The sequence below is a fragment of the Falco peregrinus genome, chromosome 8 (assembly GCF_023634155.1).
Source record: "Falco peregrinus isolate bFalPer1 chromosome 8, bFalPer1.pri, whole genome shotgun sequence".
NCBI classification, from domain to species: domain Eukaryota; kingdom Metazoa; phylum Chordata; class Aves; order Falconiformes; family Falconidae; genus Falco; species Falco peregrinus.
The window spans coordinates 31,926,552-33,079,984 of record NC_073728.1 but is presented as its reverse complement, the minus strand read 5'-3'; the positions used below and the strand labels follow the sequence as shown (position 1 = coordinate 33,079,984).

At 42.5% G+C, this 1,153,433-nt stretch overlaps 11 protein-coding genes across 32 annotated transcripts; 8 read left to right on the top strand and 3 right to left on the bottom strand.

Annotated features, from left to right (window-relative positions):
- Positions 1–2,287: 2,287 nt before the first annotated feature.
- Positions 2,288–8,874, bottom strand: LOC106112250 (translation initiation factor IF-2-like). The gene is made up of 4 exons (XM_055812122.1): positions 8,850–8,874; positions 7,286–7,762; positions 6,859–6,944; positions 2,288–2,776 (listed from the first exon to the last, which is right to left on the bottom strand). Exons 1-4 carry the CDS (start codon positions 8,872–8,874, stop codon positions 2,738–2,740), a joined length of 627 nt encoding a protein of 208 aa, XP_055668097.1. The 3' UTR covers positions 2,288–2,737.
- On the top strand, positions 7,579–44,270 carry ZNF148 (zinc finger protein 148). 2 transcript variants are annotated; one of them, XM_055811368.1, is made up of 7 exons: positions 7,580–7,735; positions 28,322–28,667; positions 29,881–30,006; positions 33,055–33,178; positions 33,833–33,916; positions 39,797–39,915; positions 40,233–44,270. In XM_055811368.1, exons 2-7 carry the CDS (start codon positions 28,338–28,340, stop codon positions 41,823–41,825), a joined length of 2,376 nt encoding a protein of 791 aa, XP_055667343.1. In that variant the 5' UTR covers positions 7,580–7,735; positions 28,322–28,337; the 3' UTR covers positions 41,826–44,270. The 2 variants fall into 2 exon arrangements, with proteins under 2 accessions (XP_055667344.1, XP_055667343.1); XM_055811369.1 differs by lacking the exon at positions 29,881–30,006 and having other exon boundaries at positions 7,579–7,735.
- Positions 44,271–55,509: 11,239 nt separating this feature from the next.
- On the top strand, positions 55,510–110,455 carry SLC12A8 (solute carrier family 12 member 8). Of its 3 annotated transcripts, none has more exons than XM_055812852.1 (14): positions 55,510–55,605; positions 59,930–60,150; positions 60,948–61,094; positions 63,964–64,155; positions 67,673–67,904; positions 84,930–85,043; positions 92,414–92,501; positions 93,989–94,076; positions 97,195–97,341; positions 100,196–100,871; positions 101,750–101,847; positions 104,083–104,200; positions 106,411–106,471; positions 109,045–110,455. In XM_055812852.1, the coding sequence occupies exons 2-14, from the start codon at positions 60,082–60,084 to the stop codon at positions 109,208–109,210; spliced, it is 2,196 nt and encodes a 731-aa protein (XP_055668827.1). In that variant the 5' UTR covers positions 55,510–55,605; positions 59,930–60,081; the 3' UTR covers positions 109,211–110,455. The 3 variants fall into 3 exon arrangements, with proteins under 3 accessions (XP_055668827.1, XP_055668828.1, XP_055668826.1); XM_055812851.1 differs by lacking the exon at positions 55,510–55,605 and adding an exon at positions 56,296–56,796; XM_055812853.1 differs by lacking the exons at positions 55,510–55,605; positions 84,930–85,043 and adding an exon at positions 56,295–56,796.
- An 8,619-nt stretch (positions 110,456–119,074) lies between these two features.
- On the top strand, positions 119,075–175,211 carry HEG1 (heart development protein with EGF like domains 1). Of its 4 annotated transcripts, none has more exons than XM_055812190.1 (23): positions 119,075–119,511; positions 138,652–138,927; positions 139,960–140,190; positions 140,567–140,860; positions 141,523–141,720; positions 142,219–142,527; positions 142,936–143,250; positions 144,324–144,653; positions 145,561–145,869; positions 146,530–146,856; positions 147,539–147,838; positions 148,375–148,716; positions 149,722–151,086; positions 153,318–153,437; positions 155,081–155,175; positions 156,484–156,542; positions 156,968–157,128; positions 158,872–159,006; positions 164,483–164,525; positions 164,637–164,674; positions 165,218–165,305; positions 166,752–166,926; positions 168,621–175,211. In XM_055812190.1, the coding sequence occupies exons 1-23, from the start codon at positions 119,334–119,336 to the stop codon at positions 168,768–168,770; spliced, it is 5,838 nt and encodes a 1,945-aa protein (XP_055668165.1). In that variant the 5' UTR covers positions 119,075–119,333; the 3' UTR covers positions 168,771–175,211. The 4 variants fall into 4 exon arrangements, with proteins under 4 accessions (XP_055668165.1, XP_055668164.1, XP_055668166.1 ...); XM_055812189.1 differs by having other exon boundaries at positions 146,527–146,856; XM_055812192.1 differs by lacking the exon at positions 119,075–119,511 and adding an exon at positions 128,901–129,291 and having other exon boundaries at positions 146,527–146,856.
- A 4,297-nt stretch (positions 175,212–179,508) lies between these two features.
- On the top strand, positions 179,509–205,623 carry MUC13 (mucin 13, cell surface associated). The gene is made up of 19 exons (XM_055812435.1): positions 179,509–179,767; positions 183,003–183,056; positions 183,841–183,894; positions 184,944–184,997; positions 185,782–185,835; positions 186,885–186,938; positions 187,723–187,776; positions 190,767–190,820; positions 192,214–192,252; positions 192,921–193,040; positions 194,003–194,109; positions 195,685–195,743; positions 197,138–197,283; positions 198,590–198,715; positions 199,364–199,478; positions 200,609–200,646; positions 202,739–202,826; positions 203,836–204,049; positions 204,871–205,623. Exons 1-19 carry the CDS (start codon positions 179,710–179,712, stop codon positions 204,919–204,921), a joined length of 1,539 nt encoding a protein of 512 aa, XP_055668410.1. The 5' UTR covers positions 179,509–179,709; the 3' UTR covers positions 204,922–205,623.
- A 10,949-nt stretch (positions 205,624–216,572) lies between these two features.
- Positions 216,573–280,810, top strand: ITGB5 (integrin subunit beta 5). Its single transcript, XM_055812680.1, has 15 exons — positions 216,573–216,808; positions 220,931–221,016; positions 229,948–230,152; positions 235,075–235,324; positions 239,399–239,567; positions 245,609–245,770; positions 247,257–247,352; positions 248,393–248,482; positions 252,110–252,244; positions 255,283–255,712; positions 273,697–273,919; positions 274,621–274,724; positions 278,217–278,333; positions 279,499–279,665; positions 280,222–280,810. Exons 1-15 carry the CDS (start codon positions 216,703–216,705, stop codon positions 280,315–280,317), a joined length of 2,436 nt encoding a protein of 811 aa, XP_055668655.1. The 5' UTR covers positions 216,573–216,702; the 3' UTR covers positions 280,318–280,810.
- Positions 280,811–301,556: 20,746 nt separating this feature from the next.
- On the bottom strand, positions 301,557–307,441 carry UMPS (uridine monophosphate synthetase). Its single transcript, XM_055811377.1, has 6 exons — positions 307,270–307,441; positions 306,838–306,991; positions 304,563–305,231; positions 303,694–303,869; positions 303,071–303,185; positions 301,557–302,269 (listed from the first exon to the last, which is right to left on the bottom strand). Exons 1-6 carry the CDS (start codon positions 307,411–307,413, stop codon positions 302,088–302,090), a joined length of 1,440 nt encoding a protein of 479 aa, XP_055667352.1. The 5' UTR covers positions 307,414–307,441; the 3' UTR covers positions 301,557–302,087.
- Positions 307,442–307,695: 254 nt separating this feature from the next.
- On the bottom strand, positions 307,696–836,119 carry KALRN (kalirin RhoGEF kinase). 9 transcript variants are annotated; one of them, XM_055811375.1, is made up of 60 exons: positions 835,729–836,119; positions 668,586–668,660; positions 656,238–656,352; positions 628,677–628,869; positions 623,902–624,414; positions 600,575–600,697; positions 591,752–591,943; positions 584,985–585,116; positions 578,673–578,903; positions 553,476–553,598; positions 528,074–528,265; positions 513,625–513,794; positions 507,525–507,699; positions 495,730–495,925; positions 489,799–489,965; positions 483,549–483,668; positions 480,595–480,813; positions 477,083–477,232; positions 476,032–476,146; positions 473,266–473,381; positions 472,570–472,692; positions 469,841–470,023; positions 468,641–468,759; positions 467,378–467,444; positions 466,356–466,465; positions 463,953–464,022; positions 462,150–462,239; positions 457,141–457,233; positions 455,732–455,843; positions 453,799–453,989; positions 453,280–453,381; positions 452,436–452,578; positions 450,677–450,779; positions 410,441–410,470; positions 408,679–408,925; positions 369,346–369,629; positions 368,384–368,488; positions 362,475–362,605; positions 358,781–358,847; positions 357,369–357,472; positions 354,854–354,923; positions 354,196–354,282; positions 353,321–353,413; positions 352,195–352,245; positions 351,778–351,855; positions 350,682–350,867; positions 346,989–347,160; positions 342,393–342,520; positions 341,259–341,506; positions 337,841–337,964; positions 336,421–336,480; positions 325,681–325,708; positions 325,043–325,214; positions 322,771–322,892; positions 321,135–321,266; positions 319,221–319,385; positions 318,244–318,322; positions 316,861–317,061; positions 315,804–315,942; positions 307,696–313,542 (listed from the first exon to the last, which is right to left on the bottom strand). In XM_055811375.1, the coding sequence occupies exons 1-60, from the start codon at positions 835,799–835,801 to the stop codon at positions 312,997–312,999; spliced, it is 8,745 nt and encodes a 2,914-aa protein (XP_055667350.1). In that variant the 5' UTR covers positions 835,802–836,119; the 3' UTR covers positions 307,696–312,996. The 9 variants fall into 9 exon arrangements, 7 of the variants coding, with proteins under 7 accessions (XP_055667350.1, XP_055667346.1, XP_055667345.1 ...); XM_055811371.1 differs by having other exon boundaries at positions 342,393–342,631; positions 368,384–368,485; positions 835,729–836,117; XM_055811370.1 differs by having other exon boundaries at positions 342,393–342,631; positions 835,729–836,115.
- A 37,912-nt stretch (positions 836,120–874,031) lies between these two features.
- On the top strand, positions 874,032–884,758 carry CCDC14 (coiled-coil domain containing 14). 5 transcript variants are annotated; one of them, XM_055811441.1, is made up of 13 exons: positions 874,032–874,227; positions 874,895–874,950; positions 875,831–875,906; positions 876,555–876,627; positions 876,721–876,861; positions 877,895–878,134; positions 878,224–878,318; positions 879,332–879,677; positions 880,392–880,533; positions 881,130–881,209; positions 881,648–881,866; positions 881,948–882,080; positions 883,439–884,758. In XM_055811441.1, the coding sequence occupies exons 1-13, from the start codon at positions 874,195–874,197 to the stop codon at positions 884,421–884,423; spliced, it is 2,619 nt and encodes an 872-aa protein (XP_055667416.1). In that variant the 5' UTR covers positions 874,032–874,194; the 3' UTR covers positions 884,424–884,758. The 5 variants fall into 5 exon arrangements, with proteins under 5 accessions (XP_055667416.1, XP_055667415.1, XP_055667414.1 ...); XM_055811440.1 differs by having other exon boundaries at positions 879,332–879,776; XM_055811439.1 differs by having other exon boundaries at positions 879,332–879,899; positions 881,651–881,866.
- A 26,751-nt stretch (positions 884,759–911,509) lies between these two features.
- MYLK (myosin light chain kinase) lies at positions 911,510–1,127,921 on the top strand. 2 transcript variants are annotated; one of them, XM_013304740.3, is made up of 32 exons: positions 911,510–911,687; positions 972,901–973,058; positions 1,001,093–1,001,300; positions 1,003,115–1,003,163; positions 1,006,141–1,006,306; positions 1,008,801–1,008,966; positions 1,011,743–1,011,779; positions 1,013,367–1,013,941; positions 1,016,861–1,017,064; positions 1,018,177–1,018,311; positions 1,023,780–1,023,932; positions 1,042,790–1,042,927; positions 1,043,607–1,043,804; positions 1,045,009–1,045,255; positions 1,052,897–1,052,977; positions 1,053,338–1,054,227; positions 1,064,450–1,064,566; positions 1,067,594–1,067,680; positions 1,079,092–1,079,142; positions 1,080,997–1,081,124; positions 1,083,620–1,083,773; positions 1,096,312–1,096,614; positions 1,100,228–1,100,263; positions 1,100,362–1,100,455; positions 1,101,471–1,101,674; positions 1,106,703–1,106,920; positions 1,112,337–1,112,460; positions 1,120,333–1,120,485; positions 1,121,483–1,121,606; positions 1,122,824–1,122,953; positions 1,123,811–1,123,930; positions 1,125,772–1,127,921. In XM_013304740.3, the coding sequence occupies exons 1-32, from the start codon at positions 911,525–911,527 to the stop codon at positions 1,126,017–1,126,019; spliced, it is 5,859 nt and encodes a 1,952-aa protein (XP_013160194.2). In that variant the 5' UTR covers positions 911,510–911,524; the 3' UTR covers positions 1,126,020–1,127,921. The 2 variants fall into 2 exon arrangements, with proteins under 2 accessions (XP_013160194.2, XP_027652255.1); XM_027796454.2 differs by lacking the exons at positions 911,510–911,687; positions 972,901–973,058; positions 1,001,093–1,001,300; ... (6 more) ...; positions 1,018,177–1,018,311; positions 1,023,780–1,023,932 and adding an exon at positions 1,029,976–1,030,076.
- A 2,558-nt stretch (positions 1,127,922–1,130,479) lies between these two features.
- HACD2 (3-hydroxyacyl-CoA dehydratase 2) lies at positions 1,130,480–1,152,320 on the top strand. 3 transcript variants are annotated; one of them, XM_055811811.1, is made up of 7 exons: positions 1,130,480–1,130,677; positions 1,136,249–1,136,366; positions 1,136,723–1,136,741; positions 1,141,156–1,141,244; positions 1,147,247–1,147,368; positions 1,148,044–1,148,222; positions 1,148,644–1,148,942. In XM_055811811.1, the coding sequence occupies exons 1-7, from the start codon at positions 1,130,547–1,130,549 to the stop codon at positions 1,148,742–1,148,744; spliced, it is 759 nt and encodes a 252-aa protein (XP_055667786.1). In that variant the 5' UTR covers positions 1,130,480–1,130,546; the 3' UTR covers positions 1,148,745–1,148,942. The 3 variants fall into 3 exon arrangements, with proteins under 3 accessions (XP_055667786.1, XP_055667788.1, XP_055667787.1); XM_055811813.1 differs by lacking the exon at positions 1,148,644–1,148,942 and adding an exon at positions 1,150,423–1,150,561 and having other exon boundaries at positions 1,130,483–1,130,677; XM_055811812.1 differs by lacking the exon at positions 1,148,644–1,148,942 and adding an exon at positions 1,150,510–1,152,320 and having other exon boundaries at positions 1,130,486–1,130,677.
- The last annotated feature ends 1,113 nt before the right edge of the window (positions 1,152,321–1,153,433 follow it).

Sequence of the window (1,153,433 nt, the reverse complement as noted above, 5' to 3'; positions counted from 1 at the left end):
GCATATCAGTTCATGTCCAGCTTGTGAACAACCCTACTGCCCTACTAAACCATCTTTTGAAATACTGCTGTCCCGTAGCTTGGCCATAGATGTGGTGCAGGTCCTTTCCTCTGTCCTTGCTGCGCTGAGCACCATGTTCTCCAGCTTACTCCTAGATTATCAAGAGGAGGCTAAACCCGAACCTGGACCCCAGCAGTTCTTGCAGCCATCTCCAGCTTGATGCGACCTGAAAACTTCGCAGCCTTCATCCTCTGCTTGAACCGCTGAATAGTCTTTTACAAGTCCTGGGCAATTCCATTCAATGCATTCTTGTATTTTGAAAGAAAAATCAATCATAACTACTTTCAAGAAGGGTTTACTAATTAGATTGTATCAGCCATAGAGACATTTCATCTAGTCCACTTCTCGTTTTATACAGCTGAAGCTGTATGTTAGCCATGGTGGGTTTTTGTTGGGGATTTTTTTTTTTTTGAAGGTATCTCAGCAGTTTGCCTTTTCTCCTAAATCCGTAACTTCACGTAGATACAACGAACTTCCCAGGCCATTACGTTGCCTATTCATCTAGCTTTTTTGAAGGTCTCTGCAGTTTCCCTTATTCCCCTCTGGGACCTGGTTAATTTAATTAATTCATAGCTATGTTTTCTATTTATATCTATCATATCTCCTAGTTTAGCATTCATCTTTTCCCAGTCTGTGCTGTAACAAACAGCATGAGAGGGATTTAGGTTGGAAGGCAGAGGCCTTCACTATTACCCTGATGCCCCGATGAAAAGTGACCACCTAACCCTCCTCTCTGCTTTCTCCGTCCTGGACAAATTCTGACATAGTAAATTGTTACTTATATTTTGCAGGACAAAGTAAACAAAGTTTTTCGTTATTCCTTACCTTACTGATACAATCAATAATTCTAAGAGATCAGTGAGATCTGACTTTCCTTTACAAAACCTCACTTGCCATAATATGGTCTTTCAAATGTTTTAAAAGACCATTCTGACCAATTTGCAGGTAAAGATGTGTGGCTGCAGCTTCACTGGCAGCCCAGTTGTTTCAGCTCCTGACAGTCATGGATGCGCTCAGTGTGATTTGGAGAACTGTTAATAGTCTGTCTTGTTCCAACATTTCCTTGTTATTCTGAAAGAATTTTTGAGAGTACTACCAGAGGAGACCAGTAAAGGCAGGGCAACTCTATGGTGTTTTTTATTATGAGACTGCAAAACCCTAACCCCTTCTTTTTTCTTTTCTTTTTTTCTGTGTTGAGCAATTAACTTATGGGGTTCCAATTTCAGGCTCTCAAGGCTTTTTTACTTCTTCACTTCAAGAATCTCTTTCCATTTGGTCTTCAAGGTCCATTTGAGTCTTTCTCATTTTCCCTTTCTTCACTGCCAACTGAAATTTGAGATTTTCCTCTTTGCTAGCTTTCATACATTCAAGCTTTCTGTACTCTGCCTGCTTTCCTATTGGCTCAAATAATGTATGGAAATGTACCGTTTAGCATCATGGCTTGATCCTTGTTGCCCTGGGAATGTACAACCTCTTGGGCTTTGTTGTTTTAAGCAGGATCCATGTCATCTCCAAAAGACTATTTTTTTAATTATTTTTTATTACTATTTTTAGTTTTCTTGTTTTAACTCTGAACTTTTGGTTAATAAGTATTGATCTCCCATCATTATCACTACATCACAGTCTGGTATGCTATCTGCTCTTCCAGTTTTGAGTCTTGCTTTTAGTCAGGTAAATGTTAGACTCGTGAAGAGGTGTGAATCTGAGTTTAAAGTACAATAGCTGCTTTGTATGAACTCTCAGTGAGTGTCAGGTGGTGTGATGCAGCCTAAATCACTTTAATGTAAACTAAGAGTGCTGACACAAAGTAGATATTGAAGTAGCTGGTTACTCTGCACTGAGTAACCTCCCCATATGGACAAGCCTTTACCTAATTGTTCAGCTAATGCTATCTTTCTGATTAGATCCACTGTAATACTTCAAACAAAAGAACTCAGCTGCAGTGGGACGCCTGGGAAAGATCAAGATGAATAAAGGTATGACATTAAATTGCATTAGTTAAAGCCCACCAAATCCCTGTGTGGATGCTTTCTTTTTTACAGATAAAATATCCCTAGCTTCCTTTATATTTTATTCTAAAAAGCTTAATACTAACATGTTCATGCTGGGGTTTAAGGCCCTCTTACTTTCCCATCTGTAGTTAATTCAACTTAAATGTCTTAGGTAGACATCCAATCTAAGTTAAGAGTAGATGGCTTTCTGCTCTGCTTATAACTTGTGTTTTAAGGCAAAGAAATTGGTTCTCTAAATTCTGTCTCATTGTTTGATTTGACAATTTGTTAGGCAAAGTACGACATTATCATCATTTTTGTTGCTTTTTCTGCCTATTAGATGTCTCAGCATGAGACATTAAACATCCTCTTTTCTTTTTATCTGGAGATTTATAATGCTGACTTTACAGGAATGCCATGTGGGACCAAGTCAAACATATTACAGGTATCTCAGTGTCTTGTGTCTATGCAAAACCATCTTGACTGACACTGACTTGCTATCTTTCCTTTTTTCAGACAGGTATGTATCTCATCAAATCATTACTTTTGATTTTCTCTGGGATTTTTATGATGTCTTCAGCTCAAGTTTTAAGGCATTTCAAGCTGCTGTATTATTGTAAAATAAATGAATGAGTCGAATCAGGTGTGTCTGTGGCATTAGAAACTAATCTGTTATGAAGACTTTTTCAGGGCTCAGGTGGAACAGTGTTCTTCTTTGAACAGCTCTGGGAACAGAAAAGATTTCAGGAATTAAGGAAAAGAGCCAGGTGACTTGCATGCACCCTCTCCTTCTGACCAGTATTTTCCATAATTAATTACTTTTGTTTACAAGCATCAGATGCACAGGTATTTTGAGGCATACCATATCATCACAGGACAAGCATACTGTACAACTGTGTGACTGATGGCATTATGATTGATTCTGGATCTTCTAGCAATATAGAGCAACACAAACTCAGTTGAGTCAGGTTTATGTGGGATCATGAATTGAAAGCCTGCTATAAAAAAATAATTAAAACACAAATTTGATCAGGGATGCTGAAGTGAAGAGGAGCAATTTACAGACAATGTGAGTGGATGCTCAGACAATGGACTCATTTAATTTTCTGCATTGAATGTTTGTGTTAGTTAAAGCCCTGGTGAAATATTTGAATTGAAAAAATGGGTGGAAGGAGATTTTCTGTATTACAATAGCAATCATTCCCTGATTGCACCCACTGTTGAAATGTCAGGCATTCATCTAGGCATTCCTGAAGCATCATTCATTGTATCAGTGGCACATATTAGTATTATCCAGGGCTACAGTGACCTTAGTAGATGAAGGAAGGAGGGGAGGGGAAGAGAGAAATTGAAGAAGGCATTTAGTTTTCTGATTGAGTACCTGATAGCTCCATTTAATTCAATGGGATCGTTGCATTTGTGAAGTTAGACGTGCTTGGCTCTGTTGCTGAACAGGGAATGAGACATAAATCTGCAATGAGAACCAAGCTGTGTTTATCTCCACTTCTGTGGCGACAAGCCATTTACAATAAACCAGTTTATATTCTCCATCCTGGGTTTAGTCCTAATGATGATTACTGCTCCTTTATGCAGTTATGATTTGGTACTTGTTTTTGTCAAAGGGTTTCCAGGCAAAATTGCAGGTCATGCCCAGTGTGTAGACTGGTGAGACACAGACACTAAAGCTTAAACTAACTTTCATATTAAAAGAATAACTCAAGCGGGTGGGGGAGAACACATCTGTTATCTCTGAAAGTCAAGTTACTCTCATCCTCTACCAAAGTTATTAATATTAATTGCTTGATGATTCCATAAGCACAGAAAAGGCTGGTTTAACATTTTTTGGGGAAGATGAACTGTGTATTTCCACATCCTAACACCCCATGCTTTCTTTTAGGTTTACCTTGGTTTTGAACTTTGTTTGTAAACAACTTTTTTGAAAAAGATTTTTCAGGCAGCATTCTCCATATATAAACCACGGACATAAACTCTTCACTGATAATCTTAAGTCTGTTTCTTTTGAGACTTAGCATGGTTATAAAATACTCAGTAAAAAAACTGATTGTTGACATGCAGATTGCTTTCCACATTTCCTTTGGCCTGATCCTGTAACTACGTACAGACACACATAGTTCAGCAGTTGGTTTTGGGTTTTTTTGTTTGTTTGTTTTACAGGAGAAAAGTCAATCTTGTGTGTTTCAAGGAACCAGACTATGAACTGGTAGTTGCAACATCTGCACAGGGAATGGGAGAAGATGGACACATTGTATACTTGTTTTACATGAGGAAGGACAGAAAAGCAGCAAGGAAACTTCACCTGGGGCAGAGTCAGTAGGACAGGCCACATCACTAAACTTTGTACACCACTCCAAAAGGCACAGATAAAAGGTTGTGTGGGTATGTGGAATTGGGGAGGGAAAAAGCTACAGCTGTTGTTTTACCTGTCTGTGGGCTAAATGATAGAGCAGTATTTTCAAACAACAAAAAAAATACTTCTTGAAAAACTGGAAGGGATTTAAAAAGAGTTATAAGCATAAAGCAAGACCTGAAAAAGACAGTTAAAAATTCTGATACATGGTCCTTAAACCCAATGGCTAAAACTAATGATTAGAAGCTCAGGCTAGTTTAATTCAAACAAATATGAAGGCATAACATTAAGAATTAAGCTAAGTGCCCATCTTTAAAACCTACATAACCGGTGGACTTCCCTCTCAAATTCCCAGACTGGATCTTCCTGGATCAACTCCAGCTTCACTAGAAGTTACTGGTTTGATGCATAGATTTCTGAATTAAATCCTTCAGTTTGTCAGGCAGGAGGTCAAATGAGATGGTTCTGCTTGTTCTACACAGTTATTTCGGAAGCCACTTCCTGTTTGAGACCTTTTAAAACACACATATACTCTCCAATGATTCCCAAAAGCCACTCTTTTTAATATCTAGCCTGCTTGTGCTTCCTCTTTTTCTTGGTTTCTAGATTTATACAGAAAAGGGAAGAGAAAAAAAGGGGGCAGCGAGGAGGAGGGAATGCCTTTCATTTTCCATTATTTATCCCTCCTAAAAAAAAAACCCTGAAACGTACTGTGTTCCACACTGCACACAAAATGCCTTTTAGAGGGTTTCTCATGGGTGGGCAACTTCTGGAATTCAGAAGGGAGAGGGAAGACTACATTAAAGACTATTATTTTTTTCCCTAGGGGAAAAACAGAATTTGTCTGCTATTTACAGAGCAGCATAAAAAAAACAAACGGTCCTTTAGGCTTCTCAAGCTACTGGCTTTACATATTTATTTTCTATTTTGTTATGTCCAAATACTAATGTTAATAAACAACACAATATTAAATGTGTGTCAAACCACTAAAATAAACAACATCAGTGCCACAACTGTGTGAATTGTAAGGAGCTACCATAATTTGAAAATACAGGTGGCAGTGAAGCAAAGGTGCAAGGTCTGACTTGTCCCTTCACTACCCCTGCCTTGGTGGGGGAGACTTCCAGATGAACAAAGCACTGGAAGTTTCTCACTGAACTTGACAATTTGTAGGTGCTCAGTTCCTCTTAAAACAACAACAGAAAACTCCACCCTAACCCAAACTGATGTTTGAAAATTGGAGCTTGTCTTGATTAAGGTCATAGAAGAATCGCAGCACAGTAATGAACAGAAGCCAAATATGCTGAGTCTTACTTCTTTGCATTAAATGCAAGACTGTGTTTCTTCTTCATGTTACACTGTTAATTGCCAAACAAATTTTTTGAAAAGCAGGTTCCAATTGATGTGTCCTTGGAGAAAGACTTGTGCTCACCCTGCAGAAAGCTTTAAATCCTCAGTGTATTTTAAATTAAGGTTTTAGTGGCTGAGCTTCCTGACTCAGACTTAATGAAATTCGAAAATTTTTTTTTTCTGACAGGTAAAAATGAATAGAGTCACCAAATTAATTGTCTTTGAAGAAGGAAAAAAAAATCAAAGCTGCATAAATGTACAACTTCCCTCAATTTCTAAAACTCTGTTTTTGGAAATTAAAAAGTTTCCCATTTTATTCAGCAAGCAGCTAAATGACACTTCTTGTCTTTATATAAAATTGTAGGTGACTGCATGAAATGTTACCATGTTTTATTAACTCCTTCCGCCGTTCATACAGATTGAGTACTCGACACAATTATTTTGAAATATATGGATTGCATGAAGTCAGGGCAGACGTTCAGACTGGGTCCTAATGTCACTAATATTTTCTGCTTAATGCAATTTATTACGCTGTAACTGGATGGCACAATCCATGACCTGCATAAGGATGCAGAACTTCATTAAGGCATCTCGTTAAAGGAACTAGAAACCCTACATGAAGCTGACTCACCAGGCAGATGCATCTTACTTCTAACAGGACCAGAATGAAGGGCCTAAGCGTTGTCACAGAGACAGGGTGATCCTGTAGGACAACCTGGGAATAACTAAGCTTGCAGCAAAAAGCTTGGGGCTGCTGCTGACGGAATGACTCACAAAGCTAAGCCCGATGAAACTGGTGAATTTTACCCAACAGAGCTTATGCTGATTTTGGCTTCAATCTAGCAGAGTGCTTAAGCACATTCTTAATTATAAGCAAGTGGCATAAAGCAATTAAGTTAAAGTGTTTAAGTGTGTTGCTGGGCTAAAAACATTATTTAGAGAAATGTGGAGAAGTTGGTAACCCCTAAAAGAGATGAAGTGGAGAAATGCAAGAGCAAGACACAGCCGAAGTTGTAAAGGCGCAGATGGTTTGGGTGGAGAGAGGTTCCAAGGAAGGTTTAAGCCGGTTTGGCTCTCCAAAGCACTTACTGCGTTGGGGTCACGGAGAACACCATGGTCATGGAGATTATGGCGCAGAAAACTCATCTCGGGGCTTCCTGAGGGATTTGGAGGCCCTGGAGGTCCCGCAGCCACCACCTGGGTAAGCACCGGGGGCCTGGGGCCTCCCGCGGCCTCCGGCCCCGCCCGCGCCCCCCGCAGGCCCTGGCCTCACCCGGGAGAAGCGGGGTGCGTCAGGAGACGGAGCCCGGCTCAGCGGGGGCCCTGGGGGTCCTCCAGCCCCCTCCCGGCCCCCGACCGCGGCCCCCGCTCATCCCAGAGCTCCTACTGCAAACGAAGCCACCGGGGCGGGGGCACCGCCAGCCTCGTCCCCTCGCCCGAGGCCTGCACAACCCGGGCGGCCGGAGGGCCTTTCCCGCCCTCCCGCACCTCAGGGCCGGCGCGGGGCAGCGCTCACCCGGGCCCGCCCGGCGGGGCTTCCCACGGCCGCGTCGGCCTCCTGAGCCGGGCATCACCCGGGCCGCCGGCGGGAGACGTGGCGCGGCCCGGCCCCGCTCGCCCCTCTCTTCCCCGCTTCGCCGCGCCGCCGGCCCGCCGCGCCCGGGCGCCCGCCGGTCCTCCGGGCGTGTTTCCCATGCTGCACCGCGGCGCGGCGGCGCTCTGGCCGGGCTGTCGCTGTCACCGCCAGGAGGAGGCTGAGGGTAGGCGCCGCTCGCCCCGCCAGAGCAGGAAGGAGCCGCCGCCGCCGCCGCCAACTTCCCCTCGGCCTCCCCTCCCCCGCCGCCGCCGCTTCCCCTCCCCCGCGCCCCGCCGCCGCCCCGCCATGCCCGGGGCCGCGGCACGGGCACGCTGAGCCGCCGCGCCCCGGCCCGGCCTGGCCCGCCTTCTCTTCGTAGCTCTGCGGCCGGTAAGTACCGGCGGGCGGGAGCGGGAACTGGCCGGGTCCGGCCCGGCCCGCCCGCCCGCCGCAGCGGCGGCGGGAGGTGCGCGGCGGGAGGGAGGGAGGAGGAGAGGGAAGGCAAGGCAGGGGGAGGGGGGGGGCAGCGGCTCGGCGCGGCGGGGCCCGGCCTGGCGCGGCGCGTCCCGCCCGCATGGGCCGCGCTTGGCCCCGCCGGCGGAGAGGCCGGCGAGCGGGGGATGAGGCGAGAGGTGGCGGGGCCCTCCTCCCGCGCTGCTCGCCGCGGGGGGGCCGCCGGGAGCTCTCTGCCGCTCTCCCGGCCGGCGGCGGGGCTTCCCCGGCGGGGCCGGCGGGCCGGCAGCCCGGGGTCGCGGCAGGGCCAAGCAGGCCTTGGCGGGGCGGCGGGGATGGGGCCGCGCTGCCCGCGGGCCGGCTGACGGACGGACAGACAAAGGGCCGGGGGAGCGGCGGGCGGACGGGCCGGCACTGTGTGCCGCCGGCCCTGGCCCCCCGGGCGGCCGTATCCTCCCGCTGCCCGCGCTCCATTGTTCTGGTGTAAGATAGCTGAAGCGTGCCGACTTGTGAAAATTTATTTCGTTGAATTTTATTCTTCGAACAACCTCCTCCGAGTCTCCTCTCAGCTGCTCGGAGGAAGCTTTTGCACGGGAGCTCTCTGCAGCGTCGGGAGCTGCTAACAAGTGCCAGGCTGGAAGTGCTTGGGAGGGCAGGGGGGACCAGTAGGAGTTGAGGAGAAATTAGTTGAGGTTTAAACACTTTCACTCTTCATCGTCTTTCCTCTCCCAGTTCCTGCCAAACCTCAGCTGGGATGAGTGCAGCAATGTCTGTACTAAGCCGGCTCATGAAAAGGGAACACACTTGTGTTACAAACGTAAATCATCTCTCCGATCACTTGGTTTTTGTAAACTGTTCAGAGCAGCTGCGAGGGCTTTTGCACAACGATAAAAACAAGTAGATATGTGGAATCGAGTGATCACAGCTTTAGTCTTGCTTTGAAAGTCTACTTAGAGCATCACCCCTCTCTCTCTCTCTCTCTCTCTCTCTCTCTCTGTGTGTACACGTGACATTGTGGTCCAGGAAGTTTTAGATGGGAGAGGTGTCTTACTTCTGATGAGCAGCATCTTTGCCATTGGTACAAGACCGATGACAGAGGGCTATGGTTTTTCTGTTGAGTAGGATCTCAGTTGCTTTGTTTATTTGCTTTACTTATATACAGGTTTCAATAATACTTTACAAGCTTGCTAAAGATATGTACCCGGGCTTGTCATGCTTGAACATTTTGGAGTGCCAGTATCAGATTTCCTCCCTGTAAGTGGTACAGCTTTAACAGTTGTTCTCCCAGAGTTTGGTGAAGCATGCTTTGTGAAGGAAAGATGTGGAAAAATGCATGAACCACTGTCAGTTTTAGCAGGTATCTTAGGCTGTACTCAAAATCAGACTAGATAAACCAATGGTAGGATCTAGACTTAAAATCTATCCTGCTATGTAAAAAGTTTGCATACCTTTGGGCAGTGTTAGTTTTTCAGTGTTCCAGTGTTTGGGATTCGTGCATGTGTCCAGTGACAGCTGTCATCTGCAGAAGCTTTGGCTGTGCTGGGAAGCTCTAGAGCTCATGAGGCCAGCTTTCCTGTGGATCTCATGGGATCTGCAGTCTCCTGGTACAGGGGTACAGACAGATCCACAGAAGAGGCAAGAAAACCCTGCTTTTGTTGCAGTAATTAAGGAAAACTCAACAAAATTAATTTTTCAGTTGCACAATCTCCTGAAAACTGTTGTCATGGCCTTCCTTGATGAATACTCAGATGCATGTATGTGTATTCAGTTTCCAAAAGTATTTTCTTTGTAGTTGGTTCTGAATGTCTGTATGCCCCTCTTCTCCAAATATACATGTGGTTAGTCACTGAGCTCATATAACTGAATAAAGCTAAAAAAGATGAGGGTGACCTCTTGCATTTACGCTGTCATGTGCACATGTACTTTTTCGGTCTTCACTCCTCAGGCTGAGGCCTGGGAGAACAGATGTATATGTAATCTCTGTTTCTGTTATTGTCCTTCTTGTCCATACGTGTTTAATTTTTATTGTAATGCAAGCATTCTATTTATGGAAAATCCATACTATATAATCGATTATGAAATCATATCACAAGTAGGTAAGTAGCTACTTGAAGAATCACAGTGATTAAAAAAATCAGAAGAAAAATTACTCAGAATCTGACAAGTTACATTGCAGGCTAAATTGTTCACCTGAAGGAACACATACTTCTGTAATATTATTATGTACTTCTCAAAGACGGTTTTCCCTCTCAGGTCAATGTATACAATTTTATTTGTACGGGGGTTTAAAGCTCTGTGGAGTGTACATGTGTTAATTGTAAAACCATTGAGGTTGGAAGTTCTTCTAGCTAAGAACTTCGTATACTGTTAATGTTAGAGTTGAACTACGAGAATACTAAGAATGTATTACTCTAGTGAAATACGGTGATGATGCATCTAAGTTTAGCTCACTTACAGATGAGTTCTTTGCATCACAGGTTCAATAATGTAAATTTGTAAATAGTGAAGTTCAGCATTGTTAGTGCATGTTCAGGTTGTTAGTATATGGATTTAGGTAAAACAATTTAAAATGTACTAATGGGGAAGAAGGGTTGGTTGTATTCTAATATTTTGGGGAAAAGCAGAGTGGGATTGTCTTCTGTATCTGCTGCTAGAGATCTATGATGTTTTTAGTGATTAGGATCTTTGTAGAGGCTTCCTCTGGTGAGGACTGCTATGTGCTGTTGTCCCATTGTAAATATTACAAATGGAGGCCTAGATGGAGGAGCCTGACAAGGTGGGCCTTAATCTGTTAAAACCACTTTGTGTTGAGAATGATTTGGGATTGTTTGATTTCATTTTGGCTCTAATATAAAATACATTTTTCAGTGTGAAGTAAAAAAGTTAAATAAGAAATAACAATGTTGGTATAATGTCTTTGATAAATAAACACACTGCTGTTACCCTAAACATGAAACTGAAGTGTCCAACTTTCTTGTCCAAACTTAACAATGTCTTGTATATTAAGTGAATGGGACAAGGAATGAAAAGTAAATGCCATTGGAAATATTTTTTACTTTGAAAACTCCTAAATGGATCTAACAGAGAAATAAATACGTTTCATTTAAAATAATTACTTCTTGTGCCTTTGACTGGCATGTTAATGATAGCTGCCTTTCAAACCAGCATCGATTATGATGAAATAAATTCAAGCCTTCAGCTTGCAATGTGATCTGCATACCTGAGTGTTTAAAGACAAATGAAGTTACACAGAGTCTCCATGGATGTAAGCAGACATGGGTGTCTGCTTCTATCAGGTTGCAGGGCTTATGTGAAGGATCACTACTGTGATTAACTTGCACTTTAATTTGTTTGTGTCCTTGACAGAAATACTTTTGGGAAAATAGTGTTTCTTGGAGTACTGAGATTCATCAAATACATTTTTTCTTTTATTTTTTCGCTTCCATGTGGTGGAATCTATGCAGAACTAGTACTGAGTTTATACATTTAACGTACTGTTTTTTAAACAGCTGAGACATAGCTATTGACAGGCCATGTCAGCAGAACACAGCCATTGGCTATAATACATAGCTATATGCCAAACACAAACCTCTATCTAACAAAAGAAAATCCATTCAGGTTTTTGTGAGATTTATTTTCATTTGCACAAATGCTGTTAGTTACTTTACTTCAGTACTTTCCAGTGAAATTAAAAATGCAACTCCATCTGTTTAGCTCATTAGTACTCTGTATACCTATGAAATACACATTTTTTCATCATCTACATAGAACATAATATTTTATACGTCAGCAGTAATGCTGTAAACTACACAAGTGACATAAGTTTAACCTATTTAACTTACAAATCATTGTACAAATTAAAATACAATAACATATGTGAGCATTCCAATATTATATGTGATTAAATGGTCTTCCCCTGACTCCATATAGAGCTATTTTTCATACATCGTTCAGCATATTGGATAAAATATCTGGAAAAATCCATAATACATTCTCACAGAACTTGATTGTAAGCGTGTCCTAAGGGGAAAGTCGGTGACTTTTAGAAAGACTGTGGAAAGCACAACATGCAGAAAGGTTAGAATCTCCTGATAAGTTCTTCCATACTGTCAGAATTTTATTTTGGGTGATATTATAGAGACTTAATACTGCTTTTGCTCAGAAATAATTTTTAGTGTACTTTTATGATATTATCAGTGTGTTAATGTATTCAGGGCTATGATATCAAGAGGTATCAGTGCAAATCCTATAATGTAGTTAATGTATTACTAATTTGTATTAGTTCATGATTTCATTGCACTTTGGAAAACAGCAAGACATACATAGCTCATTAATGGGGTATGTATATTGGCCTGATCCTGCAATTGATATACTCTGCTGGCATATTAGTATTACAGTATCTGCATCATGTCACAGTTGTGCAGAAAACCTTAAGACGGTACTGTCTAATTCTTCTCTTACGACTAGGATGACATTTTTATAGGCACAGAATTAAACAGTCTGATGATAGAACGAAATCTGTGTGGGAAGAAGTTCCAGCCTGCAAACAGCAGTAGGGTATAATTTATGAACAGCTTATCAAATATAAACTGTCAAGATCTCTTGCACTGGGAAAAAAAAGCCACCAAAACCCAAACCAAAAATCAAGGTGCTTGTACAATGTCTGTAAAACAAAGTAATTTCTTGATATAACATTTGATATTACTAATGTGTAAAGCTGCTGTGATACCTGTGTGAGCTCAGATACGAGGCTGGTAAGCCTTCTGCGCTAAAGGTGTTTCAAATGGCAGCTACATCTGTAAGGTAAAAAGATGCTCATTCATAAAAATTTTGTCAGGTATTTAAACATTTTTGTAATAATTTCCCATAATGTCTCTATTAGCTTTTAATACACAGGTACCCCAGGATGGATATAAAAGACATAACTAGAAAGGTTTACAATGTCAGTAACATCATGACCAGGTCATGTTACCTTAGTGCAAGAGGTGAAGTGGGAAATCTTGCTGCTGGGCAGATTTAACATATAGTCGGATGTTCGCTAGCAGTGTTTTAAAAGAGAGGAAACAGTCCTTTTTTATACTCTCTGAATTTTAACCACTATGTGATTGCCCTTAAAATTTGTATGATTTCTTTTTTTCTGTTGTTGGGATTAGATTTGAAACAAGAAAATAGTGATATGCTGTTAAAAAGTATGCGTGCGTATGTATGTATATGTAGAACACTTGTAGCATGTATTAATGATGATGTCTGGCCTAAATCTCCAGTCATCAACTATGAGAAATGTTCAGCGTAAAGTGACGTTTATTTTGCCAGACAATAAGCAGCATATTATATGAGTTAGCTGCCTGGGATGTAGCTGTGATCTGTAGTTTACTGGGAAGGGGCAAAGCAAGTATGCAACTTATAAATTCACTGGCTTTCTGCAGACTTCCTTTGGTAGTGAAAACTATTTAGTCTTGCTTTCAACAATGCATCTGTAGTATTGCATTGCAAACATTCTTCAGTTTTGTAAAGGGAGGGAAGAGCGAGAAAAATGAGAATTAAAGCCAAGAAATGAGTACATTTCACAGGATCCATGGATGATTTTTTAGTCTGTAAGCATTGTAACAGTCAGTATTTCCAGGTGTAGTGGATGATTTCAGAGTTTCTCAAATAAAAGTACTCTGAAGTAAATTACCATCTCTGTTGCTGATCTCCTGAAGTACGATTCTCCTTTGTATCTGACCACATACACAGTGGTTCCTAACATAGGTCGCTCTTATATGTGAGTCTCTGTCAGACGAAATATATGTGAGATGGATGACAATTGTCAGGCTTTTAAGTTGGGTCATTTGTAGTACTAAGCATTTCTAGATCCGACAGTAACTGTATAATTATATTTAAGAAATCATCTCCTTTGTGTTCTTGAAGTTTATTTTAACACAGTTCTTCATGAAACATTAGTAAACTCAATTAATTCTCTTTTTGCCAATCTTATGTTTCTTACCTTGAATTTTTTTTTTTTTTTTGTCATGACCAGAGTAGGTCAACTGCAGAGGGAGGTGGTCAGTTCTCAGGGTACCAAGATGTGATACAATTATTTTAGACCACAGTCACTTGCAGATTTTCTAGACGTGTCCATGGAATATCGGTTTTCAGCTTATGATTTAGCCTTATAACCATTTTCTGGGGGTAAAATCTAGTGTGAAGGTGCCCTGCATGAATATTGCTTTAACAATATCAAACAAAAATGAATCATTCATATGGGAGAAAGACTGCTGTCATCCCTCAAGGAGGAAAGCTTTATTAGACTGCTGTTCTGAGGAGCTTCCTCTGTCACTGATGAACCTGATGGTTATGTTCTGTGATAAATTTTTGTCTGAGTCAGCAAAAAGATGTGAAAGTTATGTGATTGTGTTCTAGGGATTGGGAAAGCTTGTATTGTTAGGGAGTGTAAGGAAGTAAGGGAAAGCTACTTGGCTTTAATGTTGCTTTTTTCTGGTAGAGGTGATGAGGTTTGCTTCTTAAATGACTTGTAGAAAAGAATTTTTATGTATTTAAAATGTATTTTTTTAATCACCAGTTATACGTGACATGAAATTAGCGATTGGGAGGGGGGATAAAACAGTTTATAGAAAAGAAGCATGCAGAGGATGATCATCCAGTTGTCATAGTATATTGCTTGCATATGTAGAATAGATGGCAGTTTGTAGACAAAACCAGTGGGCTTGTTGTCTTCATCTGTCAGTTAAAAGTAGATCATGCAAACCAGGTGTATTCAGGCTTTTCTGGTGCGTGCTATGAACCTATACTCAGTGTTACATACCTTGTATTGGATCAAATATGTCAGCTTTAAGTGTGTTTGCTGTCACTTTTCAAGGAACAGCAATGTAAAAGGACAGACTGAAAGAAAAGAATCTCTCAATTCTTTGCATGACCTTGCAATTTACTGTCTAGTAAGTCTTTGTGTTGTCCATGACTGACATTCCTTAGAGGTCACAGGACAGGCGTGGGGCTTTCCACAGTTGTGCTGATGGTGAGAGTATGGCTGCGTATCCAGAAAGCAATTACATGTTGCATGCCTGAAATTTGCTGTAACATTGGGCAACTCTTCCTTTCCCATCTTTGGTTGGATGCGCGTTCAGCAAAGCAGTCTCAGCTCTCGTGCTTGCATTTTGAGTGCCTGAAATTGTTGCCCCGTTACCTGTGGGACACATGCATTGAGGGAACCTGGGTGAATGCAGCATCATCAGTGGGTTGAGGTCTTGAGGACTTGAGACTCTTAATGTGGTTGGGTGAGAAAACAGTATCTGGAAAGCATAAACACAGGACATGCCGGGTTTTTGTTTTACTGAATCCTATAAGAATTGGTTTCCTGCTTGTTTAGTAATACAGGCCGTATTGAATGTATTTTACTAAGACTTGGCTTCATCATGAAGTTATTTGACTGTGGGTTGTCAGAAATTTAAGACCTGTTTGAGATGGTAGCTCTTAATTGTTGACCTGTGACTTAATGGCATCAAGAACCTTCAAGATTTTTTTTTCCTAATGATTATAGGAGTTGTTATAAAGGTGAATCATATCTTTTGATCAATCTGAATTTCTGTTTTAGTGTATTCTAGCACTTAATTACTGAAAATCAGCTGCAGGGTACCAGAGTCATTAAGGTAGAATCCAATTTCCACAATCTTTTTATTCATGAGGGCACAATCCTGAGAAGTCTGAGTTTTATTTTTTGGATTATTTTCTGTGTTAGTTAATGGGCCAGGATATCTGTGTTGTTATTGCTCTTATGAAATGGCTTCTAGACATCTCATGTTTTGGCTTGTCTTGATCTGAAAATTGGCTTAAGTGCTTTAAAATTGTTTGAGAAATGTAAAACTGTAATGAAGAGTGATCACCTTGGGGTATGTGGTAGAAGTCAGCGGGATTCCTTGCTCATACCGTTCTTGGAGTATCAAGGTGAAGAGTCATCTGGGAATTCTTGTTGGGTTTGTGGATAGTCTTTTGAAAAGGATATGCTGCAGAAGCACAATGCATGTAGTAGTTACTTGATTTGACTTTTCCTTCAGTGAGGATCAGCCAGATTAAAAGAGGCTGACTTACAATTCTGGAATTTTATGTAAGTGGGTTAGGAATAGTTCTCAGTTGATTTAATCTGACCACAAATGTTGGTTATCAGTAGGGCGGTGGTGGATTTGTTGCAACAACATGGAAAAAAAATCCTAACTGTACAGAAGTGTACTCTTCAAAAACTTTTTTTGTTGTCTTAGCATGGTCTGTGTAACATGCTTCTGTTCCAAGAGGGAGTTTTGAGAAGGTGACCTAGTTGCTCACTTCCATGAATTTAGAGTTTATTTCTACTCCTTCCCCCTCTGGCTGATTTCACACTGTCTTTAAATACTAACATGTGTCTGTTTATGTGCTGACTCTTCTGCTTATTTTTGATGAAGATGCTTGACTACTTTGAAGAACAGTGGTATGTTTTTTTGTTGTGGTTTTTTGTTGTTTGTTTGTTTTGTTCACTGTTGGTCAGTGGGCTCCCTAACTGGAGCATCACGAGATCCTCTGCTCCTTGTTTTTCATCATGCATTAAAGGAGACAAAGGGCTACCACCAGAACATACTGTCCAAGATGCTGCTTCTAACGATACCTAAATCATTGTCACTTCACTGTTCTTACATTCTTATACAGCTGCCATCACTGAAGGGTCCAAACACCTTATGGAAATGTGTGGTGCTTTAGGATTAATAACTGTCACCTGTGATTATTTTCTTTCCTGAGGCGATTATTATATGGGCTTATTTTTAACATGAGCTGTTATGTGTGTGTTCTATTGTGTTGTGTTCATGTTAGCAAAAGTGAAGTAGATATTTATGTGTTTGAAGCAGTTTATTTTCTGTTTCATGTTTAGTTTCCCATTTTTTAATTACTAGGCATATTAGTCTTGTGGAATAGATCTCTGAAAGGCCTTCATATTTTTTTGAGGTAGGGCAGACCTATGGCATTTGAGGAGTGAAGTAGTCAACAGAGCTCAACCAAGTCTTTGAGCTTTAGGAAGGGCTCTTTCAGATCTTCTGGCCTAGACCACTCACTGGTGGCTTAGAAAGATGGCCACTAAAGGTAACACCGTGGTGTTTGAAAAACAATATAAAAAGCATAGGATTTGCTTGGTCTGTCTGCAGTGAATCTTTTACTAAAGAGGTATTCATTCTATCATGTTTCAGACTAATTGGATTTTTTGAGGTTACTGTTCAATGTGTAGTTAAAGGGTGTGTTTGAAACACAGCTGAAAAGATATACATACCCACTAAAAATGAAGTTATGCTGCGGTATGACACTGACTCCTCAGCAGGTTTAAATGAGAACATGTTCCTTGACAGTATCACCATGTGAAAAGTTAGTCTACAGAGAGCCAAGGATATTTTGCAGAAGATGTTTCTGGATCTTACACAGAAGGTAATCTTACCCTGAATAAGCTTACCATAACGAAGTTAGGAAAAAATGTGTACTTGGTGCATGGCGATGTCTTAAAACTGAAATTGCAAGTTAGGAGAATGGTTCCTGTTTTATAAATGCTTACATTGCCCTCACAACCTGAGAGCCCGTGTTGAAATAATGCTTTCAAGTACTGAAGTAAGATCTAGAAATACTGTCTGTGCTCTGTGATCTGTTTTGTATCATTATTCATGTCCTTCTCACCTATGGTTTAGATTAGTGTTGGTATTTTCCTAAAAGTTTTTCTTATGCTGTCATGTATGTAAATGAGGGATGTCTTCCAGAATCTCAGAGGCTGCTTTTGCTGCTAACTTAAAGGTTTTTTGATCAAAACCTTCTTGATTATACTTTTGTTAGCTTATTGTCCAATGTTAACTTAGTCTACGTGGATATATTAAGTAATTGGCTTGAATTTTTCTGTCATTACTATTTATCTTTAATGTGTGTAGATTGTCTTTTAGAAAACAATGAGGCTGAAGTAAAGATATTACAGGCAAGAAAGGCATGCTTTTGAAAGAACTGTTTTAGGTATAAGTCAAGCATGCAAACATTAAATTTGTAGCAATGAGCTTTACCTATGTCACCTTAATTTTACCATCCTCACTATATTACTAATATATTGTACTTTAATATTATATTATAGTCTTTTGTGATACATGAATACAGTATTTCCCCCACGGAAGCCCCTACCTTTTTGAGTGTACAGGATAAATGCTGCTCATTGAATAAGCATCTGCTCTGTAATTTGCTTTCTTCTTGTTGCATAACCTGTATTCTCTTATTGTGCTCATCTTAATCCTGCTCTGAAGGCAGAATGAATATATTTAATTCTGAAATTTCTGTAATGGTTATCACTAGGCTTGTGAGGCCCTCATAGATAGTTCCTACTGCTCTCTTCACGCCTAAATCCTAGGTGGGTCATTGCCCCTGTTTTGGAGACAAAGAAGTGGAAATATGGGGAATGTTTTGCTAAGGTAACAGATTTGCCCAACAGCAGCGGCAGAGCTGAGAAAAGAAGCAAAATCTCTTACAGTTCTGTTACAACATCATGGGGGTAACCAGAGTTTCTCTCTTCAGTCTTACTGTCATGCTTACCTTTTCTTGGTCACAGTCCTGCATCTGTCTGCCTCTGTTCCTCTAGTGATTCTCCATCAAAGTGGCTACTCAGCTGGAAACTTACTGGCTGGTTGTGCTTTTGCATCAGTGATTAGGTGCCAGGAGAGGCCATACTCCTCTCTCCCACCTTCTCACAGTAGTTACCTAAGTAACTGATGTGGGCATACCTTTCCGTTTTACTTTTGCTGCTGCCTCCCTGGAAAGGAGCACAGCTCCTCCTTGGGAGCTGTGTGTGCTGGTGACAGGAACAAGAGAACTGGAAAGTGATTAGTTCACCCTTGTGACCTATATTTAACATTGCTTATTATTACAAGTATGTCACTATGCCTCAGGGAAAGGAAATGGTTGTTTCTTATTTTATGGCTGGAGAACTGATGCCTGGGAATAAGATGAAAATTTCTGTTTGGTGTGCATGCCTGTTGAGCTCTTCAGGAGCTTTTTTTTCTTTTTCTTTTTTAAAATATACAGCATTGCATTCATATTTGTATTTTCAAAGTATTGCTGTCATTGATTTAATTGCAGCCTTGAATACTCAGCATTTAGGGTAAATCTGACCCAAATGTGTCAGGTTAAGCACCCAGAAGATGAGGAAAGTATAATTATATTATTTATTATAATATAATTAAATGCATTAAATAAAAATCAATAAAATCAATAATATAATTACTGATCAACTGTTCTTAAAAAAAGTTTGGTAGAAATGGCTTATGTAGACTTGGGTAAGATCTCTGGCAGGACCAAAGATAGGATCCTATTTTGCAAGATGGCATTCAACTTTTTAAATGGTTGTGACTTTATTTTCCTGTTTGCTGTGTCTCATTTACATGTTTCAGCCCTTGCAATAAATAGAACAAGGGTATTACAAACCATCTTACTAGTTTCACTTTGTTCTATGGAGCATTCCATCCAGTGTGCTGAAGGAAACGATGCTTTATAGAAAAAGATACGCATATACATACACACACACACAGAGACATGTATGATCTTTTTATTAAAATGAAATAAAATCACAGTGCCAATAGGCTAGAGAGGCAAATTATGATGCACAAAGGTACTTTACTTGTGGTAGTCCCTGAAACTTCTGTATGTTTGTGTGTAACTCCTTGTATTCTTCCAGGGGTTTTAGTGTGTATGTATAATGTAAGGATTTTTAAAAAGCGATCTGGAAAGAAACACCAGAAATTCTGTTTTATATATACATATATATATATATACACACTCACACACCCCTTTGCCATTTGGGCCCGTAGGGTAACTGATAGAAACATCAGGTTGTCATCTTCTGTAAAGCAACGCTAGCATAGTGCTAGTGATTAGAAGAGATGCTTCACAGATACTTTCAGATAATAGAGGAGTGGTAAGACCCGAGGAATTTAAAGGCATGTAAAAAAAAAAAATCACAGTTTTTAAAAAAGCAACATGTTTTTCTTTTCCTTGTATTTTCAAGGTGAAATTATATGAGATGGGCTGAGACAGTTAGGCAGTGAATGCTGAACAGGGAAGGGCCCACTCCTGCGCCCTGTTTTGAGCTGCCTCTGACACACTGTCTTCCTGGTAAAAATCCAGACATAGAATTAAACTGGCAGAAAATTAGTAACTAGGGAAAAACTCCCAATTTTACCAGGCTGGTGGAGTGTATAAACCAGTATGTCTTGACATGAGCCATCAGAGTAGGCACAAAAGATAGGGTAGACTCTCACATTTAGGGGAGGGAGCAGGATTGCCCCTTTCAATGACAGTTAGCTGTTAGATTGGCTCAGCTTTGTCTGCTGACTGTTATCAAAATCAAATGAAAGAACATTTGATAACGTTATCTGAAATATTTTTACAAAGATTCAGTTTGAGGCATATATGTGATATATGAAGTTTCAAAAAATAATTTAACCAGTTGGACTGAAGTTGTAAACTTCTAGAAGTACTTAGAAGATGCTGGGTAGCCTTATTTATGTGTAGTGCTTTCTTTCCTGCATATAAATTTCACTGGATGTCTCCAGAGTGAGCAATTTTGAGTGCCTGAGTGTTATATGTAAGCGCAGAAATTGTGTATTGTTCTTTTTTGAGATTATAGTGGTAGAAATTCCTATATAAATTCTCAAAATTAACTATTTTCTAGTAATTTATAAATTAGTGCCATAAAATCAACGGGGTTTTTTTCCAGATAAAAAGTAACATTGCCTGTGATTTTTGGAGTATTTAAAGTATGCTCGCTACACTTGTGGCATCCCTGTGGATTTTGACATGTAACTGTGGCTTTGTTAATAGAGTACTGAAAGCTTTCTGATATACATATTTGATACTAGATTATGGTTATGCTAGTGATGATCTAATACTGATTTTTAGCATAAGCAAGGTGGCAAAAATTTTCACGCACATATAATTTTATGCATAACTAGATTTTCTGTGAGTAATCCTGTTGATTCTAATAGGACTATTCACAGCTCAGTATGAGTGTAAATCTTTGTGGGATCAGGCCCTATGCTGGTGTGCGTTCAGCAACATGGAACATTTAGAAATAACTGTGTAACAAGTCTTAAGAGTGTTTGTATCATATGTTACATTTTAGAATGTGCTGGTTTTATGACCTGTGAACTTTTTCATAATGATTGAGGTTTGATTTCTTTTTGCAAGTCAACACATTTTAATTCATTCTTACAAACACTTGTGTGTTAATTTCAAAATCCTTCTTTTAGCTCTGTCTTATTTTTCTGAGTAGGGAGAAGAGATAATTTAATTTAATTTTCTTTATTTAGAACCAGTAAGTAAGGTATTTTTCACTTTTCGGGCTTCTGCAGTTTCTTAAAAATTGAACTTTTGATACAGTGAAAGCTAGCTGTGTTTCCTTTTATATTGGACTATATCTATATTTTAATAGTGCAAATAAATATATTTTCTGACGTGAAAATACTCAACATGTTTCATGGTCTGATAGGGTTTTTAAGTGGTCATTATGAACCTGTCAAGTTCTATTTTTTCTGTCTTTTGGAGAGGATTGCATTGACTGCAGTTTTATTCATGGTAGTGCTTAAGTAGTAGTTTTAAATATGATTTAAAGTCATGTTGCTGTCTTTTTCTTTATTAGCATTAAGAATTGCAGAATTATTTGTGACTTTTATACTCCCTTTTAGGAAGAAAGTATTTGAGACTGTCGATCCTAAGTTTTTCCCTTGATCTAAATTTGGCATAGTTGTTAGGTATGTCTGTGTGGCAACTGTAACTTGTTTGTTTGTGTGCACACACTGTATTTGTGGAGCAGTTTCACTATATGCTTTAACCTAATCGAACCTGATCTGAATTTAATAAAGGATTTATTTTAACCTTCACTTTCTGAAAGAAGAATGTGAACCTATCTTGGCATGGTAGCTATCAGTTGTAGTTGATTTTATAGAGACTTGTCTACTTAGAAAGGTTCTACTAGTTGTGCCAGTAAAACTACTCTGATTATATAGTGATTGGCTTTTTTAAATTTAGAATAAACCTTTCCAAAGTGAATTACATTAAACAGGGAAGGGAGAAAAATCAATTCTGTGCTAGAATAAGAATGTTTGCTTAGGGAGTTTTGTAGATTTATATACACTGTATTCATTTAAGGTTACAGTTTAGCACAAATCATTGTAGTATGACCATAGAGATGAGTCCTAAGAAGAAAGATATGCTTAGGGATTTCCATAGATTGCCTTTTTAAAAGTTTATTGTATGTACATTTTGCACTAGTAGCCTTGATACAGTTTGCACTTTGTTATTTGCACTCTGCATGCACTTGTTCTTCCAGCGGCTGCTGTGGAAGCAAGGATGTGGTAGGGATGTGTGCAGGTACATATCCTATAGCTTTGGGTTCATTAGGAAGTTTGCCTTGTCTTACCTCAAATGAAAACACACTTCCCAAAATGTGGAACTAAAATAATGTCGCTGGGCTACTTGTAGCATAAGGTTACCCTGAAACCATTTAATACCTTGAACTGAGCTCAGTCTCAGCTTTTGTGATGCGAGTCTTACAGGTAGATGTTTTCATCAGAACAGTATCAAGTTGCCAAAGGCACGTTAGAATTGCCGTTGTGCATCCTTGTTGTTGAATCTTAGACAATACGGTCAAAGGGAGTTTATGGCTCTATATGGAAGTAGTATTTCTATCTCAAGTCTTTTGTTACAATCCTTCAGAAGGAACTCAGGTTTAAGCCAGAAAAATGACATTTTAACGAACTTCCTTTTCCCATTTCCTTCAACCTTCTTTAATTCTATTTTCCCTTGGAAAACCAGGAAGAAGTTAGTGTAGGAAAGAAGTAGAGTGGATATGGATATAGAAAGTAGCAAATCCTGCTTTTTAATGGTTAAAAAAAGTAGAAATCTTAAAACAACAAGATATCATTTTGCGTGGTATAATTTACAAATAGGAAGAGTGCATCTTTAAAAAACAGCAAAACCGCTTAATTCTGTTCTACCAATGAATATTAAAATTCAGGTGATTTTCATATTTTCTCTATCTGTTATTAATCCTTAAGCATATTTTCTTTTTTCATGTCTTTAAAACTTTTAAATCCTAACTACAGAAACTCAACCAAGTACTGCACTTACTGATTTCATTTTTAAGGTGAACCCAATTAGTATCTCTGGTTACTTGATCATTAAATAATGCTTTACTACTTGCTTAAGAAAAGAAGGGAGAAGGCAGAAAAACCTTTACCCCTACCATCAGTTGAAATGGAGAAAAAGAGCTGGACCATGTGTTGTGCTCTGGTGGCTAACAAGTTCCGCCATTTCACTTCAGGGTCTCTCTTCAGTTTTACTTCATAGCAGCCACCATCCCAGCAAACTCCTAAAAATATATTAATGTTTTCTTTTGATTGTATTTTAATTTTTTATTCTGAATTGGAAAAGCTGTTATGCTTTCCATTTAGTTTGTTTCTGTTTAAATGGCTATTTCTTGAATTAGGAATATTGTCTTAGCTCTCCAACTTTTTGCACAAGTAATCTTTGGAAAAACTGATGTCAGGGTTACTGAAATGAATAGTTCTGAAGTACTGCCGTAGGGTTTGGTGTAGCAGCAGTTTTTGAAATGAAACAACATGGTTCACTGGCTGTGGATGTTCTGCAGGCAGCTGTGGAGCACTGTGTGAAAAGAGAAGGTGCTGGGACGATCCTGTGAGACCTTTTCTGTGCAGTCCCTCTCTTTCCCCCTCTCCTCCCCCCAAAAGTGTGTGTACCCAGGATGTTCTGCCTGTAGATGTCTTTTGTGAAATCTTGGTAGGAGAACCTCTACCAAGCAAAATGAATACTTTAAAGGTTTTGTTGACAGCTCTTTTTATGTCAGTTTATAGAGAAACTGTATATTCAAAGAAAAATCGTATGGTTATTTGGTGAAGCTTGATAGAAGTTCTGAAATTCCATGGAAAACATCTCTGCAATGAGGATAACAATGTCTTATGCCAAGAAACATGCTTGTGTATATTAATATGTGGTTTTTATTATTATAGCTTCCCCCTCAAGACAATCTCAAAATAAGTCGATCTTTATTTCACAGATGCATCTTGCACTTAAAATATTTTTTTAATCTTTGCAGGCTTGGTAAAGTGAGCTTGTTTGAATGCTTTTAACTTACATTTTCTTTATCACACTGTCACTCTTCCAAGAACGCTTCTCCTTGTCTTCAAATTATAGGATTCCTTTTATGTGAGCCAAAAGGTGTCAGTTGACAAATTACATGTGTTTTACTGAATTGATTGCAATTGGGATACTTCTTGTTTGGATTAATAGTTTGTTTTTGTTTGTGGTTCTTCATCTTAAAATAGTACCTGTGTGTCATATAACTTACATTGTGTTTCATCACTTAGAATATGCAGCCTAATACTGTGAGTTTTCATTATTTTTCTCTAAAAGCTAGATGTTTGAAAGCCTGATTTAACAAGCAGTATATTCACTGTACCAGCTTCTGATATGACTCAAGATCATGACTGGAAAACACCCTAAGTGCTTTTGTTTGCATGACTGCTAAGCCTGCTAGTTAGGGTAAGAAAGAAAAAGTTTCCATATCTCTGACATCTGAGAGAGCTAACAAGACCAATAAATAACCAGTACAGTGCTAGCCTGTCTTCTGGGCCCGTGCTGTTACCTTGCCAGCTCTCCCAAGATTCTGTATGTCACAAGTCTTCCTGCCTCTGTTGGTGGGAGCAGCAGGCTCTTCTGCACTGTTAAGCACTCAGTCCCTCTCTCTGCATTTGCCTGCCTACCTTCTTGCTATGAGATAGCTTTAAATACAGGATTTCCACAATTCATACCTAATTTCAGAATGATATGGTAGTATCTTCCATGTGGAACAACCTTCTGTGCTGTTTTCATCAGTGGCTTGAGCAGACAGATTAGGGCCACCGTGTTCTCACACTTGATACTGTCTGTTCTCCCTTGAATGTGTTTCAGCATCTTGAGATCTTGTATTCTAGTACCTGTCCACATCATTTCTCTAAAGAATCTGCAATAAGCTTATGCTGTCATATTTCTGTAGTGAGAAACAAAAGCATAGTGAATGACAATGTGTGAGATGTACCCTGAGTATGGATTAACTTGGGATAAAGGTTGAAATTAACATATCTGCTTGTTTTCCTTGGAGTCTGTCTTTCAAGCTACATATTTAAAATGCCCCGCCAACCTAAGAAACCAGTCTTAATCTTAGATCTTTTGCGCCATCTCTTATCACATAATGGCACCATGTGAGACAGATTCTTAAGAACTTCAGTTCCTTCTCACATTTCTTACTTGGCACAGGATATTCCACTTAGATAAGATGATAAATTCATCCTCATTTTCTTCTTTTAGGACGTTGTTGCAAGATCTCTCTGGGGGATCTGCATTGATGGAAAAAATAACAACCTTAGCACTGTGCCAGGTTGTTTGTTTGTTTGTTTGTGTTATTGCTGAGAAACTATCAGTATGGTTTCCCAGTTACCTCCAAAAAATACTTCATAGATTATATAATGTCTGCAGGTGGCTGTGTGGCGTACTGGACGTGCGTTTTCTCTTCAAGGCATGGAATCTCATTTTTTTTTATTATAAAATGGATTAACTTGGGAATAAACTTGTCACCTAGCACTACCTGAGCTTACTCAAGGCATTAAGGAATTGTTGTTCATATTTGAAGACAGATGCTGTGAAAATTAGGAGTAAGATTTAAACCTTTATGTTAGAATTGCAGAAGAATGAGAAAGGGCAAACTGCAAGCATAGATGTTCTGAACAGTAATTTTTCCTGTGTTCTGCTCCTGTCACAGGCTTTTTTGGTCCCTAGAATGGGCTTCTTACGTAGGAAGGAAGAATATTAAAAATTTTGATGACGTTGTCATATATAAGCAGATTTAGCTTGGTGACTGTCCTCCTGACTTCCAGCAGAGGAAGGCTTACTAAAAAAAAAATACCTAATTGACTGAAAAGCTTCTTTCTTTGGCATGCCTCTTAAATATTTGAAACTCAGAAGTCAGACCATCCTGTCAGCCTTTATAAGATGTATTCAGAAATTTAGAACCTCTCATGATAGAGAATAGGGACGAATATTCTTTCACTCCCGAGTTGCTAAAATGAGGTGTTAATGGGCTTTTTTTTTTTTTTTTTTATTTGTTGAGGTGTGTGGTGGGTTGGTTTGTTTCTTTGTTTGTTTTTAAGAAATTGAGTGAATTTTACTTCCAGAAGGTTAATGAATAGTAGTATTTGAAACAAAGTATAATGTAGGAGGTCTTTTTCAGCTGCTTCTGCTAGTGGCTTGCATTCTGACCAAGTAGTCTAGGTTATCACCTGAAGAAAGACTGCTGTTTATTTTGTAAACTCAGTGTAGTTTGCTGTAAACAAATCTTCACAAATGTTTAAGGTACACTGAGAATTTTCAGCTTTTCCTGGTGGAGAAAATCATTTGGAAAGTGAGCAAATGGATCAAACGGAAAACTGAAATGTAAGCATTTCATGTATATTTCTTTGATCCAGTCTTCTTGCGTGTTGACAGACTGTTGAACTGGCAGGGGGTTGTAGTGCTGCAGTTCTGCAGGGTGATGGCCCTGCCAATTCTAGGCAGAGAGACTTGATTTCTTTGGTTAGGAGTTGTCATTGAGAGCTGCAGGGAAAGCAGCATAGCCTCTGACTTAAAACTTGAGTGGAGATGGATCCTTTCACCATGCTGCATTCGTAGGGGGACGGAATTTGAAGCTGGTGACTAGCAAAATACCAACATCCCATCTATATCATAATTCTGATGCATCAAAATCAAAGATGCTGATGTTATCGTAATGCCCCCCAAGATACCTTTGTTGTGCTTTGACTAAGCCTGCAGTGTATTGTCTGACTGCTGCTGCTCCCACCCCTGTGTCTGCTGTAGCCTTTGTATAGCCTTTGCCCTCCAGCTGCAGGAAGGAAGGGGTTGAAGGAAGGATGTCGCTGTGTGTCTGAAGGAGTAGACCAGAGCACTGTGGAATGGGTAGGAGGTATGCGCTGGGGGAATAGGGTGAAGGAGGCTGACTGCTGTGACTGGATGACACCAAGGGGAAGAGTTGTCTTAGGGCTGTCTTGCATGTATAGTAATAAGTAGAGTAAGATACTGCCACTTCCAGCTTCACAAAAGCCTGCTACCCTATGTTAAAAACCAATAATGTTATGACACTTTTTGAAATATTATTTTATATCTGTCTGTGTACCATCAGTCATGAATAGCAATACCATTACATTGACTTGAATTCATATTTCCTGATTAATGCTCTGGCTTAGTGGATGTGAAAGTGAATATGTTTTTACAACCAGATTTGACCACTCTATAGCCTTTATTTGGCATATACCTTTAGCCAGAAAGTTGCATTTTCGTAGAATCATAGAATAGATTGGGCTAGCAAGGACCTTTAAGGGCCATCTAGTCCACCCCCCCCTGCAATGAGCAGGGACACCTTCAACTGCATCAGGTTGCTCAGAGCCCCATCCAACCTGACCTTGAATGTTCCCAGGGATGGGGCATCTACCACCTCTCTGAGCAACCCATGCCAGTGTTTCACCACCCTCACTGTAAAACATTTCTTCCTTACAACTAGTTTGAATCTACCCTCTTCTAGTTTAAAGCCATTACCACTTGTCTTTTTACAGCAGGCCCTACTGAAAAGTTTGTCCCCATCTTTTTTATAAGCTCCCTTTAAGTATTGAAAGGCCACAATAAGGTCTCCCTGGAGCCTTCTCTTCTCCAGACTGATCAATCCCAACTGTCTCAGCCTTTCCTGACAGTGGAGGTGTTCCATCCTTCTGACAATTTTTGTAGCCCCCCTCTGCACCTGCTCCAACAGATCCGTGTCTTTCCTGTGCGGAGGACTCTGGAGATGGGCATGGTGCTCCAGCTGGGGTCTCACCAGAATGGAGTAGAGGGGCAAAATCGCCCCCCTTAGCCTGCTGGCCATGCATCTTTTGATGCAGCTCAGTTTTCTCTCACTTGTGGATATTAAGATGTTCCAGCAGCTACAGTATGCCTTGGGGTAGCAGCAGTGAAAGGGCACTTAAAGGACAAGGAATTATGAGGAACAGGACCAATATGAAAGAGGCGTTTGTAAAAGATGGTCAAAATGGAAAAAAGGAACAGAGTGCAAAGGGCGCACAGAAAAAAAACCAACCACATTTTCGAAGGAATGAGAAGGAGGAATTAGCTATCATTTAATGACAAGAATTTTGCCAGTGATCAGAAGGCACTTGGATTTGAAACTTTTTCTTTGAAAGTGTTCAATTGTGTACACATGCATGTAAATGAAAGGATAATCTTTTCATGTTGAAGCAAGATATCCAACGTTTTGCTTTTATTTGGATATCAGTTTTAGGTGTGTATGTGTGTATGTTGACCTACTGATTGAATTCTTATAAAATGTTTTTAAGTAAAAAAATTTTAAGCAAGAGCACCAATTGTAGATGTTTACTATTAAAACTTTTTTTGTAGGTTATTGCACTTAAGAATGAACATTGAAGACAAGCTGGGAGGATTATTTCTTAAATGTGGTGGCATAGACCAAATGCAGTCATCCAGGGCTATGGTAGGGTTGGGTGCAGTATCTGACCAGTCTGGAGTATCGGGAGAACGGCAAGAGGCGGTGCTTCAAGATCGGACTATGGCGCACCAAGAAATTCTTGCAACAGATGAAGTGTTACAGGAAAGTGAACTTCGACAGCAAGAGATGATTTCACATGATGAACTTATGGTCCATGAGGAGACGGTAAAAAATGATGATGACATGGATACGCAAGATAGACTTCCTCAAGGGCTGCCGTATGCTGTTAATGTCCCTGTAAGCAATTTCTTTGTGAAATATTGGAGAAATTAGTAGGAAGCTTGATCTGGTAGTCTAATCCTACTCTGGCAAGAATATATTAATTGCTTGTTTGGATTTTGATTATCAAAATATTTATGAATGGATGCTATTTATGAAAATGTCATTTGCCTCTGGCTGTGGATAGATTTTGCCAATTAAGTATAGTCTTTAAGTATCTGTTTTATAAATATTTTATAAGTAGGCTGTTACCATAGAATTAATGTGTTAAAATGTGCTCATTTAAATATATTTAATGTTCAAGGGTAACTACAAAGCAGAATAAATAGTGTTATGAAAAGGTGCATACTGTTTATGCTGTTCGTAGTACTGTTTAGTTTCTTTTGCTACAAGAAGCATCTTGTACATTTTCAAAGTATGTGGACGCTTAGCAATTGCATTCACACTGCAGGTTGGACTGTGACACTTCATACATGACCATAAATATGCCCCTCCTCGATATCTAATAGAAGTTGTACCTCAGCTTTCCCAGAGAGAATATAGATGACTTCCTTTTGAAAACAGAGAGTATGTCTGTAATGCAGCACATCATCACTGTTACCCTTCAAACATAAAGGATAATTACCAGGACTTAATAAGTAGATAGCCTTATACACGAAGAATAGTCTTCAGAAAGGTAGCACTGTTAAAACACTACTCTTGCTAGCTGTAGATCAGGTGGTTCAGGTGACAGAAAAAATTTGATAGCATCATGCTTTTTATTAAAGTTTACATTAGATCAAGATTTTTTTTTCCAAAAACTTCATTAGTACTGTTCTTTTTTTCTTAAAAAATACTTCTGTCTTAAATATATAATAAACTATTCCGTTAAATCTTGCATTGACAACAATATGGACTAAAGTAAAATAGGTATGAACAACTGAATGTTTTTACAGATGGAAGTGATTTTAATATAAGAACTGATCTCAAAATCACCACAGGTCAGGAGGAAAAAAGACCTTGGGAGATGAATGAAAGGATACATCAAAATGTCACTGTAGAAATTAACTATGCCCTTTCTATTTGAGATACTTATTATTCCTTTCACTTAAATTTCTGAAAGAATGAAGCCACAAGATAATTCCCTTAGAAAAAGGTTTTCTGTTTCAGCAGTTTGTCATCTTCTAAAATTGAAAAATTGCTTTTCTGTAGTGAGAACCTTACCTGAAACTGGCACTTGGTATCTTAACAGATCAGTGTAAAGCAAGAAATTACCTTTACTGATGCATCTGAACAACAGAAACGAGACAAAAAACAAATACGAGAGCCAGTAGATTTGCAGAAAAAGAAGAAAAGAAAACAGCGTTCACCAGCAAAAGTAAGACATTGATTTGGCAAAACCAAGATTAAAAGAACCTGAAGATTTGGTTGACTATGACTAATTTCATTAGCATTTGAAGTAGTTAGGCTGGAAATTGTTTGTTTGCTCAGTAAAGATGCAGTTCTGAAGTTCACCAGAGACCCAAAACAAAACCTGATATAACAGTGTTTTTCTTTGAACTCTTTTTAGCAACATGAACCCTTGATATATTTTAACATCTGTCTTTCCAGGCAGTTCTCTCTCCAAATATTTTTTTTTAAATTATGAGTCAGTAGCTTTGTAGACAATTTATAAATCATTACTCTGTATCTATCTAATAATAGCTGTGCTTTTCTGTGAGCCTGATAATTTCGTATGCTTCATGCATAGTAGTGAAAAGTTTTTAAAAAGAAATCTAAAATGGTAGTTTTGAAAATTCTAAAAAGTTTACTAATATATATAAAATAATTTACTGGTAGGGAATATTCCTGTGATCACAATCATCTTCATATATGTATTTCTTTATATCAAAAGATTCTTACCATAGCTGCTGGTTTGTTACTTCAAAATTTGTTTTGTAGATCCATTCATGAAGAGTATGTATCCCTGTATGTCTGAAAACAATTTTCTTCTATTGAGACACACTTCAGATAAAACCAGAATCATTTCACCTCATGAGGCAGCAGTGTTATATCTTCTAGTAATTCCCCAAATCAGTATTAATCTTCAGACTTAAAATAGAACATATACAGGCTGCTCTGATAGGCAAAAATCAGTTACATATTATCCCATAGCAGCATTAAAATAAACTTACTCTGAAATCAACCCCCAGCCTATGGGTTGATTTAATTGAAGGAAAAACTCACCCTAACACCAAGAAAAACTCCAAAACCTCCTTTTTGTTGGCCTGGGAGAGGGAGCCCTCTGTCCTCCTCAAAGCACTGCCAAATTAGTTTGCACTTGTATTCTTGGAAAGTTGAGAAATTGTTTCAGATTGGGTGTGGAAGCAAGTTCCAAATCCTATGCATCAAGATACTTCTCCCTTTGATAGAAAAAGGAGGTCTAGGTTGAGTACATCCACAGATCACTTCCATGGAAACATGGCAAGGTAGGAGAGGCGTGTGTCCCTCTTCCTACAGACATGTACTTGCATGCTTCCTTTTTATCTCCCAGTCTGTCAGTGTTAGTCTTTTGAGATGACAAAAGATGGACAAAAGATAGGAGAATCATTAAACAGGTTGTTTTTCAGTCTCTCTTCCCTTTTTTTCCAACTTGTCAGAGTAAAAAGGCAGAAAGAAGCTGAAGGACTGATGTAGGTGAGAGTCTACTGCAGTTTAAGTTAGTATTCCCAGAGTAATGGGGTTGATTTTCCATCCAAACAGCAGCTGGGACTTTTACAAATGGAAGTCAATTAACATCCTGAAACGTTTTGAATTATATTTTATATTAATATAGTCATCTTATAAATAAAAAGTCATTAGCTTTTATGAATCCTGTCTGCTTTTCCCTCTTCCATGCACACAGACACATTTGCACACGTGTACACACATGCATGCACACACATGCACACACGCACAAGCTTTTTTGTTGCTTTTATTAGGCAAACTGCACTGACAAAGTTAACTTTCTTCATTTAAGAGATAGTATAATGAATGGATGCAGTAGAAAAGCTCAGGTTTAGGATAACCATGAAATTAAGCGTATTTTCTGCACAGTTATCTTAAAATTTCAATACAATATATGGAAAGCATTTCATAACATGTATTTAAATTTATTTTAAATAACCAGTCAGTGTTTCATTAGCTGTATGTTGTTACAGAACAGAGTTTTTATAGTTGTCTCTATCTGTGACTTACTGGAGCTGTAACATACCAATCTTACAAACGTATGAATGTGCTTGTCCTTCAGAGTGAATGCACAAGAATTTGTTAGAGACTTTCACTCTTGCTGAGTTTTGATGCAGTAGACTTAAAAATTGTTTAAGTAGATCCTACAGTATTTGCTATTATTGCAGAGATACTATTTCAGTTATTGACTCTCTCTTTCTCATCACTGTCATTATCATAAAACCTAAAACATCATAGCTAATCAAACTGCAGATGTGTTTCCCCAGCAGACTTTTTTTTTTGGTTAATAACAAGGGGCTAAATGTTTTATTTAAGGTTACTTAAGCTCTTCTTTATAGTTCTGTTTCCAGTTAATTAAGAGTTTAGGAAATGTAATTTGTTTACTGGTTTTCTTATTCTTTTGCCAGAGGTAGTACAGAGTTTGGGGTTTGTTTTTTTTTTTCTTTTTTTAGAGAAAACATGTTACGAGCTTTATTGAGTAAGTTAGATATGGTGCAATTTTTTTTCATTTAAGTTTTTTCAACTTTATATGAAAATAGCAGTCTTGTTTGACAGCAAAGCAAGTATGGCAAGTTGAATTTGTGAAGGTGATGCTCTAATATGTGTATTGAGTGAGCAATACATTATTGAGTAAAAATCCTGAAAGGGGAGAATAATAATAGTATTTGCTTGGTTGTTTGGCTTTGGGGTTTTGGTTTTAAAGTACAATTTTGCCTCTGAGACAATTGTTACTGTGTAGATGTAGAGAATTTGTATGACTATCCTGGATAAGTTTTAATGCCTTTTAGCAAACATTTACAATTGTGATTTGAAAAAAGATTATAACTTTTCATTTTTGCTTTAAAATATGATTATCCATGGTTCAGTGCCCAGAGGTGGTTTGATTACTTTGCATCCTCTCCAACAGACAGACAAAGTAAACAGTAGCGTGTAAAGTGACTCAGCTGTGAATAGGGGAGCTCTGAGCTGGTTTTCCATGAGCTGCTTTTGTCTTTGTCCTGTTGAAATATCTCTTAATACACAAGGAGACAAAAGTTGGATTGGTCTGCAGTTGGAAATGTATACTAAGAGCCTAACACATAGCTTTGTAGAAATTAGCATTGTTTTACCTGAAATATTTAAATTTTCTGCATCAAAAAAATTAATGTTTTTTTTTTTGTAGTTAATAAGACATCTTTAGAGGGTAGTGTGAGAACAAATCTTACTCTTTTTAAAATAGATCCTTACAATAAATGAGGATGGATCACTTGGTCTGAAAACCCACAAATCTCATGTTTGTGAGCATTGCAATGCTGCCTTTAGAACCAACTACCATTTACAGAGGCATGTCTTCATTCATACAGGTACTGCTTGACTTCAAATTTGTCTTTTCTACTGTGTAAAGAGTTGTTTACTTATGTTAAAAATGTTTTCAGCTCTATGCGAATTTCAGTTTTAAGAGTGTAGCTAACTTGGCATCTAAGCTTAGAGATTCCATGCACCAAAGTGTCAAAAGAATACCAAAAAGAAATAATCAACATATGTTTAATAAACTGAAGACCTGTTTACAAGGTTTCTTTTCTTTCTTTATCAGAAAGTAATGGGTTGACTTGTAGCCTAAGTGCCAAAATTGACCCCTTTGTAAAACGTGCTCCGGCTGCTCATTTGCCTGATGAGGTATCTCTCTGGTTCGGAGAAGTGATAAAGGTACTTACCATTATAATAGCTTGCCAGTATCCTGAATGCAGTCTTATGCCAGCATCATGATTGATCTTGTTCATGAGGAAATTACAGCCATTTCAGATCACTCTTTGTGCTAGACTTAATGTGACTCTTAGGATCATGGAAAGAATTTTGCAGTTCATATACTTAGTAAGGCTAATGTTTTTTGGTATTAGAGTTTTTGGAATTCGCTCAGATGCTGTTTTTTTGATAGACATTTTAATATTCCTCAAAAGTAGTTATCAGAAACAAGTGTGTAGTTATTAACTTATGGATGTGGAATTATATTGTTCAAGGTGAAAAACCATTTCAGTGCAGTCAGTGCGACATGCGTTTCATACAGAAGTACCTGCTACAGAGGCATGAGAAGATTCATACTGGTGAGTATAGTGCCTTGAGTATCTTTACTGGCGTGCTTAAAAACTGTTTCCCCACTCAGGCAAGATTTCTGGTAATAAGTATGCAGCCTAAAACCCTGTTGTAGTTTGTTTTGACTTAATAGATGTTATAAAACTTTAAAAAATAAATTAGTTTTGTGCTTTCAACTTGCTCCACTTTTCTTCAGCTGCAAAGTGAGTGTAAACTCTAGTAAGCAAATCTGAAAGTAGTATGCTATAAGTAACCCCAGAGTAGCAAATCCTGAACTTTGTGCTTTCGTAAAAGTCAAGGTTTATTGAACAGTTCTATCTTTTGTTGTATGAAGTTAATTCAGACAACGGGGACTTCCAGATTACACTTCAGTAGATTTATGTATCTATTTATTTATTTTGGAATTTGATGGAAAAGTGCCAGGACTAAAATGGCCAAAATGCCTAACCCCAAAGGAATTAGTATCAGCATCAGCTTCACTTTCACTTTTTTTTTTTTAAAAGGTTTAATTCAGTACTGTTCTAAAAATAAGAGCCTCAGTTTAAAAATATGCAATATAGGTCAAATAAGGCCCAAAGTTTTAAGCCAAAGGGAGTTAAAATTTATACATGTTTATTTTTTTAATCTTCTTGCACCGCACAAAACCACATTCTTTAACAGGTTTGGCTTCATTGGGTTTTTGGCATTTTGGTGCATGGCCTTTCAGTCCCTCTTTAAATATTTTGTAATATGGTCCCTTTGGACTAGATGCCAATTTCTCAGCCTCCTTTTCAGAAAAGCAGAGCTGGTGAATGTGCACAGTGTTTCTTGGCTGTAGCTTTTAAATGGATATGAAAGCTACTAACACGCAGTGCAGTGTGTGCATGTGTAAGAGTTGAGAGGGAGAAAAAACTGCAAAATGAATTTTCAGAGCAGTGTACAGGGAGTTACATGCACAAGTGCCCTGTTGTTTATGGGATTTTTGTATCCTAGGTTGCCGTGAGTCCAGACTAAGTAGGTTTCCTTCAGCCAGTCAGCCACAGAAGAGTTCTCCATTCTTCTGTCCAGTGCCTTTGTTCTGCTCCTAGTCTTTCCTCTGGCTCTGAATTGATGAGCCATGCTGCCTCCACTTTGCGTAGATACTATTCTTGAAAAGAATGCTCATTCATTCTCTTCCATCTGTCTGTCCCCCCACCAAAGATAAAAATTTAAGTGCAGTCTTCACATTTTTCAGATTATTATTTTTTTTTTAAATGAGGATTATTCCCTGTACATGGCTTTGAAAATCAGAATCTGGGCAATATAGTTAATTAACACTTAATTGAAAATATTTTATAAATAGATTTTATTATCCTTTTAAATTCAACTTCTAGCTCTAGTGAGAGTTCATTGTAAGCTTTGGAGGGGGGCTGCAGGGTTTTTTTGTCAGCTCTTACATATACTGTTTGTTTAGCAGAGAAAAAGTTGCCATGTAACAAAATTAACCGTATTTTTATCTGACTTTTTTAGATAACTATGTTCTCCTCCTTTCCTCAGCATCCTGAGGTATAGCTTTATTGTTTTTCAGAAAATTGAAGATGGTGCTTGTGTTGTTGAATTATGGGTATTTTCCTAGGTGACAACTAGTAGATGGTTAGGTGAAAACATGGAAGAACCAGCTTCCAGGAGTGGAAAAAGCTTTTTTGAAGTCCTGTTTAGTTAGCAAGTGATTGACTGGTGCTTAATTTTTGGCTTTGCCCAGCTATAGTGTAGCTAATTCTACATACTTGTCTGTGCTTTCACTTCTATATGACAATATTCACCCCTGGGCCTTAGCTGTTTGTGTAGCATTACTCTGTTGTTCAGGACTGCATAACTGAACCCATGGAGAAAAGCTGAAATTTCAGCTTGATTCTCTCACCAGAAGATGAGCACTGAGTCTGTGTTTCACTTTAATGGAAGTAGAGGAGAGCTCTTTGTATTATTCATACTCTTCTAAGAAATATTCCTTATAAATTCAACACTATATTTTTTTCTTTTTATTTTGCGTTTTTATTTCTCTGAATAACCACTTTTAGCACCAGCTTTTGTACAGTGTTGAAAACACTGATGAAGAACAGGATGTTTCTTCCTCTTTTAAAGATGTTTATCAAATTTTCCAGTTTAAGTCAATTGAAGACAGTGGTAACACTTAGAAGCCCTATTTTATGCCTGTTAGAAGCCTTGAATTTACAGATGCTCCAGCTAGTTCCAGCGTGATTTGAATTCAGTACTCTGAACCACTCCTTCAAATGAAATGTTATGAGGGAGTTAGGAAGCAATCAATGAACAGCCTTATTCTGTGTAAATAATTAAATAGTTGCATCTAAAAGCAGACATTGCATTAATGCAAAATTCACTTACTAGAAATAATTGTACTTAGAGGAGGGCAGCAGTGCTAGAACCCTGCTGCTAAACTTCTCACTAATGACAGAAAATCGCCATTTCAGTTTAAGAGAGGGAAGAGTAATTCGTACACAATATTTTCATCTTTCGAGTTTGAGACTCATGAAGATTTTTTTTTATTCAAATATGTCTGCTTTCTTTTTGCTTAGAGTTGTTTCTATACAGCTTACCTGCTCATGCATTCATGTGTCATGTGTCCTAATTCAGTAACCCACCCTACTTTCCATTTTAAACACAAAAAATGAGATTACATTTGAAAAAAAATAAAGCAACATTGGGGCTAACAATTTAAGCACCTTCTTATTCAGACACGCTGTTTTTTTATTGCCTTCTTTGATATTTTATAATTTGTATTTTGTCTGTTTAGATCCTAAAATGCCTGGAGGTTTATAGTTGTTACAGCCTTCATACACACAGTATTTGTACTACACTTTATAAATAGTTCTGTTGCTCAGTTTTAATAAATTTCCAACATAGAAACAAAACACAGGCTGTTTTCTTTTAAAATACAATGCAATAATTATATGCATTATTTGACTTTGGCTTTTTTTTTACCTACATCTGATTCTTTCCCACTCAACAACACATTTCAGAAAAGTATGTCCTGGATTCTCCCTACCTTAGCAAAAGGTTGCTATTAATTATCTCCTCCATTTGCAATAAATCCTGTTTGAAAAGTACAACAAAATTGCAAAAGGCATGTGAAGTTCCAGGCTTCTCGGAAGTTATTATTATTGGAAGTATATCTTCATAGTGATTTTTAATCTTTTTCTAACATTACCTTCCTTATGAAGCCTAAAGCAAAAATTAAGTGTGGTATCAGTTTCACAAAGTGTTTCTTAAGCTTACTTCCAGAGTGTTTTGGAATACTGCTGAAAAATATTATTTTTCTGTGTTGTACTGAGTAATTCGATGGCAATGTCCCCAGACTTTGTTTCCTGTTGAGGCATGGCCAGCATTGCCTTTGTATATACTCTCAAAGTCTCCAAAATAGCCACTGGTGGTAATACTCTACAGTGAAAAACCTCAGAACATGTTTGGCCCTATTTAAGCCTTGAAGTGGGAATTAGGTAGCTGGGAGAGTTTTCTGCCAGCAAATAGGCAGCTTGAGTAGACAAACATTAAGGAGCTCTGTGACCATTCTTTTATAGAAATAGAATATAGAAATATAGAAATAAGGCTGAAGGTAAGTGTATTAGAGAAGTGTTTTGCGTTTCCTGGGATAGCGGGGTAGCTCCTTAGAGGGCTTTTCAAAGCTAGGACAACACTGAGCTGTCTTGCTTCTGTGACTTCTGCAAGGCTCAGGATAGTTTTTGTCCAAAACAGCTGCCTCTTTCTCTAAGACAAAAATCTAAGATAGTGTGAAAGCAAACTTCCAGACAATGTAAGGAGAGTTGTTCGAAGGGGCAGTTTAAAAGAAACACGAAATAGAATAGTGGAGCAAAGGAAAATAGTAAGTAGCAAGGATTAAGGAATGGAAGAGTGCCCGTGTATTAAACAAGAACAATGGAACCTAAATGTCTTGACTCATCTTCCTTAAAAGTGAAGACAGGGATTGAAATTTGATTCAGAAGGTCTCAACAGGCTTGGTGCGAGTAAAACACCGTAGTAGTAAGGGTACCTAACGAATAAAGGTAACATGAAGAATGAAAATGGAGTTTGAAAGTTAGGAAATAGGCCAGAGAGGAGGATTTGCTTATACACAGTACTGGAGAGGATTATATGATAGGTGTTATAATTTATTAAAAAAGAAACATTTTATGGTGGTTATTAATAAGCAAGAAATGGTAAAAGTTAGTCTCTGGCTAAATGTGAAAGAAGAGTTAGGTTGCTGAGGTTGTGAGCCTGTAGAAAAAGAACTGATGGAAGCCGAGAGCTATTAGGAGAGGAGATAATTTGATTTAGGAGAGAATAAATTGGAAAAATTTCATCCAAGAAAGGGATTGGCTGAGAAGCTATATGGAGAGGTAAGAATTAATAATTGGCAATAGGGCGTAGGCTTACAAAGACAGAGATTTAGAAGTTGCTTGGAATTAGGAAAGTTGAAACTCGTGAGTATTAATGATCTGACTAGGAGCAAATGTGTGACTGATATAGATATTTCTCATTCTAGTTTGTATAAGTACTGGCATCTTATTTTAAGGTACTGTATTTCCATTTGCAGAAGGATGTGGTTAAGTATCTGTTCTAAATGGAAAATAAAATGTATTAACATTTCAATAATTAATTATTAGTAATAATTTAATAAAATCAGTTACTGAAACAATTTTTAAGACTAAAACTACCTCAGAAAAATAGAAACAGTCTGCGTATTTCTGAAAACAAAAGAGAGGTTTATATCCACAGAATCAGTGCGGTATAGTATAGTATCCAGAACAAAGAGGATGTTGACAGATGCTGCCAAGACAATCCCTGATCTCTATGTCAGTTCAAAAGATTTCACAGTAAATATTAAGAGGAAAGATTACTGTTGTTCAGGGTGAGTTCTATTAAATAACAGTGAACTTCTGTAAAAGGAAAACTAACTTTCAGTGCACTTGGGATTGTTAGGTTTTGTCAGAGAAACCTAGGAAATAAAAATATCAGAGGGAAAATGCAAGGCAAAAGTTAAAAGCAATAGAAATAGAGTTAGTTTGTGTTCTGAAAGGATCATTGCAGGGCTTCTTTGTGAGGAAAAATAAGGGGAGAAGTGAAGATGAACTCAGGGCAATGAATGTTGTCTGAGCAAATATTTTATGAAAGTAAAAAAAAAACCCAAAAAACCCAAAAAGCAAAAAAACCCAAAACAAAACCCCAAAAATGAACCAAACAAAACAACCAAACAGAAAAACCTGTAAGTATGCAAATGCCTGTTCAGCTACAGAGGTTTCTTGTTTTCAGCTTAATTTTTAAAATAAAATATTGTTAAATTAATTAATTTATAAATAAATAAATTTGAGTTCTAACCAAAATAGTACGATTTTTTTCAAACAGTTATTTCAATTGTACATCCGGATAAGGAAAAAATCTGGAAAATACAGAACACTTTGCAAAAATGTTAAATTAAAAGCTTGGAAATGCTTAATTCTCATCTAGAAGGGATGAGTTTGAGTTAATGAGCTGGTCAGAGAACTGAGGTATTTTTATATAATCGTCTGCCCTAAAAAAATACTGTGTAGCAGCAGTTTGGGGAGGATATCTTTGCAGTTCTTCATTTGTTAGGTTTAAGACAGATATCTGCATCTACATTAGAAAAAGGGAGTAAGAATTTAGTTTTAAAGTTTGGGTTTTTTTTAGTGTAAAAGCTTAAAATCATTTTGAGGCATCAGCTACCAACTACTGGGAAAATGACGAAGTGTGAGCAAGCCCTGTGTTGTTTTTCAATAGCAACAGACAAAGTCCTCTTCTTTATTACTTCTAATAAAGAATGTAGTATTTGACCTGGTGATTGTATGGTAGAATATAGATTTATTTTTTTAGATTAACATTGTTGTGTGCTTTTTTATCAGGTGAAAAGCCATTTCGTTGTGATGAATGTGGTATGAGGTTTATTCAGAAGTATCACATGGAAAGGCACAAAAGAACTCACAGTGGAGAGAAGCCTTACCAGTGCGAATATTGTTTGCAGGTGAGATGACTTAGAGAAATCTTTTTGCAGTTGAAAGACAGAACACCGGTCAATTCTTTAGTACAGATGGGACTTTCTCCAGGTGTTGTAGTCATGTGCATACAAATAAATGTGTAACAACTGTTTTTTTCTGTTAAGGTGGGCGGTCTTGATGCACAGGTGGAGCAGAGTCACAACTGTCTGTGCTTGATTTTATTGATTATATACTGTTGTTTCACACTTCATTAGAAATCGGTAAAGTGGACGAATTGTCAGGTAAATTTGTAAGAATATATTTATTTTTCAACAATAATAATAGTGAAAAAAATCTTTTGCAGTTTTTCTCCAGGACTGATCGTGTGCTGAAACATAAACGTATGTGCCATGAGAACCGTGACAAGAAACCGAACAGAGGTGCCACCAAAGTTGGCTTTTTGCCATCAGAGGAAGATTCTGGTTTCCCTACACCTATGAAAGACAGCTCCTTGCCAAAGAAGAAAAGGCAGAAAACGGAGAAAACAAAATCTGGGGATAAGGAAAGTACAGATAAATTGGAACAGAAGAAGGACAAAAATGACTATTTGCCTTTGTACTCTTCTAGTACTAAAGTAAAAGATGAATATATGGTAGCGGAATATGCTGTTGAGATGCCACATTCTTCGGTCAGTGGAACGCACTTAGAAGCAGCAAATTCTGGAGAAATACACCCACCTAAGCTCGTTCTCAAAAAAGTTAACAGCAAGAGGAGTCTGAAACAGCCACTTGAGCCAAGTCAAACCATTTCACCTTTATCTACATATGAAGACAACAAAGTTTCAAAGTATGCCTTTGATCTTGTGGATAAGCAAAGTTTACTGGACTCTGAAGGTAATGCTGACATTGATCAAGTTGACACATTACAGGAAGGGCCCAGTAAACCTGTACACAGCAGCACTAATTATGATGATGCAATGCAGTTTTTAAAGAAAAAGAGGTATCTACAAGCAGCTAGTAATAATAGTAGAGAATATGCCTTGAATGTAAGTACCATAGCATCTCAGCCTTCAGTAACACAGGCAGCTGTGGCCAGCGTCATTGATGAAACTGCTACAGCCTCAATATTAGACACACAGGCACTGAATGTTGAAATTAAAGGTAACCATGACAAAAATGTCATTCCAGATGAGGTACTGCAAACTCTGTTAGATCATTATTCACACAAGGCTAATGGACAACATGAGATATCTTTCAGTGTGGCTGACACTGAGGTGACCTCTAGCATATCAATCAATTCTTCTGAAGTATCTGAGGTCACTCAATCTGAGACAGTTGGAACAAGCTCTCAAGCTTCCTCATCAGATAAAGCTAGTATGTTACAAGAATATTCAAAGTTTTTACAACAAGCTTTGGACAGAACTAGCCAAAATGATGCCTATTTGAACAACCCGAGCCTTAATTTTGTGACTGATAACCAGACTCTTACAACCCAGCCAGCATTTCCTTCCATGGAGAAGGTCTACACGTCTATACCAGTCAATAGCTTTCGATCGGGAATGAACTCTCCATTAAGAACAACTCCAGACAAGTCTCATTTTGGACTAATGGTTGGTGATTCGCAGCACCCTTTTCCCTTTTCAGGTGATGAGGCAAATCATTCTTCTTCCTCCTCTACACAGGACTTCTTGGATCAAGTAACTTCTCAGAAGAAAGCAGAGGCACAGCCTGTTCACCAAGCATATCAAATTAGCTCCTTTGAGCAACCCTTTAGAGCTCAGTACCATGGGGCAAGAGCTGGAATATCATCTCAGTTTAGCACTGCCAATGGACAGGTGAACCTTCGGGGACCAGGGACAAGTGCTGATTTCCCAGAATTTCCCTTGGTGAATGTAAATGATAGCAGAGCTGGGATGACTTCTTCACCAGATGCCACAACAGGCCAGACTTTTGGCTAAGAAATCTTTGTAAATAATACTGGCACTTTAGAACACATTTGTCAAAAGAGGGTTGCTCTGTGTAAGATGGAGTTCTGTACAGCTTTTAAGAGTGCTATGTTAAAACAAAAGTAAGCTGATATTAGCAAGACCAATAACTGCTTCTTTTTTTCCTTTTTTTTCCTTTTTTTTTCTGGTTAGTCACCAGTCATTGAACTGCCTGATGTTGGTGCCCCTATCAAAGGCAGTTTATTATTCACTTGTTTGAATCCAGAAAATATTTTACCTTCTATGAAATTGAAAATAAACAAAATCCCCAGGTAAAACTTCCCCCCATGATTGTTTCCTTACTGGTTTCCGTTATGCTTTGGAAGGGCAGTTTATTGTCTGATACTATTCATATTGTCATTTCTAAGCTTGTCAGGATAGTCATTGCTCTTCAGCAGGGAATCGACATGTATCACAGAATAACACACAGAATAGCAAGTTTCCAAGTCAAGCAAATATGGCTTTAAAAGATGGCATTTTCTAGGAAAATAATCCTTCTTCCATTTCTCTCAAAAATAATTTTAGACCATTTGCCCTTTATTTCTGCTTTGCATTACCTTGGGTTGTGTTTGGAGGAAAAATGAATGCTGATAGACTAACTCTACTATTTAAAAGTCTAATTAATTTAAAATACTTTAAACACTTTTTAAAGCAAAATGCCTAACTGCTAAAGCCTTTACTTCATTCCTGAAGTAATGTGTATTTCTTTGTACAGCTGAATCTAGATGTAACTTTTTAATGACTTTTTCATACGCAGATAGCAAGATTTTGAAGTTTTAGTTTAAAGTACTCTGTAGATGACATTCCCAATTGCATAATGCTTACACAAACTCTGTATTCCAAGATTTAAATACATACTCATAATGGTTAACACAGAGCACTTAGTCAACTTGATAGTTTTTGATTTTGCAAAAATAAAAACATTTTTAGGTTTGATATGGTTGCATCATTTTCATCTCATACAGCTCCAATAATTATTTTCAATATACTCGAGATTGGGTATTCTTAGCTTCTGTAAAAACTGTTTTAATTCTCTGTCTTGAATTTTGACAATTCTGATCATTAAATTTATTGAAGTATCCCTGAAAGCTGAAGAAGTGGGCATTCAAATTCCCTATCTTTTTAGCGTTTACTTAGTGAAAGTCATTACAATTTTACCAACCAAAACAGCTGAATAATGCTAGCGAGCAGGATTTCTTTTTCCAGCATAGGAGAGTGATCAGTTTTCGTTGCATTTCACAGTATGAATAAACTACAAAGTTTATCCCTGTACCATGAATATGTTTTTTTGAATAGTACTTTGTCTTCAAGTATACAGTATGGTACGATAAGTAGTTCTTTGTGCATTTTTAAGGTGGTAAGATTTGAGTAGCATAACTATTGTGTAGTTTAAGTTAACAAGTTACAGATTTTTGAACTGTATGTTCATTCTATTGCACCTTCCCTAAAGGGACACTGTCTGGTAGTTTAAGGCAGTTTAAGCCTAATGTAGGCTGATTAACCAGGGAAAAACACACACACACACACACACATATATATATAGGTATGTATGTATATGGTGGTGTTGGGGTTTTTTTAATAGGATTGCATACATCCTTTTACAGGACTATTGCTAGCTGGTATCTCAGATGAAGCCATCAGCTAGGAGAAAAGACTCTGTCTCAAGGGGCTAAGATATATCCTGTCTTTTAAGAAAAGACTTGAGCAGGGCTTACAACGGTTCCCACCTGTTCCCAAAGCAGTTGTGATACTTTTCTTAATTTTCTTTACTAGGAAGCTGATCCCACTCTGTCCCTTTTCCCTTACGTAGCGCTATTACAGCACTAACTTCACTTGGTACAGCTGAGGGAGAAAGTGTATTTGTTATCCATAGCTTGCTTCTTATATTAACAAGAAATACAGTTTACATAAACTTCTTACTTAATACCTTTGTATAAGAAAACAGGTTCTGTTTTGATTCATTGACCCTGTGTATAATATAGGAAGGCGTTTCAGTGTGCTATGACTTACTGGTAATTTTGTCTGAATTATTTGGCCCCAAGTTAAGAAGAATGAGCATCAAGGGAAGATTCCTTATGGATTAGTAATGATACATGTAAAGAGATTTGTTTGAAAGAATATTTTTAAATTGATTCATGTCTCTCTGTTTTTCTTCCTTCCATTCTGTGTTGCACAGACGTAATACATATGATCCCCTATATCCCAGGAAGCCACCCCTTGTAACGCATGTTTCATTTGCAGTGTTTCATTTCCATGACATCCTAGCTTGTGCTGCCTGAATAATGCTGTGTTGGCATCTTTGTTCTAATGTCCTGTTGTTGCAAGTAGATTGGCCTTTAATAGTACTATTTGTTCAATACAACAAGCAGCAAAAGCCAAAAAAGAAAAAAAAAGGAAAAAAAAAAAAAAGAGAAAGAATCTAGCTTATTACTGCACTTCTCTGGCCCCATGGGGAGGTAAAAGGAATAAACCTCCTTCTCCCTAAGGAGATTGACTCAGCTTTATTTTAACAAGTTACTGTCTTGATTCTCTGCTGTGAGAAAGTGATTGAGGAGTAGAAGGGAGTAGCTCTTGCCCTATGCCATCTTCACACATAGGAAATGCTGCTTGGGTGCTCGAGGGAGCAAGCTATTGTACAGAGTAAAGGAACTTGCTCTTCCCTGGAGCAAAGTGGGAGTCACCTGAGGAACTTAGTCCTTGTGTCACCACTCATTCCCTAGCCTGCTGCTGAGCCATTACAGCTATACTCTGTGCCTTAGGACAGGTTGTGGAGTCCCCGTCTAGCCCACAGGGACTATCTCATAGGGTTCTTCCACATGTGCAGTTAAAGTGGTGGCGTGAGTAGTTGATCTGCTGATGCTCGAAGCTTTCTGTACTGGAGGACTTAACCAAATATACTGCTATGATTTCCTGAGTACATGCCCTTTTGTTCTGGAATAAGCGTGTATGTAGTTCTGGGAGGTTTAACTATGTAAAAATCTCTTGCTTGTTTAATAATTACATTATTTAATAGTATTTTCCACTGCTCATGTTTTGCTGCTTTTATCTGCTACAGATGCACGCTGTTCATTGTGATCTGGTCAGTGTTCATTTTTGTTAGTTTTCCGCGTATGACTGGAAAAAAGCGACTTTGGTTTTCTGTTCTGTTCTTATACTGATACTGTTCAGTTGGTTAGCGTAAGGCTGGGGTGAGCATTTATATTCCACAGAGCTAACGACAGACGTTCTTACTGAAAGGTCATGCAAGCACTGTGTGTGTGTCTGTGTGTGTGTCTGTGTGTGTGTCTGTGTGTGTGTAAGGTGGAATTTTTTGGGGATATCTCCTAGTGATAGAGCAATGATGATTTTAAAGAAGAGGAAATTGATGACATTTATTACCAAACTATATATATATGCAATACATGTGTATATATATATATATACGCACATATTAAAAGGCCATATTTTGGCCCTAAATTACTTGACAGTGTCCCTTTTAGCATGAATCCTTTGATATGTTTTACATGAATATAACAGACAATGAAGGAATCAGCTTGTAATGGTATACTAATAGGCATTTACATTTTCTTCATTTGATTTGAGAATGAATTAATCATGAATTACAAGGTTTGCGGAGAAGGATTAACCATGTGTATTACTGTATGTTGGTTTACAAATAACAACATAAACAATTTAAATTGGATGATAAAAGAACTATGTTTATGATCTTGTGTCTCCTAGTGTTGTCTTTAGGAAAATTGTGTTTCAAGAAGAACATAGGACAAGAAAAGTATTCATGTGAAATAACACTTGTATTATTTTTATATTGTACTTGTCAATTTTTTGGATGACGGGAGCTTTTCATTGTTAATTGAGAAGTACAGTAAAATCTTGCTAATTCGCTGACCGCTAATCAGAGCATCCGATAGGTTTATACATCCCTGATGGTCTCTTTCCCACCTCTCTGCAATGGTCTAAAAAGTACTGTAGCGAGGTCTCGTTTTAGTAATACTGTACTACTTCACCCAAGTATACTACAGAATCTATTTTAGTATACTGGGAGGTAGAAGAAGTATTGAAAACTAAATTACAGTTGTCAAAATAAATGAACAAAGTACATTTTGTGACGTGACATCCTTGCTTTTATTGCCTGCTTCTTCACTATTTTCAAAATTGTCATTTATAAAGGGTTTCTAAGGCATTGCTGCGAATTATTGGGGTTCTACTGTAACTTTTGGAGTTTATTCTAAAGTATTCATGTTCTCCTATGAAAACTTTCCACCTGGACAGATACATTATATTCCATGCTTGTTCAGAATATTTTTATAGTATTTGTATCATATGTAGTAACTATTTGAGATGAACCAGAATATTTGGATGAATCCACTCTGAATTTTGCAGCATTGGATTACTTTCTGTATGTATATTTGCTAACTAAATTTTCTTGGCTTTGAGAGCTTTGGTTTTTATTCTTCTTTGTTTGCTTGTTTTAATACCATTACAAATCACAAGGAAAATCCTAACACTCCTGGGAATCTTTGGAAATTTTAACAGGCAGAAATATGCTTATGCAGTTGGTATCAGTACACATGGAACTTTCAAATTACATGGTTGGTACTGAAGCAAACGAGTAATGTTACAGTTTCCTAGTGTTCGATGTTTTACTAAGATGAAGCCTTGTAACTTTGAAAGTTCATTCAACTTACGGTAATGCATGTTTATGTTAGGCATGTAATGCATTTAGCTAAAGCTCATTTTGCAAAGGACAAATACTAGAAAGTATTACTGCTAATGAAAATACGTGTCTTTAAGTTAAAATTTGAAGTTTTGTTCAATTTTAATTTGCTTTGTGTCAGGGAAATAAATTATAGTCGCTTTTGCTCTACTTGGCATCTAAAACCTTATGTTTCCTTTTTAAAATTACATCTTTTGGTAGGAAACACAAACTGAGGCAAGCAAACATTTCTAAGAGTTGTTTCTTGCTTTCCTTAATCCAATGGATGGAAAGGTAATATTGTGTAAACAACATTATTTTATTTTTTTATGCAATATCATGCTGTAAATATGATTTATCAAATAAGGATGTACCTATGATTGAATCTTTGATTCTGCACAGCTAGAGTTTATATATAAATATAAATGTGTCTTGACAATCAAGGACTTATGTCAGTCTTCCTTTATGACGTTTCTTATTGTTATGCATTCCATTTGTTTGACTTGAGTATTTGTATTGTCTGTAAAGTATGTAATGTTTTTATAGCTTGTTTAAAAACAAACAAAAAAGCCTGTAAATACATACGAAATGATCACAGTACGGCTCTGTTAGAAGGCGTATGATGATGTACTGTTTGTAAGCAATAATACATGACAGCGCTAACTTCACAAGTAGCATAAGGATAAGTTCCAAAAATAACTTTGGGAGTTAATAGCCTTGTTTGAGTTAATTAATATTCTTAATCATTTTTTTATAAATAAATTCAAATGTCCTCCTGCTGGAGTATATAACATTGTTTACACAGCACAATTTCAGTCACAGAGGGGACAGTCTTTAGATCTATGGCTTCATCTGTACACACTTTAAGAAATGAATGGCTTGGCTGCACTTCTGCGAGATGAGGAAGACTGCAAAAGTTGAATAGCTGTGTCTCTAAACTGCTTCTGTGCTGATTCCTGACAATTCCTCTACTTAATTTTGGAGTCTTTAAGTCCTGATATTGAACTGATGAGATTTGGGCCTCCAGTAGAAAGGAATAGTTCTCTTCTTATGTCATATGCAGATAAACAGTGAACTTACAAGTCACCTCTTCATTTGAGTTGCATACTTTTCAAATAATGAGCTATGAGATGATGAGTTTATTCTGATAAACTAAACGTCAAACTTATAGTTTGAATTGAATAGGTATTAGACTGTACAGAGCAGCATAACTATTTGAACAGTCACCACTGCTTTAGAACCCCCCACCCCTGATTTCTAAATGTATATGACCTACATTTTATAGAAAAAAAAAGTTTTTAAATGCTAGTCATTTATATAATATGTGCTTTGAAGGATTTGCTAGTCCACTTCTGTCACTTTTAGTACACTGGTATCTTTTATATGTAATGTATGCTTTTTATTATTATTATTATTATATTATTATTATTATTATTATTGTAGTAAAGCATTTCAGTAGGAGGAATTTTGCAACAGTATGAGGGGCTGAAATTTTCATTGTCAGAAATGAATTATACTGGACTTTGTCTGTGTAGTCTTGTCTTTCTTTTAATGCTGTCTGGAAGGGAACTTGGTATTCAATAAAGCAAGTGACCTTTTATTGTGAAGGCATACTATGTAGTGCTGAATTGGATCTGGAAATATGATGAATTTGAAGACAGAGGAACTAGAACGAATTCTGGTGTACAGAAGAAGTTGTGTTATGAAAAACCTGATGATATATAGTGCAACACTGTTACAGTGCGTTTCTGATATAGTGTTATTTTCCTGAAGTCCATATGCCTTCTTTGTATTTCAATTAGTAAAAAAAAAAAAAAAAAAAAAAAAAAAAAAATCCATATAGGTAAATTTAAGATAATAAGCTTATTTCAATTATTATACAATATTTCTTTATTCTACAACATCTATTCCGTCCCTTTATTATCAGACAAAAGACCATAACCTCAATTCTATCAGTAAAAGTATGTATATAGGTGAGAGATGGTTTTGTAGGAGTCTGCAAAGTATAAATTTGTGTATTCCTTATGTTTCTGACAGAAATGAGAACACAAGTCTTTATTCCTGTGAAATGAGGAATTTCCTGATTGCGAGTGAGCAAGAGTGTGTGTGTGTGTGTATGTAAGTATATGAAACATGTTTGAGTGTCATGGCAAAAATGATGCAAGTATAAAAGGATTTAATGTAGTTCAACACATGACTTACATTTAGTGTGTAAAAGAAACATTTAAATTTCATAATTCAAAAAAGTCAAGAATAGTTTTGCAGGAAACAAAACTATTTGGATAGCAGGCTTGACCAAATGAACTTTTTGGTTAAACTTGATATATTTTAAATGATTCTATTTCTGCCTTTATTTCTGCCCTAAAAGCAACTTAAAATATTTTGGGAGTTACCCTTCCTGTTCATTGACTGTGAGTGTAATTTATGTCATGGTTTACAAAATGCGGCATGAAGGATTGGATTGTTTTATCTGTATAATACAATGAAAGATTGCACTTTTTTTTTTTTTTAACATAATCATGGTGAATGGTATTGTATTTTTAGGATTGATTTATTCATTAAGTGACAATGAGTTTCATCACTTTTGACATTGTTTTCTTACGGTTAACTTAGTCTTCTTGGGTTTATAATGCCCTTCTATGTATTGTGATACTAAGGGAAGTTATGTTTTTGCTTTATTTTTAATTAAACTAATAGTCTGATAATTTATATTTGCAAATGATGCATTTTAAATGTGGTCACTTGCTGTTTGAAAAATAAAAATATAGAATACTGTTTTATGAATAGACTTAGCAGTATTTTTCATGTTAGATAAGTTGAAACAGAATCTGCTTTCTTGGTGAGACAGATGAAGGCAGGTAAAGATACATGTCGTGCAAGAACTGAAGTGGATACTTTCAACAATTAAATGAAATATTTAAATATTTGATTTGAGACATACAAAATTCATCTGGGTTTTCTTCCCCTTTGGATCTCCTTGCATCCTTTGATTACAGAAAACAAAAGTACCTGACCTTAATTTTAATCCTGGTTGTTTTAGAAGATTGCACTGGAATCACTGTAGTAGAAACACCTAGTATTAGACCAGCTTTCCTTTTGTGATTTTTATTTGCACTAAAGGGAATTTATTCAGTGCCAGCAACTCTTCATGTAAATGAGAGTTCGGACTTTGTTTTAATCGCAGTTATAAGAAAGGTGAACTTGATGACTAAAGTTTTCAAGTCTATTAGGTGACAATATGGCATGTGTGCACTACCTCATTTTGTAGCGTATGCAGTAGTATACAGAGTATTTGTTACATAGATTTTTCTACTATTGAAGCAAGTATTTAAAAAATGTTGAAGATTGTAGCATTTATGCACTTACAAAACCACAAATGTGCCCTATAGCATTAATTACTGATAATTTCATTTTCTTGCCTTTATTTATTCACGTGTTAAAGGCACTGTTTTCCCTGAATCTTCTGGTCGGGTCCCTTCTGATGAAGACTTAATTTTTGTGAAACCCACGGCTCTGCTGATTTTACTTTGTATAAGAATTTGTGCGAGAAAATGTTCAAAGTTGCACGATGCTTTTTAAAGAGAAGAAAACCTAGTGACGTTCTGTGTTAAGGCTGGCACCACGATCAGAGGAGCAGTGCGGGAAGAGCTGTGTGAGCCTGGGCTGTCAGCGGCATCCCGCTGTGGGTACAGCCCTGGTCCTGGAGCCCTGGGCACGCTCCCCCAGCCACCTCTGGGAAGCGGCGGCCGCAGGAGGGGAGCTTGCTGTCTGCCTTTAGCCTAGACCCCTTCTGAGGGTGTTTAACCCTGCTGAATGAATTTGCATGGTAGCCGAGGAAGGGCACTCCAGGCGTGTTCTGGTCTCTCATCTCACCCCGGGCCAGCAGCCCTAGCAGGGATGGCCAGGCATGGCAGTAAAGGATTAAATCAGCGCAGATGTCCTGAGGTTGGCCTTAGGAAGGGTGCCCTGACTCGGTCCCCCTCAGCCCTGTGAGGCCATAGGCATTACTGTCTCATCGTGCCTTAACGTACTGCTGAAGTATAGCGTGAATAAAACAACGTGACTTGATATGACTTTGTTTCAGTATTACTCCAGTCTGCATGTTTTGGTATTTTTTTTTAAATGGCCTATCAAGAACGTAACGTGGTATGTTAACATCCAGCCAGTATAGTAACTTTAACAGTTTAATGTTTAATAGTTTAAATTGTGGATGCTCTCTGCAATATGCCTGAGTAAGTAGTGTCTGTGTACTCGGCCATCCTGCTTCTCTTTAGCTTTATGTTCATTAGTTATACTGATTTTTATTTAATTATGCAGTGGAAATAAGAAGTCAAAACTGATAGTTTCTGCTTTATTGACTTTCATGATCAAAATTGTCAAATAGCAAAGTGATACTGAAAAGAAGACATTTTAATGTTAAAAAGAATTGCCAGAACCTACGTTTTGTGTCGAGTGAGAAAAGTAGTCCATTAAATGAGCATTCTTTTTTTGCTAGGAGAAGGAAACAGTTTTCTGTTGAAATTATTGGTTATTTGTTTATTTAGAGGGCTGAAAAATAAAAATCTCAAATTAATAATGTTCTTGCACTGCACAAGAGAAACTATATTGTAGCTGCAGGACAGGCAGCAGTTTATGAAAGGAGACAGATTTGGAGGTTGGTTTAGGGAGGTAGTCTGGAAGAGTGTCCAATTTGTTGGTTGTTTTCTGTGTTGCTTGTGCCGAATCAACAGAAGACAGTTTACTATAGACTGTTATTTGCTTTTTTGTCTGCTTGAGTTGTCAAGATACAGAGTTTAAAGAGAGCCTTCCACTGGAGCAGGGGGTCAAAGCAGAGCCCATGTGTGCTGTCCTTTCAGAAGCCGGCAGCCCTGCCCTGGTTGCTCAGGTAAGTTGCCTCCTCGGCAGCATCCTTCCCCTTTCACATCAGGGCTGCTCGTCAGGTGCCTGACATCCCTGCTGCAGCGTCTGCTCTAGCTTTTGAATCTCAAAGGCAGTTGAATGCATACATGTACAAGTGGCTGGCAGAAATGAAATACGGTGATTTGGTGAGGGGGGTGTGTGTTCGTTCTCCGCAGTCTAGCCAGCTACATCGCTTTCGCCAGAGTCGGCAGCCGTGCACGTCATGCAAAAAGCATGGGATCCAGTTCCTCCTTCCATTATTTGTACTTAGTTCTGGATGTTTGCTGGGTGTACAAGTAACTACTGTTTTTTCCACGTGGGAGTCCACTGGGGCAGCTCTACCCATCTTACACAGGAGAGCCGAGGAATGGTCCTACGTGATGGTTGTTCGCTGCTGCCTGCTGGTAACAAAGCCACTTGGCTTTTGTCTGGCTAGCGGTTGCACCTTGCCAGCTTCTCAGCCAGAAATGTGGGTGCCTAGTCCCAAACCAAGCGTTGTGCTGATGTTTTCTGACACAGGTCAGTGCATTGGCAGTACCTTGATGCAGCTGCCTTTGTTCAGAGGAGGTGATGCCTTCTCAGCTGCGCAGCCTGAGGGGTAAGCTGGCCCAGCTATGGAAGTGCAAGCTGTGCCACTGAACACGTTCATTTTAGCTGTTATTTGCATACAATCTTTCTTTATTTTCCTCATGATCAGATGTGATCATTAGTGCCATTTCAGAGAGGCAGAAATAACAGAGCTTTCGTAACTGCTGTCAGATCAAAAACATTAGCCTGGCCTAAGTGAAACCCAGAGGGTTCTACTATTTTATCAGTGTAATTTATTAAAAAAAAAGTTTCTGTCTTGTGATATGAATAATGACTGTTCAAAATGTGTAATTTTTATACTCTAAAAGCTCTTCAGGAGCAGCAGTTCCTTAATTGGTCTGTCTGAGTCACGAAGGTTGATAAAGCAGCGACTACGAGTGCTGGGAGTATGCTCAGGGTAATTGCAAGGTAATCTCGACCATGCAGAAATGTGTAAGAACAAAGCAGAGGATGTCATCAGAAGCTCAAAGGATGACTGACTGTTTTCTCTCAATTCCTGTGTTTTCTTCCATTTTTCTTGCCAGTTCCTGAAATGATCTTTGTTATATGGCTAATTATAGACAGATCAGAGCAACCTAAGAAAGTTACAGCTTAGAAGGACGGATAAGCAAGTGCAAGGATGCCAGTGTGCCGGTGTGATCTTTTCCTCCAAAACAGGACTTGGGAGGATTTTTCTTAAGATGGCATTTATTAGCTTAAAAGAAAGTATCAAATCAAAGTAAACAGGATGATCAGTCCCCCAGTCAAACACGTAGCTACAGTGGTGGATGTTAGAGCTACTTGGAAATGAGTTGTAAGGACAGCATGAGTCCCCACATCGGGCATGGAAATGGGCTTTGGCAGTGCTGGCTCTCTCAGAGTCGTTCCTGTTCCCTGGAAGTCCGTTTTAGGGAACTGAAGCAAGAATGTTGCTTGTGGTGGTGCTCAAGTACTGTACCGGTAACTGCTGTTATGCACTGAACAAAATCGGGTAAAGATGCATTTTAAAAGCAAAGTATTTTGCAGTTTACAACTGAGTGAACTCAAATAGAAAGAGGCTGGCACTTCGTTTGATATAGGAACAGAGTCCTGACGTGGAACAGCCTGTTTTACTGTCTATCTGGGCTTTGTCTGTAGGTCATTAAGTGATGCGATTAGCTAAATTGTGTAGTTTATTCACAGTCCATGCTCTGTGTGTACATGGAAATGGGCTTGTGTGTTGCTGCATTAGGAGAGATGGAAATGTCTGGCAACTGAAGAAGATGGTGATGAGGTATGTGATAATTAACACCCATTCTGCTAAGAATCCGTCTTTCCCACATTTCACTGGATGGCTCAGACCTATGGGTTTTCCAAAGTTGTATCTCTTGCTGACTGACCTCTGCGGTGCTACTTTCCTTGTTCCTGGAAGCCATGTTTATGCCTTTGTCACCTCTGGATTTCTCCTTTACCTCTTCTATCCCACACAAACTTTTGTCACCTCCTTCACTTAAATCCATCTCTAGACTCCATCCCCAGGAGCAGTTTCCACTGAGTGATGTGGTGCAGGCTATCAGAAATCTTAAATCGCATTTCAGGATGTCCAGTGCCTGGGTCTGCCAGGCTTTGGATGGTCCATTTGACAGTCCCGAGGACCTACCTGACTTGAGGGAAAGGATTCCTGCTGGTCTGTGGAACTCGCGGCATTTGTTTCTAGCCCTGAAAGCACCCAAGAATTGGACTTTGATAAAACAATTTTAACTTTTAGTTGCATTTTCTCCCCCTTTTTTTTTCCCCAGTAGAGCCAAGGTACTTGGCAGAAGGAGAGAGATTTTTTAATTAGGACTTCTAAAAACCTTTCTCAAATGGTTTGCAGTGGTTTTCCTCGAAGGTGGTGTAAGCCTTGGAGCGGTGTGGAGGAAGGCTTGTATGGACACGCTGGTGGCTGAGTCAGCAGTGAGTCACGCAGCCATCCCAAGTGTGCACTGGGGAAATTTGTACCATTCCACATTTGTTACGAGTAATCTAAGTGCCGCTTCTCTTGCATTTGGGTTACATCTTTATTTTCAATATTCTTTAAAGAGAGCAAACTGCTTTGCACGTGACTGGCACTTGGTGATTGCCCTTGGAGGAGTGGCAGTGTATGTCGGTCTGTGGTTCTGTGGGGTGTGGCAAGGACGGAAAAGCAGTGTGCTCCCGAGAAACACAGGCAGCCCCGCTGAAGGAGTGCTGCTGGCTGGATTCTCTTGCCGAGAGGGAAAATGTTAAAAATTGCTGTGACTTAAATAGGAGCAGATGGAGACCAACACTGGGCAGTCCTGAAAGTGTGTTTTAACAGCGGTGCTTGGTGATTTTACTGTGTTGGTGTGCCCCTTGAAAATACTTTTTGGTGGATTTCTGCGGTCATTACTTCCAGTGGGAAGGCAGGATCACTTAAAGGAGTGTTTGGTGGCAAAGGGGTAGTGGTGGCAACCACCCCAGGGAACTTGCTGAGCTCTTGCTCAGCCTGCAGAGGTGTCAGTAGGGGCCAGCAGGCCAGGCTCTGGGGCTGCGGGCAGGCCAAGCTCCGGGCTGCAAGCAGGCCAGGCTCCGGGGCTCCAAGCAGGCCAAGCTCCGGGGCTGCAAGCAGGCCAGGCTCAAGGGCTGCAAGCAGGCCAAGCTCCGGGGCTGCAAGCAGGCCAGGCTCCGGGGCTGCAAGCAGGCCAGGCTCCGGGGCTGCAAGCAGGCCAGGCTCCGGGGCTGCAAGCAGGCCAGGCTCCAGGCTCCAAGCAGGCCAGGCTCCGGGGCTCTGGGCTCAGGCCTTGGCAGCGGGTGACCTTGCACCGGTTCTGCAGCAAAGTCATAGATACTTGTTCCAGATTTTACGCTGGCCCTGAAGGCGAGAGAATCTGGCTGAACCTGTTCCCTGGGAGTTGTAATGAGCGTAAAGAGCAGGGAGCCAGAGGACAGCTTCTGAAAGATTCTGGGAATGGGATATGTTTGGGAGATACCTGCTGATCTCCCCAGGCTTCATCCCCTATCTGTCTGCTTGGAGTTTTTGCCTTCCCCTCCTGCCACTCTCCCAAGTGCGGTGTTTGTCCGAGAGTAAAGGCTTGCGTACCCTTGGCCTCTGCAGGACACTGGAACATGGCGTGGGCTCGCTCGGGCACGGGTGCCCTGTGCGGATGCTTGTAGCACACTAGGGTGGCCCGGAGGCATGTTGGCTGCCTCGGTGCTGGGGCCGATGGAGGCCGCGCCTGTTGGGGCTCCGCGGGCGGCCGCCCGGCTCTGGATTTGGCCCCGTTTACACCGGGACTGCCCACGGCCCGTGCCCGGCGCCCTGCCGGCGCAGCGTGGCGGTGCTGGCGGACCGGGCAGGTTCTGGTACACGGGCGCGCCGTGCTGTGCCACCGACCCCCTGCCGGGCTGCGGGTCGGCGGACCCCGCCGCCCCCCGCCCCTGTGCCCCGCACACCCCAGCTGCCCGCACCCTTGCCCCGGGGGGGCTGCGGGCGGGGGTGGCAGCGCCGCCCGGGCACACGTGGCAGCCGCCCGGGCCGGCCCAGCACGGGAGGCGGCGCCGCGGGCGGGGGGGGCGGCGGCCGGCGGGGAACCGGGGGGGCCCGGGCGGCGCCAGGTGAGTGCGGCGGGGGCGGCGGGGGTGCCCGCGCCCCCCACGACGGGGGGGGGTGCCGAGCCTGGGCGGCGGGGGCGGCCCCGCGCTTTGATTTTGCTTTGCTTTGCCCGCTGCTCCCTCCGGCTGGGGCGTTGCTGCAGCTCACTCGGGGGTGGGGGGTGGGGGGGGTCGAAAACGGGGAAAAGAAAGGCTAAAAAATATTAGGGGGGTGGCGGGAGCGAAAAAAGAAACAAACAAAAAGGCAACAGGAAAAAAGGTAAATACAAAGGCAAAAAGAAAAGTAAAAAAGAAAAAAAAACCCACCCAAGGCAATGCAAAGAAAGGAAAGCAAAAAAAAAAAAAAAAGCAGAAGACAAAAGAAAAGAAAAAAAAGAAATGAAAAAAACGGAAGTAAAAAGATCAGAACAAAGTAAGTCAGTATAAAAGCAAAAAGGCAAAAAGGGAAAAGCAAAAATAAAGCAACCCCCCCAAAAAAAAGGAAAAGAGAAAAAAAAAAAGGAAAGCAAAAAAGAAAAGAAAAGCAAAAGACAATGGAAAGGCAAAAAGGCAAAGAAAGAAAAGGGAATCAGAAAAAAAAAAGGAAAAAGAAAAAAAGCAGAAAAAAGGAGAAAAAAAGGCAAAAAAAAAATGTCGCAAAAGAAAAGGCAAAAAAAAAGGGGGGGGGGGGGGGGCGGGGAGAAAGGCAAAAGGCAGGGCGAGCCTTGGCGGCAGCGCTTTGCGGGAGGTCGGCGTAGCGCGGCCGGGTGGGCACCGAGGCTGCCCGAGCGCGCCGGGAAGTCACAGCCGGGGGGAGCCCGGGCCTGTCACGCCCGGCTCGGGAGTTACGTTGCGGAGACCCGTAAAACCAGAACGGGTCGTGTGTTTGTGCTGGCTCTGGCAGTAAAAGAATAACCCGGAATAACCAGGCGCTCTGATGCGTGGCATTACCTTCGTTGCACTGGTGGCTGCTTGATTTCCCTTTTAATTCCTGCCTTCCTCGGAGTCCCCTAAATTAGCTGTTTTTAAGAACTTGACCTAGAGAGGCGTTGAGGGGATTTATTAAAACTGAAGTGCTGTTGGCTGCTTGGTCCCTTGAGGGAGGGAGGCTTGGAAGTGCCTCCTCTGGCAGGGATGAGGCTTCGGAGGTCGCGGGACCACACGCAGTTGGGCTTGGGAAGGCGTTAACCTTCCCTCTTTAAACCCAGCCAGCTGGTGAGTAGCTCAGAGCAGCAACGCTTAGCTCAGAAATGGCTTTAATGTGACAATTAATAAAACATTATTGCTTTCAAAGGATGCGGAAGGCACGGAAATTTCATCTGTGGGAATCTGGTTTTGCAATTAAATCTAGAAGTGTCGCAGCAGAAGGAGACGAGCCTTTGTAATGTTTCTTTGAGGAGGTTTGCTAGTGCTCTTCTGCTCTCTCAAGCCCTAAATGGTATCGAAAGATTAAAGCAACTATTCTTCTTCGATTTATAGACTGGTTAGTGTCTTTGGCAGAAACTTTAGGAAAAGTAGTATCAATTAACTTTCGAGTTAGAGCCTCGCTTATATTAGAGGAAAATGGTGCCTGTTTGGGTTTTTTTTTGGCAGACTGGTGTATATAGCAGAAAAGCTTCTGCTGAGTTGGTGACCCAGGTAGATGATGCCGCCTGAAAACATCTCTGTGCTGTGCAGCGGTTCAGAAACTGTGCTGCACTGGTGGCGTGCTGCATGGGGCAACAGGAAGGCTCCTGGCCACAGAATTTGCCACTTTTCAGACCCTGAATTGCAAAAATAACACGTACATCGTGTGGATTGGGCTGTGGCGGTGCATGCGGCGGCTGCCCTGGCATGTTTGTTCAGCTCTCGATGCTGAGCTTTATACCCCCTCCTGTGTTTGCTTCGGTTGCCTCGTAGGGCCGAATGGATCCGCCGTTGAGGAGGGATGTAAACAATTGCAGAATTCAGTTATAAGATACTGGGCGGCTGGAAATGCCACAGAGGAGCAATAGCGGAGAGGCAATTTCCTGCAATGGAGGAGAAAGCTCTTACACCGAGGCGAGCGGGAGTGGGGCTGGGTGGAAAGGACATGGGAGCATAGGGCGGGAGAAGGGGTTTTAATGCTGAGAAGAAAAAAAAAGAAAGAGGAAGAAATTGTGAGGTGAGGGGTTTTAAATGTCCGGGAGGGTAATGTTTCCTGCAAGGTGAGCTCCAGGTCTGAAATCCGTGTGCAGAGCCCTTCTTTCTGGATTCTGCAAGTTTCGATTGATAATATGGGTTCATCGAACCTTCCCGTGGTTCCACACCAGGCACGCTGAACCAGCAGCTTCAGGTGCTCCAAAGCTGCTGCAAGGGGTCAGGACCATCTTGTCCTGGGGCTGCCTTGGTGGAGCGGGTGAGGAAAGCGGGGGGCTGCAGGGAGGCAGCCTCCCTGTTCTTCCTACATCCAGCTGAAGCGGCTGTGAAAGGCAGGAGTTCACTGAGTGAAATCTCTGGCAAGGAAATATTGTATTGGGGAATCTTAGGAGAATATGGCTATTCAATTATAATCTTGTTTCACGTCGTGTATTTTCTTCCTTTTTTATTACTATGGCTATTTGCATAAAAACATGAGCTTTGCTTCTTTAGTGTTCATCTGCTCCTGCTGCTTTTGCCCGGCTTGAAGCCCCAATCTCCCTGTAACAGCAGCCATTTGTGACATTGTGAAGGGTTATTTGCTTCAAAAAAAGGGGAGGGAGAAGTGGGGAATCAATGAACTCTTATGGCTCTGGTGCTGCTTAACCAGCCACACGGACAGGGCGAAGAACCCCCCCCTGTGCTGGGCATTGTACCGCAGCTACAGGAGACCTGCTGCAGCTGAAACACTGTGCTGGAACAGCGGCAGCATCAGTTATTTATTACTGGGTATTTAAAAGGAGAATAATAAAGGCAGGATGGTGAAAGTGCTGAGTGACCAGCTCTTTCTGCGTCAGGTTCAGCTCTCGACGCAGAAATCCTGAGTGACCCAAAGTAGTTTCTGTATGCTTTCATCCCTGTGTGGTAGGAAAAGCACATTTCTGTTGGTTGTCTTGTCTCTGTGGCTTGCAAGCATGAGGAGTCAGAGATTCCTACACCGCCTGTGATAAATTTGGTTCCTGGTCTCAGGTAAGGTGTCCAACCATTGGTACAAGCCTTGTGTGATCACAGTTGGTTCTTGTGAGCATGTGAGCTCGAATGGCCAGGAACTGTCAGCCCTGGGAGAGCCAACGGTCCAGGCAAACCGCCCTCTCCACATCCGTGGAGCATGTCTTGCTCCCCTCTGGCTACAGCCCTCTGTCTTACCCAGGCATGGTATAGCTGTGCTGAGGAACGGCCAGAAAGGCTCTGTTGGCGGTTGGTGTGGGAGACTCAGGGTAAATGGCTGATGGCCATCACAAGACCATTTGGGGGAAGTTAAGACTTGGAGCCAGCTGGAAGGAGGTGTATAAAAGCAGCCCTCCACAATTAGAGGAGAACTTTGTATAAAAACTCCCCCAATAAGTAAAGGAACCAGCTATTTTGAGACAGGGAAATGCTTGTGCTAGCTTTCCCCTTCTGTGAAGTTGTGCTAAGTTATCCCTGAAATAAAGCCTGATGCTGCTTTCCTGGTACACACATGGTGTTGAATTAAGCCTGACCCACTGCCAGAGTCTGCCTGTGGCAGGGACAAGCCCCAAGTCGGGGTGCTGCAGACAAGGTGACTGTACCCCCAGGGGTGGGTATGACCATGAAGAAGGTCCTGGGCATCGGTGCAGGGGATGTGGCTGAGAGCATCGGGAATGCAGACTGTGGGTCTGTGGTGTGGACACATTCAGCTGCTCCAGTTCCACCTCTGTGCCATACTGGGAGAGGGGCAGAGTGGGGTAATGAGGTCGCTTGTCAGGGGAGAGTTTACACTGGCAGGACTCTAGTCTGCAAAAGGTACAGCTGAAGGGGATGTAATCAAGGCTGTGGAGTGGTTTGTGGTGCTGGGAAGTAAATAGTTCATGTGCCCTATGTCACCGGAGCATGGGGGCATGCAAAGTGACATTACCAGGCACTGGATTTAGGACCAATGGAAGGCAATACATTTCTCAGACAGCACGCCGGGGAGCTAGTGCTGCAGGGTACTAAGGATGCCAGGGGTGTGGAGGGGTTCAGAAAAGGCCACCAAGGGCTGATGATAGAGCCTGTGCATGGGCAGGCCCTGGGAGGGTGCTGGGGGAGCGCTGTGCTCTGCTTGCTGTGCTGTCACTCCATGGTTCTGCATCTGCTACGAGCCACTACCGGCTCGGTCTGGGCGATAGCCTTGTGCTTCTGCAGGCTAAGAAAGCAACAGTTGTGTCTTCTGTCTTTTCTGCTTTCACAGTAAAGTGCAGTAAAACCATGAATCTTACGCAGCGGAGGATCCAGCACTGCAGGAATGTGACCAAGAAGAACAGCTGACGTGCTCCGCTCGGCCTCGCCTGCTGTAGTGTTAAGCTGTGCATTGGGCAGGCGGAGGCAACGCGAAGGGGTGTGATGTCCAGCATGAACAGTGCCAGAAATGATGGCTACGTCCAAGAGCTATTCCATGAGGAAGCACAGCAGGTTTGTCGGAGAGCCATTTCCTTTCAAAGCCCAAGTTTCCATCTCTGAGGTCTCTGCACCTCCTCCTGGTCTCTCTGTGGCAGTTAAACAGGGCTGAGGGGACAAAACTGCCCTCCTTTTTGCTACCTAAACCTGAGGTGTATTATTTAGAAAGGAAGAGAGGGAACTTGGTTTCCAGAGGGTGGGAGGGAGCAATAGAAGGGAGTTGCAATAGATAACTGCACTTGCCCTGAAGTTTCAGGTCTCCATTCCAGCAGCTCTGAAATTCACTGGTGCCCCGAGTAACAGGGTCCCATGTCTCCTCTAGAAAGGTAGTGTCCTGATCAGAGATCACTGTGTGTGATGGGAAGACCATCTTAACCTCCTCTGTCAGTCCCAGTTGGCCTGGCCTGGTTTTTCATCTCATCTAAGAGACTTCTCCAGTGCATTGTGAACCCTGTATGTCTTGGTGGGGTGCTTGGCAGGGACAGAAGGAGAAGCACAACGTATAGCTGCAAGCTCCATAAAGGACCCCTTGAATTGTGTTTTTGCTTCATGGAACATCATCAGCAGGGGGAATTCACTGTTGCTGCTTATCCTACAAGAATACCAATGGGGTATTACAGGGAACCCTCTCTTCCAGGGCCCAGGGATCCCAGCAGCTCTTCTGCCCCTTCATTTTAGAGACAACTTGCAACAAGATGGTGTCTTAGCAGCTGCTGGTGGCCATCCCACTGCTGGTGGCTGGCTGTTGCACCACTTCTGCAGCCTGCCTATAAAACATGAGAGGTAAAACGGAAAGCTTTGCTTTTCTCTAGGTATCTCAAACACAGACCAAGCCCTGGTGGAAGATCCAGCTGTTTGTGTGGGAGCCGGTGCTTTTTGGAACATGGGATGGCGTCTTCACCTCCTGCATGATCAACATTTTTGGAGTGGTTCTTTTCCTGAGGACAGGATGGCTCGTGGTGAGTGTGTGCTGACTTGGTTGAATGTCTAAACAGGCATTTTCCTCTTTACCTTGTATCTCTATCACCACCCAAGTGTTTTGGATTCTGTGCTGTTCATTGTAGGCATTGCTTCTGTCCTCTGGTATTTTGCAGCATTTCAAAAAGTTCCACTAAAACATAAGGCTGAAGTGGTCTTTTTAAGTCGATTCCTATTTCAGTTTTAGAAAAGAAAAAGAAGACGACAACAACCAACCTTGCCAATGAACAGGGACACCCTTGTGTTGTATCATTGAGACAAAATAACCACTTTTCAGGTGAAGCGTATTGCTGTAGTTACAGCTACTTTGCCATCTTCCCAACACCACAGAAACAGGTCTCCTCCAAACATGTCGGTGTTGGGGTCTCTGATGCCTTGCATGGAGAATCCTCAGTCAGGTGAAATTGTCATTGCTGTCAGAGGGACTTCCACTTGTGGATCCAGAATAGTATCTCACTGAGGGTCAGAGCCTGGAAGAGCGCCTCTGCTCCCCTCCTGATGCAGAACATTGTATTGTCCCTTGAAAATTTCCCCTTAGAAGAAGGAAAGCTCCCCCAGGGCTGGGTGGGATCTGAGCTTCAGGCAGAGTTCGTGTCACAGGCACGATGGACACCTTCCAAAAGGAGCAGGAAGACGCTTGCGCTTTGCATTGAAAACTGCTTTGCTGGAGGCTTTGAGGGGAGCTGCAGTTGTCATGGTGGAGAAGTCATGATGATTTTCCTGGCTCCCTTTGCCTACTGATCTTGTTTCCTCCACGTCTCCTTTGAAAGCAAGTGACTGCTGGAGCAAAGGCAAATATCAATAAAGCCAGTAAATAAAAGAAAAACTGAAACAGCTGGAAGCTAGCATAAAAGGGAAGGGTGGAGAAGTCGGGGTTGGCAGGGAGCTCTCCTGGCAGAGGACAGTCAGATGTCGAGCCATTTGCAGAGTCAGGCTTTTGCTATAAATTTCCAGAGCCAGGGCTGGTAAAGCTTTGCAGTTCCAGGGGACCCTAATCTTGCCGAAATGTTCAACAACTATTGTAATGCTTTGCTAACCCCTTCCAGCACGCATGCATAAATAAGCATCAGTGTTTAATGGGGGCTTTTTCTTCTCACTTTCTCTGCTTGCTATTGTTGCTGTGGGTCCAGCCTTCCTCCTTGGTCTTCGTGTTAACCCTTTCTTCTGTGGGAACCATTGAACTGCCCATTAGCTAGCTGCTGCTGTAGCCTGGTGCCACCAGCAGATTCTGGAAAAGCCCAGGGCTACGTGTGTGTTTTCGTATGTGTGCTCTTTTTTCTTTTCTTTTTTTTAACTGAAGCGTGTCAGATTTATTAACCCTTTTAACCTGAGGGTAAGCTGTTGAAGAAAAAGCACAATTGTCCTTTGAAAAAGGAGTATCAGGTTGTGGTGGGCTGTGGTGCTGACCCAGCCAGCGCTGTTTTTATAGCAAACCTTGGCTCTGTTCCCCACGGACCAGATAACACCCCTGTCAAAGGCAGCAGGATGCTGAACCAAAATAGGATTTTATGATAATAGCAACATCCTGGATATGTTTCTGTTTTTTCATAAAAAAGAGAAAAGAAAAAAAATATGATCTGGGACTTCAACCAACCCCAGAGCTGAGAAGCAGCCTTTTAGTGCTGGTGATAAACAAACCCTGTCAAGGCTAGCATGACCTCAGAAATGAGCATGGCTGGAGCGAGGTTGGGAAGGAGGGATGTGGACATGGCCTGTAATATGAGTCAAGGCAGGGGAAGGGAAGCCAGACGTTAACGAAGCGCTGGGCGCTGGGGATTTCTGATCCTACAGTTGGAATCGCTGAGTGCCAGGCTGAGCAATTTGTCAGCAGGGGAAGGTGGGCTGGAGCACGAGGGGAAACTTTTGTCCCTGGAAAATAAATTACAGCCATGCGTGAGAGGGCTGGAAGGTCCCTAGCTCAGAAGAGGTGCTTAAATGCTTTTGGAGGTACCAACACCTTCTCTTTCTGAAAATCAGACCTCAATGGCAAACTGAACCCCCAGACCCAGGGATTATGCTGGCCCTTAAAGCTGCCAGCAGGGACCTGCAGCTGCGTTTGTTCAGAGGCTTTTGCTCATCACCCCAGAGTGAGAGGGTGGTGGGTGCAGCAGCTCCTCCCAGGGCCCTCCCTTCACTCCAAGCAGGAAGGGGTTTTGTTTTTTTCAGGGTTGCTGAATCCTCTGCACAAAACTCCCCAAGTACAGGCAGAGCAAAAGGCACCTGCCGCTCGGCGTTACCTCTGCAGATAAGGGCCAGTGGGTGCTGGTTTATGAGTGATATTTATCTTACACCCTGTGCTGCCTTTGAGTTTTTGTTCTTTGGTATTTCGTTGTTTGGGAGGATCAGTGCTTTTAAAGGTAAATGTTCTGAAAAATTAAAATGCGAGATCGGTGCTGTTAAGAAATCAACTGTTGTAGATCCCAGAGGTTCAGTTTTGAAATTACTTTTTGTTATGAAAGTGTTGGGGTTTTTTTAAGCATGTAATTCTAAAACATGCAAATAGGCGGCGATCCCTGGCCTGTGGCAGCTGAATCATTGTTTGACGTTGTTCTTTTTGAACTAGAGAGCGAAGTCAGTGATTCATGCAGAAGCCCGGTGACGGAGCTCAACCTGCTCATGCAAAGGTCTGTCCAGCCCCAGGACAAGGTAGGGGTGCTAATAGGAACTGTAAATTTGGCAGTCAGTTACATTAATTAGATAAGTAGGGGTAGGTGTGTGTTTTTCTTTTAATCTGTAGCGACTCCAGATTTATAGATCATTAGTGACTAGAAGCGCATAGGTCCTTTTTCTGTCTCAACAGAATTGGTGTGAGCTGATCTTTTTTATTTTTATTTTTTTTTTTCATTCCAGGGAAACACTGGCATTGTAATGGGCATGTTTCTGGTATCCTTTGTCATCCTGGTTGCCCTGGTGACAGTCTTGTCTGGAATTGGAGTGTGTGAGAAGTGCAGCATTGGAAGTGGAGGAGTCTACTCCATGATTTCTACTGTCCTTGGAGGTCAAGTAGGGGGGACCATTGGCCTCCTTTATATTTTTGGCCAGGTAATTAAAAAAAAAAAGTTATTGAAAGAAAACTTAAAAACTTTACAATGCAGGAAATAATCCTGTGCTTTCCTGCTGCAGGAAGTAAATTTGAGTAATGCTCCACTATGCTGGACACTGGGAGCATTCAGCCCTGCTCTGCTCCCCGAGAGCAAGCCCATGCGTGGCGATACGCCGCCCAGCACGGGTCAGGGCGGTGGAGGACCTGGATGTCTGAACAAGTGAACCATGCAGGACATGCCCTCCCATCCCAAATTACCCACATTGCCAGGACATGCCCTTGCTGGCGAGAGACTGCAATTAAACCGAAGCGGGAGAGGCCAGGGTGGCCACCTAAAGCATGGCGAGCAGCTGTGGGGCGGCAGGTTGGCCTTGGCATGCTCCCCGTGCCCTTAGGGACCGGGCAAGCCTTGGCCGCTTCTCTGCGGGAGCCAGGAGAAGGGGAGCTGGTGTGGGAGGAGAGCTGGGCAGCGTAAGGGCCGCAGCTGATTGACTTGCTGAGATCCACAGTTCTGGGTTTTCTGAAAGGCCCCAAGGACCTGTCATGGTGGTAGAGTGCCGATGTACACAAGCAGTAAACATAAAGAATGGAAAGTAATCTCTTAAACCTGCAGTAACTTAACCCCCTCCCCCCATAAAGATGTTATGAACAGTAAAAATGTGGTGAGCAGAGAAACATTTTTATTGAGGTTTGTTTTTAACTGACTGGCTTACAGCAATCTTTGAAAACCCTTAACAACCCCCAAACCAAAAATAATCCCCTCTTCTTCTTTCACTCCAGATTAAAAGCAAGTGCCCATAAAATACAAACTGAACACAGTTACAAGCCAAGATATGGAAATGGGCCACACATGAGAATCCTTCCTGTCATATTTTCCACTCTTGCTCTCCGAGCGGACCCCGTCTGGGAAAGCAATCAGGTTGCAGCCTGTCCTGAGGGTTGTAAAAGCCAGGCTGCGGCAGCCCCGGCCCCTGCCCAGGCATCCCGTGCGCACGGGGGGCCGCGGGGTGGGAGCTGGCAGCTCACTTAGGAATGCTTTGCCTGCTCCCAAAAGCCAATGCCTTTCCCTTCTCTTTGGCTCTGCTTTTTGCCCAACGTGCTTTGCACCAGCTGCAGGCGGCTCCTCCACTCCGAGGCGCTGACAGAGCACTGTAACCTCCATTGCGAGGTGAGTCCGGCCAGAAATGGGGTTATTCCCCGTTTCCTGGTCCGACTGGGGCAAGTGGGGAATGACTGGCCTCGTGCTGCTGGTGCCCTGGGAGGTGAGAGGTGGCTCAGTGCCCTGGGGCTGCTGCAGAGATGGGCTCCTGCTGCATCAGCCAAGGTGAGATGAGACCCAGCTGGGCTTTGCTGTCCTCCTGGGATGCTCCAGAGAAGGGACTTAATCAGATTACCCTAAATGATGCAGCATGCTTCTACTAGGTCCTCCAGGGACCAATGTGTGTTTGGTCACCGCAGCTCTAATCATGAAGCTGGGGTTTGCTGCTTTTCTCTGCAGTCTCCTTTCCTGGAGTAGTTTGCAGTCAGACCTGTCTGTGCAAGAAGAGGTTTTCCAGGGTCCAGCCCTAAAATCCCCAAAGCAAAGATCGTGGCAGCGCTTGTCTGGGTGTTGAAAATCAATTATGGTCTTTGCCCAGTCCCTCGTAAGGGACTGGTTTCTGCAAATTTCAGCCTAGAACTCAGTTCTGATTTCAAGACAGCTGGCTCATGAGAAACCAGCCCCCATCACCATGCCACTGGGGCCCTGGCTGTGGCTGTGCCTGGGGCAGCGGGGTGTTGGGGGCACCCAGCTCCTCCATCCTGCTGGTGATGCTCATGGCTCATCAGAGGCATGGCTTCCAGGAAGCTTGCTTAGCTCTGCTCCCTTCAGAGTGTCCTTGAACATTGCCATCCTTGGTGTGAAAGGAAAGAAAACTGACTTAGTTAAGAAAATGTAATTGCTTCAAAAACTGACGTTGGTCAAGTACAGGGGGTTGGGGTTAGGTGATACTGCTTTCTGTCCACAGAGCTTTTCCTCATGTGAAAGGCAAGAACTGCGCCTGGTTTTGATGTGTTTATTAGCATTAGATTCTGTTTGAGGTTTTTTTGGGTTCAAATCTCAAGTGCCATTTTTGTGGGTGCCCCAAGCAGAGCTGTGCAGGCACGGGGTATTGTGCTTTACTAGCTCAGGAGGGACCTGTTTTCCAGAGAGAGCACCCATGTAGGATGTGTGTTTTCCACTCAGTGTTGCTGTAGGCCATGCTAAACACAAGTAAATAAGAATATCTCCACTTATTTGGGGCTACCTTAAAGAGTCTGATGCTTCTCTGGTGAAGGCATTCACAGTGGGGCTACCAGCCAGGAGAAAGAGAGACTGTCAGGGTGTAGTTCACCCCATCCGTGCTAGGTGTCTGCCTGCGATGGAAGTGAATCCTGCTGTAGGATCTCCAATTTGTAGGTGTAAGGATCTGAACAGGTGACTCCCATGCACCTGGCTCGCCAAAACCTGTGCACAAACCCGCCGCTCCTGGGTATGGGTCAGGTCGTCCTGGACACCCTCAGTGGAGCGGTGCTGGTGTGGTCTGAGGGAGATCTGCAGCGGAGCAGGGCTCTGCTCTGGCGCTTGCTGGCTTGGGTGATTTTTCTCCTTTCCAGTCATGTGGGAGCTGTGCTGCATGTCCCTTGCCTGTGGATGGGGACAGTGAGATCGCAGGACCCCGGGGTCACAGCACCCATGCTGGCGTGAAGCCGAGTGCCCCAGCCTGGCTCGCCAGGGATGCTGTGCCCTGGAAAGGGTTGTTGCTGATGTGTCAGCTAGCGGGAACCTCTGGAGGGAAACATCCTGGTATTTCGGATTGCTGCCCCGCAGTGGGGTTTGAAGCCTGAACCTGTGCTGCAGATGTCCCATCCTGCAGGCTCTCCACCACCCAGGGCAGAGTGCCTCCTGCCCCGCAGCCAGACAAACCAGCGGCATTCCCGGGAGCTCAGGGAGGATGGCTTGCACAATACGCTCTCCTCAAAAGTGCAGGCTTCGTTCCAGCAATGAGATGGGGAGCCAGTGAAACATCAGGCTTTACATCCAAACTAAACAGAGTTAAAAATAACCCCTGGGAGGCAATGAAGGGGGAAGCAAACTGCCATTCCCCAGACAGGTGTTGAACTGAGACCCTTTCCTTCAGAGAAACAGAAGAAGGGGAGCCACTTAAGGTTGACTCATCTTACACTTAAGGTTTTCTCCCTCGAGAAGCCGGTGTGGTTTCTCCTGAAGCATTAATGGGGGTAGATTTTAAAGCCCACGGGAAGTTGCTGGGCTGCTGGCCCTAGACCCAGCCTTCTCTGTCCGGGCAGTAGGTGTGCTGCCCTGGCGGTGTGCTGTCTTACAGCAGTAAGGTTCAATCCCTGTAGACCAGAGTAACACTAAAGATTGTATTGTGACAGCAAATGTCTGTCTGAACAGGGACCCCCCGGCCAGCCCAGCATGGGGGCTGTGGATGGGGATCTCTTGTTCTCCCATACTCACAGAGCTCTGTCCTTCAGTGTGTTGCAGGTGCCATGTACATCACTGGCTTTGCGGAATCCATCGCAGATGTCCTGAGCCTCAGCAACATCTGGGCAGTGCGCGGCATCTCCCTGGCTGTCCTGCTGGGCCTGCTGGGGATCAACCTGGCCGGGGTGAAGTGGATCATCAGGTTCCAGCTCCTGCTGCTCTTCCTGCTGGCTGTCTCGACGCTGGACTTTGTCATTGGGTCCTTTACACACCTTGATCCAGGTAGAACTGGGGGTTCATTACATGGGGTAATTACATCACCTGACGGAGGTGTTAATCCCTTGGGGTTTTCTCCTTGGGTGTCTTTGTGACGTTACGCATCTAGGCAGAGGTACAGTTCAGCGCTGCCAGACATGTCCCCTGTCCTTTGGTATGATCTTTTAGAGGTGACCTGTTATTTTGCAGGGAGTATTTCCAGAGTACGACTGGAGATGTCTTAGTAATTCAGGTGTTTGACTCAGCTCCCACGTGTGCACTTGTTATACTTATATTGTGCTTGGAGGTTTTCTAACAACAGAGAGTTCACAATCGCTCTTTGCAGCCTTCTGCTGTCTAACTCCAGGTTAGGCATGGTGCCCACAAAACCAGAGGATTATGACTTTGCTTAGGATTATGACTTAGGAGCTTCTCTCCCCAGAGACCCCTGAGGTCACGTAGACCCCGGCTGTGGCGCCCGGCTGCACACTGCTGGATTTGCTGCCCAGGGCCACACTGGGGAGCCAAGGAGGGACTGCGTGGGCTGGGGCAGGTGCCTGCTGGGGTTTCAAAGAGGAGTGTGTTCAGGTTTCCCCCGTTAACCTTCTCCAGCCTGAGTTCAGCCTGCAGCGGCAGCTCCAGCTTGGGCAAGGCAGAGATCCAGGGCTCCCACCTGCAGTCCTGCTGGCACCCTGCGCCCCCTTCCCCTCCCTCCATCCTCATCCCCGAGGGGTGTTTTCAAGGAAACATCTCAGGACGTGGGGAGTTGGCGGTGGAAGGTGTAAGGGGACCGTGAGTGCCACAGCGGCCGCTCCAGTAATAAACGAAGTGTAATTAGCTGAGTAAACAGAAGGTGTCACCTTTTTCTTGGCTTCCTCTGTGTCCAGCAGCATCTTAGGGGGTTGCAAGCCACCTGCTAAAGTCAATTTAAAGGAAAGATTTTCGGGTTTTATTCACAGCTGGGATTCAGCTGCCTGCCAGGCGGCAGGAGGTGAGTCACAGAGGTGCTCGCAGTGCCCATGGCACAGCTGTCTCTTCGTGCTGCTGGGTCACTTCGTGCTGCTGGTACGGCGTGCAAGGACAGCGGGCTGGGAACAGAAGCTGCTGCACCAGCAGCTGCTGCCCTCTCAGAGACAGCCTTGTGGAAAGGTGTTTGCGTTTTATATTTAGCATGTAAGAAATGCCCCAAATGAAAGGTGGTAAAAGTCTTGGCAGACACGTGCAAATGAGAATGGAGTGAGGACGGCTGTGCGTGTTTCACAGAGAAAGCAACTGACCTGCCTCAGAACAGCTCTGTTTCACAGGAGGTTGTTTTCTAAAGGAAACAGGAGGGGGTTGCATTTCAGTTGTGTTCAGAGGGGACCTTTAATGTAGACCTGGAGACCTTTCTAATAGTAGAGAGAAAAGGAATACTTGGGGTGAGAACTGATGGTAGGAAAACGAACATGGGACCAGGAGGAGGGAATTAAAGGAATACAAACGTCAGCAGGAAACGTGCCCAAGTTGAGGTCAACGTAGCTGTCTTTGATTTCCTCCACTGCTGAGCACTATGTCATTTTCTTCTGACAGAAAATAGGGAAAGGAAGAGAAACGAGGAGGTTGAGCATTGCATATGCTGCAGTTTAGCAGTGGCTGGCTAAAGAGAAGGGGGTTTCCAGTGTGGGGAAGAACACTGGGCTGATGGTGGCCAGATCCAAGCCCCAGATGCCAGTTCTCCCAAGCAGCACTGCCCATATGTTTGGACCTGTGGCCATAAGGCTGGCTGGGGAGAGCTGGGGAGGTTTTTGCTTGTACAGACCGCTTCCGTGTGAGAGAACTGTTTTGAGCCAGGCTGCACGGTTGGTTCCTCTCAAGTCCTGCATTTCCCTGGAAGGCCTCTGAGTGGTGTGTCAGCACCAACGGTGAGCGCTGGGCTTCAAGAAGCCTCCTCACTTTGCCTTGCACGCTTTCTGCACGGCATGGACGGATGCTTGCCTCTTGGGTGCGATTGCACCCGTCAGCAAAGCATCCCTCCTGCAGGGAGGCTGTGGGTGGGACGTGCAGGTGTCAGCGAAGCTCCATCCCCAAGAGCTGGCTGATGGCAATGGTGGGGTGCAGTGCGTCTTGAGCCCAGCACCTGGGGAAGCATTTGAGACCCCTTTGGGGTGAGCAGTCAACTGATCAGCTTTCCGCAGCTGTCATGTACGTGCAGTTGTTTTGGGTTTGGTTCTTCGGCTGCAGTGGTGACTGAGATGCAAAGGGCAGTGTGCAGGGAGAGGTAATTTTTGAGGATGGACCCGTGCGCTGGAAAGATTTCAGCTGACATCTTGTCTGGGTTGTTTCTGTGTTTTAGGACAGGTTTATAGGGTTTCAATTCATGGCCTCAGGTCTCGGTCTCCGAACCTGTACAATGGGCTTTGTGCAGCCATCCTGCCTTTCCTGCTCCCACCATGGCAGCCTTTTCCCTCACTTAACATTTCCAAGTGCTGCGCACATACCAAAGGACTGTGCATCTGCCAAGCAGCAGTTATTTGGATTTAAATAATCTCCAGGAATTCTTGTCCATCTTGAAGGTCTTAAACGGCTGCCTTTGTGTGGTTGCGCTGGGTGGAGTCCCCTGCTCTTCTGCCCGTTCCCTCAGCTCACACCCAGGCACACACCAAATCGGATATTGTCCAAGCACTCACTCCCTTCCTGTGGTTTGCCTTTATTTTTAGTCTAAGGACGGAGCGTGTTTACACAAAAGGGGGCTTCTCAGCAGGGCTTCCCGCTGCTTTTTCTCCTCTTTTTTTGTTATCCCCTCTTTATTGCCGTGGCTCGCTCCCACTGTGAGAGCCGGCCGGGCTTCTGCAGCCCCGAGCACCCAGGGGAGCTGGGTGGCTGCAGCAGGCAGGGGCTGCTCAGGGTCGCTTGTCCAGATGCTGCGGACCCCGCTGAGGCTGCAGGCAGCCCTGCCTGCTCCCGGCCAGGCTGCGGAGCCCTCTGCCAGGCCTCCAGGGCTTTTGCTCCTTTCCCCAGGCTGCCTGCAGCATGGGGTGGGACTGTCTGATTTTTTGGAGTTAATCCTAAATCCTCCCCTTGGCTCCGGCCAGCACTTCCCCTGGGGACAGGTCACAGTCCTGGGCTGGGATGTTGGCCAGGGGTGGGTGGCGAGGAGGGGGGCATCCCTGGGCTCTGCTGGCTGAAAACCAGCCTCGTTGAGCTGCCTCTGGCCACTCACCTTTAAAATTCGGACAGACCTCCAGAACCAGAGACCCCTGCACTCCATCCTTGGGATGGAAAACTTCTGTATTCTCTTTCCTCCCTAGGCACAGCTTACAGTTTTTACCAAACCTGACACAGGTGAATTGAAATCAGGCAGCACTGAACTTCCTGACCCATAACCAAGACCCAGCACTGGCCACAAAGCTGCATAGTAGCAATGCAGGGTTTTCTTGGCTCACATACATTTGCCTTTTAATTCTGGAGGTCCATACCTCAAAATCAGCCTGAGTAAAGGGGGAGGATGCTCCTCAGAACAGTATGTGAAACGTTTTGGCCTCTTCACGTCCTGAACATTAGAGTCACGGAAAAAGAAGATAAGCTCACTGTTAATGCCCACTCTTTTGTTTTCCTAGCATATCTCTGCTAATTTTTGTGTAGGGTGACTCCCAAATACTCCCTTTCAATTAGGCGCCTGCTTTCCTGTTTTGGCAGCAGCTCTCAGGTGCCCCGTTATAGCAGAGCGGCTGCGGGAGCGCAAGGGGGGTGGTTGCTGGGGGAGGGCTGGCGTTAGTTTGGTTGTGCTTTGTTGGGGAGATGAAAGGAATCACAACACTAAATGCCCTGGGGGAGAGGGGAGAATAAATTATTTTGTTAGGAATTCAGTAATTGGGTCCCCTTGGGCTGGGACCCTCCTCATCCTGTAGCAGATGGTACCACGTGGCTGGGGGAAGCTTGGAGCCCGGCTGCATGGGGCTGAGCCCCATCTCCTCCCGGCTGGGGAACCCAGGCAGCTGGTTTCTTAGGGATGCAGAGAGATGTGAAGGGCGCATTGCTGTCAGGGTGCTTGTTTGGGGTTAATTTCCACGCAAACCGTGGCCTTTGTGTCACCTGCTTCAGTTTTAGCTTTGCAAAGTTGTGCACACAGATAACTCATTTATCATCCTCACTTTTTCCTCCGAGGGTGAGTCCTTTGGAGGATTCATCCCTCTCGGGTGTTCTGCAGCCAAGCCCGGGAGCTGATGCTCTCCTGTGGGTACCACTGGTGAGGAGCTGTGGGAGATGAGCTTCGCCTGGGGCTGCTCCAGCAGACAGGGAACCTACAATTGTTAAAGTGATTTATGTATATAAACACACTGGTGTTGTAAAGATCCCTCAAACGGTGCCTCGGGGGCTTTGGTGTGTAGAATTAATTAAATATATTCCCACATGTTTAATATGAAACTGATCAAAGCGTCCTAATCAGGGGCTTTTGCTTGGCTCTCTGTCGTTTTATTTTATTTTTGGGCACAAGGGTTGTGCCCCAATTTCATAAGAGAGGGTGCAGGAAGGATGTGTGTGTCAGAAGATGATCTGCAGCTAATCCCAGAGGCTTTATCCAGGCTGATTGCTGACTTCCTGGCCTGAGACACATCTGGAAACTGGCATCAAATTCCAAGGAGAAATCACTGAGTGAGCGGCAGTAGAAAAAAAAATCCCACTTTGCTACTGAACAAGGTAGACACCGGGGTGAATAAAAGCAGGAGACTGCTAATACGCTCTTTATTTATTAAAAAACACAGGATTGCTTTCCCCAGGTTTTTCCAATTATAGTGCATTGAATGGCCCTGACATCACTCTTGAGCCAGGGCCAGCCTATTCAACAGTCTGGCAAAGACATTTATTAACTGGTTACCTGCCAATTGTCTGGGCTAGGAGCTGCGGGACAGATGTGTTTTGAAAAGTGATAACATTGTTAGGGCCCTTATTTAGATAGTGAGAGGAAAGCTACACCACTCCATCCAGGCTCTCTGAAGTAGGTATTTAAAGCAATTAAAAATAAATAAATTAGGTTGAGATGTAACTTTGCTATGCAGTTCCGCTTGGCTGCCCTGTTGGTAGGTAGGTTTTCACAGTGTTTCCTTGCTGGAGGACACCCGGTAGTAGGACTTTGTTGAGGAGCGGTGGTCTTGCCTGCCGGTGGGTGCTCAGGGTGTCAGTTGTCAGCACAGCTGCTGCTCGCTGGGGGCTGGACTTGGCATCCCTGTTCTCCCACTCTGTGGTTCCACTGAACCCACTGCCCTGAGGCATCTCTCAGGAGGTGGGTAAGGAGGAGGGGAGGAGGGCCCAGGGCCTGCGGGTCCCTGCCCTGCTGCACCCACCGGGCTGTGCTGGCGATGCCGTGTGCATCTAACCTGCTCTTAAAAATTTCCAGCAACGGATCCTCCGCTGCATCCTTGTGGACCCTGCTCTAGTCACAGCTATCTCGGGCTAACCCCCCTTCCTGCAACCAAACCCCACCCCTCTGGGTCTCTCAAGGGCTTGGGGACCAGCTGATGTCCTTCCTTTCTGCATTAAGCCACCTTGCGTGGAAGACCCCTTGTGCTCCTCTTCAGTCTTCTCCAGGCTGCCCCATCTGAGTGGCCGTATGGGATGGGAGCGAGCTGCCCTCTGCCACGTGCTGCCGAGGAGGAGGAGGGTCCTGGCCCCCTCTGACACCCTACAATGTGCCACTGCATGGTGCCATCAGGGCCGGGCTGGCCCGGGTCCATCCCTGGAGCAGGAGAGGGTTTGCTGAGGTCGTTACAGGTTTAAACATGCCTAATAGATAACACTGCTCCTGATTTATACAGATTTTGTGCACAGTTGGTTTAACCTTTAATTTCTTTGCTGTTGCCCTGTGAGGCAATGCTAAGCTCATCTTCCTAGAGCTTGTAAATGAATCCTGAAATACCTTGGCTGGCTTTGTCCCCTGCTAGATGCTGCCTTCACCTTGGCTTTCCCTACCTCTTCTCCTCCATGAAACCTCAGGTGCGGGCTCTCTGTTCAACTTGTTTAATGCTGGAGACCTGATAAAATGAACTGGCTCGAGGAAGTTATATATCATCCCATAATCTCTCCATCTATCCCTGTTGCTGTGTTTAAATGGGACAGCTTTATTTAATAGCATTGATTTTTTTTTCTATTTTTGGTGCCGCTACATAATTGTTTTCAAATGATAGAGATATTTTACCTCCTCTTTTTTCATTCCCCCAGTGTTTAATTCCAGTCACAGTTCAGCTGTGCCCTGAATCAGCTTTCCTTATTTAGGGATTCAATTTATGAAGATAATTTCTAGATACTAGATTCTTCCTCCAGCCGCTTCACTTGTAGTTTGCATTCCTCTCTTAGGCTGAAAGGAAAACTTTGCCTGGGACATGGGTCCTTATCTACTGCTCATCATCATCTCTGCTGCCTTGTGTTAACAATTTTTGGCCTTTTTTGGTAGTAAGAAAGAGATTTTAGCCTAGTTGTACCTTCACTGGCCTGGATGATGGCCGGTGGTTCTTGCTGGTTTTCTTTTCTACTCAAATGGGAAATGTATTAATTGAAAAATGTGATTTTGGTGGGGAAAATGTATTCTCTGGTATAAACTGAATTCAATTAATAGCTTCAAACAAACAACAAAAAAATCCTTTAAGGTGCCAACATCCTGCTCAACCTTTCCAAACCCAAACACTGTTTGGTTTCCAGCCTGAAACTAGACTTGAAGCTGTAGCTATAGCTGTGTGTGTTGTATAGAGGATAGTTAAAACCTCCTAAAAATAAAATAAGCCTGTTGTTTTGGACACAGATTCAAACCAGCAACAAATGGAACAGGTTTCTTTTGAGACATTGTTGTCATCTGGATAAGATACCCGTAAGTTGGGAGTATGGGATGCTCTAGTCGTGAGTATGGCAGAAGACTCCGTAGACCATGGCAGGGTGCGGTGCATTATGTTACGTTTTGGTTAGCTGCCTTCTTTTGAAAGATGGGGAGTTGGTCAACATGGATTGGGCTTGGTCCCAAGCGATGCATGGAGTAGCTCTGAGTTAGAAAGGAGGTCACTCCAATGAGTTCAAAGGATGTGTGTCATCGCTGCTGCCGCTCGTTTTCCTCCAATTGTTGTGCCTTGACTCAGCTGAAGTTCTGATTTCTCAAGGCTGGGGTTTTTCGTGGGAGAAGTTCTGCAGAGCCTCCCACAACCAGGGACTCTGGGCATGACTTCCAAGAAATACCACTCTGTAATTAATAATAATAATAATCCCATTGATGCAAACTATTTTCCTAGAAAAAGGATGAAGCAAGGGACTTTTTACTTCTCCTCTTTGTAATGAATAAAACTGTTTCCACTGGCTGGTTTGAATACCGCTGAACAAGCCAGGTAGCGGATACCACATCAAAAAATAAAATAGTGATGGAAGGATTTTATATATTACAGCAGGTCTGTAGCTTAGCGTTAAATAATATAAAACATAAGAGGGCTTTATGAATTTGAAATACTCATGTTAAAATCTATTCCTTTTTTCTCCTAACCAAAATTTCAGATTTTCCACCTGCAGAAAATATTCATTTTTTGGCTTTTTTTCAAAAAATAATTAAAACCTACCAACCTGCAGAGACAGAATAAGTGCCAAGCAGCTCTACTAGCTACTTCCACAGGCACATTCCTAAGGTTTGCTTTATTTAAGCAGTGCCGAGATGCTGGGCTTTCGTGGTGAGGAGCTGCCCATGGGGACACTTTTGGGCTCTGTGTGCATTCTCGTGTACCCCAGTGGTTTTCTACCTCTCCATCCTCCCGAGAAGGTCAGGTGGAGGTAAAGCAGGTGCATGGGGACTTGGGGGAGAAATTAGCATTTCCTCCCACCCAACTCAATCCCATAGGAGATTGATGTGGCTGGGGAGAGCTCAGGGGAAGCACAGGCTGCTTCACGGTCTAAGAGAGGTGACAGTGTCCCCCAAATGAAAATTGCCCCATTGGCTAAATATAAATAAATAAATCTGTCAGAGACAGATTGAAGCATTCCCTTTGTTTATTCTGCCTTTTATGCTGTTTTTAGCTGTTGGCCAGCACCCATTATTGCAGGTCTGCTGGGGAGGGGAGGATGCTTGTGACCTGGTGGCTCTCGTGGCTGGGATGCTCCATGAGATCGGGGATGGAGTGGGAGTGTATTTACTGGGAGGGTGTTTAGCAAAGGGGGAAATGTGAATACTTGGGTTTATCATGTATGCAAAGGACTGAGCAGGTTTTTTGCAGGTTTCTTCAAACAGATTAACACCCCCCACCCCCCACCCCCCCCCCCACCCCCCCCCCGGTGCTCGTGCTCTAGGCTTTCTTGCTCGCTGGAGGGTTTTCAGTGCCCAAATCCCTTGCTCCTCCATGCCTCCTGCAACATGGCAGACCATTGCACCGGCTGGTGTTAAACCTCTCTGAGAGCACCCTGTGGCAGGGCAGTCTGCAGAGTGTGCTGCTGAAGCTTGAGGAGAGGTTGCCTGCTGTGTCCGGAGACTTCAGAGAAGAGCAAGATGGGAAAACAGGCAGTGAGTGCTTCCCCTTGACGGCGCTGTCAGTCTCCATGCTTGCTAGTTTGTCTGCTCAACTGAGAAATATGTATACCTGGGGGTGATTCATCATCCCGCAGCAAGGCTGGTAGCAGCCGTCGGGATGATGCCCTTCTCCATGCTGGTGCTCGCAGGGTGCTCTAAACACCCTGTTTTCACCCCCACTGGCAGTGGCTGGGATGGACAGGTGTGGTGGAGGGTGGGTTTCGGGAGGGGGTTAGTGGTGGGATCCCTTGGAGCCCATGGCGGCAGGAAGCTGTATTGTGTGTTGATTTTAAACAGGAGGTTTGGGAGATCAGCTCTGGAGCAGAAAACAGGGGCTCGGGAGGAACAAACATTCACTGCTTCAGAAGGGTGGTGATTTCCTTTTGGGTAAACACGTCATTAATCTCAGGGAGCACATTCTTTTCCATCAAAAGATAAGGGATTCGGGTTGCCTTTCTCAGGGCTTGGTCTTTTTAGATTGTTTTAACCGTGGCTTTTGCTCCTTTAATTACAGACTTTACATAATCTGTAATTTTGGATTTGCCAGGCTTATTATGGGTGCAGAGAAAGTCTTGGGCAAGGGAACTCCTTTCCTTCTTTCTTCTAAATTGCTCTGATCTTTCTCTCTCCCCTCCCCTCTTGTGATTTTTTTTTTTTTTTTTTTTTTGCTAAAACCTGTCTGTCTTTTTGCTGCTCGCAGCTCTGATGAATTTGAAATGTAAGGCTGCTGTTTGTCCTAATTTATGAAACCATCTCCCTAGCGCTAATGATAAAGTAGGAGCTTATTTGTTCACCACGAGTGGAAAAATAGCAATGGGCTCCTCTCCCCACCCTGGGCTGCCTCTTGCTGCTCAGCTTTGGTTTGGCATTTTGGAGGATGCCACTTGCTGTGACCAGCAAGGTGTGGGAAGATGCCAGCTACAGCACCCAGCACTTAATTTTCAGCTGACACCGTCCTGACATGTGGGGAGACAGCCATGGCAGGGGGGCTGCTTTTACTCCTGCTTCTGTGGCTTGGGGTCTGTGACTGCCCTGAGCTCTTTTGATAGTAAATGTGTTCAGCTAGGATTTAGGAATGAAATTACAGAGGGAATTTAGTCCCTTCCCATTCTTGACTCCCCTTCTTCCCAGTACTTTGTGCTCAGGGCTGCCAGCAGCAGCATGGCTTGGGGTGGAGTGGAGCGCCCTGGCAGCTTGAGCAGATGCTCTGCAGTCTTTTTGCACTGATCTGTCAGTGTGGCCACATGCCTTTGTGTTAATTGCATAATAGCTATGTTTTTATCACTGCATACTCATTGACCTGCATGTATTCAGCACAGAAATTCCTCTCTATTTTTTCCCTTGCCTAGTTTAAGACTCCCAAAACAGAAATGCTGAGGCTGTGGGAGCTGTCAGCAGACAGGCTGTGCCTGTGGAAACTAAGATGAACCCAAGGAATGATGTCATTTGTGACATGCAGAGGGTGAATCTACAGGGCTAAGTATCAGAAGACTTGTGTTTGCTTTTCTCCATCTGGGCTGGTCTGCGTGTGCCCTGTCTCCAGCACAGAGCAGTGGTGCTGCCCACAAGTCCAGCACGGAGCAGGCGTGCTCCTGGCTCATAGGAAATGTGCACTGATCCATGCTGGCTCACGTGGCACATGCGCTAGGGCTGCAGAGAAGGGCAACCTGGGTTGGGCAGATGTAGTCCCCTGGGTAGATGAGTCCAGCAGTACAAGAGACAGGGACATCAGTTTCTTCAGTCTATCCCATCCTCCTCCAGCTCTGCTCCCGTGTAGCTCTTCTCTATTCCCTCTGTTTCTTCCCAGTCTTCCAGCCAAAACTTGCATACCCAAAGGTGAAGCAGGAGATGTCCTGGAAAATGTTAGAACATTTTTGCCTGTATAAGTTCAGCAAAGGTCATGTTTATTCTCTGTACCTACCAGTGCAGCTCTGCCTCTTAACGCACGTTGCTTTGACGTCTCTTAGAGCGCTGGAACCTTCTGGTGAAAATCTGTTCATGCATCTCACAGCCCGAGTGTCAGCCCACAGCAAGCTGAGCAGTGGACTGGTAGCATGGAAAAACCACCATACTGTCCTCTGACCACCTGTGCTGCTTCCCTCTCACTGTTTTCCTTCCCAACCCTTCCATATTTTTCTCTTACATCTCTGCCTCCACCTGCCCTGTACCAGGCTGGCAGCAGTAGACCAACACCCAGGAGTAGCAGTGGTAGCGTTGGACTTCCCTGGGGAAAAAATACTGGGAGGACCTCGGGACCTGGAGCTGGGTAGTTGCAAAGGCATGGCTGCAGGAGCAGCCCAGCCTTGGGAGAGCATCGAAAATGTGTGGCTGATGTGGTGTTAAACAGGCTCAAACACAGGGAGCCAAGCACGTGCACGGAGGGATGCGGAGGCATGGGGCTTGCGATTGCACCACTTTGATTTTTTTAATTCTGTTGGGAAAGGTGATTCAATGTTATTGGTGATCCCAGTGCCCTCTTCATGCCTCTCTGATGGTGCCAGTTCACCGGAGAGGTGCACCGTTTTCAGTGTCCTTCGCTGGGTGTGCTGCGTGGCATTGGTGAGCTGTGGTTGAGGTCAGCGGGACCCACGTCATTCCCTGGCGTGTGAGTACCTGCTTCGCCGGGAAAGCCCAGAGTGTGACTGCCTCAAGTTAAGTTTCAGTGTTTGCATGGGGCGGGGGGGCGGAACACAAAGATAAAAAGACCGTGGTGTTTGGATGACGTTCATGGCTTCACATCCATCTCTTCACATCTGCAGTTTTTATGTGGATGGTTAATCCTGTGTGTCTGCAACTGCACACTGAGATGCTGAAAAACCTATTGCTGGTGGTGGTTTGGCATCAGAATGTTGCTTCATTAAAGCCAGACATGCCTGACTTTCCCTTGGCAAGTGTGATAGGCTATGGGTGGTGAGTTTGGTGACCACCAGACCACCCGTGGATGAACTTCTTCTGTAAGCGAGGGAAGGATTAGTATTGCAGGGGCTTTTGGAGGAAGAATTTCACTCCCTCCTTGCTGTAGAGCACTTTGACCTTTGTAGAAATTAATTTGGTTTAGGCCACCCAACAGCTATCTGATAGACCACAGTTTCTGAGAGTTACCAACCTGACAGGGCTTGACTTGCCCACTCTGGGGAGTTAACAGTTCAGAAGTCCTGGGCTTGTACCTTGCCCTTGTCTAAGAATTTGGAGGAGCAAAATGCAAGCATGTGGCTGGTGAGGAGTGAAACTTTTTCTTGCTGCAGAGGTGTGTGTTCAGTTGAGGATGGCAGCTGTGGGACCAGGCTGTAAGGACCATTCCTGTTTTGTCCACGCTGTTGCCTGGGTATCTCCAGTACCTGCACCAGGAGCTTGCTCCAGGTGGGCACTTGGACTGGTGTCCAAGGGGAATGACTAGATTCCAGAGCTTATGCCAGAAGGGTTTAGAGATGGAAGAAGGAACGGGAAAGAGAGAGAGATGAGATAATTATGCCAAGGATATATAATTACTCTTTGGCTCTCCGTGTCTTACGTCACACAGGATCCTGAAAACGCTGGGGTCAGACCTGGGAAATGTGCTGCAAGACAAACACTTCCAGCTGTTCCTCTGAAAGCAAATCTCAGCAAGTACCTTCCAGGCAGGAACGCGTGGGCTTACTTATTTAGGAAAAGAAAAAAAAAATCTCACCATTTCAAGCCTTCAGCATTCACCTTCATAATTAAAATTTCTAATCACAAGCAGAGGGCAATAAGTGACAGCCTTCTGGGAGCCATTTCTTAAGGTGGTTTTCCATTTTTGCATTATTTAACCCCCACCTCGGTGCCAGGGTTTACTTAACCTTAAGCTTGTGAACAGGCTTATTGAATTTGGCCAAGGCTTGACTAATCTGTAATGAGCTCCAGGTTGCCTGGAACTTGGCAGCGCTGTCGTCCTCTGTGCCATTGCATAATGGCCTGACCCCGTGTAGCCACGGCTTCGCCTTGTGCCCCTTCTCCAACCTCCCCGAGTCCCACTCCGAAACCCTGGGCTTCATGGAGGGGCCGCCCAGCTAAGGGGTATCCCAAAGGGGTGTCAAAAAGCGCTTTCATCCTCTTCCACAGCGTGAGAGGTAGGAGAAAGTGCAATAAAAGTTCAAACATGGAAACCAGCCAGGGTGGAGGGGGGGATGCAGTGGTGGCAACCAGGCAAAGGCTGGTACCTCCTCCCAAGCATCCGTGGTAGACAGGAGGACATGGGAACACTGACCATCTTTCTCCATCTCCTTCTCCACCTGCATCAGGCTGATTTGCAGCCTCCTCTGGTTCCCTTGCACTCGTGAATGGAGAGTGCTCATCCTAGAAGCCCTTCCATTTGAAACTTGCTAGGTGGTTTTTATTGTTTGTTACATCATTTTAATATGGACAACTGGAAGAACTTGGTTTGTCAAAGATCACAGGAATAATACAGGTGTTGCTCTAAGCCAGTTTTTTCCCTGTTGTTTATTTACTTCAGCTCAACCACTTGAGAAACCCATTATTTGCCTGCTCCTTATTGAGTATCTAATGATGAAAATAAATTGTTACTGCTCTTCATTGTGCATTTCCCATAAGGCTGACATGGTACAGAGAAGGAACCGGATTCTTTTCCTTCTAGCATGACATGACACTGGGAAGATTGTTTATAGCACTTCAACTCCAGCCCTCTGCAAGCCATCTGAGAGCAGGATCATTAAAGGCAGGATTTAGAGGCTGTGGGGTTGCATAAATTAATTGAGAGCAAAGTTTGTCAGGCAAACATTTTATAACGAATGAAGAGGGAGGAATCTGGCTTGGATCTCATGTACCCAGCAATAAGCTGGAGGAAAAGATTCTCTTACAAAAAAAAATAAAAAATAAAATGATGTTGCCTTGTTTGGAGATCAGAGAGCCAAATATAGACCCTATCGTGTTTCCTTCCCTCCTCCTTCCGAAGCCCATCCTTTTGAAGTGCACTTTCAATGGGATGTGGTTAATTGACTTTGTGAACAACCGACCCAGTGCTCTGTTGGTTTAACCAATTGGTCTCACTTGCTGATTCCTGTTTTGTTTTGGATGATTTTCAGCCCAATTGCCCCATCAGCTACAATTAGTCCCATTAATATGACAGCTGAAAGGTCACAGATGACTCGCTCCGGTCACAGGCATGAGGGCAGCCAGGAGATGCTCACAGCATGTTCTCAGCAATGCGGTCGCGTGCTGATGGCTGGCTTAAATTGATGATGATTGCAAGTCCTGGTGTAAAACTGATCAAAAGGGATGTGAGATTTGCTTCATGGTGTGTGTGTGTGTGTGTGTGTGATTGACTGAGAAATGAAGTTGCAATAACAAGTAACATTTGGATGAACTTTAATTAGACAAGAACGCTCTGCATAGATGAGAAAGGTTCTGTACGAAGGGGAAATGTTTAATGGCTGGGCTTCCTCTTGCCCACCAGTGCCGCCAGGAAAGGAAGCAGAAGTGGGATAGAGTTGTAGGCGCATCCTGTGGCTCTTTCAACAAGTCCACAGCTGTCATTTTCTGTGGTTCCAGTGACATCTGCCATGGTTTCGGGCTTGGTCTCTTCCATCTAGGATTCACTCTTAGGGGAATAAAGTAGGAAAGGGACCAGCAGATGAATGGATGGAGCACAAGGGATTGTTTGGCTTCTTAAGCTTAATAGGGGTCAGATGCACACAGGTGCAGGTCAGACATGGCACTCATAGGTCTCACAGTCTCTCTTTGGCTATGGTATGGCCAAAACAGTATCACAAATTATGTAGTCTGGTTTACTTGGCCTTTTGCATGAGAAAGGAGACATAAGGCACCCAAAATGCTTGGATCAGCCCGTCATTGAATTACACAGCCCCAAACCCAGTTAGAAGACAGTGGCTGGAGACGGTTCATTTACAAAGCAGGGTGCTGTGGTGAGGTTCTGCAAGGGTCTGGGTTTAGTTTGGTGGTGTTTGATATTTTCTTTAACTGCTTGGATGATTGAGAAGACAATATATAGATTCAATTTGCAGACACCCCCCAGCTGGGAAGGGCTCTCAGCAGCCTGGCTGAGAGGGTCAGACTTCCAGGTGAGCTCGCACAAGCTGGAGTAGTGGTGTGAAAAGGGCGATTTGTGGTTTGATGAAGACAAACAGAAAGTTTTACAGCCTGGCAGAAACACATCGACTGAGCCATTGCAGGATGGGGACTGTTTCCAGTAGGTGAAAGAATGGGGTATTTAAAAATGCAGATAGTTTATGGATCAGGCAAGAAATAGCATCATGAACTTCAAACAGGGTGATTTTGGTTAGACAGTAGGGGAAACCTGAATGATAAAGACAGGGAAATATGAGAGTAAAACATCAAGAGAGGCTAGAGTCCCCTTCTCAGGAGAATTTTGAGAACTGGTGAGACAAACTTTTTTTCAAGAGTGACATAGGGGTATTTGATGCTGATGCTGCTGTCAAGCACAGGTTGCAGGTCTGCAGATCTCCTTGGGATGAGATTAATATTTTGCTCACTCCTTTTGTTTTACTAATTAAACAGTAACATCTCTATGAGGAGCACATAATTTGTGAAAAAAAACAGCCCTTGGCCAGGGACCAAAATTTTCCTCCAGCTGTTTGGTGGGAGCTTTGCAGCCAGCCCGTGTGGTGTGCTGTCACGGGCATGAATTCCAGTTGAAGGAGCTCAGGTCTGCTCTTGCGGGAATGTACAGCCTACACAACCCCCCCACTTTATTTCTCCAGAAGCTGCACTTTCTGCAGACATCTGTGAGATGCAGAGGTCAGTGTGTTGTGCTGAGCTTATTCCCTTTAAATCTTGTCTGGGACTTCTTCCTAGTGAAGATAGCTATCGCTTTTAAAAAGCCTAGCCGCAGGAGACCTCTTCTATCAGCGTGTTTCCATCCATGTTTGGGCAACACAATGAATGCAGATGTAGTAGGAAACTTTTGATTATCTATGGGATTCTTCTGTGGCAACTTCAAAGCTTTGTGGTTAGTTATATTCTGAGACTTTAAATGGATATGTCTGGTGTTTAGAGCTCTGATTTAATTTTCCGATTTAATCTACTGTCCAAACATCATTAATGTTGTCTCTGAGGCATGGGACAGCTTTGATGGAGTCTTTTTTAAATTTCTGGCCATCACCCTGTTGCAGCCATTAACAACATCCTGCCTGCTAATAAGATAATTCAAGTTGTTGTGGGCACATGTCTTGTGGAAAGAGACTGTAGTGGCAGGAGAAAAAAAGGATCTGACTTCGCTCACCTCCCACCCCCCAGCTGGCACAAGCATTTGTACTCCTGACAGGGAGGAGAAGTTTCCACAGGTTTAAGGTACTCCACCAAAGAGCAGCGTTGCCTGTTGAAAACAAGATTGTTAATGTCATAGACATATCATGAATTCCTTAACCTGCCTTCATCGGTTACCTTCTCTTCCTATAAGCATCTAAAACCTTTCCTAATTAATGCCCTGCCAGCACATCAGCTGATGGGCTCAGCTATTGCTAACGAATCCATGCTTGTGGAAGAATTTGACCTGTCCTTCCAGTGTGAAGAAAGGGAGCAGGAGCCTCCATTACATGCCCAGTAAACCAGTTGCATGACGTTGATATCCTACCCATTGCTTTCCCCTCTCTTCCGTCTTCTGTAAAACTTTTGGTTTGGAAAGTAAAACTTGTGCGTGTATGACCTTGGAAAGACTGGGCAGAAGTCACTGTGGGGAGCAGGGCACAGCTCGAGGTCTCGGCATTTGCTCCTTGTTGCGCTGTGATAAACATCTACAGAAGATCTGGGAGGCGGGCGGCTGGCCAGGATCACAGCCCCATGTTTTGCCCTGGTCTGGGGATGATCGTGCAGCAACAGGAGAGCAGCGGCATCAGAGGGTGAGCGCACAACACGACAGTGGGTGGTTGTAGAACACCTAATTCCTTCTCCGCTGAGAAACCCATCTCATGGAGGAGAGCCCACCCTGCAACTGGCTTTAGTGGCTCCGGGCTCATTGGCAACCGGCGTATAAGGAGGATACGTTGGCAGCAGCTTCACAGCATGGGCACATCTCAGGTCTTGTCTGTGCAGACGCTTGACTGGCAGAAACACAGAATACGGTGCGAGGGCTTGCTCAGGGATGCACCTTTCTTATGGCAGCATATTTTTGCTCTATTTGGATAAGGATTCAAGTGACATGGATAAATAAGTATAAATATAGGCTGATGGCTGCAGGCAGTTTTCCTCCGTGGGCAAGTTTTACGGGAAGGTGTCCTGCTTGCTCACAGGCAGGACTCGGTACGACGTGTTCTGGCTTGGCAAGAGCTACCCAGCCTGGTGGTGCCTCTCAACGTGGTGGCCTGCACTGCTGCACCTTTCCCGGGCATGTGCACCCTCGTAGCAGCACTGCCCTCTTGTCAGCCTTCTCCCCCACCAAATAAATTGGCGTTCATCCTTCCCAAGTATCCCTGGAAACAGCCACTGCTGTTGCATGCGCTTAGAGGACGGGTGGCCGCCAAGAGCAGGCGGGAGGGTCTCCTGCAGTCCCTGTGGTTTCTGAGGTTCTCCTCTCACCCTCCGTGTCTTTGCAGAGCATGGCTTTGTCGGCTACTCTGAAGAGCTTATGTTCAACAACACGCTGCCGAACTACAGCCAGGGGGAGTCCTTCTTCACTGTTTTTGGAGTGTTTTTCCCAGCTGCCACAGGTACCGTTAAGTTTTTTCCTCCCTCTTTCCCTCCCGACCCACAGCCACATCCTGGAGATGAGCAGAAGCCGGTGGGGTTCCTCTGGGCTGCTACGTGGGGCGAGCGGGACCATACTTGGCTGCAGCAGATTCAGGCGGCCTATTCAAAATGTTCAAGCGTTCCTCCAGCGTTGCAAACTTTGCGCATTCTTGTCCTGCTCACTTGAACATGCTCTTCTGTCTCTCTGTGGTCAGAAAATGCTGGTCAAGTCTATGGGCTGACGTGGTGGTGTAAATACTTCCCTGCCAAGGATGAGGCTCAGGCACTGTTCTCGGCCAGTGCTGTCAGGCCACGAGGTGTCAAGCCTTTTTAAAAGGGCTGATCATGATTTATCTTATTAGCTAAGCCTTATGGCTTGGTTGCACTGGCAGGGTGGGAAGAAGACAAGGAGGGCTTTCCCTCCATCCTTACCACGGGCAGGTGGCTGAGCTGAGCTGATGCCATCGCTCTTGATGCTGACCCACTGCGCTCTGTATAGTCTCACAGATACATCTTGGCATGTCAGCAGAGCTCACTTTTATGAGCTTAATTGGATGCTTTCACGTTATGTATTCCCTTTAATTACCAGGAAGATCCATGTCACCTTCCTAAAGCTGGCAATCTCCAGTGGGAAAGAAATAGCGATCAACTGGAGTTACAATACCTTCTGTTGATGCTGGGGTTTTTAAGCTATAAAAAGTACTGATTATAAGCAGTTTCCATAGCGATGAATCCTTGGATTACAGAATGAATTTTCATAGGATTAACTCTAAGTAACTCACTGGAAGTTGTTCTCAGATTTGCTGCGGTACCAGCAGACAAACTGAAGGGTTTTGTGAAACAGATGGGACTGGAGGAACGGTCTGGTAGCAGAGGGTGTCACTTTGTCGGGAGCACCTAGTGCAGGCCTTCAAATTTACCCTTGAAATCCTCTCTCCCAGCTTATCAGGCTGGCTATTGCCTCCGTGCAGACTTCCTCTTGGAAAACTCACCTGCCTGAACTATCGGTACCATGGAGAAGTTGGCTTCTGCTCTCTTTTTTTGTCATTTCTGTCTGGCCCAAGCACGTCCGCCAGCCAAAGAAGGAGACCTTCCTCGTGAGCCCTGCCTCTGATGCAGGAAAGCATTTATTTCGAGCTCCCTGCTTATAGAAGAAGGAATAGTTATGACACAGCTGTGCAGAAACGTACCGTGATTAGCCACATTAAATGGTTCTTCATCACTGCTAATGCTTGGCTGCTAGGAAGAATGCCAAAGCTAATAGATATAATATATTTAAAGCCCTGACAGCCTGTTGCTTTGTTAGTTAGCAGCAGTAATACCAGTAGTAATGTTAAATATTCTCTGAAAATACAGTTTGGGCTGATGTATAATTACTTTGGTTGCTGCACAGCTTTTTCATGTGTTCTTTTTAATTGCGTGGTTATTTACAGGATTTAAATTATTCCTTTGGAGTAGCAGTGCCAGTGGTACCATATAGCATCATGATTGCTCCTGTTATTGCTGTTTGTACCACTGTGGAGTTCAGGAGCCTCATAAAGCATAGGGTTGTGTTTGTTGCTCTCCGTGGAAGAACTTGTGATCTGATTAAGAAATTTTTCGGATGGGAGTCAAGGCTTCTCTGCTGCAGATGACAAATGGGGAGCCCAGAGAAACTTCAGAAGTGGGAGTAAAGCTCACATCTCCTCAGGCTGGAGCAATGAATGGGAGCTGGTTCCACCCACCCCACCTGCCACCTGCTGGCTTAGCCTGCCTCCTCCCCGATGATGGGGTGTGATGTTCAGGCTGCAGAGGCGACCCCGGGTTTCTTGGGGTCCCGCATGCTGGAGCAGAGCTGCTTCCCACCACATTGTGGGGGCTGCCTGGATACAGCCCGAGCCTGCCAGCAGGACAGGCAGTCTGTGAGATTGGAGATGACATTTCAGGGATGGGTTTGGCCATGACATTAGTAGCGGGCTGGAGAGATGCGATAGGGTTGCCAGCACCCCTGATGCAGGGCAGGTAGCGTGATGCAGATTGTGGGTGAGTGCCAGTGTCAGCACCTCCACGTGAGGAGGAGTAACAGGGACATGTGAACATCACTCCCAGGTTGTCACCTCCTGCTCCTGCCCAGCACCGTCCCCAGGTGGTACCCGCCTCTGCTGGAAGCCCCGCAGTGACCCGGCCAAAGTGCTGGAGGCAAAATCCTTTGTGTTAAGATGTAACAGAAATTTGGGGACAGTTTCAGCGAAACAGTATGTTGTTTAGTTTTGAGGGGTTATTTCAAAGCAGTCTGAAACATTTCTTTGACCCAAAGCAGTGTTCTGTTTATCTTTAATTATTAAATGTTGTGTTTACTCTTTTTTAATTTTTAGCATATGGTAGTTTACAATCTAAGATGCTGTTTTGATAAAGTTTTCTAAAGAAATGTTTAGGAAATTGTGAAACGATGTTTGGGTCTTTCTGAGATGAAATATTCTTCTTTGAAGTGAAACTATTTTGATCTCTTCAGGATAAGCTCTTTCCCTCTGAAATGGTTATCTGAACTGGTTTAAGTTTGGTCTCTGGGATGTACTGGAAAGTGGTTTTAAGTTACCCATTTCCATCAGAAATGGCAGTGAAAAGGAAACTTCAGAAATACAGGCTAGTAGCTGTAAAAGCAAAGACCCTTGCTGGGATGGAACGGGCAGGAGGAGCAGCCGGGTGTCAGCTTCAGGTGGAGGTGATGGGGGGTTCATCCCAGCCTTCCGTAGACTGGTAATGACATGTTGCCTCCTACAAGCACCCTCTTTGGATCGTTTTGCTCCAGGATGGGTTGTTTTCTCTGTTTCTCTGTATTTTATTTGTAGGACTCCAGCAACAAGAGTGAAGTTATCCTGGTTTTACGGTTGAGCAGTGGTAAGCAGAGGCTGGTCCATTTTATTTCCTGGGTAATAGCTGCTTAAACCATTTCAGCTGGATGTGCAGTGCAGTTGGCTTTATTCCTGCAAGTTTGTCATTTAATGATAGAGGAATATCTGGATGATCTAAAATATACATCTAGAGCTGGCCTAAATGGGAGTGCATGGGCTTGGAAGACTCAGATTTGCTGGCTTCAATCAAAAAGACTAACATACTCACTATGGAAGATGTGAACGTACCCCTAGAGAAACTCTGTGCAAACGTTTTTCTGTGTGTTTACAAATACTGTCTTAATGCACGTGTTTTGCTGCTGTGCTGTGATATATAAACACTCGCCTATCCATCTAGCCAGGGCTTTGCACAGGGAAGGAGTCTTGGGAGCTGCCTGCCCACACTCAGCTCCTAGCAGCAACCACACAACCATCAATGCATGTTTTTAAATGAAGTTAAACGTTGTATCTGTTGTGCAGAGAATGTTTTTCTTTTTCTACTAAATCCCCGAGGTTTTCTGTCTAATGAAAGAAGTGTGTTGTCATGTGATACAAGAAAGTAAGACGGCATTTCAAGTGGCGTTAGTGGAAAATATCATCGCACTGAAACCAGTTCTGAAATAAACCGTATTTGGCACTTGCAAAATGACAGCACGTAGATTTAGAAGTTTTGGTCTAAGTTATCAGATGATGTAAACTGGCACAACTCCATTGGAGTCTATGGAGAGGTGCCAGCTTACATCAGTGGAGAATTTGGCCCTTTTAAAAAATTAGCTACAATTCTTATCTAAGATTTTCCATTCTTCATCTCTTGAGTGAAGAAAAAAACCCATTTTATATTTTACAGTGAATTCACTGGAAAATGCAATGGGTGTTTGCAAGCAGTCATATCTGCAGCTACAAGGCATAGCTGGTGGAGTTAGAAGCCTGAGCTGGTGGAACTGATGGTTGTGTCTAATGTACAGTGTAGGTGGTCCCCTCATGCACGTATCCACTGCCTGGATGATGCCCAGGACCAGATTATGCTGGGAATAGCAGCAATGTACAGACTGTCTCAGCCATAATTTCCTGGCTGAGTTGACCATGTTTTCATGCTTCCTTGTCCAGAAGCTTTGTCATTATCTGCTGCTCTCTGAGATAATAGCCAGTGTGGAAAATCCAGCCTGCTATCTCATTGAAACAGAGAGGCGGATAATTTTCTCCGTGGACAATCTGCAGATACGATTGCTTGAGTTCAGAAGGGACTGGCCGTTTCCCTAGGGACAGGTCTCTATCTGGAGAAAGGAATGTCTCGACTTCTCTACGTTGTTGAATTTTATAATGCAAGTGTAGAGATTTTCTTCTGTTGAGTAGCTAAAGTCTCTGGAAAGGCTATTTATGGCTACTAGCAAGTCAGACCAGCTCTCTGGCAGGGGGCAACCAAGGCTTATGGATGGTGGGGATTGTTTAGTTTTCTTCTGAAAATTAATCAGGTTGTTCTTTCATTGAAAAGCGGGGTGCTTAGACTGCTGCTCACAAAAGACCTTCTCAGCAGTGCTTTTTGGCAGCTGTCATCCTGTGTGGAAAATTACTTTTTGGATGGTGGTGGGGAGGTGGCTTTGGCATTGTCCATACTTCTGTACTACTAGATTGTCAGTACTTCTGTGCTAGCCAGGTCAGAGGCATCGTTGTGGCATGGAGGAGGAGGCGTTGGCCTGAGTGACTGAGAATATCTGTGTTGGTTCCCTCTGTGGTGCCCTTGGCCTTTGGCAGTGGAAGCCATGAGATTCTGGTGACCTCCTAGGGGTCCTGGCAGAAGGTAGTGGTGTGCACTGGCCTTGGTCTGACCCCTAGCTGCTGCCGGGCAAGAGGTCAGTCATCCATCTCAAGGTCCTGTTTATGTGGGCTCTGACAGGTCATCTGGCTGCTCCTGAGTACGCCTGGGTCCGTGGGAGGGAGGCAGTGAGGTGGCCTGGGCCCTGAAGTCATCGCTGTGCTGATGACTCGCGTGTCTTCGACTTTTTTCATATTCAGTCCAAAAACCGACGTTTTGGTGTTTCCCCAGTGCTTTGCTGAGGCAGGAGTTTGGATGAGGAAGAGGTGAGTCAAGCTCAAGCTTTAGTTTTAGCTTTAGATTTAAAGGTGGTGCCAGATGTTTGGGAAGTTTGGCCAAGAGGCACATGAGATTAACAGCTGTCCTTCTGACAATAGTTTGCTCCCTTTGGAAGAAAAATTCAGAGTATTCTCAGCTTTCTGCTTTGCCCCTGAATTGCAAAGTAGCATATCACTGAAGAGTGCTTCACAGAGACTTCATTTAGTATGATGTCTGTGACCATTTCCATGGACTTCTGCCTTTTCTAACTTTTCTCAGCTCCAGATAAGCCTGTTGTGTAGCTGTTTAAAAGGAGCAGTGCTTGAACAGTGCTTGGAAGCTTTATCTGGGGAAAAGCGCACCCGTTGACGGGCTTTTAGCAGTGCTGTTCAGAAGTATGTCCACAGAATAGTCTTCCAGGAGAAAATTAAGAACTCATTTTGATTTGTAATGTTTTCGGTATGGTGTCAAGGATTCAAATCTGGTCTGAATCTGGAAGACAGCTCTTCCAGGAGCTGAGGAATGCCAGGAGCCCGTGGGGACCAGGCAGCACTGTCGGGTCTCTGGCTCCGTGATGTAGAAGGAGGACAGGAAAAGATGGCTGCTGAGTGGAATGATCAAGGGGGGAAAATAAGATCATCGAGGAAAAAAATATTAATAATAAATAAATAACCCCCTGGATGCTTAGCTGATGTGCTTGGCAACATGTGAGCGCCTCGTGCTCATTAACAGGCTATCCGCATGGCAGCACAGTGAGGAGGGAAGTGTTAAGATGCCCACTGAGCAGATGGGGAGATGGAGCTATGAAGATGCACAGTAAAGCCTGGGACAGAGCAGGGGGATGAGCCCCTGTTCCTTGATCAGCAACCCAACTGTTTTTCCCTGTTGGCAGTCCATCGGTGGCTATGCAAGGTCTGTAGGGAAGGCATCCATCTGGCTGAGCTGGCTTTGTCCCCTTTACTCTGGGGCTTGTCCCACAGCTCCTGTCTGTCCTTTGACTTGGGAGAAAACCCTCCCAAACAGTAATCAGTGCTTGAGCTTTAAGATGCAATGAGTTATTGCTGATTTAGAGCTGTAGACACTCAGATTTGCGGCCTCAGAAGCTGCCTTAGTCATTCTTGTACCCTCTGAAAATGAGGAATGACTGCTGGATTTGGCAGCTGAGTGGCAGACCGATGCACGGCCGGTCCCCTGCTGCCGGGGCTGGCAGATGTTGTGAGTGCCGCGGTATTGGCATCCTCCTTCTCATTGTTCTGTGGTGATCTCACCCTGGCTCCCAGGGACCATCCCAGGAGCACTGCTGGCCCACACGTCCTTATGAAGATGTTAGTCTGACATCTGAGGGGTGGGACAGTGATGGGCAGCAGTTAGTATCTTAACGAGGCTCTTCTGTCTTGCCTTCAAATTGTCCAAATTCTCATCAGGATTCTAAATCACAGAATTTTTTTAAAAAATTTTATTTATTTATAGCAGGTATCTGAAGCCTTCTAGGGCAAGTTTTGGGATAATGTGACAAGAGAAGTTGTGATTTTTTGCCAAGTCTGGTATGACTCCTCCTTCAGCTATGGGCAAAGCCTTTTAATCAGTTTTTACCTTGGGTTCCTAGCCTCTGTGTGGAGCCTCTAATCCTTTGCTCCATCCTGTTTCCCTTGCTTGCATCTCTAGATGGTAATTTTTTAAGCTAAGGAGTGTCCCTGATTGTATGATACCCTGTACTCTGGCCTAAAATAACAGTTCAATACTTTATTCTTAGTCTTACTATGTGTTTTCTACGTGACTTTGGGACAATCACTTGCCCTCTCACCGCTTCTGTTTTCCTATCTGCAAAGTAGAGATAATGCCTCCTGCCAAAGCAGATCCCTTGGCTGGAAGGTGCCACCTACGTGCTGAGCGCTGTTATTCCCTCTGCTAAATGTGCATGTGATTGTCATCAAACACGGGCAGGCCAGGCGGTTTTGTAACAGTGGTTGTCCCCCATGAATGCAGGGACCTGTAATGGATCTGGTCTGGGGGGGGTAGTACCACCTGCTGAATGCGCTGCTGTGATGAACGGTGGCGTTTTTCTTCTCAACAATCGGACAGCACTGTCTTCTGTGAGGTTTGCATTAAGATAAGATGGGTTTTGTTCAGATTTCTGCTTCCTCCCCTCCCCAGCATTGTTCAGACTGGACAAAGGGTGCTTTGTAGACGTGTTAGTAGTGGCTTGCTTTTATTAAAGGCCTGAGCAGTTTCTTACCAAGCAATCGATGTGAGCCAGTATGTGTGTGTGGCAGTGCATTGAAGTGATATAGTTACTGTTCCGAAACAATCAATTAACTGATTGATTAGATTATATTACGTATTGTAATGTGTATTATATATGCTGTAACTTAGACTGACTCTAAATTGCATTTATGTCTACAAAATACAGGTGTGATGGCTGGCTTCAATATGAGTGGAGATCTCCAGAAACCTGCTACCAACATCCCCCTGGGGTCTCTGGCCGCTGTTGGCACCTCGTAAGTCATAGACTGGGGAAGATTTACTCTTTGGAGTCTGCCCTGGGTGTGACCAATCCATTCCATATTCCCATCAACCTTTTATTACTCAGCCATCTGGAAAATGAAAGTCTGGCTTTTGTTCAAATTATCATCCATTACCACCACCTACTCTGGGTGGGTTAGAAAAGAGGTTCATTAATGTGGATGTGATCAGTCCTTCCTTCGCCGGGTGGGATGTGTGCTGGTGCTGGGGCGGCTGTGCTGCTGCAGCCTGGCTGTCCCAGAGCAGGACGCAAATCTCTCGAAGGCTTGGGGTGTATGGTTTTGTCACTTATTGCTGTTGATCTCAAAGTGCTTTCTTCTTCTATGTAAATAGAAAAAAATACAAAAAACCTCCATAATTTTTATGATTGGGAAAATGGGGCCAAGACATATGAGATTACCTACCTGCCTGCAAGACCAGGGGAACACAGGAGCCCTGCATCCCCAAGTAGTCCTCTCCCCTGGGAAACGCTGCTTTCCAGTAGTAAAATACTGTTACATATTTTAAAAAACCCCAACACCTCAGTAGGTTTTTCTGCCTGCTTTTGTTGCCACCTAAATTGTTTTTGAAATGATTACTTTTAATTGAGTACCAAGATTCAGACAGAAAGGAAGGATCTTCACAATTTAGAAGGACTCCTGCTGAATTTGGTGCTTGTTTTAAGTGAGGGGATCCCACAGGACACAGAAGTACCACAGATGGGTGGACTGTGGTCATTCACATCTCTGCTGTCTGGGCTTTGCAGACAGACTAGCTTATGCTTCCACCTGAGTGCTGGAAAGGCCAGAGACAGCAGAGGAGGATCATGACTGAGGTTGTGGAACAAGCTGGCTGTGGTGTTTCTTGTTGCTGCCAGGTGAGAGTACCTGTGTGCCTGCAGAGTCATAGAATCGTAGAATAGATTGGGCTAGCAAGGACCTTTAAGGGCCATCTAGTCCAACCCCCCTGCAATGAGCAGGGACACCTTCAACTGCATCAGGTTGCTCAGAGCCCCATCCAACCTGACCTTGATTGCTCCCAGGGATGGGACATCTACTATCACTTTGGTCAGCCTGTGCCAGTGTTTCTCCACCCTCACTGTAGAACATTTCTTCCTTATATCTAGGCTGAAATCTACCCTCTTTTAGTCAAAACCCTTTACCTCTTGTCCTATTGCTGCAGGCCCTACTAAAAAGCTTGTCCCCAGGACTGGGCTGTTCCCCCCATGCACACATCAAGAGTGCAGGTAGCTTCCCCACAGGGGTGCTGTGCCATCGGCTGTCCCTGGCACCTTGGAGTGGGGAACGAAGTGGACTGCTGTTAAATTTAGCCCTGAGGCTAAATCATGCAGGAACAGCCCCTGCAGAGTGATTGAAGAGCCGACTTGTGGGTACTTGACCGTCTCCTGGCTTTGCTAACAGGCAGAATCCTCAATGGTCTTGTCTTGCTGGAAAAAAAATATGTTTATTTTTATTGTTTGCAGGTGGTTTCTGTATATGGTCTTTGTTTTTTTGCTGGGAGCCATTTGTACCCGTCAGTCGCTCCGCTATGACTTCATGATAGCAGAGAAGGTAATTTGTTCAAATAGTTCAGCGTTGTTTTATATAATGGTGCTTTCGGGTTGCCATCTGCCTTACTGAATGCTTGAATTTTTCCGAAAGCCTAAGGAATTTGGGTACACATCCCTCATTGAAATTCAGGGGGATTTCCCAGTGCACAATTGATTTGAATAGCCTTGCATTCACCAGCATGTCCAGTAATGCTGAATCTTGGCATAATCACCTGGCAATAGCTTTAAGAGCTGAAATATGCTAATGTGGTCTAATGATAAATGCTGTATTTTATTCAATGTATTCTTTCTTCTTGCTGAAAGCTTATACCAAATTGAAATCTCTAAAGAACCCCAGTGCTTATCTTTACTAAGTCAAGCGAAGCTTACATTTCCATATCTAGCAGGCTGTAATTGCAGGGCGAGCAATAGGATTATTAAACTCAAGACATTCCACATGGGTGTATATACACGAGGGAGGTTTGTAGTGTTACAGGCAATGAACCTTATCACTGCAGGCCTTTGAAGAGAGAGTAAAAGATTCTGGTGTGCCATTGTCTTACTTTAAATGGGATGTGTAAGGGCAAATTTTTTATTATTTAGCATTATCCAAAATCATGGGTTCACCATATTTGACACTACTTCTTGTGATGAATTTAAAATTGAGATGTTTGTCATTTATTTGATTTGTAACATGGTTTTAATCTAAAATATAAGTTTGAAACTCTGGCTTTGTTTCTTTCTAAGTAATTGTAGCTCTAGACTTCCTTCAGCCCCCAAAATAAACCAGTTATTGGTGGGGCTTCCTGCTAAGGTAAAAAAATCATCTCTGTTTCAGGGGGGAAAAGAATGAGCCTGCCTTCTTTAAGGCAGTGTCTCTGTGTGTCAGTGAGTTAGTGGGCAAAAAGTACAGTAACTAAAAGGATCAGCTTGAAATGAATCAGCTGAAGAAAAAGAGATCATTAAAGCTGTGTTTTAACTTCAAAACCCTTGGGGTGAGGAAACGAAAAATCTTCCAGTGAAGACTGTAAGGATATTTAATGATGTTAAATTTAAAAAAACAAATAGACAAATAAAACCCCCCAAAAAAGGAAATTCAGTTTTCTTTTCCCTAGTATGGAACAAAACAATTTTTGTGGAGTCCCAATGTTCATGTTGCTGCTTTGAGTTATTACGAGCTGCTTTAGCTTTTAATGACTTTGGAGAGGGAGGGGGGGGAGAGATCATTACACACCCAAACTCTCCCTTCTGTCACTCACAGGTGAGTGAGTGCTTGGGTGCTTCTCTCACTTACAATACTTGTTTGGCTTTGTAAACATAAAAATGAGATTCAGTAATTTCAGTTCTAATGAGCTCGAAGTGCCAATTTCTTATAAAGTATTCACACTCTTCATGCTCAAAACCCCCAGCAAACCCTTTCATCAGCCTCTGTAAAAAGGACTCTTCCCCTCTAACCCTGATCTGAATGTCAAGTAGTGCATTTAAATGAAGCATTTTTGGCAGCTAAAATAATATATGATGTCTGGCACAACTGTTTGTTGCTTCCAAGTATTTCTCAGAGCAGGGCAGGGTTAGAGGAGGGGGAAGATTTGCCATCGAGCGTCTGTCTGTTGGTTTAATGGAAGCTGGTATCTGCTCATCTTTGCCTCAAGTTTCTTTTGTCCCACAAGATAAAATTCACAAAGCCAAGTGGATTTTCATGGGGAGAAGAAAAGTTGTGGTGGGAAGTTTGTACAGTTCTGGACGATGACATTAATTTTACATGCCTTCCCCAAACAGCAAGCGTTTTATGGCTTGTTACCCAGTCTCCTTTTTGCTGCGTGCAGATTTCATAGATGAGGAAAAGGCATATGTAGCTTGAATCATCCTTAGCCATGTGTGTTTTTGTAGTTCCTTCTAATAAAGCATGTGCCACCTAGCTTCACTAGGGGCAGAAGCTGGGAGGACCCATGTTCATTTAGACCTTATTTTCCATGAGAGGAGGGGTGGGATGCAGGGACCCGCATTCAGTGACATCTGCCACCAGCGTCTGTCTGCACCGCCGGCAGCTCGCTTCAGTGGAACACGGGCAGGATGGATCTGGACCAAAACCAGGGGGTTTCTCCCCACCTGGCCTTTGTGTTGATGTTGCCCACCGTGCCTTGCCTTCCCCTGTACCTGGCTGCTGGCTGTCAGACCTGTGTGGTCCCACAGGACTTGGGGACAGCTCAGGTGCCCCATGACCTTAGTCTTCTTGGCTGTGTCTGACGTCGTTACACCACGGTACCAGGAGCAGTCCCGTTTCAAGGCTTTCTTGCACAGTGTCCATGTTGTGGGATATGGTGTATTTGGGTGGGATTTTTTAGATAAGCTGCCTGTGCTTGCAGCTTTTGACAGCGGGGACCTGCGCAGGGAGACCCCAGTGCTCGCTTCTGTGGGATAGACCGTGAGCTGCCCTCCTGTCCCTCCACGCCTGCGGGAGATGCTCCCCGTGCGAAAGGGTGCTCACTGGAAACCAGTAATAAACCCAGCCTTGCTAGCAGTATGGCTTTAAGGATTTTTTTTGAAGTTTCATGTTGGCCAAAGGAAATTCTTTTCTCATTGAAGACAGGAAAATAAGGTCATTCTATTATATCCTTCGGAGCATATTTTTTGAGATGCCATTTGTTTAAGTGGCAATTTCAATTTGGTTTTACTGTGGGTTTTCTTTCAGGATTGGTTTTCCCCTCTGGGACACAGGGATTTGTCTTCCTGTTTTGGATGATTGGAAGCCTGGGCAGCTTTTCCTGTATGATGTGCTCTGTATATAAGTGATCCCTCCTGAAATAAACTCACTTCCAGTCACTTAAGGGGAATCTAATAGCTGCTGCTTTGCTGCAATTGCTCTAAGTGACAAAGAATTTCTTGGATATGAGCTTGTCAAATGGCTCTGTTGGTACAGGATGTTCAGTATTAAATTACTTTAATGGGATAATTTTCCTGTATTAATTGCTTGCACTTTATGCCACAGAGCAGTTAAATTGTGCTTTCCCAGGGCTCGCTCTGTTCATTTAGCAATGTTACAAAATATATGTGATCTCTTAAAATACATGTATTTAATACTGCTCAGGCATCTTTAAAGAACAATATAACCAACTTTGCATTCTCTCTGCTTCCTCCAGGTATCCTTGGTGGGTTTCTTGTTTTTGCTAGGGCTGTACATCTCATCCCTGGCCTCCTGCATGGGAGGGCTATATGGAGCACCCAGGATCCTACAGTGCATCGCCCAGGAGAATGTGATCCCCATGCTCGCCTTTCTTGGACGTGGGGTTAGTCATGCTTTCTCTGACACTGCTGTCAAACCTTCACCTGAAGGAAAACTGGTGATTTAAGAAGCCAGGATTTCTATGTGTCTGTAGGGTAAGATGAGAAGTGTATGAAATGCAGGGAGGGGAAGACTTGGGGTCGGATACCCTATGCACAGTCAGAAAAGCTGGGAAATGGGTGGTTTTATGAAAAAACCAAGAGTCCAGCTGCCTGTGGTCCTTCCCCTGCCTGTCCCCTGTACTGCACCGCCTCTGCCCTGAGCCCTTCTGTGGGGCTCAGCACCACGCAGGAGCAGCCCTGCTTCACCCCGGCATCCCACTCACCCACCCCTTCACCCTGACCTGGGACTGTCTGTCCTGCCCCTGTGCACAGACAGTCCTTCCTGGGATGCTGTTGGTCTCTTCCCTCCCTTGGACCTGGTTCTTTGAGATGTTCTCTGTAAAAGAGCCACTTTATAACTTTGCCTGGGGTTTTTTTTTTTTGGGGGGGTGGTGTTTTTTTTTTTGCAAACGCCTTACCTACGCTGGTGCCTTTTTTTTTTTCCTTCTTCTTTGCTGTATGTTTTCTTTAATCTGCTCCTATCCTCTTTGGTAACCTCATAGCTGAGTACACGACTAGTCGTGGTGCTGTGGGTTCGGTCTGTGTGCACTGGAGAAGAGTACACTTCTCTGTAAGATAAGGTGCCTTCTGGACACTATAAAATAAAAACAAAGATTTGAAAGGTTAAGTTAGTGGGCTGCTAATCTTTAGATATACTTTGAAACAAGTATTGCTTTGAGTATGACAAGGGCCTTTGTCCTTGTCCTCACAAATAATCCTTATTCACATGAGTTGTTCTACTGAGATCAAAGTACCAGTCACTAAGGACTTCGTAGTCTTGAGCTATATGTTCAGAGCAAACTATTTGTAATGGGTTTCTCTTCTTGTAAATAGAGAGAAAATAATTCCGTCACTGTCAGTAGCCTACAGTACCTAACTGTATCAGGTGGCTGGAAAAACCTTACAACGTTTTGCTTCTTCAGAGCAGCTTGTAAATACAGAAAAATATTTTACAATATTGGTATTTATGAACGTTTTAAAATATTTAAACATTTTATAAGTATGATAATTTTCTATCCTTTATTTTATGTTTCTCAAAGTAAAAGTCAAGTCATATTAATAGCAATAATAATAATAAAAAGTAATAAATATAGGGGAAACAGGAACAATAACGACAGCAAAAACTTCCAGCTCCTGAAAGGAGTTGTCAGGTGATCCTAGGACAAGCTGTTCTCCCCTTGGCAACACTTGTGAAATTCTCAGTGATTTAACAAAGTTGACTGTAAAGCTGATCCCCTCACCTCTCTGAGAATTTTCTGTCTTTGTGTCAGATTTTCTGTTCTGAACTCTGTCTGGGCAGAGTGCCATGATGGGAAGGGCTCAAAAAGAGGTGAGATGTCAAAGGCAGATCACTTTTCTTCCTTCCTTCTCTCTGCCACCTTTGAAAATTGTCTAGATTTGGTTTATGGGGAGTTAATAGATTTAGTTTGCCTTTACCAATCTGTTCCACATCAGTTCTTTTCTGTGGCTGAGGGAAGTGTTGTAGTCACTGTAACCCCAGCTGATGGGAAGAACATGAGTGTTTTCTGTAGAGCTAAACACAAGCCAGAGGATCCTGGGATTGTCCCATCTGTTCCCTGTCTCCGTACATCTTTCTGATACTGAAGATGCTTTCTGAGACCCGTGTTCCTTTGTCTCCGAGACGTATTTCTGTTTCATTATGAAAAGCTGTAAATTCCAGAACTGGTCCCCTTTTCTATTAATAAATAAGAGCAAAGGTAATAGAAATAGTTTCCATTTGAGCTGTGTGTTTATTAAAGCAGCACGTGCAGTAAGTGAAAACCTAAGATATTTTGTAAGGTATCTTATAAGATATTTTCCAGTGAGGTCTTTAGCAGCCTGCACAGGCTCCTTGGATACCGATACAGGAAGACAGTGCCTGCTCCAAGGAAGGGCACCTTAGCCTGGGATTAAAGTTCATGAGCTGATGGCTCAAATCTTTCCATCCCCAGTGCCTTTTGCTTTGTCTCTCTTTTCCTCCTCCTTTCCCTGCCTTCACCCCACCCCAAAGGAGAAGAGCAGGCAGTGTTTCTCCTGGCTGCCTGCCTTCCCGACACACGCCAGGCATCGCTGGGGGCTGACTCCCACCCTCCAGCATCCTGGGCTGCCTAACCTCTGCTGCTTTCCTCCTGCCGCTGGCCAGGTACGGCCTGGGTGGGTGAAAAGAGGGAAAGCCCAAGTGCAGAGGCTCAGCAGACCATGGATTTAGCTCAGCTTTGTGTCAGGGCAGGGCCAGAATCTGCTGATGTGAAGGTGGCACTGCTCCATGCAGGCAGACCTTCCTTGACTGTGTCTGGCAGTTGAAGCCTTTCCAATGACAGCATGTGGGAGCCTTTTGGGTAGGCAGCAATGCGGAGTCCTGTAGAGAAATTAGAGATGAACAGTTACCTCTAATTAACACGTTTTATTGCCAGACTTCCCATAAGCCCTGCAAATCTCTCTGAAGGTTTATTGCTGCTTTAATGGCATTGTTTTACTGTGGAGGTATGGAGTGAGAGTGGATGAATTTTCCAAAGGCAAAGCTTGAGTAAGGCTTGGAGGTGAGGTGGGAGCTCAGCAGCTTTTGGCTTCCAGCCTGTTCTTGAATTTATTAAGCTGGTGAGCTTCTGCTTGCACATGCATGCACGTATTTCATGACTAAGGGGGTACTGCAGACTGCCAAGGTCACCACCCATGGTGGCTGAGCAAGTGGGGAATCCTCATGGTAAGGCTCGTGATTATCGATTTAAATGTGAGATTGTTTTGTTTATGAACTAGAAAGGACCTAATAAGACTTCAGTGGCTGCGATTTGCTTAACAAGTCTCATCACCATGGCTTTCGTCTTCATTGGGCAAGTGAATGTTCTTGCTCCCATTGTCACCATCAACTTCATGCTGACATATATTGCTGTAGACTATTCCTATTTCTCAGTCTCCTTGAGCTACAAAGTTCAGCAGAAACCTGACAACACCCAGATGGGAAATGCTAGACCTGCTCACGTTTCCCAGCCTTTAATTTTCAACAAGCCTTCCAGCCATGCAGCAGATGGAGTAATTCAAAGCAGATCAAATGGTACCTTGCTGGAATTCAGAAAAGACATGGACCAGCTTTTTAAACCATTTCGTAGTGAGCCAGGTACTTGCAAAAAAGGAGGAGCTGAGAATTTAACTCAAAAGCTCAAACAAAAGAAGGCAAAGAAGCCGGCCAAGCAGACGTTACACGACAGCTTTCTCCTGGATCTCCATCATGATGCTCCCCTGGCTCAGTATGGCTGGGATGAGACCGTGGAGCCCCGCAAGGAGAGCTGGCAGGACCTGGCTGAGGAGGGCTGTCAGCATGATGCCAATCCATGCTCATCACTCTCTGCAGATGCCCAGTGGTCCCCCAGGCTGCTGGAGCAGGGGGAGCAGCTCTGTAGTGAGGTGCCAGCGCTCCCTGGCCAGAAGGGAGAAGGTAAGGGCTGTGGGAGATGGACAGCTCCATGCTTATGGGGGAATGATTTATAACCTTGGTCCTTCTGGTGCTTTCCTGAAGGCAAGTGTGAAACTAGCTTTATACAGGGCTGTCATTCAGTGATTCATAGCAATAATATCATTTATTCCAGGTGAGGGTAGAGTTCATTCCAATGCATCAGAGGAGAAGTTCCAATGCAATTTCCTATGGAAGATTAATCACAGGAAAGCAGGCAGGACTATATTTAGTGTAGGGTTGTTTACTATATACTCATTATTCTACACATGCACACTCAATGCTCTACCTTAAAAAGGTTTTGAGTGTATCTTGGGGTTTCCTTCATCCTGGCGTGGGGTAGGTGGGATGGAGTCGTGCAAGTCTAAAACTCAGGCTATCAAAATGCAGCGGTCCTCACACCGCAGATGGAGTCTGTAATTCGACAGCTGCAGCTAAGAGTCTGTATTTGTTTTGTTGGTGATGTGAGTATTTGATACTGTGTCTTTGCTTGGAGTTTGTCATCTCAGTGCTGTAGTGTTTTATCACGAATTAGACAATTAAGCTTCATAAACCCCTCCAAAGGAGAAAAATATTATTTCTTTTTTCACAAATAGGGAAACTGAGGCAGAGACAGGCAGATGTGGCTTTCCAATGGACTCAGTACCAAAGCTGGCAGCTTTGGTTTATTCCTTGCACTTTTCTGTTTTCATTTTAGAGGTTTTGGTCTAACTCTGCCGTACCCAGCTGTCAACTAGAATTTCTTATTTGGTTTTCTGGAATCTGGTAATGTAAAGTAGGAGAAAAAACCCCACACTATAGCTCCTTTCTGATGTCTCTTCTTTTATTTGTATTTCTTTTTTTTTTTTTTTTTTTTCCTGTAGAATCATCTATAAAACAACAAAATCCAAAGCTGGGAATTCAGCAAACACCAGAATCCTTCTACTCCAAATTCTGCAATCACTGGGTTTCCTTTGCTGGTGTAAGTAATTTTATTTTGAGCACTGGTTTGTGATTGTAGAAAGCAGAAGGAAATTCATCACTTACTGCAGTGTAAATACACTCTAGTGCTTTAAAACAGCTTTTGATTCTATTATTCCAGGTCACCTGAGTTAAGTATTCAAGGTAACATGCATCCAGCAATTCAAATTCAAAGAAAGCCAGATGGCATATTAATTAAAACAACAGCAGAACACACCCCACCCCCCAAAAAAACGTAACAAACCAAGAAAAACCCAAGAAAAAAAACCAAACCAAAAAGATACAAATTCAAAATCTGTCATCTTAGGACTTTAGAGTTGCATGGCTGGGTGGGAAAGAAATCAGGGTCCCTCTTTTCACCCTGTGCTAGCTGGCTTTTTCTTGCCATGGGATGGAGTGAGGCATCAGCTTCAAAGCTGTGGTGTTTTTATTTATGAGCCAGTTTCTGCAAGCTCGGGGTGGGGTTTCATTAAGGCTGACCTCCTGATACCAGCAGCCCAGCTGCGAAATTCCATCTTTTGAGGGAGGGAAGTGGAGCATTCTTCCAGCATGTTACTTTAAAAAATAAATAACTTTTAAATAGCTTCTATCTCAAGCCGCTGAGGAGTTTAAGACATTTAAATTCTTTTTGGAAAGATGGATTATTGGGCAGATGACAAGGAAAGGGTCACATATGCATAGTGAATGAACCATATGGCTGCGCTGCATGGATAGGCATCTCATAGCTGTGTGTAAAATGTAACAAACCCACCCAAACAACACAGGGAACCCTTTTAGTGTAATCCTCAGATGGAGTTCGACACCTACTTTTCAAAGTCACTGCTGTGGCTGCCAGCAGCCAGCTCCTGGCAAGGGGTCGCAGCACCAGCGGTGGGGTGGTGTGGAGGCTTCTGCAGGAGGCTGCGTGATGAAGCTGTCTCTGGGCTCGGTAACTAATGTGGTTCCCAAGCACTTGTCATCACGGAGCAGTCAGTTCTCTCTGCCTTCGCAGGGGAATTTGCTTATGGAGATGACTGATGTGTTCATTAAAGCAGATTTGGTTTCCTGTCAATAACCAGACTTGGGAGGAGGTTGCAGCAGAGCTGAAAAGGGATCAACGATTCAAAATAAAATCACTGGCTCCTCTCCCCTCTGACCTCTCTCTTTGAGCTTCACTGTTTATGTCAGCCTGGACTCATTTAGCTCGCTTTTTACATGCTGTTCCTAACCTCAGCTATGAAGATGCTACCCCTGCCCCTGTTTGTATGTGCTTTGGGCCAAATCTGCCTCCTGAGCTGGTGAGCCTCTGGATACTCCTCTTGGAACAGCTCAAGCAGAGAACCATGCTGCCTCTAGGACTCGGTGTAGCTCACTTTCACTGCTACCTCACTGCTGCTGAAGATGACACCATAAACCTGTGCTGTCCCTCCTTTTAACAGTGAGGTCAAATGAGGCTCCCTGTAACAGGAACCTCATTACCAAGAAACCTCAGCCATGCCATACCCAAATCTTTTCAGATAACACTGGGTGGAAATGCTTTGCGTGTGGCCAAAAGCCACGCGCCGTGGAGGTTTTGCAGGCAGGAGAGGATGTGGTTCCCCAGGGGTCCTGCTGCACCACCAGCCTCAGCCACCAGTGCCCCAGAGCATCCATCCACCTGCGTGGTTGCAGTTGGCATCGTTCCTCCTATGGGCAGGACCTGGGCTGTGCAGCCGGTCTTGTGCAAGGAGGGCCTCTGTGGTGTCCCTATCCCGGGACATCACTAGGAGGGAGACACCTACAAGGAAACACTCATTCAGGATAATTCTGAGCAGCTGCTTCCTGGGTCCTGACAGTGCATGTCTCTTACACAGCAAGTCTTCTCTCCCAAGAAGACCCTGAGAAAGACAGAGGTGTGGAGATGCCATCAAAGCACTGGTTTTGCATGCATTTAAAATGAAGATGCAGTATTTCTGGCAACAGCAACAAAAAAGAGCATTTACTACTGCTTTCATAACAACTTGAAGGCCCCAGCACTGCCTCAGTTTTAGAGAATTTCCATCAGAGCTGCAGGCTCCTCTTGCCAGGCTGAGGAACAAGCTGCTGACCCGGCGTCAGGCTGTGGCGGAAGGTCAGCAGCCCCCCATGGGCACTGCGCTGCCAGCTCTGCCATGGGGGCAGTGGAGCCCCTGGGCTTTGCAGAGAAAGGACTGGCAAATTGTTATCATTGTATTATCTACGGACTCTGGGGTAACCTCAAATCACGTCTTTTCGACAGGCCATCGTGTCCCTCATTGTAATGTTTGTCATTCAGTGGATCTACACCCTCGTCAGCCTGGGTGCAGCGGTTATTCTGTATTTCTACATTGGCCAAGTGAGCCCCGGACTCCCCCTTGGTGAGTTGTTTTTTTATTATTATTATTAAACCTGCTTAAAAATTCATTAAGCTTTAATTTAACTTAATTAGGAGTTGAAACTCTTGTGTTTAATATGCAGGTGACACTGTGAATGATGAGGTTTTGTTTCACTGCCAGTTTTAATACATTTTCTCTCCGACTGTTTAATTTTTTATTGGATCCTAACTGTAACTAGCATTGGTTTGATAGTTTGATTGTTGTGCTTATTGCTTTCTTATGTTGCACTTTAAATGGCAAATCCAGATACTAGTACTAGAACTTAACAGGGATGGCAGATTGTAAATGTATCACAGCAATGAGAAAAATCTGCCGTAAATACGTTTTAATAAATTTAATCGATCTAAACCCACCTGAGAAAACTTCAAGGAAAATGGGGATTATGATGAGTATCTCATTAAATCTCAGCATTCATAACTGCAGAACAAGAGAACCTTTTGATTCCAGAACTAACCAGGCTGAATATGTTGGGAATGTAATCTGGGAAAATACTTCAAGGCAGAGGGCATTGGAAAGGTCTGTGCATGTGATCGGCTTAAACAAATTCAAAATTGAACAGTGAAGCACATTCAGAAAGTGGCTTGTGAGAGCCTACAGCTCCTTGGCACGGGCATGGGAGGGGTTTGCGTTGGTCTGTGTCTCCGAAGGGGGAGAGTGATGCACACACAGTGTGCACGTACATGTACTTAAGCATACATACGTATGTAGGTGCATACATACATATGTAGGTGTGTGCATGCATAAATAACTGCACACGTGGATGTGCTGTTTTTTGTCCAAGATGAGAAAAGTCAAAAGAGCCTGAGTTCATACATCTTTTAGGCAATGCAGAAATAGCTACCCAGGTTTATTTTGATGAAAGATTATTAGACACTAGGTTAAGCAGGCTCTAGATTTCAGAAACCCAGACAATGAGAAACCAAAAACTAGTTGTCATTCAGTAACTATCGAAACATAGCTCAGCAATTCTCCTTCTACTCTGAAGTGACTTTTGTATGTATCTGTATGGGATAGTAGAAAAGAGCTGTGCTGGTAGGTAGTACTTGCTAATTTGTATCTCTTGAAATACATCTTTTAACAATGTTTTTCATGCCCCCCAGATATTAAACAGAACACAGTTAATGTTTTCAGGCTTTGGAGTTTTCTTTGCCTTTGTATATTCACTATGTTATAGCCCTGTTTTCTGCTTTTGAAATATTTACCAAAAATGACCTTAACAAGAATTTCTCAGTCAGTGTGTAAAGGATTTTGGAAGGTGATCTGAGAAAAAGCAGCATGATTAGACATTTTTTTCTTGGTTTCTTTTGCACATGCTTTCCCATGCATACAGTAAAACAATGCATGGCAAAGAAAAAGAAATGAGCTCTCAAAGTTCAGTCTGATTTTTATTTGGCTGTGAGTGAATGTTATTTTGTGATCACAAGGCATCCAATGATCTGTGAGTTTGTTCTCCAAAGGACTGGACGACCCTCCTGTCATTGGGAGACACTGGCTCGAGAGATGCTCGGGGTTAAGGACTAGATGAAGACCTTGGGGGCAGAAGCACTCTGAGATTTTGACAACTACGCCCTTCTCTCTCTTGCTCCCCAGCAGCCTAAGCCAAATCCACCAAGCACTGCTGGGTCTCAGTTCTCCTCCCTGTCCCTCACCACAAAGTTCCCCTGCTGCTATTGCTGCCAGTTCTGGCACTTCCCTGCCCCTGCAGTGAGCCAATGCATGACTCTACAGAGAAATCAGGAGGAAAAAGTGTTGGTGTAATAAGCTAAGCCAGCCACAGGGTCAGACAAGAGGGAATGAATAGTGAGACCACAGCCACCCCGGCGGAGGTCAGCTGAATGGCTCCTCCTGTCTCCCCATCCCTGCAGTGGGAATGATCTTTGCGGTCCAGGGAGGAAAAGGTACCCCAGTGGGTGCCTGGGCTTTGCTCACAGCTTTATTGAGGTTTAACAAGCTGTTGGTCTGGGAAGGGATAGCTGTTCTCCATGGGGAATTTGGGTTCATTTCTTGACAATTGTTTAAAAGCCACAGCGTGTGGGAAAGCTGCAGGAGTGTTCTCGCCATCACGAAATCTTTGGGTACTAAAGGCTAATAACAAGCAAGCTGGTTCAAGATTTTATGCAAAAAATTCAATGGTGTAATGCTATTATAAGATAATTAGCAGCATACTGACTTCTCGTGCCTTTTCTCTGCAGGAGCAGCAGCAAATTTCAGTTTCTTTGGCTGGATTAAGTCGCTTTTGATCACCTTGTGCAGGTTGGTACCAGTCACTTGGCAAGTGACCAAGGCGGTGCTTGTTGCTCCTGTGGCCCACTAACGTGCACAGAGATGGGTGGAAGAGTTGGCTTGCTCACTACCTTAAGCAGTCTGTCTGGCCCTGCTTGCGTGCTCAAAGTTATTCTTACTTAATGGTAAAAATAACTGTTTGCTCCCTTTAGCCTGGCATATGGCAGGCCATGCAAGTGGGGTGGCAGGAGCCTCCTCTGCCTGGTGCACGGACACGGCAACTGATACCCATATCTTGGTGCCTGAAGCTTTATCTTACCCCAAAGGTCTGTGCCCGGCCTCTGTGGCTGAGGTTGAACTGGAAAATCTGGTAGGAAATAAGAAATGGGAGACTCCGTTTCTTCCACCCACCATCCACTGAAAGGTATAGCTATGGGGCAAATACAGTAAAACAGGTCTTCAGCGAAGGAACAGTTCAGTATTGAGTTTGCATGGGACTACAGTAGCGTTTTCTCGGGGTTTTCCTTCCCAGGAGACCTTAAAGGTTTTGTTTGATTGCTTATTAATTAGTTTTGTTAATCTGTTTTAATCCTATTAATTATTAATTCCATCATGTTTGGGTTTCCCATAGCAGGTTGTGACCATCTGTGCCATGCAATAGGATTTGAGGTTCTCAATCTGTTGGGTTGCTTTTTTGTTGTGACAGGTGAACACTCTAGTAAGGACTGCACAACACGAGCTGCCGAGCGTTATAGCTTCAACTTTGGTGACTCCTTTAACAGAAATGAAAGTCCAGGCATTTAAGCATGTTGGCACGTGCCCATGCCTGTCTTGCCAGCTCCTGCCCCTGCCTACAGTCCCTCTAACATGGCCACATGCCTTTGGTAGCAAAGGTGGTTTGGGAGAAAAGCTGGGGGTGACAGGACCTCTCAGGTCCCCATTGCAGGTCTGTGGTGTAGCCGAGAGCAGATGAGTCGGTTCTCCCACATCACATCCATCCCTCTCTACCAGACCAGTCGATGTCTCTGAATATGGGACTGGGTCCTTGAGGACCCGCCTGCCCTGCACACCTCTTGCTGTGAGTAGCTTTGTTCACACAGCTACTGCTGCCTCTCATGGCAGTGGTACAAAGCTGCACACTTGCCGAAGCGTTAGGGACGAGAGCCCAGGTTAGGCAGACTACCCAAAAGAGGAGTGGGGGGTGTGGAGGGTGTGCGCTTGGTTTTCTGGATATGTCGTTTGGAATAAGGGGTTTTCCCCTGCCCCTTTTCACAACATCTGCTGGACTGGGACATGAGCCCATGACAAGGGTGAGCAGGTGAGGATGGGAAAGGGCACGTGGGGCCATGCTGCAGTGCTGCCAGAATTACTCATGGCGCTGAGTCAGACCCCACTGCTTCGTATCCCAGGCACTTGCCTGGCTGGTTCCACCTCAGTGTTGGGGCGGGTTTGTGGCAGGTCATTTTATTGTGGCACAGCTATGATGATAGAGCAGGATTTTCCTTATGGATGTCCCTCGGTGCATCTCAGCCCTGTCTCCTGCCTGTTTTCAGAGGTTCCCCATGGGAATCTGGTGGAGATGTGAGGCTTCATGAAGAGTTACCAGGTGTGAAAAGGAGAAACTATCCCTCCCGGAGAAGCAGCCCCACTTCTCATGGGTAGAGGCGCTGTCGTTGCCGGGGCATTTTATCCTGTGGGTTCCCAGACCAGCACAGTCCTTGGTGCTTCCACCATTGCCATTGATGAGCAAGGACCCTGCCAGGGAGGGCTGAGTGGGGAACTGGCAAGTGCCCAAGGCAGAAACTGATCCTATTTCTCTCTCCTAAACAGTGCAATCTCTGGGTCAGCCAGCCGGCTGGATTGCCGGCTAATGCCAGGGCTCCTGCTCATGCTGGCACAAAGATGATTTTGGCTCTGCTTGGGGATTTTGTGGGTCATTTTGAAGCCCACCTTTGCTATGTTGTGAGAAATTACCCTGAAGTCATTTACAGGTTTTTCCTAAGCTCTGATTTCTTGAAATGCAGGCAAGATATTTTAGTGAATTGTAGTTAGAGAAAAAATCCCATTAGATTGCAAGAGAGTTGGAGGTAGCCAAGGATCCTTGACACCTCTCAGGCTCTTAGGTGTTCGGTGAGGTCTGAGTCGGTGCTACAAGCTCTTACAGTTTTGATTTGCAGATGCGCAATAAGGTTTTCTTAAAATCAGCCTCTGGGGTAAAGAGATTGCAGGAAAATCTCCTCTTCCATTTAAAAGAATTACAAAAATAATTGTACACTAAAGCTTAGGAAACTATAAGAAGGGTACTTTGCACCAGAAATGGTTCACGCTCCATCTGGAAAGTGTTTGCCATAGTCAATGTCCAAAGACGAGACTTATTTGTTGAGAAAATGTATATTTTCCAGTGTGTGCTGGGGGAAGGGAGTGTATTTTTTGTGTGTCTTCTAAGAAAAATATTTTCAGATCTGCTGTACACCTCCCAAGGGTGTTGAGAAGGGTTTAGCCTCTTCCTGAAGCGCCCAGGCTTCTTTGCACAGCCGAGAGCACAGCTGCTAATGGATGGCAAACAAGGGGTGATGCAGGCGCCTCTGCTTCTCTGTTTGCAGGAGAAGGCCATCTCCCCGAGAGCAGATCGTGGTGACACCGTCCTTTGCAACAGTTGGCATGGAGACCACGCAGCTCACCCAGGAGAACACAGACTTCGCCTCGAGGGACCGCTATCACCAGTCCTCACTTATCAGCAGAGAGGAGTTTGGGAATCAATTCCAGTAAAGGACACACAAAAAAAAAATCAAGCTGTCACTTCAGAAAGCATTTAGAAATGCTAATGGCTGCCACTGTGCCTGGTGAAATAACTTGAATATATATGGAAAGGATGTGAATCGTTATTTAAATATTCCAGGCTTGTTTGTTTATGCAAATGACAATGTTGCTGGGTTTCATATCTTACCCAAAGGGGGAAAAACTGCAAATGAAAGGGCCAGTTCAGGGAAGCCACGAGGGTTACTGAGGACAGTATAATCCTTTTAAAGAATTCAATTATAAGCGCTGTTGAGCTCTAAAGACCATCACCGCTATAAAAGCTTACAACACCCCATTTCAGATGTCTTCTAGGTGACTAGGGATGCTTTGTGCCTGGGAGTGGTGACCTCGGCAGCAAGAGGCAGCGCCCTGCTCCCGGCTGTGCCACGGATGGGTGCGACCTTCCAGGTCAATTCATTTCTCCTCTCGGCATGAATTTGCCTGCTTGTAATACAGTAATTTTCTACCTCAGGATTTCAATTATCAAGGTCTTAGAAAGTACTTTAAGGCATTAGACAATAGGCCAGAATTCAGTGGCAAGTGTGAGAAGATGATGAAATATATTCACAACTAGAATCGCACATTTTGGTGCAGTAATGCTGTGTAATGACCTCTACTATAAAACTGTGAAATGATGCCTTAGAAACTGTTCCTAGTGATTTCCCACATCCTTTCTGATGTGACACCTGCAACCTGATGGCATAGCTGGATCCAAATAGAGCATTTGGGACAGATCTGAAGGGACAGATGATTCAGAAATGCCTTAACAAAGTACATTTGACCTCACCTTTGCTCGTTTTGCTTAAAGCCCATCCCATAGTGAGCACCCACGAGGAGCCATTTCTCCCACTGCCATGATCTGAGACGTGAGAGGTTCAGCTGGGGACGCTGCAGGATTTCCTGCGCAGCCCTTAGGCTTGGTGGCAGTGGCAGTGGCTGTGGGGTGAGGTCTTACATGGACACCCCCATCACCATTGGTTCTGCTCCCCCAGGGAAACCCCCTGCGCGGAGTGCTGTCCTGCCTGCAGGCAGCAGTCGTGGCAGAGACCCGCAGAGGTGCGAGGGAGGGCTCTGGGACGAGGCAAGCCCCAGCACCACAGATCACTGCTGATGCTACAAAGAGGGGGAAATCACCGCCTTCCCCTTCCTTTCATCTCGGATTGTTTCAGCCTTTAGATTATTTCTCCTTCTGTGCAATAAAAGCTTGAGACACCAGGAACTCCTCTCCATGCTCTTTGTGGGCACACTCGATGCCTTTGAGCACCGTTCTGCTTGCCAGCACTTGGTGCCCTGGCGTTACCAGCCATGGGGGGACCCTCTCTGTCCCACTCTGTCCCACCTTGTGGTCTGGCCAGCTGCAGCTTTAGGTCTTCCAGTTTTCTTACAGGGGGAAGCAAAGGAGGTTTTCTGCTGAGATATGAAGAAGAGAGCAATCCTGGCACACTGCAGAAAGCATATTCATTTTTCAAAGTCGCAGGTCTTTTATTAAGTATTTCCAACCTTAATTATCTCAACAGAGGCAAGAGGGAAGTTACGCTTGTGTGGCCAGCTCTGAGCCACCTCAAGTTGGTTGTTCTGTGTTGGAAACAGTTCTGCCAGCGTTGCCTCCTGCCGTTGCCTTTTGTCTTTGGTTTCCGAAGAGTCTGGATCTGTTGTGGGGATGTGGCTCCATGCTGGAGCTTCCCCTGGGTTCCCTGGGACCAGTGGCTCCAGAGAGCCCTTCCTGTGCTTGTAGCATCCTTGCCCTTGGCAGCTAGTGCTGTTACGCAAACTTCAAACACTCCTCAGTGCTGATCCACCACTGGCAGGCTGCATGGTGCTGTGTTATTCCCTGTTACAGTTTAATATGCAACCATAATGCCATTACTGTAAAATCTTGTATTTCATAAAGTCCTGTTGCATCAAAATATTGTGGGGTGACTTCTCTCCCAAGACAGGGATTGCCCAGCCCTGTGTTTCTCTGTAGCTTGAACAAAAGAAAACCTCAGAGCATGGCATGAAGTGATTAATGGGGAGAAATTCCTGTGTTATCTTCTTCGTTAGCTCCTAAACAATTTAGTTCCCTTCTTAAAATAAGGCAGCAATCAGGAGATCCAGAGAGGGAGGATGGGGAAGGTCCCTTGGCTGTGTACCTCGCTGGGGAGCTGTGCTGGCAGAAGCCAGATGCCTTGGTGGGGGGTAGTGTTTGCCTCTCCAATGCCACGGTCCCTGCTCAGCCCCAAAACTGGGGGGGGTGATGGGCCAGAAATACAAGCAGCTTCTCCCTTGGTCTAGCCGCATTGGGAAGGTGCCCAACAGCTTTGCTTTCAGCTGACTGAGTCTGCAGCAGCTGTCCCCTTCCCTTGCCGCCACCATCCTGCCCCGTTAGCTCCAGCAGCCCTTTGCATTCAAATGTCCTCTGCAACAGTTTTGGAGTTTGGTTGTGTTTGTCTTCTGACAAAGCCTCCACTGCCTGCTGGGGGAAGGCACTGGGCTGTGCAGGGGCCCAGTGAGGGGATATCTGGAGGGCTCGGGTGCAGGGATGGGTCGTGCCCTGGTATTTCTGGAAAATGGTGGCAGGAGGGCTGGCACTGGTGCTGGATGGCAATAGCTGCTATCAGGACCTGGCGGCAGAGGAGATGCTCTAACAGAGCACATCGTTCCAGGGGTTTCTGTTCTTTGGCCTCCACGTGCTGCTGCTGGAGAATCTCTGCCACCTCCTCCACTGGTACTACCACCACAGCAGGAACCAGCTCCCTCCACTGCCCGGTAAGTACGGGTGCCTGGTGCTTTCCCTCCCTTGTATCTGCAAGGGAGGAATGCATCGCATAGGGCCAGTTTCCTTGCTGCCATTACAGGTTATGAGTAGAACAACTTCGCTGTTTAATGCTTGAAAAGGGACGTGCTGATCACTTCTGGAGCATCGGCTCTGGCATAGTTGATTAGCTCTGGCGTAAGAGTGGAGGGAAGCCTGGTTTTAGCACCAGTGACCCCACAGGCTGGGTCAGGTTGGAGACTCAGAGAGGTCAGGCCATGTGCAGGGCTTTGCACACTGAGGAAGCTTTTCCAGCAAAAAAAGATCAATCGCACTGCCCAAAATTGGGGTGTTGTGTCAAAAAATGTCTGTAGCTTCTGTAGCACTCTAAAAAAATAATGGGTGAAATGAGGGGTAGGAATTTATCAGCTTCACATTTAGTGGTTGAAGGGAAGAGATGTAGGTGGGGATTGCGGCTGTGAGCAGGAACATGCTGCTTTCACCCCTCTGGGAGCCAGGCTCTGACTCCAGATGCTGAGGCTTTTGTGAAGCTTCAGGTTCCCTGAAGGTGGGTTTGGGACTCAGCTCTGAGCATCACATGTCCCATATACATTGCAGCTTTATTAACATCGTTATGAAAAGGCTCTTTAATCTTCTAAGCCATGTAGGCTTTGTTATTATCTATAATTATTTCCCTTTAATTTGGAAATTTTGGGGTTTTTTATTATTATGTAAGAAACGAAAATATTTTGCAAGGCATCAGGGTGTGAAGACATTTGTTTTTTGAGAGAGATGTGGCTGTAACAGCTCGGGTTTGTTCCTTTAGAAGACTCAAACTGTAAATCAGTAGCTTTAGTTTTGTCGTCTCCCTTTGCAGAGCATACAAGGACAGAAGGCAGTGGAGGATAAATATTTTATTACTTGCCTTGCAGTATTGCCTGGAAGCTCATGCTGTGTTTGTGATCCCACAGCACTAAACAGGTCCAGAAATCAGAATCTTCTGCCTCAAAAAACTTGCGGCACAAATAATCAAGACTAAGAATTGGCAGGAATAACGTGAAGTGTTATTGTGATACTGGCATAAGGAGACAGCTCCTCAGTTGGTGTAAATTCTCAGCATCCCCCTGGATCTGCCTGTGTCCCCCATTAGGAGTATGCACAGGGAGAACCAAGCTCCTTAAATCCAGAACTTAGCTCAAACCTGGCCTTTTCTTCTCCCGTCTTGGCTTTCTCTCGATCAGCTTTGAGTTTCCTTGGATGGTCTTTGTTGTGTACAGTGGCCAAAATAATCACCCACCTGCCAGGGTAACTTATTCACAGCAGATAGTTGAGACCACAGTGCTGAGGTAGCAAAGAACAATGACAAAAGATGAAGTGATGCTTCTGCGCGTGGCCAAATTTAGGTGTGGGGGGCTCTCTGTGCCCCTTGAGCTGGTATGCTCTTGCCCCTGCACCTCCGGGTCAGACAGGCAGAATTTCTTGAACAACATCATACTTAGACCTGCAAGACTGGAAGGCTTTTGCTGAATCACAGGAACCAGCCTGGGATTAACATTTAGGTTAGTGCGAAACCAAGGTTATTTGAATTATTGTCCAAGCCTGGTGAATTTTAGAAAAGGCAATTACTGGGATAAAAGAGAGAAAAGTTTGTAGACAACCTATAAATTGGGTAACTCCATATAAAAGAGGTATGTGTGTAATGGACTTGCTTATATTCCGCAGCAGCGTGTTGCCGAGACGCAGGTTTGGCATAGCATCTGCCATTAAACCTGAGACGAGGTGAGACCTCAGCAGTAACAGCCTTAAAAGCTATGGATCAGGGGCTCCAGCAGCAAACTGCTGGCTAGAAATAAATAGCTTTAAAGCCCATATGGCACAAGAGAGGCTCCTTCCCTTTCCGCCTTCTGCTCCTCACAGCTTTTTTTTCACATGACGTTCATGCACCGACCCCCTATACCTGGGATTTGCCCACCTCGTGCAAGAGCGAATGGAAGCGTGGGCACACTCCCAGGAACGCAGCAGTCAAGGAGTGCACCTGTAACTTTATCGGATTCAAATGTTGCTTATAAACTTTGGCAGAGGCTTCTTTCTGGATTATAAGGGTGCTGCTGTGCAGTGTTTTGCTCAGCTCTGAAAGGGTTGGGTTTTTCTTGAGTTTTTTTCTTGAAAAGGGTCTTAAAGGAAATAAATCAGGAATTTAGAATTGTTTCTTCCCAGCTATATTTAAATGGCTGATTTTTTTTTCCCCTCCCAGAAAATATGGGGTTTATTTCCAGTGACAGGATCCAAAATGCAACATCATTGTAATTTGTTGTGCGTTTTTGTGTGAAGGATGAGAAGAGATCACAAGACCTGTATCCATCCTGACTTTCAATTTTCAAGTATCTGGAACAAGCTGCTTCCAATGGAGGTACAAGGCAAGCAGTTCTTGTAAAAATTAATCAATAAACTACCACCCCCAAAATGTCAAGAAAAATGGTCCGGTACTAAGTGCCTTTTGGATGATTGGGTTCCGTTAATGGATGGCTTACAGCATCAAGAGGAGAAGAGGAAGGTAATTCATTACGGTTAGGAACTATCTGTCCACTTTGGAAACTCACGACTTTTAATAACAAATTCCGAAGCAGAAAATATTCACTTTGTACCTTAATTCATCATCAGCTTAAAACTTGTCTGAGGTTTATGAGCCTGATCCAAGATTTGGACAGATCTGGGCTGAGTTTCAAGGGAGCTGCAGGAGTTTCATGACATTGGCTGGGGCTGCAAAAGGCTCCTATAGAACCGGAGAGAAGGGACTGGTCCATGTAATCCTAACGAAGTGCTGCAGAGATGCTTCTTCTGTAGAGGCTCCTGTGGTTTGTGGTGATTTCAGTCCAAAGCAATGCAGAACCAGGCAAATTTGGTCATTGTCTCTAGCCCCTCAATCTGGAGAGTGGAAATCAAGGTGAAATAAAAACATGCTATGTTTTTCTTCCCCCAAAATGAGGTGATGGGTGGGATTCAATTAATCAGCATATGATATCAATCATGTTTTATATAGTTGTGTTAGAGGCTTCCTGGGTTGATGAGCTTTCTGTTTGTTTGTTTTTAACTCCTTTGTGTGTTGAATGTGCTGATTGCTTTCAGATGGAAGCATTAAATGCATTTTATACATAATCTGGGGAGACGTTTGAGGTCACAGCCTCTTTCAGGAGGATGCTGTGGCATTATTTTACATCAGGGTTTGCCTGGCCCATCTGACTCCTTAGGCACACTTTCATGCATTTAAATCTCCTATTAGTTTTGTGCTCTCAAAGAGGGAGGGGAGTAGCCCTCAGCCCAGAGCTGCCCTATAACCATTATTAGCAGGATGTGGCAGCAGAGCGTGCAGTCGTGCCACAGGGGTAAACAGCTCCAGGACCATGCAAGGAAAAGTCAGTCACCAGTGGCTTTCACTAAGTGCTCATGCTCCACGCAGCCACCTTCATCCTGCTGCAGCGCATCCTCCTCCCACCACTGATGCTTCTTCCCAGCCTCCCAGGACGGCATCTAATGCAGCACGTGGGTGACAGGGGTGGTATCCCCACCACACTACCCTCTGCAGCTCCCATGGATAAAAAATTATCCACCTTTAAAAATCCAACCCAAACCAAAAACGTGAGATTTTTTTCCCATGTTTTCAGGTGTCTGTTGGAGCTGGAGCTCAAAAGCACCAACTGTAAATTGACTCCTTTGCTGCAGGGATATTCCTTATGAAGTGGTGAAGGTGGGAGTAAAATAAGATGGCAGGAAAACACAGTAGCTTTAAATTTACAGCCACTAAACCTTGGCAAATTAGGCACCTGGGAGGGGAAGGGATTGCATTTGGGAAGTCCCAAACTGCCTGAATATCAATGTTTCCTTTCCAGTTGCTTGTGAATGATGTGCTGCTCATGACTGGAGCCATGACGAGGAGAGGAGAGGGATAATTTTCTGATGGTAAGTACTGGTTTGAACACACGGGTTCACATTGTGGGGCTTTTGCTGGGGCTGGTGAAGGCAGCAGCCTCACTGCTGCCATGTGCGTCGGAGGCTGCAACGGGCAACCCCTGGCCCTGCCAGTGTGTTTCTCCACCTATATTAAGCTCTGCCAGGACGCAGCCAGTTCAGGGGCAGCCCAGGGCCCTTTGCCTGGCTTTTCCTGCTGCTGGCCATGTGTACCGGCGTGTGGTCCTCGTGGTCACCCCTGTCACGGTCATGAGTGCCTTGTTGGGTTCAGAAATGCAGTGTTGTGGCAGCTCAGGCAGGTTTAATGGCAATTTGGGTAAGGGTGTTATCTGCCCTCCCCTGCCCTGAGGGGGCTTCTCTGGGTCTTTACTGCTTTTATAGCCCGTGGTGTGGCATGGTGGGTTGTGCTATGGATGCGCCATAGGGGCACAGGGAGCCGGAGCCATGCGATAGGGACGCCGGTTGTTCTTTCAGCAATGTTTGTTTTGCATTTGCCTGCTCTGCTACTGTTCTTGATGTGCCTCTTGAGTAAAACAGTAGAAAAAAATTTATGGAGACTTTCTTGGAAAAGCATTCGATACTGTGCTTCCTGCTGGTTGGATTTACAGCTTGGGAGGATGTAGGAGGAGCAGGGAGCTGCTACCTGGCTTATACATGGGGGAAGTCTTTTGGGAAAGGTGAGGGGAGAGGGATGAGATCTCTAGGCTCAGTGTTAGGGCCCTCAGGCTTGAGAGTGAGTGGACAGGAGAGCGTCTATTTCTTGTCAGCACTGGGTTTGGCTTTAATTTACCCTGCACAGCCCTGATGGTGTATTGCTGACTTTGGAGGGGTTTCTTTGCCCCTCCTGCTTCACCTCTGTTGCACAGTTAAAGGAGGTAGGAAAGCATCAGATGTGCTGGTTGGCAAATCCAGGAACTAACAAAACTTTCTGAAGAATCATAATTATTACTGATATTAATTATTATCTTAGGAAACGATAATGTGGAGTCCTGCATTTCATGTGTAAAGATATTCCCAAGTTATTTGAGCTGCGGCTCTACATTCCCTGTGCCATCTCCCAAAGTATCAGAAAATTTCACAGCTCTTCACCTGAGCTTTAACTCAATCCCACGATGGCACATTACTCAGCTGTGTATTGGTCTCTCCATCTTATTGATGAGGAAACTTTTTTTTTACACAGTTTCATAAAGAATTAAGTACATTGATATAGACTGAAGGAGTCTGTAGCTGTCCTGTATGGATCATGGACCTTGGTGGTAATTGTCTGTGGCTTCTGGGTCACTCAGGTCACCCCATTTACCAAGACTGGGATGCTTGCTTGTATAAGTAAAGTGTCATTGTGATTTGTTTGTGCTTCGTGTCCCAGACTGACACTAGCTTGACTTGTTCCTTGAGTTTAAGCAAATTCAAAGCAGGAAGATGGCAAAAATTGTAGGGAGTAGAATAGGGAATGGACTGATAGAGAGGTGGCTCAAAGGGCTGCCTTTTCCAGGGTTTTAATCTGTGGTTGTGCAAGCATCAGTGTGAAGATTTCCAAGTATGCGTCACTGCAAAGGGGTGTGGGAAGGTGCAGAAAGCACCTGCATGTCGAGAGGAAAGCAGAGGAGCGGGGGAGACCAAGTCCTGTGTCTGGGTAGAGCCAAGGTCATTAACATGCTGGTGTGGGCTCCTCAGTGACACCTTTTGGGTGGAAAGAGGCTTTCAGGAGAGTTCGTGCTTATCAGCCATCGACTTCTGCTTTTGATGGAGAGAGACACAGGGAGTGGGGGGACTGTGGACCAGATCTGGGCTTTGTCCGAGCCTGCAGCGATCTGGCTGTGGTGTATTGTCACTTGTGCCCCAGCTGTGAAAGGTCGGGTTCTGCCTGGCCTGTAGAAATTAAGCCTGATTCTGAACTAGCTCCAGGGAAAAGCAAAGGGCCCAGGAGTGACTCCGAGGGGAGAGGCTGCCCAGGATGGGTGCACGTTCCCTGGGGAGGGAGAGCTCGGCAGGGATGCTAAACCCGGAGCATTTGGATGCCAGCAGCCCTGGCAAAGCCTGACCTGCTGCTCCATAGCGTGCTCTCTTGCAGAACTAGGAGCATGAAATTATGAAAGGGAATTTCAGAACAATGAAGGGAAATCCTTTGCCTCCCGTACAGCCCAGCCTGGGAAATTCACCACCACAAGAAGCAGCAGCCTCAAAATGCTGCTGCTGGCATTTAAAAGAGAGCAGGTTAGCTTTATAACCAGTAAAAGATTTGAAGTGATTTAACCAGGGCTTGATTTCGAAGGGCATTACATTTGGGGCTATCTAATGCTCACCATGCTTATCTGGAAAGAAACTTTTCCATCCTGCAGAGTGCGGCACAGCCGCTTCAGAAGCTGTATTGGTGGCATCCAGAGAGGTGGTACTGGACTCGATTGCTGGCTGCCTTTGTTTCCCCGCAGCTCAAAAACGAGCATGGGAGTGTCACAGGGCGGTCACGGGGCCGTGTGGCCCGTAGCCCTGTGCGGGAGCCGGGCGGTGTGCGGGATGCCCTGACTGCAGCCCCCTTGTTCTGGCCCGCTCCCCCAGACCGCCATCGCACGGGGCCTGCAGAACGGGGCAGGCAGGCAGGGCAGCGCAGGCAGGCAGGGCACGGCAGGCAGGCAGGGCAGCCCTGGAGAGCAAAGCACCTTCGTGGGGCGATGCGCGGTGGGAGGGCTCACTGCCGGGAGCGGGGGGTCCCTGCCGGAGCGCGGATCGGGGGGTCCCTGCCGGAGCGGGGCCGCCGCTGCGCGGGGCGCGGGACTTGCGCGCTGCTGGCACCGGGAGGCGGCGGCGCTAAGGCGGCGGCAGCGGGGCGCCCCTCGGCGGCTGCGGCTCGGGGTGGCGGGCGAGGGGGTTTCCCGCTCGCCCGGCGCGGCTGGGAGATGCATCAGGAGGAATAAAGTAAAAGTAAGAATAACGTTTAAATTATTGTTGTTATTGCCAGTGGTGCCGCGCACGGCCGGGTGAGGGAGCGGGCGGCCCGAGGGCTGCGCGGGGCGGGCGGGGGGGCCGTGCCGAGCCGGGGGGGCCGTGCCGGGCCGTGCCGAGCCGAGCCGTGCCGGGCCGCGGCCGGGTGATGTCAGGCTCGAGGAGGAGCCTCCGCCGCCTGCCCTTTTACTTTCGGGCGCCGGCACTTGGCCGCAGGCTGCTGCCGCCGCTGGCCGGGCCCCCCCTCGCCCCCTCCGCTATGGGCACTCCGCACTTCTAAGGCCGGGGCGGCCGCCCTCTGCGCCGCCCCGGCGCGGGGGGGGACTGTGAATTAATTAAAAATCGCTATTTACGTGGTTATTCATTGCCCCGCTTCGGGCATGTGAACAACCACCTCCCCCCCCCCTCCCCCCCCCCCCCCTCCCCGCTTCCCCTCCTTCCACCCCCAGCGCCATGCCGGCAGCCTGCATCCTGCTGCTGCTGCTGGGGCTGGGGCTGGTCCCGGCGGCCGGGTCGCTGCCCCTCGCTTCCCCGCGGCGTCTTCCTCCCCCTCCTCCTCCTCCTCCTCCGTCCCGAAGCCGCCTCGGCCGCCCTTGCTCGCCTCCCGCCGCGGGACACGCCGGCAGCCCGGGTGAGTGCCCTGCTCCGCCGCGGGGACGGGGACGGGGACGGGGCTTGGTGGCGGTGGGACCCGCGCACTGCCCGCCGCACCGCGACAGAGGGCTGCTGAGCATCCCCCCAGCACCGCAGCTGCGGAGTGCAACCCCCCCCAGCACCTTCCCTCTCCGCTTTGACCCGTGCCCAGCCCTGGTGGTGCAGGCAAGCGCTTCGCTGGGCGAAGGATGGGGATGGGAATCGTGGGTGGGAAACCGTAAACACGCTGTAGCTGCGTGGGCTGGCTCGAAGGTGAGTGGAGGAAACTTCACAGAGGAACTTGGAGAAGGCGCTGGTGGGTACTAGGGGCACGGCCAGCCTGCATCCACCCACCAAAATGCTTTCCAGGTGGGAAATCGGTGGCTCCCATAGGTGGTCTTCAGGGTCTGAGTTGCCTGCTGCTGTCTCTGGACATGCCCTCATCTCGCCTTAGGTGCTGACCCACATCCAGGTGGGGGGACAGGTGCCATCAGCTCTCTATAAATAACCTCTCTCTCTCTGTTGCCTACAGACTGTCAGATTAGTCATGTATAAAGTCACATTTTTTCTTGCATGCCGCATCCACAGTATCGTTACCAGGAGCGATGACTACTTTGGTGCTTTACAAATGATGCTGAACTTGGTTTCACCACAGGAGAAACCATATTTTTCCCAGAACAAGCAGGGCTCATTTTCACTGGCACCCAGTAAACTGGTTCATTTACTCACTGAAGAAGACACATAGCTCTAAGTATGACTAATTCTAGAAAGTGCTAGGTGTCTGCAGGTGGTATAAGGAAATCCAATTTGTCAAATAAGTTCTGTGTATGTTTTAAGTAGGTTTTAGGATTGATCACCTGCCTGAGCTGGATTGTAAAATTTCAACTTTTAATTTCTCATATAGACGGAATCTCATACTTTGGTACTTGGGGTTAAGTTATTTTCATGGAGTTATACATTTTCAGGAAATGTGACAATACTACATTTATAGCATTTTAGTTTTCTTCACAAACCCAAGGTGTGCCTTTGCAAGATGTATCCACACTAGACCAAAGGTACAGTTGGGGATATCAACTGGAATGTACTCTGCAGAGGATTAGAAAGCTCCTAACTAACACTGTTTGCATGAGAGCAGCCTGGTGACTAGGATACTGAACTGAAATGTAGGAGATTTGGGTCTGTTCCCAGTTCAGCCACTTCTTTGTGGTGCTCCAAGTGTCCGTTTGCCCTCCAAACTGGGAGAGAATAGTGCTGCCTTACCTGCTGTCAGCTGTCTGAAGATAAAATCTGCAACTTGCCAGCAAAGTGCTCGCCTATTATTTGACGAGAGCTGTGCAAATTTCTTGGTGGACAGAAAAAACTATTTCATTTCATCTCAGCTTTCGATCTGGCATCTTTTTCTGTGACCTTGATGACTCCTGAGAGTCAGTAGAGGAATGCATTTCCTTTGTTAAGAGTCTGAAAAGCTCGAACTATCCGTCCACATGCTGGAAAAGCCATTTGTCTGGCTACCAGTGTCTGGCCGCCTGGGCTTTGCTCCATGCAGCCCATGCTCAGCAGCTACAGGTGCTCGTGAATTATGTCAGCCCCATCCAGAAGGAATGGGGGATGCATCGTGAAGGAGTGATAAATAGCGTGGCAGTAGCTCGCTCCCTAGCAAACAGCATCATGAATTACGCTGGGTCCTGACAGCCGCGATTCACTCGCTGTTAGCTACAGCTCTATGCTTGTCAGTCAAGGGAATTGTTTGGCATTTCGGGCGTGGGCTGATGGGATCTCCTGAATCACTCTCAGGTTGAGCTGTAGACGCTTGAGAAATCCCTGTTTGTCTTGGTACTGCCTCTGCCCCTCTGAGATGTTTTTCGCCTTTGAAAACACTTGCTTGAAGCGGGGGGTGGGGTGTATCTTGTGAACCCATCACTCTGTCGCTATGTGGAAATGAAGATTACATCTCCACTTGAAGCGAGTCTGAGGTTAGGCAGCAAAAGCCCTTTCTCAGGCAGGGTTTAGCAAGCAGATGGTGAGGCAGTGGGTGTAGAAATGGGGCTTTTGAGCCTCTCACAAAGCGTGGGGCGAGGCGGGAGCTGGGCTGCCCCACAGAGCCTCACTGCCTTCCCTGGCCTGCCTGCGCCTTGGACCACATCTGCCGCCCCTCCCTGCCAAACCCACCACGGGCTTGTCTGATGAAGAAATGAGGACAGATGGCCTTTGTGTGTTGTTTAAAATACAGGCTGAACGGGGGGAGAGGAACACAGGGGGAAAAAAAAATAGGCAAAGTAGGAAGCAAGAAAGTTGGTGACAGTAAAGTTCGAGCGTCTTGAAACCCCTCCGTGAAATTTCTTCTGGCTGCTGTTTCATGTGGGCGCCCAGTGAGTTGGAGGCACTGTCTGCCACCAGCCTGGGTCGGGCAGGGGTTTGGCTACAAGCTCTGTCCTCCCACAGGTCTCAGTTTCCCAACTGTAAAATGGGAATAATTCCAGTAACACCACGAGGACAGTGGGGGTGGCACCAAGCCCCCAACAAGGTCACTGCAGCCGGGGTGTCCCCCTGTTTCTGCAGCATCCCTTTTCCCTTTACTTCTGACCTGCACCAGTGCCCTGCCAGGCTGCCCAGCACAGCACGGGGCTGCCAGCAATGGGCTGGCCCTGAGAAGTTCTGCTTTTCTGCCATCTGCGCTTGTCCTTGTGTCCTTTCTCTCTCTCTCCCATACCAAGTGATGCCTACGTTTGTAGCTTCGACGGTGGGAGCCCTGGAAATAGTTGTGAAATCACCTGAGAAGGAATCAGCTTAGCTTGCAGCAGAGATTTAGGCTGGCTGGCTAGGAGAAACTTTGCAACCCTCTTAGAGGGGCAGAACAGCTTGCATTTATTTATGTTATTTTTTTTACTTTCTATCTTTGAAACTTTCTGTGTGAGGAAGAAGCAGATTTAGGAGCATGGGAAGAAGATGGTGAGGATGCTTCTTTGCACAAAAGTACGGTGCTGCCTGCAAACCTGCTTCAAATTTCACCGTATGTATTTTGTGGCTCCTGGGTGATGGAAACCTGGCTCTCTGTGCAGTCACACCATTACTGAGAGGTGTAAGATGCTGCTGTTTAGCTTTGATATGATTTCAGGTGACCAGGGTGGTGCAGGAAGGATGCTTCCTCCCCCTGCAGCACAAGGACAAGGAAGGATCATCTCCTGCACCTCTGCGTTGCTATCAAAAGACCTGCAGGCTGCAGGGTTTTCCTGTCTCGGGCATCTTCACTGTTCCTCCCTGTGAGCTGTAAGTGGATTTGGTCAGTGCGCTCTAGACATGAAGTCCCTGGAGCTGTATAGATTTAGCTCTGCTCCTTTGGAGTACATTATTAAGCAAATAAGTAAAGAGAAGGGGCAAAAACGCATTTCAGAAAAGGAGGGAGATAAGGGATCAGCTTTCCTGCCCATTCCCCATCCCAGACCCCTGAAGGTAACAAGAGTCATGCACTGACCGGCTGGGTTTGTATCAGCTTGTAAAAGCGCTTTGTGTGATATTTAAGTGATAAATGAATGCGGTCGGAGGGGTAATTGTGTAACCGGACTGGCAGGGAGCACATAGTGATGCGTATTGATTTACACCACCGTACGCAGTGAACGCGAGCGCCAAGCTGTGACGAGGGCACAGCGGTAAGGGGATAGCTGCCATAGCTAAAGCCCCTTGTTGGGCTCTCTGTAAAGTTTAATTTCCCAGTCGCAAACTGCCAGAGCCAGCCCGCACCTGTTCAGCAGCAGCACGCTCTGCTCCAGCAGCCCTCACCACTTCAGAGGGATAATTTGATTTGCTTTATTTTTCTCCCGTGGCTAGAAGGACAAGGGAGATGTGTGGTTGCTGCCGTGTCTGTGGGGGCTGATGCCAGCCTTGCTGGTGCAGGGGTGTCTTCCTCAGGGAATATTATTTTCAGTATCAAAAATTGCAGATAATGATGAGTTTAGAGGAGTGTGGGGTTTCTGGGACAACTCGCTTCCTTCACCTGCTCTTATAGAGCCCAGTTTTTGAGCTAGCAGTCAGAATGCCTCCTTGACTGAGCTCCCAAGCTGTTTCTGTGTGCTGCCTCCACCCTCCCCATCCCATTCATTTACAAGGGGCATTTCACAGCCACCGAATGCCGTGCGGAGGCTGGTGGCTCCATCCCCACCACATCTCTTGGAGGTGGCAGAGGATTATGGTCATTTAGCAGAGGAGATGTGGTACCGGGCTAGAAAGGTGGTTGGTCTTGGGGTGGTTGTAGTGCAGAACTCGAACGGATGCTGCCATGGCTGGGACTGTGCCTGTGCATCCAAAACAGAAAGCTGCTGCTTCAAACCTGCCGCGTTTCAGGCAGTCCCGCAAACGGCATTCCGGGAGTTTTCTGGGCAGTAGGAGCAGGGGATTGCTGTCCTGCTAGCTGCCAAACTGGGCACTGAGCTGTCCCTCGGGTGAAAGTGGAGACCACAGCCTGGCCGACTGTAGGTGCACGCTGTGTGGGTGATGCCAGTGGCCAGCCCTGGCTCGGGGGATGTGCATGGCTGCCACGGGCGCTGCGTCTGCGGTAAGTGCAGCGAGCGGGACTGAGGCCTCGGTAGCGTTGCTCTGGTTGTGATGGTTTTAATGAAGCATTTATCCAAGCTAATAAAAAAGACCCCAGAATAAGGAACTATTGCAATTAAAAAGTTAATCAAGCCAATAAAATGAGTCAGCATAGCAATGGTGTTTCAGTGCTGCGGTCTAGAGACTATGGCACCACCAAAGTCTGCAGCTCTTCTGGAGTCGCTGCTGGAAGGACCCTTGGCTGGCGCTATGGGTTTCCCATCGGTGGTAGCTACATACCGTTTCCAAACTAAGGATAGGTGGTAGGGCTCAGTTGTGGCTGAGCCTGCTGCCTTTTTGCACCAAAGAATGCTGTCTTTCTGCCTGTGTCTGTGCTGCTGCAGGGAGGCAGGAGGGGGGCACGGCACGCTGCACCCCATGCGGCTGCCCCTGCCGCATGTGGGATGCTCAGGGCAGAGCTGCAACTGCCTAAATACCCTGAGGAAATGATCTGGAGCCACTGTAAACCCTCTGTGTCCTGGCTTTGCACCCCCCATAGTTTCAAGAGTTTCTCGGGTGTGGGGGGTGAGGAGGGTCTGGGTGGGTGAGCGTCTGTGCAGGCGAGTGGCACTGCTCACGCTTGGGCTGATCCACTGGGACATGCACGGAGCTCCTCTGGAAAGAGGCATGGGCGGATCCTGGCACCTGTCGTGGTGTCTTTCTGCTGTTGCAATGGTGCAAAGAAGCTTTCAGGGCAGTTTGACCAGCCAGAGGGTCAGAAGGTGCTCCAAGCGAATTAAAGGTTGGTTGTTCATACTATCCTTTGATAATGTCCGATACAAAATCCACAGTCTGCAGCTCATGAGCAAGCTCATCACGAGGCCTTAATACCCCAACCACAGGCCCTGTTATTTACATTTGATTGAAGATGTAGGTCATATGATATGTGTTTTCTTTTTCCTGATTAGCTGAGCATAAAAGGCTCAAAGAATCCAATTTTCAGTGGTAGTAGACCTGATTACAAATTCAAATTTTTATTTCTCTGAGCAGTTTTTTGACATTTGCATTGTAATTCTATGTTTCCATAAATATTAGAGGTTCTTTTGCTGGGATATTCATCCAGAGCAGATGCAAGAGGGCTACAAGCACAGGCTTGGTGAAAGAATGAAGTCTGTGGGTGCCTATGAAGTGGAAATGGTTTTGTTCCATCTGAACTCCGTTCCCTCTCACCCTTTTCTGCATACATACAGCTGATGCATGTGTACCCATCACCATATATTTTTTAATGCCCAGGTGTTATACCATGACCTCGTGCTGCTTCAGCAAGGGGCATGGTTCATTTGTGGCTCTTTGATTATGCAGAGTTCGCATTCATCCTTTCAGGCTGAAATCATTCGCATCCAAGGACAAGGAGAGAACTTTCCCACCCAAAAGGGAAATGATGTTGCATTACTGAGCGACCAGCCCAAGTAATAATATAATCTTAGAAAAATGCAGTTCCCTCGAGTAAAGGAAGCTCTGTAAACTTCGGCTCCTCCAAGCTGTTAGCATAGCTATTGCCTGTGCTAGAGTAACGTTGCTGTCAGACCCAGTCTACTGAAGTGCTCAGGAGAGAACAGGGGGAAAAGGGAATAAGAACCAGTTCCTGCTTAAAATGAGGATGTCTCGCAGGATCTGAATACTGTGGGGTTTATAATACAGATTTCAGAATCTTGGGTCACATCCCTTCTTTGCTGTTAATTTGTGGTTTATCTCAGCTGGGTGCTGGTCACCCCTGGTCCTGAAAAGCTCGGAGAAGGGGCAGGCAGAGCCAGGGTGAGCAAAGGGATCAACTGGAGGAAGGTAGAACGACGTGAGGTTTCCAGTCACTGGGGTGCTGGGGTCAAAAGTCTGGTTGTATAACACCAGGGGAGAAAGAGGCTCATTTTTAGAGCTGTCAGTGTTTGGGCAAACCAATGCAAGGGCGATACATGTGATGAAGTCACTCTGTGAGCAGTACCTGTAGTTTGCTTCCCACAGCATGGGTAGTTTATGTGTGCTGTGGTTTATTTTGAGCTCTGTGGGTGCTGAGTGCATATGGGTCCCACGGTCAGGGCATGGACCAAACCACAGGGACCCTCCTTGGTCTGGGTGCAGCAGCTTCCTAAGTCGGACACTCACTGGAGTCTTCTTTAGCAAAGTGCTGGTCTTTGTAAAACCTGTAGGAACCTGCTGTCTTGGAGGTGTCTGCCATCCAGGCTAATTTGTTTCGATGTAGGAGGAGGACAGAGGAAGCTGTCTCAGGAGCTTCATCTCTTCAGAAACCAGTATAAAATGCATGAGATATAAAAATATAATTGAAGATGTGCCTGAAATGGAAAACCCGACCTATTTCCTATAAGCAGGTGCTTATAGGAAATATGCTACAAGCTGTCACTGCTCCGGTGCTGCTGCCCCAGTCCCTCCCATGGCTTTGGATGAAGGTGTTTCCCGTTGCCTGTCCTCTGCGCAGGAAGGGCTGTCGAGGAGAGTTATATCTGCTTCTGCATCTGCTGTGCCCTTGCCTCAGAGTAATTTGATAAATAGTTTTGCAGTCGTTTACTTAAGCATCTCCTGAGCTGCAGTCAGCATCTCGGCTGTGGGCGAGAGAGTGCTGCTGCCAGAAGTCAGGATCTGTGTTGAGAGCCTCCTAAGGTTTGGCTGTCTTTCCTTAAAACCCCAACTCCTGGAGTTGTTGTTACAGGAGAATCACTTAGAGGGGGAGAAAAAGAGCTTCTGGCTGTTGAGGTGGTAGATAAAAAGCCCTTGAAAGCGTGAGCTGCAAATCCAGGAGACACACAAGAAGTCCAGGTTGGCTGCATTTAAGAATACCGCTAGCTCAAAGCTGATCTCCAGAGGCTTTTGAGTCCAGACGCAGGGGCCGTTTCAGACAGTCCTGCTTGGCAAGGCTCTGCCTGTGAGTCTGTCTGCAGAAGTGCAACCATCTTAACAGTCTTGCTTTGCTAGGAAAAGAGGGGGTGCGCAAAGAAGTGCAGGGCAATGCAGCAGGAAGACTGGGTGCAAACCCAGTTGTTTTCTGTCCCGCTATCCGAATGCCTTGTGCAAGCGCCTTGACCTTGGCAGATCGACTCTCCGCTGGGAGATGCAAGCTTCATCTGCCTTTTCATTCTTTGCAAGGATGTGAAGCTGGAAGGACTTTCAAAACTGCTTTTGCAGCATCCTGGCTGAGGTCTGGCCAGTTTAAGCTGTTTGAGGGTGACTGTGTCACTCGCAACACAACAAAATGCTGCAGGTCCTTCCCTTTGCCTGTCTGCGTGAGCACCCCATCTTGGGCTCCCCAGTCGGTGCTTGCAAAGGGTCCTCTGGAAACGCCGTGACCTTTACAGTTCTTTCGCCAAGGCAAACACGGAGATGTCTGAGGGACCTTTTGCACAGTGGTTAGATGGCAGCAAAGATCTTGCAGCTGAAGGCTGGGAGAAAATACCCTTTTCTTTTTAACCCTGAGCTAATTTAGCTCTGAGATGAAATCAGCTGGAAAAGGAGTGAGGAGGAATTTTCAGTGGTCCGATAGAAAGGCATAAAGACTGTGCCTGAAGGGTTGACTTGGCAGGGTTAACCGTTGTCCCAGGGGTGCAGCTCAGGCTGCCTCTCCCAGAGGACGTCGTGTTGCACACACATTCAGGGCGTTTTTCTCAGCATTTTTCAGCCTGCTGTGATGGCAGAGGTTTTAAAGGCCATCACAGGAATTGGTCTGACCTCTCGCCTCTTGCCAGATGGACATCACTGTCATTTCTGCTACCAGAACCCACCCTCAGATTCCCTCAGGGATCTCCAGACCATGGAAGAAACCCCGTGCAGGAGTTTTGGACTGATGGGCAGGCTTCTTGGGGTTACCAGTAGCAAAGGCGCGCCCTTTTTTCCTTGAAGAGCATGCTAAAAGGCATTTCTGCATCTGGAGTGACAAGAGGAATTTGGATCTACAGAGCACAATTATCCACGTCACTGCTTGTTAGGACACAGGCGTTAACACCCTTCCTTTTGTGGAAAAATCTCTTGAGCCCTGAGGACCGGCGTGAAACATCATGCTCTGTTGAACTTCGCTGAAGCGGGGATGAATCACACCAAACTAAGTTTTGGCTTCAATGTATTATTGGAAAGATACCTTCTGTGGTAGCCTAGCTGGAGGGTACTGCTGCCCACCCAGGGTGGCAGGATCTGTTTCAGGGGGAGGACAGCACTCTTTGCAGTATGTGTAAGTTGGAGGGGTGGAGGTTGGAGCGGGGATATTTGAGGGGTTTTTCATTTGGTTTTGGTTTTGAGTGCTCTATAAAAGCACAAGGCAGGCCTGAAAGGGATCTCAAGACATCTCGCCAGGGATGTCAAGGCTTCTTCCCTTGCAGGATCACCAGCAGATGTTTATCTAATACGTTTTAAAAAATTTACTCCAGAGAAGGGTTTCACAGCATCTCTGAATAGCTCTCCCGCTACATCCGTGCTGTTATAGGTAAGAGAACACTTTCTTATCGAGGAAACTGTAGCAGCTGGTAGTTAAACCTTCTGCAAAGAAAGGTATCCCATACAAGTGGTGGCCAGGTGTGACCCTGCGTAACTTGTAAGATCACGAACTGACAAGTTAAGGTGATTTAGCAATCTGGGGAGGTAACACAAAAGGTAACCCTTTGTATTGAAATGATTTCTATCCCTTTGGTAGGAATGAATTTCCAGGGATGGAAACATCAGCAAACCAACTGCGCATGATTTGCTTTCCTTGTCAATTGGAATCAAGGACCCTGATTGTGGAGCATAATACTGCTTTTGTAATTCAGCCTTTATCTTTGTGCCGGAGCTGGGCATAATTCTATCTGTGTCTGGAGGGACAAGGAGAAGGGTTTCAGTAGCTGGTGCTCACAAAAGCATCTTTAGAAAGCTCCTTACTCCTGGTACAAGCTTGGAAGAGCTTAAAGGAAAATACCCCTGAGTAGCTTTAGGCATTTGAACAGTCATCATTGTTTGATTCAGATTCAGTTACAGGACTAACATCTAAATGTTAATTCTTTTTAGGACATTATGAGCAAATACAGAATGGGGCTGCAGTTTTAGACTGGCAGCCAACCCTGCAGATAAAAGCACTTTGAAAGGATGCTTTTTAGGAGGGAAACTTGATCAGAGAGTGCAGAATAATCATGAAGATGGTCTTTTCTGAGGGGCATGCAGCAAATATGATGCATGAAGAAAGCCAAATGAGGACTGGGAGGCTTCTGACCTGGGAAATGTGAGTATCGGCAATTTCATGGCCTCTGAGAACAGTCTGTACCCTGCAGACAGAGATCCTTGTAATCCTGCCCTGCAAATTGGTGGTGCCCCTGGATCATACGGTGCTGGGTAAGCAACATCACGTGCTGGGTTAAGACCAAAGTTGATGGTCACTTCATGGCAAGAACGTGCCAAGGCAGTTTGTGTGAGGTGGCTCTGTGCTGGGTAATATGGGTCAGTGTGTGGGCAGATGGGGTCTGGGCACAGATTTCTGGCCTCTTGATCCTCTGCGCTGCCTTGCTTGGCACACTGTGCTGGTGCGCATCAAGGGAGGCTGTGACCTGACACTGACTGTGTCTTCAGTGACAGCTCGGAGGGTGACAGCCTAGTCCTGCCCTTCTGCATCGCCCACTTCCACTGCTGGCTGCAGGGCTTGGCCGCAGGCTGCCTGCTGCAGAGCAGGGACCCACACACAGCTGAAAAGGCGTCGCCTTGTTCTCAGCCTCCCTGAAACGTGCAGAAAGGCACTGGAAATGGTAAATCCCCTCCCTCGTGGTTCTCAGAAAGGAAACATGTGACTGCAGAGGCTGTGGGAGTGTGGCATGGGGCAGCAGGAGGGATGCCAGCTCCAGCCGCCCCAGGGCAGGCTGTTCCTCCACGGTGGCAGTGGTGACGGGGTGGCGGGTGCCAATGGTGAAGGACCTGGCTTGTGCCCTGGAAGAAGGAGGCTGGGCGCCATCCTGAGCGCGGCCACCGCTGCTTCCGGTGGCAGATCGGTGCGGTGTCATCTAGGAAATGCGATTTAGATCATCATCCTTTCGCAGCAGATGGGGGAAGGGAGGTGGGGGCCCTTATCTCTTCTGGGGATTTCTCTTTAAGCTGCTTTAGTTTTTGCCTGTTTGCATTTTTCTCTGTGCTCTCTCAAGGCTCACTGTCCTTTGCTGGAAGAGTAGGAGCCATGAGAGCATCCATGGTTCCCACTGGCATGGCACTGTGCCCTGCATCCCACCTTCAGCTGGGAGGCAAGAGCAGGTTGTAAGGCTTGGGCTGCCGTTAGTTTTCCCCTGGGGTGAGGTTGGATTTTTCTAGTCTACATGGAGGGTAGAATCCAGCGAGCCTTGTATCTGTGTGTCACCAAACTGCATCCACCCCTTGGTGGCCTTGTGATCCTCCTGCATCCAAGAGGGCCCTTCATCCTTCTCATCCTCCCCACGTCCTTGAGAAGTTGCTCAGTTCCCAGGTTGGTCATCATTCCTGGTGTGGCCATCAGCCAGCAAAGCTCTTTGGCACGTGCTTAGTGTTAAGCACGGAGAGTAGTTCCCTAGGGAGCTCTTCTTAAGTGCATTGCTGGAGTGAGGCTCTGGTCAAGGCACCTGGACCAAAGCCCACCCTGCGGCAATGGGCAGCATCGCTTGGCCCCCAGGGACACGTGGCAGCCCTGGCTGCTCCTGGCATAGCCTCTCAGCATGGCAGCACCCCTTTTCCTACTCCCTACTCTGTCTTCCTGGTATTTATTATCCTCTCCTGGCTGTGGGAAGCAGGTCCTGGGCTCAGAACACTTTGGAGCAGGGACCTGTCATTTTGTTCCCAGAGTCCGACATGAAAATACTGCCTTGTTTTCTCCTGGGTCTGCAAAGGGCCAAAGTCCTCCACTCCTGGGGCAGCCGGCTCCTGCTGCACATATGCTTCACACTGCCAGGCATCACTTTTTGATGTGTGTTGAGGTTTTGTGGAGAAAAATCTGTGCTTCAGCCCATAGTTCTCACAGTTTTAAGCACAACCCTGAATAATCACTAATACCAGTATTTTGGGGTATTTTTCCCTGCAAGATCCATTTAAGTCAAGTACAAGTCACTGAACTTACACAGGGAGTAAATAAGCTACATGGAATGACATTGGTTATACATGAGGTCAGACAGAATGAGCTAATGCTCCATTCTGGCCTTGACATTAAACTTTTCAGAAAGCAAAATTTCATCCTGCAGCTTCTAAGCTGCCAGCACCTTTCCTTGCAGAGGAGCCTGAGCCCCAGGGCTGCACAGCACTCTGCACCTTGTGAGGCTGCTCACCCCCCGACTGCCAAAGTGTAGCCCTGCTTGGAGGCAGTTTTCTTACATTACCAGTTTTAAGTGAACACGGGCAGCTGCTGGGGGCATGTGATGGGATGAGAAAGTCATATGATGGATTGTGATGCCCTGGTTAACATGAAAAGGGTAATTAATATCTCTCTAACAGCAGTGGGCTAGCTTCCCTGGAAATACTGCCCCATGTGAGATTTTTACCAGTTGCCTACCTTGCAGTCAGATTCTGTGTTTCTGGAATTATTTGTGTGAGAGCTCTGGAGAAAGGTTCACACTAGAAATTAAGTCGCGTGCTTACGAAAGCCAGCAGCATCATCGTTCTGCTCTCTCCGACCCTGGTTCTTTCCACTTAACCAGCACTGTACTCACTGCCACGGCTTTTTTCCTTCCCCCCCGCTCCTTTCTTTTTTGCAGCCAGGATGTTTTTTCTTGCCTTTTTATTGTTCCAGTGACCTAGCAACTCCACTTTGGTGGAGCCCTGCCAGGAGACTTCCTCCCCAAGCCGTCTGACAGTCTCCAGCAGCACTGCCTTCGCATGGGAGCAGAAGTTAAAATGACACCGGGCTGGCTCGCTGCATGGCTTTTTCTCTGGCTGCCAGTGCAGGTGAGGGTACTGCTGCCTTCCCATTGAGCAAAACTTCCAGATGACTTTAAAAACCCTGGAAGGAGGAAGGAAAAGTGCTGCATGGCTGATATTTTCTGTAACAATTCTGCAGAACGTTAGAGAAAAGCCTGCAGGGTTTTTGAAGTGCATGCGGTGGCGCTGGGATTTAGTGTTCAGGATCCATGGTGCAGGCAGGGTGCTTGGAGACATTTCAGCATCACAGAGCAGCAGGAGAGGGGGAAGAGAGTGCTTAGAGAGCTGTGCCGTTCAGGAGGTTTCTTTTGGCTTATTTTTATTAATGTGTACTGAAAACGGTGAGAAAGAAATCCCTTTGGTAAGTGCACCCGGGCCCCATCAGCTGGTGCTGGGGCAGAGCTGCCTCCGCACCCCCTGGGGCTGCAGGGGCTTTTCCCACATTAACACCTGGGACACTTCTGAGGTAGAACACAAACGAGCCAGCATGCAGGCAAATACGGCTGATTCAGGCTTTCTGCTCAGGGAAGGCAGCAGGGACGTGGGTCTTGGTGGGACCCTGTGGGAGCTCTCCGTGGCCGCAGCCTTGGTCCCCTCTTCGCTGGATGGCTGGATGACTGGGTTGGGATTTTACTGGAGCCTTGGCATGGTTATGGGGCTTTTTTAGGCGTATGGGTAGTCATGAGACAGCTTATCCCTGTTGGAAGTGGACTTGCATTTGAACGTGTTTTCCGAAGACTTGACAATAAAACAGGACTTTTTTTCAATTGAGTTGCCAAAAGCTATTTAAAAACAAAAGCTCATGAAAAGAGGATTAAGGTGCTGCTCTGAGCCCTGGGCTGGTGGTTTTCAGGGAGTGTGGGTCTGTGTAGTGCCAGGGATCTGTGGACTGAACCCAAACTGTCCAAGAAAGATGAGTAAGAAGCTCAGGGCTTCGTAGGCTTGAGCTGGTGATCTGGGGGCCTGCACCTCCTCGCGGAAATGTTAGGACACCAAAAGTAAGAGGCTGGAAACCACTGGATAAGCAGGACAATATCCTGTCCCTGCACAGGGTTTTATCCCTGGTTGCAGGCAAGCTGTATGCATGCATCCCACACTTTTGGAAAGGACCACAGGTTTTTGTGTGGTCTTTATTTTGGAGTACCTGTTTCTCTGCTTTAGAGTACTGCTCTTAAGAGCAATAATTGGATCCTTTTTTTTTGCTTATTGCATCTCTGAGCATCAGGCTCTGGGATCATGAAAAAAATGGTAGGAACCAAAAATGACCTTTAGCATCCTCTGCAGTTTTACAGGTCCCAGAGGGGAGGTGGTGTGGAAGTGTAGCATGGTTTTGTCTCATAAAGCGCAGTGCCAGCAAAGTGCCATGGCCTGGCATAGGAGGGGCTGAGAGCGATGCTGATGTCCCCAGCCCTGTGGGCACACATTACCCATAGCAGCCAGGAAGGTGTTAACCACCTGGACCCTGGCACTCTGAGCTTGCAGGGTCTGCTGCTGGCATTAAGCCCCCATCACCTTTCTCGAGCTGACTTATTAAAGCTCTAGTCACTGTTGGTGGCTGCATAAATCCTTTGTATGATGTTTAAAATGATTTAAAGTCCTGTGAGTTGCTGTCCTGTTCTACCTGGCAGCTGGTGGGGAGAGGACGAGGAGCACGAGGACCAAAGCAAGGCGCTACCAGGGGATGTGTCTATAGGGTACCCCAGCCAAACCAAGCCCTGCAGTAGGGTCGGAAGTGCTAGCAGGGCTCCCGCACCGCTTCTTTTCCCCATCCACCCTCTCTCGCCACCTTTCTTCATCCAGCCTGAATAATTCCTTTTATTAATATTGAAAGAATTAGCAGAAAAGGGTTGACTGCATGTGGTTAAAAACCTCTCACATTCTTCCAGTGCTTAGTGCACACGAGGGACCTTCCCTGAGCAATATTATCAGCGTGTTTACGCTCAACTGACCCGTCTCAAGTATGAATATTTTTTTTCTAAGCTCCATTTCAGCCCCCCCGTTCCCCCCTCCCTCCTCAAACGGCTTCTTTCAGGGCAAGAACAAGGAAGGAAATTGAAAATCCCAGAGAGCCCTGGACGGTCCAGATTTAGGGCTGTAGCTTTTGTTCACACAAACTCACTTGGCTCCTAACTGGCCTCCACCCATGATCCCGACATCCGCAGCAGCCGTTCAAAACACAGCACAGACCCGGCCTCGACCCCGGTGGGGAGCGGCAGCCACCCGTGCCACCCGTTGCGGGGCCGGCAGCCCCGGCTTTGCTCCCTGCCTCTTCTCCCTTGCTGTCTGCCTTTCTTTCTAAGCTTTTCCTACAGCCGGCATGGAGTTTTCTAAGTTGAGATGAGGTGGTTTTTTTTTTCCCTCCGTGAGCCTCGGATGATGTTAAGATTATGCAATGTTAACAGATGTGGACTTTATAATTATAGCTCTCTGTCCTCGGGAGGGGCCTGCTTTAGCTTTCCACGAGCTCTGCTCACCACGGGATGCTCCCACGGTGGCCGTAGCCCTGGCAAAACAGCCACTGCATGGGCGGCCGTACCAGGAACGGTCCCCTGGGAATCGCTAACCTCCTGAGGAGTTGCTGCTCTGGGGTGAAGGGCTGCTCTGGGCAGCCAGGCAACTGCTCTTGGCTTTTTTTGTGTGCAGACACACATTACATTTGTGTTCCTTGGTCAAGTGAGTCTTTTTGTGGCCTTTGAGGAGATAAATCCCTTCTGCAGGAAAGCAGCGGGGCTGGTATAGCTTGTGGTGTGCCCTGATTGGTTGTGATGCTCCTGCCAAATGCTGTCTGCGGGGATCCTGCTCCCCTGGCGTTAGCAGGATACATCCTTGCTCACTACCTGCCCTAAAATGTCTGTGAGCGATCACAGCCACTTGCAGCATTGTGCTTTTTGGTGTTGTGCTGTCCCATGGTTGAGCCTTGAGCATTGCCATGACATTGCCCCAGCAGCAGGCACCTCCTGGACAGGGAAGTGCCTGTGCTGCACCTTGGGATGGAGACAGAAAATCACTGGTCCACAAGGGATTTTTCAGGAGTCTGACAAGGTAGACATCCAGCTGCGCTGCCAGGGGCAAACCCAAAGCCTTGAGAAATTGGCTGGAACTTGATCTGTTTGTCCTGGCTGCATTATAACTCAGCTCCCAGCAAGCCACGGACTTGTTATGCTTGTGAAGAAAAAGTAACTCCGAGCCTCGACCTGTCTGGTGAGCATCACTGCTAGTTTTAACTGGGAAGGAAAACACCAGTCTGGCGGGTGGCAGGAGGGTTTTGCGCTGGAAGTCAAATATTTCTCGACAGCTGTGGTCGTGTGGAGTTAAACCGTGGAAAGCAGCTGGCAGCTTAGGACGTGACAAAATTGTTAGTGACAAATCAGTACCTGAGCTAAAGGGCTGCTCTGCTTTAAGCCTTTAATGCATCAGGGGAGGCCAGATGGTTTTTTTGGAAGAAGTTTTCATCTGCTCTGTTCACTCCAGCAGAGGAGGGTCATCTTTGAAGGCTAATTTCTGCAGGGATGTCAAAGAGGAGATTACAGTGATCTGGCACTTCTGGAAGGCTTGATGGCTGTGTGATGAGCTGAGATTTCTTGTCTGTTTTGTTGAAGAGACTGATTTTTTTGAGTTTCCTTACTGCATGCTGTGGGTTGAATTTTCCAGCACAGCTCATGCTCTGCACCCACCAAATGGCAGAGCTGAGCCCATGCTGGCGTGTAGTTTTCCTTCCTGCAGCAGGACCTGGCATACCTTGCAGGGCAGAGATAAAAATGCCTGATGATTCTAAAAAGCCTGTGTAAATAGTACCTTCTTATTCAGCCCGTCTACTCCCTGACTGTGCTCAAAGCCAGGTTTGCTAGTGCCCATGGTAAGGGGAAGGGTTTTGCTTCGGTTTATTCCCAGCAGCTCTGCAGAGCCAAAAGAGGATAGAGAGAACTCCGAGGTGGATTTGCAGGGCAAACAATGACCAGACAAGCAACCAGCAGCATTTTACTTTCAAACCAGTTGCATTCTATCAAGGGCTGTAGCTGAAGGTACTGCTTGCTGGCATTTCCAGGGTTATTTTTAAGAAGTGGCAATTAAATGCCTGCTGCAGTGCCCCATGATGTGTTTTAGCATGCCTGGCCAGAGCCCTTGTTAACAAATGACTTGGCAACCTGAGAAAGCAAATTTCCCTCTGTCTATACTCGTCCCCTAAGGGTTTCTTTAAGCATCTGCTGCTTTGCCTTTTTTCTGTGCAGAAAAGCTGGCTGCTGAGGCACAGTAAGCACGGGTTGGTTGCACAGCTGAAAGCTTTTAGTGAGAGGGGAATGGGGAGAAATCTCCAACACACCCAAATCTTTCAGCATCAGGGCTGCTATAAATGGGCTTGTGGGCTACAATTACAGGCTGGGTATTGGCTTGCCAAGTGTCCCCTGCGACTTTGCATCCCCTTGTCCACATGGCGACAACAAACAGCTTGTTAGATGGGACAGGAGTGGCTCACAGCAGGCCTCCGGATGGCAGCGGCTGCCTGCTGTGCTCGGCATGGTGGGCATCACAGCTGCCAGTAAAGGCATCTGAGGGGTCCTGCTCCACTGCAGCTCTTGTCTCCTTGGGCCTTGTGGTGCTCAGACTCCCAGGATGAAATGTGGACTGTCTTACCTACATATCTCTTTTTTTCTCGGTGAGTTCCCACCGAAACTATTGCAGATGGATAGAAGAGACCACTCCCCAAATTGCCACTTTTGGTGTGGCAGGTATGGCCACCCCAAAGGAGACAGGCAAGGTGAGGAGGGGTAGGTGCCCGTGGGTGTTTTGCCGAGGCTAGGCTTTCTTACAGAAAGTGCTTGGAGGGGAAGGACAGACACGCAAGGCTTAACCCTCAACATCAGACCTTTTGGACAGAGATTGAGTGATGCCTTCAGCTGCTGCTGGTGTATCATCTGCGGCCCCGTTTGAGATGCCATATGTGTAACAGGCAGGACATGTTCCATAGCCTGATGGATCTCTGAGCTGCAAAGTGGGGGGAGTTCCCCTCCCAAAAATATGTGACTTTGCTCACTTTCTTTCCAATTTCCCTCGCCAGCCTCCCATTTTGCCCGCTCAGACAGTGGAGTGTGCGCTGGGCTATTCTAGCCCAGAGATTGTGTTTTGGTTACAAGGAAGATAGGCAAAGCGGGGGTCTTGCTAATTCAGGTGACACAACCATTATTTGAACTTGCTTTGACTTGTTGTGGGCTCTGACGAGCATCCGAGGCTGCAGTGCTGGCCAGGCCTCAGAGCTGGAACGTACATGGCAGGGACGGATGCTTCTGATTGTCATGTGATCGATGTGCAGGGAAGTCCTGGTGCAGCCCTGGCTGGCACTGGGGGCTGGAGCCCCAATTCCTCTAGCAAATCTCACTGGAACTGCTCATGGCAGCTGCCACTAGATGCTCTGCTCCAGGCGGCATCAGACTGGATGGCAGACCCAAGGCTGAAGCTACAGCTGCCGCACCGGGTCCTGCTGCTGCTGGTGGTGGTCTGTGTTAATGATTGAGCTGAGAAGTTGGCTACTTCAGTCCTTGCTTAGGGCCCAGTTTGGGAACATGTTGATATTCGAGAGATGCACACGGCCATCTGTGCGCTTTTGGAGATCCTGTAAAGCATGTAATGCCTATTGATGTCCCTGGGAGAAGTAATTTTTTGGTCCATGAGATACAGCAGATGGTAGAAATGCAGAAGAAACTTGTGCAAAGAAGGGATGTGATCACTGCTGTGACACATCGGCACAGTGGGGAGTAAGTGGAGGGAGGGGAAGAGCTAGTTAAGCTAAAGGGTAATGCTGACTTGGGAATGAATATTTATTCTATAAATGCATTTATTCATTTTCTAATGAAATGAGAAAATTATTCTGGATGATAGGAGAGGTGGGAGTTTGGAGCAAGCCTTCCAGCAGGAGCAAGAGAACAGACTCAAGCACTTCAGGATGGAGCAGGGGCTCCGGCCATGTTCGCTTACAGAAAATGGACCTGATGATGCACAAACTTCATCTTGTTTCTTATGTTCTGGTAGACATTGATGTCGGATACACCAAAACGTCCATCACCTTGGGGTGCTTCAGCACCTGGAGGGCCAGTGTAATCCACACCATACATTGATGTCTTCTTCCCGGTGCCTCGTGGTGGCTGGACGGCTTATGCCAGCCCTCCTGTTTGCCTGGTGGTTCTTGGCCAACTTCGTGCTAGCTCTCTGGAGGCGATGGGATTCAAGGTCAGGCATCCAGCCAGCACGGCCTGAGCAGAGAGAGGGGGAGAGCTGTGAGTCCCTCGCGCCATCACTATGGCCTCGGGTTGGGGCACATGGGCTGTGCTGGGCGCCAGCTGGCCATCAGCTCTGCAGACCTACACTGTCCTCCCGTGGACTCCACTCTGCATGTGTCTCCATTGCTTACTTGTTTAAGACTCTTTTTGCTCCTGTAAAGATTTTTTTTTCTCCTAACACACACACACACACACAAACCAATCCGAAAAACCACGGGGGTGCTGAATTGAATTAACCTTGTGCACAAAGGTGGGTTTTGGCATTTGGCCTTGCAGACCAATCTGATTTTCACTGGTGTGAATCCAAAAATAAATTTCATGTCTGTGTTTTGATTATGCAAAATTTTCTCTAGTGTAAATGAGATCAGAGCTTGGCCTCGGTGTCCAAGCTGAGCCTGCATGTCCAGCGCTGATGGGATTTTAGTTTTTTTTCTTGTTTTTCCTTTCAGTCATTGAAAGCAGCCATCAGGCGAGAAGTTCAGACACAGAGATGAGGACTTCTGGTGCTCTTGTGGACAGCATGGAGCTGGTAACAATGCTGGCTGGGAGCAGGGAGCGGGCATTGCTGCCTACAAGACACAGTGTGGTGCCGGCAGCAAGCAAGGTTGTGGGACACATTGGTCCCCCCTCCAGTGATGGGGATGTCACCCCACCAGGAGCAGGACCACCAGAGAGCCCATCTGCTGGGACAGACACCCACCTGCCTGCCCGCAGCCATCCTCCTGGTGAGTTTTATGGATGTGAGAGCCCCTGTTTGCCCCACCCAGACCATGGACCCAGAATAGCTGGTGCGTTAAGAAGTATTCCTGCCCTACTGACTAGAAATTCAGATTTTGGGAAGAAATCAAATCACAGGAAAGCTGGGGTTTTTTGTGGGTTTTTTTTCCAATGCTACAATGAAAATGCTTCTTGGGAGCTGCCATTGTCATTTTTCACCACTCAGCAGCACCCCAGAGAGTCCTGCCCATCCATGGAGCTTTAGGTTGTGCACAGAGCGGAGACCCCTGGGCATCCCCACACATCCTCCCAGGAGGAGCTGAACCCCATTGTGAACCCAACCTAGATTATAACTACCCGAGCTAAAAATACCTGACTAACTGCATTGTGATTCATAGCTGAGGTTCTCGCGTGGAAATCATGCAGGTGAACACTTACCTTTGGGGTCGTTCATAAGCTTTACCACATTTGGTGGGACTGTGTTCCTGAGTAAACCCATGTACTTTTTTAAGCATGCACTAAAGTAAAACCTGTTTCCCACAGCAGCAGGACAAGGCTGTGCTGATTGCCCTGTCCCCACTTCAGTTTTTTTCTTAATAGTCCCAGATGAAATAAGTGTCTTGCTGAGTTAGGAGCATAGAGGTTTTCTTTGATTTTTTTAATTCCTCAGGTTTTTTCCTGCTTAGGGACTAGAGTATGGAGCTAGCATGCCCAAGCTGCCAGCTGCTGGCTGTCCTGGCATAAGCTCCTTACTGCCTTCTACGTTTACTTTTTTTTAAAAAAATCTGGATTTCTTTTGCCACACACAAATGACGACAAATTTTGAAATACACATTTTTTTTTTGTGACAGAAACCCTCTGTTCCCAGCAGTCTCTCATGTGCTCTGTGTTAAGAAGAGGAAACCCGGGGGATGCAGTTGTGACCCTACCTATTGTGCATGGTCGGGCTGGGTACCACAGCGGGTGATGCTGCTGCAACCCCAGCTGAGAAAAATTAACTTGTCCAGCGGGAACATGACTCTCTCTGCATTGCTTTCCAGCTGCTGGAAGCCAACACCATGCTGCGGGCAGCCAGGAGAGAGGCAAGAGGGCTCTGGCTTCCCCCAGCACCCCTGCAGCTGCCAAGGGGACGCTGCTGGTTTTGGCAGCTGTCACCACTGATTCGCCTGAGAGGACACTGGGCAGGCGCCCCGGGGCCTGGGAGGTGACGGGGTTTGACAACTCAATGAGGACAGTGCTGCTGCCTTCATCCACGGAGACCCATCACCCAGGTGAGCCATCCCAGTTCAGCCTGGGAACAAGGTGGATGCTGTTCCCTGGGGACATTAGGCATTGGTTAAGCCAGGCTCTCCTGCACTGCCAGAGCTTTGTGTGCTGGGTCCAGCCCTCCATCCCCACCGTGTGCTCAGGGCAGTTTTCTGGCTTGCTTCATGCGTAAGGGTGGAGAGAAGGATCCGTAAGGCTTCTCCTGGCCTTGAAAATTATCAGTGAATCGGTGCAGCTCCCGAACGCAAAGTTGCTGTAGACAGAGTACAGGCCAGGGGACTGTGGGCTGTGGGGGCAGATGGAGAGTGTCAGCGGAGGATGTTGGGTGGGCAGCTCAGCCTGTCTCTGACCTCTCATTTGCTTTCCCCCATTGCCTTGCAGGCACTGGTGGCCCCTCTCGACCAGTGAGCGGCTGGGTGGGCACAGAGCTGCCTGGCAGCCCTCCCACAGGCACTGCAGCCACTTCACCCAGCCCGTTGGGGAGCGGCGGGGGGACTCTGCAGCCCCTCCCCAGCACCCATCTCCCTGGCTCTCCAGAACAGCCCCAGGCCTCCCCCCAGGCTTCCAGTACCCAGCCTGGTGCAAACCACATCATGCTACACCCCAGGGATGTCACGGGGGACTACACAAGCCCTTCGCTCACAGCATCACCTGCCATGGACAGCACTTTTGGAGGTGAGCTTTGCTGGCCTATGGTTTTGTTTTTAGCTTTAAAAAGCCTTTATGTAGTTATTTCTTTCTTGAAACAGAGAAGATGATGTGTTTTGCACATGCTTTTTCTCTGTTTGTTACTATCTGGATGGTTAGCTGAAATTCCCTGCTGAAAACATGAAAAAGCAATGAGAAAAATAATTTGGTCTAAAAAGCCCCAACATTTTCCATGTGAAAAGAAAAAAAAGGTCTTTGGGCCTCATCGCTGTGTTTTCTGCAGGGTGGGCAACTGCAGCTGCAGAATATCTCACCTGGTTCAGTGCCAGCTGCAGAACAAAGGCGGGGTCCCAGCCCCACCTGAGCTGTGCCCCCCCCGACTGGTGCTGCGGTGGGGTGTTGGGTTGGTAACCCACGCTCATGGCCACGTGGGGTGGGTTTGCTCTTGGCTAGACAGGGTGAGATGTCTGTGCCTCAATGACCTGTACAGGACAACAAACCCAGGATCCCTGGGCTCCATGGCTTCCCCTCATTTGCTTTTCAAGCAGCCAGTTTCTGGTGTTCTCAGAAATGGAGACTTTGCCCCACTGCACATGAACTTATGGAAACCTCCATGTTGCCGGGTTCTTATCCTGGGAGCCAACGCATCTCCAGGGTTCTCATGTTGACACATCCCTTCTCTGTCACAGCTGCTGGGCACAGCGTTAGGGCTGCAGAAGACCCAAGGTCTGGTGTCAGAAGGACAGCACCAGGCTCTGCAGCTCAGCCCCTGGCCTTGAAGCCCTCCTCGGTGGCCCCAGCATGGGGACGTTTCCCCAGGCCCTCCATGGAGCACCAGCTTGCCCCTTCTCACCCAGCTTTGGAAAGCACTGCCGCGGGGGAGCTCGGTTAGTCTATGATTTGTTGGTTTACCCTATTTTGTGCTTCTTTAAGCATTTTTCCCCATGTCCTGTTAAGCCCTGGGATGTGTAGCAAGCTGGAGGCTCATACAGGAACATGGCCGTGGGCAGGTTTCCCCCTTTTGCTGTTTGATGCATGGTCAAGCTACAAAAAATACTAAGAGAGCCTGGGCTGATTTCCACGAGCCTTAGAGCAAAGGTGGGATGTAAAGGCAAGTCCCTGCAGTCCTCGTCCCGTGGGATTTCGTGCTGGCCGAGCCACCTTGGCTCTCACAGAGCTGTGCTGCCCTGGCATTGAGCCCTGAGTTTTGTGCTAGGTCTTCCTGTGGTGAGGGGATTCATACCTTTCCAAAAGAGCACTTTGTCCAGATTGAAAACTTCCTATGCTTAATGTCCATATGTGCGCTGTAAGCATCTGGGAAGAAAATGGATCCATCTGTTTATAATTTCATATGTATAAATCCAGATTTTTTTATTGTGCCGTAGCCATTGGAAGCAGCTATGAGCCATCCAACATCTCAGCCACAGAGGGAAGAGTTTCGGATTTCCCTGCCGCCAGCACCTCTGTTTCCACAACAGCCACCAAGGATGGAGGGAGGACGTTAAGGTCTCTGCCAGCCGGCACCAAGCTGGCTGATGGAGCAGAGATTGCCACCTCTGGTACTGAAATCATGGACTCTTCAAACCAGACCTGGTCCCCTGGGATGTCTTTGGGTGCCCAAGGTGGTGGTGGCAGAGGTACCACAGACCTACTGCTCACGGACTCGCCGTCTGCTTCAGAAAGTGCTTCCATGAGTGAGTTTTGATAGCTAGCTGTATAACTCAGATCATTATTTAAAGACTCTTTATAAACAAAATACATCCTTTTTATTTTAAAGAAAGGAGGAATAATATTGTATTTGGCACATTCTGTACGTTTAAAAACATTTCACAGAAATGAAAGTATGGATAAATATTATTCTTGTTGGAAGAGGAGGATAGATTTTCCTTGAACTTTCAGTTGAATTTTGCAAGCAGTAACTTCAGGAGTTCCTATATGGAGACCTTTTTTTTCCCCTGTCTTAATGATTTCCTAGTATTAAATATTTCCGTATTGAATATTCACACACACGTTGACTACATCTACTGATAGAGGGATGAAACATACCCGACTGTTTTCATTTATGTGTATGCAGTTTTACATTTCTTTTCTCCTTTCTCTAGCCTCTAGCAGCAATTATGAACCCAAGAACATCCCAGCTGCAGAGGAGGCGACCCTGCGTTTGGACACCCAGGATGCTGACATGCCCAGTGTGCCAGCAGGGGCACCGGGGTCCCACACAAGTGGCCACACAGCCAGTGTGGCAAGCGACTTTGTCACCAGCACCAAACCCACCAGCTCTTTGGGGAGGACCTTCTCCTCCTTGGGGGCCAGGACACACCATCCTAACAGCTCACGGGAAGACACCGATCTCCTGTCGCCTCCCGGGGAGCCTTTGCTCACAAGCTCCCTCTCTGCCTCTGAAAGTACTTCCAGAGGTAAACCTGTTAGTCTGAAAGTTGGCTGCTTCAGGGCTGGGTGAGATTTTGCATCCCCGTGCTGTTTTTCTTCAGATATGGCCACCAGTCACTATTGGATACATGGATATTTTTATTACTGGCTGCATCAGGCTGGCAGCGGGGCTGGTGGGAAGGGTGGGACTGGATCGCAGTTTTGGGTGAAAAAGCGCAAAACATCGATGTCCTCGCTGCTAATGAAACTCCCATGCTGGGAAAAGCAGCCACTGGTTAGAAATATGTGCATGTACTTTTTCCCTGCCAGAGACACTTTTGCTGGGGATTTGCAGCTGTCGCCTGGCGCAGCATCTGCCATGCAGGCTGGTCTGTAAGAGAGGCAGCATTTTGGGGGTCCCCACAGCCACGACAGTGCTGACTTGCCCTGTGCCCTTGAAGTGGTCTCCAGTGAGCTCTGCCCCCCATGCACCATTAATTCACAGTTAAGCCCATTGCTTTGCAAGTGGTAGTGCAGCTCCTGCTCCTGGTGAGCTAGTGGAATATCGGCATCGCCGGGGTGCGGCCTGGGGGAGCCCTGGGGCAGCATGCCTGCTAGACTTGGGGTAAAGCTGGCTGGGGTGAGCACCAGGCTGGGGCATTTCTGAGCATCATACGGGTGAGGCTGTGTCCAGCCCTGTGTGGCTGGTGCTGGGTGAGGGGCTCAGCCCCATGGCCGTGCCATCAGCCTGGTGCTGAGGTGGCAGCTGGAGTCTCTGGCTTGCCACTAGAAAACCTAACCCAGGCCTGTTTTAGCTCATCCTCCAGATTTGGCTTGAAGTTACAGGTGTACACTCCTGATTTCAGCTTGAAAGAGCTGAAATGAGTAAGTCAGGTTTTGTGCATGGCCTGCAGTTAAAAACCATGGGTTTAAGTTGAGATTTCATGGCCTTTTGTAAGCCACATGTGCTTGAACATAAGGGATTCACCTCTTTGCAGAGCTTGAGAACTTGGTCTATTCAGTTTCTTAATGAACAGTATAAAAATGTACATTACACAAACAATCCCTCAAATGTATAGCTTTACATGTATAATTCCAACCTGATTTTCTTGTGTCTTAGGTGTCAGAAGCAGCCACCAAGCAGTTAACAGCTCAGCAACAGAGAAGAACCCCCTTGCTTCCTCTCCCACCAGCGTCTTCATCTCAGCCACGGCCACTGGCAGCGGGAGGCCCCCGAGGTCGGCCACAGGCAGCAGCTGGTGGGCAGCAGAAGTCTCTACATCCAGTACTGGCACGTACAGGACCCTGGGCACCATCCAGCCCTCATCCGTGTCTTCTGTGAGAGACACCTACGAAGTTCGTGGGCCCAGAGAAATCACGGATTTCACTGAGAGGGTGGCAGACTCATCGCTAACGCACTCTCACTCCCCTTCGGAAGGTCCTTCCCCAGGTGAGCTCAAGTTAGAAGTGAAATACCCCTTTCCCTGTAAGCAAACAGAGGACTGTTACTGTATCTTGCACTTGCCTGACTTTTCTGTTATGCAGAATGTATTGTTTGAAAGGATGTAGCGTGATTTAGTCTCTGAAATATTTCAGTTCTTGCTTGACCAAAAAATGTGGTTTGGGTTTTTTACAGAAAGGGCACATGTGTGGGAAGTTTCATTAAGCCAAGAAAAATAATTAACTTCCAAATCACGATTCTGTTTTTACTATCTCCAGTTGTTATCTCTATTTTATAGGCAAGAGTACTAAGCAAACAAGGGTTAGATCATGTCCCTACAGCCCCAGGGACTGGACTTCAGTTCCTGCCCTCTGTCCTAACACCTTGGACCATGCTGCTTCCCCGAAATTGAACGAATTGAACAAATTTAAGGCAACTTGGAATGTGATCTCTGAGGTCTTTTATGCCACGGTTTGGTCCCAGACCCTGCTGCGGTGCTGAAGTGGTGCGATCCCCCTGATCCTCTTTCTTCAAACTTTTTCTCTAAGGCCTTCATGCCACCCAGTGTAGTGCCTTGTCTGAACTGATTTCCAGGCTTTTCTGGGTTGTTACAGCAGTTGTTTGTTCTAGCAGCGTGGCGTGCACTCGGGCACATAATGGTGAAATCAAGTGCACAACATTATAAGTTCAACAGTTTTTTTATATTAGCACTTTTCTCAGCATCAAACCATGTTTTTTAGAAGACAGATTTCAATAGGAAGGATTCATGTCTTTGAAAATTTCCTATTTTCTCTGGATTGACATCTTTTCTCTATTTTCTACTTGCTGCCTCTGGGGGTTACTGGAAGAAAGCTCATTTGTTTATTTATAATTTCACATGTGTAAAAATGTAAATTGTTTCTTTATCACGTCTTAGCTACTGGAAGCAGCCATGTGTCACTCAGCATCCTGTCAACAGAGAGAAGAACTTATTTCCCTACCAACAGCGCCTCCGTTTCCACAGCAGCCACCAAGGGTGGAGGGAGGACGTTAAGATCTCTGTCAGCCAGCACCAGGCTGGCCCAAACAACAGAGATTTCCACCGCTGGTACAGAAACCATCAGCTCTCCAGACCATACCTCATCCTCTTTGGGTGCCCAGGGTGGTGCTGGCAGAGGTGCCACCGTGTCATCCACGGACCTTTTGCTCACAAGCTCACCAACTGCTTCAGAAAGTACTTCCCCAGGTGAGCTCTGACTGTCCTGTGGGGCTTCTTCCTGTAGATCTCAAACATCTGCTCTGTATGGAGGAGTGAGGGCATGCTAGAAGGTGTTAGAGAATGGCATTGGGCATTATGGAGGGAAATTTCAACTTCCAGAGAAAAATGCATTAGCGGTTATTTGCATCTAGTTACAAGAAAAACTCAGCCTTACCGCAAGAGCAGTCCTGTGGCCAAGCAGGAGGCCACACCAGTCATTCCTGACTACCACCCAGGGGTGCAAACGCTATATTTACTGGTGCCATAGAAGCCTGCTGTGCTATGTTTTGAGTGTCGGGGTGTCAGGTGCCGCTGTAACCGTGCCTCGCTCACTGCTGGTGCTGTGGTGGCAGTGTGGGCACGTGGGCCCCGCAGCTGGACCGCGGTGCTGGAAACTGTGGCAGGGCAGCAAACCCAGCAGTGCCCCCATGACTTGTTCTAGTGCCTTCTTCAGGGTGTCCTCCTGTGAGCAGCAGAGTCATGCACCAGCAAGGGTTGTGTCTTCACAGTTACCATTTTCTCTGGGTTTAGATCTTCCGTCATGTCACATCTGTGCCATCAGCCTAAGGGTGGTGGTGGAAGAGAGCATGCCCACCTCTTTCTAGCTTAGGGTGTATAACTCCATTTTGCTTTGCCCTTTCTCAGCAGAAGGGGCCTCAGCAACAGGAGGACGCCTGCCCGATGCTCCTCTCACCAGTACACCCAGATCAGTGATAACCACCAGTGGTGGGGAGAGGAGCACAGCACCCATGTCAGACACTCGTGCTGCATCCAGCATGGCAGGGAGCTCTGCTCCCGCTCCACCCCACACCAGCTCCATGGACGTGGTCCTTCTGCCATCCTCATCAGCAGCAGAGCCTGGGAGGCAGAGCAATGCTTCACAGAGCAGTGCTGGACCTGGTGAGCTTCCAACAAAGCCGCTGCCTGCATTTTCTCCCAGAATTTCAGTGCCTTCACCTTCACCAAGTGCTTCAGGTGTGTCTTGTGGTTTTCCAGTTTGTGTGGAGGACATCCCATCCCCTCACCCCCGGTCCGAGCTCCCACTCTCCCTTTCCTAGTTTTAAACTAGATGTGCCTTTTTAGTAAGCCAGATGTATGGCGAAGGGCATCTGAGCACTGTGTGGCTGGTGAGGTACTTGCCTCACAGCACTTGGGGCAGCGCTTCCCATGTTGGGAGCTAGATGGCCAGGCAGCTCTTCTGGCTGCCGTGGAGCCTTGACCTCAGCCTTCAAGCTGGGGGAGCCTAGCATGAGATGTGGCAGGGGATCAACAGACTTTTTGCGTTTCATTATCTCCCAGTTATTGTGCTTCAGCCTCAGCTCTGCTGCCAGGGTCACACCAGAGCTGGTTTGAAACCCACTGGTCCACCCAAGGGAATTTTCTGCAGGACGTTCAAGGGCAGGACCTACCTCCCTGCCACTGTTCTCCTTCAGAAATGCCATGCTCCCCAGTCTGTTTTATTTTTCTGATGTTAAAGTACAGATTGCCTGGGAACACCACTTAGCAAATAAGTGATGCTGGTCACCAAGTGCCACCTCCACTGTGGAGATAGAAATACTCAGATTTTAGTCCCTATACAGGCCTCAGAGGTATTATTAATATACAAAATAAGTATTTTTTGTATATATCTATGTATATCTCTGCTTTGCAATTCCAGAGAGAGGAAGAAGAGTTTCTGGTGTTCCTACTGAGACCGTGTATGTCTCGACCACACTCTCCAGCCACAAGAAGGAGACATCTCAGGCTGTAGCTAGCGGTGGCACGTGGGGCACAACGGCAGAAAGCCCCATGTCTCACCCAGACACAGCAGAGGAGTCCCACACCGGCCCCCTCCTGTCCTCCACGGCATGGCCTGGAGTGGGACATGTCTCGTCTGGCCGAGCAGGGTACCCAGAGCCCAAGGTCACCATTTCATCCAGGGTCTCTACCTACTTCTTAGCCACCAGCGAACCTTCCAGTGAGTTTTTCTGAACTCTGTGATGGCATTTGAATTTGAAAAAACCCCACTGCCTCTCCCTTCCCCTCTTCCGTGGGGCTGCTATGACTGCCAACACGTGTCAGAGCTGTTGTGGGTGTTGTGGGGAGAATTTGTAAGTGGTGGTGATTCTGCTCCTTGGAGTTGTGTAACTACAGCTGTTGATGCTTAACAAAAACTCTCAGGAATGCGATGTGTAGCTTCTTGCTGTAGGACACATATACTACCTGCCTGTGTTGGGGCAATAATTATAAATAACATAAATATGCCATTATGACTCTAATGGTACTGATTGTCCTTCTGTATTTGGACAGTCCTGTTTCTTTGGAGTAGGCTTTGTGTGTTAAATCCATATTTAAGGTGATAGATATATGAGATCTACTTAATCTGTATTTAATCCGTGTTTATCTGCACAATGTTATTGATATGCATATGCAAACAGAACTATTGTAGGGCTCACAAGTGCTCTCTGCTCTGAGATGATAAAATCAGATGCCTGCTTTTCAATCCCATTCCAGCCGTGGGCAGCAGCCACCACTCCCTAAGCAGCTTGAGTGCCAAGGAAAGTGTGTCCAGCCCCGTCACTGGTCCTGCATACGGTACATCCACATCTGCCGGTGGTGTGGAGAGGATGCTGCACTCGGTGTCGGACGATGCGCTGGCTGGTGCCATGGAGCACTCCACTTCCTACGCTGAAACTGCCAGCTCTCCTGGGTCAGCTCAGCTGGTGGCCGTGGAGCAGAGTGGGACAGCAAATGCCTCTGCCAGCAGTGTGGGCTTCACGGGCTTTGCGACAGAGACGCTCTTCACACATTCTTCCAAGATACCCACTGACTCTTCTTTCCAGAACGATCTCACAGGTAAGCTCATGTCTGCCAGTGTACGCTGCGGGGCGCGGGGAAGTTCACTTTGTCCTGCGTATAATTACCTGTGTTGCGTACATAGTTCTCCTTCATTAGTACATGCAATGCCACCTGCAGGTTCACTCAGGAGAATGTTTTCATCAAAGAACTCAAAGCCAAACCCCACTTAGCTGGAAAATCGTTCCAGAAGGGAACCCATGAACCCAAACAGGGATGCTCTCCTGTTTTGATGGCCACATTATTTTTTTGCATCCCAACTGGTTTCTTTTGGGTTATGCTTTCACGAGTGTTTCACGATGACCTAAGTCAATTGTAGAATTAACATTTTCAATACCCTGGTTTTTACTTTTAAAGGTTACTGAACTTAGCTGTACATCTGAAATTTGTATTATAATATGTAAGATTTGCTGCACCTTTTATGCTGAATGATCTGAATTTTTGGCAGACTGATGTGCTAGTTGTTTAGGATTTCCTGACTGCAAAGTTTTCAATCATGAGTTCATGATAAACTGCAAATTAACATAATGTAATAATTTCATCCTGCAGAGGCATGAAGTTCGCTGTGTCTAAAAACAAATTGACTGAATAAGTCGGATGTTCTTTAGTTGGGAACGGAGTATAAGAGGGAGGGGATATAAGTTTTCTAAATTATGAGTGATAAAAAGAACAGATGGGTTTTCCTGCTTAGCTTGCCACAAAATATCATGGAATGGTAGGTGTTCAATCACGTTAGAAAAGCAATACTGGAAGAACAGTATTTTAGAAACCTACATGTTTCATGGGAGCCTTGTGTCTATCCGAGTTTACCAATTTAGAATCTAGTAAGGAGTGCAGAAGACTCCTAATTGGATACCATGCTTGGATGGTGCTCCAAATTTTGAGAAGAGCACAGGCCAATTCACAGACAGAGTGTTTCATGTATTTAGCAAGTGATTTTAATACGACATCTAAATACTTTCATATTACTTTGTCTTTCTAATACATTTTGTCCTTTTACTCCAGGCTTTTCAAGTAGCCATCAGCCAGTCAGTAGTGTCGATGCTGAGAAAAGGACCTCGGTTTCTCATACGGATGGCACGTACATTTCAACCACATATACCAGAGGAGGAGAAAGGACCCTCCTATCTATCTCGAATAGCAGCACCTCTGCTGAGTCCTCAGAAAGTTCCACCTTTTTTACTGAAATTTCCAATCCTTCTGATTCATCAAAATCTTCTGTGGCACAGGGCAGGAGGGGCAATGTATCCAGTGATGGCAGTTTCATGGAACCATCTACAGAGCCATTGCTGGTACACTCTTCCAAACTGTTGACTTCTGCTTCTGCAGGCAGCGTACAAAACACAACTCTCTTCAACACTGACTCTGAGTTGCTGACCACTAGCCCTTCATCTCTGTCTTCATCGGCACTTCCAGCCTCTTCCTCACTCTCGTTGCTGCATCACTTGCCGTCATCAACACCACCACCAACTGATCTGTTTACATCATCAGAACCATCTGAGCCGTTCTCGCCCTCTGTGTTGGCATCTTCACCCCCTCTGCAGGCTTTGTCATCCTCCTTGCCCACTTCCTCATCGCTTTCCCCATCTTATTCATTAGCATCTTTATTGCCCCTGTTTTCATCACCAACATCCATCTCGCAGTCCAATGATAGTGATCAAGCAAGCACCTCTGTAGCTACAGCTGTGGTCAGGCAGGTGCCCTCCACAGCTGCCGTGGCTGGGAGCTCGCCCAGAGGGACCAACAAACACAATGTCATGCGTCAGCCCCAAAATAGCACCACCTTCACCTCCTCTGGCTCTTCTTTCCCTACGGTGCCCATGGAACAGCTTGGTGGACGCATTGTATCCATGTCCACTCCTGCGACTGTAAAGGAGACTGCCTCTCTGGGAGCCACTACTGCCCAGGGGGGCAGCTTCGGGAAAGCAACGCCACTGCTCACCATGGCCAGCGATGCCTCACGGTCTGGACCAACGGAGGCACCCCTTAGTTCCTCACCAAGTGCAACAAACCACAGCATCATTGTCCCTGCAGTGGCACAGACCACGGTGAAACCTCCTGTGCTGACAACGGCGGCCAGTCACCAGCCAACCTCAGGTGATGCTAGCACTGTGAAAGACCACAGTGCTCAAACACCCACTGCCACGAAGCACATGTATACCACTGGTGAAAGCACAGAAGCTGTGGATCCCACCACTGCAAGGCCTCATAAAGTCACTGAGGAAAACACCCCTGTTACGAGTTCTTCTGAAGCCCCTGCAACCAGCAAGACCACTGTGACCACTGTAACTACTTTGGCTGCTACCAAACCAACCACCATTCCTCCATCAAGCAGCACGACTGGGCTGAGGATGTCATCTCCAGCAACAGGTAACATGTCTAATGGCACTCATCAGTCGTGGGGCCAGGGATGAGGGGGGCAGGAGTGCCTGGCTCCCCCTTCTAGGGTCTTTAAAGGGTTATGTATGTATGTATGTATGTATGTATGACAGGTCTGTTGTCAGCAGGGTTTGAGGATAAGAGCTCGGTCTCCATGTTGATATTTTTAAGAGTTTAACAACCAAGCTGAACTTCTGGAAGAGGGTGAACGTTTTGGTGAGCGTTTCTGATCGAAACTTTAAGCTGAAATTTGAGATTTTTAAGAAAATAAAGCTGCCCTTCTAGGTAAATGTAGGATGCATTTTGTGCTTGTTGATCGATTGACAATATCAACTGATATTGATCGATATCTATCTTATTCATGAGGAAAGAAGGTTGGCCAGCACTTGATGTTTCTGTCGGAACACCTTCTGTTATTACAACCTATGGTCATTTTCTCCCCACTAAATAATCTCCTACTCAAGGGCCTGTTGCTTCTCCTGGTAGGCTATGTATCATAGTCCCGATGAGTGTGTTGTTACAATCATTTACTACCACTGCCAGGCTCCTTATCTTCTCAAGTAAATGTATTGACTGAAGTTTTATATTAATGGGAATTGACTGTGTGTTTAAAGTTCAGGAGCCTGGCCCTTCTGCCACTGTGGGATATTGTGAGTGCTAATTGCATTAATGTCAGTGAAATACTGGCAACAGTATATATTACATCCAATAATTAAATATTTAAAGTTTATTTCTCAGGCTAATTTGCTTTAATTCTAGCTATGGCTTCTTGCAAAAAAAAAAAAATATCACTGTAGGGTAATGCATTTCTTTAATAGAAAAAATAAGGTAACATATCCTTTATTCACACTTTTGCCAAGTTACTCTTTCCTTTAAATACTGAGGTTTGCCATTTACCAGAATGCAAAAGATCCTTCTGCTGCCTTGGACATGGTGCTTTGTACGTAGGTGCTCACTGCCATGAGAGAAGAAGCTGCCCTGGGTCCCCCCCACTGTACAAAACTCAAACTGAAGGACAGCAAAGTGAAAGCCAATGTCTTAAAATATGCCCACTCATTTCTGGCTGCTTGGATCAGAGACATGAAATCTTCTCACTGATGCTGAGGCAGCTGTGCCAAGCTGGTGGAGACATGGAGATTGCATCAAATGGTGTGTCCCAATGTGGAGCTCGGCTCGGGACTGTCTGGTCTGCGCCGTCAGAAATGCACACGTGGGTTTGGCTCGGGCACTTTGTGCTTTGCCTGCAAAGCCCATCCTTCCTGCCTCTGCTGCAGTGCTTCGCTGCAGCCACAGAATAGGGACGGGTGGTGTGTGAGCTGCCTTGCTGGCCTTGTGGTGCCTTGTCGACAACAAGTCCACAGTCCTGCCTACAGTCTGCCCTTGCACACACATGTGACATGTGCTTGTGCTTGTGAATCATAAACACAGCAAGAGAAGCATTTTTGAGCAGGACATGGTTGTTTTTTTTTTTTCAAAGGGATGTATTGGCTATCTTCTCCAGAATTTGTAGTTTGAGTTGGCTAATCTATGAAGTATTCGAGCCTACAGTCATTAATTCCCAGATACCCTGTATTTCACAGTGGGTGTCTGCTCCACAAGCCCTTGCTCACCCAGAGGGAAGGGCATTATGAGCGGTGGCACAGACAGATATTGCTGCTGTGGCTGTCCCCAACCTAGCACTGAGAAAGCTGCAGCTCTGGTAAAGGAGGTGACAGCAGCCAGGGCTGTCTCCACCATTACTGGGTAACCTACAGACTGCACCAGTGTTCAAGCATTAGCTTTGGATCATGGAAACAATGTTTGGGTGAAAAGGACAGGACTTTGGTGAAGTAGCTTGTGCTCCCGTGTCTAGCTCTGGCTGTCAACGTCCCTTCTTCGGTCTCTCCATCCATAACTGTAGGGTTGTTTGTCTGTGAAAAGCACCCTGAGATCTGCAGAGAAGCAGTGCTGTAGACAAGCTGAGTGTTCATATTAACATGGATCAACACTGGATCCCAAGGGCTTTTGAATGAATATTCAAGAGAATGTGATTTCTATTTATTCTTTTGGCTCTGACAGAATAATTAAGAACAGGATAAACAGTAAGTGCAAATAATGCAATGAAACATCTGATAATGCTCAGCAGGTCACAGAAGAGAGGCCAAGCTGACCTTTTTTAGCCCAACAATTGATGATTTTTATGATTCTTTAACTATAGTCTCATTTTTTTTCTGCTTTTGTAGATGTTGATAAATGTCTTTCCAACCCTTGTCCTGCACTGGCCACCTGCAACAACACCCGTGGCTCCTATATCTGTCAGTGTCCTCTTGGATATGAGCTGGAAAAAGGAAAGTGCAATTTAGGTAAGAAAATGAAAGTGCAATTTAGGTAAGAAAACAAAAGTGAAAAACCAGGGGAGAAAAAGATGGAAATAATTATCTGTAATCTTCTAAAATAAATTAACCTCTGCTCAGACTAGTTCAGGGGCTTAATGTTCCTCCCAACCACCACTTCTAATGAGAGCCTTTTGCTGTTTATACCAGTGCAGGGTCTAACGCCTGTCGTGTTGGGCTGCCCTGGGGAGCAGGCTCATAGCTGCGGGTTTCTTAAAAACATAGCAACAGAGCGGTGGGGCCAGGCTGGTTAGTGAAGGACAGATGTGCCTCTTCTGTTCCTGATGTGTCTTACAGCCCCCCAAAAGCAGTTCATTGTAGCTCCCAGCCCTGCAAACCTGGGCGACAGCGCTTGGCTTGGGATGTGAGTGAGGCCATTGTGTAGCCTGGCTTCGGAGGGATCAGCCATGTGCAGAAAATTAAGCAGCCGTGAAAGCCTTTGTGAGATCAAGGTCTTGTTTCGTACCTTCTAGCATTTTTCATGTGGCACAGTTATTAGTTGGATCTCAGGTTCTGAACCCCTCCTTTCTGTGAGAGGATTCTCAATCTCAAGGATTTACAATGTCCCATTGTAAAGGGAAATTTGTTTTGCTTGAGTTCCTTCTGACCCTTAATCAGCAAGGATTACAGGCATGGAAATTTTGCTAAGGAAACATGGGTGAGGTGTCTCTGAAGGGTGTTTTGAAACATTTCTTTGAATTGGAATGTGTCAGCTTCTAACTTAGAGTTGTTTTGATTATGCCTTGAACCGGGATACGGGCAGACTATGTAAATACTGTGAAGGTAATTCTCATCTTATTCTTACCCAGAGTTGTTACATTAGATCTCTCCAATGTAAAATTTGTGGTGAAGATAGGCTCTGTGGATGGGAAAAAATGGGAAAGAATTGGAGGCTTTGTAATGTCATCTGCAACCATATTTATTTTGCTGGTGGAACATAAAACTGGAGACCTGAGTTCTCATTTCCACAAGTATCTCATGACACTTAATACAAGATTTAGGGTTATTATCTCTCTGAGTCTGGATAACTCAGATTATTGCATTCTGCTGCCGTGAATCTAATATAAATCTAAGCATGGAAAAATGCATCTTTTGGATCTCTTTTCAGATGTCGTTGCTCATTCTGTCCAACAATTTGAAAAAATGAAAATGTCCTTTCTGCAGTGCTTTATTTTGACTTGCTGATTTGCTTTCCTTCCATTGCAGGGAGGGGTGAGAGATTGGATGCATTGACCCCAAAATATTATAAATAGCTTTGGTACCTGAAACTGTCTTGTTACTAAATCTACCCCTCTCTCTGTGTGTTCAGGGGTCCTTTTAAAGTAGCCTGTGTTTCTATGTGAAATGTGTGAATGCTGTGGTGAAATGCTGGCTGTTCAGCAGCATTGAGCTCTGGAATTTGACTGGGGCTGTGGGAACATCACAGCAGCTTTTTGGAAAAATCCCAAGTCTGGGACTTTGCTTTACTGGGGCAGTGACTCTCAGACATGAGTTTTCTGTCCTCTGCGTGAAGGGGTTTTCCAGGCAGTCTCTCATGTAAGGCAGATGAAACCACAGCTACACACGGCACAGACACGTGTGTTCTGACTAAGTTGTCTTATTCTCCTTTTCAGTAAGAATATTTATTGGCCAGGTCCCTCTGAAGCTTAATATTACCCATGGGAAGTACACAGAGCTCCCCCACATCGAGGGCGAAATCTTGGCGATGGTGAGTGTCATTGCTGGGGCTTTGGCGACGCTGATGGGACGGGTCCCCTTTGCTCCTCCTGCAGTTGTCATGGGAAGCCATGAGACTGTAGCAATGAGACTGTAGCATGGATTTAGCTGTCCATCAAATCACCCTGGTCTGGTATAAGTAGGATTGGTGAGATGTATGCTTTTAAATCTCATCACACTTCTCTTCCCTGTCCCGCCCAGGCTGTCAAGACTGCAGTGGAGAGATTTGGCTCCTGTGGGGCTTAAGACAGCATATCTGCCCAGAAAACTGTGAAGCCCTTTTCATTGTGTGGCTGGGTTCACGCTTCTGTAGCCTCCATCCTCTCCTAGTGTCTCCTGGCTGCATTGCCTTTTCCAGACCTTGAAGGGGCACTAGTGCTCCTCCAAGGTCAAGCATTAAAACAGTAACCCTGGGCTTTATCCTTCACCAGTAAATCTCACAGGTGCTGGGACGGGTTGAACTGCGGCTAGTGCCACCTTGCTCTTAGTCAAACCCCATGGGATGAAGCACAGCAGCAGCACCCACCCAAACATACCTTCCTCTTAGTGGTGGAGTTTCCCAGCCATGCTGCCACAAACAAGTGGCCCTCGATCAGCTGAAAGCAAGTGCTGCGTGAGCTGGTGGCTTCCCCAGATGCTGTGCCATCACCTGCTCCAAAAAGACCCCTGGGATGGGGATGTACATCTCTGTGCATTTTTTAGCCAGATCATTGCATGTGTGAGTCCACCCTGTTAGCAGGTCCTGGGCTGGCTGCAGTTCAGCCCAGCTCTTTTTGGGGTAGGTGATTTGGAGATGTCGCCAAAGGATGGGGGAGTTCGAGTGAGTCACCTTGATGCTGCCTGCATGGTTTGTGCTGGGGAGTGAACACAAACAACTGCCTGGATCCAGCGGGAGGGAGGCTCTTTGGAAGATGTGCAGTCTCTGAGGGTGCCGCTTTGAGCACAGCCTCACACGGGGCTCTCTCCCTGCTGGCTCCTGGCTCACCCTCAGCCTTTGTGGTTGTTGCACAGTGGGGCCCCAGGCAGATGCTCATGTCACAATGGCCAGATCTTCATTCCTGTCCAAGACTGCACGGTGCTGATTTTAGCCGTCCCTTGCTGACAGCAGGACGGCGCATCTTCCTTATCGAACAGATGAACTGCTGGACACTCAGAGCCCCCTCGGCCTCAGCAGACAGCTCTGGCAAATGAAGGGGATGGTGTCAGTGACCCAGAAGGGCCATCCTGTGCTACATCCTGCTGGGCTGCCTCCCTCCGTCATCCTCTGGGGCTCTAACAGCTGCTCTCTCCTTCCTTGCAGCTCAATGCATCGCTGTCGGGCTTGCCGGGGTACCACCACTCCACAGTTAAGGTGACCAGGTAAGGCTAAGGCTACCACGGGAAAGTGAGAAACTTGAGCGTTCGGGATATTCAACGTGAGATCCACTTTCTCCATTCTGAGTCAGTGCTGGGCTTCATGCAATCCAGCCTGGTGGTGGCACAGAGCATGGGGAATGCCAGACCATCTTGTCTGGCTCTCCCAGCATCCTCCTCCTGGCCTGAGTGCCTTGGGGATAGGCTTGTGAGCTGCCCAGGAAGGATTTATGGCTGGTTTCAAAGTGAGATACCAGCATCCTTCCAGCCCCAAATTTCCCTCTCTTTGTGCAAGTTTGTCCTGTTTTTAAGGTCTGTTACAACGCACGGCTGTTTCGCTTGTGTTAATGAGAGTCCTATGTATAAAGTGCTAACGATGACATCAGACTGACCTGTGGTACTCAGGGCTGTTTTGTTTTGTTTTCTGTTAGGGAGACAAATTTTGTGCATGTTTCAGTGCAATCCACGTTCTCTTTAGCGTCCAACGTGACATTCTATGATGTTGTCAGCAGTGTGAAAAGCTACATTCGAGCTTGCAAATCCCCCACTGAAGCCTGCCAGTTCATCTCCAGCCTGAAACCACTCCACAGAGGTAAATAGTGTCTGGAGGGACTGGGCCAGGAGGGGAAAGGGATGTTTTATTTGGCTGCTTTTATAACAGGGAGAAAGATTTTGATGTTCGGAAAAACCCTTCTGAATCTTTTTTATCCTATTTAAATGGGATTCATCTTAGGAGCCCTGCAGTACAAAAGGGATGCAGACATTGAACCTTATCTTTTCCACATGTGTGAGAGATCTGCCTCTCTGAAAACATCACACAGCACAGGATTAGAGACATTGTAGGGCAGCCTTTCATCTCTGGGAAGCGACACCGGGCCCTGGCCAGATCAAAAAACCTTAAGTCTTAATTCTACACATGTGGCCGGGAGCCGGGGAATCGGCGTGAAAGCCAAGAGTCACCCCCCCCCGTACAGTTGATCAGAGCTACTGGAGGCTTCTGCGGGGAGCCCCGTGCTCCTGCCTGCCCAATTTCAGTGTTGCAGGGTGTAAAAACAGTTCACAATCGAGAGCTTTCGATTTCTGTACCCAGTCCTCTACCAGCCAAAGGGGAACATGGGTGCAGCGCAGAGACACTTGTGGAAACACGAGTGTTGTGCAGGACCTTCTCCAGGTGGACCCCATCGGTGGTGGTGGCCCTGTGCCCTGCACCTCCCAGTCCTTGTTTCCAAGGGAACAGTAGAGATTTAGCCATGAGAGGTACCAGCAGGATACTGGGAGTAAGCACCCCTGAAAGATGGGCTCCTGCAAGGAACCTTCTGCATGTGGAGCTCTGTGACTTTGGCATGTGAGGCTTCAAGGTTTGGCTTTGAGAATGAAGGGCAGCAGCGCTTAGCCTGAATGTAGTGGGAACCCCATTGGATCATTTTAGCAAAGTAAACATGAAGATGAGAATTTTATACGTGTTTTTATTTTAACATGCCGTATTTTAAAGCCACACTCCACCATGGATTGAATTTATCTGTTTTGGTAGACCAGCTTAGATTATATCTAGCTGTTACCTCTGACACGATGCTTCTGGTGACGTCTGCTTCTCACTTGCAATAAGCAGTATAAGAAACAAATTATGTTCTTGTGTAATTATGTAAAAGACGTCAGATAAAAAAAGAAAAAAAGATGAATCCAGCAGGGGGAGGTTTATAAAAGGTGAGTGCCAGATAAGTGACAGATTTTCCATAAAATCCTATTCCTCATAAATATTTTTTCATTTGTTCATTCCATTTAGTCTGACCTCCCAGTAAAAAATGTAAATTCAGTGACACAATTTCCATCATTTATCCACGGTTTTGCTGTATGCTCGTTGCACAAATCTCACTTTCTAAAATAAAACACTGCTTCGAAGTAAGGTAAATGAAAGGACAAATTATTTCTTTGAAAAATGAAAAAATCCAGTGCTTAATATTGAAATGGAAAATAAAATTGTTTTGGGCAGAGCAAAATATTTTGCTTGATATAAACTTAAAAATTGGTTTGTTGAACTGTCTTGGGGATGAATATTTTTCAGCTTGGCCAAACCAAATTTTTCTTTTTAATTTCCTGCCTCTGAGCTGAAACATTTATTTGCCCCCCTGTTTGCCTGTACAAATGGCAGTAGATAGGCAAGAAATGGTGACATAGTGTAACATTGACTGTCTCCTAATGGAAAAAATATTATTAAAAAAAAAAGGGGGGGGACTAAAGCAGCCCATGAGCTGAACGTGATGCCTGGGGAAAGCAAATGAGCATAAGGCTGGGTTCAGAGAGAATCACGCTGATGTTGGCCGCCTCTTCCCTACAGTTGGCAGCTTGTGCAAGCAGAAAGACCCTGAGTGCGACAAGGAAACTTCTGAATGCACCGACTTTGATGGAGTCGCACTCTGCCAGTGCAAAAGTGGGTACTTCAAATACAACAAGATGGACCACTCCTGCAGAGGTATTACTCTTTATGCAGGGTATTTTGCCTGAATTTTGCTTCAACTTTTTTTTTCCAGTGGAAATGAGTGTGTGTGTGTGCGCGCGTATCACTGTGCGTGCAAGAAGCACCATATTATGAATAAATATTAGCAGCTCAAGTTTCTTTTATTTAGTTAGGGGACTTTTCAGCAGACACTGAAGATACAGTCTCTCCCTAGGAAAAATATTATCTCTTTCTGGAGCACGCTGTGAGTCACAGTGATTGAGAAGAGGGAGAAAGGGGCCTGACAGCTTTGGGCTCCAGTTCAGTGGCACAGAGCAGAGATGACGTGTGTCTTTGCCTGTTTTGATTTTGTCTGAACTCTCAGCGAACTTAGGAGAAGTGCTTTAAACTCACAAGCTTATACTAATATATCATCAATATTTTAAAAATAAGTATCTGAAAATTATTATGAATTTATTCTTCTTCTGTGTTCCTAATAAATTTTAAGCTTAATGGTTATATTATTTTTTAGCTACTCCTCGGATCATGAAATCTGTTTTTACTGCATTTTAAACAAGGTCTTTGTCTGCTTGCCAGTGGTCAAAATGACTTCTGTAGGATCAGGGTGTCCATCCCCTAGTTCCAGCAGCTGTTGTAGGGCTTCCGAAGAAATGTGGTTTTCAGATGACATATCAATAAGAATTGCAGTAGTGGTTATATATTGCTTCTGGCAGTGTCTGCTGGGTTGCAGTTGAAATAGGAGGACATGCTTTCTTCATTCCAAATCTGATCAGAGAGTGAGAAAAATGTGCCTGGAAATAACTCATGTGCTGCAGGCTCTGGGATGGACATCTTAGAAATGGGCATCTCTAGGTTCCAGGTCATGGTCCTGCCTCTGGGATGGTCCTTCCTCTCCTCTGCTCTGTGGCTGCAGGCAAAACCTTTCTTCTCCTATGTGTTTTCCTTCCCTGCCCTCATCTTGTATGTTGGGACAAGGATTTCTGTTAGGAAATACTGACTATCCACACTGACCCTTGAGAGACAGAGAAGGGCTTATTGTAGAGAGTGGGGAGCTGAGCTGAAACCTGAGAGGCTTTTGCCCAGTTCTTGCTCCGTCATCAACTCTGGGGACCCAGCACAAGTTACTCTGTTTTTCTTGTTCATGTCTCTTGCCAAACAGTGTTGTGATGATAAATAGCTGAAAGGCTGTGGGGCGCTCAGATGTGATGGGTGCAGAGGGCTAAGAGATCTAACATCTTGTACATGTGGTTACTTGCTACTTACAGGTCTTGTTTGCTATGCAAAATATAAAAAACCCTATCTGCACAGGGTAAGGGCTCAGTTCCACCTTCAGCTTGCTGCTGCCAGTAGAAACATCTTACTGACCAGCCTCAGAGTGTCTGAGGGACACGTTTGATGCGGGATTTAGGCGGCAGTGCAGTGGCATGAGGGTAGCACCAACAGCATGGTGCCACGTACCATGGCAAGGTAACAGATTTTCAGCATCACTTTGTACCCATCTGGGTAAGCCAGGTGGTTGGGATTTTTAAAGGCTTTTTCAAAAGCCAGGCTATGGCCCTCATTTGATATTTAGGGCTATTTTCTGATAAATATAGCACACAATATGCCAGCCTCTTTGAAAATCTCTGCCCTCTTAGTGACTAAACAGGAATCAAGGTCTCCTGAGCATCCGACCCTCATTGTGGGTTGTGAAAATGTGGTGTGGTAACTCCAATTATAGTATTTGCAAAGAGGGAAATGGCTATTGTGCTGCCCTGTCCGGTCTACCCCGTGGGAAGGCGGGTGCGGCTGGGAGAGCGGCTGGGAGAGCCACTGGGGCACGAGGCATTGGCCACCCTGACCCCAGGGATTGTTCCGTCCTGCCTGGCAGTGTCTGTCCCCTGGAGCATGCTCAAAAAAGCATCCGCTGCACAAAGGGAGGTTGGGGTCTCTGAGCCACAGGAGTTTTGACATGTTCGCCACGGTACCTCTCAGTGTGCAGTTAGGTTGTCTCTGGGTCGTTGCTGGTTTTCAACCTTCCTGGTATCTTCAGGGAAACGGTGGCAAAGCCAATGTGCCAGCTTTTCAAGGGCATGCTATTTCTGGAGCAAAGCAAGGAGCAGCAAAGCAGGTTTCTAAAGAGACCCTTGAGTCTGTTTTGGAAAGGCAAAGAAATCCCAAGTAGAAAAGCACAACTTGATAGCTTTGCTTGGCCCCTGACACTTAAGCCTTTCCTCTGTTCCCTGCTCACGTTTGAAAGCTTGCTGAGTGAGTGTGACAGCACAAGCTCTCCTGGGAGCATGTTCAAAGGAGCAGGAAAGATGCCAGAGGAGAAAGCAAAGTGGCAGGAAAAGGCAGGGTGAGGAGAGGAAAAAAGATGAGCATTGCGTGTTTAAGACAGAGAGATGCATGTTCAGGATCTTGTTTTTCCTCTGTGTTGCCCCATAGCCTCCTGGCCCGAGAGCTTTGTGCCAGTGGGGTCCCAGGGCTGCCCCTGCCCCAGGCACAGCTCCACGCAGGGTGTACGTGTCTACACACGTTACTGGGCTGGGGCTGAGGGGTGAGATTAGGCTGGGCTCCAGCATCTGCCTGCAGGCTCCCCCAGGCCTTCCCAATGTGCAGGCGGCAGGCTGGGGCTGGGGTACATGGGGCTGGGGTACATGGGGCTGCTGTGCTCAGCAGAGAAGGCATCTGCAGTGAGCTGTCAAGTTGATGCCTCCTCCCCTTCACTGCAGATTTTGTTATTGCTTCATCTTGTGGTTTGCTTTGGTAGAACATTTGTTCCATGTTTTCAGTTTGCGTTTGTTAGTGACTGACAGGAGCAACTCATCCAGCCTCATTTTGCTCATGCCTCAGCGTTATGAATGAGCCAGGCAAAGGTCCTTTGGGGTTTACTACCTTGCCCTGACTTGACTGAGGCTTTTAACTTTTGTTCAGCTTCCTCTGATCTCCTCCTTGACTTCAAAGAAACCATCTTAAAGAGAGAAAAATAAATCCAATGCAAAAAGCATCATGATGAGATGCAGCAGAGGGGGAGTTGTAAAGAGCCTGACCCTCCCCATCCCCAGCTCTGGGGGAATAAATAGAGTTAAAGAGGTAGTGGGGGAGTAGTGGGGCTCTATAGGGCAGAGGAAGTGGTGCAAGACCAGCTGTTGTGGACATCAGCTCCCACATCATCGTTGGTGCCCATTGCCATGGCCAGCCTGTGCCTAGAGCTGCAATATTCATGATGTGAGTGCAATCACTCCTCTGCATCCCCACACGCCGTGGGGAAAATGGCATGCTGAGCAACATGGGATGCTTAGTAAATGGTATATAGGAAAACAGTATTTCCATATGACCACATGCAAGGCGAGGCATCCAAGAGCAGAGTGCCAGGCACACTGTGGGTTGCATCTCCTGGAAAGCAGAGACTTGGACAGAGCTGTGAAGGGGGTCTGGCCAGTAAAAAGAGGTCCCCAGCTCTGGCTTGTAAGGCTAATACAGTTCCTGGGTGCATTTAGGGGTCACGGGCAGGCAGAAGAGGGAAAGTTTTGTTATCCCTGGCCTTGCAGCATCTATTTCTGGGAACCAGAAATCAAAAGGGTCAAAGAGAACCTGTGAGCGTTCAGAGAAAAGCTGCAATAACCAGGAAGACTCAAAGATCTCAGTGCACATTATTAAAGGCAAAGGAGTGATTTGGTGGTGAAAAGGAGAAATGTAATCATATAACCTTTTCCAATCTAGCAAGTAAACATCCAAAGGCTGGAATCTGACACTGGAATAATTCAGACCAGAAAGAAGGTGAATGTTTTTAATGGCTGGGGAAATTAACTTTATGAGCATCTGACCCAGGGTTGTGGTTGATTGTCCGTCACTGAAAATATTAAAATCAAACTTGGATGGTTCTCTAAAATGTAGCTCCAGTTCAATTATTTGATTTGAAACTGGAATTAAATTTAGGGAAGTTCTGTGACCTATATTATGAGGAGGAGGTCATACCACATTGCTCTCTGCTGGCATCAGTATCTCTTGTTATTGGTGCTGGAAGAGCCGCAAGATACTAGTGCTCTCTCTCGGTTTGCTGTGATATTGCCAGCCCACCCTAACAGACAACGTTACACGTTTGTCCTTTTCTTACTTTCTCCCCTCCTGTGCTGAGTGTTTCTGAAAATACAGTTACTGGCTGTGCCAGAGGGGAAGAGGCATCTGGTGTACTGGGAGCAGCGGAGGAGGAGGTGAGGGTTTTGCTCTGATTTAGCTGGGACCTCTGCTGAAACGCTCTTTTCTCCCTGCAGAACACCTTGTGCCTGCTGGGGTTAGAGAGCGCCCAAACTTTTGGCTGCAGGTTATCCCTACAGTTAGAGTGCAAGGCAGAGGGAAGAGGGCTTGAGAGCTGCTGCCACACCAGTTTTAAGCATATAGTGTTTAAGGGGAAAAAAGATCCATGAGCATTTTTGTTTCCACGTAACAGTCTGGTTTTATTCCCCGTGGAGTGTGCTGCAGGGGTTTCTCAGACTCCGGTGCAATGTCTTGCAGACCCCCAAGGGCTGCTGCACTGCTGCACGTGCTCGTCCTGGTTGTCCCCCTGCCCAAAGTGACTCCGTCTATGTCACTGCTGCTCCATTCTTTGAGCGACCACCTTCGCTGTCTCTGCAAAAGGCAGCAGATCTACCTGAGCTCTGGTGGGATTATTGCTGAGAAAAGCAGTGATCTCATCAGTAGTTTGAAGCTTATAATTTTATGTCCAATGTGTCATCACCTTTGCTGTTCATCAGAAGGGTATTGTAATATTCTCAGATAAATCAGGTGATGAGATAAGCACAGAAATTATTTTATTTTGAAGCAATGGTTTCAGTTTTTCACCAATATTTTGTACATAGCAGTTTTCTGGGTTTTTTAGACCTAGTAAATTTAATTTCTATTCTGTAGTAAAATATATTTCAAAATTTGATTTAGCTCTGAATTTGAAAGACAGGAAAAAAGGATGACACGAGACAAAACATAATATAGCACTTTGGGTTACCCCAACTGTGTTTGCATAATACTTTGTTGCAATACTTACATTTAACAGTAATTAATAATGTGCATCAATGATAAAGTAGCACTGTTCAAATGAGATTTCAAACCAAAAACTGGAGGCACTTGCAGTTCTTTTTACACTGCTGCTTTGTGGGAAGCGGTACAAGTGTGCAGCGGGTTTCCATTTGGACAAGAAGAGGTTCTACTGGGAATTACTTGACCAGCTGCCCACCCTGTGCTAGGCTGCAGGCTGGCTTTGCTGGGAAGTCCTGAAATGGTCCCATCAAAGCCAGCGGGAGGTGAATTTCAGTGCACGGTGTTTCACTTAAACCGGAGGAGATATTGCATCACACTAAAATGCACCGTGTTCCTGCTGTGCCAGCAGTGAAGACCAGCTTGTTGGTCCCCAAGGTTGTTTGGGGTGAGGCTGTGGTGGGAAGCGGTGATGGGAAATGCTGCTGCCCCTGCACCACTATGCGGTGCTCATGGCCCTTCTCTCCTCTGTTTTCAGCCTGTGAAGACGGATATAAACTGGAAAATGAGACCTGTGTGAGGTATGGTGACTGTTCTGCCCTCCTCCTACCCCACCATTCTTCTTATTGTTGCTTTGGTGTCCTGTTGGCACAACTAAGCCGCTGAAACTCCCTGTTGTTTTCTGTTACCAGCTGCCCATTTGGCTTAGGTGGATTCAACTGTGGAAACCGTAAGTACTGAATTTTGGGGTTTTTTTTAATTTCCACAGTGTCAGAAATGAGAGATTTGAAACAAGTAATTGCAAATGACTAAGTCTAAAATGCAGTAGGTACATGCTACTCTTGTCAGTGTTTTTTGTTTCTTCATTTTCTGTTGAAAATTATTTTGTTGAACTTCTTTGACAAAGTTGACTTAACGTTATTTCCTAAGGAAAGGAGATCTCCTTTCTCTGGATGCCCTGTCATGATAGCACATATAGTGGGAATTCTTGAAGCAAGATACTCAGAGGTGAATCCATGTAATACCATTTGAATTATTCTGGTCTATCAGTGAAGTGAATCTGTCTCCTGGGGGAACAATAGCTTGTTCTTCCTTCAGCAAGAGATCCCCAACTCATCCATTTCACTCGAAAATTTAAGGCAAATTGCTTACAGAGGGAGGGAAGATGGGAAATAAGCAGTTGATCCCTTTGCATGAGGACTGTGGAGGTGTTTACATTAATATTTACAACTACATTGCTGTTTCTAAGTGAGTCTGTCTTTCCCATCTGTAGCATATCAGCTCATCACTGTGGTGATCGCGGCTGCAGGAGGGGGACTTCTGCTCATCATGGGCATAGCACTGATCGTCACCTGCTGCCGGTAGGTACCACCGCCAGCCCTGGCTTATCAGTGGCATCCTCTCAGCGGGTTACACCACACTTAGTGCTCCACACGTGAACCCTGAAGGACCAAAACATAGGTGAAAACATAGGATCGCTAAGCAAATGGATTAATCAGAGATACTGAAGTGTTAGATTGTGCTTTCATTTGGGGTATTCCCCGCCACACACACACACACACACACACACACACACACACCCCCGCCGGTAACCAGGCTAAAAAATCAAACTGGGCATCTTTAAAGATGTGCCTGGCAATCATGTCCTCTAAGGATGGAGAGTCAAAGGAGTCCTTCCCACTTAGAGCTGTAAAGCAGCCAGGGAACAGTCTCCAAAAATGCAAGCTAAGTAGAAAGGAGAAGCTTAGGCAACAGGAGGGGTTACTGGCCATTGCTCCAGTGGGGTTTGAGTGTATTTAAGGCTATTTTTATTTCCTTTTACTGACAAGTCCTGCATGTGCTCTCATTTTGTGTCTCTCCCTCTCAGATGCACACATGCATGTACACACATAGTTCCTGTACCAGCCGGTAGCTTCAGACTAGAGGCAAGATTTTCTTGCTGAGGAAGATCTGCTTCGTGATTCATATATCATGAAAAGGGTTGCCTTGCAGTAACACTCTCTCCCCCCATTCCAGCCGCCAGATCTAGGATTTCAAAGCTCTCTGATTAAAGTCAGCAGCTGGATTTATCAGTGACATAGACGTGGTGGTGGTTTGGTTGGCACAGTGGTGTGCGCTTATTCCCTTGTGTTTTGAGCCAGGGAAGCCCCAGCAAGCCCCAGCCAGGAGGTGTGATGGCCAGGTCACTCCCGGGCCCCAGGGTGCTGGTTGTGTGACTTCCTGGAGGGTACTCAGCTTTGAACTGGAAGTGTCGCCAAAGCCCACTCATACAACATTGTAGTCATGTAGGGCATTTGGTGCCATTCAGACTGGCCTCTTGCAGGTCTTCCTTCTTAGGAATTCACATACTGCCTGGAAGTGCTATAGTTAAGCACTTGGAGACTTGAATAGCATGGGGGCTCCCATACAGGGTTTTTTCTTCCTAAATTTCCATGACTTTTGCATTGACTTAGGTGAACACACACAGTTTTGAGACAACAGGCATATACTGGAACAGGAGAGGTTCAAACTGAATGTAGGGAAAAACTCACCAAGAAGATAGTAAGGCAGTGGAACAGGTTGCTTAGAGATGTTATGCCATCTCCATCCTAAATCCCACCAGATAATGCCCTGGCTAGTGTGATCTGACCTCATACCTGATTTTGACTCCGAGCAAAAGATCGGACTGTAGCCCCTCTGCGGTGATCTTTGTTCCCAGTCAAGGTTCAAAACATGAAGTAAATCTCTTGAGATCATGACAGAAGTGAATACAAGATAACAGGGTCAGTTGCCTGTTTTCACTCTCCTTCATTTTTTTTTATAAACAGGAAGAATAAAAATGACATAAGTAAACTCATTTTCAAGAGTGGGGATTTCCAGATGTCACCATATGCTGAATATCCAAAGAACCCCCGCACACAGGAGTGGGGCAGAGAGACCATAGAGATGCAGGAGAATGGAAGCACCAAGAACCTGTTGCAGATGACGGATGTGTATTATTCGGTATTTATCTATAGTTTAACTATTAACTCTTCGTGCCTGATACAGGAAAGACATATTCCTTTAGTTTTGGAAGTACAGATCCCTTTCTTGCAAAATAAAAGAGCAAAGCTAATGACTTCTATAGACAGCAAAGCACTGGGAATCCTATGGACTCTAGCTATTACACATAGTGAATACCACAAAGAGATGTCATTAGGAAGATTGCTAGGGAAATATCTAGAAATGTTTTGGTATACGCCCGAAAATACCATTCCTAGAGTAGAGAAGAACAGTTAAAGGTTTTGGACAAACTGCTAGGGATCCCTGTGGGTAGTTTTCTCTTGTCACCCTCACTGATGATGTTGGGAGTTTGAGACCTCTGCATAGGGGACTTCACCCCAAGATGGGAAAATGCTGCTCACTGAGGTGAGGTCACTGAGGTGAGGTAGAAAAGGGGTCATTCTTTTCTTAAAGAGGTCACTCTTTTCTTCCAGTCCTCCCCTCTGCAGGGTGCAGGTCCCTTCTTGCAGCAAGAAGGGTGCATAAGGAGCATTCTTTCAGCTCTGAGGGAACAAGTGACAGGGAAGAAGTGGTGGAGGAGTAATAGGTTGTGCAGAGTACAGAAAGACACAAGCAGAAGATCTGCTATCATGGTTGGTACCATGTGCTAATGTCTGTATCCAGAGCTGTGATGCTGGTGCATCACCTGTCACTAATCTACAGCAGCATACTGGAAGTCCTTGAGATGTTAGGGGGTTACTCATGGAAGTGAAGGTTGCAGGATTTCACCCAAACCACACACCTTCTGGGCTCATGCTTTCCAGAGTAAAGAACAGTGAGCAATGGTTTTTTTTTTCTGGCTTGTATTTTAAGTTTTTCAGTAAGAAAGTTTACTGCATTGCACAGCATGAAGGGAAATAATCCTCCTTCCTGATAATAATCAATCCCCCAGTATGAATGAGAGATTTGGAAATGTAAATGCATTTCCTAAACATTTTTTAAGACTTTTATTATGCTGGCAACTAGAAAGGGGAGCTTTTTAGTGAGCAGTGGGTAATAAGGGCTTTGCATGGATCTGTTCTGTAACAGATCAAAGCAGGTGGCTTGGTGTTATTTACTGGGTGAAAGGACTGTACAGTCTTGGTCTTAGACACCAAAGTTCCTCAACCAAGTGTCCCCAGGAGTTTTACTTAAGTAAGAAAAGGGAAGAGAAAGGAAGGTTGGATCACTTTGTATTTGACATATAATTCAAGTGTCTGTGTTGGCAGGGCAGGTACCTGTGGTTAATGGGGAGAGAGGTGCTCCCAGGTAATACCCAAAGCAGGAGACTAACTTTAATTTTCTAGAAACATTTTCTTTAAGGATGGCTCTGGGAAAATATCCTTTTCATGAGAGTTGTTTCAATACCTGAACTCATCAGCACAATTCTCTTGGATTAAAAATTAACTGTGCACTTAGACTGCACTTGATGAAGCTAGGTAAACTTTAAGTCTGCTAATTGGCAAGATGTCGAAACTAGATTGCATCAGAATAATCCCTTCATGCAATGCATAACTCCCACGGTAAAAATCGTTCTAGGTTATAGAAATCATTAGTGATCACATAGTTCCTTCTAGCTACTGAAATAACTGCTGGGAAAGGTGGTAAGGCGGTGCCTGAAGGAGGATATGACTGTGAGAATAAGACCCTTTTTATTTACTTTTTTGCTAATACAGCCAACTGGACTGAGAAATCCTGAACTGGAAAGAAATGGACTTTATCCTCCCTACACTGGTTTGCCTGGATCTCGACATTCATGCATCTACCCTGGACAATACAATCCATCCTTCATTAGTGACGAAACCAGAAGAAGAGACTATTTCTAGCAGTGAGGACAGGGAGTGGAAGATTGACACAGCTTTATGGCCCTTGATCCCCAGGTACAATCTGTCTCCTGGGCAGTTCAGCCTACATCAATCTTACTCTTCCCGTTCAACAGGAAGGACTTTGAACTTCATGTTGAGCATTGCTGCCCTGACGGATGGCTATACTTGCTGAGCAGCAGAGAGAAGGAAGAGGAGGAGGGAGAGGCTCAAGGTGCACATCACTAAAAGACCCAGATGGAAGTTAACACATGTACTCCAGTTTTGTTCTGTGCTGCTTCTTCACTCTTTACGCTACATGGCAAGCATGGATCAGTACAGGCAGACGAACTGTGCCCAGCACTCTGCATTGAATACCACTAGGGAGTGTTTTGTTTACAGATCTTCTTCACTGTAGACCGTGCTTGTCTTTTTAGCCAACCTTCATGCAAAGATTTGCTGTGCAACTGCTTCTGGTAGGACAAGTTTGTGCACTCCCTTCTATATTGCTGCATTGCTTTCCATTTTATACATGACAGAAAAGCTGGCTTATCCTCTGGCCCTTACCTTCTTACTGGTCGAGGTTCTCCAGATGACTGGATCCTTGCTGAAGCCTGGTGCCTGGCCATGTTGGCTGAATTCATGGGTTGATCATCTCCAAAAAGTTAGTCATACCACTGCAATTTTACCTGAAAGAAAACTCAATTGATCCTGTGTGCCGCTTTGGAAACTTCCTATATGTAGGGAAGAGTCCAAGTATGTTGTTTTGTCAACCAGCGTTGTCCAGAAGTGATGTTACTACGCATCATCATAGTGCTTCCATATAGGATCTTATGGGGCTCTGTTTCCCTGCAGGGATTTAAGTGTAGAAACAGCAATATAATGCTAAATAATTGCTCACAGGGAAGAAAAAGATGAGCTGGGAATTCAGCATGCTCCTTATGAGGAATTTGGGAAGGAGCAATAATTCTATAGCCCTGGCTGGGAAGTGGAATCTGAATTCTGGGCATTGCAGGTGGGACATAGTTTTCAAGCCTCCACAGCCCACCTTGACTTCTGTAGGAGCTGTAGAGGCTTTCAGTACATTGGAAAATAAGGCTCGCTGCAGTCAATTGCATGTAAAGGAGAGAAAACCATGATGCTTTCAATCCTAGTGGAGCAAAGATCACTTATGTCGGAGTGTTTTGCTTTCTCCCATCCAAGTTTTGAGTGGTTCAGACCAGACAGGCTTCCACGTACTAATCATCTTGGCAAAAGCTGAAAAACATAAGTTATTACATTTCTTACCAAAGATCAGATTGAAAGCTCATGGACTGTATTCTGAGCTGGGTGTTGCAAGAGATCTTATTAATGAAGTATATTTACTGCTTATCTTTTCTGGGTATTACCCTGAGGCATCCAAACCCTGTCCAAATACAGATCCTTCCCCTGAATGTGACTGTGCTTTTAATTCAAGGTGGCTGCTTGTAGGAGGGTAACAAATAGCACAATTCCTTAGCCATTAACCCACCATCTCTGTAGTGTGTACATAAGCTAGTTTCTCTGAAGGGCACATACCCTCTGATATTCCCTTCTCCTGGCCATGCTTGAAAAGACACAGTGCCTACAACTAAGTTCATAAGGTAGCTCATCCCACTGAAGCACTAAGGGCCACAGGATGCATCTCCCGAAGTGCCTAACCCCAAGTAAGAGCAGCAGTTCAGATGTGATATGTTGTGCGGTTGCTCACGGGAGGCAACCCTGGGGTTGACGAGGAGCCCTCCATCAGTGAGCAGGTACTTGTGTCCTACAGATGATGTGAGTTCCCAGATCCTTTCCCAGCACTTTGAAGGCTGTTGTGTTCCCTGTCAAAAGTGTGCAACAGCTACCCAGAGGAAGGGGAGCTAGCAGCAGGCAGTCTTTAGCTATGTGGGATAAGAGGTTTCTGGTCCCTGCTCACATTCACGTCTATTTTCTCAAAACTGCAAGGCAGGAAAGGCACCACAAATGTGCTTGAGAAGATATAGTTTGATGCAGCAGCCATAGCACAAAAACACAGTGTCTTTTTATGCCTCACCCCTTATCTACTATGTAGAAGCAGCAGTGTAGGCTTGCAAAAACCCAGATCTTTATGGATCCCTGGGGCAGTATCCCTTGCTCTTATGTTGCCTTATGGTGACGTTGCATGCAGCTTCATGCTGTCTGATCCATAATCAACCTCGCAGGTGGTAGTATGTGGCTTGTCTCAGCTGTAGGGAGGAAATGACTGGATGCTCATGGGAAGTACAGCTGCCTAAAGGAGTTATATTTAAGGAAAACTGTAGCTACAGTATCCAAAATAGTGTAACAGGTAAAGCACAAGAATTAGGATTCCTGCCACATGGATCGGTGTTTCCAGTCCATGAACGATATTCTTCTCCCTTTCATTAGCACCTGGTATCTTAATTGCACAAGATTTGTTGGATTATGGTTACTAAGGGCTTGACTCTGCTATGCGGTGGGATCCATCAAAGAGGACATTGGCAGGTTGTTTCTGTGTGGGTGAGTTGCCTCTGATTTTGAGAGTGCCCAGGACAGAAAGGACTGCCTTTTTCCCATGGTATGGAGGAGGGTTTTGTCTGTGTTAGAAAAGAAATGGAGAAGATGCGAATGATGCTGAATCTAAATCCAAAGTATGTAGATGAGCACTGGGCTCTGTCCCTTTTTACTAAAGTGGCTTAGCAAGAAGGAGGAGAGTCCCAGCAATGATGGTAGGATTTAACCACATGGCAGCATTTTGTCAGGTAAGGAAGACTTCAGGCACATGCTTACAGGCAAATATGTTTAATTGCTTGGTTAGTTGAAAGACTGGGCAATTTACCTGTGTGTGCCAAGTACAAAGGACAAAGTAGGAAATATCAGCTCACAATTGCAGATCAATCCTTCTATATAAAGAATAACATGGACTATATGAACAAAACTCCTGGTCTGTATCTCACAGCAAATAGCAAATTGCAAGTGATTTGAGTGGAAATGAGATAGGACTATTCCTAACTGAGATCACACAAAAGTTTGCAAGTAATTAATTTTCATGTCTTAATGATTTTCAGCTGCTTCTTAATGTTGTATCTGAAGTGAAAGGGTCTCAGTAAACCCAGCAGGATTTTCTGAGTGAGGACTGCAAAACTTGGCCTTTCCCAAAAGAGAGCACTTTAATGCACAGAAATTTTCTCTCTGCCAAAAAAGGTAAACATTTGGAAATTTCTTATGAGAATTCATTCATTGCAGCCTGATCTTCTTGTTAGCCTTGGTAGGAAGGGAGTCGCAGAGCCAATGCATAGTCCACAGAGGGAGGAAAGGGGTCTCTCCCGACCAGCAGCACCTTCTCTGGGTGTCCTAGGAGGCCCTGCCCAGCCGGCAGGAGAGGATTCAGGCAGGAGTTGGCACCGGGGTGAGTGCAGGTACTTTGCCACACAGTGATACCAGGAAATCTTTGCGGAACCAGCAGATGCTGCCTGGGGTGATTCAGCACCCAGTTCTCCCCCAGCACAGCCGCTCCCCATGCTGCGTTGCTTCCGCCTTCACCCAAGCCCCACTGTCTCCCAGCTCCACTACGGCAAAAGAGGTGGGTGCAGTGCAGTGTGTCTTGCCAGAACTTACGATACTTACATTAATGCTTATGTCCCAGCAGCAGTGGGCTTGCCCAGCCACAGCAGGGATGTGACCTGTTTCTGTGCAACTTGCCTGTTAAAGCTGCTACCAGGATCCTCTGTCTGCCAAAAATGAAGCACCTTCTGGCAGTGGAGTGGAGCTTGTTCCTCCTGACTGATGTGAGAAGTCTCCACGTGCCCTCAAGCCCACTTTCAAATGCGGATGCCTCTTATTTCTTAGACTATTTAGATTACTTTTAGCTCCCCCAAATTGCAGATTTTGAGCACACTGGATGTTTTTGCCAAGGGGAATTGCTGTCCCCTGTCCAAGGGGTTAAGATAGAAGTGGCGTGTTTCTTGTAAGGAGGATGCAAGTGGTTCAGCCAGGTGTGGGGAAAGGAAGAAAAACTGTATCAACACTGCACAGAAATCTGCTGTGGCTGTGGTGGAAAGCTAGAGGAGCAGTCAGCAAGGACCTATGGGCAGTGATGTGGGGTATTTCTGATTAACTTTGGAAAAAATGCTAATTCTGTTGCTTGATAGTAAAAGATGTAGGAGGTGTGCGTTTGCTGCTATGATGCTCTGCTAGTTGTCCTGACAGAAGCCACTCACCCGCAGAAGTACCTCTGGCAGTCAGCCTAGGAGAGGCAATCCCAGTGAACAGAGCAGCAAAATGCAGATTCGAGGGATTATTCAAACTCGTGCGCACAGCCTTCCTGTGTCCCTGCCACGCACCGCTGCTCTCCATGGCCAGCCCTCCCAGCTGCGCTGGAAAAATAAGGGGCCTTTTGCATAATGTTGAAACCTCACAGCACTGAATTGGGCTATATGGGGGAAAAACAGGACAGGGGCATTTCAATGCCCTTTGCCCTCCATATTTAAAGCATTCGGTAACGTGGCAGCAGTGAATCTCATTGCTGTTGTGGCATTTCCCCTATGTCCCGCTATCAGTCACTGAGTCACCTGCTGTGGCCAGCCTTCTAAAAGCTATTTGCCTCCACACTGAGCGGTAGTAAAAGGCTTTGAAAAATAGCAATAAATTGCAGTTAGAGAGAGGTGTTTGTCATTGTGGAATTGCTTGTGCCAATACTTATTGTTGTTGCCAGGACCTGAGTGAGCAGCAGAGTGGGCTTGGGAATTGCTGCAGACACCAAGTGCTTCCCCAGGACTTGTCTCTAATGCTGGTCAATGGCCATACCCATTCCAAATCCAGCTGGACTTCTCGTTCCCTCATAGTGACGTTTAAACCTTAGTTTTCTTCCTTAAATTAACAAGAACAGATGCATTTTACTTAAATGCTCTTCCTATGCTGACTAATGTTTTTTCCTCTTCACACACAAAGGACCTAATCCAGCATCAACTATAGTAACTCTCCTATGGACTTTAATCAAGTGGGGTTTTTAGGCCTGAATAATTCCACCACCAGGGTCACCTGTGTGTCATATGTACATTCCCGTGGCTCTGTGTTCTGCCTATTTCTGTGATACTGTTGCTGCCTTTCCATGTTGTATTTATTTTTTTAAAGTATGCTTATTCTGTAGCGGGACCTGTATTATGTGAGGTTGAACAAAACAGGTTCAAGATCTGAAACACCTTCCCGAGAAGAAAATAAATGTGAATTTTGTGGTGGTGTTTTACTGATCAGCCAACCTGTTTCCTATCATGTCAGATCTTTTAGGGGCTTAGAGGTGCTTGCTGCAGTCACAGATAAGAACTACTCTGCAGTTCACTCTTACTTGTCCCTTCAGAAACGAGGCGAGATCTCCCAGTTTCAAAAGGGGTATGCACTGTGTAAGATTCCAGGAGCTTTACAATGTGTACTTAACTCTTTGTTCCCTTGAACTGCTGAAATTGAAAAGCAGGACAGAAATCCATTAGGGGTAAGAAATAATAATAAAAAAAAAAAAAAAAGAAAAAAAAAGAAAGGAATATACTTGCTTGTTTTGCAGAAGTAAATGTCTAAGGTGAGTATGGCTTCTATACTGTAAGGGCATATGTGGGATGGCACCTATTCTGTGTCTGGTTTGTGTTGCATGTGCATAATATCCTCGTTGAGGGAAAACCTAGAGAGGGTGCCTGATGTTCCTCAAAAGTAGGATGTAAATGCTAAGTCTCCTGGCCTTTATTCTGGTAAAATGCTAGAAGAGGTGGGAGTCTTGCTTGGGTTAATGACTGCAGCAGGTAGCCCCCAGATCTGCAAAATCCTATATGGAAAAGTCCTGTGGAATACAGTAAAAACTGATCGCTTCTTTTGAACATAAATTTTACCTGACATAAAAGGTCTCCAATAAAATCTGCTAGGATGGATTTACTTAAACAAACAAACAACATAAAAACCACCCCAACAGAATAAATACCTAAAAGTTTCCTTTTTTAAAGGAAATTCTGTTAAACTCGGTCATTTGTTTTAAGCCCTGTTAAATTCTACAGGACTTTCTCCTAACAGAAGGTCAAATTGGGTGTGTAGAATCATAATGGTTTATTTGAGCAGCTTTCAGAATTGCGGTAGTAAAGCTTACCTTTTGTGAGCTCTGTTTCAAAAGGTAAATTTTCAGCATTTGTTTGTGCTTCTTTTATAAACCTGAATGTAAACCTCCTTTATGTCCTTGACATTGCCCTGTTTCCTTCCCTGTATCTGTGAATGTTTGCTTCCATGTTGCTGGGTTTCTAAGGACATTTTCCAAACCAGTATTATTTAAAGTTGTATCATATTTTCAGCCTCCACTAATTATACAGTACTGTAGTAGCAAAATGTAATTTTAAAGGGTTGGATTATTTTTATACCTGCATCCAATATTATTAAATCTGGCGTTCTAGTCAGTATTATAAAAGGATACAATAAAACTAAATATCGTGATGTCTCAGCTTTTTTATTGTCTTAGCTTTCCCTGTAAAGAGATACATACACAACTTTTAGAAGGTTTTTACTATAATTAGAAATCTAATCTAGGAAATAAGAAATTGAATATTTTGTTCTTCTGGTTGTGCTTATTGATTGAATAACTAAAATGAAAATCACAGTGGAAATGGGTAAGTTCTGTTGTGCTAAATGAAGCTCTGCTCAGCTGAAATACAAGTTGTGTTCTGATATGTTTATTTCAGTAGCGTTACGCAACTCAGTTTAATTTTAATTTTTTTCCAATTTAATTTTTCATCCTGCTGAAATTGCAAGGGGATTGGTGAATTTACATGTTTTCATGTGTGAGTGCATGTTGAAGGGAAAGAAAACCTCAGGAGAGGTTGGTGCAGCAGGGCTGTTTGCAAGGTCAAGAGGCTGGACCTGACCACAGCCAGATCAGTCCTACCTCAGTAAGTGCCACTGGGAACTGTGAGGAATATACAGCTGAGGGTCTCTCAGCGGAAGAAGGAGGGTACCTTGAATCCAGATGAACACAACATCCAGCCCAGGCTGCTGGGCAGAGGCATGATTTGGAAGAGCTTCTGGAGTAATGGCAGGTATGTTCAGCTGGGACAATCTTTTCATATATTGCTCCAGAGGAGTACAACACTCAACTGCGATAGCAATCGGGTGAGACTAAGGTGGGATTCATCTGCTTTACCAAAAGTTAGGTGGCCAGTTTGAACGCACCATTTGGCTCCTCTGGTAGCCATGAAAAGAGACGAGCACCTGCAGAGGGTAGCTCACCCCATGGTAAGATATCCCTCACCCTTCACAGTAGTGTCACAGGACCCCACACTAGGCAGCTGCCCTAGGTGAAGGGAGTGCCACTCGCAGAGGAATGGTGAGTCTAGAACATGCTGCTTGCTACATCCTGAAACTTTATACTACTTTCTACTGTGATATAGTACAGATTTGTGTTATATGCCTGCTCCTTGTCTGGTAAGACTCTGGTGGGAAAAAAGAGGAGACAGTAACCTGATAAAATCCTGAGACCCTGTTCATTTGCAAGAGGACCGTTAATAGTGTCTCAGTTTTGTTATTAATACTATTGCAGGTGTTTCTGTTTTCTGTCTGACATTGGTATCTTTTAAGGAAATTGGCAGTGCAAAAGGACTGGTGACAACATTGCCATGACACCAGGTAAAAGACCTTTGGAGTTATGGACAAACATGTGTAAGAGTCCTGCCAACTTCAGATTTGCATACCAGTGTCTCTGAGACCATCGAGTGTGGGCCCTCAACCAGCTTGGGAACCACCTGAAAAGAAGTCAAACTGCTTCCCCTGATTGCGGGTGAATCTGTAGGTATAGCACTTTGGTTTAGACTTTCGGGAGGTTTTTTTGAACTTTTAGAGAATTACAACATATTTTCCACTTGTGTATGTAATATACAGTGGATGAACCACATTTACATGAGATAGCAAATGTGTAGGAATCTAGTAAGGAGTAGGACTGAAAAAATACACAGGGAGAAAATATCCAGCAGACACATGTGAAAAGCTGTAAAAGGCACTTGCTCCTGCTTTAATGTATGTCTTCTGGCAGCATGATTGCCTCTTGATTACACACAACTTACAGTTAAATAACGAGGCTGCACAGGACTATGCACCCTCTAATAGGTAAGCAAGGTCTTTCACCTTTGGTACTTCTTTTTCCTGCCATAAATAAAGATGAAGACAAGAGGAAACTATTATGTGTGTTGCTAAGTATAGTACAGTTTTTATTCCGTAAACAATCATTTGTCAGTGTTCTCGATTGCCATACCTGAGCCTTGACACACAACAGTTTGGTTTTACAGCTTAAACTGTACGCTTTAAACAAGTGTTTAATAACTTCATTAATAATTGCATTAGAGCTGCTGACGTTTCAATGACATAATTTTTCCTGTTTTGGTATTGCTTTATGTCTGTTCTCCTAAACCATCAAATCTCAATTACTAATTCCTCCACAAACTGACAAGCAATGGGGCACATACAGCCTGTCACCCTCCTTCTTCCCGAGGAGAGTCTGTGGTGACCACTGGTGTGTCGCAAAAGGGACAGGGTGGGGCAAGCAGAGTCAAAAAGATCTGGTATGTGGAAGTGTAGGTCTGATCAGTGCATTATTTCCTGGAGAGGCTCGTGTCTTTTGCATTGCAAATAATTCACGCCTTCCAAACTGTGATCATGGTAAACAAGAACATCCAGGTAAGAACGGAAGTGAACTCTAATTATATAGGTAATACACCAGCTTCTGATGTGTATTCTCCATAGAAAAGAGTTTTAATGTGCAGGACTACACACTCAGCCAGTAGATACCAGTGTAGCCCACAAAGCTGTACCATTTACACCTGCTGAAGACCTGACCCTCGGTTTCAATAGTACCCTGGGAAGTTCTCCTGGTCCTACACACTCGCTTCAGAGCCAACAGGGAGATTTTAAGACCTGCATTAGTCTAGTTGTACCTAGAGGGAGCATTGGAATATCGGGACATATTGAGATGGCTGAAGAGTCTAGATATGGGAGATGGACATGGCCGGAGGACCAGTGGCATACAGCTCTGCCAGATACCCTCCACAGCCAGGTTTGTCCTCCTCGGCACATGGATTTCCAGCTGCAGCGTGTGTGGTGGCTCCTGGGTGGCTGGTGGCCGGGGCCGCTGGGTCTCCCCGGCAGCTCACAGCGCAGTCTGCTCACGACTGACGGGCTTCATTCCAACGAGGATTCGGGTTTAGTTTTCAGGAGCCTCCTGCCCTCTGTAAGGGAAGGCTGGGAGGGTGGTGGTGGCCTGGGGTGGAGGCTGGACACTGCCGAGGCAGGGGGGCACAGCGCCCTGGTAGCAAACCCTTCCTTTTTCTGTCGGCTCCTGGCAGAAGGGAGTCTGAAGGAGGGGCCTGGAGGAACCGAATCGGCCAGGATGGGCAACTGGCGGGGGAGTAAGCAGCAGCAGGGGCAGGAGCTGGGTCCTGGGTGGCCTGAGAGGGCGGCTGGAGTGAGGGGATGCTGTGGGGACCCTGAGCATGCCCCAGGCTGCCTGACCCTGGCCTCCCTCGCAGGCCATCCCTGCTCCATGGCTGGGGGTGGTGGGGTGGACCCTGGCCGCTCCTGGTCCCCCAGTGCCCTCAGCCCCACAGCTCCCTGACACCCAGTGTTGTTGGCACTGGAGTCTGCCAGAAGAGACCAGCTCCACAGCCATGAGAGGTGCCTTTGCAGGAGACACCAATGGGTTGCTCATCCTTCTAGTCCATGTCTGATAATGACAAGATAATCTGTGTTCGTTTCACAGAAAGTCTTTACTGGCAGTTGTGGCAGGATCCAGGGTCACTCAGACCTTTGAAGGGAAAGAAACGATACCTTGGCCTGAAAAGGAGGAACTGGAAATGACCATGGACCACCTGGTTTCTAACAGTCTAAAGGAGTGCATTTTGCTGAAGCACAACGCAGAACAGACACACTATTCAGCTAGAGAACTCAGGCAGGTGAGGTAGCTAAAAATAAGAGGGTTGGGAAAACCAGATTTTGCCTGCAGAGATCTTTTTTTCCTATCTTGGTCTCCACTAGCAGTTTTCTGAGGCTTCCTGCAATGCAGTAAGTCTCTACCTTCCACCTATATTCCCTGTGCAACAGCTGTGTCACCTGCTCTGTGGTCTTTTGGGCTATTTCTCATTTCTAGATCTGCTGTGGGCTTCCTGCTTCAGCCTGATCATCCCTGCTTCCCAGCATCTCCCTGGCACAAATAGGCTTCCTCTCAGGAAAGGAGGGCTGCCGCCCAAACACCCGCGGGCTGCCCTGCCTGCTCCCCCTTCTCTTGCCACACCACCTTAGTGAGCCCATAACACACGTAAGATGGCAGCAAACAAACCAGCCGTAATCACTGTCGGAAGGGACAAGGTCAATCCTGTTTCTCTGATGTTAAGGATGCAGATGTTTGTTGCTTTTTAACTCTGTTGAGCAGTAAGAAGTGCTTTGGCATAATATTTCGCTTATAAGGAAAGAACAATTGGAATCTGAGGCACAGAGCTTGTCTGTACTGTAATTTATTGCAAGGGAAGCTAGCATGTGGATCCCAGGTACTCTGCTCCAAGTGCACACTTAACATGCCTCGCGATGGGACAGCTTCTTCCACTTTAAGAACAGATTATACAGTAACCTCCATTTAATTTGCACTGAAGGTGTTAGTGTGGAGAGCTGGCAGGGGATAGCTGATATGCTTTCACTTCCCACATCAGTTTATTTAGCAGTAACTTCCTTGTGTCAACAGCTCTCAAGCATTTATGGCTTAAAGATCCAGTAATCTCCTCCCAGCCTGAGGAGGAAGAAATACCTAGCTTGCATTTATCATTTGCCATTTGCCACCATGACGTCAGCTCGGGGCTGAACTCTACCTGTGGCTGGAACCTTAAATGAGCTGACACCAGAAGACAAAAGCACTTTCTCTGAGGTTTAGCAGCAAGTAGCAGCAGCCACAGAGGCGGCAATGAGACGCTGTGTATTCCTCGCTGTGTTGCTCAGCCTGGTGTTGAGCCTTTTGAAAGGTAAGAAACACTATCTTCTGTTTTGGGATTTATCAGGGTAGCTATTCTGTGGCAGTGAATGGATTGCTTAGTACTTTCAGCAGCTGCTGAGGCTGGAGGTCAGTGGTGGTACACAATTCAGCACGTCTAGATTTTGATTAATTAACAACGAAAAATGTCCCTGCGAGCCAACAGTTTTTCTTGTTCACGGAACAATGCAAAATCACTGGTGCTTGTGATTAACCTAATTTAGCCTATTCCAAGAGCAGTTTTCCGGACCTGCACACTACACCCAGGTAATTCAAGCTCTGTTACAGTCATAACAAAAGGTGCGACAGTTTCACCCCAGCACCCAAGGAAAGGAGTGCTGCTGCGGGCCTGCCGGCCAGAGGCTCCTTACACAGTCCGTCTGGGAAGGAGCACCACCTGAGCTGGCTTGTGGAGTTCCCTCATGTTGAAAATAATTAATGGGAACTTTCCCACCAGCTTGGGTGGCAGAGGGCTGCGCCGTGGTCTATTCAAACAGCAAGGGCAGGTGTCGGTCCTTAAGCTGCTTACTGCTGCTTCTGGCATCATGACAAACTTCGTAGTAGTGGGCCAGAGCCTCTGCTCAGATGTGCCCCTCCCTGGTACGAGGGAGCAAAGGTGTTAGCAGAAGTAGAGTTAAGGCAACTGTACGAAGAGTTTTGTGGTGACATGAAGCTGTGAGAGGACAGGAACTCCTGGCTAATACAGAGATAAAGTTACAGATATATGAGCCAAATTAAGACCTTCACTGATGCTGTTAAGCTTGCAACTGGTAACAGATGGTTGTGGGTCTCTTGACTACTTTGAGTGAACATATGTATTTCCAGCAATGTCTACAACATGCAACAGACCATTTTTTAGCTATAAATTATAAGTATAGATATCTTCAAGTTTGTTAGTTGTTTGGTATCAGCAAGATGTGGGTAATCTTGACTTGAGAGCTACCAAAAGCAATGTGAGGCTTTCACTTACTGAAGCAGGCTTTGCATCAGGATGGACCTGCCCAGAAACCTTTTTCATTCTAAGCAAATGTAAAAGCTTTGCAGGATGTGTCTGTTTGAATAGTACTGTCAAAGGCCCTGCCCTGCCCAGCAGCCAGATGTCTGTTATTCCATAACGTTGGTTGTAACATCCATTTCTTTATCTTGGTAGTGAATGTCTAAATCTATTAACACATCCTGTTCCCTTACACATAAGGCAGGGTCTAGGCAAGGAGAGCCATAAAATAGCCACCTTTGCTCAGGTTACCCTTGACGAGCGCGTCAGCAAGGTTCAATTGCAGCTCATGTGCTCTGCTGTCACCACGAACGTGATGCTCCCTGAGTCCAAAGGGTACACCTGGACATCTGTTAGCCAGAGCCTCTACAAGGCTAACAGCTGTTGTACACCAGAGATGAACTCTGTAAGGGATTACTGCCCCAACATCCAGTTTGAGAAGGCAGCCTAAACAATGCTCCAAAACCATGGCCTGTGGCCAGTATAGATTCATATTATCATTGTTATAGGAAGAATTTAGATTTCTTTACATTGACTGTGGAACAAATACTGCTGCCTATAGGACTCAATGACCAGTGGAGGCAGAAGACTTCGCAGAGAACTGGTACAATTGGTCAGGTTTCCCCTTCACGTAGAGGAGACTAACGGATTCCTTCAGGCGCTGTCTTTTTGATGTGCCTTTTCTACATCAGCTTTATTGATCAGAATAAAAAAGTTTATAGAATTTGCCTCACTTTGGATTTTCGAAGTCCTACAAAGCTCTTGAAAAGCAGGGTCTATTTTTCAAATGCCTGTTGAGATTTGCAATATTTTTTTAATATGACAGCTATGAGTGTGTTAGTGCCAAGAATTTTAGCCACAAATACATTAGTCTTCCAGCTGCCTGCTGTTAATTACTTAGATTAAATTATGATTGCAATGACATTAATTCAGAGTAAATATGTTTATTCCTAACTCATATATTAACTAATTTAGATTAAATTTAGATCTTATGATCCAAACTGGCCATTTGTCAGTATCGCACACTTATCAACAATGTTGTTTTATTATTTGTTCTCCTTGCTTCTAGGCAAAAAAATCCCAAAATGTTCCCTATATGGAGAGTTAAGAATGACACAATTTAAATATAAAATAAACATCCTAAACCTAAACAGATTAAATACTTTAGAGGAGTAAACACAGTAAAGGTAATGCTAAAACCAAAATGTCAGGAAAATTTTCTTCAGCTCTTGTCTCATATCAGCCTGGTTTCTCTTTACTCAGAAAGAATTATAACAAGGAAGGAAAAGAATGGCAAAAAATAATCTAAACTGTCATAACCACATGGCAGCATTGTCCTGGATATGTCTTGATACCACTGATGCTAATTTAGCAGGATATGCATTCTTTGAGTAAAATTGCAATGCTTTCAATGTCCGGATGTATTTGTTACAGCATAGGAGAAGGTGTTAGCAAAGGCAATCGTTCCTCCATTGCTGCTATGGAGGAGTCCGCACAGGGGTTTAAATGATGCTTTTCCTGAGAACATCTTCCATAGCTGCAAAGTATCAATATATCTCTACCTTGCAGCAAAAGTATTTTTTGTGGGTTTAGCTGAGGTCTAGAACAAATCTGAAGAGTCACTGTGAACATGTTAACTGTGGAGTGCAATGTCATATAACATCAAATTAAAATCAGTGCAGCTACTGCAGATGCATGATGGTAAACACACTGTTTGTTTAAGGGATGAGAAAAGCAAATTGACATAGCAAGAGAAGGCAGCAACAGTGGCACTAGGTTGGACAAGAGTTCTGCTACCTCTCAACCTGCAACATGTTCGCTAGCAAAAGGAATGCCCCTTACCCTATTCAGGCAGCGAGGAATGGCAGTGTCCTGCTGCCTTGGGAAGGCACAGGGAGCTTTCCTGCAAGGAGAAACGTGTGTTGGCAGCTTGGTGTGCCAAAATCACCTGGAGGAGAAAGGCAAGAAGGGTACAAAATTGCTGTTGGGGGGAAGGAGCCAAACGTTTTGGAGTGGGAAAAGCACTACAAGAAAAAACATGACACCAATAAGGCATGGGGCCAGTGACAGCCCAGGGGCAGGGCAAGGCTGCCCAGGGCTTGGGCTGCTCAGCCCCACACAGGTCCCCCACTTACCTGCTCAGGGGTTGTCCTGCACACACAGAGTGCCACGAGACTTTTCCTCCACACATGGCTAAGCAGCGTTACCATCTCTCCTCTTTTCCGTTCCCCAGGAAACAGCACCGAAGCAAGTTCTACCCTGCCTGGAACAACCCCAGCAACTACAGGTAAGGAGCAAAAAGCCGCAGGCCATCCCCTTCTGGGGACAGGCTGGAGTAACTCAGTCTCGGGGAGCTCTGCAGCCCCCCCAGGCAGAGATGTGATTCCCTGCGAGGGTTTCCCCGGGTTCCTCTCCTAGTTGAAGTTGCAGAGCTCCAGATCTACATCTCCTCTGCTGCCTTCCTTCTCTGGCCATCCTGGTCTTTGCGGCAAGGGGAAAGTATTGGTGATGATTTGGGCCTCTCCGTTCCCTGCTGCTGGGTGCCTTTGTCTCACTGAAGAGGCCGCAGCACACACATGTGTTCCACACGTGCTGCCATGCAGGCACAATCAGCTGCTGCTTCATGGTTTTCCCAAAACAGTGCTGCCAAGCAGGCCACTATGAGTAACACGTTCACAGGCTGATGGGTGACCTCAGCCTGCTCTGGCAGAAGGTCCTGCCCATGAGCTGCTGCTTTGGGCGGGCTGAGGGAGCTCTCCTGCAAGGACACAGGCGTGTGCTGGTGGCTGGGTTGGCCTCAGGACAGGCTTGAGGACATGCCTGTGTGTGGCATGTCCTCAAGCCCTGGGATGTGGGGAGCAGGGGCCGTGGACACATCAGACTGCACAGGTGTCACGGCCAGGGACAGCCCAGGGGCAGGGCAAGGCTGCCCAGGGCTTGGGCTGCTCAGCCCCACACAGGTCCCCCACTTACCTGCTCAGGGGTTGTCCTGCACACACAGAGTGCCACGAGACTTTTCCTCCACACATGGCTAAGCAGCGTTACCATCTCTCCTCTTTTCCGTTCCCCAGGAAACAGCACCGAAGCAAGTTCTACCCTGCCTGGAACAACCCCAGCAACTACAGGTAAGGAGCAAAAAGCCGCAGGCCATCCCCTTCTGGGGACAGGCTGGAGTAACTCAGTCTCAGGGAGCTCTGCAGCCCCCCCAGGCAGAGATGTGATTCCCTGCGAGGGTTTCCCCGGGTTCCTCTCCCAGGGGAGGCAAAGGTGCCCACATGCAGGCTGTGAATCCTCTTCACTCTTCCCTCTTTCCCTGCTGGCCTTTGCTGCAAGGGAAAAGTGTTGGGGAAGATTTGAAGAGGTTGCTCTGTTCCTGCTTGCTGCCTTTGCTTCTGCACCAGTGCCAGGTGCAAGAGGATCCCTGCAGAGCGGGTGCCCAGGGCAAGTCAGGGATGGCACCCTGCTGGCAGTTGTTCCTGTGGCTTGATGGAGCACAGGCAGAGAAGAGAGGGAGATGCTTCACATAGCGGCATGGGGCAGTAGTCAGTGCCCATGGCCGTGGAGCCCAGAGAATCCCTGCTGGGAGTCCTCCATATCTGGCCAAGTTGCCTGTCCCAGCGTGGTGCTGGGTAGCGTCATCCAGGTGGATCAAAGCTCCTGCTGGGGTCACCTGAGGAGGGGAAGCCTGCTCACCTGCTCAGTCCTCCTCCATGGTGGCCTTGGGCAGGCGCATCCTTCTTGCCAGCACCCCGCTTTCCTATCACGCTGGCTGTACGCAGTCTGCTGGCATCCCTTGACCTGTGCTGGTAGCTGGTCCCAGCCATGTGGCACTGCCTTGGGCGGGCTGAGGGAGCTCTCCTGCAAGGACACAGGCGTGTGCTGGGGGCTGAGTTGGCCGTGGTCAGCTGGGGCCAATACACTGCCTGTGTGTGGCGTGTCCTCAAGCCCTGGGATGTGGGGAGCAGGGGCCGTGGACACATCAGACTGCACAGGTGTCACGGCCAGGGACAGCCCAGGGGCAGGGCAAGGCTGCCCAGGGCTTGGGCTGCTCAGCCCCACACAGGTCCCCCACTTACCTGCTCAGGGGTTGTCCTGCACACACAGAGTGCCACGAGACTTTTCCTCCACACATGGCTAAGCAGCGTTACCATCTCTCCTCTTTTCCGTTCCCCAGGAAACAGCACCAAAGCAAGTTCTACCCTGCCTGGAACAACCCCAGCAACTACAGGTAAGGAGCAAAAAGCCGCAGGCCATCCCCTTCTGGGGACAGGCTGGAGTAACTCAGTCTCGGGGAGCTCTGCAGCCCCCCCAGGCAGAGATGTGATTCCCTGCGAGGGTTTCCCCGGGTTCCTCTCCTAGTTGAAGTTGCAGAGCTCCAGATCTACATCTCCTCTGCTGCCTTCCTTCTCTGGCCATCCTGGTCTTTGCGGCAAGGGGAAAGTATTGGTGATGATTTGGGCCTCTCCGTTCCCTGCTGCTGGGTGCCTTTGTCTCACTGAAGAGGCCGCAGCACACACATGTGTTCCACACGTGCTGCCATGCAGGCACAATCAGCTGCTGCTTCATGGTTTTCCCAAAACAGTGCTGCCAAGCAGGCCACTATGAGTAACACGTTCACAGGCTGATGGGTGACCTCAGCCTGCTCTGGCAGAAGGTCCTGCCCATGAGCTGCTGCTTTGGGCGGGCTGAGGGAGCTCTCCTGCAAGGACACAGGCGTGTGCTGGTGGCTGGGTTGGCCTCAGGACAGGCTTGAGGACATGCCTGTGTGTGGCATGTCCTCAAGCCCTGGGATGTGGGGAGCAGGGGCCGTGGACACATCAGACTGCACAGGTGTCACGGCCAGGGACAGCCCAGGGGCAGGGCAAGGCTGCCCAGGGCTTGGGCTGCTCAGCCCCACACAGGTCCCCCACTTACCTGCTCAGGGGTTTTCCTGCACACACAGAGTGCCACGAGACTTTTCCTCCACACATGGCTAAGCAGCGTTACCATCTCTCCTCTTTTCCGTTCCCCAGGAAACAGCACCGAAGCAAGTTCTACCCTGCCTGGAACAACCCCAGCAACTACAGGTAAGGAGCAAAAAGCCGCAGGCCATCCCCTTCTGGGGACAGGCTGGAGTAACTCAGTCTCAGGGAGCTCTGCAGCCCCCCCAGGCAGAGATGTGATTCCCTGCGAGGGTTTCCCCGGGTTCCTCTCCCAGGGGAGGCAAAGGTGCCCACATGCAGGCTGTGAATCCTCTTCACTCTTCCCTCTTTCCCTGCTGGCCTTTGCTGCAAGGGAAAAGTGTTGGGGAAGATTTGAAGAGGTTGCTCTGTTCCTGCTTGCTGCCTTTGCTTCTGCACCAGTGCCAGGTGCAAGAGGATCCCTGCAGAGCGGGTGCCCAGGGCAAGTCAGGGATGGCACCCTGCTGGCAGTTGTTCCTGTGGCTTGATGGAGCACAGGCAGAGAAGAGAGGGAGATGCTTCACATAGCGGCATGGGGCAGTAGTCAGTGCCCATGGCCGTGGAGCCCAGAGAATCCCTGCTGGGAGTCCTCCATATCTGGCCAAGTTGCCTGTCCCAGCGTGGTGCTGGGTAGCGTCATCCAGGTGGATCAAAGCTCCTGCTGGGGTCACCTGAGGAGGGGAAGCCTGCTCACCTGCTCAGTCCTCCTCCATGGTGGCCTTGGGCAGGCGCATCCTTCTTGCCAGCACCCCGCTTTCCTATCACGCTGGCTGTACGCAGTCTGCTGGCATCCCTTGACCTGTGCTGGTAGCTGGTCCCAGCCATGTGGCACTGCCTTGGGCGGGCTGAGGGAGCTCTCCTGCAAGGACACAGGCGTGTGCTGGGGGCTGAGTTGGCCGTGGTCAGCTGGGGCCAATACACTGCCTGTGTGTGGCGTGTCCTCAAGCCCTGGGATGTGGGGAGCAGGGGCCGTGGACACATCAGACTGCACAGGTGTCACGGCCAGGGACAGCCCAGGGGCAGGGCAAGGCTGCCCAGGGCTTGGGCTGCTCAGCCCCACACAGGTCCCCCACTTACCTGCTCAGGGGTTGTCCTGCACACACAGAGTGCCACGAGACTTTTCCTCCACACATGGCTAAGCAGCGTTACCATCTCTCCTCTTTTCCGTTCCCCAGGAAACAGCACCAAAGCAAGTTCTACCCTGCCTGGAACAACCCCAGCAACTACAGGTAAGGAGCAAAAAGCCGCAGGCCATCCCCTTCTGGGGACAGGCTGGAGTAACTCAGTCTCGGGGAGCTCTGCAGCCCCCCCAGGCAGAGATGTGATTCCCTGCGAGGGTTTCCCCGGGTTCCTCTCCTAGTTGAAGTTGCAGAGCTCCAGATCTACATCTCCTCTGCTGCCTTCCTTCTCTGGCCATCCTGGTCTTTGCGGCAAGGGGAAAGTATTGGTGATGATTTGGGCCTCTCCGTTCCCTGCTGCTGGGTGCCTTTGTCTCACTGAAGAGGCCGCAGCACACACATGTGTTCCACACGTGCTGCCATGCAGGCACAATCAGCTGCTGCTTCATGGTTTTCCCAAAACAGTGCTGCCAAGCAGGCCACTATGAGTAACACGTTCACAGGCTGATGGGTGACCTCAGCCTGCTCTGGCAGAAGGTCCTGCCCATGAGCTGCTGCTTTGGGCGGGCTGAGGGAGCTCTCCTGCAAGGACACAGGCGTGTGCTGGTGGCTGGGTTGGCCTCAGGACAGGCTTGAGGACATGCCTGTGTGTGGCATGTCCTCAAGCCCTGGGATGTGGGGAGCAGGGGCCGTGGACACATCAGACTGCACAGGTGTCACGGCCAGGGACAGCCCAGGGGCAGGGCAAGGCTGCCCAGGGCTTGGGCTGCTCAGCCCCACACAGGTCCCCCACTTACCTGCTCAGGGGTTTTCCTGCACACACAGAGTGCCACGAGACTTTTCCTCCACACATGGCTAAGCAGCGTTACCATCTCTCCTCTTTTCCGTTCCCCAGGAAACAGCACCGAAGCAAGTTCTACCCTGCCTGGAACAACCCCAGCAACTACAGGTAAGGAGCAAAAAGCCGCAGGCCATCCCCTTCTGGGGACAGGCTGGAGTAACTCAGTCTCAGGGAGCTCTGCAGCCCCCCCAGGCAGAGATGTGATTCCCTGCGAGGGTTTCCCCGGGTTCCTCTCCCAGGGGAGGCAAAGGTGCCCACATGCAGGCTGTGAATCCTCTTCACTCTTCCCTCTTTCCCTGCTGGCCTTTGCTGCAAGGGAAAAGTGTTGGGGAAGATTTGAAGAGGTTGCTCTGTTCCTGCTTGCTGCCTTTGCTTCTGCACCAGTGCCAGGTGCAAGAGGATCCCTGCAGAGCGGGTGCCCAGGGCAAGTCAGGGATGGCACCCTGCTGGCAGTTGTTCCTGTGGCTTGATGGAGCACAGGCAGAGAAGAGAGGGAGATGCTTCACATAGCGGCATGGGGCAGTAGTCAGTGCCCATGGCCGTGGAGCCCAGAGAATCCCTGCTGGGAGTCCTCCATATCTGGCCAAGTTGCCTGTCCCAGCGTGGTGCTGGGTAGCGTCATCCAGGTGGATCAAAGCTCCTGCTGGGGTCACCTGAGGAGGGGAAGCCTGCTCACCTGCTCAGTCCTCCTCCATGGTGGCCTTGGGCAGGCGCATCCTTCTTGCCAGCACCTCGCTTTCCTATCACGCTGGCTGTACGCAGTCTGCTGGCATCCCTTGACCTGTGCTGGTAGCTGGTCCCAGCCATGTGGCACTGCCTTGGGCGGGCTGAGGGAGCTCTCCTGCAAGGACACAGGCGTGTGCTGGGGGCTGAGTTGGCCGTGGTCAGCTGGGGCCAATACACTGCCTGTGTGTGGCGTGTCCTCAAGCCCTGGGATGTGGGGAGCAGGGGCCGTGGACACATCAGACTGCACAGGTGTCACGGCCAGGGACAGCCCAGGGGCAGGGCAAGGCTGCCCAGGGCTTGGGCTGCTCAGCCCCACACAGGTCCCCCACTTACCTGCTCAGGGGTTGTCCTGCACACACAGAGTGCCACGAGACTTTTCCTCCACACATGGCTAAGCAGCGTTACCATCTCTCCTCTTTTCCGTTCCCCAGGAAACAGCACCGAAGCAAGTTCTACCCTGCCTGGAACAACCCCAGCAACTACAGGTAAGGAGCAAAAAGCCGCAGGCCATCCCCTTCTGGGGACAGGCTGGAGTAACTCAGTCTCGGGGAGCTCTGCAGCCCCCCCAGGCAGAGATGTGATTCCCTGCGAGGGTTTCCCCGGGTTCCTCTCCCAGGGGAGGCAAAGGTGCCCACATGCAGGCTGTGAATCCTCTTCACTCTTCCCTCTTTCCCTGCTGGCCTTTGCTGCAAGGGAAAAGTGTTGGGGAAGATTTGAAGAGGTTGCTCTGTTCCTGCTTGCTGCCTTTGCTTCTGCACCAGTGCCAGGTGCAAGAGGATCCCTGCAGAGCGGGTGCCCAGGGCAAGTCAGGGATGGCACCCTGCTGGCAGTTGTTCCTGTGGCTTGATGGAGCACAGGCAGAGAAGAGAGGGAGATGCTTCACATAGCGGCATGGGGCAGTAGTCAGTGCCCATGGCCGTGGAGCCCAGAGAATCCCTGCTGGGAGTCCTCCATATCTGGCCAAGTTGCCTGTCCCAGCGTGGTGCTGGGTAGCGTCATCCAGGTGGATCAAAGCTCCTGCTGGGGTCACCTGAGGAGGGGAAGCCTGCTCACCTGCTCAGTCCTCCTCCATGGTGGCCTTGGGCAGGCGCATCCTTCTTGCCAGCACCCCGCTTTCCTATCACGCTGGCTGTACGCAGTCTGCTGGCATCCCTTGACCTGTGCTGGTAGCTGGTCCCAGCCATGTGGCACTGCCTTGGGCGGGCTGAGGGAGCTCTCCTGCAAGGACACAGGCGTGTGCTGGGGGCTGAGTTGGCCGTGGTCAGCTGGGGCCAATACACTGCCTGTGTGTGGCGTGTCCTCAAGCCCTGGGATGTGGGGAGCAGGGGCCGTGGACACATCAGACTGCACAGGTGTCACGGCCAGGGACAGCCCAGGGGCAGGGCAAGGCTGCCCAGGGCTTGGGCTGCTCAGCCCCACACAGGTCCCCCACTTACCTGCTCAGGGGTTGTCCTGCACACACAGAGTGCCACGAGACTTTTCCTCCACACATGGCTAAGCAGCGTTACCATCTCTCCTCTTTTCCGTTCCCCAGGAAACAGCACCGAAGCAAGTTCTACCCTGCCTGGAACAACCCCAGCAACTACAGGTAAGGAGCAAAAAGCCGCAGGCCATCCCCTTCTGGGGACAGGCTGGAGTAACTCAGTCTCGGGGAGCTCTGCAGCCCCCCCAGGCAGAGATGTGATTCCCTGCGAGGGTTTCCCCGGGTTCCTCTCCTAGTTGAAGTTGCGGAGCTCCAGATCTACATCTCCTCTGCTGCCTTCCTTCTCTGGCCATCCTGGTCTTTGCGGCAAGGGGAAAGTATTGGTGATGATTTGGGCCTCTCCGTTCCCTGCTGCTGGGTGCCTTTGTCTCACTGAAGAGGCCGCAGCACACACATGTGTTCCACACGTGCTGCCATGCAGGCACAATCAGCTGCTGCTTCATGGTTTTCCCAAAACAGTGCTGCCAAGCAGGCCACTATGAGTAACACGTTCACAGGCTGATGGGTGACCTCAGCCTGCTCTGGCAGAAGGTCCTGCCCATGAGCTGCTGCTTTGGGCGGGCTGAGGGAGCTCTCCTGCAAGGACACAGGCGTGTGCTGGTGGCTGGGTTGGCCTCAGGACAGGCTTGAGGACATGCCTGTGTGTGGCATGTCCTCAAGCCCTGGGATGTGGGGAGCAGGGGCCGTGGACACATCAGACTGCACAGGTGTCACGGCCAGGGACAGCCCAGGGGCAGGGCAAGGCTGCCCAGGGCTTGGGCTGCTCAGCCCCACACAGGTCCCCCACTTACCTGCTCAGGGGTTGTCCTGCACACACAGAGTGCCACGAGACTTTTCCTCCACACATGGCTAAGCAGCGTTACCATCTCTCCTCTTTTCCGTTCCCCAGGAAACAGCACCGAAGCAAGTTCTACCCTGCCTGGAACAACCCCAGCAACTACAGGTAAGGAGCAAAAAGCCGCAGGTCATCCCTTTCTGGGGACAGGCTGGAGTAACTCAGTCTCAGGGAGAAAGATGCATCACATAATGGCATGAGGCTGAGTGCCCAGGGCAGTGGCTGGGTCCCAGGGTGCGGTGTATCCCAGGAATCGTCCCTGCTCATATAAGCCCCATCCCAGCTGGAAGTTCCAGGGGACATAAAAAGCCCCTGGTCTGTGCCCATGCCTGCTCTCCCCTTTTTCCTGCTGGCCTTTGCTGCAAGGGGAGATTGTTGGGCTTGATTTCACAAGCTTTGTTGCTATCTTGTTGGGGGTCTTTTCCTGCGTAAAAGAATTTGTGTTCAGTAGGAACTCTGGAAACACAGGGAAACACAGTGTCTAGAGATGAGTCTCCTAGACAATGGAACTTCCTGGTGTATTTTCCTTCTCACTTCTGGGGGGTATGATGACAGTTACTGTATTTTTCCCTTTTGCACAGAAAATCTCTGCCTCATCTATGCGAACACACATATAGATTTAAGTGAAAGAAAGCTTGCAGGGTGAAAAGAAGTGTTTGGTGACCTGTAAGAGAACTGTAATTACCACCTGATTTATAATATATATTGAAATATAACCGTTAATTACTTATAAACTGATACATTATGTATAAATATGAAATATATACTCTAAAATCCTTACAGAATATATAATTACTTAAAGAAAATATGACTGTGACCATTTTAGGCAAATAGCATACCCTATAAAAAATTGCATTTAAAATACATTAGAGATTATTCTAATGTGCTAGTGCTCTCTATATTTCTTTCTTCTGGTTTATTTGCTTTCACATCTTTGAAAAAAAAATTTCTCTTTCTTTTTGCTGTAGATAAGTCTAGGTTAGCTTCTTACAGGATGATTTTCAAGGAAGGATTAGCTGGAAGTTTTCTTGTAGTGCTACTACTCTTCCCAGTGTTAAAACACGTTGGAGTTGCAAAAGGTCCTGGGCTGGCTCAGTACAGAGGCATAAGCCACAGGATTCTCTGGATACACTGAGGATGATGCGGGGGTGGAAACAAGAACCTTGCCCTGGTTTTGGGGGTAGCAATGACTAACTTGCCATTAGGGGAGAGGGAGAGATGTGCGGAGCCTGCAGAGCTTTCAGACAGAGAAAATTTGCAGAGAGAAGGCAAATCAAGTGGAAAGACAGGTTGCCAGAGAAGAGATATTACAGGCAGGTAAGCAGGGTAAATCACACTGAGCAACAGGTTGCAGGAAATAAGGGCAAGGCACTGGCTAAAGTACAGGGCAAGGCAGAAGCAGATTTGGGAAAAGTTTTGAGGCATCATATCATGCTGCCTTCAACGGCCTTAGTGTAACCAAGGCACTAACACGGCTGACAAGTTATTTTCCCTTTTCCAGCAGTGGACACAGCATCATCTTCAACAACAGCTCCAGAAGGTAAGTAGAAGGCAGCAGTCAGCACAAACCTGTGAAGTTTTACTGCTGTAGAGTTATGGTATAGTGGTCAGTTAATATCATTAGCCATCTTATGGTGACAGCTGCAAGCCCTGCAACAAATTCCTTAGCAGCATATTCTAATATCTATTGAGGTATGTATACTACGATGATTAACTTGGGAGCCTTCATTTTATTAATGGATCTGCAGTAAAGGACCCTACTATGACACTGTATTACAATAAGGCAAGTACATACCAGCACAGTATTGAAGACACACAGGCTGTGGTAGTCTGCCTTTTTCTAACTTCATCACTGAATTTGGCAACCCTTGATATACTTCTTGTGTTTGTTTTGGTTTTAGTTGTATTAAGAAGAGTTAAATTGTGGATGCTCAGTATGACAGACAATGAATTTTACCCTTACTCTATGTCCTCACCATGATATCCTGCTGGATTGTGTAGAGAGAAGAGCTATTACATAGACACTAAGCAAGCAAGACATAGCCATGTGTTCTTTAATTGCATCTATACTCTATCAAACATACCTGTTAGTTTTCCTTAGCAAAAGTGTATATATAAACTATTTAACATATCAACTACTTTATATATGAACTGGCTATTGCAATTTCATAGAAATCCTGATGTCAATATTTTTCATCTTTGTATCAGAGGACTTCTGCAGCGGAGACCCTTGTGGAAAAGCATTAGCTAAATGTATTGCTTTAAATAGCAGTTTTATCTGCCAGTGCCAATATGGATTCTACTACAGCAACAAGGATTGTCACAGAGGTGAGTCGCAGAAGGACAGTCTATATTTTTAGTTACTTCAAAGATAGCTGCCTAGGTAAATTTATTTTCCCATATCCCTTGTTCTCATGTTATAACTGAAAACATAATCAGTCTGGGAAAGTGACTGCTGAACAGTGCTTTGCTTTGGAGACAGCCACTGCTACAATGACCTAGATTGTTATCTCACAAAACAGTAACAGCCAAAGAAGTTAATGTGCTAGGAAAAGAAGGTGGAGTTCTCTGTCAGGGCTGCTGGGGATTAAAATGAGTGAAAAGCAGGAGAAAAATGCAAGTATAAACCTGAATCAATATTAATGGTCAGGATTTAAAAGAGACCCAAACCTGTGAAGACCTCTGAACACCTGTTTTGATGTTCTCTGTGGCTAAACACTCCACAGTCCTGTTGAAATGCATTTCTGAGATGCTGCTGGAGGCCAAGCATGTGAGCAAACAGGGCATCTCAAAGTGCCAGCAAGCAGGATTCTCAAATTTACTTGTGACCCTGAAGAAGCAGGTAGACACTGAATTGCTTTCTCAGATATGGTGAACCACATTAGCTGCTTAGTGGCTGCAAAGTTGCAGTCCTTTATGTATTTTCTCACTAAATGCTGTAACAGCTCAGTTGGAGTCTTTTGTTAGCTTCAGACCATGCTCCATGCTTACAGTTTCACACTATACAGTTTCATAGTCTGGCCAGTTTGGTTGAGCCCAGGATTCTGCTTGCTTTCCAGGTAGCCAGAGTACGTCCCTCATTGTAGCTGAATTGATTGAGTAAACATTTGTCCCATACTGATTTGTCCAGTATATGGGGGAAAAAAAAATAAAAAGCAGATTGATTTCTGCATTGTATTTCCCCATCTCTGAAGTCTGAAGAACTGTAATGTGAAACACAACTTACTTGAATGGTTTCTAATTAATTAATATTCTTTATTAATCAAATAATTCGAATTTCATCATTCCAGGGAAAATATTCCCAGGAGTCATTACACTGAAAAGACTTTACAGTAGTAGTCTTCAAATTGTAAATTCCGCGCAGTATGAGGAGGTGTACGAAAATATAACAGTATTGGTGAGTGATGATGGTATTTTTCCCCCCTGTATGTTTAATGCTATCCTGAATGTCATGCAGACAGTGGGCATAGACGCTGCCTTTAATGTGGAGCCTAGAATAATTTCACTTGAGAAATTTACTTCTTTCAAAGAATGCTTCACACTAGTATAGACCTATTCATAGAAGACTTAAATTTTTACCTCAGATGATACATGCATGGCTCTTACTGAAGTGAAGCGATGTACCTGAAGTATGTAACATCCGCATTTTTTGTGCCACTTCTGTTCTGGGAAGCACCATGCTGTCTCCAGAAGCCATAGGGTTGAGCAAAGTTTTCCAACCCATTTAGTTTCTGATCTCTGCTGTTTGCTGAGGGTTCAGTAATACTGAGTAAAAATGAGCATATTTTTTTTTAAAGAAAGTTAGCATTTCCACACAGCACAAAGTTTTCAGAATGGTTGTCCAGCTGTGTCTAAATACCTAAATAATAAGTCTCTTCCATAAGCACACCAGTATTAATATTTAAATACTATTAGTGAAATGGATATTACACATTTCGAGCATTCTATGATTGTAGATAAAATCTGGTAATGGATTTCCTGGAGAAATAAGATGAACAGTTTAATTTATACTGCCGTGTTGAAACAAGTGGATTTGCTTATGTTGCTTTCTGGAAGTAAGGGAGAAGATGTATGCAACTCTACCAGACAGCTGATAAAAAATATTCAAATATTAATCAGAATTCATCAAAAATGGTTATCAATTTTTTTATGTTATTTTATTGCTTCCTATGAATGTTTTATCAGAAAGTAATCAAAAATTGTCCCTCCACAATGTTTAAAAATATTTTCCTCAATTCTTCTGTTCAACATTTTTTCATGACATGGCTTCAAATATGTATGATATGTAGCACTAGAATAGATATGTAATAGTACGCAAAAATGAAAATAGCATAGAAAATTATTTTCATTTCATTACAAAGAAGAGTAGTTTATCTTTCATCTCAGTTGCCTTAGACTTCTTAATCCTTTTCTTACGGTGCCTCCTGCTTGTGTGGCAGTTGGAGGTGGCTGCCTCCACTGGCTGTTCCCTTGTGACAGTGACTTTTTCAGTGACCCCATCCAACCCCCAGTGCTTTCATCAGTGCTGTACTTCTCCCTGCAAGACCGACCCCTGACAATCCAACTTCACTGTACCTTAGAGACACATGCCATCTATAAGGATGCCTATTTCTCCCTCTTCTCTCTACTTGGATGTAGGTTGGTACTGTGGAGACACCTTTCTAAGCAATGAGTCTGCAAGGTAGTACCTGTAGCTATCCAGCCAGTCAACCCTAATGAACTGCCTGACACTCATGCAACTCGTGTCTCTCCATTCCTCCAGTGCCCTCTCATACTCCTTTTTCTACAGCACCACCCCACTGCTCCTCTTCTGCAATGCCTTACGCAATGGATGTGACAGATCTGCTTGCTTTATTTGTGCCTATAGTAGCAATTTCTGAATTAAAACTTTCTAGCTGAGGACTTAGTGGTTCACGTGATTTTAGTCTATGTTTCTGCTTGCCTTTAACTCCAATTAATTTATCTTTTATAGTTTCAGAATGCCTTCCAGGGTTTAACAGGCTTTGTACAGACTGTCATCGTGGAAATTCAGTAAGTTTGCCAGTTTGGTTTTTGCACAGTACATGCTTCCCACACACCCTATTTTAATCTGTTTCCCATGGAGTACTCCGTTCAGGAAAGGATATGGGATGAGTTCAATATTCCTTCTGTTTAAGGAGGACATTCTTTTCATATTTTTGAAGTTTCTGGGATGCTGTCCCCATTTTTACCCCATGGATTTCCAATATGTCTGTGAAGTGGGCTGGCTGAGACAGCTCCACAGTGGATGTCCCACTTCTAGCACCTTGTAGGGTATAGCACTATATATGTGCTATAACTAGCAGTCCCTGTGATATCTGACTTGTCTCTGAAATTGTAACAGTTACCTGAGGTTCCTATGAACAGGTCCAATTTGGAGTCCCAGTCCAATTGAAGAAACACCCTCGTTACAGAAGGTCACTGCATTTTGCTATGCATTTGCTGCTCTCTCCTGATGGCAGGCTGAGCAGAGATGTTATTGAATGGGCTGTGGTGACTGCAGCTGTGGGCATAGGTCCTTTGCTGATCTACGCAGACACTGTAAGATGTCCCTCTCTTTCCATTCCCATCTGTTACAGATTACTGTCCCCAGAGCTCTGCTAGCTTCTCTATGAGCGCTCCCTAACCCACATCAAGCAAAACCTGGAACGCTAGTGCACACAGCAGTGTAAACCCTTTCAGCAAACCCCATGGATTAAGCAGTTAAGCAGACTGTTGTGAGTTGTTAGGGCAGTAACTTCCAGCAGAGTGGTTGTGACAAATACAGGGGGCACAGTAACATCTTAAGGCATTACAGCAACCTACCACTTACAGGTATTTGTGTGTGCATCCCAGCAGCACGAAGTTCAGCTGAAGAACAGGGCAGTCGGTGCTGTTCTCCACCTCACCCCAGGGATGTTGCTGTCCTGCTGATCCCAACCCAGCTAGCATGCAGTTAGCATAGAAAGCTCTACACTGCAAACAGACCCTTCTGAATTCATTGCAGTCATACCTTGAATTAGCCTCACCACACTTCAGAATGGGTTCTCCGTGTCATGACTGGATGACACCACAGGCTTATGAGAGCATGTAAAAGTTAGGGTTTAACAGATGATGCCTTCCACGCTGCAGCCAGCTTGAGGTTAGCCCAGTACAAAAAGATACCAGTTGCAAGCTAACATCACACAAAGGAGTGATGTTGTTAGCATTAAACTCAACAGGATCTACTGGAAAGATGGTCATTAATGTATTCCTAAGCAAGACTTGAACTTCTTTTCAGGTGTCTTAGCAACTACCTACATTATGAGATGAAAGAAGCTAGGGGAGAGAGGGAGGTCTGGCAGAAATCTTCTCTTGTCTTTGCCCCTAGCTTGCTATCCAGATGGATTATATGAGACTTTAAAAGGATGCTATCTGTACTGTTTCAGACCTCTACAAGAAATGAGAGCTGCTGTTTCAGTACGTGTAACAGTGATAAACCTGTTTACGGAGAACTCAACTGTAAACAATGACACAGTTACTTCTGCAATAAATACTGCAACAGAAAAATTGACCTATGTCTCTCATTACACAGGTATGTAATTCCTTACTGTGGGTGTAAATAAACTGTAGAAGCAGAGGTTCCTATCTTCAAAGCTGGTTAGAACATTTCTGTGTGCCGCAAAGCCCATCAGAGCATAAGACTTGTTGATTTTTAGGAGCTGAGTGTTCAATCTTAGGTAATTTTGAAGACAACCATTCACTGCTGGGCTTTTTTGTCTTATTAAGGCTTTCTGCTTCCTGTGTAAAGAAGAGAAGGAAAATACTTATTCCCAAGTAAGCAATGGCATGTTGATTTTAACTTGCTGAGTATTAAGTGGCTGGAAAAATCCAGACAAAATATATGGAGACATAAATTGTGCTTGTGAGAGGAAGCCAGAATTTTACTGGCAAAATAGGATGAAATTCTCTTTAGACTTCAGCTTCCATAATTAACCATGGCAATTGAAATGAGGGCCCACTGATTAGCTACTGACCTAAGTGATTCATTGGTCTAAACCAGTAAGGTCTTGTGTTACTGAAAGTGTAATACTTGGAAAATGATTTTCTAAATGGAATACAGATTTTTTTCTCCCTCCCTTTTTTTTAATAATATGCTCCTATTTTGAAATCAGATTTTACAAAAGGTATAACTAGTAATTAAAGGAGTCCATTTCATGGCTTATAGCCTATGTTTGGTCCCTGAAGGTGACTGTATCCACCTCAACTATGACATTCCCTGTGTGTTGGTCCTAAACGTGAGGGGAAATAAGAAAAACCTGAGAGCTCACAAAGCACCAGTGCAACCACATCACTTCACTGCATGCCACCCACTGAGGTGTGCAAACCATTCCCACCACTGGGACACAGATCTAAACATGCTGGGCAAGCAGCATACTAATATTGCTCATGAAACGAGCTGCATACCCATAAATATTTATATCTATATAGAACTGTGTGGGATCTGGGCCTCACAGTTCAGCTGTAGAAAAAACTGAGGGAATAGTGCTGGGTTTTTTTTTATATATAAAGAGAGTCAGAATGTAAGTGTTCAGAATATGAACTCTTGGGTAGAATTTCCCTCTTTGTGGACTGGGAAGCAGGAGGGAGGCAGTTGCAGGAGGCTGAGAAACCAAAGGTCAGACGATGTGATGGGAACAAGACCTTAACTCATAAAGAGCAAGGGAAAAGAAAGGGCTGGTCAAATGCCTGCAGTATTGATGTCCCCCAAAAAGGACTTACAAGTGTTTTTTTCAGGATTGCTAAATAATTGGTTTATGATTTACTGAGCAATTGCACTGCTTTCTATGAAACAATATTATTAGTACTCAGTTTGCTTCCTGACTGTTTCTTTTTTAAAGCTACAACCTATTGTGCTGTTTTTCTCTGTGATGATCAAACCACAGACTGCGAAGAAGGTCAGTTTCCAAAATGCACATGCAAAAGTAGTTTCTCAAAGACAGAATGGGATGAGCGTTCTTGTTCAGGTAAGAACCTTGCCACTTTATCCCTGAAAAGCTAACCCGGCTATTCCCTGTCTCAGTCTCTTTTTGAAAAGGGTGTTCTGCAAATGTACTGACTCTAAAAATCAGGGAATGTGTGTCTTATTAAGGAAGCCATAGAAACACATTCTTATGTTTAACTTTAAACACATCCATTATTCTATTCCAGTAGAATAAATTACTAAAGCCTGAGAAAATTACCACTGAAACCAGCGAGTCGACAACTCTTTAAATGCATTGTTAAATTCTTGCTAAGAATTGAATCCTACACTCGCAGCCTTCTCTGTTAGGACATATTTTGGGAGCAAACTCTACATGCTGCCTGGAGGCAGCTACAGGGACACCGGCAGAACTGGAAGTCTCATGGTGCACTACAACGATCTGTTAAAGCTCTGTCCCTTGTTGGTGGTTCTAGGATTGGATTACCTGTGTCCTTTTGTATTTCAGTTTCTGTTCTATATATGTATAGCCCTAAAAAAGCCATTCTGGTGCTTTGAAGCACTACAAAGTTGTGTGTGTTTACAGTGCAACAAACAAAAAAGGAAGGGGGTGGGGTGGTGGAGGATTTTCTCCAATGTAGATTTGAGGGCTATTTGCAATTCACTCTGTATTTTTTTCCCTTTGAAAATACAGATTGCAGTAAAGACTGTTCTGCAGAAGAAAACGAGTACTGTGTAAGAGAAGAAAATGGTGTTCCAACATGCAAATGCAAGCCTGATTTTGAAAAGAAGGATCAAAAATGTGTACCGTGAGTACTCAGCTCTTTCTTGAGTTCCTGTGTTCTAGGCAGAGATAGGGATGAAGAACATCTAACACGAGGTCACCCTCAATCTAGACAAACAGGCTGCAGCAATGTGAACCAGAGAGGTGCCTAAGCTGGTTAGCAGGTGGACAAATTCCCCTGGTGTCACCAGTTACGGCATTTTAACTGCTTGGCATTAGCTGTTGGTGTGCACTCATAATATCTCAGAGGAAAGTCAAGGAGATCCAAGGTCATCTGTGTGGCTCACAGATGTGAAAAGGATAAACTACTTCATGCTTATTTTGTGGGTTCCCCACATGAATGTAAACTATTTCTTCAGAGTAATTGAGCCATAGGCACTGGTATGATGAAGTGTTTAGTAAGCAATGCACATTACAGCAAGTATTCCCTCAAACCTCTGGGATGTTTCCACTGATATCAGTTTCCAGATAACTTTCAGACCTATGTTATTTCATCTTGGTTTTCTCTGTGGGTATTTCTGTCAGTTCAGGATAACAGAGCAGTGTTATTTGCTGGTGAAGTTGAGCAATTGGCTGGTGTTGCTTTGCTCCCACGGATAAGTAGAGGGACCTTACTCCCCATATCAATTAATTCAGCTCTTTTTGTAATTATTGCTGCTACATGCTCAACACTTCTTACCATAAAGTCAATATATTTTAAATATAAGAAACTAGTATGAGAGGAAGATAAAGATCTGCCAGTCCTTACATTGAGACTTTTGATAAAGATGGTGGGTAGCAGTACCAAGTGGCTCAGCGGTATAGGGCTTAGTTCTTTGGAGAAATTAGGTGCTTTTAACATTTTTCAGGCTAAGAACCTGAAACTCTGAGTGCCCAGCTCACCAATGAGTCTGAAAAATCTCAGATTGTTTTACTCTACTAATGAAACTAAAGAATTCAATATTAAGATAGCATTACAGAGGAAACCTGTAACTAACACACCCTGTGAAGAAATTGCTGATAAAAGGTGGAAATATACTGTTGTTTTGAATCATAGCATCATAGAATGGTTTGGGTTGGAAGGGACCTTAAAGATCATCTGCTTCATGACATTATGTTTCTTTTCTTTCCTTTTTTTTTTTTTTTTTTTTTTTTTTTTCCTTTTCTCTCATGTAGTTGTCCTATAGGCTACTCTGGGGAGAACTGCAAAGACAGTAAGTACAAGATTTTCTGATTTTCAATTATAGCATGAAAAAATACCCAGTAATGTTTAATCTGCCTGCAATAATGAAAATAACAGTAGTAGCCTTTAGTGGTGCCACCGTCCTGTATTGATAGCAGGAAAATGTTAAAAAAAAAATGAGTGAAATTCCACTGTTGTGGAAAATCCTTCTTGAAACTTGTGTTCAGACAGACAGTAGCATTTCCTCTAATGACCTCTGCATTAAGCGAAGTAGTTTTTAGTCAAACACAGAAAAGCATTTAGCCCTCATCTAAAGACATGCACTGCTGAACTCAGCACCACTAATGGATTAGTTTCTCCTGCAATTAATCACTCTCCCTATTAAAACAACAGTGGTTACTCTCATTTGAAATGTTTCTGCTTTAATGTCCAACCACTGGGTTTCGTTTGTGATTTACCTTGCAAGCACTGCATACTATCTAGTACTCTACACCGGTGAAGAGATGATGGCCCCGACTGTGTATTCCCCTAACAGTAATCATGCGGACAAGCTAACCAGATGGGCCTTCCAAACTGTTTTCCCTCTCCCGAGTTAATTTTGCAGCTGTTCACTGCACCTTCACCGGTTTCCACCACCACACAGATTAGGAGAGGATATTAGTCATGTCTTCTAATGTTTGCATGTGCCTAAACTCAGAACATCTAATACAGTGAAAGGCATGTTGGAAAACAAACAGCTATGGTTCTTCACTTCTCACAACTCCTTTGGCTTTATTCAAGGAAAAGGTATATTCTCATGTGGCCGTTCGGAGTCTCACACTGCTGCATTCTTAAACACACATTTAACATACCTGTATCTGCAGTTATGAGATCTTCAAGGGTTTTCTTCTGGTTTTGCCTAAAAGTTTTGGAGACTGGCTAGTGGTAGTTGTTGTGCAGCACAGTGAATGTGCCCAGGTGTAAATGTTTGGCAGGAAGGATGTTTTTCATCATATGGAACATGTTTTTTGAGAGAAAGTTTTGGGGATTTTAAGGCCTTTTTCATAAAGCAAAAGAAAACGCTAAATTGGCACAAAATCAACACATTGTGAATTTAAACACAAATTTGGGACTTGCTAATAATAAACTCCATTAATAGCCTCATCTTCTCCATGTGGCACTTGGGGGGTACTGATGTAAAAAGTCTGCTGAACAATAATCAAGGATCTTTTACACATGTTTGGCATAATGTTCTTTCAAGAAATCATATGCCCTGTTGTCCGTCGTATGTCCCTATGATTCAATGTGCTGGATGGTTCTTCTGGTAACAGCACAGTTGGTGGTTTTGTGTTGTGTATCTCCAGTACAGGCATTGAGTCTATTAAATGGCAAACTCACAAATCCAGACTGGGATCTTCAAGTAGGTACCACCAGTAAGGCTGGGTAGCTCAAGAGACTGTCTTACTCTGCACACCCTTGTCTTGAAATTATGCCCTGTAGGATACAATTTATTTATTTTCTTTTTTTTTTTTTCTTACCGTGGCTACACAGAGCTAAGACTATGTTTAAGCAATTCCATTCACAGTTGAAGGAAGATATACAGACTCCATATCTTCCTCCCTTAGTCACACTTGTTCTCCAGCAAGATCAGTGAAAACTAATTTTCCTTGCCAAATATTTATTCATGTATGGGATATTTAGGCAGTGTTCATAATGCCACATAATAGACACCTGAAATCAGTGTGCCTTATGTGCTTAGGGCAGGGAAGAGCCTATTTAACACCTAACTACACATTTTAGCAGCAATACTGTTTCAAACAACTCCTACACCCTCCAGTTGTTCCTGTCTTTCAGCTATAACTATGTGTGAAGCCACACAGTGGATGGGATTAGACACCTGAGCTGGGATCAAAATAGCCATCCAGAAGAGACAGTCTTAAATGCCCATCAATTCCCTAATGCACATTTTTCTGTGTCCGCAGACAGTTGTACTGAGACAGCACCAGGAGACTGGGAAATGAATAATAATATTTTTCTTTCTTTCTGTCTTCATAAGAGGACAGGGACAGGACTTGGTTTTCAATATTTACCATGAGTTTTCAATTAATGCTACTTGTTTGGTTTTGTTTTGTTTTTTTCCCCAGATAGTGAACTCATCCTTATAATAGTGGGTACAGTGTTTGGAGCCGTTATCCTATGTTTAGTGATAGCGATCTCTGTTGTTTCAGTAAGGTAAGAGTATTTCTTACAATTGAATAGAAGCTGCATCACTGCATGTTTGTAGGGAACTAAACAGAAATTTAGGGAGGGGCAGAGCTGTGAATGTGGTTGCATGCCTAGTTGGGCAGACAAGTTAATTTAAGTCATGTAGCCATTGGAATATGGTTTTGCCGGTGTGCTCTTCCCAGAAGTATTTATTTTCTTGTTCTGAATTCAACTATGAAAGCTTCAGCCAAGTCTTCAAAACATACACCTGACCCATTAATCCTAATCCTGCTCTAGCCAGTACTGATATGGCATCTGGATGAGACTGAAGAAGGATGCTGATATCAGAAGACTCTGTGGCCCAAATTCAGACCTGGCATGCCTCTTTCGGCTCGATACAGGTGGCATTTCCAGGCAAGAGTCTCTTTAAGTTTGCTGTTCCCTGTGTACTGGCAAAATCCCAATTGCAGTTACACCTCCTCGCTTCTTTCCACACGATAAGTGTAGAAGCACTCAAGTAGCTTCTCCGCCTTTGCTCTCAGTGCTGTCCAGGTAAAGATGCCTACAAGACCACCCATAGCAGGCATAGCCTGGCAACAGGTGCACCAGCTGGTGCTGAGTGTGTGTGATGGATGGACTTGTGATCACAGACAGTTCAAACGCATCATTTGGGTGTCCAGCTTTGGCTGCAGGCACAAGGGCAACTTTTCTTCATTTCTGCCTCTGAATAGATGGTTGGAGCTATTGGTGGTTAAGGAAACTCCTTCACTCTAGGAACTAGTTGGAAGAGGCCAAAGTCCCTTTCCACCTCTCCTAGCAACTTAGCCCCACCTGTGATAAGACATGTCAAACTTTGTACTCTATCATTGATAACGAGGGTTTTGCAGTAAGTATGCTAGAAAAATCTGTTCATGTTTCAGAACAGGACCGAGCATTCAAAATAAGGTGGGAGTGGACAACTCAGTAAGTTGGACTTAGTAAGACACACTAAAAGGTCTTTTAAAACCTCCTTTTGTTTTTTTCATTTCCTCTGAAGAGCCAGACACAAAAAAGATCCAGAGAAGAAAAGCCTGATAAAGTCAGGATATTCAAAAAAAAATACCTTTGATGCTGATGATAGACAGACCACGATGTTCCCCAGAGTCCAGACAACTTCTGGCCATGCAAACCCAGGGTACCAGCCAAACAACCCCTATGAGATGCGTTCTGCAAATAGAAGACGTTTTCCAGAGAGGGATTATGATGATTTGGTAAGTTTCACACAGGCCTACAGGAATTATGTTCCTGAACTGTAGCATTGTGGGCTACAGATGCTGTTGGAATCTAAACTCCACTGTGTCCATTCTCCCTTGATCTAGAAGGCCAAAGTGATATAAAGGCACCCAAACAACAGCAGCTGCAGCTGAAAAAAATTCCCCTAACACAGAGATCAGCATTTATCTTATGAAGACCTTTCTAAAGCCCCAGTAGTCATCCTCCAGTCACAGGAGGGATATGTGAGAAGCAAGGGTCAAAGCAACAGTTTGGCTGCCCAGCACTCTTCTGTGTCATAAGACATTTGTCTGCATCAAGCAAACACATCCCTCAGCACAGGTGCATGCAAGCGCCACAGGCTGTTGCAGCCTGTGCTTTGTGCCAGCTGTAGTGCTGCATCGGTGCTTTCAGTTGCAGCCTCATGCAAGATTCAGTCAGCTTAAGCTGGCACAGCTGCCCAGAGGGATGGTGTCCTCCCACCTGCTCTGCCACTGCCTAGCTCACAGAAACCAGATGTTTAGGGAAAAAAAAACCCCAACAACCAGCTTCTAAAAAGCTGCCACTTAGGAGAAGAAGAACATCTGTTTAGGTAGCTGGTTGATCAGATGCATGTGGATTTTGGCATATCTAACGTCCCAAAGATGCCCAGTTTTCACTGGTGAAAATCTGCCTGTTGGGTTTTCCCTGAGGGCTGGTGTGTCAGACAGAGAGGGCTGTCGTGTGCAGTGTGCTCCATGCTGAACTAGTCTGAGAAAGGAGCTTTCACACCCAGAGCTACTCTTTATTTCTTTTCTTTTCTTGTCCAAATTCTCTATAGTACGAAGTATCACGGGAGCCTGAGGGCTTTAGGATGCAGAGCAGATACTGAGTGACCAGAGCGGTAGAAGGATGGATGACAACTGCGACAATGGGTCAGACCGAAGAGTTTCACAGCCTCTCACCAATGCAGTTACTTCAGCAGAAGAGACAACAAAGTCCATAACCCCAGACACTGTGAAGATTTTCTGAAGGAAGACCCTTGCTTGAAAGAAAACTTGGACAACTCTAAAATAAGGGAAAAATGAAACAGAGGGTAGGGAGACGAAGAGGACTTTTAAAAGAACCAGTGGACTCCAATACACATTAGACTCTTTTCAGGAGGGTCAGTACTTTGACAAGAAAGTGAGTGTAGACATGGTACCAGGATCTTAACCCTGTTGTTTTTTAACTCTTCTGGAAGATAGTCCAGGCAATATGTGCTGCTGAAAAATGTGACCACCCAGAGCTTTGCCTGTATTTGTGTTCACTCTGTTTCAGCTGCAGGCAGCCTGCGTGGCTTTGGGCAGGGCAAAACTGTGTTTCATAAGAACCTAACCTGGTTTTCTTTACTATATCAGATAGTCTTTTTCCCTCCTCAACCCCTCAGTATTTCCTATCTAAAAGCATTCTGTTCAGATCTCTGCTGACATGCGTTGTGTGAGACAATGGTACTTGCCTGACCTTTTACACAGCCTTCCTTCCCAATACAATGACAAGAAACAGTATCGTCAAACAAACACTACTGTTCTCCATCTCGCACACTACATTGATTTTACATAAGTTTAGATTGAATGATCTTAGGGTTGTGGGTTTTCTTTATTTCTAATAGACACTTAATAAACCTGTCTGTAAAAGAATTCACATTTTACCATACTTTACTAAGTGTGCATTATCTATTGACTAGCAATAACATTTCCTTATATATATATAATATATATTCACAAATATGTACATATATTTATAGGTTAAGTTCTTTTAAAGCATTGTTTAATTCCATGTTATATTTTGTGGTTTGGTTTTTATATATCCAGATTAACTTTTCCCATTAAACATTATTGTTTCTCAGTACCAAGTCTTTCTTACGTTGCTGCACAGTGGTATAATTGGGGTTTTTTTTACAATTCCAGAGACTATTTTATATTAAAACTTGTACAGAGTTTAAAGGCAAGTGCACACAGACTGGTTGCATCAGCACCCAGCGTTCACTCAGAGGTTCCAATCAAAAGTATCATTAAATCATAATGAAGCTAAAATGTTTATTGTTGTAAGGCTGACAACAATTTTCTGTGATTGTTTTTGGTGGGAACTGTGTAGTTAGTGCAGCTGGCTCTCCTTTGAAAACGTGGGACAAGCTGCTTTCTGTGATGGCAGCTTTGTGCATATGGGTCTGTTAATGTCACACAGCTGAAAACCAAGTGTCAATGGTAAGTTTAGGAGTCAGTGGTAGAGAACACCATATGTGGCTGTAGAGGTTACAAGGATGTGCATGCAGATGGGTTGTTCCAGTGCTTTCAGTGATCAAAACTAGCTCCTGCTCACCAGTTATGGTCCAAAACTAGCAATTAAATGGTTCTGATCTTTCTCAGGTGGCTTCTCTAGCAAAAGAAGACAGACCTTGCTTTCTCTGAACTGCCTGGAATAAGCAGTAGTTCAGAAAAAGCCTGGTGAGAAAAGGTGCAATTTTCTCTCTGTTGTTTTCCTGGGGTTTCGCTGTTTCTTTCTTCTAGTTGTCTCCTGTCCCCTCTGCTGCATTCACTGGCTGCAGAGCATCTGCTGTTAGCAGGTGTCTGTAGGAGGCCAGGCCTCCACTCTTTGTGAGCATCTCAACGTGCGCAAGATGACTTCTACTCCATGTGAGCAGGATTTAGCTATTCAGGACACTTATTCAAAGAACGGTGGAGATTTGGTCCTATTTTCTTGACTTTTCCTCTGAGAGTACTCACCTGTGAGGAGCCAAGCAAGGCATGGTGGCTACCCTTAGCCCCAGAGATGGACAGGCCCTATCCTTCCTCCAGCTAGAAAATCCCTACAAGGGGGACCAGCTCCCTTTCCCAACAGTTTCACTGATGTGTGCCCCCCCATGCCTGCTGCCCCCTCCTTTTTTACTTTGAGCCCTGTGGATCCCCACCATTTCCTGGGCAAAGGAGATGCCTCCCTGCTTCTATTCCCTCTGCTAAATCCTTTCCTTTTCCCCTTTTTCCTGATTTTTTTAGCAGCAGGAAGAGGTTCTGCTGCCAGCAGAACACTCTGGGGAGTCTGCAGTGGGGTGAGACACTGAAAAGTGTGTGGGATACATGCAGAACAAATGGCAAGAAGTCATGATGCTCAGACTTTTACTTTGTTCAGCTGGCTGCTTTTGCTCGGATACCCCCTCCCGCCCTTCTTTCTACGGCAGACTGAAAATTAGGGTTATGTGAAATCCAATAAAAAGATTTCTCTGCATCAGGAGCAATAGCCCATGCATCATGGTCTTTCACTGAAGTAAATTGCCTGGTTCCATCAGCTTAGTGGAGACGATCCTTAAAACACATGTAAGAGTAGCCTGCTACAGAGGCACATGAAACGGCTTTTAAGTGTTATCTCTTCTTCTTTTGCAAAGCAATAGGGGTTGGAAATGCAGGTGAAAGCTCAATGATAAACAGAACTTTAATGCAGTAAAACTTTATTGAATGTGATATCTAGTCATTTGTTGTCATTGAGAATAAAAGCAGCAAAAATAGTCAGGTGTCTGCGTCATTTCACTGCAGAGGAATTTTCATTGCTCTAGTTCAAAGCTAATTTCTGCAGCTGCAACCAGTTCTCATTTAGCCTGTGCTGGGGAGGGGCTATCAGATACTACTGTAAGCCTACTACTATTTAGCATTTCAAAGGCTGCTACAGCTATTTTATCTGGACTGAAATTCTCTACCGAAAGGGCAAACTCTCAGATGTTTCACTTCTGTTTGGCTATTAGCAACCCGTGATTCTGTTGGGAAATGTGATCATGGAAAACAGCTCTTTGTGGTGTTTTATGACTGCTGCTGCTTGGCTCATGCTTTGTTTCAGCTGCCCATCCTTCAAAATCCAACTGGGCATGGGAGAGGGAGCTGAGTGAGACCTTTACCCGTCAGTGTGAGAGTGGACATGACTGCAGCAGGGTGAGAGGCTTCAGGGAGCTGCCACCACTTGTTTCGCATCCTGGGAACTGACTCATTCATCTGCCACCCCTGTGAGCAGAGGACTGTCATTTGGCAACTGCAAGGTCATTAATACTATTTTTTCCCAGTTTTTCACCCTGTACCCTTTGTATTTTTTTTTTCATAGCCTAATGATGCTGCCTGTTTCAAAGCCTTATGTCTGATATTTGCAGATAGAGCAGCTTTGCTTATTAAAGGTTCCCACGAGGATTAAATTGACTTCTCCCTGGTTTTGGGGTGTGAGCTGAAGATACTGATTTTTGCAGCAACTAGTCAAAAAAACCCCAAACCTAACCCTAGAACCCAAAGTGGTCTAAGAACAGGGAAACCCATAAAACATGTCAGGTCACAGCTAAACAGGAAATAAACAGGTCTAAAAATAAGAATCTGTAAATTGCCTTGCAAAGGATGCTCTAACTGCTGATAAAAAGCTCTTTAAATATATCAAAGCCACAAAGACAGCTAGGAAATTGGTGTGAATGCTGATGACAAGGATTTAAAAGGGGCAGATGGGGAAGATGAAGATGTGGTAGAGAAGTTCAGTGATTTCTTTATGGTTGTTTTTACAGCTGAAGCTGTTGGGGAGCTTCCCACATCTGTCACACTCTGCAGTGGGTCAGCTGAAGGAGCCAGAGCAATCAGAAGTAAAAAAGTAACATGGAGTAAAGAGGTAGTAGGAGTAAAGTAAGTGACATAGCTAGGTAACAGGAGGTATAAGGTTGAATAGATAAAGTGGTTGTTAATACGGGACCAGGATCAAGTGATGCTGATCCAGGGGATCCAAAGGAGTGGCACAGCCCAGTGGTACTGGGGGCTGCAGTACCCAGCTGTGTTCCCAGGCACAGTCATCCACCACACCCCTTAGGCTCACTGGGACACACTAAGCCATCACTGATGGGTGTCCAAAGCCATTGACTTAGGGTGACAGCCAAACACCCACCAGAATTTGGGGGTATGCAAAGCTAAAGGAGGTCAGTGTAAAGCAGGGAGAAAAAAATAAAAATACAGGCACAAGTGTTGAACTTGCTGCCATAGAGAGCTGCGGACGCTGTATCTGCAAGTTCAAAAAAAGGTTAGGCAAATGCGAGGGTGCAAATGCATAAAAGAGATGTACCCTCTAAAAACAGGATAAGAAAGTGGGGGTGCTAAAGAAAGGGGCTGCAAAACGAGCCAGGCCCCCAAGGTAGCCTCTCCTGTTGCAGCCCCTGGAGCAAAGCCTGGGGCTGGATGTACAGCCTGGGCCAGCGGGACATTTCTCATCTTCTGAACTCATTGACCTGCTTTATTCAAGGCAGCATGGGCTGGAAAGGTGATACCTGGGGTGTGTGTACATAGCATGTCTTGCATACTCTAATTATGCCCAGGCTGTTCATAAACTGTGGAGAGGCAGAGTAAGGTGCTGTACACTGGCCTCTTCACTGTTTATGTAAAAACAGGCTCATAAAAGAAACGAGGAAAAATTATTGCAAGCAGATAACTAAAAAAAATGCAAAATGCTTCCTGCTTTCTATCTTGAAAGGTGCTGCCTTTCACACACAAGCTCCAAGGAGCAATCTCTTGAGAGCAAAGTCTGTCCCTCTCCAGGAAAAGCAAACTAAGACCAACAGCTCCCACCCTCCCTCTTCTGGTGGCAGTAAAACAGCTTGCAAAGGAGCTGTGCCCCACCTGTCCCCAGTCCCCAGGCGGTGTCTTCCATGGCACCCACCAAGGTGGGCAACATCAAGGGGAGAGGAGAGAAAATACCTGTCCAGCTGCTGGCCCAAACATGGCAGAGATTTCCCCAGGGGAGCTGGGAGACTTGCAGGGCCAGACAAGGTGGAAAAGGGAAAACAGTACACTGAGAGGAATAGGAAGTTTTGCCCGGGGCTCCAGAGAGGGTTGCTAGAGGGACCAGCATTGTTTTTGGTGGACATCTATGGCAACCGAGCATTTTCTTCCTTTTCATTGCCTGTTCTGAAAGTAATACCTTTGGTAACATCCTGACAGACCTTTGTCCCAGCTGGTTTCCTAGTTCTGTCATTGCTTTGTCAGTCAGCTTTCTAAAATGACATTAACACCTTCCCAGAGCAATGTCCATCATGTCTCAGTGGGGCGGGGAGGGCAAGGAAAGGTCTCAGCCCTCCCGAGATGGCTCACCAAGACCCTCACAAGTGTCACTGCTGCCTGCCCCATGCCCACTGACATGAGCCTGGTTAAACATTAGGGAATCTCTGCCTCTCCTTTAGTCACAGATAGCTGGGTGTAGCTGGGGAAGAAACTCTGCCACATAAATGAGACTTTGGAAAAAAAAGGCTTTCTCTGAATTCTTTTATCCATAGAAATCCTTTTATGGGATAAATCAGTCAAAAATTTGAAAAAAAACGTTTCCTATCTGGGACAGTCAATAAATTCAAGACATTATTATAGTGCTAAGGTACCTAATGCCCTCTCAAGTAGAGGAATGTTTAAACTGGTGGAAATCAGGGGTCAAGTCCAGGCAGGTATTTCTGTGCCTGACTTGTACCGACATTAATGGGAATAAGGGTCCTCGGTGGACCTGGGCTTATATATCATTCCTATAAATGAAACAGGGCTTGTGTTGCACTATGTGTAACAGTATGTCATTATTCTTTTCAAAACAAGGTCTTTCCTTGTAGACTTTTCATAATTTCTCAACTGTTTTGTCCTTCCAAGGCTGGTGTGAACAGATTCTGCAGCAAGCTCATGCTGGGCAGAAACCGTTTGCCAGAAAAATAAGCAAAAAATGGAGTCCAGTGATCTATTTCAGATAGTGATTAAATATCCAAGTGTCAACTGAGATTTGAAAAAGCTGCATGGGCATTGGGAGGCCCAAACCACACAGATCCAGGGTGTATTTCTGGAAAGCTGTTTGTACCTCCAGAGCACTCTGCTTGCCCAGGCACTTGGGACCTGGGATTTTACTCTATTCAGTGGGAATTTTGCCAGAAGTTTGAGTGGAGCTAAGCCTAGCTGGCTTTATCCGCTGGCATATTAAATCATATTTAATGATCCTTTCCCCCACATGCATGCATACAGAGGGAATCTCTTTGGGCTTTTCATTTACAAGAAACCTTTTGCTAGATGCACCCAGTAAATACCCTTGGCTTTTGTGGCTCTCCTGGACTACTAATCAAAATGGGTTCAGTTTATTTGAGGCAAGATGTGCAGAAAGAAAGGATATTTCTTAATCCACCATGCAAGGCGGTGGGGTCGGACCGTCAGGCTGTCAAACCCTCTCCCTGCTCCCTCCTCCCTCCTCTGCGACTTGGCAGGGTCCCGGGCCACAAGGTGGAGCTGGCTCTTCACAGTTGCAGGAAAAGCCACGCGAGCAGCAAAATCTTGTAATGAGCACATTTTAATTGGGGCTAACCATTAACATAGACCACAGGCAGGTTTCCAGTGAGCTCCTAATTTTTAACCCTTTCCTGTGCCACAGCCTTGGGCATCCCCATACCTGCCCCTCTGACTGCATGCTTCTTAATTCTGGGGATCAGGGTGTATTTTTCAGGGTGGCTCGTGGTTGGAGACATCCATCACCCCTTTCAGTTCAGCATGTCAGTGAGCCCCTCCTGAAAATAGTTGCTCAGGCAGCCAGGTGCCCCCAGCCTGCTCTGAGAGCTGCAGGGACACCAAAATTTACCAGGTTTGGTGTGGCTCCATCATCACTGTTTGAAGGACTTGAGTTTATGTACCTTAGAGGCATGAGGAAAATCTCCCCTGTGTACCTCCCTACTCTCCAGCCCAGTAGCTCCAGGCATGGACTTACTTAGAGATTTATTCTGAATCTTGCCTTTTTTTTTCATGTAGGAGAGGGCCCGAACTTGGCAAGGCAAATTTAGGTGCCGTTCTCTGTTTCGCAGCAGTGTTGCAATGCTGCTTCTCAGCAGGTCAGTAGCAGTAGCATTGCTTTAGAGTAGCTGAGAACAGAGATTCATGATCAGATGGTGAAAACATATTTTTATAGCCGGCAGCAGCAACATGAACTGCATCTGTAGCTGGGAGGATAGCACGTAATGTGTAAGAAAGGATGAAATTCATGATTGTCATTTTTTGGCATGCAATAGTTGACTATTGCTAACAAGGATTTTGTGTGAATTGGAATTCTTTTGTAGCTTCCACAGAAAAAGCAGGAGGCAAACTTTTTCCATGGCTGTGAAAACCCTGGGAGCCAGATCTGTGGGCTGGTTTGGGGGGGAGGCAGTGTGGGGACGGCAAAGCTGCACAGCGTATGCCTCTGCACTCCCACTTCCCACCTCAGCGCAGCCAGGACAGCCCAGCAAACAGCATGATGAGGAACTGTAAAGGAGGAGAAAGTGTTTTCCTAATACAAGAACAGTTTGTGACGTGGTAGAGGTCCCCAAGTTTCAAATAAGTTTGCCTTTTATTTCATATCCCTGATCCTATGCCCCAACTTGTCCCTAGCTCCCCAAAACTCCTTTTCATTAAAACCATAAATCAGTCCAGCTTGATCATCATCTAGGTTCCAGTTTTGCCCATCTTTTGTTGTATGGAGAGCTGTTTGGACTGAAGGACTGAGGGACATTCAGGACTTGCTGTGTGCCAGCAGTGCCCGAGGCCAGGCTGCATCTGAATTCCTCTTCCAGCCATCACTGGCTTCACTGTGACTTCTGGAAATGGGTAATCTTGGCTGTCTTAGCTGGTCTTTCTGGCACACTAGAGAGCTGTGCCTGAGATCCCATGGCTTCTGAACTTACTGCAGATATGGTAATTGTATGAGTTTTATTCAATAATGAGGTTATAATGAGTTATATCCAGTCAGAAGATGTCTCTTCCAGCTGGAGCTGCTAGTAAGTAGCAACCCTAAACTTATGTCACAGTCTAGAAATGGGAGAAAGTTGGAGATGTCTCAGGATTTTACTGCAGGATCAAGGCAATATTTTGTGGAAGGTTATGGCAGAGGTGGAGTGTCACCCTGAATCAGGCTGCAGCCGTGGGCTGGGGCCCTGGCACTGGCATTTTGCTCAGTCTGGTGCAGAAAGAGGAGTTGTTGAAAATCTAGCACCTCTTCAGTGCCATGGCAGACATCTAAAAGTGACTCAGATGCTTTTATCCACTCTTCCTGCCACAAGGAAGATAATGATGATGAAAACCTACCTTTAAAACACCCTAAGTATCCCTGATAAAGCATTTTGTTTGTTTTGACTGATAATAAAAAAGTCAAATAACTAGCTTACAATTTCATCACTTGCAAATGCGTGCCTAGGTCAGATTACACTGAGTTTATGTCCTGCTTTGACCATAGCTTTAAAATGCAAGTGATAAGAAAGCAAGCACAAAGATCAGGTCTTCCCAACCCGGGTTTTTCCTCTTTCTGTTCCAGCAGAACTGTGCAATGATATTCAAAACCCAAGCTCAAGGGCTTCTGCGGCACCTAAACATTTGAGGGAACCAGAGGGATCTCAGTCCCATGGGCAAGGTGATCCTCAGCAACGGCATTTTGAGGACAGGAGAGATGATGGTCAAGGCAGAAAAGACACAGCAGTGATAGCTGTTCCTGGAGATCAGCAGTGCCTTTGTTGCAGGTCAACCTTTCACAGTCACCAGGAGATAGAGCCCTTCCTTGAGTTCCCATCCCAAAACTGTGGTGCTGCTTTAAACTCATCTTCTACTGGTTTGTATGATCTCTTTGTCCTTAATAATCTCATTAACACATGGGCACAAAAAGCATTTTTTCCCAGTCCTTTATTCAGCACAAAGGAATCTCAGGAGGAAGATGAAAGGCTTATTTGGTTTCATATATGGAGGAAATCTTTTCAGGCATCTACTCTAACTCCGTCCTCCCGGACTCCAGAAAAGCAGACAGCACACAGCAGTCCAACACCATCATCACCAGCAAACAGGAAGGATTTATACAAACACCCTCTCTGGGGACCTCATTTCAGGCCATACATTACCTTTCCTGATGCTTCACTCCTTGCTCCATGGACCTGCCCACCCCATGGTGGGTGCATTCTCCACGTTCAACTACCACAAAGTCCCCCTATTGAGGTTACAGCTGCTGGCTTGGTCATTAGTGCAATTACATCCTCTTTTGCTGCTGGGGGGGGGGAAAGAGTGCAGTGCTGGCTTTGGAGAAGGGTATTAATGCTGTTTGCATTGGGGAAGTTGCAGCACTTCCTCCCCTGCAGCTCTGTGGGGGGTCTTTCCCTGTAGAGCCCTGGGTCCACAGCACGGTCTGTTGGTCAGTGGTGGTCTACTGGGACAAGGTATATAGCCTTGAATCTGCAGGACCTTCACAGGGGCTTGGCTTGAAAGGTACGATGTTAAGAGTACATGACTGATAGCAGATGTTGAGCACTGACAACAGCCAATGGCTCAACAAATGTGTAGCAACAGCTCCTGACCTTCTTCCTTCTCTCAGGGGTTTCTCATGGGGGCTGTGGGGCAAAGTCAGCCTGGACATGGTGGGCACCAGGTGCTTGTGGTGATGCTGCAGGCGCCTACAGAAAGCAAGGGCAAGCACTTGACCTCGGCTGAGCCTGGCTAAATATAACCGGTGACTGGTGAGCTCCTACGCCTCGCCTGGCTCTAGTCCCACCACAGTTTATTCCTTCTGAATGTTTCCTGCCTCTTCCACAGATCCTCTCCTTTGCTTTTTGAGATGCCACAGCTGAGTCTCACAAAGTGGTTTTCTTACCTCCAAGTAGTTTCTTCCTCCCATGACCCTGCTTTTCCTTTCTCCCTCTTGCTCATTCACCACTTGCCCCTGTGCATCTGCTCCTTCCCTCAGCACTCCTTGGGTGGCATGGCAGGACACAGGGACAAGGGATAAAGGTCATGTGGTTGTGTCTTGGGGTACTTGGGCATGACCAGAAGATCTAAGAAAGAGTCCCTTTAGGGACTTCCCTTCTAAGAATCTTCTAGGTCTACACGAGGCTCCTCTAGGCATTAAGGCTCATATCAGGTACCTTATCTCATGCAAACGCAGGATCTGCATGTAATTTTCTTTCTTTTCACAGAAATATGAAAAATATGCCACAGAGGAGCAACCCACTTTGAAGTCCCCACATGCTACAAACTTGCATTTCCAGGTCAGTCACAACACAACAGTATTAATTTTATTATTAATAAATGGTGATTGCATGCACCTGATCACGCTTTTGGGATAGGAGGGAGAGCTGCTGATGCCCCTTTTCCCCCACACAGCCGACAGCTGGAGGGCAGCTTGCAGGTCACGGCCTGGCCCATGTACCACACTCCTACCACAGCAGTGGTTTTGGTGAGGCATTTGGTCGAATTTTTGCACTGGTTGCAAGCGTGTGTGGTTGTGATGCTCCTGCAGCCACAGTAGGAGTGACCCTGATTTAGCAGCATCAGGATAGTTAAAATGTTACAACTTTTGTAGGCGGGTGTTTCCTAAGACAACAAATAGTCGCTTTAAACCCAAACCTTGTATCTCCCCGGGATACCTACAGGCTGAAGAAATGAGCGAGGTTTATGAAAGCAGTGTTGGAAATTGGGAAATTTTGGCAGATGACATTGCAGTTAATTTCTTTCTGAGAACAACAGTGTAACATATGGGATTGAGGGCATGTGTTCTAAGCAAAATCTGATGGTGAGATATAGTAGACCTTATGCTAAAGCAGCATGAGGATTTGCAGGCCAGGGGTAGTTGATTGTTACTAAAAATTGCCTTTAAAATCAGTGATCAGCTCTACAGTTGATTTATGATTTCTTTTAAAAACAGAAAGCTCCCCAGCAACCCAAACACGGCCATAAACCCACCATTTCCTTTAGATCTGAAGTGCTGATGTCCAGTCGCATCAGGGACAGGCAGTGGGTGTGTGGGCAGTGCCAAAAAGCCAGCGGGCAGGGCACTGCCACCCCAATGCCCTTGCTCGGAGAGCCCTTGAACAGATGGGCACAGTTTGTTTGTGCAGAGAAAATCCCTGAAGCAGGAAAATGCCACGTAAGAGCGGCCAGTGACCTGTGGGGAAATGAGTGTGAGCCCTGCTGTGAGCCAGGAGGGAAGGGCGCGCGTTGTCCATGTGTCTGCGGGCACACGGGCATGTGTGTCTGCGTGTGCGTGGGTTTGCATGTGCTTGGGTCTGACTGTGCACCGCTGCCTGTCGGTGCACAGCCGGGTGTGCCCGTGTACGTGCATCTGTGTGTCTGTGAAAGGTGCGCACATGCATGTGCACACATGCATGCGTCTGTGTGCAGGTCTGTGCATGCAGGTGCGCGTATGCGGGTGGGTGTATGCGAGTGCATGTATGAAGTGTGCATGCATGCACACGTGTGGCGTGGGCATGGACACGCGGGCGTGCATGTACGCCTGTGTGCGAGTGTGCACGAGTGCGAGCGGGTGTGCAGATGCAGCCTGTGCCCATGTGTGCCCGCGTCCCCGTGCACACGCGCCCACACGCGTGCGTGGGCCAGGCCGTGCCCGCCGGTGCCCGCTCCGCGCCCGCGGGGGGCCGGGGTTACGCCTCCCTGCGCGGCGGGGCGGGGAGGCGGCCGCGCACCCCGGAGCGGGGCACACACGCGGCCGCACCGGCAGCACCCGTCCCGTCCCGTCCCGTCCCGCCGCCCCCGGGGCAGCTCCGCGGCACCGCCCCCGCCTCCTCCTCCGCCGCCGCCGCCGCGGCCGCACAAAAGGCGGCGGGGAGGGCCCGGCCGGGAAGGGCTGCCCGGCCGCCCCGGCCGCCCGCATCATGCCCCGCCGAGGGGGGCTGTCGGCCCCCGCCGCCGCCCGCCGGCCCCCCCCGGTTCTCCTCCTCCGCCTCCTCCTCCTGGCCGCCCCGCTGCAGCCCGGCAGAGGTAAGGGCCGCTCCGCTCCCCGCCGCCCCGGGCCCTGCGAACGCCGCCCCGGAAGGCGGGCTGTCCCCCCGACCCGCGGCGCTGCGCCTTCGCTGCCATGGCCGGTTCCCCCCCGCTCTGCGCCCCGCTCCCGGCCGCCTCGGCCCCGCTCCCATCTCCCCCCGCCGCCCGCCGCGCCGGGCTGCCTGTGCGCCCCCCGCCGCCCCCTGCCCCGGCGGCCCGGGCTCCCTGCGCTTCCCGCTCCCGCCCCGCGCCGTCCCCGAGCCGTGCCGGGGGTCCCAGCCCGCGTCCCCCCGGCCGCGGGTGTGGGGGACGGCCGCCCTCCGGCAGCGCTGCGGGCACGGACCGCATCCCCGGGCTTTGCGGTGCGGGGCGTTACACCTTCGCCGTAAAAAGCATGGAACAGCTATCTATACACCTCTCTCTATATATACTGTAATGGAGCCAGCTATAACCGCTTCTGTTCAGGGAAAAGCACTTCCCGGGGAGGTTTGTCTGAGCAATGTGTATTAATTGATTATTAATGTGTATTAATTGATTGCGGTGCAGCAGTGTAAAAGCCCCAGGCGTTCGCCCTGCCAGAGACCGATCCCACCTTGCCCCGTTCCCCCGCGCCCACCTTGCCCCGTTCCCCCCCCCATTCGTGCTGCGCCCCGCGAGCAGCCCGTGTCCCCAGTGGGGATGCTCTCACAGCTGCTGGGCACACTCGTTGCAGTTTTGTGACTCTGCTCCAGTACTACTGGAAATGGGGTTTCTCTCCTCTCTGAGCACTTGGGGAAACTTTTTTATCCGAAGGGAGCACACCAAGTGCCCAAGTCCCCTGTTATGGTACTTAGTGCTTCATGTTTTAATGTGTTTTCTAACAAGAGGCTCATCAGAGTGCTGCGGCACGTGACTGCAAAATCTCAGAAGAGGTTTGTTTAGCTTTTTTATTTATGTATTTTGTGGATCTGGTCCTTAGAATTGGTGATTCAGTAGTGCAGCAGGCCATGACCAGGGTGAGGCTGTTGGAATGCTTGTTGCAAGCATAAATAAAATGACCTTTTTTCACACTTAGCTGTATAAAATACATCACTTCTTTTTTGGATTGTAGTTGGTTGTTGGCTTTTTTTTTTCTTCCCCCCAAGCAGGCCAGTACATTCATCTCAGTCTGAGGAGCTGCCCAAACTAGGATTTCTTGCAGAACTGGTTTGGAATAAGGTCTGATTGCCTAGAGCATCTTTATGAGTAATTTTGTTGAGTAACTTTCATGAGAGTTTCCTATCTTGCTCTACATCAGTCTGATGTTATAAAATCTGAGCTGTCTAGTGGGATGCACGGTCTTCCTCTGCTTTTTGGGGCTCTCCTGTGGCTCAGTCCAAGGGAAGGATGCCATTTGGAGATGCTTTTTGTGCTGCTGGATGCTGCTCTGCAAAATGAAACATGGTGCAGGGCTTAGGACTCAGTGGCAAGTGTGAAGGACCAGATGTGTGGTGTGGAGCCCTGTGGTCTGAGGTGGTGGATTATTTTCCTCCGGAGTAATCCCCACTAGATCCTGGATGGAATTTTCCCCATTATAAGAAGTTTAGTTGATGTTCAGGAGTGGTTTCATTAAATGAAAGGAGCAGACCGAGTTTCTTCCGTTTTCACTGGGTGACTTGCCTCAGCATCTGGAAGGATCTGGACTAGCATGAGCATCTTCAGGTCCTTCCTTTGCCCAATTCAGGAAAGACTGTGCTGAATCAGGCACAGCAAAGACTTGCATCTGGAAAATCCTGTGTGTTTTTACTCCAACTCAAAAAGCTTGGGTTTCAGTTCAAAATCAGAGGGCTCACAAAGCTCTGTTTTCACAACAATGCTGGAAACGGTTTGGTGTTGCTCCGAAGTGGAAAGAAAAGCATACTTGGAAACTCCAAAAGCTGCCACCAGTGGGAATGACACCCTGTGGCCAGGCCTCAGCAGTGTGGGCTGCTTTGGGCATGGCACCTGATGGAAGGAGGAGACCTTGGTTTTCCTTCAGATATTACCGTTAGTAAGTAGACTCTCAAAAATCCAGCAGTCAGGAAAGGAGGTAAATATTATCCTGTTTCAATATGGATGGGCAAGTAAAGCTGTGGGACAGCCAGGGCTGGGTAGCCAAGCTATGAATGCAAGTGTCTGCTTTATAAAGCCCATTATTTTTGCTGTGTTACCTTGCGCACCACTGCCAGAGCAACAGCTCTTGAGGAGAGGCTTTGGGCTGTGTTGTAGGGTTTGGAAATGCAAGTGTTAATCTCTGTGCAAATTATAACTCAGTGGAACAAGTTACGTTTTACTTTATGTTATCTATTTATGTTTTGAGCTTTTGCAATATTTAGGAGCTGGAATGTTACTTCTGGATGTGAACAAGGAATGAAATGCCTGGGTATGTGGTAACAGCCAGGAAAAAACCCAAAAAAAACCGAACACCAAACCCCAAAGAGGGCTCTTGTTCGGTATGAATGAGCCCAAGGAGCCTGTCTGAATGAGAGCCATAGAGAAAGTCCAGGGCTTCGTGCTCCCGGGTTAGAGTTAACCACCTTGTGGGCAGCAGAGGCCCTTCAGTGCAGGGCTCTGATACAGTCATGCCTCGGTAGTGACTGAGAACTACTGACAGGACCTACCACCCCCTTTTTGCTTTTAGCCTAGGGCACGCTAAGTTTTCCTCCAGCTGTCCAGCTTTATTCACTGCTTCCTGTGCTCGCATCCCGACCCTATACGGAAGTGACCCAGGAGCCAGCGCTTTTCATTTCTTTGTGCAATATTCACATGGGATACAGCAAAAATCCCATTTCCAAAGCTCTTAGGGCAGAAAGTTCTTAGGACCAGAGAAAACTCAGTGTGGCTCTTCAGCAGCCACTGGCAAGTCTGTGCTATCTGCTGACTATAGCCAGCAGCAGTGTGGTGCAATGATATCTGCAGATGCAACTGGCTGAAAATAGAGGCCTGACAATGCTTTTATTGATATTTGGGTTGGAAAAAATAGCAGATTCTGAGTCCGAGCCTGAGGCGTTTCGTTTGGAGTGTGCAGCCTCTGTGCTGAATCCTCGGCTGAAGATTTGTTTAATTAGTTATTGACAATAGAAGTTAATAGCCACAGCCGGGGGAGCTGGGGCACTGGTGGTATCCAAGGGCACGATCATAGCCACAGGCATGCTTAAACAAGCTGCTGCATTCAAAGCCGATACCATTGATGTTAGCTTCGGTTTAGCTCGTGTGGTTCTGCTTTATTTTTAAAGCCCAAAGCCCAAACTGTGGAATTTGCAAGCGAAACTTGCTCGGCACCCCTTGTGCTGCTGGACACCAGCAGTCCAGGAGCAAAGAGCATCGCTGCTGCCCTGGCTGCTGCTGCCTTGGTGGCCACAGAGCCCTTGCCGATGTCGCGGACAGGGAGAGCCCTCGGCTGCAGCGTGGTGCCTTCCACCCCGGCCAGCCCTGGACATGCCCCAGTGCAAACATGCTGCCTGGCTTAACCTGGATATCCTGTGGAAATGACTCTTGTAATAAAATAAAAGTAATTTACTCTAACAGGAGTCCACTATGGAGATCACTTGTGTGGAAGGGGGAGATGAGTATCTTCCAAGGCTGCTTTAAGATGAAAATTTTGGGCAGGGCCCTCCCCCCTCCGCCCCCTATTCAGCTGGAAAAATTGAGATGATGTGCCTAGTCTGACTGTAAAAGTCAACATCTTGAGGGGGGGTGGTGTGTTGGTGGTGTTGGGCAACCACCTCCGTATTTCAGGCTGGTCAAACAGCTATTGCCTTCTGTCCTTAGTGATGGAATTATTTCATTAGGAAGACAAACAGCTGAACTCTGATTAACCAGAAACCATTGAAAAAGAAGAAAGAAAAATCACCAGAGTTATATTTTAGAAGTTCTCAGCTCCCCAACACAAGTTTCTGTCCCTTTAATTTTTCTTGGGGGAAGAAAAGAAAACAAGCTCTCCTTACAGGTGAAGAGAGATTTATGCCTTCTCCTGCCTTTTAAGCTCCTGGGAGATTTTTTGCTCTTGTTTGAACTTACTCTTTACACTAAACATACTGTGTCTCAGAAACCCCCTGAGAAACTGTTTTGGAGTGCTGTAACCATTCAGCCCACCCTGCTCTCTGTTGTTCTCTCTTGAAGGTCTCAATCTGTGCACCAGTGGAAGCGCCACGTCCTGCGAAGAGTGTCTCCTCATCCATCCCAAGTGTGCCTGGTGCTCCAAGGAGGTAGGTGGGCTGACCGCGTTTGCCTTGCATGCTTTGTGTAACGCAGGAAGGGAGCTGATGCCCCACATCAACTGTTCCTGACACCGTCCTGTGCCAGAAAGGGTGGGTGAGGGCAGTGGGTGCTCCATGCTGAGCTTATTTTAGGTGTATGCAACTCCTCAGCTCTTTGACACTGTAGGAAATAAGTCTCTGACCCTGCTGGCCCCTGCACATCCTCAACAGAGCACCACTGTTCCTTTGGTTCCTCTGTCCCTTCAATTACCTTCTTGTTTTTGGTGGGTGCTTGGTCCCTGCATGGGCTCTGTGTTGCAGGGAGCCTTGCTTTGAATGCCCTCTCCCTAAAAAGCCCCAGAGCCCCCGCTGGTGTCCTGCTACATGTCCCTTGTTGTGTGGCCTGGCATGGCACAGGCGCTTTGTCTGTAACAAAGTTTAATTCTCCTTTCTGAATCCATTGTGTCATTTTGAGGGGCAACCCATGCTTCTGGCATCTGAGCCATGCCATGGCAATAAGTTACGCAGCTTAACTGTGTGCTTCGAAATGCAAATGCATCCTTATGTTGGTGCTGAAGATGCTCACCCGTAATGTGATTGAGCCTCTTTAGTTTGTGAGAAATTGAAAATATCTGTCTCTCTATCCAAGTATCCATCTTATCACATACACTTACAATTTCTAGAGAACAAGATGTGTAAAAGACCTTATAATGTCTAATAGACAGATAGCTGTTGTCTGCGTAGTGCCTGCATCTGTCTCAAGTGCTTAAGAGGGAAATAGGGATGCTTACAGATGCAGGGAAAGACCCTGCCTACTTGCAGACACAGCTGCTGTGCCAGGAACCAGTGTTGGGCTGTGAGAAACCCCAGAGCAGTGGATGATCTTGAACATTTCAATGGACGTGCCCAGGAGTGATGCTCTCCGATTCCCTGCTAACCATTTTTCCTCTAGGGTGGCTGTCCCAGTCCTGTTTCGGGGGAGGCAAGCTGTGGAGTTGAGCACACACTTCTAGCTACAGGCAGTGATTCTGAGCTGAGGATGCAGGTGCTACCCACGTGCCTCTCTGCTGCTCCTGTCCCTCCTCCTGCCAGCCCTGCCTGGCCGGCCGCAGCCCCTCAGGGCAGAGATGGGCATGGAGATGGACATGGGGCAAGGGGGGCTCCCAAGCCCCTCAGTTTGGCTGGGTCTCAGGACATACCCCAGCCTCTGGCTTTCCAGGTCTGTTTTACTGGATTTTCACTTGTAAGCACAGCTGCAGCTCTCCAAAGAAAACCTCCTAACGCTACTAACACCATGCTACCTGACAGCGTAATAGCTTTCATGGTTGTTTTTTTTCCAGCAAGGCAAATGGTGTGCAGAAGGGAAAGAGTAAAGCAATAGATCCCACTTCTGAGACATCTTGTAAACAGCTGTAAGAGCTCCTCTTCCAGCCAGCTAATGTGGTGGTGAGACTGGATCCAGCAATGCTAACTATTAAGCTATGGGTACCCAATAGCTTGATTTTTTTTTGTTTGTCTTTTTTAATTCTTGGCATAAAAACCAGCTTTTTGCAAAATGCTGCTAGTGGAAACATTTATCTGGTGGTCACTGTGACCACTAATTGTATGGCAGCCCATGGGACTGGCAGCCTGACTCTTTATCTTGCAAACAGGAGAGTTACAAAAAAAAAATAAAAATAATTCCTAAATGGAATGGGGGGGACAAGAAGGAAGATGGGTGTTTACAAGGAAGTGCTGGAATACTTCCTGACCTTTAGCCTGCAGCAGCTATTTAAAGATACATTTCAAGGTGTTTTGTGCCAAGAGCTGCGTGTTTAAAAGTGGCTGTCCCCATTACATGCTGCATGCTAGAACTTAATAAGTTCTTATTCTAATTCTGGTGGTGTTTGGTGGTGTTTTTTTTTCTAGAATTTACTGTTTGAAACTCTAATTATCCCTTTTTAACTGAGATCATCAGGTGAGGTAATGGGACTATGAAAAATATTGAGAGGTTTTTGACTTTTTAAAGTTTTAAAGTTATATGATAAACTCTCAATATCTACTTTCTTTGCATAGTCATTTTACCACCTTATTTCCCTTCCCTCTGCTGCAGCCTCGTCAGGTGCACTTACTAAATGGCTTTTAGTCTGTTTTCCTTAGCTATTTCCATTAGCTGTCATTCATTGTCTGTGTTACATGGGAGTGTATATGCCAGTCAAATTCTGTAGCTCTGCTTCTGTTTAAGTAGTAAGGTATCTGGGCTGTTTAAGAAAGAAGTATCTGGGCTAAGATACTGGAGTGTTTTCCACAGATGCTGGTTACGTTGTGGTAGAAACACAAATCAGCTTAATAGCATGTATTTTCTGCTCCCTTTGCATTTACTTTACAGGTTTGGGAGCAAATTGGGCCAGCTGATGCCATCTTTGTAGGCAACAATTAATAAGTTTGTTAGGAAGTGTATATATAGTAGAAGTCTAGAAGCATACATATTATGTGTGTATGTTATATATACAGGAAATGTAGATAGGCCTATAATATATATAGTATATATACACTATATATATTTTTTATTTTGTCTTCCGGTGTACATATACCTTCTCATACATAATATTCCTCCCTTTGGGGAATAACATCTCTTGACAGTGCCATCATACCTGTTTGTTCTTTGTCCCCCTGGGTGCCCAGCGGTGCTGATGCTGTGAGGGACCCTTCGGCTGTGGGAGAGGAGCAGTTTGGGCAGGAAAGCCATGCCGTTTCCCAGAGATGGTCACATGTGACCTCCTGCAGTTTTGCATCCTCCTCCATCACCCTTTGCACTCCCAGATCCAGGCTGCATGTGACTGTATAGGAGCAGAAAGTCTCGAGCGCTCAGGGACTGCAGCTAGGGGTTAGGAGTATGTGAAAGCAATTCTGTGGATACAAGGAGCCCCGTCCCAACAGTTTTCCGAGTGGGATAAGTTTCCTTGTATTTATGTTGCCTTGAATTGTGAGGGTAAGAGCATGTGTATAGATAGATGCTTACAGCTGAGTAGTCAAGAAACTACAAATTCAAGACTACCACCTCCTGCCTGTTAGTACAGGGTGCATCACATCCCCTTGGCTTGAATTGGCCTCTGTTCTCTTCCGCTTCTGTTCTGTATCTTTTCTCCCATCCGAGATGGTGATGATGGATGAGCTGGTGACAGCAGCTTCTGGTATGTGGCAGCCCCAGAGCCCCTGGGAGCTGCTGAGCTAACCACAAGTCTTTGGGCTGTTGGAAATTTGGAAGCGTTTGTTGGCTGGTGGAAGAATACCTGGAAAGGCAGGACTTAAATGAGGTGATCTGTTTAAATGGCACTTAAAAGAGGAGGTATGTGATGGGTGGCCTTAACTGCCACCTGAGCTCACCTTGAAATGGGGCTGTCTGGGGGAAATACGTGACTCTTGGGTGATGGAGACTGCTGCAGCCTTTCCATCCGTGCTGAATCTGAGGAGATTCTGCTGCTCCAGAAGAAGCTGGACATGACTAGAAATTGCTGACACGCTGCTGGTGGAAGACTGGCTGGCAACTGCATGCTGGCCTATGGGGTTGCTGTGATCGCTGCGGCAGCCTGGTTTTCATGGGAGGGAGTGGAGAATGCTTGCTTGTGTCTTTTTTTGCAATGGCATCAGGTTGCTGGGGCTCAGCGGGGCTCGCCAGGCTTGCTGGGGGGAGCGGGGAGCTCTGGAAGTGGCATCAGCGCTGTCCTCTGAGCTGCCAGGTGGGGTGTGATAGACACGTGGGGCTGGTGTTCATTGTGAGCCTACCTGGGGTGACTGCAATGGGGATGCTCTCCGCAAGGCGGTTTGGGAGCACTGTCATCTCACAGACAGAGCTTGTGACCCAGTGTGCAAAGAGCCAACACTGCACAGAGCCGAGACAGCATTTATGGCTCGTCTGTCGTAAAACATTTTATACATTTATACTTTGAACAGTTATATTACTATAGATTATTATGCTTTGCATATAAACATTTATACTTTGAACAATTGTTCACAACTAGGTTTAGTCACACTTAATTCTCATGGGTTCTTACGGGCCATGTAAAGGGGCAGTATTCTTTCTTTTCATTGGGCATATTCTCTGGGGAGGGGGCTTTCTTTGTTGGAGGGTGGATCTTGTAGTATGCTAACTGGGATAGTTCCCACACAGTTCCAGTAATTTTCTCTTTGGTTTCATTAACCATTTAGCTCTCCTTGAGCTTATCTTGTTACTTCTTAGCTTGACACATTTATGGTGTCTATTCCTTCTCCCAAGGCCACGTCTTGTTAACTATTTGCAAGGATGAACTACATCCTCTGTTCTTCAAATTCTTTCTTGTTTTCAATGATAGATATTTACATATTTTGTCCAAATTTCAACTGACTGACCTATTAACCACGTACATGCGTAAGTTTGATCTAATACTGAGTCGGTCGACTACAGTACCAGTATGGAGGGAAAAATTATGTCATCTCATTGCTGTTGTCTTCTGTTTGCTGCTTTGGGGAGCAACCTACCGATGTGCAGGGGCCTCTCTTATTTTTTAGGTGTGTGCATACTGTGTGTTCGTCCATGCATTACCTATGCCGGTGCATTTGTGTGTGTACATGCAAAGTAGACAGGCATGTAAGTTACATTAATTAAACTGAAATTTCTGTTTTTGATTAATTGGATGGAAATTTCCTGGATGGCACCCTCTGTTTCCCAGCAGGTTGCTTGTACCCCCCATCCTTTCACATCTCAGGAATGTGTGTCTAGAGAATGAGAAAGAAAATCAAGGATGTTCCTAGAGGGAACATGTCAGTTTTTTTAAAGTGGAGAAAGCAGGCATGTTTCAGACTGAATTAATGCAGAGCTGGACTGATTAAAGCAAAAAATGGTAGGGACATGTCTAGTTGGGAGTTAGATATAGTCAGTTAGGTACAGTCAGTGCTATTCTCCATTTTTATAGCATGAACCAAGCAATTTGTCTTAAAACTGTCAAACTGATGAGCATGTAATTGTCACAGTGTTGTCTCCATTCACTCTGTCTGCTTGTGTGCATTTGCTTTTGTGAGCTTGTTAGTTAGAGGCCAGACTGCAAAGTGCCCACTGGGCTGCGAGCAGCCAGTGCTGCTAACAAGGACTAGGTGGGATCTTCCCGAACCGATGCCTCTCTGGGGCACTAAGCAATGTTTGGGGTGGTTCCTGCTTGCTGTGGGGTACCTGCTGCATTTCTTGCTGAAACAGGTGTGCAGGCAGATGGGTGGCTGTTGGAAGAAGGGTTTGCCGGAGTCAAGAAGACGCTTAATATGAGTTATGCATCTTGCTCCACTTTATTAGTTTCTAACACTACTTATATAGAACCGGTACACATGCATATTTGTAAAGCAGAAATATAATTGGTTAGTAGTCTCTAAACGCGCGCGGTTCTTACACCCCTAATTATCGTGACTAAAATAAGCATTCTATCCATGTAGCTAATTGTGTTGCTGTGCTTCAGCCTTGTAGTTTGTTACTCCCTATTTTCCCATACCGGTCCCTATCTTTCTTGGCCCTACACCTGCTTTCCCAGCAGCTGTATCCTGTTACAGCCACGGCCTGTTGGCACAACATAATTACTCGGTCTCAGGATTCAAGAATAGCTCAAGGCTACCTTTCTTGTTAACTTCAGCACAGCAACTTCAGTACAATTCTGATTACAGGCCTATTCTAATACCAGGCCTGGATTGTGCAGATCTTCAGAGATTCTAAGGCCATGCTTCTGCAGCCATTCTTCTACAGGTGGCAGGTATCTGGGGGCATCAAGTTGCTTAACTAGTTGTGAGATGTCCACTGCTTAGGGGGCATTGGGGTTTGAACCGGTGTGCCACGTCTGAGCTGGTGTGGGTCTGCCTTTCAACATGGTTGCTCGTTAATTGTTTGGACCTGTGCAATACCCTTTACTCCTCAAATCTGCTCATCCTTTTTTCCTTTCATTTAACATCTGGGAGTCTAGTTTTTTTCTGTCACAGAAAACTTTGTGCTTGAGTTGGATGGTACCTGATAGCCATGGTTTTAGCTTTGGGGTTTGACCTATGGGTGCATATGAGGGTGTTTGTTCGCAGGGTGCTGCGGAGATTGCTGGGGCTTTCCTGAGGCTGTTGTCACTCCCCTGCTCGGTGACACCCTGCCTGCGTTAGAAACCCAAGCAGAAATAAGGGTCAGTCCTGCATCCCTGGGTGCTGAGCTGCGTTCCCCTCCCCTGGGGCGTTTGCAGCCCTGAAGGGGGGTATTTTCTTTCACCCCGGGTAATGTGGCATTTCACCAAACAAGAAAAGGCCTGGATTTGACCAGAGCTCCAGCTCAGCAATTGCTGCCCTGTAGCAAGCCCTCAGGGCCCATTTTAAAAAAGTTTAAGATAAAATAGCTGGGTTAGGCTCAGGGGACCTGGGAACTGTGCAAAGTGCAGAGGTGCTGCTGACCTTAGACCTCTGTGCAGCTCCTGTCAGAAGGAGTTGTGTAGGGGCTTTCCCTCCAGTCTCCTGGGCATCCTTTGGAGAACTTTTGTCACGGAGGCTGCAGAAAAACACATTGCAGCAGTAACCGTTTCTCGCCACCATGCAAACGGACAGGCTTGTGCATGCATGGGCACCCTGCCCCAGAGTAGCTTTGGCAGGTCCCACAGGGATGAGCTCTTTGCCCCATGTGCCGGCACTGTCTTGGCTTCAGCGTGCGGATGCTGCTGTTGTATTCATCCTGTGCTGGGATGACGAACGTTGGTATAAACAGTACCATACCCAGAGCTGTCTCTTGTGGTGTTAGGAGCTCGACTACTAAATAATAGCAGCTGGGGCAGGAAGCCACCACCCTCCTCTCCCTGAGCTGCGTGCCCCTTCTGGCTCTTGTTCTGCTACCCCAGTCCCAGCCAGAAAATTAAGCCCGAATTCAAAGCCCTTTGACGGCAAGTCTTTCTGTTCACATAAAGAGGCTTTGGAGCAGACCCTGGAAACGCCTGATAAAGGCTAAATTGCATGAGCATCCCTAAATATCATCCTGTTTGGATGCTTCTCTCCAGTGTTAATTCCGGGGGAATAACTTAGAGGTTCCTGGCTGTACTCCTGGTGCTGCTTGTGTTGGTTTTTGCACAAGAGTGTCCTTTCTAACAGGTGGCAGCAGAAATGAGCTGGCAGAGGTGCTCACCTGGAGCTGTGGTCCAGGTACCGAGCAGGCAGGACATCATTTCCTTGCAGGTGCTCTGCTGTTGGGTGGACCAGCCCAGGAGAGTGCCTGGACCCCTCTGGCTTTTCACTGACTTCAGGTCAAATCACATTTGAGAGAAACTTTTCTCCAAGGCTGCACTAAATGTGCTGCTGTGAAAGGCTGGGCGTTGTTTTTGGTTTTGTGAGGGATTCTGATTTTTATTGTGTCATGCTGGAGATGATTTAAATAGTCCCAGTCCTCCTTTCTGGAAGTTGATCTGTTTACATGATGTGTTCCAAGAAATTTGTGTTCATATCCATCCAACGTGCCGTCTCCTTGGCTGGACCCCGCTGCTGAATGCTGGAATGCAAATCTTGCATTTTTCAAATAGCGTTGGGACCCCATAGTGAGAAAATGCAGCAAACAGCCTCTGTCTGTGTCCCTGGACCCTGAGGCTATCCTTGGGGGACCCCAGAGCACCCCATGGGGTGCAAAAGTGAGATCTGTCAGACGACTTCTCCTTCCTTGATGTCTCTCCATCCTCTGCCATGCTGGAGCTTCAGCAAAAAGTGAGATTTATTCAGCCCTGCACTGGGTTTTGGCTGCACAGCTGAAGGAGGGGCTAGCAGAGCTATGAGCATCTTCTCTTCATTTTCATGTAATTTTAGTCCATCAACCCTGGAGCAGAAGGCGGTTGTCTCTATTGTTATAATGCAGAAATAAGTAGGAATTGACTGTTGAAAAACCACTAAGTTTTGGGCATGTGACTTGCTCCCTTTGGCACTTTTGGGGAGGAAAAAAAAAAAGAAAAAAAAGGCATTCTGACAAATGGGCTTTTTGCAAAAGGCTGCATTGTGCGCATTCCTGAGCGCTGCCCCGCACAAGGCTGCATTGTGCACCACGCGTGGGGCTCACATCCAGGGCTGGAGCTCTTGGGACGGGTGCTGGGAGACTCCCTGCTGTGGCAGCCCATCCTCTGGGACTGAGCCACTGCCTGCACCTTGCTACCTGCAGCGGGCATGGGCTGCCTTTTGTCCACCTCCCATGAAGGCTCTGCCACCTCCCTTACTCTCCCGCAAAGCTGCCCAGGACAGCCTGCCCAAGTCAAACTGCTCCGGCTGTGCCCCTCCTCAGGGACTGCTTGCTGTCACTTGTTCCCCCATGTGATGGCGTCACGCCGATGCCTGCAGTGCAGAGGTGTGAGGGAGAGGGGACAGACAGTGCTGGTGTGGGGATGTGTGGTGTCTCACACAGGGAAGAAGGTGCAGGTCCTTGGAGCCACCCAGCCTCAGTCTCTGGCTTCACATCTTGACTGGCTCTTTGGCTTGGTGGGTTTGTCCTGCTTCCCTTGGTACCACCTCCTTCTCCTCTCTTCTGTCTTTTGCAAAGCTCCTTTAAGGTGATACACATGCAAAAGATAACAGCTTCTCACTTTTTCCCCTTGAAGAGGTGGCAGTTGGCTGTCCAGGCAGCAACCCAAATATTTTGCCTTGCTTTCATGTTGCCCAGATCAGGGCTGGGAGTAGCTGCTGCTGTGACTGGGGTGAAAACCAGAAAGTGCAGTGATCTGTGAGCAAATTCAGGTTTCAAATCCTTGCAGAATTTCTTTTTTGGTCGATCCCTTTGAAAGGCTCAAGGTTCAGCGCAGGCTACTTTTGAGTACGGCCACCAGAAATTACACCAGCTTCTCCTTATCATCTCCTATTTGCTACAGACACCAGCATGTCAAAACAAAGCCCCTGCTGTGGGACTGACGTTTCTCCTTCCCCTTCCCTTTTGTCCATTCCTCACCCCCTCAGGAGTTCGGCAGCACGAAGTCCATCACGTCACGGTGCGACTTCCTGCAGAACCTGGTTGCAAACGGTTGTGCGGGAGCCATCGAAAACCCCAGCAGCAGCATCAGTGTGGTGAAGAATGTCCCTCTGAGCAGCAAGGGCTCCGGCCAGACCCACCTGGACGTCACGCAGATCACACCTCAGAAGGTTGCCTTGAATCTTCGTCCTGGTGAGCCCCCGATGGCTGTGAGCTTTATGCTGGGGTATGCATGGGGATGAGAAAGGGTGGCCGGGATGTCCCAAGAGCGTGTTGTAGCTTGTGACCTTGTAGCCCACTAAAGCAGGGGGCTTCTGGCCCCTTTCACAGCCTGTGAACTTTGGTGGTGCATCACGAACAGGTTTGGCACTGAGGTTTATGTCCTCTGTGAGAGGACACTGTTGTGCAAAGTCAATCAAAGTGCACCTGCAACTGTTACCAATACTAGCCTTAACCCTTGCATGCATTTAGAAGGAACCTGCTCAGCTTAAAAATGTAATCACTGGATGGAAGGAGTTAAAACAGCTTCAGATCCTTCACCAAGCTGACAGTGCTTGACTCTAAACTGAGACAGCTCCTTCTATAAATTGGAAACAAAAGCACATATCTGTTTTCTGTCGGTATGCAAAAGAGCCATGGGATCAAGGCAGAAGATGGAGATTTGAACTTGTGACTCAAGCCTTGGACTGTAGCCAGATCCCTGTTTCATTCCCCTGAGCCATCACTTTTCTTCAATCTGTTCCTTTTAATTAAAAATTAGAAGGGAATGGCTAGACTGAGCCATGTGAGCATGCTTGTTATCAAAAGTTTTTGCATGGTGGGGGGAGGCTTTAATGTGGGTTCAGAATTCTTGCAAAAAATTGGCAGCTGATATTTCTGAAGGGGGGAAAAAAAGCTCTTTATTGCAAAGTTAAGAAGCAAATATAAAAGCTCAATTCATTATAAGCAATTGGTGTGGGTTTCTAAGGCTTACAGTTTTGTGACAGCTCTCAAGAGCATACAGAAAAATGAAATACAATGTTTTGCCCAAGAAAAACAGGAGTTTGAGCTGGTGGTCACACTACCAGTGCTCTCCCAGAGCCTCCCCATTGCTGCAGGACTTTTTGGTTTAATTCTGCAAGATGGATAGTTGTCATGTCTCTTAATTAACTCTTCCTCAGCAGTATGACTGCTGTCATCAGTCAGACCCTCAAATGTAAAGAAATTTTGCTTCAAAGCCTTAAAAGTAGATAGCTGAGGGCAGTCACTACTGGATGCGTGGCTAGATGAGGGGCTTCTGCAACTGCATGTGGCTGATGAAACAGGTTTGTTCCTGTAAAAAAAAGGAGTTGTTGTTACTCCTGTTTCTTGAGGCAATTCCTGGCAGAAAGGGCTGGTTCAGCCTCCACGCCTCGCCTCCTGCACAACCTCCTTCATGCACAGTGCCCAGTGCTCAGCAAATTCCTCTTTCCCGATCCCTGGCAGTTTTTCCCAGCCAGAGACGTGCCCACTGCTCCAGTCTGCGGCACGGTGTGGGGCACATCTACCTTCAACTTCCCAGAGGCCGTGCTCTCAGATGCTTTGGGCTGCACGGGGCTGGTGTACTGTTCCTGCCAACCCTCACAGGGGACCACGCTCGTGGCCACCTTCAGTTCTGCTTGGACAGCAGAGAAGCCCTCCAGGTGTGGGCTGAGCTGCAGGAATCGCCCTGAGGCCCCCCGCAGTGATTCCCACACTGAGTGTGGGGGTCCCCTCCCTGTGCTCCCCTTGTAGAGCATCAGAGTCATTGCAGGAGGGGGGACATACCTAGATGTTTGTAGTAGTATCTCCCATTTTTGCTCTTTTTTGGTGACGGGCAGCCCTCTGTCTTAGGGCTGATGGCTTCTTAAACCCTCGTACCACCATCCCCAGTTTAAATTACCCATTAATCCTTAAGTTTGAGAATGGGTTTCACCCTGTGAACCCAAGACAAAAAGGAGACAATGTTGATTTAATTTTGGGCATGAAGGGTGTACAATTTCAAAGATGAATTCACGCAGCAGTCTGTGGCAATGGCGTTCTTTTATTCTTAGACCGCTAAGCAGAAGCAGAAGGGAGGGAATTGTCAATTGTTTGCCGTTCCCACCCAGGCAGTTTGATCTAATCGTCCTGTGGCAGAAGTCACATCCACAAATCTCTATGCCCACAGCTAATTTCCAAAGGCCTTAAATTCATGTCTTTACAGGGTAGCTTTCAGATTGAGCATTTAGTTTTTATAATATTATTTTTTAATCTTGGGTCCAGCTATAAAGCAGTGTGTCCTGGTTAAATGAAAAATATGAGTAGTGTAAAAGGAATGAAGAAAATGAATAGATGCAAGATGTGTTGCCCATCAAGCCATAAGCCTCACCAAGCAGCAAAAAGAGCTTTTCTTGGATAAGTGTGATTGTCGAGTTCATGTTCTTAAATTGGCCAAAAGAAGTTTTTACAGTTTCTGCACTGCCTCTGTGTGACAGTATCCAAGAAATATTTCTGAATTCAGTTCTGAGTTTAAAACTTTTCAGTAAAAGCCCTGAGGAGGGGATGGTGGTGACAGTACCATCACTGGGTAGGAGTGGGCTGGATTATCCACTAGAAGTGTGACAGTAATACTGTGCACAGAGAATAATGAACCTTTTTGCACCTAAATCTACGTACATAGCAAATTCTTTTCTGAGATAATCTATCTGTGCAGTTAGGAATGAAAGAACAACCAGACCCAGGATCCTGTTATTTTTGGTGCTTCCCAGGGACTAATAAATTTGTAGCTATTCAAAGAAGGTTTGATCATAGCATCCCAAATACCCTTCTGGGCATAGGATTTCCCATCTTAAGACCTGCTCAAGAAGAACAGTGTTTTGGGAATGGAAATGTTGGGAAATGCAGAAGGACGCATCCTCTTTTTCTGAAAGGGTTCGGCATTCCAGTAAGAAAAATATGTAGGAATGAAAAGAATAGGCATGGGAATGAATTTTCCAGGAGTTAAACACATTCTTGCAGCGCTGACTTAGTCAGGCTTGCCCTCACGGTTTGTTACCCTGCAGGCAGCGCTAACAGGTTTCGCACTGTGTGAATGATGTTCCCCCACCAAACGTGTGCTAGGTACGGTGCCAGGGCCCCTGGTTTGGTTGGGCCGCCTCTGTAGCTTTGCTTACTGTAGAGCCAGTGCTGCATTCCATCCTGCTGCACCCCGCGTCTCAGCGCCATGCCAGGAAAGCCCTGCTGCTGCTGGGAAAGAAAGCCAGGGAGGATAAGGAGGGACATTTATGACAAGTTTCCTCTTCCAACAGCTGATACCTGGGCAATACCTACATCTGCGTGCTTGCGCGTGGTGCCTCGCAGCTCTGCCTTTGCCAGGAGGGGTTGTAGCAGACTGCAGCAGGGCACAATTGCCTGCAAGAAAAGGGGCCCCGGCTTGGAAGCGACCCTCATGCAGGGAAATCATTAAAAAGAGGGAAGGTCTTGGTTTAGGAGCTGTAGCTGACTCCTCTGGTACCCCAGCATTGAGCTGGCTGAGGTGCAGAGAGAACTGGTGGAGCAAAGGGCAGACCCAGGTCTAAACCCTTGACAGTTTTGTTTGCAAAAGAGGCAGGCTCTGACTTTTCTGTGCATCCCCCTGGGTGCTGGGACCCCAGCTCCTTCACTGAGCTGCTGGGCTGAAGCAGCTGCTGCAGAGGGCTGGGAGGGGGTGTCGGTGGCAAAGCCCCGCCGTGCTGTGTCTTGCCAGCACGGCAGTTCTGGGATGCTGCTGCGTGTTGTTGAGCTGGAAGTAAGTGGGAGCAGCTGTGCTGCTGCGCACAATGAGGAGAACAATAAAAGGGCTAGGGGAATGTTTTCACAATACTAAAAAAATGTGCGTTTCATTTCTGGGGAGGAAGAGGGGAAGCCACCAGTGTTCTGCAGAACTTGCCAATGCCCAAAGTTCAGTCTCGGCCCTGGAGAGCTGGGAGGGGTGGGCAGGAGGGGAAGCTTGGTCTTGAGAGTAGGCAAGTCCCTGGGTCTGAGACCCCACTGAGCTGGAAGAGGGGCTGAAGTGGCAGCTGGGGACATGGGATCTCCAAACCAGCCTGGGGCCTGAGAGTGCTGGAGTCTGGGTCTCCGTTTAAACCCTTCTCTCAGCAAAGCATAACATGAACATTTGCCACCTCCTCCCTGGCTCCACTGAGGTCCATCTGGTATGGAGCTGTGTTTGCTTTGAAGTGGCTTCACCTTTTTCAAGGTGGGGGCAGTGCCAGTGGTGGCCTCTCCTCCCAGCATTCCTGCTGGGGGGCATCTCGGTGAAAGCGGTTTGGCAAGGGGCAAGGTCAGGGGAAAAGCTGCTTCTTCACGTCTGCACTGCCTGTGTTTCAGCCCTGTCAGCTCCTTCCCTTGTGTTCATCGCTTCAGGAAGCTTCATCTCTGTCTCACTGCTTCCCCGGGTGACCCTAACAACCTTCTTTTTCCAATTCACCTTCCTTTTGCCCTGCTTTCTTCAGAATCATGGTGGCACAGCTCTTTTTTTGGGGAGAGGTCCTTTTCAAATGTATTTCTTCTGTGTCTGCTTGAACTTGACTTCCCTGAACAGCTTCGAGGATATCTTGCATTCATCTCATGCTGACTATCTTCTCCTGACACTCTTCCTTCTCTTACTCCACCTCCTTCTCTTTTTTGTGCAGGACTTCTTGGACTGCATTGTTTGGAGGACATACCCAAGCAAGTATGTACAGGGTCCCTCTTTCAGTAGTCCATGAAACATCCATTTGAGGTTCACTGCTTGCTTTTCTTTACAGTTTTCTAGGAAAACACCCCTGGACTGTACACAGTCGAGGGCAGCAGCATTTTTTGTGTGTTTCCCTTTAGATGTTCTGTCAGCTGAGATGGAAAGACTCTTTCCCATATTTCCAAAGTAAAATAGAGCCATGGTGTGTCTTTTTCTTGCCAGCCAGTCCACCACGTAGCTTAAGAGGACCCAAAGTCGTTACCTGCTTTCCTGTTAGTCTCCTAAGCTTATTCCTTTCACCCTGTTCTTTTGCAAGTGACCTGTCTGCTCTGCAAGAGGAAGAAAAAATCATGTGGTCTGGATGTTATGTGTGCTAGGAGTTTCCTTTTCACCGCTGTCAACTCTTGTGTGTGTGCAGGTGACCAGACCTCCTTCCGAGTTCAGGTTCGGCAAGTGGAGGACTATCCCGTGGACCTCTACTACCTGATGGATCTCTCCCTGTCCATGAACGACGACCTAGATAATATTCGCAATCTGGGGACAAAGCTGGCTGAAGAGATGCGAAAGCTCACTAGCAATTTCCGTCTGGGGTTTGGCTCTTTCGTGGACAAAAACATTTCTCCTTTCTCCTACACGGCACCAAGATACCAAAACAATCCCTGCATTGGGTAAGTGGTAGGTGTGCCCTGAAGGGACAAGCCCTGGGTTTGCTCAGAGCTTTGGATGCAGTCTTCTCTTCCCAATCTTGCTTTAATTAATGAACCTCACGTAAGCCTCGGCTTTTGGGAATGCTGATTAGCTGTGGCTATCACTGTGATGCTCCAGAGTGATTAAAAATAGGACAACTTCCAATTTTGCAGTGTCTATTGGGAGATCTCTGCATCTAGATATGGGAAACTGTTGTATCGGGAGGCTGAAGCTATTTTGAAGTACCTGAAGAGGATGCAGGCAGAGCAGGCTTTTATACTGGCTTTAAAAAAAAGCCAGAGCCAGAAATTCCTGATTTCTGATCCTAGCTGAGTCATAGTTTGTCCTTGAGTAAATCAATCAAGCTCTTTGTCTCCATGTTATAGATGGGGTGACCAAGGCAATGTAAGTCCTTCCCAACAGAAGTGTTTGGGCAAAGTGAGATTTGTGGCAAACTGGCAGCTGCAAAATGCGCAGACGATGTGGTTTGCTTGGTGCTGATATCGGAGTCTTTTTGTTTGCCTTTTAACCACCGGAGCCGGGATCAATTCCATGCAATTAGGGATTATGCCAGAGTGAAACTGGGTGTAGTGGAGGGTGTCTAGGCTCAGATGGGTTTGAATGTTGGCATGAAAAGATGGATACAGCAACAGTGGGAGAACAGGAGAATGTCATTGATGACACTTTCCTTGATGGTCCCCATCTTCACCTCATCCATCGTTGGGGTGCTTTCTAGTCACGTAAGGGCAGTAAGGTTCGCACTTTTGAGCCGTTCGTGGATACTTACATTGTAAGAGCACTGCACGAGTGGATGCCAAACTCTGTGAGCTTTTTCCATATGGGACAGATAAAGAGACCTTACATCAACTCTGAGTTTGTAGGCCAGCTTTTGGCATTGACCAAGCATTTGGCATCTCATTGCCCATTGACCAGACAAAATTATCTGTATTCTCCTTTCACCAGTTCTGTCCAGAGAGGAAAGTCAAATGGTTTTTAACACTGAAAACTCACATTTTGGCCATAAAGCATAGCCAAAAGGGACTATGCTGACTGGGCCAGGGAGGTGGCTTTGCCACCATAGCACCGTATACCACACTCTTTATAGCTCTTTTCCCCAGAAATCTGGCATGGCTTCAGATGGATGCTCTCAGTGACGTCTGTTACCCTCAGCCCTCCATCACTAACACCATGTTGCTTGGGGGCAGGGGACAGGGTTTTGCTCCAGCTGGGGAAGTCTCAGAAACTTTGTTTGGCCGGTGTGTGATCTAATTGAAGTGATGTGGCTTTTGGGCTTTTGCTGAGTGAAATATGCAGGAGGGGAGGGGTGGAAGAGGAGGAGAGGATGGAGCTGGACAGCTCTGCAGCAAGGCATGCCTGAAACTGCCAGTGCCCTTTCTTAAAGGGCATCCAGAGCTGTCACCTCAGCTTTTCCCACTGTGATCAGGCTATCTGCATGTTCTTTTGGGTTTACTCAGGTGATTGCTTTTCTGTTTATGGGTTGCATTAAGTAAGCCTGGTCTTGGGAAACCATTTAGGAAGGATAGCCCAAGGCAATTCATCTGCCGGGTGCTCCTTTCTAGTTGCCATCTGTCTCCTCCTCATCCAGACCAGGGGTGCTGGCTCCCAGTTGTTCTCTGGTGGCATCGCCTTCCCCTGCCCTCTCTGTGAGCGGGCTGTCGCTGCTGCCAAGTGGCTTGCTGATGTGGTAGTGAGGTGGGTTGTCAGGTGTGGTTTTGTTTGCAGCTATTTCTGGTGACAAAGCAGACTCTGTCCAGTGGCCTGCTCCCATTTACGAGAAGCTGCAAGTAAACATGAGCTGCAAGTGGGTGTGTTTTGCCCCCAGTCCAGGCTCCCTCTTTCCTTTCCTCCTCCTCTTCATAGTGATGGCTATTCTGCAGGTCTGGGTGGGGTGCAGCCCTGTTTTCATGTGGGATCTGGGTGGGATCCCTTGTGCCTCCTCCATCTCACTCCAGCTTGCTGCTTGCCCCTGCTCCTGGCTGGGACTTCCTGGCGAGCCAGGGCTTGGTGTCATTCAAGAGAGATAATATGAAGGGAACAAATCCTAAATTTAAAAAGATAAAGAAGGCAGAGGGTTTGACTGAACATCTATCTGTGATACCACTTGTGGAAGTTACAGCCTGAGATAGCCCACCTGTGCTGCTGTGTGCCCTTGTGTCACGTACCTGCTGTCTGTCCTGCTGCCGCCTACAGATTCTGCCAGCAAACCTGGAGAGTAAAACAAACAAAAAAGGGTTAAATCATACATCTGCATGGGAGGTGAGACCCTGTAGTGTGTCAGTGTTTTCTTTCTGCATCGGGGCTCTGGCAAACCGAGCACCCAGATGTATCCTGTGGGTTAAGCGCGGAGGTTTCAGACATCACAAATCCTTGCCTTGGCCCTAGGTGTGGGTGGGATGCAAGTCTGAACGTGGGGCTGATGGCAAGGGATGGCTCTAACTGCCAGCGGGGCTAGGGGTGTGTTTGGCTGTGCGGGTGGAAATCCCTGCAGTGGGGTCTCTTGTGAGGGATTTGAGTTCCCAGCGGTGGTAAATCTTAAATACTCCTTTGTGTAAAAAGCCTCTTATAACTTACCCATAGTAGGTCATGTGTCAGCAGAGGCCTTTAATTGTTCTCCGGGCTTTATCTTTGAAGATAAGAGTGAATTAGTGCCAGGCCAACTCCTTTTTAAGCACATTTTCTTCTTAACCCTTCTCATCCCTCTCCCCTGCACACACTTGCCGATTTCCCACACCACAGGAGCTGCTCTGCTGAGCTTTCCTGGCCACGTGTTGAGCACCAAAGCTGCCTCCTGATAGCTGGGTACAAAGAAAGAAGTTTTCCTAGTAGCCTGCCGAGGCATTTCTCTGCCTTAGGGTGCCCCTGCTACCTTTCTGCTCCAGCAATGCTCTGGAAAGCAGAGATGGTGTTTGCTCACCCACTTGCAGGGAGAGTGGGAGGATGCATGAGCTGGTGTTAGTTATTAACGCATCGCGTTGGGCAGTTGCCAGGTGCCTGATCATGTGCAGTGGGTGCAGGGTGGCCCATACTGCCAAGAAACCTGGATGACAGAGTGAAAATGGATACTGAAAAATAGGGGAAAAGTAGCTCTTGGCAGTGATGCTTCTGTGTGGTACCTGTTGACACCAGCCTGCTGGGTCTGCAGGTGTGGGACATGGCTCACACCACCCTCCCGGGCTGCTGGGGAGGGATGCTCTGGCAAAACGCACCCTTTGCATCGCGGTGGGTCGCATCCTGCACTGTGGATTCCCAGTGTGAAAACAGCTTTACAGGTGCTGAAAATGCAAAGCTGCATAGCCCAGGGCAGGCTGGTGCTTGGTGTGTCTGCTCAAACTTCACGTGGAGAGATGTTCAGTCCTGGTGAGATCTCTGGAAACTTCAGCTGCTCAAAACCCATGCGGGTGGAGAGCAAAAAAATAAAAAAGGGGCCTCAACTTTAGTTTTGTAGATAAATAGCCAGAAATTGAAGTGTTCAAAACATGGAGGTGGTGAAGGGTCTGGAGCAAAAGTCTTATGAGGAGCAGCTGAGGGAACTGGGGTTGTTTAGCTTGGAGAGGAGGCGACACCGGGGGGATCTTACTGCTCTCTACAGTACCTGAAAGGGGGTTGTAAGCAGGTGGGGGTAGGTCTCTTCTCCAAGATAACAAGCAATAGAACAAGAGGAAACGGCCTCAAGTTGCACCAGGAGAGGTTTAGATTGGAGATTAGGAAAAATTTCTTCACTGAAAGGGTGGTTAAGCACTAGGACAGGCTGCCCAGGGAGGTGGTGGAGTCACCGGCCCCAGAGGTGTTTAAAAAACACGTAGATGCGGTGCTTAGGAACATGGTTTAGTGATGGACTTGGCAGCCCTGGGTTAACAGCTGGACTTGATGATCTTAAAAGTCTTTTCCAACCTAAATGATTCTGCGATTCTATGAAGTATGTCATCACTCTGAACAGAAGTTTGGAGATCAATCTGGTAGAGCTAGGAGCTTCTGCAGCTCTTGGCTGCTGGCATGGTTCCTCCCAGCTGACCACCCCTCTGTTCCTCCTGCAGTTACAAGCTGTTCCCCAGCTGTGTCCCATCCTTTGGCTTCCGCCACCTCTTGTCCCTAACGGATAAAGTCGACCGTTTCAATGAAGAAGTTCAGAAACAGAAGGTTTCCCGCAACCGAGATGCTCCAGAGGGTGGTTTCGATGCGATTTTGCAGGCTGCTGTGTGCAAGGTGAGTCACTCTGATTTCTGGGCTTTTAAAGCAAAGCAAAAGAGGAGGAGGTTTCTTCTGCTCCGTTCTTGGACGAGGATAAAGCTTCAGTATGCCATTTCTTGGAAGCAACTACTCATTTTTTTTCTTGCAGAAACCATGAAAAATGCCTTGAAATGTAGGGGCTATTGTTCTCATGTGCTTTTGTATATGATCAGGCAAAGAAAAAATGGTTAAAGGGGTAAAAACTGAGGTTTTGCAAATGTAGGGCTGAGCTTTCATCACGCAGACTTGTAGGTGCCGATCCCTGAGCACTCGGGACAAAATCCATTAAGGTTCATGTACACCTGTGTGCAGCAGGTTGATGTGTTTCTTAAGTGTGTGTCAAATGCATCTTGCAGCAGTTGACACATGCTGGGGGTTGGAGCTGGTTCCTGTTACTTGTACCTGCCCCCTCTGTGTGTGGGGCTGGATGATACTGCCTCATTGCGCTGATAGCCTGCTCTCCCTCTTTGTCAGCAAAACTGGAGCTGTTAGCAGTAATTAAAGACAGAGTTCATTAGCTTGGTGCCATGTTAGCCACATACTTAATGGTTTTGGAGATATTTGCTTGGAGATTTTTCTGGAACAAGTAGGTGGGTTGCTCATTAACCCTTCATGTGTCAGGGATGGAAGTGTTCGTGCCCCTGTGCCATGTGGCTGAGCTTCCCTGTTGCTAGGGATGGCTCCTGTTGCTTTTTCCCCCTCTTGACATACAGTGTGGTTTTTGTTTGCTCCAGTCTTGTGTAGCCCTTTTGGTTGGGTGTTTTTTTTTCTGAGTCTGGATTTTGGGAGCTGGGAGACAGGCATTGTCTGCGGGAGTGATGGGATGCAGGCTTGTGGGAAATCAGATCCCTCGCCTGAGCTGGCTTCATTTAAGCTTCGTGCTTTCGGCAGGACTGAACCTGCCCCATTGGATCTGATGCCACCCAATAGTCATCTTCCCCCTCCCAGCCTGGCGGAGATATTATTGTTGGCACAAGCACAGTGCGGCTCCCAATAGTTGTCTGGGCATAAAGTGATTCTCAGTTTTGGAGAGGTGGCTCTCATGGTTAGAGCAGGGACATCTCAAGATGGTAACTCAGTTGTGCCATTCACCATGTGGATTTTTTTGCAGTCCCTTCTACCACGTTATTGCAAAAATGGGACAATTTTTCCCTATGGTGCAGAAATACTGTGGTGTGCATCACAAGGGCTTGTTTTGGAAGTGTTGGTGGAAGGCAGGAGACCAGTAGCATATTTTCTGCACGTTTGTGCCAGTCTGAAACTGTTCATAAGGACCAAAGCGTAATTCTTGAGTGCACAGCCTGGTCCCTCTGGAATTCAGAAGATTAATTTAAGTGCTGGCACCATCTAAATTCAGAACCGATCATCCTCCAGGAAGGGTGAGCAGAGGTGAGCGTGTGCACTTGCACGGCTCCTGGCATGATGTGGGAGGTCATGACAGAGGAATTTCTGCAACCACAGCTGTTAATTAATTACTGGAGCTTGACTGTGGGAAAGCAAGCCCACAGGACTGGTGTGCAAGGCGGGAGAACTGGCTGCACCGTAGCTGGTGCTGCCTTGGCGGCGCCTGGCTGTGGGTGGAGGAGCTGCCAGCAGGCGTGAGCAGCGACGGCTCTGTCTATCCAGAGCTAGAATAGCCAAAATTTCGGGCCAGCTGATTGACCTCCCAAGCCCTGTAGCCAAAACAGGAGCTTAGTGATTAATTTCCCTCATGGCGGCCAAGTGATAGCCCAGACTGGTTGGCTACCGTGGGTTGTGGCGTGGCCCGGTGAAGGTGGCAGTCACCTGGGGTGACAGTGAAGTGCTGCTCCCTAATGAGGACAACTCTTTGCTGCAGTGAATGGTTCTTTGCATCCAGCGGTGATTAATGAAGTATTGTGGGGTCTCAACCCTGCACAGACAGTAGTTCCCAGTAACTCGGGCACTATTTTTCCCCCATACAGGGAGAGCAGCATACAGATACCTTGGTGACTTCTGGGCAGGGTTTCCCCATCACTAGTGTTGTACCCCATTGCATCTTACTGGCATGTTCCAGATTTTTCCAGTTTTCACCCTCTCAACTATATTTAAAACCCAAGATTTAGGGCAGTTATGACCTTAGAAAGCCCCCTGTCCTCAGGGCAATACAGCATGTTGACTATTAAGTATTTTGTGCTCAGCAGCAGCGTTTGTGGCACCAAGGGGGACATCCCAGGGAGAGCCAGTCATGGCATGGCAAAGCCCTGCTGTTTCCAAACCATGGTGCATGAGTGTGGTCTTCTCATCCCCTTCAAGCACTGAGGTGCCAGAAGCAGTGCCTACTCTGTTGACTAGGTATTTTTATACTGTAATTCATATCACGCATTTCTTCGGCATGAGCTGTGTAAAAGCTCTGTAATGCTCAAGTCTTTTTTTGGCCTGGTTTTCAGCCCAAGGAGCGGGGAAAGTTTGTACAGCTAATAGACTAACGAGCAGGCCCAGGGTTTGGCTCCTTTCTGAAAGATGAAGATATGGTAAATGTTATTCTGGAGGTAACGAAAGAGCCAGAGACAATAAGCCTTTATCCTGATGCTAAAATCGTAAGCCAGGAATATTAATCAACCTTCTGTAATTACATTTTTCCATTTGCAGTATTTTGGTTTTCTGCCATTCTTTAAGTGCAACCGTCATATGGCTTGGTGGTATGTAGAAATTTCAGATCTTATATACAAAAAGGCAGCACGGAGATAATGCTGGGTTAGAAAATAAAGTATCTTTTGAAAACAGTTTTGATTGGTGCTTGCTAGACACTGGTACATGGAGATGGCCAAGACATCTGGGAGACACTGAGGTGCCTTTCTGAGCTAAGCCAAATGAAGGAGGTTTTGGCTTTTAATCTCTAAGGCATATTTGTCTTGCACCTGTATCTGTTTCTTCCAAAAAGGTCTGCATCTGCAAAACTGACGGGGTTTTACATATATTGTTGAATCCAGGGGGTTCTCCTGGCAGTTCAGCACCCAAAGCATAAAATACCAGGCTTGGAAATACCGATGCAGGGTTTTGCAGCCTTTTCAATAGGATCTGGGGTTGGACTGAGAGAGCCATAGCAGCTTTGCCAGTTGCTGTTGGACGTAAGGCGTGAGAAGCTGGGCTGTCAGGGTATGGGAGGCAACTGCAGCTGGTCGTGGGAGTAGGGGCAGGATCTGTAGCATGCCCAGCCCTGTGGAGACACGTCTTCCCCCTTCACTCTGCTTTGGGTCAGGTTCCACCCCTGCTTTCAAAAACCTTTATATCCCATGAGCATCAAAAACCAGATGAGGGGGAAGACGTTAGTGCAGGTTTTTTTGTTCAATGATCCCAGTCCAGTAAAAATAAATTAAAGTCCCTTTGGTTATTTGTTTTAAGCGGAGCAGAGTGCTGCTCTGGGTTTCGCGGTGGAAACTGCACGCTGAAGAGCTGTATTTTCCAGTGTCTGGAAGCTGCTGGCGTAGGCAGTGTGAGATGCGGCAACTCCTTGGTGTGCTGGCCTCTCTGGGTGCTTTTTCCATAAGTCTCCAACTCTTTTGATGTTGCATTGGCACTGGCTTGGCCACCTCACCTGAGACAACCTGATCTGATGCTTTTGCAGCATCAAATGCTCTCGGTGCCTGGATATCGGCACCAAAATTGAGTTCTCATTGCTTTTTGGAAGTGAGTTCCTGAACCTGAGCAACCAAAGTGGTTTTGATGTTTTTTATGTGGGAAAGTGTGTGTAAGAGGCACAGAGAGTTTGTCTGCAAAGGGATACTCAGCCCGTGATTTAAAGATGGGCTTAGCAGGCAGGTGAACAGCAGCATCACCCCTGAAGCGGCTTTATAACTGCCGCTTGAATGCAGCTCGTTTTCTTTGTGCATAGCACATTTCTAAGGAAATGAAACTCAGATTAATCTTTTTAATCTCTTTGGGAGTTTTTTGGCCTCAATCGTTTAAAAAAAAAAAATCAGCTTTGGGTATGCAAACAAAACTGAATGGGGTGGGCTTCTGTCTGGTGGCTGAGTAGACCAAGAACTACCTCTTGCATTTTTAGAGTTGTAATCACTTTTCAGTTGAGTTTTTCAGAAATTACATTTTGGCATGAAGAATTTGCCTTTTGTCCAGTGGGGTCATTTCAGTGGAATGACTGCTTTTTCCCAGCGCAAAAATGTCTTCATTGCTTAGTGAGCTGGGCTGTAATATGCTGGTATATGGCAAAGCATGTGTGTTGCCAAAGATTTCTTCCTATAGCCTTATTTGCGGTGTGTGCATCTTTAAAATGCCATTAAAGAAAAAATACCTTCTGCATTAGGGAAGAAAGAGATCTACTCTGGTATAGTGTCCCTGAAGCAAGAGTTATATTTATCAGAAAGATCAGCAGTCTTTGGGCTATGACTCACATTTACAGTCGAAAATTGCGCTGTCAGCCTTGATTCCACATCCTTCTGCCTGCTCTGCCCTCTCACCCTGCCCACACCAGTGCTTTCCATAGGAAGTGCCTTTGCAGCTGGGCTGTGGCAGTGCATAGGCTACCGTCTTACTGTAAATCAAGGCAAAATTCACATTTTGTGTAAATAAGCTGAACAGTAAGCTCTGGAGGATCTGAGTATATTTATCTGCACTGCGCTCCCATCAGTAAGCTTTTACCAGCTTTCCCTTCATCCTTTCCCAAGGGATTAGTGCTGTGTTGCTCTGAGTGGGGGGCTGGAGGGAGGGGAATGCTGGATGTGTGTGGGGAGGGAAGGTGTGGGGCTGCATCCCAGGGCAGACAGGCAGGGTGGCCAGCCCAAGGGGAAGCTCTAGGAGATGGAGCTTTCTGGCTCCTGCCTCTGCCATGGTGGGATCCCCGTGCTGTGGTTGGCAGGTGGGACCTCAGCCCATCTGCTTGGCGATGAGCTGGTAGTGGGAGCAGGCAGTGAGCGCAGGGGAGCGTGCTGCACTGCTAGGGTTTCCAAAAATTTCCTTTGAGCTTCTCTGGTTCCTTTCACTTCCATTGCGACAGAGTGCTTTAGCGTACTGTTGTAGGCACAGATCTGCTATTGGGCTGATGCAAAGCTGGGAATCTGGAGAAGCTTTGTGGAAGGGAAACATATTATCCTTTCACTTACAAAAAAAAAAAATCTGTCCCTCCATCTTTCTCCATGCAAAGGCAGTGATATTGTCTTGTCCTTGCACAGAGGGACCAAAGAGGGTTCAGAGGACACTTGTGCTGTGCTTGACATCTCGGTGCTTTCATAGGGATTGCTAGAGCATGGCTTGGAATTAGCATATTTTTAGGTAACACAGAAGTTGCTCACAGCAGAGCTGTGTGGGGCAGTTATGTACGGATTAGTGCAGGCAACCATTGCCAAAGGTCCCCCTGCCGCGCTCTGCTCCAGCTGTGTGCGACTCTGCTTTTCTGGGCTGTTGAGAGGGAGGTGAGCTGTTTAGGGCATGCGTAGTGGTGCACAAGGCAATGGCAGGAGGCTTGGAGGCACCATGGCTTCCAGAAGATGTGCACAGAAGGGGACCAGGGCAGAGTGCCTGTGCATACATGTGCATGCATGTGGGCGCACCAACGCCAGCCCTATGGGCAGGGACCTCACTTTGTGCATCACAGCTCAGAAACAGCCTTTTTGAGTGGTACTGGAAATGCTGAGTGGGGATATTGCCGCTCTTGCTGTTGCCTTGGCCGCTGCACGGAGCTGAGGAAACAAGGTCAGATTAAATGTGTGTGGAGGAAGTTGGCAGGTCTCCTTTGGTTATAAAAGAAGCTGAAATTATTATTCTTGGATCTGAGTATAGAAGGTCTGGTGGACAGTCCACATACCTTCTCATGCCTTTTTAAGTAAGTGTGTTGGAAGGAGATGCTGGGAAATGCTGGACGGGCCCCTGAAATTCTGTTTTATTACCAGGGATGGGTGGGCAGGAGCATGGTACTCTTCTAATTAGTGCTAAGGGGTCTGCTTCTGGCCAGGGGCATGGCTAGGACCATGTACAGGGCGAGGGGTGAAGCGTGGGCTTGGCAGGGGCAGACCGGCTGTCTCACAGCATTTGTTTTCCCCCAGGAGAAGATTGGCTGGCGTAAGGAGGCATCTCACCTGCTGGTCTTCACGACAGATGATGTGCCCCACATAGCCCTGGATGGGAAGCTAGGGGGGCTGGTGCAGCCCCATGATGGCCAGTGCCACCTGAATGAAGCCAACGAGTACAGCGCATCCAGCCAGCTGGTGAGGGGGGACATGGGGGCCCAGCCCTTGGAGACCTCAAGGTGTTGGTGGAACTCTCTGGACATCAGCCACCCCCAACTCCAGCAGCTTTTGGCAAACACAACACCTGACCAGCATGGTTTCACCCAGTCTTGCAATTTGCAAATAAAGTTTGCTGTTCCCCTTGGGCATCCCCCCACAGTAAATGCTTCTGTGATGCTCAAAAATGAGTTAGGAACTTAGCAAGTTCCTTCAGGGCTCATTGAAAAGGAGGGAAAAGTAAATCAGCGTCCTGAAGAGCATCAGATTTTGCCTGCAAAGTGTAGAGGAAACATAAAATACGTCATCCCTTTTCTAGAATGTCCAGTGGACTGTCAGCTTCTCCCTGGGGAGGCTGAATCCACCTTCATGTGGCTGCACTAGCAAGCACAACAGGATGCTCCTCTTATACACAGACTTTGAGCACAACATGAACATAGGTCTTAGTAATAAACAGGCAAACTAGCCCTTTTTTTTCAATTTAAGCCCAGTGGAGGAAAGTTCTGGGATGAATGAGCGCTTGCCTGCTGCCTCATTATCACATCCTTCTGCAGAATGGTGCTTTATTCGGCAGATCACAAGCACTAATTATGATTTTTTTGTTCCTGGATGGATGTCACCCTGTAAAAGGAATTGTTTCTGGATGGCTGTATTATGGCCAGAGGCTAGGCTCCATGGAGAAACCCTCTTTCCACCCACCTGTGTAATCCTAGCAAACATATATGTAAGGGAACATAGCCCTCATAGTGACATGGAGTTAATGCCGAGGAGCTGGCGTGGGGATGCTGCTTTGGTGTTTCTGTGTTTGAGTCTCAGAGATTCTCAATCAGCGTCCCAGTCTGCAAGTAAAGGAGGTGGGTTTTTTTCAAGGACACCACTTCAGAAGCAGCCAGGAGTTTTAACTCAAGCTGGTCTCTTGAAACAGAGCCCTGGGTCATTATTTTGTTGCTTGTGGGTAACTAGAACAATCTCTTTCTGCCATCCTCTCTGGGAACTCTGCAGAATTAAAGACCTTATTGTAATCTCTTTATGGTTCCAGTAGGCAGAAAGAGCAGGCAATGGATGTTTCTGTCTTGGGAGAAAAATCATACATTTCCAGTCGCTGCATTTCTAGATCTCCCTGCCTCACATCCCTGGGGATAACAGCCAGGTTTTTTTACATGTGTGTATCTGCTGATGGCAAAGCTGAAAGAGGAAAGAAAGAAAGAAATCCAGTGTTTCAGGTGTAGCTGTAGCTAATGGTGTTGCTAGTCATATATTCTGGTGAGGGGTGCAGCAGAAATATTTCAGGGATGACAGAATTTCTACTATTTCAGTTGGGATTGTATTGGTATATCAGGGACTTCATCCTGCAGTGAAACATGCCATGTGTCTGGAACAAATTTTGCTGTTGGGAGGAGAAAAGCAATGAAATTAGTCTTGTTTCTCTGTTGCCCGTTGGTCTTTCTGACCTTTTTTTTGCTCCTAGGATTATCCTTCCCTGGCACTTCTGGGGGAGAAACTCGCTGAAAACAACATCCACCTGATTTTTGCTGTTACAAAAAGTCATTACGTCCTGTACAAGGTAAGAGCCGCCAAGCTGCCTGGGCTGGGGGGAGGTGATTTAAGTGTCTCTTGGAAGCCTCTTCCTGCGGTGCGGTGGGGCGGAGGCAGCCCCATGCATGGCCACGTGCTGCCCGCGGGGCTGGCAGGGGCAGGCAGATGTAGGCAGGCGAGGCTCAGCCTGCCGTCCCTCCCCGCTAGTCCTTTCAGCAAAAAGCACTAAAGCTTCTTAGAGCAAACATATATATGTTAGCGAGCATGTGAAGACCTAAAATAGACTCCAGCTTAATCTTGATGTTCGGACGGCTGCCAGCCGTGCAGCGTGCGAGGGAGCAGGAACCTGTTCAACCCATTCTGCAGTGACTTAATCCCATTACCTAATCGCGTGCAGTGTTTCTGCCCAGCTGTGTTTTTCCATCACGGAGTCCAGGGCCCTGACGCGCCACATACAATTTGAACTCCCTCGCCATTCCCGCTCTCCCCTCCAAAAAGAAAAGATGACCCGAGCCGTGGGGGCTCGCCTGCATCTGGTGCTGCCCTGCGGGGTTTCGCTCCTCTGCAGATGCAGGGGAGGTGTTTCAGGCAGGGTTGCTTTCTGAAACCTCTGCTCCGGCTCTCAGGGCTCAAGCAAAAACAACAAGCAGCCGCGTTGCTACGGTTGAGATGCTGCTGCTCGCTGGGCTGAGCTCATTCCCCACCCCCTCCCCTGGGGATGCTTGTGGGGCTGAGGTGAGACAGGGCAGCCGGACCTCCCTCCCTGCCGGCCGGCTCGCCGAGCGCATGGCCGCTGGGTCTTGCCCCCTCTGGCAGCAGATCTGGGTCCATCAGTCCCTGTCCCGAGGCCACAAGCTTTGCTTAGTGTTCCATTAGCAATGCTTTGCTTTCAAAAGCTCCGCTAACGGGAGCCAAGCCGCGCTGTGTACACCACCGGCCGATGGGGCAGGGTGTGTGGCTGGTGTCCCTGGTGCAGGGTCCGTCCCTCCTCGTCCTCTGCTTTTCCTCTCTGCATCTCAGAGTTATCTTTCATGTTCTTTTTTTTTTATTATTATTATTTTTTTTAAGAATTTTACCGCCTTGATTCCTGGGACAACAGTGGAGATATTGCACAAAGACTCCAAGAATATCATCGAGCTGATCGTCAAGGCGTACAATGTAAGTGCAGTTTAATACCACAGCTGCTGCCCTGCGAAGCGCCAGGATCTCAGCCAACTCGCCCCTCCCCAACACACTCCCCCCAGCCTGGCCGCCTCCCTCCCCGATCCCCTGCACATTGCCAGCGCCGGGGCATCCACCCTGTGGAGGGGAACAAGGTGTGTGAGGTGAGAAAGGAGCATGGGGATACCCAAGGGGGCCTGTGGCACAGAAGAGATCTCATCCCACATCTGTCACGTGCAGAATTACCCTCAAAATACAGCCCCAATCTAAAACCATTCTCTCCCAGAGCACCCTGCCACTGTGTAAAACGGGTTATTTCTTTGCTCTCTGATGGTCAGAAGCCTCCCAAGGATGTGACCAGGCTCCAGCTAAGGTCGTGTCCTTGTGCTGGTCTCTGTGCAGCACAAGTCAGTCCTCAGCACCCTGTGAGCATCGATGACTGTGTCTCTTTGGTCCCAAAGGAACCTATGGGGCACTGGCAGTGCAGATGCCCTGCTGCAGTGGAGCCCATGGAGGCCAGCAAAGGGGCACATGGAGGCCAGCAAAGGGGCACATGGAGGCCAGCAAAGGACCTGCAGTTACACTGCTGACCTGATGTTGTCCATCTCCATGGAGATCAGGGGAGCGGATCGATTAAATTGTGTGTTTGTTGGGTAGTCAGCTGTCAGCGTTTCTGTTGATTTCTCTCTGAATTCTTATGGGTCAGCTCTTCATGCTCCTGGAAAGATATTGCTGTTTTGGGGCTGGGCATGGAGATCTGACCCCATAATGGGTCAGCCTTCAGGTAGGGTTCTTCACGCATGGGACCTGTGAACGCAGCTTTTGGTGGACTGCAAGCTCTTCTTCTTCTTGGTACTATGTTCATTAGTGCAAGCGAGTGAGAAGGGACTTCTTCGAAGGAGTTTACACATCCAGAGGTTTTGTAGGATTGTGCCGTGTTTTGCATGACCTGTAACATTCATCTTTGCTGCCCTCGCAGCTCCCTGCAGTTAAAGCAGCGTTCGGTTATGTCCTTGGGAAGAGGGCTTCCCAAAGCTTCACCCTCTGAGGAAAGGCAATGAGCAGCTAATGCTGCTAATGAGGCCCTGGAGATACTGCAAAACAAAAGCCCAGTTGTCCCAGTTTGTCCCCTTGAGGAAGGAGGGTCTTGTGGCTAAGATGCTTAGCTAGGGAGAAAGAAATGAACTTTCACTCCATGTTGACTTTGCATGTGGTCTCTGCACCACTGCATGAAAACCTCCCTTTGCCTCAGTTTCCCAGATGTAACATGCTTCCATGCCTCCATTTCACCACCCCTCAAGCCTTTGCAAGTAGATACAAGCTGACAAAAACCATTGGAGAACTGATGCCCCCACCCTAGCTCCCTCCTTCTCTTCGCTCTTGAGCTTTCTGGTGCAGCTGGAAACCACTAGGATGCTGAGACCACGGTGCCCCACGGAAGGAGCTATGCGGGATGACGTGCTGCTGAGACTGGGGATGGTTTCTTGCCTGTTGGGCTAGGCAGTGGGTGCAGGCTGGGAGCTCTGGGAGTGCTGCTGGGAGCTGGCAGCTCCTGCCTGTGCTGCGGGCAGCCTGGGGCTGCAGGAGACCTGGCGCCCGCCCAGCCCGTCTCCTCTTGGTCGCTTTGTTTTTTTCCTGAAATGAAGGAGGAAATTCTTGCTGAGGGAGAAGCCTAAAATTCCTGTTTCCCAAGTGGGAGTGAACCTTTTTTTTTTTTTTTTTTTTTCCCCTCACAAAAAAGAAACTCTCAGCCTGGGGAAACCCTTCAGCTGTGACAGGAGTTGTCTTTTCCTGCAGGGTGGCAGTGGCTGGTGCTCTGAGCCTGGGCTCAGCCTCTCCCCTTCAGTGCTTTGGCCATCTCTGATGCTCTCTTGTCTGCTTCCCTCCACCAATGCATTCATCAGGCTTGTGCAGGGCTTACATTACCCCTGAAATCCTTTTCCCCCATCTCTTCATCTTCCATCTCCCTTTTTCTTCTGCCTTGTATTGTATCGCTTCTCCCTCATCCTGCAGGGTGTGAAGCAAAAAAGAATGGAGACTGCTTTTTTCTCTGCCCTCACTAAGAAAAAAACCCTTCCCCCAAATCTTGACATGCCTGGGAGATGGAAAGGCTCCTGGGGGGCTGTACCCAGGCTGGCATAACACCAAGGGGTCTCTGCCCAGGCACATGGGCTGGGTTTGGACTGAAGGGCGCAAATGGGACCCTGCTTTAAAAAGCACTTTCCTAAACCCAGATGAGGCAGGTCTCAGATGTGTTTCTTGTTACACCACGAATGGGTTTCCCATGGCAAGTAGCTGTCACATCAGCCATCCCTGGAGCCACTGCTGGTTCAAGATTTCCTTGTTTTCGCACTGAAATGATCCGTCCTTTTGATTTCCCCATGGCTATAGCAGACAGCTTTATTTCAGGCAGAGACCGTTTTAAGGCCAGGTCCTTCTTCTGCATCTCTCCAGCATCCTCTGTTTGTCCCTGAAGGTGCAGCGGGCCTGGCCACCAAACAATGCAACAGCAAAATCCTGCAACTGCCCTTAGTGGTGCCGTGAGAAGGTACTGCTGTGTAACGATGCAAAGTGGCTAATAATAATAGCATTGCAAGTTGGCTAATAGCATTACTATATTGGGCTAATAAGAAATCTTGACATCTGTATAAGAGCATAGGGAGAGCCCACGCAAGACCTGGCTTTGTGTCCTGTCTTCTGCCATGCCCCAGGTGAGATGCTCTGGGCAAGAAGATGGGATGGCGTATCAGTGTGACAGCTAATTTCTACGGGGTAATTTTGGGCAAAGCAGTATGCTCAGCTTTACCGGCACACACAGCATTCAGCTCACGGATGCTCTGTATGGTCCAAATTGCCACCCCATGAATGGCTTCTCCTTTACAGAAGAGACATGGAAAATTATTCCTTACTTTCCTCAAAGGCTGTTTAGATTTACTGGGCCAAAACTGATTTATTTCCTGCCCATTTCCAGAAGCGTTAGCTCTTTGCTGGCATGTGAACCCTGATTTTTGTTATCACGTGGACTGGCAAGAGGTCTGAATTAGCACTTTTCCTTAATCTGGCAACATTGGTGAAGACTGGGGACAAGGGGGAGAGGGATGGAGCTGGCAAGCTGACTTTGGAAAAAATGTATTTGTACAAAAAGCTCCATTTTGAAAATCTTTGTTGTTTTTGGACACCACTTTCAAAAAACATCAATTCCAGCCATTGGAAGAATTAAACAAAACAATGTTATTCTGAATTAATGCTTATAAACTTCATTTTGTTTTGACTTAAAAAGTCTGTGTGCAGCAGGATGGAGAAATGAAAAGCAGAAGAAAAGGGGGTAGGAGCATACCAAAACCTCGCTGATGGAAAATGTTTTTCACTTTGAAAGGTTTCACAAAGAAAGAGGTTTTTCATTTATTTTTTCTCATGGTGGTGTTTCCAGCTTACCCATCAGAAGTCTCCTGAGCTAGTTAAGTCAAACCCAAATGTCAATGTGTGTGCAGGGGTGATTTTTTTTTCTTATAGGTGCAGAGATGTCCTAGCCACCATCTGGAAACATCACGAGAAGAGACTAAAGCAGGAGAAACCTACCTGCCTTCGGGAACCTGACAGTTTGCTTTCCTGTTGCATTTCTAGAGTATTCGGTCCAAGGTGGAGCTGACAGTCTGGGACAGCCCTGAGGACATCGGCTTGACCTTCACTGCCACATGCCAGGATGGGTTGTCCTATCCTGGGCTCAGGAAGTGTGGGGATCTCAAAATAGGAGATACGGTGAGTCTGTCTTTTGGTTTGTCCCCTGGAGAGGCTGTTTCACCCTCTATGCAGCCACTTACTGCTCTCAGTGAGTGGTCCTGGGCAATAAAAAATACAGCTTTGCTCATCTTCCTCTGCTTTTCTCATGCTGTGCCATGTTTATATAGGAACCCATGGAGGCTCTGTGGGTGGCATAGATCAGCCCAAACTCAGTTGCAAGGGAAGAGGGAATACAGGCACCTTGCCTACAGCACCCTGAGCCAAAAGGTCTTGAGCAGGCAGTGGTACACTATAGTCAGGAATGGGCTTTTTTCTCCTGCAATCCCAGATGCTCTCACCTGTGAAATTTTCACTGCTGCTCCTGCTGGTCTTTTCCTGGTCCACTAAATATTCAAGGTTTTCTTGTTATTGTTTGAGGATCCTGGTTAGCATTAGCACCCTGGCTTGTGTCAGAAACTGTGGCCAGCAGGACCAGGGCAGTGACTGTCCCCCTGTGCTCAGCACTGGTGAGGCTGCCCCTCAAATCCTGTGTTCAGTTTTGGGCCCCTCGCTACAGGAGGGACATGGAGGTGCTGGCGCGTGTCCAGAGAAAGGCAACAAAGGTGGTGAAGGGTCTGGAGCACAAGTCTTGTGAGGAGCAGCTGAGGGAACACGGGTTGTTTAGCCTGGACAACAGGAGGCTCAGGGGGGACCTTATTGCTCTCTACAACTACCTGAAAGAAGGGTGTAGTGAGGTGGCAGCTGGTCTTTTTTCCCAAGCAACAAGTGCTAAGATGAGAGGAAGTGGCCTCAAGTTGCACCAGGGGAAGTTCAGGTTGGAGATTAGGAAAAATATCTTCCCTGAAGGGTTGTTCAAGCACTGGAACGGGCTGCCCAGGGATGTGATTGAGTCATCATCCCTGAGGTATTCAAAAGATGTGTAGATGTGGTGCTTAGGGACATGGTTTAGTGATGGACTTGATAGTGCTAGGTTTACAGCTGGACTTGATCTTAAGGGTCTTTTCCAACCTAAATGATTCTGTGATTCTAATCTAAACCTGTCTTTCTCAGAGTGAAGAGGTCATGGGTATTTTCTGAGGTGTTGCAAAAAAAGACAGCGTGCACAGAAAGGCAGCAACCCTGCCCTTGGTTGTTCAGTACCTAGCGTTGCTGGATGGCAGCACAGACTAGTTTGCCCCTTAATGCTAACAGTATACATGGCATAATCCATCCTGTGCTTTTTTATAAAAAAAAACCAGAGAGGCTAAGCTTGGCTTGTTGAAATTGAATATTGATACAGACAAACGAGTTGCTGGGCTGTAGGAGGGCTTGGACCAGCAGGAACCTCCTCCCCTTCTCCAGGCTTTTGCTGTCTGCGAGGACGCGGGTGCGGGTTTGTTAGCAGCCCGATTGCCTTATTTGAGAAGAGTGACTCTGCAAACATACCAGAGCTCCAAGCACTGAGGCATATAAAAATAGTTTGAAAGAGTCAACAGTAGCTGGATTTTTTCCCCCACCAAAAAAGGATCATGTGAAATGCTAGAAAGGGAGGTGGCCTCTGCTTTTTTAGCTGACTTTACAGGATCTCTGATGTGCAGCAAAAGCAATCCCCATAGTGTTGCCATTCCTTGTTCCCACAGCAAAGCCTGGCCCGCTGAGGTAGCAGTTAATCTGGTGGCTGATCCTGAGCTCCCGGCTTTGGCACAAACCGGGGGGTCTCGTGCAGTACAGCTGCTTGGCAGCATGTGCCACAGGGAGCTGCCACTGGTACCTCTCCCGTTTTAGGTGCCTGCACAGGCAGACGTGGCACAGGATCATGGCGGGGGGGGGGGGGGGGGCGTGGCATTCCTCCATCCTCTCTTGTTCAGCTTCTCTCTGCACCATTACTTCCACATGGATCAGGATTTGACTCCTGCTAAGAAAGTTTCCCCAAAGAGGATAACTGCTGGCACTGGGTCCTAATCTGCTGGCATTTCGTCCTGGGGCTGTGGGTGTCAGCAGGTGAAAGGGAGCAGGATTACCTTGATCCCCTTAGCTTGCTTTCTGATCTTCTCCTCTGTAATTTGAGCTCGTTGCCTAATTGCTTCTGGCCTTGGGAATGGGAGGGGGTCAGGGAGGTTTCCTGGGGGTACAGCTATCCCAGCAGGGTGGTCACACTCACCCCTTGGCATGGGGGATGATGCAAGCGGTGAGAGCTCAAGGTGACCCCAAATGTCTCCAGAGAAAAATCATTCCCTCCTGATGCCTGGGAAAAGGGCTCATTTACTTGGAAAAACATTAATCCTCTTTGTTAACCAGCAGTTTCAGGCAGCGCTGGTGGGCCCGAGACCCTCACCATACAGCCGGATTAAGTTGGGGGCCGAGCCAGTGGCCATAGGGCAGCCTTGGTTTTCCCAAGGAGAAAACCCCGGACACTGGATTGTAGTAACAGGAAATGAGTAGGGGGGTGACTTATAACCATATCATGACGTATAACCCTTCTGAAGCCAGTCTTAATAGAAGTATCCACCAAAGATGGCCTGTTAGCAGCGTCCTGAAAGCCTGGGACTGTGTGACTGATGCATGTCTGTGTGCAGGTCACGATTCCCATAAAACCTTCTAAATCCATGATCTTGTAGGCACCTTGGGCCCTTATGGTTGGTTAGTTAGATCGTTGATAGTGTTTGATTTCAGCAGAGTGTATTATTTTTAATAGCATGAGAACCAAGCTACTTGCTAGAGTTTTGCCCTGCTTATTTCATGGGAACAGGCAAGTGCCTTCCTGCTTCACAGAAACCAACGGTCCCTGATGGATTTTAAAACGTTAAGGATGCCAAACCCCTTGTGGTACTGTCAGATGTTAGTGCACCGAGCTGCAGATGCTCTTACTAGACTTGTGATTGTGTGTGTGGGGGTGTGGGGGGTTTGGAGACCTGGGAGTGAAGCTCAATGTGCTGAGCATGGCCCAGCTCCAGGGAATTGCTTCATGGCTTTTCCTCAGGACATTTGCCCTCCCCTCCTGCCTTGCTTCCTGGGACACCCTTCATGGCCATTCTGGGGCCATGCGTGTTAACTTCCATCTCAACCTGTCCCCCCAGGTTTCCTTCGAGGTGGCTGTGGAGGCGCGGAGCTGCCCTGCTGAGGACACCTCCCACGCCTTCACCATCAAGCCTGCCGGCTTTCGGGACACGCTGGAGGTGGTGGTGACCTACAACTGCCTCTGCGGCTGCACTGGCCACGCCGCCCCAGCCAGCGGCAAGTGCAGCGGCAATGGGACCTACACCTGTGGGCTATGCGAGTGCGACGCCGGCTACCTGGGGGCCAGGTGCGAGTGCGAGGAGGGTGCCAGTGGGGACATGCACCACGCCATGTGCCGGGAGGCCGAGGGCAAGCCTCTCTGCAGCGGGAGAGGGGAGTGCAGCTGCAACCAGTGCCTCTGCTATGAGAGCGAGTTTGGAAACATCTATGGGCCCTTCTGCGAGTGCGATGACTTCTCCTGCGCTAGGTACAAGGGAGTCCTCTGCTCAGGTAGGAGCCCTTCCTCCCTCATGTCCTCCACTTCGTGGGGATGGGAAAATGACCCCGAAATGGGGAAGGCTGCTGGACTGGTGCGTGCAGGGTGTGCGAGGGGCTGCCGCCTGCCCCGCCTGCCGAAATGTGCCCTGGAAATTTCTGGAGGGATCTGCCCTTTCCTTCTTTTCCTTATGGAAAAAAGGAGGGAGAGGTTTAAGTGCATCCATGCTAATGAGCAAAACGTGCATTATCCCCATCAGAACTGAGTCTCCAGCATTAGGGTGAAAGGCGCTCTTCTTGCAGGCTCGTCCTCTGCCCAGGTCCCATGGAGGTGAGTGGGGTCTTGGCTTTTGGTGGTGTTATTTTGACATAGCTATGCACATTTCTTGCACACTGAAGTATATCCCTAGGAAAGAGTAAGCCGGCACAGCCTTCAGTCCTCTGAAGCTTTTTCGTTGGATTTCTTCTGGATGTGCCACCCTTCCCTGCATAGGCAGAAACAATCCTTTTTTTAAAGATGAACCATTCGAAGTGATCCCCTGGTGCAGCGCAGGTGAAAGGAGAGGTTGTGTTTCAGTCTATTACTTATTAAAGAAAATCTGTGTTAAAGATTCCTAAAGGTATTTTAAATATAGGTCTTTCTGCCCATTGGGAAAACAAGTCATTCACTGGGAAAGATGTAGCCAGTCAGCTTTCCTTAAACAAAAGTAGAGGAGTTATTTAGCTGTGCATGCTAAAGTAGCTTTAATTCTTTGTCAGTTCAAGCTCACATAATTTACCTTGCACGTAATTGCCTCGATTAGCCCTTGGACATAATTCCCTCAGTTGGAGCTGAGCAAAAGGTGATTCTTTAAAATTTGTCTGCTTTCAAGCAAGTAAAATATTTCCTTAACTGAAAATCTTGGACAAAATTTCCAAAACAAGTGTAAGCTTGGAAAAATAGCTATTTGATCACATTTCCTCCAGGGAAGTGGTGGAGTTTTTCCCTGCTGTTAATCTTGCCCTGCATGTTTCTGAGCTGGGCAGTAAGTGATGGAGCACCTTTTGGTTGCAAGTTTCTGGCTCTTTGGGGCGTTGTTAGGTGGGTAGGGGATGTTTGTGCTCATTTTCCTGCAGCCAGGCTAGCGATGTGTCGGCACTGCTGAGGATGGGGCAGGCGATACCTTGGGTTTTGGCACTGCCCTGGGGCTCCCCGCAGCACAGCAGTGAGAAAAGCCAGTACCACATCCCGCAGTGACTGGCCCAGCCCTCCCGGTCTGGGGCTCTCCCTGCTGGTGCAGGAGTGGAAAGAGGGGTGGGCAAGCAGGAAAAAGGTTTTGGAAAGTAGATGAGGGAAGACGTAAACTCAGGTGTGAAGTAATTAAGAGCAGTGCTGTCTGGGGGTTCTCCATATGTCCATATTGCTCTGTTAACATCATCCCACCCAAAAGGAGTAATTTGATAGCAAGCAGAGCAGTGATGACATAAAGAGAGGCTGGAAGTTACTGGTGTAGTGATTAGTACTGCAAGAGAAGGACACCCATTTGCTCAAATTTCCTTTTCATCAGCAGAGCCAGAGCCCTGCTGCTCCATAGGCAAGCAAGTTGTATGTCTTCTGTTGCACCTGCTTTCTTCTGTCCCTGTGGAGGACTTCTGGTGCTGGGAAGGGCAGCAGAGCTGGTTTGGGATTTGCCAGAGTTTTTGAAGTCATTTAAAAGTCCTTTTTATAGCTATGAAATAAAACAAAGGGTTGGCTCTTTGCTCCGGGGGTGGGATGGAATCTGGCTTGGCTGTGTGAGGTGGGGTGATTCTCCGTATGCTTCCTGGTATTTCTATTGCTGTTGGTTTGTTGACTTTTTTTTTTTTTTTTTTTTAGTTCCAGCAGTTACAGTGCTAAATCTGGGATGTAGCAAGCATTCTGCCACTGACATAACATGTTGAGGTGTTTTTGTCAGCCCAAGAAGTTTTTGCCTTCACCAGCCTACCAAATGCGCCTGAGCTCGCACAGCAGTGCTGTGCCCAAAGCTGCGCCTAGCAAACAGTTCTCCTATGGTGGCTTCCAGCAGACATGTGCTCTTTTTTTCCTTACAATGGGGACCTTCTTGGAAAAGACCATGTGTTTAGCTCAGCACTGAACATTTCAGTCCACCAGAATGGGTAGACTTGGTGGCCAGGGGAGTTTGGGTCATGCCTTGGGTGCAGGATGACCTCTGGGGTGATCGTGCAGGATCCAGTTGCTGCTTTTGCTCCTGCAAGGAGGAATAATGACACTCTGCCCTCCCTATGTCTTCTGGACACAATATCTGTCTCTGAAAGGCCTCAGCATCTGAGTGCCCACCACTCACAGGCTGAATCCCACTATGAGGGGAGACCAACAGGTTTTAGGAAATGCAGAAACCAGTAAAGCAGAGTGTAGGGAGCTGTTGTTTTGCTGCAGATTGTGCTTGGGAGTTGCTTGGCTTGGACCCCTGAGGGGAACTCATCACTGTTTTCAAGGGCTTTATTTATACTGTTTGAATCTTCTGGTAGTGTAGAAGGCACTTACTGCCTCTCACTGTGCATTTCTGATGATTGCATTTTGAACAGCGTTTTCACCCCAAAGGAACCCAACCTCATTTTTAGCTCATGGGCTCTGATGTCCCCCATTAAATGCATTTATGGCTGCCCAAGCTGTTGAACAGGATGGTATCATGAACCTCTGAGTGCCCATGCTGGATAGAGCAGGTGGGAAAGCAGCCAGTCCAACAGAGCCTGGGGTTTGGGGAAGCATGAGGAGCAAAGCAGTTTTCCAGGCTGAGAAGTAAAAGTCCTCATGTCCAAACTATTCTGCATGTATGTGGCCCTGCTGATCTGAAGTGAAGCTGTCCCCATCAAGCCACTGCCATGACATAAGGCCAGGTGGCAGATTGTGCTCTGGCATCTCATATTCCTGGTGGAAGCTACAGCGGGGTTGAAATAGTCTGAAATGAACTTTGAGCTTCTTCTCTCTCGGTATTCAGTCCTTTGGCCATCAAAACTGTTTTCAGTCCTGTGTCCATTTATAAATATTGGCACCTCACTTTGTCAGCGTTTGAGAGATGACTGCAGATGGTATTGTTTACAGCTTCTGTCCTTTTGTAGCCCCCCCATGAAGCGGAGTAGCAGATTTTGAGTGGGAGATCATCTAAAGGAGAAGCAAGAATTTCATTCCAGTTAGTGGGAGGTTGTGTGCCTTCTGCATCTGTGAGAAGAGTGGGGAAAGGAGTCATTTATAACATGTCGTAAATGTTGATTCAGATTGCATCCAATCCCTAGTCGATGCCACTTAGTCACTAAGTGGCGTTTGTTCTGCTGCTCCCCAAGTCCAATGTAACAGCTCCGGAGTAGCTGTTTCAAACCGTTAATCCAGCTTCTGGAAGGGCCATCCAGTATAGTTTGCTGAAGTGTTCTGTTGCTCCAAAAGAGATGCAACTGAGTTATCCACAGCGTTGTGCTCCAATAAACCAGGCAGTCACTTCCCAAACCACTGAATGCTTCATTCCTAGTTTTTCTCTGGACGGAGAAATTGCCCTCTTACATTGAAGCCTTTGGTGCATCTCTCTGTCCTCTACTCTGAAATGCAGGTGGCTGTGGGAGAGGGGGAGAGAGCCCTCCTGCCTGCAGCTGGGGTCGGGAAGGGGCAGCTGGCTGCACAGCCCAGCAGCTTTTGAACCCCTTGGCTGTCTGCCAGGCAGTTTGACAAAGGAGGAAACATCTCGGCACTAATTGCATTCCTGAAGGTCCCATAAAACTAGGTGGCAAGAGGGAGAAGAGGCCCCGGTGAGGGCATCACGCATTTGCCTCTAATGAAGAGAGACTGGCTCGCCAGAGGCCAAGCTTCATTAGCTCCAGTGTTGCAGACCTATTTTTTCCTTGGAAGGGGGAGATGCAGAGTAGTACAACATCATCTTTATTTTGGTGTTTCTAGGCAAATTCCCCCTTAACCATCACTGCTGTTACTTGACTCCCTGTGTGGGTGTTGTTTGTGTGCTTTCAGCCCAGGACTGTGGCTGTGCACGGGAGCATTGCTACTGAGGTGTAAGTAAAGAGCACTTGCCATGCTGCAAGCTGTTTCACCCCCTAAAACAGAAAGGATCTCGTCTTGAAAGTCCACACTGCCTGAGCAACACAGCCACTGCTGGTAGTGCAGTTTTGTGGGATCAGGTCTTTTGTGGTTTCTCTTCGTGTTTTTAGAATTAGATAATAAATCAGATTTATAAATGCTTTGCAATTGTAAATCAAGCCCTGCAACTTCTCTCTAGCTCTTAAGCATCTGCAAGTGTCTTTATCGGTTAGAGATGACTAAAGGTCATGGCTGGCTAAAGCACAGTGAGATGGCGATGCCTCGGTGCGTAGGAGCTGGGAGTCTGGTCTCGCTTGCCGGTACAGGGCTTCTAGTGACATGAAAAGCTTGGGTCAGCAATAAGGCATTGGGTGTCACATTTGCAAATACGTGCAAGTGCCAGAATTGCTTCTGAAACGGGATTTAAGAAGTGACAGCTCATTGAAAGTCTGTGGCTTATTTCGCACAGAACAGCTAAGCTACATGCAGCACAACTCCAGGACAACTGCAGAAACCACTTCAAAAACTGCTAAGGACACACAAGTCCCCAGTATTTATTTCTGAACACTTCCCTTTCTTGGTTTTGTGAAATGGGGAAGCACTGTGAGGTTTTAGCCTGTACTAGGGCCCAGTGAGGTAAGGCTTTTCTGTTTAACAACCTCAAATTAGAAATCTCACTCCTGTTTCTGCAATTTGGTTTTGGCGTTCCCTGTCCCAGGCGCCGTAGCGGTGCTCAGTGGCACTGTGTTTTCGGGAGGTCTGTGGGGACGATGGGGGTGATGGCTCTGGTGCCAGCGTGGCAGTTCCTAGTTTTGTGCAATAGGGCCCTGTGCATTGAAAGCAGCGCTCCAGTTTGATGGCACCACTGGTATCCTCACCCTGGGGTTTCTGGTTGGGTCTGTTACAAATCATTGTGCCCATGGACATATCTTATGGAAACCTACTTTTTTCCACCCTTACTTTTGTAGTTATTTGTCACCTACCCAGTGGTAGTGCCTGGACAGAGGATGCTGGTGTGTATCTGAAAGCTCAGGTGTGGGAATAAAGGTGATCCAGATTTAACCCTTTTTTTTCTTGCCTTAATTCTCTAAATGCCTAGTGGGTAAGCTTTTACCAGAAGTTGCTGTTAAGAAAGAAATGGGTAGTATTTGATTTATTAACTTCTGAGGTGCAGCTGATGGGTTGAGCGTGGTTTGGGAAGGAAGAGGAGCTTGCTTGTGCCCACTGCCTGTGCCCGTGCCAAGGCGGTGGTGGCATTAAAGCAAATGTAGCTGTAGCCAGAAGGGAAGAGGGTTGCCTGCGGCAGAAAAGAGAATAGGGAACGGAGACAAAACCACATCTGCAATGTTTTCTTTTAAGTCATGTCAAGTCTTGTTATCTTTAGGTTTTTGATTTTGGGGCTTTTTATATAGTTTCTCTGAAAAGGTGGAATCTGAGCACTGCCTAGCAAAACAGGACCTGAAGAGGAGAGATGAAATAACCTTGTGAGATGTGGAGGTTAAAAATAATCCTTTGGTTGTTGCTAAGTGCTTGTGCAGCCGTGAGCCATGCAGTTATGGAGGAGATGCGGCTCCGTCTCTAGGGTGGCTGCTCCTTAGGTCAATCCTGTTCTGCTCCCCAGGCTGGAGGAGGATGGGGAGCACATGTCTACCAGCATCTCTGAGACTTATTTTGGTGACAGAGGATGCAGTGTCAGCTTGCATCACCATGATGCAACCTTGTGGTGCAAACCACCACTTTGTTAGTGGTGCCAGTTATTAGCAGCAGGTGGGGGGCTTGGCGGGGGGGGGGCAGGCAGCAGCTGCATGTGCTGTCAGGGCTAACAGCATGGGGAGGGTGTTCTGGGGTGAGCTGAACCTAGTAAAGTTCTCTGAGCTGAAACCCTTTTCCATTACGGTGGGTTATAGGACTGCTGTGTCTCTTTTTCCCCACCGAAGGTCAGGGAGCTAAAAAACCAGCTGAGGTTGAGCTAGAAAACAGAGGGGTATGTAAGTGCTGTCATGCTGCGTGGGGCACAGGGTGCCCATCGCTCCTTCTTAGCAGCCAGCAAACCCGGTTTCAGGCATCTTGGGGTCTCCTGCCTACTGAGCCACTGTGTAGCCCAGGGGGACCTTATGGCCAGAATAAGTAACGAAGAGATGGCACTGCAGTAACATCTCACTTTTAAGATGTGGTCAAGACTCAGTCAGGCTGCATGTTTATCCTAGAGCTTCCAAAAAGCCTTTGTCCTTGCTGCATTCCTGTTTGGCCTTGGCTTTTATTGCCTGCAGAAACTGCTCAGCCAAAGTCCTTGCCCCGAGACGTTTGCATGGCATAAAACAAAAGAATCCCCCTGAACAATAAGAAAAAATAAACCTCTGACTTGCTGTGTCCCATAGCAGTGAGGAGCTGAGGTGGGAGAGCCTGGGCCTGGTGTTGCTGCTGGATGGGCATCCCCTCTCCAGCTTACATCTCCCCTCCACCTGTGAAACATTTTGGCTGCAACAAGAATAGACTGCAAACATATACTGAGGAACAAATCAAATGGGGACCTCCGCTGTCCTCTTCCTTTTTCGGGGTTAAACTGGGAAGCTGGGCATGTTCTGCTTACTTTAATCATGTGGATTAGTGTAAAAAGATGTAAGGTTTAGGTCATCTCCATTTACTCCCACCCTGTGGGTCAGCCTAATGCTATGTAATGTCCAGGTCAGCTGGGGCAGGCAGGGCTGGGGGCTGTGATGGAGTCAGGCAACTGAATTCGCCTTGACCCTGCTCAGACCGATGCTGCTCTTGCCCTGCAGACAAGCAGGGGTTTTTTGGCTCTGTATCTGATGTTGTGCAGACAAATGACAGCTGAGCCGCAAATCAGGAAAAATTACTCTCTTATTTTTTTGAGCTTTTTTTTTTGCCTTTTTTATTTCCCTAACACATTTGTTTAAACTAGAACTTTTCTGATGTCAGTTGTTGATATTCCTGCATTCATGCTTGACCTTCCATAAAGTGTGGGATCTGCTGTGCCATTGCAACATTTTGGGGAGGCAGAGCATGATTGCTCACACAGTGATTTGGAAAATGTTTCCACAGGCAGGGAAGGAACTGTGGAGGAGCCTTCTGCTGCTGTCACACGTAGGATGCTGGCTTTCAGGTCTCACTACGGTGACAGGAGCTGGGATCATCCCGGACTGCTTCCCATGGTGCCTTCCCAAAAAGCTGGGTCTGGTAGTGCTTGGCTTGGGGGCTGTGAGCTCTGAAAGCAAACACTTGAAACCTCTCAGCCTTTAATGGGGAACGTAATTGAGAAATTCTCTGCTCTTTACACAATGTGAAGAGGATGAGAAACCACCGGGATGTGTACTGGAGGTTCTTACTTGCTGTAGTCAGCCCACAGTGCCTCATGCTTGCATTGTACCCTACGCTGGGGTGGCACCTTCTATGATGGGAAGCAGGGATGCTCAGCCCCTGGCTCCCAGATAATTTGAAAGGGTGGAGACTCCCCAGGAGCTGTGAAGGTGGCTGGCTGTTGTTCGCATACCTCTTCAGCAGTGTTTCAATTCTCCTTGCAAGCAAAGGGCATCCTGAGCATCTATCACTATTATTTTGGAGGGCTGGAGCCAGGCAGGGAAAGGGAGGCACTTGCACCTTGTTGGGGTGTTACTGCTGACCATTGGTATCTGTCACCATGTGTTAATGAATTGCTTGGTTTTCGTAACAGAGGAGCCAGGGAGGATTTTTATTTAAAACACACCCTCTGCCAGTGCAGGCTTTCTAGGTCGCGTCGATGGGCTTTGGCTGGGGCACATGTTCCCTCCTCTTGGCAGCCCTAAGCCAAGAGAGACAGGCACTCCATAAACCACCGTCTCGGAAGAGACCTGTCCTTAATGCTGTCTCGCTGGAGTCTCTGCAGCCAGCTTCTCACTCCCGACAGCTCCTTCACTCCTTGCAGGTGGCTTTGAGGTCTCTCTGTCTTAAGCTACCAAATTCATCATCGTGTCCCATGTGGTTCTGGGTGTGCTCATCTCCAAGAGCTGTGGCTGATAGCCCCAGTGCAGAGAGGGGCTGAGAGCTGGGTGGGATGTGTCTGCATCCCAAATTTGATCTTCATGAAGTCACTATTTGCCTGGCATGCAAATCTTCGGTGGCCTTTTGGAGGAGTGGGGGTAACTCAGTGCGTGTATTTCTTTGTATCTCTGGTTCTTGGGAGGCTCCTGAAACCTCCCAGCCACTTCCCCCTGGATTGGCATAATTTCCATCCTTCCCCAATCTCTCTCTTCTGCTTCTTCTCTGAATTTATCTTTTCCCCTTTAACAGTGGTTTCTGTTCTCTTTCCAATTTAATCCTGAGACATGTGCTGCTCCCCTCTGCTGAGAGCGTGCGCCTCCCCGTCCTGCTCCGTGACCATTCAAAAGGCTGAAGATCCCAAGGGGTTCAAATGGCTGCTGGGCTAGGGCAAATGGCACAGGGTGACCCTTGCCCGCTGGCCGTGACCTGTGAAAGCTTGGCCAGTGCTTGTAGCTGCAGCATGTAAAAATGCCTGGTTCCTCCTCTGATTGCTCTGCTAACAACCTCCCATGTCCCCCAGCGCAGCTGCTGTGTTTCAGGTCAGAGGTGGTTGTGTTTCAGTGCAGGTGGATGGTTCTTAGCAAGAATGCTCTGTGTTTGATGTGTGGGCTCCTCCGGTTTTCTTTCACAATAAACGAATTCAGTGTTAGGTATTATACCACCAGGCATTACCGTTACATCTTTGCCTGTTAATATTAATTGATTATCTGGGAGTTGGACTAGATGAGCTTTATGGGTCCCTTCCAACTTGAGATATTTTATGATCTTTGCATGGATTTCTCATGGGAACACAAATGATACTTCCATTCCTGTTTCTGCTCAGTGCTGTGTTTATTCTTCATCATCCTTTGTTTTTCTGGCAGCAGGTATACCCTGCCTGCCCTACCTTGCTCACGCTGAGGGTTTGTGTTGGTTGTTCACACTGAAACAGCAATTGAGTTGGACTTTCTTTCCCCAGCATATCGCGTACTGCTTCGCCAGAGTTTCCATTTCTGGCACGAAGGAGCAAGGCTGCCCTTTCTTACCCCTCCCTTCCCCCTGCCTGGGCCCTCATTGCTGTCAAAGTCTTGCAGCTCTCCCCAAATCTGGCAGCAGCTCCTTGGAGGACCAACCCACACAGAGCGCTGCTGTTCCTGCCTCTTTTCACTGGGGTTTCTCCTTGTCCTTGAGCGGACCTTTTGCAAGCATTAATGCATGCTAATGAGGCATTAAATGCCAGGGCAGAATTCAAGAATAAAGAAGTGACGTCTTCAACATTTATGGGAGCCAGAGCTCTGTCTGTGGGTCTCCGCTCTTAAAGAGGCACAGCATGTGGGTTGCAGCTGGAGGTGTCATCTGATGGTGCATGCATGTACCCAACCCCCCCCGTCCAGCTGCAGCCACCCCCTCCCACAGCTGGGAACCCCATATCTGAGAAAAGTAGAAAGCTCCAAAATAAAAGCAAGATGAACTTTGAAAACACAGCTCATTGCCTACTTGCTCCCCTATGAGAGAAGATGGTCTTAGAACAAACTCTCTTAAATGCTCTGCCTTTATGGCCAGCGTCTCACTGAGTTTGGCATTTGCATTTGGTCCTTCTGATGATAGTAATTAACAGAAATAAACATTTGGAACTGAATGCTGTATTTGGGGTTTAGAGGCAGATGAAAGCCTCAGACTGGCAGGTGAGTGAAATTCTGGGTTTCTGTATTTCTTGTTGACATGCACTGACAACTTGGGATTTTTGCTTAGTTTGGATTGAAAAATTGAATTTAAATACTTGAGCTGAAAGGGAAGTATAGCACAGGCTGTGGGCTCATTCTTTCTTTCTCTCTCTCTCTCTTTTTTTTTTTTTTTTTTTTTTGTCTTACTTTGAATGAGATTCTGACTTCTTTCAGCTTCCTTGGGAAGGGAGGAATCTGTTCCAAAACCATGGACCTTTGGTGAACTTGCACCAGATTATGTGTTTGCATCAAAACACAGAACTGGGCAAGGCTCCCACAGCATGGATTTTGCAAAGAAAGAATCTCTCTCTGCTCCAGAGCCCAATCCTCTTAACAAGGTCCAGCTGAAAGGACATTTAGCCCACTTGGGCTTCAACAGGGTGGGAATTACACTGCTTTTCATTTGAAGGATAAACTGTAGAATTTGCCCCTGGAGTTCAAGCATTTGGGATCATGCAGCTTTGTTTTGCAGCCAAGTTTTATTTTAAGGAAAAATCTGGAGGTTTTTTGGGTGGTAGGAGCCTGCTCAGGCACCAGAGCAGGAGGATGAAGTTCATCCTTCCTGGAGGCACCACACATCAGTGGAAGGGTTGCAATACTATAGCTTTTCTCAAGCCTTTCATCTGCATTTCATCTAACTGCATGCTCACCATATGTCACCTCATATTTCTAAATCTTCCAGAGTCTTCACGGTGACAAAAGTTGGAGGCTAAATGTAGAGTTGTATAAGCAGACCTAGGCAAAAAGATGGGCCAAGAAGTACGTAAGTAGGGGAGAAGCTCCTGGTCCTGGACCCATGGGTGTTGGTGGTATCTGGACAGGGTTGGGAGAGCCAAATGGAAACCAGTTTTCGTCAAGCAGTTTTCTTTGTCAGGCTTTGTGGGGACAAAGGAAGCAAACAGGGAGAGCTGCATCGAGGGAGTTTTGTGAGCAGGTCTCATCTGTTAGGGGGGCAGAGAGCTGGCTGGAGAGAGGAGCACTGTGGTAGAACAGGCACTGGTGCGTTCCATGGCAGACCCAGTAAACCCTCACACCCAATAAATGCCTGTATGAGAAGGGATGGAAGTTGATAGAAAAGGGCAGTGGCACAGAGACTTTTTTGAGTTACAGGATTGGAGAGAAACACAAGAGGGAGAAAACCCAGAAGATTCATACCCCCGTACACCCCTACCTTCCTCTCTGGCTTACAGAATAGTACAAATTATTAGCAGTTTCTGCAGTGCCTTCCATGTCAGGTGCTTAAGGGATGACAAAGACAAGGATGAGCATGTGCCCAGTTTGGTGGGATGATATTTGGACCCACAGCTTTAAGGGAACCAGCACATTCATCCCAGTTTCCCCTGCTTGGGTTGAAGTGCTGCATCTCTGGGAGCATCTGGCAGCAGCCCTCACCCTGTATCGCTCCCTGCATCAGTAGCAGAGTCAGCAGCAGAACCTAAAAGCTCCAATTCCCAGCTCTGGGTCTCCATCCAAAGGGCCACGTGTGGCAGGCTCGGCTGAGGCACTAACATAAGCAAAAGTCAAGAGATTTGTGAAGTGCTGAGCTTACTTTAAAAAAAAAAAAAAAAAAAAAAAGTAAGGCTTTATTTTAAGAAATGCAGCTTTAGATCTCCTTCAGGAAATGAGTCCTCACTGCCCGTCTTGGCTTTCTGGTGGATCATCAGCAGTATCTTGTGATTGCATTTCAGCTCCCCTTCTGCAGCAGAGAGAAGGAAAATGAGGAAAGGCTGGCCAGAGCTGCTGCAGGAAATCCGCCTGCCCTGGATTGCTTTCAGCTGCCTTCATGAGACAGCAGTTTCCAAAGCCCTGTTTTCCCTGCCCAGTGCTTATTTAACCCAGAAGGTCCCAAGTGAGTGAGAAATTGGGGGGCTGAGGGTTTTTTTTGTAATGACAGTGCTGCAACGTGGGGGATGCTGGCAGTAATGTGGAGCTGGTGGTGGGGCTTGTGGTACCCAAGGCTGAATCAGCAGCTCAGGTGTGTGTTTATTCCTTCAACTTTGGTTTCATTAGTCTGCATTTGTGATGGTATTTTTGATGACTGGTGAACTCAAGCAGCACTATTATTGAAATAAAGGCTTATTTAAAGCCTTGTCAATTCTTGGCCAAACCCATGTGCTTCAGAATATAAATAACCTTTGAAATTAATGCAGTGGGAAGATGTACAGACCCATGGTGTCTGGTGTAAATAATGTACAGAAAAGCACTATTTGCTTATCGCAAGCCTTTTAGCGTCTGTTTTGTTGTTTCAGTATTGCGTTGTGGATCAGTGAGTGTGGGCAGGCTCTCCTCTGGAGTGACTGGAGGTGGTCAGTGAGTGCATTTCAGTTTACACAGAAACACTGGACCTTTGACGTTTGTGTGTCTGTGTTTATATGGTAAGCTCCTTTTCACAAGGAGGTTGTTATGCTCCATAGGCTCCAGAAGTTGGGGTTGCTCCTGCCAACCTGCCACCCTTGTTTCCCTGACAGACTAGTGTCCGCAGGCAAGGGGTCCTAAGCCCATCCCCAGTATTTAAAATTTCATGAGCGTTCCCTGACTTCCCACCGGTGCTGACCATCTGGCAGCAGGACGGTGCCGCGGGCAGGCTGCCTCGCCTTGCCTGGCCTCTTGATGTGCAGTGGCGGCTGCTTTGAGTCATGGAAAGCGATTAGTGGGGAAGTCAATGATTTATTTGCCTAAGCAGGCACTGTGTCTTACCATAGCCCTTTCCCAAATGGAAAGGTCTGTATTTTCCAAGTGTTCAAAGCCTCTGCTGCCCTTCCTCCTCCCACTCAATATGTGCCATTCATGGAGCCTCTCCTGCAGGCGTTGAGCACTTTAGCTGGGAGATTGGCTGGTCTGGTACAAAACCAACACTCAGGCAGTGCTCTGTGTTGGTCAGGTTTGACTTCTTCTCTCGTAAGCAGATGTTTTTGGTGCATCCACCCCTAGGGAGTACAAACAACGTGTGGTTTCTGTGTTGGGACTCCGGGTGATGGGCACAGCAGCCAGGGCTCATTAAAGGGATGGCACCAGGGAATCTGGAAATTTCTTGCCATAACTTATTTCTCTTAATTGGTTTTCCTGTGGCGTTTCAGTGGGTTTTTTCAAACTAGTTGTTCAAGTAACCGAAAATCACAAAAGCATAGCATTTTGAAGGTCCTGACCCAAAGCCTGGATGTGAGCACGGAGGCACAAAAATAAGTGGCGTGATTTAATAGGAAGAAAATGCAGTATGACCTTTCCCCTCCCAAGTGCTCAGAAACAGAGAACCTGGCTTAAAAATCATCAGGATTTTTTTTTTTTTTTTGTATGGTAGGCATATCAATTTAATTTTCTAGAAGGTGGGGAAAAAAAATGAGTGTTGGAGAAGCTTGTTTTCAAACCCTGTCTCACCCTCCGTAAAAACTGGGGTCATTTTTTATTTCTTGCAAAAGAAAGCTGGTGCTTTTCTGTAATTTTGTGGTCACCAGAAGCAGTGGGTTTTAGCAAAATTACGTTCTATTAAAAGACCTAGTGACAGAGCTTTTAGCACGTTGCTTTTCAGACCTCTTGGTGCAGTGGTGGTTGGGGCAATTCCTACAAGGCAAATAGTTATCCCAGAGGGCACACAAGCTGTCCCACCACACACTTGGCCACTGCAGGGTCCCCCTTTGCAGCCTGCTGTCAGGAAACCCGGGATGAAATCAGAGTCAGAGGCTGGAGGGTTCTGCCAGAAGCTGCTATCCTGATTCCTGCTCACCGGCAACAGCCCCACGCAGGGACCGGACCCACGGCACACAGCGCCGGTGCCAGGCTGCCCAGCCAGGTTTGCGCGGTGCTGGGGTGAGGGCAGAGGGGATCGGGTGTGCGGCTGTCATCCCGGCGGGCAGTCGAGCCAGGGGGAGAGGCAGAGGTGGCTGGGGTGAAACGAGGACAGTTGGTTGTCCTGCCAAAAGCTGCCTGAGTGACATGAGACGTGCAGCCCAGCCAGGGCACGGCAGTGGGATGGGAATGTATTTCAGGGCAGGGAGAGAGATGGAGAGGCTGGCTGGGCTGCAGGTCTCGGTTCGTCTTGGTGGCCTTCTTGGGAAGAGGGTGCCTACAAGCAGTGGTGCACCCGTGGCTCCTGCCCTGCTGGATCCCAGTCTAGTACAGGTTTAGTCTGGGAACTGCTCTCCCCCCACAGAAGCATCGCTTTCCTCTGCTACACCCTCCCAGCGTGTTTCTGCAGCCTCCTTGACATGTGTTTTGTGTTAGCCCCTCCAACAATCAAGAGACGGCTGGAAAGTATGTTATCAGATTCGGAGGGAGCATTTCATTTCCCAGTTTGATCTGGATCTTTTAAACATCTAAGCTCGTCTTATTTCAAGGGTGAGAACAGAAGAAAACATCTCTTGTTATGTTTGGAGAACATAATTAATGTCTTTTGGCTTCACAAACCAGCTTGAATAGAGAACATGCAAACTCAAAGAGTTTGAGGGCATTAAAGTCCAGGGTAATGTCCTGCACCATGAGATTTCTTCTGGTGCAGAGATGTCTCAAAATACACTCTCACTGAGTACACGTTCTCATCTTGGAAATGAAACTGGGAAGTAAAACTAGGTTCATCATCCCCATAGTGGTGGAAGGCTTACTGCAGGCATGGTCTTACATGACATAGGGACTGCTTAACCCCATCAGCACTGCGTGTGACCATAGGATAGCTGTGACTGGAAACATGCAGCACATTTTGCTGCAAAATACACAAATACCAGGTAGCACTCTGTGTGTTGCAAGCCTCAGCTCTGGGTCACCATCACCAAAAGACTTGCTGCCACATTGCCTCAGGGCTCCTCTCAGGCTGTGTCCTGAGCAAGAGGACGGAGTGGATTCCGATCTCCAGTGCTCCAGGTGGATGTTGAGAAGTCGGGTGACTCATTGAGAAATAAATGTATCCCGCTTACGGCATTTCTCCAGTCTTCATGCTGTGTGGGAGATGGATGGAGAGCACCAGAAGTGGAGCTCATGGTGCTTGCAGGAGTGGCCACTCTTTCAAGCTGATCCAGGCAGTGAAGATCTTTGCTGTTAAAGGTCAGCATGGAAATTCCCACTCTTGACACATTCCCCATGATGAGTTTCAGCCAGTGGCTTGTAATGTTGAGCCAGTGTGGCTAAGGCAGAAAACACATTTCAACATTTTAAGCTCACACCCCATACTTAGTCATCCTCATGTACAAGGGCTTTCTCTTCATCCCCTTTAATAACTACAACTGCTTGCTTTAAGATGCTGTTCCTTAAGTCTTCCAGTTGCGGTGGTTTAATAGGATGAATTGTTTGGAAATAGCTGTTTCCCTTCCCTGGGACAGTAATTCCAGGCTCCATCCCCAGCCTGCCGGGGGCTGGAAGGGATGTCAGTCTTTCTAGCCTGCTATACTGGCCTGGCACTGACTGTTTTAAAAACTGAACCATTTTATGGTCCAGGGACAGATCTCCAGTGGATTCACATCTCGTGCTGGGCTCTGTAGTGTCCTAGGAGGATGAGGTAAGGTTGATGATACAGGGGCTCTACCCCTCTGCCCAAGAGCAGGGAGTGACTCCCACCCAGATCGGGACCATGGGGCAGTATGAATGCAGTTGGCTTTCTTCCATTCACCCTCACAGCTTAAATTCAGGCATGAGAATATTTACATGAATTCCTAATGCCGGCTGCTTTGGATTCCTTGAAATAGTGCCTGTTTAAGAAAACGATGATTTACAGCTGATTTGGACACATGCATTACCAGGGAGGCACGAAACTTGCTGTGTGTGAGAACCTGATTGCCTGTATTAATTGTGAATATAAGCCAGCCACTCTATTTGATTTGCTTGTGTCCATGGGCTCAAAATCAGCTTTGAAGGGAAGGGGCCAACTAAACCTGCCTGGGGAAAGGGCGAGGCTGTCGTCATGAAGGCAAACAGAGCAAGGGATTTTTAGTCTCCATCAGATGTAGGCAGGGAAGGAGGTCACCTCTAGAGATCTTGTAAACATAATCTCCTCTGTCTAGTAATGTTTGAGTTTGCAGGCTGGATCCAAAGCAAATGGTGGGAATGCAAAAGAGGCTGAAGGGGGGCAACTTGTGATGTGCTGGGACTTAGAAGATGCCTAGTAAAACAGAAGGTGCTGCCATGACTTTTGGCAAGGAATATAGCTTGACAATCCACAGCCTCTCTGGTAATTTTGGAGTGGTGGGAGAGGCATGGAGATCAGTAGTTTTGTGCCGATGAAAGGAGCGTGTATGTAATTTATCTCGTCTGAGGTGCTTGAGGCTGTTTCCAGTGGGAAAGCTGAGCTGTAATTAGGTTGCTGATGAGCCTCAGATACAAATCCCTCAGCTCTATAAACTATATCTTCAAAGGCATCCCTTCTCCTAGGGACTGACCAAGGAGGAATTCAAGCAGTATTTCCAGCAAGCTGATGGATGCCTTTGTGAAATCAGATGCCCAGCAGCCAGCCACTCCACTTACCATCAATGAAAGCCTTAAAGTCTGTTGACTTTCTCAGCCCATGGCTAAACCCCATGGCTTTACTTCAGTAAAGGAGTGCCCTCACTGGATCGGGTTCTTCATCCATCTCTGCTGCGAGCTGCCCCTGGGGGGAGGTTCAGCTGGTCCCAGCAACCTTCCTGGTACTGGCTGGAATGTAGAGGTCTCGCTTGGACACAGGAGATGGTGCTTATTAATTTAATAATTTGTGAAGGCATTTTAAGGTTTTGGGGAGTACTTCTTAAGCAAAACTATTAGTAAAGAAGGGTAGAAAGACCTTATGAAATGGTTGACCTGCTAGGCTTTTTGCTTCTAAACCCTGGGTTCAAAACCAGCAAGGAAGCACTGTTCCATTCCCATCTTCATATCTCTCGATGCAGACAGAGAAATAAGAGACTAATTCATACAAAACTCCAGCCAGCCCAGTAAACGTGGAAGCTCTCACAGGATCCCCCTCTTTTACACCGTTTTGAGGGCTCACAGTAATACTGATCTCCAGAGCTCAGGGTCCACAGTGGGCAGGGAAGTGTGGAGGGGAATACTCCTTGTTGAGTGGTGTGGCCTGGAGAAGGCTAGGCTTGGGCCACCCGCTATGGTGCAGCAGCTCTGCCAGGAAAATCTGATGCTGTAGCAAGACTGAGCAGAAAACTGGTCGCAGTCCGGCTGTGCTGCCTCCTTGTCTGGTTCATGGGCTTAGCAGCGAGATCACATCAACTGCCACATCCTCTGGTGCCCTGAAGTATTTGTCCACCCAGTGCCATGCCTCTGAGATGGACACATCTGGTTGGAGAAGCACATTTCAAAATGCTGCTGCCAGAGACCCTTCATCAGCCTGAATACTTCTGGTACTGTAGTGGCAGTGGAAATCACGGTACTAGACTAGCCATGGCCCTCCTAGCACAGCCACAGCCTTCGGGTGGGCACACAAGTGAAGCCAAGCAATGCTTAGGAAGCACCGGGGTGTGAATGACAGAGATGCTGCTCATCTTCTGCAGGGGTGGGAGGCGCAGTGCCGTGCAAGGCCCAGGTGCGCAGGGGTGGGCACCAGGAGGCAGGCGTGGGGAATATTCACTCTGCGGTAAGCAAGGCGTGTGGCAGCACGCTGCTGAAATGTGCTCTCGGCTGTTCTCTTTGCTGTTGTCAAGCGCTGAATGGGGGTGCGCCAGGAGGGTCTGAAAGGGTACCTTGAAAACAGGGGGATGCTTGGGAACCCTCATCCAGAAAGAGGAAAATAAGAGGGTAACAAGTTTGACGCCTGGATGGAGCATGTGGTCTCAGCCAGCTAATGGTGTTTGGGCGCTACAGTGGTTGGTAGGTGGTTATTCCTGGCGTGGACCTGGGGTGAAAGTCACCTTGCCCAGCTGCAGGCTGTGTCTGCCCAAGGGGAACTGCCCTGTTCTCCCCATGGTCACCATCACTGTTAGTACCTCCCAAGGGCAGTTTTTGCCCCTGTTCTGGCCACCTGGTCCCACCTAGGAAGGGAGAGGTGCCCATTTGTCTTGAGTGACTGTAGAGGGAAGTTGGGGGAGCTGTAAACTGGTATTTTTTGCTGCTAAATATAGATACTAATTTGATATTTAGGTGTTTTCCATTGCCATCTCTTTGTTACTCTGCCAAGTAAGGTCTCTCTGGCAGCTTTTCCTGCTGGGCTGCTCGTCCCCCCTGTGCAGGGGCAGCCACAGTGCCGGGCGGTGGCCCAGGATGCTGCTGACACCTCCTCCCTGCTCTCCTCTCAGGCCATGGAGAATGTCACTGCGGGGAGTGCAAGTGCCATGCCGGTTACATCGGGGACAACTGCAACTGCTCCACCGAGACAGACAGCTGTGTTTCCAGTGATGGGCAGATGTGCAGCGGCAGGGGCACCTGCATCTGTGGGAAGTGTCAGTGCACCGAGCCGGGGGCTTTTGGAGAGACGTGTGAGAAGTGTCCCACCTGCCCAGGTGTCTGTAGCACTAAAAGGTACTCACGGAGGGGTTCAGGAGGGGCTTCTCACTGGTGGGAAGGGCAGCTCTTTGGTTCCTGGGAGACTTTTCAGCTAAGGACAGGGGTGATTAGCCCCAGGCAAGCCTACACTGCTCAGAGCCCACGATAAGCTACATAAGAGTATCCTAGGTAGAGGAGCGACAAGTGTTGCTGCCCAAGTCCTCATGGAGGTTTGGAGTTTCGTGTCCCTGTTGGTTTCCAGCACTATCCTGTGCTGCAGGAAAGCCTGGCAACCTCAGTTCTGCTGCAGCCTGAGCTGCAAACATCTGGGCCCAGAGAGCTACAAGCTGCAGAGGAGGGGAGGATGGGGATGACTGCCTGACTCGCAGCTGTGGAGGCGCCCTCGGCGTCAGCCTCAGTCTGGCATGGAACAGCAATGCTGTCTGCCCTGATCTCAGGCAGGATGGATTTTGCAGTAGCTGATGTGCAGCTCCTGACATCCAAAGGGCAAATGGACCCCAAACCTGCCAGCTGTTCTGCACCTTCATTGAATCCACTGCTAGAATAAATCCATCCTTCAGATGAAGATGCTTGGCCCTGAAGTTGCTCTTTCCTTGTGGTGCTGATGTGCAGCCTCCAGCCCAACACCCAGGGAGTCCCTTTCCGAGGGGTGAATCTCTGTGTTCACGTGGTTTCTGATGGGTGCTTAATCTTCCCCTCCATGTGTCTTTCTGCAGGGACTGCATTGAATGCAAGCTGTTTAACTCAGGAAGACTGGCTGATAACCAAACCTGCCAAAAGCACTGCAAGGATGAGATCATCACCACGGTGGATGTTCTCGGTAAGTAAGCAGCAGCAGGACTGCGCACGGTGGGAGCCAGTGACTGTGGTGTTGAACTCCTCTTAACCAGACCAAGACATATCTGTAAAGAAAGCCTTAGGGAACACCTGGTATTTAGAAATGTATGTGTGTATGTAGAGTGTATATGTGGTATGTGTGACCCTCTGTCTGGGTTGTAAGCTGTGCTGAAGTAAAAAATCCCTTTGATTTTAAGTAACTTCTTACCACAGCTATCCACTACTGCCAATGCAAGGAGCAAAGAGCGGGATGAGATCAGATGAGACAGTAGATGATGAGCTGTGAGAGAGTGCAAAATGACAACATATCACCCAAAAAGGCATTCTCTAATCTTCTGAGAATTCATCTTGGAAGAAGTGAGCAAAGGAAGAAGAAGAAAGCAAAGCTGTTCTGGAGATGATGAGTTCTGCTTTAGCGAAACTTACTGCTAGCAGTCCCCCCGGCAAGCCCCTCTCCTGCCCTTTGTATCCTCTTCTGGAGGTCACCCCACATGTGTGTCCTTCAGCAGATGACTTTCTTCCTTTCTTTTGAAGCTCCATTCTGGGAGTCCCTGGTTGTTATTTAGGGTAGCAGAGGGGTTCCAAACTTATGACAGCTTTAATTGCAATCATGACCTTGGCCTTAGCAATACTGCTTGGGGGGAGGGATGGAGATCAAGCAGGGATAAGTTACTGTCCACATCTGACATTTCCTCCTCTCCCCATAGTTTATAGAAGTGCTCTACCTTGCTCACCCTTTCTCTCCCTTCCTGCCAAACTGTCTGCAGGCAACGTTTTTCCCATTGACTCTTCTCACATCCAGTGTCTAGCTTTTAAATTACCACCAGTGGGGTTCCCTGCTTTTCCCTTTGGGAGCCTTGCTCTCGTTCTCTCCATCCTCCCTGCAGTTTAGCAGGGACTGCACCTACAACGGCACACTGTGAGAGGTTACAAGGCACTTCCAAGCCACACCAAGTTCCTTTCTGGTGCCTGGTTGGCCTGTGTTTCTTAGGAGCCAGCAAATACCAGGTACTAAAGCAGCACTCTTCTGCCTGGGTGTTGTGCCATGCCAAAGCCAGCTTTTGTGCTCACTGCACCCAGGGAGGTGAGGCTGGGCTGGGGTTTTCCAAGCCCTTGCATGGTTTTCAGAAAGAACCACAGCTAGATTTCTGTCTTAAGACCTTTTTTGGGAATTATGCTTATTCTTCTGTTGAAATGCTGTTGTCAGGTTATGGGGGATGCTGAGCTCTTGGGAGCTCAGGTCACTCTGCAGCTTGGAGATCTGTGCTGCTAAAGGAAAGGGTAAAACAAAATATTCCTAGTGAAAGTCCTTGGAGACTACAGACTTCTTCACAGGCAGACTCGGGCAACTCCTGGTCCTCAAGTGCTTTTGTGTTATGCAGCACTTGTTAACAGTCCCTGCTGAGGCCAAACGCTGGTATTTGTCACAGAAGGCATAGGTCTGCATTCTCCTGGCAGTGAAGGATGGGACCTTCTTAAGTACTGAGTTACAATGAGCATACCCTGGAAGATCCCAAGTGCCTTTTGGCACTGGGTATGAAGCAGCCAAAGCTTTGTAGAGCAGAGGCACCTGTCGTTGGATTCATGAGACAGAATTATGCTTTTTGGGAAGCTTCTATGACTTGAATTGTACTCTGCAGGATCTCCTTCACTTCTGCAATATTACATTTCCACTCCTGATGGTTCCAGAGACGAGCTTTCAACATGAGAAAAGCATGACATGTCCAGTGCTGAGCAGAACCTGCCAACAGCACACGTCAGTGGACCTGAAAGGTCCATGGGGCCATCACACCTCACTGTGGACATCTGGTCTCTGAAACCTAGTAAAGACCAACAGAGATCATTACTATCAAGACTATAATGACTCTAATAATGGTGCAAGGACAGGAATGAGAGCAGCTGGGCTTGGAGGAGCTAAGATTTGCTGCTAAAGTCAGAAGGGCATTAGTCAAGAAACATGGAAGTTTTATCTATATTAATCTAATTAGTATTTTGGTTTGTAACAACCAGCACTTCTCTAGCCCTGCCTTTGATACCACTTGCAGGTAGAGCAGGTTTTTTTGTCCCAAGGTAGGAACAGCTGAGGTTTGTCCACACCAGGAACCCTGTCAGGACTCACCAGAGGGGCAGTTGTATCTGGGCTCAGAGCTGTTGAAATGGAGAGTGTTAATCTTTCTGCTGAAAGCAGGTCAAAGGCACTGAAATGAAAGACAAACAGACAAGAGAGAGATAAGGGGCTGGAATAGCAGTGGTCATCAAGACGATCATTTTTCAGCATGACAGGCACACATACAAGTGAGGAGGAGAGCTGGGGGAAGCATTTTCCAGGTGCCTAAGCCAAGGTCATATCTTTGCCAGATGCCCAGATCCCTTCCCCTCCCTTGAAACTCTGAGCCCCAGCAGGCCCGCAGAGATGTGCTCCTGCAGAGCTACCTGGCATGGCCGGAGGTGTTGCCCCATCTCGCTCCAGGCACCATCTCTGCAGCAGGGACACTCCAAGGCTGCACCATGCAGGGCAGTGGCTCTGCTGAAATCACCCCTGAAAGCTAGAGCTGCAAACCCCAGATGATGGCTTTGCTGAAACTTTTCCATTGCTTTTGTGAAGCAGCCTTCCCCAGGAAGCCTCTAATAGTGACCAGAGCACGGTGTGTAGAACAGGCAAACAAACAGCACCCGGATGGCCGTGAGAATCAAGTAGTCTCATTTCTTGCAACTCCCCCATCTCCGCAGCCTCCTCCCCAGCCAACTCCTCCCTTCCCCCTCCTCTCCCATTTTCCTCTCCTATCTCATTCTTTAAAAACAAACTTCTCAGCTGTTTCCGGAGCTGGAGCTGCTCGGTACAGCTGGAGCAGGAGCCAGCCGTGGGCCGCTGCTGCTGCTGGCCCTGCCCCTGTCCTCACAGGCTGAGTCTCTGCCTCTTGCTCTCTCCTCAGCTTCCACTCTTCAAGAAATTTAACAAAATAAGAAGAAAATGGCATTTATTGCCAAAGCAGACTTGTGTGAAGGAAGAATGTGTGTATGTGTGAGGTTGTGTGTTTGCCATGCAGCGTTTGCCGAGTGCCACGTTTTCTCCAGCAGTAAGTCTGGACACTGCTCGGTTACAATTTGCAGGGATCGTGATCAAACTGTGCCGCTTTCCAGGCTTGCTCCCCGTTCCTCCACTCCCAGCTGCCAGTGGGAAGGTCTGTTCAGCTTGCAGAGGAGAATTGTGCTAATTCCTAATATGAAACCTGTCAACTAATTCAACCAAGTGCCATATTGCAGCTTTAGGCACACCCCGTTAGAAAGGGTGACTAGTTCAAAATCAGGGGAACACACACCATTGCAAGTTGTTAGGGGGGAATTAGCTTAATAAGAAGAGGGCGTTGGAAGCATTTCTGTAAGAAATTGGGATACAGAAGTTCTGCAATCTTTAGGAATTTTTAAAATATAAAAAAACCAAAATAAAACTCTGCGACTCTGTATCTCGTTTCAGAAACGGATGACCCCAACACGATCCTCTGCGCCTACCCAGTGAACAACTGCGTCATGAAGTTCACCTACTCAGAGCTTGCCAGTGGGAAATCCAACCTCACCGTCCTCAAAGAGCCAGGTTGGCTCTCCCTTGGGTTTCCTTTTAATAGCACAGGCTGCCTCAGGAGAGGTGACAGGCTGCTGGGGAGCCTGGTGGGTTGCAGAAAGGCTGGCTCCACTGCCTGTATGAGGGCATGCATGAGCAGATGAACCAAGATGATTTAAAACAAAGTGGTTTACAGTGCTGTATCCCAGCCCCAAATGCTCCCAACTTAGTAAAAAAGGATTCAGAGTGAAACATGCACCTGAGCCACCAGCATTGCTAGCAAGTGGCTGCAGAGATTTCTGCCAGCTTGGGATGCTGAAATTAAATCCAGCCTATTTATGTAGCAAAAAGCATGCCGTACTGATTTGGAGATACAGCCACTGGGAGCAAAATATCAGAAGAGAACACCTGGTGCTGCTGTTGGTTAGGTCAGGATGTTAGGAAAGCCCACATCACCTATGGATTTCTGCATTGCCAAGGAGCTAGCTCTGGTCCAGGCGGTGTAAGGGTTGTGTGCCCTTGCTCCCCTCTCCAGGCCGTTTCAGACAGCTGTGCTTCTCAGCATTATTTTAACCACGTGCAATGCAGTTTCTCACAGAAAACCCCACATGGTGTTGTAGGACAAGCTGGCGAGCACTCAACAGTAGCTTCTCGCAATCTGCTCTGGTCCTCCAAGGCACAGGCCGGTATGGGAAAGTCTGAGATATTGCATGTTCTGTTTTATTTGTGCTGCAGCTTGCACTTAATTGAAAGACCAGTTGGTTAGCCAACAGTTAATATACTTATTTAAAGTGCCTAGTGATCACCTGTCTCCATGTGGGCCAGAAGCTGAGGTGGCTTTTGCCAGAGGCACCTTAACCCTCTGTGTCCTACATGGGTCACCTGCATTAAAGCCAGCGTCACTGTTGGATGGTGGCACTGCAGCACTGCTCTTCCCCTCAAGCGCTACGTGATATCCTGGCTCCAGTGACGTCCATGAGACCTTTGCCTTTGACCTGCCTCTAGCCAGGAATTTATTTAATAGAAAAAACCCCTTTGGCTTCAGAGAGGACTGTTGCTTTTTTTAATTTAGTCACTGCTGCTAGCACTGCCCTGAGGTCACTTGCTCAGTGGCTGTGGTCCAGGTCTTTATGTCCTGGTATCCTGATCTGGGATACACTCACATCATAGCTAATTACTTTTTCCCCATTGTTACCAGCATGCAGCTCAGCCCCCAGCGCTGTGACGATCGTGCTGGCAGTGATCGGCAGTGTGGTGCTGATCGGCATCATCCTGCTGGCGCTCTGGAAGCTGCTTGTCACCATTCATGACAGACGGGAGTTCGACCGATTCCAGAGTGAACGTTCCCGGGCCAGATATGAAATGGTGAGCCCAGGGCAAGGGTGCTGCTGATGGGGGCGGGGGGAGGGGAGCAGTTATTGGGATGGGCCAGCAGTAAACAGCTCTGTAGTGATGGAGAAGGGTGGCAGGTGTGAGGGATGTGGTTGCCTGTGCCCTGCAGTATCTCGTGGCAGGGCTCCAGGGTTTGGCGCATCACACTGCCCTTCCCCTTGGCAAGTTACAATACCAAAATTATACCCAGCCTTTGTGTTTCCCAGCAGTGCGGGAGGGCTGAAGGAGGTAGGGGAGTGGGGACCAAGCCCTCACTGTGGTGGCAGACAGATTGGTCAGGTCTATGAGGGGGACCTTCCAGGATGCTTTAGGTGGGGTTGCTCAGCATTTGAGGGCATCACCTGTGCCTGCAGTTTGTCCTGATGGACAAACACCACTGCTTTGGATCTGAATGCACATTTCAGTCAAAGCCAAGTGTAGCAGTATCTCCAAATTAATTGGCACGGGAAGGGGAGTTTATACACTTTTTCACCATGACATGGACTTTGTTCCTGACGTTTGTTCTTTGTCTCTGCTCATTTCTCCAAAGGCATCCAATCCTCTCTACCGAAAGCCTATTTCCACGCATAACGTAGAGTTCACGTTCAACAAGCTCAACAAGTCTTACAACGGTACTGTTGACTGAGGGGGTCTCAGTGCCTGAGACTGCTGTGGACAATTGCTTGACTGTACATGCTGCCTCCCCACTTGAAGATGGGATCCTCTTCAGGGGTGAGAATCCTTTACGACAGGACTGGTCGATGACCAAAGCCTTTTATTTGCACAGTAAGGAGAAAAGTCTGGTTCATTCTGGAGGCATGGACACAAAGGCAGGCTCCCCACCCGTGCTGATGGACTCTGAGCCGTGTGCGACTCCGTACCCCAGCTTTCTGGATATATTAAACCTGCCAACTAAGTCAACCAAGTGCCATACTGCAGCTTTAGACATATCCCATTAGAAAGGGGGACTAGGTCAAGAATCAGGGGAACCCACACCATCGCAAGTTGTTAGGGGGGAATTAGTTTAATAAGAAGAGGGCGTTGGAAGCATTTGTGTAAGAAATTAGGATACAAGAGTTCTGCAGTCTTTAGGAATTTTTTTATATAAAAAACAAAATAAAACTATTGTGCATATATGATGCTGTGAGTAGAGTTCATTGTTTCCTTGTTGAGCCCCTCACCAAAACCGGGGCTTGCTCCTGCAAGCAACAGTGGTGCTGCCTGATTGATTTATTAATGGAGCCTTATCGGTCAAAGCATGGCTATAAAAATAGGAGCTGGAGCCGCAGTGCCTGCGCAGAAGGTATGTTGATTTAATACCTTGGTGTTGACCCAGGGCGGGGAGTGCCACAGGGAGCTCCTGCTCCATGCCAGCAGTGTTAAACAGACGGGAAACTGGTAGGAGCCCAAGGGAAGTGGGAGTTGAGGCTGAGGAAAATAAATCAAACACCCATTCCTTGGGGTGTGCAAGTAGGCGTCCGGCCCGGGTGGATCCTGCCTGCAGGAGGGCAGCTGGGAGCGCGCAGCAGCACAGCCAGACCTCTGCTGCTTTTACCGGAGGACTATTGCTGTGGGGTCCAGCAGAGCCCGGCTGGACAAGCAGGGGAGTCCTGAGCTTTTGGCTGGGAAGGGAGCTGGATAAACCCCCGTGTTGTTGCTTCACAACATACATTTTACTTCGGTTTTGTTGGGTTCCCCCCCCAGACTGTTCCCCCAGCCCCATTGTTTTCCTCTGGAGCTGGGGACAGCTGCAGCTTTAAACCCACACAGACTGCAGCGGGGCTGCAGCGCCAGCTGGAGAAAGAAGCCAGAGCAATTGCTACTGCCTGCTGCTTTTTTTTTTTTTCCCATTTTTTTTTTTCTTCTTTTTTGCTTGTCTCTTCGCCCTGAACAGATCATGCAATAGTCAGCTGAAGGAAGCTTGCCAGGGAAAAGCAAAAACAAATGGTGTTTATTGTTTTGACTTGCTCTTCTCATTGGAAAAGGGCCATGGGCCCATCCTTCCGGATTTATTTTTATATATTTGGTTTTGCCTTTATAAACAGAAACTCTTATTTGCTCAATATAAACAGCTCTCCATCAAGAACTTTATGGTCCCCCCTCCTCCTACCAGCAGTACTGAAGAAATGCAGCAGACCATACTACAAATACCACCAAACGGGGATTTTTAGGAGTGTAACAAGTGGCACATTGGCAGCATCGGCGCTGATCAGGTGTGGTAAAAAACCCCAAATACATGAAATCTGTATGCTGCCTTCCCACTTGATTCCACTACATTTGCCCTAGCAGGGGCGGGGAGTGGATACATCCTGCAAACAAGTGCAGGGGCAGGCTCTGGTTAAATGCTGGCATTGCCTTGGTGTAACCCACCCATGGGTGGGCTGGGGCTGCCCTGCCTCCTCCCTGCAGTGTGGAGAGCAATGGGGCAGGCTTGAGCACTGCAGAGGGGTGGTTCTTCAGAGCTCCACATTTCCTATACGATATTGAAGTCCAGGCTAAAGTTTGCAGGCTGAGATGTTGCATAGTGAATACCTGGGACTAACGCTGCCAGCTGGGAAGGAGCATTCATGGGGCAAATTTGGTTCTTGTGATCATCGCACTGCCTAGTACCAGGCTGGCAAGATAGATTTCATCACTGTCACAAAAGAAAAAAATAGAAAACAGTCAAAAAAATAGAAAACAATTAAAAAAAAAATCATCACAGATAGACAGAGCAAGTTTTAGCTTGGTTCACGTGACTGCCTCACACAAGCCATACTGCCCCAGGCATGGAAAGGGGGAGCAGGAAGGAAAGTGGAGGGAAAGGAAGGGCAGGAATGTTTTAAACCAGCTTTGCCACCCAAAGCAGCAAACACTGTGAATGCAGTGTGAATACAGCTCTGCTGCTGTTAAGGGACCGAGCCGTTTAAAACTAAAGCCACCCCCTTTGCTTTCTTCCTTTGCACTCCAAAAGGAAAGGCACAGGCATGTCTCCCTGCCACCCTTTCCCTTGCAGATTACCTGTGGCATTTCCCAGCTCGCTGGGCTAGTGCCGAGAGAGCAAACAATCAAGGTAGCCATAGGGAGCCAAGTTTTGACTCACTGCTAAGGGGTGGTTTGGGTAGGGAGAGTGGAAAAGAGGAGTGCAAGAGCCTGGGGACAGGACTGTAGATGCCCTCCTTCCCCTGCAAGGGGAGACTCAGCTGTGAAGCAAACTGGTCTGCAGAGCAGCAGGGGAGCAGTGTGGGGGCGAGTATGTGAGGGAGGGGTGACACAGGCCAGGCACACAAGCTGGTGTAAAAAAAACGGAGGGAAGAAGGCTGATGCTGTCAGTGAAGAGCATCCTGCTGCCCAAGGCACTGCGCCAGGCAGCACAAAGCAGCCCCCCCAAATTTAGCTTCTCTGCAATATTGCATCCAAAAAAAAAAAAAAAAAAAAAGGATGTGATGCTAAAAACAAGGCTTTGCTTTATTGTGTAAGCAGATCTGTCTTTACCCTTGCAAGGTTAGTGAGAAGCACAGTCATGGGAATGGTGTATTTCAGTCAGCAGCAGTTTATTTGTGTCTCTAAATACAGGCAGCCTGACCACAGCTAGCATTCCTGAATGAAAACTCCAGCAGGAAGCATCAACGGCTCACATGTGATGGAAAAATGTCAGTGCTTGTCTGGCCAAGCTGGAATCCAGATGCCATTGCAACATCAGCTCCTCCTATTTCCCTAGCCACAGCTGGTAGCTGCTGCTGCACAGCCACTGGGGCTGGGGCTCACCAGCATGTTTCCCCTGTGCTGCTGGTGTTTCTGGGGGAGAGAGCATGGTATCATGCCTTGGGAAAAGTCAAGGCCAATGGCAGCATTATGTGCTTTGTTAATTGTGGAGATGCACCGTAACCCTTTGCTGTAACACAAACCTGAGTGAGGTGTGCCCTCTTTGCACCCTCTTTGGCCTTTATGGTTGAGTAAGAAGGTGCTCAATAGTTGGAGGCAAAGCCCAAGCTCTGGAAGATGAAAGCCCCACACTCTTGAACCCGTTTAACCTTGCATTTCTCCATGTGAAAAGCAAATGAGCTAGTGTCTTGAGGAGAGGGTGACTGACATGCCTGGAGGAAATAACGAGGTAACTGGCTACACCTGCAGCCCAGCAGCATCTCCTGGCCCTTATAGCCCAGCACCATCCCCATCTCTGAACACACATTGAACTGGAATTGGGTGTTGTTCCTCTAGCTCTTCTTCGCTGCCAGCCTGCCAAAAGTCAAACCAATGCAACACAACACAGACATGGGGGTTTAGCTCATCCCTTTCTCCATGCCCACTAGTCAATGCTGGTGTCTGCTGGATGGAGCCCAGCAGGAACTTCTCCATTTGGCTGTCATGACCCAGAAGGATACCCAGCCTGCAGGTAAGCAAAGGTTGTAACCATGGTTTCACAGGACTACATCATGGACAAGGATACAGAGGCTTTATTTCCTAAATTATTTTAATGTATTTTACTACAGATCACCACAATCAAGGCAAATATGATTAGCAAAACAAGTATATCTATACTAGAAATTACTACCATGAAGCAAATACATATTTCAACAGCACTAGAATTCAGTATTAGCAGCAATGAATATTAGTAGCAAGTATATATTTCAGTTTTGCAAGTTATTACAGAACTACCACTAGTAAAGCTGAAAATTGTTTAGGATGAGAGGAAACAGCCTCAAGTTGCATCAGGGGAGGTTTACAGTGCCTATTAGGAAAAATTTCTTCACCAAAAGGGTGGTCAAGCACTGGAACAGGCGGCTCGGGGAGGTGGTTGAGTCATCACCCCTGGAGGTGTTTAAAAGATGTGTAGATGTAGTGCTTCAGTACTTGGTTTAGTGGTGGATTTGGAAGTGTTAGGTTTACAGTTAGACTAAATGATCTTAAAGGTCTAGTCTAACCTAAATGATGGTATGATTATATGCATGCCTATATATATATATTATATATATCTACATGTCTTTGTGTGTGTATATATATATACACACACAGATATATATAAAATGTTACCGGTATCAAGTGCTCATCAAACCCATCTCAGAAATGGGGCCAATCAACCCTGGACAAGGTCTCGCTTGGATGATAATTGGCAACACAGAGCCTGGAGTCAGCCCAGTGTCCCTGGTAAGGGCCCGCTCTGCCAACGAAGTCTCATGGGGAACAGGAGTTCCTGCACAGACATGAAGAGAAAGAGTCTCCATTTGGGGTAAAAGGTAAGTCCTTTTTATACCACAGAGACATAAAGGGGTGTAGGACACCACCAGCTGGAGCAGCCAATAGATGCCACTAACTTCTGTTTTCATCTGGCATAGTCAATAAATGATGATCTTTTCTATTCTTTCAGACCAATTTTTTTATTTCCAGACTGTTTTTCTCTGTCAGTTTGAACAGCCGCTGTCATTTGCCGATGATTCCTTTCTCAAGATGTCTTCCTCCTTTTCCAGACCTTCTTTTCACCTTCCCAGATGACTAGTTGCTGTTACAGTTCCTTGGTTTTGTGCTTTGCATTGCTGGTATCTTGGGGTGTTTCCAGTTTCTTGCAATCCAGCTGCACTTCAAAGATGCCAGCTGCACTCCTCAAGCATGCCTCTGGTTCCCAGGCTGGCAGGCATTTTCTCTGTCAGCATCTGAGCAGACACCTTCACCTGTTCAGTATTTCCCCCCTTACAACCAGGTGGTCTTTACGGCTGCTCCCTACAGCCACTGACTGGTCACTGGGAGTGAGACTGCTCCATGCATGGTGCATCTCTCTTGCCTCCTAAAGTGTGAGGTGGGGGAGAGTCATGTCCATGTCAGGCCCAATGTCGCTGCAACTCCTGGGAGGGCTTCTTGGTTGAGGCACAAGTACACAGTACTGCTTTGGGTGACAGAGATACACATGGTGCTTTCATACAAGATAAACTCCAGAAAAGCATGAATCCTGCAGCTAGGAAGGGCCAATGTCTCAGAGAAGCGCTGTGCCCATGCTCCGGGCAGGGGCTGCTCTTGGGCTCTTTGGTGGACATGTTGCTGAATACTGATGAACACTTGCATGTTCCATTGGTTTGGCTTTGTTAGTGTAGAAGCAACAGGCAGTGTTCGTTAACACCCAGGTACCCCTTCATGTGCCTACAAGATAAACCTCAGCCGGGTACCCCTTCGTGTTGCTGAATAACATTCACTTTGTGTTCCATTTGTTTGGCTTTGTTAGCGTAGAAGCAACAGGCAGTGTTTGTTAACACCCAGGTACCCGTGCCTACAAGATAAACCTCAGCCAGGTGGCCGTGGGTCACTGGCTGCAGCCAGCCCTGCTGCGCCAGCTGGCACAACGGCACCCACCACATCTCCTTGGGGACAAAGGACTCCAAGCCATGTCTTGCCAGGAGCTAACAGTGCCCGCCTGAGCTGTGACTAGACCAAAGCTGCCACAGCTGCACCTACACGGAGGGGGGCTGACTACACGTCCGTCGGTTTGTACTATAGGTGCCTGTAGCCCCCCGCGCCTGCTCAGCTCCCCTGCACGGCAGCAGCTGCACAGCCCCCCTCGGGCAGGACACCTCCCAGGCTGACTCCTCGAGGCTGAGACCCTTCACCCTATATCTGACATCTATAACAAGGTAAGCAACATTTTACGTTAGGCTTAAAGATACATTGCGTGCTAGTGACATTTCTATATCCAGCTACAGCTTAATTATTAGAAGTGTAGTAAGTAGTATTTTAACACTGTCTAAATTATTGTCTAAATCATCATTAATCACCACCTAAATTATCATTTAAATCATTGTCAGATCATTGTTAAATCACTATTAACATTCAGTTATTGCTTAATCATAATTTGATTAACATTTGATTTTCATCCAATCATTAATTACTATTTGATCAGCATTGAATCATTAATAAAACCCTTTTAGTTAAAGGCACAACAATGACTTCTCTTAAAAATACACCTGTGACAGGAGCCAATTGCGCGATTGAGTTGATCTCTGTCTGTAGGTTCTTTAGAGCATCCACAGCAGCATTTTGGGCGATCTCAAGTGTAGTTGAACCATTAACAACAGCTCATTCTAATTCAGCAGCATCCAAATTTGGAAACAGCTCACATACACACTTAGGAAATGTAGGTGGTCTAACTGCGGGGTTAGACACTCTGCCCTGGTTACCTACAGGGTAATGGTTGTGACGAAAGTTAAATGTCAAAACCTGAGATTGAAATGCTTAAGGCACAGGACCTGCTGTGGTGCAAGTGTCTGTCTGACATGGTGTTAGACTCTTAGAGGCGTTAGTGCTGCAAAGCCAGAACCACTGAGGTGTTAAAACGTCGGCCACCAGCTTCACCCAGAGTCATTGCCATGTTTGCAGAATGAATTAGAAAAACACAGATCAGAAAAACAATTCATTTTGTTAAGCACGTTAATTGGAGGGTCCAAAAACAGTTACGACCTACACAGCCAGCTATGTTGCTTGGGCCATGTATATCTCAATTATCATTAGTACTAAACCAACCATTACTGTGTAGACAACAGCACGTAGAATTAGGACTGGTGAGATTATAGTACCTTTGACAATTCGTGTTATTAATGTTCCATGTAAGATGCCAGAGTCCATTAAAGCCCCCTTTGTTTGTAATTGCTGGTTCATTATTTCAGGTCCGTGACATTTCTAGAAGTAATACAAGCTTGTGTTCTGTTCCATTTACATTGAAACCATGCTTGGGTGTGATTGTAATACTAAGTGTAATTACCATTGCTTGTCTTTGCTACCCAAATCAAATTTGTGTCCTGGAGCACTGTAATGCACCACAGGACCTTATCATATATATGTGCTTTGAAAAGTTGTTGTTGATAATTTGGTCTATCAGGGAGTGAGTATGCCAGATTAGGTTGATACCAAGATGGACAGATTTTGCTCACCACCAAAATTTGGCATCTAATGAGCAAGGGTGGTATAAGCAATACCAATAATACCATTTGTTACCTGCTTAAGAAATTGTGTCCATAAATTGAACAATGCAATCACTATTCCATCCTTGATATAAGGAAACAAGCAATAGTGTAATTACTTGATATGATCCAATCACTGTGTTTAAAATATAACAATTATAAGAAATAAAAGTGCTCGTGACGTTGTTTCATTTCAGCCAATACGATGAATATTGAAGTCGGAGCAAAATCCAGGAGGAATAATCTGAGTTTCTGCTTGCTGATGTTGCAGTTACGACGACCTGGAAGAAAAACAAAATCGCTTCATTCCTTTTGGATATTAGGTAAATTGGATATTATCCATCACTTAGAAATGAGATGCTCGTCACCCTGGTGATCGAGCACCTTCTTTTAATTTTCCATCTTTTCATTTTCCAATCATTACGTATATTGCATCAGCACTGGACTCAGCACCCCGCTGCTTTTTCATACTGGACTGTCAATTCCCCCTGTAAGCTTGTGTCCCCTCGGTCCAGCTGCAGTGTGGTCTGTGCATCACCATCTCCCGGACTGCCCTGAGCATGCAGCAGATGACAGGGCAGTCCGAGCAGCAGTGGAGCAGCCAGCAGCAGCAAAGGGACACATGAGGGACACTGAGGACAAGGTGAGACTGTGACTGCTGAGGCGGGGTTCCCTGAGTGCCTGAGGGGAACCTGGGAGAGCAGATGATTCAAACAGGCTAAAACAGTGTTCCTGGAGATGAAGGGAGATGAAGGCAGGGAAGCCTGTGGGAGGTGTGACCAGGTAGATGATCTGCTCTGCATGGTGGCTGGGCTTCAGAAGGAGATGGGCAGACTGAGGAGCATCTGAGAGTTTGAGAAGGAGACCAATGGAGCAGTGCTGTGCCATCTCTGTTGCATGCAAGGCAACTCAGTGTGTCCACTACAAAAGCAGGTCCAGTATCCATTTTGTACTAGGAGAAAGGCAGAATTACAAGGGATAGGAAGGGGTGGAAGAAGGTTACTGCATGAATCTGTAAAAGAAACCGCTCCTTACCCTCTCAGATGCCCTTACAGAATAGGTACAAGGCCCTAGACAAAGCAGATGATGAGACAGAAGAGGAGGAACTTTTGCAAGCACTCTCACCAAGGTCAGACTGACCAACCCCTTGCAACAAGACCCGCGTTGAGACCAGCATCAGGAAGAAACAACAGTGAGCTGCGGTCATCAGTGGCTCCCTTGTGGGGAGGAGAAGCACCCATTTGCAGACCAGACCCTCTTTCCAGGGAAGTTTGCTGCCTCCCTGGGGCCAGAATTGGGGTTGTCACCAGACAACTGAAGAGCTTGGTACAGCCTTCATTCAGACTATTATCCACTCCTGCTCTTCCATGTGGGTGCTAATGATATTGCAACAAATAGTCTAAGGTCAATCAAAAGAAATTTCAGGGCTCTGGGAAGAATTCTTAAAAACGCAGGAACACAGGCAGCGATTTACTGGATCTTCCCAGTAATGGGGAGAGAGTTTGGAAGAACAGGAGATCCCAAGATATCAATACCTGACCCCAGGACCAGATGCCTTCACCGAAACTTGGGGTTTATAACCATGGAAGAGCCTTCAAGGCACAAGGTATGCTGGGGCCTGATGGCATCCACCTGTCCTGATGGGGAAAATGCATCTTTGGTATAAGCTGGCAAGGCTGGTTGAGAGGGCTTTAAACTAGAATCGATGGGGGAAGGGGATACTGACAGGCAAGCTGAAGGTAAATCAAGGGTTGGTATGGCATCACCTGAGGGTGACAGTGCTGGTGGGAACCACTTAAGCTGCTCCAGGAAGCACAGAGAGCCCAGGAGCACATCTGAAATGTTTGTACACCAATGCATGCAGTGCGAGAAACAAACAGGATGAAGTGGAAGCGCTGGTCAGTCCCCAGAGCTATGATATCATTGGTGTTAGTGAGACTTGGTGGAATGAGTCCCACAATTGGACTGCTGGGATGGAGGGCCAAAGGCTGTTTGGGAGGGACAGGCAGGGCAGACGGGGTGGAGTTGCACTGAACGTCAGGGAGAGGTTTGATTGTACAGCCCTTACAGTTAGTGATGATGTGGCTGAGAGCCTCCGGCCTTGCTGTGCTGGGGGAGCTTTCTTGCGGAGATGAGGGAATACATCTCTCCCTTCCCAGGATTGATGTGGGTGGGTTTATTATACAGATTCCTGAGGTCCTTGTTCACCCTTATGTGAGTTGTTTAATACTACTAATTAATACTGTTGGCATATTATGGGTTTTGTGAAATCTGGTCTCATCCTGGTATAAAACAAGAAAACTTTTGGGTGAGGCAGCACTGAAATGTGTCCTGAGGCTGCCGGTCCCTGGGTGGCAGGGTGTGTGGAAGGATTTGGGCAGGTTCCCAGGAAGTTATCACCTCCCATAACCTGGGACTTTACAGCTGAACGGGCAAGCAACCCCAGCACACTGATGTGCCACCTGATAGAAGGGTGCCTTGCCTACCCCAGTGAAAACCCACAGCTTCTAGCACTGTCCTGGGCTCTGGGCTGTGCCTATCAAGCCCCAGTTCAGTATCTCAGAGGACTGTGGTTGAGGCAGGGACCCAAACTGCATTTGAGGACACCATGGCTGAGTTACCAACCCAAACAGTTACAGTCATTTCCCCAGTGTGGCTATATGTTTGGGTTAGCACCTAGGCTGTAGTAATGGATAGCTTCATTGTGCAAGCCTGGTGGCTTTGCATAAGCAATGCATGCCTTACTGATGACTATGCCCTCCAAGAGGAACTGAAAGATGGACAGATGGGGAACATCCTGCCCTAGAAGGGTCTGGTACCTTGAAGTCAGCAAAAACTGTGGTAAGTAGGGGAAGGGTAAAGGTGGCAGGGGGAGATTGCAACCACCAGCTCAATTTAAGACTGAAAAGACTTGTCCCCCCCCACACCTGCAAAGAACATGCATGATGATCTACATAGGAAGCGAGGCCAACCTGAATATAACTAAGGAGCATGAATTCAGGTGGGTTTTGCTAATCATGTAGCAAGATAAATATGCTGTAGTTCTTGTGTGTGGTGGGTATGTCTGTTTTGCAGTTAATGTCAATTGCTTATAAGGTGTTTAATCATTGTGAAGAGGTAGAGAAAAAGGAGAAACGAGGACAAATGAAGTTGCAGGCTTCCCTGTTAGCTGCTTTGAGCCAGGGACAGGGATGGAATGGAGGTAGAGTTTGAGGGACCATGCAAGAAGGATTCAGGGGCAGGAGAACAGGTTGAGGGGATAATAATGGCAATCCAGGTATGAATCAGCGTACGAATTGTAGACAAGCGGGGCATTGGAAAAAGGAACGTCTGCACCTTGTTGGTAAAGCTAAATAGGAAGTAGAAGAGGCAGCCAAAATAATGGCAGAAACTGGATTAGACGGAAGGGGACTAGAGGTTTTCCCAGCGGATCCTCTGGTTCCAGTTAAGCTGGGAATGAAGTTACAGATTTTTTGATTGATAGCGGAGCCACCCATTCTGTAGTAACTAGTTGTAAGGGACCATTAAGTAAGACTAAGATAGGTGTTGTTGGTGTAACAGGGAAAAGAACCTTGAGACCATTTTTACAGCCTATGGAGCTCTCAGCTGGGAATCCAAAATTAACTCATAAATTCCTCTATATGCCAGAATGCCCTTTACCATTACTCAGATGAGATTTACCTTGCAAGCTAAATGCTCAATTAGCCTTCTCTGACGATTGTTTAGTTACATATTCCTCCAGAGAACGCATGGAGAGCCCAGATATGCTTGTTAACTGAAAAGGATCCTGCCGAAGAAAAGGATATTCCAGACAAAGTATTAAATGTGGTAACACCCACAGTATGGTCATCAGGAATGCTGGCAGGACAAGCCAAGAACGTGACTCCTGTAAAGATCAAGCTAAAACCAGGAGCCCAGCCAGTAAGAAAGAAACAATATCCCATTAAATTGGACACTTGGAAAGGACTAGAGTCTGTAATAAATTCTTTTTTAGAACATGGACAATTACAGGAATGTCAAAGTTCAATGCTCCAATTACACTGGTAAGAAAACCTCACTCATTAATGTAGGTTGGTACAGAATTTAAGAGAAATGAATGTGAGGACTATAGAAGTGCACCCTGTGGTCCCAAAGCCGTATACCCTTCTTGCCCCAATCCCTGACAGTAATACTTATTTTACAGGGCTGGATTTGAAAGGTGTTTTCTTCTGTATACCTGTGGATGAACAGAACCAGGTGATTTTTGTTTTTGAATGGGAGAACCTGACCACAGGATGGAAAATGTAGCTCTACTGGATGGTCCAAGGATTCAAAACCAGCCCCAAGCTGCTTGGTAATGCACTAGCAGAAGAATCAGAACAATGGCATAGTGAGTATAAAACCATAATATTGTTGCAATATGTGCCTGATTTATTAATTGGATCTGACACCTATGAGGAATGCTTAGAGGCCAGAATCAGTTTACTCTATTTTCTAGTCTTGGCTGGTTATCAAGTGTTCAGACAAAAGGCATAAACTGGAAAAGAAAAGGTTCAGTACATAGAATTTGAAGTTGAAAAAAGGAAAATAAAATGAAGTACTGAGAGAAAAAAAAGACTATTTGCAGAATTGCAGTACCTAGCTCAAAGAAACAGTTAAAGGGATTTTTGGGAATGGGTGGTTGGTGTCAGCTATGGATTCCCTATTTTGGACTGATTGCCAAACCCTTACGTGCTGCCAAAAAGGACCTGATGAAACATCAGAATGGATAACAAAGTGCTGCAAAAGCTTTTATGAGATCAAGAGAAAGGTGACGGAAGCCCATCAGAATGGATAACAAAGTGCTGCAAAAGCTTTTATGAGATCAAGAGAAAGGTGACGGAAGCCCCTGCTTTGGCATTCTGCTGAATTTAAGAAAACCCATTCAATTATATGCACAGGAGAGACTGCAAGTAGCACTGGGAGTACTAACACAGAAATTGGGAAATGAAAAAAGACCAGTGGGATATTTCTCCAAGCAAATGGATGAGGTTAGTAAAAGTTGGTCTGCTTAAAGGCTATATTGAAAGCATTGAGCAATGGGGCACGGAAGCACTGGGATTCTGTGGGAGAGGAGGATAGAGAATGTTTGAAGAGAGATGTGTGAGAGGAGTATGCAGAATGTCTGACCATTACTGATGGGAGATAAGAGAGAAGAGGATAGAGAATGTCTGAAGAGAGATATATGAGAAGAGCATGGAGAACGTCTAACCTGGCAGGAGATGACAGAACAGCTGGGTATTGTGAAGGAAAGTAAGAAAGATAAACATGGGCATCTAGTAGCAAAAAGGTATGTGCATGTTTGTAGTGATATATAGCTATGTAACTGCATGAATGGTTTCTGCCCTGAGCCTGGTGGTACATACAGCTGGAATTTGTATCTGGGCTCAGAGATATAAATATGAGCTTCTCTGTACAATAAAGGGTCTCTGGCTGCACCACAGCCTTGGTTTGCGCCTTCATATGCCACAGGATACAAATTCAGCAGAAGCCACTTGGCTTGTTAACACCAGAGGATCTGTTAACTGTGCTGGTCCTGCCCAAACAAAACCTCTACACATTGTGGGAGGAGACAAAACCCCTATAGTGCACCTAGAGAAGTAGCTGGGGAAGACTCTGTGGATTGCTCCTCCCATGGGACAAGGCAAAACCATTTGTCTTTGCTTTGGATTGTCTTTGCTCAAGGACCCGTGTGTACCTGGTGGGTAATGCGGAAGGATGGGGAGACCTGATACCAGTGTGTCTCAAGGAGATTTAACCTTTGGGGGAAAATAATCTGTGATGTGACTTGTATGTTGTAGGAAGTAATGTAGCAGGAATGACCTGAACCGACAAAGACTGAGTTTTGCAAGGAACCAGACAAGTGCAACAATGTCCCAAACCAAGCCGACATTGATGCCTAACACTTGAACATACTGCTTCTCCTGTCCTGTCTTGACAGATGGGGCCCAAGTCGTAACCAGTGAACATCTGGAGGAGTGAAGGAAGCCCACAGAACAGATGAGTAATATCTCTCTGTTAAAGGACAGGGGACAGTAGTTAAAGTGTATTCTCATTAACTCATTAATATTATTAAATGTATATTTTGGGTATAAAGATGGTTTAAGTATGTAGTTGTAAGTATTGGTAAGAAGGGATTTCAGTAAATAAAACACAATGGAATGGTTGGATGATAGACATATATATATTAAATGGAAGACAGACATATATATATACACACACATGTATTAAATGGTTAGAAGATAGACATGGTTAAAAGCTGAGCCAGGGGAGGGTTAATCTGGGAATTAGAAAGGGTGGTCAGACACAGGCACAGGCTTCCCAGAGGGGTGGTCGATGCCCCAAGCCTGTCGGTGTTTAAGAGGTGTTTGGGCAATGCCCTTAACAACGTGCGTTAACTTCTGGTCAGCCCTGAAGGGGTCAGGCAGCTGGACTAGGTTGTAGGTCCCTCCCAACTGATCCACTCCATTCTGCACCCAAGGAACGGGAGCAGATGCCCCGATTCTTTTAAGAACAGAGAACAGGCCCATATTTCTAGAGCTGCGCCTCACGCGATGGCTCCAGCAGCAGCCAGCAAGGATTTTTCCCAAGGCAAATACTATGACTGGGAACCTTGCCCCTCCTCTCAGCCGAACGGTACGGCAGTTATTTGGGCTTTGTTGAGAACTTATTGCTACATCCCACCGACACCCTCTCTCATATGTCCTCTATGCAGGCTTTCAGTATTATGGAGTCCATAGCCTGATGTTCTGAAACATCTTCATGAATAACTGCCTGCACTGTCCAGGTAGCACAGCTCTAACAAACCACGTAAGGGTCAAGCAATTATACCAGACTGCAAAATATGCTTGCCAGAATCCTACAGTTCCCAGAGCGATCAGGCATTATTTGGCTTTTACTAGAGGAATTGCCTCCCTTTACAGTGTCACCTGTGCACTGATACACTGTCACCCCTGGCTTGTTCTGATTCCCCAGCTGAAGCCTGGTATGACAAAGTAAGGCTATGTTTGAACCCTTGGGGTAATCAGGTGAAAGCAAATCTCTCTCGGTTCTCAGGTCATAACGGGACTGTGGGAAACATACCTTTTATATCCAAGGCAGCCATCCAATAGAAAAAAATAAGATTTGTAATAAAGGGGACAGCAGCATGTAAGGGTCCAGTATTTTCATTTAATTTATGACAGCCTGCCATCAAACACTGGGTGCTGTTAGACTTATGGACAGGCTGTACAGGGGAGTCATAGGGTGAATGAGTTTTCTGAATAATACCCCTAAATCCTGCATGAGAGCAGTTACGCCTTGTGAGGATTCAAGGCTAATACAATACTGTCACACGTGGGTGAAGGGGCTTCTAAAGTAAGTTGGGTGCTGCCTGTAGCAGAAAAGCAATAGCCTCCACAGCAGGCATTTTATCAATAGAGATAAGACAGTTCTGGGTCTGAGGGTTTGGCACCTGAGAGCCTAATGGTGCATTAATAGTCTGGGATTTTAATATATCCATACCAAAAATAATTCAGAGCCTTACTGCCACTATGGGTCTCAGTGTCCTTCTACCAGGCAGAGAAAATTTTATCCTGGCCATGGGGGGCTCTCATCTTTTCCTGGTAATCACCACTAAGAAATACTTTCTTAAGATTACTGAATTAATCCAGGAGCATCTTCAGCTTTAATCATTGATATTGAGGCTCCCATATGCGTAAGAAAAGAGACAGAGTATTTGCCATCCACTATTAATGGTATACAAGAATGCTAATATTAATTCCCAAAATTGTGGACACCAGGGAGGGGGCCTTGGGACTCCCTGGGCTGACCCTGGGAGCTCCGCTATTCGTTTTCAGGTAGCGGGGTTGGGGGATCGGGCTGAACAAGGTTGTCTGGGATGGGGGAAGCAGAGGGACTAACACTACCTGGCTCCTTCCCTGCCCCCGGGCTGCTGGTGCTGCCTTCATCACGCTTATCCCAGAGTCTCTGCAAGACGAACATGGGCATCCCCTCTAACTGGCCTGCTGTGAATCCTATTCCTTGCAGGAGATCCTGTAAGCATCTCCGTGCCAGATTGTACTCCTGTTTGTCAGGGCGTCGCTTTGTGTCAGATTGATTAATTTCAGCACTGTGAGCGTTTTTTTCCTTATTCTTACAGCTCTGATCTCCCTTTAGTGTCCTGACCTGACCTTCCCTTTTACGGGATGTCTTTTTGGGGGTGCTGCCCTGTCCTCGTTGTCTCCCCATAAGGGCTGTCCAATTTTGTAACCCTTGGGCCATTATGGTGTTCCAGTCCCAGGTTTCATGGTGTAACATTAAGGCCAGGTTTTTTGGCCCACCCGGTGCTGCATTTTGCAAGAGTTTTAGTTTCCCTGCTGCTGTTGCTGTCACAGCCATCATGTCCTGGGGTATTGCCCCTTGTCCCTTAAGGATATCCCAAGCAGCCAGTCTCATTGCCCAGCCAGCAAACCCATCAGGAGTGCTCCAGGGAGCAGGAGGGAGATATCCCCGCGGTCCTGGCATTTTTCTAACAGCATGTATTATGGAAGATAACAGGGAGAAGGTATTCACTCCAGCCCCTGCATTAGGGTTTAGGAGAAATATTCTTCCTCCCAGGAATACCTGCCTGGCTGTAGTCTGATTAAGGATCACGGTTCCAGCCCCTAGCTGGTAGCACCGCGCCACCCATCCCACCCAGTCCTCATGGGGCTTTTTGCTATACTGCAAGGACAGCTGCCTTAGCTGTTCAGCATTAAAATTCACAGCGGTCATTGTGACCCCAGGCAGTGGGGGAGCACCCTCCGCTCCAGCAGGAGCCGGGAGTTGTACCGGGAAAGGTTTAATGCTAGGGTACAAGGAGGCTGCATTATCTGGATGATGCTTGGGTAACAAAGCGGGGGTGGAAGACCTGCTGCCAGAATCAAAGCTCTCCTCCTCCTTATCCATTTTCAGAATGCAATTCTCTTCAATGACCTCGCTCTCCGAGACCAGGCATGTAGGCTCTGGCTCCAGCTGTTGGATAGCCAGAGGTCTGAGGTTTGTTTCTAATTGTTTAAGTAATTGGTTTGTTACAAAACTATGGGATTCAAAGGCAACTGCTCCCACGTCTGCATCAGCTTGCTGCAAAGCTTCCAGTTCCTGCCTAGCAGCGTGAAACGAAGCGCCCGCAGCCATCAAAGCCTCCGTGAGAAGCCCAATGAAGGCCCCCTTGTCATCCTCTGCTTTGCATTTATGAGTGTCCTGCCACTTCTGAAACTCTGCCCGCAGCATTTCCCAATTCAACCAGTTCTCAGACACCCAATCCCTGTCCCACCTAGGGGTTTTCCACCCCTTAGCCTCTTGCCATTTTCGCTGCTCTTCTACTGCCCTCTCCCAGACATCCATGACCTCTGTTTCACAGAACCCCACTTTTGACTAATTAATTAATAACACAACTAGAAGGGACCTGGCCTGCGGGTGTGCAAAGATAACAACTGTCCGCAGGTTTGCAGGACTCCGTCATGCACAAAGACCCAGAGGATTTATTGCCGCTGTTCTTCACTTCATTACAGTTTACTACTATCAAGTGGAATTATAATTGGCAAGTTTATATATACTATGAGTTACTACAGATTTCTAACAGAAAGCAAACATTTATCTCAACAGCAGTAGCAATCAATATTAGCAGCAAGTCTATATTTCAATACTACAAATTGCTGCAGAATAAGTACTAGTAAAGCAATGAATATACTTATTAGTAATTAATTACATGCAGGAATATATATATATATTAAAACCCATTACCGGTACCAAGTGCTCATCAAACTGATCCCAGCAGCAGGGCTAATCAAACCCACCCCAGAAATGGGGCCAATGGACACTGGACAAAGTCTTACTTAGATGGTGATCTGCATCATGGAGCCTGGAGTCAGCCCAGTGTCCCTCGAGGGTCTGCTCTGCCAAGGAAATCTCATGGGAAACAGGAGTTCATGTCCAGGAAAGAGGCTCCATTTTCAGCAAGCCTTTTTTATACCCCAAAGACGTAAAGGGGCGTAGGACACCACCACCCGGAGCAGCCAACAGATGCTGCTAACTTTATTTTTCACCTGGCTCAGCCAATAAGTGATGATGTTTTCTATTCTCTCAGACCAATTTTTGTTTTATCAGACTGTTTTTCAGTCCCGAGTTAGAACAGCCAAGCGTTGGCAGACACCAACACTTACTTTCTCAGGATGTTTTTCTCCTTTTCCAGACGTTTTTTTCCCCCCTTTCTAGATAATGTTGTTGTTACAGTTCCTTGTTTTTGCACTCATCAATGGTATCTCAGGATGTTTCTGGTTTCTTGTTATCCAGCTGCACTTCAAAGATGCCAGCTGCACTCCTCAAGCATGCTTCTGGTTCCCAGGCTGGCAGGCATTTTCTCTGTCAGTATTTGAGCAGAGACCTTCTTCTGTTCAGTATTTTCCCCCTTATAACCAGGTTGCCTTTATGGCTGCTCCCATCATCAGCCTAAAATGATATCTCTCAGCAAAGCAGAAACTATCAGCTGCAGGGAACACTCCACAATTTCCCTGTCTAAATAGTAGCTATACAAAACTACTTTCACACAGCATTATTAGTTGTTCAGGAACAGGTCAAAAGCAACTGCGCTAGTTTAGCTTCTCCTGCAATACCTATTTGGGCTAAACACAATCTATGGCATACCATCACACTTCTGCTCAGAAGACCATGCTCTAAGCAAGAATTTCACCGCGACAGCCTTGCTCAGGCCTTCTCCTGTTCTCCATACTGGCCAGCCTCCACCTACAAGCCCTGCAATTACACTGCCTGACTGTGGCTAGCATCAGCTTGTGAGAAAACGTTCAGAGGAGGACATGGATCATGCAGAAAGAGAACCAAGACTGAGGACAAAGTCAACCCAAACATGCAGGCAGGCTCACCGCTCCCAGACTGCAAATGTCTGCCAAAAATCAGAGGAAAACCTGAAGGTGGAGCAGGCACCAGGCTGAGCTTTAATTTGCTGCAGCATTCAAGCTGTACTTTTCACTGTGGTACTGACCAAGAACCAACAGAGCGATTGCAAACAAACAAAACATCCAGCCTGTCTAGCCCACAGTCCAGTTACAAGCCTTCCAAAACACAGTTCCCTGAAACAGTGACCTCTGAAAGTCAGACCTGGAAACAAACTTCCTCTGGGTGCTTCGTGTTCCTTTGGTCCTGTTCCCTAAATGCAATGTTTGTGTCACTTGCTTAAAAAATCCACAGCAAAAGGCTTTCCACATTAGATTTAAAGGGAAGTGATTCAGTTATTTTTCTGGGATTAATTTTCATAGAATAGGATATGGAAACTATAATACGACCTGTCAAATATTGATTAATAAAGCAATGCTGATACTGTGACATACAAATCAAACTTTTAAGGATAAAAATTTTAACTCTGCTGCTTTTAATTCGGTGCTGGGTTTATCAAGATTCTGCAAGAATTTTAAGTCCATGTAAAGCACTGTACTTATGCAGTTACACCAATTAAAGTGCTGAGGCTGTGCTCTCTTGACGCAGCACGCCTCATGCTAGAGATACCCACAAACTGGGAAAGACAGAGTAAACTTTACATACAAGTATCAACAGCAACGTAACAATTCCTTAATGATTCCAGCTTGCACTGGTCTCTCACACAGTCCCTGCTATGCTGCTCAGAAACAGCAAGTCAGCCTTTTCTGCTGCAAGCACGGACAACACTTGACCACAGTCTTATTTCACTACGAAAAGTGCTATATCCTTTCATTCTGTTATCATCCATACTCCAGAGCAGATTAAGAATCACAATTTTATATAAATGCCTACTTGCCAGATTCTATAAATCATATGACAACCCAGTAATTTAAATATAAGCTTATGCCTCTGCCCCAGACTCGATCAGATCAGAGAATGAACTGCGAGACTTCCAGATTCAGATATATTATGATGCAAATGAGTTTTGTAAATCATGACCTAGTTCCCATGTTAGAAACAGTTGGGACCAACAGCAGGAACTATGCAATGAATGTGAACAGCGGGGGCAAGCAAGGAAATTAACATTTGTTCTTAATTTGAAATAGATTTTTAATCACTTTCAGGTGCCTCAAAGAAAGTGCACACACTTGTTTACTATAATCATTCTGCCAGAAGAATGCATATAGGAGGTAACGTGGTTTTGTGTTACTAATTGAAATGTTTGCAACCGTACTGTCAAATGAAGCACCGGAATACAGCTCTTTCTGGGTGATTTACTGAGTGTACAATGAGGGACACTGAAATGAAGTTTTCCAACCGATGTTCCTCAGAGCTTGTTTTGTCAAGAAAATGAGTTGCACATAATCCTCTAAAAGCAACTGGATATTAGATCACATCCATCTCTCCAAATATGGTTGTTATTTTTTCAGCTAGAGGGCTGATAAACTAGCTCTCCAAAAAGCCTGCTCAGGGATTTAGCTGCATAGATGTCAGCCACACACTTAACACAATTCAGCACACATAGTGGAAAATACTGAACTCACCACATTCTGCCTGTGCCGTTAACAGTAAGCCTACAACACGCAGTGCTCAACTCCGGCCTGAGGCAGCTTTCTGGTAAACTCCACTGTTTTAAATGAGGGCAGCAGCAAGGGTGCAATTTGTTGACAACCAGACAGATTTTCATCCTAGAGTTGGTATTATCATTGGAAACTATTAGTTGTAAAAGAGCTAAGGCGTTGACTCTCCTGAGAAAATAAGTGTCTCAGCTCCCTCTGGTGGAAAAAGTAGTTTTCTGCAACACGGTTTACACGGGAAAGTCTTGTTTCTGCTACAGGCCTCAAGGCCATGAGAGAATTAACATGAGACAGTAAACAAATCCCAAGGACCAGAACTTCTTAGAAGCTGATATGAGATACCATGACTCACAGACTGTTGCAGGGTGGCTACACAAGATACAACACACTCAAGTTCCTGCTGTGAAAGGTAGCCAAGAGAGCCTCCACTTTACCTGCGTGGAGTTCTCCAGATGTCAATCATGATACAGAAGACAACGATTGAAGCAAACAGTACCCCAAGGATAACAAAGCACATACACTGAGAAAGTTCTAATATTCTCTCCACAGTAACCAACTCCTAAGCCTCACAAGCAGCCCCATCACCAAGGGGAGTAGAAGCACACTTCCAGGGCACGTGAAGTGAAAAAGCATGAGAATTCATCAGTCCGCAACGCACCCAGACAGTAAGGGAAGTCTTTTAGTTGTATATTTATGAAGTCTGACTGCCAACACAGCACAATGTCACAAACACAAGAAGCATAAGGCAAAGCCCTCAGATCCAAGCCCGTGTCCCTTGGTCATAGACACTGCACAGATTAATCCAACAAACAATCAACAAAACCCCTCCTTTGAACTTTAGCATAAGTCCAAGCTCCTATTTTGAAAGGCTTAGTGAAGAGTCCAGTACCAATGCCAAAAGAGTCTTCTCACTAGATATATTTGTTCCTAGTCTGCAGAAAAGCACATTAACAAAGGGACATGGCTTTCTCTGTGTGCTTTGCATCAATACAGGAACAGCAACAGTCTAGGACTGCATCACCATTTGTCTTTGCCTTGACAGCAGCAAAAACTCAAGCAGATTTCCACCACACATAACACTAGATATATTTAAGGTTATTCCATCCTTTCTAATCAAAACCACTCATATAAGATAATTCCAGGAGTTACTTTCCACTCTTCATGATGAATAAGGACAAGTTCTCTAGCTATTGTCACAAAAAGTCAATAAAGTACTTTTCATTTGAGGAATCAACAGCTCCACTGTAATAAAGCACACAACAACTAGCTGCTCTGAAAAAAATTCTTTGTAGCTCCTGTAAACAGTAACATGAGTAATTCCTGCAGTCACAAACAGACTAGAATACCTTTTTATAATACTGGGGGTCTGAAAAAAGTATTTCACACTGCCACAGAAGAAAGACTTACAGATCCAATGAAAGGAAAACAATAGCAAAAAAAATATTTACTAAACAACACGTTATTCAATTTCACAGTGTGGGATTAAGACCCATACTTGTTCCTTGGAAACAGCAGAGTGGAGTAATACTCTGAGAGCAGGGCAGCAGGTCAGGTCTGCAGGTGGGGGTTTTTTAACAGTAAAATACTGTTTCCACAGCCAGAGGGAATAAGGGTGCGGAAAAGAAATGAAAGCAACAACAGCCAACCAAATACCCTTGGAGTATTTCATGCAATATTTTTCAGCAGAGAAAAGCAAAGCTAGAAACTGGGCATGGGCATGAATTTTTTATTTCATACATTCAAATACTGAAAAAATACTGAAAAAGTAACCACAGCATTTACAAGTTGAACTGTGTGTGTGTGATTAAAAATAATTCAGTTAGGAACAGGTCCTTCCCCAAAAGGGCAGTTTTCTGTTGGCTGAATTGTCCATGTCTTTAACTGGAAGCCTCACGATGACTGCAGGTCCACCAGCTTTGTTTATGGAGTAGGAAAGCAGTCTGCTTTCAATCTTCTGCACGAATACCCAGTCTGCTCATGTAGCTCTCCCAAGCTGCTTTCCTGTACTTCTCTGCTTCTTGAAGACGGTCTGAAGCCGACAAGATGCCACGTCCCACAATAACGATATCTGAACCTTTTTCACTAATAACTTCCTTGGGGCTTAGGTACTTCTGGCCAAGGTTATCACCTGAAATAGAGACACCGTTTTTTTTTCTTTTTAGTTCGTACAAAACTTATCTACTATAAAGCTTAAAAAAGAGGTGCTGGAACAAAAACCAGGTGTGCTCTTCCAGCTCTCATCCTAACAATTCACAAAAAAACAGGAACTCTTGTCTCCAATTAGTGAATCCCCCATTACACAAAATAAAATTTGACAGAGCGCGACCTTCTTTTTTCATGATTTACCAGTCACAATAGATGGAAGAGTTACATAAAGAAGCATCAATCTTGATCACTGAAATAAGCCTTAGCCTTCTTACAACAGATAAAACCCCCGAACATTCACATAAAAACTTCAGGTTTCATAAGAGTTAAGTATTGCAGAGAAATACAACTCCCCTACTTGTTTCAGTAACAACCTGTTTAGTCAGTATAGTATTTCCAGTTCACCGATGCAGCATCTATATCAGTATCAACAGTGTTACAGTTAGATTTCTGTATTTGTTAAAAACCTTTTTTTCTACTCCTAACCGAGTAGCTGTACATCTAACCCACCCATGTGACATCTCATATGTTTTAAGGACTGTGCTTTGGTATGCACAGACCTCAGCACACACACAAAGCTGCGTAGCCTGCTGGTTGCCTTTCAGCGCTCCCAGGAAAGGGATCAGCGTACCCAGAAATACAGAAGGCAGTCCATAAAGGCAAACAGAGACTCCTCCCACCAGCAAATCAGCAACGAAAACCTCTTCAAAAGTCACTTTTTCACTGAAGGCTAGATCACTTACTGTATTTAAAAACAGGCTAGAATTATTTCAGAAAAAGTTACCTCCAGTTTGCAGCTGCACCCCTGGAGTCAAGTGAAGAAATTCTGGTTTATTACTAACTCTAGATCCAGATATGAATCCAAAAACAAAATCGGAGTTGTCTTCAGCCATCTGTACCTGAAGAAGATCGGTAAACAGTTACAAGTGATATACCTGAAACTAAGTTTGACTAGCAATCTGTTTCCCCATCCACCCTTTGACACATTGAGCTGTGCAAGGCAGGGGTATGAAATGCCTGTTCTTGCTTTAGCAATATAAAGTCACCCAGAGCTCACTCACCCCTCACCGATCCAGGAATGGGAATGTTATGTTTCTTTCTATGTTGTAAATAATATAATGACTGAATTTAAACTAATCGGAACTTTTTTGCTTAAGGGAAAAAAAAGGGGGGCTTTAACAGCAAAGTTGGCATGTTTACTAGAATTCACAGCATGAACTCCATCTCACATGACTAGCCTTAAAGGCTGCAACCTTTAAACATCACGCTTGATTCTTGAGTCTCCAAAGAAAACCACTAATAGTTAAGGTGAAGCCACTTTCGGAAGCGCATATATTAGAAACACAGAAAACCTCCCTGTCACAACATTTTACAAGCTTTTAACCTGAAACAAAATCGCGCACTTACTGCAGCTTTTGTGTATTCACCAGTTGCAAGTGACCCTTGGGAACTCATCTCAGCAATCAGAAGACAGCCACGCTGGAGGGGAAGACCTACTTCCTTCAGACCTTTCACAACTCCAGAGCCTGGAACCACATGGGCATTGATAATGTCTGACCAGGATGCGATTCTGAACACACCACCTGAGAACATGGATAGGAAGACAGGCAAAGCATCACTAGAAATGTATTAAAACAGGAAACACGAGTTAAACAAAACAAGCTGCACATTAAATCATTCACATTTTCAAAGACAGTTTTACTACTGAAGCTTGATAGCTACAAGTTCAGTCTCATCAGACAGTTCTGACAGCTGCCTAACCACAAAAGGTGTAATCTTTCAGTTTTACTTTTCACAAACACTTCTTAGTATGTCACCTTTAATACTCACCGAGACATTTATGAAGAAATCCGCTGTCATAGGTGCTACCTTTCAATACAGTATGCACATCTTATGGGAAGTATGAATCAGAAAAAAAAACAGTCCTACAGTTGCAGAAGCAATATTGAATGAAAGCCATAACAAGCACACAAGCATGCAATAGCAGGCTGCCTTAAGAAGCCATGCTACATTTTCTCATGGCAAACAACTACTCAGAAGTACTTACTGAGCACCACCACAGATTCATAAAAAGGTTTAGGTTGGAAAGGACCTCTGGAGGTCATGCCCTCTCAGCAGGATTAACTTCAGAGCTAGATCAGGTTGCTCAGGGCCTTGTCCCTTTGAATCTTCTCCATGGCTGGAGATCTCACAACCTCTCCTGGCAACTTGTGCCAATGCTGCAGTTACACACACCAGCAGCAAAGTTATAGTAAATAGAGGTTGATGATAATCACCTTCATATTGATGTTTTACCGTGTTTCCAATGTCTGCAAATTTCCTGTCTTCAAAAATCAAGAATTCATGTTGATCTGCGAGTGTTCGCAACTCCTTTACTACCTCTTGGGTGAAATCGTTCAGGATGTCTACGTGAGTCTTCAGGATACAAATGCTGGGGCCCAGGATGGCAGCTAACTGCAGCAGCTCTTTGGAGCTGGTAACATCAGCAGAGAGGCACAGGTTTGTTTGCTTCTTTTCCATGAGTGCAAGAAGCCTGGCTGCAACAGGATGTACCCCTGGCAGCTCGGCACGAGCACCGAAGCTCAGCTCTTTACATAGTCTTTTCACGGGCGTGGGACCATTCTGAGCCACTGGCTCAAACATGCTTCCCTGAATGAATTTCTTCACCTTTTCAACCATCTCAACAGCCACCTCTCCCTGCTCCTGGAGAATCTCCAACACCCCGGACAATGTGCAAACAGAATGCAGGCGAATTCCATGTTCCTCTAACCTGGCCTTCCCACCCTGCTCCCTATCCAACAGCACTACAGCATCTGTGACTTTTAACCCTTCTTTCTGAAGAACTTCTGCAGTTTCCAGTACGCTAGATCCACTTGTTACCACATCTTCAATGATCAAGCACGTTTCTCCTGGATTAATGGTGCCTTCTACAATCCGCTTAGTACCTTAAAAATAAAAAGCAAACACTCCACTAAATGAAGAAAGTTGAAAAGACCCCAAAATCTTGAAGAATCAAAACTTAACTTGCTACAAGAACATGCCATGCTAATAAAGATCATATTTGTTCCACATACAAGCATATGCTGCAGCACATCCTGAAGTCCAATGGAATCCGACTTCAGGAGAACAGGAATTTCACATTCACTGCCAGTATGGAGAAGTAATTTGTTTAGTTAGTAACTGACAGCAGTTATCACAGCTCTTACCACAGCTCAGTCACTGACTTGTAATTCAATTCATAAAGACTGTTACTTCTCCAAGTTCATAAAATACTTCTTTACCTTTCCAGAAGTTATGCACCATTAACGAAACTGACATACTGTTCACTGCACAAATTTGAATCTTCGGGTGACTACAGAAGTTTATTACTGGTGTAAATGGAATGATCGGAATTACAAAACTATTTTTTCCAGTTATTTAAAATGTCTTTAAAACAGGCAAGTTATGGGTACTCTTCAGCTCATTTCCTATTTTCTGCAGGCAGTACTCTGTGCTTAACATGCCTGTTAGAACAATTACAAGGAGTAAAGCCCCAAATGCCTTTGCCCTAATCAACAGGCACACATCCATGAAAGGCCTCCCAGGGGGCAACAACAAAGGATGCCTAGCTTTCCCAGGAAGCAGCAAGCAGCAGGAGAACATTATGCAGCAAGTGTGGTGCTTAGACCAAAACAGCCTAGGGAACAAGCACACTTACAGCTTTGCAATCCATGTAACACCAAAAACCTTGTGCCAGGCAGTTAATTGCTGTCACAATTGACTTGTCTTTCATAAGAAAGAACAGCAAACGTTTTCATGCCTGGCACACTGACATAAGAGTAACGCGTACTTTGACAAGCATGCTTTACAATTACTGTTGGAAAAGTACAGCTCTTATCACATGCAGAAATCCAGCTGCTATGGTAGGTTAACACATCAGTCTTCTCTCCCCCTTCTTTTATCAAAATCAAATAAATGGTTCATTGCATAGAGAACCGATTGCTTCTCACCTGGTCCACCCTGCCCACTGATTACAGGACTACAGGTTATGACAGATAAAGGGGTTTGAGAGGTAAACGGAGAAGACTGGAAAGGTTCCTCTTGGAGTCAATATGCAAAAATTTCTGTTTAGGGGTGAAACGTGGCACCGGGCTCAGCATATCAAGAAAGACTGAGTTATAAATCTTGGTTTTTTGGAAGAGGGCAGCGGTGCAGAACCATGGTTATGGTGCCAAGGGAAAAAAAACCAACCAAACAAAAAACCCACTGCTGAAGAAACAAACAAAAAAGACCCACAAACAAGCATCTGCCCAGCTCCCACCTCCAGAGTCTCCAAACCTACTATAGCTAGACTCAAGCTGCAGCCTGATCAGCAACCAGCTGGGAGAGCCTGCTCAGACTGGGATGCTGTGGGGGGTATGTTCCAGGGGGAAAAAAGCTGCATTTTGAATTGGAGTGGTAGCCTTAAACTGGAACAGAGATGCTGCACATAACAGAAGAACCACAAACATGCAAGGTCATTTCCCAGACAAGACAAGAAGTAGACACAAATCCTCGATTTAAGTGTTTTACCGTAGTCTTTTGCCTCCTTCCTCCGTATGAGCATCGGAATCTGATTTTCTGCGCAGATGATGGTGGCCAGGGGCAGCGCCGTGTAGGGCACGCCGCACACGCAGTCATACCGCAGGCCGGCACCTTGGGCTGCTCGGAAGAGAAGATCTGCAACCTGGGACGGGAAACCGAACATTGCCAACCGCCAGACCGCGGGAGGTGACCGAACCGGTGCCATGACCGGGGCAGGCCGCGCAAAGGCCTGGGCGCCTCCCTCCCGGGCCTGACAGCCCACCCCGCGGCGGCAACGCTCCCCCGCCCCCTCCCCGTTCCGCTGTGGGAGGCCCCCTGCCCCGCAAGAGGCCCAGCGGCCCCGGACCGCCCCAGCGCCGTGCGGAGCCCGCCCACAGCAGCCGCCGCTCGCCCCGGGCGCGGCCCGCCGGGCACCCGCACCTGGCGGAGGAGGAGCGGGTGGGAGACGAGGCCGCGCAGGTCAATATACACGGGGGAGGCCCGGCCGCTCTTCAGCACGAACTCGCCGAAGCGCAGAGCGCCCGCCTCACGCAGCGCCGCCGCCGCACACCCCGCCGCCGCCATCGCACCGACCGGCGCCGGGAGATGACGCGGCGCGGCGGGGCGGGAGGAGCCCGGGCGCGCGGCGCCCCCTTCCCGCCCCCGCGGCGTGAGGCCCAGCCCGGGTCGCGGCCCCGCTGCCCGCCGGCCGGGTCCCGTCCCCCCGGGGCTGCGGCGGGGGCTCGGGGCGACCCGGGAGCTGGCGAGCCGCAGGGCCTCGAAACGCGCCCTCAGCGAGGCCACCTGCCGGCTGCCAGCCCGCGGGGGCTCGGACTGCCGGACGTGGGAAATCAGACTGACCCGGTCTTCTCTCAACAACGGTGTTTAATCAAAAAAGCCCAGAAACTAAATCATTAGTATACTCTATTTATGGGAATGCGGGGACAGAAGATGTACAGTTCGAAGCTACATCCGTAGGTGATCATATATACCGCAGTACAGGAATAACAACATGGGACAGCAAGTAATCACCTCACAACAGTACACATGAGTGGTTAGACTTACAAAGGAAATATTTACAAACTTACCTTTACAAAACAACATTGTGTGCATACAAAATGAAATCCGCATTAAAACTGAAGATACATTTAAGGCAGAACAGCAATACACTGAAATAATTAAGGCTGTGGAATTACTTTGCACCTTGAAAATGCTGAGCTGTTAGCAATACTGTTTCTTTTTTCCTCCTTCAGTCAATCGTTGCAAAGATTGAAAAGCATCTACATATTCCAGCTGTTTGCTCTTATCTCAGTAATGCTCTTATCTGAGATGTAAGGGGGGGTTTTTTGCACCTTCTGTTGCATTTGCCTTCCAAAAGTTATCAGCAAATTGATCTCAGTGGCAGAGCAACGCTGAACAGTTTGGTAGAAAGAGAAGTAAAAGCACCAGCATCAGAAGTTGGACATGAAGGTGAAATATGGCTTGAGTAGAGAAGATGTTGTTTTTTTCACTAGCTTCATAATAAAGACTACAGTTACAGCGAATATTCAGCATCCTGACGCTATGGTAACATTCACCACTACACAGATCCCAGAACGAGAATTCATCACTTGATGGCAGTGTGCAGTCAGCCTAGTACAATGGGATTTTATTTTGTTTCCTTGGGAGAGCACCATTTTCTGATGGGACATGAAAGAATGAGCTGGAAAATAAATCCAAGCCCTGTGTTAGAGGAGAATTTACCTCTGCAGTGAAAGGAACAGAAATAAAATCAGGTGGTTGGCCCCTGTGCGTGTTAATTATCTGTTAGACCTCTGTATATACAGACTAGCCTTTACATCTGCCTCTGAAATTTACATTATCCAGTGACTTGATGCAGTCCTGTCAGGGCAAGGGTATTAAAATACAGTTGTATATTGTCAGGTCATAATGTGTGGTTCTGCTTAACCTTTTTTCACAGTATTTGTAACACGGGCCTAATAGCATGCTCAGAAATGCTGATGAACTCCACTGAAGCCTCAGAACTTGTAAATGTCGGTCAAGGGCACAGATTTTGTCTCAGCATTAACTTTATTTAAAAGTAAAATGCTTTTAAATATAAATGTTACTGGGAAAAAAATAGTCATTTAAAAGGGCAGTAAAACTAAACAAGGCTTGTTGGTACAAGTAGGAACAGAGAAAATTTATACATTCTAAATCCTGGATTGCTTTGAAATACTACAGTCTAAAACCCTGGCCTGGCTGTGTGTCATCCCTGTAGTAGCATGCGTAGGGGGTTGGCAGCTGTGTGGAGTGGTGGGGATCTCCCACAGGGCAGCAAGTGCTTTGGACAGCCGATGGGAGCTGACACTATTACACGGGCAATCAGATTTCCTATTTGATGGCTAGGAGTGAAACTGCCTGGCCCGGCTCCTTGAAGTGGAGCAGAGGGAGAGAGGTGAGTTCTCGTTGCCACGTGTGTTCTTTCAATGTAGCCATATTAAATAATGAATGCCACATGTCACCGTGCCCTCTGGGCTCTGTTTCACTGGCACCTTTGCTGCTGCCTTCCTGCAGGCCAGTCCCAGCCCAGCACTGGCGGACACGGTGAGCACATGTACTTTGATGTCAGTGCAGGGTAAGAGCACGGTCAAGATGCCTGAAGGTGGTGGCTGTGTGCACAGTGCCAGTCTGCGCTGAGCTGGCGGTGCTCTGTGGCTGGCGTTACTGTTGGTCATGCTAGTTGGTACGAAGCTGCTGCAGAAGCCAGAGGGTGCAGCTGCCACTACACCTTCACTCAGCCACCTTGGGAAAACCCTGAGTGGTAAAGCTGCAGGTGGAAATCTTCCTCTCAGAGTCAGCTGCTCTCTGGGGAGCTTTGTAAAGGCCTAACAGAACTCTATGAGAAACTGCGTTACCACATGTTTGTTACAGGCAATATTTCATACACAAAAAGATCCAGTAGTTAAAGAATGCTGCAAAGGGGGTTGGCTGTGGAGCTTCCCACCCAGTGGGCTCACTCCAGGCCTACTTACTGAGCTTCTGTAATCTCTTTACAGCAAAGTTACAATTTACAACAGAGTTACAGGATCTGTTGGAACTGCAGAGGGGCCACAGGTGGGCTGCAAAAGACCTGGAGAGAGCAAGGTCAGAATACTTCCTCTGTATTTATCATGCAGCAACATTTTCTGTCAACTTGATAGCATTCAGGCAAAAGAAATCTTTGCGATAAAATGCAAGAATGGTTGATCATCACAAATGTATCTGGAAGTAATAATGAGTTCAAGTTTTCCTGAATGTGCTGTATGAAGAGCAGTGCCCAGGAAGAAGAGGAGTTCTTTGACATGAATATGGAAAAAACAGAACCATAAAGGAAAGCAATCCCATAATACTCAAAATCTTCAGAGTTCAGCACCTCCAGCTCTCCCTTAATAAGGAATCTCTTTTTTGAACCTGAGCACCGATACCTAAACACGTATTCCCTTTCAGCCTTTTGTTTGTTTCCCACCCCCCTGTTATTTGATGGCAATGAGGCTTAACTACTCTCTTAAACAATCGAGCTTTTCTCCCCTGTGCATCCAAAGTGTCTGCTGTTGCAGTTTGAGATGCAAGTGTAGGAAGTAGGAAAATAAAATGCTAAATAACTCCAGATTTCATGTGATACACGAGAATTTGTTTGTATTAATGCCAAGCAGAAAGGCTGTGGCTTAAACTGTACCCGGTTTAACAGGGCTAATAAAAGCTGTGGGTTTTATAAACCACACTTCCATAAATATTTTTTTAAGGGCAGCACAATCCAGCACAAAGAGCCAGCTTTGACAAATAGGAAGAAGTACAAACAGTCCTGTAGTGAGAGAGTACCTGAGGCTGGTGCTAATTAAAGACACCCCTTGATGACTGCTGTCTGAAGAAGTTTCCATTGCTAAGAAGTCACATACTTCACACTCTTGCTCAGGATGAGAGTCTTTGTCTAAGAGGTGCTGCTGGATTGCTTAGAAAATTAGCTGCTGTACTACAGAGGAACCGAGATAGGTTCTCATGGATCCAGAAGGTTCAGCTTTCTGTGAACACCCCCTCTTTCAAGCCTTTCCACCACTTCCCTCTGTCTCAAATCTCTCTCCATCAGCCACACAGCCTTGTACACCACTTCTGACTCTGCTCAGGCACCTGGGCTCAGACTTCTGACTGTGGCTCCCCAGCCTCAAGGTCTGTCCTTGTATTAGATGCACACAGTGCTGAACGTTGGTTTTTTTGCTGTGCCTCCTTTCTTCTCCACTAGCAAAACACTGACCACTCCAGCATACTGATAGAGCAAGCACAAAGAGGTTAGGTCTCCTACCTGCTGTGAAACTGAGCTTGGAGGTGGATCAAAAAAAGGGGCTAGCAGAGCCCTGAGAATTTAACAGTACTTGCAGAGTATCTCCACTACCTGCTGGCAGAGACAGCTTTTGCTCCTGCAGGTACATGGCAGGCTCACAGTGCAGTTACTTGGATGGTAAATTAAATTTGACTCTTGCCCTTACAAGAGAGTCTATACTGAGCACCCATGGTCAGATCAAGCCCTTTTCCTTAGGAAAACCTTTGGTAACAACTGACATTTTCCATTACAGGCACAGCAATGTCTCTCAGCACCAAGACAAAGTCCTCGCATGCCGGGGGTGGTGGTGGGAAAAATATCTCCTTGATCGCCACCCTACAAGGCTGCAGGGTTTTATGGTGCAGCAGCAGGAGAGAGAAGACCTAGCTGGGGAGGTGTTTCCCCTCCCACTCCCACTGCTAGAGAAGAAAATTTGGCCAGCCTACAAACTGGGGTTTTGTCACTGCAGACTCCCTGCATTGGTTATACTTAAGGCTGGCTCCATCACTGTAACATCAATATGACGATGTTGCAACTTGGCTTGCAAGAGAGCAATGTTTTAATTGTGAATATTTTTTATTTTGTTACAAATTAGGCTTCGGACATAAAAATATCCTCATGAATGCTTTGTTGATGAGGTGCTAACGGGGGCTGAGAGGTATTTACAAGTTTGGAAATGAAACAAATGACGTACTTTAAACACTGAAAACAATTTTCAAGCTGTAAGCACAAGGATGAACTCACCATTCCTACCACACTCTGAAAGGCTTAGATGGACTTTGGGCCAAGCAATTCTGAAGCTAGAAATGGAACAAGATCCTTTATATATATATATATATTTATATATATGATACAATATATGTATACTGAAAACCTGTGATAGAAAAAAATGTCTTCATCATCATCATCTAGTTTACAGATACTGCAAAAATTGGACACAGCCTTTTCTCAATGCACAGGTTTTGCAAAAGATTTCTGTACAGTGTGTATAAAATGCTTTTAAAAAACCCATCATAGTCCCATTGTGCTTAGTCAAAACCAGCTGTATGCTCCAATGAATTCATTGCCTTAATCGTAGCTCCAAAAGGTACTGCATGTTGACTTGACACAGCAGAAAGCCCAAGGATTAATGGGGGATTTTGGTCTGAGCACTACCATGCAACAAGAGTGTATGTAAGCCATGCCACCACGGAAGCTGATCCAGCAGTGACTAGAGCCTGATCTTGCATGTCCTATGCAGACAAAGTCCCCACTGCAATCATGGCAGACCTGGGCATTCGGGGCATGAAAAATCTGTCTGTTAACCTGGAGCAGACTTGCAACAATTTCAGCAAAAACCGACTTCAGTCCGGTTCTGCAGTACATGCTAAGGTCAGCCTAGTCTCACTCCGCCCCCCCCCCCCCCCCCCCCCCCACTATCCTACTCCTAATCTCTCGTACATTTTGAATTCAATTCAGCAAGATCAAGAGGATTTCTTGTAAGGCTGCCTCACAAAGGTTAAGGCAACTGCAATTCTGGCTCTCATTTCCAGTTGGCGTTTGCTTCCCACAGTTCCTTTTTTTGGCAGTGGATGCAAGAATACCACGTGTCCCGAGAGGAGCCTGCCAAGGGGAGGGAGCAGGTACCCGCTGCCATTACCCCCTGTGCTTTGGTCCCAAGGAAGCGGGCAGGTGCTGCCACCTCCGCAATGGTTTGTACCCTGCAGTTAGGGAAGCCATGTGAAATGCTAACGCCAAATACGGGACTATGTACAGACAGATCCGCTTTGCACCTGCTTGCTCCCTGCACCTTGCCTCAGGACCAGCAGTGTGGGACCCCAGCGATGGAGGCATTACGTCCCTGGGTTCAGCCTGCTCATCAGGAAACTCTTGATGCTGGGGACTGGGTGCACGTCGTACTGATGCCTGCGGCGCTCGATGAAGGAAGCCAAGCGGGAGGTATCCAGTGGGATCTTGGAATAGCTGCCGTTGTGTGGTTGCAGCCACGGATGCTGTAAACAAGTGGCTGCTGTCGGCCTTCTCCTGAAGTCTTCCTGGAGGATAACGTTGATGAAATCCCTGGCAGCATGACTCACATCGGAGAAGTACTCAGGCGGGAAGCTGAAATCTACTCTGCACACATTGATACAAGTCTCCTCTTTGCTTTCATCCAGGAATGGAGAGACACCACTTAACATGACATAGGTGAGGACCCCAATGCTCCAGATATCTGTGCTCAGAGAGACAGGAAGGCCTTGGATAACTTCAGGAGCTGCGAACTCTGGGTTTCCAAGGAGGTGGTGGATGTGGTAATGACCTGTGATCTGAACTGCATCTTCCAAATCAATGATCTTGACACGAGGTACCGGGATTCTTAAATCAATGAGCAGATTTTCTGGCTGTTGAAAAGATAATAAAGAAAACTTAATTATACTGTATTTTTGCAAATAAAATGTGTAGATTTCATTTAGGTTTAATAGCCAATCAAAACTCGCATTTAATCAGATGTGCGAGATCAGGAGAGTGAATGACAAGGAACCGGCTCAGCTGCTGCTTACACTGCTGTAAACTCAAATCAATGCTGAAGTTGCAATGACAGCATCCCCTTTTGCACTAGGGCAACACACTGGGATTTTGCACTTTGTCCCAAATACTCACAGTTTTTTTTTTCCCAAACTAATCCCAGATTAAAAGCACTGACAGATTTTTAAATTTTAATAAGACTTATGTATCAGTTTATTTAGATTTCATTTGTTCACATGACAACTGGTTATATAAATGTGCATAACCTGCAGCAGAAATGCTCTTCATGAAGTAAATGTTCAACTTTACTCCCACCAGCGTGGATCCTGGGAGGGACCCTGGTGCATACCATTACCATTGCTGTCAGTTGACATGAATGGAGCTGCCAGAGTTCCCTTATAGACTCCAGCACACAGTCATGCTTTCCAAGCCGGAGTGCAATTATATTTCATCCCAGTTGGTTTTCCTTCTTTTTACCAACCCTTTCAGTATTTAAGATCTATCTCTTTCAGTGGGAAATGCTGAACATTGCCTATATACTTTGCTCTGGGGACTCAGGGATTTTTCTTCTTCTGTTGGCTCTGAGATGATTTCTGAATTTCTTTCTTTCACCCTATGCAGACTCACTTTTCTCTCGTAGAAGTCCCTCATCCTCATGCATATTTTACTGCTGCCTCATGGATATATATATATATATAAAGCAAAGTTCACTACACTGCTGTTCAAGTCTCTCCGCTTGCTCTTTTCCTTGCACCCTGCCTTGACAAAATCAACAGGATCTTGAGCAGAATCCTGGGACAAGACAGTTCATGGCAGTCACTACCAATGCATCTCCTGCTTCCACTTAGCAACAGAAGGTGCTTTATTTAGTATATCCCTCATGTACAGGAGAACTGTAAATAGGTCACAGAAAATTGGCTTCCCAGCTTGTTTCTGGGAAGTTTCTTATGATCAAATAGAAAATTCACTGCGGTTTCTTACCTCCAATTGATACCTATTTTTTGACAGGTCCTATAAATACAGCAGAAAATACAATCTTATTGAAAGAAACCAGGATGATTTAGCCTTGTGGGACTAATGCTCACCTAAGGTACTGTACAAAAGGAATCTTTCTTTTTTTTTTTGCAGTGGCAGTAGGCATCAGAAGAATGAAAGCATCACTTCATCTGACATGCCTGGGGGTTGGAGAGTTGAGAAGACACCTCCTTGGAACTGGACTGTCCACTATACAAGAAAGTTAATCTCTCATTCTCCATTTTTAATTGGCATTTAAGCCTGAAAAATATTATAGATTATCTGATATTCCTGGCAACCAGAATCAATGTTGCAGATCACAAAACTCAAAACACATAACTTCAATCGCTGATTCTCTGTCATCCAAGATAACTGGGATGGTGGCGAGGACAGAAGTACAATGTAAATCCAGGACAGTACAGTGCCTCCTGCCACGTGCGCCAACAAAAGGAGGTACAAGCTGTGCTAATCTAACTGAGCATGACATTAGAGAATGCCTGAATTTCTTCTCCACAATGCAGTTTGTTCTTCCTGTGAACCTCTCCCTGGGTGTATTCCCAGTTCCCCTCTCAGGCTGTGCAGCACAATGCGGCATGCTGCTTTCCTTGGCCCCTGCCAGCCCTCCCCACCTCCTGCTCCCCTGCACCCTTACCTCCCCTGGGGCTCTCCAGGGCACTGCTGTGGACGTGAGGGAGAGACACGCTCCTGACCTGCCCTGAGCTGCCTGGGCACAAACCAGCTCTGCTCAGGAAGCTTGGTAGCTAAGCTGGTACAAGTGTGAGCCCAAACCATACCCCACGGATTTTTGTTGTAATTCCCCTTCAGTCAAGGGCTAGTGACACCTCACTTTTGCCTCAGACATCCTCCTTCTCCTTCATTAAATCCAGCCATAAAGGACTTGACAACAAACCAGTGAATCTAGGAAACAGGTGCATCTCAAAGAAAAAGACCTTGCGCTGCAGGTCAGAGAATCCTTTCTGTGGTCAATAGGTCTGAGTGATAGTGCTTGTCCATTTAGTGATCATCTTTTTGCAGCACAAACTGTGCCTCCTCCCTGTCTGTGCAGCTGGGAACTCTCTGTACCAAGGCACTGAATAGTAGCATCATTCTCTTTTCTTCTTACCTTTATGTCTAAGTGAGCCACTCTGCAGTTGTGAAGATACTGTAAGGCTTCCATTGTGTCTCTTATATAGAAAGCGACTTTTTCCTCCATAAGTTCATCATGGTTCATTAGATAATCTAAGAGACGACCATCATCCATCCTACAAAGAAATCAACCCCTGCACATGAAAGATCACACAATATCTCTAGGAACAGTTAATATTTGAAAACAAAATTGCAGTGGAAGCTTCATGACCTAAAAATGGAGGAAACTAAAATGCAAGATCTGGTGACTATTCAATGATATCTCAAGATACTGCAGGCCATGGAAGTGGTAGAATGATTAATCCTTAATTGTTATCTCCAGTCCTTGAAAAATTCAGCAACGGTCTCAAAGTAAACTCCTTTGCTTAAAGATGGATTCAATAGACAGAGGCAATTTCTTTGAAAACAGATCCTCTTAATTATTTGGATTCATCAATTTACTTATAGAGCTGGTTACATAATGCAGAAAAATCACTGACATTTTTGGCTGGTAATACATTCTATGGGAAAACTAAACCAATGAAAGTTTTCCACCTAGTTTTATTTATCTGTATAAATAAACAATCAAATGCCCCAAATATACTTTGTTGGATATACTGTAACAAAGAAGCATTTTGGATTTGGGTTGCTATTTTTCCTTGTGGGCGGCAGCATGGTTGCCAAACAGCGCTTTTCACCAGGAAGTGTTAGAACAGCGTAGGCTTCAATCTAGCTGAAACACATTTACTCAAATATAAAAAGTAGATAAAACTGCCCAAGTAAATCTGATGCTATTGAACGGGACAAACTGCTGATACAATTACCCAAGCTTCACCGGAGTAGAAAGCAGTTTTATTTGTCCTCTGAATCTTACTTACTGTAAAGAAGAGGCAGTGGAAGCTCTGGAGAAAATGGCTATTTCATTTGACATCACAATCTATAAAAAACAGATGACAAATTCTTTGCCCTGCTAAAGCCAGGGTGAATTTTATCCTTGGCTTTAATAGGGCTGTGATTCCTACCCAGACACTTGAATTCAAGCTCCACGTACTTACAGTTCCAAAACTAAGATGTAAGAAGTAGGAGACTCGTAGGTATCGTGGATAGTGATGTACTGAGGATGCTGTAAGTGCTGTAACAAAGCTGCTTCGTGTGCTGCCTGCTCTTTCTTTTTCATTTTTTTACTAATGAATTTCACAGCAACGTCTTTCCGGGTGGCTTTGTGAACGCATTTCTTTACTATGGAGAAGCGACCCCTGAAATAAAAAAAAACACTCACAGAATAACGAAGGTGCCTCATGAATAAATCACACCTAGTTGTCAGTGGGATAACAGACTGATTTTCAAAGTGTTATTTGATTCAGCACATTAATATTTCACAAGGAATCAGATTTAACAAGTTGTTCATAACCTTTTTTGAACAAAGAGCCTCCATCTCTTACCCTGGGCGTAGAGATTCTTTGGGGATTAGCAAACACTGAGTGCAAACGGTGTCACTTTGCTTTGTGCAGCCATACTGATGTCCTCTAACAATCTCTCCTGGGTTCAAGTTGCCACCACTTTGACAGGTTTTCTCTCTTTTTTTTAGCAGACTCCCTTCTCCAGTTGCTTTAATAAGAAGCCCAAACTTTCTCAGACAACTAAAAGCAAAGCCTTGTTAAATAATCACTAACCTATCATTTTGTCTCACTGTTTCAGGCACACAGTAAGAAATTAACTAAAAAGCTGGCAGGAAAGCATTTAGGAAACTCATGCAGACTGGTGCCTAGTACTGGTCCTGAAAGTGAAACTACTCAGTGAAACCATGGGCTGAACTTGGCCTCTCAATACATCATGCTTCTTTCTACAGAACCAGAAAGCCTCCTGTTCTTTCAGCCCCAGACTTACTCACCTCTGATCTCTGAGCTGAAGAACTAATTGCATTAACCTGAATTGTTTCTGTGTTCCTTATCTGTCCTCTGCGCAGAGCTATACAGCCCCTATTTAGGCTCCTGTTTAACTGACCCTCCCAATCAGCAAAGCCCTTTGGCATGTGATTTAAGTCAGTCACATGCCTAAGTTCTTCGGCAAACTCAGGCTTTGGGGCTAAGTTTATCCAGAACCAGCAAATTGTCATGACTTCAAAAGCTCACATCAAATCCGAGATGACAGAGGAGATACCAGTGACAGCTACCAGTGGCTGTCAGAGATTTGGCTGCCCAATTTGTTCACAAGTTTGCCAAACTGCAATTCTCAAATCCCAACTGATCTTGAAAAACAGAATTTAGTCAGTATTTTAACCGGTCTGTATTTTAATCAGTAATTAATGGGCAATGCTCTTTGAAAGGAGTAGCAGTCTTCAGGCTAACTACAAAAAGCAACCTAAATTTCCTCCAAGGAAAAAGCTTCAAGCCATTGTTTCAGTGTTTTATTGCAGTGATAAGCAGGGTTAATATTACCTCCCAATCTCATGCAGCTCTGCATAAGCGAGGTCAAAGTTTTCCTTCCATGCAATAGTGGCACCATCAGCAGCAGAGTCTTTGAGAGAACAAAGCACATTAAGAAAGCATAAAGTTAAAGACAGTTTCCTGTGGACTATAAATGGCCTATTTTAGAATTATGTGAGACTGTGTTACTTAAAACAGCAAGTATTACCACTAGGAGTCCAGTTTCATACTGCTTAGGCACAGCTCCAATGTGTTGGACTGCTAAAAGCCAGAGCTCCCCAGAGGATGGTTATGGATAAGGTGGATTTAAATCTGTCCTTGTATTTTTGGGCTGAGAAGGGCCACACGGACAGTCTAAGGCCACGTCTGTGTGTAACTGGGAGGCAGAGCCATGCTGTGTGAGCTCTCATTTCATCCAGCACAGGCTATCCAAGCCAGTCACAGACCTAGTGACGCACCAGAGCTGCTAAAACATGGGGAAATGTGGGCTCTGGTCACAACACCATGAGTGAGCTGTACCCCAAATTCCTGCAGCACTGCACACTGGGGGCTCACCTTCGTTGCAGCCTTCCTATGCTGGCTGCATTTCTCAGGGGGATATGTTTTGCAAGCTGACTTGCAGACCCAGCTGGGTAGCCCAGCAGAAGGCCCTGGTGCTGCTGGTATTGCTGGAAAGGCAGAGGGGACACCAACCAGGACACAGACCCCAGAGATAAAGGGAAGTGGTCTTGGGATAGAAAGCAGGGACCTGCTGGAGAACTGCAACAGCTTCTGTGACAGAGGGAGGCTGTGAGCCCTGCTGGAGGAGCAGACCTGAAAAGCCTTTCTAGCGGCAGGAGCTGGCTCTGAGCATCTCAAAGGCTGTTTCTTGTATTCCTTCCAGGTTCAGGATAAATGTTTTTATCAAGACCCATCAAAGCACACCATACAGACTGCACAGATGGATGGACACATTTGTGCATCAAGCCCTCCTCAGTGTCTCCACTCACCATACTCTGGGAGCCTCACAAATTCAGAAGGGTCGCTGGGCAAGCTGATCCCCCAGGGATTGCTGGCACTCACTCGAAACTGATACTGGCAGCCTGGGGCCAGGTCCTCAATGACAAGATATGTGTCCAAAGTTGAGGCTACTGACTGCTGCCAGACCTGTGAGCCTGTGTTTTACAGTCAGAGAGAAGGAGAGTTGAAGGAAACAGAATCAATATGTCAACTTAGAGCAGAAGCTTTCTCTGCCCAACTCATGCAGTACTCTGGGAGGTTAAAATCCATGGGGTTTTTAAAAGACAGTGTTATGGCAGACTGATGTATTTCTGTTAAACCAGAACTGGACCACAGGAAGCTATTTTGTGTTGCAGCCCCCTTCCAGCCTGGCTAAATGAGGGAAGAAGGAAATGCCCCTCACTTGACTGATAACAATAGAAAAAACACAGCCCAGGGTTGATCGCTCCAGCAGTCTAGCTGTGGCTGTGTGCTACAAGTGATGTCGGAGGGCAGCGTGATAAGGCAGGAATGGAGGACTGATTTGATGACAGCTCTGCTATGAGAAAAACAGTAGCAGAAATACAGAAAAAAAAAAAAAGAAAAAAAAAAAAGGACAAGGCAGTCCCAGATGAAGCTAAGACAGAGCGTCAGTGCAATCCAAGTGCTTTTGCAGACAAAGTCTTTTTTTGGGAGACATGGTGACTACAGTGAATCCTGGAGCTGCAAGAGGAGAACCAGCTTTCTGAGGCTTAGTATGGATTTTTTTGCAGATGAGCAGGACTGCAGCAAAGAAATGTCTGTCGTGTTCCTTCTCCTAACAACCCCACCTAACCATTGCCTAACCTGTGGCATCCAAAGAAGCAATACTTTATTCATCTGCACTGGGTCACAGGAAAGAAAAGGACCCCTGTGACACTAAGCCCTGTCACAGCCTATGATTTCTTTCAAGAATATGTAAAATTTTATCTTATTTTAGTAATTTCAGGGCTTCTTACATTATTTGCCATGACCCGTATATGTTGTGTGTGTTGTGGGCAAATTCTGATTGCCAGGTCTCACAAGGTCAAGGCTGGTTTTACAGGGAAGAGTCAGTGATTCCTTTGGAGTGGGAGGAATACTGAACACTGACAGCACTGCTGCTTTTTTGCTGTTTGTTCTAGTGGCTGTTGTTAATAAAGAGCTTTTAGTCTTTCACAAAAATGCCAGTCACACTGATGGCACAGTGAGGGTCAAGGCAGAGAAGAGAAGTTATTAATATGATGGAGTGATTAAGTTTGCACATTTACTAACATGAGGTAGGATTTTTTGAAGGATGAAGGGGAAAAAAACAGAGATCACATACCTAAGGCAAAGTTTACTGTCCAGGGACCCTCACACCTTGCAAAAAGGGATGTGAATAATTTCAAATTTGTGCCCTTTTCAAGAGCACATGCCTGCGCATATTGGGAAAACAGTGCATTTAATATCTATTTGATTATTCAGGGGGAAAGGATGGTTGGATTTAAGAATAAATGGTTTCTGAGCTGAGCTTGAAAAGTATGCAGGGATCTGCAACTCTACCCATTTCAAAAAAATAACGAGGCTACTTTGATTTTGCAATTCCCAGGAAACATCCACCAGAAAGGATGGATACCGCAGTGGTGAAACACAAATGATGAAAGGATTCCTTAGTGGTGGATATGTTTTAGCTTGGCACACTTAACTTGCTGTAAGTGACTGGAGGGAACAGAAAGGTCTGTAATATATGAGAAGTTGGACTGGAGGACAGAAGGGCTTCTTTTGGCCTTAGACTTTGGGTTCTCTGAGCAGCACCTAGTGGCACCCCAGTGGTGGCATGGATGCTTTTGGGACTTGTTGTGCGATAAAGGAGGCTTACTTTGTTCTTATTCTCCCAGCCAGTGAGCACAGTTCAAAGCATTTACCTTCTTCCCTGTACTCCACAGTGTAGCCTGAGATGGTGCAATTGCCTGTACTGGATGGGGGTAGCCAGCGTAGGATCACAGAAGTGCAGCTTCTCTCCTGAGCAATGGGGCGATTTGGGGCAGCTGGGACACCTTGGGAAGAGAAAACAAGCACCAAGTCCAGCATCACATCAACAAGTGCTAGGGCTTTATTCTGCAGATCAGGTGTACCAGGTACATCAGGTCACTATGGGGCAGCTGCCCCTTGCAGAAGGAGAACTCTGGTTTGCACTGGGCTACCAGCACAACCAGAGGAAAGGCAATGTCACTGTCCCATTCACCCACCACCGTGAGTCTGATACTTCCATACTAGCAGCTAGGAGAGAACTGTGCTGCTCGTAAGCCCTGCTGCCTCTGCATGGTCTCACAGTACTGCAGCACAGGGGGGGATTTCTTCTTGCCCACAGCTGGTGGTCAACTGCACTGCGGTGCCCCGGAGAGCTCCCTGCGAGACTGGCTGGGAGAATCACCCCTCAGGTGTAGAGAGTCCATCTGAGCTCAGCTGCTGTGAAGGCAGGGACTCTTTACCTGCTACCTTCTGCTGCTAATTTTTGCTCCAGCTCAAGACCTGATGCAAAGCCCACGGAAGTGAGGAAAACAAATATTACTATGGGCTTCACCAAGCAGCGAGTGAGGAGGTGGGGAGACAGTTACTGTTGAAGTGTCCAAAAGCGATACAAGCAAGGCATTCAGAGCGCTTTGTGTTCTTGGTATGTTTGGCAGCAGATTGACAAACGACCAGTAGTTCTGTGCTTTGCTCAGGGCTCCTTCAGCACAGGAGTAGTTAGTGTAGCCACTAACTTGGATAAATTGGGGGAATTATATCTCTAGGGCAGTTTGTGACACCGAACAAATCAACTTCTAAATGCTTGTGACACTCTTGCGTCTGTAAGCCACTCATTAGACATTAATTTCTGTGCCATCCCCTTCAACGCAGCAGGCACCCCTCATCTCTCATGCTAACAGATCCCTTCCCAGAGCTAGAGGTCACGAGCATCAACTCATCATTTCATATTCATTACAATTAGATGGGTCACTAATTGCAGCACTGAGAATTCAGGCTCAGAGATACGTCTCCAAGTTGAAACCCCGCAGAGCAGTTCATCCAGGCCAAACCTTACTCTCGCCTCCCCTGTCCCCGACAGGGAAGGGATGCTGAGAATCAGTGTTGTGGGATCCCAGGTCCCCCGGCTCCAGGCAGACTCTGAAGCTCAGAGCTCCCTGTGGGCAGCCCGGGGGTCATCCCCAGAGGCTCAGCAGCCCGAGGGAGCTCAGCTTCCCCCAGCCGACCTTACCAAGCCCCTGGGAAGCAGTGCTGCGAACAGGATGCAGGAGCTGAACCAGTGCCAACACATTTTCATTTCCCAGATGTGATGCTTATGATCAGACGACTTAATCAAGCGCAAAGAGTCTGCAATGCCTTCAGCCATCAGTGGGAGTCTTGGCTGAGGAACGGTTGTATGATTTTAACGTCTCAATTTACCTGGCACAGCTCCGCGTCCGGCTGACTTTGCACTGGCTATTCCTGTGTGCTCCCAGCCCCCACCAAGGGACCCCGTGCAGGAAAAATCCTGGGTGTTAAGGTCAGATGTGCTACCTTGAACTTTGATGGTTGCAGAGGTTGATGCGGTTCCGTGTTCGTTGGTTGCCACACAGGTGTAAATGCCACTGTCCTGAGGCATCAGGTTGCAGATCTTCAAGGTCAGCTCCCCAGAGTCACTGTGGGTGCAGGAAACCCCCGTTATAAAGCGCTGCTTCACTTGCTAATGCTTCTTATACCAGTTCCTGCCCTGCCTCGTTACAAACACAAATCCTGTTAACTCATTTAAAGGAATATCCCTCCAGCAATCTGGTACCCAAATACAACCCCCACCCCATATATCAGGATTAAGCTGTTAATGAAACCTTCAAGCCGAATGGTCCAGATTGCCTGCTAGGCAAATCTACTTGTCTGCTGTGGCCTCAGAGGAGATGGGGAAGCATCTCTAGCGACTCAAGCAGCAAACAAAGTCCAGAAGCTGAACATTTGTTGTGCCTGTCCAGAACTGGATGCTTAGCCTCCACATATCTGGAAAGATTTCCCCAAGCACATCTTTCCTATCTGAGGAGATGCTGAGCTGCCGTGCCTCTGCAGTTAAGTCCAACAGACACCAGACAAATTGCGCTTCCCACGGATGCAGAAGGTGGTCACACAGTGCAGGGTGCCTGACATTTCTGGGGAGCTTCAGACTCCTGGAACACACGCTGTTGATCTAATGTGGCTGCCAGGCCCCCAGGGGGACGGCTAGACATCTCACAACAGCTAGGGATAAAGAACGCCAGTGCTGAGTTCATGAGAGACACTCAATCTTTGGGCCAATCTGAGAAAACAAACAGCTCTACGGAGTCTGGTGAATTTATAGCAGGTCTGTACATAGTCACTTCAGTTTGCATACTGCAGTCTTCAATATGCAATTTAAGGGAGTTGGCCTGAATTAAAGGATTTTGCTTGTGTAACTGCTTTAGCCGTACTGGAGACCCAGCTTAGAGCCAGCAATAAATTCCCTTGATGGCTAAAGTAAACTAATTCTTGAATGTGTAAGCTATCGGAAACTGCTGAAGGATGTGGTGCTGGTGTAACTGCCTGGACACTGTGGCCTTTGCTGGTCTGACTGTGCTGGTTTGAAACAGGACAGAAATATCCCCTTCCCCCATAATCTGGCCACTCATGCCAGCAAGATTTGTAAGACAGCCACTGGTCTGCTGGGCCTCTCCTTGGCAAGCAGTGTCTCCACTGTAAAATATATAAGAGTAACAAGACAATACAAGTGCTGATAGTGCACAGGGAGCCAATGCACAGGCGAAAGACTCTGATGGAAAACAGAATCTTGTATGGCAATATCCCCTCATCCCAACTCCAGCCAGACCCCAAAGATAAGGCACTAGCAATCTACTGAGTAATGGCTAAAAAGACAATTTTGGGTGCTCTGGGGCAGCTGCACAAGCTAATGATCTCTGAAGGAAGCTCTTGATCATATGTAATTTTTTTTATAGAACATACAAAATCCGTTCTCTCTTAGTGTTCATTTGTAACTTCCAGTGACTTTGTACTCCCTGGATTCCCTGAGCCAGAAGTGCTGAAAAGTTTACATGAAAGATTGTCTCCCAGAGATTTCCACAGCAGTTTGCCCCAAATCCCTTATATAAGCTGCAGATGAGCATCCAGGCTGTTCCCTGACCTGAATTCAACTCCAGATCTTTTTGGATCTTCCCAGTGCTTGTCGTAAAGATGGCTTTCCTCCCTGCTAGCCAGGCCAGGAACATCTTGACAAGCACCTTTTTGTCCAAGCACAGCCAGATGTAGCCTTCCCAGGAGCACATGTAGGCTCTTTTAGGAAAAGATGAGGAAGGGCTCAGGAAAACTACAGGAGTTACCACCTCTGCTCATGAGAAAACACCCAATGACATGGGTGTTGCAAGCTGGTGAGGGCTTGCTCTGCCCAACTCCTGTTCCTACCAAAGGTCAGCATGGCATCAGTTCAAGCAGAGAAGCCCCAGCAACACGAAGGCAGTATTAGCCAAACTAGTAAGCTGGAAACATTCCGGCTTCTGGCTTGCAGCTGGCTCAGGAGGTCAACAGGAGCAAGCTCATGTCTGCCAGCAACAGACTTTGTGGACGTATCCTATGTCAACTTGGGAAATGATAGAGATACCCAAACCCCAAAGTCTGACCCTTTCTAGCTGACATGTGGTGCAGCAATGGGCCAGTACATCATGCCAGACAAGATTAACTCCATTTCTAATGAGTATTGTAGCCTGACTGGTGCCATATTTGAGGGCAACGTGACCATCCCGACCAGCTATGCTGGGATTCACAGGCAGGACCTTACCAGGATGACACTGTGTAAGTGGCTGTGCTGCTGTCATTGTCAAGAATGTTCTGATCTGGTCCTTTCCAGGTTATAGTTGGTTTGGGCCGTCCACAGACTTTGCACTGCAGCATCACTGTGTCGCCGAGCAGGCAGGTAATGTCCACTAATGGCACAAGAAACTCTGGAGCCACTGAAAAAAAACATGGGGTTACACGCATGACACCTTCTTTTAATCTACAGGTGAGGATGTTCCCCATGCAAGCCTAGAGAATACATTACAGGACCAACTATGGGATCTGGGCACCAAACAGCTGGGGGGTCCTGGGATTATGTTACCAAAACTCCCCCCTCACTAAAAGCCAGCTGCCCACAGGGCAGAGAAGGAGGTGGCGGGGACTGTCCATCCCCCAGCCCTGTGCTCTGGCAGGAGGGTGAGACTTTATGAAGGTGGATTTGGGGGGCTCAGCCTTGCCCATGGCCCCGGGCTGTCTAAGCCAAGCAGCCAGCAGGAAGGCCGCTTTCCCTGGGGACTGGGCAGTGGGGAGCTGCTTTGCTGTAAACGCTGGTGGGTGCAGAGCGTGCTGTTGCACCAGAGTAAATCACAGCTGCTGACATGCCCCTCCGTGCCAGTCAGTGCACAGCTGTCCTTAACTCACCTTCTTGAATGAAATTGGGGTTGATTATCTGTAAAATACAAAGAAACAAAAGCATTTATTTTTTTTGGACAGTGACAAAGAGACGTCTGGTTTCACAAGGTACGATGGTGAACCTCATCAGAACCGCAGAAGCACGGACCAAGGGCTACAAGCAACTTCTAACAACCAGCAGGTGCAGCAAGCTCTGGTGACAATAGAACAAGCCCCTGCACAGCTGGGGAAGCAAATGAAAGCTATGGCATCTGGAACTCTGATAAAGCATCCCTGGTAACAGGCACGACACTAAGAGTGAGGAGGGTGGACATGCTTTCTCTTTGCTTGGGTGGTAACGCTCAAGACATTAACTCTTCTTCCCAGAGATGGTTTGTGCCCAGCTCCAGACCCTGTGGAGCTCATGCAGCACCTGTGGTCACCACACACCTGCGGCATCTCACCAGCACTCTGTCCACTAACCAGCTTTGGGAAGATGTCTTGTAACTTCTGCTCAGCTTCAGGGAAAAAAGATAAAGCACTAAAACACAAATATGGCCTTATTTTTGCCTACTGGCAAGTATCAGTCCTGCAAGAACTCTCAGTCGATCACAATGAGTAAAATTTTACTCACTGCGTTGGACTGCTGGAAACTTTCCAACTTGAAACTAGGTTTGGATAACTGAGAGTTATTTTATCTAACTAGTTAATTGATCAAGCTAGCAGAGACTTGAAAAGCTACTGTGTGTCTGTGACCTATATATGCCAATTTGCTCATGTAACCCCAGAAGCAAAGTTGGGAAAAGCAAAGACTAAGTTCTTACATGAAGAATCGATCCTCACTACATAGTAGTGTCGCTGCAGCCGCTGCCGGCGCTGGAGCCTCATTAACTATTTTAATAATCTCATAAGGCCTTGTTATCCAAATTCAAACTGATAATTTGCTATCAAGCACATAGACATCAGTGTGGTTTATCTCGCCTTAAATATCTTTGTTACTATCTATTTCAGAGCTATTTTGGAAGACAGCAATGAAGCAGTGACCTAATTCATGGTCTGCCAAAGCTGATGGGAGTTTTTGCAGACGGTCAGAAACCAGGCCACAAAGCAGAAGCAATAACCATTAAAATTAATGTAGATACCTCTTCAAGATTTATATTTACACTTTGACTTTATAAATAGTTTTCCAAGATGAATGGCTCAGGGTGCCATTCAAGGAAGCACTTGAGCATATTCAGATTTATTCTGGTTCCACAGTCCTTCACAGCCCCAGGCAAACCTCTGGTGCCAGCACTGACACCACAGGGTCTGCTTTCCCCTATCACCACCAGAAGGACCAAACGAACCAGGCATAACATGGACTCGCCACTCACAGTAGTTCATTTTTTCCCCATAGAAACATACCTTACATCAACAAAATTCCGTGCCATATGAGACTGAGAGTTATCCTTTGTCCTAGCAATAGGCAGAATTTGATCCTTTGGGACACATCCACAGAGAACACAACATTCATGGTACCAGCTGAAACAACTGGTCAGTACTAGTGCTTTATACTCTGCATTCCAGAAACAAGCAGGGGCTGCTGCTTGTGGGCAAAGCAGGTTTCAGTCCCTAGCATGCAGCCAGTCAGTCCAAAAGGCCAACCTGGTGGCCAAAAGTGTGATGGTTTGGACTCTCGCATGCTCTCCAGAGCACTGAGATTTCAAACATCTCATTCCCAGCTCCTGGAAGGAGCCAGCCTCTGCCTACATCCTGGAGAGGACTCTCTGAGCACTTCTACTCTAATTAGGGCTTCTTATTTTTCAAAGCTACGTTTGGGGCATCTCTGCCACTGGGGAGGGTGCAAGAGAGCATGCCACCTCTGCAATGGGATGGCATGGCTTGGCTCAGTGGGCAGGACCCTGACTGGGTGATAGAGTGACCCAGGCTCTTTCGATCCTGTGTCAGGTTTTCCTCCTGGCTGCACCTCCTGGCCCGGGCTTCACTTGCGATGCACAAAGCCCCATCTGAAAGGTGCAGCTAGGCACTGACACAAGGACACGGACCTCTGGCCAGCCACCCCAGGAGCCTCCAAGAGGCTGAAGGGACTCAGAGGCAGTGACTGCTGCTCCACAGGGTCCAGCACCCACATACAGTCCCCTGGATCCCACAGGCAGGAAGAAATGGGGGCACAAGAGGGCACTGGATAAAGAACATCTCTCCCACCTGTGCAGATGGAAAAGGAGAGGTGGATCTTTGTGATTACATTGCATCGCTCACACAACACATCAAAGGAAGAAAAAGCTTCTCTGTGGGTAACCACTGCTTGCCACTTTTCACTCAGTGAGCCCATCTACTTATCAGCTGAGTAACCCCAGGCATCAGCTCATTTGCACATACATCTTCATTTCGGTAGTTTTTGGCTTAACTGGAATACACATCTACCCTCCTAAGCTCTCCCCATTCTTCACTGCAGCATGCACTAGATTCCTTTATTATTCGCCAATTTCCATCCCTGTAGGATTAGAGATCAGGAGAAAGAAACACTCCTAACAGTCTATATTAATTTTACAACTCCAAAGGATCCATTAGAACAGGCAGCTACAATGATGAATGTAATGGATATATCTATAAATAATGCTACATTTCTAATGACTTCCAAGGCACAATCATTTATAATAATTGTCTTACCAATTTTTTTCCCCCTTGCCTCACCATGAGAATATCAGAAAGAAAATTACCACTGCTAGATAATATTGAAAGAGTCTATGGGTAAAATTGACATTTCCTTTGCTTCACCTGTTAATTAATAATATGTTACCCAACAACACCCCCCAAAGCCATGTTGCAGCTTTTGCCTGCTTTAAGTTTAGACAAAAATAAAAGCCTGTTTGCATACGAGAATGTTTAAGTACTACCAAAGTGATTTAATACATCACTTAATTAGGGAACGGGATTTGGTCTGCATTGAAGGAGGAGGTCAAATGGTGGGGTGAGAAGGGCAGAAACAGGAAAGCAAAGATTCATAGCCAGGTCTGCAGCCAAATCCAGCTCCGCTGGCTCCCAGGTTCGCTCCCAGGCCCTGGGGCTTTGCTACCTTTCTCTGCATGCTGGCCAGGTTCCCAGGCTAAGGATGGATGGCAGGAGATGACAGACTCCACGGAGTTCTTCTAGGATTTGGAGGGGACTTCTTCATTTGCCAAATAGGTTTTTAATACCTGTGGGTGGAGAGGACGTCTGCAGAGCCTGGCCGCAGAGCCCTCGGAGGACAGGAGCTCATGTACCGCTTGTCCACACAGCCTCTTGCTGGTGCCACGGCTGTTTTCCCTTATGGAAAAATTTGTCAAGCACTTTCCAGAGCATCTTGAAAATGATGGTGTGTGCAAAAAGCTGGAAACACTGTTAAAATCCATGCAAGTAGCTCCTCCCAATTCTCTTTTTCTCAGAGATTTTACAAAGAGTCAAAAATCAGGCTGCATTGCTCTAAGAGCAGAAATTCCTGCCAGCAAGGGGCCTGGGACAGGCTGCTGGCAAGCAGAGTGAGGTGCCGTACACTGGAAGGGGATTGCAGGCAGGGGATGCAGCTCCCTGGCAGCCACCAAGGCTCGGGGGCCAGGATGCTGCACCTGTGGCACATGATGCTGCCAGAGATGCTCACATGGGCAACACAATGGGCTCCAAATCCAAGGGACTTCTCCCTCTGAGAAAATGATGTGAAAGACCACTCTCTCCAGCATGTTTTCCCCCCTTTTTAAGCCCCTGCTCACCGTAGGGTGCTCCCATACAAGCCAAAGGGCAGTGGTGGTGGTTGCGGGGCTGATGCAGCAGCCCTGACTTCTGTGCATCACTCCCTCTGGGAATGCTCTGCACTGCTTTGAGATTACCAGGTGGGAAAAAACCCTGCTGGTTATGTGGCTTTTGTGGAGTTTTACTTGTCTTCTGAAAAGCGACACAAGGCTGAGCCGTGAGACCCTGCGCAGTCTGTAGCCGTTTGCAGGAGGACCTCCCAGCCCTCAGCTGAGCACCCCGGCCACAGCAGCCAGGAGTGGGAGAAGGTGGCCTGGGGTCTCACGCTGAGAAGGGCTCCCTGAAGAAATCCCAGCAAACACCACCTGCACCACTGTGGCTGCCAGGCTGGCCTGCCAGCAAAGAAACTCACAGGGATGGAACTATCCAGTGCAAAACCTTCTCACACCATCTTCCATCAGTCCACAGCAGGTAGACACACACCCTAAGGGATGAAACCCGGCTGGCAATGCAGTCGCTCCTCAGGTAAGAAGCACAGCTGGCTCTATTTTCCTAGGAACATAAATTTAGTTGAAGTGAGATAGATTTACTTTTTCCAATAGATGAAATACCTCTAGCCTGGTCCAGGGTAGGTGAACACTCACAACGCTCCCTCTGCGGCCAGGAGAGCTTCTGTTCCCTGTACGGTGATGGGTGAAAGAGGAAACCTCAGAGGGTGAGAAAGGCAGAGACCACAAAACGGCCTCTGCTCAAGTGATGTGGGGACTAACACAAAGCCAGGGAGCTGGAGGGAAGGGGGAGGGGGAGGAGATAAAGATATGGGAGGACGGGTCAGGGTTATTCAATAAAAACCCCAGAAATAGACCTTGCTTCTCCATCCTCCAGCCAGCGCTGCTTCGGGTCTCAAACCAAGAAAGGCATGCAAGGCGCGTACTTGAATGCCTTTGGGGACCTGCAGGGATCTAAGTGACTTAGATCTAAATGACTTCAGCGTAACTCGGTGTAACAGGCTTTAGAAAAGCAGCATAGCTGCTGCATCCAGCAACTCAGCATTCTGCAGTACTGGGCCACTTTTTCCCCTGGTTTGCTAGGCTCACATTATAAAGATAGAAATACATCTGCAGCAGTAGCGGCACAGTCCACTTGCAAAGTGACTCCAACCGCCCTAATTCTTAGCAAGAGCTTATCTTTCATCTGTCCACACGTGCTGTGTCTGGTGGGGAACGAGAAATCATTCCGCAGTGCCAAGGGCCAGCCCTGAAATGCTCTGCAAGCGCAGCTCGGCTGCCTTGGCCAGGGTTTGCTTCTCCGTTGCAGAGACGTCCTCGCCGTGCCTAACCCACCCCCCTGCAGGAGGCCTGAGCCCAGCCCAGACACACGCAACACCCAGCAGGTCCCAGTGGATGCCCAGAATTTTCCAATGCCACATTTCAGTCCTATTTTAAGGGAGTGCAGCAAGAACAGGAGTCAATTTTTTCCCCCTAAAGCATAAGGTTAGGCTGCAAACCAAGCCCTCTGTAGTAAAACCCATGCTTTGTCTAAACAGTAGAGGGCATGTTCACTCCAAGACAAGCGGCTCAGCATTTTGTAAACACCTCATGGCACTTCTTGTTCACTGAGTTAAAATCAAATATTGACGCATTTGCACGTGCTGGTAGCAGAGTCAGAAGCACGTTCCTTGCTCCCTCACACGAAAAGAAAGAGAAGAGAAGAGAAGAGAAGAGAAGAGAAGAGAAGAGAAGAGAAGAGAAGAGAAGAGAAGAGAAGAGAAGAGAAGAGAAGAGAAGAGAAGAGAAGAGAAGAGAAGAGAAGAGAAGAGAAGAGAAGAGAAGAGAGAAGAGAGGAGAGAAGAGAGGAGAGAAGAGAAGAAAAGAGAAAAGAGAAAAGAAAAAGAAAAAAGAAAAGAGAAAAGAGAAAAGAGAAGAAAAGGAAAGAAAAGAAATGAGGAAAGAAAAGAAAAGGTAAAGAAAGAAAAGGAAAGAAAAGAAAAAAGGAAAGAAGAAAAGAAAAGATTAATGATTCTCAGAAAAAAAATGAGTTACAGAGGAATTACACCCAACTCTAACTTGTAGGAAAAGGTCTGTCAATCCATCTCTGACTAGGTAAACTTCTACTTTGAGACTTTTGCAGAGAAAAGCTCACAGTGTCACCAGTCCTCCCCCCCCCCCCCCCCCCCAATAAATAAATTAACAGGAGAAATTTCTTGTTAAAAGAAGCAAATAAGGATCCTGCTACACATGGATAAATGCTACCAAAGGGAAATATGATTTAAAATGGGAGGATGTTATCTGATGAAATGTCCCACAGCATCAGCCTTTTGGTGGGGATGGGGGATACCTTCTGGCACCCAGCATGGATGGGTTCAGCAGCCTTTGAGACTGGTGGAGAAGCCACAAGGGATGCAGACTATTGTACATGCACCTGTGCAAAGCAGAAGTCCTCTTGCCCTCACCATGCTCTTGCTGCAAGGCCCTAATGGCTGGCGGTCATCAACAGCTACAGCTGTGGGATGTCTCTGGTACTGCGGGCACCGTGTTGTAGCACTGTATCTCCTTCCTGCAGACGAAGTAGGTCACTTCTTTCTTTTCCAGAAAGCTAAACTACCACACCTGCGCTGCCAGCTCAGGCTACGTCACACCTGATGAGCCACCTTCCTGGTCAGTCTTGGCAATCCCTGGTCACTCAGGGCAGTGTTGCCCATGGAGGCCATTCCAGAGAAACACAGGAAGTTCTCAGGCTTGCACTTGTTCATACTGTACGAACAGGCCAAGAAAGGCTTTCTTACTAGCGTGGTACGGGACCTTGCCAAGACAGTGTGTTAGATCTGCTCTGGAGGTGGACAGCTCAAGGCATTTGCCTGAAGCACTTGGGAATTCTTGGCCTGAGCTGAATGTTGACGTGGAGCCAGTGCTGTATCCACCAAACCATGACTTACTCCACCGCTTGCGGGGATTCTAACACAATATTCTTCCCCACAGGATGTTTCCTAGTGCTTATCTTGCTCTAAGTGTCTCTGAGTAGCTCTTAACATGCTAAAATGTCATAACTGAAAAAAAAAAAAAAACATTACAAAGCCCAACTTACATACCTTGGCAATAGCCCAGCTCACTAATCTAATGATGGCACTTCCACTGGCTCAGGGTGGGCCTGGACTTCATCTCTCCTTTGCACAGCTAAGAAACTGGAACAGACACGAGGCTCTCAGCGATAGTTGTGTGCTGGTCAGGATTACTTGTAACACACTGCAGTTGGAGTCACACTGTGCAAAACAAGGCATCTGCAGCCACGTCAGATCCCTACATGTGAGGTCCGCCCCAAAGCCTGGCAGAGCTGCTGCTGAATTTAGGGAGGTTTAGCTCAGTCAGGTCTTCTGACTGCTGGAAGGACATTCACTTAGACAAGAGAGGAGCCCGATGGGATCTGCACAGTTGACTTATAACCACTTCAGCCATATTAAAACCCCATGAGATGTTACAACACAGAATTGTACGACAATTAGTTGTGTCATTGTCCAGGACCCCAGACTTGGGTGTGGATATTTACTGATTCACAAGGGCAAACACCTTCTTCCCAGAAGTGGAGTTGCCTGTCCCTATGCAATTAGCTACAGACATGTGGAAAGGGAGTCTCCGATCTCTGTTAAATATAGGTTACTCCTATCCCTCACGTGGTTACACATGCTCCTTAAGTGCCTGCTCCTACACTTACATGCCTAACAAGTGAGTTTTCACCTTCTGTTTTGTGAAACAACAGTGCAAAGCAGAAAAATAGGGGAAGAACCCCCAAATTTAATTTCCATCCTTATGTACTTTCCTTACGTATTAATAAACAATGAAAAAAGAAAAACCCACCAAGCGATACTATATCTAGTCAAAGTTACAATGAATGGAAAGTTCCCCAGGGCCAGCATGTCCCTGTGTGAGCAAAACCACAGTAATGGCATTTTAAACATTAAAATCTAAACATTTTAAAACTCTTTTAAACAGTCACCAGTTTACACATACAACGCTATATGTGTACTCCACATTTCCTCCTGTCTATGTTTCCCCTTGAAACAAAGGCAAAGTGCTTTAGAAATCTGAAATGGACTGAACAGATATGGGGTATTTTATAAATAGCAGGCAAAGCTAGATTTGAAAGACCACGATAGCTGTGGGACCTCATGGACACTACGAACAGCTTACTGACTTCTTGTGCAGTGAGTAGGCTGGAGGTAAATTGCACTGATATTTCCAAGTAATTAATATGTCTGCTTTGCATTTAGAGACTGCTGCGTCTGTTCTAGTGCTGGTGCATGTTCTCTTGCACGATGGAAGGAAGAGGGATGTCGAGGTGACAGTCCTATAAGTGAAGCCAAGTGACTCACCCTGTTATTACCTGGCTGTAATAACAGCCACACACAACTCCGCCTTAACGACACAAGTAGGGCCTCATGCACCTCTGAATGTTGACAGCCAGGACACAGCTCTCCTACCAGCACTCCAGTGTCTATAAAATCCATCATGAGCTGAGCCAGGTGTGAGGACAAGGTCTCCCCTGCCCTCAGGCAGCCAGTCACGCTGGCTCCATGTCCCCAGGGAACTTTCCAGTGGCTCCACTGGGATGGACCACGTCAAGTAGGGAAAGGAGAACCGGGTGAGATGCTGATTTTGACTGCACACACAGGTTGAGGCGGAGGGGCAGCACTGTTCAACAATTATTGGAGCCTACGACACAACACCCGGAAGACCAATGAAGCCCTGAACCAGGCTCTGGCCATGGAAGTGCCTTGCCTTGCCTCTGTTTTAATGAGAAGGCTTCAGCTCCAAGGCCTTAATAGAGCTCATTCCTCATAACACGTTTGAAAAGGGTCATCAAAACACTCATAATGAAGGGAAAGGGAGAACAACTGTGGTTCCCAGTAAGTGAATACCCCAGACTTTTACAGACTAGACTTCTCCATGGCCTCTTCTAGGGCTTCACGAGCATTTTATGAGCCCGCCCTTGCTCTGCTCCCTCTGGATGATTTTCTTTAGTTTACACTGTGTATCAGCAATCCCTTCCCCCCAGCATTTCTTAGCCAGACCAGCGAGCTGACCACATTCACTCCAGGCTGCAGATGTACAAAAATCAGCACAAAGCCAGGGCTGTACTGCACCAAGCAGGGCAGCGTGAGCTTAGTAAGTCACCCCCACAACTGCAGTCTTATTTTCTCTCCCTCTGCCATTTTAAACATATGCTCAGCCCTGAAGAGCTTTGCTGAGAAGCAGGCTTGAGCTTTTCAAGCCATGTGGAACACTGTGGCTCCTGGGGACCACAGTGCAGCGCAGTGTCATCTCCAGTAAGTGACCTGGGAGATGCAGAATGAGGTTTCTGAGTGTAAATCAAGTTACATACCAAGCACATAGTCACTCCCCCAACAGCAGATTCATACCATTGCTAAGACCTCACATTAGTGTCTTTTGGTTTAAATAGAAAGGCTCTTACCTCCTGAACTTCAGAAAGGCAGGCTACCATGGTAAAAAACCCCACATCAAACAAACGAAAAGGCCCATGTGGAGAATGTTAGAACTAACTAGAAATGTCAACAGTGTGAGGACTCGGATACCTTCCACTGACAATTTTAAAACGTCTGGTTTTCCTGTTAGGCAAAGTCAAAACACAGAAATTCTCTGCAAAAAGCATGGTGATTCTCACCCAGCTCTGTACAACACACGGGCATCTCAGCCACCTTTTTCACACCACAGGGCAATTTTCAGTATCTAAAGCTTACACAGACTTAAGTGCAGTAACTGAGCACCGCCTTGCAACAAATACATACACTTCTAGTTGTTACCTGTGATTGTCAAAATGCTCTTTGAAAATGCAAACACGCTCCTGAGAATAATGCGTCTTTAGTCACAAGGACCATTCAGTCTCCAGGATGCCAGCTGGGCCCAAAGCTTTCTTTTAGTACACATCCCCTTCTCAAAGATGTGTTTACTTGTGCCAACACAATTAAAATAGAAGAGAGCCTTCAGGTTAATAGCTGAGGTGGTGCATCTCACTGCACTTCTCCCTCCTTTTTTTCCCCTTCAGGAGGAAGATCAGCTGTCTTTTGTGGGATATTTATAGTGCAGCCTGGCTAACAGCATCCTGGAGATCTCCTAGGACACAGATATCCCTGTTCTTCAATGACCTGCTCTGTCATCTCCACCAAATCACTTGTGTCTCTCTGAATCTTGTCCTCGCCTGTTCCAGTAGGAAGCTCTTTCAACCTTGGTACCACGTACACAAATGCTTGGTGTGGTCACTATGGGCAGGAAAAAATGGGTCCTGCGAGATATTAATGGAGCAGAACCAGACATGTAACTTTTTATGATTGTAAGCTCCTTTGGGCTCTCTCAGCAAGGCATGTCTCTGTCACTCCACTAGAAGCGGTGGTTCCACATTGGGAAAAAAATAGTAGTGTAACACATCATCATTTGGGTCCACCTGTCTGCATCAGCCTTGTCTGTGATACAGGCACGTTCATACAACCAGTTTTACCATTCTCCTTCAGTACCTTTATAGAAATGCAATTTCCCACTCTGCTAGGAGAAAAAAGAAATGTTGCCTTTTCTGACCTCTGAGACAATTTAAAGCACTAGCTGTGGTGCAACCACGCTTGCTCCAGTGATTTATAACACAAGCCTGACTAGCAGCTCAGCACATATCGCCAGGGCGAGGGTGGGGGTTTAATACAGAAAGCTGCTGGGTTTATCAGCGGTTGACATGCATGCATTATTGTTTCACTGAACAAGGTCCCAGGTGGGAAACAGTGGCTGAGGGTGGCTACGTGAGCCTCCAGCTCAGCAGAAGCTTGTTCCTCAGCTTCCTCCACTGCTCCCACCACAAAGGCAGCCCAAACTCCAGTTCAGCACTTGGCAAAACCAGAGTTGGTGCTTTGTGTGAATCACACTGAAGTGGCACATATGTCCACAAGTGATACAGACCCGCCAGCTCCCCTTTCAGCAAAGACATTTCAAAATGGGCACATGTTCTTGGGAAAAAGAAAAACAAAATCACAAGGATGATTGTCTCTACCTCCATGCTAGTATTGGGGTCAAGGTCATCACACTCTGATTCCTCTGAGCTGTTTGTCTCCTTGTTTGGCAGCATGGAGAGGAAGAAAGAGAACAAGAGATTAGAGGAGAGATTGGTTAGACAGGGCAGAACAGCACAGGAGTTGTGAGCAGCATGGAGATGGGTAACAGTACGGAAAATGCTCTCAAAAAACCAACAGAAAACAAGCCGACAACAAAACAAGGGGAGCAAAGGCAAAGACATGCTTTTGTCAAAGAAGCAGCAGTGATTCTGTAGGTCGTTCAGGTAGTAAAAACAGCGAGGAAGCAACAGGAGGAAGAACTGTGGCCACCATGCTGGAGCAATGGCTTCCCCGCGCCCAGCCCTCGGCCGGCGGGCTGCAGGGTGCAGGGCGGCTGCGCGGGGGTGCGGGGGCGCCCGGGGTGCCGCCGCAGGGCTCCTCCCTTTGCACATGCCATGGCTATTCCACTAGGCTTACAAGACGGAAAGCCTCTGCAAAGGAAAACACTTAATCATGGGCTCTCCTGGAGAGGGGTGGATCCAAAGGACATGCTCAAGTGCTCTCCTGAACCAAGGCTGGGCTTTGGTTGTGTCAAAATCACGAGTGTTTGCTTGCCTCTGTTGGGAGGAAAAGCCCCAGATTAGTCCTGAGCAGGCCTCATGGTCGGTTTTTAGGGATGGATCCTCTGAATTGGAGCACAGCGGTCAGGCACCCCGAGCAGAAGATGGAGCTTAACCCCACAGTTCTCAACCTTTTCCATACTGGGAGATCTCAGAGAGAGAGAGACAGACACACACACACGCACACAGACACACACGAGACCCTCTCCTGGTGAGACAGAGTCAGCATCTCTGCCCTATCTGGTCACATGGAAAGTAAAAGGTCATTGAGACCATCTCCCCAATCCAAAGACCTTAACCATCTCAAGGTTGAGAACCCATTACCTTAAGATCTGGTGAAATATTGGCCTAAAGAAAACTCATCGACCTCAGTGAGGCCACTGGTTCACCCAGTGGCTTTCTCACCACTGCAGCTGCTCTGGTGGAGCTGCAGATTGGGCTAGGTCAGAGGTCAGTAAATCACTACTGTCCCAATTTTAAGAACAGTTATTTAACCATCTATATAGTTGCTCTTTTAATGAAGATTACTTACTTGCATGTAGGATGCCAGGAAAAAGAAAACTAAAAACAAAGGCTGCATTTTATCTTGCATGCAAAAGTCCTGCTAAAATGGATACTACAAAAAAAAGGAAAAAAAAAAAAAAAAGGATAACTAAAGTGGAAAAAACCCCAAACCAAACCAAACCAAAACCAAACCCAAAATTGCCACCCCCTCCCTCTCTCAGGAGAGGATGCTATACGGGGTGAAAAGGATGGGAAGCAGGAGAGCAGCACACAGCTTTCAGATGGCCTTACTCACTTTAACAGAGACTTTGTTCCCCAGAATATCCTTGGATTTACGTGGCCCATTGGCTTCATTTTTGCCACTGCTCTCCTTTTCCGCCCGCTTTCTCATGCGCAGGGTATGCCATGAACATGACTTCCTGTTGTACCAAAAAACGCAGCAATCAAACAGCAAATCATAGCAGGAAGGAAGGATTTGGAAAGGGGAACCAGCATCCACATTTGCGATTACTGCGATTCCCTAGAAGGTGAAAGCCACCGGCAATACGCCTATCTCAAACTGAGCAATGAGAGTTGAAGTTAAAAACCAAACCAAACGGTTCTGCAAAGCAGATGTTGTGCCACACTTGCTGTTTAAATGCATGGAGCAGGAAAAAAATGTCCATGATGGAAGCAGGCAACTAGAACTTGGACATCTGGTTTCAGGGACTTTGTTTTGCATTGCCACAAATAGAAATTTATTTTGTTTTTGCTACAGTTAAAAGGCCAATTTGGTCCTTGGTCTTGTTGGTTAAAAGCAGTGGAACAAATGTAAATACATTAATAGATTACTCAGTAGAGCAAATTTTAAAAATTTAAGAAATTCAAGGTGTTGCTCCCTACATGTTGCTCAGAACATGAATAGCCCAACAAATAGGAACTACGTCATTAACTTTCCAAGAGATAAGTCATCTCCTAGAACGACAAGCTCTGCTGTGACCCTCAGGACCAAGAATTCCCCATTTGATTTTGCCAGTCTGATTAGAGAACATCAGTCACTCCAAGGTTTGTGGCTAGCACCACAGCAGGCACAATTCCTGGTACATTTTTCACCCCTCATTACTGCTCCTATGATCTCTACTCTTGGAAAAAAACAACAGAACATGTCACCCCTTGTAAGAGCAATGCTGTGTTGACAACAGAAATTGCATATCAAAGCAGACATAAATTAAGAAAAAACCAAAACATCTTAATATGGATTTAATTTGGTTTAAATAGTGGACAGGTTGGGGGGGATTTGGGAAGGGGTATGTTGTCCAAAGCAGAAAGCTACCAAAACAGCAGTGTGATGAGCTGGGATCCAGGTTCAATGCATCTGCCCACCTTTAAGTCATGCAAATTTGATTTGCATGTTTAAGCCCAATGTTTGGCACATGTCATGTCTACAGTACCTTGACACATTTTACAAAGCAAGTTGCATGTAATCCAACGATCACCTGCGATGCCAATAAAACGCAGTATGTTAGCAAGGTAGGACTCAAAGGATGCCCCGCACAGACGACGCTCCCCCATGAACACTGTGGCTGATTCCTAAGCATTTTTGGGTTCTACTTCAGCACCTGATGGAAGCTGTATAATAGCTCAAATTAAAAAAAAAAAAAAAAAGTAAACTAATGGCCTCCCAACAGCTGTCTGCCACTGACACAAGACTGAACTGGGTCGTATCAACTGTTTTCACAACAGGATTAGCGTCTCCACTGCAAACAGCTGGCATGTGCGGTCATGTTTGAGCACAAGGAGCACCAGAGCACCCTGCACGTCTCAGCCAGACAGATAAGTGCTGTCTGATATTTGGGTATTTCTGGAGGAGGTCCAAACGAGATATGCAGAGCAGGGGAAGTTATCCAACACTTCAGGACTGTTAAGTTTTCCTTTAAGATATGGTAAGACTCAAGGATGTGGCTGATGGACTCCCTGAGTTATCAGTGAATAATACATGGTGCCAACACTACTGGATCGACCACATATTTTGTGTACAGTATTTGTCAACAGAAGAAACTCTTTTATTACTTATATTAATTATTCAATATGATCTGGCAGACTAGACAGGGCTGAAGATAACACCAGCTCCAGGTCAGTTTTTACCCACAGGACTTCAGTTATTCAAGCGTCTTTTTGATTTCAGGGTTGTTTTAGCTGTTTGAGTCTGAAAACATGATACGAGACTTTAAATCTTACTGCAGTGAGAAAGAGAGAAGTGCAATGCACGTGTCTTTTGATTTTGTTACACCTTCCTGGCCACAATTCATCCGACCACATAATTTGATGTAGAATTTGACTGTACAGCTGCCATGAAATCAGTCTTCACCAGGAGCCTGGTGCCACGGATAAACCTAAGAGCACGTGGTTGCATATTGTGGTTAGAGAGGAACTCAGGAATGACCGTGGTAGATGTGCAAAAGATGTGCTAAGCAATTCCTTTGGCTTAACATGCAATTTACAGTAGCATTCATTACTGACTGACAGGTAAAGTCATCATTTATCTTAACTGAAACTCCAGCAGAGGTCAAATTATTATTTTTAGTGAATCCGTCACAGAATCTTTCCTTGTGTTTAATTCTGCGCCTCGAGGTACTCATGTAAGGTAACAATTTGTGGCATACGTCATGCATTACCATCTAGTCATTTTAGATGTTAAAAGAAAGCACAGGTATTACTGAAAAGAGGGTTGTACCTTCTGTATTTAATACCAAAAAACCACTTTCTTGCATTAGTCATTTCAGACTGACAAATTTCTAAAAATCAGAAAAGAAAAATATATATATCCACACATTTGTTAAATAAGCAACAAAAAGTTATAAACAACAACAAAAAAAAACCAACAAAAAAACCCCAAACCAACCCAAACCAAAAAAGGGTCATACTAGTTCTTTTACCTCATTAAAACATGCTCATGGTGAAAATTTATTTTACATATTTAAAATAGTACATTTAAAATTAGTTACATTACAGGTACAATGATGAACATTGCGACTATCCATTATATTGCACAACCTGACTTCATCAATGTGAGTTTGTTTCTTTTCCTTTTTTTTTCCCTTTTTTTTTCTTTTTTTTTTAAATAGTGCAAAATACTTTATACAGGAATGTACTTGGATGGGGGTCTTGCAAACCAAAAAAATATATTACAAAAGTTACTGCAAACAGAAAAAAAACCAAACAAAAGAAAACAAAATAAAAAAAAGATACAAGCTGTACAAGGAAATTGCCACAGACAACAAAATCTCTCCTCCACGAGAAGTGAACCTCAGTCCAACATGGGGCCTGGATGTTTTTGTGGGTTTTTTTTGGGGTTTTTTTTTTTTTTTTTTTGCTATATCCTGTTATAACCAATATATAGATTAGTAACTTAATACAACATAAATATAAGTCCAGTCCAAGCACGTCCATGTTGGTGTAAAATGGTGGAACATAAAACATATCTTTAACTGTCTATGGTTTTATTTTTCTCCAAAGTATAAACAAAACCCCACAAAATGAAAATAAGCAAAACCCGAGCTATCCACCATGGCTGCCCGATGCTGCGGATTGACCATTCAGCTTGTTCCAATGGCACTGTAGATAAAAACCAGCAGGAGTTCCCTACCATTTGGGTTTGTTTCTTTTTATTTATTTATTTTTTTTTCCTCAAAAAATCCACACAGTGCTCCCAGCGAAGCCAACATGGCACTTACTTGATGCTTCCGTCGCTATTATCTGTAGTGGATTTAGTAAGGGGAGCCAAGATACTGCCGGGGATCCATCCTTCAGCGGCTGGAGAGTGGTCGCTTGCAGGCTGGTAAACCAGGAACATGTTCTGCTGGTTGATAGCAAGGACCTGAACCACCTCTCCTTGATTCACACAGATCTCATCCTCCTTCAGTGCATAGTAATCTTTAATCACCACCATGGAAGAGGTCCCATTGCACCCTCCCAAATCAGTCTGAAAATGGACACAACAGAAACCTGTGAGCAGGCGGCGCTGAGGAACCTGCCTTTGCTGGCAGCAATCCCACTGCTTCATGTCAAGCCTAACTGTACCAGAGAGAAAGGCACAAAATACTTAAAGTTCACGTTGATAGAAAAGGATTTTAAGGATCTGAAAGGCAGCACTAATCTGATGCAAACCAGCCTCCTATGTCGTCTTAGATCTCACAGCTGCCAGCGATGGTGCCCCTGCCATGTTCTCATTTGTATGGTCTTACAGATGAACCATCCGAGCTGAGCCATACAGGGGGAAAGACCAACAAAGGCTCAACATTAGAAGCGGAATGAATACTCACACATCTCATGATCTTAAATACAGGGCACACTGTAAAGTGGCTTTGGTCAACCGCAGCCAGCAGTGGGGTCCAAACACTGCTGGCTGATGGTTGCTGACTCTGGTGTTTTGTGCACAGTGAACACGCACCCAAATTGTAACCTTCAGCTGGCACCCTGTGAGCTGTTGCACGGGAAAAGGTCTAAACTCTTCTATACCAGAGCAGACCTCCTGAGGAATGGGTGGTTAACGGATATTATAGAAGCCTGAATATTGCTGCTGCTAGTACTGCAAAGGAATATTCAGTTCACCAGGTCTGCAAACACAGTGGCCCAAAACCCACTGCGATCCTCTCTCCAGGCTCTGTCTCCATTTCCCAGCTGAAGTGCCACCCGTCTAGATGCCAGAGCTTTTGCAGTCTCTGTTTAGTGCCAATCACATTTTACACCACTGCTTCAATATGTTGATTCCTGTTGACCTGGTTAGCATAAGTAAAACTAACTTCACAGATCACCTGTGGTATAAGAAATGGGCTATGAGATCATGTTTTATCAGATGAGCGCAGTACCTTGCTTTGTTCATACTTGTCTCCGGGCTGTGAGTGTTCATACCCTGTACTGCCGTTGGAGGTAGATATCTTCAGGGGTGGGAGAGATGGGTTACGGCTTGTAGCCTTCAAAGACTTCTCAGACCCTACTGGAACAGAAGAATAGGGTCTGCTGTTGGGCTGAGGGACCCTACTGGTCTGGGGCCTCAGCACTGCTGAGCTACTTTCTTTGCGTTGGTACTCTATGGGAGACTGTAGCGCTGCAAAAGAGGACAAGAATTAGCTATATGCTTTCAATGACATTGCAAAGGGCTGCAGAGAGCGCGTGGGGGGGATTCAGCTGGAACAGACACGTAAGCTGCAAATCAAACAGGAACAGCAGATGCCACCCCTGGAAGCACAGGGCACGTTCATGGCTGGACAGGACACAAGCATGTTACATTGTACTGCGTGTGAACTGAACACAGCACTCCATGCTGCTGCGGAGAACAGCTTCTCTAATCAACAGAGTGGGTTAAAATATTTGCCACTTGTAGCACACATAGTTGCAATCATTTTCTTTGAAACGGCACAAATTAATCACATCCTGTAGTCAGAATAAATGAAAGCTTGAATGAGATGCACAGCTTATTTACAGTGAATTTTGCTATCATCAGAACACACAGGTCAAGACCCCTAAGTCTCATTTGTGTATTCCCAAGAGAGTGTGACCACTAAATATTCTTCAGACATGATGCACAGCAACTTGGTTCTCCACGTGCTTTCTATATTGACTATTTTGGTTCAGGGCAACTGCTGGAAATGACCAGCAAGTGAGGAAGTACAGATGGCATCAAGACATTAATCCCAGCACTCCAGACCTCTCCAGAAAACACCCACAAGCAACACTAAAAAGCTTCATAGGCCTTAAAAAAAAGTCTGCTTGTGAGAGTGTATGTTTCATAGTCATGGAGAGAGCTTACACTGGGAAAAGGAAGGATAAAAATGCCAGATGGTAAAGAAATAAAGAATTTTTTACGTTTGGAGGAGAAAGGATCAGGGCTAGGACCCCCAGTGAGTGGGAAAGGAACAGATTTGCTAGGCTCAGACTACCATCCGCAGACCTATGGGTTTGGTTTTTCACATGTCATGAGGCTTTAATGCATGATTTATAGTCAGTTAATACTGTGTACGTGCACCAGACTAAACCTACTGGAATGCAGAGAGACTAGTCTAGCAAGAGGCAGACAGGACATAATGTCACAGCATCAGCCCAACAAGGGAACCACAACAGAAGGAATGTCTTTCCCAACAAGAGGAAAAGGAAAGAAAAACAGAAAGGCTCAGCGCCACACAGCATACTCTCCAGCATTCCCTTTCCATAGAAAGGCAGGACTGCTCCAACAAGAAATCACTTGATACTAAAGAACAAGAGAGTAATTAAAAAATAATTTAAAAAATCAAGGAGGATGCCAGATCGCTATTTTTTCCAAAAGGATACAAACACAGACCTGTGTAGCAATCTGGAAGACTACTTGGCTCCAAAACCTACGCAGTGTCCCTTGTCACAGAAGTGCTTCCTATGCTTCCTATTTATGCCACAGTGACCACCAGTTGTACTCGCTTACCTCAGCTGCAGCTGAAAATGGTTTGGTCCTGATGAAGATCAGGCACAGAGGAGAAGGAAGGTTGGGGAGAGCTTTGACAATGATTTTGATAATGACAGTGACGTTTCTCTAGTATATGCTGTAGATTAGGCTGCAAGATCTTTAGCAGTAAGATCTGGATGCTTATCAATCTATCTTGAAACCATCTATCCTTCTCAGTGTTTTTAAAGGGTATTTAGTTGAGTGTCCACTTGTGACTACTAATTCCACCATTAACTATCACAGCCATGCCTGGCTTCCAGCCCCTTGTTCAACATCTGCTCGTATTATTACGAGCTTCTGGCAAAAATCAGCGTCCCTGTACTTGCATGCTATCTCTTTCTCTAGACCCCCACAAAATACGATGAAAAGGTATAGATTGATGGCATTTTACTTATGAAATATATCCATCAGTGACATATTTTCTTTACAGCTTGCTTCTTAAAAGAAAACAAAAGAACAGTCACTATAGCAAATCATTTGGTGCACAGTCTGTTTCTCAAGCTTAGCAGCTTTTGCTTTTCTGAGGAAAAGTATGAAAGGCTTAAATACTACAGTGTAATTGCACCAAGTTTTACATTTATGAACTGTGGATGCAAATACTACACTTTGTACGCAGCCCTGTATACTTTAGGGCTTCCCTGTTGAAGACAGAAAATCAGAGACAGCTTGGGCAAGAACTCACAGGGAATATTTTGTTATTAAGTTTATGCAGCATTGGCTCAGTGTGGATTTAATATGATTTTAAAGACAGAAAACATCTGCTTTAATGAAACACAAAGCTAAAGAACGTATTTAAAGCTTAGTCAGCCTCAATAAGATTACATATTAAAAGCCACTTAAATTGTTCTGGACTGCACAGGCTCTGCTGGATACAATATCATTTTCTTGGATCTTATTTATAGGTTTAAGGTAAATCCTTAAGCCTGTGTTTTAATATAAATCTATTTTTACTTCTAGCTTTAGAGATACTGACGATTATGTTCCTAACCCACCAAATTCCTTGCTGGCCTCACAGCAGATAGGATAAATAGGGGCTATGAAGATGCTTCAATAGAAAAAGGGGCTCACGGGGCAGTAAGCTCTGGGAGGATAAGAGTGAATATATCAAACATAGAACAACAAGTAAGAAAGACGTGGAAGGGACAGGAATCCCCTGCAGTAGTGTCTGTGGAATTCTCACATTTTAAAAAAAATTCTGTAGCTAACCATTAGTGGAACTTATTTTTGTTCCGGTAATCCCTCATTCAAAGCCAATTGCAACAATACAAAAGCCACAACTTTTGGTACTAACTGGTCAGACTGGAGAAGCTGAGACAGCTCATCTCACCAGTGTATTTAAGGAATCATTTTACAGTGGTGGTAACGAGGCCCTTTCTATTCCAGTATCAAATTTTGGAAGCACAGGTGAAACACTTCCCTTCTCAGCTCAGCCATTGTTTTCAGACTAAGGTGAATGAAAATTTTAAAACCCTCCATGTTGAAGGAAAGGGAATCTCTGTTTTTATGCGAACTGAAAGGGCCTTTTCAGATTTTGCAACAAAAAAATCCACAAAATCGAACACCAAAACCTGAAAATCAAAAAAGCTAACAGATTGTGCCAAACCAAAATGCTTTGATTCAAGCAAATAAGTTTCATTATTGAACATAGTATTAAGTTCTTAAAATATAGAGCTTTTTTCTAATATAAGCTCCATTAAAAAAAGTTGTTTTGAAATGAAGAGTGCAAAACAATTTTGGAAGCATCCAAAGTAATGATTCCATTTTGTTGCTTCCAAACAAACAAAATAGATACTATTTTTAGATTTTTGCTCTAGCCTAGGTTCCTCCTCTTTCCCTCATTCAGTCATGAGCAAGAACAAGCTAAAATTGTTAACTGCACTTGATTCCTCTGTATTTTCAAAATACACATTTCTGTTTATCATGTGTGTTTCTTTTTGGTTTTTGCGGGTTTTTTTGTGGTTTTTTTTTTTTTTTTTAGAAACACAGCTTTACTTTAAAATATTATTTCTAACCACCTCAAATCTAGTCCTAAAGGAAAGCTGACATTTTGGAAAGGCAAGTGTTCATGCACAGCTCCCATGGTTCCTAGGAAAACCAGGGGCAGATGTTTCCTTGCCCTCTTGTGTTTTTGTTGAAGGCAGCTGCTGCCCTGCAGAGTGTGGACCTGTAAGGGCATTGATGGTGAGGCAGCCTTCGTCCCACCTTGTGTCCTTAGCTTGTAGTACATGGTGACGTTGAATAGGAGGTTCCTGGGGATAAGCCTTGCTCTGAGTAAGTGGGAGCTACTGAGTAGATAGAATGGCAACCTGGCTTCGACATTGTCCGGGAAAGGGATTAGATTTAAAATCTCCCTGTAGAATGGAAAGTACTAGGTGACACAGACCTGGAAAACCCAGCATTTTAAAAGGATCTTGCACAAAAGTACTACCAAAGGCACGTCACTGGTGGAGGAACCTGAGACCTGAATATGAACCTGACTGATGTATGCACGGCAATTGCACGGGGACCCACCACCTATTTAAGCTGGGAGTGGTAGGCTGCCAAAAACAGTCCACAAGATGCTGCTAATGAAGCCAGGCCAGAATGACCTGCTGTCTTTAATGCAAGATGGGGCTCTAGCAGCTTCTGACGGTGGGCTCCAGGGCCACACAGCAGTTCCCATCAGGCTTGCCCAGCCCTCCTCCCATTCTTCACCTTCCCACCAGGCAGACCTGGCGTGCAGGGCAGAGAGCTCTGTACGGTGGCACTGAGGTGGTCTCTTTTCAAAGACCACCTGTAAATTATGAGGACTCGTTCCCATGTACTCTCTGGATACCACTTGACCCAGTGCTTAATGACAGGCAGAATGGGCTCTAGTTTCCTACTTGGGATTTCCCTTACGAGAAGAAGTTGCTGGATTGTTTTTCTCACAGAGGAAACAGTGACACAAAGATTCTAAATCCCATTTAGTGTCACAGTTTGGGAAACAAAGCAAAGACCATGTACATACCATTTAGGAAATCTCTTTGTGTGTCCAGGACCTGGTTGATGTCCTGTACCCAAGCTTGTTGAATTTCTGGATTAGCTGCCTGTAAAATGACTCTCTCTGATGTTTCCCGGCTCATTAGAGAAAACTTGCAGGGATCGTTGTCCACATTTTCTTCAATGATAAGGTAGTTCATCTGAAATAAGCCAAGGTAAGCATGTTACATGGAGCATAAGTTAACATTACTCAATAATCAGAATAAAATTGCTGTGAAAAGTTCCTGAAAATAATTTGAGTCCAGTAACACACTTTCAGATCATAATCAGAAGAATTTGCCTCATCTAGATATAGGCAGATAAATCTTAAGCTTAATAAAGCTCTGACAGATGTACCAGACATCCGCCTGCCTTGTCTTGAATTACAACTTCTATTTTAAGGCCAGATAGACCTGACTGATGTGCTAAAAATTTACTATAACCTGTAAATATAGTTAAAATGTTCCTACTAAGATGTTAATAGTCTATCCTTCCTTGATTTAAAGAAGTGTTTACATTTCTTATCCTCCATTGTTAAGTCAGTTTCAGTCAGAGTATTTTAAAAATGGAATGGACCATGCACAGGGATATACTGGGAAAAAAAGAGCAATTCTCCCCTGATGTTCCAACAGATCTTCTTATTTCTAGCAGATTACAGTCATCTGCACGCAATCACTTCACTTGACTGCAGTCACAGACCTCTGGAAATCTCATGGATGGCATTTTTGGCTGCTGTCCTGCCCTTGGAGGCTTCTGTTTAAGTACACCCAAAACTTTAACTTTTCCTGAGCTACTTATACCTGTGATAGTAAATAAGAATATGTTAGCATAGCCTTTAAAAAAAAAAAAAAAAAAAAAAGAGAGAAAGAGAGTCTTCATATCAAAAGTAGACAGCTCCAAAGACTAAGGCAATAACATCCCTCTAGAAGAAGTCTATCTCGAATTGCTCTGAGCATCTGTCAAGGCATGGAGAGATTCACTCCACATCTGAATACTGGCCAGCATTCAAACTGCAAGATGGAAAGAGCCTCTTCCTTCTCTTCTGGGGGACCCTGTGAAGTTAGAGGGACACGCAGGAACTCCTCTGACATGGTGAGAAGGAAAGGGACAGACAGCGAGCCTGGACGGTGCTCTTCCTCTTGTTCTGAGGTCTTGCTCCTCTGGTTGATAGCCCAAGCAAGCAAGTCAATCCTGGTATGACTCCAGGAAAAAGACTTGTAGGTCAGAGTCCCTAACCTCCTATTTGCATCTCAGGGAGATGCATTTGCCAGGGCTGGCCACTTAGGTGTATTGAGAGTCTGAAAGGCATCCAACTGAGAAGTATCCAAGAAGGGATGTGCAATTTCTGAACACTAACTTCATCAGTGCATAAAGAAGTGTTCTTTGCTAATGTAGGACATCATGCTCAAGCTTCTATCACAGTTTCAGTGTGACAGACCTTGGAGAACAATATTTGGGAGCCTGGCTACATCCGAAGTCATATGCATTTCTTGCTCTAACGAAGAGGCCTCCAGTGCTCAGCAGCGACTGTGACACAGAGGAAAGAAATAGGATCTCCACTGCTGGCTAGGTCCTTCTGCTGTGTGGGAGGATGGGACCAGCAGGGGAACAACCTCCATGTCTCAGGGAGTGCCTCCCAGAGAACCAGACAAGCATGACTGCAGATGGTATCGAAGCCAGCCAAAGATGGCTAGGCAGTCCTGGTAACTGCTGTGAAGATGGGCTCAACCTGCCCAGCAGGATCTTGTCAGCACTTGAACCAAGGTCAAATAAACTTGGTCCCAGCTGACAGTGTAAAGCTTCCTCAAACTCTGGCTCGTGAACTCCTATCAGATGCAAATTCTGGATGCCCACGTTTAGGGCAGGGTTATGAAAGACAAGTGATGAGGCAAGCCTGCTTATGTGACACCTTGGGACAAACTGCCTCTTGCCAGGGAATCACCCAGCTCAGGCTGAAGCTCCACTGCAAGGTGAGGATGCCTGTGGCACAGAGTGGTGGTCCTGCAACAGGGAATGGTCCTGCTCCACTGTGGGCCACAGCTCATCTCTGTGGGAAAGCATGAGAGAAATACAAAAGCAGGCAGAAGCTGAAGTAGGGGCTGGGAGGCAGGGTGCGAAAGCTGCTGGCACACAGGCTCCACGCTGCGCTGGGGGAGATGCACACGGAGCCACGGGGAATCCTACACTCGCTGTAGGCACTCACCAGGAGAACGAGCTGTTTGCCAAGGGGAAGAAAAGAGGGACTGGAAAATTATCACACAAAAATTTTAAACTCAGGCAGTGGGAACAGTATTACTTTCATAGGCTGTTTAACTAGAAAAGCAACTCATGCCCTTGAGGCAAGCTAATTTTATTGACATTAGAAGAGATTTATTTTTCTCTCTTTATCTACAATATACAATTCAGCAATTGTTTCCTGCAGATAAAAGCTGCATTGTTATACATACCATAAACTGAAGCAAAACAGATTAATGTTATTTCCATCTCCCAACTTTAATAATGATTTAAATCAGCAATAAGATAAAATCAAAGCTGATCATCTAAATCAAGATGATTGTTTATTTGTACACTTTAGGTTTTTCCTTTATAGCTTATTATTTGGTTGGAAACTATGAAATACGCTGACTTACAAATGGATATAGGCTTTTCAGTAAATGCTGCAGATTCTGTCAGCCAACAAGTTGCCCTCGTTTCAATAAATATGCTGTTTATCATATATTTGTTTAGTTATACATGGTTAATATGCATTATGGTACCTGATATTGTTCTCTTCTACTTCATATTAATGTATAATTTAAAATATAGAGCAAACACAATGCATTCTTCCATATCTCTTTTTAACCTGTATCTTTGAAAAGGAAATCAATCCCGACTTGCTTCTCAGCTTTTGAATGATCAAGGCACTCAAATGAACCAGTGACTTTGCTCTTTCTGCAGGCACAGTAAAGGCTGTTCTACCAGGAGAGGTGTAGCGCTTACCATTTTAGATGTTAACTTCATATTTGTTAAACAAGCATAAGCCCCCTTAAACAAATGAACAAACAAGTATTTTCCCTGGTTACTTCCAGTTTTTACTTTCAGTCCCAGCCCCACAATCTGGAAAGATTATTTAAAAGCAAAATTAATTTCTTGAAACGTGTTTTATAGTTTAGCTGGTTTTATAATTCCTCATAGCTGCATTTTTAGAGCTATGCATGGTTTTGTTTGTTTTTGAAATAGTTCTGTCTTCTTGCAACAATCACATTTGTACTAAAAGCCCTCCCCCGATTAGGGACAGTATTTCCAGTAATGTCACAGAGAGGCTTAGTACTGCCTTAGAGTTTGGCCTAAGATGACTACACCTTCCCCCACCTTTCATGAGCACGCTTAAAAGCAACTATTGTATACTTCCTTTGACTACTGCAGGCTCTGTAGCAATATTTGCTAATGCAGAGCTATGAATGACAGAGGACCTGCCCTCGCTGTGTTCCTTGTAAAAGTTACCCAGTAAATTTAGGCACCCAGTGATTTATTTGGAGATGGTCTTAAATGGCTTCTGGTCCATTGAAAGGTAAACACAAATGTTTTCTGCAAATTGTTGTCCACCTATGACAGGATGGACCAGTCTCGCAGCACAGAAAACTGGTAGGATTTCCTTACCTGACCATCAAACAGAATATGCCTCTCCCTCTCTACTTCTTACCTTTATGCTTTTCTTGAACATGTAGCCTGGTGTTAAAGATCCTTTTCTAAGGAGTTCGCTGAAAATAACTATTTGCTCAAAGAGAAACACCCTACGCTCCTTTGGTCGAGACTGAACGCCAGAATCCTGCTCTGTCACATAGAAGGTGTCCTGCTGCAGCAGCTTGCCTTGCGCTGTCAGCTTGCCCTGAGAAGCAGAAAGGCACCAACGTTACAAACATGATCCCACACAACAATCTGCTGGTTTGTGCAGTCCAAGTTTTCCAAGCAGCACTGAATTCATGTGAGACATATCCCCTCTAAATTTTCAAAGCAGCAATCTTGTAAATCAAGACCTCAGTTTAAGAAAAATAACATAGGTTTTCTTTGTTCCCGTTGCCACTGATTGTGCCCATAAAACCAAAAGCCAGAGGTCTCAAGAAGAATTTTTTATATACTTAATTTCAGACACTGTTCCCATTATGTAGTTTGTTACTGTAGTGCCTTGGATTGCCTCTGGTCTTGAGCTCTCCATCATTCCCTAAACCAGAAGCCAATGACAACACCTCTGGAGGCTCAAAAAAACCAGGACCTACCTGTTTGCAGGAATGCTACAATGCATAAGAGGGTAAGACAAACTTGACTTCATTGTGCAGATAAGACATCTCAGGAGGGCTGCCAAAGTCTACGTTGGCTTAGTTACAAACCACAAGCTGTAACCTGTGGGGTTACAACTCACAGGTCCCCTCCTGGATGCTGCCAAAGTCAGGGGGAGCTGTTAACACATTAATGCTAGGGTGACCTTACTAACAGGCAGAGTAGTCTGGCTCAGCACTTATTTTGCTCTGGCAATAGAGACAAGAAATCTACTTCAAGCTTGCAGAAGCTTTTAAGGACCTCACATTTTGAAGAAACAATAGATAGATTGTCACAAGTTTAGAGTGAAAGGTATATCACCCCCACCTTCAAAACCACACCAAAGCATGCAACTCAGCAACTGGAGAAGAACAAGCACTAGATAAACAGCCTGGAATAGGGCCAGTTGTAGAGACAATCATAGAAAGACAAAATACTTCTCCTTGCCTAGCTGTTGTTATAAGCAGAATGCAAACGCATACCTCAAAGCCTTGCAGGCGACCCAGGTTCATCATATCATTGCAACGTTTTGGTACAAGGCACATTAATTCAACTGCTTTCTGTTAAGGAAAAAGGACGTTGTATTATTACAAGAGAATCAGAAGGTTCCTCAAAGCAAAGTGTCAAATAATGAACTTCAGTAGCACAATCACCGCTAGCAGTTATTCATGGCAAGGCCCTCATGTGCTGAAGAGGTACAGTCATGTCTAAAAGAGGATGGTGCACCTGCAATGCAGGACTGTGCCTTCATCTTTTACTTCAGATTTTAGCTAAGAGCAATAACATGTTTAGAATACCAGCGGGATCTTCAACTATTGTCAAAGGAATACTGGGCTTTTCATTCCTCCACATAAAGTGCCATTAGATAACAGTACTATTGTTGGGACTTGAAAACGTACCTCTACATCGGAGCACTCCAGACCAGCTTTTTCACTGTACCTCAGGAAGTCCTGAAGAAAGCAGAAAGGTTTGCATTAAGGCACTTCAGGAAGAGAAAACAGAAGATGCCAGTTTGAAAAAAAAAAAACCCAAAACATATCCCAGCATGTGATTTTCTGAGAAGAACCTTGCTAATATTAATAAAACCGTCTGCAGAGGTTTGTGAACATTATAAACTCTTTATAGATATGGAAAAGGGGTGTGGATGGTTGCTGAAAACATCATATAAAAAAGACAAAGCCAGGATTAGCCCTTGGGAATGCTTAGCTGGTCCCTGTCTTAAGCCACAAGACCACACACACTTGAAGATTTTTTTTTTCCTTTTCGCATTTCAGGGAACACACTGCTGTCTCTTTGCTAGTGTGCAATTACAAAACTGTGGGCTGATGGCAGCCTGCTTGAGACTAGTTCAAAAAAAGAGAAGAAACCAGCTCAGAGCCCCAGTACTGCTGGGGATGACAGGGTAGGGTTCAGCCACGCCTGCTCCTAGATGTTAGCTTGAGACCCTACGGATGGACTTCCAGAAATGCTGAGTAACTGGCATTGTGGATAAATCAGCAGAAGCCAGAGTGGTCAGACTCCTTTGGGGAGCTCACCACAATTTTTTCCCCCAATTTTAAGACAGCAGAATATTCTGGAAATAAAGTTCCTTAAGGTAATTTGAAGAGAGATATTCAGAAATGGACATTATAGCATTTATTAGAAGTCTGCCATTCAGCACCAAAGACAGGCTTTACTAACACGCCTGTGTGCCTTATTGCAATGTAAAAAAATTGAATGAAAGTTTGCTCTGAAACTTCAAAGGAAGAAAATTCCTATTTGGATTTTACTCTTCTATAAAAAAAAACAATAGAAAATAATTTTAAAAAATCTTTTTATCATCCTAAATTGCAAACTACTCCTACAGATGTGGCTCTCCTGCTCTCTGGACATTTTTCACAGTACTCTGTCATTGTATGCCCATGTTTAAGCAGACTCTTCTTTCCTTTTAATCTGATGAAGTTAAAACCAAGGCTGAATTAAAACGACAGCATCTCATGCAAGATGCAGACTACAGTTTAGTCCAAACTGTATCTTTCCACTCACCTTGAGAAGAAGCTGGTATTTAGTTATTCTTTGAATGGGTTTGATTAGAAAGTCACTGATGGTTAACCGTTGGCTTATTTCCTGTTGAACCTCCTAAAAATTGAGGATTAAAAACAATTGCAAACAATAACAAAGTAAAACAGAGAACATGATAAAATGTCTCAGTAGAGACTTATTTCCACAGAAAGTTGGCCTGTTCTTAATCTTTTGTTTGCAAGAGGGAATTTTAATGGATTTAAAAAACCGGCATATCCTACTTAGGCAAGGACTGGGTAAGTCTTGACCAAGCTGGAAGGCGTTGGAAAGCACGGGATCCCTTCCCCCTCTGAGCTAACCGAGCAGGACTACAAGGTCTGGAGACCACTCTTCCCACTGCAGCGGGGATTAGCTCACAAACAAGTCCTGCAAAGCATGCCTCTTACCCTTGGGTGAAAGGAAACATTTTTCCCTTGCTAAACAAGCTTCTTTCACATTAATATCTAAATGTGTCTAGTCCCAAAGATTCCTTCAAACACACAAAGTTATTTGGAATTTATGAGAGGCACCACCCAGCTCCAACAACTTTTACCTCCTCCCCTGTTTGTAGACCACAGATGAAAAAGTCTTATTTTATTTTGGACAGAAATCAATGCAGTTGTACTCCGAGGGCCACAGACAGTGAGTACGGGATTAAATATTTATTAGAAATTAACAGTATGAGAATTTGAAACAAATGAAAGAATAACACTTTTCCCCATAGCAGAGACTTTAGCAGCATGGGCAGTATCAAAATCTTCTAACGTTTGTTTTAGCCAAACCCCACAGGTTACAGAATAGTCTACTTGCCTTCAACTCACAGCTGTAAGTAGCAGTAACGTATAATGAGCCATGCTTACCTCAAAGTATGCCTCATACTCAGCTACTATATATTCAGATCGTGGCTTGTTTTGGCAATATACCACATACATGTGTAATCGCCGCTCCTATGAAAGCAAGAGGCCGGGTGAGATATTGGCTACCGTTCTATTCTGCTATTAAAAGCTGGCAGAAAGTTGCTATGGTGTTCTGCTTGGTCTGCCTTATTTTTGGTTTAATCAAAGATTTAGTTTGCTGAAGTAGGAAAGTAAATCGGTAATTGGTTCTGCTCTCCACTTCTGCACCTTAAGCGAGGGGAGGTTTCCGTGGGGGCAGCCACTTGGGGTTGTCAGCCCCACACTGGTCGGTCTGAGATTTGCTGTAGGTTTGTGCTCTAGCTATTATCACATGAACATGTCAATTGCAGCAGTTGGCAAGTACCTGCCATAATTATATTTTGGCAGATGTCCTTGGCCACAACAATCTTGCCCCCAAAATGAGAAGTCTGCAAGAAGGCAATGATTAATGCTTTGGTTCAATCCAGCTCACTGCAGATGCATAACTATAGGGATACTTTATGATTAAATTTAATTTTAGGCATGTAAAAGTACCAAGTCGACACAAATATGTTTTTTGCAAAGGAGTCATCACACCCTAACTGACAATTATGCTAGAGACAGGTAACAAAATAAAACTTACATGCTTAATAAAAAGCTGTGCTAAACGCTCGGGTTCTTGAAGACATTTTTCCAGTTCAGCCAGGAAAAAGCTGAAAGAAAGGACATCAACATTTCAGAATACTTCTTTAGGTCATCCCAGCAGCAAACTAGTTGTCCTTCAGATATATCAGTGCAATTTTAGCTATATTATTCAATAATAAATGAAAAGGTAAGCTCGGCTTCAGCCCATAATGGTTGGATTTCTAAAACATTAGATGAGAGCTGTGAAATATGGAGGTCTTGTCTTGCAAAATATCTGTTCTTCTTTACTATTACAGTGGTTTAAACTTTTAAAAAGTGCCACTATCTATCTAATTGCAAGAGTTGCTTTCCTTCACTGAGAACTCCCGAAGTAAAACTTTTCCATATACCAAAAGGCTTGTGAAAACTCAGCTGAAGCTCTACCAGGAGTTCTCAGTTGCATGAGCAGATCTGGAGTACTGGTCAACGTGGAAGAGATGCATAAGTTTCCACCTGAAGAGACAAATCAATGCGTTTTTGCTGGTGGAGTTTTGGTATGTTCTGGTTTTCACTGTTTTTCAGTATATTACCATTAGTAACATACTGTAATTCATAATAGTAATAGTAATTCATGCACACAATCTCTATCTTGACCTGCAGCTTTTGGGTCATTCATTCTAGCTGGAATGTTCTTACCAAGAATATACCAGGAAAAGTGAGGTAAAAGCAGCTAAACTAAACTTTAGAAATACTGGTAGGTTTTTCTAACTGGTAGGCGAATCCTCACAATTTCCCTTTCCACGATCATCCCCTTTTTCAGTGCAGGATTTCTGTCTCAAATGCCTCCATGGATTTGCTACAGTAGCCATATTTGGTGACAGGCCTGCAATGGCCTGGTCCCAAGAAATCCCAGAACCTCAAAAAAAGATGCACATTGGACAGCTGTCCCAACTAAACATCCCTATCGCTACCATCAGGTACAGTGCTTCCATAACTCAATCCTCCATAAATGTTAAATTCATCTGCATTTAAATAGACTTCTTGACCTAAACATGCAGAACTAAAAATAGGAATCCCTCCCTGTGTGTTACAGAAAACTCCTGTCATCACGCTTAAACAACAAATGGCACTCTGTTGCTGGTAACAACTTGATACATGATGAAGCTTTTTCTGACATTTTTTGGTTTGTGCTTACAAGGGCACCTGTCAGAACATAAGGACAGGGCCAGGCCATGAGATAAGCACCTGTGGGACACACGATGGGAAGGATACTGTGTTTCCTGGGTGAGAGAAATGTACAGAACTGAAGGAAGATCCAGCCCGGTGTTCATTGCTCAAGTCTACTTATGCATGCTCAAATTCTAGTTAATTGGAGCTGTACAGTATTTCTGAGAGGCAGAATTGAACTGATGACCATATTGTTCATAAGCAAGTCACAGCAGAAACAGCCCAGCATTTGAAATGTCTTCTGTTTCCATCAGTTTTTCAAAAGCTACTTGTACAAGTAAGATTTTCAAGCAACAGAGTTCCTAACTCAGAGTCAAAAGCATCAACTAGGCCAAAGTATGTCAGAGCTTTCAGGTGAGAAAGATCTTGGAAGGCATTTGCATTTGATCACCCTACTAGCCAAATACTATCAATACCAGTAGTATGGTCAGCCTTTGCAATCCTGTCAGCTGCACGTGAAGATGCTCATGTTGCTGAGAACCACAAGGCACAGGAAAGAAACCATGACTTTCCAGCAATGCTACTGCTCATCAGTGGGATGAATTGAGCCTACAGCTGTGACCAAGAAACACAATTGTGGCAGCCTCTGTAGCTCTTCTGAGGATCCAGCAAGTAGCCCATAAGCAGCAACCCTCTGGGAGCCATGCTGGGACTGCTTATGAGCAGCAGCTCAGGAGCTGTGGATGGACCACAGAGCTATCTCCCATTGAGCCTCTCGTTGTGGCTCCCCAGCAAGGAGTGGCAGAGCCACCGGCAGCACAGCACTGACAAAGAGCAGACTCTCTCGTGTGCAACATTTCTGTCACACTGACCAGCACTCCTGGCGTGGTGTTTGAACCAGCATAAAGCTGTATTTGTGATCAGAGACAGCATGACAGACACCCTCCCCTGAAGCCAGGCAGTGCAAAGCTATAGCCCATCCAAGTTTGTTGGTTTTTTTTTTTTTTTAACTGGGATAAATGATTTTATGTAAGACAGTGCAATGTTTTGCATCAGGCAGTTGTGCCATTTTTGACTGGGTAGACAAAGCCCCGTATCAGGATCTAGTGTATCGTGAAACTGGCTGAAAGCACATGAATTAGAACACGTTCTCAAGATTCAAGGTAGCCATAGTTTGTGAAGTTATTGAGCAGCACTTACAAATCAACAGAGACCATTTAAAGTGAGGTAATGTCCTTTGGAAGTTCAGCCCCGAATGACCTGCTGTTCAATTAAAAGCAGCTTAGACATACAGACACCAGATACCCCAATCCTTTATGGATGAGTGGTTAGAAAGGTGCTTAAAAAGGAACTAAACCAAAACTTACTCTTTGTGCCAGTCGTAGATCTGGTGAATATTGCCAAATACTATCTTGTCTTTCCCTTTCATATCTTCAGAAACTCCTTTTTCTTCCATCCTTTTCATGAAGCCCTTTAGGATTAATGATCAGTGATTAGCAAAGGGTTCATTTGGAGGGGGAGCATAATTACACTCTTTTATTTTCCCAAAGAACAGAAGGCTAATGTCAGGATTTTTTACATTGAAAATGCTTAAAATACCTTTTGTACACTTTAAAACCAGAAACCCATCTAAATACTTTAAATCATAGTTTGCTTAAAAGAAAACTTTAAAGGATTTATTCTGAGTATCTACCTTATACAAACCGTTATTAGATGTCATTGAAGTGACAAGTGCATTTAGAAGATAAAAGTTAAACAAAAGTAGTTTATCAAGCTCTTGGCTTCTCTGTAAGAGGAAGAAGCCAGACTCTGTACAGAGTTCTTCCACTCATCACCATGAATATTTTGTGGAGAAAAAAGCCAAGCAGTAAGTTTAAAGAGTCACATGAATAGGACTTCTCACACCTCCTGAGAGTTTCTTTGTAAGCTTTTCGATCTGCCAATGGTGCCTGATGTAAGCAGAAGATAATATAAAGGTTTTTAAGTTTGGAAACTGTTGAAAATCACTGTTAGATGGGCTGATAATTCTCCTTGGACTAGTGAATGTCAAAAACACTGCCGAAAGGCACTTCAAACACATGCCTCCATCCCTGAGTCCTGGCTGGAGAAAAAACTGGACCCTGCCTGCGAATTTGCTCTGACAGGTGATCCCTAGGGATCAGCCAGGTCTTTACAAGTTGAAGCTTAAAAAACTATGACTTTTGTTTACAAAAAAACCCCACCCCACCCCACCCAAAAAAACAAGCCCCAAACTCTATTTTATCTCCAGGGTTTTTTGCAAAACAATAATCCACAGGCCACACATGAACCTCAGCACAGACCCAAACACAGCTTCTGGAAAGGTACTCCGGCACTCAGACACAGGGCTTTAGTCCAGGTGCCAACTCAAGAAAAGCATGTTACCGTTACTTGATATGACAGCAAGAAAAGCACAAAAGTGGTAGAAGCATCAGTTATTCTCCATCACTGCCCTCAGGACTACACTATAGCACACAGAGTTTGTCACAAGCAGGGTAGCCAAGAAAAACCTTTGCACACTGAAGTTGAAACCTAAAATACAATGTTTGTTAGACAGAAGCAAAAATAGTTTCCAGAGACATTTCTTCTTGTTTCTGTCAACATGAGAAGGGGACCATGGAAGCAGAGCACAATAAAATAAATAAAATAAAAAATAAAATAAAGCGGTTTGTTTCTTATGCTGTATTTTTTGTTGTCACTTATCAGCATGGTACTTTTTAGTGGGAAAACCTTCTGCATGGCAGGGTTTGCTTCAGCTCACCTCCACAACAGTTCCCAAGTCTTTGACGTAGTCTTTTTCAGTCTGTACCAGCTCATTTAAGACAAACCTAAATTTAAACAGAACAGACATGCATTTAACCATATTCCTTGATGTTGCTGTTTGATCCTTTAACCACACATTACCTCTCCACAAAACCCCATCGTCACCCAGATCACATAACACAACTCACTCTTCATTCTCTTCTAGCTCAGCGGAATGTAAATGACAAAACCACCAGGTCAGGGTAGTTTCAGTTCTCCTAACCACACCTAACAGTCCAGCTGCCTGTGCTTTGAACTACCTCTCCCCACTCTCCTCTCCTCCACCCCCCATGCAGCCCCCTGACAACGATGGAGAGATGTCCTGACCCATTCTGCAGTAGGCAGCAGAGGATTTCTTGCCCCTGTCCCTCTGGCTTTGCCCAGGATTCAGCAATTAAGTTTTGATTTGGAAGTTTCAAATACCTGGAAAACAAATCCCCTCTCCCGTCACAACCAAGAGCTTAATCTTTCAGACTGGGTAATCTACATGTGGGTGTCAAATGCTTTATGCCTATTTCAGAGCTAATAATCCTGGGTAGGAGAGTCACCTAATGAAGGCCTGCTAGATGTAAACAACAGCAAGCTAAAAAAGCCCCTCCTTTGTAAGTCAAACTGACTAATCACATAATGTGCCTTGGAGGACAATTTCAAAAAGTTACAGCTTGCTGCAGACAGTTTGCCTCTCGATTACGCCATTACATAGACTCGGCACGTGACAAACTCCATCTGTGCTCAAGTTCACTACAGCAGTAACGAGGCTAACAAGATAGAGGAGTGCTTTCATGTCTAATACCGCCCTGTTCACATCAATCAGCAGATTGACCCACTTGAAACGATAGGGCTGAGGGCAAACAGCGCTAAGATAAAAGCCTGGTTGAAAATATCTAGAGGAAAAGAAAGCAGACTGGTGTTGCAAGGGAAGACAGTTACGAGAGGTTACTGAGAAAATAAATGCTGCTCTTGCTGCGCTCCCAACATGTCCCTTGCTCAGAGAGAGCAGAGGAGATACTTAAGACATGTGGCAGGAGGAGGTCAAACAGCTTCTTGTTCATTTGAGAGTGAAATCCAGCCCCCTTGGCAGAAGGCAGGGCTGGCAGTGACGATGCCAGATGCTTGTGCTCTCCGAAGTGCCCTGCCAAGTTGTATGCCTGGGTAGTAAACACGCGCGGGGCAAAAGGTTGCTCTTTTACAAAGCAGCAGCATGTGGCCTGAACAAGTGCGTGCTGTACAGTCCCCTCTCACTGGCTGACCTACCGTGCCCTTGTGAAAGGCTTGCCACTCTCCTCCGCCCAGGGAGATGTGCGGGGAGGTTACTTTATGGCTCTCACCACCTCCATCTGCACCACGTTGCTCCACGAACACAGAGAGCTGCTGGGGAAATGGGGAGAATCTCTCCCACCTGCCCACTGCTTCTCCTTTGCTCTGAGTTACTGCAGGGATCCAACTGGCCAAATCCTGCTCTAAAAATGAAGCAGTGGGTACTTGTAGTACATAATGCTGCAGGACGCAGGCAGGCGGGTGTGAATTAAAAATCAGTGCAGCCGTGTCTATCGGGTGAAAAGACTAAATCTGCAAATTTACACCTCTCATAGGAACCAGGGTTTGCACCTCCACTGTTTAACTGAGCACCAGTGTTTCCCCATCTCCTCTCTTCCTAGCAAGCAGAAAAGTCAACCTTGACCATCTCTTTTGGTTCTCTGAAGCCCACCTGACACAAGACCTTAGAGGTAGTGCCAAATTTAAGGTGCATACTAAGATGTATATTGCCAAGAATTCAAGCTCAGTCATCTTTTCATCTGATAACATAAGTCACCAGCAGGTATTGACTACACAGCTGTATTTAAAACAGCATGAACTGGAACAAGGATAGAGCCTCCTCAATTCTGACTAAGTCTGAATATTTGGGTATCTTGCTAACTCTGCATTAAATCTATACTGAACAATGCTACTCGATGAGACCACTGCATTACTGCTCACAGAAATGCAGCAATCAAGCCTGATGGAATAGGGGCTTCCTAACACCAGGGCTAACTGCTGGCATACACGTGCTGCCCGAGACACAGGAAATTACTGTCTGTGCCCGTGCAAGAATTCAACTGCTGTTTTGTGGGGAACAGGGGGGTCACAGCTCAAGCTGGGAGCTCAGCTGCCTCATATAGCTATGGAATGAAACCTAGTGAGCCGCAGAGATATGGAGCAGAGACACAAAGGAGCTGGAGAAGTTGCAAAGGAGACAGATGTTTTGTGCTGAAAGCCACTAGCAGGTGCTCCTAAACATCCTGGCGTTCAGGAATTCTGGACAGAGGCAGCCACTAATTACATGTAACACACTACCAGTCTCCGTGCCAGAAGCGTTGCGTGCTAGAAATCGTTACTGCACCTACACTTACAGTGGCATAGGTCTCTGCACTAAAACCGCAAACTGCAGTTAGTTGTCAGTTATCTAATTAATGAAATGCTACCAGAAAAATCCAAGAACTTTCAATACTGAGGAGCTTTTAGGAGATAGGCACAGGCAGAGACGTTCCCTGTGGGAAGGCTGATGGCTATCTAGGAGATAACTTCTGCCATTCAGAAACACATCCAGGAGCATCATGTCCCTGCCTGCTGCTGGGAGTTGCTTCGGTTCCTACCTGTGTCACTTCTCTGGCTTCCTACGGCAAACCGTAGGAGCAAATGGTAGCTTTGACAGAGCTGTGATGCTTTGCTCCTGCTTCCTCTTGTGCTCTTCATTACCTCCTTGCTCTCCCCGACTTGGTTTCCTTCCCTGCTTGGCATCTTTCCCAAATGGGCTGCTCTTCTTCCACCTCTCACCTTACCACACAAACTATACACTAACTGTAGGGAGCATTACTTTTCCCCTCAATCTACCATTTGATTAGATCGTTAGTTCCTGTTGTTAGTGTAAGAGGCAGTATAAAGAAAACAGCTACCTCAGCTCTCTTTCACACAATTCTTGATTCTGTTTCTCCATTTCTCTGTGTCCTTCAGCTGAACTATGCATTTAAGAAGTGCTCCAATCATGATAAGCTTTTAAGGCATAAGTGTTATTTTTGTTACATTTAAGGGAGTGTACAGATAATTTTAAAAAACAACTTTCATGAGCTGTCACCATTTCCTTCCTCTCCCATTACTATAACCATGAGGGTTTCCCAAATGAAACTTTCTCTTTAGTGGCATATTTGCATCACAAATGCACCTGAAATCTGCCCCTTCCTTTGCTAATAATGAAGGCAAAAAATATTCTCTCATTCAAAAAATCGTAGTGGGATTCTCTGTTCTTTTTCTTGAAGGCAGCTAACAAGGTCAACCACATATTCCCCTCTGAGAGCTGATTTCACCTCTGGCAATGCAGTAATCACCAAGGCAAACGTCTCAGTAATACTTGTCTAGCTGTTCAGAGGCTTTTCCAGCCACAGCTATTTGCTATCTGGGGTAAAAGCTGTACATTTTAAAGGGTGATGAAGAACTTCCCAGGTGTGCAAGTGCTTTTACAAAGTATTTTTACAGGTTAAGAACAACCAGAAGCAAGCAGAACACAGTTTTGCGCTCAGTTCTGTGCTCATTCACTGACTACAAAGTATTCTTTCAGTGCAGCTATGTGTCCTTCTCGGGTGCATATTTCAGAAAGAAGAACCAGCAAGACAACTTACATCCTGCCTCTCATTGCTTTGGCTTTTTGTTCCTCTTCAAGGTTTCGTGGGGGAGTTGAAGGCGTCATTCCCTCATTTAAGCAGCCAGTGGTGTCTTTTAAGCTTCCTCGGTAAGATCCTCCTTCAAGGGTCTATAAAAGCCCCAGAAAATGACAGAATAAACATTATCCTTGAACTCCAGCATCAGTGTTATCGTTTCGAGTCAGTTCTGCAGTCTAAAACCAAGCAGAGCATCCAGCCATACTTTCCCGCAGGACTTAGTGAAACACAACCAAATTAGTTTTAATTTGATATAAGACCAACACATCTCCCCCACCCCTCAAAAAAAAAAAAAAAAAGCAAAGCATTAAAACAAAGAAGATGTCCTTGTGCTAGAAGGTGGAAGAAGATGTTCCTGTAGCCCCAGAATGAGAAAACTTTTCCAAGTTATTTCAAAACATCCTGAAAATATCTCGGTGTCTCAATCACAACCAGTGTTAGGCTACCTGTGGTCAGTGTTTCTCTGCCAAAGACTGAATGGGGATTCTTCATAGTAAAGTGAAACACAAAATGTAACAGAAATACATGGATACATACTAACATTTCACAATAATCAGAGTTTCCCCCAGATCCCTGGAAAGTAATTGCAATTGAAACAACAGCCTGCATGCAGGGGAGAGAAAATAAAATATCCTCCAAAAATATATCTAACCAGAATAATTGAATACTTTTCAATTTGTTAGTCCCTTAATGAAATAAAAGTATTTTGAGTAAATATTCTGGGAATGTCTTTCTTGGTTTCCCATGTCACAAAGAACCTTTACCACTTACTCCTTATCAAACACCCTATGAACACTGACTATCTTCATATACCAACATCTAAACCAAGAAAACACCAAAACCCTCTGAAATGATTCACTAGATAAAGCTGCTTGCACAGGGTTACAGTAGTATAATGATCACTGCAGGATTTTTTGTTTTTTATTTACTCTCTTCACCTTTCCAGTATACATAAGGAAATGGACCTTTATAGGCTTATCATAACCCTGCTCTAATCCTGACTTGGTAATTAAGTGAAACTTGCTCAAAGCAAGCATTCACGTAATTGTAGAGGTCCTGGGACATGTAGAAAAAAGGTTTAGTGTTGATATTAACATTTTGAACTGTTCAAGGGAAAACTTAAGAGAAGCCAAGATATGAAACAGGATTTACTCCTTGTCCAAGAGACATGGGACCAGACAGGGAGAGTGCATGATACTGAAAATTTTGAGCAAATTAAACCCAGAGCATTTTTACTGCTTATTCCACTCCCTGTCAGAAAGAGTTGACAAGGCAGATTAAAAGCAACACATGAAACTTTGTAAACTTAAAGCACAACTGTGATACTTCAAGCAGTTTTACTCTTTCAAGGGTCTTTTCAGGGAAGCCAGAATACCATATTCACACGTTGGGTAGTAAAACTTCCGTGCCTCAGAACAAGTTCTAAAACAAACCAAACAGAACATCCCAGCACGTAAAACATTTGAATACCAACAAGACCCCAGAAAGAGTGCAGTACAGTAGCTCCTGCTCTGCAAAGCCCGCTCCAAAAGTGCCTTTTGACTATGCAGTGCAGAGCCTACATGGCAATGTGAAATGTAGGCTTCATCTCACAGGGGGAGCAAAAATGCTAGACACTCTACTGAGAAGTAGAGCACAAAGCATTAATAAAAGCGTAGCAGGTGAAGGTGGAAAGCAAGGAAACCAGAAACAAGAGGTAGGCTTTAAGGGCTTTAAGCCCTTCCCTGAATCATATTAGGCCTGTTGTGTACACAGTTTTCACAACACTAAACTTACCAGCTTACTTTTGACCAACTTTTCTATTGCACTGACAAGATCCGCAGCAGTTGGGACATCGGAGGAGCTCTGTCGAGCAGCTAGCAAAGAAGAGGACTGCAAGACACCAGGTTGCAAAGGAAAAGGAAGTTAGCAGGATGAGAAGGGAGTAGGAAACCAGCGGTCAGTGAGGCAGCTTCTGAGACAGGAGAACGAACGTGAAAGGGAGCAGAAGGGTTAGAGGACTGCATGCGTGGTCAGGTGAGTGAGTGTCGCCATATCAGACAAGCACAGAATTGCCATCCCCTTCTGGCTGCATGTCTCCCTGCAGCAGTTCCGAGGGTGGGAACCAGGGAACAGCACCAAAGAACTGAAGTTCATTGGCAGCCAGGCTACAATACTCTTAATGTCTGTTGTTTCCTCCTTCAAAGGACATCTACGGTCTTACAGGCTCCAGAATATTGATCTTCTTACTGTGGATGTAAGAAATTACCCCCTCCCCCATACATACATATTTAATAAATGCAAGTTAAGTACAACGTACAGATGGAGTTACAGGCAATAGGGGAGGGAGGCAGAGGGGAATGAATCATTCCCCCTCCCTTCCCCACAGATCAGTTGCAACTCTACATAAACTCAGACGACACGCACTCATTCATGTAACTTCAGCCACCTAAACATGTAACTTTTTCCTCCCCTCTCTGCAATCAGTGGAGAGAAAACACCCCTACGTATCTCATCCGCCCTAAGCACCTGGCACAAGAGGGCAGAAACACTCTTTGGAGATGCCCACTTTTCCCTATTGACGTTAATTAGAACAGTTTCAGTCTCACTTCTCTATGCCTGTCTGTTGGTCACAGGTATGCAATTTTAGGTGCCTGACACCATATAATGTCTTCGGATGTATCTACATTCAGGTACCCACAGCTAATAGCTTCTGGTTATTACAAATCTCTGGATTTGTAATTACAAAAAACCAAAAAACAAACCCTGAGACCTCTTCAGTGTGCTACCCAAGCATCCCCTATGGCACCACAAAGACTGGCCTCTGTGAAATATTCAGTTTTACATGGGCCTCTTCACCCCTTGGTCTTTGTCCTGAGAAACTTCACTTTGAAAACCCAAACTCATGTGATAGCTATGGGAATTGGTATTTATTAGCTCACCTGTATGCACATTTCTTTTGAACGAAATATAAGCACTGACTAAAACTGTAAGTCCTTTGATAACCTGCTTTTGGCAGGCTGACATGGACTAAAGCATGAGGTAATTTTTTATAAATTCTGCATTAAAATTATTAAAAAGCTTATTCATCTCTCAGCTGCTTAATAAAGGTCTTCTGGAGAGCAGGTATTTCAGCAGAGTCACTGTGCAGGTGCCAATGAACGGGCATCTGAGATTAAATAGTGCTGGCGAGCGAGGCATGGAAATGTGATGGCAGGAATTAGGCAGCTGGCCACCTCTTTAACAACCCTTTGGGGAGGTTGCTCATGTTGAGTGACACAGCTCCAGGAGGAGAAAAAAAAAAAAGGCAAAGGAGACCAATCCCAACCAGAAGCCTTTTGACAAAGCAGAAGCATTAACAGTCTGCCACTCATCGTCTCCTCTTTCACAAATAATACATCTAATCAACAGTTCTAATTACACCAACAACAAAAACTACAGGTAATCAGGCTGGTAATTGAGGAATTAGGCTGGCAATGCAGGAATCGCATACAAAAAAGCTCAGCCAGCCTGTTTCACCTGCAATGCTGAAAGACATGTCTAAGGGGGGAAAAAAAGACTGAAAATAGGGACTTTGAAGAGATACTGGACAACCGCATAGATGATAACCATCAAACATAACCATTGTAGCAGAGGTCATCCGATTTTTAAAGGCATTGAACAGCTGTTGCTCTCACTACTTTTCACTGAAATTGCTCAGTATCTCTTAAAAGAAAATAACAGCAGGATTTTGAAGGGAGCATGGAAATATTTGCTGCCTACAAGTCTTTCATGGTTAAATAAAACTCTTCTGTGAGTGATGAGAGAGTCTGGCTTGTTTGGGGCAAATCGGAAAATGGTATTTATGTTTCCCAGAAAGTAAATTATGAATTTCTAATATGAAGAGATCTTGCAATTTGTCTTCATAAGAGCCTCCTGGAGCAGTGAGGTACAATTATTGCTGCCTTGCAGATGGGCTTAGGGAAACGTGCCACCCCCTGCACCATGCAGACATCTTCCACCTACCACTGCTGCTTCCCCATGCTGCTGCTGGCCCAACCTAAGCCCATGCCTGTAAGCAGTAGTAGGACATGAGCAGGGAGCTGTAGCCAAATTAACACCATGAACATGCCCCAAACAGTGCTTGCTAATGCATGCTCCTGTACCAGCGAATTCAGGAGCCATGTTTGTGAACTTAAGTTTTTTCCCTCGTGACAAAAAGCGAGTAGGGGATGAAAAAGAGAGAGAAAAAGAGTTTCAGATGCAACTCGCTCTATTTAATCTTCTCTTTTAGGACTGGGTGAAGAAACAGGATGCCAAAATGCTCTATAAAGCCGAGACATCTGGAGTGGAAAACAGTTTAGTTCCACAACATTGGCACTGTCAGAAATGTATTTAAGAAATACTGACATCACATGGCATGTTAAAAATCAAAAATAGTCACCCGAGCTAAAGCAGTTTTCTCTTTCTTTAAAAATAAACCAAAACAAGCCCCCAAAAAAACCAAAAAGCAAACTAACCTCAAAACATTCAACTAAACACCACAGGGAACAAGCCAGGAACAACTGCTGTTGTGCTGGGCTCGGATCCACCACGGCTCAGCTTCACCGACCTTTTGCCTCCGTGCCTCACCAGACAGCCAGCAGCACATGCAGCACTCAAAGGGCAAGAGTCCACAACTCCAGCTGCTTCCTTCTGGTCTTGCTGCCACCACAGTGTCATAACATTTCTGACAAATTAGCAGCAAGCCCCCAGCTCCTTTCCTCCATCACTCTGCTCCTTGAGTCTCAGAAATATTTGTGCTCTTCTGTCTCTATTTCCAAACTCCTGCCTGAACCTTCCCCAAGAACATTCTGGGTTGTTGGGTTTGTTTCTGACAATTTATTAATCTCCCCTATCCTTGCCTCTTTGCACGCAGTAATTATAATCAAAGAATAGAGATGCAGAAGTGGCAGTGCTAAAAACAGATGCCAGCAGGAAAGCAGGAAACAGCTCTCCAGGAGGATGGGTTTCTACAAGGGAGATGACAGCACCAGGAAAGGGTGGGGAAGGACACATGCCGACAGGACCTGTGTGGACTGTGAAGGCAAACCACTGTCACAGCTGTATTCACAGGTTCCCACCGCAAGTCCAAGAGAGCAACTGAAGGACTCTGCACGCCACTGCACCATCTACCACAGCAACCCCTGACTTAACATTCAAGAGACCCTAGCCAACAGCAGAGAATACCACCACCAGCATGCTGCACAAGGATGGGCAGACCAAAGCCTTTCTCACCCTCCTAAGGGGGACTTCAGATACCTTGTGGGCTTCTGAACTACCTGGAGCAGATGGACCATTCAGTGATGACCAGCCACACGCTGAAAATGCCAAATGATAGCTCTGGGTAGGCTTCTCCATCTGCAAGTTTTAAAGCACTTCAGAACGGAGAGTGGATGGTGGGGCACAGACTAAAAATGTTCCTGGACCTCAATCACACACACAGCCTGAGTGGAGAGCACAGGCTCTCTAACTCTCAGTAAAGGTGGTATTTCTGGATTTAAACAGATGCCAGCATCTGTCCTACTCCTCAGGCCCAGGCTGCCACCAAATGCTATTTCTGCTGCTGCTGCCAGACACCAAAGGCACTTTTAAAACAGGTGCAGCAAACGCACGTTACCAGCCTGAACGGAATTTCTGACCACACACAACACACGCACACCATCGACCTGTCATGAAATGGGATGCCAAGGCTAAATTGCTTATCCAGCACTATTTGTCAATCCAGTTGGTGAAAGGTATTAGATTATGATTTGGATATAGGAGTCTCTTAAAACCCCAAGTCTAGGCCCTGAATACTAGAAGACCACTGCGAGATGGCTATGTGAGAAATGTACTTAAACAGCAAACTGATATAGCAGGGGAGGCCTTACCATCTCATCTTGGGTTGGATCATTGTCAAAAATCTTCATGGGAGGAGGAAGAGGTGTGTGAGACTCTTCATCTGGTTCATCTTCGCCCCAACCTTTCTTGCTCTTCTGAAGAAAATTTAAATGTAATTACAAGCAGTGACAGGTTTCTTGTATCTTTTTAGATACCTGAACCCCACCACCGTGTTGTGGGTCTGTTGATACTATTACTGGCTCAATATTGCACTGGCTGTAGAGAACTGCAGGTAATGCTAAGCACCATGGAAGAGAAGCAATAAAGATGTAAGGTTTTGCCAGTTAATCCTGGTGCATTCTAAGCATTACAAAAATAACAGTTTATAGGTCACCCAAGAAGCTAGGGCAGTTACAGTTGTCTGTCTGCTGATGGAAAAGTATTTTTCAATTTAAATGAGAAAAGTTCAATGTACAGTTTTTAAAATGTGTTCCTCTATTTGTGTTCAGTTTTTACCATCTCCATTTTTGGCTTGTATTTCCTTATGCACTTTATCAGGAAAGAGCCATCCTGGCAAAGAACATGCCTGAGAGAAACTGCAGCTACAAACATGTAGCATACTTAACAGAAACACGGCTGTTTCTCTGAGTGTTTTCTTTCAATAAGAAATTACACTGCCATGGTAGGATAAAGGTGACATGAACCTCAGCAAAAAATGATCTGCTCAAGAATAACTTCATTTCTATCCTTAGCAGCTTTCTAATAGGCTACTAAAAAACCCTCTAGTTAAATGTCAGTAATACATGCAAACTTTCAAATGCTATTCCTTCTATATCCCACTGCTCTTTGCATGACAACGCTGTTTGCAACACAGCTTGGGTTGATGCAATTTTACATACAACTCGCTGTTCCCTTCAGACCCTAAGGGAACTGGGTTTACTCATGCGTGAATCACAACCACAGAAGAGACTATCAGAGATACAGGCTTTCCTGCAACAACCACCGCACACACCTCATCTGCGCTGTCTCCTTGAGGAGTGGTTTCATCTCCGGTCTTTGGTGAGCCGAGGTCAAAGCTCTTCCTGCCATCTCGCACCTTTTTATGTTTCTTGATGTTGCTCTCGGTTTTGCCACTGTTCAGCCGGCGCACAGGACTAGTCAGCCATTTCTTCAGGGTGTTGGTTGAGCGCTTGGGGCCAGGAGAGCTCTGGATGGAGTTGAGGGATGGCTGAGGTTGTAAGTTGGCCACTGAATCAGACTTGCCGCCATTGTCATTGGAAGAGACCGAATATGCGTCTGGAAGAAAACAATGCAGGTGAGAGATCATACCAGCACCTCCTCTCTCTCCTAGTGCACATCAAGCGCTTGGCAGTCCTAAGCATGAAGATACAAGCTGCCTCGATGCAAGGCCTTCTGACCTATGGACATCGTGTAAGCTCTGTTGCACACCAGGGAGAGGAATATGCCCTCGCAACAGGCATTTTTCACAGTCTTACACACTGCTCTCATTTCCTACTACACTATCTGTCTTTACAAAAGATTGCAGACAGCAAAGTTATCTAGTTTTTGAGGAAAGCCTGAATTTCATGCTAAATGCTGAATTTCTCAGCTTCTTCCCACAGATTTCACTATGAATTGCCAGGAAGAAAATAAGGACAAAAAGCAGATTACTAGAGGAGACCTGACAGCCACCAACACTTTGTCAAGATTCCAATTCCATAAACGTTCTTCAGCTATTTCCAGACCCCAATGACATTACTGTTAGTTAAACTACTTATTAACTTTTGAAGGTTATTTGAAGCACCTTAAAATTACTTCCTTTGCCCCTGAAAGCAATTTGTCAGAAGACTTCACATCTTCCCTAGAACTAAGAAACTGGAATGAGCAATTACAAATTGTTCAAACCAAAGGAAACTCCCAAGAAAGAGGTGCAAGGCACGCTTAAAATTAAAAAAGATTTCCATTCTATGCAAGCAGGAGATACTGCTGAACTGTATCCAACTGCAATTATCAATACACATGTTCAGACTAGCACCTTAGAAATGGGTGTGACCTCCCTTACCCTCCCCCCCACCCCCAAAAGCAACAGACCAAAGATGTGCCAATGTCAATAAGTCTTTAAAACCAAAGCAAGTTGCTCAAAGACTTCTTAATTGCCCTTTAGGAACAAGTGCTCTGCTTTCACCTTCCTGAAATTGTGGCAAGGCAACTCCCTCCCCAGGAGCAATCAGGGCCTCAAGTGTTTAATCCCACACAATTTAAGATGAATATTTTTTTTTTTTTACAGAATTCAGAAATTGTCACACTCCTGTAAGATACATCTCAGAGTGTACATCAGCAGCCAGCTGATGTTATTACACGTTTTTTAGATGGTTATCTCTGAATCTTCCATCTGCCCCAGCAGAAAACAAAAACATAAGTTACAACACAGGAAAATAGCCTGGTGCATCCAGACATTCTCAGTTCAGCAATAAATATCATTAGAGATACTGGACAGTACACATGCTGAAGGAGAGCTACTCTCCCAGAGAATCGCTACCTATATTGTTTTAGAATATAGCATTATATAGAATACATAGCTTCTGCTACCTGCATGCAGAGCTCCCATCCCGCCGGGCAAGGCTGCTGCCGCCAGCCAGCTGTGCACCCAGCAGAGACCACAGCCTGCCCTCTCTGCCAGCTTGTAAAACATAGCCCATGAGTTATAATATTTTATCATATTTTATAACCATAGACAGTCTCAGTTGAACCAATAATTTATTACATACCTGAAGTCAAAAGTTAGTTTTTTAGAACATATGGAAATAATTGTAACAAGCTAGAGAAGTCAAAGTTCATTTCCCAGACAGGAAGAAAATCCAAAGCATCTGTCTTCTGATGACAGGACTGAGCGTGAGAGGGGCTGGGAGGAGGACGGATCCCAGGTGGAGCTGCTGGGTTTTTTCTGACCCCAGGGCAAAGTAGCAGTCTTATCACAAAAAGGCCTGAGTCTAGCCAGCTCCTGTTGATGTTATTTCATGCACACGAAGTGGTGTTACATTAACTAGCACAAGACAATATTTGTCAGTGGCCAGCTTACGTTCCAATCAATAGGCTTCAGCCAGCCTCCCCTCGCAGGTTCCACGTGATGTTCTGGGAGTTTATCAGCACACCTTGCGTCAGCAAAATTCAGGGTTTCATGATGGTGATTCTGATTTTGCAAGTGCCCTTGCCCCTCCATCCCCCCAGCAGCACCGAAAGCCATGCAGGTGGCATGGGAAGCTCCAGGGTTCCTCGCCAAGGGGCTGCGCCGAGCTGGGTACCCTCGGGTGCCCGTGCCCCTGCTGCCGCCGGAGGAGGGTTAGCTCTGGGAATTACCGGCGCAAAGGGAGCCGGGCTGCGGTCATGGAAGAAGAAATGTTGGAAGTGATCGCTCTGCAGAGGCTGCCACTGCCAGGGGTGATTTGGGGCCAGCAGCCGCATCACGGACCCGCTGCCTTTGCTGGGGACTGGGCTCAGGGGAGGCTGAGGAGAACCCAGGACAAGCTGATCTTCCCACATCTTGGCTGATTAGTGTGCAGAGATTTTTACTATGGCTTGGCAGTAACACGGTCCAAGCCCCTACCTCCAGTTGACGGCACATTGCCAATTTAACTTTTGGTAAGGGCAGGGAGCTGACAGGAGGCTGGACAGAGCCGGGGACAACCCCATCCGCCCCAAGGATTTGTTACTGAGATGCACAATCATTCTTCAGCCCAGCAGGCTCGAGGCAGAGCCAAACCCAGGAGCCCCAAGGTTCGTGATGGAAGGGGCAGGAACCTCCCTTCCCACCAGGAAACACCCCTGGTTTTACAAGCAAGGCCAGGTCCTGACCTCGCTGCTCCTGCTCCTTTCCCCAGACAGCGCAGCTGTGGCTGGGGCACGGCCGGACACACAGCACCTCTCACACCACAGCTCTCTTGAGGCCATCCCGGGGAAGTGATGGTCAGTGACTGTCCCTTGTCAGCCTGGGGAAGGCAGCAGGTGGGCAGAAACAGCCCAAGTGCCGAGCTGGCCCACAGCCCACCCTGCCCAATTGCAGGAAATTTGCCTAAATCTTAACCTAGAGCCAGAACCCCTCTCCAGCCCCACCATCAGCCCTCCAGAGTCACAAGCCACAGCAAAAGCCAAACCAAGGGTTTCCAGAGCGAGGTGTGTTACACTGCAACGATCCCGCCTGGACGAGGCTCTGGATTTTCCTGCTCAAGGTCATGCTTTTTGGTGAGGAAAAGAGGTATTTACCAAGGGCTTACTAAATCTCAGTTGTGCTACGCTGTACACAAGCCCGGCAGATATGAAGTCTCCTCCTTTCTCCTTGTCTGTTGAACTGCCCTGACTGCCACTGCAAGGTGTGTGGGACAGAGCCTGTGCTTCGCCTGGCCCATGCAGCCCAGGGCTGGAAACATGGCCTTATCTTTCCTTTACACGGTAACAGTCTCTGCTGGCTGAAGGAAAGGGAGGGAGGTGAAGGAAGAAAAAGGCTGGTATAAATCTGCCTGCTCCTCAGCCATCGTGAGAGCCCCTCAAGGCGGGGGGAGTTTGCTTTACCCAGCACCCTGGACACGTACAAAGCTCTCCCATTGCATCATCCCACTTACCACCATTGCCAAACACGCATTATCCAAAAACCACACTGAGAGCCCGCTGGCCCCCATCCCCTTCATAACCTTTTTTCCTTTTCTTTTTTAAAGTAACTGCAAATATGGATACATTTGTGAGCAAGTCACACTCGCCATTTGCCAGCCCTGCTGAGAATTCTTTCCTTTGTGCATAAAGCTGGTCACCTTGACATGGTCACGGAGGCAGTACTGGAGCTCAAGGAAGAGCAGAGCTCACGAAATGAGAGACAGAAACATTTAACACAAAAAACCTGCCAGGAAAGACTTGGAGACAACCTCCTAAGCTGTGCTTGTGTGAGCTCCACCGCTTCCGCGGCACGTACGGCTACAAACACATTAATCGTGACACTTGATACTAGCCTGAGACCCAGATGCCAGGTGGATCAAGCGGAAGAGGAGGACATGTTACCATGCTTTTCTTGCAAAGCACTAGTACATATGTGCTTTGCAAACTGTATTGGTAGAGCTGCTTGGAAACACAGTCTGCTTAAGAGAGGCCAGGGAGCACTTTGGGAAAGGTGCAGCTGCCGCTGCCCGCAAGGACTAGCAAAGCAGTGGCTGCCCCCGCGCTGTAGCAGGTCTGCAGGAACGTCAGGGCTCAGCAGAGAGCTGCAGGGAGCAGTTGTCCTGCCACAAATATCACGAGACACATGCATCTAAAAAAAGGTATTTGGTGAAGCAAAATGAGCGTAGGGAGGTCAGCAGACTAGTGTGGCTAGATTGATTTCCTGGCCAAACCATTCATTCAGACAGAAGAAATGATGGTTTCCGAAACACCCCTAAGCAAACCTCCAAGAAACTTCTGGCAATAGGACTGTGACAGATACTCAGCCAGACCGAAGAGCTTTACCATTCAGAGCTTTTGCACTGCTAGAGGCCTGAAATATTTGTTGTTGTTGTTGCTCAAACAAACAGACGTCTATAAAAGCACAGCTCTTTTACTTGAAAAATGGAAGGTTCCAGTTCTGTGCAGCCTTGGGCGAAAGGAAAAAAGAAAATCTCATCGGCTCTTTTCAGAGGCACAGTTATATTCCCATTTGAGTCAGTAGGAATTACTGCTGGAACATAAACACAAGACATTTTATTTTTACCTCCCTGTTCCCCAGAGCACGCATGGGAGGGGAGGTCTGTCTGATCAGGCTCATGCAGCACCGGGCTCATCGGCAGGAACTCAGATTTCTAACAGGGAAAAGGGAAAGGCTTCTCAGAACAACTCAGAAGAAAACACCAGGCTTCTCTTTTTGATCCATACTAACCACAGATCATATACAGCAGGAAGGAAATGCTTCCATAACCAGAAGTTAATACAGAATATAGCTATGAAGACAGGTGACTATGGCAGGCCACGATCTTGCTTTAGGCGAGAAGCGAATCTTCTGATTTATGTATGGCTCCATTTCTCGCCCCAGAAAAACAGCCTGAGAGAAAAGGATTTTTCCACAGAAGTCAAAGAAGACGAGCCAGAATGCGAACTCTGTAATCCTATTAGCATGTGCATTTAAATCAACAATTTTTTTGCAGAAGTAATTCCACTCATGAACGAAGGCCAATAATGACAATTTGACCGATGAGCACATAAATTAGCTCTGCTGTGCTTGACAGAGCCCATTTTCCATATTTAGTGATTCCTGTAAAATAACATCTCTGACAAACACGGAATTGAATCAGATGTGGGTGAAAGACTAACTTGGTCTTTACTTGAACTATTATTTCCTGAAGAATGGGAACTTCTGTACTAGAAAATCTTGGAAAGTAGGAGTCATCTAGATCCATCCTATGCACAAAGGCTCCACGTTGGTATTTCACACTGAACAAACAAGAATCTTTGAAACCACCAAAATGCACCCTCTCCTGCCCTTCCCAGGAGCATCTCCTCTACCACACCAGCTGCAGGCTCCAGTCCACCGCTCTCAGCCCCTTGAGGCTTTTATACTCTCCCTTGGGAAAAGCTGCTGTGAGAGCTGCCTCAGATGGGCTTGAGGGCTAAAGCCCTACTTGAGAGATGCAAAGATGGCAGAATGATATGAAAACTGCTTCTTTGCTCTCTTCTGTGATTTTGTATTAAACGTCCAAAACACGCTCAGTGAAACATTTTTATTGGCACGAGTCAGAGTTACAAAACTTTGTGGCTTAGGCAGATGACAGTACTGATCCCAGTTTTAGTGTTAGAGCCTATTCTGCCTGTAAAACCTGGCATGGATTTGCAAAAACTTGGGAGGTAACAACATTTGGATAATACAAAATCACTTTACAGCTATTCCTCAAGTAAAAACACTAGTTCATAACAATGTAAATATCAAACCTGACAACTTTTAATGCCAACAGATACACTGTCTCCTCAGGCACTGCCTCTGAAAAAGGCTGCAGCAAAGAATGTAAGTGAACACGAGGAAATTTTCAGTGGCCATGTCAAAGATCGAGGGCAACTGGCTTGAAAAGCCCTTTAGATTAGAAGTATGTTAAACTTTTGCAATGGAATTGCAAAACTCGCCCTGGAGTCCTCCACGGCTCCCCATATACTCCCAGCTCTGCACAGCCGCTCTCCACGTGTCCAGCTGCAGACCCGCCCTGCACTTCGGCTCGAGGGAAAAACAAGATGAGACCACACAGGTCCCTGTTTCACACCAGAGGATAAAGACACATTCAAACTATGCCACTGAAATCTAAAAGCAAATTTTGCTGTGAGGTTCAAATGTTCTCCCTAACTTTCCCATCTCGTGGAAATGAGCAAAATTGAGAAGCTTCAACTGACTTTTCTGTTTGTGTCTTTGAGTGTCATTTGAAGCTTCAAGCTGGAAGTAACATCAAAAGGCACAAATCAATCTGGCAGGATTCTCACAATTCCATTTATGTGGATAAAATGACTTCTGTCCAAACTCAAGAAGAGTGGTATGGAGTTAAATGTTTTATGCAAAAGTTTCTAGCCCAATAGAGAAAGTAGCCTACACTGCTAAAAGAAGATATAATTGACAATGTTTCCAATCACTGTAATGTAAAAACTCAAAATCTGACTCTCTGTTCCACTGCCAAACGTGCAAACAAGACTAACTTCCAAAAAGGGGGAAAAAAATGGACTAAAAACTAAATTAATGACACAACATTCAGAATGCACTGTTTCTTTATTGAATAGCTGATATTTCTTGGAAATGGGAAAGAGGAGCTGCTTTGAAATAGATGATGACCTGCAGGTTCCCTTCAGCTACACTGTAAAGCAGGGGATGCTCCTGGGGGATTCTGCATATGGGTTTTGCCTTTGGGAAACGGTCACCTATCTGTTGGTTTTAATAGTCAACTTCTTTCTCATTACTTCCAGGTAGAAACCTAAGGCGAGGAAAACAAGTACTCACCTAGCTGGGGTGGGCAAGCACCGCCACTCAGAGAAGCTCATTTTTTGGCAGACAGCAGCTCACCTCCTGCTCTTGGCAGTCAAGGAGCTGCACACATTTCTGCCCAAGGGCGCTGGGAGTGGGAATCACACCCTGTAGGAGCCTCTCTCTTTCCATTAACTACAGAGGGAGTCCGAGGAAATTACACTCTTAGCTAAATTTAGTTATTGTGAATCCCCTTCCCACATCTGAGTATGTTTCATACCAGGCCGATCTCGCAGCAGGAAATGATTAGCTGAAGTTAAGCATCTGACAATTCACTTTAATGAGCAATAACTCATGGCAACCCGCCATTAGCTTCAGTTGAATAGCCTTTATTTTTAGCTGGTGTTGCTCAGATGCAGCTTTCATCCAGCATGCGCTGGGAAAGCTGACGTCCCAAAGTAGTCTCCAGGTCTTGGTTGTGCCAGTCAGAGTGTCAGGGCTCAAGAGCTCCAGTTCCTGGAGGTCAGAGAAAAGTCATTGCAGTTCTGGGAAAATTTCAAAGAGTGAGATAAAACCGAAAGCCTGGAGAAGCAGCACAGAGGCGCATGGTCTCAAGAGACCTTGCAAGAAAAGTTACTGAAATCCTGAGAGCGTGCTGAATGAGTGAGCTGGGTCTCCAGGGAGAGAAACAGCACAAGGGGAAGGCACAGAGAGCGAGCCTGCTGAGATAAAACATGACTTTGTTACTGTCCAAGAGTGCCTAGTGAGAGGAACAGCTACAGAAGCCGTATCTATTCTATCTGCTGCTCCATGTGGACCTAAAGCTATTGTCAGAGGTGTCTGCAGGAAGCATGCAGGGAAAAGAGGAAGACGAGCCCTCAGATGAATACTGGACAGGGTCTTGTTTCCTACAGAAGAGAATTTCAAGGAGCTGCTGCACACAAAGGCAGAACACATCCTTGTGCCTCTGAAGAGACTCTCAGGAAAGCGTGCAACTCAGCTCCGCAGCACCAACCACCTGAACAGCAGCTGAAACATCTGTGGTCCTCCTCTCCGGGTGCCCCATGCAGAAATGTGTTTCATATAACAGCTCACAACTGTGATGGGTATCTACAGCTTCTCTGGTGGAAGGTTTGAGCCGTCTTCTCTCGATTTATCAGCCTGACAAACTCATCCTGCTTCAGAGTCTCAACCGAGCCCTCATAGAAGCAGCTGTGAGTTCATGACAGGAGTAATAAGAGAACAAACACCCACAGAGTGAATCCACCAACCTGCTGGTGAGATACTCCTAGCCAGCTCCTATCCCAAAATACTATGACATAGGTATATTGAGTCCTTCAAGGAAGCCTCACTTATCTCCCCAACAAAGCAACAACTTTTTTGAATAGTTTTTTTTACTGAATAGAAGGGTGTGGAAAAAGCTCAGAAAAAGAGCAGTGGCTCCACACAGCAGAACTGGAGGCCAGACACAGCATTTCTACACACTCAATGTCATTCACCCATTCTCTTGCCTCAGGTTTGTGCCCAGCACACAACCCAGACCAGCCCAGAGGACAGCAAGAGCAAGTCAAACACGTCTGCTGGCAGTGCATGTCGAAGCAGCTTTCCCATAATACCTCACAGCTGGGAGAGCCGATTTCTGAAGTCAAGAGGCACACATTTTACTTCAGCAAAGAAAGGAATAAAAAGTCAAGACTAACAAGATCCAGAAAGGGCACGCTGGTTTGTTGGTTTTTTTTGATGGTTTGCTTTTTTTTTTTTTTTTTTTGAACAAATCAACATTTATTTCAGTTTAGTCGAACAACTTGTTGAAGCACTTCTCTAAGTTCTACTTTACATTTTGTATTTACACTGTCCTCATTCTGTGACAAAAATAAAATCCCCGACCCTGAAGTTTCCAGAATAAGTGTTGCTAGCAGCAAAAAAAACAAAGTCCCAAACACAAAGCAAAAATCCTCCTTGATATATTTTGATAGGGGATTTATGCATGTTCCATAAAAATGTTTAAACCCTGAACCTTTATAGAAACCTATATGGGATGATGGGGGGGGGGGGAAATGTCACGTTTGAAGCTGAACAAGAAGAGCAGCATTTGCTGGCCTTTGCAAGTACACTGTTACTTATAGCATAAGGAACTGTGAAATGCTTAGACACCCACATAGAAGCAGACTTTTTAACTTTGATCTAAGCAGTTTTGCTCTGCTGGGAGCGTAAGGGTACCAGAGTCGGCAAATACCATCTTTTATCCTGGTGGTGGGCACAAAAACAAACTTTATTACACATGCTTTCCAAGCAGCTGTTGGTACAACACAAGCCTTATTCTTCTGTGAAGTGTCAAGGGTCAGCTTCATTCAGCAGCTCCCAAATTGAGCTACTGTAAGAATTTTGAAGTAATTTCTGTTAAATGAAATCATTGCTAATGTCAACTCTGCCTTATGCTTGAAGCCAGCAACCTCAATGACAAGGTGGACCACTCTGCTGAATGAAGGAAGAGGAGGGAGGATGATGACATTTGAATATCGTATTTATGTCTCCCTACCTCTAATGAAACTGTGGCTATGTACCCAAACAGTTCCTCATGGAAACAACAGAGGAGTATTGGTGACAAAATAAATTGGAGGGGGGGGGGGGGGGGGGGGGGGGGGAAGCAAAAAAAAAAAAAAAAAAAGCAAGAACAGAACCCAAAACTTTTTGGGATAGGAAGAAAAACTGCATGTTGAGAAAAAAAGGATTGGTCATTAAATTTTCCAGGCACACACAGGGCTCAGAAAGCACAGAAAACAAGCAGAACAAACAAACACAACTGTGTGCATCTTAGCGTCAGCTTCTTTTGCCAAATGCAGTAGCTTCCAACATTCAGCAGCTGTCTCTTGCTTTCTAGTGCTGTGCAGTTCTCTTTGGTACTTGGAGGCTGTCAGGAGCTCCGGGCAAAGAGAAAGTCTTTGTCCATTTACCAACCAATTCCAAAGGCGCTGATCTTGAATAACTTTACTAAGCAAGAGTGACACAGATGTCTAGCAAAGGGGCTTTTCTCTTAGTAAAGTTGTGGTAGGTGCAGTGGAAACGCAAGGCAATCTACATGCTTGTCAAATTGTGCCTAGGTAAGAACAGAGTCCTCTCCATGAACGTCTCTCATTTGTTCACTCTTAAATTATTCAGGCTCTGACAGCCCCTGAAAAGAAAAGAACGGAATAAGAATAAGTTGCAAGTGGTGCAGGGCAAGAGCGGACACCACGTAACCACCAAGAACAACGAGGTTGGGGTGTTTGACGACAGACACACTGCAGCTGGAGCCTCCAGGGCTGGTGCCCAAAGCAGCTTCCTCTACACCCTCGTCCTCCAGAAACACTAGCGGAAAATACAATCTCACAGCAAAGGTACTGGTTGGGATGGAATAAAAGAAGTAATGAATGAAGTAAATGCAAACAGCGCTTTGGAAATAAAACACACAGATAAGAACTGCTGGTGCTTGTGATGTTTTGCTCTTTGAACACGGCACAGGGAAATGGCTAAGCAGCTTGGAGACTTATAACTGCATGCTCAGGACTATCGGTTAGACTTGTGGGAAGCTTTAAATCGCTGAGCTTAAGTAGGAAAATCAGAACATCACTTGCCATCCCATATAGCACTCAATCACACGATCTATGCCTTGGTTTTTCATCTGACAGTTCTCCAGGGCAGGGAGCAGTTCTGTGAGGAACCTTCCCTATGGTGCCAGTCAACAAGTTTATCAAATTTCAGGTGACAAAATCACTACTACACTCTATCTGTGTCAGCAAGAAAGATGGGATGGGAACTTGTCTCAGAGAGCATCTGCTGCATGGGAACAGGAGGGCTCTCTGCAGCACTCTGCCAAGGTCTCAGCCCTCTGAAGCTGTGCAAGTGCCTTGACCCAGCCACCAGCCTTTCCAGTAAGGCTAGTCCTGAGAAACTCATTGATCGTGACTTCTGGAAGGCCACATGGAGCTTCCCATGGCTTTTACAGTGCTTACACCATTGCTCCTTACTAGCAGCATCCTCACGGAAAAAATTCTACATCCAGCTTAGGAGAGATGTGCAGGTGCACTGCATGAACTGCACTGCTTCATCCCCAGCTGCATTACTGCCTCTAATTGCATATAGCCATAAAAACGCTCTACCAAGCAACATGTCTAATAAGTGATTATCATTATATAAGCTGTCTTTTTTATTGCTGAGTAGTTGCTTTCTTTTGGCTCCACCTTTCAAAGTAATTCGGAAAAAGAAACACTTATTTGAACACAACAGCAAGGGCTGGACTGGTCTAGCAGTAGAGGCTCTTTGATTTTGCAACGACAGAATGTCTGTCACAGACATCAACCTGCCTGATAGTTTGATATCTCCAGGACAAGTGACTGCCGTGAATACTCAGCAAGCATTAGCCTTTAGACATTTGTCTGGGGCTTGCCTTGCTTGAGGTTTTTCTTAGACACACTGCCGGATCAAATTTTACAGCAGTGCAGCTCTGAGCAGCTACAGACCTCCCTGGGCAGCCCAGGATGTTCAAGCCTGAGTAATTTCTCCGATACTAAAACAAAGTCAACTAAGATGCTGCGGTCCGCTCAGCACCTGCCCCCTGGCAGGACCTGTGCTTTGCTTTTGTGGAGCTGAAGTTACTACTGTAATATTCAAAGTGTTTTCCTCCTTACCTAAAGCTATGGTTTCCCTTCTGCTGCCCTAGAAAGGATCTGTGTTGATTAATACTTATTCCATTTCCTAACAAAATCTATTCAGCCTCCACATACTTCAGCTGAGAGCAATGTTTGAGTATCATGTTGATCCTCAGGGTTCAAACTACAGAAGGTACAAAGAATACCAGACTTGAGGCACTTCAGCAGTATTAGCTGTGAATCATTTTTACATTTTACCACTCCAATACATTCAGATCTAAATACATTTGCATTTCTAATTAAACCAGATTACCATTAGTAACTAAAGAATGTCTTAAATCAGAATCCTCAGGCCATAAAAGCTAACTGCATGATGCTAAAACTGGATTTCAAAAATATACATATTATACCCCCTGCAGGATTAATTAGGCAACATCTCTTCAAAAGAGTTCTCAAAAGTGTATTTATTCAGCATGTGGTTAAATTATACTGGGTTGTGCAACACATTTCATAGCCTGCCTTGGCACACGCTTCTGCTGCAGCAGACAGCTGGGGCCTTGTTCCTCAGGGGTGCTCAACATGGGCAAATCTGATTTGGGAGCGCAGTAAACCCCAGCTGATGAGGAGGAACACACATGCTGGTTCATGCTCTCTTTCTCACAACCGCCGAGATGCTGCCTTCACCCCCATGCAATCGCATGTACCGCTGTGCAGTGGTGGTCGCTTTGGCCTCAGTTCACTGGTGCCACTGAACTAGATGATCTTGGGTATGCCTGGTGTGCTTCCAGGACACACAGGCCTATAAAAAGGCTGAAATCAACTGGCAGATATAAATCTGGAAGCTATGATGGCTGAGTATTTGATGCTCATTTTTTCACCAATTTCCTACGTGACCTCAAGAAAGTTTCAGAGCGCTTAGTGACTGTAATGTGTTTTTGGATAGGTTAAGACTGTGCTGCGTGTCTTGGGGATGTAGGAAACCTCTGTTCACTAAAGCTGCACGTGTATCATGAAGGGAGGAGAAATAAAAACCAGCACAGCATAACGGCACATCCTCAGCTGCTATGCTCTGTAGCTGTAATAGTCAGCAAGCCTAAACTGCATGAAAAAGTGACCCCAGTGGATTTAGCTGTAGCTGGGGATGTGCAACTCCCAGCTCTCCTTGTGCTCCATGTGAAATATGAACATGGAAAAATGCCCGAAAACATAACGACAGAGACACCTCCAGAGTCATTAAATCCAGTCCCTTCTCATCACGGGTAAGAGTCCATCTCTTTCCTAAATCACAAAATGGTTTGGGTTCGAAGGGACCTTAAGGACCAACTAGCTCCTACCCCACTGCCATGGCAGGGACACCTTCCACTAGACCAGGTTGCTCAAAGCCCCATCCAGCCCGGCCTTGAACACTGCCAGGGATAGAGCACACACAACTTCTCTGAGCAACCCATTCCACTCTCTTACCACGCTCACAGTAAAGAATTTCTTCCTAATGTCTAATCTAAATCTACCCTCTTTGTTTAAAACCATTACCCCTTGTCCTATCACTGCAAGCCCTACTAAAAAGTCTGTCCCTATTAATTCAGTTGTGCTAGTGAACAAGGGATCGTGGCTCAAAACGGACATATAGAGTGTACTTGTGCTTTTCTGTATTCAGCAATGTTAAATTTCCATGTTTAATTTACAACCTTCCAATACAACTGGTAACAATCTCCACCAGAAACCACTTACTGGTTCCTTGGGATCATGTTTGCTAATGGGTTCCCAGCAGGCCTGGCTTCCAGGCTTCACCACCTTAGGCAACTCTACAGCCTTGAAGATAATTTTGCAGGAATCCAAGTTTTCAGAGTTGTTGAGCTCTACCAGGACTAGCAACAGCTGTAACACATGGAACAACGAAGTGCACTGGGGCGCAATACGGGCAACAGGATAGGTATCACTCATGTGCAACACACAAAACGAGAGATGTATTTTTCACGTTTTCCAGAAGTACTGAGCAACCACAGTTCCTGTATAGTAGAGGAGCACCCATAAGCATTGGGAAATGCATTGGGATGTGAGGGAGTAAGAAACTAGCCAGAGCTATAGTGGGCTTTCTGCAATGTGATATAACATATGCTGCATAAGAGAAAATCAAACGTGTATGTGAACTGAAGCATATATAATGGCTCTCTCCCTGTCAAAGAGAAGAAACTCCCATGGCTGTTCTACTATTAACTGCTGTAACTCAGTTTGCAGGCTCTATGTCTCATCTCATTAGGACTTCACTGGTGAAATTTTCATATTTTGTCCTAATTATCTGAAAGGAGCCCAGGTGATGTGTGTGATTTCTATGTTCTCGGTCTGCCAGGGAGAGGATTGTGGGACCAGTCCAGGACAGAGGCTGACGGATCAAGAGGCATGTCAAACTCAAAGGGAAACCCAATGAGATGCACTAACTACATTTAATCCAAGGGATGGTTTGTGTTTCAGCACAATCAGCCACATGACATCATGAACTAAAAGCAAACAGGTTAATTTTTGGTTATTCTAACGGCAAAGAACATTAGTCAAGGGGGACATTTTTGAGCATCTCATCAGGTATTTTCTAATAATTCTTTACAATGCTGAAGTCCTACAGATGGCCTACAGATTTGTTTTCTTAAAACAGCCAGATGTGCTTCTGTAGCTGTTTTAAAAAGTATCTTTACATGACATTGAATTGTGTGATGCAATATAAGCAATTGAACTGTTCTGCAATAGCAACTGATACGTAGTGGCTAAATGGGCAGAGAACTGGATTTCCTTAGTGAATCGAAACCCACATCTGCAGATCCCTGCTGTAAGCACTGGCAGCCCAACCTAGTCTTCTCTTTTGAAAAGAAACTGCAGCTTTTGCCAAAACTGAAAATGTTAACAAGACAAGAATTACACTGAAATGTAACAGTGTTCTGGTGTGTTTGAGAAGTATCTTGACGCTATTTTTAGACTGAAACATTTTGAGGTTTGGGGCTTTTTAACTTTAAAATGATAGCTTACTTTTCCTAATACACAAGTTTTAACAAGGTATACGCTGTAACATAAGAGGGTTTGGGGAAAAAAACCAAAATCCTTCTGGGGTCATGCAAAGTAACTTCCCTTTTTGTTTCACTTCAGAACGGATAGATTTTATTTGAGCATCCGTGCATTGAATTCCTAAACAATACATCTATCTGGCACTTATTTTATAGTAAAGCAGCACGTTTAATTACCCCATGTTCTTTGCAGTGAACAGGGAGCTACCCAAGCTATATTTTCACAATTATCTGTTCTCTTTCCCTTAGAATAAAGTCTCCCTTCTTCAGGCTTTTGACAAGATGAATAAAGCCTCATGTATTCTTATACGCTTCTTGGAATGAATGCAAAGTTTAGGAGCTTTGCCTGCATAAAAGCAAACCCCATGTTTTTTTAAAACTGGATGAATTTATGGAAGTTGAAAACAATGCAGCAGTCTGAATAACAAGGATCCCCACCACACATTCACCCCTGGACTACTAACTGAATGCTGATTTTTATAGAAGATCTTGCTATCTATTTTACACATATGAATTAAGATCTGAAAGTTTATTTTCTGTACAACTTTTGTCACATCCTGTATATAACTATATCTCAAAAGATAAGGCTCCAAGATCAGTCACATAAGGGAGGCACAAAGCTGGAGGATGAGGGGCTAGCTTGCATGGACAGAGTTAGCTGTCTAGCAATGTGTGCAACTTTCAACCCCACCCCCCAAAAAAAAAAAAAAAAACAAACCACCACCACGCTAGTATTACTTGGATCTTAAGAACTGAGAGAAAGTTGCTAAAGCAACCCAAACACTGGCACCGATATGATAAACATCAGATATACACAAAGTGGCTGGTGGAAGATGAGAGCAGTGAGCAGAGACTCACATGCAGCAACCAGCACTTGAAAAAACCTCAAACCTCCTATGCTCTTGGATACTTTATATTTTGCAGTAACACAGACTCACTGTATCCATGAGCAAGGTTTCTACTTTCAAAAAACCCTCCTGTGAACAGGTAGGATTTAACAACACTTAAAACTAAGTAACCCTACAAAGAGCTCGCTGTTCCCCCAAGCCTGCCAACAGAGCAGCGGTCGTGCTGCTCTTTCAGCTGTCCATGTTCAGAAGTTGCTTATCAGCCTCAGGACTTCCCCTCCTGAAATCCTCCTACGTCTCATAGCCATGTTCAAGGGAGGACATGCCCATGCACACAAACACTAACAGGTTCAGACCAGTAAGTCTTTATTTACCCCAAAAGGCTGGCACGGGGACTGTCGGGCACGCATTTGGGACACGCTTAACTCAGGACTATCAGGAGAGTGTAAAGCAGGTGTGGGAAAGCACATTTCCACACTAACAAAAAGAGCAATTTTTTTTGCTAACAGTATTCACCTTGTCACGTTAATCCTGCTTGCTCAACTGAGCAGCATTTTCATCAGCTCTTTTGTCCCTTCCAATAACTATCTGCCATGACCTACTCTGACTCCTGACTCAGCCTGCAGAGGTGGGAAAACGCAAGACTTGGAAGAGATGTTCCTGTCATGGGCCTAGCAGTTTTCTCTTAATAGAACTGGAAGAAAATAACAACAACCCTCCCAAACCTCACCACAACCACTTGCTTGTGAACCTGCCAGGAGAAACTGCCGAGCACAACTCTGGTCTGAGAGGGAGAGACTGCCCACAGACCAGTACACTTGATCCTCTTGACTCTACTGAGATACAACTAATGAGCAACAGATGGACTTCACCCAAGGAGTATATTTGGGGAAGGTAACAGTTTCCTCATATTTCTCATTCAGGAAGGGCCAGGAAACTAAGTGAGCTTGGTTGACACCCTTAATTTTACTATTGTTTTCTCCTCTGCCTCAGTTTTGACGGAACTGCTTTGGACATGCATTCCATTATGCTTTACACAGTGTAACCATGGCTCAGCCTGAAACACTAAATAAAATATGTTCAAATTAGGAAATGTTATGGGCTTAAATATATTACTGCAGATAACTCTCTTGCTACCACTCAGCACAAAGGTACCAGTTTCCTTAGCAAAGCTCTGCAGCTCGCTGTAACACAGTGTCAGCACCTTCTATAAAAAGCACCATCAGATCTCACTTTTTACCTAATGAAGAAGTAACTTTCATTAACATGCTGTTGACAGCCCTTGTAATGATGCTGGTTTGCCTAACTTCCAGTTAAGGCTCTGTTTCTGACCAGCTAGCAAGGATGTACAAGGTGGCTGAACTCCCTTCACTGCACATTAGTCACCACCACTCTGTCAAGAGCAGCTTGCTTTGTTAATCTTAAGAGCAAAGAGGTTCACCAGACTGAGCCAGCAACAAATCAGACCTGGGGAAGGACAGCAAGAAGAGGAAAAGGAAGGAAAGAAAGAGGAGGACAGGAAAACATACAAACACATGCAGAATGAAGAGCAAAGATAGGAGAGAGAAGAAACTGGAGGGACAGGAAATTTTAGAGCTTTACCAGGAGCTTAGCACAGACACAAACCCACTGAATCTTTCATTTTTAACACACTGAAATTAAGTTTCTTGTGCTCTGAAAAAGAGATGTTTGGACACGACCGGCAGTCTGCTCAGAAGAGCAACGGTTCAAGGAGGCAGAGGGGGCATGTTCTTTATTGAAGACAACATGGTGCATCTACTTAAATCCATCTTCCCTGTTTCTGGCTACCCTCAAGTAAAAAAGTGTTTTATACTCTCACCTGAAGCTACTCTGCAGCCACGCAGTATTACTTAGAACAGGGTGAAAGGTGTTGCACTGTAAAATTATGCCAACGATAGATTGCTTTTAACCACAGACCCTTTTCTTTGAGTTGTACCAGCTTCTCAAGTCCAGTAGACAGGAACATCTCTCTCCTTGTGCTCGAAGAGCAGCACTTCCTACACCTTGTTAGTGCTTTCCACCCTCCCGGTGCCCCTTTGAGCAACGAGACCCCAGAGTGCTCCACACTGTGCTAGAACTGAATGAGCCAAACTACAGCAAAGAAATGTCCTGTAAATAAGGCCCTGGGTGTAATAGAGCACACAGAACTTAACTTCTAGGTTAAATCTGAGTCACTGACTGGTCTTTACAGCCCCCTGTGCATCAGAGCCTGGCCTTCAGTCTCCACCTGACCCAAGCTCCATGCACCCACTGCTGAGCTTCAGAGCTCTGTGCTGAAGGTAGTGCAGAGCAATGGCACTCACTGGCTGGACTTTACTCTGTTTAAAGGCAACAAAGCTTTGACCTTGTCACATTCAAGGCTTGAAGCTGGCCGTTTGCTTTACAAAAGACATTTCACAAAGCAGGAACCCTCGATATCTTTGCTTTCTCTCGTCAGGATCCTTTTGAAGGAACCTCTAATCTGAGCCACCTAGAAAACTGGGGAGATCAACTGCCTGTTAAAAGAAAACAAGGTATATTCAACTGCAAATCCTGGACTGATTTCTAAGGAGAGTTCAATGACTTTCTAGTTATCAGAAGGCCATTAGATTTTGAACCCTCTTTATCAGTGCGCTTTCTGGGCCAGTTTTGGAGCACTAAGAAGCATCCCCTTACACTAGGCCACTTTGCATTTGTGCATTTAGGCGATACAGCAAAAAGCCTCGCTTGCCTACTCTTGGCTGATTAAGACCATTGGCCTAAAGGCTGTGCAAGTCTACTGCTCTTAGCTACCCCTTTATATGGCTGAAAGCAAGTGACAGACTCTTGTTCTGAAGCACTCCTATATTAGGATTCCTATCTCTCCAGAACAGACAAGTAGTCCTTATTTAGTTCATGCAGGGGACTATCAGGGACAGAGCAAAACTGCAAATGGTACTAAGTGTCAGTTGCTTTCTCTGGATAGACCCCAATAACTTTGTCCATGGGCAAAGCTGACAAGATCAGAAATTTACTAAAAGAAACAAGCAAAAAAGCAATATCAAGGTCTCTACTGCTGCAATAGACAGGTTAAGATTGATGCAAAGAGTAGTTTGAGTTATCTGTCAAAATCCTTCAGAGAAATGCCCAGTTACACAAAATGTACGTACTTCATGATACACTGGGGACACAGGGTTTAAGTTTTTTCAGCTCTGCATTATTGTTGATCTGCTAAATATCAAGCATCCACATCACTTCCTAGCTCCATGACATGAAAAGCACTGACACAGCTTGTACCGACACAACCTGTGTTTGAGCATAGACTGCATGCTCATCGTCTCAATTTCTCTCACCGGACGGTTCTTATTGGCACAACAAAACCTACGCAGCTCTTGCAAAAGATCAAGATACATCAGGCATCTGTCACCAAGGGAAAAAAAAAAAAAAAAAAAAAAAAAAAAAAAGAGCGTGCCAAAATTCCAAAGGCAAAGGGAAGGTCATTTCTGGGGCAGCAGCGAGAACAGTTCCCAGGTGCTTCACATCCACCTTAAATGCAAACTAGAGCCACCTATTTAAATGCAAACTAGAGCCACCTATTCACACTGCAAGTCTGAGATCAGTGAGAAGCCCAGGGACTAACGGCATCTCCCCAGAAGCCAAGATAACCACTGACAATGCAGGATACATGAAGCCAGAGCTTCAAAGGTCTGGTTGCCACATTAAAGCTTGCCACAGAAGCTGCCCACAGCAGCGCACTGGTGCCATGGTCTGGGGCACCCAACCCCCTCATCAAATGTCAGGTTTGGTACCTGCTTACATTCAGGGAGTACTTCCACCATCTGACTACTTCCAGTTTTCTTTGATAAATACAGCATAACAGGTAGCCTTTTACAGCTCTTTGGCCAAAGCTTCCTACCAAGGCCATGAGAGAAGTAAAGCGATTGGTATACACAACACCTTTTGTTGCTAACCCAGTAAACTAGAACTGCAAACACAGTTAACATTTCAAAAGGAGAGAGAAGAGCCAGCTGTTTCTCCTTCCCCCTTTTAGAGTCCATTGCAGGCAGGACAGGCAACAGGGAGGTTTTAATCTGATATAACCTTTTAAAGACCAGAGCCACGCCAGAGAGCTCAAATACTGCTCCAGCCTGCTGCACAGGCCAACACATTAAAGCACAGGCTATCCGAGGGACTTGGCTTCCCCAGCAATTTAGTACCACAACATTTCTGTTAGCAGCCCTACCACTACAACCAGGTTACGTGTTTCTTTTCAAAGGCTGCAAAACAGCAGGGTTTTGTGCATTGACCTCAAGAGTCACTTCTTTGGCATGAAGTAGTGTGTTCTCCCCAGGCTGAAAAAGATCAACGTCTTAGGAAATCATGGCAAACTCCATCACCAACTAGCTTGCTGCTGTCACCACATAAGTGTGACTCTAGCTCAATAACTTGGGGAAACAGGGCTCCTGCATTGCAAATATATGCCTCAAGAAATTAGCAAGCCCACCCGTCCTCAAAGTCATCTTTAGCTGGGGATGTACGAACTGGTTTCACAATTACCAAAAACCTGCATTTAAAAGTTTTAGTTTTTAAAAAAGGAGCCAAAACATAAGAAAAGGCCAAGTTTCATTCAGGACATGGTTGCCTGGCCATTCAGAGCACAGGAAACACTGAAATACCATAACACTGATCTTCAAAAAACTCACGTTGCCCAGAACAAATTCAAGAGCCCGTGTCACAGCATAAAGCCTACAGGCTGGGGCACCTTCAGCCAATGCACCGAAGCCGCACTGCTCATTGTAAAAGCCGGATTTTTATTTCCTTTTGCAGATGCTCTAGCTGCCATGGCTTTCCCACATCCCTCTCAGTGTTTCAGCTTCCCCAGACCTTCCCACATCACCATTCCGAGATTTGTGAACTGTGAGAAACAGATGTTCTCAAAGCATTCTGCTCCTATCCAAGCCCAAGAAAGACTCGAAAGGGAAAAAAGAAAAAAACAAGAAGAAAAAGAAATCTCACTTAAGCAAATACTTCTCCCCGCCCTATTGACCTTACAGTCCCAGGGTGTTTCCTACCAGCAGCGATAAAATGTATCCTGTCAACTCCAGCCCGCTCCCTCGCCGTGCCCGCGGCCGGTCGCCCCGCCGCTCCGCGCCCGGGGGTCCCGGCCGCGCCGGGGGGTCCCGGCCACCCCCCACCGTCACCTGCCGCGGCCCCCCGCCCGTCCCCGCGGCACGGGGGCAGGCGGCGGGGGGCTGCCGCCCTCCGGGGTCCACGCTGAGCCCCGGGCCCCGCTCCCCGGGCCCCACCGACCTTTGCAGGCGCAGCAGCAGCAGCACTTCGCCAAGAGCCATCCTACACCGGAGCGGGCGGGATAGCCGCGCCTGCCCGCTTTCATGCTGCCTTCGGGCCGCTCATGGCAAAGCGCCACCGGCCCGCTCGGGAAAAACAACAGAGCGCAACAAAAATAACAACAAAAAAAAAAGCCCTAAAGCCAAAACAATATTTTTAAACCGCCGTGCTAAGCGGCCGCGGCGCCCAGCAGCCGCTGTCCCCGCCGCGCCGGGCGCGCACCTCCGGGGGCGGGGCGGGGGGCGGGGCGCGGGGCGGGGCGGCCCGCGGCCCTGGCACCGCCTCCTGCCGGCGCGGCGGGACGGGGCTCCCGCTGCTCCCGCTCCGGCTGCAGGGAAACGAGCTCTCGGGGGCGGGAGCTGCTGCAGCCGCTGCCTTCAGCCGTCCGGCCGCCGTCCGCGGCCGGCAGCGAGAAATAGACGCCGCCTGGCAGGAAGCCTGCTAAGGCTGATACGCCGTGGAGCGGGGGTCCTCCGAAGTCTTTAAAAGGGAAAACCTGTAGCGCTGGGTGTTTTTGTTAAGGTTCACAACTTTCCAGGGTTTTTTTCCCAGTGTCATGCCTTAGCATCTGACAGCTAAAACTTTTTACACCTAGTTGGAAACGCTAACCAGCCCGTCGTGATCCCAGTGGCGCTGCCCGCCCGTTCCCTGCGCCTGAAGTACCGTAGGTAGACGCTGTGTTCTTCTGACACGCGGACCAGGACACCTGAGAGCCAGAAACACAGCTTGCTCTGGAAGCTGCCCACCTGTTTTGTCAGGATTTCCCACCTAAAGCATGGAAAACTGGAGGTGCCAAAACCTTCCCGAACCTTGCTGGAGGCAGCTGGCAGGAGAGGTCGGGCAGGATTCCAGAGCAGCGGCATCATAGTTTTGCACTCTTGCATGGAAAGCTGACCAGACCCAACAAGCTGCTTCTCCCGGGCGTAATTACATATTCAGAGGGAAGAGCGGAGGGGAGATGTGCTGTGCTTTGTGCCTCGGTGTGCCAGCAGGCTGCACCAATGCCACAGGCTGGTGATCTGGACTAAGGCTCTTGGTTTTGCTGCCTAATGGCTTTGGGGTAAGCACCACTCCTGTGGAGCCCAGGGCTGTTTCTGGACAGGAGGTGAGGGCTGCGGCTTCAGCACAGTGTTCGCAAACCCACCTTGGGTCGAACCTGTGCAGTGGGTGCTGCTGCCTAAGGGCAGGCCTGTGCTGGATGACTTCTGCTGTAGCTGTGAGGTGGGATCCTGTGAACTCTAGAGCCATCCTGGCAGAAGGACTGCAGTACCTGGTGCCAGAGACCTTCCCTGAGAGACTTTGTCCACCACATTGGCAAATATGACGTTTTCCTCCTTCATTTGTGTCTGCGCTATACGAACTGTTCTCTGACTACAGCCTCACTGGAAGGACTGACAACCTCACAACAAGCCTGGAGCATGCAAAATTTTCCTGCCTATGACCTTGAGCGCCAAGGTGCTTTTCAATACCTAAGAATGAAGAGAACCTTAACTCTGTTTCCACGGGAATTTCTCGGGGGCGCACTCAAGGCTTTTGCCTGTAGCTGAGAGATAATATGTCTCACCGGAAGCAGAAACAGCAGCTGCAGCTGGAGAAGGAAGAGGTGGGCTGGGAACCAGCTAGGACACCCCCACCCTTTCCCTACAGACTGTTTTTTCCTGCCACGGTGCCCCAGGCAGCAGTGCTTCAGGTGGCTGTTTCAGCTACCTGCAGTGCCAGGCAGAAAGAAGGCATGAGCTTAGGGCCTCCCAGTGATTCAGGGGACTTGCATGAGAAGGCAGCTCTTCACTTCTCTGCTTTCTGCTTTGTACCGCATCTCTCTCTTCACTCCCTCACACCATGGCCACCTTCTGCCCTATGGGCTGGCTGCCTCCCACCTAACCTGAGCCTGCTTTGTGCAAACAGAAAAAAGGGGTAAGTGAAGATGCTTTTCACTGGCATTTTGCTGTTCCTGTGGCACCTGCCCAGAGCAGTGATACAGGCTCTAGTTCAGGAATGCTCCTTACACAGTGCTTAGCACGCCACAGCCCTGCTCCTGGCAGGTTTAAAAAGCCATCAGAAGAAAATCTTTAAGAATCCTCATTGAAGAAACTAGGAAAGATCCTAAAAGTAGCATTTCACCCCTAAATCCCCACGACTCTCGGGCAAGTTGGCCGCTGTGTGGACCCATGTCGGGGCAGCAGCCTGGAGGTGCGCAGGGCCAGTAGCAGGCAGAGGGCAGGGGCAGTGGGGGCGAGGGGCAGCAGGGACAGTGGGCAGCGGGGACAGCAGGTAGTGGGGACAGTGGGTAGTGGCAGGGGCAGCAGGGACAGCAGGCAGGGGCAGTGGCAGGGGGCAGCAGGGACGAGGGGCAGGGGCAGCAGGGATGGCAGGCAGGGGCAGTAGCACGAGCAGTGATGTCGGTGGGCAGGGGACAGCGGCCGGGGGACAGCGGGCTGTGGGGACAGCAGGTAGTGGGGACAGTGGGTAGGGGCTGCAGCAGCAGGCAGCAGGGACAGCAGACAGGGGCAGCGGGGATGGTGGGCAGGGGACAGTGGCGGGGGGACGGCGGGCAGGGGCAGGGGCAGTGGCAGGAGCAGTGAGGACGGCAGGCAGGGGCAGCGGCAGGGGCTGCGGGGACGGCAGGCAGGGGACAGCAGGCAGTGAGGACAGCAGGTAGCAGGGACAGCAGGTAGCGGGGACAATGGGTAGGGCAGCAGCAGGGCAGCGGAGACAGTGGGTAGTGGCAGCGGCAGCAGGCAGCGGGGACAGCAGGCAGGGGCAGTGGGGACGGCGGGCAGGGGCAGCGGCAGGAGCGGTGAGGACGGCGGGCAGGGTACAGCGGCCAGGGGACAGCGGGGCCCCCTAGCGGCGGGTCGCGGCGGCGCCGAGCAGCGCCCACGGGCCCGGGGAGCGCCGCGCCACAGGCACAGCGGTACCGGCGCTCGGGGTGACGCTGCAGTAACGGGGTGCTCAGACGGCGAAGCGTGAGGCGCTCAGGAGGGTTTTGAAGCAAGTCTGTAGCTCTTGAAATTGCGGCCAAACTTTAAACGTAATTAGGGTGCAATCTCAGCTCTGAACAACTGTTTACTTAATTAAAACAGAACTGAAGTCATTATTGTGGGAGGAAGCAGGCTTCCTCTGCCTCTGCTCTTAAATACACCTTCAGAAAGTCCGCAGATGTACGAGTTGCTTTCGTATGAAACCTGAGAGTGCCTCTAGAAATTACTTTTGCTGTAGAGGGGAAATAAGTTCTAATACTTTTAGTCAGTCCTCTTGTGCAAAATTTGGGGTGACAGAGGCAAATACAAATTCCTGCACCGTCTCCAGTGCTCCCCCGTACCTGCAGTGGCTATTTCATTTTCTTAGGTTATAAACCGAGGGACCAATCTGAAGGAAACACAGGACAAAATAATTAGTGGATGTAAACTCACATGGCTTCATTTGGGTCAGCACGAACACAGTGAAATAAGCCTGGCCGAGGTCTGTAGTGCAGAACAGCAGCGACAGCATTTCTCCCATAGTAACAGGTGCTGTTTCCTTCCCCCCATCACATATAGAGGGATGTATAATGTAATAGCTGTCGGGAGCATCTGTCCGTTACTTATGCAAGTCAATCCTACATTGTGCTTTAGGGTGTAAAGTGATCTCTGCAGAAAATCCATCCCTACGGGCACCACTATCGCGGAGTAAGAAGTATTACGGCCGATTTATTTTTTTAATCCAATGAAGCTTAAGTATTAGCTACTCATTTCTTAGGAAGGAATAGGAAACCGACTGCCTTACAGAACTAACTCATAGATGGCGAAAGGAAGATGGATTCATACAATTTTAAATACGTCATTTAAACATGTGGCATGACTTGCAGAGACATATTCAGATAACGCAAGGACATGTATGAAATTTAAGCTTTGTCAACAGGGAGAGTTAGGCACCTCTGCAGACCAATTCAGGTGGTGCAGGAAGACAGTAAACATGGATGTGTCGATAACCAGTCAGTGAGAAACACCAGGACCAAAGACTTAGTAGAACCTGTTTCTTGCTTATGGTCTTGTCTCAGTTCATGCAGAAATCAAGAGTTACGCAGCATCTTAAGGAGCCCAGTAGATGCTAGCTGACTAGTTTCATTACTGATTTTCCCACTTGCTTTCTGGGTGACTTTAGGGGAAAAAGATGACCATTTCATGCCCCAGTTTTCCTGTGTGCAATAAAAGGATATTTGCATTTCACATTCCCTTTAAAGTGGTCTGAAAGAGAGATTAGACATCCTACACTCGACAACAAGAAGAGTTATTATTGTTTGATGTGTCTTGAAATGAGTGTGGCAAGATATGGCTCTGACATTATTGGCCTTGAGATTCAGTATTAAAAAGCATCAAAATCAATATGTCTTGCCTGCAAATGCTACTCACAAAAGCAGGTAAATCTGAACAATTGGAGGGAAAGCAGATTGGCAGAGGGAAGCAGTCCTTGCTCAACCAGCACATTGCAGTACATTATTCTTGGCTCTGGCTCCAGCTATTTTCAACAGCACTAAACATTCATTAGATTAAATCAAATGAACCACATTCTTTAAAAATAGCCAGAGCCTTGTTGTGCCAGTTGGAAAAAACAACAACTTTATTGAGTACTAAAACAGATCAAATAAATCAAAAATAAATAAATAAATACAGTCATATTCCCTCCTGGCGCAAGGGAGCACAACTGCAAGGAGAGGTTTTTGGCTCCTCGGTTCAGCACAGTGGTAGGTAAAAAAAGAACATTCTCAACTAGCTAAAACAAACACAAGAAATATAGACAGTCCAGCACAAACTCCATGCTGGACTGCAACATAGGCATATGTTCACCAAATGTTAGAGTATCTCATTCCTGATCCCTCTGCTGCAGACGTCAGCACAGGGTGGGTTTATGGCAACTCAGTAGAGTTGCCATGATCAAACAGCAGCCTGGCCCACCAGCTCTACTGTAAAGCCTCAAAGGCCACGGCCAGACCTGTCTGCTCTCTGCGATGGACCTCATCTTTATGTACTGCACAACCCACCTCTCCCAAACATCCAAAGTGCCCTACTGACACCAGCCTAACTTTCTTTCCTAATTTTCCTAATTTACAACCTTTTTTTTTTTCTTTCTCTGCATCCTACGAAGAACGAAGAGCCCACCAAAAAAAAAAAAAAAGGAAACTTATCCCCAAAAATGTCTTTAAAAGATCATCAAATAAGCAGCACGAGGTGGATGGCTGTAGAGCGGACTGTGGAATGAGATACATGTGCTTGCTTTGTTGTGATTCTGTCTGTTTCGAAGGAACTTTGAGCTGCCCCCCAAATACTCATGTAGGTATAATCTAGGAGAATTTCATCCACTCTTCGGAGCAGAACAGACCTGCAGAACATGTCCCCCTTCAACTTCCAGCCTAACTTTGCCTCTCAGATATCTCAGAACAGATTCCTACATTGTCCAGTTCCTCTGGTTTCCTGGGCACAGGACCAATTCCACTATATATATGGCTTCTTGCTAAGCAGTAACCAGCAGCTGAAAGTGAGTTGCTTAAGAAAACAGTTAGAGGCTGGTGTACAGTCCTGCCTTCCTCTAAGACATCAGCACAGGTTCACCTGCCCCTGGACTGGCTCTACCGCTTCAGCAAGGCTTTGCGTGAGCAGAGAGGATTTGCCTGACCCCCCAGCGGTACCACCAGATGAGTTATGCTCAGATGAGGCTGCAGCAAAGAGCCTCCCCTCACAAACCAGCTGAACGTAAGACGTCCAGTGAGTGAAGCCATGTACCACATTGTGTTTGCTGGAGAGCTACACTGGACGGTAGACACATCCTGAATACCGGTCAGAATAAAAAACCCAACCCTTCAGCAGAAAACAGTGAAATAAAAATTGAAAGCAGGTTTTGTGTTCCTTTCCTGAAGCACTTATCTCCATTAGAGCAGAGACATATCTTTGGGAGTTATTGCAGTACCCAATGATGGAAGACGCAAAGCATTAAAGTGCTGCCTTTTGGACATGTCTTGGCTCCTGTCTTACTGTGCTGGGCCTCAGCAGGGAAATCATGAGCCTATCTCAGCCCATCATGGTCTGCTTTGCAAGACAAGCAGGAGCCTCACCCACTTGTGCGTGACAAAGGTGAGTTGTTTTTAGCAACTACAGGCTAATAGTGTAACACATGGATTCCCCACTTGCCAGTCTCGACTGCTTGCTGTTGTTCTATTTGGATGGTACAAACCACAGCTAATTTTCTCTTTAAATGGAATTTCTCCTCCTTAGAGTAAGTTGTCACCTATTTTGGGCTTTTTTGGTGTGTTTTTTTGTTGTTGTTGTTGTTTGTTTTTTGTTTTTTGTTTTGTTTGGTTTGGTTTTTTAATGCAAGAGTATTCAGTCTATTCCCCTGAGATGTTTTGCAGAAAATTGCAAGTTCTGTTCATTACCCATCTCCTGCCCAGTATTCAACACATTTATGGTTCAAGGCAAGCTGAAAGACAAAATAAAAAACTGGCACACACCATTTGCTAGTTAGAGAGAATATTTCTCTGTTTGGCCACTCTGGAGGAATTGGGATATTTAATATTAAAATAAAATTTAATGTCAATATTGTAAACGTTTTTATTTATTTGGGCCAAATTATTGCATTAACTGTATTTTCCACTTCTCTTTTTTTCTAGGGTAAAAAGAATGCAGAGAAGTTCTTACCAGGCAATGTTTAGGATGGCAAAGCTTTCTGATTTACAATACCAGATCTAAGACAAGCATAAAAAAATCTGTAAAGCTGTTATTGAAGCTTATGGCAGGTATAAATAACAAGGGCACATAACAGGCAGCCTGCTGTGTGCAGAATTGGGGGAAAAAAGGTTTTAAAGCTATTTTTATCAGCTGGTGTAATGACTGGCTAGAAAACAACCCTTTTGCTTTTATCAGTATGAAGCACCTCTGCCTGCTTTTGTTCTTTAGTGTTCACATACTAGCAATAATGGCATTTTTAGGATGATAACTCTCTGGCAGGCAGGAGTTCTGCTGATAACATGTACAGAAATGTTGCTCCTGGGAACGTCAGTGAGACATTGCTAGTCTAGAACCAAATGCTCTAGAAATCCCCCTTCTGCCTGGTACCATCAGACATTGCCAAAAGCTGGACTTCTACACATTGGCATTTCCAGTCACCGCGAGACAGAAAAACCTGTTGTCTTTCTGTGATTGGGACAAGTACATGATGTCATGAAGTATTTTTTAATTCCTATGTTCAGCCAATCTCTTGGTATGTAACATTACATGATAGTTCCATGAGCACTTTGAGTTGTTGAGAGCCAACAGCCCTGCCAAAACCCTTTGTTGCCTTTTCTGTCTCTCCCAGGTGCCTGCTCCTTCCTGCCACTTCCCCTGTGCCAACAGAAACGTTTGTGCAGCCTCACATTGAATCTGATCTGCAAATGGATCCAGGTTAAAATTAACCTATGGTGGAAAAAAAAGTTAATTCTAGCCCAGATTGGTTCCTTGATCTGCCTTGGTTCTCCTGTCATTATTGTCCAGATTTTACTGCAAAAACCTGAAGGTGTATGACTTGCATCACCTGTACTGCTGTACTATCTCCTGGTCTTGTTGGTCCCATGGCTAGGGTAGATCCCATGCTCAGGTAGGATCCCACAATCTACCCATGAGGTAGATCCCAGCTGCTCAGGTAGGCACAGGACACATAACTGATACTCAAAAAGGTTCAGCCTCCCCGTGTGAGACAAGATGGGTACTTCCATCTGGCTGACTATCTTTTGCTCAGCAGAGAAACACCAGCCCCCAGTGCTGCTGCAATCAGTCCTGTCTCTGTTGTGCCTGCATGGCCCGTAGCATGTTTTCTGATGGTAATCAGCAAGCTGATGGGGAGTGGGATGTGCATTTTTGCATCTTTATGTGCAGAAGGACACATTTTCAAAATAAGGAAAGGCTGCAGCAGGCTGACCATTGCAGAATGTGTATAGCTCCCAGGTGAAGGCTAGGTACAAAGCAGTTGTCCTGTTGAGTAGCACTGTGTATGCACAGCACAACTACAGCAGATTTGTCTGAACAGGTGTGCAATGGCCATGAATACAACTGGGGTATAAAGCCTGAACTACCTTCCCCTGCCACCCATGCACAAAACTTTCATTTTACTAAGCTTTTTCATGAGTTAGAATGGCTTCCCTTTGCAGCAAGAGCACCCCGATTCCCCCACACTGCATGGAACTTAATTTGACTTTTGCAGGCAGTGGAAGGAAAAATGTTCTTATTTCACTGAGTAAGAGTCCTGGCAGAGTTAAAGATTTCCATGTCCCTGCCTAGTCTAGAAAATTGAAAAATGCCCGTGAAATATGAACACTGGGTGCTGCTAGTTAACTTGTAATCTTCTTGGCTTGCAAAAGCAATGAGCAATAAAAAAATGTACTTTGGCATCAGGTAGTTTAATGTTATTGGTGAGAAACCTGGAACCTTAGGTTCACTTCATGAAAACAGGAGTCACCAACACATGAACTGTAAATTGTCTTCCTTAAAAGAAGTAGTCAGGGCTGCTTTATTGCCTGAAGCGCTGGACAGTGTATTACCATTGTTTCTGTTGGAAGGCACACCTTTAGAGAGATTGGAGGCCCTTCCAATGTTTACCGCAATCTGCAAGCAATTATCTCTCTTTATTTTTACGCTGTGTAAAATTTAATTTGTGTTTTGCAAACTTTAGAAAGAAAAAAAAATTACTTATTTTACTGCATGACAGTTCTGCAGAATCAATAATTATTCAGTGCATTTAGGAACAATACAGGATACATATGTAAACCAGCATCTTTTAATAAATACCCAAGAACGAGAATGGGTTAACTTCAAAATAAAAAAGGAAACTGTTATTCAGCTTTTCTGAACTGTGAGAGACTTATTTAAATGGATTTAAGAAAAATATAGTCAAATATGGACTCTGCCTTAAAGAAAAGCAAAATACAATTCTGAAGTTAAAGGCAACATTTGTAAGAAGAGATAATACCTTTGTGAGACCAGTTAATATGAATGGAAAAAAATACACTGGCATTTATGTAAATAACCTCCTGCCCTAGACTTCTAGACAATCACAGTGGCAATAACATTAACTCTACTTTCTAGAATTTGGGATTAGTCTGAACTAAGCAAAGATGACATTGGTTCAGGCTCTTTTGCAAAATGTGTAACCTGGGAATAACTGCTCTGACAAAATGCTTGCGTAAATGACAGGAAAATCAAGCTTCTTGTGTCAGGATCGATATATCAAATCTGTGCAGTGTGCTGAAGCAGATACATAGAAACATAATTTCAATTACTTGCAATACATTATTTAATACACATGTGCTCTGCATTGCAGTTTGCCTATCTCCGGCTCAGACTGGTCAGGGAAATGGGATTTTTAGCAGACGTAGTTTACTTCAAAACGCACTTATAAAATATTTGTTTAAGATTAGCAATGGAAGGACCAACCCAGCAATGTACAGGCCTTGCAGGGTGCAAATACTGCATTTAGGATTAGTCCCTTTAACTGTCTGGAAGCTGAAAGAGTGACGAGGCAACATTTTTGGGAAGCAAAAATCATCAATCATTAGTATTTGCATTACTGCAATTCTTGCAAGTACCAGTTATAGGTTCAACCTTTGTGATGATGCTATTAAAGAAGTACGTCCACAGTTTGACATTAAGTTAGTAGGGATGTCAAGTATGAGCCCAGAACCAGCAGTTTATTTTTCCTTCATGCTTAAACTTTAAACATTTCAGGGAAAAGGATCAGGCAGTAAGTTACAGCATACTGAGCAAAGCAGAAAACCATGAGGAACGTAATGAATGGTGGCTCACTGAAGCTGGTTACACAGCAAAAAGCCTAGGCAAACAACCCAGATCCCACTCTTCCCCCTGCAGTCCCAGATGGATTAGGGTCCGATGTCCCTCTGCGAATTTGCTAAATTTAGTCTGGCCTCAGAGGAAACACAAGACGCAAGCCATCCACATGGTCCCATTGCTCCTCCAGTGTGACCTTCCTGTTAGCTCGATGGGCCAAGCGCTACAGAACAACTCCCCCCTTCCCACCACGCTACATGTATTTCAAGACACACGACTAAATACAGAGGAAATAGATTTTACTCAAGGAGCTATTTTTATACTGTTCCTCCAGGCTGCTTTTTTTTCACTAGTGGGGCAGAGGCGTGGGGATGTTATGGCTGCTGGCTTCAGGTCAGAGCTAGTATGAAAACTCACGGTACAAACAGAGCTCTCCATTCCGCCTGCTTGCTCTGGTGTCTGCAATGCACTGAAGCACCACAGTTCCAAGGAGGAACAGAAACAGAAGGCATCTATAAGGTTCCTACGCAGTTAATAAAAGGAAACAGGCATCACAGACCATTTTCAGTAGGTGCCTCCCCTGGGTGATTGTGCGAAGTGCCTTGGACAATACTTGACCTGGTCTCTTGAACCTCAGTACCGCAGCAGGAGCCCGAGTCCCTCCTCTGTACAACCACCATTGCTCAGGCTCAGTAAGCATGTTTTGTGGAGTCCCTTCAAAGTCCCCTCTCTGCTCTGACCCTGCTAACCCAAGGGAAGGTTTGTGAAAGGACATGTGCTGGGATCACTGGGAGAGCTGAGGACTGGGCAGGACAGGCCTTCCCTGGCTTAGGGTCCTTTGTATGGAAAATGGCTCTGGTCTTTCCCAGGCTATACGAGATGCCGCACAGTTCACATTACTCCAGGAAACTATCCCACATAATGGATTAAAAGTACAGTATTTACTCAGTGGAATTGTGTGGAACTTTGGTCTTTGGCCTTTGCGATGTCCCAACAGTTGAGAGATCAATATGTGAGCAATAAAATTTAAGACTCCTTTTCTAGCATGTCATTGAAGCCAAGCTGGGAAAAAAAGGACCAGTGCAATCATTTGTCCAGGTATGCGCAGCTGAAGTACTGTCAGACTGTCCCTTCTCAGATGGCTCACTTGGCCAGGAGAAGGCTGTGGCCACCCACCTACCCACTGCCTAAGCAACTAGGTCCTGCCAGCAGGGACGGGCTGACACCTCCCCTTTGTCTGAGTGAGCTGCAGCCAAGAAGCGAGGTTCTTGCTTCTCTGCAGGACAGGGAAAGGGGGTGCTCTGTGCAGGGCAGGGAAACGGGTGCTCTGGGGTTCTCAACACCTGCACTGAAGGGCACAACCCTGTCCCATTGCACATAGCCCTGAATAACTGGGTTGGCTTAACCCGTCCCTGGAAAGGACGGGCTGGCCCTAAGAAAGAAGGCTGAGAAGGCAGGCAGGAAAGCCAGGAGGGCAAGGAGAATTTATGACCCTGGTCTTCCACAGAAGCTGTGGAAGGAAACGCGGTCCTGAGCCTGTCGCAGGGAGGGACTCTGCATTACAGTTTTTTTTCCTGTGGGGAAGCATGAAAATGCCTTCTAACAATGCTTTACAAGCAAACCTCAGTAGGATGTGAAAGTCTTAGAGAAACATCAAAGAGCGGGGAGAATGCATGACTATGTCTCAGCGACTCAATTCTCCTTCTCTGCCTCATTTTAAAATGCTTACCCATGTCTGCCTGAATGATACTCTCAGTGCCTCAGACAGACAGAAATAAGGCAAGTGAAGAGAGGGAACAGGTCCAGAGAGGCCATAAGAGAAAGCCTTTTTAGAGCTGTGATCCCTCTCCCCACACCCTCAGTACCACTGTTGAGTTTCCCCCAGTTTCCCTGCCAGACCAGCTGCTGAATCCTTCAGCATTCTTGATGAGCTCAGCTGGCCACAGCATTTTAAATCCCTTCCCCATACACTTCTTTTTTTTCCCCTTCTTTTTTTCTTTTTCAGTGTGAAAAAGAGTATGGACACTGTACAGTGAAATTTGGTGTTAAGCTGACAGGGTGCTAGGTGGATGAAGTTTTACCCCGTTAGAAGGGGAAACAAAGGCAAAGTAAACAAGAAAATTTGCAGGCCTTCTGTCTTTTAAACAAAGACTCCTGTGTTTAAAATAATAAAAATCCACTGTACAAAAGCAAAGCAACTTCCCCCAGAATAGCCTTTCCTGTTTTATCAAAGCATTCATCAAAAGTGTACTTCTCCACAAAAATAAAGTTCCAGGTAGATCACTGGAGGCCTTTTGCTTTGATTAGATAACGAAGCAGCTGAAGCAATAAGTATAATTGACTTTACTGGTACCTGATATATCCTAAAGAAGTCCACGTGGCTGAATCTAGCTTTAAATATCTAGTGATGCCATACCAAAAATAAGAAAAAAATAATGAAATAGAAATATCATGTCAGAGAAATATGGTTATTCACAAGCCATTAGAACATGGCTCCAACAGCCTGCAGGCAACCTGCATCCATGACTTGCAGCTGCTGCAACTTACTGTGGAGGACAAGCCGTTGCCACGCCTGGCCAGGCTGTGCCTAGCTTACTGAGTTACTCAGGTGGTGTTTGGACTGATGCCGCTTCTAGGGTTTGACTACGCAAGGATTTGTTGGTATAGTTTTTTCTTCTTGATGTACTGATGTACCCAACAGGTAAAATCCCTGGAAGAACTACAGTCATAGTGATATGAATACCCTTACACAGGTATGGCTCATCCCTTCAGGCTTAGCTTGGCCTACCTCTTAGAAACACTGAAAATCAGATCTCATCACCCATATTGCCAACTGTTGCTAATTTTTTGTTCATTTTTTACTATTTTGGAGATAGCGGAGTCCAGGAGACCGTCTAAGCATAGACAACACCAAGGATGGACACTTTCTGGGTATCAAGTTCTTCCACAGGGTGACTATGAAGTAGGAGAAAGCAGAGAGGTCTGGGATCCCAGCATTAGGTAGGGGAACAAGGCATCACGACCTCTCCAGCGCCAGGGCAGACATTGCCCACTGAAGCAGAAAGGAATGATACGGTGGGGAGAAGCTGTGAAGGGCCATGAAAGTGAAGACAAACAGCCATTGTTTGATGAGAGAGAGGAGGGAGACACAGTGGAGAAAAAAACCCCAACACACGGGAAAGTGTGACCTGATGGAAATAGCAAAGTGGTTTCGAGTTCTTTCATCTTTCTATTCCCTTTCCTTTCACAACTGCATGGAGCCACACTTGCACACTGAGGCAGAGCAGCAGTCCCAAGCTGGGCCCCAGCAGCCCTTGGTGGCAGCCCACAGAGAGCTGCTGTGTTACACCACACTGTTCAGCCAACTTGTTTCCAGCTGCTCTATCATAATTGAAAAGGAGTGAAAACGCAGCAAAAACTTTCCTCATGTGATTTTTCTACGTAAGCCATGTCCTGAACTTGTAACAAGGATGCCATGAGGCACTAAATGCTAGCAGGAGGGGTCCACATGACCTCTCTTGAAAGACAGCCTATACTATGAAATTTTGACTCTGAACATCCTTGTCAGAACAGTATTAGGAGAGGTGAGCATTTTGTTTTTTTATTTAAATACTGCATATTTATATTGACAATAGGAGCCTGAACATTGTTTGCTTAACAGAAACCCCATGACCTGTTTATGTGCCAGTTAAATCAACTATGTTACTTAATGAAATGTTTCCTTTAGTTCAGAGCCTTACAAACATCTTAATCGACTGCTCTTAATTAAGACTTTCAAAAACAAACCCAACTTCTCAGCCTCTACAAGGGCAACTGAAGGTTTAATGCAGTGCACTAAAATTTCTGAATTGTCCTCACGTAGCTCCCCTGGGACATCAGGAATCATTACCACTGAACGTGTTTCGCAACACAGATTGTTTAAAACGCAAGAGAGAAAGTGCATGAGCCAATGCAGATCACAATTTAATACTCAGCGGGAAGAGGGACACAATAAAAGCAATGTAGACTCTTTTCCCCCACTAAAATCCAAGATGTTCTTAAAAAACAGAGACGTGGGAAGAAACAGTTATGCTTTTCCCTACACAGATCACTCTTCTGAGATCAAGAACTGGAGGAAGGAGACTTCCAGCCCCAACAAGAGCTGGATTAGCTTCACCAGCTTTGCAACTAATCCATTAAATGATCTGCTCTTTCCTACAAGGAGTGGTCACAAAACCACAAGTCTCAGTGTGAACTCTTTTGCATTGATACCCCTCTTCTTCTCACTAGCCTCATGAAATCCTTATTCTGCTTCCCTCTTTCACAGTCCAGCCTGCCAGCGCACCTACCAGCCACAGTTTCTCTCTGGCTGTAGGATCAGGTAGGCAACCTCCTAAACGCACAAGCTGTTACCTGAGCAGCACCAAAACCCCTGTCCCTCCTGCCCAGAGTCTGGTGCGCTCTCAGCTGAGGCACCAGGGCAAACGTAACACATCTGCTAAGTGCAGGCGAGATGCTCACCCTGCTAACGTGCACCTTGTGAGACCTGTTTCCTCTTCGGTTGGAAAAGACCCAACTATTTCTCAGTTTGCTCTGTTACAAGGACCCACTGCTGCCACCAAAGCCCTGCTGTTAAGTGGCTATCTGCCTGCACAGCAAGATGTTTGCATAGCATCTTAAGAAAATATATTTCTCTTCTCCTCCAGAGGTATGTACCGGACACAAGTATTCTGTGGGTAGGATCTGGTTTGGGGCCCTGAACGGGATCCCTTCCCATACCACCAGTCCAAAACAAGTGCCATAAAACCCTATTTATTTTTTTTTAAAACACTTTTTTTTTTCTTTGGTGATGGAGGTTGCTTAAAATTACTGGAAGAACTAGCTTTTGTTACTCTTTGAATTGCACTGCAACTTTGATGTTACAAGAAAAATGCTGGGTGAGGGGTGATAAGACAAGAGTTTTAAGATCAAGAGTTCATCTAAATATTTCATGGGCCAAATTCAAATTTGGAATCACTCAGTCAAAGCTAACAGGCTGACAGCAGGAATATGCTTGTCGCAGTGTGCTTAATGAATGTTGGCTAGGTCATTGAGTTGTTTTCCACCCACGTGGATTTCTTTCTTAATTTGAAATGTATAGCTTAATACCTTTGAGCTCAATTATATGGTAAAGACGGGAATAAAAGTCACAGTTTTCCTGTAATTAGCCATGTGGGATAGTTCAAACAGTTTCATTCCTAGTGTCACAGGTCTTTCTTTTTCCTGCCTAGGAATGCTAGCCAGAAAAAAAATCCCACAAATTCTCGAGGTACAGTAACAGGGACTGCAGAGTTCCTTTCACTCATTCATCTGTAAATCACTTGCAAAAGGTGAATCCCAGAAACCTGTTTGCCTTTTTACAGAGGGCAATTGCAAACACTGTCAGATCGTCAGAGAGGAACGGCAGGCAGGACTATACTTTGGCTCTGAGCTGTAGTCAAGCAATGAAAAAAACAAATGTGTATCCTCCAAAGGAACATAGCCAGCAGTCAGACGGAAGGCTGGGAGACCAGTCCTTCAAGTCTCTGCACTTATACCAATGAACAAGAGAAATCTGTAAAGATATTTCATTACAAAAGGTAGGAAGTGCTCTCTTCCAGATTTATTCTCTTACACCCAGACCATGTTTTCCCTTTTGCAATATTTTATGTTGATTCATTACCTATTTCCAAACGAATAGTAAAAAAGTGTAAAAAAGTGAGGATAAGCCAGAGGACATGTTCAGTTGTGAAGTTTGGTTTTGCATTTCCAGTGTATTTCCGTGAGGCTGTTTAAAAAGGCTTATTTTTTTGTTTGATGAGGACTTGCATTGGTGCTCTACAAAATGTTCTGGTGATCTCACCAAATCTTTCAATCCTTCATCTGTTCAGGTGTTTTCTGACATGTTACTTTCCTTACTCTTTTATTTTAAGGATGGTTGGTAGCTTCTGTGAGCCACATGATTTCCATTTGTAGTCCATCGTACCTTATAATAGGACAAAACACAGTAATTTGCCCTTTCCCACTAAGTGGATGTAACTGTTTTAATACTTGTCAAAACTCTGCATGTTTCTATCATAGACAGCAAATTCTATTATTAGAAATGTTAAGTTTTGAGTATAGATACTTTCTGTTCTCAAAATTACAGGGCTTGTAAAAGCAAAGATTTATGTATCTTGGTAATTGCAAGCAAAATTCAGCTATTAACCTGCTCTTCTGCACTGTGTGTGTTTATATACTTGAAACAGGCAGGGGACACCATTTGATGCTGATACAAGACGTGCCAGCCTTTGTTCGGGGTTGTAGTAAAAGACCAGAAATTTTGGAAGCCTGGACCAAGGGGTTCTGAGTCCAAACCATGCCTAACGCTACTGGAAGTAGAGGACACGAATCTGAATAGTCAGAAGCCATTTATCATGCTAATCCTTCCAGCACCTCATGAGACAAGCAGGCTCTTCCAGTGGCTACTGGATCTTCCCTTTAAACTTTTAACTTACCCCTCTCTCTTTATTCCCAGCATCTGTTCTTTCAGTTTAAACAATTTCCTGTTTTCTTAATAGAGGGAGAACTGATTAGACACAGAACCTATTTGCTGTACTCTGGCCAAAACTGTGGATTGGGTGGTTATTTTTATTATTTCTAGCAGCACTTCTGGAGATCCCATTAATACTGAGGCTCCCTGCTACAGCTTTGGTATGTGCAGGAAGAAAACTGAGGCCGAGGGGGAAAGAGATATAAGGAAATAAAGGCCATGAATAAATACATGGCTGGAGCCAGCTAGCCCCAGACTCACTCTGCACCTGCTTGGAGATGATGGGACAAGAGCCAGCTCCAACCTGGAAGCGGTCGCAGTATGCTACGTGAGATAACCTGCCCCGCAGGCAGTGAAGGCATGCTAGCACAGGCTTGGAGCTGTGCTGACACAGCCTGGTGGCTCCCAGGCATCAGTTAGCTCTGGTCCACCAGCCAAAGCCTGGCACTGTGCCCTTCGTGCCATACTGTGGTGCAATTGTGCCCTGAAGCTCATGCAATCACGCCAGAGTCCCCACAGCCCCGGCCAGCACTCAACCCCTGCCCCACCTCACCTCTACCCTCCTTGGGATTTTCTGCCTCCCTTTCCACAGCTTATTCCTGTAATTTTTATTTTTGTTTAATTTAAGGAAAAGCTCTACAACTTAGTGCACTCAAATGAAGCTTGAATGGTGTCTCACAGTGTCCTTCGGCAGAGGACCCAAGTCCAGCTGCTGAACCATGCACCCAGCAGACACATCTCTGCTTCCTGTGAGTCATGCCAGGCAGTGACTGCTCTTACGTAGACCAGGCTGATTTTCAGGTTTAACTTTCTGTTTATTCACAGATTTAGTTTGCCTGTAAGCAACTGCAGTGCTTCTCAGAAGACAGCTGAGGACCAGGACAGGCTCCTGTGGCAGCAGAAGCAGGGAAGGGCCCCAGGCATGTGGCAGGGAGGAAACGCGGCAGCGGGTCTAAGAAACGCATGAGTTTGGAGTTTGCACAGCAGACAGAGTGGACAGCCAACGCTGAATACCTCCTCCCTCTCACAAAGCAGGGCAAGGGGAAGCACCTAAAGGAATGAGACCTGCTGAGGGGATCATATCTTAGAGGAAAAGCTGAGCTCTCCTTCCCCAGGTTTGGATCAGAGAGCTCTTTAAGGGACACTGACTGCGGACCCTGGCTGGACCGCGCTGCTCTGTCCCAAGGGTGCGCCCCGCGCCCAGCCTCCCCAGCAGGAGTGCAGGCAGGGAGAGAGGACGCACTACAGTCCGGTTTCAGTGCTTTTTCTCAAAACAAACAAAACCACCAAGCTTAAGTTACTCAAACAAGAAGGGATCGACTTCTATTTCCCTTAATGCAGAGGGGGAAAAAAAAATTTAAAAAGCCAGTTCACGTTGTGGGCTTGAAGTCGAAAGTGAGATAACAGGAGCCTTTCCTCCCTGGAACCTACTTGCATTGTGCATGGCCAAAAGAGGGGGCACAGCCAAAAGGAGTTTGCTCTGGCCATGCTGAACTGAACTGGTTCTGGACTATCGGTCTGGAGCGTCTCCTATGCTTGGTTGCGTGGATGCTATGTGCAGGACACACATTGCTCAGAACAGAACACCAACTAAATAGGCCACAGACACCACAGACACAAACAAGATTTTACCCTTCATTGTGGGTGAAGCCCACGCTCTCAGGATAATACTATGGTTGTGTTTTGTTGCACACTAGTTGTAAATGATTCTTTCCCCATTGTACTGTGCCATTACGCACAATGTCTCCAGTTCATGAGTCAATAGAGTGTACCAGTACACACTGGTGGCTTCTTTGCAATAATAGACAGGCAGCAACGATACACCAAAAGACCATGCACTAGTGTGCACTGTGGCACTCATTAAGTAACATATCCATGATTTGGGGCATCCTGGGTGTATATACAACATGACTTTCCCTCCTTCTAGGCTTTTAGGCACTGAAAACCGTCCCTTCATTGTTTAAAAGTCTTCTTTTTATCCAGGCTCTGAGAGACAATAATGACTGTCACACAGCAAAAGACGCACACATACAAACATTGATTCATGGAAATGGAGTTAGGCTAGTGCTGTGCCCATTCACAGAGATCCGGTAACAAAACTCACTAATGACTAAAGAGCCTTTTACCCATGCCGACTGCAAGAGCTACCCAAGCAGCTTCGCACTTACATGATACAAAAGGGGAAATCCGAAACAGTCTTAAACCTGCCGGACGGTTGCCTACCTTTTCCTGAAGGGAAGAAGCAATCCATCTCCACGCTGCTGCGGGAATGGGAGATGCAGAGCGCGCTGCTGGGGACCAGACCCTCCTGAGGCGGGCTCCGCTCCGTGGTCCGGACCAAACACCAGCCTGGCCTTTCGCTCGGCCTCTCCAGCAGCTCTACCGTCTGCCCCACCTGAATGCTCAGCTCGCTGCTGTGGCTGGCTGTGAAGTCCTGGAGCACCACAGTTAGTTCGCACCCTCCAGACAACTGCCCAGGTTCAACAGGAAAAAAAAAACAACCAAAAAACAAACAACAAGAACAGAAGTTAGAGAGGGTAGGATGAAGGCAATCATCTTTGCATCATATTTACACTGGCAAGGACAGGACTTGTATGCCTCAGAAGCCAAGTTAATAATTTCTTTTGTCAAAGTTCAGCACATTGTGGCCCTGGTTTCCTTTACCTTATTGATTTCGCTGGGCTGAAATGAGAAGTCACAGCCACCCACCCAGTAACATTTTGAATGCTAGCTGTGAGTGTCCAACAGAAACCTTGCTTTTTTTCTTGCTTAAGTTTCTGGGGTGACTTTGTAGACTGGTTGCCTTGGTGCTATGCCTCATGGCAGGACAAATTCCAGCTCACCCCTCCACAGCATGAGTTAGACACATTCCCATGTGCCACCAGAGCAGTGAGGAAACAGCTACATTTTTTTTTTTTTTTTCAAGACAAGAAACATGCCCTCATCTTCCCCAGCTGGCTCTAGGGACCCCTTGGGATAGTCAGGAATCCTGACGGTGAGGATCAGAAAAGCTCCTCCCATGCTCTTTGATGGAAAACAGAGGTGTAAATATATAAACGTAGAGTGATTGATTATATGCTGACTTCCAGGATTTGTATCTAAGTATAAATGTATCGTCTTACTTCCGTACTGAGCACTGGCAACCTGCTGCTTTCCTTCAGCCTCACACCCTGCTGCTCTCGATGAACAATACTGCTCTTTGTTTAATCACATTCTCTATATAACCAGAGACCGGATATGTAAGTACTTGTGTATGTAGCAGAACAAACCAGAAGAAGTGATTGCACAAGCAGCAGAGCTAACGAAGCTTGGTTTTTTACAGATTTGGGTCTCAGAGTTGGATTCTTGGGTGTCTGAAAATGTGCAAGAACAATTCTAAGTTTTTCTGGTGTGAAGAATCTTAATGCTTCTCTACAATGTGGATTTCTTGCTGTCTGCCTGTCATTAGGGGCCCTACTTTGGGTCTTTCTCCTCTGCCTGCTGCCTGCTTTCCTGAAGCTTGCAGCAATCTTTGAGGTCCTTATTCCGGTGTCAAATTTGATATAAATTAGTTCCCTGATTCAAAAGTTATTAAGATGAGAGTAGTAAACAAGCTGATTCAAAACAGTATAATACCATAAACCTTGTTTTCTTAGGATATGAAGCTAAACCCAAGCATATTATATAATATTTTTAAAGGAGCAACTTGTAAATCCAACTGAATTGGGAGAAATCTTGTAAGATGTTGAGTATCTCTGTGAAATCAGTGAAAACTGGGATCTGCTTATCAGTTTGAATGGGGGAGCCCCTGAGGAGCCACACTCTACAGACGTCACTCTTCAGCTGGTACAATCTCAACATCTCTTATCTTAGCCCAAGACAGCCCATCTCCTCACTCAGTGGCATAGGGGTTTGTGTGTCCAACACAGATGTAAAAGAAATCCCATTCACAGGGGTGATATTTACAATTACAGAAAGGGATCAGTGGACAAGGACTGGTTCTCACCTGTCCTGTGTCTCTGCCGTAGACGAAATGCTAGATTTGGGGAAGAAGAAGGAAATAATTCTCTGAAAGATTATTTGTAAATAAATAGAATAAACAAACAAAATAAACCACGGCAGCTGTTTGAAGCCATTCAGACAAAAGCTGGCATTAATCCGGGCAGAAAGAGCTCAGTGGGTTGATGAAAGCACACGAGAGATCTCTTTAGCACCTAGCTATGCAGTTTACCAGCAAACCCACCATTCATCACGCCGACATAATCTTCCCGTAACTAGAGTACAAACATTCATAGGTACGGTAAGAATAAGATATTGTTATAATATTTGCCGAGGTTTCTTTGCTATGGAATAATTTGAGGAGTAGAATATCCTTCTGATCCAATATGGTATCTGATCTGGTTTGGTATGAGGTATTTAAGACACAAGAAAAAAATAATATTACTTCTTGGTAAATAACACTTACCAAATGTGATGAATTTCACCTAATTCTTCCACTACTCCTTCCTAAGTAAAGTTATATGCCCCAAATTATTCTACCTGTGCTATATACTCTGAAAATAATAAAATCTCTCATTCTTTTACGGGGAAACGCGAACAAATACCCTGCTGTAACTATTCCTGTCTCAGATTCATTTAAAGCCTCTACATGCCCTGCACTCGAGTACCAACCACTAGGTGTCCGTGTTTGCCATCACACAGCAAACTAATTTGCTATAAAGAATTAACTCTAAACTTGTCTTTAGAGTGCTTACCTAAGTATGATGTGCACTGTCTGGGCACGAAGAAGCTGGTTCAGCCAGGATCTCAGCACCCACCACTTCCAATGATACGGGCAGAGGAAGCTCCAGAATATTAAAAAAATTTCTTCAGATGGTTTGGGTTGATTTTTGAAAATTAAATAGCGTTCATTGCTTAAGCAGGAAAGGTGAAACAGCCCTGAAATATTTCCAGGGGAAAAGGCCTGGTGAGGACAGCACTTGGGGAAGTTTGGGACTAACAAGGCACTTCCCAGGGAGCATCAGCCTAGGAAGTGCTGCCCTAAACCTAGCCTGAAATCAGCGTCACAGGTCTTTGTCAATCCCTTCTCAGATAACTAAACATCTGTGATACAAACAGATGCTTCAATTACAGCGACACCTGTAAACATTATCCTAGAGGAGACAGGTGTGCTCCATAACCCTCAGGTACCATCTAGCCCTGAGCTCCTGTTCTCTCTGATTCATTAAAAATAACCATTTAATATAATGAGAACAGGAAGTAATCACCCCCTCGAGGAGCTGCTCAGCACCTGGTGTGACCACACTCTTCCTCAGCAGGGGAGCTATTCATCCCCCCTGCCCCGGCTTTAGAAGCCTACCTTTGATGTGTGAGGGAGGGAGCTAACCTCCCTTGGCTTCCTGGAAGTCATATGAATTTATATCACCTGCTCCTCAACATTCTCAGAATGGAAACATGGATCAGGGCTTCCCCACACTCCAACCCACCAGCTGGGGTCAGTGCTAAAATAACACATTTTATGGGAGGGAAAGACCCTCTCTTTGGCAGGAGGAATTAGGCACGTTCCTTTTTACAGGTGCAGGTGATAGGTATGAGCAGTAAGCTCAGACAGGAGCCCGCAGATCATTTTCAGGTGCCATCCACAAGGAACAGAAAAGGAGCTCCTTCCTTTTGCCCAAGGACTTCCAAGTATTTATCGTGCGGGATCTGTGTCTTACATATCATCACACCACAAAGAACATTTATTTACCAAATTAAGCCACAGCAAAGTCATCTCTCTAGAAAGATTATATTATACATACACAATTTGTAAGCCACTGAGGAATAATGCAAATACATCTGATTCCCGATGGCAGAAATCCTTTCACCTATGAAGTGATCCCTCAAGCTATTAGGTACTTAATTTGTTTTTAGAGAATCATTTTCCCATCTCAGAGAAGTATATCATGCTTCTCTCTACGTTGGAGCATGCAAATTGGAACACAGATGGGGGCTGCTGGTTTCTCACGCATACTGTGTTTTGTTTCGAAAGAGGAAGAAAATAGAGAATGGCTTTAAGGTTGAACTTCACAGGTAAATGGCTTCATATTTTAACATGTAATGTTCACTTTTATTATTCCTGTGATAAAAAACACCATTGCAGCCACTGACTGGATATATTTAAAACCCAGACAGCAGTCTAATCTGTGTATGGCACAGTAAGATCGATGAGAGACAATAAAACAAAAATAACAATGCAACATGCCTTTGCAGAGTACAAGGCATAACTGAAAGACCTGACAGAGGGACAAATCTAATGAATTACACAGCAATGAACAGCCTTAACATGAGGAAGAAAAGGAAAGGGTAGAAGCAAATAGCAAAATGTAATGAGGAAGCAGGAGGGCCTCAAGCAGTCTGGAGTGAACATGCTCTATGTCCTGAGAGAAGCTAGCAGGAGCCCAGCCTGTCTCCATGGTGCCTGCCACCAGCAAACCATCTCCCATCCTCTGCATTTACTTGTTCCTGGGCTAGGAAGCATCACTCCGCATTCAGTATCTGAGTGGTTTTGACCAGGATGTTCTAAACCAGATCCAATCTAAGCTGGAATGGAGCCCTGCCCTATGTCATCAGTGCAGACAGGGACCCAACCATGCAGCCATTGAAAACTCCCCTCTCTACCACAGGACACTGCTCACAAACCTCTGAGCATCGATGAGAGCGGTTTATGTCAGCTGCTGACTCTGGTGAATGAGTTTTGTCATGACTCACACAAGGCTTTGTGCTTCTGGGAACACCAAACTGAGTGCCCATCAGCCGCAGGAAGGTGAAGGGCGAGCAACCAAAATGACCCCAGGCATGGTCACATCCTGCTGCAGGGGCATCCAGGCTGCTCCAAGCACAGGAGCCAGCGCAGCTCCAGGGACCAGCAGGTACTAGTTCGTGCAGGATTACCATGTGATGGTCTTTTCTGAATAACAGTATGTGTGCATGTCCACTGCTGCATCTGTTTAGTTTGCAGCCACAAAGCAGCAGCCAGAGGAAGCAAGGCTGAACACTAGAGACACATTTATCATTATATTGCAGATAGAAAACACCTATCAGGTCACAGGCTGCCCTTCCTTCCCTCTAAAACAGATCTTAAGTAGTACTAAATCCACTCCAGTTGAAAAGAAAGTGGGAATGAATATCGCTCTAACAGGATGCACAAGGATTTGGGAGATGGGTGTCTGAAGGAGGACTCCTTGGGCACTTCTTAAATGGGTAAGTAAATGGTTGATCCTGCAACTTGCAATGGATCTCACACTGTTTCTAAAACATGACCCCAAGATCTGAGAGGCAGTGAACTGGTAATAGTGATACTGTGGTGGTTGTATCCGCGTGAGTGAATAACGTAGCAGCAAATGTAGCAGCATTTCAATTGTCTGTTTCTACAAGGGTGCAAAATACTGGTGTGCTTGGTCTTCCCTCCTGTGGCACTGTGCCATAACAAAGGTTTTAGTTCTTTCATAATTAAGGTCTTTAGAGCTTTAGAGCTTGTTAGAGGCTTGTGAATGACGTCGTGGTCTGTGACATGTGAAAGCACATAACAGTGACAACTTGGCTACCTGTTCTGTCAGGGAGCTACCTTTGATGCTCATGGGAGTCCCTGTGAGCTGGACCACAGCCAGGGTTTTGATGCTGCTGTCTCCTTCCAGCCAGCCCTGTGACAGAAGCTGCATGTACCCGGGCGGTTCCTTTGGCTCAGTGCTGTATTTGAATGCCGGGGCTGGATGCTGAGGAATGAATACAGCTCAGGCAATCTCACTGCCAGTCACTGACACTCACTGCCAAATGAAGTACACAGATCAGTTATACCTTGGGCTCCTCGTTTCCAAATATGCTTATAGTTTGATCAGATCCTTCTTGCAACTGTTACTTCAGGAGAATAAACGTCATTGTATTATACCTACCTATATCTCCCCTTTGCATCAACTCCTTTTGAGTATCACACTGCCTGAAAACACAATAAACTGAAGCTGCCACACCTTTGCCAAAGCCTACAGATTGTCATTTGTCTGGCCTAAGGTCTTGCGACTGCCAAAGATGCTCTGTCAGTACACAGCACATGACTATCCTTTCATGCAATATTAAGCTATTTAAAAATAGATTATAATGTAAAGAACCACACCTAGCCCAACTCACTATACTGAATAATCCAGCGTACTCTTTTATTAAAATTACTGTATAATTTGTTCATATTTATCTCCTTTTTCTGCTCCTAAAATTCTTCAGTTTCCCCTTCAGTATAGTTTTCAATCACATTCAGAAGCAGAACCAGCAGTGCACAGCATCTGCAGATGTAGGTAAAAACTGATACATTTCAGGTAGGTAAGAAGTTGTTTAATCTGCAGTACAAATCGCAAGCCAACATCTGCTTTGCAGCCAAAGAATCAGCAATGGAGAATGAACCTATCAGGGTCAGAAGAGTTGCTCAGAGTATTTAACTATTTTGAAATATGCCAACATTGCTGTAGAAATCCACACTAGCTGGTTATTTACGTATATTCAACAGGACGCAGAGCTCTGCTAGTTTAAACAAAGCATTCTGTGTGGTGCAGCACTGTGTCCTAATATAAATTGCTAGTTTTCTGTTGCTCTTAGGCTTTTTGCCCATCTGGTTTTGGATGACAGCCAGTTTTGGGTAGAAATGTTTAGTCACCATAAACAGCCTATTTCAAGAGGGTTAGAGCAGCAGTGGGAGCAAGAATGGGATTTGCATTCCTATCAAGAGGTTTTTAAAAAGTAAATAAAACCACTTAGATGTTGATTCTGTGCATTGCAATAGAACCAGGAACTGTCACTCTAGGTGGGGACAGGCATGAGAAATCTTACTCCCCATGGAGTTCTTTGCAAAGACTTATGTAATTTTGTAGAGATTTTCTTTTTACTGGGAGGTTAGAGAGAGATATCAAATTCAGAAGAAGCCTTTGAGGAATTTCAGTACTAGAGAATTGCTTTCGTTTTCTTTGTAACAGGCTTTGTTTGGAGTGCAAGTACCGAGTGACCCATGTTCCTCCCTCTTAAGCCTCTGCAGCAATAAAGGATGTTGAGCTAGAGATCTGGCATTCCTGGTGAAGTTTGTAGCATCAGTACAGAGGTGTTTCTATGGGGACAGACTGTATATCAGGAACAATGAGCTGAACCAGGAATAACCTGTTACGGTCAGCAGAATTGCTCCAGACTGGGTTCAGAATCAGGAATTCAGTGGAGAATACCTGCCGTACCTCTGAGTCTTGCTTAGTCCTCAGGGCCCCCCTACCCATCTGCCATTAAGATGCAGCTGTTGCTTTCCACTCTTCCTGTTTTGTCTGACCAGAGAGGATCACTGCTTGAGCTCCACTGGAAGGTGTCTATATTTAAGCAATAAGTCAAACACATGGCTAGGATAATGGTAACAGCCTGTAGCCCAAATATATCATCTTTTCTCTTCTCAGCAAGCAGATAAGAGAGGCATCTGGATGTGCAGCATTCCATAAATCAAGACACAGCAAGTTATTCCACAGCAGGAAGAAGACACAGAGATGGCACATGAGACGTATAAATATGCTAACGGAAAGGAAATCTGTTGTTATGGTCTCAAAAGGCACATACCTTTCCTGTCCAGCATCTCTTGCTGGAGTCCCTACTAGATGACCATATCCTGACTGTGCTGCATTTCTGGACTCTGCCATATGCTGACATCTGCAGAACAGCTTGAATGGAGCTGTCTGAATTATTTCTGGAGCCTTTTGTCCAGAAAATAAGACTAAGTTGACCCAAATTAAGCAGCACATCCAACTATAAAAAATGCTTTTGAAGATAAAGATTACCAGACTCAGTTTGTTTCACCCAACAAACTGAACCAGGGCACCAGTCTGTGTTTGATCCTATAGACTGAAAGTTTTCTCATGGCATTTGGCTCAGAGAGCTGGTACCCAAATTCCACTCCTTTCCCTTCCCTGGACAAGCACAAAATAGAGCAGATATCATCTGTGTTTCTTCAGTGACACAGAGCCAGCATGACTGGCTCCAAAACCCTTTGTTGCCAGCGTCACAGAAAGTGAGAAAGGCAGACAGCTGAAACCCTCCAAGGTAAACCCCCACCTCCTGTCTTTCACAGCCACAAGATGTTCTAAACTCACCCAGGGTTAATACAAGCACAAGAATAGACAAATCAGGGAGTACTAACTAGTTGCTTTCACACGTCCAGCACAGTCTGAGCAAAGCAGACAATCTTGACCTGGGACATTGAGGGTTTCAGTCAACAGACATTCATCAGACATCAACTCCCAAGACGCTGCTAGCAAGTACACAAAATCTGATTGTGTATTCTGGCCAGGAACTTTGTGAAACATCTCCAGGTACAAACAGCACAGGCAAAGTGTGCACAGTAAAAGGTCTACACAGCTGATGAGTTTAAAATAGAAACCTGGCTGCCTGCATCACATACCTGGTACCGCTGCAGAAGAAGAATTCAAATCCAACAGGAGCTTTAGAAAGACAAGAGACAAGCACATAAGCCCTTGCAAAGGGTGGGCAATGTGTACATCTGTCTTTGTCTAACCAGGGTGTTCTGCCCTGGCCAGTGTTCCCAGCTGAGTATTTTCCCCGCTATTTGCTTGTCAGCAGAGAACCTATACCTTCCCTGATATCAACATCAAGGAATAATTAGGACCTACAGGTCCCCAATTAGCCATCTCTGCTTTTAAATGACGTTGAAATAAGAATAGTTACCTGAAGAACTAGGAACAATAGCTCACAAGAACCAGAGGAGAAACCTCAGACTGATGCCCTCTTAGGAAGGAAGTGAAAAGATACTCAGAAGAAAAGCACAATAAGATCACCCCAGGAATGCTTTAGAACAAAGCAAATCTCAGTTTGTGCACTGGATCAAATTTGCTTGGTACACATATCCCCAGATTTATTTCCTTTATAATCTGGATAATTATTTTAGACAGGTATGTTGCTGTCTGCACAGCTACCCTTTTAATGGAGTTGTGAAAAGTGATATAATTTCAAACAACACCTGCAACAGATCTATCCCCTTCCCTGCCTTGTCAAATACAAAGGAGACATTTCCAAGACAAACAGTTGCAGATCGCTTCAAAGCTATGCTTTCCTGCTGTGGTCCCGGTGTAAGAAGTGAGTGCTTGAAGGCAGAAAAGGGACAATCTCTTACTCTACCTCTGCTAGCATGCAGGGATCAGGATTTATTGGATAAGTAGCATTGTGTTTTAGATACATATAAGCCTGATTACATTAGATAGATACCCTTCCCAGTAGACAGCCATGCCCAGCTCCCAGCACCGTTCCGAGCAGTGCACAGGGCTGGCTGATGGGAGGACTGCCTTCCTGTGTCTCAGCCCAGCTCTGGGGAGGCCTGTTCATTGCAGACCCTCTGCTGATCTTCACTGACCTGCTTGAGGTGCTCTGGACTCTCCTAAAACACACACATTAGCAATGAAAGCTAAGCATCTGAAGGCAGCATGGATGGGGAGCCCAGCACACAGAAATGCAAAAGCCTGCACTGATGCTTGGTAGCATCATAGGAAACCACAACACCGCTCCTTCAGGGATATTAGCTCCTCAAAATAGGTAAGGATCTGAACAGAGAAACAAAAATCACGATGAAGGATTTAAAGTGCCCCCTAATATTTTTTTTTTTTTTGCCCAAATTGTTGAATTCACAGAACAGATGTTTTATATAAAACTGGCTTTATTTTTAATTGCAGGAGATTATTCAAACTATGTCTAAGCCATATGGTCCTGTAAGTCTGGCTCCCCTCTGTCATTGCTGGAGAGGCCAGCTTGGCATCCCTCTCCTTTTCCAAGCCACTTCCTTTTAACAGATTTAATAGCTGCTATTTTTCTTTTTTATTGTTGGTCCCTAGGTCCCATTACTATAAATCAGGGCCAAAATTAACTCAAAGGTGGATTTGGATAAGTTGCTTTTAATGATTTTCAGTAGTAAGCTGGTCTAACGGAACACAAAGGGGAATGCAGATTTGAGATGACAGAAAACACAATGGGAGGAACGATGACAGTGAATGGCGTTCATCTCCAAGCTGCCAAAGGAAGACCTGGTCCTGCTGGCATGTTTTCCTGCCCCTTTTCCCCTTGCAGGTGCCACACTATGGGGCAGAAATGTTCAGAGGGATTTAGTACATACTAGAAAAACTGGGGCATGTTACTGACATGATGCTGAGCGCCAGGCAGGCTTCAGGCTGAAAGAATGTGTGATGGCTGAGGGCATTGCCCTGCCCCAGCACCGCACTGGGCATGTTCCGGGCTCAGCACAGCCTGGATGTCTAGTGCCTATCTCTACTGTGCCCAGTGCAGTCCATGAATCGTCACCAGTTCAGAGTAGTAATACTTCTGGCAAATTGAAATCACACTTTAAGAGGCTGGGGCTGATATGTAAACTCTGGATGCTGTCTGGGTGAGGGGGTTGCAGTTAGTCAGATAGCAGGAGGCAGCCAGGCAATCCCACAGACCCTTCTCCCTCCCTCCCCAGCTGTTTTCTTTAATGCCAGTGCTTTACTGATAGTTATATTAAAGGCTCATCCTAATGATACGCTCCAGCTCAGTGTTCCCATTAATCACCATATAAAAACAGGCTGCTGCTGCAAATAGGCTGCATGGATGGGCTGTACTTGAAGCAATGCCCACTTGGAGCAGGACAGTTTGCAAAACTGTTGCATGCCCATACCCTCAGTCAGTGTTTGGCGCTGTGGAAAAAGGATCTTAAGGGAGACGTTTTCTTGCATTTGAGTCCTCCTCGTTTCTTGCATTGCTCACTGCACCCACTGAGCCTTTGCAGCATTGCTGCATAATCTTCAACCATCACAATGGGTTGCAGCTTGAGTCCTAACAGTTAAATCCTGGGGCTTTCATTCTCCTCTCCATAATACTGCTATTTACTTGAGGTGACCTCATTTGCCAAATGATGTAACAGGGTACACGATTGAGCCTGGCACGTCTAAGCAGATGTTTTCAGTGGACACAGAAACAGCATTATGAAATGAAAATATCGCCTAAAACCTGAGCAGCACAAGAGATTACAATGGCCTTTATGCAGATCAGGTTACCTAAAATAGCATGGAAAGGCCTTTGGCTGCAGTCGTATGCTTCCCTTTTTAAAAAGAAAGACCGTTGCTTGTACTACTGTAATGCGACTCCCAAAGGAACTGGCAGCTGCAGGTTTTGAATTTTATCATTCCTGGCCTCTCTGTTTGATAGAGTTACTGCAGCATGCCCAGAGGACACTCCTCCCATAAAATTTTCTTCTTTAACTACAAACCCAAAAATTAGTTGTACTCCTTTGTTTTGTTTTATTTTGTTTTGCTTTAGTTTCTAACAAGGTAATAAATTCTACTTCAAACAAGAATATAAATCCAAAGAGTTTGATATCATTCTGACTTGCTTTGTTTCTACTGAAAGGAAATGCTCATTGACTTTGCTATTTACATCTGCTGTCACGTCACATTATCAGGGAGGGTCAAATATGGATCAATGAAGTCCAGTAGAAACAAGTAGAAGATTGAGAGAAGCTTGAAAGAACTTGCTGTGTCCATTTATCAAAGGATAAGCCGAATAATAAGGTTTATTGATAAGCACGTTCCTGGCTTTTGCTTCATTTCTTTCATGGAAGATGCTTCAGATAAAATATTCTGGCCTGTGCAATCACTGTTACATGTAAATGGTTCCTGGATGAATATGTTAATTTCTGTTCTTGCTAGGCTCAGTTCCATTAATACGGAGGCCCCAGTTTTCAAAGACAGATGTGTCTGTTTATCCACAACACTCACGCATGTGTTCTTTTGCTCCCCAAACCCACATTTCTTTTTTGCACACAACACATGCAGAGGAAGGTGACGTGAACTGAGCTTAAAACTTCCTCAGGGTGTTTGACAACTTGAAATGCAACAGTGTCCAGGATAAAAAAAAGATTTTGGTAGCTGAGCGCAACATTTTCAGCATGAGATCCAAGGACACAATGTTTGACATTACCATATCCAGTATGTCTCTAAAGCCACTGGAGGGCATGTTCAGGGCAGCTCACATAAGAGAGCTACTGCTGGGGATTTCAGAGTCACAGAGGAGGGATAGAGCCCGAAGTGAGTGAAGTTCAGTGTGAATTGAACACTTCCTCTGGGTTTCTTTTGAAAATCCTAGGCTAAATCTCTATCTTATTCTTAATTGGCAGATAGAAAGATATGGGCTCAGGGGAAATACATCTAGTTTTTTGCTAGTAACTGGGAAATAAAGATAAACTGTGTACGAAATTCTATTGCAGAAAGACAGTAAATCTGTAGAGTCTGACAGTGGATCTGACTTGTTTCAGCCAGAATAGCAAGGGATTTTGTGGCATCATAGCTGCAGATGAGAGGGACAATTGGAGTCCATGCATGGAGGGATAGAAGAAAAGCACAGGGCTGTGGCAGAACTGGGGCTGCAGAGGTGGATGACAGATGACAAAACAGGGGCCTGGGGGATGGACAAAAGAAGATGGTGAATACCAGCAGCGGTAACTAACCAGGTTGATAAACAGCCCTCAGTGCTGATCAGCACTTGTAATGAAGCTGAGCAATTCCCACATAAACCTTAATTCACTTTGAGACGAATTTCTCAAACTGCATACTGGAGAATCCTAAACCGAGGAAACAAGTGATTAACTTTTGCTGCACTTTCTTAAACTCCACTTACTATTACTCCTAACATCCACAGCCATACTTGTGTTTGTATGCTACTAACATTGTATTATCACACCTACTTAAACTGAATAGCCAACAGGACACTTCCTTGGATGAGTATCTCCTTTTCCAGTCACAGAATTGTGTTCTCTTAATAAATTCTGTTTCACTCATTCATTATTTCTTTATATATGCTGTAAGATTTTTGGCATAAGCATCTTGTTTCCTTTCATAAAATGCCAGCACATTTTGGACAAGAATGATCATGATAAATAATAAGTAAGCAATTCCCTCTATCCCAGGCAATACAGTAGCAGAGCTGTGTGTTCAAACCTCATTAACCCCTACCCAATCTGAAGAAAAAGAACACTGAAATGCTCCGGTTGCCAGAATGACTCCTAAGGGGACGGAAAACATGCTTGAACTAAAAGAGAATGAACTTGCCTTCACTGCATGAAAAGGGATTTTACTGTTGCAACACTATAATTATGAGTTGGTGGCTCTTTCAATGATAGATTTCATAGATTATGAAAACACAATGTAAAACATATCTCCTCCTCAGAGTTTGCATGCAAGCCCTTAGCAAGAAGTGACCCTATTAAAAGCATGTACATAACTTACCAGAACCTGCACGTTTCCTTCTGATTCTCCTTTCTGTCCCTTCAGCAAAAAAGGGACTCTCTATCACAGTGCTCTATATTGTATCATAACGAATGTCTGGGTTGATCTGAGGTGCAGATAAATGAATTCACCTCTCTCCTATATCAAAGGTATTTTTGTCAGTAATATGCACCGTTGAGTCATGGGGAAAAAAGCAAAAAGAGTCTGAAAAGTGAGTCTGAAAAGCCCGTGCAGAAAACAGAGGAGCTCTGGGGACACAGTATTCAGAGGCAGGCTCATTCTTGGCAGACAGAGGTTTCTGGCCACCACTGTACCACTGCCCAGCTGCAGCAGCAAGCTATCCCCCCCCTCCTGTGCTGAGAAGCTCCTGGGCTCCCCAGTGACAGCCTGCCCCCCTGCCCTGCTCCTGCTGGGGAAGGGGACTGCTCTGACAGGGCAGGGGCAGCGGGGACAGCGACAGTTCCTGTCCCCTGAGAGCTGGGCTGCAGCTGCTGGGGGTGGGAAGCAGGAGATGTGGCAGTCCTTTGAGACAGGCCCCTTCCCTGGGGTTGCAGGTTACCTACTTTTCATGCCTAATGTTAGAGAGGGTAGGTAATCAATCAATGGCCAAACCCAGAATGTTTTCAAAAACTCCTGGAGTTTCTGGGTCTTGAAAACCCAATAGTGCTCTGTCAGCTGAAGCAGCACAGCCTCTCCTCCCACTTTCAGGCTAGACAGGCTTTAAAGAAGAGGCAACAACTGAGAAAAAAATAAATCAGGAAAATGTCTTTTTTTGCCAAAATTTTTCTCCTTTTTAAAAAATCCCTGAATTGCAGAATGTGAAGAGACAGTTTAGCACAGAAAGCCTGAAAGAAGAATGGAGGGACAAATGGACATTTCAGCATTTCAGCACCCTAACAAATGTTTTATGATCCCCCCTGAATTTATGGTTTGATGCAAGAAGCACAAGCTATAGGTCTAATTCAGGAAAGCACCCATGCATATGCACAAGCTCAGTAAAAACCAATAGGATTTAAATCGTGTTCTTTCAGGAGTCAGGACTGGTGTGAGTACTTGCAATCAGGACAAAACAAGAAGCAGCCCACAAAAATGGAGAGGCATTGAAGTATGTGAGACCATTGGATTGCATGATTCTGCACTATCTTGGAGGGTGGGATGCTATTTCATGTCTGGAGAGAGGGATGTGGGTCACGGAGAAATAAAAGACTTGGTTCCACTCCCCAGTCTCCATTTATTTTCTCTCCATTACACTGAGCACGTGGCAACTTCAATACAGAGACCCCAGTCACGTCTCATGGGTACCGACGATGAAGGCAGGAGGAGTACCTTCAAAGCTGGGCCATAGATTTTACCATGTCTCAGTTTCCCGATCAGTGGTAGTAAGAATGTTGAGCCTTATTTCAAGAATGTCTGTAAAGCCTTTTTCTTGTCTTCCAGCCACAAAGTCCCAAATAAAATTAAATGATATTACAGAGGATTTAGATCATATGAAATACCTTTCTGTCAGGCTGAAATCACCAGTAAGGAGTTTAAAAAAAACATGCAGAGGAGCGTACAACATTTTCCAAACTGAAGCCAAAGGGAAATACAGTTCTTTGTAGATATTTCCAGAGTATTTATGCATACTCACCACAACGGCAATGCACTACACTACTACTAATGTAACTAAATCTTATTTCTCTCATATGAAGGACAATTTAATCCTCTACAGAAAAAATGTTTATCACCCAGTTTTATGTTCTCTACCTCCTTGAAACCTGGCAGCCATTTGGTGCAATCCATCTCTATTAGGATGCCACCAGTTATCAAATGAACACTTATCTTAATTCATTGGCTATTTGGAAAACTGCAGCCCCAGATGGTTCTCTCTCTTGCAAAAATTTCTACAACTCACTGGCTCCACTACATACATTTGGTTTCTATTTGTAAAGCAAATGTCATTTACATTGGCTGACTCCATTTTCCTTTTCTGATCACCGTATGTCATTTTATGCCATTTGTTTTCTCAGCCTTAATTCTACCTTGCAGCCCAATATAATTTGAATCATCATCCATATCATAGGCTTTGCTTCTCCTCTTACCAACTTTATGATAGGGAATATTCTGTTTTATGCATATTGTTTAGCAATAACAAGGACACTCTTTAATTTATTAGAATTATCACGTGTTACCATAGACAAGAAATGAAACTAACATAAATTCATGTTTTAGCCATAGTAACAGGAACTGCATCAGCTATTAACACAGTGTGATTCAAAGTCTTTCGCAGACACATAATCTATTATTTGGTAGTAAACATGAACAGTCCAGCAAAAATTAACTGCTTCCCCTGCTAACACCTTTTTCTTGTGAAAAGAAGTAAACTCATTTTTAAAGGAATTGTTAAAGTATTTTTTGACTACTAAAAATGGGAAGGTAGTCACAAAAGCAACACTGAATGAAGTGAAAAAGTCATCTAATCTCACTTTACCAAAAGAAAAAGTAGCCAGTCAAGAACACTAAATGAGAAAGCATTACAGTAAAAAAATTGGCAGGAAAACAGTCATTCCAAAAATGGGCACTTATTGCTATAATCTACAGCTATAGATGTGGGGTAATAAATATAGGTTTGTTTTTTATAAACACCTCTTTTGTATAGGTGTTTCTAAAAAGCTCCTTTGGTAAACACTAGCAAAACCTTTACTTTCAAGCAAAGCAAACACACTGAAGGAATTTGGTGCTCTTCTTTTGAGGTACAGTCCTGCTCTCACCACCCTCCTAAGAGGATACCCAAAAGCAGAGCATTTGCAGAATGGTATTGCTTGAGCAAACCTCTTAGCTGGATTTCTTTGTGGGTGAAAACTCCAGCATCACCTGCTCACAGCATGAATCTCCTACAGCTCAGGAAAGCTGCCCTGGGACTTGAATAACACTTTCTAAACCTTCACCCAAAGTAGTTTAGAATCAGGGATGGAAAATGTAAAAGCCAACATACCTTCCCCTCTGGCAGTTCAACAGGTGTGTGCTATATTAACTAACCCTGTCTCTGTGCCACTGCCACCTGACGTCATTGTTACTGGGTTGACAAAAGGTTTCCATGACAAACAAGAAAGCTGATCTGTTATCTTCCCTCTGGAGGAAACTGAAATGCCCTCTCTCCCATATTCTGCTAGAACCACCCATCTTGTTTTTGGCATGTAGCACAGAGGGTGCATTTTTGTAATTGATTTAGATTTCCCTCCGCTCTGGAAAAGAGAAGCCAAGTTGTTTGTTGGTTTTCCCCTAACTTAAAATAGACGGTGTCACCCTCATCCCACTGCGATCCCACCCACCTCACCCACAGCACAATCTTCTTTGCAGGCATTTCGACTAACATGCTAAAAAAGAGAACAGATAACACGGAGAGGACAAACTTTGAAGAAATGAACAAAAACACTATTAAGACATTTGATTCCCTTCTTGGCTGTAATTTATTACCTCTACTAGCAGGCATGGCTTGTAATAGTTAGCAGATGTTTGAAACATCTCATTTTGAACTTTGCCTAAGATTAAAAAGAGATCTTGTAGTGTTTAAATAGCAGCTGCAGAAAGAAATAAAGTTACCTTCCTAATGTGACAGAAATGTTCATCCCAGCCTTAATCAAGACGGACTGTTTTATATTCTGTAAATACTAAGGAAGCTAAGTTTCTGTGCAAGGCACCCACACATTATAAATTTTATATATATCTACTTTGCAGCAATTGACATGAAATAACCCCAGTGGAAAAGGCTGGCCCAGCTGCGTGAACACTTCTTTGGTTTTTGCTACAATTTACCCCAGGCCTACAGCTCACCACAAGCGGGAGAAGGGTGGGCTAGTTTGGCCACGAACAACAGGTTAGCAAATTTGCAGGCTGAAATGTATTTATTATCATTGCTATTCTCACTGCACCAAGGGAGAACCCAGCAGTCCTCAGAGAGGACCATGTCCTGGATGCGGAAACAAAACCAAAGAATCTTCAAGGAGCAACAAAGTATGTTTCACTACAGCTGTACGTCCTGACCAGCCTTACTGCCAGTAAGGATTTGATCCTGTGCAGCAATGCAAATTCACCCTTTATTTAAGCACTGGGGCCCGATGTTAAATTCAATCTCATGGGCACAGTCCCTGTGAACCTGCTAGGACTACTGATGCCCCTGCCTCTTGTTCCTACAATGGTTAAACTTCAGCCAAAGGCTAATTAACTGAAACAGATGGCTAAGCTTCTGATTTGAGGAAGTTAACATACAAACAGGTTTAGATCGAAAAAGAAATTATTGTTCCCCTTCAGACTGCCTGTATTTCTTCTATAGCCTGGCAGAGTGGCCGCTTTCTGAGATTTTTATGAAATTCATTGTATTTGCAGGTTTCTTGATGGGCACAGAGATCTTACATGGCAGGCAGCCCCTATACGAAGCAGATTTTGGAAGATCTGCTGTAGCAAACAAAGATGGCCCTAGCCTTTATGCATCTGGTTTGAGTTAATATTTTTATCCCCTTAGAATATATGAGGCTTTTTTCCTATGCTAGGCTTTTCCTAGTACACATGTTTCTTCTGATTTTAATCACATAAGGTTGTAATATACTGCTCTCGAACAGATGTGATTTTGGAGCTTGTCCTGAGTAGTACTGCTCACCTTCAGAGGGAGGCAAACGCTAAACAAACTGTGTACCTATCGTCTTTGGGGAAGAAAAATGCCTTTTTTTGACTCCTGCTAAGATAATTTTAAATCCTGCTGCATGACAGCTGGTTACTGTTAATGTGGTGTGTAATATTAAAGATGTTATTACTGAATATGAAAATAGCTAACACTTTTGCAAATATAATCAACACATTTAATTCATTGTCCCATTGAGGTTCACAACTCTTAAGACCTTCAAACCAGTGCAGGACTTAAAAACGTACACTTAACCTCAAGCCAGTGCTAACTTTATTCCTGTTGAGCAGAGCACAGCATATGCTTAACATTAGGGGCATGTGCTTAACAGGCTCGTGAAACAAGACCTGTTTTATGATTCAGCACAAGCAATTTGCAGCTCCGTATTCATCTTCCTTACAACCAGTAATGCGCCCACAAAATTACAACAGGCCGGTGGCAGAAACAGAGCACTGGTCTCATCAACAGGGCCATAAGGCTGCACCAGCACACAGAATCAGCACACAGCACCAGCCCAGGGCAAGGCAACCCTCTCCAGCCCCAGTGGCAAGCCCCGGTCAGTGTGTTCAATTTACAACCAGAGAACAGGCGGAGGGAAACCACCACAGCTAATTAAACACCATAGCTAATTAGCATAAAGACACTATATGCAGCAATAATACCCACAGATGTTTTTCCTACAGGTTTACAGGAACTTCACCACTCCCAGCAGGTGTCAACACTCGTGATTCAGGGAACACAATGCCTGCATGTATTTTTTATTTAATTACCATGATTTTTCAAAATTTTCTCTGCAGTGCTCAGAGCAGAGTCATTAATATTCAGTAATCTCTTTGAGGAACAATTTAAACTTTTATGAGCCTGGAGCCCCTGCCTAAAGCAGTGGCTGTATTGTCTGAGAACTGGATTTTATGCAAGGCAGCTGTCATGGCAACGTGACGGGGAAGGGAGAACCCAAACAATAATCGAGTATCGAAGAATTCTAAGTGCAGGGAAAATTCAGAACTAGATTCCATATTAGAGCTATAGGCTGTCCAAACTGCAGATTTTAAAGCTTAGGAAGACTGGATATTATTATAAGCTCTCTTGGGGATGGCTGCATTCCAGTAATGCATTATCACTGATCTGTTCCCATTATAATCCATCCATTTCACTGAAAATGACATGTTTGTGGGGCAGTGGAAAAGCAGTCTGAAATGGAACAATTGCACATCTCTGCTTTTGGTAGAGAAAAGAGAAAGAGGGAGGAAGAAAAAAGGTTATGATCAAAACTATATTTCAATAGCAAGCCTGGCTGTTGTAAAAATAATAATGGTCTTGGCTAGCCGCTTGTGAAATAATGAACCTTCTGCACCTTTATAATATTATTGCAGGCGTTCTGTAGAGCACCCTAATAAAAATGGATGGCTAACTAAATGAGAAAAGGCTGATGCATTGTTTTATGAGGCAATAATCCAGTTCCAGAACACATAAATTGTAAACCCCAAACCAAAGAGTTTATACCAAGAACACAACTTTATTTCTATTGTTACCCTGCTGCTCTTGTATATGCTGTTACAGACGTGTTTTTAAAATAATTAAGATCTTAAAGAGCTAGCAACAGAGCAGAGCATAATTGTGTCTCAAGAGTGCTGAGTGCCCCAAGCTGTTATGAACTTTCATATAAGAGGGTGCTTTTTTATGTTCACATGAATTGGTTTGCCGCTTAACTATGGGAACATACAGATATGGAAGCTAAAATAACCTAGCAGAAGGCTACTGCCTGGGACAAAGATGATCTCGGATTTAACTCCAGCTCTGTTTCTTGTCCAATGTTTAACTTGGATGGCTTCACTCTCCTATATTCCTTTTGTGTCTTAGAAACAGGGATAGTGCCTCACCTTTTCATGAGACTGAATACAAACTCGCATTTGACCTAATTTTTTGCAAGAAACAAGCAGTTTCGATTAGCATATTTCTAACAAGCTAAAAGCCACCACAACTGTCATGAAATCACCAGTCTGCTCAGCACCATTGCTAAACCCTGTGCCTACAAGGGTGGCAGATATTCTTCCCTCCGTGTCAATGACACCTGCATGTATCAGGGTTTGTCCCGTTTACCTACGCCAAGCTTACCAAGCTATTTGGATCATCAGGCTGTTCTTTCTCCTCCTGACTGCTCACCCAGCTGCAGGCATTTTTTCAGCTTCTCACGGATAACTAGCAGTCCCCATGGAGCAGAACCAGTGCAGGCCAGCTCCCCACAGATCTGGGCTGTGTCCTCAGCCTCCAGCTACAGTAGAAGATTTTTCTGTCAAGTATCTATGAAGGCTCTCAGCCATGTGAATTCTTTAGTAATGTGTGTGCCCATAAATACATGTGTTCATACTACTGCATTTCTCCTTATTAGAGCAGCTTCTGGGTCCTTCTCTCTATCCTTATGCTGATCTCCACATAAATTATTTTGAGATCAGAAGCTTCTATCAATTTGCTTGAAACTGGCCCAATGGGTACAAAAGGTATCAGAGGGCAGAGCACAAACAGATGTGGAAAAAATGAAAGAAAACCTTGTTGCCTTAGAAATTTAAGTTAAAAAATTTCTGCTATCACAAAGGTAAAGACAAATCTCTTCAGGATTTCTCTACAAACTTTTCTGTCCTATAATAATTCTATTTATATCTCCAGCTGTCAGCTAGCCAGGTTTCAATCCATTTAATACACGCCATGTTTATTTTCTATTGTTCTGCTTTGTTAGTGAAAATACCACGTGGCCCAGATCAAACGCCCACAAAAGTATATCACTGAGACACTATTTCCTCTATTAGCTGAATTATAACCTCATAAAGAAAAATACCAAGCTAGTTTAATTTTATTTTCTATAAACAGGTGCTAACTGGCATTATTTACATGAACTGGATTAAATCCATCGCTAACTCATGCTCTTTATTTGTAGTTTCATTGTTGTTCCTGGAGTCAATATACCAGGTTTGAAATTCAGTTGTATTAACTAAAAATGAGATGTAGCAGATATTGAGAAATGCAATCTCTTCGAGTCACAGGTGAGGTGTAATGATTTGACACTTATGAATCCTCTTACTGTTTTAATTTTTAGATCAAATGCAACTTCTGAAGGTTTCTCAGGATCTTTTGTATTATTTTTATCTCATGCAGGAACACAGATACTCATTACTATGTCATTAAAAACCACATCAGGTTTGACTACTGTAGGTTAGACAATTCTTGTAGCATAAGACACTCTGCTATTTGAACTTGAACAGAAACTTGAAAGCAACTCCCTAATGGACATGCTAATGCAGGCTATATTTGAAACAGATCCCTTGTCCCATTCCTTCTGGACAGGGCCAATGGTCCCATTACATTAATGTCTTTAAAAGCTGTCCTGCAACAGAGGTCAAGGATCAACTGTACCTGACAGCTGACCCACTCTTTAATGTTAGCCTTGAACCCTAGAGACTGAAAATGACTCACGATGGGTGTTGCCTGAAGTTGCTCAATACAAGTATGTAAGTGCAAGCACGGGTGCGTGTCTGCTTGCACACTGCAGTCATGTTTCGCTAATGCTTCCTTTTCTGTGACATTCTAGAAACAACCTGCACAGCCTATGGGATGGAACAGTACTGTCAGCAATTGCTCAGCACGAGTCAGTTAAAGCTCTTTTTATTGCTTCAGGATAAGTGACTTCCACACTAATATAGCTGTTCCACTGCCTATGAGGCAAGACAGTCTATGGTATGATGGCTTGTTTTATTTCTGTATCGATTTCTGAATCAGTATTCTTTGGTTTTACTGTAACCAATTGTCTGTGGGTTTATTCATTTAAAGATGCTTTTTCCCCCAATCTACTCTTAGCTGTCTCTGTAGTAATAGCAAAACATGAGCTTGGATAGTTTGGCATGTGATTAATAGCTGTTCAGATTGCTTTGGCAGTTTTAGCATTTATTAATTGGGTTGACAAGGTACTAAAGTGTTCCAAGGTGTTATGAATGTGTTGTAAAATCAAAAGCTCTGCTGTTAAATGCATTCATTACTCATGGTGTGTAATTTGCTTGCCATGAGCCTACTCCAAAAGACAGTATTCCAACCATTTCTCCTACTCCTCTGCGAAAGACATTAGCACAGCACCACAAAATGCAACTTCAAGTGATACTGCATCATTTCTAAAGAAGGAGTCTCAGCCAGCAGGTTCCCTGGTATCTTTGGAGGATGTCAGATTCCTCTTTGGCTGCAGCTGGACAATCAAGTCACAGTGGGCCCCTTGCTGTGTGTTGCTCTTACCAGGATGCTCTCAGACAAGCAAGACATTTGGCCACCTGGGCACATTTGGGCCCAGAGGGCTGTGGACCTGGCTTTGCCCACCCTTCTGCTCTATGAGGGACTCCCATCCACTGCTTGGGGCTGTTCCACACGCCCTCAACTCCCTGCTGTTTTCCTCATCTTAGCCTCTAGGCTTTATTGTTGTTCCCATTCTCCTGCTCCCCACCTTTTTGCTCTCTAGGCATGATTCCCCATTCCCACCTCATGCTACCCAGTCACACTGCCTGACAGCATTTCTGATCTTTGCAAAATACCAACCATGGTGGTCAAACCAAAGGGCTGTCACAAGTACACTGTGCTCTCTATTTTACAGATAATCTCAGACAAAACAGTCATGTTACTGTTCAAGCCTACAGAACTGACCAGAAAGTCACAGTATCACTTGTTCCCATTGCCCATTTTGCCAAAACATTCCCAATTCATCCACCGATCTAAGAGACAGGTTCACCTGATACCTTTTCCTCCTTCTGCTAGTTCTCCCTTATCGAGTTCACACCTCTTGTCATTTCTGTGGAACTGAGCAACTCATTACTTCCTGTCCTCTCTCTTCCTGTTCCTCTCCCATTAACACAAAGGCCTTATCCAACAATGATATTTAAGCTGACGTTGATTTCTGCTGTATTTGGAGTCAATAAAACAAGACAAACCATATATCTTTGCCTGATTACACTTTGTGACAAAAAAGTCTGTGCATGCAGGTACAACTGAGCCATACTGACCTGAGTAACTGCACCAGTCATTTCATCCAGCCAAACCACTGAATGAAATTAAAACTAGATGGTGGGACTAAAGCACTTCATTGACTAATCGGCATCAGCGAACAAACTTCCTGGCAACAAAGAAGTTGAATCTTACATCCTAGATGTACAGAGAAATAAAGGATAGGAAATTTCACTTTTTTTCTTCAAAAAACTGAAGCTGGAGTAAACCACTGCTAGCACACAGGAGAATTACACATGAATATGAGACATCAGGTAAGGAAATGATCACCAGTCAAGAGTTTGTTTGCATAAGACTTAATCACCCAAGAACACTATTCAGTGGAAGATAGAGAGGAGTGTACAGATGAGAACTTGTTCCAAGGAACAGCTGACTGTAAATGGTAGCAACTCTTTATGCAATTAACTCTTCAATGGAGACAGGTGTGACAGCAGGAAGGAAATGTTTAATCTTTGCATCTGAAAAAATGAGTCTTTCTTGCTTGACTGAAAGATTAGTGTTATCTCAAAGCCAATATCAGGCTTGTAAAAGTCTCTGCTTTCAAGTGTAAAGGTTTAAAGCAATAACCTGCTTGAGAGGGGAGACAATTTCAGATCCCACTGAAGTCAGTCTCCACACACTTAAAAGGGACAGGGTTTGGCCTGGACTCAAAACTGGTTTGCAAAAGTGGAGGTGGGAACACACAGGTGTGATGGACAGCTGAATCCAGACAGCTTACGTGTGCACTTTTACACAACCTTTTTACAGGAGTGAGTTCTGTATTTGCTCTACTGCAGTTGGTGAAAAGAGAACACATTTTTCTGCACCAAAAAGATAACTGTGAACAATGGAAACACACTGCCCCCTCAAACAGCTCCTGGAAAAATCACTTACGTTAGCCCATTACACCAGCTTGTAATGCTGTCTCTAACCTGGCAATGCAAAAAAGTAACTTGGCATACTGACTGCAACTTAATAAATAAAACACAAAAGGTTCAAATCTGACCGACTTCAAAGGCCTGTAAATATATGCCCAGCATGGAGCTCATACTGTGCTGAAGCAAGGTGAGCGTTCCCTCTCTCTGCCTGCTGCTCGTGAAGCAGGTTGGTCACCCACCCTACGTGGTGGGGAGAGGATGTGCAACCGATGCTCCACATCCTGTTGCTGCTTCCAGTGACTTCTTCCCTCCTGCTCAGCCACTACAGCCCCTGTAACATGCCACTGGGCTAAGCAGGGGGAATGGCTGCAGCTGGATAATCTAACACTCCTAACCCCTTTTGGCTCCAGCAATTTAAAAGGAATGCTCACAATTTATTTAATCCTAAAATCCATCTTGCTGTAAGAGTTAGTAGTCAGATAATGCTATGTATAACATTCCAAGCATGGTGCCATAAAGAAGGCATCTAAATAAAAGAGTTTGCAGCAAATGTTCAAATCCAGACTCCAAGATTCACTTCATTAAAAAGGAAACCAACTTACTAATCTCCACTGCTGTGTATTTTAAAGACATGAAAAACAAGATTCTAAGAGCTTCTGAGTACTGGCAAGCTGCCTCCACATTTTGAAAAGAAAGAAGAAATTACATTAAATTGCCTTTTTAAAGGCTTATCCTTCCTTTGCATGTTTTCATTCTTACAGCATGCTTCACTTGTAACCTGGCATTTGGCCCCAGAGAGGTTTGGGGTTTTGTTTTTTTTGTCATTCCCCCCAACTCAAAAATGCTTCCAGGAACAAAACAATGTTCTTGCTACACTTACAGAGTTCTGGTTACACCTACAAAATGTCAAACCAAGCCTTGCCACCAAGCCTTGCTCAGTGCTTTCTTAAGAACATGAAGTACCTGGAAAAAAAAGTAGGACATCAGAAGTGATTCTCTTTTAGCCCCTGTGGTGGAGCAATGGTGGCTGGCAGCCTCTACAAACCTGACAGCCACAGTGATTTGCTCTTCACACAGTTAAATGCAGGTAAAAGCATGACTTCAGCTCTGTCTCAAGCAGGAAGGCAAGAAATCTCATATTAAATTTTATCTTGATGAAAACCTTCAACATGGATTTAAAAAGAACCCCCTCACAGTTCACTGTCTACCGTTGACTATATTAAACAGTCTGATTCACTGTTCACTGCCCTTTCCCCACCGAAGAAAACCAGAAAATCCGCTTCTAATTTTTGCTGTATGGGTCACATGTTGTGTCACTGGCATGGGATACCAAGCCTCCCATCAGTTAGTTGCTCAGGATTCAGTAGGAACACTCTCTTCTCCTGGCTTGTTGACCTTGCTGCTAGTTGCTTCCATAGCTGTTCAGACCCACTTACAGAAAGCTGAATTACTCCTTCACAAAGGTAGGCTTTAAACTAAATTAATCTTATTTGCCACTAAAATAAGATGCTTAATAAAATTGCTGAGTTGAAATTCCAGCCTGGAATGAGTACGATCTTTGGAAAATAAGCATTTAATCACGAAATTTTGTGGCTGACTTAATGGATCTTAAATATGTGGGCACTAATATTCCCTGAGCAGGTAATTTGTTCCCAGATATAGCAGCTATCTAATCCCTCCTGAAATGGGCCAGATTTCTCTCCAAACACAGAAATGCAAACCCTGTCTGTGAAGGTTTGAGCTAACTAGAGTTCGCATAATGAAAACAGGTAAATTTGGCCTGCTAATTCAGGCGAAACTGAAAGCAGGGAAGGAAGACAAGATGCACACAAAGGGAGCCCAGTGCGTTTGGCACAAAGTGGGAGTGAAACAGAACATCTCCTCATGCTGGGGCAGAAGTGTGAGCTCTGGCAAATCACATCACTGCTCTGCGAACCGGTTTACTCCGCCATAAAATGATTCTGATCACTTTGCGGGAGACTGAGCTCTATGAATACAGAATATAAGGTAGACATGCCATGCCATTGAAGTCAGTTGCTCTTCTGCAGCTTGTCTGCATATTTATTAAAACAAGATTTACCAACAACATAGAACAAACAGCAAGCAAGACCTCTCCTGTTAGTGGTGATAATGTGACAAAGGTAAAAACTCTTTCTAATTCTGCCATCTTTCAGAACTCATTTAAACCTCACTAAATTGCTAATAGCTGCCATGACTGTTTCATTTTCCTTGATCATATAGATGTTGCCTTGGGACACTCAGAATCACTCCTTTATTGTCCCACATCAAGAGTTTATCTTAAGGATTTTAAATAACTTCTTTTTGATAGATTTATTTTCTCCTCTACAGCACAAAGAAATTTAGTGAGAGAGACCCAATCTGTTGGGATTAAAAAAAAAAAACAAACCTAGAAAGTGTTCTGGCTCTTGTGACGGTATTTTATATTGTTTCTCATGAGGGGAATTATCTCCATTAATGGTGATTGCAAATCCCTGTGTACTGGGACATTAGCTTCCCTCAAGCTTGTTACTGAAATGAAAAAAAAGACAACTAAAATATTACAGAGCTGCTTTATAAAGCACTTATCCTATTAAGCCACTTAGCCTTCATCTTTACATAGGGATGGGATGCCCAGAAGAATTCTTTGGGGAATTTATCAGATGTAGTATTAAGAAAGGCAAAGGAAAGCCCTCATTCCTTAGGGTCAATTTTAGCAGTTACTAAATTACTCCTATGAACAAAAATGCCAGGTTCATGGATGCAAGTGGCCACCTTTCAGATCTGCACCCTGGGAGGCACATCGTAGTTCTCCTGCCATGCAGCAGCACTGCTCTTTCTCTCTCACAGCAACCAAGGACTGGGAACCAGCAGATGGAAAATAAGTTGTATATTTGTTTAGAAGATATCTGCTTTATCCCAGCTCTTACTGAACTATTTTTATTCACTTATCTCCCCCCTCACAGTGTTTTGTTCAAAGGCTGGGGGCAAATCCTGCTACTACTGAAACAAAACCCCAAGCAGCCAATGGATTCCTGAAAGGCTGGATGTGGTGTGGAGCCACAAGACGCTCCGAGCCAGATATTCACAGGGTGCACAATGAGGTGGTTTCCTCGACCTGACCAAACAAAACTGACTTACATTTAATCCTGTTTTCTTTGCATTTCTTCAATGACTTATCTTTTTGTGCCTTGCATCTCTGACCTTAGCAGCTACCAAACCTGGTGCAACAGCTCTTGCTGTCCACTTTCTCCCTCTGTGCAGTACCACATAACTAACTGCATTTCAGCTTCAACAATGCTACCTTTTTTTGTGAAAACGAGTGGCCAAGTGCTCATAAATAACACACAGGCATCGCACAATGAGAAGGTCATAAAGGAGGAACTTGATGAGCTGAGAAAGAGCTGATATTTAAAGTCCTTTCTCTGTCCTCCAATTTCTCTCCTAGAAAGCTTGAAAGGCAAGGAAGGCAAGGTTTCATAAAAGCAAAAAGTACCAAAGGTTCAGCTGCCAAGGCAGGTGGGGCAGCAGAACTTCAGGGTTGGAAGAGGGTTTCTGCAAAATAACTGCATGTAGCACTGAGATCAGGACCTCCGAGAGAGTTTGAAACCTCAGATTTCAAAAGATAACCCACAAAACCAACCCCCAAAAGCCGGGTTTACACCTCTTGTTATATTTCAGCCGCAGAGGGAGGGGGGATGCAGCCACAGCCTGCTCAGCCATTGCAACAAAAGCCAGAAGGTGATTCAGAAACCACTGCCCTCAGCCCCTTCACCCTGCCATCAGCAGCTGTTTAAACCAGTACAAAGCTGGGGGAAGGTATCCTCTGGCTGGGTCTGCTGCCAGGAAGGTATGGGGACAGCAGAGACAGGGTACTCTCAGCCTTTCAAGTGCCCCAGCACTTGAACACACTGGAGCCTGCACAGTGGAAGACCCTCTGTGATGTGCGGTGCCTAGCTGTGAAGGCAGAGATGAGCCAGCTGAATGCCACTTTTCCCATTTTATATGCAGCAAGAGATACAGAATGTGGCCCTTTACCTTTCTAAGGAAAGTCACTTAAATTCATTAAAAAAAAAAAAAAATCTCTCAATGCATTATCCACAAGTCAGAAAGCTGAAGTTTCTCTGTGTGTTTCAATTTATTTTCTTCTCTCTATATAAATGTTACACTTCTAACTGATGTTTTAATGACTCCAACTCCAATTTTAAAGGAACATCACATGGTTTGGTTAAGGAAAGTGTTCCTTTCCTTGGGTAGACCCCCTGCTGTCATTTTCTATTGACTCCTCAAGACCACGCAGCAAATACCAACACTGGAAAACTTTTAGAAGTAGTAACACCAACTGAGGTCCAAAACCTGTGGGGCACAGCTGGTTCCCACCCTTAATTCTTCCTGCAGCCTCTGCAAGCTGAGAAGGCTCAGCACTTTGAGAGATGGTGCCCTAAAGACAGAACAACAAACCCAACCGCCTCTTGTGAAAATAAATAAGCATCAGCCAACACACAGCTTTTCTCCACGAGAGTGGAAAATACACACGTGTGGTCCAGCCATGTTCTTTCAATAATTGCTTATTTGCAAGTACGGCCGGGAAGTGATGCTGTAGTGTCAGGAAAAATGAACTCAGGGAGAAAAGGGGTTGTGGAGTAGTGCCACATGTTTCACACCCCTCTGTTTCTCGCCCACACACATTTGAGGAGGGTGTTTGATTTTGATTGTTGGTGGGTTTTAAATTAATGCAAGATCCAAACAGAAAAATAAAGTTGGTCTGGATAGCAGCAGCACTGTGATTCTGGAAACCGAGGCTTGGGCAAAGCTTTGGACGTCTCTCTCTCAGCTGTAGGCTGCCAGCACCAAGGCATGCGTGCAGTTTACAAGGTGGGGAGAATGCTGACTCCAAGGCAGGGAAGTGCCTCCTGGGGCATCCTGCAGCAAAAATACTTGGCCCCAGAATAAATATTGCGTCAGATCACTGAAAAGAATGTGCATTAGTGGACTAGCAGAAGCAATCAGAATAGCCCTCCCCGTAACTCAAAGCCTTTCCTTCCCTACTTGACCTCGGGGAGAGAAGAATTAAACCCCTACTGAGATCTAAGGGGAAAGAGAAAACAAAATAATGATACATTGTGTGGTGTGATCTCTTCCTCCGGTCCCCCACATCTAACATTTCCATTTCTCATGAAAGCTCTCACCTCCCTCAGCCACCTTGCCCAGCTCTGTGCTTCCCTGTGGCTTGTCCTCCATGTTCATCTGCCTCCTTCTATTGCCTCCCAGTCCAGTATCTATGTTCTTGTGATGCTTCATGGTTTTCCATGCTCGAAGCTGTACTTGACCAGGCAGCACAGAAAGAATGAGGTAGATGCTCGAAGAGTTAAAATCAATTAACTCACCCCTTTTGCTCATAATCAGGCATTGCACTTTTTATGTGGCCGTGCCATAAAGGCCTCTTCCACATGAGAATGTGTGAATGAGTTTTACATAGGTTTTACATACAGGTTTGGATGCAGAAATGGTTACCAGCACACAGCAAGCTGAAGAGAGGAAAAGTATGAGCTGAGACAGTAGGTTATGAAATTCTCCCAAGAACTGATCAGCTCTGGAGACAAGCAGTCTTGCTGAATCCCCAGGAACTGATAAATTCAGCACACCAAGAGTCAGCCAAATCTGGACAAGGCCACCAGCACACCTAGCATCATCAACCGGTTGTCTAACTCAGACTAGATTCAAGGCAGCAGTGGCTGTGCTGCATACAAATATATATATATATATACACACCCTTGATGAAAGAAAGGGCTCTTCAACAGAATCTGAGCACCTGCTTAACAGCTACTGCACACTAGTACAACCCTCCACTCCTGAATTAAAGGTATTCTTATAAATATTGTTTGTGATTTGTGTTTTTCTGACTTGATCCTCTATACGAAGAAAAAGGGAATTTGCAACTGTTTCCCTTTGTCCCCCTTCTTCACACACAGTTTTTTTTTCCAATATAAAACCTGTTGCTAATACTGACTTTGAACTTGGATGATCTCCAATGTCCTTTAATGTCCTTGATCAATCAACTTGAAAGTGTTGCTCAAAGACTTGATCTTAACGTTTATTTCTGATCTCACTTAAACTTTTCTTCCTTTCCAGACAGTTATTCTGTTATCCCTGTATGCCCTTTATAGCTGGAACCATACTGTTCCAAGGATTTCTAAATTTCTTGAACAAACCTGGCACTTTACAGCTAATAAGCATTAACCACACAAAAATGATGAATTCTAAAAGGAAAAAAAAATATCTATGACAACAAGAAAACATATTGTTCCTCCAGAGGGATATATTTGATATTGTACAGCCAAATCAAACATTCTGTAATCACCAGACTGAAACCTCAGAAACAACACAAAACACGACCACAGGATAAGTAAATATGAACTCAAGTTCTTTGAGAACAGGAGGGGAATGATCAGTTTTAGAGGAGGAACAGCTTCTTGCTTAATGACAACATGGAAGGTAGAACTTGAGATGAAATAAAAAAAACAACACAAAACCTCTTTAAAACAAGTTCTGAATCCTGCTTGCTCCTTTCTTTCTAAGCCTAACACTTTAGATGATCTAGTGCCTGGCTCAAGAATGGCTACAGAGACAAACCCAGAATACTGATGGAGACTTCCTATTTATGTCCTCATTTTGGGAGGACCACGTAATCTACCCACTTCTAATTAACACTTTTTTCCCTTCTATCAACAGACAAATCTGCAAAAGCTGCATGACCCTGAGGCAGGAGTATCTATTTCATGCCTTGAGCGGGCTTGTTTAAAAAGTGGTGCTCGGACCTTTCAGGGTGTAGGTCTTGCCAAGTGCCCATGTACTCTCATTAGATGTGGCAAAGCAATTAAGTCTGAAGGCAGCCCGAGGAATCACTGCCACAGAATCCATCTGCAAACATCAGTGTCACAGCCCCGCACTGTCATTCTATGCTGTGCAGTAAGTGCAAGAACAAAAGTGAAAAGGAATTGTTCATGAGGAGAAAGGGAGGAATTAGTAAATAATTTACAGGTCGCTGAATGTTAATTTTGATAAGCAATAATGAGGAAATGGCCTTTAACGACTTACAGTTCAGCTTGCACTCTCATTAGCATGTACTTAGAGGAAAAAGGAACTCAGCCACTTGATCTCTTAATACAATTATTTTTGTCTAAACATTACAGATGGAATCTTGCTGGAAAAAATACTATTTTTGACTAACATGAATTAATTTAAACTGTTTCTAATTAAGTCAAAGATCAATTCAGACCTAGAAGCTCCTCTGCAATCTGAGGTCCAGCTCAGTTTCTAATGTAACATAAACGGCAACAAATCTTTGACACCTGATTCTCTGAAAACCACAGCACATGTATAAAAGTCAAACGACAGCTGGTCTCTGTTTAGAGCTAAAACCCAGAATATCCTTTAATTCTTCTGTGCAAATCAATTATTTATTTGAATCATTCTATTTTAAAATGCCTTGGGTTGGTGATGTCTTTGAAGGAAAGATAAGGATTTTACTGCACTTCCTTCCTTCTTATTTTGATTGCATGAAACTGATTTATTTAAACATCCTCATAACTTAAACATCCTCTTTCTTCACAGCAGGCATTAAAACACTTCTTTTTTTTGTTTTGTTTGGTAATATAGAATTATTGATATGGAGCATGATTTTATTTCCTCTCGTTTGATGTGATAGTGTAGTCCACAGCTGAGTTTCAACCAGCTTTACAAGGGCAGAATTCTGCATCTCATTCCTGCAGACTTTAAAATTACGGCCATCCCATCTAAGCAGGATCACATGTTCCTCAGTGTCTTGTGACTGAGAGATACCACACTTGCAGTGAATTTAGGATACAAATCAACTAAGATGACCTTTAGCTGTGTGCCTTGCACTTGTAATGGGAATGTGTTCATCAACACATTAGTACAGAATCTGATTTTCACACTGCTTACAGGAATAGAAAGGAGATATCAACTGGGCTGCCACAGAAATTAAATTTGAATACCCTCACGTGAGTATGTTGACCCTTGGCATTCATAGCTACAATGTTCTCAGGAGATCTTCAGCCTGAAGGAGTCCTATACACTAATTTTATCAAAGAGGGACTTACATTTTCAAATATTACTGATTTACTTTTTTCCCATCAAAAACATGCATTAGATTGAAATGATCTAAGAAGACGACTGAAAGCTACTGAATGCTGATCCTGATTTCCTAAATGAAAAAAAATATCTATAAAAATCAATAACAAGTGCTCTTTATGAAATGGATAACAAGAGAAATGATAATTTACAAAAGAATGTACTTTATAAAAGAAGTAAAGCATACTTTATCTGCCCCGGGTGTAACTGCTAGTTATGCATGGAGGAAAATGCTGAAGAGAAATCTCTGAAGAATCTCTTTTCCTAGGACTGCACTTGCAGGGACTTTCAGCTGGATCTCTTCTCAGCATCCCATCACCCAACTGAATTCATATCTGCAGTTATTTATGACTACAAATAAAACCTGGGAGAGGTATTAAGAAAATATCTGCTGCTTCTGCACTGGTCTAGAAACAAACCTGTGAGTGCTGACTAGCTACCCTTCACAGACACCAGAGGAATGTATTTCCTTCGGGGACAGAATTGTGTCCAAGCATTCTGAGAGCAGAGGTCCCACTAAAGCTAAATGGCACTTTCAGTAATCCCAGTTGAGATATTTGAGATGCATGGCAAATTTCATGTGTGCCTTTTATGAAGGTGTTTCCTGGGAATATTACCCAATGAGCAATATCATTTCTATCTCCATGGTCACTACAGGTGTTCCACGTTTCCAGATATTCATTCATTTTCGTCCATCAAATGAAACTACAGGCTGCTCCACAGCCAGCAAACTCTCCATAGTCAGGAACTCTCTATAGTCAGCCTGTTAGGCCCATTAGAGAAAATGACATTTGGATTAAAACTTTTTTATATCATATAACTAAAAATCTGACACTATTCATATATACTTTAAATGTCCTTTGAGGTGAGAAAGGAAGAAGCCCCTGCAAAGCTTGTGCCACGTTATGTCCTTTGGTTTGGCTTTGCTAAATTTCCACAGTGATTAAGCTAAGGTCGTGTGAAACACTCCAGTCTCTGGGAGATTTCTTGCTAAAATTCAACTACTGGATAAAAAAAGGGGGCCTTTGGTGAAACCCATCCATTGTCATCATCTCTTAGGTAGCTGTGGGGGGAAACTGTCTATCCATACAGTACAATAAGAACTGGACAAGTCTCCACTACATGGTAAGGACTTAAGAGAAAGTTCCCTGAGCAATCACTTTGAAGTTTGCAAGTGCTTCCAACAAGGGTCATATTTTAAAAGCAGCTGCTCATGTCTTAATTTTGTTTTTCAAAAGAACACATGCACCTTTTCTCAGAAAGCTCTTTGAAACAAGACAGCCTGTCTTTAGTGCTACCTCCACCCACAGCTGCAACAAATACTCGCTCGCAAGAAGGGAAAGCACATGTCCCTACTCTAAGCAGCACTTGCACCCTCGACAGGTCACTTCTCAAAGGTAAATCTCTTGACCATCTACTTGTTACATTTAGAAATGGGTGCTGGAGAAGACAGATAACACACATAAATCAAGCCAAGATTAAACCTGGTTGAAAACCAAGGTTGGTAAGAATCACTTTTTCCCTTGTTTTGAAATATGGTTCCAATCCAGGGAAGACCAAAGTCCATTTTCTGAAAAGTTATCAGAGGATAAAAAGGCCAAAGGCCCCAGAATTGTTCTGGCAGATTTGTGTTGTAGGCGGTGCCAGTATTAATACCTGTGCTATGGAACTGGAGATCCTGCACTACATGCATTATAAATCCAAAAAAAGAGCTGTCAACTGTTTCCGCCTGCCGATGGCAGGTAGCTAAATTCCTGTAAAGCTACAAGGCATAGTGACCAGCGTACAGATAAAAAAGGCAATGTGAGATCTATCATCCAAGTCCTAAACCCAAAGATTAAGTTATACTATAGGCCTAGCACTGACTCTCTGAGCAAGGGATGGTTCAGTAATCCCAGCTGAGATATTTAAAATGCACGGCAAATTTCATGTGTGCCTTTTATCAAGCTGTTTCCTGGGAATATTACTTAATGAGTAATATGATTTCTATCTCCATGGACATAGGTGTTCCGTGTTTCCAGATATTCATCCATTTTTGTTTTAACCATGGATCACCTCTGGGGTTCACAGTTTTCTGTGAGTGCCCATGCAACTTTGCACAATGAATTAAATAAAGCGCACATAGCATTTCAGTCATATCATGACCTCATTTGGAAATCTAAAGATGTAATTTAAACCTTGCCTATTTTTGTGTGTTATATCTCATTCCACGAGCCTCAAGTTTGTATGTTTTCCCCCAAAACTTGAAAAAACTCAAAAGAGGTAGGCAAGTACAGCCCTGCAATTCAAAAGCTGGAACATTTCATGATGCTGGCAGTGCTGCTTTCCTGATAAGAAATACAGGAACCAAAGAGAAAGTCCTTACTTATACTTAGGAAAGAGAAACAAGGAAAAGTGCCACAGTAATATTACTGAGCATGAATAATTAGAAAGGCAAATTAATGTAAAAGGAGGCACTGCCAGCAGAGATAAAACAGTCTTCTTTTATCAGGTCCAAGTGTCACCTCAGTGACCTCAGTTTCAGGAAACCATTCACAGCAAAAAAAAGGTACATATATTTCTGTATTTTTCCGAGGGAAGAGGGTCCTTTGCATTTACAGGGGTCCTAGCCAAGATTCAGAGCAGCAGTTGAGAGGCAGTCTCCCGAAGCCTAAGGGAAATTTTAAGAAACTACCATGAGAGAGACAGAAAGAGAGAGAGATGTCAGCTCCTGGCTGAACAATTTATTTCCTTGATAAAATAAACATTTTGCTACAACATGACAGTATCTGGGAAAAAGTTAACAACCTAGAGCTAGTGAGCACTCAAGAGGGCTAATTAAAGTGCCAAAACGTTTTATGCCAGGTTTTCCTTTGCTAGCTATCATGTCCTCCCTCTTCCACAAGTGAGGGCAGTAAGAACTCAGTGTGACAACAGCACTAATGCTAGGTAGCATTCAAGCAATAGAAATATATCCTCTGGGGTCATAATTCACTCTTCTTTATCATACCTTCACAGGGAAAATTCACTTAAGAGTCAGCAGCCATTTTCTATTACATAAATTTAATTTTGCTTGTGGTACCATAATTCATCAGTCACTATAAGGGAGCAGCATTCCAGACCGTGCACTGCTGAATTTGGCACATCACTTGCCTGGGCAGGATCAGTGCAGAATAGCCACAACAATACTTACATAAACGAGACCAAATCAACCCCTTCCTTTGCCCTTTAGAAATTCAGTTGTTAAATCTAATGTAATTTACAGAGAGTAAAATATATAGGTTGGAGGAAGGAAGAAATCTCTTCAAGTCAATGCCCAGCCTTACCTGGTAGGCAACTCTATATGCATCATCTTTCACAATCCTCTAGAAAACAGGAAGATTTCTAAAGAAATAATCCAGATTTGGTATTTAAGCAACTACCTGCTTTACCACCTACTCCATATTCCCATGATCATGCTCTCCCTTAGCTCTGCCATAGTCAGAGTTTACATCCGACCTTCCAGCTTCCTTCGTATCAGCTACAACATAGAGCAACGTTGCCAGGGTGACTTCCCACTTACGGGCGTTTTCTATTCAGTGCAATCCCACTGCTCAGGTACTGGATAGACTCCAGTCCGTAGTGCTACATGGCTTGACCACATACAAGCACTGCTGGGATGCAACAGCTCTCCTCCCTTGAAGTTCCTCCAGCAGTGCAATAGAAGTGTGTCTCTTGCACATGGCTCAATACAGAACTCACTGGCAGAGGCGGAAAAGGCCAAAACTCAGCTCATGGGATGCAAACATTTTGCCGTAATGATGCCAGAGGGATAGAGGGCTTGGATCACTACCTCTATAAAAATTTTGTAAGAGAATAAAGATGATTAAAAAACCCCTAGTAACAGGGGTTCAAAACAACACCACCAAAAAAAATATATTTGGGAAAGTAAAGTATATAACTAGAGAATACTTTAATAGCACTGAAGAGAAACAACAGCATTGAAGAGAGACAGAGATCTGCTATATAGTTTTTAGTTCTGCTTGGTATATCAGTTACCTTGCTAAGAAACTAAGTAGAAATGAACTGGTCAGCTCTGTATCAGCAAGAGTACTATTGTTAGCAGAATAACATATACATCTGCCTTACGGTATTGTTTTTAATTTCTCCATGCCTTTAATTCCCTCTCTGGAAATGGGGATCTCTCTCATTTTTATCCCAGGTCTGTATTTTCTGTATTTGATAAAGTAATGTCTCATATTGACATACATTTTTAATTTTTTTTTTTATCTTGGTATTCTTATTTCAAGGGGATTTTCATTGAAAGATTATTATTATTTCATTATTTTGTAGCATTTCTTTAATCAAACTTTTCCAAGTCATTCCACCTTTGAGAGGAGCTTTAGGCTTGCTGCTGATTCCAGGCCAGTCTGAGAGCACAGAGCACCAAGATCAGAGACATCTCTGGTGGGATCAGCTGTATGACACAGGCAGAGCTGCTGTGCAATGCTGGCAGTAGCAAGGATCATGGTCCCAGTACCAGCGTGCTCCAAGGGGCTACTTCCACTTTCAAGTGCCTAGAGAGCTGAGCTCATGTGTAAACAGAAATTTGCAACTAGTTCCTACTCTGCAATGCCTATGCCTCCATGTCAACACAAACCACATGGAAACCCACCTTTTATTTGCAGGATCTGTGTCCTGTGACAGGGATAGCGGGGCATGCACTGCACAGGGCTGTTAGGTCAGCTTTACACTAGTGTGAGGGAAAAGACTTTAAAGACTTTTCCTCCAGTGACATTTAGGGAATGATGCCAGCCATCAGGAACCAGGAGCTCCCTACTTGGTGTGGTCAGGTTTCCAACTCCACTGCTGGAAGCAAGTGGCTGAACTTCAGCTTCTGGGATCGACAGTTTCAGAGAAGGGAGCGTTTGTCAACTCACCTTAACATGTTTCATTTCGTTATAAGCTGCCACGACAGAGTAGGATCTTTGGTTTTTCAACTGTGGTTTTAGACACTCTAATTTCAATGCTTAGTTTCCAGATTAATTTGTGCTGGGAAGCAATGATTTTGACCACTTTGTGTTGTATATGTTGATGGTGGCATCTAATAAACATAGTAATTTTCCTTATGTCCTCCTTGTGAGGTATGTAACAGAACAAGTTTCCTTTTCTATTGAATGAGTGGGTTTTTCCATTTGTTTTTTTTTTTTTTAATCAGCACATACTAACACTAGGTAATAGTTTAAGGAAACACTACAGATTTAGAAAAACGTGCAGCATATTGGTGCACACCTTCATGGAGTTCAAACCCAAATTGATTAGTAGCGTCAAGGAAGAAAGTGCACTCCTGGTATCTGTGCCACATGGAAAGAAAACTTCCAAGGAACTGAGAATTCTTCCTAAAGAAGAATCTGAAGCAGTACTTCCTGCATCAGATCCTAACTTCTGTGTCAGTAACAACATCACAGGGAAAAAGGTATTCTACCTTGCTTAGAAGCCTTTCAAGAAAAGAGAATCCACCCCTAGTTAACTTAATTCTAAAATCTTCCTTCTTATACCAATTACCTGCAATTAGAAAAATTATTATTGCTAGATTTTATATATCACCACTGATGTGGAAGAGGTCAAGATCTTAGTCTCATGACTGCTGGAAGATGAGCTGAGTCCAGTTTCTACTGGAAAAGATAAAAGTATGTCGTGTATGTTTATTTTTAGAGATTAAAAACTTTTCTGTTATCATTTCAGAGCTTTTTTTCACATCCAAAAACAACAGGAGGAAATGAGAGCTGCTCTCCTCAGCATTCTGCAAAAGCCAACGAAAAAAGCCATTAGGAGATGGACCAGTATCACCAGAAACAGCTGTTTTACAAGCCAATGGATCAATGGGCTTAACAAATGAGAATGCCCTGCATGCTAGCGCTTTCTTGACACAATTCTCCAATGCTTTGAATCCAAATATAAAGACTGAAATCCTGTCTGCTGTGAATTGAATAGGGCAAATATTTCTCTCTAAGGAGAGGTTTTTAGATAGCATGCTGAAGAGGGCTTACTGTATAGAAAAAAAGCTGTCTACTTTGCCTTTTGAAAAAGGATGAAGAAATTCTGTATAGTAGGGTACCTAGAACCTGACTTGGATGCTCAATGGGGATTACACTTACTGTAATAGTATTCATCATCTACTGAGTCTTTAGCAGTGAGTGCAGTTCATGAACCCATTTTTCCCCCTCTATATAATACTTATATAATACCCAAGGACAACCCAAATAATTCTTTTTCTGTATATGAAATAATTTAGGTTACAGATTGCAGATATAAAAATAAACATTTTTATATATTCTCTCTTTATTTCCTTTTATAAAGATGCAGACCTACAGCCCTTAAAGTCTATGTTTCTACTATACAGTATTTAATAAAAATGAAATGTTTGAATCCCAGGATAATTACCTTATATATTTTTGAGAGAAAAAAACCCAAGAAAATTAAAGATATTAAGGACTAAGATCCAGATATAAGAAGCTGCTTGAACAGGTATTTAATTTAAAAGGAGTAATCTCTCTATTTTTTTTTTTTTTTTTTTTTGAGCAGACTTGGACAATTCTCTTTTTTAATCTGAAGAGTCTCATATAATCACCTGACCACTGTCTGCAGCCAGGAAAGCCTGAATATTTAAAGACTTAGTAACACTTCTGGAGCCAGGCATGTAATTAAGAATATTGTCAAAGCAGAGATTGCTACCATAAAGATTGCTGTGAATTCCCATCCATATACAAAACTAGCTCTGTATTTGGTTCTGTATTCTGTGTTGGGACAACACAGGACAATATTATAATTAATGCACAAATGTAATATTTTCAAGAATTTCTGTCTCCCCACCAAATTCCTAATCAAAAAAAAAAAGAAACAGAAAAAGAGACAAGCGCAATGTGCCATCAGATGTAATTTGTGATGGCATCCAACACATGAGTGACAGAGCAGAACTAGGACTCAGCTTTTCTGGCCCTCAGTCAAGTGCTCTGTCCTCTGCACGGAACGCTCCCCCTGACAAATGTTATGGCTAGGTTCAGATGTCTCGAGAGAAAGCCAAATCCTTGCTGAATTTACAGTAATGTTATCTCTTTCCCACTTAACAACAAAAAATCTCCTGCCTTTTTAGGGGTTTGAAATGCAAAGGTAAAGCTTTGCTCTAGGGCTGTGCTATCGCGAGAGGAGACAGAAATCGTTACTTGAAGCCCAGAAGGAGCTGGCTCACAAACAGGTTGAAAGAAATACGGATGACTTGAGGCACAAGGAGTGTTATTAAGCAGAAGTGCTACTTGAAATGGGAATCTTTGAGAGGTTGTGGTTTTCTTTGTCTAAAAGGTTGTTTGGCATTTTTGTCTGAACATCCGACTAATGCGTTAGGTGATCCTCGGGCATAATAGCAAGATTTAGGGAAAGGGCAAAGTACACCAGCTAAAACTTTGAAATCTTTTGCCTTCAGAGAGTAATATCAACTCTTGAATGTTACTTGAGAATTGTTTCTGGCACTGAGTTAATACATCGATGGTCCCAGTGCAGGATTAATCTGCTGCCATACTGGCACTGTTAGCACTGCAAAGCTCTTTGCATGTGTTTGTAAATGAGGCTGCTGTGAACAGCCAGAGTTTTCAGAGGTAGGAGCACTTGCTCTTGGCTCCTCAAGATGAAGATCTCACTGGGGCACACAGAGAGGTCACCCACAGAGGCTCCAGCTGTGAAAAAATTCAGAGCCTGCATCTGAACTCCTGGGAGTAACTCTGCTGACTACGCTGGAATTAAATAGGCAGGGAAACCATTATTTGCTGAACACATTACCTATCAGTGCCGTTATCAATACCCCATGAGTTAATTTTAACATGTATCTTACAATGTTTACCGAGCACTATCAACTCTGTCAAGAAACCTTAACTTGAGAGCATGACATGGTACAGTCTTCCCGTGCCAATAATGCAGTACCTGTCTATGTGAGAAGATAAATCTTCCCAGTTCAACAAGATGTACTCAGATCATCCTAGAAGATAAGCTCACCTACACCCTGGAGGAAAAAAATCACATTTTAAAGTTGGAGAGTAAAATAACTTGGAATGATAGTGAATTGTTCCCATGTGTACAATGTCACCACCAGGAGTTTTGTCTTGGGTCCTTGCACAGCCTTGGGATCCCCTCGCAGCAGATGCTAACATGTGCTAAGGGCTTTGTGCAAGCAGCACACGAACTGATGTTTGAACTGAGACTGAACGCAGGTGTGCCTCCGTGCTGCTCCAATGGGAAGTGAGAAACACAGCTCTATCTGTCATTAATTTGGGTAATGTGTAGAAAAACTGATAGAGAACTATAAAGCGATGCAGGGAGTTAATCTCCCTCGGAGCAAAGACAGAGTAATGCAGCATTCTGGGGGCTAAATTCTCCACAGTATTCTGGCATTAGCATCAGTGACAGTAAGGAAACTGTTCCGCAGGAACTCCCTCTAAGGATGACACACTAGTTGCTCAGATTCAATAAAGCACATACAAGTATATTTAAGCTTTAACTGTACACTGGAATTTGTTTCTATTCATTAAATGTATGTAAGGACACATGAACACACAGATAACCTTGAGTCAGTAAGTGAACCTATCCGCTTTAAAGTAAAAAACATGACACAACCCAAGAACTGATTTTGCTTTTCCCCAGTGTTAACATTTTTTTCCCTATACTGTATGGTGCTCAATTTCTCTCATACACATTCACCATTCAGTTCCAACAAGGTTTTGGATAGAAATTCCTACAACCTTTTCCCATCTCACATCCTTAAACCAACTGTTGTCATGATGATCTGTCTTTCAGGGTACAGCCTGATAGTTTCCTGTTCTGTTGGTACTATAGATCTTTGTATGCAGCTACAGCATACAATATGGAGCATCTTACCTAGACCTTGCCTATCTGCCAAAATTCATGCAACTGAGTCAATGGGCTTGGGGCAAATGAGTAAAGCTTATGCAAATGTTTAAAATTAAGCATGAGCTCAAGCACGCTACCAAGTCAGGGCCTTTCTCAGGAATGATAAATGTGCAAAACATGAAAACAAGTCCATGTGGATTGAAGACATAAGGAAACACTCCTTCAACATCGGGCAAAGTATTTGCATACATTACAGTGGCCTGTGGATTGTGAGGATTAATACTTTTCTAATGCACATTATTGGTCAAAAATGCAAAAGCACAGGGACATGCCTTTAAGATAAATACAACAGGTGGTCTATACAAAGGTAATTTATTTACAATTAAATCCTATTTCTGAGTCCAGAATAAAATAACTTTCAAAATAACTGAACCTTACTTGTGAACTTTACAATTGCAAACTTGAACTCTGATTTTGTGAAGACACCCTTCTACCTTGTGTACATGGCAGCATAATTAAAGCCCTGACAAACAGATAAATCCATAATGGTACTGCAGAATTCATCCTTTTGCAAATTACATATGATTTCAAAACAACACGTGAAAAGAATATGAACATTCTCTCAGTGGATATGACAAACTTCATCAGCATAGCTAAATTATTACTAACAGCCCATTTACTCCTACCAGCAACTGCTAATTCAGCTGGAGATTGCAGCTGGAGGTATCAGGGAGACAAATCCAAGTCAAGCATTCTAGTGGAGCTGGGAATTTGGATTCAGATCATCTGACAAGTAAACTGACAAGTACATACGTGCTGATAGTGTGCAGCATTCCAACAGAATCTAGTGCATCTCGGGGCCATCCATATGCTCCACCATATGTCCGCGAGGAGAGGGGTCCAGAATCACAGTCACTGGAATGGATAGGTCTCCCAGGCTCTCAAGATACCAGCCAGGATCCCAGTATCGCTGTATTAATTGGTGTGTAAGCACCTGTACTTCCTCCAACAAACTGCTGATTTTAGCTCAGAGGGCAAATATGGAACATATTTGTTTGCTCATTCAAAAGCTGGCTCCCACAGGGCAAGTTCTACTAGGGAAGAAAAGTTTGCTCTGAGCTGTGTTTCTTCAAAGCCAATTCAACCTCTGTGGGTTAACCACAAAGAAGCTGCTGCAATGGAGAAATTACCATGTAAAACAGCAGTACTGTTTACCAGACACAGATTGGCTTTTAATAGCCTAGCATAGAGCAATATAAGTTTCAGCTCACTCAGTAGAAGACAAGTTGCTTTATTTTGCCTTCTATTCTGCTCTTCACTTACACTTTTCTGAGGGCAATCAGCTGCAGCGTATTTTCACATTTCAGTCCTACCTTATCGCTGTCCACTGTGTTCTGTGATGTCCTGGACGCAATGGAAATAGTGTCAGGTTGACTGCTGCCATCTCCTTGGCTGTCTGCGTCATCTACTCCATCTCTGTAAAAGTCATAATAGGGAAACAACAGTGCTTAACACACCACCTTGGAATGGACACAACTTTATAGGTGGATTTGAGGATGCTGAGTCAGTGTGCCAGAGCTGGCTTTCTGCTAAAATTACTTCGCTGATGTGGTCCATATTGCTATGTGGCTTGCAATTTAAAATTATGTCACCCTCAGCCATAGCACTGGGATTAGCACATAATCACAACGTTGTTGCTGGAAACAGAATGGCCATTGCCTGCATATTTACTGCATAAAAGGCTCTGGTGTTCACAAATAACTGTGTAATGAGGGTGTTAGGCAGAAATTTTCCTTCAATTAGATTTCTGCCTTAACCAAAGCCATTCAGCTCAGGCTACAGATGATACTGAAGGAAAGGGTATTTCTTTTGTCTCACAGGAATGACATCTTCAGGATGTAAATACTAAGCCATAAAAATTATACCCAAACATAAATACAGCATAGAGCTCTACAAGTCTACCTCTATAAGTCTGCTAGAGGTTATTTTCTTCTCTTTTGCTGTATAGATATAGTTCCCCTAAAATTTTACTGGTCTCTCAATATGAACATTTAAATAATACAAAATACATATTTGAGGACAAAGAAAAAAGAACAAAACACTAAAACCAAAAAAACCCCAACGCCTCCCTGTTTTGTGCTAGAAGACTCCTGTATTGGTGCACACCCTGAGGAAGAAACGTCTGGATCCTTGCCTTGCTACAGGTCTCCTGGGTGACTTCGGTTACTTATGCTTTGGATGCCTCTATAATACAGCCTGAAGTAAAAGAGTGATAAAACTTGATGAAGAAATAGAGATGCTCACATTACAGGTGGCTTTTAGGAATAACAGCATGACAGCTAAAAGAGCAACTGATTTTCTATAATTTCTATTTAATCCAGAATTCAAAGAAATTGACGAAAAAATTAATATTACTTCACAGGCTGAAATGAGTTTGTATTTGATGATGAAGCACAGATTCTCCATTGTAGTAATATATTGTCATGACCAGCTGTGATTTTCCTTGTCAAACAATTCAAAATGCTAAACAGGGAAAAAAAAATCTTTTAATACTCAAATGTGAAGTAAATTGTACTTTGGGAAAGAAACTAACCTTGGACTCTGAAGAACGTTTACTGTTCATTGCTCTATAATACTTTGGAGTACTAAAATAAAATACCTTTGTATGTATATCACAGTAAAGCTTTCTAGCTACTTCTGCCAAGGCAACATAAAAAACAAAGACAACGAAAACTGAGTTTCACTGTAGTAAGAAAAAGCAAGTGAATCTAGTAAAAAGCACACAGACACCGCACTGCTGTTGGTTGATGTTGCAGCACAAGCAAGCTACCAGGCTGCAACAAGACTTTACTGCCATCAGTCATATTTTACAGTTCATGCTGTTTCTCCTTCCTCCAGAAACCAGACCACACTGCTCCTCCTCCATCCAACCCCCTCTCCACAATCCTCAGGGCTATTTAACCACTTAGCAGGAACGAGCTACACCTGCACATCGTCTGTGTCAATCAACCCACTGCCTTGGGGCAAGGCCACAGCTGCATGTTATCCATGCTGATCAACACACTGCCTGCATTCCTCTACAGGTTGAGAAAAGGCTAGTTATTTCATGTTGTATGGAATGACTGAGGTTACCTTCTACTGTTGTTTCGCTGCTTTGCTGGTGTCTTGGGGAGCTGAATTGGCTCCTTCAGAGCCCCCTTCAGATGAATAATCCTTTCTTGAATGACTTCCCGGATATTTTTGATCCATTCCTGTTTTGTCTCAATACTGGATGCCTAAAGTTCCACAAGGCAGAAAGACAGACTCTTTATCATATTCCCAGCATATCACCTCCTATGTAGAAGAATCGTGGCTGGCTGATGAAAATGCATGATTAACTATTTCTCCTCTCTGCTATATTGTTTTAGCTGCTGGAGCACCTGGTAACCCCAGGAGAACTGAGGGTATTTTTACCAGACCTACTTGGTAAGCAACAGCAAAGCAGCTAAACTCTGGATAAATATATTTAATGCTAGCAATACAGCGTGCTCTGTAAAGGGAAAATAGATTATCAGTGCAAGGATTTCCTCAGACAAAATAACTATAACAGGAATTCTTCGTTCAAAACTCACTTGACAGAAATGGCTGTCAGCTCTGGAGGTTTGAGGAATAGGTTGATTGTTGGTAAGCCCAGTGGCAAAGGGCTAAGAGAATTACACCTTCCAGATAAACACCTAGAGATGTGCCCTGTGTCAGCATGCAGCTTCTCAACCCAGGTTCCAAGAGGAGACGCAATTTCAGCAAGGCCGCACAACTGCACTGTCTTGGTTCATACTGAGGCCTTAGAACTGAATTGCTCCTGGTGCAGGCATGACCCCGCTGGCAGACATGGAAGCCACGCAAATATGAGGAGGGAAAAAATTGACCTTTCATTTAGCACTCCCAAGGCCTGTACTAGAAGCTCTAAAGGCAAAGAAAACAAATAGAAAAGACTTACTTTGAGCACTGTTTTATTGTCTGAGGATGGTGTTCGTCCAGACCACAAAGCAAATTTACAGGGATCTCCTTCAACATGTTCAGTCACTCCCAGTTCTGAGGTCTAGTGTGGAGGAAAGATGATGACAGATTTCATATATATGAAGCCTCATGTGTCCAGAAAACTTTCATTTGTAGGGAGAACTGGGGATACAGGGGTGGGTAAGGGAGCAAGATCTCGTCTGCTTTGCTACACACAGGTAAAAGAAACAGAAAATCACCAGAGGATGGCAGGGAAGCGAATGGCTTGAGTGATCCTCCTTGCATTTCTTACCCACCCTTCACATCTGGCTATCATAAACCTGTGCAGACTCACTACGAGCTTGGCTTCCAGATGAGCTCTGCAGGGCCCACAGCCAGCCATTGCAGGTGGCATGAGTATCCCCAACCCAGCACGGGGACAGGGCAGCCATCCCCCATACCCCACCTCTACCTCCAAGAAACACAACACCCAGAATATTTTCTCTGCAGCCACACCTACCAGTAACTTGTTCTTGTAAACATATTTTGTGTGTCCTGAAGAATCTTTGATCTCTTTGCTAAACACCAAAGAGATTTCAAAAAGGAACAAATGCCTTTCACGACCTTTCCGAATGAGAGACTTGGGATCCCACACTTGGAAGGAATCTTGAAGAATCAGCTCTCCCTGGACGTCCAGGTTCTCATCAAACCCTAAAACCACAAAATACATTGGCTTGTATTTGTTCTTGGGACCAGTAATGCCCAGAAATGCCAGACCAGTAAGGACTTGAAATAAAAGGGTGTTTCTCTTTTTTAATGCACATTCTGAAAGAACATTAATGGGCATCCATTGCCCCAGTGAAAATATGTTTTTTTCCTACTGCAACGATGTAATTATTTCACCAGAGGCAAATAGGTCATATGTACTAAATGAGACTGCTGCTAAAGTGTAGTAGTAATTACTGAAAGATAAATATTATAAAGGTTTCAGTGGAGGTTACTGTACAGAGAACTGCAATGCAAGAAATCTTGTGCAGATCCATATGAATTCAGAGAAACCTAATGGCTGGAAGCGCCCATAATACCATGATGCCTTCAAGTGTGCTAACCCAGCCTTCAACGGACTGTGAGCCCACAGCAGTGACATGGGGGAGCGACGTCTATGAGAGCAAATTGGTATGGTGTCTGAAACAAGCTTTCTAAGAGGAGTTTCTCATATTCCAAGCTGCACATCAAAAGCCTTCACATGGTTGAGGATCACAGGACTCTCCACGTAACTGGGAGGCTTGAGGGAAAAGGGAGTCTCTAGTGCAAGATGCCGTCCAAGCTGCTGTCTCAGCAGATGGTGGGTCACACTTCTCTCCAGAGCTGGGGACTGCTCCTCTACCAGCACAGCCTGCTATTGCTCATGCCAGATAGCCCTGAGACAGCAGCAAATAGCCCTGGTTGCTGCTCCGAATATTCGGGGATATTGTTTTATATGAAGACAGCTGTTCAAGTGCTTGTCTACCCTAACAAAGTCATACCTGCTTCTTTATTATTGCATGGTGCTGGTGATTTCATGGGGATAGATTATCCAGGCATTATTTTTGGAAACCTTGCTTTTCACCAGCTGCTACGGTTAAAACCACCTTTAGAGTGTTGCTACCTATGCTGGGTCAGTTTCCCCCCCTGCAGTTTTAATTGCCTGGTCTTGACGTGCTGCTTAGCTACTGGCAGCATTTCCTTTTTCTTGACTGTTTTAGTACTCTTCTTGTTTCCTGGTTCTGACTCAATCCAGGCTGGAAATGGTTTTCCCAGGCCAAGAAAATGTTTGAGACACAATAAAGCATTCTGCCCAGAATAAAATTTTTAAATTTTAGAAATATTCCACACATCAAAAAGTCAATATAAGACTTAATTTTCAAAATATCAAAATACTTGCTTCTTTAATTTTGAAATACTTTTTAATAATATTTTTTTCTCTTTTTTTTTTTAATCTTTGGGATAATTATACTAACATTTTGAAACACAAGCTGTTTTGACACAGAAAACTAGAACTTTTTCTTTTGAAATGTTGAGATAGTATTTAGAAATGTTTTCATCCAATAATCATTACAGCTGCCAGCAGCTAAAGTGATAGTGGTTTAGGAGGTGTTCTTTTGTTTCATGAAGTAAGAATGTTTCAACAAAATGTATATATACACATTGTCTATGTATGCTATTACACAAACTTATGTGTATGTACATACATATACACACATGACGTAAATAAATAAACCCCCAGAACTTCCTAGATAGCTTTATTCTTCCAAGACTTAGAGAAATATCAGAAAGGAGCTAGGAAGTCTGAAAATTACCATCAATCAACAGTATTGCTGCAGTCACCCTGTACTAACTTCCCACAAAGTTACAAGAAGGCTTCATTTGTCAGCGGGTCCCTCCCCTCCCCTGGCCACCTGCCCATCTGCTACCTTCCAGCATGCTGACGTGCATTGCATCGTTGGCCTTCTTTGGGACACTGAGCATCACTTCCAGACCATCTTTGAGTTCCCCTTTGCCCTCCTCGCAGCAGGTCAGCAGTTCCTAAGAAGTAATGCAGAACACTGGTAAACAAACTGACCAACATGCTGGCTTTGTATCCAGTTCTGTTACTTAATACATGCAACCGCTTCGCTAGCGGAGACACAAGAAAGCTGAACTGCATCCAAACCCACTGTGGATGCCTACAGGTAGTGGGGATCAAATGAGAATAACTATAAAACAAGGCAAAACAAAGTGCTCTCAAGTGAGACTGTGCACTTGGGAGATTTCTGGAGCTCATGCCTGTGCTGTATTCATCAGCCAGCCCAGCTGTGCCAGCTGTGTTGCAGGACCCCTGCCTGATCCTGCAGGGCTGGCAGTGTGCTGTGCCCAGGGCAGGGAGGTCCGATTCACCTGAGGGGGAGACCAAAGGGGTGATGACTGAAAGGGTGTTTTAGCCTTCCCTTTAGCAGATGTTTTGGGCAGTGCAGGCTCGCTGCCCCACAGCACTCTCTAGGCTAGGGTAAACCCGTGTGTTGTTTCAGAAAACTGGCACAAAGCACAGATTTGTTAACATGCTGAAGGTACTCAGTAAGTACCTTCCTAGTACAGCATACCACTCCTTTGATCATATCTGGTCCTAGCTTTTCAAAGTTAGAATCTGACTCTTCCCTTTTATGCCCCAGATATTTTTTCCTCTCTGGTTTACTAGTTTTGAAGTGAACAGTGGGTGGTTAAGATCTAAAATTCACTTACTCATGAGATACTGCAAAAACCCGTAATCAGTTTACAACAAACCAACAAAGGTGGGTTTTTTTTTAAATGGGAAATATTAATATTTACTTGGACATCCTTGGTTTGTATATGAAGCTTTTCTCTGTTTTTCAAACACAAACATGTTAGCTTCCAAACAGAATCTAATACCACTGAAGGAGTCTCAGTCAAAAGTTAGCAAAACTTCTCAAAGTTCATTACCACTGTCATTGAAGCTTTTAATCAAAATCAGTCACAAACTTAGCAAGAAAGAAAGTAAACAACTCTGTCATTCCTTCAACTTCCCTTTCCCAGTTCTTGTTTTTTAGGGTTAAATTTACTTGGACACAAATAAACCCCACCAGTTGAAACAGGTGATCAGTTTTTTACTGTTCCTTGTTTTCTTTCTGTGAGCCTTTTCCTTTAAAACACCCAACCTCATGTCCCACTCTTTTGCCATGCTCAGGCCCGGGAAGCAGGACTAGCAGCTCAGCAGCAGCTTGCAGGTCAGGAACAGGGGATGAAAGCAGCCCACTTAAGAATAAGCGAACACATTACACCTGTGAACTCCTCTGCACGAACTGATCTGGACAGCTCACTAAGGTACCTTCAGTAAGAGTTGATATTTTGTGATCCTCTGGACAGGCTTGATTAAATAAGAAGAGATAGAGTTGGCCAGTCCATGTCTTTGTTGAATTTCCTAGAAGAGATAAAACCAGCAGTTAATCATGGAAAACTCTTAACCCCCTGCCAGACAGAACCACCCACAACTAAGTTTAGCTCTGGATCTCCGCATTTCTTTGTTTAGTTTTTTAACTCTTACTTTTGCTTACATGCAAACAACTGTGGTCTCAGAGAGGCTGGCAATAAACTGCAGAGTCCCTCCAAGGCCTCTTAAACGGCAGGGGCCCTGTGCAAGTCAAGCTAAGGCTACGCTGAGTAAACAACACAGGCTTCAATTTAAATACGACTCATCTGTCACGTCAACTGGTTTCTCCTAGCTATGAAGGCTGAAAGCAGTCTTAATGTTCTATTAAAATGCAGTGACATTAAATTAAATTACATGCAGAGGGTGTAATTTAGCTGTCAAAACATAAAGACCCAGTACCATTTGAAAGCCCTGGGGTAGCTGAAATACCTGCAGATGAGTAACAGGTGTGACACAGTGCTGACAGACCTATGCTATCCTCAGGTGGCACCTGGGGGCCAGGAGAGAGAACCTTAGGATACCTTCTACAGCACTGAATACTTCTGTTTTGTCACCCGAATCTCAATCAAAATGTCTGTGCTGATCAGTGTGATGTGCTCATGAACTTCTGGAGACACTGCAGATAGGCACCTGGTGCAGTCTGCAAAGGGTCCATCTGCCTCCTTCCAACTGGTTCCAGTGAGAGTTAGGAGCTCCTGAAAATCCTACAGGATCCTAATGCACATATTTAGCCATCTAAAAGACCTCAAACTCACACACTACGGGGGCAGATTCTCTGCTGAAATAGAACAGGTTGGAATTCCTTCTGTCTCTTATCAGGCCCTGGGCATGCCTCCCCTTGCTCCTGGTCATCATCAGGAAGTCACTGGTTCCTAAAGGAGCAGATGGGGAGTGGGAATAGGACTTAGGTCCAGCCACTGGTGGGTAATTTGGAAGTTGTAAAGGGAAGAAGTTACAGAAGATGAAGTTTCTGTATACAGTGATTTTCTGCTGAGTACTGGGGAGGTTACTGGGGTTTTTTATCTCCAGTCTTTATGCTGGGATGCAAAAATAGCCACTTTTCACACAATGTGTTAATTTTTATTTTTTTTTTTTGTACTAGGCAAGTTTGTTTTAGGAAAAAAAATATCTCTGGTGCCACGAACAGGACCAAAAGGGGAAGGGGCTCTGTGTGGGGGCTAATGGTGTTTGCACGAAGCTGAGTCACGGCTGGCTCCAAACAGGGACAATGCCTCCAGAGCATGTGGCTGGGACTCAATTAGTAACTGCAGGAGCCAGCAAGACTTCAGCTACATCTGTGAACTTCCTGGAGCTGGCTAAGTACACTGGTTTTTGTAGGATCCAAGTAATGAATTTAGCACTACTCCTTCCTCCCAGTTCTCTGATGAGCAGAGCACGCTCCCAGCAAGATGCCTCCCCTTTGGGCATTCCTTGCTCTGCCAGGATGCTCCCTGGTCAGACTGTGTGGAGACAGAGTGGGTTGGCAGAGTGACAGCTGTCCCTGCTGCATGGGAACCTGCAGCAGGAAAGCAACAGCACTGCTACATGGCAATCAGACAAATACACTGCTGGAAAGGGACATTCTCCCTACAGCTCCTCCCTCTGGTCCTTGAAATGTTGGAGTAAGATGGCAGCTCGCTGGAGTGTGTCTTGGGTTGGCTTTGTAACAGCTGGAGAGGTCTGGACTTGCTGTGGGTGGAGATGGAAACCAGAGAGGTCTGTGCAGGGCAGCACACGGCAGTGCAGACGTTTCTCACACACCTCTAAGTAACACGAAGCACAGATATACCCGAGCTAGCTTTGAAGCTGCTGGCAGGGTTCAGAAGCAAGGTAGCCACAGGGCCCTGTGCTCTCTACTTTGCCCTGCTTCTTGTTTAAAGCAAGCTTGGCTCATGTTATAGTGTGCCACGGCTCACCACAGCACACAACTTCAGTTACTCCTTGTGTGGAAAAGTGTCCCAAGAGCCTGGAAGAAATGAAGGGATCTGGCAGGCACCACAGGCTGGCAGTTGTGTTGCAAACCAGATGAGCTGCAGAACAGGATCAACATGTAGTCTACGTGCAATGACAAAATCCCAGATAAAACACCAAAAAAATCCCTTGTGTAGGGAGCACAGGACCCTCAGATGCCCTTGGCTGGCCAACATGGAGACAGGAATACTTAAATACAATTTCATACCATAAGAGTTGCTGAATTTACCATGAAGCAGTGATAAAGTGCCCTGATTTTGTATCAAATGTCTGAAGAGATTCACAAATTAATGCAAGTCATCTAATTGTGTTGTTTAGTAGGAGGACAAACTGCATCCTGAACTGGGTGTTCAGACCAATGGCTTGCTGCATGGACTGATGCACCACTAAACTCTCATGAAACATTTAGGTTTTGTAACGCACGACACAAATCTTTGGTGAGCCATTTCAGAAAAAAAAATGTTCCCAAGGAGAAACTGAGACCCTGCTTGTGCTTCTGCCCATTTCCTAAGGGATACCCCAGCTCAGTAGAGAAACTGCCCAAGAACCATCATCCATGCAGAAACACAATGTTCTGCAATACTATTAAAGTCAACGAGCTTTACCGTGTTCTACACTGGTCATGCAAGTTAAAGGTGCCCTGTGGCTTCTTGAATGTAACAACTGATCTTTTCCAAGATTTAAGGGGAAAAAAATATTGAAAAATAGCAAAGCATATAGATGACTGAACCCAACTCTGTCCTGAGAGCCAAAGGTCACTTAAATAACTGACACTGAAATCAAATTGATCACCTCAATAACATGTAGATTTCTACCAGCTGAAGCTGAGGGCTAACACATGTTGGCAGTCAAAAATATAACTTGCTAGCCTGAACTATATGGTATTACAAATACTAAAAGTTGCCAAATACGGTAGGGATCATTTATCTTTGAAACTACTGAATGAAAAATACAGTTTTAAGTAATGTAGTAATGCTCTCAGACGATGAACAAGACAGATACGAAATGTGAAAAAATCCAATAAATGTCTACTACAGTTCTGTAAGATTAAGCACACTAGTTGCATTCCTTATGCAATTTCCAGCTAATATAACTATACCAGCTTCTGAGTTTTATAAGCAAAGCAAGATCTATGGAAAAGGGAATACAGTAATCTTTACCCTTTATTAGAATAATGCTATAGGATAAACTAGGCAAGTTTCACAATTGAGACTTTGTGTGTAATTTTTCCACCTGTGTCAACTGGTCTAAGAAGAGAAACTGCTTTTCTCTACAGATATTGTTTCACTTACATCCTTAGAATGTCCCAGCTACAACAGCAAAGCTAGTAATTTCTCATCAGTTTCAAACAAGATATGCCACTTATCTTTGCTCCTTCTGATTAGCTAACCCCTGTAATAAGCCCTGAAGCTTCAAATTTTCCATAGACTTGAAGGGTTCAGACAGATTACTGGAACTTCTTGATTTCATCTCAAAGGTGGCTTTCCATGATAGTTTATGCAATTGGAAGGTTGGTTTGTACACTTGTGATATTTGACCAGGCTTCTTACTAAGGGTTATATTCCCAATAACTCATTCTCATCATCAGGGTGTTTTAGGAAATTCCAGGTTGTGCCTGGAAGAAAAGAACTAGTCATTTCCTCTGTACTCCTTGGGCCAGGCTGTCCCCTGGCCTGCCACTGAACCACTGCCACTCCAAGGTCAAGATAAGAAGGATGGACACATACTTCACACTACCTTACATTGAGTGACTGGAGAAAAATTTTTTCTGGGGAAAGCCAGCTTTTGCATTTTGCACAGGCATCACTGGGTAGCCCAGGACAACTCCCACCAATGGAAGGAAAACATCTCGCAAAACAGCAGATGCTGACACATGAATAATCACTATTAAGCAACACCAGGCAGGTTTCCAGCCCATATACAGAGCTGCAGTGGAAAAGCTTAGCAGAGGAAACGCTTTTAACCTATGTAAACAACGCTGATCGACACCTAAGGTGGCTCAAACCCTCCACGAGCCACCGACCAGTATAAACCATTCAACAGGCTCAAGCGCCACCTCCTGGAAAATCCCTTTCAGTTCAATTCTACTTTTAGACGTTTGGTCACAAGGCAAAATAAAAAGGTGTTCATCACTTTTCTTCTTGCTCGTGTGAGATCTTTCGGTGTTGAGTGTAATTAAAATGCTATAACCATTGGCATAGACAAAACCCAGGGAAGATTCATGTCAGCTGCCAACCACATCACAGGCTGGATCCTGCTGAGTGGTTACATCTGTAAAGAGATTTTCAGTGCTTTGGAAAAGAGGTCTCAGTATTTTTTCAGAAAGGCAACTAATTAAAGTTGTAAGGTAGCAGACAAGCATGGCAAAATAGATGAGGTTCCAAAATTCAGAGGAAAAGCTTAAACATACTCAAACACTTCAAAGATTTTTCTCAGCCTACAAAACTGGGATTGGAGCCTACAAGTGCTTATCACCAGGTGTAGTCCTTGTAATGGAAATAGTCTAATTGTAGCCAATGGATTTCCTTACTAATATGATGAAGCAACTGTGTAATAGGGTGGGTAAAATTTGCAGAACAGGAAAACAGGATCTTGTTTTGAACTTAGTGATTTCAGGTCATAAAATACAATGGGATCTGCTTTTCATTTCACCACTAAACCCAGAAGCGGACAGTACATCTAAACCAGATTTTTAGGAAGGATTGAGTTTGAAAAATGCACAAAGGTTCCCATAAGAATGTGTCACCATTAAAAATGACTTGCCACACTGATGAAGATCACACATCACGCCACAGCCTACCAGTTTTCGTTGATACCTGCAATGTAATGAAAACCCCAAATGCCAAAGCACAAGAAGGAACGCTTTACTCAGATGTAAAGAGGAGGAGTTTCAGCAGCACTATGCATGCTGACAGAAAATGGCAATGGCTCCTTACATCAAAGAAGGTCCCTGCATGTTCCAGGATGAGCTGGCTGGAGTCAGGCTTGTTTTTGCAGTAGGTGACATACATCTGAAATTTATCTGCCTGTGAAAACAAACATCAAGGGAAAAGAAAGATAAGCTATTTCTCTGCTCCCACAGTCTTTCATTAAAGCTTACCAGGATAAATACAGGTGATCACTGTGCCTCCCCCCCCCCAACCAACATAAGAATTGAAAATTAGGAATGGAAGACTTATACACAGTTCATACCTTACCTGACCAGTTCTGAGGGGAACAAGATGCAGCCTGTAACAGCTATGGGAGGCTTTCATTAGCAAGTGTCACAGAGGGAAGGCCTAAAACTTTAATCCAGCTATAAAATAATTTCTAACATCTGTAATGATGTTGTAAAGACTGTATCCAAAAGTCTGAAGGTCTCAAAACTCAGTCATGAAGTGTTGGCTCTATCACCTACTTGCATATAAAGCCTGTGTAGAAACTCTGGGCCAGAGACTCACCTGGCTTAAACTGACTCGAGCCAACATTTTTGGCTTGACACTGGCTCAGACTTGTGACGCCTGACCTAGACTTGCCTTTCCTACTTTGGTTCAGACTTTAATGGCTCAAACTTTATGTTGTGTTAGGAGTGTTTTGCATTTCATTTCCTAATTTATTTATTTTTAAGAGGAAATGAAAAGCATCTGTGCACTCTTGCCTTAGAGCAGTTTCATATTACTGAACTCTGGTCTCAGGGACAGGCAGGCAAACAGAAGAGGAAGATCGCTTCCTTTTACCACTATTGCATTTTTTATACCAGGTATCTAAATAACAGGACCCTGCAATTGGGCAGGCAGCTTTGTATGTATGTGTGTAACCATATACACAGCTCTGGACATGTACTATTGCTGAGATGATGTGGCACTATCTTAAAAGTACCATGAAGATTTTGCACAGAATGATACATAAATGTGTCTGTCTTTCATACATATGTAACCTCTTCTTTGTAAACTATATTTCTGAATCCATTTTTTCAATATTTGTGTCATGTTTTTAAATTAAAACCCACTTGAAATCATCCAAATATGCTAATTTTTGACAAGTGAAAAATGTCCATAATTACTTTAAAAATACTAATTTCCAACTTTGAAATATGAATAAAACCATCAGAGAAAACATGAAGATACCTGACTTGCCTGGTAAAAATTTTGAAAAGAGAACAACTTTTATACAGAGAAATTATCGTAGCCAGTTCCTGGAGCCTTCTACACCCACGAAAACTCTTAGCATCAAGAGTTCAAAGTCCTGCTGGAAATTATCCTGGCATTGCATAATGGAATGAGAGAGCACAGTGGCTCAGCAATTTTATACTAATTTCTGAAGAAAAATGTTGATAAAATATGTTGTTCATGCCTTTATAAAGGTCTCGTGGCATAACTAAAATTCTCTAAGGAAGGTATATTAAGAATTTAACTGTCTGTCATCCCAGGGCCCTCCATAAATAAACGAATTTCACCCTAAATACAGGTTTGGTTTGATGAAGACCTTTTACACAGGAACCAGCAGAGGTAAAAAGCTGTGTTGGTCAGTGTAGAACAAGGAGAGAGGCTCTGGAAAGCTTTCACACCACTACTCAGGAGAAGAGTTAAGGGAGGGAACCTTTAACCCTAGGAGAGGTGAAGGACTGAACAGTCACAGTTCCAGATTAGCTTCTAAACTCACTTATTACAGATGTAACCCTTGCACCAGTTCCCAGCTTGTTTCTGTCTGTGCTGGAGGAATTAATTTGAATAAATAATGAAAAGAAGAAGCCTTATTACCCAGGTGACGAAGCAGTGGCCCACATCCTCAGGCAGTTGTTCGTATTTCTCTAGTTCTTTTAGAAAAATGCTGAAAAAAAGAAGATACCAATGCAATTAGTTACAGTCAAATACCCAGGGGAAGCAGAATGACCAATGAGTTAATCAGTCCTAATGATCAACACTTGTATCTTGATTATGAGGCTAATCAAGTGTCCTACCAATGGAAAAGGTTCTCTTTGCCAAGGTATGCTTTGGGTTTTGAGTACAGTCATGCCTGACTCCACTAGAAAGGAAAAGGTAGCAATCCCTAGTAGGTGGTCAGCGTATTCAGGACTGCAAAGTAATATTCAAGAACCAGAGTGTGAATCTGCAAAAAGATGTTGTGCAGTGGTTCAGAGGAAGAGCAAAAAGAGAAGCCCAAAGCTGTCAGATTTCCATCACCAAACTCAGCACACTGGGCAAAGGACAACAATTTAAACAAGCTTGACACTTCATAGGTAAGTAGTAAACACCCCAAATTTTTGTAATCAACTCTCTCCCAACACCATGTACCATGAGTGACATCTCTGTTTGTAGATGGAGCCCTGTGCAATGCCTGGGTGGAAAGAGGAATGTGAAACAGGAGTTGCAGAAGGAGAAGCAACTGACTGTGTTGTTTCCCAAGCCCTGAATCAGGCTGGGGGGTGCCTTAACATCACCAGCCAAAGCACAGGACTGTGGAGAATGTGATGGGGGACACAATTTATTTTAGCATTGCTAGAAATTTTAGAGGGGAAAGGATTACACATAAGCAGCAGGCTAGAGGAGGATGGGACAGGGAAAGAAGTGACAGCAGCAAGGGAGCTATGGGGCATGACTGAGGGCTAAAGGGGTGGTAGCTGGGAGCAAGGGAAAGTAAAAAAGGAAAGTAATAATAGATGGCATCAGACAGGGTCACTAAAAAGAAAGTACAGCACCACAAAAAGAGGGGAAGTAGAAAAGTATCCTGGTTTCAGCCGGGATAGTGTTAATTTTCTTCCTAGGAGCTGGTACAGTGCAGTCTTTTGGATTTAGTATGAGAACAATGCTGGTGACACACTGATGGTTTGGCCATTGCGAAGTCGTGCTTACCCCAAGTCAAGGGCTTTTCAGCTTCCTATGCTCTGTCTGCCAGCGAGGAGGGGCACAAGGAGCCAGGAGGGAGCAGAGCCAGGACAGCTGCCCCGAACCAGCCAGAGGGATATTCCATACTGGGATTTATGCCCAGTATGTACACTGGGGAGGGCTGGCTGGGAGGGGCCAATGGTTGCTCAGGGACTGGCTGGGCATCGGTGAGCAGGTGGAGCAATTGTATTGGGCATCACTTGTTTTTCTTGGTTTTATTCCTCTCTCTCTTTTCCCTTTTCATTACAATTATTATTATAATATTTTACTTTATTTTAATTATTAAACTGTTCTTATCTCAACCCATGGGTTTTACCTTTTTCTGATTCACCTGGTGGGGTGAGTAATGAGCAAGCAGCTGTGTGGTACTTAGTTGCTGGCTGGGGCCAACCCATCACAGAAGGCAGTTGGGTGCTCCTAGCAGAGTTTTAAATGAGATGCTAATATTTACCTGTATGATGGGGCAATTATTCTGGGCTGGCACTTGATTCATCTATTACTTAAAGGCCTTTTTAACGTAATACATAGTTTGAATCTACGAACCTGATACGCTTTCAAGCTGCTTGCACAAAAGCATGCATACGGCAGCCTCTGCTGGACCATACTTATGTCTGTATGATGGCACATCTATCTGGCTGAAGCACTGAAAGTCTCCCAGAACTTCAATAGGGAAGGGTTTTCTGATTTGTTTGTCAAACTGATTTGGTTTTGATGCGTAACTTGAAGAAAGACTTTGAAATTCAGACTGAACTTGTGGGATTCAGCATCCCTAAACATTGTTTGTAACTACCATTCCATTCACATTATAGCAGAGAAATCTGATCTGATACACAGTCTTATCTTGGTAAAATTGAGTAGTTAGTCACAAATTAAATACAGTCTCCAAGAAGTAGCAGGAAAGCTACTTACTAACCCATCTTATGTCAGCCACTCCCTTTTTCCCCCCTCCTGTTTTCCAAGATATCATATTTTTGACAGGCAAGCTTCCAGACTAGATCTAGTGCTGTGAGATGGAAAGCATGTATAGGACTACAAAGCATTGGTATAATATCACTTTAACATTGTTAATCAGCTGAAGGCAAAGTTTAAACTAAGACAAAATTCATTTTTGTAAAGAAAACAAAACAAGAAATAAAACATTATCTTGCAAATCCGGATCAACTTATTTCTAGTCCTGTGTGCATTGTACTGTAGGCGTTCACTGCAGATGTATAGGTATACACATGCCTTTGGTTTACTTAGTCAGTAAACATTAACAGAACTGTTAGGAAAACCTACTTGTTATGAAAGTCATATATCTCCTGAATATTGCCAAAGATGATGTGTTCCTTATTAAGGATACCAGCGGGTATTTCTTCCACTCCACTTGTCATTTCCCAAAGGTAAGTCTGGAAGACACCAGCAATTCTTAGTTTTCTGAATAAATGCAGTGAAAAAGAATAGATCTCCCTGCTTTATTGCCAAAGGCACAGGCTGACAAGGGAACTATGTACTTAAAGATTAAACAAACAAGCTAAAAAAAAATATTAAAAGAAAGTTTCAACATCACAGAAAGCTCTCCAGAGAAATTAAAAGTGCTGACACTTAGAAGTTGTCTGAGGAAAAAGCAGAAACACAACAACAACACCTGTCTTTGCTGTCCAACTGATGGTGTCCAAAACCAGCAGGCAGAAACACTTGAAAGATAAGCTGGATTTGCCACTTCAGTAGCATTAGATACATAACAATCTCTTTCAAACTGCAGGACTGTGAACGCTGACAGGTTTTACTGGAATACACTCTGCTTTTTGCCTTGAATATCACAGTTCCCTTCTACATGCTGCTGTAGAGCTAGGCAAGGTATTTGACTGTAAATCCAACTCTTTCTAGAGCATGAGAAAGGGATAGATTTGAATTTTTAGGAAAATGTTTCATGATTTAAAAAAAAAACCCTAGAAACCAACAAATTTCAAGTCTACGTGCAAATATCTTGTTCTTTACTGAGTCCCAGGACATTGCTCTCTCTCTGCAGGGGGGAGCGCAGCTTTGTAAATAAAGGCACACTGTGGTGTCTCCAGAGGTGCATTTACAGCCAGGTGTGGGGAGCACAGGACATGGTTCTGCCAGTGGGAGACAAGGTCCCTCTGCTGCCCACTCAACTCTCACCATCAGCAGGACATAGCTCTGTGGTTAAGGCACCAGTGGTGGTACCCTCACACATTCTTGTCAAGCTCAGCCTTTGCGGTACAGTGAACATCACCACCTCAAAGGATATCAGGTCCTTCCTAAAAATACTGGAGACTTCCCGGGCCGTAACTTACCTCTAAGCATTCATGCAAATCCCTGACATAAGCTTTTTCTGTCTGAAGCAGCTCAGCCATAATGAATCTGGAAAAAACAGGATTTCAGGTGTTTTGGACATTATAGGCATTTGTACAATGAACAAAAACCAAAACATCCTTCTGTTGTCTTAATCAATCAGTGTACTTCCACTCTAAACCTTCAGCTGCCTTACCTTGCACCTTTCAGCTCCATGAACAAAATACCAACCTAGCTTCTTGTAGGGGTATTTTCTAAATAACTTTTCTGCATAAAATTCCATTAAGTTGTATTTCTGCAACCCTGACTTGTGATTTACTATCTACATGACCATCTTTGACAGTTAATGGTTCTCAGATTTTTTTTTTCCCCAGGAGTAAGAACTTGAGATTCACAACAACACTTGCACCTTCACTAGCAGTCAGTGGCAAGTCACCCTGAAACTTGACCTTCAGTGGCAATATAGATGGATTTGGGAGACACCACTACTCTGAAGAGGCTTCAACTGCTGGAAGCCCAACAAGCACGTTTGTAGTGCCTGAGGCTGGGCATCTCAACGTTGAAATGCCCAATGTTTTGATAATGTGCCATAAGCAGACCAAGTGAAACCACTGTTCCCCTGAAGTAGAAACAGTTTCTTTTCATGTTTATGCACTGTAGTGATAATTTCAGAGAGCTGGGAAGGATTGTACATACAAATGCTTTCCGGAATATTCTCATACAAAAATTAAGACAAAATACTGTGAAATTAGACTGGTTTTAGATTTAAGTGCAATAAACACTCTCCAAATATTTCTTCTAGTATGAAATACTTCCAGTTCTTTCAGTTGTACACCCACTGAAATCTGAACCTAAACTTCAAGTGAACTCATGTGTCACTGAAACCTAGTTAACTCCTCTGGATGTCATTGGAGTTCAGATAATTCATAGACATATAAAGATGCTTTTCATGTTTTCCTGTTCATTTTACTTTTCACATACACACCCCTGAATGTCTCCATGACATCAGGGTCTAATCAAAGTGCTTGACTCACTCCTTTCCCTTTCCAAAAGTAATTTCTGATTAAAACCAAAAGAAATTAAACCTGTATAGTCTGAAATTCTCTAGCCCACAAGTCACAACTGCCCCACATCTGTAGGCTTATCTCAATAGCTCTGCAGCTGAAAGGAGTTATAGGACTGTCAGTCCATTCTAGTCACGCAAATATCATAGAATCACTCTTAGATAATGTGTCATGGCAGACTGTGAGTGTTTGGGGACATACTCTTTTTTTCTGGCTGACTTTCTTTTTTCTTCATTGACTTCATGGTTTGCATCTCGTAGCTTTACCTCCCGGTCTGAAAGACTTGCTGGAATAATATCTAGTTCTAGGTCCTTGTTATCCTAGAAAAAATAACAGTACAGATTTTAAATTCATTGTAATCCTACTGTTGTCCAAAATGCAACATGTTTATGAGATTAAATGGGTAAGAAGGGACAAAAGTAAGATAAAGATGTCAGAAAGAAGAAAATTCAAAGTGATTTAGAAGAACTACAGTGAGAAGGGAGAAGGTAAGAAGGTGAGAGAAATCTTAAAAAAACACCACCTGTGAGAATCGTTATAGTTGTCACTGTTACTCCTGTTCAGGAATAGGTATTGATGACAAATGTCTAAATTTTACCTTACTCCTTCATGTCTAAATTAGTTGCCTAGTGTGGGACTTCAAAAACAGTTGGATGAAGTGGAGCGCTATGCAGAGACAAGCCCAACTTCCAATGGCTGGCTGCCATGGAAATACCTTTCCAGACCACGGTTAGTAACTTAGTGCAAACCAGAGACCCTACAAGGGACAGTATAATTAAGGTATCCTGAGGGTGCAAGCGAGGGAATTTATTCCTCTTTCTTTGACACTTAATGTTGAAGGATGGTTGACTGAAAGGTTTTTAAGTGTTTCTGCTTCTGGCACTCCCCATTTATACTGCGGCCAGGGAGCAGAAGGTTCTAATTTTTGTTTCTCGTGTTGCTCTATTTCACCTAAAAGAGATCAGAGATGAGGTTGGGGATCAATTTTTTGGTTAGTTAAGGCTGAGAGAATGGAAAGTTACAGTCCAAGCCCAAGTCTGATTCAAAATAATGGTGTGGGAGCAGAATTTATGGTTTATGCTAAAATTAACACAGACTGTTATTCAACTAATGTGTTTTCCCCTTCCTTCCTAGTAGCTGTATGGTCTCCTGGAGAATGGTGCAAACATTTGTTTAGAAAGTCTTTCTGATCTTCACCTGTCTCCTCCTCATACCACTGATCTACCACAAAAACACCTTTTTCTCTTCAGAAACAGTTCTGAGCTTGTCTAGGTAGGTTGACTAGGTCTTAAGTGTTTCTTACAGACACGATAACCTGCAGCATTTATACCATAGCCTTCACCTCCCCCTGTGACTTTCAGCTTCGGTATAAAATCCCAGCAGGACATGGACTTACAGTACCTCTGTATTGATTCCAAGGGCTTTTTCCAGAGAGTAGCGGTATTTCCCCATCCTGAGAGAGAAGTCACGGTAGCGTTTGTCGACGGTGGTGACCCATTTCCTAATTTCAGTGGCGTGTATATGTCCTTTTTCTACAAAGCTATCAGCCAGCTGGATGAGGAGCTTCACTTTCTCCTTTGTTTGCTGCCCAAAATATGGTCCTTGGTTATGTTGCATTATTACCATTTCCTTTGCTTTTAATTCACACAGCAGTAAGAAGCAGCTTGCTATTTTTTTATACATCATTAAAGACTGTCTGTACTTAATCTTACACAAAATAAGATGCTTTCAACTTTTCCCAGTAAAACATGAAAGGAATGACATTTTTATAAGGAGATTATGAAGCTGCAGTAGATACAAGTTGAGTTTTTGAAACCACACATGCACAAACACATAAGGAAAACGTTGAAACTTAGACATGCCTCCTTCCTATAACCAAAAACTTATTTTTTGTGAGCCTTGGAGTAGAAGATAGCATTTAAAAAATCACACCTCGTAAAATACGCAAGTTACTTGAATCTATACTGAGGTGGTTCTGCAGACCCGAGCAGGCAGGTCATTAATACACCACATACCATTCCAGGAAGTGAGTTTGAGTCACTACTACTCTGTTTCAGAAACAAGCAGAATTTAAATCCAAATTCCTGTTCTACAATAAACTCCTCCATCAGTATTTTAGTTCCACTTAGAGTACTACAAACTAAAAGAAGCCTGAACTCCAAAACATACACTGAGCCACCAAACCTTCCACAGGTCTTTTCTAAACCACCTGGGCTCTGATTGCCCCTTAGTCATTATGTTTTTCTGTGTTGAGGAACTTTGTGCAAATCTGGCACAAAGGAGCTAGTTATAAATTAGCTTAGATTCCAAATCTATCCCAGGAACTGAAGGTGTCTGGACCTTATGTTTGAGCCAACTCAAATACAGAATGATTATAAAAACTGAGATATCAACTGTACAGACTGCACTCCATCTGTAATGCACATATTAATCCTCAAAAGCAAAAGGAGAATCAGTCGTATCCTCGGAGGTATTGGCAAGTTGTTTTTCAGAGATGGAGGAAACTTTCCATGCTGACTGAAGCAAGACATGTTGGCAGGTACTTGACATTATCAGCAATCGGGCCACAAATGGACAAATGTGTGTCGGACCAGAAAACATCTAGCAGATTTCAAATACAATACTAAATTCAAGAAATTTCACCAGCAAAATAAACAGCTGAATCATAGATCATCTTAACAAATTAATTGAATACTTAAGCAAGGCTAGGTGTGATGAAGGAAAAATCTGACTAGCTGTTATATTTAAAGGGTGTTTCATTCCCAAAAGCCACTGCTGATTCTGCTTTGCAAACAATTGGTTTGGCCAGAAAGTTATTGGGATCAGGAAGACTTTCAGTTACAGCTTAATTTGAGAATAACATCAGTCTGGGAGTGACATGCATTTACCAAATTGCATGTGGCAGTGAAAATACTCTAGGGCAGCAGTAGAAAAGTGATTTACTAGAGCTCTGGGGAGCAAGACTAGATGTGTCAGTGTAAGGACCAGCCAGTTATGGTCAATAAGGAACAAGGTATAAAACTCAGTCCTAGGCTAAGTCAAGAGTAGAAATAGTTTGGAAACTTCAGAATGCATCAGGATTTTTCTGATCAAAATTAAATTATAAACTGGAACATGATTTCAGGTAGACTGATAATGGGTGGAGGCCAGAAGTACTGTTAAAGGCACGTTGTACAGGTTCTGTCTGATTAAATTAACTTCTACCCACTGCTACTTATCTCCCATTTTCACAAACATGCAAGCTAAGCAAAAAGGAAGGAGACAAGAACACCACAAAGCCTGTGAATCAAACCCATGGAAGCACGGACAGCCTAATGAGGAATTTAAGGATTACAGAAGATCAATTTCAGTACACAGTGAAATGAAGCTACATAACACCAAAGCCATGGTCTTGTTGCAGTCCGATTTTGCAATTTAGATCCTTATCAGTGACTGTTAATACCCCCGTGGATTCACTGTCTGTAAATCACCTATGGTTTGAATTAATTTGTCTGAAGCAGATCCAATCACCATTCCTCTGTAAACCCCACCAGTTTTCTCGGAATTGCTCCATATAAATGAATAGATTCTTGGTAAAGCAGTTTTGTATTCAAAAATGTTCACTCTGGAGTTAAAACCCCCATTTATTTAAAGTATTTTGTTGGGATCAGCAGATTGTTTCTAAGGAGATAAATGATCAACCGTGATCAACCAAATTAATTTGGAATTAATTAAAGAAATTGTAGTTGCAGTAACTGAACAGACAGGGAATCCAAGATGACCTTGGATATGTTCAAAACAATTAGTTACTCTATACCTTTCTTGTATGATTGTTTGAGGATGGAATTAGGCTACGTCTCATTAGGCTGCTGTGAACTCTGCATGCAAGTGGTCGTTCCCTTCCTTCTGATCAGAACAAAAAAGCTGCATAACCAGTACAGACCAAGGGGGAGAAAACCTCCTTTTTGTGTCTATGTTTTGCTAAAAATGAAAGATTACAGTTCTCAAAACACATTGATCTTCTGGGCCAAGAACGTCAGGAGGAAAATACAAAATCAAGAGAATATTATTACAGAGATCTGAGGCATTGAAACAGGATCATAAACATAGACTAATGCAGATGCCATAATTACATTAAAGTCACTGTTTACCTTGGCAGGCACTCTGAATTCCCCATATTCCTTCAGGAGTTCCTGAGTTTCTTCTGCTGATTCCCCTGTGGAGTTGTGAGTAGAGAGGTAATATTCGCCTGTTTCTTGGATCCAGTCTAAGGCCTGTGAATGTCAAAAACAACCAAAGGAAAACCAAAACAAACAATCTTTGTATTTCAAGAACTAATTCTCTGACAAAAAAAAATAATATCTGCCAAATAACATATTAAATCCATTGGGTCTTAATACTGTGTATACCAAGACACTTTCTAGGAACACATAAAAAGACTACAGTAATCTAAGCAGGTGGGAGAGAATACAAAAGACGCTGTATGTTTCCTAGGAGAAAAAGGAATGCAGGGAATTCTACCTGTACAAGGATAAATCTGCACACAGTGAAAGCAGTTGTCTCATTCAGAAATAGTTCAATAAAACAGTTTGCTCTTATACTTTTTTTCAAACAAAGGAACAAATCCAGAAATTAATCTGACCTGGCAAATATACTGAGGTTCATTGTTGGATTTTGGAATTTTCTTCAATTGTTTTAAAAATCTACATTTGCCATGTTTTCAAAAGTTACAGTTTTTAAATACCGGTTGAGATTACAACAGGAACCCCACACAGAGGCAATACACAGATACAGGAAATATTTACACACTGCCAAGACAGAAAGACAAAGTGGGGGTTTTACATTACCTGCTTGGCACTGCGCTCAAAGACAACATATTGTTGGCACTGATCTAATCTCCGCTTCTTCAGGGTCCAGAAGTGAAGGACCCGGTTCTCCCTCTGCAGCAGCTCACTCAGAATGGCTGTAGGGCAAAGGAAAACATCTGCATGATTAGCGATTCTGTGAGTGTATACAGAAATAAGCCATAAAAAACTGAACGTGCTCACTCTGCCTGGACAGCATTCCCAGGAGCAGAGCCTCTGAGACTGTAGTTCCTAAAAACAAGCACTGATTCAAAGGGGCTGCCTTAAGAAAAAACACACACAGACACACACACACAAATATAAATAAATAAATAAATCAATAACCCTTAAAAAAAAAAAGTGCAGTTGCAGGTTTGTCTGGTAAAGGAGAAGATGCTAGAACAGAGTTTGGGATTTAACATGATTTCTAGTCCTTTTGTTCTCTTGTGTTGCTTATTTCAGAGGTCTAGTACTGGCTGACATAGAAGTTGCCCTTTTACTGCCTTGCTGGTTGCTCTGGCCACAGGCTACGCAGCCCTTGGCACCAAAGCCTACTGTCCCATATAGAGCTCTGGTCATGACTGAATTTTATTCAGACCTGAGCCCCCAGTCTGACATACTTGGTAAGGGTTCTCATACAGCTGTGCTGCCTGGCAGCCCTCTGTGTGCTCCCCATGCAGTGACTGCAGCAATGGTTTTGGGTTGAGGCCTGGTATTGGTCCTCCAAACTGTTTTCTGTGTGACAGGGGCGTGACAGACACCCAGATTCAGTAAGAAACTGGCAGGAGACCTGCTACTCCTTGGAGTCTAGGACATACATGTTCTCCTTCAAAACCCAAGCGCTCAGTCAGACTATAACAACTTGATGAAAGGGTGTGAATTAACTCTTTAAAAAATACCATGGGTTTAACTGAAAAGATTATATGCAGAGAGCATAGAGAGGCTACAAGAGATTCACACTATATCACTAACAACAACCTAGTTAAACCTGAGTTTTTCTATTTAAACCTAGCTAAGTCCTGTGCAACTGGCAGCAGCATCACCCATCCCAGCCATGCCTGGACATGGAGCTCAGCAGGTAAGGCATGGCAGCCCTCCTGTCCTCGCCTCAGAGCACATCATCCACTAAGAGAGGGCTTAGGCACTCACAGCCTGGCAGCAGCTCCACTCTTTTATACTAAAACATTGAGTCTGGCTTCTCAGCCACCTACGGTCACTTAGGATCCTTTACAGCACCTGTTAATAACCCCTCTCACCCTAAGCCCTTTCTGATAGGGCTGATATTTATTGCTTATGTATCAACACTGGGGCAGTAAACAGTTTTGGATGTATCCCTCCCCATTTACAAGTGTGACACTGATTATGGCCAAAGAATTTGTAATACTTAATTGCAAAACCTACTCTAGTCCTTTCTGAGGGCAACGGGAACTTTGAATGACAAAGGGAACTTGAAGCTTGTCATGGGTGCTCTAGATCAGGTGCCTGCATAAACAGTTTATGCCAAATATAACTAATTTTGTTCTGCATTAATGACTTTGCTTTGGAAGCACAATAAGTATCCTACTAAATAGTTCTTTTATTCTGAACTAAAGCACCCACTTCAAAGATTTTCTGTGAAAAGACTCACCACGTGTAAGAATTACACATTTGGCTTTGAAAAAGACTAATACACAAATTGTTTTTTATATAAGTGAGTCATTTCAAACAAGCTCAGTGAGGAACAATCACAAGCTTATATCAGGTGCATATTTAAGGGCTTGTTGAGTCAGGGTTTAATTAATTTTCCCATGATTTTCAACTGTAGGGAACAAAAGTCCACAACAAGAAGAAGCATTTGACACAGTAGAGGGGGAAAGCTGAACAAAGTCATGTTAGCATTGAAGAACTGGTATTGAAAGAAAGGAAGGAAAATAATCCCTTCAGTAGCACCCCTTTAATCTTCTGTGTATAATCAAAGCTCCCATTCCTCCCACATATATAATGACTGCACTGCTTTTAACCTGTGCCTTTCTGCAGCTTGTAAGAAAGCCAATAATAATAACAAAAATAGTTTGTTTTTGCAGGATCTCTTTGCTCATTCTTATCAGTACCTTGCAGCACTGCCAGGCACAGATTAACAACTGTTTAATTAAGCAGAGGACTGAAAACATTTTAAACATCTCAGATGTATCATCTGATTGTAAGCAATGCTCTTCTGACCAAACGAAGGTAACTGCAGGCAGGTACTTTTGCTGGTGATTATTTGATGCAGTCAGACATCAAAGAGGATTCCAGGGACAAAAAAATAGCAGATCCATCCTAGGGATGAACAAGTCTGGGGTTCATTGTTTTCCAGTGCTCAGCAGCAACAGGATGCATCTAGACCTTGTATTCGATATGTGCTTATGTATTCATTTTTAGGTATAAAGGCAAAAGAGTGTCTGATCATCTCAGCTGACAACCTACATAATGGCACAATGCCATGGACTCTCCTGACAGGAGAAGCCAGAAAAAGTCCATGTTTCAAACCCCTTTTCTTTTTTCCCTCCACTACCACTTGCAACAGCAGAGTTCTGTATAAGAACTGATGCCCTGCAGAAGGGGCATCACTTTCTGAGAGGCCTCGCTACCACTGCGAAAGGTGTCAGGCCTATGTATGATTTTAGTGACAGAGAGAGATGACAAAACTTAAGGTGCCTTCTTAGCATGTTCACGAACTTTAGGATGACCACACAGCAGAGAGGGAAGCAAACAAAACCTTCAATGCTGTCATTGCACCAGTGCACCAACCTTTCACTTGCTGCTCGGGCCCCCTTGTATGGCTTGCTACTCCAGGCATGCTGACATTGTTCCTGTGGATGTACTTGAGGAACACTTCAGCATTCCTTCGTGCCAGTGTACAGGCCTAAGAAAAAAAGTCCCCACCAAAAAGAATCAGTAAAGATGAGCAAAGAAAGCAAAGGGGACCCAAGGGAGTTCTCTACTTATTTTGCAGGGAGAAGTTTTCTTTCATCTCGGAACGTGATAGCTTCAGCTAAGAGTCAATAAACTCAGCTAATAAACTAACAGCCTCATAAATATATTAAAACATGAGTAATTTTGAATATAGTGGCTGATTTTATATATTAAGGCAAAATAACGGCAATAATAAAACAACTGGTTGTAAAGAGCTAGTACATCACACATTCTCAATTTAACCCATCTCTCAGGAAAAGTACTCATTGTTTCAAAAAACGTACAATCTAGAGGCATAATTTCTTAAGCCTTGCCTGCAAGCATAGTTTCATTTTGTATATCAGTTTTAGTAGAAGGTGGAAGGATGGCTGTCATTTGACTTGTCAGCTGGTTAGCTTCACAGTTCTTACAAAGCAGCACCTGGAAGGCAGGAGAAAATCTCTGTCTCCATCCTGGTGCTGCCCTGCAGAGACACAATTGCTTCAATTGTTAGTAGTTCTTCAGTTACTGGCCTTGAGGACAGAATTTGAAATGCTGGATGGTTTATATAAGCCAACATCAAAATGCCGTATGATACCTATCATTTATAATGCTTATCATATGCAATTTTGAGAATTTGAACTTTGAACCAGCACAACAACTAACATCCTTCAAGTGCAATGCCAATACCACCTAATTAGTCCTGATGACATCTCTGAGGTATGCATTGATGATAATGCTTATTACCCCTACTATAACAGTGTAAAACTGGCGTAGGGTTTATACAGGCAGTCAGTAGTTGAACTGAAATTACACCTCAGCGCCTCATCTCAAACTCATCAACACTGCTCTAAATTGACTACTTAGTGGGGAGTTTTCCTGACTTATAAGAGAACTAAAATGAGACCTTGAGAAAAGCCTCCTTCTGTTCCAGATGTTTGCTGATCAGAGGGATGACGTGGTCTATCTCAGCTGCTGGTCCAAGTTTATCTCGACCTCCACACCAGTCCTCATCCCGTCTGTATTCTTGCTCCAAACTCTCTAATACGCTGCACACCTGAAACATGCCCACAGCACAATTCAGTTAGCTACAGTCATAATAAGGAGGAACATATTTAGGAAAAGTATGACCAATGACATTTCAAATCTAAATGTTTTGGACTATGGGCCATGGCATAGGAATAACTGGGTATGAAACAAGCCCTGGACAGAATGATCTAGCAGTTCTTCTTACCCATAGGCATCTCCACTGCGTGGGATGCCATTCATCTGGTTTAAGGGTGATAAATCCTTCTTTTCCAATGGATAAGGTGGCGGGGGGGGGGGGGGGGGGGGGGGGGAGCTAAAAAAGTTGAATCAAGGCAGGGGTCAGTCTGGCCCCAGGGGATCATTCAGGAAACAATCCCTATTCTGGAAGGGTGCTTTAGGTGTGTTTAAATCTCCCTGAAGTCAAGGGACTTAGCACATACTTAAAGAAAAAACACATGCTTAAATCCTTCCCTGAAACAAAGTCTGAAGCTGGAACTAATTCTCTTCAGCTGCATGTTAGCTGTTCCCCATATAGCTTTTGTAAAGACTGGTGGCAACCAGCAGACATTAAATCAGTGTCACAACCTAGGTGGATGCAGGTGTTCCAATGTACAGGGCTTACACACATATCTTCTATCTTGATAGAACAGCGGGAATGACATAAATAAACCAACGCAGTCTGAAAATTGTGTATGCAGTGGCCTCAGACAAGGCTGAGTCTTTTGTACTGCAGATCCTGAGAATACTCTCAGTGGCCTGTGCAGACACTTAAAAAATCGCAAAAGTTTTCCAGAACATTTGGAATTTCCTCCTTCTCTCCCAGAGGGCTCTTCCTACCCACTCCACTGCTGAGATTACTCAAGATGCAGTTATTGCTAGGGGTCCAGCTAACCACGTTCACCCTTTTCTCACTCACTCTTGCAACTTCTGTATGAATACAGTTATAATTCAGAGGACCCCACATGATTAAGTGGATAGTGTGGAAGAGACTCCAGCATCACCCACCAATCCTCCCCACTATTGCAGGCCATTTTCATATAACTCCATCCATGAATACATCGAAGTCCATTTTAAAACGGGTGAGCCTAGGGAAACCGATCAACTTATCCTGCTGCCAGGCTGTTCAAGGACCTTAAGCATCTGACAATCTGAAATCATCTTCTTGCTTGGATGCAAACCAGCATTCACTCTCAAGCATTTATTGGAAAGCAAGTGCCCCACGCATTATTAGGCACATGAAAGCATTTCCATTTTACTTCTTGAAAACTTCAGGACTCTATTGGGTTTGGTGACTTAAAAAATGAAAGCAGAAAGACTGCCTGGGATCCACATCTTTCCAGAAAGGATGGTCCCTGTACATGCAAATATCATCTTTCTGTTAAGGTGATGAGAGAAATTAATACCAAGTGGGCTGTCAATGAAGTCAGAGAGAAACTGGGCTATTTGGAAGCCAGGGTTCCAGCAGTTATATCAAGAACATAGTGTGCTTGGGGTAGACAGGCATGAAAAATTTTGGCTGGTTGTAACAGTCTCTCCACCCTTTTAGCTGCTTTTTCGAGATACTCGGATTATTCAGGATCCAGTAAATTACTCAATCCGCTGTCATCCAGTCAGGGAGCAGACCATTAAGGATCGTAGATCAGTCGTGTGGCCCAAGAGGAGATGACAGACTACTTGCTGCAGTGAGTTCATGAGAATTCAAACACTGAATGATCTTTACCCTAAACATTTGCTGAATAGACACAACTAATGAATGAACTGGTGGACACTACAGTATGCTTGTCTATGACTTGGAAACAGGAAGAGACTGAACTGACAAATTACTGGCTATGCATATTTTGGCCAGCACATTTGACCGTCTAAAGCACTAATGAATCCCTTAATGGTTTTCATTTCTCACAATCCTTCACCAGCAGTAATTCATTTCAATCTTGAGTGCATCAGGGACTGTAAATCTGTTTGAAACACCTCACAGTGAAAGACATTCATTATAAGGAATGAATTAATCTTAAACAATCTTAAAAATGCATTAAACAAATGACACTTAAAAGTGGCCCAAGGATCATCTACAGCCTCAATGTTAAGGAAAAAATAACCTCTTTCCCCAGCGATACATTTAGTTGTGCTAAAAAACTTCCCATGTCTGGTTTTCTAGTTGAGGAACTAACTGTGTGATAATAATAATAACAGAAAATTTAATGGAAATCACTGATGTCTTTTGTTAAAACCACAGGTTCCTGCAATGTCCGTGTTAACATGAACTGCCTGGCTGCAGTAAATTACATCAGGCAAGGCTGTTTGAGTATCCACACGATGACACTAATTCTCACTGACTACAGTATAAATGACACCTGCTTGTGCAAGGGATGAATAATTGCACCATATCAGCAGCCAACTGCAATGTGTTTTGCAATTCATGGACACCTGGGATGAAGTAAAGTTTTGTCAACATATAATGGTTGCTGCTGTAATTATCTGTGTTGCGTATGGGTTTAGGAGAAATTGCTTCATACCTTGGCACCTTTTTTGGCATAGTGGTATTTAACTTTTAGCGAAAACACTGGCTAGTACTGCTCACAAAGTAATTAACTGCAAGCAGTTCTCAAGGAAAGGCAGATTTCTATTCCTCAAAATTAACTCTGATATCATGAGAACTTGAAACAAAAATGGTGGGATTTCAGAAATTCTTCCTGTTGGACAGGGGACAATTGAAACAACCAAACTTCAAGAATTACATTGCTTCATTGAAAACTTTTAAGGTGAAAGTTACTGCGAACTGCTGCCTTTTTTTGTTTGGTTGGTTTTGGGGTTTTTTGTTACAATACTTGTCAAGGAAACAACTTTGACTACGTCAAACTTTGGTTTCCATGTGTGGCTTAGCATTGCTATGCCAATGGAGCAAATGTCTTTTCACTTAATTTTGCCAGTGCTGTGAGATCCCTTGCTGGCAGAAGACCCTCCGCACTCAGGGTCAGAGGAGAAAGCCCATACCTGCCAGCACTGTTACATCATGGAGTGCACTCACATTAGTGTTTGCCAGCTGGGAGTCACGTGAGGGCTCAACACTGGCCCTGTTCAGGTGACAGAAAGGTTTATATGCACCTAATGCATGGATGAAGACTTGAAAACATATGTAAAAAGACAAAGGGCAGCTTTTAAGGGCAAGCAGGGCTGACTGAAGCCACACACTTTCTACTTTTGGGATTACTCAAGGAAAAGGGAGAAGAATGAGCATGGCTCCTTAGTGGTATTAGCAGAGCAGGCATTTGGAACAGTTCAACACTCTGCGCTGATCTTGGTGAGTAGCAAGTTCTTCACACTCTACACTGGGAGCTAAATCCCAGGCAGCAGTCATACACTATGGCACAGATATGATACTGTTCAGCTCACCTGCTCAGAAGTTTTGTAGAAGGCCACTGAGGCATTGACAAGTTTGAGCCTGTCCTCCATCTTCAGCATCAGCTGCTGCCAGTGCAGGGCCACCTTTTCAGCACACTCTCGGATAGCATCAGCATCATAATGCCCAGCCTGTAGCAACACTTCAGCTTTCTGCTGGACCTGTAGGGCACTCTGGTGTGTCTTCTGTAAGGAAGTGGCATGAAAGAGGGACTGTGTATGAGGGGAGGAAAGAGAGGTTGTATAGATGTGCCAGATGTATGGTAGAAAGGTGAAGCGAGGTGTGAGCATGAAGATGCAAGAGAGTGAAACATTTTCAGAGCGTTATCTTCAGTTAACAGTTACTTTCTGCAAAGCATTTTAGTTTAAATTATTCACACACATTTGCAACATTATTAAAGCTTGAGAAAAGTAAGCGCTGGCTAAGATGGGTTAGCTCACTGGTCAGCTACTGCCGCTTGGGCAACAGCCCTGGGTGGGATTGCCAGTGGATCCATTTTGACAACCCGTATGTGGGCAGCTGTTGTGCTGAGCTCCCAGCCAGCCTGTACTCAGCGCTGACTGCATGCCACACAACCTGCAGATACAAAACTAAACACCAGAGTTGGCAAACTTTAGGGTCTTTAGGGCCTGATCACCCTAATTTGACTCTTGCCAGGCAGTATGCTGGCATCAGCAGCTGTACTCATGTGTGTAATTTTCCTGTCTGCAGTATACAAAACATCAACCCCAGAAGATATGAAGACGCCTTACTAAATGGAATGAACTATATCACAAATATCAATCCCTACAAGACATATTTCTGAAAGTCAGTTCAATCACATTGGAGATACACTGTGCTACCTTAAAGGGCAGAGCTGGGGGCAGTCAAGCCATTTTCTCCACCATTCTCCTATTTAGTCAGTAGCCACTTTACAAGCAGGACTGAATTATCTGCCTTATTCCCCAGCCTACACCAGCTTCTCTCAGAGTAACCAAGTGGTAGTTACACCTTCCTCTGTGGGTTCCTGAGAGGAAAATAGCCCCCAGCCCTTCACAGCCTCCTGAGTAACTGTATTCAGGCATGGTTTAGTCCAATATTTGATTTTAATCTTCTGAACAGAAGCCCTGAAATCTCCCAAAGACTCCTCTGTTCTGCATCCCATTTGTAACTGCTGCTGACAAATTCTCATGTGATACTTTTATGATCTAATCCTTGAACCTGGAAAGAAGCTTGAAATCGTCTGGTAACACACTGATGAATAATGCAATATAGAGAAAGCTATTAGCAAAAAAAAAGGATTAATACTTGGCAGAAACGTTTAGGAAGATGTTCAAGAACAACTGGTTAAATTTAATATCCAGCTGCTTTACTGATGTTAGAATTGTAACACTTGTTTTAAATAGACTTTAAAGGATTTCAACTGAAAAATCAATTCCACATCTAGAATGCCTTTAGAGGACAGTCTGCCCTGTGTGCTTTGTTGATCTCTTCTCCATATTGAGCTTTAAGCACTTAAAATATTTAACCTAGCATCTTCTTCCTTTGAAAACTTATTTTCCTCTTACTGTGGTGCAACCTTCTCCCTCTGTGATATGCATTTACCACCAAATACAAGTGTATTCTTCCCCAGTGTTCTTCCCCAAAAAACAACTTCCCCAATGGCAGCAATAACACAGTCAGCGGGTGTCTTGTTCCCCACTGCTGTCTGGTGACGGCTGCCAAGATGTGGTCAGCCCAGCTTGGTACCAGCCAGCTCATACAGAATTGATAGAAAACTTCTTCCTTCTCCCTTCGGAGCTGCAACAGCTGCTCCTTCCTTAGTGTGAGTGGAGCTGGATCCAAACAGGTAATTACCTGAGATTTAAACTCTATACTTACTAGCAACACTGCGATGTATATTGACTTATTTAAAGTTTACCAGAAGACATAAAGATAGTTTCCCCTCACTAAATCAGGCATCTCTTCAAACCTACATTATGGAAATCTTATTTTCATAGTTTAAAGTCTGGTTTAGTTTTGGTTATTTTTAAGTATATATGAACCCCAGAAAGAGATTTACCAACTTGTTCTTTGCTCTGTAGGAAGCTAACAATTAGCATAATCTGGGAAGCAGGTTATACACCTTGTTAAGCAGGAATAGGAAAAAGTAACGGACCCCCTTTCTAGCAATGGACTGAACACACCCTGTGAGCGCAGGGTTTGTTCACAATGACAAAGATATATAAAGTACTGAGCCTCTAAGTCCCATAGTGCCCTACTCAGGGGTGTCCATAGCACTCCACTACCTTCTCATTCAAAGGAAAGCAGCTCAGAGGAGATGCTATTACTCCTGCCATGTCCCAGACCTGTGAGTGAGGCAAATGAGTTGGCTCACAATTAGTTTTCAAGGACCAGGTCAAAGATGTGTTACTCCAGGTCAAGTAGGAGCAAAAGCTCAGTTTAACAGGCAAGTCTTAAAATTCACCCCTCTTGCCTCTTCTTCAAAGGCAATTGAGAATGTGACTTTGAATGACTGTCTCTTCTGCTGTTCACAAAAGGAGAATTGAATGAAACAAAGATTTTACATGAAAGCATTATCCTGTAACAAAGATATTCATAAATGAATGCTCTGAAATAATCTGCAAATCATGGGCATGGGAGGAAACTGACTTCACAAACTTTTCCCATTTTCAGATCACTTTGTGAATTTTGATCTTATTTTTTTACCAAATAATTTATCAGGAGATGCGTGTCATTTTCATGAATGGAAAGGCTGATATCTGACAGCAGAAGAATTAGCCACAAACGATAAATAATTCATCTCACTATTAACCTCTGGCTGCATTACGAGTTTAATGATGAGGCTATTTTCTAAAGCTTTTATTCCTTCCCTTCCTTCAAGCAAGCCACGACTGATGCCCAAGAGATAACCTTTTGTACGCTGTTCGCCTGGAAAGGAGAAACAAAGTTAACTTATTGGTGTTACCTCTATGGCTAGCTGAAACTGCTCATGCTCTCGCTGGAGCTGCTCAGCTTCAGAAAGGGAGCTTGCATTGACGAGGCTTGCATTCAGCATTGATTCACCATTCCTGATCCAGCCAAGGACCTGTAAAGAAATGATGTGTTTATGGAAAGGTTGTTTCAGTGCAAAGGTTTATGTAGTCGCCAACCAGTAAATGCTTCAGCCTGGCTAACAAAACGGCACTTTACCCAGTGTGGTCTCAGGCTGAATCAGTGAGCAGAAAGGAATCCTAGGACAATGCCTTAATGACATAAATTTTTAGAGGGCAAAGATCTTATTGAAGAAGTTACTGCTTGGAGAATCCCAAATATTTACATGGATATTCATATAGCAAACAGCTTTAATTTCCAAGGTTTGATCACAAAAATAAATGTTCCCCTATGCAAATACTCCAGGGCAAAACCACTGAGCATAAAGAGGGAGATTTGAAATTAAACATAAAGATGTCTCTCTTTTTCAAATTTCCAAGTGGGATCATGGACCTTACAACTCCTTTCTGCCTGTGTTTTCCACACAAAAGTCAGAGTTTAGGAGTGAGGAGGGAAAAGACACAACTGGTTTCATGTGACATGGAGTTAAGATGCAGTTGGAGTTTCCACCTGCATGCAGAGCTAGGAAGAAAACCCAGGTCTTGCATTTTATATTTAGTCAAGACGCTTTATTTCAGGGATATTCATATTATTTGTAGACATGCAATCCATGCTGTAATGACTGCAGAATCAAATCCTAAATACACATAATTAACCTATCAGGCTCGTACATATTCATCTAAGCAGCAACATTTTCTGCTATTTTAATACACGTGTTTGGAAAATCAGCACCCAGAACACACGTGCAAGTTCTTTGCTGTGTTGCCTCAAAGCCTATTTTCTACCTGTGTAGGTGTCAAATTATTCCAGAAAGCCAGAAAGTTGCTGAATTCAATTCACAGATGCACAGGAAATCTTAACTGCCCAACCACTGCCCTAAATTTAGCTTGTGATTTACAAAGCTCCAAAACTGACTTTGCTGCAATATTCTACATAGTAATTTCCCTTTTGTGCCATCATTTTCACCAAGTGATCCATTAAATTGCCTGAAACATATAGGGATTTTCTGTTGTTTTGGTTTTTATCCCTACATCATGTATCACCCTAGTTACAGCCATTCAGTTCCCTGTAGGGTAGGAAAATGAATTTTTCTTAGGAGAAAGAAAGAGGAGTCATCCACACATGTAGCTGACCCTAATTTGTAGAAAATTACATTCTGCTCAGTACAACAGTGTGGAAGATTTCATTTGTCAGCTTTCTTTCTTTCATCAGCAGGTGTTATTGTTCCTGTGGGAAATGCAACAAAGATTTAAAGGAAAAGAAATCAGGTTATCATATGGCAATTTTTTTTGGCTGGCATTTTCTATAATCCATCAGACAAGAAACCTATATTATTACTGACCACACGGTACCAAAAGCTGAAGTTAACCAAAGGACCGCGGTATCTGGGAAAGACTTGAAGTGAGGACATCATAAAGCAAGATATGCTTTTATGTTTTATATACCACGATAGCTATCCTGGCTTGGGCCATTTATAGCGTAGAAAATACTGAGTATGTATGCTCAAAATGTAGCAGCTTTTCTTCTTTTTTTTTTTTTTTTTTTTTTTTCCCTCTTTAAACAATACAATCAGGGCATGACAGGGTCCTCTGGAACTACTTTCATTTGAGCTGAAATTTTCAAAACCTGCCACAAAGGTTTTGACACATTTCATACAAATATCTGAGTCTCTAAATAATAAAAAGAATCAGTGGAAACCTCAGTCTTAAAACCAGGCAACTTGATTAGTGAAAAGCTAATAGGCAACACAGTTGAGTAAGGAGGAAGAGGTACCATACAACTGAAATCAGCCAGGTTTCCTCTAGTGTTAATTATATGTGTGCGTTCCTCTCTACGACTGTCTTCTTGACACAAAAACATTCAGGCTAAAGCAGTTCAGGTCAGGCTTTGATGGACTACGTCTTGTCAGTAATGCCTGCAGCACTCTTCTTGACCAAGGCTGCTGCCATCCCTGAGTTGTGCCCCTCCCTCCGTCCCCCGGAGCGTGGGTTTAGACCCTCACTGTGAGGCTCCGACACTCCCCCTTCCAGGCCCAGTGAGCACCCAAGCACAAGCAAATGTTGCTTGGAAGAACTTCAATGATGACCCCATTCTACTGCCGGAAGTCAACACTTAAATGTCAGGGTCTCATCTGGGATTGCATCAGCTTTTTCCACAGTAATGTTCTTTTAGTTTTTTTTCTCCCTTTCTTCTTTTGTGTTTGTGTTGTTTACAGTAAGAAAATATTTCCATGGCATATCCAAAGCTTCTTAAGTCTAAGTGCAAAAACCAGTCATCTGCAGAGCCTTTCATTGTATTACTACTTTGGAAGTAGACTATGAAATGGTTGTAAGAGAGCATTTACACATTTGTATCTGGTGTACAAGATGTGCTCACAAACTGACTCCTATTTATATGGTGCTTAATACCTTTTTATTAAAGTATGTACAGAAGCTGCTAATACAGCACCAAGACACTTCTCTGATCATTTCCTATATTAATGGATTCACCATTATCTGGCAATGTACAGACAAGCCAACAGCAAAAGATGGCTTTAAACAGACATTTCCTACAAATTATAGATGTTATCAACTTTGTAGAAGCTGTGATTAAACAATTCTGGAGCTAAAAAAAATCTCCAAAGACTCTTTTAAAAAGACTAACTATTTTATTTATTTTTTTTTATAACAGAGGAGCAGAAACACACTGACAGCATGTTAGAGAAAAGCCACTTGCCACTGGAGAACAATTTCACTGCAAGGCATGAGTTGTCTAACGTGGCAACCACCACAGTTCTGAAACAACTCACACTTTTGACTCCAATTTGCTTTAAACAGGCTACGGTTCTGTATATGGCTCCTATGTAATTAAATAATAGTACCAAATTCTTCTAAAATTCACACCCTGAAACTTTGTCTGAAACTTTTCACTGAGCACAGAATCAGATGTTACAGGAAAAATTAAAAAAATGAAGCACCCCTTGTGCAGCCTTTCTTAAGAAAGGAGAGCTCTATGTCACGTGGTGTTTGTGTCTGCTGGTGTAGTTTGGTCAGAATACCTTCCCTGATGTTTCTAAAAAAGACTTAAGGCCTTGCTAATGATACCCATCAAGTTATGTCGGAAACAATTTTTAAGTTTAAAAGGCAAAAACAATGCAAGTGAATCTTTCACATCCCTGGACCCTTTGCAGCTTCTTTGAGAGGGTCTTACTGCCACAACCACCAGCAAGGGCACTTTCTGGCAAATTTAGGTTTCCAGGCTTCCTGTGACATTAGATGGGGAAAAAACCAAAAGTATTCAGTGTCTCTCAAGTGACTATTCCCAGCATCCTTTGGGCAAATTCACCTGAAAGCAAATCTAATGCCAAATGGCAAAAGTGGATGGACAACAAGCACACAAAAAGGAAACACTTTAAACCAACCTAGAAAGTAAGTGTAATGGGACACTGTGAGAATATCTGGGAGTAAATTAGGTCAAGTTGAACACTTACCACAAAGAGAAATAAAACATACAAGGATAAAATAAGGGGATAGGGAAGCCAAACAGCTGCAAGTACAGCATTTAGAGACTTTGTTTTTTTAAATTGTCTCCACAACTCTATTCTGTTATTACCTTCATGTAAGCAATCCAAGCTCTGTAGTTTCTGACAGAAATGACTGTGATCCAAATGAGAGGAAATCAGTCTTGGGCAGGAGCTTTCTTAATAAAAAAAGTTTGTGAATCATTGATCTATACTATTTCCCCTCTAAAGCAGTCCACAGAACATCTCATCTGGAATTGTTCCACTTGAATGGCCCTAGACTTCGACCCATTGTCTTGGCATTTGAACCTTTGGTGCATATGATATAAAGCAGAAATCCCTGGTAAATGAGACTTAAATAGATAGAGACAGCTAAAAGACTTTGTATTTCCATGAGCCACTATATCAAAATGCAACCACATGTACACGTAGCAGCCTTGACCAATTTTATGAAGTCAGCAGAACTTAACCACAGCTACAGTAGGTGTCTTGTGGCAACCACACCTCAACTGATTCACAAGAGTGAAAGCAATTTCATAATGAGATCATCCGTCATCTCAGATGCACTAAAATGAAAGTGAAGGAAATCTGGCCCAGACTGGTGATGAACTACAAGCCAAAATCAATATATTTCCCAATTTCACTAAATGGTTGGGAATATGACTCATCTACAGGAAACCAAATAGATAGGGCACAGATATATTTTAACTTGCCTCTTTCTAAGGGAAACTGTAGCTATGGTAATTTATAGGTTAATAAGCAAGGGAGCCCCTACCATTCAGCTGAACAAATAAAATGTTTCTTCACTACTGGTTTGCTGAGAGGTCACATAGTAATGAAGGCTCTGATGGCCTCAAGCTCCATTAAGGAAATACTAATTCAAAGCAGCTGTTCTCTCACAGTAAGTACTAGATAGTCCATTCCTATAACCATTTCCTTCAGTTAGATTTTGTTTTGTAAAACAGTTAAGGCCCAGCAGACATTTGATAATGAGGCAAGGAACATCAGGTACCTGCAGAGAGTGCTGCACTGCCACTGTACTGCTCCAGGAGCAGCCACAGGGCTGACCAGCTGACACTTCACCCTGGACAAGCGGGCTAGTGACACTTGGTCAGATAGCGATAACCTGCATTTTAGTATTTCTGCTACACATATTACTCCTCTCTATTTTCTTCATAGTTAGAAAGGCTCTATTTAATCATAAATCTACTGCATAAATCTCCAGGCTTGGCTAAGTAGTGTGTAAAAAACTTTGGGAACCTATGGAAAAAAGGATACACAGCATAATCATATTAAGGTGGTGATCATAAATATCACAGCATCTCTTTTTTTTTTTTTTTTTCTTTCTTTCTTTCACAAGAAAGCCAAAGCACTCTATAGAGCTCTGAAGCTTCAGGAGGAGCTGGCCTTCAATAATTAGAAATGCAAAATGACTACATTTCAAAATAAAAAAATAGGAGAGTTCTATGCTACTTTCATTTAGGGTTGCAAAACATTCACTTCAAAGTGGACTTTGAAAGAAAATGTATGCGCTCGTGTTGGTGCTTCCAGCTTCTAGCCTGAGAGTTGTCTGAGAATGAAGAATTTTTTGCTAGCAATGATAAAACAATTCAGACAACGCATCACTCAAATATTCACTTTTGAAAAAAGAATGACTATGATCATGTGTACTGAAGCACTCAGTATATTTGTGGTTGGTTTTTTTCTTTTTCTTCCTCTCTTTTCTTTTAGTAAACAAAGAAGTGAACCTTTTTCAAGAACACCCTGTAGTATTTGGACACACCCCCCCAACCCCCATCCCCACCCCATTTGTATTGGTAAAATGGAAACCTGAGTATTCCAGGTGTCTGGAAAAGTGTTCCTGGTTTTCCTAATGAAACCAAAACCATTCCATTGAAATCCAGACATACACTGAAGTGTGAAGCCACCTATGGATTAGGAAGCAGGATGTGTAGCACTATCCTGTGTAGCACTATCCTGTGTAGCAAAGGACAACAAAGAGATTTGAGGCATCCAAATTAAACATCAGGGGAAACCTAGGGAGGCAGAAAACAATTGCTTATGCTAGGTTGAGATCTGGAAGAAAGGCACTGTAACAATACTAAGATGACTAAACAAGTCCGATGATCTAGAGACCGCGGACAGATTTTTTTTATCTCACCCAGAAGATGTTAGAGATTCTTGCAGATAAACAGATGTGTTTCAATACATGAAAAGGTGAAACTGCTGTAATGTCATACTTAGACCTCACAGCTCAGTTACCCTTTGTTTTGGGCCAGTTCTCCACAACAGCTAAAGTACGGACCCCAAATCAAATCATTTTATTCCCAGAACACATGGAGATTGAGGCAGCTTTTGCAGTTGAGAAGTTACACCGTCAGTTCTGTGCAGACTTCCCATAACTATTCATGAAACCAAATATACAACACTAGAGGGATCAGAGCCCTTCATTATTTGTAATGGGTCACACTGCAACCTGTCAGCAAATCAAGTACTGTCAAGGAAATGGGGATTAAGATCGTTCACCTAAAGGTATGTGACTTGGCAAAAGCTGGTTTAGCCGTTTGCTTGTATGTAAAGGCAGAAAACCCATTTAAGACCCTTATGTGTGGTTAAAAATTCTCACCTGCTTGACTTCAGCCTGTAGGTGCCGGAGTTGTAGGCACTGCTCTAACCTCTTGTGAGTTTGGTCAGCGTTAAGCTCCAGTTCATGTTGTTTCTCATGAAGGAATTCCAGCAGTTCTTGAACCTGTGTTGCAAGATCAATGTCTTTTTCACAGATCAGCTCAATGCCTGAAACATGCAGAGAGAAAGATCATTGCATTTATTTGAAATTTCAGTTATTGCACAAATGTAAGCTTCAGACTTTTTTGCCACCTAACACATTGATTTGCAACTCTGAGTAATTCTTTCTTACTAAACTCTCTCACATGTAATATTTGAGTTTCCTGTTCTGCGTCACTAAAGCTTTCTACAAGGTAGTGGTTCTCTGGTGATCACTGCTCATCTCACCCATCAGCATCTGGCTAGTAGGACATGATTTAACACCACAGCCTTGCTCAAAAACTCGCATGAACATTTAAAAAAAAAAAAAAAAGACAGAAAACCCCTCCCTTTCTTACAGTAATTAATTAACTTATACTTTAGAAATGCATGTTGAAGAGAACTTAGAATAGAAAAGATGAGGAAGAAAATAGAAAAATGAAATAGGGGAAGTAATCTCTGGTTGCCAGGTCTACAGTAGTGCTACAAGTGTGTTGAACTCCATAATGTAATTCTTTTTTCCATCTGGGCACTTTCAGAGGATCATTAACAACAGCCTAGTTTAAACCAGCCTATAGTTCATTCAGAATTATTCCACAGACTGACTTTCATCCAGCCCTCACATAGCAGAGGGAGATGGTGGCTTACTACCACATTTCCACCTCCTTGCATCCTGCATGAAATTGATAAATCCCTGAATGACCTGGTCTGATTTCATAGCTGACCCTGACTTGATCAGGAGGTTGTAACAAGAGACCTCCTGAGTCCCTTTCTACCTCCTGAATTTTATTACGACCCTACAACCCTTGTGTGTAGTGGTTACATGAAATACAATGCAGAGCTTCACATCTTCCTTCTTTATTACACTGGTGCGATAGCATTGCTGGGTACATTACCAGGGTAATTGTGAGAGTCTGGCCTGCAGGAAATATGATGTCATCCCATGTTACTGCAATCCCTGTGATTATAAAATAATAAAGACCTGACTCTTCCCTTATTGAGGTCTACTGGAATTTTTTTCATTGGCCTCAATACAGGGAGGATCAGGACATATAAAAATAATCAGATTGCAGTAATGCTGAGACAACACTATACTTTTCTCCAAAGCCATTTGATTTCATGGAATAATAGGACATTAAAAAAGAAATGTGTTAATTAGTAGCTGCTGTACAAAATGTTTGGATACTATTTTTAAAACCCATTTAGAAAATGTCTTTTCTTCCCCCTTTATCCTCCTCAGAGGCTCATGACTTTCATTCCCTCTCACAGCTGTATCTACAGAGGACAGTACACAAAATAAAGACGACCTTATGACTGACCCTATACTCTTTTTCCTGGGTTCTGGTTTTATCAGAAAAAGCACAAGGGAATGCAAGCGATTGGCTTATTCGCTTTCCTGGCCAAAACAAAACAGTTTCTTCATTACCAAATAAAGTAGAATAGCCCCTGGCTTCCCATTTAGAACTGGAAATTTAATATATGTTTCTGTTCCGGGGAGTGAAGTTCCTTTCAAATGCCAGACATCAGGTCTTGTTGCTACAATTAGCCTGCATATGGTTCTGTATGTTCAGGACATGATGGCTTTTTGTATGCTTGACTTCACCACACTATTTGATATTAAATGCACAGTTTTCCTTCACGCACACTCAGCTGGTATGGTTTTGATTGTGCTAACTCATCAGCAGCAACCAGGGAACTGCCTGGGATGCTATCCAAGGTCAGCCTGCACTCCCTGTGATGAATGATCTGCCCTTTCTTGCTTGTCATATGTCACGCAGTTTTATTCCACAGTGCCAGTGCATGCAGTGAGAGCACTTATTCTTCTCAATGATTGGTTTGCAAAATAGAAAGCCTTGTTTTCAGAATAATTTCATACATATTATCTTTACATTGACTTTTGATAGAAAAGCACAGCTGATTTTCTGATAAAACAAACTTAGTTGCCATTTTCTTTTAATGTCTTAACCAGTGCAGCAGATTTCAAGTGAAGGATAATGAAATGAAAATGTTTTTAACAATATATTACAGGAAAGAGTACCAAGCCACACTAACTGGCATCCCACAAAACATACATTAGTTACACCTGAGCTATTTGTAGTATGAGACACTTTTCAGTGTAAGGAAGGGGTATTGCTTTTTTGACCTGTACAAAGCTGTTTTGAACCTGTTGTTAGGATAAAATATTAAAAACCTGTGGCAGGAAAGCTTCCTGTCCTATTCCTTGCAACATAAACTATAGCTATAACTAACTATAAATGACATCACAAACAAGATGAAAAAGATTTGCATTTCCCTTTTCAGCCATGCAATGCTGAGAGAAGCTGTGAATGATGTTAGTTTGACAACCAGGAAACAAAAGGGCTTTGAATTTTCCCTGTAACAGGTAGGGACTGTATAAATTTCCCCAACATCAGCTTTGCAGAGAATTTCAGGCTTGACTTACACAATTTTCTTCTAAGATATAAAGAGGTAGCTCTGTCAACCAAGAGCAACTCCTAACTGTGGTGCCCATTATTACAATGATACCAACAATGCAAATGGACTTTTAATAATCAAATAAATTTGTGCAATCAATTAATCAACTATTAGAGTGTAACTACTTTTAGTACCTAGAAGCAGAATGACTAGGATGTGTATGCTAATGAATTGCACGAATGCACCATCACTGCTGCTTAGGTCAAGACGTTAAATCACTGCTGAATTATGATCCTAAACTTCCTGTAGGAAACGGACTTCTCAGAAATGTTCAAGCTGCCACCTCTGGAAACACCAGGCCCCTTCAACATATCAAGTTAGAAACCCAAAAATCAAAACCCATTTTTGAGAATATTTGCCTTTGCTATCAGCAGCAGAGCTACAATCAAACTGGAAAAATAAGAGACAGGTTCATTGAAATAAAAACTACTGGCTTATTAAAAAGCCAAGTCTTCTTGACAATACTGTCATAACAATTTAGAATGCCTTTAAAAACAATGCAAACGTTTCCCGAAGGACATGGATCTTAGTGAGACAGAAAGACAATTTAAAAGTACTGCAAAATTTCAGAAAACACGACATGACTTCCAGTTCTTGCATATCCCCTACTGAAAACATAAATTTCTTTGAAGAATAATTACTCTGATGATGAAAACAGGCTAACCCAAAGCAGGCTCATGCACATGTGCTGAAGTAGTGGAAGGAATTACAGGAACATAACTCTGAGCTGTACGAAGCTTTGGAAATATTGGACTTGCATAGATGCCTTGCATGCATGGATTCCTTGAATATCTGCACAGTCTGATACGGTGCATCACAGGAACTCTGGATTTATTGTACTAACATGACAAAGTTCACAGGGATTTCCAGACACTCCACAGCCTGGTAAGAATCATGGCTCCAAATTTGCATTGGACATACAAAAATCATGGGACAATGTCCAAAACCTCCTTTTTCTACCTACACAAGCTTTCCAAGTAAAAAAGGCATCATGCACGGAAAAACCTGGGTGTAATCTTATCTGACAGACTTACTAGCTTACAGACCTCCAAGCCAAACACCAGGGTGATCAAAATTGAATCAGTTTCCTGTGTGACATGACAAAAAGAATAAAGCTCAAAGAGAATTATAGGGAAGGGAAAAAACTTGGTCATTTAAGAGTGGCTGGTTATGTAGAATGTCCCTGACAAATCACATTTTTTCTGGCGTTATCTTGTATGGTTACAGCTGAGTTTTGATAGTAGCATCGGTGACACTGTACAATAGGAGGCAGCAATAGCAGCTGATTTCCCAGAACCCCTGCAAGTTTGCAGCTCTGGCAGTAAGAACAATCATCCCCTAACTTATGCAACGAATGACTATGATATAGGATTCAGGAAGAGGGAGTAAAATTAAATGAATTTTTTATGAAGTATAACTGTCCTTTATTGAAATAAGAAACAGTAGGCTCCCAAGAGCAATCTCTCTCCCTTATTTTGCCATTCTCACAGCATTTAGCATTCCATGCATGGCAGACATGACCATTACCTTTGATTAACTACAGTTATTCTACAACCCCCTGAGGCTTCTGCTTCCTTGCCTTTGGGAGCAATGGATTTTTATTGAGTAGGCTTCATAGGAAGTGATCTAGGATAATCTGGTTAAAAACATTTTAAAAGTAATTTCATTTAGTGGCTAATCGTCAGTCTACAGTCGAAAAGTTGTTGTTTCTAATTTCTTGACAAACACAGATTATTTTTTTTTCCCCCCTAAAAATCAGTCACTGAGACTCCTGACTGTGTTGTTCCGGATCATATTCTTTACCTCCCATGGATCCCTACTCACATTAAGATTCTTCCAGGATAAAAAGAGAAAAAACCAAACAACAACAGAAAAACAAAGCACAACAAACAAAAAACCCAGAACCCAAGCATCTTAATTGATGTATTAGGACAAGTTTTCTATCCCAGACAGCAAGGGTGCTGAAGCTTAGGACTAGGCGTAGCGTGGGCAGATCTCATAGAAGCTTGCACACATGGTTCATACAATGCACCGGATTGTCTAGTTCACAACATACGCTCGTAGCAGTCCTTAAGCCTCTGTTGAGTGCAGCTTGCCAAATCAGGCTGAATACTGCCAGATTTTTTTAAAGGTGGGTGCCCAGAGGTAAGATGTTTGCCAAAAAATAAAACCATAAAAATATTTTTTACTTTGAAAGTGCAGATTGGGAGGGAAAGAACAGGAATTGCTCTCTCTTTGCACTCTTTCCAGACATTTAAGAAGATTAAACCACTTTAGAAGTAACATTCAATTCTGGACTTTACACAGTGACTAATCTGAATTATGATATTCTTTTTCGAAATGCAAAATGCAATGATAAAAAAATCCTGACTCATGGGATGTCTTAGAAATAGGATCCCACTGCTGAGCAGCAGAGTAAAAGTATCAGACACATTCCCTATCAACATGAATCAGGTCTGTCATTTAAGAGCATGTGCAGAAGGTTCTTTTTTTACATCTAAGTTACTACCTTTCACTTTCAAGTGCACACTAAAAAGGAAAATTTCAGTATGGTTTATCATATTCCCTTTTTATACAAAATAATTCCAATTAGAGCCATCTGGAAACAAGAGTTCCATTTCATGGCTGGCTTCTAGGCTCCCATATTTGGATTCTTTCCCAGAGGGCTCTGGAATAACTAGATTCTTTCTCCCCTCCCTCTTCTCTCTCTCCCTAGGGCATGTCTGCACCCTGAAATGAGGCATAGGTGAAAGGTACTCGTCTGCAGAGAATGAAGCCAGCACATCTGGTCAGTCTGCTTCTCAATAATGTCTAGTTGCAGAAAGGTTAACAAGCTTAGGAGTCTAGAATGACTGGACTTCATCCAGACCTGAGTTCTGACTGGCCAGCTCAAGTATTTGTAAGTCACGGTTTCCTTCAGTGCTTGTTTCTGAGCTGGTGCAAGGACAAGGACGTACCAGGGTAACTTCTCTTGCCCTCCCCACCTCTATCCACTTTGGAACTGATCACAAACTCCATCCTGCAGCTGTGAAACTTTCTGAATGAAACCTGAAAGTCAGGTTTATTTCTTCAATGAATCTCAGACTCAAAGAAGCGGCATTTTTGGAAACATAATCCTGAATCAAAGAATTCTCCAAACTTGTGGAACAGTTCTGGGAGCGGAGAGACGGGTATTGCCCATACTTATGTTAAAAGCTGATGCATTTGGTACATATTGGGGTATTTTTGTTTGATATGCATTTTGGGGGGGGTTGGGTGTTTCTTGGGGTTTTTTTTTTTTTTTCCTCATGTGAAAAAGAGATCAAACTGTTCTGCTTACCTGAAGCTTGGACCTCCATGATGTATTGGTGTAAATCTTGCCCTTGCTGGATGACTTCAAAGGTCATGTTGTTCATGGCCAACTTTCGCTCTGTGTGACGTTGCAAACGCTGCTCAGCCAGAGTGAGGTCTTCAGTATTGAAATCATTCATTTGTCTCAGCAGATCTTCATTCCAGGCATCTAACTCTGCTGTAACCTACATGGGCAGAACACAGACACTGTATTCACTAAAGATCAATTGAAAAGTCTTACTCTCAGACTGTGTTTGGATCACAAAACTACTTCATGTTTTGGCTCTGATCCAGAAACCTCCAAACCACAGCTTCAGTACACTCTGGATCCTGCCCACATAATGATCACTCTTAACATTTTGCTTAGGCGAGGATCCATGAAAAGATGATCAGTCCAACAATAAATCTGACACCTTCTTTTCCCCTTACACATTCCAAAGGGCACTGTAAAAGAAGACCCATTATATTCACATAGATGACAGAGATAATATTTCTGAATAAATTCAAATTTAAATGAATTAACGCTTACAGAATTGTGAACAATTTATAATACCTGCAACCACATAATCCCCAAATGGCCTGAAAGTTTCTAAAAACATTTTGCAACACACTGTTATGTTCCATATTACAAATGGAGATATTTACTCTGTCTTCATAGAACCAAAATTCTAAGCTTCCAGTAAGCCCTAAAATAGGCATAACTAATACATTTTCAGAATTATTATTATTATTATTGATATAATGTATTTTAAACCATATCTACACACTCTTCACAGAAAAAGCAACATGAGACCAAATATTTTATGTGAGTTAACCCCCACAGCACTGATTGCAGTTGTACAATGAGTCCTATGCTGTGTGCTTTCAGGGACTTAGAGTCTTTTATAAGGGTCTTTCTGCTGTCTTTCTGTCTGACTTGGGTTCCCAAGGCCCTGTATAACTTCTTTCTCTGGGGGATGAATATAAATAATTCACTTTTACAGATGGGGAAAGCACAGCACAGAAGCACCATAATCAAGGGCTAGGTGAATCACCAGTAGAATCATGAATGGTACTGGCTCTAACCAAAGACCTACATAACCTGCCAATAACTCATGGAAACATGAAAAATCTTCCGTTGCTTTCTCTGTTTCCTGATTATAACATGCAGTCTGATGATTTTAGCAGTCCGTTGATTTTAGCAGTCCGTTTACTGTATCTTCTGTGGTTTATATTTTAGCCCACAACTAGCCAACTGATATCAAAGTCCTTCCCTTTTTTGGCTGTTCAATTAAAGCAAGATCTAGCCTTTACTCAAAGAGCACAGTCTCACCTCAATCTAGATTCTGCTACTGCAGACAAAAAAAAAGGGAATGTGCTAGTGACAATGAATGAGGGAGGGAGGACAAGGGAAATGGGAATTAAATCATGCATATAGGCTAGTACTGTGCAGAATACAATTTCTTTTAAAGTATTTAAAAATATTAAATAAATGCCTTAATTCTGATTCATAGGTCAATTCCTTATAGCTAGATTCAGAAGAGCTAAAACTAGGTCTCTAAATTCCCACTTGTGCACATTATTATGTAGTGAAAAGTTCTCTGCTTCTCACTAAAAGTGCTCTTCAGTGCCTGTGTGCAGCAAGATGCTTAACTTCCTAAGTAGCTAAGATTTAAAAGATTCCATTCAATTTTCCTTTCTGAAAAACTTACATTATATCCAATGCAGGCACAGGTAGGCGACTAAAACGGACCAGCTCTCAGCCCTTCTCACATTAGAATGGATGGGAGTCCACAGTTTTGCATCAGAAGGGGGAGAAAAAAAGCAGGCTTTAGGCTCTTTTTTGAGAAAAGCAGAAAAATAGATTTCTCAACCAAGAACCTGGAACCTCAGCCTCAGGGTGAGAGGCAGAGTGTGGATATCCTGAGGAGCTTCTATTTTTCTTCAGCTTGTTCCATTCCACATTACACTCAATTACCTTTAAATAACAGCTTATCTCTACAGTTTCTTTGGCCCTGTTCCTGACTCCAGCAGCCTCTGATTCACTCACATATCATAGCTGGAGTTGCTGGACTATGGAGACTTACTGGCAGATTTAACAGTTATGGAGAAATGGTCCAAGTAGATGCTGGAGAAGGGTTTTGCCAGATACATTTACATTTAGAGACATATCCTCAGCTAACAGTAATCAGAAATGGGGTGGTCTTGACCTTGTTTCAAACTATAAAGGAAGGAATTTAGAGTAAGTGCAGGCTCCTACAGTCATGACAACACTTAAAGTTCAATGCAAAACCCTTTCTGCTCCTTCTAATGGAAAGGCATGAAATATAAATAATTCAGAAGAATTTTCTTTTTTATGAGCTATTAAAAATATTGTCTGAATTCATGGCATTGTCAGGCTGCTAAAATGTAATTATTTGAAATTTTGTGAGGATTCACAAAGTACTTCTGAATTTCTTGTGAACATTCTCAGGCATGTGCACTCAGGAAGATGTCTAAAAGCATTTGTAAGTGACAATAATAGAAAAGATTAAATCAATCAAAGAATGTATTACATTAGTTTGCTCTGAAAGCCATGACACTACGACTGGGAGATTCTGATCAAAACAAAATCTCTCCACCCCATTTGCATCTATGGACATCAAGTCCAGGACAGGAAAACACAAGCCCTTCAAAGGTTGAACTGTTAGGGGAGTCAATGATGGACATATGAATAAATCAACAAATGTTCCCCTAAGTAGGCTGAGATCCAGCACTTCTACAAAACTGCCTGGGTAAACCTCTCTGCTGTGGTGCTGTTTCTCTTAGTTACTCTTCCACTGCACTGTGGAAGGGACACTGATCAGCAATGCTTTTATCATTAAATCTACAATAATTTCCACTTGAGGATGGGGAAACAGCTGTTCCTGACTGTATTGCTTTTTGCCCCTTGGGCCTGAGTGTCCAGGACAGGTCTGTAGCAGAAAGGCATGTACAAACACTCAAGAGAAGTGGCAACCAGTGTTCCTCATGCTCATGTTAGCAACCAGCTTTCACCAGGCTCTTCACACAGGAGGCGCTGCACGCAAATATCTACCTGTCCTATTAGCCACTGCAAGGCACTAAAGGGTTTTTGCTCCATTATCCACACTCCCCAGTTCAAATTAGTGGTTCCAGTTAAAGAGGAAAGGACGATACAGGCAGTCTGGACACAAGCTGCTAAACACAGGATGGAAGGTCAGCCCATGGTGCTCCATGTTACATTGCCAAGCCTGCACCTGAGTGGCTCTGGACAGTTAGACAGGTCCAGCGGGGCTTGTTAACCCAGTGCCAGCTATGCTAGGGCCAGAAGCACAGCCACCAATGGAGGGGAGAAGGAAGGAAGGAGGGAAGTTGCCTCTGAGTAGGGGGTAGTGAAGGAGTGATAATTATCCCATGTGCTGGGTTAGGGGGAACAGAGGAAGGAGTCAGGCACAGTGAGAGGTGGAACATCACCAAATTTCTCAGGCGAAGTGTGTACAGGAAGGCTGGGTACATCGCTCTGAGTAACTGAGACAAACAGATGGCTAGAAGGGAATCTAAAGCACACGAAGGCAAAGAAGCAATAGCAGAGCTGTGATAACAACCCAGGTTTCCTGAATCCCAATCTGGTGCCCTATACTAGAGACCATGTTGCTTTGCATATCTCATTAAGACATTTCCTTTACTGTCTGTACAGCCAATGCTTCAAAAGCCCATACTTCAAACTGGACTATTTGGAAATGGTCCCAGAGTCTGAATTTGAATCTCTGACCAGTTTTATTTGGGTATAGGGAAAAAGATTTATTTTTCTTCAGGAATAAGCTGTAATTAGGCAGCTCTGTTAACTACAGATGTACATTTTTGAAGTCTGAAAAAAGGACTTTGGATGCTTTCACAGACTGGTCAGGCATTAATGTCTATGGTGAAACTTGGACTGCATCAGACAAAAGTGCCCTACCTCCCAAGCTGTGGTAAGAGCCAATGGCACTGGGCCTGCATCAGAAATTGTCTCATAAATGAGGCTCACTTGGCTATGAACTCATTTAATTCCCTTCTGACCCAGAAGAATAGCTGATTAGAGTTTACTCTGTTCATCTCCTAGATTTTTTTTGTGGGAAAAACTGATAGCACTTCTTATGTTTATTCATTTTATTTCCCAGTGTTTGTGATTCTAAATAGACCTCAGCATCCCTCACATGCCCCGAGTGAAGAGAAGCCCCTGCCGCAAAAGAAGCCCTGAGCTCTGCTCTGTTCTTCTGTGGCATGAGAGGGAAATCATACCAAAGCAGAAGGGTCATGAGAGCAGCAACAGTGGCAGTGCACAGGTCTGCATCAGCAAAAGCAGCAGACTTATCCCCAGCTGCCCACAATGTTCCAAGGAAAGCTGCACGCATGCCTCACTGTCAGCAACACTCTGGCTGACTCCTTGGAAGAAGCCATGCTCCTTCCTTTGTGGGTCACATAAAGTTGGTGGCCAAGAAACAGCTTCCTATTACTAAAGAAAGGTCAAGTGACCCCAGGGTAATAATGAGAAAGACATGACAGAGCTACTGATTGACAGTGTGCCTGGAAAGCACATTTCTTCATTCTGCACCCAAAACAGATGCTTCTGCTGCCATGATAACGGGAGGGGAACTAATGTTGGTAGTAAACCCAACCAGCTATAAGAGCAGCGGAGGCAATGCAAGAGTTAACTTTGGCACGTGAGCAAATACAGGGCTGAGCTCTGTGCTACTACCACAAGGCTGTAATAGATATACAGACTATGACAGCCAGGTCTGTTTTTCATGCAGACACAGTGACCACAGTCTAGACCACATACTCCTTGGGCAGGAATCCTCCTAAAGCAGCAACTTAATATACCCAAATTCCCACTGCTGCAATATTACTGCATTTGCTGCTTCCTGTATTTATCATGTTGCAACATCAGCAGATAACATGACTGAAGGGAGAGAGACATGTTCATCTCCAATCCTGGAGAAAGAGGAGAGGTATAGAGAAGAAATGTGCAGGTGAAAAGTAATAGCAGTGGTAGTAACAACAGTAGCCGTCCAGCAATCTCATGCCTACATTGCAGCCTGCTGGTGAACTAGGCCAAAGAGGCTATCCGAGCTACAGCAGCTGCCATGCAGGCAATCTGCATCTGCAATAATTTCATATCTAAATCTTAAGGTTTGGGTTGGGTTTTGTTGTTGGGTTTTTTTGTTTTGTTGTTGTTGGGGTTTATTTTTCTTCTCTTTTTTCCCTCCTGCTGCTGAGCCTTGACTGCTGCTTGCTTGGCCTTAATTCAGTGTTTGACACCTAAAGTCATCTTGTTTAATGCCACCCAGGAAATCTTGTTTGCCAATTGAATGAGGTGGAGAGGGGAAATGAGGAATCAAGCGAAAGAAAATAAATGTTATATGGCAAATGAATCACATAGGAGCTGATATTTTGAAGTATGTATGGGCTGAGGAAGGGCATATGAGGAGGAGGGAAAGAAAGTTCTATCCTGGGAGCAGAAGCTATCAACACAAAGAGAGTGGGTTTGCAAGAGCAATCTGAAAAAGAGTAAAGATGTTTGGGAAGAACAAGCAAATGTAGGAGGCAGGTTGCAAGAGAAATGATGGTGCAAGTAGGAGGAAGAACAAAGGTGAGAAGAGTGGGTACAGCATGAGGATGAGGCAGGACAGGAAGAAGAGTCACACAGGCACAGGGCAGATCTGTACAGAGCGCAGAATCAAGAAAAGGGAATATCTACCTCATTTCAAAAGAAGAAGTGACAGCCATACAGCTGGGATGAACAGAGAGTCGGGATGGATGAGAAGAGAGGTTAGATATAATCCAGAAAGGAATAAAAAAAGGCAATTCTGACTCCTGGATGCTGAGGGAGTATCTGTGAGTGCAGAAAAGAAGGGGTTATAATGGAGTAGGGGGGACCAGATCTCTAAGGCACATACTAGAGATTGGGCACCAGGGATGCCGGGGGCAACTTGGCTCTGCTTCAGCATTCAGAGCAGGCTGGAAGAGCAGAAGCCTGGGTGCGACAGTGTAAGTGGATTTATGAGCAGACTAATACTGAAGGTATTTGGTAAAAGAGATGTAGGTAGGAAAGGGTGAATGACACTGTCACTTCTACAGATCACATAGGCAGAAAGTTTGCTGTTCCTTCTCAGGCCTCTGTTTGAGCTGATGCCATGCAGTATGACAATACTGTCACTCATTTTTTTGACAACAGAGAAAGATGCCATGCTGGCTTAGTGGGGACCTGGGCCACTGAAGCGTGAAAAGGCTGTCACAGTGATGATTCTGCTCCAGTGCTTTTGGCTCCTGAATCCCCAAAATATCAAGAGAAACAATGGAATTCAGCTCCAAAAGACAGGGTGCCCACGGCAGCTAAGTGCTTGCCTTTCTTGAAATGAAGTGATGAGCAGTTTGAAAACTAGGTATATATAGGAAAGAAAAACAAAAGCTCAGTAAGCATGAGGCATTATAGGATTCCAGCTTATGAACAGAAGAAACTGAAATTTCTCTCACCATTCTCTTTCTTTCAAATGTATCTCCAGATCTCTGCAACTCTTACTTCTAATAAAGAAGCTCACATCTGAGTGTCAGCTATAAGCCAGTGAGTGAGGGGTTGTTAAACATCTTGTACCTTCACGAAGGCAGCTAATTCACTTGAAATTATAAACCTGTTATAAACCTGGAATGGGAAACTCAAGTGAGCTGTATATAACAGTGAAGTAAACTACTGTGAAAGCTGGCTCCTGTTCCCTTCTAAACTCATGCTCAGGGATGGGCGTGAACAGCCAGAAGAGCCAGCAAGTGAAATCAAGGCTGAAAAATCTAATTAGCAGGTGAAATGGAGCCAAAGAGACTGAATGGTGGAAAAACAGATACCCGGCAGGTGAAGATTTTAGTGTTCATGGGGCTTTTTGAAAGACAACAAATAGCATACAAGATCAAACTTATCTTGTGCAGTGGGAACACTCATAATCCTTTCCAGGACTATGTCTTGGCCTAGGAACCACGTTGCTCTAGAGACTACAGTGCATAGGCTCTGTCTAGTGTTGCACAGATCCATGTGCATTGCAGGAAACAAAACACACACAAGGGAAGGAGCTGGGCAGTTCTGGGAATGGGAGATGTATGTGTCTTTGGAGGTAACCAGCAACTGTTGCCAGACAGGTATGGGCTAAGGTCATTCCTGTTCTCAGTCACAGAGCTTTATAGAGGCCTACAGGTGAATTTGATCATCTCTCTACAAAGACATAAAAAAAAAAATACACCGAAAGACTCTGGATGGCAGTGATTTTGTTAGGGGTTGCAATTCAGTGCATTTTACTATTTGTTTCTTAAGCATTTTCTCAGCATTTTACTGTATATTAGCATTCACTCAAACAGCAGTTAATAAGCCTTTAAATTACTATTTCTGAAGCAAGGGACAAAGTATACTTGACAGATTTTACTGATGATATAATTCTGGAATAAGACTTTGCTTCATATGTGTAATGTGCTCAGTGTGGTGCCAGCACTGCTGCTCATGTCTGCCAGCTATCGTCCCTTGAGTCTTACACCCTATTCCCTCATAGTGGATCAGCTACCACACTCACATTGCATGAAATCTCCCGAGTTACTTGGTTGGCTGCACAAACTCAATTGAAGCCTGTATCATATAGAAAGACCAACCATATAATCCTAATGATCCCATCTTGTCTTGAAATGCGCAATGACTTGGTAAAGGAATAAAACATATCAGGCATCAAAGTTAGACACGCTTCCTAAATAAAGAATGGGTTGTCATTTTACGATTTTGAAACCTAAGGCAGAACAGCCTCCCCTAGGGAGAGCTAGGCTCTCTCATGTTTCTGTTATGTCTGTTTCCAGGTGCTGTCATAGTTTGGATTTCATAATTTACCCCAAGAACCCAGAGTGTAAATATCAGTCAATATAATGAGATTAAGGCAAGAAAGAACAGGCAGCACATGCTATATGCCTGTGGGTTTGTATCCAAATTCGTATCTACTAAACCTGCCTTGACTCATGCGCAACACAAAAGCTGCCTATGCGGTTTAGCAGTCCTTAGAAGTCCTAAATGAACACAGCTGGTCTGCCCTGCAAAAGAAATAGGCAGGTGGCTTCCCTTTACATAAAATACTTTTCCTGAAGACAAAATGTAACAAGAGTTGGCAGATTTCACTGAAGTACAAGAAAAGGTCCAATTATGCCTTAAATAGATGGAAGTAAGTGTTGCTTGTGCAGTAATCATTAATTCTGAAGTTTTGTCTGGACTCCAACCTCTGTCAAGCAGAGATTATAGAAAATCTCGAAAACTGGGAGGGCTACAAAGCAGATGGGCACAGTGCAAGTTTAGGAGGGAATGCCAAAGGAAAGGGTTGTGTGATCTATGGCATGGACTTCAGTGTCTGGGGAGAACAGTACAAGTAGGAAAGTTTCCAAAGAACAAATGACAGTCAGACACTTTCTAAATAAAATAAAGGCCAATCACTCAACTTCCATTTGTGAGTTTGAAAAATGCCTACTACTTTCAGTTTGCCTTATTAATCAGAAAAAAAGAGAGAGGGGGCAGTAAGGAAAATTACAGAATCAAAAATATTTGGTACCAAAACTGGATGGAAAGACACAACGTGAGATGTAACTATTCTCTGAGACGAAGATCTAATGCACAGCCTTCCCTAAAGCTGTTGGAAGTAGATGGGCTCCCACAGCTGCATCCCTCTGGCTTCCACTAGAAAGATGGAAGTTTTTTCTTTCACCAGAGTTCCCAGGGAAGCGTCCTCATCATAAGGGATCCCCTGGAGCACAAGAACACAAGAACTAAGGGTGAGAACACAGACCCAAGGAAGAAAAATGGGAAACTCAAAGCTTGACAAGACAGAAGCAAAAAAGCGGACAAAGATGTTAAAAGTCTGAGAGGTGGAGGGCCCACTTTTTGCAGAGGGTTTGTGTGAGCACAGGAAGGAGAGAGATTAACATGGCTGCAGCAGGTAGAGGGGTTTCGTTAGGGATGTGTTCAGTATGGCACTGCTCTTGAACAGATGGAAGGGAGCTTATCTAAGGCTAGAAAAGGAGAAATTCATTTGACAATCATACTGGTACACATCATTTCCCTATTCTTAATCTATGCAGGATCTAGGCTATTATGGGAAATTAAAACCTAATATACTTCCAGTCATAGCTCAAGCTACTTGTCTTTAGTAGATAAAATGCTTAATTTCCTGCTTTAAATTTTGTCATCTTTTTCCCTTAAAAGCTTGGAATAATCAACCATCAGAAATACTACATTCTTTTTAATTATGGTGATGAAAAAAATCTTTTTGCATCTCAACAATGGCATGAGATAATTTTGTTAATTTTGATAATAGTTTCCTACTGACTTGGCATCTTTATTATATGGCTGAGGCAACTGACTGCAATCTACTTTCTAAGGATCATTATTGTGTCAATTTGAGCCAATTCAGCTGTTGTTTGAAATGCATAGCATACATGTGTCATTTAATATTTTATTTCAAATTGCCTTTCTTTTTATTATCCATCAAACTGTTTTTCTTGTTTAAGCACCAAATGTACTTACAACATTTAAGATATTGACCTGGATATATTTTTCACTGTGTGTTCAGTTATAAATTAAATGCCATAATTATTCTAAAATTAAAAATATTTTTCAGAAAGAGGGAACTTTCTAAATAAAAAAAGCTACCCATAGACTCCCTATGAAATATTTTCTCAGATTTCCTTGTAATATTAATCTTACAGAGGGAATTCAGATGTTCTTATTATAAAAAGTAGCAAATCTACAGTGACAAACTAAGTGGTGGTTTTCTTTAAAATCCTTTCTAGCTAATCTGATTTTAGAAGACTCTGAAGCACATTTCCAATTTTAAATATCTTAATGTATCACAGCCACTCCAAATGTGTGCATGAATACACAGAAGTAGGATTTGTGCGGAAGCAAAACCGAAGGATCCACGTAATATTCCCCTCTCTGGCATCACATACAGAGGGGACTAGGGTAAATCACATCCTGATGCCTCGGTTGCCCCATCAGTGAAGTAATCCATGGCAGTAAAGGCCTTTGAGATCTTTAATTGGAAGACTATGTACAAAGAAAAAGAATTTGAAAACAGTGTTGGTTTTTGTTTTGTTTTGTTGGTGGTTTTCATATTTTTTTTTTAATCTTTACTTAAATGAGCCTAATTCTAGGTCCATTCCTGGAATTTGCAGTAAAATAGGCTGAGAACTTAATGAGCAACTCACATGGGTTCACCGTATACTGCCTACTGACATGTTTGGGTGTTCCAGAAGCACATACAATACTGGTTTTCCTTTTTTTTAATTTATTTATTTTATTTTTGTATTATTTTTTTAAAATTTTGAAAACTATTTAAAAGATGCTATTTATATGTATGTACAAATATATGCATTCACACTCCATTTATATATTTAGAGTAGAAGTCTCAATCGTTCAATATCTGCCACACCGTTGTATCAAAATATCTTCTATTTAAACATAGGAGATGCTGCAGTTACTGCAGGCTCCTGAATTATGAGTGCAGCATTCTTAAGGCAAAGTATGTTATCTGACATGTAATACATAAGTTTATACTTATACACACATATTCACAAAGAGTACTGTCTCTCAATTTCGAGGGGGCTGTATATAACTGGTAAGCAAAATGACAATATTCTAATTTATGTAAACAACAAGCACTATAGAACAGACTTCAGTACAATACCTAACTATGCAGTCACAACAGGAAAGCTCAGATACTCCTTGCTGATTTCTATCTCTGGCATCCAATTATAGATCAAGACACCTAAAAACCTCTGTTTCCAGCCTTTTATTCCTCTATAATTCATCATGGCGAGTCTTAAAATAAACACAAAGTATAACACAGCATTCTAAGGCTCCCATTAATTACCAGTACCCATCTTGAGATTACCTACGGATTTAGAAATAATACCTTCAGGAATATATCATCATAAAACACGTAAAGGTGCTGCATGAACTGAACAAGCATCAGTGGGATACAGTAGGAGGAACACACCCCAGAACGGACATAAGTACTGACACGTTTGTCATCGATGTTGTGCACAAGTTAATTTACATGCCATTCTTTTTGCATCATGTCCTAACAGAATTACAGCAGTTAATTAATGAGATTGGATGGAGTCTCCTTAAAGTTTCTCTGCCCAAGAATACCTCAATTATTCATGTTTTGATGAGTTTTCCATCCAGTGCTTTTGACTTCAAAACAGAAGTACAAAGCAGACTGAAAGACCTTTTTTGCACAAGAGCATAAAAATACACTTCAACTTCCCCCCCCCCTTTTTTTTAAATAAATCTACTGTGATGCTTAAAAAGCTCATCCTTTAAACATCCTTTCCTTTCATGCATAATGCTTTGTCACTTGATGGTTTAAAGCCAGCCAAGTGTCTGTCTGTATGCATCTACATTTGTCTCTGAAGAGATAAACCTCACGAGTAAGTGAGAGAACTTTCAAATCCCTGAGTCACTCGTGTCAATAGAGTTGTAACAGGAGCATCTTACACAGCTTCTCTGCAAAGCAGGCAGATTCTCAGCATAGTTAAACAGACACAAATTATTTCAATGCATTCTAACAGCATATCCTCAAGCATATTTTTAGCTTCATTACGCCAAATTTAAAACCTGGTTGTAACTCTCTCTCTTCCTTACTGGACAGCTGAGCACAATCAAACAGCTCCAGGTGAATCCAAACAGAGTTTACATATATTCCCTCTCCCACAGCTCTACCTTCCTCAGGTGATGCAGCCAGCTCTTACCTCAATGGTGTACTGTTCAAAAATCCGGAGCTGAAGGAAAATGTCTAGCTTAATCTTCCTCTCATGGAAAAGCTCTTCCATCTGTACCTGGGCCTCGTCGAGCTGCTGAAGGACAGATTCAATGTGGCTGATGGAGCTATTGTGTGGAGTCTTATTGTTGGAAACGGCGGAGTCCCTGTAGCAAGGCAGAGAGCATGGTTAAAGCTGAGCTTTAAGGCAGGCAAAAGAGCAAGAACTACACATCTGTGATTCTGCGTGCTGCTGAGAAGCAAACCCAAGCACAAAGGGCTGAAGGAAGGTGTATGCAACACTCATCTCTTCTACTCACTGAAATCCTGCAGCTCCTGAGTTCGGCACAAAGTTTCAACAAGGGGATCATCCTTTCTTGTGTCGTGACACTGTGGCCTTACACACTTGGGAGGGGGAGGGGAAAAGAATGACACATCAATCTCAACAGCTCTCTTGAGGAGACTGGCTGGCAATCTCCTTCAATCCTACAGAGTGACCTGCTCCAGCCTACAGTCCTGTCAAGCCCAGAGATGCTATTTAGTCACCTGGACCTTTACAAGTTAATTTTGTGCATTTGCTTTCTTACTTACAGATGAATTGAATTGGAATTACCAGCATTTTAGACCAAGGGGTAAGGATGCCTTGATTTCCTCTGGATTACATAGTGCAGCAATAGACGCAGATTACAGTGCAAGAAACTCCACCGAAGGAAAATCTTTCAAACACTGTAAGACAGGCTCTGACTTGTCTTTTCACTAGGGTAAGTGAAATGAGACATGCCTGTGACAGGTCAGATACTGCTCCATCTACACCTTCCATATACAAGCAACAGAAGGAAGTAAGCCCTTTAACTGGTGGGTTAGGACCAAGGAAAACTTTACTGCACCTGAAAGTCTTAGCATGGACACAGGACAGTTCTGACAACATCTCTTCTGTTTCTGCTCTGACACATATGAATAGGCTCACCTACCGTCTGTTAGATCTTCAGCAAATTTTTTATGGATAAAAAACCTTTGCAGACATAAAGAGCTGAAATTTATCCTTGAATGTGCCAGAAAAGGTCCCCCAGCTTTAACAAGAACCAGACAGGAAGCTCTGAAGCCATAACTTAATCTCACCTTTCGTACTTCGGCTAAAACAAGTTTTAGATGCAGTGATATCCATCCATCCACCCTGCTCAAAGGCTTGATAGCAGCTGCATTATTTGGCATACTTAAACCAAGCCAACTGAAAACCCTATCAAATACACTGTTGGAAGACCTGGGCACTGGTGGGATAACAGGATGAAGTGGGTAAACCAGCAGGTCTTACCACCAATATTTCCTATCAGCCTCCGGTTCTGCCTTGGAGAAAGTGGGAGGAGACAATTGCAAATCCAGCAACACATACCGGACTACTGGTGCACCAACAAACTCCCACGTGTGCAGCGAACTGGCTGATATTGGAAGACATGTGAAATGTCAGGTAATGCTGCCAGGTCACTGCATCGTCCCACAGGGACCAAATGCAGCTGGGAGCCATTCTTCTGGCCAGCTAACCTGGGCTGCTGAGCAGAGATGCCCACGGAGTCTCCTCACTGTGGAAGAGTGCTAGTGTGTTCCAGATTTCTAGGTTTTTATTTACCTTTCCTCGGTTGAATTACCCCTCCATAAATATCTAGCAAAGCATTTGTAGTTTTACACAGAACTTGACTGAAATGCTTGTGCTTTGCTCTTTGCAAATTATCATCACATAGAGTCAGATCAAAACAATGTACAGTCAATTTAAATGTTAAACACTGACAGTAAGCATATTTGAGAGCAAAAAAAGTATAACCTCTTGCAGATGCCTTAAACTGACACACAGAGTCATTTTAGCTAAGTTTAAACCATACCTTTGTGGTTCTAAGGCAACAAAACACAGGTTATTGTGTTTTCATTATGTGTCTTGAAGCAACAGAGCAAGCATTTGCCTCACCATCTGAAGCCTAAGAATAAAATTGAAAATACAGAATACTATTAACTGCATAGTAGTTTGCTCTTTGGATGTGTTTCACCTTTTTTCTCAAATACTTTATGTTTGAGACGCTGAACCTCAGATGGTCCAGCATTACTCTGAAGCAAGTACTACCGACTTCTCTTGCTTGTAAGGGAATATTACACTAATATTACTCTTTCCAGGTGATATGATTTCTGTCCCACTCACTCAGTCTTGTGTTTTCACCTTCTTGGTGACCATAAAGTCTCTTTCTGACTCCACATTAGAGCTGTACAGAGGAAGGGTGAATGAAGATAACAAGGTGAGATTTTGAAACTACAGCTTAATCTAAGGCCACATTCAATCAAGTTCCGTTTCCTTCAGTCAGCACCTGTCTTCCATAAAAGCACATGAAATATGTCTTCATTTAAATGCAGGATTATTACTATTCATATCTTACCTAAATGACTCAATGAATTATTCAAGACTAGTGTTGAATAATCTCTCATGGGATCTAAAGACACACTTGGTTTTAGAAATTATTTTTCATTAAATTTTTCACTCTTCAAATGAAGCTACACTTGCATTTCAGTGGCTGATGCAACAAAAAAAATTTAGTGTAAGAATCTGATATTTTTTCACTGTCTCCTCAGATAAGGCCTTGACAATCCCTATATAGTCTGGTTTGAGAAAGATCTCCTTCCAGGAAAAAAAATCTCAGAGAATGGATGCTTCTACAAGATTTGTTGTTCTGTTTGGTGATGTGAAATTATGGGAAAGAATTTATACAAATCCGTAATAGTCTCTGAAAGGTTATGGATTAGAGTTATAAAATGCAGGGAATTATTGAAAAAAAATACAAAATAAACTTTGGGGAACATAAAATTGGGCTTAGTGCATTGCTGTTGAGTTTGTTCAGAATGAATGCTGTGCTTTTGAAACCACTTTCAGTGCTTTAACTGGGAGAGGGCTTAGTGACACATCACCATTATCAAAAGCTCATATGCTGAACTAACTGTAAAGAAGGCAAGATACATAACTCTTCACTGTCCTTTTTTTGCCCCTAACATTCCTGTTCTTTCACATCTCACTGGAGCAAGTTGTTGTTTTGCTTCTCACAAATGTGCAGAAATATTGCCCCCCAGCAGCACTGCTAGAGATACAGTTCAAAAGATTTGCTTCATGTTGACTGCTGAGAACAATGATCACCTCAGTAAAAGACTGATAAGGAAAAGTGAAAAAAGCATTTCCAGTGCTAAACATGACATACGCAGTGCTGCTAGCCAGACCTGTTTCATTCCTGACTGGTATGGTCTCCTGATGCAGAGTCACTGAAGGCCCCGAAGACCAGGGAAGAGCAGTCTCAGGCATTGTATTTAACTAGTTCAGGCAGCTGAGTTTTTCCTAAGCTATCTGGAGGAAACCAGAATGCTATTACACAAATGATCTTCTCTAAACCATTATCTGTTCTTTCAGAGATAAGGACAAGAAATGTAAAATTTTCCAAAGCCCCACTAATTTTATTGGCTTTAACCTGTGCTATGACATGCTTGATAAGAGCAGTGTATTTCATTCTTTTAACTGTAGCGTTTGCAGACTTCGGCTATTCTTCATAGCAGGTACAAGGTGATCCACACTGTGAAATGCAATGCCATGTTAAGGAAATATTGTAGCAATTCTAATTTTTCCTCCTTTCCTTTTTCTCTGTGTTCTTCACTTTCCCCAGCAGCCACAAAAGTTGTTAGAGCAGGCAGACACAGAGGTGTTTCATGTTTTTCTTTTTGAAAGTGTCCAGGATCACGTTACAGGCTTTGCAGTTAGTTGGAGTGCTCAAAACCAACACTTGAATCAGAGATTGTCTTGTCAGTTCAGCTCTGCAAATCTTTGGGTGCATTCAGGGCTTCTGTCCTCCAGACAGCTGTTCCCTCTGTGTTTGGTCTTGGCTTTACCAGAAGCAGGGGATCACTTTGCACAAATACATTCACCATGTTCCACCTTGCTCACTGCCCAGGATAAAAGCCAGACCCCCAAAACATTTCTTTGCTAAATACAGCTGCCACAAAACCTGTCTTGGCATTTCACAGATATTTAAGACAAGAAGTCTCAAACCTGAGGTCACCCTTACTTTTCAAAGAGAGAAACTAAGAATTGACTAAGTTTACATTAAAAAAAAAAGTCCCACATGCCATCTCCCAGTTTACCTCTTCCCCTGCATGACCTTGCAGCCACTAAACCAGCCTTTCTGCAGTAACTGCTATTCATAATGATGCTCCACTGACTTCTCAGCTCCAAATATTGCCCTGGCCACTCTCCAGCTCCACATACCACTTTTGTACTGACTCAGGTGCAGGCAAAAAGCCTCTAGGTCAATCCCACAGCCAGCACCAGGACTCCTTCAATACAAACATCTTCGGCAACCCCACAAACCACCCCATGCTCTGCCTGATGGGTTTATACATGGTCCCTTTCAGGCTTTTCTCCATGGGTGTTTATGCTGAAATGATATTATGCCAGTAAGTGGCATGAACAACAAAACCAATATTTAGTCCAGAATTTCACTGTCATTTTTGAGATCTCCTAGAAATGCCTTAAACTTTTCAAAAAAGTTTCTTTGCATAAAGAGAAGTAACTGTGCAGACTTTTGACTGACCTGTTATGGCTGGCCATACGTACGTTCTTATCTAAAACCCCCTCCTTCTGGCAGCTCACTTACCAAACACAGCATGTTTCCTTCCTACTTATCTCATCAGCAAAGATTAATGGATGGACGGAGCCTAGATATGTCTACTTCTGATCCTTCCTTTCCAACTCTGATCTTGGCAAGCAATACCACAGCTTGGGTCCCTTGCTCTCACCTGTGATACAGGTAAGCCACATACAGTAAGGCTAGGAAGTTACACAGGCTCTCCTGTGGGGCTGCCTAGGGCTGAATGACAGTCAAAACTTAGAAGCCTTTTCAAATATACATCTTCCCCCCTGCGCGAATGGAGAAGATTTGTATCCTGGGATTATAGGAAAAAGTACAGAGGAAAGCTCAACACACAGCTGTAGTAGAAGACTCAGGACTTGAGGAAGGTTCTTCAGGGCAGAGCTTTACCAACACCCTTCGTTACCTACTCTACTCTAGAGCACATTACCCTTTCCTATTGTGGTTCATGGCTTTCTGCACTTCTCATGTGAGAACCAACGGCATCAGATTAGGAAAGCTCAGGGTGAGGAGGATGACATAAGTCTCTGGGACAGTATCTGGTGAAATGAGTAAGACTTGGCAGACTGGCATATTATACATGTATACAGAACGCACACACTTTGTACATGTAGATAAGGGCACTCTGTAACAACACAAAGATCTAAAGAGTAAGTGATGTATTGGACCTTGTTTTGAGCTCAGTAACATCATTAAAAGGCAGGAAAACTCCACTGCTGTAAAAGTTAAAGTCACAGAAAATCACTGCAAATAAGAACAAATGAGAGAGGTCTCACAAGTTTTGTGTAAGCTTACTCTGCACACATTCATTCTACTACACTTACAGACTGAGAAAGCAAAAAAACCCAAAACAACCCCACCTTCTTGCAACCAGTCTCTTAATGTATTTTAAATCAGGCAAAATGAGCTGGTTTTAATTCACTATGCAAGTGGAACTGGCCGTATAAGACCCTCTTTGACACTATGAATAAATCCCACATGGGCAAAGATAAATAGAAGGGTGCTGCATACAAAATGAAAGAGTAAATAAAATATACACCTTTAACAATCTTAAGAGGAATATACTTCTCCCACACCAGGAGTAACCACATAAATCACAAGGCCTCAGCTCACAACCATTTAACCATCTTCTATAAATACCAACTAAAAATATTCACCTGAAACACTTGTTTCAATTCACTTCACCATGCCTATAAATAATTTCTCTGTCAAACAGGATCCCATGCTAATCCAGACTACTCTAATCAGTCCACACAAATCACTCCTTACAATTCCAATAAAATACTCACAGAATATGAAGAATCATAAATAAGCAAAGAGTTAATAAACTCTGCCAATTAATCCTAACATACAGTCCCCTATTTATACATACCTAAACCACAGCATACATCAGATTTCTCAACACCTGTCCTCCAGGTAGATGCTTACCTGAGCTGTTGAATTAGATCTTCCCCTTCTTTAATAACATTGAGTGTAGCATCCAAGGTGGCTGTTTGTTGCTGCTGAAACTGCTTGATAAGCTCCTGAACTGCATCCACGGAGTCAGCACAGACATCCTCTAAGAGCTCCTTCTGCAGATCTTCCATCCATGTCCACAGCTGGGAAGGAGGGGAGGGAAATATAAATCAGAGAGGGATTGAGATTTAACCCTTTTGCTCTCTAATTCCAAATCAGTAAGCATTAACTAGGGCTGCAGGTTTCACATGAAAACTGACCTAAAGTTTCTAAAACCAAAATAATACATTGGTATTGATTCTGGTTGATGCAATTCTATTTTAAGCAACAGAGTAAAAGAAATATAATATCAGGTATTTTTTTTCCAAAATTAATTTGCATTTCAGTTCATTATGTGACAATAACTATATAAATCTGATTAACTCTTTACACAAATAACAAATTACAGTGCCCTACAGCTGTGATAACCTAACCCTTTTTAGGACCTGTGTGCTATCAGCTGCTATTAATTTCACACGCAGCTGAAGCCTGTTGCAGAACAGACCTAAAATCTTTGGTATGTATGTATGGTACTGGCTGAAGTCTAGCTGTGTGGGCTCAGCTATGCCTTCCCAGCCAGAAGGTCTTGTGGAGGGTTAGGGGGTTTTGTGGGTTTCCACCACTCACCCCCCTCCACAAAATGCCCCTCAGACTCTGCTTTTTAACTTTGGGAAATCCAAACATAGGAGACAGCAGTATCACCAATCAATCCCATGCAGATCCTTTTTTTTTTAAATAGTCTTGGTAATCAATTTCAAAACAACAACAACAATAAATCATTTGAGTAAGTGCTTAGATGGGAATTTCCAGCCAGCTGTTCATCAGAGATCTGGGCAATGGCAGGCAAGCCTCAGCAGCATCTTGTTGGCTGTAAAGGCTTAAAGCGAACGGAGGTGTCCCCTTTAAGCTTGCTCTGAAAAGTGAGTATAAAATTGCACCAACTGAGCTGGCAGTGTGCCAGCAAATCCTAATGACTCCACCAGAGAGACTTCTCTGTGCCATGCCTGCCCCATTAACCCACTTTCTGCTGGTACGTTCTGCAAAGTAGCAGAGAAGTACAGGAGCAGGAAACAAAATGTTCCACCAGTGCACTGGGAAGTGTCAAAGGAAGCAGTGCTGGCGGTAGCAGGGCTGCACTTCTGCCTGCCGTTCCAGGGGGCTGCAGATTGTCTCAAAGGGACCTACAGGTACCCCCTGAAGCAGATGACAGACATTGTGTGGGGGTGGCAAAAAGAGCTGGTAAAAACGTTTCTGTTCAAAATGAGGTGCACTAGATCCCCAACCTACAGGATTTTTTTCTGAGATTGAGAATTCTGCATGTCCATGTAAAATGAGAGGAGGAGAGGGATGTCTGAAATGCCAGCTGGCAAGGCTTCCCACAGTTGGGGTCCAAACCTAAAGCCAGTCATTGAATGTTACACTATACACATGCCACTGACTTCAAGGATATCACCCTGATCTAAACCAAAATAATAAAAATCAAACCCTGTCCCAGCACTGCTCATGATACCAGAAAAGGGAGAGCCCAGCTCCCTGTGCTCTGCCCCCACCTCAGCCACTGCCTCCTTGCTTGACAGACTTGCAAAAACAATCTTTAAAACATATGGTTAATTTGAAGGCTTTTCAGTTAGATTTTCAGGGTCAGCTTTGAATATTTTGGGTAAACGCCTCTGTTTATGGATAAACAGCATAATCATAATGGCCTAGCCTACCACTGGCCTAAAATGGAATGCCTTTGCTCAGGTTATTCACATACTTTCACATTCTCAGGAGAAAGGCATGCTATAAAAAGGCAACTATTAATAAAAGAAACAAATATAAGTAGGCAGGCTTGTGAAATAAATGAAAGAATGAAAACATATTTAAAGAAAAAAATAGAGAGCTTTTTAATTTGTGGCCTGAGGTCCACATGCTGAACTTTGGGAAGCCACCATAAAGGAAAATGCGTTAATGCCTTTATGTACAAATCACATTCAGAATCCTCCTGCTTTTGATCTGATCCCTGCACCCACTCAAACAGTAGGGACAGCTGGACTGTAACAGGCAAGAACCAGGCTGTCCAGAAATATTACTTTCTCTGCTTATCAGATCTTCAAGTAATACAGCACTTCGTAACTACAGAAGAGAAAAATGGCCATGCGTATAAATCACCCTTCTGTTTCAAGTTGGGAAGTCAGTAGTTTTAATATTTCTTGCTGTTCATCATATTTCATTTTTCCACTTAAGATAACAAAAAAAGCCCAGAGAATTTGCTTTACAAAAATGAAAGTGAAACTGAGAACTTGCTTTGTTGTTAGGAATTTGCTGTTTTCTTGAAATTATCATGTTAGAAAGGGCAGAGAAGAAAGCTTCCAATCTCCCACTGCGACTTCAGAGGAAAACCCTGTTTTCAAAATCGTGTCCAGAACCCAGCTTTCAGAAGCAGCCAAAAGGATCTGGACATTTGAGATCCTAAGTCACTTTCTGAGTACACTTCTATATCAAAGCAGTCTTGACATACTTAAACATAAACTGTACCGTACTCACCTGGAACCAAAACACTCATTAGTTTCAGAGAGCACTGAAATATATTAACTCATATTAGCTTCAGATGTTTCCATTAATGACCTGTGATTGTAAGGATTTGCATAATAAATCTATCAGAATCTAGGTCATCCTTGACTCACTGACCTTTAATCCTTTAGACTCCACCAATCCCTGGTAAATCCTAATGCAAAGAATCAGTCAATATTAATAAGATTAGGGAGACCTTTCAGGAACAATTTTACAATAGGAACCCGATTCAAAAATCTCTTAGGTTATTCACTACAATTAACAGCACCTGAAATAAATTGCTACAAAGCCCCACTTGTGAATGCCACAGAAATGGGAAGATGCCTCCACGTCACTGCAAAACCAGAGTCAGAAAAGCTGTTAATCACAAAAAAGAAATCACATCCTGTTTGTCACTATTAGGGCTTGATGTTTAATTCTAGTGCAACTATTCAACTGATTTAAAAAAATCCTATTAAAACCTCAAATAAGCAGATACCTTGTGCATTTCCTAATTCATGCTGTGACCTACTCTAAACAGCTAGCTGGCTTACACTGAGTGAATTGTTTCAAGTTTTCATTGAAATTTGGCATATTACATGGAACAACTTTTGCCTGATATTTGCAGAAACTGACTTTCTTCTTTTATTCTTAGCACAAGCAGAATTTGTGAGCACCTGTCCTATTCACATACAATACCCCAAACTACTGCTAATGTATCACTTGATCCTACACAGGGGGCATAGGCAGATGCATGCAGGCATTTCAAATACACAATATTTCCATATCCAGCTGTGGTGACTTTTACTAAGCTTGTCAGTGATGTGCATGTCCAGAAAAGGAGATAATCTCTACAATGTAGTACCTAACGTACTAAACAAAAAACATAGAATCCTGGAAAAAATGAGGAAATAACACAAAAATAATTTTTGTGCTTCCTTCAAATTGATCTATGCTTTTGGTATGATTAATTTGATATAGAAATACTAACACATAAGTGTAAAACCTGAATTAAGTTCATCAGAGAGATCCAGCCACAAGTCTGACTCATGCAAAATGTTACAGTTGTCAGCTACGCAGAAGTCCAAGGCAAATACCTATACCTAAAACATCCATGCTGAAGGTCCATAAATGTTCCAGAATTGAGGCTTTATTTATGAAGGTAACCATGGCTTTAAACAAGAAAAACAATTCTCTTCTGATTACTAGACCAGTGGAAAAGAAGAATGACTCCCCCCCCTTCTTTTGGGGGAGCATCTGGCACCTCTTATGCATTGCAACAACTTCTGTGTCTTTTTTGGTATAAAACACAGGCAGTTTCCCTCTGTCCAAAAGACAATACAGCTCTTTATTCACAGCTATTTCATCTCATGCAATACCCTTCATTTTACTCAAGTACTTAATGAGACCACTTACTGGAGGTTTGAAGGACATCTGTGCCTGTTACCTAGAAATTAAAGCCTCTGCCTTAGAGCAAGGGACAACTTTAAATAAAATCTAAACCCTAAAGAGATTGCTAAGAAAATCTTGCCTGTGTATTTGGAATAACTATTAAACACCCAGTGTTTATACACTGCTATTGGCAAATGCCAGAGATGGCTTTTAATCCCCTCAAAACCTGTTTAAAACCACTGAGTAACGAGACCAGTGAAAAGCAAAGAACCAGTCAGTTCAATCCATGAGAATTAACATTATATCTTTTTGCTAGCAGTTCAAAACAGGGTTGTTAATGGAAACAAGCAACTTCCCAGGGTATATGTTCTACCCTTTTACTATGCCAGAGAAGTGTCATGTGTTGCAGAGCAGGCCCCAAAAGGATGCTCATGCCAACTCAGTGAAGTGAACATCCATCATGGCAATGAAGGCTAGAGCAGAACGCAGAAGAATTCAGTGGAATATGGGGACTCTCCTTTCCCACCTGATTTTCACTGCTTCCACTCCGTAAGTTGTAATATAAGTGTGCAGAGAACCAAGGGCAGGTTGAGAAAAAAACCCAAACACAAACAGAATTGCTCCAGAGAGAGCTGTCCAAGGTCCATCAACCCTATTTTCCTCTGCTACTATGCCAGGCTCATACAAACCTTTTCTGAGCAGTAACATCTAGCTTTCTGGTAATATGCATTAGGAAGTCACATAGACCCCAAGTTCAGGTTAATTTATGGCAGGATTTTAAACTGTGCTTAAGTTTAAGCACCTATTCAAGTGCTGTTGTGAATCTGGCTTCACTGTGCAGCCTTTAGGAAATGGCCTTTTCTACCTTCATTTCCCCACACTAGCATGGTGGAGATAATAAAACCTTTCAGCACAATTAATCTTCATCAGCTGATGTTTATTCACACTTAGAAGGCATCCAGTGCTGTTTCAGTTGAAAGAACTGATGGTTGTTATAAATTGGAAGCATATTTCAACAACGTTTTCCAAAGTCACATTCAAGGTCTCATGCAAACGTCAACAGAAACATAGAAAGCAATGTATATGCAATGATGAGCTGTAATGTGACCGCATGTCACTAGCAAAGTGTCACACAGTGACAGCATACCTAATAAAATGGGACAAGATGGGTTATAACCAAATATTACGTATGAAATGCCACAATATGTGACTTCCACAGTAAGATACAGCTGATGAGACACCCTGCTGCAAGAAGTAATGTTGTCAGACACCACCAAACTGGTTGGGAAGAAACAACAAGTGGAAAGAAAGAGAACGTTTTGTGAAAAAAGCCACCTCATCTCTTCCTAACCTCCTTCTTGCTTTTTCCCTTTTCCTTGCCAATTTTTTGACATTCATCCTTGGTTGGGCTGCATCTGGTGCTTCTGTATGCTGACGCTTTTTAACTAGTAACCTTGCCTATGGCCAAAGGATTTGCAATACCTAAACATCTGATGCTTTTTCCAAGTCCTGCATGGACCAGATTGATATAGCACAAAATAATCTCCTCGCAAGGGAATTGTGATTTGGGTATCTACACTTCCATCAGGGAGTGTGTAGATCCCCAGCCCAAGGTCATGTAATTGTAATTCAGAGACTATTTGCCCTAGGAAAGAAAGTTGGATTATATCAGATGTACATGTTCTGTGTCACTTATGCTACCATCACGAATTGCAAAAGCATGTTCTTCTAGTAAAATTTTAAAATTAGTTATTTGTAGTCATGATTCTGGATGTAATTAACTGAAGTAATTGTACTAAGCAAATCAAATTCTGCACTTGATCATACTGCTAATAGGCTTAGAGAAGTTCTTCCTACAGCAGATTTACTCAGATTTATACCAGTGTAATACAGTACAATTTAATGGAGGAGGAGCTTTCCACAGCTGTAAAATACAAACTACAAATTCAGCAATTTACTTAAATAAAAGCAGGTACCATTACATTTTCTTCTGAATTATTCACTGGTTCTAAACATTCCATTACTTCTCAAATGGGACTTGCACTGCCTCTTTCCTCTGCGCTTTTCCCAGTGACTGGCCATATCACTTGCAGTCGTACCCTGATCTGCTGCTTTGAGCCTTTTGCACAACTTTGTGCACTATGCATAGAAATCTCAGAAATAAATCACTTGTGATAATTCTGAATCATTCTGAAACTTTCTAAGGATTAAACAAACTGTAAGACCTTTCTCTAACCAAAGAGTCTTATTGGATCCATCAACTTGAACCACTATACTGATACTAACCATTTTAAACTAGTTGTGTTGACTCTGTTGCATACATGAAGTGAAGGTGCAACAGAATGCGTCTTGAGTGATGAGTGAATTACAGGAGTGTCACTGTATGGCTTTGATGAAGATTTACTCAGTACACAAATTATCACAGGCACTGGCTGCGCACTCTATTGCTTTTGTACACAGCAGTAAAAGCTGCAAGCCCACATAGTGAAGCTGGGAGAAGCTCATCTTCCTCAGCTTTTTAAAAAAAAAATCAGGAAAATGGGCTGTAATATGACTAATAAAAGGGTACTTTATGAGAGTTGACATATCCTATTTAAAGGTCCTCATAAAACACCCTTCTAGTTGCAGCACAAACCACTGTTATTTGGAGAGCAAGGCATACAGGCTGGAGACCTGTCTCCATAACATGCAAAACACATGCCAGGGCCCTCAAAAGCCAACGGTGACATTTGAGTGAAGCCAAGCAGTCAGTCAAAATGCTGATGAATGACCTGAAAAATGCAGACAGCAAAAAGTATGAACTTAACTGCAGTCTATAGGAATCCTTTGGCTAGCCCACGGCAGAACGATGGAAAGAACTCTTCCATGTCCCTGCCCTTGCTCTGCCGCAAGTTTGACTTCCTGACATTTGGTTTATGTGGCTGCATTTACAAGCATTTAATTCTTTTTACCTTGGTTCTGTCTCACAGGTTTTTGCCATCACAGATGGTAGTTTTATTCACTAGCAGTCTGGCTGTGCTTCAAACTCCCCTGCTCAAGAGCGGGATGTGCTGCCAGGATACCACAGCTCTCTTCATTCCCAGCTTCTTAATCTTTCATGAAAAAGCCTTGCTTCTAGACAACAAATGGACAGGAAAGAGGGGTACCCCGCACCATCCCAGCTGTCCTAGTTCCTCATTCTCAGACCTTTGGTAGCTTTATAGACACGATTTAACTCTGCAAAGAAACCATCAGCACGAATGACTGGTGAATGTTTGCATTTTGGTCAAAACCACAGTCTATGCTCTGGAGTTGGAGAGGGATTTGCTTTTGATTCTGTGCTTCATGGTAATTGATTGCTGATAACCAAAAGTGAACTTTTTACATAGCTCACACAAAAATAACACTTGTTATACCAGCAGAGCCCTCTCTACAGACCCAATCGTCAGAATGATAACAGTAGCTGGCAACGCATCTGTCTCCTCCAAGGAATCTGCCATCCAGGTAAAGAACTGCATGCGTTATCTGCATTTGCAGCTCTGGCAGTTCACTTCTCGCACAGCCTCTGCTCTCTGTCTGCAAATCCACCTCTGATGGGTTTATCAGAATATTTAGAAAACAAGTACTGGTTGTTGTTGTTGTTTTTTTTTAAATCAGCGTTTACTTAATCCCTTATAAATGCATTTTTTTCCACCCCCTTGTCTTGTTATTTCTTTGCTTATAATATTCCTTCTCGTCAAACTACACTGATTCAGCTCCTAGCAAAAACAATTCATATTTGTTAAGAGGCATAAATTTAAGCTTTTATGTTTCACATCCCTGCAGTGAGAGGGGGGACAGATTTTTTCAAAAGTCTGATTTTGTATGCTGCTTTCTATCTATTACGGCTGTTAATTTTATCCATTGAAGGAACAAATTTTCTAGATTTTGAACAAGGCACATAGTGCTTCATTCTAACCCTGAAAAGTACTGAGATTTGAAATGGCCAGTCAGTGAATATTTTATGTGCAGAAAGACAGTTTGGGTCATTTTGGTGTTTTATGCTTTTTGGTTTTTTAAATCTGGCTGTAATACGAGAAAAGGAACAAAAGCACTGTCCAGGACAGGAGTAGTGTCAAAGTGCGTAAGACAAATACTTTGTGGGAGACATGTTCAGAGAACAAGACCTTTTCAGGACTTCCAGAAGTTGCCAGCAAGTGGAATTGCTAAACTGATTATCCCCTTCATCACAAGTCTCTATTATCTGATGGGTGATTACTCTGAAATGTCATTTTAATAATCAAACAGTTAAAATCAAACAGCAAATTAAGTTCAGTAACATTAACTTTGAATCCTGGGTCAATTTACAATGAATGACAGGATTATGCAATATATCCCAGAACCACTATCATGTTTGCTCCATTATTAACTCTGATACATTCTGTCAACTCTTCTGATGAGAGTCAACTGCAGCCAACCTTAGCCCCTTGAGCTTTCTGCTTCCTGCTTCCCAGCAACTCTGCCACAACGTGAGGGCCAAGACCTGTCAAAATTAGCGACTTGCACTGAAACAATCTCCTAATCATGATATTCAACCGAAGCAGAGAGAATCTAATTTCACAGGTCTTAGTTATCAAATAAAATTGTTAGCAGTGCCTGCAATAGAACACTGTTACTGTTCCTAACTGGCAAGGTAAACCCACTCCCATTACTCACTTGAGTACCCAATGATATCTGTGGGGTGACCAGTGTGACCTGTTGACCACAAATAGTTAAGGTCTACATAGGAAGTTGCCTGACACTTAATGGTCCAGGACTTTGCTCTCGGTTTCTCATGGCCTTATCAGACAAACTGTTCAGAATGAAACTTTCCATACCAGGTATCTGCTTAAGGTTGAACTTGATGAATTTTGAGGTGAAAGGTCCAGAATGAGAGGAAAGGGAAAAGGAGTTACTTTGCCTGTGTTTTAAAAGGAGTCTTATTTCTGCTCACATGAGATGCTCCAGACCCTCAATACTTTTAAGCAAGGGTTTGAAATTTTGCAAGATTTAGCCCTGATGTCAAGAATATACATTATGCCATCCCTGTGAAAATTTGCCCAGATTTGGTCACTCAGAAGACCTGCCAAGTACCAGTTTGCACATGTTCAGAAAGAACCTGTTAAGAGATTGGCAGCTTATTTCTCTCAGCGTTAAATATTTCCTAAGCATACTAATCCCGTTATTCTGTGGGCCAAGTAGACCTAGCAGGCTCCACATGGAACTGCAAGCACTGAGCACCTCGTCCTATGCTCTTCTGACCTACCAACAGCCAGCAAAGCACAGGGCACATGACGTGAAACCACACTACTGCTTCTCCTGCTTTTTTCCTACTCTCTTACTGGAGTCAACACAACCCAAAATGGTGATCTGAAATCCAACGAAAAATGAGAAAAATAGGGATGGTATGAAAACATGCTTTTCATGCACCAAAGAACTATGAAGCAACTGCAGAACTGCTTTGTAGACCCATATATTGCAAATGGATCTAAATTCAGTGAAGTTCCTTGTTCTTAAATTAGCAACTGCATTATCAGCTAATACAACAAGTAATGCAACAAACCTTTATGTCAGTTACATGGAGAATACACTGGGGTACATAGGCTTGCTCTTAAACACCTAAATTAATCCTAAAAGCTTAAAATCCTGACGATGAAGTCAAGAATTTATTTGCATGTAGATATCACACAGAGCTATCTATGTGCAGCCTCACCTCAACACCTACTTGACAAAAGTAATTCCCAGGCTTTTCTACCTTGTAGTTTAAGCTCCCAGCAATGAAGCTGTATCAGAAACTGCTGGTACCAGTATTTCCTGCCACTTTAAGCCAGGTAAAGCAAAACTATAATTGCTAAATAGAGAAGAAAATTGGTATGGAAAGTAAAGACATTTACAAGATGCTAAGTCATCATTTAATTATGCAAGAGGATTTAAAAAGTTTTTAATGATATGGAAATAGTGACTGTACTCTTGTATCTACACACAATTGAATTGTAAAGCACGCTTCAGAACCATAAGTTTAAAACTGTGAGACCAATGTAAAATACTAAGATTCAGACAATGAATTACAAGATGCTTTTATTATTTGCCTTGAGGTTTTTGAGTCTTCCAGGTGTGATTTTATCACATCTGCAACCTCTTCTCCAGGAGGCTAAAAAACTATTCTATTTTAAACAAAATGAAATGATAGCCAAGAATCCTGTATCATCATTTGATCCTAGCAGCTGAGACCTCACAGAAAAACATCAACTGTCATAGGATTTGTGATAAAACTGCAAGATTTGACAATCCTGCCAATAATTAATTCAGATCTGAAGTAAAAACCTGAATTCAATCACACTTAATCCTGAGAGAAATTATTCAGGTACAATTCTGTTGAAAGCACTGATAATAATTTATAATTTTACCCTGCTATACAGATAATTGGATTTGATTCCCAGGGTAATGCCTTGGCCTAAAAGGGTATGAAAATATTGACTATAAACTAAGAGAGCATAATGAATACTGCAGGACAGTGAGACATGCATCTCTTTTAGGCATGGCAATAGGACAACTACATTACTCATCAGTTATGACACTAACAATCACTTAGGGGACTGCTCTAAATTTATGCCTCTAAAATGTTTTTACCATACCAGAAAGTCATAATTTCAGCCTATTGCATGTATTGCTAAATAAGGCCAGTTTAAAAAAAAAATGTTGTTATGCTTAATTGACAGTCTTTTTCATATTCCTTCAACTGTGTAAGTCAGAGTTTAGCAGAAGGAATCCTCTTATAATGCTTTCACATGAAATGAGCAGTGATTCAAGTCTGCTGTAGTATAGAAAAGCCACTCTTAACTTTCATTGTTCATGAGATATCTGGATTTAAATGACTTGCTAATTCAACACTATATATTGTCCTGAAGAAATCCCAGCAAGGCAGATTACAAAAGGAAACATTTCTATGACAAGGTCACTTTTTAAAAATGGGAGCTGTTACAAGTTTCCCGTGTGCTGGGAATCTGAGCAGTCACAGATGGAGATGAAGAGGGAGGCAGAGTACAGGTCAAACAGGGAGAAGTTCACAATCAATGTACTCATCCATGTTTAGGAATTACCACATCTGAAATGCAATTCGTCTGTGCTAGGAAGACTGTCAGAAGCGGTATGTTTGTTGCAGAGAGATATTTAGAATATTTCCATAATACCCATGTCAGTAAGACTGATTCTTTCTACTTAATTCCCCATTTTACCAGTTCTGTCTCAGTAGATTAATATATCAAGAAATAATGAGAATTTGGGAAACTTAGATGAAAAATATACCTGGGCCATAGTTTCCTGCATTATTGCCAAGATAACATGAAGGGGAGTGTTACTCGTTTCCAAGGACATAAGAGAAACAGTTGCTAATAGTTTAAAAAATGTTTTTAAGAAGTACAAAGGATGAAATCAATAATGATCGTTATGATTAAGTAAGTAATAACACCTTCTAGAATAATGCAAAATATGTCAGGTGTTAAACTTGTTAACAACATGCCAGCCAAACTGCTTTCTCCTTGCCCCAAGGCACTCCTAGGTGATGGGTCGGGATGGGCATAGCCCAGTCCAGCATCAGGTACAGCATGGCGTGTAGGAAGGGCAAGGTAAATCAAGGAGGCGTATGTCAGCACTGTAACTGGAAAGTCTTCCGGTGAAACAGCAGCAATGGATCTCCGATCTGCCTGTATTTCACTGCTGAACCAAAGGGGTTTTTACCTTGACATCTGCTATAATTTAAATCTGACTGTGAACTCTTTGAACTTAGCTAAAACGCTACTGGCTCAAAGGGAATTTTGCTTGACAAATCCTAAGTTCAAAGTTGGAACCTAATGTTATCTTTGCTGTTTGGAACTGAAATCCCAGCAAATGCAGTGAATTTATTTTTAAGCAGTTTCATTGAATGAGCATGGATGGTGCAGATCTGACCTGGATAAGTGGGCAAGTGGCTAGAGCAAGAACCTGCATTTGGTCCAGCCCAGCTCTGTAGGCTGGGAGGTCACACTGAGGCTGAGCTCATTTCCTAGGCAGACCCCAGAGAGGAACCAACTGAGATCAGCTGATAAGAAACACAGAAAGGACATAATACTATCATAGGCATGATGGCAAAGGGAGGACATTTGTATTTCTTCAATTTTGAGGAATCCAGCTCTCTCTTTTATATTCACGTTGAAGAATGACAATTACATTGCTTAACTCCCCATTTTACAATATATGTGAAGGGCTAAGCAAGGCCAAGCAATTAGTCATTTCTACTTGAGCCAATTTATTTATAGCATAAAAAGGCAAATACAGATCTGATGCTCTCTTGTAATGCTTTGCCCTTTGTACCAGTTCCCCCCTGGCAGTCTTTGGTTACTTCACTGTGTCTGTGGGGATCTCCTCAGCTGGCAGACAAATACTAAACCAGCAATAATTTCCTCACTTATTATTATTGGCAGAAAATGAGGTATTTGGGCTGTGTGACTCCCACCAGTGCAGAAACGTGTCGCTGAAGGAGGCAGGTGCTGACACACAATGAAATTCAGTGAACCTGCAGAAAATCAGAGCATTTGGCCCCCACAGGAGTGAATTAACACAGAAGTGAGTGAAAGCTTCCTTTCTCCTGCAGAGCTACTGTGCATCCTCTGACACTGGGCACCTGCTGGAGACTGCTATAACTTCAGCGGCCTCTTTGCACCCAACCCAATGGCTGTCATTTATTCTGATGAAGGTGGATTCCTGGGTTCACCCTGACTTTGCTGATATCCCAGTTTAACGCTACAGCTGCCTCAATTCCCCTCTAGAGACAGAGAGAGGCACCCGGAGTCTGTCCATTCTAGGTCTCCCTAAAACTGACAGCAAGTACTGAGCTTTCAAAAAAGGCATCACAACACCAACCTGTCTCATGGGTCAACCTCAATGAGGCAGAGATTTAGGGTGTACTGTCAATATCTAGTAAACAGCTGTCACAAAAGACTGTTTTTTGTAATAGTTAAAAAAATGTGCATTTTTATATTTCTCCATTTCTAGATACCAAAACAGGGCTCATTAAAACCAGGTGAGTGGAGCAGGCAAATTCCCTTCTTGTTAAAGAAGGGTAGAAGTGAGTATAGTGCACTGCAATCCAAAACATTTAATACAGGGAAGCTTTAGTTCTCAAACCCAAATTAAGCTACACAGTACCAGTAATCATTAGAAGAAATTAGATGATAGAAAACATATTTTGCTGATAACTTCCTGGAGTCATCCCTATCTTTGTGTTACTAGTCACCACCTGCATAGGTGAAGTGAGGTTAATCACAGTAGGAAACTGTTATGAAATAATTTTGCCTGAGGAAATAACCAATTAAGTTTCCCCTGTGGCACACCAGCATTTCTGCAAGCATTTGAGCTACACTGGAAACAATAGTACTACTCACAAGCTTAAAGTAAACACATTTTAGTGTATTGCTGAAGCAGAATGTAAAAGAAAAATATTAATGTATCAGCAGCTATAATGGCCACACTGTAACTCCATCTTCTATATGGATGTGTGTGTGTGTGTGTATATATATACATACATATATATGAACGTGTGCACACAACTTCTGTTTAAGGAGGCTCCCCAACATGCTGAAGCCTGCTATACACAACTTGTTCGTAACATGTAAAACCATGAACACAGGCAAAGCTTTCAGCTTCTAAGAGCATCTTTCTGATCAAGTGTGCCTTTGCAAACAGATGCTGCAGAGCATGAAAACAACCATTCTGACTAATTCCATGTCTCTCAGCAGAAACCCTATCTTTAAAAGTCGCTCATGAGTGAATGGCCTTTGGTCTGCAGAAAAATGTGAAGTATGCTTTAATTATGTCCCCAGTGGCCTCCCATTTGATGTCCTGTCCACTGTATCTCTGTATCTCTGGCAAGGCAGCCTTATCTCTGGATATTTTTCAATTACACTAAACAGCATTTCTTCAGGTCCTCACTGATTCATGGTATCAGTATGTGGCTTTTTGCTCTTTAACCGTAATTTTGAAAAGTGAAGTCTGCCCTCATTAAACAATGTAACAATGCAAAAAAAAATCCAGTAACACTTAATAATAATGGATACATTAATTAGCATTATATTCAACTGGAAACCCTCTGAGGATGCATATCACACTGCTAGCATGTTTATACCTAATGTGTTAATATCAACTCGTGTTCTTACAAGAGAATTCTTATTTTTAACAAGACATTCTAGTTGTGAATTTAGCACTGCTTAATATGTTAAGATACGTTGTTCCTGTATTTTAGTGTACTATATCTTTCATATATTTCATTCACATTTTACTTCCTCTTTACAACGGTTCATCATATGCATCAAACGAACTGGTATCAGCCCTGCACAGTGAAGACACCTTTTCTCTGTCGTCTGAGTTTTCAGTCAGCCTCTTGCAGCAGTCTGCAATACACAGAAAAATTCCTTCATGCACATCTTACCTCTTTGGTGTGGGTATGGAAGGAGACTGACATGTCCAAGAGAAGTTTCCTCTGTTCCACCCTCCGGACAAAGTCCTGAATCCGTACTTCCAGATGCCGGGCTGCTTTATAGATCTCTTCAGGGTCACATTCCCCAGTCTGAGCCAACTGTTCTGCAGCCTCCAAAAGCTTGTCTGCATTGGTGTACGTATTCTACCAGCAATCAAAGCAAGAAATGGAGTATGAGTAATACAACTGTGGCAAGTAAACCCCTGAAATAGGATGTTTATACTTTCAAAAGTATGAGAAAAAGTGATTACCAGAGTTTTAAAACAAAAGTTAGAATTCCTACTAGCACTGCCCTCTGTGAAAGGAGAATGTATAAAGCCACTTAAGACTAATACCTGAGTACACATGAAATAATTTCTTATTTGGAACACACCACCCCAGCCCAATCCTGCCAGGCACAGCAGCAGGACTGTGAACTTGTTTATTTCCAAGTTGCCTGGAATTTCTCAAAGATAATGTAATGAAGCAAGTGGGACTAACGACCTCAGAAGCCTATGGTGCCTCACATGACAGTCGGCTACTGGCTCGTTGCAAAGGCATCCCAATGGCTTTCATGTTATAGCATGTAATTACGTTAGCCAGAGACATCTCAGCCTCAAAAACCATTTTCCTTTCACTGGCTTTTGTGAGATAACTTGAGAAGACTGTCTTCAAGTTCCTTCTATGTTTTTTCTTCTCATCTACTATTCTGCATCGTATTTCTAAATGGAGTAATTCTATCTGATTAGCTTGCAGCTCAGTATGTAATGCTCAGATTGTTTTGGAGGGGTATAATTTCCAGTTTGTCCAAGGCACATACCTGCCCTCCAGTACATAAGAATTTGAACACTTCACCATCCTGAATAGATTTACCCCATAGCCACAGCCCTTGCGATATGAGATGTATTACCTCTACTTTAAAGAGAGGGAACTGAAGAATGCAGAAGTGAAGCCATGTACCCAAGACATGCCAGACTGTGGAGGAACAAAGGTGAATTACCTCAACTTTCAAACTACCTGTTTATCCTTTCTTGCCCTCTTCCACACTGCTGGAAAACAGCACTGAACTAATACATGAGAGAGTCTCATAAATAACAGCAGAAATGGAAAGGGAGTGCAGTCATCTTCTCCATAGCCACGGAGCGATGGTTCTGTCAGCTGTGTTTAGCTAACTGAACATAGCCAGCCCTTGCTGTCATAGAAAAGCTTTCTTCACTGAAGCTGAGGCCAACAGCTCTGTGGTGTTTAACACTTAACAAAAATAAGGACAGACAAAGATATCAGCTTAAGGGTGTTTCCAGTACCGGGTGAGATCTTTAGAAATGTTTGGTTTTGGCCTGACTTCTCCCACTGGGAATTTTAACCTCTGCATCAACAGAACCAGAATTGTAGCACTATCCTTTTCAAAATCCTGCTGAGAATCCTTCTCAGTTTAAAAATACATTAACTCGATGCATACACATCTTTGAACACTGTGGACACACATGTACTTCTGAGCATTAAAGAAACACTGTCAAATATAAAAGACATGAATCAAGTTATGTTGTTCTTAGATAATACCCTGCTGCAGTCAATAGCTGTTGCTTGAGAAAATATTCAATTTTCTCACTGGCCTCCAAGTGTTTAATGGGGGAAAATATTCCCAGTTATAAAAAGCAGAAAGAAACCAGCTCATTCACTGTTCATTTTCCCAGTTTCTGAGGGTTGACTATAAATACACAGTATTTGCATTTCTCCTTTTGGACTGTGAAGAACATATTCTAGACAGTTTTGTTACCAACAGTAAATTTTTATTCCCTCACTTTCAGGCCGCTGCTATAATGGTTAGGTTGTTAACAGCGGCAAATGTTATGTTTTAATAATCATTTTTTGGAAACCTCTTTAGCTGAGAATTTGTAAAAAATGTTCCATTTAATATGATCTGAATTAGGGTCCAATTTCACTTAACAGCATCCTTTCTGAATGATCCTCTTCCAATAGTATTTGGAGAAAATGCCAAAGCTAGCACTATTCTTCAAAGTCTACTCCACTCTAGGGTTTTTCACACATTACCACTACAACAGCTCAAACACCAGTGCAGCTCCCTGCGGAGACAGCTGTTCTCTGCTTTTATTTATAACATTTAGTATATTTTCAAATGCATTTGCTCTCTGCTTATGGCACAGATCTGGGACACAAACACCTTGAAATACAGTATGAATACAGCTTTACTGCCTTTGTCCCTAACACGCTTATGTTCATCTCTGCTGAAAACCATAGGTTTACTGACTCCAACACGTGCTGTACCTAATTCCACCTAGACGAGGCGAGCTCACCAATACAACGATCAGATACAAATATACTGCATGGTGAAAAGGGTGTAAGCTGAGCCCTAGACCGGGTAAAAAATTCATGTAGGCTGGCCTCAACAGAGGTTCTGGCCACGCTGCACAGACAGTAAAGGATGCAGTGGTCCTGCAGCAGTCCCTTTTGTATTGCACAAGGTTCTCAAAGGCAAAGGGGAATGTGGAAGGAGGCACATACAGTGTTTCCCCTGGGCTGTGCCAGAAACCATCAGCATACTGTTATACTTTCCTGAACCATTCCCACCTAATCTTGGACATGTTTGCATAAATGTGTCATGCACAAGAAGCCTGAACACAGCACATTTTAAGTATGGTGAAGTTCAGCTCCTTTTCTATGTTTGTCCACTGAGCTTGCAGCTAAGGGTCTGTGTTTTAAAAACAGGTGCTGTTTATGATTGGAAAAACACTAATGGCTTTATCCCTGCCATTACAGAAGGAATGCCTGGTGCTGAGAGACTTCCAGCTCACTGTTGCAGATTTAAGAGATTTAGATACATTTCATGTAAGTAATCACATTTGGGAGTTAACCACACTTGCCTTGAACTCCAGAGTTTGACGTATTCATGAAAGAATTGTCATCTACTGTCTCATGAGATATAAACACAGCACAGGCCAAATAAGCTAGAGGTTAGTTATTTGGTGAGGGCCTGCTCTGCTTTTGTTCTGTTCATTTGATTAAAGTGCATATAAATCATATCAGAAGTTGTTACATGTATCAAATATTTTGAGGCACATCTATTTCTCTACAAGTGCTGAACTAAAGATATGTTGAACCTGAGAGCTTCATCCTGGTTGGTACTGTAATGCTGCACTGCTTGCGTGCGTCACACATTTTCATCCTGAGCTCACTCTCTTCTTAGTAAACTCTTCAGATTACAGACCCTTATTTCATTTGTTTGAAGCACTTCGTACTTTTTTGGTGTGACATAACCCTGGATCAGGAATGGGTGGGAATCCAAAAGAGAATAAAGTCTCACGATGAAGAGAAGCATATAGTGCCTCCTTGTCCTACTACCCCCAGCCAGAAGAGGTTACCTCAGATTCCCAGTCCTTCTGAGATCTGGCAGGATCTACCAGAAGCACAGGATCTAGGTACATCTCCAAACTGGTATCAGGATTCAAAACTTTGGAAGAAGGTAAGAGCTAATGTAACCACAGAAGGAAATTTTTTCTCCTACAAGGACAATCATAGCTGTCCCCTTTTCTGCAAACTGCAGGTGCATGGAAGTGGCATCCTGAGAAAGGTGACACCAAAAATGGCTAAACCCTCCAAAGGGAGATCCCATGAAGAATCTCTCCTCTGTATCTGTGGAAATTTATTCCTGTCAAACTACAATAGCATGTGTTCCACAGAAAAATAATCTGAGTTATACAATGATATGGTCTCTGAAATTTTAGGGTTGTATGGCATTCTTTCCTAACATTGCATTAACCCCTGGGAGAAACCTCATGCAAATCCTTGAAATTCTTAGTGATCAGCTAACTGGAATTACATACTTCTGCACCATTTCAAGCACAAAACCAACCACCATCTCAAATCCCTTAATGATCTTTCTATATTAATCTTTGCATAATCACCTATTTCAATCATGAAATCTGCAAACACAAGAAAATGAAACTGTACCCTTCAGGTTTCAGACTGGAAATGGCTGTAATAGATGCTCTCAGAGTTCATTTTAGACAGAACCAGAAGGCTTTCATATATCTTCTGTTTCTTGCGAATAACAAAAAAGAAACACAATTATAGAAAATAAATAGACTAACAAAACCTATACAATAATCCCTACCACAGATCAGAAGGCAGGTGATTGTTGTCTTATCCCATGGAAATATATACCAACAGCATTCCCTGTAACTTTCGTTCATTAGTTCTTAAGAGTTTGATATTCTGTAGCAAGTTGAAAAAAATGGTTTATGAAAAAGCTGATGTGAAATTTGACTGTTACACTTACTGTGCTTTCCTTTGCATTTCAGACCATCAAGGGCCAAAACATTAGGATCCATTTCCACCTCTGACCCAGGTAGATGGCTCAGCCAGGATTCCACCGTGTCTCCAGGTTAACACACATGAAGCCATCGCTGCATTGGAAATGCGCTATCCAAACACAGCTCTTTTAGCAAACTGCCTAAGATATTTCCTTAAAGTTGAATCAAATACTATTTTGTCCATAATTTTAGTGCCAGAGAAGCGTTTCATCAACTGTTCTCTCCAAATTTAATCCAGGGTAGGAGCTGCACTGATTCTCAACATCAGAGCGCACTGGCTGCCTGCGGTTCATGCTTGGCCTTATTTGCTACACAGACAATAGCACTGCAGTGCTCAGTACAAACTAACCAAAGGGCCCCAATTCTGCTTTGAAAGTACTTTTTCCTAAATAAAAATAAAGCAAAATTAAATGCAAAAACACTGAATAATGTATCAGTTAATTCTTGGACCGATAAAAGTTTAGAGGCAGAACAGAAAGATTTTGCCTTTCTTATGATATGTATTGCAATCTAAAGAAGTCAATTACCTTTGTCATTTAGAAAAAAATTAGAAATGGAATGCAATAGACTATTTCAGTTGGAAGGGACCATCACCTAGTCCAGCTGCCCGACCAATTCAGGGCTGACCAGAAGTTAACACACATTGTTAAGGGCATTGCCCAAACACCTCTTAAACACAGACAGGCTTGGGGCATCGACCACCCCTCTGGGAAGCCTGTGCCTGTGTCTGACCACCCTTTCTAATGCCCAGATGAACCCTCCCCTGGCTCAGCTTTGAACCATTTCCCCGTGTCCTGTCCCTGGATCCCAGGCAGGAGAGATCAGCGTCTCCCTCCCCACCTCCCCTCCGCAGGGAGCTGCAGAGAGCCGTGAGGCCGCCCCTCGGCCGCCTTTTCTCCAAATGAGACAGACCCGGAGCCCTCAGCCGCTCCTCACAGGACATGTCTTCTAGCCCTGGCACTGGCTTGGCTGCCCTTGTCTGGATGCATTCAAGTACCTTAACATCCTTTCCAAATTAGGGAAAAAACACCAAACAACCAAAACCCAGGAAACACCAATCATATATATTTGTGTTTTTACTGACCCTTCCCCACATTTTTAATGCATCAATCAATTTAGTGCAGCAGTTTTGGTTTCAACTCAAGTGTATTTTCAGGAACTGATTCTGTCATTTTTCCTCTACTACCAGCTTCACTTGTACATAGTTTATTGCTGCATGTTTCAAGGCAGATTACATGGAAAATAGCCGTGTCTAATGGCAATCCAGGGCAGAGTTTGTGCCCTAAATCTGGCCAATTTTTTTCCTGAACAATCTGCCCTTGCACGGTGTTTTACAACTGTTTATCATATTTGAGAGATTTTCATAGGAACTGTCTCCAAGATCTCCAGCATGTTGTGAACTCTGCCAATCAGCCAGTGAAAGATGCTTAGCTGTATACATCAGGTGAAACATGAGGTAGGGGAACAGAGCAGGTGATCAGACACATTACTGCATTAAACACAAACTGCATACCCTAGACACTGCACCTCCTAAGCAGACGTCTAGATATGCTGAAGGGGAATGATGCAGCACTGGTCTGCCTTACTCTGTGTTAATCAAGTTCTGGGGCTGTGAAAGGCAGCTGCAGGCAAAGGTTCCTCATATTAATTCAGAGAGCTTTGTCACCTAAGTCTTACCATGTAAAAGGCACAGAAGAGATAGCATCTCTAGAGGCCAGTAAGTACTGACTAGAGAGAGAACTTAGATGACTAGCTTAGATCTGATCTTCTTTACTAAAGACTAGTGATGTGAATCCTGCCTTACGCCTGCAGGCTGAAGTTTAGGAGACTTATTAGGCTTTCTCTGATGTGGTATCTCCTTTATGTTCTTTAGAGTCATGACTTGACTCCTCAACACCAAAGATGAAAACTCAGTATTATTACTCCTGCTGTGAAGATGGGATGCTGAGACAAAGTTCAAAGTCTGATCTATCTCTCACTGAAGACAGTAAAAAGGGTCTTACTGACTTCAGTGAGAACTGGGTTAGCCTCCCAGATATTTAGTCAAGATTACAGGAAGAGACAAAAAATGGCAAAGGGCTGAAAATTCAACTCTGGATGTCTCGTATCCATGTTTTGCACATTGACAGTGGGTATTATTCCTCCCTGTAGAAACTACAGCATGATTCACATTCACAAAATGATAATTATGGAGCTGATTCTGCATTTCTTCCCAATACTTATAAACTATTGTTATCCTGATTTATGAAGCTCAGTTACTGTTATCAGATTCTTTACTCAAGCTACTTTGTTAAAATCTGCTCGGTTTTTTTTAGGTTAAGTAATCTCACAGTCAGGCTTTTGTGGAGAATTACATCTTCAGTAACTTGATATTCTAAAGCTAAAATGAGTGACCACAATGAAGCATTTCTTTGATAAATAAATCTGGGGTTTAAGGAAGCATCCATCTTTGACAAATTCCTCCTCCCTATAAGCAGGGCAAAGGCTAAGTGCATATGATGATCTAATGTAAGATGTGGTTTATTCCATTTGAATTTTGCATAATGAAATCAAGACCTGTATTCTTACTTGTGCTCCATTGCTCTAATTCAAAACAGACTTACCAGGAATTACAGTTACAGAAGTTAAAGGCAGAAAATCCCTCTGAGGTCCTGCAGCCACTCACTTTATCAGTCGGCACAGGGTTGCTCCCTACCGTACACTAGAATGGAAACTTCCAACCTTTTAAAAAAATATCGAGGTTAATGAAGTTTCCATCACCACCTTCTGCAGACTGTTCTTCCCTTTAATATGGCAATTCATCCTGAGTTTTTCTTGTCATAATTTTGCCCCAGTTCTCCTTGCACTGTCCTTCCTGAGGTGTGAGCTCTTCAAATATTACAGCTTGTTACATTCATCTTTCAACAAACACGTAAGAACATGCCTACCTTTAAATGAATGAATCAAATCTGTTTAAGTAGTTCAATAAATGAGGGTCTCAGGTAAGATTGTGAGTGCAAGCATGTGTGAGTGTGTGTCCAAGTATCAACCACTTGGCAATTTCAACAAAATTACTACTATTATCAGAACTGCATCTATTTGCAACCACAGTCTAGGAACCAGAGTGATAAGGAATGTCACCTATGCATCAGGTGACAAGCACTGCACAGAAAACCTCTCTCCCAGCTCCTGGAAAATATACCTTTCCAGCTGATACATGGGGCTGAAAGGTCCTTAATGCCTCTCACTTCCCATTGTCAGACCACGGTTCATTCACAATGATTTAAATTATTTTTCTTCAGGTATTTTCTGGCTCAGCATCTGTAGTTACTGATCCATTGTTACTTTCCCCACTGACATTTTCCAGGGAGACTTTATTGTGTCCTTTCAATACTTAAATGGGGCTTATAAGAAAGACTGGGACAGACTTTTTAGTAGGGCCTGTAGCGATAGGATAAGAGGCAACGGTTTTAAATTAAAAGAGGGTAGATTCAGACTAGGTATAAGGAAGAAATATTTTACAATGAGGGTGGTGAAACACTGGCGTGGGTTGCCCAGAGAGATGGTAGATGCCCCATCCCTGGGAATATTCAAGGTCAGGTTGGATGGGGCTCTGAGCAACCTGATGCAGTTGAAGGTGTCCCTGCTCATTGCAGGGGTGTTGGACTAGATGGCCTTTAAAGGTCCCTGACAATCCAAACTATTCTATGATTCTACGATTTGAAGTTTAGCTCAGTTCAGGAAAATCCACAGATTTGGTACATGTGAAGTGTGCTCCCATTTCAGATGGCTAAGAGGCCATATATAATAAATACCATGCTGATACTAATTACTACTTTACACCTCCACTAATTCCATGATGTCAGTGAATTATAAAAGCATAAGGGATTTTTCAGCATGAATGAGAAATAAACAGTTCCCAGGAATGACAAGTGGATACGACACAGCATTCTCACTAACCATCGGCAAGAACCAGATACTTTTCCATGTATCATTATCTTTTATTTATGATTTTCCCTCAGGATTCACATAGAAACTGAGATGAACTTATTATTTGAATTTAAAATAGTGACACACATTACATCAAATGCTGAAACCCCAAATAAATTGTTTAAAAGCTACCTTAGACCTTCAAACTAATAAGCAAGATTAGAATCAATAGCTGGAAACACATTAGCTAAAAGAATTCTTCTTTGTGCTATTTCACACTGAGTGCTTATTTTAAATTAAAAAAAAAAAAGTTACCTATGGTATATTTTATCATATCGATGGTTTACCTCAATCAGAAGTGTAGTCATATATCAATAAGATAATATTCATATTACCACAATCACAGTAATTAACTCTGGTGTGATCCCAACCATTATTCAATGCAATGCCAGTGAAACATATAGTAAATAATGTTTTAAGTGCCATCAAATATCACACATCACATCCAATATTAATAAGTATGGAAGGACACACAGATGCACATGTGCGTGCACACAAAAAGAGCAAGCTAACATTTTAGCTTAGTGTGGTCAGCTTAAGTGTCACTGAATTCTTCCATCACTACTAAAGCGTACCATCTCTGCAAGGACTTGACTTTGAATGCCACCAGAGCTATTTTCTTCTAAATTAGAATGCTCAAAGGCATGTTTGGCAAAGATCTAGACTTTTCAAACCTCTGCTGAGATTTTTTTTTTAATGTTGCAAGATTAATTTATTTTTGTTGCAAGGGGGAAGACAAGGGATATCCTTCTTTTTGTTCAGCAGAAAGACTACACTCAACAAAGGTTTCACCTGGAGCATGGCAAATTTCCCCTTTCCTCCCTATTCTGTTTTAATTGGTATATATGTGCGATCTCTATTAAACAAACCACTAAGCACTTGCTTAATATTAGATAAGTAAACAGTCCTTCCCTTTCCAGGGAAGCAATCTGCACACTTCATGTTAAAAAGAGGGCATATCACCGCAGGATTACACAGGAGTCTGATACACATTCTTGAAGAAGGTGCAGTATACCAGAAATACATGGCCCTTTACACTTTGTAAGACATGATTTAAGAAGTTTTGATCTGCAAAACTCCACAGAGGAACTGGAAGAACACCCCTTTGGCACAAGAATGAAGTTTTAGTTCCACAAAGCCAAGCTTCGGCATCTTTCCTGAGACCAAGGAAGGTTGCCAGCTGAGAAAGCAGTGTTGCCCCAGGAAGGATTATGCCCTGGATCTAATAACCAGACAGCTATGTTTACAAAATAAAGAATCATTGGTAGAAACAGTTTTCAAAGACTGCATTGAAAAAAAGTAATTGACAGTTTTAACTCAGGCGGTCTCACAGGCCTTGAAAGCCAGCAGTTATATCTCACTATGGCACCTAAAGGCACCCTGAATAGAAACAGTATCTATTCAATATGTAGGCTCATTTTGTGCTTAAAGGAATTTGGGGTTTTTTTCCTGTCACCCTACTGCTTTTCTGGGAGAAGCATATCTAAACAGCATATTAAGATTAGATGATGAAATACTCTTGCAGTGTCAGTATTTTCAATATTTTATGGACTGTACAAGGATCTACAAGAATTAGGGAAGGTATCTGAAATTCATAGAATCACAAAATCATAGAGTCAGTTAGGTTGGAAAAGACCTTTAATATCATCAAGTCAAACTGTTCATGCAGGACTGCCAAGTCCATCACTAAACCATGACCCTAAGCACCGTATCTATAAGTTTTTTAAACACCTCCAGGGATGGTGATTCCACCACCTCCCTGGGCAGCCTGTTCCAATGCCTGACCACACTTTCAGTGAAGAAATTTTTCCTAATCTCCAATCTAAACCTCCCCTGGTACAACTGGAGGCCATTTCCTCTTGTCCTATTGCTTGATACTTGGGAGAAGAGACCGACCCCCACCTGCCTACAGCCTCCTTTCAGAGAGCTGTAGAGAGCAATAAGGTCTCCCCTCACCCTCCTTTTGTCCAGGATAAACCACCCCAGTTCCCTCAGCTGCTCCTCACAAGACTTGTGCTCCAGACCCTTCCCCAGCTCCGTTGCCCATCTCTGGACATGCTCCAGCACCTCCATGTCCCTGTTGTAGCCAGGGGCCCAAAACTGAACCCAGGATTCGAGGTGGGGCCTCACCAGTGCCCAGTGCAGGGGGACAATCACTGCCCTGGTCCTGCTGGCCACACTGTTTCAGATACAAGCCAGGATGCTGTTGGCCACCTTGGCCACCTGGGCACACTGCTGGCTCACGTCCAGCCAGCTGTCGACCAGCACCCCCAGGCCCTTTTCCTCCAGGCACTCCCAGCCCCCTGCCCCCAGCCCGTAGCGCTGCGGGGGGTTGCTGTGACCCACGGGCAGGACCCGGCACTGAGCCCTGTTGAACCTCATACAACTGACCTGGGCCCATCGGTCCAGCCTGTCCCAATCCTCTGCAGAGCCGCCTGCCCTCTGCACATCAACACCTCCCAGCCTGGTGTCACCTGCAAACTGACCGAGGGAGCACTCGATCCCCTTGCCCAGATCATCGATGAAGACATTAACCAGGACCGGCCCCACCACTGAGCCCTGGGCAGCACCACGTGTGCCCGGCCACCAGCAGGATGTGACTCCATTCCCCACCACCCTGGGCTCGGCCGCCCAGCCAGCTTTAACCCAGCACAGAGCACCCCCGCCCAAGCCAGGAGCAGCCAGTTTCCCCAGGTGAATGCTGTGGGAGATGGTGTCACAGGCTTTACTAAGGTCCAGGTAGGCAACATCCACAGCCTTTCCCTCATCCACTAGGCAGGTCACCCTGTCAGGGAAGGAGATCAGGTTCATCAAGCAGGACGTGCCTTTCATAAACCCATGCTGGCTGGGCCTGATGCCTGGGTTGTCCTGTATGTGCCATGTGATGAATTCAGGATGATCTGCTCCATAACCTTCCCTGGCACTGAGGTCAGGCTGACAGGCCTATAGTTACCCAGATCCTTATTCCTGCCCTTCTTGTAGACACGTGTCACAGTGACTAACTTCCAGCATTCTAGAACCTCTCCAGTTTGCCAGGACTATTGATAAATGATGGAGAATGGCTTGGTGAGGTCCTCCCCCAGCTCCCTCAGTACGGGTGGATCTCATCCAGCCCCACAGACTTGTGCATGTCTAAGTGGAGCAGCAGGTCACTGACCATTTCCTTCTGGACCGTGGGGACTTCATTCTGCTCCTCCTCATTCCGGTCTTCCAGCTCAGGGGGCTGAGTACCCAGAGGGAAGCTGGTCTTACTGTTAAAGACTGAGGCAAAGCAAGAGGTAAGTACCTCAGCCTTTTCTTCGTCCTCTGTGGCAATGTTCCTGGCCGCATCCAATAAAGGGCAGAGATTATGCTTGGCCCTCCTTTTGTTTCTAATGTATTTGTAAAAAACATTTTTTGTTTTCTTTTACAGCACCTTCCAGCCTGAGTTCTAGCTGGGCTTTTGCCTCTCCAGTCTTCACCCTGCATAACCTCTCAACAATCTTATAGTCATCTAGAGATGCCTGCCTCTTCTTCCAAAGGTGGTAAACTCTCCTTTTCTCCATGAGTTCCAGACAAAGCTCTCTGTTCAGCCAGGCCTGTCTTCTCCCCAGCCGGCCTGTCTTTCGGCACATGGGGTCAGCCTGCTCCTGTGCCTTTGACTACCTTCCTGAAGAATGTCCAGCCTTTCTGAACCCCATGGCCCTTCAGAACTATCTCCCAAGGGACTCTGTCAATGAGGCTCTTAAACAGGTCAAAGTCAGCCTTCTGGAAAGCAGTTCTGCTGATCCCCCTCCTTACTACTCTAAGAATCAAACTCTTGTCATCTCATGATTGCTATGCCCAAGATGTCCTTCAACCACCACATCACCCACCAGTCCTTCCCTGTTTGTAAAAAGCTGGTTCAGTGGGGCATCTTCCCTGGTTGGCTTACTGACCAGCTCCATCAGGAATTTATCTTCCACGCACTCCAGGAACCTCCTAGACTGTTTCTTATCCATTGTGTTATATTTCCAGCAGATGTCCGGTAGGTTGAAGACCCCCACGAGAACAAGGGCTAGAAATCTTGAGACTTCTCCCAGTTGCTTGTAGAATGTTTCATCTGTCTCTTTGTCCCGGTTGGGTGGTCTATAAAAGAATCCTACCAGGGTATGCACCTTGTTGGCCTTCCCCAATTCTTACCCACAAATACTCAACCCTTTTGTCACCATCATTCAGCTCTGGGCAGTTGAAACATTCCCCAACATACAGAGCTACTGTACTATTGTTTCTTCCTTCTCTATCCTTTCTGAAGAGTTTATAGCCATCCATTGCAGCACTCCAGTCGTGTCAGTTATCCCACCATGTTTCCGTGATGTCGATAATGTCATAGTCTTCCTGCTGCAAAATGGCTGCCAGCTCCTCCTGTTTGTTGCCCACGCTTCGGGCATTAGCATAGATGCACTTCAGCTGTGCTATCAATCTCACCTCCGACCCTGGCATGCCACCCCCGGGCGCAGGCTCATCTGTAACAAGCTTGGTTTTATTCCCTCCCCCCTTCAAATCCAGTTTAAAGCTCTCATTCCCCTTTCAGACAGGTGAACCCCATCTGTTCCCAGCCACCTTGCTACCATGTAAATTGACCCACGATCAAAAAAGAACCCCAAACAACCTGGAAATAACAAGGGAGCACAAGGAGGCAAACTGTCAGGAGCTAAACACAGCATTTTGAAAACTTCTCAAATGATAAATATCATCAACATGCCAAGATTAGTTCACAGCAAAACTCCGCAACTTCTTTATGAGAGACGGAAAAGGGAAGACATGTGCAGAAACAAAGGAACATGTGGCAGCTCCAAGGTGAGCAGCAATCTGGGAGGGCACAGTATTGTTTCTGTCCCAAAGGCTCAGCTCGCATCTTTTCTGAGCCCTGCAGAGATGAGTACAACCATGACAGCTTTATCACATCCTGCTGGTCTCCTGAATTGATATAACCTCAGGAATTCTGGGTTTAATATCATGCTCACAGTTTGGAGATTTCAAAGACACAGCAATGACAGTATTAAAGGGCTTGGGACTATCAGCAGCCCTGGGAAAAGTCAGTACCAAATACAACTAGCAGTGCTGCTGCAGAAATAAACCTACGAGGATGTGAACTTCTGTAAACTGCCTGTCTTTGTTTCTAGCATCTAGGTTTTTATGAAATCTGCTTTAAATAAGACAGTAAAGTGTTTTCTCTCCCTGCTTCCCCCCCAGCCACTACCACAACTCAGCTACGCCTTTATTTCCCATTAATGTAGAGACAGGTTATAACATCTTTCCTGAAGCACATTTTGAGTGACATGGGACTGTTTATAGAATGAGATAATGTTTAACAAAAGAAAATTCAGCAACACTTTGACCCAAATTCTCCAGAGCTCTCAGCTTAAGAATTCCTATATAGCCAACTATAAAGACTAGACCGTCTGGAGCACAACACAGTACTGCATATACATCACATAATACTCATTCTTTCTGTCTGGTAATACATGACAAAAATGCAACACAGGCTACTGCAAAAAGGTAACTCTACCATGAATGCATCATAGGACCTCGAGATTTGCAGTGAACTCTATTTTGCCATAAGTTAAAGGTTACCTCTGACAAGCAAAGTGATGTTTGACAGGAAAGTACAGAGGAAGATACGCCACAGTCTTTTAGCAGGGTTAGTGCAGTGCTGCTGCTTCAGGAAGGATGCAGAGATTTAATGACATTTTTGCTGCTGCTCCTTTGAAACACAGATTACCTCCCTGAGACACTGCATTGCATCAGCTCCCATGCACTGACCCAGGCGAGAGCAGTATGGGAGATGCTCTCAGCGAGGGCATCATGTCTTGTGGTGCAGCTGAGCTGGTGTTATGTGCTAGCACTGTCTATATACCCTCTAAACTCAGAGGAAAGCAGGGAGTCCCTTGGTATTCTCCTGGATCCCTTCTATTTGCAACAGTAAGTTTAACTTGTGGAAAAGATTAAGTTAAAAATTGGTCTTTCCATCTAGAGTAAGCCTCACACTTCAGTACACATCCAGCTGAAGACAAAACACATGAAGAAAAAACACCAAAACCTCTGTTTTGTTGACAATTTGGTTATTTCCATTTGGTAGAAGGACATTTCTCAATATATCTCAATATACCTTGTGAACAGGAATGGCAACACAACACCTGCCCACCACTCAGATAACTCTATCCCCCTCCCCCTCTGTACCTCAGATAACTTGATGGTGAATGCCCCTCTGCCACCTACAAGAATAAGGCACCCTCCCTAGCTTAATTAAAGTTGAAGTAACTTTTTACTTCATCTCCTTGTTCCAGTTTAGCATCCTTAGGAGGAGGTCAACAAGATGGGTCCCCCTTTGGATTCAGAATGTCTTCACTGTCAACATTAATTAAGCTCTCCATCATGGTTTACACCTTGGAATTTGTTTCAAATGAGTAGAAACCATCTCTGAATTTTATTAGATTTATCAACCAATTTTTCATCATCGTTATCTCCCTGACATGTGAACTGTCTGTACAGCTTACCCATCAAATTAATTCTTCAGAGGTGCCACCAAAGCAAAATGGACTATGGGCTCTGTATTCCCTAAAACTTGACAAGTTTAAAACCAGAATCTGTAACAGCTAGTGCGATATAGTGCATATTTATAATGAGGAAAAATAACAGGGTTTTTCACTACCCTGGACATAATAAACAATTGTATTTATTTATTTATTTTATACCACAATTATTCATATACTTTAAAAAAGTTCCAGACAGGAACTAACATTTTTCATGTTGGTCAGAAAGCATTTATATGGTGTGCATTTTAAAAATGTGTTCTACTGTGTGAAATTCAATCCAGGTTATCAATAATCACAACAAAGATTTAGAAAGATAACATATTATGTATTTATTTATTTCTGGCCTTTATTAGGTGGCCACACATGATCTGAGAAAAATATATCTTAGTAATGACTTACAATGAAAGATCTGGTACAGAACAGTATTCCCACCAGAAATCTTCATGCTGTAAAATGTATTGGGTTTTGGCACATCGTAGATTTCCAAGAATACTACAGGCATATGAGATACTGCCTCTACAGTCAACATCTGCCAAACTTTTTACTATAAAAATTCCTGAATGCTTTCTAGTGTATTCTTTATTTAATGTTGCCGAATTCTTTCCTCTCCCTATCCAATCGCCCTTCCTCCAAAAGTTCCAAATCAGGCCCTCAAAGGATACAACTGGACATAATACAAGGCAAAACCAAAGATCAGAGAAATTCTCTTTGAGTTGTCTTTTAATCTCCCTCTGCCTATTATCCCTGAGTCCCAGTTTTGTGCCAAACCCCAAGCAGTAGGATCTGGGCACCTGCCCCCACCCCTGGAGGCATGCCCAGCAGGTCCAAGCAGTAATTCACGCTACTTCCACAATTCCCATCCCAAAATAATCTCCTTATTTTGTGTCCCTATTTTAGCACACAAATCAGAATCTGTTCTGATCTCGGAAGTCTCTTCTTTCTTTTCTGTCCCACATTTACATGCAGCTACAAGAAAACTAAGTTTACAATGGTTAACTGACCCAGTGACCCAATTACCAGTCCCAGGGGGGAGCACACACTCTAGTGAGTTGACTGATATTTCAGCACAGCTGCACAGCCCTGGCTCTGCTGTGAAGGCTGCTTCTCTCCTATTTGATTTTCAGTGCATGGAGAGGAGCAAAGCAGGAACAGAGCCCATCGCTTGGTGTGCACTGAGGCACTGCTGTTTGGCACAGTTCCCTTTGGGTAAGGACCTGGAACTGGGAGGGACAGCATGACACCCCATGAAATGAATCAGAAATGGTTACTTTCTACAAAGGAGGAACAGTGTGAATGCATTCATGGCTGGGCAGTATTTGTTTGAGCCACTTTTGCAGTGGGGGAAAAACACCTACCTCTGATTTTAAAGAGGATTCAGCTAGGTCCATTCTGAGCCTAAAACAAACCCTAGAGGACTACAGAAAGTAACAGTGAAATTGTACTAGACCTCTCTCCCCCACTGTGGAGCACTGCAGGTTTCAAGTCCTTCCTGCCCTCCGCTTTGATGTGTGGGCATTGACAAATCCAAGTTCTGGTTGTCGGTATAAGTCCTGGCCACAGGCAAAACAACCGGGAGCCGGTTGCCAAAAGCTAGTGCTCTCAGCCACCTCTCCTCTCCATGCAAACACCCTTCATTTCACCAAAGACTCAATGCATTCACTTCAGCTCTCAAGCTGACACATTTAATGTGAAGGCTGCACCTTCCATTCCCTGATATTAATGAGTCACAAATGCCCTTTTACACTGTGCACTTTTGTGTTGAGACCTAATATTACTTCAGGGGAGACAAAAGCAGGCTCTGCTCCCCGGTTCCTATATAGCTGTTGATGTCACTAATGCCATGAGGAGTTACCCACGCTGTGCAGAAAAAATCAATCCTTATGCATTGAACAAAACACTCTAATAATATTAAGGGTTGCATGTTAATAGGACACGGTGTCATTGTTTTGGAGCACATACTGGTTTCTATTGTATTAGCTGCATACTAATATAGGCAACCCTGCTAAACAAACACGTGCACATACTCACTGACAGTTCAGAAACACCTCATCCTCAGTTCCTGACTTCTTGTGAATTCTACAATTTCTTTCTCCCCAGACATGCTTCATTTTAAGTGTAGTGACATGAGAAGGCTGATTCTGCCTGCTTTTCTCATGCCAACTGTAGAATTTCTCTCCCTAGCTCTGAGAGGGAGAAGAGGAACCTGTGCTTTTGCATGTGGTAGTGCTCTGAATCAGACACTAAACAAAGATGCCTAAATGCCTCAAACCGTATGCCATTTCCATACTGACACAAACCAGTGCTTTCTTGGGGCTTGGTTATGCAAAACCAGACCTCACAGACCACAGTTATGGAGGGCAATATTAATGGCTGGATTACACACACTGAATCAACAAGTGAATTATTTATATACACATTAGGATTTTTGTCCCTATTCACACACATGTATTTTCCAAAAGACCTCTATAAATCCACTGATGTTACCCTATTTCTATACAGGGGAAACTGAAATCTGAAATGTATCCCAGGGAAACACATTTTAAAAATAGGTTTACATGCAATAAAATGTTGCTTGAATACTTTCTATTTATAAATAATCATTATAAATTTGCAATAGTCTCATAGTGCAAGTGTGCTTTTTAGACAATTCAAATGCATGATGTGGAATAAGAGGACATACTTCATCTGGACAATGAGGGACCCGTGATAGGAAAAGAAGAAAGGGACAACCACACTGCCAAGCAGCTTCTCTGCAGTGTAGATACAACCATTGCACTGGATTCTCCACTCTTCAGAACAAGTTAATTATAATCAATTTCTCTGAAATTGGAAGTGTGATTTTGTTCTAAATCTTGTGCAGCAGAGTAATTAATCAGACCCAGTTAGTACATTCCCAGAACATTTGCACAATGATAATGAATACCTAAAACCTGTTCTTGAAAATTATTTTGCTTTGTTACTGAATACAAATCTCTTTGATATTGGCTTAGTCTACATGAAATATCCTTTACCAAATGTCTGCAAAGCAGCATATTTGTGATTTTCAGCAATGTCATAATACAGTTGCTGTGGCTAATGTGGGATCTAAAAACACCACTGGCTGGCCTGGAGGAAGCAGCACAGCCATCGGCAGCTGCTTCTACTGCCCTACGACAAAATCAGAAAATAAAAATGCTGATCAGATTCACAGTGTCACTTCTCTCCCCTCTGAGCCTCCCCACTATCAACAGCTACAGGGAATTGAATTGAAAAGTACTAGTTCACCATCATTACAAATGAGATTTGGATATTGCTGCAATTAATCTTCCTGAATCAATAGGTACGGTTTGATAGCCCACTGACCTGCCAATAAGGAAAGCACAAAGAAAAATGATCAGAGGGGATCAAAAGCCTATAGATGATAATGTTTTTTATTAATATATGCAGGTCAGTCAAAACAGCAGTGCTCCATCTAAGAGGGCGTACTTCACAGAGATTGTCAATGGTAAATTTTTTTGTTTCAGCTGTGTATTAGTTATTCGGTTAAGATATCAGTACCATATCAAATATATTTTTAGTATGCATGCTAGATAACACATTGGTGTTATAATTTTCCAATGTTCTCTTTAAAAAGTTTATGGCCTTGAAAAAACAAATTCCAGGATTTTTCTTCTTTAGAAAATTTTCTGATTCTTTTCCTGTCTTTTCTGATTCAAAAATAAATTAATTCAAAAACTTAGAATTCCACACACAATAAAAATCCCATTTTCCAGAACATCTAGAATGAAAAATATGTATTTTTTTAAATAGCTTTGATCTTTCCCAGTCTGTCATGGGAACAGCATTATGCATTTATAGGCAAATTAAAGGAACATATTTTAAAGATACAAAAATAAACCTACCCAAATAAACCAGCGATAGGAAGCTAGCTCCTGGTAATTGTCAAAAACGTATTGCATTGCCAAGCCTTGAGATATTATAGGGAGCATTTAGATTGTGAATCATGCTGCAGACGGTTTAATGAAAAGATCCAGCTGTCATGTGATTTTGGAAGACAAGAAATAGGAAAGAAAACCCCCTTTAGCTTGAGGAGAAATACACCAAAACATAAACTCAGAGACATGGTGCAATAGGCACAGCTCTTCATGTGATTGCCAGGAATATTTCTGCACCATTATAGAGCATCTCTAAAAACAGGTTCCCCATTACCACTAGATCGTGGAGTACCAAGGGCCACCAATTCCATTACATTGCTTGCAGAAGACAGCCAAGAAGCCTTTTCAAGCAACCCCTGCTAATGAAGTCTCCATGGGCACATCTAGATCATGCAATGGAGCATGGTACTGATATCCACAGCGTACTCTGAAGAGTATCACACTTCCCCAGGGAAAACATGTCTTACAAGACCTGTTTCTGACATAGGTCTGGCAGCCAAGTCCCCACAGCATCACATCTAACACACCTATACTGCTCAGCCCTTCCCAGCCTTTCTGGTTCCTGGCTCAGGCTGTGCAGAACAATTTCAGTATCTGCACTTGCACTGGAGATATGTCCTGAATCACCCACAAGCTGCTAGACTTCAGGCAAGATTTATACTATTGCTTCCGTGATAAACTATCTGGCTCTTCAGCTATGCTGTTAGAAGTTTTTAGATCCAGAAGTTCCAAGATAACCTTCACAGACAACCCATATATAGGCAGTTTTATTTTTCTCTGCTGCCTGTGACTGCCAGATGCAGCCTGCTGCCAGCCAGGAGAAGAAACCAAAAGTTCTGGAGCCCAGAGCTCCTGCACCACAGTACAAAGGCCTATGGAATCTGCTGCCAGTGGGCATTTTTTCCTCTTTGTGTAGATGTGAATATTTTTATATAAATTAAGTGAACAGGAAACTGCAGATTATAGCTTCAGAACTTGCTAATGACCATGCAAGGGATGATGAAGATAAGAGTAGGGCTGCTTTTTTGTTGCCCGTCTCATTCTTTTTGATATTTTAAAAAAGATTTGGCATTATTGCAACCACAGTTATTATTGCTGACTTTGAGCATAGCTCTTACCAAGTTTAATTGTCTGCTTTCTCCCCGTTTTGGCCTAGTATATCACCCTACAAAGGATTTTAGCCAACCAACACAAAGGGAAAAATCCAGTATGCCCAGTGAGCTCTTCCTTTCAACAATCAAGCAGGTAAAAAAATTTTAAAAAGTAATAATAATTTAATCATCCTGGGACAACACTCTCTAAGTGTTCATTATCAACATGGGCTCCTAATTTATGCCTAGCTGTTTTATATCAGTACTGAACCTTATGCCAAACTTTAGAACAATGACATCCAACAGAGCTGGAATTTGTATGGGAAAGCACTAGGTTTTTATCCTGAAGGCCAAACAAGTAGCTGTTTGCAATTCAGCTTTGGACTGACTATTCCATTACCTCACTTGGTTTTAAAGCAGTTCAAGTAAAACTATGAGGGGCTGAGAGATCACAGAATACCATTTTTACCTGCAGTATTCTTACTGAATCCACAGGATATTTCATATGACAAACAATATAATCATATTTTTAAACATATTTACACTTAAACTACTTTTTATCCCAAATAACTTTTTGAAAACTCTGAACTGAGAGCATTTTAGGAATGGTACGATGGAGGAAGGGAATACCCTAGACAGAAACACTGGAGCACAAATTGCTTCTCAGATGAAAATTATCACCTGTTCTTTGATTTCTAGTAGATGATACAGGCCTTTGGCTTTCAAGGTCTTCTCTGAAAGCCTCCCCTGCAGGAAATTTATTTACCTCCCTGAGAAGAATAAAAGGAAGAGCTGAATCTTAAAACTATATATGTACACATAAAGTTAACTTTGACATTCAAAGCCAGTGTTCAGGTGTTTAATCATCATCTTCCAAAAATTGTCTTGGAGGAAAGCAATCACAGATACCCAAGAACAGAAAACCGAATAGCTTCCCAAATGTCATTACTGCAAAGCTCAGCATTTTTGCTCCCATTTTCTCTGGCTTTCCTTCTTTGTAGTAAATCAAGAGTATTCCACTGCATTGCATGTATACCTTGGCAAAATGGATCCTGTAAAACTTGCAAAGTCAGGAACACAGGATCCAGCCATGTACCTAAATCAAAACTGCTCTAGTCACAACACCCGAACAAGGAGCTGCCACACTGGACATACAAACAAGCCCCATGAACTTGGATGGCCACAGCCTCCAGTCAGCCTTCTTATTGTGTTTGATAATGGTGGACGACGGCACATATTTTGAATGAAGGCTGCTCAGAACACGTGCTTTGTTGCATGCTAGAGTTGTGATATTTTACCTTGCAAACATCAGTGCCTTTGGATTACCATGAAAAATACACCAACTATTGCATGGAAACATGCACACAGGTACTAAATACAGAACGCATTTGTAGTTGTGAGCATAATGGGGCCCAAGAGCCTTGAAAGCAGCTCCACAGATCTGAGAGCAGCTTACCCCCTAAACACAGATGACAAATCTACCTTGCATTAAAGCATGGACTGCCCAGCTTTGCAAAAAAAAAAAAAAAAAAAAAAAAAGGATGGTTGTTTTTCTGTGACCTTGAACAACGTGGGTTTCGTCAGGGGTGGGAGAACACCACGGGGACAGAGTGTGAGCCAGCTTCCACTTCTGCTTTATTTCATTTTGCGACGACGTTTGGCTAGTTTGGATTAAAAACACCAGCTCTGTTTACCATTAGCAGAGCTACAGGCTTTTGCAATGCATTGCGAGTGCCATCTGCAGGTCGCAATACGTACTGGTGGGCGTTCGCAGAGCAAAAATGCGGAAAAACCTGCTCGACAGGAAATCTTAACCGTACATCTGATGGAAAAGCTCGTAAAAGCAGAAAGACTACAGAAACGCTTGTTTTAGATCATTCAAAGCGCAAAACCACTCAGTCCCGTGGCAGCTTAGTGCAAGGGATTAACAAAGCAGCTTCCCCAGTATCTTTCCTAATTCTGCACCAGCACAAATGCAGTGATGCTCTTTGTGAGCAGAGGAGGATGTGAGGCCACCCTAACCTCTGACTGCTGAGAATGCCAAAAAGGAGGAGGCTGATCTGTGGCACCTCTCTTCATAGTCTGAGAACAGGAGAAGGGTTTCCAACATGTGCAACTCAACTTCATAGTGCTGAAGCACTGGGAGGCTTTTCCAACTAGAAGGCACACTGGTTTTCAGGATAAAAGCCCTGAATAAGGTAGAGAGTCTAAAATGAAATTATCTTTAGATTTACAGTTGTAATTGACTGAACTATGGTTATCTGATTTGCACAGAAGAATTCCAACCAAGCAAAGAGGCTGTCATCCAGAGCGGTATTTCTTTGGAGATATCTTGATAATGCCTGACTACTAAGTTTCACTGTGCGGTAGACACTGTGCCTACAGGTGGCTTTTTCAGGGTGGAAGCCCGTGAACAGTATCAGGACTGGCTGAGAAAGTAACAGGTATATACAAGCTAACAACTTCTGTCCCAAGAGCTCAGGCTTTTTAATCCAAATTCAAACATCTGTGTTTGAATGCCATCTGTGCATTCCATATAGAATAAGTACTGTCAGAAAAATTGCCACAGCAGTTTTGAGAGCAGTTATGAGAGAAAGGGACCCCAAATTATATTTCCTATTGGTCACAATGCAGCACTTTCAAATTCACTGACATTTTCCGAGCACAGCTGTATGCAGGACTGTGATCTATTTGAGCCATGCCTGATTGAATCACTACATCCAGATTTATAAATCTGTGGAGTTTCTAATCAGACACACAGACAGCACATTCCACCTCTCAATCTAGTGCCTTGGCAGGTCAGTCAATCAGAGCATTTCTCAGCACAGCAATCTCAGACACACTTCTTTACATGTAGTTAGGCAGCATTCAAAAACATGACTGTTTTGTCCACTGTTGAAAATATCAAGAAAACTCATGAAAATTGTTTCATCTGACCTTTGCAAATGCCTTCTTGAAATAGAACAAATATATCTGCACCAAAAGAAAGTAGATTTTGGAGAATAGATTTATACTGTATGACAGGCTAAGTATTTTTTTCAGAGAATTGCCAACAGCAAATACTATTGCATATACGGTCAATCTCATCAGGTATGTCAGTATTATGCTTTTTTTTTTAAAGAAAAACAAACACAATCCTTTTTATTGTCATTAATACCAATAATTAACATACTTATGAGGGGAATAGGCAAACCCATCAGTTTTTTTCAGGATCTTAGCAAATGTGCTTAATTATATGGCTATATTGGGAGCAAGCAATGCCAGTTATCCACCCTACCCATGGTGAAGTTATTTGCTATCTTGAGAAAAACTACAAATAACTGAACTTAAGTTAGAATTAAGTACCAACTAGCTCTAAAGAGTTAAGCATCAAGAAGGCAGTCAGGAAGTATAAAAACTGGTCATAATCAGAGTAGTGAGGAGATTTATTCCCCAACCACAAACTCACTAGAAGCTTCTGCAGGAGAACTGCAGGTGTGATAAATTTATGGTCTACCCTCTTACCCTCACTATTACTCTTTCCAAAGCAGAGAGTATTATATTCTTAAGTCTTTGACCTTAGATAAAGCCTGAGATTCCTTTCACTTCCCCTCAATTCATGTCCCCATGTCCATTTACCAGCACCACATTCCAGTGTCACACTGCAGACAGGCCTCATAAATTAGGAATGGTATTCTGGTGTGAATACACAAAACTATTCCTGTCAAAGCCAGGGGGAAGTAACAAGGTTCAGCTTGTGTCAGTTATTTCTATTCAGGAGGCACCATAAACTTCATACTCAGAGTGAAGGACTGATTGTGACTGTTCACGATTGTCCAGGCAGAGCAATGAGATGCTCATTGATGCTATCGCATAAGATGTAAAAGGATCACATTCAGAGGAACCTGAGAGATTCTGTATCTGTGTAAACCACACTTTCCTCTTTCCTCTCTATCCTCCTCCCAAACACCCACCTTCATTTGAACACATGTGGCCACCCAGTGAACTAAATTCACACACTATTTGCTCTGAATTTGGCCTCATGAAGTGAATGGATGTGTGTCTGAAGTTATTCAGAGACAGACATACTGAAATAGTACAGAAGGAGGATTAACAGCGCGGTTAGAAAAGTCTTTAAGTGACATAATTCTATTGTGACTTGCCCTAGTACCTACCCATGCATGCTTCCTATCTGTAAGGTTCCTAAACCCTGATGAGGGGATGTATCTCTAAATTACTTCATCCAGTAGTGCAAGCCTTAAGCAAGGTGTTTCCATGTGCAGTTACACACCTTGGTGTCATATCCACTGTCTTTTATCACCTGTTCTTAATTTATTTCCTACATCTCCAGTGAAGTACTACTCAAAGAGGAGGTAAGAAATGGGGAGGAAAGCTAACCGTGATCTGGAAATGTGAGATGTAGCTGGAATTATGAAGCTGACGCATCACAGAGAAAGGAAATTTAGAAAATATTAATGCCACAAAGGACATTACATCACCTAGTTTTAGCTCCTTTATATTACATGATCATCATTTTCATTTCTTACCTCAGTGTTGCATCCAGTAACAGCTGACTCAAGCCCAGCTTCTGGAAAGGCACCTTATGCTGATTTCAGGATAAAATCTCCCACTAACTTGTGCTTTTGGATGAGGCCTTGTAGAACCATGGTTTGCAACCGCAAGCTTAAGGTCCATTTTAATAAATTCACAGAAAGTAATTCCAGAAATTCAAGCCTATTACCAGAAGACTTAAATCCACAGGTGGTCCCATGAAATTTTAGAGACCCACCAATCTAGAACTGCTGCTTTCAGGCTATGTGAATTGTCAATGGTATGCAAAGACATCCCATCACAGCTGTGACAAATAAAGATGAGAAGTATTTTTAAACATCTACCATGTCCATGCTTCGAGGAAAAGTTATAAGCTTTTAGCTTTATACCAAAATTCCTGGACAAGCCTTGCTTACACTGTGCTATGAGGAAAACAAATAACAATAATAATAATAATGTCTCCTTGTAATGATTGCTTCTCACTCCAAAACAAACAAAACCCCCTCCCAAATAATACAGTGTACTCTTGGATAGAGTGAAAGGGCAGTTGCCCTTGCTGCAAACATTCTAGTGTTTCCCTTGCTTCTTTACAAGCTGCTGCTTTCCACTGTATTCTCCAGGTCCTCAGTTTTCACTGTAGGAGCTAAAATTGATTTTTCTACCACTCTTGCTCATAACCACCCTCCTCTATGTCCCAACACTTTGCATTACTATCTCATAAACTGCTTGTAATTTCTCATAGGCTTTGAGACCTCTCATCAAACAAATGTGGTGATTTTCTGCTTGCAAGTCCTGCTGCTACCATATCCTGCAGTGTGCATGCTAACTTTCAACCCTGGAAGCTGGGATCCTGGTCAGTTTCCTGGTCAGTTCCAAATGTTTGAAGAGAGCAGTGTGACCCAAAACAGCAATATTTTTTTTTTCTCAATATAGAAGAGGAGTAACAAAAATCAAGCCAGAAAATCTCCAATTCGGACTCTTACCTGTGCTACCTCTTCAAAATCATCATGTCGTTTCTGCAGCGCGCGTGCTCTGTGTAGAGATTTCCCTACTCCCGTATGTTTACTCAGAAAGGCTTCCCCATGATTTTCAATCCAGTCCAGAACCTGCCAGAAAAGAAGAACATCCAATTACCTCCCCTGTCTCAGCAGCACAGAGAAATTCTCGGGGTGAGGATAATACAGCTGCAGAGGTATTGCTTTGTGCTTGCTATGGCTAAACACATGCAAGATCTGTCAAAGTCCACTCCAACTGTATAAAAGATACAGATGTTTATAGATGTTACTGGTAAAATCAGGATTATTGGAGTTTTACTATTCAATTTATTTTGAAGTGTAGCTTATTTATTTGAGCCTGGCAGATATTAAATATTTACTTTCACGTAAATGAATTTTAGTGAACAGGAATCAGGAATCTGGAATTTTTTACAGCAAGTACCCTCCTCTTAAGAGCTCCTTGTGTAAACTGAAAACAGTGATAGCTAATTTCACGTACACAGCAGATCTCAGTGGGAAGCATCTTAAGCCAACCCAAAAGTACGATGGAGGGATCAATTAAAAATTATTTTGATGTGGGGAGAAAGCATTATCAGGGTAACTAGAATGAAAATGTTAAGAATCCTTCACTGTAGGCCATAAAATATTGACAGTGTGTAACCTACGAGTCTTTCAGGCTTTCAATTCAGTTTCCAGATCCTTATGGAAAAGCAGACTGTCAGATCCAATATTCTGAGAGTTAAAGAGGATATTCTTTTAAAAGTAGATCAACTGTATGAGCACCATCCATTTGGAGCTCCTTCTCACAATAACACGGGCATTAAAATTTAGATCAAATCTGTCTGAGGTCTACTACAAGCTGGGAAAAAAAAATAACTTGACAATAAGAGCCTGGAAAATTTCAGGATGTGATCTCCACCCTTTCTACAGCTCTTTCCCAATACACAGAGGCTAAGAGAATAAATAGTACTAGATCAGCGCTGCTATTTGTGTAAGTAGCTAGGGCTTCAGCAAGGAGCTGCCTTGCACTTGCAACGAGTTCTTGATCCTCATTGCTACTGGGCTAGCAAACAACAGCTTGTATTTCTGTCACACTGAAGGGAGAAGACGTCACAAGCATCCCCAGGATAGGGACACTACCACAGACTGCTGCACCTGCAAATAGCCTTGGAGCTGCATCCTTTCTTTGTGCACCACTGGGGTGTGAGCAGCAAGTGTGGGCACCAGCGATGCGGGGCAGGGCCTGCAGTGTGCCTTGAAAGTGGTGGCAGCTTGGCCTGAGAGAGGCTCTGGTGCCAGGGTACAGAACCGAGGCAGGAGGGTGCTGTTGTGCGAGAAGCCACTTGTCATGTGTGGGGCTGATCAATGAGCAGATACTGCTGACTAAGCCTAGAAACCTAAGACTGGAAAACTGAAAGATGTGACTATTTTTTTTTTTTTCAGGCAAATAAAGCTATTTCATGACTTGGTTGTACAGAATCTAAATGACCTGGGTTTTGAGTCTTTTCTGTACTGTAGATCCCAAGCACATTTTTCTACGTTCCAAGTACAAACAAAGCTTTATACACATATATTTACTTCTCAACCCTATTTCTTTGCTGGGAAAAAACTTTTTTAATTAATTGCTTACAAGGTATTTTTCATTCACAGAGTACAAATAATTTCACAAAGTGGGGTATCAAAGCACTTCATGTCCTGCAGGGACAACACATATTTGGCACAGGTGTCACTGTGGGGTTGAGGAAGCAGAACCAGGTATGTTGGCAGTTCAATCATCGCTTCCTGCTTCCCTTTCTGTGATAACTTTGTCTCCCATTTGCTCTGAGCAGAGAATCCCAAACACATTCCTTCAAACTGTTTTGACAGCCATGTGCCAGCTGGTTTGCTAAGAGCTCTTCTGCAATATATTCTTGACCAGGAATCTGTATATAACTGGTAATAACATTAATTATTGGACAACAGCCTTCTAACATTTGTGTCGCTAACAAACTGTAAATAATTTATTAACATCCTCTTTCCTCTTGTCAGGATTTGTCAACTTATCTATTAAAGATGGAACCAGATGAAAATTCAATTTTGAAAAAAATCTCATGTAATGAGGCCTTATTTTTTAAATACTATTTTTTAAAATGGCAAATGGCTTTAATTTAAACAATGTTTTATATGAAGTTAGTTTGTAGTATATGCTTTCTGTTTATTAATAGCTGATTGCCACTTACATTAATTCTACAGCAAACTATTCTAATAACTTTTTTTTCTGCTTATAGCATTAAAGTAGTAATAGCATAATAATAAAATTGTTATCCCAACCAATGTTATATTGGGCTGCTTTAGTCACTCTTAGATGACTGTTGACAGAGATTGCCTCTTCTGTTTAATAAACAGATGTTTCGTTACATGCTTCAATTCAAAATAGGAAATACAATGTTTGATGCCTACCTTAAAGATAAAAACAAAGGCAATGAATTTTAAGCCAGAGTATTCATCAAAATAAGGACACTTTACTCTCAACAAAAAAAGCAACCAAACAAACAAAGTGCTGGAACATTAATCCATAGGGAATAAACCTTTGTTCCAGGACTCATTCAAGAGCTGGCAACTCCTGCAGCAAAGTCTCATGTTGCATTTGGACAGTTACTCCGTACTGCCTGACACAGAAGGGCACCATCTGGTGATGCACCAAATCCTTCCTGTAACTTGAAAGCTTCCCTCTGAGGTCATCTATACAGGTATTGATTAGGTTTCCAAATCCTTTAGTTTGTAAGATTAGATATAAAATACCGCTTGATGTCACAGAATTGTATAACCACTTCAACACTACTAACATATCCAAATCAACACTAAGTGAGCAGACAAGATTAAAAAAAAATAAATCTATAAACCATCCACTAATGACATGGCTGTAACACCCTATTTGATGACTACTTTACTACGCCATTTTTCTACTTAGAGTGCCATGCCTCAGATTTCATAGACCCTATCTGCTCTTTAAAAAGTTCTGGTTCAAATTGTTCCATAAACTCTACTTCTGCCATGATTCCCACAAGAAATAAATCATGAATTTTTTAAAAATAACTTGCTTAACAGCATTTTCTGTGGCTCTGAAACCCACATGAACATATTTGACCACTCCAGTCTTCAATGAATTTATTTTCACAACCATTCTGTGAAATACATAAATGCTATAATTTCATTTTGCATGGGGGAGATATATATATATATATATATATGTATGTATGTATAAAGAGACAAAGTGAGTTGCTGAGGTGCCCCAGGAAGTTGGCAAAAGACAGGACATTACCATGAGGCTCTGATAATCTGATAGCCCTAACTATCAAAAGAATACTCAGCATTTATATGAGCAGCTAATATGTTTTTCCTTATACAAAGCATTTTCTATCTAATAAGCTCACAATAGTTTGCAAACATGGAGAAATACCACGTCTTTGTTTCCATCATACAAGGCACAGAAAGTTTGCACTAAATGATGAGCTGAGGTATGGAATAACTGAGTGAGCAAAGGAACAGCAAGAGCATTAATCCGGACAGATATAAAGCACTTACTCCCCAGTGAAAAGAATGAGAAATGTTAAGCAATTAGTCTGTGGCAAATGCAGGAACTCAGAAAGGTCACAATGAAACCTGAAATCACCAGCACTTGTAAACATCTACCTGTCAGTGTGTTTGGAGACATTCTCCCTTACCCTGAAGAAAGGAAATGTCTTTAGAACTAGCATAACTGTGTAATAATTCAAGATAACATTTAGCATTTTAATCTAGAGCACGGACTGTGTATCTTACTCTACTGTCAAAAATTAACATTCTGAGATATAGTTAGCCATTGAAGTTACAGTGGCTTAGTTCAAATAATTTAATTACTCCTTAAAAACATAAACAGCTTGAAGATGCTGTAAAAAACACAGTTAAGAGTGTTTTCCAAATTACATCTTCACATTTCCTAACTGTCCTTTATTGCCAAGCTATTTTTTCTTGTAACAGCTAGAAAAAGTCTGTAAGTCATGAATTCTTTGGAATGAAAATACTGTGCTACAGATAGATCCATCATCTGAGGTGTTTCTTGAAACATAAAATATATTTTCTAACTCCAGCATATGCCAACTTTCTTTCTAGTATGCATTTACTACTGTACTTTCACTACTTTGAAAGCTGCTCGGGCCAGGGGCCAGGACCTCCCTCCTGCTTTGTAGCTCCTAGCGCAGTAAAGCCTGATCCTGCATAACCACAATTTAAATACAGGCTAACTGCTGTGTGGACACACTCTCCCTGTAGGCAGCATTTTCAGTCCAGTCTGCTGTCCATTAGATAATACTACATTCATAAAAACGCAGCTGAGTTCAAACTTGAAGGCCCATATCCAAGCATGGGTGAAGCTGCCCCTGGAATCACCTAGGAAATGGTATAACTCACTGACATGTTATGGAAGGATTGGGGGATAGTAGTCTTGGAATTTTACCTTCACCAGTGGCAGATTCCCATCCTACACCTTACTGACCCCAACCACTATTGGTGAGCTGATTGTGGTAGCTATTTCTGCTGTTCCGCTGCCCAGTTCCGTAAGATGTCCATGGGAGGAAATAAATTAGCTGCTCTGTTTACTCTGATGGTAGCTTGCCTGGGACTCCAGAAAATGTGCATGTGAGGCTACGAGGTGAGAAGGAGGCTCTCTTTCTTTTCTAGATGGAGATCCATAATTCTGTGTTTAATTCCCAGCTAATAAAAGCTTACACAGCATCAGGCTCGAAAGCATGGAATGTTTGCTAGGAGCCTGTTAACAGAAGCAGAATGTAAACCAAATGCTCAAGAAGCACATTTGATGTCAGCAGCATTTATTGGTGGGAATGCTGCAGGATACACACACATGTTAAAAAGATATCAATATCTTTTTTTATTATTATTATTATTTCAGCTAGTTTAAGATCAAAAGTGGTAAGAGCATTATTTTCTTTCTCTCATGATGTGCGTGTCCTGTCTCCTTATCTCCTCAGGGGAACAATTACACACCGAACAAAATAAGCAGCAAACCCAGGTCACCAAGACAATTAAATAAAACTCCAGTACAATTACAGCAGGCTGACTGCACTAGCTATTACAGTCATTATATGGCTGGATAACCACAAGAATCAAAATGCTACCTGGAGGAACAATAGCCCTAACTGTCCCTTTTGAACAATCTATGTAACTGCAAAAATAATAATAGTGGCAATTCAGACAGATTTCATCTGAGTGCAGCATCAGGAAGCGGATGCTTCAACGAGAAACGCTTCCAGAGCCCTCTCCACACTCCTTTTTGCTGATGATGGAACTCTTGCCTGTAGGAAGCCTAAGACCTATGGCACACCTAAACTGGCAAAATAAATATTGCCCAGGTGAGGTCAGGGAAAAACATATCTGAAAGTCCATTTGCAGGGAATGGCAATAGTTTGTACAGGACAAGGTAGGAAAATGTGGAAAGAAAGAAATGGAAGAATGGTTTTAAAGGAAAAGGATTGAAGAAGCAATCAGGCAATAATTAAGCAAAGTTCTGGGATAAAAATTGCTCTTCCTCTAGGCTAATTTGTATGATGGGAATATAGCAAGATGATTGCATTAATGCAGTTAAGGTCAATTCTTTTAATAGCTTCAAAAGTTAATTTGATTTTTAAATTAAAAAAAGCAGTGAGTACTGTTTTTAAAGGGTAGAGTTTTCAATGTAGCTCTTTGAAAATTAAGCCTCTTTCTGTAGGTATCTTTCCTAATCAGTAAATTTGAAAACTGAAAAGCACCTCATAACTTTATCTGATTTTAAATTAAAATCTCCTTGGGAACCAACTCTTTCCTAGCAGATCCCCATGCTCTGCTCCCGTTTTACATTAATACAACATGTGAAAGGAGTAGTAAATCCATTACTTTAAGGAACTATATCCGTTATTGAAGAAGTTGGAAAAATTCTGCATTTTCACATCTTTTAAACTGTATTTCTTTTAGCAGCAATGAATGAATATAAGATGAGAGTGACTTGGATAAGAATCATAGAATCATTTAGGTTGGCAAGGACCTTTAATGTCATCAAGTCCAACTGTTATCCTAGCACTGCCAAGTCCACCACTAAACCATGTACCTAATAGCCACATCTACACATCTTTTAAATACCTCCAGGTATGGTGACTCAACCACTTCCCTGGTCAGCCTGAACACAGAGGCTTGCTCAAACACACCTTGTCCTACAGGAGGGAGATGAGAAGTGTAAGCTAGTGAGCAAACCAGCATGAATAAGATGCAGCATGTTGTGCTAGCAGTGATGGGGCACCCTGACTTCTGCATATGACCCAGGCCCATGTTTAAGAGTTTCGCCGCTCCTGAGCAAGATGACCCACTGAAGTGCCTTGGCAGAGGGAATCATTAATCTTTGTTACTCTAATACCCACAGTTGTTGCCATAGTGACTCTTAGGTTACTATGAAAACTGAAAACAAATTATACCATTTTACACTTTCAGCAGTTAAGAGTCAGATCTTGATCTCAAACCAGTCAAACCTGGCGTAACTCAAAGGGGTTAGATTAACTCTTTGGTAACTCTAGCAGGGTTGCAATAAATTCCAGAGTAATTCCCATGAGATAAACCCCATTTATTCAGCTTTAAATGAGGCCTCATTTCAAAGAGGTGCATAAGCATTACCTAACTTTAAACACATGGATAGAGCCTCCAAAATGTGCTAGGCTTATGCCAGTGAAAGGAAGCCAAACAGTATCAAGTTGCCACTACACGCACTTTATTACTTGCTCTTGAGATACTATGGGCTAACTAAAATTCTGGTGTGATACCAGGAACTCATACAGCACTTCAAAACTTGTGCTTTTATAGTCTCATCACCATTTCCACTCACAAGATTCAAACCTTATCTTTACCTTTTCTATAGCTGCTATTATGAATGTTCAGTAAGGCCTTGCGTATCTGAAACTCCTATTCCAGAAACTCTGCCTTTGCCAGCCATGCTTTTTGTAACCAGGAAGTATACTTAAAAGGTTTATGTTTCAGATCATGCTTTCATAGGTACCTTACCACCAAAGCTTGTTGTAAATGTTTTGTTGTACTGCACAGCAACAAAATCTTTTCTGTCAAAGCCCTTCAAAATTGTAGAAGCCCAGTTAGTTACACTGGCTGAACTAGAATTTGCAATCTCTTGCAAACAGAAATCTCTTGGCAGAAGATAATTCATTTTCTTACAACAGAGGAACTAGAAGCTACACATCATATATGCATTTATGAGCAACACAATTCAATGTAGGCATGCTCTCAAGGTACCCACAAACCATCCCCTTCTTGGGTGGTAAAAGGAAAGGGCCTCTAAGCGATAAAGAGTTCACATTTGCCAGGGAGACCACTGAATCTCTGGGTGGAAGAAGTAGCCAGCGTGGGATTATCAACTTCTATCCACTGGAATTACATCTGCTTCTGGACAACACTATTCTGTGCAGGCTGGCATGGCTAGCCCAACCTCTGACCTGCTACCAGTACCTCCAGGAGAACTTGGTGTCAGCAGCAGCACCAGGGAAGACAAGAACAAACACTGAGAATCAGAAGAAAAACAAAACAAAAAATCCCCCAAACTCCACACCAACTCAAGGAGACTTAATAAATCCTAATCCTCTTTAATGAATAAAACGCACACCAAGTCTGATTTAAATTAAAATACAGTTTCTTTGTTGTATTCCAAATAGTTGCTGAAAATAGATTTCTTTTCCCTCCTATCCCTGGCCCTGTCACAGCAGGGTAATGTCAAGTAAAGGTCTAGCTGAGAAAAAATACCAAAATACAAAAGAACTTATCCTCTGGCTTTTCCTGCTATTATTAATGGTTTATAATAGAACCCAAAACAAAACTCAGCTGTTCTCATTGTGGTTTTTAGCTCCTAATAAAAACTGAGCTCGCCTTTTCACTTCTTTATTCATTATAATTTTAAGCTGGTGGCACAGGAATGTATTTTTAAAACCAGTTTTTTGAAGAAGGGGGATCACACCTCCTATTTAAACCAGAAACATCATCTTTGGCTCCCATGAGATTATTTTTAATTTCAGAGACATCTATATCTCACTCTAAAACTCAGGTCTTGCTCCCACCAACATCCACAGCAAAGTTTCAACTGACTTCAGTAAACATGGATCAAAGACCTCGTGTTTGTAAAGTTAATAGGCAGGGGCTAGTTATGCATCCAACAGAATCTGAACCTCCGGACACACGCCAAACAGTATGTTCTATTTCCCATTTAGCAACTTCTGAACAAGTGTAGTTCGTATGACAGCACGTTGCAAGCTGCACAGGTTGATGCACATCAGTGCACTCCTACCATACATAGACAGCTCTGCTAACGCAGTTCAGTAGCAGTGGAAGGGAACAGTGCTCTGTTCACTCTCTCTGGTTAAGCATGTGAAATTATGCAAGAGTTTTAAGAAATAAGCAAAAATCGACAAGGATTTAATATCAAAAGTAGACTGGAATTCAAGTGATTTGCTTCCATGCCCAGCACTGCAGTTCAGCAAATGACTGAATTTCCCTGCCTCCATTCTCATTTCTAAAATGACATTAACCACACTTACAGTCAAAACAAGTAAGGATGACAAAATGTTTGGAGTGAAAGCTGCCTTTTACTTCAAGTTTTTGCAACCTCTAGCAATATGTGGCTCCAAATTTGGTTGAGGATTCTAGGAACTTTTTCCAATACAGGAACATATCATGAATAGTGAACAACACCACGGTAGCTGTACAAAAGCAAGCAAGCAACCCATTGAAAGGCAGGGCTTTAAAATCAGGTGGAAGCTTCTTCAAATTCACTGTGGTATAAATGCCTCATCACTGAACATATAGCTGTAACTCCTGAAATACCATAGCTTGACCTGGCCGTGTGGCAATGACTAATTCATCTTCAGGAAATATTACAGCCAGCCAACCAAGTTCTTCCATTCTCAATTCAGCTCAGATGATCAGGCATAAGAGTAACTTTTTTCAAATTGGCTTGGGACCTAATCAGCATATCCCACTATCACCAGCCAAGCAGTCTGAAGTGTGGTTTTGTTGTTGTTGTTGGCTTTATTTGAGTTTTTTTGCTGTTTCTGGGAGGGGGGTGGTGGTGGTGTGGGTTTTTTTGTTTGTTTGTGTGTTGTTTGTTTTTTGTTGTTGTTTTTTTTTTAAAGAAGAGGTGGAATAGAATGAACAGAGCTACACTCATTAACACAGTCTGAGGACTGGACAAGAAAGATGAATTCTGATACTTCCTCAGACCCTTCTCAAGGAAGATCTCTCTTAAAATGCTACAATAGATAACCTTCCCTGAAGTCAGTCAAAGTCTGTCACCTCCATTTTGCCTTTCCTTTTTGCCACAACTCTTCCTTGTGGTATGTATGCACTCAACTGTGTCTGGGTCTCTTTCAAAAGCCAAAGAACTAATGCAGCTGCTATTAAGTATGATTTTTTTGAATCACTCCCCGCTCTTCCTCTCTAACTGTAGTTATTCCAAATACCACCATGTAATTAAAGAGGTCTTTTCAAAACAAAAAACATGCAGTCCCATTTATCCTTGGAGCAAAAAGCAACCTTACCGACCTATCAGTATTTTGCTACATAGTGCAACTAAATTAACAAGGAGAATTAAATGCAGAGCCAATTACAACATTGAAAAAAACTTCCTTTATTCTCTTGTTTACATTAAACCAGAAAAAGAAGTCCCCATGAAATCAGAGTGTAGGTGTTTTTATGAGCTTCCTGGACATTATGTGAAAGTTTCACCTCTGCACAATCTTTCATTTTAACAACAAAAATCTAACCTCTCTAGTTAAAAGCCCCGCTAGTTTACCAAAAGCAGAACATCCATGTTCTGTTCTTTGCAGTGGAGACAGCCTTGAAAAGCACAGCTGATACTAGTGAACACTTCTGTGTAAATCACACAGCTATACTCTTAGAGTGTCAGAAAAATCCTCAATATGTAAAAATACGTGCATATAGTCTTCTTCAGACTCCTCACTGCTTCTAGCACCCACAGATATCCTACAAGCCCATCTGGAAACAGGACTGTAGGAGTTTGTCCAAACAAGACAGTCCCTGCAGCAGGATCTTGTTCAAGAGCTTCTGCTGTGGAAATCACTACAGAATAACAACTCGCCCTGGCTACCCCCTTCTTAGCAGCTTCTATTGCAAAAGTATGCAAAAAAAGTTGTGAGAAGAGCTCCAGAGTTAACAGCATGACTAAGTGAAGACATCCTAAATATCTCCCATGGCAATGGCCTGAGGACCAACAAGACTGTTCTTAATTTTTCTAGCAGAGTTTCAGAAGTTCATGGTGACTTTCTGATTAAGGCCTCAACTTGCAGTAGCACCGCTCTTCCATTTCCCACCCCCCTCCAAGAGCTTTCACATTACTGCAGACCTATAGACCTCTACAATAGTCAAAAATACTCGTTTGCTCCCAGATATGCCACCCTCCCACGGGCAGCACGGCTGCTTACTTCATGTGATGATGAGGTGTGCACAGTCTCTCACCCAGCTGCTCCAACTTAACTCCTTACTTTTTCACATGCTTATATGGCAAAAATAACCTTGTGTCTGCTTTCTGCAGATGGCTATTATGTACTTGTACAGTTCTTCACATCTATAAATATATTATGATGGTTTAAAACTGACATGCATTTGGAGAAGAATGAGAATATGATGTGTTCTGGCCCCATCCACCCTCTCTCCATGTAAAGAAAAGAGCTGATCCCAGCCTTAGTAATCAGTGAGATGCAGGATTTAGTCATGTCTCTCTCTTGGGAACAGCGCTTTCAATTCAGGTCTCTGGCAGAGTTGGCTGGGTGGGGGCTGACCATTTTGAGAGCAGTACTTGCCCATTTCCTCCGGGCAGTAGCTGAGGTCATGCAGCCCCAACCTGCTCCTTCACTAAATGTTCTCATCTAGGACGCAGGCTCCCCAAAAGGGAGTGGGAATACACATGCCTTTCTTACCCTGAGAAAGAATTTCTTTCAACGTAACATTGCTTTCCTTTGGTAGAGTTCCCATTCATCAAATGTATCCTCCTTATCTTTCATTTTCTTGATTAAATATTTTACTTGATAAAGTTTGGCAACTGCCTCTCTAAAAACATTCCAAGTAAGAGAACAATAGACAGACAAATGAAGAACTAATGTTTCTTCCTTAATGCCTGGATTGTTACTAACGTTCCCAGAATATTGTTTTTAAGGAAATAAAAAAAAAGAGAAAAAATAATAATCTTCAGGTTAAAACCCCTGTTGTATTCTTTAATTACTGAACTTCTTTTAGAGCAAGTTTCAAAGCTGTGTGTGGGTGGAGAAGCTATAAATAACCACATTTGTGCATGCTCTTTCTGTACAAGACACAGAAAATGTACTCTGCATCAGCACAGAAAGATGCTGCTGTGCTCTGCATGAGGCTTCTCAAAGCTGGCAGGTAGATTATTTCTTTTGCAGTTATGCTACTTGTGCTGCTGTTTGTGAGTCTTTTCTCCAACATAAATCATAGCTGGCACTTAGCTGTAGTGTAATGAATTAGCAGCACAACTAGTCAGATCTATCAGTCTCTTACCAATGATAATGTTCAGAAATACAGAAATATTTTCTTAACTAAAGCATATAGCATTTTGGTTGTTTCTGTCTATAGCAGTTAGAACAGTGATTTTGCTCCTTCTGAGGCTAATATGCTTTCCCTAGGTGTCCATTTCTTTTCCACTGTTTGTTCTTTCAGATCAGTTTTACAGGGTGCAACTGCTGGGTCAGTCAGGGCTGGGGCCAGCTCTAGTCTTAGGTCTGGCTCCCCTCATCCGGGCTATTTGCTTGGACGTAAAGTTTTCTGAAAGAATATCCCAGGTCTCACAGCTCAAGAGGATGGGAGGAACATTGGCCCCAGCAAAGTGGGCATCAAAGCAAAGACAACCTGGAAAGCTCTTGACTTTTTTTTCAAGCAAACCTCCCTTTCATTTTCCTTTATGAGAAACATAAAATTATGAAAACAAAAAGTTGTTTCCACCACTTTAGCTTATGCTCTGGATCTCCCAGGAAGAGAAATACTTGAGCACACTCAATATCTGGCCCAGCTTCTTCCTCATGTGTGATGAAGCAGTGGAATCTCTACAGCTCTTCAGCACCAACAGATAAGCAAATATCCTAATCACATTTTATATGCTGAATAACAATGCTCAGACTATGCTGTGACCATGTTTACTAGTTGTTTGGTTTTTTTTTAAATTCTTCAAGTAATTATTTAGCATCTTGTGTTTCCTCTTACCTCTAGTAACCCTCTATTTTCCTTTTCTGGCATTAGACCAACAGAAAAACAGCATTTGTAGATCTGATAGTAAGTAGAGACACCTGCAGGACCCAGCTGATTTAGATTTCTTATTGGGAGCTCCGATTCAGACTTCTAAGGTGTTGACCCCCGAGTTGTTGTTACTAATGACAGCTATCATCACAGCTAATCTTCAAGTTTATGAATACAGCATCACAGTACTGATTTTCCTGTTAGTGAGGTAAAGCATCCTGATTCTATAGAGAAATTTGTGCATCTGGAAGTGTGGCCCTTTGTGGCTTGTGAAGTATTTTCCTTGCATATGTTTGCTTAAGTTTTTTTCTCACTGGGACTGTCGAAAATAAAAAGTCCCCAAGAAATAGAGCAAGTACACAGCAGCGGAAAAAAGGAGTTATGTAAACTCTTTAGAAAACTACGTTATCTGCAAGTATGTAAATAGAGCAATTGGTTTTAACTCTGCCAGTGACAGAGGTGCTTATGGGATTCAAGAGAGGAAACAAAGCAGAACTAATAGAATGTGGAAAAAGATCCAGGAAAAAAAAAGGACTGTTCTTCACAGTTCCAGCCCTAATGTGCTTTATGGCTTCTCTCAGTGCCTCAGTTTCCCTGTCTGTAAAGCAAAAAGAGAAATCCACTGATAGGTAAATGTCAGGCTAAGATAATGTAATCATTACCACTACCATTAAATGTTCAGCAATAGCTATAAACACTCAGGAAAAAAACACAACAAAACAAACCATGAACAAATTTACTACATGTTTTTTCAGCTCCAGCTGTAACCAGAGCATAACTGGGTTAGTGTAGGCAGAAGTATGATAGTATAATGGTATGTCAGGTAGGTACCTACCTTGGGAAATACACTCATCTACTCAATAGCAAGCTTCTAATTTTAGTGCTCTGGGTCACTGTCTGGAACGGTACTAATCTGAGATTGTTCTCCTAATTTAGATAGTACCATCTACATTTTGATAGTATCAACCCATCTAAACTGTTACTAGTTTAAACAAGAACTTTAAAGGCATTTAACAATTAGAAAGGACTAATAAACCAAAGATGAGCTTTACAACAGAGTAGTCTTTAATGCAAACACTATGCTCCAGGCCCCCATCTAGGCGCTCCCTACTGTGCTTGAGTTGTCTGCTTCACCACAGAGAAAACTGCTGATTGACCAGGATATTAAATAAAGTGCTGCTTTAAGGTTACCGTTGGGAGCAGATGATTTAATCATCTTGGTTTAACAAGGCTTACAGTCACAGCACACAGCAAAGACAAGTTTAGCAAGAGAACAAATCCCAACTGGGACAAATGGGTCTCAGTACATAGTCTTATCCCAGTAACAGAAAAACTCACCAGGATGGCACAGCGCCGCAGTAGTCTTAAACACCCCTCCCAGGGTCACAGCCCTCTGGGGCTGAGCGTCATGCCATCATCTAGGAAAACAGAACCTTTGGCCACGGGGCTCTGACCTGATGTCAGGCTAGAGGTTAAATATGAAAGTGCAAACCATGTGGGGAAGAAGTAGAACAAGCATGAAAGGAACAAGCATGAAAGAAGTACCCTGAATGTCAGAAGTGGCTATTCTCCATTAGGGACTTTCCTGGGATCTCTTATTTGTCTTTTAAATAAACCACTTCATCTCACAGTTTAAGATACTCTTATGTGTCAGGCTGTGTGCAGGGAGAAAGGAATACAGCGCAAGGCTGTTGGACATTTTAGCAGGGCTCCTCTGCCACTGGGTGCACCCCAGGGATTCAAACCTGCACCACAGCATTTCTCCCACCATAGGGCCACCTCAGCATCTCATCTGCTTGCACTGCCTGTCTGTCAATCACTGCTCAGGCAAACCAGCTGCGCTTGACACACGGTATCCCCGGGCAGAGAAGTCACAGCTCAGTACTGCAAGTAAGTGGGGAAAGGGCTAAGTTACTGTGGTACATGAGAAGCTTTGCATGTAGCATACAGACCCCATGCTGGGCTAGGCACTCAGCATGCAAGACACAGCAGAGCTGAAATAAAAAGCCCAGGATGTTTGCATCACTGTGTAATCCACCCATAACTGTATGGCTGATTTCTTTTACATGTTACAGCAGAAATGGATCCTGTGAGGGTTTTGAAGGGTGAAAGGCCAATGACCTTACCGATTCACCAAATGAGGCTACAGATAACGGGACTGAGAAGCTATTTGTGGGAAGGCAAACAAATGGATGTTGAGCCCTGAGTCCTCTGGCAGACTGGTATTGCACTCATAAACTCGAATAGGTTGCAAATAGGTGCAAATAGGGCAAGACTTATGAAAAGCCCTTTCAGCGAGAAACAACCTTGAGCCGTTCAAGGGAGAAGAGGAGCCACCTAGAACTCCAGGAGTGAGAACCATGGGCAGGAGGAGGGGTAGAAGTGCTTGAGGGCTTCCCCTAATAGCACCTTTTAAATGAAAAAAATGAAAGTTTTTGGTGAAAACCTGCTTGCTTTCTTATGTTTTTCTCCTAGCTTGGTGACTCCCAGAATATGGCATCCTCATCCTGAAATTCCTTCTCTTCTGGTTTCCTGACACCTCATGCATTTTGAAAACCTGAGAAGGTAAGGAAGCAGAAACAATACTCCAAAACACATTTTGATTGTTTAAAGTTACTTTTTTCTGGAGGGAGAGGGAAATTAAAAAAAAAAAAAGTTTCATTTTGTGGTTCCCCTCCCCCCCCCCCAACTTTTCCTCCTTATTTGGGAAGGGAACTGTCTCAAGGTCAGAATGTTTTGTATGTTACTAAAGCCAAAAATAAAAGTAATTTTCTCCATCCTTCAACACGTCCCATTCAAAAAAGTCCAAAAGGCAGGAAAGAAACAAGTAAAGGACTATCAAAACAAAGGGAGGAGAAAGGTAAAAGAGCAATGGACAGGCCTGGAATATTTTCTTTTGCATGCTTTCACATTTAAAAGACATTATTGCTGAAAGGGAACTATAGTGTAACATAAAAGAAAGTTTATAGCTGTAACAGTATAGAGGAGTTTGAGCCAACCAGCTCTGTCTAAATGTGCCTGAAGGGTCACTCCAGCCTAGGCAATAGCTTCCAGAACTACAATCCAAAGATTACAACTTTAAAAAACAAGCAAGAAACTTTGTGTGAGAGTTCCCTATGAGGAATATGAAACAAAAGAAGTTGCTGAAAAGTCTCCCGTAAGCTACAACACTGTGTTTAGCCCTAAATAGTGCACAATGTCTCTTCTAAGGACAGAAATACCAGAACCCTTCAGTTGAGTTGGTTAGGTAGGGCAGCTACCAAAACAAGGCACAGCCAACAGGAGATGCTAACAGAGCAAATAGCTGCTGCAGAGCGCAGCTATATGGAACACACCAAGTAAAAGTAGTTTGTGGCCCGGAGTAAGGTAGAGCTGCTAGGAGGAGCAAGAGCTAGTGGGAATGACTAGCACGGAGAGGAGCAGCTAGCAGAAACTGGTCATGGTGCCAGATCAGCTCAGTCTAAACTGGGCCCTGCTACCAAGCAAGACACCATAATCTCAAACCATAGATGCAGTTCATTACCAGAGGGGGGAAGTAACCAGCTGGCTGAGCAGCAGCTCCGTGGAGGGAAACACAGCGCAATTGTTATGGTTATACTTTGGGAACTAGCTATCATTACCTTCTTTGTTGTCTGGCTAGTTTTGTTCTCACTTCAATGAAAACACCTTTTGTGGGCCATCAGTCAAAAGCAATATGAAAGAGGACTATCATTCTGAGTGACAGGCAGGATCATGAAAAAGCTGGGAGGCCACGTGAGGAGATAATTGGAAGGAAAGATCAAGGGAAACAAATTGAGTAGAGAAGAATGACTATTTTGGACTCCTAAACCAATGCCTAAAATAGCATACTTATTTCTTAGCATAACAGACCCTTATTTAATTTTTAGATAGTCCCAATAAATCCTGTAAGACCTTTTCATAAAGGGTAAAACTGAAGTAGCAATGACTTTGAGGGTGTAGAGCAGGGATTTGTGAAACACATCCTGACATGAAGAATTCTGGTCACGAAGGTTTCAGTGACCTTTGGCAAGTCACTCAACATCAACCTTTTAGAAAACCCATAATCCTGAGATGAAAGAAACCACAATAAGCAAGAAGTACTACTGTTATTGTTAGTTCTTAAAGTAACAGGGGAGAGCTTTCTGGCATTCCAGCCTACGCTTATTCAAAAACCTTATTTTTCTCCATGCCCTTGGTAACAATTACTCATTCTAGCAATTGCTTTCAAAAAATATACATATTTTTGGAAAAAAAACTCTATTTCTCTTCCTTCACCACTATTTTTGTAGGGCTAATCAGTAACAGACAAGCCTGATTCTTTCTCCTCCTTTGTCATGACAATGAGAGCCAATGATGCCTTTCAGAAACAATAAACTACACATCGTATTTTCAGGGATGCTGACATGCAAATAATCCTGGGATACAAATAGACAATGAGGATACGATACATAAGGATGATGATTCTGCTTAGAGTGTAACAGCAGATTTTAGCAGTTTGCTTAGGACTGACTTCCTTGCGGTTTGCGGTTTTTCTGGATCAAAATGCACTGAGTGGCCTGGCATAATGCTTAGAGGTGCTCTGCACCACACAGAATCGGGCTCATGCATCCTAATACATCTCACCCAACATTGGATAATAAACCAAAGGTCTTGTCTGAAGAGGATACCTTATTATTATTTCCCCAACAGCCAACAGTTAGAGAGGGAAGTATGCAGGGTGCAATTCAGATCTTAGACAGACCGAGTCATTCTCTGAAGATGTCAGTGTCTCTCCATTGACTATAAAAGGAAACTGCATTAGGCTCCTGATTTGGATGATTCAGTTATTGTCCTAAAGACAGGCAGGATAAATCCAGACCATGGATATTTGCATCTGCCTACAGAGATCTAATTGCATCTTTATATGACCACCTCCATTTCTTCATACTACAGATTATGTCCTCCTCATCCACTATGAGGTAGATCCAAAACCTCAGTGAGTCAGTAGGATTTCAGAGGGTTTTCAGAAAGCCGCCTTAGAGGTTCCTAAGCTCTCAGTAACAATCCAAACATTTGCAGTTCAGGAAATAGCAAAACAGACCATCTGAAAGGACTAAGTCTTGAAGGACAGGCAGAGCTCTAAACAAGAAAAACACTTTTTTGGGGGCACAAAGGATTTTTTTTTATTTTTTTTCAGTTCCTCTTTTCACTTCAGTAGGTTCGGAGATCAAGCTGGCTGGATCAGATTTCTTCAGATCCTATTTCCCAAGACAGCTGTGGAGCTCATCAAAGTGTTCTCACACTGCTTGCACATCAATGCTAAGTAAACTTCAGTTGGTAACTGAAGCTGGCCCTGAAGTTTGATATCCCTAGCACTACTGCTCTGTGTGTAAATTAAAAAGTAATCATTATTATTTTTTTTAATCAGTGACTCTTTAAAAAAAGCACAAAGAACAATTGTCTGCTTAGCTTAATAACTATATAGAGGAAGAAAGACAAGTTATTTCCAGATAATTTCAAGTCACACTTTAAATCAAATTAAGAAGAAGATAGAGTACTATTAATCAGAAATCTTTAAGGAATTTCCACAACAAATATAATTAAATTAAAATGCAATAATTTAAACCTATAGTTCTTTGTGAAGAGTTTTGGCACAAAAAATACAAGATAATACTGATCTACATTTAAAGAGCATTGTCAGAACAGAGCTCTCTCTCTCTCTCTCACATGAATTTGAAGTATTTAAAGCAATTAAATTCTTAGGCTGATAGCCCGAGACATCTCGGAGGTGTTCTTATACCACACACTGATCAATGGTTACAGGTTGCAAATGTGACTACCTGGACAAAACCAGAGAGCCTAGCCTCTATACCAACAGCCATTGTCTGAACATGCTCAAATATCCATGTGTTCCAAATATCCATTGTGATCCAAACATCAAAGTGCCATGTATTTGAACTCCTCACTTGGGAAGCTTTGCTGTGGCCCTTTGAAGGGCAGATATCTATGCCAGAGGCACTGGTAAAGAGGAAAAATGCATGCCATTTCTTTCAGCTGTGTTCTTTTTCCAAGAACACTGTCCTGTCTGGGTTGGACAGCCCTGAGTGCACTGTCCACAAACTCTCCATGTCTTTGCAAACTAAAGGAATCAGAGAAGTATCTGTATGAAATCACCAGAAGCTGAAGAAATATGTGGATGATATTCTCCTTCCTAGCACGGCTGCCTTGTGCAGCAAATCCAACACAGTCTGATCATTGAGTACTAAGGGTTGTTTGGCTGTGCAGAGCACTCCAATTCTACCACTCCCTCTGCTGCCACCAGAGCTTAGAAATACCTATATAGCTAGTAGAAATGATCTGAAACTCCCGCGTAACCCCATGCCACTGTGGGTTCAAATTAAGGAAGACAGTCCTTTTTTTAACAGTTCAAAATAAGCCACTAAGTCGCTCAGTAACCCTTGTGTTATTTAAATTGTCATGTCATTATTAATTCATTTCATAATATCTGCAGGGCACTAATTAGCACAAATATATGACCACTTCACTTTCGAATCACTGTCAGTGTTGGTTACTTGTTAGTCCTCTTCAGAAGATAAGTGAGACCACAGATTTCTTCATTGCCTAGACTTGCACTCACACTGCCTGAAAACATGCCAGTTCCTTTGGCAGAAACAAAAGGAATGGAATGAAAATTGCTCTAAAGAAGCAATTGCTGAGATATTTTATTGCATGGTCTGTGACAAAGAGTAGACGGAAACAAACAAAATATCCTTTTACTACAAATGTACCACCCTTTACTGCATAAATAATAAAGTAGACAAGTACTAAATAAGAGGCTGTTAAAGATATAACATGGGTTTGGAAACACCCGCATATCTTACTTAGTCCTTATGTAGGTAAAAGTTGTGTGGCGATCTATCAGAACTGTGTGGTAAGAAATTTATATCAGATAATAAACCAGGTGTGGGCACTCTGGCCTCAACAATTGCTGGAAGGACAGGGTTAGTGGAAACAGAGGTATTTATCTCTTAGTCATGGATAACAAAAGGTTGTTTTCTCTCGTTACATCCCATTGGGAGAAGGTTGCCAAGTAGTCTTACCAGTATTGACTCCTGAGTTCCTTTTTCATCAATATTTTTGGACAATACAATCATAGTTAGAAACTTTACTCACTATCAAGTAACACTTTAACCTTGTGGCTGGTAAGGTCCCATATACCTTCTAAGCTGAGAGAAAGTACAGCAGGAATACTTTGAAGATGTAAACGTATAAGTGATGAATATTAAGTGCATCTCATTACCTGATAAATTTAGCAAAGGGGCTGTGAAAATTCTCTAGGAGGCTTTGAATTGTAATTTTTTAACATCAGTGGTAGCTATTTACAGGTTAAATCTGCTGAGATGGCATACAGAACGTGATGTATTTCTGTAGGGTGCTTTGGCTGAAGTCATATGGTAGTAAATATAAGCTTGAATTGATTCTAATGTTCTTTTTTCTTAGGAAATGTTTAAAAATAAATCTTGTTTTACAAGACCCAGTGAAGGTATTATTGTAAACAAAGCATAAAAGGAGATATATAGCCTGATTTCTTCTGTCTTTGAAACAACAACAAGTTGGAAAATTACAGAATGTTGGAGAACTTTTCATTGCCTTGAAGTGATCAAAACAACTGAGTGTATGCATCATGCAGGGGGGGATGTATCCTAATCCTCTAAAATCATGTGTGAGTGCTAAATGAATCAGGAACTGCCTCAAATATCCCAGCATTCTTCTGCAAATGGACTATGTAGATCACATGCATCACATGAAGTGTTCAGCATTCTCAGATAGAGTATGGAGACAGATAGATGTTGGAGGGACATTTTTCCATACAAATGATGCCCTCATCTGTTTTCTTGGCTAGTAAAAGCTGGACACATTACAAGTTAAAGTGCTTGGTTATGAAGAGAGACAGCCTTTCCTCTGCAATACTTTGCAGTCTCCCACAACAATGGCAGCTGGTAAATGTAGTAATATCAGTATAGCTGCACAGCCTTTTTATCCATCACCAGAGGCAGATAACCACACAAGGAAACCAAACTATGTCCATTGATGTATCTGGGCATGAAGCCAACAGAATGCAGATCCACAAATTTAGAGAAACCCAGGTGAGCCAAACCTGATATAGCTTGACCTTTTCAATAACAAGATGATTTGACACCACTACAGCTGGTCTAGCAACAGTCCCAGTTTCCTTAGTACGTGCCTACCCTCTTGCCGGTAAGCCTTTCTTAGTGTCATCTTGCTGTTTACCACTGGTCTTCATCTGGCATGGTGGACCTGTTCCATTTTGTCATGCAGAGCCACCACAGCTAACTCGAGGCTGTGCACATAGCCAAGGAACTCCACCAGCATACACAGAACCTTTACATCCACCTATTTTCCAGGTCTTCCATTACAGGCACCCATCACAACCAAAGTGAAGCAAGAAGGAAGCAGCACCAACAGTGACCTTGAAAGAATCATGTGGATCTGTGGAAAGAAAGGCTGCCTGTATCAGGCTAAGCATTGGTATGTATGTATGGAAATGATGGAAAGACTGAGAATTTCCATGAGAAGGAATGAAGCCTGAAGAATAAGAGTACCAGTTTGACTGTTCTGCCACAAAAGAGCTTTAAAATACCAAGTTCAAGGCTTGCACAGACCACTTCAATAATGCATCTGATGGATCTCTGTTTTCATTTTATTTTAATAGGTATGCTTCAGGCTTTACAGCTTCACTTCAATGAGTTTATGAAGTGACAGAATTCAGACAAAATTCTTGCCCATATGAAACAAAGGGTATGGAGGAGGCAATGGGGTTAAGATGAGCACTTTAAACTTACTTCAGCTATTTCTAAGGCTGCTTGGTAACATCTGCTCATGGTACAGTCCTTATGCTACCCTTGCTGTTTTAGAGTGTTGCTGTTCACAGGGGCAAAGGGAACATATTAAAATGGAGAGATGCACGCAGAGTCAGACAGGGTAAATCAGGATGTAACAGTGGAAAGCAGTAGAAACTGGAGACAACATGAGAACAACCTCAAATCTCAGCAGAAATGGAAATGGTATTAATTTGCTGGAGAACAGTCTGCAGAAGGGGAAGACCCAGAGCAGAGATGAGCAAAAAGGAAAAGCTACCAAAAATGGGCTGAAGCATCTGCAGCAATTACAGAATATTAGTATGAATGTCAACGGGATTTTTTTCCTCCCTTGCAGGACAGAATCTCAGCACCTCCTCCCACAGCTGTGTTCTAAAAGGATCAAACAGCACAGCTCTTCCCTATCTAAAATGATAGGGAACTTCTAAAAAACCTGAAGCAATGAAGTATTTTACACGCTCTGCAACCCAACATTTTTTATAATGATCCTAAATACTCTTGGTGGTAAAAGAGTTCCTTGTCAATTCCTGCCTGTGTAGAGCCTCAGAACAGCTCACAAATTGTCTTAACTGCCATCCCTTTTGTGTGAATGGTACTCCATTTCCTGTGAAGGCTGCAAATGCATTTTCATGCCAATTATTTTCTTTCCTTCTTTAAAATGCTATATATTTGTAACTCATTGCCCTTAACACACCATTATTTACCTTGGTTCACATGTGCAAATTGATGTAATTGTATTAATACGTAGATGTAATAGCAAATAATCTTGTAAAATGTCTGATGGTCTGAGGTAGTGACTACTTCTAATGATATTTTATAACATAACATTTCTTACATTAATATTGTAACTTGGCAAGCCATAGTGTTTAATTTTTTTTTTTCCTACAGTACAACCTCTATTTTGGTTATGACACAACTATAAGGATGTCTGACTTTCTATCTCAGAATAAAAATTACTTTACTTCTTTAAATCCATTATTTTCAGTGCTTTCAGGGTTTGTGAAGTTCAAACTGAAACCCAGCTAGAATCAAAAGGATTTCTGTGACAGTGTGAAACTATCTGAGAACACAGCCCTGACCTGACAGTAATGTATACAGCATGTAGTCTAGCCTTGCAAATGGTGCAGAATACACCAGGAATGTGATGAACAAGCCCTGTTTTAACACAGCTTACCCTTAAATCCCGTCCAAAAGGCAGACACTTGGCCTGCATAAAGCCTTCATCCAGCTAACCAGTTTTGCAAAGACCTCTCTATGAAAGCTTGATATTGTGTGCCTAAATACTTGATCCCTCTGGCAAGATTAACTAATGCAGTTAGGTCAGGAATTATTGATCTCTCAGGATTCATAAGAGGCTCTTCATGGAGATGTGTCTTTACCAAAAGCTGTTAATGCCATTAATGGCAGACTGAGAGGATGCAAAATAATCCTGGAGTCTGTATTAAGAACGTGCAACACAACAAAACCTGTCCTGATTCACATCTGCTTTTACGACAAAATTGATACAGACAGCTGACATGAAGAGAAAGGTATAGATGAACATGTGAGGGAGTGTAAGTTCTGACATGGAGATCATCTTTCACCAGAATTTTTACTGCACTGTCCAACAGCTGGAAAAGGTGAGCCACAGGATGTCCTGATAGGGAAAACTGCATCTGTGAGAGGATGCTTAATTTTGAGCTGGGTGGAAAGGGAAGAGGAACACCTTCCTTAGAGAAACTACACTGTATCATTACTTTTCTAGAAGACCGTGAAGTCTAGTAAACTTGGGGCTCTCCTGTCAGGAGTTGTTCTCCTGCATCTTTTCTTTTTAGACTTGAACCATGAAGAACTCAGTTAAAGGTTACTACATTTTGACAAGGCAACAAATTATTATAGGTAAATGTTACTTATGATTAGTGACAACATACAGGTAGACAGCTTCACCTGCCAACTGATGGACATTTAACAAAATAAGCATAATAGGAATTGCATGACAGATATACAGGAGGTGATTATTTAAAAAAAAAACCAACCCATCAACATACTCAGATATCTTCCACCTCCTCATGGAATCTACACTTCATATTTCTGTTTAGCTGATAATTTCAATTATGAGTTACAAAGCATTTATCTTGAATAGTACAGATGTTTATTGAAGAGAATGATTCATCTCTTCCTCTCTACTTTCTAAGTAGGACAAAGAGATGCCTCCAGTAAGTGTATGCTGGGATAGAAACATGTCTGTCATTAAGTTGTTGCTTCCCAGATAATAATTACCCATTAAGAGAAAAATTTGGAAAGAGTGCTGCCAACAAACAGAACTCACACAGAGTAATGTTCTCTAAAGTGATTGTACTCCAGTGACTCTTACTGCTTGCTTCTTTTCACCAAAAGTCACAGTATGTACAAAAGACCTGTTCCTTTTGAAAACCAGTGACACAGCCTCGTTGCCTTGTATATGTGGGAAGTGAAAGTCTGAATGGTTTTCATGAATGAACCTCATAAGCACTTCCACTGATTTCAGAAGATGTAAGAGAGAAAGTTTGGGGCTGGAAGAATTGAACAAAAATGTAAATCACCCTACAGGACGAAGAACACCTAAGATAATATGAATTCTCATTGACATATTTGACATATACCACAATTGGAAGAAGCATAATACCATCAGAATTTACAACCCTTGATTTTTGAGATTTTAACTCAAAAATCATATTAACTTTATATAGTTTGCAGAGAGTGTTCTAACTGAATTCCAAGTACATGTGCTATTTAATATATAGCTTATGAATTTCATTACCATGCAGTATGTTTACTGACACACAACAAAAGTGAAGTTGCTTATATTAAGCATCTGTTACATTCAGATCCAGTATATGACATGAATATCTGTGTAGCTTTATAGGAAAAAGAGCAGGTAGTAATTCTGACAATTTTTTCAAGACTGCCAAAAAAATTGTCATATGTATTTGCAAAGTATATGTACAACTGCAGTTCTGCCTGTGCTGGTGCACTTCAACTACGGCACTAACAGGACCACAAATCTGCATGTTGAATCAAAGCTGCCCATCTCCTGCCCTTGCTGGTTCATGTCTATTTTGCATGTGACAGCTTTGTTGCTCTGTCTCCACCTCATTTTTCACTTGGAGGAAGGCAATGGCATAAAGAACCCCAGGGACATTAGAATGCTCCATAAACATGATTAGAGCATTCAGCCTCTTCATTTAAAGCAAGTACCATATTGCTACCAACATCTGCTTCAGGCTGTAATGGGGCCCTTAAACAAACCACAGCATCCTAAACGAGCAGAGCCCTGTAACATCTGTTGATGTGTTTGCATATTTGGCAGCTACAAACATGGCAACTCATACTTACTGTCAGTTATGCTGTTGTGCTGGTATTCAAATGAATTCCTCTGGGAGAGAAAAGTTATTCACCTGGAGGCTAAGTTCTCAGAGGTGAGCCTGTACTGTATAAACTATATTTTCGTGAGGTGGGCTCTGCACATTGGGGTGTGCAATTCCTTTGAGTCAGCTAACTCATAACACAGGTACGTGGACTCTGTAAGTGGTAATAACGCAAAGGTCATCTCACACCATGGCTAAAGGTCTGTATCTGTATTGCTTTAACATATGAAGGTGAAATACATAACGGTTCAATTGTTTCTTACAGTTGAAATTTTTTTTCCTATTAAACATCACTTTCACAAGAACAGTAGATCTATATATCTACAGCTAAACTGCTCACTTGTGAAAAATCAGCCACTGAAAATAGTGCCACATTCTTGTGGGGAATGGACTCATCAGTAATCAGTGGACTGATTGATGATTTCCAACATGAAACCAAGAGATACTTGAAGATGCATTATGATATTAGCATATTTCTAGCATAGATAGAGCTACGTGTGAAATCTTGGTCATGGCAATATAGTCTAGATGAGTCACCAAACCATCTTTATATCTAAAAAGTAAGGGCCACTCTTTATCTCCTTTAGTAATGATATTACCTGTTGAACATCCTGCTGGAAAACACATAGCTGCAGCCTTTGATGTAGCCGGACCTTTCTGTGTTGCCAGATGCTCTCTAGGCGCCTCTGGTGATGCAGGACTTCATGTACCACATCCAACACCTGGTGAACAGCCTTGGAGTAGTTTGCAGTAGCAGTGAGAGATTCAGAATTCCCAGGGCTCAAGGGACGCTGTAGGACATCCAGCAAAGCTTTTCCATCCTGGCTCACCTGAGTGAAGAAATAGGTCTCCTTCACTGCACTGATACTTAAACATCCAATAGCTGGCAGAGAACAGGCTAGCTGATTCTTTTTCCCCTGTGTTTTCCTTATTTTAGTAAAAAAGGAAGAAATACCTCCTAACAGCTCTTTCTGACTTGTACTTACACATTCAGCAGTTGCCTTTGCTTCCTTGTGAGCCTGTGTCACTCAGCAGGAGCACTGCTGGAACTGTGTACATAGAGACAGAGATCCCAAGACTATATTACACTGTGACACTTGGGCACTGAAAATTCTTGACATATACTAGTTGATGACAGGTGGCATTTGCAATAGCAGGCCTATTTTTGTGAGGAGGTGGCATTTTAAGAAAACCACAGATGGCAGAGTCATTCATATTCCGTATGATAAGGAAGCGTCCTTTCTTCATAGGATTACCAAGTACATATATACATTGAGAAGTGTGACATTCTGATTCTGTATTTCATTCAGTGGCAAGGAAAAATAAATTAGTTTACAACAGTGATTCTTTTCCTCCCCAGGAACAGCTCAGAGGGACCTACAGTCTCCATTTTCAATGGGCTACAAAGTTCGCTGGCAAATGCAAAGCCCTCTGCACATGTATAAACTTTTTTGAGCACACTAAAACACATTTGCAGATGAAAAGGCATGTGGGCATTAAAAAAAACCCCAGAATGCCGTATTTTTTAATGCCAGATTTTTCCCTAGAACATTCTTGAAGCATTTTCATATTGCAGAGGCAAAATGAAAAATGGAACCATAAAACCTAAACTGTTATTAAAAAGTGTGTGCATGCACTGGTTCTCTAATAATGACTTTTTGAAATATTTTTCAGTTGCAAATTGCAAAGTTAAAATATTTTGTTCAACAGAAATGGTAAATGAGGACACTATCAGAATCCCTCTCCTCTTCCCAGCCCACTTTTCTCTTTTCCCTCTGAAACAAACTGCAGTAGAGATGACAAGATTTTCTGAAAAGTGTTTTTAGTTCTGTGCAATCACAATCACCAATCTTGCCAGAGAACGGCTTGATAAATGTTTTTCATCCATCTTCAATTTTGAACATTATCAGTCAAAGTAAAACATGTTTCATAGATTTCCAAGTTTCATTTATTTCTTTATTATAAGTTGCTTATTCATATGTAGCAAATATCCTTTAATACCCAAACCTGTGCCTTTTGGCAAGCCATGCTACGTCCCAGTCTGCTGTAGCAGCATATATCTGGTGCATTTTCAGAGAAATCAAGACAGCCTTTGAGACTTATACTGGCAAAAGTGGGAGAAAAAATCTCATCATATTTATGACTGTTAGTTGGGTTTAGGCAGATCCCTGGAGATTTTTTTAAATATTATGGGCAATTTGGAATTACATCATGAAATAACTGGAGAGTCCATAGGGAGTGGCTTTCCATACTCAAATTCCGTTGCTTCTGAAGACCAGCTGGAACAATTTGCACATGCTGGAGCCTTCTGAGATCACAGAGGGAACAATTGTACTCGCCAACAGCAGTGGATAGTGGCAGTATGAAGGAGGATTTTAGGAGGAAACACTGAGGCACAAGTGTTACCTTGGCAACATTATGGAGGTGGCAGTAGCAACTAGGCAGAAAGAAACAGTTTCTAGACAGGGAAGGAGACAAGACATACTACCTCCTGTTTTATCTGTGGGAAGATAATCAGCAACAATTAAATCACAGGGAACAAGAAACCAAGGCTATGCACACACTTGGGAGCAGCTTATTGTACCAGAAACTCTTTGCACTGGCTAACTTCAGTGTGTGAATTCACTATGTGCCTGTTACTGGCCTGTGGGCTTACAGTCAGTCTGAATCTGTCCCTGGGTGGTGTTACAATTCTTTTGGTACAGTCCCTGCTGATTTACACTGATAAAAATCACAGCGAAGTCAGAAATAACAATAAAGGTTCAAAAGTCTACCAGTAAGAGATATGTGATTGCACAAACAATTAGTTGACATGCTTTACTCAGGACAACTTTCCTGGAGACTTTGTGCTGTAATACAGACCTATTGATACCTATACCATCTCCCAAGGGCAAGCCCCACAGGTCATTTCTTTGCCTCCCAGAGGTATAATTTTGCAATTCTTCCATTTTGAGGGGTCAGATCCTTGGGTGAAATATTCTGTATACTAATTACGACTGATCAAAACACTGGACTAAATTCAGTCATCTTACAAAAAAGTGCTCTTCCAGAGCTGACTAGTGGGTGAATACAGCCAACAAGGTCTTTACAATAAAAAGTCTCAGTGGTAGAAGCAATGCAGAACAAAAAGGCTGTTTCAAAGGCAACAGCTTATGTGACCCTGCTTCATTCGAAGCTGAGACAGGGCAATGTTCTCCCAGATTTGTGTAAGGGAAAGAGTGAGTATACCTCTGCACCCCCTCTTACTCATTTTTCTTCTATAGGATTTAGGCTTTTATCTATTGCATGATAATTTGTTCCTGTTCTATGACTTAAAAAGTTTCTTTTCTGAAAGTATTATTGTTGTGAATATTACTGCATTCCCAATCAACGAGCACAGAAGGTTTGTGCTGTCAGAGTTCACCAATGAACAGATTTCAGAAAGGAAGCGCTTCACAAATGGAGAAGCTACCTACTGTGCTCTTTCAGCCATTTCCATGTTCTCCTTATAATTGCAAAAATAAATCTCCCAATCTCTTTCCACGTGAATTGTGAATTTTTTGAAATTTTCAAGGACTGTGCAAGGAGACAAGCATCAACAACCCATCTTAGTTGCATCCCTTCTCTTACGTCTCACTCACAATGTGTATTTAAGAAGTATTGCAAAAGTCTTAAACTGAATGGACCTGTGCCCAGCATGACTTGCAGCGTAAGTGTCAGTGCTGCATTTGTCAAAGCAAATTTGACCATTTCTCACTTATTTTGAAAAGTAAAGAATTGCTGCTAGACTCTCTGGGAAGGTTTAACTCACCATCTGACACAACACACATATACACTCCTGTCATATGGTGACATTTCTGCATTTTGGTTTTGTGGTAGAAGGACCAGGATGGGCAGTATGGAAATGCTTCTGTAAGAAGTTATGTGAACTTTGGTGAACCAAAAAATAAGTTTTTGTTGCACTAGTGGAATAATCTCCATGGATGCTGTATATATAGCTAGGGAATAAGTTAAAATCTGTTGATATCCTAAATAGTGTGCCAGAAAGACCTCCAGAGCCTTGCAAGTGACCAGACTAATGGTGACATCTGTGAAACAGCTACAATTTGCAGTAGGAAAAAATTTAGTCTTTAGAGCAAATATTTCATGTCTCTAGCATCAGACAGTCCTACCACCAAGCAGGCTCAAGACTGACTGGAGAAAACCTTTCTCTCTCTATCCCTCTCCCTCCTTATCTTACCAATCAGTACAGTCCTCAGTAGGGCTGTCCCAAGTTTGTCTCCTGCTGCTCATCCACTAGAAACACTGATGAAGCAACATAAACCCACCCACCCTGGCTACAGATATCTAGAGGAATTCTTTTTGCAAGAGGGGAATCTGCCAAAGGCATACATCTCAAGCGTATCTTCTCTCTCCAGCACCGCTCTACCCAAAGTAAAAGCAAGAGCACCACTTGATTCTCAGAAGACAGAAAACCTGCTCTGCCAGCAGCTTGGCTTATCACAGGAGAGGACTGCTTAGCTGTGGGCTGCATATCAGGCCCATGATCTCTGCCTCTGTTATTTCTGAACTTCACTCAAGTGCAGTAAAGGACAGAAGGCAAAGAATTATGGCTACAACCATGGCAAGATAGGAAAAAAAGAGTCTCCCTAAGATTCTTTGGGCTTCTTTTCTTAGGTTCCTGCAGTGAATCTAAACTGCTTTGTTATACTCCTTAACAAAACATAATAGGCCCGTGTATCCTATTAAATGTTAATTAATATCCTCTTAAATATCTACATAAAATGGATATTCCAAGGAATGTTCATTCTATTCCAAATCTCTTAGAATTATAGAAATAGAAAGAGATTTTCAGTGACTCTGCAGGAAAAGAAAGGAAAGAAAAAGGTACAATTTTCATTCTGCCATAGAGAGCTTGGAGGGAAGAAACATTTTCTATGGGCAAGGAGCATTATCTAGATTGGAGAAATATGCATGTGGCTAGGAGACAGGACTCCTAAGGCTTTTCAGCTCACCATGTGGCTATGGGAAAAGAGATGAACATTTCTGGAATAACAGACTGTAACCTTTCTGATAATTCTATGTACTGTATAAAAATGTACCTATTAGTAAAATAACATAGACATGTTTTAAACACCTGTGTTTGTGTCAGGTACAGCTTTGTGAAGAAGCATGAGCAAAAGCAATATGGATGTTAAACGTTGCTTTTAGTTATGAGTTTTAAATGGATTTTAATTTCACAAAAACTAAGATTGGGACTGATAAACAAAATGCCATTTTTTATTTATCATTATTTTTATTCAATACCAGTTTGACTTAATTTTTAGAAATAATTTTTAAATGCAATCTAAAAACTTAGTTTCACCTGACTAGACACATAAAACATTCACAGCTGCAGCTAGAGGTCAACAGGACTGTTCTGTTTGCTCACACAACTGGCTGTTCCTGAGAAGCCTGGATATTGAATAAGGAATTGCGCTTTGTGAATGCAACGCAGACTTGCTCATTCTAATTGACTAACTCCCATATTTTTGCAGGTGTTTGGAACATAACAGATTTCTATCTAACATTCTTTACATTCATCATCAAGGTATCTGCACAACTTCAACAGTGTATGCATGAGTGCCTACCACCAACCCTAGATTACCAAATCCTTTTATCTTTTATTTTATAATGTAGGTAATTTCAAGAACATGGTGACCAGAGCAACGGCTGAACATGGAGGAGAGTTGTTCTGTTCTGTGGTCTTCACTTGGTAACTTACTAACTCTAGTAAGCACTACCACAGTCCTGTGGTCCAGCTTGGAAAACCCTGCACGGAGCAACATCTCTTGATACTCGGAGAGACAGTCAAGCACAGCAAAATACAGGGAAATGAAAAATACAACTAAAATCAAGCATTCAGGTGATCTTTGGATTACTTTCCAACAACTTGTGTCCTGGAGACGTAAATAACAAAACAGAACAGATAACGTATATGGATGGCTTCCCAGTTCCAGGGTAGTTTGTAGGTTGACCCACGCCTGGGGTGAACATTTAGACTAGCCTCATTCCTAAAAGGAGTCTTCCCAGATGCCAGGGAGGTCCTGCAGCCCTTTTGCAAAATAAAATGGACTAAACAGACCCTAGCCTACACGGTCAGATACACTGAATGTTGGCTGTTTGTCAGTAGCTTTTATTTCATGCTGCAGCCTGGATGGGAGAAAAAGCAACTGAAGAATTTTACTTTCCAGAGAACATGTTTTAGTCTTAGCATCCTCGACATCCCCTTTTAAAGGAAAAAAACACATATCCTACTTAGGTCTGAGGTATTTGACAACAGTATATACAAATATATCTGACGCGGTACTTAAGGACATGTTTTAGTGGTGGAGTGGTGGGCGTGGTACTGCTAGGTTAACGGTTGGACTCAATGATCTTAAGGCTCTTTTCCAGCCTAAATGATTCTAGATTCTGTGATTCTATTTAAAGCACACTCTTTCGCACCATTCATTGTAATAAAGACCTGACATATCCGTAACTTTGTATATTGAAGGAAGGCGCCCTTGGTATCCTCTGTTCCCATTAGCACACCTGTGCTAGAGCCAGGACTCATTCACAGAAGGAAAGCAAATGGAGTAAAGCTACTGGTGTTTTAAAGAGGTTACCTGTTCAGCAAACAAAGTGAAGTGGCACTTCTTTGGGGTGCCAACACTAGTTCTAGACATCCTTTCTGTATGGCATTTGTCCTTTGGATTTGTTCTGTTGTGCCCCTTTGCAAGCAGATTGCTGGGAGTCACCTCCTATAGCCTGGGATTACATCTGACTCCTTTGAAAAAGTTGCAGAAATGGAAAGCAGAACCTATCTAATTAAGAAAAGTTATCCTCAAAATGCAGCCAAATATCTGTTATCACTTAACAGATACTCACATTCTTCTCTGGGAAGCACATACCTCTGTGTAGGCCTGTGTTACTTGTTCATACAGGGTCTGATGGTGATGGATGGCCAGTTCCAGGTCTTGCATTTCTGAGGGAAGGCCTCCTTCACTGCACATTTTGCACCACGCATCCACACCTGAAAGGAACTGAAACAATTCCAGGAGCAATGAGCAACAGTGACACAGAACATTTCATCAACATTAGAAAACTTTGTAGAGTGCCACATATGACTGCAGCACAGTCTGAGGAAAATGTACCAGTTATAATGGAGTCCTTTTGGGCACCCTGGACAGCACATTCCTGTCACCTCCTCAGTACTTGAAGAGCAACTAGATCTAAAGGAATGTTTTCTGTTTCTTCCAGATTAAAAACAAATGCTTCTTTAACCAAGCTCAGAAAAATAAAATGAGTCTTTGCATACCATGTAGGGAAGCTACAATATTACATTCCAAAAGCAAGACTGCAGCATGTTTAGAAAAAAACATCAGTGTGAAGCACGAAAGGGCACAGTTACAGCTCCAGCTGTATTTGGCATTGTCTCAGCTATCAATCTTCCCTCAGTCACTTACCTGTCCTTAGACTACTAATTTGAGCAATAGAAAACTCTCATTAAAATCAATGCTGACATTCATTTCAAAGGCAGCCAGTTTGCATTCAAGCAGTTCCTAACCCAGGGCCAGCTCAGTGGGATTGCTAATAGGATACCAAGGCTTTAAACCCCTGGGTCACACATTTGATTCTGGCCCAGGTCAGCAGTGATCAGATACCATTACCATCCAAGGGCTGCTAAGCAGCCAATGCAAAATGAGCTGCTGGTCTCATTCCAGTTCCTGGTGGGCAGATATCCACAAAAAGGGAGCAAAAAATCATTACTATTGCAATTGAGATGGTTTAGCACCTTGGTTGGAAGCCTTAACAGAGAGCCAGAAACTGAATGGCTTTGGGGAACAGAAGAATGGAAAAAAATATTTTCCACTTATAGGCCTCCAGAGCAGTGCTGATACACTTCGACAGAACAAATTAGGAAAGCTCTCCCAGGTCCTGCCTGTTCTGTAAAAGAAAAGGGGAATTTAGTCTTTAAGGTTCCCATCCTTTTTTTCTTTTAAGCAGGGCTTATTTCAATGACACAGCTCAAATGTTCATATTTTGTCCATACTAACTACTTAATGTCACTTCGTTACTCTTCATTAGTATTTCCTCTTTCTCCATCTTTTTGTTAAACCAGTCTGCCATACTTTGGGGCTATTTATAAAAAAGAACAGCTAATTATACAATAGATGCAGTGCCCTGTAGGGTGAATGTCACAAAACCACTGCAGGGATCACAGCTTTATCCACTCCTGAAGTGTTCACGTGTGGCTTGTTAGTAAAGCACACACAGCATGACAGGCTGCGAGACTCAAAGCAAAGAATTTCAATTCAACTGCGACTCTGTATCAGCATCCCTTTTTATTAGCAGTGTAAAGCTATTCCCTATGCTGCTGTGTAATCAAGGCTATAAAGTGTTTGCATTGTAAACACTTCGGCGTACAAAGATGAATTCCTAAACGTTCATGTCTACAAAGTACAAATCTACCAGTGAAAACTGCTTTCTAGAAGACTGAAGACAAGGATGGCAGGTTCTCTTGTGTTGGTATGACTCCTGATCTGTTGAATCTCTTTAGATGAAATCCCCAAACACCCCTGCATAAAGCTGAAGTCATCGTATTTTGTGCCAAGGTAGTGGACCTCACAATTTCCTAAGCAGTTTTAAGAGCACAGAGAGCCAAGATCAATGCCTTTTGGGGCTGTTACATGAACCTTTTGGTTTGCACAGTAAACAAAAGACCTTTACACCTTATAGACCAGTGCTCCTGCTGCTGGAATGACACTATTATGGCTCTTATCAACAATGCTGAATTCCACCAATTTTAGTACAAGCTTTTATAGTCATGTTAGTCATAGATTGCCACATCCCCAGACGGTGATTTGCACAGTAGGTGGGAGAAGTCTCAAGAAGATCCTACGCACATAACCACATTTCCACCTTGTTCTCTCACATCTATCTTTCTTTTGTATATCTGTTGCATCAAGACAATGCCACATCCATTACATCAGTAACTTCATTTCTGCCACTAGCAGGAGCAGTTGACATCATCAGTTTTAAAATGTTATACGAAATGCAGCCTGTCAGTGTTCTATTCTGATACCATGAAACAGTGCATAGTGGTCTGCGCTGTGTGCGTAGATTCACGGGGGGAGAGCAAATGTTTTTACAGGATTTTTGCAAAGCGTTAGTTCATACCAAGAGACTATTGATTTGGGTATTTTCAAAAAAAGAAGCTATGTTAATTTTTATTATTTGTCAGACTGTGGCATACAAAAAAATTATTACATGTAAACACTTCATGCTAGAAACACACTCGTATCACAAAATCACTATTTGACCGAGTTTGATCCATTTAAAATTGTAAATTGCTAACTGTTAGGTTGGAACAGGAGCTGTTACTGTACATTGGATACTCAATACCATTTAAATTAATTGCTTAACTTTCTAGTTAGCCCACAGACTAGAATAGCTACTATAGGGAACATAAAAGCTGCTTAAATATGATTTGAAATGAAAGGCTCCAATAATTGTCCATGTTTTTCAAGATTTCAGAAAGGACTGAGAAAAATTTCTCCTAAAAAATAAAAAGGTCCCTAAGGTACCTTTGTGCCTCTGATTCTATCCAAAAGTAACTTTGAAGTAATGATATATACCTACTCCTGACTCACAACTTATTCACCTAAGTTGCAAATTCTGTATTAGGTCAGGTAATAATGGATCCTCAGATGACTTCCACTGGCTTTCCCCACAGACTGCTCTGTTGTATCACATGGTTGCTCCAAAACACAGCTCAGACATTTTGTAGTTCATATTTCTCCACATTTTTTGCACAGTCTTGCTTATTGCTTGCTAGGCCTCTGTGTGGAACCTGCAGGAAAACCAAGATGATTCTCCTAGGCCCCAGAAAAATTAAAATCAAACTCTAGTGTACTTTCACACTCTAGAATTGCTGTGTGAAAAGGTGGAAAGACAACCATGAAATCAGTTTCCTCAGTGACCAATGATATCTCTTAGTGCCCTGATTTTTTGTAGAGTCTAATTGTATATTTCCTGTTGTTATTTCTGGAATGTTCCTATCAATGCAGATGTTACCTGGGTCTTACCCCTGCATCTTATAGATATCAACTGGATTTCCCTTTCCTCAAAATCTTCCTCCCTTTTTCCACTTCCTCTCTTTTTCATTTATTTTCCTCAAATAGGGGAGTTCAGGATGTGCTTAGGGAGATCAGGCAGAGATAAGAACAGTAGTCTTCCTGGTTGGGGAGTAAGGTAATATGAAACAAATGGTCAGGGGTCAGTTTTCAGAGAATCAGCATAAATGTCTAACATGTGCACCTAACACCTACTACCTTAAATAGTGATTCTGCTTGTGCACTTCTGAGGGTAGACTCTGACCCAGAATTAATTAGTTGAGATGTCTTGGCTGATCGAAGACATTAATTTGTTCATTCTGGCAGGATCTGTAGGGTGAGCTGCTTATGAACACTTTAGCACATTTTCAGAGATCACGTCCAAGAAAGGGAGGACACCTGGTATGTCTGATTCCCCCATCTGGCAGTTACTGGGCTGAAATCTCATCTGGAGTAAATTAGGATGGTTCTCCTGAAATGACAGTGAGATAAGGCATGTTCTCCTATGTTCTCCTGCAACTTTAAATAGCCTCAGAAATTCCTAAAGATGCAGAAACAGAATCTCTTTTGCACTAGAGTATTTCCATGTTAGCATGGGGCAGAGGGTAGGGGGGAAACTAGCTGAGAGATTTGTAGCAGGTAGAATTAAGGTACATTTGGGAAATACCTCCACTGAATATCCTGAGTTGCACCTTGACCTGGACATATTGGTTGTTTGGAGTTTAGTTTACTGGCTTTTGATCAAACATACATGCTGACAAAAGTCTGGATGAAGGCTCAGTTGGCAAGATTTGTCTTTTTCTTTCTTTCCTTCCTTCCTTTTTTTCCTTTTCTTGATGATAGTTTAGTTTGTACAAATTGTGTTAAAAAAATTTAAGGAAGACACAAGCATGCACATACACACACAAAAATCAAGAAGAAAAACAAACAAATATAAAAAAAAAAAGCAGCTTTGATCCAGGAACTCATTCAAGTCCCATTCAACATTCCACATGTATCTGCAATAACAGCCAGAAAAGCAATGTTATTCTGAGACACGTGAGGACAGATGTGAGGTTCAGTTCTCAGCAGGGTTGACTCAGCCTTTCATCCTTCCAAGCCAGATAAACTGTATTCTGTGCAGTTTTCTGTGTGGGGTCTTTAGGAAGAGACCTTGAAAAACAAGTTGCTTCCTGCTCAGCTTGCATGTTAGAGAGATTGTAGAGCTTTTCATAAATCTCTGTCCCAAGCCAACAACTTCCTTGCAGGCTGGGGTGTGCCAAAAGCTGAAAGATTATAGTCCTAATAGACTTGCTTCCTGTTGGCATTAGAGAGAACTTCAATCAATAGGAAGGAATGAACTGTAGCAGCTTATCACACTGGAGAAGGAAAGACAATCTGCATATCAGATTGGTATAAGGGAAGCAGAGGTACACTGTGGCAGAAACCGTAGGATCTGCAACAACATTACCTTTACTGACAGAACAAAGAGAGTGAAAAAAGATTTGATCTGCGACAGAAGATATAGTGGGTTTAGCTACATCTCTGCTTCAGAGATATAAGCCTTATTTATCGTAAAATAATGAACCCAAATTTGAGTTAAAAAACCCAACAAACACCACCTAGGCGATGCCAAATAATAAAGAGTCACAAATGTTTCATAGACAACAGACTGAGTTAAGGGCCAGATCCCCCAACACCTAATTCTTTATACCATACAGAGGTCAAATGACTAGGGTATTAGCCTTCAAGTCATTAGTTTATCTTACCAGAGTTACTAAAGCAAGAATGAAATTTTAGTCCTGGCTAATGGACACACTGACTCTCACATCTCTCTTTTTGCAGCAGTTTGAGTTTAGAGGTTTCATATCAGCACTTATCTTCCACTGAACTGTCTCTTATTGCATGTGAGGAGCAAATACTATTCACAATTAGCAAAGTCTCCTGCCTGTTAATAACGAGAGACTGACTTCTGTCAGAGAGCACAAACTTCAGTTCCTTATGAAAAGATGCCAGGGCAGGACTGGATTTTTTAGATCCACCCATACAATTGTAAAGAAAAAAAAGACCCAAAGCTGAAAGTGCCATTAGTATAGCCATTTTTCAAGTTAAGGCTGAGGCACTTTGACAGCATTCAAAAGGCAGGAAGACAAAAAAAATATTCACCTCTAGCTTCACAAGACAGCTTTCTGTGTTATTGCCTTTCATGATATACAATACCTCAGCAACTCCTCATAAATTGCAAACAAGACTGACACTTCAGAAAAATAGAGGATTGCTCATTAAAATAATAATAAAAACAACCAAATCCAAACACCTAACAAACCAACATAAACAAGACAGAACTAATTCGTTAATAAACCTTAAAACATTCTCTTTGTGACTACAGACTAGATATAGATTCTTTTTCAATTTCTCTTTATGAACATAAAGAGAATTACTACCTGACAATTACTACCATAAAGACTACACCTAAACACTACAGTGCCCATTGTATGGAGATGGAAATTCTTGTACCGGGCATCTTAGTGTATCCATCCCATCAGAGCCACTGAGTGTGCTTACATGAGTAAGTGCCCAGTAGGGTGAGTAATTGCTCTATAGTATGGCCTGTTGTCAATAGGAAACACAAAATACAAAAAAATCCATTATAATTCTACAGTCAGAAACAAACAATAATAATAAAAAAATCTTTACTCTTGAGCCAAACATATATTCTGTCTTATGAGGTATAGTTTCTGGCTTATCAGTCATAACTTCTTCTTCAGACACTTGTAGTACGGGTCATTCTATAAACATTAAGCATACCCACTTACTAGCTCTGATATTAAATATTTTGAAAAACAAGCACACAACAATACTGAAGAGAGCCCCAAAGCAGTGTTTGTCACTGGGAAATTAATGTAATTGACGTACGATCATTGACGTACATCATTAGGTGGACTTGGTTTAGGTGTAAAAAAAGTAGAAGGTTTATTCACAGACATATTTCCAACCTTTTGTGGCTATGAAAATTATGGAACAATTCCAGTAGTTGTTAAAGACACAAACCAGAGTTCAGAGACATGGAATATTTTCTTGGATATTCCTAGCTGTCTCTGAGATCTCTGCTTAGTGAGGTCTAAAAAAGTTTGGGGCTATAGAGAGCACTGCAATGTCCTTTGGCTCCTAGAAATTGTCTGCTGGTATGGGTCTATGTCATATGTGTCAATATTCCCGTGCGCAAGGCACACATCACATATACATTAGTGCAGATACGTACTGTTTTCCTGACCATAATCTGATTTTATTCACACCACTGATTAGGCAATAGAAATGAAGCAGCATGTTACTGCACCAGTGCATTTCAGTTATGATCAGATTCTTTTTCATCACTAGGGCATAAAAAATATTTTCTTGCCTACTCAGGGAAGATGTGCCATCTTTTGGGGGAAACATTACTATTTGCTTCCGAGACACTGATCAACTAGGAACAGGGCTTTTAACCTCATTGCATGTAAGCCAAAAGCCATCAGGTAATAACTGCAGCAGCATCATTATCAAAGTAGCAGTGAATCACTTTGCCACTCGCAAAAGCAGCTCACCTGTTCAGCTTTCTGGTGAAAGACAGCAGACATGGCTAAGATGGTGCTGCGCTCATCCAGAGCTGCAGCAAAACTCTTCCACTCTTGATCCAGCTGGCTAGATATTTGTTTAATTTGCTGAGAAGCATAATGGCCTGCCTCGGAAAGCCTTGACGCAACAGACATGATCCGATTGATGTTGACGTAGGCATTCTGAAAATTAAAAAGCACACATAAATAAAGAGAAGGAAGAATCGTGACCACCCTCTGCCTCCAGTACACATTCCAACCACCATCAGTTGGAGTAAAGCCAAGCAGTTCAGTGAGAACAACCAACCACCCACTTAAATGTGCATGAATAGCAGGCATACTACCTACCGCTCTAAAGATACATCCCTCAGGAATCTTTTTGCACATCTATGCCATTGTCTAACACCGTTAGTTCCCCCTCTCCCCTTTAATTTATTTATGTAAAGCTAATTTACCATACTTTTGCTATTTACTCACCTGTTAGGGTCTACTCATTGCTTCTATCTTATTCTTGATATTTCTATTTCATTACTTCATATTTCTGGATGCTATATCCACATATTCATAAGTGAAATGTTTGCTTTCTATCCTCTGAGAACTCTCGAACAATCCTTTACATACACACTGTGTCAACAAATGGAAAAGTCTTACAGAATTTAAAAGCTCATAAGGATATTCCATAGAAATATAAGAGTTTCTATAGAAATGTCTATTAAATTATATTCTTCAGTTAAAATGTTATCTTTTCTGTAGGTTATTTTAAGCTGTTCTCCAGCAGAGATACAATTTAACTATATACTGAATTTAGAATGATTTAAAAAGCCTACTAAAAGGGTAATATTTTCTGTTCTTTCATAAGAATTTTTCATGATAGTTTTTATTCAGCCTTGAAGCAGTGGAAGGATAGTTATTTTTCCCTCAAACTGACTGTGAATAGCAATGTAATTCCATTAAAATACCCTTGTTCTGCATAGGAATGTAAACCTGAAAACAGCTAGCCATCATGACAATGTCTTACAAAGACACACCATCAAAAGACAAATGACAGCTATCTTGCAGATTTCTGGGATGTCATTTGATGTAAACACTTCTCCTTTCTCTTTCCTCTTCACCAGAGGAAGGGAGCATCCCAAAATTTGAGATGTTTTGCTAATGTTGACGCACCGCTTTCTTGTCTCACTAAAGTATTTCAGAAGGAATTTCTCAGAGTAGAGTCTTTAAAACCCTTATGCACAAGGACAACCACAGCCCTGATGATTTTAACAGTATTGCTCACGGGCAAATAAATCAGAGGTGGAAGTGTTTGTTGGAGCAGGACCTCACCATAGTGAGTGGGAGCAAAATGTTGAAAGGTATCTGCCAATCCAAACACGAAACACAACAGAGCACTGCCAGAGCAGGCACAGGTCCAAACAAGGTTGTGAAGCAGGGCAAAGTATGTCTGCAAAGTGTGTGGGATAACTACAAAGTACACTTATCATACCTGCAGGTATGCTAAAGGAAGGAAAGATGGGACCACAATCCTTACAGCCACTATGCTCTCCCTGGTAGCACCATGACTGAGAGCTGTTACATAAATAACACAGAAGTAAAGCAATACCCATCCTTCAGTTTTGTTTTTCCCCCTTATTATACAGCCTTTTCTTAAAAATTGGATTTGGCTTAAAAGTGTCAGATTAATTTTATAGAAATAAAAATGCTTTTTTCAGTACAATTAGAGAAACTAATTCTAATTGTTCTGGAGTTTAAAGTTACTAAAAAAGATATCATGACTTAGAATTTTTGGCACCAGCCACAGGCAAACACTTCTTGGTGTCCCTCTAGGTTGGAAACTGGAATTTAGGCTGAATATTTAAGCCTTTCTTCCAGAACATCTTCATGACTGAGCCTCAGCCAAGATCATTCTGCAACATTTCAGGTCAGCTGTTCTGGTGGAAAGCAGTGTAGCATCACTACAGTTGTTAAAGCTTGGATAAGTCCACCAAACGAAGACATGGAACTTTGCTGGTTTTGAAGGAAAAGAAAATGTGGGGAAGAAGTTTTGATTTCATGTAAAAAGTAGTCATTTTAATCTTGCTTTTATTTATTTATCTCCCCCCTTCGGAATTATCTCAGCCATTGCAATGCAACGAGTATGGAGGAAAAGAACTGTCAGTTCCTTGGCTCCCTATAGCTACATATACTAATGTATTAACTAGTAGTAAGGTAAATGTGAGATTAATTGATATACAGCAGATGTTCTTAAAGTCTGTTTTTTAAGTTAGGGAAATTCATATATTGTTACGTTTGTTATATTTTTATACAGAGATGAGGATTCTTTGAGATTAAATGTTACTTTCCTAGATAAGTTTTCATGGAAGAGTACCAACCCATCCTGTAGCCAACTCACTAATTCCACAGCTTTTCCAGCAGAAAGCAAGAAGCAGTTTGGGAGTCACCTGGTCACACCTCCATTCTTAGCACACCACGTGGAACTGGCTCAGGAAACACTCCTACGCTTCCCTTGTTGCTTTCTGAGCAATAAATGGATTCAAGTGCAATATCACATGTGATGTGCCTTTCCGTAGAACTCCAACAGATAGTGTAAATGAGATACCTCCTACTTCTGGACACGTGCACTCTTTATTTCCACTTTACCTGTACCACCTCAGTGAAGCAGAGACATTGAAGTGGGGCTTGGACACATAAGATTTGTCCTAAGTCTCACAGTAAAAGGAGACTGAGCAAAGACTTAGCTAAAAATCTGGAACTCAAGATAGTGCATCCTACCTAACACATTTTACAGTCTCAGGACCTTTATCCAGTGTCACTATTATTGGGAAAGGTGGGATCTCTGGGAAAAATGGGATCTCTGTTGTGGATTGAGGTAAAATGAAATATGGCTTCAAGGTGAATTTCGTTTCAAGAGGAAAAAAAAAAATTGACCACAATCCACAAGATGCAAGACATTTCTGTTCCAGCTTGAAATAGAATAAAATTGCAAGCCACCTTTTTCATGTTTATTTGCCAACGTGTGATGTTCCAAGTAAAATGGAACAAAAACCTATGCTGCCAAAATTCAACTCCTGACATTTCACAGTTAAACTTTCCTTTCCCTCTGGTTTATTCACCTCTAAAAACTGAATGCATTGAGATTTTTCTATGTCAGTATTATATCAATCTTTTTATCCTAATAGGAAATAAATGAAATAGAACAGCTAATGTCTGTGAATTTATTTTTCCTTTAGGCTGGAAAATCCACTACCAGCAGGCTCACAGAGAGTCTCACTTTAAATATAACCTAAGGCCTCACCTTTTTTCAAACTGAGAGATGTCCCCCAAGGAGGACGGCAAGGGATCACTGATTTATGGCTATAAATAGGTCAGTATTGTATGGCTACAATAGGTCAGTATCTAGAACTAACAACAAAAGCACTTCAGTTGACATTCTGTTGTTGTGACACTAGGAAAGACCCAAGTTTTGGCTAACATATATAATTTATCATTGAAAAAACTTTATTTTACATGTATTTGCACATTTTCCAAAAGTACTGTCCATGTAAATTCTTCATTTACTTTATTTCGGCTTCAAAATTTTAGTCAAAAAGGGGGATTTTTGCCTTCTAGAAGTCAATTGACTGGCAACCAAAAGTTTCCCCACATGTGCATAAGCACCACAGAATGCAAAGTTTCTTTTACAGTTTAGGAAAGCTTTGTGCAATGCCTTGCGAGTGCACATACCCCTCTACGACCACCAGTTCTTAGTTCCTTTCTGTCACCTAAACAAGACCTTGATTCTGGTCATCAATGTCTAACATAGCTGTTCCTTCCAGTGTAAGTAATCACTGCTGAAGTCCCTAACACTTGGTAGGATAACATCTCTAGTCTCAGCAATATGCACTAACAGTAGTGGAGTTTCAATTCTGGAATGATTTCCCACAAGCAAATACACTAATTCAGCCCTAATCATCTAGAGGGCATGCTGGGAGACCTTCCCTCCTAATTTTGTTCCTAGCTGGAATAATACTTTCTTCTAATACACATATTAAGAAATACCTTACACTTGCAAAAGAAAAATGAGCAGAGCGAAGTGATTAAACCTGCAATGAGCTTGGCTGTGTTCATCTCATTTCCTAGAGAACAGTTCAGATATTGTGATGCAACCAGCAAAGGTGGGCTGCAGGAGGAGGGTTTTGCAGATTAATTGAAGGTGAAATTAGATTGTTGAATACTTCTTTAAAATAGAATAATTTTAAAAAAACAAACCAACCCAGTTTGCACTATGTTACTGTGAGTTTAGAAACCATCTGTGAAATGAACCCAACACATAAATCCAAAGCGGAATGTTTCACTTACAAAACAAATGTATGAGGTATCTTTAAGACCTTTAAGTTTCTATAATAAGGCCAATTACATGTAGCCTGTTGCAGAATAATATTGGATGGCATTTTAGCTCAGCCTACATACAGAAAATTATCATTCATTTAAGATAAATGTTGCAAATTTTCAACAGACTTTGGCTGTTGAAAGGCTATCATTAGCCTTTACGTGATAATTGTGTTTGAAATATATTGTGACTTTCTTAGGAAAACATGCATTTCCATATAGTATCAGACAGCTAACTCCCTGACAGCAGGATAGGCAGCAATGCCAGCATTGAACACTGCCATTTTAATGCATGTTCCACAGAAAGCAGTAACTCATTCTTTAAGGAGGTTAACAGACCTGGGCATAAAAAAAGTCCAAGCAAAGGAAAGACGAGTAACTTCAGTCAGAACAAATAGCACGTATACCATGTATCCAAGTGTAGAGCTACAGCCAGTACATTTTGTCATACTGAAACATTGTTGGTTTTCTTTCTCTAGTAAATTTACCAGATTGAGATTACTCAAAAGGTGTTGAAGCTAAATATTCATCTTTGTGAAAAGTATTATTTCTTCAGTATAAACATCATACAGCTGTGATAAAGACTAATATAATTTATTTTGAAACTGAAGTGAAAACAAGCACTGCCTTGAATCACAGGAAAAAATTATCGATGGTCCTTATTTGAAAGAAAAAAACCCACACTACAGTTTATTAGTTCAAATACATGAGTTCTCCAAATCCCACATAATTCATTTAAAAGGCATAATTAATATTGTAAAAAAGAGTAACAAATTGTTTTTCCAAGAAGTAGCTTTGGTCACAGCATGCCTACAGAGATGTATAGGAAGAGCATGCAATAAAAGACATGACCCAACAAAGATTTGAAGACTGTATTTTCTAGAGCAACTGGAAAGAGTATTTTAACTATTATTAGTTATGCAAGGCTTAAAGTACACTAGGCATAGTGTAAAGGGAAAAAAATAATGAAAAAAACCCTCCTGAAAACACCTTATCTAATCCAATTAGATAAGTGATCTAATAATCCAATTAGATTAGTGAACCAATATCTAATGCAACTTCAGCTGAAGTTTGTAGGATTTTTTCCCTGCAAAACAGTCATCCTCAGCTACGTTGTCCTCCTCCATACATTCTCTCAATACCGATTTTAACGTATTGACAAAACAAAAGAAACCCCAAACACCATAAACAACCCCAAGCCCCACAGCCAATAAGCGTACTTAAAGTTTTAATTATTTTGTTACTAAGATTCATGATAGCTGAACTATTCTCAATTCAACAGTTGCTGGAACTAATTAAAAAAAAAAAAGCTAAATTAAAGCAAATTTTTAGCAAAATCACAATTATAAAGCAAATTCTCAGAGAAAAAGTGTATAGTGTGATCTAGTTCACCCTCAAGAGACGGAAACCAAAAGATTTATATATATTAAAAAAAAAGGCAGGACCACCTAACTGGGTTTGAAAAGTCATCCTTCTTGAACAAATCTCCATGTCTTGAGTCCAAAGCATCTAGCTAAATATCTGAGTTTTGTAATCAGCATGAGAGAGCTTGAAAGCTCATCAGGTATGAATGATATGAATGTTTTAATTTATTAAAACTCACCAGTATCTTAAGTTTCCAGACTTGGGTGGGTCACAATAATCTACCTGGGACTGACTGAAAACAGATCTGAGGGTTATAAAGTCCCCATTGTGTGGTAAAGAAACAGGAAAGGATTCCTGTCATTTTTCTGTTTGCAGCCAAGGGTATTACATTAAGAGATTGAGGAATACTGGATTATAAGCACAAATGAGTACATACCTAATAGTAAATTCACCAGAGCTATAGTTTTCTCTCTAACACCCTCTGCATTATGTTGCTTAATCCTAATCCTTAACTTCACATATATTTATCAGTGGGTAACAATGCAAGAAGATTCTTGATGTGCAAAATAATTTGTTTATATAAATATTGTAGGAGCAGAGACTCTGGCAACAGACTGCAAGGCAAAGACCTTTTCTTCCTTTGAAAATGTATAGCATCTAGAACAGTGATCTAAATCGCCTACTTTTACTATAATATTATCAAATAATATGCACTCATCATTTTCCAACAGTCTCCAACAGAAATCAAATGGTAGCCTGAACAACTGAACTGCCATAAAAATAAGACAGTTGCATGAAGGCAGTTGTGCAGCAGCAATCACATGATTATGTATTTCTAAAATCACCCACTGTAATTTACTTAGAGGAAACTATATTGGATAAAAAAACCCAAAACCCACATAATCCGACTGTGCATCATAAAACCTGGCAAAACATATAGACTGTGTATATCTTGCCTCAAGATGCTACAGTTACCTGAGGTGGTTCTTTCCCATTAATTTCGCTGTTATCAGCAAGAGACTCCACTTAAGTGCTGTTACACGAAACAGACCTAATCCCTATTTCTAGTCCCATTTCTCCAGCAACCAAAGTATGGCTCAGACTGCTGGGTAGCCTTTGGGTATGTAACGTCCTACCAATATGCTGAGAGTCATCACCCAACATCCTCTGTTCTTGCTTCATTCAAGTAATCAATCTGTCCTGACTACGTTGCTGACTGTCACTGACTCTTGCCTTGAACATGTGCAGGGCTTCATCTTTACTACAATGTCTTCACATAGTTCTTGTGCATGCCAAGAGACAAAACTGCAATCTACCACAGGAGTTGGGCTGTGGTCAGGAAAGAATAATTTCAGTTTCAGTCTCCTCTTGCTCTTCCTGCATGCTTTACCACAAATGTATGCAGTCCAACACCCTTATGCAGCAAGCTGACGTCTCCTGCATGCTAACACCCTTATACTCACAATACAAGCCACAGCACAGGTCCCTGCCCCTACAAGCTCCCCCAAGATCTTTGCAAATGTCTCACTCCCTTGCATTCCTCATTTCCAAAATTTCACTTGGGGACAGATGGAAGAAGAATGGAGGAAAATATTTTTTCTTCCATTAGCTGGACACTCCCTGCCACTCATTAATTTTCTATTAACAACAATTATCTCTTTCCATGTTTCCCTTCTAGTTATTTTAAGAAAGTAATACCAGACGTATCACAAAAATTATAAAGGGAGGTGCTCCAGCTTGACACTTCTAATGGTGTTTTCTGAAGAATTATGATGGACTTTGCATGTTTCATAAGCCAAATGACTTTTAAAGCACTAACCTCCAGGACATATTTATTTGTTGGGATCCTGTGACCAGCAGTGTTATGTAAAGGCTGTGCTATCCCGTATTTTACTAGATGGCATTGTGATGGCAAGCTAAACAATCAGGTGCCTTGAGCTTGTTTTTCAGTACTTCTTTCAATTATAATCACAATAAAGACATTAACAGACATTATAAACATTTCTCATCTTCCACTATTAAGCAATGCCCCAGTGCGGCACAGTGCTGTAGTGAGGCATACCTAGGCAGCCAGAAATGGTGGGTGAAGTTTAGGTCAGAGGAGTTAATCACCTGATCTGGAATTTGGCCAGAGTACAGGGTTAACACTACTAAAAGCAGAGAGTTGGGACCTCTTTTTCACATCTCAGATCACTGCTCTCAAGTACCTTGCTGTTTGGCAGCATAGTAGGCTGTGGCTCTCTAGTGATTTACACCCACCAATTTAAATGTCAGCCACCACCTTTGAGGTCTCAGCCCAAGTGCAACCGTAATCTGACTGCACAACGTGAAGAGGTGCACCTGCAGCAGTTGGTTTACTCAGGGCAACCTTTTGTGTAGTTGACACAGAGCATTCAGAGAGGACTTCTGTGCATTTGCAGCAGGGGGTATATGCATGCATTTTTCTAACCCAGTGCAACAATCAAAACATCAATACATTCTGTCCTCATTTCTGTGCTGAAAGCAGAGCAGTTTCCAGGACAAATACCTTATACGCCTGGAAAGAATAAGTGTGCAAAGCACTTATAAATGTATACTGACAGTCGTGCCCCCCCCCCCAAAAAAAAAACCTAAGGTAAATTGAGTTGCATTCAAAGAGACTGACCGATCAACTACTGAAAAAGCCAAAATCCCACCGTGGCCACAACTGACAGCTTGATTAGTGTCACTTTTTTAGGGTTTTGAAAGGTACCTTAGCAGGGTGTGTGGGGAGAAACATAAATTAAGCTGCCACCTACAGCTCTCATTAATTCCCAGTCAAAGTAATGTCAAAAACTTAAAAAATATTGTATTTGCTCTCCAGAATGTAAACAAACTCCACAGACTTTGCTGCTCTTAAGCCAAGGAAATAACCATATATTAGTGTTTGAGGGGACAGAGTAACACCCTGCTTTCCAGCAAGAGGGCTGTTGCCACAGCCCTGCCTGACCTTCCTTCACCTCTCACAGGTCCATAGTGCTCTCTGAACTGGAGGTGGCCTCACGTGCTGGCCCTCGCCCCACTCACGTGCACAGACCCGCTGTTCACAGTGTGCCTTCAACTCACCATGGAATTCATGGCAAAGTGATTGTGCTGCGTCTGTAGGTCAAGGGCATGTTGGTAGCTCACGCCAATCTCCGTGTGACTCTGCAGGAACAATTCTTTGTTGTGGCTGATCCAGTCGAACATCTAGAAGTATCCACATAGGATAGAGGGGGGGGGGAAAAAAAGTATTAAAGCAACTATGAAAAAATAAGAGACAGTGTGAAATACAGAAAACCAGTTCTGAGACAGATGTATACACAACCTAGACAAAAAAAACCCACCACCCTCATTATGTTCCTCATCAAAATAAGCTGTTGTTGAGCAATGGAAGCATTTAAGTTATCACCATATTTTGTTATTAGCAGAACAATGGGTCAGGAAACATAATTCATAAAACATGTTCCTCAGTAAGGTGATCCCACAGTCTTTTCCTATAAGTAATGGGAATTTCATATACAGAAAGATGGCAGCAGAGGGACCTAAAATCAGGGGTTGCTTCACTGACCAAAGATCTAGCAGTTCATAAAGTACCCTTAACCCAGAAATGGACCAAAGATTCCATAAATATTATTGATGCAATTTTCTCCCCCTGCCCCCCCCCCTTTTCATCTATACATAGTTTCCAAATGTTACACTTCAATAGCCAGCAGACTTCCTACACTTACATTTCCTAGATCTTTCCAATTCCAAAGCCAGAACACAGTCTACCTTTCACTTATTATTTTTGGGATGAAGAGAGAAAAAAAAAGTATTTTATTAATATCTATAAAGAGTACACATTTCAACTTCTCCCACTTCTAAATGTATTTCCAAGCAAAATGGATAGTTCAGTACCTCAGACTCAGATAGAAATATATTGAATAAAGCTGATGAAATGCATTCCTTATTTTATAGCACGTTAATATGACATTTCAATCTGCCGCATATTCATTCATTAAAAGCTGTCGATAGTCAGCTAGGAGACTGTTTCTGTTTTGGTTTGTTCTAGGTGTTAGAGACTAAATTCATTCAAAGGTTAACACACTAGTTTTAGAGACTAGAGACTTCATTCAAAGTAAGAACCTTTCATTCTTTACTCCTATCTACTGCTCTGCAGGCACAGCAATCTCAGATTTCTTCTTTCCTGCAATACTTTTGTTACAGAATCCCTTCAAACCACATTCCCTGATCTCCACCCCAGCAAGCTGGAGAACTGTCCATTAATAAGGACTCTTTCATAATAAAATACCTACAACTTATTAATTAATTATAAGGAAATAAAAACTAATTAAAGAAGCAGTGGAGGTCATGTCAATACAGTCCCTGGTGTTAAGAGAAAGGTTTCAGGGTTAAAAGGCGAGTGATGCAACCACCTTCTAAGCAATTACCTTACAGTCAAAGGATCACTCCAGATCTCTCTTATAACATTCACGCATCTTCCAGTCAAGAGCTGTTCTGTTCTTTAGCACCGAATAACAATTTTTGGCCTGTGACAGCTGAAGAACACTCAGAGCCCACTGCTCAGGGACTCTATGTTGCCATAGTTTCTCAGGGTCGGTTACCTGTAGAGACAGTGCTCCTAAGCGTAGAGGAAAGGCCCTGTATGGGTCACCTAAGATTCCTGCAATAAACTCAGAATCTCATGCTGGGCACTTGATTCAGCATGGGAGTGCACTGCTTTATGCAGTGGATTTACAGAAATAATACTGAATATCCCTTTCATCAAAAGGCAAATAAACATTGAAAGTGCTCTAGTGTCACAGACACACTACACTGACCTGCTCCCCCAAATCTGTCACGTATGCCTGACTTCTTAATCCTTTATTTATGAAAATACACTTGCAACTACAGAGTCTATGCTAGCTTGTATTTTCTGTTGATGAATAGTCTTAAAGGCCAAATTTGGTTCAATTTATGACGACGCAAGTCCAAAGTAATATCATTGACACAGTTACTTACTCATTTGTACCCATGGAACTGATCAAAATCAGGCCTATCACCATTTTTTCAGAAAGTATAAATAACAAGATTTTTGCAAGGATGAGCTCAGGGTTTCAAACATTATTGCCAATTAAACAGAATAAAACAACTTTCCATAACCTGAAGAGACACCTAAAGCTTTCTCATTGAATTTCTTTTTCTCACTTTATTAAGATTTAATAAGAAACATTAGCACAAAATAATTTGCCACACTTGTGGGCTTAAAGCAAAAAAGCCATAAAACCAAGAAATAAAAATTCCATAACAGCAAAGTTCATGTCCCAACGACAGGATTTTACATCTCTGCTGAGAAACCAACAGAGATTTCTTGTAAGTAGATATATGTTTGATGTGAACATTTTAAAATGTTTTAAACAATCTGAAGACATTCAGGGAGAAGAAAACTGGCAGCAATCCACTAAAAATAAACAGTAAATCTATTCTTTTATGTCCAGCAAAGCCAAACCAGGATCTTTTTAAGACAAATAATTTAAACAAGTAATCTATTATTCTGTGGATAGGGAGCATTTCCTCTATCTAATCTATACACATATTATTGGATAAGAATCTAGGTTAAGTTAAACCATGCTTCTTCCTTTTAAAATACGATAATAAACTATATATAAAAAAAGAAATTTAAGAGAGAATTGATCTTTTTGTCTTGTTTAATCAACTGAAATACACAACAGCAATTGTGTGGATGACTTTCCACAATTTTAAGTAACAGACCTCAATGATGATATCTGTATCACCTTCCAAAATAGTATGGTTTTTAAATTTCTGTTCATGGACAATAGCAGATTTTGGGAGATTCAATTTCAGTTTAGACTTTGAATCTTTCTATTATCCTCACCATAAAAAATTACTCGGGTTTCAGCTGGCCTATGCCTGTAGCAAATTATCCCCCATCAATATGGTCTGGAGTCTCTCCCCAACTCGTTCAAGTCTCACTTGAAAGCCCAGAGAATGAGGAGTTTTGAGTTTCATGTGGTTTGGAGCAGAGAGAAAATAAAGCAAGATGCCTAGGAATGAGTGCAGAGTGAAAAAATGCAGATTCACTACAGCCTAAAGTAGGGTTAATTATGCACTTTAGTCTGTAAAAAAATTCATCGCTCTTGAGTCTTAATGAATAATAAGCAGTATTTACAATCATTCCTGCTTTACACAGCAACCTTTGCGAGACTGCAGACGTGTCTACCTTATGCAGTGCATTACTACATCCGAGATACTCAAAAAAGTTCCAGATGAGTTGGTACCTCGGCATGGCACAATCCAGTGCTGTGTGGAAATGCTAACTTGACCCTCAAAACAGCACGGCCTGGGCAAAGTACTGCTTGGATTTGTCTACATCACTTTCGTTTCCAGGGCTGGTTCCTTCAAAAACTTCTCAAGCATTTCTGCTTAATGCTTCCTTAACTATAGACATTTCCCCAAGTACCCATAAGAGAGTATTGGGTTTTCTTCATGGCACAGGTCTAGCACCATGAAAAACTTTGTACTTTCACCCTCCTAATCAAGGATGGATGGAAATTATAAACATCACACAGTCCCACAGATCACACTTGCTTAACAATTATAGGATTTAAATAAAGAACTACATAAGAATGGGGTCTTACTTGCTTTTGAGATCTAATGGATTGTGTTTTTAAATTTTTATCTTTGACCACAAAGTCTATAATGGACTTAAAAATTTTATCATAATAATATGACTGGAAATTGAGGCTCTGAAGATACCAGATGTTGGGTGACTTGTGATGATGCTGTGAGTTTGCAGTGTGTAGTCAGGAGGTTTTTATATGAAGTTCTGTCAGCATTGTCTGTCCTGGCCAATATTACTAGCAATATTTCCTGAAAGCTTTCAATTTAAACTTGTTTTCCACATGAGAAACACTGATGCTTCCTGTGTTCCTGAAGTGAGTGTGTTGCCTGGTTTGCTTAATTAAAGCACACCATTAAGGATGTGATCATGGCAATGACCCAAAAATTGCCGTTTTACTTAACTCTGAGAGGGCCGCCCCCGTTTCAAGGGGCTAACTTGGGCTTCTAGAATAATGTTCAACATTCTTTGATAAGTTAAGTTTCCCTGACAAAGGAATGAGGTTTTAATACAATGAATAGCAAAGTCTGGATAAGGTGCCCTGTGAGATCAGCTTAAATCAGATACACTGTGTCAGCTAACTGAGATTTTCCGTGTCATTACAACATTGCTGTACAGCCCGGCATCAATTGATCTCATCCCATTCATGAAAAAGACTGCCTTAAAAAACCTAGCTTACTGATTATCATCAAATTAATGGACCTTTAATTATTCCTTTGACTTACTTCTTAGTTGGAGTCGCGCTGACTGCCAGAGAGTTAATTCTTCTCTTAAGTCGGCTAATCATTCCTGCCGTCATGAATTCACACTAAACAGGAGCGCAGAATAACTAAGATTGGACATTATATCACTTAAAATACGTAAACCAACTGTCCTCAATGTCTCCCAGACTGGCACTTCTCCACATTGCTGTAGATAATCTGGAGACTAATTAAGTAGTTAAGAGTTTTCCAGTGACTAAGTAGCTGGGGGAAAGGGTTAAGGATACTTAAAATAGAAGATAAACTTTCAATGTGATTATCTTGTGTAGTCCCTGTTTCTAACAATACATAAAAGGAAAGCAAATGCATATGCTGAAGAATGTTAAGTGCTACATTTAATTAAGAAAATTAGTCTCTTATGAGAAAGTCAGAAGAACTGGGAGTGATCCAAAGGGTCTCCACCCAACGCTTTGCTAAACCATCTACCCTGTCATTAATGATCATACATGAGCCAGTAATTAATACACATGTGGTCTTGAGGCCACTTCACTTGAGACTTGGGGTATCAAATCATATCTCCAACATTAGTTGTGCTGGCAACAACGAGTTCTTAACCTCATGTTTTGTCATCATAGTTGATGAGTTACTAGAAAATCCAGGTTAAGTGTTAGACCGAACAGCAGGTCTCAAGCTGGTCATGAATAAGTCCTACAGAGGGAGAATGTGACTCCATACTTTCCCTGGATTTGTAACATCTGGCAGGCTAGTGAGTACAGGGCAAGAGCAGCTGTTTGAGAACAGAGAAGAAACACACGGATATGGAACTGCATGTATGCAGACCGTGTGCAGTCCAGCCCCACCTCAGAGAAAATAAGATTTATAACATCGTTTCAAATAACCTCTGCTCTCCAGCTTTTGTCAAAGCTCGCTGAAGAGCATTAGCACTGGACTCAAACAGTGGTGCAGAACACCACGGGATGATGTTCCCATCACATGGCTGGCAGCACAATCGATGCCAAGTGGTTCTGATGGGAAGATTACAGCCCTCATGGTTTTGGCAGCCAGTGAACGGAATATATTTATTAATGAAATTGTTTATACAGCTAATAAATATCAAATCTATGTAACACTATAATAGGCCTGGAATTAATTATGAACCTGCTTTTAGCAAATCATCTTCTCTGTAAGTTCTGAGCCATAAATATCAACCTCATATGGGTAAGTAAGGGCAGAATGATAACCACACTGTCCTGAAGAACAATGCAGGATACATATCAAGACAACAGTCCCAATGCGCCACCCAGGTCACGTCCAATATCTGCCAGAAGTAGTGAACCACGGTATAAAAATTCCTTTCATAAACAGATGAAGCTGCACCTGAAAACCAGTTAAGTGCCACAGCTCAGCTCCTCCTATGAGAAGCAGTTCCAGAAACCTTTGCTCTTATTAAGGAAATCTTCGTATACTCTCTGACCCAAATCAGATTCACAGCCAGTTTATACACATTTGCTCTTAGGTCAACACTGTCCTTTAAGTTAAAAAATTTTTCCTCCCAGATGTTTAACCTTTTCCAGCGTGGACAGGGAGGGTTCATTGTCTCCCCTGCTGTTTGTTTTACTAGAGCCCAGCTCTTCTATTTTTTCACAAGATACACAGCCTCCCTCTGCACTTGTTCTAGTTCAAGGTTACCTTTCTATCCAAACTAAGGTACCAACAGAACTTTGTGGAATGTTGATTTTTTTGCTGGAAATACTCTAGCTGACATCATCTAGGATCACCCGTTAAGTGCTTCTCACATCAGCTTTAGGAAAGAAGATAGAAAAATGGGAGAGCAACAGCTACTGAATCAACATCAGTACCTCCTGCATTACCTATCTTTTCTCTTGGTAGCCTCTTGCATAATTATCATTAAAGACCAGTAGCGTTTACTGGATTTGCTCTGACAAGCACGATCAGGTTATGTTGCAAATAAGAAGAGCAAGTCCAAAAGCACTTGGAAAAAACTATAAGGCAGGGTTTTGTAATAAATTCCAGTCAGTCTCACATGTAATGCACCAGGCATAAGTGTATTCTCCCACTATACCTCCATATGCTGCTAACAAAAAGAAAAGAAAGTGTTAATCTAAATGAATGTCTTGCCTGTAGTCGAGTAGAGGGTAGAGGACTAATTACATGCCAGATGACATCCCTATCAGATCAGTGCTTTCCAATCTTTGCCAAATTGTGAACCCTGTAAAATTTTTCAAGGCAAGTGCTATAGCAAATTAAAGTCTATAGACAATAAATATGTTTTATTGAATACGTTTACCAACTACTAAAGAACTTAATATCTGTGTTCCACAGGTTGCAAAATGCTAGAGATAAGCATGCATTGCTTATTAAAGAAAGGTCCATATAAGAGCCCATGTGCATTTTGTATTTTCAAAACTACTCAGCCAGTGTTAAATTGACTAATCTACAACAGAAAGTGGAAAGTTCTGCTCTGAGGGTATCTACAGCTAAGCAAATTCATTTTCATATGTTTTCACAAACAAAATAATAACACACATGGAGCAGTAACTGCCAGAGTCCCTCTCTTGAGGTTTACCAAGTTTCCAGCTACAGGGTCTACTCCTGTCTTTTAAAGTGAAACCAAGTAGTCACAAGAATTGAATTAAAGACAAATTAAGCCATTTTCCTTACATTGTTGCAACTGAATGTAGCCAGTAATTGAACGCAAAAAAGAATACCATGCAACAGATTTGCAGTACACACACAGTCTATACTGATACGGAAGGGCCTGATCCTGGAAAGAGTTGCACATGAGCTACCTTTACAAAAAGCAATCAATCAAGAAAGTCCCCTAGTGCCTCCAGACAAGAACCATAACTACAGTTTAATTGGAATCAGCCATATGTAGGTCACCTTTACATCTGGAAAAGGCCAACAAAAGTGCAACACATCCACAAAGGAGCACATGAGAAGAGCCAACAGTCTAAACAATCAGGACATTTACCTGTGATACAGAAGAATCCCTCTGCTCAAGCCTCTGAGCTAAATTCAGCAGAACAGTGGGCTGACACTGGCTGTCCAAGCTAGCTGCCTCCCAAAGGCTGAGGAGCCAGAAACAAAGACCCAGCAGGTGAGATGGGTCTCATTAGTCACAGCCTGTCCCACAGCCCCTGAGGGCTATTAGCATCCAGGTTTAATCAAGAGATCATCAGGCAAGTTGTGTTGGTAAGACAAGTCCAAGCTTAAGTTATGAAGTCAATCAGCAGGTCAGGATCAGGTCCAGTGAGGGTAACCAGGCTCAGACACAGCCCCATGATTGCAACACAGGTCCACAGGGGCGAAGCAGGTCCCAGGTCATGGCACAAAATCACTGGATCAGTGCCTGGTTCACTAGGGTTCATGACGGGTAGGACAGGGCTGTGGCAAAGCTGGAGGCTGATACCCCACAGCTGAGCTGCAACAGGGCTCCTGGACCCTGGGCACGGGTTGGGGAGGCCCCAGGTGAGGCTGGTCAGGGCCATTAACACCCATCAATGCTCACAGGGCCCAGACATTGGGCTGATTACATGAAGGGTCACTAAGAAAATGTCTTCTCTCAGATAGGAATGTACTTGCCCCAGAATAAATTTTGGACTTCCAGAAAACTTGGATAGTTTTTTTTTTTTTACTTTTGTCATGAATCAACAAATTTGATGAAAACTGTTTCAACAGAAAACATTACCAATCTGCTGTAATTCCCATCACCACTCTATAAATACAGCCTTAATTAAACCGAAGTACTTGTAGGTTTAAAATAGAACTCAGCGTACATCTCAATGCTTTGCTAACCCAGGGCCTACATACAAAATTGTGTTTGGTTTTGTCTCTTGTTTACAGATGGTGATGGACAAGCGGAAACTTCTGCCAGATCTTTCCCTTTCACATGTGTTCGGCGCGGTCCACAGCCAGGGTAAATTGGTGCTGTTCCAATGAGGCCAATTTACACCAGCTGAAGATTCAGCCCCACAGCTGTATTTGTGTATCCTCAGCGCTGCATGAACAAAGTTTTTCCATTATAAATATCGGTGCATATGATTTATACACTATAGTAAATTTAAGCTACAGCACATTAAATTATTCCAGACAATGGGCCCAACTGTCAACCCACTAGACAATTAGCTATATGTGTGACTTGACAAACACCTTTTGTATTAGTAGCAGAACACCATTTCCAAAATACTCACGCTGAATGTTCCTAGTAAATGCCAGAGTAAGATATCTGGGTTATCTTTCCTGACAGGTATCAAGCCACAACCATGCACAAAGACAGACATGTGATTCCTATAATGCTGAATAGAGAAGCTATACTTTTATTGTTGAAGATGGGAGAAAATTACAGATACTGAACACATAAATATGACTAATGGTATTTGGGTGTATTTTATGCATCTGCGTCTTTTGCTTGCTTTTTGAAATATTGTACCTTTCCACCACACTTAGTTCCATCAAACACTCAGGTATTCCTGGAAAGGATTTTCTATTCCATAAAGTGGAAATGGCCTTTTCTGGGAACAGGCATTCTACTAAGAACTGCTTGCTGTCTACATACAAATTAATTAATTGGCTGGATAAGAAATGTAATACTAGAAGAGATAAATAGACAACAGCCTTGTGAATGGAAAAACCAGTGGAAATGATGAAAAAAGCAGAGTGGGCTCCCCAGATAAAGGATCTTCCTCTCAGTTTTCAGAATCTGTGAGATAGAATTTCATTAACTTGAAAGGGCTGTACAAGTTTGGTGACTTTATTATTGACCCTGGTTCTATTCCTGGCTTGACGTGTAATGTTCCTATGACTCCAAATAGCTGCCATTAAAAGCAAAACAGCCGCGCACATGCTTACTGCTGCGCATGAGAAGTGGGGCATTTCCCTTACCCAAATCACCTGTGTGAGAGGCCCACAGACACAGCTGTGGTGTAATCACGGGTTTAAACTCCCGACATGTCATGACACTTCAGGGCTGGAGCTGGGATCTCTGCACAGATGGACCCATGAGGATATCAGCATTATTCTGGATTTTGGGATGTCTGGCACTCCCAGCTATTTCCCCATCCCATGAATCAACCAGTTCAATGTTTTCCCTTGACACTGGCAAACTGGAGGGGGGATGGTGTCCTGACCTGGGGACACATAAGACCTCCTTCAGCCAACAGACTTGTTGGGAAAAAACTTAAAATCCAACTCACCCCTCACGGTGACTTCTGATTTCCCAGGGCTGAAAGGATTGTGAACACTGATCTGCTGGGTGTGAGGGTGACTCTTCATTCCTCTGTGCAATGGCGGGTGCGCAGCAGGGCAGTGGGCAGTCTGTCAGGAGGCCGCCAGCTCCCTCGAGCCGGTCCCAGCCGGTTCCCACCAGATCTGGCACAGAGGGGGGTGGCAGCAGGAATGCCACCATACACCAGAGCCTGACCATTGTGCCAAAGCACCCATCTGCCAGAGAAGCGCCTGGATACAAGGCGTTAGGGAAACAAAATGGCAGCTGCTGAGGGGGACACTGAGAGGGACACACGCTGTGGGGTCCTCCCTGGCAAAGGGGGCAGCGATGCCCCTGAGGGACAGTGAGTGGCTCACGCTGGGCAGGGACATTAAGGAACAACAGTAGAAAAAAATTAAGAATCAGAAAATAGCTGTAACGGCAGCAGAAATTCACTCCTGCAAATATTATCCCAGACATCCTCCACTGCCTGTCATCCCACCAGAGGAATTTTGATGGACTGGGTATAAACCGCAACAAGAATCAGGGAAATTGAATCTGTGTCCTATGTTTTCCTCTCAATACCCAAATCGAGACCAGAAGTTTGTGGTGATTAGCAATAAACTGAGCAAAATTCCTCAGCTCAACTGCCTTACTCGCAACACCTTTTCAGCATCTGTGCAGGACATAAGGCATCCAGGATTTTGATGACAAGTAATATGGAGGGGCCTCGCAATACATGAGGGTTCAAGAAAACATTTCTGAATTAGTTTTCATAATGTGCATGGTATGTAAGAAGAAAAGCCACCTGGCTTAAAGTGACAGCGATACTCCTGGAAACAATCCACAGACCATGCTCCTGGTTTCACCTCTTAAGACCATCACCAGCTCCTTAGCAGGTAACCTCTCAACCGCACACCCACCCTTATGTGTTCACTACAAATAGACATAAAGGCTAATTTAGGATATAATTTTAAGACCCCAAGCTCTGCCAAGTATGGGCCATTTAAGCATTTCAGCCAGGCCAGGAAGACATTAATTTTGGAATAATCACATAGCTACATCTGAAAGATGCTGCACAATAAGTCTGTGAACCTCATACACAGTTTAATTATATTATTTCCTGACAGCTAGGCTCTTATCACCTAACCTTCTCAAGGATCAAAGCAATAAATAAAAAAAGCAGCCGCCTTCTCTTTTTCTGTATGTGTGGGCCTCTTTCTGCTCTTCTAGATGTGTCGTCTTCGTTGCCCTTTAGAGCATTTGGGTCTTCTTGTCCTCATTAGTTAAATCAGAACACTGTGGTTATAATATGCTATATTCATCCTTAAAAATGAGGTTTAAGACTGTATTCAGATGCCAAAACACTTTCTCTTGCCATGCTGATCAGGGGAGAATTCCTGTGCCTCCCAGTGGTGCCAAATTGGAGAAGCTGAAACAGCCTCAAAATGCTCCCTATCAAAATTGGCAAGCAAAATAATGAGGAAATTTGTGCAAATGCAAAAATATTCCGTCAGAACATACTGCTTTCAATTATTTTTGGACCCATTCTAATGTTCATGGAGGAAGCAAGAGGAATAGTAACTGCGTACCCAGTGTCGGCAGCAGGAAACTACAAATAGCACAGCACACCATGTTCCACTTTCAGCAGCAGCAGGATTCAGAGCCATTTCCTTACAGTCAGTAGTGGACGGACTGTGAGGTGACTGCTGCCAGACTCTGGAAACACAAAGCAGGAACTACGCCATCACTCAGTTAATGTTCTGCCCCCTTGCACTGAAAGGTCACAAGTGTGTTGGATGATCCGGTGCAAATCGGACAGAAAGTGGCCTCAGACTGCTGTAACTATGCTATAGGGCACACTTAGCATGAAGGAAATACGCAAGCCTTCCTCATCCTTAGCTGTAGCAGTGGAGCAAGGTATTGTTATTGTTTTCACAGTCCCATCAAAAAGATCAGGTTCAATTCCAAGCGCTGTGAAGCCAATGTATTTAGCTGCCTGGAAAAAAACAAACACATTTGGCAGCACAGGGCAGACTGAATTTATAAGGAAGATGGAAAGCACTGAGGTATCTATTTTACACATCAAATCAGAAATCCCACTGCAGGACAGACATCCTGCATGACAGGAGGCAAGGCAGTTAATCCCTGTCATTTGTAATTCCCAATTTTCAGTTTTGAACTTTGCATCTTTTCTACTTCCATTTTGCTGCTCCAAAGCCAACCCAGATCAACAGCAATCAGTCTCCGGCAGATGATTGCCCTTCCTGATGGACAACTGTCCACATCTGAAAAATCAGTACCACAAATGCCTTCAGAGGATTCTCATACGCTTTGCTTGTGGAGTCTGAACTTGGGTCATGGGGAGGAAGTTTGTACTGTCAGAGCTGTCAAATCAGCAACAAACCTCTTGCAGCAGAAACAGAAATGTCAATGGTAAGCTCCAAAAGGAGTCCTGCCCCCTCCTCCACAAGGTTAGGTGACATCCACCACTAGAATAACATCCACCAGGAAGAGGACTTCTGATATAGATTTATCCAGTTCCCTGTACTGCTCTGCTCAGCAGGCAAGACAATCCCACACTTCCTCAAACCAGATGGCAAAACTGGGTTTGTAGCTACTTTCAGTTGTAGCAGCAGCACAAAGCAGTTGGTGCGTACTTGTGAATTTGTCCTGTTGTTATTAGATTTGTCCCCAAGCTTTCTACTGGTGGATAGAAAGGCAGAAAAGCAAATGTTCACAATGCTATTGGTACACAGGGGCAGACCCCCTGCGGCCTTGACTGATAAATCAGAAAGTAGCAGGATACAAGCCTGACACTGTGAAAAAGCTACAAGCTCCTTTGGAACATAACTAATAATGAAGACATTTTGATTTTACAATCCAATTAGCAGAAATGAGCTCTGTTTGTGCTTTGAGGGAAGTTGAAAACTTCTATAATGATCTCCTGGTATTGCAAAAATCTGTTCTTTCCTACAGATACCAAGAACAGGATCTTAATAAGTGTGACCAGCAGTGGTCAAAGTAATGAACAGTTCCCACAGAGCCCTTGGTGATTACTTCCTGTTCTGACAACTCTTCACTTTAGATTGGGGGCAACAAATTGTGGAAAGCATTAGCAACCTGTCAGAAGCCTCCTTCATATTAAACAGAACAGATGTCAGCTAGCTGCATATTTAATTCAGAGCTATAGCCTGCAAAGACTGCAAGTCCCAGCATGCAGGTTCCTGAACTGAGAGACACAGTCTATGCAGGATTCACCTTTCTGTTTTAAGATGAAGGGTTTTGTAAGAAATTTATTCTCGTAGATGCTGGAGAGGATTTACCCCACAGTTCTGCAATAATTCTTTCATGTCCATGATTAGGTGAGGGGAATTGCAGACTTGTCACAGTTTAGCTGCCACTCTCAGAGGTTTCCACAGTGAAAGATGCTGATCCCACTCTGAAATCTCTTTAGCACGTGACATCTATGCTTACAGTATCACAAGGAATCTGTCAACGCACACTCTGCACAACGACCCCTTGTTATAACATTTTTCTGCTTCCAGACAAACTTTGTTCTTTAGTTTGTTTACACACAAAAACCCAACCCAACCCAAAAATATATGAGACCAGTAAAACCCATTAATTTGGGGAATCCATGAGCCTGAGTCCTGTTTTGCTTCCACTGAGCTTCAGAAAAAAATCAGTAAAGATGCATTCAGAACATCATACTGTTTATTCAGCTGCATCAGAACACCTAATAGTGGCTAATGAATGACAGAGAGCACTGATGTGCTTCAACACAAAGGAGAAGCAATACTCAGAAGCAAGAGTTCAATTATTTTAAAATGCAAAAAAAAAAATCATGACAGAGAACACATTTGAATAAACATTGAAGATTAATGACAAACTGCTGTTACAATGGAGTTATTGCTACATACTTTCAGTTCTCACCTGATTTATTACAGCCTCCTTTGTTCTAAGATGTGTGAAGTAATTGAATCAAAGTGATTAGAACTGGCATAAGTTCATTTGGGGAAATAGACAGATTTTTAAGAATGGATATACAGTTTCTCCCTTTGATATGAATTTCCTGGATTGATCCTTTGTCCTTGATTGCACAAAACGTCTCAAGTGAAGCAGAATATTTCCAGTACTATATTAAAGCAACCCAAGTCATGTGTGGATACATATCTGTATTCAGTAGGAATGTTTCCATACCCTTCCATCTCCAATGGCATTTTTCAACTGCAAATCTGCATTTCTTTGCTAGAAACAGCCAATACTCCAGCCAGATTCAGTATGTTACTGTGTTAGGTGCTATACAAACATGCACTTTATTGTTTACGCACTGAGCTCAGTCTCAGTTTAAACCTCCTTTCCACATCATCTATATAATTATCTTTCCGACATTTTAAGATATGATATTTGTAAGATGGTGCCTGTCATTTTAACAACTTAGGGACCTGTCTGCACGTGTTCTGTGTTCTGTTTGGTATTAGAAATTCTCTGTCAGAGCAAACACTTCATGTTGAACACAGGGCTTGTGCTCTCTGTTGTTTCCGTTTCAGAGTGGGCTTAGGTACAAAGGATGGTATGAAGTGATGATCTTCTATTCAAATGGCAGCTTATTTAGACTGATAGCTGACTCTCCTTCCCAGCACTGGGATCCCAGTTCTGATTTTATTAATGGGGAAGAACAGTTGTCTAGTGAGAACCTCTATACCAAAAAAGGCACCTTATGCTAAGGGAAACTTCAGATCATGAAAGAAAGCATTTTTCACTGGTAGTATGAGAGAGTAGATGCCAGATATGGAAACAAGGTTTCAGGAGAGAACAGATACTATGTGCTCTGTGCAAGAGTCCATATGCATGAGAAAAGAAAGAGAAAAAGATGCTAAAGCAACTTAAAATACTTTGACTAAATGTTGCTTTTCAACATCTATTCCAGATCCATAAATGTAGAGATCTGTATATTCCTTCTATAGCTTAAACATAAGAACCTGTTTTGTTAGGAACATTTTCAAAGCTTGTTTTTCTTATTTTAGGACTATTGAAAGCCCTGGCAAAACAAGCTAGCCACAATGTTGCAAGTGTGTACTGACATAACTGGAATACTGGAGGGGGGGCACCAGTACCGACAGCTGGAAATAAGCTCTCATTTCTGTAAGTAGGTGGCAAAGTCTCTAACCATGCCATCAGTAAGGCTGGAGCCAGAGACAGAAGCTACACAGCTCCTGGATGCAGGGCTCTAACAGCACTGGCCCACTGAGCATCTGTCAGTGGGAGCTCTTAGCAGACACTGTGAGTCTTTCATTAATGTCAATAGAAACCAAGACCCTCTGCTTTACAGGACCAGACTTCTGGGCTTTTAGCAGAGAACTCAGGGAGACCTCAAGCACCAAACTGCAATCAAGTGAGGGGATGCAGCTAAAATGTGACACTCATCTCCAAGAAGGGAAGGAAGGAGGATCCAGGAAACTATCTCAGGAAGGTTACTGAACAATCATCCCACATGCCATCACACAGCACGTGCAGAACAATTCGGGGATCAGACCTGCCAGCATGGGTTTATGAAAGGCAGGTCCTGCTTGATGAACCTGATCTCCTTCCCTGACAGGGTGACCTGCCTAGTGGATGAGGGAAAGGCTGTGGATGTTGCCTACCTGGACCTTAGTAAAGCCTGTGACACCATCTCCCACAGCATTCACCTGGGGAAACTGGCTGCTCCTGGCTTGGGCGGGGGTGCTCTGTGCTGGGTTAAAGCTGGCTGGGCGGCTGAGCCCAGGGTGGTGGGGAATGGAGTCACATCCCGCTGGTGGCCGGGCACACGTGGTGCTGCCCAGGGCTCAGTGGTGGGGCCGGTCCTGGTTAATGTCTTCATCGATGATCTGGGCAAGGGGATCGAGTGCTCCCTCGGTCAGTTTGCAGGTGACACCAGGCTGGGAGGTGTTGATGTGCAGAGGGCAGGCGGCTCTGCAGAGGGATCGGGACAGGCTGGACCGATGGGCCCAGGTCAGTTGTATGAGGTTCAACAGGGCTCAGTGCCGGGTCCTGCCCGTGGGTCACAGCAACCCCCCGCAGCGCTACGGGCTGGGGCAGGGGGCTGGGAAGTGCCTGGAGGAAAAGGGGCTGGGGGTGCTGGTCGACAGCCGGCTGGACGTGAGCCAGCAGTGTGCCCAGGTGGCCAAGGCAGCCAACAGCATCCTGGCTTGTATCTGAAACAGTGTGGCCAGCAGGACCAGGGCAGTGATTGTCCCCCTGCACTGGGCACTGGTGAGGCCCCACCTCGAATCCTGGGTTCAGTTTTGGGCCTCTTGCTACAACAGGGACATGGAGGTGCTGGAGCGTGTCCAGAGATGGGCAACGGAGCTGGGGAAGGGTCTGGAGCACAAGTCTGGAGCAGCTGAGGGAACTGGGGTGGTTTATCCTAGACAAAAGGAGGGTGAGGGGAGACCTTATTGCTCTCTACAGCTCTCTGAAAGGAGGCTGTAGGCAGGTGGGGGTCGGTCTCTTCTCCCAAGTATCAAGCAATAGGACAAGAGGAAATGGCCTCCAGTTGTACCAGGGGAGGTTTAGATTGGAGATTAGGAAAAGTGTCTTCACTGAAAGTGTGGTCAAGCATTGGAACAGGCTGCCCAGGGAGGTGGTTGAGTCACCATCCCTGGAGGTATTTAAAAGATGTAGTAGTGATAGACTTGGCAGTCCTGCATTAATGATTGGACTTGATGTTCTTAAAAGCCTTTTCCAAACTAAATGATTCTATGGTAAAACTACCTGAAACAGAATTGTTTCACCTGATGAAGCAGCTGCTTTGGGCTGAGAGGAGCAGGTATCAACAACAAATTGAGCCCTTGTGATCACTGACAACTCTTTCCTGGGCATATGGGTAAGAAGTTTTTGTAGTTTAGTAAATTCTTGGTCACTCTTCTTATAAAGCTCTCTGCAAACACATGCATTTTCACAAACACAGATCCCAGTTCAGTGCCTTTCCCAGTCAGCATCTGTACCCCAAGACCTCTGTCCTTTTTCTGCACAGACATTTGAAATGGGCTAAGGATGAAAGTAACATGCTTACATGAGCCTCACTTAGACCCTCAGTCAAATCCCTCTGCAGAAGACACTAAGCTTATTGACTCCTTTTACTGCAGAAATCTTATGGAGCTTACCTCAGGTCTAACAACACCCCCATGTTCAAAATCTCCAGGAAAGCTCCTCACTGTGATGCTCACTTACTGTGCTGTTGTGATATCCATTGTGTAAGTACTTAGATGGAAAAATCCAGGGCATGCTGAGTTCTGTACACCAATGCAGTGTTCATGTAACTTAAATGAAATCTAAATCCTGTGCAAAAATCCATGTCTAATCCATGCTTATTATGCCTGTATGATTATTACTGTTAAATACCATTCATTCAATAACAAATCCTTTTGCAGTGAACAGCACAGGGGGCATACATATTTCTCCTTGGTGCAAGACACTAAGGACATGCTCTTGTTATTAATCCTGATTCCGGTTCTTTCCCATCTTAATATGCTTCCTTCCTCCTCCCCAGTCCTAATTATCCACCTCCCCAGAACTCATTTGCTTTGTATTCATTTCACATATGACAGCTCCCTCCGTCAGCTTCTCAGTACTTTCCTCGTTGGTTTCCCTGCTCTCATTCCCTGGGACACATCCCCCTTACAGTAATTTCTAAGCCAACATTTCACATGAAATCTTGGAGGCAATTGTATATATGAAACATAGACCAAATGAAAGAAACCATGTGCTTCCAGCAATGAAATAAGAGAGGGGAAATGGTCCTTCACTATGTGGACTTTTTCTCAGAGGAGTCTGTACCAGGTGCTATGCCTTTTGGCATTACAGAAATCCTTAAGGGTTAATATGACTTGTTGTAAATGGGAAAACTCTTATCATCTGCTTACGTATCAATTCCAGGGTGTTTTGACACTGCCAGAAGAAGAAAATGTAGAGGTGATTGGAAATGAAGAAGATGGTGAAGATGTTGCTAATCTTAATCTTTCTTATGCTTTTTCAGGAAGTCAGCTAAGACCCATTTCTAGGAAACGCTTCCCCACACAGCATCACTTCACTAAAGGAGCAGATACAATTGCCCTATTTACTGGACTGTAATAAAATAAACTGCGTCCTACTAGCAAGAAGGATCATATCATCACATTTGTAATGTATTTTATTACAGAACATACAGCATCAGAATTGTAAAGTGTAGTATAAGGGGAAGTAATGTATGAAATGGTTAAAGTGGATATGTATCATAGAATCACAAATGCACTGATAGTTTCCCTTCTCTCAAACATCAAGATACCACTGTTTCTTTCTTAAAGCCATCTTCCCCAACCCCCACCCCCCAAAGCACAGTGTAAATTTCCACATTTTGCATTCTATAATTCCATCAGAGTAATTCCACACCTTTTTAGACCAAGAGTAGTTTGCAGAGCAATCCTTCCTTCTGAGGAACATAAACCTTTGGCAGGTATCAGGTATAATACTCCAATAATAGCATGAGCATTGTTCAGATACTCAGATGATATATACTACTTGGACTATCTTCTCTCCCACTGACTTTGCTGTGGAGCTAGAGCTTCTCTGTATTTTTGTAGACTAACTGTCTGGTGTTGAATTAGATTCTAAATCAGGAACTCCTGAATTTCATCTGGAACTTCAGAATAAGCGTTAATGGGTATATTGTGCTTCTGCTGAAAATTAATGGGAGTCTTCCCAAAACTTTTATTAGGAATGGGAATAGGAGTCTAATACAGCTGGTATATCTGTGATTGTCTTCCTTCAGAAACCAAATGCCCCATATTACTTATTTCACTAAATGGGGCTGAGTTTAATAGCATCTATCCAGTAGAAAAACATGTCAGTTCCCTTATTTATGGAGACCAGACTGAGGAAGAGGCCTGAAGCAGCATGGTGTGTGAGAAGGGAGGGATGCAGTGTGTGCTCCTTGCTGCCATGGTCTCACCACCCACAGCTGCACAGTGAGTGAGATGGAGGAGAACTGCTGCAACTGTTATTCCACCCTGTTCATAGCAGTACCACAGCAGCCCCCATCAGCCAGCACTGCTTCCCATAGCCTGCTCCACAAGGAAAATCACAGGCAGAGCTGTGTTTTGCAAAGGGAAGCTTTAGTATGGATGAGGCAGATGGTTTTGACTGCAAGCCTGCTACTTCACTGCTCCTTGAAGACTAGATGTGGCCTGTGGTTTGCCACCAGACCTTCTACAAAGCTGACCCTACCCAAATAAAATGTTTCTCCCACCACAAGCTTCCAGTGAAATTCTCTGGTGGCATTTCCTAACTACCACTGCCATCTTTGGGAGTTTGCCTTTGTGTAGTGCACTCTCTAGAAAGTCCAGGAGAAGGGGAGGTGAACACAGAGCTAACATGCAAAGTCTTCTCTGCCCCCAACGATGCTACAGCAGCCTGCTCTTTCTTCACTCTGGTGTTACAAGTTTACAGAAGACATCCCTGGTTCAGTCCAGCTGATGACTATATCGTTTATACTTAACGTGGACAACGCTGATTACATCATGATAGCTGTTTTTCATTCACATACATGCCACAGCAGTAAAATTGATATGGAACCAACCGAGAACGATGGGGAAATTCCTACAAAAGTCAAGTTGGGTGCCAGTTACAAATGATTTCCAGAAAAGCTGGAAAGCATAGTCTGTAAGGATATTTTTTTTCCTCTTTTTTGGTATTTACTCAAGTGCAAAACATGTGGACTCTTGCCTGAATTCTTCTCCCTGTCCAGATTTCAACCAACCAATTAACATTTCTCAGATAGTTCTAATAGTTGGATCTATGCTGATTGTGGGTTTTTTGTTTGAAACAATATTCAATTTAGACTGGAATACATTTTTTCATGTTACTGATGGCTAAAACCACTTTTCCTGTTACCCAGTAAAAACACAGTGAAGCCTCAGTTCTAGTTTCAAAATTATATATATGTATGTACATACATATGTATATATTAGTTGGTGAGGACTAAATTTGTTGAACAGTGAGGGTCAGGGCTACACCAGTGACTGAAATGTGTTATTTATCAGCAGATCATTACAGTCAGCACTGCACAGCATGTGAATTTCCTTACACCACTCTGCCAAAGCTCCCCACATGGCTGACCTGCCTGCTGACTTGAGCTTCAGGGAGCTTCCAGTCTCCATCTGGGGATTCAATCTCACTGCACTGCTTGTGCCTATGTGATAGCTCAACTTTTTCCTCCCTCGGCCCCAGCACAGGAAAATAAAACCTTAACAGCCTGACTTGGAGGCAAAGTTTGTCCACAGCCAGCTCTGCTCTCTCCCACTGATTTGAGTGGGAGAAGCCCAGGCCGTGACTGCCACCCCCTCCTTTTATTTTGCCAACAATGTGATTTGCTCAGCACACAACCATACAGACCTTCTGTAAGTTGTAATCATAATTTTATAGTAATTCAAAGTTGTATTTATTTTTAATTATTCAAATTACAAATAGAAATTTGAATAATTCATGTGTCCAGGCAGCGCCTCTCATTTATAAATGTTCCAATGGAGGGCATCTATAGGAGGGAAGAGAGTGAACTGATTTGCTTTGAAAATCTAGGGTATTTTAATACCAAAGGGTTCAAAAATTAACCTACCTTAAAATACTGCATATTTTTGCTTCATGTGTCTGTCCTCCCCCCTTTTTTTTATTCTCATCTTTAAGAACTTTTCAGTGAATAAGGATATCTGAGATTTTTAAAATCAGAGGTGTCCAGAAAATGGAAAGTCCTTGTCTATTTTCTCCTTATTAGAACAGGTTTCCTAAAGTATCACCCAATGAGCATACAGAGATATTTTAAAAGGCCCTAAACCCTTATTTATATTCAGAATTTTATGTTGGAGTTTGAGCTTTCACAGGGTATTAGAGTTGTCATTTGATTAGCACTAAATGACATATCCAGGTTATATGGAAAGAGCTGTGCTTCTCCCCATGAGATGAAGACTATCCTGGCTCTGCTACCATACGTAACTGTAGAAGGTAGAGTGCCAATGAGCAAATGGAGGTACCAGGAATCTTTAAAATTCAATACACAGAGAGAGCGTGATGGCTATTTATACAGTGGAGAGGGCATTCAGGCTTGATTTAGCTCTGAACATTTTATGAGACAAGTACTTTCCAGTCTAAGGTGGTCAGACTACTTCAAAGAGAGCTGCAGCTAAGGAGAATAAGCACATCAATATTTTTTATCAGTCCACATGTGCAAAATATGAAGTAAAATGATCTGCAACCTTCTCTGGAAGAATTTTAGGGACTCACAAACTGAAAAGATTAAAAACACTTATTTGAGAGTATAAAAAACCAAAATCATTTCTATTCTTTGGGAAAATGTAGTAGTCAAGGAAAAGCAAGCAGAGCTACTCAGAGAAGCCAAAGCAAGACTGTGTTCAGTTAATGTGAGGTAGATGAAGAAGAAATATTGAGAAGATCAAAATGCCAGTTTTGTCAGTTGGGAATTGCTTGAGACAGCCAGTGTTTAAAAGGCAGGAATCATATTTTCACTGCTTCTTCTTCACCTCAGAAGTTTCATTTATCTGCTGACTTGCCTAAACTTTACACTTAACAACCTCAGAATAACACATGCAAAGAACCTAGCTGTCACAATGCTCAGACTTGTATCAAATCATCCTTTTATGCCTGTTTCAGAAGATCAAAAGGAAAAATATATTGGAGACTTCCTTCAATACTACAGAGCAGTGCTTGGCAACAAGAAATTCTCAGGCACTGACTTGATCTGAGACCATTTCAGCATATAACATTATTATTAAAATTAATTTACTAAATAATAATAATCTGCTAATAATATTAGCAAATAATAATCATAAATAAAAATTAAAATTTATGTTACTAAGCAGTGGTCACCTGAATAATCCCAAAGAAACTGAAAATCCAAACTGAAGCACTGACTGAAATACAGCAGCTGCTGGGAAGGACAGCCGTGAGTGATCTCCTTATAGCACATGACACACAAGGAAAAGAAAGAAGAAATTGTGGCATTTGGAAGAAAAACTCTGCTCTTACGCATTCTTGAGTGATGCTGCAGTGACTCTTGTTTTAGAGGGACTCATTTGAATTCAAGGTTTTCCCAGCAGGAGGATTGATTATACAATGATGGAGCCTTTTCAGTCCTAGCATGCCTTAGAGATATTTAGTACATGCATTGAAAACCAATGTCTTGTGTTTTGCTCTGTAGTACTGAAGATTGTATTTGTTTCAGCAATGTGCTTCTCCCTGATGTGTCAAAAATAATATAAATTGCAGTTGATTAAAAAAATGCATCTTCAGTGAGATCCTCTGCAGATGAGGTCTGCATTTCTTTTGCTATTCCTGCTGGGTCAAGGCAGACACATTAGTGAAACAACTGGATCATACATTAAGTGGAGAAGATTCAGAGACCGGTGCTTTTGATGGCTATAGAAACTAGATAAACATGAGCCTGCGAGCTCGGTACCTTCCGCTGAGAATACCTTACTCTGCAGCCTGGAATTTTAAATGTGCAGTAAAGACTCGCAAAACCATCTCACAAGATGTCAAGCACTTCCGTGTTAAGAAAGTAAGACTGCCAAGACTCTGGCATAATACAGTTTTCTCAAATAAATTCATCAAAATCAGTACCTACATGTGCTTCCAGAGGCAAACAGCAAACAAATACTACAAGTATTAAGAAGCCTGCTTTACTGCGTGTTACTGACATTTGTAGGTAGTGATGCATATGAGACCTGGTTAGGGAACTCTGGCTGTTTTTTAGCCAGTCTTTTCAACAAACATGAGAAGCTGCTATGCTTTGCTTGCAGGAGGACTTCCCTATCTATTACGGGTTCCTGAATGAGTAACTTCTGAAGAGGCAGGGAATGGGTATGTAACTCTGGTGCAGTACTATACACCTGTTAAACTACAGCTTCCTAAAGCCATGTTACTTACCTGTGTTTCTGCTGCTCTAAATACTTTTGTACACTGTATTTCATTTCGAGACACCCTATGTACTTTTCAGGCTGATACGCTACATTACAAATGCCCAAGAAACATGAAGTTGCAATGCTATCTCTGGAATAATTTAATGTTAAATATTTCTCAAATAAGGTCTTGTACTAGTGAACAGGAATCTTGGCCACTGACTTAAGTGTCAAATATGAATTCAAATGCCGTCCCTATGCGCTTTTTAATGCAAAACAGCCACACTGAGTTTTGCATGCTGCTGTCATTTCAGAATACTTTCTCTTGGTCTGTTTATATGTTTAACTTAAACACAGGCTGAGATCTCATGCTGTGGGTACTAAGTGGACATGCCTTTGATACAAAGCCATTACTAAAGATTTTACCAGTTGCAAATCCTGTTGTGATTTCCTAGGAAAGGGAAACTGAAAATGTTGTTTGAGATAACAATTAGGAGGATTCAAACTACAAATTTCCCATAGACTTGCAAGAAGTGCAAACAGTAATCATAGTGAAGCAAACCCTAAAATCATTCTTCTCTAGGTGCTGTGACATGTAGATAAATATATTCATAAGCTTAGAAAAAGAAACTTGAAAAAAAGCCTGATTCTTGTGCTAATGTCTAGCAAATGTACCCATTATGACACAAAAAAGCAGATTAACTTTCATCAGAAGTGACATAGAGAAGTTATTCTTGGATATTATCGTGCCTGCTACATCCAACAGTTAGTTCAGTGAATGTGGTTTACAAGTCACATAAAGTACATCCATTGGCAACATGAGATTTACACCTGTTATGAATACCTCATGCTGCTAATTACAGAAAAAAAAGTCACAATGTCTTTGTGATAAAGTCTTGGTTAAAGTATGAAAGGAACAGATTATTCCCTACCTTCTCAGCATCTTGCTCAAAAAGCCGGAGTTGAAAGCACTGGTCCAGTTTCAGCTTGCGGACATGCCACATCTGATGCAAGTGTTGCCGAGTAGAATGCAGCTTGTCTAAAAGGCTGGTGATCTTTGGCACAAGACTTTGAAAATCTGCACTTCCGGGAATGCAATTCCTACCAGAAAAACCATCACTGCATCTTATGCATTGTAATAACCTTTGACCCTCACGATCCAGTTCTTCCACAGGAGCTTTAATCACTTTTTTCTTAAGCTGCGTGTGCTCATCGATCAGCCTTCTTGAGCCCTCAACATCAACTGGAAACTCCTTCCTAGCCAACATTTCCTGGAGATCCTCCAACCTCGATAATAAATGGATGGCACTGTTGAAAAATTCTTCCAAGGAGACACGCAACTCTATCCATTCATCGTGGTTGTAATCCAAGGATCCTTCAAACTCATCCGTCAGTTGAGAAGGATCTACAAGTTTTGCCAGGCCTTCAACAGATACCATACTTGTCTAAGGAAGGGAAAATGACAGCATTTGAATCAATGACTGTCTAATCAGAAATAACATAGCAATCCATAAATAGCCTGAAGGGATTATTTTCTTCATCAATACATAATTGAAGGAACATTGTAAAAGATGCCAACGACTATGTTTGATTTTGATGAATTAAGTGGATTGAAAACATTTCTATTAATGGCACTGATTTATTTATTTGTTAAAAGACATGATATTTGGTGGGATAATGTCGATCTTTTTCAGCTGGCCTGACTATCAAAAACATACAATGAGAATTCTTCTGCTACTGATTACTTTAACCTAGCTGGACACTGAAGACTTCTTACTGCAGCTGTTTGATATCTAGACACGATTGTTCATTAAACAGGTATATGGTATTACAGGGATTCTGCTTCTTGTGTTATGCTCAGGAAGGTGGCTATAAAACAGCAAAAGTTTTATTCATATAAACTGAAGCAGGTATTGTGATCTGCCACAACACAGAATATGCTGTTATCTTCCTCCAGATTATTCCAGTTGGCTTTTGCCACAGGCAGCTCCCTTTCATATTAGTAATTTCTAATGTAATTAAGCCAAAATCAATGTAAAAGTAAAGTGTCATTGGAGTATTAACAAGTAGAAATTATTGCAAATAGAAAGTACTGCTCATGAATCATACACAATCAATGAGAGATGGTTTTAATTCATTCAGACTCAGTAATCAGTGATAGAGAAATGCACTGGGTGCCTGGAAAGCAGATTACAGTTTAAGAACGCAACAACTGATGGCTGTTCCCATTTATTTCACACAATTTTTTTTTTTTTCTGAAATATGAGCATAGGGTTCTGTATGTTACTAGAGATTTTCAGTGCTGTCATGTTAATGCACAAATTGGCAGCCCTTAAAGGCTTGTGATGTTCATCAGTGACTGCACATCTATTCCCTAAAGACCAGGCCTCTAAAGAATGTCAGAGTGCGCTCTTCAGAAGTGGAGGCACCCAATAACCACAGCAATCTTGTAAAACTCGTCTACAAAGAAAAATACCTCAAGTCCTGTCCATTATCCTGAATTACGTCCAAAATAGCAGGCTGCCCACTGGTTTAAAGTTAATAACAGGCTTTTCTTCCAATTTGTATCCTTCTAAAATATCAGGCATTCTGAAATGTATCAAAATTAGTGTTGCACTGAAATTATGCACAGCAGAAAGATTATTTTAAAACTTTCTTTCAATACTCCTTGCTTTGGGGAAGGGAGAGGACAGAGGGAAGAGTCAACAAACAATGGGAAGCTAAGTATGTAGCTTCAGAGGGATTTCAAATTGCTAAACCTCCTGACCTGGACACTGGCCCCTTGAAGATAATTCAATTTAGAGTTTAACTGCCTGTCAGGAAAAGACTTCATAGCTAATACCTGGGCAACTCCCCTTGCAGTGTGTCTGCTAATGCAGCTAATGCAAACACTGCTCTTTGTCATGAACAGAATTTGACATGATGATATAGCAAAAGGGCTTTACATTTCATGAATTCTGCAGCAGATTTCTATATTAAAATTTGTTTCTTTAAGGAGTTCTTGAAACTCTCATGAAAACAACCTTAGTTAGGCAGGTAGGTGGTAAGACAAAGTAACTGCCTTTCAGGCATCACCCATCTTTCTTTTAGAAATCACTGTAAAAAGCACTGTCCACTATTTAAACCCTTTTGGCAGGAGAAAGAATCTTGCAGGCACTTCTGCATTAATGCTAAACTAAGCTGCCTGGTCCATTCCTCAAAGTGACAGAAAGCTTTGGAGTCCACATACGTTAACCAAACCCTTTTTTTTCTCTCTTTTCTTTGTGTGATGGTCTGTGGGCATGCTTTACTCTCTGGACTGTGACACAGAATCATTCTGCCAGAGTCTCACAACACAAAACCCAGATCATCAGCCTCCACTAAGGGTCATACACTGCCCTGGCACATGCATAATGCTTCCACTAAGCTCAAAAGCAGAATCTGGCCTTAAAACTGACACTGGTTACTGCTGAGTTTGCAGATGGGGCAATTCAACAGAGACTCCCATGGCCTTCCACCACAGTCTGTTCCTGCCAAGAACCTTGTGTTTGATCACAGTGGTGGGAAATCACCACGATGGTTCAGTGCAGAGAGGATACCTGTGTGCTGCCCCACATAAATCAAATGTGAGTCATACTGACCTGCAATGCTTACTTGATATTCACAGTTCTTACGAGAAAGCATGAGCTGCCGCAGAGCCTGAGCCTACCACTAAACAGCAGCATCCACAAGAATTCTTTAAAACAGAAGTTCCTGGATTGTGGTGTGTATATTGCAGGGGGTCTGCTGTACTGTAGACCACAGCTTAAAAGATCTTTTAAAAATCATAGAACTGAAGAACTCATCAGTGTCCACAGGTGGTCCAATAGACAGTGAAAGCACTGACTCTCCTCCTGCGGTCCAAAATTTGTGAACCATTACAGACACCCATGTGAACAGCCCTGCAGACAGACTAAGGCTCGAAGGCACACACACAAAGTGAAAATACCCTTCATGCATGCCAGCATGTACAGCAAACTAGTCCAGAGCTTTTAAAACAAGACTCATAACTGTAACTATGAAGAATAGCTTGACCACAGTCTAATCTTCATTATCAGCACACCAACTCCACACAATAAAAAAGTCAAGCCTCCAGAAAGTGTTAATTCATTTAAAAAAAAACCAACAACAACCCAACGTTACAAAAATATATATTTGAACTCTTGCTTTTGTTTACTAAAGTATTGGAGGACTGAAATTCTGTGCTGGATATACACACATAAACTGCCTTTTCTTGGGCTACCATGGGACTGCCCCTTAGTGCCCATATATATTTTAACCAGAAGCTCCCTATTCCCATGAACTATTCTATTACTAGCCTCTGCACAGGCTCTCTCCTGCTCCACATTCTTCTGTACCATTACATCTCCTTTCTCCTTCCCACTGCCCTACTCCCTCTCATTCCCCGCAGGCAGCACAGCCAACCTCATTGCACTGTAACGGCAGCCACAGTTCTGCCAGTGTGGGGAATCTCTGGAGGTAAAAAAAACCCCAACAGCCTATACCGACAACAGCCTTGCTTTCAAATTCATGTAGGGCATAGCAAGTGGAAGTTATTTTGATGACTGAGTCTTCATAGGGAGCCAAGGAAGGTAAAGACTCATTTAAACAAAGCAAAATTTATGAGTTTACTGTTCTTTTGAGACAGAGGGGGAAAATGTCCAAATACTTAAATTGTGATAATAATGTAAAAGTTTGTTAATGCTTAACACCAATCTAGTTATGCAGTGCAATTCAAGAGTGCTTTTAAGAAGAGCTTGAAAATAAGGACATATTTATATCACACTGACTTCAACGTATCTTAAATATAGTCCTCCATTGCAGTCAAAATTAAGAACTACAGCCACATTCTTCTCTTCTGAGCTCCAGAGATACAAAATCTGAGTGTCTCTCTGAAATTAACGGATTGGCAAGACAGCCAGCCAACAATAGAATAGTTTCTCATCAAATTAAAAAAAACCCAATATATAACTAGCTCATGGCTGGGCACGATTGATGTATGAGCACTTCATGCACCTGAGCTTTGCTTCTCTTTGAGTAAGAAGTTGAAAATCACAGAAAACTGAAGCGCACTGAGAGAACTCAGCTGGTTTGTCTTCACCAATGACAAAGTAAAATTCCCTTTAATTATGCAGTTACATACTGGTTACTTCTCAAAGAACCTGCCTGAGGCACCTTATCATTAACATGAGTTGTTAATGTTACCCCTGAATTGTAAATTTTAATTAAATCAAAGCAATGATAATATATAAATAAAGTCAGCATAAATAACTTTTATTAAAAAAAAGCCACTACCTGAAGCTGGGTAGGGGTCAACTAACAAACCCGTACATTAACATCTAGACAACTTTGTCCTTAGTACATTGACTGAATTGGTGGGGTTTTGTTTCTAAAAGAAACAAAGGAAAGACTGAATGTAACACCACCAAAAACAAATACCACAAAAAAAGCCCACAAAACACCTACCAAACTGAACTATGCATGTGAGACTCTGAGGTGAAACATGCATCCCATTCCATCTGTGTGCTCAGAAGGCAACCTGATGCCACAGCATCAGCTCGCTCAGTCACACAGTCCTTAGATGTCTTTCTTTTTCTCAGTCACAGGGCTTAGGAATTTTTTTTTCTACCTGAAGAAACTTTCTTATCAGAGAAAATGCTTTACCATACATCTCTCATGTGGCTCTCACCTCGAAGATGAACTTGGAACTGCCAAAGTTCGTTTTCTGCTTCTGCCAGAAATTATCAGGTTTTATAATCAGGGCAACGTGAATCTCAGCAGGAAAGGCTTCCTGAAGGGTCTTTAGGAGCGGTTTGATCAAATCCCATTTGGATCCCCGCATATCGATAATAACAGTGAATCCTCGTTTACAAACATCTTCGCTGTAGGAATAAAAGCATATCAAAATAATTAATATTGTGGAAAGCCACACTGAGACTCAACTTTTGTTGCTAGTGTTCAGTGCTTCAGAACTGATCAAGGAATTATATACTTCAAAATAAAAGGCAAAAGATGGTACAGCATAAAGGCTATATGAAAGGCTATATTAATTTTACCATAATCTCATTTACATTAAATTCCAGTGTATATATTAGTTTAATCTCTAATTTCCCAACTACATGTAATTCAAATTTTCACAGAAAACATACATACTTTCACACAATTGAAAACAGAATCAAATACATGTGTATAGGAGCTATGTGTACATACAAGAGATTCTCCTTTCAACACACTGAATTCAATCCACAGCCAAAGCCAACAAGCAGGGTCCTGTGCCTTGGCATTACTGGCCACTTGTAAAATTGGGTGCCCTCATTTTTAGAGGCCCTTTTAAGGGCTTTTAAAAAAAGCATAATTTCCAGAAAAGTGCCTGGCAAGCATTCCCTGAAGGGAAGGTCCTTGTGACTCAGCATGTGGACTGTAAAAATTGGGGCCCTTTTCCCTCCTGATTTGGAAGATCTTCCAAATGTTGCAGGATCTTTTTCAATCTGCAGTCATGCTTTTCTGCCAGCCTGTGCTCCTCCCTCCTCAAAAGTTCAAGACAGTGTCTGGCCTGGTCATTGGCAATGCATGGGGCCCAAAACCAGCAAGCTCTAGCTGGTAAATACATCTTCCCTTTCTCCTCAGGAGAAACGAGGAGAAAGAATGAAAAGGACATGTTGATTCAAGCCAAATCTGACAAGCTTTCAGGATAGCTTTTCCAGAGGCATAGTTTTGCTCCTCAGAAAAAGAAGTAGCTCAAAACCATCATCCTCCATCTGCAGCATTCAACATTTGAGGAGATTTAGGAAATGTCTGCTCTTCTGGCTGTCCAGCTAATATATCTGCCATACATGGTGTTGAAGTCTTGAGAGCTATGGTGTCTGCTTTAAGCTTCAAGCACTTGCACAAAATGTGACCTTCCCCATCCCCAGTAACATTATTGGTATGGTAAATGAGTAAAATTCATTGGTGATATACTAAAAATGCCAAAATGGTCCACCTACTGATCTAATTTATTTAGGTTTTTTTCAGGTGGAATGAAGGCCACAGCCTTTTCCACAGAAGGAGAAGCTTTTGGAAGAAAGTAAGTGTGGAAGGAAGAAAGGAAGATGAAAACAGTAAGAAAAGCTGAGAAAGAAGAGAAACATGGCAGAACATGAACACATTTGTATAATGAATATAACAGTGAGGCACAGAACAAGAAAACCTCCTTAATACATGAATTTTTAATACATAGCTTCTTTGACCTTTCTGCAAACTGGCCATCAACATAAGTAGGATCAATAATGTGGCCATAAAGACGTATGTAAGATAATTTAAAATAGCAAGTGTTGATATCACTGGAATCAATCTGAAATATGCTGAGGACAGGCATTATTAATTATGGATATAATGCAGAAATTGTAAGACACTGTTTAGCCTCCACACAAATACTCTCAGTGCACAAACACACAGGATGTCTTTTACTATACTCTGCCCCTCTAAATTCCTAAAGGACTCTTTCTGCTAATAATATCCAGCTCCTATATATCTCACTGAAAGCTTACAACTAGGTTTCTGGTCTCAGACAAGGATGGGGGTATCCTTCACAGGAGGCACACTGGATTAACACATGTAACTTAAAAATAAAAGTCCTTGGTGATGCTACGTTTGTCTAGAAAGATTTGTGCACAGATGGACCACTCCATGGCAAAGTGGATTTTGCCATTTTAAGAGTCTGTTAACTTGAATACTTTCAACTCAGGGCCAGGAAGGAGCAGTCAAAGCCAACAAGCTTGGTCCTCTGCCTTAACATTATTGGCACATTTAGAGCATGCCGCATACAACAGTCAGTGCAAAGAAAAACTAGGGAGACCAGGCACTTCCAAACACTGTCAGGAATATAGATCTTTTTGTTCTCCTTTTACCTAGTGCTGAAAGGTCAGCCATCTGATCCTTCAATAACTAGTGCCAAAAAAGGCTGTAAAAGAACCTTTGTTGGTGGTGCTACTGCTTCTTGCCCTTCTCAACAAGAGCTGTGGCAGAGAATCAAATCAGAAAGAGATGAACAGAAGGGGGTTGTGTTTTGCATTTTTTTCTTGCAAAGCTTTATAGGGTCTTCAGTAACTTCTGCCAAGTCACCAATGCCTGTTATACCGAACTGACTTTTCCACAGATTGATTTTTCTTCAAACTCTTGACAAAGAGATCCAGGAGTCATACAGGCACACGGAGAGCCCCAACACAGTAGCAGGTAAGTGCAATCTGTCTTTTCTGACATAAACAAACAAACACCCCCCCACCCCCACTGTAACCACAGCAAGGTACAGCCAACATTAACCTCATTGCAACTCCCCATGGCTGCTGCCAACCTGACAACTTACCAAATCTGATCTAAACCAATAACTTAATTTACTGATGAACAACAGAAAAACCTGTTTCAGTAAGCAGAACAGGAACATCTTGAGCAATGGAAGTCTTCCATTTATGAACCTGAACTGAAATCTTAGACCCAAACAGACCCAAAATCACACCCTGCCCCCAGCTGTAGAGCATAGGCAGTGTGATACCATCTTGACACCCACGTTGACATATCAACATGACTGAAGGTTCTGCCTGCAGTGTGATAGATATTCTAGATATGGAACGAAGAGATGTAACTGTGGGCTGGATTCTGTGTTTATTGAAGGTTTACAGCCTTTCTGGACCCTGGAGGTGCAGAGAAGCAGAGGAGCATGCATGTGTGAAAAAACTCTCCACAACACCCTAAATCTCTACTTTCAGGTTTTTGGAGACTTTACAGCATGTTTTCAACAGAAGAAGAAAGGAGTAACAATTCCGCAGCTTTTTCTGGTGGACATAGGAGAGCAGCCACTGACCCTGCAGGCCAGGCTGGGACATCAGCCCATGGGTAGGAGTCAAATGCTTCCTGATTCTTGTCCTGGAAGAGGCAATAAGCAGTCATTCCCTACTAGCACTATCTACGCTCCTTGTAACTAGACCAAATTTTCAACATGCTTAGTACATTTTTAAGTAGGAAACTGACAGGATGTGGGGATCAAGAAGAAGGAGAGGAAGAACAATCAGATTTCTTCAGTTCAAAGCACATCAACAAGTAACAACTATTTCACTAATAATACAAAACTCAATACAATGCTCTTAATTACAAAGAGGAATTCCCTACTCGATTAGTCACATAGGCATTTAAGTTTCTTTTAGCAAATAAAGTAAATGAAAAAATGGGTATCATTTCAATTATAGAGCAGATAATGTACAAATGGATGAGATTTATAATTTTCAGCAAATTATCTGTTTCAAGAACCTTGCTCAGAGTCTTGCAGAAGTGTCTCTGCTTGCAATTTTTTTCTCGAATGGTTCTAACCTGTATGGTAGATGAATGCTACTAACCTGTAACAAGTCCTGTGGGTCTGTAGTCTCACCTACAGAATTTGATCTGGCACAATGATAATTCCGCATGTTCTCTGACTTTTTTGCAGAAAATTAGCACCTGATTTCTAAACCTGCTTGTCAAAACCTATTATTTAAGTGTTTAAACTGCTGCAAGCCAGAAAGCTGTCTGCTCATTATTTCTACTTTTAGTTGCCGAGCATGCTGTGGAGAGGGGTACCTTTGAGAGCACTTACACTATACGAGCAGGCAGCCAGATACTAAACAGGTACTAATACTTCAGGGAAAGAAGAGGGGGATAAGAAAATTATTTAGATTGTAAGCTCTTCAGGGCAGAAACCATCTGCCATGCTGTGTTTATCTAAGGAGCCTGCCTTGGTGAAGGTCTCCAAGTACGCATACTACAGGCTTCAGCTATCTAGAATGAATTAAAAAAAAAATACTCTTCAGGAAACTATAGATGCAAATCCAATGAATTAAAAATAATGAGTAATAACAGTCTACAAAAACACAACAGAACACATGTGAAAGTAGAAAAGGCTTACATAAATGTGAGGACACTTCGCAGGCAATTTTATTAAAAAGAAACTTAAAAAGCCCCAAATTTAAGTTGCAATATCCAAGTATTTACAGCTCTTGATAGGGTCCTAAAAAAGCTGGCCTTGTGTAGACATAGCGAAGCACCCATAAACTTTGGTGAGTCAGAGCAATCTGTGAAGATCTGTCATCTCTGACAGTTATTTTTCTTCAGTTACCTCAACATGTATTGATGAAATGACCCTAGGTTCCTTTTGAATAATCTACCCATGCTTACTAAATTTATTGTTTAAAAGGAACAACTCAAACCCTTCCCAATTTAGCAATTGATCAGGAAAAGCATCAGTAGTAATCAAGCTTCCTTCACACTGTCTGAGCATGGCATGCCTTATCCCTGGCTCCCAAGATGCTACATCAATTATGCTATATCATTATGCACAAGTAATCATTTTAGGATGTCAATTAATGTTGATTGTGGTGCTTTATTTTTTCTGGTATTGATATTTGACCAGAAACTGGAGAAACCACTCAGATCAAGGTATCTGGGCAATCCATCAGCCTTTTGGCTGCACTCATCTGGACTAGATTTGCAATGATGAGCACAAAACATTTGATAGTTGATATGTCATTTCAGTTGCTACAATGCTTTTAAACAAAGACAAAGACCATCCTCTAAGTTTAATAAAAATACCCTAGAATATTTGTGAAAACAATACTTACAATCTGGATTATTTTTTTTAATAAAGCACAAAATTGAAACTCAGAAGCAGATGTGACAATTTTGTCAAAATAAATGCCTCTATTTTGGTTTCTAGGGTAATTTCATAAGAGTTATTTTCTCAAATTTCCTCTTTAATTCAGGCACATTCTAAATTGTATTTTCTTTGGCAAGGGCTGGCTTGCTGGGTTCCAAATGAATTTAAGGACTTCATGCTTTCTGATTAATTTTTCAAATACCTATCATTGATTATATGTATTTTTTCTCCTTACGGTTTGGCCAAAGCTTCTGGCATTTCGAACCTTCAGCACTTGATTAGCTGAAATAACCTAATATCTCCATTCCCATTTTGCAGTCATGAGTTAATGACAAAGAAGCACATTTAGTATGCCTGTTGGACCACTAAAAGCACAGATCCGACACGTATAGCATCTCATTCAAAATTTGATTTGTTAACAGTGAGAGCAAGATCTCCTTTAAGGAGGGTCAGCGTAACCTTGTCAGGAGACAGTCTTAGCATAACAAGTACCTCTACAGGCATCAATCTTTAAGCACAAAATCTGCAGGAACTTAATTATTTTTGAGATCACTGTTCCTTTGACAAATGTGGCTGCAGTCAGCCAGCTGATTCACAAGCTGAGGGTGGAAAAGGGAGAGGAAGAGGACAGAAATGGGTATGTGAAAGCCTCCAAGCACAGACTGTTATCCAAAAGGCCTCATTTCATACTGAGACCAAACTAACTGTACTGCCTAGTTCCCGTATCAAAATGTGCCAAGGATCCCTTCAGTAACATATGTGTTAATATTTTTGATCAATTGTAAATTTTTAGTCAGGTCTGTAGTTTGTTTATTCAGCTTGAAAGTGAAGCTAGATGAGGAATTTCATCATTAGCATCATTACTGACTTCCATGCTTTGGTTCTGTATTACAATGTTGAGCCTGAAGATCACCTTAGAATAGAAATAGTCAATCATCTATATTAATAACACATTTTCCAACACTCTTAGAGGACCAGGCGAAGTCCCTTCTAGCAGACCTGTTTGTCAAGCACTCCTGAATCAGCATTATTTTAAAAAATATTTTAAAAAATATTTCACTCCATTTAATACTTCTGAGCAAAACGTACCTTGCTCATTATCACAGTTACCAGGTATATTCCTGAACTTTCACACTGTCAGTCTGAGTTACCCACACCCACTGTGCCTGTTTGGCATGATGAGGCAATCTGTCTTCTCAAAGATCCGAGGACACCTGCAACTGCTGATCCTCACATCTCCCTTATGTGACCAGCAAAGGAAGTTAAGGATGCACAGCCTGAGAGCACCCTTTGGAACAACAATTCCAAGAAAGCTCCCACCACAGAACTTTGGCTACCTAAAAGACTCTAGCTAGACAGACTTAATCCTAAATTTTCTAATTTAGTTTCACAATGCTTTTTTGTAATTAGAGGAGCCTCCATTTCCAATTAATCCTTTCTTCCTTACTGTGACCCAATGTTGTTTTTTCTCTTTCAGTGCTGAAAAGGAATCACTCATTCTCACTTTTCTTTTTTAAAAGGAGAAAGAAAGAAAGAGAAGCCAGATTCACACTGGCTGGAGCTGGACATAAAGCAGCCATCCAGAGAAATTTCAGTGACATGTTGTAAAAAGACTTGGAGCCAGTGAAGTCCAGTCAGAGACAAAGCTCCTGTCTCTGGTTTCCAGCCACTGCTGTTAGGGGACATGAGGTGTGATTGCGAATGGCACAAGAATGCAGATGTGTGGGCTGCACAATGTCCACATTCAACCCCTGCCTCTGGCCCCGTGTCAACAGGAGGGAAGAGAAAGACTGAAAAAACCCCAAATATTTTGGCAGAAGCTAGCCGGTGCCAGAACGAGTACTCTTGCTATTCTCAAGCAAGCAGCTTATTTTGGTATTTGATTTTTACTTCTAAGAAAAATAGCTCTGAAGTCAAAGTAATTCTGTTGTAAAACGATGTAAGCTAGGAAGAACTCAGACACCAGCTAGGTGTAAGAAAACCTTTTCCCAATATGTAACCATGATCCTGAGAGTTGTTGTGAGAGGTGCAGGTCCCATATGGCATCTGTACCAGGATTCACAGGGTTGTGGTGTGCTGTCTTCTACCCAGGTAAAAATCCTGATCTACATCATTACACCCAGACCAGAAATGGAACCCAGAGCTCTGCAGGCATTCATCCTCCTATTTAGTTGAGCAAATAAACACTGTTTGAGAAGCTTCCTGTCTTCATTCAAATAGCAAAGATATAAAACACAGCTGTGTCCAAGAATGCATGATTGCAGCTGTTAAAGCCAAATCTGGAGGACAAATATTATAATTTTTCACATTCCTATTAAGTTTCTGCTGGTAAATGATGCCTTCATAGAAATCCATTTACCCTCTTCCCCTTTTGTTGCTGAATGTCTACTATATTTGGATCAATATCTGGCAGGTCTTCCTTGAAACAGCTGCTGAGATAAATATGAAATTAATCAGGGCTTTGTTTTTGTTGAAGCGGGGCTACATTTAAAGATTTGTTACTACAACAAAGAAATATTTGAACAGTAAGTACCATTCAACTATCTCTTGATCATTTAAAGTCTTCTATTTGAGATGATTTAGCAGAAACAAAACAAAAACACTTTACTAAATGAAAATTATATGTTATTGACATTTGCTGGAAAAAATAAATATTAGAGTTGTGTTGAAATATAAACAAACATACCATTCTTGGAAAGGTTTGGATGATCAGGGGCTACTGAGAATATGTTTGGAAATTCAAACCCATTGGACACCAGGTGAGCAATAAATATATATAGTTGTGCTTAGCACAGCCGAACTAGTAAGATTTTAAAAATAAATGTATCTTTTTGCCTGCACTTTAAGCATTTTTTGCAGTTCAGGCAAGGAGACCATGAAGTCCATTTCACATGCAGTTAGTATAAATTTTAGTTTACAGTCAACACTGCAAGATTTTCACATAAGGAAAAGGATACTTCATCGGGCAATGACTGCTTGGGAGTCTTAGATCTGGGATCCTGATTTATCAGTTCAAGGCATCACTGACTTAACATCTGAGGGAATGGCGCATGGTGAACAGCTCCAGGAATTCCAGTCATCATAGCAAAACACAGTCACCCCAGAACGGAAAGTCTCCAGATCGCAAATACATACATTTCGTTGAAAGGCGTTGTGGGAGGCAGTTACCCATAGTGGAAAGACCTTTTATAGCATAAATAAGATGGCAAACATGTACAGCTCATGCAAAGAATGATTAATGTAGGTTTATACAGTAGACAGCAGCACCTGGTGAAATCCAATATATGTCCAGAGGCAGACACCATGCCGAATTCAGTCCTGATGTAAGCAGGTATAACCACTCTGGGACCAGCACACTGGACACAGGGCTCAGTTGGGCTCATAGATGAGGAAAGGAAAAAATGCTCTTTAAAGATGCTAAAACCACTTTTTCTAAGGAGTATCGACATTTCTTGCAGTAAGAACTCATCAGTTCTCATATGCTGCTCCTGGAAGTACAGGAGAGCAATGTACATCCATTTTCAGAAAAGCTGTAATTAAAGTAAGGAACTAAGGAGAGAAGATGAGAAATCACACATTAATTCAAAATAATATCTTTCATGATGAGTGCAAATTCTCATGAAAGTGTGTACTGAATTATAAACCAAAATAAGGCTTTTCTAACAGAAAAATATTCTTTTTAGGCCTTTTCAGATTAAATTTTTCTTTTTCATTTTGTTCTTTTTTTTTGATCACACAACATAAAAAAATATTATCAAAACAACATATTTTTATTGACATAAAATTTTAGAGGTATTTTTGGTGAGAAATTTCTAAAGCTGTTGGATTTTTCCTAATTTAGAAATCTGCACTTCAAAATAGCAGATTCTTCCACAAATAAGTTACTTAGCTTCTGCCCATCTGCAGTGCAGAGTTCAGCATTAGACTTGCTTTGCACTTTTTATCTCCTAAGCAGAAGTGATACAACCATTCTTTGAGGCTTACAAGGTTTTGGCCAGAGTCCACACTCTTATTTAAGGGTACACAGTGGATTCACATCCATCTGTGCCATGGTTTAACCCCAACCTGCAGCTAAATACCACACAGCTGCTTGCTCACCCCCTCCTCACTCTGGTGGGATGGGGAGAAGAATTGGAAAAAAGGTAAACCCCATAGGCTGAGATAAGAACAGTATAATAATTTAAGAACAATAACAACAACAACAATAATAATAATGTAATGAAAAGAGAATCAACAAAAAGAGAGAGGAATAAAACCCAAGAAAAAAAAGTGATGCACAATGCAGTTGCCCACCACCCACCGACTGATGCCCACCCAGTCCCTCAGCAGTCATCAGTGGGCCCTGGCCAACTCCCCCCAGTTTATATCCTGAGCATGACGTTCGATGGTATGGAATATCCCTCTGGCTGGTTCGGGGCAGCTGTCCTGGCTCTGCTCCCTCCCGGCTCCTTGTGCCCCTCCTCGCTGGCAGACAGAGCACAGGAAGCTGAAAAGCCCTTGACTTGGGGTAAGCACGACTTCGCAACGGCTAAACCATCAGTGTGTCACCAGCATTGTTCTCATACTAAATCCAAACCACTGCGCTGTACCAGCTCCTAGGAAAAAAATTAACACTATCCCAGCCACAACCAGGACAACCTGTTAGGAGGAAAGGTTGAGTGCTACATCCCAGAAACACTCTGCAGTCCCTGCAATGAGTCTGTTTTGCTAAGACACCGTGTAAGAATTTCAGTTCTCTTTAGAAGTGTACAATTTAAAAGCTGATGCCTCCATTTTCCCCAGGCTGGACAATAAGGACCAAACATGACCAATAAATCAGTGGTACTTTTTTTTTTCTTTTTTTTTTTTTTTTGACCTCCACCCATATACAAAGTGAGTCTTTGTAGGCACAATGATTTACCCAAAATAGTTCACTTATCAGATAGATACTTCCTGCCATGCCAGGCTGGGTGAAGACTGCCTGTGGTGTTACATCCAGAAGGGCTTGCTCTGAAGCTACAGAATCAACCCATGTTATAAGATACATTTGTAAAATTAAATTTTGTGTATTCCTTTACACAGTAGACTTTACTCATTCTTTCAAATAATTACCATGATGGCACTGAGAGGAGAAAAAGACTTTTTCACTGAGTCCTCAAGAAACAGTGGATACTGACATGTTATTCACAATCCAGCTTCAAAACATCCAGCTCACGTCTGATTTTTTCTGACTTTGTCTCCTAGCAAGGCCAGGCTCTCTCACTCTGCCTAGCAGGAGGAACAAAGCCTGCCCAACGAAGCTACTTGATGTGAGGTATTCCTTATTATTTTTATGGAAACACAAATGTGTGATAGATCAAAATCACTGATGCTGATTGAGCACAAACAAGCAGATAACTCAGTATGTCAAAGGGAATAGAAGACCCAAAAGATATTTTTGACCCTCAGAGTGAGAAAGCTGGATCCAAAAATCTTCTGGAAAGCAAAGATGAATCCAACAGTCAGGTAATGGAACCAAAATCTGGCAATAATCGTGCAGACCACGACTGAGTCTCTGAGCTAACACTATGCCTGACTTCCAAGAGCACCTGAGGTATTTGTCCAGCCTCAGGTGCTCTCACCTTTGTGGGAGACTGAGCCCCTTCAGATGCCTGTGTGCAGTCCCCTCGGTTTTACAGCCCGTCATGCCAAGGCACTCTCCCTCCCTTGGTGGGAACTCACATATTGGTGTCATGTAAACACAGTTTTAAGGTTGCTTCTCTTACAATCCTGTAAGATTTCATTATGACCAGTACTAATCCCGGTTCTTCAGTCAGTACCTCTTCCCATCAGTCACTGCTAATTTGAAAAACCCAGAGCAACTGTTTCATCAAGTAAAGCAGGCTCAGATAAATGCTCTGAAAAGTAATTGCCTGGTTTCAACTGCCTGCTCCTTTTCCCTTATTAGCTATATTGCTTCTCTATCAAATGCACAATAAAACTTCACAGGCAAGTCCATCTACAAGTGCCACACATGAACATGCATCATCTCAGGAAACTGCACACCCCAGGTGGTGCTTTTCCCACTGCCAGACCTGAAAATTAGGTTGAAAAATTAACGTATGCCAGGATAGGAACAATAGGAATCTGCTAGTCAAGAAAACTCTTAGAATTTGTTGTAGATATCAGCCAGCCCACTGTAATAAAAATCACAGAGCAGATTCATGGAGCACTGCACCTAAGGATATTTGGTCTAATACCGAATGGTTCATTTGATCCAGAAGAGACACATTAAAGATATGTCACAGGCCACATCTACTCCACCAGATTAATGGGTTTCCTATTGCAAGTTAAACTAATGCAACATCCTCTGCAGAAACGGGCCTGGTGCAGCAGGTTTCTGCAGCAAGTGTAACCACCACAGTAACCCCCTTGACAACAACCGGTGAGAAACAACAGAAGCGTTTCACAGTCGCGCTGCAAACCTCCAGCCTCACATTGGACACATCACCCAGCATATGAAAAGCCTACTAAGTATAACTGCCTGACACACAGATAACACATATAACTGTATTTTCAATTATAGCTTCACCATTTGTTCATTTTTCACATCTGGCTGGAGCACTGCAGTCCAGGGGATGAGACTGAGAGGGGATCCTAGTTGGGTTGCTTGCCTGCTGTCTTGCATTTCTGAGTAACAGCTCAACTCTACCTCTGGGATTTTTTCATCTTTGAAATAAGTGTACTGTACTTTTCTTTATTGAGGCTAATGCATTCTTTCAATGAATGTATTATATTTACTGCATTTTCAGGTAGGTTACATAACTGCAGGAGAACCACAAATTGCAAATGGTCATGGCCGCTTCATGGTTAATTCACAAAAGCTTAAGAGAGATCACTTAATAATCTAAGCATGTGCTTATTTATCCATGCTAGGTTATATTATCTGTTACACGTGTGCTGATTTTATATAGGGAGCGTTTATTGCTCTATACATATGCTTATCTAATTGTACTGAATACACATGCTTTATTAAACTCATAAATGAGCACATTTATGGGTCTATGTGAAAGTAGAGCCCTTCATATTTTATTTATAAAGTGGGACAATAGAACTGCATTGACATAGAACGTCCATTTAATTCAGAGGATTTAGGGTCATCCCACAGATTTTGCTATTTTTTGCCAGAATCAAAGCTTTTGGGTTTTTTAATTAGATTTCCAGCCCATCTGCTTGCAAAGATAGTCTTGACAATATAAACTAATGCACATTTGTCTTGCTGAGTCTGCAGCCAGTGGAAAGAAACAATGGGACTAGGAGAACAGTGAACTTGTACCCTCCATCTTACCGGGGTGTTAACTAAAAAGCCAATTCAAACTGCCTAACCAGGATTCTTAACTATTTCATTGCTGTTTGCCATCAAACCTGCAGATAAAATGTTTGTCAATGTCCTGAATTATTCACAAAAGCTCTTGCCTGTTTTGATGACTATGCTGTACAATTCAGGCTGTCAATTAGGACCAGGCATGTACCTGGCCAAATATATACACCTTTAATTATAATCAAGAATTTTGCTCCTTTTTCAATGTGTGGGGCAAAAGCACTGATTACAGCATAATCAGACAACTAGTACTAGAAGCCTATAGTGGAAAAGATTGCAAAACCAGTTATTTTGGATTTGATGTAGAACCCACAGGAGCACTAGCCTAATGCATAATATTAAGTGCTTTATGATATAAAACTAAGGGAAACATTAAAATCTCTGTTGCTATGACATGCTTTATAAACTGCATAGAAAACATAGCTCAAATATACTCAGAATTTCTCCTACCACTTGAAAATAATAAGAATACTGCACAGGGTCTCTTATGAGAGTGATGCTATACCAATTTATAATATTTCAATGCTAAAATCACCCTCAAAACTAATGAATCTAAAAAGAACCAATTATTCCAGCATTTTTTTAAGTTACTGATTCCAAATGTGAATAACTCTTTCAACCCTCTTTGACATAACTCTCCTAAAATAATTAGCAATGTGTGGGTTTGTCCATGAAGCAAGCTCACACAGGTTGTTGATATCTGAAACTAAAGAGGTAAGGTTGGGTCTGAGTTTAAGACAGTGGTTGCTGCCTGAATTATCACATTGTGGGGATGCTGCATGGATGCAGTCACATCCTGATACTGGCTTTTTAAAGGACAGCACTGTTCATTGACCATGCTTCTTTAATCCTATGATCTGTCTGATAAAAATATCTTCCATCTGGTTCCTGTTTGTATGGTTGTGCCTCACAATATAGGGAGGCTGATTAAGCAATTAAGATGGTGCATGAAGCACGTTTACACTTGCTGGATATGGATGGACTTACACACATATTTGACTGCTTTTCTGGAGGGAGATTACAGGACTTAAACAAGAATTAGGAAAGGGACACAGGAAGTAGAAACTTGCAGGCCAGACAGGGCTTTTACTGCTTTGGTTGACCTCTTACATCAATTTCCAAGTTTATTTTAGTAAATTAATGTGCTAACCTAAAAAAGTATGCATATCCTCTTTTCATTTCCGACTAAGAGAAAATATAGTGAATGCATGTTCTCACCTTGATGATTTACTTCTTATGCCTATGGCAACTTACACAATGAATAAATACCTTTGTTGTGTCGTAAGATCTAAGAGAATTGTGGAAAAGTCCTAGGCCTGGTTAATGGTTGCCTAGATAGATCCTTCCTAGCCTGTTATTTTGAGATACATTTCTTGCTTGATTGCTTGCAAAGCAGATACATATATTTCTGGAATGTTCAGATGCTGTTGAAGTCAGCTGTAACCTGGAAGAACCAAGAGATGAATCCTGTGATTTTCACAGGAGGCACCTGTCAAAGGTAGGAAGAACTAATGGTTTGATAAATCAATCCAGAGCCACTTGTAAAACTACCCGATACTTTAATTTGCTCCAAGTACCTTAAAATCCACTCAAAAAGAATCTTGTTATATCATCTGGTGATAACAACTTCCTTGCATTTCTCTCTGCCCCACCTAGCTAAACTAGATTATTGTCAGCTGTGTTAGAACTTGACCAATACTTGGATCTATGTGATGCAAAAAGTGCCCTGTACACTACATTTAGCATTGGAAGAACAAACCTACATTGTAAAAATGATGTCGTAACCTGTCGTATCATCTTTCATCCTGAGGGATCTTACAAGAGCTTTGCCATGAGTAATCAGGTGTTAAATAAAACAGTCTACTATTATGCTTTAAAGTATTTCATGCAACAACAAAAGCAGAGGGAACTGCTTTTTTTGTATTGGACTTAGACAAAGAACAAAATAAACCCCAGAAGATCTTTGAAAATCTCCTTTGAAAAGGAACTTAATTCCTGGCCAAGAAAATGAGAAATACAAGAATAAAAGCAAGGACTTAAAAAGCTATGTGCCAAAAAATGTTCACAGGTGTAGGAATTAGACTTTCAACAGAATCCCTAATTACACATCTCACTTTTGGCATCTTTTCAAGGCAGCATGAACACAATTAACGTTCTTTTGTGCATTTGTGTCCTCCCACAAAAAAGGCAAAAATGTGTTTTCATTTGTAAAAATAATTATAAGTCAATCACCTCTAAGCGGGCAAAGTGAGCACAATATTGGCAAGACGGACTTCAGCTTCTGGAAATACTGACTTGTCACCAATTTTAAAAGCCCAGAAACAGAGATCAGGACAACTTTGCACTAGTACTGTATCTGATACATCTATTTGATTTATATCGCTCCACTTTCTGTGCCTTATTCAGCTATGTCTGCTTTAATTTTCCACGTGCCACCAGGAACATGCGAAATATCTATTATTTATTTTAACATTAAGACAAATAGCATCTTATTCACTAAGGCAAATATTTCTAAACCTAGTGTCAAAGTCAGAGCAGGTGGATCCTCAAACGGCCTCTTTCTGAAAGGCACTGAGTTGATTTTACCTAACAAAAATGTATCCCTTTTTCCTATAATTAGTAGGTCCCAACAAGTCATCAGAAAAGTGTTGCCGATGCTAATATAGCACAGATGCAATTTAACAGTCCATAAAACTACAGAGATGAAGTGTCCTATAGAATTCACTCTAAATGAAAATCCCAGGAAACCTTTTTAGCTGATCCTATTTTCCTGTCACCTACCATATACCATCTGACACTGCAAAATCATTGAGGTGGCTGTTCTGGAAATTAAAGAGAAACTGAGATTTCCAGTAAGCCTGGTAAGTGTGGAATGACGTAACAGTTGATTTCTGCCTTGTGAACGGAGAAGAAAGAAACCCTAAAAAATCTGCACATATTGCTTGTGTATTTGATTCCTGGTCTAACAGTTCATTTAAAAAGTAGAGCTTCCAGACATTCTTCCTATGGGTAAGACTGTCCGCTACTCTCCTATGTACCTGCTTTTTAATTAGATTTTGGAATGGAATCGCAGCTCCTACCCACAAATCTCCAGTGAGAAGCAAAATCTAAACTAATCTGTGATCCCAGAAACGTTTGCTTCTCCAGATGCAGTTTCTGAACTAAATTACAAATTTTGTAGAAACAGAAGAACGGAGAAAGAAGGGGACACAACTACAAAATTGGATGTGATTAATCAGTGTTGTAAGAGTTAAGTTCTGTCTTGAGAATGGAGGGAAAAGAGGTCTTAAAGAAAAAGAACATTGTTATTTGATTAATTCTTAGACTAACAGTTTATTAACAAGGCAGCATTTCCAGCCATTCTTCCTATGTGTAAGATCACCCGTTAGTTCATCAGGAACCTGGTTTTTATTTAGATGTGCTTTGGTCTTCTCTAAGTTCTTCTACTCCCTAGACTCACGCCACGGCAAAATGGTCCATTTGTAATTAGACACTTCTATCAAGTGCATTTTCTAAGGTCAGGAGATGAAACAGTACACGCCCAATTTCTTACACAGTGCTCCCAAGACAGTATGGGGAAATACAACTTTAAAGACCCTGCTTCCTAGGCATGAGAGGTCTAATCAGTGCATACTAGTAAAGGGACCTCTATTTCTGCCTCATGCAGCATAACTATAATAAAACTACTTGGGGGGTTTGATCTAAAAGATGTAAAAATGTCAGCTAATTTCGTTTCCCAAACAGTTGTGAGGTGTATCCTGTATGCACCAGTAAATTCAGGCTATGCCATTAAACCAAGGGAAAAGAGAAAATGTTGAGTCCAGAGCTAAAATTCAGGAAGCTCTGACCATGTGTCTTGCCTAATGTTCTATGATGGCACCTACCTTAGTGCAAATGTGACCTAAATGGGTGGCCTAAATTAAATCTGAGGGTCCCATCTGATCACCGTCTACAAAGATTACAGAGCTGCTAATAAATATAGCCCTCAGTTGGTGGTTGAAGCAGAGCTGCTAAGGCTACTGAAAAGGAAATGCAATTTTAGTCTCCAATTAGGACTGCCTCATGACAGAAAAACAACAGAAGGAAAAAAATGCATTTCTGCATCAGCAGAGGACTTTGGCCTCTAGGGCGGTCAACTGCTGAATCACAGAAGATTGAGACAGAAGAGACCTATTAAATCGTCCTAGCCAGGGATGCTACTAGTCCTTTGCCAAGAAGAAACAGTAATCAGTTCCATAAGCCTGCCTTTCTTGCAGCTAATCTTTCACTAACATTAAATTAACATGGAAATAAAAAGGAATGGTAGGGAACAGTTTTAGAGGCATAGTTTATATGTTTTAATTTTATATATATATAAATATTATGTAAAGAATATTTGAAAATATGGAATACAAAAGTATCCATCCATGATTACTGATGCTGTGCCTTTTTCATGTGATATACAAAGTGTAAGCACACAGTAGATGAAACGTGTGTAGATGAAACGTTTACAGGAAGCCCATTTGGAGTTCTCTAAGGGAAAAAACTTATTCCTAGTGGGATGTAACGTTTGCCCACGCAACAGCACTTCAGAACATAGCATTCATTCTTGACCTGAAACAAAGTGTTTTGCTGATCATTCCTCAGGATCACCAAAGCCATTTACCATGCTTTGCAGAACGTTAACCTGCAGAGAAAATTTGAAATCACTCCCTGGAGTTCCAAAGTATCACATCCCCATGTACGGGTACAATATGTATTTTAAAATGCCATACAGTTCCTGCTAAGAATCCCACTCATCTGCATACTAAAGCTGTGTTGATATCCTTATTATTTGTATTCCTTAAATGGATACATTTAATAATCACTTGAATGTTGTACCCTGGTTTAGGACTGGGAGAGGAAGAAGGGTTGAATTTTACCAAGCAAAGGTTTTTAATGAGTAATTCATTCAAACTAAATTTCAAAAAATTATATTTGTTTGATCCTCAATGACAACGTCAAATAAACAATCAAACTTAACACAACCTTCTAGCAAAAGACTAAGTGCTAATAATTCTGCACAGAGTAGAGATTGTCAATTCTTCTTGTATTCTCACGGGTAACAGGATGATGGAGGTGAGCTACATCATACGAACATCACATACACGCTTGAGCAGTGCACAGGAAAGGCATATGAAACCAGCCTGAATTTGCGGGGAGATGAACTGCTGCTGCTGTTACAATTTTCAGAGAGATGCAACTATTCTACAGTGCTCTATTCTTCTACTACAATTTCTATTCAATGACTTTAACCAAAAGGACCATTCAGCAAAGATGACCCTTGTAAATATTGCATTGGGCTTACAGCAGGTTCTTACTTTTTCTTGTTTGCACTGTAGCAGGGGTATGTCAAAGAGGTGCAGGGTATTTCCCTGAATGCAACTGTAGGACAAGGGAAAGTTGCTTTGGTGCTTTGGCCTGCTGGTGAAGTACCAAAAAGGAAATTTTAAAAAAATACTACATCACTGGAAAATTCTCCAGAGATTAAGGTTTCTCTTTAAACTTAGACATAAAATAAAGCCCTGTGTACACAGGCAGGGAAACCAATGCTCCCTTGTTAATAGTAGAAAAGTACACTGTGGCACACACTGCAGACCAGACAATATCTGCTGAGCCAAAAGTGTGTTTCAGTTACACTTTTCTACTTTTCTGCCTTTTCTTGGCAGAGGAAGGAGAGATTCTAGAATTATTTTTCTTATTTATGATTTTGTTTTAAGGTATTTCTCTCTCTCTTTCTCCTTCTTAATCTAAGTAGCCCAACAGCCTCACGCCACATAGTTACAATTATGTTTTGCTGCACACAGCGTTACAGGATCCACAGGGAACTCTGCAGCAGCGCCAGGATCCACAAGGAAATCATAAAATAGCACAGACTGACTTGGTTAGGAGCACCTTGTGGAAAACGAGAAGAAACCACTGATGAGATTTACAACTGCCTACCAAACTTGGATACCAATTCCCTTTGCAAACAGCAGGGAATTGAGCATCCCAACCTCTGAAGCAAATTTTGCCAGTCCCAACCCATACTTTCCATGCTATAAGAGTATCAGCCTGCTCAATACCATATGTTACCATGAATTGGTCATTGTTCCATTCCAGTATGATCCAATTTGCTAATACCATAAACTAAAATGCACTTTTATGAACATGGGAACCACCAAACCTTGGTAGTGGTTTGCACATTGATTCTCTAATGTTTAATACCAAATTTGCTTCTTATACGCTCTGGAGATATCCCCTTTACCTCCAGTCTATAAGAAGGGGCGAGTTCAGATCACCTTTCCGTCTCTGGACACTAATTATATTTCCTTCCTTGACATGGCTGTCTAGTCTCATTAAATTTGTAGGAATTTACTGTTCTTGAGAGTCTTCTCAGACAGATTTGGTTTAAGCAGTGACTGACAGACAGCACGATTGCGTAAGCTTTTTATCATTTGGAGACAAGGCTAAAAATGTATTTCTGAAAACACATCTGTCCTATCCAAGCTGTGCACTGGGGAATCCAGACTTTGAAGCAGCATCCACAACACCTCCATCCATCTGATGAGGATAAGGACCAGGCAGTCTAGAGTGAGACGACTCCGCTTCTGTGTCTCCCATTATTTGCTCCATATTGGCACACAGAAAAGGTCTCATCCATTCTCCACAGGCGTTTACAAGAGCTTTCCATTGACATTTAGACACCTTTGACAATAGTCCCGTTATAAAGCAGACTGCAAAGCACAGCAGTTGTTTTCCTGCTTCTAATGACATCTGTGAAGAGGGTGGCATAAAATGCTTCCAAATTATAAGAATTTCTAAGAGTGAAAAGGATGTAGCACGTACTGGAGTTACTGATGAGGAACACAAGCACCCATGCTGGAATGAGACAAAAAACATTTTACGGTCTCTGCAAAAACCGTAGGAAAGAGATCACCGAAAAGTTGGGATTGGCTGAACGGCTGCATATTCTGCAGATGGCTGCTGACAGCTTCAGGAGGGAACCACACGTGGCCGGTGCCAGCTCTGCTGCCAGCGCACCGCTCCCACAAAAGGTCTCTGTTCGCTAATTTTAGCTCTTCTGAATTACCGCTCACATTAGTGCAAACCTGCCTTCTCCATGGAAGTCTCCAGGTCGCTGCTGCCCGGACCTCTCAGAGCAACCACTTGTCAGAGAGCCACTGAGGAAGAGGATGGAGAAAATGATGCTCTGCATAAAATTTGTAGCAGGCTGCAGTGCCCACTGGCTCCCTCACCAGTGAATGGGTGTGGGATATATCCTAGTTTACAAGTTACTGCCTTTTCTCCATCACCTCGGCTCCTTCTTCCAGTCAGTAAATGCCAGTACAATCAACATGCAAAAGCCATTTAGCAAGGATGAACAATGCTGATCTAATCCCCAGATCGAGGGCTTGGATGGAGCTCAAAAAGCAGAGCCCAGCAGCGCAGCTGTACGTGAGACAGCTCAGGGGACGGGATCAGGCCCCAGACCCTGCCGACACTGCCGGGTGTCACTCAGTCACGGTGGCTCCTGCATCCCAGCAGTGCTGATGTGCACAGTGAGGGGGTTCGTTCTGCTGTTTGCCCCAGATTTGGAGACACCCAAGCAGAACCCTTCCAAGCCCAACTCCCTCATTGGAAATGCAGTCAAACATCACCTACCACACCACTAACAGAAATACAGCGACACGGGGGGGCAGCTGCACAAGGCAGGTACCCACCCTGGTGGGAGAGCCAGAGATCAGCAGCCCACAGCCTATGCTGGGGAACTGAGTAGCATCTGAGGCGTCCCTGAGAAGACAGCTGGGGTTTTCTCAGTTCCTTAGCAAAGCTCAGACCCCTGAGCCACCAGCCCCTCAGGATGCCTTGAGGAGGTTCAGCTGATGCAGCTGGTGGCAGGGGTGACCATCCCTACAGGAGATTGCTGTTTGCAGGTCAGCCCCCCTTGGCCATGCCTTTGGTGGGAAGTGTTGCCATAAGCACCTCTTACCTCTGCTCAGAGGGTTTTAGGAGCCCTCCAGTCCTTCCTCTCACAGTGAGAAAGAGATAAACCAGGTGCAGTGATGCTGTGGAGCTATGGTTCAGCAGCAGCAGCCTGTTGGCCATTTTCTGTGCAGTGGACCTGGCAAGATGGGGGCTGAGGAGAAGGACCCCTCTCACTGCCATCCTTCTGGCTGCTCTGAATGTACAGCCTGAATGTGCTGCCTGTGGTGAGCAGAAACAGCCCACAGCTGGGAGGGTAGAGCTGGAGCAAAAAAGGCCAGACCAGTAAACCCCAAAAGTATTGTACCTGAACCAGGTACGAACACTTGCCTTGCTGCCTGGGAAGAGCAAAAAATAAAACAGTGACCTTTTATTTCATCCAATGTGTTCCTTCGTTGAGCCCTGTCTGCTGACTCTGATGAAGAAAGCATAACTGAGCTCTGACTGGGCTGGAAAAGCAACACAGCGCCGGGAAAAAAGGAACTGCTCTTCCAGCCCCATACATTTTCTTTGTGCATTAAACCTGGCCTGCAGGGCTACCTCTCCAATCCTAAATCTTCAAATGAGTAACCTACTGCAGAATCTTTATGTTGGAGATCTTAGATGAATGAAAGAGAACCCAATATGACTTTGAAATCTCAGCATGAGTTTGCATGGTTGGCAGTAAGAGAAAACCAGGTCCCCTACCCTGTAAAACAGAACAATTGCCTTGGAAATAATTCAGACACAATAAATGAGGGATTCCTTCATATTAGCTGTTTGCAATTACAGATTTATAGTCTAAAATTAAGCAAATGTTGAGTATTGAATAGAATGCTTAAAAACAGACAAGTTGAAATCCTAATTTCTTTGTATGTGGCAAACTGTAATTTCAATTGTTTATAGCAATACGATAAATATATAACAAAATTGAGCAAGCTACTACTTAAGAATATAGAAGTATTGAAGAAATCAGTGTGAAAAAACAGTAACATACTTTCAGGTCTTCCAATATGGCGCAAATATTTTTGGATATAAGATAGACAATTTACAAACGGATTTGCAAAATATTTTCTATGTTCTTTAAGGAATTTGTTTCAAATAAGGAATTCAGTCTTGAATTAACATCAACTTTCATTTTATTTGAGTCCCCAAACTCATGTTCTGAAACAAGACAATCAAATCTCCATGTGTTTATCTCAATATTAACTTTTTGTTTATCTCGTTTGCCTCTGTTTCACAAGAGAGAGATGAGAGATTCTTCTGCTAGACCAAATAGAAGATATTGAAGATCACAGGTAGAAGTGATATGCAGAGCCCAGGTTACCCTGCCTTTTATTAGTCTTTAGAAGAAGGCTACTTGAGCTGTGCAATTCACAGTACGTTAACCACAAAGCTCTGTATCATGCTAATTGTGTTGCTCATCACAAAAACAGTCTGAAAACACTTGCACTGTCACCTAGCTAGAAGGCAGAGCAGGGCTCAGCAGCTAACCAAGCTGGAACCAGCCTGAGGGTGCTCTCAGTTCCCAGGAAGGCAGAGGAACAGGGGACATTGGCTTTAGGTCCAAAGCTGTGTGAGATCGGTCCTTACACTATCCAGGAAAACAGCAACAGGCAATGAAAGTAGGAAGTAATTTGGAAACTGATATGGAAAGCCCCCATTTACCTTAGGTTTGGACTAATTTTCAAAATTAAAATCTTGTACCTATTAAAAAAAAATCCCAGTGTCACAAGAGCTAGAGTGGTTGTTTTTTTCACCCCTCTGCTGCAAGGCAGGAGTGACCACACCTGGGACATTCCTGATACGCCTTCTAACAGGGTCTCCAAGATGGAGATGCTACAGAAACCTGCTTCATTTCTTCAGTCTATTATTTTAATCCATTTATTTTTGTCCCATTTGCCATGTACACCGAGACCAAATAATTTCCTTTAGCTCAGTCTTGCATGCTGGATCTTAATCACATAAATTTTACTTTCCCTCTCTTTAACCCAAGCACCCCCAACACCTTCAATCTTGTCTCATAACGCCTGCTCCCCAGGCTCTGAATGTTCTTGCTGCTCCCTCTGCACTTCTAGGAATTCCATATTTTCTAGCAGCTTCTAGTAAACAGGGGAGCTTGCCAGGCTGGGAGCTATAGACATATATGGCAGAATTTTTACATCATTTATAGCCACTGTCCACTTATCTAGGAATAAAATGTCTCAGCAGGTCGTTACCACAGCTGGAAGGAAAACTGAGATCCTCTTTTGAAGAGCTGATCTCCAAGAGATGAACATGTAACTTGGTCCTGAGGTGGTTAGTAAAGGGACACAGGAAACAAAGCAGAGTGATGTGGTCAGAAGCCTTTTAACAGGGCAAGGTGAGACCACCAACTATTTCCACAGAAGTCCCCCAAGCCCTAACAGATGGTGATAATAATGTCATGTACCAATACCACGTACAAAGGAGGCTGGATTTGAACTGGCTGTCGAGTGGCAAAGGGCTCTTAAATCCACTAGCATTCATGTCAGTTATATACTCCTAACGAGCTTCTTTCTCCAAAATACGCTTATAATTAAAAAAAAAAAAAAGTAATGAAATTATATCTGAAGAAAATACTAAACCTTCATTAGCCTCATCAGCTTTACTTCATTTTTTTACTGTGGTATTTTGATACAAGTGTATGGTGGAATAATTATCTTACAGATGGCACCAGATATTTAGTTACTAAAATTAGTACGAAGTCCCTGGTGTTATTTTTAATATACATGGTTATTTTTGTAGCTCTACAATAGCCTCCAGAAAAAATGATCCTCAAAAGCTTCTTTTGTGCTAGGATCACGTAACAGAAAGTACAGCTCTAGGGTTTAATTCCTATCAATCAACAAAATGAGTTTCACACTACTCCTGGCCAGAGGAGCTAATATACACAGTACCACAGGTCATCAGGGAAGAGCTTAAAATAAATCCAAGAGTGGGTGAGTATTGCTACATTTTGCCATCCCCTGCCTTGTTCTTCTAATTTTATAAAGCCCCAGTCACAGAACTAATTATTAGAGGCACTTAAGTTGTCCTACTGATCCTCACATCTTTCACTGAACTCGGGCAGCTCCGAGGAGCTGTTCAAACATGCAGGGCTGTCCCTTGGAAACATTTTGCTGCTGTTACGAGCCCTGGATGTCCCCCAGAATAAGGAAATATTTGAGCAAGGTTTTTAAACAGAGGGCAAATAAAAAGTAGATGTCTTAAAATACAGGCCTCCGAGGCATCTCGGGTTTCCCCCTCTGCAGCAAGCGCAGAAGACTGCTTATCTTGGCTCCAAAACAGATTGATGTGTTCAGCCGGAAGATTCACTATAGCTGACAGAGAACATTTCCTTCATCTTATTGCTTCACCATGCGAGGAGATAACTCAGGCTAATAATATTCTGCCTCCTTTTTATCCTCCTATAGCCTATGCATAACTTAATTCTTAGTTCCAAAGGGCTCACAGAGGAGATTGGTCTGGTGCTAGTTTCATTTACACACATATAAATCAAAACTCAGCCTACTGGAATGGATGGCACTGCACTGGTCTTAAAAAATAAAATCCTCAGTGAGGCCACAAAATTCTCTCTCGGCTCTACTGATCATAAACACCATGTTATCCTAGCTTCAGTCACACCCTCCAAATTTCTAAACATTACATCCCATTTAAATTTGAAGGTAAATAGCAGCTATCTTGATTCACAAGAAATACTGCTTTGCCTATCCAGAAAGCATTAATGCAAGTGTAAAACAAGCAGAAAATGGCAGAGCAGTAGAAACCTGGCATCCGTGGCAATTATCTTTACTTCTAATAAATAGCATCTTCGTTTCTTAGTAACTAATTACAGTGGAACTATTTGGAGAAAAGAACCTCGTGATATGCCTGAAAGAACCACCACACAGCACCATATACCCACTCGCAACATCCTCCTAGCACCCAAGAGTGCAGCGTCAGGTTTTTGAATCTTCCGGGACTCCTACGCCACCCCAGGTACTCCGGACTGCAAGGTTAGCATTTTGGGATAAGAACAGACGGCGCTGCGAGATCTGAAGCCTTACCCATGCAGCCACACAGGGATCCCCGCGGAGCGCAGGCACCTGCCTGGCCGCGGCTCGCAGCTGCATGAAAGCACTCACTATTCTGCTCTAACTCACACACACATTGCAGCTTTCAGAAAACCCACATTATTATTCTGGTTTTGAAGAAGGAATTGTGGAAAGCTGAATTAGAAACTTGGAGAAGGGTAGCATGGCCCTGGTTTCACTTACCCTAATCCATCATCATAATTCATCACCAATCTCATACCTGCTCAAATCTCCCAGCAACGCGCCGGCTCTGCCCCCTCCATTACGATATAAAACAAGGGTTAAGTGACAGATAGTATCAATGTGGATAGCAATCTGTCTCAGAAACCATTGCACAGGGAATAAAGAAAGAATTATTATACTGGTGTCAATATGATAAATTACAGTCTGCTTTTTTTTTTCTTTTCCTAAAGAAGAATTTCTAGTTTTTCAACTAGCACAGAAAACTCTACCCTTTTCAGCACTCTGAACATCAGAGGAGTTTCTCCTGACATTCTGTACAGAGTCTCTGCTAATGAAACTGTTTATTTTCACAAATGGATGGCTGATGCAGTTATTCATTACGGCACTCATCTTGGAACAAATATTAACTGGGAGCCAGTGAAAGAAATTCAAATGGCTCCTTCCATGTATTTGCTTCCAAAAAGTAAGTCTGAAAGTTAAAGTGAACAAAATGTTTAGGAAAAATGAGTTTTCAGTGTTTTCTCACACCACATAGGTTACACAATCCTGCATGCCAAACCCAAGAAGTTTGTGATGATGTTTCGCTGCCACAGCCATGAGTTCACAGCTGTGGCACCAGACAAAACAGGACTAGGAGCAACCTGAAGAAGTCACCTCCCGATTCATCATCCCCTGCCTTGAACATTTATACACAGGCCAGAGGTTTGCTTATAGAGTTAGACAGGAATTTAAGATTACTTATTCTAGTGCTAATGAAAATCCATTAGAAATCTTTTCCTCTCATCCAGCCTAAGCTTCCCTTGCTTTGTCTTTAACATTTCTGTTTCTTGTCCTAGCCCTACGAACCCTTTCCTTTTGCAGCATCACAACATGTTTACAAAGACCCTTCTCACTCTCTTCTGTTCTTTTGGCTGAGCAACCTCTACCCTTTTTCCTTCCTTGACAGACCACTTTTTCTAGACCTCTGATCACTCTTCCTGCTTTCTGCTCCACACCTCTCAATGTGTAATGTCCCAAACAGGAGACATTGCTCTGGTTAATGCCTCCACAGAACCAATGTGCAAGGATCCTTGGGAAACTGGTGAAAGTGCTTCAGGAGTAGCCAGTCCCTCACTGCTGGGTACATTTTCATGATGGGAAGTTGAATCGCAGAGGAAGGAATATTCGCTGGTATATCTTTGCAGTGAAAGACCAGGAGGCGGAATGTTTTTTCTAGTGTTTCTAGAGAGGCAAGCAGCTGCATTTTGTATTAGCTCCTTCATCATGCACCTTTGTCCCCCAGCTTCTGCATCATCAAAGAAAAATCATTGCTGAGTGAGGCAACCAAAAGCAGCATCAAAGATTAAGCTAATCTATTTAGATGTGTAAGATCAGGGAACAGAAGGGAGCTTTCCTGCTATTACTGCCACCTCCACAAGGGAAGAGCAATTAATAGAAAAGATTGACATGTTAGAAGGTAATTTTTGCTGTGCAATACTTGCAACCTCAAGCAATGTCGTATCTTCATATTTGCGACCATGCAAAAACTGATAAGATGTAAGGGAGCAGTTTCATTACTGTAGCAGCTGGAAGGGGATTGCCAGGCCCTGGGACACAGACTCCCAGGGAGTGACCTACTGCTCTCCCAGCCCCGCAGCATGTCCTTAATCTCTCACACAATATGGTTGAAAATAGAGCTGGCTAGAGGAAAAAAGGGGAGAGGATGGGGAGAAAAGCAAACCAATTCAGCTTAATAGTAAAACCTTGATGAGCAGAAGTCCAATTCAGCAAAAATTGTATTGCCAGAGGACTTGTGAAGTCCAGGAAACATGCACTGGCAGATCTGGCACACTGCTGAGTTTGTCCCTTGCTCTCTGCAGCCAAGTGATGAGTCTCCAAACTGCTCTCAACTCTCTTCCATACCAAACATGGGACCATTGTTCTCTGCATATTGCACGTTTAGGAACTGAGTGCGTTTCTGAGACCCTTCCTTACCTCTTGACTTCCAGACACAGTCAAACCCTCTGCCCTTCAGGTCTTAACTTCACGTTTTGCAAAAGGTGAGCACTGTTTAACTGGTCATACACTGGGTTCAAAAAGAAGGAGCATCCAGGTGGCACAGGGTGTGTTACTGCAATACTGAACATCCTTTCTGAGCTGCTCACTTGCCCTGTGATAACATTTGTCTCAATAACCAGTGCAGTTGTTACTGGGTAAGTATATTTGGCAAGCTTGAAAATAGGGAAAGGAAGCTGGATGAGGATGCACATAGCCTTGTACTCTCAGAGGCATTAAACATTGGCTCAGAAATACCTGCCTGGGCACTGAGCCCTATAAACTGTGTCCCACAGCTTGCAAAGATGAATATGCACTAGCAACAGACCTCTCCCCCAGCATTCTTGGGAAAGGGATGGGGACCTGCACGTTGGAGGAGGGACACAGGTACTAATGCGGGAAAAGGTGCTGGTTTACACATAGAACTATTTGAAATGTCTTTCTTTGAAAGCTTCCCCCTTAGTCCAACCATGTTCCTTCCTGAGCCTGGAGAAAGCTCTGGAAAGTGTTGGAACAGGAAGATCTGCCTCCTTGCACAGGGCAGGCTTTCCTCCCCAGCAACTACAATCCCCTACCCCAGCTCTTCTGAACCTCCTACAAGGTATTAAAAAAGCAATAGCACACAGCAGGCTCTCTCCAGCTTGCTATATTTAACTGCAGACCTCTAAGCACTTTCCTCCTTTTCCACTCTGTAAGTGCCACAGAGAAACATGGGGAACGAGAGCTGCTCCTTGTTGCTGTCACGAGCCTGAAGCCCAAGTTTGCTCACACTGCCTCCACGCTGGGGCTCCTGCACTGCTACGTGTGCAACAAAAACCATCAGAGCATACACAGGAGGAGGAAGTGAAAACTTCTGTTCCTCCATCCCAAGAACTGAAGGTACTAAATGTTAATACTTGGAAATCGGCAACCGCCAAGAACAAGTTCCCCACCCACCCATCCACCCTGAGCTTTGAAGTGTTTTCTTTCTAGCTTTACCTTGGCACGCTGGCCAAATAAGTCACAAGTTTCCGAAGGTCTTCCTGCCTTATTCTGTCGTGATTGCTGCGGGCTGGGAAGGTCAAGACAGGACCACCTCGTTTATCACGGCCACCTGCGGAAAATAAAGGATTGTTAGAAAATCAGGCAGGAAGCACATGTCAAAAAAACTATGTGCACCAAATTGATAAACACAAATTACGGCACATTCAAGAGCCCGTGCACTCTTTGTAGCTTTCACGCTTGCCTAATTGAGGAAGACATGCTCGCATTTGCTGGAGCTCCAAAGGGGGGAAATAAAAACAAAACAAACCAACACACAAAAAAATTTGCTACTAGCATTTCTTCTGACTCTCACCGAATCCCATCAAATCCAATATAACTGCAAATCCAAGTAGGCAATGCTAATGAAATCCTACTGTGAGGATAGTTTTAAACTGTTAACGCCAAGAAAGTAAAAGTATTTTTCACTGGTAGTCAGTGAGTTGTATTGTTCCTGTCCAGATATTTTACAATGTCCCATCAGTTAGAAGCGATGTATCCTGGTAATGTTTATGCAGTAAGATGTTCTAATCTATCTGGCAAATCATCAGAAATTGAAAATTTGGTTAGAAGTTCATGCCTCCTATGCTTTCTATTTATAGAATTGCTGTTGGCAATTTGAATGATTTTTGGTTTTTTCCCCTGTAGCTTTCCTGTCCTAAAATCCACTCTCTTTAAACTGCCAGTGTCTGGCACTTCATCTTTTACAGCAATTGTCACAATTGAACACAAGACACCTGCACTCTGTGGGGCCATGACTTCCATAGGGGTTCTAAACACCCTAATTCAGAAGGCAGAGTTCTAAGAGGCTCTGCTGTAAGAGTAGGATCAGCAGGAGAGCACACGTATACTTGGAGAAATGGTATCCTGAATCGCCACAGGACAAAGAATTGCTCTGGGCAGAATTTAGATCAGGACTCAAGGACACGCCTCATACAACAGGAGTTCCTGCAGGTGGACCAACCAGAAACCAAACTGATGAGATACACCCATGTACCCCAAGGCACAGGTTTTCCAGCTGGCCCTGCTGACAGAAAAGAGAAGGCACTTGTAGATCCAGCTCCCATCTGACAACATACCCCCTTGTCCATTTTATTTTGAAACTGTCCATTCAGTTGTGGCCACAACAGGCACAAGCTCACCTTCTAGCACCAAGTGGCTCTCTACATGACCAGAGCTACAAAGAAGCAGCTAAAAATAGCAATGTAGTTAATATATATATTTTATATGTATGTATGTATATTTTTTAAAAAATTGCTGTCCTGTCTAAAGAGTTTTCTACAGCACTACAGACTGTACATGTTAGTTTGTTACATAAACTTCATCTATACAGACAGAGATGCCAGTTCTACCCTGTGTTACAGTTCATCAATCCCAGAGTTTTCAACAGATCCTATATACCTCAAGGGTTACATCATGCATCTCTTCATTGGAGCCAGGTCATTTCTGATTTGTCCAGTGGTATAAATGGAGAGGCAAACAAGAGATGCCAGGGATACTTATGGAGTACAAAACCTGTCCTGCCTAACCTTCATCCAAATCTCACTGCCTGATGTTTGTCTTCAGCTCCACACTGCAAAGGTGAGGAAGGTCCATGGGAATTCAGCACCACCTTGGCTGATTCATGCCTCTGCCACAGAGCATGAGAATGGAGGTGTAATGTAGCAAGGATTCAGTTCACAAGGAAATAAGCTCATTTTTATTTTCAGACCTATATACATATATATGTATAAAAATTTCCTCACTTTAAGCACATTTGTTGAGATTATTTCACAAACCGTAACAATGCCAAAACCATTATATCATGCATGATGTGTCCAACAGAAAAGAAGCCAGCCTATAGAACGGCAAACCAATCTAGTAACTAAAGCTGAAGGGAAATATTTTTTCAACACAGGAAGCTTTTCAAGGTTTTGAAAAATTTCCCGTCATATCAAGATGTAACCAAGGCTTTCAAAAGCTTCCAGATATTCACTGAAGCACAGACCTGAACTTGAATTGCATCCCAGAAGAACATGCTACCCGCTACTCAGTCAGGCTCCCTTTCCTCCTCCATTCTCAGTTATTTAAATATTTCTACAAAGTGGAAAAGCACTAAGAGATGAGATCAGGAGACACCCATGCCCATACATATAATTAATTACCCAAGATATGAAACACCCATGAAGGGCCATGAGCTTCCCACAGCCCAGCAGCCCTGATCACACTGATGCTGCTCATTCACCTCAGCTTGGTAAACCAAAAATTGTGTAGCTGGGCCAGGGACCTACTTCCCACCCACAGTTCCACCGAAGTGAGCTCTGCCAAAAAAAATATTACAAAATTAAATATCTAAATTCCGGTAGGTTGAAAAAGTTAAATCAGAAAATTCTTGACCCTTTTACTAACAGCAACACAAGATTTGCAGCTACAGAAAAGGGAACAGGGTCCAGAACATTCCTGTCCTGTCTTTGCTTCAGGATAAAAATTGTCCCTCAACAGCTCATCTAAACTGTCCTCAGGGAAGCAGGATAAATAAGGCTCTAGCACAGAGTCAGAAGTTACCAGGACAGGCCAGAGAAAATGGGTTAATCCTCACTGGAGGAGGAAGGTTACGCGATGACCCCCTTGGAGGTTTCTGGATGATGGAAGGAAAAATGAGTGCCTGGACTGATTCCTTCTGGTCCTATGACACAGAAGAACAAGGAGACATGGGGCAAATATCAAGAAATGTGAAGATTAGAAACAAATGTTTCTCATTTATGATAAAAGTATTGCTCTATGCTTTGAGCAATAGGGTGAAATTATTATTACAAGTGCATCATACATATTAAAAACCTTCACTCGTTTCCAAATTATTCATGAGCAATCCCTAATTTTTATGAATGCCTGCATAATTCACAATTTTATGAAGAGCCTGTACAAAGAAACATCAGGTTTCTTCCAGAACAAACCATGGTATGTTTAATTTGCCATGAGACTTGCAGAGTTCATACTCTCTTAAATACTATGTGACTTTTGCATTGCACTTTATAAAGCAAATCTCAGCTTTTCTAGGCAAACCAAATGGGATATTACCACCATCGAACCTTAGATGCCTAACATGCCTGTATTAGGACCCTCACCTCCTCTAACAGAGCCTCCAGAGTGGTAGCAATGGCCACTAAAAGAGAAAAAAGTCTTTTGGCATTGGCTGTACAGGGAGTTTATACCTTTCCTCTTCTTTATTGTTATGTCCTTTTTTACTGAGGGGACTAGTGAGGTACAGCGAGGGGAAGAAACTCAGCCTGGATCCCACAGCAATTTACTTGAAGAACCAGGAGTAGAAATGAGGTCTTCTGACTCTTAGTCCACTGTGTTAGAGCTTCATAGTGCTTAAGCTAAAAGTCAACAACTAAAAGCATTACAGAAACTCTGTCTCTGCTTGTTAGTATTCTACCCACAGAGGCTAATCTTGCCCCAAGTTGGCCATGGTCTCAACACCATTTTTACATGAACAGTCTTTTCAGAGAAATACCCGGCACTTTGTTTTAAAAGAAAATAAAACATGAAAGAGTCTCAATTGCTCTAATCAATATGTCCCATCTCCTGCCTCCCACCAGGCTCCCAGACATGGGATGAAATAATCAAACATGTCATTAGGTTTGCTGATTACAGTTATTAAATGCTAAAACAAACAGCTGATAATTTCAAATTGTCTTTCAAGGTGGGTTTTCATGGGCTTTGCTCTGATTTAGAGGTGCAAACAGATGGTCTAGCTATTAGTGCTCTGGAAAAAGGAGTCAGGAAAACACATGTTCTTCAGGGCACAAAGTACTGAGAACAAGTATTTAGCCATCCATGTCTTTCATTCCTCCTACAAAATCCTTTGTTGATCGCCTTGCCTGTTGGTTCTTCCCATCTCCCTTTCTTCTAGCCTATACAGAAACCATTGTGAAATTCAACACTTGTTCCCAGAAGCAGAATTACAGATTTTTTTCCTCCACAAATCATACAGGGGATATTGCAGTGATGGCACAAGGCATCGTGATGCATACCACGTTAAAAGAAAACATTAAAGAAGCCTGCAAGCAAGAGGAAGGGGACTCTGGTCACAAGTCCCTGTCCTGGCAGCTGCCTGAACTGACAACCGTCACAGTGGTGGGCTCAAATGTTTCTGCCCACAGGTAAGTCAAGACGTTGGCCAGCCCAGTTTGTTATTAATGTGAACTCTGCATGCAGGCCTTCCCAATTTCAAGTCCTGAGGCGCATCCATTCCTGACAATACACAAAAAGCTGAATTTCCAGCTTTGTGTAATCCTGTTTAGGACAGGAAATTATCAGTTTCCTTTAATGCAGACTTCTTGCATACGACAGATAATGATTTTATCGAGCTCTGTTTTCAAGCTGCATCTCTCCAGTTCTGTCAGCCATTCTATCATGATACTTACCTGCTTGCATTTATCTCTATTTAAGGGACTCAAGTCCTCTGCTTCCTTTTGCACTCTATAAGCACAAATTCACGAGGCCTAACCATAGACAAAAACAAATGTCCACACACATAAAGGCTCCTGAGTACCTTGTCTAAGGTACTTCAACACATCAGCAATGGAGACAGTAGTACTTAGTGTCTCTGGCCTCCATCCAGATGTCTACTGCAGTTCAAATGAATACTCTGCTTCATCCGACTCCTGCAGATCATAAGCTGATCAATCCTGATGTGGCAGACTCTGCTGAGACCATAAGTGAGTTTCCAGAGGAGCTGAAATACTCCTCAAAAAGGTATTTCAGTCCAAAAATATGGTGAAAAAATGAATGACAGTGATGAGAACTAGGAGACAGAATGAGCTCAGCTGATGTCGGACGCCTCAATAAAATGGCAAACAATGTGCTCTGGTTTTCTAAATCTAATTGACAGACTTCCTAGGAAAGCCAAGTATCAAGGAATTTGTATCCACAGTCTTAAAATAATATTCCTTTCCCTACCATAGCTGAGCTCTGTGAGAGCCTGCTTGCTACCAGACCTCCTGTGAACAGACCCCTATACTAAAACTCCTCCAGCTTCAAGAGGGGCTAATTTCTTGTAAGGGTCATATATAGAACTACCTGTGTGACAGCCCTGAAATTCAGCTGGTTACAAAGCAGGTGATTCTAGTCAAACAATGATGGAAATTTAAGCTCCCACAACAATCCCACCTGCAAATTAACACAGCTGCAGTGCAGCTACCAAAGCCTGATCCTCCAGCGTGTTGCTCTTCGCAGCACCCTATACCAGAGTCAACTGCCTGAATCAAATCCTAATGGCCAAAATTTGCAACATTACATTTAGGGTTATCAAATCCAAAACCAGGGCTGTATGTTCCCACCAGAAGATCCCTTGGCAGAGCAGATCAGAGGCTGTAGACAGCACGCTCTGCACAACCACTGTAGGATCCCATTTCCCACCAAGCAGATTTACTCTGCAGTCACTCAGAGCCACTGCATGGATTTGAAGAGACCACATGTTGTGGCTTGTAACACACCTCTGCTGACTTATGCAAATATTTTGGGAGACTTCTTTAGTTTTAAATGTTTACTTGGACAAGTGAGACTCATTAAAACCAAGGAAGATCTGCTTTTTGTGAAAGGCAAAACTTCCAGAGAGAGTTCAGAAGAGCGCGTTTCTTCCTCTGGAAGAAGGTGTTTTGCTGTGAATTATTGAGGGAGCATCAGTACCCTCCTCTTCAACACTGACCCTTACTCACACCTATACAAAACTTGCTGCCTTTTGCCCAGCTGCAAATCAGGTTTTAATCTTGCCCTCTATTGCAGACATATGGGAATAGCTGTATATATTAAAAAAAAAATAATAGAGGAACTGAACAAAATAAACACCAAATCTTCTAAAACAAAACACCCCGCTGCACACCCTCTTGCCACTGGAGGAGGAAAGGGGACAAAACAGCATGTGGTGATGCCAGTCATGCTGCTGGTGGTACTGACAGGCACCCTAAACTCAGGCCACTGGGCATAACATTAGAAGCTGTACAGAATAAGGAGAAATAACAAGAGGCCATATTCACCCTGATCACACAGTTTTTCCTCCTCATTTGAGATAAGCACAGAGAAACAGCAATGGCAATGTTTCTGATGTTCATCATCAAAATTAAATATATGATATATTGATTTAATATAACTGGCTGCTCAGGTTCGCCACATCCCCAGCAGGTTAGTCCTTGGTAGCTGCAGCCAAGTAGCGGATCCTGCAAATTAATGAAAGTTCAGGGGAGAGTTCAAGCTATTGGACTTACATAATTGCTATTAGGAAGACTTTTTCCCCTCTGGTTTTAAGAATAAATCCAGCCTAGAGCTGGAAAACACTGGCAGATGACATTTTTTCTGAAATGGCACATTCCAGCTAAGTATTTCCATTTCAAATAGCCTTTATTTTCCCACAAAAAAAAAAAAAGAAGTATTAAAAAAACCAACCATTGCTAACACAGAGACAATGTCCAGTTCTGAATTTCAGTGCTTCTTGTCAGTTAAAATTGATTCCTTTGGAAAAAGCCATAAGCCTACAAACCAAAGCACTTTCATAGAAATAAGGAAGTTTTCAGAGGTGATGACTTATTAGTGAGACAGAAGAGCAAACCTTACTGCAAAATGACCAATATTGTTGGTTGTTATCATATTATTTCAGGTGCTACAGTCACCTCCCTGGGTCCTTATATTGATTTATAAGCTCCTAGTCTTGATTTTGTATAAGGACCAGTCTCGACCGCCTGCGTAAATGAAGATGAGACTTTTGCTGAGATACGCATGGAGCTCAGTGTCCTTAAGGACAAGAAAACCCAGTGAGCTGGAACAGGATGGAATGTATACATATCTTCTTGCTTCACAGGCTCAGTTCCTTCCTCTTATTGTTATTTTGAAAGTCCCCGTCTTTAAATGAGAAGCTATACCTATGTAACAGGATACAGGGACCTGTTGTCCAGGAGGTGGTCAGAGTCCAGTGCGTTTGGATGACACTCAATCGATGACTTGTGATCCCAAAAGTTCTTGCAAGTCTTTTTGGATAGAAATTTTGATTGGGTTGATTTTTTGCCCAGCTCTGTACGGCACTTGAACCCTCCTGCCTCTCCACAAGGCAGCACAGGTTGCATCACTACTCTCACACATGCTAATTAAGGGAGTACATAAAGATGAAATCTCCCTGCTCTAAGGAGATATTGGTGGATCTTGGCAAGCTGCTGGTGTCCAAGTGCCAGGACAGTAAGTGCTGGCATTAACTAGGTATTATCCACAGAAACTGTTTAATTTAGTCCATGGCTACAGTTAAAACATACGGAAAGAAACACAGCAACTGATTCTGCATACTACATTTACAACCTGTAAATGAAATCAGACATCCCAGGAAACATTTTGATTTCTGCTTTAACCTTGAGTCCCAATGAGGAGATTGAAACAGTCCCCATAGGTAAAGACTCTCCTCTAGCCTCAAAAATGACCTAACACTTGAAAAACAAAAGCAAAAAAACCCCCCCAAAAACCCCCCAAACAACAAAACCCCAGCAGGCTCAGGCCTCATCAACATACCTGGAAACTTTACAGTCTAAACTTCCTCATTTTCTTCTTCAAAGAAAAATCTGCATCACCACAGCAGCAAATTCTAGAGGAAAGCATGATGGCCCAAAACCACTACGAAAATTCAATAGTCAAGCAATGCTATGTTTTTCTAATAGTATATTTCATCTTTTTGGCACTTCCTTTGATTTCAAACTACATCAGGGAATGGTATAAAAAGGAAGGCATTTTTCTGTAACAAAATATAGAAGAATTGTTGATGTTTCATTTGAAATTTCCATTCCAGAGGAAGACGAGAATGGATACTTTTAATTCAAATCAAAACTTTTGGTGCAAATACAAAATGCTTGCGTCATTCAAAAATTAAATATTTTGGTTAGTTCTATTCCCAAACCAATAGAATTTCCATTGTCTACAAATCAGCATTTGAGACCCCCTGAAACCTGGATCTGAACTCTTCCTGTTCCCAGAGGGCCCTAGGGTCTAATTTCAACTCTTTCTTTGAAGAGTGAAGTGCATCCATCGCAGAAAAAGAAAAAACATAGCCCTCCACATGTGGTCATGTGTACTTCTGGCCTGTAATGACCTGTGGCATCTGCAGACAAGTTTTTGGGAAGGTGAGTGTCTTCCCCTCTGAACCTTCCTCTTCAATTGATCCTGCTTGCCTAAATTTAGTGAAAACTAATTGCAAAGTTGTTCTTTCATTTCATGTATTTACACTGAAATTCCTCCTCTGAAAGACCTTTCAGGAAATCTGTTTTTCCTTCAAGCTCTCAGCCAGGCTCAGATGTCACTGTGACCCAGCCCATGGGCTGCTTCTGAAACGTGTGGGATTGGGGACAGTGGGCTTTTGGAGGATGGAGATGGCCTAACTGTTACCGCATCCAGTTCTCCCTGCCCCACGCCTTCTGTTGCCCAAAGTCCACAGAAAACCACAGGAAAAGCCTCCCGCTTTGCTGAACACAGGTTGGGAGCTCTGCTTCTCACAGCTGCAGCAGATCGTCAGCTTATTACACCCTTTTGCTGTTGATTCCTCCATGCTCAACCACCCTCTCAGAAACCTGGCCAGCCTCCTCCTTTGTACTCCTGCCTCGGCAGATGAGCAGACAGTACCTGGGAGACAGGCGGGAGCCCACGCGCTGCCACTCTTCTGAGCCCTCCAGGTAATGGGAAGTGCTGGGAAGGATCCTGAGAAACATTTCTGGGTGGGACATAGGGAAAGGGCAAATGCTTTCAGCGAGATCCACGGCATTAGTCAATTAACAAGCTTTTCACAGCCTAAATGCATGAAAAGCTCCATGCAGGGAAAAGAACAATCTATCAGGCTTCCTTCCCTCCCCTGAGAGCTTCACACACATCCTCCTGTATTGCACTGATCAATAGGAAATCTCCTATAAATATAATCAAGCAGCTGAACAACATCCCAAGTTAAACCACTCTTCTAAAACAGCATCTGTGTTTCCTAGGAAAGACTATATGCCCAGCTTCCAAAATATTTCACCATGTCTCACTGAAAAAAAAAAACAAACCAAAAAAACCCCCCAAAAAATCACAAACCTAAAATAATCTACAACCTGTTTTATTTCCTCTCCTCTGTGCTCATCTCCTTCTCAGAATACAAAAAGCAGTCTCTGGCCTGTAGCTCGCTCCCTAATGGTTCCCAAAGCCATTCTGTTGCTGGAAGCAACACAGCGAACCACCTAGGCAAAGCCAAGATTTTATTACAGTTTCGGCAACAAGCCTCCCCCCCGCCCGCCAACACCCTGCTTCATCTGCTTCCACGAGGCCAGCGATGGAAGCAGGCAGCCAGTGATGGCCAGGGTGCGCGGCACCCCCGGCTGCTCAGGCCACCTCTCTGCTTGGAAGTGCTGGAATGGGATTTTCAGGTGCTGTTCAGACACACATACATATGAACTTTGCTCGGGTTCAGTCCAGCTCATACATGACATCACTGGAAGAAATCAATAACCAGTTCCAGGAAAAATTCCCAACATTATCCACCCCTCCACTCTCCCCCGGTGCAGGGATGCGGATGCAGAGCCCTGCGCCTGCGGCTCACTGCTGGCTGAGCCAGCTGAGGGGGAGTGCCAGGCACAGAGCCCCAGGCAGCATTCAGGCTGGATGAATCCATGCCCAGCTAGTTAAAGCTGTATTTCAACTCTGAAATTAAGTGCACTTCTGAAAGTCTGAGTGCTCCTCTAGGATTCCATGGCTGTGCAGGCAGGTCCTATTGTGCCTGCTCTCGAGCAGGTAGCAGCTGGTGTCACTTCCCTGCCTGTTCTGCCTGCTGCTCTGCATGGTCCAGGCACGGAGCATCCACAACACTGAAACACGAAGCATGGTACAGCCCCTGCCTGGAGAAGCTTGTTCTCTGCAGCTTTCCTGTCAACTCAAGAAGTAAAGAACAAGCTGGTGAGCCACAGCCGATAAGAAAATAAACTATGTAACTGAGATGTTCAGCTGAGATTTTTGTGTGGGTCCTGATAAATTCTGGTGGTGTAAGGAGAACCCCCTTGACAACTTTACTGTATTGTTATTGTTAAAATTAACTGTAGTATAAAACTCCAAAGAAGACTCAATAAAACTCTCCTGTTCCTCGAGGAAGCCTGATTACAAACGCAATGTGCTCCCAGAGTCTGTCCAAACTACAGAACAATTTATTTTATTTTTTTTTTTTTACCTTGCAAAGCCCAGCTATTTGTTTTTTCTATTTTGGCAAACATTTTCTCTTCTGTGCTCAAAGCATACTCTAGGATGTTATTCCATTTTAATTAAAAAGAACTTAGCCATCAGATGAAGTGCTCAAATCCTTTTCTTAATCTGCCTTATTACAACATCCCAGGGGAAGACTGGGCCGTACTTAAACTCTGGGCTGGAGGGTGATGCTGGGGTTATTGTAGTAAGACACTAGCAGCTCAGAGCATTCTATCTGCAAAGGCTCCTGATAATTGTTGCCCGTAGCCATTGTGTTTGGAGGCCATGGAAAGGAGGTGTAAATCCTAGGACCGCTATCCAGCTAGCTGTGTCAGGAATAGGCACATTTTGAGCAGATACAAGTCTGGAGGCTGGCAAGTCTATGAGGAGCGAGCTGTCCCCTGCCTGCAGCAGATCACGGTGCGAAGCTCCGGGGGATCATGTTGGCGCTGCTTAAGGTCCCCCCATAAGGCAAGCTTGGCCCAGGACAGCATCTAACGAGCTGATGATTTGGTGTGTGACCCTCTGGCTCAGAGCTGAACTCAGGCACTGTCAGTGGAAGGGACTATATAAACAATCCAGACAGGTTGTCATTATTAAATATTCCACGAATTACCAAATGATCCTGCAGTCATTTCCATGTGAAACAACAGCAGGAGCCAAGAACTAAATTCCAGTACAGTCCCCGCATAAATTCCTCTCTTTCGCTTCCCCAGAGCACCCGGTTCAACTTTGTGTCGTGAACAAATCTGCAGGTATGCTGTGTTTCTATGACTACGTTTCCCCTCTTTGGAGCAGTGAAAGCCAACAACCATGTAAAACATTTCAGGACCTTCAGAATGAGACATCAGTGTGAGGTAAAGTAGTCCTGCATGCAAGTACTGTTGGGATAGCCTTGGGTTTTCACATGAGGCTTTTGGTGCTTCACAAACTTCCCTCAAAGTCCTGGACTTCCAAGTCACTGGTCAGAAAGTTTAGCGTTTATGGAGCCCCAAATCATTTGTTGCCCAAGCCTCCACTGGACTCGTGATCTCTGGACCATTTAACTGTTGGTACGTGGGAAGACATGTCACACCAACCATTACTCAAGGTAAAAGCTTTTCCTGCCTGGCATCTCCATGGCTCAGCAGAGTGGCGAGACCCATCCTCGTGGGCCCCACTCCAGCACCCCGGGGGGGGGGTTACAGCCAGGGAGGAAGAGTTCGGGTACTTAATGGCCTTGCTGATACTCCCCTCCCCTCTGCAGTCAGCACTACTGCAGAGACAAAGGAAACAAAAAAGCAAAGACTGCAAACAAGGGAGCTGGCTATTTTTAATGCAGGTTTTCTCACTGCAACAGGGAAGATCACCAAAAGCAGCCTGAATGGTTTGCAATCATCAGAAACGCTGGCTCTGGAAATACCCTGATTTTATGCTGCCAATTTGAGTGACTTCATGCAAGATTATGATCTCTTCAGACCTCCTCTTCCCTCTCTCCCTGACAAGTTGTAATTCATGCCAGAAACAATATAATCCCAGCCATTCTCAAAGCCTTCTCCATATTTTCCTCATCCACCCCCAGGTCCTCAAGATTTGTCTCCTGAATAAAGGTTGTAAATCTTTGTACAGGATGGCAGGAGATCTTTGAGCTTCTGAGTTATTATGTAAATGCAGCTTCAAAGGTACTTTTAACTGCAAGTTGATTGGGATTGCAAATGAAATACCAATGATTTACAGGTCTCGGTGCTTCCTACAAACAGGAATTAATGGTGTTCACTGACCTTGAACCCAAAGCAGGATCCTTGAACCATCCTGGATGCTGAGACAGAACGGGTCTGGGATGGAGCTGAAAAGCTGCACTTTATCCCACCTGTACTGCCCATTTCCCCGTTTCTCACAATATGAAGAAAATCAATATGGGCCAGTTTCCAACACTTTGAGTATTACTGGATAGCCCTGTTCTGCACACAGCCCTTTTCTTAGCAGAAGAGCTAAGTACTACCAAGTCCAAACAAGAAAGTGGTCTCTCATGCCTCTGCAGCACCGTAAGGATCGGGATGCAGCAGGCAGGTCTCATGCTGGGATGGAGGGATCTAGAAAAGATGTGCTCACCTGACACAAAGGCCACTTTCTCCTTCAGTATAGGAAGGACATCAGCAGCTTTTAATCCATCATTTCGAAAAGAACCTGCAAAACAGAGGAAAAATGGAATCCCACATTAGAAGAGAGCATGTCCTTGCTCCCAGCTTCACAGACACTCCATGTTTCTCAAAATCAGACTGGAGAAAGTCTATAAGTCACATAAAAGCACCAAGAAACCGACCCAAATAGCTGATACACAAACAGCATTAGCAACAATAGAGATATGTTTGTAAAAAGAAAACACAGAGAATCAGCTCAAAAGTTCTGAAAGGTTAACAAATTTCCCATCAAGTAGCCACTGCATTTTTCACAGATCATACATATTATCAAGCCTGGGAGATGCCCAGCTTGCACACCAAGCCAGAATCTTCCTCCCTTCACTGTTTTGAATACAGTCCAGGCAAAATTGCAGGGAATGTTACAGCCCATACACATCCTTTTGGGATCAGCCCTTGAGGCAGATTTGCACAGGGGCTGTCTTAAAAAATGCTTTTCCCCTTCCTCCCTTTCTGCTCTACACAGCACAGCTGGAGATGGAAAGGCTTAAGGTGGGGAATGCACTCAGAGGGAGGACACGCTTCTTATGAGCCAGACAAAGTTTTCCCTGGGTAAGGAGTCATTTGAAGCCACGGTGCATCCTCATGTAATTCATGCTGTTTGATTACATGCTAAATGTACTTGCACAGGCCATTTATCTTCCCTGAAGTGCCAAACTATTTCATGTCTCCTGAAAGCTCACCAAAGAAGTCCCAGATTTTTACTCTCCTGGAAGCCTCTGGAAAAGAATTGCTGACAGTTTCAGCCACCAGCAGCATCTTTCTGCTTTGCAAAAGACCAGCAGTAATGGGTCACCCCACAGCAAGCCAGACACTGCTATTCCATCAGTGCTACTACAAAACAAAAGGTGGGTTTGAAGGACATTTTTGCAATTGGTCTGAAAAATAACTTGCCCATCACTGGGTAGTGAATACCCATCATGAGAAGTGATCTTCAAAATAACCTTAAATCTATTCCAGCTCACCAAATATTACAACACATTTGAAACCCTGTGGGTTTACTTTCTGCTTTTCACATGCAGCAACCACCATTCTTCTGAACTGGTACCAGAGCAAGACAGTCTTCTCACTAAGCACCTTTCTTGAATGACTAGAAATAGGGCAGCTTTGCTCCAGCCATCCCACTTTCCTCAACGAACACCGCAGATGACACCTGACCATCTAGGTCTGAAAGTGGGAATGGGGACAACCCCACCCCCATATATTGTCACCTATTTCTTGCATCATGCAGCCTCAAAGGTACCGTGGTTTGATCCATGCAGACCTATCAGACAGACAGGATGAAGACCACAACAGCTATTTTCACCTGCAGCTGAACCTGCGTATCTTCAAGTATTATTATTACATGGCTGCAGCATGTGCCATTCACAGACAGCTTGTGCAACAAGACTGTCTTGTATATGCAGATGCGTTCTTCAATGGTGCCCAATGGCTACAACTACTTCTCTGTGTCCCCACATGCTCTCCAGTGTCACCTCCGCAACACTCACCTCCAGAAGATGAGCAAGCTCACCAGCTAAGCCTATGCTTGTGAAAATCAACACACAAAGGAGTGAGGTAATTCAATGCAAGGCCAAGACCAATGTAACTGCAATTTGAACTTGCACTGATGCTGCTGATCTTTGCAGCTGGAGAAATTTGGCCCAGTACTCCAGTGTCTTAGAGCCATCATGATGTGTCTAGTACGCTGACTGTTCTCGTTTGTTTCACGGTTGGATGAGATGCTTCTATACAAAGCTGCTTAAATTCCAAGTGTTGGCCCTGAGCATTCCAAGAGCATGGTCCTGAGAGATCCCTAAAGAGTACTCTGTCTCAGTAAAGTGTTTTGGGACCAGGGAAACTAGTCTTGGTTGCTGAACTTTCTGTGTTCTAAGCAGGACGTTGTGTACTCTATGTTAAATATCCAAGACTTTGCTCTTTAACTTCTCCTCTTAACTAGAATAACTTCTCTGCTCCCAGGCTGTGGCTAGCTCTCACATCAAAGGTAGGAACCATTCAGTCACAGGCAACACTTGGAATTTAAGCAGCTTTGTATAGAAGCATCTCATCCAACCGTGAAACAAACGAGAACAGTCAGCGTACTAGACACATCATGATGGCTCTAAGACACTGGAGTACTGGGCCAAATTTCTCCAGCTGCAAAGATCAGCAGCATCAGTGCAAGTTGAGTTTTGGACAGTATTTGCTAAATTTGCCAGGGAAACAGCAAAGTGAATTCTTAGGCGCTTAACCGTGCAGTAGACATTATACAATTGAAATCTTAGTGAATATTACCAAAAGAATGTCAGTGGGTGTGTAGTCATACATGTAAAACACACAATAAGGACATCTTAGCAAGAGCCCACTATACTTGTGGGCTGAAGGACAATTTCAGACACTCTTCCACAAGGAAGGATTGCATCTCCTCCATACAGAGGTAATATGCATGGAGACCAGGAGAAAAATGTATGACTCTTAAAGATAGTCATCTTCTGAGCTACAGCAGGCTGCAGGCAAGCGGCTCACTGCTAACAGCCCAAATGTCCTGACTGTGCATAAGAGTGGCAAGAAAAGACACAAAAGCTGCTGGAAGGTATCTTTGCCTTTCTCAGTATCTCCTAGGACAGGTCAGTCACACTCCAAAACGGTGAATGAATTAGAAAACTGTGAGTCCATTCTACAGCCAAGTAATCGACAAAAACTCCCAAGAGCTGCAAAACTTCCCTGGGGATGAGAAAGGAAACTCTTAAAGGCAGATCAGTGGCTAAAGCAATGTGCTTGCTCTGGATGATGTACGTGCTCACCAAAGTGGCAGTTCATGACCCACAGATGAGGCCATGTCCACCGCTTTCAGGGGTCACTCCAGCTCCTGACAATATTTTTGCATTAGCAGCTACATGTCAGAGCCTGCTGTCAGGTTTTCCAGCAAGAGCTGGGGAAAGGGATGCATAAATGGGAAAACCAATGGCTGTAATAAGGGCTCCAAAAGCAACAGCAAATCTATCTCCAGGAAGACCCAATGCAGAAATTATACACTCCCCATTCCCTAAGTTATTATAAGGATATCCCTAATAATGCTCATTTTCATCCTGTTCCCCAGCTGTTTCTAATACACTTATTTTGTTTGTTTGCGTGCTGGATCCAAAGCCATGTCTGCATAGCACCATCTATTTTTTGCCACAGAGCCCCAGCTATACAAGCATCTAGACAGTTTGTTACTAGACAATGACAAAGGCTGTACTTATCCTGCCCTACAACTCTCTCCTACCCCTGTAACAACCAAGCCCTTCTGCAGCAGCAGGACAAAGGCCGACAAACAGATGAAGGAAGGGCACTGAGCCATTCTGCCCACTGCCCATGCACCGGTCTGCCAGTTCACCATCATCATAAGCATGTGACTAGACAACAATGCTGCTCTTTCCCTTCTACCTGCAAGTTTCACCATGGCCTGCAAGGAAGCTTGAGGATTGCAATTGCCTCTTTACCAAAGGAGAGGCACAGAGAGTACGGTGCCACGTCGCAGCCACCCTGAAGCCCCTCACACCTTTATCATGTTCTGGCTTAGTGTGCTATTCACACAGCAGGGACTCAAACTTTTATTACTCCAGTGATACGAGACGAAAACACACCATGTCTGCAGAAGCAGCTGACAGAATAATGTATTCTTGTAATCTTGGCAGCACTGAAAAATTAAAACAGTGGATCCTCAGTATGGTTGAGTCACGTTTCACCGCAAAGCAGCACTGCACATGCACAGCTCATCTCCTAGCAAGAATTCTCTGCACTGCAGAAGCAGCTCACAGTTTTAGGCAAGATGCTGTAATGAGAAGCCAGCTGGGTGAGATGGGAAGCTTAAAGCATGCTTCCATGTTAAATGCAGCAAACCTGAAATTGAGAAAAAAAACCCTCCTTTTTCCCCGGACAAATGCCCCGGTTGACCTGGGGAATTTGCTGCCACAGGATGCAGAGGTCAGCAGCTCAAGGGGCTTCCCGAACAGGTTACAGATCTGCAAACAACAAACATCTCCAGGGAACTGTAAAGATTAATAAAATAAGCAATAGCTTTGGAAAGAATATAAGCCTACAGGCTTTGAAGTGAAAGCCAAACTCTAACTCTTGGAGTGAAATACAAATTATCCCTGGAGAAAGCCCTGTGGGCTTTAGGATTTTTTTTTTCTTTAAAGCAGAGTTCAGGGCCTCTGTTGGGGACACTGTCTTGGGGTGGATGGCCCAATGGTGTGCTCCAGAGTGGCTTTTCCTAGAAAAGCTTCAGTTCTAATCTGAAAAATACAGTTCTTGGCTTCAAATAAAGATCAGTTGCTGGAAATATAGAAATACTTTCTATACTTAAAAAAGTATGCGTAGGCAAGAAGAAGGCCTCCTGTCACAGCACTGCATGGGGCTTAATCACTTGGCTCCTGATGCCTTCAGCAGGAGTTGTTCATCCCAAGTCCCATGCAACGTTTCAGGAAAGGCAGCCCACATTCTCATAGTTCTCAGAACAGATTCGACTATTTAAAAACTTTGGCACAAAGTTTCTTTAACCAAACAAAACTGAACTCCTTGGGCTAAACCCATCCCTCGAGGAACTCCACTGGAGTCCAGGAGGCAACAGCAAGATTAATCTGGTCCATATTGTTTCTTTCTTCTTCCCTCAGTAAAGGCCTCTCCTGTATTCTCCCCCACCCCCCGCCAGTTTTTGGAGCAGTTATCCCCAAGGTTTACCGTAGCCTATCTGCCTTCCCACCTCTTCACCACCCCCACCAAACCCTCAGTGGATTTTATTTTTGTTTGCAGTATGGTAGCATCTTGGCTTTGTACAACTTATAAACAGAAGGGACGTCAGATGTGAGCAGAGAAAGGCAGAACAAAGGAGACTTTAATATTCCCATTGTAGCCTTTGCAAACTGAGACACAGAGAGATTGACTTGTCCAGTGTCAGACAGAAAGTTTGTGCAGAGCTCAATCCTCATTTTCCCAGCGCTTCCCCAATGCTTTTCTCATACAACCATCCCTTTGTTTTCTGGAAGAATATAATCCTCCTTCTTCTCTTTACACTTCTTGCTTCCTCCTCCTGCCCTTCTCTCTCTATTATTCTTTCTTTCTGCATTTCTGCCTCAAATATTTACTTTTTGTGTGTGCTAAACCCTATTTAACCCCTTCCTCCCTTTCCTGTACACTATTATCTCGCCCCGCAGAGCTGTGAGCTTTCCTAGTTTAATTTCTCTGCTTTTCTACAAGCCATGGAGAGGGGCTTAGGCAAGGGCTGCTGGGGCCTTTGCTGCTGGGATTTTGCTGGCCGAGGCTCATTGGTTTAGAGGCAGAGAGGCCACAGCATGGCACAAGTATTTAGTTGAATAGAAGCAACATGTGCTCCAGACTAGTATTTTAGCACCATCTGGCAGAGATAAATGGGGCTGGACACTCTGCATCTGCCTATCGCTCCTTTGATCCTTGATGCAAAGAAAGGGCATTTTAGTGACCTGAGCCCCCCCAGGAGCCTGTGCAGCTCTCCCACCACACCTCCCTGCTGCTGACAGCAGAAAAGCAGGTTTTGACTTCACAGAGGAAGGAAGGAAGGAAGAACTGAATTGAATCTAAATACAGCACCAGCCAGAAAAAATAAAAAATTAATCTGTAAGTATCATTACCAACTACTATTGCTGATGATTAACCCAGAGCTACATACTTCACTAACAAAGGTTATTAGTCTCCTTAACAACCAATAAATTATACCTGGCCTCACAAGAAGCATTTATAGTCCTAGGACTGCACATCACAGTGGGGCAGGGACAGGATGAAAGGCAGGTTGGACTAGCACCACAGCCCTGGGGCAAGCGTGGTGGCTGTCTCCCTCAATCCTCGTTTCTCTTTCTCAAGCAAAAACTTCTCACTCAGTGCTCCTGATATGTCCACCCTTCCTAAACGAACTAGTGTAGCAAACAGTCATCTGCATTCAACATACCTTGAGCACTAAGCATGGCCACAGCATGCAACATTCATCTGGGGAGACCACAGACATTGCCGATATTTTCTGTGGAAGCACGGCTGGCATTGGCTGTGCTTCTCACCCCATGCAGAGCTGGGGCTAGAGCTTGCTTTCAGCTCTGCAATAGAAATGTAAATAATCCCTGAGACCCTCGTAGCCTTGTGATGATGGCCTTACTGCTATATAATTGAAGACCTACATAGCATTTAAGCTTGTGGTAGAAGTCTACTTATTTCTGCACATGTTAAGTGTATATGAACACAGGACTATAGATATACAGGTATGCAAAGTGTGTTACAGGTACCTCATAGAGGACCTGACCATAAATCTGCTGTGAATCTAATATCTGGTATTCCTGTTAGTCTTGTACACACTAAATGTTTTTACGCCACCAGATCTAGTGTGCAGACTGACACACAGAATCACACTATAGGCTGCAAAGTTGCAAGAACCATGGACACCAAATAGATGCTCTGCACAGAAGACTAACTCCACTGCACAATGCCAAGGACTTTACCCCATGTACCACATGCCAAGCACTTTATCCCAGCTGAGAAAAGAGTTATACTCATTACATTGCTGCATTTATTCTATTTATTCGAAAATGAAAAGATGAATGTTGGTTTTTTTTATATATATATATATATAGGCTCAGTCCAAGACTAATATTTTCTCTGTGTTTCCTTATTCTGTCCTTCCTTTTATTAATTATATACCACTACTTATCGCTGGAACATCCTTTCGGTCACATCTATTGGGTGGCAATACTACAGGCTACCTCCACTTCCAAGTTTTGCCAGTGCTCACTTGTCAGACTGTCCCCTCTACACTGACAGGTCGGTCTCTCTGATTCCCACTGCCTGAATCCCTGCAAAGGAACAACCACTGCCAGCTCACCCCTATTCCCTCCCCTGCCTGTAACTTCCCTCCCCTGCCTGTAACACCAAGAGAGGCAGGGCGGGGGTTTGGGGGAGCTTGCTAATTGCTGAGATTGTTATTCCTTCCACGAGGTTCTTGGCAGCATCGAGCCTCCCAGCACAGCCTTTGAATGTCCACACATTTAAACAGTAGCCTCAGCTTGAAAGCACGCCAAAGAATAGGCAAGGCTTCAAGAAAGATACAGCCGCTTGCTGCAAGCGTGCAAATTCATTAGCCTCTGTGCACATGTGGCCCTCTAATAAGCTGTATTCAGCATCTGAAGCCTAAAACATTGCACCCTGTGCATCCCACATAAGCCAACAGCCAGGCTTTGCCTTTTCATATGTGGCACAGAACCATTCAAAGCATCAGAAGGATACCAAATTAATGCACAATCTGTGGCGAAGGCTCTGCTTCATCTCCATCCACAGGGGATTTTATTAATTTCATTTTAAACATACACTCAGAGAGATGCTAAGAGAATGCAATGACTGTGAGTCAATCTTTCATGCATTTCCTTTTCATTTTCATCAGGACTTTGGAATCAGGCTGAGATCTTTCCATTCCTACCCTTAGAAAAATAATTAGACATTATAGGTAGCCCCATGGATAGCACATCTGACTGCTAGTAAAAAGACTTGGCTCTATTTGTGGTTCTGCTCCTAAATTGCTTTGTGATCCTGAACAAGCTGTTTTAACTGAACTAGATCTTGGTTTTCCTCTCTATAGAACAGAAATAATGACTGCCCACATTAGTAAAGCACAGTCAGGTCCACAGACCTCGAAAGCACCTCACAAACATGACTTAATTTTGTCTCAAAAAAACCTTTCTGAGGCAGGGAACTGCTGCAGTGTACTTTTATAGATAGGCAAAGATGAGGCACCAACAGTAGGAAAGCCTTGCTCTGGTGATCACAGAAAGGACTTTTTGGTCAGGAAAGGGAGATGTTAAGAAAATTGGAAAAATAAGGTCATCTGACACAAAATTCCGTGTTTTATTTCTTAAGTGTGCAAGGGATGGATGTGCTGCCCCAGAGGGAAATCAGTATACTCAGCACCTTGAGCTTTTAGTCATTAAGTGTCTTGCTGCAGATTGCACTACACATCAGTAACCACCCTGATGCAACAGCCCTTTACAGTGTCAATAAAGAGCTGTGGGCCATTTGTAAACTGAAGTCACATTTTAAGCATGGCCATGGTTTCTACCCAAGCCTAGTATGCGTGGATATTTTCATTTCAGTCCCCCCACAATTACAATTGGATTCCTTATGGAAACATTCCTCAGAAGTTTATAATCCTGTAAAAAGTTTAGACCTGCTGATGGATTCCTGTAGGAAGGATGCAAGTCCTCTGTGAAGCTGTAGAGGCAAGGTACCCAGGGTCTCATCCTCTATTGAATTCTATAGGTTAGAATAATTTCCTTTAACTGGCATTGGTTTAGTTGACAGGCTTTTTCGAAAAAGCTGCATCAAGGCATCTGCCAGCACCTGTTATGTATCAGTGACGTGCTTAGTGCTTCCCATCCATCTCTCAGAAAGCCTCCCTCTCAGATCCTGGAGGTCCCCAGCCGCCAGTAACTTCTCCAGGACAAAAAAATAAAATAAAATATCTAATTATGTACAACATTCAGGAGGCACTTTGCTGAAACACCAGCCTTACAAAGGGACCATATGCCAGTGCCTCAAGTGTGCTTTGCAAACATCTGCCTCTCAGGGGGATTTCATGCCAGACAGTAAGAAAGCAACTTTAATTAGAAGCCAATTGAGATCCTTGTCTGAAGGCCTGTGACTTCCCTAAAAAAAAAAAAAAAAAAAATCACAAACAAATAAAGCAACTGCATTTGCCCCCATGTTTAAAAACTAACTGTACAGTTTCTCTTTCAATGCAGAGTTCTCTTTATAATTTTCCTGACAGGGTTCAATGTGCCGTTTCTGAACAGAGGCACAGGCTGACAAAGTTCCCGTTGCCTTCAGAAAGATCCCTGCCCAGGAAGGATGGTTGTGTCTAGTGCGAGCGTTGGAGCGGGGTTTAAATTAGTTATTTTTTATTGTAGTTCATCCAACGTTCACAGACTAGTACCTCCCTATTAGTTAATTACATTTCCCTCTCTCCCATCTAGCCTCAAATCCCACCTGATCAGATGAATTTCTTCCTTTGCTCTTCGCCTTCGGTCCCTCTTTCTTTCCACTAGGGCTTACGATTTCAGCTTGCATCTATTGTGTCACCCTGTTAAGCTGATTTTTTTAAAAAATAATAAAATGAAACCCCAAACCTGCAACTCATAGGAGAGTTTTCCCCTCCTGTCTATGAATTCCGCAATTAGGAATAAAGCAAGATACATGCCCTAATCTCTTGAAACAGGACAGGCAAGTAGAAACCATCCCTGGGGAGGGGTAGCTGGGGGAGCAGCCAGAGCCCTGCCAGGATTGCAGAGCCTGTCCCCAGCCCTGTGTGGGGAACAGTGCATCCAGACCAGGCAGCCACAGGTCTCTGAGTGATGCACCTTCAGACAAAACCAGCAAAAACAGGGCAGCAAGAATGGCAGAAGAGAGCACCTGAGCTAACATCAAGTGCAGTGCTTCCCCACAGGGTCCCAGGGAAGGCTCGCAGGCTATGCTGTGATACTGGGCTGCTCCGACAGCAGCTCCCTGCAGCCTTTGCTGGGAGAGCAGTACCTTCCTTCACACCCCACTCTCCTGTCCTCATTTCAGTTTCCCAGGGTCTACTCCTCTGCAAACCATCTAAAAACAACCCCAGTCCACCATCAGGGACTGCGCATAACCACTTGGGCTGACTTCAGATTGTCTAGACCACTCTAATGAAGCAGCAGCGGCTGCAGCTCCTCCAAGGATCTCGCAAGGAAATGCTCTGGCTGTAACAGCAATCGGTTTAACTTCCCCGACAACATCCTAAATCTAAGCAAAACCAGGGCAAACATTTTACACACATCGGCGGGAGGGGTAAGGCAAGACACTCACAGGACTAAATAATGTATCTGCCTCTCTTACGGATGCTGACATTTTTGACACACATTAAACATTAATGAAAATCATTTTATGGATGGCTGAGTCATGCCAGTCAATGCATAATCTCCTGCCTCTCCACCTGCCCCTTTCACCCTCATCTGGCTCCTATCGTGGAGTGCAGCCACTTGTAACTCTGCCCCCTGAAAGAGGCCGGGCCCCCCAGATGCCAAAGAGCAGAGCAAAAGCACCAAGGGGGCTGAACAAACCCTAACAAACACATGGACAAGATCTGAGCCCACGGAGTCCTAACCCCGCTTCTGTTAAATTCACAAACCTGCTGTTTTGTTAATTAGCTAACACAAGATGCTGTGAATCATTTTGGAAAGCAAATTACCTCCCTGATTTCTAAAAGCTTCCTAGCTGCATTTTTTTTTAAGCTTACTATTTTTTCCTTCTCCCAATGTATAAATGCCAATTAAATTACTGCCTGCCTCTGTTTAATCTAATGCTAGCCTACTCATATTTTCAGCTGCTCCCTAATGCCAGTACAGCCCCTTATGCCCAAATCTCTTTAGCATGCTAGTATAAATGTTTATAGCCCTAAGACTTACAGCTATAAGAAGCTTGACATTTTTGTGGTAAAAACCTGCAATGTTATTGTAATGTTGAATAGAAAAGGATCACCAATGGGCTGAAAATGCAGCTTTCCTTTAGTTTGTTCCAGCTAAGGACACATATAAAGAGATGACTGGGATTAAAGCCTCACTAGCTGTCTGGATCTTTTCCTGGACAAGCAGTCCTTAAATTTGCTGAAATGATACTCACCAGAAGGTAGAGTTACACAAAGCCACTGGGCAGCCTTCAAAGACAGAGGATACACATTTAATCTCATCTTACGTATCCCATTAGACTGTGAGACTGGATGCCAGAGTTACCAGAAATACGTTCTTCATCCCAAACATACTTTTCTTTATGGAAGGGGCTAAAATATTTCTAACAAGATTATCGCCTAAACTGAGTAAATTGGCTTCTTTTCACTAAGGGGGAGCTCAGAGCTGCACAAATAACCGGCTACAGGTTAATGAGATCTGACTGCTCTCCAGAGGGTGCAAGCTGCTGCTTTATAGATCCCTGACAGCTGGAGTCGAATGACCATCCAACTCATCCCTAAAACACAGGGAAGTAGTTTGGGGCCCCTCTTTCCAACCCACTGCCAGGTTGCAAATACAAAAGCCACAGACCTGACATTGTCTCCTTATTTTTTTCTTTCAACAGAGGTGACAGAAGTGCAATATATAGGCAATAATTTTTTAATTTCACGGATTGCATTATGAAATCCTTTTCCCACACACATCTTCCCTTCTTCTGAAGGGATTTTACTGCTTCAGGGTTTTCCTGATTGCAGTTTTGCTGAAGAGCACACTCCGCAAAAACCAGCAACGCCAAGCAGGAAGAAACCGTCACATGCAAAGTGTCAGTAATAGCCCACACAGCTCATTAGAAAGATCTCCTAAAGACAGTGGAATTATACATTGATCACAGATGACCTATTGCAAACTGTGGTGTCTTTACCAGGATCTTGCTACAGGCATCTGCCAAGCCTCATTTGAGTACAATACTGGGGAGCAGACCCCAATCTCAACGCAGCTAAGTCAACAGAAGGCCATTTATTACCTTCAGTAAACTAGAGACGAGGGGAAAATGCAGCCTCTCCTTTCCCCCACATCTCCTACTGCAGGTGAGATTTCACTTCCCTGGCTGCAGCAGTTTTAATAACCTATTTTTATATTTTTGCCCAGTGAGAAATCCAATCTGCATACACCTCCCACACAAGGCATTCCTGCTCTCCATCACACTTCGGTTCTAGGCTTGCTGATAAAAGGACAGATTGCATCTGCATTTCCAGCCTTCAGCTCAGCCCAGGGTTTCATGACCTTTTCCTTCAAACTCCAGCTCTGCTGCTGGAATGACTTGTCCATTAGGTTAGTTGTTCAATAACTCTTAGGCACTACCATGTTAATACAGCTTTGAATAAATGACAAGTCACAGTCAGAAGTCAATGCAACACTAGGAGCGATGACAAAATAAAAACGGCAAATTAAGTGTACAAAGGAAAACAAAGAAATGCACTGGTATTTTTCTGCCTGCTTCTAAAGCAAAGGCAGAACGAAAGATGGGCTGGAGAGAACAGATACATCATGCTTTGTCTTCATTATTATAATAATTAATTTATATTAGCAGGTGCACATTAAAAAGATCTGTTTCCACCCCTCTGCCACCACCAGCTGGTGCAACATGCGTGTGTCAGTCACGAGAAATAGTAGTTGTGCTGATGCTCCTCACCATCCCTCTTACGTCTGCATCCTGCCCCACCTGCAGCTTTGTTATGGGGTCCAGTCAGCACCACTGGTACAGGGCTGCACAAACAGATTGTGGAGGGCAGTTTCTCACCAGAAGTGCCTAAAACAGACGGCCAGAGCCAACTATGGTTGGAGAGAACCAAACACGTAATGGCATTTCCCATATTTCATGGCAGCTGACTGATGGCAGAGCATGGGTGCCATGGCCAGGGAGTTGAGACAGGACATATATAATAACGTTTTATAAACCTGACATTTATAAACCTGCACTGGAAAAATAGCTAGGACTTTCCAGCCAGAACTCTTGTTCCTGAGGAACATATAATGGAAATGTTCATGAGATCTCTGTTTTGTACCTCATCCAGTGGATCCCACCACAGGATTTGGCCCAGAGCCCGCCAGCAGGGTGCAGGGATATTACAATGGACTGAGAGGGCCAGAAAAATATCCTCTTGGTAATGCCTGCTTAAATTTTGTGATCTGATGAAAATGCAGCCTGTGGAAATACATCTACCCCCTCTACCACTTTCCTGGGAAGCCTTATCAAATGTTGCAATAGCCATTTATAGGAAGGTGTACATTAGCTCCAGAAAGTTTAGATACATGATACTGACTACTAATGAAAGCTGCAGGATAAAGGAATAATGACATGCTTGTGAATAAAAACTGCATACCAAAATACTATAGAAAGAAAGTTACAATGCAGGAGGTACAAATTTCAATTTTGCAAGTGGTATACTGGCTTAAATGATATAGACAAAGAACCTTTTTACAGCCATGAGATGCTTCTTTGGAAATGTTTTGTGAACCCTCACACAGAAAGAAAGACAAAGAGATAAATAGTCTCTTCTTCCACTGCACTGAAGAGCTACAGTACTGAGCACGCTGCCTGCTATAAGACTACTGACAATTAAGGACATGTCACCCTGAGCAGTATCTCTGCCCGCACATATCTTGTCTGCCCATTACCATCATCCTCAGCCACCACAACACAACCATGCACAGCAATCCTACATTATGGGAATAAATATCCACTGAAGCCAAAATGGCAAGTCAGCTGAGCACATAAATTGCCCAGATTCTACCCGAGGACAAGAATAATTATCTTTCCAAATCCACTTTAAAACCCTCGCTAAAGAATACTTTCTGAAGAGGTCAAACCCTGATGATAGCTAATACTTTCAAATTAATCTTTGTTATTGCCCAAATACAAAGAGCTGTTTTAATGCATCACGACAGAAGAATACCTCCTCCAGGAGCGAGCTTTTGTATAGATCATCTCTTAAGTGTTCAGTAAATCATATGATTTTGCGGCTTTGAAATATTGCACTTTGATGTCCAAAGGACAGATGTCAGCATAAAAAGACGGGGGGGAAAAGAAGCCCAAGCTCTGTGCAGCCAGCAGTAATTGACAAAACAGCAGTGAGCTCATGTGTAGAGACCAAATAAGCAATAGCAACAGAGCTACATCCTCACCCCTTTTCTTCCAAAAAGTGTTTCGCGATAGTGTAGCTACGAAAGTGCCAGCAAAGTGCAGTGCCCCAAGTCACCACTACCTGCTCAGCGACGTGGCTGTGCAACAACTTACCCTACCTCTAGCTCAGGAGCACCCACAACTGCTAGAAAGCAGGTACCTGGCAAAACAGCGCACTTGAAGCTGTAACACCAGTTAGTCCCTTGAGTGTCAATTGTTTGAGGAATAGCGTGCTGTAGCTTATGCTACCACTGTCACTGCTGTTCCAGGGATAAACAGAAGGCTTCTGTCATCAGTGTTTTCAATCCAGCCCTTTTCACAAGGACTGCTATTCAATTATAATGATTGTTTTGTTAAGTGTGGTTCTACTCGGAAAACTGACTCCATAAAAATAGGATCATGGAGTTAATGTTTATTGCATCTCAATGATTTCCAGATCAAACACAGTCAGTTTACAAGTGAAAAAGATGTTTGGTTTGTTTTTCCAACTACCAGGTCTACAAACTCATGCTGGGATCTAGAAGTTAAGTTGTCATCTTTTTGGCTCGTATGATTGCAAAAGAAACGAAAAAGAATTCTGCTCACCCACTCCTGGAGCGGCTGCGTATTTCCAGCTTCAACAGAGATAATAAGGAATAAAAATGAAGACAATATTTTCAAACCCACTTAACTAGTTCTGTGCTTCAGGGCTCCAGAGAGGTAATCTGATTTTAAAAGCTACTCCAAGGGCAACTCAAAGTGATAAGACTTAAGCACCACTTAAAATCTTACTGCATATTTAGGTACCTAAATAGTACGTACCTAACTTTAGGCACCCGTTTTTCAAAACCATTCCCCTTAATTTAGTCAGCAAATTAATCAGATTTGCATGTGATTACACATAGATAGCAGATCATTTCAGTAGGAAGGTGCTATTTTTATATAGACACTTGTTGGAACAGAATTGCATGTTAAACTAAAATTTATGAGTCTGCAAGCTGAGTCTACATTAACTATTTGACAGCTGCAAATTATTGCATTACAGACATCGCCAAGTTGCTTACACAGATACATGTGCGTACGTGTAACTCAACCATTCCCCAGCTGCCTGTAAAGCCTCAGCATTGTCAGGGTTAGCAGGTTTCCCTCATGGCAACTCCTACAGGTCATAATCAGGTTATCTGAGTGCCATCATTATGCACATGAAAGAAACAAGCTGTTCTAGGGGTAGAGGAACTCCTGAAACCTGGTTTGCTATGGATTAGCTTCCTATCATGTTGACACACAGATCCTTCAACTCTTTGTCATGTCCCCTATGAGCTCCCTACAGCAAACCTCCGCTCTTCAGCCACACCTTTGCTTCTCCCCATTTTGTCTGCCCAATACATCCTGCTTTTACCTTCTGGGCTCCTGTGCCAAAAGGTTTCAAATGCCGCCAGTCAAACATACATTATACCCCCAGTGCTGCTCTGGACCCCAGTATAATGATTGCAGTGAGCCTTGCAAAGGATTTGAAGGAGCCTTAGTAACAGCTGTATGTAAAACACAGATTTATTGAGGGCAAACCAAGAGAATGTTTGCCCCATTAACCAGTTCCCACAGAGCACTCCTCCATGACCCGGTACAGCCACGTTAATGCTGACCACCCCATCTGGATCTGGGCTTTGCCTCCTCCTGCCTTGCACATTTGGGAGTTAATGACAATGTTTGATGACAACCAAAGAGATAATGCATAAGAGCTTACAAGAGAAGTGGGCTGAAAATAAGGGCTATGAACATGGCCAGTATTTACAGAAGTACTGAGTTAACAAGTTTGGAGGAACTTTCAAAAATATGAGCCAGTTTTACACACCTGACCTTTCCACATTGTTTTCACAAGCTGGAGGTGCATGCTTGCAGGGGCAGTCCTGCCAGGCCATCCTTGCAGCTTTACTGTGGCTCTCCTCCCCTTCCTACCCCCCTCCAACAAGGACAAGCAAGGTTGTTTAATTAAATCCAAATGTTACCATCTTTAGCTAAGTGTAAAACTGTTGATTTGGAAAGCACCATACTTGGCTTTCATGATTAAGGAGCACTGTGATCAATGTAACATCAGGCCAATTACGGCAGTTACGGCACTGAGAGATGTATTTCTGTTCTCTGGCTCTCTTTATGTATTCAGCTGTAAAGTGAAGGAAAGTGCAGCCTCAAATACTAATTGCACTGCTTTAGGACATATTCACTCCTAAGGAGCTCCTTCTAGGGCCCCTTCAATCACACGGCTATTTAGTGCCTTTACCACTCCAGTACCAGTCAAGATCTTGCCCCTGATGATGAAACCTGCCTGGAGATTTTAGAAACCCATAGTCACGCAAGACAAGGTTGTTGCTCCTGCAAATAAGCCACTGCTGACTTGCCTTCATAAGCAAGAAAGTCAGGGGGACTGTGAAAAGAGAACAGCGAGAAGGAATGGGTGTACTTGTGGCTCACTCCATCCTCCGGATGATATTTTCCCAGCACGTAGTCACAGCTCGTGCTATTTGAGTCACTCTCATCTGAGAATGCAAATAATTCCCAACCGATAATACAGCATTTCTGCCTGCAGGCTTAGAGCTCAGCTTCTCTCAGGATGCTTCAAGCTGAGCAGAGTCCTGGAGAGCCAGGGGCTATTCGATGTTGAGGGGAAGGGGCCTTGTACAGATGGGATGGTAGGCAATCAAATGCTTTGGTCTGGAGGGAAATCGCAGCCCTCCCAATACTAGTGGCTTTAGACTTTGGGTGTCTGTCCTTAGGAATGCCAACGCAAAGAGGAGTAGCTCAACGCAGTTATTGGAGAACTGTAGATTCACCCTGCTGAAACCATCCTTCAGTTCCACACTTCTGTATGACTTTCCCCACAGTTTCTCTGTGAATTATTTTAATTTCTTATAATAAGAAATGGATTTGCCTTGCCATTTACAGCACAGGATATCACACAATTACTGACTCAGATCTGAACACTTACTGCTTGGATTCCCAAGAAAAATAACATTAAATTGGAATTTAGGTTGAGTAACTTCAGATATCTGAAAGCAAAAGTAGCATTTTGTGGGAAGCTGTAATTATTCCAGACAACCAAGAGAAATCCAGAAAATTCGGAACTCAGTTAAATGTAAAAACAAACCAAGATGGATAAGGTATGGAAATCGGTGTTAAAGTATACCAGCTATAATGCAGAGAGCCTTCGGGATACCAGGGAACAGGAGTACAGCTATGGCTAGCATGCAGTACTACTGATAGCTGCTGATTACATTGATATTGAAAGCCCATTTCATTTTTTATCTTTCCGTTATTAAATTATTTTAGGATGAGTAAAAGGAGACCACATACCTGTCTGTTAAGATTAACATGGACGTATACCACATTAATCTGGCAATAAAGCCATTATGGACAATCCCTTAGTTCAAAGCCTCAGGATGTGTATCTTACTCAAAAGTTGCTTATAAATTCATTTAGCCCAGGAAACAGTTGCTGCCTTATAAACATGGGATGTTTCTAACCTTTAATTTACCTATTCTCCTGCAAAAACAGGAGATCATGGAGATGGCCAGACATCAGTGCAGGTCCCAGCTCCTTTTTGTGGCTCATTTAAGAGAGCCCTCTGGACATTAACACTGAACCCACACTTGCCTTTTATTCCTTGGAAGGAAACAGCCTTCTCTTCCTTGGTGTACCCTTTCCAAATGCCTGTGAAGTAACCCATGTCACAGCGAAGACAATAAAAGCTGCAAGGGGCCCAATATAGGAGACCTTCCCCCAGCTCCATGCAGTTCTGCCTGGGGTCTTGCTGTGCCAGCTCTGATCTCCAGGAAGCTCTGACATTTTCCTTGACGGTCCCAAGATATGGAAGGATAATGGTTACCAGGGTTAGCCTGAAACATTTGGTTTTGAGTCATGGCCATAGATGTAACGTGTGATCACACACAAATGGCTTGCTTTTCCTGCATCTTGGTTCACTCGTGTGCTGGGGACAGCATGTTTCCGTACCCTCCTGATTGCAGCTGCAGAGCCTGGAAGCAGCGTTCTGTCTTTTCACTGGCCAAGAAAATTTCTTACCATCAGTGGTAAGCAGGTGTTTTCTCTGTACGGTTTGCTTAAAGGGAAATTAAGAAGCAGAAAGATGTAAAGCTGTTCTTGAAAAAAAACATGTCCATCTCTAGAAAACCGAGAAAATATTCAAGTGCCATTCATTTAGCACTGCTGATAAATAAAGTCTTGAGTAATTAGTCTGCTGATTACTCCAGCTTCACTGGGTATAATCTAACTTACCATCAGTCGCAGCCACAAGGATGTTTCCAGCACATGATGGTCACAGAGAGCTGTTCTCAGCTGCCCCACTCACCTGTTTTGACCCAGTGAAAGCCTTCAGCTGCAACCCACCATCCAGTGCCAATTTTTAGTGGGGGTAAATGAGAAGTAAGAGTAGAGAGTACTGCATTCAGAAAGAAAACCAGCTTGTCTGAGTCATCCCTGAGCTTTCAACACTCACATCTTCGAGCAGGATTGCGCGTACCCCGGAGCAGCTGCCATGGAGAGCAGTATGCTTGGAGGCAAAGTGCATCTACTGTGTGCGTGAAGGAAAAGCAGCATGAGAAAGGCAAGTCCCTCGTTGAGATCACACGTGGGGTTATCACAGGCTCAGGATAAGTCCCTTGCGCAGAGCCCTGTGCCATGCACCACACGGCCTCCCCTGACGAAGACCAGGACTACATTAATCGCTTGCTTATCATCCACACTGCAGATGCTTACAGGTGTTTTTACTTCAAAAAGGTGCTCGTCTCAGGAGTCTGTTTACACATGCTCGATCTCTGAGCTTTCAAACATTTCATTAGATACGAAATTCTCACCACAGCAAGTAGTGATCTTCAGAAGGTGTAGAGTCTGGGTCATGGAAGAGACATTTAAGTGCAGAGTGGGTGTTAGCCCTGATCTCTTTCTCCTCAAGGCTTCCTCACATCTGACAATGACTACACCAAATTTCTGAGCAATAACAGCTTTGAAATAACAGCAATAGCAGATTTGAAAATAAAACATGAAACCACGTACTTAATCGCCTGGGTGCTGGAGCATGTAGTTTTTCTATCTACAAGCCTGGAAGCTGCCAACACAGTTGCAGAAAAGAGCTGCAGTGTGAGGGAACAAGCACAAGTCTTTTGTAAAATGTTTTTTGCAGAAGCGAGAACAGCTGGTTGCCAAAACAATCACCTTCAATTTTAAAACATACGCCCCAACTCTTTGTGGCATTTTCAGTGAAATGAGGATGAAAATTTGGTCCTCAACAGGAAAGCCTACACACTGGAATCTGAAGCAATGAGTTGCTGGTCTCTACTCAGGTGAGAGTCATTTGAAGCAGCACTGACATCAAGTTACCTCTCATTTAAAGTGCTTGCCCCTTATGGCTGCAAGCGAGGTGCTGAGCAGGGCACGGAGAGGAAGCTGGCAGTCAGTGGTGTTTGACATGTGGCTGAAAACCAAAGATAGCTTCAGAACAAGAAAGACCCTCCCTGCTCCCAGTCTTCCAGAGCCACATCTGTACCAAAATGAATATTGCTGGAGAAGACTCATCAGAGGCACTATAGCTTCCTACTCCAGAAATACCGAGTTTGATGGAACGCGTGATTTAAATCAGGTCAGCTAACCGATAACATGCCCAAAGAAATCCATACCAAAACATGGAAAAAACAGCAAAGGGCAGCAGAGAAATTTTGTATGAAGTTACTAATAGCTAGATATCTTTGTCCTTCATCCTACTGTGAGGGAAGCCAGGTCTCACACAAGACTTGTAGTTGTCAGTGAAATTTGTTCTTCCAGACAGGAGAAGTGTCCAAGATCTCAGATACATCTCCACCACAACAGGTCCTAGCCACATACTCTTCTGGCAAAGGCGGCCAAATTCCAAGGCCTTTTTTAGGCCAAGACCCAGATTTTGTTGCGAGGGGACTTGTGCAGAAAGCCAGTCAGCAAGTCATAAACAGGCATGCTTATCTCCAAACTCCCCAGGCTGGAGCCATATCTGTTTGTAGGAGGTTCCTCCTAGAGAGCTGGTGTCATCTGGGAAACAACTCTTACCATTTATTCCAGCTGCATACTTTTTTATTCAAGCCACAGATACAGATTATCATTTGAAAACAGAGTAATCCAACTACCCTGTGTTCTTCCTTTAACCCAACTGTAATTTATAGGAATTTAATGGAATATATAGGACTTTCCTAAAAGAACAAGATTGTGTGATAGTTCAGACTGCCAGGCCTTTTCAGCTCAAAGTGCAATGCGGTGAAAACAGACACTTAATCAGTGAAAACAAGGACAATAAGTCAAAAAAGAGAAAGCGAGAAAGGAACACGGTCATGCTTTTTAATGAAAATATTATCCTGCTAAATTGCACGATTAGAAGTCAAAAGAAGAAATTCTGAATGTGGCAGAAGTTAAAAGAATTGCATTTTTATACAGATTTTTTTTTATCCTGTCTTCTAAATAGTCAATAATCTGTTGCACATAAAACTGTAGGATGGTAATTGAAAACAGGGTTCTAGTCCCACGACAGGAAATAAACTCTTATCAATGGCTTTTGCAGATCTTGGTCAAACAGTCAGGAAATTGGTAGTCCTGGAAATTAATACATAAGATCATGATCTTAAAGAAGGATATAGCAGATACACTTATCTGTAATGAGTCCATGCTGGTTTTTTGCTATAAAGATAACCCTTGAATAAGAAATACAGCCATTTCCTGGTTTGGACTTTGTCAGAACTCCTGGTAACGGCATCGAAGAGAAAACCCACATAATTTGCTTGTCAAACTGAGACAGACTCCAGCTTCCAAGCACGCGCAAACAAGAGATTTTTCTAGCATCTCATGAGCTGAACTAAAGACAATAACAGAGCATTATATAACGTGACAGAGACCCATTTTCACTACAATCCATTAGTAGAGTTGAATCACTCAATTCTGCAAACTGCACTGATAATTCAACATTAATTGGGGCAAATTAAGTTATAATTTATGACTTTTCTCCTTCATAATTACTTATGGAAGGAAATCATGAGGAACTAACAATTAAGATGATGGGAAAAACCTTCAGAATAATTTGTTGAATACTGATGTCCTTTCTTTTTCTTCCCCTTTCTCTCTGCTTACAAACAGACCAGTAACTCACCTCTGAGTTACTTGGGTCATCATTTACAGCTATGCCCCAATATCCAACTCACAGGAAACAGGAAATTCACAGCCCACTTTCTCCAGCTGCATGGATAGGACCCACATCCATATTTGTGTGAAAGACACCCAACAGCTGGTGAACATCCTATGATGATATTACAGGGGAGAGTGGTTTTAGAAAAAAGAAAAAAAAAAAAAGAAAGAAAAAAAAAGGGAAGAAAAACTATTAAAGAGAAGAAACCAGTATAGCAAGGAAATCTGGAAACCAAGGGAGGAATTCATAAGTCTGAGGCTGACGCATCATTACAGACCGACAGTCCTGACACAATATGACTTGCGCACAGGGCCTGTGCCTCTCCTTTTCCAAAATGATGATTTGGACCCTTAATGAAATCAAGAAATCACTTCAAGCAAGACCAATAACTGATGCTTATCTTATATACACAGAAATAAAATTAACTTAGGCCCAAACTCAAATTACAAAGAAAAAAAAATCCTCCAGCAATGTAACCTCATAACCAATTATTCCTTTCACAGCCTATTATTCCTTGCATATTGTCAGTCCTCTTCAGTTAAATGCCCAGTGCTATTTTAAAGACTATAAACCAGTGCCAGTCCAAATGTATGTTGTAAATTCATGCAGATGAGGAAGACATATATCCAAGCCATAATTCTTTATTCCAGGCTAGCTTGCTCACATTGTAAAATGCCTTTCTGGACACAAAAAAAGGACTGACTATCCATTTTTCCACAGTGATCTGAAAACAGGGTGTGGGGGTTGATAAAAACGTGCTGATATTTGGCAGTAAAACCTCATCAAACCTTTCCAGACAAGATAATATCCAAATCCAGAAACCAGAATAAAGGCAGTATGCAATTTCTTGCCCAAGCTGAAAATTCATGATCACTTTGTTCCCATGTTATTCCTGTCACACATTGTCTTCTTAAACAGAAGATACTTGTTGTAGAAAAAAAATGAAGAAGTTGACATGAATAAAAAGGCTTTGGTTCCTACCCTGCCTTCCTGTTCACCAAGTGGCAAATGTGGCCTGAATTTCTCTACAATACACAAAGATAACTAGCAGCTAAATAACATACTGCAACCAAACATATCATTAGAAGACCAAGTCAATACATATATAAATCAGAGAAGTTGGCCATTCATTTATATTCTTGAAGATAACGTGTCTTTAAATGAACAATGAAGCAAGGTAGAGACTGGTGACAGGCTCAAATGATGGCTCTTCTCTCAGGGAAAACCACAAAACTATGTCAGTGCAAAGAGTGATGATGCCTTTCTCCTTCTGTGAGCACAGAGTGGAGAAGCAGATACGGATTTTGGACGCAGCTCACATGAGGATGTCTTCACATCAAACAACAGTGGAGTGTTGTCACAGCACTCTCCAAACTAGCCAGCTGCAACAAGATCTTTTACCATCACAGGCCAACACGCTCTTCACACCGGCCCCTCTGCTGCTGTCTCCTAGTCTCTTCTCGTTCAGGGCACATGCCCCCTCTCTCTCACTCTTCTCTCTGCTCCTCCTCCATCCAACCCCCTCTCCCACCATCCTCAGGGCTATTTAACCACTTAGCTGAACGAGCTACACCTGCACATTGTCCATGTCAACCAAGCCACTGCCCTGGGGCAAGGCCACAGCTGCACGTTATCAATGCTGATCAACACACTGCCTGCATTCCTCTTCAGAGTGTACAGATAATCAAGCAGCTGTAAGTGCACTTGAGAAGCCACCACAGTAAAAATCTTGGCAGAACCATTGCCCATCTTCCAAGGAAGAGAAACGACTGCCCCAGCCTGCTGTATCACTAGTGCTCATTTTAGCCCTGTCTGAGCCAAACTCTTGGTCACTTTGCCACTGTAACCACAAGAACAACTCTACTATGCAGAAATTATTCCTTGGGCCTGTTCACTGCAGGAGTTTGGGTCTGGAATGGAGATATTCAGGGCAGTGAAAAAGCAGAGCCTAAGCAGCAACAGCAGAACAAAGCTTAAAGATGAAGATGCTCCTAGCTCTGTCCCCACAGTCCCCCCTCACCTGTATTAGCCATGCAGGTTTGGAAAAGAGACCTGACTGAGGTGTGACTGTGTTCTGTTGGCCCTGTGTATGTGGAGCGATTTCTTTCTATTATGAGAGAAGCACCATCCTCTTAAGCACAGTGATGATGGACATCTTTTCCTCTGCCAGATTTCCCATGTCAGGTGTCTCTATGAGAAAAGATGGTTCTTCCTGTTCTTGCCCATAGCAGCAAACCAAAAGTAACAAAAAGCACTATTAAGCATTTCCTGGCTCTTTTGAAATACCACAAATGCTTCTGATAATAGACTAGGATTTTCAAAGGGGTGTCCGTTTGGGGAACCCAGTTTCTTAGCAACTACAAGAGACCTCTTAAGGAGTAGAGATTTCAAGAAGAGAAGTGATGACCATGCTCTAAACTTAGCCTCTTGTTGGGAGGCTCCAACAGAGTAACTTGAAAATATAAACCCTCAAAACATCTACTTCTGCTGGCAAAATCTCATCCCCAGTGTCATATCAAGCACAGCCTTCTGTATCTGATCCTCTTTGCATCCTCCCCCTGCTCCCACTAAGGCAAATAGATGTTTTTGTCAGTGCTGCAAGCAAGTCCTGTTTCCATCAAAATCAATCTTTCAGCACGTTTAGAAAGTTCAAACAAGAACTTGGCTGTAAATCTGAGGGGTTTACCCAGACAATGATGTTAGCTGTTCGTGTATATAGGAAATGCTGCAGAATGACCTAAAGCTTCTTCTAAACAGTTTTACTACGTCTTCTGTGTCAGTCACAAAAGTGATGGGCGGAAAAAATGTTCATTGTTATTAAAAATGAATGTCAGTTCCCAAAATAAGATATATCACACTCCACCATTTGTCTGCCAAATTTTCCCATGTACTTAATGACTCCACTAGGAAAAGAGATTAAAGAGAACTGTATAGATCAGATTATCGAATGACAAACTGTTTCAACGTACAATTCTGAAAGCATAACGTTCTGGCATCCCACCCCACACTTCAGCAGCTGGAATATCAGATACAACCAAGGCTCTCTGAATCCACTGCTAGTGAGAATCAGACTTTACACTGGGATGTGAGTTTCCTTTTACTGTCGGAGGGCAAGGTTTTTTTAGTAATCCAAAATGGAGAGCTGTGCAGCTGAGCAGAACACAGGGCAGTTTTGTCCTTTTCATTTCCCCTGCTGAATGGACTGTCAGCAGCTCAGTCTATGTATCATGAATGCTAAAGTACTGGTTCAGACTGGAGTCCTCAATAGACCTGCTGTGGTACCAGGCAGCCTCATTATTCCCACCGCTGCAAAAGCACAACACCCACAAAAATCCTCTCTTCCCCAAAACCCCAAACATCCTCCTTTCCCCCACATTTAAAACATTTCTGCTCTCCATTTTTCTCTCTTCTTTCTGCATTGCTGAATATATATCTGGGATCTGCTCAGTTGCATTTCAGTGCTGCAAACTTTATCCCAGCCCTCCACTGGGAAGCAGGAATCACTTCAGGTGCCTCTTCAGGCAAATTTCTTTAGTGGCCTCCTGTCTCCCTCCTTTCTCCCTCCCCCCAGCTTCTTCTGATCTCGGAATAATTTTTTCACACAGTATTGCTTCCTTCACCATCTGAAGCCATAAATCAAAACACAAGCACTACAAGATCTTACATTTTCATTACCTTTTGGTTTCATTGGGAAAAAAAATCTATGCAACAAGTACGAGGGAGTCACAATTGCTCTTTTAACACAGGCTGATGGAAACTGAGTTTAATCCAAATTTCTGCCAAAAAGAACCTTTTTTTCCCTATTACTTTAAATCAGAAGAGTTCCACAAACCTTGTCTTGGTTTTTGCCTGCAACCATTCAGGTTGCTGTTTGCAGACTGCTGCCCAGTACAACGTGCCTGTCTGCTGGCTCCTTCCCTCTGTGGTCCCAACCCAGCCTCTGGCATCCCTGGACCCCAAGAGGTGGTTCAAGGAGGGCTTTCCCTGGGTCCAGGTATCTCCTGTCTGCTTTGCTACTGGTCACCACAGAGCAGCATGGAGTGATGCTGTGGACAGGGGAATCACCGTTACAAGCATGGCTCAGGGGACCTTACGGTCAGGTTCAACACAGCAGGAAAAAATTACCACAGGGTAGGGAAGTGCTGAACCAGGCGGCAGAGGGATTCGCCCTAGTAGCTGCTCAGCAAGAGGAATGCTTGCTGTCCCCCAAGTAGTTTATCCTGCTCTTCTGGACAAAATCCCCTTTTGCCATTAAATTACTCTCATGAGATCTTTACGGTGATGGGTCCAGAGTAATGGCACAGCCTATGGAGATGAAGATTAGAAAATCCCTTATCAGCTGTACTCAAGAAATAAGAGAGCTGGTCAGCACGTTTTTATCTGTTAATGGCTCTACCATCCTGGATCATCTCCAAGATCTTCCTATGGAGAAATACTGCCCGTGATTCAAGGACAAATGTTCACACTTCATCAGTGTACCCCACAAACATTTCCATTTGGTTTTGGATCTTACCTACCTAAAATCTGCAGTAATCACTTCAAAGAAATGATATGAACAGAGACTTGTTTAATTACCACCAGCCCTTAGAAGCTGTTTGATAATACTAAGTGCTCTTCAGAGGGATCAACACCTCCTATATGAATCCCTGAAGCATGTAATTCCTCCAAAAAAAACCCATCTGAAAGCTAACAGTGATCACCTGAGTCTTGCAAATTATCTAAGTGAAAATAAACATGCAGGTACAGCAGCACCCAACTATTACAGCGACTTGAAGCCACCACAGCCAGCAAATGCCATCAGCGAAGCTCAGAGTCATGCTGAAATTTTTTGTCATGGCCCATTTTGAAACTGAAAAAATGCATCATGCAGTGTCAGATCTGCAGCAACTTATTTTGGCTTTCTACATCCTGTATCTCTGAGAAGAAAAGAGTGAAGAGCTGCTAGTAACCAGAAATTTGTAAGTTGTTTTACTTTGAAGATGGCTGTTATTCTGGATTGCTTTACAGATGTCAGAATTATTTACTACAGAATTTCCTTTCATTAAGAAAAGAATTTTTATAGCTGGGTTTCACTAGCTGCAAATAAATGAGACATCATTTAAAGCACCAAGGAAAGGCTTTTACCACTTCAGAGCACTGGTTTTTGTAACCACTTCTACCAATTTGCAGAATTGATGGCTGAAGCGTGTTTGTATAATATGATTCCAAATTCCAAGAAATGAGATCCCAAATAATTCAGAACTAAACAAGGACTCACACAAATGCTAAATTGTGACGTCCTGTAGTGTTTTTTACAGGACCTTCTGAACATAACGGCAGTGCAGCCAGACTCAAGTTATCATCTGGCTATCTCTTCCCAGAAACTCACTAGTAGTAACCACTAAGGTTTGTAGTCTCTGTTAGAGGATGCTAGCACAGCTGAAAGCTCTATTAATGAGCTATATGCCATTAACAAAGATTGTATGCATGCACACAAACATCAAAAGGCCATCAGGTTTTACCCAATCTGTGAAAACTGGGCAATTAGTGCAACTTCTCCTGTTAAAAGCTAGTGTCCTCAGTTAGCAATTCATGACAGATCACTGAAAACAATTAGGGTTGTTAACATACAAGGCACTAATGACATTTACAGTGTGAAGTCATGTGCTGACCCAGCATGATGTAGAGATTTTATACTAGAGGATACATATGCTACCGCATGTTATAAACCTGCTCATTAGAAACTACCAGAAACGTCACCTTAGAATCCCAATTCTTATGAATAAAAATGTAAAAATAGTCATATATTTTCTTCTGGTGATGCGTACTACAGTTCACTGGAGTTTTCCATTTAAAAACAAGAACGAGAGAGATCCCTCTCCCCATCTACCACGTTTGTGGGGACGGGGAGTGGGCCTCAATGGGTGCTGAAGCTAAATGCAATGAAGCAATAGCAATAATGGGCACACACCATGGAGATGGATTTTAAATTCGGGACTCCTGTGCAATCCCTTTGCTTCCCTTGTCTTTTAGAAAGGAGTAGAGTTCCCTCTGTGCTGTCAGTAGATGGGGTTTGATTCTTGTAGCCTTTTTCAGCCCTCTTCCAGTCTCAGTTACGGTGGAAGGAGTGGTATTTCACCTCTAGCTTTGCAAATTCTGTTCCAAAGGGAAATTCAAACAAGGTTGGTTTTATTCTAATTCTGAAAGAAAATAAATTTGGTAATGTCATAATTTTCCATAAAACAGACTTCCAAATGTTGACTAACTGTCATTCTGATGCTTTAGTGGGCATTTAAAACAGCAAATTTGAAACAGCTGAAATACCTGGAAAAATTAAATAGCAGCTCTTGATTTAAGAAAAATATAAATTGATGGAGTAACCTGCTTTAGATACAGAATTAAAATGCATGTGGGAAATAAACCGGAATACCTTGCTCATTTTTTGTTCATCACAGGTCATCAAGCTAAAATGAGAAAAACAAACTTAGTGTTTCACTAGCCTGAGTTATGGAATAGAAAGTGGTCTAGGACTGCTCCCCTAGCAGTTTGGAAAAATATGCATTTTTAAAAAGACTGATTCTTCTGGCAAATTCCCAACAGAGTATGGCCACAAGCTGTAGAGGACAGACCACACACATGCTTTCTGGACAATCAGTGACCAGACACAAGTCCTTCCTCTGACTTCATGTTATAAACTTGATGGTTACCAATATTTATTTAGTCTGTAAATAAAGGTCATGATTTGGTAATATTTTTCTTCTCCAAAAGAGAAGATCCCTATCCAGAAGAGCACAGAGGAGAAGATCTTCAAAGAGTGTAAACTGAACCACAGCTCAAACACAAAACACAATGATATTTGCTGTCAAGGCTTGAAAAATACATTTTCCCATTTGCTAGGGCTGACTCAGTGGCTTTGGCCAGCACTAACACGTCATGAAGCCATCACACACTTCTACACTTTTTGGATTCCATCTTTACAATAACCACCAAAATCACTAGAAGCCCAAAGCAGAACTACCCCAAAACTGACACAGAATTAGAGGGTTTCCCCCTTTTTTTCCTTTATCATATGAAACATATCCACAGAATTGCACAGAGTCTGGCTTTGTCAGAAACTTTATTCTATAATCAATTCAGGAAAACAGAAGATGCCCTGCAAACCTCCCCCTCCCCAGCCTTTTCTTTATTTATTTGTTTCCTTCAATGGAAAGAATTTCATACAGCACTGAGGATGAACAATCCAGTTAATAACATTGCTGGAAATTCACACATCTGGGATAAAAGCAAGCTTCAGCCTGACAGCTGCTTGAAATTATCAGAAAGTCTCATTCTGTTGAACAAAATCTCCCCAGTACAAATTTTAGATGATTTTTTTTGTTCAAATTTACTAGCTTACGACCTAACGCTTGTTATAAAAAACCCGCAAGTTAATTTTCAGAGACCTGAAGACCTCTGCAGATGTAAAGATCTTCAAGCAGTTCCCAATTAGAAGAAAGCACAACTGAGCTATGCAGGTGTCAATCCCGTGCAACTGCCCCAAGAGCTCTGGGCTTGCACCCACCCAACAGAGGACAGAGCCTGGCCCTGGTGCTCTCCTCCCACACCCAGCTCCCCAAGGACCTGCAGCACACCATGTGTAACCGCTGCTTTTTCAAGATCCAGAAGGCAAACTGGATGAAGCTGTCAGTTATAATGTCATACATATGTCATACATAATCTTGCCTATGTAAGTCACTGCCACCCAAAGGAGCTTCTGTACCCCACAGACAGTAGGTATAACCGTTTGCAAATCCTTGTCCTCAGCACTAATAATGACTGTGCTGTATATAGTCTGCAGGCCAATAAAAGACACTTTCATTTACAGTATGAATAACAATAAAACAAGAATTTCCTCTTTTTCCACTAAGCAGACCCACTTCTTGTTCCTCCTTACTTTTGGCTTTGTCTGCCCAATGTTTTGAGCATTACCTGCATGCTTAGAGAAGGCAAAGGTGCTGCCCGTTCCCACTCACAAGGATCCAAATAAAACTTCCAGTGCTACAAACCACTCCATACTTCCTTTCAACAATAGTCAACAGAGGGACATCCCAAAAAAACCTTCCAGCTGCCCCATCAGCAAAAATGATGCTTTCAGGAGAGGTTTCCACACAGTTCTACAGACAGGAGAGATTGATCAGATCAAACCAAGCTGTTTCAGCACAGGGGAGGGACTGGGCAGGAGGCAAATGTGAAGGCATACAGGGAAAATACAGACACGACCAGTATTTGACTGCAGGGACATACAATCTGGCAGTTGGAGACATCCAGGTTTTTTTTAACCTTTTGTTCATTGTTTTAGTAATTTTATCTCTCGATGACAGATGAGGCGGATATTGCTAGGAAACTAAATGATTTCTTTGACTCAGTGTTCTGCAGGGAGAATGAGGGAAACACGCCAAAAATGGAAAGAAATTTCCTGGGGGCAGAAAATGAAAAATTAATGAAATTCTAGGCAACACTCAGGTATGTCAAATAAAAGAAAAAAGGGGCAAGAACAATTAAAATCAGACAATGCTCTGAAGGGGTTGGGAGGATCAGCAAGGCAGGAATGATAGTCTGAAAAAGAACTTGTACAGTGGAAGCCCTTTAACTCGCTATGAGGAACAGATAAGAGATGGGGCAAGCCCAGGTACAGGACACAGCATGAGGAACATCAGGCTCCCTGAGCCTGGCCTTAGCACTGGGAAATGTTACTGGCTGTAATTTGACTAAAGTGACACACATTCACAGGTGGATGTGTACGGTGGACAGATCTATGTTTTTTTCCTGTAGGGAGACAACAGTGAAGACAGACCCAGAACAAATAAGCCAGTCTCTTTGACTTGGTTTTCAGCAGGCGAGTACCATCTCTATAATCAATGACAGCAAGTGGAGAAGACGGTATAAATATGTGGTAACTTACCAGGTAGAGGAAAAGGTAACATATGTAGGCTCATTTTCCTTATTGTATATAAAGCTATATATATATTATTGCATATAGAGGTGTTCTGTGCCTGTGACATCTGGTTATTGAAAGGCTGTGTCAGCACCAAGCCCAAATTTGCTGCTCCCATCCTGCAGCTGCTCAGCTGCCTACGAGCTGTTTAGCAGAGTAGTTAACAGCTCCGAATCCCAGTCTCTAACCTACTCACGGCTTGGGGCTGCCAAACTGAGTGCATACTGATCATGCAGCAGCCCCAGGTTTGCAACTCGAGTCCTAGTTTGGAAACAGCTCTCTCTTGTCAGGGGGCAGCAGAAGACCTTGGATTTAGGTCTAAACTCAAGAAGGCACTTAGGCAAATGTCTATGCCTCTTTGGGACAGGGCTGTTTTCCTAGATTAGTGAGTGACACGTCAGATTGCTAATAACAACATGGGGGAAGACTAGATGCAGAGACAAAAAGAATCGAGAAAATAGGTCAGTCATTCACTTCTGAGAAAGAAGAAAGTGAGCACAATGCTGGAAACAACTAGCTGAAAGGACTAAATGCAGCTACCTTGATGGCAGTGCAGGATGTTGACCAAGAAAGCACCACTGGTGACAGCAAAAATAGAACAGGCCAATGATGGAGAAAAGACAGCACTTCCTTTACAAAAAGTAGAAAAAGACTTTCTATGGACCATATCCCAGAGACCAATACACTTTTCAGGGCACAGTGGTAGCCTCTAATCTCCTTAATTCTCTTTTAAAAGGATTAGTTTTCTAACAAGAGTACTTGCCAGTAGGTCACATGGTGAGCATGGCGTGTCAGCGAGGTTGTGCTCCCCTACCAAAGCAGCCAGCACTTCTGTTTTACAGAAGCAGGGTGAGGGGAACTGTCAGATGGAGAGAGAGGTGCCAAGACTTCCTTGATGGAAGGTGATAGACAGGTCTCACACTTCTACACCAACTGTTTCAAAGCCTGATTTTTCAATCACTTTTAATAATTTCTTCTGGATCCAAAATAAATGCGGACAGATGACATGATACCCAGACAAAACCTGACTCTCCCAGTGGGAGGAGGAATATTCCTAGGGTTAGTAGGAACTCAACTTTTAAAGCCAAAGAAAGTAACATTTTTCCTATATGCAGCCATTACATTTCCTCTCTGTGCATCGCCTCCTTCCTGTAAAAGAAACACACTCACGACTACGTGAGATCCAATGTATATATTTATGTATATATATAAAGTGTGATGCTGGAAGAAGCCTGCTGCCAGAAACCCTGGATGCTTTGGGACCAAAGCCGTGCTGAAATCCACAGCCCTTCAGTCACAGCTTGGTGGGCATCTTCCAAAACCCTGAATAAAGCTGTACCCCGGGGCCTCTCCTGCAGGTGTGAGGGGACTTGTGGATTTTACATCAGGAATGGCACAACATGAGAAATGCTCCCCTCCCTACAAAACTGACTGGCAAGCTTTTCTCCCAATTGAGTGTTTCACCAGTTCAACAAGAATAAACACATCATAACTGGCTGTCCACCCACAGCATGGGGGTAAAGTGTTGCTCACCAAACCCAAGCCAGACAAAAGGCAAAGGGCCAGTTGGCACCTGTCAAAAGAAACCAACGGTAGGCAGCAAAGGCATGAGGTAGAAAGCCGAGCCCCAGATTTTGACTTCAGGTATGCCTGCAGAGACTTGCAAGGCCCTGGGTCTGTAAGGGGATTTGTACAGGCGCAGCCAGCACTTTTACTGCATTTATCACATCAGGTTTTAAAGCACTGGTACAATGGTGAGCAATGAAATCACAGCCCGGATTTGCTTTTGGATCTACAGCTGTTTATCTGAATTTTTGGCAGCCATCTCTCTGAGCTAAGGTTTTCATTGGGCTCTTTGTTTGGTACCGGCTGGATCCTCAGCAGCTGGAGTCAGCAGCTGTAATTTCATACTATTTCAGTGAAACCTAGGGAACTGTTATGATTTGTCCCAGCTGAGGATCTGGCCCATGGTACGAGAGAGATCACATCATAAGGGGAACAGCTTCACTGGGGAGCCAGGCTGCAGAGTTATCAGGTCTGTCATCTGGCTTTGCAGCACACAGTGTTGACATTTTAAAGGGAGGAGCAGAAGGAAAGACTCTACTGAGCTGCTACCTGGCTGTGCCGCCCTACACTGCATTTGGATGGGGACATAAACCCCTGCATGGGATCCTTTCATACTTCGAAGCACCAGTCTTTGCACTGGATAATGCTATGCATTTTTCTACATTACAGCATCCAACACATATAAATTAGCTGCATCACCGCAACTCTCTAATTCATTCACTGGCACAAAAGAGTCCTAAAGAAAACTCTATACTTTGCAGATCTGAATCCCCTATACAGAAAAAGGAGAAAAAGCAGCCTTTTTACATTTCTCCAAAACCCTACATGAAGTAATGACTAGAGACGCCTGTGAGCTACTTGGGAAATAACATCACAGGCAGAGATGAACCTCAAGGTACTTTTGTGCTAGACCAGCCTGGACAGCCTCATGACACCTCTCATACATTATTTTCACAGGTCAGCCCCCACACTGTAGTGGTTTTCCCTCAGTCTCATTCTGTTGCTTTTCCGATGCATACCCTACGGATGCAGTGGGGACCAGACCACCTACCCCCGTTTGTGGCAATGCACATGCCACAGCAGAGAAGGGGGAGTTTGTAGGACGCTCAGGCCTGGCTCCTGTGCTGAGGGTGCAAACTGTGGAGCTGAAATGGCTGCATGGGGAGAGGAAGAGTTGTGCAGGGGATAGCTGCCAGGCTCTTGGAGGAGAAGCATCTCCAAAATCCATGGATGAACCCCCATCCCTTTGCATAAGAGAGGGAAAAAAGCTCCTGCTATTCAGGGCTCTTCAGCACAGGGAGGAAGGTGCACAACCCACAGCGGTTCACCCCTGGGCCACCTTTCTGCAAATACACATTGGCTATCATGTCACCCTGTGATACACCCTGGCCCTGGGGCATCCCGTGTCCTCTGTGTGGTCCTGACTTCCCTCACAGAGTAACGTCAAAGATGAGGCTCCAAAAAACACTCAGCAAGAGGCTGGTTCATCAATAGGGACATCCCCAAGCAAACCCCTGACCCTCACCGTGCAGCTTTCGGGCCTCCCTGTCCCATCACATAATCATGGAGAAAATCAAAAGTATTTAGTTTTGATAAGCAGGTGTGTGTGGCGGGCAATCACTAAAATATTTCAGCTTGTCAGAGCATCTCCTTGTGAGGAAGATGTTCATGTTACAAGGTTAAGAAAATCTGAATGTGAAGCTGCGCCACAACATAAAAGCCATGCTATCTGTCAAAGTCATCAACAACCTTGCTGGTGGGATTTAACAATCAAAGTCCCAGCCCAGAGCCTGTCAGCTCTGTCTCCTGCAGCAGATAACGCATTTAGCAGCAAAACTCTCCCACATGAGACAAAAAATATTACCTGACCACAGAAGTGAACTTTGGATTTCAGCTTCTCCTTTTTTTTCATTGGTGATGAACATGTAATAACACAGGAGGAAAAAAAAAGAAAAAAAAAAAAAGCTGTAAAACAACTGAAAAACAGATGTAAGTATTTCTGAAATAGACTGGAAGCTTTTTCTGCCAGTGGACCGTACACACCTGGTCTGCAGCACTTCCAAGACTGCATGCCTAAAATTTTTCCTAATTTAACAAGTAGGTTTGAAACTTCTACAGAGTAATAGCTGACCTTGATAGCTATTGATCAGAAAGCACTTTAGGATGGAGCAATCCTCTTGTAATCTATTTATAAAAGCTTCTATGGAGCTCCCACCATTGCTGAAATGGTGGGACTGGTATGGCTAGAAGAAAACAGCACTTCTACTCAGTCCTGGAGGAAATAAAAGCAGAGTATAAAATAAAAAAAAAAATTGAATAAACCAAGGACCAGGAAAACTTAAACTGGGGAATGCAAAATGTCCAAAAAAAGTGCAAAACTCCTTCCTGAGCGGCTGCATTCACTACTGTGCCACAATCCACAAGGTAGCCCTGTCCTGAGCTGAGGGTGGGTGAGCAGCAAATGAGTTTGCTCTAATTGCATTGTGACCTACGACACTTATCTGAGAGCATATGGTCACTCGGAGCTGCAGAGAGCTGAGCCTGAAATCTTGCCCCTGCCCCACTGCAGTCAGCAGAAACTGCAGTGAATACAAAAATAAATTAAAATAACATAACATAAATTAAAAAAAAGATACATCACATGCAATATCACAGACACACACCCCAGTTCCTACAGAAGCCAGCACCCTGCCTTGCCACCCTGCGTGCTTCTAGTGATGAATGCACCAGCAGCACTGCTCTGAGGATTTGTATGCTCGCTGAGGACTCACTTGCTATGAAGAAAGGAATATTTGACCTTTCTAGCTGAAAGAGCTAGCAAATTAGCCCTCAAAACCTGCATCAACTGGGCTGTGTTAAAAGGGGGAGCCTTCATTCTCTGCAGTAAATCTGTAATTCATTCGATGTGCTGAGCAGCAGGATAAGGGGGGCATCTGACACAGAACAGATGTCAGATTTTATTTTTTTTTTCCCCTCTCCTCCAAGTCTAGACAGTGGGTCTCACATGCTTCCACCTGGGGACACATCCGCTTGATTGGGCTTGTGGAAATGAGCAGGGATGCACCTTGTGTGCATCAGCCGGAGGGACCCAACCTCTCAGGCAAAAGCGCACATCACCACTTAGTGACCACGATACCCCACCACAGGCTGGAAGCAGGATGCTGAGGCGAGGGTGAGCTAGTCTGCTACAGCAGTCAAACCAAACTCTGACAAAACTAGTGGCAAAACACAGTAAAGTTCAGTGGTGGAGGACAAGTACTTGCACCAATGCCATGATACAGACAGCCGAGAAGAGCATCTTGCACCAGAGACCAAAGGCAGCAGTCCATTAATGAAGACAGGGAGAAAGCAAGCCATGGATCTCCCTACCTGCTCAGTCTTTCAGACATTTGAATCACTGTCCTAAAAGTATTTGTTCTTCAGTGTTTGCGGGTCACCTCTTTAATAAACTAGTTTCCAGCTAAACTTTTAATGAAGTTAAATTAACTTAAAGAAGCCTCTGGGCCCATGCCACTTTGCATCGTGTTGTTGAAGGGGAGGCTGCTGGGCTGGGTGCCCCAGATCTCTGCCAGCACACCCCTTGCAGGGCATACTGAGAGCACAAACATTGTACCCTCAAGCCTAACAGTAGCAAAGAAGTTTAAGATAAGCAAAGATGTTTAAGATAAGTGGGTCAGCTATGCAAAGCTGCAAATGGCATTTCCAGAAGCATGTTGTTATTTATATAGCACCATAGGGGACTTTGGAGATTCAAAGACAAATAAATCATGACAAAGTCCCTCCCTATGGGGCTTTGTAATATACAATTCAAACCCTCTGGGATGTTAAATGCTCCTGTGAGGTGCTAAGTGCTATCAGCTCCCACTGACTTTAATGGACATAAGGATGCTCAACACCTTGAAAGACAGCACTTCCAAATTACTTTCATCTCCAGCAGTGTGTCCACTTAACGCAGTTTTAACATAATGAAATAGCAAATGATAACAGCAAAGAACAATACTCTGCAAGGGACAGATGGAAGACAGGACCACTTAGATTTTCATCTCTACCTTCTAGACTACAGAGATTTTCTGGAAGAAGGTGGACGTCTCTGAGAAGTTGAACAGGAAAATGACCTTGTATGAAAGTGCAGCAAGACAGCAAGACACAGGTGAAAACATCACAACCAAAGCTGACCTTCAGCCAGGGCTGGGGCATGACACCTTGCTGCCCTAATCTGTTTTTAGGGTATTTCTCTGGGGTTTTTTGTTTTGGCTGGTTTTTAGCATCTTCAGTTTAGTTGCTTCATGAATGTTAGCTGTGTCTTTACTAATAGTAAACCACCTACAGCACAAAAATTCCTAACAGTTAAGTGATCCAGATTGAAGAGATGCAGGGGTGTCCTAGATCTTCAGACTATAAATCTCATTCATCTGCTGCCTCCAAGCCCAATCTTTGAATTAAATTTTCTCCTTTTACAAAGGTTTGGTTGTTTGTTATTTTCCCTCTCCATGAATCTTGCAGCAATGGGTTTGGCTTTTCTCTCTTTCTCTTTTGTGTGTGTGGGTTTTTGTGTTGTTGGGTTTTTTTTGGTGGTGGTGTTTTTTTTTAATACACCTTAAATCTCCAGGTAACTTAAGCTGCTTCCCCCATGTAATTGCTCAAGGCATTGCTAAAATTCTATAAAAATTTCAACACACAGACGAACAGGTCAGTCCTTATAACGAAGCTTATCTTGTGGGAGCTGTAATATTTGAGATACAGTCAATGTAATATTTATGTGCTCTATTTAATTAACACCTTGCTGACTAATAGTGAAGGTTCTTTGTATTTGTTAGGGTTTTTAAATCAAATTACCTACATTTATGTATCAAGAGGAACAGGTTATGATGCTGTTCTACCAAGTGGTACAGAATCAACCCTTCAAATCGCTAAGAATCAAAACAAGATCATTCTGGTATTTGTAGGAAGGAAAACACTGTTCACATTTCTAGCACTTTTCATTTGAAGATCTCAAAAAGTTTTGAAGCAATCAAGGATGGTGACGAGTCAATGTCCATTGAAGTCAGTGAAGTTACCCTTAAAACTTCAAAGTGATCTGTATCCATACCTAAGTCTTACAGGCAGAGAGGTAGAAGAGTAGTCACTGAGGTTTTTGACATCAGTAAAAAAATCCAGAAGAACCTGTAGTGAGTGAAGCACACAGGTGGAGAAGCAGATACAGCCCCTACAGCCTGTGTGTCTCGAGAACAGGATCCACCTTCCTGTGCTTCCAGTTCTCAGCTGCAAAATTCCCCCTGGCACACACGCACGCCATGCACGCTGCCCTGCTCTATAAGCAGTTGGAGGTGTGAAATACACTGGGACTTTCATCCAGGTAACTCCACAAAGGGACAGACAACTCTAATTCATGTCCACAGTTTCAAAAAGTTTCAAAAGTAAAACCCATAAGTACAACAACTGCTTATAGTTCCAGAGACAGTAATATAAATAGAGGTGGTGTCCTGAAAATAAACCTCCTCCCAGGTGGATAGAGGCATGAAGAGTCAGAAGAGAGATGTGGGCTTATCTACAGACCGCTGTGAAACAGCAGAAGGCTTTCTAGCCCTGTCATCCTGTGTCCCAAAGGACTCCTTAAATATGTTATTATTTTCACTGGGATTTCATTCCAATGGGAAAAAACAATCCATCAAAGATATTTACTTACTCCACTCTAAAATGTTGCTTGGCTTTATCAGGTAACAATAAACATATTCATATTAAATTTTATTGCCATGAAAGATGAACATCAGCAGCACATATAAGAGCAGTTGCTCTGACTTAAGTTCCACCTTTTCCCATTCACTGACAAAATTAGATTTCCTTTCCATCTTGCATTTCATACAGGGCTAGATTTCAAATGAGGACTGCCATTTGCAGGTGTATTTTTGCTTCCTGCATAATTAGGGCACCCCCATTTATGTGCCAGCCTTTAAGAAGGCAGAGCCAGAATGAATACGATTCTTTCTGCTTCTGTGTGGCTGCAAATCAAAGACTTACCAAATATTCTGCATGCTACATTAATTTAGAAGGTTCAAAACCACAAAAAAGGCTCCAGGCTTCAAAAGCCATACCCAAGTGCTCTGCATTAACCATCACCTCCTCCATACAATAATCTCAAATTGCTTTAACTACTTGCTATATAGATCAAACTCAGGTTTCTGCTTGTATCTTGTTAAAGTGAGCTCCTAGTCACCAGCATGGCTCAGAGAAGGCAGTGAGAGCACTGCTTAGAAACTCATCCAGATAACAAGAAAAAAATAATCAAAGAACATAACTTCTGTTATGAATGTGGTGTACAGGCCACTTGCAAAAGTCAAGAGTTGTGAAAGCCAGCCAGAGAAAGCTGAGCGTGTGCATGTATGTACATGTGTTTATGCCATGCATACCTATCTATATGTGTATATATATATACACACACATGCACACACACATATAGATAGGTATGCATGGTATAAACATGTGAGACTACCAACCTATATAAAAGAAGTACAACATTGCTGGATGTTGAGAGAGACAATGTTTGTAGATGGTCTTACATGGAAGGGGCTTTTTGCTTTGCCATCCATATCCGCGAGATACCTGGCCTCCTGCAGGACATGGACTCACTGTGTGTTGCTCTCGCTCCCCGGATGGCGAACGCTGTATGTCAGCAGCAGGGCGCATTGCATACATGGCATGACTCCCTTCAGCTGCCAGCTGATTAAGATGTTGTGAGTGACATGGGTGATGCCAGGGGCTGAGTAACGCTCTCCTCTTACACAGAAATAAATTGTCTTTTCCACTGTAACCTCTGATAACTCCAAGCTCCCTAATGTACTTTCACTTAACATCTCTGCAGAGGATGGAAATACCATCCTGATTTTATAAGGGATTCGCTCATGCTATGTACCTGAATACAAGACCTTACTGTAGACTTGTTCCTCAGTATGTGACAAGCAACTGAGCACAAACAGCTTTTTGACACCCAAATGCCTTTGTATGCTTGGAGACTAGCTCCAGCGCTGTTTCACAGCACTTGAACTGGGCAAATTGGCCATGGGTCTTAGAATAACAGAGATGATAATGTTTTGATCTAATAGCACTTGAATTTGTTTCTGTTACATACAGCAATAATGTTCCATAATACATGCAGTTGTATGCATGCTGCGCCCCTCTGAACAACCCAGTTTAAATTTCTATGAACAGGCATAATACATCCCATCTTCCTCTACACAGAATTCTTCATTGGCTCATAATAGGCTTTCTAGCAGTTTTTACTTGGAAATATAAACGCTTGTGAGGCATCACGTCATTTAATTAGGCCCTGAGAAAGGCAGATATGGCTTGAGCACTAGCTGATAGTCATCCGTCTTCCAAATAGAAACTGCCTGCAGCTATAGGAAAGCTGTTTAAGCGGCTTTGACAAGACACACAAGGTGATGTTTACACTTCTTTGTACACAGATCTGTCCTTAGATGCAGTTAGGATTTTTTTCAAGTCTAAGAGTTCTGCTGTTGGCTTGGATTCTCAAAGAGCCCCTCTGCTATTGAGTAGGTTTAAAACGACGTGGTCCCAAAGGCTGTGGTGCCTTTGGTGGTGCACTGTGGCCTCACCAGTGTCTGAATACCAGTGTCACATCTGCAGCCCTTTGTTGGGTACTCCATTATGAGGTGGAGAAAGAGGTGCTTGCAGAGCACCCATCTGCAAAGAGTGAAGTGGAAGCCTTTCTTGGCTTAAACCAAAGCCGAGAACTGAAAGACTTTGAACATCAACTCATTCTGCACAGAGGAGAAAAACTCTGAGGAATCAGCTAATTTCAATTTTTTCTGTGCTGCTGGTCAAATCTGGCAATAGGAGATGCTTTCAAGCTTCCAGCTAGCTGCTACTCTCATTTCTGAAACTGTACAGTTCTCCAATGGATTACCCCAGCCACAACTTTCTGAAAAAGAAACAAACCAGAAAATATAAAAAGACGCAAAGGTCAATAAAAACTCTTTCGGATTATCCATCAAGTGATGTTTACTGTCATCAAAAGGTTCTATTTCTCTAAGAGCATTACAAACTGAAGCAATTTGTGCTGTGATGCATGTGAAGCAACAGGGATGTTGCAAACAATCCATAGACTGGAGAACAGCACTCCACCTTGGGCCGTCCAGGGCAGGGGGACAATAAATCCTCCTTCAGTTCCATTCACAAGTCTTTGCACATCAGACTACATCTGACCAATGAGATTGCCAGGAGCAATTTCTTATAAACCTCATCTGCTGTCCAGCTTTTCAACACCCTCAGCAGGAAATTCTGCATTTCCACCTGGGCATCAGCCAGTGACTCTCACTCCTAAACAATCCTTTAAATTTTGGTAGCTGAAACACAGAACAGGAAAAGGGATAAACCTCATTAATTACATGGTGTAACTCTGAACAGTTAGGTCACTTCTATGACATAGTTAGCAAAATCAAAACACAGGACCTCAAGACATCATTTGGTCTATGCCATCCCCACAAGTGACAAAAACCTACTCCGTTCACTTAACAATCCAAATGGAAATACCTCTCATTTCAGAATGGAGTTGTCAAAAATTAGCAGCCCCCTCCTTGCCTTTTTCCTGTCTGGAAGAAAAAAATTTCCTCAGCTTCAACACAGAAAATTTACATCACAAGCATGTGGAAATGCCAAAGTCAACATTTAAATACCATGCTGTATCAGGTCAAAAAACGAGAAATGGCTGTGCAAAAACATCACCAAACACAATATATGAAAACTATACTAACAGCTTTGTTGTGACTGTAGAGAGAAGCAGTTTTCAGTGAGCTGTACCTCTGTCCTTCTGCCTCAAACTTGCCTTTCTACTGACTCTTGACTTCACAAGATTGTACCTGGGTTTGGCTTGTTCTGCTCAGGGAAATCATTCTTTCTATTTAAAGCTGCAGTAATGGAATTTTAAAGAAAATCTAAGGTGGCACTTAGACTCACTAATCCTCACCAACATTCAGGGCTCCTTTGTATTGAGCTGAGTGCTTACTACAAGTGCAAGTAGTTTCCCTTGGCTTCAGTGCTGATTACAGGCATTTCAGCACATCACAGGAGATGGTTTTTATTGTGCATTACTATTGCCTTGAACCCGTAACTCTTCAAAAGCCCAGTGCAAAACAAGAAGGCATGGGTGTAGTTTGTCCTAAATGACGTTACAAAGAGATACAAGATGACTATAACTTGGACTCAACAAACTTCCACAAAACCTAAATCTGGTTGTGTATCTACAGCCACCTCCCATGTAGCAGCAGAAAGAAAGGAGAGCATGCAGCAGGGAAGTGGGACACAGCATAGGAGAATACCTGACTGCACCCCTCAAAAGGGATGACGAGTGAGTCCCTCAGGCACATGCAACTCTTAGATTGGTGCAGCTACAGCCTAACCATAATAAACACAATTTCCAGAATCTCTGATAACTGAGCCCAAGGCATAGGAGAAAAATCCTTGCATTTAAATTAATTTGCAAAAATGCAAAAGTACAAATCTATTCTGCCATAATGCATGGGAGCATAATATATCTGAATACACAAGTATCAATTAAAAACCAGACCCTTCTAAGCATATCAACCAGTTACAAAATACACCTGGATCATCTGTGCTCCTCTGAAAAGAATGCCCTGTCCACCCTTAGTAAGGCTCATTTATTCACTTAAAGAAATACCATCTTAAAAAATTTGCTCTAGCCTTTGATCTCCAGTCATCAGTACAAAAGGCATTTGGAGTACTGCTCAGAATTAATTAGCTTGCTCCTTTTTTATACATGACCTCAGTCACACTCTAATTAATCCATTTATGGTTAAAAATCTAACAGTCAAATCCCATACTTCATTCTTCAGACAACTTCAGAAATGGATCCACTCCTCCTCCTAATTTGTTGCGCTACTAGCAACATCCACCCCTCCTTTGGACAGTCCCCCTTTCCCACTCAAGAAAAAACCCAGAAAACATAACACCTCCAAGGAGTAACTGAACTCGGATCACCTGGAAATGGGGCTTCTTGGTACACAGAATAAAAAAGCAACATGAGCCTTCTTTTGGAAAAAAGGAGAACTATGAAAAGCTGAACTCCACCTCCTGTATTGCACTGAGCCACTGCTGCACGTAATACACAGAGCTGTCAAGAGATTTAATTAGGATACAAAATCCAGTGATTTAAGAATTCTCTCTCCTTAGAACATTCTTAGGGATTTGCTCAGAATTAGAGGATGGTTTAAACATTAAAGGGTTTTTTTCCCCTTTTAATGAGATCAGCTGCATAGTGGAAAATTAGACTTTATTTATCTAAATATCACATGAAGAACTGAATAATTTAATAACCCCTCTCAACTAAATCCAACCCAATATATTTACATGTCTCTTTTTCTTTTGCATGTATAATACTTATTCTGTATTTGACTTCCAATGTATAAACAATTCTTAGCTTTACAAATCTCAAAGATAAATAATTAGAATTCTGTATTAAAATTAAACTGTTATCTTTGCTAGAGATAAAAAGTCTTTCAGTTTATATTTACATTCAACTCTGAAATCATACGATGGTTACTCACTTAGGCTAGATCTCTTACTGTATATTTCTGGACATAAAAACCCTTTCACCTCATTTAAAGGTGTTATGTACCATTCCAAAATAAAATCTTGTTCATTTTAGATCAAAACCAGCACTGGGAATCAATAACTAATAATACCCAATTGATCATTAGGGACCTAGAAACAACTGAGTTATGAGTTCAGTTAAACAGTTTTACAGACAACTTTAACATGTCAAGGTTTGGAGAATAATCATCAAGTGCTGGAAACAATAAAAACTAGTACATCTATTACCTTTTGATACTGCTTTATCTATCGCTAGGGCCAAATTCTGCCCCCCTTGCAAGCATTTACTGTCGCAGTGGAATGATCCTTTTAGTTTAGGTTAATTTAGTTCAATAAAGTCAGTGTAATCAGTTCACCCAGGATTAAGAAAAAGACTGAGTATTGGATGGGAAAACAAACAGGAAGATTTGTCTTCTTCTGATACATGAAAAAGAAATGGGTGTAGAGAACTGGGATCTAATTCATTTGGAAGGACAGGCTGTCCAAAAATAAAGGGTCTAGTTAATTACCTAGAAATAATATTTAAACATTTTAAAATACAAGTATACTTGGATTAGTAAAAAAAATATCTTTTGCATCCAGCACAAGTGAAGTAACTTTACCTCATTAATATTAAAACAATTATACAGTGAAGATTTTCTGCATTTTAACTGAAAATCAATTTGTATCCTTAGCAAGTTTGTTACAATTCATGAATGAAAAGTTGGTAAATAAAGATGTTCAATATTTTCTGATTGCTTAAAGCCTAAAAGTTGAAAATATGAAAAATAATTTTGAAGCTATAGAATTACTTACACATGTATAATGTATTCTCTTGCTGGCAAAAACTGCCAGATTTGGTGTAAATTATGTACTTTGGCAAATCATCATGTCCTAAAGTTTACTAAATAATATCAAACCAAGCTTCACTCACAAAAAGATCAAAAAGTAAAAAAAAAAACCCAAAGACACATCTCATTTTAGTTAGAGAGACTAGACAGTCTCTACGTGATGACATTAAGGATGCATCTGCCCAGTTTGGTGCACCTCCTCTCCCCGTGTAATTCTGTGGCCACGCATGAGCTCAGCAAATGGAAAGGCTTAATCTGTGCACAGCTATCAGCATGCACTCTGCTCACCAGTCACTCTTTCTTACCCAGAAATCACACGCTTATATTAATATTTATTAAGGCCTTCTAATGGCACTGGCCTGTTTGTGTGCTTACACTTCAACCATGGTTGCCTCACAAGAGTATGGTATGAAATAAATCATTTGCAATGTCTGCTTCCCTGACTGTAATATATGGCTCTGCGTTTTGGCAAAATGTAAGCTAGGACTTTTCTACCTAAAGTAGCTTCTATCAGCTGTAAATAGCACGTAGAGTGGAAGGGTGCCAATTGCTGCAGTCTCTCACTGCTTTCTTCCAAGTCAAAGATGCTCCTTGATCAAGTAAAGCAGGGGAAAAGTAAGCGAGGGAAATAGAGTACATTGCAAAGATGCACTGTACAGAAAGTAGTAAAGCCCTATGGCACTGTGCAAGCTTGGGAGTATGTTCAGTTGTGGGCATTGATCACTGTCTCTTCAGCTAACACTTTAGAGCATTCCTAAGTCCTCGGTTCCCGCTGAACCTTCACTTTGCACAGAGCTGCGGCAGGTGCAAGCTCCCCCTTCACAGCAGGGTACTGGAAGACAACTGGAAAGGCCAACATTCAGTGGTTTTCCTTCATCAGCTGCAAATGGCTTACAACAGAATCAAAGGAGGGAACAGAGAAATGGGGTGATACAGGGGGCAATTCATCTTATTTGAAGGAGATGTCTAAAAAAAAATCAGATGCATCTCTCTCTAAGAGTGTCTATATCTCATAATTAACAACAAAGAGAATCCTGATTAGCTACGATGCAGGTGTAAATACTGTAACTTCTGAAGTAGGATCCATCAGTCCCACCCACAGCACCTTCAGAGAGCTGAGCTGCTTGGGTGTCTTTCAGTTTCCTCCACCTGGAGTTTTGCCTTTAGTGGCAAACCAATGTGTTTAGGCCTAACGGCACAACACATGCTGATTTAGAGGGTGAATGAACACTTTGGAAAAACAGCACAGATTTTCAACTGTGGCATGAATGAAGATTTTCAGCAAATTAGGCAAATGCTGACGGTGTAATGACCATTCATATATTTGAAATTTCTCTGCTGGCTAATGTAAGCCACCAAACTTTGGGTGTCTAAGACATGGTAGAGACCCAAGTGCACCATGTGTTGCCTGACAGTGTGGTCACCAGCACAGCAATGAGCTCTGCTGTCCAGCAGCCTCGCATCTAGAGGTTTGTCTGCAAGTGAGCAAAGTCAGGCACGCTTGGGTCAACAGCCTGGGCACACGGGACATGCTAGCCCCTCCTTTGGCAACCTCTGCTTGCACTAGCTGGGAACCTGAGGAGTTAACAGTTCCAAAGGACAAGACCATCCCTAAAGACAATACACACAGAGTAGGAGACGGGAAGGAGCATGATCCCATTTATGTCATGAGCAAACTGCAGTATCAGAGAGAAGAAAAGCTGGCAACAAAACCATCAATCCAGCATAGTCAAGTGTTCAAGTCAAGGACTGTCCTTCCTTTCCGAAAGAAAACAAAAAAAAAGGAAATTCTAATAAATGCTTTCTTTAAAAAGAAACTAGTTGTATATAAAAGTACTGAGAACACAACATTGATATTGGTAGATCTTTAAAAGAATGATATTCTCAGGATCCAAGTAAGGAGCTGACACTTTCCCAGCACTAGCACAGCACAGTCTCAGGATGAACTGAAAATGAGACCGTGTTATCAGTAGTTCACTATTGATGCCAGGTTCTCATAGTCTGTTTTTCATTTTCATCAAGCCTACTTCATTACCATGGCCTTGATGCAAATTAAAATAAAGTCATCAGTCTCTAGACAGATATACGATTTTTGTCGGCAAGGCGATGAACCCAGTTCCTGTTCCTGCAAACAATTATGCAGCAACCAGTCTAATTTTCTACAGATGGCTTAATGAGGCTGCATACGCGTAAAAAGTTACCCATAGGCATATTCGCAGTAGAAAGGCCATGGTTATCTCTCAGCTGCAGGGTTTTCCAGAGACCGAAGCAATTACCATTGTTGAGAGCAACAAAAGCAATGTTATGAATTCATCAGAACAAATATTTCATAAACGTGCTTTAATAGTTACACCTGGTGCTAATATTCTTAATGATGGAGCATCATTCAGGGGGAAAACCTCCTGCAGTGTGTGGTGATGGGTACACCAGCATGGACACAGCCAAGCCATGCAATGTTCAGACACGTCTCAGGTGCCAGGATGGCTTTGGTGGCCAAGCTGCAGAGCTGCAATTGCCCAGGGGTAGCCAGAGCACCTTAAATCGTTTCTGTGGGACCAAGGAAGGGACAGAGGGAATTAGACTGAACCATGTAGTCCAATATTTACAGCACAGCCAGGAGCCCCACCACCTGCCCACACAATGCCGTCTCCTTCATGGAGAGACCAAGTTGCAGTCTGCCTCTTCTCAGCTTTAAACATGTCTCAAGGCTCTTGGTTGTACAAAGACTTTGGCACTGAGCTGGTAGGGAAGGATGGCCACCCCTGTGGGAACAATCACCCCAGGACACTTGCTTGTGTCCAAGCAAGGGCAGCATCAATGCAATGGGGACACCAGACAAGTCTCTGTCACAGGCGTGGGAGTAGTGCTCATGGGGGAAGCTCCAGCATCCCAGTAATGACCCCAAATGTGTCAGGGCCAAGTCAGGACATTATCCTGACAACCATTTACAGTCTTCCTAAGACTGAAATGGGATGTTTCCAGGAGCAAGTCCGGCATTACCGTTCCTGCATTCCCTCAATGACTTCTCTCAGCAGGTGTCTTTAGACTTTTTGAAGGCTGAGCACATTTTCTCTGCTGTAGCCCTTCATTCTTTGGGACAGGCCAGCTGTGATGATTTCCACCTCTCCTATATAATTTTTATTCAAATTCTGACTACATATTGCATGGGAATGTATATTTAAACTGTCAATAAATGTTTTGCCTTGCTGCTCTTTAACATGAAGACACATCTCACAGGGCACAAGAAACAGGAATTTTTTATCAATGACAGTCATACATATGTTACTTCCTTCCAACACGGTGGGACTGGGATGACTGAGTTGTCACAAGTCGGAGACAAGGCAGCCTCAGGTACCCTTGGGTGAGGCTGACAGGCTGGAAACTGTTCCCTCGCAGTCTGCATGGAGCATGGACCCTGCAGCTACCCAGGAGCTAAGTGAGAAGTAAGTACATGGCCCAGGGAACTTCAAAGCAATTTTGAAAGGAAACAGCTGGTGTTTCAAACTCCTCTGCATGTTTCTGAAAAGCTGTATGCAGCATGTAAAAGGAAAGGAAATATTTGTCTTTGAAAAGAAAACAAAAATTTGTTAAAATCTCGGAAGATGTGACGCCATGCAGGAAAGTAGGTAGAAATAGTTCTTAGAAAATATATGACTTCATATTTGTCCCATTTATGTGCCTAATATTCTTAGGCTCCCACATTAGACCAGAAGCCAAGAAGACTCCCTGCTTCGCTCAGACACAGACTAAATACCCTGTAAGGGCTATGGGATGAAGTGGTGACTGTAAGCTGAAACATACCTGTGTAGGAAGGGATAACAAAACCCATCCAAAATCTGGGGCAACCCCATACAGGAGACAGTAGAGGTACAAGAAATACTGCCTTATTTGTATCTGCAATACAATTGTACTGCAGATACCTATAGAAATTGGAAATGGAAGAGACTGGTTGGATAAGTGTAGTGATAACAAATATAGCAATGTAAAACATACACATAAATAGGAAACTTGTTCTGTTACGTAGAACAAACAACTCCTCGATCTGGGCGCAGCACTGTCGTCAAAGTAATTATCAGTGAGCAAGGCAGAATCTGCGGTTCATTATGGAGATGAGAAGGAACCTCTCAGGGACCATTACCAGCTGAGGGTTAGACCTCGTTAACCCTGGTTAAGCCAAGGGAGATTATATGCTGCAAAGCAGATCTGAATTTGGCTTTAGATTTACCACTTGTTTACACAAGTGGATCAAACAGAGCCCGTTTCTGCTTCCAGACACCCTCACTGACCACTCCATGCTTCCCTGGGAAAATTCTAATAAAATAGCTGCACTATTCTGCATTGGTGCAGCACTTTTTGATCCCAGTCAGACTGGTCAAAGCCCAGGTTTCATGCTTCTCTTCAGAGAACTCTGGTCTCTCCCTTCCCACCTTGCAGGACATGCCAGGGGAGTTTGGCCTCCTGGAGTTCACAAGAGCTGGGGAGCAGCCAGCTCCTCTTGCCTCCTCCAGAAGCTGGAGTAGATGGTTTGCCTGTGACATGGTCATTCACTCAGACTACACAGGTTGCATGTGATGAGTAAACTAAATGTAACTTGGAAGACAATGCTCTCTGCTGTTGAATAAATGGCACCTGGCAGGATTTTGGCTTGGGCTGAGTAGCACTTTCCCGAACAATTTCCAAGCAGGGCAGCACAGGCCATCGACCATTCCCAATTTGCATGTAGACACCCTGCTTTGGAGACTAAACAATGGCATCAGTACAGATCTGGGCTGCCCCATGCCAGATGCCCTCACTGCTAAAGAACAGTCTCAGCCACGCTTAACTTGTTGGTCAAGATGTACTCCCAAGCCTAAGTTCAGTGGCTTTCTCAATAAGACGGTGATTGATTAGCCTTATGCTGCAGTATGGGAATTATTTCTCTTGCCACCTCATATGAGCACACACAGAGGGATGCTGGATGCTGGTGGTGGCTCTCCTTCCCCATCAAGAGATCACACACACAAACTTGCATGTGTTACAATGGAGAGAGCAGCCCAGCCTTGCACAGACTGCACGTCCTTCTGGTGAGTAAGCCAAAGTCCTTGCCCCCACCCCCCCACCCCACCCCCCCCGCCTTCACAAATACAAAACCTAGAGCCCTCTGGACCAGCTGAGACCAGGTGAAGGCATAAACAGGACAGGGAGGAGGATGAGAACAGAAAAAGTTCAAGTACAAACCAGATCTGCACTTGAGCATCCCCCAGTCTACTGCATTTCGAAGGAATAAAGTGATGTATATCCATCCCTGCACACTATGCAAACAGCCAGTGACTCAGAGGGTAGCACAGGGGCAAGCAGAGATGATCAATCTGCCACAGCTGAGCACGTCCAAGTCCACTGTTGTCGCTGGGGGATTCGTAACAGTTGTGCTTTGAGAAACAAAACAAACAGCGGCACGCTTCTGTATGCACCAGCTCAGGCAGCTCACCAAAATCAAACCAGACAAGCGAGGACTGCTTGACCTGGAGGATTTAATTAGACACCCCCACCCCCCACCCCAAACCATCTGAAGGGTTTAGAGTTTTATTTTTACAAACTTGCAAATTTACTGCTCTTATTCAAAAGGAAAATTCACAATCTCAAATGTCAAGAAGTTATGTTCAATTTCCTTCTGGCGTTTTGACCTTCTCAACATGAGTGAAGTAACCCTTAAAGAGCCAGTGAAGCAGGGCTGCACAGAATATTTATGTTGAAGGACTCCTGTATGCCTGTCAGGACAAGGCTCCGTGCTGGGCACCTCTCATGCATCTCAGACCCAGAAGATACCTCCTCATTTCAATAGACTAGTGTAGAACAAATACCAACATTTTTCAAATAATTTTGAGTTCAGTTTAGATTTCAATATGGAAACTCAAAAACATTTCTATTCAATTATCTTTTAAATTCACTGCATAAAACCAGGAATTGAGTCCTCAGTTTTTCTATTTTTAGTGAATCAGCATCTCATGCAGCCGAATGGGGTTATAACACGCTCAGTGAGAAGCATTCTGACATTCCAGGGTGATTTTGGATGGTTAGTGATTTCCAGCTAAAATTTCCAGAAGTAAATATATCACTGAGTTTCATTTTGTGCATTGCTGAAAATGTCACCCAAGCTGAAAGGGAGTTCATATTCATTAAATATTACTCCAGTTTCTGGAAAGAAAAGAAGGGGGGAGGGGATCTCACCACATTATTTTCAGAAAAAGAGTTAGTAACAAAAATACAGAAAATTTGAAATTCTCATCTGTCAAGTCAATTATGAATACACTCTAAAACAATGAGGTCGGGTCAGTGCAACTTAGACTAGAAGTGCATCTGCTTGGCTGCTGGAAGGTAGAAACCTACTAATACAGCACTCCCTCCATAGCAGACTAGTTCAAATCCAGCCCATGAAAGTTATTACCCACATGTAATATCTGGCTTCCATGAAATGATTTCCATCCATCCACTCACCCACCCACCCATCCATCCATCCACAGGCTTTGGAAGGGAGAGATGCCCACATGCAAAAAGCAACTATCGCAACCTGCATCTTCGTTGGCATCCTCAGCTGCAAAGCTGAGGAAACAAATGCACATGGAAGACAAACATGTCTCCCCCTCTGTCTCTCCCAACAGGCTCACTCAGGGTCACTGCTCTGCCGCGAAACAGGGGTAACATTGGAAAATGTGCCCAAACGTCTTGAGAAGGAACATGAAACTGCAGACATCACATGCCAACAGCTTCCATCAAGTCACTTCCAAACCATTTGGAGATTTCCACACACAGAGCATAAGCTTCCTTACCCAGTGTTGTGCAAAGAGATATTTCAACAATTGTCACCATCTTTGCATGCTCAGCCATGCCAGCAATTCAGCCTTCCTTGCTGGTACAGAGATGCAGGACATGCTACATGGACATATGACCTCGATGCTAAGGAAAACCCCTTCTTCCTGCTACAGCAGCATTAATACCGCTGTGGTACAGCAAAAAGGAGGTGAAAGTCCTACAAGAGATACGTGGCATCGATTTGTGTTGGTTTTCACCCATTACAAGAGCTCAATGAGGCATAAGAGCAAAAGAAAGATGGCCCTCACTGGCATGAAGTTTTACAAGCATCCTCCCACCGCTTCAGCCAGCTTGCACATTTCATAGCATTATGAAGTTTAAGTGCCATGGGATAGATCTGTCTGGCAATAAATTCAGCCAAAGGCAATCTCTTAAAAAGCCATCATTATGTAAGGGTGTGCTTGCTCATTATAATGAAGGATGGAAAATACAGTATGCGTCACACAGTGTAATTCAAAATTGATTTCCTATCGTGACACATTTTACAGAGGCTATTCTGCACAGTGCCTTTGCCATGGTCTAAACCAGGGCTGTTTTCCCACTTTTCTTCCCTTTCATCTTCTCCTGTTTGCCCAGTGCAGGAGACTATTTCAAGGTAATGCCTTCATCTTCACTGCACATCAAAAGCAAAGCAAGGGAGGAGTGTTGCTCTTATCCTGGCAGCTCTCCATCACATTTGAAAACTCTTCCTTGAACCAAAAAAGCACATCACTCATTTTATTTTGCTACTCGTCAAAGAAGAGCTGGTTGCTAACAGCAAAAAGAGCCACTTGTGAAACATGCCAGCTCCTGGCCTCATCCTGCCAGGAGCTGTGTCATCTCAATTCCCACTGACACTCTGCTTCCTATAAGAATCTGGACCATGCAGGATTGGCCTCTCCTAGGGACTCAGGTGGTGCTAGAGTTATGTTTCTACTTTGAAAATTGTATAGAAACCCTGTCACAACACCCTCAATTTTTCAGCCGAGCTTTTCTTTCTATTTATTTATATTTTACCTCTTCACTCAATTGAAATTTGTAATATTTTCGTGCTGATGCTGCTACATAGGTCTTTTTATACCAATAATCACTTTATCACCAACACTGCTTGGCACCCTTGCCTGCAAAGTCAACAGAGATGCCAAGGGCTATGGTGTAAATTACATTTCCCACCTCTGATCTTCTGTTGGATGGTGCCATTGCTGGCACTGTACCTGTACCCCTTCACAGGCTTGTCAAGTTGGTGCTACATGCCCACACAGCCATGCCTGCACCTACATAAGAAGTTAGCTTCAGCCAGTGTTACAAAGGTAAAAATTCAGAAGACTGCAGTCCCTGTGGAAATAAAATGCAGTGAGCTGCCCATCAAAAGCCACTTCAATAAGGTGACCTGTCGTAGTACTGTGCTACAACCTGTGGCATGAATCAAACAGCCGATGGGGCGAAGGATCCTTGGATGGCTCAAAGCCACCTTCACTCCCTCCAGATACCAACACCCTGGGACTGGAAAGGCCATGAGCATAATTCAGTGATGATTTCTCAGTGTTACAGCCTTTTCTCTAGCCCGCCCTCTGGGCTACCATTACACTGCAGTATGTCAAATACACAGTCACACCCTCCTTACTAAATTCCTGCCCCCTATATGCCCTTGCCTCCTATTTAAATCACTTCAAACCCTTCCTGCAGGACCCTGAGGAGGCAGCCAGGTTCCCAGGTAAGGAAAGAGCTGACCCAGCAGGGCTCAGGCACTGCGCTGCTCCTTGCACTGTGAACAGGGCTGCCAAGGCAGGAGTTAGAAGCCTAGACAGACACTTATTTGTGCTTCACACTCTACAAAGGAGCCGCAATTCCCCATCTTCAAAACTTGCAGAAATATTAAAAGATTATTAAATGCCTGGGGTCCAATGAAAACTGTACTTTCTATTTTTGGAAATAATAATTGAACTATTATTATTGCTATTTTGTAAGACAGAAAGCTCACAAACTCAGGGTTCAGACCCAAGCATCTCAGGAAAACAAAGCAGCCCGACAGCCACACAAAGCCTGTCAGGGTTCAGCTCTTGAAATCCTGCCCTGTGCTTGAGCTACAGAACCATACTTGGTCCCTTTTGTCTTCCCAAAATAGCAGCTAGCAGGACTGGAGAAGAATCAATTCCCAAGTAAATCTCATGCAAATTGGAACCACACAAAGGAGGCTATTAAACTGCAATGGACATCGGCAGCACCACTCTCAGACCTGCATGACATGTTTCAAAAGAGGCTGATATTAATTAAAAATGGGTCCGATTTATTTATGTTTCTTTCCACTGTGCTTTGTTATTATAATCACTGAAATACTGGACACTCATGTCCCATTCCATTGTACAGCTTTATGCATAATTAAGACATGCACATAATCTTTATTAAGCTACATAAAAACTAATAATGGAGTTTTACCATCAATATAAAACAACAAATTAGGTTTTCTCTGTAGTTTCAATTTGTCCAATACTGATACTTAAACATGGTGGAAATTAAACACCACAGACATTAATCGGATAGAAGCAGGTCTGCAGTACCTTTGCATGAGTAATGCTACATGAAATAATTAAAATTTCACGTTTATGTAAGACTTTCCATCTCCAAGGGATCCCAGAACCCATTAACAAGTGCAGCAGAACAGACATCTTTTGTAATATTTTGCCTTCCTGCGACAGCTTCCACGGATTTCAGATCATTGCACAAACACTAATCAAGCCTTCAGCACCCTGCGATGCTGCTGCACGGTGAGGGGACTGGCCCCACTGAGGGCACCCAGCCCTGCGGATGGGGTGACCTGCAGCAAATCAGAGTAAGGGCTGATGTGGGACTGACCGCCTCAATTCAGCAAATGTTTCTATTTAATAAAATACTTAATCATATGTTCAAGTGTGCTGTAATGGATGTAAGCATGGCCTCAAGCATCTTGCTGAATGTGTGTGGTGAACAAGGACCTGGGAAAAGTGTGGTGCAGAGGAAAGTGTGGTAACTACTGGCCCATGAACGCAGCTCCTCTCTGCCATCCATTTGTCATAATTACTTCAGGTTAGATGTGAAATAACCTAATGAGTTATTTTAGTTGGGTTCTGCGTGTGATGAAAATAACTAAACACCCTCAGACCAATCACCATTTTTTCTGTTTCATAAGTCCCCACATCTTTAACAGGTCTCGCAACCCAGCTTCTTTTCCCTGTATACTTTCCAGTTTTCCAACTGACAAATTTTCCAGCTGACATTTTCTAGAAGGGACTACACTTTAAATCAAGGCTAGCTCTCCAAAATTTTCTGTGCTGATTGCTCTTACTTGAGTAAGCACTCCATATAACAGAGAGGCACTACTGGGTGAAGCAAGGGAAGAACCTCCCACCCAACTGCTCTCTGATGGAAACAACAGGTCATTCCCAACCTGAGCTTTTGCTGCACAGAGCTAAGTCTGTGGAGCACACCAATCTACGTACAACAGCTTTGGCATCCTGCCATGGCAACCGCTCTTTTAAGCATGAGAATTCACTTATAATGTCTTAAAACTTCCTCTGTTTGAAATAATGATTTTTTTAAAAAGAATGAGATGCCTAGAGCAAAAGATTTTTCACATAAACTGTTCGTTACAACACCGAAATATTTCCTTTTTCCTCTGTTTGGAAGCCTAAAAATCATATTGATTTGTGGACTACATAGTACCCATTGAATTTTTCTTTCTGAGGCACTAACGTAACATTGGACTTTCCCCCCATGATGTTGCAGAGGACTCTGCCTAAGGCTTTAGCTGGAGCAAGCTTTTCCCCCCTGTATTAGCGGTAAAGGATCATATTTAAGAGGTCTAGGAGATTATAGCAGATTGAAAAATTATTATCCCTGTCTTTTAAGAAAATGAGAGCAGGGCCTGAGAAGAAATGCCCAATAAAGGCCATAAATGTCCATCGAGTACTAAGCTGAGGACCATAAAACTTCCCTTCCTCTCTCTAAGCTCTGTACTGACAGCAAACCATGGTAAGAAGTATAACGATTATTTCAGCCTAAGGTTTTCCTTGTTTTTTACTTTTTCTTAGCAAAAGATGGAAGACTGTGGTTAATTCTTCACCTGCAACCAGACTTAACTGAACTCAGAAAACGAACAACGATATTCTGTATTTTTACCACCTACTATTAAGTGCTAGTTTCCAGCCTTGTTTAAATGCCAGTTATCAATTTACCCCCTCTGAGGGGGATGTCTGGTATCATTCTGAGAATAATAACTGCAGTATATTATGTTAATTGAGCACTAATAAGCTTCACAGTGCTTTTGCTTCCAAACAGGAATGGAAATGACATTTTTTAAATAGAGTGCATTAAGCACCTGTCTATACTTGCACCACCTCATTTCTGAATCTGAGAATATGATGCAGCAGAACAGATTTGCTGGGCATTACAGAGAACATACGGAAAACCCAAAAGATCTAACTTCTATTAACACATTCTTCTCTTAAGCCCAATCCCCATTTGGGAAACTAGGAAATCCCACACAAAGAGTGCATTTCATCGAGATGGCTTCCCCTGTCAGCAGCCTTCAATGAACTTTAAATATACTTTAAGGCTGTTGTCCCACGTTATCATCAATCTTAAAGATGAGGAGTCTCCAGCAGTGAATTTCTTTTCTGTTTAACTCTCAATAGAACAGTATTTCATGCAATTAATGTCAGATGCTGCTTGTGCATTTTGATCATTTCATTTACTTACAGCACAAGAATTTATCACAACCACAAATCCAAGGCATCTTTTGCACTCACTAAAAGTTGGCACTAAGCCTTCAAGGTTATGCAGGCTTGAGAAGACTCTCAGGGATAAAAAAGGATTATATTAGTTACTCTAATTAATATTTTGTTATTAGACAGACTAGGGAAAATGACCTTTAAAGATGAGCAAGAAGAATTCCCTCCTGTGTCCAAAAGAGATGAATGTATACAGTTACATGCATTTGTACCAGTATAGATGTTGAGTGTAAGACACCATGGCCACTTTATATTTCTCATTTTAGCATGACAAAAATAAATAGGAAAGTTTCAGCGCTGCCTCAATTTGAACCTTTGCACTAGAACCATCATCCCCTTCCCCCAAAACAAAAAGAACCACAAAAACCAGAATCATGATTATTTACACTGTTTTAATAAAGGCAGTGATACCTGGAGAGAACTTCTTACTCTTTCTATCACTGACCGTACTCTCAATACCAAGCAGACAACCCAGGGAAGGCACGGTCCCATGTGCACGATGGCCTTCCAGCTGCAGGGCCACCATGTGCACAGCTGCTGGAAGTCTGGGAGGCTGGTAGCCCCAAGCCTCCCATCACATCTCCCTGGGTACCCATCCTGCTGCCTCACCAGCTGGTGGGGGTGAGCAGAGCTGTGCCACAAGGCTCCACACCATTGACCACTTTCAAATTTGAATTTTCCATTTACAATGACCTTTTGTTGGTGTGAGGCCAGTTTCCAGCAGCATACAGCTGTTCCTCTGCTACTGCTTATCCAGGCAGACCTTTTTCCAAAACCTGCCTTCTTCCTTCCCCCACCACCATTAGGTCTATGTGCAGTTCTACAAAATGCTTTTCCTCTGCCATGGCATTAATATCTTAATGTGTCACCAGAAAGCCGGCTGAGCATGACTTCCCCAGTCAGCACTCACCCTGCTTGTCCACAGTGAAACTACACCTTTCCAGGTGTTTTCTTACCACATCACTTGAGAAAGCTTCCAAAGGAGATTCCTGTCCTAACAGCAGATGTTAAGTAAACTAGCCTACAGTTTTCCAGTCCATGTCTTAACCATTTAAAAATAATTTTAAAAAATGTTGTCTGGTACTTCACAGCCCTCAGAAAGCTTTCTGGAGAAAAAGAACTTTCAAACAGGTCCCTTCATAGTTCACCAACCCCCCTTGCACATTCATACCAAACCATGAAAGGGGGATTCCTTTTCAGACATGGCAGACATTATTTAAAAAAGATAAAGGTAAAAATCTTACTAAGCCAATACAGCTTCTAGAAAAGTGGAAGTGTTTCATCTTTCCCTAGAGACCCTAGGCCAAAACCTCTGGTGATACAAACTGGCCCACCTTTATCAATTCAAGAGCTCTTATCAGTGATACATCCAAAAAGGTCATATTTTTTCCTTTGTTGTTCTTCCTTTTACCTTTCTTAGATACCAGTATTATTTTAAAGAACGAATTTTATGTTAGATTAACACCAAAGCTCTGGCAGAGGCCAGAAACCCAGACATTCCAGATACATGATAAATCCAAACCAGTCCCTGAGTCCCAGACAAATGGGCACCCTCTCATTTGAACTTGCTTGTTGAAGCACCACAGGTCCCAAACTACGTATACTCTAGCCCTTGCAGGTTACTCTGGATCCTTCCCTGGTAGAGCAATCTTTCCCTCACAGAAGTTTCACAAAGTCCACCTACACTGACCTGTTTTGAAGCTATTTCAGATGTACATTAAAAGGAAAGCCTAAAGGACCAGACCTGACACATTCACACATCACACTTTCACCCTTTACAAAATACCATAAGCTCTGTGGGCAGGATGCCCAGTACAAGGGTTGGATGCTTTGCAGTGATGTTTCTAACATTTGTTAAAGGCTGTAAGGACTTTGGTTAGTGGTCTTTTTCAGCTGCCTGATGACTAACAATTTTATATGACTCTAAAACTGTATCAGTCCTTGATGCAAATTTAACATTCTCACTCCCAGTAACAGGCATGCTGCCAACTCATACCTAGCATCCAGTGATTAGGCCAAAGTTTTCTTCATCTGTCACTGATATAAATATTAAAGAGGGCCTACCAGCAGTGAGATCTAAGACACCACGCTCTCCCCTCCACTCTTACAGGGCCTACTGCTATTCACTTGCAGATCTGAAATTTCAACAGTTGAGTTTTATGCATCTAACACTCCTGCATAGGATTTCCAGGACAGAAAACTACCAGGAGGTGTTTCAGACATGCCAGATATGCCACTCACATGCAGCACAGCTGGGCAGCAGATGCTGAGCAGGTCCACCCCACACTCCCTGGAAGTGCGGGACCCAGACACATCTAAAGTATGGTAGCTTTAGTCCTGCTTCAGCAGCAGTTTGATCTTGTTTCAAATCAGAGGAGCAGGCAGGACAGCAACGAACCCACAAGCATCAAAGCATGCTCATTAACTTCACACTGAAGTTAAGAACATGCTTAAAAGCTTTGCTGAATTAAATCTGTAATGATCAGCTCAGACTAAAAAAGGAAATAGCACTGCTCATGCAAGGGGGAAGCCGGTGTTAACTGGGAAGAAAAGCATATGAGGAATCTCCTCAAAAGCGTGCTTTGCTCCAGTAAAGCCATGTTCATGCCACGTTCAAGCAAAGGCAGGACCTTTCCTGCTGAGCAGGGACTGTATGGTAGCATCTCATTTGCAGCAATATATGTTCCTTTTCTAACTCATAAATGTAACCACTTGTTCATTGTCAAAGGTATACTGGGCACTGGGAATGATCCACCATCTTCTACACATCATGCCCGATCGTTAACAACTCTTATCTTGTAGCCAGATATTAAAGATACAAGTCACTATGGAAATAACCTAATTTATTATATACCACACTCATTTAGAAATCACCACTTATTTTTAAAAACCACAGGGGGAAGTAATTAGATTTAGTAGGTAGCAAAAGCCTCTAACTGATGGTGTAGAGTGCCTTTTTTCAACACTCCCTATACAGAAAGTTGCAGAAAAAATCAAATAAATATTTTTTTTCCTTCTCACCAGGCATAAAAATAAATAAAACAAAAACAACATTTCACCAAATGCATGAAATTAAATACGTGCTTGCTGGCATGTGCTGTGAGGGTGTCACTCGGGAGAGTATTTAAACGCATATGCTTGTATTTAATGAGTTATATAAGACTTAGGAGTAGGTTTAACATCAAGCATGTGTGTCTGTGTTTTGCTTCACAGGGGAGGTGTGGTAAACCAAGGTCTCAGGAGCTGAAGCACCCCGGGGGTATGGGACTCGGCAGTGAGGAAAGCCAAGCGTGCCTTGCCCCTGCAGAACGGCTCAGCATTTTTCATTGGCTGATCCCCCATGTTTCATAGGAAACACGCACATCGTTGCACTTTGTCTGTGCTTGCCAGAAACAATCTTCTGTGGCCATGTGGTGGTTCTCGCTCGACAAGGAAGAAAAGCTGATACCTCCTTGTCTGACAATAACTCTTACTGCTTTAAATCAAGTTGACTAAAATACATAAATCCCCCTTTTTTTTTCATGCCTGTGGACAGGTTAGCAGATGTTTTCAACATCCAGACTGAAACCATAAACGATGAGACAAACTTGGATCTCTGGAGGTTCATGTGAGGCTTAATGCAAGAGAGGAGCTGCCTTCACCCACAGCTTGCACTGCTGCCCTAACACAGGCAATGGAGCCACCCAACTGCAGTCCGAGAGGAGGAGGATGCCTGAACCCCAGGGGGGGTGATGTGCCACAAAGGACAAGCCCCCACCTCCCCTACACCCATTCCTGACTGCTGGGCTGTCTCCTTGGATGCCCGTGATCAGACAGGCAAGGCAAAAAAGAAATGGAGCCTCAGTTTCATCTTTGAAATTGACTGAAAAAAATTTAATTATTTTCTAAAAGGATGACCTAGCTAAGTAAAGAGACTAAACACCTGAGTGATCATTTCAGTCTTCTGTCTATTCAGCTTCTACTGCATGATCGCAGCACAAAGTAAAAACTTCACACTGGATGGATCCCTCCAGGTGAATCTCCTGTTCCAAGTGAAGTTTTTGCTCAGGTGTACAGAATTATTATTCACAGACCAGTTGCACCTGGAAGCTCAGACAGAAATCGGGAGCCAGCATGCATGTTGGTGTGCAAACGCACAGCAAAAGCCTGAGAAAGAGCTTGTGACTGTAAATACACACAGCTAGAGAAAGGCTCGACTGGAGGGGGCCCACAGCAGCGATGCCAACTGCCTGCTGCTCAGCAATAGTGGAGGCACAGGAGGACAGAGGCATCTGCCTCCTGCCTCCAAACAAAAACATCCCCCTCAGCCCTTTCAACTTTTTCCATCTCAGTTATTTTTCCTGGTGAATTTTCACCTACTAAAAGTTGTTCAATCTGGACACCTAGAGAGCAAAGCCCCCAAACAGGCACCAGAGAGATGGTCCTTGCCACTCCCAGCAGGGAACCAGCAGGACCATCTTTCCAGCTATTATTTGCAGGCTGGTGATGAAGTGGGGGGACGTTTTCTGCTCATTAAGAGGCAAAGGGAGTGGGACCACCGCTCTACTCCTTCCATGCATGCACAGCACTGGGCAGCTACTGAATGAGACAATGCTCCCTCATTAGAGAGAGGAGCAACAACGCGTCTGTCATCCTTCTGTTACTATTTCCAAATGAACTCAATTAAGTTAATTATTTTTTTCAGTGCAACAAAAATGGCAAGGAATAGGCTGAAACACTAAATGGGAATAAAAATAAAACATTGCTCCTCCTTCTCCAACCCAGATCTCAAGATTGTTTGCTTTCAAATTAAAATAATTTTCAAAACATTAACTTACTTGAAGAAAATCCCTAAGTGATTTTCTCTGTGGCTGCTTAATTTGAAAAGTCATACCCACCCTTCTCCATGCAACCAAGGACGATTAATGCAAAGCAACATTACTTTCTTAAAAGAGGAATTGCTGTCACACTTCTGTCATCTCAATCAATTACGGTTACTTCAAAAGATACAACAAGTTTACATTTAATCCCTATAAAAGTTTAAAGGTTATATTATGTGCTTTGGATATACAAGGATATGGGCATATAATTTTATTGGGACTAAACTGTATTCTGAAGGAATCTGGTAGGTAATTTACATATAAAGACACAATATCATAATTGACTATTTCTGCTTTGTCTCCTGATGGAGTCTTTAAAATCAAATAGGATTCTAATTCATTAACCGTTTTTTGGATGGGCCTATACATTTTGCCTACCATACAGATTTCTAGAAGGTGGAGAAAGAAGAAAAGCTTTCCATTTTTTGCAATCTTCCACAGACTGGAATTAGAAAAGAAAAAGGCAGTGAAACAGTATTAAGGCAGATAAATCTTTAAATATGATTCATTCAAATTATTTCCATTTCATTGCTGCTTTATCCTTTTTTACGTTAATGATTTGATGATTGCACCCAGCAAAATCAAACAAACTAAACTTTTTTTTTCCCTTTTGAAGAAATGACAATACAAGTGAACCCCAGTGCATGAAAAACATGTTCTCTAGAAAAAAATTCTATCATCTTTTATTGATGCATTAAAAAGAATCGTGACAACAGGGGATGATTCCTTCTGTCTGTAAACCGGTTTTAGCTCTTTTACTAACAAAATCATGGATGCATCTGGAACTTCTACATAAAGTTCAATCAAATGCAAACAGACCCAAGAAGTTTTAGCCAAGAAGCACATGTATTATTACATGCACAGTGACAACACAAGATCCCTTCCCAGATGAGGGTTTCACTGTGTCATGCCCTGTATGAAATCCAAGCTGAAGAGATACTCAGTGCTTCAAGAAACCTTTCAAGCTGGTCAGAAGCTGGGTAAGATTTCATCTCTTAATGCAGAAACTGAGTGACCTCAACTAGACAGAAGGCCTCACTTCCACCTCCTAACAAAGCTTTATGCAACCACTAGAAAAATATCACCATCTCCACTCTGTTTCACATGTTCAAAGTCAACATCCTCATCTTCTCTGATATTAATTTCACCTTGTGCTTTGCTCCCTCTAACGTCAAACCACCTAGGAACCTAATACTCTTCTTGTTGAGACATATTTAACTGGATTTATCCTCCATCTGGCTGCAATAGTCAGCTGCAGTAAGAGTGAAGATGTTTTCTATCTTTTTGTCCCAGCTCTCTCATAACAGTCACTGAATGAGTTCTTGTAAGACTCCTGCAATGCAGTTAAAAAGCATTATTGCATTTTTTCAGATTTAGAAAGAGGCATGTAAAAAAACCCTACCCTTTAGAAGTGGCTTCTATTTTGATGCTTAGAAGCTCTTAATTGCCTCTGGAGACTCCAGTGAGCTTGTACAGATCACCTAAGTTGCTGACTGAAGTACCCAGATCAAATGCCTAAAATTGGGATGCAAGTATCCCCTGTTGGAGATTGAGTTTCAAAAGTACTGCCTATCATTGCAGAAGTTTATCCAGGTGACACCGTCAAATAAATTAGGAAAAGCAGACAGTGTTTACATGGGCACATCTAAACTATGGTGTCTAGGAAAATTTTCCAGCTCCTCTGGATGTGTACTCTGGCCACATCCCAACTTAATGTCAGGGCAAGTGTTAAGTCCCACTGTCTCCTCTCCAGGTCCTGTTTTCAACTGGAGGAAAACCTTGGTAACTCAGGAAACCCACGTTATGCTCTAATACATTGAATGACTGGGACTGCAGCACAACCCTGTGTGCTTTGGCACCAATTAAATCATTTGGGACCCCAGACTCATAGAAAGTTGAGAAAACTGAGCACCCAGGAAGCTTATAAAGGTCTGTCATGACCTAATCACCTCTGCTCTGCCATTTTGCAACCTTATCCTCTAGAATGCATGTTATTATTAGTTTTAAATTATTAATACCTGTCACCCGCTTATTTAAGGATCAGACTTTTGGGGTCTGGTGAAGACTTCAGCTCCTTCTCTTTACACACAGAAGCTCCCAAGCAATCTCAGCAAGTGACCCCTGCTCTTTCAGGAGCAGCCCTGCGGTCAAGGCGAGCTCTGGTTCTCAGGCACTTTTGTTTCAAGTGTTGATGGGGGGCAAGACAGGTGCCAAAGTGGAGGAAATGGTCCATAACAAGTCCCTAACGCTGCCCGTTAGAAGGTCAGCCATTTGTCTCGCTGCTCGATACTTTCCTGGCAATTGATGCCCCCATCCATAGCATGTCTGGCAATAAGGAAAGCATCCTGCTAGCAGCAATTTCGTGCTGCCTACCTACAGCCTGATACTCATTCACAAAAGCTTTTCTGTATGTAAGCTTAATGGATAAAGCAATCAATACAAACAAAATCAGATGCTGTCCAGCTTTTTTTCCTTTACTAATTAGAGTCTGAATCTTAGGGTTTTGTCTGAGCTGCTCCCTAGGTCCAGAATAACTAAAGATAGTATGGATATTTACAATCTGCTACAACACTTTTAACGTAAGTATGATATGTGGGTAATTTCCTCAACTCAGTTTATTTCCTGGCAGAAGGAATCTCACTGGTGAAAAGCGATGTGGTGCTGTAGTGCAGCTGACCATCACAGGAACATGGGACAGCTTTTGAAACCAGTATTTCAGGTGTCAGATCTCACCTTACACCAAACTAATGAAGCACAGAGCAAGAATTCAGAGTTATAGCAAAACTGCCTTTCAGTATCTGTTAAGAAAGAGATGAAGCTCAACAGCAACATGTGCTTGCTTTCTATTAAGCTTCTCACGAGGCTTTCATGCCACCAGTAAAAATAGGAAAAGAACTGAAAGCCAAGCTTTTGTTGGAAGTTCTGGGTTGTTTTGATCTACCTGTTGCAGAGAAGGATGTTCCCAGTTATTCATGTTTTAATGTACTGTCTCCCATGCTGTATTTCACCATGAACACATATTCCACAAAGGAAAAACAGTGAAAAAATGAGGTGAGCTCAAGAGCCTCATGAATATCAGGTTATCAAATGCTTGTAAAAGCTCCACCACAACTGTGTGTGACCAAGAATTGCTTTTTTTCATATTCCTCTGTAAGCATCCAGGATGTCACAGAAATCTAGGACAAATGCTAATAAGCCAAGTCAGATTTTTTCAGTCAAAAGATTCTTACTCTGGAGTTTTCAGCCTGCTTCACCCTGCTGCATACATCAATGTTACAATCACTAGGGGACACCGAGAAGTTCAGTTTTCTGTGCCATGTAAAATCATGAACACATACAGAATCCTGCACTGAGGACAAACCTGGGGGACACTTTGCAGCCAGACAGACCCAGGGATCAGCTTCCCTCTGCTCCCTGCGATGTTGCAGCACCTCTGTATGCTGTTCAGCAAGCTCTTTCACACCTGTGTGTCTGTCTTTACCCTTAAAGCTTTTGTTTGCTGCCTCCATCTCGTCTGGAAGTTTTTCAAGACAGAAACCGCTTGTGCCAGAATGGTGTTCCACTCTCAATACCAAAAATGACCAAGACAGGTTTGCCAGTTATGATTCACAGTTCTCTATATTTTAAGGCTTTTCTTCACTAGGATTTATACACTGATTACAAATTATATGCCGAATATGTCTGAAAAACTTAGCAGAAAAATCTACTACTGCAATGGGAGATTACCCCTTCACTGGCATTATCCCCAGCATAAAGGCGCAAGCCTGGCCAAGCAAACAAGAAGCTGCATTTTGTAGAGAACATGGGAGTTATAATCTTACTGATTTATGGGACACCAACTGCCTTGCAAGGCAGTAATGATTTTGCACAGAGGTCATCACGGACACTGTTTATCAGTCTGCTTTGAGCAAATCCCATTAATAAATAGGTGGCTGCAATGTTCATTAAGAAAACCATGAGCTGCATGACAGTGGCATATATAACATGTATAACATGAGACAGACACATAACATTACCACTTCAGTTCTACTGGATTGCCTACGAACACAGGGAACCTAATGAAGCAGGTATTCCCATGACAGGATTATTAATTAAAATAGAGAGATGCACAGATAGATTGGCACAGTTTGTGTGTTCTGCACTGCCTGAATTACTTCCATGTGACCACACTTTATACTTAGCTTTCCATACATTGATCTCTGAGCTTAGATTTTACCTCCTTATCTTCTCTTTGTCCATCTAGCACATAAGAAAGATTTATGGCACGTTACAGAAGGTGAACATGTGAAAAAGCAGTTACCATGACAACCCAGGATTTCTTTTCTGTATAAACTTGAAATACTGAAGCAGAGGAAGGCCAGAACTCCACACCAACTTCAAAGTTGCTATTTGTTCCTATTATGATGTTTTAAAGAAATCAAAATATTTCACTGCCATCAAGCAAACATATTAAATACGTATTTTTAAACCCTTTAAGAAAACACAGCCCTCATGGTCAGTCATTGCAAAGCACCACTACAGAAGCAGCTTGCCACGCATCAAGTATGGTATCATGAGAGAGATGTATCTTGAGAGATGCCACGATCATGCACACCTGTGAAGAAGTATATGAAAGTGCAATGGGTCACTGCATAGCACCAGAAGAATTCGGTATTACAGGTCAATTTTGCGATATTAAGATACTTCATGATCAGATTCCTACACCTTCCTCTACTGGATCACACATCTTGATCCAAACAGTTGAATCACAGTTGTATTTTCTAAAAGTCCAAAACCAGAGCCTCCATTTCTGTAAACCAGCACTATGCCTTTGCCCTCCCATTTATCACAGACTACTTTATGTTCACATACATAGGCTCCACTGCCCCTAAGTTTATTATTTCCCAGAAAATTGCACCTTAATTCAGGGCACCCTGCATTTGCACTGACATCAGGCAGCTTTACTGCAAAAGTCACCAGCAGATACCTTGGGGTCAGGTTGCTTGATGCCCTTCATGCCTCCATGATTACCCATGGGCTACACACAGGGAAAGCGTGTGCAGAACCGGGGTCCTGTCTACACCGTGGAGTCTCTGCTTGTTCTCTGCAAGCAAGACTTCTCTGCCTCGGGTGGGCAGGATCTGTGGCCCACACACCACACAGAGCCCAACAGGTCCAACACAAATAAACAGATGTGCACCAAGGTGGCCTAAACATCTGCTAGGACCATTTGTCCAGTCCTTTGGATATAAAGCATTTCTTGAGAGGTAGAAAAAATCCAAGAGTAGATTTCCAGGGAAAGACCTACAAATAGGGAAAAAGTAACCTCTTTTTCTGTCTGCATTTTTTTCGTAAGGGAAACACTGGCATAAATAGTTTTGTTTACAGGATACATCACTTACCTTGGAGTCTGAAGACCCAAATTTATAACTTTGATTGGGGAACACACACAGGAGCTCGGTGTCCTTCAGCAACATGACCCTGGCACCTCCATTTCTCCATGAAGCATTACCATGCAGCAGCAACATTGTGCCAGCTGAGCAGATTGACTAGGGCAGGCATAAGCAGTCATTCCAGCTGCTTTGTAGCCGGATACTGCTTTTTCTTTTCCCTATTGCCATGTATTTTCCACACGGTCGAAGCCCTTGCCAACGACCATCGCTACGCAGCTCCCACATTCTCACATCCCCGTGGTGGGACACCAGATGAGCTCCCGTGCGTGCTGCACTTGTTCTGAACTCCCTTCCAGGTGAAATCACTCAGTCTTTTCTGATTAGTAAAGGTTGAACTTCCTGTGACACTGGTAGCGTGGAAACACAATCTCTGTTTCACAACACTAAAAACACATTATCCAATTATGAATGAGGTAGGAAAAGAGGGAGAGAGGTAGTGGGATACACATGCATCCCACGGAAGACAGCAGAGCCTCAGAAACTCACAAATAAACACGAATGAGGGCACTGCCAGCTTAGGGGAAAAAAACAGTGCTTTTGGGGGGCTATGATATCAATTGGATGGATATAGCAAATACTTGGTTTGCTATGTAAACTGTGAGGTGACTGTTTTTTCACCTGCTGAAGTGCTCCTGCTGCGATGTGCTACAGCATTTTGTGTACAGATGGGAACCAAAGCTCAGGCACTTTCTTCTCAGTTATTGAGGAAGTCTAATAGTGTTCCCAGTAAACCTGGCAGTAACATGGTGTTATTAAGTGGAGGCCCACTGCTGATCTCACTAAGACTGCTATCAAGAGCAGATTCATTCCGTTTTACTGCAGAACTCCATTTTGATTTTATTTAGGGAGGCAGCATGATCTCATAGGCAAGGCATCAGGAGATCTGGGTTGTGTTCCCCACCATGCCATGTGATCACAGGCAAAACATGCAAGTGCGCTGTGCTTTCCTTTTTTTTTTTTTTTTATCATCTGCCACATGCTGAAAATGATCATTATTTACTGCCACAGAGTGCTCTGAGATCAATGAATGATAAACCCTAAAGATATGCTAAGTGTTACCAATGAAGTGTGTGATTTTTATATGATTAGAATGATATAAATCAGGACTAACCCCAGTGTCACCGACGTAACGCAAAATCAAGCCTCCGGGTGATCAGAATTGGTAGTAAAGTTCCTGGGAACAACATATAACACAGTGAAAGCACAGTTTAGTACTCAGCACACAAATGGTGTAATGGTATAATAGGCTTTGACATTGAAGACAAAGTGCCATAGAACGAAAAAAGCAGTTCATCTTATTTTGTTCACGTTGTGTCAGTTTTTCTTCCCTTTTATGAGTGCATCCTTTCACATACATATGCTACCTCTTTTGTTCCTGCTCAGCTTTGTCTTGGTCTTATGGCCTCCTCCCTTCCTCCCCTTTCTGAATTCATGCTGTGCATAAAATTGTCTCACTCACTTAGACTAAGATTTACTATTTTTGGCCCAGTGCTCTGCTCCATTGTAGGCCACTGGTCCTACAGCAGGGAGATTTAGCACGTGTTTCATAAAATATTTCAACTCATAGTTCATGGTTTTATTCTTTTCCATTTCTTTTATTTTTCCTTTTTATGGAATTTCATCACCACCACAGGATTGATACCTGGGTTCTGAAAACAGCTGATTCAACAACGTGCTACCCCATCATGCTCAAGATGGTACATAAAAATGACAATTCTCTATCAGGCTTGCTCCTCATTAGCCTGAATTCTACAAGAAAGAAAATTTATGTGCATTGTTGGCTGTACCTTGAATCTAATTTAATCCTCAGAGTAGCATCCCTGTATCTATTAATAACCAAACTCCCAGGTTCATATTACATTAGTGCTCTGAACACTGAAAATACAAAAGAAAACAGAAACATTTAAGTATCAGACATTTACAGATCTTGGACATTTAAGCCAAGTCTATCACAAGAAACGCCTATTGCAATGAATAAACCTTATAACTCTAGGGGAAATCAGCTTTTAAAAAGAAAGAAGTCACTGCTTGGAACTTCCACTGTTCATAAGACAGGAAATAAGGCAATATAAGGGGCACCTCTGGGCCTCCGGTCACTGGTAGCTACCCACTCCTCCCCCACGAGACGAGAAACTTGAAGGCAATATTAGGGAAAAGAGATGATGGCAATTCTGACTAGTTATGATTCTTAAACACCTCTAGCCACTCTGTTGCAAATGTGCTGGAAATTGTTATTATTAGGATTATGATGGGGGGACTCCAGCTGCAGTTCTTTGCTTCATTAAATGCAAAAAGCTTTTTGAAAGCCACAGTTTTCTGTTAAAACTTGATGGCAAGGTAGATACCGTGTAACACCTGTAAGTAAGCGCAGTTCTGTTCTGTACTTCCCTTTAACATCTGCAGAGCTTTGTGGGATCAAAGACAGCTCTTCCTATCTTTCCGGAGAGGGAAAGATAATTGAGAGCTACAGAACAGGTATGTCCTCCATCGGCCCTAACCTCCAACAGGACAGTGGTGTGTGATCTCTGCGAGATAACTGACAGGTCCACAGGAGGATTCAGCACAAGGTCTACAAGCCAGACCAGTGTGAAACGCATTAATAGACCTGGCTTAGAGAAAAAAAACCACCAGTCTTTAATTCTTGGGTGTGTATCTCACTTACTGCCAGCCTAAACATAGGAGACATTGAAATACCCTTTCAGTGAAAACGGGATTTAAATCCTCCTGGTTTTCTATTTTGGGTAGCAAGTTCTTTTGCCCATACAGAAGAAATGAGATCCTAGAAGGCTCTGCTTATATAGGCAGGTAGCACTACTGACAACAAATATAAAACATTTTAAAATATTGCAAGTGAAGTTGTTCTGCTTGATTTTGAAAAAAAAATCAAAAGCATTTCCAGCTTGCCATTGCCAAGTCAAATTTGGCCTATAACAAAAAATCAAACTGTTAATAAAACCAGAAAGCATAGGTACATTCCCATAACCAAAAATGATTGAGCTATTAAAGCTCAGCAATTTACTGCCCATCCACTGAGTTGCAATAACCATGTGTGCACTTTAAGCCCACTCCAGCATTGAAATAAAAGACATTTGCTGAAAACGTGCTTCAGGGGATATCTGCAGCTGTTTCGCAGAGGTTTAAGCTCACCACGTTAGTGAGTGGAGTAAGCTACGAGCACACCAACAGTAGATTACCATGTTTTGCCCGATAAACTAGAATTTGTTAAGCCACAGCTATTTGACTGCTTCCAACCATGCAAATTCACCGTTACTCCGTTAGCTGAAAGACTAGGTGCTCACAGTGGTACCAGCTCAGATTAAAACTCCTGCTGATTCAGAAAGAAACAGTCAAGATTGACAATCACAGATAGACCAAAAGCTTTACAGATAGCTGCCCTAGAGGACACGTAGCATAATCAGACATTGAAGCCAACAGAATTATAGGATCATGTCAATCACAGCTCTTTAGGCTTCATTTAAACTCATATACCTGAAAATTTGAAAACAAAACATGTTTCTGCATATATTTTTAGAAATGAATGGTCCACTTTGTGAGGTTTCTTAATGCTCCTGTATGCAAATCTACATGTTAATAATTTCTGAATCACTCCCTGGAATACTATACATACGATAAATATTTAATTCCTTGTACTGACTTCCCAGGTTAAACACTTTTATATCACTATCACATTATTAAAGCCACGAACAGTGGGGAACAGACTGAAATAATCAATTATATTTGATCATTCTTGGCCATAGCCACTGCAAGGATAAATCTGCCAAAGCGAAGAAAAATGTGACAATGCAAAAAGATGACAAAGAGCTTGAGAAAATTGTTCATTTGACATTATGTGACAGTAGCAACATGTGCCACCTCCTGTCTATGTGGAGAAAGAGCTTCCAACAGGGTTTGGAAAACTTTTCTGTGGTCTCAAAGCCTGTAAGTGAAAAAGCATGGACACTGGAAGAGACATCCATTCTTTCAACATCAATAACCTTAAGGAAAATACTTAAGCCATGGGCATTTTTCCAGTCATTGTTGGCCATTTGAAGCATAATTATGACCTTTTCAGTGAATTCAGTGACAGAGATAAAGTCAGGAGCAGGTGAGATAAGGCCAGTGCACAGGCAGGGATGAGAGACCTGGGGACAGGTGGGTTTCTCTTACAGCAAACATCCAGAAGGTCTGACAGCAAAGCTTTGCTTTTCCTGATATGCAGAGATCCTGTCGCTAGGAAGGAAGTATTTGGAGAAATACCCACAGGATCTTTGCACAAATCCCCTGCCTCTCAGCCCTGCCATCACAACTCTGGACTGATTGAAAAGACCAGGCCACCAAAATCTCTCATGCCCGTGGGTGCCCCAGTGTCCCATAACCACCACCCTGCCACCTGCCCTCTGCAACCAGAGCAGTAAACTACCAATTTCTCTCCCAGTTCTTTTCAGTCTAGAGAGCCAGAGCTATACTCACAGTGATTTTCCCATCATTGTTAATTTGCAGATTATCCAACTGCATTTGATCAAGACAGAGAGAAGAAACTAATAATATAGCACAGCACTTAGGAACACTAATTGCAAATTACTCTTAAATAATACATCAGCCCTCCCTTAATTATGGCATCTTTCACTCGCCTCAGAAAAGTGCAGCATCTGCTAATGTAGTTTTCCAATTATTAGTATGAAGTTGCAGGGAAAGGGTATAGCAGTAGCTCCTTTGTATCTTGACCTGCTCTCAGCCTAAGTTTCCCTGAATGTCCATAAAGCTTTTTTATTTTTTCCCTTCTGACTCAAATAACTCATTCTTAAGAAACATTTCTTGAACCAAGGCTCACTTACTAACACCCCTTCTTGAAAGAAAGGGTACACCAGGAACCTGGTTTGCCTGAATAAGTAATTAAATCTTGAATTTCCCATTCATTGTCAAAGCCTTTCAAGGCTGAACCACTGTAGATTCTGCATATTTCATCATTCTACTTCGTTTACTGTACCAAAATCTTTGCTGACATTTTCCTCAGTACTTGTATGAGGGACTGAAAGATGCTGAAGCATGTGCTGCCACCTGAGTTCTACACATGCCCATCACCAGAGTTTTCAAAAGGCATCCATGACTCTGAACTCTTTAATGTCCTCTCATCAGATATGAGGATGGCCATGACAGATTCTCAACAGTGGTGAGCCCTAAGCATCTGCACCAGTTCCTGGCTCTGGCATTGAAAACCAAGCACACAGCACATGGGCTTCTGCTCCCAAAGCAAACAGCCACCTTTGAAAAATGTTAAGGAAAATTATTTTGTCAGCACTATCCACTACGCCAATGGTGGCTCTGGAATCTGAGCTCAGCTCTTCTTGATTTAATCCATGGATGTTACTGCTTCATGGGAGCACTGCACTCTAAGACCTCTAATATGAATTTTTAAACAACTCAGAACATTGGCAACTTCAGTTTATTCTATTGTCTAATATTTCCATCAGGCTCCAAATAAATCATGTTTAGTGCAAGTAAAAGTGACATGCAAATAAAAGTGCAGTACAGCTCCAGACCTACTGCTACCTATAAGCAACACAGTCATGCTATGGGATCTTCAGGCAGCTGTATTTAGCCAGGCAGCTGTCTCACCTGTAGCCCCATGACAGTAACACCAAACTAATAATCTAAATGAGACACCCTTCTCGCTCCAGCCAATTAATCTTTATCTTTATCTGACAGGCGCAGGCTTGAGATTATTGCTCTGAGCAACCAGTTTTCTTACCTCAGAGAAAACCAACAATTAGTAATCAAAGGACAGGAAAGAAAAAAACAACCTCAACCTCAATGAAAATCAGCATGGGTCTTTAAAGAGATTTTCATTTCTCAGCCTGTACTTCACAGGATATGCATCCTCTTACTGACAAAAAACAATGATGGGCTTTCTAGGGTCTCAGATATGTTGGCCTGTCATTTTCCTTGCCCTACATAACCTAGAGCTGGACAAAGGATCATTTATTTTCTTTTCTTTGAGTTCATCATTGGACTGAAAACCTTTTCAAATTTTACAGGAAAACCAGTGCAGTCAAAATATCTATTTCAAGGTAGAAAAAGTGAGAGGTGTGATGGAGACCTTTCTCCTTTTTTTCAGAAGCAATCAGGGCCTACCTTGGTTCCCAAATCCTTCCTTTAGGAAATATCCCTGAGACTAGCACGTTAGCACAAAACATTTCAGCTTCCATGGACTGCGTATGGACCCTGCCAAAACATTTCTGCCCATCTCCAGCAGAGCTGCAGGCCCAGCAAAGCCCCTCTTCCCAGGCATCCTTGAATTTCCCTATCACTGGCAGAAGGAGCTTGTTCTTGCATTTCCTCACAGAATGCAAAACAGGAAACAGCCCTCATAGATAATTAAATAGAAAATCTGGCAGATTTTCAGACACGCTGCTACCTGCCTATGAATACAAAGCAGTTTTGCTTGACAGTCAGCTAAAGCACTGGGACCCCTGCCTGGGTTTGGGTTAGTCTCCTGGAAGACTTTAAACAAATGTTTGTGATAGATCAGCATTACACTGCTCAGTTAGCCTTGTCCAAGAGACGTGACACGCACATCAGCTTTGATGACTCAAGTGAAAATCCCACCCCTTTCCCAGCAGCACTGTGCATGCTCCTACTAGGTTCTTCTGTAACCTAGCTGTGCCCAGCCCATTTCTGGGTATTTTCACTGGCAATCCCATAGATCCAGGTATTAACACCCAGGCTATTAGCTGTGCTGCTCAACTGCATTCATAGCTGCTTCCACAGGATTTCCACTTGTTCCAGACAATGACTTTAACACTGACAGACCTAACATGGGGTCTATTAACCCCACAGTATCCATACAGGTAAAAATGAACAACTTTCCCAGCAGCCGTAACAGCTGAAGTGTTAAGAGTGTACTGAGGGCAATGCTCTTTTTAACAGCACTTGGCACAATTAAGCTTTATTAATTCAGAGCTGTTATTTTACAGCTTTGTTTGTTTCTGCCAGTTTTATGTTTTGAAGGGTGGAGAAAGCATGAAGGAATAACAGTTTAAGTAGAGCTCAGCAGATGGAGAATGAGTACCTCTTATTCTCTCCATCACTGCTGAAAACAGAAGTATTCCACCTCACAGGGATGCCTTGCCAAAAAGAGGAAAAAAGAAACACCTCGGCAGTTACCAGACAATTTGAACCATTGCAGGCAAGTATGTTTCTTTGCAATGTTGCATGGGGAGATGTAGCTGGGAAGACAGGTGGTGGGTAGCTGGCGTAGCTAACTGCATTTTCTGGAGACCCAGGTTCAAAGTCAAACCAGCATCTTTCAGCCTCTTTTTTTCTTAACACTCTGGATATAAGAGAGGGAAACTTGCAGGAAAATGTGACCCTGACATGTCAAGCTGACACCGAGTGTGTGAGCTGGTTGTGTTTCTACTTTTCTGAGCATGGCTCCTCTCCACTCTGCATATCCAGCAGCAATTCACCTCTGGCTAAGGAATAGGACAAAACCCACTGTGGGTATTAAGCATACAAAGCAAACACACACTCAGGCCTCGTGACTAAACCTGTCATGGGCAGACTGCATTGCAATTAAAGGCTCATACAAGCTCATGAGAGGGAAAAGATAAAGTTCTTTTGTAAGGGCAGTGCCACAGGTTGTGGGGAGCTATATTGGTGTCCAAGCTGGAAAAGGGAGGGAGAATCAGTAGTTCAAAGCACAGGAAACAAAAAAACCTTAAAAATCAGATCACTGAAATGGTCCAAAGGAGGAAACATGCTGCTGCTAATGGGGAATATCACTGGTTTGCAACTCAAGGGTACTATCTGGGTAAGAGCTGCAGTAGCCCCATCACAGACAATGTCATTACAGCATGCTGGGCCTATAGGTCCTGGTGGAAACCCCCATATAGGAAGTCCTCCAGCACATGGTGGTGGGATAGGAAACACAGCAAGCAATAACCGCTTTGGCGCCAGATACAGAGGGTACAGAAAGGGGATGGCAAACTCAACAGTTCCCCACCCACCATCTCTCTAAAAAACAGAGAAGCCAAACATGGTGCAGGATCCTGCCCAGAGGTTTTTGTTTTTCCCTCTGCTCTTCAGCTCACTGCACAAAGTGCTCACATACCACAGTAATGAGCGCAGTACAGAAATGCCTCCAGAGGTAGATTAGATTAAAGACAGCCAAACAAGAATGCCGCAGCTAAAGGGATAATCAGAGCTCCTCTCACCAGGAAAGGGCAAGTCTCAGGAATTCTCTCTCTGTCAAATCACTTCTAAAAATAAACTCATGAGACAGATTCCAGCCTGACAGCATGACAAGAGTTAACTGCAGCACTGGGGGTCCGTCATGCCTCCTACAGCTACAGAATTGATCTGCTCAGAGGACAGTTACACCTGTAAGTATTTCTCTGGTGTCCTCCACTGTGGGCAGTGGTCAGGTCCTGGCCAGGACGCTTCATCAGCTTACACTACCACCCTCCATTTCAGAGCCAGACTTTTACTTTTTCCTGGGAAAGGCCAATGTTTTCTTTTTTCTGCCTCAGTTTCCAGTAGAACAAGGCAGGATAGGCTCAGTAAGTTTCACCTGGAGCTCATTAACCCACAATTTCAAAATCCACCCTTTCTTGTGCTACCACCTTAGTATCACCTAGGAAGGCAGGACCCAAACTTCCCTGTCAGCTGAGGCTAGGGGAATACACAAAACTTGTCTGATTCTCCTTCAAATGAATTGTAGCAAACACATTTTTCCTCTCTATGTAAGAGCAGAAGAAAAATCAATGTTACAGCTAATACACCCTTTCATGGGACCAGAGTAATCAGTAGTAGTCTGCGCTGCAAAACAATACTTGGCAAACCCACAGTGCTTTAGGGTCAACAGAGAGATGTCATTCCTTCCTACATAAAATCATTAACACTGACGCCACAGATATGTTCCTCGTAATGCTGGGTAAATATCCCAGAAAGATTAATAATATTTTCATTGAACTCTCTATTTAAAGGAATACAGAAACACCATTTCATCCCTAAGCTGATAATAGAGTCCACGTGTGAAAACAATAAAATAATAAAAGTGACATGAATAAGATTTCAGTGGAAAAAGCTTTACCCAAGGAAAAGTTTCTACATCAAAGCAGGCAGATAATCTGACAATATTTTTTTCTACAAAACTGGATAAAGTTACTTAATGATTTAAACAAGATACAGTACTATAATTTTTGTTAGTCCCTAAGGAGCTACAACTAAGCTGCATGGGAAAATTGCCTGCCTTATCCTGGCAGGAAATCTAAGGTACCTGTAACTTTTTTCTGTTTTGCATGATCGTGACCAGAAATGCAAACAAATAACTGATTTTCAAAAATTACAACTGCAAACATTAGTGAGTTTGGTGTGAAAGTACTCAGGAGTTGAAGTATGCAAGGATCTGACCAGTTTTCCAAATCAATGGGAGTAGAAGGCTCCATCTTCTCTTGTGCTCCTTGTGCTGCTGTTGCATTCCTTGACCAGCAGCTCACACCAGGGGCATTGCCAAGAGGCGCACGACATCAGGGAGAGCAAGATACTTCTCTAGCAGTGAATTAAGGTGGGACCTAATGGGAAGAGTTTCCAGCTCATCACCTCTCCTAAGAGGAACTAAGCACTAACTGAATTCTATTCGAAGAAGCGGCAGAGAAAACTAATGAACTTTCCCTATCTGCTTGAACAAGCGATAGACACGGTTTTTAAGGGATTAGTATCACTAATAATATGTGCAATAAGCAACTCAGCTGTTATCAAGTGAGAGGCATTCCTTGTCTCTCTGGGCAGTTGGATTTTCTCCACTGCATCTGACACTTCCACCAGTAGTAGAGCTGTGAGAGCAGTACAGGTGTTGCCATTCTAGTAACAGTGAACTATGCAATAATTTGGTCACAAGTGAAGAAAGCCATTACAAAACTAACCATGGATTTACTACCATTTTGGTTACGTTCTCAACAAGTTTTGTTCTTTCCCATTTTTAGTCTCGCTCAATCCTTGCCACAGTCAGCATTTTGTTCAGGGGGGTATGTACAAGCACGGCATCTGAAGACAACCTGGCCTTGAAGTTTAGCCCTTCATCTACCTCCTGGGTTTTCCAGATCCCGCAGACAATGTAACTAAAGATCTCTAGGTTAAACATCTGTCAGGAAGAGAGGTAAGACAATAATAATTCAACAGGAATCGAAATTGGCATGTTAGGACCACAAACATATTTGTAAAATGAACATGCTCTCATGTAATCCCTACAGAACTGGAAAGATCTTGCTGATTCTTTAAGCGTAGATGTTACAGAAGAGCCCTTCCTTGGCTCTCTGTATATATAATCCTGGTCGTAATTACATGCATATGTTAGATATTATTTATAATTCAATGACAAGAGGCAGATTTCATTTTTGTTTGTCACTGCTGCTCTGTATGTTTGTGCTGCATGAAACACAGATTTACTTTTGACAATTAGAATCTGGAATCTAAGATCCTCGGGTGGGTTGACCCTGGCTGGTCGCCAGGTGCCCATCAAGCTACTCCATCATTCCCCTCAGCTGGACAGGGGAGAGAAAATACAACAAAAGGCTCGTTCACCACCTACCATCACATCAAAACAGACTTGACTTGTGGAAGTTAGTTTTAAATTATTACCAATAAATCAGAGCAGGGTAATGAGAAATAAAACCAAATCTTAAAAACACCTCCCCCCAACCCCTCCCTTCTTCCTGGGCTCAACTTCACTCCTGATTTTCTCTGCCTGCTCCCCATCCCAAGCAGCGGCGAGTGACGGGGCGGGGGGGAGTGGCAGTTCTGGTCAGTGCATCACTTGTTGCCTCTGCCGCTCCTTCCTCCTCACACTCTTCCCCTGCTCCAGCACGGGGTCCCTCACGCGTTCCTCCACAGAATTCTCCAGCAGGAGTGTCCTTCCCAGGGGCTGCAGTTCTTCACGAACTGCTCCAGCGAGGGTCCCTCCCACAGGGCGAAGCCCCTCAGGAACAGACGGCTCCAGCCGGGGTCCCCGTGGGGTCACAAGTGCTGCCAGCGGCCCTGCCCCAGCCGGGGCTCCTCTCTCCATGGGGCCACAGGCCCTGCCGGGAGCTGCTCCAGCGTGGGCTGCCCATGGGGTCACAGCCCCCTGCGGGCACCCCCTGCCCCCGCGGGGCCCTGCCCGGGCTGCGGGGGGATCTGCTCCCCCGGTGCCCTCCATGGGCCGAGGGGACAGCCCGCCTCGCCGGGGGCTTCGCTGTGGCTGCCGGGGCATCTGCTCGGGCACACGGAGCCCCTCCTGCCCTCCCTCTGCCCTGGCCTGGGGGGCTGCAGGGCTGCTGCTCTCACATACTCTCACTGCTCTCTCCAGCTGCAGCTGCTGCTGCCTGGGGTTCGTATCCCCCTTCTCAAACACGCCACCCCAGAGGCGCTGCCGCTGTCGCTGATGGGCTCAGCCATGGCCGGCACTGGGTCCATCTGGGAGCCGGCTGGCATTGGCTTCATCAGGCACAGGGGAAGCTTCTAGCAGCTTCTCACGGAAGACACCCTCGTAGTCCCATGCTACCAAAACCTTGCCACGCACACCCAATACAGATCCCTATGGTCAAAACCACTTCATTATTTTTTTTTTAATCCTTCAAAAGCATTGACTTTATCCACAGTGCTCAAAATTCCTTCTTCTGCTTCTTTTTCTTTTCTGACTCTCTAACTTCTTGATTCTAATGCTTACACTATGCTTATCACTAAAATATCTGAATAGCAAAGGAGCCAGGGCAACTTAAAACATTCAAACACACTCACCAGATCACTGAGGGGCCTTCTACACAACGTTCAGTTTCTCACACAAAAAATCAGGTTTCACCCATTCCCCTGTAGCACTACGCTGACAGCACTGAACACGAAGTGCAGGGAATACATTGAGAAGCAGCATAAGATGTTTATTTTTGAGCAACACATCAGGAAAGAAACTCTTTATCCTCTCCTGTTTGGGCCATCTGCCTCCTTACTGGGTAAGGGACCAAACCAGAAGTACTTTGGACACAGATCAGAGCACCTCCTCTGCAAGAAACTGACTACAAGTAATCACTTTAGTCTCAAATTACTACTACTACTACTAATAATAATAAGAAGAAGAAGAAGAAGAAGAAGTTGCATTGCTGCAAGGCCAGCAGACACCTGGGAACTTCATATGTCAGAAGGAGCTAAGGCACCAGGCCACAGAAACACCTTCAGGTTATCAGAGAGCTGGGAAGGAAGAAGAGGCACTTGCCTGTAAATTTATGAAACCAAAGAGTTCAGAGTGTATCACATCAGCAGACATCAGATGCTCAGGCTGTCCCACTTTCTCTAACAGGTGGCTTGGGGACAGCCCAGTCTCCTGAAACACTCATTCTGAAAGTTCCTCTTGGTCTAGTAACAATGCTGCTATGTATTGGTTTATATTATTAATGCTGTTCATAGCACAACCAGCCTATAAAACCAGAACCAACCTGCTGAAGAGATACTTGAGACAAAAAATACATCAATTAATTACAGCTGAGTTTGATTTTTTATTTTTATTATTATTTATTTTTATTACTTTTTATTACTGAGCAAACTGTTGACATGGCCTCTACTTTTTATTTTACTCATTGTAAGTTCATGATGGAGAAACTAAAAATTCTGGGTATTTATTATTTTATTTGTTCCTGAAAGAAAGACAGGAAATCAGGTATGTCCATAGATGGGTAAATGACAGGCAGAGTACATACAGCTCTGGGAAATCCAGCCACACTAGCCAAAATTATTTAACTTGATATTAGTCAATAATATTGCATCAAAATTCAGAACAAGGAATAGAAAGATTGTACATGAGATTTATGTTTCACTCTATGATTTGCATTATAAGTGGTTTGATTAAATATTTATTCTAATATTCACTCTGGTTAAGAATTACACCAATGTGTCTGTACATATCTATGCAGAAGCTCTAAGGAAATCTTATTAGTGTACCAGAAATGCATTATCAACCTTCTAGTTTTGTTTTAAAACCATGGGTTTTTTTCTTTCACACTAAAAAAAACCTGCCAATATAATTCATGACTTGCCACCAGTGGGCTATTGATCTTCACAGCAGTTGCTCATGGGCTAAATCAAGAGAGGTTTCTGTAAAGAGAATGCAGCTTCTCAGACTTCTCGAATACCTTCAGAAGCAGAAGTTCAGTAGAGTGCACATTAAAGGAGAACTTTCAGAAGGTTGTAGTTAAGCTTTTCTGATTCACCATGCTCTTTGATACATTTCAAAATTCAGATTAAATTCTTCAAAAACCTAAATTTCATCCCTCTTATCAGAGGACATTAACAGTAAACGTTTCAGTTAACAACATATTCTTTCTGCTAGATGGATTGACCATGATACCTTGGTTTTCATCAGATTGAAATCAGCCCTAAAGTACATTTTATTTTCCTTAGAAGACAAAGAGATCAACATTTACATGAAAACGGGCCTAACTATTTAAAAATAGCAGATGATGTTGAGAGACATTTAAGACTTACTCTTAGAATTGTTTATGGTTCAGACTCTGAAAATGAGCTCAAGTTATACACTCCACTGTCATTAGTCATATAAAAATAGAAGTCACAAGTCTTGACTGATTACTGGTAGCTGACAACCACTTGCAGGTGGAGCAGAACTTGAGGAACTCTGTTGTCAGCTCTCGCACTGTTTGATGCGCTCAGTTATGTGGTCCTCACCTTTTTCTCCCCCTGAATTAATTTAGGAGGTTATCTACTTATGTTAAGTATTGTAAAGTTGACAGACAAAAGGCATTATATGTATTCCCATTGTGTTGCTATTTACTAATTAATGTAGTAAAAAGGCATGATTGTGCATTTTTTTGTTTAGGAAAACAGCCTGTGGAAAAGCCTCATATCACCTCTGCTGATTTGACAGAGGAAGTATCATATTATTAAATACAAAAACGGCAAGCACATGATGATTCTGTTGGTCTGTCTTTGCCAGAATCTATCAGAAAACCTGCATAGATGGTCAAAAGTTCTATGGAATGAAAAATATTTAACATTTTTCATCTGCTTTTACTACAACTTCTGTCAAGGTTCTTTCAGCCAGCCAGCTAAGAGTATCTGCTAACAGTGATTTAAATTCACAAGCTAAACACTTCTTTCAGCTCTGGGATACAAAATAAAAGAGACTTTCAAAATGAATGAGACTTGTCTTGCTTTTTTACCCCTTATTTCTTAGCAATAGGCAGAGGAATCTTAAGTCTCCAGATCACCAGATCAAGTATCAGTATTACTGAGCTAATTTAACTGAAGAGAATATATCGTTACAGATGCTATAGACTCTCCTCAGGGCTAGAAAACCAAATAATTCACAAATAAAGACAGTTTTCCACTCTCAGTCATGTCACAGCCCTCCTGCGTGATCTTAAGCAAGGCACCTTACTCCAGCATGCTTTTCCTTTTCATCAGTAAGACATATATAATAAATATGCCTGAGTCAAAAAGCATTTTGAAACTTGCCCTGAGAATTCTTTAGGTCTAAAAGTACAAAGTCCAGAATTTGGTGTCAATCAATTGCCTAATGAACCCCTTTAATTTTACTACTTAGCTATCCGCAGAAATATCAAAGCATAAATAGAAGAGACTGTCACAAGTACAGTAATTTAAATCCACCACTCCAGACAAGTTGCAGAAACTTCCTAGCTGTTTTTAAGAAATTAAGCTACATGCTGTGGTCACATTAGATTACTTATTTCAGAAAGATACTTAATCTTTATTGAAATATTCCAGGTAATTAAGTACTTCCCACATCCATTGGTAAGCTACTGCAGATTCTATAACCCTGACTGCTAAAGTGGTACCCATCTTTCCTGTTTCAATTTAACTGACTTCAGCTTCCAGATAGGGGATCTCAATATGCCTGTTCCTACTAATTAAACAACTCTTTAATACAGTATCCTTTCCTTTAAGCATTCATGAGCCGTTTCTGAGCCTGGTTTTCACAAAAGGTCACTGCAATAGTGGTCTCAAGGGTTGTGTGGTCTAGAAGCCCTTGAAGCTCTTTCTTGCAGATTCATACATGCAAAAAACCATGGCTGCTTTTTTCTGGCAAGCCAGAAGAATGCATCCTGGCACAACCCCACTGTATTACTGACAGGGCACAAATTGCCCTAACCTGCTTTCAAGTACATCCAGTCCTTGATGTCCTTGTCCAAGCAAACCTCCTTGCCTCCAAATCCAGGGGACACAGATGTGACCTCTGTTCCCAAAGAGACAGAGGCTGTTAAGGGAGAAGTCTGGGTGACTCTCCAGCCTGCTTAAGGTTATGTGTTAAGACCCACTGTTCAGAAGAAGACAGTCTAGCTACACAATCCAGATTCCCTTTTTCTCTGTTTCTCTGGTTCTGTGTTTTATCAAGCAAAGAAAGTACAAAAATAATAGAAGATTATTTTATAGAAAGTATACTCAGATATTTCTCTCTCTCAATTCATCGTTTCAGACCCGCTCCCAAATTTGGCTGCTCCTGAAAGTTAGTATAACCGTAATTATGCAGCTGTACGCTCAATAGTTCAGTGCATCAGTATTCACAATGCATAGCTGCTTTACTCTGCATTGATTAAAAGGAAGGGTGAGTGGAGAATGGCACTACAGAGAAAATGCTGTCCCCAAATTCCTTCTCCTCTGGCAAAGTGTGGGGTCAGACACAAATAGGACACCCTACCTGCTGGCAGCTGTGGACTGGACAGCCAGGATACTAAACATGTATCCAGGTGAGCACTACCACCCCAGTACATGCAATCATACCAGCTGTCTTCCTTTTCAGCTTGATTTGATCAACTCATCAAGTACTGTCACGCCAGCATTTCCCCCTCAGCAAGGAATAAAACCAACAAACTGTCCCAAAGAACTACGACTGTGTAGGATTTACCACTGTTTTCCCTCGATTGCCTTTCCTTACTGTGAATCATGCAAGTGCCTGTGCAAGGTATGAAGGTTTCTCCATTGCTATGGGAACACAGTACTCTGCAGCTACTGAAATATTCAGCCCACCTCCATACAATACCAGGATTTGCAGATGCCAGCCAAACACCCAAGCAAAGAAAGGTTTTCAAAAGCCAATGTGGTATTAGCATTTAATAAGGAGAAAGGAACATTATTCTCTCCAAACAGCTTGAGACTACTCCAGATGATGGAATTACTGCTTACCTGCTGCACTCAACAACTCTGCCTCCCACTCACCAAAGATGTTCATAAAAAGACAAAGCCTTGGCAGTAGGAAAAGACAAAAAGAAACATCTACCTCCAGAACACCACAAACATCGGTCATCCAAATGTGACTGAATATTTGTGGTCAGTATCCAGCCATGTGGCACCCAACAATCTGGATCATCTCTGCCCTGAAATTACCCCGCGCCGCAGACCTCCAGGATAGGCACCCAGACATTTGGCTTCTACCTCAAGGCTGAGGTTAGATGGCATTCCTGTTCAAAGGGCTGAATATTTCCTCTTTTCTTTTACCTGCAAACTCAAATATCAGAAGAAAAATAGGAGTTTATTTCCCAGCACTGGCTGGCACAACTTTTACGTAATCTGGAACAACAAACAAGGACACTTGCATGGGATTTGGCTTTTGTTAGGCAAGGATATTACTGGGATTCAGTGGGTTTACTTCTGGTTTATTGGGCTATCCCACTTTAATAAGCCAGTTCTTACACAAACATATTTGCCTGTCAAGTGGTAAGATGAGGCATAAAAACTAAGTTGCAACAGAATTGAATTCAGCAGGAGGGGAATTAATTATTTCTCTTTGAACAAAACAAAAGAGAAGACAAAAAAGTCTTCCAAGTATATTTCCAGGATCATCCTGAATCTATCAAATTAATGATCAGCAGAAAACTTTGAAAGGGAAGGCAGATGATCAACTGGGATGACAATTAAAAACACTCTAAAACTGCTGTCACTGAAACTTTTGTGTCTGATTTTGCTGTTTTCCCAGTGGTGGTAGGAGCTGTAAGGATTTAGGGAGTACAGGAGGACCAGCTATAACCGTAGCCTTTGCTGAGCAACACCAGCCATGCTCTCTGAAGACCAGGCTCCTGGGTCCAGGGTCCAGCAGCATAGGAATGAGAGGACCAGTCCATGATGACTGGCCACAGCCCAGGATTTCCTTCTCAGATAATAACCACCCATGGTTTCCACAACCCCCCACATTCCGTACAGGCTCATTGAAAAAGAGTCGTGCCTATGCACCATTCAAGCCATGGTACATATACCTAGTGCTTGGTAGGTCACAGGACCCTCCATCTTTTCCTTTTGTCTGTCATTAAAAGTATTTACAGGATGCTTGCAAGCCATAGGAATGAAGTTACCCCAAGACATCTGATCCAGCCCTGGATGGATATAGACACTGGCCATGATATGAAAGGATCTATCTAAACCTTTGAAGAACTTCACAATGTTCTTACAAATGATGACCAAGTTTAAGCTTCCTGTTTCCTGGAAAACTCATAGAAAAGTTTAAAGACCAGCTACTAACCCAATCTAACTTGACTTGATATTCCTGGACAATCTGGATTACACAAGAATATGGAGTTCAACCTCTTTTAGTGGTGGAGTAACAGATTATCTCCTCCTGTATTTACAGAAAAACAAACCTTATCTACCCTCAGTCTTCATTCTTCTAGATAATTAAGCAAGCCACATCTTTAGTATCTTTTCAATGAGGTCACTATATACATATTTTCCAGCTTTCTGACCATCCTAATAGCCCTTCTTGGCACCTTTCTTGAATAGACACATCCAGGCTTCTGTACATGTTTTGTTAATAGCATCTTATGTTGAGGTTGGAAGCACAGCATCTCTGTCAAAGTCAGTTATTCATTAAATCATAGTAATTCCTTAAGCTGTGGTAATGCTGTCATGTCTTTCAGCTCTTCTTCAGATCGCATAATGCACCACTGGAAAACAGTCAGTTCCGGATATGATGAGCACAGTACATAAATGTTGGGTAGGATAGGATACGGTAGGATGGGACAAGACAGAAGGAAACACAAGTTCCTGGCCATGCTGTCACAGATCAGAATAACCTCAAAGACTAAAAGTACAAACAGCAAGTCACAGTAATACAGGTCTTTGTAACGAACAGGTTGATAGCTTCAGTTTATGCCATGTACAAGTACATGAAATTACAGTGATTTATGCTTTTTAAACAAAAGACATAAGTATTTCAATTAGGCTTGTGGGGGAGGGAGTATCAGGCTTTATATTCAAAGCTTCATTTTAACCAGGGAAAATTACTGACTGCTGCATGAGACAGCATTCAGCTTCTTTCCTTTCCTTGAGCAGGGCACCCGGCTTGCCTCAGGAATCCAAACGTCGCAGGATGCCTTTCTGACATCTACCTCTTGACTAGTCATGGGTGTATCTACTGACATTAAGCAGCATGAAATCTTCTCAAGGAAACAAAGCCCTACGTGAAAAGGTTTCACTGCAAGAGGAGAAAAAGTCTTTAAAGGGAAAACTGCTCAGCATGCAGCTCCAGAAGCCCAAGCTGAACTTTCATTTTAGATACAAGCATTCTGTAATAATAGTGTTCATCTACTTTCTACAGTAAATTAGTCTTCCTCAGCTGTACTTTTGTACACTTTAAATTTTGATATAAAATTCTAAAGAAAAAGAAATCCCAGCAATTATAATCTTAGCAATTATACAGGCCCTTTTTGTAAGACATCAGAAGTTGAATTGCTACCAGTGACAAAGCACTGTGCCCTGAAAGAAGCAGGACAATGAATTCCGATAATGTAAAGATGATGAAGCTTTCTCCGGGTAATGAAAAACCGAAAATCATTGTCAGGCAGCATATATGAGAAAGAAAAAAACACACCATAAAGCAGCAAGATCCAAAGGTCTTAAAGCCTATCTAAGAAGTTTGGCTTGCAAATTAATGCCAGAGAAAAAAATTTTAGCAGCGAATTAATGCTCTGCCAACATTGAAAAAGTATAAGCAGACAGTTAGGATGACTATAAATTATAGAGTCTGACATCGGCCTCAGACAGATGAATGTAAAAGTTAATACAAAACACAACTGATAAAGATGAATACGGTCAATATCTCAGCTCATACTTCGATCACTGAAATATCTTGTCAAACAAACCTGGCTTTGTTCTTGAATGAGGTTGCAAGAGTGGTTGCTCAAGTCTGGCTGTATTGATGTAGTGCACTTATCTTTTGCTGAAATGTTTGATTTAGTGCAGTGCAACACTTGTATTAAAAATTAGCATGACAGATGCATTAAATGAATTCATACCTGGCTAACTGACAGACCTCAAAAATACTTATCAGTGGGGAATCGCACATGAGGGATGGGTGTTTGCAGAGGCTTCTTCAGGAATTGTTATTATGCTTGCAGCTACTGAACATTTTCATCAGTGTTCATGAGATGGAAGTAACTTTGCTGCTAATATATGTGCCTGACTGATGCTGAGCCTGGTCAAGTAGCAAGCGGTGATGAGGACAGGACAGTCTAATACAGCGGCAATCTGGGTTGCTAAGGAATCCATTCAAAACCCATGTATTTTTACAAAACAAGGTGAAAAAATATACAAGAAGCAATATGCACAGGAACATGGGGCTTGTCTTTGGAAGGCAGCAGCTCTGAAGAAATTTAGATTAATGAGCTGCAGCAGCTGAACTCAAGTCCTTTATTCAGTGATATTGCAAAAGGGATCTGCAAAGGACTGCAAAAGGAAAAGAATTGGACAAAGAACTAGAAAACAACTGCAGATTATAATCGGTATTGCTACAGTGAGATGGAAATTTTGGAAGTGATGCAGAGAACTGCCATCAAAAAAAAAAAAAACAAACCAAGATATAGAAAAAAAAAATCTTAGAATGAGACTTTAATAAGCTTAGTTTACATAGTTTACCATCGATAAAACATCTGACTGCATTACAGGTCTAATTACTACCACTTAAAAAAAAATATCAGATGGGAAACACTATTGAAAGAGCATGACTGGCCGTAGGATTTACTACAGGAAGACAGTCAATTCTCTAGTTCTCACTATCTTGGTATCAAATGGGATTTTGTTCCAGTGGGGAAAAAAAAAAATAGCCAAGTGAATTAAACTGCAGAGGCTCAGATCTTTAAAGACCCTGGCTGAGTAAAATATATTCCTTTAAAAAGTTGTGCAATCTGCAAGAAAATCAATAGATGCATCCTGACACACACTCTCCTACTTAATCCAGCACACAGCAGCAAAGTTTAATGGTGTGATGCTCTATTTGTCACACAACCGACTCCTTGATGACTTACTGGAAACTTGGTGCAGTTGCTGCAGTTCAGGTCTGGGCCTCTTACCTGGGCAGCACCCTGCTGCCCTTCAGCTGCTGTAGGCTCAATGAAGCTCAACCATTCCATTTGAAAGACAAACAGGGAAGGCAGTAAAGAATTTGCAGACAGGGATGCTCATACTGAAAGGCTAAAAAAGAGGAAAGGAAAATGCTTCCAAATAAGAATATTTTCCATCTAGAAAAAGTGTTCATGGTCTTTGGATGGGAAGAATTACTATCTCCACTTCACAAATAGGACAAGTGTGTCATGAAGGAGTTAGGACGTGCTATTCCCTGACCACCCCGTCAGGTGCCTTAACTACTTGTCACAACTAAAGTGGGTTATATGACCTAGAAATAAATCTGTATTTGTGGTTACCAGACCATGGCATCTCAGACAGACCATGGAGACAGTTCGTGGGTCTGCTCCATATTATCTGCAATTAATTTCACATGTAGTTTAATAGCATTTTTGTGCAGTTTTTGCATAATATTAACAGAGGGCAACACAGCCACACGTGCAGTATCAATGCATAATGTCTCAGGTGTCACTGAGCCTGCAGTCCAAACCCAAGACACACAATTGAGTTTTCTCTGAGTCCTGTCCCGAGGCGAGCAGCACCTGACCTGTGGCTACTGGCCCCCCGTCACACCTCCAAGCCCCACAGCCCACCACAACCACCACCGGCAGCAAGCCTGTAAAAACCAGACCTCCTGGTGCTGTCCCCAGCTTCTCACAACGGGCCCAAAGTGACACTTTGTATATATACATAGCTGAAAAATCTGCACACATTTAAGCTGCTAAGTACTATATATGCTTTTAGACCAAATATTCACTGACCTCTTGCTGAATGCATTGTAATTGAAGTAATTATTCACTCAGCTCCAGCTGCTAGAACTCCATCCTGATATGTCTCAAAGTAAACCGCTTTTCGGATTGCTTGCTTGGAAGGCTGGGAACTATCTGCAGATTGATATGCAGCTGGGAAGGGAGTCTTCCCAAGCCCATCCGTTTTTCACAAGTTCTCTCATCAATTTATCAATAGGTTTTTAATGCTGTTATCAATGAGTGCCTATTAGGTTAACAGCCTGAAGTATGGATGAAAACTGTAGTCAGGGAGAGGCTTATGGTTTGTTGATTTCCAGTGGGTATTTCCAAACCTTTTAACATTCTCTTGTTTTCATCAAAGTCTAAATTGCGTCTGAACTTTCAAGGTAGCAAGTGTGCTTCTTGAGTCTCCTTGTGAGGATTTTCACTCATTAATGAATCAATATGTTAAAAGCTTGGGTTTACTAAAGCAATTGGCAAAACTTCCACTGGGAAACTGGGAAAGATTTCACCCTAACCTTAACACTGGCTTAGTGTTTGTTCTTCCTGAGAAATAACATGAAGTTAAAAAAGAGCCTTTGGGGGTTTTTTAGGCCCTTACAACTTCTGAAAGGGCCTTATGGTAATGCTGGATCAAGCTTCCTGCAGGACAAAGTTAGCTGTAAGTCTCCACGTTCAGGAACACTGCCCTTCTCATATGGCTGAATAAGACCGTCTCCAGGAACATCCCTGTTAATGAGAATATCATACTTGTATTGCAAAGTGGGTCTGTGTGACACATAGGCTAAATACCATTTCTGTAGGTAAAGCATAATGTTATCACCATGAGTAGGACAGACAGCAAAACTTTTAAATCTTTTTAAAGATTATCCAAGAGGCTAAAAAAATGTTACCCAGGCAGCTGAAGCAAGTCAAGGTCAAAGTCAGAAAAAATAAAACCCAACTGACAAACAGATTTACTGCTTCCCAGCCTCATGATCTAATTAAATACAATCAACACTAGTATTAACTATACCCATTTCTTACGGGTTTCTGTCTTGTGGAGGGGTTCCCTGGGGTGTAAGGCACATTTTGATCCAAAGCCTTCTCTACGGCTCGGGTTTTCAGAGCCACCCTTTACAATAGGGCTTCTCTGTGGTCTAGTAATGATGTAACTCGATTCATACTCAGCCTTTTCTCACTGGGCTCAAAAATTATCATTCAGAGAACTGGCAGTATCTCTCAGCCACCACCATGGTGTTGGTCTTCCAGAAACTGGGCTAAGAAACAACCTGGATTTTTCCAGTTGCTTATCTATATTTTGCAAAGCCTTTTCTATATCTTCTCCTGCTCTGTATAGAGATGTCACAGTTTGCACGTCCCAGGTATGTCTAAACATGCCAGCGGTTTATCTGAGCTGATTATGCTTTCTTAATACCTAGCTAGGACTATATAAACAACTGAAAACAGGCTTTAGAGAAAATTTTTGTCTAGCAATTAATATCAGATTCATCACTAGGGATGATGGTGTTAAAATTCTTGACAGTGTTTCGTAGTCTAGTAACAACAAAAGAATTAAAAGATCTGTTTAGTCATTCAGTCAGGATTGCTAGCGTTGTTTACAACACAAAGGGACTTGTGTATACATTAATTACATTCACTTTTAAAAATTTAAACCCATGGCATTGCAGGAAAGATTTATAATGCAAATGACCAAGGGAAAAAGACTGTTAAAAGAAGGCATAAAATTAATTACAAAGACTTACAGAGTTAATAATGGCTTTGCACATAATACTATCATGTTTCTTTTTCATAAGTTAAAACTAGAAACTGATGGTCATTATTAAAGAGGACTCAGCTCTGCAGATTTTGTTAGACCTCTGGCAATTGCACTTTCTACAGGTTAATGAAAGGAGCAAATTACTCAGTTTCACATTATAAATACAAATCTGCCACCTTTTAACACTCAGTGAACTCCTCTAGCAGAGCCTTTGTCATGAAACAATCTCCCTTACTAAAAGAACACCCCAAAATCGCTCTGTGTGCATAGAGCACATGTTGAGTCCCCCTTGATTAAGCAATTACTTTTGGTTAGTCTCTGGAAGGGTTTTGTAAGACATTGACTCCCACATTGTCCCTATAGGCACCAGGAATAATTCTAAAGATTATTTCCCCTTTGGAGTCAAGCTATTAATGGCTCAATTAAGAAAAGTAAGACCTGAAGCAAGCTGCAAGAGAGCCAGAATATAAAAGTTTGTTTAATAAACATAAGTAGTGTCACTTGGATGCTGTAGATTGCAGGAGATGGTACAAAAGAGCGGAGAGAGATAGGAGAGAGTTTATGTATCAGTAGTGTAAACAACAGCCAGAAAGTCATCATCAAAATAAATCACTTTCTGCTTTATGATCCTCTCTGATCCAGCCTTTCTCCATTCAGAAGACAGGGCCTCTTGCTAGAAGATAAAAGGCTGCAAATTCCTTCAGACCTTTGAGCTAAACATCATGGCTAAGGGCGCTGCCTAAAGCAGCCACCTAATGCTGACCATGGCCACCCTGTCCTCGAGCTGAGGCATGGCCTTCCCACCACCTACCATCTCAAGGACAGCTCATCTTCCAGCATCATAGGAGGATGCCCCACCAGTCCACCTACTGTGGGTCACCCACCTACCACACTTCATGTGCCTGAGAAACTGCAGCATAAACAGGTCCCACGTTCCTCTCTGCCTCATGCTCTGCAGCTACTACCCACAAAAAAATCCTGCAGTTCCCCCCTCACCCAGACACTGGCACAGACAGTTCATGTTCCCCATTTATACTGACCTCTCTGAAAGGCTCATTTCTTTTCCAAGATCAGAACATACATTTCACATACAGATGTACACTTTCTATAGGGCTGCTCTGTCCCTTGAGTTAGGTTGGGTAACTTATTTATATACTGACTCAGGTTCTTATTTGATTTTTCCCATTTTCTAGGCTGTGAAATCCCCAAGAAAGGGCTTATGGTGATATTTGCATCTCATACAGTGCTGTGAAAATTCTAAGTGATTAACAGATACGCAGCAACATCTACATACATCAGACAACTCAAACAGAAGAACCAAGATGGAAATGTTGCATCTAACAAGCAAATGAGAAACGGTAGAGCAGAGTGTTGCATTGCATTTCTCAAGCTCTATCCCCTGTGTAGCTCCAAGCTTACTTTGGCAGAGAGTACTAATTTTTAGGGGTTCTTTGCTGGCACTAACCGGTTTTAAATGAATATAAAATGAGTAAAAAATATTCCACATTGACATAGTATGTGGCACTGTACTGAGATGTCAAATTTTAGGAGGCATCTTGTCAACAGTACCGGACATAAATCTAAAGCTATCTCATCTAAGAGCCAGTATAGTATTTCCACAGGGCAAGAATTAAAACATATATAAATCTATTCTAAATATTCAGTTCACTCCTTTGATTTCAAGAGTCCAGATTTCCCAAAACAAAGAAATTCTGCAAGATCTGTTTTGTGTACACCAGTGGAAACAACACATCTGTTAATGCCAAGAGGTTTAGTTAAGCACATTCAGAACAGATTTGCTGCACAATGTTAGTGGCGCTGAACCTGAAAGCAATCGTTAGAGAAGGAATTTATTCTTGTGCTAACCCCAAGCAAGAGTCACCATCCAGCCAATTTAATATCAACAGCGGTAATTTCAACAATATGATATTTAACCACAATCCTAAAATGGATCAGTCTGGAAGCAACGCAATATCAGCATTTGAAGGAATGCGTCCCCAGCAACATCTGAAGAGGAAAGGAAGATTCAAGGCCACAGTGGCTTTTTCATAGGGTTGTATATACAGCTTTTCCTTGAACTTTTTCTTAATTAAGGTTGCAAAAGAGAATGCTGAGGAATGAACCCAAATACCATTTGACAGCAAAGTTTTCAAAGGACAGTAACAAAGGACAAGTTCTTTGCTCTGCGTGTGTCTGGATACAGTGCTACACCACAGCCTGTGTATATGCCAAAGGATGCTCAGGTACCCATCAACCTTTTACAGCTTTTACAGCGATGAACCCCTAAATACATCATCAAAAGAGACCACAAGGCTCATATATTAACCCTTTTTTTCCCCTCACGTAATTCCTTCATTTGCTCCCCTTCCTCTATTCTCCAGCAAATTCTCCCTCCCCAGAGACAAAACTCCCTTCTACTCCTGCTGCCCTGAAAATGTCTAACAATGGTGGATATTTTCTTTTGGCTATTGTGGCTTTCTAAGCGAGCCTAGCTTAGGGGACCCCAGACTGCAGTCCCTAAGCCAGGTGCAGTTTTTCATGACAAACCATGTGGCCTTGAAAACTTTTTTGTGGCTTTTGGGAGGGAGGATGCCAGTTCAAAACAGTTCACATTGTTCAAATCCTGACCCAAATCAACAATGCCTTTATGAAATTTTCCTTCTGAATCCTAACCTTGTGTCAATGCATTCGCTGTGTGTCTTACCAAGCTAGATGATTAGATCTTTCTGCACATACCCAAAGATTAGGTGAAAACCCATTTCCACTATGATTAAGTTAGTTTTACAATGAATTTCAGTGGCAGAAGACTGCAGTTATTAAGAAGTAGACACACAAGCTGACAGAAACCTCCATTTTTCAATAGCCACTGCAAACAAAGCGTGCTACAAAACTGTTACATCAAAGAGATAATTATATGACAAATGTAACATCCTGAAATAAAATAGCACCACTGCTTTTCTAACGTGCTTTATATGCACATCTTTCTCAATAAGCACGGATGAAAAAAAAAAAAAAGCAGAAACAGCAAAAGAATATTAAAAGCACAGAAAACACCACCCAGAAATTTGCACTAAAGGGATTATTGTTCTGATCTAGTATTGCAATCTCCACGTTCTTACAAGCCCAAATATTCTCCTCACTGTAACACTGAAGAAACATTGTATTTCATATCTGGAATTTCCTTGTAGTGTTCTTTCCCTCCTGAAATTTATTCTACTTTGGGAAAGGATATTCTCAAGATGCCACAGACAAAAGAAATGTAAGAATTGCTACTGAGAGTTCCTTGACTAATTGCCATGAATGCATCCAGCATACCAGGGCGTTTTCTCTCAGTGTCAGCATCTATTGCTCCTCCAAGCCTCAGTACAACGAGGGAGACACTTATATCAGCTTTTTAACAGTCCTTCTGTACTACCTGTGGATAACTTGAATGGCTTAAAGTATTCCATGAAATTAAATAGGATAAGTAGACACAAGTTCTTAAAAAGGATCAGATGTACTTTAAGGCATTAGGAGAGAAAATAATACCTAATCTATGCTGCTGTAGAGGGTCTCTTTTTCCCTTATCACTTGTAAGAAAACAAACGTACTGATAGATCATAGACTTACAGCCTCCAGGAGTGGCTGGTTATGACTAAGCATTCCCACCTGTCAGTAGTCGCCTTGATTTATCATTATCTAACCTCTGATGACACAAATTAAATATCCCCACTTCTCATTCAAACAACGAGCAAAGTCGTTATCAGACAACTGAGACTAAACACACTGATTCAGGGAAATGCAACACCGTGAACAAAGAAGTTACCCACTTGGTGGATGCCTGCAATAACTTCACTGTCTTTTTCTTCAATCAGCTACCCCTTACCAGTCTCCAAAACTTCTGTCTGAAGCAAAAGGGTTACTGTACTGCAACCAACACAACTCCTAGCTCTCCACTCATTAACTTCTTCTCTTAAAATTTCCTTTTTCTTTCAGTTTCTCATGCACATACAAACACATTGTCAGAGTTTACCATAGCTGATCCCGAGTCAAGAAAACAATCTTCATTTTTATCACAGATCATAGATGAAAGGCACTAAGCAAGCATGTTGTTCTTACAGATTGCTTGAGTCACCCCAACACACACCCCAACCTCATAACTGTTAATTTGAACCATCACAAAGGCTCTTTTAACTTCTAACAATTCTTGTCTTCGTTTGCAGTTGCCAGCAAAAGAGGACACTGAAATAAATTTCATTGTGGGACAATTTGAATACCATCATCTGTAGATTGGAGGAAGGACACTTCAACATAGTAGTGAATAGATCAGTCATGACTCATACACTCCACAAACAGAAAATTATTAACTAATAATTTACCAAAGTAAATCTAAATGGTTATTTACCAGCACACTTGCTATGGCTTGTCAGGATTGCATCTGCTTCTGTGTCTGATTATGACAAACTTTATCCAGCCTAAAGAAGTCACAGAACTTTTCTACAGTGCAGATGAGGTAGTCTGAGTGCTGGAACCACTAAATACATGACTACTCAGAATTCACCTACATTCTTCTGAGAAACGAGCCTGCTAGGGACTCCACCCTGCTGCAGTGAGGCTGTTTTGGTACCCAGGTTAGCTCAGGTATTTCTAACAACCCACTGCAGGCAGACCAAGGGCTTTGCAGTCATGCACACCATTGGAGTAAAGGCACACATCCTGGGAAGTGTTGGTCCTCTGAGCAGCCCACCATCTACATGTGCCACAAGCTGTCTGGTGAAGAGCATGTTTCGAAAATGCAAACTGAGCTGGGCTTAGTTTACCTTACACTGATATAGATGGGCTTTTCTTTTATTATTATTTTTGCAGAAGGTGCAAAAAGCCAAAAAGCAGATCTAAAATACATGTCTGTATAAAGTCCACTGTACCCAAATGTCCTGTAAGCTCAGCTTTTCCATGTTTCTTCAAGTTCTAGAAAGAATATTGATGGATATATTGGCCAGTTTGGATGGAATTCTAAGATCACTTTTGACAGATATCTGGGAGGCCTCTGTGCCATATATGCATACAAAAGACTGGAAAAGAGCCCTGCTGTAAAACTTTGTGGCTCTCCCATTCACCTATAAATGGAATGGAAAGAATGAGGATGCTGGTTGCAAAATTTGTCTCAGAAGTCCCATCAAAATTGAGTTATGGGCCCTGGAAGACGCATGTTTCTTTAAAAAAATTAAACTCTTATCTTTACAGAAAGCAAAAGCAGATCATTTTTAAAATAGAACTTGTGGTGATGTTGTTGGGGGGCCTGACTTGTTCAGCACTGATAGGCTTAAAATACTTTGGCTCTGTGCTTTGGACAGAGACAGAAGGTGTCGGTGAACCAAACTGAAATCCTTTCCTACCTTGCCAGGTAAGTGTTCTATAATTGAGCCTTTTCTGCTGATGATGAGGATGTCTTGAATATTTATGTGAGCTCCTTCTTACAAAAAAGCCATTCAGCATCCATTTGGTGACATGTAGGCTGCAGAGCCTGGCCCTGCCTCTAAGATATTAAATCGAGGATTAAAGGCATGATTGTAAGAAACTGTAGAGTGCAAATACCAAAGGCTGAAAAACTGAAATGTCTTAACTGTGTTAGGGCTGTGAAATCCATTTTAGTCAGAGGTTTCTGATTTTCTTCAAGATCCCTAGACTGGGATGGTGTGCACATAGGAGCTCCAAGTTCCAGGCTGGCCCTGGACATCCCAGAAAAGTCATTACAATATCTTTTGTTTCCTTGCTAGTAGAAAGGTCTAAAGCAGTGTATTGGGTTTGCGTGGCAAGGTTTTGGTAGCATGGGACTACGAGGGTGGCTTCTGTGAGAAGCTGAGCCCATCAGCGACAGCGGCAGCGCCTCTGGGGTGGCGTGTTTGAGAAGGGGGATACGAACCCCAGGCAGCAGCAGCTGCAGCTGGAGAGAGCAGTGAGAGTATGTGAGAGCAGCAGCCCTGCAGCCCCCCAGGCCAGGGCAGAGGGAGGGCAGGAGGGGCTCCGTGTGCCCGAGCAGATGCCCCGGCAGCCACAGCGAAGCCCCCGGCGAGGCGGGCTGTCCCCTCGGCCCACGGAGGGCACCGGGGGAGCAGATCCCCCCGCAGCCCGGGCAGGGCCCCGCGGGGGCAGGGGGTGCCCGCAGGGGGCTGTGACCCCATGGGCAGCCCACGCTGGAGCAGCTCCCGGCAGGGCCTGTGGCCCCATGGAGAGAGGAGCCCCGGCTGGGGCAGGGCCGCTGGCAGCACTTGTGACCCCGCGGGGACCCCGGCTGGAGCCGTCTGTTCCTGAGGGGCTTCGCCCTGTGGGAGGGACCCTCGCTGGAGCAGTTCGTGAAGAACTGCAGCCCCTGGGAAGGACACTCCTGCTGGAGAATTCTGTGGAGGAACGTGTGAGGGACCCCGTGCTGGAGCAGGGGAAGAGTGTGAGGAGGAAGGAGCGGCAGAGGCAACAAGTGATGCACTGACCAGAACTGCCACTCCCCCCCCGCCCCGTCACTCGCCGCTGCTTGGGATGGGGAGCAGGCAGAGAAAATCAGGAGTGAAGTTGAGCCCAGGAAGAAGGGAGGGGTGGGGGGAAGGTGTTTTTAAGATTTGGTTTTATTTCTCATTACACTACTCTTATTTTGACTGACAATAATTTAAAACTTATTTCCCCACATCAAGTCTGTTTTGCCCACAATGGTAATTACTGAATGATCTCCCTGTTCTTATCTCGACCCATGAGCCTTTTCATCATACTTTTCCTCCCCCTGTGCAGCTTCGGAGGGAGGAGTGATAGAGTAGCTTGATGGGCACCTGGCATCCAGCCAGGGTCAACCCACTACAAGCAGGAACATTCCTGTTTGAATATTGCCTGTATTACTTACGAGTTGATTCATATTTGCTAATAAACTTCCTGCTCAGATGGCTGTCCAGGTTGTCTTGCCCTCTGGAAAGTCATATCTTAAAGGGTATCTTCAGGGAACCGACCCTCATTGATGATCTGGCAATTGCACAGAAGTAAACCAGGATCTGTTGCAAAGGATTAGATCTTGTGCAGTCAAAATTGTGGTCATGTTGCCACTGTTCCCTGGATCAGTACAGACATTACAAGACAGTAGAAAGAGTTCTTTACTGGCATGGAAGACAGCAACATGGACATAGGAAGATCACATGAGGAGACAGTTTTTAGCTGGACACCGGAGTTTGAATTTCTGTACAGTTCTGTGTGCTCCCCATCCCAGAGCAGATATGTGTCATGGGAAATAAGGAGACGTTGATTTGTCATTTGATAGTGATACACAAAGAGGATGTGTATCATCAGACAAGGTTTGTTTGGTAAATACACAACCACCAACCAGCTCCAAATAAGCACTGTTCAGGAGTCTGGCATGCTGAACTGCACACAAGGTGGTGTGGATCCCAGCCAACCTTGGCAAGATCTGGCTACTGAGGCTGTGTGAACTTGTGAAGTGTTTCACAGGTTTCAGAGGGGACTAAAATTCTTCTGGAGGAGCCAGCTGGCTGGTGATGCAGAGTCAGCACAGACAGCGAGCACCGTATTGCACATGATAGTACCAATTTTTCTTTGTTTTACTACATACCTAACTGAGCAAGGAGGAACTGGTCCAGAGGGATTCCTGACTTCGTATTTTGAATGAATTGAAGGACCTGTACACTGGGAGCAATGAACGATGAGGAAACTCAGAGCAACCCTGTTCTTTACAGCAGTGGAAGAAGGTAAAAGGGGGGGACACACAGCAGCAGCCCCTGGATGCAAACACACATATCTAAGCTATTCGTTTTCTTAAAATCCAAGCTAGCTCAGCACTCAGAGCTCTGAGTTTTCTCATGATGGAGCCAACCACAACCACAGTTCCTCTCCTCTCACAGAGGAAAAAAAGGATGCCAGGGGACAAGGGTCAAGACTAACTTCATCTGAATTCACACAGACACAGAGGTATGGTATCTCCACGTCTTATTTCCTATTTACTCTCATGAGCAGCATCTTCGGAGCTTAACCCATCTTGTGCCTTCCCACCCCAACAGTGCCTTATTTGCATCCCTTCTTGTTCACCAGTGTTTGCTCCCAGCTCTGATATTTCACACTGTAGGTTGGCCTGAAGATTGCACAGCCAGCTTGTCCTAAGGTTGGTTTTTCTTTTTCCCCACAAGCAAACGAACTTTAAAATGTTATTTATAATTTTAGGCCACCAAAGACTGTAAAAGAGATATATGGACTTTGGATGAAGCAGTAATAATAAAAAGAATGTCATTGCTCGTTTCTTTAAACAAGCTACATGAAGCAAATTAGTATGGTTTTTTTCTTTTGAAACTCTTAACCATCAAAAACAATGATCTCATGCTTCTGCAAACAAAGAGAAGTATTGAGAAACTTATTTTAAAAGGACAGACACGCTGCAAATAGATTTAAAGGAAAAACAATATAGGTGGAAGGTACCAGATGGCAGAACTTTAAATGACTTCAGTGGGAGTAAATGTCCTAAATGGCTCAGATCCTGGCCCTCACTGAATGCTGGTGTGGGGAGCCTGCAATGTTTCTTTATGGTGCTTGGCTCTCACCAACATTATCCTGCACTCTCGTAAACACTAAGTACGCCAAACTAAAAAATAACTTAGTTTCAGTGAATACAAGGAAAAACTTTTCCTACTACAAATAAACAAAATGGATTGAGTAAGATAAAACTGGTATGGTTTTATAACATAATGAAATACTGATTTTTAAAAATATTTTTTACAAATTTGAAAGCAAACAGAACGTTGCTTTATCTTCCTTTCCCTCTCTTTTTTTTTTTTTTCAATGTTGTTTCTTTTGGTTTTGGTGTTGTTCCTTAGTGAGCTTTTTTCCCCTCAACCCTAAATCAAACCATAACTGCTGCCTGGAAAAGCTGTAGTTTTTCCCTCCTGTAGGCTTCACCCTCTGTGCTCCTGGGTTTGGGGACAGCTCAGAAGCTAAGCTGCCAAAGTACTAAAATGGAAGATTTGAACTCAAGTGATGGAAATTGCTGCAGAAAGCCTACAAATCTCTCTGTAATTTATGACATTACTACCTATCTCAGCATCATTTTAGCCAGGTCCAGAGCAGACAGGTCCACTGCATTGCGGCAGCAGTCTGGGGGAAATGGCCTGCTACCCAAAGCTTTTCAAGAGCATCCAAACTCAGAGAAGAAGCTTGGATTGCTCCCAGCACCACCAGCAGCTTCCCCAGCTGCCACCTGCTCCCTACACCCTGGGGTCAGCAACAAGTGGACAAAGCCTTGATTTGCACCATGGATAAGAAAAATAAGAATTTGTGTTTTCTTTGGAGATCCTTCTTTTTTTGTTGCCCCTCTAAGCACAGGGCAGTGTGACTGAGTAATAGGGAACCACCCTCTGGAAAAAGTCCTGTTTGGCTGGAGGTGAGCGTGCTCCAAGGCCAGGAGGAGTAACCCACCAGTAGTAAGAGGCACTGCTGACGGATAGGGATTCCAACAAAAACTTCAGCCTCAGACTTAAAAAGAAATAAGAACCTGGACAGAGAAGTCCAGATTTCCTTCTGTCGGCTCAGGTAGGCATTCTTCTAAATTATAAGTTAAATATATAGGTATATAATATAGAGATATATAAAATATTATATATATATATATATATGATATATACATATAAATATAGGAATTACTAAAGTCTTTAAAAAAAAATAAACCATCTTCAAGCAAACAACCTGGGAGGATATATTGTGACAGGCATCATGCAGGAGCTTTCATATCCATCAGTACTTGAAGAATTTCTCTCTTCACAGTTAATACTGAAATTGCACCACAAACAGGCAGTTAAACTGTCTCAGGGTCTAGTCCCACCTGGCTTGCGCACACATACACACTTGTTTTGCTCCTCTGAGAGTTCAGGACCAGGACCAGTCTATGGGATCAGACCCATATATCTAACACTCTTGCAGCCAGCCCCTGTTGCTCTCCCTGCAAACCACCACTGACAACTCTGCTCACGGCAAGAAAAATAGCTCCTTCCTGTGCTCGTGGCACGACGGCTCCCGGTTCAAACGTTCAAGCTCTGGTGGGCTGGCTAAGGCAATGTTTATAGTTCAGTCGTATGGATGAAAACTTACACAATGCTTTACGCTGTCAAAGCAAAATGTGATCATCTCAGACTGTGTGCCGACATTATTAAAAATATCAATTAAGGCCAAAAATGCACTTTTACACTGAGCTGCTTGGATTAGATTGTAACCAGCTCAAGGATAAGAAACACTGCTTGTTTATCTTAATCACTTTTAAAAATTCAGGGCTTTGTATTATCTTCCCCCACAACAGACCTTTCAAGTGACACTAGGAATTTCCCAGTAGCTTCAAACGGATTTTCTTCTTTAACTTTTTTTTTTATTATTTTTCCTCTTTAACTTTTTATTTTTCCTGTTTTTCACCACTTTTAGGCAAATACTACTAACCCATGATTCCCTAAAAAACAAAGAAACAAAGCGGAAAGAAATAAAAGTTCAATGTCCAAGAAACACACAGGACAGTTTGCAACACGATGCCAGATAAACACTCATTTGCCTTCATTGGAGGTCAGTGGGGCAAATTGGTGGGAACTCTTTGTAATTACAGGTTGGTGAGAAACAACTGTGGCAGTTGTACAGCTTTTTAATGATGCAGTTTGCTCTAATGTGGCCTTGGAGATCTTACAAGAAACGGAAAACACCCAGAGCTCTGCAGGTTCCCGGAGTGTCTATTTGAACGTGTTCGAATAAGCCAGACTAATTTGTTTCCAAACTCCAAATTTTATCTCAGTAAAATCTGTGAGATATTACTACATACAATTAAATTATGATCAATGCATTGTGTTGGATGGATATCAACAAGTGCCATTTGCGTCTCATCTGGAAGTACGTATATTACACATACGAGAAAATGGTGTAAAACTTCAGTTCTGTGAAGCCTCCTGAAACTTTCTTTGAAACTTCATTATCAATGTAAACTTTAAAAGGAAAAATTCTAGAGGCTTAATGTCCAGAATACATATAAAAAAAGCAAGAAAATACTTTCAATACTGTGTGCATATCTCATTTATTTTTAAGGTATTGGTGAACTCAACCCACAATTTTTTGAAAGACTGAGATTCACAACATTGCATAAGGCTTCCAACTACCTATGTTTATTAAATAATCCCTATAACATGCCAGAAAGGAAGGTGAAACCTTCCACACCTAAACAACCTTGTGTTTGGCGATATCTTTTGACTGATAGGAAGATAAGAAACAGATGTTCAATTTACATATGTTTACAACTCTAAGCACACAACACAAGATATTTGTTAAGTTTTCCATTATCAAACATCTTATTTTGTCACGATTACTGCTTTTATCCTGGTACCAAGACACCACTGATGCTTACCAAGTTCACACTAAACCAGATTTTTTGCCTGAAGTTCACTTGCAACATTCTCTGGGAAAAAACTTCACCAGTGCAGAGTCCAAACTGCAGAACTAAGTTTTAGATTTTGAATTCCTTTAAAGTTCAGGTTTTGTTTTGCTCTCTGCCACATCTATTATACATGTTTCAAAACATGCACCTCTACATTTCCCAAATTTCAGGTCAAGGATTTTTTTTCATGTTTCTTCCTATGTGTCACTGACCAAAAGAACTGTTGCTACTCTCGTTTCTGAAAGATGAGGGGTTTGGCCTGTTTAGGAATTTTTATGATAACGATTAACAAAAGCAGGCCAGAAGAACGGGACTACACTTGAAGAATGCCTGCCTCAGCCGACAGAAGGAAATCTGGACTTCTCTGTTTCATCAAGTCACTTATTAGGTGAAAAAGATTACCTTCTAACATAGAAAAAACAGCACTTCCATGCTGTAATCAAATGCTAGGCCCAAGCTGAGCACCCACGTACAGGAAAAAACCAAGCAAACTCTGTCCTCTCTGTGCTTCTGAGTTCTTAACCAACCAAACCCTGCAATGGGCACTGGGAGGGCAATTTCAGGGTGGGACAGAAAAAACAGAAAGCATGATTTCTGTGCCTTTTTAATAACAGCTCTGTCCACAGTAACAGTCTCTATGTACATATAGACTGCAGAGTAGTCAGCTTCTTGGCAGACGTAATGTGGTGGAGTGGCTGAGCGTGTGGCTGTTACCAGCGAGAACAGCACTGCGGCTATAACTCCATCAAGATCTAATGTTATTTTTACCACACACTGACTGTTTAATATTAGTAATTGTGCACATTTCTGAGGTTTCCTTTATGCATGAAAAAAAAAACACAACAAACAAGGCAAACACTCAAGCATCCCACAGCTTTAAATCCCACCACATGGACTACAAGGGCTTTTACTACATCCTGGGTGAGAACCATTGAGTAACTCTGAGATGCTGTTTGAAAGGACATTCCTCTCCTGCAGGCCTGGTGGTTGGCCTCAAGGATGTGAAACAGAAAGGACATTAAAAAAAATAAATATATTTTTTACATTGTTTTTAATTCCTTCCTCCATTTTGCTGACAGCCTGGCACCTCAAGAATGCAGACATTCCTTCGCTCTACAGATTCCTTTAATCAAGAAGAGGTTAGTTACTGAGCCTGTGATTTAACCTTTAATGAGCAAAATAGGGGAAGTTTTCCGACATATATCCACACTAGTTTAAATCTGTACATCTGCACTCACTTAGACCCAGGCCATGCTGGTAGAGTTTCCTCAAATCCATGTTTCTCCTGTACAAGACGCTGCCTATAACATATGCCAAAATCTTCTTAAATTAAAGACATAAATTAACACCAAACATGAATTCAACAAAAATCTATTAAAGTTTTAAAAAAACAAACATTATCTTTGCAATCGACTGAGCTTTAATCTCAGGACTCCAGTGTAATGGGGAGGAGAAGAGAACTACAGAAGTGACCAGTTTCTTCCCACTGTGGTGCAGTCCCAGTGCCTCTCAAAAGCTTATTCTTGGAGGCTTAATTCTGTCTTGTAGCAACTGACTCTATTTGTCCTAAATATTCAGCTGAAAATATGGTCTACATTACAGTATTGCACAGAGAGTCTTTTAAAAGCCTTGTGATCATTAAAGTTAAAAGTCTGATGAGTAATGTTGTCCTGTCTAAAGTATATGCCGTTCCCTTTGCCTCCTTGCTTTATTTTGAGACTGATATACTTAAAATAGCTTTTTAAAAATATGGAGATTATTATCCAATCTAAAAGATTTAATTTAGCATTTATATGGGTTTTAAATGCATGCCAACACTTTCCTTCATTTCAGCATTTGGCAACTGTTCACTATTCACAATTCCAAAGGCTGCAGACACATGTCTGATCATTTTAGGATATTTACAGTTGTAGCCAATAAAGACAGTGCTGATTTTAATTAAACTTTTAATTGCTTTCTGAGACAACAACAAGAAGCCATGATTGCATGAAATTGTGACTGGCTCCTTTAAATAATAGTAGGTGCAGATTGCCAGAAGCATCACTGTCCATCACTTCTTAATGGGTGGGTATAAATAAATGCTAAATCATCCCTCCTGATAACATCAGTGGCAATTTGGTAATCCAGCCCAACTGTAAACAACTTTGTTTCCAGTAAGAAGCAGAATATGGACTGGACAAAGAAAAAAAGCAACCCATAAATTAACTGTTCTGCCAGTCCATTCCTGCCTTAGGAAACTGTTTACCAGCAGCTATGACAAACAACAATATATAATACAGCAATTCCTCAGATGGAGTGGGACAATTTAGAGCATTGGTAGCAGTACACAGTCACTTCCATGCCACCATTTCAAGTCAATCTCAGGTCTCCTGGGAGCAAAATCCCTGTGCTGCCTTAAGGTTGTACTATAGCAACCATGATTTCCAGACTTTCCCAATCCTCTCACTTTCTGCTCTCATTTGGGAGATACCTCCCATGCCATTCATGTAATGCCTGCTCCAGCCATTGCTTACATGGAAAACTCCAGCATTTCCACAGCCACCCTACACAGCATTTTGGCAGCTGGAAGCATTGTCGTGGCTCAAGGCTGCATGAGTCACTCATCCCGAGGGACCCACCAAACCAGCATCCTCCCAGCTCGGCCCAGGAACCACGGATGGATGGGAGAAATGTTAGTGGCCTTTGGCCACTTCCTCTGGGCACACATCGATGTCAGAAAGTCACCAGAACACCTAGGACTGCTGGGTCCCATGCAGGCAGCCCTGGGTTTTTCCTCATGCCAGGTCAGCCATCACGCTGCTGTGTGCAGGACAGCTCCACACATAAATAAATGACTTCAGCCGCCGCCGGGGCTCTCACCAGCCCTAAACTGCTGTTTAACAACATAAATCACCCGCTCAGCCAGCCTGTGGATGACAGACACTGAAGAGCCATCAGCTGGCATGATCTCTGCCTCAGTGCCACCTTCTGAGAAATGGAGAGAGGAGCACTATGCACCAGCCGGGAATGTCCCATGGGCACTGCTGACCACCCTGAGCAACCAAAACACTGAGCGGGGCCCTTGCTGCAGGGCAACCAAGGGCGATGTTCAATTTCTTTTTATAGGCTTCCTTCAAATCACTCAGAGAGTCACTTACACAGTTTACATATTTAAACATATTACATCATTCTGCAAGATTCTGGGAACATTTGATTCCTGGTTCATTATTACCACTGTATTTTGGAAAACAACAGCAACTTGGATAGATCATTAGTATTCTGTGACAATTAGACAAAACATTGCAAGGTCCCTCTGTACAAAACATTTTCAGGTTCATCAAACATAACTGTGTGGGCCATGTCAAGAATCAGCCTTTTTACGTGGTTCTTTATGGCATGGGAGCTGTTAGCCTATCTATACATGCCTACCAAAGCATCCCAATATAATGTGCCTTTATGACGAAATGTAAATACATTTGGTCTCGTCTGCGGACAGGCAACACAAGATATAAGCTCCTAACCACCAGCTAATAATAATGTTTAGTTATTGGGACCTCAAAGATGCTTACATAGTTATAATCAAAAGCTGCATTGTGAAATGACCTGCCAGACGTTAACACTGATGGGACGTTTTAGGTGTAATTATACAACCATTTCAGGCAAGGAAGCCTTGCCTAAGGGCTGCAGGAATGAGCTTTTATGGTCAGCAGTGGCTGGTGATGACAGTCCCACCCACATTTCTAAATGATTAAAACCTCCCAACTCCTTCAATTGCTGACAACCTCCTTCATTCCCCTAAAGCACCTTAAAGCTGTTTGGCTGCATTTCCCACAGACGTTTCTGTTACTCAACACTTGACTCTTTGCTCAAGACCTCCTGTGTCTAATTTCAAGTAAATTACACAAAATTTCACACTAAGCCTGTTGACTTGCTATAGTCTACTTCCAGCACTCATATGCATGCTGCAGGGCATGAAACACTGCTTGAAAAGATCTACAGGTTTTCAAACCCCCTCTTCATTAACAGAAATGCTGAAAATCCCACTCTATTGATAGGAACAGCTCATGATGCAACATGAGAAGAGCCATGCCAGTAATGATACTTGCTCAGGAACTAGAGATTTCCCACAAAGTAAAAATAAAACGCAAATTATTACTGTACCCCTCACAAAGAAACACAGAAAAGCCCTTCACTACCCAGTCTATTTACTCACTTTAGTCAACATTTATTATCTCAGTCCCATGAGCATTAGTGCCATTGTAACTGCAGGCAACAGCCTTTTGCATCACCTTAGTGATACTATATGGTACTAAATGCCAAAGAAGACTCTGTAAATACATTATCAGAGAGCAGCTGGTTTGAGCTGCTTCTATACCACAGATACATTTTTCACACCTGTACAATTGCATTGGCATCTGAACATTATCTGCATGAGGGAGCATCCCTGCTATGTACGGTTCAGCAAAGTACTGTCCAAAACCTATTCTGAGTGCTGAGTGTATTTGGAAGCTACCTCTCCTCCCTGCAGTGAACCTTTGCAACATGGTTTAATTAAATAAAAAAAAAAAAACCAAACAAATAAACAAGCAAAAAAATCCCAGCAGCTGAGGGAAGAACTCTTTCAAGACAAAAAAAACAAACAAGCAAAAAAAAAATCAACAAGTCATCATAGCCAATCTTTAGAAGGGAGAAAAAGGGGACTAATGAATGAAAATTATCCATCAAATGCTCACAAGACCTGATCGGTTATTCCCAAGCTCAACATTTATTATTTCCCATATAATTTTCCCATTTTTGCCAAGTTTATCCTGCAGTTAATTCCCCTATACAGTTAAAACCCCTTTAGCCTGAGTGATGTCAATTAGTTTACACAAGTTTAACAGAGAATGGGATTTTTTCCCCAGTGGCAATGTCTTTAGTCACATGGCAGAACAGAGTGTTGGTCTGCTGAAAGCCAGGAAGACCCTTGGGAAGCAGCACTGTGGACCCTGCGCTTGTTCCACCCATGAAACTTTGTTGATTTCAATGACTGCTTCATGGATGGGACATGCTACGTGTTGGCCACAGGAAACCAGGAAAAAGACCAGAGGCTAACATTGCTCTCCATCTTCAAATTGAACAGGATATACATCAAATCAATATTGCATTGTTACATTCCAGAGCATTTATATTAGTATTCTTCAGAAGCTGTTGAGCTGCACAGGGCATGTAATAAAGTCTGGGCTAAATGACTGATAATTTACCACGTAGACCTCAAACTCTGAAGCATTAAATTGAAAAGCCCTTTAATTATACCTCACCTAGTATTATCTCCAAACTCCCACCACTGTAACACAAAACAGAGAATCTGTGGACGATCCTGTTAATGCATTCATCAGCTTTTGTGACTGTTCAATGTATTTTCATGTGCCACTTTGACAATTATTCATATTTTATGCTTCCAAAATATCGGTGTATGCTTGCATGCAAATGCAAGTCCTAGGTAATGCAGTAAGAATCCCTCCATTGAGTTCAATGGACTTTCAGGCAAACCTTGAAGACCTACAATTTCAAGCTGCATTAGCTAGGTGTCTGTTTTATTCCTATATTTTCATCGAATATTGCTAAGTACCTTTTTACATCTGCAGCTTTTTCTGGGGAGATTATTTAGCTAGTTTTGCTTGAATGTCTCAGAGTAATACACAGGTACAAAAGCCAGAGACTAGTTTTTCCAGTTCTAGCTGCAAATTACACTTTAGGTTCTGCATTAGTGCAGGTGTATACTGCTGGCCAGATAGCTACAGCCCCAATACTGCAGCACCTGTAAATGTCTATTCATGTCCTAGTAGAAAGAAAGAAAAAAAAATATCTCGTGCTTAAACTGGCATTCAAGAGTTCTACTGATGTGCAGCCTTATGCATTATGCAGTGCTCTTCTTGTGTGTGTTGTGAATATATATTCACGACCTAATGGCACTTGGATCATCTGTAGGTTGGCTGTATAAATTGAAAAGGAAGCATTCAGAGCTCTTTGTTGGTCAGGCTTCCCTACAGATATCATTAGTAAAACTTCAACAATTGGAGAGGCTGAGGCAGGCTGACAATGAGGATACTCGGAAACTCCTTCTCTATATCTAAGCAATGCTTAATATGACAGCTTGAAAAGTGGTCTGCGATTTGCAGTACCTTTTGATACTTCTTGCCATAAAAAGATTTCCTGAATAGTCTGGGACAGTTCCAGGACAATTTTGCAAGACTCTAGGAAATAAAAAAAATCCATCTACTGCAGTTTCTGACTATTAGTGATAGGTGGCTGTCATTTTACATATACAAAGAACATTCTTCTCTCTGCCTTAAATTTTTCATATTTAATTCCCTCAAGTTCCTTTCACTCAACCATAGTAATGCCATGTATCTCTGTTAAAAATGCAAACAACTTTGGCAAATCATAAAATGTCATCTTACTCCACCTTCGAGAACTACTGGTAGCATGCAGATTAAAATCACCTACACAGACTTCTATTGCAGTTCAAATTAATAGATGAATTCCACCCAGTGAGTAAATTTTTCCATACTTCCTAACTGATTTGGAAAATACATCTCACTGAAATTAAAACCCTATGTGATAAAGATGAACTTTAAATACAACCTCATGCTTTCAGAGTTAATGCACAACAGTATTATGTCATCACCAATGCCAAGAAAACAAATTTAATTTTACTATTATATCAAAAATATTAAAATTATTACAAGATGGCATTAATCTTTTAACTTTTTTTAATGACTGTACTCTGTGGGGCTTCTAAAGTGCAATTGGTTTCATAGGGTAGGTCTCCTTCAGCAACCAATTTGAAAGACAACAGAGATGGCAATTTTACAAATGACAAGTGGCCGTTTTTCTTTCCATTTCAAGGTAAGACCAAACAACAGTACATTGGTTCAATCCTGCTACACAAGGACTGGGAAGAAGATGTGCAAGTCAAATATCCTATAGAAACTCAGTGCCATCGGTTCTTCCAGATGTAGGTTTTGTTGAAGCTGAAAGTTTCAAAGCTACTTCTGATATTTCTTTATCCCAAGATCTAAACACATACTCTCCATCTAAACAAGCATATTTTAGATACATAGAACCACAGCAATGGATAACTGCAAATTCTAAGAACAAATCTTCCCTAAAGGCAGAACTTTTAGAAATATAAAGATGGTGTCCAATATATACACAAAAGAAAAATCATCTGTTTCACAGCTCCACACATGATAGTAATTACTTCTACCATGTAATATTCACCTTAAATAACAGTGGTAGTTAATATTTAAAAGCATTTTGAATAATGGCTTATTGATCACAGCAAATACTGTAAAGCAAAATACACAGTCTGGGCTGTTATCTAGATTAGGTTTATGGTGAGGTAAAACAAAAGAGCACCACATCTGACACTGCAGCCCTGAATAGCGCAGGTCACCTCAGTGGTAACGGGAAGGAGCTGGGAGAACTTCAGCATACCTCCTTGGGAAACAACATCACTTCTTGTAGGACCACAGTATCAGAACAGAAATGAAGCCAGGAAAGTAATTTTGGGTTTTTTTTTTTTTCCAAACAAATACAAATGAGGGAACATTGTAGGTTTTTTTCTCATTTTTATGGTCTGAATATTGTAAATTGCATGTTATTTGTGTTTCGAAAAGACCTACATATAATAATCAGATGCCCTGCCCATTGTGCTAGAATTGTACACACACACTGGGCTCTGTTCTGGGAAGCCCAAACTCTGGATACACAACCAAGGACAAATGAAATACACAAAGCTTAAAGAGATTTGTCCACAGTCTAACAGGACATTTATCGCAAGGACAAGAACTGAACACAGACTTTCTCTCGCATAGTATAAACACATCACCACTCTTCCTCCATCATCTTATGCCTCTACTTTAACTGACAAATTAACCTTAAGTTTAAGCTAAGTTACAACAGCTGGAGAAAAATACTGGTCCCTAGTTACTACAAAACCTTTTGTCACAAATCTGACAGAAATAAGTGGTTTATTCTTTAATATGTCAATAACTTCTTTGTTTATTTCCTCTTCTTCCTGATCGTTAATGTCTCAGATTGTACACACAGGCCGGTTCAGTTCTTTAAAATTATTTGCATTCAATAATGCTTATCCAAACAGTATTTTTAGTTAACATGCAATTTGGATAGGACTAGCATTCCAAGTCTGACATTTATCTTGATTACTTTAAGCTAACTGTACCCACAGGCTCTAAAATGGCAGTTTGGAAACTGCTCTGGGCACAAGATAATAGGAGATCGCTAATTAACTAGCAAGTTTTAAAAGAAGATCTGCCTGATTCAGCAAACATTAAGTGTGAGGAACCCTATGGAAAACACGTGAAGTTGCTGCATATATCACACAACATTAAGAGCACACTGAAAGCACCTTGCTGAAATAGGGCCTAATTTAAGCATCTCATATTCTCTTTAATGGAGTGTACTTCAAGTGCCTGGTGTGTTGTGGTTTCCTCTTCTCCGTTAGGGCAAACGGTCTGAACACAGGGACAAGAGCCAGGAATTCCTGCTCTCTTAATCTCCTTCTGAAACTGCCTGTCTATGTTTTGGACAAGTCCATGAACATGACTGCATCCGAGATTATCACTTGAAAAATGTAAAAAAAGTTTCTACTTAGCAACTTCCCCTACAAAACTACGGTTAGGATCAATTATTTTTTTGAAGGACTGGGTGATTCACTTTTAAGCTCTCCTAATACAGTTATAAAAGATTTTCTACTGTCCCTAACCAACTTTCCTAAATTATGCAATCTAGGTATGCATCTCTTCCTCTGTTGAATTTTTTTTAGTGAATAACTGTCATTTAATAATCTTTTTAGCAGTGACATCCGGAGCAAAAACCATGGAGAAGCTTCTTCCCCACTGCAAAGACCCTGCATAAAAGACCGATGAGACCCTGAACCGGGGCAGTACTGCCAGGAGATACAGGCTGGCGGCTGACAGCCCTTTCAGGCAGCCCTTGGGACACACCTGGTACCAACTCCATCACATCACCTCCATGTTCTGCTGCTGGACACCACAAATTCAACACTTGCATTTTCTCAGGAGCGTTATCGCCTCACTTCATCTCCCTGATATCACCAGCATTTATTATGTCTTACGAAATTAAGAAAACATAAATAAAAGCCAATAGGTCCCTAAGGAGATCTAACTTGCAACTCCAGCGTAATGCTTTAGATCTTCTTGGGTGATGAGCTCTTCCTGACACTACTCATCCCACTGATTCTAATGGAAATGCTCAGGCACTGGCTTAACTGGCTGCTACTGGACACACAGCACAGTTTGAAATATCAAGAAAAGGAGACTGAAAGGGAACAACTAAATATCACAATATGGGTTTCCCTCTTTTTACATATCCTGGTGCCCCCTGCAATGCAGTACGTCTGTAACTTCAGGGAACAGTCAAAAAAAGGGAGGCAGTAAGAACAGATGAGGAACAGAGATTTCTGAAGAAGGATCTGATGTGAAAGATAAAGGTTAGAAAAAGAAAAGAATACTATTGCTTTTCTCCTTAGCAAATGAAGAATACAGACCTTGCTGTTTGTACGAGCTCATGGCATGGACTGCGCACCAAAAGGGAGGGAACTCTGGGCAAATAAGGGCCAACATGGAAAACGCCAGTGTGACTGGTACTAAACTGAAACCCCTCTCTCATTTAAGTCCTTTCCTGGTCCTGTATTCTCTAGAAATTCAACAAGTCCCCATTACTTCTCATAGCAGACATAAGCGTTTCTTACATCACCCACCGCAGCATTACCTGATCATGAGCATAGTGAGAAAATGGAAGAATATCATCGCAGGCCTTGAGACAAAATTTTCAAAAACTATTTCTAATACTGTTGCACGAGAGCCCAGCTGATGCATTTTTTTCTTGCACATTCTTCCCTTGAAAATAACAGATAGTCTCTGTAAGAATGGTAACTGCTGGTACTGTTATTACCAGAAAACACATTCCCACTACTACAGGTGAAGGAAAGATATTTTTTTTAATTGAGTTCCTGGGAGAATATGTTTCAAAAGCTCAAAAATGCTCACACAACTATAGCCTGCATTAATTTGGGGATTTTACCAAGACTTAATACTCACAGGAGGGATGAGGGGGAGAGAGAGAGGCAGGCTTCCCTCCCATCACTGCCTTTGAGGCTGACTTGAATTTATTTTGAATTCAGAAATCTGTCAGCTCGCTGTCTCACCCTGAGCCACTGGGAACACAGGCGTGTGTGAGCTCCTCTGTGTGAAGGCAGCCGGGTGAAAATATTTTGCCTGATCACCATACTTAGGGGTCTGTCATATTCCCTGAACAAGCTACAATTTCACTCATGACTGAAGAGAGCAGGTAGAGCCACACAAATGTGAGCAGCTCCATAATGGCTGCATCTGTTTTAATTTTTAGTGGCTTTTCAAATAATGATTGTTATTAAAACAAAATGTATTTTGTCGCAGATGCTCGCAACAAAGACTAATTGGCTGCACAATTACCAGGCTGTGGCTGAATGGTGCTGGTGCAGAAAGCCGGGTCTGCCCAGGGTCAGTGCCCGTGCCTTGCTGAGCATGAGGAAAACCCCAGGGTCATGACAGGCTTCTGGTTTAAATCCCAAAAATTAGTCAGAAAACCACCGTGCATACCACTGGGCTTAGTACCACCAAGGCAATAATCCTTTGATCTGGCTCATTTCTGGGTTTAGATCTCAGACTTTGTGCGACAGAAGACGCTCTCCAAGTTCAGAAAGTGCTGGGCAATGCGACGCCAGAGAAGGTTTGCCTTGTGAACCCATGCCATATGCAGCCCCATAAAGCAACAAAACCCAGGAGCTGCCACAGCTCACTCTGCCTTGATCCTACGGAGAAGAAAGGATGAAGCTATGACACTAGAAGCCACTCCTCAGTCCCAGATCCACTCTGCCCAGAGGTTGGGATGAAGGTTTATATGCAGGCAATGCTTTCTTTGCTTGACTTGCCTTGAAAGAGTAGATACCAAGTGAAACTGTTCTCCAGTGAAAGGTCTTCAGGTTGCATGTGGTCTACATAACTGGAAGCCAATATTTTTTAGACAGACATTGATCTCTGAAAGCCTCTCATTAATTCAGTGAATCAGACTCAAACCCAACGTTCTTCAGAAAACAGCATTTAAAAGAAATTTTCTGTATTTTTAATTCAGCATGATTTGTCCTGCTTTAAAAACAATTTTAGTTACATTTCAGTTTTGAATTTTTTTCTACAAGATGCATAAGATATTATTCTTCATTTAGACCATGTCACTGGAAGCATTTCATTACATGATAAAAAATCCCCACAAGCCTGTCTGGCCTCAGGGTAGAAGTGACTGAAATGACATCTCTGTATTTTTAGTTCAAGAATTAAATGTGTATAGGCTGCAGCTCCAGTCCCTTGTGGCAGGCATCCTCCAGGACGAGATGGCACAGCAGGCATCGTGACAAAGGAAAGGAAGGGGAAAAGTTGGGGATGGAAAGCAGGCAAGAGACTAATGACAGCCAAACTTGTTCTGAATTTTATAGACATGGGGAAAAGCCCGGAGTAAAACCGTGTTGAGTCTAAAAAGAAAAGGAGGAGCAACCACCTGGTACATCTGCTGGAACTGCACACAGGAGTCAATAATCCATATGAATATCTAGTATCAGGTAAATTGCTATAAGCATTTCCACAACAGAACCTGCTTCAGGAAGAATGGGTGAGGCGATGGCAGTAAATCGACTCTGACTGTGGGTACACAGTACTAACAAGCTTTAGCTACCAGATCTGCTGGGCTATATTCTGCTTTAAGATACAGATGTTCAGGCACGAAAAACACCGTCTTCTCTCAGCACTGATACTACATTTAACTAAGATTATTCAGCATCCAAATTATATGCTCAGCAAAATCACCTCCATTTTGATAATTGCCTTATGAATGCATAACACGGCAGCGTGGGGATTTGTATTCCCAGGAATGTCTGCTATCAGGCATCAGTCGTTAGTCTGCTGAGGACATGGAGCACCAGCTGGTAAAGAGGCACATGGCATTTTTGGAAGACTATTGGCAAGAATCTGATTTCACCCAGGTTTCACTGGGCTCTTGCTCCATAGTTGCTGACCCACAGGTAAATTTTAGGCATGACCCTGATACTTAAATCACCTTTCCCAGGGTCTATGCAGGAAAAGATCATGCCACAGGACAATTTTTGCAAGTCTGGTGGAGAGAACAGCCCTGCACCCCTTTCACAGATGATGCAGTCTGCAACCCTCCGCCCTTGCTAATACCTCCAGTCAATGCAAGGGGACATTTTAGAGACACTGCTACTCTTGTTAAGGCGGGGGGGGTGGAGGGTGGGGGGTGGTGGTGGTGTCTGTGTGTGTGAAATCCACCTATTAGAAATTCTTTAATGCAGGTTTGCAAATCACTTCTCTCCATAGGGTAAACAAGGAGACAGGATTTGGCATCCCTGAAGTGAAGACCTCAATTACTCATCACTCCCTTAACCTCAGATATCCCAGTAATTGCTGTGAGTCAGTGAGGCACTTCCAGTAAGTGCTCCGTGCAGGGGCTGATATCTTCTCTGCTCTTTTCCAAAATAGCAACCACTTGAGTGGGAACAGTGCTGATGTGTGCATGGATGTCCCTGGGAGAGATGGAGCTGGAGGGGCTAGGTGGGGGAGGCTGGGTGCCTGCTCTTCGCTTGGCTGAGGGGGCACAGCACAGCCCACGTAACAGATGGTAGAGGCTGCACTGCAAGGTGGAGCTTTACAGGTGATGCCAGAGACAAACACATCACAGTGAGGAAAGGCAATACAAAGGAGGAGAGTTTTGGCGATACATTCATCCCTCAGAGCCACAACAATAATTATGGCTGGTTAGAAGAACAGAAGTGAGAAACTGGCCACGCAGGCAGTGGCTGCTCACCTCGCAAGGGGTGAGAGTAAGCACAGCTACTTTAGTATGACAGCGGAGGTCCAGAGTGCACTTTTGAAGAAATCTACCAACTGCTCCCACTTACTGTGCTTTGATTTGTGCTGCCAAGGGGTCTTACAGATGCCCAAAGTGCATCCTTTTGGATGATGCTCAAGTGGCTGATTCATACACACCAGAAATGGGTGATCTGGGCATCCATGGGGCCAGTTCAAAGCGCAACAGCTGAAATTCACAATATGCAAACATCAGCTCCTCCACATCAACCATCTCTTGGTGCAGATTCACTCCCTCTTGCATACTATTTGATACCATACACATAGAAGCATGTACCAGTTGGGAATTCTTCTCTGTTCCTGAGTAGCCTGAGCCTCAAAAGCAGAAACAGCTTGTGGTCCCTTCCACAAGATGCATTTTTCAAGACTGAAAGTCCAATCTAACTATTCTCTATCACTTAGTCAACTGTGAATTTAAAAGTGCTGAGCACAGCTTCTAAGTGAGCAAAATGACTGGTCAGATGACTGTTTTCTTCAGCTATAAAAGGAGGACATTCAGATCTTATCATATTCTAGGCATGGAAAATATTCTACTCTAAGAATTACAGGCCCAGCCAGGAAATGCCTGTTGTCACCACATTGCACCCTGTGGCTACTAAACATGCAGAAGAGGGAACTGTCATGCACAGGTCTCCATCATCCATTTCATCATGCCAAGACAATGCTCTGAGGTTTAGGAAAGTTCAGTGCTTTTTATTCCTTCTTTTTTTCTGCACACAGATAGGACAGAAATTTATTCTACAGTATTATTGAGAATTTCTCTCACATTTTGCTATAAACCCAAGAATACTTGAAGAAGGCATGCAGCTATCACTGAGGTTGTTTCATTCAGAGGCTTGCACAACCTCACAGGGTGCTGCCTCTCTCTCATAAAGGGCTGTGCTCTTTGAGATGGTTTTTTTCACGGTCTTGCTGCCAACTTAGGTAAGAGTCGTTCTTCCAAGTCATTTCAGCATCACTGCAGCTGGGGCATTTTCACTGCAGAACCCAAACTTTTGGCTTCCATGAGACTCCATCCTGTTTGGCGTGTTTCCCCTGACAGAAATGCACCTTCAATCCATACTCCTGCAAATACTAAATCTATACATGTGGCCCTGATTTGCAAACTCTCTGCAACTCCACTTCTGAATCTGGTCCATTTGTTCAGTGGAAAGGGCCAAAGTTATTACTGCAGGGAACCACAACTCAGAGCTACAAATCAGCACAGAAACGATAAGCCAGTAGAAGCGGTAACAGTCAAGAACCCTGATACAGATCCCATTAAACCAGCACTTTGCCAAACTGCTTACGCCAAAAATCCTTCAGCAGATGCCTTATGAGCAACTTCTTAGAAATTATAGTTTGAAAACCATTGGACAGATCAGCAACCAAAAGATAACATCACTGAAAGCCCAAACCATGTGGGTTTTCTTTATTCTTTTTTTTTTTCTATAAACTAGCAGGACCATATTCTGTTCTCATTTATAGCCATAAGGATCGCTGGTCTCAGCAAACAGCCATCCAAGATTTACATTTACAAAAAAACCCAGAAAAATTAAGTTCAGGTTATTTCTGTAGCTGAAACTTCTGTTCTTGGACACAACGGAAAAGCTATGATACAACTTCAACTGTCTTAGGATAGCAAGGAAACACAAGAGAAGTTTTCTTATGGCCCAGACTACTGCAACAATAGCAAAGAGGACTGAATCAGAGTTAGAAACTAGAGAGGGGCAGCTGGTTTGCAGATGAAAATAGAGATAAATCACTGTACGGATGGAACAGAGCAGTCAGTATATTTCCACTTTCTGGTGCAGGATCTATTCATTCCATTCTCAGTTACTCAAAAATCCCATCTGAAAACTTGCAGCAAGTAAATACTATAGAATGGAGCAGGAGAGAATAAAGAGACAATAAATGGATTACAACATTCAGGAAATGAAGGCATCCCAATCACTTGCATCAGAATTACAAAAAATTCATTTAATTGGCACTGGGCCACAAGCTGAATTAGCCAAATAATGAAACGTTAATTCTTCAAGTTTTGCATTCGATTTTACCCAATCAACTGTTTGCAAACACACTGTTGTTTGCAAATCTGGAGCTGCCAGATACTACACAAGAGTCACTGTCCCCAAAATGAAGTAGGGAATAGACTAGACAACCTCTTGAGGTCCATATTTTCTATGATTTGCTTTGCAAACAAACTGCCGCCAACTTTGGTAACCCATTTTTCAAAAGGTGGTATGTTGATGCTGAACAACACGCCACACAAGCGTCCCCTGCCCTAGAAACTGGGCTTTCATATACCTCTGGTGACATACAATGAGTGTCCCCCTACAAAACATCCAGTTGTGAAACATCAGGCACCTGACAGCATCATTGTGACAAACCTGAACCACTGCTAAAGGATCCCAGAAGTCTTTTAATCAATATGTTTCCTTTACAATATCCTTATAATTCATTTTGCAGTGGTGGTAGCAAATGGTTTAAACACAGAAAGGGTCATTTTAGGTAAGTCTCCAAAGGGTAGCCTCTATTACCTGCAAGTTTGACAAATATCCATTACAGATATCCTTTAAACTTGGTAATGAGCCACATTTAATAGGTTGGGGGATTTTTTTTATACGTAAATTTGAAACAGATTCTCCAAGTAATGAAACAAAGTTGGCAAGCTAGAGTTTCACCATGTGGCTGAGTGCCGGCATCACAAGTATGTGGGGGTGCTCAGGGCCCTGTGTCTGTCCCAGGCATTTGGCAAAAAGCTGCTATTCTGTTTCTGCTGCCACATGAGGCTTTTATGTTTATAGGATTTAAACGTTTCCTGTTCCTGCCCATCCATTTATCATTTTCTGAATGAAAACCTGACAAAGATTTTAACAAGGACGTAGTTACTTCAGGCATCTCAGTTTTAGGCACCAGCTAAAGACAACAGATACAAGCACCTGAAATACGTTAGTCATTCTGGCACTCGAATTTCTAATTACATCTAACTGAAGAGCAAGTTTAACTACACTGGAATAAACACATCGGGAATAATTCTGGACAGCGCTGTATCCCACTGTCTCTACCATGACGTATCTATAATTTGCTTTTCCCCTAGGTATCCCTTGGGCACAGTAAAAACCTAATAGTATTTTACTGAATTCTGCAGCTCCAATTATCCTGTGCTTAATCAACCTTTGCTCTTCTAGATTTCCCAGTTTGCAAAACTAATTATAATGAATTGGCCAGTGTGTGTACACACTATTGCCCTTCACAGTACCAAAAAGGACTGCCCAAATATGTACTACAGGTTAGCTATATGTTAATAACCACAGACAAAAGTGAACATATGTTTCTAGTGTGCTTTTGGAACTGGAGGACAATGCTTCATCCTTGCTGCCCTTTTGGAATTATTGCAGATAAGATAGATCTTCTATTTGTCTAGATAGAAAATAGGTATCTTCTAGATATCTAAGGACTGCTTTTTTTAATTAGTATTATCATCATTAATCATAGCTGATCTGCTGTATTTATTCACATTATTGTTGCATGAATATAACAGACACCCCCAAGTACGTAATAAATATATGCTTCCCATCATCTGGTTGGTACGAAGTAACAAACTACAGCTAGTTTTAAAATAGATGTGCATAGACTAGACACACTGATCCTAGCAGGCAAATTTGAAAGCAAAAATCTATGGTCAAAAATTACACCACTGTATGACTGAATACAGCAAAGCACTCGAGTGAAAAAGACTTACATTCAGCCTTGCAGCAACACTTAACATTTTTACTCTACAAAGCCAGATATCTGTCCCCAAGTATTTTTGCCTCTCTTATCTAGATTGTAACTCCTGCAGAATAAAAACTGTCACCATCAACATTAAAAAATCCCTTGACTACTGACCTGATTTTTTTTTTCTTAGTCCCCTAGAAAACAACCATTTGAAACTCTGATTAAACGGCATGCACAGGAACCTACTCTCTTTCCTCAGTGGTGACAAAAATAGCTTTTCTGAGCAAGCGCACCAAGAGTAAACACAAGCTGCTACAATAAAAGAGAAAGTTTTATTTCATAACTCTTCCTTGTGCAAGGAAGCCTTTTAAAAAGAATATTAGGTTAGGCAGGACCCTAGACAAAGCAGGGGAAGTCCCATGGCAGCCACACAATAAATGGCAGCACTATTAACATTAGGTCATAACCTCTGTGTCACTGAGCTTTTGTGTGCACTGAGCATGGTGCGCTCGGAGCTGCCGACAGCTGTTCCAGGGCAACACATGGCGAAACAGAAAAGCAGCAGCCAGCAAGGGGTTAAAAACGTTGCTTTGGGTTTTTTTGCTGTAAGCAGCACCCCTTGAACTTGTTATTATCTTCCTGCCATCTCCTCCAGACTTGTCCAAAAACAGAGATGGGTGATGTACGTCTCTGAAATACATGTAAATGTGCCAGGTGCTTTCCCTTCCAGTATAAAATAGCTGTGCCTTTCCTGAGATTCTTTTAAAATGGTCACTAGTTTCTAGCACTCATGTCAGAAATCCATCATCTGGATTTACTTAGACACCATCGGTTTAGCATGCAGATTACCTGCTCACGTATTCCGACTTCTTTTCTCTTTTGCAATTAAGAAAAAGAGCTTTTGTAAACCCAGAACTTTTAATTCCTCCATTCACAACAGCAACAAACCAGTATGCTGCTTCACACCCCAATAACAAGTTTATCTCAAACATCAGATGTGTCATAAACATTATCCTTACAATCTTTTTTAAGCAACAAAAACAAACATTCTTTAGTCTCATGGCTTTTCTCAAGGCACTGGCAAGATATTATTTCTGAATATAAACTATTCCCAAAGTCCAAACATTGCATATAATAAAAAGATGCAGCTTTTTTTGGACCATCTTGTGGCTTATTGCCAAAATGCATAAAACTGTATTTCTATCAGGAGTTCGCATTTATTCCTGAGGAGCAACATGCACTGGATGGAGCTGATAAATAATTCAAAATAACTCTTTTACTACAACTGGAAAAGTGCTCACTCAGAATGGGAAGAACAGGAAAACCAGGGGAAAGGATGAAACCGTGCTGGAAACTAATTCTTTGGGGTGTCACAATGGCATTGCATAGGGTAAAACAACTTCCTTCATAATACACTTCTACACCTTCACAGATGGCAGGGGAGGCAAAGGGCCATGGTAAACAAGAGTGACATAAAATTAGAACTGCACAGATTTCTCTAATTACCAAAGCCAGGTCTGCACCCCATTTTCCTCTACACCTGACTGCCGGCCAGGGATGTGATTTTATACCAATTATACCAATACAGTTATAAATACACCATCCCAGTGTACGCCCTGCTGTGGGCATCCCTGGATGATGGCAGTGCTCATCTCTGTCCATGCAGGCAGATCTTGCCCTGGGAAACAGTCTTTCCTGTGAAAAGCACCTTCAACTATCCAAGCTGTGGTTACATTAGGGAGTGATGTACTGCTTTAGTAGTACTGGTGGTGTTACTAGTAATACAACTCCCCAGGAGACAAAACCTTATTAAACTACTGTTGGTATCTGGCAGACTCAGGAGATGATGTGTCCTGCTCCATGAAAGAGCCTGTAATCGTAGTTTGTTGCTGAAATACTACAGGCTGAGGTCCCCCTTGCTCTGCAGAGCATAACGTCAACAGCAAACTCTGCCAGCAAAGAGACTGCTGCGGTCTTGAGACAGAACAGAAACTTTTTTTAAAAGAAAAAAAAAAAAAAAGAAAAAAAAAGAAAAAAAACTCCCATCACCTTTGCATTCATCAGACATAAAAAGTGTTTTGTTTTCTATTAAGATCTTGCCTTCACCTGGTGAAATCAGACCCTTTGCTTTATGAAACAGGCCTTCCCACTCCCCATGCACAGGACAGGATGAGGTTCAAGACCTCGTAGCTCTTCAGTCATTCACAGCTTTCCAAATAAGCTTGCCATTAATTCCCCCATTCTCTCCCTCGAGTCATACATAAAAGCTGCACACCCATTAGTAACTATTAACCGAGCCTAATCAAATACTCTAGCTGAGTTTGAATGTTGCTATTCAGTTTGGGATGTTTAAACGTAATTACAGGCAGCAAGACTTTTTGACATGACAAATATTTTTTAATAACATTACCAGAATTGTTAGTTCTGTTTTCACTGTGAAAGCAAACAGAGCAATTCCAGCTGGAAAGTTAACATTTATCCTTGCAGTAGGCTGAAAAAGACAGACTCTGGCAGCCACGCAGCCAAGGAAACTGCTTCCACTAACCAAGGAGCAATGGTGCTTCCAGGGAGACTTTCCTACAGCCAATTTTTCTGCAGTTCAGAGTAGTGAACCATTACAAAACTTCATGTACTAATAGTTCATTCCATTCTTTCACCGTGTTTTTTCCCCCAGTTTCTTCATAATATCCTCCTCCTCACACACACTCTCTGATTTGCACGAGGTTGAGCCTTGATGAAAATTATTATTTCTTCAGAAAGGGAAACACTGAGTTACTCAACAAGGAAAATCCTCCAACACCCAGATGATAGCCTACTGCTGAGTTTGGAAGGAGGTAGGTGCATGCTAAAAACCTTTGTGATCCGAGCTGACAACAATAGGGTTTTTTTTCTCTTTTGCTCATTGTTTAAATTGTATTCTACTGCAAGGAGTCTGGGCGCCTTTCAAATGTAAATATTTTACAAGGGAATACCATATGGGAGACACAGCTGTTTGTTTTTATTAGGAAAAAAAATTTGAATCCTTTCATTTTGCAAAGATTTTTTTTTTAAAGCCCGACTCATAGTTATATGCCAACACTCAAATTATCTTAATTCAAGTTAATCCCTAAGTAGTTGTAGGAAGTGTTTGAAGTTGGGGTTTTGCAGTTGTTAAGTGCTTAAAGAAGTTGTAAAGGAAATCAAGATTGCAAGATGTTTATACAGCAGTATTGTCCCATGCTTGATAAAAAAAGAAAACACACTGACACCTTTACGCATTACTACAGGTGACATATTTAGAATCCGATAAGGCACAATGATAATTAAGTAGGTACACAAGCAATATCAACTACAGAACTAATACTATCTGGTCTAAAAGCAGAGGTGAACAAAAATACCAGAGTAACTAATTCACTTACCTAATTAAGCCTCTAATTTTGTTTACAGGTTACTAAAAAAAAACTTGCAGATTTTCTCAGATGTGTTGCTGCTTAAAATAATTTGCAAATAATACCTGTACAGTGAGTTAGGGTAGAAACAAAATGCTCCTATGCTCTCTTTAAAGCTCAGTTTGCACAGGACACACAAAGAGCTGTGAGCATGAACAGAGCATCCACAAGACTCATGTGCCCACAAGTCCCAAGAACCTGCTTCTGTTTCTCGGGAGAGTCCTCGCTGTGATGGTCTCTTGAGACCAGAGAGAATATACATGCACATGTCCCACCTTTGTTTATCTTATTAAGTCTTTTCTTTTTATCCTCATACTTCACACAGAATTAAGTTACCAAGAAAGAGGCATCATACTGGACAACATCAGTGCTGAAGTGCTACACCTGTTCAGCCCTAAACCCAACCCAAGGAAGAACCGATGGACCTAGAGAAACCTCACGGAAGAGATATAAGACCCAGATACCTGACAAGTGATACTTCTCCAGGATGCTTTTCCAGCAAAAAGTAGTTTACAAGTTTTCTCTGGAACAAATTCTAATTTAACTGTTTTGTAAGCTTTTTTACTGGACTTCTCTTTCATGAATTCATTTAATCCCTTTCTGAATCCGTTTATAATTTCGATACCAACAGCCTCCTGTGACAATAAATTTTCTAGTTTAATTATGTACTGGGCAGAAAAACTCTTTCCTTTGCTTTACTATTTCCCTGTCGTGCAAGATGCCCTCAGACTTGTTAAACGTGCTGCACCCTACACAGCCAGCCAAGAGCAAAGCGTTCAGCATGAGGTCCAAAAGCACAGAAGCTGGCAAGTGCTGAGAGCTTCATCTCCATGGCTCTGGGAATCAGTTGCTGCCTGGGACTGAACATGGAACAGAGGGGGAGAGTGGAAAGGGAAAGGAAGCATGTTTTTGGAGGAAATATACTTTAGTTAAAAATTACAGGTGAGAAAACATCATTTTTTTTATTAGCTAGAGTAGCTAGGTGAGCAGGCCTGAATATCAGAAACCAGTCACTGAATCATCGTTTCACCCATCCGCTCTCCAGCACCCAAAGCCCTCCAGTTTGCAGCAGTCGCCCCACTGCCACCTTCCCCACGTGCCACCGAAGGCATTGGGAGCCCTCCTGGCCCTCCCCATACACCAGCCAAACCTTGCCCACCCCTCCGCATCTCCTGCTGCTGCTTCCCTCATCCCAGCCACCCCCGGGTTTATCTGATTTCCAGAAAACAAAGGCCAGCTCTTTGGCACTGGGGGAGGAAAGCTGCTCCCCTCTGAGTGTCCACAGGATCTGCACAGAGGACGGGAGAGCAGCTCCCCCATCCCTGCTGCTCTGGGTCAGTGGCACAGGCTGGGTTCCTCCCAGCAGCAGCTCTTTGCCTTTTCCTTGTGTTAACGCCAGCAGCTAAAACTGTCAACCAAAACCGAGCTGGCCAGCGTATGCACAGTAAAGACAACATCCACTCCAGAGAGCTTAACCTCTGAAATAAGAAGAGAAGCAGTGAACAAGAGACTTGAGCATCTCAGCGTCCCAGCAGGAAGCAGTATGGGGCAACCAAAACTGCGGCAGGTGAACTGGCCCCACCTTGCCCAAGGAAGGTTATTCCTACGAGTTACACATCTGGCACGCTGTGTTGGGAGGCTGTAATGCTGCCCTGAAGGTAAGGTAAGTTATGCACTAACCACATACCAAAAATTAATTATATCCCTCAATATAGCTGGTGCACACAGGTCAAGATGGAAAGTCCTTCTTCCAAAACAAGCAGGCCTTGGCATAGCCCCTGAAGGACAGCACAAACTACAGAGCAATGACAGTTTGTCTAATATATGCCTACATAAGGTAAATCTCACTGATGTACATTCATCCCCCTACCATGGTCTCGGGGGTTGTATTTTATCCCTGACGTGAGCAAACTGCTCCTGCAGTACCACCACAGCACACACTTCTCTGAAGATCCCTTCCTGGGGGAAGGCTGAAACCCAGTGTCGCTCATGCAGTACCGCTACAGGTCCCCACGCCTGCAGTGCCACACACTGCTGTTGCAGCCCACCTTGCACACTTCTCCCTAACACGGCACCCTCCCAAAGAGCACCTGCAGGCCCCTCCTGACGCAAGGGACAGTGGCAAAGCCTTTCAGTCGCAACCTGGTAAGACCTAGTCACACTATAAACACCGACACCTAGTATTAACTTACACTAACAAGAAGCAATCCACCTAACTTACAGCCCGTTTAGTGATGCCACTGAAAAACCAGCCCACATGAGGGCACCTCGCTTTTCAGTGCGTGGGTCTCTGTTTCAAATGCAGTGGTAGAATTTAGCACAGAAAGAGCCAGAAAAAGTTTTAAAAGATAAGGAAAAGGGATTTCTCTGGACAATTGGCAACAGAGGGGTTACTGACATTCAAATGTGTGCTCCAGGCAAGAGCTGACTTTCTGACACTGTGCCCCAAACCATGTTGTTCTTATAATAAAATCATTCAGGCATCATTTGTGAGGTGGAAGATTACACTGAAATAGTACTCCCCACACTGTATCTTTTTCATTTGCATCATTTACTGCTGGGCATCTGAAAAGAAAGGACGGCTTATGTAAGAGCCTTACCCAGGTCTGGGAATGTTTTTCATTTCTCCTTCAACACAAAATCTTTCTTCTTATAAAGGGAATGCCAATGTTTTTTCAAAGCTGGACATTTCCTCTTTCTGGTTGAAGAATTTTGTAAGAGTAAGAGTAGTTATCGCTTTGGCCCCATGTTCGGGTTGAGAAGCACAAATAGTCTCTTTGATATTAATGAAAAAGTAACATCTGTGGAAAGGGGAGGTCTCCACAACGACCTCTTTTGTCTACGAACAAACCTATCTGTAATGACACAGGGACCCTCTAAACTTGGTGCTTGCAGGAGTGACCCATTACCTTACAAGCTTTTTCCTCCTGCCAGCACGAATGGGCTGCATGTGTTGGGGCTGTTTGAAAAGGCTGCCCCAGATGCCCAGCTGCTGGGGTGGGTACCACTGCCCTGCTGTGATGGCATCAAAACTAGCACTAAGCTTTGAAAGGCCCCTGATGGCACAGGAGCCTTACTGAGAGTTAACGCTAACGAATTTGCAGCTCAGAGGACAGAAGGGATTCAGTATGTAACTCAACAGCACTTCTCAACCACTGAACCAGCTGCGTTTGGGTATCAGCTACTTCATTGAGCATAGTTACTTATTATTTCCCTTCAAAGGTGTAAGGCCATACACTAGCTCCAACTCGGTGCCTTCCTGCAGCAGCCTGAGACATTTTAAGCGTTTGCTAGGACTAAAAAACATCAGTGGAGATTTGCTAAGGTTTCTTAACTTAGTTTGCACCTCAGCCCTCCTTGTCGATATGAAACATCAGTTCTGCGTGCAGAGCCAGCTCCCCTACCCAGCTTAGGAAGCAGTCAGGCTGAAATTTCCAAGAGAGCCAGAGGAAGGCAAAGCATTGAGATCTTACTGAAAACCAAGGGACATGGATAACCAGTGCCTTGCAAATCCCAGCGAGGATCTGTGCCATGTAATGTGGGTCACCGGGCCTTCATGAAGACCAGCCAAAGGCAGGCGCTGCTGATGGGGCATGGTCACCCATCTGCACGACATGCTACACTGTCCTGGCCCTGGTGTCGCAGATACTGGGGCAGCAACTCAAGCAACTCAGACTGTGGCAAGACGAATTTACAAGTATAGATTCAGGCAGGGGCAGAGGGATACCATATGTTCCCTTCCTAAATAAAAACCTGCTGAGAAGCAGCGTGCAGATATACAGCACAGTGACTAAATAAGCACTTTGTTCTTCAAGGGCTATTTCCCCCCCTTGAAGGTTAGCTAGTGACCAAAATTTCTTGATCCTGCCACGGTCACCCTTAGTCTTAAACAAAATGCTTCAGAGAGAGAGAGACAGCAGGAGTGTCACCTGCCAGCTTTTAGGGTTTCAGAATGCCATGTCTTTTCACCGCAATTTGTATGCCTTGTATATTAAAACATGAACATCTTCCTGGTAGGTGAGGGTTACACCTCTTATCCCAGGCATGAATGAACAACTGCTAAATGTAACAGGACCCTGAATGTAGCTGTTCATATACACCGTAACACCAGCAACACAACTGTTCATGACAACATGACCTCTACCTCATTGCTGTCTGGGGGTTTGGGATGGGACCCCCTCTCTGCCAAATTTAGCTATTGGTTAATAGTACCTATGAGAAACATTTGGCAAATAGCTCGAAGTTACAGTTCAGATTTACATTAATAACAACGACAAAATGAAACCGCCAAGTTTCCAATGTAAATGCTTCGAAGTCAGCAAAGACCTTGTTACCACAAATCCAAGTTTCTACATAGGCCACTGCAGCCGTACCTATCAGTATTCAACAAGCAATCAGAGAAGGTATTCCAAAAAAAGAAAAATACATTTTGCATTAGTGATAAATTTGCTACAAAATTTTCAGTAAGTTATTAATAATAGTATATTCCCCACTTAGGACTGAAGTGCCATCAAATAAAAATAAGCTTTTGTTGCCAATTGGAAAACTAGCTCCATATGTGTCTGTTGGAGTTATAACAGCACTAGTGGCCAGGTGCAGAGGTTATAATTTTGGCAAGGAAAGACATATCACTTCTGGGCATGCCTAATCAACACGAGCGGGACTCGGTGTGCTGTCCCCTCTGCTGCCAGGCCACATCGAGAGGGTCGTGTGCCTCAGCTGCAGCAGTTAATGCAGCAAAACACAGATTTCAAAAGGCATTTTGACATGTGACTCATTAAGAGTTTACTTATGGACTGTTACCAGCAAACTTAAAAGGCTAAAGCACGCACTCTGTAACCTACTTCACGTTTACTGTCTGACTTAGTCTTTACATATAAAGACTCTAGCTACTGAAATAAATGGAAAATAAAAGTCTAAATATTCTGATTAGTCTAGACCCTAAATTCATACTCATTTCAGTAGGGATCTAGGAGCGTAAAATAAAAGTTAGGTGCTTAAACACATTTTCAAATCTGGATGCTAGGCAGCAGGCATCTCTACAGAACCTGGGAAAGACCTTAGACCCTCCTGGAGGCTATTGGTGTCACCAAATGGTAAATAAATAAATAAAATGGTCAGAATTATAACTTTGCTTGCTGTCATTAGCTCATATGGGAACGATCTGAAACACCAGGAATGTAACAGCACTGAAACCATCAAAGAGAGGGGAAAGCAAGATAAAGTTGATGCTTCAGAATACAGCAAGAACATGGGGAGTATATTATGCTAACACATGACATGGCATTATTCATACAAATGACAGAAAGAAATGAGGCTGGAAAGAGCAGTTCCCCAGTGTGCAATACTTGTTTGGTTAGTTCAAACTACAGCTGAGATAACTAACAGTTATTTCTGCAGGAAAAGAGATGCCATGAGGCCAGTCTCTCGTGAGCTGGTGTAGTACCAAGTCTTCCCCTTCTAAAGAGATCATAAAGGCTTTCTTCCAAATCCCCAACAACCTTTTTTTAAAATATTTAAAAAACCTCAAAACACAAAAACCTTAAATCACAGGTTTACAGATCCTCTCTGTCTATTTAATCACTGCAAAATATCAGTGAAATACCAGATAAGATACCTCTGTCACGAGAGGGAATCAATATTGCCTCTTTCTCCAGACTCTCTTTCATTTTCAGTTTCACATGTTTCACTCTTTCCTGGCCAGATGATGTTATAATTAAGCACCCTGTGATTGCCAGAGCCCTCGTGATGCAAAACTCTCCTTCCCACCAGCATCCCAAGGGCAAGCCTGCCATTGGGGCAGGATGCCCTTTAACAAGTTCAGTTTACTAACAATAGTTTCAGAGTCAACATTTTGATTGATACTTTCCCATGGTTTTATCCTCACAAGGGGTAAGAATATATATAATTCAGATCTGACAGCTACAGGTAATCATTCAGCAAATCATGCCACTAGCCAAGAACAGACAAGGAACATTATGCCAGTGACTCTCATCCTTTTACAAGGAAGCAAGGATGTGTTTATACTGTATAGGTTTACAATAAATTTGCAGCAGTGGAAGTGAGGAATTTGACTCCCACTGAGAGAGGGAGGGACTGCAATAAAGAATTGAAAAATCCGAAAGATCATCATGCCTTATGCACATACCAAAATCATACAGATCCTTCATCAGAAATGCAAATTTGGAAAGCACCTGAAAAGCCCGTACAGTGACACATGCCACAAACTGTTACTCGTTAAATGAACAATTACGGGACTTGTTCATTTCTAAAAGAGATAAAAAGGACCTCATCTTCAGATGGAACTTCTTTATCCACAATGTAACAAATAAAACAAACCTCTGAGCATTGTGGCATTAAGTATAATCAACCCATCAAGACAGCATTAAGTTAAAACAATGGCTCAGGTATCACCAAGCCTCTTAAGGGAATTTGGTCAAATCCAGACTTATTTATTTGAATTACATGGCAGTTTGGGAAATCCTGTAGAAAAGTATCATTTTCCTTCCACTCAAGCTCAAAGAATCTGAATTCTTTATTCTCTTACAAGCAGAAGAAGAAAAAAAAAGAATTGTAGTGGCCTTGTATAAAATTGCTCAACTGAACCAACTTGTAGTCAGCCTGGAAGCTTAGTGACTGCAGCTCCATGCCAAGCCATGTCTGAATAATGGTCCTTGTCTGCTGCTCCTGAGGCTGAGAGCACTCAAGAGGCAACAGAAGCAGCTTATTTCAGAAAAGGGTCCATCTCATCTTGTTCAGCAATAGCCCGCTTTGGCCCTGATCTTACGGTCTGGAAGCTAGAAACTAGATGGTAAGGAAAAGTACTGATGAGATTTGAAGAAAGCCTTGTCTGGTTTTCTGTGCTTCCAAGCTGGTTCATCTGCTCACGAATTTGGAGGGCTGGTACAGAAAGTCCATCGAAAAGGAAGAGAGAGTGGCAAACCCACCCAGCCCAGACAGCTGGGAGCTCAGACTGCGGCTCAAACTCCTGGGTGCTCCAGTGCTGGGCATGCACATGTGTAAAGCAGACCCACAGCCTTACATAAGCATAAGCAACAAACATCTCCATTTATGTCAACAAGGGCTGCAGAGATCCAGTATGTCTGAAAGCAGGCATGTGTTAACAACATGGCCATATATGGGTTTAAATGTCTCAGTTTTTTAGGATGCTGCTTTGAAAATATTGGCCCTTTCTCCTCGTAACTGTTAGCACCCGGTAACTCTTTAGACTGAAGCCAGAGATTTCTTTTTTACTTCATTCTTATGACAATGTAGCATCACTGGCTTCAAATGAATTCTAACAGAGTAAACCTGAGTGTTAACAGTGAAAATTTAGGCCCTACAGTTACATTTAGTAGCCAAACAATGCTGAAGTAAACAAGCCAGAAGAGTTGACTAAAACAGCAACTTAAACAGTGCTGGTTGTGCTTTTGCTGGACTGTAAAGGAGAACTTGTGGATGTTGTGACAAAACTCAGCTTGAAGCCATTAATTTTCAAACAATGACATACCCTGATGTTGATCTGAAAGTTGAGAATTAGGAGATGGAAAGTATTCCTGGCTTTCAGATTCCATCGCATATTTTCATGGTGGGGGAAAAAAAAAATAAAAAAAAATAAAAAAAAAATAAAAAAAGAGTTTTGTTTTCCTCATCAGAGGACTGCTGTTCTTCAGGAAGAGCTTTCCTCGTGTTCAGGGTTGCCATCTTCCTGTGTGGTGGTGTTCAGCCCCACACGGTGACTCTGTCCAACAGGTTTACATGGCTTGTACAGCTACTAAGAACCACTACGGCAAGACATCGAGATTAAAAGCAAAACAACACTGCTGCAAACTTCATCTTCAGCTGGAAGCCAAGTTCCACTTTTTCCTGGCTCATGCATCACCAGTAATAACACAAATCCTTTCAGGTCCAGTGCTGCGTAAACCAATTACTCATGAATTATGTCTCCTGTGTCATCTGGCCAACCCTATTTCCTTCTTTGAGGTTGTACACATATCACTGGGAGCGTAATTTGAACACAATGAGTTTGTAAATTTGAAGATAATGAGTTTCTACAGGTGGCTTTGCAAGATAAATGCAGGTAACAGTAGCTCTGATGTGTATAAACTAGGAAAAGTTTCAGGTTTTTTGGTCAGAGGGGTGGTGGGTCTATAAAGCAGAGTAACAAACTCCAAGACCTGACTTTCACTGTGTGCAGGGGGCAGATCTCCAGACCAAGACCGGTGTATGTCATTTCTTTACAAAGAATTGTATTTTAATCACCGTGGATGGCATGGTCTGGAGAAAAGGAAACAGGAAATGAAGGCTAAAAGTAGCACAAAGGTGGTGTCAAATGCCCACATATTTTCACCTGCACACCATGCTCTTCAAAGATGGGCCAAGGTCTTCATTCCAGCTCAGAGAGCTGCGCCAATGCAAGTTTTGTGTCAATGCAATTAAACCAGGACAACTGTGCTGATGGGGCTGTGGGCACAGCATTTGTAAGTTAAAAAAAAAGTAGCTAAAATAGCTTGTCAGATTTATTCTAGTCTTTTCCAGTGCAGGATGAGTGCAGCTGTGCTGCTAGAGGTGCATCTGTGCAAGGGCCTTTGGCCATAAGAGCTGTGATGTATACTGGAGCTCAGCAGTGACGACCACATGTCACCGAGGCTGCAACTGGTCCAGGAAGTGACTGAAAACCTCCCATCAAAAAATCCCTATCTTTCCCCACTGGCTTTCTAAGCTATGAACCGTCACCTCCAAGACCAGTTTGTCCTCAGGCCCTGGTAATTGGGAGCACTAGCATTACAAGTACATATGAACTGAGCTGCTCCCAAGGAAGTTGGTGACAAAGTTCCCAGTGATCTTGATTGAGAAAGAAGCTGGCACAAAATGCTGTAAGTCATTGCATGATCTTACTATGACAATACTCTGAGCAAATCAATACTTAGGCTGAATTTCATTTTGCAAATTAAATCAAGGATTCAACTCTTCTGTCTTGCAGGAAACATCTGCCTTACAAGACACCACAAGGAAAAGAAGAATTAACTCAAATGTGCCTTATAATCAGTTGCATCTATTCTAGGACCACAACCACTAAAATGCCTTAATCACATATTTAGTATTATTGCAGGGCATTAGTATAAAGGAGATTGATTGATTTAATTGTGCATTTCTTATAATAGCATAGTGATTTATTCTGTTTCCTTAACTCCAAACCCCATGTGCTTGCAGTGTTTGGATGCGGGGAAGTTACAGTACAATACTCCCCACCCTCTCCCAGCCCCCATTGGGAGGAAGACCTGTCTGGGATTGTATAAACTCAAATGGTTCTCTGGCTGTTTACTTCAGCAGACATTTTGGCCCAAAGTATGTTGTGAAGCTCAGGACAGGAGAAAGGAACAGCACGTTCCAGCCCAGAAAGCAGGTCTGAAGGATATCGAACCCCTCCTTAGTCATACTTAGATGAAAACAGCTGATACTGGGAGTGTCCTGAACACTTCATATTCACTCTACCCCTGCTAGAAAATCATATGATGTGCAGGGGTGGAATGCTAATTTTAAATCACAGTACAAGCAAACATTTTTAGAAAGAGATCACGTCTAGTGGGTTGGACACCAGGCTGCTGAAAGCCATGAACTCGCGGATGGACGTGCTGCTCCAGCACTGCACCCCTCCACACCTTTAGGAAGGTATTTACCTGCCCTCATCTCTCATATTCATCAGGGAAATGAGATTTACTGATCTTGGTAGTCAAGATGAATTAATTACTGACCTGGTTCTTCCCTTAGTTATCTTGCAAGTCTGATTTTACTATCAGTCATGGCTGCAAAAAACATATGTTTGACTGTTCCATCATTGGGCCTCAGGAAATCAAAACACTTGCCCCAACATTACAAGAAACAGTGGCATAATATTAAAAATAACCTGGACCATATTTAGAACTACCTGATTTAGTGTTAGTTCTACCCACCTGCTTCCTTCCTGCTCTAACCTCCAATAAAAATCATTTCATTTATCTTTGCTTCCATGAGTTCCCCATACATCATGGGTTACACTGCAGTCCTTGTTTCCTCGGTCCCATTTTAATATTACCTATCAGCTACATTTTCAGATGATTCAGTGTCAACTTCACTGTTCTGACCTATTAGAAATTGATGAGGGTTAAAATAACTTTTGCTATTAAAAGCACAGCCAAAAAAAGAGAACATTTTACTTTGGAGAAAATCCATTTGGATGCACTCACTCCATTCTAAGAAGCCCTAAACAGCTTGATCCAGGAGACCTGCTAAAAAGAAATGTAATTTCTACTTATAGCAGGCTAAAGAAACTTTTTCCCTTGGAGATTACATCACTTTGATTGGATGTTATGTTTTCCATCCTGATCTCTCTAGTAAAGTGAAACTGTAGGAGAAGCATATTGCTCATTGAAAAACTGCATACAGAACTACTGTAAAACAAGGGAGAAAAATACCAAAGGAAATAGAAATCACTTGAGCCAAATTCTTTCCTGATTTACCCCTGCGCAAACAGGTTCAAATGAAAAGAGCTGTCTTCAGTACAGGAAGAACAAAAGCAGTAACATTTTTCTTTGAATATTAACTGTTTAAAATGTTCACAAACAAACCCAAAACACAAAACAACTCCAGCATGAAGAACAAATAACTAGCTGAAATCCAACACTAACATTACGAAACCTTTATTTCGGTTTATACCATGTGCATATAAATAGAACACAGTGCAAGCACCACTCAGAGGCAATGAGAAGGTTGCACAAAATAGCATTCAAAAATCAGGAAATGCCAGAATTAAGGTTGCCCGGGCAACCTTAATTTTACCCCCCGTGCATATGCATTTTACAGCATAGCCTTTAAATACACCATAGCATTCCATTTCTCATATACAGTATCATATACAGAAGAAAGCTCCTAACAGCAATAACCAACTTGTCATGTTGTACACGTTGGCGACTTTTGCTACAGGGAGCAAGCAGATTGGTTTGTAATCTTTCTTATTGCAAGACTGAATTAATTTCACTCAAAATTTAGCAGAAAATTTTCCCCCAACATCAACTTTGGAAGTGAGTTTTCAACCATTACTTAACCTTTCACCCTGGCACAAAGTCTGGCACCAACATAGTTAAAATAAATATACTTGTATGGGCAATGCAGTCTTTGCTCACAGTTGAAATTAGTGTTCTCCTGTGATAAAATTTTTGCCCTATAGTCAGAAAAAGGCTGGGATATTGGGATATTGCCCTAAAGAGACTAGATGAATTAGTTGAGACAAACCCAGGACTTGTTAAGCTTTGCCAATTCATTCCCCCAGCAGGTGAAGGCAGGTTCACGGAAAAACCTGCTGCCGTGAAACAACAGAAAAGAAACTCCCTTTCCTGAAGGAGTTGTGAATATGCAAAGCAATAGAGAAATAAATACAAGTACAGAAATGAAACAAACTTCAGAGGAGTTGATGAAGGTAGGGAACTCTCACTAGTAATGAACCAAATGAAAATATCCATTTCCTCCTCTCCAACACAAGCTAATGAAGAAAGAAACCCCAAAACCATCTGCCTTGCAAACATCTAAGACTAATGATAATGGTGCCTTTTGTTTCCAGGAGCCTTTCTTTCCTCCTGTTTTAACAAGGATCTTTGGCATTTCTGAAAAGCCAATAGGAAAAACTTCAGCTTACTTGTGTCTGTCTTATTAGCACTCTACCACACAGAATGCTGAACAATTCAGCATCAGGACAGCTTCCCTGAGAAGTCAAACGGTTACTCACAGAACCAGATAAGCCAAAGAGAAATGGCATAAGTTGCTTCTATTTCCCACGATAACAGGCACTGTAATTCCCCATTAGACAAGCATCTGTCCCTTCTCCTGCCACTTTCAGACAGCAAAGTGCTCAAGCTGACATCAGTTTGAAAACTCCCTCAGTTCCATCAGAATAGATCCAAAATTAGTCCAGCATAGAACAGAGTAGTGTGCTTGGAAGCACTAGAACCTAGACCAAAGACACTTAGCTGCAGTCTTCATCCTTGCCTGCCACTCCAAGCAAGATGTGTCCCTTCTGCAAACCCCTTTTCCTTCACCTGCCAGCCTTCCCTTATCTTCCTGTTTACATTACAAGCTCTTTGGGGCAGGATTCCCTTCCAAGTACCTGTTTGTACAGTGTACAGCATAGTGAAGCTCAGTCGGGGTCTCTAGGTACACGTGGAATGTAAATAGTGAAAAACCTAGCAATGAGAAAAAGAGCAACTAAAGCAAAGGCCTTGACTTTTACAAAATAATCCATGGCCTGGATAGGCACGGCTTGTGACAGATTCTTTCCTACTCCATTAAATTGATGGCAAAGCTCCCATTAGCCTTAATGAAAGCAGGATCAGACCCGGCCTGTGTACACTGAAAACTTTCAAAAGGCCAAAATATGTTTAGCTTGAATGACATACAGCATTTCAATTCCTATGGAAATTTCAAATTCCTATTGAGTGTGTGATGCAGTCAGTCCTAAGCCATCAGTTACATCCATTTCCAAGCATGGAGGCTCCTGAGGGACACAGGCACCTCAGAAGCACTGGATGCTTTATGAGAAGCTTCAGTCACCTCGCCAATAACACTTAGAACAAAAATAATATTTTCCATTCTCACATATTGCTAAGTTGTAAACTGTTCCTTAGATACCTGGACACAGAGTTTATGAGAAACACATGTAAAATCCTGACAAGCAAACCTTGTTTATACCTTTACACAAAATAACTACTGAAAGGACCAATTTTCAGAAGACGTCTATTGGGACCTGTCAAGTATGCCATATGCCAAAGGCATCATCAAGCAATGCACTTCAGATGCTGTTCTGCTTTCCCTGAGATGCATGCTTCCTCCTGAAACTTCCCTTGCTGCTTTCCCAGGGCAGATATCACCCTGATGGTTGCCTTCAAATGTCACCAGAAACTTAATAAAAGCTTGCTGAGCTTTCCCAGTAAAAGGACGAAAAATTCTCATGTTCAAGATAATTCCTCATAGTATTCACTGTCTGGTTTAAATCATTACTGGATAAGCACAACATGGTTCACTGGGACATGACAAAGACCTTCCTACTCAGCTCAGAAGACGCAAAACCTGATAAGCTGCTCTACATTTGTAAATCAGAGGATTCTGTCATGTCCTTCTTGTGTGCTACGTAACATTTCTATTTTCACTTGTATCACCAAAAGAAAGAAAAGTCAGCACAGCAAGGACTTTCTGTTGCTAAAACTTGTAATTCCCAAACACTTCATACAAATGAATCTGCTTTAACCAGCTCTAAAGTCGGTGGGGTCTTCTGTTGTTTTGTTTTAGTTTTTAACTTGTGTGCCTCATTCAACATGAAGTGCATGGTATGGAAGGATCTTGGTCACCACTATAGTGACTGTGCATTAACGACATTACTCCATCCCTCTCTGACCACTTACGAAGCGGACAGGAACAAGTAATCGGGTACTTGCTTTCAATTATATTCTCCTACTGTATCTTTCCTGTATCATCTCATGATGTCCTTTGGTTATCTTGACCTTCATACTTTTCAACAGCACAAACTAAGGAGTGCATTCAAAATTGCATTTGTACTTCTTGTAGCAATGCCACAATGAGACTAAACTGTTTTACATGAATTCTGTAATGACAGAAAGCTGTCTTCCCCTACTTAGATACACATACTCATTGAAAGTACACCAGGCAAATACTCCTTTCAGCTTTGCACTGTCATCTTAATCCCCAGAGCAGTAATTTTGGCTCTAATATCACTCAGCACCTTAACTGATAAAAATGGACTCACTGTAGATGAGCAGTGCTGTAACAGAATTCAATGTGCTGCTACAGAGCCTGAGTTTACTCAGCAAGAAACCTCCATCTTCTAAATTCACCAAAACGTGTACCCTTACCTAAAATTAGACCAGAACATTACAGTTTCACTTCCAGTCTTTATATCTTACTTTTAGCTACGGCTTCCTAAAAACTGTGTCACAGACAAAAAGAACCACTAAAGAAGTGCTATAAAACTTACACTCAGGGCAACAGTCTCTCCAAAATTGCCATCAGAAGAGTAGCTTTGTTTTGTGACATTTCAGAGGAACTGACACACTACTATTTAGTCCTCTACACCACCCAGTATTACCATCTAGACCACACACAAGCTGGCTTTGCATTCTCTGTAGTTTTAGAGAAATTCTATTTCTATGTCCATTTTACAAGTCCTGTTTGCTTATTTCTTTATTTTTTTTATTAGTGTGCAGGTAAGAAGTATCCTGAGAAAACAACTGTGCTCTGTAAGAATCGATAGATGCACAAATTGGAAGTGTCTCTTTTGCTGAATACAAATATTTTTAGCATGAAACCAGCAGCATAACATCCCTAATGAGTTTAGGATACAATTAGAAGAACTTTGTTCTCTTGGACCTTTGGTAAATACTCTTTGAAGATCTCTGAGGCTCTTTGCAAGCTGCATCTGTTTAAATCAGAAGTTATAAATGTAAATACCTAATGAGAGTGTTGAATAAACTGTACTTTGACTAACTCCAAATTAAAAAGTTGAAGCTGGGAGCTGACAAACTGGGCATCAAGAATATCATACTCATAGAAAAACAGCAGAGTGGGTACCTCCCTCACCTTGTTTTTAGAATCATGCACTGGCACAATGACAAACATGAAATGTCATCCATCACTGATTGCCTAAAAGATAAGTCTGAAATTAGAACTTGGAGAATTTCAGATCTTTTAAAAGGTTTTGAAAAGCTCTTAATCCACCAGGTCTTTAGACATGAAGATGATCTTCAGCTGTTGAAAACCACCCTCCAAAACTGTCAGTGGCAGAAAGGACAGATGGGCCCAGGATACAGAGAAACTCACTGCAAGACAACAAAGAAAAGGAAAGAAAAGAGAGGGGAATCCCAGTGGTCTCATCATTGATGGATGGGTGAAGACAACAGCTTTAAGCAGATTATCAGAACTTCACTCATACGTGCCAAACACTCCAGTCAGACAAGTTTAGAGGGACATTCAACATGTTATTCCCTAAAAGTTAAGTCGTTGTTTCTTAAGATTAGCATGTAGCTCTCTGGAGATCACTGCCTTCTATTTATAACTTTATTTAGATTTTTATGATTGTTCAGAGCTGTGTGTTGCTAATGCCAGCAGTCAGGAAACACAGACACCACCCAAAGAGTTTGTTGGTTTGTTTTGGTTTGTTTTGTTTTTGTTTTTTTAAAAAAAAAAAGACACACAACCGACACAACCACAGAGCATAGCTTATCATAGTGATGCCAGGCAGTCACATCAGCTCATGGAGCAAACCATGCATTCCCAGAGATTATGAGACTCTTAAATTACTGTTATTTACAAGTTGTCATTCATCTAAACCGTTCACCTTCATCTGTCCCATCTCATGCATTTATTGAGCTCAACACTTGCTGGTGTAGATGGTTACATCCCACCTGAATGACTAATACAACCAGATCTGACTGATGTCTCAAACTACTTGCCATCAAGAAATCAAGCAAGTAGCTCTGCTTGTCATCAAACTACAAGGGTAACGACTTCACCATCAGTGAGGGTCTCAAGGAGTTCTGCCGCCTTTTAGAGGAAAAAAAGAGGCAAGTAAGCTCATGGAGGACTCTGGGCAGTGCGCTTCTATTACTGGAGCAGTGTGAAGGCTTGGTGCTGAAAACCTGGTTTTCTTGACTGCCTGGCAGATGTTCATAAGGGTAGCTATTACTGCTGTAGTGTTTCTGCTGTTTTCTTTGAAATCCAACAAAGCAGGCTCAGGCTGTTATGACCTGCACCAACATATCACATGTGAGAAATCATCTTTCTGTAGGAAACGTGCATGTAAGGCTGCCAAAATAGGCAGACACATTCCCTTCAGTTCTCACTTCCATCAAATGCAGACAACTTTTTGACCGTTACTCTCCCGGAGCCTGTCTGAGGTTACTGCGCGGGTGACAGTGGGGTTATTTCACTAACACAGCCAGCAGCTTTCTGCTTGCTTGGGGCAACAGCAGGAGAAAGCTTAAGGGAGCCAGGCTGACCAGCTTCTCACTGGTTTCTTGGTTGTAATCCAACCCATTAATAGGCCAGCAATCCCTCTGAGGCTCCAGCTCTGTGAAATCCTTCCCCTGTCCTCCTTTACTACTAACTCAGAGAGTATCAGACAAAATGCTCAAGTAAAACTTGGACCATGTCAAAGCCAGGCTCTAATTTTTATTACAAGAGGCTGTGGTGGGAGAAAGAAGGTCCTACAGTTAAGCATGAGAAAATCGGGTCTATTTCTGTTCGCCCACCACTGTCAAATCGTAGCTTTTCATCCACCTCTACATGCTTCAGTGCCATCTGTAAAACAGAGATGCTAATAATCCCCCACGTCTCACAGCTGTTCTATGAATTAACTCACCAGGGCTCAGCAGTGTTTTGGTACAGGACATACACAACATCCCCTCTTTTCTTTGTCAGCTTATTAATTATTGCACATATTCTCCAGGTCTTGCAAGTGGAGTGTGTTTTAATGGCTGAAATAAATAAATAAATGACAGCAAATAACCTTTCCCTGCCTACAAATCAACCATCCGTCACATTCTTGGACATGACAGAACTTCTAATCAATATATAATTTTCACCCTGTTTTAATGAGTGTTGCTGTATTGTTACCTGCTGCTGATTGTGGTTATGTCTCCTCTTGGACTGGTATTAAACAGTTCTGTAATGGGAAATGATGCCAGCCCAAAGCCCTCATCCTTCAGTTGTACCAGATAAGCCTCCACACATAAAGTGTGTGTTTATATTATGTATTTCACCCAGCTTCATAAACAGGAACAGTTTTATCACCATAGCAGATCCTAAGAATTAAAAAGCAGTCATGGCAGCTTTTGCAGAACTTTTCCATGGAATAACCAAGGAAGTTTTCATACAGTTCATTTCAGACTAAACGGACTTCCCTCGCACTGCCTGGGCTGTATCTCATTCTGTTGGGATTTAAGGAGCACATTAAACAAATACTTAAATGGGAAACATCCGAGGAATAGTTAACTGTTGAGAGAAGGGGTTTGGGGATGGTCATCTTCCTTCTGGGTCAGGAATAACTAGAGCTGGGAAGAGAAATGCTCTTGCCTAACGCAGGATTTTAGTATTTAAAAGCCTGGTTTTCTTCCAAAAGAAAAATGGGGCCTTAGCATCTTGGCAGCCTGCTCCTGAGCCACAGATCCTGTGATGCCAGGATCCTCAGCCCTATGGCGGTTTGCATGCCCGGCTGCCCTGGCACCACGTACTCTCCCAAGAGGACATCGCCAGCCCCACAGTGGCCCACACAGCTGGCTGGCTCCACACCAGGGACCCTGGGAATGGTCCAACTTCTGTCACAATTTCAGCAAAATCAAACCATGTCAGCAAAATATACAGCTCCTTTCAAAGCAGGAAGTCCAGTGAAGAAAATTTCTCTTATCAGCTTTAATGTAAATCTGACAGCTCAGGATGGTGTGGGGTAAAGTGACATCTCAAATGTTCTCAAGTAAGATCAGGTTTGTGACCACATGTGGTTTCCTTGCAACTTGTGCAAGAATAGCCTTTGCAGTCAATTTGCGTCATATTCTGCTTCATAGAAAGTGTGACTAGAGATTCAAGTATTTGGAAAAACTGGAATTGGATTTCATTGTAAAAAAAACCCAAAAACAAACCAAAACAAAACATAGAAAGGCCATAGTCAAAAAATAACAAGCAACAAATAAATACAATTAGTTCACTTTCCACATTTCCATATCATTACCTTGTAGGAATGTGATTTAAAGTTTAAATTCTAAGTTTCCTATTGCAGCCTTCAAGTCCAGCACAGAGCCACGGAGAAAGAAACCACTGCAGAGCAAGAAGAGGCAGTGGCACTCAGGAGGACAGGCAACACTGCAGACATGACGAGAGGGACAGATGGGCAGCCCCTTGTTTCACGGACAAAGAATGTCCTCTTAGAACATTCACTTCTATTTTTTGGTCCTCAATTGGTTTAAAAAGCAATTAATGAAGGCAAAATTACAGACAGGAGCAATGCTTCAGCTCGTGTAAACCGTCACAGGCTAATATTTTGTAGGTGGACGACTGCAAATAAACTGCAATGGATGGAACTGGAGGAAAGAGAGCAGATTTAGGCTCACCGGAGCACAAAACATCAAATAAAAGCTCAAACATTTCAGCTGCCTTCCCAACAGCCTCCATCGCAGGATGCAAAAGCCACTTCTTTCACCAGGCTACCCACAAGGAGGCCACATAAAATCCCCCACTTCACACACAGATAAACAAAGCCCAGATGGCACTGGGGAGAGACAGAGGGAAACCTCTCTGTATGTGTGTACTTTATAATTTTGGGAAAAGTTGCAGATACCAGGGCACAGAGCTTTGATACATCAGCAGACAGATGTGAATTTGAGCAAGCCTTCAATATCACTGCTACACTACTGCTTTTAATCTCTGCTAGAACAGCAATGAAAGAAAGGATCAGGCAGCTAGAGGAAAGGGAATTTTTGGTGGTTGGAGCAGAGCTGGCTGGCTCAGTAAATCGCTGCGCTTCCCGTTCCTCACTGCTGCAGAACGATCTAAGCTTACCGTGGGCAGTGGCAAAGCTCTCATTGACTTCACTGGAAGGAGGACAACTGAAAACAGTTACATTAGAGGTTTCAGGAACCCAGATTCTAACTAACATTTTAATAACCTACAAAGGCCTTGCTTCTTGCTTCTTTAAATGGTGTTAACCTTTTACAACATTGACATTTTAGCTGGTTATGAATTCACCCCATGACGAGCAAACTGGGGCAGAAAAGGGTCTCAGAACTGTTTAATACTTGCCAGAGATGCAGCGGTCATTCTGTGCTCCTAATTGCACTGTTTAGAAAAAAGCCATATTTTTCCTTCTTAATTTTTCTCTGCACTGGGCTGTAGGCCACATGTCTGAGGCATTAAGTGAACTGGTCTATCACAGCACCTGATCACCAAACTAAGCAATAATAGCAACCATGGATGGCACAAGTCACAGACAATTGACCTTTTGTTGCTACCACAGCCTTATTTGGTGTGGAGGCTCAAACATGCCAGTATTAATGAATCAGACCAGAAGTATTTCTGTGTCTCTGCTTGTCCAGAACAGACAAGACTACCTCATCGTTTGTGCTGCACGAGCACTCGGCACACCATACCGGCTGCTCCTCACAAGTCCTGCCACCACAGTGGGTGCAGGGAAGCTCCAGCTAACCTTGAGTATAAATTATTCCACATCTCATACATCTGAAAGCTACAGCCAACATCTTGGCTACTTAACATGGGACACCTATTTCACACTCCTGAGCAAGTGACTTCGTTTGCAGAAGCCAGGGAGAGATGTGTTATTGCTCTTTTCCAAAATGCAGTCTTAACTCAAATACAAGTCCAAAATGTACTTACATGTCTAATATGAGGAACTGCAATCTGAATCTTTTCGCCTAAGCATCCATAAGGCTCTGGTATCAAAACTCATTTTCACAATGATGGAGAAGAAGAAAACTTTATGTGTTGCTTTCAAATTGCAGTATGTGGTGTTTATAACAGCTGGTTACTTCAGGTACTCACAGGGCTGAGTTTGCAGGTTTTGATTGCTTTTTTTGTGGTTTTGGTTAATGAACTGGTGATACAGAGTATGTTAGCTATTAAAGGCTCACAGCAATATAGCAAACTTGCCAGCATACGTGCACTCCAGCAGCCTAGTGAACGAAGCCATGAGGTTTGATATTTTACTTAAAGGTGTTCAGATGTCAGCAATTCCTCTTGGTCTGCTGAGTCCTGAGGGAACGGGCAGATGAAGCAGCTAAGCCACTATCCATCACATTTGGGAAGTCATGGCAGTATGGTGAAGTTCCCACTGACTGGAAAAGGGGAAATGTAACTCCCACTTTCAAAAAGGGAAAAAAACAAGACCTGGGAAACTACAGGACGGACAGCGACACCACCATGCCCAGCAAGTTTCCTCCTGGAAACTATGCTAAGGCACATGGGAAGTAAGAGGGTGAGTGGTGACAGCCAACATGGCTTCACTAAGGGCAAATCATACCTGAGAAATTTGGTGGCCTTCCATGACGGGGTTACAGCATTGACGGATGAGGGAGAAGCAACTGATGTAATCTACCTGGACTTGTGGAAAGCATTTGACACTATCCCACACAACATCCTTGTCTCTAAACTGGGGAGACATGGATTTCACACGACTATTCAGTAGATAAGGAATTGGCTGGATAGTTGCACTCAGAGTCAACGGCTCAATGTCAAAATGGAGGCCAGTAACAAGTGGCATTCCTCAGCAATCCATACTGGGACCAGCGCTGTACAAACATCATTGTTAGTGACACTGACACTGGGATCAGGTGCCCCCTCAGAAAATTTGCCAACACCACCAAGCTGTGTGGTGCAGCTGACACGCTGGAGGGATGTGATGCCATCCAGAGGGACCTTGACAGGCTTGAGAGGTGGGTCTGTGTGAACCTCATGGAGTTCAACAAGGCCAAGTGCAAGGTCCTGCACCTGGGTCAGGGCAAACCCAACCCCCAAATACAGGCTGGGCAGAGAATGGATTGAAAGTAGCCCTGAGGAGAAGGACTTGGGGGTGTTGGTGGATGAGAAGCTCAACGTGGCCCATCAATGCATGCTTGCAGCCCAGAAAGCCAACCAAATCCTGGCTCCATCAAAAGAACTATGGCCAGCAGGTCTAAGGAGGCGATTCTTCCCCTACACTCTTTTTGACATCCCACATGGACTACTGTGTTCAGCTCTGGGTCCCCCAGCATAAGAAGGACATGTGCATGTTGGAGAGAGTCCAGAGGAGGGCCATGAAGATGATCAGGGGGGTGGAGCACATCTCCTATGAAGACAGGCTGAGACAGTTGGGGTGGTTCAGCCTGGAGAAGAGAAGGCTGCAGGCAGACCTCGTAGCAGCCTTCCAGTACCTAAAGGGGGCCTTAAAGAAAGCTGGAGAGGGACATTTTACAAGGGCATGTAGTGACAGGACAAGGAGTAATGACGTTAAGCTGAAAGACAGTAGACTTAGATTAGGTATTAGGAAGAAATTCTTTACTGTGAGGGTGGTGAGACACTGGAACAGGTTGCCCAGAGAAGCTGTGGATGCCCCATCCCTGGCAGTGCTCAAGGCCAGGCTGGACAGGGCTCTGAGCAACCCAGCGTAGTGGAAGGTGTCCCTGCCCACGGCGGGGGGGTTGGAATTAAATGATCTTTAAGGTCCCTTCCAACCCAAGCCATTCTATGATTCTGAAAATCACAGAATATAGAATATGAAAATAGATAAACTGCTGCAGTAGCTGAAGAAATACTCCAGGTAAAGCAGAAATTAGCCTTCAGAAAGCTAACAACAAGATGCCTCTCTCAAGGCACAATATGAATTGGTGCCAATTCACAATCAAAGACACCAGAAGATGTTCAATACATTTTTATATCTGGTTTTAAACAACAGAGCTTGATGACATCAGAGGTAAGCAGGAAAAAACATCTCTGGATTTTTCTCTCAATATCAGAATTTCTTCCTGAGGTACCAAAAATATACAAATAATAAAAAGAAGCCAATAATGCAGACATTAATTTTTTGGTTCCTCTATAGGCAAAGGCATCTAAGAAATCCATTCACTAGAAAATGGCAGTGAATGTCAAGATTTTCAAAGCAATCATAAAGGTCATTTTTTTTTCCTTTTTTAGGACATCTATCTTGGACAAAAATAGTGGTCTCCTTTTGAGAGGGCTGAGTGTCTGTACTGGAAAAGCACTATTATTTAAGAACTATACACAGAGCAGCTTTTCTCTTGGGATACAGAGACGTAAGCAAGACAAAGGAGAAAAAAAATATACATTTGGCACAAGTTCTACAGAATGAAGGTAAGTGTTACACAAGACAGCTAGTAGCAATGCATCATGCCACCCTGGTAATGTGGTAAATGCAGAACCTGCACTAATGCAAGGCACTCCAACATGCATGTATGTGTGAGTCATGTCCAGGTAGATGGGGCTGTAACTATATCCAGCTTTTCTAAGAAATCCCCAAGGAATCATCCCAGCCTGAAGGACAGAGCACATTTTCTGATGCTGCATGCCAAAACCAGTTCAATGTTCTCTCTATAGCTCTGGTCATGCCAGCGTGCCAAGTAAAAACAAAAAGAGAACACCCCCCAAAAAAAAACCCCAACCACTAACCAAAAGTATGCCTGAATTTAATTTTTTTAAATGCAAAAATAAAACTCCTAGAATAAATAAGATTTATATTCCACATCTTCTGCAAGCCATGCAAATACAGATATTACTGTTCTCCTATTCCAGACTGCTGCTTTTCCAGAGCACGAGGGCCAGTATTTGTCTTAATTCTTTCTGTTCACCATCCCACAGCAAGGCCAGTAAATTGCCCATGCTTTTATGCTGTGCTAGCCAGACCAGCCCTGCTGTGTGAATACTGAAATACCTGAAGAAGCACTGAGGAGCATAAAAATCAACCTCATAGAAACAAAAAGGAAGAGAAAACAAGTTAAAAAGCTGAAACTATCCAAATAGGAGCAAGGCTGAATGACGCCCAAACCATGCGCAGAGCAAATAAACCCAGCTTTCCTACATTCTTTTATTTTTCTGAAGAGCTGGACAATAAATTAGACAAGGAAGTGTTACCACGATGCCGGGAAAAAAAAAAAAAAAGAAAAAGAAGAAAAAAAAAAGAAAAATATAAAGACATTTGCCAAGAAGTCTCTAGAAATTTATTTTCCACTAAGGAAGTAATAAGTATTTGGAATCACCTGTAAGATTTTTAAAACAAATTCACTGTAATATCCAAGTGTCATATGGATTATATTTTTCAAAGGAAATACAATAAGTAGGAGAGGAAATTACATAATGAATGGATTTTTTTCCTTTTAATTCTTCCCATTTTACTTCAGAGACAAAAATTCACTCATATAGACAGGAAAATATCCTTTTCCTCTTAGACGTCCTAAATCACATTCAGCGGACAGATTACGGGCATATGGACCTACTGTGAAGGTGCAGAAGAGAAGGAAACTCTGACCTTTATTTCACTACTTGGTTTGCTGAAGGCAAGAGCTTCTGACACACAAATAGTCACATAATGGCCTCAATACATAAATACTAACCAAAAACTACCCCAAAGGATGCTACAGCATGGACTAGCCCTGTTTTCTGAACACCTTTTTAGGAACTACCAGCAGACCCCAGAAAATTTAAGAAGTTGGTAGCAACTATTCAAAATCTTGGCTTAAAACCCAATTTCCACTTTTTTCCCCTAATTGCTTCATTTTAATGTGGCTTAGTGCATCTTTCCATGCGATCAGCCACATGTAACAAACTCTCCGGGGGACCTGGCACGGGTGGCCTCCTGCAGCCGGATCAGACCACTCTGACACGCTACCCAAGGCAGGATTTTGACAGCTGGAAGGAAGACAATTCACACGTGAAAACAATTTCAATAAAGTTGTGATAACCCCATTGCAGATGAGCACCACTCACATTGTCCCATGTGAGGCTTGGGATACCATCCTCAGTGTGAATGTGGTTGTGTTTATCACTGCCTTGCACCTTGTCTCCTTCTGAGTCACTTAGGTAAGCTTTAATTTTTTTTGATCATCTGTAATCATCAATTTGGGGAAATTCCAAATTTACACCAATGGAAAATTAAACATCTCTTATTTCTGCTCAAGTTTTGCACTCCATGACAAAATAAAATAAATAAAACCCAGCTTTATCTCACCTAAACTACTATGAGACATGACAGCAAATCTGTCAGTCTCATAACCCAACACCACATGTATCTGTCTTTCCTTGCCATAAATTTCTGCTCGAGCAGCAGGAATATGACAGCTGTACCATGCACTGGCATATTTGCAATACTAAACCTCTCCAGAGTAGCTTGATGAAGGGATGAAAGCTCCATAGCCCTTAGTGAAACAAAGCAAGCAAGGGAGACAAATCCTAAACTGCCTCGGTGGCTAACAGCACTTTGCACAGTTTGGTCAATAAATACTGCAGGAGAGCAGGAGGGAGCAGAGTTTGCAGACTGCAGCCCCTGTTGTCCTTCTGGAACCGTGATACTTCATGATTTCCAAATAGCTAGAAAACTGATTGCAGCTACTTGGTACGTTGCTGTTTCCCCACCCGAACACTATATATTCATGCTATATTTTGCAATATTTGTCAATGGGAGCAGGGGATTTTCTTTTATTTCAAGACTTATCTTTGAAGTAAATGAGGAAGGGGAGAAATTGCCATCCTGAAAGAATTACTTGTCCTTTGATCTACTGATTTCCAAGTATGCTACACAGACAGCAGCCCCAGAACCTCTGACCCACCAGACTCCCAAAATAAAATTTCAGAGAAGTATAAAAACATGCAAAGAACTATGTTTTGCTAGTGAGAATCTTGGTTTCCTTCTGCTTCTCGTATACCCTCCTCACACATGGTAATTGTACAAGCAGTAGTTGTTCCAAATATCTTAAGGTCTTTCTGCAGTCTTTGAGACTATCCCATATGCACTGGTGGCATAGGTCCCTGAAGCCTCTTCCTCACGCTGTTAAATCTCTAGTCTTTGTACGTGCTACACAGATTATCAGCTGCCTTGGCTGCTTAATTTGCTACACCTAAACCAGGATCTCTAAATTGCCCTTGTCTTTGAAAATATTTATTTTTTGCTAATGATGTAATCAAGAGCTTGTAAATGTAATAACATGCTGAGCTGTGGCCTTATCATAAATAACTATATTAGAGACAGTAATATCAAGTAGGATAAACTGGAACTGCATTACACCAGGGAGACTACCTGCCCTCATGCCACAGAGAAGTGAATAAAGAGTGATCTGTGACTAGGAAAAGCTGTGGACTCTTTTGAAGGAATTATGAACACCTTTCCACAAGAAATCATGTCCACAGAGAGAAACTTTGCTTCTGAAGGTTTACATGAGCTTCAGATGCCTGTACAGGAAGCGTAAAAGCCAAGTGCATCCATCACATAAGGTATACCTCTGACAGAATAGCTACAAGGCAATCTCATACAACTCCACTGGTTGTGTCCACACCAGTCCTCACACGTTGACTCAGCAGACATGAGTACAACACAGGCACAGATCTGCCTGTCTGCTTTCTGCACAGGGGCTCCCCTGTAAATTGCCTGGAGAAATTCCTGCAAGAAGCCCACCAACAGCCCATCGCGTGCTCTTCATACCCTCTAACCCACATCTCTGCCACACTGAAACCATGCCAAAATGCCAGGCATACCCCCACACATCCATGCAATCCCATAAGCTCTGAGATATAGACCCCATCTACTCCCAGTACCAAATCTGCAGGTTCACTGAAATACAACATGGCAACTGGTTTCACTGGTTGGTGCTCCCATAAGGCAGGGGCTTACTCCTCTACAGGTAAAATTCTTCCTGCTGAATGATTCCAACTGACCAGAAGCATGCTGGGCGCTTCAGAGAAACACAGACATAACCTCGGCCTGCCAGCACTCAGAAACAAAAATAAGACAAATCTGTATTAAAGTGCATCATTATTCAACGAGTGGAGGCATTAACATGCAGACAAGACAGAAAGAGGGAAGAGGCCACTCCATCAGAGCACCCATCAATCACCATGGCACGAACAGAGCTGACAGCTCCATTAACTCTGGCACGTGCAGGTCGCAGGCTTGCTTGCTTGTTTGTTTTTTAATATATTACCAGCCTCATTTTGAACATAATTAAAGCATGGTAATTTACTGGTGATGCAAACAGAATGGTTTTTTAAGAGATGCTTAAGCAACTATTTGGAGGAGCAGGGCTGAATGAGGAGTTTCCAGCAAAACTTTCTTCTCACTGAAAAATGGCTTTGACTCAGCAAAATAATCCAAGGAAAGTGCCTCTTGTTCTCAAAAAAAAATTTCTATTTTTGTTGGAAAACATAAACCACTCATGAACTAACAATTTCTATTCTGATTTTCTGGGAAGTTTTCAAACAATTTTTTTTCAGTTTTTAGTGGTTTTGTCCAAACATGTCAAATGATCTGTTTTTCTTTTTTCAGCTGAAAGCTGAAGAGGTTTCTCCTGAAACCATCAATAAACATGGACATTTTTATTATTACCACCAAAATTTTCAGGATGAGATGACGTGGAGACCATTGCACTACTGGAATGCAGTGATAGCATAGAAAAAGCATGAGAAATGGTAAGTGGAACAGCCTGAATACCATGAAATTGGACTGCAATTCTACAAGTAAAAGATAGTTGTTGCAGAAAAGTAGTGTTTAAGATTGAAGGTAGCCAATTCCAGCTCAAGCCATGAGCTTACAGAGTCCTGGCCTCTGGGCAGGTATAGGATTTGAAGGCAACCAGATAGCAGGCTGAATCTATCTTCAGCTTTTCCTGTGTTTTTGTGTCAGTCAAGCTCATTTCCAAAATGCAAATAAACCATTCTTGCACAGAGGTTTCTAAAATGCTGGAGACAGTCTGTAAGCTGCATATAGACATGTCTCTGCTATAACACAGCAAGCAGAAGGACCTGGACTGGGAGCACATTCTTATAACACAGCAGAAATCACAGATTTGCCAAATGCAACCAGCTGAGGCCAGACTCCGCTCTGGTGTCTCTCACACTGGTGTCTGAGCACTGCCATGGGATTTTGCATCATGTCCCCACAGGTGTAAATGGCCCTACAGATTGCACAGCAGCAGCCAGCACTTTGGGTTGGACCCATGGCTGTTGCCTTGTGCTACAACCCTGTGTGAGTGTGAGCACAAGGGAGCATGCTTCCAGTATGAATCACTTTATTTCTCCCTGTATGAATAATGCCTATTGACAAGATGACTGGTTTAAACAACTACAACTAAATTAAAACCAACAAAAACAAGCTGACAGGTTGAGATGAAAGATACTGTATTTCTTCTGTGAAGGACAAGCATATAATGCATTCAATGACCCAGAAAAACATTCTGCAACATCTAGGTCTGTTCCTTACAAGTGAATGTCAAGAGACCTGAAAGAAGGAGAGGTCAAGCCTTCACCTCAGACAGCCAGAGGACGCACCGAGTCTCACTGTGAATGCATTTGGAAATAAACACTGACAAGGGAAAGTCATTTCTCTTTGGTTGTCATCAGCTTGAGGGCTAGAAGACATGAAGCTGCCACATGCCATCATCAGCACAGCTGCAACATGCACCAGATGGGACTACTGAAGGCAACGAGATGGGCCCCAGCATCTGGGGCGCACCCCATCCCATGGCCCGCACATCTCTCCTCACCACCACGCACCTTAAAACCACTGTGAGTGTGAGGAAGCAGGGCTTCTTACATTTATTTATACGAATGCTCAACTCTCCTGAACGAGCCTACACACTGATACAGGATTGCCCTGGTGTTGCCTGCACCAGAAGCTGAAAGAGGCCCCATGTTGGCAAGAACATGTTGCCCTGGTGAGGAGCTGGATCACAGCATCCAGTGCGTGCGCTATGGGAACAAGAGGATTGTATCTCCTGGGGAGGGCAGACGGGCTGAGAAGACATTTGTTTATAGCTGAGGGTATCTTGGAAATGTCTGCTGGCAAGTGACACAAAGTGATAGCTTGTTGTGCAAACAGGTCACAGTGTGTGGACGCAACCTGCACAACCACTGCCAACAGGTTCCCTGAGGGGAAAGAAGGAATGGCCCTTTCAGCAAGCCTAACTCATGTGCACTGATGTTAAATCAGAGGAATCAAGTCTCAGCACAGCAGAAATCAATGAGATCACTGTCAAGTCCAGAGTCAAACACACACGCTTACAAACCTGCCCAAGACAACATTACAGGGTTTTTTATACTGTCCTCTATGAACTAAAATCTTGAATGTTTCCATTCAGTTTTTGCAGAAAGCCTTGCTGTATCTGCCCCCTTACCAGCATGTTTAGAAGGATGAGAAAACCCAGAGAGCATTGCTCATGTAAAGACTACACATGTGTCAGTCATGTGCATAAACATCTGAAAATCCCTGCTGTTATCCAGAAAATATTGCCTGGGTAGCAGCTTCCTTACAGCCCATGAAAGCAAGTGCATTTTAGAAGAACTTTGAAGTTACTCTAAATTGCCTGTAGGGGAACAAACAGCCACTACCAGGCCCTTCAGCAGGAACATACATCTACTATAGATGGCATCAGTCTGCAAATTGATAATCAGAGGCCAAACATGGGAATCAGCTGCATTTCTAGCCCTTAAGAGTATTTTATTGTTTCCTATAAAACAAGGCTATTGTACAGGACAAAAGCCAGGGCAGCTTACTGAACTTGCCCACAATTAGCATTATTCAGCCTGTGGTTCAACTCACAGCTCGGCTGCAGCCGAGCTGGGTTACCACCCCCTCCAATCTGTCGCTATATCGGTACACAGTCACTCCCTAACCCGGTTGTGTCAAAATGATCCAGGTTGGCTTGCTATTTAAAAGCGTGGAGAATTTTCTTTAACCCAGATGATTTTGACTGATTTGGGTTAGAGAAGGACTGCACACGTGCAGCTACACCTGTAGATACTGACCCTGCCACGGTGGGGACAGCGCTCAGCCACTTTAAGCCTAGCTTGGATTCAAAGCCTTCGAACCCAGCTCAGCTGCAAGCCAGGCAGCACATCTGGTCACAGCTGTAGATACTGTTCAGGAAAAAAATGGCATATGAGGTTGCATTCAGTGTCACAGATGAACTATGGAGTGTAAAAAGTTGTGGCATGATTCATGAGAAAAAACCACTCAGCTTCAGATTCCATTATCACAAGTTTAAAAAAAAAAAAAAAAAAAAAAGCTGGTACTAATGGTCTTCATTTTTCAACTAAATTCTTCATTTTCAGGTAAATAGGATTGGCTTGTTAATACTACATAGCCGCACACAGAGACAGGCATCTCACAGTACAGGGCATGGCTTCAATCACTTCTGGAAGCAGAGCTAGGTGTGTCTTTGTTTCAGTCAACTGACCTCCAGAAAGATGAATTTTAAAATGGAAGCACACTGCAGGAGCTGAGAAGCTTCTCTCCTATAAGCAAAACACCATCTGTTACCTGTACAATAGCAAGGCAGTTCAGCTCTTTCTCTCCCCCTATGCTGCCTGCTGTCTCGCACACCAGAGCCCTTGCTTGGCTTCCCAGGCATGGGCAGGGCTCACCAAGGGACCCAAGCAAACATAATCTGCAACTCAGAGTGGGAGGGAAACAGTTTTGCACCCTTTGTTCACCTGCAAGACCTGTGCCCAGGATTACATTTGAGTCAGTGTCTGAAACAGCGAGACTCCAAGAATCTGTTCCCAAGTTTCTTACCTAGGCATGCCATCCCATATCATTTTCCAGCAATCTTTGCTACCAGCCTAACATGAAAGCCAGACCATGTCCTCCTGCTGGCTAACATAGCTGTAAAATGGGAAATGATATTTCCTTGTTTCACAGAAGTTCGGTTAGACAGAACGTATTTAGCTTTGTAAAATACAGCCAGATCCAGAGATGAAAGACGTTCCTTAGGTGCAAAATACCGAATGATTGTCTTCATTTAAGAACACAGGATCTAGTAATCCAAAATTTGTTTGGGGATATTCTGAAGGACTAGACTCTTCAGATTCATTCAGAAAAGAGGAGAAAAAATGGTTGCACATATGCTTCAGCACAAAAGTATTTATCTGACATTCAGCCAAAACCATTTTATCTCTGTAAGCAATCCTTAAACACTGCAGAATGCATTCACTGCTTTCATTACCAAATTACTTTTAAGAGTTCAGCAGGTAATTGAAGTTCCAAATGTCTTAAACTGGTTTGGCAACACTGAGATTTCTTAATGGACTTGCTATCCAAGAAATTTAGAGGGAAAAATCAGCTGGATACTAAATATATACCCTAAAATAAGATGGATTCAAATTACACCAAGAAGCTGGCTTTTAAAGAGGGAGAACATTTTAAATGAAGATTAAAGCTTTGCTCAGAGGAGGTTCCATGATGTTGAAGCTTCAGCTCATATTCAAAACCACAGGGCAAAAAGTCCTGTGAATTTTCCAAAGACACTGTGTTGGCCTAAATCTGTTCCTATTGAACTCAAAGGCTGTTAATTTCAACAGAAAACTAATTAGGACAATGCTGTCCCATATACTTTGTAGTATTAACATATGCTTGTTAAAAAATGGAGGGCTCTAAAACCTTTTTCCTTGATAAAACCCATTTTGTTTATTACTTTTCCAATTCACTCAGCAAGAACAGTGAAAGGAATGAGCCTAAATCTGTTCCACACACCAATGTCCTCTGCGCTTAACCAGCGCTGCGGTACTCGGAGGCAGGGGCAGGAGGGTGCTGTGCAGCACGAAGCCTGCAGGCTGGCCAGGCAGCCGCCAGTGCCAGAGGTCTAATGAGGACTCTTGCTCTGACTACATCAATAGCTTTTGGCAAACCATTTTCTGCCTCAGTTCCTCATATTTATAAAGTAGAGATGATGACAGTGTTTTCTGTTAATAACTGTTATATGCACTACCTTAAGCGTTATTATTTTATAGGGCTTTTCATCCACAGCCGATTACCCAATTCTCAGAGGGAAACTGAGGCATGGAGCCACGCTAATTGCTTAATGCCATCCAGCAGACCACAGCAGAAGGAGGACCTTCATCTCCAGAATCTTACATTATCCACTAATCTTAACTACAACCTTGGTACTATGAGGTGAAGAATAAATTGCTGCTTGTCCAGCACTGTTAAACAACAGGATACTTGCTTTCTTCTGCTAACATTGCTATTTGCAGCCTATCTTGTTGTTGCTAATGTTCCTGCAGAGAAAGCACAACATTAGATTTGTAAAATCACACTATATGGGAAGACACTGTGATGGCAAATGCAGGATTATGGTCTCACTGCAGGCTCCAGCAGCAGGGAAAGCTGGTGATGATGTGGGCTGCTCACAGTCTAACATGAAGAGCTTTAAGGATGACAATAGGAACACAAAACAACAAGACCAAGGGCTTCGCTTTCACAGCAGCAATCTTTTCTCTTAGGATTACTCCAGTGCAAAAAAATCCTTGTTCTGCAATGGATCAGTTTCCATAACAAGGAGAAAACTGATATTTAAAGATGAACAAGAATAATTGAGGAATCTTCTGGTTTGGCATAGATCAGAAAAGATGAGATGAATAAAATTAAAAGCCCGGTAAAAGATGCTGTTCTAGCACATAAGATTCCTGCATCCAAATTATGGCTCCCACCCAAGACTGTTTCATTTTACAGGGATGTAATGCTCATTCCTGTATCACAGCCTTTCTGCTGAGGCGTTTCTATTGCAACATTGCCACTTGTAAATATAACTTGGGGATACCTACAACTTTAGGATGAAAGTTCCTGGCTGTACCTAGGTGCACTGACACCAGCAGAGTAAGCCATCAGAAATATCAGTCGAGCTGTCTGTCAGATAAAACATGCCAGGCTTTACCTAAGGGAGCCTCAGGAAAGTTATGGATGCAGATGATCAACAGCTCCTGTCAGAAAAACCTGCAGTTCAGCTGCTGCACCCTAATTCAACCCTATGTGAACACAACACACCAAAAAGAAGAAGAGGGATGAGATACTGAAAACTCAGCTCCAGTCAGCACCAGAAAAAGCACCCATTGATTTGGGATGCTGAGGGAAACCGGAGCCTGCCTTTCCCCTTCCTTGCGTACAGCAGGTGTTCACTCACAAGCCTCTTATCAAGTGGTGGAAATAGGAAAGCTCTGTCTGACCAACACGTGCTGTTCTTATAAACTTCTTTAACAACAGTAACATTTCGCATTTTACAGCCCTTCTTGCGCTGCAGGATCGCAATGCACTTTGCCACCTTAAACAATAAGCTGTGACGTGCTGGACCTGTGAGCAGCCGGACAGGAAGAGCTGAAGATACGAGGAGGTTTCCTTCAGGGGTGCAGGCTGGTGACGCAGGGGAAGCCCGTGTGTTCCCGGACAACTTCAATAGCAGGCGGGAAGGACGGGATGCCTGGACGTGGTGTCTGCATGTGCTGTTCCTGCCACAGAGCTGCGTTTGTTTTACGTTGCCTGAAGTGAGAGAGGTTATGCAAAGACAGTGGAGGTGCTAAGAATAACAGGATCTTCATCCTGAAGCCCTGTGAAAGAGTCACAGATACAAATTACCTCTCAACACTAAAACACAGCAATTCATACAGTCAAACTCATCAACTATTCATGCACACTAGCATTACAAAGTATAACCTCAGAGCAGAAACGTAAAAAAGCAGAGAAAATAGCTATCTCAAGAGGAATCTGGCCAGGATATTAAGAATGTAGCCTTCCTTTCCAGAAATTGCTTACAGGGTTCCTTAGTTGCACCAACAGCTTCAAAACTGTGAACCTCCAGTCTTAACTTCAAAAAAAAGTGCAGTTTTGATATCCAAGTGCCTCTTAGGGGCTCAAATGGATAGGTGTCAATCATTGAGTCATCAGCACCTACCCATCCATGGGAGCTTTCTATCTAAAAATCCCATTTATCAGCAGAATCCCAGGAGGATTACAGTATGATAAACACCTCCATGACAAGTCCTAAACTTCCACACTAACACATTCTTTTACTTAGCCATGTATAAAAGTGTAACACTGAAACACACAGCTTTCTTGAGCATCAATACCTAAGCCAAAGCAATCCTTTACAGCTTTCCCATTTGTTTCTGGATTGAGAATAAACTGAAGTTAATTCAGCACAATAGAAACATTGTGTAGAATTACACAATAGAAATATTAAGACAGTTTCAAGAGACTGAATACAAGATTTATATTCACTCCTACATGCTGAATGCCTCCTATAAGGAGGTACAAGTCCAGGCCAGTACCTGCCAAAGACCTGCTGTAAAGCTTCTGTGCCACAGATGTTCAGAGGACCTGTGCAAGGATAGGTCCAGATGAGGCATCAAGGATTGATGCTGCAACAGCCCACAGCTTTCCAGATCAAGGTTCTTCAAGTTTCATTTACTGTAGCTGAGAGGTGTGGGTATTTGCAACTCTGGTGCTTTAAGGTCTTACATAGTACTTATATCCATAATTCTATAGAAATGCTAAGGATGAAACATATAAACTTACACATGAACTCTTTGGTCATGCAGGATTTTTAAATATTTTTTTACAGATACTTGAAATAAAAAAATGCAATAGTGTTTCATAACAGATGACGGCCCCAAGTCCAGACTCCACCACTTGAAGGGAAACAGCACAGCCAAGAAATTGCAAAATGACAAGCACAGTTTTTCAAACAATCTGCAACTCTCCATTATCAACACACAGTACAAGCAGGACTGCGGATGGAAAGAACAATTTATTGCTGTCTGATAAAGAAAGCAGATAGGACTGCACTGGCAAAACAGCAAACAGAGATGCTCCTGCGGGTTCACGCTGTGGCAGCACAACACGTGGGCACCCAAGACCAGTTGAAATCAGGTCATAAAATCCAATTCATCAAAGTAACATTTTAAAAATAGATTGCTCCAGTTGGCTTCCTGTGAAACCTAACTGCTTCAGGCTGCTGCCTGAGCCACCGTTTGCACAGTGTCCACACACCAAAAGGAAAAGTAATGACATGGGAGGTTTTAATTCAGTTCCTGGAACAGCTCTCAGGGAAAACAGATACATAGACTGGAAGAACAAAAAGGAAGTCAGAGGAGGAGATCCCTTCAGAAGTCATTAGCCATAGCTTTAATGTAGCTATGTGTTAGATGGGAAGAAAAAAAAAAAAAGGAAGAGAGAAAAAAGGAGCTTAGTCCTGCTTTGTTTGCCTGTGCACTTTGCTTGCCTGCTAGTTAGGCAACTAGAGTCTGCCCTCCGCAGTGTCTTACTAGTTTAAAGATTTTGAGTTTTATCTGTATAAAGCTTCCATCTTGTCCATTTGACATTCAGGTACTTCATGTGCAAACAGAGGTCACTGCATACCCCAGGAGCAGGGCAAGAGGAAAAGGAGTGACAGACTCCCCCCACAAAACTCTCTTGTTCAGTTCCACAAGACCCCTGTCTTTGGGTTGGGGACATCTAGAAAAAAAGCCAGGGAGCAGGTTTGCTCCTTCCTAAATCTTCCAGGTAAACATGAGCCAAAGGAAGCCTTTGCTGGGGAGATGCAGCCACCAAAAAGTAAGGGCCGTGCTCTGGTCTAGGGAGCAATGAACGGGCAGTGGCATTGTACTGGGTCTGGCTGAGATGGAGTTGATTTTCCCCACAGCAGCCCTCAGTGCTGCGCTTGTGTTGGTAGCTAGAAAGGTGTTGGTAACACACCAGTGTTTTGGCTACTGCTGAGTGGTGCTCACACACCATCAAGGGTGTCTCTCCAACCTTCTAACCCCCCCTCACCAGTGGGACGGGGGTGGGCAAGATCTTTGGAAGAGACACAGCCAGGACAGTTGACCCAAAGTGATTAAAGGGATATCCGACATCCCATACCATGTGAGGTCTGCTCAGCAATAAAAACTATGAGAAAGGAGAAAGAAAGGGGAGCAGTCATTATTTATGACGTTTGTCTTCTGGAGCAACCACGATGCATACTGAAGCCCTGCTTCCTGGGAAGTGGCCGGACGTTGCCTGTTGACGGGAAGTAGAGAATAAAATCTTTTGGTTTTCTTTGCTTCCACACACTACTTTTACTTTATTAAGCTGCCTTCATCTTGATCTACGAGTGTTTTTCCATTATATTTTCTCACCCCCTGTATTACTGAGGAGGGGAGTAACAGAGAGGCTTGGTGGCACCTGGCATCCAACCAAGGTCAACCTACCACAGGCATTTACAGAGAGAGAGAGCTCCCACACCAGCCTCTGCAGTCCACGGACTGGTGACCAGTGCCTGTGCTATACCTCCCACTGTTTCTGTCTCTAAAGAAAAGAAATATAAAGATAACTCCCAAAGAAGAAACTTTCCTTTGTCTATATATTCCCATAGAAAAATGCAATCAGACTTTATTTCTGGTCAGTGTGAAAATTATTCTTCAGAGTAGCACTTAATTACAACTGTTTGCAGTTGTCTCATTCATGCTACATGGGGAATGTTGCTGGTAAATACAGGTGGTACGTGCAATCAATTCAGCACTCTTCAGAAGGCCATGGGTATTTATTCTACACTGGACAATGCCACATTAAGTGAATGGCCCCATTTGGAATAGCAACACACAGGTTTTACATTTGCTAGATATATTCCAAGAGGAAAAAGTATGAGGAAAAATGAGACCAAGAAAAGGAAATCATATACGATGGTTATAGCTCTGTTAAACTCTGCTGTGTGGAACCAGTCAGGAGGTACGTTCCCCAAGCCCACAGTAACTAATGCGCCCACGGGAGACATCCACAGCATAAACTTCAAGGCAGAGTGGTTGGCTCTGCAGCGAACGGGAATCTGGCACTCGTAAAAGACAACAAAAGCAGGATCAGGGCTGTAAATGGCTCCTGACAGCATTCTCTTCATAATGAGATCTCTGTGAAATATGGAATATATTAGCAAACCTGGGCTGGAAAGCAAAGCATTTTTAGGTAGGTGGAACTTTTTAATAGCATGCCATTAAATCTCTCTTACATTTAGCATTTAATAGATGTAACTTTCACAGCAGCATGCTCATTACAAAAAAGGCACAGGGGACCACACCAAATAGCGAGCAGAATGGACCCAGACCCCAAGTGCCTCGTTTTTTTAGCATACGGGTACCACCATGATGAGCAAAATCTGGATGTCTTAACACATTAAATTAGAAATATCCTTACTCTGCTACTAGTCCTCTTTGGTCCCATCCTGACAGGAGTTTGTCAGCTGAAATAAGGCCAAAATTTCTGCCTGTGTAAATTACTATAGCTCCTCCGCTGCCACTGGCATAGGGCCATTTTCTATGCCAGATGTAGCTCTGACCTACGTATATTTAAAAATACGGTCAGTGTAAAAAAAAATAAATCTTAAGACCGTTTGACTGGCTGGTGCGGACATAGGCAAAGTACGTTAGTCCCATTGCCAGGACTAAGGCCAAGATGTATAACCTGTCTGAAGCAGGTCACCTGCATCCATATATAGACACCTATATAAAGTGTTTTAAAAGAAGAGCCGAGTGTTTGCACATCTCTCTGATCTCACCTGTCACTTCAGCCGTGACCTTTGACAGTCCTACAGTAAAAGGGATTGGGGTGCTTTTCCTGGCCCATGCCTTGCCAACAGAAGGCAAAGGCATGCAGTGCTTTGTCAGGGTTTGCTCCACCGCCAGGGGATGGGTTTTTCAAGAACATGCGCACAAAGTCCATGCAGCCTCAAGAAAGCCACTTAGTACAGCTTTGTGCCTGATTATCCCCTTTTTATAGACAGGTTTGATGAGACTTCCCTATTCTACAACAAAGACTGTGACTATGTGTTCTGAAATGCTGTACTAATTCTGCCTATTATTGCTAATTACTATTATCTCCATTACTACAGCACACCAAGGGGACCTGAGGATGGCTGAGCCAAGCAAAGCAGTTATTGTTCATCCTGCACATCTTGAACACTGCTTGACTTCTGAGGTGGATGCTGTAAAAACCTGTCCTTTGACTACCTGAGTAAGAACCTAACAGCCATTGGTTTTGAACTATTGCACATGAGCATCATAGGGTTCCCATGCACAAACATCACAGAATCACAGAATGGTCAGGGCTAGACGGGACCTCTGGAGATCATCTAGTCCAACTCCCTGCTAAAGCAGGTTCTCCTAAATCACATTGCACAGGACCACATCTAGGTGGGTTTTGAATGTCTTCAGAGAAGAAGACTTCACAACTCTGGGCAGCCTGTTCCAGTGCTCTGTCACCCCCAGAGTAAAGAAGTTTTTCCTTATATTCATATGGAACTTGCTGTGTTTCAGTTTGTGCACCTTGCCCCTTATCATGTCACAGCACCACTGAAAAGAGCCTGGCCCCATCCTCTTGACACTCGCCCTTAAGATACTTGTATACATTGATAAAATCCCCTCTCAGTCTTCTCACCTCCAGGCTAAACAGGCCCAGCTCTCTCAGCTTTTCCTCATAAGAGAGATGCTCCAGCCCCCTCATCTTCTTCATGATCACAATGGAGCTGAACCTGGATCAAGCACTGAAATCAATCCCAATTGCAGCAACCAGGTCCAAGCTGCCAGTTACACCTTACTGCACAAGTCAACGATGAGGAAAAGCAGCTTTTCTTTAAAAAAAAAAAAATAAAATAATCTTTTCCCACGATAAGGGCTTACATGCTGGGAAGTGTCATTTTTACAAACTCCAATTACCCACACAGATCAGCGTTAACTGATCTGAACTCATCTAACCAACAGGTTTTTCCCTCTGCTCGGTTTTAGAACCAGAGGTGTTTCAAACAGGGCCTGTGTTAACAACTTTCTTCTGGCCTCAAATAGTTCAAGACCATCTCGTTAGGAATTTGATAAATAACCTGAAGCAGCAGACAGATTACAGGAATCTGTAATAGATAGCTGACCTATTTAACACCCCAGCTAACTTTTGAGCAGGACTGAGTTGAATAGGAGCAAGCTGTTAACAGGAGATTCGCACACCGTAGATCTGAGTCCTTGAAGCTCACAAGATCATTACTATTTACCCAGTAGGCATGACTTGCTCCTTTGGGCTAAATTTATCTGAATGCTTCAGACTGGCTCTATTAGCATCACTCCTGAACTCTCTGCCTCAGCACAGAAAAACAGAGCAGGAAAGTTAAATTGCTGTGAACACAGTGGCAGTCAGATCCAAGGAGGCTGGCTCTTCATGACATATTTCTCTGAGCAAGAGGCATTAAACGTGAAGCAGAACACCCAAGACTTTGGCTGTGTCTTCACTTCATAGGGAAATGACTTCTCTCCAGAGCGTCAAAGCAAGACAAGCATTTGGTGTAGTCACCATTAAAAGACTGCAGTGTGATAATGATGGTCTTTGATGGTGATGGGCATCTCCTATAAGAGAAAACCTTGATATTTTTCCTGTGATTTGCAGTACCTCCTATGGCTACCTTCCCCACTCTGAACATGGTACATGCACAGGCTTTGCCTGTTCCTTCCTTTCACTATGTGCCCAGCCAAAGTTTGTCAATTTTTTTCTCTGACGTGTCAGAAAATCTACCTTTGGCTTTCCATCCCAAAAGCTCAACTCCAATCAAACCTCTTACTGTCTCATTTATGTGATTTCCTTTGGCTTCTGACCTTCCCCACACTGACATCACCCGCTTCCCTTCCATGAAGGATGCAGACTGTGATCCCTTTTTCTGCCAAGTGCCCTCCAACTCTGAAGTGCTCTGCTAGATGACTTGGTTGCATTCTTCTATGTTTTTAGGTTTCCCTACAGTTTTCTCATTTCTTCCCTATTTTTCTGCTTGTACCTATTCCCAGCCATTCCCCCTGCTCCACACCCCGTGCTAGAATCCTTAATTCCTCTGGCTTGTCATTTAGGTGTCTTTAAAAGAAAAGCATAGCGAAAGATAATTCTTTGGTTAAATGAACTCATAACCCAGTGACAGCATTTATTGTAAGCACGTGATGGCAGGGATCATCTTTTTGTCCAGTGTCATGCAGCATCTGCTTCAAAACCAACTAATCAGTGACTGAGACAATAATACAAATAATAAACTCTGGTAAAGAACCATTGTAACATGGTGACAATATAATAGGCCCTACAGGAGGATAGCCCTATTGGAAGTTTTATTGCATCCACTCACAATCCTTCAAATGCTCTCCTGTACCTATAGCTTCAAGAGCTACACAGACTGACCGGTACAGCACTTGAAGGGCCTGCTGAAACGAAAGGCAACCCGCTGAAACTTTTCATCTGGAGATTCCACTAAACTTGTCCCGTGGGAAAAGACAGTAGTAAACAGTGGAAGAGAAACACAGTCCAGACATTTCCACAGAAAGTAAATCTGCTTCCACAAAGTACTGCATTTTTCTTGCTAGCTATTACCTTTAGCCTCTTGCAGATTTATTTTTACTACAATTTAAACATATCTGTTACATACCATAACGTTATTATGAGAGACACTAAAGCAGCGAAGTATTCTAGGCACTTGATACCATTTTACAAAACAGGGAATTAAAGCCAGTGATGACTATAGATCACTGCAGCAGCCACCGATGCACATGACCCCCCTTCCGCCTTACTTCTTATACCTCCAGACAGAGGGCAAGACGAACAAAAATTGTGGAATTACTCCCAAGGTTGCAGTGTGCTTTCTCTTGCTGTTTAATTAGGGAGAGCAAAAAAGGAATTAAAATGCATCCAGTGGGATGAACTTCTGCCTGCTCCTACTGGGCTTTAGGCACACCACTGGGCTCACAGCCCACAGCCTAGAGCCACTGAAGCTACCAGCTAAGCCTACACATCTCATATTGAAAACTGCCTGGGGCTGCCACACACCTCAGAAACACAGAATAGTTTGGGCTGAAAGGGACCTTTACAGGTCACCTAGTCCAACCCCCCTGCAATGAGCAGGGACACCTTCAACTGCATCAGGTTGCTCAGAGCCTCGTCCACCCCAACCTTGAATGTTCCCAGGGATGGGGCATCTACCATCTCTCTGGGCAACCCGTGCCAGTGTTTTACCACCCTCGCTGTACAACATTTCACCTTATCTAGTCTGAATCTAACCTCTTTCAGTTTAAAACCATTACCCCTTGTCCTATCGCTACAAGCCCTACTAAAAAGTCTACACCCATCCTTCTTATAAACCCCCTTCAAGCATTGAAAGGCTGCAATGAGGTCTCCCCAAAGTCTTCTCTTCTCCAGGCTGAACAACCCCAAATCCCTCAGCCTTTCCTCACAGGAGAGTGTTCCACTCCTCTGGTTTTTTTTGTCCTAGCCGTGAGGCTTGCATTTCATTTTTCACTAAGCTGCTTTAAATAAGCAAAAGTTTACACAAGGGCCTCAGGTTTTGGCTTCATAGTGTATACTCTATTAAGTCTAATAAAACACATTTAAACAAATAAATTCTGTCTTCATTAATCAACTTAGCTTTTCAGTGTTCCAACACTGATGGACGTCTATTCGTATCAAGACAAACTATGGTACAGCGTAACTTTCCACTCCTGAAAAGCACTGCTGCAAAGCTCTTTGTTTTCAACTTGGATGCTGTTTGGCACAACAGTTTGACATTCACTTACAAGACTGGTGAAAAATATGCACTGCTAATTTTCCTAAGTGCCATGTCAGCGTCTCTGGGGGCTATGTGTTTGTCTGCCTTCCCATACAGTAATATGACTTGCTCCCAGCTAATAAAGTGGACTTCACATCAGCTAAGGAGGGACTTTAGTTAGGATGTCTCCCTTTCTTCATTATTGAATGATATATTCATGGCAAAGAGCTAAAGTTGATAACATCTTTAAAATACTTTTTTTTTTTTTTTTCCCCAATAACATGGGGGATACAAGCTGATAATCCCTGCAGATCTCCTTTTTCTCCCCCATTGCCCCCGTGGTTTATCATGTCCAATTAGCCATCTGCCATGCCTGCACTGCCATACAAAGGGAGCCCGCTCTCCTCTACCACAGCCCATCAGCAGGGCTATTGTCCCAGCTGACAAACAAGAATCAGACACTATTGTTTCCAGCTGACCATGCTGCTCCCAGTGTAGGCTGCCAGTTGCCATTAAAACAGCGGGAATGCCAGGGTACACTCCAGGAGTCAGGAACCATGCCAGCCACACTGATATTACCAAGGAACCTTTACAAAGCTTTTTTCACTGCGTACATTCTAACTTCAGGTAACATACCAACCTGGGCCAGCTACCACTCTTCATATCCTGGCTGCACCAGAGCATGCCTGACCTATTGCCTTCACTGTTTTACTGAGCGCTCACCTTGCAAAGGAAAGGCTCACAGCACCCAGGAGAGCACAACACCTTGGAGTCAAATCTTTCCTTGCAATGATTTTTTTTTTTTTTCCATTTTAAAGGTAAGGCATGTCTTCTGTCACTTAAGCACAGCTTATTATGTGCATTACAAAAAAAAAAAAGTTGTTTAAAAAACCTGAAAACTCCACTAAGTCTACACGGGTACCAATTATGCGAGAAGGCTAATTTAATTTCTCTCACAAACAGCACACACTCACCCTTTTCCCAAGGCCACTTCACTAACAGAAATGACCAGAGCAGCTGGCCTGCCAGTCACCGAGATGTTAAATTGAAGATCATTTCCTCTTATTATTCTCAGCAAAGCATGATGTGACCTTACGCTAAAAACTACAGTCTGCCTAATTATGGCAGTTTTGTTCCATCAGCGAAACTGAAATGCTGGTTCATGTAATTAAGGTTACAAAAAAAGGAATTTCATTTTTAGTTTTAAAGGCAATTTGTTGCCTTGAAGCAGGAATGTGACAAATTAGGCCTATGTACCTACATGCTCTCAGTCATCATATCGGGCAATTTGGAAGAAACAGAAAACAATCCTAGATTTTAGTAACAAAGCCACACATGTTGATAAGAGAGAAAGAACCCAAATAAACCACAATTTATTCTAGGCACTAGTTAATGAAAATGAGCAAGCAAAATGAATATTTATATTTAAACAGAGAAACAGAATTATCTCTTAAGCCTTTGATTAGGAAACAGGAATTGTTTAAACTTCAATAAATGTTTCACACAGTATTTCACATGCCAGCGTTGAACACACATATTTTTAATATACCACTTTGAACCATCACTGAATAGTTCAAAAATAAAGTAAGTGAAAAGCAACTGAAACTAATGTTATTCCACAGTAATCGCATACATAATGACTTTCACAATGACTTCCAAAAGAGAAAAATCTTTGCCCTGGATTCAAATACAGGGTTTCTTCTGAACCAAACCTGAAATAAGACATGAAAACTTAAGTATTTTGCTGAAATATTGCTCCATTTTTAGCCTGGAATGCTCTAAGTCCCCTTCGAACACATTGCAGGCCACATATCGCACAGGTTACTGACTCAAACCTAGATTTACAATTGCCATTGTGGTGCCTGGGCCCAGTTCTGTCTTCAGTTACACCCATGAAAACTCCCGAACAATTCCTCTCAAGTCCTCTGGATCTGCACGACAGTAATGCAATCTGTCCCAGAACTGGAGGGGGAGGGGGGGATAAAATATTTCTTTTACAACCCTCCACACTTTAGAGTTGTCCATTCAGACAACCATATTTGACTTCTCTTTTCATATCCAGCTTTCTTTTGCAACACGTATACTGTAATATTCACTGTTATTCTTGCCAGATTTGCCAGGCAAAATTCCCCAAGTGGCAGAGTCCCTTCAGTTAAACACAGGGTGCATGTGCCATGCAAGGCTGTAAAACGGGAGTTGTTTATCCAAAGAAATATTAAAAGCAGGACACCAGTCCAAATCAAACAAAAGCACAAATACTTCTAAGTTGTTTCATGACTGACTTTAAGTTCCAGCCATAAAATGCATAGCACTGTGGGTTTATAAGGCCTAATACTCCATAAGTATTTTCTTTGATATAACTATGAAGTACTTAAAATACCACTGGGTACTATACGGTACATGTCGCCATGGAGCAATAAAGCTGCTATACATCCATAACCAACCTTCCTAGGGACCTCAAGGTCACAGCAGCTGAAACAACAGAATACTTCATCCCCCACCTTCAAAAGGCCCAGAGCACCTGTCTGGCCGGAGGACTCCCCAGCAGGCTCTTAACACGAGGGTGTGCTTGGAAATGAAACCCAAAGAAAACCCCCTACCAAACCCATCAAAGCTGCTCCCATTTTTAAACTCTCATGTTTCCCCAGCAGGTTATTATCATCGGACTTGACAAAATACACTATGGGAGGCAGGTATTGGGAAACAGCGATAGTTGCGTTTGCCTGGCCAAGCTGGATGTTCAATTGCATCCATGTAGCTCATCATCCCAAAACACACATGGCCATCTAAGGCCACATGCAAAATGGGCTACAGAAGCACTAGGACGGTTGTACAGGGCTCCTCTCTGGTGACTTTGGGACAGCACTTTTCTTCTTTCAGTTTCAGCCTCAAAACACAGTGTCAGCAACAGGTCCGTCCATCCCGTTCCCCCCCCACCAATAACTTCTGTAGGTGCCGTATCAAGCCTTACTGCATTGCCTGTGAACTTTACTAATGTCTGTGCTATAAGCTTACATTCCCTGTTGCACGGTGTCCTGGAAATTGAAGATTGTGAACTTCAATGCATAGCAGCTCTAAACAGAAGCTGGGTGTGAAAGGCCTCTTCCTCTGGAAGTAATTCTGTTCAGCGTTAATTGAGTTAATATCAATAGAATAAATATCTTCCTACTGCCCTATAACACAATGCAATCTCATCCAGAAGAACATTGTAAATTACTATCAGTTGTCACCCCCATTGCCCTGTATGTACTTCTCAGTGAGAAGAAAGGAAGAAGTATGTGCAATAAATGCTTTTCTGAACAGAAATCACCAAAGTAAATTGCTCCCTTCCAGTATCAAACAGAGATCCTTCCCTTTTTACACAAGACCCCACAAATCAGCACGTTCTGCCCCATTTCTGAGCAGCGTCTGTAGGACGAGATAGGAATGACTGTCCTCTTCCCTACCAAGAACTCTTGATTCACCTATAGATCCTTTGCCACATCTACATGCCAATTCCTGGACTAGCAGAGCTCCCTCCAAGAGTCCTGAGGAGGAGATGGGACAACAGCAGGGCAGAGCCACACAGCCTTCTCCATGCACTGGGCTACCCGGTGACAAGAGGCTTAGGAGGATCTGGGTCCCCACATGATAGCCGTCCTCCTCCCTCACATCAATCACATGAAAAACCACCTACATTAGACAATAAGAAAGGAACAAACCTCATAATCCTGACAGGGTCAGAGGTCAAAGCCTCCAGAGAGCAGTGGAGATTTTAATTAACAGCATCACCTCAAAGAACACAGGAGCTTTCCAAGTGGTAGGCACAACCTGACGGTCTTTTCTACAACAGAAACTCCTTTATGAGCACACATTACCAGACCAGGCCTTACAAAGTCTCAAGGTGAGGAAGCCAGGCATCACACGAACACCTCACCCCCAGTGACAACTCGACTGAATCAATTTATCTGCTCTATGAGGAAACACTTGATTCCATCAACCTCAAGGAGCACTTCTCTGCAGACATCATTTCAAGCACGTCTATTGATCAAACAGCCTGGCCACTGCCAATCATTTTAAAGTTATTAAGTAGCGGAGCTGCCAGTCACTTGTGCACAAATGAACAAAACTGGAAGTATAGCTGCCTGGTGGAAAGCAGAAAGCAAACAGAATAATTCATTGCAGTCAAAGGAGATGGAACAATATCAATTTTCAACTCACTCACAGGAAGTATCGATAACAAAGTCAGCATCTTCATATCAGACATAATCAATGTTATACTTAAGTGCCATAAAAATAAATCAGAAAATAAAACTGTACCTGCTAGCGGATAAGAAATATCGATGATTACCTTTTCCAGTAATTGGTAGTTTGCTAAATTGTTCTGCCACTGACCTCTGTAAATATTTAAAATTTTGGTAAAGGTTTTCCTTACATGTTTCACCCCTGCTTCCAAAACATACTGCAGAAATTCCTGCAGCTTCGGCACAAAAGTAAAGCTTCCCTTCTGTGTCTGTATCCAAGGGGTATCTGTCATTTGTATGCTTTACAAGGTGACTTACTTTATGTTTGAAACAAGCAGTATTTGGAGTCAGTTCCATGCAATATAAAAGTCTTAGTATACATTTAATATAGACTACTCAGAGTTCCAGAGAACTTGCTCATATTTTATTTGTCCACAAAATAGACATGAAACTTACCAAGACATACCTAGGCATAGATTTGGTTTCTTATTCAAACATAAGCTCAAACAGAAGGGATAGATGTTGCACAGAAATTATTGCCGCAATTCAGCAGCCAGCATTATCCCAGAAATCAGAGCTGCAGACTGTAGTAGTCATTTCTGCCCTTAAAGTCCCTCTGCCTGTTAATTTTTATGCCAGTTACATGGGAGTGATTCTCTAAAAGGAGACTGAATTACTCTGTGCGTGTATCTGATGGTGAAAATTAGAATAGTCCCTACCCTGCCTGCCTCCTGAGAGGTTTAGCTGACTGCCAGCATCAACCACACAGGTGTTAAATCCACGCTTTTTCTTAAAAAGTCCTTCCTAGTTCTCATCAGTGTAAGCATCAGAACAAACCTTCCTTTATTACCTCTTGTTAATTCTTCCAGTTTTACTTTCCAGGTACAGCTCAGAGAGCTGCTATCTCAGTTGCCATAGCTGATAAGGGACTGCTACCTCCAAGTGTTTGGGGTGCTGCTGGGGGAGCCGCTCTGTTCTCTGCATCAGCCTCCTCTGCTGGTACCAGGGAGCAGCCTATCGATCCTCCCAGCTCAGCGCGAATCCCAGCCAGTTGCTAAAAGCCTCCAAGTGAGACAGTAGTTGTTTGAATTCCATTTTTTTCACTGAGAATAACGAGTTCATGCTTTTTCATGTAGTGGCTATGAATTTGGGAAGAGTTTAGACAGTTCAGTGTATGCTTGTGCTATTAGAGCAGCTAATCTTTAAACCACATAGGTTCATTTTTTATTTGATATGAATGTTCAAGGGTATGTAAACCACAACAGTTATGCTTTAGAGATTCAGCATATAAATCAGGACAGAAGGAATAAAAAAAAAAAAAAAAGCGCGCTGGTATCAACGGAAGAAGGATGCTAAGTCAATGCAGGTCTCTGCAGCTACTACAGAGCAGACCCTATCTCACAGTCCTTACTCGGGCACAATTGCTATTGACAGCCAAGAAGACAAGTGGGAGAGTCAGTTGTGTCCTGTCTACAGCTGTTCTCCTCAGCCCCACATCAGCTGTTCTCTCTGCCATCCATTAAAACTAACTTCAGACAGGCACAAGAGCAGCGCACAAACCCCAGAAGTGAACGGTGGCACAAACAATGCAGGAAACAGCACACAGTGCAATTTCACACGAGTCTTGTCTGCTCTCATGCTTTTTTCCCCCCCTACTTCCCAGTGATGTTGTGTGGCTGTTGTAACAGCTGACAACCAAAATGAATAGGGTTTTTTCATGTCATCTTTTTGGACACAAGATGCTACATAACAGCACAGAAACAAGAATTTTGCCACCTCCTTCCACAAAGCTTAAGGTAGGTGAAACAACCACCAGGGACGGCCTATGCATGTATGGTTCAGCACAAGGATGTGGCCTAGGCACCTTTCCAAGTCCAGGTTCCTGTGATTTTCTCCCCTCAGCAAGCCAAAGTGTTAGGAGACTTTCTGAAATCTCCAGGTTAAATGTATAAGGCAGGTGACAAGCGTATTCATGGATCTACAGGTGAACGTTCAGGTGGAAGCAGATTGGGAGAAATGGCTAGCCACATGACTTCCTGTACTTTTTCCTCACTTAGGAATACTTTTTTCATGTAAGATAGACAGATTTGATTCTCTCCAAATTCAATTCTGCTAACGTGCTTATGTTGAGAAGGCAGTGTCACAGAGAAATGATTCAGCTTTGGGTGAAAGAAGGGAAAAAGAAAAGGTGGGGGAAAACTTAATTAACAGGTTCCTTTCAGAAGAAAAATTGGTGGGTTATTTTTCTTTTTATAAACAAATCTGTCATTGTTGAGACTTCAGAAATGAGCTTGTAACCAGGTAGGCGATCAACAGGCAAATATCCTATGGCTTAATGGCTTGTGGATCACAAGATACGCACAGCCAGACCTTATTATAGTTATCCTCTAGATCAAAGAGTTTTCACACAAATGGGGTACAGTCTATCATAGCAGGGAGCTGCTGCAAGCCTTCAGGATTTTAAAGTTTTGGTGATTACATTATTATTTTTTTTTTTGTAACTGGAGCTCAAAGCACTGTGTGTAGCTAATGAGCAGGTAGAAGGAGGAAAACAGCTGAAAAGGAAAGTCTTGACAAACAGCCATGACAGTAAGTTTCAGTCCTAGACTCTAAGGGTCAATCCCCTTATGAAACAAGTATTAAATCCTTTACAATTTTTAATTAAAAATCTGTGAAGAAGCCTATAATACTGCAGATTTTGTCGGGGGGTGGGCAGGGAAGGCAGACCACAAGTTGTTTCTGTTGAGATGCTGACCCTGTGCAAAGCCCTGCTTCAGAGCGGTGGGCTCCCACACAAACACCACTTCACAAACGGGTGGTGCAGCAGGGACCCCCAGCACGTACCCAATGCCCAGAGAATTTAATTAGCCACCGCATCATTAGCGAAGGCCCCACACCACGCTCTGCTGTAGCCCAGCTACACTTCAACTCCAGCATCCCCTGAAACGGGAGACCGACCCACACGGCTCTCGCCCTGCCCTAAGATACTTCGCCAGCCCGTCCCCGCGAGCTCAGCACCCCGGGCCGGCAGCGGGGCCGCGGGCGAGCTGTGCCCGGGCCGCCTCTGCCTCGCTGTCCACCCGCGGGCGGCACGGGGGGCGCCGGCGCTTCGCCCGGGCGGACCGGGGCGGCAGGGCAGGCAGCCGGCTGCGTCCGAACACCGGCGGGTACCCGGGCGGCCGCCGCCGCTGCCCGGGGCGGGGGGCGGCGGGGCCCAGCCGGCGCAGCCTCCCGCGGCGGCGACAAGGCGGCGGCTCTCCCCGAGCATCACCGCGGGGCTTTTGTGCCTGCTCGGGGCGGGGGCCCGGCCGGTCCCCTCCCGAGGCGGTCGGCGGCGGGAGCGCAGCCCCGCAGTAGCATCCTCCTCCCGGGGGCGGGAGCGGGGACAGGGGAACGGACGAGCCGAGGGGCTGCGGCGGACAATGCGAGGAGGCAGACGGGGACCCCCTCCATTCCCTCCTCTCCCCTCCCCGCGGCTCCGCTGCCGGCGGTGCCCGCGCCGCCGCCGCCAGCCCCGCATCCCGCGGCGGAGGCAAGGCCCGGCGCTGCCCCGGCCCGTTCGCCGCGGCTCCCCTACCTGTTCGGAAGAAAGCATCCACCTCGGAGTCGGGGACAGCGCCTTCCTCCGCCGCCCCTTCGGCAGGATTCATGGCTGGGGGAGAGGCGGCGGCGAGCCCGGCGGCTGGTAATATCCAGTGAGTTAGGGAGGAGGAGAGCCGAGAGAGAGGGAGGGAGAGAGGGAGGGAGAAGAGGAGGGAGGGAGGGATGGAGGCGCGTTTAGCAGCGAGCCCAGCCGAGCGCCGCCCGGATCATCCCTTCCGCGGTGCCTGCGGGGCGGCTGCCCCGGGGCTGGGCTGCGCTGCCCCCGGGCTGCGCTGGGCGGCGCGGCCCGGGGCGGGGTGCGGGTGCCGGTGCCGAGCCTCGCCGCCGGCCCCCTCCCCTCCACCCGCTATTGTTCCGACCTGCTCCGCTCCCCCGCGCCGCCGCTGCCCCTCGCCGCGCTGAGAGCCCAGCCCGGCCCGGCCCCCGGCGGCCGCCCCCGCCGCTTCCCTACCGGCACTTCCTGAGCCAGGCCGGGCCGCGGGCCGGGGAGGCTGAGGCGCCCCCCACCGCCGGGGCAGCCCCTCCGCGGGGCGCGGCCGCTCCGCGCAGCAGCGCGCCCGGGACGGGGATGCAGCGGCCGCCGGCGGAGCGGGCCGGGCACAGGTGCGGGCCCGGGCGCCCCAGCGGGGGGTGGGTTTCTTTATTCCCTACCCCCCGGCGCTCCGCAGCCGCACGGCTGAGCATCGCCGGCCTGCGCCGCTGCCATGTCTCCCCCGATGAATAACCGCGGGGGCACGGCGCAGCGCTCGGCTGTCAGCTGGGCAGGTACTCGGCGCGCGAAAGTGAACGCCGGTGTGATTTACACGGCAAAACAAAAAACAAACAAACAAATTTTTTCTTTGTTTTGGAGTTTGGCGGCGGGTTGGGGTTTTTTTTGCGGGGGTTTGGGGTTTTTTTGTTCCTGGGCTGTGGGGTACAATTGCTTTGGAAACGATCAATGAAACTGCACGTTGCTGCAGGTATGCCTTCGTATGTTATCCTTCACAGTCCCAGGTAATGAGAGAGCCAAAAAAAAAAAAAAAAAAAAAAAAAAAAGAGTTTGAAAAGCCAAGACCCTGGTCCCCACTCAGACACTGATTCAGCTAGCTAAATAATTTTGATTTCTCTGCCATAGCTCCAATATTTGTGATTTGGGATGACAATTGTTGTCTCTAAAGGAGCACTGTGAGGAACACTTGTTTGTTAGCAGCTGAGCTGGGTATTATTCCCTGAGACCAGCTATCAAGATTTCAAGCACAGACAGAAAGACAGATGTTTGCCATTTGGGCGCTTTTCTTTCTTCTCCTGTTCACCTGTTGAAGTCTCACCAGCTCCTCATTCTTCTACAGTCAGGTAACAGCTCTAGAACTAGCAGCCTGCTTAAGGAGAAATTTGCTGTTCCCCCTATTAAAAAGACCATTGTAAAACAGGAGTTACTCTCACAACTCACAGTTGTTCGTCCTCGCTACCTCTACCATTGGAAAGAAAAAGCAACTGTTGGAGCAATCACCCCTCTGGCTGCACTACCCTTGGATAACCCATCCTTGGTGCAAAATTGCATCTCCCACCCTCAAGAACACAAGTATTTTAGCCGGCAAGTCCTCGTGCCCTCAGTGTCATTATCCTGCAGGGGTAGTGCCCAAACACCACTCCTTTGCCACTGAAAAACTCTGATGTTTAAGGGACTCTATAGATGCACAGGGAGGAAGTCAGCTGTAGAAGATAAGGACAAAACATCTCTGGGAACCTGGTCACCACGAGGGGGAACTCGCTGGAGCACTTCAAAAGAGCTAAGTATCAGTCTAGTGCAGCTTAAGAAAAAAATACTCCAAAACAGAAGTCTCAGACCAACTGGTTGTAAGTAGTAGTCTCTGGATCAGACCTCAGTCTGTCAGGTATGTTAGCAGCTGAGGCTGGCAGAACCTTTCCTGTTTCAGCTCAGAGTATTTTAAGCAGAGGACCACGGGTTTGCTCCATCTGATCTCTTCTCAATAGAGTGTAGAGGAAGAATGGGTTTGGATGGATGCTCACTGACTAGATATATTGCACTTGATAAAAAGGCTGAAAATTTCCCTGCAGAAACTTAGCTGTCAAAATGGCATTGACCTGGCAGGATGAGCACAGAGATCCCAGTCACATAGTCTCTGACCTTACTGTTTACTACTGGAATTGAAAGAGAATTGAGAAGCAAATCATATGTCACGCCCGGGGACAGCAGAAATAGAAGGAAATATCCTATACAGATCTATCTAGCATTTAGTTTCCCCCTGGTTGCCTTATTCCAGCCCTTCTGATCTCTGATCTACTGCCCATTTCCCAAGCCTAACACCAGCTGCTTTTAATTGAAGACATTTACCTTTTTATGTTTATGGATAAAAAGGGTCGTTTCACAACTATCTTCAGAAAACATCAACACAAAAGCTATGTCCAGGCTCGCAAAGCTCATTGCGGACATTTGTGCTGCCTCTGAGCTCATCTCCTTAGAACAACCAGGATGCCAGGACCACCTCCGTATTAGTAACACCAGCAATAGGGCATTACCACAAGCACCAGACCTTCTTCAGTGACCATTCACCCCTTCCATATCACACCAGGATGCAGAAAAGCCTTCCAACCGCCAGACATAAGCCAGCTACATTATTTCAAATCCCATCTTAAGATCTCATCTCTGAATATTCTCTTCCCACAACTCAGATTCCCTCCTTAACCCTCATTCTCCCCCAGACTCTTACATACAGGTTGAGTTGTGAGTGTGCACTAAAGCCTTGGTAGCTAGGAAGAACGTGGCTTCCTTGTAAAGCACTTTGAATCCACCCAGGATTTGGTACAATCTGGTGATTTTTAGAGTCAAAGCATTCCTCCTTCAGGAGCATTCTTAGAAGCTACAGGAGTTACCTATAAGCAGAGAAGGTTTCAGATCATCCAAAGGGAATTAACATTGTCAATGACAGAGAAATTTATATTCTCCTTGCCTAAGAACCCTGCAGGCGTGGCCTACGGCATCAGCTGTAGAAATTATATAGGCTACAGAAAACATCTGTGTCTGTATAACCTGCAATCAAATGCATTAGAAACTGCTGGGGGAGGGAGAGCAGTTTGTTTAGCTGACCTACCATCCTGATACCTACACAGGCTCCTGGTTAATGATTAAACAAGTTAAGGCACTTAGATTTGACCATATAAGATACTAGTATCTTCTGAAAACAAATAACTATTTTTTTCACAGAACTTCATTATAACAAGAAGGGTCCCAGATCTCTCATACTCTGAAACAAATGGGAACTTCTACTTTTTAAAGAGTAAAGGTGTTCAGATGTTTTTTTTTAATCCAGTTTCATTAAAGTATGTTAAGACTAAGCCATGCATTTTTGTTGCCTGTCTCTGCTGTGCAAGGAACAGCAAGTTTGTTCTTCTCTGCTTGCAGCTCCACTGGCCAGCGAAGTCCTGCACAGTATATTCACTGCTTTCATGGCATTACCACTGAAGCAACAGTCCTGCTGTCACATTTTGCACACACCTCTCATATGCACACACCACGGCAATGCATGACGGGGAGAACCACATTCAGGTATCAGTAAATTTTAGTGCAACCCCAGACGTTAAGCTAGCTACTATGTTTATTAACATTGCGAGCAGAACAGGGCTGTCACTGTAAAATATCATTAACAACTAGGAACCACCATGACTTCAGTTCAAGACCCGGCAACAAGTTTACAGTTTTTGTTGTTCAAAGAAGAGCTGTTAAATATAGAATTAAATACTTTCTGCAATGTATAATTCACTTTCCAGATATAATGCTGAAGGCACCTACAGTTTCCTTGAAAAACAAAATACAAAAAAACCCAAAACCCTGTAGAATTACATAAGCCAAAATACACTAGTTTCACTGACAGATACTGCTTTAATCTTTTGCATGGCTCTACTTGACAAATACCTCAATCCACACCGAACAACTTAGTTAGGTATGAATGCTTTTCTTCGTGACAGCCCCTAAAACTGCTCAAAGATCAGAAACTGTCATGCAGTCTTTCAGTTTAAGGCCTTTGCTACAGTCAAGTTTTCCAATGGGATGGCAATAGGTAGCATCTGAGATGAAATGTTTTTTTAGCTAAATCTCAGGAGCTTGCAAACTATAGGATGGGAGGAGGGAGAAGAATTTCAACAAGAAATCAGTAAAATTCATCGACCCAAGACAAGAGGAATGCATTTGAAGGCTCTAGGACAGTCACGCTGCTGGAAACAGTACAGCACTCTGAGAAAGCACATGCAATCTGGGTGTCACGCACAAAGAATCAGGAGTCAAGGCTGCAAAACACAGTACATGCGCCAAGGGTTCTCATTCAGAAAGGGGCAGGGAGAAAAAACATCCTGCCAGGCTCATCAGATGAGCTGCAGTCTGCAAGGTGCTGCAGAGACCGTTATTTGTGCAGAAAGTCCCTCCCCTTCGTTGTGACAGCAACATCTAAATACAGAGTGTTAATAGATAGGATCAAAGAGAAAACCTCAATCGCAGAGCAGGAAAATATAAGTCTTAAAAGCACCTAAGGCTGCCTGGTTAATACCTTATTTGCAGCTACATTCTGGGGTATGTGAGAAGAACTTCTCACACCCAAAGACTTGTTCAGACCTATGTCTAGGTGTTAGAGCTGAGACTACCATGCTTTTAAATGGGACCAGGCACAGGGGGTGAAAGTTTCCATCCATATTCTAGACTATCAGGAATGCTGTGAGGGAAAATCTGCAAGTCCCCGGAAATATGACATGCAGAGAAGCCTCTAGGGCAGGATGGAGGAGGCAGAAGGCATGTTTCATATACTTAGACTCAAATGCCCGCATATATGCCAAAGATTATTTCTGCACTCTGTAGGCAGCACATACACATCAAGGTCGGCTTTGCAGCACTCACATCTACATTCGCAGACATAGGTTAGCTCTACCCTTCACTCAGATGTGGAACAGCTGTACGGGGCAGACATAGAACAAGGTCTAATCGCATGCCAAAGCCCTTGCCCCAGCATCATCCCTGCTATTGTTATCCTCCCCATCTGGATCAAAGCTGAAGTGGGAATGTCTACTTAGCTGCCATCTAGTCTCCTGCTTCCGGAGTTGACATTAGTTCTGATTTCCCCAGACTTGGACAGAAAGCTGAGCAATAATCACTCCTCTCCAGAAACGCCACCCCATCCAGAAGAAAGTGATAACAATTAGCAAGACAACTTACAAAATATACAGTAGTCTTATCACTGTGGCAATGCAGAGGTTTGCCAGCATAAGCAGACAGCCAAAAATGCCTCTTCCATGAGACACTGAACTGCATTTGCCACTCTGGACACAGAAGCTTAAAATGCAAACAGCCGATACATGCAAGAAGAAGATACAGGTCTTCCTCCAAGTTTAGAGATACGAATCTGGAAAGAGTCAAATGTGACTGAAAATCCTTTTCTCCCCAGTAACTATTTGGATACATCTATTAAATAAATTGCTAGTGCTAATAGATCACAGATTCTGTTACCAAAGCCGGGGGGTGGGGGGTGGGGGGAAGGAATGTGATCATAAAGGTGATATCCCTCAGCCAGGCTCTTTGTGATACAGCAGGGTAGAAAAGAGAGCCTTGTGCTGGCCAAGTCAACACTGTACCTTCATATACATAAAGAACATCAGTCCTAAGCACTGTTAAGCTAGAACATTTTATTCTAACTAAGTTTCCTGCAAACTTTTAATCCTGATTCTGCAAATTTGCCAGGTTCTTAGCAATACTGAGCAGCACTTAGTTAGCAAGAGCTCCTAAACTCCATGCAACCTCCCAGGCAAGTTCTGCCCAGTGCAGAAAGAGTTACAGAACTAGATCAGAAAAAGGAAGTATTAAATATTTAAGTGTTTTGGGAAGAATGTAAATGTACATAGTAGCTATTCAGAAAACCAATTTTAAGGTGAAGCATGCACTAAAATTAAACAGTGACTACTACTTTATTACCACAAGCATTCATTTCAGTGCACTTGTAGGATACTAATTTCACACATGGTTGGACATAAATACTAACCTCTTTTCCATTTCACCAGTATAAATTAGTGTGAGAAAGAAGTTTCCTCCTGGGACAAAAGAAAAGTAGTAGTGTTGTATGCAAAACTAAAACCAATGTGAGCTGACTTTATTTTTTTTAATAAAAAGTTAGAAAACTAAATGATTGGATCTCTGCATTTTTTAAAGTATTTAGGCTTTGGATTTTTCTAAGAAGCCCTAGTAAACCTAAAGTTAATCAGCTAACTCATTAAAAGTATCCTTAGGTCATTGAATGATTCATGCATTCTTATTGAATCAGATGGTGTCATCTTTGACAACCTTCTAAAATCCCCTAGACCTCCTTACGACAAACTACACTATACAGTCCTCATAAATCCTGCCAGCAATCTTTACAGACCCTCTATGTAGCAGCTTTTTATCCTACTTAGTGCTTCACAATATCTGTAACACTGAAAATGTACATTGTAATGCTCACATCAGACTCCACCCAGTAACTGGAATGTCTTTTTCTCAATTACTCAAATGAATAAGGTTCATCAAATACATTTCGTTTTGATTTTAAGTGAACATCACAATATTGTTCATGTTACAAATTTGGAGAAGCATATCTGCAGAGCCTCACATGAGGAACTGTTATAAGATGCCCCTCAGCTGCTTTTTTTTGTGGCAGTTTGGATTTTGTTTTTTCTGAAAACATAATCAGTGTTGCTGAAGGATGCAATCAGTGAGGTATTGAGGCCAAATCTGATGCACCAGAGTCATTCAGTGACTTTGACTTTTTACCCATGCTCCTGGAAAGCACGCACAGCCATTCTTTCCACTAGATCTCAGGGGCAGTCATAACTCTTCCTGACACCAGGAGCAGAGGTCGGTTGTTCAGTGTCTCCCAGCTTTCCCGTAACTACTTCTCTCCAGAGAGCTTTAAAAGCCTTGCTGAGCAGATCTTCCACCTTCCCCAGATATCTTTTCAGCCTGGTTTACAGCTGTGGCTGGAGAGTTTCCAGATGTTCTTCATTTATTGTTCCTTTGGCTTTTTCTTTTCCACCTAATAGCAGGTCTTCTTTCTCTGCTGCCTATAAGTGGAGGTTCACAAGGATGGACAGTAGCTCCAGCTCCCTGCCAGTATGACTTGCTACAGGCAAATGTGAAGTAGGGAAGGTGCTGGGACGCTGGGAGTACAAGATAAGCACGTGTGACTGCAACCAAAGACTAGTAACTAGGCAAGGAGGAAGATGTGTCCAACCAGCCACATCCTTGTGCTTCCCAGGCTCCCTGGCTGAGGGCCAGCCTTCCACACCACTCCACAATGATTACAGACCTGGCACTTCAGACCTCGCAAAGCTCAAAGCCCAGTTTAGCTCTCAGCTTTAAAAGTAGTTCTCTACTGCCACCACATCTTGCTCGAGGTATCTTACACTTTCCATGTGTTAGAAGGTCAGAGAGACAGATTCCCATAGTTCACCAGGAGACCTAGACAGTCAGACAGGGATGACAATGTGCATATGGTATATTGGAGATTCTTGATGAGGTTTGTGCCAGTTCCAATAACTACAGATATATTTTTCACCCTACAAGAGATGCTTCTCTGGCAGAACATTCAAGGAAGAACTTCAGTACCACAAAGAGGCCCAAATGCCTCTGTATAATTTGGGTTTTCAGTACAAATTTCCATTTTGATATTTGTATTTTTAGTTCCAGTGCTGATGGAACCAAGATTCATGCAGAAGTGCAGATCTGGTGAGCTGAGAGCTTAGAAGGAGATAAAATTAGGAACCAGATGGGAAGTCACAGATGATACTGTTCTGCAGAAGGGGCAAGACAGTATCTGAAGGTACAATTTGCAAAGCAATATTGTTCCTAGCGACTGTGACACTTGCTCTGAGAGGGAGGTCATTTATATGAGAGCAGGTAAGGTTGACATACTTTCTGCAGTAGAAGAGCTGCCTTCAGGGTAGGTATATCTATAGGCCCGCCTGTCAGTCTGATAAAGGCTGGTATCAAAATTGCCCTCCAGGGAAGCTGTGCTATAAATTCTTAAGGACCACACATGATTCTGAATATCTTTGAAAACATAATGCCTCACAGCTGCTGGAGCTGAAGTACTCCTTCCTTCAAAGGGTAAACCTTCAGTGGTCATCTGGATCTGTTTAGAAATGCTGATATCTGCTAAAAGGAAGCTCTCTGTATCGTTATGACTGATATAATGAATCTAGAAACTGTACACAAGTACCAACCATCTTCCTTTCTTTGACTGTCATGTCAGCTCTTCCCTATACTCTGGTGAACATCTGGAAGAGACAAACCCATGCTATGCTATGCTATGTTAGCACACTTTATTTCATAGACAGCACTAGACAGCTCATGCGCCAGAGCTGCAAGAAGTCCGAGCTATAGGCCACAGGCCATCTGGCTACCAAGATGCAGCAACTTCGGACTAGGCCTCTTTCGTTCTAGTAGAAGAGGGATTTTACCATCAGACCTGGTGTGTAACACAGACAGAAGTCTACAAAGGCCTTCATACACCATCTTGTCAGTGATTAGAGAAAGCAGAACTCATTTCATCAGGACTCTATTTCTTAAGTAGAGCTGTCTGGGGCAGCAGCAGGGAGCAGCAGAGTAACAAACAAATACCCAGAAAGAGAAGGCTGGGCAACCTTTCTTGTTTCAGTGCAAGGTAGAGTTTTGCTAGTATCAGTTTTTAACTTCTGACAAATTTGCTGTAACACACAACTTTGGTAAAACTGACTGAAACAATTCTGCTAGAAATATTGAGAAAGAATACAGAAAATTTTTCTTTCAAAATTTGACATTTTGTCTCTCTAAGTGAAAATAATTTTGTTTCAGATACTTTTGTTTTAAATGGTTGGTAGCTAAAGACAAGCCAAGTGCCCTGAAAGTGAAACAAATACAGACTGCCTGTGCCGCTCGAGCAGTTACGGCTACTGAAAATACTCTGAACCTGCATACATGCAGTACATGCTCAGCGATATTCAGTCTGGTATGTAGTCAAAGAAAAAATACTCTTACTCGAGTGCCAAAGCCACAACAACAAATATATATTAGGTAGAAACAAATATTGGGAGTAAGGATTCTCAGATTCGAATGCAAGGTTTCTTTGTGCTGTGAACTGTGACATACCACAGAACAATGACCACTCTAAATAATAATTAACCTATCTGCAAGGGTATTCTCACTTTCAAGAAAGGCTGAATTCATTATGGTTCCATGAAATATTCTTAAATCTACAGGTGAATGACACAATACTTCAGGGTAAATTTTACTCCTATGAGAAGCCTTGACAGACCCTTTGCACAGAGGTGAATTCCACATTCCCATTTAGGGTGGGTGGTATAGAGCTATAGAAGGATATTTTGGTGCCCAAAAGACACACATTCCACTTCCAGCTTCTGTTTACTCCCTTCAGACGACACTGCACGCACAGTCTGTGCCACAGCCACATTGGTCCCCATTTGCTCACAGAAGCAACACCCAAACCCCAGCCACCCCTGCTCCAAATCTGATGTTCTGCAAGTGCTAAACAATATCCGATGGCAAGTTATGCCAGGAAAAGCTTTTATCTCAGAGAAAAATCTCTTCATCAGCTACAAAATGGAGCAGCACAACATGACAAATGAATTTTAGATTCAAATGTCAATATTGTAAACATATACAGCTTTCCTAGGCAACAAAAGCAAACACTGCAGTCATTATTATAATTCACGTAGTCAAACATCATTTGAAATCCATGAATTCATATTTGTTTATATGTAATGGCATTTCAATGCTCTTATTTTAATCTCTTGCCAAGGCCATCCTTCCTGCCCCTTTATATACACTCATATTTAGGCTGGTTCTTCCCCAGTCAACAGAAAGAAGAGTTTCACATACACTTAAAGTGTGGGAAACCAAATTAAAACTTATTTTGGCAATGAAGTTTAAAGTTCCCTACTAAATATTTTTATTTATTTGGCAATGGCTATTATCTTGTTTAATTTATTAGAATATATAGGTTTTCTATGCCTTGCCTCTGCAACACTGGCGTAACAGCTTTTAGTTTTAGTCAGTAGTGTACATAAGTGTCATAAGTCTACTATTGACTTTAACTGTGGAACTGGAGTAAAATCCTAGGCCCAGTGAAATGAAAAGCAAAAGTCCCTCTAATATTAAGACCAGATTTCTTCCAAATGCTTTTCAGGCTCATCAGTATATGATGTTTTTATTGCTGAAAATCCCAGGTTCAAATACTACTATCAGCGCAACTCATCATTTAGATTGTGAAACTTATAGGAATTTCAGTAAGTTTAGTCAGGAGCAATTTCTCTTACTTGAATTAAAATCAACATTTGTTCCATTCTATATGTTTTCATTAAAGACTGTTGCTCAGAAAATTATCTTTCCACCCTGTACTAATGTGCTCCAGGATCTCCCCCACTACTTTCTTCTGCATCAGTTACTAGATCTTGCACTACTCATGGTAACACCAAGTTCTTACACTTGACAAGTTGCAGCTAATTCAGAATTCATCAGTGCACATGAGCATCTTAATTTATTTCCCCCAATGCATTATTATGTATTTATCTTCACTGAATTTCATTTGCCATCACATTGCCCAAACATCCAGTTGTATTAAATCCTTTTGGACATCCTCCCAGTCCTCCATATTTTCTTGCTTGGTTTCACTACCTCATTATTCAATTAATCTTCTAGATCATTATGAAATGTATGAAAGGCATATTCTTTACACTACAAAGCGATTATTCTTAATATTGAATGGGATTTTGCTGTGATACATTAAGTGGTGCAAGAAACACAACCATGAAAACATTAGAAAAAGAATAATACTCCAACATATGTCCCTAAAGAAAAGGAAAGCTAGATGGACTTCCCCTCCTTGCCAGGGACACAGTGGTTTGTTGTTTCAGGCCCAATAACACTTTCTGTGGTTTATGGTGTGCTAACAAAAGAGCCCACACTTAAAACAGAGCCTGATGCTTCCAAACTCTCCTGTGCAAGGGAGTTGAACATCCCCACCGCATCAGAAGTGCCTGCATTTGCTTTAGTCCTCCTTGCACCTGGGAAGAGCACCATAAGCCTGATACTGCTCACTGACATGTTCTCCTTCCTCCTAGAAGCTCTTGCCATCTCCTGCAAAGCCAGGTGGGGAGTGGGAGATAAACGAGAAGGCAAAGAGGATGGAAGGAAAGCATCACCACACTGGGATTATGCCAAAAGTCTGGTAGACATAGGCACTCCATCACTGTTCTGTAGAAGTGCCAAAGACTACAAAAATATTTTTTTAAAATCCCTAAAGAAATTACTGTATCAGCCACATTTTGCCAAGGCGTGGAGCTGCCTCCTTGCTATGCTATAGTTTTGTCCATAACAGTGTGGGTGGACATTTTTAGACACTAACATCAGGCAGAGGAGCTACTGACTCAGAATCTGCTGTGAACTTTCAACTAACAGGAGTCAACTCCAAAGTCTCCCTCTGGAAAAGTTTTCCACAGCCTCTGTGAAACTGATCGATGAAAAGGTTTCAGAAACCTCCAACTGATCCTACCCAATAGATGTTGCTTTCTGTCCATCCTCCAACCAAAGATACACACTTCTTCAGAGCCCAGTATAACTTTTGTAGAAGTCAACAGAAAGACAGTTCAAGCTCCAGGGCTGTCACTTCCTTATTCATTTTGGAAATACTCACAGCTACAGCAAAATGACTGTTGGCCTTCTTCCAGATTTCAAACAGAGAACTGCAGGGTTTGACTTATTTGTAGTTTCTGATTCTTTAGGGCAATGCTTTCTCTTTCCTGCAATTGGCAGTTTCCTATCCATGTTTTTAGAAATCTCGTTTTCCCACCTTCTTCTCTATTATCTTAATGAAATACAAATTATCTAAATAAAAAATGAAGTTGGGGGTTGATCAGTAAAATTGGACAGCTGACAGAGTAGTCAGCAGTAAATGGAAGGGCCGGATGACCCAGCAGTTTCCCAGTCCCATGCCCTTCTTTGCCTTCCAGTTACACTGTTCACAAGGGGGAAACAGGCTAGTCCTGGTCAGAAGGAACACACTAAACGCGAACACAAATATCTGGATTTATTTTTTTTTCCATTTATAAGATTTTAAATACTACCATATTTTCATAAAGCCTCTGGGTGATTTGCACATATATGAGTGGCTGTGTGTGCACGCACAGACATTCTTTTACACGCACAGGCATCTCTGGATCTTGTAACAATTCTGCTATAGCTTTGCAAAATTACCTCAAGCAATTCACAGTTCTGTGCCTCTCTTTTATACTTCTGTAAAATGGTTATAGTGATACTTATTTACCTCATAGGAGTGGCAAGGAGCCCTCATTCCAGTGCATATTGTTCCGAGATGCTCAAGGAGTGCTAAAGAAAAGTGGAGAGTTAATTGGTTCATAAATTGTCAACCTTGCGGTCATCCTCTAGGTTAAAAATAGCTTTAATAAGTTAGTTCTTTTTGAATTAACACAGAGAAAGGCAATTACTTATGACAAGGTAGAACTATTTTTTTTTTCTGAAATGTAACCAAACACTAATTAGTGTGTAAACATTTATTACAAACTACCACTCTTTGGAGGGCTACAAACAAACTCCAGAACAATCTAACAAATGCTAGAGCACAGACTATGCACATATCACACACACTTTTTGTAACATATAATTGTAATACTAATTGCTTCAAGACATTATGATGTAATTATAACACCGTTATAAAGACAAAACAATGTTTCCATGGTTCTATCAAGATGATGTACCATACCAGAATGAAACAATATCAGTGTGCATGTATGGAGGCAATGCTGGTTGTCAAAGTGAAATGAAAGGACGATGCTGTGAATCATTGGTGAACAACCTTTAACAAGCCAATGGAAGTGACACCAACATGATTCTGCAAAGGCAACATTTTGTCCAAATTAAATAAAACAAAATCAGAGTCATTCCATTTAAATCATGCCATGAACAAGAACCATTTATGCATTTGTGATTCAGCTTTTTAAATGTGTCAGTTACAATACATTACATTGTTTTGACAGTTCATCTTGAATGCCAAGAGGAATCATCTGAGCCATAAGCCTTTTTTTTTCTTTCTCTCCTGTTTCTCTCCTCTAATCACCTTCCAAAGAGATTATAAAGTGCATTTCTGGTAAGAAGAGTGGTTTCATAAAGACAGCACTCTGAAGATCAATATTTATTCATTGTCAGTGACCACCAGAGAAAAGCTCTATTCCTACTTTTTTTCCCCCTGTAATATCTCATTTTTACTGTAATATCTAGAGACTGATCAGAGTTTTACCTTGACATGTGCTATCTAGACTGTATGTGCAGACAGTCCCTGGTTCGGAAGAGTTTGCAGCCTGAATAGTAGAACTCACTGGGAAGTTTCAATCCAAGTATTACATTTTAAGGAAAAACAGTCTCCCAAAATTCAAAATTTCCCCACAGGAAAATTCTGGATTTTCCAGCTTTCTTTTTTTCTTCTATTTCATGATGGAAATAAAATCCACATTTGTTTGTTTATTCCTTTTTTTTTTTTTTCAGGCCAAACCCCTCACCCTGCTGTTTTTACCGAAGATTAGTCCTCCATTCTGAACTACTTCCCATGATGTGCCACATCTCTGCCCTAAATAAGCCACCACATGTTGCAGGAGCCAATCTGTTCAGAAATCCCTATCCATATAGCAGAAATATCCTTCCTGTAATTGCACTGAAGTCAAGATGGTGCAGAAGCTGCAATTCAGACCAGCATTCAGGCACATTTCTGTTCTCAGCTGCATAGTCCAGACCTGTGCATCTGGAGAAGCACCAGCCTGCACCCTACACTGGTGTGCAGCCACTGCAGCCTCCCACAAAAACTTCAGCTGACACATCAGTGCCAAATGCATCCTCCTCCTCCTTTTGAAGAAGCTTTTTGATGTAAGGAAATAGATTGTGCTATACAAAAATCTTTCTCAAGTGACCACCCAAAGGATTAGTGAAAATGGGTTGCCCAGTAATGGCATTGATTTTTATTTGACCTGCAGTTAAAGTCCAGTCTGGGAAGGCTGATGTATATATTACAAATATCCGGTAAGGCACGTTGCACTGAATAGAATCCTTAAGACACATCCTGTATTAAGATGCCTTTTCCGAAATCACTTCCTGATTTTTCTGACTACCTCCCGCCTAAGGGTCATGTGCTTGAACAAAGAGATGCTGAACCACCATCACCTCTCCCACTCCCATTTGAGTGTGCAGAGGATCCAGGATGTGCATACTGTAACCTCACAATTACCATAGCAACACCAGAAGGGTCTTCTTAACCACAGGTAGCACAAACACACACAAAGGTTTTAAACCATTCTGCAAGACTCAAAAGGAGGGTGTCAAATACACTGATTATAATTTAAAATTCCTGATAAGAGCATGATTTTAAGATGGCAATTGAAAAAGGAAATCTGTCAGGTGGAAACAGTATTGCTGTTCAGCTCATCCAGCTGTATTGTAAGACAACTCCCTAAGCAAAATTTTCTGCTTTTTATAAAATAAAGTATTATCTCAATAGCTAATATGAATCATGAGGGAAACTTTACTACAGAAAAGACCACATCATTTCACCTAGATAACTGTTGTTTTTCTAGATATCTGCTATATAAAGCTATAACACAACTGACAGATAACCAAGGAGAAATAGAGCAGTAATGGTGCTATTGCTCCCTCTACTGTAAATATTCATTTTTTCTTATTACAGGAGATACAATCCAAGTAATTAAAAATAATTCAACCAATCAAAAAACCAGCACCAAAAAAATCATATTTTCAGAATGGCATAACCAAATTATTATGTTCCCTAGCACTGCAGTGGAAAGAACATCCAATGAAGATACCTTTTTTTTTTTAATAATAAAAAATCAGCAAGGTATCCGTAGGTTTTAATTCTAGCTGTGCTCACAGGTAAGCATTAAATGGATAGTTGCATCCATTACCTTAAAAAAATAAATGCATGAGCAAACCTTTCTGCCACTGGTCACACTTTCTTCCTAGTGGCAAAGGGAAAACAGAAATAATAAGTGCCCAGTGAGAGGTATTTTGGCCTTCTGAACAGCCTCCCATTACAAACATTGGCACTGAGGAATTCAGGGAATTAATCAGGGAGAGTAGAAAATAAACAAGAAGGTGATTCATGAGGAGATTTGCAGGGCTGAACTCTACATGCATGGGAAAGCAGGTTATTGAATAACACACAGCCTTCCATTACCAGAACGGCCTTATTTCTCAGCTCAGCAACCAAATGCACCCATTGCTGAGATGCCAGGCTTACACAGAAAGTCTTCAAACAAACTCTGATCTTCTGTCAAAGACTAAAAAGGCTGAACATAATTTTATCCAAACCATCTAAAAATAGATTGCTATTGAACAGAGGACAGAAAGAATTTGCCTCAGCACCAAATTACTCTCTCCAGGGGCTTTATTCCTTTGCAACTAGAGATCCGTAATTTAAGAAAAAAGCCTCTTCTGTCTTTTCTGCAATATTATAGTAATGGAGCACGAGAATGTAGCTGCTAGATTTTTAGCACAAAATTCCTGCTGGGAGGCAATTTAAAATTGCCTTCCCTCTTTCTTGGTCCCTGCTATGGCTCAAAGCAATCAGCAGCAAGGGGAGTACAGCAAAGGAGGGGCCGAGGGCAGGAACATCACCCCTGGACTTAGTTGGCATTTGCACAGACAACATTGGCTTTGATAAAGATCCTCAAGATCCACAGAACAGAGTAGATTCATACACCTCCAAATTTCCCTGCTATTTAGAGAGCAGTTTGAAAGTTAATTGTGTTTTTATACTTTCTCTAAAATATTTCTTCACAGGAAGGAATGGATAACTTTCATTTTCTACTAATTTTAATAACGCAGGATAAGGCTCCTCAGCCAATTTGTTTTAACATGCTCTGGACTCCAGTTGTACAAAACTTTTCTCATTTTACCACTGATTGAAATCAATACAAAAATCCTCACCGACTTCACTGATCAGATCTTTGCACTATGCAGCCTTTAATAATCTGAAATCATGACTGTAACTTTACAGAATTTTTTTCTTTTGTGCAATAAAGCATGTGTCAGGCACTTTGGGGAGCGTGTTTCAAGTGTCTTATTCACTCTGTGCTCTGCTTCTTGAGGAAGCATAGGGCTCTTTGTGTTTGAAGTCCCATAAATCTGCATTAGTTTAAAATATAGGAATGTGAATCATTAGCCTAAGACTTCAGAGCTAATAAAAAAGAACACAAGTTCAATATCACTTCTAAGCATTTCTGAATTTGTCATTATCATGAATGAGAATAAGAAACACCATAGCTGCATATTTAAAGTGTGTCATTGACCACTCTTAGGACAGCTTTCTCTGGGGACAAACCCTCTTTTTTAAGATCAAAAACATTTATTTTTTTTTGCTTTTGAATCTTCACGGACAAATAGCTTTTGAAGATTACATACCCAAAATAGCAGCACCATCACTTTAATCTAATTAAAGCCATTTTTCAGAAACATATTTTAAAATTCAATGAGACCTGTACAGCCAGCCTTGAGTTCAAACTACAATTATCCTGCCCTGTGTATAATTAGGATACAGGGATTAATGAGCACACACAATTACACTTTTTTTTTCCTCCACCAAGGTTTTTAGTTTTAGAGAAGGAAGGAAATAAGTCATTGAAGAAGACAGTAAAAAATTAAATAAATTGTATTTTATATTTGTGTATTTCAGACCACACCAAAGTAAAAAGCATCTTCTGCAGAGAATAAAGGGGGGTTTGGTGTGAAAGAAAGATTTGGGAAAGTTTGGAAATATTTCCAAAAGTTTTACTTCTAAACTGTCTTCATGACATGGCCAAAAAGATTTGAGATCCAGATGTGCTTGTCTTTAGACACAAGGATTATTGTTTAAAGTTAGCTTTCAAAGTTCTCGATTTTTAACCACTGACTGAATTCGCAAAAGCCATTTATTTCGAATAAGGAGAAAACACACATTAAAATCCAAAGAGGCAAGATAAAAACTCTGTGTTTGTGTGGACCTCCTTTCCACTTTGTTTATTCCTTATCTAAAGGCAAGCAATAAGATATAATGCTAAAGTGGCTTTTCACTAACTTAAAGCTTCTCCTGCTTCAGGCTTTTACTGAAGCCTCACAGTTATTCCAAACTTTGCACTATGTTGGGTCACAATGGACAGAACAGCTAGAAAATAGTGAGCTTTTACTAAAACCTCTCTCCCCAGCCATAATTTCTTAACTCATCTGATATTTCTCCCATGGTAGGTTAAAGGTAGGGCAGCAATGGGCAGCTCCACATCACAGAGGATAAGCAGAACCAAGTAGGATAAAAAGCAAAGATCCTGTATCTTAAATCACACTGCTATCACAAAAAGAGATACAATCTGCAAAGACAAGGAATTTCTTTTATTAGTTCAGCAGATATAATTGGGAAACACCAGATATGCTTTTGGGTCCATAAGTCTTCCTTCAGGCCTTTGCAATACTTTTCCCTAAAAAGAGGTTTACATTCCCCCAGATATGTCTGGTTTTCCCAATAATACCATTTGACCTAATAAAATATAGCACATTTTGCTATATTATTTGTCTTGCTTATAGCTTTGGGTTGGATCGTCACAGCTACAACACTGCAATGCTATGGCAAGATTGAATTCTACATTCGTTGTTAGCTTAGCAGCAGGTTGGGCAGGCACCAGCATCATTTCATTGCTCAGAAATAGTTCTCAAATAATAATCTTAAAAGATTTCCAGACACAAAGAAGCCTGTTGTGATAAGAAAAGAAACCTCCGAGTCAGGTATATGTCCAAAGCTCAGGACTCTGATTTAGTCATCACAACTGCTGTTTTAACTCGGTACTATGCCTTATCAAGTCTGTGCCTTTTCATGGCTTCATTCCCCTTCTCTTAACCTGATGCAACACTCGCCTTTTCACTAGCTTTTCACAGACTATGGGTACAATTAAATTAACTAATCTGATTCAGTCAATAAAGAGTTTATCTCTCATTGGCATTGTACAACTTGCTCCACTTGCTTTTCACAGAGGACATACTCCTCTGAAGTCCTTGATGAAGACTAAACCCATGGTACATACAGTGTGGATATGCAGATTCCTCATGTTTTCATAGCTTTCCCCCACATACACATAATATATGGTGAACGCACAGTGTGGGCAAAGCTATGCTACTGACAACTTGTCTTTAAAACAAAGAGATGCCTCTCTTTGCTGTAAGAAATCCAACAAAGCAAAGCAAAAGGTAGAAGAAAAGAGATTCTGTCTGTGGCTAGACTAAATACTCCAAACAGTGGCCTTTTTTTTTTTTTTTTTTTTTTTAGATCAATCAACAGTAGTTTCCTTCCAATTTTCACAGCCAAGCCATTTCCTCCTGTGGTCATTATGTTGTTATTTGTACAACGAGAGCTGCTTTACAGGAGAAGCAGAAGACACTGCTCTTTTCACCAGTGTCAATAAGTAATGGCAAGACCACATCTCAGATCTGTGACGACAGACTTACATGAAGTGGCTTTGTGCAGGCTTGTTTCATTGCCTGTCCAATGCCAGAAGAGAAATCAGGCTCTCATTTTCAAATGATCTAAAAGAGAAAAGTGACAAATAGCACAGGGCAGACAAAAGAAGGGCTGAGCTCTGTAACAACATGATTATATGATTCTCTAGTTTCACTATGTGTTCAAAACTATCAGCTCTTTTTCTAAATTAAAGCTGTGATTTAGTAGCCTTCCTGATTAGCAGACAACTGCTATATAGCAAGATTTGCCTGTTATTTAGGCATCAGTATTAGACTCTGTCCTTTTTCCTTGTTAGCAATTGATGGAAATTGCTAAAATTTGTGTCTCCTTGCTTTTAAGCAGAAGTTGTTTTTGTCAATGCTTCTCTGCCACCAGGGATCACCTGAGGCAGGATCCCAGCTTGTGCCCTTTTACCACTTCATCTTCAAAGCGAAGGACTTGCCCCACCGGGGTGGTCTTTCTCTTCCCTGCCATGTGGCTGTGCTCCAGGGCACCCCAGGGTTCCTCTCCCACTGCTACCTCCACCGCCCACCAGCCCCGCATCAACCTGCTGCGCTCCAGGCACTACCCTGGTCTACCTTTCCCCCATACCCCATTTCAAGCCTTCATCTTTCTTCCAGGGAATTGTAGTTTAGGTTTAATACAAAACTTAAAAAATAAAGTTATTTGATTTCATCTTGTTTAGGCAAAGGTAGGAGACAGACTTTCTGTACCTAAAGGATTTCTTATGGTAAGTACCTGAGTTGGTAAAGAATTTCATTACAATACTCTTTAAGGTCATGAAAGGCAAGGCTTTATTTTTTCACTACAAAGTTTGTAGTCATGTTGCATTTTTTTCTTGCTTATCAAAGAAGCTCCAGAGTCTTTCTGAGCCTTAATTACATTAAAATAACATGATGAGAATGACGTCATTCTAATTTATCATTTACAATGCCACTTATTGAAATGATCCCTGTGGCTAATTTGGGAAATAAGGCGGCATTTTAACCCCCGTCATCTTCTCTGTCACAGGACATGATTCTTCCCCCAGCATGGTAGAGCAAGAAACTCCTGTCTTGGCTGCAGAACTTTAGGAGTTTCAAAACTGGGCAAGAAAGAGTCATACTGGGTAATATGTGGGACAGTAAGGACACCTAAACTTCAGAAAAAACATATTGCAAAGTAGGGAGTTGAAAACACAATAGCCTACTTACAGGCTGTCATGCACAGTATACAAACCCCATGAATAAGGTCCCAGGCTGAAGCCCTGATATCAAGAAGATGACGGCACCAAAGGGATCATTGATGCCTATAAGCAGCAGGACTGAACCCCAGATTACTCTTACAGAGCACTTCCATCGGGTTGCCACTTCCATTTGGGAACCCCTTGTTAAAACTCTCTAGCTACTGCTCCCTCTGGCCAGAAGCCTTGGCTTTTTCATGCTTAGCCTCAGTTGCCACATGCCCATCTCAACAGGTTATAGAAACTTGCTACAGCATGCAATAGCTCACTAGAACATGTGACAAGTTTCCATATACTTTTTTTTCCTAATACTGTTTAAAGAGAACCCATGTCAGCATTCTTGTATGTTCATGCATCTGCACAGGAGACCTCATGATTTGAGACAGACACATGACAACTAGAGGTGAGCACAGAAGGGGGTCAAAAAGAGAAAATTAATAGGTTCTTTGCAAGGCACTGGCCATTTTTTTCCAGTCTGCCAATGTATATCCATTTAATATTTTGTCTGCTTATTCTTTTTGTGACAGTAAATAACCAATTCTGGTTTTGATTTTTCTTACACTGTTTTCCAGCTTCCTTTGTGCTATGTGCACACATATATACAAGTCTTCTACAAATTGCTCTGCTGAAATGCCCACCAGGTAAAAATCATTAGAGTCATCACTGGAGGGAAATAACACCTCCAGCACATACACATAAATTCCTCCCATTTTATTGCCGATATTTACTATCAGAATAGTATGAGAATTTTTAGAATTCAGACTATTATATCCACCCCCCTTTCAGGATGCATGATTCTCCACCATTGTTTCCCCACTGCAATCAGTTTTCTTTTAAGTGTCTCAAGGAACTAGGTTTTCTTATGAAGCATGTTCTGCTGACATTTCGTTACATCAGGTTATGTTCAAAACTGTGTCACACCCTTAGAAGAAAGTCCTATGCAGATGCTAAATTTAACAATGCCACATTTTTATTTTATTTTATTTTTTTTTTTAACTACCACTGAGGCCTTTCTACAGCCTGCAGACCAGATAATTTATTCCATCAAATTTTCAGTATTTTGTGACAGGCTGACTTCAGTATTTCTTTGCTGATGTATCATCCCATCAGCGAACAGAACGCTATAGGGAGGGAGGGTGGACTGGAGGTCTTCTGCCATTTGCATTAATGGCACTAAAACTGCAAACATTAATGTCGCTATTCAGTTCATTGAAAACAGGGTGGAATCTCATCAGTAATTATGATTTAGTGAGAAGAACTTATTTTAAAACAATACATTTTCTCTCTTGGCACACCTTTTCTTTTCTCCAGAGAAAACACTGTACCTATGCCTGATTTTTCTGGATTTTTTTTACTCTTGTCATAGAAATTAGAGGGGGGAACAACCCTATATTGATCTGCTTGGACCAAATCTAAAACAGGTGCCAAAAATCTTGATCAGTTGTTGAGACAATATGAGGATAAAACCTTCACAAAAGATTGTCACACAGTAGAGAATGCAGAAATAACTGCAAAATACAGCAGGAAAAAAACACACCTGTACGCAAAAGAAAACATGCATAGAAAGTCTTATTGCTTATCATAATTTCCTTAGATTCCTTGCATATGAAATGCAAGGATTCTAAGGAAATTATGGATTCTGCTAAAGGATCCCATGATAAAGAGCCCAAATCCCTCTATCTACAGAAAAAAAGACTGCAACAAAAGCTGATACAGAAAAAAAAAGAATCAGAAAATGAGATAAATCACTCTGATTCTCTGCCATTCCCACCTGATGACCTGGCTGAATATCAACCCATTCCCACCTGAAGATCATCATTCAGACCCTGCTACCAAGCTCAAGTCCTTAAAAGCAGGATCTTATTTACCAGGATTTTCTCATTAATTTCTTGATTTATAACTTAATGGTTTGAAAGAAATGTTTGTAAATATGTTAGACAAAAAGAGGTCCATCAGAGCAGCATTCAAAGAATGCTAAACTAATAAGCTGTGCTAATTGCTTCCACCAGTTTGCCAAAGAGTCTCAGCTGAACACAATACTGAAGTATATTTCTCTTTGCATCACTTTCACAGAACAGGTGAAGTTGTTACTGCTTTCCTGCTACCATCCCTTGATACAAATGACAGCAAGCTTCTCCGTTTAGCAGTTGCTTTTCTTTAGTCTTCTCTGCTGTTTCCTCCACAAGTTCTGTCTTGCTATCATTTTTTGATTTAGTACCTTTCAGTTGCCCTTTTCAACTGTGCACCATTAAGACTCCTCTATTCTAGTCTTCTCCCCAGCTGCTGAAAATTATAATTCTTTCTTCTAGTACTTGGCTTCCTATCCTTTGATCCTTTTTTTACCTTCCTAGTAAGCTACCTGACCCTTTCATAATTCTTCCACCTCTTTTTCCTCTCATTCACCTCCTCCTTTCTTAACTGCTTTCATCTTTCTTCGTCTTTGTGCTCTAGCTTCCCAGTTTCTCTTCATCTGAAAATGTAAAATTTTTCCTAGAGCCTGATAAATCCCAGAAGTCAAAAATATTATCTTTAATCTTATTTTCCAATTTTCAGTATGGGTTCTATTAAAATTGAGTTGGTGTTTTCCACTTCACGGTATACTGATGCAGCATTATTGGAGTTCCAGTTATGTGGTGAAGGACCTGAACTAAAAGTGAAAGCCAAATTTAGATTCTTTAGATATTTTGCTCATTGAGATATTAGTTAGAATTATGTATAGATGTAGATGTACCCACAGCATCTCCATCTTTCATGATGTACTGCTCTTTGTAACTTTCTAGTCTCTTTACATTAGCAATACAAAAAAAACCCAACCAGCTAAAGCAGACCAAATCAGGAGATGTTATCTAAACTAGCAGAATTCTGTTGGTGAGGTGACCAGGGGCCTGACCAAGCTGCACCATGGGAGAATAAAAGTCAGAAATATAACATTTGCCAATGGTTTTCATCATGCAGCACACGTGTGGGTGGACACTGCACATAGCTCAGAGGTTTGGCACTGTGGGCTGCCCAAATCACTCAGTGCAATCCCGCAGAGGGATCCACAAAGGTAGAATAGGAATTTACCTCACCATCATGTTTCTTTTCAAATTTCTGAGTGGAGTAAATAAAAAAAGCAGCTGAAAGCTTTTCCTACAAAAGAAGGAAAGCAGACTGGGTTCCCCAGACTTCTGTGCCCCCCAAACTACTGTAACAAAGGGCTTACAAAACTATCCTTTTCTTCTTAAAGATTCCCCCAACCAGCGAGTTCCCAGTTAAAACACAAGAAATCATGGCTAGAACAGGTAAAGTATCTTTACCAAAGCCACAGCAAGGAGTGAAAAAAAACTTCTAAAATTTTAGCAAAGAAAATGTAGCTGTAGTCCCATCCTCCCTGCCTCAGTTTTACCCATTTAACCTCCTTTAGCTCACTGGATTGCCCAAAGACATCTGTCTGTGTGAGATTCCTGGCTCAGCACACATATTTTGCTGGGACAGTTTCAAGGCCTTTACTTTACAGTGAGATCTCTGCACAAGGCAGCGCTCAGACAGACCTCATCACAAACCAAGGTCCAACCCTTCATTAGGGCAGCAGTTGCATACTTGGACCTCACAGGCTTACATGAAGGCTAAGATATACGTAAGAGATGTTTTTAGGTTTCCATCAAGCAGTAAGCGCTCTAAGGTAATTGTAGCAGAACCTCTAACCTGCTGGGAAGCCTTAGAGAGGTCTCACAGATGCTCTCAGCTGTTGAGCTGTGTCAAGGCACAGTCTCAGCGAATTTGCATGTTCCCCATTCCTTGCTGACTGAGCCAGTCTGTGAGCATCACCTTTGCAGGCTTTCTGGCTCATACTGTGTGTCTAAAGTCAACATATTGGTCTCAGAATGATTATGTGCTCAGCAACATTTAAAACAGCCTCTTTTTCTTTTTTTAATAGAGTGGGAGTTCTGGAAGTTTTTCTGGCTATTTCTTTTTGTTATTAAATTACTAATCGTAGATATGACTGCTCTAAAATCTAGTGTCAACACCAACTGGATGTACATCACCATTTCTGCGATTTAGTAAGTTGCAGCACAACAACCACACCCAAGTAATTCCTTATGTTTGCACTTAACCTGTGGAAAACATGAAAGGAATCATGCTAGCTTAAACCTCTGTGAATGAGAAAACACAGATGAATGTCTGAGCTCCTGTTATAATGTTGAGGCCTCCTCTATTGTACTCGTTGAACTTCTGACACCAGAGGTGTCAACAATCCCTTGGCACTACTGTAATGCTGTCAGTAAATAATCTCTTCATGTGAGCTGTGGTGTGGGAGGAGGACTAGGGAGGCAACCAGGAACAAATACATTTAGACTGATACCACATGGGCACACAGCTGATTTTTTAAGACCCATGTGTTTTCACCTGCTGTGGCTCAGTGCACAGCAGTGTTCCTACAGTTGTGTCTGGTTGTGGAGGCTTCACTGCACTCATGGTTTGGACTCTTGCACCTCCCAATCATGTGTCAAGTAGCCCAAAAAGAAATTGCAGCAGGGACTTTGGTGGCTGAGTCCCTGTGGATTCTTTGAAGGGGTGATATATGGTCCACAGGCATCCCTAAATTAAATTTCTCCCAGGGATGCGCTCTCCCCAAGCTGCCATGTAACATTGTAACTCTGCAATGCAACGCCATCACCCACAGACCCTTCTATGGAAAAATGTTCCAGTGGGCTGTTTTGCTCTTTTCAGTGCCGGGGAACACCTGGGCAGGTGCAGCAGGACACTGCAGTCTCCTCCCTGACACAGAGTGATACAGATAAGGGGAACAAGGACTCCACAGAGGGCAGAAGAAGGGAGAAACTGAAAGGCAGGGAGCAGTTGCGTGAGGTAGGTGCACAGAACTGTTGTGAAGATACAGAATGCCATCTTTTATCCACACCTTATTCACTGAATCTCCTTTCTCCTCCTCCTATTATCCACCATTCTTTGCTTCCCCATCTCCCAAAGCAAAGGCCAGAAAGGAAACATGTTTGCATATCAGCGCATCGGAGGTGCTATGTCTTCACCTTGCTACAGACTTGTAGTCCATTTGGTGCCAATTTAAGAAAAATGTGTATTTGATGATGAGTTGAAAAGTGGAAGCTTTTGATAGGATCAGTCATTATTGCTGTAGCTGGCAACCCATCGCACAATACCTATTCTGCCTCTTCCTCAGCTGGGTGGGAAGTAGCTGCAGAGTACACCTGAGGCTGTCTCAGCCAGTGCCCCTTCCCTGCTGCAGGTGTATAGCAGCTTCTCTGCTGGACGCTGGCTGGGTCACAGAGAGAGAAGAGAGAAAACCACTCACTCTGGCTGCTTTATTATCTGTTTCTCTTTGAAGCATGGAGTTTTCAGGAGAACTGGAGCAGAGGAACAACTGACAGGATCCAAATGAACTGTGATAAACAGACTTCCTCCTGCCACTCAGGTAAGTCTAGGGGCCGTGAAATAAGAAAATTCAGCAACCAGGCCGTAACCGTCATTTTTTTCTTTTCCTACCAAGTGTCAGGCAGCCAGTGTTGCAGCAGGCGGTTAGAAAGGCTCAGGTGTCATTTAGGATGAGTGAGAGCACACTTTGCTTCAGCCATGGCCACATGCTGTTCCTGTGTCATCCCACCTGCACCAGAGAATTAGGGAATGAAAAATTTGCAGCCTGAGGAGACGCCCTAAGTGAATTTTGCTGCCCTTAGATTGTCAGATTGAATGGCAAAAAAACAAGACCAAGCAGGGAACTTACAGTAAATAATTGATTTAGACCTCCCAGGCTTGCTGAAAGATGTATCCCTGGGATGAAGATGGGAATATCTGAGATTCAAAAATGTTTTCAGTATTCAAAACCCTCCACCTACACACATACTGCACCCTGCTAAGGCCCAAGAACAGACAATATATGCAATGCTGTATGTGCAAGGCTATTGTTTCCCTTGGCTGTGGCTACAAATAGGGAAATAATAAGCATTCAGGTCTCCCCTCTGTATTTAAGGATATGGTGATACAAAACCAGCAAACTCCTCTGCATTGTCTTTCTCCCATATCTCTCACATACTATTTGTTCTTTCCAAAAGACAGGATACAAACACAGCACGCCTCCACTGCCCAGGCAGTTTGCTTTTATTTTGTTTCTGTCAAATGATCCAAGTGCTCCAACCCATGAAGGAGTGATTAGCCCCTCTTCTCTGCTCACCTTCTTATAAAAACATGGATTAAAGAAGGGTGAAACACTAGGAGCAAATTGGGGGAGGAAGGAGCATAAAAGCAGAGTTTTCCTAACGCTAGCAGTGTGCACGTCCATAGCAACCTCTTGCCAACTTACTTCCATTAGCAGTAATTTGGTTACTGCACAGCAGTTTTCTGAGACCTTTGCACACCTTGATCTGCTCATCATTATCAAGCTTTTGTTTTTATCATAAAATTCATGTTTCTCCGTAGATTCCTAATAAACAAGGACTATATTATGAACTATGAACTATATTATGAACTATTCTGCACAGTAAGAAATTATGGCAAGGAATAATAAAATATAAATAGGAATCATAACAAAAATCATGTGAATTATTTAATCAAGCCCTAGTTTAAATTAATATTTTTTTTCAAGGAATAAGTGTTTGTATTTGCAGTTCCTCAGATTGATTTAAATCATTCTCCGTAAGCTTTGTTTCCGTTCTTAGCAGTCTGCAGAAAAAAAGTTACTATGCCCATGTTCTATCGCATTTGCACCCTATAGCTGCGATATAAATGCTATTAAGCTCCCTTGACAATTTGTCCAATACTTAGATTACTGCTATGATTTTTTTCAACCCTAGGGCAAATGCTGTATCACACAATGTCTTAAAGGGAAAACAGACTGAAACATGATGTTTTTATCATTATATTCTGCCTTATTACAGCACACAAAACATGATTTAAAATTACCTGCCTGTTAAAGCTTAGATAGCGGTAAGTTTAAAAATAAATATGTGTATCTAGATAAAAATAATAGCATATATGCATTCAGGGTGAATTTTCAGTGACTCTCAAATAGTTTCTGAGAATCCTGAAGGTGAGGAAGCCCAGAGATTCATCCCCAGGTGATATGGGGAGTCTACAAAGAAGATAAACCCAATATTTTAATTTATACCAAGCTCCTACGCCCTGTTGTTTATGCAGTGCTTTGACAACCTGAAGAGAACAAAATCCAACTGCTGCTGAGACCAGTGCCTCCTGCAGATTCTTTACAAGTGTTAGAGACAGGATTCCCTGCACCTTCTGTGCAGGGGAAAGAAGAAGGTGGCCTTTTACTATTTCTTTTCCAACGGAGGAACCTTGTTCTCTTTTATATTCCTCCCAGTTTCCTACAAGGCAGCATGATCCAGTCCTCAGTAATTTAGATGCCCATCCTCTTCCCACCACATTCAAGTACAGAAGACTACTCTGACATCAATAGGAAAGAGAAAGTAATATTATTAGTGCTAATTGGTTAGCAACAATTCTCTCTGGAACATATAAAGCCTATTCACAACTTGAAACATTACATAGAGGAGCATATAAATGAGCATGAGAACTCCATCAAGAACCCTCAGCAAGCCTACAACCAGTTCAGCACAGACTTCAGCTAGCTAAACCCAAGTACCCAGTATGCTTTGGTGAACGACAATTGAGCATCATTATTTAGCTTCTTGTATCTGTGGCAAAAAAAAAACCTGCTTGAAAGAAGAGAGTTGTATATTGACATTGTTTCATTTCCATAAGCAGCAGGCTATCTCTCCTGCACTTCCTGACCTTCAAAGATAGGCCAAGATGTAATTTCAGACAAAAGTCCTATTTTTTCTGTTAGTAATCACCTGGGAGATTAATATAACACTTTTTTTTATTATTATTCATTTCACTTTTAGTCACTTGGAACAGCAAAAGTAGATGAATAAGTTTCAAGACTGTAAACAGTTTTTTTCAGTTTCGTCCTCTGGTTCTTGGGCAGAAACATAATCCAAACACTAAATTAAATATTTAAAATCAGATCTGCCTTCCTGAATTTTTTGTTAAAGAAATAGGACATTTCTTTAACATCAGGCTCTGGAAATCTTTAGAAGAAGCCTGCGTTTTGAGCCTAAGGTAAATAAAAATTGAAGCACACTTAGAAGCCAGTCTTTTTAAAGGTCTATCCCATACATATTGAAGTGCTCACTAAGCTCACAACATGATAGTGTAGGTCACACTGCTAATGTGGGACATTCCCGTTGCATCCTGATGGGACAGGAACCAAGAAGCCAGCACTAAACCCTGTAAAGGTAGGTCCACCATAACCAAAGGGATGACACTTCAGGTGCAAGTAAAAGGCAAAGAAACAAAAGAATAAACTAAGGGAGATGACAACTACTGGACTCAGAATGGGATTATAGATGTAAGTGAAAGTGAGGGATTCAGTGGGACACACTGAGCACAGAAATAGCTTATTTTAGGTCAGCAAGCTTCTTTCATATGTTCTGACACATGAAAGTGTCAGTTAGAGCTAAGACTGAGGCTACCACTTCCATCTCTGAGAATGAAAAAGGAAATAAAGCTGTGATTAAGTTATAGTTCTGGAAATCAAACCAAAGAGAAGGGGGAAAGCCCAAAAAAATGACAGAAGCCCAACAGGGGTAAAAAAAATGTGGTAAGTTTTACTCAAAAGTCAGGACAGTCTCTTGATGTCAGGCCATTCTCTGTATGACCAAAATATAAGGTCACTTCAGCTTAGTTCAGCCCTGAGAAGGAGACCCTTGTCCACCTGAGGCAGGACTCACAGACCTCAGAAGACAACCAGTCCCATGAGTAACAAGTGTTACAGTATGTCTGAGTTTATACTCAATATTGCTAATTTAAGTTGTTGGAGAAGGACAGAGAAGGTAGCAATTGCCTTAGCGAAATTCTCCTATACAGCTCCTTTATGTCTCTCCATATGGAGAAACACAGACACTAAGAGTTCAGGCTTCCCTTGCCTAAGCCAGGCAATGTCCCTCAGCAGTAATCTGAGATGACTTATATTAGAAGAAGCAAAATCTGTTTTCAAGTCTTTATATTTTCAGCTTTCTCTGCTGTGGGAGTCATAATTTATGCTAACATATTCACTAGAAAGCAGAGTGAGATCACTAAATTCATTTATCATAAGACAACAGTCATGAGAGAGGAAAAGATCTCCAGTCACTTTCGGTACCAGGCTGGGAAAAATTGAAGGCAGTGATTTTTAGGTGATTTATTTATAATTTTTTTTCTGTAAAAGAGATATGACACAGATCCTGAGAAAGGTTTTGTAAGTATTCGGGCAAACCTTTAGGGAACTATGAGGAGGAGGTTATCACTGAAGGATTTACACAGTTGTTCCATAAATGGAAGTAAAAATGATTGCTTGAGAACTTTAGCTGAAAATACTGAAATGAAATGGGGAAGATCAAAAGCTGACTTTCCAAGACGCTGTTGGAACTAGATGAGAAAAAGTGAAGCATAGTTCCCATCCTATAAAACAGGTTGGGATGAACCCTGTTTTAGAGGATAAATGCTTTTCTGTGACCAAAGTCTACTTTACATCGACAATTGTTTTTCTCTGATGAGATAATTAAGGTGAAGACAACAATACTCTACTTCTACCAAATTATTTAAGATGAAGACAACTTTTTATCTTCCAGCTGTTGCTTGCATCCTTTGATGTAGTAGTCCCAGGCCTAAGGAGACGTATCTAAGATGCTTATTTTCAGTCATTTCTTACATTGTTTCAGGGAGCAGCTAATGATACATTTTCAACACTATTATTTGGTTTGTAAAGGAAATAATTCCAAGCCTACTATTAAATAAATAGCAGGTTTCCTAATTATTTCAAATGCTTTAGGTTAAGTCTAAAAAGAGTAAAAAAAACACTTGAACCTCTGATAAAATCAGATTCAGAAAGTTCCCAGTGACTAAACTGAGCATACAGGTCAGCTTCCTAGCTAGGGTAAATGGAATTGTACTGACACCAGCTGAGATTCCATTTAAACAGACTGTAGCATTAAGCCCATGTTTTACCTAATTTACTGGAAAAATAACCAAAGCTTATAATCTTTACAGACAGAAGATTCTGGCTTTTTTAAAAATATTGGCGAATTCCTCAAATTGACAAAAATAATATTCAATAATGTTATTAAAATGATATAAGCATGATATGTACCATTAATTACAAGGTTTGTTGTGAACCTGTTTCTCCATCACCCCATCGCCATGTTTTGAAGCCAATCCACTGCAGCAGCAACCCTAAACTGGAATAACCAAGTGGTATACAGATGTAATACACTGACTTTTTCTTACAATGTTCTCTGACTACATACTACGCTGTTGACATTGAATCAAAATGATAATTGAAATGTCTGTGTTATTAATTACTTTGCTGATAGCAAGGGAAAGTATTTGATACAAGAAGTGTGTAGAGGCAGCTACATGTGGGTAGATTACAGGGAGCAGATTCTAATCACAAGGACCTAGGTGATGAAACCTAGATTAAAAATTCCCTTAACATACAAATTAGAAAAATCTTGTGGAAAGATAGCCATTCAAAAAGGGAATGTGCAATATTCTACAGCGAGCCAGGATTCAGCAACAATATACACATTAGCAATAGCTGGATAGTTCATACTGTTGCAGACATTTTTGAGGACTATTGTGAAATTCAAGTTCAACATCAGTTAAGAACTCTGTGCTGTTGCAAAAGAGAAAAATATTGTATTGAGAAATATAAACAGGGGTATCATTTATAGACAGATGATGTAATCCTTCTGCTATTGTTAGCATGGGTAAGGTCTCAGCTGGAGTGTTTTGTCCAGTTTGGGGCATCATATTTCAAGAAAGATGTGTATCAGCTGAAGACTCCAGATAAGAGTAACTAAAATTTTATGAAACACAATACACAGGCAGGATTGAGCAATTTCAGGTGTTTACCATAGAAAACAGAATATCAAAGGTGACATAGTAATTGTCTTCAAATTTTTAAAACACTACCGCGAAGAAGAAAGGGAAGTGACGCTCTCCAAGTTCATGGAGAATAGAAAATAAAACAGTGGCTTAAAATGCAGCAGGGAAGATTTAAACTAGGAGCAGGACAAACTTTTTTGCAGCAAAGAACTGCAACAGATTGTTCAGAGGGATTTTGTAGCACAGAGTGCAGCAGGGGCCAGCTGCTCCCTCAGGGGTGAGAAGCCAGGAGCCACTGCAGTGCCACAACTGGCAGGGCAGAGACCTGCCAGCCTGGGTCCATCCCACTGTCCCCAGCAAGGTACCAGGGCAGGCCAGGGGAGGCAGCTCAAGCCCATGTCATCAGGCAAGTTCCTGGTGATGAGGCAGGTCCAAGGTCAAGCCAAGCAGTCAGGCAGCAGACTGGGATCAGGAGGGCCCATGGCCAAGCAGAGCAGGGCTGTGGTGGAGCTACAACCTGACATCCTTCAGCATTGCTGGGGCAGGGACTGATGGCCCCGGACTGCGCTGAAATAAGAGTCCTGGCTCAAGGACAGGCATGGGGATGATGCCAGGGAAGGCTGGCCAGGGCCATTCAGGCCACTGATGCCCTCAGGGCCATGGCACATAGAATGAAACATGGAAAAGCTGGAGGTCTTCGAGAGCAGGCTAGACAAGCTCCTGGCAGGATGGGCACAGACATCTCTGATCCAGCCTTGGGGCTGAAGGAGAAATCAGATCCGGGAGACCTTTAGACTTGCCTTCTTTATTTTGACATCTTAAGTTTGATGCCATAGATCTGAATTACTCTACAACTGTTGTGGCCTGTGGTGATGTTCCCCCAGACATCAGGAAAGATGCCTGGACAGAATGGAAAGACATCACACCAGAGCTCTTAAAGGTCCTGGATCAAAGAGCAAGAAATATCTCCCCCAATTCTGGTGCAAATATACAAAACATTGATAATTTACATCCATAGGCTGTTATTTACTATATTTATTATTCCAGTAATATTGTTATACTGATTACATTTTCAGTTTGGATAATCTGCTTTCACCTCTATGTCCATAAACATTCTGTATAGTTAATATAAAAATAACAGATGATGAACACTAGTGTATTAGCTGTTTTTATATAGTAGAAAGTAGATTATTTCTTCAGCTGTGCTTCCTTTGGCCCTGAAGATTTATGGTTTTCGTAGTCAAATCACTTGCTCACCCAAGTCATACCACTGTTGCCAAAGAAAGGATATGCATGAATAAATGTCCACTAACACATTTAAAATTATAGTCAGGCCACACTCTTGTAAAATTAACATCCTTCCAGATGTAACAGAATATTTCCTGTACTCACATTGTTAATTTTATCTGTATTTTTATAACTTGTAATCATTATGTGCTTCCCCTTTTTCCTCCCATTTTATTTATGGAGTGGTTTTGCTATAGTCTTTCTTAACTCTACCCAACAAACGTGCTTTAGGCATCCAGTTAGTCTCTGATATCACTGATGCTCCCTATATATCTAGCCCCTAATCATCACAACACACTTAAAAAAGAAAAGCCTAGGTCAAGCCCAATTCAAGTAATTTGGGTGTGATACTGGATTACATAAAACTTCCTCTGAATAGAGGCAAAATAGCATGCATTTTCCTGTGATGCATTTTTAATTTGCGCTAATAACTGTGTTAATAATTTTTACCTCCAGATGGAAGGGACAGCTATAATGCATGTAGGTGGACCAGCTCACATGTGGGAGGCACTGAATCTCCCAGAAAATTTATTTGTGAGTGTAATGAATATTGGAAATTTCATAGAAGAAGTTGAGTGGCTGAAGTTTTTAGCACTGGCATGTAGACTGATTGAAGCTGTAAGTTTATTAATACTTTCATGCTATCCTGGATGAATATGCCGTACACTGGGATTTTGAGTTAATGGTTTTGTTGAAACAGTAATCACATGTTTTAACCATCTAACCACTAACCCAGCTGCTGTTTTTAAAGTCAGGAGGAAATCCTTTTTAGGAATAAGAGAATTACTTTAACTATATTCTTTCAGGGATCAATGGAGCAAGAATATTTGTAGAAGGCTCTTTTCCAGCTTTTCCCTTTCCAGATAATTGCAACAGGTTAAGCACTGGGGAAGACAGCTGGAGAGACAGGGACAAAGGTTGCAAGCTTCATCTAACAATTTGCTAAAGTTGTTTCTGCAGCGCTATGCCATAGCTGTAAGGGTAAACCCAAAAGAGTTCCTTTGTTGCCAGTGTCACTCAGCAGATCTGACTGATTACAAGTATCCTGGTTTTGTATTGCTATTCCTCACACACTCTGAATTTGTATAGTTAATGTAGATGACTGGAGCAAACTTCTTTGTCAAAGGAAGCAGATCAGCATCTTTTCACCACTACCTAATATTCAGACAATCTCAGCCAAAGAAACCCAAGAATATGAGGGAAACTTACTACCATAACATGTGTTTTCAGTTACTAAGAAAACCAAAAGGCAGGTAGTGGTTTTGGATCTAATGGCAATTGATAGTCAATTCATATGGGAAGCAGACTGCAGTTTTCTAACATAACCTCAAGAAACCAGAATGTAAAAGCATATCAGTTAATGCTGACAACCCAGCAAATACAGTCACAAATTTCACTATGGATTCAGAAAAGTACCTAGATACTTCGCACAGCATTTAAATGTGTTGCTTCTTCAATTCTTCTAGCCATTTTATAAAGAAAGGAAAATGGATGTTATTCCATTCTATTCTATTTCATTCTATTCTGTTCTGTTCTGTTCTATTCTATTCCATTCCATTCCATTCTATCATATTTTATTATCAGTGGAAGATAACCAGGTTACTGAGCTGACATGACTAGTTAGATATATTGGTGAGACTGATTTACTTGCAGATCTTAGGAAAGGACCCCTCTCTCTGTCATCCTAAATACTAGTGTTGGGCAAATGTTTACAAACTGAGGACTGCATAGTTCCATAATTCATATGTGGGGTCATTTGGAGAATTAGCAAAGCACTGGTTATAGCGTTGTTATTATATTGGTATAACCGACTTTATTTTCTAGCTGAAAGCTTTAATTCAGATGAGATTAGGCCATGTATGTGAGCAAGGAAATAGATGACACCGAGGTAACCACGAGTGGACTTGAAGGAAAAAAAAAGTAGAAGCAAATTTTTCTGAATAATAATCACAGAATCATTTAGCTTGGAAGGGACCTGAGATCATCTGAATGATCTGGTACAGCTCAAATCAAAGCTAAGGCTTCAAGCAGAAATTTGTGGACAAAGCCCTACTGGCTCTTTGCAAAAGAAGTATTATTTTAAAAGTCTCTCAGATATTATGACTTACTAATCAATGAATCTGTTCCTAAAAACCCAAGAGTTGAGCAAGATTTAACCTTGGTAGGACAAACTGCATTGACCCTTGTCTTCAATACTCTCACTGCTAGTACTAATTCCAAAACTTGCCTCATGGGAAATTTGGACAAACACTCTAATTACAGGCAATTCTCTTTAGATAATTTATTTGCTCTTCTTCTCTTGCTCCATTTCTTTTCTTAATTTAGAATGAAAATGAGAAACATTTTGAGAAATTCATCTGTTGTTAGAGTTTGCTCTTGCCCTAAAGCCATCAGATTCTAGATCTGCGATTAAACTTGCATATTGTGAAAATAGCCTATGTGTTTTTAAAGGCTATTTTGATGTCACAGTAGATTTTATATTTAGTAGAGCAATAAATAAATAGTGGTATGAAGTTCTAGCCAAAAATTACTATTTTCATACAGACACTTTCACTAATAAAAATTATTCCTGTAAGTAGGATTGCCTGAAAAGACAAGTTCTGGCAAAAGTTATATGAAATACTAGTGGAACTGCCCTGTTACTTGAACAAAAATGTGCATTGATTTATCTTACGTAAATAAGGAGTCACTTTTTAGGTTCAATGCAGTGCTGCTTATTTTATGTTCACGTGGCGCCATCTTATGAGAGTCAAAACTCATGCACAAGTACTTGCAGCATAATGTCACCAGATTTCAGAAAACTCTGGGTTGTTATTTAAACTGTCATCAGCTCAGAAAGGTCAAAACAGCTTTAATATTAGTAATGTTTTCTACAAGTAATAATTCAATAACTTTATGATCTAGTCCTTGTGAGAACTTCTCAAGGTGAAGAACATTTAATGTGCTTTACATAAGATACTTCACTTAAATGTGGGCAGATAGGCCAAAGCTAAGTTGTTTGTGTTTTTCTACTATATATACATATCAGGAAGAAGATATAAGGTTTATACACCCATTCATTCCAAATACATCACAAAATCAAAATTTTATGACATCCCTTCTGAACCATGCAGATCATGGATCTTCCACGCAGTGAGTCCTGCTGTAGCTTTCGATACGTATGATTACCTTTGACTGAGACACTGAAAATCTACAACACTCTGGAGGTTATTTTCAAACTCATTTTACAATTGCAGCACAGTTCTAGGGTCCCTAATATTCATCTTAATCTCATCATTAGATCTTTACCTATCAAACTGAAAAGTTCTCTACTAAATTTCTCCTTCCTCTGATAGTATTTCTACCGTGATCAGGACAACCCTTTATAGCCTACAGTATTTTATTTTTGCTTTACTAACCTTTTATTAAAAGAATAGGTCAATATAACCTTTTTAGAATGTGCAGCTGTGGCCTTCTGTGGTGATAAAAGGAGCTTTGAAGACAAGAAAGTAACAAATAAGAGAATTGAGGCTTATTCTTAGAGATAACAGGAACAGGGACAAGGCTACAAATTCGAACAAACCCACTCAAGACTGATATATTTGTACAACTCCCTAGAAGACCCCTTGTGCGCATGCGCGGACCCTGAGGTCAATTAGTGGACATGCTGATGAAGACTATAGATCACCGCTAGAGACCCCTAAAAGACCACTGACTTATTTCGCAGCACATGGGCAGAGTGTATTAGCATATCATAGCCTATGTATGATGATTCCGGGAAATATCATGAATATATAAATGGTTTCTTAGAAATCTAATGAATACATATAACTTGAACACTACATAACCTATACGATTTCGGGCAATGGGTGCACTCATCTTTGCAAAACCATTCACATGTGCACCCAGCATTGCAATACAAGACTGCCTGCTCTCTAAAACGCCAGAATGAGTCTTGGAGAGTTTCTCTGCTGATTTTCACAGTAGCGCCTTAAACCTGTCTTTTACAAATCAAGTACCTGTTTTCTGTAGGTTGCATTCTTCACTACATACTCATTGCTATTCATCTCCCCTTTCCTATTTGTTATATGTAGATTGAAGGATAAGCGGATACACAAAAAAGCTGTTCATGCTCTTCCCATTAGCCAAGCTATAGCTTTATTCCTTAACTGTACATTTAAGGGGGTTTGGGCATCTACCAAATTAGTCTTAATCAATATCATTTATCATTGATATTCTTGGCGTACTTGTCTCATAAAAGGCTCCTAATTTTGTGAAATACTCTGTTGTTCAGTACACACTAATTTTTGGTTGTAACCCACTGTCCTGGTTTCAGCTGGGATAGGGTTAATTTTCTCCTTAGTAGCTGGTACACTGCTGTGTTTTGGATGTGGTGTGAGAACAAAGTTGGCAGGACACTGCTGTTTTTGTTGTTACTGGGTAATGTTTATACTAAGTCAAGGACTTTAAAGTTTCTTGGGCCCTGCCAGAGAGGGCTGGGGAGGAAACTGGGAGGGGACACAGCCAGGGCAGGTGACCCAAACTAGCCAAAGAGGGACTCCATACCATATGACATTATGCTGAGTATATAAAATGGGGGAAGAAGAAGGAGGAAAGGGAGGACATTTGGCATTATGGCATTTGTCTTCCCGGGTTACAAGTGATGGAGCCCTGCTTTCCTGGGGATGGCTGGACACCTGCCTGCCAATGGGAAGTATTGATGGATTCCTTGCTTTGCTTTGCTTGTGTGCGCAGCTTTTGCTTTACTTATTAAATTGTGCTTATCTCAACCACTGAGTTTTTATTTCTTTCCAGTTCTCTTCCCCATCCCTTTGGGTGAGGGGGAGTGAGCAAGTGGCTGTGTGGTACTTGGTTGCCGGCTGGGGTTAAACCACGACACCCATTCAGAGGAAAGCTTAATGTTAGTTTCTGCTAATGTTTGATCATGCCTAGGTTAGTATTTTATTAGGTCACTAGACCTTGTTAGTACTGGCAGCAGGAGACTTCCAGAACTCACACTGAATGAGAACATTACTTGGTTTTCCTTGCTGGGTACTGAAAAAGCCCCATTTTCTGGTGAAACTGGAGTGTTTTACAAATGGTTTGTCTTGCCTTTATTAGCTAAATTTTGTTTGATTTCTTTCCTTTCTGAAACAAAAGAGCTTTGTTTTACTTTATCTGAGGAATGTCCCCTCAAAAATCTTTGGTCCCCGAAAGCTGTGTTCTAAGGGTATTTATTTCTTCACCATTATTAAGCATACCACTCTTGTGTAGTTTGCTGTTTCACCCTGGTATTTCAACTTAAACTGTAAATTATTTAGTTTAAGAATAAGCTTTTTGTTATTTTCAGTGATGCTTCATGAAAAGTGGACAGCACCTCAAGTATTAAGATTGCAAATACAACCACATATATGCTTCAATTATTCGTAATTCAAGCAGTTTCTCACTGATTAATGACTTGAGCCTTTTCCTCCACATGTATTTTTGTCCTGTATAATTTACACGTTGGGAGAGCACAGATGTTTAATATCTATATGCACTTCTGCTATAGTACTCTTAATAACATAGTAATATAAACACATTTTCAGCCTGAGTAAATGTAATTGCGTTCACTGCCATGTTTTCAGAAGGTCTATTTATTCAGCTAATAAAAGCAAATGTATGCAGAACACTAATATGCCTGTGTGTATGTGTGTGAAAACTGCGGCATCATCCCTTACAATCCATGTACACAGATGTTTTCAGGGATTGCCAGAGATTTTAACACTAGCTGAAAGCCAGCATGAAGAACAAAGAACTGATGGTTTTAGCCTGTATGAAGTATCATCATTTCCCTTTGACTGCTACCAGCCTGCTTTTGCCTTTTGCACCCCTGATGACTTGCAGGACACCAACTACATAGCCAAGCAGAGGCCCTGAGGTAGCTTTATGTGCAACCCCTCCCATGGAGGTGTCACAGTTTTCGCTCAGGGTGGCCTACCCATCTGCAAGTCCCATTTTTCCATGTATTTTATGACTGCATGGAGTCCCTGACCCACAGGAACTTCTGCCCGTGAAGGATCCCTACGGCATCAGACACGACGCTGTAGGAGGACAGCACTGGGCCAGGAGGACCCAGCTCTGTGAGGTGATTTCTTCTTACTAAGCGGACAGGCCGTTGCCAGGGGTGCGCCGCGCTGCACCCCTCAGAGGCGGAGACAACCAGCTGCCCCTCACAGCCCGCCTTAGCCCCGCCCATCCCCGTTCTCTTCTCCTCGCGCCCACTCTCCGCCAATCCCCGACCGCGCTGCGTGACGTAACTCCTTCCCCTTCCCGCGCCTGCTACCGCCGGCGCGCAGCGAGGAGCCGCCAAGCGGGGCGGACCAGGCCTGGGGGCTTTAGCTCCGCCCCCCCGTAACGGCCGCCCCGCCAGTCAGCCAAGCAGGCTCGGGATTGGCCGGCGCGGGGAGCGCGCCCCGCGGGAGGGGCAGAGCGGGGCGCCGGGGCCATGGCCCGGCCGGGGGCTGCGCGGCCCTGCAAGGTGCGTGCGGGGCGGGGGGCGCGGGGGCGGCTGGAGCCCCTTTGCCGGCCAGTCGGGTCTCAGCCTTTCTTTAGCCGCCTCATTAGAGCCCAGATTTGCCTGAAGGGGGGTGAGGGGCGTCCCCCTGCAGTGCGGAGCAGGGCGGTCGGCGTGAGGGGGAGTCGGGCCTTGGGCACTGGGTGCCGTTGCCTTCCCGGGCTGAGCCCGACACCCCTTCCTCGGGGCTCGGCGCCTCTCTGTGCGGTAGGGGCACGGCAGCTTGCCGCTGCAGTGTTTCTCCACCGTGGTTGTCCGGGGTTTGCGTAGCGACTGTAGTTTATTCTTGAAATCCCACAAGGCCACGTGTGTATTGATCGAACTTGGCTTCAGTCTGGAATGTGTGTTTTGTAGGTCGGCCCTTGGCTGTGGCCTTCCGTGAATTACTGTAACTGTAGAGTGCTATGGAAATTAATAAAGCTTCATGCTGTAAAGGCGTGTTTTCTGAAACCAAAACTGGGAGATTTAGGCCCTGATGGCAGCAGCGGGCTGCATCCTTGCTCTGAGAGCTGTAAATTACCTTTAACTGATCTGCCTCAGCAGCTGTTCTGGAATGTGGGGGCAATGGTAGTCTTCAATTATGTTGGGAAAGTACTTCACGAAAATCACAGTATATTTCTGTAATTGGCAGGTACTGTCTTCTGGAAGGCTAACAGGAGCGGCTAAGTTAAGAAATGGAAGACAACAGTAAGACCTTAATCATGAATACTACCTAAGATTGAATGTACATGTCAGCGTTTGGGAACCTTATACTTGTCATACCTTACAACTAGCCAAAAATTCTTTGTATGTATTGGAAGCCATTTTTAGCTGACAGGCTGTATGGCCAGGTTCTAAGCAGCCCATGAATAGACTGAATAGAAATTTTTCATGTAGTAGTACAGGGTTGACTCTCTGCATGTTTTATAAGTAAAATATTTCCTTTCTGTAGAATCATAGAGTCATTTAGGTTGGAAAAGACCTTTGAGATCACCTAGTCCAAGTGTTAACCCAGGACTGCCAAATCCAGTGCTAAACCATGTCTCTAAGCACCGCACCTACCCATTTTTAAAATGGGTACCTCTAGGGATGGATTCCGCCACCTCCCTGGGCAGCCTGTTGCAATGGTTGACCACCCTTTCAGTGAAAAAATGTTTCCTAATCTCCAGTCTAAACCTCCCCTGGTGCAACTTGAGGCCATTTCCTCTTGCCCTGTTGCTTGTTACTTGGGAGAAGAAACTGATGCCCACCTCACAACCTCCTTTCAAGTAGTTGTGGAGAGCGGGAAGGTCTCCCCTCAGCCTCCTTTTTTCCAGGTTAAATAACCCTAGTTCCCTCGACTGCTCCTCGTAAGACTTTATAGTTACTAGCTCTATGTAAGACTGTTGAGTAAAGACTAAATTCTGCTTTGAAGTAAGCTGTTAATATCTGCTGAGCATGTTTGTTGCAGCAATGCAGAGTTTTCAGAAAAAGGTTACTTTGTTTCTTGACAAAATTAATTTGCTTTAGTTTGCTATTATTGAATAAAAGTGTTATTTTAATTTGCATGTTAAGGAGGTGGTATAAACAGTGAATCTGACTTTTTCAGGATTGGCTTAAGAAAAGGATGTTATTCTGAGGTAGAGTCTGGATGCTCTCTCTGTTCCCCTGACTCTGACAATGAGGTAATTCAATGGCTTTTTAATACAGTCATCCCTGTTTTCTAAAGAGAAGAGAAATTGGAATACTTTGAATAATAGAAGAAAACCAGGTTAATGTAAATACTACTGCATCTGCACTAGAAATAGCTCCTACAAAGCTAGCAAGAGTGTCTGTACTGTGCTTTGAGGTATCAGCAAGCTGGCTTTGTGTGCAGTGAATTTGGCTCTGAGAAACCACATTAAGGCACAGGATGTATTTTGCAAACGCAACTATGCAGTTCATAGACAAGGGCTGGTTCTGGCAGAAGTATAGCCCTGTTTGTTAGACTTTGTGCCAAAAAGTGAGTGGTATGGAGTCAGTGCTGCAGCACTGTTTTGTGTGTAGTGCTGAGTCAGTTATCTCCAAAACAGAAATAGGTGGTAGATAATAGCTTAACATCCAGCAAATGGACACGCATGCAACAGCACAATTTACTTATTTTGCAAAATTTGTGTGTTTGCAAACTTTTATGTAATTGCAAAGTAATACATGGAAAATGACACAGTTTTGCTGGTTATCAGTTGTTCTTTTGCAGATGATGGAGTGGGGATCATTTCCCTCTGAAATAGTATCTTTGTTTACGGAAAGAAGACAGTGAGATTGTTTTTCTGACTGCGTCATTCTTTGTGCAGGTTGATATTATCCATAATGGGCTTGACCGTTGTGCAGCTTTACTGAAGAATATTTTACAAAATGAGGCTACAGGTTGTACCTATTGAAAATTTAAGTTATGTTTTTAGATTTTGTAAGACTGTTTTGATTTGCTTTGTGACTGGTTTTTCTTTTGACTAATACTAGGAAAGGAGGCTATCCATAAACAACCTAGGAAAACAACTTCCATTAAAATTACTTCCAGGCCTTTGCTAACCAAAGGAAATACTTCCAAGAAGAAAGTGTTGAAAAAAAGCATTACCCCTGCCCACATCCGAAAAGAAATTGGTAAGTAAACTTTCACAGGCTTGCTTTTTTCTCAAACAGCATTGAGAGACTCCTCAACTTATTGAAATAAAACAAGGCTTCAGATAATTGTTGTTGGTTGTTATTGGTTGATCCAGGGCTGGATCCACAAAAAGATGTAGACGTTACTCATTGTCTTTTAGAAACCTTAATTGTTTACTAAACAGTTACTAAAATTCACAGATGTTTGAACTTCATGTGCAAGGAAGAAAGTTGAGTGTGTCTATAAATACCAACATCATCATGTTTAGCTGATAGGAAGTGTGGAACAGAAAATACCCATGTCCCATTTCTTTTGGACAGTGAAGCATTACAGTGCTTGGTCTCTGTTTGGGATACACAACTATAAACTGTCCAGGTGCTAGGTGTCCAGCCAGGCTTCTCTCAAGGATTGGTTTCTGGAAACAAGAAAGTGTTGCAATGAGTAATAGGAACTCAAGTGGTTTAGTGGCTTTCCACTTGAATGGAAAGGTAGATGGAGTGCTGTAGGCTGAGCTGCTCTCACATTTTATTAATGTTTCTCACTCTCCACACCGCTTCTTTTGTGTGATTTTTAATCCGGTAGACAGGTAGGGCCTGTAGACTAGATGTGTAGCAGAATGCCTATTTTGTGAGCTGTAGAAGGTGAGCACATTGTTGATATCTTTCCAGCACTGTAAGAGTACGGAGTTTTAATTATACCCAACATAAAGAAAATTAGGTTTGGAGGATGCTTTGGTATTGGTTATTCCAAATGGTTTAAAAGCTTAGAAAGCAGCTAAGTAGAGATTTTAAGAATTGCATTTTAGAATTGGCCCTCTGTCCAACTTGTTTAGGTTACTCTGTCTGGAGGGAAAAACCTGATGAATTGATTTGCTGGTGAGTCAAAATCTGACTAGAATCTTAGTCTGTAGAATCTTTTGGTGTTCTTTTTCAAAGGAACTTGCCAGAGTCTGCCTGACCAGCACAAAGGGTTCATGTAGGTGGAGAAGATGGGCAACTTCAGCTGGGTTTTTTGTTCTTTCTTTCTCTACAGTGCCAGTATCAAATAGAAAACTTGCCTCGTTCACCACACCTTCTACCGAGAAGGAACTTTCCAGTGCAGCACAGAATCAGATGGTTCAACCAGTTCACGTGCTTTGCAGTCAGCACTCTCCTGTGATGCATCAGAAGCTGTGCGAGCATGTGCAAACTCAAATGTCTCTGATAACTGGCCAGCCACCACAAAACAGTAATGAAATCCCTACTGTCGCTTCTTTTCCTACCTCGAATCATGGTTAGTGGAACTGTTAATGTAGAGCCTGCTGTTTACTGTATGAGTTTTGCCCCAAATTGCCCTGATCTGCGAGTCTTGTTTTCTTATAGGATGTCAAAATGTTACAGCTTTTAATTATCGATTACCTACCTCCACATCAGCTCAGTCCTTGCAGCATTCAGCTAATCCCTTATCTACTCAGTCAGTAAGTAAAAGTTTGATTCTGACTATTAGCAGACATTTAAAATGAGCACTGCCAATTTGTTTATACATTTATTCAAGTGTGTGGGTCTTCTTGGGATTATGTAATAATTTTCCTTAAGAAAACAATTTGCATATTTCAACCTATAGTGATGAACAGAATAACAAGAAGAATTACAGCTATTTAAAATACATTTTATTTAGACACCAAAAAATGAAATTAGAGGTAATTGCAACTGGCTGCATGTTTCTGCATGGTGAATTCTATAATGGACAGCAAACATGGAAGGTGCAGGGGATTACTCGTTACTGTTAATAATTATGTTCTCCATAATGCACTTTAGGATCATTGACCAACTCCTCATAAAAGAAATCATGTTTCATATGTAGCTTTGCCCTACCAATGATCAAGTTGATTATTTCTTCAGACACTGTGTATTATCTTAGAGCCACATTTTGAAATAATTCAGGGCATAAAATAGAACTAATGGAGAGTTCCAGCTGCTGCCTTGGGAAATGTGGTAAAAGGCTTGCACCTTGGAACTGTTAAGACTCTATAGACTTACCTTCCATCTCTAGGCAGTCCATGTATAGCTAGTGCTGTCCTTTTAAGAAGTTTGTCTGCTTAAAATATTGAAAGGTGATGGTGTTGTCTTTTGTGAGGTTTTTTTATTCCCTTTTCCTGTCAAGGAATGAGTGTTTATGAACAACAACCAAAAAAAAACCCCAAACCTCACCAAAATGCTGCTGAGGTTTTTTCTTTATAGAACAGCTGAAAAAGAATGGTGCTTTAATGTTGTCAATAACATTTAAAATAAAGGTAATCTAAACCACATTTACATTTTAATTACTCCTTAATATACTGGAAAATTATGCAATTAATGAACTGTAGTTACTTTTATAATTTGCAAAGAATGATGAAGACTACATTGAGTCAGACAACGGTAGTGCTATTTTTTTTTAAGATTTAAAAAAATCATGTTACTTTTTTGTTTAATACGAATATTCTTTATGCAGGATGTTCCTGTAGGCAGTGGCAATGAATATGTGCCAGAAATGGGAGGACCTGTGGTTTCCCCAGTAGTTTCTGCTGCTCCTGCTGCGCAAATACAGTCTGCCACTGCTCTTTCGAGTGTGATCCCTTGTATAGCATCAGGTGCACCAAGTAACTCTACAGTGCCTACATTCATTCCATCATCTTCTGGCAGAGAGATGACCCCAAACCATGAGCAACAAATGAAAGAAGCGGATTTGATAAGATGCATACAAGCTCACCTGGCCCTGTTACAATCACATGAAAAGATGAACGGCGGGACTGAACAGAAGCACCATCATCATTGTCCGGCAAAACACAGCGCTTCAGGTAACAAGGAGGAGAATACTTCTGATGAACACAGTGAGGACTTGGCCAGCGAAGAAGAGTTGAATCTTCTTGACACAGCCCCAGTGAGAGATACAAGCTGTAAGACAAGTTTTGTGAAGAAAGTTCTAAAATCTAGAAAAGAAAGTCCAGAAGAAACAGCCCATAAAGTTAAGACTGTAAAGTATCTTCTGGGAGAGCTCAGAGCACTGATAACAGATCAAGGTCAGGACATTTTCATTGTGCAGTAGAGTGATTACATGGAAATAAAAAAGAGCTGCTTTAAATGAGTGATCACTTCAGTTTCTGGAAGTGTCAGATGATATATGACATCTTAGAGTGGTTTTCCACAACTGTAATAGCTTCATGTTTCACTCTGGATAAGTGTCACATTATTTTTTGGAGTATTTTAGCATTACTTTAAGAACTAAGGTAAAGATTGTTCTCATTTCATGTACAGTGGTTTTTCCGCTGAGAAGGGGAGCAGTGTAGAAGGATTGCAATAGCAATCCCACCAAGGTTGGTTTTCATAGTCAAGCTTAAAATTTTTAAATAAATAAATAAATATAATTAAAATAAAAAGATGAGGGTTTCTTGAAAAAAACGTAGATACTACGCTATATCACTTTGTAGATTGCTTAGTCACATATAAAATATTACTGTCATATTCCAGGTTTATATGTTTACGGCGTCTTTTTTTTCTTGCACTATTTGCAGATGATTTGGAAATGTTAAGGCTGATGAATGAAATAGAAGACTGTGTATCATTGCTGCCAGCTGTAGTGGGAAGTACGAATATACAAGCTGAAATAGCACTAGCTTTACAGCCTCTCAGAAGTGAAAATGCCCAGCTGCGTAGGTTAGTAACTCATCAGTCATTCTGTGTTTACTGCAAAGGCACCTAAAGCACCTTTAACTGGTCTGTTCTAAATTGCATATTTTATCATTGTTATGGTGTAAGTGTTATGGCCCTTTCATTGGCACATATGGCAGAAAATGTGTTGGTAAAACTACATAGTTTAAAAATAAATAACACATGGCAAGACTTCAGTTAATACTGATATGCCGGTAGCCTCAGTTATATCATGATTGGGCCATTGTCTAGGCGGGATCATCATTCTCTCTAAAAACTGCAGTATCTAGTTAGCCTGCTTATATTCTGTGTATAGTGTATTCTGAAATGCAAAAATGTGTCTCATTTCAGGGAAGCTCTCAAATCCATAACTGGGTAGCAGTTCAGAGGGAAAGATATTTACCAGAACTTGTAAAGGGTCTTTTGTATTGAAGAAATATAGGAATATAAGAAAATGCATTAAGACCTTTTTTTATATTTCTGAAACATTCTGTGATATTTAATTCTCAGTAACAGCTTCTTACCGAACTAATTTTAAATGCAGTGGTTTTGAACTTATTCTGAACTTTCTGAATTTTTGCTTTTTCACAATTCATATTTAGGAGACTAAGAATATTAAACCAACAACTCGGGGAACAAGAAAGAAGTGAGAAGACGTCTGGACAGACCTGCAACTATGAATGTAAAGTACTAATAGAGAATGATGTTTGTTAGGGACATTTTGTTAAAGCTTTATTTAAATAGATGGACATATAAAGATATAGATACATAAATAAATACCAGTATATGTTGTGGCCTTTAGTGGCAACTGATCTAAGTGTTGTGCGTCTAGCAGTGCAGCTGCATTTGCATAGATTGTTGTGCCTGTTTGAACTCCACATAGTCAGACTCAGCTCTTCAGCTGCCGAGCAGATTATTTTTCCTTATGTGCCTCTTAAAATGAAGATTACATAGCAGATAATTAAGAAGAAAGCTTGAGTTCTATCTGGCTGCCTCAAAAACCCCTTCTGTCTGTAAGCAAAATTTGTATTACCGAGATTATTTAAAAACTTAGTTTGATTTAGAAATTCAAACTGTACCACACAAAACGCTTAAACTTTTCATGTTTTACTTCTGGTAGTAGTTTCTTTGCAGTCCTTGAATATGATGCTCCAGAGTCAATTGAAAGAATCACTGAAAGGCCTTGAGTCACTGCAGGCTAAAAATGAAGAACTACTTAAAATAATAGAAAGTCAGAAAGAAGAAAATAAACATCTCGCAAAAGATATTCAAGATAAAGAAGAAGAATTGCTTGAAAATAAACAGCACTATGACATTCATTCCACCAAGCTCAAGATTGGTATGTGTTTTAAAAGCGTTCATTCTTCATTCAGTGTTCTAAAACTTCAAATAAATAGGTAAATTCTTCTTGGCATTTTAGAACTGGAAGAGGCATTAGCAAACGTGAAGAGCCTTCAGTTTAAGCTGGAAGCTTCAGAGAAGGAAAATAAGATTTTGGGCATAACGTTACGTCAGCGTGATGCAGAAGTTAACAGACTGCGTGAGTTAACCAGGTACTAATGGCTAAACTATGGGGTTTTGCCCCTTGAGATTGCTTTTCTTCCCCTTGCAGCCCCATACTTTGGATTATTGTAATCTTAATATCTTGGTGGTAGGAGGTCATGTAGGCTAATACTTCTCTTTGTAGTTACTTTTGCTACAAGGGTGCTATAACATTACAACAGAACTCAAATCATGGAGCATGACAACTGTGTTTTAAAGTGAAATGCTATCTGGCATAACTTGTCAAGAGTTTTATTTCTTAATAGCAGACCTGCCAATAAGGAGCTCCACGGGAAGTGCACAGACCTGTAAGCCTACTGGTATTTCTTGTGAAGCTGTAGAATTTGGAAACTAACTCTTAACCTGAATTAAGGAGGGATTATTTTGTTTTTCTTTCTTTCTTCACACTTCACACAGAAATTGGTCTGTTTTGAGAAGAACTCACTTCAAGAGCCACAGCAAGCTCTTCCTGTGGGAATGAACAGTCCTTTCTTTAATTGTACACACATTTGAAGTAGATCATACCCAAATATTAATTATGGGTAAAGGTGGGAGTTCTGGGATCACTGGATGAAGGTGGTGGTACTTACCATCTTTTAGACCTATTACTGTGAATTTATTTTGTCATGGTCTTTTATGATGAATATAGTGACAAGCTGGACTTAAATAGCTTTTTGCATGTGCAAAGTGGTATGTACATAAAACTTGTTTGGACATGATGTGCGGAGGAAGTTAAAACTTGTCTGTCCGGTTTATAGCTGATACTTCCTGGAACAGCAGAATCTTTTTAATCAATACTTCAGATTCTGTAGTAGTTTAGCCACACTTCACACTTCTGTGACTACTGTACTAACCACCAGATGGTAGTATAGTGATGTCCTATTACATGTGTGTCTGCAAATGCTATATACAATAAGCATTTAAGCATTCAGTTGTTTTGATGTACAAAGCAGAAAACAAGAAGAATTATTTATTTTATTATATTTTCTATTTAGATGCAGCGGGCAGAATAATTCGGAAGAAATTCTTGCTGATTTTGATAACTGTTTCTATATGCTTTTTAACAGTTTCTTGACAATTTATTTCATTTTATAGTACTGTAAGCACACAAAATGAAAATAATCTCAGTAACTTCATTGGCTTGTGCTATTTTAGTTACTTTATAGGCACATTGAACTGAGCCAAAGAAAGAAATTCAAGAAACTTGGAATTGGTTCATATTTGTACTACATTGTAGGACAACACATAGAAAGAGAATTGTAATTTTGCTGCAGTCTGATAAATCTAATGTTTTGGTGTTATATAAAAGTTTTTAACTATTTTTTTCGTGATCGTTTTTAAGTCTGATTAATTGATCTTACCTTAACAGAACCTTGCAGGGCAGTATGGCCAAGCTTCTGTCTGACCTCATGGTAGACAATATTAGACCTAAATCTGAAAAAAGTCTCTCAAAGTCTCTCTTGGAAGACCACGAAAAGCAGATGCTACCTGATCCGTTTCCTGGGAGTACTTCAGTAATGACTTACCTTAAAAAATTAGAAAAGGATCATATTTTGACAGATACAGAACTTCAGTTCTCAAATAAAAATGGAGAATTAGAAATGCAAAATCTAGCCTATGAAAAGGTTGCAACTGAAGGAAGTAAAATAAACAGTACATTCCCAGAAAAAGGAACATCAACTCCCAAAATACTACTAACCTCACTGGAGCAAGATGCAGAAACAGTTAGTGATTCTGGGACTTTACTAGATGACCAAAACAAGTTGGATGAGACTGTTTATATTCCATTGACTAGCAGTGCCTCTAAAAAACAGCAGCTAATCTCTGAAAGAACTGGTGTGCTACCCCAAAGTAGAGGGGCTTGTAAGATGTTAGATTACCACTGTGAGCTCTCAAACTCTGTGCAGCAGAATGAATGTGAGATATCAAAGGATCCAACTCTTGCGGATAAATTAAGTGCTGGGTACAGTGTGAAGAAGACTATGGAAAACACGCTTGAAGTTACAGGGGATAAAGTGAAGCCAGAAGTAGACAAAGTCCAAATGAGGCCAAAAGGCATTCCAAGCGGAGCTGCAAAAGACTTCACAGATAACCCAGACCAGCCTCAGCCTAGTACATACCCTTGCATACCAATGCTATTTCCGAAAGAAATTTCTCAGAAAAAAGGCAGTCGAATAGTTGATTTTAGTTCCATTTCCTGTGATGGTCTATCAGGGAAGTCTGAGTGGAGTGCATCCTCTTTCTCAACATTTACTTCTCGAGATGAAGAGGACTTCAAGAATAGCTTAGCAGCTTTGGATGCCAACATAGCTAGGTTACAAAGAACTCTGCAAAACAGCATTATGAAACAGTGAGTATGAGGAAACAAAATGGGGTGCACTTGTCTGGATTATTTAGGTTTTTCTGAGGTATATTAATAAGTATGGTACTGATACAAATATTTGTATTTTTTTGGTATGAAATGACTCTTTCCTAGCAGTTTAAATTATGGATTGGATTTGTTCTTCCTTAAGCTGTGGTGCTGTTTCCCTTGATGTGTACAACTTGAAATAACTTGTTTTAAACTGTGATCTAGGTTTATACCCTGTAATTGCAAAACTAATTCTTAGAACAGCACTTCATAATAACTGTAAGAAACTGGTGTGCTGTTGGCAGTATGGTTTTTCCATTAAATGATAAAGTACACTCACATGCGTTTCCTGTGTGTTTTTTCAAAGTGGTAGGAACAGTGTTGAGAGATGAGTTTGAAGTCGGTTACAGGTGTGATAAATTTTATTTCATTATAATTTGAGTGTTACAAAATGAGATGCATAGTTATTTTCCTCAGTTATGACCATGTGTTTCAAGAAACAAGCTCCTTGTTCTGGTTCATGAAGGGTGTGCAACCAGTAGAGTCAACATCAAAGAAACAGGTGAACAGGATGACTTACTCAGCTGCATTGCTTCTTAATCCAAATTGGGTTTAATCAAGAAGTGGGAATTTAACTGGTGAAAGGGGAGCTGCCTTGAACATATAAAGTGTTCTGCCTTGACTAGGTAGGTCTCTTGAAGTTATTTTGCTTTTATTTGTTGTTTTATTTTTTAAAGAGGAACTTAAGTGCAGGAGAACAATTGCAAGGTGCCATACATGGGCAAGAGGTTCCACAGGTAGAGTCTGGGGAACTGCTATGTAGTAATGTTGAGAGTTACAATTGCGAAGTCAGGATCATGCTGTTCCAAAAAAAAAAAATCCAAGGGCAGCCATCACAGGGGATTTGCAGTGTGTGGTAGAGCCTATAAAATACATTAATTAATCCTTTTTCACTCATCACTGGTAAAACTCGGTCTTCTGTTTTGAGCATTTGCAGTTGAAGAAAAAAGTTGATTAAGTGGAGAGTCTAGATGAGGGCAAGAATAGAACCATCGAAAGTTCCATCCTTTTCTACAATTCTGTTTCAGGTCATAGTTTTTACGAATTTTTGATTTTATCTAAAGAGACTATAGTATCAGTGGATAAACATAGAACAGGCTGGTGCTGAGAAACAGAAGCAGTAACAGGCTTCAGCTGACACAAAGGAGACAAATTAGGCATTAGTGAAAGCTGGCAAACCAGTACAGTTAGCGAAGCACTAGAATATCCAGTGTGAGGAAGTCATGGAAATACCACAGTTACTGAGGTGTCAAACATCTATTGGTCATACGTACAGAGAGTCTGGACTGAGTCACCCACTTGGCTCTGACACAGTGAGCGGAGGGGGAATGATTCCTGTCTGGTGGTGTCGATGGGGCTTTCCAGACCTCAGGGTCAAGAATATGCATCATTCAAGTTCTTATGTTACAGGTACAGAAAGTTGGTTTACTGCTACCATTCTGTTCCTCTCACACCCTTAGCAGTGCTTGAACGCTGCTTTTCATGACTCATGTTTTTTCAGGGAAAAAATGATCTTTGGAAAGAGATCAGCAACTTAGGGACCTGAATTTACGACTGCTTTTTCTGCAGTGTTGCTTATTTTTTTTTCCTAGAAAACATTACTGTGCTTCCTGGTGCTGGCCTTTTCTTTTATGCTTCCATGTAGGACAAAAATCTCAAGTTTTACCACTTTGAAGAATGTATTTTTTTTCCATGGTCAGTTGCTTGAATGAACATGTTTTAAAAGTAGAGCACTATCCATACATTGTACTGTTGAGCAGTTAATTTGATTATTTTAGTTACTGGTAACAGCAATAAAAAGGTATGAAGACAGCACATACCACAGAAGATGCCAGCTGGCAGTCCTGCTTTGAAAAGGGAAAGTTAGACTAAATAGTGACTTCAGTGATTTAGAATGCTTGTGAGGCTTGGCCTGGATTTCTTACTACTCTCCACACTGCTCATGCTCAGATTCAAAGTAAGGTTGATGGTATGAAAGGGAACAGGTTTTAATTAAATATTTACAAGCATTTTCAGTGTAGAAGCAAAGCAAGATGTAAACAATGATAATGACAGGATTAAAGAGAAGCTACAATAAGTTCCAGTCTTTAAAACTGAAGAGAAGGCTCAGAAAAGACTGAAAGAATAATCATTAGTAGACAAACTAATTCAATTGTCGTCTTGCAGCTAGGACTTACTCTGTTTGAAGGAGGTTATTTGTCCTGGCCAAAGCTAGTTGCAGTCTACATTAGGCAGCTGTGGTGTCAAGATGCCCAATTATGTTCTCGCATTTAGAGCATTTGCATTTGCTTTTATCTCAGTGGGGGAAGATGCTACACCATCTTACTTGTGTCCTCTGTCGTTACAAAGTTAGTTATATCAAAGCATGAGTTGACAATTGGAAAATCTTTTTGGGAACAATTTGATACGAGCAGGTTTGTAATGTGTATCCTTCAAATAGGAGGAGAAGCTAAGAAGAAACAGGAGTCATCTTTAATACAGTTCTTTGTTTTGTACTCAGACATGTCAGTCAGAGCTACAGCAACTTTAGGTGAAATATGAAATTTCCTGTACGCGGGCATTATGCATGTGCACTGTTGTAGAAGCAAAAGCCAGCAAGATCAAGTATGGAAGTGGTGGGAAAGGTGGGAAAGGCTTCCAGGATTCAACTCAAGGCAGGGGTGTTGAAACGGTGGAAGTCAGTGTAACTCTAGTGTTCAGGTAAGCTCAACAGAAGACAAATAATAGTAATATGTCTTACAAACTCGTTCTTTTAATGTGTTGTATTTAGTAAATAATCCCTACAGAAAGTAAAGGAAGTCCTAGAACTTGTATGCTTTGTCACATGCGTATTTTCACCACTCAAAGTTGCACGGCATTGGAAGTACATAGTAAATAAGATGCCAAATGACTTGAGTGGAAAGAAATATTTATCTTTGGTGTGTAAAACAGCTGAAGAGTTATTTCTTACTCCAAGTGTAGCTCACACTGCAGCATACATTGCTGCTCTTCACCAGTCAGGATATGGCAAGTGCTTGTCATTGCATAAATTAGGAGTTACCAAGATTCATCCTTGTTGCAAGCAAGTAGACGTCAGACCTGTGCATTTCATGGGCTGAGATACATTCCTCACCACACTACTTTTAAGAACTTTTTTAGTCTGATGCAACCAACTGAGCTACCTGGTTAGATTCCAACACCAGACTTTGCTTGCTCACCGACCCTGGTTACACTTGCTAAAAACTGTAACTCTGTTTGGAAACAGGACTGAATTTTTACCTGTGGAAGCTCAACACTGGCCAACCACTCCAATAAGAACAATGCAATCTTCATTTGACTTCTGCTTTTGGACACATTGCTACAGCAAGGGACAGTCACTATAGGCAGAGGAGTCAAAGTCTATTTGTGACAGAATTCAAGCTCTGTTTCTGTTCTGGGTTTGTTAAGGTTATGTTAGGATAGCTTGGAAGAGGTAAGAGAACACAGTAATGAGCTGGGAAACAGTGTCAATTATGCATGTCATTTTTCTGTTGTGCGTGGAATGTTGCTGCTGTTTACAAGAAAAATAATAAAAAGAGGTAGTATTTAAATTCAGGTAGTTACATTGTCTCATAAAAGCTTGGGCCTTACTGGGAGCTGAAGGATCACACAAAGGACAACCAGCTGCGGTGCCTGGGTTTCTGTAGCTAGGAGGTGATGTTTGCATGAGGGAGGGTAACAGGAGTGTAAAGAGCCACCGGAGGCAGTTCAAAAGGGAACCGTCTCATCTGTGTCTGAAGGTCTGCTCTTTCCACACCTGCTTTTTTACTGCAGTCATTGAAAAAACAGCTTCAGATTTTCTTCCACTGTATTGTAAGTAGTTACAAAATATTACAGTATATTTTCAGTATTTAAAAGGATTTAGAATTGGACCTTACGATGCCAAGTTGTGCTGAGGAGTTTATCACAGGTAGCTAGCTGATCAGACGGCCAAATAAGTATTTAGCAGAACTTTCCAGCTTGGCCAGCAAAGCTGGTTTCAGGTTCTGCCCATCACTGTGTCAGCCTCCAAATGTAAGGGATATATGAAATTTGTATATTCAACATGTAATTATTGTTCTATGTTCAGTAATAGCTGCTGTGAAACATCTGTCCTGTTCCAAGGACTAATTTACAAAGAACAGCTCAGCAGCTGCAGCTTCAGTGGTCATGTAGCTGCCTGTAGCTTTTTCTTGTAGCCACAGAGAGAAGATACAGGAGTTTCATTTTTACAAAGTATGTTCTGTGAAGTTGACATTTGCACTTCACAGTGATGTGGAAAGGAACTCAGTTCATCAAGATCTTAACTGTAATTTTTCCTTATGTGAGCCCTTTTCCTTGTGGAAAAGAAAGATTAGGCAATACTGCAGAATCCAAGATACTGGAGTTTAACCCATATATAATTCCCTGCTTTGACTTCTTGAGCAATGAGTGTCTATAGTCTAGTGTCTCATCCAAAGAACCAGGGAATGGCGATAACTCCCTGCAGACACGAAGGATTGCTGCCTTGCAACTGTGTCCAAGTCAATCAAAGACTTGGACAAATATGTTCCTTCATAAGGAACAAAGACGCCTTATTTGCTGATGTAAGGCCAGTGCTGCGTCTGTGTGTGTAAATAAGCTACCTGTTGACACCGCTTGTGGTCAAGTGGCAACAGCATTCAGCTCTGTATGGAAGGAAGGTTTTCCAGCTCACGGTGCATTTCACAAAATAACAGAGATTGCTACTGGTACCTTAAGCACCATTCTTAAGTTATTGACTTATGCAGGCATCCTTAACAAGGGTGATTTTTTTCCTTAGAAGGGAAAGAAACATTTCCCTAGTTAATCTGGCTGGTTAGATCAGAGAAACAGATTAACGAAATTAAAAAAACAACCCAACTTTATAGATTTAGTCACTTCAATGATCTCCTGAAATAAGGCAGAGGAATATTCTAGTTTGAATGGACCAGCCAGGGCAGGTCTGCACATCTATTGCTGCACCAGAACCAGAACCTACAAGAGCTGAGAATATCAAGTCAGCTTTGGGGTGTTGAAGTGGGTATGACAGACAAGTCAGTCCAAACACAGATTTAGCTCTAAACCATCCTGGGTAGATCAGACTACCCACATTAATGACTTGTTTCCAATTAAGCTCAGGCAGGCCATCTCAAGTGGTTCTTGTCAAGATTAATGCAAATAGTGTTAGAGATTAGTATCCGTCTTCCCCAAAAGTCAGGGAATTCCTTCAGTAATTTCTCTGCACAACGAAGTCCTAGAGTCAATTTGCCTTCAGCCGAATTCACGGATATTCAGTAGTCCTTAGCGATACGAGTGAGCAGGGATTTTGCCTGCAGAGCCTGAGGTACAGGGGAGACAAACAAATAGCAGATGAGATCTTATTACTGAGCTTATTTTAGCCTATCTGCTTTTAAGGTGAAATCAAGAGTGACAGTAACTTCCATAACAGTTCCTACGATGTGAGCTGTAACCAGACAGGAGCCTGAACAGAACAACCTGTTCTTTCCCCCAGCCCTCCATTTGTATTACATTTGATCTGGTCTTTCTTCAGCATAAGAATAGTTTATGTGCTTTTTTTGGCTTTTTTTTTTTTTAAAAACGGTACACACTTGTGCATACATGGTATATTACACCGACATAGTGCATAAACTGAGAAATCTTTTCGGTAGAGAAGAAAATGGTTGTTTCAGTTTCTAGTCTCCAGATTTCTCTTAATCTGAGATGAAAATGGACTGTTTCCACAATCTTTAAGAGTCTTTGTAAGTGTATTCACTTTAGTTCTTTTCATGTTACTGCAGTGTAGGCAAGGGAAAGGTGCCTCTCTGTAAGCACTCCACACCTTTGGTTACTGGCAATCCCCTGTTGTCAGGAGTCCTCAAAGGCTTCCCAGTAAACTATGGTGTGGCTGTGAGGAAAGCGGTATTCATCAGATTGTCTTTGTGCAAAGGTATGTTGGTCCCCATGGTCCCCATTGTTTTCCCTTCCAACGCTTGACAGGAGTGCCGTAGTTACATGGTGATCCTTTCCAGGAATTAAATTATATGTAAACAAGGTATGTCAGCTGTGAACTTCAGATCTACACAGATGCTGTGGTCATACCTAAATGCATCTTCAGTGAATGATTTCACATGCTGTTTGAAGACCAAACACCAGGCTGAACTGAAAACCAAATGCTTTTGTAGACATATTCTGTTTATCAGGACAGAGTGGGGAGAATATTATCCCATAGGTTCCCCAGTAGTACCCTTAAAGGTTTCTCCTGGCCACACACAAGCCTTTGTCACAGAGCACAGCCACGAGACAACCCCCAGTCAGGGAGTGGCACCAGTAGCATTGCAAGTTCACCAGCAATGACACATGCTGAAAATCTTTTTGCATGCACATGAACACCCAGTACTGAAGTTTTCACACCATGCTCCAAAGACAGCGTAGAAATGGTGCTTTATGAACTGGAAAAAGGCAGCTTAAACTAGTTAAAGTGTAGGGGCCATCTGTGCTACAGTTAACATTATGTGGTTTATAGGCCCTTTAAGCATTTGCATGTCTGAAGACTGCTTAGAAGTATTATTTCTTTTAAGACTCCTGGTTTTGTCCAAGCCCATGATAAATTCTGGCTACTTCTCTGCTGCAATCATACAGCCAAAACATATATTTTCTTACTGCCTCCTCCCAGATTCTATTCTGTATTTAGAAGCTAGCAGTGATGGTTTTGGACTTGCAATTCTGATATTAAGCTAAGTGTAAAATATTTTTCTTGGCATAATCTAGAATATAAATAGCTTTAACATCAGTTTCAGGTTCTCTTTATTCCCCTAGGGATTGCCAGCTCTCTTTCATAGTTAGTCTCAGAACTAAGATCATCCCAACATCACCCTTGCCCCAGCCCCCCCTTTCCAAGAACCACAAGGAAAGCAGGACCAGGAACCGTGCTCTGCCCCGCAGACTTCAGACAGACAACACAGAATTACTGGTCTGTGCAGATGTTCCCGTACATTCCCTCAACCTTCACCCCCCTTCCCTCCTAATCTGCAGAGATGCAGCAGTTCACCATGACTACTAGTCACCCTAGCACTAGCATCTCCAACCACAGTTTGCATTTCTGTTCAAAGAATTTTTCACCATGGCATTTTTAGGTCTCACACTGGCCCCAGGGCCAGGGCTTGAAATATAAGGGCTACTGATTTTCACCTTTGCTCACACCAAGCACGCAGGAATGTTGCCACCTAGTCCAGCTTTTAAACCATGACCCTCCATACAAGGGAGCAGTAGAGCCTGTAAGCAATGAAGCTAGTTTAAGGGATTCCTTTCATAGCAGACATTGACTAAGGAATGACAAGCTGAGATCTGATTTTGAAGCAAGTTCTTTCAAAAGTAGTACTTTTATTTAAAAAAACATATTTGTCATCAATCCAGTTTGCACAGCGTAACGTATACTGAGCAAACATAGGCATGTGCCTGGTCAAGCTTCCTCATTCTTCCCAGGAGCATTCTTGAGCAGGGTCCTGCAACCACTGCTCTGCGATTAAGAAGCCTCTGAGGTGCCCTACCTCAAGGAGTCACAAATATCTACCTGCAAGTGTAGCAGCAATGCCGACCATGTCTACTGAGACAACAGCCAGCAGCATGCGTGTGGACCGAGCAGTCCCAGCCCAGCCCCATTCATTCACTGTGTCTGCTGAATGCACCCTAAACACTCCCTTGCGTGCCATCACTGCCTTTACTCCACTTTTGTCTCTGCCACCTCCTAGCCCAGCCCTAATCCTTGCAAAAGGATTAAGATCATCCCCTGAGAAGGCACTGTGTCGAGAGCCAGGCTCGGAGGCCGTTTGCCACAGCACAGCCTCTCTTGAGCAGCTGGCTGTGGAAATGCGAGCAGAAATCACCACCACAAACCCACCGAGGAGCCTCAGACACTGCTCGTGCAGACTGTCTAAGGCCATGTACGGAAGAGCTGCTATTGTTAGTGCCACTCAGGAAATATTCGAGGGAGTGTGTAATTGTTTATGCTCAGATTCTTTTATCAACACTTAATTAACTGCAGTTACAACACATGTTCACCATTAATATTTCAAATTACTGAGAAGTTTTTTAAATCTGTTCTGTCGGCCTTCTTAGAAACTTCCACCAAAGGTTCCAAAAGCGGTAGGATGTATTCCTGTGCCTGCAGTACTAGCCCCTTCTTGCTTAAGGCTCTTCAAGTATCATCTTGCATGACTTCTACATTTCATGACCATGGCAGTACAAAGGGACCAGTTCTAAAACTTATCTGATGCCGATTTAATTTTCTTCCTTTGTAAACAGCTCTGGGCATTTCTAAGATGCTGTTTTACCCAGCTACAACAAAAGCTGTTGTCGTCCAGCCATGCTACAGAAAGTGGTTACTTTGGATTTGGCCACTTCTTCCCAATAAACTGTTTCATCAGTCATTTCATCCCACAGAAGCCACGGCAAGAAACATTTTGCTTCTAAAATCCAGAGACCACTTCTAAAAGCCTAGAGTTCTGTTTTCCCCCACTTGGCTTCTTCAGCTGGATCCCCTCTGCTGAAGCAACTGAGCAGCAGCTTCTTCACCTTTTAAATAGGAACATACCTAGCCTAAATGTAAAGACTAGTTTTCCTGTTAAAGAGACATGGGAGGATTGCAAATGACAGTCATTTTACAGTGCCTGGGTTTTGCTGAAAAATCAGCCAGGGCTCCAAAAATTAGCAAAAATAGCCTTCTTTTTTTTTGAAGATTACTTTAAAGGCTTGCAAGAAGATTCATTACTTGGGTCACAAGGCTTGAAGTTGATCATTCTCAGCCTGTGCTCTAGACAGTCTGGCTGCGTCGTACGCCTAGTCATTAAAGATTTCATGTTTGTGGTTTTGCAGGATTTTAAAGGAGTTATTCTGACAGTTTAAGGGGGCGTTAACTAGTCTTGTTGTTCCCATCCATGTCTTGCAAATATTGACAACTAAATCAAGATTACAATTCAAGCATTCCTTCTGTGCATTATGGCACTTACGGTTGATCAAATCTGGAAACATTCTGTTAACACTGAGAAGCATTTTTTTTCTGCAGCAGTTGTGCATTTCTTGGTCTAATCTTTGTGGCTTTATGCTTATATATTGAAGCCTCTCCCTTTCCTTCCTGCCATATTTGTCTCCTTGCAAATATCATGTTGTGCATGGTTCTGCTCCCATCTTCCTTCCAATGCAACCCTTACTGGGATGAGAGTCTTCCTCGGTTACCCACTGGAGGAAACAAACTCTTAGCATAATGGCATCTGAATGTCTGTGGGTAGTGCATTATAAATCATGGTTCTGACTTCCAGGGACTCTATTTCCAAACCAAGTTCCCCAAAGAGCACTCATAAAAGTGTGTGTGCTGGAGATCAGTGTAAGTATCTAGGCTCCAAGCCTGTGAAGGCACTCTGCATCTCAGTTTTAGGATCAGGATGTGTATTTGTTATTCAGTCCCTACACTACTTAATAGAGCAAATAACAGTTGAAGGGATGCTTTAACTAAGCTTGCAGTTATTCTGTTCTTCCTACTCCATCCATAAGTGATAATAAATGGCAATGTTCTCATGCTTCAGTCCCAAACTATTTACCAAAGGCTTCCCTTGACCTAGAGAATACTAGGACTATTAATAGAGTGGTATCCAGATTTTAATGAAAAGTGACTTTTTCCGAAGGGAGGAAAGAACTTAAAGGGTTGTTCCAGAACAGTTAAGGAGAAAGATTTAAATCCATACTCTTTAGGTTCCTTTGTTGAAGGCAGCAAATATTTTATCTCAGATAAAGCACAACCAGTGATAATCACCCCACTGAAATCTGTACAACCTGATATGTGTGCTCTGTTGGTTGATTCAGAATCGCTGTGTTACTCTTTTATCAGCACCAAGATGACATCTCCTGATCCATTTCTTACAAGGGAGAGCTTCCCTGCACACAGAAAAGGTTAACACAAATGAACAAAGATTTGATACTTTGTGGTAAATGCAGGTTTGCGTGTCTGGTGCTTCTGGAACAAAAGCAGCACTTTGCTAGTAAGAAACATACTCAAATCAGTCATTTATTGTAGCATTAAGGGGCTGCCTTTGCACAGCCATTCCGAATCTGCTTCCAGTCAGATCAAGGACTGATACTTACTAGTGAAGCTACTCAGAGTCCAAAGAGATATGAAACTAACGCATGGTTTTTAAATAAAACAAAAGTTCTTACCCTTTTCAGTTCTGCACTAGCTATAACCTGCTGTATCTAGTAATAGAAAAACATTTTTAAAGAAATACTGTAAAAATTACCACAGCAATGAGGCATCACTATTACAAGCTAGAGAGCATTATTTTTGACTTTTTGAAGGTAAGAGCTTTGCTTTCCTAGCCACTCATTCTGTCACTACGTAAAGATAAACAGAAATCACTACCTTAACCCTGATGACAGACATAAGCCCTGTATAAAGCTAATACATTTTAACAGCGAGAGCAAAATGAGCAGTTTCCTCTTACTCTTTTCAAAACTAAGCCATTGAAATATATTACTATACCTCTAAAAAGGCTTTATACATAATGTAAGAATATATACAACTTTTCACTAGAGTTATCATTACAGTATATATTTTCAACAAAGGCTTTGGAGATTAAACAGAGACCTAAGAAATACAGAACAAGTAATTGAAAGTACTTGAAAATTTTTACCTGTAAAACAAGCCAAAAAAAATGTAAGCAAGCTTTAACTAGAGTAACCAACTTCTGGACCCTATACCTTCATCTTTCTGCTAACTATTTGACCATTTCTATGAAATAATAAATAAGAAAAAAGCCTAGAGTACTGACTGTATTTGTTGAGATGAATGTAAATCAAAACACTTCCACTCCACCACATTCTGTTTTGACTGGTAAATGCCAACATAACTATTGGGTCCCAGGAGTTAGCAAACAGCTCCTGGCAGCTTTATATTACTTGTACTGTGGAGTTCCTTGGTTATTCACATGTTTTCTAATTAGGCTGAGGAAGGAATTATTGCTAAACTTCTTGCTAAGCTCCAGTTTTCAGCAGGGTTTTTCATAAGAATTTTTTCCTTTTGCGAGTGTACGGTTTATCTGACAGTGGGACTCTGTCATCTTCTACCTGAGCATTGGATGTACCAAGCACTCTTGTAAGAATTCATTCTTTTGTCCTATTTATTTTCTTTTCAACTCATGTATATGTTTTGGTGAAAGACAAGCCCTAGACATCTGGAGAAGGTGCGAGTTGGTGACTGTGATCTGGTCTCTCAGCAGAAATTCCCATATAGAGCTGGAGCTCCCTGGGAAAGGTCTTTCTCCTGCACCGCTGAGCTCTCATGCTGGACTTGCTGCCTGTACCATTACATTTGATATGCATTTTTCCTGAAGAGCTCCAAGTTTTCTAAGACATACATACAGTAAAAACTTGCTATATTATATGAGTTTCAAAGCCTTGCCATTCTCCTGGTATCATTCTGATCATCTGAAAAGTCATTTAAGCATAAATGAATGCTCTAAGGATTGCAAGGTTAGACAGTACTACTGATCTTATTAGATATACATATCTAGGAGCACCATCTCTTCCCTCATTGCTCAAGGAAAGGGCTTGGGTCCAGCTTATTACAATGACAGTGAATGGCAGTGAAAGTCAGGCTGGGACTAAAAACAGATAAGATAGAGGGTGAGAAAGAGACAGAAAATTCAATGAGATAGAGACTTTTTTTTTTTTTTTTTTTTTTTTTTTTTTCCAATAAAGGATTTAAAAATACTTTCCACAACTGACAGCATGATCTCACTGGCTGGTGAGATCATGTGTCTTTCCATTTCCAGGATGGCTGAGTCAACTGAAACACCTGAGGGACAACTTCACAGTTGGGTGTCATCACAATTTATATTCTATTACTTTCAGGCTTCTTCTCTGTAATTTTATTTTCAAAGAATTGTTGCTAGAATGCCTCTGTTTTCTGTTTAAGCATGCCTGGTCCTACGAAGGATTCCAGTTAGCTCTAGCAGGCATGAGGTATGCTGTTTCTTTGGAAACATCAAATCTAATTAAAATGGTAATGCCCTTGGGTGCCTGCAATCCAAGGTATATCTGTGATGCTGGGAGATGGGATAATTTCTCATCAGTCTGTAAAGGTCATCTTGGGGACTAGTGGCATCACCTTCCAAGACACAGAGAAGTCAGATGTTAATAATACCCCCAAGCAAGGGACAGAAAATGAAGACATAACCAATCAGGAAGCCCTAGATTCTCATCATCTGACACAATTTAAGTACTAATTGTTAGTGACTGTCTGAGTGCTCTAGCAGGCATGATTTACCCAAACTGCTGAGTAACTTACCCCCTTTGCTTATGAGTCAGGTTCCAGCCCCTACACAGTTTCCTCTGATACCCTTTCAAGATGCTGGCCTGGGAACAGTGACAGAAGTGCTCAGAACTAACACAGGGCTCCAGAGGCCACCGTCCGCAGCGCACAGGGAACCAGCCCTTCCCCGGGCAGTGACACCCTGCCTGAGTGTGCTGCGTTTGGCTGGGCTACAGTTCATTTTCACAGTAGCTGGTATGGGGCTGGGGTTTGGATTTGTGCTGAAAACAGTGCTGATAATTCCCACAACAGTGGGATGTTGTTGTTATTGCTGAGCAGTGCTTACATGCCATTAAGGTCTTTTCTGCTCCTCACACCACCCCACCCCACCAGTGACCAGACCACCGAGGAGGCTGGGGATGCACAGGGAGCTGGGAGGGGACACAGCTGGGACAGCTGACCCTGATGGACCAAAGGGATATCCCATGATACCCTGTGATCTCATGCTCAGCAGATAAAGCTGGGGGGGAAAGAAGGAATGGGGGGATTTTTGGAGTAGTGGTGTTTGTCTTCTCAGGTAACTGTCACACATGATGGATCCCTGCTTTCCTGAAGATGGCTGGGTGCCTGCCTGCCGGCCCATGGGAAGCGGTGGATGAATTCCTTGGTTTGCTTTGTTTGTGTATCAAAGAAATACAAAATGTGTATCAAGAAATCAAAATGGGGTTTCAGCTGCATAGATGTAATGAAAACATTTCACTTTGTGACTAGGCTACCTCTAATTTCCAATTTTCAGCTGAGAGACACATTTAAGTTATTAATAAACTTGATTTCAGGATAAAATTATTATGTGCGACTTATCAACCTTTCAAATAGTTCCAGTTGAAAATTAAAATCTGGCAGCAGAAGATATAGGTTGAGGGGCTTTTCTCTGCATTTTAATCTGGGGGTTGATTTTCCAGTCTTTTTTGATTGTTTCTAACCCCAGCCTTTTGGATGTTTCAGGGTGAACTCAGTGTTTCAACTGAGGTGTTTTCTGATTTACATGTATTCAGAGAAAGACAGCTGGTAGGAAGCCTCTCTTTTTCATTAAGGGGTAAAATTGTAAGTAATTTTTTTTTAATGTCTACAAAGACATTGGGAATCGGCAAGTCTGGAGACTGACACTTGCTATTCACATATGGAAATGTTCATTCTTTTTCTGTGCTTCTCACCCATATCTAGAAACTGTAGTTGGTCAGCAATGTTGCTCTTTCTGTTGGAACACTTGTCCTGTCTGAGAAGGTGGCCCATGAGGGTGCTAAATTAGTACTACTAGTGAGATAAGTAGTCTGAGCAATAATCCGATTTAAGAATAATTAAGAGGTACCAGAAATACTTCCAGATCTTAAAAAAAAAAAAAAACAAAAAAACCCACACACACCAAAAAACCCACACCCTGCTTTATAAAACTATCAAGGTACCTTTCCAGAGACACTTTCTGCACAGAAGTAGGTTACTGAGTGTGGGAGAAACACTGAATCTAACTTGTTCCAGTAAACACACTGATAAACAGCCATATGTTTCCCTAGTTCACCTGGATCTCACACCTTTTCTATAATCTTTTTTTTTTTGGGTGGTGGCGGTTTTATTTCTTCATCTTTATGGTAGCCATTTTGTAACACTCCAGTAGAAACATCCTTTCTGATGAAATGACACCAGAAGTCTGGTGATGTAAGTAAGCTGTGGTTAGTACGTATCTGAAAATGTGGGGAAAGCTTGAAAACAGTGTTACTTAGAAGAATCTGCTGGTTAGGATATTTCTGCTCTACTCCACTCCTTTATTTCTGTATTTCACCAAAAACTTATTTAACCCTTTGAGCTGTCACAGCCATCAATCTTCAAATACTTTAAGCTCATCTAAAAGAATTGTTTTTTGAAACAACAATCAGATTTGACATCTGCATTGCAATGGCATCTTAGTCTGTTTTGGTGGTCAGAGAGGCAAACTAGCAGCCTTTTTTCAGATTAAGCTTGGAAAGATCTCAGTCCTCTGCTTAATGACTAAACATTGTCTTAGTGCTAAAGACAGTCACTCACATATACGTGTGTATATTCATACATGCATGCATCTAGAGGCAAAAATATCCTACAGCAACAACATTGTTTTTAAGAGACGAATATTTTGTGAATCCTTACGGTGGAATAAAAGAGCATTAGTCACAGTTTTCTATATCAGAAGCACTTCCAGAAAAAAAATCCACGAAGTACACACTTTGACCAGAGCCAAATTCTAGCTCCTGCAGCAGGGATATATATACTGAATGTCTTAATGAATGCCAGGTACAAAATACCCACCCACAGCTGCCTTTCTTTCCCAGCTAACAGCTTGTGTTGGAGCAGCATCAAAGCTGGCTACAGGCATAGCAAATGTATGCACCTGCATAGAGTAATTACTGAAGCTAATGCCGGTACGTATTAGCTTCAGTGCTCTTGCGGAAAAAGTACGGATTAACTCACAGCATTCAGCTTATTATACCTGTCTCACTGCACATCCAGTTTTTATGAGCACTTATAAAGCAATATGCATCTATGTTCCTTTTTATTTCTGATGGAGTCCTTCAGCTGTGACATTGGAGTGTACTTCAAAGCTACTCCTTTGTCTGCTTTTCTCCCTCTTCCTTTTTTCCATTTCAGACTTACCATTAGTTTGCAGGTTACTGCTCGTGTCCTGCCACCAACATACACCTACTGATCTATTTGCAACTTTTATATAACATTTACTTTTAATGTCTTCGTGCTGGTTCCTTCCCTGTCATCTGGAATCAGTGGGAAGATTGGTTCACCCCAAAACACAATTTAGAGATTGTTTCTAAAAACAATAATGGCTTTGACAATCAGTGCTGTCTGAAGCAGGTATCTACCTAATAAGAACTGCATTTAGACACTCCTGGCTTTTGACCAGTATTGTCTTATGCTGGAATAAATCTAGAAACAGAAATGAAAAGCTGCCACTTCTGTAATCGTTCTCTTGAGCTGTCCCCAAAACCACTTGAAATTATTTTTGTGAAGTTACCATGAAGTTATAATTGTGAAGTTACAATTTCTTTTTTGTGAAAATGGGGTAAAAATAAATTTCAGCTCTAAGACCCTGCCTGCCCTGCGTATGCCTGTTTTGTCTAGACTATAAGCAATGAGAACCAGACACATCTGAAATGTTAATTTAGTTTATTAAGGAAATGAGGCTTATATGATCCTGGTATCTGTCTGTGTCCCTTAATGACTTTCAAACTCATTGTCTGATTTCAAGCTAATGTGACAGAAGTGGGGAACAACAAGATAATTAAGCTGTAAATGCCCTGGAAGCCTGCTGCAAGAATGCATATGTAGTCCGAGATTAAAGAATCCATACAGTAAAGATCTCTTATAAATTTCCCCAAGAAAATTTAATTTTTTCAGCCCTCACAGAAGCACATGTTCTTCTGGCCTTTCCACAGAGCTCTTCTGAAGAAGCTAGATAATCTGCAGGCAGAGAGAAAATAATTAGGCAAAGGCCTCTTGACTTTCACAGTCTGTTACAGTGAATGAGAATTTTAGGTGAAGGTTTCCTATAAGTGTTAATCAGCAGGAAAAAACCTCTAGAATCTGAAATTGCAGTTTGTCAAGAAATACAAACAACGCAATCTTTATTTGTCTGGTATCCAGTGAATTATCTGGTGAATTATTGCTTATCTGCTGAAAACCAGCAATGCATCCTGTGATGCGCAGGAGTAACTGAGACTACAGTGTGACAAGGATCTGACTGTCCTGGTGCTTGGGCTGGGGATCAGCCACAGGGGCTGGGGTTGGCAGCCTGCAGAGCTGGCACAGCTTGGAACAGACACCAAGCTGCATAAGTGCTGTGTGAAAATAGAGTGTTTACTGTAAGTGTACTCGCTTGGATTTGGCTGCCAAAAATTTAGGAACTACAAGGGTATAAAGCAGCCCATGACATAACTGGTTCTTTTGATCGGAGGTGACTTGAATATCCCATGTTTCACTGCAGGGCTGCAGGCAAAAGTGATGCCAACATTGATGTCTGCAGATTCTCTGCAAGGAAGACAATGCAGCTATTTTTAAAAGATTATTTTTCCTAGCATGGGTGAAAGAAAGAGCATAACTGGTATAAAGAAACTGTTCCTGGAACTGTAATTCATAATGACACTCTACTAGAAGAGCGGAACTGTGAGCACGTATGAGAAGATACGGCATATTTTATACAGAGTCTGTGGAATAGGACCAGGAAGATGATCTGAGTAGTTGCATTTCTTTTTGGTACTATGTGTGCCTGGCCTTTTACTCATTTTTTTGTTCAGTCTCTTCCCATTTCCAGCACAAAAGTTCAGGGACACTCTGAAGTCATTCTGTACTTAGCTTAAGGGCGAACACGTGGCAGAGTCAGCTGCTTTTCGTCTACTTTCCTTCTCCTTGGGGAGCCCTGTTCTGCTTCCAGCAAAGGGAACCCTTCCTCTGAAGATGGAGGGGAAGGTCTAACTCCAGGAACAAAATTCAGCTGTTGTGTATGCTGATGGTGTTGTGCCAGGCTTGCAGGCACACAAAGTAGCTCATTAGCTCAAAAAAGAAGATGTTTCCTCAGTTTCATATTAAAAATGCAACTGTCCTCTGCAACTGATAACAGAATAATAATAATTTTCATGTAGCAAGCTCTGATTGTTGTTATTTTCTGGTAGATGGAGTTCACTGATCCCTTCTGTCAGCCAGTTGCTGCTTTGGAAACTGTCTTGACAGAGATTTGTCTTATTTAGAGAACAGTTAATTCATTTTCTATCCATAATGAAAACTAGCTCACCTGCAGGCTGCCCTACATCTTCTTCAGAGCACTCTGCCAAGGTAAGACACCAACACATCTGGCGGACCAGCTGGTTTGTAACCAGGGTTTTTTATTCCATCAGTCACGAGAGGGCACTGTTAAACGTGGTCTCCCTCCGCTAGACAAGGGGTTGCCTGCAGGAATATTATAGAGTTCGTAATATCTTAATGCCTTGGAGCTATGGCAAACAGTTCTGCTTTTTAAAGTTATACTTTAGACCTGCCTCCTCTGGTGGTGTAAGATGCTGGCAGCAGAAGGATATATTAATTGTGTATTTTATAATAAAGAACATAACCCTTCCTTTTTTACTCCTTGCTTTGCAATTGCCAAAAAGGAATAAGAACCTGTCTCATGTAGTTCTCAGGCCTGCACGCAGATTCCAGGCATCCCTTCACCTTCCTTGGGGAGGAGATGGAAGGAGGTTGGGTGGTTTTGTAAGAAACAAATTTTAAGCCAGCACAGATTACTCTTCAGTTTCTTTTTCATATAAGCTGTATTGGATAGGCAGTAGTCAATATTTGTTTGAAATACATTTTCTCAGCACAAGGCTAGATTATGGAGCTTCTTGCCACGGGACACGCTGGGACTGGAGAACCTGCATGACTTGAAAGAATCTGAATGTGTTCACAGACACCAGCAAATGCTGAGTCTTCCGAATTAACAAATTGATTTTAAAAGCTTATTAGTAATTATTTTGTCGCTTATGTCTTTAGAGAAGCAGTGTCGGGGCTTGCTGTTATGTATTGCTTACTGTGTGGTGGTTGTGCTGCTCTGGAAAGTACCAGGTAGGTGGCACAGCACTGTTCTAATGTGGCTGCACTATCAGCAGCGCCAAGCTACGCTGGCAATCTCTCTGTCCACTGCTTTCTCCGTAATGTGACATAGGACATCCCTATATCCTATAGCATCGCTCTGTTAAACTTGCACCTGGAGCATTACCCCAAAGGCTGTGAGGTCTACAAATACTGATCTGGCACCCCCAGGTTTCTAAGGAGTCATAGATCTGTTTCCTAATTGGTAAAATCTGCCTCATGCTGACCAAGCTTCTTTTCTTGCAGAGTGAGATCAAGCAAGTTCCAGATTTCAAGCAAAGATTGCAAACAAAGAGAAGCAGGGACCAAAATGTTCTCTATTGCTTTTACTTACTATTATTACCATTCCTCGTTTCAAGCATCTGAAAAGCTGTTTATATCATTGCCCATGTGCCAAAAATCTTAAATAGCTGCTTGATTGTCTTGTGAGCAAATGGAGGCCTTCACACTTAGTTCTCTAATTGCTCTCTCCTCCCTCATTCCCAGCAGGTTAAGCTGTGTATGAATAAAATACACAAATGCGTAACACAAAAATGCTTTGGAGAAGGTTGTGTTTAGTAAAGCAAATGGCCTGACTTTGGGTAATGGGCTATTTGTACTGCAGGAGGCCTGTGAAGCCCCACCGGGTGAGATATTTTCATGGATCTATAAAAGAAAAGTTTGTTTTGGAAGGAGCCGGGGAACACCTTGTGTCCTCCTTGTGTTACAGCCTAGAAGTGGAATTTGACTGTGAAATCCCTCTTTTGTCTGAAGTCAATGAGCTCAGATAAGTGGCCAGACTGTAACTTTCTTTGGTCTTCCAAAACTTTCCTGTAGTTATTTCCTTGCTTAATTTCTCCAAAGACTATATTGACACTTACAAATAAGATTAACTCCTGGCTTCTGCTGGTTGCTGGTAGAGCTGAGAATTGCGTTTACTGCCTTAAGGTGCTGTGGTGGTCCTACTTTATGAATGATCACGTTTACTGTGTTTGGACAGGTGAGTGCCGTTCACTGTATGAGGAAAAGTGTGGTAAGAATACAGTAAGAAGGCAGATGTTGGCTTAAGTAAATGAAGATTCACCTTCTATCTGTAGGAAGAAAAGCTGGAAATGTTTTTAGAGATCTTTTAAAGAAAAACTTGATCCTGCAAAAGGCAGCTGGAGTCCAACATAGAAAGTCAGTGGGAATTTTTCAGAGGGGGGAGTCTCCAGCTGGACAGTAAACTTCCAACCTGCTCTCTGGGTTTGAGAACTTACTGTGTCTACGGTATGTGTTTTCTCACTGGCTACATGCTTTTAAATGCTGTGGTGGAAGAAGTGGATTTGAAGTGAACATATGAGATGTTCATGGTCTTGTGTAATTCTTGGTATGTTGACAGAGCAGTAATGAAAGGCTGTTTCAGCTGACCAGTTGGAATATAGATAGAGAATATGCATGTGGTAAGGAGATCTGCATTCAATTACCGTCCTACCACAGACTGGCTGCAGACAAGGCAATTATTCTGTGCCTCAGTTCCCTAATTCTAAAACAATGATATTCCTTTGTCTGACTTGTCTACTTAGAGGATTTGCTCCTTAGGGCACTGATTGTCTCTTACCATGTTTTTTGTTTTTTGGGGTTTTTTTTGTTTTAGCAGTTAATACAAAGCAGGTCTGATTATCTGGGTGCTACTGGAATTCTGTTGGTCCTAATCAGAAGTGTTTAATTACTCATTTGTTATCTCTGGGTTTCATTTTTGTTGTCTTTATCTAATCTTGGCAAAAATGCTTCATTCTTGGATAACAACATTGCATGGTACTTTTGGAAAACTGTCTCACATGATGTCTTTATTTCTCTTTAATTCCATTCCATCAAAATTCAAGAATGTCAGCAATAGTAGTCCAAATTCCCATCCTAGACCATGCAGACATTTTTTTTTTCTTAGACTAAAAAATTTTGTTATAAACAAACACATACGATTACCACTGCAGGGTTGTTTCATTGCCAGTTAGCCCCCTGTGCATAAAGATAGGTTGATGCTTTCAGATTAAATCTGAGATGCCAGAATGTCACTACCCTAGATGAATTTTAATGCAGTCTCTTGTGCATGTGTGTTATTCACATTAAAAATATCACTTTGGCACAGAAGCCACTTGGGCTGACTTGAAAATGTTTGACCAGATAACAAGGAGACGTAACAGTCACTGGAAGCATTTCCAACTTGGGATATTTAATTAGACCTTATGACTGAAAATTCTTATGATCATCAGAAGATCAACATTCCAACATATTCCTGGTTATGTTTATTAAATATTCCCTTTTTTGGTCCTAAGTGTGAATGTTTGGAAAAATGTTAAGTTAATACAACCCACTTGACTTCACTGGCACATTTTACAAAAGGAGGAGGAAAAAATGTGGAAGCCACTGAAAACTAAAGGGTTCTTGCTTTGGAGAAAAACAAAGTTCAGGCCAATGCTACAGACTGGCTGGAAGCCTTCCACAGTTTTAAAAGAAAAAGACCCTCTTGAAAACTCTTTTCTCAAAACTCCTTTGCTTCCTTTGCATAAAAGAGGAACCAAGCACACTTAACACTGTGCAAAACACATTTCTTTCAGAGAAGCCAGCTTTATCTTCAAGTCCCAGCTAGTTAATCTGCTCAAACTCATTTTTAACTTATAGTCTCAGAAATTTGACACACCACAGGGACTTAAAATTTTTAGTCTAGATGGAATTTGCTGACAATAACTCTCAGCTAGGGCACTGATATAGCAGGATTGGTTTCTCTCATTATGTTTGGTAAGAATAAATGCTTTCCTCTCTCACGGAAAAAGAAGGAAGAGCACAAGTAAAGAATTAATTTCCTTTCTCCCTAGGTCTGTAAACTGTACTAGCTACATCTGTATGGTATCTTCAGATGCGTGTGCCATACACAAATGATGTGCAAATACAGTTGTTTTGGAAGTACTGGGGAAATCCTGCATGAAGCATTCCCCTCCCCTCCACTAGTTGCACGTTTTTACCTGCTCGGCAATAGAGATCTAGATATAAATCCAGAAGCCTAAGCATGTCTACATTGTAATTAGGGCTGGCTTCCAAAATGTAAATGGTGAACTATTTCTGTGGAACTCCTGCTGTGGGTGGCTGGCAATCCCAAATGTGCACTGGAGCATGGTCAGGCACATGTTGCATTTCCAGGTAACTCTAACGTCCTTTTGCTTTTCCATTGTTTGAGTATTGGTTGATAACCGCAACTGAATTTCCTGGCAAAATTTTTTAATAACAAATGTTATGTTATGCTCCTGTAACTGTTGAAGTTACCTAATCTGATCTTTGTCAAATAACAACTTTATTGCCATGAATTAGGCAACCTTCAAATATACATTTTCAATTTATTATCTTTACTTCTTCAGGGTAACAAATTTGTGATATATGAGACTTACCAGCAGTTGTTTCTATCACACTGTTTTTATGTTTCATTCCTAAGGGTTAAATTATTTGCATGGCACTCTTAAGCTTCATATTAAAAAAAGAAAGAAAAAGAAAAGAAAAAAAGGAGAAGAAAAAAAGCAAGAATATTGTGTGTCACTGTAATCATGATGTTGCCATGTAGCCATTACCAGTGCTTATTTCTTAGGCTAGAAATTGAGATTAGAGACTGAAGGTTGTAATAAAAGTAAATTATACTCTGCAGAAAGCTTGGCTGGTCTCTGTACAGAATGGGAACAGGCACTAACTACATATTTAATGGAAGCTCTCTAGTTCTCAGCTATTACTTGAGCAGAACATAAGTGTGCTCTGTAGAAATGGTTAATAAGCATATTTGTTGATTTTTTCCCAGTCTCTGATATATTTCACACACAATTTTCACATTTCACAATTTCAAATTTCACAAAAAACACACCCAGTCAATTTGAAATTAGTTCTGCTAAAGTGCAACTTCAGGACAAAAAGCTGTGTCTTCCCCATATGTGCAGGTACTCTCTGTTTCCATTGCATGAAGAAAAGGACAAAGCTAACTGCATGGTGCAGAGTGGCGATACTGTCTTTCTGTTGATTGTCTTTATAATGTTCCATTCATTGATGGTCAATGTAGCCTCAGTCAGTACCTGTTTATCAATGCCTTTTTGTGGAACACAGAGAAACGATTCCCTTTATCCATCACTTGACTCACATGAAAAACAATAGTACTCTTCTGATGGATTTCATTCAGCAACAGTCAGAAATAGTTAATGTTTTTGATGCTTTAATTTGTGAAAGTGGAAGTTCTCTGCCACCAGTGGCTTTAGAAAAATGATGGTGCAGAATTTTTGCAGTCTAACCAAATATTTGGTCTGCTAGTCTGAACAGACTGTTGGTTTGAAACACAAGTTGCACGTTTCGGCTGCTATTACAATCAGTGAAATTGCTAGTGTTCTTGTTTCCTTGTTTATGCTGCTAGCTTATACATTATTCCAACCTCTAAATACAAGAGGATAAAACAGCTGCTGAGTTTCTAAATCTGTAATTTCCCCAACAGCCAAATGCTTACAGCCCTGTCTTCTTTTTCCAACAAACCTAAAAGTGTAAAGACTCGGATACTGGCACATGTTACCAGATAGGCATAAACTGCCTATCTGGTCTTTTGCTGACACATCTAATTAATTTTTCTTGCTCCTGAGCTGAGTGAACTAATGCTGGCCTACACATTGCATGCCAGTGTTAGTACTACATTGTGTCTGACCTCTTGGCTTCCTCCCTCTTTAAGTACTCAATCTCTATTTGCAGCATGAAACTCACAGGCTTCTCAACGCTTTCTATGTTCCTGGTCAGCAAAGACACAAGCAGGATGGGGGATGATAATTTAGTCTGCCTGCAGATTTGGGAAGATATTACAGTGGCTCACTTTTAGAAGATTATCTTCTAATCTCAAGAGGCTAGAAACAGCATTGCTTTTTTAAAATCAGTGCTTACATTCTGCAAAAACAGGCGCTCACATGCTAGAAAGAGGAAAAAAAAAAAAAAAAAAAGGATTAGCTCTGGGAAATGGATGAATGCATTCCTTCCCAACAAAGTTACTTCCTAAGCATCTGATTCTCTAGTTTCCTTACTTAAAAAGGGGTCATACCAAGAACAAGCCCTGTACTTAAGCAATTTCAGAAGCAGAAGTTTAAGTGTGAAAGACGTGCATGTAAAAGTGCAGTTGTGTTTGGGCACCTTCTGAACTTTATCCTGAAAGGAGCCTAAAAGATTTTACAGCAAAAGGAGAGGTTATCTTTACTCCCTTTATGCAGCTCTGCTCCTTGTACTCCTAATCACCCGATAATCATCTGAACCCTTCAGCTTCAGTAACTCACTTTTCCAAACACTTCAGCTGGGTAACTTCATCCTTCATTTGTTTCCTGTGCCTTGTCCTACAGAAGCTATATAAGCTCTCTGAGGGTTGTGCTGGTTACAGTCTATGGCTTGTAAGCAACAAAAATCTAAATGTAGGTCAAGATGAGTTGAAATCTTTTAAACACAGCCAGCCGCTGTTTCTTAAACACGTCCCTGGAGCAGCTGTGTGAAGGATGTTTACAATTAAAAGAACACCCCCTCAAGCAGCCAGTTAAGAATGCATAGGATTATCCAAGCCAGCAGCATTCATTAAATGTCATATCTGAATATTAATTATCTTGTGCTTGATTTGATTTAGAATCAGCATCTAAAGAAGTGACACTATTGACTTTCAGCATCCTAGAGGGGTCTTAGGACAAAGGTCCAACTAGATCAGCAGTCCTAGCAAGGATTCAGGAGAACCTGTAACTGGACACAAAGTGTTATGTCATACAGGCTTGTACTAGGATGGGAGATTCCTCACTTTGGTTTTGGTGGTTGTTTGCTGGTTGTTTTTTTTTTTCTTCTTGATAGGACTTGTGCAATAAAATAAAAAAAAAACAGGAAGAAAAGAGAGAAAAATATGTGAGCTTTGTGGAGAATGAGTCAATCCCTTGAAACCCAGCAGGGGCACCACCGTCTGCTCTCCTTATGTAGCTCAGTGGCTTTCATCCCAATTCCAGTGTCTCCTACTCCTCCCTCTCAGCTGAAGGCAGATGTGCGTTCACTGGCAACACTGGGCCTTGTTCTTTGTGAGTGTTTAAGGCCTGAGCAATCATTTTAAATTGAAAGCAGAGCCAGTGATGCTATTACAAGATTGTCTAGAGCAGCAGTTCCCTGGTAAGACATGAGAATTTTTACAAGAAAGGAGTTTCATGAAGGCTAGGCTAGATATCAGCAAAGAAAATATAATCATGATGCAGAGCAGCAGCTTCTTGGAATGAACACTTAAAAATGTTGAAAAGAAAACTCTTTTCCAAAAGGTGTTGCCAGTACAGACTTCGGTCAGCCATGGCATGGGAAGGTCAAAGCTATCTCGTGCCGGGGTCTGTGTGGCTATCTTAGAGTTTCATGTTCTTTCCGTATTCTAATGCCAAATAAACTTGTATCTGCAGAAAGAAAAATGTTCACATAGCAAGCACCTTTCTTTTAACAGCTCATATACCAGTGGGTATGTAGCTGTTGGACTCTGTGCGCATGCACTGCCATTTGAAATCAACTATAGACAGAGAGGCATGCACTTCAGCCAAGTCAAGGATTGTATGTCCATTTGTTTTGGACTAAAGGGAAACATCTTTACAGTCCAGAATATACCCCCACCATGCACTGAGAAGGAAAAATCCTAGGAGTAACAGCCTGGCTGCATGTAATTAGCATAGTATATATGTACAGCTGAATGCTGATGCTATGAATGGTGTTACATGGTTTACAGATTACCTGTGAACTGGCTAGTAATTGTCTTTAAAATGTGTGTGTGCCAACTCCTAGGTTTACTTTATTTTATAGATATTCTTAAAATTTCCTTGACACTCCACTGTGACTTCACAGAACAGAAAATCTGAAGAGGAAGGTTCAACAGAGCCAGTGAGAACTGAGGCATTCAGAACATCTGAAAATTAAGTCACTTTTCTTTAGGACTCTTGTTTCAGTGATTCAGGGTTTGTTTGTTTGTTTGTTTGTTTTAAAAAAAGGTCTCTAGCTTTTTTTTCCAAAGTCCCAGAGCCTTTAAAACAGGAAAAGCATTTTATGCTCCTAGCTACCTAGCTAAGGGTCAGTCTAAGGGAATTAAGAGTAAGAAAAGTATCATTACCAGCAGAAAACTTCTTGAAGAGGCAGCAGCAATTTCTCCTAGTTCACTCACTTTGTACTGCATCTGGAAGTTAAAGAGGCAAAAGGGATAGCTATAACTCTTCTTGGGCTCATACTGGTAACTGCTCAGTAACACAAACTATGTATGGGGAAAAGCCAGCATCTTGCACCGCCTCCTACTTGGGCTGCAGGACACATCCTCTGTCAATGGCTGAAAAATTCACCTTGGAATCAAAATGAAAAACATTGAGGTCTCTGCAAATATAAAATTTCTGACATTGCCACAGCAAAGTACAGAGAAATAATTAGAGCCTGGACTGTGGTTTGCTCCTTCACCCCTAGAGCTATTTTAGAGCCTGGTGAGGAGGCAAGTTCTCTGCACTTGTGCTTTCCCTTTTCTGTAGTAGTTCAGAACCACATTTTGAGATACCTAGCAGTAATGTGATCACAGCACAGAAGTATGCAAGATGACATGAAGGAAAGCCTTTATCCATGGAACCTGGGCTTTTGGTGTGTCTATCCCCATGCGTGTTTATGATCCATCTATAAATCCATTTCAGACAAAGTCAGTTGATTGTTTTCTTTAAATGTGTAAATAAAAATTTGTAAAAGTACTAGTGTGTAAAGGCTTGAAGTTTGCAATGTACATGGGTTTCCCTACACCCCCCTCCCCCTCTTTCAGGGTCCCTAGTTCCATGTTATAGAACAGCAGTTCTAAGGCCTTAGTATTGAAGAGGAGTCAGTTTGTCCCCATCTCTCGTCTGCTCTTCCTTCTACACTACTTTAGCACTTAACATAATTAACTGTAAATGGGTTATTAAACTAAATCCCCTGCCCCAGATTTGGATGTCCCTAGGCAGACATGCCAGTGCAGCAGCCCTAGCCAGGCTCTGGGGGTGGGGGGAAGGTATGGGGCCGCCCCAAGTCCCCTGTGTGCCTGAGAGAGTGCCACTGTCCCATTGGTGGGTCGGGATAGTGGCTGGCAGGGGCTGCAGCTCCATCCAGACCCCTACACTCTCCATGCATATCACACTCCTGTAAACACACCCCTTAGGCAGCGCATCCAAGTCCCATACCGACCTTCGCATACACCCTCTACTGCACTTCCCCCATATGCAAACCATACGCCCGCCCCAGAAAAGATACATACAACTCATACATATTTTACGCACATCCCATGCAAGCCCATAAACACATCCCTGCGTGCTTCCCCATGCGTGCACCCCATACGGTCCCCATACACACAGAGTGTACAATCCCCATAGGCACCTTATACAGCTGCCACATCCCTAGACAGCTCTCTGTGTACATCTCATACAGCACCCATATGCACCCCTGCGCACTCCGCTCCCCGCGGGCAGGCAGGCGGGCAGGCAGGCAGGCAGGCAGGCGGGCAGGCAGGCAGGCGGGCAGGCGCTCCGCAGGTGCGGGGCTGGGCTGGGCTGGGCTGGGCTGGGCTGCCCGGCCCCTCCCCGCCGCCGCTCACTGTGCAGGGCCCGGGGCTCCCCCCGGCCCCGCGGCCGCTGCCTAATAAGGCTCCGCGGCGGCCGGCAGCCCGCGCTGGCGGCGCAGGGCAGGAGTTAAGGCAGCCGCACCGGCCGCAGTGAGTATCGCCGCCGGGCACCGCTTCCCCCGCGGGCTGCCCGCTTCCCCCTCCCGCAGTGCTCGGGGCAGCGGCGGCCGGCCCGGCCGAGCGGCAGGTGGGCTGCGGCCGGAGGCGCCGGGCCGGGGCTGGGGGGGGGCGCGGTGGCTGCGGCGGCGCTGCCCGGACCCGCCGGGCCGTCCCTGCCGGCTGCGCTCCGGGACGCGGAGGGAAGCCCGAGGGGCGGGCACCGGCGGGGGGTACCGGGGCATCCTCCGGAGGGGGCGGTAGAGTAGGCGGGGAAGGAGGAGGGAAACCTGCCGCTCCGGAGGGACGAGGTGGCCGCGCTGCAGCCGGCCAGCCCAGCGGCGCGGGCTGCGGGCACATGCCGGGCTTGGAGCATCGGAGCTGCCGGTTCCCTGCGGGTGGCTCGACCCAGCTCCCATCCCGCCCCATGCGGGAGCGGCAGCCGGGCTCCTGCCGGGAGAGGTGCTCACCTACGGCTCCCCTCCCAGAGCGTCTTAACCCGGGAGCAAGCGAGCCTGGTAGTAAGTACTTGTCATCTTTTATGTGTGAGTTGTTATGGTTTTATTGTTCCCTGCTGGCAGGTAGCAAAGGATAGTTAAGAACAAGCATTCATAGCCTAGACTGTAACGATCATCGCTTTGGCTCTCCCTTGGGCTTCTGAGCCTTTCAAACTCAAGGGTGTATATGTGGAGGTGCACGTAGAGATAAGTGTTCCTTTGCTGTGCATCTGCATCTTTCACACTTTGGACAAAATGTATGTGGTGGTGTTTTGGGGCTTTTTTAAAACTTCTGCTGTTCTCAAAGTAATTTGTGCTGTGTTGCGCAGCACATTTAGGGTATCAGAGAGGGATAAATCCTGGTGGCATCACTTATACTGCATGAGGATGGGGGAAGGAGATGAATGCTTAAAATCATTAACTTGGGGGGGAGGAGGTGAAATAGCTCCTCTGTGTGCTGCCCTCACGCTATAGGGCAATATGCTTTTTGGGATTCTCTGCCATTTAATCCTCTTTCCTGTATGTGCGCATCTGGACTCTGGCCTGGCACTGCTCCCTGCACTCGACTGGAAGGGAGTGGCATGGCACACTACCAGGGACTGGAGACCAGGGACGAAAGGATAGAATTCTTCCCTTCACTTACAGTGTAAAGATACCTTTTAGCCCCCTTCCTGTCTTCTGCATAGTAAATCCATAGGAATGCTTCTACCAGAGCCAGGAAGCAGAAAAAATGTTTTGAAGTCTGGATTATGCTCCCTACAAAGGGAATAGCTGAGAAGATAAATGCAAATACCTGGTTCCATGCACCCTCCTTCTGAGGGTTTCCAAGCATTGACCCTCCAAGCATGGAAGGTCAGCATGGAGCTGCTAAGACTCTCCAAAATGATGCCACCTCTCAGTGAAAGTGCTGGAAATCCCATTGCTGTCAGTGAAGCTGTAAGGGAAAGAGTAATTCTTCTCACATTTTAAATCCCAAACAGAACAACTTCCTCCCTCCCCCTACTTCCTGCACACTTTTTTTTTTAGTTCTTTAGTTTGTTTGGGTTTTTTTTCTCATTGTCCTTATAATGACTTGCTTATTATTTGCCAAATATGGTAAATGTCTTCCTGTGCAACTTTATATTTGCTGAGGTGTTCCTGCAACTAGGCTCTAAGAGCACAATTTAGGAGCCTTCTGTTTTTAAATCAGAATTAAATTTACTAATAACTCTTTGATGGCATGAATAGTGAATTTTCATCTGGCACATATCCACAGTATTTTCTGTTTCCTCAAACTACACTTTTCTTCTGTAGCTAGTCACTATGTGCACTGCAGCTTGTAACATAGTGCTCACTGTAACACGTTTCCATAATACACCTGTGTTACACTCATCCTTAACATTTTTCATTCTGACGCTACAAGACAAGTGTTTTAACTCCAGCAATAACTGGGATAATCTTGTTAGTCACAGTAAGAGAATGCTTGCCACCAGAGGACCAGCACTAGGATAGGCAGCAAATATATTGATAGTATCTCACCTTTTGAGAGAGACATGAGCAGAAAAAACCCCCACCTGGTTTAATATACATCACAGCTAGGATTTTATATAAATGTGGGAGGCTCACGCTAGTTAATATCACTGACCCAATTTTTATTGGTCTTAATAGGGAAATCTTAAAAGGTCTGCTGCAAAGAAAGTTAGAAATCTGATACTTTGCTGTTGCAAGCATCTCTCCATAGCTTTAGTTCCCTTACTACATGATGCAAGGAAGGATGAAGGAAATAAATCGGTGAACTTCTGTTGTTTTGCTCATATAATGCTGAAAGGGAATTTATAAAGTCTGAAGCAATGATTACGTATTGTCATTGGCTTAAGTTAAATTTAAGACACATGATTTTTCACCAGGTTTTGGTCTGTTTTGTGTTGTCCCTGACTCCTCCTTTAAGATTATTAGGACTTCCTCTGGGCGATGATCCTATTTTTACAGTCAATCAAAATCCATACCAATATCCTTATGCAGGCCAAATACACTGTATTAGAAAGACTATAAACCAACAGCTACAAATGACTTTCAGAGTCCTCCTAAAACAAAATGCAGATGTAAATAGAGTTCAGAATGGCTCCAAATGCTGCGCCTTAAAGTTATAGATGTCCAAATCCAGAAAGTGTGCTCAGAAGCTCTGTTTGAAAGCCATGTAGGGAGGCGGCTAAAGTTTTTGGTTAGACGCTGGAGAGCTAGAAGCCACAGTCTGTGGTTGTTGGACTCTTCTAGGTAGTTTGTTTTGGGCCTGAGCATGGCCTGGAAGGCATCCTGGACAGTGGCATCCTGGACAGTTTCATCCTGCTTTTGCAAAAAGACTCTGCTCCTCTCCTTCATAAACTTGTCAAGTTCATAGTGAAAGCAGTTTTTTGCTTTTCCTGTGTTTAGAGCTGTACTCAATAGCTTTTCCAAACTTTACTCCACAGATACGAGTTAGGAGGTAAGAAAGGTAATTTTTTTCCTTCCCCTTGGCTGATTAATACCATCTTCTCTCTTTGATGTTAAATTACTCATTTTAAACCTCCCATTGGAAGGTAGAATGTCCTTTCTCTCGCTGCTCTAGAAACATGTTGCTACACTTGTTGTAGTAGACTTTTTAAGACTTTTTCTGAACTGAATGATGACAGTGGCATCCACTGTTCCAGGTGGGATCTTAGCAAGCCTTGTACAGCTGCCTTCATCTCCTTCACTGACAGAAATGCTCCTGTAATGTACATTAGGATTACATATGCTGTTTGGATTTCAGCACTGCATGCAGAGAAGTTACAATTAATCTGTAGTACTGAAAAGAATTAATTAGTGAAGCCAGATGGAAACAGGTAGGATGGACTCTGGCCTTTTTTTTTTTTTTAATTAATTTATTTATTTATCACAGCTTTGCATGTTGTCTATGTTGTCTGTGATTACAGGATGGAATTTGCTAAAATCTCAGTCTTTCCTGGGCAATTGTAAAGGGTCTGTTGAATGTGCTACAGCAAGGTCTGTCTCTAATAATGTCTTCATTAAGCATCTCTACAAACAGAGGAGTTTTTTAATTGCTAGACTAACAGGTCATTTAGCTCTGTGAACAAGCTACTGAATGCTAACTTATGAATGGAAATTTAAAAGATCATTTGCAACCTGCTACATGAAAGAAATACCAAAATGAAAGTATGTTTGTACCTCTGTTGTTGCTGTTGCTATTAAACCTGATATAGAATTTCAGTTTAATTTTCCTGGGAATCTTGACTGATTTCATAAAGGTTTTTTTGCCTCTGAAGTTTCAGCAGCTGCTCCCTATAAAAGCTAGAAATAACTGGTTCTCCTTTAGTAGGAATGAAAGGAGAATTGAGTTCTATAGAAATGAGGAGATTAGAGCTCTGTGAGGGATATACCCATTTAATGCTGCTGGAAACCAAACCCGCTCGAATAATCTTAACTCTCACTTCTGGTGAGCAGAAATTCTAGGGGAAAAAAAATTCCCTTAGTGACTTATTAACAAAGGCTTTTCAGGTTTACTGGGATTTATCATGTGAGCCTAATCTACCTTTTGTTCATCCAGTTGGCAGGCTTTAAGATTTAAAAGGGTCTGCAGAAACTCCTCCTCCATGCTTCTTATTTAATTAAAGAGGCTTGATGCATTATTTACCTTTGAGTCTTCCATTTATGTGGGAACAATGAGTTGGGGTTAACATATCGTAACATATTTGTGAATACTGCGTTATAAACAGAGACAGGGAAAAGAAACAAAAACTCTGGCTGTATCTTCAAATTTACACTAACCTATATGGTTTCACTCAGAATGTCTGGAAGTCAAGCCATTCCTATGTAAATGCTAAAGTATAAATACAGGTGTGTAACTCCACAACAAATTTCCCTGCCCCTGTAGGTGATCAAAGAGCCTGGATGCGAGGCAGTCTTCACTTGCTTCTACACGGGAGCTCTCCAGAGTCATCAGATGTGCAGATCAGCCCTTGCACATACCAATATTTCATGTTTTGCTTTGGTAGTTAGGCAAAGACAGACTGGTAGTTGTAGTCTTCTCATTGGCTCCCCCAGTTTCTTCTCCTCCCCCACTCCATTCACTGCTGTAGCTGTGAGCATCAAGTTGCAGATAAAACAACTTCTGAGAGAGGAATAGGATGCAGCTCTTGCCAAATGCAATTAAGTGCTTAGGCTTACAAAGTGCTTTACAAAGTGTGCTCTTGCTGAATCCCTTTCCTCTTCTGCTTGCTGGCACAAAGTACTTTCTTGGCACTTACCTTTGTTGTAACAAGTCTGAGCATTGCTAAACCTTACTACAGTGTGTCAGCTCTCTAAATAAGTCTAGCAAACTGTGGTGTCTTGTGTTTTGAGGACAGTCTTGCTGGTGATTCTTCAGTAAGTCAGCTTGCCCTCGTCACCTCTGCTATAATTGGATTAAATTCACTCATTTGCCAAAACCATGGCCAGCTGATGGCATACTAATCATTCAGACTGAAGTCCTGTTTTGTATGCACAGGATTTCTGGTGCCAAAGGCATTTTTAGGGCTTGTGATAAAGCTGATGTGCCACAGGATGCAGAATTGTCTCCAAGGGGTGCTTTCAGTTATTTTCTTCATCAAGGAAGGATTAGAACAGACCATAAATTCTGTTTGAAAGTGGAAGATATAACCTGTGGGAGAAGGAAGAGAGGGTTTAGTTGCAAGTCATGTGCATCATTTGCCGTTTCTTCTTTTGAAACGTGATAAATTGCAGTGAGTCCACAGGTGGTCTGAAGCTGCAGACCTCCTGGCTGAGGAGAGTGAGTGATGGTGTGTGCTGTTTTACACGCCCACTGCAGTTTATTTCTAATTGTTGCACAGCAGGTTAAGACCACTGCCCTGAGTTGTCTTTTTACTGCTGCTTCTGTTATTTGTCAGCTGTCTTGTGATCTGGGGTATCTGCAGAGTGACAGAATGATATCTGAACAGAAAGATGTGCCAAAAATGGTACTGCAACTATGTAGAGGATAATCTGACAGCCAAGCCTGTAGTTTTATCCCAAGACTTTTTATATACTGTCTAAACCAGTGTAATCCAGCTTTCACTGGGAAATGCTGTTAAGTAGCAAAAATCACAATCCTGATTGTTAACTTTGGCAAAATATTAAGGATGAGTGAGTAATGGGGAGACCAAGGGCTGAGTTACAAATACCCTTACAAAGAGGAGCAGGATTTGAGTAGCTTGAGAGACACGGTGGTACTTGGTCTGGCACAGACACTCTCTTAGATGTTCCAAATAATGAAAAGATCCCTGTTTTGCGAGTTGGCTGTTCTTATCTGCCTGGAACTATTGCAAGTTTCTCGTTTGCTTCTGGGCCTGTAAGAGTTGTGTTTTGCAAGCAGCAGGAATGAAAGGAACTACAGCTACCAGTTCTTAGTTCTGATCAGGACATTGTTGTTTTTGATTTCAAGGTGATACTGCTTTCTTAAGTGCTATAAACTTGATGAATGCACATGGTGCAAAACAATAGATAAACAAGGTGAGACAAGGATGTGACATTTTCTGTATCTACTGACAGTCACAATTACTGTGTTAACATGCAGTGCAAATAACCAGGATGCCTGCTTTAATGCCCCATTACAAAATATCCATAGTTGTATAATCATATTTTCTGCAGTATTAACTCTTACAAAGTTGCTTGTCTCTTAACAGAATAAATATATAATGCCATTAATTCCTTATAACGGCACAAACAGTTTGCTAAATACTGAAGGAAAGTTTTTTTATTCATATCTTTTATGTCATGTAATTGGAATCAGTGTCATCTAAAAAAATTACTAACCATCTCTGAACAAGATTCAGATGAATCCTGAACAAGGATTAACAGTCTGTTTAGGTAAAGAAAAAGTGTGAGAGCATGTTCTGTAAGAAGCACTCTAAGTCTAGGTCAGGGAACTATTGTCTATATGATCTTGCACTGTTTATATTAAAAGGGAAGTTACAAAACCAAAGCAACAAGCAAGCTGAGTTTAAAACACACAGGAAAGAGAAATTTGTCAAAAATGGCCACCTTTACTAAGGTTATTTACCTTAGATCTTTTGTAATAATGTTTCCTTTACTTTGGTGGAAGGAGGTGAAGAAGGTATTAAGTCAATACTTGTGTCTGAAAGTGTTACTACCTCCTCACACCACTAGTACAAGTCCAGCCTAGTTTTGGAGGTCAGAAACCTTTTCTGTTTTATGCACTGTAAGTTTACTCCAGTGCTGTTGTGGGTTAGATTGGTGGGACCTGCCTGTGCACATGTTGCCACTGTTTAAATGCTGACGTTCTGGCTGTGATGGCCTCAGGGGGTGTATCCTGTGAGACCGTGGCAGAGGGAGCCCTGGCTTTGAAATGTAACAGCTGGTGTATGGGTGTCTCGCCCCCAGCATCAGCAGTGCAGTTCCTCTGACCTCAACGGAGCTGCAGCATTCATGGTTTTCAGTAATGTGGGAGCGAAACTGGGCCTATATTCTTTTAACTGGTCTATTTAGCAGCTCTCTTCCATATGCAGTCTCCATGCCAGTGACAGGAGCTTCCTGAAACTGACAGGAGACACAAAAGACCCTCTCCTCTAAATCACTGGACCTTAAGAATATTGAAAGGATGTTACAACGAGCCTTATAATACGCCATTGTTAGGCTCTCTCTGAAGATGCCTGCAGTGGTATCATACCTCTAAGCTTTCCAGAGGGGGTGTGATGACCCCACATGGAAGAAAATAGAAGAGTAATGGTTTGGGTGGCTGTGAGGAATTTTATGGTACTACTTCCCCTGTCTGTAACTTGAAACCAGCTGGAGGTATTTAGTGCTGACTAAACTCCTATCAGTAAGAGGCAAGCAAATATCTGAGCGTGTATCGTGCAGGTTTTTTAGGAAGAGATCCTGGCTTGCGTGTCTATGAATATTTGGGTGTATCTTTCTCACTGACAGGGGAGTGGTGAAACAAGGCTTGTTTCATTTTCTTAATTTCCCTGTCTTCCTACTCATTTTGCTGTTCCTCTGCAGTACAGCAGTTTTTCCTGTTGCTGTGAAAACACCCATGCTTGTGAGTGAACACATTTGAATGGAGGAGGCTGCTAGTTTTTGAAGCCTGAACTTCAGCATTCCCAGGGGAGCTGCCGAGTTAGCATTCTGTGCTCCCTTCAGCCCTGCTCGGGGATGTGCCTTAACAGCCTGTAGTATTCTGTCTTGCAGAAGAGTCTGTGGCAAGCTACCTCTGTGCTGCTGCCAAGACCAGTTTGTGTCAGAGAATTAATTTTTTTGTTATTATTTCCTTGGCAATCAATACAAACCTCTGATTGCTGATTCAGATAGTGAGGAACAAGACCACCACAAACAACTACGAAGTCGCTTGCATAAATACTTATTCAGCCCTTTCCCTCATAGTCCCCGCTTGCTGCACGCTCGCTGTGGGTTACAGAGCGCGGTGGCGCTAAGCCAGGCTGTCCCTCGGGTGTGCCGCTGCCCCCTTTGCCAGGGAGGACCCCACAGTGTGTGTCCCCCTCAGCAGCTGCCATTTTGTTTCCCTAACGCCTTGTGTCCAAACACTTTTCTGGTGGATGGCTTTGGCATGATGGTCAGGCTCTGGCGTGTGGTGGCATTTCCACTGGGCTCCCCTGGGTGCCAGAGCTGGCGGGAACCATCCGGAACCGGCTCGGGGCGGCTGGCGGCCTCCTGACAGGCTGCCCACCTCACTCCTGCCAGTCAGTGTGAGAGATGTGAATAAAGGTGCAGCTGAGGGATGGCAGCGAGTATCCCTGAGGGGATGCCCTCAGGTGAGGAGGCAGGAGCTGTGCCGTGCCCTGCAGAGTGGCTGGCCTGAGCGGCTGCCAGGCAGGCTCAAAAGCACTTACTCCATTTTGCCTCAGCCCTGACCTGTGGGACCAAAGCTTTATTGCAACCGATGAGGAATTTTACTCAAGTTACATGAGCAAGTCAACCTGAACATAGGTACTGGGGCTACTTACTGATTGATTAAGCACATCTCATGCAAAGTAAAGGTCGGTGTGGCTGTTTAAAAGGCTGTTTTATATGGGTTTTCTTCAAAAGCATCTAAACTTAGTCAGCAGAAGTATTACTCCTTCATTTTACCTGAAATTATGCCATTATTTGGTTAATGTCAGATGACTAAAACTATTTTGTTCTCAAACTATCCATTTAGCTCTTACAACTTCCAGTTTTGTGTCAGATATTACTTCTACAGGGTATTTCCAAGCTATAGCTGTGGGCGGTGAGACAGGGAGGCCAGACTGCTGGTACTGGTTGGCCTGAACAGAAGCAGGGGCTCAACTCCTGACTGGACTATGGTGACATCCAGAAAATGAAGTTGCAAAAGTTAATGACTTGCATGGCATCTCAACACCAAGGACAGAAAGTCAGAGAAATTCAAATTGTTTTCCAGGTAAAACAGTGAGGACATTACTCCTTTCTTCACATGCATGATCTTGACCTTAGACTTAATGTACCATCCTCTAACTGCAAACTCTTCACCACTTTGAGACTGTAAAAGTAAACATGAACGTGTCAATATGTTTTAGTACTTGGCATTATATTGTTTTAGGTTTTTTTATTATATTGTGCTTTGCTCATCAATGTATGAGCAGTGTGCAGGATCCTGTGTGAATGGCAAGTACTCATGTTACATTAACAATGTATGGTTATTGATGTAGTGTAGGTGTAGGGAACTACATTAACATAGCCTACTTCTCACCAAATGAAGGGAAATACTCATGGTGTTTCATGTCTGTTCATGCCTGTTATGCATTCTGTGGTTAACGGAATTCACTATCTAGCTTTCCAGTGCTAGTTCCTTTCTAGCTGGTTTTATTACAAGCATAAGGTTTTGAGACATAATATGTCAAGAGCGGGTATAAGAGTTAAGTTTGTCAAGCCCTGTTAGTTTTTGATCTGTGTAGCATAGAGCTGGTTTTTTTTCCCAAAACCAAAAAAATTCTTTTAAAACTGGCAGTTACAAGATAGTGAACTAAATTGAATCTCAAAACAAAGGATTTATTGTCTTGAAGACAAACTTGCTGTAATTGCGCTTCTTGTGAGGTATTTTTTTTCCTTCTGTTCAAGCTTATATTTCACTTGCAAGACAGGAAATACAGCTTTGCTGATTAAATTTTTTTGAGCTATAAATAACTTACTATTTTCAAAGACGGTATTCATTTAAAAAACACTTCTGAAATGAAACTTTTGTCATTAATTAAAAAATAAATTAAAATCTTGGTTTACCTGGGTAGGTAAAATAATTTCTTATGGGTGTCTGTACTGTGTCTACAGATGTAAAAGGTGCTTTCAGGAGGAAGGGCGTTAAAAAAAAAAAAAAAAGCTCTGGCACCTGTAACTGGTCTGCATTGTTTTATTTCCTGTTGTTTGGTGTTCGTATCTGTCCCTGTCCCATTCCCACCCCTGTCATAAGTGGTAATGAATATGTTGCTTTCTATCAGCTTGCTCCTATGCTGGGGTTAGAGAAGAGACAAAATAACAAAATTAATCTGGAAGCTACACAGGAGGAAGAATACCAGCCGTTTGTATATTTCATTTTATTGCGTTGTTTATGGGTAGGTATCATCAGATACTAAGAGACAATGGTCAACATGTTGGCAGATAGCAGATCTCTAAACCAATATTCCTGTATTAAACCATGCTATGAATTCTAGTCCGGTTATCACAGTGGCAGGAGGTAGTTTTCTGAAGCACTGATGAATCTTGGTCATTGTTTATCTTCAGGTAGTGGTGGTGTATGTGCAAATACCAAGCCTACCTAAAAAAAATAATATCTGTAGCATTAAAACTGCTTCAGCATTCCAGTTAGCCCAGCATTATCTGACAAGTTAACAGAAGATTCTTCAACAGCTGTTTTTTGAGATCCACTTATCTCCCTACTTGTGTTAAGAATATTAGAGCATACATGATGTTTAGTCCTTTAAGTGTCCGTTTATGGACCTGTTGTCCAGGAGTTTAATTCCTTTTTGAAAGCATGGCATCCTTTGCATTCACAGCCTTGTGTGACAGTAGGTTCCAGAAGCTTGTAACCTGCCAAGTAAACAAGTATTTTCTATTTAAATAGCTTTATTGTTAGTTTCATTGAGTTCCACCTTGTTTTAGTGTTGTAGGATTGTATTCCACAGCTCATAATTTTTTTTAATTATTTTTTGTTTGGTTTTTTTTTGTTATACCTGGTCATATCCACCCTCAGCCTTCTCTCCAGGCTGAGTCATCCCAGCCCTTTTAATCTCCCCACGTAAAGTATCTGCTCCATTTCCATTTGGTTGCCCTTTTCTGCACTCCTCTAACATTATTATGTCCTCCTTGGTATGTGGAGAGCAGATAACAATACTCAAGTTGTGGGAGCATTCAGGCTGTGTGAAGTGGCAGAAATGCAGTCTTGCTCTCTTTCTGATCATGCCCTGTATTTTGCTGGCTTCTTTGACTGCTGCTGAACGCTGAACCAATGACTGTAGAGAACTGTCAAGGATGGCTCCAGCTGCTGAGTAGGAATGGTTACAGCTGGTACTGCCTTGATGAATTACTTGGAATTTGTCTACACTAAAGCCTACCTGCCAACCTTTTTCACAGTTTTGTCACTGATGAACATACTCCATCAGTTCCAGTGCTGATCTGAGGGACTGAGGTGCTGATTCCTCTCCATTTTAAAAAGTGTCTGTTAAACTCCATCCTTTGCTTTCTTATTCTTTCTAATGTGTTTGCTCTTCCTGTTAGTGTAGTCAGACTTGCCATTGTGGTTCCCATGCACAACCCTTCCTGTGGCTGGAAGTTACACAGGCAGGATCTGCGAGTCCTCCAGTACAGAGGCTTTCTATAATGCTGGCTTACATGCCTTGGCTAGTGCTTCTTAAAATTCATATTGGAATTTCTTCAGAACTTGTGTGAACATTGTTCTGTCCCGGTGATTTATTTACATCCAACTTCCTTGTTTGGTCGAGAATTTCCTGAATTTACTTCAGATTGGTCTGTCTCCTCTGCAAGATTTCCACAGCCATTGCACTCTTTGTTGCAAATCTCCCTGAAGATTTTGATAGTAAAGGCTGATATAAAGAATTCATTGAGCTTCTCTGCTACAGCTTTATCATCCTCGTCTTCCCCTTTTACACCTTTGTTGATATATTTAAAGAGCTGTTTACTAGCACCATGATCTTCATTTGGAGGCACTTTTTGGATTGTGTTTTAGCCCTCTTAATTTCCTGCTTACATTTGGCTTGCCATGTTTTATGGGCTTCCCTGCCTTTACTTAAGCAATCCATTTTCTAAGAGCTGACCTATGCCCTGCAGTACTCTCCTAACTCTCCCTGAGGCTTATTTCTTTTTGAACTGCTCCTTTTTAGTGTCCTCTTTCTTTCTTGTCACATCCTTATACAGTTTCCTTTCTTAAAATTGAATATCTGGACACTGATTTTGTTTCACCCTTAGCATCAGTGCCATTCTTTGTGTTACAACACAAAGCTATAAAGGCTGCCTGTTAGGTAGCTTATACTTAGGAGTCTCTTTTCTGCTGCAGAACTGTATATGGATCTAGAATAATGCCTGATACTATACTGTCCCTTTTTTCCCATGTGGGCAAATACTGAGTGTTTCTAAATGTCCTCATGTGTTGTTGATATATGGCAGCTATTAATGTTGCAATACTCTGCGGAAGCCATCTATTAAAATTGAAAGGCACAAGCTGTGCATGTAGCTGTGCTAGATGCTAATGGAGCTACATAGCTACATATATTACTTTTTGCTTACACACAGTATAGGCAGTGATGAATAAAACTTTGCACTTATGAAATCCTGGGATAGAATATGTATAAATTCCCACCCCCCACCCCCACACTGAAAACATCCAGGAAGAAGATAGCCTTGCTTTTCCAGTTTTGCAGACATGGAAAAACCTAAAGAGAATACTCTGTGGTTATATGAGTGGTCTCTGTGGACATGTTTACAGGAGCTGAAGTGTGTTTGCATTAATTTCTGTGCAGTTACGGGAAGATTGTTCTTACGTAAAGCACGTGCATGCATTTTAAAAAGAGGTACAATATTTATTCTTACAGATGCACTTTGAAGGGATGCTTTTGCAGATGCAAGCCAGTATTTAAACAAGATATGTGAACAAGTTACTGTTCATTAATATTGCTTAACTAGTCAAAGCTAATATTAACAAGTAACACCTAGATAGCTGAATAAACCTAGTACTGTGCTCTCTTTGCACTCTATCAGTAAGGTCACGTATTTTCCTTTTAGTTAGGAGCATAGGACTGGAGTGTTTGATTGTATGGTGGTTTGTGGTTTTTTTTCTGGGCCACATCCAGTCCCCTGCTGTAGTAGTCACCTTGCATTCTGTAAACAGAATCACCTACATTTGCAGAGCTTGTCTGTTTGAGCCTTTACTTAACCTGTGAGTGCTGCACCAATCTTGCTTCAAATCTAGCTATGTGCCTGTGCTTTGTTGTTGAAACTACTATCTGCCTGGACCAGAAAGCTGTTGGAAACGTACAAACTGTCTTAGTGTGATGACTCTGCTGATGAGTTGCAGGAGTTCCTCATCATATGAGGACCTAAATAATGAAGTAGTGTTGTATACTTTTAAGAGTTACTGCAAAGAAAAAGAAAGTGAAATTGTCCAGAGAAATTTCTTCATCAAAGCTGACTAGAATAATATCTGTAGTGAAAACCTGTATCTCATCACTTCGTTGTAATACATGCAAGGGAAATGATGTTAAATGAAACAGTGGTGTGTTATAAAGATCTGGACTGCAAGATGCAGAAGACTTAGTCCTGTATATGATTAATCCATTCTCAAGGGATTTCTTATCAATTGAAACTTCAGTGGTTATCAGGATCTTTTGTGATCATTTGTTTCTGTGGAGGCTTTGTTATGTAGCTGTGGAATTGTTGTCAGTGCTAGGCTTCAGAAGGATTTTGCTTGTTATCTAGATGTCATTTTCGACTTTACAGTAAGACTGGTAGTTTTATGTAGCTGTTCCAGCCAGACTTCATTTGTCTGATTCTGGGGATCAGTAACTTCAATATATTAATTTGTTCTTCTAACTGAAAAATACATTAATGAATGAATTATTTGCAGGATTTCTACTAGAATGTTTTTCAAATGGTATGGTCAAATACAGAGTTCTTATTACTTTCATCACTACATTTCAAAACGCTTTACAAAGAACCATCAGAGGGAAAGAAGTCTGAAAGGACCTTTCTAAGGCCTGAAAAAAGGCAAGCAAGGTGAATCTTCTGATTCCATTTCTGAATGCAAGGTTGTCTTATTCTAACTAAAATCATTTTCAGAGTTTGCTGGATAAAAATTGTGAGTGAATATACTTGAATTACTCATAACATAGCCTTAGTCTATGTATAGTTTAATGTACTGGGTGTCGGGGTAGGGGGGAGGAATAGAAATGGGAAAGTCACTTATAAATGTCAGTGTACCCACAAGAATGATTAGGTATTATCAAATCTCGAAGTTCATACCTTTAAACTGCATGCTTCATATGCAGACTTTCTGGAGCTCACTGGAGAATTATTCTTGGGTGTATTTTTTAACCCAATTCTCTGTGAGTCTCTAATGCAACTACAGAGCAAAAATATTACGTTAATATTAGTTCTGTTGGCTCAGCTGGATTACTTACCTCAAAAATATCTAATTAATTTAGTGGCAAGCCAAAATACTAATTTTTTCCACAATGAGAGACCCAACATAAAAGGTTTTAAAAGGTTAAGTCTGACTTCTTGTTATTCATAGCTATTACACGTTGTTTGCAGACTAAGAAGAGTTTTAGATGCTTATAAATTGGACATGAAGCTGTTACTAGCTACTGTTGGAAGTTTGTAGCATGACAAATGAATAAGACTAAAAAAATCACCCTTTAAACTTATTGCATGGACTCCCTGAACCTTGCCCTTTCCAGGTGACAGTTGATCACTCTTTTCCATCTTCAAATGAGAGAATGTGAACATGTTTTATAGGGAAACTGCTCTGCAGTTTCCAGGCTTACAGGAGACAAAGAGTTCTGGAAACAAACAAACAAACAAAAAAAACCCCCAACAAAACACCAAACCACCCCCACCCCCCCAAAAAAACCCAAACCAAAACAAAAAACCAAACCAAAAAACCCTCCCCCCAACTCACTAGAAAACCTAAAAGTTTTGAACTGTTTGACAAATATTGAATTTCAATTTACAAAAACAATACCGGAGTTTAAGTTTAGTGTCAGGACTAGGTGCTGTTGTTTTAAACAGTTCTGTTTAACTTAAATTCAGCACACAAGCAGAGTGCTCGCTTTTGTATTATAGTGTTACGTAGTGCAACAATTAACTTCCCAGTTGTGTTATGCTAGCTGCTTTTCAAACACTGAGGAAGACCTTGTCACTGCCTCCAAAGAGTTTACTCTAAGATAATGAACAGCTGCTTACTTCCAGTGCAGTGATTTATTTATTTTTACTTTTTTGAATGGAGAACTATACTGAAATGATAGAACTGAATAGTTGGGATTTGTTTGTTTCTTTAATTTGGGGGGATTTCCTGGGCTTTTGCTTTTACTCCCTGCTTTTCAGAAGTCTGTGCCTTTTGATCTTATACTCAATACGCTGTGTTATTAAAACAACTTCTAGAAAGCCACCTGCTTTTTCGTTTAAGAAAGAAAGATAGGAGACCAAAATTGCATGCAATGCTTTATTTATATTTTTTTTTCTCATTTGATACCTTCTCTCATGCTTTAGAAGAAAGGCACCCTCAAATTTAGACTTCTGTAGCTTCAGTTTCCAGCCCTTAGTTTCCATGTCTTTCTCTGAGAACTTTAGCATCTGGTATTTCTACTCTCTCATAACAAACGTTGTAACCATCTTAAACTGAACTTTGTACATTTTTTGGCTACAATTGCAATATATTTTTGTATATATTTATATATTTAATATAAATATATACATATATTTCCCCCAATCTTCAAATCACTGTCATGCCCCACTTAATTATCTCCAGACTTCTTTCAGTGCCTTTTTAAGGGTTTATATGGATAACTCAACTGTCAAGGCAGAAGTCTGTGACTCTTCCTGGCTCATGTGTGAGGGGACTTGCGTTTCCTTCAGTGAGGTGGTAAATGTTTTCCATTGTGTGTGTGTGTCAAACTGAGAGGCCTTGCTTGCACTTAGAAGTTTTCTGAAATAGTAAATTTAAACCCAAACACTAGAGGAAAAAAATGGTATTGCTGTATGTTTTTTAAAGGAAAAAGGAATAAACCAAAGGAGACTAAGAACTAACTGGGCCCTGGGGACTGATCTTGACTGTGCCTTGTTACCACAGCTTTATCCTTTCCAGTTCTTAAAGATGCTGTCAGTTATTGAACTCCGATGACCTGATTAATGCATTGGAGGGATGCCTATAGATTGTGGTATTTATATTGTTTCAAGATGGTTTCCTGGCAGGCAGATTGGCAGCAAGATGTCATCTTTGTGGTGATGAGGGGGGAATAGCACAGCTTTTTTCTTTTTTTCTTTTTTTGTTCTTTTTTTTTTTTTTTTAAATGGAGTTTGTCTCGGCAAATAAATACCAGTCATTGGGTCACTTGCTCTGAAAAACAGTAGCCTTGTGGTAAGCTGAATTCCACAGATTTATTGGAGTCTATAGAGTAATACAGTAAAGGGTATGATGTCTATATTGTTTGCAGAGACTTAAAAGCACTGTAATACCTGCTCTTCCTTCAGTCAGCAGGGAACTGTCTTTTGAAGCTGCATGTATCCTGTGCATGTGGAATTCATGGGATAATCCCAGACATGTTTCTTGGGGAAAATACTGGATTTCACAGGATTTATTCAGAGACTTGATTTCAGTCGATGCAGCAGGCAGCAGCTGTTAGAAATTCTTGAGACACCACTATTAAGGAACTGTCTTCCTGTGTGGTTTTTTGTTTCACCCATGTAGCACTGATAGTATCAATATAGATGTGAAGGGGTTAAAATGAATTGCTGACAGAATCCAGTGGGTCAGAATAAATGACTGAACTGTCCCTTCTAACCTTCCTCCCTGTCTGTCCCTTTGTGACAACAGTCTAGTGTTCTATCTGTTCTTCTGTGCCACCAAGAAATAGCTCTTTTTTTTTTTTGACACACTTTTGTTTGCACAATGGCCACATGGACAGCTGCTTCCATTTAACCCATAAGACTGAAATGGTTTGTGAGTGGTTTCTTATTTTATTGTTAAAGCAACGATTAACCTCTAATCTCCTTTTCATTACAAGGGGATTTCTTCCATATATCAATATATAAATTCAGACTTGTTGGGCAGAAGAATCAACTGGGAGACTGGGAGTGTCACAATGTAGTTCTTCCTTTGGATCTGAGTTCTTTTGCTCCTAGAAAAGTGTTTCATTTCTCTCAGGGGAAGGGGGCCAGATGCAGTGTGAAATCCCTATCCTAATAAACTGAAAGTTAGCTTACTTTCTGGGTAGCATTTGCAAACTGTTGTTTCACCATCACTAACTCATTTTATAACTAGTTCAACTGTGTCTAGAGGAGCTGTTCTCTGGGCAAACAGTAGCATACATACATTTTGTGAGTCATAATTTATAAGGAATAAAATGGAAAATTCCCTGGACTTTTTTTCCTGCCTTCATTGCATTACTGTTTCACATCACATCCACATAAATGCATGATTCTACCTATGGACATGCTAGGGCAAAATTTTTCCTTTCTTATCTGTTGATCTCTTAATGTCAGAAGAGATCAAGATGGAGTGAGATGATGTGTTTTGCTGACCTCAGGACCTCACATGCCCCCGGTGGCTTGTGCAGAATGTGCTTTATTAGAAGGTGGGTACTGTAGCTCTGAACTGTTATTACACGTGGTTTAACATACAACCTAGGGAGACCATTGTACTGTTGGGCTTCCAGCACTAGAAGAGAGGGAGATAATAAACTGCTATAGGGGTAAAAGCCTTAGCCAGAATTTCAAACTTTAATAACAGTTTCTGTTGTGAGGAAGCTCTGAAATTACAGTGGTTCTGAGCCAAGCCATGCTATAAATCTGAGATGTTAAAGACAACTTGCTAGTAACGCTCTCTGAGATTTCTTACAGAAAATGTGGTTCTTATTGCAATATGTCTTCTCATTCCAAGAGAACTGGCAGTTGGTTTTACTGCTGCTTGCACCAGCAAGGCTGTAACTCTTTTCCTCTTAATAATCAACTTAGTTTTCTTCTAGGCCATGAAGACACTGGCTTCCATTTAGACCCAGGTTTAATGGTGAGTTTAAACTTGCTACAGCTTCTAGATTAGTAATGTGTGGTGTAGCAATGAGAGGCTCATGGTTTTGGCAAAGCTCCACTTACCTACTTTGCTTAAAGTCAGTTTGTGACTTGGGATTCATCAGCTTCACTCCTGAGTCCTACCTGCTTCTATCTATATCCAGGCCAGTAAAAATGCTATAGGAATTTGAAGTGATGCATACAAGACAACAGGAGAAAGCCAACTCCTTCTGCCATAGTTCTAAATCAACTAAATCACTAATGTGTGATTTGTCTTGTGTATCTAGCCACGTGTTCCCATGCAGTAATTAATGGCAACTGTCTGCTGAGCAGTCTCAAGTGGAAGGATCACTAAAGCTTTCTGTGAGAAAGCTTTTGAGGAAAACCAGTGTTCCAAATTCATTTCACCACTTCAGTTGTCTTCTGAGGACCCACAGCAGCATGAAGAATACAGAAGCAACCAAAGTCTTTCTCTAGTTTGGATTACAAAATTGAATTAATGTGGAGAGAAAATACATATCTATTTCATTGGCTAGTATAATCCATAGGAGAAGAAATTGCTCTAAAATGGGTTCATTGCTATAGATGTTTGAGAGGGGCAGGGAGCATTTTGGTTTAGTCTGTCTAAACCAAGGAAATCTGAAATAGAGATTTATGTTCCTAGCTTAATTCTTAAAGTTGTGGGCAGGGAGGGAGAAAGGGAAGTATATTCAGTGGTATGAGGCTAAAGGCAAATTGCCCAGATTTGCCCTCAGAAATGTAAGCACAACTTTCAGTGATTTCAGAAGGAACTGTACAACATAATGAAAGCATAACGCGGTATACAGAAGTATCCAACTGCAGTGTTAGCCTTGCAAGGAATGAGACCCAGTGGTCTAGGGGGGCTTGTCCAGCCTCATTTACAATAGCTGTGCAATATAACCTCTTTCATATTCTGAACTTTAAGTGGAATTAAGTTTCTTTCTTATGGGAAGCTGTTTCTCTGCCGTGATGGAAGCATTCTTCTGATTTCTAACCTAAACGTATTCACGTTCATTTTCCACTCATGACTTTTATGTGTTTCGTTATCCTGGCCCCTGTTACTCAGAATTATTTCAGTATTTTTCTGTTTGATTTTCTCTGCTTTCTCTCTTTTAACAGTATGCTATCAAGAGTGGGGCTAAAACTCAGCAGAGGGATGTTTACAGTGAGAAATAAAATGAACCAGCAAGGTATGTACTCATGGAAGCTAACCCAATTAGGTTGCAAAACTGCAGTTGTGGGTGTAGAACTGTTCCTTTACAAAGGCACAGCTGACCTTTTGCTGTGTTCCTTTGCCATCTGTGCAAGAGGTTAGAGGCACTGATGACCTTATGCACAGGGTCCCTGAAAATGCCCTGATCTTACCCAGTAAAAGGTGAGCTGTGGCAAGAAAATGAGTACGGTACTTCCTAGTTCCTCATTTTAAATCCTAACTTTTATGTTCCTGAAAATCAGCAGCGTGTTTAGTCTTTCAGTAGCAAGAGATGATGCAGAGTAATAGCTGCTATAGATGACTTAAGAGGAGTGATTAGTTTGAGAATGTAAGGGGTAACACAAAGTAACACTTTATTTTGTGCCAAGTCTGGTAGTTCCTAGAAATAAATAAATAAAAAGATTAAAAATTTCCCTTTTAATACACAAGGATGAAGCTGGAATGTGTATTACTTGGTGTCTGCCTTTTTGCTTTTTGTAGGTAGCGTTTTTCAGAAACATATGTTTTGTTGAACATCAGTGGAATTTAGCATGAAGTATCTGAGAAGCTCTCTGAAAACTGTGTTCTCTACTAACTATGTTGCTATTGTCATGACTCTCCAGGGTGGCAATGACGTGCTTGGGAGCAGGGAGCTTACCTGCTTTGCTGTGGTTCCTCTGGGTATAGGCTAAGGTAGAATAGCAAATTCCTGATCTGTGTGGAAGTAGGAAACAAGGCTGCTGTTCCATGGTTAGGTGTACAGAAAAAATGAATTTGATTACCTTTTTGGATTGAAGGACTTGAACAAACAGGTTTGTTTAGGTATGCAGGTCTCCTCCTTGGTCATATCTCAAACTTGTTCCTCAGTAAACCTAAACAAGCTGTGCAAGCAGCAGGGAAAATATCACTTAAAATCTGTTACTACAGTGTGTTGTCTTTTACATCTCATAAAAGCTATTAGGTGGTAAACAGTAAAGAAAATATAAATTTGCTGTAGCAAGAACATGAAAGAAACTGATTTGCTATGAGGTTCCTGCGAGTCCTCATTTCCATTTGAAATAGTAACTGAACCCCAGTGAGTATTGCTTGTGAATTGTGCTGCTCCTGCCTCCATCAGACAGCTTGTTCAATGAAAGCCTAAAAATAATGCAGTTAATTATATAAAGGGGGAATGTTTGAGTCGTATCCTTTCTTCCAATTTCACCTTTTTTTAAAGCATCAGCATATGTACAGTTGCTTCGTCCCAGTGGAAGTCATAAGGAGGTTTTGATTAGTTCTTCATTGTGAAGCTCATTTGGACAGTTAGTCACAATTGCCTTTGTATTTATACCAGTCCACCCTGGGAACTGTGAGAGCCACAGCACATCTTAGGCTACTGTGTTGCCTTATCTTTTGCTTCCTCGGCCAACCCAGAGTATCAAAGGTAGCAAGTGAATAAAATGATTCTATTTTATTACTCCCATCCTTCTCTTCATGAAACTCTCACGCAAGCTGGTAAGACTCCACCTCCCCACACAATGGAAAGTACTAGAGACTTCCCTTAAACATGTCCCTTGTAGCCTTGCTTTAAATTACAGTTATGGGAAATATTAAAAAAACTCAAAGGTTAAATAACGTTTGGCTCATATCTGCTTAGATGGAGGATGATAGCGTGCATTTCACTTACTAGTCTGTAGTAGTAGTATAGTAGGCTATATCATTTGCTTAGTTTGCAGAAGCCTGGCTCTGGCTCTTAACTGCAGCAGATTTGAATGCAGTGAGGGCAAATCCAGATTTGCCCTCTTTCATCTGAATAAAGCAACCCTGAAGCTTCCCAGCTCCCCTCCTGTTTTCTGTTCCCCTAAAGTATTCTAATATTTGGAATTTGTAAACACAGGATTTGGGATTCTGTATGCATCTGGAACTGATAAACTGTTGGTATTACAGAGATGTAACCCTTTATACCTCTAACCTAGGAGTTCTCTAGAGAGAAATTACAGGCACATCTGATGTAGATGCAGGCAGATTCCTAGCAGCTAAAACCAAAATGAAAAAGTTGCTGTTGAATGAGTGGAATTTTCATTGAAAACTTTGTCTCTTGGAGTCAGGAGGCATAAAAAAATACAGAATCTGTTTGGCAATAAATACAGACACAGTATTTTTGAGCTAGGAGCTGAAGAGATGAGATTCAAACAAAACTTGTCAGGTGGCATTAGTAGAGGAGAGAACCTTTTGGAAGAGGCAGGGTACTGAAGGGGGGCGGGGGAAGGGGGAGGCGGGACACACCAAAACAACAACAAAAAGACCCCAAACGAAAACTTCACCCCTAACAGAATCTTGGATTAGCTGAGGTTCAATGAATGGCTTTGTTGAAGATGCAAGAAAAGAATTTAAATAAGGAAGGCCTGATAAGGTGCAGGGCATCACAGAACTGTTTCCATAGTGACATTGTTCAAACGGAGTCTTAAAGGAGCATGAATACCACTGCAGCTGAACTCTATAGAAGATACCAGTCTTCCAATGGGGATACTGGCTGTTGGTTGTTTGATGCTTGTTCCCTGTTAGTTGGATTTGGGAAAAGGTGATGGGGAGGAAAACAAGGGCTTAGACAAATGGTTGGCTCGATACACTACTGCTTTCTTCCAGCTCCTGCTTTCTGCAGTTTACATGCACTTTCCACTCATTTTTACTTTGACTGTTGAAATTGTTAAAATCTGTGTTCGAACGTTTTTAGAAAAAGAAATAGACCCCACCACCACCTACTTGCCTATACCGAAGCAAGCACAACTTTTTATCGGTGTGGGATTCAAATATGCATATTCCTTTACGTCTGTTTACTTTCATAAAAAGGTGGCAACTGAACCATTAAGTGAGCTCAGCATGCATGTAGCACAGAACATTTAGTATTTAATGTTGCCTGCTGGCCTAATCATCCTATATCCATTGAGAAATTCACCAAGCATCGCCTTATTTTCATAACTAATGCTTTGCTTTTTGAAGAGCAGGGTCAAGCTCTAGTTAGGAAACAGCTGTTTCATGTTACAAATGTTGGACTTCTTCCTTCTGTTTTTCTTAAAATTGCCATTCTGCGGATTTTTTTCTTAGCTAAGTGTACTCTGAGAAAAAGCACAAAACCCTTAAGTTACAGCTGTATAGAACATACTTTAAGATTAAAAGCATACCAGTCACATATCTGTCTAAATTATGATACATTTTCTTAAAGAAGTCTTTATTTAACTAAGAAGTGCAGCAGTCCTTGGCCTTGAAAGTTTTAGTACAGGCTGAATAAGCAACCTAATAAGATAAATTTATGTAGAAAGAGGACAGAAAAATCTTTGTGCTGCTTTAGCAGCTTGACTTAAGTGCATAGAAGACTGGGGCAGTATGGCAATGCTGATTTTTATGAGTATGGCTACATTTAGTAAACTCTTACTCAGACATGAGCAGCTTCATATTTTGGACGCATCAGCTGGCGCTTATCATTACCATGATTATTCTTTTCAAAGTGTTTGAGGGCATATGGAGTCACTGGATTTGCACCCAATCTGGATCTGATCATTAGTCTGGTTTTATCTAAGAACACAGGTAGTTTAAATTGGAAACATTATGTACTCATTGAATCATTGACCTTGAGAGTTACCTAGGGAAGTTTTGGCTTCTGGTGAGGTAAATGGATTATTTTTTTTCCCCCCTAAATAGATTAGTTTGCCCAAAAATTTACCTTTAAAATACATTTTGCAATATGCATTCATGTTAAGTTTTCTGTATGTTGATTCAATAGCTGCTTTATGAAGACACATCACAAAGGTGCTCAGAAGCAGAAGGAAAGAACAAATAACTGTGAAAGTGCAGAGTCTTTGCATGAACATGCTAACGTTAAACATACTAGTCTTGTTAGACTGTGTGTCTGTTTTGGTTAAGGAAATGGGCTAGTACAAATGTCCTGTAATAGCATAAATTTGAGTATATAACTTAGACTGTGATGATGATTAATTTGAGAGAGGATTCATTTTATTAGTGATGTTTCTGTAGAAAACACTTATTTTGTAATGAAATCAGTTTTTACGTATTTCATGAGGGTTTTTTTTTTCTCAATCATAGCCATTGTGAGTGCTAACAGAGCAGATAATACTCATTAAATTCTTCCTCTTTTTCCACCCCTGCCTTATGGGGAAAGAAAGCTTGCATTGATATTTCTTATTTCACTTCCTGGGAGTAGAGAGCTGGGAATCAGACACTGGGGCAAAAGTTATTTCTCTTTAAATTGCGTGAAAGAAAAATGTCACTTCTAACTAAATTATTTTAATGAAAGATGCTGGTTTAACTATTCTGTTATAAAATACTGTAAATTAGTGGGAAACTGAAAATGGGACTCTTCAGTCTCACTCTCAAAGAGATTTCATGGTTATGTTTCTCCTGCTCTGGTGGGACACTTACAAAAATTTCATGTACCTTCTTGCTACTGATCTGTCAATCAAATAGCATCTTACAGTCACTTGAAGGGGAGTTACAAAGATGAAGCAGCCAAGCTTTTTTCAGTAGTAGCAGATGGAAAAATGAGGGACAGTGTCCACAAGCTGCAGCTTGAGTGGTTCACATTGAAGCTTAGGAGGGTACTGCAGCACTAGAATTGGTTACCCAGAAATGCTATGGCACTTCTGTTTGTAGAGGCATTTGAGGCTTGCCTAGCTAGACAAAACCACAGCTGATCTGATCACGTGTTGATGGTAGTTCTGCTTTGTGTTAGGGGTGTGTAGACAACCTTTCCAGCTAATATTTCTGGGACTCTGCCATTATGTTATCAGTTTATTAGTTTTCCTTCTTTCATCCTCATCTGTGGGTAAGATAAGGACCTCTTACAGCATCTCTCAAAATTGGTAAGCTCTCGGTCTCTCTGGGGTCCTGGTTCATAGTTAATAAATTTGGACAGCTCATCCAACCTAAAGTTTATGAAGCTGTCTGTCATCCCGAATCTGAACTTTCCTGGATCTCAGCAAACAATGATACATTTTGATCGTATTTTCATTTGTGGGTTTTATCTGATGTTACAAACAATTTCTGTCTGTAGATCTTTCCTGGAAATCATAATGTCCTATGTTTCTTAATCTACAGCTATATTGTGTGATCCTAAAGATGCGTGTTCTTAAAACTCCACATAGTAGCTGTAGAATATCTGCCTAGCAGTTTGGCATATAAAAGACAAGTGCTCCTGACTTTAAAGATTGTGAAATCATATATAATTTTAAAAGCAGTAATCTTGTTCAGTGTTGTGTTCCTTACTGCAGCATCTTTTTCTTGCAAATCCTTTTTTTAGAAGGAATATAGTTGAAAATCCTTTTTTTAGAAGGAATATAGTTGAAAATCCTTTTTTTAGAAGGAATATAGTTGAAAATCCTTTTTTTTAGAAGGAATATAGTTGCATTTGAACTTTCTGCCTGCCTTTTCAGAGAGCTTCAGCAATAATTTGCTCCCCCTGCACTTGGGTGAATGCTGTACTTAGTAAGAAGGGAGGGTTAAGAATACAATAACAGGAGGTTGGGGAATGGTAGGGAGATGAATATTGTCACTGGTAGCAGCTGGTAAAGTGTGGATCTAAGATCATCTAGACTGAAGATTAGAAACATGTTCATGTTGCTGTACAAGCACCAACAGGCACAGCTCCTGGCCTAAGGAGTTTCCACTTAAAAACACAAAAGCCCCATTCTTTTGCAAGCAAATTGTTGAGGAACTCTGTCCTGGAAAGATGAAGCACCTTTGCAAAGGCCACTGTAGTTATCCCTTCTCATAGAAATTGATAGTGGCTCAACTCATGTCTTCTGCGTCCAGGGCATTACTGCCAATCTGTGCTTTTCTTTATCTAATATTTTCTAATAGTCTAGTCAACAACACAGCAAGTTGGTTACCGGGGAGCTGGCAGAGACTTTCCCTGTGCTATGGAGGGAGTGTGTGTGCATATTCTATTCTTGGGATAAAACTACAGTTCTGCCTTCCAAGAGTCTTTGCAAATAACTTTCTCTCACTTGCTGTCCAGGCAAGCAGTATTCAACCTGTAGAGTTGGTATCTTAGAAGCGTCCTGAGCCAGTTGTTTCAAAACAGTGTTGCATGCACAGAACCTGGGTTCTTGGTGGGTGAGAAAAAAGCAACCTTTTGCACATACCCTTTGAGGTATATACTGAATGACTACCTCTTTTTTTTAAGAGTGGGCTAATATTGGTCAATCTTTGTCTGAGTTAACATTGAAGAACTAGTCAATTAGGAGCTTTCTTCTACTTCCAAAGGAATCTATATTAGTGTTGCTTGTTCTGGTTGCTTAAAATGAGAAAATGACTTAAAGTCATGTTGTGAGGGCAAAAAATCATTGAAGGCAATAATTTTGCCAAGGAAGTATTCCACTGTGAAACCTGACACTAGCAGGGGTTTTCTTTTGTGTGGGGGTTATATTTACGTTCTCCCCTCCCATTCTTAGTCACCCTTTACTTCTAAGTGATGTGGAAAATGTTGGTGCCAAGAAATAGCTAGATGAAATATTGATAAGTGTGGGAATCGCTTACTTAGAACAGAGGCAAATTAGAAGGCAGCTGGTTTTCATCATTTCTGTTAACTTGGGAGGTGTATGTGTGTGTGAAGAATTGAGGCTACTGATTTATGTCCTTATATCATGCTCTTGGAGAAGGGGAAAAAGCAAGAGTGCTGAGGGTGAGACTCGAGCGTGCGGCATTTCTTCAGGCTTCTACTCATTATAGATTGACTTTTAAGAAATGGAGGGAATGGTTTCTGCAGCTTTCTGTATCTGCTCTGTGTCAAATGTTCTAAGTGCTAGGGATGATATGAGACTAATTCATGGTATGCTTTCTCCCCAGAACAACTTTCTGTGTGAAAAACTTTATTGAATTGGATTGAGTGTTTTGTGTTTACTGCACTGGGGAGATGTGGTGCTGAGCATGGTATCTGGGCTAATTCTAGATTGCCTATCAGAATGGTATTGTAGTAACAAATAAAACTGGATTTGAGAATCTCCACACCATATGTTGATGGGAACGTAATTTAAATTCTTATGTGGAAGAAGTGGTTTTGTCATTAGTTTGGATAGTTCTTTCAAATTGTCAATTCCAGGGTGGCCAAATAACAAAGTTAGAAATTGTAATACAGAATAAACCAGAAAAAATTACTATAACAGTTTTAAAACCTTATTTGCAGCTCTGACTATAACTCAGAAAGGCTTGATAGAATCCTGAGAAGGATTCAGAAATGGGCAGAAAAATAGGAGGTATGGGTGGAATGACCCATAGGGCCAGAAAGTAAACCAGGAGTTTTAAGTTTGGAAAAAATCTTGGTTGGAGGCTAAGGGTGTCATAAAACTAGATCTGATGTGGTAAAGGTAAACAAGGAATAATCGGTCATAGCTTCATTTGAATAAAAGGAGAACTCAGTAAAAGTCAGACAAGCTTAAAACAAACCTTTTTTTTTTTTTTAGTATAATCATGTGCAATTGATTGCGAAACTCACTGCGATAAAACGTCAAGAAGGCCAAAATGGGTTCAGGAAGAGGTTAAATTCATAGAGGTTAAACTCGGGGACTATGAAACACCATGGTCTGGCTTCTTAAGTCCATAAACTGTTGATTGCCAGAAGCCAGGAGGGTGTATTTGAGAAAGAATTGCTGTAAGCTTACTCTGGCTTTATGTGTTCTTTCCCAAGGCAACTGCTACTGATGGTCACTGGAGATAGGATATGCATAAGAATGAGATACTGGGGCACTTTTATGGCTTGCTTTCCAACATCTCTAGCTGTCTGACTCCATTTACAGACATGATATTTTAGTAACATTCCACTTAATGTTCAAACTACATCCTCATATTTATTCTGTACTCCTCTCTTCCGATATCAAGGCATATAGTTGCCCTGTCTGCCAGAGCATCATCGAGGAACTTCTGAGTTACCTGTTCAGACTGCACTCCGTGGATTTCATGAGAGCAATTGCTTTGTGATGTGCTAATCCCAATTCCATTTTCTCTTTTGCAGCACCTATACACTCCCTTCAGCTTCACTTGCTGATGCTTTAATAGTCTTGGAAGCCTTTTCCACTTCTATTTATTGAATTCATTTTCTGTTATCTAGGTAATTTATCTGTTGCTTTCCCAGTTGGGACCTGTGCTTCTTTTCAGCCACTAACCTTTCTGTTTGTCCACTTTCAGCTTTAATATTCCTCCCTTGAAATAATGGGTGGGGGGAATTTCCTGCTTTTGTCGTGGAAGGGATGGAAGTGTGGTGCTCTGGTTCATGTTTATGAATTTGAAGGAAGTGACACTGTAAGCTGTTAGTTCTGTAAAGCTCCTCTGACAAGTGACAGACAAGTGTATTTCGCACAGGCAAAATGCACATGAGATTTTGTTCTGGATTTTGCTTGTTTAATCCTGTAACTGCCATGAGTGAATTCCAGGTCAGTGCCAGTGTCACATCAGCAATGTGTGAGCCAGTGCAGTGAAGCTGCAGGGACACACTGGTTTGTTAACCTCTGTAGTGGTGTGCTCAGAAAGTGTGTATATTTTTGCTGCTGTCCCAGAAACTGGGAGTGGGAACTTGGAAGTTTCCCACTGCAATCAATAGGAAACCAGCAGATATTTAGGAATGAGAATTGCTTTCCTTTCTGCTATCTGGCCCACTGCCTATTTTTGTGGTTTATGTAATATTCCAGCTTTCACACTCCTCTGGGGGTGCAGAGGTGACTGCTTTCTTCCCTGGCCATGCATACTAAAATACAGCTTTCATACAGTGTGAACCTATGCAACTCTAAGCAAGCCATCTTCAGGGAGCTGAGGAAATTTTTTTTTGCTTTCCTAAGAAGAATGTCATGTTGAAAAATACTGTCCTGAGGAAAACAAAAGAACTGTCATTTAAACACAGGACTTTTAAACTGGTGAGGCAGGCTTCCTTGAAAAGGACTAGGTAAAGTCTGAGGGCTAGACAAATACCACAGTTATACTCTATTTTCTATGACCAGAAGTTTTCAAACTAACTTTCTAGCTTTTGTAGTTGTGGAGAAACCTTTTAGAAAGTGGGGTAACTGCTGCAGCCATAACCACCCGAGTTGGCAGGCAGCCTGAAACAATAAGCCTTGAGGTGTGAATTATCCTCATTCATTCGATGGATGGCTAATTCAAAGGGTATTGATACAACTTTGAAGGTGAACGTTAACTGTTTCATTGTGTATCAAAGCAGCTAGAAAAATGGAAGAGCTTGTAACGAAGGCATTGTGTGGGGCAGTCTTTTAACAGCACAGGGTGAACTACACACTTGGCTTCCGAGTATCTGTGCAGCCCAAGTCTGCTCAATTAAAGAAACATCAGCTACAGATGAGCAGCAGTAAACAATGGAAAGTATGAAATGAATAAAGAGAAAGGGCAAAATAGACGTTTGTTATGACATTTCAACTGGAGTTAGTCATGCTTTGCCTGCTGGCAGTCTCCTGCTCACTGAATTCTTTGAGAATCTTGGTATGCAAAAAGGTTTACCTTCTTGCTGGATGTGGGGTTGTTGCTTATCTAGACTGAAGGAGAGACAAAGTGTGCTTCCTACCTGGTAAGCAGAAGTTTGATATAGGGAAATGCATGCTGTATTTTGTTGTTGACAGAAGTAAAGAGTAATTTCTATTTTTCATTTAGCACAAAATGATTAGTTTGAAAGAGAGAGTGCTGTTGCTATGTAGTCTGGCTCAGGAGGAATTGATATGCCCTTTAAAAATGGGTTTGTGCTCATCTGAGTTAGAGAACATGGAAGAAATTTACTGAATGAGGTTTTATTTTAAGGCAGCTCCAGCTGCTATATAATCATTCTGAGAGGCTGAGATGCATCTAAAAATCTCCTTTCTCTTCCTTTTATATCAAGCATGACTTAATTGCTCTAATTACAGATCGTTATTGATATTTTTCAAATTGCTGTTATATTAAAAGACTTCAGTGCCATAGTTTGGGGAAAAGACCATGAGCCTCAGAGTGCTTCAGTCTGGAATGAAGTGGTATCAAGGTAGAAGAGGAAAGTAAGGTAAAGCTTTGAAAGACATTCAGTGTAGATACGTTATCTAGGAAGAAGAGTTCTTGGATTCTCATGAAAGTCAGTTCTGCTGAAGTCAGGAGTGGACAGACATCGGAAACTGTCAACAATATGGGAATATTAATTTTAATATATGTAATAGAAGATTCTTCTTGTCCAAATCTATTTGGACATTAATAACATAGTAGACTTTTGCCAAGAGGCCTGAAAGGTCAAATAGAAGATCTAGTCCAGAATACATTTACTGGACAAAATTATCTCTATTCTATTCATTGGGCATTGAACAGGCCTGCAGTTACCCCAGAAAGGTTGAATTGCTTCTGGGTTTGAAATATCCAGGGTGCCCATTGCCCAAGCACTGGCCTTCCAAAATTATGCTGCAGGTTTTTCCATCCTGACTTAATGGATTTGCTAATACCTGTCCTACCTTTTGTTTAGAAACTGAAAAACACAGCGAAACAGGCAATGCAGCTTTCATGTGTATATGTAAAACTGTGTAAGAGCCACCTTAAAATCTGCCTAGTTTCATATTCTGCCTTGAGTCGTTACTTTCCCTCGTGTATCACATGTACTTTCCAAAAGAAAGGGCCAAATGCTGTGAAACTTATTGGAAAGATTTAAAATCTTTGACCTATTCTATGTTCCACTTGTTTCTGTTTTTCTTAGACTTCTACAATTGGTAATTCCATTCAATCTGTCCCATATTCTTCTAATCAGTTCCCTCCTAGATCTTTTTCCATTTGGCTGTTCTTGGAGACTTCTGATCTTGTTGCCACAAACTCCTAAACTGGTTCATTTTCATGACTTGTGTTATAAAATTTTTAAGGGTGGCCAGTATTTCCCAAACTCTCCATTAATTTTCCAGCGTCTGAATATGACTGCTGCCCAGTTCTTTAAGCTGATGCAGTCTACCACTGCCCTAATTTATCCTGCTGACCCTGCATAGCTAAAGCTGTGTATCCCACCTCAGAGACAGCTGTATTCCAGGGCTGGGTGTAACAACATACAAACCTACTATACCTGGAAAGCAGCTTGGGACAAAAAGGGCACATGAATGTGTCAGATATTAATGCCAGTGTTCCTGGAGCCCTTACTATCTCACCAGTAAAACAGGTCCAGAGATTGGCTTTGTTTCCCTGTGGCTGAATTCAGCCAAGATCATTCCTATCCAACTTCTTAAGTGACTTGAAAACACTGAAGTGAATTGCTTTAAACCCTAATAAGTAATTTCTATTACTGAGAAGGATGTATTCACTGCCAGCGTGGTACTGGTGCTGAAAGTGGATTACATTAGCCTTTTGTTTGAAATCAATTGAGTTTACAACTCCACTTCAAAGTCCTGAGAGCTTTAAAATAGAGCCAGCAGAAACTGTTTAACAAGTCAATGCTGCCCTGGGATATGCATTGTTCTATCTTTAGTTGTGAGAGGGAAAGACTTCATTTTCCTGTACTTTCACTTCACCCAGGGAGAGTGGTGCAGAACAATAAGCAGCCTATTCAGGTTTGCCTTACCACGGGCTTGCTGGGTTTTACCTAGGTGCAGATGCCTGCCTTCACAATGAATTGCAGTTCCTGCACAGTTTCAGTGCGCTCTCACTTTAAAGTTTGATTTATTGTTTGATCTCACTGTCCTTTTGGATCGTTTCACTTCTCAAAGCTTCAGTCATGATGAAGAATTCCTTAAAATGGGTTTATGGAAGAGTGGAGCCTTTAGGCTTCACACATTAATTTCTTATTCCTTTTGTACAAAGGGCAGCACATTCTTTTAGTGACCCGGGGAAAACACAAGCATGGTTTTGAAGCGTGCATGATACCCTACCATTTCAGATGCATAGATTTCTCAGTCACTGTGTGTTCTAATGAAACTAACGGACCAGGAAACCTTAGTTCAAATATCATCTGTTTCTTCTGAGATGGGGAAAGCATTTCCCATAAAATACAGGCTTCTCTTTAACCCCCATACAATGAAAAGACTTCTGTCAACAGAAGTAGGCAGAAGGGGAAGCAGAGAGAGTGGGTGAGTACCATCGTTTCACCAAGTGTTTGTCTTTGCTCTCTCATTTGTGGCTCCAGCAGTGAGGAATCTGAAGCAAGCAACAAGGTCCGTTTTACCTTAGTGAAAGGCTACATCAGTCTTGGCCCACTTCTCAAACCTTCCTTGGCCTGTGTTACGAGTCAGGAGTAAAACTCCCATATATTTCAAGGGCCATTGACTTGGAAGAAAAATAAGAGAAACGTCAACTCTGTGGAAATAAAATTCATAGCTGTTCCTTTTTAGGACCGAAGTGTTTTAATCTGTAGTTTGAGGAGAAAGTGTAGGGACTGGGTTATTCAGAGTCTGTCAAAAATGCAACAGATAATGAAGAACAATGTGCACTCAAATCAAGCCTGACTCTTGGTGTGTTGAGCATGCAGATTTTTCTGTGGCTTTGCCATAGAAGGAACCCCAGATAGTTCTGGATTTCCCTTGCCTCTTTCCCCTCAAGAACGGGAGGAAGGGGAGACAGGCTTATTATACTCATATTACTTATTGATAGACCTTTTAAATGCATTGAGACACTTCCCATGCATTGGAAGGTTCATAGTGAAGTGTGATTCAGGCAGAGTCTGAAGCAGAACCTCCTACAGTTTCTGTGGGACTTATCTGTTCCTGAACTCCTTTGGGGTAAGTTAAGGCTGGTTTTGCACTTTTCCCCCCCTTTGACTAGAAATTACCTCTTTCAGACTAGTTTGTACCTTTTCATGAAATGCTTAAACTGTGACAAAGGCACTGTTTTCTTAAATGGTTTTGCCGTATCAGTCCTCATATTAACTGTACCCCATCCCATTAACATCCTGTTTTTTTCAGAGGAACATGAAGAGACCTCGGTAGTTCTGTTCTTATGTGGTGGTACCTCTGATGCCTAACACAAGGCTCTGCCTTGTTGCATAAATAGAAGCAAAATTAGAGTAGTCTGACAGCATGAAGCACCCATGGCACTTGTTGCTCAGCGCTTCCTTGTTCATACAGAAAATGCACAAAGTACTAGTGATGGAACTAAACAGATTTTGATGTGTGTGGAGGTGTCAGTTAATGGGTAAAGCAGTGTACCTCCCTCTGTAACTGTTGTTTCTATAAAGCATGCATACAGAATTATCAGCAATGTTTCACAGTAATAAAGTGGTTTAAATATCAAGCAAAGCTAGAATTGGATTTTATACTCTGAACCTTTATCTTACAATTATGTTAATGTTTCTGTGCTCTAGGATGCATAGGATTGATGATAAAACTGGAGGTTGTGAGTAAAACATTCTTGGTTTTGTGTTTTTCTGAAGATTTCTGCAAGGGAAAGGGTGGAGGGAGGATAAATATAATAACCGGGCTTTGTGCTTAGACCTTGGAAAAACACACTAGTTTGACAAAATGGCTTTGAATGAACAATAACTGGTATTTACAAATAGTTTCTTCTCTTGGAGTGTAATTTGTATCCTAACACAAGCTCTTCATTATGAACACTGGTTTCCCTGCACTGGTACAGGAGACACATCAGTGTCTCACGCTGCCAAGCACTGTGGTTTTTCAGAAGGAAGAAAAAGGCTTAATACTATTTGTTCAACCCAGCCAGAGATCTACTGTTTATAATCTGAAATATCATAAAATGTGTTTTCAATTACCTTGTGCATATTTTTAAAGAATTAAATTTCCATCAAAGGATTTTGTGAACTGTTTGATCTCACTGTGTCTAAAGAGCCCAATCTGACTGGAGATAGTTTTGTCTGAACACATACAGCCCAATTGTAACAAAAGTGCCCTTTGAGTGTATGTGACTTTAAGAGAAATCAGTCAGTTTATTAGAGAGAGAAGAGGATGGTGGGGGGCTAATTTCCAGTGTTAGCTGTGAAATGAGTAGCTAAAGACTGGATGTGTGAAGAGACTATGGTTCTTTGTGCTATATGGCTGACAAGCTTTTGTTTTCTTCTGTCTTAATCTGGATATAGTATTCCATTTTCCAGACATCTTCAAGTGTGAGACAGAGCCCTACCCTACTGTGAGAACCTGGAAACAAAAGATGTAGTATTTTTTGTCACACTGAAAAAAGACTGCTTGTGATGCCATTGTGCTAGACTCTGTACAAGCACACAGATTCTTTGCACTGAATTTCAATACATAAAGCAAAGATAAGGAGAAAGAAAAATGATTTTTTTTTTTTTTAATCTGGAAATAGTGTCAGATGTTTGAATTCTTACTACCTGATTGTTCTGCCTGCTAGACTGTGTTGTCTTTCCCATGTCAGGCTCTAAACAGTGTAATGATGGAATTCAGATTGCTGCTGCTCCTGAGTGGAAACTGCCATTTCCAAAGGTAGAAGAGCAAGGCAAAACATTGAGTCCATGGTTTTGCTGTATGTGCTGATAAGTCTTATGCGAAGAAACACCTGGAAAAATTAGCTTAGGTCTCAAGAGTTATACTTAGTTTGGTGGATTAGCATGCTAATGTTGCTATTTTTGCATTGGAACTGGCCTGGATATGTCTATAGAATACTGTACTGCCCTGATTAGGCTTACATGAGATCGAAGGACACCTTTCCTGTTCTGTTAAAGTAGCTGTTATAACTCCTTTATCAATGCAGCTATTTAGAAATGATTCTCCTACTGCACTCAAGCATGTATTATGGCTTTTGATCTCTTTTCCTGTTATCTTTTATTTTGGGGGGAAACCTGACATGAAAGCAGAGGTTTTTCTTACACATCTCACTTCTTCCCACCACTTAATGCTCACCTTAAATCCAGGCCTTCTTTTGGTTCAACTGAAGCTTGGATAGCTCTTTCTATGTACTAATTTGCAGTCTCCTTTTAGAAAACTAAAATTTATCTTCCCTTAATGAAAATGCGTACTACACAAAGTTAAACTGAAATTAAGTCAGGAACACTTAATTACATGTGTTTGTGTAGTGGTACTTGATCCATCTTTTGCTGACATTGTAATTGTTGTTTAGGAAATGCCTATGATACCACAAATAGACATCAGGTAGAGAATAAGTAGCAGTAGGTGAAGCCTTAAAAAGACAAAGAGCCTTTCTATGCAGATGTCACAGTACTAAGGAGAAGGAAAGAGAAAGCCAGACACTGTACAGCAACAGCACAGTTGTATCTAAACAGAAAGGGGCCTGTTTTTCCAAAGTTTCCAGCTAGCGATAGTAGAGGCAGTAATGAGATACAGAACTGCTTTCCATCTTACTCTGCCAATTCGGCTCCATAAAAGATGCCAAATAAGTTTCCATTTATAAGCTTTTCAGTAGAAAACAGCTTTAGCAAAATCCCTGCTCTTTTTTTTTTTTTTTCCCTGCTGAAATTGTCTTTCCCAGTTTGTGATATTTGCTACCTGTCTGACTGTCATTAGCATGAAGCAATGGAAGATTTGTATAAACTATATGTATGGAAAATCCCTAAATCATTCACTAGCTGTTTCTTAGTATTTCTGGAAGGGAAAGTACGGACATCTCCAAGGAGTTTTTTCTATCAGCTGGGCCTTCACTAATGTGATTAACAGGCTAAATGCTCCAAATAAATCTATCACTAGCATCAATTGCATCAGCGATGAATTTTGTTCGTTTATTAATACATCAGTAAAAACCCAGTGTTAGTTTCCAAGAGTCAGTGGAAATGGATCAATTTCAATACTTTTATCCACACTGTGTTTCATATTATTTCTATACAACACATACAAAAGCATTAATGTCTCCTGACCTTTTCTTCTACTGAAATCTTACGGGAAATTCCCTCACATCAGAAGCACCCTGATTGCAGTACACCGTGTTCTGATTCTAGGTGAGTAGTTAATTCTAAGGATTTACTGACACCATACAAGCCTCAGTGGGGCAGGGGTTTTTTCCTTGTTTGTTTTTGTATTTGTTGTTTAACCAATAATATAAGGAGCACGTATGTGTGCTAATCTGGATCTTACTGCTAGGCAATCTTATGTTTAAGTCACTTGCTAGATCGTGTACATGAGAGCAGAAAGTGGGTCACAGAAAATCAGGTGTTACATCTGAGAAAGCAGGTTTAGAAACATTTTGGGGCTAGTAGTGGATAAAAAAGGAAATAAGGACTGGCATTATGATGCTGTAGGCAAGAGATCTGAGATGTAGAGAAGGGAAGGAAACATCAGGTAGGAGAGAGGTGTGGATGCTACTTTGTTTGTAATACCACAGAGACCATTATACGCTTACCATATCCAATTCTAGTAGCCACCGTTCATGAAAGAGGCTGAAATTGGAAAAGAAACAGGAAAGAGATAAAAGAATGATTCATTGTCTGGTAAAATGCCTTGAAGCCAGAGACTAAAGAAATTCAGTCCACCTAACTTTTCATAAGGATAAAAATTGACTGATTATAATTGTACCTGCCTAGACAGGAGTTCACTGATGATACAACTAAGTAGAATCGGACCCAGAATCTGAAGGAGAGTTTAATTCTCACTGGAAATGAGATGCCAAAATGTTTAATAATCTTAAAAAATACAGCTTTAGAGACATCTTGGGGTGACTGGATGTCTTCTCTAAAGGATCTTAAATAGGTGGAGGAATTCTTGCATGATTTCTTTGGGCTATATCCCACCAACCTCAGACAAAGTGATTGGAATAATACCTTCAAACTTTGAACTCAGTAGAAGTTCTCAGTTGCCAGTTTGAGTTCAGTTCAAGTTTCTAGTTTGTGGTCCAGTTTATAGTCTATCTGAAGACCTTTTAAGAAGCTAATTAGAGTTGTCTTATTTTTGGAGGACAGATATCTGTTATAAAGCATCCTTATAACTGGTGCCAAAGGAAAGCCTCATAAGAGCTTATGTGACTTTGATAGTTAACCTCTCCATTGGTACCATATCGCTTAACTCCTGAGTTGCAGCAGGCTGTCTTCCTGTAAATCATGCTGAAAGTCTCCTAGGCCAAATGAAGGCTAGAATCTCTGTAATGCAGCACAGGTAAGCTAAGGAAAACCCGGAGTGTACAGCCAGCCTTAAAGCAGAGGACAGGGACAAACTTTTGAGCTTCAGTCCCACTTCTGCAGTTTTTGAGAACTCACTTAGGTCAAATATGTTAAGAATGAGTGAGCACAAGTGTGTATGTCGGCCCAGAACATGCCGAAGCGTGAGATTTGTGTACAAGAAGCAAGGGAAGCTTGTGTTAATTTTTGGTGTCAAATGGAGAAACTTGGCTAAAACTCAAACTTAACAAGGGTGATTTGGGTTATTTTGTCCACTGTAGCTGTGACCTTTAAAAACAGTAATAGTAATTTGAGTGAAGAGAGCCACAAAGAGCAGCTGGGTAGTACTACTGCTAGGTGTGTCAACCACAGGAAGGTCTGCTGTCTTTTTCTGTCGGGGCTATGGGAAAACCGGTAATCTTCAAAATGCCTCACTTCTCAGCTCATACTCAAATTGAAACACAAAATAAAAATAAGCTGCCTTTATCCTCAGTCTGTCTGAGGAGTCAGCTACTGATAATGAAAACATGCATGGTATTGCACAAGGAGAACAACTTATTTCAGTAGTAATCAGCAATCTTTAAAAAAGTTGCCACTATATTAGTTAGACAAGCCTATATAATGTCTAATTAAGAATGTATTGATCTGAATTTGAGAGAAAAAGCTGGAAGCAATCAGGTTTTAAGCAAAATTTTCAAGAGCAACAGCACAGTATTTCCACCACTGAGTGAAAAACTGGCCTGTGCTAGTGCTTTTCATGTAAACACATTCTTTTTTTCAAGTAACCTTACTTCATGAGACTGTGTTTGTTCCAAAATACACAAATCATCCTGGATGAAGCTATAAACTTTATCTTCTTTGTTTTGATTGGAAATTGCTTTGGTGTCTTTTAGACCCATAGAAATTAAATAGTCTGGTGATTGGCACACCAGAATATAATTTTCTCTATAAGAGAAGAATTTATAGAAGAGTTACAGATTGTAGTTACTGATACACGTGGAAGAAGGACGCATCAGTTTTCTTGGGCATTGTAGGGAACAGATCATCTTCAGAGAGGTGGCAAATTCTTTTCTACGTATGCTGTCAGTCTCTACATCTCACTCTTGCAGACTTTTTGTGTGTATCTTGGAAATATTCAGAGGGGAGGGATCATACAGAGTGTTTTTAAACATTGTTTTTATTGCTTCATCTGTGTTCACAAAGCTCAAGCATACAAGCTGTAACCCTAAACATTTTGCTGAGTCCCAATTTGGGAGATGGATGCCAATAGTTGTATCACTAGGGTGAATTTTATTCCCTATGATAGGGTATCATAAACCTAACATCACAAGGCTTGACTAAAAAGAACAGTGATTATTCTGTGATTTGTTGTGTGGTGGGGTTTTTTTGTTGTGTGTTTTTGTTTGTTGTTGGGGTTTTTTTGGGGGTGGGGTGGGGTGTTGTTAAACTATGAATCTGTTCTCTCTATTTGCAGATTGCTCAGTAGCATATAGAGGATAGTGTGTTCCTAGCCAAGACACTTTCTTACCAGGCAGGCTGTCTCATTTGAATTTGCACTATTTTCCCAGTTATTTTTTTTCTGCAGAGTTCTACGTGTAGCAGCCCCCTTTTACTGCTGAGTTAGCTATTACAAAGGAAAAGAGGAAGTTGGTTTGTACCTATCTGTCTTCTGTACCAGTTGGCTCTGAATGGGGCATGATACTGCACTAGGCTAATCCCAAGCCTCAGTTTATTAACAAGGCACCAAAACCAGTCTAGATTTGAGCTAGGTAGGGGCAAAGAGAATGGCTGAAGCACTGAATTTCAGCAATGGCACATTATCTGTGAATATGGCTATGTGCTGTCTACTTTGGATATCTTGTAATTTAGAGCCAATGTGAGGGGAGGAGAGGTTCTCCTGTGGGTAGGCTTGCTGTTAAAGTGGGAAACGCTTCTTGCACAATTCTTCAGGGAAGAAATAAAAAGTCTGTTTGGGGATCTCAGTGTACAGGGGAATATTTTTTTTAGTTATTGAAAATCTCATGGGGATTAGGAGTGGTTCAGGTTTGTTTTTTTACAGGGAGTGGCATACATTTTTGCCAGACATGGCTCAGCTCAGATTAATTCCTGATTAAGTTTGCTATATTTTATGTATTTGGACTTTCCTTCCCTGTCCACTTGCCCACCCAAAGCACCACCCTACAGCACAATATAAAGAATAGAGGCTCTATTTAAGAGACTACATTTAAGGAACTGTACCTTTTCAATAAACTGATGCAAGTCATTGTAATCCTTCCAGTCCCCTCTTGTGAATGTATCCTTCTCAAATGGATTCAGAAATCCCCAAAGAATTTTAGATAGACAAGATTATATTATGTAGTCAAGAAAAGGAGAAGCAATGAACTAATATGAGCATTAAACATGAAAATTCTAGACTAAAACATTTTTGAAAATTAGTCATTAATTTCTAAGATACTGAAAGGTCCGAGGTTAAACTTTTAATCTTAATAGGAAGAAAAAGAAGAATCTGGTATAGTCCTCTTCTGGTTAAAGGGACATCACTGACTGCATTCTCATTTACTGTTTTTTCCACTGTTCATGTGTGTCTGGACCGCTAAGTAACATCTGTATAAAACTCTTGAAGGTAGTAACCCCATTCCTATAAATTCATTAATTCTGTAAAGTGCTTTAAAGAGCTGTGAATTAAGCTTGCAATAAATTTCCATTTTCCTGATTATTGGATGATGTCATTGCAGGCATAAAGAAAGAATATGAATATAGATGGAGCAGCCAAAATTTCCAAGAGCAAAATATGTTAATTTTTTGTCTGGATTAGAGGTTCATTCCAGAGAAGCAAGTATATTTTTCCAGCATTTAAAGCCATTAGGTTTTTATTTAGTATTGTTTTTTCCAAGTTTTGGCACTAGTGAGAGGTCATAAGCAGGTATTGCTTAATCTATTTTCTCTGCTTGTTGATGCTGCAGTACTTCCACTACCGAGCCAATCTCTTGATGATCACTATAGGATCAAATGCAGATATTTTGATACTCAACAACCGCTGTAAAATCCTGATTTATTTGTGGTTTTACATGTCAAGTTTGCGTTAGTGATAAATACACTTTTTCAGCAAGAAACAAAATAGCAATTGTAATGAGTGAAGGCAAGTCAAGATAGCTCCTGGTACTCCACAGAAACTCAGAAGTTCAAGTTCCATATCTCCTTTTCTGTCTCTACCTAGTAGAAGCTTATATTGTGCCAAGAACAGTCAATAGCTTTTCCTTCTTTTAAGGAAGGAGGTGCTCTGCTGCAGGGCTGTCAGCAGTGACTTAATTGGGTCTTTTAGTTGGGTTTTGTTTCTTTTTTTTTTTCCATCTTTATTCCTGTGATGTGGGGGTTAAGAAGGATACGTAGGTCTTCATCGCTTACAAATTGACTTGTAGTATAGTCCCTTGTTAAGAGAGGACACTGTTTAGAGACCTAGTCTAGGTGGTAACAGTGGTAGACACCTCCAGCTTAACCAGAATGGTGCCATCATCCTTGCTAGTTACTGAAAGATTATGCAGGTCTTCAAAACTGAAAATATAGAAGCTTCCAGAATGTTCATACGCTATCTTAATTAGCATAAAATTCACCTGTGTATTTTTGGGGTGTTATTGAATATCTTATTTTTTCTTTTGATTTACTTTCTCAGTGAGCGAGATTTATCATGTACTTTCTCTGAAGCAGTTGATAGGCAGAGTAACTAGATTGTCTAGTGGAATCAGTGCAGCACGGAAAGCTGGGCTGAGCCTAGAAACTAAACAATTTGTTAGGATGGAAAATACTCTGAAGTTGATCTTGATTGTTCTTTAAAACAGTGGAAGACATATGTGCTGCTTTTTCTTATTGGTTTGTGCTAGTAACCTCTTTGAAATAAATTATATAAAAACCTGGCTTTTAGTACTTAAGAGTTGAATGTACTGCACTTGGCTCAGCTCAAGAGAAGTCACTATGCTATGGTTAATTGTCTTCTCAATTAAATCACGCTGCAGGAAGCAGGTGATTGTAGAAGAAGCATTAATAGGAAAGCTGTTTGTCCAGGGAAGAATTTACAGCTGTAAATCTAGCTCATGCTTTTAATTTCTTACTCAGATTCCCTTAAAGAAAGGTTTGGTCTCTTAAGCACATTAGGCTTGAATACTACATATGTAGTAGTACAAACAACTTGTATGTTTTCTTTGTAGATGAATAAGTTTGTCTCCAAAGTATTTTGAAAACACTAGAATCTTTTCCTCGTTAAATGATTTTTGGTGGAGCCTCTGGTGTAATGGTAAGCATACGGCTGAAGCGATGATGTTCTTTGTTGCTAGGAAACATTTTTCCTTGTTAAACATAACTAATAAAGTGACCCATGAGAGTGGAAAAGGAAACAGGAAGAGAATGAAAAGGTAAACTCAAATGATATGCAAGCATGGGTTTCCTCAAGCTCTTTGGGTTGGAGAGCTCAGGTTAACAGAGGTCTTTCTCCAAGATGCATTGTAAAGTTTTTTTTTTCCCTAATGCTTTAACAAACAACAGATTTGCCTGATTATTTGTAAACAATGCAAGCCAGTTTCACCCTGTTGGAAGAACTGAGTAGCTTGGAGCAGATGTCTCATTTAGTCTTGTTTATATGCTTCGATTTTACTAGATGTCTGTTTCTGAGCCTTAAACCTGTCAGTAGCACCCCCAGTCTGTGTTACGGTGATGCTTCTCATGCCCTGTAAATTCAGAATCAATCAATGACATTAAATCATTTGCTTTCCTTAATGTTTGCTTAAATCAATTAAAAAGTATTGCAAAGCATTCAGTTCTGTCAGATGCCAGTAACATTGCTTCTGAACACTTGACCAGGACCATGTTTCTTCTGACTCAAAGCTGTATTAAGATTTTTGTCTCCTTGTTCCATAGTTGTTGCTTCATTTTTTTTATTTCCATCTAGATGTGCATACTTAAGATTAGTTACCTACATAGACTCATCAAATTCATAGAAATGTTTATGTAGGTGCAAGGCTGTGCAGCAAGCAACAAAGTTTGCAATGAAGTCCTTAAGGAAAGGGACTGGTGTTGAGTAGGATTAGCACTATGGAAAAATGGCTGGTAGTTTCAAACCAGAGGGTAAACTGGTATGCTTTATATGGTTTGCATTTATCTGTTCCATTTATTTAACAGTACAAATCTCCCCCAGATTTTTTTCCCCATGATTTAAAAATTATTAAAATCTACAGTATTTTAAAATTCAAAATCAACTAGGTGGCCTCCAAAGAATGGGGAAAGAAGTACCTTGAACAGCACAGGTGGCTTGAAGATGTTAGAAACCTATAACTAGTCATTTATCTATTTTTCATTATTTACTTTTTTCCTGAAGCTATATATCTTTGAGATGTTTGTTAGTTTATTTTGCACACTGACAATCCTTATCTTGTTGGAACAGTAAGGATATCTTAACAGTTATTTAAATGACATGTAAGGTTGTTTGCCTCTAACAGACCATTTGGGGCTCTGCTGATTTGAATCTTCTGTGTAGAAGATACAATAGCTCTGCATAAGAAGGGTTAAAACATATGCAGCACTTAAGTCTAAAGAAAGTAGTAGTTAAAATACACACAGCATGGGGAAATCTGGCAAAAAGAAAGCCCACAAAAATCCCTTTCTACGCTCTGGGAGACTTATAAGGTACCACAGGACCTTCCCAAAATAAATTTAAGATAGTTTAAAAATGCAGCAGGACATCAGGGAAGTTTTCACTAGCACCTTTTTAAAACTTAAAGCAGAAAGACAAAGAACAAACATTTAAGAACAGTAAAATCCAAACCTCCTAGTCCTCCAAAACAATTGCTCCTTTATAAACAAACACACTTGGGGAGGAGTGTTTCATCACCAACAATTTTAAGTTACTGCAAGAATACTTTCCACTTCTCTGGACTGGATGTCTTGCACACAAGAATCTGAAAGTGTGTAATTGATGAAGTTTGCCAAAAGGCATGACCAAAAGTCTGTGAAGTCAGGGGAACCTTCCCATTCAGCTCAACAGAACTTGAATGTGAGGTATTAACCCAATTTTAAGTTGAGGCAGGTTAAATGCTAAAGCTAGGTATGAAGTTATTTGTTGTATGACCAGTTTTGACTACTTGTTTTAAAGGTACAGCCTTTGGCAATACCAGGTCTGTTCTTTGACAGAATTAAGGCCTGGTGTATAATCAAAAAAAAAATTAATATACCAGTCTTAAGCTGATTTGTCATTTTACAAGAGTGTAAAGGCCAATTTAGGTGCTAATACTGTGAAAATTTACTTTCATGATTAGTTTGATTGAGAAGTGAAATCGTATTGAACTTGGCTAAAACTTTATGTGCAAGCTTCAGTATTGTTTACTGTTACACACTAACACTTACAGGAGAAGCCAGGAGAATCTCTGACAAACCTTAGCAAGCTGAGCTGATCAGGCCTGCCAGAGAAGTGGCCTGCAGTTGAGACTTGACTTTGATTCCTTTTAGTTACTGAGTGACTTTTTTTTTTTTTCCTTTCCTCCTTTAACATAAGAATATTTGTTTGCCTTTTGAACTGCAAGGAACTGGCACCATCTGGGTCTGCTCTGTTGGAAATCCGGGCAGCCCTTTAGATGAGACAAAGGTCCAGTCTTCACTTAAGCTTTGTTACCTGTTGTCTGTCTTGTGATGGTACAATGTAACTGGGCATGAAACCATCAGCAGTTAAGTCACTGCAGCAAGTAGAAAACACTGAAGCCTATCTCTTGCAAGACAGGCTACTACTAGAAAAACCCCATGCTTTATGCAACGATATAGAAAACCTGTCTTCTGTTATGTTTTTCCTGAGGAGCAAACATCACAAGATCATGTGTCAGAGTCTGTATGTGGTACCTTGTATTATGTCACTTGCAAGAAAAGCAAATCTATGATATAACCACTTGGTAATCCTTAATCATTTGGCAGCATGTCACTTCAGGACTAGCAGTCTCAGCTTCTACTTTGTCTAAAAATAAAATTGATAATTACAGGTGCCCTAAATTCCATTAGTCTTCCAACTGGATAGTCTCTTACTTTGTTTTAATTATTTAATATAGCAGATAGCACCTGCTATCTACAAGGAAATTGAGTCTGAAAGTTATCTCTATCCTTTTTTTAGTTTGGAAAAGCATTATTTAGAATCTCTTTGGGTGGTGAATTTCTGGTTTTTTTTCTGCTCCAGCATACAGGAAAGAGAACCGCCCCATTCTCCCTCTGCCCAGGACTGAAAATGAACCCCTAGCATGCTAACATGCAATAATGAATAACTGAAGATTTCTCATGTGCTAGGAGGAACTTTCTGGCAGACGGTTGCTCTGAATCTTGATTGACTGATTTTAAAATCAGCTAGTATTTCTAGTTCAGTTCATTATCGCTTCTGGATAATGCATAATACATATGCTGGATCTAGGAAAGCTTTTTTAAACAGCTTAAACCAAAGACTTGCTCTCTTATGACAAGTTTTTTTTGCTCAAATAAATGATTACTCAACAGGTCTGTCTCTGGTCTCTTCAATGACTTATCTGCAATTTTTCAATCATTACAATGGTGTTTTGGTGCTCTTCTCTCATCTCTACAAAGTCATGCTAAGAGAAATTAGCCATCACTAGTGGTGCTTTATATAGAAAGTTTTTAAGCTTACAAAGCAGAAGGATAAAAGTGCAACTGGCACCTTTTCATAAGTGTCTTGAAGATTTGAGATTGGGGCATGAAAATCTGGTGTGACTGTAGTTCCTGTCTCCTTTCGATGTGAGAAGAGATAGCCCTGCTGCTCTCCTGACATCTGTTACTGTCCTGTGCTGCCCCGAGGCAACGGAATATTGCTGAGTGTTGATATTTCCATTATTCCCTTCTTGCTTCTAAATCCCTTTGATCATTGGATTCACATGGTTGAATGCAAGTGGAATTAATATCACTTTAAGCCTCCAGGCTCATTCAATTTAACATGTCTCTTCCTTCATATGTATTCAATATTAGAGCCTCCTGTTGAACTGAAAACAAATACAGTGCATTTGTCTGCTTAATTCATTTTACAAGCTTCTAAGATTCTATGCTGCTGTGTCCCAGCTAACCTACATTAAAAAAAAAAAAAAAAAAATAGAAGGCTAGCTTCGTTTTCCTGTGGCTTTGTGTGGCACAGAGCAAAGCAGTCACTTGCTGAATTGGACCAGCAGTTGTTCAGCTGAAAAATGATTATTGTGACTAAAGCAGCAAGAATCTCTGCAGCTTTACCCGTACAGGCTCAGTGTGCATCTGTTTTATCCCATTTCTGCTTGATGTGGGTTTGCATTAAGCTTGGGTTTCAAATTCAGAGAAAAGCCAATACTGGCAGGAAAGACTTGCTGTGATTAGCGATGGCAACGGTAACTGAAATGTTTGGCAACCTAAGGAAATTGGCCTAAGTTTTAGACTTACAAGAAACGATTTCAATTTGGGCAATTTTCTTCTTTATTCAAATTTTGTTCTAAAGATTTCCAATTGTGATATCAAAAAAACCTGTAAAAATTGGTTTATTGAATATTTTTTGCCAGACATCTCTTTATTCATAGTGCCAATAATTCCAGATAATGTCTGTCTTTTCCACCACAGGAGTAACTACCTTTTTGTAGTAAGTGATTAATAATTGTTTCGGATACCTCATGGGCTTGGATAATAGTGCTAGGAAAAAGATGCTTTTGTCTGTTAAACCAACAAACCAATTCTTATTTAGAGTTCTGCTGCATCCTGTTATTTGTTCTTGCTGTTATCCCCCATCAGAAAACTTAAAATAGAAAATAGGGCTATAGCAAGTCTTTCTGGTATCTGTCTTGCCTGTGGGAATTGCCCTTTGCTTTTATTTCTTTTTTTACTTTTTTTTTCTTTTCTGAATCTTCAAGAAGGGAATTATTTTTCTCTTTGCGATCATGACTCGGTGTGTTAGAAATATTGATGCTTTGCTGAATATACTGTGTAATGTCATCTTCTAGGATCTTAGAAAAGCAGTTTTCTTTATCACTTGTTGGGCAAATCATTCAGATGTATGATGTAGAACCACATATAAGTAACAACACTGCCTCTGATCACTTGGACTGAAATGTCCTCAAAACAAAACTGCATCTGGCCACACATTTTAAATCTTCAGAGTGGATTGTGGTGTTTGTTTTAATGAAAAAGCATAAAGTTGCAATAGACACCTTATGACAGCCTGCATAAATTCTATAACCTATTTTATAGCCAATCTGAATTTCTGAATGCCTAAATATCTGCTTGCTAAGGGCTTCTTATGTAGAAACTCTTTGGCTGTCTTTCCTGAACATACAAAGCTGACATGAATGGCAGTTACTGTGCAAACAGTAAAGATTATTAAAAACTAGACTCAGGCCCTACAGATTTCTTGCAGCAGGGTTTTGCTCTAGAGTTGTCAAACATACTTTTAAAAAACCCAACTCTTGCAGCAGTTTCTGAGATGAATAGCACTCTTTTCTCAATGCATTGGTAAAACAGAGGCAGGAAAAGTTCACAGACTGAAAGGGAATCCAGATCAGAAGCAGACTGGAGGTCTGGGCTCCCTGTCCTCTCTTTAGATTACTAGATGTTGTGTGGAATTTGCCTGGATTACACTGTTTAAAGGTTATCTATTAAAACAATGAAAAAGATGGTTTGAAATATCTTCACTGTTTGAAAACAGGACCATTCTGTTTAATCTAAAGAATAAAACTCTTGCCTAGCTACTGTGCCTCTGGTTTCAGATAACCTAGTCATTCCAAACATAAGGCTGTTGCCTCAGAAGCAGAAATCATCTGTTGTCCTGTACCTCACCAGGCAGATTCCTGGAGGCTGTTTTTTCCTGCCAGACAAGAAATAGAATAAATAATGCAAGGTTACTGAGGTTGCAGATCTTGTAGAACTGTGGAACTGTAGTTCATGATTAATGGGTTTATACTGAGCTGCCAAAACTCTAGCCAGTGTAAACTGGTTCATTTTTGTGACCCTATGAAGACAGACTGATTTATACCAGCTTACAACTTAGCTCCTTATGACATTCTTCTCCCTTATGGTAACATAATAGTAATCATAAAAAAACCCCATCATTTACCTGTGCTTGTCTGGCCTCCATGCTTTACCTTTTACTTTAAGTAGTCTGGTGCATCATAAGCCATGCATTTATTGTTTCAGCCATCATTAGTAGTGTCCATAGAATAAACCACTGTACTCCCATACAACTAAAATGCATCTGACAGTGATGTTGGAACATTGTTCATTGGTGTGGGAGGACAGAGGAGGCAGGAAGAGGCAGTAGATAATCTCAGCAGTGATGTGAGGAATCAAGAAGGTAATGAGCAAAAAAACCCCCTCCAAGTTTGATAATAAACATCCTCAAAAAAGCCCTGAACAAAACAACGCACAAACCAACCAAAACAAAACCTCAGAAAGCAGGAGATGAGCCTTTCAGCATTCCAATAGACTGCATACTGCCATGAAGAAATGCAGGGGACGAAAAAGATGATAAACATGGGAACTTGAAACTTTCCAAATCAATTTGCATTCTGCCTTTCCTCAGTTCTTAAACAGAAGTGTTTCACAGAGCCCAGGGACAGCGCTAGGACTGGGTCATGCTTCTTATAGATTCTCTATATGTCTTCACTAAAGTTGTTCAGGTTTGAAGCTGACATGGCAAAGATGCATGGGAGAGATCAAGCTGATGGAGGGGAAAAAAACCCACCCCAAAACTGAAAGTCTAAAAGCTAACAGAGCTGTGGATTCATTTCAGTAGCTGGTAGAGTGATAGAGTAAAAAAAAACCATTGGCTAAGCAGCAGCACAGGGGAATGTGTGATTTGATTAACTAGTAAATATTTTGCAATACTTCTTTTAGCTGGCAAATGTTGGAGGTATTGGCAGGGAAAGGCCATTGGAAATAGTAGCAAAATTATTGTGGTTACAGAAAAAGTAGGAATAGTATTTGAGCCATAGGGGAAGTCTTCCTGTGTTGTAACCTGTAACGAGTGACATCCTTATGCTTTTTGTTTGAACTTGTGAGGCAATGCACTGCTGGGACTGGGGGATACAAACTGTATACTTTGCTGTGGCATAGTAGGAATTCCACTACAGACCTCTAACTTGCTATGCAAAAATGTCTTTGTGCTTTTACTGCCATCTTGGCTTCCTGTGCTGTGAGTGTTATACATAGTTACTGAGAGTTTAGGATTTACTGTTACTTGTCAAAATATTGCTATATTGATCGGGAGTTGTTTAGCAATACGCTTACTTAGCCTATATATTCATATGGTCTTATTTGTATTAATAATCTTATCTTTATCCCTCAGTCTTCACAGCTAGATTCCTCAGAAACTATATCTAATGTTAAAAGAAAAAAATAATCCTCATTTGGATGCCTTTAGATGCAATTAAGTTTTGTTTGGTTTTTTTTTCTTTTTCTCCTTGAAATAGTTGGGTACTTAGGTGGTTGGTTTCTTTTCATGAGTGTGCTCACGGAAGTTTGTTTGGTTTGTTTTTTTTTTTTCAATGATGAATTATTTTGCATGTGATTTTGGAGGCATGTTTGAAAACTGAAGCCTAACCATTCCTTGATCAGCAGACTTGGATATCTGTCACATGAGGTGCAAATATTCCAAGAATTTTCTCAGCAAGACCAATGAACTTCCTGTTTGTGTACCTTTGCAGTTTTCAGTGCAATGATTTCTACTCCCTATTTACTGATTCTGGATATAGATTATCCTTATAATTGCCTTTATGAAAGCAGTCTTTTTCCAATAAATCTTCATGAGAAAACGAAATAATCTTGTGCAACTGGCCAAACAGCCCTTTGCTAGAATTGCATCTATGCTGTGTCTGTGGGTCCACTGGGAAAAGCAGTTTTCTATCCTCTCTTACCTCCTCAGTGCTAGTTTCTAGATTCTAGTTAGTGTGGATATTTTTTTGTCTAAAAAGGGACTTCTGTGTTTGCAGAATTCTCATTCCAATTTGACACTTTCTGTGACAATTTCATAAGGTAACTTTCTGGTTGTTGCTGATATAGGAAAAAGACTGCTTAAGGGCAAAATGGGATGGACTTTACTGATACTTTCTCAACCCCCCTCCCTAAGCTTTACAAAATTCTTTGAACTTTTTAATCCTATTGATACTAATCAAAGATCAGATTACCTTTTTTGTTGTTATTTCCAAGTTAATTAAAAACCTTTTTTCATGGATATCTTCTAGAACTGAGGCATACTCTTACTTTTTTAATTGATAAATGATATAATAAGGCACGTCTGCGTTAGAGCTTCTCTGCAGAGTTTTAAAGTGCACCTGGTTCTAAACTGGTTTGCAGAGCCTGCAGAGCTCTGTATTAAGCACACAGAAGTTTCCTGGCAAGTGCTTGTAAATGAAGAGCTTGCCTTGGACCTGGTTCCTTACTCAGGTCTCATGCAAGACACTGCCAGCCTTTCTATTGACTTCAGCTAAATTGAAGTGAGACATTACTTTGTTGCTCACCTCGGATACAATACTGGAATAAAATATGTGACTAGGAACAAAACACAGAAACTGGTTGGGTTCTGCCCCCTGTCCTCCATGACTGAAATTGGTTGTCAGAATAAATTTGACAGAGATCATATTTTAATCTCAATTAAGACTTCAATATGCTATATGTATCTCAGTGTGGTGGTAGTAGGTAATTTAAGGGCAGGAGAGGGATGATTCTCTTAATCTGTCATTAAAGAAGACACCTCTGGTAGGAACTGCATGCAAAACGAACTTAAAAGAGAATGGAGAAAACATGAACAATTCTTGTGTATGCAAGAGATATACGAAAGAAGTAATGGATGAATGGATATGAAGTATAGGCGACATTTGAAGAACTAGGTTTTTTCATATGTGTTTTTTTAAAAAATCCTTAATGTTTCATCTTAAACCGAAGAATGCATTTCTGTTTCTAATATCAACATTGCACATTTTTATTCACATCTGTGTAAACATTTGTATAATTGGTGTCTTTCTGACCTGCTCACTTCCAGCATTGGCATCCAGAGCAGTGGTTGGGATCTCTTATAAAGGAGAATTTCCCTAGACTGACAAGTAGACAGACTGATTGAGACACTTGGGTGGGGAGAAATGTAAGACACTTCACAAACAACAAAGATTGGGAAGGGGGGGCATGGGAGGAATGACTCTTCAACAACTTAATCTGTGGGTGAAAGTCAACAGAGATTTGTATGAACCTCAGCCATTCTTGGATTATTTGTCGGTTCTTATTGAGGGGATTACAGAAAATGTTCTGAAGGTCTTTCAGTTAAAGCTGTAGAATTTAACAGAACCATCATGATTCTCAACCATACTGTCAGCACAGCTGAATTTTGGTGGCCTCTGACAGCCTTCTTCATATGTTCTTTGTTATATTCCCACTGTCTGTGTGACTGTACTCTTCTCCACTCCTCAGTGCCTTTCTGCATCATCAGAACTGCAGAATTGTCGTTTTAATCTCGTGTTGATTTCTTTTTTCCTTCTCATTCTCTTTTGTTTTTAATCTCAACTCTTCCTTTTTTCCTCCCTCTGTTCTTTCCAGGCTAGGGATCACTGATGCCTGTCAGGGACATGAAAAGTTATTCACCTCCCATCTTTTCACTGCCTGTGAGGAGAGCTAGACCTTTTACTCCCCATGTGATAGACAAGTTAATGTGACTGACAGGATCAAGCCTCTATAGAACACTCTCATGAGAACATCACAGTTCTTTGACTTGCTCAGTTTTGTTGTTTTTTTTTTTTTAAATGGTATAGGAGAACTCGCTTTGTGGACATGATGGAAAGATTTTATTATTTCTACCACCTTTTTTCTTGCTGATACAGTAAATGCTGATATGTTAATTGAACAGCTATACTGTGTAAAGAGAGGCTGAGGATTGGATGGGGCCCAGATTTCATGAGAAGAGCCATTCCAATGAATTTCCATGCAGAAGAAGGAAAATGGGCTACTTTTGGGCTTGTCTCCCAGCTGGAAGCAGGGGAGTCAGGGCAGACCTGGATCTCAGACAGAGTCCAACCACTTTTCTGTTCATACCAGCCCCACTGAAATGTGAAGTCTTAAAACCACTGTTTCACATCTGAATCTCTTTTTACATACACTTTTAAGATGGTGGCTTTGAGAATTCTCATTGTGTGCTTTTGTAGAGCATAGCTGAACAAATGTGATGAGATCTAAGCAAATTACCACAACTCTCTAATCTAAAAACTCATTTAAAAGTATGTAAAAACTTTTTTATTCAATAAGATGCTGGGATGTAACAGGGAAGTTTCTGTATGTTTGAAAATGGAAATGTCTTTAAAAGCATTAATTTGCCTGCATGTCCCACTTTTTGCAGTCTCAAAGGAAAGATGTGTTCACTTGTTATCAGAAATGGACATTTGGCTGAAATTTGCAAACCGGTGCTTAAGTAAGATCAAATCAGATTCCATCTCCCTCCTTGCTAAACACTGCAATGTTGATGATTTATATATTGTTGTCATTTTCATAGGCTGATTTCCCCCCCCCCCCCCCCTTATAACAATTGTTTTTCCTCATATTTATAGTGTTCTCTACAGAATAGTAACTGTCTTGCTGACCTATATCCGGCATGTGAAAGTCCTATGTCATGGTCCAAATTTAACAACAATTGCCAGATGAATCATGGAGTCATGGGTTTGGAAGGGACTTCAGAAGGCCATCCGGTCTTTCCTGGGTCCAGGGCTAAACTGTACATGTCATTCCTGACAGACATTTGTATAGCTTCCAGCACTGAAGACTTCAGACTCTTTGAGCAATCTCTTTCAGGACTGCTTCACTTTTTATTTATTAAACTTTTTCCCCGATGTCTAAATTGTCCCTGGTACAATTAAAAGCTTATGACTTCACATGTAATTTTCCATGTACATTGAGAATAAATTTGTATTCATTTCCTCTGCAGCAAGCTATTAAAGTGGTAATTGTATTCGAACACTTAACTTCTCCACCTAGTGGAGCCCATTTGGGGAATTATTCTGTTTAAGAATTTGTAAAAATGCTACCACTTCTTGTTTGCTTGTTTCCAAAGTCTCCAGCTAGTTCAGGCTTGGAGTGCGGCATGCAGCACTGGATGTGAAATCTTACTAGCTACGAGAACAGACTGATGGCTTCAGTGTTAGGAGTTTATCATCTTTGGTTACATTATTACTAAACCCTAGACACTCGGGGTAAAGCAGAAAAGAACTCTCCAGCTCAAAGGATGTATGTAGGGGTTCACGTTTCATGATCTGAAGACTGTGTTAACTGCTTGATGATCTCTGGTACAGCTCTCCTGAACTGTGTTCTTAAAGCTTTCACTTCTTTTTTTCCTGTCCCTACTCACAGAAATAGATCACAGAAAACTGTCCCGTGGGGGTGAGGGTGTTGTGGACCAAGCACAAGCTCATTCCCTTTAGTAGACATTGCTTTATCTTGAAAATTTGAAAGCTGTTACTACCTTAGAAAAACTTCTTCTGCAGTCTAATTGTAAATGTTCTTGTCAATGCTGTAACTGTGAGCAAGAAGTTTTGTATGCTTCCTAGTGCTTTTATGAAATAAAACCAACTCTGTTGGTTAAGAAAAAAAAGATATTATCATTGTATAGTCCTATCTCACATCTAGGTCATAACTTTTTTCAGCAAGGTGGTGTTTCTGTTTGCTTTACAGTGCCAAATACATTGTTAAGAATTGACGTATAACCAATGATTGTTGGAGTATGCTGGCTTCCATACACGAATAAAACTGTTGTTTCCAGAAAAAATAAACTTGAAGGAGAACTTATGGGCTAAGTTTTTTCTGCTGACAGTTAATGGGACTTAATAGAATAGAAGGCTGCACAGAATGTGGCCTTGTGCAGCGTATCTCAGCATAAAGAATCAGTGGCTCTTTCAAACGAAGAACCTAATTCCTTTAGTATTAAGTATTTGCTGTATAATTTGAAATTTAGTGACGTTTATCCATGGCCCAGTCTGTTGCTGGCTGAAGTCAACAGGTTTCTTTCCAATGTTACCCCAGGGTTCACACATGTCAGCCAGTAGAGTGCATGTGTTCATTTTCCCAAATGGCATACAACTTGGCGAACTTGCGTCTGTCTTTTTTTTGGAGTTCTGGCTATGTATGAAACTAAAGCACAAAGCAAAACCTCGAGACTAAAAAAATTGTGTTTTATGAACCACAAATCTTCCATGACTTAACCTTTCATGCAATTTTATGGCCCTATTGGCTTGGAAATGGGCAATAGCAATTGGCCACCTACAGCATCAGCATCAAGGAAGGTTAATATTGTGGTTACTCTTTGAAAGATGGAACCTAAAAAGCTCAACAAACAACTTCACTGTAAACTGCTGATTTAGCATAGTGTTCTACCACTGCTAAGACATAGCAAAACAAGGACTTTTTCTATAAAACTTATAATTTAAATCAAATGGTAGGCAGACATTTCAAAACTTGCCTCATGCTGACTTGCTCCAGAATTAAACTTGTTACCTTTGCTAGAAGCCTTGCTGAAACCTGCACTCAGTTGAAAGGAATTACCTTATAAAATAAACAGGAAATAAGATATTTCTTTCTTTTTAAAAGATTCAGTTTTTCATTCGGTCCTTGGATCTTTGACATCCTGATTTTACTACTATTTTTTTTTTTTTAATTGCCTCCCAGCTCTATAGTCTTATACTAAATCATTGAAGTACTGAATCATTCTCCTTCCTCAAAATTGGGAGACAATACATATAAATGTCTTCTAAGGGGCTTGTGTGAAAGGTATTGTTTAAGTGCTAAGTATTGCTGTTAGCAAACTGTATTCTTGGGCTTGTACATGTTGAGTATTAAGTCTGAACTAGAGCTGTAGCTGCAAATTTGTGCTTGTGTACTTGAAACTTCATGATATTATCAGCTTATACTGACGTGCTTCACCTTCACATGGTTGCCACTGGCACTAAAAGTTACTCTAGATTTGCAAGTTAAATTTCAAGAGTGTCTATTTCAAATGTTTTACCCAAGTTCTCTTAAATCCATGGTCAGCTGGGATTCCCAGCTAATCCTCAGGTATTCTGGGTTGTTCAGTCACTGATGTCATGTGACTGTGAGTTGGAGAGAGGAAACTGGTTGGAAATTCTAATCTGCTGTGTGAAGATCACCTGGAACAAATGTCTTCCTACAGGTTTCTCTGTTAATTGCATCAGTGTATATCCTGAAAGGCAGCACAGCACTTAAAGAATTGTTTTCCTTTCTGCAAAAATGAGCTGTTAGTCCAGGTCCTGCTGTCCAGTGATTGAGGTCATATCTCATATCCACACCCAGAAATCTCCTGAATTTTGGATGATCTTTGACACATGTATTTTTCTATCATAAACACCAGCTTCTACCAGTTATTTTTGGTACTTGTAACACATAAGCTACAAGGTGCAAATTCAGTACAAAATTTTATTGGTGAGATGAGGACTGGTACGATCTCTCTTTTTACAAATATAAGTGCATGCTCTGCATATCCTGAAAATCCTTGTTCAAGGACTATAAAAGGTATTATTGGAAGTTTGTTCCTTTATGAGGGCTGCTGTCAATGATGAAATTCAGATTGAGAATTGTAGTCCAAACCTTCCCAAGACTAAAGTCTTTGGATTTTGGTATATATTGAGTACCTGAAATGATCCTTTAAAGGAAAACCACTGGAATTTTATTGCCAATGACCTGCTGCTTAGTACACTGAAAACCTTTCTGTCGGTCTGGCCCTTTTTTTTTTTTTTTTTTTTTTTTTAAGTTTTGCTTATAAAATAGGATTGTAGCAGATTTTGAAGTCAGATTGAATTACTCTGACCAACATGTTTCTATAAAAAGTTTCTATTCAAAATCTGTAAGAACAAGATCAACTTGCATCCTATTTGCCATCTGGGTTTCCCTCTGGCTTCAATTTGCTGCTATAAAATAATTTTTAGGTATGGATGCTGTACTGAACCTGCCCAATACATGTCACATTTAGTTACTTGTATTTCTTCTAAGATAACAGCTGCAAAGAAGCTGTTTCTTGTGGTCTGTTCTGATTTGCTGCTTCTTAATCTGATGTTTTAAATTAAACATGCAAGGTTTTGAGTCTTAAAATGTCATTGCATTCTTAAGACACATGTTCAGCTGCTTTGTAATGGGTATGTTTTTTCTTAAAGTTTAATACTCAGTGGTTATGGAATAAGTGAATAATGTAGCATGTCTGTTTATAATCAAGATGAATATATGTTATCAAAGGTATACATCAATTTCTCTCTTTTATATGTTTTTCCACATCCTTCCTTGTTCCTGAAATACCTTTTGCAGCTACTTGAATACATCAATAAACCTTTAAGACACAATTGTGCAAGAGCACATATCAGGGCTCACGTAAGACACGTTCTGTTGCAGCCACATGACTACTGACAGTAGGTGAAGTTAGAGATCTATACACAAATCCAGTGGGCCTGTATCTTTACTACCCTAAACAGTACTATGAAATTGAGGAAAAATAGAGGATGTTTATAACTGTCTGTAACTGCAAGAAGGTCATATCCTTGCTAGTGATTTATTTGCTAAGCAACATAGGTGGCTAGGGAGGGCATGGTTTTCTTTTTCCTTGATAAGAACATGTGGAAATTTTTAACTTTTGTTTTTTAATTTTTAGATTTCTTAATATGATTTACATAAATAAAGAGGTTTATTAGAGCCTATAGTAGTCAAAACACATCTTTATATAAAACATAGGTCACTTAGTATCATCTTGAGTTATGCTTTTATGTAAGATAAGGATGAAATTCCTCACCCAGCTATGTGACTGTACCATGGAAACCATTTCAGGTTAATGCACATGCTGCAAATATAATAAAAGCATCAAATTTATGGATCAGACAAATGGATTCTCTTCTTACCTCTCTCTCTGATCTCCTAAAACCAATTCAGTTCTGTCACACAAGCCATGTGGCTATCTTTTTGTCTCATAAGAGACTTGTCAAATGAGTATTAATTATGAAGTTTGTTCTCGGTCTCACCAGGTTAGCCACTTTTACTTACGGACTGAACATTGTAGAAACCCTGAAAGAGTATGTGGAAAGAATCATCCTTTTTCTTTCAAGGATGCCCAAGACATACAGTGGACTAAAGGAAACCTGCCACAAAACATTTTTGTTCTTCTCTATCTCAGTGTAGCTCAAACTCCTAGAAGATATTGCACAGTGCTATATAAGAAAATGACCTAGCTTGATTTCAGAAAGCTGCTACTATACTTTGTAGCTCCAACTCTATATCACAGTCTCACACACCTACATCTTCTTTGGAGCTTGACAGTATTTCAATATATGCTATTGTATCAGCATAAAACTAGGGCTGCAGTAGGAATTTATTAAAATGAGCACCTGGAACGGTTTGAAACTGTTCTTTCCTTTTTCTGTGTACAGGCAAGATTCTTGCTAATGCAAAGACTCGTGGTTGGCTTGCTGAGTGTGAAATCCAAGGCACTGAAATGATGGGGGATTTGAAGAAATTGCTTACTTGTGGGAAAATTTTTGATGTGATGATCCCAAATGAAATTGTAATTTAGTTCAGAATTTTTTTACTGTCATTTTAGTGAGCCTAAGCTTTAGCACAAGCTGTAAATTAATCTGTAATTCCCATTTGTGTAGGGATGATTTTTTGTGACTAAAAGGGCTTTTGTAGAAACTGATTGTGTTGTGAACGAGTGAGATGATGATGATCATTCATGGATGAGACAACAGAGGAAGAAACACCAGCTGAGTCAGGACTGGTACAAAATTTCACTTGGTCCCATAGTGTCAGGACATGTTCTGAGGTGCTGCTTGACTGCAACACTTAGCAAGACCCTGAAATAGTAGAGCACAAGCACAACAAGATATGAACATCACGAAAGTATGACTTTGTGGACAGTATCCTACTACTCCCTTAGAAAAAGAAAAGATCTTTCTCTTGTATTATTAGTGTGGCTGGTTCAAATTAGTCCTATGTGCAACAGAATAATCTTGTTGCTCTTCTTTCACCAGAGGCCAATACCTGTTATAGTTGCTGAAGGAGAAGCTTCCCAGAACAGGTGGCTGCAACGGGTGGGGTTGCAAGTCCCTCACTTCCTGTTCTGGTTTCCAACCTCTTCCCGTCTGTTAAATCTACCCATGACTTCATCAGCTTTGCTGATCCTTTATGGTTTATTGTTTTCCCTACACGCTGTTTCTTAGGTACTGCTAGCTGACAGGAGGCAGGACACTTCCTTGTGTGGTCTTGGAGGGCAAGACTGAAAAGATAGTCTCAAGGCATATGGCTGCAAAAATTCATTTCTGTAGTCCTGTGAAGAATGTGTTCCTTTATAGATTGGTATAGAAGTATGGTAACCACATGTTAGTCCTTCTGGTAAAGAAAGAGACTATAGGAAAGGAAGTAAGGTGTGTGGAAAGGGAAAGCTATCAAGCAAGTTGAGAAATGAAAGAAGCTTTCTTAAATACTGAAGGTTTTGAAGAATAATACTTTGAATATTTGAAGAATAACACTTATTCCCTAGCAAAACTCTTGAAATCAGTGGTCTGTGTAGGGGAATAGAAATTTACCTACTGTTTTAAAATATGTGCTTTTTGAAAAAAACACGATTCATTAAAAAAAAGCTATAATGAAATCCAGCTTCCTGGAAGTTTATAGCAATTTTATGCCTTTTGCTAGTTATGCTATTTATGTGGCCCTATTACTGTAGCCTGACTCCTACCCTTTAATATAGTTATCCTCACAGCACTTCTTTGTGGTAAGGAAGTACAATAATCCCCACTTTACAAATGGGGAGCCATGGCAAGAGAGGCTTAGCGACTTGCCTGAGGTCATGCAGGCAGCCCATTATGGGGCAGGGAATTCAACCAGGACTCCTAAGCAGCAGACAAATGCTCCAGCCCCTGGGCTGTCTGTCCTTCTGCTCCTACATTTAAAGAGTGCTACCCAGATTTCAAGAGATGGTTCAGATGTTATTAAAGGCAGTCTGGTGAAAACAACAGAGTAGCTGGACCACATTAAAATGGGCTGTTTAGGTGTGGAGTTGCACTATCAATTAGCCAAGTAAAGGTTTTTCAGCTGGCAGCTCCATTTTCCTCTCACTTGCACAACTTTGCTTTCTCATACGCACACTCATGCCCTCTCTGCAACTACATTTTTCTTCTGCCTTGGAGGAAGGACTCAGTAAAAGGAAATTAGTATAATTAAATGGTTATATAGGAAGCTGATGGTAAGTATTTACTTATACAAAATAAGTGAAGGAGAAAAAACTAAGTGGTGGATTTCTTAGTGTTTGCTTTTTTGGGGTTTATTTTTGTGAGCAGAGTATTGAGTGACAGAGATTTGTTCCCAGTAGAAAATGCTTGAAACACACTAGTCTGCTTTGGTATTAGAAAGATTAGAGGGCACACTGTGAGAATTTGTAAGGGTTTATGTGCTTTTTAGAAAGGATTAAGAATAAAAAAAAATAATCCAGATTAGAAATGCTGTCTAACCACATCACTACCATACAAGCCAACATTTGCGTGGTGGTTTTCTTTTATGTTTAATACCACAATGTTTGTATTGCAACTTCAGTTACAGTTGGTTTTGTTTAAAGACCATAGTCTAGGTGCGCACTGCATGCAGAATGAAATGTTATGAGTTCACATAGCATCCTTGAAATCTTATTCAGCAGCAAGCCTGAAATACCTAAGAAAAAGATTTTAGGGAAAAGCTCATTCTAGAAAGTTACCTAAATTTAAGGGGAAAAAAAATAAAAATCAGATACGTTCCATACCTTTTAAATGTCTGCTTACTTCCTGTCTATCAAATTTTAAGCTTGAACAACATTTGGTCTCTGGAATGTTATTTCTTTAAAAATATTTGGACATGGTAGTTCCGTGGTAATGCCAGACTGCACAAGATGGAATTATTTATTTGTTTGGGAACATAATTGTTAAATATCCTCTAAGATGGAAAAAAAACCCAACTTCCTAATTATTTACTAGAAGCATCTTCACCATACACAGCTAATTAAAGTCAGACTTCTGTATGTGGATGATTAGAGGCTTGTGTTGCTAGAAAGTTGCTTGTGCTGATCTAAGCTAATATTCACTTGTAAATTTAATCCCATTTAGACACTTTATTTAGAAAAACCTAAATCTATGCAAGATGTGTTTATGGCAAAGACTAGCTATTACTTTATTTTGTGCTTTACAGTCTCACTATATTAAGCATCAATTTGTTGGCAGTTTTTGGCATCTTACCAATATGCAATAGAAATTTAACCTGACCAGTAAGAGTGGCTTAGTTGTTCAGGATTTTTTTCATTTTTTTCCCATTCCCTGCACACACACCCACACACACCCACACCATTTCTCTATTTTTATTTTTTTTCTCCTCCATTTTGTTTTGTGCAGAGCTTGATCAAATAACTAGAAAAATCAGTGCAAAGCTGGTGTTGACCTTTAGCTCAGTCTTCATCAGTCTTTCCTAGGCCCAGGACTTTTCATCCAGTGAAATCCGGATATATCCGAGCCCAGTAATGCTTGGAGGATGAGCGTATGTTGAATGCAGTGTATTTTCCAGGCATGTGCCGATGGCTCTGTTTCAGGTAGTTGGTGAGTTTGATCTTGTAGCTCCAGTGTGGAGGTTTCTGTGTGTAAGCAGGTGTCATGCCTAAGAAGTTCCTTAAAGTCACCCTACATAAGCAGTGCATTGTACCTAAGGACTGACACTTGAGCATTTTGTCCCTACAAAATAATCCTGTGAGCACCTGCAGTGCATATAGTTTTCTCATGCTTGTTTCAGCCGTTATAATGGCATTGGCCAAAATGGAGTTCCATTTGCATGGGTAAATATCAAGTTTGAATTGCATTCTGAATGTTACTACTCTTACAATACTATTTTTAAAATAAAATTTATGGGTTATGTGTGGTTTTGATGATGTTTTGGTTTTGTAAACTCTCTGCAAAGTTGATACAGATGTGTGTGGAAGGATAGGTTTTGTTACTGGCTTATTATGGAATCAAATGTCATTACAGTGTCTTCAGACTGGAGAGGACTTCCATAACATCTGTATTATGCCTGGCACGTTATTGTCACTACTGGTGGTCTGAAAATTTTATTGCAAGCTTGTATTGGCAGACTGATTTGTTAGTGAAGGGTTTCACAGCTAGAGAGATATTGCAGATTTTGGCATTTATAGGCTCTGGAAAGGTGCTGCTTAGCAGAGGGGAACATCATGTGGGAAGAAAAATTGAGGATTGAGAAGTTAGTTGAGCATGTCAAGAAGTGAAGATCATCTGTGGAAAAGAGAATTACAAGGAAGCACTTAGAGAAAGAGAAAAAAAGAAAATTAGAAATAGAACTTAAAATGGGGTTTTGGCCAGTTCAGAAGAGATAAGTGGATACAAAATTAGCAATGTTGTATACTAAAAGTGACAAGATATCACAGTTGATATTTACAGTAATTTGGGATTTGAAAGATGTTTTATCTTAATCTGTAAAAAAATATATATTTTTTTTTAAATGTGCTAGTAAATATGGACTCAGTGTGCTCAGTATGCATCAGTTTAGAGCTGTATAATTGATTGAAAGTCTGCTGGAATAAACTGCAGTTTCAGCTGAGTGAACTGAGTTTGGAGTCTTGTCCTTAATGAAAGAACAATTAATTGAAAGAAAAATTCTCTCATTTTTTTAGGCAAATGGTTGTTCATCACAGTAACTAGCTGTGAGAGACTCAATTTTTGTTAGGGTGCCAAGTATATTTGTTAGAAAAGTACCAAGTCTTTGATTTCATCTTTTGTCTCTGGAATACAATCAGTTTCTTCCTTATTTGAACTATATTATGATTTCATACAGTTCTTTGATAAGGTGCAGAGATAATTTTGGGGTTGTTTTGTCTGTTTGTGTTTTAAAGAGTTGCTTATACTGGAAAGGGGGACATGCTGTGCTCTGAGGTGACTGGGTGCCAATACAGATATTCACTGCAAGCTTAACTCCTGTGCAAAGGAAGGCAGAATTTCTCGGTTTAAACTTTTGCATCATAGTTAAGGAAACATTTCTATTCCATTTATGTGTTTGGTCTCAGCAATGCAATTGTTAGAACTGCTATGATATTTTCTTGGGTTTTTTTGCATGTTGATATACAGAAATGCCAACAGGACACCATTCCAGAGAAATCCAAAGTCCACATCATCTTGAAGAAGGAGATTCCAAGATTTTTTTTAAAAAAAAACACTGTGTGCATACATAAATCAGCTGGTATCGTGGAAGGATTTGCTTTCTAAACTACAGTTCCTGACAAGTGCATACTGTGAAGGAGGAAGCTCTGTGGCTCCTACATCTTAGAACAAAACACCCTCCGGAGGTGCCTCAGTTGACTGTGAGGGAGACAAAACTTCCAGTTCAGATTGAACATCTAACTTTTAGACTAATAACTTCCACGAGAGGGTCTACCCTCTTAAACTGTTTTCGATCAGCATAGAGAAGGTGTTTCTGTATGTTTATAGAGCATGTCAGGTATGCTACGTGGAAAACTGTGGCACATATGTGATGTTGGAATGTAAGTCCTATTTGGAAATGAGTGAGTGTTGTGTTCCCCTGCTCCTCAAACAACTCCAGCCTGTTCTAAGAAAAGTATCCTTCATACAATTAGGAATAATGTGTCCCTAGTTTAATTGATTTCTCTTTTGTTCAAATTGAAGTTTCACTCTTTACTTAACTATTATTTATTGTAACATTCATCAGAATCAGATGAATAAATACAACATAATATATATTATGGATTGGTGTGTATAGCAGAGTATTATGACTGGAAGCCCAGTGTTCTTCACTGGTTCACCATGACCTGTTGGTGGGTCAATCCATTTCTCAGGTGTTTTTTCCTTGTTAAACTTGTCTATTAAATAGGCATTTTACAGTGGGGCTTCAAATTTACATAGATTATTTAAGGAGTTAGCACTAGGGTCAGCTACTAAAGCTACTACTATTTTTTTCTCCAGAAAACCTGAAATTTTACTTTTCAAAAATAGAATAATTTTTGCTTTCTTGGGAAGTATGAAATGTGTAGCAGAAGAGTCACCTGTGAGGCAGATATCTGTAATGAGATCTCCAAAATGCCATTTTTGTAGCATTATGAAATTTGTTCTCCATGCTATTTTACCAGCATATTTGCTGTAGAAAGATTTGCAGTAGAGACTTGGAATTTCTGCAAAAGCATTTGTTATGTACTAGCAGTACTTTGGAGGGAGTTATCCAGATATTTCTTAAGATCTTGAAAGCATGGTATGAAAAATCAGATTTTCCACATTCCCGCTTGCAACTTAAATCCAGTGCAAACAGAGTTCTCTTTATTTCATAAGTACTTGTTTAATGCTGGCTCTGCTTTTGAGACTTATTGATTTTGGTGTATTCCAGGCCAGGAAAATCAAAGTCACGCTGTGAAAATATCCTCCTGAAATAAGTTATTACCTCTTAATGCAGTTGTAAAGGATGACTTTTTGGTTAAGGCTCTGGTCTGGGACATGAGAGTTCAAACTGAGTTCAGCTCAAGGCTGTGACCCTGACAGCAACTGCAGGCACACCAGGCAACCTTCCCGTGTCTCAGTTCCCCACCCAGACAATAGCACTTGTCACCTTAGGCTGAAAACTCTTAACTATGTATATGAATATAGCATACATACAGAATGATCTGCTTCTGATCTGATTCTTAGCTGTTACCATAATGTAAGTAATTAATCATCATAACTTCTATATTACCACTTGTTTCTCTTTTACAGCGCACATCATGGGGGACGTGAAACTGGTGACATCTACTCGAGTTGCCAAAACCTCCCTGACACTCAGCCCCCCTGTCCCTGTTGAAGCACCAGCATTTACTCTTCCGCCTCGAAATATCAGAGTGCAGCTGGGAACCACAGCAAGATTTGAGGGGAAGGTAAGAAACAGAAATACGGAGGACTTCTCCATGTGGTTTTGCCCTTTCCTGAAGCTACCTTAAAAATGGTGAAGTTGCCTCTGTCATACAGGGCCTTCACTCAAGAATACACCAGTGTTTACTCTCCTGAGGTAGTGTGACCATTATGGGTCTGTTTCCAAGTAGAGTGTTGCAAAACCCGAGTATGTGCTTAGTATAACCTAGTTGAGCATGCCAGGCACTGAGCTTTAATATCAGTGGAAGACTGCTTCAAGAGCTGTCTATAATCAGAGAGTAATTCTCCTACTGCATATTCATTGCCCTGCATCCCACATCTGCCTGTTTGTGAAGCTTTGTGTGTAACACAAATCTGACCCTGCTACAGCATGTTCTTCCTAGTAGTCAAGCTAGGAATCTCTAAGGAGAGTTGTGACATTTTTGTATCTCCACCACCTGCTATACTTGTTAATCTGAAAGCAAAAGGAGCGTTTTCAGAGGAAAGATTGATTTGTTCAAGGAAATGTGTTAACCCAAAGGGTTTGAAAGGGTGTGTAGCAGAGTGTGGATCTCAGGTTATCCTCTTCCCTTCCTGCTTGGGACATTGAATTGTGCTTACTGGCATCCACACATCTTTCATGCTTCAATCCTGGTACGATCTCTTTTTGGTTCTAGCGAACTTCCTTTCTCTTCTCTTAATGGAAATCTTTTTCCTGGAGCTGCCAGTTTTCCTTCTCAGCTCTTTCAGCTTCCTTCTGTCTATGTCATGCTCTGATTGCGTGCTGACAGCTCTATCATCAAACTGATCCCATTTTTAATCTTTGCAGTGGCAGGACTTGTCTGACAGAGGCAGGAAACTGCAACTTTCCTGTAACAAAAGCAAGGGCTAGAAGGAATTTGGGAAATTCTTAACTTAAACAGAGGGCCAGTAAAGGGCATTTGATATTTATCTTATGTTTTATGCAAGCCCAGGCCAGGAACTGGGATTTTTTTCGACAGGAACTGGGCAGGAAAACAATTTTTTTTGAGTATATAATATTGTAAGTGCAAAACCAAAACTCAGAAGTAGTTCTTGGATTTGTCTTTCTGAAGAAAAGTTGCCATTTTTCATAAAACAAGAAAATTTCAATGAAACTGTTTAAACCAAAGAACAGTTTTATATCAAACAGTTCAAAAGATTTGTAAAAAAATTAGCTTGCTTTTATTGTAATTTTAAGGCACCAGTCAGAAACTCTCTCTCTGTTAAATTTTTCAGGGATACCTATTCTCTTTTTGCAGTTGCTTTGAAGACTGGAATGGTAAAGTTTGACGTGTTGGGTTTTTTTTTTAGTAGCTTGGAAAAAATACACAAATTCAATATGAATTAAATTGACAGGCTTAAGTTTCTTGAAGGAACAATGTTTTGATTGAAGTCCTGGATTGAATTTAGTTGATGAAAATCCAAATTCCTGTTCTGCCCATTTGGTATATGAGCATGGCTGAAACCTTTAATTTTTCAGTCTTAAAATGGAGATGATAATGTACTACTTGCATGCATGTCGTGTCATATAGCTGAAATAAACCTTTAATGCTCAAAGTGCTTTCCTAAGTGCCAAGCATTAAGAGCACAGCTTCGCTGAAATACATGAGATCTGCAATTACTTTGTGGCAAGTAGCCTGCCTTAACGGTTTGGCAAACCAAGATGATGCAATTACAGCCACTGTCTGTCACCTGAGCCTCTTGCTATGCATGGAACATTGCCTGTTTTTTTGTTCAGTTCAGCTTGCTGCCCTGGAGGAGCTTTGTTTTACCTCTCAGCCAACACAGGTGAGACTAACATGTAACACAGCTGAAGACATAAACCAGCCAATCTTTATCATTATGAATTAGTTCCAATTTTCCTGGAATCCACCCTATCTGAAGGCATAGGTACAAACTTGCAATTTGATCTCAATCAAGAAGGTTCATGTAATTAAAGGCATCCCACAAATTTCCAAGACTGTAGGAAGGAGAATGTTAAGGGAATGTTTCCTATCTTACTCTTGGTTTTTTCCTTCAAGACCTCTGCTCCCTGGTGTCTGTAGAAGCACTATACAAAAATGGAGTCTTCGCCCCACATTTATGTCACCACTTTCCCATTTCTGGCCAATGGCATGCTTCTCCACAAGGCAAAATATTTTTACATGAACTGGTCAGTGGGAAGTCAGAAAGGCTTTGAAGAATCGAAGCCTGGCGACTGGTCTTGCAGCACAAATATACTTTAAATACTTGAAGCTTGAATATTACAAAGCAAAGAGAAGGAAGGTGGGGATGGGCTGTACAAATTTACCTGCTCTCTTATCTCATTGAAGTTCCTGTAGTAGCCCTTCTAGTAAGGGGAAGAATTTGGTATACTTTACATTTCTAGCTTAAGCTTTTTGCTTGTTGAGTCACTTGTGGCTCAGTCAATTTTTTCCCCACAGCTTTCCAAAAGTAAAGATGCCCCATGAATTCCAAACCCTGCTAAGGGAACACGGGGCAGACGTCAACATTTCTGAAGTTATTCACCCTCTGCCAAAGCACACACGTGGCTGGAGCAGCAGAACTGTAGCAGTAAAGTCCAGTGAGGTCAACAAACAAAAGCAACACAGTCAGTGTCTTCTTTTAAGTGCTCTGGCACAGGGACAGGTGGAAGATCAATAGAAGTTGGCCAGGTTCAGCTGTCTCCCATGGGAAACATTTGAACAAATCTTGTTAGGCTGGGTTGCTAAAGATCCTCATCAGTGTGTTTGTATTGGTGAAAGGGAGCTAGAAATGTGACAAGGGAGACATGGGCTTAAATTGTAGGCACACCAACTTGTAAAATAAAATGTTCCTAGAAGAACTTTTCAGTCTTTTTTTTCAGTAGCAAGTTCTGAATCCTGCACCATTTGTCCTGTCCCAGCTGTAATTTTCATGCAGTATTTCCTCAGACATTTCTGTAGCTGGCCTCCAAACTGCAGTCTGTCTTTGTCCGCCACAGGAGAGAAGGACAAGCCCTGCAGGTGAGAAAATCTCTGCCAAAGCTTTTTTTGAGCCAAGATGGCCCTAAGGAAAAGGAATGAAGAAAAGCAGCTGGAGAAAGCATGGTTGTTCTCAAAAGTAAGGAGCAAGGGGACATGAAGTGTTTGCCATGAGTTTGTCATCTGCTGAGAGAATTTTCTCACCTGTCAGGCAAGTCTCCTAGAGACAGATTCCTGCCTGGTCCCAGCTCTCTTTAAACTGAGCATCTTTTCCTCAGTGTTAAGTGTCCCTCCATCATGTAATACCTTTATGGCGCTTGCATGTAGTGAGCCTACTTGGGTATGTTTTACTCAGGTCTTCATGCTCCCTCTCCTCTTACCAGACTGTTTCAGTGATTAATAAGAAGCAAACCAAGCAGGGATTTTCCCCTCTCCCTGCCCTTCTGACAGTTTAATATATTGCTGAGGGCTGGGCATAAAGATAAGAATTAAATAAAAGCATATTTAGCAGTTAGGCATTTCTCATGTTGAAGGAGGCTGCTCATGGCTTGGACAGGCATCCTGTCTGCTGGGTAAAAGCTGGCTAGACAGCAGAGCTCAAAGAGTAGTGGTGAATGGAGTTACATCCAGTTGGCAGCTGGTCACAGGTTGTGTTCCCCAGGGCTCAGTGTTGGGGCCAGTTCTGTTTAATATCTTTATTGATGATCCGGACAAGGGGACTGAATGCAGTCTCAGTCAGTTTGCAGATGACACCAAGCTGGGGAGTGTGTTGATGTGCAGAGGGCAGGAGGCTCTGCAGAGGGATCGGGACAGGCTGGACTGATGGGCCAAGGCCAGTTGTATGAGGTTCAACAAGGCTTGGTGACAGGCTCCGCACTTGGGTCACAGCAACTCCACGCAGTGCTACAGGCCTGGGGGAAGAGTGGCTGGGAATCTTGCCCTCCTGTCCTTTACCTGGGGGTGTTAGTCAACAGCTGACTGAACGTGAGCCAGCAGTGTGCCCAGGTGGCCAAGAAGGCCAACAGCATCCTGGCTTGTATCTGAAACAGTGTGGCCAGCAGAACTGGTGAAGTGATCATCCCCCTGTACCTGGCAGTGGTGGGGGCCCCACCTTGAATCCTGGGTTCACTTTTAAGGCCTTCACCATACGAAAGACTTTGAGGGGCTGGTGCATGTCCAGAGAAGGACAATGAAGGTGGTGAAGGGTCTGGAGCACAAGTCTTGTGAGGAGCGGCTGGGGATCTGAGGGTGTTTAGCCTGGAGAAGAGGAGTCTCAGGGGGGAACTTATCACTCTCTACAACTACCTGAAGGAAGGTTGTAGCAAGATGGGTGTCAGTCTTTTCTCCCAAGTAACAAGCAACAGGACAAGAGGAAATGGCCTCAAGTTGAGCCAGGGGAGGTTTAGGTTGGATATTAGGAAAATTTTTTCACTGAAAGGGTGGTCAGACACTGGAACAGGCTGCCCAGGGAGGTGGTTGGATCATCATCCCTGGAGGCATTTAAAAGACATGTAAGTGTGGCACTTAGGGACGTGGTTTAGTGGTGGACTTGGCAGTCCTGGATTAATGGTTGGACTTCATCGTAAGGGTCTTTTTCAACCTAAATAGTTCTATGAATTTTTACTTTTGGGGGTGGGACAAGCTACATTATGATAATTTGACATAAGAATAATGGAGCACAGCGTGTTCTCCTTACTGTTTTATGAAAAAAACAATTAGGTTTTAATTATACTGACTATTAAACAACAGAACACAGAAGCTCAATTTTATAATGTAACAGAGTTGGAGAGATGGTGTTTGGGGCTGTTGTTTAACTGGTAGGTTCAAATTTCTATTTTGCTTGTGCTTCTAGTCTAGAAACATGGGCAGGGTGAGGGAGAATGCAACACTACTGTTTGAAAGGATACTGTCACTGGAGAGCTGCAGCAGCCTGCAGAGCTTGTGTCATCTGGGTCTGTCATCAGCTGGTTAGTACAATATTGCTTGTTCTGTCACTTTAATGCTCCAGAGGTTCAGAAGAACGGTGGACCTGTTGAGAAAGACCATCTTAATAAAAACAACTTATTAAGATTTAGTAATAGAAGTAGCTACTCAACATACTTAAGTTCTTCTGTGCTGAAAAATAGGCTACAGATGTTTTGATGGGTTTTTCCTGATACTCTGCTTCATCACATAGTATAAATATTAAACTAGACTCAGGCTAAAGAAAAACAAAAAGTTTTACAAATGGCTAGACAGGAGATTTTCTTCAAAGAGTTGCTCTGAAGTGGAATTTATCTTATCAGAAAGGACAAATATTTTGAGAATCCAAGACAGGATATAAATCTGATATTGTGATGATCCTGTACTCTCATTAAGTGAACAAGGAAGAAAGGGCCTCAGAGTCAAATTTGTCACTTTTCTTTCCAGCGGGTGTAAGATAAATTGTGTGAAATTTCAATTGAGGATCAAGGGGAGTGCAGAAATTGAGAAATAGCCCATAAATGTAGGAAATTGGAGGTAGACAGGAACTGGAGTTGCCATTAACAGGAATCCTTTTTTTTTTTTTTTTGTTCCTCCGACTACCACCCTAGTTTTCTTACTAAAGTTGCAGCAAGTTTATTTATATCTGTCTGCAGTTCTCAGTTTTCCAACGTGACCTCAGCATAAAAAATTAGCTCATCATCTTTCAAGTGTATGAGCACGATTTTTGGCCTGGAGCACTGGCTGAAGTGTGGAACCACTTAGTAAGGCAAAGGCAAGATTACTTTCCCTAGATGTTCCCCAAAAGTCTGCTGCATGGGCATCTCAGTTGTTCATCCATCAATTGCTGAGGTGATTTTTAGGGAAACATTCCCAGATTATTATGAAATTGTGTTGTGGGTTCCCAGCTTGTTAGGAATTGAATGATATACTGTTCTTCAATTGCACATCATGTGTGAGGCGAACAGCTCAGGGTAGTAATCTCCTGCCTTGTGCTAAGACATTGTAGCTTGTCCATCAGAACCTTTGAGATACTCTTGGAAAAGAGCAGGCCAAAATGTTACAAGCCTTTGTTTTAAGCTGTTTCTTTCTCAGTTTTATTAATTACTGGAATCTTTCAGTGCTTTGCAACATTAAATGGTGATTATGTATCTTTATTTTTCTAATTCATCTGAACATCACTGCATTTTATAATGCTCAATGGCATACTAGTGAAAAAGATTCCTTTCTTTGTAGCAAATATCATGGGGGTTTCTGTGGCAAGTGTCATATGAGAGGACAGGGAAATCCTTTTCAGCTGTAGCACCTGAATAAGCACCTGTAAATTATCAGGTAAGAAGGTATTTTGATGCTGCTGATAACATTTGAACAATTAATAATCCAAGCACTGTATCCTATCAAATTCTTTCAGACTTTGGGTGGTCCTATATTTCACTTTCTGAAACTGTGCGGGATACTTTAATTATGACGCAGAGCACTTTGCTGTGCTGTCCTACAAGTACAAGATCATTAGCCATATATCTAGTTTAAAATTTAATTTGTTTCAGTCTCTCACTCTCTGAAACTTAGCTGCACTGTTCTATAGCCAAGGTTCAAAACACCACAGTAGACCAATATGCATGCAAATACTGTCATTTTCCATATAGTCAAAGGAAATAAAGCTCTTAAACATTCCTGTGAATTTCACTACCTTTTGTAAATCTCATGAGCGTGGCAAATATGTATTAATATGAGTGGTGGGCAGAAGCCTCTAGAAAGATTTTTTCACTGGAATTTGCAAATATGTAAAAATTTCCTTTTCTTCTGATGGGCAGAGGGTGGCCACAGATTTCCACAACTTCACATGTTTTTGTGCCTATCTGATCTCTTAGTATCCTGTTTACTGGTCTTTCAGAGACTACGGGCTCAGCGACTTAATTCTGAAGACTGTGTTATGTCTCAAACTGCGTTCTTTTTGAGAAGACCTCCTCCCTATTTAGAAATTTGACTTCTTAGTATTAGACAACTTTATTTATGCAGCTCTAAGTTCCCACTGTAACTGTTTAGAGGGGAAGATATGTCTCCATTGTAGAATCTAACAGTTATTTAGATGTTGTCCTGACTCCACTCCGCATCCACCTATACTCATAGCTTAAGCATAGCTCTCAGCCTGAACTGGTCCATCCTAGTGTTAAGGCTCAGGTTCAGCTTTTGCTTGGGTTTGTGAGCCTTGCCACATGTGTATTAAGATGGCAAGCTAATCCTCTGGTTCTCTTGCTGTGTTTAGAAGCACTGAAGAGTTCTTTCACAAGTGTCTGGGGACATATTAGAAAGCAGATGCACTTTCTGTGGCATGAAAAAATACTGGGACCCTGTAGTCCTGATGATGTGTGTAGTGAATAGAGCAGCAGGATGGACTGACCCCAACAGGGCTCTGCACTGTGACTGCCTGCATAAGGAGTCGGTGAATGCTGGCACTCTCATCCAGGTTTCCCTAGTCCATGTTAGCTTCTGTAAAAATCAAAACTTACGTAGATTTTGATTACGTAAATTTCGATTGCGGCAAGCAGTTAACCTGCTTTGGCTGCACACATGTATAATTTTTGAGGGTAATATTGATGGTCATGAATTTTATGAGCCTGAAGAATACTTGTGCTACAGCTCTGCTTGAGAGGAACAGCCACATGTCATGCTAAGGACCACTGATTGCCTAGGGGACAGGAAAGAATTTTTCTCCTTGGATAAAGCATTGCACGGTTGGCAACAGTGCAGTACGGGGTTGTTTTTCTGCTTCATGTGAACCATCATATATGGTCCATTGCCAGAACCAAGATATCAAACTACTAAATCTAGTCTGGTATTCTAATACCAGGGAGCTAGATTTCATGTATTGATGTGTAGTTCATATTTTAAGTAGGTGTTGAGGTTCTTAGTTCAGTTTGTTGCCCACTGAGTAGTTAGTGTTCTGCTCTTCCATCCCCCTCCAAGTAAGGGAGCTTGATGGCAAGCCAGGTCAGTGTCAAATCCTGTCCATTTTTAATGTGCTTTCCAGTTGTCCTTCTACCACCCTGCTGTTGCAACACCCTATCTATATATCTGTTTGAATCAGTTTAGCCCAATGATGTGCATCGATTCGCCAACTTCTGAGATGCTTTTACTGCCGCTGGTTGCACAGGTACTCTTTGAAATATTGTGCCTGAGAAAATAAACTGGGATCAGGCAATGTGAAACCAGAGGCAATTAGAAGATTGACAGTGATTCTGCCATCTGTTCTGAGATGGAAGGGAGACCCATTTATGTGGTGTGTTAAGAGATAGTGTAGGGAAGCATTTAAGGGAAACACTCCCATGGCATGTGTAAATCCTTTCAACTACTTGCTAATGGAAAAACTGAGATCTAACCAGTTTGGTTTACTGTTGCTGCTGCTGTAGCTTTGCATGGCAAAACCTTTGTTATCTTCCCTTTGCTTTGGACTTGAAGCAACAAGTGTGTGCTCCATTTCCAAGCCTCAGTCAGCAGGCACTCCAGAAGTATGGCTTAATTACACTGTATGTCTAGGTTAGAGATGGCAGGATCTGAGATGAGAGAAGCCCATATAATGGCAGAGGGTGATGACGTGGCACAAAATCTTTTGCTGTTGGCATGAGATGGTTTTGTTACTGGATGTACTGGGCAGCTAGCTGCAAAAAGCTGCCAGTGGTTTTGGATCTGCACTTTCTGGAGGGTTGCCTGTTTTGAGCCATATGAGGAAGAAACTCAGGAAAGATCCACGTTTGCATTGGAGACAGTTGTCTGATGAAAGTGGATGCTGTGAGAGGACTTGGGCTGATCTGTAAAACTATCATGCACTGTGATACTCTGAGAAACCTGATATGAAATACTGAGGTGTGTTTTTGTGAGCAAAGAATTGAAAAAGTTATCAGTTTGACTGGAGATTTTATTTAATCTTTCTTTCCATGTACCAGTAAGCATTCTTGGGAAAAATGTGGTGCACTCAGAAGTTACTGAAACATTTTGTATCAGACAGACATTGGGGTATAGAAAGCTGAAAAATAAAAGGGAAATAAGCACAAGTTAGGTGGCTGTGAACAACTTATTGCATGTCTTTTTTTATGTTTGCATCTTCTACTGCTTTTTTCTTCCTTGGTGTAATTGACCTCCTGTTATATTCACTTACCACGGTGCTGTGGTTTTATCCATTTACATGTTCTCATGAGAAATGCATACGTTATTTTATTTGGTGTTATTTTATTGCATAACTCTGCATTGCCTTATAAAACAGTGACTCAAAAGAGTTTCAGCTTTAGACAAGGGCAAAGTGGGAGTGGCTGCTCTGCTGGGAAGTGGTTAAGGTGGGATTCCGACAAAAATGCTTTCCTACACAGTGACACCTACACCCAGAATTATTCAGAGACACTTCCTTTCAGCAACTGACACAAGCACTCATGTGTTGACACCAATTTTCCCTGCCTTGTGTATATGTCCTTTAGAAAAAACAGCAGGGGGTGCAAGCTGCTGCTCAAGGAATTTCTAGCTTTTAGACAGGAATGGTGGTCTGTGAGCTCCAGTTCTGCCTCTGTCTCTTTAACTCATAAATTCACTTCATACCTGTCTCCCTGTCACTGTGTGCAGGGGGTGTGATGGTTCTCAAAAGTGCTGGACTTCGTACATTGTCCCATGCAACTGATCTGTGCGTGCACTGAGGCAACAGCCAAGATTTCTGGATGCTTGGCAGCAGAGTTTGGTCAGACCCTTTGCAGAGCTGCTGCCATCAGCCAGACATTCAGAAATCTTAGACAATGCTGAATATTCTCAAATTCCACCCAGACAAAATTTCTAAGCAGGAAAGAGGCCATGACTGGGGAAGACTGGACATACAGTATCTCTGTTCTCAGTTGCTGTTACTCAGGGTTGACTTTTTTTGTACAACTGAGACTGTTTTAAGTAACGCCCCCTACCCCCAAACTGTGGAAGAAATGTGCTATTTGCCACTATCACACTTATTTATCCTGCTTTCTTTCTGTCTCCTTTCCCACCTTAATTACTTATCTGGAACCAGTTGGAGACAGTTCTCTGCTGCTGTGCAATGGCAGAAAGACTGGGTCCCTATTCTTCATTGTTTTGGTACTAATACTGTAATTAAAGGAATACAAAAGCCAATTTTTAAAATAATAATGGTAATAATAATAATGTTTTTTAGAGCACTTCAACTAATGTACGTATGGAGCTAAAGAGAATCTCCTCTTATTTTGTGTAATATCTACTCAAGCCAGAATTGTTTTAGCTGAAGCCAGACCATGCATTTGTGCTGCTTTGTGTCAGCTAAAGAAGGCAAGTGTGTTTGTTTAAGGATTTATCTATAGGGATGTCTCTAAGGCTGAATTTGAAGAAAATTTACTTAATTGGTGGGAATTTGTGGACTTGCTATTTTTCTATAGTCCTTAATTAGAGATGAGATAAAAATTTCTTAAATTATTTATTGACAAATTTGAAGAGGAAAAGGAGATATAAAATGGTTCATATTGTGGTGTAAAGGAGTTTCTGTCTTTCACAAAAGTAATGATGGAACAAATACCATGACTAATCATAAAGTCCACTATTTAGGGATGATAAGATAAAATGTCCGAGAGAGCAGAAGAAAATCTAGCTGTTTCCCAAGATAAAACTAGCTAATCAGCATATCCTAAATAGCTGAATGAAGGTATGTTCAGAGTCTGAGTCTGTGTAAGTCAGGGCAGAAGCGGTCAGTATAATTCTTATTTTTCTTGTCCCATGACGGTTAATCATGAATCTCTTAGATTTCAACAGTCTTGTTAGATTCTTCAGTTCTGCTTTTAATTTGAAAAGTATCATCATCTTTTCCAGGCTAGTCTCCCTTACTCCTCTGGGCCAGTGCATAAGTCTTTGTTGTGGTCAATTCCACTGGCAGTAAACCTTGTCATGTAGCATTGTGCTTTCTTATTTAAATAAGCGTTCTTAGTCGTACATGGAACGTGACTGCAGGTTCTCATTATGAAGTCTTAAATTTGCTTTTTGGAAGACTTGTGCATTTGTCTCCTTTCACAGTCATAATAGATTTAAAGGTTAAAGAAGATGTAGTAACTGCAATAGTGTGAGCAGTTAACTAACTTTTCATTGTGCTGCAATAGCTTATAGTGGTGTGAGAGGGATGAAATGAGAAAAGGGCGTTTCCTTTGTTGGTTTTTGGTTGTGGTTTTTTTTTTTCTTACAGAAATATGCCCCTAGCTGGAATAACTTCATATTTCCTTTCTTTAGCTGACCCAAAAGGTAAGATGGAATACTTATCAGACATGCATTTGGCTAACTAATAATATATTTGCCATCTCTCACCATTATTGAGGCTTAATCTTCATGCCAGCACCCTGCCTTCATTGGGCTGATGAAACCACAAAGGTCAGGGAGGGGTTCAGTGCCATATGTAACTATGAGAGCACGTAAAATAGCAAAGTATGCATTTGACTGTCTATAAATTTGTACCTGAGAGTTTGACCTAAATTACACCAAATGGCACAAAATCACAATTTTTGGTATAATTCTGCTTTTGCCCTGTAGGAAAAGAAAGTAGTCATTAATAGACAGCAAGCATGATGCATTCAGAATCTTTGCAGAGGACCACATGTGGAGAAGGTTTATAATCAAAACATCATTACGCATTGTGGTTTTTGCTCAGTCCACACTTACTCTAGCACCTAGACACTAAAGCTAAAAATTTCTGCTTTTCACATGTTACTTGGCTTTGTTGACTCATGGATACAGCATGAAGTTTGGAAACCTACTGGGCAAAACCAGACAATATACTTTTTTTTCACATGTAACATCTGGACTCCCTAGCATCTAAGTGCATGTTGAAGAGAAAATAACATTGCTGTGAATCTTGTACAATTCAACCCATTCATGGAGAGAAACCAGTCTGTCTGACGGGGAGCAGCAAGGGCTGGCTGCTCCCCAGAGGAAAGTAAGCCATGCATGAGCTGTGCCGTCACCAATGGGCCACAGTCCCAAGGCTCCAAACACAGCAGGCAGTGCTGTGTGCTCTAACAAGGTCTACTGATGGCCCCAGACATGGCAAGCCATGAACCAGGTTTCGGATCCAACCAGAGCACACAGGCAGGAGCAAAAGTAGGCAAGGCCAGATTGTCCTTCCATAGGTTTTTAGTTCAGTTTTTAGTGTTCAGTCTGTAAGACATTATGGCCATGTTGCTGGAGGTTACTGAATCTCTAGCAGGTGCCTGAAGCGGCACGTTTCTGTGCCTCAGCTGCCAGCGGTCATTGTTTAGTGTCTGGTGACAAATATGCCTTCATCATGATTTTTAAGCCAAAAGTCATCCCAGTTCATAGTTCAGTGAATGCACATCTGTGCTCTTCCCTTATGTGGAGGAATTAACCTTTGGAAGAGGAGAGACATTGATATGTTGGGGTAGTGCTTGATGAGGGAGACACTGCTACTCCTATTGCTGTCAGAGGTTATGTGTCAAAGCGCTCTGCACCTGGAGCCAGAAAAGCAAGGCATTCCCCTGACTGCCCCTGAGACGACTAGTCCAGTATAAGGGCCTTGAATTGTCTGCCTAAATATGTTGAATTTATTCTTCTAGACAACTTCACAGCCAGGTTATTGGTTGGGAATTAATTCATGTCTGTTGGCTTGGAAGTTAGCAACCTGACCTCTGGGCTAGCCTTCCCACATTAACAATATGTTGTAGTGGGATTCTAGAGATGATCTGATCTCTTATGCCTTTCTTCCTCAGAGGAGTTTTAGAATATACACCACTCTGCATGAAAGAGTGAAAGCCTGGAAATGTTCCATTAAAAAAAATATAAAATCTTTCTCTAGGCTTTCTGATGATGAAGATAGCTTTATTCTCTGTGAATCAGTGCATTGCTATAAAACTGCAGCCAGACAGAACAAAGCAATCCTTGTCGGCTAAAACCTGGTACAAATTCCAAGTCAGCTTTGCATGTTTTCATTGCTTATATAGAGACCTTTGTAATTCACATGCAGAATAAGGTGAAATGGAAAAATAGATTATTTTATCATTCTGAATTTTCCTTGCTTTTCTGCACCTTTTCAAAATACTATATGTTACTCCGTGGAATATACTGTTTAGTATAAATACAACAGCTGAGCTTACTAAAATACTAATTAAAAATCATACTGTATGCTAATGTGTAATGTGTACAAGAACTTATCATTTAAAGATGACAACAATCTGCACATATAGCCCAAAGAAAATGGAGAAGCAAAGACCGACAAATTAAATAATTCTGTTCATGGTTACTTAACTTTTGGTGATAAAATATTGAGCTTATTTCATCCAGCTTTGTGCTCTCATGACTTATGTTGAATCAGAATGGTAATTATCCTCTAGCTGGGTAGTACTCAAATTGTAGCAGTGTGGCTTGAGAGGTTGCTGTTCTTTTCATGTGTCTTACAATATACAAGTCTATAGTTATGGTGTGTGTATTATTTAAATAGTTTTTGCAAAGCTTAGCATATTAGTGTAGCTCACACTGTTTTGTAAAAGCTCTGTAAAAGCACCCCCATGCACACTGAAGTAGCTGGTATCTCCTATCTGAAATCTAACTCATTCATATCACATTCCCATACTCAGCAGGCAAACAATGAATAAAGAATTTTTCTTTTCTGTGAACACCCTGAAATGAGAGTTCAATATACTTAAGTTTGATTCTTTTGTCTATATAAATTCTGGTGGTTCTTTATTAAAGAATAACTCAGCAGTCCATCTCTACAGGGAGGCAAATATAAATATTTCAAAACTAAGTTATGTTAAAAGCCAGAGCACTGGAAGAAAAATTATGATAAAATCTTGGAAACACAAATTAAAGAACTATGGTAACTGGTATTGATTTTTCCTCATTTCATGGTACCACTTAAACAGCCTAATTCAACTAGAGCCCTAATAGTGTTTAATACATAGACAGGCCACACTAGCTGAACCAACAGAGGAAATGGTCATTGTTACCCACCTTGACATGCATGTGGAGTACTAAGGCACAGAGAAACTTATGGTTTTGTGTAAAATTACACAGAAATACGTACCTAGATTCAGAACTGACCTGCTGTCTTCCAAGAGTTCCATTCCCATCCAGTACCTTAGACATGAACCTATTCTTACTGGAGATATGTATCTCCTGATTTTGGAAGAGGAAGTGAAGGTTTGTAACAGGTGCAAATATCACCAATATCTAGGTGACTGCTGTTGGAGTAAGAGCATCACTTAATGAAAACATAATGTCGGAACTGGGTCCTCAGTGCCTTGACAAAAAAAGCTAGTTTGTTTGCCTGTTGGGATATGCTAATGGACAGAAGCACAGACAAAGCTTTGTCTGCTCGGGAGACTATTACATGCTCATAGGTTTAATGGAAAACATTATGTTGGATTTGTTCAGATCTCTCAGTAGAAATGCCAGCAACTGCAGTTAAGTGGAGCTCTATTGAAAGCATATGCAGAGTAAGCACTTTTTCCACAACCTAAACAAATGTAGCTACTTTTGAGTGCACGTGTGTGTTGCATTTACCAAGATCACAGCAATTTCTAGTTTTGAGAGAAAGCATTAGAAAGAAGCAGCAAGCCCACAAAATTTCTCTTGAACTCAGCATGTCTATAAATATTTATTCTGAACTATTGAACTAGAAATGTATAGCCATATCAATTTATACTTAGTATTTCAGTGAGTACTTTGAGGGGTTTTTCTTTTAAAAATCTAGGGCTGAGTAGCAACTGTTTAACACAACCCTTTGTATATTGCACTGTATGAGTTATCTCTGCTAAGCTGTTACTAAAAAGTATATGTGTGAAGTCTGGAAAGCTTATGGATTTTGGATGTTATTACAGGATAAAAATATCACTGACAGTTGCTAATGAGCAGTTGATGTTTTGCAATAAGCTTATGTATGGAAGTCTTAGTTATTTAATGCATAGCAGTAAGTTGCACGTAGTGGAATAAACACTGCAGTGAGAAATGCTAGGTGTTTAGGCTGCCTAATGTATTCATATCTTCACAATCCAACATTGTGTGTTATACCTCTCTGTAATCGCATCACTCCTATTTTTTTAATGAAATCTAAAACAAATGACATTTCACACCCAGCGTGCTTGCCAGCCCTATCAAGTAGTATTACCAACGAAGCAGTACAAATAACTGTTGAAAATTTTTATAACCTATCCAGAGCACTGCCTTTGCCAGCAGCATTCATCACTATCAGCAGTTTAAATGAACATACAACTGTGCAGTCAACTCAGCAACAAAATCCAGTTTTAGCACTTTCTGTGGCTACTGCCAGACTCCTACACTGCAGGAAATAGATCTTGTCTGGCTGGAAATTGATGAAGTATGGGCACATTCGTTCAGAGCACAGTTTTTGTTTACCACCTTTCATGCCAGTTGTGGATTGTTGCCCTTAATTATGAATTTCATAGCTCCAAACATCTTTTCCAGTAGCTGTGTGTTTTAGGCACAGAAAGGAAGTGCATTTTTACTTTTTTTATTAGTTTTCCACAGTAGGTCGTGCATACTCTGTGTGTTCATGTAAATTCATAGAGATTCCTTACCTATTGATAGCACGTATTGAGTTCCTAAGAACAGCATCATCAAGCTAGGAAATGACGGAGCTCTTTTGGTCAGTGGCATAGCTCCTACAAGAGGATAGGGCCACTAGTATTCATTGGCATGTAAAATAAATTCACATCTTATTAAGACAGAAACTTCACATCAGTAAATGAAAAAAATAAAAATCTTTGTCCTCTAAAGTAACATGCAATGGAAAAATTAGTTTTTTGCAAGTGTTATTACAGTGAATGATGGTCATTCCATGAGAAAGGAATGAAACAGAGGGGATTGTCATCTTTAAAAAGTGACTGCCAATTCAAATCCCGAATATTATTGTTATGAAGGAATTATTGCTCTGAAGATAATTGACGCTGCTTAGTTTTGCTTTTTTCATGTGCTATCAACAGAGTTTTTTGCCCTGATGTCCAAATCTCAAGCTGTAGCTCTACATGTCCAGATTCTAGGATCAGTCCTGTGAGATAAAACAGCTAAATGTTTACAGTTTTCCTTCTAAGTGGGGACATAGACACAATTTGCTAATGACAAGGCAAAACGGTGTTAATTTCACCCTGTACTTGTCAGGGGCCTTCCTAGTGCTTGTGCTTGGTCTAAACAATCTTCATCTGCTTTTCTGAATTGTTACTGAATGAAAGACTCACAACTGAAAGTAAAATTCTTTGTCAAGTGTAGAAAGCTAAGCTTTTTGTAGTGGGCAGAGGGGCAGCAGTTTCCCAACAATCCATTTTTTTTGTGTTACACTGTTTCGTGTTTCAGCCTTTCTTCTAGTGCTGCCGACTAGAAGCAGCAGCAAACACCGTAAATCAGGCTGTCCCGTTGGACATGAATGAACTGCTCCCATTCTGACAGCTCTCACAACACAGTAAAACTCCGATCTGATTTTTCAAAATCTTGTTTTCTGTGGCAAAGATTGCTGCTGCTCTGAAATGAAAGCGTCCTATCAGGAAGCTTCTGGGGTGCTCCTAAACTCATTGCTACTGATTTAAGGCAGCTGCTTCGTTTAGTAATATTTGATTTACATCTTGATTCAAAATCACCAAAGATGGGGAGGAAGAGAAGGACAGGGAAAGAGAGCACATTTTAGGGGATTACTGGGCTATGTGGAATAACTAGTGAGAGCCTTCTTTCCATTCAGCAGCCACAGTTGTTTCCCTTTGAACTCATTTACATTCTTACTGCATAATCCTAAATGACCCATAACCATGCACACAGATCAGCCATTTCTTTGATTTTTTTGGCATTTTAAGCTATTCAAACTATTCAGTACCTCATAAAATTTAACACTTTTAAAAAGGCCTTAACATCAGTTGCTCCTTGGGAAGAAAAAAAGCTTCCACTTTGGAGTTAGCTTTTTTTTTTTTTTTTTAATTCTCATTAAAATTGATGAGAGTTTCACCCAAGAGACGGCTGCAAAGTTTATCTTCCCTGTCTTGTTGAGAGCTCTTGTGCTTGCCCTTGCCTTTGAAATCTTATTGGCCCATTCTACAGACACTTCTTTTCCATAGAGCTATACGGCAGTATTGAAATTACTGAGAGCTGACAGAGTTGTATTTTATGATGTTGCTCACATTCTTCTATGGTGGTGAGTTAGCATTCTCTTATTTGTAATACTGTTCTACGTGCTTCTCATTTTGGTGGCAAGACTCTGGACCTATTCTGTCTGGACCCTCTTTACTGTTACTCAATACTGTGCACTTTGATACCTACGTGCAGACACGTTAATATGACGTTGATGGTTTCAGTCATTCATCTGCCCTCCTTTGCTGCAACTTCAGTCTCTGCATTGATTGCTGCAATAACAAATTTGTTGGCAAGGAGGAAATATGGTCAGATTATTTGATCTAACATTACTAAACATGGAAAGTTAATTTCGTTTTAGTGTAAGCTTGGCAAAGTCTCCGAATGTCTCCGTGTTTCAGATTCTCAGCTATGGAATCAGTGATACTTTCCCACATGACAGCTACCTATTTTGGAACTTAAATTGTCTTCAGTCTGTACACAACTCTGTATCCTGCATGCTCTTCCTTTGATGAAGTGTTTGGATTTCACCACTTTGCAGAGACCTTGTTGTCTTTGTGTGCCAGTGTAACTCAAGAAAAATGTGCAACAACTACAAGTGAGTAGGAGGGATCCAGGACAGCAACTGGGTGGCAATGGGAGAAATAACCTAGGCTTTCTCCTAGACTTTATCCAAGGTTTATGGCATCTGACTGCTTTTGAATTGTCAACCTAGACAAACTTTTTTAAAAGGGGGAAAAATGGACAATGACTAAATATAAATATAGATCTAAAGATGGACAGAGATTCAGTCTACTTCCAATCCCATCTCAAGTTCAGAAAACTTGTATTGGCAGAAGAAAAATGGTCCAGGTGAGCTGTATGGGTGGTTTACATAAAACTCTCCTCATGCACTTAATGGCTACAGGTCAGCTGGCTACAATGTGGGGAGAGTAAAAAGGCAGATGTTGCTGCTGGTAGAATGATTTATTAAAGTTCCATCAAAAAACCACTGCCACTCTGAGACTGCACCACCTGTGTAAAAATACCCCCATTAGTGTAACAGAGGTTTACAACCTTTCATTCACTTGCTGATTGACATTATAGCTACACAGAAATGTGTTTCTCTATACAGTGTGTTTCCCTCGTGTTCACTATACTGGAAAGTGTAGAGTCCACCTTGATAGTGTTCTGTATTTCATCTGAACGACTCAGGTTATTTTGGGGCTGTCCAAAGACTGCTATAACAATGTTACTTTAAATGTAACAAATTTAAACTTATACTTTAAATGAAATAAAATCTATTTTTGGAAAACCACCTATGCACTTGATTAATTCCAAAAGACATATGTAGGGCTTAAGCATTTTCTTAAGAGCTGCATTAATCTGGGCTGGTGTTTGAACTTAGAAATTAAATAAATTCATAGCAGCTTGACATCCAGTGCTGTTCTGAAATTCCACTTGAGTCCTTCAGAAATACTTTAGGACAAATGGACTTGTAGATGTTATGGTACCTGGGAAAGTAATGCTTTATTCAAACAACCATACTCTGGTGACTGAGCACAAAGCCAATACTCCCATGCACCCCTGGGAACTCTCCACACTGAATTGTCTAAAAAAATGATTAAATGTAGAAGACTGAAGAAGAAATAATCTGCAGCTGCTCTCTGCTTTTCAGTTAGCAGACCATGTCTTCCATGGATAGGTCATAAATTCTTCCCTGCTGGGAGTATCATAAATGTTGATCCCCTTAAAGAACTGTGGTAGTATGTGCAGTGTTCAGCACCTTTGCTATCTGCAAAAAGATGTTGAATTGTGGGATAACAAAATTTTCAAATAATGCAGAACTACTTTAAAGAGTCAGAATTAAAATTAGTAGAATGCCATCTGCAAGAGTTTCTTATTCTGTTTAGTACTTGGACTATAAAAGGTCAAATGCCTTTAGGCATTGATGAACACGAAGTAGAAAAATAGAATATACTTGGTTCCATTTTTAGTAGCTTTTACTGTTCAAAAGAGAGATCCTGCCCTGAACAGTTCTCTGACTAGTCAGCTCAAGGTGGGGAAAAATAACAAATAGCATTAAAAAAAATTCAAAAGAAAAAAAAAAAACAACCATCTACTGTGTCAATCTAGAAATCTGTGGGTTCCCACATTTTGGATGCTACTTGCAGTTCTGCTCTGTCCTTACCTCAGACTAGAAAAGACAAAATTTGACAAGCATCATTGGAGGTATTTCATGGCTCCAGCTCCTAGTACAAGCACAGATTAAAAAAACAAGGGCTCTTCAGCTTGAACAATACAAACAGACGAGGATTTGAAACAGGTTTATACAATCATGAATGACATGGAGGTGAATGAAGAATGTTTATTTGCTATTTTCCAAATTATAAAAAATAGGAAGCTCCAGTAAAATGTCAGAGAACAAGGTTAAAACAGACCGTGCCTTGCATGCATTCTGGAAGGCCTGCCTTAATGATGTACTAAGGTACTACACTTGCTCCAGTGTAACTTCTAGCCGTTCTCTACATCTTCACTATATGCAAAGTAAACCTGGTTTTGTGACCATCTCATAACTTGACATTTTCAGACTGAAAATCCAAACAGCTTTATTTGTATCATTTCTGTAAAGTTTCACAATGGAGCATTGCAGAGTTAATGAAGCAAGATCTAATGAGTTTTCATCAGAGTCAAAGAATTTTGTATAAGATAAACTTTTGTCTTTTCGTTACAGATTTCTAGATTGACAGTGCTGATGTCAGGGAGAGAATAAGCACAGAAGCATGGCAGAGAGTTATTCTTCCATGTGATCAAATCTTTCCACACTTTTTAGGATAAATGGTCTTTTTTTGCTGAGCTCTTGCAGAAACCCTTGCACATTACCACAGGGCAAAGTGAAACTCTATGAAAGTGTCTCTCATGTGAAAATTTAGAGAATCCTTTAACTCTTTACTTTTCCCTGGCTTCTGTCTCACCTGATTTCTGTAATTGTATCCTGTGATCTTCAGATTAGATCCAGGGCCCATAATCTGAACTCAGTCCATGTATGTTTATGATGGGGGGTGGGGGGGTGGTGTAGCAGATTTTTAAAAATAAAGTATACTGTTCTTCATTCTTATCCTCATAGTGGGTACAGCAGTCAAAATGAGCTAGAGGTTCAGCACTCACTACCATGTTTTAAGTTAGTGGGAACAATACATTACTTACCATCTTCTGAAATTGGGCCACAGTTTTTTCCATGGGACTAGGAAGAAGTAAACATCTTATGGAACACTTAGCAGTTGCATTGAAATAGTAATTTTAAAGGAACATCTTTTAATAAATAGGAAGAAAGTGCAAAGTCTCTTTTTACCTTCTGGGTCTCCTTACTCTTGCACTGAATTCTGTGAATTGCATCTCCAGGTAATTCTTCCATATCTCCCATCAGAGCAAATGGGATGATGACAAACCTTGCAGCCTTTGTGTGTTACTGCTGCTGTGGTATAAGATCTTTCTACTTGAGACTAAAAGAATATGAGATTTCCTTCACTCATGATGGTAACATCAGCACTACCAAGGAGTTCAATTTGGCAGAGGTTTTATTTTCATTGCCATAAATGAGAATCAAGCAAAATGTGTATGGTTTGAAACTTCTGTAGGTGAAACCTTGAGAAGGAGCTCAACATAATTATGCATGGTCTGAGATTATCTAAGAACAGAATGCAGTGATTGCCAGGTATGGGTGCCTGAGGAATGAGTTCTAGCATTTGGTGGTGCTTTGTAGATGCTGGATTCTACTTTCTGCTTTTGATCTTTTTTTATTGTTGCTGGCTTTGATTGGGTTTTTAGTTTGGGGATTTTGTTTTGGAGTTTTTTTGCAAAGCAATGGTCTGTTTTAAGGCCTGTGTTGTCATTTCTCTCTCCCTGCTCCACACCATTTGGGAGAAGAAATAAATAATTGCACACACCAGTTGTGAAGACTTGCATCGTCAGAGCTGTGTTCCAGTTAAGGTTATGCTCAAAGAACTAATATATGCACGTGGAACAAGAAACCTAAACACCAGATGTAGTGTACCAGAGTTCAACACTTAAACAAAAACATACCCAAGGTTTACAGAAAGACCATTATTGTGTCTTGTATGTACAACAGGTAATGCTTTGATGTGAGCTGTGTTTAGTTCTAATGTGTATTCCAGTTTCACTTTAAATGAGGCAATTGTAGGTTCTAGCCTGCTCCATAGAAGAGGTAGGTTATTTGCTTTGTTTGCAAGTTCATAGCTAAGTCTCCAAATATTTAACATTTTCATGTTTAACCTTGCCAGGCAAGTTCTCTGTTTTAGAAGCAAGCTTTTAAAATGGGTAAACTATTTTTGAGATACGGTTTGTGTGTGTTTGAAGTGTCAGAAGGAGCCTAACAATGTATCATGTCCACTTTCCTTTATCAAGAACATCTGCTGTTCATTTGTTGCAGCTTGAGCCTAACAGAAGCTTTGTTACAAGACTTATAAAAGAGCTGTTCTGGCCAGAGCCGTGTTTCCCATCTGCACTAACAAAAACATTTAAATTAAAATAAAAATATAAAGCTATTAGGTGAGGTTGTATTCGTGATGTTCATGTTTTATTTTCCATAGTTTTGTAGTACTTTTTTCATAAGAATGACATTCAGAGTTCACATCAGTATGAATTATTACAAGAAATGCCTTTTTTTCTAGTTTGAGAGCACAGCTCAGTCCATGTGGACAGAGCATGTGTTACTGTGTATCCAGTTCTTAGCATCATCTGCTAAGTTTGCTCTCAAGTACCTCATTCCCCTGACAAGTCTTTTGATCAAGGTCCAGATCCAAAAACTCTTGGCTTTTGATTCAAGGAAAGTAGAGGATGCTGGTTAGAGTCTAATGACTACGGGAAACACCTCTTTCTTTGTAGGACCTAGGATGCATCACATCCACAGAACAGCTGTTACTGTCTGGATTGAATCTGTTGGTGCTGCATGCGAATCTTCACCTGTATGACCTTCAGATGAGCCGATCTAATACATAACTTGCAATCAAGTGAATAATATTCCATTTTTGCTGATACCTAGACACTGGAAGAAGAGTTACCCTACACAGTCTCTACCACAATTCAAGTTTTAGTGCTATACATTGTTTTTTCCTATATCTTCACTTCTTTTGAGTAGATCTGCACTTACAGAATCTTCATGCTACCTAAATCGCATTTCTTCTGCTGCTTTCTTGATACAAGCTGACGGATCAATATTCTTAAGTTTTGCAAAAGCTGTAAACAGTTTACACTCTGTTAGTAATGAGTATTTGCTAGCCAAGTCCCTTCTTTTGTTGTGTCAGGACTTTGTTTGCAGGCAGCAGATTAAAGGTCAAAGTTTGTTGGGTATTCTGAATGGTTTTCCATGTCTCCCTTGACATCTCCTCCTGGTGTGACTTCTCATGATCTGCCCAAAACATATATTCGGGAGCTCAATGGTGACATTTGGCAACTATCCTTTTTTTATCCCTTTGCAACTTCTGATCTCTGGCCTTTTCTGAGATGTAGTTCCCAGAAATGATTGACTTCTGGTTGAAGGTGGGCATGGAGTAGAGGACAGTCTACAAACACTTCTTAAACAGTTGCTTCACTCTGGTATTCATTAATGTTAAGATAGGCAGGCAGCGAAATAAGCACAACACCTGCTGTTCTTATAAAGGAAGTTACTGTTGTCAGACATTATCTGCCAACATAGTGGCCAGTTTCTCTTAAAAAGTCCTATCCATTGTGGATGTGGGAAGCAGTTTATTCTCTTTTGCTTTGCAGGTACCTTTATGCATTAGAAAACATTTCTCATTACTGCCATTCTTGTAAGACTTGTTACCTAGGTCACCCAAACTTTGGTTTTATGCTGTTTTAACACTTCCAGACACTAAAGTCTAACTATAAATGCAGTAGCTACGCTATTAACAGTTATCATTTTTAATAAACTATTTTTCTGTGTTGCAATGAATGAAATACAGGCTAAGTGCATCACTTTTAATAGTCTCAAGAGCTGAATATCCCTAAAAGTCTCCAGACAAGTGTAAAAGTTTATTTTTGCATAACCCTATATCAGTGCACATGTTAGTTAAAACAACAAAAACATCCGTACACTTAAATATATTCTGTATTTTTCTGCCTCAGATATAAATGGGATGTTAGGATACCGAGTTCTTCCAACTGAGAACCAGGTATCAAAAAGCAGTGTCACTTAACTGCAGGAGCAGCAAAGCTGCTTATTTTAGGATGTTAAATACTACCTACTATATTAGGTACCCTGTTATTCTTTAACAGCCTACAATGAGGACACCCTTCCTCAAAAAGCAGCAAGGTATGCAAATGGTTGAAAGCTACATTTTCAATAGTGTGTGAAATATAAGAAGTTGAATAGAGAATATTTCTGACTTTCAAAGGTAAATTCAAAGTCAAGTTTCTTTAGATGGATTAAACCACCCAAATAGAACTGATTCTTTTATTTAGTAATTTAATACTATACATACATAGGTCTTAATTCTGGATTTTGTGAAATTAAGGCAAAGGTGGTCTACAGAAATAACAGCACAACTGAACACTATGTGCTGACAGAATCTGAATGTTTTAAAATTCTGACTTCATGGGAGAAGGATTGTCTCTTGAGAGGATATTTAGTTATTAGTGAAATTCATATTGCAGCATATGAAATCATGAGCAATTTTATAACAGTTGTATCATTGCCAGTCTTAATACAACTTTTGAGGCACCTGTCTACATATGATGTAATTGAGGGGGAGGGATTTTGCAAAGACATCTTTTTGATAGCTGTTTTCTTCCTGATCTCCTTGCTTGTGTAATGATCTGACCTTGAGCAGCCACACAAGACATTTTTATATTCTTTAACATGAAGCACTAAACCCCTCAGTCAGTATAATGAATGTAATGCTAGAATATGTCATGTGAAATTGGCCATCATTTCCAATAGTCTTAAGTTTACGTGAAAGTGAGCAACATTCAGTAATAGTACGTGTGCCATCAGTGTTTTACAACTACTTAGGCTTTGGTTTATTGTCACTTGTGGCTGACTTTTTGGGTGCTGTGGGTTCGTGTTCATTTTTAACCTCACCAGAGCCAGCAACAGTTATTACAAAGCAGGATGTGACTTTGAAGTTAAAAGCATGAGCCAGGAGAGTGCATCTTGTTGTCCTAAACTGCTACTGCCAAACTGCTACTGCAATTGTGATGCATTTAAGTAGGCAAACCTATGGTTTTTTTTTAAATTGGTGTATAAAAAGCTCTTTTATGGAGCATAGATATAGGTCAAGTTTTAGACAATCTTTCCTGCACTTTCAAACAAGTAAAAGGGTCACTGAATATATTTGGCATTAGTGGTCACTGAATGCATTTAGGCTTGTGACAATGGGGACTAGTTCATAGCTGCACATTTTTTAGTAATACTATCCTTTAGTGTATAGCTTCAGTAGATTTGTTGTGGGTTTTGTCATTATTTCTTCTCTTTGAAAACTCAGCACCATCCCTTTTCAATAGCATTCCCCCAGACCTAGATGCAGAACTGAATCTTAGCTCTGCAAGTTTCACAGGCAACAGGTTCTCTCTCAGCTCTTCCCACTTGCTGTGATGGTACACAGAGCAGAAGGCTTGTTTTACCTTAGCAGACTTTTCCAGGAAGACAAAACTCAAAACTCATGTTTGTGCTAATACAATGGTTATTTGCTGCTTGCTGTCAACTTTCCACTTGTTAGTGTTGCAGAGCAGGGAAAGAAAAGCTGTAGCCTCACTGGAACTGGCAATACTCACACAGGCCAAGCTGTAAATAAAGGTTATAGCTTCTGCTGCTGGGCATTAAATAAGCAGATAAATTTCTCTTTGCTGTGGATTTATTCAAGGCAGATGTTTTTAGTGAGCTTTGGAAAGGTTAGGGAGGAATATAAAACCTGCTGCAGTTCTGGAATTGATCCATTAGGATCAAAACCTAGTAACCAGTGATTCGTTTAAGGGTCCCTGACACTTTTATGGCAAGACTATGTATTTCAGAGGGGGCTGGCTCAGTTTGAAACACATTCCAAACCCAAACCTGAAATAAATCCTTGCAACAGAGCAATTCTGTAAACTTCTGCTTTCCCATCATTTCATTTTTGAAAAAAAATTGAAAGAGAAGAAATACAGAGTTTGGGAAGGGTATGACTCAACCTTTTGAAAGGAAATGGCATGCTGGCTGATTGCCTGTGTTTGTAATTTTCTGTGTGGCATTTCCTCAGTGTAGAGGTGTGGATGAACAAAATAATACAGATGTAACAAGCATAAAATAAACACACATGGAAGAAATGGAAAAATACTTAATGTAGGCTCAGCCATGTGATACTGGAAGGACATATGTAATGGTCTACCAGACCTTGAAGGGTCACGTAAAAACAGCCTTGTGTGGTCCAAGAAGGACTTAAGAATATGATAAAACAAAACAAAAAATGAAAGGAAAGTGTTTCGCATTGCTTCAACCCCAGTTGTTCCCTGGGATAACTGATGGAAGGTTTACGCTTAGGAGCTTTGAAGCTGGGTTGAACAATACGTAGCAGAAAACACCAGAATGACTGATCATGAACTGGAAAAAATAGTAAATATATTAGGTGACGTGTAATTGATGACTTGTATTCATAGGTCAGCATCTCAGCAGCTGTAAACAGATGTGGCTAGGCTAATATTAGTAAGAGGTTGTGATGTAATACGCTGAAAAGGTGGTTCTTTCTTCACACAAATTCACGTGCTACTTTGTAATTTTACTGTATTACATTACTTGAAATAGCAGTTTCAAATCTATTTTGCCTGAAATATTCCACATTCAAGGAAAGCAAATCTGGTGAAGCAAAAATGAGAGGCAGAAGCTCCATTCTATTACACTCTCTGACATGGGGTAAGTGACTTAATCTCTGTTAGTTTCTTAATCTAAAATGAAAAGATAGGTATGAGGGCATTGACAAGTTAATAGTAAGAAACAGTTCTTTGGTACAAGTCACTTTCTCTACCAGTCAGTGAGCACATTATCAATTAACAAGGGTTACACTGCTGTAAAAATCTCATCTTGCTGCTTCACAACTCCCTTTTTCTGAAAATATGACGTGCTGAGAGAGATATTCCTGGGAGCCTGCCCTTTGAGCCAGCACTAAATCAGTATGCTACAGCAGTGTTAGGGGACATGGTTGAGTTGGAGGTGTTTTTCAGAAAGCACAGGAAAGGGAAAGCATGGCTGCAAAAAGCTTTAGAAAGATGCGATGGTATTTTTAAACAGCAATCGATTACCCATTGTGCCGGTTCCCATAACTTATTCTTCATAGAACATAGCTATTGCTTTGGTAAAGATAGAAAGAACTTAAGAAGTTTGCACCAGAAGTGGAAAGTTTGTCCAGTTTATTCAGCATATTCATGCTCTTGGCAAACATTAACGTCCTCTATCTATATATTAAGTATTGCCAGGAAGAAGGGGTTGCCACATCATTGGCAAAATTAACTTGTCTGAACTGATACCCAAGGAATTAAAGGAAAATGAAAAATTTCTGACAGCTGTAGGTTAAGCTCCAACAGATGAGAAACCCAGCTGGAGTGAGGTGGGGCTGGATTAAAAATGAAAGGTTTTGAAAGAAGAGAACTTAAGAATGGGTAAGGTCGGTTGGCTAAAGATTCTAATTTGGAAAGTAAGTGCTGTGCAGTCAGAAAAAAGCAGACCTGAAATGCAGATTGGAAACTAGAGAGGAGAATGCTGGGAGGAATTTGTGCAAGCCACAACCAAGCCTTCTTCAAATCAAGGCAGATCATCAATATTTTGCTCACCTGGAGGTTGGAGTGACTTCCTGTTCAGTTGCCAAGATGTGATAACCTAGTTCAAAATGCAACATTACTGCTTTCCCAGTGAGCAAACACAGCCACAACTATTATTCATCCCAGCTCATCTTGATCCACTCAGTTAATTCGTGACATGTAGGCAAAGGATCACAGAATCAGAAGATGGAGAGCTAACATACCGGAGTGGGGGTATAGGAAAGAAGGGGGAAATACCCTAATCAGGAGTTGTCATGATGACTGGGGAAGTGTTCTAGCAGTTAACACATACTTAAGTGACCTTCAAAGAAGATGGCATCCCTCATAAAGCAGAGAAAGGATCTTTGCCTGAGGAGTTAATTCTTTGATAGAAACTGGTGTATGGCTGCTTTTCCCATTTTGTAATGAAAGACACAAATTCTAATTAAACAACTCAATTGAAATCAATAACTTCATTCTCAGTTATACCAACTGAGAATCTGCCTGCAAATCTGAAAGCATCATTAATGCAATAGCAGGCAAGGGTATATTAATATGGCTGCTTTTTAAGAGCACAGGGCTAGTTTATTTTGTTGAAAACTCTCCTTTGGGCTCCCAGTAGACTACAAAGCTCTTTAGGTTAGTGGTGTGTTTGTGTGAATATGTCTAGGTCTTTATAGTCCCTCTACCAGCATAACATGAGAATGACCCTTAATGACACTTTCTCAAATTGCGACTTACCTTCTGCTTTTAAAGATCAAGAGAAAATTTGGTAAGTGGCTACATTTCCTGCCTGTAAGTTGTCAGGAGCTACTGTATCTTAGCACATTTGAAAACTAGATGGCTCCATACGGCTTTACAATATAAGCCTGATCCTTGACAACCATGCTAGAAATTTTTGGTCTATACCCTGCAATCTTGTATGCTTAGATGTGTAGTAGCACCACTGTTCTTGAGTCTCTGAACAACAGGGTCCCAGGTGTCAGGATTCTTCATTGGCATGATCACAATGTTTCTGCTGGTAAACCATTCTAGCGGGAAACTTCTCTGTATAGGTGTCTATCTGCCTGACTAGTCTTATGATTTTAACAGTTTGACTTATCCAAGAGTTTTTTTGTTTCATTATGTTCTGCCATTTGGCTTGCAAAGAGTATGTGTTTAACAGCTCCTGTGTCAAGAACTTTCCACTGCATTGCTAAATGTCCAACATTTCTTCCTAATAACATCATTTTTTATGTTCTTTCTTCACTCTCACATCTTTCCAGGTCAGAGGCTACCCCGAGCCTCAGATCACGTGGTACAGAAATGGGCATCCTGTCCCAGAGGGAGACCATTACATCGTGGACCGCAGCATTCGAGGGATATTCAGCTTGGTAATCAAAGGTGTACAGGAAGGTGATGGTGGTAAATACACCTGTGAGGCTGCAAATGATGGTGGGGTTCGTCAAGTGACTGTGGAACTGACAGTGGAAGGTAAGAGGATACTTATTGTTGTTGCGATGATTATATACAGTTTAATTAAATGAACAAGCTGTGTTAAACTGTCTAGTTAAAATCACAACTGTACACACATGCTTTCTCACTGGTGCAAGAGTAAGATTCATTAATTGCATTTCATAATTTCAGATGTTTTGCAGGGAACTACATGTCTATAGCTAGATAAAGTGTGTGTTCAGTTCCAGATGTGTATGATGATGCCCAGGTAACAAAAGACCTAGCTTTAAAGACTTTGCTATAAACTGTAATTTTCATTGAAGCCACCACCCAGGACAGAAACAAAGGCCTGGTGAGTTAGCATTTTCTCTCAGGCAGTAAAACCTGTGGCGATCTTGGTTGCTTCGCAGCCTATCAGATAGGCACATTGAGGCAATGGGTTTCTGGATTTCTCCATGCATGCTTCCATTTGCTAAGCGGAATGCCTGGTTGTAATTGCATGCTTAATGTCACACGGGAAACAGCCAAGATCAAACCCTGGAATTTTTAAGAGAACATCTGCATATTAGATAGTTGCAAACTGCCAAATGTAAAATTTAAAGAGTGACACAAAGCCAGGGAAGGATGGAAATCAATTGTACTGCTTCTCTCTTTGCAATTTGCTCATGTCAGAGATCTGTTGAATATCAAAGCTCCTCAAGTCACAACTTTGTGTTGAATTCTTGAAGCAGTCCTGAAACGATCAGCATTTATTCAGAGTCAAAATCTCTAACAGATATCCTCAGAGTACGTACTGAAATATGCATAGATCTGGCATGATTGTTACCGCCTTCTGTTGTAAAAATTGTGCAAAACCTTTTTTTTTTCCCCTAGTTATAAGTTATGACAACTTTTATGAGTGACAACATGCATGGAGGTGGAGGATTTTTTTTAAAGCTCCTTTAATGTCAGTTTTTCTGACCTGGGTTTTGCTGCAGTTTAAAAGCAATTTCATGGCAGCATACAATGACTGAATTTCTCAGAGTTTACGCATTACATGGTCTTTATTCTAAAAATCCCTTTATGCACCAAGATAGCAAAGCACAGATTTTTTTCTGTTCTCAGCAAAGAACAAAGACATCTACGTGGGGCTGGCTGCTAGTTGGAAAAATGAGTGACTGAAACACAATCTAGTCTTTTCGTCCTGCATGGCTGTCCTATCTGACAGTAATTTAGATTCTTATAAGTCTCTGGAACGAACGGGTTTTTTGACAGACATCGGAGTTGCTTGTATCATGCTACCACTCTGGCTCTGCCCCAGGTCACTACCCTTTTCTGATGTGCCAGAGCTACCAGGAATGATGAGTGCAGTAGGTGGCGCTGAGCTTACACCACAAAGTACCGGTTTCCCTGTTGTTCGCACCAGCAAGCGCTATGAACTATTGTGCTTCAAAAAGAATCAATTTACGGAAGAGGTTTCAGAAGGGCTAGCACAGGACTAAAAACCAAACCAAATAAAGTAAGACTTCTTCCAGAATTCAAACGCCTTTTTTTACTGTCTTAATTTGAATTAGTTCTGCACTGTACAAGTTAGACACTATTTCATTCACTTGTTTAAAAATATTTTTGCATAATCTGCACTGTCGTTACTGCTGAGGCCAGTGGTTAGAGGGTAACCCTACCAAAACTTGTTTTTGAAATTGAAGAGCCTAACTTTGGGCTACAGATGACATAACCTTATTTTGCAGATGTTGCATTCCTTCCTTATGTTTGAAACCTGGAGAAATGCATATTTTACGTAGTCTTTAGTATCTGTAATTCCCAATGGTCTTGACAAAACTTCTGATTCCTGCCTTTCTGTCCCATGCTTACAGGAAACTCCTTGAAGAAATACAGCCTGCCATCCAGCACCAAAAACCCTGGGTAAGAAGCCCACTGGCTTTGATATTGTTTAACAGACACCTAAATATGTTTTGGTAGGAATACAAGTAAAATGACCCTTTCTAAACAAAATAACCACTTCTTCCCATTTTAAGTGGCTCTGGCATTTTGTCTTTAGCTCTGATTCACTTTGAGACCAGTCAAAAAGGTTTGATTCTTGTCCTATTCTCAGTAATTCCTCACTGGAAATTTTCCCCAAGGCTCCTTACCTGTGCAAGGACCAGAGGTAATGGAGGAAAACAAACTCTGGTAGTTGGTGACGCAGCTCTGCACAGCATTGCATTGGAATAGAGTAACTGCTTGCCGCGATTCGCTCACACTTGTGAGATGGCAATACAAGAAAGGCTGGGCTTTGAGAGGCAGGGCAGTCCCAGCTACAGAAACATCTGAAAACACACACTTTGGTATTTGTGAACTCAAATTCTCCAAGTCCAAGTCTCCATTTATCCCAAGCAGGATAGCTACTATGAGAGCTGCTGTGCAAGTAAAATGGCTGAAGCTGTCAGGAAGACATAAGTAGCTTGATACAGCTACTGCTCCCTCATAGTGACAGGAATTAGTCCTGCTGAAAACAGAACGTTCTCTTGGTATCTGCACAGTATTGCACCCTCCTCTGCTGCAATAGTGCACTCTCTTATCTCTGCTCTCTGATATTCAGAAATCCTTCCCCACATCTTCCATGATCTGACAGTCTCCTTATAAAGCCAGAGTAAATACTGCTTTAAGAGTCACCAGTAAGAAATAAAAGCAACTGAAATTAGTATTCTCTCACATATAATTACAGTATTTCCAAGCAACACAGTGGGTAAACTGTAGTCCAGAAGAAAGAACTGTTCCAGTCTGGAGTAACTGCTAGCAAGAATGGGTTCATGGGGTGATCTATGCTGGCACACAGAGGAGCCTTCTTGCTGTCACGTACTTTCTGCACTTCATTGATCGTTTACAATTAAGTGAATGCCTCTGTTTTAAAAGCCCCAGGCCTAATTCTTCCAACAGCTGAATTAATTAGTAATTAATTCTCATAAGTCCTCATAAGTAGCTTGAATTTAAGCAGAATTATTTCTGATTTATATCCCTGGGACTTAGTTGCCTTGGATGTAGACAAAAATATGTTTCTGATTATGCTAGTGATCACAAAACAGATAGTTAAAACCGAAGATTTTAATTTGGTCATTTATATGAATATTGTTTTTATATACGTTTTCGGTTTCAAAATTAACTGAGTTTGCAACAGTGAAAATAGTAAGTGAAACTGAGTAATCAGGAAGGCTTTTACATGATAATGTCTATGTCACAAATGTGCTACAGAAATAAGCATGCTAAATAATCAAAGCAAGAAAGTTGTGTTAGGTTTTATTACACATTCAGACTTTCTAAAGCGCTATCCTAATCCATTGCATTGCATGGAGATAGAGCGATTGTTCTCATTTTTCATTCTTATGTGTTTTACTCCTACTCAGTATTAATAATTTTATGGTATGGAAACTTTATGCCTTACATAAACAGGGAGGAGGGAAAAGAAAGAAACTATACATTTCAGTTTCTGTATATCTAGGAAACAGCCATAAAGCTGCAGGGTAGCTAGTGATTTTCTTTTAATGCTTTAGTGTATGTGTATAGATATATAAATACAGAAACACTACCTAAAGATGGTGATCATTAAGGCTTCTTTACTACACATTTATGCTTTTCTTTACTGGTAGCATAAGGAAGATGACATTAAAAGCTATCAGATATTTAACTATATGATGAACTGTTTTCCATTTTAACATGCTACAGTGACCCTTCTCTCCCAAGACTTTTTGCTGGTCCTCTTGTCCATATAAATCCTTTCATTATGGTATCATCTCTTACTCAGAAACCTCGAGCTGCCTATATGGCAACCATCATGTCTTGGCAGCACGTTCGACTAAGGCGATGCAGTCTCTGTTAGTATCTGACATCTGGCAGAGATGGTGAGATATTGACACATCTTACTTGCATGTGGTAAAAGGCTGTCTGGAAAAGAAGGCCTTGAAAATTGTTCAGTTTGCTTGAAATTAAAGGTTAAAAAAATAAAAAAAGGAAATCACCATCTGCTAATTTGTGCCTTTGTTCTACCAGGGCTTCAGAGCAAAGAGTGTGTGTTTTCTTTTGACGTTAATAGACCTGAAGTTGCACCTTTTTTTTTTTTTTTTTTTTTTTTTTTCCTTGCAATAATTCTGCTTGATGTTTTATGTTTTACGGCTGTGTAACTGGGAGTTTTGGACTGCAGTCACTGATGTCACTCTAGTTTCATTCCACATGTCCTTTCCCAGCTGTGCTATCCATATAAGTAGAGCTGGGCATTTAGACTTAACAGACATTCACCTGTAATGGGTGTACTTTGGTTTTGTATCCTTTTCATGTTTGCTATGCAAACATTGTAGTGAATGAGATTGCAAACAGAAGCCTTCCCCAAATCAAAAATCTTTACCAAGACATGTCAAAATGTTACAAAACCAAGTTGCTGATTCATAAATCAGAAATCACTGTGTCATTGCACTCAATGTGAAAACAAATTACATGAAAAAGAACTGTGAACAGTGAAGTAGTATGCACAGATAATCTGTTAGGAGGCAATTAAGAAACAGAAAAGGGGAAAAAACTAAATGTATGCAGTGTTTCCTATCATTTGGTTTGCCCAGCTCTGCTTACAAGCAGCTGAAATTGTCCCCAGGATCTGTTACGTGAATTATTTGTATGCTGGATGAGGGTGTGTAGCATCATACTATTCAGTTGCATGAGGAGTCAAGTGCAGTTATCACCAGCATTTCCATTTCTTTCACTGGCCAAAAAAAATGTGTAACTACAATCCTGGTTACCACCAATTATATACCCTTGTTAGCAGATCATTGGTCTGAAATGCTTCCTGAAGTGTGCTCTAACCACAACAGCTTCCAGTTCATCTGTAAAACCAGGATGTAAATTGCCTTTCCAGGGGAAGACTTACTGTTCCATCTGTGGAGCACAGGCCAAGCATCTGGGGAGAGAGTCCACCCAAGTTTGCTACAAAGCCGAATAGAGTTGTTGTGCGTGAAGGCCAAACAGGCAGATTCTCATGTAAAATAACAGGACGACCTCAGCCTCAAGTAACTTGGTTTAAGGTATGATTTCCCAAAACATTAATGTTTTCTTTCTCATTTGATTTCTCTTTTAAAATTTTGTGATTTGAAAGGATTAAATGAACTTGCCACTGCAAATTGTCATGGTGAGAATTTACATGCAAGGAGAGCCATATTCTTCCTCATTTTTATGCTGAATAAACTCACAGAATATCATTCCTTCTCAGTATAACTTCTCCCTTATCTATCTCATTGAAAATGTTTGTACAAAAAAGTACTTTGAAAGCACCAAACAAGATCCAGGTTCCATTATAAAAATAGTGAGTATGGGACATACGTGCCCAAAGACCTTACTAACCAGACAAGAGAAACAGACAAGGGATAGAAAACATGAATATCATCACCTCTGTTTAATAGAGAAGGTCTTCAAGGATTTAATGCTTTGACTGTGGTTACAGAGGAGACTCTGACAGCTGTGAAAATTACAACTGTATTTCCCAAGTTCCATGTCAGTGTCTCAGTCATAAACTGCCTTTTCTGTATCATTCACATTGGGTTTTACCTGCACATTAGAATGAAGATGAAGTTTGCAAAGAAATGAAATTTAATTGAAAAGAAAATTAACTGTTTAGGAAATAACAGATATGGTTGGGTTTTGGCATGCGTGATTGTTTTTAGCAAATTAAAAAAAATAATTCAAGGAAGATGAACAACAGTTCAACTGTTTCAGTCTGACCTCTGCTAAAACAGTAGTAGCAGAAAAGTGTCTGACATAAAATAAAGGAGACCTGAGCTACCAACTTCAGATCTACATTAAAATTAGGAAATGTGAGCATCTGCCATCTACAAAAAAAAAAAAAAAAAAAAAAAAAAAAAAAAAAAAAAAAGAGCTTTATAAATGAGAAATATTTAAAATCCATTAGACTGTTAAAAAAGCATTGAAGACTTAAGTCCTAGCTCTTCCTTTGAGCATACACAAGATCTTTAACCACTTTTTACATACTAGGAGAGCCATATGTGTTGTTCTGAGATTCAGTAGTCATAATACCATTGCTGGCCTGCAGATAGTCAGTCCACTCTCTTGAACTTATCCTCAAACCATTACTTTTGGTTAAACTGGTTTTCGTGAGGCATTCATAATAATATTTTACTACCTATTTTGAGCACTATGAAGCTGTCTTTTAATGACGCACATGCTCTGTAAAGTGCAAATGTGTTGTTGCTCCTTGTCAGATTTTTATTGGCAGATTTTTGTTGTGAAGTGTGGTTTTGCATCCCTATTCATAAAGCATGGATTAACAGGTAATCATGCATGTTGGCTAGCTGCAAACAAGCTCAGGTCTGCAATGCTGTTGATCATGTCAGGATGGAATGATAGGTATTTCAACTCTGCCTCAGCATCATGGAAATGAACTTTCATGGCTGCTGGACCACATACAGCTGATGCAGAACCAGCATACAGTCACCTTCCACACAGCATGTAAGATTTCTAAACAAATAAAATTGCAGTTTTTGGAACTAATGAATCTGCTTTTGTGTAAATGTCTTAGCTTATTGTTTTTTCCCCTTTTCTTACTTGTTAAGTTGTGAAGAACAGAAGCTTCTACTGTATCACCACCAAACCCCTGACATGAAATAGCTTTTTTTTATTCAAATAGGAATTACAGCACCCAGATAGAAGTAAGTTGATAGAGACTTCAGGACTGACAGTGTCTGAAAACACTATAATGTTTCCCAAAAGATTACTGACCAAAGCCCTACAAATCATACATTCGTAGGCTTGCCCTTCCTAAACTTAGGATAGGAAAAGCTGTTATGCCTGATAGCAAGGGACTCATCTTTAATGGCTGGAGCTGAAGCAGAAGCAGTGATTTGCTCACAAATGAGTTATTAGTCAACTATTTCACTGAATTTAAGGGCAAAAAATGTTCTTCTGAATATCTAGTCTATGTAACAGAAAGCATAGAACTACACACATTTCTTCCGGCCTCAAAGCTGTACCTTTTGATTTAACTCCAGCATTGCAGCAATGCCTCTCATAATGTATGTCTAGTGCCTTCTGCCACCTCCACCTGGCCAGAGATGAGGTTCTCTGTTGCAGAATTTTTTTCCAGTTTCTGAAGTGATACAGCATAAAGGAGCTATTGAGGGATAGAGAACTACTCCCCAACTTGGATTGTTTGTTTAAAAGCGCGATGTTTGACTTCCTGGAACAAACATGAACAGAAAACTGGTTTGAGCCCACATACAGTGAAAAGATTTTTTTCTAGAAATATGGATATAGTAAATAATGAAAAGCCAAAAACAAACTGAGATGAGTGGGTGGCAAAATTCAGGGGAAAACAGCCTTCTGCAGATATGAATTACAGAACTTTTGGATGCAGTTTTTTGTTTATGCTGTCTGAGTATTGTTCATAGAAGGAATTTAGCTAGAAGAGGAGAAAGGCATTTCGACCTGATGTTTTACCAGAAAATTTCTTGCTCCCCTTCTCTTACCAATAGCAAGCGGTCTCATGGTGTCTTGTGATATTTGCAGGGTGATACTCAATTGCAAGAAAATGAGCGTTTCAACATGTTTGAGAAAACAGGCATCCAATTCTTGGAAATCCAAAATGCTCAGCTTGCTGATTCGGGAATTTACACATGCACAGTGGTAAACAGCGCTGGGAAGGCATCTGTGTCTGCAGAGCTCACCGTTCAAGGTACAGCAACTATCTTACAGGAGAGAGCACAAATGAGCCACAGACATTCCTTTAAAATGCCTTTTGTTGCATTCTTAGTATAAGCATTCACTTTTCCTGTTAGCTTCCTCTTTTTTTATTAAATGATACTGTGACAGCTTGGAGTGTGCTACAGCTGAAAACATTGTTTTGGTTCAATGGGAAAAGGCTATCCAAGTGCTTTAAAACTTTCTTTAAAACCAACTTTTTTTCCCTTTTACTGAGATTTTGGCCTCCATATGTTTTGAACATAGATTTTAATTTCAATGAATGGAAACCTTGCACTTGTCATTATAATCAGTAATTAATTTTTTATTTGTTCAGTACCAACACCAGATGAACATTCATACCAGCTCCCTTTGGGGAAACATAATTGTATCTGTATTTGTAGAACCAGGAAAGTAAGTAATGGGGCCCTTACTCTAAACTGTAAGAGAGAAAAAACAGCTTAATGAGGTTAAAATTCAGGCTTCTCAGTTCCCAACCCTGCCTATTTCACTGCTATTAAAGGAAATAAGTGTCTTTGTATAAATAGTTTAGGTTGTTCTATTCCATATATGCATTATCATATACAGTTCATTTTGGACTTTGATGCTTCTTAGGGTGCCCTTTGCATCAGCCTCAAAATCATAACAGCCTTCAGCAACCACACTAAAGAGGAATTTTGTCAGTCAGTGGGTAAGCCGTCACTAGACCCAATTAAATAATTAAGTCAACAGCTGCTGGCTTGAGCTGCAGTCATAAGATCCGTGGGCTACGTGCGCACCCAGCAGTGAATTTTTTGAGGCAAGATTTTTAGGTTCACATCAATGCTGTCACTCTGTAAGTGATCAAGAATATAAATAACAAGAGGATTTACATTTTGGATCCTCAGAATCACAACTAGCCTTTACAACTTAAAGCTGTACATTTTATCTGTAGGTTCCAATCTGATGAAGCCATTGTAGAAGCTTCTACAGGTTGCCTGTTCAACTGATGTTTCATAGAAAGGGCCATTTTTTCAATAAGCCTTTTTTTAAACATGAAACTTGATCCTTTGTTGCTTCCCTGAAGCGTTGAGCTTTCTGTTGTGTAACGGGTACATCTGCCCTGAGAGATGTTGCAGAACTGGGGTCACAAAGTCAGTTGTGGTATATGTTTGCTTCAGATGCTGACTACATCTCTGAATAATGCGGGCATTCTTTCTTGGATTAGTACAGGTCAGTAAAAAGGGCACTCTCTTGCAATGTACTTGACTAATCGGATGATTCCACTTACCTAACCACAATATATAATACCTAATTCTTTCATTATCAATTAAATCAGCTCATAAGAGTTGCTGCAAGATGCTAGCAGACAATCAAGTGGCTCAGAATTACTACATTTTCTTTTAAATCCATGCAATTTCATATATAGATAATTTTGTTCCAAAAGCTACATTTTTTCCCCCAGGTTCCCATAGTGGATAGTGGAGAGGGAGGGGAAAAATGTTCTTTTGATAGACAGGGTTGCATGGTACTGTCCTGTCTGTAACTAGCCGTTATTCAGCTTCCTCTTCTGCATTTATCCAGTCTCTTTTCAGCTTTAATTTTTATGTGGAGAATTTCTGTTACTGTTTATTGACAGGTTTATTGAAGTGAGGTCAATGGGTTATTTCCCTCTCTCACTGCAACTTTTGTGTGTGTGTGTAATTAGATTCTTTTGGTCACTCTGAATGGTGTGGTAAGTCCAAGCATGTAGATGTGGATTTTTACTTGCAAAACACAGTGGAAATCAGGATATCATCCATCACATGTTTTTGTCTTTTCCCTGAGGCAGACTCTGAAAGCATTTTTATGGAGTATTTGTTGATGAATTGCAAAATCCATTATCTTGCAAATTCATTATTACATGTCTTTCTACTGTAGTTTCTAGTCTCACAGATGACCACAGCGTAGACGTAACTTTGATCTGACCAGGAGAAAACAAGCTGCATCCTTTAGTGTTAACTAGGGAAAAGTGGATAGATGTGGTTGGTACACAATCTGGAGTGGTATTTCTGTTCTTCCAACTATTTATTATCTCATGCTGCCCCCAAGAGAAACAAATACTGTCAAGGTCTTGGGAGAATGCGTGGAGGATTACACACATATGAGACTGACTGAACAAAAGAGACTGACTATGGGCAGGTATGTGCTTAGTTATTTCAATGCAGCTGGTGAGGTACCTTGGCAAATCAATATAGCTCAGCAGTGTTCCCAGATTTCCTGGTGGTCTTGCAAAGTGAAGAAATGTGGTATTAGCTTTTGTGTTATTCACGTTAAACATGGTAACACTTGCTAAACAGCAAGTGAGTTGGTAAAAGTTTACAGGTGGGCTCAGGTTTGGGGAGTTTTGACTACTGTTAATTTGGTTTTCCACTGTGGGCATGCTCAGGTGTAGTACTGATGGTTTGTTTTTCTCCACTTCTACAAGCTGTGTGGAGTTCCCATAAGATTTGATGAGCTGCCTCCCAGTTGCAATCTCTTCCTTACTTCTCTTCCCCAACAAGGACTCTTTGAGGTTCACAGAACCTTTAGTTCTCAAAGCACCAAGACCTCTTTGTGTTTCAGCTGAGCAGCTTGCTGTTGTCCATATCAAATTTCAGGTGTGGTGATAGACAAGCTTGACTTCTGTGGATTGAAAATATGAAGAGTGAAGGTTCTTAAGTATATTATTTGCTTAAAATATTTCAAATTTATGGAATACTGTACAGAATTGTATGTATAAGTTACCTGTTTTTTTTCTTTTTGGATTTCAGGTCCAGATAAGACTGACACATACACTCAGCCACCATGGTATGTTTTTACTGGAGTACTTGCACTAATTTTGGCATTTACAGCATGAGCCTTCCTCACAAAGTGATAAATTTTCGAGGGTCGGTCTGTATTTAGAAGTTAGAAAATGCTGGAATGAAATTCTCTCTTACTGCCAAATTCAGCTGTCCTGGTAGACTCCTACAAAATAACTTGGTGGAACTGGTGGCAACACTATGAAATGCAGAGTTCTAGTCTGCTTCAGAAAAGCAAAATTTAGATGGATTTATGCTCACTGTTCCCATGTAGCCAAATAGTTATATAATCTGAACAAAAACTATGTGAGGAGAAATTACACTCTGTACCAAATTGGTCAAATTTCCTTTTTTGGAGTCAAAAAAAATGCATGCATCTTGTCAGTACTGAGCTGGTTGTTCTTTGCTGTCATAAGCAAAATGTGGTATAGCCATGGTCTTTGCTGTTGTCTGAAAATACACACAGAGGTATGGTTAAAGTAGTAAGAAACAAACAAAAAATCATATTTTGGGACTTTATCAAGATTTTTGAAGTTAAATGACCATAGTAGTTTTGCGTCCTCCATTTTTTTATTCAAAATAAAACAAACAAAAAAAAAAAGAGAGGGAGATGTAATGTAAAATGTAAAAAACTTGCAGTTGTAACTGCAAATCTCATAGGTATTATTTCCCTAGTACATTTAACTCTGGCTGAAGAAAGTGGTACACTAAATATCCTGAATCTCCCTGAGAGAATAAGTCAGTGGCACTAAATATAGCAAAATAGAGCTGGGCTAGAAATTACTTCCCATATTCCAAATATGTTCCAATTCTGCCTTGGAGTAATACTTTGGAAGTGTGAGAGACAGACACAGTGCTCTACAGGTAATAGCTTAGTGGTCAGGGCAGTCAGGTTCAGTGAAGGAAACGGATTCAAGTCTCCAATTAGTCAACTACTCTTGTGCCCTCTTGTGCTGCTGAGCAGCAGATCCATCATAATTCTGAGAAACTCTTCCTAATAAAACCGTAGATGATATTGTTACATCCATTCAACTGACTTTCTGGGTTTTTTTGACAACCCCCCCCATCTCCCTCCCCTAGACTGAAGTCCAGTTTCCTGAGCCGTACTCTTCCGAAATCACTTGAATTACAGGACACCATAATTAGAAACAGTAAATTCACTGCACAATTTACATTTTCATTTTCCTTTAGGGAGCTATTTTATGTGATGTTTTGAGCTACAATTATACGTGGCCTCAATTTATTAAAACGTGAAGTAGTGTTACATCATGGTCATCCCAGGGTCTCGCGTAATTGCTCTCTGTCTAAAGTAGCATATGCAAGGTTAGTGTCTGACTCACAAAACATGTTAAAATCTGAGCAGTGGATTTATATCCAGAAAATCCTCAGTTGAGACAGTGTCTGAGCACTGGTGACATTTTTATGAATCTTTCTCCTTCACCTTTTTCATCCATGTTCTTAATCAGCGTGAAGGAAACTAAAGGCTAATTAGTTCACCTTCTGGCTAAGGGTTTGTACATTTGTATCATTGCTGATAATAATAATTAGTATTTATACAGTGTCATATATCTGTAAACTTATCCTTTTCCTTCAGCATGCTACCAAAACCAACAACACTTGCTGTTAAAGCCATTGAAAATTCAGAGTTCAAACAGGCAACTAGCAATGGCGTTGCTAAGGAGCTGAAATCCAGCAGCACTGAACTCATGGTTGAAACCAAAGACAGGGTGTCAGCAAAGAAAGAGACCTTCTATATCTCCAGAGAAGCCAAAGACAGTAAGCTGGGACAGCTCCAAGAAGCCAATGCACTATCTCCTCAAGAACCTAAAGAAGGAAAAAAGGGATTTCAGGTCTTGCAGAAAACTTCAAGCAGCATCACACTACAAGCTGTCAAACTGCAACCAGAACCAAAGGCAGAGCCCCAGGCTACATTCGTCAGACAGGGTGAAGACAGGAAAAGGGCTGTGCAGCCCCTGATGTCAACTCAACAAACCCTGTCTCTGACAGGGCAGGTCAATCCAAGGAGCAGAGAAGCAGAAAATCGATCCGGAGCCCGGAAGGCTGTAACAGAGGAGAAGAGGGAGCCTCTGGGAATTCCCCCTCAGTTTGAGAGCTGTCCACAGAGCCTGGAAGCATCAGAAGGCCAGGAGATCAAATTCAAGAGCAAAGGTAAAGGGATGAAAGTTATCAGAGCCATGGGGTTATTCAAGTTCCCCTTCTGTGTATGGAAGCGGGGAAGCAATTCCTCCTTCATTGCAAGATGTCCTTCTCTTAAAGCATTTTGGAAATAGATGCAGAATCTCATGCTGTTTCCACAATACTCTTCACATTGAAATTTTCAGATCATCCCATGCCATAGCGTCCCTCTCTTCTCCCATCTGGTGTTTCCCCAGATGTAGTCAATGGCACTCGTTCTAGGCAGTAGTGTTAGGGCTTCTTATATGAGGGCACAAGAGAGAAAATGGATGGTATACTTTCTAGAACTGTAATTAGTTATATTTTGCCCTTGAGCCAAAAAAATTATTAGATACGACACTACAATCAGTCACTGCATTTCCCTTGTGTCATCTACTTTTACTCCTCATATTTGGTCAACCCAATGCTGATCTGAATGCTTCTTAACAGCTGAAATGATAAAGTCATAATTAAAAGGGAGGTTTAGAGTTTGTTCTGCAGAATTTGACTGGATTTTAATCTCTCAGAAGAGTAATGGGAGCTGCATTTTGCAGAATCCAGGGAGTAGATTTTTTTAAATTAGAATTTCAGTAGACAATAATTTTGAAGCGTTTTTCTGCTATTTTTTTAAATAACATTCACACTTCCAAGTGTTCCCATGAGTGAAAGAGAAATTGGTTTTTATGTCTCTGGAGGAAAAAAAAATCACAACAAAACCATGGTTATTTATTTCATTTCTTGATAGTTCTTGCATTGTGAGTAAAGAATACAATTTATCTCACAAGCCCACACAGTAAGGTGAGGAGAAAATACTCCAAAGATCCTGACATCTTTTGAATAGTTTACTTTTTAGGTATATGAGTACTAAGAACATGGATTACTTTTCATCAGAGCTTCTCAATCACTTTGCAAAGTTTAACTAATTCATGATCCGGTTTGGTAGGGAAGTATAGTCCCTACTGTACAGAAACCAAGGAGATCATTCAGTTCTTATTGAAATACATTTTTGTTTGGCTTTGCACCCAAGGCACAAACTCTTGTCTGCAAAGGCAAGGCATCTGTAGGGAATGTACAGTGGAATGTCCCTAGTGCACTTTAATAAGTGATCTGAGAAACTTTCCCTAGAATGCTCTCTGCAAAGGGTGACCAAGGTTGCTTTCACAGGCTCTCTCTGCCTCCTGGTTGCAATGGACAATGGAAATGTTATTACACCCTGAAGGAGGCTTCTGATTGCCAGGCTGTCAGATCAGCAATGCTTCTGGGTCTGTACAGTTGCTACGAAGCATCCAGGTTCTTTGACACTTCAGGGCTTGTTTGGTTTTGATCCCCAGCTTTTGGAGGTTCTCCCACCTCCACTGTTCTGCACTAATTGTCTGTGGATTCCAATATGCTCCTTCTCTGCTGAACAGGAAATAGAATCTTTTCTGAATAATAACTTCTAGATTCTAGTGGAGAAAATTAACAGAAAAAGGACATTTCCTGCTTTCTGATGTATGCAACAGGCATTCAGTTTTCTGCCCCATTTGTGGGTGTAATGGTAACCTGCCCCCTTCCAAATTTTTTTTATGGATTTGTAGCTGGATTTAGGGACTGCCTTCCCTCCCCCCAAAACCCAAGGAATTCCTTGTTTTCCTATTTATAGTCATTTATATCAGGTGAAATCCTGCTCCTAGCTTAGGGTTCCTCTTCTTAATAAGTCACTCCCCTATCCTTCTATTTTCTCCATTCAGAAGCCTTTCCTGCAGTATATCATATCTCTTTGTTGTGGATATTCCTGCCTTCTTTTACCGTCTGTAACTTCTTCCAGGCATGAGCACTCTTGCTGTAGTGAAATGGGTAGAGCTGGGAAGGAACATCAGCAAGGTGGAAGCCTTGTTTGCTGTAATAAGTGAAGGATGGGATGGGAGACTTTTTGTGGCATTCTTTCCTAACCTCTCCGCTTTGCTCATCACAGCAACTGCCCTATGAAGTCCAGACCTCCTTCAGCATTACTAGGAGCCAAATCTGGTTCTCTAGAGCTCTGACACTGGCAAAGCAGGCAGTGAAGCCACAGTTGTTTTGCTTCTGCTCCCTGAAAGTTTACTGTCCTAGGAAGCTGCTTGCTTTGCCTACATCTGGACCCTAGTCTGGAAAAAAAATACCCAGAATGACAGAATGCTTGAGGTTGTAAGGGACCTTTGGAGGTCATCTGGTTCAGCACTCCTGCTCATGCAGCATCACCTACAGCAGGTTGTTCAGAGCTATGTCAAGGTGGCTTTTGAATATCTCCAGGGAGGGAGGCTCCACAACCTCTCTGGGCAATCTGTGCCAGTAATTAGTAACCCTCACAGTGAAGAAGTATGTACGTTTAGAGAGAACCTCCTGTGTTTCAGTTTGTGCTCATTGCCTCTGGTCCTATCACTGGACAGCACTGGAAAGAGCCTGGCTCCATCTTCTTTACACCCTCCCTTCAGATATTTATATACATTGATGAGATCACCCTCAAGCCTTCTCTTCTCCCAGCTGAACAGTCCCAGAATAAACAACCTTAGCGGTAGGTACCGTGGATTGCAAAGGTCTGCTAGGTGCTCTGGGAAACCAGTCTAGCAGGGTAGGAAGGACTGGGGAGACATTTCTTCCTTCCTCCTCTAATATCTCATCACATCCATTTTGTCTGTATTTTTTAGAGAAACAATGTTCAGATAGAAGTGCTTGGGGTTTTTCAAGTTATTTTAAAAGATAGACTGGCCAAGAGGTTTTGGAAGATCAGAAATATCAAACTGTCTTTTTGAAGATAGTTTTGTGTATTAATTGCTCATTAAGGTTTATATAATTATGTGTGTGTAAATAATACCTATTTTATACTAAAGCAAATAATGGAATTACACTAAGGGAAATACCTGTTCATGAAAATTCAAATACCTCGTTGTCCAGTTTCAGGGAAACCAAAACCAGATGTGGAGTGGTTCAAAGAGGGTGAACCAATTAAAGCTGGAGAAGATGTCCGAATATTTGAAGAAGATGGGATTCATTGCCTATGGTTAAAGAAAGCCTGCTTGGGGCACAGTGGATCTTATAGCTGTGCAGCTTTCAACCCGAAAGGTCAGACTTCCACCAGCTGGTTGTTAACTGTCAGAAGTAAGTAAGCTCTTGTGAGCCCACTGAGCAGCACTTTGAAAACTGTGGCTGGGGTTTTCTAAGCTTTCAGAAGGTGGTGGCTACAAAATTTATATTACAACTTGTCAATGCAGGCTAATTCTGATTCCTAGCTCTGTGAATAAGGTGCTGTGGGATGGCTGGCAAGCCACATTTTGCATCAGATTCCATTGTGACCTTTTGTTTTTGTTGTTTGTATAGCTAAAGCCATATCATTGAATGTTTTATACACAGGAGACCTGTTCTCCACTGAGGTTTTCTATTAATGCTTGTATTTAATGCAGGTTGCCAAAGATTTTATTGTTGTTACGTTTCGTTTCTTTGGAGTTGTTTAGCATTTCTATAGAACACAGCGTATCTGAAATGTTTTGCAAGCACAAACCAATCCTGTGCAGTAAAGCGAATAAGAAGAAAAGGGAAAGGAATGAGAATTGTGTTCTGATAAATTCAAGTACCTCTCCCAACGACAAATTATTTTGAGCTTGAAGGCACTGTCTTGCTAGTCTGGTTGAAAGATTTGTTGGCTTCTTAGCAAATCCTGTCCTCAATTCTAATCTTTTCACCTGGTTTTAGGCTTTTTCCTGGAGGTATGATCATGTTTATGCAACATTACTCTATTTGCTGTGCCTGAGGTTAAACCAGGATACCCAAGATCCTCTCTTTCTGTCTCATGAGAGACCTGTAAACTGCATCCTTAAGTCACTCTGTTTCACTGCCAGCCAGGGGAAATCTGGGACAGGGACTAGAAGACAGACAAGAAGAGAGAATGATTACCCTTCCTATTTGTGCTGAGCTCTCTGGTAACATGTTGTGTGCACTTCTAGTGCCTGGCTGCAAATAGTGGATTCTGGCATAAAAAGCCACCACCTAAGATACAGCTTGAGGGCTGGCAATGCATGCCATGTAGTTTATAGGGGAACCATTCCTTTCTTCATACCAGTCCATCGCTCAAAATTATTTCTATTCCCCAGTAAAACATTTCACTATGGTTAGCTCAGCCATGTCTCCTAAGCATACCTAGAAAAAGTCAGTAATTGCTAAAGATAATTTTGTCAATTTGGGTTAAATGAACTGTTTTCATTTTGGTTTTGAAGGGCCTAAAGTCCAAGAGATTGCTCCATGCTTTTCCAGTGTCTTGAAAGGATGCACTGTGAGTGAAGGGCAAGACTTCGTGCTGCAGTGCTGTGTAGCAGGCGTACCTGTGCCTCAGATCACCTGGCTCCTCAATGGTAAGGACCCCCCTGGTCTGCAATACATGTTTGCACACGTTTCCATCCGCAGCCTCGAATGCCACCCGTAGCAAGGCTGTGAATACTGCACAAAGCACTCTGAATCACCGTCATACAACCCACTGGAATATTTGAAGAAAATCAGTGTGCATACAAGTAACACGCACGAAGGGTTGCTTTCTTGGGCATTTTTTCTCTTACTGCAGTTCTCCCGTATGTCCAGCAGGGGGCTCTGGTGACAAGCTTGTACGCAGCTGGTTTTGGGGTTTTTTTGTTACACTCAGCTTTTCACCACGCTGCAGCAAAGGCTGTGTTGCTACTGTGTGCTGAACCCTGTGCTACCCCCACTCCTTTGGCACTAGCCTCTGCTCTGAGAATAACGGGTTGCCATCATGATCTTGCAGGCATAATAAGTTCTAAGCAAAATAAGTGCAGTATATCACTCTTTACGGTAGGAAGGAAAACGATGCCCAATTCCATCCTTTCATCAGCCAAACAGGTCATAATTGGTATTAGCAGCTATGTCCTGAAGATCTTAAAATCCAGCTTTTCTGCTTGCTTCGTTACTAGAAATATGTTCCTTGAGATTCTAATTCTTGCCCAAAGCTGACTAAAAAAAGAGGATAAGTAAAATATTTTTCTCTTTTATCAGACTGTATAATTAACCCTGCCCTAATTACACAACTGAACATGCACGTTTCCCTTACAGTCCTCTCTTAATATTGGGCCCAAACATCAGTGTTTTGCTTAGATTCCAAATTATTATAGAGATCCAGAGACTACATGCTTTGTCTAAGGTCTCTTTCCATTTAGAGTCATATCTATTAAACACTAGACATTTATTCAGCTTAAATGTTGATCACCTCTATTACTCCTGAAGGGCAACTGATTTTTTTGCAGACTCTCCCAGGCTATCTGTGTGTATGTGTGTGTGACTTAAAGACAAAGAACAGCATACTTTGCCACAAAGATATTTCCTCCAGAATTGTTTTTAAAATTAATTGTTTGCATATGATCTCTGTTTCTCTTTAGCTGTTCAGAGTAAATGGGTTAATTGAAAAAGGTGGCAGGACAAATGAACCATGCCCTTGAGATTGGTATGTTCCCACAGCCCAGTCTGTTTCCCTTCCCAGTAGCTCCATGTCTAGAACAGAAAGGCCACTGCCTTATTTACTACATGAAACATGTGAGTAAAGGCTCTGACACTCTTCTGCTGGAAATAAGTTGTTTCTCTGTCTGAAGGCTACTCTGCAGTTCCTCCTTTGCAGATGTGATTAGAATCACTGTTTTGCTGTGTAAGAATTGTGTCTTGCAGCACAGGAGGAGCAACTCTGATGCATAGGGTGTAATTTCATCTTCATGTTCCAAGGGTACCCCCTGCTCATGAAGGTTTCCCTTAGTCATTGAATAATGTAGTTATGCACAGTTGTCTTCCACATACAGAGCATCTTCCTGTTTCAGATTACTTTGTGTTACAGTTCATTGGGCATAGACACAGCTTCTCCATTGATGTAACCATGTTCTGTTTTGCTAACCAGAAAACTGTTGTCTCCTGAAAAATACAACCTAGAGATCAATAAACAACATATTTCTGTAGGCCTCCAGTATGCATTGTGCCTCCATGCCTTTTTCAGGATGTTTGTTCTGATTTGACCTTTCTTGTCACTAATCTCAAATGAGACTCCCCTTGTTCAGGTATAACCATGTTTATATTGCATCCAAGCATGTCATGGTTTAACCCCAGCCAGCAACTAAGCACCACACAGTCACTTGCCCCCCTCCCCTCCTGTGGGATGGGAGAGAGGATTGGAAGGGTGAAAGTGAGAAAACTCGTGGGTTGGGTTAAAGACAGTTTCATAGGTAAAGCAAAAGCTGTGCACACAAGCAAATGAATGCCATTGGGAGGCAGGTGACCAGCCATCTCCAGTAAAGCAGGGCTCCATCATGCATAACGGTTACTTGGGAAGACAAACACCATCACTCCAAGTGTCTCTCCCTTCCTTCTTCTTCCCCCAGTTTTATATGCTGAGTCCGTACATCTTATGGTATGGACTATCCCTTTGGTCCATTGGGGTCGGCTGTCCTGGCTCTGTCCCCTCCCAGCTTCTTGTGCCCCCTCATCCTACTCGTTGTTGGGGTAGTGTGAAGAGCAGAAAAAGCCTTGAGTCTGTGCACTTTTTCAGAACTCCATAGAAAAAAAAATCACATGGGGCAAGATGTGTGAAGTTCACAAGAAAATATCAAATGCAAATTGTCTTCTAAGCATGAGAATGATAGCAAACTAGAATTAATTTTTGAAAGAAATAGTAAGAAAAGTATGCATATTTCAGTGAAATAATGAATGTAAAGACCAAGCTTTCAAATCATCAGAAACATGAACAGAAGGCTGCTTTGAGAAACAAACAAAAAATAGAAAAAAAGCAGAAGTCTCTCCTAGGCTGGCCAGCTCTTGATACTGAACCACCTGTATGCTGTCCAGTCTGCCTTCCCACAATCTCCAAGGTATCCACACCACCTTAGAACTAAAAGACTTGCAATAACTTCCTGTACAATGTTACATACAAGTACCATTTTAGATACTGAGCATTTTTACCCACTGTGACTAAACACAAATATAAAACATTTTCCAAGTCATTATATAGATTGACTTCTCTTTCAGGTCAACCAAGACAAAAAATATGTGATGTATGCTATGCATTGTTTGTAATTACTTCTTAACATCTGTGAGGATGTTGTCCTTCCATATTCATAGACACTGCACAGATAAAATCCACAGTTCAGTCAGGTAGTTCTTACTTGAGCTCTTACTCTTCCCTGCAGCTCTACCATCTTCAGTTTCTTTCTTAGATTTTATCCCTATTTTAATGATTTAAAGCATTTTTCCAACTTCTTCAAGATGGTTCTTTTGTCCTGTTGCTCTCACTCTGCCCCTTATTTTAAGTTTCTTTCTGAATTTGCACAGATTTACTGGTAAATTCCCTGAAAGTAAACTTCTTGTGTTTTAGTTCAGGTCTCACCAAAGCCTTACAAATAACTTCTCACATGTGCTCTCTGTGACAATACTTCAGTATGTAACTCCAATTTACTTTAGCTTCTTTAAATACTTTATTGGTAACTTCTTTTTAAATTGCAGGAATAAGGTCTATATGACTGTATTTTAAATATCTTCCTTTTCATGATGCTTTCCATGTGGGTTTTTTTCCCCGAGTTGAATTGAAGCTCTTCCTGCTGAATGTAAGAACAGGATGACCATGACTTTAGCATCACAATTCTTTGAGCAGCATTTGGTTTTAGGATAGCTGTCTGATCTCTCCAGAACGCTTTTAATACATGGGCCAGGGTAAACTTTCCTTTCTTCTGGCATAACATGCCAGAAGGAAGGTATTTTTTGTTATTGTTCCTGCTGCCAAGCTGTCATGGAAATTTGACTGTTCTGCCTCTGGAGAAGGGAACATTTCACTACTGGGAGAGTTGTTTTTATTAGATCAAAATATAAGTACAATGGACATAACTTAGAATCTTGTTGCTCATTATTCCTCAGGGCTGATATAGTTTTGTTTTCTGGGGTCTGATGAAAAGGTTGTTCTGTAAATTAATGCACTACTTTGTGAACAGAGCTAAAAAATTGTCACAGTTTTGTTGGGGCCTGGAGTGAAAAAGAGGATGGCCTGAAAAAAAGTTGATGACATGGTGAAGGAGAGCGCATTTTCTTTTTCCACACAGAACACTTACCCTATTCATTTGCTTATTTACAACAGAAATAAAAAAGCATTGTTCTGTTTTTGATGATGCAGCTTTTATCTTGAGTGTATTTCTGATATAGTTATCATCATAGCACCATTAAGCATCATTAATAGTTTCAATGTCAGAATCCTAGACAGGATCCCTGTTAGATTAGATATTCTACACTCAGACCAGGAAGGCAGTCCAGTGTGCCATGTCCTCTTACAGAAAGCTTTGTCTGCTTGGGTTTTCAGCTGTACGTGTACATATTTGAATGCAATGTTATTCCCACATGCAAAAAATATGTGATTGCACCTAATAGTTACAACAGTCTATGTGTAACTGAGTGAAAGGGAGCTCAAAGGAACAAGTAATAAGAATATATGACCTGTGAAGATGGTGGAGAGAATTTATTCTGAAATTGGAGTCTTCTGGGCAGTTGATTAAATGTTCACCCATTTTTCATACAATAGAAAATTTGTTAACTTAACAAACAGATGACTTATAAGAAAAAAAAGAAAAACAGGATCAACCACCACATTTTATAATACATGTAATTATTGGATCATGCTGATTTTGGCACGTGTTTGTATTTCAGAGTGAAATTACATATGCAGATAGATGGTGCATAGATAATGACTGCCTTCTGATTTTGTTAGTGTTGAAAATCAGAGATGAGAGAAAAATCTGTTCCATCGTTTAATTTATCCTGTTCGTAGTGCAGAGCTGGTTCTTAGAAACCCCAGAGCCTTTGTCGTAATCTTTTAAAGTAATTTTGGCAATGAAATAAATTTTGATCTTTCCTTTTGACCATGATTTCCCAAGTGACAGATATCTTCGATTTAGTTCTGCACAATTTCTCTGCATTTTCACCTTCTCCTCTCAGATGACCCCAATTTCCTTTTCCAGCATGATGTTTATGCACAGATATCAGGCCCTCTTCAGCATTGCATACACTGGGAAAGCAACCAATGATGAGTCAGTAGTGGAAACTATTTAATACTGGGAAAACAGAATGCAGCAGCATTTCAGAAAGTAAGGCTGAGATTGATGACAGTTCCTGAAACAATGGCAAGGCAACTTTAACCAGTCTACACTAACATTTAAGCATGTTCCAAACCAATTCAAGGAATCAGTTTCTTAAAATAATAGTTCTTCTTTAATAGTCATGTCACCATAGATCAGACTGTACCTCTGTTACCAGACTATGCATACCGTAGTATAGGTTGACTGCCTGTGTAAATCAGCCTCTTGGCTCCATCATAGATTTTGCTGTCTCTCTTGGAATGTCTTCCACTACAAAGTACTTGATGGAGGACTTCAAGTGCTTCTCCATGCCCAACAGGTTTTGCACATCTAGACAATAACACTAATATCTAGTTTTAGGCAAAGTACAAGATGGAGACAATGTCTGAAGCATACACAGAAGACATTTCTTTTCTTACCCACCTGAAAGAGAATCTACTCAAAATACAAAGATAAACCTTCTTTCTCTCACTGCTACTCAAGATAGCACCCAGTGAACCTAATGACAAGATTTGTCTGACAACCATATTCTGCTTGTGCTGGGGATGCTGCTGTTTGTAGTCACTAGAGAGCAGGGGCCATGCGCTAGAGAGCAGGATTTGGCTCTGCACTTTAATATACTGGCTGGTGTTAGGCATCCATATTTCACTGAAATCAGGAATTGCTTTTGAAACTTGTGGCCGATGTATTAAGACAATTCTCTTCCTTTCTGTCTACAGACCAGCCAATTCAGTATGCCCATTCCACTTTTGAAGATGGAGTTGCAAAACTGACTGTCCAAGATGCCCTACCAGAAGATGATGGCATTTATACCTGTCTGGCTGAAAACAACACAGGACAGGCATCTTGCAGTGCTCAAGTCACAGTCAAAGGTGAATATCTCGACCTGCTGTAACGACTGCAAGGATATCAGCTGTAATCTTTTCTAAAAAACCTTGAATCCTTAAGAGAGGTGGTTGTAAGTGGGTTCTGTGTTTTTTCTAAGCTGGGTACCTTTTCTCTCCTTTAGAGGTGGGTGCAACTTAAGTGCTTAAGGACTATGAAATGTAAGGTAATATGCATGTTTCAGGAAAAAGTAGTAATGCTGTGACCTTAGCAAGAAGGGCTTAGTGTGGTACAGAGCAGAGAGGCTGTTTTGGAAGAGGTGTACCAGTGTAGGAAAGGACTGTCGCTGCTGAAAGAAAAATAAGGTCAGTACCACCAGTATCACCCACCAGGCAGAGTGCATTGTGGTGAGTAGGCAGATGCTACCCCTTTCTCTTGAAAGGCAGAGCACAGCGACCAGTGCCAGGGACTGCAATTATGATAGCGAATGCCAATATTCTTGTTTTGCTACCAGGATTTATTAGAGATAATTCTGAAGAGGTATATGTATCAGCTAATTAGGATCAGTATATCTCTAAATAAGCATAATGTTGACAGTGAAAGTACCAGAAGAATGTTGCAGTAAGCAATTGAGGTGATCTGTTGTCTCTGAAATCTGAGAGCACCCTCTTTGCAAATATCACTAATTTGATACCCTCAGTGCTGATTTGAGACAGCTGATTTGTCCATGAAAGCCATAATTCTGCATCAGGATCTGAACAAACACAGTTTAAAAGACCAGAGATGGCAGTGAAGACAAGAGGTGATAGAATTCCATGGGTAAATTGAACAGTGAGGTCATATCAATCAGTATTATTGTCATTATTCTTAAAATTTCACCTGGAATCAGTTTATACAGGTGTTCCATGTTATGGAGATAAAAGTCTCTCTCCCTCAGACTCCCCCTCCCCCTACAATCAAGCCTGTATTTGGTATTTTTCATCTGCAAATTATTTTTTCCTGAAGTTATGATAGTTTGGCACTGCCTGTCCAACGGACTGTTGAGTGACAGTTGCCGAGGGGACTAGTCCATTTGTCTATGACCAAATAATACCTGCTCCAAATTCATACACACAGCTTGGTGGGAAATGTACCCTGATCCCTGGGATCGCATGATTTGTGTTTGTTTGCCAATGTTCTGTGGTGTTTGTCTACAGCACTTCAGTGATATGCATGCCCCTATTCTGTCTGCATGAATCTGCTTAAAACTCTAGACAAGCTTAAAATGAAAACAAAGTAATTCTGGTAAACCTATGAGTTAATTTCTTGATTACCAAATTGGAAATGCAGTCATTCCTTCCCTTCCCTCCCGCTCCCAAAAAAAAGGCATAAAGTAGGAAAACACTGATTTAAAATGAGCCTGAAATTAATCTGTTCTCAAAGCTGTCATTTATAATTTCTCTGAAACATTTTATCTGCATTAGCTAAGGGGCAATCAAGAGTGCTCCACCTCAAGGGAGCTGTCTTTGACATGGGACTTGCTGATTCTTCAGTGGGACAGAGAAGCCAAAAAGACAGCCCCTTTCTTACTAACTAACCATTTCTGAATTATTTTAGGGTTGACATACAATGTTAACGTGGGAACAATAGTGAGCTAGCCTTCCCCTAGGCTTGTGTGCTCTGCTGAGCTATTTCAGGCTGTTGCATGAGTTGGATTACTCCTGTACTTTAGCTAGTCTGGGGCTAGAATGCTACATTGCCACTATTAGGGGGAATTTGTTCCTCCCTTTTGCATCCCATTCTATTTTCTGGGAGTCATGGAGTGTGGGTGCAAGAAAAAGAGCAGAACTAAGGACACCCGTGACAGCCTGTAAAGCCATGTGTTCAATACTTTTTCAGCTTTAGCTGTCCCCTTCCCTTCCTCCCTAAAACTCATTATGTTCTTGTTGCCATAAGGATTATAGTAACTTTCCTCAAGACTTAGATCAATGTGGATTTGCCTACTGAAAATAGTACCAAATTTAAAATCGCGATTTCCAAATCTCTTATCTGTTCATATATTTTTTCCATCAGATCCTCTAGCAAATGCTTACTGGCATTAGAGTTCCCTGAGACTCTGAACGCTGCTGCTGAGGCTTCTCTAAATGCTCAGCTTTTACAGACAGATTACAGCAGGAAATCACTGTACGTGCAGAAAGAGAAAAAACTTCAAAAATCCTCTCCTGACCAAACATTGATAAAACTGTTTCTGAATTGTAACCCATCTCTCTCCAGTTCCTTTTTATCTTCATGATTTCAGGTTTCATGCAGTTCTCAGTTTGTTCATTCATTGCTAGAGAAATATTTTCCTTTTGTATGTGAAAAGTAATTTGTATTTAATCTAAGAAGGAATTGATGTTCTTGGCATAGCATCAGTATCAGGCCAATGTCAGAATTCCTCTTTTCTTTAACTTGCTTCTGTGCTCCTTGGACACATCTCTTAAGTCTATCTGGGTCTAAATTTCACTTCATATTGCCATTTTTGACTTTGCAGTTCTAATGCAGCAAGGGTCTCATGGAGGGGCATATCTACTGTGGTCATTGGGGAAACTTTACCTGGAGTGAATCAGAATTATTTAGGTTGAAAAAGACCCTTAAGATCATCAAGTCCAACAGTTAGCCCAGGGCTGCCAAGTCCACCACTAAACTGTGTCCCTAAGCACCACATCTGTGTTTTTTTTAACACTTCCAGGAGTTGTGATTCCACTACATCCCTGGGCAGCCTTCCAATGCTTGACTGCCCTTTCAGGGAAGAAATTTTTTCTTAATCTCCAATCTAAACCTCCCCTGGCACAACTTAAGTCCATTTCCTCTTGTCCTATTGCCTTTTATTTGGGAAAAGAGACTGTCCCCCACCTGCCTACAACCTTCTTTCAGGTAGTTGTAGAGAGCATTAAGGTCCTCCCTCACACTCCTTTTGTCCAGGCTAAACTGCCCCAGTTCCCTCAGCTGCTCCTCACAAGACTTGTGCTCCAGACCCTTCCCCAGCTCCGTTGCCCATCTCTGGACACACTCCAGCACCTCCATGTCCCTGTTGTAGCGAGGGGCCAAAACTGAACCCAGGATTCGAGGTGGGGCCTCACCAGTGCCCAGTACAGGGGGACAGTCACTGCCCTGGCCCTGCTGGCCACACTGTTTCAGATACAAGCCAGGACGCTGTTGGCCTTCTTGGACCTGGGCACGCTGCTGGCTCACGTTCAGCCGGCTGTCGACCAGCACCCTCAGGTCCTTTCCTGCCAAGCAGCTTTCCAGCCGCTCTGCCCCCAGCCCGTAGAGCTGCTTGGGGTGGTTCTGACCCACGTGCAGGACCCGGCACTGCACCTTGTTGAACCTCATACAATTGGCCTTGGCCAAAGAATTGTCTGTCTTAACAGTAAAACTCAGTTTTATTTTCAAAAGCAAAAAGTTCCACCATCTAAATTAAATCAATCTCACAGATAACTCAGAAAAGTCCCATACTGGCAGCATGGATAATCAGTGACAAACTTTGAAAGGAAAAAAAAAACAACTACAACATAATCCTCATGTCTGAATTCTAACACAAGATAATACTTAAACCTGCTAGTAGGTTACAGGTATTATCTGGCCACATATTATGTTTTCTGATGATCTTTTGTGCATTCTTTGCCCTTTACAAGATCTGTTGCTTTGTTTTTGTCAAAGAAAATTTCCTTTTGTGCAGTTATTGTAGGAAACAACATTTTAAAGTCCCTTTGCCCTATAAAGGACTACTGCTCCAAGTCCTGTTAAACACAAGGTGAGGGGAGGATGCTTTCAGCATGCTTTGTGCTGGGCCTTGGATAACTAGCTAAGTTTTTTGTGGCATAGCATTCCTTCTAAGTCATCAGTCTCAGATTCATTTATGGTTGTCTTTTGCTTCGTTATTATTAAGCAGGATAAATTCTGCCTAGCACTGAGCAACCTCAGTCCTCCCTTGGTTTTGTGTGTAAAAACACTGAAGGTTTTTCTGAAGCTGTTTGTAGGAGGCTTTTGGCACTGTGTTGGAAAAGTCCCACGCTTCATATGGATGGGGCATAAGAAATGCAATGGTCTTAAAAAATTCAAACTTCTCAGTCTTCTGCATATTTAAGACAAGAAAATAACATCTCCAGATCATTTAAGTGATCTGAAGGCTGAGTAAATTGGAATAGATCCATTAGGTAGTCTGTGGAGAAAGTAAGTTAATCAAGGTGAAGCTAATTTTGGCCTTGTAAAAGGCTAAGTAGACTAAATTGAATCCTGACAGCTGTCTTCCCTGTGACAGTGTTTTTTTACAGCTGAAATACAGGTAGAGATGAACTACAGACAACGAGCAGCACTTCTTTAAAGAACAAGCCTAACAAATGTTTTCACCATGAGAACTTTTTCTAACCAAATTTTCCAGTGAGTGGGGTGCATTGGATAAAATGCTAGATTAATTAGTCTAATACAAGAAAACCTGAGGGATGAAAAAGACGGTCCAGGTTACCCAAACATTCAATGATAAACATTCCTGAAATGAAATGTTTGCTGCTCTGCAAATACTAGAATCTTTTTCTTTTGAACTTATGCATCATTTTCTATACGTAGGAAAATCAGGAAAGCTTTGGGGCCAATGTAGAATTTTTAAAAAAAGTTTTTAAGTAATATGTGCATGATTGAGTTGTTTCTGTAATTATATATGCAAGCTAGGCAATTGGGTTGGTGTTCCCATTTAATATTACAGTTTTCATATTGTTTTGTGATACGAAAATAAGTATACAAGCCATTTTTTAAATACACCGGACATCCCATTTACAAGAACGCAAACAACAAACAGCTCCTTAACAGGGCTATGCAGGGTACACTCAGGTCACCTGAAATATGCAGTGATTATATACTGATGGTCATTGTAGATACTGAAGTGGAATATTAATATTAATCAGGTTTTTATCAGTGTGGCTGAACATTTTAATGAGATTTTTATGAATAGGAAACTGAGGTGAGAAATTAATTGACCCTGGATGTACCTATATAGTGCGCCAGTGTTAGTGTCTTGCAGTGGCTGTGACAATCAGAGTACGTAGGCAAGACAACTAGTGGTAATAACTAGTATAGCTGGAAGGTAAGGCCCGCTTCTAGGCCTAGTAACAGTTCTTCACGTCTGCCTCATACCTAAGATTGGCCTTTTGATACACGGTTGTCTCTGCCAGTTAGCTAATTGCTGAGAAGGTGTTATAGGTCAGATCCACCTGTAGAAAAGATGTGTCAAAGGGATATTTAACCACCTGACATTCATGCTAATACCCGGGTGTACTACACAAGATTACAGGCTGGAAGGAGAACAGGAGTAAGGATGGACCATATGGTGGACTCAATCTATTGTGCCAAACCAAATTAATACTGTGTGTAGGAAGGTTTTGTTCTTTTGCAAACAGACTCTGCATGTGAGAAAGGCAGTTAAATGATTTTTTCAGGTTTCTCTAGGTATGGTATCAAGCTGGAGTGCTTGTTACATGAGGGCGGACTCCCAAGAGAATGTCTTTCTCTCTTACAGTTCTGTAGTAGATGACAAACAAAATATCTGACCCATTTCAGGCTCCTTGAGAGTTCTCCAGCCTCCTCCCACTAGGCAGCAGTGTCACTGACTGACATCAGGGAGGGCATGAAGTGTGTAGATAGTGACAGCAGCAGCATAGGCTTTCAGCCAGGGTACTTTTGTGGGCTCTGATGCTCTGCAGCCACCCCACACCACTTCTGCACACTGCTTTTTTGAATAGAGGCTTAATACTGCCTCCCTTGGTGAGCAAACACTACTCAGCAAATAATGCTGCTCCTGCTCATTGGCTCTTGAGCTCATTTCTCCCTCCTTGCCCACAGTGCAATTTCCTGACTTCATATCTGATCCCCCTTCCCCCCTACCACATTCTGTTCACACTTTCTTTTTTTTTTTTTTTCAGTGCAGCCTCCCCAGCATAAGTGTCTATGTTGGGAAGTCTGTAGCCCTTACAATCCGATTACTGTAGTCATTCATTGATTGTTGGACAAGCAGATTAGAGTCACCTGAAAGCCTGTCAGAGTTCCTGCTGTAACCAGTTTGTAAGAGCAGTGAGGGGAGATGCTTTCTGGAAAACCAGTTTGTTTTGTTCCTGTCACTCTTCCATCTGGTGTGAGTGAGACCATAAAATATAACCAGGTGGAAGAAAGCCTTTCAGGTAGGAATCTTTTCTTCCAGTCATGAGAGATGCTATCTTTAGGTCACGGGTTGTTTTTCTTTCTATGTCAGAATGACCTCTCTTAGACACTAATGTTTTAAAGAAGTTTATCATTGCAATAAGCAGCCTCTCTTTGAAGACCTAATTGAGAGGCTACAGCTTTGTTTCTCTGAGATATATCTTTCTGCCTAAAGTAAACAAAGTATGATGTCTTACTTGCCTACAGTGATGAAATATTTGTGACAGCTTTTCAAAGTCACTATTTATTTGAAAGCATTTTGCTGTATTTCAAGCGTAATATAAATATAAAGGGCTATAGAAGACTTTCCAAATTATGCAAGTTTAGTCTTGTTAAATGTCCAAAAGGCATTCCAGACCAGTAGCCTGGGGGAACGACTTGGTTATGTAAGAATTGGTTTCAGAGCTCTAAGAGAAAGGAAGGGGGGTTTGTTGCTGTATTGAAAGGTCAGAGGTAAGCTGTCATGAGCATCAAAGAAACTCTTGCAGTGTTTTCAAGAGTGTCCCAAAGTTCTCAGTCCAGCACTCTGTACAGGCCACTAACAGCTGTAATCCTTGGAAGACTAAGCTTCTTTTTTTAAAAAAAAATTGCCTTCTCTCAGCACCTCAGAACCAAATGTGAAACACAATTCCAGCCAAAGACCAAAAATGAAGGACAAAAGCAAAATGTGTAGAAGTTTTCAATGATACAGGATTTGTGCCATCAATATAAACAATGTTCCCGAAAGACAGCTTCTTGTTATAATTCATTTCCAGTAAAAGGGGAACCAAATTTGGATGCAAATGAGGGATAACTGCTTGCAGAGTAAGCAGAAGTTAAATGACAGGAACTGCATTAATATTTCTTATAAACAAAAACCAAAGATGAGATGCTGACAAAAAATGTTTAATTAAAAAAAAAAAAAGATGAAAAAAAATCCCCCCCCTACATCTGATTCTCTTCTCAACTGTGAAGTGATCAAATGCTGTGAACATGAAGCTATTATGTAGCACAATGACAGAAAACAGATGGTTGTTGTAACAGTCTTGGGAATGGCCTTGCATTGGCCAAGGGGCAGACTGTCACATCTTGGATTGCCAACTTCTATAATGCTTTAAGTTCCAGATGAAAAGTGGAAGTCATCGAAATACATACAAAACCTGTTAACTGAGCAGATGCCTAAGTAATTCTGAAAACATGGGCATAATGTTACCCCAAATAATGTTTCTAAGCTGATGTGGATTAGCTATTGGGAACTCACACAGTCAGCCATCAGACTTTCTTGTAGGATTAGCTACATTTATAAAACTCTCCAGAAATTACCATTGTGCAGGTAGATTTGAGTTAGGCAAGTTGTAGGTTAGGAAGGAGCCTTTGTCAGAAGTAATCACTGAAAATCAGTCCCAAAGCATCTGAGAGTTTGATGTAGCATGTGTTTTTCTGGAGGAAAATTGACTTGGTTTCTGACAATAAGCATCATTTCTGTCTGCATTCATTTTCTGGCCTTTTTCCTGCTTTTCTCATGTGGTTATGAATTCACCCAGCTTACGTTACATCTATGAATTGAATTCCAGCCTAGCTTTGCCAAGCTTCCTTTCCATGACTACTAGATTAACTTGAATTTATCAAAACACCATCCTGTTGTGCAAACATTGCTGAAAAAATGACAAAGAACAAATGCATATTTTAACGACTTCTGTACCATCAGTCACGGTACATTAGATGGAGTAGCCACCAAAAAGAAATTTAGTTTGTAGAATGGTTATGTAACAATTAAAACCACAACACTAGTAAAATGGCTAAGTGCTAGAAGTGACCTGTTCTACCATTTGAGCTTTTCATATCTAAGTGCTTCAAATTTAGGCAGGGTGAGAGTCGCAAGTGGAAGAGTACCTGTAGGACTGATGTTTGCCTTTAAACTACAAATCAAAAGGTGAAATAGGTCTTTAAGCAAGTTGGTTTCCCAATGTTAGAATTGAAATTATAGAGGCAGCAAGACAGACTCTAAGGATATATCTGTGTTTACTTTTCTGTTTACTTTTTTCAATTTTTTTTAAAAAAAGTTAATTAACACTTTTGTTGGTATGAGTTTTGTCCTTTTCTATTAATCTCTCTCAAATTTGGGAACAGACATGTTGGCTATTTAGAAGCCTGTTGAGTACCTTGCATTACCAGATGATGTAAAACATGTACACAAACATATATATGCTCCAGTGCAAATATCTTATGGAAGTTTCACTTAAAGAAAGGTTTTTGCATAAGCACAGGTACATGGCCAGTACTTACAGAAAAGCAGAGGATGTCAGGGTCTCACAAAAAAAAATAAAATTTAAAATGGCTTTTAATCAAAGGACTCATTGAGCTGAAGGGATTGATTTGAGAGCAGGGTGATGTGCGTGTTTCTTCTCTGTATACATTTTTTTGTGACTACCATTATCAAAAGTATAGGGAAATGGGAGGACCATGGAGAAGAGTTGTGAGTGTCTAAGTTAGGGATATTCAGCACCATCAGAAAAAGAAGAGCTTTAAAGGTGATGAATAAAGATTTGCTTTATGAATAGCATATGCAGGAGGAGAAGGAGGATTGTAGAAAAGGAAGGTCTAAGTAATGAAGAAATGGGCTGGCCTAAGGGAAGCATCTGTCTTTGAGTTAGGTGACTAAAAAATCTAAAGTTTTAAATACATAAGCTGGTGTATACATAGCCAAGTAAGGATGGCAAGTTCTTAAAGGTTTGTTTCCTCAGTTTAGTCTTACAAATTTAACAGCATGTTGCTCAAGCATATAACTGCGTTGCAGCATGGAGTCCCTGGGTTAGTATGACCAACCAAAATGAAAACAAAGCTGAAAAAACACACACAAGGCCCCCATGCTGAAATTTAGCAGGTCCTCCCTTGTACTTACTAGTTCTGCAAGTCTATGCAGCTCTCTTGCCCTAAAAGGCAAAAATGTCCACGTAACAGAATTTGTGGTATGAATATTTGGAACAGAAAATATATCTAACTAGGCAGATAGACCACTCTAACACCTGCTGCAGCACTTCTTCATATCTAATTTTGTCAAGCAAAGATACCTCACTTTTAGAAGAATAAGGTTTCTCTTCCACATGCTGGAACAATACAGAGATGTCAAGTGTCTTATGACAGGTATAGTGTGAGTCCTAACGAGCAGGTCGTTCATTTGCAGCAGGGGAAAGGAACAGAAGGCAGGAAATTTGTACAGCTGTATACTACTGGAGGTGTTTACATGCAGCTTCATGTTAGTCAAGCTTTGACTGCCAGTCCACATACACAGACTTTCCCTTTTTTGTTGTTGTTGTTGGTTGTTTGGGTTTGGTTTTGTTTTGTTTTCCCCAGTGTAATGTCTTAGTACAACGTATTTTTAATATAAATTCATCAAACAATGCCATACTAGAACAACCTTACCTTTTCTGGACTAAAATGCCAAACAAGCCTTGCTCTAGAATGAGCTCCTGATACCAACTTTGACCCAGAAATACAATGTTGATGTATTTTTTCCTTCCCTCCCCTTATATTAGTCTAACTTCAGTGCTTCCTTGGTCTCAAGCTGGGTCTTACTGGTCTTATTTGAGAGATTCCTTAAAAGCATTCTTAGTATGGTAACCTTTTGATTACTTACTCAAGAGAGTGAACAGAACTATTTTGATATTACTACAGGTAACTTATTTGCCAGAGGAGGGAAGGGCTGAAGGGGCTGTAACTCTTCATATCAGTGACATCCTCGGGGGTACTTGTCAATTATGTGATTGCCTGTTCCTATTGTCCTTACACTGCATTTCATCTCATGCACAGCCCGGTTTTTTTTTTCTTTCTAATGGAAGTGGTATCTCTGTACATCATGAAAGTACAATTAAGTTAAATTCTTCTGGGAAGCCATACAAAAAATTGAGACTGCACATGTGAGGGTGAACTTCTGCCTCAGCAGTATGCACATTTTCACTGCAGAGCTAACCTGGCTGGATCTAGCATATGTGAAGCACCTTTTCTCCAGTTCTCCGTCTTAGATAGGTATCTTCTGGGGAATTTGTTAGCAGTGGACCAGCCGAGATGCCTTATAAATGCATTCGATAGGTATAAACACTCAGGCCTTCCATGGAGTTACTGTCTGTGGCAGTGACGAAAGAGCAATTACTTGATGTAAAAAGGGTTAGTTATTAATAAAGCAGACATTTCTGAAGGCAAAAGCAAACATCACTTTGCTGCGAACACTTCCAGTGAGACTGTCACTGAGGAATTTGGTCTGCTGGCTGCAAAGTTATCTGCCCTGAACCCATCTGGCTCCTCTGTATCTCTGTCCCTTGCACTCCAAATTGAGATTTTTCCTGAGGAGGGGAGGTGAAGAGGGAGATGGTGAGCTCTTCTTCCTGGGATCCATTGACAGGAAGCATGGGAATGGTTTAAAGCTGCATAGGTGAGGTTTAGACCGGACATTAGGAAGCATTTCTATACTGAAAGAGTGATCAAACACAGGAACAGGCTTCCCAGAGGGGTGGTCGATGCCCCAAGCCTGTCGGTGTTTAAGAGGTGTTTGGGCAATGCCCTTAACAACGTGCGTTAACTTCTGGTCAGCCCTGAAGTGGTCAGGCAGCTGGACTAGGTGATTGTTGTAGGTCCCTTCCAATTGAAATAGTCTATTCTCTTCTATTTTGACTGTTTCTCCAAAATCATAATTATTATGGATGTAATCAGTCTTTTGATAGTGGGATTTCTGGGGTGGCATCTCTTTCAAATGCTGTGGGTTGCGGAACAAACCGAGTAGACAAAACAGAGGTTAAAATGTTGATGACCTGGTGATAGCCCATACAGAGGGAAAGACTCTGGGAAGAAGGAGTGTACCTGGAGCTGTAGGTTAGGGCTGGAAGACTAGTAAAATAAATAGATTGCCAGACTGAATAAAGTGGAACTCAGCCTCCTTTGTATATCCCTAGCCACCTTGACTAGTGTAGGCTTAGGGCATTGTCAATCTTGGGTTAACAGTTTTTGTGTAACGCAAGGCAGAGCATCCAGACTATAACTTGGCCCAACTCTTCAGCGAAAGCATCTCCCAAGGATATTTAAATCTTGCCTTCCATTTACAAAACCAGATTGTAACTGCAAGAATAAATGATGAGAGGTAGGTGTGTAAAGAACACTGCTAGGTTATTAAACGTCTTGTTCTCATGAACTAAATTTGCAAACTGGCATACTAACCTGAGATCTTTAGTAAAACATGAATGTCTCTTTATGTCTCAAGAACATAGAGGTCTCTTGTTTTTTAATGCCAGTATAAATCAAGTTTGGAACCCTTGGAAAACTTGCAGAAAATATTTTGACCATATCACTTCAGGCTTGAGACAGAAAAATACTTTACGGGAAGATAGACAGATGAGATGAGTGTCCTAATACCAATTTTCTGTCCTATAAAATCTGTTATTTTTGAGTTGATAGTATTGTTAATGTGAGATCTGGTAACAGCCGCATTTATTAACATTGAAAATATTTGGAGAGGTGAAACTTTTCAAGATGTGTGTGTGAACCTGAGTCTTGCTTTGAGAGATTTCAGTGAAATCTGCTGCTTCTCTCTCTGAGCTTGCTCACACAGAGAGCTTTTTGAGTTAAGCATTCTCCTCAGCTCAGTTGACTTATTAGCCTCTGAGCCAAAATGATACTTAAACACCATAAATGGTAAACGTTGCTGAGGCAGTCCTTTCGCACGGCCCAGACTAGGCATTATTTGGCAGTTACCCACATGATTCTGGCAAACAGATTCCTCAAGTATAATTAAAACTCTTATAAGAGTAAACAGTGCAAGTTGTTTGCAGCGTTCTGAACATAAGGCAGCAAGCTCTCTACTCTCATGTCCTTGAACTGTAACCAGTTGTAACCCTGATCTTGTGCAGCTGTTAACTGCGCTGCAGGTGTATATGTGCAGGGCTGCAGCTGACCCTGTTTGAGACGGGGGCTGGATGAGACGATCTCCAGAGGTTCTTTACAAACTCAGTTATTGTGTGATTCTGTGCACTGTTGAGCATGATACTTCAACAGGAGATGTCAGCATTCTGCAGCTCACATTAAAAAGAAGTCTTCAGTACATCTGGGTAGGCAAAGGAACAAGAAAATTCACTAGAATAGATGATGATGTCCATAAAATGTTACCTAGCCTGTAGTGAAAACAGTTAAAACCCAGGTCCGGTCTTTGGAAACCTTCTTAAAGTTTGCATCCTAATCTGCATTTTCTTCACTCCAGTTTCAACAGCAAATATGGGAATGGAAATGCCACAGTGCAGTTATTGATTTGTATTTAGCTTCTCTCCAAGTGTATAGATTTACCTGTATCTTTTGCCTTAGAAAGTAAGTAGTTGGTTGCATACTTGCAGTTAAACTGGCACGTGTACTGTATAATTGATTTGTAGTAGGTTAACTGTTCTGTGCAGCATGAATTGTCCGCTTTTACATATACACCTTCAACACAATAACTCACCATTTCTTATTGATATAAAGATGTTTACAGTTGTGTTCAAGCACCAAATTCTGATCCAGGTCTAGGTTTTAAAAAATTCAAGTGTATTTTGGCTTAGGCCCACAGCTAACAGTAAGACTCCTCTTGCAATAACTTCCAGTCTGCAGATATGTGGAGGTTAAATTTATGTAAGAACTCTTTAAATCCTGGATTGAGAAAAGTCAAATAATAGGAAATCATTCTTTATCATCTTAAATTTCTATTAATACAAGTTAATAGTCACTGAAGATAGATTAACTTATTATTATGCAAACCCAGGTAAACAGAATAAGAGATTAATAGAAATAGTTTTGTATCAGAGGCAATAAATCTCTTTTCCCATTCCCAAACAGGCTGAGAATCTGTATTTTTGTAAGAAACTGGAAAAGTTTTAATTCTTATAATCTCTGTGAATTTAATGCACTCAGTGGTTTTTTTTAAACGTAGATTTGGATGCTTATTGGAATGTCTAATAAAAAAAATGAACCCTTAGGGGTAAGGCAATGCTGTGGGAAAAGCCTTTATTACTTTTGCTTTGTAGAAAACATATGTGGGTATATAAGGTACCCTTTAAATGCTTTGGTTACTATTTCTGGTCTCCCAGGCTGTGTTTCCCACTGAGCTGTGCGCTGAATCTTGCTGGTTCCCAACATTCGTGAATACTAAAGCCTGAAGAAAGGCAAAACCCATAGGAACTATACAAGTGGGATCATTGTCGTGGACTTTTAAATCTATCACCCTGCGTTAACACCTTATCAAAAACCTGTTGAAATGAGGAAGAGATCACTGCTCACCAGAGAATACCCCAGCAGGGTTTATTTATTATGCCAGACCACATCTCTGTGCAAAAATTGTTAAATTTCTTGATCTCATAATCTTGTGAGTGCTTTAAGAATTCAGTGCTCTATAAGCAGCCTTTGAGAAAATCATACTGTCTTCTGTATTAACTTGCGTGATTTGATGTGCATGAAACCAACTTTAAAAATTGTGGCAGCTTTTATAAGCTACTATAAAATAAACTATTTGCATGGTCTGAAAACAAGTTACTGAAATGTACCTGTGTTTTATCAAGCCCACTCCTATGCAGTGCTTCCTGATACTCCTCCTGAATTGCTTTGACATGGTACACCTGGGAAGAACTCACTGCAGCAGCAGAAGTTGATTAGGGAAAGGAAAGGTCGGGAGAAAATTAACTTCCTGGAGTAGAATTCTTTTAGTCACTATGGCAGTACTCCTATTTTTTAACTCTTATATTTCTTCTCATTCTTAGAGGTGAACCTACACCTACTTGAATGTAGTAAGAAGTAAGAGTGGTGAGGGGGGTGTTAAATGGCTATAGGCGATTAAAGCGTATTAACATAACAGGAAGAGATCAGATCTCCCATTTTTCACATCCAGTTGATTAAAGCTTGAGGATGTGTAGATATATAACAAAATCATGCCCTTATGCTAATGTCAAACTAGATTTTCCTTAGGTTCCAGATTTCCTTTCTGGTTCCAGATGTGCCATATTTTTATTGTATGTAGTTTTGGCAGCAAAAATGCCCTGCGGTGTTACGAAAGAGCTTGTTCAGTGGGAAGCATAGTGACTTGCTGTACCTGAGCTGCGAGCTGTACCAATGCTTTCTTCTTTCTCTTCCTTCCCCTGCTTTGGACGCTGAAGCTGGCTGTCCCTGAACAGCATGTGAATTTTGAACCCCAGCAGAGTTCATGTGGCGAAAGGGGCTTTGTGGGAATTAGGGGAAGCTAGCCCTAATACTGGCCTTCCATTGCATGCAGCTTGCTTATTTTTGTCCTTTTTTCTTATCTCCTTGCCCTCTGCTTTGCTGGTGCAAGTCACAGATTTTGTTCCGTATGTATGAGACTAGCTAGCACTTAGCTTTGGCCAGGGCATGTGAACTTCTACGGTTGTTATGCTTTCTGAAGCTACTTTTTGCTAGCAGTGCCTGGGGTTTTGTGTATGGTTTTCCTTGTACTACTTTCCTGGAAAAATAATTAGCCGAGCATTTCCAAAAGGAAGTAAAATCACACAATATATTTTCACCCTAAATAGGAACAGTAGTTATTTGCTTGATCCTGAACGAGCAGCATCCCTTCTTTTCCCAAGTACCCTCCACAACCAAATCAACTGCTGTTTTTCCAGACAAGAGCAGTAAAGGCTAAAATTGAAGAAGCCCTTAGGTATATTAAAATAAGCTGTGAAAATGTACAGTGCTGCTATCTCATGGTAAAATTCTGAAACATTAAAGCCTTCATCAGAAGAGCACTGAGTTATGCATAGTGCTATGTAATAAATAAACAACTAAAAGCATTTGCAGTCTTCAGAAAAATTTGAAAATAGTTAACATTCAGGCTTTGCAATTTGGCCTCTGCATGACTGTATCGGTCCCTTCAGAGAAAATGCAATGACTTTAGAGTAAGACTGAATAAAAGTAAATGATGTAGTTTTAGACTGGCTGTGTTGTCTTGTGTAAAACATCTGCAAGAAGCTGAAGCTGTCAGTAGGTCAGTTTAATTTTTTTCTAAGTCTAGAATTTCACAGTATCAAATTTTAATTAAAGGAAGAAATGTTCCATGAAATTAATCCCTATGACTTCTTAATGAACAAATAGCATTTATGGATTAGAACTTAAGCCTTTTTAATTGTTGCCTCCAAGTCAAGGAACATTTGACAGTTTTTGTGATGTTCTGCTTAAGCTGTTGGTACAATAAACATATGTTACTGATCAACATATACTACTGAACAACAGTAGCATAAGATTAGAGATCCCTGTTAAAAAAAAAAATAAAAGTAGGGGAGAAGGCTTGTGTTTTGAAGAAAGCCTGTTCAGGTTGCCATGGAGTCAGTTTATTTAGCTATAGATTTACTATATCCTGGATGCTGCACATTTGGAAAGGAATACTGGTTGCCTTAGCTGTGATAGCTTCTAATTTTTCAGCTCTTATATACAACAGATTTCATATCTGTAGTAAAGAAAGGCCTTCGCTGCCCCTGTGGTCCAAAGATCATCAGCAATAGAAAGGGAGGCATTTTTACTCCTGCTTTGTAATAGGTATTGTGAAATCAGGTGATATTTCAAGGACTAAATCAAAGTGTGTGTCCGTTAGTATGTGATAGGTTTACAAGGATAGAAATGTCTTCAGAAAGTTATGATATATATATTGTTGATATATAAAGCCGGCTTTGTTTCTGTCTCTGGAGTAATGCTCAAGTTTTCAATATTTCAGACTTAATAACCCATCTTAATGTTCCTCTGTGTGATGACATTGTTTCTCCTAATGAAATAATTCTGTCCTCTCTCCAGTAACTTTTCTTGCACTGTTGAAGCTGTACCATTTAATTTTTTGACTACTCATATACTGTAGACTTCTGGGTTTTGATACTTATCATCATAATTTTATGTTTAAGCACAGAACTGGTCTGTATAAGAGATCAGCATAAACATATGGAGTGCCTAAATTTAGTGTAAATGCTATTCTTGTGACTTGTGTGAGGCAGGTTCTGGACCCCTTCATTTCAATTTGACAGCTCCACTTACAAATAGGGAGCACTGATCAGTAGCAATGGTAATTGTTCTCCATCCTTTAATCCTGCGGCACATTCTTCTAGGGGTAGAGGCCTGCAACCCCAATAAAGCTTCTACTATCACTCATATCAGTAGGTCTGTTCACCAGTGCCAGATGCCTCTGCCTAAGATAACTTCAGAAACTAATACCTAACTTTTTTGTAATCTTGTTGGGTTTGTGATTCATATATGCAATTACCATTAATTATTTCCTTCCCTCCTTTTAATGTTTATGAAGCTCTCTGCAAGAAGGTGGTTTTATTCTAGTACATGAAACTTTCATTTCTGCAGCACATATTTTGGAGAAGTTAGCATTGCTGAAAAATTCCTTTTGGGAAATTATGGTGCTCTATTCCTTCTGTAGTTGCTTACCCATTCCTTTTTAATAAGCTGAGGCTGTTATACTGTATTGTCTTCCTTGATTACAGAAATCCATTTATTTAGACTACATGGAACAGGCATGCCAGTCTAATAAAGCAAAGAGCCATTTGCGAGGGATGTGGAGTGCTGCTAGTACTTAATGCTGTTTGTACCAGGGCTCTGCTGGAAGCAGCTTGGTCTGTTCTGGGAGAATTGCTGTTAGAGCCACTACTAGCAAATTTGTTTCCTTGTCACTTTTAACTCTCTTATACGAACTGGTTCCACTCTTTTCTTTGTTATCTGTCCTTCTCTGAAGGCTTGGACTTCTTTGATCATACCTTAAGTCTGTTTCTCTGGTCCAGAATCACAACTTTTATTTTCCTTTCCCTGCTCTCCTTTTGTAGCATATCTGCCTTCTCAATTTGCGATGTTATGAATTATTTCAAAACAAGGGATAACAGAGACATCATCTCTTGTGTCCCCCTTTTTCCTGTGCCTCTTTACTGTCTTACTACTTTCTTATTTTTTCCTTTTCCTCCTTTCCTCTTCTTCTTCTTTTCCTCCTCTTTCTCATTATATGGATTTCTGCTTTCCCTCCCAAGTCTGTTCAAGTGTGAAGCACAAAGTGATTTTCAGCAAGGCATTAGAGTAGTGAAGGAGCATGTGCCGATATTGCTTAGTACAGCAGTTGTTTGAAGCTGTTTCCCTAAGTAAACAGTACAAACCAGAGGAATATGGTGAACTACAGCAGTTTATTACTGTAGATGGGTTTGACCCAACTTCATTTTCTTGGCTATTTTTCATTGGCTATTTTCTGTACAGCACTAGTCACAGGCAGGTGCTGTAGGAAGCACTAAGGCTGATCAGTGCGGCCTGATGGTGAATCAGGCGTCTCAGAGTAGTAAGTCCGTAACACCAGGCTGAGTGGGTCTGTCAGGTCCCATATTTCCATTTTCACATGCATCAATGTCTCACTGCTCAGTGCCAGGAAAAGACCTACGACATAAGCCAGGGAGACAAGATTTTGGCTAGAAAAAGCTTTGCTAGAGTAGAGAAAAAACATCCTCTCCAGGCGGCTTCCAAATTTACATTGAGCTCAAATAACCCTGGGACAAGCTTAACTTGTTGCCTCCCAGAGGTTCAGTGGACGTGGTCAGTGAGGTGGTTTCAGTTTTTCTAATCACCATCCTTTTATGAATCATGGGTTTTTCCAGCCTGGCACTTTGTGTTGCTGTAATATTGTTTTGGATCATCTTGATACACCTTTGAAAATTTTTAAGGAAGGAATAAGCAAAATGAAGCTATTTTCATGTGCGCACCGAAAGTAGGGTTGGCAATTTAAAGGCAAGACATAAGAGGTCTGAACTCCAGCTAAACAAAACAAAAAGTGTATCCAAGTGACCAATAAATATTTATGACATGTTATATTTGGTCATGATCACTACTTTAGTTTCAGAAGTGTCTTTGCTCAGGTTCTTAGAGCAGAAATATCTTTCCTGGTCTAGTGTACCATATAGGTCATAGTTAAATGATCTTGCTTCATAGCCGGTGAATCCAAGACAGAGGAGACCACTGTGGATACTGGAAATTACATATCTATCACAGATAGATTTTATTTTTAAGAGTGATTAATTTCACTCCAGAGCTTATCATGTCATTGTACAGCCTCAAAAAAACCCCAAAATCAAAACAACCCTAGTTTGTTTTGTGAACTATGTTGATAATCTCAGATTTCAATCTTTCCTATCATCAATCAGCTGGCTAAGTGTAATCCAGGAGAGGAGTATGGAGAAGGTAAACCCATTTGATATTGGCCGCGTACAAATCTAAATGGTTTGCAGTTTCATACAGAGTGGTGGAGCCTATATTCCTGTGGGTTTATATTTTTAACTCATGAGAATAGAAACTTGCAGTACATCTTAAGATTTTTGTGTGAATTTAGCAGTGATTAAAGGCATCTAATATTGATTGTAAATTGTTGGGGACATTTTTTGCACCTGAACATGTATACTTGGGGAAAATTAGTGTACATTTCTGTATGATTCTCTGTGATATCTGTTAACAAAGATTTAAGGGTATATGTGGAGGAAGGATGATTCCATTCCCATTCCTTCACTTTCTGCTTGGAGTACTGGCAAGGCAAAACAGTTGTATTGGGTGGTTTCAGTGATTTTTGCCTTCTGAAAGCTGAAACTAGACCACTGACTCAAAATCAGTTTGATCCCAAGGTCACTTAAGATGTCATGAAAATTCCAGTAAGAGACCCCTTTTTTTCCTCTTCTTGACTTCACAGAAAAGAAGAGCAGCAAGAAGACAGAAAGTGCACAGGCTGCCAAGTCAAACAAGACTTTTGCACCCATTTTCCTTAAAGGCCTGACTGACCTCAAAGTAATGGATGGAAGTCAAGTGATAATGACTGTGGAGGTATCAGGTGTGTAGCTATAGAACAGTATTATTTAAAAAAATTGTACTACTGCAAAATAGGTGCTTTTTTTATCCACTGGCCTTTTCTTTTAGCAGGTGTTTTTGCATTTGGAAACAATATTTCAAGGAGTCAATCTTTCAAAAGTAAAAGCCAGGTTTGTCTAATCTGATCTTCAGGGTGGATGAACATTGTCCAGATTTAATGTGTTCAAACCCTTACAAGTATTTCTTTATTGGAATAATAATAATGATGATTATAAGGTTATTATTGGGTCCTGCTGTTGAATTAAAACTAAGTCACAGTGGACTTGTAATAGCTTCTGTCATGAACCAAACAAGATTGAATTCCTGTCAGCTGGGGTAAGATTAGTGCTCTAGAAAAGAGCAGTCCTGGTATGAACTTTGCTAATAGAAACCTTTGATAACCACCTATGTGGGATCTAGAACTCATTCTCCCTCTCTTGTATATATGCATCCCTTATTAATTTGTATTTTAATGGTAATAAGACAAACTTAGAACTACTCCACATTACACAGCATCAATTGAATTAATGAAATTCCTGAATGTTTTGAAGATGAAATTGCAGAATCAGGTGGCAGAAAAAACCAACCTTGTTAATATTCTTAATTAATATATGGTGGGGTTTTATGTGTGTGTCTGATTTTTGTGGTTTCCTGTTTTTCAGCTAACCCACCTCCTGAAATTATCTGGCTGCACAATGGGAAAGAAATCCAGGAGACAGAAGATTTCCACTTTGAGAAAAAAGGCAATGAGTACAGTCTGTACATCCAGGAAGTATTTCCTGAAGACACCGGCAAATACACGTGTGAAGCTTGGAATGAATTGGGAGAAACTCAAACCCAGGCTACACTGACAGTACAAGGTATAAAGTTCTTTTTTCCCTAAGGAAATGCTAAAAGAAAATAATTCCGATGTGCTGGAGGAGTATCTATTTAAAGTACATGAGTGTTTATAAGGGCTTTTGTGAAGGATGCTAGTTCTCAGTCTCTACATCTGAATTAAAAAGGATATTGAGCAGAAGCAACTTTAAAAAAATCTTCTTACTCAGGAACATTATGTTACTATTTCAAAAATGCATTCCTAAGTCCTATTCCTAGGGACAGTGCAAAACTTCTGCTAAATACAGCTTCAGATTATAACTATAAGGCTTACTGAGCTATGGACTTAATGTAAACCATTTAATGATGTTTTTCTTTCTAATTAAAGCCCTGAGTATTTGGAAAAGCTGTCTAGAAGCCAGGTATGCCAGGTATCCTGGTTTTAATATTAGCATTATAGTGGTAGCAGGAACACATGGTTTCTGCAATTTGAGAACTAGCTTCAAAAAAATTGGCTTTGAATCTCCACATATGATGTAAATCCCACAGTAAACACTGAAGTATCTACAAACTTTCTGTGATTGGGCATTCACTACCTTCATGACAGGGGACTTCATCTAATCTTATTGTGTGCCAAAATTTTCCCATAGCAATTACTGAGAATTACTGGAAATCAATGGGAGGCTTTTATTGTTTTTAATGTAAAGGATCTTAACCCCAGGATTTCAGGGAGCTGTGCCTCCAGGGGTGGATCTGTAGCCTGTTGTCACTGTCTGCTCTGAATTCAGAACTTGCTCCATTCTCTAAGCTCCCCTGAGATCTAGCCTTAGGGTCAGTCTTCTATATTAAACACAATTTTATGCAATTGTTAATGATGATTTATGACATGAGCTCTCAACTTCACAGCAGTCATAGTACTGTCACTTGCCCTTAAAGCTATTCCTACCCATATTCTCTAAGGACAAATCTTCAAGATTCCTTTTAGGGCAGCTTTAAAGTCTCTTTGTTTTGCTTTTAATATAAGCCTGGATCAAGTCAGGAAAGTACTAAGTAACTGATTAATTTTAGTATTGACACAAGCTATTTCCAAAATTAGAGCCTGACTTATTTTCACATTAAACACTTCGACCCTGCATGTTCAAAAAGCTTTGTTTGTCTGTGATTGTTTTACCTGAGACCAGTTAGTTATTAGTTACATTCAAGCTTGGCATTTTCTCCTGATTCATAAACTGTGTTTGTAAACGACAGAACCTCAGGATGGTATTCAGCCCTGGTTCATTAGCAAACCGAGATCAGTGACAGCAGCGCCTGGGCAAAGTGTTCTTATATCCTGTGCCATTGCTGGAGATCCTTTCCCCACTGTTCACTGGTTCAAAGACGGGCAAGAAATAATGCCAGGAACAGCATGTGAAATTCTGCAAAATGAAGACATCTTCACACTGATCTTGAGGAATGTGCAGTCTCGTCATGCAGGGCAGTATGAAATTCAGCTCAGGTATGTCTGCTATGAAAAGAGCTTGTTCCCTAGGAACAATTACTTACATTTACCCTCAAGTTGAAATTCCCACCTGAAGAAGACAAGAGCTCTCTTCTGTTCATACAACACAGTGGGGTACTAAAGGAACAAAGTATTTCTGAGGGATGAAAAGAACTAATAAAACTCACAGAGGAAAGAGGAAACACAAGAAGGGTCAGAAAGAAGGACAGAGCACTATAGAGTTTCCTTTTGTGATCCTGAAAAACAAAGCTTTGTGGCAGTAGTATGAGAAGCAATTTGGGGTTTTAGCAAGGAAACCACAACCAACGTCTTGATTTTGGAGATACTATTTATCATGTTTGCCATCTCTGAATATTTGTAAGGATGCCTGCTTTCCACGGGAACTATCTGACCAGGAAGGCCTGTTCTGCAAGATTGTGATCCATAGGGGAGAAGGTGTTCCCTGGCCTTGTTTGAAATGTCTGAATTTTATATGGAAGTTGTAGTCTCCTTTTTCTGGTGTATCTTTGAAATTAGGCACTTTGGTGCTTTGAACTATTTGTCATTCCTATAAAATTTGTAAGCGCTGTTTTGAATATTTTTTTCCTGGTAAAATAACTGTCCTTTAAATGAAGAAACAGATTTGTTGGTTCTTTACCTTGTAGAAAGTGCCACAGCATTTTCCACCTCCAAAGGTGAAGGTTGGGTGTAATTACATATCACCTATGTGTTTATAGAAAACTTACTGTACAACTTTAGGGAGAGAGAGCATTTCTTAGTAGATGTAACCTGTTTATCCTCTAAACAGGGAGTTTAATATTTTATAGTTATCGTTTATTTTCCATCCAGTGTTGCCCAAATGATGGACATGTCACTGTGTAGAAGCCTAGCTCTAAAGTATGTTTCCATAGACTATCACAGGCACCCACAAACTAGCTTCAGTATATTTTAGTATTTAAAGTCAGATGAGGAACTCACTTTCCACCAGAAAAGAGTGATTTAGAAAATTATAGCTATTGTATACCAGGATTTCCTACAATTAAGTGTTTCTACGCTTAATTTCAAGTCTTACTACTAACATTTATGTAGGTAGAGCTGTATGTGCCATGACCTCTTTGCAAATAAGCTCTTCAGTAGATTCAGACTCTTCATACTCTGCAATAAATTGTGAAGTGACTCATTTCAGAGTAATTGGCTTGCTTGTAATCAGCCCAGCATTCACAAACTGCAGATTTGCACAGGTCATGTCTCCATACATCCTTGCACCTAAGAAAAATCTCTTGGGGGATCAGTGGCATTTTTAACACTTAATACCTCTGGCAGGATTAGAAATGCCAGTTCAACTTCATTAAGGTCACTAACCTCTACATGTGAGAGCAGGCCGAACTGTGAGAATTGCTACCTTCTGCTGGTGCATTTCCACACTTAGGTATGTGTCTCTGGTCATGGGCATCTTCTCTTATATGTTGCTGGTTTCACTTAAACTGAAAAAAAATAGATATTTCAGCAAAATTTCAGGGATGGAAGAAGGAAAGAGAACAGGAAACACAAAGGAGAGCCAAGAGAGCTTTGTGGAAGATTTTTTGTGACTGACTTAAGCAAGTCGACCATAGTGATTAGGTGTAGCTGGTGATCACCAGGCCAAATTCATCACTGAAGACATTTGTCAAAGTGGAAGTCTGACATTATCATAGCTGGAGAATATAACAGAATGTACACTTCGAAAACAAGTTATTTCAGAAAATCAGCAAGGGAGAACAATTTTTTGGGTGGGATGAGAAGTAAAGTTGTAGCTAGAAAACAACATAGCAGATTACATGTTACTTCCAGTTATTCTCTAATCCTTGTACTGGAGAAATAGTTGGGCATCCCTCAAAGATCAGTGCATTCATGTTGGCTTTTTCTAATCTAATAATGAGTACAGCTATGCTGCAATTAAAGCAAGGGGAATGCTGATAACTCCTTTTACCCTGCTGTCATTTGTAAAATTTCAGTTACTGTGTGGGGAACAGAAAGCTATACGCTTTTAGGCAGTTGCTTGTATACTATGAGTAACAGAGAAGTAACTGCCTCAGGAATATCCAAGGAGCCAAATGTCAGCTGTATAACTTCAGGTTTGCAATAGAGCTAAAATAATTTTCAGCAGCAAATAATCTTGTCTAAATAGCTTTCTAACTGCTTGCATTTGTCTTGAATACTTGATTGAGAATTGTTTGTATATTCAGAAACAGTCTTAACGGTACCTGAGAGGAGGAGAGCTGCATTTGGTGCCTGTCTTTCAAAAACTCCTACAAAGTCCATTAAAAATATGGAATAACTAAAAAACCACAAGTCAATTCACTGAGGAGTTTATAGAGAAGTTGACAGTGGGCTGTTTTTAAACATAATCATTTTTTTTTCAAATAAAATGTGCAGCTTCTTTTCATGTATTAATTTTAGAAGCATGTTGCATAGCTGCTTCTAGGGAGTCATTCCTTCTCCAACTCCCTTAATTTAATCTGGGCATGTTTTCCTACCAGTGTTAATTATTTTCCAATTTTCTTCTCCACTATTCTTAAGCTCTAAATTCAGTCTTAAAGCCTCCACAATTGTTCTTTTGTGTTGGTTGCTCACAAATTAAAACTCTGGTCTTAAAAAATCGTGTTTAACAAAAGATCTGTGTGTCTCTCTCTAGTTCTTTCTCCTTTCATCAGAGTGAGCTGGCAAGGGTGTGTAGCCCGATGTAATCCTAGTGTGATCCATCAATGATTGCTGGTTGTTTTTCTGTCTTACCATACCTCAACATCATTTAGTATATGTGTTTGCTTTTTACTACACAGCAGACTAAGTCTCACTTTTAAGAGGGCAGTCATTATAGCCTCTGCTGGTCTTTGTTTTAAACCTCTGCAGACCTCTGATTCCTCTACACTTGCATTCTTCATTTTAATTGTCCTAATAATGTTCCATTGAGCCTGTTAATGCTCAGGCCACAAGGAATGGTGTTGCATAAATATAAAACAAACTGATTCACCCAGGACTGTGGTTCATCTGTTGAAATGTGAACATTAAAGCCTTCAGAATGCTGGCCCATGCAGCTGAGGGCTAAGAAATCAGTCAGAACACCTGTGAAACCATCATGATTGAAATGGGAAATAACAATCGGCTTTTGACTCAGAAAACCACAGACATCTTTTTCTCCCCCTTTCCTTTGCATCCCTCCAGTGATGCAAGCACTGGTATCCTTTTACCCCAGTAGGACTTTCTCATGTTCTTTCAGTCAGTGTGTACATCGTAAATGAAAAGGTAAGCAGAGAGTCTGGGAGTACTGGACAGAGACTGTTGAGCAAAGCCTTTGTCTTTATAAAAGCCAGTCAACATGAGAGACCTCAGAAACCCTCCTGCAGTTCTTCAAACAAATCATCTGCTTTGTTAACCTTTGCCTTCTCAGACATTAAGTATTTCTCTTCTCCTGGATTTCATCTTCTACAAAGTTTGGTTAGTGTTGATTAATCTTATTTAGAGATTCTGATAATCTGATTAAAATCAGAGGTAAACATTCATCTTCTAAATCAGTGGCGCTTTGAATACTCTGCAGTTCAGGTTATATAAAAAGCCTTTGTAAGATTACATTCCATTACACTAAAGAGGAAATATAGTTCTGTCTTTCTGTAAAATACAGTTTGCAAACCTTGTTTTCTGCTATCTGCACATTGCCTATTTTTAGGAAAGAAAAACATGACCCCTTTATGTTCCATTCCCCCACTCAATGCTGTAAAATGCAAATAAAATTATTGGTCTTTCAGGTATAAACCCTTTGTTTGGACAAACACCTCAAGTGAGGTAAATCAGTGTGTCCTCTTTGAAGCTAGTAGAGCTGCTCTGCTTTATGTCAGCTAAAGTTGTGATCCAGTAGATTAGTTGTTTTTTGGGGGGTTAAACTTCATGGAGTCTGGACTTTCTTTCCATTTAAGTAACTCACAAAAAAGTTGCAAAAAGTCATTCTGAGGCTTTGCAATTACCTACACTGAAGCATGAGCTATAGGTAGGGATCAACTTCTTTGTCTCTTTCAGTTCATTCTTAATAAAACATAATTTGCTTTGCAATAGTTGTTTTACACTTGGTAGACCAGTAGGAATTTTTGGTGTGACCCCACACTATAATTAACAATGCTTTTTTTCCTCTTCCTCCAGAGAGTGCTTCCTAGCGACATGCAGACAATAAGTCTCATCTAAGGTTCAGTGAAAATATTCAAGTAAATTCTGCCAAGAAACTAGTATTTCAAGATATTTTGGACATAAAAGCCATTCCAGGGAAAACTGATCCCACAATAGGACAGAGAGCTATTTTTAAAATTGCTTCAGGCTTTGCAGCTGGGGTTTTATTTGTTTTTGGTGGGTTTTTTTATTGTTATTCCTTGACATTTTAAAGATAAGTCCTGTACATGGGCATTCTACAAAACAATCCTGCAAAAGTCAGGCAAAAAAACCTTCCAGATACTTCTTTACAGCATAGCTACTGAGCATAGGTTTTATCCATGTCTGTTGTTATTCCACAATAAAAGAGCCACTAAGATCTTTCTTTGTCTAGGGTTCTGTTGATAAAATGCCAATAAGGAGAAGTTGCAGAAGTAATATTGTTATTGCCAGGCTTCAAAACAGCAGAGACATGAAAGACTTGAAGTAGTGTTTGTGTACTGCAAAGCTCTATTTTTTTTTTAACTGCCCCTATGTATCTTGCTTTGCCTAGAGTCTGAAATTGCGTAAATGTAAAAACATTTACAAAGTTTCCAGAATTATTCTTGATTGAGTTTAGCGTCTAAACCATCCAGTCCTTCTTAATTTTTCTTGGCTTGTGTCTCTTTTTCCATCTTGTGATCTCCAAGGTGGGTCAGTGTTATTAACTTCATCTTTTTAGACTCTGCAACTGAATTCAGAAGACAAATTTATGTTCTCTTTGCTCCTAAAATCAGTAACAAACTTCACTTTGATTTGACTATAAGCAGGACTTTCCCTGAGAAAGCTACACTTTTCAACAGGGATATGATCAACTGGACACAGACTGAAGGTTTCTATCCAGTGGTCTAGTTTTCAGCCATCCACTTGAATCAGAAATCATGATCAAAGATCAATAAACTACTTTGTGAACAACTTTTCTGTCTAGGTACTTCTATGTCCCACTGTTGCCATAATTTGTAAGTGCTTCCCAAGGTTTTAAAAATAGAAAGAACAAAATGCTCTCCTGCTTTCTTACCCCCTCCTTTATTTTCCAAACCCTGTGAAAACCAGCTTAGTTTAGCGAGGTTTACTTTGCCTTCCTTATTTGCTTCTTTGCACATGTGAAGAATTTGCAGAGGGAAGATGCGTTGCAGAAATGGGTCCTGCAGAAATGCTACTATTCTTCACAGTGGTCAGAACCACTTTCAGTATCCCTAGATCGCTCTCCTGGGAGAGTGCTGTCTATGTTACTTCAACCTCTCCCACTGACGACACAATTCTTGTGGGCAAATTTTTTTGCCATACAGTCAGGACAGAAGCTGAGGAGTGGTGCCTGCCTATTTCAAGTATGCTATAAATCGTCTGTACTTCAGCTTTCATGGCTCCTCCTATTTTGTCAGCTTTGGATTGGTTTTAAGTCCTAAAAGGGAGGTATCTTCTGGGAACCAACAGCCTGCTAACAGCCCTGTAGCACTGGTGAATAAGAAGTTTCAGAGTGTGACTGCTTTTCTTAAAAGCTTCGGAGAAGCAGGAAGAAAATTCATGAGTTTCAACAGGGCAAATGCGACCAGTTTGAAATGCACTGTTTGAAGATGAGAGGTTTCCAGCAATGTTGGCACCCTGCCATCATTTGGTACCAAGCAGTGTGTTGGGAGGAGGTGACATGCAGTTCTCTATCTTGCCATTTGTCTTTCCTTCTTTCCATTTCTCTTGCTTCCAAGTGGAGGTCACATATAGGAGGAAGTAAGAATGGCAGGTTTCAAGGGCAGGACCTAAGTACTCTCTGCATTGACATGGATGCGCTTCTGCCATTTGGACAGTTTCTGTTTGGCACTCAGTTGTATCTCTAGTCTTTTGTATTGAAGGAAATTAGGGTTATGGCTTTCAGTGCTGTCCTTACACATTGCCTCCAATAACAGTTTCTAGTGTACATATTCTGACTGGTTGGATATCAAGTGCTGAAAACATTTCTATGGCTTCTTGTTAATGGTCTTAAGGTCAACTAAGATGTGCTCCTACCAGCAGGGCCTTTACATTGCAATCCAGTTACTTCGGTTAACCCCACCAATTTCTTCTTAGTGTTAAAGGCTTGATTTTCATATTAGGCTGATCCACTGTTTCATTTTCTAAAGCAACAGTAGGCAAGGGAAATCTATCTGAAAAGGTGATGGCTAATTGCTGTTATAAAGACATAACGTAGTGCTGCATCTGTGTTAATCATCTTGTCTACCATGTGACTTCATTGCAAGTTTCAAATGGGTGAAATTATAGTTTATTCACCCAAACAGAGACCTATCTAGGAATGTATTTCTGTGCACCATCTAAAAAACAGGCCAGACAATCTGCTTATGGCAAACAGAAAGGCAACCCTGAGTCTGCGTTTTAAGCTTCAGGGCAAAGTAGACTTGAAGGTGCTCTTACAGCAAGTCTTTCAAAAGGAGAATACAGCTGGGAAAACCTGCCTCTCTTTCCTTCCTTCCCCCATTGCACATGTGTTTTGCTAATGTCCAATAAATGTTTTCAGTAGCAAAAAATATTTTTGCTTAAAAAAAGAAAAATCATCCAAGAGTTTGTAGTCCATTTACAAGCTTAAACTGGGAAGGATAGAACTGTTTCCACTAATAAAAGATATCTCTAGTCCTTAATCAATTCAAGTCTGCTTTTTTTAACAGCAGTTCAGGGGAGCAGTGGCAACAGTTACACAATTGCTGCCCTGGGGGAGTTAAATTTTGCTTTTGGCATCTCCTGTCTTAAGTGGAGAAGAGCTGTTTGGGGATAGAAGAATGATATATCTGCAGGAGGGAGGGAGCAGTGGGGGCGGGGGGAGCGTTTTAAATGAATTCTTTAATGGGAGCCCTTTCCAGAAGGCATCCATGGTATTCCTCTACAAAAGGAAGAATAAGTACTCAGTACCATATATGGTGACACTTTTATGTTTTTTAATATAAACATGTACAGGCTGGAGCAATCCATGTAGATGGGTTTTGCTGATTGGTTGGGCCAGGGGGGAGGGAAGGAAATGAGACCCTGCTTTTAATATCTTAACACTGGAAAACTTAAGAGCTTGGGTTTGAATAAATAAACAGTAGGCAGAGCTGGAAAGATTTTCAACTTTGCAAAACAGACCCTTCCTCTGCCTTGATTTTCCAGCTTTTGTATTTGTTTTCCTTCAGCTTGTTTGTTTGCAGCTGTTTCTTTCTGTAAATTGCTTTGATTTTTGTTCAGGGAGTATGTTATTCCCAGTGTAGACAGCAACAGATCAGTAAAAGCTATTTGAGATAGCTTGGCTCCAAATATAAGGGGACCAAATGCACTCAGTCAACCACTGCAATGCTCAGCATAGGAAAGGAGGATGCCACACTGGGGATGGGCTGCTATAGTGCAATACACAATCCTATAGGTCAGGGAAGTTACAGTTTTCAAAGAAGGAACCTCTGCTTTACTGATTTCACTTAAATATTTCAGGAACCAAGTTGGAGAATGCAGCTGCCAGGTGTCTCTGATGCTGCGGGAGAGTTCAGTTTCCACAGCAGAAATGCTCAGAGAGTGAGTATTTTTCCCAGGGACTTGCATGGGTGGGTTCTATTTTTTGCTCCGTTAATTCCCTGCCCTTACAGACCCAGGCTGGCTGCTGTTCAACCTAATCCCCAAATGTGACCCAACAAATTGTTTTCATCATACAGACTAAGCACATCGTACCAAGCCAGAGTAGAGAAGATCTTTTTTGTTTGTGCCCTTATATGGCTCCTGAAGTCATCATTGATGCAACAAACTAATGGAGTGTGCTCCTCTAATCAACCTCCCCTTCTATAAACACATTTTGTTCCTGCTCTGAGATCGTTCCCTGACATTTTTAAACCAGCCCCTTTCCTGGCTCTCTCTCTTCTTTTCTTTTTCGGATCATAGTGGGAGGGAATCAGCCAGCTCTGGAGACCGAAGAGATGGTGGAGATCATGGTAAACTAACATTTGGTAGAACAAGTGGCTTCCAAAAGAACATCAGTGAATCTAGACCAGCTGAGGAAGAGCAGGAAGACGTCCGAGGTGTGCTAAAGAGGCGAGTGGAAACTCGGGAACACACAGAGGAGAGCCTGAGGCAGCAGGAAGCTGAGCAACTTGATTTCCGTGATATTTTAGGCAAGAAAGTCAGCACCAAAAGTTTTTCTGAGGAGGAACTGAAAGAAATCCCAGCCGAGCAAATGGACTTCCGAGCAAACCTGCAGCGGCAGGTCAAACCCAAGACCTTGTCAGAGGAGGAAAGGAAGGTTCATGCTCCTCAGCAGGTGGACTTCCGCTCTGTGCTGGCCAAGAAAGGCACCCCAAAAACCCCATTGCCAGAGAAGGTGCCACCTCCTAAACCAGCCATTACAGATTTCAGATCTGTGCTGGGCTCCAAGAAAAAGCCACCTGCAGAGAATGGCAGTGCTAGCACCCCAACACCAAACGCCCGCACCAATTCTGAAGCCCAGAATGCAACCCCCAATTCTCAAGCCCCTGTTACCAAACCAGCAGTGAAAAAAGAAGAGAAGAATGACAGAAATTGTGAACATGGGTGTGCAGTCGTGGATGGTGGAATAATTGGGAAAAAAGCTGAAAACAAACCAACAGCAAGCAAACCACCAGCAAGCAAAGGAACAGCACCCTCCTTTACAGAGAAGCTTCAGGATGCTCAAGTAGTAGATGGTGAAAAATTGGTCTTACAATGTCGGATTTCCTCTGATCCCACTGCAGCTGTCACCTGGACTCTAGACAGCAAAGTCATCAAATCATCAAAGTCCATTGTCATCTCCCAAGAAGGTAAATTAATTGAATTACAAGCCAGCTGGATGGCACATTGGTATATCCGGCTTTTGATTAACAATATTTAGTTCGTTAAAGGTAACTCAATACTTTATTTAAGTCTTGTGCCAGTAACTGTTTCCAGATGCAACTTTCTTGTTATTTCAGTGGAGTACACAAGGAACAGTATTGTTTGACATTTCTTGCAGATTCTCCTTTAACAGCCTGCAGATGTAATTTTTATAAAGTTGAACTTCTTGCATTTTTAAATGCTGTTTACATTGCTAACACTGTTTAAGGAGCTGGTACATGACATTTATTTAAGCTGAACTTTAAGGATTTAGAACATTGAAAACAGAATAATATTATTGCTGGTTTACAAATTCTAATTTAATTCTTCTGTATGTTTAATATTTCAGGCTTTTTATTGCAATAAGAGGCACAGAACCAGAAAGGGGTTGTGTTACAGAAAGACATTACTACAACTTCAAGTTACATAGTTAAGATCAGAGTTGAAAATTTATTTCCAGTTTATTTAATGCCCCACTACAGATAATTCTGTTGCCTTTACAGACACTGAAATGTTTGAACCATACTGGTCTGACGAATTTTAACTAATTTCAAAACAGTACAGACTCTGGTAAAAGTCCTTAGAGGGAACACTTACTGTTGTCAAACTGATTTCTTTATATTCCACATTCTGGATAATCAAACCCTACTAACTGGTTTTGTATGAAAGTTAATATTGTGTCTAGACAAAATATATATTCCTTGGGACAAAAACAGAGAGAATAACTGATAATACAAAAAAAAAACCCCAAAAACAACAAAAACAAAAACCAACCACCACCAAACCAACTTCTTCACTGAGCAAATTACATGGAGAATGACAATCTTGCATGTTGTAGTAAAAAAAAATTCATGTTCACAGCAAGAACTATAGCTTGACACAGGGGTCTGCACTCTTAATTATGAGTTTTTCGTCACTTAATCCAGACTGTTTTCAGTGTTATTAAATGACAACCAAATGGATATGCACAATGGATCACCAGAACCAGTGAATCCTTGTGCAGTATTCCAAGCACTGAACTATAAGGATTCTTTTAAAGTGGATGCAATCAGAAACATTGCCTTCGGGGGGGAGGGGGGCGGGGAAGGTACCTGAGTACTACATTAAGGAGATACCAAAGTAAGTAGGTGGAGAGAGATGGTAGCAGGTGCATTGTGTCTGGCATATGTCTGAAGTAGCATAAAAATTTTATTTATGAGTGAGTACATGATGATTTTCAACAGAGGGGACTATATAGAATAGGGGTAACTGTCATATGCATGACAAAAGGTTGACTGGTGGAAATCCTATCCTTGTAAAAAGGACTAACAGGATTAGGAAGGTGAGAGACTGTAGTTTCATCAGCCTTTCAACTGGAAGCAAGATTTCAAGGGTTTTCTTGGAGTTCCTCAGCAAGTTTTCAAGGGTTTTCTTGGAGCTGCTCAGAGTGAAAAGAAATTATACACCTCAAAGTTTCATGCTTCCTGTCATAGTAGATCAGATAGCATCTCTATAGCAAAGCTTCTGGACCATGGTAGAGCCTCCTAAAGTCTCAAAGCTTGAGTCTTGTGGTGCTGCTGAGAGCTGTTTACTTGATAGATATAATCTGAGTATTTGACTGTTACAATCCCCAACTTGTATTTGCTTTATAAAATGGTACTCTGAAGCTGAAAATCCAGTGTAGTTGTGTTCACAGTAAAGCAATTCTCATGTGCAAAAATGCTCTACCACCTGCCTGAGCAGGGCATGTGACTTGTCTCATCCAGTTTGTCTGGGCTAGGTGACACTCTTGGTCATAACACCCCAGAGGTGGCATTTTGTCAGGATGTCACACTTCAGCAGCCCTTTCCATAGAGGTAAGGAATGAAGGCCACCACTGGCTAAGGAATCCACTGTTTCAGGACAGCTTCTTGCAGGGAGTGAAGAAACTGTCCTTATGTTTGAGTTGTGTCTACATTATTACACTAGTATCATGCTTAGGTAGTTGGTATTATTAGCACTTCAAAGCTATGCTTTCTTTTTGCACATATTTGCAGAGGATCTTAGAAATATTACACAAGGAAGTAAACCATGCAGTTTTCTCCTTTAATGGAAAGAAATGGAATGAGGATTAGAACTGGTTTTTTTCAAACCTTACTACATACCCTTGGTACACTGAGGGGATGCATTGCATGATGGTCAGTTTAGGGTTTTTCCTGACAGTACCTGCTGGCTTTGGCATTTGGAGAACAGTATGTGGCTGCTCTCCCCCCGTGAGATGCTTTCATGCCAACTGTTAAGCAATGAACTAGGTACACATGATACTTTAAGTAAGTTCCAGTTTTCTTAGAGGTTGATTTTTTTCTCTTTCCCTCTAATTAGGAACACATATATAGTTGAAGGAACCATGGGAAGAGAAGGAATAATTAGAGCTACAGTCTAGAATTGAGAAATAATGAATTCAGGATGAATATCAGGAAATACAGTTCAATAGAGAAACGGTAAGGCTTAGCCTCACAGAATGTGTTTGGAGCAGCTTTAAACATAGAAAGCAACAATAAAATTGGATGCAGTACTCAGCATCCCAGTGCCAAAATCCCAGATTCCATCCTTTGCCCCAAATGCTGAAAAGACAGGTTCATCACAGCCGCAGGTGTCATGTCCCTCAGCAGCAGTGCCTTTGGCCAACCTTGGAGCAGCATTTAATGGGCTCTGGAGATAATCCCCTAAAGTCATCCTCAGCTGAGAGAAGGCTGAGTCTGTGAGGAAGGAGAAGAATTCAGAGCAAACGCACCTAGCTCACATTAATGGGCTTAGATCTCGCAAAAGCCATTTTTTATTTCTTTGGTATGATCTTCTTCCTCTTGTGTTCAGCAACAAAATCTGCTATGGAAGTGGATAGACTGGATCTATTCTTAGCTATTTGAACAGCTGGTTTTGTGCTGTTGTAATGTTTGGTGGTGACCACAGGTTCATATGTGTGGAAAATTTTCCAGAGGTATCTCACAGAAGAATAACTTACTTGCTCTAGTGAGCTGAATCCTGGAAAATTCTCTATCTAAAGTGAGACATGTCTATCAGCTTCTTACCATACTACAAGCCCATCTTAGTATGGGCCACCGTCCCACAAACTGTTAATTGTAAGTAATACATGAACCTGCAGAATGCCATGTATTTTTCTTTTGGAAATTATATTAACCCTCTATATCATTGCCAGAAAACAGAAAGAGCAGTTTGCTGATCTCTGGTGTCAAATATATTGTGAACATAAATAAATAAAATCTGATTTCAGGAACATGCCCACCTGATAAAACAAGTCACATATTTGGCCAGGAAGGGCAGACTTAAAAGTATACTTGTGTGTAACAAGTTCACAGGATAGGTAAATTAACTAGTCCCTTTATGTAGTCACTCACTGAAAATAACTTTCTTTGGCATATTTGTCCCAGCTGATAGTAAGGCTCTTTACCTGTTAGAAACAACTCTACTCTCACCTCCTCTGCGTTTGAAGAGGCTAACAAGTGCATTGCTTGTCCAAGGCAGTTTAGACATTAGTGTGCAAGAGAAGGCAGGATGTTCGCCCCATATCTGTACCATCGGAGAAACCCAAATTCAAACACCAGGATCAGAACAATCACTGATTAGTAGGGTCTTTGAAAAAGGAAAAATTAAATCCTGCTCCAAAAAATACCTTCAAGTACATTTATGCAGTATTTGTGCTGTATTCTAGTACTTAGTCTAGGGCTTGCAATGTATTCTACTACTCCAGGTTTAAGTTTACATTAGCAATTGAAAGTCAGAATCTGGGCAGCATTATACTGACTGTCACAACGTATCTAAGATCAATCTCATTCCTTCAACTATTAATACTGGTTTGTTTCCCTTTGAAATCATGAACATTAATACTTGTTTCTCCATTTCTTTTAATAATTCCCCTGTATTCTGTCAGTGGATTGGCATGAATCATTTGTTAGTTTGTTAAAGTATCATTTTATGGCAAAGTGAGCTCTTACACCATTTTTCCTTTACGAACATGTCTTACCTGGTAGGAGTTTAGTAATGGTTTGATTTTATGTTTTTCTTCTTTCCAACACTCGTCAGAGTGCAGCTATCTGCTTTCCTAGGATAGATATTCATGTGGGTTTTGCCTGTGAAATCTCAAAATAAATGGTAACTGCAACAAACACAAAAAGAGGGTACTAATAAATTAGAGCATTACGTATTTATACGGGCAGGTTAGGTGGTGTATGGTTAAGAGGCAGCTGATTTTAGTATGAGAGAGTTCTTTGTTTGAAGCTATGGGGGCTTTTTGTTTGGAAAAAAGTTTTTAAGAAGGCTCTAGCAGACATTACAGTGGAGTTAGACATATAAGGACTGAGTAGAACAAGCTTCCTCACACGGTGAACTCTTTAGAGCAGGAACTATTCTGTTTTACATTTGTATAGTTGGCACAGCAGTGCCCTGTGCTAGTGTCCTGCTATGTGACTCACTCTTGGACAGAAAATCCAGATAGAAAATCTTTGCATGGTTACAAAAGTTGTTCTGGATGACAACAGTGAAAGGCATTTGGAAGCTGGTATCCTTACTAGACTGGAGAATTGAGGTGCACAGTGAATATAAGTCAAAACTGGCAATGTTGCCATTTTTTAAGTCAGCTTACTCTGTTTTTTTTGGGCTAGATTTAGTACTGTGTGACTATATAGGTTGAGGAGGAACTACTAAATATAGGCTAAGGTCACAGTGATGGTATAGCTTCAAAAATGCACAGTTTGTATTGCTTTGTTTAGGACGGCATCTTTTTCTTCCTAAGTGTCTTGGCAGCACAGAGAGTTGGTAATCTTGTTAGCAGTAATGCCTTAACAACTTTCTTGTGACTTAACATAACTCCCAAATCTTCCTATCGGCCATGCAAGTCTGTGTCTGTCAGTCTGACTAGGATCTGCCATGAATTTTTTGATTTCTTTTTAATTAACTTTGAGCAAGAGTTTGGTGTGTAATTAACACAACTCTATGTACTGCTGAAAGTAGATGGATTCTGCAGCTTAAAAAAAAAGCTGCTTCAGAGTTTTTAAGGCTAGGGAGATGATCTGAGCATCTGTTCTGACACAAACTCCATGGTTGTCATAGGCCACAAAATTTCCCTCCATACTCCCATTTTTGTCTGAATCTTCCTTCTTCCAGAAATGCATATAGTATAGGTTTAAACACAGCAAAAGAGAGAAATTTGCTATGATCACTGGTAAATTATTGCAATGTCTGATCATTCTTTTAAGTGTTCAGTTTTTAAATCAAGAAACAAAGCGATGTCTCATTTCTAATTTGAATTTATCTGGTTTCTTCTTCCATATACTACTTGTACTTGATAGAATGGCTTTGTAATCAAGATACCTTTCTATCTTTTTTTCCTCAAAACTTGGCAAGTTAAGCTCCTACTAAATTTCTCTCCATAATGCACTTTATCCAGCTCTTGGAGGACTGGCATTTGTTTTGGTTTGGTTTGGTTTTCTTTTTAATACCTCCTTTTTAGCTGCTGATTGTTGAGTTATCCTATTTAGAAAACAGGCAGCAGAACTGTATGTCAGTATCAGCATCAGTGAGATGAAGGTCGCCTTCCTATTGCTGTGCTTACTGGAGGTCATTGGTCCTCTTCCTGCCTCAGTGGAGCTCATGTTTGTTACTGCTGTATTAAACCTTCAGACCTTCTGAAAATAGAGCATCCCGTGCTGCCCATGGATGGTTGTCGCTTCATTATCTTAAGGCCCATTTTCTTTGAGTGAATAGAACTCAGCTTAACAAGTAAATGACATTGCTTATGCAGACTGACCTGTTTTCTTTCTCTTTCTGTCTTTTCCCTTTCCAGCAATCTTTCTATCATCTTTAAGCTGATCAACTTTAATTTATTAATACTGCTACATCACAGATACTGATAACTTGAATAACTTTTCAGTAATATTGAATATAGAATATCTGTTCAATAATATTGAATAACTTTGGTCCTAATCTGATCACAGAAGAAATCCACCAGAAACATAACAAGTGTTGATGTCCTATTGTCACTTCATGAGATCTTTATTTTGGCAGCTCTAACTCTTCCTAAATTAATGTCATTACTATAGTAATAGAGCATTAATTACAAGCAGAATAATGTGAGATAACACAAACATTATACAGGTACATTTGCAAGTTAAATGTGTAATCTAATGAGTAATTAACATAGGTTTCTTACATTGTTTTCATTAAAACCCTATCAATTATCAATAATTAAATTTGACATTTTTTCTTCCCTGAAACTCCTGTGAGTTTTTTCACTACTTTGCCTGTTGTCATTGTAACTGTAGTCAATATTTTCCAGGTCAACCCACTTGCTGTTTTTAAACATGACTGTGACGCTAGCACATATTTGCACTTTCCCATACAATTTGTGATTTATTAACACTGTGGGCCAATTAGTTCCTTAACAAAATTTTTATGGGTCCTAGGCACGATTTCTCAGGGCCTAGTATTTATTAATATTGCCTAAATACTCTATAGCACTTCTTTATCCCATGGGATGCCAATGAGAAAGACATAAACTTCAGTCTGCATGATGGATAGGAGTCAGGATGCTGGCCAGATAGATGCCAGTGCAGGGAATCAGACTCAGGAGCTGTTTTTTATTGGTTTGTGTATTTGTTTTATAGTTGAAGTTGACTTTCTGTGGTGTTTCATGGAAAGAATGCAGAAGCCTACAGATATTTTAAACTGGCTTGCACTATTTTTGAGTAAGTCAGAGAATCCTTTAATAGCTCAAAATGCAAAGGAAAGGCTTTGTGTATCTAAACAAGAAACTCCAGTAAACTGTCAGCTTTTGTGGCTGTTAAGGTCTTCTCTAGAGCTGCACTAGTTCTGAAGTCGAAGTGGGAGATCCCAGTATTCATGTTTACTCCAATCCTGCACTTTGTGACAGTGGTTTTAGACTGTCTGTGGGCTGGTTCCAAACAAAAAAAGTAGAGGGATGGGGGGACAAAACGGATAACAATTTTTTTCTAATTGACTGGGATTTGTGAAGTGCTGGAATTCAGAATACCCAGCTGGATATTATTGTGCCAGTTTGGGCTTTCTTGAAGTTATGAAAAAAATAAGCTTGTTTCAGGCCATAAAGGAGTTTTACAGAGGAAATACCAAATACTTCATTGAAAGACATTTGGCCTTCTAGCCCCGGGAATTGACTGTAGCTCTAGATCACAGAACACAGGCCTGTTGGGGAGTTTCCTATCCTTGTGAAATCTCATTGCCAGTTTAGGTTTGGGTTTTTTTCTGGTTTTCTAATAAAATGAGGTTTCTACAGCCATGTGCCCTTTTGGCCTCCCCTTATACTCCTGACCCAACCTGGTTAATACGTTTTTGAACAACTGGCCAATTTCACACTAAGTCCTTGTAGTCCACAGTTTCATGAAAATTAGTAGCTAAATAAAGGAGAATCACCCAAATTATCTCATTTCCCCTTCACTGTCCACTGAGGCAGACTGCCACCATTGCACCTGGTGGTAGCAACAGGCCTAGCAGTCCTCATGTACTTTGTATGTGCTGCTCCAGCATAGCTGCTGGGGAGTATGAAGAAGTGGAAGGGAATAAGATACAGATCACTGCTGCAGGGGGGTAGGAGTCAGGAGAAAGAGGATGCAGCCCTTGAAAAAAACAGATTTCCTTCATCCTCCTTCTCAAAAATACCTTAATTAAAATTAATCACATATATGTATTTTTTTTGGAAGGAGTAAGACTGACAGTATTTCATGAGGACTGTGATTCCAGTGGACAAAGCCAAATGCAGGTTCTTTCAGGCCTCTGCCATGCACCCTGGCCGGGGCTAGATTCTAAACGCAAAACTAACATGCATATGGTGAGTTGTGGATTGTCATGAGAAAACCCTAGGATTTGCTTCTAGATTTTAGCATAATTGCAGAGAAAGATTTGTTGTTAGGGTGGGATGTTTCTGTTTGTATATGCTGCATAAGGAACTGTTTCTCATAATCTGTCAACTTATATTGCTGCAGTATGCTGTATGGACAACACTGCAACAGTACGAGTGGTGAGGAATAACTGTCACGTTTGTCTTCAATGAGCTGAGGAAGGGCTTTTGAGCAGGTAGAAAACTCAAGTGGAAACTAAAGTAAATGCTGCTTTGTTCCAGTTCCTTAATGATCCAGTGATCCTTACAAGTCAGACTCCTTTCCTGCAGTAAGACGGCCAGAGATCTCTTTTATATGTATGTGTCTGTTCCATAGTTTATGTTCTTTTGCAATAGCATTTTTAGGTTCTAATATGTGATCCTTTCTAATCATGTTACATAGATTTATACAAATTCTTAGACTGGAAGTTTTCTTTGGCTTGCTCTACAATTGACTCTTTAAACAGCAGAGACATGTGAATTTATATTTGCTAGATGACTGCAAGAATACTTTTCTAGTGTCCCTCCTCCATTTGGAATGGAACTGTAGCTCGTGACATTTTTGGCTGTAGCCTGACTCATGGAGAAGAGTTGCCTCAGGGAAGGCACATGGCTTTTCTTTTCACCCTGTGGGCAGCTGAGCACATGTGAGTGAGGGGTCAGTGCTCCTCTCCTGAGATAGTTTTCGTGTTGTTTCTCAGGGGGAAAATAGTCATTATTTAGAGCTTCTTGATTTTGTGGAGGATGATGACAAGGGAAAAAATTAATTTTCTTCTAACCCTTGTGTGTGTCTGGCAAACCAGATTTGTTGGGAACCATTTATATGTTTTTAATAAGATTTGTCTTGCATAATAACATCCAGTTTTACAATGAGGGAAAATCTGAATGCCAAAAGTAAATTGCCATGTCAGAACTGAGGTCTAGCCTCTAAAGGGACCCGGTAAACTTCCAAAGCTATTCTGATAGAGGCTTTTCTTTTCAAGGACCGTTGTCACCTGTGCCTGTGCCACATCACAAGGGATATATTTGATGGGGAGCCTGGGATCAGACACTGAAAAACAGAAGGCAGCTGCCAGTTAACATAGAGAGAAATGTGGGAAATAGCAGGAGGTGCTAGGAAATGTCTTTATGTCTCAGGACACAACGGAAATGTCTAAAAGAGATCATCTATCCAATCTTGCCATTAATTAGAAAAGACTGTGAGAAAGGTAAATGAAGGAAGGGGGGAAGGTATTACCATGGCTGAAATAAGCAGAGGGTGGAGGCATTTCTGGACAAGCAAACAGCAATGGGTGGAAGTGCACAATGTCTCAGGCTGTGTTTAGGGGACAGGCCAGGCTTTCCAGTGAGGAAGAAGAAAGCAAACCCACACTTCATCGTCACTTAATGAGGGATATTTGCATGGGGAAATTCTGGAGTGTTTTAATTGGGGTTCTCCCCAGGGAGCAAAGTATTTTGTTGTTCCAAGCTATGCAAGTGAACATAAGGGATTAGGTAAACCATGGTTCTTCTTCCTCATCCCCCAGCTACTGGGAACAGTTTCTGTCTTGGTTCACAGAGTTTGATTTTTTAAGAGGAAATGTATTTCCCTTGGGCAATACCAAGCTTCCCTTGGTGACTACAGAACTTATGTCGCATCCTGTTTCTGCAAACCTGATTAAGTCAACTTTTGCTTTTTTGCTTGAAAAGAAATGGATTTTTTGCACTGACAAATTTGCTGCTGATATATTGGACTTTCTAATGGATGTTTTACAGTACCAGACACTTGTTCTTTTAAGTAAATCAAGCAAAAAGAAAATGTCTGTCAGTGCCATTTTTAAACTGGGGCGCTAAAATGAAGTTCTGTTTTCACATGTGGATGCTCATGGGAGTGTTAGAGTTAAGGCTGATTTAAAATATTGCAGATGGACCCTTTTACAGTCCTACTACTAGCACTTTTGGAAAATTATTTGAGTGAGGACTTCTTATCCCTGCTAAGAACAGCAATAGAGATTCTGCTCTGGGCCATCTCTACTCTCATCCATTACCAACTTTAGCCCTGCAGGAACAGCTTTGAGTATCCCAGGGAACAGCAATATGATTCACTTTATCGTTGTTTTTATTTTATTCAGCATTAATTCTTCCAATTCTGATGAATTTTTTGAGAACAAAACATAATTTTCTAGCAGTGAAGATCACCTGTACTAAAGGATTGGACCAGTTGATGCATTCTGTTCCTTAATAGCACTAAGGTTTTTGTGAACTGCAACATAATACCCATTTCATCTCTTCTCCCCTTCTATTAGGGACACTGTGTTCACTTACCATTGAGAAGGCCATGCCTGAAGATGGGGGTGAATACAAATGCATAGCTGAGAATGCAGCAGGAAAAGCCGAATGTGCTTGCAAAGTGCTGGTAGAAGGTAAGTACTTTTCTGGATGTGGGAAAATCCTTCCTTAGAACTTCCTTGTTCCCCCCTTTATTTTGCAATACCAGCTTTTATGAACCACATACGCAAAAAAGAACTCTGCCCCCTTCCCTTCTGCACTTTTCAGTCAATATGTAATTAAATGTCTACCATAAAGGAGCATAAGCACAGAAACAGTACAGAGCCAAGGGCTCTGGCTGCTTTGTGCATTAATCTATGTTTTCCTGCTGCTCACTGGGTTCCTGCAATGTTTTTAGAGCAGTAAGTTGAACCCATGAAGATCTATTTCTGAGCTGTATGTATTCTTTAAGAGCACATAAGAATTCGATGTGTGAGCCTGGGTACCAACCAGTCTGCGTACCAGTCTGCCTCAGAGCCATGTATGGCACATTTCTCAGTCTAGAACTTTCAATTCTTTGCATTCACTGGCGTTTGGTCATTTGGTTTTTCTAGTGGAAGTAAGCAAAAATAAACAGATTAGCAGCTTAACTACCCTCGTATGCCAGAGCCTTAGAACATGGATAATTTGCTGAGGTACCCGTTTTCAGCCTCAGTCATGCTGATGACACTGTACTCTTGCCAAGTAATCTTGGCCTTGGGGAAATATTTTGTCATGAGGTTGAGAGCACAGACTTTTAAAACTGCTGTGAACTTTAAGTAACAAAATATGCTTCTTACCAGCTCACCTTCTGGTGAGCTCATTCTTGAATACCATGATAATTTCCGTTGTATCTAGAAAGAACACAAAACTAAACAAGTCCAGTAACTTAAATCTTGGGTATCAAGCCTTAACAACTGAGTTATAGATGTGGTATTTGTGGCAGGATGTCTAAAAAAACCAAACCTATTATTTGTTTTCCTAATGTAGTATGAGACAAAAATATGATCCTGTAACTCCACCAGTAAGGGTCAGTCTTCATGTAGCTGGAAAAATAATTAATTACACATATAATTACAATTAATTATATTGGTTCCTGTAATAGCACCTTCTGTGATACTATGGTCATAATGTAGCCTGGCTTAGATATTTGATAAGCTATTAGTTGTATTTCTATATTTTAAAGTGGTAATTTTTACCAGTGCTGAAGTTCAAAGAAGACTATCAAGAAGAGGCTTGAAGCAAAATCTAGTACACTGTAACACCTTAACTACCACAGATACAGAGCATTAAAGGATCAGATAATCCAGCACTTAGCACAGAGTAGTTCCCCAGAGCTGCCTTAGCATCTTTTAAGTGTCTCAGTCAACTGTATGTTTTTTTCCTTTGACTTTGTCTTCTGATCTCCTTCAGGTAGTTGCTTTTCTTCCTGAAGCCTACCTAAGCATATTTCTCACTTCCAATTTCCTGCTGGGCAATGCATGTTCTCGGAGGCTGAAGGTAGAATTTGGCTTGCAGTCTTGATTATGGGAGGCTGTCTGCTCATGACAGACTCATTGCATGATTATGTGAATGGCATTACATCAGGTGTTGGGCTCACTCTGGTAGTGGCCCCCATGGCATTAGAAGCTCACTGCTCACTTGATGTTGGGCACCAGAATGACCACATTCCTTACCTTGATACTGGCTGCCTTATCTGCCTTTTCCATTTCTACCAGCATGCTTTGTATGGATGAGAAGAGGTTTCTGAGGAATGGCACCACAGCAAGCTCCACCTATTTAGGAGAGACACCATTTGATATCCCATGCCTGTGATTAGCAGAGGGGATGACTGTTATTTTTAAATTAGAATTGTGGTCTAAAACAACCATTAAAAAATGCTCTGTTCTATGCAGTCTGCTGTCATCATCCCAGATGCTGATTTTTAGACTCCACAAGTAACCATAAATATCATTCTATTCCTTTCAGCCCCACAGACTCAAATTGGATTGAAAGAATGTTTGACTTTGGTTGTCAGATTAGGTCAGGGACAAATCTGTAGAATCTGAGTGTCTGAACTCAGATCTGGCACAGCCTTGTGCTCTGAATTGCTTGCTAGGAGATTCTAAATTCCCATTAACCTTTTAGGAAACTTTGATGAACTTTCATGCTCTGGCACCTGAAATAGTAGTATTTCAGTAGGTGACTGAAATAGGTGATTCCATAATATTCATGTTATCTTTTCTCTGGTAATTAAATTCCAAACCGCTATCTCATGTACAAATCCTCTGAAAGATGAGTATTTGAAAGCTATAAATTGATACAGCTATTGCTGAGATCATAATCCAGATTTGGGATCTTTCTTCCAAAAATAAATGTCAGAATCGAACAATCTAACAAGTGGAGCTTGTTAGAATTTGCAATGTATGACATGCTCAGCCCGGGAAAACATTGCTAAAAAAAGGTTGCACCTTCTAGTTATAGATGTCTATGTCATATGCGATACACATGGAAGAGAGCTTGTGTTGACTCTTAGCTGTTGGTGGAGCCTGCAGTGCTGAGTGGCTGCTGAATATGAGCTGCGCAACCTTGAGAATAATGAAATTCATCAAATTTGAGTTCTGTGGTGTTCTTTTTGCCATTTTTATTCAGGAATGAACCCATGTGTAACAATATCTTCTTGGAAAGATTTAAATATTCAGAGGAAATGCTACTTTTCAAAATGTGTTTACCTACATAGATCACACAGACAATGGAATAGAAAAATGACATGGCAAGAGATTCTTTTAGGATTAAATGATACTTCAGATATGCCTTTGTTTCGTTCTTCCATGCACTGCCTAAAGCAGCTTTGTGCACATTGTACTTTGTCCTTTTCATTTAAAATAGACCCATCAGCTTAGATGGCACCTCTTGTCTAGTTGCTTTCTCAGGTTCTCAGTGCAGCTGCTTTCATAGAGGGCTTTTCTCTCTCTGCTCCCTTTTCCTTATAGAATGTGACATTCTCCAGCAAGGCCATTAAGAAAACCTTTCTTAAGAACCAGAAGGGAAGCAATTTCCTCTAAATTTCAACAAAAATCCAAAACAAACTGACGTTAATAGGCAGCTTTTTCATTATTGATTTTCAAATAAGATTTCTATTTTATTATTTGTTTTGATGGCAGATGCCTCATCCACAAAGACCTCAAAGCCTACTGAGAAGAAGACCAAGAAGCCTAAGACCACACTTCCCCCTGTGCTGCCAACAGAGAGTAAGTGACAGTGATTTTGATTACTTTCTTTCCAGTGGAAACAAAAGAGTGCTTTGGCATTCTGTGGTTATTCCCTTCTGTTTGCAGGCACAGTATCGGAAGCTTGTGTTATTTCTTTAACCCTTGCACATAAATCATGAGAAATTATTTTTTTGCCTTGCGGGAATTAGAACTACGTGCTGAAACCGTGAGGTCAGACCTAGCCCATTGTATTCTCATTTTTCCATAATGGTGCAATAAACTGATGACACACATTTATTTTGGGCTGCCTCCCAAAAAGCACAGAAATTCTTGAGTAGTTTGGTTTAAGCCATGTTGTGTCCCGTGCAGACAATATACTATCTTACCATGGGTAGGCAAAGGATCTTGACTGAAATGTGCTGTAGCATAATCTGTCCTTTTTTTCCATGACGATGAGGAGTGGTTTGGTGAATTTTACACTCCTTGTTTTAAACCTAAATCTTTTACTTGCTTTTAATGCTTTCTGAAATAATTAATCAGCTATAAATTCCCATGTTTGCTACCCTGCATACATGCATTTGTTTAAGGGGAAAATTCAAATGGTAAAGGCAGAACAATAATACCAGTTTAGAAATTCCTAATACTACTACTAAGTAGTATTTTGAAACTAAGTGTCCATGGGATAAAAATATCTTTATCAAAACAAATATTATAAAAATAGTCTTTTATCAAAAACTGGACACTGAAAGTTGCCTATCGAAGATGTTCACCATGTTCCTAAAAAAGATGTAAAGACATGGTTCTAATGGAAACAAAGTATTTTATCCAGTGTGCTCTCAAAAAACCAAAAACAAAACAAAAAACAAAAACAAACAAAAAAAAACCCCAAAAAACAAAAACTACAACCTGATTTTCTAGCATGGAACATTTTCAGCTGCTTTCAGCAGGACTCAGTGAAATTTTTTACTGGTTGATAATCACAGGTAATAATTGCGCTTCTGGAATAGCTGACTTGCATAGAGCAATGACCTGAGCTACAGCTGTTTCTGAATTGCTGGCTGAGCATTGTAACTTTCCCTCCAGCCAATCATTTGGGGGTGTGGGACGGGTCACACCAACATGGTCCACCTCTGCACCTGAGCTTCAAATGTAGTAAATAATAGCAATTAAGAACAATCATTTTGTTCTTGAATATCAATAGAAAAGAAAGATTTAAAGCCATTTAAATCTCCATGGAATAACGTTTTGAATATTATTTCCTACACACACAAATATTTCCTCTGATCCTCCAGCAGTGTTATCAATAGTAGCTTTCCCAGGAGAAATTGTGAGTTGGGAACTAAGTCTAAATATGCGGATATATTACCTGATCCACATCCTGCTGAAATCACTGCTTGTCTTGCTGTTGATTTTAATGGAAACTGGATATAGGTAACAAAACAGAAGCTACCAGCTCTGGCTTCAGAAATTATTGGGAAAGGATGGTTGAAATGAGGGTGAATGGTTTTCTTAAGGTTGCTCCATGGCATATTGTATTAGTGTTTAAAGTTCTTAAAGTTCTCATCAGCTCTTTTTTCAAAATACCTTTAAAACATCTTTCCTGTTACACTTAAAACATCAATGTAACTAAAAAGAATGTTAGGAAGCTGGGCTTTGGAAGAGCTTTTGGAGAATTTTGGAAAAATGCATATTTAATTTAAAAAGGATTTGGCTGCAGGGATTCCACAGGTGGTTTTTAACATCTCAGCCTCAGTCTCTGAGGACTGTAGGTATTTGTCTGCTTGAAATGAGTGTTATATTTGTACGTTTGTCAGGGGCAAAATATACAAAACTGATCCAGTAGACTTCATAGTTTCAATTTAAACTGAAATCCCTTTCAGATGTAGAGATTTTAAAGTTCCTTAACTGAAAGAGAGTGGGTTTAACAAGTCAGATATTTGTGCATCTTTTCTGTATTTCCCTCAAAAAGGTTATTAAAGAATGACTGTGAATTAAGATGTCCCAGTCTAATAAGGAGATAAATTTTTACTCTGATCTCTTCTAGTCTCTGTTGCCACATTACTCACCAACAGTCCTAATGGCAAGCAGAGTGTAAGGAATTATGTTGAAGAACTGCAGAACAAAAATTCCTAATAATCCCACTGAATAAATTCTGAATTTTGAATACTGAATTCATTCACAACAGTATATACTGTATGGGGTACAGAAACTATATACTCTCTGTCATTTTTAGAAATACTTCCCAGGAAAAAAATAATCTATACTTTTTCTGTAAGAAAGCACAAGTTAAATTTCATGGTTAGAATCTATGTCAACCTTTTCTCCCTTCAGACAAATTATTAAGTGGTCCTCGGTTTTTGCCCTGGTAGAAACCCTCAGGAAGGTAAATAATTTTTAGTTCCTGAAAGGAAAGATCAGTAGATTTCCTTTTGTAAAAGAGAATGAGTTTTTTTGGTATGTTAATCTGTAGAATTACTCTACTGTGAGAAAAGTTACTGACCCAGGTCATTTGACTGCTCATTATGACAACATTTTTATTACTGGAAGCTTGGACTTTGTAGGCTATAGAAATCCAATAGTAAGATTTTGGGGCATTATCTCTTTTGAAATGCAATACATGGTGGACTCGGGTTTAGAACAAGCAGTTGTTTTCAGAAAAACATCTATGAAGGCAGCTTTGTTGCGTTCAAGGTTTCAGAAATCTCTGAATGGATGCTTGCAGTGTTTACATGCAGAAAGGTTGCTCCCATGCTAGCAAATTAGGAAAATTATGATGTATTTCTTTTTTCTTACCATTAATATTTTGTCACCAGAATTTACTGATAGTTATGACTCTGCAGAATGCAATCTGCTATGATAAACAGAATAAATAATGTTTCTGAGATTAACAAACAGATCCACCTTTGAATCTGAGTGGAATCAATCATGAGGAAGAATGGAGGAAAGACACTTCTTTTTTAATGTTGGAAATAGTTCATTCTTCACTGACTGTAGTGACTTAGGCTTTGTCACTTGTGTCTTTGCTGGGTGGATATGAAATGCTACTGAGTTAGAATAATAAAGTGTTAGGTTTCTTCTGCAGACGTATAAAAGACTAGAAGAGGCAGTGGAAAATTGGAACCTTTCATTATTTATTATACTGCATACTCCATGCTATGCCAATCAGTGGATAATATAAGGGTCTTCTAGTTTAACATAGCCCTGCAACGGAATTACTAAGCCAAAAACACCACTTAAGCATTTCTGTAGAGAGCTTTGAAAGCATCTGCTGTACAGGGATTTGGGCACCCAATTCCCCTTGAAATTAGAAGTTACTTCAGATTAGGCTTAAAGGGAATTACTTATTTCAATTATCAAGGCCACCTGCAAAACCTTCAGTGTCTATTAAATAAATGGTTTTGTTCCATCAGACTGTGGAAAAATCAAAGTGCTGCTTGAGATTTTAAAGAGTAAATACTGATTTGAAGTTTTAAAAATAAATATTCTCTTTTTCAAAAAATCTGCTATTGCTCCACACTTCCTAATATTTGTCCTCCATAATGTGTCTTAAGCTGAGAACCAAAACAGCAGTAAACCATAGCTGGAGTAGTTAGCCCAAGATCAGGCACATCCATTTGCAGGTCTAAAACCCAACTTTCTTGATTCTCTGTCTTGTGATTATTTTGCATGCGATATCCAAAATACTACAGATACTTTTTTAAATTGACATGCCAAAAATTTACATAAAACATGACTTTTCCTAAAGGACTTTTTTCCGAAGGTTTTTTCCTAGATTTGCTGAGGGAAATGGCATATTACAAGAGTTAGATGCTATTTTTTAAACTTCACCAGGGCTGAGCCATGCAACATAACATTACTATAGTAGGAAGAAACTGTATCCCAGTTGCTGTTACTGAGAAAAGAATGGGCTTTCATGTTTTAGAAGATAACCCTCCTAATTGTAAGCATTGGATTAAAGTGTTTGGAAAGAAATGCCCACTGTATTTTGTATGGCTAATTCACAGCACTAATTCCAGTAAATATTAAGAGATGGCAATTATCACCTGTCATACCAGTGGTATGAAAACCTAACAGGATATCCTGGATTCCCTTATCTGAATAAGACTTGTTGAATCTGCTGTTCTCATATCTAAACCTCATATGTTGAAGGGATGACCCAGCACAGAGTTTGGTTTTGCAAATGAAAGTTTTGCTCAGTTAAAAATAAAGTTACATCAAATAACTTCTTCCCTGTATCTTCAAGTAAATGATCCCAAATTGCATTATTTAGCATTATTTGGTATCTTGCTGATATAAATCTTTTACATCTGCTACTATATGAAATGTTTGATTTCATGTCAAACACATTTTTGGTTAAGTAATGATGTACTCTCTTGCTGACAGTTGTTAATAAGATGTCACCACTGACACTGTACAGATCAAATCCTCTGGAAGGCTGCACTGTTATCTTCCCAGATCTAATTTCTCATCATTACTGGTACTTGAATGCAAGTCTGAGCAGTGGCATCTCTGGAAAAGTATGTCATAAAAGTAAATATGTCAGACAGGACTCCTTATCATGGTGGGTTGTTGTTGTTTTTTTTCCGGGGGGGGTGGGGGGGGTGGGGAGGGATTCTAAGCATTTTAATTACTATGGAAAAAATGTGAGTCTGTGGCCAAGTGATTAGTATGCAGCTCTGTTATTTACTCTTCAATAAACAATCTTGTGTTGATTAATAAACAGTCAGAGAATCCAAATGTGCAAGCACCACTTTAAGAAAATGTCGTTAAAACATTAAACTTGATATGTCCATTTTAGATAATAGATAACTAAATCAGTAATCACTTCAAGTTTTTTGTTGTTTTCCATTCTGTCAACATTATTTGAAGCATGGCACTGATGAATATAAAGAGTTTCAGAGTCTTCATTTCATGTCAGACTGTTTTGTCCTCAGTATAAAACTTGCCACTTTCTAAGGGAAGAACTCAGTTACTGAGAAAGTAACTGATCAGGTCGGAGATGTTCTTTTAATTGCAGAAATAAGAGCACCAAGTAGCAGCTGTGATCTGGTGACTGTGCTGTTGCTGTCCTCTTTGGTCCCTGGGACAGTCTGAGGTGCTTTTGAGGGTCAGTGAGGCTATTCCAGCCAGTTCTCAGTCCCATTCATTTCCCCGAAGGTCCATGCTGCTTTACGCTTGGCTGTTGCAAGAAGAACCACGACGTTTTGTGCAGGGGTGCAAGCACTTAGTGTGTTGGAACAATATCAGTTGCATTGGTAGGGAAGCCTCTGACCAAACTTTTTCCAAGAGAAGCTGAAAAATCCCTCCTCTAGTGTATGTAAATAAAATTGCCATGAGCTATTTTTAAGACATGATTTCTCTGCAACTCTGAATAATGAAAAGTGCTGACTTCATTCCTCAAGACTGGGGTCCAAGGGTGAATAACTGTGGCACGAGTCCTAAGAGCCACGTTAGGCTGAAGTAAAAAAGGCAATGTAAGATTTAACTTGATGACTCTGAAGGTTGGTTGCCTCCAGAGATGAAAAGAAAATTCAGTTACTGTTTGTACAAAGACAGCAATGGAGAAACTAATTTGTTGTGTACTTGATTTCTCCTTAATGCCCAGTTCAGCACTGTTTAGCTAATGACGGGTAGGCATTTTGAATCTCTGCAAAATTACTATACAGCTCACACCATACTGACATTTTCTGAGTTAATGTTGGCACAGAACAGTATTTTCCATGTGTTTTTCATACAGTCCATCCTACATATTTGTATGTTGACAGAAGAAGACAGAAATGTTTATTGACTGTCTCACACAGAGAAAAATGAGTACAGTTGTTGCAACGTGGACTTGAACTGAAGAGGTGCCATGCATCGTTAATTCCCAGTTAAGTCATTGACTAGAAATTGCAGATCTAGGCATGTAATAGAAGCATTTACCACAGTTTCTTCTCTATAAAACAAGGAACATAAATCCCATTGCTTAATTAATGTGCAAAAGCATATAACACTTAGCTTTTCCCACTGAAATAATTTGGAGGTCCTGAATGTCCAAATGACCTGACAGCATTTTCCTACATAATAGACTGGGTAGCAAGCTAGTAACCTAGTTTGGATTCTTGTTCCTACACACTTGGGCACAGCATTTTGGCATCTAATTGTAGATGTTCTTGCAGCACATGAGAAATAGGAAAATTAAATCTATATTTAAGAAACTAACATTGCTTTCTTTCTCCCACCAGAGCTTTTAGTGGAATTCACATGACCTGATTTGTTTATAAGCTCTATTTGATACTGGATCTCTTCTGCACTTCTCAGATTTGCTTTAATTCCAGAAATTGCAGAAATTGCTCAAGCACCGTGCTGCTAAACTGATATGAAATTGTTTCTTTCTCCAGTAGAGGTGTTTTCAAATGCTGTTACTTTCAGTGTACTATATTGCATTATTGAAGCTCTGAGTGTGCTAGTATATGCTAGCTCTCTCTTGACTGGGATGCAAGAGTGAGTATTTCCTGGATTTTTATTCTTGAGAAGGAGGAGGCTGGATTTTTTTTCAGTTAGAGGACAATCTCTGCACAATTTAGAAACTAAATATGAGATGCTGCAACAAAATGACAGTTGTTTTTAATGACAAGAAAAAAAATCCAACTATTAAAAAGCTTTGAAACACATGAACTCAAAGAACTGAGTTGTATGGTATTTAGTTTTCTAATTTCTGCTTGTCATCAAATTTAAGCCAGGGTTGCTTTCTATGTTATTGTATTTAGATAATAAACAGTTATTTGGAAACAGTACGAGGAATTTGCTCATGGAGAAACAATGAAGTGAAATTGTTTAAGCTTTCAAACCTTGATGAAGTTTTCAGGCTACTGGTGTTTTGTGACTGTCGCAATTAGCACAGGTTCATGAATGTACAAATAAATTGGTAAGTAATGATGTGTTGTCTTTCTCTACTACAGTTGTAGCCATCATCTTTCTCCTATTTCATCGTGTCTGTGCTAATTAATACCTGTAATAAGTTTTTGTTCCATCAATGAAGTCTGTGACAGAAGCAAGGTTAGAACTGAATAATTCATTGCCTTGACCACAAGGCCAAGTTCTGCACTAGGTCTCAGTCAGTCCATGCTTTCTAGCATAGCAGAGAGTAGAGAAGCTTTACAGTCAACAGTCACCTTTGATTCAGATCCTGATATCTATCCCCAGAAGGGTCTGATGGAGGTTACACTGTAATTCATTTACATGTGGCAGAGCGACACGTCAAAATGTCATGTTCCACATGTCTGAAGCATTCAAGTGAGATAGGGAAGAAGGAGCAGAGACTTGAATCTGGTTTTCCATCTCCTTATATTCTTGTTACCATGATATCTGACACATTACAGACATGACTTCTTTTTTCAATTTCTCTAAATGGAAACTCTGAAAAAAAAATTTAGTTCCTCTCAGATGAAATCTTGAAAAGTTTTGCATGAGGGGAAAATGGTTTCCTATATGACTATAGTGTCATTAGTAAGTCATTAGCCCTTCTCCTATCCTGAACTAAAATAAAGCTATTCCACAAACAGACAGGAGCAGGGAAATGTCTTGCTCTTTATGTTAACAGAGTTAGGTACTTATTGTACTTGTTTACCAGGTCCTGAAATCCATCATTATGGAAGACATGCACGTGATTTTAGGCATGTTCCTCAATAAAGACAATGGGAATTACGGACTGGTTGGAAATGCTATCTTGAGTACTGATGTTTTTTTCAGACCGTAAGTTTTACTTCATGCTTTATGAAAGCAAGTTGTGCAGAGAGCCATTTCAGGGGAGGGCTATGCCTATTTTTAGTAAAATTCCAAAAAAGGGAAACAAAAAGTTAGAGGCTTCTGAACATATCTGCTCTCACTAATTCACCATCAGGGCAAAGAACGGCACAACCAAATGTCCCACAGCTATCAGCCTGTATGGGATCTTTACCTTTTTTAGTTTATGTCCCCCCACCCAGGCACAAGCTCTCTAAGAGGCAAACCTGCCTATAAAGTTATGTAAATACCAGCCCTGTGATGTTTACATTAAGTTGTTTCTGGAAGACAGATTCATTTAAGGAGGGAATATTATGTCCTTTATCTTCCAGGCTGGTTTTCAACTTCAGCCTGTTTCAATGTAAATATCAAAAGAGAGACAAACTGTCTTTTTTTCAAAAAGCAGCAGAGGCAGACTTGAACTAACATTCCCAAGAGGTTTGAATATTTTAATGAAAACAGTTGTTTGACCTCGTAAGCTTTGGGTAATCTTATTAGATTTTTTTCGCTGTCTCCAGAAGCTTTTCAAACAAAAATTGCATTTCAAAAAGATGCATGTGATGAGCTGGTACTCTTAAGGAAGATCTAAGAAGAGTGGAGTGCACACTACTGGCCAAAGAAGTCTACTTTACAGACCCAGAGAGACATCCTTGTACTCATCCCCTTCCACAGTGCTCCTGCCTTTCATGTCAGCTCAGGGCTATTTGTGTCTGCAAAACAGGATATTCAGCTAGACCTTCCAGCAACCCTTTGTAATCTGCATGGTTTGATGAAGTCCAGTGACAGTCTGTGTATCCTCAGTTAAGTGAATGTAATGTCCTGGTGGGTAAAAACTAAAAATTAAACAAAAAGTTTGTATTTATATATAAAAAGAAGTACCCTAGCTGAATGAGGTGATAGGTTTGTGTTCTTTGCTTTCCTGCTATGGAAATCTTCGTTGAGGTGAGAGCCTTTTGAACTGTCTTAAGCACAGTCCTTCGTTATTGCAGGGCCAGGAGGGGCACCATGCATTTATTCCACTTACAGCGTAAATATAATACCTGGTGGTTCATTATACATCCTAGCCTGTATTGAAACATTGTTCTTTAGCAGTGATTAATTGAATGTCACTGACTGTAGTTGTGAATGAACAAATTATGTTATTGGGGGCCCTTCCATGATGAACCAAGAGCGGCTGACAGTAGGCAAAGAAAAGTGGGCAGGTTATCTGAGTATATAAATATCCATTCTGTGCATGTATTATGCAAAGGCAGAGAATGACATTGTCAGCCAAGACAAAAAAAAATATATTGAGATATTAAGAGTCAGAGTGAAACATGAGCATTTAGAGTCTGATGACTCCACTAGCACCTTGCTTGTTAAGTAAGGTACAACAACACATATACAGTGTAGGCCAAGAGGCAGTAACTAAGTGAAAATCATGCTGGATTAAGGAATTTGCTTTTCCTCCTATTTGTCTGCAGTGATATTTCTGAAAAATAGCAATAGTATCTGAAACCCAAGGTGGCATTTGACAGACGGTGCTTTTTTCTCATCCTTGGTGCCCTTTGTTCATATGGGGCTTAATGGAATGTGGAAGTAAATTAATGTTATTGCTTTAGCTTGTATTAAAAGTTATAGCTCCAAGAGGAGGTAACCAGTTATTTCATTCTCAGTTCAGGAAAGACCCAAGGATCTGACATCAAATACAGCATGTGTGCATACGAAAACGTTTATGTGTTTTTAAATCATATAACTGAGTTCGTTTGCATGGGATTATGCATCTAATGAGTAACTAATAGATTATTTCCATTAATGGGGATGTTTAACAGCAGATGATAGGCCAGACTCTACAGCCCTTCCAGCTGGCACCTGATAAGTAGTTTTATCCATGTAACTGTGACTACAGCCTGAAGTAAAGCCCACACAGAAGACGTGGCAGGACAGATACCTAGCTTGTGCCCTGATGGTCCAGTTATACTAGGTTAAACACCTCACAAGTATTAATCTAAACTTTAATTAGTTGTTGAGCTGTCATTGAAGAAAGGCTTCCTTGGGAGGTATCCAAGTATTCTTTTTTGACCCGGCTGTAAGTACTGTAAGAATATCCTACCTCTCCATTATTGTGTTTCTGGTTTCTACAAAATCACTAAAGACTGAGCATATGAAAGATCAGCAAACTTTGAGAGAAAGTTACTATAAAATGGAAGTGTATAAAAAAGGTGGCAAAAAATTCTTCTATATTCAGTGCATAGTGAAATATTCTCCAGAATGAACTGAATAAACACTGGTGTTGACAGCTGAATCGTTACCTATTTATTAAAGCATTTGGTCTTTTAGCAACTTATAGCGCATCATTTACTATCTCCAGTGACACTAAAACTTAAAATGAATCTTCACATCTGTCTGTTGCTTGTAACATTAAACTCCCATGGTGGATTCATAGCTCACGACTCCTTATTCATGGGGCATCAGGTGATGTGTTCCCTGGGTATCATACTGCAGCAAAGGGGGGTAAAATAATAGACTCTTTTTATTTGTTTGGTGGATTCGGGGGGATTTTTTTGCTGCTCAGTGTCTTGTGACTTTGAAATAACTTCAGTAAAGAATGAACCAAAAAATTCAAACCTTTTGAGACTGTTATGGCTATAACTAGGCACCTATTTATATTCTGCAAGATATTCAAAAGCACTTAGTAGATACTGCTTCTGTGGGAGGCAATAACATCTTAAAAGCCAGATTATTTCAGTCAAGCTGCCTGCTTGAGCATAAAAGAATAAGAAATGTCCTTTCACAGTAGAGTCCTTCCTCTGCCGAGGATGCTTAGGATAGCAAACAAAAAGAAAGTGCTCTAAAGGGAACAAGCCCCTCCACTTCTGGAATTCAGGGGTTTGAAGGTATCCAGACTGTTAAATTTAATGGCCACCACTAGACCTAACTCCTATGAATCTGTCCTTTTGAACCTGTTTATGTTTCTGTCTTGCAAAACATTACTTGGCTGTGAACAGATTATCCATGCTATATTTAAAAATATTTCTTTTGTTTCTTTGATGCCTGCTGCCTGGTAATTTAATTTGGTGGTCCCTAGTTCTTGTTTTGTGAAAAACAGTTAATAGCTGTTTTCTATCTACCTGTCTTCTCTACTGTCTTTCTGCTTACCATTCATTATTTGTAGAACATTGTCTTCCCAAATTTTATGTGCCCATATTTCAAATTCTGGGCTGTACGTTTTGATGCCATGACTCTTTCCTTTCTGAATACAGCAAAAAGTTGTCCCTGCCTAAGGAGGAGGAGGAGGGGTGATACTAGTATTTACTGCCCATATATTGCTGTTTCCTTGCTAGCTCACAGGTGGTATCAGCAGCAGCATGTGGTGGTAACCCGCCTAGTTTTAACTGAGCTCATTCAGCATTGATTATGCTGGAAATCTGATCAGAATTGACCCCAGTTAAACTGCTATAATGAACAGACAGACTATGAGAGATGTGTGGCAGGTTTATTTGATTCTTTTAGAAGTTCTGGCTTCAACTGTGAATATTCTGAGGATCATTCAATGTTTTTAAAAATATTTTTAATTCTTGAGTTAAATATGCTGAAAGAACATATATTTTCAGGTGCCAACAAAGCATAGCTATGGATGTAAGCTTTGCAATTAGTCTGGTATCTTCCAAAGCTCACCTTTGAATTTATTATTTTTTTTTAACTAGGTGAAGCAACAGTGAAGAAGAAACCAGCTCCAAAGACTCCTCCAAAAGCAGGTAATTTGTTGCATGTGTAATCCTGTAGGAATAAATAATAAACCAATACAGTTTTAAGGAATGGACACTGCATTTCTACGAACAGCTGTTTGCCTACTAAGTTTATTTACATATGTGATTAAACGCTTGGTAAGCAAAGACCCTTTTTCAAACTTGTTCTTAAGGTTACACCGCACTAAGACTTAAATAATGAGCATCTAAAAAAGTTAATATTGAATAAGCTATAGCAATTATAAAAAAAAAATCCTACCATGTCAGCAGTAGTGTTGTAACTCATGTCCTTTGCTATATCCACAATATACCTTAGCCTTCTGTGAAAGAGATTTTTCTATGTATCACAGAATGCCACCTCTGCATGAGTAGTTACCATGAAGAAGCTGATAGATTCTACTTTTCCTCATAACTGGCATTATCGTAACCTGATCATGTGTTTGCACTCTCCTAGTCAAAGCTATCCATATTTAAAGTTACTCAGAATGTTCCTCTGTAGAAACCTGCTTTCAGTGTCTGAAAACTTTCTCAGACTTTTAAACTCTTCAAGCTGTTTTCTGTGCCAGATAGGTGCTTCAGCCTAGTTTCCTTCAGATGTTTTCAAAACAAACCCACTTTCCAAACAACAAGGGGGGGGGGGGGGGGGGGGGGGGGCGGGGCAGAGCTATTTTGTTTCAATTACATTGAAAAGAAAAAGAAAGTACTTTTTCACGCCCAGTAGCCCTGTGCTTTGGAGAGGAACATTACGTTAGGTAGCAAGGTCATTCTAATGGTAGGGAATGCTTTTTACCATTTCTGTCTATACGTCCTCAAACCCACTTCTCCCCCAGCCCTCATTCCCTGCCCCAGTTATTTTTTATTGTACTGCTCTTATAAAGCAACAGAACAGGTTTCATCCTGGAATTGTATGCGCTGTGATATTTCTGGCACCTGTCCCTAGCAGCTACCAGGGAGTCTGGCACACTCAGCATCACAACCAAGAGTCAGGAAGTAGCACTATTAGCAAGAGATGTTCTGCTGTCTATTGATACTCAAACAGTGAGAGGGAAGTTTTAATTTATAAATTTAATTTATAAATTAAATTTAAAAATTTAAAAATTATAACAATAAATAAAATTATAATAAATAAAAATAAAATTTATAAGAATTATAAATTTATACATTTATATAAAATAAAATAATAAAGAATTAAAAAATCAGGAGAAATACCTGATTCAGAAACGGAGGAGTATGAATGGGAATGCAAGATTTAAAAGAAAACTGTAATACACAAACAAAAGGATCTGTTATTGATCGCAGGAAAATTCAGTGTGATGGACAAATTTCCTCCCTTGTCTCTCTATTAGATGTCTCACATGATGTTTCCCTGGCTATGAAGCAAGAATCTTTGTAGGCAGGTGTTGAGTCTTAAATTTTCTGAATGCTGTTGACAATGTTAGGGAGCAGGTTTGCAGATCCCCTCAGGACATGCAAATCAATATGAAGTTAGCTGGAGCCAGTCTTCAAAAATGCAAAGTGCAAAAGAAAAAAGTTTTTCTAACAAACCCAAAACAAAATTTCATAAGCTGTATATTTGGAATTGGTGGTAGATCTTAACACTTTTGGTCTTTTGATTTCTGTACCTTAGTTTTGCATAAGCAAACTCCTGACAGGTAGATTGCTGTTGCTTATCTACAGTAGAATTAACAATGTTCACATAACTTTCATTGCAAGCAACAGACAACTGCTAATGTGGATTTCAAATGGTGTTTTGAAACTGTTGAGCTAAGATACTTAAGTGTTTTGAATTTTAAGAAAAATTCAAAGTATAGTCACCTACAGAGATTATTTATTTGTTTGTTTGTTTGTTTATATTTTCATCAGCTACTCCTCCTCAGATTACTCAGTTCCCAGAAGACAGAAAAGTCCGTGCAGGTGAATCAGTGGAATTGTTTGCCAAGGTGGTAGGAACGGCACCCATAACTTGCACCTGGATGAAATTCCGTAAGCAGGTAAATTGTTTTCTGTTCTATTTAAACAATCATTGAAAAAGTAAAGCTGGAAAGGAACACCAACAACCCATCTTGTCCCTCTCCCTCCCCCAGGAACTGGCAAAGTACATGTCATTCCTGCCAGGTGTTTTCCTCACCTCTGCTGGAAACATTCCAATGATGAAGATTTCACAACCTCCATTAGCAACCTATTGTAGTGCTTAAATACCCATAGTGTTAGAAATTTTTTCGTAATGCCAAACTCAAGTCTTTCTTGCTACAGTTTAAACCCGTTGCTGTCTGTCCCCTCCTATTAAAAACGGTTGTTCCTTTGAGAAAAACTTTAGACCATGTAATTAAAGGATAGGTGATGTGAAAGACGTAGGTGTCTGAAAAATATCTGTCACAGGAAACATCTCTCCTTCAAAAATTACTTCTTCATTATGCTTGGTCTAAAGTTATGTCAGAGGGGCAAAATGCCATATAAGAAGCTTGAGTGAAACATCTAACAACACAAACATCACCACACAAGGCACAACAGTGATTATGCTGCTGTGAGTGCTCTCACCCCCTAGTTTTAAAGTTCCTTCTACTTGAATTTATTTCCTGTAACTCTATTACATGTGTCCTTTAAGGGCAGTTTCTAAAGAGAGTTGCTTTAACAAATAATAAAACCATTTTAAATCAAGTAACCCAAGGTGCGAGTGCAAACTGGAAGATGAACTGCCCTGTTAGGATATAGCAAATGTAAATATGTACTGTAGCTGCTATTCTGTTTATTTCATTCTGAACTTGTTATGCACTCTATAGAACATAAATAAAAACATCTCCTCCTACAAGGAAGTTTAGACTGTAAATCCAGATGTGTCAGCATTTAATTGAAGGAATTCAAAACAATTTGCTAGTGCAAAGGGTATTGCAAAGTCTGTCTTTGCTAACCCCAAATAACCTCTTATTTAGGGGAAAGGGTAGTTTTTTCCTTATCTCTTATATGTTCTTAAAATTCTTTAGTTTCAAGATTGGAGCTTAAAAGTGGCCTACTCATTTCTACAAAAATAGGTCTGAGAAGTTCCAGTGACATTCAGTGTCCTGTTTTGCTGAGCTATTTTGTAACATGTGGGTAAAATATACCCCTCAAAAGTGAGTTTCTGGTTTGTGCAGAATTCTGAGTTCATTGTTCAATACAACAAGTCTATTTACATAGATTTCAAGCCCATTTTTAAATGCAAAATTTATTTCATGAGAGACCAGCAGCTCATAATACCATCTCAGATCCATAATCTGTGATTCTACACCTTTTTTCTTTGTAAAATGTTATTTTTAATATCTTATACTTTCTTCTTTAGTTACTTACTATAAGACAATCTAAAGGTTTAAAAAAATCATATGTTAAAATGACATAAATTTTTAAATGGTTTATTATCACAGGTGAATGAGGAAAGAAAAAGACTTCAGGAAGGTTCATAAACACTGTAGGAGGACAAGTGAGGGCAGCAGGCTTTGGGGCATGTAGCAGTGCATGTGTTCTATCTCAGTTAAGGAGAAAGCAAGGACAGTCCTGCTCTTAGCCTTGCAATTTCTTATTCTCTGAATATATGAGACAAGATAAGGCAAACTAAATAGCCTTCATTTTTAATGAATTCTGAGAATACGTTGTAAGAGTCACTTATCTAAGAAGGAAGTGGTGGGAGGAAGAAGGGCATTGACATTATGTTGTCTGTTTTATAAGAACAGAGTGTACAGTTTCTGTAACTGCAGTATAGGATTATGAGGTTTTTAAATAATCTGTCATGTCTCCAGCTAATACTAATTAAAATATCTGATTAAATACTGATTAAAGTCTCCTTTGTCATTTATGCTATGATAGCTTTATTTCAATTAAAAACTAGTTCAGAATATGCCTCCAGAAAATAAAAATGCTATAGGAAAGCTAAATCTGCTCTTGTATCTCTCTCTCTGCATAGCTGTAGCATTACATCTCCGTTCCAGTCAACATCATCTTCAATTGTTCAAACCCAAGAAACTGTTTCCCTGGTTTATGTGGAAGTACAGAATAAGGCTGTTTGGGACAAGAGGACAAAAGTCACAGCTATGGATGATTTGCACATTGGCCTTTAAAGGGAAATGGTGTCTGAATTAGGGTGTTTGGAGCTAAACCCTTGTTCTGCTGTGGTCTCTGCGAGATATGTGAGACCAAACAGTTCTTTTGCCAATTACATACACACTTGGCACTTTCAGCCTGTCAAAGAGGAGTTAGAAAGTGAAATTCCTGTTCCTTAGTGGAGTCCCAGAACACCAATGCTCCCTGTTGCTTTTGCAGGACTGGAGCCATTATAATGTTCCACTGCATTTTTAGATGTTTTGTGTTGATTACACTACCAGCTGCACATATTCACTGCTGTAACAGTTATCTGCAGATAATACTCAATATGGTAACCTTGTATTGTAATTTGAGCTCTTTCAGATGTGAAGAAATTTATCCCACAAAATCTTTTTTTTTCTTTTGAATTTGGCAGATTGAAGAAAATGAATATATTAAAATTGAGAATGCTGAAAACAGCAGCAAGCTAACAATATCATCAACAAAGCAGGAACACTGTGGATGTTATACCCTAGTTGTAGAGAACAAACTTGGCAGCAGACAAGCACAAGTCAACCTTACAGTTGTTGGTAAGTCCATAATAATGTTTTAGATATCTAGTCATTCTCTGTACATCACTCTACATTTGCTTTATATATGATGGCATGCAAAAAATTAAATAAAGCAATCAGATAAGACAACTGAAATGAAAAACTAGTACTTGAAGAAATGTCTGGACTGGACAGTGAGTAGTAAGAATTATCAGCAAGGTCAGTAACAATATACTGTGTTTTATTTAGAAAAAATCACTAATTACAGATAGAGGAACAAAATAGCTCAGACTTTAAAAAAATCCACAAGAATAAACCAGCTCATGTCTCCATTTTTTTGTTAGATACCACTTCTTTTTCCCATTAATATTTGCAGCATCCAGATGTTTGCTAGATGCAAATTTTAAAACTGTTAGTTCAAGAAGGATTGAGGTGGTTTCTATTAGACTGTGAATTTGAAAATATCCTGTTGCTTGAAGACTGGAGATTTTATCCTTTTAACTGAAATTACTTTCCTTATCTGCTGGTTTATAGTGACAAAAAGCAGTGAATAAAGGCACTGTTTTGAATATGAAGCCCTTCATTTTGGGGCTTTTACACACGTGTGTTCTAAAGCTTCAAACAGCCTTGCTAGATGACACATTCAGGCCATCAGGTTTGTTGTAGCGGGCTGTGGACAGCTGCAGACAGTTGTATACTGGTAACAGTTGCAGGATGTTTGCTGATAAAACTGCAGCCTAGACAGGTAGCTTGAGTGTGAGACGAAATCTAGAGCTGTGACATCTTGCTCTGAAAGGTCTAATGAACCTGCCCTGGTGTGGATACACAACGAATATTTTCCAGTGAGATCTGGGGAAGTTTTACGAGCAAAGAGGGTGATTTCATTAAAACACTAGTCTTCAGGATGGGAGTGTTTCTAGGCTGCGTTATCTGTGGCCTGCAGAAAGGTTTTGACACAAGGCGGCGGGGAGGGCAGAGCTCGCTCAGGCATTTGGACGAATTCTAGTTCAACCAGTAAGGCTGCATCCAAATCACACCCTCATAACTGCCTTGGCTCTGCTGTCCTAACAGATGTATGGGCTAGTGAGCAAGTAAAGATATGCAGGTATAGGGCTAGAGATGAAAATCTGACACCACTGAAATCAGAGGCAAAATACCATTAGCCCGAGTTGGAGTGGAAATTCATTCCAGCAATCCAGTGAGTAACATACAAAGTTTAATGAGCAGAATCACACTTTCAAGTAGAATATCCACTGCTAAAGAGTGAATGTCCCTCCATTGCATACTGCTATACATATTGTCAATGGAGGCCTCCTGGTTATTTAAATGAATTTCTTTCATCTGATCTGTGGCTTTCATTGCAGTTAAAAGATAAATGAATGAATGAGTATAGGTATCAAGTAGATTCCAGCAACGTGCCAAAGAATTCAAGATTAGACGAAAATAGAAAAAGTATTTCTGACATGATGCATAGGCAAATTGTATGACCCCTTCCAACAGTGCGTTGTACAGGTCAGAAGTATAGCTAGGTTAAAAAATTAACACTTTGAAAAATTGGTCCTTGAATAATCACCATACACATTGTTCTAGGTACAGCTTTTGGCTCCAAAGCCCCAACACAGCTGATCAGCAGCTAGAAGAATGGTAGGAGATTATTTGCTCTTCACATTTCCCTTTTTTTCACTCTTTCCTAGGCAACTGCTGCAGCCTTTTAACTATAGCAGGTTATTGGGCGCAATGGATGCTTTTTAGCTGAACTAAGGCCAACAGTTCCTATTATCTTGTCACTGTATGAGCCTTGACTCATTGTTATATAAGTCACTGTTTTCTGTCCTTTGGAGTTAATCTGTTTGAAAGTCTTTGAATTCTATAACCTTATAAAGCTACATCTCAGCCTCCTGCTTTGTTCTTCTATAAGAAATGTGCCAGAGAACAGTGGGATTCCCAGAGATGCTTTTGGGACAGTTGGGTGAAGAATCCTTACAATGTGCTGGAGTTTGCCATGTGTTTTGGCTGATGACAAGCTATCTGTTTCCAACTAAAAAGAATAAATTCCCTCTTGTAAAATCGCCAAGCTTTTCAGTGAGACATCTCGCTGATGTCAGCACTGCCAAAGGCACGACAAAGCCTCAAGATTCCTACTTGCTACATATGCATTTTAAGGCCAGATTCTTCCATCTGGGGTCTCAAAAATGTGGGAAAGGGAGAATAAATGTCTTCCTCCTAGGGAGTGGGTTGGAATCTCACCACTGAGATAAAATCCTTCATGCTATTTGCACCTTTAAAGACGTTAAATGTTCATGAAAGTTGGAAGGTACTTTTCTCCGGAGCCTGCTCCAGTCAAAATAGGGAAGCTTCTCTGAATGTGCGAAATGTGAGACTTCTTAATCTACCAAAGCTCATTCTTAGTCCTAAATTCTTACCTGTCCATTCTCTCTGCTCCACCCAAAGTACAGGGAAGAAACCTGCACTCCCTGCCGTGACCCACAATCATAACAAGCATTTGCGCAGAAAGCCCTGGCGCTCGAGTTCAGCTCTGTTTGCCTCAGCTATTTATAATAAGGTCTAAACTCTGCGTGAGCTGCCCCCCTCAAAGTTTACCAATAAAAGGCATATCTATGCATATGCTGTGTGCTCAAAACACTGCTGACTGACCACAGACTGCAAGTGAGTCTTGAATGTACTGAGGGAAACTATAAATACAGAGCATCTGCTTTCTGGAGGACTGTGTGTGAGCCAACCTAGAGCTATGTTTCTCAAAGGGCTAGCTAACAGCCTTGTCTGTTCTGAATTTTCTCAAATCAGACATTTGTTAAAATATAAAACAAAAAAATATGGAAATAAAGAAACATTTCTTGTATTATTACTCCTTACAACCATGTGGATTGCAAAGTCTTCATGCTGGTGGGCAAACTCCTCATGTGAAAGACTCCAATAAGCATTTCCCAAATTAAATTTGGACTGTAACACATGCCAGGGAGCAGGCTGCCCAGAAAAGCTGTGCAGTCTCCATCCTTGGCAGTATTCAAGTTCAGACTGGGTAAGCACCTGAACAATCTGGTCTGGCCTTATAGCTGATCCTGCTTTGAGCAGAAGGTCTAAAGACCTTCCTGAGGATATGGAAGACCATCCTGGATCTTGGTTTTATACTTTCGGTTGTCAAAGAGCTTTCTTTGTCAAAGACAAAAACCAAACCCTTATGACTTAAACTCTAACCAGAAGATAAAAAGGACTGAGCTTATCTGCCAGGATTCAAATCAGAAATGATCCTGCTATGATTTAAACTCTCAGTCCTAGACTGTACACTGTAGCTGGGTATGACTTTTAGAAAATTACTTTTAGGGAAAAAAAAAGCTGCCCTGCATTCCTTTGAATTTGGCTCCTAAAGTCTTTTATTTAACGACTCACAGTCAGACGCAGACTTCAACGGCAAGCTTAACTGAACTGAGCAGGGGTTCTGACATTTAAAGAGTTTGAATAGTATATGATTCAGTGCAGTCTGGGCCACGGAAAAAGATGCTCTTGAAAGAAACCCAACTTTATTCTAAGGACTTTTTTTCATTTGCAATTTTAATGAACATCAAGGAACAAAATGTCCATTACGCTCAGCCTCCAGTGTGAGCTGTTTGCAGTCCACACACCAGATGCACTGATACATAATCAGGTTGGAGGAGACTTGTTAATTGACAGGCACTGCAGTGTGGTGATGAGTAAACTGCACTGAGCCACAAGGACTGAGTCTTGAGCTTCACATTGATTCATTGTATAACTGTCTGTATATGCCCTAATAATAATAATGGGAGACCTGCAATAGAAGCGAGACATCCAAGTTAAGCAATGTCTTTTTTTAAAGGGTTGACTGGTCCCAAAATGTCCATGTTGAGCTTTTCTCTATTGTTATGATTAGGTCTCTTAAATAAGCAATGCCATTAGCTGAGTGATCTCTCTGGAGAGATTTTCAACATGTTTCTGCTCCAAAGTCAAAATGGCCTGATGTGAGACTGAGCTAATGATTTACAGCAGACAGTGTGTCAGATTGAAGCGGACTTCTGCTGCCAAAGCTATATTAAATGAACCAGTGATGACCTTAGGGTGAGACAGGACTGATTTAGGCACAGTAGATTTAGGTAGAGCCCTCACTCCACAGTGACAGGAAGAAATATTCATTCCTTTCATGCCATTCATTGGATGTATATGGGTAAATTTATCAAATCTATGTTCTAAACATGTTAGCTATGTGACAGGAATACCCCAGTCTGTAACCACTTTTGAAAAAGAAACTTGGTTTTCGTACTGGCTCAAGCTGGATACTATGGCAGACAGTCAAAAGAATAGCGGAGTATTCAACAAGGACAATTTGGCACTAGAGAAGTAATCTGTTCTGCAGCTATGCCACAAGCTTCCTTCATGATATGGAGCAAACTGCTTCATCTTTCCATGCCTAATATACAGGGGGAGGGGGGGGTCTGATGATTAATATTTGGTGAGTACTTTGGATATTAGTGATATCTTTTACTTTTTTTAACATAGAAGTAAAAACACATGCACTACCTACCTGGGGGATGATTTTGATCTACCTTGTTTGTCTTTTATAAATTCTTCAGATTGTTATTGTTCATGGTGTGGTATTGTATGAAAAAAATATTATCATGGTGATTAGCGAGCTAGATGGTAGATGTATGCAGAAGAATAAGAGCAATATCATTATACCCTGAGAGGCCTAAAGATAATTGTGGAGTTTGTTGTTACTCTAAGCATTTGTGCACATCCTGTGTACTGCATCCTCACATGCTGTTGGAAAGTGATAAACCAAATACTTAAAGGCATATATGACCATGTTGCACACAGGCATGCAAGCAGTGTAACACAAATTCACTAATACCTGTTCCTCTGCATGAGGTTACGATTCCATACTTTAGCTGGGGTGGAGAAGTTACTTTCTGTGAGGAAACTGTTAACTTCTATGCCTTTAGCAGGACCTGTATGACCAGAATCTTTCCAAGCAAAAATGAGAAAATAAAAGTTTAGCTTAAGAACTTATCGGCACTAACTCCAACAGTCATTGAATACAACGGTAGGATTATTAATTGCTTATATGAAGGGCTTGGTCCTGGTTCAACAAGTGACATACATCACGCTATATTAGCATTAGTTCTCTGCCCTGAACTGTTACAAGGAAATGTGGTAGTGTAACCAACAGTTCACAGTGGCACTATCAGCATTTTATGTGTCTGAGAAATCTGGCTCAGTCCTAGCTGCTCAGACCGAGTGGATCCAGCGGTGGTCAGAAACTGTGTGCTCTCTCTGGAAAAGTAAGTGCAGTCATCTGTGAAGCAGATAGTGAAGCAGTAAAAACACAGAGCCTTCCACAGAGAATACTGCAGCTCAGAAGTACTAACGCAAATGCTTCTGAAACTTCATCTTCTTTTGAGAAACAGATTGTATCTTGCAATATCCATGTGATTCCTTGTTTACACTTAGGGTCGAGAATGCAGTGAATTTCCTAAGAATATGTGGGTGGACTCAGTCTCTAACCTTCAGCCTTTTAAATTCCTCTGAATTGCTGGAGGATTTTTGTCACCAGTTTCATGGTTAAAGGGCAACTAGACTGGTGGTTAAGGAAGAGATGTTTTACGTTGCTGCTGTTTTAGTTCAACAGCGTTGTAACCTCGGCTGTCAGCCTCCCTGCTAATGCTTGGTGCTGCAACTCTGCACCTGTATCAAAACTAAATTTTCACAGCAAGATAAAAATGTATAGAGGAAAAACAATTTACGTTGTCCTATGCATCAGTGCTGGTACACAGATGCAGATTTATTCCTTGAAGAGCCATCTAATTTCAATTTCTGTTTGGAGAAATTCCAGTAGAACTCCCCACTTAGTTATTTTTCCCGATAACTTACCTCACCTTTCTTCTGATGAAGAAAAGGAAAGATCATGACAGTATTTCTCACAACAAAATTACTTTATTTTACATGCTGTGAAATGCTAGAAATGTCCTAGTTACTAAGAAGCTATTCATCAGGACTCCTGCACATGAACATGGGGTTCCAAGGACCCCAGCTCACCCTGGTGGAGTCCTGGAATCTACTGATAGTCTTACTGGGGTTAGTCCTAACATTTATTCCACCTTTATGGGAGCTCTAATTCAATCAGTTATCAAACCAGATGCCTAACGTGTAGCACATCAGTAATTCAAGTAGCTTGTTGGTTCAGGCATAAGAGCAGATGGTTTAGAAAAAGGGCTCCTGAGAATGCACTGTATATTTGTTAGTTCCGTTAGGCCTGTGGCAGAAGGAGATGTTCTTGTGCTGAGGCCATGTGCATGGGAGTGGTGAGCTCTGGTTTTGTTCCCAGCTCCATTCTCCTGCGTGTCCTTGGGCAAGGTCATTTTTCTCTTTTATGCCTCAGTTGCCCTGGCTGGCAAGGCGGGAACAACAGCACAAAGTGGTGCTTTGGGCCTCCAGTATTTGTAAGCTACTTTATCTGCAGGTCTCAAAAGGGCAGTTTTTAAATAGCTTTATGTCAGAGTTATCAGGAGGGGCAATATGCTGAGGGATCACACTTCAAGGAGGCTAGCAGCAGTCTGCAGGGTGGATTACAGAGGAGGTGTGACTTTCAAACTCTGGTCCCCTGAGCTAACTAACCTTGTCAATGTTGTCTTTGGCTCTGCTGGGGAGGCTGTTTCATTAGCAGTAAATTGCTGTTCATATCATCTTCTCTTTGTTGTTTTGCAGGAAAACACAGGCATTGTTTTCTAATTTAATTTTATCCTAAACCTATGGTATACTAACAGCCAGAAGGGCGTTAATGGTTGTTACAGCGTGTTAAGGGCTAATAATATCTCTGCTTATAGCACTCCTATGCCTTGGAAAAAAAGCTGCAGGGCATAGCTTTCCGAGCAAAGCAGAAAGGTCTGCCATGACCCCAAGCCCCGTCAGCAATAATGCCAAGTTCAGTTATGACCTTTTATGGTTTCGTTTTTCTCCTGCTGATGAATTTCAAATGAAGTCTTTGCCAGTGCTGTCGGCATGGACAGTGTTCAACTCGCTTTTGCAGCATATTAAATACCTTCTCTGGCTAAACAGCTTGTGGAATGGAATTAAATCGTTTCTTTCTGTCTGTTCTTTATCTGGCAGACAGATATCACAATAGCTAATAATAGTATTATACAGTAACATGATAACTGGATTTAGAAAGAAAACCAAATCAATTTTGAGAACAGATAAAGAAAACTACTTAAGAGGCATTGCTTCAGTGTTGTCTCTGTTCATAAAAGAAAAATAACTCTTTTCATAGGCTGCAGTTATACTGTTCTCAGTTTCCAGAGGCTGTCCACTGGAATGGCACTGCTTCTTAAAAGCCCACTGGCGCCCCGCAAGCTCTTAATGTGTAGCAAACCCTATTGCCTTGCTTTGGCTCAGCCTGACCCTCACATCAAGTAGCAGAACAATTTCCATTTCCCTGCACTCAGAGTTAGATAAGGAGATTGCTGCCTTTTTTGGTCTCCTGGAATGGTGCTTGTGTTCTGTGGACTCTGTAAATTGAGCCACATAGAGAAGGCAGTGAGATCTGGATAGCACAGTTCCGTGTTATGTGGGTGTCCTGGATGAGCTGTTGGTTCTACACCTACGAAGAAAGAGAAAAAGTACCTTTCCTTATCAGGAGGAATTTCGGGTTACATGCTACTGAACAAAAGGCAAGGACCTCAAGTCAAATTTGTCTCATAAACAGCAATGGCTTAAAGGCTGAGCATGCTTGTTTTATGCTTCTCAGAGTGTACAAATACAAATTAATTAAAGGTTAATCCAGGCTGCATATAAAAACCTGTTTACCAAAGTATTTCTGAGAATTTGTCTGAGGAAGGAGTACAACTGAATTCAATTCAGGAGTAAATAAGAAGTGCATTTGTCAATCCTGGTATGGTCTTAAATGAGGCTTATACGTTTCATGTGAGGCCACCTCTTGACCTTAACATCTGCCCTAAGGAACTCATGCCACAAAGAATAAACTGGAATCTGACCTCCTTGCTCTGGGGTATCGGTAATTTATGTCTCCCTTTGTTGGGAAGTAGTTTTCTTTTAATCTGTGGCTAGTTTCCTGCAGCACAATGGGAGGAAAGCAGTAGAGCTCTCCACATCCCCTCTTACACCCCTATGCATGGCATATAGCACATATGAGTAGTTGCTGCTGCTGTTTCCCCTGTGCCACTAATGTCAGTGACTTTGTGCAGTCTCTGTGCTGCTGTGCAGAACAGTCTTGGAGTGAGGCTTGAGGCCAAATTAGCTGCTTGCCCATCTCCTTTGCCTGCCACTAGGCTTTGGGAGCCAGCTTGGGGCAACCTGACTGATACTCCTAAAGAGATTATGTAGGGAGCTTTGTGCTTGAGCTCCCCTTAGTCCTTAACTGTCCGACCTCCAACTATCTTGTTAGCCTCAGCAGTCATACAATTAGGCAAATGAGGTGATTGTAAATACTAGTAAAAGAGTTGTAAGTACTATCTCCTACAAAGGCAATGGAGTTTGTAGGATTCTGACCACCAGGACTGTGTGGATATTGACTGTGACAATCTAGAATATCACAAAGCATAACTAAGTCTTGGTTTTGGTGTTATATGTATGCTGTACGTTAACGAAGACTGGAATACCCCTAGTTTCCTTATGGTGGAATATATAGACATGTTTTCTTTTCTTGCATATAATAGTGAAACTGAAGTTAGAGCTCGATATTTTAGATTAATTGCTTCCCCTATAGAAATATTCACAGGAAGCAGTGTATTTTTGGAAGCACTCCCTTAGTTGGTTTGTGGCTATGGTTTGGTCTAGAACAGGAAAAACAAAGTTGTGGTCCAATGAAGCCTGTATAAAGCCCTCGTAATATAAGCCTAAGTATAAAGTGTGTTTGTGTGTGTCAAAGACTGCACATGACATGCAAATGAAATATTGAAGATGGGTAGCTCAAGGACATTAATGGTATGCTAAACACTAAAACAGAAGGACAAAATAGAGATTTGTGCTTGACATCCACACCCCTCCTCAACCCACTGGATATTTTTATTGGAAGCAGTCAATTGTGCTGATAGAGATTTCATATTCCAGAAGGGAATGTAGCTTGGCAAAATATCCTAGCTTTCAATACAGACAGATGAATAAAGGGTAACCTTTAAAATCCCCATAGAATAAACTGCTGAGAAACAAAACAGACACATGGAGACACCATCTGCAAATTCTTTGAATGTGCAGAGCTGTAGAATACCATCCAGTCTGATATCAAGCAATTTTTAAGCACGTTAAAATGGTACATATGCATCTGTCATATTAAGAAAGAACAAAGATTACACTTTCATTTTTACGATCTCCCACAGCAACTACTCCAGTATTTATACATTGAGCAGATCTGCAAGCAGCGGCACACGGTAGACCTCAAACAAACACATGTATCTTTTTAGATCAAGAGAGTCCAGCCAGGGTTGCAGGTTTTCATCTTTGCCTACTGGGAAAAATTTATCAGTAAAGTAGAAATATTCCCAAGGCTGATTAGACTAAAGCCATGTAGCATTTTCTTTACTTCTGATGTTCCCCTGGCCATGGATGTTTTCTGTCCAGTGCTCGCATACCTAAGCCTTGCTTCTGTAAACTGTGCTGGCCAAATGGATTGCAGTTATCTAGGTGAGTCATGGAAACAGAGGTGACTAAGGTAACTGTGGCCTAGGCAACTGAGAAATCATCCCCAGAGCTTCATGTGGAAACAGAAGTGTGTTGAAAGTCAGCAGAGAGATACTGCATTTTCATGTCCTGCATGGGAAGCAGGGTACTGTGCTCTGCAAAAACTGAAGCATATGCATTGTTTCCTCCTTCAATGCAAAATTCAGTGCAGAGCATTACAGCAAGCTAATAATTTAAAAAAAAAATAAAGCAACCCAAAACACACACACACACGTACCATCCAGATTAAGCTGTGTGCATAGCAGATGTCAGAGAATCTGCACTACTTTGACAAATCTGAACAGATGCCTCTGTAAGGTGATAGACTACCGGCTGAGCTTTTTCTTCAAAGTTTTTTCCTCTTGCTATCAGCAACTGCTCTGTTCTGTTTGGATTTAGGGTAAGCCAGCTGTTACTTACTCAAGTTCTTTTATCTGCATCTTGAGATGATGCAGTGATGATTATATAGGAGGAAAACAAAACACAGAGCTGAATATTATTCTTCTGTACATATTTTGAAGAGGACAGAGGTAGCATCATTTCCTACAAGGTCTGCATGGATAATAAGCTGTAGTGAAAAGAAGATGGCTATTGCTTCTGTTTGACTAAAATCATACAGTCCTTGTGTGCCATGCAACCAGCTCCCTGGTGGCTGCTGCAGTATTGTACAAGGGTTCTGATATTGTGAATGGTGTGAGTATTGGATTCTCGCTTCTTGCAGCCCCAAGGAGGCTGGGGCAAGACTAGTACAGGGAAGAGGGGCGCTGCTATTTGGCCACCAGGAAACCAAGATTCAGTTCTCACCTTTGCTGTAATCTTTCTTTCTAATCTTGGACAAAACATTTAACTCCTCTCTGATTCAGTTCGTGGTATCTATACTAGAAATTCATGCTTGGTGATAGCCCCTTTTATTCTGCCAGAAAATGAGGTGAGTAAAATGTGACAGCTGAGCAGTGCAATAAGCCATTCCAGAGGTTAAGGACATCTGGTCTCTAATTAATTTGTGTTTAACAAGAGATGCAGTGTGTAATGATGACTCCTAGTGGAATGGTGTTTTAAGTGTTGCCAAAACGAATAAAGATAACCTTTGTTCTGGCACTCTTTTTGTTCCGCCTGGGCATTCTCATGCTGAATGCAGTGGCAAACCCTTCATATCCATCCCCCTTCCTCCTGCCCAGCCTTCTCCCTCATACCATTTATGTATCTTCTAATAAGTTTAAGTAGTGGAGTGTGATGAATTTTCCATCATAACTAAACTAAAAGGAATAACTGATGTTTTTTCAGGGAAATCATTGAACAACGGAACGTGCATCTTCCAGATAGTGAACTGATATTTAAAAGTCTTTATCAGATTAGGCTACCCCATTTCCCCTCTCTATGAGCAAAACCACAGCAGTCAGAGGAGACATGCCTCTGCCCAAGAACTAAAAGCATCTCTGTGGCAAACTGTGGTTATTTGTGTCTGCTCAGCGATTTTCCTAGGAATGATAATTTGAGTATGGAGGGATAACTCATACAGTCTACAGCTTTGATCAAAGTCCACAGCAGTTTTCCCCAGCATTTGGACATTTTTACTGCTGAGAAAGTGGCTGTATTTTTTGGCTGCTTTGCCAGCTCTGCTTTTCTTAAGGAGAAAGTGATAATGTCCTTTTAGCAATTTTAACCAGCAAAACGGGACAGATCAGTCCCTGTCCAGTGTAACCACTGTTCATAGCATTTCACACTTTCTATCTTTTTCTTTTAATCTTCTGTCATTTTATCCCATTCTTTGATTTCTCATTCAACCTTTGGCCACTAGTTCATCCAGATCAACATCATCATTATTTTGTAGGTTTTACTTCTGAGAGGATTATTCCCAAGGAAGATATTTGTTCCCTTTAGTCTTTTGAAGCGCTTAACTTCCATTATTATTTTCTTAATCAGTAATTTTTTTAAAAGTCAACATTCTTCTGTCTTAGGAAAACATTCATTTCAATGACTATGTAATCGTTAAACTTCATTTTGAAAAAGTCAGGTAACTGCAAGGTTTTTGTATTGTATCACATGTTTGCATAGTTAGCTGCTCATCTGCACACCAGGTTCTGGTGATACTGAATCTGTTCGTGCAAATAAGTACTATGGGGGCAAGCCTCTAACAGGAAAAACAGTTAAAGGTTTCTATAGTTTCTATCTTTCACTTCCCCCACAATTTCCAAAATGCACAAGATTTAAAAAATCTCAATATTTGAATGATGTTGAATTCTTTTTCGCCAAAAAAAATGCACTAGGCTTTCAAAAACTGCACATAGGTGAAGTTGTTCACTAAATTGTTAGCTGAATTGTCATCCTTCAAGGTCTGTGTTTCTGTGCCAACAAACTGGGTTTTGTTTCTCTGCTACCCAGGTATAGTTGGATGAGTGGCACATTCTGAGGCTGTGAAAGGTTAGTAGTAGCTCTGAAGTAGCGAAGCAGATGGAGCTGGAGAAGAATCATCACAGCTATGGTGACTGTTACAGAGGTAAACCTCTAAGGAAGATCACCAAGAAGTGGTTTGCATTATTGTTGGAGATTTGGTTTTATTACTTGCGAGCATAGTTGTGACTGGTTTTAGCCTCCATAGTTTCTGTAATGATAGCTGTGAAGGGCATTAGACTTCAGCATGGCTTAGCAAGATGCCCAGGGAACTGAACAAGCCATGTGGGATTGGCATCCATGTTAGCTAATTCATGTATGTCTGTCTGTGCTGCATTTTTTCCTTCTCCCTGCAGTACAAACCTCTGAAGCAGAGCAATGGCATGGAAAGAAGGCTGTTAGCTGAGGCCAGTAATACCCCAACGCAAGTCCTGCCTCATACCTGCGCAATTTCATCTAATGTGCTTTGCACATGTTTTTGCAGATAAACCAGACCCACCCGCTGGAACACCTTGTGCGTCAGACATACGGAGTTCTTCCCTCACTCTCTCATGGTATGGCTCCTCTTATGATGGCGGAAGTGCGGTGCAGTCCTACACTGTGGAGATCTGGAACTCAGTGGATAACAAATGGACAGACCTGACTACCTGCCGCAGCACCTCTTTCAATGTGCAGGACCTGCAGGCTGACCGGGAGTACAAATTCCGTGTGCGAGCTGCTAATGTGTATGGCATCAGCGAGCCTAGTCAAGAATCTGAACTGGTAAAAGTTGGAGAGAAACAAGAAGGTTAGTTTTTAAGAGAAAAAAAAAAATTATATTCAATTAAACTCTATCTTAACCGTCCCCAGTGAGGTCAGGCAGCTGTACACACTCCTTTGCATGCGCCTCTGTGCAATGAATGCTTATGCTGGCTGTAAGCGTGCTCAAGTCCCTTTGCAGACTTCATGTAGGCATCTAAGCATAGAAGTTTTGTATGCATCCAGTGCAGAAACTTGGCTTCAGGGATCCTAAAACCCTGCCTCATGAAAGCAACCACTAATTTGACTTCTGGCATGCTGTGTGAGTGCTAGCTGACAGACTTCCGTAGTTCAGCACGCAGGTAATGGGAGATGAAACCTTTCACACATTAAGTTACACATTCAGACCATGCTCAGCTGGAAAATGATGTTTGGTGGCTTACCTGAAACATAATGATTACAGTTTATACTGGACACACCATGGAAAAACAAGCCATAAACACTATCCCAAATTTGCTTTTGGAAAATGTAATGTGCTTGCTGCTAGCCAAGCACTGAATATGCAGCAAAAACTGAATTAGCCTTTCACACCTAGTTCCCATGCTTCAAATCCCAGCATGGTTGAGCACCTCAGTCCTGTTGCCCCTAGTACACTGATCTTGTGAATCCAACGCTATCCTACTCAGCATGTTGGTTTTGCAGTGTTATGGGTGCTAAAAATATTTTTTAGGGTTTTTAATTCCAGTTGCATGTACTTCTAAAATTTTTTTTTGTTTCTTTTGGCTCTTTCTTTTTTTCTTAAAATCTTCTGAAAGGACTAACAGGAAGAGCTGCAGCAATTTAGAACCTAATCAGAAACTGATCCCAAATTTTTAAACATACAAAAATCAGCATTAATTTTTCAAAAATGTATATTATATGCATATATTTGTGCACACCCACATCCATGTACTGTGCAAGGATCACTTTGATAGTCAGACTACACACCAGAAATAATGTATTTGCCATTCTTCCTTTTTTTGAGGAGTGGACTGTGTTGTATCTCTCCCTCCTTACTTATGTATGCAGGGCTTTGGAGTTTTAAATGTGTCGCATAATCCTTGTGATATTATCTCTTATTGCCACAGTGAGACAAAAGGATAGCAAAGTGGTGCAGCATCACACAACTCTGTAAGCCTCTCAACATTTCCAAACAAGCATAAATCATATTTCTCTTCAAGTGCTGAACTGGATGCATTCTGAGAAATTACTTTCTGAGAAATTACTTTCCTCCGTTTTAAAGATTTAAAACCTGAACTAAATCAAGATGCAGCTTCTCTTTAAAGCAGGGGAAATAACATTAAGAGTAGCAATAAAATTGAAGGAAGCTAGACAGTATTGGCTCTTCATAATAAACTCCCTGTGTCTGAATGCCCTCTTTTTTTCAGTTGCAGGATGAACACCACCTAGAGTTGGGGACGTGACTGTTCCCTATATTTGTTTTTCCTAAAGCAGGCACTACTTGTACTGGATCAAAGCAAACAAGCTATTTTTCTTTTAAAGACTGAGAGTTTTCTTACCTAGATTTAATACAAAAAGCCTAGAAAGTGTATGAATCATTGTGATACATATAAAAACCAACAACAAAAAAAGTTGTTTTGAGTGAAAAGAAAATGTATTCTTTTTGCAGGAGGGTGGGTTGACTTGGTGCTTTCAATGCCAGGGCTTCTTGTTTCAATTCTTGATACTGCAGCTAGCGTGGAGAAAGGGCAAGTCATATAAAGTGTTATTTTTCAGGTGTGTAGTGTAACCGGTGCTTTAATTAAAGGCAGTGGAAAATACATGTGTTCAGCACCTCTCAGATCAGGACTTTAAGGTGCCATCTATTGAAATACTTAACTGAATAACTAGGGATTTTCCGTCACTACCACAAAAACTGATTACTGATTTTCATGCTGCGGTGGCCAGTGCACATTAGCAATCTCAATATAATCTTAGTGAAGAAAGGCATGGCTAACTTTTCACTGTGCATTTAAAGAAAACAGCTACTAAAATAATGTTGTTAGTCACAACAGATTAAAGTAGGCATCGTGATGTTTAGGGCAAATTTGGTATCGTTAACTCTGAGAAAAGCTTTAGCACAGCTACTCAGTGTCTACCAAGCTCAGACACGTTGCACTTATCTAATTCAGGCTTCCACTGGTGGACCAAAATGTTTCACCAAAGTGTCGCTGCAGAACTGCGAGCTGACTTCTTTGTCTAATCAGTATTTGGCAAACTTTAACTACTGGCAGTGTGGTTGGGATCAGCTCCCTCATGCAGCCCTTAAAAGGGGAGGAAAATGTGATGTGCTCTACGCAAGTGTGGTTTCTAGCTGAGGAGGATTTGAGGACAGCTGCCCCTGAGTGGGGAAGGCTCCCTTCCCTCCCTGCCCTTCTGGTAAATCGCTGCACGCCAGCTAGTCTGTGCTGGGAAACAGAAGGTCTGCAAATCCAGAAAAAAACAAGAGAAGGGCTTTAGTAACAGATTATATCTACTTCATTGGCTTTGCTACCAGAATACAGATGCAGCATTATGGGTTGGATGTGAAAAAGTGATGCCCATGCATCAGACCAGGTATCTGCTCACCCTGCACCCTTTTTTTCTGCTGTTTTCTTCTCATCCACTGCATATAACTCTATACTCTAAGACACCTAACAGTGTCCAGAGCACCGCATTAATGTTCCATAACATAAATCTGTTGATACAGTGGAGATAAATCATTTGGATGGGCTTGCACTTTATGGTGGCAAAGTGCAGTTTCAGCAGCTAAAGGGAGAATTGTACCTGTCGCTGTGTAACTACCTTTGCGATTTCTCAAATTACTGGTCATAGCCACAGGTCTTGGGAGCAAGCCCAAGCAGTGTAAGTAATATATAACAACATTCCAGCTACAACCCCTTTCCCCTCATACCTGCAAGCAACATAAGGAGCAACATACAAACTTGTTCTACTGACAGTTCATGCACATGAAAATTAAAAATAAAAATCAAGACACTCAGGCCAGCTTTTACTCTGTCTTATGTCACTTGGCTTGCCAACATCTCTGCCTGCCTTTGAGTATGCCTGCAGAACTGAGGCTCCGTTTGGACCTCAATGATTTCAAAATTCAGCCATGCTCAGGAAAGCACATGCTGTCCAAATTTTATAGTCGTCTTTAATTTGAAAAATTTATCTTGATGCTTTGCAGGAAATCTTCTCATGTACAGACTCGCTTTACTAATTTACAATCCAAAAAATGCATAGAAAAGTCAGAAAAGGGTATATCATTGAACAAGAATTATTGTTACTGTTTTTAATATTTTTAATATATTTTCTAATTCACTAAGGCATTCCTAAAGCTTTTTATTACATGACTGTGAACATCCTAGTGTTTCTAGTAGGCAGGTATAATAGCCAAGTACTGCAAAACACATGAATTTGGTTTACTAAGAAATGGTGACCAGATGGTGATAGTCAATAGCCTTGCAGACATGGTGATGAGATTTTAATTACGAAGTTAATGCACAAACTCCCTGTCTGCTTTTTGCTGCTTAGCCATAAGGACTACCAGTTGCTCATGTTACTGTGAACAATTTGACTATCTTATGTAAGTACCATATCCTATATAACAAGTTATTCATGTCTTTTTATCTTCATCATAGAACTTAAAGAGGATGAAGTGGAGCTATCTGATGATGGTAAGGAGTTCTTATTTTAATCAGGACAAATGTAAATCTGTGTTTTTCATTCATGTTTCATGGAGGTTTTACTCATGGTCCTTAATACTTATTTGTAGAAGGGAAAGAAACAGACGTCAACTATCGGACGGTTACTATCAACACTGAACAAAAAGTTTCAGATGTCTATAATATTGAAGAAAGACTGGGATCGTAAGTACTGTATCGTGCTTTTGAAGACACAGAGTTTTCAAGGCTACCAGTCAATTAGAAAGATCATGTGCATTCATTCTTTGATGGTGTCTTGTACTTTCAACATTCCAGCTGGGCTCCTCGGTTGCAGTAAAAATACATTTAAACATGTGTTGGCCTCCTTTATTCCTATTAACTGATAATTTTAAATAGGCACTACATGCATTTCTGGCAAGGAAAATAGAGCCCACAAGTGAATACAGCTAGAGGATTTATTTGTTGTTCAGTGTTCTAAAAGCCAGCTGAAAAAAAGGTACACATTGTGTACTTGCATTTCCATTATATCCATTAGTGGTAAGAAGATTATCCTGCCCACGGGCTAGAATCTCTGTTGACAGCAGACATAATCCCAAGAACATTAGTGGTATTGCTCAGTGAAGGTCAGTGATTAGCCTGGCTGTGTTTTCCAGTGCTCAAACTCGTGGTTATATGAATTGCATGCCATGATAATCTTTCAGTGATTTGTGCTGCTGGTGGTGCTGAAGGCCAGGGGATCCTGTGTGCTGCCATTAACAAATCTTGAGAAGTGCATCACAGAGGAAGAGCTGTACATATATACAGCAATGTGAAATAATAGTACTGAAGCTTCTAGCATTCAGATTCTGAATTCACCCATATCCTATGCTCTATACCTGAGATGTGTCCTTTCTGCGGTTCCTTCAGAGGTGCACAACATACAGAAAATTCTGTGCAGAAAGACTTGAGTCACATGAATTACAGCCTGGTAGGAATCCATTTTTTGAACCCTCTTATATAAAACTTGCTAATTGGAATAGTGGGGTATCTCTAAATGGGGTATTTGTTCAAAGGTTCTTGCAGATTACTCTGCACAAAAGCAGTACAGGACAGTACTTGATATGACGACATTCTTATTTCAGAATGGAGTGGTTGTGCTGGAATATTTAGTAAAATGTTGCTATTCATGGTGGCCCGTACATTGCAAAAATGTTTTATGAAAATAGTTATATATTTTCAGGGGGAAATTTGGACAAGTCTTCAGGCTTGTTGAAAAGAAGACTGGAAAGGTTTGGGCAGGAAAATTTTTCAAAGCATATTCTGCTAAGGAAAAAGAAAACATAAGGGATGAAATCAGCATCATGAACTGTCTACATCATCCAAAACTTGTCCAATGTGTAGATGCCTTTGAAGAAAAAGCCAACATCGTTATGGTCTTGGAAATGTGAGTATAAAGCAGGTCACACTAACAAAACCAATAATGTTGAAAATAGTTGTGCACACAAAAGTAGCAACTAACCCAGACATGCGACTGTCAAAAGCTTCAGGATTTGCAGGGCCTGGATTGTTTTCATATCTTGCATTTTTTTCCAGTTATTTATCCAACTTGTTTAAACGGTGTAAGTGAATCTGTACTGTATCTTGAAAATCAGTGAAGATATGTTACAGTCTTTATTGTCTGTTTGTTTTTTAATCAAGTACATGTGGTGTTTTTCTGCAGATCACTCTTATTGCCAGCTTGGAAGGGTAGAGTAAAAAAGTTAGCTGAATTTGGACTTGCGTTTAGAACCAAAACCAAGTTTAAGGAGGTAAAAAACCCAAACATTTTCTTTAGGCAATCCTAAACATGTATTTAAGAAGCTTGCATCAAATTTCACTTAAACACTGATCTTGCAGAGAATTGAATGTTGGTGCACAACAGATAGTAGAAGAAAAAGACAGCAAGCATCTATGCTCATTTTAACAAAATAGTTGAACTTCCATGAAAAATTAACCCAGGCAAATTTATAGTACCCAAGAGGTATTCGGTACCCTTTGCTTTTAATCAAGTGCTATATCCAGTTTTTATATTTTTAAGAGACTTTAAAGGATTAGTCTGGTGTGTTTTTCCTGCAAAAACATGAATACTCTCATTGCAAACATTTATTTATAATACGGGAGTGCTGTCTAAAAAATCTCCACAGGTGAACAGAGTGAATGTTTTAAATCTAGATCATTAGATGCAGGAAGATTGGTCACACTGACTTTTTTCCCCAAAAAAACCTAATTAAACATGAATTGATCTGCCCTAATGTCAATACACAGATTCTCCATGATGGTCCAGGTGTTGCAGTTGTGGAAGGGAATTTCTCATTTACTGTAAAGTCATTGCACTCTTCATCCAAAGCTATACAATTAAATAAAGCTGAATTTGAAGACAGCCTGTGTTGCTGTCTTGTTCTTGCTGAGTAAGGTGGCAACACTTATTTTTACCTGCCAGAAATTGTTTGCCTTGAGCGACTTATGCTACACCACTGTGGGGAGCAGCAGAAAAGCACCACAAAAGCTGTGCTGTAAAGCATCACACAGGGCTGTGACTTGATTATCTTTGTATTTAAAGATAGTAGATATTTACTTCCAGAAAAAAAAGAAGGTTCAGAACGTGATCATGCACCAGAATTCATTATAAGAAAAGAATCTGCACAGTATGGGGTGGAAAATAAGGGTCAGACTTAAAAAACAATAATGCCCGACATGAGCAACGTTTACATCATCCATAGCACACCTGCTTAGTGTGAATCCCATGCTTGTGGTAGTAGCAGCTGGAAAGAAAATGAAATCCTGATCTGTGCTGGTGTTTTTCCCAAAAAGTTACATCAGTCACTGCTCTGCTGCCACATCTACTTCACGTGCTGTCTGCTGCGAGAAGCAGTTTTCTTGCTGGCTGGAAGTGCTGAATAAGATACAAATTGTTAGAAGCAAAAGAGACTATATGACTATTTTGCTTGCTCGGCACTTGCCTGGATTATGTGCAAACTATTACTGCACTAGCAGATTTCAGAGACTGGATCTCCATTATACATCCATGGAACTTGAGTGCAAGAAGGTGTTTTTATTTTTAGATTCGGCGGCTGAGCAAGCTGATGATGGTAAGGGAAAGGAGCCCTGCTCAGCTTGGAATTGGGAGCTGGCAGACCTAATGGAAAATAAGGAAATCTATGAAGAGTTTTAAATAGCATATGGCTTTACACTCCATGAGTTCCCCCCTGCCAACAAAGGGGGTTTACTTTTCAAAAATATAGACAAGTGTAATCAAATTTAAAGCTGTTTTGTAACTAGTCTAAATAGGATGTGATTTTAGTTTGGGGTGACCACCTTTTCTGGCTTTTGAACCCCCATCCACTGAAAATTCCACAGTGTCCAGAGCCATGGGAGGGCAGGGTTCTTAAAGCAGTATGCAGGCAGTAGCAGTAGCAGTCTGTCCCTCGTCTGGAGCAGGCCTGGGTAGTGAGATGCTTGTGTGACACCTTCGCGTCAGATGACTCGGTAGCCTCTGTACTGCCATGTGTTACCCAGCTGACAAAGTCCCAGCATGGCCAATGCACTTGTATTGTAAGAAAGCCACTGATGGATCATTTCTATTTATGTTTAGCTATTAAGCTAATATTTCTTTGCATATCAAAGAAGTTGTGGGAAATACCTTCGAAAATTCTTAGTATCCAAGCTGTTCTCTTAATTCTCATCAGACTCTAAATGCATGAATTTCAAATAAATCAAGCTCACTTGCCACCAGTCTCCTTTTAAGCCAGATTTCAGCAGTGACTGGAATTGAGAAACTCCCCCTCCACTCAAACTGGAGCTATGTCTTCCTGATACCCATCCTAAATCTTTCATTTTAATTGTATTCCCTTATCTTTCTTATAACTTTTTGAACTTCACCCTCTCTCTTTACAATATTTGCCATGCCACGAGTTTATATGGTTTAATTTCATACTTATAATAAATTCAGAATTTTGTATCATTCAATTAAAATCAAATATTATAATGATTCAACTCGCTTGACGTGCTCTTCCCTGGAAACCCTCCCCTCTAGCATTTGCTGGAAGTCAGGGGCAAATCTCAGGCGTTTCCTTTTCAAATATAGTGATGTACTGGTTCCACAAGCATCTCAGCAGAAAAAGAGTATCTGAGGAATAGTAGCATGCTGTGAATGGCATTCCGGCGGGGAGCTAAGTGTCTTGAAGTTCTTACATACCTCAGATAGTCATCTTATTTGGACATAGATTAGAAGAAAATTATTATATTGCAAGTAAGATTATTAAAGTACAATTTCAGCAGTAAATTCCATTCATTTGGTGTGATTTAGGTTGGCACGAAGTTTTTCTTTTTTTTGAAGGCAGATTTATGAAAATGCAGTTGAGTATTTGCCTGGGCAACTCCAAGGCAGATTCTTATCTCTGTTCCTTCATGACCAAAACCTTATAATAAAATATTTTTTAAATGTGTATTCTGTGACCCTATAGACAGGAATATTGTTGTCTGTGACCTCATCTACAGAAGACTGAAAAGAGGAGAATCCAGAAAAGATTATGACATTTAGATTCTGAACTAGTGAATGCAGAAAACCAACTTCTGTGTATATGTAAAACCTAATCTGCATTGGTTCAATTCAGCTTCCTAACCTGGCAAAAATTAAACTCGATTTGGCTCAGGAGATAAATGCAAAAATATGCATTCTATAAATGCAATTGCAGTTTAATCTAATGATGTTACCAGAGTGTCTAGATGTCCCAGGGGAAAAACATCATTGATTTCCAAATAATACGTGAAAAAGTTGTGCTTGAGATAATAGTATGATTTCTGAAAATTTTTCACTTTAGGGATCTGAAAAGTACAGCACTTTTATAGTAAGAATAAATTATCATTATCTGTGTTAAGTAGTCAAGAAAAATCTGGTGCTTTTTAGTATTAGGATGGTTATAATTTGGAATTGCAGAATGCTCCAGGTAAACAATAAACACCCCCAGACTGGTTAATGTTTTACTGAAGTAAGAAAATACTAGATCTCTGATTTACAGCCATTTTTTCAACAGCTATAGCTATATTATTTGCTTTATCTTACAAATGTGCTATTACCCAACGTAACTTCTCAGTTTGTCAAGCATATGCTATTCTTATAATCTTCATGTCAATAGCAAACTGCAGTAGTGCTTCTAACTATATATTTTCTGAAATCTTACAGCCAAAGCAACAAACATGTCCATAACTCCAGATGTTTCAATTTCGGTTTGGTACGTGAGGGATATAATCATGTATCTGACAACCTGCAAAAACCGCAAGGCCAGGTTTCAGTTGTGTGTTTTCTTTCTGTATCTGAAATGTGCAATTACATTTGGCAATAAGCATGAATGCTGCAAAATATTAAGCCATATAAAGACCATGGAGCATTTAATTTAGAATAGATTTCTAAAAGCAAAGCTGTTCTTCACCATTGGCTCCTTTCCGTATGGATCATTTACCCACCACATACAAAAAAAAAGTATTTCCCATCTTCGGATGTAAGCAGATAAACCAATTGAGTGATTACTCAGAATTTAAAACAAAACAAACAAACCACAACTTAAGCTTTGCTTTATTAAGTTTAGGTTAAAAATGTCCCATTTTAGTTCCACAAACAGTTCACTCCAGGAGATTCTACCCTAGAAAGAGCAGCTATTTCACATCTTAAATAAGCACAAAAATGGAATTGACCTACTAGGAGCATGATGGTGATCAGCTAAAAATACCAGCACTGAAAGAGTTGTGGGTTATATCCTTGTCCTGTCATAGCTAGGGAGGAAATTCCCTCTGAGCTCACCCGGGTCAGTAATTTACCCTTTGAGCTTTGTGTTCCACTTAACCATACCATTTGAATCCTTCCTTTTTCAGCCTTTGTCACTCTCAGTCAGTCTCTCTTCCCAAATTTTTTCTCACCTACTAGAAGTTTTGTCCTTTTTTCCTGGGACCCATCCCCTGTGATTTAGTTTTCTTTATTTCTAAATTACATTGTCTGCACTTGTGTCGTGATGGACCATAGGAGGGAAGGAAGCAGTGATAAACATGAGCTCAGAGTCTGGAGCAGTGTTATAAACATGTCAGCAGGGTGACAATCACATGGCACACACTTCACTGCCAGCTGCAGGTGATGGAATCCTAAAGGCAGGATGTAAATCCAGCTACATCCCTACTGCCTGGGCTAACAGTATGTGTTTCACAGTCCTAACCTGGAAAAGAGATTCAGAATGGAAAAAATCTATTGATTTATACCACACACAAGAGGTGATTCCTCCTATGTGATCCTTGGGTCTACAGAAAGTGCCTTGACAAAACCTAGACTGTGCCTTGAAGTGACTATTGCAAGCTTGAACTATGTGTATTCCTGTAAAGGAAATGGTTTGATTACTCCCAAAATGAAAATGCTACAGAAGTCCTCTTTTTATTCTGTCTTTCTTAGGGTTTCTGGAGGAGAACTGTTTGAACGAATTATTGATGAAGACTTTGAACTGACAGAGAGAGAGTGCATTAAATACATGAAGCAGATTTCAGAAGGAGTTCAGTACATCCATAAGCAGGGTATTGTCCACTTGGATTTGAAGCCAGAAAATATTATGTGTGTCAACAAGACCGGTACAAGTATCAAACTCATTGACTTTGGACTTGCAAGAAGATTAGGTAATGACTTTTCTGCCTATGTCTGTTTCGGTGACATGAGGGAAAGGGCAGGGCAAGCAGTAATTCATACTTACTATTATATTCTTTCATGTATAAAGAGTAAATAGACAATTTTCCTATACATAGTTAGGAAAAAATAGAAAAGGGACAAAGATGACATTCAAGAGCAAGAGTTGGTACCTCATCTTCAAGAGGAGTTTGCAGTGAAGTGTATACAGTCTACCTGTTTCTACGGCTAGGGTATCCCCGTAGATTACAAGATAAAATACACAGTAGTAGTAATGTTAACAAATATTAACATTTGCTACAGAAATGTAAACTAACTCTCTGACTGTAAAAATTAGACCAAAACTTTGATCTTCATGAATACTACAAATCCTCAAAACTTTTGTTAAACAGCAAGCATTAAGGTGGTGTGCTAGAAACCTTTCAGATATGGATAATTACATGCAATTTACATATCCGCATTAATTTTAGCATTTCTTATCCTAAACAGCAGCATATTGTCATACGTGTTAAACATGTTTTGGTCATGCTCAAAATGATTAATAAAATAGTATTACCTCACAATAATGCAAGGGTAATGGGGTGGGGTGACAATTTGACAAGGTCCTCCTCTTCCTGAGCAGTTTTTAGCTGCTCCCTATTATTCATTTCGGTCTAAGCTTTCCAACATGCAATTTGAAAGCCAAAGACCTTGGGGGCTTCTTGTCTTCATATTGCTCAGCACTGATTCAGCTCAAAAGCAGCCCTCCAGTTGTGTTTGCTACTGTTAAAACAATACCAACGTCACACACTGATTTTTTTTTAAGCTTGTATTTCCACAAGAAAAAAAAATAATTCCAGGAATTGGAAGGAGCTAAAATACTTTATGAACCCGTTACACAGGGAGAGCTGAGATTTGTGGCTCTTCTGTCATTAAATTGATTGGGACAACTCATATGAATTGCTACTCTCTATAGAAAGAGGCCCACAGCTAGATTCTTAGTTGTAACCTTTTGCCTTCCCTTTTTAAACAAAATGATATTTAATATTTATTAAAAAGTAGAACAATTATTTTGTAAGAGTACAGTTTGGAACCATACCTTCTGGTTTTTGTTATCTGCCTACATGTTACTCATTTGACTTCTTTTGACACTTAAGAAACAGATTACTGCATACCCAAGAACATAATTTCACTAAAACAAATAAAAAATGATATTTTGAATGAGCAGGGGAAAAGAAATCTGCTTTTCAGATTCATCGATGACATTCAACTCCAGTAGGGTATTGCATGAATCTTGGTCACATGGACACTGTGAACTCAGAGATAAGGTGTTTATTTCATTCATTAAAAAAAAGAGATTGCTGCCATTTATGTTCCTTCATCAGTATGGAGCCAATAGATTTCTGGGAGCATGAACTGGATGTGGTTGTTGTTGAGGAAACAGATGAACTGTTATGTAAGTTCCACTGCTGAATTTTTTGTTATCAGAGGCATGTGAAAGACTTCATCCCATGACGTTCCAGCTGTCAGCCTGAAAACTATACATTAACTGCTGAATTGAGTGGATTTCATCGAGGGAGAAAATGTAACCACAGAATGGCCTCTTTATAGATATTTCTTCGACTACATCTTTAACTTCAAACCACAGTTGAACCCAAATTTAGCAAAAGGAAGATCCTGTTTTCAGTAGGCTGCTCATAGCCATCAGCTTTTGCATTTTTCTTTTAATCTCGTGGCATGTCTGTATGTTGGATGGCTCACACTAGCTTGTGAGCTGCTACAGTCATGCCATATGTAGTAAATCTCTAACCTATATATAACTTTTTCTGATGTAGAAGGATGAGAGCTATGGGCACTGACACCGATTTTGATTTTACAGTACTGTGCATTCATTTGGCTTAATGTTGCTATTTCTTGCAAAGTTACACTATAGGTATTTGCTGTTTCTTTCATCAGCTTGCCGTTCTGCGTAACTCTGTGGCATTGTATGTGGCATTGCCCTAGGAAGAGAAAGCGCAGTCCTGTTGCACACCCATAAAGCAAAAGCACCGTGTTGATCATGAAGACGTTCACATTTTGGTTGAGATGTTTTCCAAAACCAATTTTCACTATTTAATTTACTTACAAAAATTGCTATAAACACTAAGTGCCCTTTTCTTGCCAGTTGACTTACATGGTGCACTAAGGTCACATTCTTCCATTTCTTGTGTTCCTTCAAGCCTTGTGATTTTCAAATTGGCTGTCAAATTCACTTTGGCTTTGAAATATGTGGGACTGGAGCCCTTGCGCTATGGACCTGACCCTGACTGAGCAGAAACATCTCAACCAAGGGACTGCTGAGGGGAACAATGGCTGATTTTGCACTTCAACTTCTGAGATGTACTTTTTAACTTTTTGTGACTAGTGCAAACTAATGCCACTATTCGGTATTTTGATCAGTTTTAAAGAAATTAGGATCAGCTCCTTCTGCAGTCATCTTCTGCAGCTAATTAGTTCTCTTACACTGTCAGGAAATACCAAAGCTGCAGTGGGATATTTTCCTGACCTTTTTTGGTGTGCTGAGGAACACATGTAGCAAATTGTTTAAGATAAACTTCTTGAGAAGAAAACAGAATGGTTTTTGAGTACTGTAAAGATATATCTTTTTAATCAGTTGATTATACACAGTGTCGGCAACAGTTTCCAGCTAGCTTGTCAGCTTTCTATCTGAACTAAGGGATATCCAAACACAGATCCTACTTGTGTACTAAGCTTGTAAACATCTGGGTAAAGATTTGACATATTAATGCAGAGAAAATGTCTTATTCTTTTCTCTTTTCTTTTATACACAGAAAACGCTGTATCAGTTGTTTCCCACTGTATGCTTGCACTCAAATGCCATGTTTTCAGAAAAGCATTTCTCTGACCTATGGGCAGCACATTTCATAGACCAGCCTTTTGCATACACAGTGGCTCATGTTAGTTCACACAATGCACTGAAAAGCCTCCAGTCTTGGATGTGAACATCTGAGCCCGAGATTTAGACAGTCATGATGAAGCTTTTAGAAAACAGGTTCTTTGTGACAAATTTCAGTAATTTTTCGTAAGGACAGCCAGAAAAAGATGTAGGTGTTGACCTTAAAAAGAAGGCAAATGGGAAGACAGGATCTCAGGCTCTCCATTTGTGCTTGGAAAAGGAGAGGTGATCCCTCACATGGTCACTGTGGAGAAGACACTGCCCTTGTTTTAGGCTAAGTCAGTTTAGATTGGATGTTAGGAAAATAATCCTATTGTTTGGGGTAAGAAAACTCTGGTTATGTGCGTGTAGGGATGTTGTGGAATAGCTTTTGATTGTGCTTTTTGAAGGGTAGTCAGACATCTGGCAGGAAGGCCTTGATGCTGGTGAGCTTTCATGGGAGGATCTAGGTGAACTCCTGGGGCTGCTCCCAGGTGTTCTTCTGTCTGGTTCTGTCTCTGGAAATGGGTACCCTCTGCACAGAATGGTCTCTGAAAGCAGGGATAACATGAAAATGAGGTTTCTGCAATTAATTTGCCATCATTGTACCTGAGGAGAGCAAAAAAAGTTTCACAGCATTTAAAACGGGAAACAGGCATGACTGTGGGTGAATTACTGTGGTACTGCTTAAAAGTTGCCTCAAGCACGCTGTTCAATCACTAAGGCAATTTATTAACCTGATATATCCTTCCATTTTCACTTGTTAAGCTGGGGGTTTCCCTACCTCAGAAAAGTACTAGCTTAGGTATATGATTTTATTTTATGAAATGGCTTAAACAGCTTTTGATGGCAGTAACTGTAGGTGTAGATTCAGCATTGGGATCAGCACTTATGTTGCAAAACTTGGTAGAAGAAAATCTGGTAAATAAAAATACTCTGTGAAGATTCAGTGTTGTGGACAAGTAGATTCTATTGTAGTCTTCTTAAAACTTTGATCTGCCATGGTTTGAGGGTTTTTAAGCTTCTCTTGCTTATAGAGCTGCATATCTCTGTAACCTTCACAGGAGCAGGATTAGAATCTGTTACATCTGTTTTTCTTCCCATTCACATTTTTTTTGTTTAGATGGTAATCGCTTTGGAGAGGAATGGTTCCTCACTATGTCATTCTGCTGTGCCTAATCTGGAGACTACTCTTGCACAAGAGATAAATGTAATGCAATGAATATCACTTAAGGCAAATACTGATTGCTCAGGCACATGTGCAGACTGGACAAGAGTTTTTCAACCTAATTCCAAACCTGTTTCAAGTCAGAAACAATTTATTTCCTGACTCTTTTTTATATTCCTATAACATAATTTTTTTATTGAGGTTGGCATTTTTTTCCCCAGTCCCTAATCCATTCCTTAGCTTCCTTCATGACCCTGTTTATTCTTTTCTTCTTCCCATCCTATTTGCAATGATCATTGATGAAAATGAGCCCACTGAGATCTGTCAAATCATTTCTACGTAAATGACTTTTGTTGTCTTTCACACTACGACTAAAAGTTAGACATATCACTGATAGTTACACACGGAATACTAGGTTCAGGACAGATTGTTATTCTACCTTCACCACCTTAGTTTCCAGTAGAGCAACACTGGTAGGCCAACACAAGAAAGGTGAAGAGAGAGCTCATGTGTCCCACGACCTTACTCTTTCATCTTACATTGCTAGCAGTAGCTTTGTTGTAGATCACTTTAAAATCACCCACACAGAGTCTCAGCAGGGCCAGACGTAGGACACCTGTATGATAGGCCAGCTGAGTAAAAGTTTGGGGTGACAGCTGATGACTAAGCATTCATGGTTCCCCTTCACCACTTTGGAGCACCACAGATATGGTTGTAGGCAAGCCCGGTTTTGAGAGCAGGCTAAAGCCCAGTTTTACTGACAAGGTAGTGATCTGACAGATACACATCATCTGCTTCTTTTCTTGTTTCACCACTGACCTGTGCCACTTCAAATTTCAGAGACAGGCAACCCAGTATTGATTTTCTTTCCTGTTTAAGCTATGATAAATGTGTTGGATTAAAATAGATTTCTTAAAATTCTATCACTACTGTTTCTCTTTAGCATAAAATGCTAAATCTCTGAGCTTTGATAAACCTTTCACGATTATTTGTGAAAACTTCAACTTCTTTCTAACACTGGAATCCTGAAGTCCTCTTGTGCAACTGCTAAAGTGATGGAGGCTCAAACACTTCTGTACTTCAGTAATCCAAATGTAAATTAGAAGTTATCCTCTTTCTTAGACTTTGTCTTATGGAAATTTCTTGCAATAGGAATTTTTATTATGTGCCTTGTACAGTGCTGTGTACTTAAGGATGTTTAATAAGTAATTTTTTATTGCTATGCATGTATCGGCTAAGAAAATAGTGTTTTTCCTGTTACTGGGGAATAATTGTTTTTTAAAATCTGCATGCAGAAGTTAATGATGTTCTCTTCCACTTTTCACAGAAAATGCAGGTTCTCTGAAAGTTCTCTTTGGGACACCTGAGTTTGTGGCTCCAGAAGTTATAAACTATGAACCTATTGGATATGAAACAGATATGTGGAGTATAGGAGTTATCTGCTACATTTTGTGAGTACCTTTGCTACTCTTAACACAAATCCTGACAGTTGCTGAACATACAACATTCCCATCAATTTCTGAATTCTTCTCCAATTTCCAGGTCTTTTGTAGTCTAATTAGCAGCTCCAGCATGTTTAATAAAAATTCTCTGTTCTCTAAAGGGTGCAACTGGTAAATTGCAGAACCAGCAGCTCTGGAAATTCAGCCCTTCAGTGTTGTACATCTTACATCATAAATCAGCAACACTTCATCTCATTTAAAAAGACAATGTGACAGGGTTTTATTATTAATTTTAAACTATTTTTCCTTCCTAGATGTTAAAGACGAATGTTTGGGCATGCACTAGTAGCTTATGACTTCCATTCCTTTATTCCCAAGGGAGAATTTTTTTGTGAAATTCTGGAGTTGTCTTACTCAGATTGTATCCCTCATGGGACAGACTAAAGTATCCCAGCATTACCCTATCTGTTCACAGTGCATTTTAATTTATTAATAAGCACAAACCACTGGATAAATATGTTTTATAAGCAGCATGGATCAAGTTCATGGAAATATTTTAGAGGACGGTTAGCTCCAGCTCATCTTTATGTGATTTGATAACATGTGACTATGAACTTCAGTGGGTCTAGAGAAACGTATATGGAAATAGGATCTCCATTCCTAGAACAGCAAGCGATCTTCTTCCAGCTGTGACTTTACGCATTTGATGCCATATAAACAAATGGAAAGAGAGAGCTCTGTTTGGAGCATTGTTCTTTCTCCCTTGCTCCAGTTGCAATAGTAAGTGGCAGACTGTTTTGCACTCATTCTTTTAAAAGGCTTCTCTCATAACTTTTTTTTTTAAAAGAGTCACCTCTGCCCTGGCTACCCTCTCCTTGACACATGGCAACGCACAGTTGTTTGCCGCACCTTTACTCAGTCTTTCTGCGATTCTGTTTGCCTTGTCAGCCTATACTTGTTCTCATACACTTCTCATTTCCAAACTAAGCAACATAATGGATTTTCTTGTCCTGTGCAAAAGCTACTACATCACCTCTCTTACTCCCAGCAAAGACTCTGAATATTTCTGTTATCTTCTGTTTCTTATGTGAAGCATGCCACACTCTTCAAGGTCACTTTGTTCTGGCAGTTTGTTTCCAGGACCTTTATTTTCCATTCACTTCCAGCATTTCTTTCTAGATCTTGAAAGCTCGTTTGGATCAGGCTGTAGTTCATACAACGTAGACCACACACGCAGTACTCGGATGACAAATTCATGTATTTCTCTAGCTGCTGAGGCCTCCCGAGCTGCAGCGCCCTGGGTGCGCGGCGCGGAGCTGCCGGGCGCGGAGCTGCCGGGCGCGGCGCACGGCGGTGGGCAGCCCGCGGTTCCACCGGTGCTGCATTGCCCTCTAGAGGCCTCTCACACCTCGAGGAACAAACATCAACCGCGGCGTTACACGCACGTTTGGGGAGTTGAACGTCTTTTGCCGCCATTTGTTGTCCTAGTCTATGATGAGTTTTCATGTGTCTATAGGAGAAGCAGTGACATGTCAGCCAACCGAGGCAAAAATCGGTGACAGCAGTTGCGTGTGCTTCTGAAGGCGCGCAACCAGGGCTGCCGCTCCAGTACGGTACGTGCTGGAGAACACTGTCGTCGTCTGAGTAGACAAGGCAAAGGGAGCAGGTGAAACAGATGGAGAAAAGGTGAAATGTCTTAGCAAAGACCAGTCTGCTGGAAGTGGCGGCACTGCTTCTGCCCAGTTTCTCTGTGCTACCTGAAGCAAGATACTTGGATGCTGTAATGTTCAGCTGATGGGACTGGGGTGGTGTTACACTTGAGTTAGATGACCCAATATGCCTTGTGAAATATATTATGAAATTACTTGTTTGCTAAGGTGTCTTTAAGCTCATTTAAGTCCTCGTGAGGGAAAAACTACATTACCCAAACACAGATCTTTGTGATGCATAGCTATTGCCACAACAATGATTAACTGTAATAATCGGCTTTTGTCTTTCTGCCCATAAGAATAAAGTAATAGAAATTAGGGAAGAGCTGTGAGTCATCGCTTGGACTTTCCCTCTCCACCCCAAAGTGACAGGCTCCCAATCTGTCTTCACTTCCTTAAAGCCCAGCTATTTTTGCAGACTCACAACTATGAGCCGTTATCCAAAATGGACCATCACATCACCATTACAGAATGCAAATAAAAGTCATTGAGAACTACAACCTCTCTTCAGTTGTAGCTCTGCTTTCCTATTTTCATTATAAGCTCAGAACTGCCAAATCTCATACACCAAGTGTAAGACTCACTCATTTGGTGTGTGTCACGTACCATCACCGTGTTTGTAACTGGCCATTTGCATCCCCTCTCCCCCTGCCACGGTGAGGGGGGCCATGAAGGCAGAGGCAAGCACAGCAGCAGCACTGGACTTAAGGGCAGGTCTGCTGCAGGTGGCTGATGGCCCAAAGCTGCTGTATCCATCATCTGTCCCAAGTGAAGCAGCAGGGAGCATGTTATTGCATGACTTGACATAGCACTTCTTTTAACGTAGGATTCTAGAGTGCTGAGAGACTGTAACGTGCCTAGACAGAGACTTTATGTCCTGTACAGCAATGAATACAAACAAGGTACAGCGAAGAGCTGCTAAAGAGTTCTCTGTGGGTGATGGGTCTTCCCTGCAGAATAGTACATGGGTGAGATGTAATCTTAGTAGGAAACAGGGTGACGGTGCTCCTCCAAAACCCCACAGCAAAACCTCTCCCCGAGCCTTCTGCTATGCAGGCATAAGTACAGATAGCACACCCTCTGTACAGATAGCACACTCTCTGTTGGGGTGCTGCATTTGTCTTCCTTCTGGCATGACTGACTTAATTCCAGCCTACAGCTCATGGGTTCTCTTTCCACATTTTTAAGCTACACATTAAATCTTTATAATCTTTCTGGATAACTTGTTCAGTCCTGTCTCTTCATCAGTCTTTGTTCTTCCTTAAAATTTCCCTGTTTGTGTTCTCCACCTCAGTTTTTTATCTTCCACTTTTATCTTGTTCTCTGTCCTGTTCTGCATCACAGTACTGTCCCACATACTTAAGCTGAACTATTGCCTTCGAAATAACAGGCCACAAATATTATATAGCTTGTGTATATAATTTCCATTTATGTCTATTTCAGTGTTTCTTTTTGCATTTACGCTAATTTTATCTAAATGAAGGTTAAACCCTCCTGAATTCTTTCCAGCTCCTTCTGCCCCATTTATTCTTCTGGGCATTGCTGAATTTGTTGATTTTTCTATTTCTAGTTATTTTCTAATGATCCCTGTGGATAGTCAGTGTTTTCACTATTTATTAATCTGAAACAATTTCTAAATTCTGATTTTAATTCACACCAAATTTTGGTCTAAGATATCAGTGCAGCGCGTAAGTACATTGAAAGTGGATAGCCCTTTTCCTTCTGTCACCACAGAATCTGACTACCTTCAGTGAGGAACTGGCTGTGGCTGATGCAAACCTCTACTTGCCTTCCATCAGTCCTTCTTGCTTTGTCGGTGCCAGGCAGTCTATATCTCGTCAGAGTAGTTGGTCTCTGTCAATCGCATATTAAAATATGCTATATTTTAGGCTGTTTTTTAATATCACATTTGATCTTGCTGTATACTCTTTTCCTTCAGCGCCTTCCTAATAACACGCACCCTGATTCTTCAAACATTGCCTTTCCTTTTTATCTATTATGTTATTCATTCCTGCTGTTATTCCTCCCTTGCTTGGCAGTTTGGATTGGTTGAAAGGCCTTTCAGCATTGTTCATCTTTTGGATGTGCTGACTTGGGACTTTGATAAGGCAAGATACTCAGGCTGCTGGCTTACACTTGGCTCTGTGTCGTATTAAAAATGTAAGCCTTGTTAATATGAAGATGAGCAGACACTCCTTGTTCTTTCAATAAAGCAAGTTAGGAGGGCTCTAATGTCATGACTGTACTGCTCAAAAGAAAATTAATTATTTGTTCAGCAGCACTGGCAAATTGTGATTACTCATTAATCTACTTGGCACATAAAATAAGGATGAGAACAGAGTAACACCCTTGCTTCAGCAATGAGCTGTCTTCCTTCACATGCGTTCAGTGGTCTGTTTCTTCCTTGAGACAACCAGTGTGGGAGTCAGTCGGCCCTCAGCTAAGGAAAGGGTGGTTTTGTTCAGTGGACGCATGTCCCCCACAAAGTAGCCTGAGACCATTTGATATCACTTGTAAAAGAATTACCTTATTACATGACCTCCACATTTGACATGACCTGCACAGGTTTATCAGAAGCAGATAGTTCTCTTCATAGCAAGATCTGTTACTTTTCTTCACTGCTAATACAATGGAAACACTGTAAGGAGGAGCTCAGTGCCATCAGCCCAGACCAGTTGCTGCTGCAAGCACTGCTTGCAGAGGAATGCTCAAAGTTGGATTTTTTGAGACGTGCAGCAAACTCATCTTTCCTGGATTAGTGGCAGTCTTAATGCAAAGATTTTCAAGTGAAATGCTATGGTGTTTGTTACATAGGCAGGAAGACCAGTGACCACCTTGGACCCTTTTGATCTTAAAATTTCCAAATCTGTACTCGGAGCTTTGTTAGAACAGCCCAATAAATGTTAAGGTACTTCTAGAGGATAAAATATCTTTTTCTTTATTTAGAAGTGGAAACTGTGAAAGATTTTCTAAACAAATGGTTCTTAACATGCCAGGAAGATGCCTGGTTAAGTAGCTGGAAAAATGTTTTCAGTAAACAACTTGCTGCTTGTCTAATAGTAACTTCCAGTGTAAGCTCAGTATATTAATTTTCTGGAGTGGTAGCTCATCTTTATCACTTAGCTTCAGCATTCCAAAAAGAAATTGTTTCCACAATCTGTCAAAAGAGTTGCTGGGCCATTATTACTTTAAATGGCCATTAAGAAATGAACAGCCAAGACATAGGTCAGTGAAATCTGTGCTAAAGATAAGAATTTCTGGTTATTATTTACACTAGCTGCTGGATTTTGTTTTCTGACTATAGACACACATCTAGTTCTCCTGACAAGTATTTCCACGACAAAGCAAATGAATCACAGTGTAAAACTGTGGTAGAGAGAGAAAATTATTTTAGCCTTATAAATTCGCAACAGCTCATTCAGAAGTATAAAAATAGGTTCATTGAAATGTTTAAATGGGTACTGTTACAGTGGTGCTTGGAAGTGACAGAGTGCAGGCTTAACTGATACCCGTCTGGTAATTTACCAAATGCATGTGATGGGTCAATCCTACCACACTATTTCAGATTTTAGCAGAGAATTATGTCATGCAATTCTTAAAACAACAACAACAACAACTAAAATTAAAACAAAAACAAAACAACAACAAAAAACCCCAAACCAAAAACCCAAACCAAAAGCCAACCCAAACAATCAAAGTGCTTTTTTCCTCTCTAATCTCCTTCCACTTATCCTCATCCCTCAAAAGCTATGTGTCACACACAGTATCCCCTTGTCCAGAAAGCTAGACGTCTTTATAAGCACTGCCTCTTACGGCAGCGTGGAGCAGTGGTGTTTCCCCGTGAGGCAATGTCTCTGTACCTGTAGCAGTCTTTTAACACAGACATGGGCTCTCACTACTGCAGCGTTACTCTCTGGAAACAGGCCAAAATATTACCTAACGTAGCACAAGAGCTGCACAATACTATTTGTGGCAATACTATGCAGCAGTCACCTTTGCCATACTTTGATCAAGTATTGAAGGGAAATGGGATTGTTATTGCTCTGGCTGCCCAAGTGCGTCCTCTGGAAGCTTAACTGGATGAAGACCTGCATCTCCCATACTGACAGTGAACTAAAGAAATACTTCACAGACCCTTCGCTGTACAGGCCTTTTTAGCAGCCACGGAACTGGCCGAGACCTCGTTGTACTTACTACATAGTCAAAAAAGAGACACCTTCACAATCAGTATCTGAAACCCAAAACTTACAGCTGCTGTCTGGATGAGATTGTTTCACTTTCTAAAACATTATAGAGAACAATGACATTGTCATAAATAAGAAAATGCTTAAATACTGGAGTGGAGATAGGTCTAAGGCCCTGCAGGAGTCCTTTGCAGATTCCAGGATGGAGATTTTGCTTCAACGATTTAACCTGGCCGTGATGGCTGATGTGCATGAGGGCAGAACAGTCTCTCATTGCGCTGCAGCTATACCAGCGCTTCGGTGCTATCAGGCAGAAACCTTGTCTCTTCCAGCAAAGTGTCAAAGACAGAGAACAGTCATGGTAAAGTTGTTTTATGTAAGCATTTTCTGGTACATTAATCTTTCAGCTTTCTGTAGCTTATGCCTGTTATATGTTCATATAAGGTGGTATATGTCACCTTATAGATTTATAAAGTCATGCTTCACTGTTGCATTTAGATGCACCCCATATAATGGAAAGTAAGACAGCAAATACCTTCAATTCTGATTTACCTCTTTCTGCCTGAGAAGAAACAAACCTTTTATCTTCATCTCATGTATTATTACTAGCAAATTTCTGAAGTGTACACGTAAGATTCTAGACTCTGCTGTACTGCACACAACTTCCAGAAATGGTAAAAGATTTAGTATCTGCTTTGTCTGAGGCTTCAAAGACTGTGTGTTTCTGCTTTGCTTATAGAAATAAAACCCTTAGGAACAAATTCCAAATCATATTTTGAATGTAATTAGTAACAAAAGAGTAGCAAAATAACTTTGGAGGAGTTTATACTAATATTATTAATCTACTAGTTCACTTCATTTGATCCCAATCTCTTTTTCTACCAGTTTCTTCTGTGATATTCAGTAGCATCACAATATTCATATAGTATTATATCCATATAGTACCTTCAGAACCCTAAGAAGTTCCACTTATTTTTCCCTGTTTTAAAAAACTGTTGTTGAAATGTAACTGGTTGTTGTAGCTGATAAACTTGATTGTACAGAGAAAGCAAATAAAGTCTATAAAATTTCATGAGGAACGAATTATTATGTAAATTGCATGCCAGGAAGACCAAGAAAACTGAATAATTTCTAATTCTAAGGAATAAGCAACATTTCACCTGAAAGTTTGTACTGAAAGGGTGATATATACAGGAATCTGGATGCACAAAGACACAGTATAATAAAGGGCAACACTCAACAGGAGAAAGATACTCTGCAAAAATGACACCATGATGTTCTGTAATTGCCTTTGGCAATTTATCAGTTATATGAAGTAAAAAGCCTTGGAAGCTCAACTTAGGTTATAAAAGAGTATTACTTCCATTTGATGCATCATCATGACAGATTGAGAACATAAAGAGCAAATTACTTTTGGGTGCATCTGCATAACTCTACAGCCTGCAGTGATGTAGTATGGTTTTATCTGGCTGTATAATTCAAGGTGATTCTGTTTACAAAATGGCCTTGTGGATTTCACGATTTCATGATTTCTTTATGCATCTTTCTTGGGTGATCTCTGCAGATGTAAATGGGATAAAATGTACAAAAAACCTTAGTTTGACAGTAAAGGCAGCAAAGTCACTCTGAAAACACCGGGAAAAAAATCTGTTCAACTGAATTTGGTGGGAAAATTGCAGTAGTATTTATGCAGAACTAGACAAGTCATTTAACCAACTAGTATGCTCCACTCACACTTTATTCTCCTCAAAAATGTCTTGGGAAAAAAGAAAGAAACAGCAAAAATCTTCCTTTCAGTTTTACAGTCAAAATTCTAGTTTCCTTCCTATAAGACTACCCGTAGTTAGCCTCAAGTATTTATTTTTTTTTAAGGGAGCTTTTACTGATAAAGATCTGCAGAGCATGGGAGATGTCACAGACAATTTTAGTTTACTTCTCTGACAATTTGCAAATTGACACAGTTTTGTGTCTGTGTATTCTATCCCCAGGGTCAGCGGACTTTCTCCTTTCATGGGAGACAACGACAATGAAACCCTAGCCAATGTTACCTCAGCAACATGGGACTTCGATGATGAGGCTTTTGATGAAATCTCTGATGATGCCAAGGACTTTATCAGCAATCTACTGAAGAAAGACATGAAGTAAAGCTGTTGGACTTGATACACCTTCTATGTTTGCAATTAGCTGAACTTGTCATTCTTGTTTCCCCACCGGGAATCTCCACCTTGATGCAGGCGCCTCTGGCAATACTTTATAAGGAGCTCTGTGTGCTGCTCTCATTTATTTTACGTGCAGGGTCTGAATAGAGCGCTTTCTTATAATCGCCTGCTCATTCTGCTTTTTTCTTTCCTTGGGCAAGATGCACCCTGAGGTTTCGTGTGGCTACTCTTATCTTCACCGCTGTGTGACACAGATTCCTGCATGCTATGTTCTGTCTTGAACTAAATGGGTTGCAATTTTGCTGGATTTATTTCGATGTGTTGCTTTTAAGTGCAGTACCTCTGAGTAGGCAGCTTCCCCATAAATCTAGGAATTGGGCAAGAAAAAAAAATCAGAGTTGGAAGCCCTGTTTATGGCAGACACTGAACAAACCAAGGAAAGAAAATGTACTTCTTGCAATGAGTTTGCAGACAGATGGATGGAGAACAGAGGGTTATTTATCTGTGTACCATGAACAAAGTGGCGATGTGGCTTGATTTGAGATTTAGGCATTTCTGTTTTGTGAAATGCTCAGTGCTGCAGTGCAGGAGAATATTAAGTGGTGGGAAAGGGGGAATCTCTAAGTGAAGGAAAGGAGATCTGGGACAGGGTTCTGCCAGCGTGAGGTAGCTGAATCACTGCCACTGTGGCTCTGCTGTATGTGTTCCGTGCCTAAAACATATGGCTTTTCGTGCTTTGTTTTATAATGTTTTATTAACACTTTAAAATGCACAGTTTTCTCCCAAAAAACCTACAGAAATTGTGAAAGTGAGCTTAAGAGGTAAGCATGGCTGGAAAGCAGTGCCATGTGATCTATGTTGCTAAATTTAGGCAACAGAAAAACCAGCTCCCAGAAGAGAGCACGAAAAATAATGTTAAAGCAGGTAGGTTCAACTATCATTAATGGCAACACTGACCAGTCTTTTTATATAAAAACAGGAGTCGCTTAAATTGTACTCAATGTCTTCAGCACCCTTGGCTGCAAAAAGACACCAAAAACATGGAAGCCAAAAAACTTTCCAAAGATAGGATGAAGAAATATATGGCCAGAAGAAAATGGCAGGTAACAGAATTGGGCTAGTTATCCTACTAATCTCTTTATTTCTGATGTTTATGATTCTGAGAAAAATGTCATCCCAGGTGGTTTCTGGTGCTGGTGGAAACTCCAGTGTGGCCAGGGTATGAATGCAGTAAAGCAGGTTTGGTTTCAATGAGTAGTAGGAGGGTGCACGGCTGCATATATATGTCAACATGTGATCGCTCCATTTCAGGCTACTAAAAAGTGTATGAGTTCAAGCACAGTTTTTCCTATTCTTTTGGGAGCATGACCGTCTCACTCCCCTGCCCTCTCCATGCCACTGAGGGCTGGGGGACTGCGTTACCCTTACAAACCTGAACAACTAGGAAAACACTTACCTGCCCGGCCTCTCTAGACACCTCATTTTGTGGTAGTTTCATTTTCCTAAGCCAGTAGTTCTGTCCCTTTGGAGCACCAAGCTTCTCATGGATTCTGTCAGATTGGTTTAATTCTTTTCTTCGACATATTTGGTCTCCACAGCTCTTTTTTTTTTTTTTTTTTTTAAAGGCTAGAACTGTCATAGGAGGTCCATCTGTGCCCCCCTAATGGCTAGGGGAGTTGACGTATAAAATCCTGGATCCAGCCTTTTGAGTAGCCTACAAAGTATTAATTTATGTAAATCTACTTTCTATTTCCTCTTACGTTCTACTGTACATGTTTCTTAGGAGCTCATGCAAGCAGCACAAAAATACAAGTGTCCATACTAGAGGCAATGTAATTTGAGCATATTTTAGTATCCTGGTGGTTGATTCTCAAGTCTGTCAGAGGTCTGCCTCCATCGTCCAGATGGTATTTTCTCATTCATTCCGTGTTAGCTTGTTATTCATCCTTGATGAAACTCAGTCCAGCCCATATGGCACTGAGGGAGCCGTCCACCACCAGAGTTAACTTCCCGTTAAACAGGACATGCTTTTTTTTTTGCTGGCCCTCCTCTTGTGCAGTGCTTTTCATCCGCAGCTAACAGAGACATTCATTTAGGTATGAGTTCATCAGGGGAAGTTTATATCTGCAACTAAATTTGGTAATTCAGACCAGCCTGCTCTGTCTCTCCTAAAACAAGAGAGCTATATATAAGCAGTTTGTCCAACAATTCCAGTGAGGTTTGCAGAGATCCCAGATAATTTGTCTGAAGCACAATTGTTACAGAAAATCACATGCCTGTTGGATTGGATTTATCAGAAGCCTTTTATGTTATGTCTTAGAAAACTGGCCATGCTGTCCGAGCAATAGGAAGACTGTCGTCCATGGCAATGATTTCTGGTATGAGTGGGAGGAAGGCCTCTGGGAGCTCGCCTACCAGCCCTATAAATGCAGACAAAGTAGAGAACGAAGGTAAGGAATCTTGCTGCACCTTATTTTTAGTTTTCTCTGAATCAATCTTACTAAAACTTTTAGCAAAACGCTAGAGACCAATCATCGAGTTGGTTATTCCTGCACTTGTTGTCTGTATCTTTTCTTTTTTTTAAGAAATCCATCAAAAATTCATTGTTCGTATTGTTCTGCTATTCAAAATGCCCCAGTATAAGTATGGGCAGTAAACTTGTCTTTTTAAAGCCAAAGAATTAAGGCAGATTTGTCAGCTGCACTTTCTATCAGCTTGGGAATGCATGTTTATACAAAGATTACAGTGATGTATTGCCTTCTCATGCAAGCGAGTAAGCAATAAAATATTAACGCTTGCTGTAACCAAGACATGTACTCCGCATTAACCATGCTCCTCAGACAGGGGCATTTAAGAAAAAAAACCATAATGTGTCTACATTATTCCCCTACGCACCCATTTGAAAAGTGGGTTTGTGGTGTGTAGTAATTGGAGGTGCAAATGTTTGACGCTTCTGAAAACCAAGCAACTCATTTTGACATATCCACATAGACTGTGGGCCTGATACAAGTTGAACTGGTTCACCCCTCTGATCCAGGTTAGGTTAGAAACAAATTCAAAGAAAAATTAAAGATGATTTGTAGCGTGGTGGCCTGCATGTTGATTTCATTCTATTTATGGCCTGAATCTTTGTCCAGCTGCAGAAGATTGGCACAAAACTCAGCAGCTAATGTCCTCACTGTCCCAACAGCCTTACAGATTTAAATGAAGCAAAATATGCTTTCATTACCATCTGGTAATTAAAAATTAAAATATCTTTTGAGAACATGTCTGTAAAATAGTTAACTATCTCTTCACTCTCCTCCAGATGCTTTCCTTGAGGAAGTGGCTGAAGAAAAGCCCCATGTAAAGCCATATTTTACTAAAACAATCCTGGACATAGAGGTTGTGGAAGGAAGCGCTGCTAGATTTGACTGCAAAATTGAAGGTACTTTGAATTAGCGTATCTCTTTCTTTCCTTCCTTCCTTGCCAGCTTTCTGCATTGTGTTGCTGTTTAACTTTTTCAATTTTTTTCTTCTGTCTTATTGTTCATTTGGTGCCATTTCACTTTACCAATGTATGCATGTCACAGTATGAATGTGTTGCAATAACAGAAATTATTTGGAACTGCATGAGCTTGTTCTGTGCTTGCCACAGAACACAAGTCTCCAAGAGTCAATGTGTGAATCACTAATTCAGAACAGCAAGTGGGAAGAGTAGATGATTTTTGAGGGTAGAAACAGTAAAAACAAGATGCAACGTAGTACCATGAATTCCAAGAGTATGCTCTTAGAGACTAGTAACCAGAAACCCAGAATAAGTAGGAAGTAACTTGTCTGAAATGACATGCAAGTTTCAGGCGACCTCAAGATAACTTTAAGCCGTACATGTATTATATTAATGGCAAGGAAGTCCCTAGCAGTGTATTTGCATGAGAAGTAATGATACTTTGCGCTGGTTACAAAAGTCACACCTAGAAAATACTGTATTGTTGGTTTGTTTTTTCTTAAAGTCATGAGTTCAAGAAAGAAAACTCAGACTGGAATATGCAGATAGAAAAACTTTATGAGAAGGCACTTAATGAGCTTGGGCTTGGTCAGCCTACCAGTCCAAAGGCCAAGACCGCTAGCACTTCTATCGAAATGAGACTGAAGCCTCTGGATCACAGCTGTTGATGAAAACTAGAAATTGGGAAGAGAAAAGCTGTTAAAACAAAATGGATGGAGTGGGTAGCGTAGTGCATGTGTCCAAGTTAAGACAATTTCTAATCTTAAAATGAGGTTCAGAAACTGCCTCACTGACCTTCTGCTTGTTTGTTTCTGTGCGCCTGATCTCTGTCACTGCCCGTGTTTCCTACCTCACAGCAGAGATGCGAGGATGGATTATTGTGGCTGATGGATGCTCAGCGTGAGGCGTATGTGTAGAAGTACTGCATGGAATAAAATAGATGGATGTACCATGGCTGATGTTCCAAACTTTTCAGTGTATCGCTGTAACATTTGTTGTGTGTCAGGGGTTCCTGCACTTTATTTCTGCTCAGTGGAAAGTCATCTTCCCATCACAGTCCAGAACTTGGCTGACACAACAAGCCTTCAATTTGTTACAGCAGCCAAGAGTACTGTATAAGGGATTGTTCCCCAGCACTTATTGTACAGCCCTGCTAGAGTACAGTAGAGCCATTTGCTTCACAAAAGGCCCCTGAACTCCTGTTGACATGCATAATAAAAATGCTTTTCTTAGACTCCTTCCCTTGTCCTAACAAACACAAATAGGAAACGGGAGTGCCACGCTCCCTGTACAGGACAGGCTGATGTGTAAGGAGCAGATCAGGAGGAAGATTCAGAATGGCCCCATAAAGGAGCCTGAGAAGGATGCTAGATTGTAGTTGTAGCCCAAAACACCTTATCCTTGAAAATCTAAATCTCGGTGTTGGGAACTTGGTTTCTACAAAAGCTGCAATGTGAAATAAGCCTCAAATATTCTGTCAAGAGTCCCTCGCTGGCTGATGTTTGACAAGCACTAAAAAGCTGTCTGCAGTCACTGCTAAAGTAGTGGAAAGAGGAATCTAGTGAGTACCTCAGTGCTAACTTTCAATTTTTTGCTGTTCATTATAAAGCTGTTTCAGGTAAATGTGAAGTAAAAAAGCCTCACATCATTTTAATTGGAATTCAATGAGGTATTTGTATATTGGCATGTCCATATACAGACAGGGAAAGAGACCTTAAAAGTAATTACAGGTCAGTTAACACTCATTCATTGCAATTGCTCCTCTCTCCCCACTGCTGCAGGCTATCCTGACCCTGAGGTGATGTGGTACAAAGACGATCAGCCTGTCAAGGAGTCCCGTCACTTCCAGATAGATTATGATGAGGATGGGAACTGTTCTTTGACTATTTCTGAAGTATGTGGGGACGATGACGCCAAATACACCTGCAAAGCTGTTAACAGCCTTGGGGAAGCCACATGCACCGCAGAACTCCTTGTGGAAACAATGGGAAAAGAAGGAGAAGATGAAGATGAGGAGGAGGAAGAATGAAACAAGGCTCAAAGAAAACAAAATGAAAAAAAATGTATTTAAAGACTCTCCTTATAAGGCTCAGAAAACCAAGCTATCAAAAGCACCTTGTGTGATTCGTAGGTCTTTGGAGGGTTGTTTTTTCAGCATGATCAGTTGATACCTGTTTGCCTTACGTATGGGCATTAATTCAAACCATCAGGCAATTTTAAGTTGCTAGCATGATTGGCTTTACTTTAAGCAAGTCATCAACTAAGTTGCCCAGTCTATTTTTAAATCAAATGTGTGGAAAACAAGTCTACAGTTATATTCTGAAGATCTTAAAGAAAAACATTCTGTTTACTGAGCTCGTTGCTCTATACCATCACTTTCCTCGGCCAAAACTGCAGCAAAGTTGGCTCCCCAAGATCTACTTTACAAGGAATCGTTTGCCAGACATGCAGCAAATCTCTCCAGCCCTAAGAAACAGGCTGCTCCCTGAGTGGTATCTTCTGTAAGGGAAGGTCTGACACAGCCAGCATTGCAATTTGCATGTTGGTATGGTTAATTTTTCATTTGTTTTAAACAGAATTTCACAGTCCTGACTTCAAACACATTTATTGCCCTTTCTCAATGTGCTGTTAGTGCCACTGTAATGCTGGCTAAAGTTAAACATCCAGGTGGTTTCCCGAGATACCTGTGATCTTGCTTTTAAACAGCTGATCACACCTTGTCACCTTTCCCTTATAGAACCTGTCACTTCAGTGCAGTTTCAGCTGCCTACTTAAGAAACGGACTGAAAACACAATGACTGAGCATATTTTCTGTTGTTCTGGTCAGTCTAATAAGGACTCACGATTCATATATATGCTGCTGTGAAAAAACAGGTTATTGCGCAATCAGTGACTTCTACGTGCATGTGTGTGAATGGAATATCAGGTCAGTTAAAGTTTTACTTGCATTTACTTGGTGATTGCAAAACAGATTTCAACTGATGATAAGCTGGAAACTCCCACAGATTTTTGGAGTAGCCAAAAAGTAGTCTGGATTACAAACTCCTTTATACTTAGCAGTTCCCAAAGAATCTTAACCAATATAGGACCTATTTCTACCTTATGAGCTTGATTGTCTTTGTTTTTGTCTTCAACCTGCACCAGTAAGGCTGCTGCATTTCTTAAAAATGCAGAAAAACAGAAGAAAACATAGAAGTTCAAACCCCAGTTTTTTTCTCAGAAATGGTTAACGCACTCAGACTTAGTAACTTTGCTTTCCTTTCACAGTATTGGCACTTTTTGATTTTTTTGTTGTTGTCCAGAGGTAATATCAGAGGCTGCAAGGTGATATGCATAATCTAAAACCAGTGTGTCTTATATCTATGTATCATTCCAAAAGTGATTCTTTTTCTTGCCCACTTTTTGTGTGTAAAGTGCAACCATCTGCATTTCAAAGGTTACCTCTTTTAAAAAAAACAATTACCTTAAATCCTCACCATTAAGTAGTCAGTGTACTTTAATACAGGTGTGTACGATATCAACCTTAGGTTGTTTGGTATTACCTAGTTGTGTATGTGTTTCAAATGATTTGCTGTTCTACATTCAAAGCTCAACTAATGTGGATGACACAATGGTTTTTAACTGCTTTACTCTTTGCTGCTAGGTTCAGATCGCAAGCATGTCTTTTCCTTTGCAATTGATAAAACCCTCTTGTTATACTAAACACAGTATTGCCACAATTCCTTATGCAGAAAGGTTTTGAATCTGATTTAGAGCATACAGAGCTTTTCTCACGTTTTTTTAAATGTTTTAGGCAACAACGGGGTGTATTTTGTACCTTAATAAAAACATGCTAATGTTCTCCCAGTGTGTTAAACCATCAGAATTGCAAAGATGAGAACGCTACGGCTGTAGTTACTCACAGTTCCTAAATAAATAGTACCACAAAGCATGCTCCTTGTATACTCTATTGCAGGCGTCACTGCGTTCACTTTGGCTAAGCATATCGGTAGCAGCAGCCTTCTGTTCTGTCCCGAGTGTGGCTCGGCGCACAAACGGATGAGGTGACAACAGTGAATCCTCCTTGATCTCTGTGGTGCTGCTGCACTTGCACCCCCTCAGCGCAGGCTCACGGTACATGCTGTCAGGTACAGCCCAGGGCTGGCACTGGCTATAGCCATGTGCGCTGCTGCACCTCTCCAGCCTCATCGCATCCTTCACAATGAACAGAAGGGTCACCATGGATGGGGTGCCATGACAGCTGCGGTTTTCTTTTACAGCTGAGAATTTCCTTACAGCGGGGAAACATACAGTTCAGAAACACCACAAGAGCAAGAGAGAAAAAAATCAGGGAAGTCTAAATGTAGACATGTACTTAGACCAATGTTCCTAAAAACAGTAAAGGTTCATATTTTTAGCAAATACGCTTGCAATGCCTTTATGCAGACTTCTAACGTACAGTTCAAGACACCGTGACCATGCAGGACCACGCAGAAACTCCCTAACACAAAGACTGTGAAACATCCTGCTTGTAGCAACATGCCTCTTCAGCAGATCTTCAGCCCTTTGAAACTTTGAAACTGAAAAGTCATCTTTGCAGGGTGTGCTCTACTGTCTTCTGAACGTACCTAACCTTATTCATTGACTGCTGGTTTCTGTTCAGGTAGGCGGATGCACAAAGCAGTACAAGGTCCGGCTCTGATGGCCTGGTCTGTGGGCATGGCAAGGCCAGTGGGTACCTGTGCTGCGTATCAAAACCCACCGACTCAGTACTGGTGTTCCTGCACAGATTTTCCATTCCCTCTCCTCCTTTACTAGTCCTTTCACGCCCCACAGGCTGTAAACTGCCTAATTTTTTTTCCCCCCAAGGATATAACTAGGTTGCCATCTCCCTGCTGCCTCCTATTAATTTTCCTTCTAGTATGCAAGAAACAATGAGCCCTACTTCAAAAATGATGGGATAGGTATCTAATTCAACTCTGCGCAATTGACTCCAACCTGCATTTGACCTTGCATTCTTTGTTTGAAGAACAGAATTCTATTTTCACTGAAGGAGGAGATTTTATGTACTTGAAATCCTGTCTCATTTTGCCAGTCATCCTAATTAGTCTAATAAAAGGTAATAGCTCTCCTATAAACCTTGTCTTGCTTGTATCACGTCTGCAGCAAGCCACCCTTGGGGTGTGGTACGGTTGAAACAATGCCCGATACCAGAGGTTATGCAAGACATTGGTGCTGCCCAAGATGGACCACTTAATTCTTGTATTTCTTTTGTGTGAAATTCAGTCTTCTGAAGAGATGGAAGATTTGGGACTGGCTGCTGTTTTTCATTAGTTGGGTTTCTGGATTTTCAGAAACTTAATTTACTTAATTACCGGCCTGTCCAAGCACCCAAGCATCCTGTGCATATTTCTGGTTGACGGAGACCTTTGCCGATTGTAAGCGTGGCACGCAAAGACTTCTGTATTGCTGTTTCTCCTCGCTCACAAGGAACACAGCACAGGACTTCATAGCTCTCTGCTCTGTAATGAGTGCCAGGCTTTCAAAATGTAGAATTTTTTTTTAGCTGCATACGAGAGTAGCAAACGATCTGTTTCTCTAATTTCTTGGAATATTTATTGGAACATTGCACTAAAATATTGCTGCCTAAAATTCTCACAAATCATGTTTGAATTTTGAGCCCTATTGTCTGCAAGAGATGTGCACGTAGCGCCACAAATGCATTAGGCCATGTAAATCCTTCTGTGAAGCTGAGTTTGCTGGGACGGGGAGGGAGGTTTGTGCTATTATTTTGCATCGCTCGTAAAGGAACCACACCAAAGCCAGCACGAAAAAATGAGAATTGTTTCTGGAAGTTGAGAAGTAACTCCAAGGAGCATTTGCAATTTCTGTAGGAAAAACCCCCAGACTTATTTTCATCCTTTCACTGTAACTGTGATAGGCAGCCCTAGCTACACCTGCCCCGAGGGGATGTCTCAGTCTGTGACTGTCCTCACAGGGCATCTGGGTTTAGTATGAAACTTCAGCGGAAAATGAGTTACAGCTCCAGCTGCGCTTGGCTTCAGCAGCTTCTTAAACTAGAAAAGCGATGAAAACCTATTAAATATTCCCAAAATAACCTTTACGTGACAACGCTATTAATGCCTCTAAGGCAGTGACAGTCCTATATTCTTCCCTCAGGAGTGAGGCCGCAGCGGGGCATTTTTAACCTGCCCTACAAAGTGATCGACAAGGCGCTTCACCCGAAAAGACGTTTTTTCTTCTAGTTTGCAAGAAACAATGAGCCCTACTTCAAAAATGATGGGATAGGTATCTAATTCAACTCCGAGCAATTGACTCCAACCTGCATTTGACCTTGCATTCTTTGTTTGAAGAACTAGAAGATCGAAAAGGCGACAGCATCCCCCGGGAGCGGCATCCGCGCCCGCGCCGCCCTCCTCTGCCCCGGCCCGGCCCGGCCCGGCGGCTGCGCACGGCGCCCTGCCCGCCTCCGAGATGGCGGCGCCGCCGGGACAGGCCCCGCCCCGCGGCCCCGCCGTACGCCGAGAACGGGCGGAGGCGGCGGGAGCGCCGCAACATGGCGGTGTCTGGCAGCGGCGGGAGCCGGGCGGATAACGGCTACGGCAGCCAGCAGCCGTGGCGGAGGAAGGCCCCGGGCGCGCTGGCCACGGCCTACCTCGTTCTCTACAACGTGGTGATGACGGCGGGGTAAGGAGGCGGGCCGGGCCGCCGCTGGCGGGGGTCTGCTGGCCCGGGCGCGCCGCCGCCCGCGTCCCGGCTCCCGCGGCCCCCAGCGCCCCGCCCGCTGGGCCCGCCGCCGTGCGCCCGCGCCGGGGAAACTTTCCCTGCACCGGCTGCCCCCCGCCCGGCGCGGCCGCCGCTTGCGGCCCTTCTGCCGGCGGCGGTGGGTCGGGCTCCCCCCGGCGCGGCGGGGCTCGGCGGAGCCGGTCCCGCGGAGGCGGCGGCCCCCGGGCGCGGGGCTCGGCGCGGTGCCCGAGCGGCAGCGGTGGGAGCCGGCGGGCTGCGCTCGGGCGGGCCGCGGCGTGTGCGTGTGTGCGCGGGCGGGCCCGGCAGCGTGTCCCGGCGGCGGCCCGGGCTGGCAGCGGCGTGCTGGGCGCCGCCGGTGAGGCCACTCGTGCCGCGGTGCCCTCTCCCCTGCCCGGCCCCTCCGCCCGGTGCCGCAGCCCGAGCCGTGCCCCCCGCTGCCGGCCGTGCTCCGCGCCGTCGGTAACGCTAAACCCGCACAGCCAGAACCCCCCGTGGCCGCCCTGGGGCTGGAGAGGGGCTCCCCGTGAGGCTGCGCTGCCGGCTCCCCGGCTGCTCTCCCGCACGCTCCGGGGAAGGGCCGGTGCCCGGAGCGCGGCCCCAGCCCGGGCCGCCCCCGCCCGGCGCAGCGCGGTGCCACAGGTCGCGGTCCCGGGGACGTGCTGCGGTACAGCCGGCACCTGGGCCCGTCCCGGCGGGGGTTTGGAGCGCTGGTCTGGCCTCGCCGCTGCCTGTGGCCGGGGCTCCAGCGCCCCTCGGCAGGGAGGCGAGCCCCGGCGCAGGGAGCTTACCGCAGCGGTGGGTGCGGGGCAGCGCTGCCGTCCTGTGCAGCCCCGTGCCCTGCAGACCGTCCGCTGCTGCTGCGTGGGTTGGAGCGGGGGCTCCCGGGCCTGCCTGGTGCTCCGCTCCCGCTCTGCATAGCGGAACGGAGACTCGGCCCGGCTGGTGCGCGCTCGGTGTGTTCTGGTGCATCGCAATCAAAATAGCGACAACTGGGGACTCCCGAGGTGGGGCAAGGAGACTTGGGTTTTTTGAAGAGGCTATAGGTTCTCATTGAAATCCAGATAAAAATAAAACCATCTTTTGTAAGGATATTTGGCCAGGAGGAGAAAAACCTGTTTAAAATGGATACCGAACGAACCTGTTTTCCACTAGATAAATCGTGGCAGGTGAGGAGTCAGGCAGGCTGACTAGTCTCACTGTTTTGGGGAAAGATTGTTATAGAATTAATACAAAGACGATTTACTTTAATAAGGTAGTTGGACATGATGATTCTTGTCTTTGCTGGTGACAGCTGGTGCTCTTTCAGCTTCTAAGACAGTTATACTTCCATGGAACAAAGGTAGCTGGGAGCAGAGAGCTCAGAAGGTGCTTGTTACACCCATTACTCAATAGGCCTGTTACCTGATAAGCAGATTTATGGCTCTGTATGATATTTGCAGGGTATTTCACATGGAGGAGAATGATAATTACTTACCCGTTCAGTAAAAATGAATCTCTTGTTTCAGAAAAACTTGATTACACGAGCAATACAACACAGATGAGGCAGTCGGGAGGTCTTTGCTTTTGTTGTGATGGCCTTGCACGATGTTAACTTGTTAACTTCTCTGAGCTCGTGCTCTGTTGGGTTGCGACGCAATCGCCTATGTTTACAAAAACCATCAAAAACCTGAGGGAGAACTGCAGTGGAAATGCAAAGTTTCTATAAAGGTCCTGAACTTCTTATCACAGCAGGCAAATTCCTGAATATAAGAAATTTCTGTTTACTCAGGAGAAAAAACTACAACGAAGTGTTAGAAACGCAGAAACAAATAGGATAAATCTGTGTCCAGCTTCCCATTGTCGGGTAAATCTAGATCATGATGTTACCTGTTTTCCTGAGTTATACCAAACCACCTAGAAAATTCTCATCTTGGGTGGTTATGTGGCTTATGGTGCTTTAACATGAGCTGCTTTTTTTCTGACCATGTTTGCGATTTGATGATTTCTGCAATTTGAGGAGCTACTGTAGGAGTCCTGTGATCGGGGTTCATCTCTCTGCGTTGTCACTAACTGCCATTCTTTCGGGGTAGATCATTGAGGGCTCTGACTGATAGTTTGTCTTCAAACGGATGAGTGTTTTGTGCTTCCACTGAATGCTGCTGAAACTTCGCAGTAATTAATGTTGAGCTTAGTTAAAAAGACTCAGCTATTTTCTTTGTTTTAAGACTTCACAATACAGTCTTCAGGAGCTGCTTGGCAGGAGGTTGGTTCTTCGTATAGGAAGATTGATGCACAGCTGGTGGCAGTAACTAGTTACTGCCCCCCCTGTCAATCAGAGTGCTCAGACTTACTTTCTCAGATGGCACTACCTCGGAAAGAGAATTGTGAAAACACCAAAAATTTGAAAGTGCTCAGATGATGAAGTGATGCTTCACGGGATTAATTTTTTAAGTGGGTTTTTGTTTTGCTTTACAAAAAGGTGACTTTTAAGTTGAAGCACGCAACAGCTTTGTCATGCAATAAATAGGTAGTAAATGTTTTAATCATAGTTGCCTTAGCTGTTAGCTTTATATAAAATGGATCAAGTAATCATTGAAAAATCTCAGCTTATTTTATTTACTCTGCATTTATCTTGACTTAGCTAAAGAAAATATACTGATTCTAAGAATAATCTTATTTTTAATGTTATACTTGGTATGTGTATGTGTATGAATTTCTAGTAATACAGTAGCTTTTGCAAAAGCAGAGCAGTAGAAAAAATGCATACACCTGTGGATTCCTAAATGAAGCTGCATACCCTTACCATTTGGTTTATGTGTTTTGGGTATTTTCTTTCAGAAAAGGGACCAATGTGATGTAACCAGTCCTGCAGCTGGTTCTCAGCTGTACTTGCTCAGGGGTTTTTGGCCATGGTTCAAAGCATTAAGCTGTAGAAGCATTGTATCTTTCCTCTCTTGTGTTCAGTCAAACTGTTATTTTCCTATCACAGCATGAAGTATACCTGACCTGGCATAGGGAGCTCATTCTGGAGGCATAGATGCAGCATAGAAATTATTTCCTGAAAACCATGGTTGTCTGAAATCACTGAATAATGGGGGGATGGGGAGGGAGGGAGGGCATCCTGTTAAGAGTTAAGCGTAAATATTTGATAAGCTACTTTAAAATGCCATTATGTTTCTTACTTTTAGTCAAGCACTGTTACTGACTAGTACTTCTGGGTAGAAGCAGCTGATGATGGTATAAACCATGAATTTCAAAAGGATTTCACTCAACAAGATAATCTTAATGTAATAGCTTTTGGTTTCACAAGTGTTTGTGTTATCATCATTGAGCAAAGACTGTTCTGGGTTGTGAGTTTCATTGTCTGTGTCTTCAGTGAGGAGCTGTTGACAGTCAAGAGTACACTTCTCCCTTCTCAGGTGTGTTCATTGCATAGCTTTGCTGTATTCTTTTGTGTAAATGATGTGGAAACTCAGTAAACTGCGTAAGTGAACACCTTTTTATAATTTGTAAGAGAAATAAAGGGAATTAAACTGAGGACCTGAGCATGAAACTTGCTGGTCAAGTCCAAGCAACTAAAACCATGTGGATGCGGTATTCTTTTTCCTTAGTTTGGACTAATCAAAGAGTGTAATACGAGTCTAGCTTAAAGTTTACATGCATGGCAGTGTAAACGTAAGTCCAACTGGTGTATCAGGTAGGTGTTAGCATCTAGGTCAGAGAAAGCTGGAAGCCCTCACTTACAGCTTAGCTTCCACGTGACAGTGGTGCCTTTTGCTGCCCTTTTAAACTTCTCACAAAGTTTCTTTTCCAGTTATCTTCCTCGCTTTCACTTACTCCACTTTCTCTGGAGGGTAAAGAACTATGTAACAACTACAGAGGCAGGATAGATGTACTAAAAGCTTCAACACAAACTAGGCACAGCTTCTAATTTTTGAACAGATTAATACTTTGATGTCTGTTAAATGCTTTTTGAAGGACAGAGTACAGAAATGGACAGAGATAATGGAAAGTACAGTCTTTCTGGAGTCAGTATTCTGGCAGGGAGGGTGGAGATGAGCAAGGGGCTGGTTAAGGTGAGAACAGTTTGCAGGTGCAATCAAGAACTGTTTTCTTGTGCAACCTGAGAAATTGCTTAATTTAGTGAAGTTTCTCAGCAAACCCAGAAGATTAGGAAAAATGGAGAAACTTGACAGATGTGAGCAGGACAGTGTCAACCAGCTCTGATTTACTATTCTAAAAAAGCAGCAGTCAGTGTTGCAAGGTAGTCATTAATACTATAGCACTTGCTGGTTTGTTCTGCACTGAAGTCCAAATACATAATTAATCTGATTCTTCGTAAACAGCAATTACTTGGCCCATGTTTTTCTTTTGGTTTCACAAGACAGCTTTAACTGAAATGACTTGTCACTACTGAAAAAAGGGAGGACTTGTTTCTCATTTCCCATTTCTCTTCCCCGCTCCTACTGCTTTTCTTTGGTGCTTGTCTTCTGAGAAGTCCAGGCAGAAATTAAATAGCTTTTTTTCAGTTGTACTAACAAATGTTGTTGTAAACACAAAGTTGGGTGTCAGAGTTATTATTGAAAAATCTGAATAACTATTCCCACTTATTGTTGCCCAACCCCTTCTCCCCATGTTTGCCACAAGCAATTGGATACTAAAGTTAACTATAGATGCTAATTTCAAATTAAAAAGTGTTTGACTGGGATGTACCCACCTGAGTTCTGTGGCTTGTCCTAGACTTCACTGAAAAATTTCTGAGGTTGAGGGCAAACACTGGCTCTGGACAGCTCTTGGTAGTGAAAGATGTTACAGCGTCAGCCTGGACTGGAGGAAGAATTTTTATGGTTGCTTCCTGAATTACCGGAGGGGAAGATCAGCAGGGTTAACGGGTCACATTTTTTATAGTATAGTTGCAGGTATATAGGCCCAAATATATTTGTTGCTTAAAAAGGAATACTGGGACAGGAATGTGCATTGCTGTCTTCAGGATGTTAGCAGGCTCAGTTTTCTTGCAGTTACTTATCCATAACTGTTTCTCATAAAATATATGCTAGCAATTAAGCTGGATGGTCTCTCATAAAGTCTAAGGGTTTTCTTTGAACTGAAACATTAAAGTGTATGCCTTCTCAATCTTAATTGTTTATGTTATGGTAAGAGATCTTTGACTAGCAGTAAATGGTTGTCTGCTTAAACTAAACAAAATGTGATGCCAGTCTTATTTAAAGTATCATTAATACCTTCCATAACTAAATCAAACACAGCTCACTGGAAAATAAAGTTGGATGTTAAAGATATTGGTATGATGTTGGTGCCAAAAGATGTTTAAAAAATGCATAATCTTTAACTTCATGTAATATTTGGATCCTCTGCAAATTTTTTTCATTGTTGCAGCAGGTAGGCAAAAAGTTGGTAACTTTCAGGATAGTTACATGCCTGTTGCTTTCTCAGACATCAAAAGAGGGATTAAGGATTTGTTTGTATTTGTGCTCTGCTTAATGTCTCCTTACCTTAGACTTTTTTCTCTTTCAGATGGCTTGTTATTGCAGTTGGTCTAGTTCGAGCATACCTGGCTAAAGGTAGCTACCATAGCCTTTACTATTCAATAGAAAAGCCCCTGAAATTCTTCCAAACTGGAGCTTTGCTTGAGGTGGGTGTAGTCATCTTCCCTAGCATCACTAATATTTGCATGAGTGTTTTGTTTAGGAGAAGTAAGGCAGCCTTTGTTGGACAGTGCTTTCTAGGTACCTGTTTTCTCATTAGCGTTTATAGAGCAATTTGAAGGTAAATGTAAGAAATATGCCTCACACAAATGCTGAATTCTTCTTTTTAGCAAGTGGTGAGCGAGCTTGCTGTCTGCTATTTACCTTGGGCCACAGAGCTCGATATTAAGCTTAATCTTTGAAATACAAATATTGAATCTTAAGTTCTTGTGATAGAACTGAATGTGTTTCTGAATTGCTTCATTTGAAATGTTAGTGATTTAAATTTTTCTTTTTGTTCTAGATTCTGCACTGTGCATTTGGTAAGCTTGCAAATTTTCAGTTTTACTATTTTTGTAAAGACTGCAGTTTTAGCAATATATTAGCATGAAAAAATGTTATGGGGTATGAATTGCCAGATTTAATTCTTGCATAACTCACTAATTTTGCTTGAAGTATGTTCCATTTTTTTACTAAATAATTTGACAAGTTAAATCACAAAAAGGAAAACAGTGTAACAGGTTTTCAATTACTTGATGCTATTCTTATCTAGATCTTCCAATGCTACAAATCTTAGAGCACTTCATAAATGTTTTGTAGTAGATCATTACTATCTATCTCTACATTCTGTAATCTTTTGTACCAAGCTGTCTTTCCTCCGAAAAAATATATCTAGCTGGAAGTAACTTAAAATCCAATAAAAATAACATTTCAAGCATTTGAACTTTTCCTGTGTCCATAGAGCATAGATATACACTGTAAAATTAGGAAGGGGTAACCACTCTTTATCCCAGATTTGTCTGTGCTGTTTGGGAGAGTAAGAATTTTTTAAGACTTGACAATTCTTATTACCCTCTACTGTTAGGCTTTTTTGTTAGTGTGGTAGCCAGAACTCTTGTGTATACGTGGCCTGGGGTCAGTAGCATTGTGATGGTTCAGTCAACCTGAAGAGCGTCATGCCTGAGTGACAGGATTGTGTCTTGTCTGTTTTGTTAGCCATGAGTAGGGAACTCTTTGGCCTCAGCGTTTGGATATTTTGTTCATAGACTAGATGATGCGTTGCAATCTCCGCAAGATCAAAGCCAACCTGCTGTAAAAGGGAGCAGTGCCTGCCCAAATGCCTTTGCTTAACTCTGACTTTATTAAACGATCCAGTCTTCAGAAAGAGGCAATCTTACATTCATGTAGTTGGTCTTGTGATTTTAAATGCAAGTGTTTGAGCTCCTCTCTGAATGTTTGCTAGCCGCTGTTTAAAGAGTAAGATGGCATTACGGTTCCTAAAGCTGCAGCTATAAACTTGCAATTTTTCACGTATCGTACAAATAATCTAAATACTGGAGGGTGTATTAGATTGTAGGTTCATATTGAATTCCTGTGCAAAAGACCATTTTTTTTGAGTAACCAAATGTGGTAGCTGGAAAAGTTAGTCATATACCTAAATTTGTCAGCAGAGGGCAGTGTAATACTGTGTTTGATAAAGTTCTGACTTTCCTGAATAATTCACTTACTCTGAAAATGTTATTTTATAAAGGGTGGTTTGTAGACTGTGCACAGATCATCCCAAGAAATGAGTGATTATTTACTCCTCAAATTAATGTAAAGGCTTCTCAGATTAAACTACGTTTATCATATAGTTGCCTGTGCTGCCAAGGCAGTCCTTCCAACACTATTTTATTAAACCTCAGCTACTGTTTTTTATCAGAATAAACCACACTTACTTTTTACAAAATTGTTAAAAATTAATAATAAAATGAAGTTTTTGAGGTCTTACTTAACAGGTGGCAAGAAGGGCAAGTTAAATCTCAAAACACTGGGCAAAAAAACTTACAGATAAAATGCTGTTTCACCATCCTAAATCTACAATGCACTACTAGTTCCTTAAGCTGAACTTGTGTGCAGATGCCAATGTTTACTAGGGTTAAATCTAAGAAAGAGTGTAAAAAATTAACTGGATTATCTTTTCCTCACACTTTAGAGTATACATCCACACAAATCAGTGAATAGCAAGAGCAAGTCCTACATTTCACCTCCCAGGTTGGTACAGAACAGCAAACAAGATGACTGTACCAGCCTGTCTGTGTGCATAGCTAATAACCCTGGCTCAGCTGATTTGAGGTGTGGATCCATTTAGCCCGTGTTGTCCTCAGTCACACAATTTAATGTTAGCGAAGAGAGCCATTAGTGGAATGTTGCAACATTTTATACCATTATAATTATATCTTTTTGCTTTCCCTAACAAAGTTTTTTACAAAACCCTCATTATTTTATTATAACTGCCCATGGTGGGTTTTTTTTCCTTTCTTTCTGTTAATGGAAGCATTTGTCAGCTAAATAAAGTGAAGTTTTCTTGCACAGCTGGATACCCTGCTGCTGTCTGCTGTGGTCCTACTGACTGGTAAACATTTCTGTGCGAGGAGAAACAGGAGATTTGCAGATTCCTTTGCCCTTGATAACCTAATTGCTATAACTAGAGCAGAATTCTCTGTCAATAGAGGAGCTTATCTGTGACAGATGGCTGTGTGTATCAGCGTAACTTTTCTTTCCACATCTTTTCAGTAGAATCTGAAATGTTAGCATCTGTGAGGCAACTTCTTAAAAATATGAAGATTGATAGGGGAATGTCTCTGTCAGGCATGGTTGAGAACAGAACTTTGGCATGTGCAAAGATTTAAAAAACGAAGAATGAGTGCTCTGCATGAAGAGAGGAGGTAACATCTAACCCAGAGACCTAGAGGAGAGACTGAAGGACAGGCAAATGGAACATGAACGTGCGATTCCTTGATTTGTGTAGCAGACAGAACCCGAGAGTATGAATGGCATTGATAGCATGGAAGAGCTTCTGCCTGGAGGAGCTTGGTATGGAAAGAGATGATAGGAGCCACCAAAATGCAGAAGCAATAGTAGTACAGGGATTTTGTGAATGGAATGGAGAAAAGCAAGAAGGCTTTGGTGAGTACAGTCCCAGCCGACAGCATCCAGCCTTCCTCCCATAGTGATGCTTACCAGTAACCCTCTGGTAAGCCAAAGTTGGCACTGGTTGACTTCACTTTTAGCCTGCTCAGTTAGGAGGGATACAAGGGCTCTCTCTACCTGTAAGCTGTGCGTGCAGCCTGTTCTCAGTTGGGAACTCCCTGGGAGAGAGGAAGCATTTATTGGGAGTCGGAGGATTTCCTGCTGGAGGTGGGAGGCTTCATCTAGCACCCGGAAAAGGTCCAGGCATGGCTTGCTGCTTGGTTCTGAACCCGCACCCTCTGTCAAGCACTGCTCTGGCACATGCAGTCTTGTGTAAGTGGTGACAGACATTTTTTAAAAATACCGGATTTAAAATTGATTGTCAGATACCTTTTCAATGCAATGAGTAAGTAATTGGAGGCAAATAAAGTTTACATAAATTGTAGCTGGTGAGTCACATATTTTCATCTCCTGTTTTTGGCATAGATTGGCATTGTCTTGGCTATAATGAAAAACCCTGTTTGTCTAACTTGTGAGATAATCTTGGATGGTTCTTACACAGTCTTTTTAGCTTATTTATAGATTCCTTTGCAAGAACATTAGGTGATCTTCCTTAGGAAGGGATGATCTAAATTGTATAAAAGAAAAGATGTTATATCATAGGAGTGGGACTTCAGGGTTTTATAGCACCACCTTTTGTGTTGTCTGAGTCACACACAAAAATTCTGCCCTTAAGGTTTTACAACAGAAATCAGATCATGAACAGTATGTGATAAAACTGAAGAGAACTCTTTGTAGGATTTCTCCCCCTCCCCCCCCTTTACTCTGAAAAATAACTATGTGACTGAAAATAATTCTAATGAAACTTGCTTTTAGCTTTTCTTATTCTTTCTTCCTCTCCCACTTTCCAATTTGGTCTTTACATATTTATGAGGCTGTTGTGTTGCTTGCTGTGATTTGCATTAGTTTTAGAAGTACTTCTTACTCTATTTTAGGAGCTGCAACTGCTCTTGCATTTGTCTTCATCATGCTACTGGAAGGAAATAAAACTGTGCTGTGAAGTTTAGAAATTTTGTGTAATCTTGCAGTCTAAAACTATTACTGCTTTGTCAGACCTGGGTGTGTGGGAACCTTTTAGTGGCAATTTAATCAGCACCTCAGAAATTCCTTAGAAGAATCGGTGAAATCTGCTTCCTTGAGAAAATTTTAGAATTGTTTCTGTATCTACCAGTGCATCAGCTATTCCTTGGGTTTGGTTTTGGTTTTTTTTTTAAGATGTTGTATTCCCAGGAAGGAATTATAAACTGTATTTGTCAGAATATGGGCTAGATCAGTGTTTCTTCAAAGTAGTTACTTTGCTTGCTGTTTTTTGGGATATGCTGTGCAAAATATCTTTATTGTTTTTACTTTTAAAATCACAGTAATGAAGAGTATCTTGGATATTTTAATCAAACAGGATTTATTTGAAAAACTATATCCCAAAAGCTATTTGACTGAAGTTATTTCATCTTATTCAGCTGTTTTGTGTATTAACAAATGTGCTGTGATTGCAACAAGACCAAGTACTTTTATTTGCATTTTGATGCACAAAATCTTGTCAGGGGATTGCGTTGTATTAGGCTATGTAAACACACCACAGGGCCGACTTCATATTCTCAAATTAAAAACCTAAATGTTTTCCTTCCAAAAATTTGAAATAACTGGACTTTGGCTTAGCTGTGTTTTATTTCCCCATCTCCCACCCCAATAGTCAGGGATATTTACTAATTGCAAAATATCTTCCAGGCGTTGTTCCCTCTTCTGTTGTTCTGACTGCTTTCCAAGTGATGTCAAGGGTTTTCCTGACGTGGGCAGTAACACATAGTGTAAAAGAGGTAAGTTAAGATACAAAATAGATAGAAAAACTAATGATCCATGCTAAGAAAGTGTCGATCGCTGTCGTACTTTCCTTAAAATTACTTTTGTTTGTATCCCAACGTGTTAAGTTGTTTACGTGAATTTCTGTGGATCAAAAGAAATAAAAATAAGTCTGATGTCATTTTTTCTTTACAATCAAATAGATGGAGGTCTGATTCTCTCACTGTAAGACATCTAGCTCCTGAACAAATTTTGCAGTCCTTACTCAAAGAGGTTCCAGTGTGTAATATGGAACCTAGAATTTGGGACAGTGTTCCAGTATAGATCTCACTAGTGCCATAATTAATAGCAAAATCTCTTCACTGGCCCCCTCTTTCATACACAATTTGCTTTCTTCACTGTGGCATGTGGAAGCTCCCCCTCAACTGTTTGTGCACAGCAATGCCTGGATGTTTTCTATTATCACTCTCCAGGATAATCTTCCCCCTCTCCTTTATTTGTTTTTCTTACATTAAAGTAAGTGGGGTTTGGGGCCTGCATGTTTTTTCTCATTGCTCACCACACCAAAGATTACTGTATGTTATACAAATCTCTGCAAAATCTTTTGTAAGCAATCTTACTTGAAAATTATTCCTGACAGCTTTTTAAAAATCTAAATATGCTGTAATTGATATAGATTATGCTGACTGACTCTTTCATGTCATCTGAATACCTTGTAGTAGCCCAGATATGCTGCATCTGTGCTGTTACTTTAGTCATCAAATCTTACTGAGTTTCTTCTTATTAAAGAAGGAAATTAGTCTTGATACCAGTGTCAGCGTGGCTGCCTGAAATAAGTGATGGTCATCTAGTGTCATTATATGCATAAGGTCTTTTGTGACTTGAGGTGGAGAATATTTTAAGGAGCTTGTCTTATTACCAAGTCTTCAGGGAAGCTGCTTTCTCTTCCTTACTCCAGACCTGTTACAAGAGCGTCCACCTCCATGCAGAGTAACATCAGTCACTATAGTTCCTAGTAATTAACAGCTCTTTCTGATACTATGATGCTTGTTCATGTGGAGCCTTAGTTTTATGTTGTTTAAAGTGGAGGAATGTTCTTCTCTCAATAAACTCAAAGTCTTGTAAATATTTATCTTCTGATGGATTTCACTTTTGGTGCAAATAAATGTACTCCAGTCTCTGTTAATCTACCAGAGGTAAATACTAGATTTTGAACGGAAAAAAGCCATAATCCCAAGACATTGGATTTTAGATACATATATTAAATATTTTTAGAGAAATATGCCTGTAGTTTTGCTTATTACCTGTATAATGGTGGGATACTTCATAAAGAACATTGACAATCTGCTTTTATGAATTGCCTCCTGGTTTTGAAGTAACCCAAATGTTAAGGTTTGAATTGCACAGATTAGAATTACATCAAAGGGAAGTCTGTAAAATGATTGTAGGTTAGGTTTTTTGAAACTTATGCCCACGTTCTCACCAGAGAAAAAGCAAAATGGGAGAAAATGCAAGCAACAAGTTCAGCCTAACATCAGTTTTTACCAAGGATTTTTTTAACCAGGATTCTTTCAATGCTATTGCACATAGATATTTTTTTTCTGCACATTTGTGTGGTCTTTTGGTTAAAGTCTTGCGAGAGACTGTATTATGTGTTACTTTTTGAAAGTGGGCATAAGAATGGTAAGGATGAGGAATCTTGTGATGATTTTTGTCACCTGTGACTTAGAGCAAATAAATCAAATGAAGAGGCTGTATTCTCACCCCTCCCCTTCCCCCAACTAGAAAGCATGCAGTCTCTACCTGGGGAGATGTATTGAAAGTGTCACAAGTGTTCTACTTTTTCTAAAGGGCTGTCTGCACAAGTGAGCTCCATGGGTGAAGTCCAGGATTAAATTCTCACACAGCTTTATGGAACTTGTAAGCTATGCAGTTGCATGATGAGGTTCTTGTAAAATAAAACGCAGTTTTTCTCTTTAACTTTTTGAGTGAGACTTGTTCAGTATCTTGCTTTTCCAGACTGTTTTCATATATAATATAGTTAAAAGAAGAAACATCTGTATTGCATCCCTCCTTTCTGTCAGAATACACTTCTAGATATGTGATGTGATTTGAAGCATGCTTCTTGCCACTAACATGTTTGTGCTTTTTGTTGAATTTAGTGCTGATGTGTTGTTTAATTCAATATGAAAGTATCTATAATAAATGTCAAAGCATGGCAAATGTTAAAGCACTGCACACCTCTTTGGGTAGCAATGAGATTCCCCTTACCTCCACCATATGAGTAACTTCGCTTAGTGGAGGAGGGCCTGGCATGTAACACAGTGCTTATAATTGTTTTGTCATTACATTGGAAAGGAATTGGTTTGGGGAATTTTACTGTTTTTCCTACAAAGGAGGGAAGATAGGGGACTGGCGTGAAGGGCTAGAGCAAGGTAGGCGTAGGGGAAAAGAAGGTGCCCTTCAGTTCAAAGTTGTCTTTTTGAATTTATGCGAAAAATTAGATCATCTGGTGACATCATGGGCAGGCCTTTGTAGCGTTCTGTTCTGATAAATAATACCACACCCAGTTCTGATGGATAATTAGAAAAGGGTGTCAGCAGTGATTTAAGGCTTATCCAGTCGGGTTCACTTACAGAGAAGTTGCAGGTAAGCATAGTGTAGATATTTAGGAACCTTTCCAGAACACACAGTCAAAAGGGGTGGTGTGAAGATGACACGTACAGCATATTGAGTTGGTAATTGAGGTTCTAGTATCTGCCATTGTGAACTGACATCTTCAATCAGTATTAAAGCATACTTAAAGAAGGAAGATCATCTTAATTTATGGTATTTAGGACTAAGTTGTAGTAAAAGAAGTCGATGCTTTTCACAACTCTACATGGGTGAGTGCAGTTGAAAAGCCCGATTCATCACTGCTTTGCATCTATGTAAAATTTTAGTAGTACTATATAACACAAATGTCTCTCCGGCCATTTGTGCCTACTTTGAAGCTTCCTTTTTTAAAAAAATAAATTTATTTTTAATGAATGTACCAGAGGACCAGTGCTCTTGAGGGAGACATGCTGTTTCATCATTACAGTGCTGCTGGTTTTAGTCTTCTGCACTGGATTGCTTCATTATGTGTTTAGCTGAAATTTCCTGCAAATAATTTGTCAAACTGTTACTCTTAACGTGGAGAAATCTATAGAACTTCCTTTTTCATGAACAAGGAGAACAGAAAAAAAGCTCTTGGGCTTTATTTTGTCAATTCCCAGTTCTCATCTTTGCATCTTAAAAGGCTATGGGCTCTCTTATGTTTTTAACAAACATCATCTGATATTCACAGTATTGAAGATAAACTAAAATATATTCAGGACCTTCCTTGATGATAAATTGATTTGAAACACATGCCAAAAAATTATGCCTCTGATGTGATTGACCCTTATTAAGGCAGTTGGACAAATAAGTTGTAAATAAAGTGGAAAATGTGCTTTGACTTTGTCTAACACTTCTTTCAAAAAATGGCATGTAAAAGTAGAGGAAGAGAAACTGAATTCTGAGCACTGCATTTGGCTTAGTGGTTTATTAAGGGTCTACTGTTTACTGGCTCTACTGTCCCTCTTATCCTCAACTTGGAAGAGGAACAATACAAATGCAGCATTAGCAGTGCCTAAATGAGTAAGACTCTTGAGAAACTGTTTTGTAGATCAGTTCCCAGGGGTTGATAATGTGCATCTCAGACATATTTATCTGAAGTATTAAAAAATTGTCAGTCCTCGAAGAGATGTTGCAATAGTGACAGACAACTGACAGATCTGTTGGTGTGTAAGAAACATACTTCTTAATTATGAGTTGTGGAATGTAGTAAAAATATGATGATAAAATGCACAGTGGTCTTCTGCTCCTTACTGCAGAATATGGAACTATGTGAAAACTGTACAGGTCACTTTTGTATGAAAATTACCACCAATTTCCAGCATTCTTCCTTCCTGAAATAGGGACACAAGCTATTAAAAGGACAATTAGTGATTCTTTAAGTGACCGTAACAGGGTTGTATGTGTTTTATAATGGTGTGAACTGTTTGAATAACTTGTAAACACAGTTCTTTAAAGTAGATAGGAAAGGCTAGACCTGGGAGAGCAGTGTTCCGGAAGTCCTGTCATAGAACTGGATTGTGACGGTCAGATTTTTTACTTCTGCGTGTATTGTTCACTATTAGCTTCGCAGGTTGTTTTTGCGCATGTCCTTGGGTGCTACATCAAGCTACAAATCTGTTGATTTTACTGACTTCCATAGTTAGGGAAGGAAGTGGGATTTTGAAGTAGAGGTTCGAGTCTGTGTTGCACAAGTTTAGATGAACTTGCTAAGCTGCTACTCCTGATTTGACCAGAAGGTGCAGCTCTGGAGTGCTTGTGAAGCATGTTGCTCCTCGGAAACAGTATCATCTAGGAAGTGCTGTTAACTTTTCCAGGTTGAGAACTAAGCTTTGCTTACAAAGCAGACCCCAAAGAGCATTAGGATCCTGTAGAATATGTGAAAATAGATTTGGTCTCTTCTCTGAAAATGTCCAAATAAGTTTTGGATTTTATTATTTTATGATGATGTAAGGGAGATCAATTCATAAGCAAGTTATCATTGTGTCATGTGGAAAAAGAACAAGGTGCATTTGCTGAAAAATGCAGTGAAAGTGATGTGAAATGCTATACGCAGCAGAATATAGATTAGCAGCAGCTCTGCATTCCAGGATATCCCAAGATGGCTGTATGAATCTTCCTTGGTTTTGTAATCTGCAACAAAATGCTTTCTATGAGTAATCCTCATGAGTGTTCCTACACACAAATATATGATCAGTCCCTTCCTATGAAAAAGGTTTCTGATTGTCCATATATTTTCTTGTTCATTTTTTCGTTTGTACATGGACTTTGCCCAAGATGAATAGAGCGTACCACCCACACCTACTGACTTCCTTTTCCCTTTTTTCAAGAGTTGGAGGAAAAGAGAAAATGCGGGCCCCTGTGGTTGAGCTCTTTTTGTTCCCACGGTCCACTGAATTTGGGCTCAAGGTACTTGTACAGCTGAGAATTTTGTTGAAGGGGAGGGAAGGAGGGGGAGGGCTGCATAAAAAACATGTTTGCGCTCTCAAGAGTTTGTAGTGTGAATATGTGACCCCTCATACTACTTCATCACTGTTACTCCATCTGAAACTTAAACCTCATAATTATGCTCCTAAAATAGTAAGTCTAATGATTTGTTTTAAAATATGTGCTTTTGAAAATTAAGCTTCAAAATATGAAGGGAGTAGAAGCTTGTCCGGTGGTGTGTGTGTGCGTGTCTGAAACAAAAGTTGGAAGAGGTGTAAAGCAGTGAAACACAATGCCTTGAGTGTAACATTGGAGGAGCTAGGCTGGGTAAAATAAGCAGAAAAAGGGGCAAGGAACAGTGAAGCAGGTAGCTGTCAAGCTTACCAGAGGTGAAACAATCTGAGCTTCTTTCTTCTCCTAGCCTGTGCCCTGGTGTTAGGTGGTGTGCTGCTGCTGCTCAAAATTAGGATCCAGTTTCTCATCTGTAGAGAGAAGATGGTGTTTCCACTTAGAAGTAGCACGGACTAGGATCAGAATATAGTTTAAACTAGATATCAGGTGTTAGACTAACATATTAGCATTCTTTCTGCTTGCTGCATTGGGAAGCAATCAGACTGAAACAACTGGCACTGTATAGGAATGGGAACTTAGGAGTTCTCACCATTTCAAGGATTTCTTGTACCAATTTACCTTGTGCAGAATGGGAGATCTTAAGTTACCTGATCGCCAAGCAAAGCTGTTCCTAAGCGACTAGAAAAATATCGAGCATGATAAGAAGGGGTTTTTTGCTGTTGTTACTAAAATGTTGCTTTTAAGCTCATTCTTGGAGTCTGTTCTCTAAAATGATAAGGTAAAGCAACCCATGGGAATTGATTTCTTTGAGGGTTTTTTGGGGTCTGATGAGTAATCAGTGATGCTTGGATTCATACTGAGGGGTTTTTTTCTTTTTTTACAGGTACAAACTGAAGATAGCGTACTGTTGTTTGTAGTGGCCTGGACAATCACTGAGATAATCCGTTATTCTTTTTATACATTTAGTTTGTTAAACCATCTCCCTTATCTCATCAAATGGGCCAGGTAGGTGACATAATAGAAATCATAGCCTTAAAGCACTGATTTGACAGGGTTATTTAACTTTTAAAATAGTTGCAGTACAAAAAATTAGACACTACCTTGAGGAAATTGCCCTGTTTGTGACTTCCTGGCTTCTTTCCAGCAGATTTCTGCATTGAAAAACATCTATTAAATTGTAAACTGAAGGAGCGGTTTGTCAGAAATCAATTCCATTTACAGAGTGATTGTGTTTGTCAGAAACTTGACATTTAACAGTAAGGGGTAACAGTAAGTAAACTGACATTTAACAGTTAACCCTTGAATCCAAGGGTTGTATGTGAAACAATCTGTGAGGTCATTGATTAATATCAACTGTCGCCCCATTTTAAGTAATATAATGACCTGCATCAAAGAGTTACAAAAATCAAAGTAACAAAGTGGGGTGGGAGGGTGGGGGAGCATAGTTTTAAAGGTTTTAGATTCTCAAAGGTAATCTTTAAATAATTCAAAGTGATTGCTGATTTGAGTAATTATCTTGCAGTAATGTTCATACCTTGCCATGCTCTAATAAAATAAGAGCTAAGGGAAACAAATACTGAGTTGAGAACGTAAAACTTGAATATCCATAATAGCATTTAATATATAATTTGTCAGAGTTTGACGTAACTTTTAATCCTTTCCGTAAATGTTTTGTTCTAGGTACACTTTGTTTATAGTATTGTATCCAATGGGAGTCTCAGGCGAATTACTCACAATATATGCTGCATTACCCTTCGTCAGGCAGTCTGGCTTGTATTCCATTAGTTTACCTAACAAGTACAATTTCTCTTTTGACTACTATACATTCCTGATCCTGGTTATGATATCTTACATTCCAAGTAAGTATGAGTTTGTTAGGGTTTTTTAATATTAAAAAACGTAGCGGGAAAAGCTAGTAATTGTGGGATTAACTTTTACATAACTGATTTTGCAAAATTATTTTTGAAAACTATCTAAAGAAAAATGTCAGAGTTAAAACTGCAGGGAGTGCTTTTTACCAACACCTGCAAAACAGTAATACATTTTTTTTCTTACACTTGGAATATAAAATAACTGTGGTGCTTCTTGGCAAATGTTGACATCTTCATTGTTGGGTTTTTTCCCCCCACTTACAGACTTCTAGGAGAACAAAGTTCCAGACAGCTTCTTAGAACTCAGTTCTTTATCAGGAATAAGAGTATTGCTTTGACGTTAGTGTGTAGGGAACCTTTTCTGTTGAATTAACTTGAATTGACATAGTCTCTGTTTAATGTTCTATAGATGGAATGAAGATTTGGCTTTGCTGCTTTGAAATGGGCAATAGGAACACAGAAGCTTGTAGCAAATTTAAATGTGCAAATGATGTCTACGATACAGAATAACCTAGTGATGATGTTGCTGCTGTTAGCTATCTCTGCAGCAGTCTTTATGTCAACTTTGTGCAGAATGATAAACCATTCAGAGACTTAAATTTCAGTACTGTGCCTGCTTAATAACAAGCACTTACCCTTTCAGTGAACCATCTTGTAATTCTGACATCAAGGTTTGTAAGTCCTTCCAGCTGTTCTTAAAAAAAACAACCAACCAAACCCCAGTTTTCATGCATTTGTTACTCCTTGTCACCCTCCTCCAAACATCTTGATGTTACTAACTCCAAGCAGCCAGAATATAATATCTTTTGGTTTAGTCAAAATAACCATGAGTATTAATTACTTGTATGGTAGCTAGATCCTATTTGGGAGGGAACCCCCACTGAACCCAAGTACCAATGCTAGCCCGCTTTTTCCATCAAAATTGCTGTCTCTTAAGTAAGGTAATTTCTGTGATGCATGACATGTAACTTAAGTGCAGTCAGTCTTTTTAAAGTTTTTATTATTAATTAATTATTACTGTGAATTGGTATTTTAACCCAGAACCAACTGCTGGGACTCAAGCGGATTTAGGTGCCCTTTCACATAAAGGTATTCCTGAGATACAAGGAAAGCAATATTCATTGCAGTCATTGATTACACCATAGTTGGGTTATTCATTCATAAAAGCTGCTTATACTGGAGTTACACCTTCTGAACCCACTGAAGATCTTGGAAATTTTGGGAATGTTAATAGCACAGCAAAAGCAAGCTTTGAAAACTGTTGTTAAATACTGAGGTTTTTATGTTCTTGATAGATGCATCTTACCATTTACCTCACTTTTAAATCACTGATTTAGTACTTGTCTGTCAAAACTGATATCTGGCTAGAAAAGAGGTCATTAAATTCTTTGCGTATAATGGATCTCCATTACTTAGACTTCTAATGGAGAAACAAACTTGGCTCTGTATTCTGTTATGTGTCTCTGGACAGCTGTATCCACTCCCTAACACTGCTGGAGTGAACCAGGATAGGGAGGAAATGATCAGGAAATTAAATACAGGGTAAAGAAAGCCCAAAGAAAAAATGTTAACCTTTTAAAAAAAATTAAAAATTAGTACAAAAATTAAATACTGTGGCCTGTGTTTATGATTAACACTTTGCATGTGTAACATAATTTAGGCTGATGCTGACCTTATTTAGTTTTCTTCTGGTTCACAAAGGGTCAGCGTCTCATGGCCATTTTAGCTTTTGCTGTTCATGTATGTACGTTTTCCATCCCCAGCTTTATTCTGCAGACATACTGCGTAATGTAGCCTTTAGAAATACGATGAGAAAAAGCTTTGCATGGAGGATACAGAGAGAAGAAATGAAAGAGGCAGTGGTTTGTGTAAAGTTCCGTAGATCCTCAAAAAATGACACCAGAATTACACAAAATGAAACAAATCTGGAAATTTAATTCTTTCAGAAGGACTTCTTCCTCCCTGCAATGTATTATGTTTCTGGGGTGGGTGTGCAGTTCAGGAAGCTTGTCATCCTGCTTGTACATGCAGTTAAATAAGGCATTTTGCATTTAATTAAAAATGTGATTGTTTTAGCAAAAAATAAATAGTACTGAAGCCTAAGGACCATATCACTGATTCTCTTTAAGGAATAAAAGGCAATAGATGTCTTGAACAGAAAGCAGATAAGCATGTTTTCTTTTAATAGAGAATTGGTGACCTTGAGCATGTGACGCTGCATCTTACATTGACATGGAAGCCTCACTTCATTTACTTAAGTCTGTTTTCTCTTCAGTCTTTCCTCAGCTGTATTTTCATATGCTACATCAGAGGCGAAAGGTACTCTCCCACACTGAAGAACACAAGAAGTCTGAGTAATTCCAACTGTTTTTCAGAACTTTTCAAACATCAAAATGCTGCAGGTTTTTCAATACCCAGCACATTTATAAAGAATATATCAATATGAAATAAGTCAGAGGTAAAAGACCAATAATTTAGCAAGAATAACCAATAAATCTGATTTCACTGAAATTCCACAATGTAAAACACTGAAATAATGTTCAGCTTGCAGTGCTTCAGAAAACAAACTTCATATGGCTTGGCAGTTAGCCTTTTCCTTAAATGATGTGCTAAATGGTTTTCACTTATTACTAAATGCCTGAAGGTTGCAGTATGAGTGATGAAGTTGTACTCACTAAATGCTTGAATTGGATTATATTACTGATACCTCTTTTTAAGTGCTTGACTGCATGCCAGAAACTGTATGTATTGCTGTGAAAGCAAACAATATGCTCTGGAATACGTTAGGATTTTGTCAGAGACTCCAGTGGAGAATATAATCTGGGCAAAGTGTTTGAGTTTAGAAAGGCAGGTTGTGTATTTAAAAGGTGATGGGAACAAGAACAGGAAACCAATTATGGGAAATGAGGGGAATGTGGTTCTTCAGGAATTTAAACAGTAGGGTATCTGACCAGAGTGTGTTCTCTGAAGGTCTTGTTTAAGCTAATTACTCAAATGCTAATGTTAATTCAGAGGCTGTAATGCTTATCTGAAAGATTAAAACTCCTCTTAAGTACTGCATCCCTGGATACTTCTTGAAATATTTTTTACAAAAGTAATACTAACTGTAATATTTCTAGTGATAATCGGTAATGAATCTAAACAATATAAGGAGGCAGATCACCCAGAAACAGGTGCAGCTCTCCATTTTTTTACTTTATCATCTCTAATCACTGTCCGCTATCTCAGCGGTACTCACATTTCAGTGTTGAGTATTTGGTCTACTGTGGAATCACACGAGGGCCTTGCTCCTCAACCTAACTTTTCTCAAGTACTATTGTGTATCACTTTGGCACATCCAAGCAGGCAGTTCCAGGCACTCAGCTTCTGAAATGTTGCAAATGCATAAGCTCTTTCTTTGAAAGCAGATTATCTCATGTGTTACATGCTGCTTTTGCAGATTGGACAAGCCTTCCTTCCTCTGCTTTTTTGAAAGAGCAGAAGACCATAGGAAATTAAATTTTCCGAGGTGCTTTCTCTGGGTTCTCAGGCTAAGCCTTCCTGTGGGAAGGTAAAACAAAAAATGAGAAAACCTTGTGGGAAGGCAGAAAGCACTAACACTGTGTGAGCAGTGCCCTGATTTATGAACCAGTTGTTGATTAGGGGCAGTGGGTGGGGAATGGAAGGGACAAAGGGAGCAGGGAAATGAACAGATCCAAGCAAAGGCGAAATGAAATGTAGGTTATGGCCTCTGCTCTGTTAGGAACTGATGGTTGAATAGTCCTATCTTCACCCAGTCAGAGCCACTAGACAACAACACACGGGCTGCTCCGGCTTCCCTCTTGTGACATCATGATTTAGTGCATAAATGAGGTGTGACCACTACCTTGGTACCTGCAATACTACGTTTGTAGTATCCCACTGTCTTCCTCCTGGATGTGGCCCATATTTGTGTCCCAGTTACCTGTGTTTGATGCATCGCAGCTCTTCCGAAGTGTAGCCAGTAAGTACTAAGGGCACGGGCTGTATGTTCTAGCACTTGGGGAGAGCTGGATTTACAATTATTTTGGTTTATTTGTCAGAGCTATATTTAAAAAACCAAACCAAACCAACAAAAAAACCCAAAACAAAACAACAAAACCTGCATTTTTCAGTAGTTTCATTTGGCTCCATCAAAAAGTCTGACTGAATTTTCCTGGCACTTAGTAACATGTATAATACCTCTCCTGTTCAACACAAACGGGACTACTGTAATCAGGGAGAGGGTAAGAGACCATTATCTTTACTTCTATTTTAAACCTTTTGGAGACAGTTTTTGGCTATAATAAAAAACACTATGGCCATACACAACCTCAGAGTGGTTTTGCATCCAAAGATGAAACAATTCCAGTTCATTTCTCCATTAGGTTATGTGGTGCTTTGTTGTGGCAATCTGAGGAAATGTTGCATTATACTGAACTCACTGTTCAAAAGTGTAAACTTTCACTTTTGAACAAAACATCTCCTTTTGGTTACACTTGCTATCAAAGGAGTTACTGTCAGTATTTCAAAGGATGTCATCTAAAAGGTCTGATTTCCTAATGTACTCTGGTTATTGGGTATTGCCAATGCTCACCACCTGAACTTTTCTTGATTTCATTTCTGTGCCCAAATAAAAGACTTTGTTTCAAATTTGTTGGTCCAATTTGGAGAAAAAAATGACTGTGTAATATTCTTATATGAAACAAACTCATAGCTCTGTTGATGAGGAAGATGTAGTAGATCTGTATTAGATAGCATTGGCACTGTGGAAAACCAGAGCTGCCAGTAGGGAGAAAGCTTGTACAACCAATGTCCTTCCTGAATAAGCTTTATTATGGAATATTTACTTTAATTGAAAATATTAATTTATCACACAAATACAAATAAACTACAGTCTTTTAAAAGAAAATGGTGTTACTTTTCCTTCTAAAAGAAAAAAATTGCTTTGATAGTAAGAAATCCTATCAGGAAAGTTAATTTTAAAATTATATTCTGAAGTATGAACATGCGCTTAGTATGTACAAGAATTCCAGCACTTCAGCTCGCAGTGCTTTTTCATGTTTAGCTTCCATGGAAATCACTGGAAGGTGATCTTTAGTAAGAACTGTTGTGTGATGCCCTACTACTCTTTGGGTTTTTCCCTAATACTGACTTTGGTCATGTATAGGGGTGTTTTTCCTCCTCATAAAACAAGAAAAA

Excerpts from the sequence above, each read along its gene's own strand:
- UMPS (XM_055811377.1), bottom strand. The coding sequence starts at position 307,413 with ATGGCGGCGGCGGGGTGTGCGGCGGCGGCGCTGCGTGAGGCGGGCGCT. Across the intron at positions 305,232-306,837 it reads GAAGGAGGCAAAAGACTACG|GTACTAAGCGGATTGTAGAA; the intron begins GTAAAACACTTA and ends TTTATTTTTAAG. Across the intron at positions 303,870-304,562 it reads GGTAAAACATCAATATGAAG|GTGGTGTGTTCAGAATCGCA; the intron begins GTGATTATCATC and ends CCATGTTCTCAG.
- KALRN (XM_055811370.1), bottom strand. The coding sequence starts at position 835,801 with ATGAATCCTGCCGAAGGGGCGGCGGAGGAAGGCGCTGTCCCCGACTCC. Across the intron at positions 452,579-453,279 it reads ACAATAAAACAGTGCTCAAA|GCATCCAGTATTGAGACAAA; the intron begins GTAAGTCTTTTC and ends GTGGAACTTTAG. Across the intron at positions 450,780-452,435 it reads CAGCGAAACAACAGTAGAAG|AGATGGAGTAGATGACGCAG; the intron begins GTAACCTCAGTC and ends TGACTTTTACAG.
- MUC13 (XM_055812435.1), top strand. The coding sequence starts at position 179,710 with ATGAGACGCTGTGTATTCCTCGCTGTGTTGCTCAGCCTGGTGTTGAGC. Across the intron at positions 190,821-192,213 it reads AACAACCCCAGCAACTACAG|CAGTGGACACAGCATCATCT; the intron begins GTAAGGAGCAAA and ends TCCCTTTTCCAG. Across the intron at positions 199,479-200,608 it reads AAGGATCAAAAATGTGTACC|TTGTCCTATAGGCTACTCTG; the intron begins GTGAGTACTCAG and ends TCTCTCATGTAG.
- ITGB5 (XM_055812680.1), top strand. The coding sequence starts at position 216,703 with ATGCCCCGCCGAGGGGGGCTGTCGGCCCCCGCCGCCGCCCGCCGGCCC. Across the intron at positions 216,809-220,930 it reads CCCGCTGCAGCCCGGCAGAG|GTCTCAATCTGTGCACCAGT; the intron begins GTAAGGGCCGCT and ends TCTCTCTTGAAG. Across the intron at positions 255,713-273,696 it reads CAAGGGAGTCCTCTGCTCAG|GCCATGGAGAATGTCACTGC; the intron begins GTAGGAGCCCTT and ends CTCTCCTCTCAG.
- HEG1 (XM_055812189.1), top strand. The coding sequence starts at position 119,334 with ATGCCGGCAGCCTGCATCCTGCTGCTGCTGCTGGGGCTGGGGCTGGTC. Across the intron at positions 145,870-146,526 it reads TTCAGAAAGTACTTCCCCAG|CAGAAGGGGCCTCAGCAACA; the intron begins GTGAGCTCTGAC and ends GCCCTTTCTCAG. Across the intron at positions 146,857-147,538 it reads ACCTTCACCAAGTGCTTCAG|AGAGAGGAAGAAGAGTTTCT; the intron begins GTGTGTCTTGTG and ends TTGCAATTCCAG.
- HACD2 (XM_055811811.1), top strand. The coding sequence starts at position 1,130,547 with ATGGCGGTGTCTGGCAGCGGCGGGAGCCGGGCGGATAACGGCTACGGC. Across the intron at positions 1,141,245-1,147,246 it reads TAACACATAGTGTAAAAGAG|GTACAAACTGAAGATAGCGT; the intron begins GTAAGTTAAGAT and ends CTTTTTTTACAG. Across the intron at positions 1,148,223-1,148,643 it reads TATGATATCTTACATTCCAA|ATGGAATGAAGATTTGGCTT; the intron begins GTAAGTATGAGT and ends AATGTTCTATAG.
- CCDC14 (XM_055811438.1), top strand. The coding sequence starts at position 874,195 with ATGGCCCGGCCGGGGGCTGCGCGGCCCTGCAAG. Across the intron at positions 874,951-875,830 it reads TTAAGAAATGGAAGACAACA|GATTGGCTTAAGAAAAGGAT; the intron begins GTAAGACCTTAA and ends TGACTTTTTCAG. Across the intron at positions 881,867-881,947 it reads TTCCACCAAGCTCAAGATTG|AACTGGAAGAGGCATTAGCA; the intron begins GTATGTGTTTTA and ends TTGGCATTTTAG.
- MYLK (XM_013304740.3), top strand. The coding sequence starts at position 911,525 with ATGCCGGGCTTGGAGCATCGGAGCTGCCGGTTCCCTGCGGGTGGCTCG. Across the intron at positions 1,052,978-1,053,337 it reads ACAGCAGAAATGCTCAGAGA|TGGGAGGGAATCAGCCAGCT; the intron begins GTGAGTATTTTT and ends TTCGGATCATAG. Across the intron at positions 1,101,675-1,106,702 it reads ATCGTTATGGTCTTGGAAAT|GGTTTCTGGAGGAGAACTGT; the intron begins GTGAGTATAAAG and ends TGTCTTTCTTAG.
- ZNF148 (XM_055811368.1), top strand. The coding sequence starts at position 28,338 with ATGAACATTGAAGACAAGCTGGGAGGATTATTTCTTAAATGTGGTGGC. Across the intron at positions 33,179-33,832 it reads GCATGTCTTCATTCATACAG|GTGAAAAACCATTTCAGTGC; the intron begins GTACTGCTTGAC and ends ATATTGTTCAAG. Across the intron at positions 39,916-40,232 it reads AGTGCGAATATTGTTTGCAG|TTTTTCTCCAGGACTGATCG; the intron begins GTGAGATGACTT and ends AATCTTTTGCAG.
- LOC106112250 (XM_055812122.1), bottom strand. The coding sequence starts at position 8,874 with ATGGCAAAGATGCTGCTCATCAGAA. Across the intron at positions 7,763-8,849 it reads AAAGATGCTGCTCATCAGAA|TTCCCGCTCCCGCCCGCCGG; the intron begins GTAAGACACCTC and ends GGACCCGGCCAG. Across the intron at positions 2,777-6,858 it reads TTCTCCGTGACCCCAACGCA|AGCTGTTCAAAGAAGAACAC; the intron begins GTAAGTGCTTTG and ends TTCTGTTCCCAG.
- SLC12A8 (XM_055812852.1), top strand. The coding sequence starts at position 60,082 with ATGTCCAGCATGAACAGTGCCAGAAATGATGGCTACGTCCAAGAGCTA. Across the intron at positions 85,044-92,413 it reads GTTTTTCCCAGCTGCCACAG|GTGTGATGGCTGGCTTCAAT; the intron begins GTACCGTTAAGT and ends TACAAAATACAG. Across the intron at positions 104,201-106,410 it reads GAGCCCCGGACTCCCCCTTG|GAGCAGCAGCAAATTTCAGT; the intron begins GTGAGTTGTTTT and ends TTTTCTCTGCAG.